Source organism: Scyliorhinus canicula, chromosome 14, assembly GCF_902713615.1.
Source record: "Scyliorhinus canicula chromosome 14, sScyCan1.1, whole genome shotgun sequence".
In the NCBI taxonomy this organism is placed as follows: Eukaryota; Metazoa; Chordata; class Chondrichthyes; order Carcharhiniformes; family Scyliorhinidae; genus Scyliorhinus; species Scyliorhinus canicula.
In genome coordinates, this window is record NC_052159.1 from 14039831 (window position 1) to 15193263 (window position 1153433).

Consider the following 1153433-nt stretch of genomic DNA (forward strand, 5'->3'; position numbering starts at 1 on the left):
TTCGCCCCAACAGCACAAAGTTGTGTAGGCTACGTGGATTGGCCACGCTAAATTGCCCCTTAATTGGAAAAAATGAATTGGGTACTCTAAATTTATAGAGAAAAAAACATTACAAGGGTTCCATGAATAGCCACTAGAGGGAGCTGTGGATACTACTATATAAAGCAGCGATGCTGGACCTTAGGGGAGGACTGTATGCAGGAGTTAGGTAGTGAAGGTCAGAAGAGCAGATAGTGTGAGTGAGGTTAGATTATAGTTTATACCAGTTAGTGAGATTAGCAGGAGACAAGTGTAGTTAGATGTTATTGATCAATTCTGTATTCTAAAAGGACTAAGTGTCGAAACCCAGTTAGTAGTGTAAATAGAATCATAGCTTTGTTTAAGTAAAAGCTATATTGTGGTCTTTGTGGAACACTACGCCTGCCATCCTAAATAAGCAACACAAAGACCACCACAGGTGGATTGCGATCTGGATGGTGCTGATCTACCCTGTGGGAATTGCACCTCATTTCCCGCCAACTTCAAAACCTTTTTGGGAGAATTCCACCCCATCATTCCTCAAAGTCTATTGGGATGGTTTTCTAAATTCTTTTACAGTTGTCTGATAGCTGCATTCACATCTGTAATCCTTCCATCAGCAGCAATAGAATAAATGATTGACTCTGGCTGGCATGAATGCTTTATATCTTTGTTTTTCCCTCCCTGTCAGACCTGGTACATCTTCATTCAATAATTTCTCAGTGCCTTTTCTTCCCTCTCTCTCTCTAGAAATTTTGCTGTTTGCACCTTGTGATCATTCTGGCATTTTGGAGACCAAATTTCTCCGCACTTAGAACCTCTCTAGACTCTCTGTTATGGTTACCAGACGGTATTTCTTGCAAAGAATTGACCATGTGTGTCTCCCTGACCTTTTATCAGCTGCCTCATCAAACTTGTCTCTCTTAATTTGCGTAAATGTTTCTTTGATCCTTCTTCTGAGAACGAGATTCATTTGTGCATGTGATGCCTGGTTATATTTAGCAGAAACATTCGAACGCACCTCGCACAGGGTCAACTCTGAACATCTGCAGCCAATTGGCCTGGAGTGAGCTCCCACAAAGGAATGAATGATCAGATGCTCGCTGTTCTGAAGGCTAGGCAGTTTGCAGCAAACAACCGCGCAACCTCAAACAAACCATTGTTTGCAGCAAACTACCCAGCCTTCAGAACAGCGACCACGACACTGCCCGGCTATGGCAATCTCTGCAAGACGTGCCAGATCATCGATGCGGGTACCACCATTACATGTGAGAACACCACCCACCAGGTACGCGGTACATACTCGTGCGACTCGCCCAACGTTGTCCACCTCACACGCTGCAGGAAAGGATGTCCCAAAGCGTGGTACATTGGCGAGACCATGCAGACGCTGCGACAACGGATGAGCGGGCATCGCACGACAATCGCCAGGCAGGACTGTTCCCTTCCAGTCGGGGGACACTTCAGCAGTCAAGGGCATTCAGCCTCTGGTCTCCGGGTAAGCGTTCTCCAAGGCGGCCTTCAGGATGCACGACAACGCAGAACCGCCGAGCAGAAACTTATAGCCAAGTTCCGCAAACATGAGTACGGCCTCAACCGGGACCTTGGATTCATGTTGCATTACATTCATCCCCCACCATCTGGCCTGGGCTTGCGAAATCCTACCAACTGTCCTGGCTTGAGACAATTCACATCTCTTTAACCTGGGGTTACCCCTATCTCTGGATCTGTAAAGAATTAATTACCTGCAAATGCTTGCATTCAAAGCATTGTCTTGCATCTTTGACTTTGTCCGTATATGTGTTTCTGGAACATACCTCTTCATTTACCTGAGGAAGGAGCAGTGCTCCGAAAGTAGTGTTTGAAACTAACCTGTTGGACTTTAACCTGGTGTTGTAAGACTTCTTACTGTGCACACCCCAGTCCAACGCCGGCATCTCCACATTATGATCAACAAGGCCAGCTGATTTCTGCTTCCACCCCATTGTAGTCAATGAGGAGCCCCAAAAAGATGAGTCAAAAGTAAATTATTTCCTACTCACAGTTAGGGAATACAGCAACTAAGCAATGCTCCAAGTTCCAATCGCAAACATCCTGAGATGCTGGCTACCTCCTGGGCTGACTTTAATCGAGGGGAATTAACAAGCCGCACTGTTGGGCCTCCACGCCTCGGCTGGAGAGCTCATATTCCACAAGTTGACCTGATCGATCTCCCCGTGGTTCTCGTGGGGGTTATAACATCCCTCGCCCCAAAGCCCATAAGTCATACCATCGTGGGGAGTGGAGTGAAGGCTGTCTTCTCCGCCTTGCCCGCAGTCCCGCCTTTGATTGATGTGGGGCTGGGGCGTGTTGGGAAATGTCGCTTTCACATTTCTCACCTGGGGAGCATTATCGGGGACAATTCCCTGGCGAGGCTATCATTAGAAAACGTGGATATCTGAATCTCCATGCCGGAACCTGATTCTTCCACCTTATGCCTCTCAGTGTCAGGGCCCCAAGGAGTCATGATCTCAGGCCTCCTTGTGCCAGGCAGGCAGGCTGGACAATGGTTCCTCTGGTGGGGTTGGTCATGATGCTGGCTCCGAGCTCCGGAGGTTGTCCAAAAGCTTCTGCATTGTCCGTTCTGATATTTACATATCTGAGATACCGGTCCAGTCTATTACACCGCCATCCCTGGAATCCACTGGGCACCGTCTCTGAGGTTGCCAGCAGATACCGTGTCCTCTGGTCGGAAACTTCTGTCTTGCGACCTTCTGCTTTGGTAGTGCCTATGAAGTATTTGTCTCCATTCCACTGTCTCTCCAATATCGGGGAAAGTAAGGTTAGAACGTGGGTTCTGAGCCTCCAGACCATCAACTGTTCCATTGGTATCACTGCAGTCATAAAGCGTGGCATGGGTACCTGAACAAAAAATGCGGCAGGCTTGTCTCCATGGAGCCTGTGGCCTGTTTCCTCGTGCCCTTCCAAAGAGTCATGGATGTCACCTATGACTCTCTGGAAAATAACGCAAGCTGTTGACACCTCAAATGGCAACCTTGCATATTCATAGAGGCCTATGTGAGTATTAATAGCCAAGGGTTTCCTGGGATCCGCATCTAGCTCCAATTGGAGGTATGCATGACTCATGCCGTGTTTAGAAAAAGAGTGTCCTCCAACCAACTTTGCGTAGAGGTCCTCAATTCGCAACATTGGGTATCTGTCCAAACAAGGGGCCTTATTCACAGTTAGCTTGTAATCCCCACACAGACAGACGGGTTTATCTGGTTTCAGTACTGGGACTACAGATGCTGCCCAATCTGCAAATTGTACCAGCGGGATGTTTCCCACATTTTCCCAGCGGTTGAGCTCATCCTTTGTCAGCAATGTGTAGGGAACTGAGTGGGCCCTGGATAAATTTGGTTGACCCTCAGGGTCCACGTGAAGCTTGGCCACAGCACCTTTCATCTTGCCCAGCCCTTCCTGGAAAATTACCAGGCACTTCCCCAGGACTTTGTATAATCCCCAGTGCCCACCCTGAAAATCCACTGCCAGTCCAAAGGGAGCCTCTACTGCCAATCACGGCCCATCAGACTCGGACCGGAACACCATGCAATTAAATCCGCACGCAAGGCGGTCCCGTAGCATCTCCAGTAGGGATGGCCAGCGCTCTGCCTGTTTGCGTTAGCATACCAGAAACTCAGTAACAGACTCTCCCGGGGTCCTCTCGGCCAGACTGAGTTGGTATCATTGGACAATGACCGACGGCTTGGTTACAAGCGCCACCAATTCATCAAACGTCTTGGAGTCTGGGGCCACTGGGCAGGTTAGGCTCTTTCTGACACTGAAAGCAGGGGTCCCACAGCCGGTCAAAAGAATCATCTTCTGGTGGTCCTCCCTGGTAAAGACGTTCACCCTGAAAAAATATTGTAAGCGCTCCGCATACTCACCCCAGTTTTCCACACATCCCCAGGAACTGTCCGTGAACTGACCGAGTAGTGCCAGTGGGATGCCTAAGGGGGGGGAAGGGGGGAGAGTGCCGGTGGATAGTTCCAGGGTTAACTAGTTTGCCCGCTGTGCATTGGGGTGACTTTTAAAAATGGCGCCCCGATCCTTGTGCTTCTAAGTTGCTGGTGGGGCGGGCGAATCAGAGCCCGCTCCTCCAGCGATACATCGTGGGACCTGATTCTTGACGTTTGTTTTCCAAGTGCTACACTATAGAACATAGAACATTACAGCGCAGTGCAGGCCCTTCGGCCCTCGATGTTGCGCCGACCTGTGAAACCCCTCTAAAGCCCATCTCCACTATTCCCTTATCGATAGAACATTGGGAAATGTCACCATTGCCAGTGGTGGGTTCGGCGCCCCTTTTCCTGCCTGCCATCGGCCTTGGCCATTTTCCAGGAAAATCTTACCCAGTGTGTTTCAAAGTTATCTCATTGGCTATAGAGTTGAGCTTGTGGCGCAATGGTAGCGCGTCTAACTCCCGTTCAGATCATGTCAGGCTCACGGAGTTTTGGGGCTGGTTCAGCACACTGGGCTAAATCGCTGGCTTTGAAAGCAGACCAAGGCAGGCCAGCAGAACGGTTCAATTCCCATGCCAGCCTCCCCAAACAGGCTCTGGAATGTGGCGACTAGGGGCTTTTCACAGTAACTTCATTGAAGCCTACTCATGACAATAAGCGATTTTCATTTTCATTCATTCATAAAGTACAATGGGTCATCCTCAGCTTGTGACAGGCATGAAACAGGAAGCAAGTCATTATTTCCATAGTGATACATTATCTATCGGAGGGTGGGGGTGGGAGGGTTGGAGTTCTAATCATAGCATCCCTTTACCCAAACATTGCAATAAATATGAAAATGGATGGACATGATAATTTTGTTGATGACTGTAAAGATGTTTGGACTATAGAATCATAGAATTTACAGTGCAGAAGGAGGCTATTCGGCCCATTAAGTCTGCACCAGCTCTTGGAAGGAGCACCCTACTTAAGCTCACGCCTCCACCTTATCTCTGTAACCCAACCTAACCTTTTTGGACACTAAGGGGCAATTTATCATGGCCAATCCACCTAACCTGCACATCTTTGGACTGTGGGAGGAAACCGGAGCACCCGGAGGAAACCCACGCAAGACACGGGGAGAACGTGCAGACTCCGCACAGACAGTCACCCGAGGCAGGGACTGAACCCAAGAGCCTGGGACTGTGAGGCAGCAGTGCTAACCTCTGTGCCGCCGTGCCGCCCGACCATAGAGATTTTGGCGCGAGAGGAAGCCATTCAGCCCATCCAATCCATAGCAGGTAGGAACAAAATTCTAAGCGTATTTTACATTCAGAAAGCGACTGCTAAGGTTTAGCATCTTGTGCTCCCCTGTAGTTCAAACAGAATTATTCACTCACCCAAGAATGATGCCCATAATTCACCAATGCCTTCAGCTCCGTGAGCTATTAAGCATTCACACAGTTGAAAGAACACCCACAGTTCATTGTCAATGGGGTCATACGTTATACTTAAAGCAAATAATGGGCTATTAATTAACTAATCGAATCACTATTACTCCCACTTGAATTTCACAGATGAAGTACTGACAACGATTGATGTAAATAAAGAATTGTTAATTAATCTAGCCTTTCCTTTGAACTTTTTTCTTGATACATAATGTAGTCTTTTGTGACCTATTTAAGCAAAGCTGCAGTTGCTCTTGTCAGCAACTAAAGTTGAAAAGTCATTATCCAGTTCCTGTTTGTAAGAGTTGGCCATTTAAACAGTACAATAGCAGTAATAATTGATCGCTTTAGGCCCCAGGCCTGATTCGCAGTATTTTTCTTTGCAGTGTGAATCCCTCACGTCACTTCTTTGCAAAGCAGACTAACCCACTGCTTCATCCAGCAATCTCAACATTACCATATGAAAGGAAGGAGCCGCAGAAACTTTAGTCGGCATTACTAATTCACCAGTTAAAGCTTTCGGGCACTTGACAGTTCCTGGCCTGTTGCTGTCCTCTTTTTTTTATACTGCCAAGGAAATGCGGGCCTTCTATTCCTAGATTTATAAATAATGCATTACAGCTTTAAAGTTTCCATTCATCAGTCTGTGGCAGGAAAGGGGATTGGAGACTCCAGCTCCGAGACAGTCGGGCCTTGTGCTAAAAATCACAGAGGAAGAAGTTGTAACTCGCTTGCGTTCGGTGTTCAAGGCACCTTTTTCGCGACAGAATGCGAACTGCCACTGCCAACGCTGGGCCCACAATTCACATCCTGAATCGGTGTTACATTAAAATGCAGCTAGCTTTATTCTGATCGGAGCACCCTGTTTGAAAAGCCAAACAAAATACTTTTACAATGGCAGCCACCATACTGGGAGAACTTGAACACTTCAGCTGTTCGTTCCCATAACTTTCCTCAGAAGCGGAAGCCGACATGTAAAAGTGTGATAAAACCATTCAAACTGCATTACCAGCCTTCTGGTAAGTACACATTCTGCAGCAAACTTCCTCGAGGGGCAGGAATTTTGCATAATTTCTCAAGAGTGTCAGTCTCTGACTGACTGAAATAAATTTTTCAGATCAACGGCGGGATTTTCTGTCTCGTCAGCCCCGTTTTCCGGCGTGCCCCCACCGACAGAGGGATCTTGCGTTCTGGCAGCCGGCCAAAGGGGCTTCCCAGTGTGGTCCTCCCACGCTGTCAGGAAGCCCATGGGGGTGTGGATCAATTTGATAAAGTTTGCTGCGCAAGAAACATGCCGTGGTGTCAGGCGGGAATGTGAAGTTTTGGCCACAATCAGATTGGTAATGATCTTATCGTAAGGTGGTGTGGACCCGAGGGGCCGAATGGCCGACTCTAGCTCCTAATTCTTATGTTATCGGCCGGATTCTCCAGCTGGTAGGATTCTCTGTTCCCACCAGTGATGCCGCCTGCCCACGGGTTTCCCAGCGGCGTGGGGTATCTTCAATGGGAAATGGCATTGACAAGCGGCAAGAGTAGAGAATCACACCTCTAGCAAGCGGCGCGCTGCCGAGAAAAACATGGCGGGGGACGATGGAGAATCTTAACCCTAATATCTCTTGGGTTCCGTCTGAACACCAGGAAGTATAGAATGACAGAAGGACATTTGGCCACCAAATTCAACTCCTTTCATGGAGTAAGTGCTTAAGGGAGAAGACCAAAGACAAATAAATCCTTCAAAAAAGAATATAGACTCGTACAGTTGCCCACATCTCAAAGCTAATTACTTTCTGAGCAGTTTCATTGTTATCATCAAGTTAGGAGGGGTGGCCACAGACAGTAAATGAGGTGAAACGTTGGGCAAATCTTCTTTTGGTTGAGGAGGAATTGTTGATGAGAATAATTCCTCCGATCATCATGCTGGATCCTCTATATCCACACGATAAGGCAGATAAAGACTTGCTTTAACAAGTTACACCAAACACAGCACCTGCAACAGTGCAGTACTCTTTCAGCACTGCTTAACTGTCCTTAAGTGATGGAGTGAGCCTTATGCGCACAATCGTTGCATTCAGAGGCATGGGGCCTGCATGGGGACTCAAACTGGCAAACGAGCCTAACCTGCATTGAGATAGCACCTTCCAACACCTCAACATATCCCAACATGGATTACAGCCATTGAGGTACTTTGGGAGTGTAGTCCCCGTTGCAATTAAGGGAAACGCTGCATCCAATTTGTGCACAGTAAGATCCCACGAATAGCAATGACCATGTAATCCTCTATATAGATAGATTGGAGAGTTGGGCAGAGAAATGGCAGATGGAGTTCAATCCAAGCAAATGCGAGGTGATGCACTTTGGAAGATCTAATTCAAGAGCGGACTATATGGTCAATGGAAGAGTCCTGGGGAAAATTGATGTACAGAGAGATCTGGGAGTTCAGGTCCATTGTACCCTGAAGGTGGCAACGCAGGTTGATAGAGTGGTCAAGAAGGCATACAGCATGCTTGCCTTCATCGGACGGGTATTGAGTACAAGAGTCGGCAGGTCATGTTGCAGTTGTATAGGACTTTGGTTAGACCACATTTGGAATACTGCGTGCAGTTCTGGTCGCCACATTACCAGAAGGATGTGGATGCCTTGTAGAGGGTGCAGAGGAGGTTCACCAGGATGTTGCCTGGTATGGAGGGTGCTAGCTATGAAGAAAGGTTGAGTAGATTAGGATTGTTTTCGTTGGAAAGACAGAGGTTGAGGGGGGACCTGATTGAGGTCTACAAAATTATGAGAGGTATGGACAGAGTGGATAGCAACAAGCTTTTTCCAAGAGTGGGGGTGTCAGTTACAAGGGGTCACGATTTCAAGGTGAGAGGGGGAAAGTTTAAGGGAGATATGCGTGGAAAGTTTTTTATGCAGAGGGTGGTGGGTGCCTGGAACGCTTTGCCAGCGGAGGTGGTAGAGGCGGGCACGATAGCATCATTTAAGATGCATCTAGACGGGTATATGAACGGGCGGGAACAGAGGGAAGTAGATTCTTGGACAATAGGAGAAAGAAAAATAGGTAACTGCCCATCAAGGGCAGTTAGGGATGGGCAATAAATGCTGGCCATGCCAGCGACGCCCACGTCGTATGAATAAATAAAAAAAACGCATTGGTAATGCTGGCTGCTTCCTCAGACATCTCCAGTAAATTAGTCAAACAAGATTTCCCTTTCACAGAACCATGTTGATTCTGTCTGATTGCATTTAGTTTTTCTAAGTGCCCCGTGATTATCTCCTTAATAATACATTTCAGCAATTTCACTATGACAGATGTTAAACTAACTGACCTGTAGTTTCTTGTTTTCTATCTCCCGCCTTTTGTGAACAGAGGAATCACGTTTGGTGTTTTCCAATCTGATGGAAAATAGTCCTGGACCTTGGAATGTGCCAGTCTGCAACACTCGGTCGAGGACAATTCTTTGCACTGGAAGATCAGCAAGTTTCGGGCAGACCTAAGAGCGTCTTTCACCGAGTTGATGACCTTCCAGCAGCAGTTGATATTTGTTTCGGTGTGTGTCCCTGGAAACAGTCCGTAGAGCACAGAGTCCTGTGTTACAGAGCTGCTCGGGATGAACCTTGACAAATACCACTGCATCTCTCTCCAGACCTTATTTGCAAAGGCACATTCTTCAAGGAGGTGGGTGACCGTCTCATTTCCCCCACAGCCACTCCGAGGGCAGCCAGTCACCTGAGCTAACCGTACGCATGGATATCAGCCTAAACTCTCAGCTCAAGCCTCTGAAGGAGAACTTAAACTCATTACCTACTATTACAGGATAAGAATGTGAAAATTATGCCGAGGAGGACACCTGTATACTGAAACTATTGAGCTGGGTCAATTCATGAGACTTGATTTAAAATCACTATGAAGTCTCAGCATGTTAAGATTTCAAAATAAGTTTGACTTCAAAAGCTTATTTGCATACCTACTGTACAGCACAGAACTCATTGGATATTTTGTATTAGGGAAGGAATGCTTCCTAATTTGTAACCATTTCTGTTTGTTTTAATAGTGACGATAACTTACCTACACGTCAGCATTCGGCACAATATTATACAGGTTGTGCACAAACCCCTCTTTGACACAAAGAACCTGAAGGAGCAGTGTTTTAAGCTTGGCTTTCCAAGCAGCCACAATGTCAGTGCCTATGTGAGCGAGTGGTGGGAGACCTCTACCTTCCCGAGTATGTGACTCTGTCTCCAGGCTGATTTTCCAAGGTTAAATTGGCCAGGTTTCCGATTTGATCCCTGACAACAACAGGAGGCCAACTTCAGGAGAATGGGAGAAGTCACATTCAAAAACAGCCAGGAAAAATCAATTGAGAAAGAAGTTAAAGGTTATGATTCTTGATATATATAACACACATATATTACACTCAACCAACTTATTACAACAAGGCTGGTCAACAAATCTGGGGCTGGATTCTCCGATTCTTAGGCTATGTCCTCATGCGGGTGTGGGGATGGTGGCGTTTTATGGCCAAGGATATGGCGCAAAGCAGCCTCCGTTTGGCTGGGGGCTAGCATGCCGGCAGCATAGAGCACCCGGCTCTAGCTGCCGATACAGCCCGGAGAATTGCCGGGTCCATGGCCGCGCATGGCGGCAGCCTACTGCGCTGTGCAACATGTGGCACCGGCCTCGCCCAACCTCGGCCTGCAAAATAGTGCCACTTCTTTGGATGGCACGCCAGACATGGACCACCCCCCCAAGAGTCCTCCCCAGCCCTTGACAAAGTCCCCATGCCCGCGGATCAGCCCTCCCCCGACGGTGGCGATGCTGGACTGAGTCCGCAGCCACCACGCCGTGTTCCCAACGGACGATAGCACACGCGACCGTCGCCGTTGGGAAATCGGACGGTCGGGGGTGGAGCATCGGGGGTGTGGGCCGCAGGCAACGAGTACACCGCTTTGGAGGGAATGGAGCATCGCGAAAGCAGCGCTGCTCCCCAATTCCGTCGGCAATGGGAATTCTCCGGCCGATCACCGAACGCGATTTCGGCGTTGGTGTCTAAATATTGCCACCAGGCAAATAAGCTGATACGTATTTGACTCTTGGGATGGCCGGACTGTCATCTGAGGAGATCACATGAGAATTATATTCATTGGAGTTTAGAAGAGTGAGAGGGGATCCCATAGAATCTTATCAAATTCTAACAGGATTAGACAGGGTAAATTCAGAAAGAATGTTCCCGATGGTGGGGGAGTCCAGAACTAGGGGTCATCGTTTGAGGATAAGGGGTACACCTTTTAGGACTGCGGTGAGGAGAAAATTCTTCACCCAGAGAGTGGTGAATCTGTGGAATTCACTACCACAGAAAGTAGTTGAGGCCAAAACATTGAGTAATTTCATGATGGATTTAAATATAGCTCTTGGGGGTTAAAGGAATCAAGGGGTATGGGGGGGAAGCAGATCAGGGTGATGATCGGCCATGATCATAACAAATGGCAAAGTGGGCTTGAAGGGCCGAATGGCCTCCCCTGCTTCTATTTTTGGGGGCAGCGCGGTAGCATAGTGGTTAGCACAATTGCGTCACAGCTCCAGGGTCCCAGGTTCGATTCCCGGCTTGGGTCACTGTCCGTGCGGAGACTGCACATTCTCCCCGTGTGTGCGTGGGTTACCTCCGGGTGCTCCGGTTTCCTCCCACAGTCTAAAGATGTGCAGGTTAGGTGGATTGGCCATGCTAAATTGCCCTTAGCGTCTAAAATTGTCCTTCGTGTTGGGCGGGGTTGCTTGGTTATGGGGATAGGGTGGGGTTGTGGGCTTGGGAAGGGTGCTCTTTCCAAGAGCCAGTACAGACTCGACGGGCCGAATGGCCTCCTTCTGCACTGTAAATTCCATGAAACCTTTATGTATGTATATTTAGATAATTGATGTGATTTCAATTAAACGCATCCAAATAAATTGCCTATCACCAGATGTTCCACCAAATCTTAAGAGCTCCTAGAACCCTGGGGCCTGTTTGCCCCTTTCCGTTTAGAAATAATGGAACAATTATACAAAGAGAATTTGCTTTGGACAGTCGTTGCTGTATCATTTATATCTCAGAGCCATGCAGAGATGACAGTCATTTCCATGTGTGCTGGAACTCAGTGCTTTATACAGTGCTTCACAATGCCAACTCCATGCTTCAGCTCTTTCTACAGTTTTGTTTACTTTTCTCTGAGTCCACACCCAGGCTTAACCAATCAAGCACAGTGAGCATGATAATTAACAGTCTTGCAGAAATCAAACGCAGAACGCAGAACAATTAAATCATTGAACACAGCAACCATCATTCCAATGAAACAAATAATCTTTTTGCAGAAAAACAACCAACGCAGAAGCATCACACTTCACCGTCCGGCGCTTCCAGGTGTGGAATCTATGGGTTTTGACAAAGGGTAAATCTGCTCATATTCTCTGCTTTTTATTCCTTCCAAGAATAGCCTAGAATTCAGAATCAGACATTAATCCTCAGGTCTAATGGGACACACATTTACTGGCAAAAGGGGATTAATTAAACATCGACTCGTTCTACACTGGTGCACAGTGGCTGGCAGTCTATACCATGTATTGACTTCTTTAATATCATTTCCCAGACCTGCGATCTTGCCAGTTTAGAAGGACAAGTGCAGTATGAGGATGGGAACACCGCACTCTGCAAATTCTCAGCCTTCCTGACTTGGAAATATGTTGTCGATCTTTCACTGCTGCTTCAGAATACAGGAAGAGCAGCAAAAACCTGGCAGATGGTATATAATGGAGGAAAATGTGAAGTTACACACTTTTGTCGGAAGAATAAAAGAGCTGGACACTATTTAAATGGAAAATGACTTCAGAAAAGTGCAGCACAGCGAGATTTGAGGGTCCCTCGGCATAAATCACAAGAAGCTACTGCGCAAATTCAGCAGGTAAAGGGATTGTTGGTCATTATTTCAAAAGAAATTAATTTGAAAGGGATAGCACAGTGGTCAGCACTTCTGCCTCACAGCTCCAGGGACCCGGGTTCAATTAAGGCCTCAGGTAACTGTGTGGAGTTTGCACTTCCTCCCCTAGTTTGCATGGGTTTCCTCCGAGTGCTTCGGTTTCCTCCCATAGTCTAAAGATGTGCAGGTTAGGTGGACAGGCCATGCTAAATTGCCCCTTAGTGTCCAAAAGGTGAGGTGTGATTACTGAGTTATGGGGATAGGGTGAAGGCGTGGGTCAAAGTAGGGTTCCAAGGGCCTTATGCACTGTAAATTCAACGATTCCATGAAATGAAGTACAATAATAGGAAAGTCTTGCTAACGCTACACAAGGCTCTGGTTAGACCAGGCCTGGAATACTGTAAACAGTATCGAAGGTGAGATACACTGGCATTGGAGGCAGTCCAGAGAAGGTTCACTTGCTTAATCCCGGGTATGGAGGGATTTTCTTATGATGACAGGTTGAGTCGATTGCGCCTGTACTCATTAGAGTTTAGAAGAATGAGAGGTGACTTTGGGCTTGACAGTGTAAATGCTGAGAGACTGTGCGCTCCTGTGGGAGAGCCAAGGACCAGTGTGTGTTATCACAGAGTAAGGGGTCACCTATTTCTTACAATTCCAGTTGATGTTATAGAAATATTCCAGAATGAAACCCTCGCTCAAAAGTTTATTGGCGGGATTCTCCGTTAGCCGACGCCAAAATCGGGAAAGGCGATTGGGCGGAGAATTGGTCCAGATGCCGAAACCGTGAAGGGGGCAATTTGACGCCAAATCGCAATGCTCCAGCACCTCAGGGGGGCAGCACAGTGGCACAGTGGGTTAGCCCTGCTGTCTCACGGCGCCGAGGCCCCAGGTTCGATCCCGGCTCTGTGTTACTGCCTGTGCGTAGTCTGCACACTCTCCCCACGTTTGAGTGGGTTTCGCCCCCACAACCCAAAGATATACAGGGAGGGTGGATTGGCCACGCTAAATTGCTCCTTAATTGGAAAAACTGAACTGGGTACTCTAAATTTGAAAAAAAATGCTCCAGCACCTCGACAGCGGCATCAATACGTCCCGGAATGCACGTATAGTGGACACTGTTTGTATATCATTAATGGCCGAGTTCCCGAAGGCGTGGTTCACTTGGGGTTTTAATAATCGCAGCTGCTGAGGGAGACGGAGGGCATACGGAATGTGTCCAACATTGCCATAGTTTGCTGACAGTTGTGCCGCTGATGGGGGGGGGGGATACTGCCAGGAACGGGAGGGGGTGGGGGGGGATACTGCCAGGGCCGGGAGGGGGTGGAGGGGGGGGTGTAGTGGGGGTTGGCCAGGTGGTGGGCTGTTGTGTTGGGGTGGATGGGCACAGAACACCATCGCCACAGCTGGCAAGGCAGCCATGCAGCTGCTCACGCTACTGACTGCCCACCGTTAACTTAATGCCAAGAGCCGTATCGGTGTTCCCCCCATGGAACCCCCCCTGGGTGCCCTCTGGCTCCAGCCGACCTATCAACTGAATGGGCGCGCTCCAGCGCAACCAGTACCATCTTTTTTTTAAATCTTTTTTTAAAAAAATTTAAAATTTAGATTACCCAATTATTTTTTCTATTAAGGGGCAATTTAGCGTGGCCAATCCACCTACTCTGCACATTTTTGGGTTGTGGGGGCGAAACCCACGCAGACACGGGGAGAATGTGCAAACTCCACACAGACAGTGACCCAGAGCCGGGATCGAACCTGGGACCTCAGCGCCGTGAGGCGGTTGTGCTAACCACTAGGCCACCGTGCTGCCCTCAACCAGTACCATCTTGTGAGCTGGAATAAGTGTGTGTTGGGAATGAAATGTGTATATACGGCTGCAGCTTGTCAGCCTCCCGAGTGTCAATCACAAAACCGATGAGTCTCGCACCATTTTCCATTGAAATCGATTGTGTTCCACACAGCACCGGTGCTGTTATGTTACTGGAAAGAATGCTAGAAGTTGTCCAGTAGTTGAAGGAAGGTTTATTGTGCTACACTTCTTAAATGATTGCGTAGCTCTTACTTACAGAACTGCACTTGTAAAGGTTACACTTCTCTATGCTCTGCAACTAGGCCTGACCACACTAGCAGTCCTGAGCTCACTTCCGTCCCTGTTCTCCTCACCGTCTGTTCAGCCAAAGTGAGGGGGAGGGCCTTCGGTGTCACTCTTATACGACCCCGTGCTGCCCCCTGGTGGTATTTCCATTTCCCATCAGCCCCTTCTGTACACACTCAAGTGAGGATCACTACATCCCCCTTTTCACTTTTTTTTCATAGTTGCAGAGCCGTAACTAAACACAAATTTAAACACAGTTAGTTTTATATACAAAGACAGAGCAGAGCAGTGATGGTGTCATTCCATGTTCACAAGTTCAGACGGCTGGGTGCACGTCTGATCCGGGTAGACCTCCTGAGTGGGCATGGAGATCCAGAGTCTTTTACGTCCATGTGGGCACCCACTGCTGGAGTTCCAGGATGTTGCATGACAGCTTGGCAGATCTAATGTTGGAAATGCAGGTTGACGAGGAATAACCTTTAACAGGTCTCGGCGATTGCGTCGAAACAGTGTTCCATCGTCAGACTTCACAACGTAAGATCGTGGCGATATTTGGCGGAGAACCGTCGCCATGTTAGACCAACCCCCAGCCGGGTGTCGCAACCTCACCGTGTCGTTGATTGCTAACGGATGCAGTATTTTTGCCTACTGGTCATAGTGCTGCTTTTGTACCTGACGTTGGTGACGCATCTTGTCCAGGACTGGCGAGTGATCGGGATTGGCGAAGTGCAATGCCGGTAGCGTTGTCCGCACATCTCGATTGAAGAGCATTTGAGCCGGTGATAGCCCAGACCTCAAAGGCGACGAACGGTATGACAAGAGGGCCAAGTGTATGTTGGACTTTGAGTCAGCAGCCTTGCTGATTAGTTGTTTAATAATGTGGACACCTTTCTCTACCCTGCCATTCGATTGAGGAAAGTGTGGACTCGCCGTCACATGCTTGAAATTGTACTGCTTGGCGAATTCCAACCACTCCCAGCTGGCAAAGCAAGGACCATTGTCAGACATGACCGTCTGTGGGATGCCATGCCTGGAGAAGGCTTCTTTGCAGGCCTTGATGACTGACACCATTGTGAGATCCGGGAGTTTCAGTACTTCCTGAAAGTTGGAGTAGTAATCGATGAGCAGAACATAGTTTCGGCCCATGGAGTGAAACAAGTCTATGCCAACTTTGTCCCACGGTGACGTCACCATCTAATGCTGCTGCAGTGGCTCCTTGCATTGTGCCAGTCGATGTCTTTGACACGTGTCACATGTGTGCACCATGTTCGTTATGTCCTCATTTATCCCAGGCCAATAAACGGATCGTCGTGCTCTCCTTTTGCACTTTTTGGCACCAAGGTGCCCCTCGTGAATCCTGCGGAGCATGTCCGCCCGGAGCTCCAGTGGGATGACGATTCTGTCATTCCGCAGTATGATGCCATCCACCATGGACAGTTCAGTTTGGACGTTTTGGAACTGTGGGCACCGCTCTCTTGGCCAGCCATGCTGAAGGTTGTGCATGGCTTGAAGGAGGGTGGCATCTTCCCGTGTTGCCTGACGAATTTGCTGCAGCCTCTCATCCGTTGCTGGGAGTGTCTCCCTGCACCACTGTGCATAAGCTTCCACATCATTGATGGAAGCCGGTGGCGGATTGTCAGCGTCAATGGCTCGGGATAAGGTGTCAGCTATTATTAGGTCCTTACCAGGGGTGTAGACCAGCGTGAAGTCGTACCTCCGCAACTTCATCATCATGTGTTGTAGGCGCGGCGTAATATCATTGAGATCTTTGTTGATTATGTTTACCAGTGGCCTATGATCAGTTTCCACGAGAAATGTGGGGAGACCGTACACATAGTGGTGGAATTTGGTCATGCCTGTGATCAACCCCAGGCACTCCTTTTCTATCTGTGCGTACCTGCACTCTGTGGCGGTCATCGCTCGCGAAGCGCAAGCCAGTCCAACTGGTCATTCTGTTGCAGTAGCACCGCACCAATTCCATGTTGACTGGCATCGGTGGAGATCTTTGTAGGTTTTGCCGTGTCAAAAAATGCCAGCGTTGGAGCTGCCATCAATTGGTGTCTCAGATCATCCCATTCATCTTGGTGATGTTGGGTCCAGGCAAACTCCGTGTCCTTCCTTATCACTTGCCTTAACGCCATTGTCCCTGCTGCTAGGTTCAGTATGAACTTGCCTAGGAAGCTGATGAATCCCAGGAACCTGAGCACCGCTTTCTTGTCATGTGGCCGCTGCATGCTCTGAATCGCTGCGATCTTCTCAGCGTCCGGCTTCACCCCGTGCTCTGATATTGTGTCACCCAGGAAGGTCAGAGAGGACCGTGCGAAGGTGCACTTGGCCTGGTTGAGCTTCAGCCCAAAGTGGTGGATTCTTTGGAAGACTTGTTTTAACCTCACAATGTGGTCTTCCTCTGTCATTGACCATATTATGATGTCATCCACATAGACACGGACGCCTTCAACGCCTTCTGTCATCTGCTCCATTATTCGGTGAAATATTTCGGATGCAGATATAATCCAGAAGGGCATCCGATTATAACAGTACCGTCCAAACGGCGTGTTGAAGGTACACAGCAGTCAGCTGGAATCATCGAGCTGCATTTGCCAGAAGCCCTGTGAGGCATCAACTTTGGTAAATATGCGAGCTTGTGCCATTTCGCTCGTTATCTCCTCTCGCTTGGGGATAGGGTACTGTTCCCTGCAAATGTTCTTGTTCAAATCCTTGGGATCTAAACAGATTCTGAGTTCACCAGACGGCTTCTTGACACACACCAACGAGCTGACCCAGTCAGTCGGCTGTGTGACTTATGATATAATGCCTTGAGATTGGAGGCGTTGGAGTTCAGCTTTTAGCTTGTCCCGCAACGGAGCTGGTACCCTCCTTGGTGCATGAATGACCGGTATTGCATCATCTTTGAGCAGGATTTTGTATTTGTAGGGTAACGTACCCATGCCAGAGAAAACGTCGTTATACTCACTGAGAAGCAGCTGTATGTCGTCGGCCAGTTGTGATGAGTCAGCCGCGTGCATGAAGATCCTTTGAATTAGCCGCAAATCCTTGCAGGCTTGAGCACCTCGCAGTGAAGTTCTTTTGTCGTCCACAATCTCAAATCGTAGTCCTGTTGTGACTGTCTTGTTGACTACTTGTAGGTGGCAGGATCCCCTCGAGGTGATCTGGTTCCCATTGTAATCTGTTAACTTGCATGCAGCAGGTAGTATCTTGTGTGTCTCTGGGATGGATGCGAGATCTTTGCTTGTCATCAAGTTTGCGGATGCTCCCGTGTCCAGCTTGAACGTGATGGTGGAGTTGTTGACTTGCACCGTGGCACTCCATTCACTTGTGGATTCGATGGCATGCACGTATCGAGGCTGTGTGGTCAGCTCATGTGGTTCCACTCTGGCGTTTATGATTCCAACGCCATACGTGTTCTCCCAGGAGTGGAACTCTTCGTGGTCGGAGAAATGTTCTTCGGGTGTCGGAGTGTCCATTGCATCTACTGTGCGTACTTTAAAGTGTCCATGCCTTTGCATTGTAGAGTAGTATTTGGCTGTGGACTGACACTGGGAGGCAAAATGGTTCATTTTGGAGCATTTTAGACACCTTTTCCCCTGTGCAGGACATTGCCCTTTTTAATGGGCGGTGCCACAGCGGTGACACATCATGACGTCCGTGACATCACGCGTTTGTAGCGTTTGCGCATGCGCAGCCCGATTTTCATGCTGGGGCCGGTATTGTGGGTAATGCGCATGCACGTACCGGATCCTTCCGGGGTCGCATCCATCCGGATTGCGCGCATGCGCAGACGTGCCGTTATGGGCGCCAGCCACCGGAAGAGAAGGCCTGTGAGGAGAGGCCACCATTCTTACGTCTGCCTCGTGGTGGGTTTTCTCCATGTTTTGTTTTTCAAGAAGCTCCAGGTACTGCTGATTTTTCTGCTCCTGTTGTAAGCATTTTGCTATTGTGGTTTTTAGTGTTAAGTCATTTTGCAGCATTAATGATTCCCTTAGTTTTTCGTCGGAAAGACCATAGATTAATTGATCCCTGATGATTGAGTCTGTTACATCAGCATAGTTGCAGCCTTGTGCTAGCAAGCGGAGATCTGTGACAAAATTGGAGATAGTCTCCCCGTTTTTTGGGAATCGGTTATGCAGGTTGAATCGTTCCATGATTTCATTTGATTGAGATTTACAGTGGCCATCAAATTTTGCCACTATCACTTGATATTTAGTTTTATCTTCAGTATCACCATACGTAAAAGAGTTATAAATGTCTATCGCCTGCTGGCCTGCCGATCAGAGTAATAGTCCAATTTTTCTATCATCGGTGGCGGCATTTAAGTCCATAGCTGCCATGTATATCTGAAGCTGCTGTTTAAACATTTTCCAGTTACTATTTAAATTACCGGTAGTTTTAAGCATCCCTGGAAGTAGCGTGCGATCCATCGCTTCAGTAGGTTGTCTGGAATCAATATGCTGCAAAGTCTTCCACAGTCGGACAGCTGGCCTGTTGCTTTTGCTGGTTGTGTTGGTTCTTTCTGGTCTCTAACCTGATCTATCTAGTGGTGTTCAAATAAGCCACTCCTGTACCATGTTACGTTACTGGAAAGAATGCTAGAAGTCGTCCAGTAGTTGAAGGAAGGTTTATTGTGCAACACAACCTAAATGATTGTGTGAGCTCTTACTTACAGAACTGCACTTGTAAAGGTAATACTTCTCTATGCTCTGCAACTAGGCCTGACCACACTTGCAGCCCTGAGCTCACTCCGTCCCTGTTCTCCTCACCGTCTCTTCAGCCAAAGTGAGGGGGAGGGCCTTCGGCGTCACTCTTATACGACCCCGTGCTGCCCCCTGGTGGTATTTCCATTTCCCATCAGCCCCTTCTGTACACACTCAAGTGAGGATCACTACAGGTGCTAGCCCCTCAATGGTAGTGGAATCGATCCAGGTGTGATGCCGGTTTTTCTGTTGTAAAAGTCCATGATTCTGCGTTGACATCAACACTTCGGTCGGGATTCTCCGATTGCCAAATGTGAAATCACATTCGGTGATTGGCCGGAGAATCCGTTGATGCCAAAATCGGGGGCGGTGCTGTTTTTCAGATGCTCCGCCCCATCCAAAATGGTGTAATCGGTGAGTATGACGTCATCTGAAGGCCCTCCCCCAATGCTCCACCCCTGATTGGCCAACTTCCCGACGGCGTGGGGCTGGTGTGCTCACAATGATCGGAGACCTCGCCTGGCGGCTGCGGACTGTGTCCAACGCTGGCACATTCGGAGGTGGGGGGGGGGAGAGAGCTGTTCAGCTGTTCAGCTGGTCAGGGGAGCTTCAGGGGGTGGTCCGAGGGTGGCAAGGGGGTTACAGGGGGGTACTATCTGGCAGGATGGGTTCTCGCTCCTTTGGCGCCATGTTGTACGGCGCGGCCACCACAAGTCGCTACCATGCGCAATTCTCCATCCATATCTTCAGGGAAAGCCGGGGGGGCTTTACTTGGCTATGCTGCTAGCCCCCCACCGGGCGGAGCATCGGTGCAGGGGCGGTGCCAACATTTTGGTCGTAAGACGAGACACATGCTCCGGACATAGCCTCAAATTCAGAGAATCCAGCCCTTGGTCTCACAAATGGTGAATCCTGCCCTGAAACTTTTATGTTTTTTTCACAGGACCACAAATTAGTTTTAACATGACAAAAACATTCATTAAACATGTTATACAATACTCCTTTACTTCCCCCTTATCTTAAAAAATACACACAGATTTTAAGATTAACACAGATTACAAAGTACATCTTAAACTATAATGGTCCCATTAACACAAAATCCCTATTAAGTACACAGATTGGCTGTGGTCAAATACACACACTCTGCTCTGAACCCAAGTTTGTGTCTATGGTTTTCTCCCCAGACTTCCCCAGAGATTCTTATACAATGAGCCACTTTGTCTCACTGAACTCTGGCTTCCACCTGAGTAATTTTGAATTCCGCTTTCAAAAAGTTATTCTTTCAAATCTTGTTAAAAATTATGCTTTCCCTTAGTGGTTTGCATCCCGAAATTGAGACCAGGTTTTGCAACTGACACTTTTAAACAAAGCTTCCACTCCATGTTTAACAACAAATGCAGTCCAGGATTTGATGCCGCCTCATTTTAGGTTTCCTTCACCTTAACCGCCTTTTACACAGATTCTGAGATCCAGCCACCAATTTCCACAGTTATTTTAACTCACGTTCCACATGCTGTAGTAAAATTTTACAAACCTGAAGATCACTTCAAACATCTTTCTGTCATCTCAGCCTTACTCTGAGCTCTGTCTTCTTTATTCAACAGTATTATGTTCTGGTAACTTTAGCCTCGGACGTCTTGGAAACTTCTCTTTACTTCTCTAGTTTCCTTAACTGGTTGCTCTTCAGATCTCTGCACTTGTTTTCTTAACCATTACTCCATGGTATGGCTTTTCTTCTTGCAAAGCTGAGGGATATATTCCCTCCCTAGCCTTCTGAGTCAACTGCTTCTATCAGAGCTGAGAGAGCTGCCTTCTCTCTCACTACCTATCTCCAACTGCAATCAAATTAGCTGAACTAAAACGTAAAAGCTTTGCCACCTTAGAAGGCCCCAGCAACGCCCACATGCTTATAGCCTTTTATTTATTCTTCGCGCATAGCCTTTTCTGAGCACAATAGAAACATAGTTGGAAGTTAACCAACCCCCACGATACAAACACCTTTGTCCAGCATGAATGTAACTATTCGTTTTTATCCTTTCCTGCACAAAAATATTAAATTAAACCTACTGAAAAATATACCTTATTTCCAATGTTCGGCAGTATAAATACCTTGAAACTGCCTTCATTTTCTGAACATGTTCAAGGCAGAGATGAGGAGGAATTCCTTCTCTCAGAGAGTAGTGAATCCCTGTAGAGGATGGGTCATTAAGTATGTTCAAGGCTGAGATGGACTAATTTTTAATCAGCAAAGCAATCAAAGGTTATGGGGATAAGGTGGGAGTTGAGAATTATTATATCAAAGTGGAGTTGAGGATCATCATATCAAATCCCTCATGAGCTCATTGATTGGCGGAGCAGACCCAATGGGCCAAATGGCCTACTTCTTCTCCCGTGTCTCATGGTCTTAATGCCTTTGGATCACACCGTTGACTGGGGTTCAAGAAGTAGACAGCTCAACACCACCTTCTCAAAGATAACTAGACATGGACAAAAAAATAGCTGGCCTTGCATATCTCACTTGCGATTTAATTCACCTATCCCAAAAGGGAATAATCTTTTAGGTGTGTACCAGAATATGAAATTCAAGATGGTGACACTTTCCGCTAAACAGTGTCTATGAGCAGTTTACCTTTGGCGGCAGAGGCACAGTGGTTAGCATTGCTGCTTCACAACGCCAGGGTTCGATTCCCGGCTTAGGTCACTGTCTGTGCGGAGTATGCACGTTCTCCCCGTGTCTGCGTGGGTTTCCTCCGGGCGTTCCGGTTTCCTCCGACAAGTCCCGAAAGGCGTGCTTTTGAGGTGTACTGGGCAATCTGAATTCTCCCTCAGTGTACCCGAACAGACGCCAGAGTGTGGCGCCTAGAGAATTCTCACAGTAGCTTCTTGCACTGTTAATATAAGCCTGCTCGTGACACTAATAAAGATTATTTTTTTAATAACAGTCACAGGGCATCAACACACTCTGCTCCAGTTTAATCTTCCCAGGGAGCTGTGATTTATTTGTTTTAGTTTGACTGGCACTAATTGTGGGGTCTATCTATTGTGATTGTGTTTTTCAATGCAATTCTGCAGCTTAACCTTCCTCAACTATGAAACTGGATCCCATGATACGTCATAGGTGTTGGCACATAGGGAATGTATGGCCTGATGGAGACGTCGTAAAGGGAGAAAGGATATGAAGGGTTGCCAATGGGTATAATTAAGCTGTGTATGGAAGCTGTCACTGTCCACTCATTATTCTTGTTCTTGCTGTACTGTTTCAAAGGAAACACTCTATTTTGTTCTCACCAAGGTGAAAGATGCCAGTGAGGTGCAACATGTTATTCTCCAATATATTTTTGTCCAGTGTTTGCTCTCCTATGCGGAGAATTGCATTCGTGTGACGCCGGGTCTATACGCAGACTTACAGCGCTTCCCTGTGGGAAAGTATTGCCTGTAGCTGCTGCCCGTGTTGCCTGCATGGAGTCTTCATAATAATATCTGCCTTCCACCCTCCACAAATCCCATTCACCCATCAGCCCTGTGCCCGCCGATCTACCTTGGCTCTCCACCTTGCAATGTTTGGCTTGAAAATTCCCATTAACATTTCCAAATCCCTCTGTGGATTTAGCTCTCTTTTATCTCCAAAACCTCCTCCATCCCAGGAAACACCCCACCCTCGAGGTCTCGACACTCCTCCGATCTGGCTTCCGGGGAATTGCGCATTTTCACTGCTCCACCATATTGGCAGCTGTGCCTTCAGTTCCCTGGTTCCCGTGCTCTGGAATTCCCTCCCTAAACCTAACCACCTTTCTCCCTGTCTCTCCTCCTGTGAGCCATCCCTTCCTCTTTGATTAAACCTTTGGTCATCAGTCCTAACTATCTCCTTGTGTCTTTTTTATACAATTACGGGATGTGGGTGTCGCTGGTTAGGCCAGCCCTTGTGGCTCTTTTTGAACCGCTGCAGTCTTTGAGTTGTAGGCACATCCACTTTGCTATTAGGGAGGGAGTTCTAGGATGTTGCCCCAGTGACAGTGAAAGGAGTGGCGATATATTTCCAAGTCAGTGTGGTGAGTGACTTGGAGGGGAACCTCCAGGTGGAGGGGTTCCCAGGTATCTGCTGCTCTCGTCCTTCTAGATGGTCTTGGGGTTGGAAGGTCCTGTCTCAGGAACCTTGGTGAGTTCCTGCAGTGCATCGTGTAGATGGTACACACGGCTGCCACCATTCATCGGCGGTGGAGAGTCATGAGGTGCGTTCCGCCATTCCTAGCCATTGCAGCAGGGGCTGGTTTAGCACACTGGGCTAAATCGCTGGCTTTGAGAGCAGACCAAGGCAGGCCAGCAGCATGGTTCATTTCCCGTACCAGCCTCCCCGAACTGGCGCCGGAATGTGGCGACTGGGGGCTTTTCACAGTAACTTCATTTGAAGCCTACTTGTGACAATAAGCGATTTTCATGTTCATTTTTCATTTCATTGACCTGCCCTGGTAGCCACAGTATTAATGTGACTAATCCAGTTCAGTTTCTGATGACTGGTAAACCCCCAGGATGTTGATGTTGTGTGGCTTAATGTCAAACTTTACCAGGCAACACTCGCGTAAAGCACTTTGTTAAAGGCGCTATCTAAACATATTGTTGTCCCAAATAAACATTACACCCGGATAGAAAAAATATATTGGCATAAAGCTATTCAGGTATGATTCATGTAAATACTTTCCCTTTATCTAACTGTGAAGTGGAATCTGCACTAGTCAGCTTGACGTCTTAAATTAGCAGCTCAAGCTACTCCTGATGCAAGCAGGTTTTACGAAATGTTGATTTGTTATTATTTGAGAATTAGATTGCTGTGACAGTTTTAATACTGGCTCCTGTAACCTGGCATTAGTTATAATAATAGCTACACTGCTGGTGGACTGAATTCATGTCGGCTCACAAGCTGTTTGCAAATTTCTTCTTAACGGCGGCCTGTTTGATTGGCAGGTATATGTGCAGTGTTCTATTACTGCAATATACCCAAATGATTATGTCAGTGGAGTTAAACGCCAGGAGTTTATGATTTGAAGTAAGTATCTAATCTACTGCACCACTGAGCCAAGTAACTGGCGACTTACAAATACATTTACAAGATCCCACTTACGAATTACAAATGAGAGGGAGCAAATTCTCCACTTATTTGTGAATGTTAAAGGGGCTCGGTCTAGCTTTCATCTGTGGTTCAATTGGCAGCACTTTCATCTCTGAGTCAATAGGTTGTGGATTCAAATTGCACTCCAGGGACAATATCTAAGCAGACTGAGGAATGAGGTGTTAAACTGAGGCCTTGTCTGCCCACTCAGCTCAATCTAAAAGATCCCGTGGCGCTGACTCAGAGACAAGCAGGAATGTTTTCCCTGGTCAATATTCATTGTGTCATAACCGTTGTGCTTGGTCAGTTTGTTGCATATTTTAGAGATCTCAGAACATTGCAGAGATGAGTTTTAGTGGCGCAGCAACTTTATTTAAAATGCAATACTTTAAAATGACCAACCCGTCCTTCTACTTTTCTCTGAGTCAACACCCAGGCTTAACAAATCACACAGAGTGAGCATAAGTCAGCTACCAGACTCACGCGTTTTTTAATTCCTTCATGGGGTGTGGGTGCCGCTGGCTGAACCAGCATTCATTGCCCATCCACAATTGCCTTTCAGACGGTTTGGAGTCACGTAGAGGCCAGACCAGGTATGGTCATTGGTGAACCAGATGGGCTTGTATGACAATCGACAATGGTTTCGTGGTCATCATCACTAGACTTGTAACTCCAGATTTTTATTGAATTCACATTGCACCATCTGCAAAGGCAGGATTTGAGCCCAGGTCCCCAGATAATACATTAAGTCTCTGTATTACTAGTCCAGTGACTATACCACTACGCCATTGCCTCCCCATATTCAAACATAGAACAAGTGAACCATTGGGCGTTACAATAACTAAAACAGATTATCTAGTCTTTACCACATTGCTGTTCCTGAGATTGGGCGGTGTGTAAACTGGCTGCTATGTTTCCTTTGTGGAAGACTTCTAGGCACAGCAAATTAATCTTGTCCCGTTATACTTCATTCATAAATGAGATGTGGGCATGACTGTCCAGGCCAACATTTGTTGCCCTTTCTTTGAGAAAGTGGCAGTGAGCCGTATTCTTGAACTGCTGCAGTCCAGGCCTCTGTGAGGAAGGTTGTTCCAGAATGTTGGCCCAGCGACCTGGGAGAAAGGCGCAGGTTCCAAATCAGCATCGTGTTGGACTTGGGGGTGAATGTGCAGCCGGTGGCATTGCCTTGCGCCTGCTGCCCTTGTCCTTCTAGTTGTTAGAAGCCATGGGGTTGAAAGGCACTGTCAAAGGGAGCTTGGCGAGTTGCTGACATGAATCTTAAACTGCTGCATCCTGAGTGGTGAAAGTATTAGACTAAGTCTGTTCAGTCGAAGCTACAGTGTCAATGTCTATCCCTGGAGAGTTATATTTCTTGAACCCGTTTTGTTTTTCCAGGACTTCGATGTCATTTATAGTGAAGTAATTGATTTTACTTGAGAGATTTTCCCTTGTGATTACTTGGAGGAAGAGTTACATTCAGAATATTTATTGTTTTGCGCTCTCCTGGTGACAAAGTTTATTTTTTCCATTTTTTAATACAAGCCAGGATAGTCCCTATTTTACCAAAACAAAATTAACTTAAAATCGATCAATATAACAAATTGAAACTGGGATAAAGAGAAAAAATAGAAATTTATGGGGGGAGAATATTTAGCCTGTTGTGTATTGGACAGAGCAAAACTAACATACGCTTTCCCTAACTTCAGATCACTCATATACAAAGAATAAAGAACAATACAGCACAGGAACAGGCCCTTCGGCCCTCCAAGCCTGTACCGGTTGATACCAACCTTTGTCAGAACCCTCAGCATTTCCTTCTGCCTTATCCTTCTATACCCATTCTATCCATGTGTTTGTCAAGATGCCGTTTGAACGGCATTAATGTATCTGCTTCCACAACCTCCCCTGGCAATGCGTTCCAGGCACTCACCACCCTCTGTGTAAAAGCTCTGCCTGGCACATCTCCTCTAAACTTTGCCCCATGGACCTTTAACCTTTGCCCCCCTGGTGACTGACCCTGGGAAAGAGTGCCTGCCCATCCACTCGATCCATGCCCCTCATAATCTCGTAGACCTCTATCAGGTCACCCCTCAACCTCTGTCTTTCTAACGAAAACAGCCCGAGTCTATTCAGCCTCTCCATATAGCTAATACCCTCCAGACCAGGCAACATCCTGGTAAACCTCCTCTGCACTCTCTCCAAAGTCTCCACATCCTTCTGGTACTGTGGCAACCAGAATTGTGCATAATATTCCACGTGGTGCCTTACCAAGGTTTTATACAACTGTAGCATAACTTGCCAGTTTTTAATCCTTGATGTCACGTCCAATGGAGGGGAGCATTCCATACACTTTCTTGGGACTACCTTGTCCACTTGTGTTGCCACCTTCAAAGATTTGTGGACCTGCACACCCAGATCTCTCTGACTTCCTATATTCCTAAGAGTTTTACCATTTACGGTATATTTCCCCTCTACGTTAGACCTACCAAAATGCATTTCCTCATATTTGTCCGGATTAAACTCCATTTGCCATTTCTCTGCCCAAGTCTCCAACCTATCTATGTCCTGCTGTATCTTCTGACAATCCTCAACAGTATCTGCCACTCCACCAACCTTGGTGTCATCCGCGAACTTACTAATCAGACCGGCTACATTTTCCTCTAAATCGTTTATGTGCACCACAAACTACAGAGGCCCAAGCACCGATCCCTGTGGGACACCACTAGTCACAACCTTCCATTCAGAAAAACACCCTCTACTTCCACCCTTTGCCTTCTGACCTAGCCAGTTCTGTATCCATGCAATGGATATATCATGCAATGTTCCACAGGGCCCTTTGAGCCTCTTCTGCTACTCAGTTACATTGTGGCTGATCTGCATCATAATTGCTTTGGTACCATAACTTTGCTGAGTAAAAATGTCACAGAGTCATTGAGGTCTACAGCACAGTAGAGGTCCTTCGGCCCATCATAGAATCATAGAATTGTACAGCACAGATGTAGGCCATTCTGCCCATTGTGTCTGTACCGGCTCCTAAAAGAGCTACCTAGCTAGTCCCATTGGAAATCGAAGGAACAATGAAAGATGGCACTTCCAGCTGTACTGAAGAATTTAGTCAAGTTCATCAGAATACTTTTAATTCAGCAAAAACAGACTAGAAAAAAGCAGATACAAAGATTTGTCGAGGGACAGGTAGTATTAAGGAAGCAGGGGAGCTGCAGAAGGGGACTTGGACAGGCTAGGAGAGTGGGCAAAGAAGTAGCAGGTGGAATACAATGTGGAAAAGTGTTAGGTTATGCACTTTGGAAGGAGGGATGGAGGCATAGACTATTTTCTAAATGGGAAAATGCTTAGGAAAGCACAAAGGGACTTGTGAGTCCTTGTTCAAGATTCTCTTAAGGTTAACGTGCAGGTTCAGTCGGCAGTTCGGAAGGTAAATGCAATGTTAGCATTCATGTCGAGAGGGCTAGAATACAATCAGTTGACACAGAGTTCTGGAGCTTTACAGCATAGAAAGAAGCCTTTTGTCTGTGCTGGCCTTCAAACACCCTCTATCTATATTAAGGCCATTTTCCAGCACTTGGCCTTGTGTGCGATGGCATTTCAAGTGCTCATCCAAATATTTCTCAAATGTTGTGAGGGTTCCCACCTCTACCACCCTTTCAGACAGTGAGTTCCAGATTCCCACCCTCTGGGTGAAATAGTTGTTCCTGAATTTCTTCTAAATCTCCTGCTATTACCTTAAATCTATGCCCCCTGGTTATTGACCCCTCTAAAGGGGAAATGTTTCTTCCTATTTACCCTATCAATGTCCCTCATAATTTTGTGCACCTCAACCAGGTTCCCCCTCAGCCTGCTCTGCTCCAAGGAAAACAACCCCAGCCTAACCAGCCTCTTGTCATAGCTGAAACTCTCCAGTCCAGGCAACATCCTGGTGAATCTCTTCTGCACCCTTTCTAGTGCAATCACATCTTTCCTATAGTGTGGTGACCAGATCTACACACAGTACTCTAGCTGTGGCCTAACCAGTTTTTTTATACAGCTTCATCATAACTTCCCTGCTCTTATATGCAATGGGGGGGGGGGGGGCTGGATTCTCCGCAACCCCATGCCGAAATCGCATTTGGAGAATCCACATTTACGACAGTATCGGGACTGGTGCGGCTCCTGGTGCAGCTGGAGGCCCCCCCCCAGCGATGCTCCTGTCCTGACCGGCTGAATTCCCGACGGTGTGGGTCTAACCACGTCTGGCCAGTTGGGACTCTCGCGCGGTATCTGCAGCCGACCTGGTGGGGGGGGGGGGGGGGGGAAATCAAGCACCGGTGGGGAGAGGGAGGTACTTATGGGCGACCAGGGCGACGATCGGGTGTGTGAAATGTAGCGGCGCGAGGCCAATCGTTGGGATCTTCTTTCTTCGCCCAGGTAAGCCGGCTGAGTCCGCCATAGCGTTCGGCATGGCCGCCGCCGTGCGCATGCGTGGACTCGCAACCGGAAGTGCGCGGGCCCTTATCTGCATCTGACGCTGCGAGAAGCACTCCGGGGCCCTGCCAGCCCTCTGCAGGTAGGTGAATAACTGCTAATATTTCTCAGGAATCCCCAGAGTAAAACCCCAGTGTTTGGAAACTGGCGTGTGGACATAGCCCCATTTTTGGAGAATCCAGTCCATGGAATTTGAATTCAATAAAAATCTGGAATTAAAAGTCTAATGATGACCATGAAACCATTGTAGATTGTTGGAAAAACACATCTGGTTCATAAATGTCCTTTCGGAAGGAAATCTGCTGTTCTTACCTGGTCTGGTAACTCCAGCCCCACCGCAATGTGGTTGACTCTTAAATGCCATCAGGGACGGGCAACAAATCCTGGCCCAGCCAGAGACACCCACATCCCATCAGCGAAGTTTAAAAAGTGGAACGGTAAACAACATTTTGTCTTAGTTGAAGTTTTGTGAAGGGTTTTGTGAAGGGTAGGTCGTGCCTCACAAACCTCATTGAGTTCTTCGAGAAGGTGACCAAACAGGTGGATGAGGGTAAAGCAGTTGATGTGGTGTATATGGATTTCAGTAAAGCGTTTGATAAAGTTCCCAATGGTAGGCTATTGCAGAAAATACAGAGGCATGGGATTCAGGGTGATTTAGCAGTTTGGATCAGAAATTGGCTAGCTGATAGAAGACAAAGAGTGGCGGTTGATGGGAAATGGTCTGACTGGTGTCCAGTTACTAGTGGTGTGCCACAAGGATCTGTTTTGGGGCCGTTGCTGTTTGTCATTTTTATAAATGACCTGGAGGAAGGCGTAGAAGGATGGGTGAGTAAATTTGCAGATGACACTAAAGTCGGTGGAGTTGTGGACAGTGCAGAAGGATGTTACAAGTTACAGAGGGACATAGATAAGCTGCAGAGCTGGGCTGACAGGTGGCAAATGGAGTTTAATGCAGAAAAGTGTGAGGTGATTCATTTTGGAAGGAATAACAGGAAGGCAGAGTACTGGGTTCATGGTAAGATTCTTGGTAGTGTGGACGAGCAGAGAGATCTCGGTGTCCATGTCCATAGATCCCTGAAAGTTGCCACCCAGGTTGAGAGAGTTGTTAAGAAGGCGTACGGTGTGTTAGCTTTTATTGGTAGAGGAATTGAGTTTCGGAGCCATGAGGTCATGTTGCAGTTGTACAAAACTCTGGTGCGGCCGCATTTGGAGTATTGTGTGCAGTTCTGGTCGCCACATTATAGGAAGGATGTGGAAGCATTGGAAAGGGTACAGAGGAGATTTACAAGAATGTTGCCTGGTATGGAGGGAAGATCATATGAGGAAAGGCTGAAGGACTTGAGGCTGTTTTCGTTAGAGAGAAAAAGGTTAAGAGGGGACTTAATTGAGGCATACAAGATGATCAGAGGATTAGATAGGGTGGACATCGAGAGCCTTTTTCCTCGGATGGTGATGTCCAGCACGAGGGGACATAGCAGGGGCAGCAGGGTAGCAGGGGCAGCAGGGTAGCATGGTGGTTAGCATAAATGCTTCACAGCTCCAGGGTCCCAGGTTCAATTCCCGGCTGGGTCACTGTCTGTGTGGAGTCTGCACGTCCTCCCCCTGTGTGCGTGGGTTTCCTCCGGGTGCTCCGGTTTCCTCCCACAGTCCAAAGATGTGCGGGTTAGGTGGATTGGCCATGCTAAATTGCCCGTAGTGTCCTAATAAAAGTAAGGTTAAGGGGGGGTTGTTGGGTTACGGGTATAGGGTAGATACGTGGGTTTGAGTAGGGTGATCATGGCTCGGCACAACATTGAGGGCCGAAGGGCCTGTTCTGTGCTGTACTGTTCTATGTTCTATGTTCTATAGCTTTAAATTGAGGGGAGATAGATATAGGACAGATGTCAGAGGTAGGTTCTTTACTCAGAGAGTAGTAAGGGCGTGGAATGCCCTACTTGCAACAGTAGTGGACTCGCCAACACTAAACGCATTCAAATGGTCATTGGATAGGCATATGGACGATAAGGTAATAGTGTAGAGGGACTTTAGAAGGGTTTCACAGGATGGTGCAACATTGTGGGCCGAAGGGCCTGTACTGCGCTGTAATGTTCTATGTTCTATGTTCTATGTTCTATTCCAGTTGGTTTGAACTTGACTACCTGCCAAACATGATGAGTAAAACAGTAATGTTAAAGCTTCAGGTACAATTCGCCACACACAGCATCCCTCAGTGACTCATTTCAGACAAGGCCGCCCATTGCGCACCTGGTCCACAATTCTTACTGATAAAACTCTGTTGCAGCCTAAACTTGAAACCAAGTGAATGATGCCCTCCTGCAATGCAGATTGAAAAGCAAAACCCACTATGATTGAAATGCCCTCTAAATATGTTCAGACGGTCAGGATTCAGACCGCATGTGACGATGACCTGTTGGCGGTGGTAACCAAACGGTTAGGCGGCAGCCTTAGACATGCCATTATGTACGTAATCACCATCACCATCTACAAGCAGCAGAACCAGCGGCAACAGGTAACACTGCACTTCAGTCATCCGGCCTATGGCACCAGCCTCGTGGCATGAGCAGACATGCAAACTCATAGAGAGGCCAGTGTAGTGCATCCTGCACCTAAGGAGCACACCGGTGGAATGCACGGTTGTAACAGTGCGGACACTGGCCACAGAAAGTCTACAAAAGCACTAACTGGTGTAATCACATGCTCAAGGAAGCTGAGTAAGCTGAACACAAAGTCCAAAAAGATGTGTTTGTTCGGTGAATTGGACATTCTGAATTCTCCCCCTGTGTACCCAACAGGCGCCGGAATGTGGCGACTATGGGGTTTTCACAGTAACTTCATTGCAGTGTTAATGTTTAGCACACTGGGCTAAATCGCTGGCTTTTAAAGCAGACCAAGGCAGGCCAGCAACACAGTTCCATTCCCGTACCAGCCTCCCCGAACAGGCACTGGAATGTGGCGACTGGGGGCTTTTCACAGTAACTTCATTTGAAGCCTACTTGTGACAATAAGCGATTTTCATTTCACAGTAACTTCATTGAAGCCTACTTGTGACAATACGCGATTTTCATTTTGTGACAATGATAAAGATTCTTATTATTAACATTTAACCTCAAACTGACTTTTGAATTTCAGTATTTCTTTCCAACAGACAATGGGAGAAGAAGAAGACGACGCGATGGGCTATGCACCAGTTGCTACATTTTTTAAAATATAAATTTCGAGCACCCAATTCATTTTTTCCAATTAAGGGGCAATTTAGCGTGGCCATTCACCTACCCTGCACGTCTTTGGGTTGTGGGGGCGAAACCCACGCAAACACAGGGAGAATGTGCAAACTCCAAATGGACAGTGACCCAAAGCCAGAATCGAACCTGGGACCTCGACGCGGTGAGGCACCAATGCTAACCACTGCGCCACCGAGCCGCCCTCAGTTGCTACATCTTAATCCAAGCCTCAATATGCATGTAAATAGTTATTCATTGTCAGATTTTTTAAAATTGCATGTTACACAATGGTCTGTCGTTAGCTTCCTAATGCGCACACTGTTACATCTCATCCCACCGGTGTCCCAAGTAAATGGGGAAGATGTAGACCGAGTGGTCACGTGAGAACGTGGCGACGCGGTGTGGTGGTATGATTTGCATAGCTGTCTGCCATTGGTGCAGAACACCGGCTTACCATTGGCCCTGGTCGGTCATGTGCCTCTCGACCGATTGGTTGAGACCAGTCATGTGACGGCTCTCCGATTAATCGAGAGGCTGAGTTAACCACGCCTCCATACCGAGGTACAAATAGTCAGAACGCCCGGCGGTCGTCCATTTACTGTAGTCGACCGCAGGGCTAACTTCTAGCTTATTAAAGCCTAACTTTTGTACAGCAACTTGTCTCGCGTTCGATTGATGGTTCATCATGCGGCTACGAAAGAGATAACATGGTGGGAGCACGGGGGTTATCCCCGGGAGTGCGGGCAGGGCGCAAGTCTTGTACGTGGCTGTTGAGTTCAGGAGTAAACTAGCTTTATTGGAAGTCCTTGTTGTCGGTGATTTAGGCAACCCACAACATTCTGCACTTCCCTCTTCACATATTTATCCAATTTGCTTCTGCAAGTTACTATCCAATCTGCTTTCAGGCAGGCCATTCCAGATCACAACATACCGTGTTTAAAAAAAAATTTGCCTCACCTCCCTCTTGTTCTCAGTAACCTTTAAATTGTCTATTAACCTTTAAAATGGACGATTAAACCAATCTTTCCAAAAGAGAGACACAGGGGGAAATGAAAGACTGTTGAACAAAAGAACAGGTCATCTCTCCAAAATGGCACAATTAGTTGTTATTCCTTGAGCAATGGTGTTTTACAGTCTTTGGTAATTAAAATGATTCATTTGTGTTGCCATGGTTGCAAGGATTAAAAAACTGACAACTGTAAATGCCAGGGCATCAAGAGTCGCACCAGTAACAGTCTGCTTTTATATAAATTCCTTTAATGTAGGTGAACAATCAAGGTGTCTCAAAGCAGGAGAGTAACTCTGCACTGATCCAAATAAAAGGCGCTATATGAATGTAAGCTTTTATTGTTGTCGGGAAGTTTTCTGCTTCTTAGAATCATAAAATTTCTACAGTGCAGAAAGAGGCCATTCAGCCCATCGAGACTGCACCGATCCTAGGAAAGAGTACCCCACTTGCACATCTTTGGACTGTGGGAGGAAACCGGAGCACCCAGAGGAAACCCACGGAGACACGTGGAGAGCGTGCAAACTCCGCATAGACAGTCACCCGAGGCTAGAATCAAGCCCGGGTCCCTGGCACTGTGAGGCAGCAGTGCTAACCAGAGTGCTGCTGTGCCACCCCAAGACTTGCGTAGTCTTGATCTACTGATACATAAATATATCTGTCAGCTAGTCATGGCTGCGGATTTCTGACCCCAGCATGGCGGGACCCCGCCGCAGGAGATTCCGCAGCCCAACCAAAAGTCCATTGACCTTTGGTGGGACTGGAGGCTCCCGGCGGTGGGAGGGGCCAGAAAATCCCATCCTCTATGTTTAATTTCTCACACGAGATGCAGAACAACAGCACGGCGCGGCTTCTTCATCAACACCTTCTGAACCCCCAACCTCAAGAACAAATTTCAAAAAAAGAAGGAAATTCCTCAGGTTTGGGTGGGGGGGGGGGGTCAGGGGGGGTTCATAAATGTCAGCTTTGCCCATGATGCTCACGTCCCAAGAATGAATGCTAAAAGTCTGGGATTCACCACAGCGTGCTCAGAAAGACAAGAATTATTGGGTTACGGGGATAGGGTGGAGTGAGGGCTCAAGTGGTTCGGTGCAGACTCAATGGGCCGAATGGCCTCCTTCTGCACTGTATGTTCTATGTTCACTCTTCAAAGTGTGTTACATGGCAATGATACATTTTTCCTTTGATAGATGTTGACAAAGAACAATAGAGCACAGGAACAGGCCCTTCGGCCCTCCAAGCCTGTACTGGTCATGATACCACCCTTGGCCAGAACCCTCAGCACTTCCTCATTCCGCAAGAACAAAGAACGTGTCTGGGATAACTGCAGGATAAAATTGATATTGAGATGTAATTCTAAAATTTGGGATGGACGTTAGTTTAATTAAATAGAAGTTGAAAATGCTTGATTGACACAGCAGGTCGGCCGGCATCCAGAATCACGGAATAGTTAGAGCTCAGAAGGAGGCCATGTGGCCTGTCACGTCCTCCCCTGCGAGAGCAACTCTGCCAGTGCCGTTTTCCCAGTAGCCCCTCAAAAGTGTTTCTATCCCGATTAATCTGTGATTGCATTTTGAGAGCCATGATTCAATCTGCCTCCCGCAGTTCTCAAGCACAACACATTCCAGATCCTAACTACTCGCTGATTCTTATGTCATTCAGGGGCTGGTTTAGCTCACTGGGCTAAATCGCTGGCTTTTAAAGCAGACCAGCAGCACGGTTCGATTCCCGTACCAACCTCCCCGGACAGGCGCCGGAATGTGGCGACTAGGGGCTTTTCGCAGTAACTTCATTGAAGCCTACTCGTGACAATAAGCAGTTTTATTTTCATTTCATTCACCCTTCGTGGATGGCCTGTTGCTCTCGACCCTTCTGCCCAGCTATTGGCTTTACAAGTGTAGCCCCTTAGTCAGAAATGGATAGACAAAGGAAATTTTGATCTGAAGCGTCCAGCTATTTATAACGGAACAAGATATTTTCATCGCAGTTCATGAGCTGTGTTGAAATTAATTCAGAAGCAAAATACTTACAAATGCTTGTAAAATGCCCGAGGGACTGGCACTGAGTGCGAATGCTTTCTTTTCTCTACAGTGCCTTGCGGCCCTGACGGCAATCCACAATTTATTAGCCATAAGATTGCAAAAGAAACAAGTAATCAGGCACACGTGATCGGTTGCGCACAGATTTGCCACTCACTTCTTTCACCGGGTCAGCAGTCTGGTGTCAGGTGGGTGGATTTGCTCATCGAGCATTAGCCGAAATGCCAAATATTGACTCACTGGTCAGGGGTCGCCCTGCTCTGTCTGGGTTTCAGCTGACTGGGAGTTAAAAATGCATCTGACTGAAATACATCTGACTGCAAAATCCAAACATATATTTGCTTTGGCTATTTCTGACAGTTGTGGTATTTGTTCTCTCCGTTGCGGAGACTGGAGATCTTTGCAGAGGAATGAACGGAATTTTGGGACGCCAGGAATTCCCTCCCAAACAGCACAGTGGATGGACCTGCACCATGTGGCCTGCAGTGTGCAAGAAAGGGGCTCACCACCTCCTTCTCAAGGGTGATGAGGGACGGGTGGTAAATGTTAACCTAGCCACGATCCCCACAACCACGAAAAACGAACAAAAAGGGATAGGAATTCGGAAGCACCCAGTCCTGACTTTTTGGGTGCAAAACTCAGGGTCAGATGGACCAATTTTGTGATCCTGCAGCCCACTCCCACCCCTGATAGTGTCGAGCTGCGATTTCCCTCTTGTGATTATGTTAATTAAGGACCAACTATCTTGTACCCTCCATAATGTTCGTATCGTCGGGAACTCGGTCCGGAATTTTTAAAGTTCTCATCCTTAAGCACAAATCTGAAAAGTGATCCTGCTCTTTCTGCAGCACCAGCAACCCCAGTCGAAGAAGTAATGTCGTAATGAGTGCCTTGAAGGTGGTGAGAGAGAAAGTTGTGTTAAGGTGGAGATGTTCAGGCTGAATTCCAAAGCTAGGGGTGGGCGGGGGATGGATTGCTTGGTGTGGAGGGAGCCTTCAAACTGGGTGTCCATGCCGTGGTCAGCATCGTGGCGCTCACCCCACCTGCCCACATGCGCAATTCTACCAGGCCACAGGGGGCCATTGGAAGGCTTGTCCATCCATGGGCAGATTGAGGTCCTGAAGTGGCCGATTAATGACTCCCTGGTGCCACTGGGAATTAGCATTCTGCAGGAGAGGCAGATTGACAGCTTTCATTGCTCAGGCTGGTGGCCAGGCATGGGGGGGGGGGGGGGGGGGGGGGATACCTCATCTATGGGCCATGGGTGCCCACTGGAGGTGCTCCCAAGTTCTTCACTGCAGTTTTGCCTTCCTTTCTGCCCAATCTAGCTCAGCCGTCATCCGGGCCTGAAGCCTGGTGCTGGTCATCCCCCCCCCCCCCACTCCCCCCATAACTAAGCATCCAGCTACATCAAGAATTGCCTGTTGGGGACTGGCTAGAGATGGTGTAGGGGCTGCTGGCTCGTCCCTGACCTTTATACCAAAAGGGCAGTAACGCTGCCCCTCATGTAAAATCCAGTCTGTTGTGTTTGATCTCGTCATGCTGAGGAAAAGATTAGAATTTGGTTCCTGAACTTTCATTTTGTAGTCACGCATTGTCACATTTATATCGGGGATTGCCAATTTTTTTGTGAGGTAGTTCCTGCCTATGTAGTAATCCATTTTTACATTTAAAATCAATATCTAATCCTGCAGTGACATTATCCGCACACAACCAATGAACCAATGGTAAAATTGATTTTTTTTTTTACTACATTACAGCGACAGCATTATTATCACCTTTATGAGTTTCAAGAAAGTCTTGGGTTTATTGCTTAACTGTCCTGAACAACATCGTATTAATTTGAGTGCATTGCACAAAAACAGGCAGTATGCTCCACACATGCCTCCTTTCACCTTTTTCATCTCAACCTGTCAGTATTAACCATCCATTCCCCTTTGCCTAATGTACTTAAACAGACATCTGTTAACACAGGCCCCACATAACACCCCAAATCATCCTTGATCAAGCTAATCCCCCGGGCAATGTTATGGTGGTGGACCAAAGTAATTGCGTTATTGTATTTCCCTACCTGACTCAGTGTCAATTTTTGCTTTATTATCATAGAATTTACAGTGCAGAAGGAGGCCATTCGGCCCATCGAGTCTGCACCAGCTCTTGGAAAGAGCACCTTACCCAAGGTTAACACCTCCGCCCTATCCCCATAACCCAGTACCCCCACCTAACACCAAGGGCAATTTTGGACACTAAGGGCAATTTATCATGGCCAATGCACCTAACCTGCACATCTTTGTACTGTGGGAGGAAACCGGAGCTCCCGGAGGAAACCCACGCACACACGGGGAGGATGTGCAGACTCCACACAGACAGTGACCCAAGCTGGAATCGAACCTGGGACCCTGGAGTTGTGAAGCAATTGCGCTATCCACAATGCTACCGTGCTGCCCCTAAGCTCCAATGAATGAACTTAAGATGGTTTCTATCATCAAAGGTGCCATCCGGGACAAAACAGCCCGCTCGAATGGCAACCCATCTACAAATATTCATTCCCTCCACCACTGACGCACACTGGCAGCAGTGTGTACCATCTACAAGATGCACTGCAGCAACTCACCAAGGCTCCTTCAGCAGCACGTCCAAACCAGCAGCCTTTACCACTGAGATGGACAAGGACAGTAGACACCTGGGAACGCCACCGCCTGCCATCCCCTCCCAAGTCACACACCACCCTGACTTGGAACTAGAAAGCTGTTCCTTCACTGCCATTGAGTCAAAATCCTGGAATGCCCTCCCAAACAGCACTGTGGATGTACCTACACCACATGGACTGTAATGGTTCAAATAGGCGACCCACCACCAGCTTCTCAGTGGAAATTAGGGATAGGTAGCCAATTCTGGGGGTCTTGTGGTGCAGTGGGTAGCATCCCTGCCTCTGAGCCAGGAGTTCGAGTCCCACCCCAGGACTTGGTGGTCAAGGAAGATGTGTTCATAATGCAGCCAAACAGGTTGAGTATATCTACCTGTAAATCCTTCCAACATTCCAATGGCTGGCGATAAGAGTGGGAGAGACTCCTGGTCAGCCGCGATTGATGCAGAGTGGTGCCTCTCAAGCTGGAAGCCTCTGGCGACAGACTAGCGACCTGTTCCGGGAATTACGAGCTATGGAAACAGATAAATGTCTGCCTTAGTGCACCACTAGGTGCGGGAAGAGAATTGAAATTGGAATAAATGCTGGCCTCGCCAGTGATGCCCATATCGCATGAAAGAATAAAATATATAAACACTTTTGTTTTGTAATCGAGCAGACAGCAGGAGGCAGCTGAGCTCGGGGGGATTCAGCAGGCCAGTGCTCAGAAACCCTTGATTCAGTCAGAGTTTGGGTGGTCGATGAATGCTAGAACAGAACATCAGTGCCAATAGCAGCCAAAGAGGATTGATTTGGCTTGTTAAATTTAAGCTGCGGGAAAGGATGGTTGATTCAGCTCTGGGTGCTGCAAGTGCACCTTGGATCAGCAGAGGAACCCGAAAATAAAGCTGGGTATCATTACACACTTAGCACTCAGCCTCCGTTTCTGGCTGAGGGACAAATGTTGGCCAGGGCTGTTTGACGCTGAACCACCAAAGCCTGCTGGTGATCTAATCTCCCATCTAAAAGATGGCACCATGCCACTCCCTCAGTACTGCACCCAACATCAATGAAAACATATGTTTGGGCATAAGGATATAAGAGCATGGAATTCAGTGTGATTACAAGTTATTGTTGCAAACACCAGGGACACATTGGGCGACATTCTCCCATATGGGGAGAAATCGTAAGGCTGGCGTCAAATCTGGGCGGGTTTGACGCCAGCCCCCCCCTTCCCGACCGGGAACCGATTCTGGTCCCCGGTCGGGGCTAGCAGCCCGACGCCGTAAGCTCTGGCATCGCGGGCTTAACGAATTTCGTTAAGCCCGCTTGCCCGAGTTAGCGCCGGCTGACGCGTCATATGACATCAGCCGCGCATGCGCGGATTGGAAGACTCCAACCCGCGCATGTGAGGATGCCGTCATCGCGTATTTGCGCGAAACCCGCGCATGTGCGGGCCGGGATGCCCCTCAGCCGCCCCGCGAATGGATACTGCGGGGCGGCGGAAGGACAAATAGAGCGCGGGCATCGGGCCCGCTGCCCGCGATCGGTGCCCACCGATCGCGGGCCCATGGCACCCTTGGCACAGCCGTGGTACTGCCGTGCCAATCGATGCCATGGTTATAAAATGCGAGTGTTTACGGCCGTTTTTACGAACGGCCAGACCAGGTGTGTTTGCCGTTCGTAAAAACAGCCGTAAAGGGCTGGGAACTCGGCCCATCGGCCAGCTGAGAATCGCTGCCAGCCGTAAAAAAACGGCGGCAGCGATTCGTGTCGTAAGTTGGGCGTGGTGGGGGGGGGGGGAGAATAGCGGGAGGGCGTCGGAACAGCGTGGCCGTAAAATTTTACGAGCCACGCTATTCTCCGCACCGTCGGGAGTGCGGAGAATCTCGCCTATTAGATTTAACAAATAGAATGGTACCGTACAATCCATAGTGAAATGATTAGATACGTGTAAAAAGGAAATGGCAGATGTTTAAATAAATGATCGCATTGATTGGGGGAGCAGTCCCGATGCGTCGCGTGGCCCACTTCTGCTCCTGCACCTTATGGTTTGATGGTCTTAAAAGGCAACCAAGATTTAAGGAGCTTTCTCCTTAACACTTAAGGTTATTCAAAATTCAAGGTCTTCTTGTAACAATTTACTGATAGATCTTTTTTGTTCTGAATCTGCAGGTTGAGGCTTTGTTCTCCACTGAATGGTGACGTGATGGAGCTCTTTAAGATTATGAAAGGGTTTGACAGGGAAGGAAACAACTAATGACATATTTAAATCGCTTGTTTAAGGGAAGGAAACATAGAACATAGAACATAGAACAGTACAGCACAGAACAGGCCCTTCGGCCCTCAATGTTGTGATCACCCGACTCAAACCCACGTATCCACCCTATACCCGTAACCCAACAGCCCCCACTTAACCTTATTTTTTAGGACACTACGGGCAATTTAGCATGGCCAATCCACCTAACCCGCACATCTTTGGACTGTGGGAGGAAACCGGAGCACCCGGAGGAAACCCACGCACACAGGGGGAGGACGTGCAGACTCCACACAGACAGTGACCCAGCCGGGAATCGAACCTGGGACCCTGGAGCTGTGAAGCATTGATGCTAACCACCATGCTACCCTGCTGCCCCTTCTGCTGGATGCTCGCCTTCCGTCGAACTCCTCGGGTCACTGATGCAGGTGCACCTTCAACTTACGCTGACCGCCCTGCACGTATGCAAATCTCCCCGGAACAGCCAATCAGAAGCTCTGCTCTGCTGCCCTCTGCTGGATCCCAATGCACATTACAGGAGCAATATAAAATAAAATATGACACCAAGCCACATAAGGTACTTGGTCAAATGGCGAAAAAGGATTGGTCACAGCGTTAGTTTTTAAAAAGAGTCTTAAAGGATGAAGCTAAGACAGATGGGGGAGGGGTGTCGGGAGGGAATTTCAAAGCTTGGGATCTAAGCAATTGGAGGAAAGGCCACCAATGATGGAGCAAGTATAATTGGGAATGCACAAACATTAGATGAGTGAAGGTATCTCAGAGGGTTGAGGGGCCAGAGATTACAGAGCCATGGAGGGGAAAAGCCACGGAGGGATTTGAAAACAAGACATTGCTTGAGCGGGAGCCAAAGTAGGTGAGCGAGCACAGGGGTGATAGGGGATAGGTTTAGAGCACAGCAGGAGGGGCTTGGATGACCTCAAGTTTGCAGAACGTAGAGCACAAGAGAGCAGCCAGGAGTGCATTGGGAAAGTCAAGTGTAGAGGTATCGAAGACACCAATGAGGGTTTTAGTAGCAAATGAGCTGAGGCCGGATATGGGAACTGGTATTCTTCATGATGGCATGAATGAGGTCAGAAGTTCATCTCGGGATCAAATAAGACATCGAGGTTGTAAGCAGACTTTAAAATTTTTAATTTTTTTTTAACATTTAGAGTACCCAATTATTTTTTTCTTTCTAATTAAAGGGCAATTTAGCATTGCCAATCCACCTAACCAGCGTATCTTTGGGTTGTGGGGGTGAAACACACGCAGACACGGGGAGAATGTGCAAACTCAATATGGACAGTGACTCAGGGCTGGGATCAGCGCCGTAGTCCCAGTGCTAACCACTGTGCCACAAGCCGCCCTGACTTATAATCTTAAGGTTGTGGCCAGGGAGGGGGATGGAGTTAGTGGCGAGGGAGCACAAATAAAAACAGAAAACACTGGAAATACTCAGCACGCCAGGCAGCATCTATGGAGAGAAACAGAGTTAATGGGCAATTTCATTGCAGTGTTAAGGTAAGCCTACTTGTGACACTAATAGGGATTATTATTAGAATCTTGTTGAGGCACTGGAGATCTCGCTTGTCAGCTGGAGAGCTGGCGAGAGACCCACTCTGTCCCATCTGGGGAAGGCCTGCCGAACCACACACCAATCAGGCAGTGGTGGCCAGTAGCAGGCCATTCCCTGGAATCAAGGCAGAAGTCACACCCAATGAGAGCTGTCGGTCAATCAGAGGCCAGCAGCTCTTGTACTCAGCAGGAGCAAGGAGGAGGCTGTGGCTACTGCCCCCAAGAGTGTACTTCTGCAGTCCCTGGATTGTAGAGGATCCAGCTCAAAGGTAAATGATGTGGCGGAGGAGGGGTTGGTGGAAAATGGCGGAGGAGTGGGCAGGAGCAGTGGGGAGGGAGTAGGGGGCTAATCTTGGGTAGGGGGGTTCACAGGGATAGTGAACAGGAGGGTCAGAAGCAATTCGCCTGAAGCTGGATTAATATCAGTAGGGGTGCAATTAGATCATAAGGTGACCGTTAAATGGTCACTTAAGAGCCTCAATTGGCAGCATGGAGGGAAGATGGTTCTTGGGCTTTCCCACCAAGAACAGTGGAGGCGGGAAGGCGGGAGGACTTGGACATGCCAACATTCTGCCCAATGAACTGTCTTTCCCCTCTCAAAGTTCAACGTCACCAGGAGCAGAAGATTCCGCCCAACCCTTCATCGGAACTATTGTTTCCGGCATTTTCTTTTTGTCTGGAGTTCCAGAATTTTCAGGATTTAGCTTTTAGTATTTGAAATGAAAAAAATGAAAATCGCCTAGTGTCACGAGTAGGCTTCAATGAAGTTACTGTGAAAAGCCCCTAGTCGCCACATTCCGGCGCCTGTTCGGGGAGGCTGGTACGAGAATCGAACCGTGCTGCTGGCCTGTTTGGTCTGATTTAAAGGCCAGCGATTTAGCCCAATGAGCTAAACCAGCCCCTATTTGTGCTCGGGAATGGAGTTTGGAGTGAAAGCAATGGCTTCAAACTTCCCAATATTGGATTGGAGATGTGGGCGAGATCCGAACTAATGCCCAAGATTGCAAAATGTTCATTAATATGTTAAATGCAATGGGGAACCCAGGAGAAAGCTTATTAGACTGGCGAGTGTGAGAAAGCAGAACAGGTCCCCACCAGGACTTGTTGAAGCAAATTCCAATATTGCATTAAGTGGAAGCGGGATAGGTATGTGAGGGAAAAGGAAATAAAAGGATATGCGAAGGGAGTTAGACGAAGGTGGGCTGTATTTTATATGCCCTCGCCGGACATATTTTCGGTGTGGAGTGGGGCACATCATAAAAGGTGGGTGCCAATCCCACCACTTTCTCATCCACTCCCAAGCTCACCCCCATAGCACGGTGAGTGGGTGGGCGCCAAAATCGACAGCTCTCCTGCCATATTTATATCTGGTCAACTGGGCTTGTTAATGAGCCTATTGACCCCGATAATACACTGCTCACACCATAATATTTGGGTGTGGACATTTGGGCGGGAGTGACCAGGCTGTTTTCTGGGTATTAGGGAACTTCAGGGGATGCCCTTTGTGCATTGGGGTCAGCCTCGCAAGATCGAGCCTCCCCCTTTCTTCCCATCCTCCTGTTCGCCAATGCCCACTACCCCCGCACCCACCGCCACCCCTCCCTGAACAGGCTGAACCATCTCTACTAAATACCTTGGGCTCAACTTCCTCTGGGATCCATTGGGCCTTCTTCTTGGACCTCCCTGCAGTTCTGGCAGTGGCCATTCTTGTGCTCTTGGCACTGCGGCGGCTGCTGGAGCTGGCGGCCAATTGGACCGGCTGGCAGCTCGCGACCGCGGGAACATCCTCCCCAGTGGGGGCCGGAGGTCCCACTGGCAGGCAACCTAGCCCAGCTGCAGCATTTTATGACTGTAGGGCGGGCTGCCACGCGGCAAGTCAGCTCTCTCCAGACTTTGAATCCGCCATGGAACACAGTGCGGCCTCTGGGAGCTTCACGATGGCTCCCTACTAGCCCCCTGCAGGGCTGTGAATATGTGGCCTTTTGATGCCAGTTTTTCTGGCACGAAAGGCCACAGTTTTCACGACGGCGTGGGGACATAGTCCCTGAAACAGAGAATCCGGCCCTGTGTGGCTGTAAAAGCCCTACTTAAGGTATTGTCAAAGGGAGGTAATCATAAATTCTAACCATTTACTTGTTTACATGTAAATGGCTAATGGAATAGTATTTATGTTTGGACAGGTCCCTGAGGTGCAAATAATTTATGAGGGGTTGTGTTTAGCCCCAGGTAAGTAGGTTGAGAGACATCTTAGTCGAGATGCCTTCTGCCTGATATCCAGATGATGCAATTAATAGGAGGAGCCAGGTCTGTCTGTAGTTTTGGCAATTTGGTAGTTTTGAATGGAACAGAAGTGCCTTGTGTCTGCTCTTGAAAGGGTTTCTCCAAATGATCTCTGCACACATACAGCAAGTAAGTCTGATTTGTTAAGTGGTATTTGAAATATATTGGATTGCTTGATTGGAATTTATATAGTGAAGCTGCAGGGCATAAGTTAAAGTGTTTACTTTAATTTGAGAACTGTTTTAACTGGTAATTGTAAAGCAATTTTTTTGTCATGTGAGAGTACCTTTAAGAAATGGATGTTTAAGCAATGTACCTTTAAGAAATGGAGCAGCCCATATTACTGAAGTGATGTCAGAGGGTGGGGGTAGCTGAGTTGAGCTCACTTCTGTTTTTAGTTTCAGTTTTGAGAGAGCAGCTGAAAAGTGCTGGGCTGGTTTTCTGAGAGCTGCATGAAGACAAAGAGCTTGGGTGAGTCTGTGTTTGCAGTGAGCTGGATTCTGCTGTGATCTCTGCCATGAAAGACTATCTCTGAATCATTTGGGTGATTTAAACTCATAATAGTAATGTCTTTAACCTGATGGGTTTCTGTCTAAAGGTGTTAAGTCTTTTGGAGGTTTGAAGGAACTTTTTGAGGGATTATTTAGTGTTGTATTATTTTCGGGGTTATCTTTGAAGTAAGGGGTGGTAAATGATCCAATGTTTATTTTAAAAGGTTAAGTTGAATTCATGGAATAAACATTGTTTTGTGTTTAAAAACTCACATAATACCACACCTGGAGACTAAGCCGAGTGCTTCAAAAGCAACAATCCATTAAAGGCAGAGGTTGGTTGAACTCCATGATACATCTGGAGCACTCTGTGTATATTTAGTCTCCTTACCTAAAGATGAAAAAATAGAGACATAGAAAATAGGTGCAGGAGTAGGCCATTTGGCCCTCCAAGCCTGCACCACCATTCAACACGAACACGGCTAATTATGCAAATTCAGTATCTCATTCCCACTTTCTCTCCATACCCCTTGATCTCTTTGGCCACAAGCGCCACGTCCAGCTCCCTCTTGAATACATGCAACAAATTGGCCCAACAGCTTTCTGTGGTAGAGAATTCCACAAATTCACAACTCTCTGAGAGAAGAAGTTCTTCCCCATCTCAGTCCTGAATGGTTTACCCCTTATTCTTAAGCTGTGACCCCTAGTTCTGGACATTCCCAACATCGGGAACATTCTCCCTGCACATAGACTGTCCAATCCCATCAGGATTTTAGATGTTTCTATGAGATCGCCTTTCATTCTTCTAAACTCCAGTGAGTACAAGACCAGTAGATCCAGTCTTTCATTATATATCTGTCCTGCCATCCCGGGAATTAGTCTAGTGCACCTTCGCTGGACACCCTCAATAGCAAGAATGTCCTTCCTCAAACTAGGAGACCAAAACTGCACACAATACTCAAGGTATGGCCTCACCATGGCCCTGTATAACTGCAGCAAGACATCCCTACTTGGTGACGATTTTGGCATCGGAACCTATTCTTCCTCCAATCGTGTTTCCCAATTTCAGCATCAGTCAACGGAGAATCCCGCTCCAGGTCTCATGCCTGTTTGTGTCTGCTTGGATCCACTGCGTCACCTTCATGGGGATCATGAATTGGATTCAGTTTGAATTTGAATTGGTTTTGCAGTGAGCAAGGAGATGGATTAGGGCAGTGCGTCTCAAAGTGTGGTACGCGTACCGGTGCCGGTACGCGAGCCATCGTCTGTCGGTACGTGAAGTGTTTCCAGAAAAGAAAGAGACAGTAATCCTGGATTGGCTTGTTTCGCTCACTGGTCTCTGGCACATTGAAAAAAAAACTGCCGGTCCGCCACATCAGATAGTTTGAGAAGCACTGGGTTAGGGGATTGTCCAGTAGACTATGCACATTTCCTCTGTAATCTGAGATAATAAATCACATACTCCTAGAAATTCTGCACTCAGTTCAGCCAAGGTTTCTTTCCTGTTTTATTTTCTTTCCTTTGATAAATTTAGAGACCCAATTATTATTATTTTTTTTCCAATTATGGGGCAAATTACTGTGGCCAATCCACCCTAACCCTAACCCTGGACATCTTTGGGTTCTGGAGGTGAAACCTACATAGACATGGGGAGAATGTGCAAACTCCACACGAACAGTGACCCAGGCTGGGATTTGAATCCGGGTTCTCTGCGGCGTAGTCCCAGTGCTAACCACTGTGCCACGTGCCTCCCTCCTTCTGTCCTGTTTCGTTGTCTGAAGCCTGGGAGCTTCTTGGCCTGTACAACTCCAGCACCATCACAGACGATGCACTTTGCCACTAAGTCACCGAGAAGCTACTTACAGTGAATTGTAAATGAATTGGCTCCATTCTCTTGAGGTAAATGCGACTTGATGACTGCAGCTAATTGCAATCATCCGAAAGTGGTTTCACACTGAGATGTTAAAGCGTTCAATTCCACCATGAGCCACAGAGTGAAAAGAAATCTTGCAGTTTTAATCAGTTAAGCCACCTCGGTTAATCTTATTGGTGTCCAGTTTAATATTCGCCATGCGAACCCCCGGTCTGTACACACCCACGAGCCATCACTCCCAGTCATCCAGCCCTGCATTACACTTCACCTCCACTTACGAATGATGAGCTGCTGATAAACACTGTTTACTTTTAAAAGATGTGGGGGATTGATTCTGGATAGAAAGTGTCTTTTAAAAGACAATGAAGCTTTAAAACTTCCCAGTGGTGTTAGACGTACAGAGTTGGCATAAATAAGTGGGGAGAAATAATACAAACGAGGAATGATTTCTAAGACATAGAAACGTTTTTGCCCAACTCAGCTAAACAACTCTCAGTGACCCTGTGGGTAAAACTCAAAAAGTATACTTGTGTCCACTCTGGAATTAACAATATATTTTTCCTTCTCCCCTGGAGATTTATCTTGTTTCTATCAATACGGCTCTCGCTAAAGTGAAAGGCCAGCCTAATTGGACATTTATCGCTGACAACTAAAGATGCCGTCCTATTATCTGTTAATAGAACACAAAGCTCTAATTTGTGGCTGAAGATTTCATTCGATTTCTATGTGTTAGCAGCATCCCAAACCATGTTGGGTTGCCAATTGCCATTTTGTTTTCTTATCGCACAGAAGGAGGACGTGTGGCTCATTGTGTTAATTGTGCCGAAGCCTTGCAAGAGCTACCGAATTAGTCGCTCATCTCCCTCCCCCACAATCCTCCCCGCTGACCTGCTCCATCCACAGAGTCCAGCAATGTTTTACCCTACAGGCCTGCATCCAGTTTCCATTTGAACATTACCATTGGATCCGCTGCCGTCTGATTCTTTCAGGCACCGCACTCCAGATCGTAACAACTTTTCCTCATACACACTCGGACACTTTTCCCCAGACCTTAAATCTGTGTCCTCGGGTTCACTGACCCACCAGCTAGCAGAAGCAGTTTGATCATATTTTCTCTATCAAATGTTCTCATAATTTTACAAGACCATAAGGCGTCAAAGCAGCAGTAGGCCATTCTGCCCATCGGTTTACTCCGCCATTCAATGAGATCATGACTGATCTGACATCATAATCCTCAACTTCACTTTCCCGCCTTAACTCATTCCTTTACTAATTAAAAATCCGTCTATCTCGGCCTTGAACATACTTAACGACCCAGCCTCTCCAACTCTCTGTGGGAAAGAATTCCACAGATTCACCACCCTCTGAGAGAAGAAATTCCTCTCATCTCTGTCTCAAATGGGCGACCCCTTACTCTGAAATTATGCCCCCTGGTCCTAGAATCTCAGACAAAGGGAAACAACCTCTCAGCATCTGCCCTGTCAACCGTGCCCCACTCCCCGCCCCACCCCTGAGAATCCTATATATATCAACAAAGTTGCTTCTCATTCTTCTAAACTCCAATGAGTGCAGGCCCAATCTCCTTAACCTCTCTTTAGAACAAAATACCCCCAGGATCAACCTAGTGAACCTTCTGTGAACTGCCTCCAATGCCAGCATATCCTTGTTTAGGTGAGGGTAACAAAACTGTTCACAACATTCCAGGTGTGGTTTAACTAGTGCCTTGTATTGAGTAACTAGTATTGAGGAAGCAAGCGGGCTGCAGAAGGATTTGGACAAGCTAGGAGAGTGGGCAGTGAAGTGGCAAATGAAATACAATGTGGAAAAGTGTGAAGTTATGCACTTTGGAAGGAGGAATTTAAGCATAGACTATTTTCTAAATGGGGAAATGCTGAGGAAATCAGAAGCACAAGGGACTTGGGAGTCCTTCTTCACGATTCTCTTCAGGTTAACGTGCAGGTTCAGTCGACAGTTAAGAAGGCAAATGCAATGTTAGCATTCATGTCAAAAGGGCTCGAATACAAGACAAGGGATGTACTTCTGAGGTTGTATAAGGCTCTGGTCAGACCCCATTTGGAGTATTGTGAGCAGTTTTGGGTCCCATATCTAACGACGGATGTCCTGGCCTTGGAAAGGGTCCAGAGGAGGTTCACAAGAATGATCCCTGGAATTAAGAACTTGTCGTATGAGGAACGGTTGAGGACTCTGGGTCTGCACTCGTTGGAGTTTAGAAGGATGAGAGGGGGGATCTTATTGAAACTTACAGGATACTGCGTGGCCTGGATAGAGTGGACGTGGAGAGGATGTTTCCACTTGTAGGAAAAACTAGAACCAGAGGACACCATCTCAGTCTAAAGGGACAATCCTTTAAAACAGAGATGAGGAGGAATTTCTTCAGCCAGAGGGTGGTGAATTTGTGGAACTCTTGCCGCAGAAGGTTGTAGAGGCCAAATCACTGAGTGTTTTAAGACAGAGATAGATAGTTTCTTGATTAATAAGGGGATCAGGGGTTATGGGGAGAAAGCAGGAGAATGGGGGTGAGAAAATATCAGCCATGATTGAATGGCGGAGCAGACTCGATGGGCCGAGTTGTCCAATTCTGCTCCTATGTCTTATGGTCTTGTATAGTTTTAGCAAGACTTCCCTGCTTTTATACTCCATTATCTTCGAAATAAAGGCCAGCATGCCATTTGCCTTCCCAATTACCTGCTGAAGTTATATGGGATATTTTTGTTGTTTTATGCAGGAAGACCCCCAAGTCCCTCTGTGCTGCAGTTTTCTGCAGTCTTTCTCCATTTTTAACAATATTCAGCTCTTTTATTCTTCCTACCAAAGTGCATAACTATACATTTTCCTACATTATGTCCCATCTGCCATGATTTTGCCTGAGTCACCTGGCCTGTGTATATCCCTCTGCAGCCACTTTGTGTTTCCTACACTTGTCTTCCTGTTTATTTTGTGTCATCCACAAACTTGACAATAGTACATTCACATCCCTTGTCTAAGTCATTCATGTATATATTGTAAATAATTGTGGCCCCAGCACTGACCCCAGTAACACTCCACTGGTTGGAGATTGGCATCCTGAAAATGCCCTCTTCTCCCAACTCTCTGTCTTCTATCAGTTAGTCAATCCTCTATCCATCCATGGGCAGCACGGTAGCACAATGGTTAGCACTGTTGCTTCACAGCGCCAGGGCCCCAGGTTCGATTCCCCTCTGGATCACTGTCTGTGTGGAGTCTGCACGTTCTCCCTGTGTCTGCGTGGGTTTCCTCCGGGTGCTCCGGTTTCCTCCCACAGTCCAAAGATGTGCAGGGTAGGTGGATTGGCCATGATAAATTGCCCTTAGTGTCCAAAAAGGTTAGGAGGGTTATTGGGTTATGGGGATAGGGTGGATGTGAGGGCTGGTGGGTCGGTGCAGGCTCGATGGGCCCAATGGTCTCCTTTTACACTGTATTTTCTATGTATACTACCCCCAACACCATTGGCTTTTATCTTATTCAGTAGCCGTTTGTGTGGTACCTTATCAACACTTTTTCGAAATCCAAGTAAATTACATCTACTCGTTCCCGTTTATCTGTCCTGCTCATTTCCACCTCAAAGAATTCTAATATATTTGTCAGACATGATTCCCCTTCATGAAGCCACACTGACTCTATAGCTATTATATCCTTTATAATGGACTCCACCATTTGCCCAGTGACAGATTGTAAACTAACTGGCCTTTAGTTACCTGTTTTTTATCTTCATCCCTTTTTGAATAAGGGTGTTATATTGACAGTTTTCCAATGCTTTGGGGCTTTTCCAGAATGTAATGATTCTTGGAAGATTTCTACCAAGGCACTCACTATCTCTGTAGCTACTTGCTTTAATATCCTGTGAAGCAACCCATCTGGTCCAGGGAACTAATCAGCCTTTAGCCCCCATTGTCTCCCTGGTACTTTTCCTCTCGTGATAGTTGTTGTTTTATTTGTACTGACGCCCCCCCCCCCCCCCCCCCCACACACACACACACACACCTTCTGCCCCTTGATTGTTTAGTATTTTTGGAATGTTGTTATCACCATGAATTTATTATCATCCATCGTGAAGACAAATGCAAAGTATTGTATACTCTTCTGCCATTCCCTGGTTCCACATTATAATTTCCCCAGTCTCAGGGCAGCATGGTGGCATGGTGGGTAGCACTGCTGCCTATGGCTGCCTATTAGCACTACTGCCTATGGCTGGGCCCTTCACCTCTCCCACAATGCAATTCTCCCCCCCACGCAGGATTTTCTGTGTCAGCCCCCCGCCACCAAGGTATGAGGGTGATCTGACCCCCTCCCAACAATCCCCCACCAGAGACCCTCCAATTACAGAGACCCTCATACCCCTGAATATTTAGTTCCCAGTTTTGATCTCCTTGTAACCATGATTCTGTAATGGCTATAAGATTATACCCATTAACCTCAGTTTGTGCCGTTAATTCATTTATTTTGTGCCGAATGAGCCATTAATTTTGCCTTGTTCCGATTTCCCCCCTTTTTGACCCTATTTTTTGTGCACTCTAATGTTTGTGCACTCTGTCCCTTCCTGTCACACTCTGGGTATCATTGCCTAAATAGCTTCTTTGTAAAGCTGTCATATCCTTTTGCTTTGTAAGCCTATGTATTCCCTCTCCAGAACCATTCCGCCTCCCACCCCCTATTTAGTTTAATGCCCACTGTACGTCCCTCGTTATGCAGTTTGCAAGAACACTGGGCCCAGCAGGATTCGGATGGAGGCCGTCCCAACAGTACTTTTCCCGGTACTGATGCCAGTGCCTCACAAACTGAAACCCACTTCCCTCACACCGCCTATCTATCTCTCTTTAATTTTATGTTGCCTATGCCAATTTGCACATGGCACAGGTAATAATCCAGAGATTATAACCGAGAGGGTTCTGTTATTTAACTTAGTGCCTAGTTCCTCAAACTCTTTCCTCGTTCTACCTATGTCATTGGTACCTACATGGACCATGACAGCGGGATCCTTCTCCTCCCACTGCAGGTTCCTCTCCAGCCTGGAGCAGATGTCCCGAACCCTGGTACCAGGCAGGCAACTCAGCCATCAACACTCAGGCTCTTTGAACTGTGTCAAAAACCTCCAATAAACATCTCATCTGTTAATTTAACCTACATTTAGAATTTATCTGGAATTTGCAAGCATAGAAGATTATGGAGCTGAGACATGTGGGTAGTGTTGCCTTTTTTAGCTGCTATAAACATGGCAATCAATGAGGCTGCCCTTCTTTCTTTAGATCTCGATATTATATTGCTCAGAGTCACCAGGTATCAAATGACACCACCACAAGGTTCAACCGGGTATCGATCAAAGAGCAGTTAGTTAGCTCAAGATCAATGGTACTTTATTTACACACGTGATTATTCATGTAACATAAACACTACTAGTTAAACTACACCTATCAACTATGACAACCTGTACTTAACTTCAGTAATCTTCGATACTGTCTGGATTCTTTGCTCATAAATATACATTCAGGCTCTGAGCCTGCCTGAACCTTATATTGTCCATTTTGCCCGTTAGGTTTTGCGAACGTCCATGTTTCTTGTCGTAAGTGGCCATCCCAGATGGCTACAGTAGAAACTCTTGGGCCTCTGTGACCTGGGTGCAGTGGATGATCACTAAACAGGTCGGCCCAAGGCTCAATCATTACTGGGCCTAAAGCCTCATTTTGATAAGCCCAGCAAGTTGCCGATCGAGAATCGCCTATTAAGAAATGAAGATTAATTTGGACTGTTACAGGGCTGGTAGCCACACTTGGCCGGGTCCTGGGAAGATAGAGACATTCAGGAGCGTGATCCCGCTATCTATGTCATCACTTACCTGCCAACGATGGCCTCTGGTGGTCAGTTGAGAGACTGCAGGTTAGGCCCATTGTACAACTGGAAAATTAGGCTCTGTCTAATTCTTGACAAATTTGGGTTGTCTTACATAGACCTTAAACTCCTTATTAGCCTATCTGGGGAGAGTATTGCTGAGTTTAGGCTAATATCAGGCTTACCTCACGAGGGCCCAAACCAATATGGCATTAGAAGTGGTTGCCATGCTGTTTGGACATGGGACCTCGGCACCTTTAATTGGAGTTCCATGCCCCATATTTCTGCCTGTAAAACAGACACAACAAAACTCAATGTTACTGCTATAGAACCTGTGCTCATCCGATAGTCGGTGAGTCAGAACCTTGCTGTGTTTTGGATTATCTCACCTCAAGCGATAGCAGAAGCAGGTTCAGTATTAAAGTGCAAAACAGAATTGGGTAAGTACCCAAAGAGTAAAATGTTACAGGGCTCTGGGGAAAGAGCAGAGGAACAGGATTAATGAGATCATGCTGCCCCAAGCTCGATGGGCCACATAGCCTCCTTCTGTACTGTTTCATCCCATAATTACTGGCAGTACAGCACCAAGGATACCCTGCCATCCTCAAAGAAACGGGGCTGGATTTTCCGATCACCGACGCCAAAATCATGTTGACAGATCAGCTGGAGAATCCCCGTTTACGTCGTACTCGGGGATGTCACCTGAGGTCCTCCCCCGATGCTCTGCCCCTGATGGGCCGAATCCCCGACGGCATCGCTCACATGTGCTCAGACTGTTCGGGTACCTCACATGACGGCTGCGGACTGAGTCTAACACCACAACAGTTGGGAGGAGTCGTTCCGCTGGCGGAGGGGGGGGGGGGGGTCACTGGTGGATGGGGGTGGCAAGGCTGGTTGCAGGGGGGCATTTTTTGGCAATCCGGGTCCGCTCGCGGCCAGCACCATGTTGCACGGCGCGGTCGCCACAGTGAGCATGCGCCGCCACAGACCCGACCATTCTTCGGCTGTATCCGCAAGTAAAGCTGGGTTTAGCCGCAGGATTAGAGAATCCAGCCCACTATCGAAAAGCAAGGGTACCTTTTAATTCAATGATTCAATGTACCTTTCTTTGAATGAGTTTGAGTGCTTTACAGCTGGTGGTAGGATTAACACAATCAACTGCAACAACATTCAGCCAGAAACCTTCAGGAAATTGTATGATAGCACTTGCCTGAAAAAGTGTACCTTCTTTTCAAAAGGTAACACAATGTACCTGTTGTGTGAATCAGGTCCACAACAAGCAAGGATGAGATGTGGATTTTATTTTGTTCGCAACCAATGCCTCCATTAGTTAGTCCAGATTTACAAGGTCTCCTTTTAAAATGAAAAAATGTGAACTGATGACTGTAAAGACAAGAAAGAAGCTAACATTTCTGACCATGCTGTCTTACCATTATTTCTGCTTTCCGGCATTTGTAATGTGTTCCAGTCTTTTCAATGTGTCCTATAGAAACGTAACTTCTTTGGTAACAATCAAAACTGTGTTGTTGCAATGTTCAGATGAAAAGTGACACGATGATTCAATATTTGCTGAGATTTAGGCTCTGATTCTCACTGCTAAAAGCTCACTCTTCAGTTTGATGCATCATCCACTTATTAGAAGAAAGACTCAATGAAGTCACTTCAGTGTGCAAGGATTCTCCTGTTCAAACCCGGTTTGGTTCCTGTTTTCCCCTTTCTTTTATCGTTTCTGCTATCACAGTTTTTATCCATGGATGACTAATGGACCTGTGTCTTTAATGCAGGCTTTGCCTTTAATCCAGGCAGCAGAGTACAGCGATGACCCAGTTTGACTGACTTGGCTGGCGGCCAGTGAACGGGCTCAAAATGCTGGGCTTTGCTGATAGGCCGTGCTGATTGGTTCTGATTTCTCTGGAATGTGTCCGTCACCTCACTAAAGCTGGGTTGTTTTCGTTTCGCTTTTGGTTCAGAAGCTGAAAGAAGCATCTCTGAACCTTCTCTCTCAATGTTCTGCTGAATTCCCCCTACAAAATCCAGTGCAACAACTCTGTTTTTCCCCCCAGTAAGGCTTGATGTGATTTTAATGAAACTACAAAGGTTTCCGATTAAAATTCGGCTGGAAGCTGGGTTATGTCCGAGACAAAGAGCCTTATGAGAGAAGTAGTCTCAATTGTGGACCTTTGAGTTTAAGGCCCAGTTTAATGAAGGCTAAAGTGTATCTCCAGAAGAACTCCTCCTGCCTGTGAGTACTGAATGAATTTTTCTGCAAGACGACCGTCACAAACTATACACTGGTGGTTTCGCCCCTCAGCTGGGAGGACAGCTTACTGCAAAGCATTCAAATTCGAAAGCAAGGACGCAACCATTTTTACCGAAACTTCGGAGAGTTGACGAGGGAGAACTGGTGGATGTGGTTTATTTAGACTTTCAGAAGGCTTTTGACAAGGTCTTACATAGCAGATAAATATGTAAAGTTAAAGCACATGGGAATATGGGTAGAGTCTTGAGATGAATAGAAAACTGGTGAGCAGATAGGAATAAAAAGTTTGGAATAAATGTGTCTTTTTCTGATTGGCAGGCAGTGACTTGTGGGGTACCGCAGGGATCTATGCCATGACTCGAACTGTCCCATTTATATATTAATGACTTGGATGAGGGAACTAAATGTATTATCTCCAAATTTGCAGATGAATCAAAGTTGGGTGGGAGGGTGAGCTGTGAGGAGGATGCAGAGATGCTTCAATAGGATTTGGACAGGCTGAGTTAGTGGGCACGTGCATGGCAGATGCAGTATAATGTGGATAAATGTGAGGTTATCCTCTTTGGTAGCAAAATTAGGAAGGCAGATTATTAGTTGAATGGGTGTAAATTAAAAATGAAATGAAAATCACTTATTGTCACAAGTAGGCTTAAAATGAAGTTACTGTGACAAGCCCCTCGTCGCCACATTCCGGCGCCTGTTCGGGGAGGTTGGTATGGGAATTGAACCTGCGCTGCTGGCCTTGTTCTGCTTTACAGCTGTTTAGCCCACTGTGCTAAACCATCCCCATTTGTAGCCATCTCGCCATGTTCGCACATGACCACTCAGTCTACATCTTCGTCATTTACTTGGGACACCGGTGGGATGAGATGTAACATTGCGCGCATTAGGAAGCTATGTAAAGACTATTGTGTAACAGACAATCAAACAAACTGACAGTGATACTCAGCGAGACCTTGGTATCCTCGTGCATCAGTCACTGAAAAGCGTGCAGGTACAGCAGGCAATAAAGAAGGCAAATGGTATGTTGGCCATCATAGTGAGAGGGTCTGTGTATAGGAATAGAGATCTTCCACTGCAATTGTATAGGGCATTGATGAAGCCACATCTGGAATATTGTGTGCAGTTTTGGTGACCTGAGCTAAGGAATAATGTTCTTGCTATGGAGGGAGTGCAGCGAAGGTTTATCAGACTGATTCCTGGGATAGCAGGACTGCCATATGAGGAGAGACAAAGTCGGTTAGGATTATATTCATTGGCGTTTAGAAGAGTGAGAGGGGATCTCATAGAAACTCACAAAATCCTAACAGGATTAGACAGGGTGGATTCAGAAAGACTGTTCCCGATGGTGGGGGAGTCCAGAACTAGGGGCCATAGTTTGAGGATAAGGGGTGAACCTTTTAGGACTGAGGTCAGGAGAACATTCTGCACCCAGAGTGGTTAATCTGTGGAATTCATGACCACAGAAAGTAGTGGAGGCCAAAACGTTGTGTGATTTCAAGAAGGAATTCGATATAGCTTTTGGGGATAAAGGGATCAAGTGATATGGGGGAAAGGCTGAATTAGGGTATTGTACTTGGTGATCAGCCATGATCAGAATGAATGGCGGAGCAGGCTTGAAGGGCCGAATAGCCTCCTTTAGCTTCTATTTTCTATGTTTATAACCCTTATTATTTATACCCCATTCCATCCCTCTGTGTTTGTTTGTCTGGTGTGTGTGTGTGTGTGTCGAGGACGAGGCAGTAAAAGGCGGGGTAGTGGTAGGTTAGCTTGCCATCATACCATTGGAATTATGGCATATTTCACCTTTACTCTGTCATAAATAAACAGTAATTGTATTTCAACTTACAAAACCGGGGACTATAAATTACTGGGCAGCCAAAGGACAAAGAATTGGAGAATTCTGTGTGAATTATTGGTTAATTCACTTGTGTTTAGACTCCAGGACCCATAGGGCTGGAATCGGCTGCTCACTAGCCCAGAGTGTCGTACCAATTGACTAACTAAAGCTTTTTTAATCATTCTGCTTGACATTCATGCCTGATTGAGAAAGAGATAGAGTGAGTAAGAGTACCAGCTGGAATTTCCTGGCCATTCTTGCCAGCGGTATCGTCCAGTCCCACCGCTGGGGAACCCCTGCCACGTGTTTCCCAGGGGCAATGGGGCATGGGGAGGGGAGGGGGGGGGGGGTGCTGTGGTGTGTGCATAGAACGGGAAACCTGTTGGCAGTGGTGGCATCAGAAGATCCTGCCGCCCGCCAATGGTAGGCTGTCTCCACAAAACGCACCACGGGAGGCGTGGAAAATCCCGCCCAGTAAGCGCAAAGAACTACAGAATGGAAGGCACAATGCATGGGACCTCGTAGAACCAGTTGAGTTTCTTCGGGCGGTGTGGCAGCACAGTGGTTAGCACAGTTGCTTCACAGCTCCAGAGTCCCAGGTTCCATTCCCGGCAGGGCTCACTCTCTGTGCTGAATCTGCACGTTCTCCCCGTGTCTGCGTGAGTTTCCTCCCACGGTCCCAAGATGTGCAAGTTAGGTGGATTGGCCATGATAAATTGCCCTTCGTGTCCAAAAAGTATTGGGTGGGGTTACTGGGATAGGGTGGATGCATGGGCTTAAATAGGGTGCTCTTTCCAGGGGCCAGTGCAGACTCGATGGGCCAAATGGCTTCCTTCTGCATTGTAAATTCTATGATTGTATACTTAAAAGGGAGAATTTGTATTTGTACAGTGTCTTTCACAACTTCTGTACATCCAAAGTCATTTACTGACAATTTGAAGCGTAGCCACTGTTTCATGCAGGAATTGTGGCATCCAATAGTTGCACAGCAAGCTCCCTCAAACAGCAATGCAATAATGACCAGGTAATCAGTTTTAATGATTTTGTCAGAGAGATAAATATTGTCCAGGACATTATAACCCGCAGCGGGTCTTACCGAAGAGTGATCATTAACGACCCTGTGGATCTTGCAGAATACAAGCTCCCCTGATAAGGGAACGCGGGACAGTACTGAGCTTTGTATAAATAGAGTCGGCCGGTCAGGCACCGACTAGAGAAGACCCAGTGGAAAACTACTGTAGCTGTAAATAAGTGTCATTGTAAAATAAAGTAAGTTTTTGTTTTCACCTACTTGGCGTGAACTCTTTGTTGCCCCTTTCAATAGAGAGAGTACGCTCTGCTCTTTTTAAAAATGTGGCCCCTTCTTTTACGTTCACCTCAGAGTAAGTACCCCACACTGGTAAAACACCTCATCCAGAAAGCAGCTCTTCCAACCATGCAACATATTCTCAGCGCTGCTGTGCGGTGTCAGCCTATATTCTGCACTCAAGCCTTGGGAATGTACCTTGAACCCACAGCCTGCTGCCTCAGAGGTGAGTGGGCAATGGGCTGAGGCAGGATAGATTGTTAACTTGCGCCAAGTGTAAAGCTTGCAATGCCAACCAGTAACCTCCCATTGCCACCAGCTTTAGGTCGAGAGGTTAAGTCGAGGTCTGGTGCTTGAAAAGGATCCCATGTCGCCATTGATCAGGGATTTCTGCCCTACACCCGTTCCTCCAATCAACACGATCAAACTCTGAGTAATTGACCATTCACCTCACTGCTGCCTGTGCACAAGTTGAGAATCACAACTTGCTGTAAAGGAGCAGAGCCAGATAAACTGGGATTGTTCTTCTTGAAGCAGGGGTTGCGAACAGGACAGTAATAGAGGTGTTCAAAATGGTGGACAGTTGGGAAGGTAGATTGGGAGAACATAGAATTCAAATCACTGACAAATCAACCAAAGGTGAAATGGCGATAAATTATTTTTCACACAGCGAGTTGTGACAGTCAACCTGCCTGAAAGAATGGCGGAAGATTCAATCGCAAACAGAATTGGATAAATACATGAAAAGAAAGTTGTAGGGGCTGACTGAATAACTCTTTCAAAGAACCATCACAAGTGTGATGGGCTGAATGGCCCTCCTTCTGTACTGTTTCATTTTATGATTGTAACACTTCACTTTCTAAGCATTGACTGTGAAGCACATCAGAATGTCGTAATCTGTGAAACTCACTGCTGCAGGAGGCTGTGGAGGCCAATTCACTGAGCGTCTTTAAGACAGAGATTGATAGGTTCTTGATTAATAAAGGGATCAGGGTTTTATGAGGAGAAGGCTGGAGAATGGGGATGAGAAAAATATCAGCCATGATTAAATGGCGGAGCAGACTCGACGGACCGAATGGCCTAATTCTACTCCTATGTCTCATGGTCTTATGGTCATAAGTGAAACATGAATGTAAGTGCATTCTTTATTGTTCCCTTTCTTCGTTAAAATAAATCTAAAATGATTTCACCCAGAGTGGAATGGACAAGCAGATCTTTGCACAGAGTTCTGACTGCCTCAAAGAAAAATGTCCGTGATCGTTTAGATATTAAGGAATCTCCTTCGCAATGCGAAATTACAGTCTTTTTAAAAACTTATTTCCAGAATAAAATGTCACTGAAAACGTTAAGACAATCACCACACTGACTTGGAAATATATCAGCCGTTCCTTCTCTGTCACTGGGTCAAAATCCAGGAGCTTTCTCCTGAACAACAATGTGGGTGTATCTACAACACAGGGACGGCAGTGGTTCAAGAAGGTGGCTCACCACCACCACCTTCTGAAGGGAAATTAGGGATGGGCAATAAATTCTGGCCTAAGGGCAGCACGGTGGTGCAGTGGGTTAGCACTGCGGCCTCACGGTGCCGAGGTCCCAGGTTCAATCCCGGCTCTGGGTCACTGTCTGTGTGGAGTTTACACATTCTCCTCATGTTTGCGTTGGTTTTGCCCCCACAACCCAAAAATGTGCAAGCTGGGTGGATTGGCCATGCTAAATTGCCCCTTAATTGGAAAAAATGAATTGGGTACTCTAAATTTTTCTTTTTTAAATAAAATAAATAAATAAATGCTGGCCTAGCCAGCGACACCCAAATCCTGGAAATGAATCAGACAAATCATTGCGAGCTTTCACATATCAAAGTAAAAGTCTTCCCAGGATGGTTCATTTCGAAAAGCCTGCCACTGGGGCACATTGCCCAGCAGGTTACAATCGTCAATATGCAGAGCTTGGCTGATCTGAGTTTTTACATCAAGACCAGTTTTACATGTCAAGGATCAGTTACCCGAGGGGAAAAGTCCAAGATTCCTCCTCACTGCTTCGGATGCTTTATGACATCTCACAAGATCCAATTTCCCACTCTCAATCCTCTATTTTAATGGCATGCTTACAGCCATGTAAAAGGGGTGGAGGAGGAGGAGGTGGCGTAAATAACCTACCGGGACGGTAAGTAACCCAAGAAGCCCCCATTTCACTGCAATTAGCCATAGTCTGTGAGTGACAGCAGGCATCTCTCTCTGTTTGAGAGAGAGAGAGAGACAAGTAGTTCCAGCTTGAGGTGCATCACCCCATACCCAACATGGCTGATCAGAAATCCCTTCCTGCCTACCATGGGTATGTTGGAAGGATGAGCACTTACTTATTTGTTGATTTAGGATAGATTACAGATTTATTAATTTACAAATTGCTTCATTGATTTATTTTGGACCAAGAATTGAATTGATGCAGCATAACTTTTAAATTCAGCACTTGGACAGAAAATGGAATATCCATAAAGCCAAAGTCGTAGGCCGGGATTCTCCCTTTTGGGGACTACGTGCTCACGCCCGCTGGAAAACGGGCGAGAAACACTCTTGACTTTTTCCTCGCAAGACCAGGCTGGTTCTTCGTTTTCCAGGGGGCTAGCAGGGACCTGGCGTGCGTCCCGCAGCTCTGGCTGCCCGCGGGGCCCTGCTGTCCAGACCGCTTGGCCGCGCATGCGCACGGCGGCAGCAAGCGGGTCCGTGCATGCGCGCGGCGGCCCACTTCGGCCCGGGCGCCGCCGACATGGCAGACCCACACAGCGGGCCTGCGTGGAGGAAGGTAGGTCCCCTCAGGTCGCGATGGCCCGCCACTCGGTGGCCCCCAATCGCGGGCCTGGCCACCACTCAGGCCCCCCCGGGAATAGATTCCCCCTGCCCCCCCCCCCCACCAGGACCGCCACCGCGATCGCGGGCCCAAGCACCCGCCAGATGGTCCCAGATGTAAACCACGCCGGCAGGGGTTCGGCTGGTTGCCTGCAGAGAGTCGCCGCGAGGGCCTATTTCAGCGGCCACCTGTAGCCACCTGGGGTGGCCACTGCCCAACACAAAATGGAAGATTGCAAAGAATGCAGGGAAAATGGACATGTTGGAAAGCAAGCAGCTTGCAAGGCAATTGTGCGTTGGGACAACTGCAGAAACCGGTTTTGACTGCTGCAGAGACCAGACAGCACTGTGAAAGAAAAACAGGTTAACATACTAATGAGGCAATACCGGGCGAGTCCCAGATACAATGGACACAAGTTAGGCACAAATCGATACATTCTATGGAAGGCCAGACCCTGTGGCGCCAGAGAAGCCCAAAACAATCGGTCCCAAGAACCGCCCCAGCAACCAAGGAACTGCCCTAGGATTGGGGGGTTCAAACATATCGATTGGGAAGAGACCCAATCGATTCCAAGCAGGTAAGGGAGTCCGCCCAAAGGGGCGCAGATCCGCTGGGACCTATAAAAGAAAGGTCCCACACATGGTTCAGTCTCCTGTCTCCGGGCTCCTGTCTTCTACTACAGCCGTCGAGCAGCAGCCACCAACAAGTAAGTGCCTAACGACGACGACCGCAACCAGACATAGGCACTCCTGACACCCTTGGCAATTGATAGCAATCTGAAGTCTGCAGACCAGAGCAGAGCAAGAGGCCTTGTTCCCTGACCTCGCAGTTCCTTCGAGATAAGTATTAGTTGTTTAGCGGTAGGAGTAAGTTTAATCATTTAGCGTGTGCATGGGTAGTTATTATAATTGTATTATAATAAACTCTAGTTGTTTGGACTTACTAATTGGTGTATGGTTTTATTGCTTTGAACTTCACCTTGAAGCTTGTGGCGGTGTCTTAACGGCACCTGGCGACTCCAGAGCTTAGAACGAGAAACAGAGCTAAGTGAGTGTTAAGCACACTCACCCAGAACGACCAACACACCGAGCGGCGCTGCGGCGACTGCGCGGGTGCGATTGGCGTCGATTCTCCGGTCACCAGAGAATCGGTGGCCCGGCGTCGCAGGAATTTTCCGCCCCTCCGGAGATTCTCCGACCCTGCACGGGCTCGGAGAATCCCGGCCATCGTTTCAGATAGAGATATGAGAATTGCTGGCCAAAGCTAATGGGCGCGATTCTCTGCTCCAACGGCAGAGTGTCGGCGCCGGTGTCAAAACGGGAGTTTTTCACTCCGTGATCGGTGCCCAATCCGGGACACCATTCTGTGGCGTACAAGGGGTTAGCAGGGGCGCGACGGAAAGCGTGGGGGCCAGCCTCAGAGCAGCGCCATGCAATCAACGCGGCTCCGCAGCGCACATAAGGCGACGCGAGCGCGCAGGCCGCCGATGGAGCAACATTGCGCCATGCCGAGCAGCGCCCCGATTCACCGACCACAACCTGGACACGCGCCTGGACGCCCTCAAGGAGACACCCTGGACCTGGCCAGAGGGTCCACCCAACGTGGCCTGCCGTCTGTGGAGGGAAGTGGGCGCGGCCGTCAGTGCCATCGCGGTGACACCCAGGACTGGCGAGCAGTGTCGCAAAAAGCTCAACGACCTACTGAGGGCAGCCAGTGTGAGTACCCAGCAATGTACCCATGGCACCAAACCCCTACCCCACAGGGGGATGGTACAACCACAGCCGTGACCTGTATGGCTGCAGCCACCCATGCAAGCCGTGTTGGCTGTGTGCCCTATGCACGCATGCCAACATCGATCCAACCGCATTCATGGGACCGCCTGACAATGCTGTCAAACCTCCCCCCCGCCTCCCCCAGGAGAAGAACGCCCATAACCAACAAGAGCGTGCCCGAAACGGAGGGGGTGAACCTGACTTGCGGCCCCTCACCAGAGATCGGGGCCGCACCACCAAGTGAGATTCCCCCCTGCCTGGCCCCTGTCCCCTCAGCACTCTCCCCTCAGCACTCTCCCCTCAGCACTGTCCCCTCAGCCGTTCCTCCTCAGCACTCTCCCCTCAGCCCTTTCCCCTCAGCACTCTCCCCTCAGCACTGTCCATTCACTCCATACCGCGACCCATACCCCCCTCCACCTGCCTAACAATGATGGTGTATTGTGTGTTGCAGGGCCACGCGGTGACAGACCCGGAGCACCTGGCAGACTCCGCCCCCGGCCAGCGCCTGGGTGGCCAGCCCACAGGGACTCTAGCAGCGATGGGGAAGGCAGCTCCAACAACAGCCTTCCGGCCCAGTCCAGTGATGACACAATGACACAGGACACTAGCACACAGGGCACAGACAGACATGAAAGAACACAACATGACACCACCACGGAGGGGACGGACATACAGGATATGGCACCCCAGGGGACCCCCGACCGCCGGTCCGATGAAGACACTGAGGTTGCGTCACAGCTGTCCCCTGCACCCTCCGCCACCGCAGATACTCTCACCTCGGTTGGCCATGTTAGTGATGAGGCTTCTGGGACACTAACTGGTGCGCACCACACAGCCGCTCCGGTACAGCAGGTGGAGGTAGGAGCAGCCGAGGGGCCGGACGGTCGGAGGGCAGCCCAGCCCCGGCAAACATCTGCCGCCCAGACGGGTCCCGGGTTCATGGAGTTCCGCAGCCCACCCATAGACCCGATGCAGTCGGGGACCCAGGGGCGTGAGAAGGTGTCGGCCGGTTTCCAGCAGCTGCAGACGCAAGTGCAGGAGTGCATCCGCGTCCTGGAGCAGGAAATGGTGCCGGTTATGAGTGTCACACAGGCCAACAACGCATGGGTGGCGTCCTCAGTGGAGACAATGGTGGCAACGGTATCGGGCATGGAACTGAGTTTGCAAGGCCTGGGGCTATCTGTGCATGCGGCCTCTGCAGCCCAGGACATGGCTGCCGTCTCACAGGCAGCCATGAGCCAGGGCCAGCTGAACATCGCAGAGGTGCTCAACAGCCTGGCCCAGTCCCAGCAGGCCATTGCTGAGAGCATCAGCGAAGTGAGGACACACTTCACAAAAGGCAGAACTCGTAGCAGGACACAGACACACAGGCAGGCAGCATTTGAGGTAGCCGTAAGTTAAGATCTGAAGAGAGAACAAATTCAAAATAAAGCATCTTCATAAAGCAAATTCATCAAGTTTGGACTCATAAATGTTTTTATTAAGAGTGGACTCATAAATATAAATTGGCTTTGTAAAATATGCAATAGCACCATCACTTGTATAGATACACATATCATAAGTAACTGTTTTGTACAATTTTCTTTAACGATGTACAGAAAATATGTAAAGAAAAAAGGGGGATGTGGTGATTGTAGATCTGAGTAGATGCAATACAACTGAGCAAGCACTAGAGGGAGCACTGGAGAGCTATAAATACACAGGGACAGGAAGTGAGGACACACTTCACGGAAGGCAGAACTCGTAGCAGGACACAGACACACAGGCAGGCAGCATTTGAGGTAGCCGTAAGTTAAGCTCTGAAGAGAGAACGAATTCACAATAAAGCATCTTCTCCACCTTTGAGACTACGAGCTTTATTAAGACACGAGGAACAACACATCCACCTCCAGTTCTGCTGTACCGTCTGGGGGAACACCGAGACAAAGTCATATGGCTCGTAAGGCCAGAAAGGTAGACACTGATGGGTAAGTTTGCACGGGTGCAGGGCACAGAATAGTTAAATGGGCTAGGGCACATGTGCAGGACGTCTGTTATTAAACACATTCCACACCTATGTGAGCTGCCTCTGTACTCTGTCCGATGCGTACGGGGGTGGGGCGGGGGACTGTGTGCCAGTGTGTGTGAGGGGTGTTGGGATAGAAGTTGAGCTCCGGTGCGTGTGACGTGCGGCCCCATGCGCCCCCCCTCCCCCCCGCCTCCGCCCACCCCCGGGGCCGCTCCACGCCGTCACCACCTGCTCCTGCAGCATCAGCCAGCACGACTGGTTGACGCTGTTTAATACTGTGTTAGACTGGCGCCGGCATGGCATCCGGCCATGAGCGGGCGCCCCATTTGGCACGCATTGGAGAAGGGCGTCCTGGCGTCAGAGCTGGGTTGCGCGATTCATGTGATGAACCTCCTGGGGGGAGGTTGGGGAATCCCGCTCAATATTGTTCTCAAGAAACTTTCATAAGGCCTTCAGAATGAATGGGTCATTGTTCCACAATACGTTTAATAATAAAAATGTATCAAAAGCAAGGTTAGTGCAAGCACCTGATCTGTGTCGAAATGTCATACATGACAGATCCACATAGACATTTAATTAATTTGATGGACATTGGTGAATTTTATGTAACATTGGTGAATATATCAGAATGCTTCAGCTGAGAATGAGAACCAATGAAACTACGTAAGGGGCTAAACCCAGATAAGCATTCCCTGAAGAATGTGATCAGTATGACTGATTAGAGAGAAGAATTTTAGCCATTCGAGATCCTTGAAGCATTTGTGAAAATTACTTTTCAAAAGGCCTTTTGTTGAAATGACTTTTAATTTGTAAATCTGGAGTCAGTACTATTTAGAAGTTTTTTGCATTCATTCTTCAGTCTCAAGGACATTTCAATGTAGTCGCAGAAAGTTTGTCGATTTAATTTTGTGCAGAAGTACCAAACGAATTCTTAAGGAAATAAAGAGTGCTTTATACACCTATTCAACCGGACTGAGACCTTCGGCGGGATTCTCTGACCCTCCGCCGGGTCGGAGAATCGCCGGGGTCGGCGTGTATCCCGCACCCGCCGGCTGCCGAATTCTCCGGCGCTGGGGTTTGGTGGGGCCGGAATCGCGCCATGCCGGTCGGGGCCGTTGGCAGCCCGTTTACGGCCGGTCTCGCCATCGTAAATTACAACAGGTACGTACCGGCGGGATCTGGCTCTGCGGGCGGCCTCCAGGTTCCATGGAGGTGTGCGGGGGGGTTCTGTCCCCAGGGGGTGCCCCCACAGTGGCCTGGCCCGTGATTGGGGCCCACCGATCCGCGAGTGGGCCTGTGCCATGGGGGCACTCTATTCCTCCATGTCGGCCGCTGTAACAGCCCCGTCGGCCGACGTGGAGATGAACCTCCCTGCGCATACGTTGGGAAGACGCCAGCACATGTTGGCACTCCCGCGTATGCGCCAACTTGTGCCGGCCGGCGGAGACCCTTCAGCGCCTGTTGGCATGGCGCCAAGCCCCTTCCACGCCGGCTGGCATGGTGCAAGCCACTCCGGGTCTGACCTAGCCCATGAAGGCTTTGGGGCGGCCCGACGCTGGACTGGTTCACGCACTCCTTCGCGCCGGAGTTGCTCACCCTGTCGGTTTTCACAGAATCCCGCCCCTTATTCATAAGCGAGAGATAAGAGGAATTTTACAATGTAGTTTGTTGATTATTCTTTTTGTCTACTATGTACATACTGTATATGTTCCCTTGGCCGCAGAAAAATACTTTGACTGCACTTCGGTACATGTGACAATAAAATTAATCAATCAAGCAATCAGCAGCTTCATTATAATAATAATCTTTATTGTCACAAGTAGGCTTACATTACAACTGCAATGAAGTTACTATGAAAAGCCTCTGGTCGCCACATTCTGGCGCCTGTTCGGGTGCACTGAGGGAGAATTCAGAATGTCCAAATTAGTTAACGTCTTTCAGGGCTTGTGGGAGGAAACCGGAGCACACAGACAAAACCTATGCAGACACAGGGAGAATGTGCAGACTCCGCACAGATAAAGACCCAAGCGGGGAATCAAACCTCGGACCCTGGCGCTGTGAAGCCATATTGGTGACAACTGTGCTAGCGTACTGTCCTGTATCAACTTGCTTGGCTGCCTCATTCTATTTGACTGTGAAAATGTGTGCATACTTTTGCTGTTGTGGCCAGTCTTCTGGAGGTGAATGCAATTGGTCACTCTCTACCATCGTCCATACGGTGTGACAACACAGCGCCAATACCATGTGGCAAGGCATCGCATGTAACTACCAGTTTAGCTCACTCAGCTAAATCGCTGGCTTTTAAAGCAGCCCAGCAGCACGGTTCGATTCCTGTACCAGCCTCCCCGAACAGGCGCTGGAATGTGGCGACTAGGGGCTTTTCACAGTAACTTCATTGAAGCCTACTCGTGACAATAAAGTGATTTTCATTTCATTTTTATTGTAGTGCAGGCCGGATGAAGTCAATTGCCTTTTTGCCAAAGCAAACGCCTCTTCCTGTAGTGCTCTCCACGCCCATTCCTGGTTTTTCTTTAGCAGGATGTGCAGGGGCGGTGGCAAGGCTGAGAGTTCAGGAATTAATTTTCCACAATAATTCACGAGCTCCAGAAATCACTCCATAGAATCACTCACACCTTTTCTTCTACCGGATGTAGTCTATCCCACTCCACAGGGTACCCTAAGAAAATGACCACCCTGGCATGGAAGACGCTCTTCTCTCTTTTGAGGTGGATGCCTGTCTCTGAAAAACAGAGGGCCACCTTGTCCAAGTTGCTCAGGTGCTCTCGCTCTGTCGTACCCGGAGACCAATATACGTCATCCAAATAAACCACCACACGTGGCAGCCACCTCAGAATGTTTTCCATGACGTGTTGAAAATTGGTGCAAGCCGACGACACTCTGAACGGCAATCTAATAAACTCATAAAGGCCCCGTGGATATTTATTGCCAAGCATCGTCTGGACTCAGGGTATAATTTCAGTTGGAGATATGCATGGCTCATACCAAGTTTTGTAAACGACTGACCTCCAGTCAATTTCACATACAGATCTTTGATTCACGGCATCGGTTACCTATCCAATCGGGAGGCCCTATTCACTGTGAATTTATCATCGCCGCAAATTCGAACAGTTTTGTCCAGTTTAAAGACGGGAACTGCAGATGCTACCCAATCAGTGAATCTTACCAGCCGAATGATCCCGAGGCCTTCTAGTCAGCTGAGCTCTGCCTCAACCTTCGCCAGCAGTGCATCGGGGACCAGGCATGTCCGAAAGTATTTAGGCTGTGCTTCAGGATCTACTTGTATTTTAGCCATGGCTCCCTTGATTTTTCCTAAACAGGTACTAACTTTTTTGTTATAAAACCAGACACTTCCTCTGGAAATAGCCTCAAAATCGGAGAATCCAGCCCTATATATTTCAAGATTCAGCCAGGACCGTCCTGTTCAGCTCCCATCTGGGCCCGCTTTTATATCAGAATCCTTAACTCCGCTGATGGTACCCTGCCCCTCAGTGGGGACACTCGTATTCTACAAGGCTCATGGGGAGGCTAATTGATCCATCCTGGTAGGTCTTGTGCGGGCTAAAACACATCCTATTTCTAACTTTAACAAAGAGTCACCCAGATTCGAAACGTTAGCTCTCTTCTCTCTCTACAGGTGCTGTCAGACCTGCTGAGATTGTCCAGCATTTTCTGTTTTTCCTTCAGCTGTTCCCCCAGCTGAAAAAGGCACAAGACAAGAACGTGTTGGTTTTGTTTGCAAATGGAAGTGTCCTATGTTTAGCTGTCGCTTCTGGCTTGGCAAATAATCCACACTGAGCGCCTGACTGATAATCTCCAACTCGGGGCTCGGTTATCTTGGATGGCTGATTTGCGATGTGCAGCGATGTTAACAAGCACAGGTTAAATCCCCGTACCGGTTGAGGTTATCCATGAAGGCCCCGGCCTTCTCAACCTTTTTCCTCACCTGAGGTGTGGTGACGCTGAGGTTAAATCACCACCAGTCAGCTCTCTCTCAAATGTGGGGAAGCAGCCTCTGGTCCTCGGCGATTATTGGCGACTTTCATTTTATTCAATCCCAAACTTGTGGTCAGTGTAGTCCTTAGCACAATTGGGATAGTTCAGTGCTCTCCAATCTCAGATTCACATCTAATGTTGAAATGTTTTAAAGATCTCTGGGAGTTATGGGGCAGGGCTTTGAAACTCCAAAGTGTATGATGAAGTTCACCTGACCTATAACCTTGATGTTGAATTTGGCTTGCATGAGCACAAAAGCCTTCGCTTCAGGTGTGATTCATTACACTTGCTAGACACTTTAATCATAGCAAGGTTTTTTCTAAGAACGTAGTTAACATATATACATATATATGTCTATTTTTGTGAGGGCCACGAGGAATCCAGCACAAGTCTTCAGGATACAAAGAAATAACATTTATTTACAATAACATATATATACAACAGCAGCAACTTCCCTTGCAGCTAACTCCTCTCTCTCTCTGCTGGTTCCAAACTGGCCAGCTTTATTTATGCAGGGAGTCTGCTAATGATTTATCCGCTCCCCCCTCATTGGGGAAGCTCATACTCCCACAGGATTGTGGCATTGTCATTAGTCCCCAGCCAATGGTAAGCAGGCAGGTTATAACATCTATATATAAGCATATATAGATATATATATAAACACAGCAAGAATGTTTTTATCAATTACAAACATAAAGACAGCACAACAGCTATAGTAATCTACGTATATAACACTTAATGAATTCCCACTTTAACTGTTTCAATTTAATAACAAAATCCAATAAACCAAGGGCGTTTCCCAGCACACTGTATTCTCACTTGACTGGGACGGGTCCTTTCCCTGAGATTCTGATCCAGTTTCAACCAGCAGTTTCAAACTCCTTCAGTAAAACACCTCTAACTTTAAAATTACCACGGCAGTTTGCCACACCCAATGTGTTTTTCACTGGAACAGCTTTTAAAATGAAAACAGGGAAAAAATGCTTCTTCCTTCTGCAGTCCACAGCAACGAAACGAAAACTCAAACCAAAGGAAAACCCTCTCACCTGACAGCCACAGCCCAGCTCCACCCACAAAATGACATCACTGAAGCCGTGCTACAAGTCACATGATAAGAGACCAAACCTTCCTTAAAGGGGCACTCACATGACCAGGGGAAGAAATGGGATGGCCCTCAATGGGGTGGCCCTCAATGGGAAACCCCATTGGCCGGCAGCGGGAACGGAAAATCCGCACCGGAAATGGGTATGGCGGGACGGAGAATCCCGCCCGTCATATTTCCACAGTAATGATCACAATTGGAAACATTAGGAGTTTTAATTTTTTTTAAATCAACAAAAGAAATAGCTTCAAACTAAAGCTTTGTGCAATTCTAGGGCTTTTTACGATCCGCAGCAAGTCATAAAATGAAACCATAATGAAGTCATAAATGAAACCAAAAGACGAAACCTAATTCAATTTGCTGAGTTTGCCCTCGCAACCCCACGGGGGAGGCAGCAGGACCAGGGGGGGGGGGGGGGGTAAGCCGCCGCTGCCCCTCTTTTTAACACCTCCCATCCCCCCCCCACCTTTGCCCATTTTCCACCAAGTGTTTGCTGCAGGTGGGGCACAGTTGAAATTGGAACATCAATGCCTGGGAAAATGTCTGATGGATGGCCACTTAAAGAGAGGGCTTGTGGAAGTGTATGAGCGAAAGTCTTCAGGAGAAGGAGATAAATGGAGGGGTACGGTGGTGGGGGGTTGGGGGGCTGCAGAAATAGTTGATGACAACCGCAGGCTACAGCAGCACGTGGAACCAATGCTTTATACTGTAGCTCGTGCATAATCAGCGAATTATTTTGCAATCATAGACTCTTCCCAGGCAGTGCAATACTGGGGTTCTTCTGCACAGGGCTATCAATTGTAACTGATGACAAACCACTTGAAAGTCTGATCCTGCACTGATTACATCGAGCAGCCAGGAAACCTGTGAAATCACTGATAACAAGGGAGCAAAAATGAGCTCAATCATATGAAAATTGCTTTATTGGAATGAACACATCGCAGCCCCATAAAGCGGTGCGCAACACAAGTAACGCATTGTGGGATGCAACTTGCAGTTTAAATTTTCTTCATGTGTCAGCTTGGAAAAGCACGGCTAGTCAACTGTGGCAGTGGTGAGAATGAGCGTGTCCTCACTGACCACTCTGCATCAGCTGCGCCTGGTCGGCACCTAATTAATCCTAATCTAGTTTCTCACTCGCCAGCCTGCATTATGTCAACGAGGTCAACATTGTGCAGGGACTGAGCCTGTCTGCTCGGTAAAGGCCAGTGTCGCACAAATTACTCACTGAGCCTACACGAAGCGATCAAACTGAATATTGTGTCGACTTGACTCGACAGTGGGTCCATAACCCCACTCCAGAATCGGGATGCGCTCCAATGAGGTGCTGAGGGAATGCTGCACCCACAGAGTTGCCATAAACTAGATGGACTATTAAATCCAAAGCTCTCTCCAGTTGCTCAGGTGTACGCAAGTGACCCCAAAGTGCTGTTTGAGAAAGAGCTGTGAAGGTCTCTCAGTGGCCTGACCAGCATGTGTCCTTCAACACAAAAATAATGGTTTTGCTGCTATTTATGTGGCCTCCCCCTGAGGCAATTAATTTCCACGCTTTTCTGTGAAGTAACAATTCGAAAATGTTTTCTCCCAAATTGTCGGAGTGTTAGGCTCTGACTGAAAACCGGCGTGTATCACTCCAGATGCACTGCCGGCTTTTTAGACCTGATTTTCTGGCACTTGGTGGGGCTGGGCCTGACAGAGCCGACCTTAGATTGGAACACCATCTTTACAGGGCGCCCCGACCAGCGTTATGAAGAAACTTCCCTCACGCGGGCATGGAGGACCAATTCCCCCGCCACAATCATTAGGTCAACACCACAGAAGTATCGAGGGCTTTCTCTCTCCCTCCCTCCCCACCGCACAAGTATTGGGTCACTCCCCCCCTTACAGGCATCCTCCCCCCCCCCCCCCCCCCACCAGCACACATAAGGGGATGCCCCCTCCCTTCAATGGGGCTCCCAAAAGGGTCCACACCTGGCACTGCCCACGGCACAAGTTGGCACTGCCTGTCTGGGAGCAGTGCCAGTGCACTGCCTGGGCATATACCTCCCCCCCCCCCCCCCCCCCCCCCCCGGGGGGGCCATACTTACCTTGGCTTCCTCAATGGGTTCTCCTCAACTGATTCCCATTCCTGTTGTGTACCTCGCCAAGGTGATACCATGTCAGCGAGGTATGAATATTTAGTGAGAGGGAGGGGGATAATATGGCTGGGAAGCTTTTAATAATATGTTAATGTGTTAAAATGTATTGAGATTTGGTTGTTATGTCACCGGCAAGGGGCGGGGCCAATTGGGAAACGAGATCTTACCGGCGAGAATCTTGCATCTTGAGCCTCGTGGGATTTTGCACCCTGTGTTCCCGTTTACACTCGCGGCGAATTCAGGTTCGAATCCCCCCCCCCGCCCCCACAGTGTGCATTCTGTGGCCAATTTCCTCTGGTTGCATTGTGACAGCTCAAACTGCCAAGGAAGACATCCTCTTGTTGTCGTGTGCTGCTGGTAACATTAAACTAGTGTCAAGGTTTCTTGTAGTTGTGTTGATTTATAGTTTCACTAGCAATAGTCAACACAGGGAATATTGTAACTTGTTTTGGGTGAGATCCATAGAATCTTTGGGGGGAATTTTCTGGTCCCTCCTTACGCAGCTGGGATTTTCCCAGTCCCGTCCAAGTTTTGGCTGCCTCTCCAAATTTTTCTTTCCCGCCACGCTGGTTCCCACTGTGGGAGGCACCGTAAAACCTCAACCTTTGTTTTTTCGTCACAATATTGTGCATCCAGGCCTCATCCAGAAGCTAAATACAGGGCCCAAGCTGAATTTGGGTAGACTTTAAAGGTTCCGTCTTGATGAGAGGCGAGACTGAGGGCTTATTTTTCTGCTCATTTAGAAACACGCCAGAGCTGCTGTTCATTCAACTGCCTTTGCATCAAACCCTGGAATACCATCCCGAACAGCACTGAGGGTGTATCTACATCAAACAGAGTTGCCGTGGTTCAAGGAGGCGACTCACCACCACCTTCTCTCAGGCAATTAGAGATGCACAGTAACACAAGAATTGGGAGTGGAAGTAGGCCATTCAGTCCTTCGGGCCTTGGCCATTTTTTAGATGACAATGGCTGATCTGATTGTGACCTCAATGACACCCCCATGTCCTTTGACCCCCCTCGTCGATCAAAAATCTGTCCAACTCAGCCTTGAGTACATGAAAATTACCCATAGCCTCTACTGCTCTCTGGGGTAGAGAACTCCACAGACTAAAAACCCTCTGAGAGAAAGTAATTCTTCTCAAATCAGTCTTAAGTGGGAGACCCCTGACATTTAAACCGCCGCCATTCCGACAAGAGGGGAAACATCCTCCCATCCTGTCAAGTACCTTTATGTTTCACTCAGATCACCTCTCATCCTCCTAAAATGCAATGGGTATAGACCCAACCTAATTTTCCTCTTAAGATGACTCTTTCATCCCAGGAGTCAGTCGGCTACACCTTCTCTGAACTGCTTCTAATCTAATTATGTCCTTTGTAAGTAAGGAGACCGGATGCGGCCTAACTAATGCCCTGTTTATCTGCAGCAATATTTCAGTATTTTTATACATGGTTTCCCTTGCAATAAATGGCACCATTCCGGCCTGACTGGTCATGCCCACGGGCAGGATTCTCCGTCCGTCCACACCGGTAGGATTCTCTGTCCGACCATGATGACAGGATTTTACGTCCATCCACGCCAGCGGGATTCTCCGTCAGTCCAGAGCAGCGGGATTCTCCGGTCCCGCTACAGTGATTGGGAGATTTGGCTGGGCGCCAAATTCTCCGACCTCGCTGGCAGCGGTGTGGCGGGGCGCACTGGGATTGGTGAATCCCGACCCACATCCCAAGACTGAATGTGAAAAATAAATACATTTTCCCTTCCTTCTTTATGCTCGAAGGTGGCCTCAGTAGAAAGTGAGCAGCAGAGATTTCCCCTTCAGCTTAGCCGCGCGGTTTCGAGCCCACTCTGGTTCCGTCCAACTCAGGGGCCTAAGTGAGTGGCTGGTCTCTTGCATTCCTGCAGCAGCTGTGTCCCGAGCAGCGTTTTGTATACTTGACTGCCTTTCATGCTTCACAAAAGACTCTGCCGCAGGGCAAATGAAGTCACCGGCAAGAGGATTTGTTGTGTTGGGAGAATCTTGAGCGACTGCGTGTCTTCAATGAGATGGAGGTAGTTCTCAAAGTGCTGAGCACACTCTCTGCTTCAAAAGAAAGCAAGGCAACTGGGAATACAAAGATTGAGAAATCGCAGATAGCTTATCATTGCTCTCGACGCCAGTCACACAGTATTAGAGGGGAGAAAAATCATCTCTGCTTTATTAGACTTGCAACTCCCGTATATATAAATTGAAATAGGGATCAGGGACTTTGGTTATGAGCATAGATTGGAGAAGCTGGGACTTTGAGAATAGAATCCTGCGCGGTGATTTGAGAGACGTTTTCAAAGTCATAAGGGGTTTCGGAGAGAATTGATAGGGAGAAGCAGCTCTGATTGGGGGAAGGGCTAAGAGCGGGGGTTAAGGTGACTGACAAAGGAGACATGAGGACAAGTGTTTCTGAGCAGGGCTTGGATATGCACTGCCTAAGAGTGGGGTGGAAGCTGTTCCCTTTGCGCCTTCCAAAACGGTATTTATCTGCAGAGAAACAGATTAGCAGGACGAGAGGGGGGGAAGGGCGAGGGAGTAGGACTGACCGTGCTGCTCTTCCAGCGAGCTAACATGGACAAAATGGACAGAATGGTCTCTTTCTGCGCTGTAACTCATCGATGATTCTACGTACAAATTGTGACTAGTTCACTTGAGATTCAAAGAAGGTGCTGTGGGAGGGTTGGGGTTGGATGGTGGCAGTGGTAGTGGGTGGGAGGGCGGGGGGGTGGGGGGGTGAGGTGCGGGGTCGGTGTTGGGGGTGTGGTGGAGGCCGGTAACATTATCGAGAGCCGTGGTGGATCCAATCCCTAATCATGTCCTCCATTGATCTGCCATTTTGCCAGCTGCAGTAGGAGGCCACGCATCTGACTGCAATAAAGACACAGTTGTACCCAATCTGAGTTTTTGTGCAATTGATCGTACATCACTCAGTGTCTCATTGAACTGTACAACAATCCGAAGAGTATTGACAGGATGTTTCCCTTGGCTGTGAATCCAGACCAATGAGGAGAGTGGCGGAGGGGAGGGGGGGGGGGGGGGGGGGGGGGGGGGGGGGGGGGGGGGATGGCGCAGTCTTAGAATAAGTTGTAAACCACTTTGGACTGTGGTGCGTGTATATTTCTTCGGTTAGGGAGTTGTGAAGCCTTGTTGCTCTCCATCCCAGAGGGTTGTGGATATTCCATCCTCTGAGTACATACAAGGCTGGGAGAGATAGATTGTTGAGCTCTTAGTGAATCCAGGGATATGGTGAGCGGGCGGGAAAGTGGAGATACAGACATAGGCATAGAATTTATAGTGCAGGAGGAGGCCATTTGGTCCATCGAGTCTGCACCAGCCCTTGGAACGAGTACCCTACCTAAGCCCATACCTCCACACTATCCCCATAACCCAGAAACCCCACCTATCCTTTTTGGACACTAAGGGCAATTTAGCATGGCCAATCCACCGAACCTGCACATCTTTGGACAGCGGGAGGAAACCGGAGCACCCGGAGGAAACCCCCGCAAACACGGGGAGAGCATGCAAACTCCGCACAGACAGTGACCCAAGCCGGGAATCGAACCTGTGACCCTGGAGCTATGAAGCAACTGTACTAACCACTGTGCTACCGTGCTGCCCTGGCACGGTAGCACAGGTGAGAGAGATGTCCAGCCACAATTGTACTGGATGATGCGGCAGGTTCAAGGGCCCACCCTTACTTCTTATGTTCTTAATCGGGAGCAACCATTTGGACGTACGGCTCGCATGTAATATGTACATATAAACAACATATAAATTCTTCATTCTTCATTAAAACAGCATTGTCCTCAGCCGAGCCATCGCCTTTTCTGAAAGGGATGATATTTAATCAGAACAAGTATACAGTTTGAAGGATCATTCTGACATTTGATGCTGCCTTTGAAGATCATTTCAGAGATGGACCGGAGTTCACGGGGAGTTGGTATGCTCACGCTCCCCTTGGAGGGAAACTCAGTTCAGTCCACAGGCCGACTTTCAAAATGGCTGCCAAACAGCAATAACAGCCTGGGGCACGGGCTAAACCCGGTCCCGAGTCAGATTTCCTCCCCTCAGTGGACAGACAAACCTGATTGGCCGGCAGCTCTGGCAGCCCCAGCAGCATCAGAGCTCAGGTGTGGGCACTACCAGGACTGCAAGGAGGCACCAGGATGAAGGAGGTCATGATGATGGGAGACTGGTGAATCCTGGACTTTTAAGGTGGGAGATACCGAAGGGCTGAGGGAGGGTGGGGGGGAAAGGGTGGGAGCCAGGATTTTGAGGACAGGCAGGAAGGTAGGGGGTGATGTTTTTGTTCCGAGGAGGGGCCACCTAGGGCGCTCCCTAATTGATGAGACACGAGACCACCCCTACCTCCCCAGCCAGACTTCCTTCTCTCTTTTACTTTAAAAAAAATATTATTTAGAGTGCCCAATTCATTTTTTCCAATTAAGGGGGCAATTTAGTGTGGCCAATCCACCTACCCTGCACATCTTTGGGTTGTGGGGAGAAACCCACGCAAACACGGGGAGAATGTGCAAACTCCACACGGACAGTGACCCAGAGCCAGGATTGAACCTGGGACCTCGGCGCCGTGAGGCAGCAGGGCTAACCCACTGCACGACCGTGCTACCCTCTCTCTTCAAAGAGGATGTTTCCAAACTGCCTTGGCACTCAGGCCCACCTGCCACTGCCCAATGTGTCATGCAAGTGGGGGCGGATTGAAGTATTTAAGTGCCACTTAATCGGACAGTTAAGAGCTCCAATAGGCAGAAGGATGGACTGCCCAATGGGTGTGTTGTCCACCTCTCCCCTATATTAAGCTGAACAGGTGGTAGTGGTGGTGGGGGTAGGGCGGGGAACGTGGTTGGGAAGGAGGAGGGCTGGACAACCAAGATATGTTACGCCCCCACTACCAAAAACATGCCTTGTCGGGTGCTGTAAAATTGGCCCTTGACGTTTCGAAGGTTGACTTCTGATTAATGTCAGGATCGGGCCTGCCTCCTAAGTATCACAAGAGCACCCCATGACAAATTGTTATGACTTATTTTGTTATTTTTATTGACAGACCAGAAGAAGGCCATTCAGCCCATCGTGTCTGCACCGGCTCCTGAAAGAGTTACCCAGCCAGTCCCATTCCCCAACCCTGTCTTTGAAGCCCTCGAAATTCATCACTTTCAAATGTATATCCAGCTCTTCTGAACCCTCCTCCACCACTGTCCAAGGCAGCGCATTCCAAACCCCAACAACTCTCTGAGTAAAGAAGTTTCTCCTCATCTCACTCCTCGCCCTCCGCCTGGCCATCTTGAAATTGTGACTCCGAGTCACTGACATGCCAACTAGAATTTCCTTCTCTCCCCTGTCAATACGGTTCAGAATTTTGAACACCTCAATAAGATGGCCTCTGAATCTTCTCTGATCCAAAGAGAACCAATTTCCTTGGGCTGGATTCTCCGCCAGCGGGATGCTCCATTTTGCTGGCAGACTGGGGGTTTCCCGACGGCGTGGGGCTGCCCCACAATGGGAAACCCCCCATTGACCAGCCGGCGTAACGGAGCATCCCGCCGGGGGGGGAGGTGAAACAGAAATGTGGCGTGGTGGGACGGGGAATCCAGCCCCTTTGATCTAAAATTCCTCATTCCTGGTATCATTCTAATAAACCTCGCAATAATAGGGTGAAATGCAAATGATTTTGTGAGATGTGTATTTATGTGATTAATGGATTTGCACCGTCGACTGCTTGACGTGTTAATAGATAAACAGCATGATGATTGCCTGAAATTTCACGAAAAGAAATTAAGTGTTTGTCTGATTATTTCTGAAAAATAATCCCACTCAAAAAAATTGCGCAAATCAACGCCTCGCAATCTGCCCCTTCAATGAGTCAAGCTGATTTCCCACCTACACAGCAGCGAAATGCTGCAGTTGCCGGAAATCTGAGGTTGGAACAGAAAAGGCTGGAAATTCTCAGAGGGTCTGGCAGCTGGAATTTGCGCAGAGAGATAATTAGATCCAATGAACAGGATTTGAGCTGCCGGAGGGGGTGGAGAGGCAGACCCCGTGGTGCGGGAGGGTAGTTCAAAAGCCAGAAAGTGGGATTGGACGGGGAATCCGACATGATTCCGGCCACTTGCTGGCAGGTTTGCACTGAGCACAAAACCTCCAGGTCAGTAGTTTCAATATTTACCTCCCCCCCCCCCCCCCCCCCCCCCCCGATTAACTGATTAACTGATGGTTTGACCTAGCATTCTGGCCGGGATTCTCCGCTTCCCGACAGTGATTTCATAACCGGCGATCGGCCGGAGAATCCCTTTTCCCGACCGAATTGGGATCGGCGCCCGTTTTCGGATGCTTCACGCCCAGCCCCCCTCCAAAACGGCGTCATCGAGGAATAAGCCGTGTCATGATATGCAGACACACACATAATGATATACAGACAAGCAGCTCATGGACACAGAGAACAGGACGTGACCAATAAGCAGGCAGGACACTCAGGGGTGGGATCTGGCTATAAAAGACACGAGGAACTCACACTCCACCTCTTTCCACTGATGAACATCTAGAGAGTCAGTCAAGGGTGTTGTTACAATCTCACACCCCCACCTCGTGGCTAAGAGCTAGTCTGGTTCAGTCAGACAGAGTAACCACACTTAAGTTAGCAGAGAGTCGAACTCACAGAGAACTGTGCTAACCGTTCTATTAGTTCAATAAACCCGATTTAACTAACTTCAAGGTCTGGAGTATCTTTCTGGTCTAAACTGCATCCAGTTGCAGCCAGTGTTAAACGAGTGTACCTAACACGACACACCGCACACCATTGGGATGGCTTCAGGACGTTACCTGAAGGTCCTCCCCCGATACTGCGCCCCCCATGGGCCGAGTTCCATGCGCACGGGACACGTGCGGCCTCAACGGTCGGGAACCCGGCGAGGTGGCTGCAGACTATGTCCAGCACCATCACAGTCATGGATAGCCGTGCTTCTGGCCGGGGGGAGGGGGGGGGAGGCTTTGGCAAGGGCTGGAGGGAATGGTGGGGCGTGGCCCGGGGTTGGCGAGGGGATGTCTAGGGGGTCACTATCTGGCAGGTAGTGGACCCGGCAATTCTCCGGCCGTTTATATCGGGAAAACTGTGGGTTTTACGTGGCACTGCTGCTAGCCCCAAACCGGTCGGAGGATCGATGCAGGGGCCTTGCTGACCTTTCCCACATAAAACGCCACGGATCCTCCGGACAAAGCCCTAAAATTCGGAAAATCTTCAGTCTTTAATGGTGAACGCATGGCTTTCCAGCGCTGTCTGGAGCTTGTCAAAAGATTCAACCAACTCAGAACACGGTGGGGGATCACTAATAAGAGAAATCTGACTGGAAGGACTTTAAACAGCAACGTTGAATAGCTGCAGCCCCGTCTGAGAGAGAGGATGCTGCTCACCGCGCTCTTTCTCAGAGATGAATCTCTTCTCTCTCTGTTTCTAAGTTTATTTGATTCACGCTGTGGAGGCATAACAATCCATGGTTAATTAGGCCTATTGTCATGCTGCATATTCAAGCATGCCGCATCGGCTGCTGCAGTGGTTGCTAACCTGCTTGCCTTCCTCTCAGTCACCTATCATTATTTGCTATCACTCTGTGTCTTGCGCTCCAAGAAGGTCAAGAATGTTTGCTGTCAAAATTGGACCTCGAGGACATGAGGCCCCTCATTAGGCGGGCAACATCCCACAAGTGTAGGTCAAGGCCCAAGGAGAAGATGGAACTGACGTCAGCGAGCTGGGCAATGTGTTAATTATCTCCAGCTAGGTAAAGCTGATATAGAAGAACCTTAACCCTCACACACTCAGAGTACACTAAAGTGCCCAGACCTGAAGAGTGCCAAGTCTACCTCAGGTTTTCCTGGAAGCAGCATTTTGCGATGCTGCTATGTAATAACAATATGAGTGATATCCTTCACGAACAGGTTGCTGGTCCCAAACAAAACGATGTTCTGCCAACACACAAGAGATTAATGTGGCCCATGAATTTCTGTCCCATTGTGATGTCAGCTATGGAAGCCATGCTTTCCAATGCCTGGTGGATCATATCAAGCTGCACATCCCTTCAGCTGTTTGCAACAGGCAGAATATTGACTGTATTCAAATAGTCCATGCTTAAAAACCCCAGAACATGGCCTGTCCGAAAGGTACAAGTCGGGAGTGTGATGGAATACTCTACACTTGCTCCAGCAATACTCAAGAAGCTCGACCGCATCCAGGACAAAACAGCCCCGCTTCCACAAACATTCGCTCTGTCCATCACTGGACTGCAACGGTTCAAGAAGGCAGCTTCCCACCATCTTCCCAAGAGTGATTATGGATGGGCAACTGGGCGGCACGTGGGCACACTGCCTCACAGCACCAGGAACCCGGGTTCAACTCTTACCTTGGGTGACTGTGTGTAATTTTCACGTTCACCCAGTGCCTGCGTGGGTTTCTTCCCACAGTCCAAAGATGGGTTAGGTGGATTCGCCAGCATAAATTGCCCCTTAGTGTCCAGGGCCGGGATTCTCCCCTACCTGGCGGGGTGTGGGGTCGCAGCGTGTTGGAGTGGCGTGAACCACTCCGGCGTCTGGCCAACCCAAAGGTGCGGCAGTCTCCGTACCTTTAGGGGCCAAGCCCTCACCTTGAGGGGTTAGGCCCGCGCCGGAGTTTTTCCCGCTCCGCCGACTGGCATGAACGGCCATTGGCGCCACGCCAGCTGGGGCCGAAAGGATTTCGCCGGCCGGCGTACACCCACACATGCGCCGGAGCATCAGCGGCTGCTGACGTCATACCGGCGCATGCGCAGGGGAGGGGGTCTCTTCCGCATCCGCCATGGGAAGGCAGAAGAAAAGGAGTGCACCCACGGCACAGGTCCGCCCGCCGATCGGTGGGCCCCGGTCGCGGGCCAGGCCACCGCGGGGCCCCTCCCGGGGTCAGATCGCCCCACGCCCCACCCCCCCTCCCCCCCCCTCCCCCCCAGGACTCCGGCGCCCACGCGCGCCGCTAATCCCGCCGGTAAGAGAAGTGGTTTAATCCACGCCGGAGGGAAAGACTTGTCAGCAGCAGGACTTCGGCCCATCGCGGGACGGAGAATCGCCGCAGGGGGCTCGCCGACCTGCGCTGCGTGATTGCTGCCCCCGCCAAATCTCGGAGGTGGAGAATTTGGGACACGCGGGGGCGAGATTGACACCGGCCCCGGGTGATTCTCCGACCCGGCGGGCGGTCGGAGAATCCCACCCTAGAGCTGTGCAGGTTAGGTTACGGGGTTATAGGGGATAGGGCTGTGTGGGCAGGAGAGTGGGCTGCGGGGGGGCCTCGTTTGTGGAGTCGGTGCAGACCCAATGGGATAAATGACCTCCTTCTGCAATTTAGGGATTCTATAATTCTGTGAATGAATGCTGGCCTAGCCAGTGCATCCATTGAATGAGTAAAGTGAAATAGTGATCCCAATGGCTCATTATATACAACAAATGTTGCCTTAAGGTTGAAAAATAGTATGGCTTCAAGCAGCCTTATCTTTAACTCAAATTGCCTTAAAGAGTTTACTGTGACTATAGGGCGCGATTCTCCGCTGCCCACGACGGGTCGGAGAATAGCGGGAGAGCCTTCCCGACAATTTTCACGGCCTCCTGCTATTCTTCCCCCCCCCCCTCCAGCCGCCCCCCGACATGAATCGCTGCTCGCCATTTTTTACGACGAACAGCGATTCTCCGCAGGCCGATGGGCCGAATACCGCGGAGTTTACGGCCGTTTTCACGGCCGCGATCACACCTGCTTTCAGCGTTCGTGAAAACGGCCGCAAAGTGCCCGTCCCGGACAACCATGGCACCGATTGGCACGGCCGCACCACGGGCGTGCCAAGGGTGGCATGGGCCTGCGATCGGTGGGCACCGATCGTGGGCAGCGGGTCCGATACCCGCGCACTATTTGTTGTTCCGCCGCCCCGCAGGATCAGTCCGCGGGGCGGCTGAGGGGCATGACGGCCCGCGCATGCGCGGGTTTGACGCGTCTGCATGATGACGTCATCCACGCATGCATGGGTTGGAGCCGTCCACTCCGCGCATGCGCGGCTGACGTCATCGTGCACATCAGCCGTCGTGACTCTTGGCGGGCCGAGTTAGCTACGTTCGCTAACTCCGCGTCGCCGTGATTCCCCAGGCCCCGATACTAGCCCCGCCCGGGAGGGGGGGGGGGGGGGGGGGGGGGGGGGGGAGGGGAGAATCGGGTCCCGGGACGGAGCTCCGAGGCTGGCGTGAAACACGGCCAGTTTCACGCCAGCCTTCATGGCACGCCGGATTTCCGGAGAATCGCGCATATTTCTATCAGCCTGCGGCATTGGACTCCATGGCCGGAATTCTCCATTGGCTGATACTGGGATCGCGAAACGTGTTTGGGCGAAGAATTGGTTACGACAGCCAGACACCGGATTCACGCTGAATCGCAATTCTCCTTTGCCTCGATAGCTGGGTCAATGCATTTCACTTTGCACGTACAGTAAACGTAACTGGCAGACCACTAGTGGGTTTGGGCCGGTATTCTCCGGGGTCTCCGCGATTCTCCGCCTCCACTGGGGCGAGGTCTGCTTGTGCTTTTGAAAATCGTGAAGCAGGCGCCTTAACTGATGAGGGAAAGAGAGGAGGTAGGACACGGAGAGGCGCGACCGTGGGCTGCCAGTGTGGATACTGGCTGGTGGCTGGGCAGGCTGGTGCGGTGGGGTGGGGGGTAGATTCTGCCAGGATCGGGGGGGGGGGTGGGTTGTGATGGGGGGGGGGGAGGCATGGGGCCGGAGAGTGCCCCCATGGAACCGGTGAGTCCAGACACAGACCGCCATTGCCATGGCCTGCAAGGCAGCCATCTTGCTGCACACTACACTGACCACCCACATTGGACCCTGGTTCTGCAGAGTGACACCGAACATATGGGTGCCCACATTCCACCACCCCTGCACCCCCAGTCTCCACCCTCCACCCCACCACCCACACACCCCACCCTCCATCATGCCACCCCACCCCAACTGACCGCCACCCACCGGCGGGGCATCACGCGGCCCACCCAAAGGTAACGCCCACAGTGTTCGCTCCAGATGGGTGCTGGACAGGATCCCTGGAGCATACCACTGGCAAGGGCAACAGTACCCCTGACAGCAGGGATGGGCACCAGACGCCCCCACAGTGCTGGGCACCGACACTGCCAGGGGAGTGAGGATGGGGGAGGAGGGCACATGCAGGAGACAGGGTATGTGGTGCAGGCCAGGACCACCATGGAGCCCGTTGGACCTGGTGGGGAACGATGGTATGCACCGTGCCAACATGTTGGCCTTTGGCCCCCTGCAGATAATGGATTTTGGAATTCAACCAGCAATGGTTGCCTTCCTCCCAGTTGCTGCAGCCCTGTTGGGTGCATTGAGACCATATGAGCTGGAGCTGCTCGAGGAGGAGGAGGAAACTGCAGCAGCGGCACCTGCTCCAGGGAAACAGGAGGCAGCCAGTGAGGATGGAGAGCCAGCCGTACAACAGGCTGCGGAGGAGGAGGTGCAAAGGAGGAGTTGCATGAAGCCTTGAGTATAGCGGCAGCACCTGTCATTCGAGGACCTGCCGGACCGGGCATATCATCGAAGACTCTAGCTGAACAGGGAGACATATCTGCCAGATCATGGCGCACCTGGCACTGTGGGGGAATGGGGGCCGGTGGCTCACCGAAGCGGAGAGCACTGGCTGAACTGTGGTGTCCCGGGCCAAGCCCACCCCCACTCCACCCCGGGCCCCCCCTCCAGCCAGCCCAGGCCAGCTCGCCCCTCACACCCATCTGACAGAGCTCCAAGGAAGATTGTAACATTGTGTACAGGTGTTTAATGTGGAAAGCTAGGTACAGACCCGTGCCCGAGCTCATATCGCTAAACCTCACCCACACCCATGCCAGCTTCGCTGATGTCTAATTTTCTGGAATTACGGGCCCTAACGCTACATCGAGGTGGATCCCCAGAAGGTACATCAGGAGCGAAGGCAGCCTGCTGTGCTTCCCACCCTACAACCTGAGTTCCCTTTGGCGGCCATCTTCTGGAATGACCGGGTCTGGATGGGCCTGGCTGCTGCTCATGTGTCCCAGGTGACGTGGTACCACCCTGTCCTGCCCGTTGGCCACCAGATGTGCCAGGGACAGGACAGGGGGAGTCTGAGGTTCTGTGGTGTTCCGACACCTCTCCTGCAGAAGCCATCAGCACGGGCATCACCTACTCCTCCCTCGGGGTTCCCAATGGCCCCCAGGCTCCTTTATGGGACGGGGTATATGCGGAGCTTACCCCTGAGGCTCTCCTACCACATGGCACTTCCACTCGTGGAGGTACACTCTGGTCTTAACCAGGGTCTACATGCTCGTGGCCATGGAGCACAGGGAGTGGATTACCTCCGTCTGGGACTGCGCCACATCACACTGCGACTGTGCCACCAGCTTCTGCATCTGTACCAGTGGTGCATCAGCCAATGACGGTGCCATCGCCCTCTGGAACTGGCCCACCTCCCTCTGTGTCTGCGCCACGTTGGCCAGCCGCCGATGTTCCCAGCCATGGCCTGCTGTGACTAAGCCATACGCAGGAACGCTGCAGCAATGTACAGGTGGCTCTGGTCCATGGCTGCCTGTGATAGGGCAGCCCTGCCGTGGGCCTCAGCCAATGCCTGTTCAGTGTGCCCCAGGCCTTGGACATGCTGATCCCTGGCTAAAACCGTCACCCCCAATGCTTCCACCGCGGCTGCCGCCTGTGCGGTGTTGGCCTCGGTGGCGCGCATGGTCGGCATCACCTCCTGCTCCTGCATGCAGTTGGACTCCTCCAACTATGCTTGCCGACAACCCGTCATGTAGTCCCTGGTTCTGTGACTGCATCGCCACAATCGATGGGACCGTTCGTTCCAGAAGCCCAACACCCATCGAGACGGCAGCTAGTTCCTCGAGCGGCCTAATCTCCGACCGTCCGCCCCTCGGGGGGTTCCTATCTCCACCTTCCTGAACTCGTGCATGTGTGTGGAGTTCGCGCACCAGAGAGGGTCCCAGGAGCTTCTTCACTGAAGTGCCCAGCTGTGGTGAGTGTCTCTGGGATGATAGAGGGTGTTGGAGACAGCTGTGATGGGAAATCTGTGTCATTCCCGGATCCAAGGTCCAGGGTGTCCTGGGATTGGGGTTGAGGGCTCCTGTCGGTGTCAGTATCGTTCTCGTTGCTGGTCGGCACTTGGGTTATAGCTGCGGCTGGAATCGCAGGCGGTGGACACCAGAGGCCCCCCCCCCATCATCAGCAGGTCCTACAAAATACAAGAATGACGCAATGTTGCATCGCAGGCTAGGGTGGGGGACTGGTGGGGGGTGGGGGTAGTCCGGGATGATGAGGGGGGGTTACAGGGGGACAGTTTTTGGTCGGCTGGGTCCGTGTGCGGCCGGCGCCAAGTTGTACGGCCGCCACAGGCTGTCGCTGTGCGTATGCGCGACCATAGACCCGGCCATTCTGCATCCGTCACGGCAGGTAAAGCCTGACCGTGGCGTGACAGTCAGCCCCCCCACCCGGCGGAGCATTGGTGTGGGGACGCCGCCGACCTTTTGGCCGTAAGGCCAGACACATCCTCCAGACATAGCCGCAGCATCGGAGAATCCCACTCTTAGTATCAGAACGGGGAATTCCACCACATATAAGGAGCAGAGTGGCACAGCGGAAGCACGCTGGGCCCATAACCCAGAGGTAGATGGATCGAAGCCATCCTCTGCTATTTATGGGGCTGTTTAGCACAGGGCTAAATCGCTGCCTTTAAAAGCAGACCAAGGCAGGCCAGCAGCACGGTTCGATTCCCGTAACAGCCTCCCCGAACAGGTGCCGGAATGTGATGACTAGGGGCTTTTCACAGTAACTTCATTGGAAGCCTACTTGTGACAATAAGCGATTTTCATTTCATATTATCATTGATTAGCTTTGGAAAATACCGGCAAATTCCTTTTTCCTACAGGGTTGTCCTGTTCGGTGCCCATTAACACAGATGAGGGGCAGAATTCCCCGACCCCCCTGCCAGGCCGGAGAATCGCCAGGGAGCGGCGTGAATCCCGCTCCTGCCAAATTCTCCGGCGCCGGGTTTTTGGCGGGGTCGGGGGCCGTGTCCGTCGGGGGCCGTTGGCAGTGGCCCCCCTGGCGATTCTCCGGCCCACAATGGGCCGAGCGTCTGCCTGCCGGCGTAAATAAGACCAGGTCCTTACCGGCGGGACCTGGCTCTGCTGGGCGGCCTCCAGAGTTCCCAGGGGGTTGCGGGGAGATCTGGCCCTGGGGGGTGCGCCTCGGTGGCCTGGCCTGCGATCGGGGCCGACCGATCCGCAGGTAGGCCTGTGCCGTGGGGGCATGCTTTACTTCCACACCGGCTGCTGTGGACCTCCGCCATGGCCGGTGTGTCGACGAATCCCCCTGTGCATGCCAGTACACGCTGGCGCTCCCGCGCATGCACCAAGTCACGCCGCCGGCGGAGGCCCTTCGGCACCAACCCCGCCAGCGCCGGCCTAGCCCCTGAAGGCGCGGAAGATTCCGCACCTTCTGGGCGGCCTGACGCCGGAGTGGTTCATGCCACTCCTCGGCGCCGGGACCGCCCGCCCCGTCTGGTAGGGGGGAATCCCGCCCGAGAAATTTGAAAGCCAGAACTGAACCTCAGAGTGCTTTTTGAAATATTTTTCCACACGTGGTAAAAACTAATTGAAAAAAAATCAAGCTCCTCCCCGTTTCAGTCACGTCCACCAGCTCAAACTCCCATGTGCTGCTCCCCTCGGGAACACCTCCCTAATTTCCTCAGCTGAAGCCACTGTGACTGTCCTGAAATTCTCAGACACCCGACAGATAAATTCAGAAGGAAACAAAGGGAGCATTAAGTTAATTACAGCTCTTTGGAACTGCTCTGCTGTTTGTAATGAGTAATAAGGTGTTGCTTTCTTCTAACTTGATGCTAATGGGAAGCTAGAATAATGTGAAGATAAAGCCTTCAGTAACAAAATAAGACAAGTCCAAACATGCATTGTCATAGCCATATAGTTTAACAGCACAGAAAGGGGCCATTTGGCCCATCGTGTATGTGACAGCCGCCAAGCACCTACCAGTTTAATCCCATTTTCAAGCACTTGATCCCTAGCCTTGTATGTCATGGCCTTACATATATTAGAAGAATAAATGGTAATGTACTGAAGAAAAGGTGTTGAGCCGGTTATTGGGAGCCTCCCCAAGGTGGTGGGGGAAGGCTCAGAAAAGCAGGGTGGGGATCTGAGTGGGGGGAGGGGGGGAGATTGGGGTTGCCAGGCAAAATGGCGTCCCGATCTGCGAGAAGCCTTTCACACAAAATCCCTCTAGTGCAACCTCAGCAGAGAGAATCTCCCCAGGGCCAAAAGAAGCGGCAAAGTGCCCTTGGACAGTGGGATGTTTTTCCCTTTAATAAAGATAATCTTTATTAGTGTCACAAGTAGGCTTACATTAACACTGCAATGCGGTTACTGTGATAAACTCCTGAGTTGTCACACTCCAGGGGGAGGTGGGGGGGGGGGGGGTCTGGAGAATCCAGACCTATGTCTTGAACTATTAACATTACATTTCTGTAATGCCCTTTTTACCAATACAGATTCCACCCAAATCCTGGTATTCTCCCCCTTTCCCAAGTCTTAGTCCTGGGGGATTCAGTCTTCCTCAGTATTCTCACCCCCACTCAGTATTCTCAGCTCTTGGGGAAATAAGGGCTTTATTCTGCACCTGGTAGCACATCAACATCTGCAACAATTTAGTCGCATTGCTGGGAAGAAAAGTGGAGGCAGTGGCTTAACTGGACATCGCAGACAAAAAAGACAATGGATTGGTCTAGGAGGAAAGACTGATGGGCATTGAATTTTGGACTCTCTAGGCGAGAAGAGAAGACATCAGGGCTCTCTGAGGTACTTGTTGCTCTCTCAAATCAATCAGGAAAAGCTCTTCAGAAAATAAATGCTCTTCAACTCCAGGGAAAACTGTCACAGCTGTATCCGGTTCTGTAGCATTGAAAGCTGAAACACAGTGAAGATCCGAGATTTCAATGAACTTAGACAATGAAGCTAAAAAACAACATAATTCCTGTAGGAACTGTCAAAAAAAAAACGTAATGTCCCGGTGATATTTCAGGAACATTGATCATTTTCTGTAGGCAGTGGTAAGAGGGCCACATTTTTCTCAGTCTGAAGTTGCTCCACTGTGGGAAATGGGAAGAAATGCTGAGGATATGGAGGGAAGACAGCATCAACTACAGCAATGCAATGAATTACCTGTAGACAATCCACTTGGGGACAAAGTTAAGACCATAAGGAACAGGAGTAGGCCATTTGAGCCATCATGCCTGCTCCACCATTTAAAAGGATCATGGCTGATCTGACATTCCTCATGTCCACTTTCCCGTCCTTTCCCCAAAATCCTTGATTCCCTTACTCATCAAGAATCTATTAATCTCAGCCTTACATATACACAAGGACTTTTCCGCCACAGCTCTCTGTGGCAAAGAGTTCCAAAGACCCACAACCCTCTGAGAGAAGAAATTCTTCTTCATTGATACCTGATATTGGCACCCCTGGTCCCAGACTCTCGCATGAGGGGAAACATCCTCTCAGCATTTACCCAGACAAACCCCTTAAGGATCCCATATGTTTCAATGCGATCACCTCTCATTCTTCTAACTTGCAATTAATAGAGTCCCAAACAGCTTAACCTTTGTTAAAAAGACAACCCTGGAGATCATCCGAGTGAATCTTCTCTGAACCGTGAAATAATTGGCAGCATTCTCCGTTTGGGAGAATAACTAAAGCCCCCCCCCCCCCCCCCCCCCCCCCCCCTCCCCCCCGGCCCCTACCCCACAGGGACCTCCTAATTAAAGAGACCCCCCCCCACAAAAGCTACCTGGAAGCTAGAGAGCAGTCCAGGCCCGGGCAGTGAAAAACATTATAGTTGTAACACTCACGCTGAGGCACCATGTGTCGATTCCTGGAATGAGAACAGCCGTGAACTGTGTTTAAACCCCTCAGATCCTGTAGCTGCAAGCCATTCATCCATTTCTCATCGTGGGCTGCGATTGACAGCATCCACAAAATAGCTGTGAGCTTTGCTTCATTCATCTTCTTCACTCCAAGTGCTGTAACCACAATACTTACAAACATCAACCACATCAAAGAGAGATAATTGCATTCCAATCATGCTCATTCATGCTGGAATAATTTTGAAGTACTGAGCTGGAAACTGACAGCACTCGGAAAGAACAGCTTACAATTACACCTTAACACTGCCACACAATTTCCCATTAAATGAGAAGAAAAGGAATATACAGTTCTCAATATATCTTAAAATTAGCAGGGTATAGAGTAATATGGTACAGAACAGTTTCTGGCTCTGGAAGAACCCCTTCAGACTCTGGCTGAATACCTTCAAATAGCTGCTTCCACTGGGTTGTTTCAGCTACTTCCTTGTCTTCAGAAAAGACTGCTCTGCCTTTAAAATATTATTCCCCTTGTTCGTGAACTCCCCTACTTGGAAAGAATTGTGGACTCTGAGCCAGGCAGATCAGAACACAGCTCCACTCTCTCTCTCAAAGCTTTTCCAAACTCGTGGCCTTTCCACCTTTCTGAGCTCCACCCAAAAATGGCATCTTCTTCCAAGCTGAAAACACATCGGGTGCGATTTAATCAAAAGAATCAAGATTCTGCTCTGGGCGGCATTAGCGAGGTCAATTCCGGCACTCGCAGCATCGGAAGCGATCCGCTATCTATTGGCACGTTGTTGCTATATCGGCACCCCACCTTCCCTGCGGTGAGTAATGCCCACCCTCTTGAGGCCATACTTAGCACCATTTCCTGCACTGAGAAGGTCCGATGGACAGCCACTAGAGACACAGTGAAAGAAACAACGGAGACTTTATATAGTGCAGCTGGAAAGGTGAATCATCCTCACGGACCTCAACCTCCAACAGGTCACTCAGGGCTGCAAGTCTTCTTCCTCATCACTTTATTCTACAAAGAGCCAATTCAGGTCCAACAGGTCTTCATGGCGGTGGCCATTGTCTGCCACAGTGCCTTGAGGAACTGCCACCCCTGATTTCCCCCAATGTAGGTAGTCACGTGGGACAGTGACTCCATTTTGAAGTGTCCTCCTCGAGGGGAAGCCCCTTCCCTGGGCTACCTGCGGCCCCAGCCAAGGCTGTTATGATAATGTGAGTGTAATTTATGACCCCCCCAGGAGTGCTGCCTCTCCTCATCACACTCGGTCTGCTGCCAGGTTGAACAGGCTTGAAGGGCTGAATGGCCCACTCTTGTTCCTATTGTCTGATGGTCTCTCGTTGGAAGTTTTCCAATGTCTCTAGTAACCCAGTTGGAAACTGGAATTCCAAATGATGCGGGAGGCCCCGTTACTACATATTGACCAACCTCCACTTGTGGGTAGGTAGCCTTTCACCCCAACCCGACCTTTTCATAAATGGCTTGGTGGTGACGGATCCGAGTGTTCCTGGGCCCGCCTGCCATCAGTCGAGTGGCCATTCGTCTTTGAAAGTCTAGCCCCTGGAGTCATTCAAAACATGGTGAGCTACTACCATAGAGTGGATTTTATAGGCTTGTGTGGAAGAGGTGGTGGATTAGAAAGAGGGCCTCCCTCATCGATGTATTTTTATTGCGCAATTGAAGAACTTCAGCACAGCTCAGAGCTATGTTAAGCTGTACTCAGCTTTGTGATCTTCATAATAAAAAAAATCACACTACCTTGCCTCTATATACTCTGAGTTTCATCATCACACATTGTTGGAAATCCATTGCATTTGGATTCAAGGTATTTGAACAACTATACCTCGTATGAAAGCAATTGCAGACAATGATAAAGAGGCAGAACAATAGGTGTTAGTGTAAAATAGGTGATTTGGGATCAGCCACCTGCTACATATCTCTTCAAATTTTCATTTAAATTGACTTGAATGGAAAGCGAAATGCAAGCGACGTCATAAGTGTTCACTCAGCCGATAGCTCCCATTTAAAACATTGCCCAAGGTCAAAATTACCCCGAAAGTGCTTAGTGCTGACCACGAGCAAGTTCCTCCAGAACTTACCCTTAAAATCGGCGAGATAGGCATAAAATTGGAAACTTTGATCAACCTAAAACAACTGGCTAAAGTAATGAAGACGTTGAATATATGATTGAAAAATGGACTTGTATTTACCCAATGCTATTTGTGATCGCAGGCCATTTAGATTAGGTTTAGATTTATTGTCACGTGTACTGAGGTACAGTGAAAAGTATTGTTCTGCGTACAGTCCAGACAGATTGCTCCATACATGAAAAACAGAGGACATAAGATAAATACACAATGTGAATACATGGACAGAGACAGCGGGTGAAGCATACGGAGTATACGGCTAACAACTGTAAAGAAAACGCATGGAGAGTTTGGTTCAGTCCATAAGAGGGTCATTCAGGGATCTTGTAACAGCAGGGAAGAAGCTGTTTTTGAATCTGTTAATGCTTGTTCCCAGACCTTTGTATCTTCTGCCCGATGGAAGAGGTTGGAAGAGGGGTTTTTGACTATGCTGCCCGATTTCCCAAGGCAGCAGGAGTTATAAACAGAGTCAATGGATGGGTGGCAGGTTTATGTGATGGACTGGGTGGTCTTCCCAACTCTCTGTAGTTTCTTACAGTCTTGGGCCAAGAAGTTGCCATGCTGTGATGCAGCCAGATAGGATGCTTTCTATGGTGCACCTGTAAAAGTTGGTAAGAGTCAATGTTGACATGCCGCATTTCCTTAGTTTCCTGAGGAAGTATAGGCTCTGTTGTGCTTTCTTGGTTGTAGCGATGACATGGGTGGACTGGCACAGATTGGTGGTGATGTGCACATCTAGAAATTTGAAGCTACCCACCATCTCCACCTCGGCCCCATTGATGCAGACAGGGACGTGTACAATACTTCGCTTCCTGAAGTCGATGACAAGCTCCTTAGTTTAACTGACATTGAGGGGGAGATTATAGTCGTTACACCACTCCACCAGATTCGCTATCTCCCTCCTGTATTCTGACTCATCGTTGTTTGAGGTCCGACCCACTACGGTCGTGTCATCAGCAAACTTGTAGATGGAGTTGGACATCACAAAGTGCTTTTCAGTCAATTAAGTACTTTTGAAGTGTTGCCACTGTTGTGGTACAAGGAAAATGGCAGGCAGCTTGTACATTGTTAGTTCCCAAACATAGAAATGTGGTAACGGGGCTATCAGTATAAGAACATAATGACAGCCTTGTTGCAATCTGAAGTAAAAAACTCACCACTATTCTTAGAATTCTCCCTGTACCAAAAAGGGTCAATAAGACATTCTAAATGGTGAGCTGGGATTCTCACTACCTGGCTCCTATGCAGACTTAGGCTGGGTGCTATTCGGGTCCATCTATATTTTCACGGTATCCCCCGGTGTAAGCCATATCTTCATAGAAGGATTTTATCTACGTACTGTTGCCAATTTAATGGAATACTATCCCACCTCTGTCACCAATAATGTTGCTCTTTAGAGTCGCCAATATGATACTGAGGTTCTTTTTATGATATGATAATATGTCCCAACAGAATACTGTGGGTGTTTCTATTTCTCTCACTGACCAACAAGGCTTTCCTGTATATTGGTGAAATGACCACACAACCAGTTAGTCAGTTCAAGTTCAAAGATGGTTTATTTACACACAAGAGTTACTTAGACATGCAAGCACAATATACTACAAGTTAAGCTACACCTATCAACTACAATAACCTATACTTAGCTTCAGGTAACCGGCACTGTGCAAGTGGATAAGGCCTTTATCTTGATCTCACGTGGCTGGTTTGAAGAAGTGGCTCTGTCTCTGCTGGGCTCATCCGTCAGGTAGCAATCGTTGGTCTTGAACTTGTCTGTCTGGGCGTTATGTTGCAGTTGGGCTGGCACAGGCTGGATTCAAAGAAGGCTGGCACAGGCCGGGTCCAAAATAGACTATACACATGGCTGTGTCCCCTTTTATCCCTCTGGGATTTTGCGCTCTTTGGCCGGTCCTTAATCTTGGACCCAAGAGATCGACAGGGCTCTGATCACTGCCTTCGATTTTGGCCAATAAGGGGGCGGGTGCCTTGGTGGCTGGGCGGGTCCTTAGTGGTAATTGACCTTGGCAGTTGGGCTCTCTGAGTAAAGGGAGTGGCGCCGATCAGTCTGTGTCTGTACCTGTTTCTTGAGTGCAGTCCTATTGTTCTGGGGAAATGGGCCATTAGAATGCAAACGAGTGGGGTTTCGATCATAAGAACATAAGAACTAGGAACAGGAGTAGGCCATCTGGCCCCTCGAGCCTGCTCTGCCATTCAATTAGATCATGGCTGATCTTTTGTGGACTCAGCTCCACTTTCTGGCCCGAACACCATAACCCTTAATCCCTTTATTCTTCAAAAAACTATCTATCTTTACCTTAAAAACATGTAATGAAGAAGCCTCAACTGCTTCACTGGGCAAGGAATTCCATAGATTCACAACCCTTTGGGTGAAGAAGTTCCTCCTAAACTCAGTCCTAAATCTACTTCCCCTTATTTTGAGGCTATGTCCCCTAGTTCTGCTGTCACCCGCCAGTGGAGACAACCTGCCCGCATCTATCCTATCTATTCCCTTCATAATTTTAAATGTTTCTATAAGATCCCCCCTCATCCTTCTAAATTCCAACGAGTACAGTCCCAGTCTACTCAACCTCTCCTCATAATCCAACCCCTTCAGCTCTGGGATTAACCTAGTGAATCTCCTCTGCACACCCTCCAGCGCCAGTACGTCCTTTCTCAAGTAAGGAGACCAAAACTGAACACAATACTCCAGGTGTGGCCGCACTAACACCTTATACAATTGCAACATAACCTCAGGTCCAGCTACCTGCGTTTCAAAGACACAGAAGCTCTGTATCTGTCTAAGTCCTGGGTTTGTCATAATTCCCATGGTCCTTTGCAGGTGGCCATCTCAGATGGCCTTATCTTGTCAGAACTCTGTCTCCAATTTGGGGCTAATGTGTGTTCCTGTTGTCACGTTGGCGCCAGCTTCCCATATTCACCTGGTGTCAGCAGAATTTCACACCTAAACATTTGTCACCCAATTCAACTGAAGATCCCAGCAATTCTTTTTTAGCTGCTTACTAAAATAATTAGCTTCAAAGGAGGTGCAAAATATTGTTTTTTTCCGTATAACTAAAAGTTCAATGTGCTGTGACTTAAAAGACATGTGTCAGTTTTACAGATTGAATAATCACAAGCTGTTTTCTTAACGCCTGTTTGATAAAGGCTATCTGCATTTCAAAACCTTCTTTTGCAGCTGTTGTTAATCCTTCATGGGATTTTTCCTCCATTTTCTCATATACTTTATCCAGGTATTGCCAGACTTCCATGTTTCAAATGACATATTTTCCCATTTTTTTTCTTTTACAAATCCCAGCAGTGGCCACCACTCCCGGTGGCACTGCTGGAACAGGAGGCCTGCCAGCTCTCAAATTGGCTCAGCCACTCTCTGAGGCAGGGCCGTCCTCTTGCAGGGGGACGGACATCTCGTCCCTCGTCACTTAAAGGGCTACAGGCTGTTTAATGGCTGCGGGGCGAGCTGGCTAAGTGGAAGAGCTCTCGCCCCTTATCTTTATCTGAGGCGGCATAACCCCCGCACTGACCGCCAGCATAAGTATCAGTCGCATGCTTTCAATGTAGGTATTACAGGATCAATGAAGACCTTTGCCATCATTTTCAAAGATCAGCATGCTTCGCCAGCAATGCTGTGGCCTTGGCGCATGACGTGAATTAGGAAAGAAAACGGAATATATACTACCAAAAATGGACTGTTGCAAGGGGAAAGAAGAGTAGGGTTGATGCTGATTTGGCCTATTCAAATCACAACCAAACCAAAAAATATTCAGATATATTTAACTGCTAACTTGATTAAGAAGGGGATCAGGCGTCATAGGGAGAAGGCAGGAGAATGGGGATGAGAAACATATCAGCCATGATCGAATGGCGGAGAATATTTGATGGGCCAAATGGCCTAATTCTGCTCCTATGCCTTATGCTCGAACTTCAGTCTTTAGAGGAGTGTTGACTACATCACTATCAGCTTGCGGTTATATAATGCCTTTGACAAACTGTCAAATGTGCTTAAAAGTACCCGAAAGGAATGTGGCAAACATTTTCAATTGTTGTCACAGTATGTTGTAAATCACACCAATAATCATCATTCATGATTCATTGTAATCATCGTATAGAGGTACAACTGAACTGCAAAGACTGAACAGGCTGGGGCGCTTTACGAGAAAGAATGAGATATGACCTGATAATAGTCTTTAAAATAATGAAAAGCTCACAAATGTACTGAAGACGTTCCTACTTGTGAGGAGAGGCCAAAACGAGGAGTCATAAATATAAGTTAATCAGTCAGAAATCTACGATTGTATTCAGAGAGTGATTAGAATGTGGAACTCAGGTATCGCAGGTAGCTGAGGCAAAGACATAGATGCATTTCAGGAGGACAAGATCAATAAGTACACGAGGGAGAAACTAATAGAAGGTTTTGCTGCGTCTGGATCTTGCCAATCTTGGATTAACTGTCTTTCAAGCATCTCTAGAGGAATTATTCCTTAAATTTGGCCCTTGATCATTACAAAATTGCTGCAATGAGGTCCAACGTTGCCTCAACACATCACCCCATCCCCTCTCCCCTACGTCCTTGCAGATTTATTCAATCCACCAGTGGGTTGGAAGTTTGGAGTTCTGATTTCTTATTCAAAGGAAGACTACTCCTGCCATTGGACCAATCACTTTAGATGATTCCTGATGAAAGTACTTGGATCGGGTAGGAGAGTGGACAAGGAAGTGCCAGATGGAATACAATGTGAAAAAGTGCACTTTGGAAGGTGGAATGAAGGCACAGACTATTTTCTAAATGGGGAAATGCTTAAGAAATCAGAAGCACAGAGGGACTTGAGAGTCCTTGTTCAGGATTCTCTTAAGGTTAACGTGCAGGTTCAGTCAGTAGTTAGAGAGGCAAATTCAATGTTAGCATTCATGTCTTGAGGGCTAGAATAGATTGATTGATTGATTGATATTTATTGTCACATGTACCGAAGTACAGCGAAAAGTATTTTTCTGCGGCCAAGGGAACGCACACAGTACGTACATAGTAGGCAAAAGAATAATCAATTACATTAACAATGGTACATCAACAAATAGTGATTGGTTACAGTGTGAAACAAGGGCCAAACAAGAACAGCATAGGGTGTTGTGAATAGTGTTCTTACAGGGAACATATCAGTCCAAGGGAGAGTCGATGAGGAGTCTTGTAGCTGTAGGGAAGAAGCAGTTCCTAAGTCTGGATGTGCGAGTCTCCAGACTTCTGTATCTTCTGCCTGGTGGAAGGGTCTGGAAGAAGGCAATGCCTGGGTTGGAGGGGTCTCTGATAATGCTGTCTGCCTTCCTGAGGCAGCGGGAGGTGTAGACAGAATCAATGGGAGGGTAGCAAGCTTGTGTGATGCTTTGGGCTGAGTTCACCACACTTTGCAGTTTCGGCGATCTTGGACCGAGCAGTTGCAGCTGGATAGGATGCTCTCTATGGCACATCTGTAGAAGTTTGTGAGCATCCATGCAGTCATGCCAAATTTCTTTAGCTTCCGTAGGAAGTAGAGACGTTGTTGGGCTTTCTTGACTGTTGCATTAACGTGAGTGGATCAGGACAGGCTGTTGGTGATGCTGACCCCCAGGAACTTAAAGTTATCGACCATGTCTACTTCGGAGCCATTGCTGTAGATGGGGGTGTGTGTCATGCTACGCTTCCTGAAGTCGATGAACAGTTCCTTGGTCTTTCCAATATTTAGAGAGAGGTTGTTTTCAGGACGCCATGCAACCAAGTGATCTGTCTCCCTTCTGTAGTCTGATTCGTCGTTGTTTGAGATATGACCCACCACAGTCGGATCATCTGCAAACTAATAGATTGAATTGGAGTTGAATCTTGCCACGCAGTCATGTGTGTAGGGAGTGCAGTAGAGGACGGAGCACACGTCTTTACAGGACCCCAGTGTTGAGGACTACTGTGGAGGACGTGTTGTCACCTGTCCTGACAGATTGCCGTCTGTTGATGAGAATACAAGACCAGGGATGTACTTCTGAGGCTCTGGTCAGGCCCCATTTGGAGCATTGTGAGCAGTTTTGGACCCCGTTTCTAAGGAAGGATCTGCTGGCCTTGGAAAGGGTCCAGAGGAGGTTCACAAGAGTGATCCGTAGAATGAAGAGTTTGTCGTATGAGGAACGGTTGAGCACTCTAGGTCTGTACTAGTTGGAGAGTAGAAGAATGAGGGGGAATCTTATTGAAACTTATAGGATACTGTGAGGCCTGGATAGAGTGGATGTGGACAGGATGTTTCCATTTGTAGGAAAAACTAGCAGCAGAGGACACAATCTCAGACTAAAGGGACGATCCTTGAAAATAGAGATGAGGAGGAATTTCTTCAGCCAGAGGGTGGTGAATCTGTGGAACTCTTTGCCGCAGAAGGCTGTGCAGGCCAATTCACTGAGTGTCTTTAAGACACAGATAGACAGGTTCTTGATTAATAAGGGGATCAGGGGTTATGGGGAGAATGCAGGAGAATGGGGATGAGAAAAATATCAGCCATGATTGAATGGCGGAGCAGACTCGATGGGCCAAATCTACTCCTATGTCTTGTGGTTTTATGGATGTGGTACATTAATTTTCCCACCTCCTCCACCCCGGCACTGCCTGAAATAAGAGTTTGCTGCATTCTCTGTGTTTATCTTCAGGTGATGTGCCAGCTAATTGCGGTTACTTAACTCTCTGAGTATATTATTAATCAGCTCATCGCCACCAATTCCTGTGTCGGCCACTCAAGGTTAAACAGATGATCCATGAACTTGAGAGCAAACTGCAATGTGTTGAGGAATTACAAAGGTAAAGTAGATTAATCAATACTGCTGTACTTTCAACCTCACGCACGCAGAACACAACAGATGCTACCAGAAAACTTAATATTGAACCAGAGTAATTCAATTTGGCCTTGCAACCCTTACTGTCGAGAAAAACAATATGCTTCAGATCACAGTCAAAATATATTAACTTTCAATTGTCAGATCAGTTTGACACTGTGCAATATCATCAAAAGTTTCCAGAGGAGTATCTAATTCTGGGACTTCAAATAATACAGTTTAGACCATTGAAAGAGCATTGGTTTTAGTTTACATTGAAACAGTGATGGACATGTGGGTGCATTGAGATACCAAGTAGGCGAATACAGGTAGAGGGAAGATGGGATTTGTTTTCTCACTATGTGCTGGTAATAGCGTAAACGTCACATTACGTGCAGCACGGTAGCATTGTGGTTCGCACAATTGCTTCACTGCTCCAGGGTCCCAGGTTCGATTCCCAGCTTGGGTCACTGTCTGTGAAGAGTCTGCACATTCTCCCTGCACGTGCATGGGTTTCCTCCGGGTGCTCCGGTTTCCTCCCACAGTCCAAAGATGTGCACGTTAGGTGGATTGGCCATGATAAATTGCCCTCAGTGTCCAAAATTGCCCTTAGTGTTGGGTGGGGTTACTGGGTTATGGGGATAGGGTGGAGGTGTTGACCTTGGGTAGGGTGCTATTTCCAAGAGCCGGTGCAGACTCGATGGGCCGAATGGCCTCCTTCTGCACTGCAAATTCTATGTCACAGGAAGTTTTGCTTTGGTTGCTTTGGTTGCCATGCTCACTGCACCCTCTCTTAGAATTGTACAGCACAAAAGGAGGCCATTCAGCCCCATTAAGTCAGTGCCGACTAAACAAAAAGCCAAACAGCTCAACCCCACATTCCAGATCTTTGTTCATAGACTTTTAGGTTCCAATACATCAGGCACATAGCCAAGTACTTTACAATATGTAATGAAGGTTTCAAGCTCTACGTCCTGGACCCTCACTACCCTTGGGATTACAAAACTTTCTTCTCAACTCCCCTCTCATCCTTCTGCCAATTGTTTTCAATCTCTGTCCCTGATTATTGACCTCCTCGCTGGAGGAAATGGGTCTTTGTTATCCACTCCATCCAGGCCCCTCAGAATTCTATGCAGATACATTATATCTCCCCTTATCTGTGTCAAAGAAAACAATTCCAGTCTGTCCAATCTTTTGTCATAGTCAATATGATTCAGTCCTGGCAGCATCCTTGTAAATCTCCTCTGTACTCTCTCTCATGCAATCTCATCCTTCCGTAATGTGGTGACAAGAACTGTATGCAGTGCTCTGGATGTAAACTTATTTACTGTTTCATGTGATCGTAGTATAGTGTGCTGGCTCTTACACTCTATACATCAGCTAATAATGAAAGATAGTGGGTGGGATTCTCCATCCCGCTGCATCCGTTTTCCAGGATGGCGCGCCCCCTGCGGCTGCAGGATCCTCCATCCCGGCAGCCAGCCAATTGTGGTTTCCCGTTGTGGGCACCCCTACGCCATCAGGAAAACCACGGGTGTGAGTGCGCTGCCAGCGAAGCGGAGAATCCCGCCGACGCAGAATCCGACCCATCCTGTTTACCTCCTCAAACCATTTGATTTATTTGTCCTGCTACCTTCAGGGACCTGTGAACATGGATGCCAAGGTCCCTCTGTTCCTCTACACTTACGATGCCACTATCCATAACATCTAACAGAAACTTGCTCTATGGTGAAAAGCTGGGGGACAGGAGCAAGGGATGAGTTCCATCCTCAGAAAGACAATTCAGATTAAGTCTATCATTGATTTTCAATCCTTCCTCAAGATTCTGAAAGGTATTGAAAGTTAATCCTGTCGCAATGAGGTGCACGTTCCTGCTATGATTGAGTTCAGCTGTTACTAATTGGGGAAAGGTTAGGGCATTATTCTGAAGTATGTATAAGAATCGGTTTCCACCTCTGTGGGGGGGCGGGGAGTGGGGTGGGGGGGGGCGGGGAGTGGGGGGGGGGAGGTAAAAGGAGTCTGTTCCTGTGCTCTTGGGTTTCGTGAATAAACACATGTTATGGAATGACTTTCTCCAGATTCCTCCTTTTCTCAGTGAATTGGCAGTGAGTTATAACAAATGGGTCATTTACCTCTTCACCGCCCTGGGTCTAGTTTCCAGTATCCACTGTTTCATGTGTGGGGGTTGCTGAGGTGTTTATTTCTTGAAACAGATCTTGAGGGTGTTGACTCCAGGAAATCTAGTTCCTCACAGGTCCAACACACCGCAGGTACTTTGTGTCGCCCTGGACTGTCTTCCACTCATGTGCTGTGTTCACCAATTGCGACAATTGATCTCACTGTGTAGAATTTAATGGTCGTGGTGGTGGACCCATCCTCTGGCTGGAGAGCCGGTGCCAACTCTGCCATGCCCATTTTGGGCTCCTACCCAATTTAATGCCAGGTGGTGACTGGGCCTGGCATTAAAAGGAGAATTTCATGCTGCCATGAGCTGCTGGCTATCAGAGCCCAACAGTTTTCCTGTACCGGCAATCCTCTGAAGAAAAGAATCAGTGGGGCCTGTCAAGGAGGGGAAAGGGAGGTAGGTTGTCAATTTAAAGGCAGGTGGAAGTTTGCACACATGGATTAACCCAATTGGGAGGGAGTTCCCTCCCCCCCCCCCCCTCCCCCCCACCATCAACACCACTACCAGCCCCGCCCCCTGGGCCTCAGGCACACTGGTCAATGTGGTCCCTGTCTGTCACTGCAGGTTAAACACCTGAGGAGATGGAATGAACTCCTTGAAACCTTAACGTGGTTAAGAGCCTCAACTGGCATTCAAGTAGAAATGGTGTCCAAGGCACTTGCTAACCTTGGACATGGTCAATCAGGGCATATTGGGAAGGTGGCAGTTTCCCTCTTGATTGTACACTGCTCCCCACCCTCCACCCCCACCACCCCTCCGCCCGACCCCCCACACCCCCTTGCTCTGGACCATCCAGCCCACCTCTGTGGGAGCATTAGATTCCACAAGCCAGCTTTGAATTAGGAAGAGGCAAATAAGCACAGGGTTTCTGCTCCGGTTAAACTAAAGTGTCCACTGCTTGCAGATTGGAATTGGCTTGTTGGCAGCTCCTGTTGTCAAATGGTTTGCCCGTGCATGCCAGGACCTGTTCAATGGGCGTTTGGGGGCCAGGGATCAAAGACATTCAGTGTAAATACTAATGGACAAAGACATTCGGTGTGAGCTGCGGTCTAGTTAGTAGCATTCTCTCCTCTGAATCAGAGCATCATGCCTTCCAGCCCCAGAGACTTGAGCTCAAAACATACGCTGGTACTCATCCGAGGAGTGCTACACTGTCTGAGGTGCCACCTTTCAGATGAGACATGAAACTTGTGTCTGCCTCTCGGGTGTACGTGAAAGATGGCATGGCACTGTGTTGAAGCAGAGCAGGAGAGCTCTCCTTGTGCCCCTGGCCAATATATTTCACTTACTGTTGCCCCATATGTCAACCAGCAGCATGAAAGCACATTATCTGGTCATTATCGCATTGCTGTCGGTCGGAGCTTGCTGAGTGAAAATTGGCTGCTGCGTTCCGGAGATTGCAACCGCAACTGCAGTTTGGCAACACTTTATTGGCTGTAGCGCACACATCCCGAGATAGAGAAAATGAAAATATCAATGGAAATCTCCCTTTTCTTTCAACGGAACTGCGCCTCGGTAAGAAATGAATTCTGTCAGAAGAAGAAGCTGTAAATACGATCAAGAGGAACAAAGTATGCTTATTGTATCCTGGGGGAAAACACAGAGTTGTAACTGATCTGAATACTATAATTATTCACACTGATAGAATTTATTCACCTTGTGTTCAGCAAATATGCATCCTGTTTCAAATTGCAAATAATTGTCGGTATTTTGTGTTTCTTCCCATTCCTTTCAAAAAGGTACCTTTCCTCTGCGGGGAAGGGGTTTTGGAGAGAAAATGAATATTCCGGCTGAGCGGTGCTAACTCCTTTAAGTGTCAATCTCTTCCATATCCAATTCCTCCGTAAAGGTATTTTTATTTTAACACTTGTTTATATTTTAGCTGAAGTGACAAAGTGCCTGCTGACTGAGATGATCGATGGCACGGCGTCACTGAATCTCTACCTTTCTCATGAGACTTCGCCTCCCCTTCGAAACACACTCTCTCCCTCTCTCTATGATCCCTCTTCAAACATTTCTGCTCCCCCCCTCCCCCCGCCCCCCCTCCCACAAATTAAATCTCCTCTTACAGTGCTGGCTCATTCACATTCACATGCTATCTTAAAACTATGCACAACTGACGGAACTCCAGGTCTTTCAACCGTGCACTATAATGAGAAAGAAAGTGTGAAGGAGACTTCCACAAACGGTGCCAGGAGGGAGAGAATCCAATTATGTGGAGAGCCACATTTTTGCCACTGTGATGAATGTAAAAATTTCTGATTTATTATATTATAAGTGTTTGCCGAAGTAAGGGTTAAAAGATTGGGTTAGAGTGTGTTTAACTGCTGCAGTCATGTTTTTAAAAGAATCTGGGTTTGAAAGACAACAAAGCTTCCAGGAACCTGAGGTGCAATTATCATAGAATTTACAGTGCAGAAGGAGGCCATTCAGCCCATCGAGTCTGCACCAGCTCTTGAAAAGAGCACCCGACCCAAGGTCAACACCTCCACTCTATCCCCATAACCCAGTAACCCCACCCAACACTAAGGGCAACTTTGGACACGAAGGGCAATTTAGCATGACCAATCCACCTAACCTGCACATCTTTGGACTGTGGGAGGAAACCTACAGGAGCACCCGGAGGAAACCCACACACGCACGGGGAGGATGTGCAGACTCCGCACAGACAGTGACCCAAGCCGGAATTGAACCTGGGACCCTAGAGCTGTGAAGCAATTGTGATATCCACAATTCTACCGTGCTGCCCCAATTAAACATTGTGACAGGCATGGGCTAATGCTATTTAGTTTTGATAAAGGAGATTTTCTATTTTCTATTCCTGGGGACTTAATCAGTGTTCAGCTTGGCACGATGATGTCACTGCTGGGTGGACCTAAGACATCAGGTTTTTTTTTGAGAAAGCCTGTTTTAGTTTCAGCTCTGCATAGTGAAACAGTTCTTCTCTCACTGTAAGTTAGCTCGAAGTGATTAGCTGTATTTAACTGTATTTAAAGCAGCACAGTCTGAGGACAAGGGGGAACTGAAACAAGTCAGTTGAAACTGCTTTTGAAGACATACAGCCAGAGTTTGCGCCTGGGTATGACGAGGAGTCAGATCTTTTCTGTAAAAGAGTGTCTCTTTCTCAAAGAGTAACTCTACAAAGCAAGTATACTTCTGTGCCATTAGTATTTAGGTGGATTGAGGGCTGAGATGGTCTATTTTCTTGTTGTTTAAGTGTGAGTAAAGATAGCAATTAAGGGTATTGCATTCACTGTGTTGACTAGTATTGTTTAAGGGGAAATTGTGAGTTAAGTTTAACACCATGTTAGTATATAGTTTTAAAAAATTTACCATACCCCTATTTCTTTGTGTAATCACTCCTGGAACGAGGTGTCCTTTCCTCACAGTCTTTCAAAACAAAAATAAAATATTGAGGTTTTATTCCAGTATCCTAGCCATTGTTGGGGTCTGGTCTGGGATTGTTGTACTACCAGGGTGGGCAGCTCAACTCCGGAAATTTCCCTATGTGCCAGACCCACATCAGTAGAAAGGACCCCAAATACCACAATCCTTTCTCCAGAGGAGGTGAGAGGAGGTGCCGGATGGAGTCGAGACTGTGGATTCTGGAGGGTGAGCGTAGGCGGTGGCTGAGTGCTGACGTGGGCAGCCTCTCTGGGCCTTTTTCCTAATTGTATTCTAATCCTTACTCCTAGACAGCGGGTGAAGTATACGGTATATAGTGCTACAACCGTAGAGAAGATGCGTCGGAAGATCAGTTCAGTCCATAGATCAGTTCAGTCCATAAGAGGGTCATTCAGGAGTCTGGTAACATCAGGGAAGAAGCTGTTTTTGAATCTATTGTGCGTGTTCTCAAACTTTTGTGTCTTCTGCCCGATGGAAGAGGTTGGAAGAGAGAATACCCTGGGTGGGAGGGATCTTTGATTATGTTGTACGCTTTCCCAAGTGGGAGGTGTAGACAGAGTCAATGGACTGGGCGGTGTTCATGACTCTTCGCAGTTTCTTACGGTCTTGGGGCGAGCAGTTGCCATACCAGGCTGTGGATTCAGCCAGATAGGATGCTTTCTATGTTACATCTATAGAAATTGGTAAGAGTCAATGTGGACATGCCTAATTTCCTTAGTTTCCTGAGGAAGTATAGGTACTTGTTGTGCTTTCTCCAGTAGAGCTGGAGAAAACTTTCCCTTGGTTGAAAGATTGAGAACAAGAGAGCACAGATATAAGGTGATTGGCAAGAGAAGAAAAAGCGACATACAAAGAACAAAGAACAATACAGCACAGGAACAGGCACTTCAGCCCTCCAAGCCTGCGCCAATCACGTGTCCTCTCTGGACCAACCACCTGTATCCTTCTGTACCCCGCCTGTTCATGTGCTTATCCAGGTAAGTCTTAAAGGTCGCAACGTATCTGCCTCAAATACCTCACTTGGCAGAGCATTCCAGGCCACCACCACCTGTGTAAAAAACTTCCCCCACACATCTCCACTGAACCTATCCACCCTCACCTTGAACTTGTGCCCCCTTAGAATTTTCCAATCAGTCCTGTGAAAAAAACCCCAACTGGTAACATCGGCGGAACTGGTAACATCGGCGGAACCAACGGGGGCAGCAGGGTAGCATGGTGGTTAGCATAAATGCTTCACAGCTCCAGGGTCCCAGGTTTGATTCCCGGCTGGGTCACTGTCTGTGTGGAGTCTGCACGTCCTCCCCCTGTGTGCGTGGGTTTCCTCCGGGTGCTCCGGTTTCCTCCCACAGTCCAAAGATGTGCGGGTTAGGTGGATTGGCCATGCTAAATTGCCCGTAGTGTCCTAATAAAAAAAATAAGGTTGGGGGGGTGGGGTGGGGGGGGGGGGGGGGGGTGTTGGGTTATGGGTATAGGGTGGATACGTGGGTTTGAGTAGGGTGATCATGGCTCGGCACATCATTGAGGGCCGAAGGGCCTGTTCTGTGCTGTACTGTTCTATGTTCTAACTGTTCACCCTATCTATACCCCTAATAATTTTAGAAACTTCTATCAGGTCGCCCCTCAGCCTCCATCTTTCTAGGGAGAACAATCCCAGTTTATTCCCTCTCTCCTCATGGCAAATACTCTCCATACCAGGCAACATTCTGGTAAACCTTTTCTGTGCACTCTCCTAAGCCTCCATGTCCTTCTGGTAGTGTGGTGACCAGAATTGGACACAGTGGGCGGGATTCTGCGGGAATCGGCTGGGCGGGCAACTCCGGTGCGAAGGAGTGGCGTGGTCAGGCCGCCCCGAAGGTGCGGAATTCTCGGCACCATCAGGGGCGTGGTTTGCGCCGCGCCGGCCGGCCGGAGCGGAAAGGGCTTGGCACCACACCAACTGGCGCCGAAGAGCCTCCGCCGGCTGGCGGAGTTGGCACATACGCGGGAGCGCCAGCGTCGGCCATCGCGGAGGTCCACAGCAGCCGACGCGGAGGAATAGAGTGCCCCCACGGCACAGGCCCGCCCGCGGATCGGTGGGCCCCAATCGTGGGCCAGGCCACCGTGGGGGCACCTCCCTGGTCCAGATCCCCCCGAGCCCCCCCAAGGACCCCGGAGGCTGCCCACGGAGCCAGGTCCCGCCGGTAAGTACCTGGTGTATTTTACGTCGGCGGAACCAGCCTAAAACGGGTGGCAACTTGGCCCATCGCGGGCCAGAGAATCGCCGGGGGGGGCGCTGCCAACGGCCCCCGACCGGCGCGGCACGATTCCCGCTCCCGCCAAATCCCCGGCGGCGGAGAATTTGGTAGCCGGTGGGGGCGGCGTGAACCCCGCCTCCGGAAATTCTTCGACCCAGCGGGGGGGGGCCAGAGAATCCCGCCCAGTATTCCAAATGTAGCCTAACCAACTTTCTGTATAACTGTAACATAATTTTCGAGCTTTTATGCTCTATGCCCCGTCCTATGAAGGCAAGCATCCCATATGTTTTCTTTACCACCATTTCCACTTGTGCTGCCACTTTTAAGGATCTGTGGACCTGCACGCCCGGATCTCTCTGCGTCTCTATGCTTCTGATGGTTCTGCCATTTATTTTATAGCTGCCACCTGAATTGGATTTACCAAAATTCATCACCTCGCATTTTACCGGGTTAAATTCCATCTGCCATTTCTCTGCCCAATTCTGCAGCTTATGTATATCCTGTTGTATTCTCTGACAATCTTCATCACTATCCATAACTCCGCAATCTTAGTATCATCCGCAAACTTGCTAATCAGTCCTCTACATTTTCTTCCAAGTCATTTATATATATTACAAAGAGCAGAGGCTCCAGTACTGATCCCTGCGGAACACCACTAGTTACAGACCTCCATTTCGAAAAAAACTCGATTCCACTGCTACGCTCTGTCTTCTATGGCCAAGCCACTTCTGGATCCATCCAGCTAGTTTACCCCTTAACCCCACATTATTTAATCTTTTGCATCAGCCTGCCATGAGGGACCTTATCAAATGCTTTACTGAAGTCCATTTGGACAACATCCACAGCCCTTCCCTCGTCAATCATTTTTGTTACCTCCTCAAAAAACTCAATCAAATTAGTGAGACATGACCTTCCTTGTACAAAACCATGTTGTCTGTTGCTAATAAGACCATTCACTTCCAAATGTGCATAGATCCTGGGCTGGATTCTCCATTTGGGAGACTATGTGCTGACACCGGCATGGGAACAGTGGCAGTTTATGCCCATAAAACAACGCAAAGCCTCCATCGATCCTCCTTCTGGTGGGGGGCCCAGCAGGCTCTAGTTGCGGATACAGCCAGAGAATTGCTGGGTCCGTGAGCGCCAATGGCCTGTGGTTCCATCAGCCTGCAACAGCCGTGCCATACAACATGGTGCCAGCCGCATGCGGACCCGGCCTGCGAAAATAGTGCCCCTCTTTGGCCAGTCTCACCAGTCCCGGACCACCCACCCACCAGTGCCCCCAGCCCCCACCAAAGCCCCCCCATTCCTGCGGATCGGCTCCCCCCCCCTCGACCGTGGCGGCGCCGGACTTAGTCCGCAGCTGCCATGCGGGTTCCCGAACAAAAAATAGCACACGCGCCCCAAGCCGTCGGCAACTTGGCCCACCATGGGAAGAGCATCGGGGGAGGGGGGGGGGGCACATGTAACGTCCTGAGGCCGTCCCAACGGAGTGCGCCGTACTCTCAAAGTACGCCATTTTGGAGGGAGCAGAGCATCGCAAAAGCGGCTCTCCCCTCAATTTCGGCTGGGATATTCCAGCCAATCGGCGAAAGCGATTTCCGCGTCGGAGACGGGAGAATCCCGTCCCCCTACCTCTGAGAATCTTTTCCACTATCGCTGACATCAAGCTCACTGATCTATAATTACCTGGGTTATCCTTGCAACGTTTCTTAAATAGCGGTACAACATTGGCTGTCCTCCAATCCTCTGGAATCTTCCCTGTGGCCAACGAGGACACAAAGATTTCTGTTAGAGGCCCAGCGATTTCATCTCTTGTCTCCCTCAGTTACCTGGGATAGATGCCATCTGGCCCTGGTGATTTGTCTACCTTAATGCTGTTTAGCATTCCTAACACTTCCTCCCTCGTAATAACAACCTGTTCTAAAGTGTTTACATATCCGCCTGAGACACCACCAATCAACGTGTCCCTGTCGTTTGTGAATACCGATGCAAAATACTCATTAAAGATCTCACCTACTCCCTCTGGTTCTACGCATAATTTCCCTCCTTTGTCCTTGAATAGATCAACTCTTTCTCTAGCTACCCTCTTGTTCCTAATACACGTCTAAAATGCCTTGGGATTCTCCTTAATCCTGTCTGCCCAGGACATTTTGTGACCCCTTTTTGCCCTCCTAACTCCCTGCTTGAGCTCTTTCCTAATTTCCTTGTATTCTTCAAGTGCTTCAACTGTTTTTAGTTGCCTGTACCTCATGCGTGCAGCCTTTTTTTTGACCAAACTCGTAATTTCCCTGCTCATCCATGGTTCCCGAGTTCTGCCTTTCCTGTCCTTCCTTTTTACCGGCACATGCCTGTCTTGCACTCCCATCAACTGCTCCTTAAAAGACTCCCACATGCTAAATGTGTATTTACCCTCAAACAGCCTCTCCCAAACTGCCTCCAAATCCTGCCTAATCTGGTTGTAGTTAGCCTTCCCCCAATTTAGCACCTTAACCCAGGACAACACTCGTCCTTTACCATGTGTCCGAAAGCTTACGGAATTGTGGTCACTGTTCGCTACATATTCTCCCACTGCAACTTTGAGACCTGGCCGGGCTCGATCCCTAGTACTAGGTCCAGTATAGCCCCCTCTCTAGTCGGACTATCCACCTATTGTTCCAAAAAACCTTCTTGGACACACTTAACGAATTCCTCACCATCCAGACCCCGAGCCCTAAGGGATTTCCAGTCAATATGAGGAAAATTAAAGTCTCCCATTGCACCAACCCTATTATTTCTACATCTATCCAGAATCTGCTTACATATCTGTTCTTCGACTTCCCGTGAACTGTTGGGAGGCCCGTAGTACACCCCATCATAGTGACTGCCCCCCTCTTGTTTCTGAGTTCTACCCACAGTGTCTCGATACTTGATACTTCCATGGTGTCCTCCCTCTGTACAGCTGTAAAATATTCTCTGACCAGTATTGCAAAGCCCCCACCTATTTTACCTTCCTCCCTGTCTCGCCTAAAACACCTGTATCCTGGAATATTTAGCTGCCAATCCTGTCCCTTATTAACCAAGTCTCAGTTACAGCAACCACATCCAAGTTCCAGGCATGAATCAAGGCTTTAAGATCATCTGTCTTACCTGTTATACTCTGTGCATTGAAGCAGATACACTCCAGACCTCCAAGCCGACTGAGTTCGACCTCCCCCAGCCTGCCCTTCCTCTGAGCCAGCCTGGCCCTGGTACCATACTCATCCCCAGTCTATACAATTGCTGGCTCACTGTTCTGAAAACCACCCCCCTGCCACATAAGTTTAAATCCACCCGAACCATACTAGCAAAGCTCCCAGGCAGGGCATTGGTGCCACTCCAGTTCGGGTGTAACCCGTCCTTCTTGTACAGGCCCCACCTTCCCTAGAAGACATCCCAGTGATCCAAAAAACTGAAGCCCTCCCTCTTGCACCAGTTTTTTAGCCACGTGTTCAACTGCACTATATCCCTGTTGCTCGCCTCGCTAACCTGTGCCACGGAGAGTTACTACCTTCGTTGTCCTGCTTTTTAATCTTCTACTTGACGCCCTAAATTGCCAATGGAGAACCTTGCTACTCTTTCTACCTATGTCATTCATGCCAATGTGGACAGTGACCTGTGTCCGATTTCCCTCTCGATTTAGGATGCTTTGTACCCGCTCAGAGCCATCCAGGACCCAGGCACCAGGGAGGCAAACTACCATCCTGGAGTCGTTCGCAGCCACAGAAGTGCCTATCTGTGCCCCTGACTATTGAATCACCTACCACTATTGCTTTTCTATGCTTTGTCTGTGCAGCAGGGGTAGCCGTGGTGCCTTCACTCTGGTCACTGCTGCGCTGTCCCCTGATGGACCTTCCCCCTCATCAGTATCCAAAATGCCATACTTGTCAGGCAGGGGGACAGCCATAGGGACCCCTGCACTCCCTGCCTACCCGTCTGGCGGTCACCCATCTATCTTCCTGTACCTTGGGTGTGACCACATCTATGTAGCTATTACCTATAACAATTTCAGCTAATTGTGTGCTCCTCAGTGCTTCCAGCTGCTGCTCGAACTGATCCATGCATTTGTTGAGCTTTACAACTGAATGCACTTTCCACAAATGTAGTCCTCATGGGCATTTGAAGTGTCCGTGATGCCCCACATCCTGCAGGAGTAGCACACGGCCCTGCCAATTGACATCTCTCTCTCTATTTTGATTGTTAGATTTTTAAAAACTGAATACTAGTTAGGCTCTTAATAAAAATTTACTACTGCTGCTTTCACGAATAGGATCCCAAATATTTAGTGTGTCTTCTGGTTACGAGAGATAACAGATATGAGGAAAGATCTTTCCTCACCCAGCGAGCGGTTCGGATCTGAAATGAACTCCTGAGAGAGTGTAGTGGAGGGAAAGCCAATTGTGGCTTTCAAAAGAAAATTGGAAAATTATTTGAGGCTAGGACGATGCGCGAAAGGTGGGATAATTGGAACGCTTCCAAAGAGCGCGATGGACCTTTGGGACTCCTTTGTGTTGTAACCATTTCATGATTCATCTTTTTGTTATCATAACAAGTCAAAATCTACCCACTGAGTTTTTAATGAAACACTAACAGCAGCCAATGAAGGAAGATGATTTCTATAAAATTCATTTTTACTCTCACTTACATTGCAGAATTGCAAATGGATGCGAAAATACAGCAATCACCAGCTGGGAAGGTCATTTTCATTAGCTTTTCACCGGATCATGAGCACATGAATGTAGAAATAACTTGAATTGAACATGTTGTTCCCAATATAATCAGTTAACACCTTTGGACAAGCTCATATCCAATGAAACAGAATGAATTCAATGAGATGCACAAGAGTCAGTGGAGGAGATGGTGGTGTGGGGAGGGAGAGGGTGGTTTTGGAAGCATCGTCCACCTCAGGAAAAATGACTCATCCAATCATAATGGATAACTAGTATTTTGCCCTTACTTCCTGCCCCCTCACTCCCATTGCAGCAGTTTCCCTGAATTTCTCGGTTAAGGGGTGGGATTCTCCCACAACTGGCCGGATGGCCTGACGCCAAGAAAGGTACGAACCACTCTGGCATTGGGCCGACTGGAAGGTGCGGAATCCTCTGCATTTCCGGGGGCTAGGCCAGTGACGGAGGGGTTGGCGCCACGCCAACCGGCTCCGAAGGGCCGGCACAATGTGGTGCATGCGCAGAACCGTCGGCGTGATTTCCGCGCATGTGCAGACCGGCTGGCGTGTTACTGCACATGTGCAGGGGGGTTCTTCTACGTATCGGCCATGGAGGAGCCCTACAGAGGCTGGCATGGAAGGAAAGAGTGCCCCCATGGCACAGGCCCGCCTGCAGATTGGTGGGCCCCGATCACAGGCCAGGACCCCCCCCCCTCCCGGGGCTGGATCCCCCCCCCCCCCCCCCCCGAGGACTCACCTAGCCAGCCTACAAGCCAGGTCCTGCCGTGATGGACCATGTCCATTTCACGCCGGCGGGACTGGCCGAGAAACTACGGCCACTCGGCCCATTGGGCCCGGAGAATTGCCGGGGGGGGGGGGTCGCTGCCAACGGCCCCCGACCACCGTGGCGTAAACCTCACCCCCGCCCGAAAACAGGCGGCGGAGAATACGGCAGCTGGCGTCGGAGCGGTGGGGCGGGATTCGCGACGCCCCCCGGGGATTCTCCGACCCGATGGTGGGTCGGAGATTCCCACCCAAGGTGTTTTAGTTCTGATACTGATGAGAATCAATTGACCTGTTGTAAAATACTAAATCTGAACACTGAAAGATTGATTATGATCGTCACAGAAAATTAAGAAGTTCCATCTTTATTGAATTACTGCAAAACCAGGAGACTTTGACAGATGCTTATTCTGGTCGGAGGAAAGGTGCGGAGCAGAAAAGAAAAGGCAACATGGGGTCACTATAAATGGGTAAGGTGCAACTGCTGGCCTACCTGGTCGCAAGCGATGAAAGAAGCTTCATATAGGAAACATAGACCAGTAAAGAAATTCCAAGCACAAGGTAAAATCAACACAACTGACCCAATAAATGCGATGGAGGCTTTGCAGGTGGAAGGTAGGAGGAATCTTAATCCAAATAGTTGTCAATGTCTGCAGGCTTCTTAAAAATATCTACAGAAATTTGTTAGCACTGATGTCCCAAAAATAAGTGAGTCAGAACGCACCATGTGATGGTCAAGAATGTGTGGAATTCAGGAATGGAAAATATTGTCCTTGACCTTCATCGGATCATCGTGTGAAGAGGAAGCAGCAGGAACTCCACTCTCACCATAGTTATGGTTGGAAAAGAGAAATACTTAAAGAAAATGGTAAAAATAAATCCCTTTCATATCCAAATGATTTTTCTCGATGGCTACACAGAGCAGCGTTCTGGAGATTGTACGATGAATGTCGGAAATTGTTTGATATTATATTTTATATTTGTGGCCGTAATGTTATTAAAAAACCTGGGTTCAAATACATACAGGCATTGTGTTTGCTGAAGCTGTAATTAGGGTACCATGAAGGATCCTGTGGACGCGATCTATCTTTGATTTCCAGATGAAGGAGAAGATGCCTCGGGTGACTGCTGCGGCACAGGATCAGGATATGGGGCACTCCTGCGCCATGTACAGTAACATCAAGATCTCCTCACACCTGATGATCAGCTTCTTACCTGCAATAGAGAGGGAGCGTCACTCCGACATGTCTGGTTTCTGCTGCTCCTTGGCAATATGTTCTCCCAGTTTTTGCCGTATATTTGGCATCAAATCCCCAGCATCTTCTGGTAATCTGACCTGACGTTGAAGGGAACAAGGTATTGTTCAGCCTATTATTCAAAGAACATGGCCTCGCTCTTGCGACGGTTTACCTTGGCCCCCAAGGCCTGTTTGAACTCATTGCAGAAATTCATTAGCCTGTGCTCTGTCAGCCGATCCGAGCAGAAGACGGTGACATCGTCCATGCACATCTGAGTGCCTCTGTTGCCTGGGATGGTCACTACTCTGACCTGAAAATACTTACTTTTTGAAAAAATGTAAAGTGCCCAATTATTTTTTCCAATTAAGGGGCTATTTAGCATGGCCAATCCACCTGCCCTGCACATCTTTGGTTTGTGGGGGTGAGACACAAACAGACATGGGGAGAATGTGCAATCCCCACACGGAAAGTGACCCGGGGCCGTGATCAAACCTGGATCCTCGTCGCTGTGAGGCAACAGTGCCAAAATACTTCCTAATGGCCACATCCAAGGGTTCCCCACATCACATGAACATCACATGAACAGGACAGGGGTGGGAGGACAGCTTACCTGACTCTTGATTTGATTGGACAGCTTTCCAATTCCCACCCATTCATTAAAACTGTGCCATTGATATTTGTGTCGAGCACTTGGATCCAATTACTGATTCCATCCCCAGAACCCCATTTTGGAAAGATGATCCATCAGTCCATCATGTAGGTGTGCGATATTCTATTCAAAGCCTTCCCCTGGCTGATGAGGCAGGTGTCCACGCCTCCCGTCCCGCACATCGGCAAGAGTATCTCCTAGTACCATGGCAATGTCAGAGATCTTCCTGCCGGTACTGCTCAGGTTTGGTCAGGATGGGTTAATGACTCCAGAGCAGACTTGACCCGACTGGCGATGACCATTTTATAATCCATGTTGGACCGTGAAATGGATTGCCAATTTCCGTGCCCTTCGTGCAGGTCGGTCTACCAGCACCTGATACCAACCAATAGATTGAGATTTGTGAGCGATGACCTGACGGTCAAAGCAATGGCTTTTCATCTCAAAGTCGTGGGAAGAAGTCAATCTCACCGGGTGCACGCCATTTGAACGCAATTATTAATACGAATTAATGTTCTAATTTCTGATTGGCGGGAAATGTCGTTTGGAGAGGACATTAATTGTCGTGAGGTGCCCTTTAAACGAGCATGCATGGCAGGATTTCCCGTCCTTGTTCGTCAGGAAACTTGTTCCGACTTTAAGGTCCCGAACACACAATTGTAAAAGTCCAAACCACCATTGTGTTATGGGCCAGGGTTTAGAAAACTCCAAAATACATCATGGAGTTCACCTGATGTACAACTGTGTATTTATTTTGGTTATGATGAGCACAAGGGCCTACTTTTCAGGTGTTATTCAACAGAGGCCTTAAGCACTTTTAATCAAAAATAAAGTTTAATCTACGAGTTCAGTTAACATTTTTATAAACACACACAGTAAGCATTTTTATCAACTACAAACATAAAGACCCCACACAGCTACAGTACTCTATGGATAACACTTAATAAATGTCCCCCTTAACTGTTCCAATTTAATAACAAGATCCCATAAGCCAGAGAAACATTTTCAAAGGTGTGGCCCAGCACACAGCACTCAGCACAAGATGCTCTTGTGTACTTTCCAAAATGGCAGGTTGGAATTTCTTCCAGGAAACAATTATTTATTTTCAAGTTATCAAACAGTCTGGAAACAGCATTTAAACTGAAGGTAGAGAGACACTCCAAGACACTTGTCTGAAAACGAAAGCAAACACTCAGAGCCACCAAAACAAGCCCGTACCAAAACAAAAGTAAAACCCACAGCCCAGCTCCACCCACACAATGACATCACTGAAGCCATGTGATAAGACAAAACATTTCTTAAAGGGACACTTCCATGACAATTGGAAACTTATCTTTGGCCTCATGCCAGATTAAGACATCCCCCCCCCCCCTTCCATAACCCCCCTGACCTTACCTGCCATTCTTCCTGCGACTGATCTGCTTGGGAGACTCCACCCTCAGTTCCTCATTGCGCAAGGGGTTAGGAGAAATTTTACTGAATGCAGTTTTTGACTTCTCAAAGGAATCTAAATTGTTCTTTGCCTCGCATCTGGATGTCAAATGATGGATGACTTTCATAAACAAGTACCCTTGGGGATTGTCAGCACTGCTACCATTTAATGGATGGAGGTGGCAAGTCCAGATAGAAGGTCAAAGGGCAATGGCACATTTATGTCCAATCAGTGCCAATATAACAATTTTGGCAGGCAGTGATAACCCAAATCAGATTACCCTGAGTTATTTGATATTTAATGCATTAAAGGAACAAGGAATGGATGATATTTTGTTTGTGGTAACAGACCCTGATACATCATTTCTTGATAATGTAATGTTCTTCTAAGCCCCATCATCAGCAACTAAGAATGATGTTCGGTTAACAGTCCAGTTATTTTAATTGTGTGCAGCATTTTTACATGGGAGTGATGGGCTAGGCATGGCCATAATCAACAGCAACTGCATTGATGCAGCTTTGTCAGGCCGAACGCAGGCACACATCCCACCATGGTAGGTGGTAAATCGTTCTGTAGCAGGCATGGGTGGGCTGAAAACTAAGGGCAATTTATCATGTCCAATCCACCTAACTTGCACATCTTTGGACTGTGGGAGGAAACCGGAGCACCCGGAGGAAACCCACACACACACGGGGAGGATGTGGCCTGCCTAGAGCAACGTCCTGGTGTTCCATGCTCGAATCCCACCATGGAGATGGTGAAATTTCAATTTTAATTCGAAAATAAACCTCTCCGAATCTGTCTGCCTCTCCACCTTTCAGAGGCTGCTTAAATATTTCCCTGGTAGACCGAGCTTACAGCCATCTGTCCTAATATCTCCTTTGGCTCAGCGTAAATCTTTGTCGGGTTATACTCTACTGAAGCACGGTAGCATTGTGGATAGCACAATCGCTTCACAGCTCCAGGGTCCCAGGTTCGATTCCCGCTTGGGTCACTGTCTGTGCGGAGTCTGCACATCCTCCCCGTGTCTGCGTGGGTTTCCTCCGGGTGCTCCAGTTTCCTCCCACAGTCCAAAGATGTGCAGGTTAGGTGGATTGGACATGATAAATTGCCCTTAGTGTCCAAAATTGCCCTTAGTGTTGGGTGGGGTTATGGGGATAGGGTGAAGGTGTTAACCTTGAGTAGGGTGCTCTTTCCAGGAGCCGGTGCAGACTCGATGGGCCGAATGGCCTCCTTCTGCTCTGTAAATTCTATGAAATCTATGAAGCACCCCGATGAGGAGCTTTCACATTTTTGAAGGCAGCGTGCAAATGCAAGCTGTTGTTGTTCATCAAAGGAGAAGCTGAAAAAGCATTTGCAGACTCCTGTTGCAGATGTAAGAACATTTTATCTCCCCTCCCCCCCCGAGTCCCTGGTGCTGTGAGGCAGCAGTGCTAACCACTGTGCCACCATGTCATTTATGGCCAGCTGCTCACGTTTCTCACATTGCATTCCAACTTGATTGCCAATTAAAGATTATAAACTGGCATGCAAATAGATGAAATGAGTGTAAACTGCAGTTGGTAAAAGGAGCGCTGAGACTAAACCATTGGATCCATGGTATAAAACAGTTAACAACATAATCAGATAGCTCCAGGAATCCTTGCGAGGTTCAATAAGCTGTCACCATGCATCAGTATATCTACTGTTTATCTTGTGGAAGCGTGAATGGGACCTCTTTTGTGCAGGGGAGAGAGGGAAAATATTTGGTTCAGTTTAATCTGACTGAAGCATAATGTATAAAGCAAGAAAAGTTACAATAGAGTCCTTGAGATTATAGAGTTACAGAGAGTGTCATGCTCAATTCGCTGAGGTGATGTATGGAGTAAGAATTGCTGCAGTCTGTTTTTAAATTTTAAATTGTATTTCCTTTGCTGCTCACAGTCAACATTGTCCAGATTTCCTTTCTGATGAAGAGTTTGAATCACTTCAGCCGCACCTCTCCCTCTGGGTCAGCAGATCATGGGTCAAAGGCACGCTGCTAAGGACATGACAACCCCATGTCGTACTGAGGGAGTGCTACACAGTCAGCGAAACAGTCTTTCAAATGGGAGGTGGTTAACTGCTTCTCAATTGAGTGCAAAAGGTCCCAGGGTACTATGTGGAAGGTGAGTAGGGCAGCACAGCGGTAGGGCAGCACGGTAGCACAGTGGTTAGCACAGTTGCTTCACAGCTTCAGGGTCCCAGGTTCGATTCCCGGATTGGGTCACTGTCTGTCTGGAGTCTGCATGTTCTCCCCGTGCCTGGGTGGGTTTCCTCCTGGTGCTCCGGCTTCCTCCCACAGTCCAAAGATGTGCAGGTTCAGGCGATCGGCTATGCTAAATTACCGTCAGTGTCCACAAAAGGTTCGGTGGCGTTGCTGGGTTATGGGGATAGAGTGGATGCGTGGGCTTAGATAGGGTGCTCTTTCCAAGGGCCGGTGCAAACTCGATGGGCCAAATGGCCTCCTTCTGCACTGTAAATTCTATGATTTATGATAATGGACCTCCCCCGAACCCACAGTTCACTATTTATCCTTCAGCCAACAGTTGGTGATCTGGTTATTATCTCTTTGCTGCTTGTGATGAAAATTGGTTGCTACGCTTCTTACATTACGCCTGTAACTGCACATTAAAAAAATTCAATTTGTTTCAAAGTACTTGGAGGTGCCCTGGGGTCATGGAAATCTCTCTCTAAATGCACTCCTGAGTCAATTTGGAGACATTTACTTTATTCATTTACAGCATGTGGGCATTCCTAATTGCCCATCCCTAATTGCCCTTGAACTGAGGCCATTGAAGAGTCAACCACATTACTGTCACATGTCCACAGTCACATGTAGGCCATACAGGGTAAGGACGGCAGGTTTCCTTCCCTAAAGGTCATTAGCGAACCAGATGATGTCTTTACATCAATCAACATGTTAGGGACCCTGGTTTGAATCCTACCATGGCAGATGGTCAAATTTTAATTCAATAAACATCTGGAATTAAAAGGCCAATGATGACTACGAAACCATCATTAGACTTTTCGTGGTCATCGTTTGACTGTGAATTCCAGGTGTTTATTGAATTCAAATTTCACCAGCTGCCATGTAAGGAGTCAGGTCCCTAACATGTTGCCCTGGGTTAGTAATTCAGTGAAAACACAGGACTGGCCTCGCACACTGGGCTAAATCGCTGGCTTTTAAAGCAGACCAAGGCAGGCCAGCAGCACGGTTCAATTCCCATACCAGCCTCCCCGAACAGGAGCCGGAAAGTGGCGACCAGGGGCTTTTCACAGTAACTTCATTGAAGCCTACTTAGGACAATAAGCGATTTTCATTTCATTTAATTTCACTACACCACCACTTCCCCTCGACCAGTGAAAGGCGTTTTGGAGAAAGAGGAAAAAGAACAGGAGGAAAAGATTTCTTAAATTTACAGGCATACCTTCTAGTTTCAGAATAAATAAAATTTGATTCCTGACGTTTCCCTGAATAGGCCAGAAAATGAATGTACAGGTCGCGTATCCTTTAGCCCAAACCCTCGTTGCTGATCGTATTTCAGATTTAAGGTCATTTCTGTTTTCGGATGGCGCATATAAAATTGCATTATACTAGCTTAAGCCTAGGCTATCTATAGCCGAAAGTATAAAATGGTTTGGAAAGTAAGATATATCGCTGAATAATAAATACAGGCTACCAGTAATGAGTTTTTTTTAGAAATGTTCACCATCCACGAGATGCCCTGCAGGAACTCACCGAGGTTCCTTAGGCAGCACCTTCCAAATCACTACCATCTAGAAGCACAAGAACAGCAGATACCTAGGAACCCACCACCTGGAGGTTCCCCTCCAAGTCACTCACCACCCTGACTTGGCCGTTCGTTCCTTCATTGCCGCTGGGTCAAAATCCCGGAACTCCCTCCCTAACAGCACTGTGGGTGTACCTACACCACATGGACTGCAGTGGTTGAAGAAGGCAGCTCACCACCACCTTCTGAAGGGCAACAAGGGATGGGCAATAAATACTGGCCCAGCCAGTGAAGCCCCCATCCTGTAAATTAATTTTTTTTTAAAACATCGCGAGGTGAACAGAGCAGACAAGTGTTTAGAGTTTCCCAACTGAATGTCAATTAGGGACAAAAGAAGTGCTGTTCTTGGATGAGTTCAGTTTTCAGATTTCTGGATAAAGGATACTCGAACTGCAACTATTTAATAATTTTTCCATTTTTTTTACTGGTGTCCAGAACAGGGATTCCGAACCAATTTGCCATGAAGGCTCCGCAAGGTGTTCCGCAAAATAGAATTCAAAATAATTAAACATTAACGTGAACAAACCAAGCTTGGTTTTCAGCTCCGTGGTCGACATCCCCCAAGTGGCCGATGACCCTCGGGCCTCCCGAGCATGGGGCAGCTGGGAATGGGCCGCACATGTACAGTTCGGATTATTTACACTGGTCAAGCGCTTGCGCATGGGCCCATTCCTGGCCGGCGTATGCACGGTTCGGATTACCAACATAAAACATTCCGAACTGCGCATATGCAGCCCTTTCCTGGCTGACGCATACACAGGAGATCCCAGTTTCTTTGGAAATTGGAGATGCCGACCACATAAATTAAGACAAAGGTCCCTTGCGCCTGCACAAGAAGCATAAATACAAAAGCCTGGTTGAAGCGAGAGAGACGGGGAGAGATTGAAAAAAAAGACAGAAATGTGGCCAGTGTGAAGGAAAACAAAACAAAGTTCCCAGTAAGGGAAGAAGAGGTAAGAAGCAGGAAACCAGAGGGCGGCACGTTGGCGCAGTGGTTGGCACTGCGGACTCATGGCGCCAAGGACCCAGGTTCGATCCCGGACACTGACCACTGTCCATGTGGAGTTTGCACATTCTCCCCCTCCCTTTGTGGTTCTCACCCGCACAACCCAAAAATGTGCAGGGTAGGTGGATTGGCCACGCCAAATTACCCCTTAATTGGAAAAAAAAGAAACAGGAAATGATAAAGTTAAGAAGAAACAGGCTCCATTATTTTTTTTTTGGAAATGTTTTTTATTGAGTTTTCATATTTTATATCCAACAAATTACAAATTATTAGAAAAAAAAACACGCAAAAATTAACATGTATATTTACAGGTAAGCATCTTCATAATAACAACTGTGGCCGCCCCCTTTAACCGGCATACATATTTTACATTCCCCAATATGGCCGAGGCACATGTTTATAGGCATTTATTTACAATTTGGTTTTGGGCCTTAGCTTGCCATCAGACTGTCGCTTGTGGCTTTGTCCTTCCTTTTTTTTTGGAATCATTTTTATTCAAGTTTTCAACAACAAATTTTATCACAACAGAGAAAAACAGTAACCCGTCCCCTCCAATACAAAAACAATAAATTAACAAGAAAAATAGATAAGCGTAAAACCATGAGAACAAACCCCCATAACGAACCCGTGGCCCTCCCCCCCGCGGCTACCTTCCTCCGATTTCCGTCCATTTTCCCCTGATTCTTGGCCACTCGACTATTCTTCCTCTTGTTCGTTGGCCACAAACAGGTCCCAGAACAATTACATGAAAGGCTCCCACGTTCTGTGGATGCCGTCGTCTGACCCTCGGATGCCGAATTTGATTTTCTCCATTTGGAGAGATTCCGAGAGGTCGGACAGCCAGTCTGCAGCTCTGGGTGGTGCTGCTGACCGCCAGCCAAACAGGATTCTACGGCGGGCGATCAGGGAGGCACAGGCAAGGGCGTCCGCCCTCCTCCCCAGGAATAGATCTGGCTGGTCTGAAACCCCAAAGACCGCCACTATCGGGCATGGCTCCACCCTCACCCCCACCACTTTGGACATAGCCTCGAAGAAGGCTGTCCAGTACTCCACAAGTCTGGGGCAAGACCAGAACATGTGGGCGTGGTTGGCCAGGCCTCTTTGGCACCGTTCACATCTGTCCTCCACCTCCGGGAAGAACCTACTCATACGGTTTCTTGTTAAGTGGGCTCTATGTACCACTTTTAGTTGCGTCAGGCTGAGCCTTGCGCACGTGGAGGTGGAGTTGACCCTGTGCAGTGCTTCGCTCCAGAGTCCCCAGCCTATCTCAATCCCCAGGTCATCTTCCCATTTCATTCTTGTTGCGTCCAGTACGGTGTCGTCCCTTTCTACCAGTCGGTCATACATGTCGCTACAGTTCCCTTTCTCTAGGATACTTGCGTCCAGTAGGTCTTCCAGTAGTGTCTGTCATGGCGGTTGTGGGTACGTCCTTGTCTCCTTTCGTAAGAAGTTTTTGAGCTGCAGGTACCGTAGCTCGTTCCCCCTGGCTAGCCGAAATTTCTCTGTCAGTTCATCCAGTGTTGCGATCCTGCCGTCCGTGTATAGGTCCCTGACTGTCAGTGTCCCTCCGTCCTGCCTCCACCTTTTGAAGTTGGCGTCAGTCAGTGCTGGTGTGAACCTATGGTTGTTGCAGAAGGGAGCCTTGTCCGACATTTTGGTCAGGCCAAATTGCTGCCGCAGTTGGTTCCAGGATTGGAGGGTGGCTGTCACCACTGGGCTGCTGGAGAGTTTTTTGAGTAGGGATGGGAGTGCTGCCGTGGCGAGGGCCCGGAGGGAGGTCCCCATGCAGGGGGCCTCCTCCGCACGCACCCACTCGGCTTCTGGCTCCTGGATCCATCCCCTTACTCGCTCGGCTGTTGCCGCCCAGTGGTAGAATTGTAGGTTCGAGAGGGCTAACCCCCCCCCCTGGATTTTGTTTTTTGTAGGACCTTCTTTGGGATCCTAGCATTTTTACTGGGCAGTACGTTCATTTTGCTCGTCTGGACTCTCCCTGCGAGGGAGAGTGGGAGTGTGTTGAAACAGGCTCCATTATTGTATTTGAAGTGGAATGATAAGGCTTTCATTGTAAACTTCTTAAACAAACACAAATTGTATTAAATAGTGATGTGCCATGGTTTTAGGTGGTTTCAGGGAGGGCAGTTCAGTTGTAGAAAATGGGAGGTTGCCTCAACATGTTTTATAATACAAAGATGCGCCATGTGGTAAAAAAGGTTGGGAACCACTGCTCTAGAATCCCTCCCGCATGACGGTCCTGCACGCCGGGGGCCATTACGTGGCTCTCCAGTCTTGGCAACCTGACTCCCTTTGCCCGACCGACCAAGTTGGGCCGAGTGGCCTTATTCTCCGCACGCAACCACCCGTCGCTCAAAAATGTATTTCTGATTCATTTCCCGAGTTAATCACCATCATTTAATGGGTGATCATTACTGGGAGATGTGTTTACTTGCCCTATGTCAGCCAACCAAACAGCATCACTTAGTAAAAAAAGGTTGTCAGGGAAAGGACGGCAATCGGTGCCAGATATAATTAAAGCCATCAACATGAAAAATCATTACATTTTTTTGTATTTCAGATGTGTTATTAATCTATAGAACAGCCTTCTTGGAGTTTTCATAATGATTTAAATCACTTGAGTGGGCACAAATGATTATGTTATTTAGTACAGAAGTGGTTAACTCATTCAGCTCTTTATGGTACAAAGTTGGTTCTTCTCCTTAAAAATAATCAACTGAAAAATATTACCTGTATTTTTTCTGACTCCTTTAAGCAATTTATTAATCCTACTCTCTACTCATCATTAACGTTTCTTATTACAGTGTATGGGTTGTTATAAACAGTTTTTACTTCAGGCTTCCTTCAAAAACATGATGTGTGTTGCTCGCGGATCAAAATTTATGGTCAACAATAAGTGGCCATTTTGACTCAGAAGAAGATATGGAATCCCTACAGTGCAGAAGAAGACCATTCAGTCCATCGAGTCTACACCTAACCTCTGAACGAGCACCCTGCCTCGGCTCCCTCCCCTGCCTTATCCCCGCAACCCCACCTACACACCTTTAGACTGTGGGAGGAACCGGAGCACCTGAGGGAAACCCATATTGACACGGGGAGAATGTGCAAATTCCACACAGGCAGTCACCTAAGGCCGAAATTGAACCCGGGTCCTTGGTGTGAGGCAGCAGTGCTAACCACTGTGCCACAGTGCCGCCCAGAAGTTGGTTTGAAAGCTTCTTAAAACTCAGATCCTGACTGGTATTTTCTTCCCTCACTCTCCACAAAAGACAGTCTGATGTTTGATGAAAAAAGAGGCATCTTGCTTCGGGTTATATAGCAGCTTCTATGACATTAGATCCCCAAGCTCCTACTTGCCAATAAAGTACTTTTGAAGTTGTGATGTGTTTAAGCAATACACTGCTGCTCGCAGAGCATCATGTATCTGTTGAGATGTCAGCAGATTGGTTGCGCGCACGTTAGTTCTCCATCTTTGCATTGTATGAGCAACATCGCCCGAATTAACCCTGCATCGTGTTTGGAAGAAAGGCACATGTGTGACACCTCCACACCGGGCATATTGAGGATATAACAAAAGAGAAAACTGGAAAATGGAGAATGACAAAACTGGCGATGAGGATTGAGGCAAGACACTGGTGAGACACTAAAACTGTTGATGATGAAAGTGAAAACGGCAATGAGGGCAATTCTCGGGACCGAACTCCAGCGTCGATCGAAAGAAAAGCCGCCGATGCAGAAAGGTTTGAAAAACAACGCAGCACAATCGTGAGTGAGGAAGCCAAAAGTTTCAAAAAACTTGCTTGCCATTGAAAGTGGGTAGGCGCTATGCTGCAGGGGCCATGCACATGGCGAAGTGAACGGATTGCCGGAAAGGGAATTCAAATGTCTTTCCCATTCTGTGTAAGCTACTACTCGAATTAGACAAACCACAGCCCAGGCAAAAGGAACTTTTTACTTGCATTGTGCATTACGAGACCTCTTGTTTGATACATAAAAAAGAGAATTGGAAGGGGGGAAGGTTGCTGGAAGTATAGACCCTGGGAACCGATATCTGAAATGGTGGACAAAAGTGGCACCATGGATGCATTTCCCAGGGTCCCAGGTTCGATACCCGGCTTGGGTCACTGTCTGTGCGGAGTCTGCACATTCTCCCCGTGTCTGCGTGGGTTTCCTCCGGGTGCTCCGGTTTCCTCCCACAAGTCCCGAAAGACGTGCTTTTTAGGTAATTTGGACATTCTGAATTCTCCCTTCGTGTACCCGAACAGGCGGCGGCTTGTGGTGACTAGTGACATTTCACAGTAACTTCATTACAGTGTTAATGTAAGCCTCCTTGTGACAATAAAGATTATTATTATTATATTTGATGAAGACGGTGAGACTTAGAACTCGTATGAAGAGAGATTTCAACTTTTTCTCACAGCTCGTCAAACACCGGAAGGCCTAATGGTTGCGAGAGTTCGGTAGGGCATAAAACCTTTATGTATCTCCAGAACTTCGTCTATCCAGCAAAGCCGGAGATAAGACCGACAATGAATTGATGAGGATTCTAGAAGGGCATTTCTCACCAAGCCACTTATAATTGCAGAAATGTTTCAGTTTCCCTGTCACAATTAGGAAGAAGGTGAAAGCATCTTACAATTTGCGACGACCTGAAGAAGGTTCTCAAAATAGTGCGAGTTTGGTGTAACCATAGATGACACGCTTCGTGATAGGCTGGTTGGTTCGGTTGTGTCATACATTATGCCTTCAGTAAAGGAACGGCCAATAGAATTTGCTTCAAACACTGTTACTAGCACAGAAATGAATTACGCTCAGCTAGAAAAAGACGATTTGCGTATTATATTTGGAGTAGGAAGGGTTCACCACTGGCTTTAGGGATAGCACTTTACACTCTTGACAGATCACCGACCCTTGATGACAAACTCCAGGCCATATAAAGGCATTCCTTCTTTAGCAGTTAGTTGGTTACAGAGATGGCCGAATTTGAAATTATTGGCACACACTTACGATATTTAATATCGTAATTCAGAGTAAAATGCAAATGCTGATGTTTTGTCAAGATTGGTGTCACAACTCAAGCAAGAACCTGAAGAAAATTTTGTCGACACTCCTAAATTTCTTACTTGTGGATAATGTACCTGTGATAGGGCGGCGGAGCGGACCCAGGTAGGGTACACATTCAGAGAGTCCGTGCAGATTTTATGGGTTAAATGGCCTCCTTCTGCACTGTAGGAATTATATTTTTTCTAGTCCATTGTCCCAGGAAACTGCAGATAGGGGGAGAATGTACAGACACCACGCAGTCACCCAAGGTCTGATTTGAACATGGGTCCTTGGTGTTGTGAGGCAGCAGTGCTAACCAGTGTGTCGCTAGGTTAAATTAGTTTCTGCCTTGTTCACTTCAATTATCTTATTAATTTATAATTATCTCAATTAAATGCTGTGTTCCGATGTTTCAGTAAGACATTTGCAGAAGCTTGTAAAGTTTAATGTAAAACATTTATTAACAAAAATAATTTTATAAATGCAAAACTTTGAAACCAGTTAACATTTAACTTAACATTTAACTTTATCAGCTGAACAATGACATAAAACTGCCTCAATATTGACAAATTTCTTACAATAAAATTTGTTTTCTCACTTAAATACAACGGTCCCAGGGCAGCACGGTGGCCTAGTGGTTAGCACAGCTGCCTCACGGTGCTGAAGTCTCAGGTTCGATCCCGGCTCTGGGTCACTGTCCGTGTGGAGTTTGCACATTCTCCCCGTGTCTGCGTGGGTTTCGCCCCCACAACCCAAAAATGTGCAGAGTAGGTGGATTGGCCACGCTAAATTGCCCCTTAATTGGAAAAAATAATTGGGTAATCTAAATTTATTTTTAAAAAATACAACGGTCCCATCTATTTGTAAAGGGGAGGGAAGGAAGAGGCGGTGGGAAAGGGGAGGATTTTGACAATTGTTAATTACAGGCTCAACAGCTGAAAGCAGCAGCTGCTGAAGTATAGTTTCCTGGCACACATCTGCTCTGAGATCATTTTGGCAGTAATCTCTTCAGGATGGGTGATTGATTTGCTGTATTACCTATCAGACAGATAGTTCACATTAGCTTACAGGAGGCTTGCATATATCAACTGAGACATTAAACTTTGTTAAAGCATTTGAAGTAATCACTGAGGCTTCTGAGGATGAACATTATATCAGGGAGACGTGTAAACGACTCAACTTAAAATACATTGCAAAATCAAAATGTGTTTTCATTCTGAATCAGCTGGGAGGATAGGGGTGCTAACATTAGTGTCCTTGAAGGAGTCAACAGCACCAGCATCAAGGTCATGATCATCCAAAACCAACTCTACTGGGCCACCTATATGCTTAGGACGTCAGAGTCCCGACTGCCAAAACAAACCTTCTTCACCCAGCTCAAGGAAGGATCCCGAACAAGAGAAGGACAAAGGAAGCTCTTCAAAGACACCTTGTCAGCTTACCTCAAGAAATGGAGCATAGATGTCAATGCCTGGGAGACCTTTGCTCAGGGGAGACCTACTTGGAGGAACCTCTTGATTGAAGAGCCACAATTCCGAGACAACACCCGACGGCAAGAGGAGGCCCGGGAAAGTAGCCTGAGAAAGGAATACCAGTGACTTAGCTTCCTGCCAAGTGAGTGATTGAATATTCAGCTCTTGGATCAGGCTCATCAGCCAGGCAAGGACCCTCAGAACCCATGACCAGTAACACGGAATAGCTTAGGTGGACAATCATACCCGTTCGCGAGTGATCACCGCTTTTTATCCATTATAGTTCCTTTAATGGAATTAACATCCTCGTGACAAACAAAACTTTTAAAATATCATTCTTTCACCTTTTGTGATTTCAAACTCATTTCAGACAGTAAGGTGTCATTTTAATGGATTAACAGCCTTGTGACAAACCAAAGTTCAAAAAAAATCTTCCTTTCATCTTATTTGCATTTTAAACATATTTAGAAATGCTAAGCACTAATAATGTAAAACTTTAACCTACCAATAAAATGCCTCCCGATGTCTCCTGTCTCTATTGGACTGAAAAATGTCCGTGCAAACACAAAGGTATAAAAACTCATCAAATATCCGTGAAACTGGCCCAAGTTAGCTCTGCAGCTGGACTTTTCCTTCAGCAGCGCAGGGCTTCAAGCTGTCAACAAAAATTGGCTTTTAGCACCCATGCCTGAACGCCTACACCTTCGGGTCATCATGTGCACCACACCAGTGACTTAAAATCGTGAATCCTCTCGGACATGGTGTGGAGGCATGAATGTGTAGGGCAGTCTATTTGTGGAGACTGGGAATAATATGAAAAGATGGTTCAAGGATGCAATGACTGAAGTAATAACAGGAAAATAGAGAATGACAAAGAAGCCTGAAGGGTCAGCACTGTGATATGAGTCGTTGCCATGATTTTGAAGCTTACGACACATTTAGAGTCACTGATATAACTCTACGTGACAGAGTAATGGATGTAGACACCTGTTAATTTATTAACCGGCACACAATAGCTTTGTCTCACAGAACACTTGTCTTATTTCGACATGATGCCCTGCGACTGTTTCAATTGACAATGCTGGTCAGCTTAATAAAATCCTGAGGTTTGGATTAATCTACATCCTTCTTTATATGAAATACGACCTCATGGCATCCATGCGACGCTTAAAATAATATAACATTATGAATATTTTAGGATTCAAACCGCATTGAGCCTACTTGTCTTAATTGAAGTCCCGATCGTATTTGAGGTGCCAACATCATTTTTACACCCAGCTGAAATCTCTATGGTGCAAATGACAATTAAATTACGGTAACAGCAATTAAAATGAGTGTTTACGCTCTGTAACTTATTAAAATAATCATCAGTCAAGCTTCGAGTTGCTGGAAGAACATTCCCTTCTCCAGTTGCTGTCTGTACGATCGATCGTTGCTCTCTTTTCTTTCCTCCTCTCCAGAAGGCACTGAATCTCGCTGGAACCCTGGAGGCTGAGTCACTGACTGGGTGTCTCTGCTTTGAAGAGGAGTCACGTTGGACTCGAAGCCTTTTCTCCCTCTTCACAAGATGCTGCCGAGACCTGCTGAGTATTTCCAGCACTTTCTACTTTTGTTATAGATTTCCAACGTCCTCAGTATTGTCTCGATGTTAATTTAGCAAGCAATTCATTATCACTTCATTGCCGGGCAGGCCTAACTTGAAGACATTTTTCTCTTCTCTCCGATGTGATTTTTGCATGTCCCTTTCACATTGTTTCTCATCATTGTTTTGCTTTTCCCTCCTGGTGCTGATGGGGTGTTTACCAAAACTCACTTTCACAGTCGCATCTCCTTCCCTCGGTAACTTCATTTATATTTAGGGCGGGATTCTTTAAAAATGGGGCTCGCGACTCCGGCATCAACGGCCCCGAAAGTGAGGAATTCTCACCTTTCTAGGGGGCGAGGTTGGCGCCGCAGTCGTTCCCGCAGCTCCAGCCGGCGGGAACGGCCTGCGCGAGTCTGTGCATGCGCGGAATGGCCGGCGTGATCTCGCGCATGTGCGGAACAGCTGGCGTATTTCTACGCATGCGCGGAGGTTCCCTTCTCCGCGCTGGCCCCGGGCAATATGGCAGAACCATACTGGGCCTGCCGCGGAGTAAAGTAGACCCCCACGGAACCAGCCCGCCTGCCAATCGGTAGGCCCCGATTGCAGGCCAGGGCACCATGGGGGCCTACTTTACTCAGGCACTGGGTCGGTGAATCCCAGCCTTGGTCTTTAGATTTGGGCGTCACTGGCTGGGCCAGCATTTGCTGTTTATCCCTAATTGCCCCTGAACTGAATGGCTTGCTGGGCCACTTCAAAGGGGGGCAATTAAGACTCAACACGCATCATTGTGTGGGTCTGGAGCCACATGTAGGCCAGACCGGGTAAAGTTTGCAGATTTTCTTCCCGAAAGGACATCAGTGAACCAGATGGGTTGTTATGATAACCGCCAATGATTTCATGGTCATCATTAGACGTTTAATTCCACACTTATACTGAATTCAAATTTCACCAGCTGCCATGGAGCTGAATAAAACATTAGTGGGAGTTGCCTACGTTAGTGGGAGTTTGCCTACAGACCACCAAAGAGTAGTTGTGAGGTTGAGGATGGCAATCAAACAGGAAATTAGGGATCCCCTCCCCCTCAACCTCAAAACCTGGCAGTGGGGGGGGGGCCTGAAATTCAGGCCCCTTTTCCTCTCTGCACAGATGCTGTGAGACATTGGCAGCAGAGCTGTGTGTGCTGTGTTCTGCTCACAGGCCAAAGTGAAAACAAGACTAGATCACAGGACACACCTCCCTTCTATAATGGGAACATCCCTTAAAGGCATTTTTCAATCTCCCTCTGTCTTTTAATGTCACATACCCCCTTCCAATGCAGTAGAGTTATTGACAACACATAGTCATGTTTAGGTCACCATTAAACAAGCATCTTGAGCTGATGAGTCTGTAAATCATGAATTTAATCTGCTGGCATGTCCAGATTATATAATGGTAACCCTTGCATGGAGATTTCATGAACTGCCCACAGTGATCTGGGATTGTCCATCTGCCATGCCGCTCCTGGTTGCATTTGGGGATCTAATCCTCGATGCAATCAAACTGAACCAGTGTTGGGGATGAATCTGAGTTTTGTGTGTAATGACTTCACAGGATCTTGCTTCTGAACAAATACTTTCTAACTCAGCTGGCTGCTTCATACCATCTGCGGGATCCTGGGTGAGACCTTGTTGTAACAACTGTAATCTTGTCAATTCTGTACCCGCATTTTAAGTGGTCATGTTGGTCAATTCTTTAGCAGTTGTAAAAGTTGATCTATGGTATCTGAGAGAATAGAATTGGTAAGAACAAATAAATTGATATGGACTAGTCTGCCTAATATGAGGTCTGCTGGTGATGGAATAGTTACATTAAAAGCTATCAATTTAAAGTGTAACATTGCAATGTACAAATCTTGCTTGCTGATGGATCACATTAGTTGACGGACTTGCAAGAGTAATGTTGCAGTTCACTTGAAACTTCCAATTTGAGGAAACATTCTGGATAATTTGATGCTAGATCATGAACTGAGATGATGGGAGTACTTTGTGAGGTTGATCTGCCTTGTGATATCTGACTGATTCCATGGATTATCACGAGTGCGAGGTTATAGCATACTGATAGGCCTACATTTGCTGGGCCTTTGGTTTCCGTGATGTTGAACATTTGAGGCAGCCATGAGGATTGATTATACTTGCGCCCCAGGACTACGGATCCTGCGCATTGTGACAATTCCTCTGAAATTTTCATGGCGTCGGGCCTGGATTTTTAAAAGTTGTGGTTCAGAACACGTCAAACGTGTAACATACCACAGTCTGCATGAGAGAACCGTTGGAAGTTCAAACAATCCTCCTCATTCGCCCCTCCCCCATACCAAAGAATGGTCCTCCTCCACCCAACCTCCCAATGCCAATATGTCCCCTATGCATAGGTTTTCATCAAACAACCTCCATGGCCCCTCATGCCGCCCATGCCAAGCTGTGGCATCTCAATGCCCATATATTGTATTTAACTAATGAACCCTATTATGACTGTGGGATGTTTAAAAAAACTTTCCTACTTCAAAAAACTCCTTTTACTAGAAGCCAACAGAAATGTCTATCATGAGGACTCTGTGGAGTATGGGACCATCCAACATAGAATCAGGAGGAAGCCATTTGGCCCTTCAAGCCTGCTCCACCATTCATTATGATCATGGCTGATAATCCAATTTAGGGACCTGTTCCTGTTTTGCCTTCATATCCTTTGATTCCTTTAACCCCAGGAGCAATACCTAACTCCTTCCTGCATCTATCCTGTCTAGCCCTGTCAGAAATTTCTAGTAGAATCACTAGCAGAAAATGCAAGCACTTGAAACCTCTTCATCTTGTGTACATAAACATTGTGAAATTAACAGCTTAGATTAGAGGGCTACAGCTTTCAATTAAGCAATATTTTCCCTGATACATATGTGTAGTTGTTACTATAATGGATATATGTTCTCTCCATCAAAAATTATATAATGAGCTTGGCTAGCAGTCCATAAAGCCAAATGCTTGTTGAAACACCTGAGCCCCAGGGAAACACTGCTTGATTGACAGGTCTGGATCTCTGCTCTATGCTGTCAATTTCACAATGTTTACTTACACAAGATAGAAAGATTTCAAGTGCTCTCAGCTTCAGCTATTGATACCTGGCTGATTGACACATGTACTGGCCTGTAATTATTAAGGATAGTTTTATTAGTAAAAAGTTATCAATGGATAACAGTTTTTCAAAACTTTTCTGACAGATCCCAATGTTACTATCAGGTTCATTTGTTCTACAGCATACATAATGGGTAAATGGGCATGGAAGTGCCACAGCTTGGAATGAGGGGAGCATGAGGTGCCATACGGGCTGTTTGGTAAACACACCTCAGCATTGGCCATAGGGTTGTTTGAGGGCACCCCTCAGTACTATGTTTTATTCTTTCATGGGATATGGGCATCACTGACACTTATTGCCCATCCCTAACCCTAATCCTAACCCTAATTGTCCTTGAGAAGGTTGTAGTAAGTGAGCTTCTTGAACCGCTGAAGTCCATGTTGTATATGTTCGCCCACAGTGCTGGTATGAGCGCGTGGGGACATGAGAGCCCATTGAAGGTGGATGGAGGAATTGTATGATTGGGGCATGAGGAGTGTGTGGGGTGCGGGATGAGGGTTAGAGGACCCTTCTGTTTCTATCATACCTGGGATGAAGTCCCACAGTACTGAGGTGTGCCCTTTCAACAGCCCATACTTGGCAACCTCGTGGCTGCCTCCAAATCTTTTCCCGGGTTGGCTTACCAGACCACAGCCTACCCCACCCAACAATGAAAATCAGTAACTTTGTTCACGGTGGCTGGGCCGAGCCGGGAATTTTCCCAACCACTGCTTCCAGCCTCGAGGGGGCAAATTCAGCCCGTAGAATCCGGTGTGTCATCTCTGCATATCTCCAGGGCATAAAACACTGCTGTCTCATTCTCAATTCACACAGCAACATCTAATTCAATATTGTGTTCAGATGGCAGACGTTCAGAATTAAAATGCACAAAATAAATTTATTTATTTTGTTGAACAAACCTGTACACTTCATGCCGCTGGGCTGTAGCCAGCTGTGAGGAAACTTGATTAAAACTAAGTTTGTGCAGCCAACTGACTCAAATCCTTCCAGTTCAGGAACTATCCATGGTTGTCTGCTCTACACGTGTGTACACGAGCAATCTTATGTATTTGATCTCCTTCCTCTTGCCACAGAAGTATAATAATAATCTTTATTCGTGTCACAAGTAGGCTTACATTAACACTGCAATGAAGTTACTGCGTGAAAAGCCCGCAGTTGCCACATTCCGGCGCCTGTTCGGTACACAGAGGGAGAATTCAGAACGTCCAATTCATCTAAGAAGCACGTCTCGCAGGGACGTGTGGGAGGAAACCGGAGCGCCCGGAGGAAACCCACGCAGGACACGGGAGAATGTGCAGACTCCACACAGACAGTGACCCAGCCGGGAATTGAACACGGGTCCCTGGCGCTGTGAAGCAACAGTGCTAACAACTGTGCTACTGTGCCGCCATTTTTAAAAACTGTGATTGTGCTGTTGTACACGAGCATTCTTTGTCTTCATTTGTTTTGCTGTTGGGGATTGGCTGCCTGGTTATACTAAAGATTTATTTTACAGTTGAAGTAGGGGCAGTTCTAGTCTTTATATCATAGAAAGGATATCGAGGGACTACAGAGCAGCACAAAAACAGTTTTGCAAAGACAAGACAGATTATAAAAGTAAGGGAAGACTGAAGAAGCTGGGGTTCTCCCCTCTCACACAGGCAGAGCTGAGGGTTGACCTGACCCATGGGCAGGATGTGGGTGTAGCTGGCTGGGCCAGCATTTATTGGCCATCCCTAATTGCCCTTGAGGAGATAGTGGTGAGCTGCCTTCTTGAACAGCTGCAGTACATGTGGCATAAGCACAGTGCTGTTAGGTAGGTTACAGGATTTTGATCCAAAGACAGTGAAAGAATGATAATAAAGTTTCAAGTCATGATCGAGAGTTGCTTGGAGAGGAAGTTGCAAGTGGTAGTGGGATTTGCTGCCCTTGTCCTTCATGAGGGCAGAGGGTATGAGTTTGGAAGGTGATTTTGAAGGAGCCTTAGCATGTTCCTGCAGTGCATCTTCTTCATCGTACACACTATGCATCCATCTTGAGTTGCTAGATCCATTCACAACCTATCCCATTTAGCACAATGACAGTGCCACACAATATGATGGAGGATATCCTCAATGTGAAGATCGGACTTCATCCACAAGGACTATCCTGTGGTCACTATCCTGCTGATATTGCTGAGGACAGATGCTGACTACTCCCTGGATTTCTCATCTCAGCCCTAAATGGTTTAGCCTTATCCTTAGACTCTGACCCCTAGTTCTGGAAATCCCCACCATTGGGAACATCCTTCCTGCATCTACCCTGTAAATTCTATAACTCTATAACAACCCTAACCTGGCCAATCACTCCTCATATGACATTTTGTTCCCTCATCTAAATCATCAATATATGTTGTGAATAGCTGGGGTCCTAGCACTGACCTCTGCGGTACCCCAATAGTCACTGCCTGCCACTCGGAAAATGACGTACTACTCTTTGTTTTCTGTCGGCCAACCAATTTTCTATCCATCACAATACACTACCCCCAAACACAAACTCTTTAATTTTTTTATGCTAATCACTTATGTGGGACTGTATTGAAAACCTTCTGAAAGTCCAAGTAACCATATCCACTGGCTCCCCCTAAGCAACTCTGCTGATTACACCCTCGAAGAATTCCAGTCGATTTTTCAAGCATTATATCCCCATCATAAATCCGTGCTGAATCCATCCAATCTTGCCACTGTTTTCCAAGATATTAGGGGTGGAATTCTCCGCAAGGCCCGACGCCGTCGTGAAACCCGGAGAGGTTCACGACGGCGTCGGAAGCCTCTCCCGGCCCCCTATTCTCCCCTCCCCGGGGGGATAGGAGGGCCGTACCGGGAAACTCGGCCGCCGGGCCTTGTCCCTGGCTTCAAGGCCCGGCGCGCCAAGAATGACGCCGCCGCGGCGCCTAATGATGTTAGCCGCGCATGCGCAGGTTGGACAGCTCAAACCCGCGCATGCGCGGTTGCCGTCTTTCCCCTCAGCTGCCCCGCATGATGTGGCGGCTTGATCTTGCGGGGCGGCAGAGAGGAAAGAGTGCGTCGCCTTGAGACGCCGGCCTGACAATGGGTGGGCACCGATCGCGGGCCCGTCCCCTCCCGAGCATGGTCGTGGTGCTCGATCCCAGATCCGCCCCCCACAGGCCCCACACTTACCTGGTGCGCCATGTTCACGACGGCAGCGACCAGGTGTGGTTGCCGCCGTCGTGAACAGGTCGGGAACGGCAGGCCGCTCGAATCGCGGGCCACCGTGATAAACCTTGGTGTTTCTCAGCTCCACTCACAGAGATTCCACATTGTTGGGGCTTGTACCCTTGCTCACTATTGTGTTAATTTACTCTTTAACCTGCAACCTAAACCCACCGTATTTTTCCTTTTTGTCTGTCCTTTCGAAATACTGAATACACCTGGATGTTCAGTTCCTATCCCTGGTCACCCTGCAGCCATGTCTCCGTCATTCCAAATATACCAGTTTTCTATCCATGTCAATTCAATACCCCCAAGCCCATGCTCTTTAATTTTACATGCTAATCACTTATGTGGGACTGTATTGAAAACCTTCTGAAAGTCCAAATAAACCAGCCTCACTTGACCCGGATTCCCAACACCAGTCAAATTCGAGTTATTTAAATGCCCAAGGTCTCTGGTTGAATCCAATAAATTACACTCACCAGGTTTGTAACTTTAAAACACGAGTAACTTTTTATTATGAACAGTAAGTTTACGTAAACAGTCAAAAAATGCAGCTGGCTATCTGCTACCAATTTCCCAACCCCTTCCCCCTCTTTCTAACTCGCTACACTCTTTATAGACACACACACAGGCAAACCACATAGAGGAGAAAGGGTGATGGAAATGGAAATAAAGTATTGATTCAATAAAAGGCTAGGGATCTTTGATTCACTGGGATGACTTCCAGTCAATGTCTTTCTGAAGTTCAGACTTCCGGTTTGGTACTTCCTTTCTTCCAGGCTTGGTATAATCCTCTCAGCAAAGATTGCCTACCTTCCCTGCAGATTCAGCAACATTTCAGGTTCACAACAAAGAAGATACCAGATACTCACTGCTTTCAAAACAAACAAAAAAGCGATCGTGGGCAGCGGGTCCGAAACCCGCGCACTCTTTGTTCCTCCGCCGCCCCGCAGTATCAGTCTGCGGGGCGGCTGAGGGGCATGACGGCCCGCGCATGCGCGGGTTTGAGGCATATGCGTGATGACGTCATCTGCGCATGCGCGGGTTGGAGCCGTCCAATCCGCGCATGCACGGCTGACGTCATCGTGCGCATCAGCCACCGTGACCCTTGGCGCGCGGGCTTAGCGACGGTCGCTAAGCCTGCGATGCCGTGCTTCGCGGGGCCGCGCTGCTAGCCCTGCCTGGGGGGGAGAATCGGGTCCCGGGAGGAGGCGCGGAGGCTTCCGTGAAACACGGCCAGTTTCACGGCAGCCTTAACGACTCTCCGTATTTGCGGAGAATCGCACCCTGGAGCTTCCACCTCCAGACAGCTGGCATCAGAGAGTGAAAACCATTCCCTTTACTTCTGATGTCTAATCATTTAGAATCATAGAATCTCTACAATGTAGAAGGAGGCCATTCAGCCCATCTGAAGGGGAGGGGGTCCAGCAGTGAGGCCACTTAAAACTGAATAGCTAGGCTGCCACGACAGTAGGTTTACATAAGTTAGTTTATTAAGGATTGAGATTAATTGTAGGAAGTGTACTGAGTAATCATGATTAACCATTAAACATGAATTTTTAGGACATAGCAGTAATAAGTAATCGAACTCTGGCTACAAGCAGTGGCCACAATGCATGATGAGATTTAGGCTAGCTAACCTGCCCATGTTTTTGAGACACAGAAAATGTGTGACCAGCAAATTACTAGTAAACACAAGTTTTTATCAGTGGCTTCCAATATCCTTTGGAAGCGAGATGTCCTGGCTTTCTGAAAGAATCCATGGAGTAAAGAGGATGCCAGTTCTGCCATCCTGGTACTCATGGACAATGGGTGAGCAGGATGCTGCGATGGGGAAAAAATAACTTAGGATGCTAAGATTGACGTCAAGCCTTTTTGTAAACATAGCTAACAGGATGAGACTCAATCACGGGCTGATCGCAATTTTATTGGATAAGGTTTAAACATGACAGCTTCAGGGACTGGATTGAGTCCAACTGGGATGGGCTATTGATTTTTGGAAATTGTTTAATTGATGTATTTTTATCAGTTTTTAGTAGATAGATCTTGGCATTATCCAGATCTCATCTCCGTCAAGCTTGGATTAATAAATAAGCTATTTTATTCAGATTGCTAATGTGTCTGTTGCTTTCTGTGCTGAGTTGAGCCACAGGGAAGAATTCCATGTGGAAGCTGACTCAATACACAGGTCTTGAAACCGCTCCTACACTATCTAGTCTGCACCAACCCTCTAAACGAACACCCTACCTCGGTGCACTCCCCCAGCCTATCCCCGTAACCCCACCTAACCTGCATATCTCTGGACACTAAGAGGCATTTTAGCATGGCCAATCCACCTAACCCGCACATCTTTGTACTGTGGGAGGAAACCAGAGCACCCGGAGGAAACCCACGCAGACACGGGGGAATGTGCAAACTCCACACAGTCACTCAAGGTCGGAATCGAACCGGGATCACTGGCGCTGTGAGGCAGCAGTGCTAACCATTGTGCCACCGTGCTACATTTGGAAGGTTCTCTCAAAAACATCACCCAGCAGGAACTAATCACTCACTGTGTGGTCGCGGTTTGCGGATTAGGTTACGGGCATGGCCGGCGTCATGTTGTACAATGCGACCGGTGCATGTCGTCAGCCATGCACATGCACAGGCCGGGACCCGTCAATTCTGTAGCTGTTTTCCCCTCGATCCATGAGACTTTCACTCGGTGCCAGTGCTAGCCCCTCACTGTACCGGAATCAATGAGGGGTCGGTGCCGAATTTACTGGCATCATCACTTAGTCTCCAGAACGGAGAATCCAGCCCACAGTCTTTCAAAAAGTGAATGTTCACATTTTTCACTGGCAGGAAACCTAATTTGGCGAAGGGGGGTGGGGGGGCGGATGGGAGAATTTAACTCGGTGAGGTGGCCTTCAAATGAGCAAACAGGGCATGTTGATGGTTATAATAGAGCTGACTGACGTTGTTTGCCATCTCGCCTTTAACCTGCTTTGAAAGTCCATTCCTTCATCGGGAAATTAATGTTTTGCCTCACAGGACATTAAGTGTCCCCGCCCACTGCTGATGGGGCTCACAGATTCCACCCTGTGATGCTGACACGTCCATGAGACCATCCAATACATAATCAATGGGGGGAAAGCGGCAAATGGTGTGTCGTTGGATCAACCTTACTTCTTACAGGGGAGCTGGTTTCGCTCAGTTGGCTAGACAGCTGGTTGATGATGCAGAGCAAGGTCAGCAGTGTGGGTTTGATTCTGTAGCGGCCAAGGTTACTGTGAAGGCCCACCTTCTCACCCCTGACCCTCAAGGTTAAATCACCAGCAGTCAGCTCTGCCTCCCCCCCCTCCCACCCCAAATGTGGAAAGCAGCTTATGGTCACCTTAACGGCGACTTAACTTACTTTTACTTCTTGAATTTACGTCACAGAGGTTTGCATCGACACGGCATCCCACTCTTTAATAAAACGCAAAGATAGTTCATTGATCAATGGATTTAAGAGTCTTTCTAATCGAGATGCAAATATTGTTTTTAGTGTTTTGACAGTCAAATACAAGAGGGAAATCATTTAATGGCAGTGTCTCACCACTGAATTTATAATCACTATAAATATAACATGGATCCCTTCGTAACCAACCCCTGACAACTATTCTTTTAAGAGCAACGTCAGCAGCCGAGTAAACTTTTAGATGAATGCTGTAAAAATCCACAAACAAGCAAAGTTGCTTTTCTCTTGGCCACAGATATTTTGTCGATTCATTTTGTATTTTAAGAACCCAACGCTATCATCCAGGGGTAATGATGATAATTTAATTAAAATTTAATGAAAGACAAAACGTTCAAAGATGCAGCTCCAATGGATTCGATCTTGAAGGGCAGAGTTTGGAGTAAAATGACAATAATTCTGAACTAATCTTTTTTTGAGCTGCACTGGACAGTCTGATAAGCAACTTATTAGCCTTTGGCTCATTGCTTTCCTTAGAATTCCATCACATGTTTTGGGAAAATGCCAATTCTGCTATCAGACTGCTTGCTGGTTTGCATTAATATTTTTCCTGTTTTTATGCCGACACTTACTTTTTTTTGCCACACTAGATCCCTGTTCCCGAGAAATAAGCAACGGAATTCTCCAGCACCCCACACCCCCGGCTGTGGTGGGATTTCTCACAGCGGAGGTGACTCGCTATCGACCCACTCGCCTGCGGGATCCTCCTATCCCACTCTGGGCTGGCAGTAACAACCATCTGCCCCATGGGATGGGGGATGAGGCAACCTGCTCTGGTGCTCCTCATTGTTTGATAACGTCTGACTCCTGCCCGCAGCAGCACTTTCCACCATAGATATCGTTGTAGCGGGTCTCCGTGTTGATCTGTGGCCTCCAGATAGGCTTCCTCAGCCAAGACTGCAGTGGATAATCCATGTCGCCCAGGAGTCAATCCCCCAGCCGGTGGTACAACTCGAAGAGGCCTAGAATCGTCGAGTGTGCCAAGATGAAGGCGTCGTGCATACCTCCCGAGTATTGGCCGCCGACATGCATGATGCGCATCTGATGATCACACTCCAGCTGCAAGTTCATCGAATGGAACACACATTTCGGATTGTGTAGTACAGCCTGTCATCGGCAGGTGCTCCTAGGGTGACGTACATCCCATCGATCACCTCCTGGACCTGGGGCATCCCGGCGATGGTGGTAAACCCCATTGCCCAGGCACCTTGGTGGGCTCGATCTACATTGAAATGGATGTATTGTGCCGACTGGACATGTTGGGTTTCCATGGCAGCGCAGATGCGCCTGTGCACCGAGCTCGGAGATCCTGGACAGGTCCCAACTCGGCGCCTGGAAGGACTCTTTAGCGTAGAATCTCAGGGCGACCTTCACCTTGACGGCCAATGGGAGCGTGCGATCTCCCCCATTCATGGCATATATGTTGCACTGTCCCCCTGCTCAGCCGGAATCTTCGACGGCATGGCCAGTCCAGCAGGTCCTCGAATGACAGATGCTGCCGGTACACACAAGCCCTCATGCAGCACCTCCTTTGCACCTCCTCCTCCTCCTCCGCCTGTTGGCCGGCCGGCTCTCCATCCTGGGCGGTTACCTCCTGTTCCTCTGGGGCAAGCTCTGCTGCCGCATGAGCCGCTGCTGCAGCTTCCTCCTCCTCCCAGAACAGCTCCAGCTCATACAGACACAGACATTACCCAGGGCTGCAGCGACTAGGAGGAAGGTTACTATTGCTGGCTGAATTCCAATATCCATTGTCTGCAGGGGGTAAAAGGCCCACATGTTAGCATGGTGTGTACCCCCATGCCCAACCAGGTCCGCCGGGCTACACAATGGCCCGGTTGATACTGTGGAGTCTACCCCCCGCATGTCCCCCTCCCATCCTCCTCTCCGCAGCCCTGGTCCTGTTGGTACCGTGGGGGCCTCTGGCCCTGGCGTCCATCCCTGCTGCCAGGGGTACCGTTGGCTGCTGCTGCCCTTGCGAGTGGTACGTTCTGTGGCCCTCATCTGCTCCCCCCCCTGTCAGGGCTACTGTGGGCATTGCCCTAGTTCGGCTGCGTGATGCCCCACTTGTGGGTGGCAGCCAGTCGGGAGATTGTGTGGTATGACAGTGTGCGGTGCAGGGTTGGTGAGGTGGAGGGTGGGGATTGGGTTGTGGGGTGGTGCAGTGGGAACATCCATTGGGCTGGTGGCACTCTACGGCACCAGGGGCCAAGGTGGGTGGTCAGTGAGGGTGCAGAAATAAGGCTGCTTTGCAGGCCGTGGCAATGGCTGTCCGTGCCTGGACACCACTCCAGCCCCGTGGGGATCACTCTGGTGATTTATTTAACTGAGAAGAACTTTATATGCAGAACAGAACAACTCCAACATACCAATCCCCTCGACTCCCAAGCTTACTCTGACCATACCCCAACAGCTTGGTCAGGTCTGCACCTAGGCATCCAATAGGCTAAGGTTCGCGTGTTGTGTCCCCATAGGCTCCGGGCAGATCACGTGACCCATGATGGATCACCCCTTAAAGGGTCACACTACAACAATCAGGGAAGGAAAAATTGGCTGGGGTCCATTTGTATTGAAATAGAAGAAAAGGGATTAATTATACTAAGATAGGGATATCATAGTGCACAGAAGATAAATAAAAGAATTACGTAAGCAGCTGTGCGAAATAAGTAAAGAACATCACCAAGATGACCCTTCCGCCTCCATAACAACACCCGACTCGCTCCCTGCCTCAATTCATTTGTAACAGAAACCTTTATCCATGTCTTTGTTGCCTCCCATCTTTGCCCCTACATAAACCTGCGCCCATCCAAAAGTCAGCTGTCTATTTCTTGACATGTATCAAATCTCATTCGCTCATCACCCCTGTGTTAGCTGACCAGCATGGGCTCCCAATCCACCATGGCTTCACTTTTAAAATTCTCACCCTTGTTTGCCAACACCATTATGGCCTCACACCTCCCTATCCGTGTTAGCTCATCGAGCCTTACAAAGCACCAAGGTATCTGCACTTCACCAACCCAGGCCTGTTGAGCCTCCCCGATTTGAATCCCTTTCTATTGATAACCTTCTTTTATTGTCACAAGTAGGCTTATTAACATTGCAATGAAGTTACTGTGACAACCTCCTAGTGGCCACATTCCGGCGCCTATTCGGATACACAGAGGGAGAATGACTCTGCCTTAGCTTGCCTTGGCTCTAAGCACTGGAATTATCTCTCTCTACCTCTCTGCCCATTTAACATTGTCCTTAAAAATATCCTTTTGGCCCAGCTGTGAGTTCTCCATCCTAATATCTCTATCTATGGCTCATTACTAAAGTTCTGCATAAAAACCAAGATACAAGTAGTCAAAAAAATTAACTTTTGTTACTTATAATACTTTGGGCTTCATTAAAGGAATTTGATTCATTCAGGTTGTCGTTGTTGTTGTTGATGTAGATCTTGTTGTTGATGTAGATCATGTTGACGATGATGATCATGCGAGATTTTATTGACAATTTAACTGGGCAGAAGAGATGCCAAAATGAGCAGCGGGGATGGAAATTTTACAGCACTAGCTCCCTTCTTGTCCAGTATGTTGCAAATTCAACAAAAGAGGACTGCTGCATCTAGTCATAAGTAGTGAACCAGACCAGATATGAGAGGTAATCATTGGGGAACATCGAGGCAATACTGATCACAACCTGATAGGAATGCACGTAAAAATTAGGTCGGGCTTCGGAAAGAGAAAGACCAAAGTAATCGATTGGAAAAACAAAAAATTTATTTTAAGCGGATAAGGATAGAACTGGGGAAAATAAATTGAAAATATTTCCTGACAAGTGAAGAAATAGAACAGCAGTGAGAAAGATATTAAACAGGGGGCTCCCAGAGGAACATATGTATTTTCCTGAATTATAACAATAACTACAGAAGTACTTCATTGGGTGTGAAGAACTTTGAGATATCCTCAGATCCTAAAAGATGCTATCGACATTTAAGGATTTTTTCTTTGTTTTATTATATAGCAAGTCATCTCATCCAATTTGCACAACGCAGGATTGATAGATCTGCAAAACTCTGCTGAAGAGGAACACTGGAGGTATTAAATAAGCGGGGGGGGGGGGGGGGGGGTGAAGATCAAAGAAGAATCAGATTGAACTCAAAATGTTAACTGTTACTTTCTCCACAGATGCTGCAAGCCATGACAAGTCTTTCCAGCACTTCCTGCTTTAATTACAGATCCCCAGAGGCTGCGGTATTTTGTTTTATTGTAGGATGAGGATCAGGGCAGAATTCTCCGACCCCCAGGGGGTCAGCGGGGGCGGGAATCATGCCACGCCGGTCGGCAAACCCCCTGCGGCGATTCTCCGGCCCGCGTTGGGTCGAAGTCCCGCCACTGACAGGTCTTTCCTGCCGGTGTGGTTTAAACCACCTCTGGTACCGGCGGGATTGGCGGCGCGGGCGGGCTCCGGGGTCCTGGTGGGGGGGGGGGGGGGGGGCGTGGGGCGATCTGACTCCGGGGAGTGCCCCCACGGTGGCCTGGCCCACGATCGGGGCCCACCAATCAGCGGGTGGGCCTGTGCCGTGAGGGCACTCTTTTTCTTCTGCCGCCGCCACGGCCTCCACCATGGCGGAGGCGGAAGAGGCCCCCTCCACCGCGCATGTGCTGGGGTGACGTCAGCGGCCGCTGACGCTCCGGCGCCTTTCGGCCAGCCGTGGCGCTGGTCAGCGGGGTGCCAAAGGCCGTTCGCATCGGTCGGCGGGACGCCAACCACTCCGGCGTGGGTCTAGCCCCTAAAGGCGCGGAGAATTGGGGAGGCCCAATGCCGGAGTGGTTCTTGCCACTCCGGTACGCCGGGACCCCCCCCCCCCCCCCCCGCCCCGCCAGGTAGGGGAGAATCCCGGCCCAGATTTAACTAACTTCAAGGTCTGCAGTAACTTTTGGTTAAAGCTTCATCCAGTTGCAGCCTGTGTTATCCCAGAGTACATAACACAACATGTATCTGTGGCTGCTGCATATTCTGCAGAACATTTCAGTATCGGCTGCATTGGAATTGTCTGCTGCATGACGAATGATAATCGATTCTCAGCTGTATTTTTCTGGTTGGAACTCTTGAATATTGCTCGTAGCACCCCTACACCTGACTCAGAAAGATGCAGGTTCAAATCCTGCCCCAGCTACCCGAGCAAAAAAAAAACTGAGCACTGAGGCAGCGCTACATTGTTGGCGCCCATGTGACACGAAGTATGCGACTTCCCCATTCTTCCTGCCAGAATTCACTGTAATGCATTTATCGATGCTGAAATACATTTACACTGTAAAGGAAAAGCAAAATACTGCAGATGCTGGAAATAATAACCGTAGACCAGAAAGAGCACAGAGGGCACCATTCGACCCATCTTGTCCATGCCGACCCAAAGATACCTCAGTGCCCTTTCCAATCCCATCCTCCTGCACGTGGCCCATAAACCTGTAGCTTAGAGTCCAAAGATCCACAGTCCAAAGATGTGCAGGTTAGGTGGATTGGCCATGATAAATTGTCCTTAGTGTCCAAAATTGCCGTTAGTGTTGGGCAGGGTTACTGGGTTGTGGGGATAGGGTGGAGGTGTTGACCTTGGGTAGGGTGCTCTTTCCAAGAGCCGGTGCAAACTCGATGGGCCGAATGGCCTCCTTCTGCACTGTAAATTCTATGATAAACTATGATTAATCTAGGACAAAGGTTCGGCACAACATCGTGGACCGAAGGGCCTGTTCTGTGCTGTATTTTTCTATGTTCTATGTTAGAGCACTTAAGGTGCAGATCCAGGCACGTTTCAAAAGAGTTTAGGGCCTCCACCACCAACTTGGGCAGCGACTTCCAGACACCCACCAACCTCTGCGTAAAAACGTTTCTCCTCATGGCCCCTCTAATCCTTCTGCCTTTGAGCTTGAATCTATGAACCCTGGTTTTTGAACTCTCTGCCAAGGGAAACAGCTTCCTCCTGTCTGCTCTATCTCTACCCCTCACGATTCTGTACACCTCAATCATGTCTCCCCTCAGCCTGCTCTGTTCCAAGGAAAACAACCCCAAACTCTCCAATCACTCCTCGTAGCTACAATTCTCCAGCCCTGGCAGCATTCTGGTAAATCCTCTCTGCACTTTGTCCAGTGCAATTACATGAGAAGAAGGGTGATATGGAATGGGCAGCACGGTAGCATTGTGGATAGCACAATCGCTTCACAGCGCCAGGATCCCAGGTTCAATTCTGGCTTGGGTCACTGTCTGTGCGGAGTCTGCACATCCTCCCCGTGTGTGCGTGGGTTTCCTCCGGGTGCTCCGGTTTCCTCCAACAGTCCAAAGATGTGCAGGTTAGGTGGGTTGGCTATGATAAATTGCCCCTAGTGTCCAAAATTGCTCTTAGTGTTGGGTGGGGTTACTGGGTTATGGGGATAGGGTGGAGGTGTTAACCTTGGATAGGGTGCTCTTTCCAGGAGCCGGTGCAGGCTCGATGGGCCGAATGGCCTCCTTCTGCACTGTAAATTCTATGAAACGTCACCTCTGCTTCTCTCTCCACAGATGCTGCCAGACCTGCTGAGATTATCCAGCATTTTCTGTTTTTATTTTACATTTACCAACTACTTGGTAAATGCGGTTGACTATTCAATACATTTATTCATGCTTTCGAGGCCAGGATTTTACTGCCTTTCCTGCAGGACAGGGTATTTTCTTTTAGTATTCGTTCAGAGGACGTTGGCATCGCCAGCTGGGCCAGCATTTGTTGCCCATCCCTAATTGCCCTTGCACTGAGCGGCCTGCTGGCCCAATTCAGAGGACATTTAAGTGTCAACCATATTGCTGTAGGTCTGGAGTCACATGGAGGCCAGACCAGGTAAGGGTGGCAGATTTCCTTCCCTAAAGGACGTTAGTGAATCAGATGGGGTTTTAGAACAATCAACAATCGACAAGTCATCACTAGAACTTCTTAATTCCAGATTTATATTGAATCCAAATTTCACCATCTGCTATAGTGGGATTCGAATCCGTGTCCCCAGAGCCTTACCCTGGATTACCAGTCCAGTGACAATGCCACTAGGCTACGGCCTCCAGCATATTACAGCATTACTGCCCCGTCGAAGTAAACGGCAATTTAAATGACTAGCTGCACCAACTGGGGTGGGGGAGGCCCACCATGGCGGATCGGTAAAACCTTGTCCCTTGTGGGGTTTTTTTCATGGCCCTCCCTCTGTATTAACTAGTTGGCACGGAACAATTTGGTGTCGGCTGCAAGTTTTGAAATTTCATTTCCGATTTTCGATTCCTGAGTCCGAATTATTTATTAGCTTGAATACCAGTTGCCCCCAGCACCAAACCTCATGGAACATCGCTTGCCATCTTTTGCCAACTTGAGCAATTATCTTTCACCCCTTGTTCTGTCTTCTGATTCTTTGCCATCCACCCAGCTGCTTGCTTCCTGTCTCTGAATTCCCTGACCTTCATCAAGAGTCTGCATGCAATACCTTATGGTAGGCCTTCTGAAAATCAAAATATGTTACTATGTCTATTACATTACCCTCAGCTAGTGTTCCCAAAGCAGCTTCAAAGATTCCAGTCAGATTGGCCAAGCAGGACGTTACATTTTAAAGTCGGTTTATTGCATTTTCAGTTTCTAGAAGTATTTTCAATCACTATAAAGCCTATTACATCATGTCAGCATTCAGCTGCTAGTATTGCCAATGTTAATATCTGCTCCAGCTGCCTCTGGGACAATAGCACACTGTGTGCTAAATTAATACAGCTTTTTATGTTGTCTGCAACTATGTCAGTCAGATCTTTAGTTACCAATCCTTCTCCCTCAAACATCTTTTCTGCAAGATCATCAGATTTCTCAAATTCTGCATTGAAAAGTTTGACCAATATTTTTTGGGGAATTATATATGGCAACTTTGCTTACAAATGCTAAGATGATCTGGTGACTTTCACGCACCAATGGTCACATAATATGGTGCTGAATGAAAATTGATTGGTCATTCAACAGTGCAAGGGAGGCCAAATCTGTTCGAGAGTCATAGAGTCAGAGAGGTTTACAGCATGAGGAGCAGGCCCTTCTGCCCAACTTGTCCATGCCGTCCAGTTTTTACCACTAGGCTGTAAATTAGGGTTTCATTGTGAATTCTGTGTCTAGCTATTGCCTCCTTCCATTCTTTCCAGCCATACGCTTTCATCATTTCCAAACTGCTCGAAAGATATGCAGTTGCTCCTTGGTCAGCAAAATGTGTACTGAGTTTGCTTCTGTTCTTCTATGCCGCTCATCAATAATGTTTCATTCATTGTGAGGCCGGCCTCTCAGGAACTCAGATAACACCCAGTCTTGACGGCAGGGATAGCTTTAACATGTGCACTGCAGCCAAGATGGGAGGGTTTCAAATTTAGCACTCATTGCACTTCACTGACATCACCCAACCTCCTGGTTAATATACATCCCTAATTCCAATGTCTGTCCGGAGCGACAAATGAACAGAATTAATGCCGAATGCATTGCAGAGAGCTGTCGTTCCTCTTTGCAAAGTTTGGTGCGATTGGTTTTGCCAAAGCATCAACTGCTTGGACAGCAGCAAGCTTAGGAAACTTCAATAATTTTTTTCTAAAGACTGGACAGAATAGATTTTCCCTAACTTAACCATGTTGTCACTGCGGTGTTGGTACTTAGAGCCTGTTGTGGGATAATAAAGTGATGAGGTCTATTAAAGAGTAGAGTATGAGGCTGTTATGGGAGCGGCGTTTTCAGAACCCCAAAATGTATCATGGAGTTCAACCAACCTCTCCCTTTAATGTATTGTTGCTTTTGAAGCACACGGCTTGGTCTCCAGGTGTGGTATTACAATTATGGACACAGGGGTTTTTAAACACAAAACAATGTTTATTCCATGAATTCAACTTAGCCTTTTTAAATAAACATCGGACCCCTTAACACCCCTTACTTCAAAGATAACCCCGAAAATAATACAACACTAAATAATCCCTCAAAATGTTCCTTCAAACCTCCAAAAGACTTAACACCTTTAAACAGAAACACATCAGGTTAAAGACATTACTATTATGAGTTTAAATCACCCAAATGATTCAGAGATAGTCTTTCATGGCAGAGATCACAGCAGATTCCAGCTCAATGCAAACACAGACACACCCAAGCTCTTTTTCTTCATGCAGCTCTCAGCAAACCAGCCAGGCACTTTTCAGCTGCTCTCTCAAACTGAAACTAAAAAAAAAGAAGTGAGCTCATCTCAGCTACCCCCACCCTCTGACATCACTTCAGTAATATGAGCTGCACCATTTCTTAAAGGTGCATTTCTTAAACATTCATTTCTTAAAGGTTCTCTCACATGACAAGGCCACAAACACTAATATTGTCATGAGAATGTTGCTTTAAGAAATGGTTTGCTGCTCATGTTACTGCAGTGATGTCAGAATGTGAGTGTAGCTGAGCTCTGGTTTTGCTTTTTCGTTTCACTTTGAGAAAGCTTGGGTGTGTCTGTCTTTTTGGTTTCATTTTTCAGTGTGTTGCAGCTGAAGTCAGACAAAGCAGCTGCACTGTTGATCTCTGCCATGAAGGACTATCTCTTAATCATTTGGTGAATTCAGAATTATAAATGTTTTCAGTATTGAATGTAAACCCTGATGTGCTTCGGTTTAGAGGTTTGTTAAGTCTTTTGGGTGTAAAAGGACAGTATACAGATTACTTAGTGTTGTATTCTTTGGAGGGTGTATTTGATTTACTGGTTGCGAAGATGTTCACTGTTTGTTTTAGAAAGGTTAACTTCAGTTCATGGAATAAACATTGTTTTGTTTTTAAAAATACTGGTCCATATCTGCTGTACCATACCTGATAAGTGAGCGGTGTGCTCCCCATACCACAATCTATTAAAAGTTATGGGTCAGGTGAACTCCATGATACACTTTGGGATTCTCTAAAACCTCACCCATAACAATATGGCAGATCATTTCAGCAGCTGCAGGCTGGGGCATTTGTTTGGAGGTGGGAAGCTAAATGTTTTATTAAATGCATTATTTCATTGGTGGCACGGTGGTGCAGCGGTTAGCACTGCTGCCTCACGGCGCTAAGGATCCGGGTTCGATCCTGGCCCCAAGTCACTGTCCGTGTGGAGTTTGCACCTTCTCCCCATGTCTGCATGGGTCTCACCCCCACCACCCAAAGATGTGCAGGGTAGTGTTTTTGGAACACGCTAAATTTCCCCTTAATTGGAAAAAAGTACTGGGTGCTCTAAATTAAAGCAAAATTCATTATTTTATGTCATAATACAGATGATAATTTTATCTACAAAATTATGAGGGGCACAGACAGAGTGGATAGTCAGAGGCTTTTCCCCAGGGTAGAGGGGTCAATTACTAGGGGGCATAGGTTTAAGGTACGAGGGGGAAGGTTTAGAGGAGATGTACGAGGCAAGTTTTTTACACAGAGGGTAGTGGGTGCCTGGAACTCGCTGCCAGAGGAGGTGGTGAAAGCAGGGACAATAGTGACGTTTAAGGGGTATCTTGACAAATACATGAATAGGATGGGAATAGAGGGATACGGACCCAGGAAATGTGGAAGATTTTAATTTTGACGGACAGCATGGTCAGCACGGGCTTGGAGGGCCGAAGGGCCTGTTCCTGTGCTGTACTTTTCTTTGTTCTTTGTTCTTTTGTTCTATGAGATTAAGTTGCTAGTTTGTGGAAAAGATAATGGCCAAGGCTTTTCAGGCCCATTCGTTGCTGACGCTAATCCCATAATTAACTCCCGCAAAGCCCAAAAACAGGATTTGCACCGACGAGAACTCCAAATGCGATGTTCCCAGACCCTCCCCACTGGCATAATCAGGTTCAAGCCCAGCGAAGGCATTACCACACCTTTAAATCAATCAAAATAAATTTAATATGCTTAATCGACTTAACATCAATGCTTCCGGGGTTGTCAGATGCTCCTCCCACAGGTGTGAGGTCACAGCAGTGGGAATACAGTCATGTATTGCGTATCAAAAACGGAAACCCGTCATGGTGACCATACCGGGAGCTCGGAGAGTATAGTCCCCGGGTGGTGAGGGACATGACCGAGCTTTGCCTGGTTGGCAGTGCCAGGGGCAGGACTGAGGCCATCATGGAACTCCATTAGGGGGGTGGTGGGCCACGATGTGAGGAAGCCGACTATGTTGGAGCGGTGACACTGAAGCCCCGATGCTAGCAATGGTTGGGGGGCCTTTACTTTCACTTTGAGATCAAGGCGCACTTTAAAAACAGCACCCTCAGCTCCCGAGGCCCCGTCCCACCAGACAGACATTCTAAAAACACCAACCTTCCTTTTTTTTGACAAAGCATCAGATGATCTGGAATGACAAACTGGTTCTGTTTCTAGGAAGAAACACATTCAGTCAGAACCAGATATTTTAGCCATTTTGGGGAAAATTCTGCCCAGTGAATTTTCCCGTGCAGGGTAACCTCATGGGGGGGGGGGGGCTTCAAAATAGCCTCAATATTCTGTCAGGTCCCACATCAGAAACATTTCAGACATTGCTACGTTGAGCATCAACAGCGAAGTTTGCACTTAAATCGCAATGTTAGCCAAGTAAAATGTCCCATCATGTTTTACAGGAGCATTATCAAAAAATATTTGAGACTGAGTCTCATAAGGAGACATTTGGGCAAAGAAGCAGGCTTTAAGGAATGTCTTAAAGTCCGGAAAATGGGTGGAGAATTCACAAGGTTTCTGTAGAGGATTCCAGAGCTTAAGGCAGAGGTCAGCTGAGGCCACGATGTCTCATGATGGAGCGATGAAAATCATGGATGCACAGAGATCGAGGAGGGCTATTGGACTTGAGGAGGTTACAGAAGTCGGAAGGGGGCAGGCCACAGGAGATTTAAAAAGAAGGATGGAAAATTTAAAATTGGTGCATTGTTGAATCCGGAACCTACATAGATCAGTGATGATTGTAATGCTATGTAAGCTGGACTTGGTATCAGATAGAATACACAAGAGCCCATGGTGTTGACGTTGATATCAGAACGTGGATAGATTGGCTAACTGACAAAAAACAGAGTCAGGAAAAATGGATTATTTTCAAGTTGGCCAACTGTAACGAGTGTAGAGCGACAGGATCAGTACTGGAGCCTCAACAATTGACGGTCTATATTGACTTGGATGAAGGGACATTCTGCATTGCCGCCAAATTTGCTGACTGTGCCAAGAAAAATAGGAAATTGCAAGGAGAATATAGAGTCTGAAAAGGGATATAGATAGAATTAACGAGCGGGCAGAAATTGAGAGATGGAATGCAATATGGGATAATGCGATATTGTTCTCTTCATGGCAGGAAGACAGGAAAAACAATGTTATTTAAAGTGAGAAGAGCCTGCAGAATGCTGTGGTACAGAGGGACCTGGGTGTCCTTGTACTAGAATCATAAAAGGTCAGCATGCAGGTAAAGCAGTGATGAACCATCAATTGAATGTGAGACGAGTTGCTGTACAAAAGTAGGCTTTAATAAGCTAGATGTTAGCCCTGCGGTTGACTACAGTAAATGGCCGACCGCTGGGCATGCTGGGTATTTATACTCGACCTGGAGGCGGGGTTAACTCAGCCTCTCGACCAATCGGGGAGCCGTCACATGACTGGTCTCAACCAATCGGTCGAGAGGCACATGACCGACCAGGGCCAATGGTAAGCCGGTGTTCTGCACCAATGGCAGGCAGCTATGTTAATCATACCACCACAAGCAGGTAATTAGGAAGGCAAACAAAATGTTGGCCTTTATTGCAAGGTATGTGGAAGATAAAATAGAGAAGCCTTGCTGCAACTGTACAGGACATTGGTGAGGCAACACCTAGAGGGCCGCATATTGTTTTGGTCACCTTATTTATATTGGAAGCAGTCCATGAAGGTTCACAAGGCTAATTCCTGGAATGAGGGATTGGTCTGACGAGGAAAGGTTAAGTAGGATGAGCCTTTACGCATAGGATTCTGAGGGGGCGTGACAAGGTAGCCGCTGTCAGGAGAAGGCAGGAGAATGGGGATGAGAAACATCTCAACCATGATGGAATGATGGAAAAGACTCGATAGACCGAATGGCCTAACTCTGCTCCTACGTCTTATGGTCTTAATTACCCCTCATGCGGGAATCTAGGACTAGATGGCACATTTTAAAAATAAGCGTCCTTCCATTTAAGACAGAAATGAGGAAGAATTTCTTTGCTCAGAAGGTTGTTCCTGTTTGGAATTATCTTCCTCAGAGACCAGTGGATGCTGGTTCATTTAATGTATTCAAGGCTGAATTAGATAGATTTTTGATTGACAAGGGAGTCAGGTGTTATGGGGCTAGGCAAGAAAGGTCACAATTGGATCCGCGAGAATGGTGGAGCAGGCTCGATGGGCTGAATGGCGTGCACATTCTCGTGTTTCTTAACATCTGCTCTTATAGGAGCAGCAGAGTTTGGGATGAGCTCACGTTTTTCACAAAGTCTTCAAAAAACATCGGAAGTACGCGCCTGCAATAATAAACGAATAATAATCTACTGTGCAACCACAGTAGAATATAGAACCATTTACAGTGTTCAGGTCATTTCTTAGCCAGCTTTCTATCAGAGCAATCCAAAACCAACCCCACTGTCTGCTCTTCTCTCACAGCCCAGCATGTTCCTCTGCTTCATTTTCCCCTGAAAAAGCGCAATGTTCTATTCCATGTGTTTAAACATTCCAACACATTGTCGGAATTTCCCCTTTTTGGTGCAGGATGTCGCAGCAGGTGGGAAGAGCGGAGTTGGAGCCAACATCCCCAATGGTGCCTTTCTCCACCTTGTCTTTAGAAACTTAGCTAACAAGATCCAAGGGAGCGGTGCCCGGGGGGCAATGCCAGGCCAGGCGGAGGTTCTACGGCGATGCCCACGTACTGCTGTGGTCTGTCCTTCTTCCCCTGAATGATGCGCTCACCTCAGCTCCTCTGGTGTGTGTAACTGGTGGAGGGGTGGGGGTGACAATCACTTTGCACTTTCAAATCGGCATGAAGCACAATTTGTGATTTTCCTCTCCCGTTGTTGATCCATCCCTGTAAGAAAGGTGGGGGGGGGGGGGGGGGGGAATCCAGGCCATTGTCTATAAATAACGTTATTCTCACCGTTCTCTTGCTCTTATAATTGGAACAAAGAACAGTACAGCACAGGATCAGGCCCTTCGGCCCTCCAAGCCTGCGCCGATCCTGATGCCTGTCCAAAATAAAACCCTCTGCGCTTCCGGGGTCCGTACCCTCTATTCCTATCCTATTTATGTATTTGTCAAAATGCCTCTTAAATGTTGCTCCCGTACCTGCTTCCACCACCTCCCTTGGCAGCGAATTCCAGGCACTTTGAGTAAATTATGAGTTTCAATTATGAAGCGATACATCACTGACTCCCTAAACTGAGGAAACAATCTTTTCCTCTTTACTCAATGCACATCTTTTCTTAATTTGCAAAAGCTTCCATAAATCTCACCTTAGCCCTCACTGCTCCAGTGTTCCACTGTATCAGATACTATCATGCATTTCATCATTCTTTGAACACGTCTGGCCATCTGTATTTTGGAATCTTATTATTCCATTGACCCAAATTCGGCAGGAGCCACCAGTTCAATTCCATGGATCCAGGAAGTCTTCTGGTATTGGGAATGGTTTAAAGTTAGAGTTAGATGAAGAAGAGTGTGAGGAAGTTCATATGGAACAGCCCAGTTGAATGACTAGATTCTGTGCTGCAAATTTGATGTTACATTTCTCAGATCCAGCTCGGTTTGATTTATACAATCTCTTCTCTTGAAGGTCATTAGGAGGGCATTTTCAGTTGTTACTCGCGGGTTCTACATCAGCAAATGTTCTGTGAGTCTGAAACTCAGGGTAAAACCAGGCAGTAATCTAGGGAAATTAACCTTTGCAAGAAGTCGGCCAAATTCCCGATAGAGTGCAAGGGTAGAAAGTAGATGCAGCAAGCCCGTAACTATCCATTCCTGGCTGAAGTGCCTGCGTCTCACCATGGTCCCGGCTCCGAGCCGGTTTCTATGCAGTTGTATCAATGGGGTGATGTGGGGGTTGGTGGTGGTACCAGCAATTGGTGGCTAATTTAGGTCAATTAAATTGGGGGCCCATTGGAGGCATTCATCTGAAGGCCTCTGGAAATATCCAGTATGTAGGTGGGCAGAGGGTGAAGCTCAGACAATGAGTTGAGGCAGCTGGTTGGAGGCAGGCCAAGGAACTGAATGAATTTAATCCCCATCTCCCCATTTGCAATTCTACGGAATCTAAAGAAATTTGGCATAAATATGTGCCATTTGTAACCACATGGAATGATTGTGGCTAATATTGTAGATGCATCTAAGAGGGTGTTAGGTAAGTTCAATGTGGGAAAAAGGGATAGGATATTGTGATAGGCTAAAATTAAGAAGGATAGTGATGTTATGTAGAGCATAAACACTTACCTGGACATGTTGGGCTATAAATTTCAATCTGAATCTGTGCCATTGAACAAGCCCTGTTGTTTACTTGCTGCTGAATGGTGCTGATTTACAAATACTAAGAGGGGAGTGAAGGGGTGGAGGAGATTTTGAAACCAATAGGCCCTCTCCCTAATGGAATCAGTTTAATAAATCGATCCTCTGGAGGAGACAAGGGATTCGTCTCGCACAGCTGTACTGAGCTTGCCATAAGTTAATTTGTCAAAGTGATGAATTGTAATGTTTATAATGCTCTTATTTTTCCTGTCTCTGCTCAGATTATAGCGTGACAATCAGATGTAAGACTGAAACAACCAGTTTTCTGTTCCCCTGACACCCGGAGAGCAGGTTTGCCACCTGCCTCAATTTCCCTCTGCATCAACCAGGCTTTCAAATGCGCTGCTGTACAAGTTTGAGGAATCGGCAGGGCGACTTGATTTTTTTTTGTTCGGATAACAGAAACGCAGGCCGGAATTCTCCGGCCGTTCACTGGCGACGGGATTCTCTGGCGCCGCTGGCAGCGCGCCCCCGCCCGGCGGCGTGGGGGGCTTCAATGGGAATTCTCATCGACAGCGGCAGGTACAGAGAATCTCCCACCTCCAGGAGCCACGCTGCTGGGAGATCGGTCCATCCCACCGACAGAAGGAGGGTCCATTATAGCTGTCTTGGCTCTTTGCAAAAACATTGTGCTTATTCCCAAATTCCTGCCTTGAGTTGGTAGCCCCGTAGTCCCTCAACGTCAAGTACCTCTGCAACTCTCTTTTAAAATTATCGATAGAATCAGCTTCCATCGTCTTTTCAGGCACAGCTCTCTGGATCATGGCAGCAAAAAAGAATTGTCCGCACCTCCCCTTTGGATCTTTTGTTAATGTTCCAAAATCTTTGAGCTCTTGATCCACCAGACAAAGGGAATATTTTTATTTCTTCCATCAACTTTATCAGAAACTTCTCATCATCTTAAAACCGTACAGCATGTCACCTATTAACGTTAGCTCTCCACATCCCTGGTAACACCCTGATAAAACTCCACTGATGAAGGGATCGAAGGCACGGCAGCTCATGACACAAAGAGAGGTAGGAAAGTCTGTTGTGAAGAAAACATAAGGGGCATAATTCAGCAGCCTTGTCACACCTGACTTGGCGTCAGGATGAGGCGGTTGAATCTCGCGCGAGGCCTCTCGCGACACTGGTAATGCTCGAAACGTCTCGCTAGATCCTGTTGAATCAATGGAATCTCGCGAGTCGTCCCAATCTGGGTCTCACCCTCACTTTAAATGAGCCATCTGGCATACTTAAATATGCATTCGGTGGGTTCACCCACTGCCGGGGACTCAACGGCCGCGCCTGGGTGACCTCGCCAACGTGGACCAGGAAAATGGAACCTAGAGACTCTCCAAGGCCATTGGAGGCCCCCAGGTCATCAGGGACAGGGCAGGGTGGCACCCTGGCACTCCCTCTGATACCCGGGCACCTTGACACTGCCTGGCCAGCAGGTGCACTGGCAGTGCTAGACTGCCCAAGTGCCAGGTTGGCACTGCCAGGGATTAGGCCCGGGGTGGACTTACCAGGTAGAGGGTGTCGCCATCTCAGATGGCCACCTGCAAAGGGCCATGGGAATTATGGCCAACCGGGGACTCAGACAGACTCAGAGCTTGTGTGTGTATTTGTAACCCAGATTGCTAGACGCGATCGAAACTACCGCTCGTTTGCATTCTAATGACCCATTTCCTCAGCACAAAAGATCTGTACCCAGGTAACCGATACAGATACAGACTAATCGGCACCACTCCCTTAACTCAGGGAACCCAAACAGCCAAGGTGAATGACCACTAAGGACACGCCCAGCTACCAAGGCACCTGCCCCTTTATTGGCCAAAATCGAAGGCAGTGATCGAAGCCTATCGAATTAGTGGGTCCAAGTTAAGGACCGCCCCAAAGAGTGCGAGATCCCAGAAGAGTTACAGCCATGTGCTCGGTCTCTCTTGGACCCAGTCTATGCCAACCCAAGTGCAGCATAACGACCAGACAAACAAGTTCAAGACCAACGATCGCTACCGAACGGATGAGCCCGGCAGGACATAGAACATAGAACAGTACAGCACAGAACAGGCCCTTCGGCCCTCAATGTTGTGCCGAGCCATGATCACCCTACTCAAACCCACGTATCCACCCTATACCCATAACCCAACAACCCCCCCCCCCTTAACTTTACTTTTATTAGGACACTACGGGCAATTTTAGCATGGCCAATCCACCTAACCCGCACATCTTTGGACTGTGGGAGGAAACCGGAGCACCCGGAGGAAACCCACGCACACAGGGGGAGGACGTGCAGACTCCACACAGACAGTGACCCAGCCGGGAATCGAACCTGGGACCCTGGAGCTGTGAAGCATTTATGCTAACCACCATGCTACCCTGCTGCCCCAGAGCGACTTCTTCCACCCAGCCACGCAAGATCCGGACAAAGGCCTTGTCCATCTGCTTAGAGCAGGTTGCCCTGAAGTTAAGTATAGGTTACTGTAGTTGTTAGGTGTAGTTTAACTTGTAGTGTTTTGTGTTGCATGTCGAAGTAATCCTTGTGTGTAAATAAACCATCTTTGAACGTGAACTGACTAACTGGTTGTATGGTCCTTTGACCGATATATGGGAAAGCCTTGTGGTGGTATCATTTGATACCTGGCGACTCTAAAGAGCATCATTATTAATTGGCAGCATTGGGCTGTGAGGGGGTTGTTCCAGGGGGCCTCCCCAAGGTGGGGTTGGTGAGGGGGGGGGGTTCAAAAATGGGGGGAGGGTGGGGTGTGAAGTTCGGGTCTACTGGACAAAATGGTGCCCCGATCTGCGAGGAACCTTTCCTGAAACCTCTCTAAGTAAGGCCTTGGCCGAGGGAATGTCAAAGAGGGCAAACAATTGGCAAATGTTGTTGAATAGCGCAGTGTTTTCCCGCCGCTGCAGGATACGGATAGGTTGAATCCGACAAGTCAAGCATAATATGCGAGAACATGAAGCTGTTCACTTTGACAGGAAGAACAAACGAGCAGAGTATTACTTAAATGGAGAACGGCCACAGAATTTCGAGGTGCAGAGGGATGTAGGTGTTCTAGTTGTCACAACGCCCTGGGCGAGTGCGCAGCCAATTCCAGCCCCACTTGACCAGGAATCACAACACTGGTAAAATTAGATTTTATTTAAAATACCCAGGGTCGTTGGCTGAGCCCAATAAACTGCTGTCCCCAGGTTTATAACTTTAACACAAGAAACCTGTTCTTATGCACAGTATTATAAGTAAACTGACAGGAAATATAACTATAAGACCACAAGACCATAAGACATAAGAGCAGAAATAGGCCACTCCACCCATCGAGTCTGATCCGCCAATCAATAATGGCTGATATTTTTCTCATCCTCATTCTCCTGCCTTCTCCCCATAACCCGATATCCCCTTATTGATCAAAAACCGATCTATCTCTGTTTTAAAGACACTCAGTGAATTGGCCTCCACAGCCTTCTGTGACAAAGAGTTCCACAGATTCACCACCCTCTGGCTGAAGAAATTCCTCCCCATCTCTGTTTTAAAGGATCACCCCTTTAGTCTGAGATTGTGTCCTCTGCTTCTAGTTTTTCCGACAAGTGGAAACATTCTCTCCACGTTCACTCTATCCAGGCCTCGCAGTATCTTGTACGTTTCAATAAGATCCCCCCTCATGCTTCTAAACTCCAATGAGTACAGACCCAGAGTCCTCAACCGTTCCTCACATGACAAACTCTTCACCCCAAGATCAGTCTTGTGAACCTCCTCTGTCCCTTTCCAAGGCCAGCACATCCTTCCTTCGATACGGGGCCCAAAACTGCTCACAATACTCCAAATGGGGTCTGACCTGAGCCTCATACAGCCTCAGAAGTACATCCTTGCTCTTGTATTCTAGCCCTCTTGACATGAATGCTAACATTGCATTTGTCTTCCTAACTGCCGACTGAACCTGCATGTTAACCTTAAGAGAATCGTGAACAAGTACTCCCTAGTCCCTTTGTGCTTCTGATTTCCGAAGCAGCTTACCATTTAGAAAATTGTCTTTGCCTCCATTTATCTTTCCAAAGTGCATAACCTTCACACTTTTCCACATTGTATTCCATCAGTCACTTTGCCTACTCTCCTCGCCTGTCCAAGTCCTTCTGCAGCCCACTGCTTCCTCAATACTACCTGCCCCTCGACAGATCTTTGTACCATCTGCAAACGTAGCAACAGTGCCTTCAGTTCCTTCCTCCAGATCATTAATGTACATTGTGAAGAGTGGTGGTCCCAGCACCAACTCCTGAGGTACAACACTAGTCACCGGCTGCCATCCTGAAAAAGACCCCTTTATCCCCACTCTCTACCTTCTGCCAGTCAGCCAATCCTCTATCCATGTCAGGATCTTATCCTTAACACCATGGGTTCTCAACTTATTTAACAGTCTTCTATGTGGCACCTTGTCAAAGGCCTTCTGGAAATCTAAATAAATCAGGTCCACTGGTTCTCCTTTGTCTAACTTCCTTGTTACTAGCTCAAAGAACTATACAGATTTGTCAGACATGACCTTCCCTTGATGAAGCCGTGCTGACTCAGTCCTATTTTATCATGCACTTCCAAGTACTCCGCGATCTCATCTTTAAATATTTTTTCATATAAATTTAGAGTACTCAATTCATTTTTTCCAATTAAGGGGCAATTTAGCGTGGCCAATCCACCCACCTTGCACATTTTGGGTTGTGGGGGCGAAACCCACGCAAACTCCACACGGACAGTGACCCAGAGCCGGGATCAAACCTGGGACCTCAGCGGCGTGAGGCCGCAGTGCTAACCACTGCGCCACCGTGCTGCCCTGATCTCATCTTTAATAATGGACTCTAAAATCTTACCAATGACCAAAGTCAGGCTAACTGGCCTATCATTTCTCGAATTCTGCCTCCCTCCCTTCTTAACCAGTGTTGTTACATTAGCCACTTTCCAGTCCTCTGGGACCCTTCCTGCCTCCAATGATTCCTGAAATGTCATCACCAATGCCTCCGCAATCTCCTTAGCTGTCTCTTTTAGAACCCTGGGGTGTAGTCAATCTGATCCAGGTGATTTATCCACCTTCAGACCTTTCAGTTTCCCCAAAACCTTCTCCTTAATAATGGTGACTGCACTCACCTCTGCCCCCTGGTTCTCCTGGAGCTCTGACATCCTACTGGTGTCTTCCACCATGAAGACTGATGCAAAGTAACTATTCAGTTCGTCTACCATTTCTTTGTTTCCTATTATTACTTCTCCAGCCACATTTTCCAGTGATCCCATGTCTATTTTTGCCTCTCTCTCACCTTTTATATATTGAAAAAACCTCTTCCTATCTTCCTTTATATTACTAGCTAGCTTGCACTCATACTTCATCTTCTACCCCCTTATTGCATTTTTAGTTGTCCTCTGCTCGCTTTTAAAGGCTTCCCAATCCTCTGGCCTCCCACTAATCCTCGCCATTTTGTATGCTTTTTCTTTAGCTTTTATGCTGTCATTGACATCCCTCGTCAGTCATAGATGCCTTGTCCTGCCCTTAACACGTTTCCTCCTCCTTGGGATGAATTTCTTTTGTGCCTCCCGATTAACCCCCATTGCTGTTCCACTGTCTTCCCTGCTAGGCTCCTTCTCCAATCAACTATGACCAGCTCCTCCCTCATGTCTTTGTAGTTACCCTTATTTAATTGTAATACTGTTACATCTGATTGCAGCTTCTCCCTCTCAAACTGCAGGGTAAATTCTATCATATTGTGGTCACTGATCCCTCGGGATTTCTTCACCTTAAGTTCCCTAATCAAGTCTGCCTCATTACACATCACCAAATCCAGAATTGCCTGTTCCCTCGTAGGCTCTGTCACAAGCTGCTCCAAAAAACCATCTCTCAGACATTCCACAAATTCCTTTTCTTGGGATCCACTACCAACCTGATTTTCCCAATCCACCTGCATATTGAAATTCCCCATGATTATTGTAATATTGCCTTTTTTACATGCCTTTTCTATCTCCTGATTTATTTTCTGCTCCTCTTCCTGACTACTGCTAGGGGGCCTGTACATAACTCCCATCAGGGTCTTTTTATCTTTGCAATTCCTCAACTCTACCCACAGAGATCCTATAGGTGGATTGGCCATGCTAAATTGCCCGTAGTGTCCTAATAAAAGTAAGGTTTGGGGGGGGGGGGGGTTGTTGGGTTACGGGTATAGGGTGGATACGTGGGTTTGAGTAGGGTGATCATGGCTCGGCACAACATTGAGGGCCGAAGGGCCTGTTCTGTGCTGTACTGTTCTATGTTCTATGTTCTATGTTCTATATCGCTCCTTGCTATCAATTTAATTTCATTCCTTACGACAATGCAACCCTACCCCCTTTGCCCATCTGCCTGTCCTTTTGATCCCCTTGCAGCCACGTCTCTGTGTACCGGCCAATTTCAATGTGCGCAACAAGCTCATTTACCTTGTTCCGTATACTGCGCGCATTTAGGTACAACACCCTCAATCCTGCATTGACCACCTCCCTTTTCACATTTGTCACCTTTTTTGCTCTGCCTGAGGGTGATGTTGTTCTTTTATTTTGGTTCTCTATTTCCCCTTCAGTTATTACATCTTCTAAGCTCAAATTCTGGTTCCCAACCCCCTGCCTTTCTAGTTTATATCCGCCTGAGTGACTGCAGCAAACCTCCCAGCCAGGGTATCGGTGCCCCTCCAGTTTAGATGCCACCCGTCCTTTTTGAACAGGTCCCACCTGCCCCGGAAGAGATCCCAATGGTACGAAAATCTGAAACCTTCCCTCCGACACCATCAGTTTAGCCACGTTTTAGCTGTGCTATACTCCTATTTCTAGCCTCACTGGCATGTGGCACAGGGAGTAATCCTGAGATTACAACCCTAGAGGTCCTGCTCTTTAGCTTACTGCCTAAGTCCCTGAACTCCTTCTGCAGGACCTCATCACTCTTCCTGCCTATGTTGTTAGTAACTCTGTGTACCACAACCTCTGTCTGTTTACCCTCCCCCTTCAGGATGTCCTGTGTTTGTTCAGAGATATCCTTGATCCTGGCATCAGGGAGGAAACACACCATCCTGGAGTCTCTTTCATGTCCTCAGAAGTGCCCACCTGTGCCCCTTACTATAGAGTCCTCTACAAGCCAGTTGTGGTGCCATTGTTCTGGCTGCTGTTGTTTTTCCCTGATAGGCTATCCCTCCCAACAGCATCCAAAACGGTATACCTGTTCGAGAGGGGGACAACCACAGGGGATTCCTGCGCTGACTGCCTGCCCTTTCTAGCGGTCACCTTCTGTCTGCCTGCACCTTGGGTGTGACCACGTCACTTTTACTCCTATCTATGATGCTTTCCACCACCTGCATGCTCCTAAGTGCGTCCAACTAGGGCTCCAACTGAACCACGTGGTCTGTGAGGAGCTGCCATTGGTTACACTTAGAACATAGAACAGTACAGCACAGAACAGGCCCTTGATGTTGTGCCGAACAATGATCACCCCACTTAAACCCACGTAACCCGTATACCCGTAACCCCGTAACCCAACAATCCCCCCATTAACCTTACACTACGGGCAATTTAGCATGGCCAATCCACCCAACCCGCACATCTTTGGACTGTGGGAGGAAACCGGAGCACCCGGAGGAAACCCACGCGCACACGGGGAGGACGTGCAGACTCCACACAGACAGTGACCCAGCCGGGAATCGAACCTGGGACCCTGGAGCTGTGAAGCATTGATGCTAACCACCATGCTACCGTGAGACTTGCTGCAGAAGTAGTCGACCGGAACACTGGAAGCATCACAGATCTGCCACATCTCACAGTTGGAGTACTGCACCCTGTTGAGTGACATTTAAGCACTAGATAGTTAATTTAAAATAATACTTGAGTTATTGTTAGATTGAGTTACAATTAACGATATGACCATGACACTAGATTTTTACTGTAAAATTAAATGCTAAATACTATTCTCTGCCTTCAGGTTTAGTTACTCGTCTACTTAGTTGATTGATAAGTTTTAATTAGATTTTGATTCCATGTTTTTTTTTTCAAATTTAACAGATCTCTCCCAGCAGATTAACAGTTGCAAGCCTGACAAAGGAAAACAAAATGATAGGGAAAAAGCACCTTCTTCCACTCTGCACCGAATTAGCTCACTGCTCCAAAATACCAAATTTCAACCACACTCGCGCTGTCTTCTCACTCAGGATGTCTCGACTTCACCATGCGCAAAGCTTACGGGGTGCACTTTGTTCTGTGTTTATATAGAACTCAGGTAAACAAGATGACTCACGCTATTGACAGAAGAAGAATGCAATTCAATACAATTCACACTGACTATCTAATACTCCTTTCTCAACCCCCCTCCCCACACACACACTTTCTAATTACCCCCAGTCTCTATAGACACACACTCAAAAGGCAAACAACACAGAAAGGAAAGGGCCTTTGGCACCACGCCAGACGGGGCCGAAGGGACTCCGCCGGCTGGCGGAAGTCCACGCATGCGCGGGAGCGTCAGCAGCTGCTGACATCATCCCCGCGCATGCGCAGGGGAGGTCACCTCTGCGTCAGCCATCGCGGAGGCTGATGGCCGACGCGGAAGGAAAAGAGTGCCCACACGGCACAGGCCTGCCCGTGGATTGGTGGGCCCCGATCGCAGGCCAGGCCACCGTAGGGGCACCCCCCGGGGCCAGATCGCCCCGCGCTCCCCCAGGACCCCGGAGCCCGCCCGCGCCGCCTGGTCCCGCTGGTAAATACCTTATTTAATTCACGCCGCCGGGACAGGCATAACAGCAGCGGGACTTCGGCCCATCACGGGCCGGAGAATCGCCGGGGGGGGGGCCTGCCGACAGGCACGGCGCGATTCCCGCATCCGCCGAATATCCGGTGCCGGAGAATTCTGCGGCCAGCGGGGGCGGGATTCACGCCGGCCCCCCGGCAATTCTCCGACTCGGCGGGGGGTTGGAGAATCCAGCCCCACATCTTGAATACTGTATTAGCTTTGATCTCCTCTTTTAAGGAAGGCTATAAATGTGTTGGAGGCTGTTCCGAGGAGGTTTAGTAGATCGATTCCCGGAATGCACGGGCTGTCTAATGAAGAAAGGTTGGACAGGCTCGGTTTGTTTCCACTGGAGTTTAGAAGAGTGAGGGGTGACTTGATTGAAGTGTAGAAGATCCTAACTGGTCTTGACAAGATGGATCTGGAAAGGATGTTCCCGCTTGTGGTTCAGTCCAGACTAGGGGGCAGGTTTACTGCTATGAGTCGTCCTTTTAGGACATAGATGAGGAGAATTCTTTTCCCTCAGAGAGTTGAGTGACTTTGGAACTCTCTGCCTCAGATGGCGCTGGAGGCAGGGTCAATGAGTATGTTTCAGGCGGAGGTAGATAGATTCTTGTTATGCAAGGAAATCCAAGGTTTTCGGGGGTAAATGGGAATGTGGAATTCCAAACTCAAGCACATTAGCCACAATCCTATTGAATGGTGGAGCAGGCTGGTGGGGCCAAATGGCTGTTTCTCATTCGTATGTTCAGATCTTTCCTGAAATGTAGGGCCTAGAATTGTCCAAAATGCTCCAGCTGCGACCTAATTCCGATTTATAAATAGGTACACCGATTTATAAGTTTCAATCAGGAACTCTCTGATATTTATTCTGCTTCGCAATTTAAAATCAAAGCAACCCACATGCTTTTTGTAACCACTTGTCTGGCTACTTTTACAGATTGATGCAGATAGATACCACAGTCTTTCTCCTTATTTACACTTTTCAAAATCGTACCAGTTAGTCTATTCACTCCCACATTAGTTTCCACAAAGAGCACCAGTTCAAACTTCTCCATATTAAACTGTATCTATCATGATTCTTCCCATTTCCGTCTCCTGTTTATGAATTCTGATCTCTATGACTATCTTCACCACTGCTAACTTGCAACATTTTGTATGGTTTTCAAACTTTATAATGCTGTTCTCTCCACTCACCCCCGAGTTAATAAAGCAATTGAAAATATCAACGCACCCAGGACTGCCCTGCGTGAGGGGGGGTGGGGTGTGGTTGGGGCACCCGACTGTCTGAAGAACAGGAATTCACTGCCATATTTTGTTTCCTGTAACTGAGCCAATTTCAGCCGATGAAATGAAATGAAATGAAAATCGCTTATTGTCACGAGTAGGCTTCAATTAAGTTACTGTGAAAATCCCCTAGTCGCCACATTCCGGCACCTGTCCAGGGAGGCTGGTACGGGAATCGAACCGTGCTGCTGGCCTCCTTGGTCTGCTTTAAAAGCCAGCAATTTAGCCCAGTGAGCTAAACCAGCCCCGATGGTGCACACCCACCAGGGGTTTTCCAATGGCGAGGGGTATATTCAGCGGGGAGCCCCAGCGGCAACGGTGGGACAAGAAGATCTCACCTCTGGCCAATGTTGGCCCAGCTCCGCCGTCATGAAGCACGTAAAACATCCCCGTCCAATGAAGGAGGTAAAGTTAAGGGAAAAGAAAATCATGATTTCCAGGTCTGATTGCCGTCCTCTGATTTTTGCGCAATTGCATTGGGCATTCAATCAGTCCAAGCAGCCAGCTTCACTGTGGCATGATGGTTCGCAACCAAATACTTCGGCCAGGAGGGCTGTGGATCTGAACTCTCATTTCAGGTCAGCTCAGCAAAGGCGAGCACCAAAGGCAACTTCTGTCTGATTTAATTTTGGCTGTGAGTAATCTCACCGTGCATAATTCTGAAGGATTTCTATTTATTACAACACAGGAGGATTTGGAAACTAAAAGAATCCTTCAGCGTTAAGTACAAATGACACCGCACGATTGCTTTATCCACGTATGATAATCGATAAACACAAATTAGAGGTTTTAGATACACCTCATGTTGTTGATAAAGTTAATCTGTGTTCAACACCTGGAATGTGTTTACGTGATGGGTGGTGTTATGTAACAGCAGCTAGTGGGACAACTGTGCGATGACACCAGGTGTAAAGAAATCATTATACTGTTAGTGCTACTGTTCATCCATACGGAATATGGGATAATGTGCAACATGGAGATAAGCAATGCAAGGGGTCACTGAGAGACCCAGACAATTGTAAGGATCCATGAATAAGAAGCAACAATGGGCTGACAGTATTAACAGAGTCTCAGTAACATAAAGAGATAGGGATAGGATTAGGCCATTGAGTCATAGAATCCCGACAGTGCAGAAGGAGGCCATTCAGCCCATTGAGTCTGCACTGGCCCTTCGAAAAAGTACCGTGTCTAAGCTCGATTCCCCACCCTATCCCCGTAATCCCACCAATCCTTCAGGCACAAAGGGGCGACTTAGCATGGCCAGTCCGCTTCACCTGCACAACGTTGGACTGTAGGAGGAAAGGGGAGCACCCAGAGGAAACCCACGCAGAACGGGGAGAACGTGCAAACTCCACTCAGACAGTCACCCGAGGCTGGAATCGAACTCGGTTCCCTGCCGCTGCGTGGCAGCAGTGCTAACCAGTGTGCTGCCGTGCAAGTGGGGAGGTCACCAAAGTGAATGGATGCAGCCTCTCTGTGGTAGCCTGGGGGTGAGGGAGGGAGGTGGGTGCGGACAGGGGGGGGCACGATTTACAGGTGTGGAGGGGCCAGAGCCAGAGAATCCATGACCCAAAGAGAATGGTCATGAATAGGCCCCACAGTCCCAATGATCTAATTGAAGGTGTTCCCCTCTGTCACTCAGCATTCCGATTCCTTCTTTTTAATCACACTTACCCGAAGGTGCCTGGAGACCTCCTGCCTGTCTCAGCAGTCCCCACCTCCCCTGGTAATGCCACCTGGGCTGCAGAGCCACTGGGCCTCTGATTAGGCCCATCGGGAGCCCCCGTGCTGTCCTCAATTGGAACAACTGGGCCACAAGCAGTCAATTTTTAGGCCACCTGTGTTAGTCACTGAGCCGGTCCCATTGCCAGCGAGTGTGGCTCGGGATCCACATTCTTCCCTGATGCCAGCGTCCTGCGGTGAAATTCAACCCCTAATCTCAACAGCTTTTTGGGAGAGAGGATTCCATACTTCCACGAGTTATTGCTTTTGGGCAAACTTCCTGACATCGACCCTGAATGATCTGTCCCTAGTGTTTTAATGTGAACATTACATCAAAGGAACAGGCCCTTTGGCCCTCCAAGCCTGTCCCAATCACGCGGGCTATCTCGACCAACTGTCTGTATCGTTATATACCCCGTCTGTTCATGTGTCTATCCAGATAAGTCGCTAACGTATCTGCCTCAACCACCTCACTTGGCAGTGCATTCCAGGCCACCACCACCCTCTGTGTAAAAATACTTCCCCCGCACATCTCCACTGAACCTTTCCCCCCTCACCTTGAAATTGTGCCCACTTGTAATTGTCATGTCCGCCCTGGGAAAAAGCCTCCAATTGTTCACCCAATCTATACCCCTAATAATTTTATAAACTTCGATCAGATCGCCCCCTTACCCTCCATATCTCCAGGGAGAGCAATCATAGGGCGCGATTCTCCACAACCACGATGGGTGGGAGAATAGCGGAGGTCTGCTCCCGCACCTCCCGCTATTCTCCCACACCCCCCAAAATGGCGTGTCCGGTTTTGCGACACACCGCTCAGAGAAACGCGGGTCGCCGTGATTCTCCGGCCCGGATGGGCCGAGCGGCCTGCCGTTCCCGACCTGTTCACGACGGCGGTAACCACACCTGGTCGCTGCCGTCGTGAACATGGCGCGTCAGGTAAGTGTGGGGCCTGTGGGGGGCGGATCGGGGATCGAGCACCACGACCGTGCTCGGGAGGGGACGGGCCCGCGATCGGTGCCTACCGACCGTCGGGCCGGTGTCTCAAGGGGACGCACTCTTTCCCCTCCGCTGCCCTGCAAGATCAAGCAGCCACGTCTTGCGGGGCAGCTGAGGGAAAAGACAGCAACCGGGCATGCGTGGGTTGGGCAGCTCAAACCCGCGCATGCGCGGCGGACGTCATTAGGTGCCGCGGCGGCGTCATCCTTGGCGCGCGGGCCTTGAAGCCAGGGACAAGGCCCGGCGGCCGAGTTTCCCGGTATGGCCCTCCTATCCCCCCAGGGAGGGGAGAATAGGGGGCCGGGAGAGGCTTCTGACGCCGTTGTGAACCTCTCCGGGTTTCACGACGGCGTCGGGCCTTGCGGAGAATTCCGCCCCCAGTTTATTCAATTTCTCCTCGTGGCTAATATCCTCCATTCCAGGCAACATCCTGGGAAACCTTGGGCGGGATTCTCCGTTGCCCGTCGTAACGCGGGTTTCCGGCGAGAAAAATCGGTGTTAATGACTCCGGCATCGGGGCCTTCTTTAAGGCCGCTATTCTCCGTTCCCGGAGGGGCCAGCAGCTGACTGACGCGATACGCGTCAGTTTCACCAGCTGCGGAAGTGGTGAGACCCGGCGTTTTTTGGAGGATAAGGAGGAGAGAGACAGACGGGGGGGGTGTGTGTTCCGGCATTTGGGGGGGGGGTGTGTGTGTGTTCCGGCATTTGGGGGGGGGGTGTGTGTGTTCCGGCATTTGGGGGGGGGGGGGGGTGTGTGTTCCGGCATTTGGGGGGGGGGGGGGGTTGTGTGTTCCGGCATTTGGGGGGGGGGGGGGGGTTGTGTGTTCCGGCATTTGGGGGGGGGGGGGTGTGTGTTCCGGCATTTGGGGGGGGGGGGGGGGGGTGTGTTCCGGCATTTGGGGGGGGGGGGTGTGTTCCGGCATTTGGGGGGGGGGGTTTGGGGGCAGCGGCGGGCAGAGAGGGGGGGCGACGGATGCCCGGGGCCAACGCAACCGTCGCCCCCCCCTCTGTCCGCCGCTGCCCCCTACCCCAACCCCCCTCCTCACCACCCCTACCTCAACCCCCCCCCTCACCACCCCTACCTCAACCCCCCCTCACCACCCCTACTCCCTCCCTCCCCACCACCCCTACCTCCCTCCCCACCACCCCTACCTCCCTCCCCACCACCCCTACCTCCCTCCCCACCACACCTACCCCCCTCCAACGTCGGGTCTCCCCCCCCCTCAACGCCGGGTCCCCCCCCCCTCCCCCCAACGCCGGGTCTCCCCCCCCTCCCCCCAACGCCGGGTCTCCCCCCCCCCCTCCCCCCAATGCCGGGTCTCCCCCCCAACGCCGGGTCCCCCCCCCCCTCCCCCCAACGCCGTGTCCCCCCCCCTCAACGCCGGGTCCCTCCCCCCTCAACGCCGGTACCCACACCCCGTCCCCCTCCCTCTGAAGGCCGGTACCCACACCCCACCCTCTCTCCTTCTCCCCCCCCCTCTCTCCTCCTCCCCCCCTCTCTCCTCCTCCCCCCCTCTCTCCTCCCCCCCTCTCTCCTCCCCCCCTCTCTCCTCCCCCCCCTCTCTCCTCCCCCCCTCTCTCCTCCCCCCCTCTCTCCTCCTCCCCCCCTCTCTCCTCCTCCCCCCCTCTCTCCTCCTCCCCCCTCTCTCCTCCTCCCCCCCCTCTCCTCCTCCCCCCCCTCTCTCCTCCTCCCCCCCCCCTCTCCTCCTCCCCCCCTCTCTCCTCCTCCCCCCTCCCTCTCTCCTCCTCCCCCCCTCCCTCTCTCCTCCTCCCCCCCTCCCTCTCTCCTCCTCCCCCCCTCCCTCACTCCTCCTCCCCCCCCTTCCTTCCTCTGTTAGTGGGGCGGGGGGGTGCGGCGTTAGTGGGGGTGTGGGGGTGCGGCGTTGGAGGGGGGTAGGGGTGGTGAAGGGGGTAGGGGTGGTGAAGGGAGAGGGTTGGGGTAGGGGCAGCTGCGTGCAGAGGGGGGGCGACGGTGCGTTGGCCCCGGGCATCCGTCGCCCCCCTCCTCTGCACGCCGCTGCCCCTACCCCAACCCCCTCCCCTCACCACCCCTACCCCCTTCACCACCCCTACCCCACTCCAACGCCGCACCCACCCCCCCCACTAACGCCGCACCCCCCCCCCACCCACTAACGGAGGAAGGAAGGGGGGGAGGAGGAAGGAAGGGGGGGAGGAGGAAGGAAGGGGGGAAGGAGGAAGGAAGGGGGGGAGGAGGAAGGAAGGGGGGGAGGAGGAGAGAGGGGGGGGTGTGGGTACCGGCCTTCAGAGGGAGGGGGACGGGGTGTGGGTTGCGGCGTTGAGGGTGGGGGGTTGCGGCGTTGAGGGGGGGGGACCCGGCGTTGAGGGGGGGGGACCCGGCGTTGAGGGGGGGGGGACCCGGCGTTGAGGGGGGGGGGCCCGGCGTTGAGGGGGGGGGGTTGCGGCGTTGCGAGAGATGGGGGGCGGCGTTGGAGGGGGGTAGGGGTGGTGGGGAGGGGGGTAGGGGCGTTGGAGGGAGGTAGGGGTGGTGAGGGGGGGGTGGTTAGGGTAGGGGGCAGCGGCGTACAGGGGGGGGGGGCGACGGTGCGTTGGCCCCGGGCATCCGTCGCCCCCCCCTCTGCCCGCCGCTGCCCCCAAACCCCCCCGATGCCGCAACCCACCCCCCCCGATGGCCGCAACCCCCCCCGATGGCCGCAACCCCCCGATGGCCGCAACCCCCCCGATGGCCGCAACCCACCCCCCCGATGGCCGCAAACCCACCCCCCCGATGGCCGCAACCCCCCCGATGGCCGCAACCCACTCCCCCGATGGCCGCAACCCACTCCCCCGATGGCCGCAACCCACTCCCCCGATGGCCGCAACCCCCCCCCGATGGCCGCAACCCCCCCCGATGGCCGCAACCCCCCCCCCGATGGCCGCAACCCACTCCCCCGATGGCCGCAACCCCCCAGATGGCCGCAAACCACTCCCCCGATGGCCGCAACCCACTCCCCCGATGGCCGCAACCCACCCCCCCCGATGGCCGCAACCCACCCCCCCCCCCATGCCGCAACCCCCCCCCCCCCCCCCCCCCCCCCATGCCGCAACCCACCCCCGACAACTGTGATTTTCGCCGACGTGACCCGTGGCCACGTCGGCGGGACTTCGGCCCATCCGGGCCAGAGATTTAAGGTCAGTGCAAATAAAATGAAATCCCGCCGGCGCCAGCTGTTTTCACAGGCTGCCGGCGGGATTTGCACAGCGCCGGTTTTTTACCGGCGGGAGAATTCGAAAACCTGCGGGAGCGGAAATAACGCCGCTTCCCGCCAATTCTCCGACCCTGCGTGGGGTCGGAGAATCCCGCCCCTTTTCTCCACTCTCTCCAAATCCTCCACACCCTTCTGGTTGTGTGGTGACCAGAATTGGACACAGTGGGCGGAATTCTCCGCAAGGTCCGACGCCGTCGTGAAACCTGGAGAGGTTCACGACGGTGTCGGAAGCCTCTCCCGGCCCCCTATTCTCCCCTACCCGGGCGGATAGGCGGGCCGTACCGAGAAACTCGGCGGCCGGGCCTTGTCCCTTGCTTCAAGGCCCAGTGCGCCAAGAATGACGCCGCGGCGGTGCCTAATGATGTCAGCCGCACGTGCGCGGGTTGGGCAGCTCAAACCCGCGCTTGCGCGGTTGCCGTCTTTCCCCTCAGCCACCCCGCAAGACGTGACGGCTTGATCTTGTGAAAAACGGCGGCCCGCGTTTCTCCCAGCGGCGTGTCGGAAAACCTCCCGCTATTCTCCCACCCATCGTGGTTGCGGAGAATCGCGGCCAGTATTCCAAATATGGCCGAACCAACATTCTATATAATTGTAATTGTATAATTTTCGAGTTTTTATACCCGCTATCCCTTCCTATGAAGGCAAGCATGCCATATGCTTTCTTTACCACCATTTCCACCTGTGCTGCCACTTTTAAGGATCTGTGGACCTGCACACCCAGATCTCTCTGCGTCTCTATGCTTCTGATAGTTCTGCCATTTATTTTATAACTCCCACCTGAATTGGATCGACCAAAATGCATCACCTCGCATTTGGCCGGGTTAAATTCCATCTGCCACTTCTCTGCCCAATTTTGCAACCTATCTATATCCTGTTGTATTCTCTGACAATCTTCATCACTATCGGCAACTCCTGCAATCTTAGTATCATCTGCAAACTTGCTAATCAAACCCACTATGTTTTCTTCCAAGTTATTTATATATATTACAAAGAGCAGAGGTGCCAGTACTGACCCCTGCGGAACACAATAAGTTACAGACCTCCATTCGGAAAAACACCCTTCCACTGCTACCCTCTGTCTTCTATGGCCAAGCCAGTTCTAGATCCATCCAGCTAGTTCACCCCTGACCCCATGTGATCTAATCTTTTGCACCAGCCTGCCATGAGGGAATTTGTCAAATGCTCCTCCTCAAAATATTCAATCAAATTAGTGTGACATGACCTTCCTCATACAAAACAATGCTGTCTGTCGCTAATAAGACCATTCACTTCCAAATGTGCATAGATCCTATCTCTGAGAATCTTTTCCAACAATTTCACTATCACTGACGTCAAGCTCACTGGCCTATAATTACCCGGATTATCCTTGCAACCCTTCTTAAATAATAGGACAACATTGGCTGTCCTCCAATCCTCTGGGATATCATCTGTGGCCAATGAGGACACAAAGATTTCTGTCAGAGGCCCAGCGATTTCACCTCTTGCCTCCCTCAGTAATCAGGGATGGATGCCATCTGGCCCTGGGGATTGGTCTACCTTAATGCTTTTTAACACACCTAACACTTCCTCCCTCACAATAACGACCTGTTCTAAAGTGTTTACACATCCACTTGACAAACCACCAATCAACGTGACCCTTTCTTTTGCGAATGCCGATGCAAAATGCTCATTTAGGATCTCACCTACTTTCTTTGGTTCTACGCATAATTTCCCTCCTTTGTCCTTGAGTGGACCAACTCTTTCTCTAATATATGTGTAAAATGCCTTGGGATTCTCCTTAATCTTGTCTGCCAAGGACATTTCGTGACCCCTTTTTGCCCTCCTAACTCCCTGCTTGAGCTCTTTTCTACTTTCCTTGTATTCCTCAAGTGCTTTATCTGTTTTTAGTTGTCTGTACCTCACATAGGCATCTTTTCTCTTTTTGGCAAGTTATGCCCACTTGTTCTGGGCTCTCTCACCAGAGGAAGTAGTTTCATGTGATTTGCCTGATCAACTCCTTTGATTATCTCGAGCACAAACCATTTTCTGAAGCCCTTGCAGCCTTTTCTCTTGCTAAATTGGCTTGGCAGTTTTCAGTTCACGTCAGTACCAACCTCTGTAAGGGATGGGTTAATTCTGTCCACTGTGATGATACTTGGCAGCCTTCCAGGGCCAGGATGTTAACTGGCACATAAATCACCAGGTGTTCAAACTCAGACATTCTCATGCCAAGCTATTCTTGTTTGATACATTATTCATCCAACTATTTACAACATCTTGCTGACTTTCTAGACTTGTTTATTCCACAGTACAACTGAGAGGTGCTCCTGCTTGTTCACTGAACTTCACCTCAGACCTGAGTCACGACAGGGGCCAGGAGTTGAATCTTGAAGCCGCCGATGACACTGGGGCCCCCGACGAGCTGATGGGTGAGAGATTCTTGTGTTGTATTCTTATCATAGTATATTATACTCTTCTCTCATATTATTCTTATCAATAAAGTAGAGAAGACAGACTTCTGTCATTGTTCTCTCAATTACATTATGTACGAATCACAAAAAAAACCTTGGGGTAATCCAAGACATATTTGACGTAGTCTGCAGGATTCGGTAGTAATGTTTAAGAGAAAGGGACAGGCACCTAAGGAGCCTGAACCTAAGACCTACCGTGTTCCAGGATGGGATGTGGCGGACTGGGGTTCTGGCTCAATGGCTAATTTGTTGACGCAGGTCGGTGCCCGACGAGAGGGAAGTACCTTGAAGGTAGTATCAATAAAGTAGAGTAGACAGACTTCAGTCATTGTTCTCTTAATTACATTGTGTCCGAATCACAAAAAACCCTTGGAGTAATCCAAGACAAACTCGAGCATAGAAAATTGGAGCAAGAGGAGTCTATTCAGCCCTTCGAGCCTCCTCCATCAATCATTATAATCATGGCTGACCATCCAACTCAATAGCCTAATCCTGCCTTCCACATCCTTTGATCCCCTTCAACCCAAGAGCTATATCTAACTCCTTCTTGAAAACATGACATGTTTTGGCCTCCATTCTATATTACAGTAATAAAGTGACTTTGAGTGAGGAATGGCCATATTAATATAATATTAATGCCAAGGTTTTGAATACTAAAGCCACAATTTTAAGTACATATTAAGAAATGCCCATACTATAATAACTTTTTACTTGCCATTTTCTTCCATCCATGAAGTTTTAATTCAATTTTGCTGTCATGTAGAATTCTGCAATACATAAAGCTGACATAAATGATCCATTTCATCGAATCATAGAATCCTGACAGTGCAGAAGTAGGCCATTCGGTCCATTGAGCCTGCACTGACCCTTTGAACGGCCACACTATATCGGCCCAAATCCCCATCCTATTCCTGAAACCCCACCCTAAGTGACATGTTATCATGGCCAATCCACCTAACCTGTACTTCTTTGGACTGTGGGAGGAAACCGGAGCACCCGGTGGAAATCCACGCAGGCACGGGGAGGATGTACAAAATCTACACAGTCACCTGACGTCGGAATCGATCCCGGGTTCCTGGCGCCGTGAGGCAGCAGTGCTAACCACTGTGCCATCGTGCCACCCCTTAAACAGTATAAAATCCATCCCATTTTTTTTCCCTCTCCTTAACTCTGGAGAAGAGTCATGCGTACTTGAACCCTCTATTCCTCTCTCCACAGATGCTGCCAGACCTGATGAGTTTATCCAGCATTTTCTCTTTTTCTTTATTGTAAATGTAACAAAATCTTGCTACAGCTATACGGGGCATTGTTGAGACAACAAAAGTGCTGTGTACAGTTTGTATCCCCTGACTCAAGGATGGATATACTTGCATTAAAAGCCATTCAGGGAAGGTTCGTCCAGCTGGGATCATACAGAATCATATAATTTACAGTGCAGAAGGAGGCTATTTGGCCCATCAAGTCTGCGCCGGCCCTTGGAGAGAGCACTCTATTTAATCCCATGCCTCCACCCTATCCCCATAACCCAGTAACCCCACCTAACCTTTTGGACACAAAGGGGCAATTTAGCATGGTTAATCCACCTAACCCTGCACATCTTTGAACTGTGGGAGGAAACCGGAGCACCCGGAGGAAACACACGCAGACATGGGGAGAAAGTTCAAACTCCACACAGACAGTCACCCAAGGCCGGAGTAGAACCCAGGTCCCTCACGGCCGCCCACGTGATCCCGGAGATCAAATGGTTGTTTTATGAAGAATGATTGAGCAAGTTGAACATATACCCACAAGAGTTTAAAAGAATGAAAGGTGATCCAATTAAAACATATAAGATGCTTAAGGGGCTTAACAGGGTAGATGCTGAGAGGAGGTTTCCCATTGTGGGCATCTAGAACTAGCGGAGATAATTTAGAAGTAAGAGATCGCCTATTTAAGACAGAAATAAGGAAGAGTTCCATCTTTCAGAGGGTCATTCCATTCGTCTTTGGAATTCTCTCCCCCAGGAGCAGTGGGGACTGGGTCATCGAATATGTTGAAAGATGAGCCGCACAAATTGTCGGTCTACAGATGAGTCAAGTATTAAGAAGCAGGCAGGAAAATAGAGTTAAAGAAATAATCAGATCAGCCATGATCTTTTCGACTGGTGGATGCAGGCCCGAGGGCCGAATGGCCCCGACTCCTGCTCATACTTCTTGCTCTGTTATGGAGGGTTGGCAGCTCAGCAGTCCCAGCAGCATTAGGAGCATTGGCCACGTCCTGTAGGGTACCGTACCTAGCTGAGAGGATGCAGCGATGGACAACTGCCCTGGCAATGAGGTGAGTGCGGTCTGGAGTTGCCGGCTCCATCTCAGGCAGACTCCGGTGAGATGTGGGGAGGTGTAGGGGCTATGCAAGGGCAGGGGGAGTGCTGTCGGGAGACAGCCATTGCTGCCATGGATGTCCTTCCTTGTACCAGAGAGTGCCCGATTAAGTGCGCTCCACCACGCGAGCCTGCAGTGAATTTATTGGTGTTCTCCATCCAGAGTTGATGACCCATTCACGACTGGTAAATTTTCAGATATGGCAAAAAAAGGCCCTTAATTGGTTGCCCAAGCGACTTCTGTGTGGGAGGCCAATCCTCCAGTTTCCGCACCAGTTCTAAAATGCCACGGCAGCAGAAAGGTGACAGGAAAGGTGGTAGCAGCCTGCATTGCCTGATATAACATCAAAATGTCTCAGATCAAGAAGGCAACATGCCAACAGCTCGCAGCTGACAACCAAAGACAAACCTAGGAGATAAAGAACATGTAGTTGTAAGAGAAAGCCCGAGAGGTCCAACAGGATGTTGACCATCATGATATTCGAAGCATTTTGAAGCCACCACGACCATCTATAGACCAAGGTGCAAATTGGAAAAAAAAAGGTCTTGTTTACTCACAGGATGGTGTTTCTCTTCTTAAGGATGACAATACCACCTGTCAACATGTGTTCTGGATGTGTTGCGGCAGTTCTGGAACAGCTTGGCTCGGGGATTAAAGAGTGAAGTGTCAAATAAACTTGACTGTCCTTCGAGAAGTCAGCTCCATATTCGGGCAAAATCTCTGCAAAAATCAATGTTCGTGGACTGGACACTGGAACCTGCCTTTCCCGCCTGTTTACTCAACTCTCAAAATGGTCAACATTCCAGGTGTTATAGGAGCGGCATTTTCAGAACCTCAAAATGTATCGTGGAGCTCAACCCTTTAAATAGGTTTAAATAACCCCTTAAAGTAGATCACCCTTAAAATAGCCAACGATAAGAGGGCTGGTAACTATCTAAATGTCTACCCTCTCACAATCCTTTCATAAAGGGTTGCTTTTGAAGCACACGGCTTGGTCTCCAGGTGTGGTATTACAATTATGGACACGTGGGTTTTTAAACACAAAACGATGTTTATTCCACGAATTCAACTTAACCTTCTTCAATAATCATCGGATCTCTTAACACCCCTTACTTCAAAGATAACCCCGAAAATAATACAACACTAAATAATCACTCAAAATGTTCTTTCAAACCTCCAAAAGACTTAACACCTTTAAACAGAAACCCATCAAGTTAAAGACATTACTATTCTGAGTTTAAATCACCCAAATGATTCAGAGATAGTCTTTCCTGGCAGAGATCACAGCAGATCCAGCTCACTGCAACACAGACACACCCAAGCTCTTTTCCTCAAGACTGAAACCAAAACTCCCAAAAAGCAGAAGTGAGCTCAGCTCAACTCCCCCCACCCTCTGACATCACTTCAGTAATATGAGCGGCTCTATTTCTTGAAGGTACATTGTTTAGACATCCATTTCTTAAAGGTACTCTCACATGACACAGGGCAGGGTGAAGAAAATGCTTCAAAGACACTCTGGAACTCCCTTTGAAGAGCGGCAGCAATAGCATTGATGACTGGGAGGAACTTGCTGCCAATCATTCAAAATGGTGACAACCTGCCCATCTAGCTGCGTCATGCATTGCATCACAATGTCTGAACGTTGAGGCAGACCAGTGGCAGAGAAGGCAAGAAAAAGAAGAAAACCCTGCACTCTGGATACTACTGCCTTGTGGGACGTCCTGCCCTATTTGCTCAATGGTCTAACTCTGTCTATTAAACCACACGAAGGTCCAAGAGAAACACGCAAACTTGAGTAGATCACCCTTAAAATAGCCAACGATAAGAGGGCTGGTAACTATCTAAATGTCTACCCTCTCACAATCCTTTCATAATTTTAAGTATTATTTTAATCTGATTTAATCAATCAGTTCTAGTTCCAGAACTAGCTCTCGACTCTTCAACTATGGAAACAGCCTCTCAAATCTACCCAGTCCAGTCCTTCATCAGAATTCCCTATGTTTCACTGAGTTTGTCTCTTATTCTTTTAAATTGCTGAGACTCCAGGCCCATTCTGCTCAATGACCTCTCATAAGACAACTCTATCACCTCAGGAATCTCAGAAGGTAGACAGTTCTGGGCACCATGCTATAGGAAGAATATGAACGCATTGGAGCGCGCAGAAGAGGTTCACAAGAATGGTTCCAGGGATGAGAAATTTCAGTTCTCAAGGTAGATTGGTGAAGTTCTCCTTGGGGAGAGGAAGGCTCCGAGGAGATTTGAGAGATTTGTTAGAGATACTCAAAATCATGAGGTGGCTGGACTGAGTAGGTGGGAAGAAAATGTTCCCGCTTGTAAAAAAGATCAATAACGGGAGGGGACACAGATCTAAAGTAATTGACAGAAGAAGCAAGTATGTTTAATGTAACGATGCTGTTTCAGAGATTCCATTAGTGAAAACAAAAAGGATTTATTAATAAGAGTTGTTCACAACCTACAGCAGCCGCCTGGTTGCACCTAGGTCCCTGCATGTCTTTTGCCGAAGAGACAACTCCATCCTCTGAGATAATTACCGAGTCCCGATTGGTCTCCAGGGTCAGGTGACCCTTACTCTGCTGCGTTACCCTTAAAGGGACAATGATCACAAATCACCACCATGTGGAAAACAAAACGTGTTGTCGCAAAGCGAGTGCTTCGGACCTGGAATGCACTGCCTAGAAGAGCGGTGGAGGCAAATTCCATTGAGGCATTCGAGAGGGAATTAGATAAGTACTTGAATCGAAACAATGTGCAGGGATTGGGGGGTGGGTGGGGAGGGAGGCTCAAGAATGGCACCAAGTTGTTTGGAGAGCTAGTGTGGACATAATAGGTCAAATGCCTCTTTCTGCACTGTGAAAATTCTGTAATTCTGTGAATCGATCGACACATTTCCATTCACAATTTAATTTCAACGGAGGTAAAGATTGATGCCTCCTGTGGCAAACAGGCATTATTACCCGGTGTCAAATTGAAAAGCTCCGACGAGATCACGCGTGCGTTAAATGCACGCATTTTTCCCATAAACACCAAAATAATTAATTACAAACATTTCATTGCATTCAAAAAGTTTAAGTAGCCGTCCTTGATTCCCTTTAATATTAGCGTTTCGTGTTTCAAGTTTTATAAACAGGCAGATCGAGATTAATTCCTTGCAATCAATCGTTGATTGATGTCCAATAACCTTCCAGCAGCCTTGCCACACTTATTCTTTCGATGTGTTGATCGACAAGACAAATTACATGATCATCATTATAGCCCCCTTAAGCAAGAAACAGGCTCTCAGCAGAATATAATGGCCCGCAACCTGCTGAAGCAACAACTGGGCATAAATGATAATGTGTAAATCAACCAGCAATTTCAGTGGGACTCAGGGATATTCTGTGAGTTGCAAATCTTCGGAACATGCTGGTCGATTTATGCTTCTCTGACGTTTACTCTGCACAACAAACAACTACTCTTAGCCTCCATGTCATTTTTACGAATGTACGTAGAAACATAGAATAGGAACAGGCATAGGCCATTCGGCCCTTCGAACCTGGTCCGCCATTCAACAAGATCATGGCGAATCCTCTGTCTCAACATCATACTCGGGCTCACTCCCCAGACCCTTTGACACCTTTAGAGTCTGATGTGCCATCAATTGCACGAGAGACGAGTTGCTTTACAAAAGTTAGGCTTTAATAAACTAGAACTTAGCCCTGCGGTTGTCTACAATAAAATGGACGACCGCCGGGCGTTTGACTATTTATACCTCGGCAAGGAGGCGTGGTTAACTCAGCCTCTCGACCAATCGGTCGAGAGGCACATGACCGACCAGGGCCAATGGTAAGCCGGTGTTCTGCCCCAATGGCAGACAGGTATGCAAATCATATCACCACAGAGTCTAGAAATCTATTTCCCTATTAAATAATTTCAATGATTTGGCCTCCACAGCCTTCTGTGGTAGAAAATTCCGTCGGTTCATCAGCCTCTGAGTGAAGAAATTTCTCATCATCCCAGTCCTTAGTGTCCAGAAAGGTTAGGAGGGGTTCCTGGGATAAGTTGGTAGAGTGGGCTTAAGCGGGGTATTCTCACAGCACAGTGGCGCAGTGGATTAGCCCTGCTGCCTCTGGCTCCTAGGTCCCAGGTTCGATCCCGGCTCTGGGTCACTGTGTGGAGTTTGCACATTCTCCCCGTGTTTGCATGGGTTTCGCCCCCCACAACCCAAAGATGTGCAGGTTAGGTGGATTGGCCACACTAAATTGCCCCTTAATTGAAAAAAAAAATAATTTGGTACTCTTAAAAAAAATTTTTTAAAGTGGGGTCTTTCCAAGGGTCGGTGCAGACTCGTTGGACCAAATGGCCTCCTTCTGCACTGCAAATTCTATGTTCTGGTTCCATTCTGTCAGGTGATGAATATTTTTTTTTTAAATTTAGAGTATCCAATTCATCTTTTTCCAATTAAGGGGCAATTTAGTGTGGCCAATCCATTGGGTTGTGGGGGCGAAACCCACACAAACACAGGGAGAATGTGCAAACTCCACACGGACAGTGACCCAGAGCCAGGATCGAACCTGGGACCCCGGCGCCATGAGGCAGCAATGCTAACCACTGTTCCCACTGTGCTGTCTCCAGATGATGAATAATTGTTGGAGATTTTGAAGGTGTTTAAATTTTTCTTTCTCTTGCTCTCCCTCTCTCGCTCACTTGTATTTTGTTATCTCTCTATTTTGCCTTCTGTCCCCATCTGACCCCATTTACTTCTCACACATTCCTTTGCAAATTCTGAAATCACACTGGTTGGGAAGATAAACGGTCGGTCCTGTAGTTCACTTACATTCCAGATATCCTGTTGCCCTGCTCTGCTGTCAGCTCGTGTTTCCAACAAATTACGAGGCAATGTTTCTTCAAGCTGGAGTCTGTGAGAAAAATGTCTAACAATGTCCGGAAGCGATGTAACACTTCAGCAAATGGCCACCCCGTTCAGTCATCATTGAACCTGTGGCTGCTGAGATGTATGTTAAATATTCTATAAAGTCACAGTCCCAGGTTCGAATCACGGCTCTGGGTCACTCTCTGTGTGGAGTTTGCCCATTCTTCCCGTGTTTGCGTGGGTTTTGCCCCCACAACCCAAAGATGTGCAGGCTAGGTGGATTGGCCATGTTAAATTGCCCCTTAATTGGAAAAAATTAATTGGATACTGTAAAAAAAAAATTTTAATATTCCATACAGCCAAGAGCGGGGGCAAAACAAACTCTAAAACGTGACGTCTGGAAAGGAAAATGTCACTACTTTGGCCATCTGATCAGAGCTGAAAAGCTGTGGGGACCTCTTCTCGAGGTCAAAGTGGAGGGCAGCAGAAAGAGGGGTCGACCTACTGGAGGCCGGATGGGCAGCACGGTAGCACAGTGGTTAGCACTGTTGCTTCACAGCGCCAGGGTGCAAGGTTCGATTCCTGTTCGGGTCACTGTCTGTGCAGAGTCTGCACGTTCTCCCCATATCTGCGCGGGTTTCCTCCGGGTGCTCCGGTTTCCTCTTGCAAGTCCTGAAAGACATGCTTGTTAGGTCATTTGGACATTCTGAATTCTCCCTCTGTGTACCCGAACAGATGCTGGAATGTGGCAACTCAGAGATTTTCACAGGAACTTAATTGCAGTGCTAATGCAAGCCTACTTGTGACAATAATAAAGATTATTATTATTATGTCAGACAGGTTTTGCAGACTGAGCCACAGTGGATGTGTGCGGATGGATCAACTCAGACGCACGTGACTTCCCAAGACAGCAGAGGTCTTCACTGAATGTCATAACATATAGTCTTTTCTTTTTCTTTTTCTTGTTTTTTTTTAAATCTAGAGGTGATGTCAGGGAAGGCAGTACAATGCTCCTCCTGCAGAATGTTTGAGGTGAGGGACGCCGTCAGCGTCCCTGCTGATTTCATCTGTGGGAAGTGCACCCAACTCCAGCTCCTCAAAAACCGTGTTAGGGACCTGGAGCTTGAGCTGGATGAACTTCGGATCATTCGGGAGGCAGAGGGGGTCATAGATAGGAGCTTCAGGGAAGTAGTTACACCAAAGACTGGAGATAGATGGGTAACTGTAAGAGGGACTGGGAAGAAGCAGTCAGTGCAGGGACCCCCTGCGGTCGTTCCCCTGAGTAACAAGTATACCGTTTTGGATACTTGTGGGGGGGGGGACTTACCAGGGGTAAGCCATGGGGTACGGGCCTCTGGCACGGTGTCTGTCCCTGTTGCTCAGAAGGGAAGGGGGGAAAGGAGTAGAACATTAGTAATTGGGGACTCAATAGTCAGGGGCACAGATAGGAGATTTTGTGGGAGCGAGAGAGACTCACGTTTGGTATGTTGCCTCCCAGGTGCAAGGGTACGTGATGTCTCGGATCGTGTTTTCCGGGTCCTTAAGGGGGAGGGGGAGCAGCCCCAAGTCGTAGTCCACATTGGCACTAACGACATAGGTAGGAAAGGGGACAAGGATGTCAGGCAGGCCTTTAGGGAGCTAGGATGGAAGCTCAGAGCGAGAACAAACAGAGTTGTTATCTCTGGGTTGTTGCCCGTGCCACGTGATAGTGAGATGAGGAATAGGGAGAGAGAGCAATTAAACACGTGGCTACAGGGATGGTGCAGGCGGGAGGGATTCAGATTTCTGGATAACTGGGGCTCTTTCTGGGGAAGGTGGGACCTCTATAGACAGGATGGTCTACACCTGAACCTGAGGGGCACCAATATCCTGGGGGGGAGATTTGTTAGTGCTCTTTGGGGGGGTTTAAACTAATTCAGCAGGGGCATGGGAACCTGGATTGTAGTTTTAGGGTACGGGAGATTGAGAGTGTAGAGGTCAGGAGCACAGATTTGACTTCGCAGGAGGGTGCCAGTGTTCAGGTAGGTGGTTTGAAGTGTGTCTACTTCAATGCCAGGAGTATACGAAATAAGGTAGGGGAACTGGCAGCATGGGTTGGTACCTGGGACTTCGATGTTGTGGCCATTTCAGAGACATGGATAGAGCAGGGACAGGAATGGTTGTTGCAGGTTCCGGGGTTTAGGTGTTTTAGTAAGCTCAGAGAAGGGGGCAAAAGAGGGGGAGGTGTGGCGCTGCTAGTCAAGGACAGTATTACGGTGGTGGAAAGGATGCTAGATGGGGACTCTTCTTCTGAGGTAGTATGGGCTGAGGTTAGAAACAGGAAAGGAGAGGTCACCCTGTTGGGAGTTTTCTATAGGCCACCTAATAGTTCTAGGGATGTAGAGGAAAGGATGGCGAAGATGATTCTGGAAAAGAGCGAAAGTAACAGGGTAGTTGTTATGGGAGACTTTAACTTTCCAAATATTGACTGGAAAAGATATAGTTCGAGTACATTAGATGGGTCATTCTTTGTACAATGTGTGCAGGAGGGTTTCCTGACACAATATGTTGACAGGCCAACAAGAGGCGAGGCCACATTGGATTTGGTTTTGGGTAATGAACCAGGCCAGGTGTTAGATCTGGAGGTAGGTGAGCACTTTGGAAACAGTGACCACAATTCGGTGACCTTTACATTAGTGATGGAAAGGGATAAGTATACCCCGCAGGGCAAGAGTTATAGCTGGGGGAAGGGCAATTATGATGCCATTAGACATGACTTAGGATGTGTTGGCTGGAGAAGTAGGCTGCAAGGGTTGGGCACACTGGATATGTGGAGCTTGTTCAAGGAACAGCTATTGCATGTTCTTGATAAGTACGTACCAGTCAGGCAGGGAGGAAGGGGTCGAGCGAGGGAACCGTGGTTTACCAAAGAAGTGGAATCTCTTGTTAAGAGGAAGAAGGAGGCCTATGTGAAGGTGAGGCGTGAAGTTTCAGTTGGGGCGCTTGATAGTTACAAGGAAGCGAGGAAGGATCTAAAGAGAGAGCTGAGACGAGCAAGGAGGGGACATGAGAAGTCTTTGGCAGGTAGGATCAAGGAAAACCCAAAAGCTTTCTATAGGTATGTCAGGAATAAAAGAATGACTAGGGTAAGAGTAGGGCCAGTCAAGGACAGTGGTGGGAAGTTGTGTGTGGAGGCTGAGGAGATAAGCGAGATACTAAATGAATACTTTTCGTCAGTATTCACTCAAGAAAAAGATAATATTGTGGAGGAGAATGCTGAGACCCAGGCTATTAGAATAGATGGCATTGAGGTGCGTAGGGAAGAAGTGTTGGCAATTCTGGACAAGGTGAAAATAGATAAGTCCCCGGGGCCAGATGGGATTTATCCTAGGATTCTCTGGGAAGCCAGGGAAGAGATTGCTGAGCCTTTGGCTTTGATTTTTAGGTCATCATTGGCTACAGGAATAGTGCCAGAGGACTGGAGGATAGCAAATGTGGTCCCTTTGTTCAAGAAGGGGAGTAGAGATAACCCCGGTAACTATAGGCCGGTGAGCCTAACGTCTATGGTGGGTAAAGTCTTGGAGAGGATTATAAAAGATACAATTTATAATCATCTAGATAGGAATAATATGATTAGGGACAGTCAGCATGGTTTTGTGAAGGGTAGGTCATGCCTCACAAACCTTATCGAGTTCTTTGAGAAGGTGACTGAACAGGTAGACGAGGGTAGAGCAGTTGATGTGGTGTATATGGATTTCAGTAAAGCGTTTGATAAGGTTCCCCACGGTCGTCTATTGCAGAAAATACGGAGGCTGGGGATTGAGGGTGATTTAGAGATGTGGATCAGAAATTGGCTAGTTGAAAGAAGACAGAGAGTGGTAGTTGATGGGAAATGTTCAGAATGGAGTTCAGTTACGAGTGGCGTACCACAAGGATCTGTTCTGGGGCCGTTGCTGTTTGTCATTTTTATAAATGACCTAGAGGAGGGCGCAGAAGGATGGGTGAGTAAATTTGCAGACGACACTAAAGTCGGTGGAGTTGTAGACAGTGCGGAAGGATGTTGCAGGTTACAGAGGGACATAGATAAGCTGCAGAGCTGGGCTGAGAGGTGGCAAATGGAGTTTAATGTGGAGAAGTGTGAGGTGATTCACTTTGGAAAGAATAACAGAAATGCGGAATATTTGGCTAATGGTAAAATTCTTGGTAGTGTGGATGAGCAGAGGGATCTCGGTGTCCATGTACATAGATCCCTGAAAGTTGCCACCCAGGTTGATAGGGTTGTGAAGAAGGCCTATGGTGTGTTGGCCTTTATTGGTAGAGGGATTGAGTTCCGGAGCCATGAGGTCATGTTGCAGTTGTACAAAACTCTAGTACGGCCGCATTTGGAGTATTGCGTACAGTTCTGGTCGCCTCATTATAGGAAGGACGTGGAAGCTTTGGAACGGGTGCAGAGGAGATTTACCAGGATGTTGCCTGGTATGGAGGGAAAATCTTATGAGGAAAGGCTGATGGACTTGAGGTTGTTTTCGTTAGAGAGAAGAAGGTTAAGAGGTGACTTAATAGAGGCATACAAAATGATCAGAGGGTTAGACAGGGTGGACAGCGAGAGCCTTCTCCCGCGGATGGAGGTGGCTAGCACGAGGGGACATAGCCTTAAATTGAGGGGTAATAGATATAGGACAGAGGTCAGAGGTGGGTTTTTTACGCAAAGAGTGGTGAGGCCGTGGAATGCCCTACCTGCAACAGTAGTGAACTCGCCAACATTGAGGGCATTTAAAAATTTATTGGATAAGCATATGGATGATAAGGGCATAGTGTAGGTTAGATGGCCTTTAGATTTTTTCCATGTCGGTGCAACATCGAGGGCCGAAGGGCCTGTACTGCGCTGTATCGTTCTATGTTCTATGTTCTATGTTCTATAGTCACTAACCTGTAACAACAGGTGGTTCGGAATGGTAAGCCGAATGTACGTGCAGATTTACGATATTTACTGTATTAAACATGTACATATTACATTATTTGAATTTGGTAAAATGGGGTGAAGGATGAAGTCTTGTCTCAGGGTTCGAGTGGGGGCTCACATGGCCGCAGCTAAATTTTTATGGCTTCAGTTGTCTTCTGAACCTGTGGATATCGTAGAATCAATCACAGAATCCAACAGTGCAGAAGAGGGCCATTTGGCGGAATGAGTCTGCATTGACATTCTGAGAGAGCACCCTACCTGAGAGAGCAGAGAGGTCTGAGTGTGTATCTGTGCGATAGAGAGAGGTATGAGTGTGTATGTGTGTTTGTGTGTGATAGAGTGAGGTATGAGTGTGTATGTGTGTGTATGTGTGTGATAGAGAGAGGTATGAGTGTGTATGTGTGATAGAGAGAGGTATGAGTGTGTATGTGTGTGTATATGTGTGTGATAGAGAGAGGTATGAGTGTGTATGTGTGTATATGTGTGTGATAGAGAGAGGTATGAGTGTGTATGTGTGTGTATATGTGTGTGATAGAGAGAGGTATGAGTGTGTATGTGTGTGTATATGTGTGTGATAGAGAGAGGTATGAGTGTGTATGTGTGTGTATGTGTGTGATAGAGAGAGGTATGAGTGTGTATGTGTGTGTTTGTGTGTGATCGAGAGAGGTATGAGTGTGTATGTGTGTGTTTGTGTGTGATAGAGAGAGGTATTTGTGTGTTTGTGTGTGATAGCGTTGTATGAGTGATGAGTGTGTATTGTGTACTTGTGTCTGAGAGACAGAGGTGGGAGTGTGAGTCTGTGTGCGACAGAGAGAGAGGTAGAAGTGCGTGTGTGTGAGAGAGGGAGAAGCGAGAGTGTGTGATGTATGTGTCCGCATGTGTCACATATGAGAATGCAGCACTCCAGCAGCAGTCCGAATATGAATTTGTCAGCAAAGGAAGCATCATCACTCCTCCCATTAAAATAACAAAAAGAAGATAACACTTAAATATTGGTTGAATAAGATAACTTTTTAATTATAACCAATGTATACACATAAGAAATTTAAAAATACTTGTACAAATTTGTTTTTGTATGTTAGAGTTTCTGTTGCACAAAAACAATCATTTTTGTCTCTTCAACATAATAAGAATGTTTCGCCGGGGTTCAATTGGAAAAGTTTGGGTAATCCTGTCCTAAACCAGAGTGTATTTATCCTGTCTATATATTCTCCTACACTTACTTATTTTTTCTGTTTGGGTCCATTGACAGATGCCGCAGTAATTTCTTTCTTCTTGGCTTCTTAGTCACTGGCTTAGAAAGGAGTTTTGTACATATTGCTGGAACTGGTATGTCTACTTACATGCCAGAAACTCAATTTCTTTGCCCTATTTGCCTATCCATTCTAATCAATTTATTTTTGGGTAGTTAAAATTCCCTTTTTATTCGATGTTTGCCACTCATTTTCATCTTCTGTTTGCGCAGTTCCTCCTCCATCTGCTTTCCATGAAGAGGTGATTTATAGAGCGCTCCACGAGTGCCATTGATTCTTTTTTAACCCTTCCCTCTGTCCAAATGGATTCTATCTCTAGGTTACTGCTAGTTGCGTTCGCAGTCTGCACTGTCAGATGCATGACGGATCAACTGCCTGTTCCTTTGGGAAGTGGTGTCAAACAGGGTTGTTTTCTGCTGCTGACAGTCTTTGGCACATTCTCCTCCTTGCTGCTATTATATGGCTCCAGATGACCAGAGGCTGCTTTCCCCTTTGAGGGGGAGAGCTGACTGGTGGTATTTAACCTGAGGATCACCACACCGCAGGTTAGATTGAGAAGATGGACCTTCGTGAATAACCTCAGCTGGGACGGTAATTACCTGCACTGCCGCCCTTGCTCTGCATCACAAAATAAATGTCCAGCTAACGGAGCTAAAGTGGCCTTCAGTTATGGAGTCATAAGGCGGGACTCTCCTCCGCCCGACGCCGAAATCGAGAACAACGATCGGACGGAGAATGGCGCCCGACGCCAAAATCGAGGCTAACGCCAGTTTGGCTTCGGTTTATGATGCTCCAACACCCCCACCCCCCCAAATCAGCGTCATCGGGACACGCGCCAGGCGTAGTTGCAACCCCGTCGGAGAGCCAGCAGCTGACCACCCGTGGCGTGTGGTCCCAGCAATCGGGAGCATGGAATGCCAGCTGTGGATAGTGTCCAGCACCCCCACACTCGGCTGAGAATCATGCCGCTGGCTTCTGCCAGGGCTCGGGTGAGTGGTGGGAGGTGCCCAGGAGACGGGCCGTGGGGTCAGGCTGGGAAGGTGCGCAATCCAGCATGGTGCGTGTGTCCATGGGGTCCAGGCGTGCGCGTCTGCGGCTTGTCAGCCCTGCGCTTGTGTGGCCCGGGACCCGGCGATCCTCCAACCGTTTTCCCGCATTCTGCGGGTGTTCCACACGACGCCGGCACTAGCCCCTCACCGGTACCGGAATCTGTGAGGGTTTCGCGTTGATTTTCCCGTCGTGAAATACCACTGATCCTCCGTTGGCACCGGCACTCAGCTTCAAAACGGAGAATCCAGTCCATAGAGTTTTACATGATAGCACAGTGGTTAACACTATTGCTTCACAGCGCCAGGGACCCGGGTTCGATTCCCGGCTTGGGTCACTGTCTGTGCAGAGTCTGCACATTCTCCCTGTGTCTGTGTAGGTTTCCTACGGACACTCCGGTTTCCTCCCACAAGCCCCGAAAGACGTGCTGGTTAGGTGAATTGGACATTCTAAATTCTCCCTCCGTGTACCCGAACAGGCGCTAGAATGTGGCGACTTGGGGATTTTCACAGTAACTTCATTGCGGTGTTAATGTAAGCCTTCTTGTGTCACTGACAAAGATTATTACAGCACAGGAAGAGGCCCTTCAGCCCATCATATCTGCACCAGCCATCAAGCACCTATCTATTCTAATCCCATTTTCCAGATTTGGTCCGTTGCCTTGTATGATTTGGTGCTTCACATGCTCATCTATATACTCCTTAAATGTTATGAAGGTTCCTGCCTCTCCCACTCTTTTAGGCAGTGAGTTTTAGATTCCCACCACCCTCTGGATGAAAAGGTTTTTCCTCAATTACCCTCTAAATCTCCTGCCACTTACCTTGTCAACAACAGAAGGTGCCTGCTGACATACCAGACCTGATGGAAAACTGTTCCGTCTTATTTGCCTGAGACCCATCACTGAAGTGCACCAGAGAGATACTCTCTGCTGATGTTGCTGCAAATACCTTCCATGGCAAATGGACGGGTAGTCTCCCGCCTGTGAAGAAACTGGTTTGATCATTGGCATCAGGAAGACAAAAGTCGATGGTTCAGGATGTTGCTATACCAATCTCAGTCAGAATTGATTATGTGACGCTGGAGGCTGTTAAAAGCTTCACATAGCTGGGCTCCACAATCACCACCAATCTGTCACTTGATGTTGAAATCAACATGTGCATTGCAAAAACTGAAGCTCCTACATCTGAGCTGTATGAGAGTGTGGAACAAAATCAATCTAAATGAGAATACAAAATTGTGAGATCTGGGCAACATATGCTGGGCAGGGGGAAAGACAGAACGATTTAGGGAATTCTAAGGTGAGTAGGTCACTCCTTGACTCCCCAAAATCTGTCCACAAGTCATGGGTATGATAAAATACTCTTCATTTGCCTGGATGAGTGTGGCTCCAACAACACTCAAGAAGCTCAACACCATCAAGGGAAAAGTAGCCTACTTGATCGGTACATAGATATGTACATACATACATAGAATTTACAGTGCAGAAGGAAGCCATTCAGCTCTTGGAAAGAGCACCCTACTTAAGCACATGCCTCCACTCTAACCCCAGCAGACCGTTTTTTGGGCACGAAGGGCAATTTGTCATGGCCAATCCACCTAACCTGCACGTCGTTAGACTGTGGGAGGAAATCGGCGCACCCAGAGGAAACCCACGCAGACACGGCGAGAACGTGCAAACTCCACACAGACAGTCACCCGAGGCTGGAATTGAACCCGAGTCCCTGGTGCTGTGAAGAAACTGTGCTAACCACTGTGCTACCATGCTGCCCATCCACCAGTTTAAACATTCCTTCCCTCCAACACTGACGCACAGTGACAGCACTGTAGGATGCACTGCAGCAACTCACTAAGGCACCTTCGGCAGTACCTTCCCAACCCACAACCTCTACCACCTAGAAAGACAAGGACAGTGGGTGCATGGGAACGAGACCACCTGCAAATTCCCCTCCAAGCCGCACAACACCCTGACCATAAGACCAGAAATTAGCACAGTGTAGGCTTCAGTGGGGCGCTCTTTACAACGGCTTGTGCAGTGTCAATGGGCTGAATGGCCTTCTTCTGCACTGTAAATTCCACGATTCTCTGTTTAAATAATATTTAGCACTTTTATTCTTCCTCCCAAAGCGCATAACTTCATATTTTCGACATTGCAATCCATCTGCCAAGTTTTTGCCCACTCACCGAACCCGTCTATATCCCTCTGTGGAATCTTTGTGTCAACATTACCATTTGCCTTCCCAGCTATCTTGCGTCATCCATAAACTTGTCAATAGTGAATTCACTTCCCCCATCCAAGTTGGTTAGATATATTGCAAATAATTGCGGCCCCCACTGCCACTCCACTAGTTACAGGTTGCCATCCCAAAAATGCCCCTCTTATCCCAAATTTGAGGAACAGAGGAACATAGAACATACAGTGCAGAAGGAGGCCATTCGGCCCATCGAATCTGCACCGACCCACTTAAGCCCTCACTTCCACCCAATCCCCGTAACCCAATAACCCCTCCTAATCTTTTTTTGGACACTGAGGGCAATTTATCATGGCCAATCCACCTCACCTGCACGTCTTTGGACTGTGGGAGGAAACCGGAGCACCCAGAGGAAATCCACGCGGACACGGGGAGAACGTGCAGATTCCGCACAGACAGTGACCCAGCGGGGAATCGAACATGGGACCCTGGCGCCGTGAAGCAACAGTGCTATCCACTTGTGCGCCCATACTGCCCACTGTAGCACAAGTCTTGTCTTCTATCAATTAGCCAATCATGTTAATATAGTACCCCCAACATCATTGGCTCTTATTAAGTAACCTTTTGGGAGACACCTTATCCAATACTTTTTGGAAATCAAAGTATATTACATCTACTGGTTTCCCTTCATCTGACTTGGAACTATGGGCGGATTCTCTGATCATGAGGCTAAGTGTTGACGCCATCGTAAATGCCGTCGCGTTTTACCAGGGCGTCAACAGGCCCCCAGGAGCAGCGTTCCTGACCCCTACAGAGGGCCATTACGGCACTGGAGCAACTAACACAGCTCCAGCTGACGATACCAGCGCAAAACGGGCGCCGCGGGTCTATGTATGCGTGCTGCGACAGGCGCAAACTCGCGCATGTGCGCTACGACCGGCACAAACTCGAGCATGCAGGCTACTTGTCTTCTCCGCGCCGTCCCCGATACAACATGGCATAGAGCTACAGGGGCCCGGTGCAGAGTAAAAGAGGCCCCCACCAGAAGACGCCGGCCCGCTGATCGGTAGGCCCCGATCGCGGGACAGGCCACGGTGGACTCCCCCCCACCCTGGGTCGGATCCTCCCTCCCTCCACCAGGCCGCACCACACAGGATGTACGCCGAGATCCTGCCGGGTAGGACCACATGTGAACGGCGGCGGTGGGACTCGGCCTATCTTGGCGGCCACTCGGCCCATCCTGCGCACAGCCCCCGACCGGGCCGGCGCCAATGGCGCCGATTCTTCCTTCTGCGGAGAGTCGGCAGACCAGCGTCGGGGCGGCGTCGCGTGAATCGCACTCCCCCGCCGATTCTCCGACCTGGCCCGGGGTCAGAGAATCCCGCCCGATATCTCCATTCCTTCACTATAGTGGGATCAAAATCCTGGAACTCCCTCCTTCACGGTACTAAGGATGCACCTTACACCACAGGTACTGCAGTGGTTCTACAAGGCAGTTGAGCACCACCCTCTCAAGGGCAAGTAGGGATGGGAAACAAATGTTGACTTATCAGCAACGCTCACATCCCAGAAAATAATAACAAAAAAAGAAATCATTGCGGCGGGGGGTGCGGCATGTTGTAAAAGGGGGTGGTGGGACGGAGAATCCCGCCCAATATTTTTAATTTTTCCGATATGTCCGGAACATATTTCCTATTTAATAGTCCACAATGAGCTTTCAACCAAATATCTAGCCCCTCAGCATTAGCAAACTCAGCCCCACCTCATTCAAGTGCAACCCGTTAGGCCTGTATAGGTCCCACCTCCCTCAGAGTTGGTCCCAATAGCCCAGGAATCTAACCCCCCGCACCATGTTTCCAGCCGCGCATTCATTTGTTTTATCTTTCTACTTCTGTGCTCACCTGCACATGGTGATTGGATTTTGTTTTTTTAATTTAATCTTTCATGGGGTGTGAGCATTACTGGCTAAGTTAGCATTTATTGCGCATTCCGAATTGCCCTTGGAGTAGGTGGAGATCAGCCACGCTCGAGAACCACTGCGTACATGTGGTGCAGTTACACTCACACTGAGAGAGTTCCGGGATTTGGACCCCACAACAGTGAAGGGACCACCATATAGTTCCCAATCGGGATTGTGTGCGGCTTGGAATAAGGATTTGTAACAAACAGTACATAAGAGAGTGTCAGGTTACTCAAAGGGCAAATTCCATTTTCTGGAGTGGAACAGAGGAAGCCGGACATGAAGGGAGACAGCGAAGAGCAGATCCCAAACTGACAAGGAGGAAAAGGTCCTAAAACAATGAAACGGAACAGAAGAGTGTTCTAGGAACATTGTGAAGTCAAGGAACAAGGAAAGGGATCAAAATCCAGCCTTCTTTGGTGAAGCTAAGAGGATGAGCAGAGAGAGACTCCGGAAAAAAAAGGCAAAGTTTCAGAAAGCAGACCGAAAACAAAGTGTGCTTGCAAGAACCAGAGTTCCAGGGTGACCAGAAGGTCGGTGACTTCTTACTGTCAAGCTGTTAGCATAGCTAGGTATCTGAAAGATTGTGTTGCGGGTGAAGTCTGAATGCACGTGGTAATCCAGGAGAGAGGAACAGCGGAAGGAGAGGTTGAAACCCTGGAGAGGAATCCTTGGTGAAGATAACAGCGAGAGAGCGTAGTTTAGAAGATGGTTCCAAGGGTTGTTTTGTGGCAGCGGAGATCTGAAATCCTCTGACAAAGCTCCCTTGAGACTAGTTGGCTCACAGTTCACAATCATATGGGGGAAATTGATGAGAAATCTGAAGAAGTTGTTTTGGGTGGAATCTGTCAAGTTGGTTTCAGAGTGTGGTGAGTCTGACCACATTTCCCCCACTGGTTTGCGTGGACTGTGTTCTTGCTGATAAAATTAAAGCATAGGATAGATTGTCCTGCTTTTTTTTATCCTCACAGGTCTGTACATATCTTTCTTGCTTAATAAATGTTTTATTCTTTTGTTAAAGGTTCACCCGCTGTCTCCTGTGACTCTTCAGCTGCCGCCTTTTCACGTAATACGGACAAAAAATATAAGTTAAGATTTATCAAGCTAGGTTCCACCCTGTGATCTGACTGGGCCAGTAGTAGCATCAGCTGAGATTAAAACACTTAACATCCTTAACACTGGCACCAGGGAGGCAACAAACTACCTTGGATTCACGCCTGTGGCCACAGCAACACCTGATTGTTCTCCTCACTGTTGAATATCCTGTCAGTATTGCCCCTCTCGTCTTCTCCCCCTGTCCCCTCATCACCTCAAAGCTCTCACAGCTCACAGATATACTGTAATGATGCCAGCTGCAGCTCAAGGCCAAAAACTCAGAGCTCAAGCTGCTGTAAAAATTATTGTAGAAGACGTGTCCCAGTGTTCCCACATAGCACAGGCTGTGCAGTTTAGAGCCTGAAGCAGCCCTGCCATTACTCTATCTACCAGATCGTAAACCTTGGTCCGATTAATAAACCTGACCTTGATGAATATTTCCCATGCCAATAAAACTTATTATTATTAATATAAAATGTAAATGTCCCCACAATCCCAGAGGACTATTGGCTGTTCTCCCCCTTGAGAGCTGACTGGTGGAGGTTTTAGCCTGAGGGTCACCACACCTCAGGTGAGGGGCAAGGTTGAGAAGGTGGGGCCTTCATGAATCATAGAATCCCTACAGCGCAGATAGAGGCCAGTCGGCCCATCACGTATGCACCAACCCTTCAAAAGAGCACTCACCTAGGCCCACTTTTCCACCCTGTTCCCGTACCATTGCGCGTTGATCATGGCCAATCCGCCTAACTTGCTGATTTTTGGACTTTTGGAAGAAACCCGAGCACCTGGAGGAAACCCACGCAGACATGGGGAGAGCATGCAAACTACACACAGACAGTCATCCTAGGCTGAAACTTGGTCCCTGGTATTGTGAACCACTGTTCCACCGTGCCACTGTTAACAATGTTCCACATCATGGCCGGGATTCTCCCCTACCCGGCAGAGCCACTCAGATTGAGTGGTTGACGCTCCGCCGGCCGGTGGGAACGGCCTTTGGCACCACGCCAGCCGGGGCCGAAGGGACTTCGCCGGCCGGCAGAGGTGCGCGCATGCGCCGGAGCATCAGCGGCTGATGACGTCAACCCGCGCATGCGCAGGGGAGGGGGTCACTTCCGCCTCCGCCACGGTGAAGACCATGGTGAACGTGGAAGGAAAAGAGTGCCCCCATGGCACAGGCCCGCCCGCTGATCGGTGGGCCCTGATCGCGGGCCAGGCCACCCTGGGGCCAGATTGCCCCGTGCTACCCTCAGGACCCCGGAGCCCGCCCGCGCCGCCTGCTCCCGCTGGTAAGGTAGGTGGTTTGATTCACGCCGGCAGGAGAAGCATGACAGTGACGGGGCTTCGGCCCATCGCGGGCTGGAGAATCGCCGGGGGGGCCCGCTGACCGGCACGGATTGATTCCCGCCCCCGCCGAATCTCTGGTGGCGGAGAATTCGGGACACGGTGGGGGCGGGATTGACGCCGGCCCCCGTCAATTCTCCGACCTGGCAGGAGTTCGGAGAATCCCACCCCATAAATCAGCCAACTGAGCTAGCAGACTGTCCCCCCCCCACTATTATTAATAAACCTTTACTAAAACTAAACCTTACTAATACTAAAAGCCCTTACTAAAACTAGAAACCTAAGTCGGGATTATCCCGAATCGGCGCAATGACCCGACGCCGGCCTATAAAACGGCGTGAACCACTCTGCCGTCGGGCCAACCAGAAGTTGGGCTCTAAACTGCACATCCTGTGCTATGTGGGAACACTAGGAAACTTCTTGTATTAAACCATTTTTACAGCAGCTTGAGCTATGAGTTTCTGGGCTCGAGCTGCAGCTGGCATCATTGCAGTGCATCTGTGAGGTTCGAGAGCTTTGTGGGGGGTGGGGAGAAAGGATTCAGGTGTGGCTTTCCAATGAAAGTTAGACTTTGGGGATCTCCTCAGTTATGCACTGACCCTCTTGACCAACCTCGAAGTCCAGCATGCCGTAACCATGCTTAGGCAAACTACACCAAAGCCCACCCGGAGTATTTCTCACTGAGGGGTCGGTGTATAACAGGGCGGGGATCAGGCATACAGCCCATTAATTAAATTGAAATCACCAATTTGCAACCTCCACCAGTGCAGGGCAGGTATGTGCTGAGTCAACCAACAGGGTGTCAGAGCATAGCGACAGCACCAAACATGTTTTTTTGATGCTCCACTCTCCGCCATGGTCTCTTTAACATAGCCATCAACCATAGCCATGGGTGTTTAAGAAATGTACCTTTAAGAAATGGGTGTTTATCAGTGATGTCAGAGTGTGGGTGGAGCTAGGCTGTCTGTCAGATTTTTACTTTCATTTTAGGCTGTTTGCTGCAGGGTGTGTTTTAGACAGAGCAGGTGTACTGCTGTTCTCTCTGCCATGAAAAGACTATCTCTTGATCATTTGGTGAATTCAGAATTCTAAATGTTTTCAGCAGTGACTTTAACCTGCTGTGCTTCTGTTAAGGTTTTGTTTTTAAGTCGGATGTTAAAAGGAAAGCTTAAAGGATTACTTAGTGTTGTAGTCTTTGGGGGTTGTATTTGAATTCATGGTTGCTAAGATGTGTGTTTTAAAAAGGTTAACTTGAGTTCATAGAATAAACATTGTTTTGCTTTAAAAAATACTTTTCCATTTCTGCTGTACCACACCTGTAGAGTGAGCCGTGTGCTCCTATACCACAATCTATTAAAAGTTGTGGGTCAGGTGAACTCCATGATACACTGTGGGGTTCTCTAAGCCCTGGCCCATAACATTACCTTTCTTATCTTTCACTGTGAAAGTAGCGAATGAAATTTTCCCCTCCGGTCGCACATGTGGTTGCTGGACCTTGCTTCCTGTAACTATTCCTGGATTTGATCTGGAGGTCTTGCAGTTTTGTCAGCATTTACCACCTTGCTGTGAACAAGCTCCTTCAAGTGGTAGAGGGAGAGTCACAATGACAGCGATGGTTAGATAAAGCTACGAGCAGAAAATGAACTGACAGACTGGGAGAAATAAATTGCAATTTACTGCACACTATAACAGTATCTGGGAGTTACTAAAACAATAAATCTTTAGTGAGGTCAATCATCCAGTTCACCTGAGTAAGCACAATTCTGTTCTGCTGAATGCACTGCCCTAGTGTATTTACCAGAGAAAGAAATAGCAATAATAACCACTATCAGTGGCATTTCAGAAGTTGATCTTCACATTTGTGGTGTATTACACATTAATTCAGGAACATTTTTCTTAAATATGACACCATGGTATTTATCTTATTCTCCGTATTATGTCTGCCATCTCTGTCTGCCAAACTATGCAAGGATGAATTCAGAAGATACAGAACCAATACAAGCCCAAAGATACCAACCCAATACATTTAGGGCAGCACGGTAGCACAAGTCGATAGCACTGTGGCTTCACAGCGCCAGGGTCCTAGGTTCGATTCCCCGCTGGGTCACTGTGCGGAGTCTGCACGCTCTCCCCGTGACTGCGTGGGTTTCCTCCATGTGCTCCGGTTTCCTCCCGCAGTCCAAAGACGTGCAGGTTAGGTGGGTTGGCCAAGCTAAATTGCCCTTAGTGTCCAAAAAAAGTTATGAGGGATTATTGGGTGGCAGGGATACGGTGGAAGTGAGGGCTTAAGTGGGTCGGTGCAGACTCGATGGGCTGAATGGCCTCCTTCTGCACTGTATGTTCTATAATAATAATAATAATAAAGGGCAGCACGGTAGCACAAGCGGCTAGCACTGTGGCTTCACAGCGCCTGGGTCTCAGGTTCGATTCTCCGCTGGGTCACTATCTGTGCGGAGTCTGCAAGTTCTCCCCGTGTGTGCGTGGGTTTCCTCCGGGTGCTCCGGTTTCCTCCCACAGTCCAAAGACATGCAGGTCAGGTGGATTGGCCATGATAAATTGCCCTTAGTGGCCAAAAAGGTTAGGAGTTACTGGAAGTGAGGGCTTAAGTGGGTCGGTGCAGACTCAATGGGCTGAATGGCCTCCTTCTGCACTGTATGTTCTAATAAACTTTATTTGTGTCACTAGTAGGCTTACATTACATTGCAATGAAGTTACTGTGAAAATCCCCCAGTTCCCACACTCCCACACCTGTTCGGGTACACTGAGGGAGAATTCAGAATATCCAATTCACCTAACAAGCATGGGCTAGGGTCTGCATTATTGGGACGATGTCCCCACACAGGCATCATAACTGTAGAGTTTTATGCCTGAAAACCCTGGATCAAAGGGACATGGATTCGTAGCCCTGCAGGGGGCTAGCAGGGACCCGGAGTAGATCTCGCAGCTTTTGCTGCAGATACAGGCCTCCGCACATCCGGGTCAGAGGCCGCGCATGCGCACAGCGGTGGCCTCCAGGGGCCGCCCATGCTCCATGGCGGACTAGGACCGTGGAGCTAGACCCACAAAAGAGACCCCCCGATTGGCTGTGCGCCCGACGCTCGACCCCCGCACAAACATTCCCCGGCCGCCTATAAGGCCCCCCCCCCCCCCGCCAACCCGGCCTCCAATCCTCCCCCCTGACCAGGGCAGGCTGCGGACTCCCGTCCGCAGCCGCTACCCGAGTATCCCGACCAGTTGGACCACACTAGTTCCACGCCGTCGGGACTTTGGCCAGTCAGGGGCGAAGATGTCAGAGTGGGCTTCTGGCAATGGCCCCAGGCGGCCCGCAGAATCGGTGAACCGGCGAAGGTCCCGATTTCTCGCGGGAACATGGATTCTCCGCCTCTTCGCCAGCCGCGTTTCGGCGTGAGGTTGCGGAGAATCCAGCCCCATGTCTTTCGGGACTTGTGGGAGGAAACCGGAGCACCGGAGGAAACCCACGCAGAACTCGGAGGAGGAAAAATCAGCCATCCTTTAAATGGAAGAAGCAACCAGTATCTTTTCAATAACAGATTTGAAACAGTAATCGGTCTGACAATTAACTCTTCTTTTTATTGTCCCCAAATATTCATCTGAAGAGTAGATTCATAAGTGCGACCCTGAATCTCAATACTGACGCAATAAGAACACTATGGTAATTGTGAGTGTGACAATTCTCCAAAGCTGTTGAGAATTCTTCCTCTTGAAGTTAATTGAAGGTCAGAATGGATTTTGCTAGTGTTCTAACAAGAAACTTTCATCGGCTAATCCTTGCTGAGGTTGACTTGGTTGGATGTTTTTACTCTGTTTAAATGATCAAATATACAGGGTGCAATTTAACTATTGCGTTGCGCCTGGCGAGGATCTGTGTGCGCCGGTTAAATAGCTGGAAAGGCCAAAATTGAGTTTGGCGCCAGGCTCGAATCTGTTTGCTTTCTAACCAGCCCACTCCCGATGGTGAGTTCCGAATCACACCCTAAATATGTTCAGCATATCATTGACCCCAATTTGCATCAATTTCCATCTCATTAGCAAGATTGAAGTCGATTTTAACGGCCTCCTGGGAATTAATCTGCTCCGCAGTGAGAAATCACACGGGCGTCGTTTAGTACTCCTTTTTAAAAACGTGAAACTGGCACAATGGCTGTTGAGGGGAACTGAAGAGGTGAGTAACTGATGGATCTGTGTGTCTATTCGGAACCCTGGATATGCATTATCCCTTCTTTGTCCCAAATAACAGAGATTCCAGATTGTACTTTTTGGCAAAGTTACTTGAAACTTTATGTCAGCTTTTTAGTATCTTATCGGTAAACTCAATTTCAGTACAAAATTTTAGAAAGTTCCAACTGGCCCTGCAGCCAGCTCGTCAGATCGATTGTCTTTAGCAAATACCGTAGTTGAATTCAAAATGCAACATTCTATTTCTTGGTAATTTCTTCAAATCAAGATGCACAGGACAAAAACGGCTGAGTGATTTAAAACAAAAGAAAATGGCAATTTTGCAAAGCAAGCAGAATAGGTTTCAGAAAATAGGACAGAGTGATTCCGGAAAAGAAGTGCTTTCTCATCCTGACAACTGACTTTTTAAAGTTTCACCCTCTTTACAGCTGTGGTTGGCTTTAGCTAATTTATAATTAACTCAATTCGACCAAACTGTCTGTCTGTCAATTTAAGAGATAAATGATTTGGGGTAATTTTCCATAACATTGAGCGAAACACATTTTTCACCAGGACTTATCACCATGGACTGACAGGTCATTACCATGGAAACGGAACTGGGACCTCAGCCCAGTTCTTTAACACAAAGGGTCTTTCTGCTATTTGACCTTGCACTCTCTAGCAGTTTACACAACTTTCAAAATATGAACATTTTAAGTCTTATCTGATCAATTCCCAGCTAGTCAGCTTTTCTTACTCTTACTCTCATGGTTAATAGAACAGTACAGCACAGAGCAGGCCCTTCGGCCCCTGATGTTGTGCCGAGCCTTGTCTGAAACCAAGATCAAGCTATCCTACTCCGTCATTCTGGTGTGCTCCATGTGCCTATCCAATAACCGCTTGAAAGTTCCTAAAGTGTCCGACTCCACTATCACAGCAGGCAGTTCATTCCACACCCTAACCACTCTCTGAGTAAAGAACCTACTTCGGACATCCCTCCTATATCTCCCATACTGAACCTTATAGTTATGCCCCCTTGTAACAGCTACATCCACCCGAGGAAATAGTTTCCGAACAGCCACTTTATCTATCCCCCTATTCATCTTATAAACCTCTATTAAGTTACCTCTCATCCTCCTCCGCTCCAAAGAAAAAAGCCCTAGCTCCCTCAACCGTTCCTCATGAGACCTATCCTCCAAACCAGGCAGCATCCTGGTAAATCTCCTTTGCACCCTTTACAATGCTTCCACATCCTTCCTGTAATGAGGTGACCAGAACTGCACACACTACTCCAAATGTGGTCTCACCAGGGTCATGTATAGTTGCAACATAACCTCATGGTATGAGGTTTCAAAAGTCAAAAGACTTGTCAAAAGATGTATGAAAGTCCAAATATACCACATCTACTGCCCCTCAACAACTCTACTAGTTACACAATTACTGCCAATAATTTCTTATTTAAACCTCCTATCTACCTCATCTATAGCTAACTAGAAAATCTGATTTCTATCAGTAACCATTTCCATTTTCGGGCATGGGCTTTTTTTTGGGTTCCTGAAGCGTTCCAGGTCAGGGTCTCCACTGGACCCGTGGAGCTGGGCTGGGTGGGGTGGGGCACGTAGTTGAGGGGCATTTAATCTGTGAGGCCTTCAACCATCTTTAAATGTTATGGATACCCATAACGGGGGCAACCACAGTTGCTGCCTGTCTGCCCTACCAAACATATCTAGGTCAGAGCCCTGTGCTTGGTTATATGCTGAAGGTAATTTTAACTCCCTTTGACTGTGGGCAGCCTCCAGCTTCACAGTTGAAGGCTATTGCAAATCAGGAATTGGCCTTCACAGAATCATAGAACTTACAGTGTAGTTGCCAATCGTGTTCGCATTGACCCTTGGAAAGAGCACCCCACTTAAGCCCCCGTCTCCACCCTATCCGTGTAACACATTAACCCCACCTAACCTTTTGGGCACTACAGGGCAATTTAGCATGGCCAATCCACCTAACCTCCTGGGCTATGGGAGGAAACCCACGCAGAGATGGGGAGAAAGTGCAAACTCCAAACAGACAGTCATTCGAGGCCGGAATTGAACCTGGGTCCCTGGAGCTGTGAGGCAGCAGTGCTAACCACCGTGCCGCCCATACGTTGTGAGAGCACTTTACAGCTCTTGAATGGGGTGCTGCAGGGAGAGATGGCTGATTGCTCCTGCTGGTAGCTGCAAATGCCTGAAGGCCATGTATTTGTTTGCTGCCACCTCATTTGTATTTGTGGCCTGGAGTAAGAAAAAGGAGGATATCAGATGACCAGGCTGCAGGATTCTCTGCCATCGCCGGGATGCCCCAGTCCCAGGGGGTAAGAGATGGCACGCAGGTCACCTTCAGCGCACCGGAGCATCAGGGAATGCCCTTCATTTACAGGAAGGGATTCCACTCCATGAATGTTCAACCTGTGTGCGACCACCACCTCTGGATCATCCACATGTGTGCACCATTCCCAGGGAGTGTGCATGACAGCTACATCCTGGGACACTCGGAGATCCCGGCACCTTCGAGGACCACCTCAGGATGACGGGTTTGCTCTTGGCAGATAAGGGGTAGCCACTGATATCCTGGCTGGTGACGGCAGCAGGGAGGCCACAGACTGAGGCGGAGACCCGATATAATGAGGCCCATGTTGCCACCGTGCTGTCATTGAACAGTGCATCGGACTGTTGAAAATGCAGTTCCGATGCCTGGACCACTCTAGTGATCCACTGCAGTACACCCATATGAGGGTCTCCTGCTTTGTGGTGGTCTGCTGTGCCCTCCACAACCTGGCACAGGAGCGGGACGACATGATGGAGGAGGCGGAGGATGGAAATGCGGCCTCATCTGAGGAGAAGGAGGAGCCGGACCAGGAGGAGTCGGTGGGTGGAGAACAGACGGCATAGAGGAGCAGAGAGGCCCTCATCCTCACCCATTTCTCATAGGACGAGATTTTGTCCATCAGCTCCCAGGTGGTATGGGTGACCTGGCTGCTGGTCCTCTGACCACCTCGGGGGAACAGGACGTCCCTTCTCATATCAACAGTATCGAAAAATCTGGCCAAGTCGGAATCCCCAAAGCTAAGACCAGTGCTGCGTGCTGCCATGATTGTGTGTTGACTGGGATTCAGTGGTGAGGGAACGTTTAATAGTGGCTCCCTTGTCTTAGCACCGAGCAGCTGAAACGCGAGTCTGGCAAAGCAGACAGCACCAGCTCGGGTCACTATTCCTATTTCCCCATTTTCCTGGAGTTCCATTTTAAAGTATACAAGACCAGTTCATTTTTTTTTAACTTGAGAACCCAATTCTTTCTTTGCAAGACCCCTCAGCATCTGCACCTGCCCCTTTCCTGATACTGGGTCTCTCGATCAGGTTGCGTGACTTTGAACAAGGGCCTTCCTTCCCCCTGGGAGCTCCCAGGTGACCTTGGGGTTTGCGTGCCATGCTCCCTACACAATGAGTCTCCTACATACTGCTGGGTTAATACAAGTGGCGGTGGGATGAGGCTCTTAAATGGGCTTCAGTTGGCGGTGGGGCAGAAAGGTCACTCACAGGCTTTCCAGCCATGGATATCATCGGGTTGGAGATGGTAAAGTGACCACCGCCCACCCACCACACAACTTGCCATCAGGGAGGGCATTAAATGTTGCTCGATGATAACCTCAGTCCTGACTAATATTCTGGTCAATATACTGCTACATTTTCCAAGGTGTCTTCCTTCAATAACCTCTGCTCTCTGCAAGAGCCCTTCCTTAACTATAAATTTTCACCATTACCATCACTGTGTTCAAAGAACACGTTTTGACGGTGTGCCAGCCAAAGGACTCGCATGACTCTGGCAAAATTCAGCTCCAAGTCCATCTACAAGTTTGCTGATGACACGACCGTAGTGGGTCGGATCTAGAACAATGATGAGTCAGAGTACAGGAGGGGGATAGAGAACCTAGAGGTGTGGTGCAATGACAACAATCTCTCCCTCAATGTCAGCAAAACTAAGGAGCTGGACTGCAGGAAGCGAAGCGTCGTACATATCCTTGTCTGCATCAATGCTTCAGATTCCCAGATGAAAAACGGCATCAATAATCTGGCCTGGCCCACCCACGTTGACTCGACAAACAAAAAAGCACAACAGTGCCTACACATCTTCAGAAAATTAAGGAAATTTGGCATGTCCATATTGACAATTTCTATAGATGCCCAACAGAAAGCACCCTATCTGGCTGAATCTGTATGGCAAATGCTCGGCCCCAGACCGTTAGAAACGACAGAGGGTTGTGAACACAGTCCAGTCCATCACCCTAACCCACCTCCCATCCATTATCTCTGTCTGCACCTCCCGCTGCCTTGGGAAAGCGGGCAGCCTAATCAAAGACCCCTCCCACCTGGGTAATTCTCTCTTCCAACCTCTTCCATTGGGCAAGAGATACAAAAGTGTGAGAACACGCACTAACAGATTCAAAAACAACTTCTTTCCCGCTGTTGCCAGACTCCTGACTAACCTCTGATGGACTGAACTGATCTCTCCACACATCTTCTCTACAGTTGTAGCACTATATTCCGTATGTTTCATCCAATGTCTGTGTCTATGTACTTACATTGTGCATTTATATGTCCTGTGTTTTTCATGTATGGAGCGATCTGCCTGGACAGCACACGGTGCCTCAGTACATGTGACAATAATTCTTAATCTAAAGTAGTTTGGAATGTTCTAGAAACTAGTAAAGGGCCACTATAAATTTAATTACAAAGAGATTAAAATAGATTTTAAGAGCAAATTAGCCAGAGATATAAAAGCAGACCACCGTGCCATCGTGCTGCCCTATCATTGTGTTTGTGACAATTTGCAAAGTATTTGAAATTGTAACCTGGAATTCATATTTGTTTTTCCAGCTCTGTTTCCAAGTAACAAATTTATTTGGAAAAAAAAGGGAAACATTTTTAATTCTAAGAAAGCTAGCACTTAGTAAGGATGAAAGTCAGTCGCAACTTTATATGACATCGCAGTGGTTCAGTGATTGAGTTAATGGGCATGTGGTTGCTGGTCAACGTGCGTAAAAGATAGATGGTGTTTTTTTTATTGAGCAGACAATGACAAAGAGTCAAAAATTGCCCATTTGAGTGCACAGCCATAAGGAATTCAGGAGATGGCGGCATCGTTCAGCGGCCCAGCCTAATGGTGATCATGAGAACGATAGTCAATTGTTGTAAAAACCCACCTGATTCATTGGACATTGACACAGAATCCCTTCAGGGCAGAAGGAAGCCATTCGGCCAATCAACTCTGCACTGACCCTCTGAAAGAGCACGCCACCTAGGCCCACTCCCCTGCCCTATTCCTGGAACTCCACCTAAACTGCTCAACTTTGGACATTAAGGGTTAATTTTGGTATGGCCAATCCACCTAACCTGCATATCTTTGCACAAGTGTCCTTTCAGCAAGAAAATCTTCCATCCTGACCGATATGTGACTCCTGGGGCATTTCATTGTAGTTGACTCTAAATTGCCCTCTTAATGGGCCTAGGAAGTCCCCCAGTTCAAAGGCAAATAGGGACGGACAACAAAGGCTGGCTTTGCCATGTCCTGAGAAAGAATAAAGAAAATAAAAACAGGAACGTCACAGAGACGGAGCTTGATTTAGTTCAGCTGCCCTTAAACTTCTCTACTTTGAGTTTCAGAATTTCATTCACAAATGGATGAACTTTTCCTTCCAGTTTGGCTCTGCTTGTACGCTTTGGAGGGTGTGCCGAGGGGATTTACTAGAATGGGACCAGCTAGGGATGAGGGGCTTCAGTGATGTGGAGAGTGTAGAGAAGCTGGGATTGCTCCCCACAGAGCTGAGACCTTTGTGAGCAGAATCACGAGAGGTGACGATGGCTGGAAAATGTTTCTGATAGCAGGTGAGTCAGAAACGAAAAGGATACGCATGTAAGATGAGTGACAAAAAAGCGATCAGGAGGTATTTTTATTCAGGGAGTTGTTGTAATCTGGAGTACACGGCCTAAAAGGGAGATGGAAACAGAATTAACAGTAACTTGCAAAAAGGGTACTGCCAACCTATCTGAAGAGGGAAGATTTGCAAGGCTATTGAGAAAGTACGGGAAGAGTGGTTTTTAAAAGGACCAGCAGAAGCATGATGGGCCGAATGGCCTCCTTTTGCGCTGCCTCAGATCTTGATCTCAAATGTTTTCATTATTGAGCCAGTAAAAGCTATTGCCGAACCAAAGCTTGGAGAGTCACAGAAAATTTTAATCCATCCTCCCTCGAACCTGTAATTATCTCCCATTGCCCATTGATAATAGATCACTTTAGACGCAGGGTTCAAAGGTGGAGTCATCCAGACTGCAAGGGGGCACAGGGTCCACTAACTGGATGGCTAAACCTGAGGGAATATCTAATTTGATAGGCCACGGAAATGTGGCCATGCCAATGAATCAAGAGCATGAAACATTATGTGGAGAAAGCATTGCATCAATTCAGAGGTGCAATTGGACCACTACATACAACAACATTTCTGGACTCTTCACAGAGGCATTATCAAACATGATTATAACAAATACTTGGAAAGGACTCCTTGCCTGGAAAGCAATTTGGAACATCATGAAGTAATGAAAGAAAGAAAAACTTGCCTTTCACAACCTCGGGATGTCGTCACTGTTGTAACATAGGGAACATGCAGCAGCCAATGTGCACACAGAGAGGCCCTACAAACAGCTATGTGGTAATGACCAGTTAGCTGTTTTCTCGTAGTAGCTTAGTGGTATTGTCACTGAGCAAGTAATCGAGACTCGGTAATCAACGTAAAGGTCTCCACGGTCACAGTAGACCATCGGCTGCTCCCCTGTTTGAGAGCTGACTGGTGGTGATTTGACCTGAGGGTCAGCACACCTCAGGCGAGGGTGAGAAGGTGGGGTACCCTCAGTCAGTCTGGGAATTGAACCCCCGCTGTTGCAATAATGTTGTGGGGACTTGCTTCAAATCCCACTAAGGCAGATGGTGAAATTTGAATCCAATAAAACTCTGGAATCAAAAGTGTATACTGATGACAACAAAACCATTGTTGATTGTCAAAAAACACATCTAGTTTACTCATTCCCTTTAGGGAAGGAAATCTGCCATCCTCACCTGGTCTGACCCACACGTGACTCCAGGCCCACAGCAATGTGGTTGACTCTGAACTGCCCTCTGAAATGGCCCAGCCAGCCACCCAATCCAGTCAGTGACACCCACATCCCATCAATTCATTTTTTTAAGAAGTGAATTTGACTGTGGATAAATATTGGCCAGCCAGCCAGGGCTAACGCACCTGCTTTTCATCAGAATAGTGCCATTTTTGCCTTCACCTGACAGAGCAGATGTCAGAGGGGGCACCTCTGACAGTGCAGAACTCCCTCGGTACTGCACTGGGAATGTCAACTTAGATTTCTGGAATGTGGACCCACAGCCTTCTAACTCAGAGCTGAGAGTGCTACTGACTTTGTATTCTGATACCCCAAGGTATCTTGTCCAAGTACATTTGTTTTAATATGTGAGCCTGGACTGGGAGTTCTCACGGACAATGAATGTAGGTTGTGCAGAAAGTGTATATTCTTGGGGTCTTTCTTGCTCACCACTAAACTTTTGTTGACTAGCAATTAAGGCCCAGATAAAAATGACATGGGCCAGGTTTTCAGGAGCCCCCCGCAATGTGTTTTCCCTTGGCCGAGACAACTCACATTGGCCGCCAGCGTGATCTTCCAGTCCTGCCGATGTCTGTGGCATTTGCCACCGGGGAACCTTCAGTAGGAGCAGAAGAACGCGCCAGCGGGAAGAGTTGGAACATCCCGCCCACAATCTTTGGCAAATGGATGGGAAAAGCCCGGTGGAAATTCACTTCGGACGTGACCACAGAGGGAATTGCAGACTCTACCCCGGCCATTTTTCTCACATGGAGTTGAATTTCAAGAGCCCAGTAGAGGCCTCAAAAGCAGCCCCAGAAATAGGAGCCATGGCCACCTGGGAGAAAGCCCAATCACGCCATGGTCAGCCAATTGATTACCCTGGGGGGGGGGGGGGGGGGTGGGGCTTGTCCAGTGCTTAATGGGGGCAAGATGCTGGTAACATTTCTAAAGGCCGGTTGGGCCTGTATTCTGTCCAGTCTTTCATGCACCAAACTGCAGAGAGGGCAGTTCATCCAGAGTGAACCCATCCAACCTGAAGGCTGACAACTTCTCATCATAGGAGACCCAGAGCCTGGCCAGTGTTGATTCCAGTTTAACATTTGCAACTAATCCTAGGCCTATTTCCAAATTAGTCATCCATACAGTGAACGGAGGTGACATGAGGACTGAGCCCTGAGGGGCCGTGCTAGCCATTTCCAAACACTCTGAAAACTAGCCTTAAACTAGAGTCAGCCGACTCCTTATTAACCTATTATTAATCCAGTTGCCTTTCCATGGCCTAACTTCATAACCCACAACCTTCTCTATTGATCTCCCAAATGATACCTTGCCTGTTGGGCTCTCCTAAAGTCCATGTGCACTGCATCCACCACATTACCACCACCGATCACGTTTTTTGCCTCATCTCAGCTTTCACCTCATGCTGCAAGCATATGGCCCTTCCCCTACCCTGCACACCTCCAATGGGGAAAGGAAATCACATGTAATGTTAAATGAGCTGCCGATTGGCTATTGGCCTATTTTAAGCTGCTGGCATGTACCAATCCCACCTCCTCAGTGTCACCAATAAGCTTAGCCTGTCTCCTTGAAAACTATCATTAAACCCATTCATGCTGGTTTACGAACAGCATGGTTGTTGAGAACACCACTGAGACCAGCTGTCCAATTAAAACTATTACTATTAATAACAGCGTTCTGCTTTTATTGACCTAATTAATAATCCAATTTACAACTTCATGCTTTATCCTCTGAGCTGTCACATTCTTCAACGTAATTTTAGACCTTCAAAGATTTTGTTGCACCATCTGAAGATATGGATATAAACAAATGGAATACATTTCCCCGTCCTACGCTATTTATCCAGGAGAAATAATATTGATGTACCTCAACAAAACAGGCAAGCTTGAGGTCGGTGCCTGCTGTACTAAAGCTTATCGGTGTGCCTGCTCTCCTTACCATGCGCTGACTTTAATCTTTTACAATAAAAGGGCAATGGACACTCTTGACAATTAACTTGGCGAAATGTCAGATGAAGGTGGTTTTGCATTAGCTCATTAACATCAATAGGAACAACCTACATTCATATGTTCTTTCAACCTCGTAAAGTAATACGAGCTGTTGCACAAGAGATCTCGCTGACAAAATTTGCTACAATTAGGAGAGGTGACCAAATGCATTGGTCAAAGAGAGAAGTGTTAAGGAGCATTTAAAGGCAGAGAGGTTCGGGGTGGAATTCCAGAGCTTCGATCCCAGCCAGCTGAAGGCATGATCATCAATGATGGAGCGATTAAAAATCAGGGGTGGACAAGTAACTTTGAGGCTCTTTTGTGAACTAAATACAATAATTATTAAATCTTCACAAATTCTCCAGTCCTCCCCACCGATAGGCTTTGCGTTTTTTCTTCACCCTCACAATATATTCTACAAACATATCTTTTGGTAACATACTCTCTGAACCGATGGACTGATTATCACGGGGTTCCTGCATCAGGTACGGAGCACGGTCGGGAGATTCCCTGCAGAAATCAATCCCTACTTTATCAGTAACAGTACTGTTTAGAAAGACTTGCATCTGTATACACAGGGTGTCTCAAAGTGCTTTATGTTGAATTGTGATATTATGGTATAAAAGCACCAATTCCTCATAAGAGATTGTACAAGCATGCGTGGGTTCATTTATTGACACTAGGCATATGAGAACATATACACAAGAGGTTAAAACTTGAAGGCACCAGCAGCAGTAGCGTCTGACTGACGTGTGCTCTGTTGAAAACAAAAGTAAAACTAAAATTGCATTACATCCTTTTCCTTAGGTGAATGTCATGCTGCTATCTCTTAAAGGGATATTGCAACATCCCCCTTTCTTTTTTAATATACTTTTAACCTTCCCAGAGAAATATAACTCCTTGCAACACATGTTCAAGTTTCGTTACCACTACATGGGATTATGGAACTGATAAAGCAATGAATCTCTAAAGCGTAAAAGTAATCAGCTGGTACACACAGTTCTTGAAATAGTTACCCTGTCTGGAGGTTTCTCCAATTGCTCATCGTGGTATCTGGGATTGTCATTCTTGGATGTTGTTCCTGGTTGCATTTCCACCCCCGCCGACCGCAGAATTCTCCGGCACCGGATATTCGGCAGGGGCGGGAATCGCGCCGCACCAGACGGCGGGCCCCCGCCCCCGGCGATTCTCCGGCCCGCGATGGGCCGAAGTCCCGCTGCTGTAATGCCTCTCCCACTGCCGTGAATCAAACCACCTCCCTTACCGGCGGGACTGGCGTCGCGGGTAGGCTCCGGGGTCCTTGGGGGGGGGGGTGGCGCAGGGCGATCTGGCCCCGGGGGGTGCCCCCACGGTGGCCTGGCCCGCGATCAGGACCCACCGATCCGTGGGCGGGCCTGTGCCATGGGGGCACTCTTTTTCTTCCACGTCGGCCATAGACTTCGCGATGGCCAATGCGGAAGTGACCCCCTCCCCTGCGCATGCACGGGGATGACGCCAGCAGCCGCTGACGTTCCGGTGCATGCGCGGACTTCCGCTGGCCGGCGAAGTCCCTTCGGCCCCGGCTGGCATGGCGTCAAAGGCCTTCAACGCCAGCTGGCAGTACGGGAACCAAAAATGGCATATAGGATAAGGCTCCATGTGGTGAGCACACTTCTCTCGGATGCAGTTCAGTTCTCTGTAGATTAAAGCCTTTTGATTATCGACCTCGCTCTCACGTCGTAATTGAGGGTGCCTCACACAGCCTTAAGTTTTGTCCTTCTTTTATTTTTGTAATTTCCAGACTCAACTGCTGGTTTACTCTTCCACCTATCAGGTGGCATTTTCCTCCCTCTCCACAGTGTCTTCTGCCGCAGCGGAGGGCGGCTCGACAATGGTCGGTGGCGGGATCTTCTTGTCCCGCCATTGTCAAGGGGATATTCCCGTTGAACACACCCCTCACCATGGGGAAACAGTTGGCACCGTAAGACCCAGCCAATGTGAACGGCCAGAAAATTCCACCTACTCTCCCTGTCCCTTCCTGTCATGGTTTGTTTATCATTTCCCACATCAATACCTTTCTCTCTTCCCTAGTTTCTACATTTTGGTATTCCATTTCATCCCCCATATGTTCCCTTGACCCCACTATTTAATTTAAAACCCTTTCTACTTCCTTAGTTATGCTATTCACAAGAACACTTGTCCCAACATGGTTCAGGTGTGACCATCCCAACAATGCAGTTCCTACTTTCCTCGGTTCTGGTGCTAGTGCCTTATGACCCAGAACCCACTTCTCCCACACCAGTCTTTCAGCCAGGCATTATCGCTCTAAATTCATTGTCCTATGAAAATTTGCACATGATTCAGGTAAAAATCCAAAGATTAGCACGTTTGAGATTCTGCTTCTTAATTTGGTACCTAGTTTGTCATACCTACTACGCAGAACCTCTTTCCTTGTCGTGCCTATGTTTGATACCTATGGAGACCACAGCAGCTGGATCCTCCTGCTCCCACTACCAGTCCCTCTCCAACTCTGAGCAGATGCCCTGAAACCTGCCAGGCAACATAGCCTTCTGGGCTCTCCCTCTTAGCGACAGTGAATAGTGCCAATCCCCTTGCCTGTACTGTCTGTTGCTGGGCTGGTTTAGCTCAGTTGGCTAGACAGCTGGTTAGTGATGCAGAGCAAGACCAGCAGCGCGGGTTCAATACCCGCACTGGCTGAGGTTATTCATAAAGGCCCCGCCTTCTCAACCTTGAAGTGTGGTGATCCTCAGGTTAAACCACCACCAGTCAGCTCTCCCCCTCAAAGGGGAAAACAACCTATGGTTAACTGGGACTATAGATACTTTACCACTATATACCTCTCTGTTCCTGCTGCTTGAATTGCTTCCTGTACCATGGCCAACCAACTCATCCACCTTGTAGACCTTGCTTTAATCCACACCAGTTGTGTGCACCTCAAAACCACTGTCTGTTCTGTCCCTTTATCTGCCTCCCTCATGGTCACATCCTCCTGAACCTCACCACTGACCAAAACATGTGACCCTATTCTAAGAGGCGTTCCTACCACCCGGTTCTGATATTCGGACATTGGTCCACCTCACAACCGATCACATTTTAACACAAGTATAAAGAGATAGCACACATTAAAAAGAAACAAAGTTACTGAAAGCGGGTGGAGAAGGTAGTCAAGAAGGCATACGGCATGTATAAAAATTGGTAAGTCATCCTGCAGCTGTCTAGAACCTTAGTTAGGCCACACTTGGAGTATAGTGGTCAATTCTGGTCGCCATACTATCAGAAGGATGTGGAGGCTTTGGAGAGGGTACAGAAGAGGTTTACCAGGATGTTGCCTAGTCTGGAGGGCATTAGCTACGAGGAGAGGTTGAATAAACTCGGTTTGTTCTCACTGGAACTGCAGACGTTGAGGGGCGACCTGATGGAAGTCTACAAAATTATGAGGGGCATGGACGGAGTGGATAGTCAGAATCATTTTCCCAAGGTGGAAGAGCCAATTACGAGGGGACATAGATTTAAGTTGAAAGGGGCAAAGTTTAGAGGAGATGTGCAAGGTAAGTTTTTTACACAGAGGATGCTTGGAACTCGCTGCTGGAGGAGGTGATGGAAGGAGGTACAATAGTGACGTTTAAGGGCATCGTGACAAATACACGAGAAGGATAGGAATAGAGGGATATGGACCATGGAAGTGTTGAAGGTTTTAGGTTAGAGGGACGGCATAGTCGGCGCAGGCTTGAAGGGCTGAAGGGCCTGTTCCTGTGCTGTACCTTTCTTTGTTCCTTGCCCTTTATTCTTTGAAGGCCTTACAGCATGACAGGAATACCCAAACAATCAAAATGCCTTACAATGTGAACATGCCCCAATTTAGACTTAGCAATTCTATACCTGCATTTTGATTATGCACATTGGTCTCCTATTCTTGCAGCTTTAAAAGTTGCTCTCCAGCTTCTGAGAGAGTAGAATGGATAAGATCAAGAATTTTGGTACATGCTATGATGACACCCTGAGCTAGAATGCGGTCAACTCCAGCCCCACTTGACCCAACAGAGGTAAAATCAGATTTTTGATTTATACCTGCGGCTCTGGTTGAGTTAATTTCACTCCAGTCACCAGGTTTGTAAATTTAAACAAAAGTAACCTTTTATTCTTGACAGTGATTATATTTAAATAGGCAAAGAATACAACTGGCTATCGACTGTCTGATTCTCAAGCCCCTCCCTCCTTTTTAACTACCCCCACTCTCTGCACACACAGGCAAACAACACAGGGGAAACTGGTGGTTGAGAGGTAAAGTAATATTAATAAAATAAATGGATAAAGGATCTTTGATTCAGATGGATATCTTCCAGTTAGTTTCTTTCTCAAGGTTAGGCTTCAGTTGAGTACTGTTTTTTTCTTCAGCTTGTAATGATGTTCACTGCAGACTCTCAGAGACAGCAGGCAACCGGCAGCAGAGAGAGGGAGAAACCACAGCTCCTGTTCCTTCGTGGGTCGAGAGGCCTCTGGCAGGTTCTCTGGGAAAAAAAAGCACCTGACAGAAAGTAATTGCTGACTGTTGTCAGGCAGAATACCGTCCCTGGCCAACTCACCGGTTGCCAATTAGCCAATGGAACTGATTTCCTCCAAAATCAGTTCCTGAGATCAACTCGGTGCCCACAAGTCTGGTTCTTCCTCTACAAAATTCAAAACCTAGGAACACATTTGTCCTGGCAAGTGCTTTTCTGCTTAAACGCCCATTCCGATTATGGGCCACGGACCAAAAATAATAAAATAAATGTGAACACAGGAAATAACCGGGAAGGACTCTGATAATACTTGTTTGCCAAAACATGAGCTCTGCGGGTGATGGAATAGTTGCACTTTGAGGTGTCGCTTTCAGATGTAACAGTTGCAATTTTGCTTAAGCTTTCTACAGATTTTGCTTAAACTTTCTACATTTGAGAAATAGCTATTTCACCCTGAAATCACTCATTTAGCTAGGCTGTTAGAAGAAGTAGTGAGATCGATATTCCACTTCTCACACATATCCTGAAATAGCTTGTCAATAAATTGACGAACAATATGCGCAATGATATCTCCAGGCACGACAAATAAACTGAAAATAGCACTTAATGTGTGTGCTATAGTTGTGCTTGATGTATTGTGCAATTGTCAAATAATGGAGTACTTCGTAAAGTTGGCGGTAATGATTATGAAGTCAGTGCTATGGAACTGAATGAGTTTGGATGTGATTTTGGTCCAAGGACGAATAAGAATGTTACATGGAATCAATGGCTCTTTGTGCTGGCTTGGCATATACTCTTGACAAGCCTTGTGCTTCTTGTTATTCTTCATACCCAGCCAATAGACTGTCTCTCTGTGAGTCTCCTAACCCAATCTATTCCCATGTATAAGTGATGAAGTTGTTAAAGAATACTGAGTCACAAATATTCAGATATGAAGACCTGCCTGCCTTTAAAAATGACCCACCTGGGGGTGAGTAACTCATTCCAAAATGCCTAAAATGATCCCATTTGTTTGTGGGTATGCTGCACTGAATCGGGCCATCCTTCAATGATGATTTCTCACAGCGTCCATACTGTAGAATCTTTTCCTGCTTCTTCCTTAGCTGCAGGCATGTGCGTTGTGCAAACTATACCAGATTAATTGATGGGCTTGCATGCTGCTGCCAATTTTGTTGAGGAATTATGGATATTTTGAAATAGGTTGCAAACTGAGGTGGCAGCAGTTTCTGAGGTTGATCTGCCTTGTGAAATCTAACCCCATGGATTATCATCAGTGCGAGGTCACAGCAATGCTGGGAGACCTGCAAAAAAGCTGGGCCTTCAGTTTCCACAATGTAGAACATCTGTGACACCCAGGATTGATGATATTTACACTCCAGGACTACGGAACCTGCGCATGGAATTAGTCAATAATAATAATAACCTTTATTGTCACAAGTAGGCTTATGTTGCAATGAGGTTACTGTGAAAATCCCCTAGTCTCCACGTTCCGGCGCTTGTTCGGGTACACGGAGGGTACACGGAATGTCCAAATTGCCTAACAGCACGTATTTTGGGACTTTGGGAGCACCCGGAGGAAACCAACGCAGACACGGGAAGAATATGCAGTTACCACACAAACAGTGACCCAAGCCGGGAATCGAACCTGGGACCCTGGTGCTGTGAAGCCACAATGCTAACCACTATGCTACCGTGCTGCCCATGCCATTGTACGCTGAAAGTTGTGCAGGAGTACGTTTCGCCATGGTGTTCCGTAGAATTCACAGGAGTAATATATTGGCACTTGCCCCTGTGTCAATCTTGGCCAATAACAAATAAATACCAACCTTCTTAAGGCAGATCAAGAGAATCTTGAAGGCAAACACTTTGGACGGCGAGATGGCATCTGTGTTTTCCACCATATTGAGGGAGTGGAACATGTGTTCACCCCTCTTTGTCTTGTCGTGCACATGATCATCATGTTCTTGTTTGTCAATCACCTCATGTTTATGTTTCTGACGGAATTTTGAATGGTTATTCTTATTGCTTGTTGTGGATGGTCGTTTAGGATCAGTGCACGGATCTTTGTAGTTGCATTAACGTTTTCTCTGGTGCACTCGCCATTGCCAGTCACCCTATCCACCACATCGCTTGCAAGGCTTGGAAGGTTGCATATTTCCGTTTAGAATGCAGAAGATCACGCCTTCCACATGTGTAGCTAGATTTTGGTGTTAGAATGAATACATCATCAATTGGAGTTGTACTTATCACCTATAAGATTCGTTAATCTGTAAGGATCACTTCATACTTACATCTATCCTTGAATAACTCTTCAATGCTATACATTTTGGGCTTGTCTGGCAGGTCTTTCTGGTATTCTCCTACGTAAGTCGTTGTGATCACCAACTCAGCAATTCTATCTGCAAGCGCTTTGTTTGAAATATCACAGTATGTACCCTTTTCTCTGCATCTGCTGGCCACATTATTGATGGATTCTTCAGGCAGTCGTCAAAATGAAATGGACTCTAGTCGAAGAGGGCAAAATTTTAACCTAATTTTGAACTGGTCGACCAATGTAGTCCTTACTTTTTGGGGATCCATTCGCCCTTCTGCTCTTCATCCTGATGTGATTACCCTTCATTCCCAATTGCTCAATATGCTTTTACGGCTTGTTGTCTGGGTCAGGCACACTGAATCAAGAAACCAACATAGCTCTATACGCTGCTTAAACATTCTGAATTCAGAAAGTAGATCAGCTGCATCCCAATTGGGAACGTTGTGGTGATTTTGACAATCTCCCTTTGACCTGCCTTCTCTGCTAGTGAGGAAGTGAACAAACGCAGGGGGTGGACCGCAGGACCCTGAGGGTACTGTGTTCACAGACAGAGAACAAAGGGATGGAGGGGAGCTTTGCCTCGTGGTGAGCATGGTGAAAAGGATGCTGGGGTTACAATGCAAAGTGACCAATTAGGATATAGGGCCAGGTCAGGAGGTGTATAGAATGACCAATGGGAAGCTTATATGTGAATCTTACTGTGATTTTGAAGATATCAGCAGAAGTTTCTTTGTATACTCTCTCTTTACTCCTGGCTGCTACAGAAGACAGTGTGTGTGTCCTGTAGCTCCATGGATTGATGCAGCCTTGCAAGTTAATTATTATTAAATGATATGATACCTGCAAATCCATCTCTCATTTTATTGAGCCAGACTACCAGGTGAAGAATTTAGATATCAACACTAGTAACTAAAATGAATGTTGCTGTGGCCACTTTTGTGCACTTTCCCGAAGCACCGGCCATTATAATTGCAGCCGACTCTGACCTGAATTTTATGACTTATTTTTATTTGTTTGGCTCTCCCTTACTGGCTGTTGACCCAGTCCACATGCCGGCCACTTACTTTCCCGACTGACCTGACCAGGTAGGTCTTCACAAGGTACAGCCCCACTCAGTGAACTGACAGGTAATCTCACCACATGTTGTACCTGTTCGTAATCCAGCAGCGGGTGGTGCTCCACACCACATCATGTTTTTATAACGATATAGGGCGGCACAGTGGCGCAGTGGTTAGCACTGCTGCCTCACGGCACCAAAGGCCTGGGTTCAATCCCAGCCGTAGACCACTGTCCGTATGGAGTTTGCACATTCTCCCACTGTCTGCGTGGGTGTCACCCCCACAGCCCAAAGATGTGCAAGACCAGATAATCTGTATTTGTGATGTTGATTGAGGAATAAATCTTAGCCCAGACACTAGGGAGAACTAGTCTGACCTTCTTCACAATAGTGTCATAGGATATTTTACATTCAGCAGAGAGGGCAGATCGGGGGAATGAAAACACTTGAATTGGAGCACGTTTACTCCATCCAACCTACTCCAGCACTTACAACAATCAGGACTATTCCACCACCTACTACAATCAGGCCTAACCCAGCATTTACTACAATCAGGCCTACTCCACCACTTACTACACACAGGCCTACTCCATCATTTACTACACACAGGCCTACTCCACCACTTACTACAATCAGGCTTCGCCCACCACTTACTACAATCCGGCTTACACCACTTACTACACACAGGCCTACTCCATCATTTACTACACACAGGCCTACTCCACCACTTACTACAATCAGGTCTCCTCTACCATTTACTACAATCCAGCTTACACCACCACTTACTACAATCCGGCTTCCCCCACCACTTACTACAATCCGGCTTCCCCCACCACTTACTACAATCCGGCCTACACCACTTACTACAATCAGGCTTCCCCCACCACTTACTACAATCCGGCTTCCCCCACCACTTACTACAATCAGGCTTCCCCCACCAGTTACTACAATCCGGCCTACACCACTTACTACAATCCGGCCTACACCACTTACTACAATCAGGCTTCCCCCACCACTTACTACAATCCGGCTTCCCCCACCACTTACTACAATCAGGCTTCCCCCACCACTTACTGCAATCCGGCTTCCCCCACAACTTACTACAAACTGGCCTCATCCACCACTTACTACAATCCGGCTTCCCCCACCACTTACTGCAATCCGGCTTACACCACTTACTACACACAGGCCTACTCCATCATTTACTACACACAGGCCTACTCCACCACTTACTACAATCAGGCTTTCCCCACCACTTACTACAATCCGGCTTACACCACTTACTACACACAGGCCTACTCCATCATTTACTACACACAGGCCTACTCCACCACTTACTACAATCAGGACTATTCCACCACCTACTACAATCAGGCCTAACCCAGCATTTACTACAATCAGGCCTACTCCATCACTTGCTACACACAGGCCTACTCCATCATTTACTACACACAGGCCTACTCCACCACTTACTACAATCAGGCTTCCCCACCACTTACTACAATCCGGCTTACACCACTTACTACAATCAGGTCTACTCCACCACTTACTACAATCAGGCTTCCCCACCACTTACTACAATCCGGCTTACACCACTTACTACACACAGGCCTACTCCACCACTTACTACAATCCGGCTTACACCATTTACTACACACAGGCCTACTCCACCACTTACTACAATCAGGCTTCCCCCACCACTTACTACAATCAGGTCTACTCCACCACTTACTATGATCAGGCCTACTCCACCACTTACTACAATCCGGCTTACACCACTTACTACAATCAGGCCTAATCCACCACTTGCTACAATCAGGCTTGATCTTGGGCTTCAACTCCACTTTCCTGCACACCCTAACTGTGCTCTTTAATTCACCGAGAGATTACAGATCAGTCTATTTCGGCATCAAATGTATTCAGCGATAGAACCTACACAGTCTTCTGAGGTAGAGAATTCCAAAGATTCAGAGCCCTTTGCGTTAAGAAATTTCTCCTCCTCTCAATTCCCCCCTCCGTTAAACAAATCATCCAAAGGTCCTGCATTGTCCTGCCAGTCTTGACGCGTGTGCTCAAGTCCTGGAGTGGTTCTTAAGGCCACAAACGTCTGTTGCAGCAGAGAGGATGCTACCCAATGAGCACCATCTATGCCCGATGATTTGTTCAATCCTTTTATCGGTGCTTTTAGATTTCCAACAATTTATTTAGATTTCTGACATTGAGCATCGCAAGGAAAGAAAAGATGAGCCAATAATAGGTTCCTAACTCATCAGATCTAAAAGAGTAATCAAGATTCGATACATTGTGCTGCCATTTAAATGAATGGTGTGTCCAATGTAAATTATCCCCCGTTGATCTAAATCTGTTTTAAATTACAAAATCAATTGTTTGCGTCGCGATTAAAAAAAACACAAGATAAGCTCCTTCATAGGTTCTATGATCTCTAAGCAATTTTTTTCTCATTAAGAGTTATGAAAAATCCTCTCACCGCCTTGGCCTACGATCTGATTCACTGCGGCTCAGATATTAAATCTGACATCCAGTGAGGTGCGACTTTAAGATGGAAGGGGGGGGGTCTGACGCTGGCTTTTTATCAAATAACCTGCCCTCTGCAGAAAGAACTGAGCCGAAATTCTCCGGCCATTGGGATTCTTTTTTGCCACTGACAGCGCATCCCTGCCCGCAGATTTCCCAGTGAAATCGAATTGACAAGCAGCGGGAAGATAGAATCCCACTGCCAGCGAATGACGCGCCACCAGGAAATACACGGACGGCAGAATCCATTTATGTAGCTCCTTTCATTTTTATTTTTTTAATAAACTTAGAGTACCCAATTATTTTTTTCCAATTAAGGGGCAATTTAGCATGGCCAATTCACCTCACCTACACATCTTTGGGTTGTGGGGGCAAAACGCACGCAGACACGGGGAGAATGTGCAAACTCCACACGGACAGTGACCCAGGGCCGGGATTCGAACCCCGGTCCTCAGCGCCGTAGGCAGCAATGCTAACCACTGTGCCACCGTGCTGCCCATGTAGCTCCTTTCATGACCTCAGGACCCTCCTAACAGCCAATGAAGCCTTTGAAGTGTAATCACTATTGTAATATAGAATCTGGAAAGAATGTGGATCTGTAAAGACTTAATTATCTACAAATGCTCGCATTCAAAGCATTGTCTTGCATCTTTGACTTTGTCTATATATATGTTTCTGGAACCTACCTCTTCATTCACCTGAGGAAGGAGCAGTGCTCCGAAAGCCAATGATTTGAAACAAACTTGTTGGACTTTAACTTGGTGTTGTAAGACTTCTTACTGTAATATAGAAGGCACAGTTGTCAATTTTCACACAGCATGCCCCTCACAAAACACTGTGATAATGACAAGTTATCTTGTTTAAGTGTTAGCTGAGCGATAATTACCAGCCAGGAACACCAGGGAGAACTCCCCCGCTCCTCTGCAAAATATACTTCGATGCTCACTTGAGAGGATAAGCAGGCCTCAATTTAAAAACACATCCAAAAGCTGGCACTTTGTGCACTCAAGCAGCCCCTCATTACAGCACTGTGAGTGTCAGCCTCACCTTTTATTTTGCCCAGGTGTCTGGAGCAGCAAATGCACCACATTTCTGACTTAGGGTTGAGAGTGTAACCAACTGAGCCACGGACAAGTCTTGAAATAAAAGCGAGCGGGAGATCTTGGGAGCGTTATCCCCTCTGTTCAATTTCCAAACTATAACCATGACAGGTGGCAGCCCAAGACTGGACTGTTTCATAGAACATAGAACAGTACAGCACAGAACAGGCCCTTTGGCCCTCGGTGTTGTGCCGAGCTTTGCCCGAAACCAAGATCAAGCTATCCCACTCCCTGTTATTCCGGTGTGCTCCATGTGCCTATCCAATAATCGCTTGAAAGTTCCTAAAGTGTCCGACTCCACTATCACAGCAGGCAGTCCATTCCACATCCTAACCACTCTCTGAGTAAAGAACCTACCTCGGACATCCCTCCTATATCTCCCACCCCGAACCTTATAGTTATGCCCCCTTGTAACAGCTACATCCACCTGCAAACAACCTTTAACCTGATGCTCTTCTTGTCAGTAGCCCCACTTCAATCAATAGCAGAGGTCTGATCAGTGAACAAGGGGTGCTCAGTAGTAATATCTTTGTAAAAGCAAAATATCTCCCATTTTGCATAGTGCCTGAGGACGACGTCCCAAACACTTTACAACCAACGATGTGCTTTTTAACATGTAAACTCAGCGATGGAATAGGTACCACAGTCATCAATTGGTGCACAGCAAGGTGTCAAAAATAGTAAATTGTTAATAACCAGATATCCGAGTACAATGTTGTTGGTAGAGCGATAAGAATTGGCCAGGACACGGGGGAGAACATTCTAGCTCCTCATCAATGTGGTTTCATAAAATCCTTTGCCCTTACCTGTGAAGGCAACTGTGGCCTCAGTTTAATGTCTCATTCGACAGACGGTGCAGCACTCCCTCAGAACCCCAGTTCCTGTCCATACCTTGGGTACGTTGGACATGATTAGACACTGAGCCTCAACAACCTCAGGCTCCAGCTCTAACATTCCACTGAAAGAACAAACGCGGTCAAGTGCTTGTCCTCTTATCAAAGAAATAAGCACTTATTATGCAGAGCTCTGTACCAGTGCTAGATGGCTGTAGATTCTGAATAAACATGTTCCACTTCAAATCAGAAACACTGTGTGTGCGACTGTCAATTGTAGATTCAAAAGTAATAATGCTTGAATTTTCAATGCACAATGCTCCATTGAAATGTCTCTACGTGCTTCACACAGCGAAGGCTCACTGTCACCTTCTCAAGGGCAACTAATGATGAGCAATAAATGGCAGCCTTGCCAGCAACACCTAGACCCCTAGAGTGAATATCTCTCTGCGCTGTAATGAGATATCATTAAGCTCGTCCATGAATCAGAACTTGGAAAGAATGAAGGGTTTAGTAGTCGGAATTTACTTTCGTTCAGCAGTTCATTTGGAACGAAGATCGTAAGATTGTTAGAAATAGGAGCAGGAGTAGGCCTTTTGGCCCATCAAACCTGCTCAGGTAGTCAATAAGACAATGACGGTTCTGACTGTGTCCTTGAGTCCATTTTCCTGCCTGTCCCCCAGCTAATCCCTGACTCCCTTGTCATTCAAGAACCTGACTAACTCAACCTTGTCCCATCCAGAAGACAAGAAGGAATATATATATATATATATCCACGTCAGCCTGGCCACATTATAGAAGTATTATTTTAGGGCATGGTGGTGCAGTGGGTTAGCCCTGCTGCCTCACGGCGCCAAGGTCCCAGGTTCAATCCCGGCTCTGGGTTACTGTTTGTGTGGAGTTTGCACATTCTCCCTGTGTTTGCGTGGGTTTCGCCCCCACAGCCCAAAGGTGTGCAGGCTAGGTGGATTGGCCACGCTAAATTGCCCCTTAATTGAAAAAAAAAATGAATTGGGTGCTCGAAACTTATAAAGAAAAAAAAATAGAAGCATTATTTTGTTTTTAAAATGGACAAAGGCTTTCTCCCTGCCATGCCTGGCCAGCCAAGAATTGCACCAGAGGAATTTCTAGCCTTCAAAGACAACAGGGATCTTGATATCTTTCAAGCCCCATCTGACTGCTGAAAATTGAATTCCAAAGAAGTGCACCAACACCCTTTACAATTCCAGGGCAGAGCTCGGGCCAATGGGGATGTTGGGCGAGATTGCCTGCGGTGCGTTTCTCAATGGCGGGACATGGCCGGCGTTGGCTGGCAGAGAGATCTTCTGGCCCCATCACTGCAGTGCGATTTCCCATTGAATCCACCCCATGCTGCCGGGAAACCTGCCGCGCCGTCAGCTAGACCGGGAGATCCCACCAGCGTGAACAGACATAAGGTCTCGCCTGTTATGTCTACAAGGACAAAAGGAAGCCTGACTGCTCCATTAAAACTCTCAAGATTCCAGAACTGGAAAATACATCCCTTATTCAAAACCCAGGAGGATGAGTGGGAGTTATACCACATTACCTCCCCCAAGCTGCTTGGAACTGTATTATTGCCGTGTGGAATTGAGCCCTGACAGTCTGCCATCTTACAACCCAACAGGCAGCGGCAGAAAGAGCTCTGTCCAGGTAAGCTGTCTGACCCTCATCTACGCTGCGTCCTGTTGGAGCATCGGAACTCCTGCATTGTTGCCTTCAAGACTAATTCATCTCTGTGTGCATGTTCCATTGCGGACGTTCATGTGTCTGGAAAGACGAATCACTAGGCAAGAGCTTCAGTCAGTGAACCTCTGAAGGAAGATGCCATTGGACCTTTGATTCTGAGCTCTGGATCCACGGGAAACCACTGCTCTTATTTTTATCGTGGTTTTGTCCTGAACCTCTTTCTTTCCCTTACCCCTCTTTTATCGTGCTTGTGCAAAACGGGCGAACGTTGCAAAACCCCTTGCCCAGGTTTTGTGCATTTGTGAGTTAAACCAACCCTATTATTTTATCTTGACTGCAGTTTGCTATAAAAGGGGGAAACCAAAAATCAAACTACACCTTTGCGTTTACTGATGGGTAGCGAGAGGAGAAATCATGGCTGTTTAAATTAATCTCCCTTCTGCCCGTAACAAATATATCCACTGACGCATCCTCCACTGGCCTTTCGGGAACCAATGGCCTTCTGAAAGAAGAAATTCCTCCTCCTGCCCTGTTAAATGGGAAACCCTTATTATTTGTGGTGGCTCAAGGCAATACAATGGAGATGCCCAATATAACTGATCAAGGGTTTACTGGTAACAAGTAAAGGTGAAGTATACATACGCACAGAGTCACTAAACAGGTCTTCACTCTGGCTCTAGCATCCATTCTGCCCGAGACCCTATTCCCAGGGCCCCACGCTTTTTCCCATTGGTCGGGGTCATGGCCTTCCGGGCATTAGGTCCAGTGCGATAATGTGGACCACGAGGGCTCGCCCCTTAAAGGGGCCACCCGACTACATGCCCCCCCTATCCCACCAAGCCCCTCAGTAACATTTACAGAACAGATTACATGCTGTTGCTATTTACAACAAAAAGGTTGGGAAACACAAGGGGGGAGAGTCCATAACAGTTCATCAAAAGGTCGATCTGTCAGGGGATTTTCTGGGTCTAACAGACCGCCTTAGTCCCCCCACCAACTCCTCCAACTCTGAGGTAGCAATCTTGTCATCCGTCAAAGATTGTCTCTGAGATTCGACCACCGTGGCAGGAGCATTCCCTTCTCCAGCTCCCTCCTGGGTCGTTAACTGGGCCTCTTCACAACTCCTAGACTCACTCTGGTCTGGCCCCATTGCTGCTGCCTGCTGGCTCCAACTGTTCCGAGATTGGTGTTGTGGTCCCTCAGCTTCTTGCACCATCAATGTGCTCCCGCACTGTCTGCCGTTCAAATCCACCACGTGCGAGACTGGGCCCGACTTTGATACAATTTTGCCAGGTAGCCAAAGTGCTCCCCAGGCAAAGTTCCTGACGAGGGCCTGGTCGCCCACTTGAAATGACCTGACACCGTAGTGCGATATGTACTCTTTCCTCTGGGAGGCCTTCCATGCCTCCATCCTCCCCGCCAAATTTGGGAAAACTTAGTCCAATCAGATTTTGAGGCGACAGCCCATGAGTAACTCTGTGGCTGTGACGCCCATTGTGGCATGAGGGGAGGGGTTGTGTTACAAAGAAGGTTGGGCACCTAACCTCCAGTGGTTTGCTGGACTGCTTCTTCATGGCTGTCTTGAGCGTCTGCGCAGCTCTCTCCACTAACCTGTTTGAAGCAGTGTAATAGAGGGCTGTTCTCGTATGGCGAATGCCACTTGCTTGGACGAAGTGCTAGAACACTTCTCCAGTGAATGGAGTGTCTTTGTCAGATGCTATTACTTCAGGGAGGCCATGGGGAGGCAAACACCACCACAGGGCCTCTATTGTGGCCGCCATGGTTGTCGTCTCCATCTCTTGGACCCAACTATTTTGAGTGGCTGTCAACCAAGACAGGGAACCTTCTGCCCAAGAAAGGGCCTGGAAAGTCCACATGTACCTTTGTCCACGGATGACTAGCCCATTCCCATGGGTGGAGGTTCGCTGTGGGTGGCAACATCTGCTGTCTCTGGCAGGGGCTGCACTGGAGCACCGTGCGTTCAATATTCTTATTATTTCAGGCTACCAAATACAGCTCCTAACAAACATTTACATTTTTGTTTGGCCCAGATGGGCACTGTGCAATTCCTGCAACAATGGCTCTCTTACTGTGGGTGGTATCACCACTCGGGAACCCCAGAGTATGGGTAATTCCTCACAACTGAGGTCACCTTTGCTGGTCAGATTTGTCATAGTGCCACACAATTAAGATCATGCGCTTCACTTTGGATAGGCTGGGCCGTGTTGTGTCCTGTTCTTTATATGACCTGACTCTACTACTGTAGCAAAGTGTCAAGAAGGTTTAGTGCCAGGATGAGTTTTTGAGGCGTCGGTGGTGTGACAGGTCTAAATTTGTGTGCCTGGGCTCCGCTGAATGATGTAATCATAGGCCACAAGCAACAAGGACCACCGTTGTACCCTGGCGGAAGCGATTGGAGGTGTCGGTTTGTCTTCACGGAGGAGCCCCAACAGAGGCTTGTGCTCCGTCGTCCATAGACATCCTGGTGAAATTTCTTGATGCCATAGATTACGGCACTGCCTTCTTTTTCAATTTGTGTGTATTTCCGCTCAGAAAGAGTTCTGGAGATGAGGATAATTGGCCTCTTTGAACCACCTTCCATTTTATGGGACAGGACTGCTCCAACTCCATTTGGCGATGCATCGGAAGTTTAGATAATTGGCTTAGCCAGGTCAAAGCGAACCAATAGACCCGATGACTGTAAGGCCCCCTTGACATGCTGGATAGCCTGCTCCTGCGGTTCCTTCCAGTGATAATGCTGGTGTTTTCTTCAGAGTAAGTGTAGTGGCGCCAACTGTGGTGATATGCATCACTGTAGATGCACAAGGGGTTAATGTAAGTACATGTAGACTAGCTAGACACTAGAGGGAGCACCAGAGATGTGACACACAGACACTCAACCAATAGGTCAGTTAGATAGGACACGACCAATGGGCATTCACGATACACACAGAGGTGACACCACCACAGGGGGGCATTACACCAAACCATATATAATGGACACAGCACACATGATCTTCCTCTTTCCAGTGGAGACAGTCAGTGAGTTCAGACACAGGGTTAATTCAATATCACACCCACCACGTGGATTGTAGCAGACTGGTTTGTCAGTCTGAGTAGCTATAGAAAGATCAACAGTAGTGGCGAACCTGAGTAGGAGAATTGTAAATAGTTTAATAAACGTGTTGAAGTTATCTCCACGCCTGAACCTTCCTTTGTCAGAGTGAACATCAAGGAAGCCGCTTATGCTACGCCAAGAGCATAACAAGACAACAACGTCTTTACAAGGTTGGAGATAAAATGGCCATATTAGTTTACCATCCTCAGGAAAATATTTAATTCTGCCACATTCCTAGGTGCCAGGACTTCTTTTATGGCTCTCACCTTGTCTTCGTGAGGGTGCAGGCCTTTAGAGTCTACTTTGAACCCTCGGTAAATGTGACCTCTCTCACTTGAAAAGTGCACTTCTCCACACTTCAGTCAGTTTGCCACATCTCTGAATCTTCTCAGCACCTCTTCTAGGCTTTCTTGGTGCCCTTCATGTGATGTTCCTGTTACGAGAACATCATCCAGTTAGACCGTTGGGATGTCCTGGAACAGAATCTCCATTGAGCGTTGCAATATTGCACAGGCCGAGATGGTGTCAACCTCCATCTTTAGTGGTCTTCTATTTACTGCGGGGACTATCTCAATTGGGGCCGATTGACTCACTTTCACCTGGTTCTGAATCTGAATTCCTCTCTACTTTGTTCACTGGAGTCATTACTTTTTGTTTATTATTTGTTGTATTCTGCCTGGCAGACCAATATGCCCGCACAGTGATCCTGCAAATCCACCTAACCTGCATATATTTGGACACTAAGGGGCAATATGACTTGGCCAATCCTAACCTGCACACCATGGAACTGTGGGAGGACATCGGGGCACCTAGAGAAATTCCACGCAGACTAAGGGAGAACGTGCAAACTCCACACAGACAGTCACTCAAGGCCTGAATTGAACCTCGGTCCCTGACTCTATGAGGCAGCAGTGATAACCACTGTGCCACCAGTTCTTTGGTGACTAATTGTTTTCTTCCCCACAAGGGAAACATATCCGAGATTTTCTCAGCAGGGTGAATTCCCGCTATTGGAACCATATGTGGTTCCAAGGATTCACAGGCGGGCAGTGGGTTGCAAACAATAGCTTCCCTGGTGGTGACTTCTTAATTGGCCACCAACATGTGCCCAGTGACTCACAATGTGGTCATCCCACCTCGATGTCAGCCTCTTAGGTTATGCGCTGAGTCAGTATCTGAGTTGTCAGACGAAGTAACAGGTCTTCTTCGTCAGTCACCGGCTTATCTTTCATCACGAGGCTGCGCTGGCTGATCAGCTGGCAGTATCTCGCAATCTTGAAGCCTAAATGAAGAAGGGGAGGATTGTGCTGAAGCCCAGATAAACGCAGAGGTCCCTGATGACACCATCTGCCCAATTGCGAGATGAGGGCGACGTGGCATTCGAGACGAGGCAGAAGGCAGGAAGATAACCTCATCCTGAACGCCCTTGACAACATCAGCTGCAGTTGCTGCAATAACTACCCTGCCAATAATTCACAGGACTGACTTCACCATTTGGGTGTAGGAGACATCAATGCCCTGGCTGATTCTCTGCTGCTCCCTGTGTTTATGTCCAGGGGTGAGGAAAGGGTGCCGGCAAGTGCGTTGTGGAATGTTTGCATGATCAAAGTTGAACTGCTGAAAGTATACGAGGTGGAGCCTGGATATGTTGGGTGTGAGTTTTGACTACTATACATTGCTGATGGGTGAGCATTGTAGACATGCAGCATGTTAGCTTGGTACTACATTGGGTAGGAGGTGTCATTTGAAGACTTGTTCACTTACCTCGTCCACTCCTGTGAGGTCATTAATTTTATAGCGCTACTGCAACCGGATCCTCGGGGCCAGCGCCTTGAATTGACCCCAAAGGCTATTTTCTCGTAGGCTTCACAGAGGCCTCCTGCCTCCCAGCAGAAACATTGTGGATGGGAGTATTCCCCCCCCCCCACGCTGTGTTTTCCCGTAACAGAGGCGGATCGCCATTGGCCGCCGGCAAGATCATAGATCATAGAATTTACAGTGCAGAAGGAGGCCATTCGGCCCATCGAGTCTGCAGAGAGCACCCTACCCAAGGTCAACACCTCCACCCTATCCCCATAACCCAGTAACCCCACCCAACACTAAGGGCAATTTTGGACACTAAGGGCAATTTATCATGGCCAATCCACCTAACTTGCACATCTTTGGACTGTGGGAGGAAACCGGAGCACCCGGAGGAAACCCACGCACACACGGGGAGGATGTGCAGACTCCTCACAGACAGTGACCCAAGCCGGAATCGAACCTGGGACCCTGGAGCTGTGAAGCGATTGTGCTATCTACAATGCTACCGTGCTGCCTCTTCCGGTTCCAGTTCCACCAGAGTTTATGCCTTTTTACGTTGCTCACCCATCCTGCCCCCGGGGAACCCGTCGCTGGGGTCGCCCTTGGTGAGACTGCAGGATTCCACTGACGGAAGGACCGGAAAATCCTCCCCGACATCTCTCATCCCATCCACCACCAGGACTAAGACCTTCAACACCCCGGAGCCCGCCGATTAACATGCTGCTTCATTGGTTTTCATTATTCTTTATGAGAAGCACTTTTTCATATACTCTAGACGCCTGCAGCAGCCATCATGGCACCTGCCCTTTACGAGGTGCAAAACTGGCTTTCAGAAGTTTTGACTCATGTTCGCTATGCATACATCTGGGCCCCCTGCTGAGCACGCTGCCAGTCAGCAGCATGTTCAGTACTGGACCACATGGCACAGTCGTGATGATAAGCAAGCTGCACCAAGTTTGTGTCCTGCCTACGCTGCCTCAATTGGGCGCAGGGTGTTTGAGAGCCCCGCGTTTGCAAACCAGCTGCATCGAATTTTTAGTTCTTTTGTTTCATGCTCCTCAGCCAATGTCCTGACCAGATCGATGATTTTCTCTCAATTGCTGGAGCTTTAACTTCAGCTATCGACCTCTAATGAAAGACTTCATCGACTGCTTCAGATAGCATACCTTTAAATTAGAACCTCGCCAATATTTTAAGGACTCCTGTGCTGTAAATGGCCAAAGAAACAAATTGCTTTTGATAGAAGGAAGGTCAGAGTTCAGAGGAAGTGAAGCCAAAGGCACCAGACAATAATTTATTATCAACACATTTATGACACATAAATGAAAATGTAATCAATCTTTATTCTCTGGTGAGTCTGGTCAATCAATGATTTTTAATTTTGTATAAGTCGCTGGTGAAGAGTGTCCGTTTTACCAGTTATTAGTGTGCTTTGCGACATTGCTCGCAATCACATCTGCGGCTTGTAATAAGAAGCAATCAAGAGCAAGGATCCCCTGTGTGCGTCGAGCAAGCGTGTGAACCGCCAGAGCAGAGTGCACAGGCCTCAGAGTGTGGGAGTGTGATACGTATGCAGACACCATAGCCTGGCTAATTGAGGGTCAGCCATCTACTTCACTCACCCGTCTGCAGCAAAATGATAAGTAAATTAGTGCAGATGGGTTTTTATTTTGCCATCACATCGTGTTCATTCGGAGCTGACACCTTTGATCAGGCCCAAGTAGGAAAACACACGTTCTCAATCAGAAATTATTTTCGAGGTTAAATATTAAATCATGTCTTGGTGAATGATATACTGTGTCCGTGCACATAAATCAGGGTCCTGCAAAGGTGCTCTGCATTGTAAATAAAGAGGCAAGCACAGTCTATTTGTTATTTCTTCATAGTGTGGTGAATTGAACCATTAGGTGCGCATTTATGACTTTGTGCTGTGGTGAATTCGTGCTCAAAGTCTCGATAATCTCAGATCACAGGGGGAGGCCATTTGCACCATCATGTCTGTATGAGCTCTTTGATAGTGCTATCTGATTAGTCCTTGTGGTAGTATGACTAGAGGTACTATGGTACCTGGGAGTGTGAGCGACTATTGGTGGAGAAGGCTCGCTGCTCATTGGCCCAAGTGTTGCTTTCTCATTGGTCAAGACGAAGGTAGCTCCACCCAATGAGGCGGGGTATAAGAACCCGTGTTTCCCAGCAGCCATCGTTCTTTCTGTACTTAAGCTGCTGGGGAAACATCTTGTAGATTAAAGCCTTCAATTCTAACTATTCCTTTCTTTCAGTGGTTATTGATCGCGCATCATTGTTCCCCAACTCTTCTCCTAAAACCCTGAAAATCATCCTTTACAACTATGTATCCAACATTGGGAGGCAGTGGTGATGTGGTATTGTGACTGGACTAGTAATCCAGCGACCTAGGATAATGCTCGAAGGAACTGGGCTCGAATCCCACCACTGCAATGGTGGAATTTGAATTCAATAAAATGAATTTGAATTCTAATGATGACCATGAAATCATTGTTGATTGTCATGAAAACCCATCTGGTTCTTTAATGCCCTTTATAATCTGCTGTCTTTATCTGGTCTGGCCTACTTGTGAATCCAGATCCACAGCATGTTCTTGTCTCTCAAACGCTCTCTCAAATGGATGGGTAATAAATGCAAGCGCAGCCAGCAATGCCCACATCTTAAAAATTAATTTAATAAAACACTTTTGAAAGTTAGTATCATACCTCTGGGGCTGGATTCTCCCCTACCCAGCGGGGCGGGGGGGTCCCGGCGAGATGGAGTGGCGTGAACCACTCCAGCGTCGGGCCGCCCCAAAGGTGCGTATTTCTCCGCACCTTTAGGGGCCAAGCCCTCACCTTGAGGGGCTAGGCCCACGCCAGAGTGGGTCCTGTCCCGCCAGCGGGCGTGGAAGGCCTTTGGCGCCACGCCAGCCGGGGCCGAAGGGACTTCTCCGGTCGGCGGAAGTCCGCGCATGCACCGGAGCGTCAGCAGCTGCTGACGTCATCCCCGCGCATGCGCAGGGGAGGGGGTCACTTATGCGTCGACCATCGCGAAGGCTATGGCCGACATGGAAGGAAATGAGTGCCCTCACGGCACAGGCCCGCCCGTGGATCGGTGGGCCCCGATTGTGGGCCAGGCCACCATGGGGGCACCCCCTGGGGCCAGATTGCCCCGCACCCCCCTCCCCCCCAGGATCCCGGAGCCCACTAGTGCCGCCATCCGGCAGGTAAGGGAGGTGGTTTGATTCACGCCGGTGGGAGAGGCATTACAGCAGCGGGTCTTCGGCCCATCACGGGCCGGAGAATCGCTGGGGGGGGGACCTGCTGACCGGCGTGGCCCGATTCCCGCCCCGCCCCCGACCCGGCGGGGGCGGAGAATCCAGTCCCTGTTCTTGAACAAGGTGGGTTTTCTGTGTTTTAACAGAATAGTTTTATTTTAATTCCACTGTGTGTGTCTCCGCACCCCCAACCACCACCCAGAAATTAATTAGATATCAAGAAAGAGGCTTGAGTCCAGGAGGAGGGAGGCAGTTATGTTAATGGCAGCATAGTTGCGGGGGCGGGGGGGGGGGGGGGGGTTGTGGCACAGTAGCGCAATAGTGAGCACTGCTGCCTCACAGCTCCAGGGCCCCAGGTTCGATTCCCCGCTGGGTCACTGTCTGTGCGGAGTCTGCACGTTCTCCCCGCGTCTGCGTGGGTTTCCTCCGGGTGCTCCGGTTTCCCCCCACAGTCCAAAAATGTGCAGGTTAGGTGGATTGGCCACGCTAGATTGCCCCTTAGTTAGGTGGTAATCTGGGTATCGGATGGGGGAGTGGGCCTAGGTAGACTGCTCTTTCAGATCTGTGCAGACTTGATGGATCAAATAGCCTTCTTCTGCACTGGAGGGGATTCTATGATTCAATGATAGTTTGATTTGGGTTCCCGATCTAAACCTCAGGGATGGGGCTGCCAATCCTGAAGGGAAAGTTGCCGATATGGATGAGTAAGCAGAAATGCTTGATGGAGCTGTCATAATATATACCAGTATATCATGGTGCAGACACACACTGATGGACACACACAGGGACCAATCAACATGTACAAACACCGCAGCCAATCACCAGTTAGAATACACACACTATAAAGGCAGAGGGCACCACGGTTCCCGCTCATTCTGGGTGCTGCCTCTGAGTGTAACAAGAACTCATCCAGCCCAGCACAGACCACGTGCTGAGAGAATCAACTGGTTCGGACAAGGCTTAGGCCTAGTTCAAGTTAGCATTATTTAGACCCACAGTCATCGTGTGTTAGTTAGAAGTAGTTAATAAAATTGAGTTGAACCTTCATCTGTGTTGGAAGTGTCTATTCATCTCTCAGGCCTGCACTAGCCAACACATCAGGAGCCAGGGCCTGGAGAGCACTCGTTTTCCTCTCGGCTCACAAGCAGTGCTGAAAAAACATTTAGAGCTGTCCTTGTCTCATTTTCGCTGATTTCTCAGGGCCATAAAGACTTGACCAAACAGCTTAACTCCTGGAATAGAGTGATGACATCTGAGGAATGCAGCTCCATTTAACTGTCCAACCTTCCTTCTTGGTCTTCCCCTTGTCCCACCTCTGTTGAACCTGCAAGTGGGCGGGTTGAAAATCTTGACAGTTTACATTCCACTCCACCCAAGTCCACCCATTTACAACACAACACAGTAGGCTATTCAATCCATCTGGCACGTGTTAATTCTTTGAAGGGGCTGCCCGATTTAGTCACAAACATTGTTTGAATGAAGGAACCAGTTAGAACGGGCAAAATGCTGGTGAAAGAGAGAGAAACAGAGTTAACGTTTCGAATCCAATATGTCCTGAAGAAGTCATGCCGACTCAGAATGTTAAATCTGTATTTCTCTCTTCACAGATGCTGCCACACCTGCTGAGTTTTTCCAATATTTTCTGTTTCTATTTCTCTGTAATCGTGCAAATTAATCCCCTTTGAGGAATGTATTTATTTTTCAAAAGCCGATTGGACATGAATTTTCAAATTATTTCAGCCAATGCATGGAGGACCACAACAACTCACTGCATGAACTGAATTTCTGCTCATCTATCCTCTGTTCCATTTGCCAATTATCTACAGGGCAGCACAGCAGCACAGTGGATAGCACTATTGCTTAAACAGCAACAGGGTCCCAAGTTCGATTCCCAGCTTGGGTCGCTGTCTGTGCAGAGTCTGCACATTCTCCCCATGCCTGCATTGGTTTCCTCCGGGTGCTCCGCTTTCCTCCCACAAGTCCCGAAAGACGTGCTTGTTAGGTGAATTGGACATTCTGAATTCTCCCTCTGTGTACCCGAACAGGCGGCGGAATGTGGCGAATAGGGGATTTTCACAGTCACTTGATGGCAGTGTTAATGTCAGCCTACTTGTGACAATAAAGATTATTATTATTATTAAATCTGTGTCCTCTGATATTTGATCCCTCTGCCAGTACAACTGTTTCTCCTTATTTACTCTATAAAAATGCTTTGCAATTTTGAACACCTCTTGCACATTTCCCACAAAAGGAAAAAGCAGGGATCGATGGAACTAATTGGATGACTCCTTCAGAGAGCTAGCAGAAGCATGATGGGACAAATGGCCCCCTTCTGTGCTGCGCAATTCTATGAGAAATGATAGACCAAGGGTTTTGAGGGAGTACGATGAACAGACGCCTAAAGTAAGCAAAAAATACAATGCGCAACCTGTTTACGAAAATATAATTGTCACATTGCTTCGATATTGAGAAGGAGATGGGCGGGAGCCAAGCAGCTGAAGCGGGATTAGTGGTGACCTTAGGAGAGACACTTTGCAGAAGGAAGGATGTTTGCTACGTGTATTCCTCACTATTTTAAGGAAGTTGTCATCGTGTCGGAAATTTGATTTCATGCCTTCCACTTTATCACTTCCTTCTTCAGTCTATTAAAAAGCAACAAAAAAAGACAAGGAGACGCTGATAGCCCCCTCCAAGCTGTTTAATTACAAAAGGAATGAGAGCTTTCGAGAATGTCACACTGTGATAACATTGTTTGGCGCAAGGAACCACTTAGAACAGACAAAATGCTGGTGAATTATTCAGTGCCTTATTCATCTCCCCAAGGACATCAAAATCCCTTCAGTCAGGTGCTGCATCACAATGCCGCCTGCTGATGTCTAAAATTGAACAGAACCAGCAAAATGTATGATTGGATAAGTGATGTGAAATCCAGAGTACGGGAACCATTTTCTTCAAGACAAGGAACTGTGAGGTTTTCTGTTTTGATTGTGGAACACAGAGGTTTGGGGCATATTCCTTGTGTGTGAGGCATTTCTGAAAGCATGTTCAGGGAACGTGCCTGGAGTTGACTTCACTAAGTGCCAGGCAAAGGAGTAGAGCTCACCATGAGCTCTTAGGAATCTCTGCAAGACCATTTCATTGTGGTCCTCTTGCATCTGTCGGAGCCACATACAAGTCTGGATCAGCAGGTAAAGGGACAACGTTCCAACTCAAACCTTCTGGAGAATCCTAAACTCAGGTCGACCAGGGCTTTAAGGCAACAGCAACAATAACCCACATTTATATAGCATCTTTAACAGAGCAAAACATACTGGGGCTGGTTTAGCACACTGGGCTAAATCACTGGCTTTTTAAAGCAGACCAAGCAGGCCAGCAGCACGGTTCAATTCCCGTACCAGCCTCCCCAAACAGGCGCCAGAATGTGGCGACTAGGGGCTTTTCACAGTAACTTCATTTGAAGCCTACTCGTGACAATAAGCGATTTTCATCATATTGGGGCTGGTTTAGCATACTGGGCTAAACCGCTGGCTTTTAAAGCAGACCAAGGTAGGCCAGCAGCACGGTTCAATTCCCGTACCAGCCTCCCTGAACAGGTGCCGGAATGTGGTGACTAGGGGCTTTTCACAGTAACTTCATTTGAAGCCTACTTGTGACAATAAGCGATTTTCATTTCATTCAAAGTCACTTCACGGGGGTGATTATCAAACAGGATATTGAAGGGAGGACAGAGAGGGTGAAAGGTTTAAAGAGTAAAATGGTCGAACTCAGAGCTTTGGCAACCGGACACACGGGCACCAGTGCTGAAGCGAAGGTAATCGGGGTGAGCGTGAGGCCGGAATTAGAGGAGTGCAGATATTTTGGAGGGCTGTCAGGCTGAGGGAGAGTGCGGAGATCAGGATGGAGGAGGTGACCTTCAAACTGGGAGAAGAATTTTGAAATGGACCGAGAACAAATATAGGTCAGCAAACACAGGGGTCAGGGGTGAATGGGATTTGGTGTGAGTTGGGATGCGGGACAGAAAATGTTTGGGTGAGCTCAAGCGTGAGGACAGTGCAAGATGGCCGTCCGGTCAGAATGCATCAGGATAGATGTTTTTGGAGGGAACAAAACACATGGATGAGTGATTCAGCAGAGGATGAGGTGAGGCAGAGATGGGAATGACGGTGTCAGGGATATGGAATCTAGCGCAATAGGGCTAGCATAATCAAGAAATTTGAGTTGAATGCCTTTCTGTGTTAATGTTCATTCAATAATAATAATAATAAACTTGATTGTCACAAGCAGGCTTACACTGCAATGAAGTTACGGCGAAAAGCCCCTAGTCACCACATTCCAGTACCTGTTCGGGTACAGAGAGGGAGAATTCAGAATATCCAAATTACCTAACAGCACATCTTTCGGGACGAGTGGGAGGAAACCGGAGCACCCGGAGGAAACCAACGCAGACACGGGGAGAACGAGCAGACTCCGCACAGACAGTGACCCAAGCCGGGAATCGAACCTGGGACCCTGGTGCTGTCAAGCCACAGTGCTAACCACTATGCTAATGTGCTTTCCCAGCAGCAGTGACAAATTCGAATGCTCAGTGAATGAACCACTTCTGGAGAGAGAATGAGGATTTCAAGCTCTCTAACAATCCCACGACTTTCACTTACTATATGGCGGTCAACAAATACACCCACAAAAATCAACACTGTTTGCAGTGGCAAGCCATGTTTGGGCTCTACGTTTGGGAGGACGTTTTCTCAGCAGGCTGTTGGTCCTTGGAATTCTCTTACACAGAGAGCAATGGAGGTTGGGTCATTGAATGTTTTCAAGGCTGTTGGACAGATCTTTCCCCAACAAGGAAGTCAAAGGGTCTGGGCTGCAAGTGGAGTTAGGTCCATAATTAGCTCAACCGTCTTAGATCTTATTGAATGGCAGAGCAGGCTCGATGGGCTGAATGGCCAACGCCTGCCCTACTTTTGGAATGATTCTTACATTGTTATGACCATCCAATTGCAGAGGATATATTCTTCAACCACTTTATTTTGAGGTTGGGGAAGTCTTGAACTGCAGGGGGAATTTCAAACTGAGGGGGAAACCACTGAGGATCAAGATGAGGAGAATTGTTTTTACTCCGAGGGTTATGGATCTTTGGGATTCTCTACTGCACAGAGCTGTAGCGAGTATGTTTAAAGTAGAGATTGATAGATTGAGAAATGTCAATTATGTAAATGGGCATGGGGATAGTGCGGGAAAAAGGCATTGAGGTAAATGATCAGCCATGATCGTATTGATTGGTGGAACAGGCTTGATGGGCTGAATGGCCTACTGCTTCCCCCACATTCCAATGAATTAGAATAGGGTGAAAATGACATCAAACGGATGGACTCAAATCTGCCCTGTAATACCGCTGGAACCTCAATTCCTCAACCCCCCTGCTTATAATGTAATCAATTAACTCACCACCTAATACCCTGAAGCTTGTCTACCACCTGCAAGGCACAAGCCAGGAGTGTGATGGACTGCTCTCCAATTGTCGGGTGGAGTGTGGCTCCAACAACACTCAAAAAGCTTAACACCATGTTAAAGTGATCTGCTTGATTGATGCACCACACATCTATTCTCTCCATCATGAATGCACCGTGGCTGTGGTGTATACTATCAACGGGATGCTCTGCAGTCACCCACCAAGGCTTTTTGATAGCACCGCCCAATCCTCTCGATCCAAGAAGGGAATGGGCAGCAGTTGTTTGGGAACACTGCGAAGTTCCCCTTCAAGTCATAGATTATCCAAACTCGGAAATAGATCATTCTGTCGCTGTGCCAAATTCCTGTGCTATGGGTGCACCTTCATCACATGAACTATAGCAGTTCAAAAAGAAGGCCCAACATCTTGTCAGGGGATCATTAGGGAGGGGCATTAAAATCCACTGATGCTCACAGTCCAAAATAATAATAATAATCACTTATTGTCGCAAGTAGGCTTCAAGGAAGTTACTGTGAAAAACCCCTAGTCGCCACATTCCGGCTCCTGTTCGGGGAGGCCGGTGCGGGAATTGAACCCGTGCTGCTGCCTTGCTCTGCATTACAAGCCAGCTGTTTAGCCCACTGTGCTAAACCAGCCCCTAGGTGAATGTTTTCTGAAAGTAACCAAAACATTGCAATGAACTATATCGGGGCATGGTTTGTCAGCTTTAAATGTGTCCTGAACTGTTCTCTCCCATGATCATTGGAGAAGCCAAACTCATTTTTCGTCACCTTTGCCGCCTTCAAGGGTCAAAAAAGGCAAATGTTTTGAAGGAACCTTGTGATAATTGTGAGTGCTGTTGGCAGTGATGTAGGAGGTTATTCGTGCCAAGAGGTACTCTGAACAAACTGGTTCACATGTGAAACATTAGCCTGAAATCTGACAATCCAGTTAGCCCAATTAAGATAAAAGAAAAATACCGCAGAGGCTGGAAATCTGAAATAAAAACGCAATCCCCCCTTCCCACACCACAGGACCGTCTGTCACTTGTTCTTACGTTTTGCTTTCGTAGAGCACTGACCCTTGTCCTGTTATTAGCACATTCTGCTATCTTAACTTTATGCCACTATCAGCTCCTTCTTTAGTCTTTAACACTATCATTAACACTCTCCTTGTCTTGTGTTCCATGACATCTTTGTCAAGTCTCTCCTGAGCTCACACCTAACCCTGACCTTCTATTTTGCTCCATCTGCTCCACCCCTCCTCAACAATATGCAACCCATCACATTCATCCCTCTCTTTAGCTCTGAAGAAGAGTCATGTGGGCTCGAAATGTTAACTCTGTTTCTCCCTCCACAGATGTTGCCAGACACGCAAAATTTTTTCCAGAATTTTCTCTTTTTACTTTAGTCCAATTCAGACAAATAGGCTAATGCATTTATTCAAGCAGTTTACAGAGGACTTGCACATTAACACGTCAGTGTGATTGTTTTTTAATGCTGCACCGCCAATGAACTTTTGGGTTTCATTCCATCTGGGAGCACCTTGCTCAATATATTTGATAGGAATTATTTTCAGTGCTATTTTAATACAACCCTTGTGCAATTTTAAGATTAAAACTGCATGAAACAAGGTGCAAGTGACAGCCGGTGCTCAGGGACTTGTGCGTGTGATACCATGGGGTAGATTTTTAAAACTTGCTGCCCAGATGCTTCCTGCACAGGCTGCTCACTACATGACTTCCAAATTCTCTTAATGTTTGAAATTATGGGAAGGAAATGGAGTGATTTCTATACATGCTTTTTTATACCATTTTATAATAATCTTTATCGTCACAAGTAAGCTTACATTAACATTGCAATGAAGTTACTGTGAAAATCCCCGAGTCACCACACTCCGGCGCCTGTTCGGGTACACGGAGGGAGAATTCAGAATGTCCAAATTACCTAACAGTGTGTCTTTCGGGACTTGTGGGAGGAAACCGGAGCACCCGGAGGAAACCCACGCAGACACCGGGAGAACACGCAGACTCCGCGCAGACAGTAACCCAAGCCGAGAATCGAACCTGGGACCCTGGCGTTATGAAGCAACAGTGCTACCCACTGTGCTACCATGCCGCCCATATCTACACACCAATGGATTCAAATGGAACCCCGCATGTGTGAGGGGCAGCACAGTGGCGCAGTGGTTAGCATTGCAGTCTCACGCCGCCGAGGTCCCAGGTTCGATCCTGACTCTGGGTCACTGTCCGTGTGGAGTTTGCACATTCTCCCTCTGTTTGCGTGGGTTTCGCCCCCACAGCCCAAAGATGTGCAGGGCAGGTGGATTGGACATGCTGAATTGCCCCTTAATTGGAAAACATCAATCGGGTAGTCTAAATTTATAAAAGAAAAATGTGTGCATGTGTGAAATTCAGCCAATGCCACCCATGTGGACACTTTGCACGCTTGTAAAATGCGTTTCTGGGCAGGAATTACTCATTTTCCAGAAAAGTTAGCCAGCCTGTAACTCAGGCATCCTACCGAGACTACACCCTGAAAATCTCTCCCATGGATTTTTATGTTTATGTGCTCAGCAGTCTAGGTGCTAAACTGTAAAAATCTCTCCCCAATCCTTTCTGGCCCTCCCCCCCTCGTTCCCACCATTGCCTCTTACCATCTACTGCCTTGATCACCTATTGTTCATGTTACATTTTGCTCGAGAATGCTCCTTTGCTGCAAAGGAGGATAATCTACGGTTCAAATACAAATTGCGCTCAACAGAGAGACAGTGAGTTCCTTCAGAAGATCATGTCACAGACGTCCAGCTTTCGAAACGTCTCTTTGGATAGAAGCTAAGTAACAGAAGTTTTTTTGCGCACAGTAAACTAGCCACAGTATGCAATTAAAAGCCTAATCCATGTTTTCAATTGCAATTCTGATTCTTAATAAGCGCCGGCAGATGACATAATTGAAAAAGATAGGATGTGAAAATGAAATCCCATTGAACATCTTGCCTGTAAATGTTTCCATCTCTCTTTCCTTAACCAGGGTGCTTGAAGCAATATGTCAAATTGGAGTTCTATTTCTTAGCATATAACTGAAGACTGGATGTGTGAAAATATGCTGAGATTTTTTTTCATCTATTAAATCTAGGGGTTACTTTCTTGAGGAACGAAGGTTATTCATGGTTTCAATCACAGCTGGGGACTGTGCGATAATTACATTAATTTGCTTGGTCTCCAATTCCAGCTCATTACTTTGAGATTTATAACTCCTTTTCAGCTAATTACAAAACTATTGGATAAGGTCTTTGGAAATATGTAATTCTTGGCCAAATGTATTTTGGAGGACATTATATTTGGTCTCTGTGGCTGTTTTAAATGCAAGTAGCAACACAGAATGACATTTTTGTAAAGTAAGCCCAGATCAGAATTAACATTTTGAACTGCCAAACAACAATAAAAACGACTTGCATTCATTTACAACACCTCGGGCCGGATTCCCCCCCCCCCCCCCCCCCCCCCACTTCTCTGGAACTCAATCCCGTGACCCCTTCCCACGGTGACACACCTTGTGCTGGGTGCTCGCCTTGATCCAAGGTCACTAGTGGGTGTAGTACTGGTAGCAGCCACCATCTCCCTAATAGCGCTGCTGAGTACAGAAGAGTCGCAACCTCTGATTGACCAACAGCTCTCAGTAGGCGGGTCTTCCACCCTCATGACCCTTGATCCCAGGGAAAGGTCCACTGCTGGCCTATTAAGTACCTGAATGGTGTGAAGTCTGGTGGGCCTTCCGAAAATGGGCAATGTGGGGGTCTTGGCAGCTCTCCAGCTAATGACCAATGACTCCACAAGATTCTGCGCATCAGATAAGATGACCAAATGTCTGGTCAAAGAGGTAAGTCATAAGTATGTTTTAACAGGGGGAAACAGAGGTGTTGGGTGCATATTCCAGAGATTACAGCTGAGGCAACTGAAAAAACAATGATAAAGTCATTTATGTGTTCAATAGTTTAGAATTAGAGGAGCACAGATATTTGGAACATTTTGTGGCTGGAGGAGATGACAAATATAGCGATGGGTGAATGGTGGTATTTGAAAACAAGGTGTGAATTTTAAAATCAAGAGGCTACTTGACTGGGCACCAGTGTAGATCAGTGAGCACAGGCGCGATAAGGAATTGGAACTTGTTGCGAGTTAAGGCATGGACAGCAGAGTTTTGGAGGACCTTGGGCTGGATTCTCTGATTCTGCGGCTATGTCCGGAAGATGCATCTGGTCTTATAACCAAAATGTCGGTGCCGCCCCCGCACAGATGCTCCGTCCGGTGGTGGTTAGCAGCCACGCCATGGAAAGGCCCTGGTTTTACCTGCCAATACAGATGCAGAATGGCTGGGCCCTTGGCCGCACATGTGCAGGGCAGTGGCCTGCGGCAGCCGCGCCATACAAAATGGCCGCACACGGACCCGGCCTGGCAAAAACTGCCTCCCTGTAAACCCTTCGCCAACCCCGGACCATCCCTCACCAGTCCCCCCAGCCCCCGCTGAAGCCCTCCCTGCCAGCGGAACAGCTCCCCCACTGACATGGCGTCGCTGGACGCAGTCCGCAGCCGCCACGCCAGGTTTACGAACGTTGAAAGGGCATGTGACTGACGCCGGTGGGAAGTCGGACCATTGGGGGCGGAGCATCGGGGGAGGGCCTCAGGTGACGTCCTGCATGCGGCGTACTCCTCGTTTCAGCAGGGTGGGATGTGGGTGACCAGCCTGAAGGGCATTCAAATTGTCAAGCATTGAAGCAAAAAAGGCAGGAAGGAGTTTCAACAGCAGGTGAGCTGAGGCCGGTGTGAAATTAGATGATGCTATGAAGGTGAGAATTGTTTATATAGTCATTCACGGTATGTGGGTGCCACTGGCTAGGCCAGCATTTATTGCCCATCTCTAATTACCCTTGAAATAAGTGGCTTGTTAGGCCATTTAAGAGTCAACCACATTGTTGTGGGTCTGGAGTCATATGTAGGTCAAGCAAGGTACATTGCTGTGGGTCTGAGAGTGGTATATTTCCTTTCTTAAAAGACATTAGATAGGTTTTTACATCAGCAGTGGTTTCATCGTCATCATTAGACTTTTAATTCCAGATTTTTATTGAATTCACATTTCACCATGGTGGTATTTGAACCCAGGTCACCAGAGCATTACCCTGGGCGTCTGCATTACAGGTCCAGTGACAATGCTACTTCATTACTGTCACCAATACATCCCAACGCACTTTACAACAAATGAACGTTTTGCAGAACTGTGACTATTGTAATATAAGAAACAAGGGGTGGGATTCTCCGCCCATTTATGGCAGCGGAATTTTCCGTCTGAGCGCCCAATTCTCCGTCCTTGCTGGCAACAGTAGCTGGGCAGACTCGCAATGGAGAATCCCGGCCAAGGTAGCCAATTTGCAAATGGCACGCTCTCCTGAAACTGCAATGAGATAATGACCAGGTAATTGGTAGCAGCAATATTCACTGAGGGATTAATACTGGCCCAGGGGAACGGAGGGAACCCGTACAGGTAACCAAATGCTGGTCAGTGTGGTAGGTTTTAAGGAGCATTATAAAGGAGGAGAAGAGGTCAGGGAGTGTTATACCGGAAGGTATAGCCATCAATGGTGGAGCAAAGGAAATGACGGATGCACGAGAGGTTAGAATTGGATAAATACAGAGATCACAGACGTTTTAGGGCTGGGGGAGCTGCAGAAATGGGGAGAAGGTCAGATCATGGATGGAATTTGAAGCCACAAATGATCATTTTAAATTTGAATTGTTGCTGGACTGGGAGACAAGGGAAAACGAGACTGAAGACATGGGAGAGACTGAATGCACACTGGGTGACTCCTTACGGAATGCCTTTGCTCAGCCCGGAATCATGACCCCAACCTTCCTGGGGCCACTTCAACTCAGTACCTTCCTCTCATGCCCACATGTCCGTCCTTGACCTGTTGCAATGTTCCAGTGGGGTCCAATGCAAATTGGAGGAGCAGCATCTCATCTTCTGATTAGGCAGGTTACAACCCTCAAGGCTCAACATTGAGTTGAACAACTTTAGCCTGTGACTTTCCTCTTCCACCTTGACCCTTTTTTTGGTGTATCCAGAACATTTTTATCCCCAATGCAAAAACCCTAACCTCGGAATGTTTCATCCCCTTCACTCTAATGATAGGGTGAATGTACTATTTCTGTGCTGCATCATTCTATCAATCTCATAAATCGAATATAATATTTATGGCCTCTCATTCAAGAGACTCAAACTAAATATTTTGGCCCTGTGATACTTTGAAACACTTTATAAAAATTGATTTGCTGGCAAGACTGTGTTTACTGTCCATTGCCATTGCCTCAGATGCTGATGATCATTATTCTGCTTGGCATAATTGCCAGGCCAATTTCAAGGGCAGTTAAGGGCCAACCATGTTTGTTGTAGGACTGGAGTCACAAATGGACCAGACCGGGGTAAGGATACCAGGCCTCTTTAACGAAAGGCAGCATCTATCAACTTATGTCATATTGCATTATATAGCCTTGTGACCTCACACAAGAGGACTATTAATGTTAACGCAGCCCCAGGAAGACCATAGTCAGTCAGGAAGAACCAAGACCTTTGCACTATCAGTCTTAATAACGCCAGTAAACTAATTTGGAGTTGGCTGCTGGCTATTGTGGCCCACACTGCGTGGGTGAAAATCATTACAAATAAGGAAATATAGACCTTCAGCACCAGTTAAATGTATTCTACATGTTCTCTCTGTAATTTTTCCTGATCAAATCCAGGAGATAAATATTCCGATTTGTATCAGGTATGTTTATTTTAAAAACAAATTTTGAAATTTAGAATACCCAATTAATTTTATCCAACTAAGGGGCAATTTAGCGCGGCTAATCCACCTGCCCTGCACATCTTTGGGTTGTGGGGGCAAAACCCACGCAGACACGGGGAGAATGTGCAAACTCCACACGGACAGTGACCCAGAGCTGGGATTGAACCTGGGACCTGGGCGCCGTGAGGCAACAGGGCTAACCCACTGCGCCACCGTGCTGCCCCGGATCAGTTATGTTTTGAGTTGAATGAGCTCAAGCACTATTAATTCTTTAATACTCACCATTTGTACACCCCAACTGCAATGATTCTTTGTCATTGCAATTTCGTCTCTACCCGAGCGACAATGTTAATCTGCCTAATCAAACCCGTTAGCACAGTGGTTAGCACTGTTGCTTCACAGCGCTGGAGTCCCGGGTTCGATTCCCAGTTTGGGTCACTGTCTGTGCGGAGTCTGCACGTTCTCTCCGTGTTTGGATAGGTTTCCTGTGGGTGCTCCGGTTTCCTCCCAGAAGTCCCGAAAGAGGGGCTTGTTAGTTGAATGGGACATTCTGAATTCTCCCTCAGTGTACCTGAACAGGCGCCGGAGTGAGGCGACTAGGGGTTTTTTCACAGTATTAATGTAAACCTACTTGTGACGATAATAAAGATTATATATAGTTACCTATAGGCCCGGGTGGAGCACAGAAGAACAAATAAACAAATAGGCTTATAACTTCAACCACAGGCACAGAACATGTGAGTTACCAGATCTGAAGCCCAGGGAGGAGCTATGGGTGCGAGGTCAACATAGGGAAGGCACAATAGTCGAAAGAATGCCACAACCGAGATCATGCAGAATTGATACAGACCATTGTGCCATACCATGGGGCAGCACGGTAGCATTATGGTTAGCACAATTGCTTTACAGTTCCAGGGTCCCAGGTTCGATTCCCGGCTTGGGTCATTGTCTGTGCGGAGTCTGCACATTCTCCCCGTGTGTGCGTGGGTTTCCTCCGGGTGCTCCGGTTTCCTCCCACAGTTCAAAGATGTGCAGGTTAGGTGGATTGGCCATGCTAAATTGCCCTTAGTGTCCAAAATTGCCCTTAGTGTTGGGTGGGGTTACTGGGTTATGGGGATAGGGTGGAGGTGTGGGCTTGGGTAGGGTGCTCTTTCCAAAAACCGGTGCAGACTCGATGGGCCGAATGGCCTCCTTCTGCACTGTAAATTCTATGAAATTCTATGAAATGGAAACAACGGTGCCTCAATATCCTTGGAAGGAAAGCCAGGAGAAACGTGGGTTTAATATTCAGATGCTGAAGAGAAAGAAGAAGACGAAGCTCCACAGCCACCGAGAAGATGAACCTTCAAACTGTTGGAAGGGAGAATACAGAATATCTCTGACTCAGAAACAGGTCAAGATACCATCATGGAGATTGGTCAAGGTGCCTCTGAAACTTAACCTGTGAAGTCTAAGACTTTGACTGGAGATGTAGGAGGATGTAAGTACTATAGGGATAACGACTTGGCGTTTAAGTTGTTCTGTCAGAGGTGGAAGTTTGTGCTTCTAATCTCCTCCCCATCAATAATTCAGATGGTGAGAAAGTGTTTTGTAGTGGTAAGGTTCAGTAGCACAGAAAAACTAGATTAAGGCTATCATAAACAAACTATGGCAGCACGGTAGCACAAGTGGATAGCACTGTGGATTCACAGTTCCAGGGTCCCAGGTTCGATTCCCCGCTGGGTCACTGTCTGTTCGGAGTCTGCACGTTCTCCCCGTGTCTGCGTGGGTTCCTCCGGGTGCTCCGGTTTCCTCCCACAGTCCAAAGACGTGCAGGTTAGGTGGATTGGCCATGCTAAATTGCCCTTAGTGTCCAAAAAGGTTGGGAGGGGTTAGGGCGGAGGTGGGGGCTTGAGTGGGTCGGTGCAGACCCAATGGGTCAATCTCGGTTGAACTCCATCTGCCACTTCTCAGCCCAGCTCTGCATCCTGTCAATGTCCTGTTGTAGCCTGCAACAGACCTCAACACTACCTACAACTCCACCAACCTTTGTTTCATCGACAAACTTACTAACCTCCCCTTCCACTTACTCATCCAAGTCATTTATAAAAACCACAAAGAGCAGAGGTCCCAGAACATATCCCTAGGGGACACCACTGGTCACCGTCCTCCAGGCGGAATACTTTCCATCCACTACCACTCGCTGTCTTCTTTCAACTAGCCAATTATGTATCCCATGCCCCCTAACTTTCTGAATGAGCCTACCATGGGGAACCTTAATGATAGCAGAGTTCCTTCCCAACATCACATTTGCGAACCAGATGGATTTTTTTAATGACAATCGTCAATGGTGACATGCTCATCTTTAAATTCCTGATTTTTGGGAATGCCTATTCTCTTATTGAAGACAAGTAAATCATCAAAGACTGTGAGGAATTTACATTGTCCAAAGCATTGGCATGGTAGTATAGCCTGGCTACCCTTCCAGACATTATTTTTGAATCTGGAGACATTCGTCATCATGCTGTTATGTTTGCCTTATTTCCTACAATGTTTTTTGCAGGAGATGTAAATGTTGAGTAATTAAGGTTGTATATGCTTCAATCGCCTCAATGAAGTGTGGATCCTCTTCTTTGGGTCTTTCTGACGGCATCCACGACAATGTGTTTGATACTTCTCTTGAACATACTCTGGTATAGAGTCAAATCTCATTCATTGTAATCTGAACCATTGGATTCTGGGCAGCATCTTTGCAGTTTCTAACCACTGCACCACCGTGCCGCCCCTTACGCTGAACTCTTAACCCAAGCTCAAATTAATTCTGCAGTACATAATCATGTGCTCTCCCCTTTACAATAAAGAGTGAATAAAGTGAATGAAGTGCGATTCCTCTTGAAGGAATATGTGCTCTTCCAATATATGTAGTTCACTAACCTTGGAAATTAATTGAGCTACAGCAAAAAGAAGTAGAAGTGTGAAGCTATCACAAGGTTTGACAGTAATTAATGTTAATGTGCAATTAAGGGTGCGTCTATTTCCATGCATGCTCTGTGATGGATGAGGATTAGCAACTGCCTTATTCTGTATTGTCTCCTATGTGTTTTCTGTATATCTATATCCATCTATTCATGTATCTATCAATGTATCGATTTATGTATCTATCTAACTCTATCTCGATCTCCGCCTTTCTATCACGTTCTATCTCTCTATCTCTACCGATCTCTCTATCTCCATCTATATGCACAAAAGATTCTCAAGGACATCAGGTCATGCTGCTTTTTTTAGAGACAGCACTTGTCGATGTATCTTCTAAAACTACGCCCTGACCAAATGGACTGTATCCATCACATGGCAAACAGTGCGGCAAAAGTAAGAAGGCACTGATGGCCCAAACACAGGGGAAGAAGCAAAATTATCACCCGCCAGCTTCTAAGTATTAAAATAACTTTACATCAAACATTCAACTTCAACGTATAAATAGTCTGGTTTCTTAAGTTGAAAATAAGTTATTTTGTTCCTGAAAATACTACTTAACTCTTATTTGGATAAAAATGTTTGTACTGTTGGCTTTCATTTTTGTTCAGTTATTGCACCATAAATCACGCCTGGAGCGTATACTGTGCGCACGTCCAGCCTCAGTGCTTTAAGAAGAAGCGGCACTGTAGAAAATGCAAAACTGATTCACAAGGATGGTAGCAGAACTGAGAGGTTGTAATTATCAGGAAAGACTTTCCAGGGAGAAGTTCCCATTCTTGGAGATGTTAGCCTTTATTTCCAGGTGGTTGGAATACAAGAGAGGACACTTTTACAAAATTTTGTGCAGCAAATATACACTATGGTGGCACAATGCTTAGCACTGCTGCCTCACAGCGCCAGGGACCCGGGTCTGATTCCGACCTTGGGTCACTGTCTGTGTAAAGTTTGCACATTCTCGCCGTGGCTGCGTCGGTTTCCTCCCACAGTCCAAAGAAATGCAGGCTTAGGTGGATTGGCCATGATAAATTGCCCCTTAGTGTCCAAAAGGTTGGGTGGGGATACGGGGATAGGTGGGGTTACGGGACCTAGGTAGGGCGCTCTTTTAGAGGGTCGGTGCAGACTCGATGGGCCGAGTGCTCTCCTTCTGCACTGTAGGCATTCTATGATTCTATGAAATGTAAATCTCCAAAGCCAAGCACTAACCTTCTCATGTACTGAGTTTGAGGTGGTTAGTCATCAAATACCCCCTGTATATGGGACACTCCTTGGTAATATGCTTGGTGATGTAGTGGGTATGAGCTGTCATCTGAAGATGCATTCACTGACCTTGGTCACCCATGTGAGATCATTGAACTTTGTTCCGGCACTTCGGACAGGTCCTCCAGGCCTGCCTCCAGGAAGTGACCTCCCTAGCCACCTGTTCCCCATTCCTTCTCAGTATGTGCCTTGAGTTCCTCCAACAGGAGCATAGAATCTCCTTTCTCCCTTCATTGCTAAGACCTCCAGCCCACATTCATAAACCTGTGAGTCCTCTCTCTGACCAGTACCAAGGATAACACAGTAAGGCCTTTCTTATTTTTCATTCAGTCGCGGGATGTGGACATCGCTGGCTAGGCAAGCGTTGGTTGCCCATCCCTGATTGCCCTTGAAATGGTGATGGTGAACTGTCCTCTCGATCAGCTGCAGTCCTGAATCCATTGAAGCAACAAGTGCAGCGTGAGTGCAGCTCCCCTTTGAGAGGGTGGCTTTAAGAGGTGAAGTCTATAGTTTTGAATTATGCTCACCTTGTCACACCGGGTTGTGATACTGAGTGTGAAGCCAGTCAGCAACATGTTTTGTGCTGGAGTCCGATCTAAATGTGAGGCTTTATTAACCATTAACTTATAGTCCCTGCAAAGGCGGACCGACTTGTCAGGCTTGAGGACAGGGACTACTGGTGCAGCCCACTCTGCGAACTGCACTGATTGTATTATCTGGTGGCACTCCAACCGCTCAAGTTCAGTCTCTACTTCGGTAAGTAAAGCGTATGGAATTGGGCGTGCCCTGAAATATTTGGTTCCGGATTGTGGTCCACATAAACACATACATTTTTGCCCTATGTCCCTTTATTCGACTAAGACCTTCTTGGAATACCTTGAGGTATTTGCCAATTACCGCGTACAGTCCGCTGGTTCCCAGTCTCTGCTCAAGGGTCCTTGTACAACTATGAGTGGGAGTCGGGCTGTCTACTGCCCATAGGTAACCGGGGGAATAGTGGTCCCAATAATCTTCAAAGATTCCCCTGTATACATGGCTAACCTGGCTTTGGTGTCTCCCAGGCCCAAGGGTAAGATGGCTATCCAGAGATGCTGGAAGGTCTGTTCCCCAACAATGGAGATGGCAGCTGCCAGATCCACCTCCATTTTTCAGGAATGGCCATTGACCACGACTTTATCGGGGTTATCTTTATCCGGGTTACCTTAGGGATAATGATGCAGTTTAGTTGCATCGCTTCGTCCTTGATGCTGATAGACTTGCAAGGTCTGGCTTGGGGTGACTTTTGCTTCTGGCTTGAGTGGCGCACATACAGCTGACTCTAGCAGCCTTGCCTGGGCCATGTCTTTTGGCCACACTTCCAGCACCCTTGCAGCTGACATTTGTAGTCCTCCGGCAGGGGAGGGCGCTTCCCTGGTATCTCTCATGTTATCCGGCTGGCGTTTGAGATGCCAGAATGTCCTGACTGAATGTTGGGTTTGAGGTGGGTGAAGCACGTGGGAGCCTTCACTGGGAATGCTGGCCTTTCTCTATGAGGGTCCTTGCCCCCCACTCCAACCTGAGAATGCTACTGTCATCTTCCCTTGGAATTTTTGTACCCCTTTCTTGAGAATCTCCATGGATAGTGCAAATTCAATAGCTCTTTTGAGGTCTAGGTGAGTTATGCCTATGTTTTTCGATAGCAACATTATTGATCCCACACACCAGCCGATTGCATAGCATCTTGGTTCGGGACGGGCCAAACTCGCCGTATTCAGTTTGCTTCCTTAATCCAGCCAGTAATTCTATCACGGGCTCCCCAGGGGTCCACCAAGCCAAGTTGCATCAGTAATGCTGGAGGGTTACCTTTGGTCCCCTTCTACGCCATTGGCACGGAAGAAATAACGCACGTGTTCGGCAGAGGGGCTGGTTTAGCACACTGGACTAAATCGCTGACTTTTAAAGCAAACCAAGGCAGGCCAGCAGCACGGTTCAATTCCCGTACCTCCCTGAACAGGCGCCAGAATGTGGTGATTAGGGGCTTTTCACAGTAACTTCATTGAAGCCTACTCGTGACAATAAGCGATTTTCATTTCATTCATTTTTTCATATTGGGGCCTCCACGTCATGTCATAAGGCTCGGGTTTTTTGGGGTGTTTTATTTTTACTTTGTTTGTTGCCGGAGTTGCCGTCGGGGAGTTTAGAAAAAGCTGCTCTGAATCCGTGCTTAATCCTCGTCGTCAATGTAATAATTCCCACAGGCACGGAATGGAAGGTCAACCTGGTTTATTTTGAACAGAAAATAAAGCCGCTGCCACGGCAATGAAAACAAACGTCCCAGGTCAGGACTATGGGGAACTGCTGTCCTCGGACTGGTGGTACATTCAAAGGTCCCACTTACATGCTCTAGCTGAACGGTCCTGTGCCCGCTCACCACAGGAACTCATATTCTACGAGGCCCAAGGAGAGAACAACCATAGTCCTCATGAGGGTTATCATCCCCTCCCACACACGCCAATCTTAAAGTTTCAGAGGCCTTTTTCTTTCTTCTAACAGACCTCAGGATCAGGAGAGAAATATTTTGAGTTTACAGCTGTGTGATCTCGAATATTTAAAAAAATTTTCGAGTACCCAATTATTGTTTCCAATTAAGGGCCAATTTAGTGTGGCCCATCCACCTATCCTGCACATCTTTGGGTTGTGGGGGTGAAAACCACGCAAACACGGAGAGAACGTGCAACTCAACGCGGACAGAGACCCAGGGCCGGGATTCAAACCCGGGTCCTCAGCATCGGAGGCAGCAATGGTAACCACTGTGCCACCATGCTGCCCTTGCTGTCTCTAATCTAAGTCAATTTATCAGCCCAGGTTGCTGAACCCAGAGCGCCAAAGCCATATTGAAATGAGGCCTGTAAGCGTTTCCAACTAATGCGGCAGCAATCTGAATATTGGTGTCGATCAGATCTCTCTGCTGTTAGTTTGATCATCACCATTTTAGGCTCATAAAGCGGAAACAACAAGGGTTTGGCGTGATCCGTGCACATCTAATTTCTGTTTTAATGCCTCTTACATATGCCGATGGTTTTGGCAGCCTTTATCCCAGCAAAACGCACTTTATAACTAGCTGCCTATCAATCAAGATGTGTCGTATCTTCCCCTAAAGTGGGTTTTAAGCAACCAATTCATTGTGTCTCAAATCCCTCCCTCTGTAGCCATGAATCAATGTACCAACTGCGGCATGCAGAAAGTTGTGCTCACTTCGTCAACTCATGGCTTTGAGGGTCCAGGCAATAATTTTAATAATAGTGCAGTAACTTTAGGGAGTTAGAATGTTATTAAACTCATCGGTCAGTGAGATTTTTTTAATGTACAAACATGTCACTGAACTGCATTAAATAGCTGTATTCCACATTGGATGTCAACTGGGTGAACTATGATTGGAATTGTAATTAAACACCATAAATATTATTTGTCGTCTTGCATCAGCTTTATTTTATCTGCGCGCGCATCTGTAATCTTCCCTGATGCTTAAACATTCATGTCTCTACTTTGAAGTGTTGCAATTCTGCTTTCCTGATGGTCTGGAAGGTAAAGTTAGCAGGGGGTGTGGAACTGAGATTGCAGAACCCAAAATTGTCACGTTCTGTCAGTGACCTGTGCCCATTTGACATCAGAACATCAGGCTCGAGGGTTGGAATTTGTCTCAATATCCAAGCTGCAGAGAACGAGAGAATCAGGCAGGGTCCTGATCCTAATCAAAATGTATCAATTGCTACTGAAAAGTGTGTGCATGGGCAGATGGTTAGCAAAGCTCCCAATACACCAGCCAGAAGCGTGATGATTACAGCATCCCCTTCTTGGACAAGGATCAGCCCTCCGAGTGTCCAACTTGGCCTGTCTCATTTCCATCCATGGTGGAAGACTGTTGTCCAATATGTTGGTGCAATTCTCCCAAAAGATTTGCGGCATAATTCCTGCAGGATGGGTTGGCTCGATCCAGATCACATTCCACCCACCCTCAGAATTTCTTTTTGGAGGGGGACGAGTTTTGCACCGACACTGAGAGGGGTGGGGCCTCGCAATGTTGGCAAGCCAGGCTTCACAGAGATTGGGGTGCCCTTTGAAAAGGGCGCCATGAACTCGAAGTGACGGTAAAGCCCCCCTCACACTACCATGGCCTGCAATGGGGCTTCAGTGCACATCCCCTACCACAGTCCTTGCTGGCATCATCCTCTCCCCCCCCCCCCCCCCCCCCCCCACCATCCCCGCAAGGATTGCTGGCATTGGGGCATAAGGGTCCTCCGAATGGGACATCCTTCAGGTCCAACCCCCATTTGCCAACACACGGTCCTCTCTACAGGTGTGGTACAGGAGAAAAGGAAAAGTATTTTTTAAAGCAAATCAATGTTTAATCTATGAACTCAAGTTAACCATTTTAAAACATACAGTAAAGATCTTAGCAACCATCAATTCAAATACAACCCCTACAGAATAACTTCCCAAACAACATCCAGAAGACAAAAGAAACACCTTTGAACAGAAGCACATTAGGTTTACATTCACTACTGAGAACATTTATAATTCTGAATTCACCAAATGATCAAGAGATAGTCTTTTCATGGCAGAGAGAACAGCAGTACACCTGCTCTGTCTGGCTTCAGATTCAACACTGAAAACAAAACTAAAACACATCCTGCAGCAAACAGCCTAAAACGAAAGTAAAAAGCTGACAGACAGCCCAGCTCCACCCACACTCTGACTTCACTGATAAACACCCATTTCTTAAAGGTACATTTCCTAAACTTTCATTTCTTAAAGGTACTCACACATGAAACCTTCCCCCCAAGAAAAAAAACCCCATCAACTTCACGATGGTTTCATTTTTCACCTTATCACTATCCTTTAAGAAATGTACACAGTAAATATACTTTTTTGTTTCAAAAAACACAACACACGCAAACAGGTAGAATAATATAGTCCATTTTTGTTTTATTCTTCTTCCTCCAACTGGAATCCTTCTCGATTGACAGTGTCTTTGAACAAGAAGGTCTTTGCATGATCCATCCATTTCTCAGAGTTCCTTGTAATTCTCCAACACAGGAGCATTGGTTATCAAAGCTTTCAGGCAGTCAAATGCCTGTTGAAAGTCCGCTGTCCACTGAAATGTTTGATGTTCCTTCAGCAAGTCTATCAGTGGAGCAACCACGCTCCAAAAATTGTTCACAAATGTTTGATCAAATCCACTCATGCCAAGAAATCGCATTATTTCCCTTTGTCTTGAGGGTATCGGAAACTCCTCAAGGAAAGTGACTTGGGCTTTTCCAAATTCACTTTTGGCTCGGTTTATCACCAAACCCGCCTCCTGAAGTCGATCGAATAACTCCATCAGAAGTTTCAAATGTTAGTCCATGTCTAGCTGAAAATTACCAGATCGTCGATGTATACCGCACAATTCGGTAATCCTGAAACAACTTTGTTAGTTAACCATTGAAATGTGGCTGGAGTGTTTTTTATGCCAAATGGCATACCTGTGAATTGGTATATACCATCTGGAGTCACAAAAGCTGAAATCTCCTTCGCCCTTTCGAATAAAGGTACCTGCCAGTAACATTTAAGGAGCTCCAGTTTGGAAATAAAAGCTGATTGTCCCACTTTCTCAATGTAATCCTCCAAACGTGGGAAAGGGTAAGAGTTTGTTCTTCTAACTGCATTAACCTTTCTATAGTCCACAAACAACCATTGGGTACCGTCTGGTTTAGGGTCAGCTCCATTGGCTACAACACACTTTAATTATGCCATTTTTAAGCATATTCTCAATCTCTTTGTTAAATTGTGCCAATTTTAAAGAGTTAAGTCTGTATGGATGTTGTTTGATTGGAACAGCATTTCCCACATCTACATCATGTAAAGCCATTCTAGCACTTCCCAATTCATCTCTACAAACTCGCACATGTGATATCAATAACTCTTTCAGGTCAGTTTGTTTTTCCTCTGGAAGGTAACTCAACAATTTATCCCAATTTTTAAGAACGTCCTCGTTTTCCAATTTAATTTGAGGTATATCAAATTCACAGTCATCTGGATTTGGTTTGTCACTTTGAGTTAGAATCATTAAAACCTCCCCCTTTTTCTCTCCTTCCCTTTCAAAGTACCTTTTAAGTATATTCACATGACACACTCGGTGAGTCTTCCTCCGATCTGGTGTTTGTACCACATAATTCACCTCACTTAATCTGCTTAAAATCTGATAAGGTCCACAAAACCTTGCTTTTAAAGGTTCACCTACCACTGGGAACAACACTAAAACTTTATCTCCACTGGCAAAACTATGAACTTTGGATTTCTTGTCCACTATCCGTTTCATCACATTTTGTGCAACTTTTAAATGTTGTCAAGCCAATACACCTGCTCTATTTAATCGCTCCCTAAAATTTGACATGTAATCCAATCATGTAAGTTCTGATTTCTCACTCACCAATTTTTCCTTAATCAATATAAGTGGTCCTCTTACCTCACAACCAAAAATTAGTTCAAAAGAACTGAATTCTGTTGACTCATTAGGTGCATCCCTAATTGCAAACAGTACGAATGGAATTCCTTTATCCCAATCCTCTGGATAATTTTTACAATAAGCCCTCAACATTGTCTTTAATGTCTGATGCCACCTTTCTAACGCTCCCTGCGACTCTGGATGGAATGCAGTTGATTTAAATTGTTTTATTCCTAAGCTATCCATAACTTCTTTGAATTACCTTGAGGTAAAGTTTGATCCTTGATCCGATTATATTTCTGTGGGTAGTGCATATCTAGTAAAGAATTTAAGTAACTCCTCCACAATCTTGTTAGCTGTAATATTATGTACTGGAATGGCCTCTGGAAACCTAGTAGACACAGCTATTATAGTCAAAAGATATTGATTCACACTTTTAGTTTTAGGAAGTGGTCCTACGCAATCAATTCGGACCCTTGTAAAAGGTTCCTCAACTGCTGGAATGGGTATAAAGGACACTGGTTTTATCACTGCTTGAGGTTTCCCTATCACTTGACATGTGTGACATGATTGACAAAATTTAACTACATCTTTATGTAGTCCAGGCCAATAAAAATGTTTTTGTCTTTTAGCTTGAGTTTTCCTTATTCCCAAATGACCTCCCACTGGTACCTCATGTGCAACTCGCAACACCTCCTTTCTATACCCTACCGGCAGTATTACTTGATGAACTTCTGCCCACTTTTCATCCACCTGCATATGTAAGGTCTCCATTTTCTCATCAAGACATTACTTTTATGGTAATAACACTCTGGCATACACTCAGATTCCTCTTCCGTGTATGCTTTCTGATTCCTCTGTTTTATTTCTATATCTTTCTGTTGTAACTCCGCCAATTTTACTGAACTAAAAATATCCGCCTCATCTTCTTTTCGAACCATCTGATCAAAAATCGTTTCTGATAATTGCACTTCACCTTTATCTTCACTCTTTGATTTCTCCTCTTGTCTTACCCTATGACTTTGTGACCTTGCTGTGACACAATCCAGAAAAATCCTAGGATATTCGTCCTTCAACACTTCAGTTGTCTGATTTTCTACTGGCTTATCAACCACAGTGGGCATCACTCCCACCTGCCATCCAGCTATATAATTACCCAAGATAAACTGTATTCCTGGACAAGATCGTTTTTCTATTACTCCTACTACACTTCACCACTCTTCACTGGACTTTCCAACCTTACCTTATATAATGGAACACTACTCCTCTCACCCTGAATTCCACATATTACCACCTTTTCTGGCAACATTCTTCCGAAACTACATAATTCCTCATCTCTTACCACTAAAGATTGACTAGCCCCCACATCTCTTAAAATTGTGACTTCTTTACCTGCTCCTCCTGATACACATGAGTAAATGTTACCCACACAAATAAATTCTTTAAAGAGATCTGGCATCTTCTTATCAATCACCTCTTGATCAGGCTGTACAATCTCTTGCACCTCCTTCGCTTCACTTGGGCTTTCATTTACCACTTTAACAAACCCCACTGTCTTATCCTGTTTTACCACATCAGCCTTCCCCGTGCTTTTCTTCAACCAACAACACTGTGACTTTGCATGGCCTAGTTTATTACAGTGAAAACATTTGAAACTTTTCATTTCTTTTCCACCCTCCTGGATTTCTTTTTTATTCTGAGGTACACTCTCTTTATTGTCTCTCATCAGATCACCTTTACCTTTCCCACTTGAGTTTTTCTCACGTCCCCAGTTTCTATCCCTCACAGGCTGAAACTGACGTCAGAAACCAAGCTTTGATTTCTGAACTAATTCATAATCATCTGCCATTTCTGCTGCAAACCTCGCAGTTTTAACCCTCTGTTCTTCCACATGAGTTCTCACTACATCAGGAGTTGAATTTTTAAACTTCTCCAAAAGTATAATTTCTCTGAGAGCTTCATATGTTTGGTCTATTTTCAAAGCCCTTATCAACCTATAAAAATTACTCTGTTTGATCCTTTCAAACTCCATGTATGTTGACCAAATTATTTCCTTAAATTTCTAAACCGTTGTCTGTAGGCTTCAGGCATGAGTTCATATGCATCTAAGATGGATTTTTTCACCTCCTCATACGTCCCAGATACCTCCTCCGGTAGTAATGCAAACACTTCACTAGCCCTACCTACCAGCTTTGTTTGAATCAGTAATACCCACATGTCCTTTGGCCATTTCATTTGTTTAGCTACCTTCTCAAATGAAATGAAAAAGGCTTCCACCCCCTTTTCGTCAAACTCTTGGCAATGCTTGGACATATTTAAATAGATCCCCACCAAGCCTTCGACTATGACGCGCTTTCTCACTATCCTCATCACTATCCTCCAACTGTACATTTCCCTTTACGTCTGCCAATTTTCATTGACTTATGTTTCATAGCCATTTTCTGAAGTTCAAACTCTCTCTCTTTTTCCCTTTCCTCGCTATCTCTTTCCTTTTCCTCTCTATCTCATTCTTTGTTTCTTCCCTCTCTCGCCTTTTCATTTTTCCTGATATGTATCTCCCATTCTCTTTCTTTCTCTCTCATTGTATATTCAAACTGCTTTAATTCTTTTTTCATGTTCAAGTTGCTTAATCTGCAACTGGATCTTTGCCATTTCTAAAGACTGAGACTGTATCTCAGGCAACTTTAAATGCTTAGAAACCGCCATAATTACCTAATCTTTTCGCATTTTGTCAGGTAATGTTAACTGCAATGTTTTTGCCAAATCTAACAGCCTGCTTTTAGTCTCTGTCCGTAAGGCACTGCGTGTGAAGGCGGCATGTGGCACTGTGGTTAACATTGCTGTCTACAATGCTGAGGACCTGGGTTTGAATCCCAGCCCTGGGTCACTGTCCATGTGGAGTTTTCACATCTCCCCGTGTCTGCGTGGGTTTTACCCCCACAATCCAAAGACGTGCATGGTAGGTGGATTGGCCACGCTAAATTGCCCCTTAAATGGAAAAAAAATAAAATAATTGGGTACTCTAAATTTATTTTAAAAAAGGTACTGCGTGTGACCGTCTCCACCCCCAAAAATTTCAGAGCCTCTGAAAGAACCATTGTCCACGCCACACTCCCTACTTAAACTAAAATACCACACCTGAAAAGCACCCACAATATGCTCACCCCTCACTGTCTTTAAGTTCACAAAGCCAATCCAATAGATAGACTTTTATCCCCCTCGAGCCCCCAATTTGTTATGGGCCAGGGTTTAGAGAATCCCAAAGTGTATCAAGGAGTTCACCTGACCCACAACTTTTAATAGATTGTGGTATGGGAGCACACGGTCCACTCTACAGGTGTGGTAAAGCAGAAAAGGAAAAGTATTTTTTAAAGAAAAACAATGTTTATTCGATGAACTCAAGTTAACCTTTTTAAAACATACAGTGAACATCTTAGCAACCATCAATTCAAATACAACCCTCAAAGAATACAACACTAAGTAATCCTTAATAACTTCCCAAACAACATCCAGAAGACAAAAGAAACACCTTTGAACAGAAGCACATTAGGTTTACATTCACTACAGAGAACATTTATAATTCTGAATTCACCAAATGATCAAGAGATAGTCTTTTCATGGCAGAGAGATCAACAGTGCACCTGCTCTGTCTGGCTTCAGCTCCAACACTGAAAACAAAACTAAAACACACCCTGCAGCAAACAGCCTAAAACGAAAGTAAGAAGCTGACAGACAGCCCAGCTCCACCCACACTCTGACATCACCGATAAACACCCATTTCTTAAACATTCATTTCTTAAAGGTACTCTCACATGACACTTAGAAGATTCCTTCTTTGTCGGAATTGTTGAAAAGTTCAATGCTACTAATCTTCAAATAGTACAATCTAGTAACATGGAATCTGAATGGAATACACCTGTTCAAGTAAATAGTTCTGAAATAATCTTCAAGTTGGACACAGAAGCTTCTGCGAACTTGATAAACACGGATGACATTTTGCAACTTAGTCAAAGTCCTAAAATACAGAAAGCAGATTGCCAATTGCATGATTAGAATGGCAACACAATTACCTCATTGGGATCTTGCTGTCTTTTAGTGACAAATCACGACACTGTGATATCCTTACTGCTCGAGATTGTTTAATCCAATCGATCTTCCCTACTTGATGCACAAGCCTGTCAGGATCTTTACCTAGTTCAAAGAATCTATGGCACCAGTACACCTCTTCCACCTGTACAGGAAGATATTCAGGGCATTCTTGATCAACTTCCTCACATTTTTGAAGGTATGGGTACTCTTCCATTTCAATACAAGATACAGTTGTCACCAAATGCCAAACCCGTGGTACACCCTCCTAGAAGAGCTCCTGCTCCGCTATGTGAAAGATTAAAGCAAGAACTAGCATGCATGCAGAAGCTTGGAATCATCTCCAAGATAAAGCACCGACTGATTGGGTCAATTCGATGGTGTGCACATGAAACCATCTGGAGAATTGAGAAACTGTATAAATCCAAAAGATCTAAACAATATTATAAAGCATATTATCCAATACTCAAGCATGAAGAGATCGCCAGCGAATTGGCAAATGCAAAAATTTTCTCTAAACTGGACGCCTCCAGAGGATTTTGGCAAATGCAGCTAAATGACACAAACAAGAAATTGTGTACGTTCAACACACTGTTTGGTCAATACTGTTTCAACAGAATGCCATTTGGCATTATTTCCACCTCGGAAATATTTCATCGTGCAGGCTGGTTTAGCACAGGGCTGAATCGCTGACTTTGAAAGCAGGCCAAGGCAGGCCAGCAGCACGGTTCAATTCCCGTACCAGCCTCCCCGAACAGGCACCGGAAAGTGGCGACTAGGGGCTTTTCACAGTAACTTAATTTGAAGCCTACTTGTGATTTTCATTTCATTTCATTTCAACAAGTGATTGAAGGCATCGATGGAATACGAGTTTAGGTGAATGACATTAATGTTTGGTCATCTACACATGAAGAGCGTAATGGAAGGCTATTGCAAGTCTTACAGAGGATACACAAATTTGTCTTAAGTCTAAACAGAGCCAAATACACCTTGGTATCTCAACTATAAAATTCCTGGGTGATCAAATCTCAGAACATGGTGTGCAACCTGACGACGACAAGATTGCTGCCATGCAGAAGATGACAGTCCCAGAGGACAAGAAAGCAGTGTCGAGATTCCTAGGCATTGTAAATTTCCTTGGAAAGTTCATTCCAAGCCTCTCTTCAAGAACTACAGCTTTGTGTCATCTCATCAAGAAATCCACATTGTTTTCATGGACTGATGAGCACCACACAGAATGAATGGATCTAATGTCAACATTGACTACCACACCTGTTCTTTCTTTCTTTGATGTGGAGATGCTGGCGTTGGACTGGGGTGAGCACAGTAAGAAGTCTTACAACACCAGGTTAAAGTCCAACAGGTTTGTTTGGAATCACTAGCTTTCAGAGCACTGCTCCTTCCTCAGGTGAAGCACCTCATCTAGTTATTCCCATGACACTAAGGCCCCGATACTACAAAAATACATGAAGGTCATCTAGGCATAGAGAAATGCAAACAAAGAGCGAGATAGGCAGTATATTGGCCAGGGGTCAACAAGGACATAACAAACCTGATGCTTGAATGTGAAATCTGTCAACGCAACCAATCAACTCAAAGTAAAGAAACACTCCTACCTCATGATCTTGAGAAGACTCCATGGTCAAAGGTTGGAATCAATTTATTTCACTTTCATGGTTGTGATTATATTCTAGTCATTGATTATTTCTCAAACTATCCCGAAGGAACCAAATTGTCTGACTCAACTGCAAATCTGTGATCAAGGCAACAAAAGAAATTTTTGCTCGACATGGGGTACCTTGCAAAGCCGTGACAGACAATCGAGCTTGTTTTGATAGCTATGAGTGGACAGAATTTGCAAAAGCATACAATTTTGCTCACATAACTTCAGGTCCTCTCTATCCGCAATCCAATGGCAAGGTTGGAAAAGGAGTTCACATCGTGAAATTACTTTTCAAAAAAATCTGTTGATTCTGATTATGACATGTGCCTAGCTTTATTAAATTAAATAGCTACTCCTCCAGCAACTGGTTTATCCCCTGCTCAACTATTGCTGAACAGAAAAATGCGTACAACTTTTGCATGCATATGACTTCCTGATCCAGATCTTCAGCAAGTCATCAAGAAAATGCAACATCGACAAAACATTCAGGAAAAATACTACAATCAACATCCGACACCACTGGAACCACTAAATCCAGGTGATCAAGTGAAGATTCATATTCCCACTGGAGGATGGTCCTGCTAAGGTAATACGTCAAGCACCGCATCGTTCATACATCATCTAGATGAATGACGGTTTGATTGTTAGAAGAAATCGCAGAGCACTTCTGAAAGTTCAGTCTTCCAGTACATTATTTCCTGATCTTCAACTCAATGAAAGTTTATTTCGTCCTACAATAACATCTTCCAGGATACCAGATGACCTCCAGAATACGTTCTGGTCTTCTCCCACTCCACTGACTGGATTGAGGAGATGATCCAGAATAAGGGCCGGGATTCTCCCCTACCCGGCGGGGCGGGGAATTCTTCGCACCTTTAGGGGCTAGGCCCGCGCTGGAGTGGTTGGCGTCCTACCGACCGACTCGAACGGCCTATGGCGCCCCGCCAGCCAGCGCAAACGGCTGGCCGAAAGGCCTTTGCCGGCCGGCGTGAGTCCGCGCATGCGCCGGAGCATCAGCGGCCGCTGACGTCACCCCGGCGCATGCGCGGTGGAGGGGGTCTCTTCCGCCTCCGCCATGGTGGAGGCCGTGGCGGCGGCGGAAGAAAAAGAGTGCCCACACGGCACAGGCCCGCCCGCCGATCGGTGGGCCCCGATCACGGGCCAGGCCACCGTGGGGCACCCCCCGGGTCAGATCGCCCCGTGCCCCCCCCAGGACCCCAGGGCCCGCTCACGCCGCCTGCTCCCGCTGGCACCAAAGGTGGTTTAAACCACGTTGGCGGGAGAGGCCTGACAGCGGTGGGACTTCGGCCCATCATGGGCCGGAGAATCGTGGCGGGGGGCCCGCCGACTGGCGCAGGGGCCCGCTGACCGGCGCGGCGTAATTCCCGTCCCACCGATTCCCAGGTGGTGGAGAATTCCGGCCACGGCGGGGCGTGATTTATGCCGGCCCCGGGTGATTCTCCGACCCTGCGGGGGGTCGGAGAATTCCGCCTAAGAGATCAACCAGACAGATTTAATTTGTGAAGAAACCAAAATGAACTGTTTGAATTAGTTTTTCTTACTCACTTGTTCAATTAGTATATATATATCAATGTATTCAGTACTAATGTTATACAATTTTTTCTTCAGTCATGCAAAAATGGAATGTCTAAAAAAAGGGGGATGTAATGATATGTGTAGTGCAAGTGTAGTAAAGGGGTTAACATCAGAAACTATGTGTAAATCAAACACTAGATCAGTGTTCTTCAAACTTTTTTTCTCTGGACCCATTTTTACCAACCGGCCAACATTAGGGACCCAACCCGGCCGACATTGCCGACACACACCGGCTGACCATCGCGACCCACGCCGGCCGACTTGCGCGACCCACACCGGCCGACCTTCGCGACACACACCGGCCGACCTTCGCGACCCACGCAGGCCGACTTGCGCGACCCACACCGGCCGACCACCATTTTCTCTTACCTTGTTTGCTGCTGACAAAAATGGAGGAAATGGTTTTGGGCCCCTTTGGCCCTCGTACACGCTCCTCCAATGGAACCTGTTGGATGAAGGTGAAGCCTTCCGGTGTTGGAAAGTATGGAGTCTCCATCTGTCCAAAGTTCTGAATTTTTTTCTGTAAAATTTTATCAAATAAACCCCCCACTGAACTTGTAAAAAAAAATTAAATAAAATGAGTAAAATAAATGAAAAAAATGAATAAAATCCCCCCGAACTTGTAAAAAAAAATGAATAAAATAAATGAAAAAAAAAATGAATAAAGTAAATGAATAAAAACTACTTCAGAACTTGTAAAACAGAAAGCTGCAACCATTTTTAAAAATAGTGGCCGCATTGCGCATGTGTGCCCGATGATCGGCGCACATGCGCAATGCAACCAAATTTTTTTACATTTTCGCGGAATGCGCATGCCGCAGATCATCGTGCGCACTGTGGCCGAATTATTTTTTACATGCTCGCGGCCGCTTGCAGCCGGCGTTATGAAAAGCCGGCTGCTGCGCGGGGATTTGCGCGATCGGGAACGCCGCGGGCAACAGCTCCGCGACCCTCCCGACATCCGCCCGCGGATCTCGCCCCCGACTTTGAAGAACACTGCACTAGATGGCATTCCTAAATTATTGTAGATTAGACAGCACCTCTAGGAATTCTGGGAGAACATGATGAGAAGCTGATGAGAGCAGAGCGAGAATTCATTGTAGAGATATTAATCACTTATTGTCACAAGTAGGCTTCAATGAAGTTATTGTGAAAAGCCCCTAGTCGCCACATTCCAGCGCCTGTTCAGGGAGGCTGATATGGGACTTGAACCCACACTGCTGGCTCTGTTCTGCTTTACAAGCCAGCGATTTAGCCCACTGTGCTAAACCGAGCCCGAGATATAGCACGAGGGCAAGTTATAGTGTAGTTAGATAGAATATTGAATACTATACCACAGATTCAGTATTATTAGTTTAGTATTTGTTACTCAATAAAATGTGTGAACCTAATCGAGTAAATTTGTTTTGATTTTTGTCTTCTTTGTCAACACTACAGATCTGGCTATCTTGGAGGAAAAGGCCAGGAATATAACAATTATTATCCTGGAAGGACTCACCAATTATTCAATAAACCTTAGACCCGAGCCCCTTAGCCCCCTATAGAGCAATGGGACGAAGGAATGAGGCCCCAACCCGATCACGTCAATCGTATTCTGAGACTTCATCAGCGCAAATCCCGTTTTTGGCTTCGCGCGAGTTTTCTGCTGTTACAGGATTTGCTTCCATGGCTAACAGACCTGCAGAATCGCACCCAAGGTGTTTGAAAAGGGATATGGACAGGCTAAGTGAGTGGGCAAAATTTGGCAGAAGGATTATAATTTGGGAAAAGGTGAACTTGTCCAGTTTGACACGAAGAATAGAAAATCAATAAATTATTTAAATGGAGAGAGATTGCTGAACTTTGAGGTACAGAGGGATCTGGGTGTCCTGGTACATGAATCACAAAAAGATAGTCATCAGATCCAGCAAGTGATTATGAAGGCAGATCGAATTATTGTTTATTGCAAGGGTAATGGAATATTGGAGGGAGGTGCAATGTGGAGTTAAGGCCAGAACCAGTTGAGCCATATTCTTATTAAAGTTAGGTGGATTGGCCATGATAAATTGGCCTTAGTGTCCAAAATTGCCCTTAGTGTTGGGTGGGGTTACTGGGTTATGGGTGGAGGTGTTGTCCTTGGGTAGGGTGCTCTTTCCAAGAGCCGGTGCAAACTCGATGGGCTGAATGGCCTCCTTCTGCACTGTAAATTCTATGATAATCTATGATAAATGGTGGAGCATGCTCGAGGAACTAAATGGCCTACTCCTGCTCCATAATCCTTTTCCCTTTTCCTATTTATTCATGGGATGTGAGTGTTGCTGGCTGGGCAAACATTTCCATGGAATAGCTACAGTGCAGAAGGAGGCCATTTGTCCCATCTAGTCTGCACTGATCCTCTGACGGAGCATCCTACCTAGACCCACACCCTCGCCCTGTTTTGTGATTACCACCGAACATGCATGTCTTTGGACACAAAGGGGCAATTTTGCATGGCCAACCCACCTAACCTGCACATCTTGAGAGAGTGGGAGAAAACCGGAGCACCTGGACGAAACCCACACAGACATTGGAAGAACGTGCAAAATCCACAGTCATCCAGGCCGGAATTGAACCTGGATCCCAGGACTTGTGAGGCAGCAGTGGGATTGCAAGACTACGCCATAATTTAGGCGTCATGCTCACCATCACTAAAACAAGCTTTGTATTCTGGATTAACTGTGCGACCGCGCCACCCTGATTAAATTGAATTAATCCAGAATACAAAGCTTGTCTTAGTGATGGTAAGCATGACGCCTAAATTATGGCGTAGTCTTGCAATCCACAGACCTATAGTATTGCTCTGGGAACCAAGGTTCGAATCCCACCACAGCAGATGGTGAAATTTGAATTTAATTAAAACCTGGCACTAACCTGGAGTTAACAAGGGAATTGAAGATTAATTTCTTGGACACTGCTGCGAGCAACTCAGGTTCAATTCCTGGAGAAAGATTATAGGGACATTCAAAATAAATATTTTATCTTTATTTCCTTTGAATATTTCTGTTTACTAGTCATATACATATTGGCGACGAGGAGAGCAGCAGCTTAACTAAATGGAGGTATTAAAGGCAGGGGCGGTCATGTGCTGAAACATAGTACATCCAACCAGAGTTACACATCATTTTTATCTTTCTCATTCGCTGTTCACATATTTGTTCAAGTCATTGGCTAGGAATCTTGTTTGTGTTAATGTTTGTGCAGGCTTAATTGCAATGCTAACTTATTCTTTTGTGCAATAATATCCCCAGCGATAATGATTACCACCAGGACGGCCGAAAGCTAATTAAACTCATTACTGAAAGACAGAATGACTATCAGAGCTCCAGGTTGTGAGTTGGAATGTTAAATGCTGCATGTACGCACTCCAACCCAGCCACAAAAAAGGCTAGGCTCAGCACAGAAGCTACACCAATTCATTTAGAAGGCATTGGTTCGATGTCACCTAGAGCATTGCGGCCTGTTATGGACACCACACTTCAAGAAAGAGCTCATTGCTTGGGGGGGGGGGGGGGGGGGGTGGAGAGGATTTACCAGAACATTATCAGGCATCAGGAGCTTCGGTTAAGTGGAGATACCTGACAATCCGTTTTTTTTTGTTCTCCTTAGAGCAGAGTTTAAGGAGACTTTTAATAAATAAAAATAAATAATCTTGATTGTCACAAGTAGGCTGACATTAACAATGCAATGAAGTTACTTTTCGGTACCTGATCGGGTGCACGGAGGGAGAATTCAGAATTCTCTAGACGTGTTCGAAATGATTAAGGCTTTGGATGGAGTAAATAATGCAGTGGAGTGATCCTCGAATGTTTTCATCTGAGGTTCACCCACCAGTCCTATCCCATTGCTTTCGCTTGTCACCATCAGAAAACCCATCAGAATTATTGGGGAAGTTGAAGCTGCTTTTGATGGGATCCCAGTGAAGTGATGTTTGATTCCAAGCTAGTCAGCCGCATCTTGAGCTCTACGTTCCACTTGTTTATAATAATAACCTTTATTAGTGTCACAAGTAGGCTTACATTAACACTGCAATGAAGTTAGGGCAGCGCGGTGGCACATTGGTTACGGCGCTGAGGACCCGGGTTCGAATCCCGACCTAGGGTCACTGTCTGTGAGGAGTTTGCACATTCTCCCCATGTCTGCGTGGGCTTTGCCCCCACAACCCAAAGATGTGCAGTTTAGGTGGATTGGCCACGTTAAATTGCCCCTTAATTGGTAAAAATAATTGGGTGCTCTAAATTTATTGAAAAAAAACAAAAAAAAAAAACACTGCAATGAAGTTACTGTGAAAATCCCCTCATGGCCACACTCCGGCGCCTGTTCGGGTAAACTGAGGGAAAATTCAGAATATCCAAACTACCTAACAAGTACGTATTTCGGGACTTGTGGCAGGAAACCAGAGCGCCCGTAGGTAACCCACGCAGACACGGGGAGAATGTGCAGACTCCGCAAAGACAGTGACCCAAGCCAGGAATCAAACCTGGGACCCATGGCGTTGTGAATTAATAGTGCTAACCACTGTGCCGCTGGTTCCTCTTTGGCTGAGATCTTCCAGTCTCCGGATTGTTGGCGACCCATGATGTGCTTCAGGGCCCCACAGAAGTCCTGATGCGCTGATCCCGTGGGAATTGCCGGGAATGTTTTAACGTCCAATGGGCCAATTCCATTGCTCCTCAGGACCCTCCGAAAAAAATTCCAATTTTGAATTCGAGTCAGAGACTTCAAACAGTCCTGACTTACAGACCCGAATCATTAGCCAGGAAATATTAGACAGGAGGAATCCTAATCTAACCCCTGGGTAATTATACAAATAAATACTCCCAATCACTCACTCTGACCCCCCTCCCTGAAGTCACCGCTCAACCCTCTGACAAATGCCCCATCGCCATCGTTCACCCATCTAGTAACGCACTCATCTGCTGACACACCCATTCACTAACACACTCATTCACTAACACACTGAGAAGCTGGGCGACATTTAAACACTGAGGAAAATACGGCAACAATGTTGTAAAAAGGGTCCATGGCTTCTACCCAGATTCCCCTCGCTGCTCTTTGAGAGGATCCATGCTCCAAGGGTGTGCACTTCCGCATCGTGAATCAAAGGTCTGTGGGCGGGATTCTCCGTCCCGCCGCACCCCTTTTCCGGTGTGGCATGCCCCCGTCGGCAGCAGGATTCTCCGCCCCGGCAGCTGGACAATGGTATTTCCCTTTGTGGACACTCCCACCCCGTCAGGGAATCCGCTGGTGTGAGTGCGCTGCCGGCGAACGGAGGATCCCGCCGACGGAGAATCCAGCCCGGAATCTTTTAAATGTCTGCAGGGAAGTGGGCATCCTTTGATTGGATGAGCTTTGGATTCAGGGGTTCCGAGGTGACTTTGAGCATTTGTTTTCATTATTCTTTCTGGAATTTGGCTAGACCAGCATTTATTGCCCATCCCTAATTGCCCTTGAGAAGGTGGCTGTGTGCTGACTTTTTGAACCACTGCAGTCCATGTGGTGTAGCTACACCCATAGTATAGTTAGGGGAGGGAGTGCCAGGATTTCGGCCAAGTGTTATGGGCCAGGCTTTAGAAAACTCCAAAGTATATCTTTTTAAAAATAAATTTAGAGTACCCAATTAATTTTTTCCAATTTAAGGGGCAATTTAGCCTGTTCAATCCACCTACACGGCACATCTTTGGGTTGTGGGCGTGAAACTCACGCAAACACGGGGAGAATGTGCAAACACCACACGGACAGTGACCCAGAACCGGGATCGAACCTCGGACCTCGGTGCCGTGAAGCTGCAGGGCTAACCCACTGCACCACCGTGCTACCAAAGTATATCATGAAGATCACCTGGCCTGCAACTGTTTATTTATTTTGGTTACGATGAGCACAGGACCTGACTTTCAGGCGTTATTCAACAGAGGCCTTAAGCATTTTTAATCAAAAACAAACTTTATATAACAATTTAGTTAACATTTTTATAAACACACACAGTAAGCATTTTTATCAACTACAAACATAAATACCCCACACAGCTACAGTACTCTAGATATAACTCTTAATAAATTTCCCCCTTAACTGTTCCAATTTAATAACAAGGTCCCATAAGCCAGAGAAACATTTTCAAAAGTTTGGCCCAGCACACAGCACTCAAGACCTGGTTTGGATGCTCTTGTGTCCTTTCCAAAACTGCAGGTTTGAATTTCTTCCAGAAAACAATTATTTATTTTCAAGTTATCAAGCAGTCTGGAAATGGTTTTAAAATGCAGATAGAGGAAAGAAACCTCCTTTTAAACTGTGCAGAACAAAACCAGTTCAAACTCAAAATGAAAGTAAAACTCAGAGCCACAGCCTGGCTCCACCCACACAATGACATCACTGAAGCAATGTGATAAGAAAAAAACATTTTTTGAAGGGAGACAAGTGACAATGAAAGAATGGCAAAATATTTCCAAGTCAGGGTGATGTGCAGCTTGGAGGGGTGCTTCCAGCTGCTGGTGTTCCAATGCACCTTCTGCCCTTCTAAGTTGGAGAGCCATTCAAGGGTTTGGAAGGTGCATTGAAAGGTCACTTTGTGAGTTGCTGGAGTGGATCTTGAAGGCACTGCAAGTGGAGAGCATTTCATCACACTCCTCACTTGTGCTTTGTAGGTGTTGAACAGCCTCAGGGGAGCCAGGACGTGCGTTACTCACCATAGGATTCCCAGCCTCTGACCTGTGCTTGTAACCAATATTCATATGGCTGTTCAGTTCAGTTTCTGGTCAAAGCTATCCCCAGGATGTTGATAGCAGGAAATTCTGTGAAGGCAATGCCATTGAATGTTAAGGAGAGATAATTGGATTCTCCCTAGTTGGAGATGGTCAGTGCCTAGCACTTGTATGGCACAAATGTTACTTGTCACCTATCAGACCAAGACTGGATATTGTCCAGATCTTGCTATATATGGACCTGGACTGCCTCGGTATCTGAGGAGTCACAATTCATGCAAATCACAGGTGGCACAATGGAAGCTGTCCTTGTCTCTGTTTACAGATCTATTAGTTTCTAGCGGGTAATGGGAGGGGTGGAGGGGAAATGGGATAAGGGGGGCAGAGGAAAGGGAAAGGTTGAATGGAAATAAGAGAAAAAAATCTCAAATTAGCAAGATGGTATTTTGCTTATTTGGTTATTAATTGATTGTTTGTATGTTGTTCTGCATAACCTTATTTGAATAAAAATATTTTAAAGAAAATTTAGCATGGCCAATCCATCTATCCTGCACATTTTTGGACTGTGGGAAGAAACCAGAGCACCCGGTGGAAACCCACGCAGACACAGGGAGGAAATGCAAACTCCATACAGGAGTCTGGTTGGAGTTGCACCGGGTTTTGGTGAGGCAACATCTGGCAGTATTGCGTGCAGTTTTAGTCTTCTCATTGAAGAAACAGTTTACTTGTACTGGGGGTGGTACAGCGAAGATTCACTTAGTTGGTCCCTGGGATGAGGGGGGGTTGTCCAGTGAGGACAGCCTGAGGAAATTGGGTCGACTTTCTCTGGAGTTTAGAAGATTGAGAGGCGTTCTCAATGAAACCTACAATATTCTGAAGGGGATTAATGAGTTGGATCATGAGAGATTGTTCCCACTGGTTGGGGAATCTAAAACTCAGGGTCACAGTCTCAGGATAAAGGGGCCGATCATTAGGACTGAGGTGAGGAGAAATTACTTTACTCAAAGGGTTGTGAATATTTAGAATTCTCAACCCCAGAGAGTTGTGAATGCTCCATCGTTGAATAGATTTAAGGTCAAGACAAATGTTTGGCCTCAGAGAATCGTGAGATAGGGTAGGAAAATCGAGTTGAAGCCTATGATCAGCCATGATCATATTCCAGATGCAAAATGTCGACCCACTCCTCCTCCTACTCCTCATGCTCTCGTGTCGCTGGAAGTTTCTACCTCACATGCATTATGAGTTTTCCACACCGGGGCAGCAGTGGTTCAAGAAGACGACCCACCTCCATCTTCTAAAGAGCTTCTTTGAGATGTGCAACAAATGCCGACCTTGCCGCCAACGCCCAAATATCGTGAACGAATTAATAAAATAGTGGTGAATGTCAGGCGCACCTGGGCCGGAAAGTTGAAAGTTTGAAAGGAAACAGGCGAGTGAAGTTCCGAATAACAATCAGCATTGTGGTAAATCAAGGAGAAAACTTGGGGATGTGAAGTGTGAATTTAACAGCTTGTTCAATGTAGTAAAGGATCGTGAATATGACAATGTATAACAGATTTTCGTGCTTTATGGAAAAATAAAGTGCTGGTAAATGGACGAGTGAGTATCTCAGTCCTTTCACTGCAGTCTGCGATTTTATCCTTCATTTTCTTTTTGCCAACTGATGGAAACAATGAATTGCTGTTAAGCTTAACACTCCGTATCAGCAAAACGAGAGAATGCTCCGATGCGTATTCAGGAGACACTTTCTCATACATTACGTGCCAGTCGCTCAGCACCCGTGGGCTGTGTATGAAATTTTCGGCGCACAAGGAGTGATATTTCTCAGTTTGATGTCTTTCTGCTTCATTTGGCTCCCCATGGTTTCGATCAGATTAAAGCTTTCGGAGACTGATTGCAGTAATTACTGCACCCTGCTGCTGGAATCCATTATGCAAACAAATGAATGGCAAATGAACAAAGGGATGAGGCAGTCTAGACCGCTAAGCATGAATATTTCACTGCCCCACGCTGCTCCAAATGGGACAATAAAAGATCTCCCACCCCTCCGACATGAGGCACAGCCCCTATAAAGTGTGGGATGAGGTAGCAGGGTAGCTGACAGGTTGGATTGCCCGATGCTGAATTAAAATCTGAATAGATGCCGGCACCGTAGCACAGTGGTTAGCACTGTTGCTTCACAGCACCAGGGTCTCCGGTTCGATTCCCACTTGGGTCACTATCTGTGCAGGAGTCTGCATGTTCTCCCCGTGTCTATATGGGTTTCCGATTTCCCCCCACAAGTCCCGAAAGACGTGCTTGTTCGGTGAATTGGACATTCTGAATTGTCCCTCTGTGTACCCGTACAGGCGTCGGAAAGTGGTGACGAGGGGATTTTCACAGTAACTTCATTGCAGTGTTAATGTGAGCCTACTTGCGACAATAATAAAGATCATTATTCGATGCCGGAATTTTGGGGTGAGGCAAAGAGATGAAGGGTTTTGGAGCATAATGGGTTTCCATTTTTCCTGTGTACCTTTTTGTTTCCACCCAAAAGGCTGGTTTGTGGAATAACCTCATTTTTCTTGATGTTATTACCTTCCCATCAGCATTTTGTGCTATTTTAACACACCCTTTCGCCCCCGCAAACTAAGTGGATTAACCACAGCAGTGAAATAGCAGGGGAACAGAATTTGTCGAGAGCTTGTGGCCTAATCAAGAACTCACTTGGAGAAAAGTTGCAGGGCTGTGGGATCATTTCGAAAATGCAGTGGCCAGAAGTGTACACAATGCTCCAGATGGGGTCAAACTAGAGTTCAAATAGGTTCAGCATAATTTCCTGACTTTTGTGATCTTCGCCTCTATTTATAAAGCCCATGATCTCACACCCATTATGAACTGCTTTGTTAACCTGGTGTGTGACCTACTCAAATCTCCACATAGGTACATCCTGGTCAAAGTTTCTGCGGTCTCATGTGCATTGTCTTTCCTCAATCTTCCTACCAGAATTACACGTTTCTGTGTTAAATTTTGACTGCCATTTCACCAGCCCTTCTACATCCTCCTCAAATCTATTGCTCTCTTTCTTTTTCTATTTTAGTACAAAATAATGTTCTTGATTTACATTGGAGCTAACTTGGAATGCAAACTACCGACCAGATGTATCATTGCCTCATCTAGGCCTCCTTAGTGATAAACCAATTCATTTGGGGATGAGCGGATGCTATAATTACAAACTTTTGCTTCATTAAATCGCAATCACGGTTACGTTGTGTTTTATCACTGAGTTTTCACATGGAACAACACTGCTTTGGTGATGTGGTGAATACATGAAGCTTCGAGGAGCCCCAGAGTTGCAAAGGGTCTTGATAATATCTGAATTGCATGCATCGTCCTAACATCAATTTGCATTTCACATTTCCTCTCCGCCATCTTATGGGCTCTTGAACCCTCCAAAGGAACCAGCCTTCAATGTGTTTACTGATGCTGAAGGAAGTGATTTGTTTCATTACCACAAGAGGCCCGGAGGTGAGGAACATATTGCGTGTTCTTCACTTCGCAGAGAGCTTCAACAATAAATCTCACACGTAAGCAGTTACTGTGGCCACAGTTGTATCACTGTGCCAAAAGATTGCCATCAGTTGAAAATTGGAAATGGTGCAGCAGATGTGCATCTGTAAAAAGATCGACTAAAGTCATAGATCAGAGTCATTTTTCATAGACTCAGAGATTCACAGAATCCCTACAGCAGGTTCCGAACACAAAAAATACAGTGGACAAGCACAAAAAATAAGAAAGGCTAGAGGATTGTTTTCATTTGTTCAAGGACACTTAAGTTGGTAGAAGATAATCCTGGTCCACTCACGTCGACGCTATCACCAAGAAAGCACAACAGCGCCTATACTTCCTCAGGAAATTAAGGAAATTCAGCATGTCCACATTAACCCTCACCAACTTTTACAGATGCACTATAGAGAGCATCCTATCGGGCTGCATCACAGCCTGGTATGGCAACTGCTCGGCCCAGGACCGCAAGGAACTTCAGAGAGTCGTGAATACTGCCCAGTCCATCACACGAACCTGCCTCCCATCCATTGATTCCATCTACACCTCCCACTGCCAGGCGAAAGCGGGCAGCATAATCAAGGATCCCTCCCACCCGGCTTACTCACTTTTCCAACTTCTTCCATCGGGCAGGAGATTCAGAAGTCTGAGAACACGCACGAACAGACTCAAAAACAGCTTCTTCCCCACTGTCACCAGACTCCTAAATGACCCTCTTATGGACTGACCTCATTAACGCTACACCCATGTATGCTTATCCGATGCCAATGCTTATGTAGTTACATTGTATATATTGTGTTGCCCTATTATGTATTCTCATGTATTTTCTTGAATTCTGTTTAATTCCCTTTTCTTCCCATGTACTGAATGATCTGTTGAGCTGCTTGCAGAAAAATACTTTTCACTGTACCTCGGTACACGTGACAATAAACAAATCCAATCCAATCCAATCCAATCCAATGTTACGGCTACCGGAGCTCTCATTAAATATATTCTGGAGCATGGCATTCAGTTGCAGACACTGTACCTCAGGAAGATTTTATTAAGGATTGGATGAAATCAGTATCAACCAAGGCCTGAGAAGGTTAACCATAGAATACCTACAGTGCAGAAGGAAGCCATTCAGCCCATTGAATCTGCACAGACCCTCTGAAAGAGCACCTAGACTCACTCCCCCACCCTACCCCCTTAACCTCACCTAACCTGTAGATTCCTGGACACTAAAGGATAATTTAGCATGGCCAACCCACCTAACCCGAGCATCTTAGCACTGAGGGAGGAAATCCGAACACCCGGAGGAAACCCACGCCTAAACGGGGAGAAAGTGCAAACCCGGGTACCTGGCGCTGTGAGGCAGCAGTGCTAACCACTGTGCAACCCATATGAACACACTGTCATGTTCAATTGTTGAGTGTCAGTTGACTGCTCACTGTGTGCATGATTACGTCTGGGTGTGGTCCCTTAGGAAAAGAGAGAGACTAAACTGAGGCTGCGTGACTGCGGGAGCAGACAGTTTAAAGCATTGTAAATAGAGCACAGAGAAACTGGCGTATCACCTCATCTGCATGTCCCTGAGGCATAAACAGACAGAGGTATACAAGGTTTTTATTCCTTTGAGTATGGAAGATTAAGTGATGATCAAAATGAAGTGCTCCAGATATTTAAATGTATTAAATGGAGAGACATGGTGGTCTTGTGATGCAGTGCGTAATGTTCCTGTTTCTGAATCAGGAGCTCTGGTTTCAAGTCCCACCCAGGACTTGAAGGCCAAAGGAGGTGCGTTCATAACAGAGCCAAACTGTCAAGCTGCAAATCCTTCCAATGGCTGGCGATAAGAGCAGCAGACTCCTCTCGGCCATGTTTGATGTGGAGTGACGCCCTTTCAAGCTAAAAGCTTAAGGCGGCACGGTAGGACAATGGTTAGCACTGTGGTTTTGCAGCGTCAGGGTCCCACGTTCAATTCCTGGCTTCGGTCATCATTTGTGCGGAGTCTGCATGTTCTCCCCATGTCTGCGTGGGTTTCCTCCGGGTGCTCCGGATTCCTCCCACAAGTCCCGAAAGACGTGCTTGTTAGGTGAATTGGACATTCTGAATTCTCCCTCAGGGTACTTGAACAGGCGCCGGAATGTGGTGACCTGGGGATTTTCACAGTAACTTCATTGCAGTGTCAATGTAAGCCTACTTGTGACAATAATAAAGGTTATTATTATTATTAAAATCCGCTGGTGACAGACTAGCAGCCTATCCTGGGAATTGCCGCCATGGACACGGATGAAAGCCTATCTTCGTGCAATGCCAGGAGTGGGAATAGAATTGTAATAAAGCAGATGTAATAAAACTATCTCCTCTAGTGTGGGCGTCCAGACAAAGGGGGAAGAATTTAAAATTAGACCATTTATTTTCTTTAATTTTTCCTTGTTTTATCAAAAACCTCCATTTTGTCAACAACAAACTATTTGCACAATTCAGATGTCAGTAACAATCTTTCATAAAACCTGTTCCTACTGAGCAGTTTGCAGTTGTTAACCGTCGATCTCCCTGTCATTGGAAGATGTGTTGGTTTCGGTCCCTTTCTGCTTGCTTTCTCAATGTTCCCAGAATATTTGATCATCTTTCAGCCTTCGATCCTGAGGCGGAATAAGAAAGGAAATTGCATTTGACCAGCACCTTTCCTGACCTCAGAAGGTCCCCAATTGTCTTACATCCACTGAAGTACAGAATGAAATATAGTCACCGTTGTAACAGGAGGGGTAGACTGGGCCTTGCTTTCACATCTCATCCAACAGGCATGAAAGATCAGCAAGTGCGTTCGCTTAGATTACACGTTCATGTTCTCAGAATGAGACTTAAACCTACAACCTTCTGAACAAGAGGGAAGACTGTTAGCACTTGTCCGAGACACCAAGGGCGAAATTCTCCCCCCCCCACGACGGGTGGGAGAATAGCGGGAGGGCCTTCCCGACTTTTTTGACGCCCTCCCGCTATTCTCCCACCCCCCCGCCGAAATCCCGACACGAATCGCTGCCGCCGTTTTTTTACGGCCGGCAGCGATTCACAGCTGTTAGAAGGGCCGAAGTCCCAGCCCTTTACGACCTTTTTACGAACGGCAAACACACCTGGTCCTGCCATTCGTAAAAACGTCGTGACCACCTGGAAAAAAATAACCATGGCACCGATTGGCACGGCAGTACCACGGCCGTGCCAAGGGTGCCATGGGCCCGCGATCGGTGCCCACCGATCGCGGGCAGCGGGCCCGATGCCCGCGCACTATTTGTCCTTCCGCCGCCCCGCAGTATCAATACGCGGGGCGGCTGAGGGGCAACCCGGACCGCGCATGCGCGGGTTTCGCGCAAAAACGCGATGACGTCACCCGCGCATGCGCGGGTGGAGTCTTCCCACCTGCGCATGCGCGGCTGACGTCATATGACGCGTCAGCCGGCGCTAAGTCCGACAAGCGGGCTTAACGATTTTCGTTAAGCCCGACTTGTCGGGGCCTCCGACGTCGGGCTGCTAGCCCCGACGGGGGACCAGAATCGGTCCCCCGTCGGGAAGGGGCGCGATGCCGTAAAATCCGCCCGGGTTTTACGGCAGTTTGACGATTTCTCCCGTTTTGGGAGAATTTCGCCCCAAGTATGTATTTGAAAGTTCCAGGGCTAGATTCTCCTTCCCGCCGTGCCAGATTTCTGCTTCAGCCCGCCGGCGGGATGCTCCGTTTCGCCGGCTGGGCAATGGGGTCTCCCATTGTGGGGTAGCCCCACGCCGCCGGGAAACCCCTAGGCTGCCGGCAAAATGGAGCATCCCGACAGCGGAGAATCCGAATCCAACCCCAGTCTGTCGCTCCTCTTTGCAGATGATGATTGTCCAACTCGGAATTTCTGTCATTTTTTCTATTTATTTCAGGTGGGAGTCAAGAGCCAGGTATATCACCTCGAGGAGGTGGTGGATGGACTAAATGAATTGGATAAGCTGTGTGAAGCTTCCTCTCTATCAATCAGATTGGTAGCACTCTTGTCTTTAATTCAGAATGTCATGGGTTCAAGCACCCTCCAGAAATAGTGGTTTCCGGTTGACACTCCAGTGCCATAATGAGGGAGTGCTGCATTGTCGGAGGTGCGGCCTTCTTAAATGTTCATTAGTGTAGAGGGACTCTAGAGGGGTTTCACAGGACGGCGCAACATCGAGGGCCGAAGGGCCTGTACTGCGCTGTAATGTTCTAATGCTCTAACGTTAAATAAAGGCCTTGTCTGCTTTTCGATGGATGTGAAAGATCCAAATACACTCTGAGAGAAGAGCAAAAGTGTTCGCCTCATTGTCCCGGCCAATATTAATCCCTTAATCAACAGCACTGAAAGAAAACTAATCATTAGCACATTGCTATTTGTGAATGTTTGCTGTGCTAAATCGGCTGTTACTTTTTTTGACGCCGCAACAGCAGTTTGCAAGAAAACATTACAAAAGTAGGTGAATTGCTGTAAATTGCGTTAGCACATCCTGGGCACAATTTAACCACTGCGAATGAGATTGAAATTAATGCAAATGAGGGTTAATGATATGCTCGCTATTGGGAGCGGGAACGGTAAATTGCAAACTGATTCGCGCCTGGAACAACTCTCCATTTTGGCCTTTCTCACTATTTAGCCAGTGCGCCCAGATCTGCACCAGGCGCAATATGGTGGTTACCTCACACCCATTGGCTTTTTCATATTTTTTTCACGTAGAGAGAAGTGAAAAATCTAGAACACTCAACCATTTCTCAGCACAGCTACTGGAGGCCCGGATATCATCTTTAAAAAAATTTAGGAAGGGCGCATGATTAAACTTACAGTAACTCTGAACAATGTCCCGTCTCTTAAATAACTTAACCTGTTGAGTTAAGCGACTCATGACTAATCAGCTTCATCTCCCTCCAGGCTAAACTCAAGCTTGTAATAACCAACTAACTTTATCCTCTCAACCTTATATTGGAATAAAAACGTCACATCTTTATCGATCAGAAGATCCCCATTGTAAAGTAGTGGGAATGGTAGAGCTGCAGAGGCAAAGAGGTTGCCAGTCAGGGTAGATGGTGGCATAGCGATACTGTCACTGGACTAGTAAACCAGAGACTCAGAGCAATGCTCTGGGGAGCCGGGTTCAAATCGCACAACTGCGGATGGTGAAATTTGAATTCAATGAACAATCTGGAATTGAAAGCCTCATGGTGAACCATTGTTAATTGTTGTAAAAATTCATCTGGTTCACTAATGTTCTTTTGGGAAGAAAATCTGCCTTCCTCACCTGGTTTGGGCTACAGACCCACAGCTGCAATCTGATTGGCGTTTAACTGCCCCCTCAAGGGCCATGGTGATGGGCAATAAATGCCCCACCCAGTGAACTCCGCCCACATCCCATGAACAAATTTTTAAAAAGCCATTTTAGGGCTCTACTCAAGAAGTGAATGGGGAATATAGTTCTAATAAGTATTGCTGAATTATTGGAAATTTTTAAATTAGTGCTTTGTTTCATTATCGCAATTTTAAAAAATCTCATCACCATTGATAAGGTGTTAGGGTCTCAGTTATCACAAGGATTTTGGGTAGGAATGGAATTATGGTCAGAGGTCAATCAGAGGTCAGTGCATGTCAGGCACAGTGGCCAGTGTTCCTGGCTCTGAGCCAGCAGATCCAGGCTCGTGACGGACTCCAAAAAAGCGAAGGCCGAGGATCGTGTGTTCATAATGTGGCCAAACTGGTTGAGTAACAACCTGCAAATCCTTCCAATGGCAGGCAGTAAATGTGGGAGAGATTCCTGGTCAGCTGTGTGATGGGAGGAAGGTTGGAATCTCCACCATTACCGTGCACAGCTCCAGGTTACGACGTATGTGCAAAAGTGCATGTTGCCACAGCAACCTGCGTGGTCTGTAACATACCACCACCACCACCACAGATTACGATCCAACTGATTGGTGGGCATTAACGATGAGGGACTGCTGCTCGCTCTATGTCATGCAATATTTTTAATTGCATTAAAATTATTTGCTGATGCTTATCAAGTTGTTTTCCGAAGAAATGACAAAGTTGATTGAAAAGTACAACAGCAGCAGGTAAGCGAAATGCTAATATTTCAAAGTAGCAGCAAATTGTGACTATTTTGGGGGCAAATATAATTGACCGGTAAATGGAGTTATGACCCACTATGACAGGACCATTTTAGTCAGGATTAACAATTTAATGAACAATTGAGTTCAGAATGTGCAATCCACAAAAACATTTGCTCGATCCAGGAAGCCAAAATGAATGGCTATGAGTACTTGTCCTCACATTATGCTGACAATGTCACAGTTACTGTCCCTTCTTCATTGTTCAGAGCAGGTGACCTCTGGGACCTTCTTTCTGTGCATTATTGAAATCCTGCTGCTGATGGTAGTTCCCCCATGGTGGCAGGTCAGGAATTCCAGGATATTTGCCCAGCAGTGATAAAAGAACGATAATACTTTCCCAAGCCAGGATATGGAGGAGAATTTGGAGGGCATGACATTCCCACATTGTTACACCTGGCCATCTTGGTGGGAGAGGTGACAGGGAGGGAGGGATGGATTGTCAAAGTCACAAACCAACCAAACATGCAGAATCAGTCGATCAGGCACAGGGATAATTTTAAAATGACAGTCCTGGTGGACGTCTCTCGATCCCTACGCCTTCAGGACATGCTCTGATTTCCAAAAGGAGTATTGAATCGAGAAAACAGGGAACCAGCTCACTTAAACCCCTTCGAATGGGCCAGGAATGGTAAGACTGCAATTTTCAAATGCAAATTCGGTAAACCCGAACAGTCTTGTGCATCTTGGTGCATAGCTATTGTTTTTTTTTATTCGCTCATAGGATGTGGGTGTTGCAGGCTGTGGCAGCATTTATTGTCCATCCCTAATTGCCCTTGAGGGGCAGTTAAGAGTCAACCACATTGCTGTGCGTCTGGAGTCACATATAGGTCAGACCAGGTAAGGATGGCAGATTTCCTTCCCTAAAGGACATTAGTGAACCAGATGGGTTTTTACAACAATTGACAATGGTTTCACGGCCATAATTAGACTTTTAATTCCAGGTTTTTATTGAATTCAAAGTTCACCTTAATGGAGTGACGGGATTTGAACCTGGGACCCCAGAGTACTCTGGGTATCTGGATTATTTGACCAGTGACAATCCCACTATGCCACCATCTCCCCAATGTCACGTCACCTCAGATTTGGTCGTGTGGACACTTTTCTGCTTTTATGCTGCCGTCCCTTCGACGATCTACCTGCATGCTTCGGCAAAGCAGTGGCAGGCCGCATCATGGCTGCCATCTGCCTTTGGCACTCGCTCTCGGCAGACAGCTCCCATCTGCTGGAGATACTCAGCACCACTAATTACACACCGAGCTTGCCTCCTACCCAATTAGGACATTTTCATTTCAGTATAGCGCCGTGTGAGCAAGGCAGCTGCGGCGCAAGGATTTGGATTTGGGTTTAGTGTCACGTGTACTGAGGTACAGTGAAAAGTATTGTTCTACGTACAGTGCAGACAGGTCGCTCCATACACGTAAAACAGAGGACATCCGATAAATACACAATGTAAATACAGAGACACAGACATCGGGTGAAGCATACAGAGCGTAGTATTACTCAGGAGAGAAGATGCGTGGAGAGATCAGTTCGGTCCGTCAGAGAGTCATTCAGGAACAGCGGGCAGAGGCGTGTAAATTATCTGGCATCAGATTCCGGGCCTCGATTTGAGAATCTGGCCCATTAGAGCGATTGGTCAATCTGAAACAGACTCCTTAGGGACATGGTGGTTCATATTGATTCAGTTAGAGGCAAATTAGAAATTTGTTTTTCAGAAAATAATATTTTAGGATAATTTAAGACATGACGTGGGGTCATTGTGTCATTGCTTGAGAGGAATAGGTGACTTTGAACCAACGGTTCCTGAAGCCCTCGACCACAAAAGATTTTCCTTGCCTCGTTCTGAGTCTGTTGTAGACTCAGGTTTTGATCACTATGATGAGCCAACAAGTCAATTAACGTTGTGCCACGTGACTATCAGAATTTCCTCTCTGGGAGAGGCTGGAACTCGGAGATACTATTCAAAAATAAAGGTTGTCCCATTATAGAGGGAGGGGAGGATTTTTTCTTCCTCAATCTGGGGGTCCTTTGATTTTGGATCTCTCTTCCCCAAAGAACAGAGGTGGCTGGGTCGCTGAATATATTTAAGGCTGAATTAGATAAATTCTTGACCGGCAAAAAAGTCAAGGATTATGAAATGAAATGAAAATCGCTTATTGTCACGAGTAGGCTTCAAATGAAGTTACTGCGAAAAGCCCCTAGTCACCACACTCCGGCGCCTGTTCGGGGAGGCTGGTACGGGAATCGAACCGTGCTGCTGGCCTGCCTTGGTCCGCTTTCAAAGCCAGCGATTTAGCCCAGTGCTAAACCAGCCCCTACCAGGGTTATGGGGGTAGACAGGAAATTAGGGGTCACAAAGAGACCATCCGTGGCTTTATCAAATAGCAGAGCACGCTCGAGGGGCTGAGTGGCCTACTCCTGCTCCCAATTTATATGCTCATACATGTATGTAGAATTACTATGTCCTTCAAAGCGTTATCTGATGTTTTAACAAAATTGCACACTGTCTCTAAGTTGCCAGGAATGGTCTTTCTCCAGCATTGAGGCAGAGTAGAGAGTGCTCCTCGGGTACTTGATGTGAGAGTGCTTAACATTGACACAAATTTCAAAGAAGAAAGACAGATGGCAGGATTTTCCCGACCTTTCCATCCACCACGACAGGCTCCCGGGTGGCCATGCGGGCAAGCTATAAAAAATGCCATAGAGCTTTGCGGGCTCAGAATATCCCACCGGTGGTCAATGGTGAACCTTGGCAGATCGAAAAATCCCCGCAACATCTTCAACAGTGTGGGCGAGATCTTCCAGCTCTCACGCCGGTGGGAAGGTCAACCCCATCGCATGTTTCCTGGTGACGTGGGGTGGAGACAATGGGAACTCCCATTGATAGCGGTGGGACCAGAAGATCCCACTGCTGGCCAATGGCAGGCCAGCTCCCGCCATCAAGAAACACCCTGTGGGAAGGCCAGAGAATCCCACCGTGGAGCTCCCCTTCAGTCCCGCAGTGGAATATCAGCCTGGATTTCCTTCACAACAGCTCAGAGTGGGTTGTAGGGGGCATAGATTTAAAGTAAGAGGAAGGAGGTTTAGAGGAGATGTGAGGGGAAACTTTTTCACCCAGAGGGTGGTGGGAATCTGGAACTCACTGCCTGAAAGAATGGTGAAGGCAGAGACCCTCATATCATTGAAGAAGTATTTAGATGTGCATCTGCAACCCCAGGTCATTCAAAGCTAGGCGGCAAGTGCTGGAAAATGGGATTAGAATAGTCAGGTGGTTGTTTTTGGCCAATGCAGATGTGATGGGCTGAAGGGCCTTTTCTGCGATGTCGGCCTCTATGACCCTATGACCTCCACATTGCAATTCCTCATTTAGTTGTCTGCAAAATTCACCAAAATTTACACATCCAAACAGAACACAAAAGCTTAGAAAGTACCATCAGGGACCTGAGCAGATAAGCATTCAGGCAATCTGAAAGTCCGATTAATTTGAATTTAAGCATTTTCTTTCACAATCTTATTCATACTGACGGTGCTGGAAATCTTAAATCTAAACAGAAAATGCAGGAAATACTCAGCAGGTTAGGCAGCTTCTGTGGAGAGAGAAACAGAGTTAACTTTACGCGTCAAATGACTTCTTTGGAACTGGAATTTTGTTAAACGCCTTATCAAAAGCTAGGAAGGAAATGGAAAGTAATGAAGGTGAACAAAGTGACAGAGACAGAGAGACATCCCGTCGGACAGAGGAGCGGGATTTCGCCAAAGTAGGCATTCATGGAAGAGAAGTGACAGTGAATTAAACGAAAAGAAAGGCTAAATATTGTGGCTGCTGGAAATCTGAGATGAAAAGAAAATATTGAAAATACTCTGCAGGTCTAGCAGCACCTGTGGAAAGAGACTTAACAATAATCCGCCTACTCACTGTTGTAATATGCCTGAAGATAGTATTACATGTACTCAGCAGTGTGACCTCCCACCAGCAGGTGGTATCAGACATTAGTCAGGGGACATCTGGTTACCAGCAGGAGGTTGTAAGGCATACACGACGACAGTCGCACAGCTCCAGGAGAGTCTAATGTAACTCTGTGAAAGCTGGTTGGTATAAGATTCTGATCATGAATGAAATGAAATGAAAATGAAAATCGCTTATTGTCACGAGTAGGCTTCAAATGAAGTTACTGTGAAAAGCCCCTAGTCGCCACGTTCTGGCGCCTGTTCTGGGAGGCTGGTATGGGAACTACGTGTACCTGACCACGTATACATTAATAAAACATCGTTCTGGCTAAGTCACCAGCAGCTCTGTAGAATCATTGCAAGACAAGATCACAAAACACAACACCCACTTTCTCACCTATCCATTTACCCAGCTACCAATTCAGCCACTCACCCATTCACCAACGTTCATGAAAAGACCGAACCCTTAAACTTACCAGAATATGGTAGCTGTAAAAAAGGGGACGCGCGCTCTTGTCACTCGAGTCTGCTCTGATGAAGCTCCTCAGCAGAGCCAGTGCTGCACATTTCTTTTGACATCCGGGATCAGAAGAAATGCGCAGCGTTGCCACTGCCTGAAAGATGCAGGCCTTCAGTTCTGCATTGGAGATGCTACCAGGTTTGTCCCACATCAAGGATAGACATTGCCGGCCTCTGCAAGCTAGCGCTCGTGGTTCAGGAGTTGAACACTCAAGAACTCTAGTCGATTCGAAGCCATAAGACTTGCTGTTCGGCTGTTAGGAGAAAAAATATACTCAAAGGATTACTTCCTGTAAAGGAGCAGTAAACAGGTACTAAAAAACAAAATTAAATTGTAGAGCAGTTATTGATGAACAATATTAAGTTCTGTGGAAATAATTCTCCAGGCAATTTATTTTACTGTTCCTATTTCTTCCTGATTGTTTATATCGACCCTGTCTCACGGGACAAAAAATCTTTTGCGAAGTCGCAATATCGTACTGTATAGGAAGGTAAAAACCTAATTAGACATCATTTGCGCGATCAAGGATCACAAGCGGCAGAACATTTACATATCACAATCGAAAAAGGACATTAGGAATGCTCTTTTAGTGCTTGGCATGCCAGAGTTGCACTTCCCTATATTAACTGTTGAAGGTCTGTGGAGCATCATTGTAGGATGCCAGATGTGCCAGATGCATCAGACCACCCAAGGACACAGCAATAAAGATGCTTGCAGTCTTCAGGTACCAGCTGAAGGCTGGTTTAGCTCAGAAGACTAGACAGCTGATTTGTGATGCCGAACAAGGCCAGCAGCGCGGGTTCCTGTATCAGCTTACCTGAACAGGTGCTGAAATGTGGCAACTAGGGGCTTTTCACAGTAACTTCCTATTTGTGACAATGAAAGGTTATTATCATGGTGACCTTGCCTGCTGAGTTGAGCAGAAGGAACATTTTTGGCCACTTGATAGAAAACATTGCGCACTGTGGGGAAAAAGAGAGAGAAGTTCTATTTTTGTTTCCAGATAAATGTGCTCCTTGCAAAGTGTGCAACCTAATACTGCTCCAAATGTTATTGGCTTTCAGTACCCCGGGTTTCGCCGACTGGAGGGCCTGCTGTGAGTGAGTGTCACCTGTCAGGTGAGTTCCTGATTACACTTACAACTTGAAATCCGGGAGCTTCCTCCCTAACTGCACTGTGGATGTACCCACACAACCTGGACTGTAGTGGCACGAGAGGGTGGCTAATTACAACCTTGCAAGGGCAATTATGGCGGACAATAAACGCTGGTCTTCTCTGCACATCCCATATCCCATCTATGAATAAAGAAATTGCGTATTAGGTCCACATATGAACTATGGCCACTTAGAGTGTGTGCCCCAGGAATGGTCTTGCTAATACGATAGAAATTCTCCACCAACCTCTCTTGGTGTCAGGCATGCAGCATTGCCTATCAGAAAACTGAGCGTGCCCAGATCAGGTTATTCCACACTCAATTGCAGGTTGAATTCCCCTTGTCCAGTAGGAAAGCTAGTGGGAAGGAAGGTTGTAGGCAGAAAAATTACTTCCTTTTCTCTGCAGCCCTGTTACATTCATCTCAAGAGCCCACTACAGTCCAGTCCATGGGCATCATGGCGGAGCAGACTCGATGGGCCGAGTGGCCTAATTCTGCTCCTATGTCTGATGGTCTTATGACAGACCACCTCACGACAGGAACTTTGTTGATCTGCATAAGGATATTGAAGGTGAGGAAGGTCCCACTCCATCATATTTTTAAATCACGCTCAAGCTCCTTTTAATATCAGGAATTGTACTTCCAGGGAATAAGTAGGGGAACAATTTTTGTACCAGATTGCATAGGATACACAGCAAACAACCAAGTCATTCAGCCCAACATGTCAGCATTGATGCTCAATTTGAGACGCCTCCCATCTGTTTCGATTTAAATCTACCCACATAACCGTCTATTCCTTTCCCCCTCATTTGCTTGTCTATTTTTTTCCACGATGCTCCTTTGTATTCACTTTGATCGCTCCTGTGCCACATTCTCACCACACTTTAGGTAAAGCTGTTTTTTCGGAATTACCTCTCGAGTTTTTTGATGACTTATAATAACAATAATCGCTTATTGTCACAAGTAGGCTTCAATGAAGTTACTGTGAAAAGCCCCAAGTCGCCACATTCCAGCGCCTGTTTGGGGAGGCCGGTACGGGAATTGAACCCGCGCTGCCGGCCTTGTTCTGCATTACAAGCTAGCTGTTTGCCCACTGTGCTAAACCTATCCGATGTTGATGCTCTTTCCCACAAGAGGAAACAGATCTCTGTTTCCATCCCATCCAAATCCTTCGGGATTTTGAAGACCTCTATTGCGTCACCTTTTGTCTTCCTTTTTTCACACCATATTGATCGAGCCTGTCAATCTCTTTCTGACATGTCTACCCACACATTTCTGTTGTCATCCCTGTAAATCTTCTCTGCACCCACTACAGTGCCTTTGCATCCTTTTGTATTTGTCTGGTGACTGGACTGCGCCTACACTACTCTGAGTGTGGCCTTCACAGCTTTCCCTACTTTTCAACTTTAAAAATGAGACTTTATACAGCTTTGTTTTAATAATTTTAAAAAATAATCTTTATTGCCACAAGTAGGCTTACATTAACACTGCCATGACATTACTGTGAAAAGCCCCCAGTCGCCACACTCCGGCGCCTGTTCGGGTACACAGAGGGAGAATTCAGAATGTCTAATTCACCGAACAAGCACGTCTTTCGGGACTTGTGGGAGGAAACCGGAGCACCCGGTGGAAACCGATGCAGACACGGGAAGAACGTGCAGACACCGCACAGACAGTGACCCAAGCCGGGAATCGAACTTGGGACCCTGCCGCTGTGAAGCTTACATGAACACTGCAGTGAAGTTACTGTGAAAAGCCCCTTATCGCCACACTCCCGTGCCTGATCGGGTACACGGAGGGAGAATTCAGAATGCCCAAATTACCTAACAGCACGTCATTCGGGACTTGTGGGAGGAAACCGGAGCACCAGGAGGAAACCCATGCAGACACGGGGAGAGTGTGCAGACTCCTCACAGACAGGGACTCAAACCGGGACTCTGACGCTGTGAAGTAACAGTGCTAACCACTGTGCTGCCATGCGTTCTGGAGGGAACAGCACTAATTATTGCATCTCTATCTGTAAAGGCAAACAAAGGACAGTGGAGACAAGCACTGGCAAGACACATAAGAACTCTGACATTGAACAGTATGTATGAGCCAGTATAAAAACCTTTCATTCACTGCCAGATGTATGTGATGGACAGGGAAGTTTACCCAGAAGTTAAAACCCATGTAAGGCAATCCAAGGACTAAAATGTCTCTATTTAATCGTGGCAATAGATCCAAAATCTTTTCTATCATAGAACATAGAGTGCAGAAGGAGGCCATTCGGCCCATCGAGTCTGTACCAACCCACTTAAGTCCTCACTTCCACCCTATACCCCTAACCCAATAAACCCTCCTAACCTTTTGGGGCACTAAGAGCAATTTATCATGGCCAATCCACCTAACCTGCACGTCTTTGGACTGTGGGAAGAAACCGGATCACTCGGAGGAATCCTATGCAGACACGGGGAGAACGTGCAGACCAGACTCCGCACACATAGTGACCCAGCGGGTAATCGAACCCGGGACAGTGCCGCTGTGAAGCCACAGCGCGAACCACTGTGCTACAGTGCTGCCCAAGCCAGTATCATTTTCATCCTCATCCATATCAGCCGGCATCATTTTCATCCTCATCCAAATGTTGCCAATTGCAGGAAAACTTTCCATTCCGGGGAATATTGCATGGCGGGCAGGAAAGCTGGCATGCTTCCCGCTGGGTAAAGAGCTCGGCGAATCTCATGGCGAGATCAGCAGTGATTTGTCCTCCCTGCCAATATGCCATGGGGTCGAAGGTCATATTTACCTGGCACGCCCCGGACTCACATTCACTCACTGCGGGTCAAGGGCTGCACGACACAGCAATGGATCTGAGTAGAACCAAACCCTGATTACCACAGTTCAGCGAGGCCTCACTGGGATTTCTCCTCCATGCTGTCCAGGGACGGCTGGAGGTCCCCTTTCCTCGAGATGGGAACAGGAGATCCACCTACCTGACCGTGCCTGCCTGGAAGGAGATCGCCTGGGGTGAGGGAGGGGGGGCGGATGCTGTTTGATGTCGTGGTTCCGGCATGTGAGTGCATCGCAGCCCTGGCCGGCGTGGAGACCCCGGTTCCAGCACTTTAATAGTCTTCTGTATAAAGGACATTGTGGCTGGAGTGTGCAGCATTGTATCTCTCCTCAGATACACTCTGGACTGGAATCATTATCTATGTCTTTAAGGGTACCCCTGATCACAGAGGAGCCAACCATGAGCCTTCAAGGTCTGGCAGACCTGTGAGTGACTCAAGATGTAAGATCACATCGGGCACCTCGGATGATCTGCTTTCTGTGATTATGGATTAGCTGGATCTGAGAGAGTGAAATCCTTTTCTCTGCCTGGACCGTACGCAGAAAATTATTTTCACTGTACCTCGGTACACATGACAATAAATGTACATCTAAATCTGCTCTAAATAAATGACTCTCAGAGTGAGCTCTCAAGGTGACATGCATGCAGTCGATCATGCCTTTCACTGACGGAAAGCCTGAGATCACTGCAAAGTCCACCGCTCTGGCAGCGTGGCTTATTTCATCCGTGCAGAATGGCACATAAGGGCCGGGATTCTCCCCTACCCGGCGGGGCTGGGGTCCCCGCGTAGCGGAGTGGCGCCAACCACTCCGGCGTCGGGCCTCCCCAAAGGTGCGGAATTCTCCGCACCTTTAGGGGCTAGGCCATGCCGGAGTGGTTGGCGCCACGCCGACTGGCGCCAAAACCAGCGCCAACGGCCTTTGACGCCCGCCGCCCGGCGTCGGAGCTGGCCAAAAGGCCTTCGCCGGTTTGCGCATGCGCTGGTGCGTCAGCGGCCGCTGACATCACCACCGGCACATGCGCGGTAGCAGGGTCTCTTCTGCCTCCGCCATGGTGGTAAAATCTGCTTCACAGCGCCAGGGACCCGAGTTCGATTCCCGGATTGGGTCACTGTCTGTGCGGAGTCAGCACGTTCTCCCTGTTTCTGCGTGGGTTTCCTCCGGGTGCTTCGGTTTCCTCCCACAAGTCCCGAAAGACGTGCTTGTTAGGTGAATTGGACATTCCGAATTCTCCCTCAATGTACTCGAACAGGCGCCGGGATGTGGCGACTGGGGGATTTTCACAGTAACTTTATTGCGGTGTTAATGTAAGCCTACTTGTGACACTAATAAAGATTATTATTATTATATTGGAGGAAAGCCGCCTCATAATACAAGATGATATAGATAGGCAGAACAGTGGCAAATGGAATTTAACCCTGAAGAGTGAGAGGTACTGCATTTTGGAAGGACTAACAAGGCAAGGGAATACAAAATGAACGGTAGGTTGTGCAGATGACCAGAGAGACATGGGTGCATGTCCAAAGATCCCTGAAGGCAGCAGGATACGTAGGTAAGGTCTTCAAGAAGGCATATGGGATAACTGCCTTTATTAGTTGAGCACAGTAAGAAGTCTTACAACACCAGGTTAAAGTCCAACAGGTTTGTTTCAAACACGAGCTTTCGGAGCACGGCTCCTTCTTCACCTGAAGAAGGAGCCGTGCTCCGAAAGCTCATGTTTGAAACAAACCTGTTGGACTTTAACCTGGTGTTGTAAGACTTCTTACTGTGCTCACCCCAGTCCAACGCCGGCATCTCCACATCATTTATTAGTTGAGGCATAGAATATAAGAGAGGGATGCTGTATAAAAATGCTCGATGTGCCACAGATGGAGTACTGCTTGCAATTCTGGTCGTTACACTACAAGAAGGATGTGATTGCACTAGAAAAGGAGCAAAGGAGATTCACCAGGATGTTGCCCGGGCTGAAACATTTCAACGAGAGGGAGAGGCTGGTTACGCTAGGATTGTTTTTCTTAAGAGCAGAGAAGGCTGAGGGAGGACATCACCGAGGTGTACAACATTGAGACATATTGGGCAAATAGTAATAGGGCATAGATTTCAGGCAATGAGCAGAAGATTTAGAGGGAATGTGAGGGAAAACCTTTTCACCCAGAGGGTGGTGGGAATCTGGAACTCACTGTCTGAAAGGGTGGTAGAGGCAGGAAACTTCATGACATTTAAGAAGCCATTAGATTCTATTTTTTCTTTTTTTTCTCTAACCTTTATTGTCACAAGTAGGCTTACATTAACACTGCAATGAAGTTACTGTGAAAAGCTCCTGGTCGCCACTTTCCGTCGCCTGTTCAGGCACACCGAGGGAGAATTCAGAATGTCCAATTCACCTAACAAGCACATATTTCGGGACCTGTGGAAGGAAACCGAAGCATCCGGGGGGAACCCACGCGGTCACGGAGAGAACGTGCAGACTCCGCACCGAAGCGGGAATCGAACCCGGGATGCTGGTGCTGTGAAGCAACAGTGCTAACCAGATGAGCACATGAGATGCCATCACATACAAGGCGACAGACCAAGTGCTGAACAATGGTTAGCACGGCTGCCTCACGGCGCCGAGGTCCCAGGTACGATCTCAGCTCTGGGTCACTGTCCGTGTGGAGTTTACACATTCTCCCTGATTTTATGTGGGTTTCACCCCCACAACCCAAAGATGTGCAGGGTAGGTGGCTTGGCCACGCTAAATTGCCCCTTAATTGGAAAAAATGAATTGGGTACTCAAAATTTACTTTTACAAAAGAATAAATTGCTGTTTGATGGCTAACAGAGACACGATGGACCGAGTGTCCTCTCAGCTGTGCTATAAACTCTGACTACTGACCAGTGTTATGGGCCAGGGTTAAAAAAACTCCAAAGTATATCATGGAGTTCACCTGACCTACAACTGTTTATTTATTTAGGTTATGGTGAGCACAAGGGCTTGCCTTTCAGGTGTTATTCAATAGAAGCCTTCAGCACTTTTGATCAAAAACAAAGTTTATTCTACGTGTTTAGTTTACATTTTTATAAACACACATAGTAAGCCATTTTATCAAACATAAATACCCCACACAGCTACAGTACTCTATATATAACCCTTTATAACATCCCCTTTTAGCTGTTCCAATTTAGTAACAAGATCCTGTAAACGAGAAACCCCTTTTCAAAGGTGTGGTCCAGCACACACTCAAGACCTGGTATACACTCTTGTTTCCTGTTCAAAACATCAGGTTTGAATTCCTTCCAGGAAGCAGTTATTTATTTACAAGTTATCGCGTAATTTGGAAACAGCTTATAAAATGCAGAGATAGAGAGAGACAGGACAAGACTGCTCTGTCTGAATCCAGCAGCCAAATGTGAAAATGAAAGCTAAAAACACAGAGCCACACTTCAGCCCCAAAACAAAATGAAAGTAAAACCCAGAGCCACAGCCCAGCTCCACCCACACAATGACATCACTGTGATAAGGCAAAACAGTGTCTGTGGCACTTTCACTCACCTCCAAGTATGAGCTGCCCCTTCTTTCAACCTTTAGTCGCATCAAACATCACTCCTCGTCAATCCGAGATTCCATGGTCAGTCTTAGGTTGCTAGTTCTCCAGTGGCCTTTTATAACAATCTTGGTTAATGGTCCTTGCACTTATGCCCTGACTCTAAGCGTGGTACCTTGAATGCACTGATCAATGCACTGGGAAGATGGAGGCTTGTTGAGTCCATGGAGCACTCTGTGCAGCAGATGTGGACACTGATGCTATGAGCGTGCATCTGTTCAGATCTGCCTCTGTCAGGATCAATGAGAGCACAGACGGGATTCTGTCTGTGCAGAGTCTGCACGTTCTCCCCATGTCTGCGTGGGTTTCCTCCGGGTGCTCTGGTTTCCTCCCACAGTCCAAAGATGTGCAGGTTAGGTATATTGACCGCACAAAAATGCCCCAAGGTGTCAAAAGGTGAGGTGGGGTTACTGGGTTATGGGGATAGGATGGAGATGTGGGGCTCATTCAAGGTGTAGGGTGCTCATTCAAGGGCTGGTGTAGACTCGATGGGGAGAATGGCCTCCTACTGGATTGTAAATTCTATCATTCTAGGGTGCTCTTTCAGAGGTTCGATGCAGATTTGATGGGCCAAATAGCCTCTTTCTGTTCTATAGGGATTCTAGGACGTCAAATTCTGTGTGCATCGCCCACCACGATTGCCACCACTGGTAGGAGTGGAATTCTCCCCCATTAACCCCTTGTTATGGACAATGATATTTCAGCTTTGACGCTCGGCTGACCTGAGTCATCTATTAGTGCTCCCCCGGTGAATTTAATTGGCATCAAACATGCAACAGCCAGGCACTGAAAGTGCTTGACCCCCAAAATGGTGTCAACTAAAATAGATAGCCAATCTTTGAATCATCTGGTGGTTAAGGCTCCCTTAAGAGAGGCAGCCATGACAAGGATCAGCTCTTGAGAGTCAGAACGTGACATGCTTGGATGGGACCTTAATGTAGTTCTCATCAGTGCTGAGGTGATGCTGCTGATAAACATTTTGTGCAACGTCGTAACAGGAAAGGCAACACGACAAGGCAATGAGGTTTTGCTGGAAAACAGACACTTTGTAATGGGAACACCCATATATTTCAAAATAGTTTTCAAAATATATTTCCAAGTCTTGGTTGTTTAACCTCCAGTGTTAGGAATGCAGAATTACCATAATCACTGTCTCATATATGTACCAAACTCATAAATATTATTCAAATATATGCAAATGGTTGTTGAAAATATGCCTTTATTATGCTCAGTTTCACAATGGAAACAGCTGGTGAACTTTCTTTCTGTTTATTCAACATAGCCTTTATAAAAAAACAAATTGGTGGCATTCCCTCAATAAGGAGAAAGTTTCCTTTGTGTATTGTGTATCTGAAGCCAAATTGCTCTTTAAAAACATCTGTTTCTTCAGCCAAAGGTGCTGAGCGTCTGATTCTATGTTTCCTTCTGCCCCGGTCTCCATCGTCATAGATACCAATGTGTAGCCAACACCACATGATGGGAAGCAATGGACGGCACAGTGGTTAGCACTGTGCTGCCTACGGCGCTGAGGACCCAGGTTCGATCCCGGCCCTGGGTCACTGTTTGTGTGGAGTTTGCCCATTCTCCCTGTGTCTACGTGCGTCTCACCCCCACTACACAAAAAGATGTGCAGGGTAGGTGGATTGGCCACTCTAAATTGCCCCTTAATTGGAAAAAAAATAATTGGGTACTCGAAATTTAAAGAAAGATAGAAACCACTGGACCAACGTCGGAAACTATGGAACTATCCAAACTTCAGTGGAGAAGACTAGAATAGAATCCCTACAGTGCACAAGGAGGCCATTTCAACCAATGAGTCTGCACCGACCTTCTGAAATAACTACTTCCCCCACCACACCACTGCACCTCAGTAACCCCACCTAACCTGCATATCTTTGGACACTAAGAGGCAATTTAGCATGGCTAATCCACCTAACCCGCACATCTTTGGATACAAAGAGGCAATTTAGCATGGCTAATCCACCTAACCTGCACATCTTTGGGCTGTGGGAGGAAACCCACGCACACAATGGGAGAACATGCAAACTCTACAGAATCAGTCGCCCGAGGCAAGAATCGAACCCCGGTCCCCGGAGCTGTGAGGCCACAGTGCTAAACACTTTGCTACCATGTCGCAACATACCATTCGTCAAGCTGTCCCAACACAAATGGAACTGTTATCCACTCAGCCATATAGAAGCAATAATGTCCTTTCTAACAGTATTAAATTGGGACCCAATCAACCTTGCCAGATGGATATAATATAGATTGTGCTGGTTTTTCAAAGAAGAGCAGTGGGGTTTCACCTCCAGTGTCCTGGGGATCCACCTAGAGGTAGCGTTAGTGCCCTTAAGGCCAGAAAGGTAGACACCAGTTAAGTTGGCATGGGTGAAGCACACAATATAGCGAAAGGGGCAGGAGCGCAAATCTGTACACATATGCTCACTGTTGCACGATAAACACCTGCTCACAATATTAAATCTGCCTTGGATTAGATTAGATTAGAACAGTACAGCACAGAACAGGCCCTTCGGCCCTCGATGTTGTGCCGAGCAATGATCACCCTACTCAAACCCACGTATCCACCCTATACCCGTAACCCAACAACCCCCCCCTTAACCTTACTTTTTAGGACACTACGGGCAATTTAGCATGGCCAATCCACCTAACCCGCACATCTTTGGACTGTGGGAGGAAACCGGAGCACCCGGAGGAAACCCACGCACACACGGAGAGGACGTGCAGACTCCACACAGACAGTGACCCAGCCGGTAATCGAACCTGGGACCCTGGAGCTGTGAAGCATTTATGCTAACCACCATGCTACCGTGCTGCCTTGGTGTGAGGGGAGGCCTGGGCTGGATTGGCTGCAGAGGAGTTTGGAGGGCGGTGGGGAGATGGATGGATGGTAGGGGTGGGCTTGGGTTAGGGACTAGTTCAGCCAGTGCTCACCGCTCCGTGGTCCCACCCCATCCTTCTCAACCCCCACTCCTCCACTCCCTCTGTCCCCAACTCCACCTCCGTTTGGCACAGGGAGGGCACGCATGGGAGGGGGTGGTCTGCTGGGGGGCTGTAGGGGAGGGACGGGATGCCCATGTCGCTGGTCAGGTGCCCTAGTTGGTGAACCTGGAAGCGATTAGAGCATCCCGTGTGCGTTGTCCCTGGCGCATACATTGTGCAGTCTCTTGTGCCTCCCGGGCCCCATGTCCTGCCCATTCTCGCCCTGTTCCGCATTCTCATCGTCGGACAAGGCACGGCGTTCATCCTCCTCCTCCAGCACGTTGCCCCTCTGCTGCGCGATATTGTGGGGGATACAGCAGGAGACCACAATGTGGGAGCTCCTAGCGGTATACTGGAGGGTCCCTCCAGAGCGATCAAAGATACCTAACCTGCATTTTCATGACGCCGAAAAACCGCTCAATCACGTGCCTGGTTGCAGCATGGACATCGTTGTACATAGACAAAGTCAAAGATGCAGAATGATACTTTGAATGCGAGCATTGGCAGGCAATTACCGGCAAATGCTCACATTCAAAGTATCGTCTTGCATCTTTGACTTTGTCTGTATATGTTTCTGGAACCTACCTCTTCATTCACCTGAGGAAGGAGCAGTGCTCCGAAAGCTAGTGATTAGAATCAAACCTGTTGGCCTTTAACCTGGTGTTGTAAGACTTCTTACTTTGCTCACCCCAGTCCAACGCCGGCATCTCCACATCATAACTTGGAGATGAGAGTGATGCCAATTGAGTCACAGCTGAGATATTTAGTAGAACTTCCAAATCTCTGTGATACCTGTAAGGCAGTTCCTGTGTTCTTTGAATGGTTCATATAGTTTACAAATTGTTTGCTAATACACATTTCTATTGGCTTAATGCTTTCTTTAAATTTCTGACTGGAAAAATGCAATCGGTCGTGTTCTCAATCCTGTGTTTGGGGGTCAGTTTAGGTCAGTTGGCTGAACAGGTAGCTCATGATTCAGAGCAACACCAGCTAGTGCGGTTTAAATTCCAGTTCCGGCTGAGGTTAGTGATGAAGGCAACACCTTCTGAAACCCTGTCCCTCATCTGAGATGCGGTGACCCTCAGGTTAAATCACCACCAGTCCGCTTTCTCGCACAGAGGGGAGAGCAGCTTATGGTCATCTGGCACTATGGTGACTTTTATTATCATTTCGGATCCTGTGTGTGGAGTTCATAGTGTGGACAGCACGGGAGCACAGTGTGTAGCACTGTTGCTTCACAGCTCCAGGGTCCCGGTTCTATTCCCGGCTTGGGTCACTGTCTGTGTGGGCTCTGCACGTTCTCCCTGTGTCTGTGTGGGTTTCCTCCAGGTGCTTCGGTTTCCTCCCACATGTCCCGAAAGACATGGGGCTGGATTTTCCGCAGCCCCGTGCCAAAATCGCGTTTGGTGCGGCGGCGGAGAATCCAATTTCACGCCGAAATCGGGCCCAGCGCCGGTTCGCCGATTCTCTGGGACCCAAGAATTGGCGTGATCACAGAGTATGCCGCGCGGCTGGGGGGGCCCATTGCCAGAGGCCAGCCCAGCGATCCTCCACTCCCGACCCTCCGAGTTCCCGACGGCGTGGAACTAATCTGGTAATGCCAGTCAGGATGCTGGTGTGGCGGCTGCGGGCTCAGTCCGCGGACGCCCTGGTGGGGGGCATGGGGACCGGACACCGGAGGGAGGGGGGGGGCATTATAGGTGGCCGGGGGAGAGATCCGCGCAGTCAGATGCTCGGGCGCGCGGCCGATCGGGGAGGTCTAATTTTTATGTCTGGCTCCGCAGTCCGAGTCCACCATGGAGCTCGGTGTGGCCGCTGGAGGCTGCTGCCGTGCTCATGTGCGGACTCAAAACTGGAAGTGCAGGGGCCCATAATACGAGCTAAAGCTGCAAGTTTTACTCTGGGTCCCTGCTAGCCCCCTGCAGGGCATTGAATTAGCTGATCTTTTTTGCAGGAATCTCCATAGTAAAGCTCCACCGTTTTTACGCTGGCGTGTGGACATGGTCCCATTTTGGGAGAATCCAGCCCATGCTGATAGGTAATTTGGACATTCTGATTTCGCCCTCTGTGTACCCAAACAGGTGCCGGAATGTGGCCGGCCGGGGCTTTCCACAGTAACTTCATTGCAGTGTTAATGTAAGCCTACTTGTGACAATACAGATTATTACTAACGAACATCAGGGCCAGGGGAGACGAATTCTGATCGAAGACGTCACTGATGGTGCTCATGCACTGGACTTTTCAAAAACAATAACAGCTTTAACTGAACATGTCAGGACATGTCACTAAAGGGGTGGCCCTGACAATTATATCAACATCACTCAGCCTACAAGAACCCTTGAGGACAATGGGCTTCCTTGGAAATGTGTAACTCATAGAATCATATAATAGAAACCCTGCAGTGCAGAAGGAGGTTATATAGCCATCTAAAATGGCCACCTGCAAAGGACCATGGGAATTGTGGTCAACTTGGGCACAGACAAGTACACAGCCTCTGTGTATTGTGCAAAGAAGCTAGACTGGACAGAAACTTACATCTATTAAAGGTCAATCACCATTTCCCTCGGAGATTAGAACTCGAGTCAAGAAACGGCAACAGTAACAGACTAACCGGCGCCACTTCCCCTACGTGCCTGTGACAATGATAACTAAGACCCATCCAGCCATTGAGGTATCCGCCCCCTAATTGGCCAGGATCAATGAGGGTGATCGAAACCCTATCGATCCATTGCATCTGGAGCTAGGACCGCCCCAAAGGGCGCAAAAACCCAGGGGGATAAGAAGAACTGCAAACCGAAAGGACGGCCTCATTTGGACCGGCCTGTGTGCGACCAATTGCAGCATATCAACCAGCCAAGATCAAGGACCCGCGATCACTACCTGAAGGACGAGTCCAGCTGAGATCAACCTGGAGACCTCCAACCCACCCACGTGGACACAGATAAAGGCCTTATCTTCCGCACAGAGCCGGTCACCCCGACGTTAAGTAAAGGCCATCTTAGTTGTTAGGTTTAGTTTAGTGCGTAGCCTCGTGTATCATTACATTTAAAACAAGTGTGTTTGTTAATAAACTGTCTTTTGAACGAATATACTGGTTGAGTGGTCATTCGGTCAATATAAGAAACAGTTTGTGGTTCACATAGAAATAAAGAAGTCAACACCTATTCGGCCCATCGAGTCTGTATTGACCCTCTGAAAGAACTCCCGACCTAGGCCCACTCACCCACCCTATTCCCATAACCCTACCTAGCTATGGGGCAATTTAGCATGGACAATTCGCCAAAGCTGCACATCCTTGGACTGTGGTAGGAAATCAGAGCACCCGGAGGAAACCCACACAGACACGGAAAGAAAGTGCAAACTCCACACAGCCACACGAGGCCGGAATTGAATCCAGGTCCCTGGCACTGTGAGGAAACAGTGCTAACCACTGTGCCACCATGCTGTCTTTCATCTGTCTGTCTTTTATTACAAATAAAATTAGCCTTTGCTGATATGTACCTTGCGCATCCCCTCCTGACACTCACCTCCCCCACTCTCCTCACCTTCACACCCCGAGCCCCCAACCCACCCTTGGGTAAATTTTCTGACATTAGGGCCGAGATTCTCTAAAAGCGAGGCTAAGTGTTGACGACGCCGGCGTAAACACCAGAGTGTTTCACGCCAGCGTCAATGGGTCTCTTGGCCCAGCGGGAGTGCAGCGCGCTGCTCCAGCTGTCGTATGCAGCCCTGCACTGCTCGCATGCATGCGCGCGGCGGCCGCTTCCACTCTGGCGCCACGCAACATGGTAGAGCCACACAGCGGGCCGGCGTGGAAGAAGATAAGCCCCCCCCCCCCAGATCATGCGCTCCCGCCGATCGGTGGCCTCCGATCACGGGCCTGGCCATCGTGGAGGCCCCACACCAGGACGGCCAACGCAGCCGCAATGCCGAGCCGGGTGGAACCATACGTGAACCACGCCGGTGGGAACTCGGCCGGTCAACCGTGGAGAATCACCGCGGGGGCTTCTTTCAACGGCCCCCGACCGGCGCTGTGTCAACCGCACGCGCACGACTGGCACCAATTCTCCAGTCGCCGGAGAATCGCATTCCAACGTTGGACCCGATCACGGGTCTGAGGACCCATTCTCCGTCCCTGCACCGCGCGTCATTTCAACGTGGAGGCTCGGGGAATCCTGGCCTAGATTTTCCACATGACCAAGCTGATGCTTGTTTCTAATGTTTGTTTTGTCGACAACGGAAGGATGATATAGGTGCGACACGGAACTCAAACTGTATCTGTTACACAGCTTCAATCTAAATTGACCGCAGACCGTTTTCTCCAGGCTACCTCCCAAGAAGCAGAGCCAGGAGGTCCGCTGAGAGTCATCATTCATTTCGAGGAGAACTTCAGTAAACAAGAGTTGCAGTTGCCTTGGAAACTTGCCTGCTGAAGTGATGCTTGCCAATACAATCATGCAAAGTCTCTTCGAATTAGAAATGGTGTAGCAAGGGAGGACATGTTCCAACAATCTGGCACGTTATGTTATTTGCGGTATTTAAGGAGCTGGAATTTTGTCCAGGAGTATTAGAGTTTGCACACACTCGTTTACGGAAAATAGGCTGCTCATTGATAGCCTTGACATCGCTCCAAGTCTTGTGGGTGTCCTCAGCGACCACCAGGGTGGTCAGGTAGCTGACACGGTTTTGCTTGTCCTTGCCTTGGCAAATGTTCAACGAGAACATATTCGTGGAATAAAAAAAATCAAATTGCATTTACATAGCCTCTTTCACATCCATCGGCCAGCCTAAAGCAAATCACTACATTAATGGAATTAATCCAGCAGTATAACCAACTTGCACACAGCAGGTTCAACAAACGCAGAATGTGATGAGAGAGCAGTTAGCCTGTTTTTAAATATGTTAGTTGGAGGAGAATGTTAAGCAAGACAAGGAGGAACTCTTTGTTCCCTGTGATCACTGACACAGGCCATTTTGGGATCCCAGCACTGTAGGACATTTTACATACATCGAAGAAGGTAGACAACTGGGTCCTCAGATGAACATCTCATCCAAAAGAGGGCACTTCTGAGAGTGCGACACTCTCTCGATACTACGCTGGAGCATCGGTCTAGATCCTTGTGCTCAGGTCTTACGAGGTGGATGTACCTCACAAATCTTTGACTCAGAAACAAGACTAAAACTAACTGAGCTTTTGGCTGACACAGAGGCCGAAATTGTCCGTCCCTTCCCACCGGCGGGATCTGCCAGTCCCGCCAATGGTGACCCCCGTGGGATGGGTGTGGGGCACACAATACCCCGTGGGGTGGGTGTGGGGCACACAATACCCCATAGACATCGGCAGGAGTCTCAGCTGGGAAATATTTCTATTTTTTATTATTGTCACAAGTAGGCTTACATTAACACTGCAATGAAGTTACTGTGAAAATCCCCTAGTCGCCACATCCGGCACCTGTTCGGAGACACAGAGGGAGAATTCGGAATGTCCAATTCACCTAACAGCACGTCTTTCAGGACTCGCGGGAGGAAACCGGAGCGCCTGGAGGAAACCCATGCAGACACGGGGAAAACATGCCGACTCCGCACTGACAGTTGACCCAAGGCGGGAATCGAACCTGGCTCCCTGCTGCAGTGAAGAAATAGTGCTATCCACTGTGCTAAATAGACCATGGGGTTGGGGGTGGGGGGGGGGTGCGGTAGCGAACAACACTTCCATCAACCCAATATTTCCGTAATATTGCGCTGAATAGTCAGCCTGGGTTACCCACTCGAATCCTCAAAGTGAATTTATATACACATTGGCACCAAAAGCATGAGAAAACAGTTTTAATTGAGTGTAAATGCCTCATGTGTCATTGTGTATTTACTTCAGTTGACTGTGTTTTTGTCTGCAGTTTAGCAGTGCATTTTGAGCATTGTTCAATCTGGAACAAGATAATCCTATCACAACAACGAAAACTGTTTGCTCCTATTGAGTTAGTTTGAAATGGTGTTGTGTGTTGTGCCTGGCAGGCTGCCTCCATTAACAGCACAATAATGACTCTCCCTCACTCAGGAAGCAGGAAGCCGTGATTAAACTGCCCCCAGTCGCTCTCCAACTCACCGGCCAAGTCTGGAATTCCACGGCGTGCTGAGGTGACTGGAGGGCATCAATTTCAATTTGCTGATGACTCAAAGATCGGTCGGAAGGCAAGTTGCCAAGAGGACAGAAGGAGGTCACAAAGGCACATAGATAGGTTAAGTGAGTGGGAAAGGATCTAGCAAATTGAGTAACATGAGACAAAAATGTGAAATTGTCCAATTTGACAAAATAAAGAATACAAAATAGTCGTATTATCCAGATGGGGAGAGATTGCAGAGCTCTGCGGTGCAGAGGGATCTGGGGTGCCCTGTGCATGAATCACAAAGGTCGGTGGGCAGGTGCAGGAATTAATTAGGATTGCTCACAGGATGTTGTTGTTTATCGCAAGAAAGTTGAATACACGAGTAGGGAGATTATGATTCATTCATCCAGGTTATTGGTGAGATCATTTCTGGGGTATTGTGCACCAATTTGTTCTCCTTATTAAAGGAAGGGTGTTAGAAGCTGTTAAGAGAAGGTTTACTGGACTAATACCTGGAATAGGTGAGTTGCCTTTCGAGGAAAGGTGGAAAAGTGAGGGCTTGTATCCACTCGAGTTTAGAAGAATAATGGGTGACTTGATTGAAAACATACAAGGCCCCGGTGGGGGGGGGGGGGGGGGGGGGGGGGGTCTTGGCTGGTTCCATGTGGAGAAGATGTTTCCTCTTGTGGGAGAATCTAGAACTAGAGGTCACTATTTAAAAATAAGGGGTCAACTACTTCAGTCAGAGATGAGGACAATTATTTTCCCTCAGAGGGTTGTGAGTCTTGGAACTCTCTTCCTCAAAGGGCAGTGGAGGCAGAGTCTTTGAATATTTTTAAGGTAGAGAGACTCTTGACAAGCAAAGGGGTGAAAGGTTATCAGGGGTAGGTGGCACTGGTAAGTTGAGGGTACAATCAGATCGTCCATGATCTTAACGAATGGTGGAACAGGCTTGAGGCACTGAATGGTCTATTCCTGCTCCTAGTTTGCGTGTATCAATATATGGAGGTATAACCTAGAGTGTTGTTTTGGTGGGGCAGAGGGAAAGGTGTGCACATGTTGGCCTCAGTGCATTTTAACTCTCGAGTCTCAGTTAATATGGCTGTTCGGCTTCCCAGCCATTCCAGATGGAAGGGGGCACAGAACGGCCGTGTCATTGGACAGTCACCTGCTGCCTTCCTCATATCTCCTCCTTCATCTCTTGCTCAAGACCTTAAATGTGTGTACCCTTCGTCCTTGTCTACTTTATCCTAATCTGTGACTACTCCAAACAGAATTAAGCGCTGTCAATTTCTAGTTGACCACTTCAAAATCACTCAAGCGTGAACGGAGGTGTTTGGAAAGCACGTAATTCTGTTTGAAGTGGTCCAGAAGCTGTCAAACCAAGCTTGATGTTTATAAACATTGGGTTCCAGCACTTTAAGAGTTATTCAACCATGAATGGCGACGAATGGAACAGTGCTGAGAGCTGTGTGTGCATAGAAGTTGTCAATCAGAGCCTAGTAAAATCAATATCAAAGAGAACTGAATGAAAGGCTCGCAGATCAAAGTTCTGAGGGTGTTTAAACCCAGCTGACTGGTTTCTCTTTCCAGGAATTGACAGGTGCTGCTTCCTGTGTCTGAGTCAGCAGGTGTATTGCCCAGGTGTGTGTTAAAGTAGTTTTGTTTTTCACTGCCTCAATCTGGACTGCTCTATAACTTCCAGATAGTGGTCTCTTTTCTGGGGGGCTTCCTGACAGTGGTCGCGTTTCTGGGGGGGGGGGGGGGGGGAAGGAGGGGGGGGGGGGGGGTCTGGGGGTCTGTGGAGTGGAAGATGGTTATATTTGGCTGTGGGGCTTTTTCATTACAATTCCCTGAAGCCAGGGTCAGGTCTGGTCAGGTTCTGAGCTTGACTGTTCGTTTGCAAGGTCTCGTCACCTGAATTCTAAATTGAAAAATCACAAAGAGAACCAAGAAATCACAGCAGTTAGACGGTTGCTGGGCATGAAACAGCATCAGACAGATTGATGTTGAGATATCTTAAAGATGCGACTCTTAAATATCAAAGGTATACCGGCTGGAGTCCATGTCGAGAAATATGACTCTTTTGTTTTCCCTCTAAACATTTTCCTTGAGGCAGCCTTGAGGCAGCCTGGTGTCTGTGTTTGATCCTGTCTAATGACTGTCAGTGAGAGTCCAGTGAAGTGATGGAGCACCTTGCACAAAGTGAAAACAAAAGTGTTGAGGGAAAACAGGAGATCTGAATTTGTCTCCTACGGCTCTGTAAGTTTGAAAGCTGCCAAATGTCCAAGGGAAGGGTGCCATGACTGATGTGTTTGTGGCACAAGTGCTAAGTGCAGATCACTCTGGGCAAATTTCTGCTTGCCGGCACACCCCTCCTGGATAGTTGAGCCCGACTGTTTGGTTTGGTTTGGTACGGATAACATTTTTCAGTCTTGGCTCAGCAATAAAACTCTTGTTCTGAGTTCAAGCCCCACTCTTGGATTTGAGCAAATGGCTTGTGTGGACTCTTTGGTGCCGGACTGGGGGAGACGCTTGAATGTGACATTAAACCCATGACCCCTCTATTCTCGGAGTTAGGCGCGATAGGTTCTTCCCTTTAGTTAGGGGTCCCTGGACGTTCCTTTAGTTAGTAGGTCTACTTTACAAAGATGTGCAGGTTAGGTGGATTGGCCATGGCCAATGCACAAATTTATGCAGATAGGGTGAGAACGTAGGATTGGGTGGAGTGCTCTTTCGGAGGGTTGATGCAGACACAATGGGCCTAACTGCACCCTTCTACACTGGAAGAATTCTATGTGTTCAGTTTTCTGCCTATAAGCCCTTTTCCATGTCGGCTGGTCCCCAGTACCACAGCAGCATGTTCCAGTCGGGCCTACAGGATTTCAGATGAGTGTAGCTTGTTTTGAAGTCCTGTGTTAATGGGATTGCTTCATTATCTGTCAGCCAGCAATGTTCTTTGAGGAGGATGTCTCTCCTGCGGACATGAGGAGGTCCAATGTGTGCTAGCACAGGAAGCCACTTGAATTGTGATAGTCTCAGCATCTCGGAAATAATCATCATGAGTTCCTCGAACTGGATATCAACCATGTTTGTGTGCTGGTTCCTGAACATGGCTGTACAGCAGTAATGTATTGTTGGGTAGGTCAGGGTAGTGCCCCAAGTGGTATGCACCAGTTCCCATATGGGATTAACCTTCACCTTTACCTTGACTCTAGCTTTCTGCCAGTAGGTCAATATATGACCAAGAGTGATGCCAAGATATTTTGCCAGTGGATTGTGAGTAAGTGGTCAACCACTAAACTGGACGTGAAGTTTTTCCATGACCTTCAGTGTTTGATCAAAGACTACATCTTCTGAAGTAGGCCTACAGGAAACATGTCAGGTGTGGGTAGCTGGTGTGGGTAGCTGATTTGATCTCCAAGGTGCCATTGATTTCTGATCATTGAGGTGATTGGTTGTCGGATTATCACACGGCAAATGATTTTAGAACCATAGAATCCCTACAGTGCAGAAGGAGACCTTTCGGCCCATTGAGTCTGCACAGACACTCTGAAAGACCACCCAAACGAGGCCCACTACCCCGTCTCATACACATAACCCCACCTATCCTGGCCAATTCGCCTAACCTGTACATCTTTGGACCGTGGGAGGAAATCAGAGCACGCAGAGGAAACCCACGCAGACACGGGGAGAAAGTACAAACTCCACACAGTCAGTCACCCAAGGCCAGAATTGAACCCGGGTCGCTGCTACTGTGAGGCAGCACTGCTAACCACTGTGCCACCATGCTGCCCATTTTGGAGAGCTTCAGCAACATGCCTGTGTGTCATATGCTGTCGTAGCAAAAGGATACATCAACCTATTGTGGGGGTTGGGGGCTCGTGGGGGTTGAGGGGGGGGGGGGGGGACTAGCTTCTATTAGTTGCAACTCAGTCTGTTTGGCCAAAGGCATTTCAAGGCCTTAATTCTTATTGAGAGTAGAGCGATGGAGTGTTAGCTGCCTGGAATGTCGAGTGGTTTCCCTGGCATTAAAAAGGTTTATATCTTGGATTTGTGCCAGATGTTTGGAATGGTGCCTGTGCTCTGGATGTCGGTAAATAGCTTTGCTAGCCACTTGCTTTCCTGTGATCTGATGTTCTTCAGGAATTCTGGGTAAATCCCACTGACCTCTGCTGCTTTCCCCGACTGGGTTGCCGTCAGGGTGCCACTCATTCCCTCTTGCACGTAAGTGTATAAGAGGTCTGTCTGCTCTGGAGCAGTCTTGAGGGTTGTTGGAACCAACAATTCTACGGACACGTGCTTGTAGGATTAGAATAGCGGTTTTAATATACTTACAACAGAGTCAGCCTGTTAGCCGTTGAACTTTCGGTGAACTGGCCGGCTGACCCTGTGGCACTGATCTTTATACAGCAGCTCTCGGGGGAGGAGTCCTGGGCGGAGCCAAGGGAGAAGCCCAGTATGACTGAATGATCTGTTGAGCTGCTTGCAGAAAAATACTTTTCACTGTACCTCGGTACACGTGACAATAAACAAATCCAATCCAATCCAATCCAGTACAACGCTCGAGTATTCCCAGAGCTACTCCCCCTCATGGTCAGGTAGTGCAACGGCACTTACAATATAGAAACATATATATACAGATTATAACACCGTGTGAATCACATTCACCACATTCACCCCCTGTGAAAAAAATCAAGTCCAGCCGGGGTGGTGGCTCACAGAGTTAGTCTGTCCGGTGGACGAATTGTTCTTTTCGATCTGTGGAGCACCGGGGTTGCAGCCTCTTGATGTGGCTGGGTGGGTGTTGAGAGCTGGGGTACGATGGCAGACTCCGGGGCAGGTCTCGTCCTAACTTTATACACCTCTGGCTCAACCGGAGACTGGGGGCGCTGGGGGCGGGCTGGTTCTGGCGCGTGGAACCGGTGGGGTGAGCTTGCGGAATCGGGGCACGAGGGGGCGGCAGCATAGGGAACGGGGTAAGGGGTTCCTCCATGGGGGCAGGGGGACTGGATCCAGCGGGTGCCAGGTCCTGAAGGGATACTGTGACCTGGCGACCGTCCGGGAACTCCATGAATGCGTTGGAATGGAGGAGGCGCACCTTTTCAACAAGGGGGTCAGTTTTGTGCCCCCTGACGTGCTTCCTCAGGAAGACCGGGCCTGGTGTCCTCAGCCATGCCGGAAGTGAAACCCCCGTGGTAGTGCCCCTAGAAAAAAATGAAGAGTCGCTCGTGAGGTGTTTGATGTGTAGCAGTACAGAGGAGGGATCTGATTGCATGGAGCGCGTCTGGGAGGACTTCTTGCCATTGGGAGACTTGGAGTTTTCTAGACCGAAGGGTCAGTAGGACGGTCTTCCAGACCGTCGCGTTCTCCCTCTCCACCTGCCCGTTCCCCCTGGGGTTGTAGCTGGTAGTCCTGCTCGAGGCGATGCCCTTGTCGAGCAGGTACTGACGCAGCTCGTCGCTCATAAAGGACGAACCCCGGTCGCTGTGCACGTAGCTGGGAAAACCGAACAGGGTGAAGACACTATGCAGGGCCCTAGTGACTGTGCGGGAGGTCATATCAGGGCATGGAATGGCAAAAGGGAATCGGGAGAACTCGTCGATGATGTTGAGGAAATAAATGTTCTTGTGAGTGGAGGGGGGTGGCCCTTTGAAATCGATCGCAAGTCGTTCAAAGGGCCGAGAAGCCTTGACCAGGTGGGCCCCTGTCTGGTCTATAGAGTGCGATTTGCACTCCGCACATATCGGGCAGTCCCTGGTGACCGCTTTTACCTCCTCGTTGCAGAAAGGCAGGTTTCGAGCTCTGATGTAGTGAGCGAGCCGGGTGACCTCTGGATGGCAGAGGTCATCGTGGATGGCTTTCAGATGGCTGATCTGTGCGCTGGCGCACGTCCCGCGGGATAGGGCATCCGAGGGCTCGTTGAGCTTCCCCGGTCGATATTTAATATCGTAGCTATAGGTGGAGAGTTCGATCCTCCACCGAAGGATTTTATCATTTTTTATTTTGCCCCTTTGCGAGTTGTCAAACATAAAGGCGACCGATCTTTGGTCGGTGATGAGGGTGAACCTCCTACCTGCAAGGTAGTGCCTCCAGTGACGAACAGCCTCCACGATGGCTTGTGCTTCCTTCTCGACTGAGGAGTGTCGGAGTTCTGAAGCGGATAGGGTACGGGAGAAAAATGCAACGGGTCTCCCTGCCTGATTTAATGTGGCTGCTAGAGCTACCTCTGAGGCGTCGCTCTCAACCTGAAAGGGAGTGGATTCATCCACCGCCCGCATGGCTGCTTTGGCGATGTCCTCCTTGATGCAGCTGAAGGCTTGGCGCGCCTCGGCAGACAGGGGAAATCGTGTGGCCTTAAAGAGTGGGCGGGCTTTGTCCGCATATTGGGGGACCCACTGGGCATAGTATGAAAAGAACCCCAGGCACCGTTTGAGGGCCTTGGGGCAATGAGGGAGAGGGAGTTCTAAGAGGGGGCATATACGGTCCGGGTCTGAGCCCAGGACTCCGTTCTCCACGACGTAGCCGAGGATGGCCAGTCTGTTTGTGCGGAAAACGCATTTCTCCTTGTTATAAGTGAGATTTAATTTCTGTGCCGATTGGAGAAAATGGTGGAGGTTGGCGTCGTGGTCCTGCTGGTCATAGCCGCAGATGGTAACATTGTCCAGATACGGAAACGTGGCCCGCAGCCCGTACTGGTCTACCATTCGGTCCATTGCTTGTTGGAACACCGAAACCCCATTAGTGACGCCGAAGGGAACCCGCAGGAAATGGAAGAGGCGGCCATCGGCCTCGAATGCCGTGTAGTGGCGGTCCTCCGGGCAGATTGGGAGCTGGTGGTATGCAGACTTCAGATTCACTGTGGAAAATAGCCGATATTGGGCGATCTGATTAACCATGTCTGCAATTCTGGGGAGGAGATATGCGTCTAGGAGCGTAAAGCGATTTATGGTCTGGCTATAGTCGACGATCATGCAAAATTTTTCTCCGGTCTTGACGACCACCACCTGAGCTCTCCAGGAACTATTACTGGCCTCTATGATCTCCTCACTGAGCAGCTATCGGACCTCCGATCGGATAAAGACCCTATCCTGTAGGCTGTATCGCCTGCTGCGAGTAGCTACTGGTTTGCAATCTGGAGTGAGATTGGCGAAGAGAGGAGGGGGGAGATGCGCAGCGTGGCTAGGCTGCAGATAGTGAGTGGGGGCAGGGTCCCGCCGAAGCTGAGGGTGAGGCTCTTGAGGTTGCACTGGAAATCCAGGCCTAATAAGAGTGGCACGCAGAGGTCAGGCAGGACATAAAGTTTAAATTTTGAATAACTAGCGCCCCGAATTGTGAGCGTAGCGATGGTGCGTCCTTGGATTTGGACTGAGTGGGAGCCCGAAGTGAGGGCGATAGTTTGGCTCACAGGAAAAATAGGAAGCGAACAGCGTCTTACCAGCTCTGGGTGTATGAAGCTCTCGGTGCTCCCGGAGTCAAAGAGGCATGGCATGCTGTACCCGTTGATCTGGACCTCCGCCATCGAACTTCGTAGGTGCTTGGGGCGGGATTGATCTAGGGTGACCGCGCTGAGTTGCGGGCCGCGTGGTGAGTGCCCGGGGAAGTCGTAGTCTTCAGATGAGCTATCTGAGCATGCCGATGCAGATGGGGTCCGTGGATCACACGTGGTGAGCGGCGAGGAAGATGGCAGCCCCCATGAGTCGCACGTGGCCGGACGCATGGTGGGGGTTTGCCAAGATTGTGGCCCCCATGGATCGCACATGGCAGGAGGGGGCGGATTCGGGGCGTAGGCTGCAGCATTTTAGACCCCACGGGCCCACTGGTGTTGGGAGCGATTTGTTCTCTCTGCTGGGGAGTTAAAAACTGGGGCCCTTTTCGCGAGGCACACTCTGGCATAGTGGCCTTTCTTCCCGCAGCTGCTGCAGGTCGCGGATCGGGCTGGGCAGTGCTGCCGCGGGTGCTGGCTTTGGCCACAGAAATGGCAGGCTGGGGCAGCTGAGTAGCTGGCTGGAGCAGCTGAGTAGCTGGCTGGGGCAGCAGAGTAACTGGCTTTGGCAGCGTGGTAGCTGGGGGGCCGTGCGGCACAGGGCTGGGGGGAATGTGGTCGGGGGCCCACGTTGTGGTCGCGGCATCCACGGGAAACGAGGTGAGGCTGCGGAAGGAGACTTCCATAGTGGTAGCAGCCTCCACAGTAGTATCTAAGTCCTGGGCCCCCTTTTCTAGCAGTCTTTGGCGCACATAGTTAGATCTAAGGCCCGCTATGAAAACGTCCCGCACAGCAAGCTCCCTATGTTCAGCCGCGGTAACGGCTTGATAATTACAGTCATTGGAAAGATTGTTCAGTTCCCGTACAAATTCGGCTAGCGTTTCTGTAGGCCGCTGATGGCGAGTCGTAAATACGTGGCGTGCATAAATCCCGTTAATGGGCCTAACGTACCTTTTGTCCAATATCGCCAGCGCTGCGGTGTAAGAATTGGCCGGATTTAGCTGTGTGGCGATTCTGTGGCTTACCCTCGCGTGCAACAGGCTGAGTTTTGTTCCTCCTTTGTTCTGGCCGTGCTGGCTTCTGCCAGGTAGGCTTTAAAACATCTCAGTGGGAAAAAATTTCCTTAGCCTCTGCATCCTGTGGGTCGAGTTCTAGGCGTCCGTGTTTCAGGGCTGCTTCCATGATTTACTTCGACTGTTTCGTAAGTATATTAAATTGTTGGAACCAACAATTCTACGGACACGTGCTTGTAGGATTAGAATAGCGGTTTTGATATACTTACAGCAGAGCCAGCCTGTTAGCCGTAGAACTTTCGGTGAACTGGCCGGCTGACCCTGTGGCACTGATCTTTATACAGCAGCTCCCGGGGGAGGAGTCCTGGGCGGAGCCAAGGGAGATGCCCAGTACAACTCTCGAGTATTCTCAGAGCTACTCCCCCTGGTGGTCAGGTAGTGCAACTGCACTTACAATATAGACACATATATATACAGATTATAATACCGTGTGAATCACATTCACCACAAGGGACAGCAGCAGGGCTGGTTCTATCAAACCTCTCACCTTCCCAGCTGGTCGGTACCGTTGGGTTTATTGGGAGATGCGGAGCAATGGCACACACGTTGATTCTGAGCCACTGGGGTGGTTTCTACACCAGAGGGACTTCCAGTTGGAACAGGAGTGTCCATGCCTTTGGCCTGAGTGTGTGACGTCAGTCTTGTCCACTGTTTCCTGCCGTGTTATGAGACACCCTTCATCAAAGAACAGCAGACACTTAGAACTGGACAATTGGGAGTAAGCATGGAAAGTCAGATATCATCCAAAGGTTAGTTGATTTATGGCCTACTTTACAAGCGGGGCTCCATTGGAATGATAAGTGAGTGCATTTAAATGACCAACACGTTTTGGGACCGGAAAGGCCACCAAGGATTTGTCTTAAGATGGGATGGAAATCAATCAGAAAGGACGGGCATGTTGGGAGTTATTATCTAAGTTATTGTTCAGGAGGCTTGAAGCTTGTAGAGAAAACGCATTAGCAAGGAGACAAAAGCAGTGTTTTCAGATTCTGTGCTGCAAAAGTCATCGGGTTACTAATAACAAGTATGACACTTCCATTGAAATGCATTAATGTCAACCAAAAGTAATTTTTTTTTACCTCGAATGAAAACTATTCGAAAAAAATGGTTTTTAATTTGCACTGGAAATATCATTGAAACAGAATTACAGCTAAGCTTGTACATTGTGTTCAGATCATTCCTACAAATACCAGGCCACTTGATGAAATGCATTTTAATGTGGTAAGATGAATGTTATATTAAAATGCTGTCATGATACAACTGCGGTTCGTTATATTTAATTCCACTGAGTGAGGTACTCAGAGGATGTGGTACAAAAATAGCTATTTGGTGAGGAATATTCTGCAGTACTCCGTATCCACTTCTGGTCACTCAACAGGGAGGGGGTCAGTTAACTCAGTTGGCTGGATGTCTGGTTCGCGATGCCAACAGAGCGGGTTCAATTCTTGTAATGGCTGAGGTTATTCATGAAGGCCCTGCCTCGTCCCTCGTCTGAAGTGTGGTGGCCCTCAGTTTAAGTCACCACCAGCCAGCCCTCAGAGGGAAGAGCATCCTCTGAGGTTGTGGCTAGCAACTTGGTGACTAAAGGAAAGGCTGGCACTGTCACAGTCTCAGGACATGGCAAAGTAATTTACACCCCATGAAACAAATTTCTGTGCAACAAGGAAAACCTGGGAACCAACTGTCACCAGACTCCTAAATGACCCTCTCATTGACTGACCTAATTAACACTACACCCTGCATGCTTCATCCAATGCCGGTGCTTATGTAGTTACATTGTGTATCTTGTGTTGCCCTATTATGTATTTTCTTTTATTCCCTTTTCTTCCCATGTATTTAATGATCTGTTGAGCTGCTTGGAGAAAAATACTTTTCACTGTACCTCGGTACACGTGACAATAAACAAATCCAATCCAATCCAATTTTCCAACTTCCACACCGCAACATCCCCCAGGCGACAATGTGTTCAGAGCCGGACGATCTGTGTTTTTCTTTCAATGCCGGCTGAGAAATAAAGAATGGGTCAGGCACTGCTGAGAGATCCCCTGTTCTTCTTCGAAACAGTGCAATTGGTTCTTATACATCCCTGTGACAGGGCGGGGATCTTAGCCAAAACACAGCATCTGTGTTTATCAGGAAAGCTAATGGAATGTAATATTTTATTGCAAGGAGAACTGATTACAAAAGTCGGGAGGTTATGCTTCAGTTGTTCAGAGCATTGGTCAGAACACATCTGAAGTATTGTGTGCAATATTTAACCCAGACAGCGGTCAGCCTGTGGAATTCGCTACCACAGGATGCAGTTGAGACCAAAACATTGTATGTTTTCAAGAAGGGGTGAGATAGAGCTCTTGGGGCGAAAGGGATAAAAGATATGGGGGGGGGGGGGGAGTGGGAACAGGTCACTGAGTTGGATGATCAGCCATGATCATAATAAATGATCATAATAAATGGCAGCAGTGGTTCGAAGGGCCGAATGGCCTACTCCTGCTCCTATTTTCTATGTTTACATTTAAGGAAAGGTGTAAATGCAGTAGAAGCTGTTCAGAGAAGATCTGCTAAACTAATACCAGGAGTGGTGGGTTGTCTTGTGAAGGAAGTTTGTAGAGGTTAGGTTTGTATTTGCTGGAGTTTGGAAGAGTAAGGGGTTTGACTTGATCAAAACCTTTACGATCCTGAGGGGTGTTGACAGGGTGGATGTGGAGAGGATGGTTCCTCTTGTGGGAAATACTAGAAGGTCACTGTTTAAAAATCATGGATCGCACTTTTAGGACAGAGATGAGGAGAATCTTTTTCTCTTAGCGGGTCATGTGTTCTCTCTTCCTCAATAGGCAGAGGAAGTAGAGTCATTGAATATTTTTTAAGGTAGAGCGAGATCGATTCTTTATTAACAAGGGGATGAAAGGTTATTGGGGGTCGGCAGGAGTGTGGGGTTGAGGTTCCAATCAGATCAACCATGATCCTATTGAATGGCGGAGCAGGCACGAGGGGCTGGCTTCTGTTCCTAATTCGCATGTTCACACGTTCATATATGATAGTGCAGCACTCCCTCAATAACACATCGGAGCGTCAGCCTGGGCTATGTGCTCAAATCTCTGGGATGGGACTGGATCCCACAACCTTCCAATTAAGGGACACGAGGGATACATGCGGAATCACAGCTGAAAAAAGGCATATCTTGGCAAGTTGGAAGGTTGAACATTTGGGGGAGGACAGGGTAGGTAATCGTGCTGCTCATGGGTGGTTTGTCCACTGAGTCGCCTGTACCTGGAATCTGCACGCATGCAATTGTCCACATTTAACATTGGAGGCCGCTTGCCCATGAGTTGCACTTTCCAAAGATTGAGCCTCCTCATCACCAGCACCGAGTGGGAAAATGGCCCGTCATGCCCGACATGATTTATTAATCATCCAAAACCAACTCCGCCGGGTTGGCCATGTGCTGAGGATGTTGGCGTCCCGGCTGCCGAAACAAATCTTCTTCACCCAGCTCAAGGAAGTCTTCCAAACAAGAGGCAGACAAAGGAAGCTCTTCAAGGGCACCAGAAAGGCTCACCTCAAGAAATGCAACATAGACGTCAATAGGAGGCCCTTGCTCAGGAGAGACCTACTTGGAGGAACCTCCTAATTGAGGGGCTGGTTTAGCTCACTGGGCTAAATCGCTGGCTTTAAAAGCAGACCAAGCAGGCCAGCAGCACGGTTCGATTCCCGTACCAGCCTCCCCGGACATGCGCCGGAATGTGGTGACCAGGGGCTTTTCACAGTAACTTAATTGAAGCCTACTCGTGACAATTCATTTTTCATTTTTTCATTTCGAAGGGACACAATTCTTTGAGGACAGCCGACGGCAAGAGGAAGCCTGGAAAAGGAGCCTGAGAAAGAGATACAAACGAATATGGTAGTCACCACTAGCAGTATTATATGTATTACGGTAAGACACATATACTAGAGGTACATGGGTAAATCCCTGCCTGCTGGCTCCACCCAGTAGGCAGCGTATAAATGTGTGTGCCTGCCGGTGCTGAGGCATTCTGGTAGCAGTACAGGAGACACAACACCTTTGTTCAATAAAGCCTCAATTATTCCACTAATCTCGTCTTTGTGGTAATTGACAGTGCATCAGGGATCTCGTGTCCAAGGACCGATTCCACCTCCCGGAAATACCTGCCAAGTATGCGGTTGAAGATGCTCCTAGGACCCACAGAACCTGTGACCAGTAACACGGAGTTTCTCAGGTGTACAATCATACTCGTTAGCGAGTCATGGCTGAATAATAAGCAGAATTTATTAATCCAGCAACTTTAAAATAAAACACATCCAGAAAGAAAAATTGCCCAGGATTGATGCAATATCAATTGTACTAAAGACTCGGATTGGTACAACAGAGGCTTTATTACAGTCAGATGCGTGGCCTCCTATAGCAGCTGGCAGAATGGCCGATCAGGAGGAGTCATGTATATTTATATGGCTCCTTGTGGGCAGAGCTAGCCAGCAGGGGCTACCGGCGAACCTGTAGTATAGGTACTACCGTGCATCCCCTAATATTGGTGCACAGTTTTTTTTTTTTTGTTTTTTTATTTAAATTTAGATTACCCAATTATTTTTTCCAATTAAGCGGCAATTTAGCGTCGCCAATCCACCTACTCTGCACATTTTTGGGTTGTGGGGGCAAAACCCACGCAGACACGGGGAGAATGTGCAAACTCCACACGGACAGTGACCCAGAGCCGGGATCGAACCTGGGACCTCAGCGCCGTGAAGCGGTTGTGCTAACCACTAGGCCAACGTGTTGCCCTGGTGCACACAGTTAACACAGTGGATCACCACAAGGATTTGTCGGTTTGAGCAGTTTGCTCAGCGTTAAGCTGGTGGTGGGGGAAGTGCGGCCTGAAGATGTGTAATGCGAAACTCCAGAGGCGACAAAAACGAGAAAGTCCACATTGTGAAGAATTAGAAAAAGATACTCTAATCTTTCTGCTGATGGTGGGATCCCTGCCTATCGTGTTCCGTGTCTCAAAGTTGTGCACAGAAATGACACACACCAGATACTACGTGTGAAGAGAACTGTATTTAATGCTTTTTTAAAAATGTCTGCTATCGCAAGCTACCTTTCAGCTTCTTCTTCTCTGTGACTACACTCACAAGCTTGTTTAATAGCACACAGCACAGAAAATAGTCGACATGCACAATCAAATCCGAACAACTGAACACAACAACGCCGATAAGGAAGAATATTTGGGGGCAGATTATTTTTCCACACAGGATACGTACGGATAAACATCTGAATGAGGGGCAGGAGGAGGGTCACTCACTCCGTGGGCTGCTCTACCATTCCATGGTTGTAACTTCAACCCCACATTCCTGCTCACCCCCAATAACCTTTCACCCCCCTTGTTAATCGAGAATCTGCCTGAAAAATATTCAAGGACTCTGCTTCCACTGCCTTTTGAGGAAGATAGTTCCAGAGACTCGGCCCTCTGAGAGAAAATATTTCTTCTCAGCTCTGTCTGAAATGAGCGACCCCTCATTTTTCAACAGTTCAAGGATTAAATGAATGCCAAGATCAGGTCATTACTCCTGTCAGAATATTTAGTAACTTGCTAAAACATACCAATATGATTCTTGGGTAATTGGGAGCATGCAAATACCATGGGCGGGATTTTTCGCGAATCGGCGGGATGGACATCTCCGGCGTGAAGGAGTGGCGTGAACCACTCCGGCGTCAGGCTGCCCCGAAGGTACGGAATCCTCCACACCTTCAGGGGCTAGGCCAGCGCCGGAGTGTTTGCGCCGCGCCGGCCGGCGGGGAAGGGGCTTGGCGCCACACCAACCGGCGCCGAATAGCCTCCGCCGGCCAGCGCGAGTTGGCGCATGCATGGGAGCGGCATCATGTGCTGGCATCATCCCAGTGAATGCGCATGGGGGGGTTCATCTCCGCGCTGGCTATCACGGACCATTACAGCGGCTGGCGCGGAGGATTAGACCCACGGCACAGGCCCGCCGGCAGATCGGTGGGCTCCGATTGCGGGCCAGGCCACCAAGCCAGGTCTTTGTGGTCTTTCCACAAAAAAACCAAAGACCTTTCTTGGATTGCTACTTTGCCTTGGTGGAGAGCCTTGAACGGTTCCATTGATACTGAGAGCAATGCTGTTGGTGGTTCTAATCTCCTGGAAGGGTCACCCATGACGGTAAGGTCAGAGGGGAGGCACAATCCAAAACAAGTCCTCAATGGCGGATCATGCAGAAGTTAGTCGTTTCGCATCAATGGCTGCGATGGCGGATGAAGGCCACTGGAACTGGACCTAGGTTCTGTCAAGGGCCGTGTATTTGTTGGTGTACAATGGCATGCCCACATCAAAAATGTCCCGCACCAGGCATCTATCTAGAGGAGGCCCAGAATAGGAGCCTGAGAAAGGAATACCAGCAATCTAAAGTCCAAGGACCAATCCCACCTCCCGAAAAGACTTGTCAGGCTCATCAGCCGTGCAAGGACCCATGACCAATAACACAGGTTTCTTAGGTGCACAATCATAGTCATCAGTGAGTGATCACCGAAGAAAAACAGATTCAAAGTCTAACAAAGATCAGGATTTTTAGAATGATGAAGCCTCCCTTCCCGCCATCCAAGGAGTCGGCAGTGAACACATCCCCGCCAATACTGCCTGCCCCACAGCCATTTAGCCCTCCAATAAGCGTTAATTGGCTGGAGATGGGAATTGCATCCCTCACTCAGGAAGAAGTGCCACCCCAGAGATGTGCCAGCAAATCTGATTGGTTGGTAGCTGTCCAGTCTCTGCAGAGCCAATTGTTGTAGTGGACAGGCCTGGGACTGCAAGAAATCCCCAGTCCATCTCCTGGGAGTCCAGGGCTAGATATACTTTTGGCAGGGTGGGGTGGGGAGGTGAGGCCCAAGGAGTTGGTCAGAGAGGGGTGGGCAGGCAGGAGGACTTGAGGAGGAGGGGGGGGGGGGCAGTCCTTCAGTCTTTTTAGATGTTAAATGGAGGCTGCTAATGGAGGCAACCCACACCTGAGACATAACTTTGCAGGCTTCCCCTTCCCCTGAATTCAGGTTAAGAACATAGGCACTCGGAGCAGGAGTAGGCCATCTGGCCCCTCGAGCCTGCTCCGCCATTTAATGAGATCATGGCTGATCTTTTGTGGACTCAGCTCCACTTGCCCGCCAGAACACCAAAACCCAGGGCAGCACGGTGGCCTAGTGGTTAGCACAACCGCCTCACGGCGTTGAGGTCCCAGGTTCGATCCCGGCTCTGGGTCACTGTCCGTGTGGAGTTTACACATTCTCCCCGTGTCTGCGTGGGTTTCGCCCCCACAACCCAAAAATGTGCAGAGTAGGTGGATTGGCCACGCTAAATTGCCCCTTAATTGGAAAAAATAATTGGATAATCTAAAATTTAAAAAAAAAAGAACACCAAAACCCTTTATTCTTCAAAAAACTATCTATCTTTATCTTGAAAACATTTAATGAAGGAGCCTCAACTGCTTCACTGGCAAGGAATTCTATAGATTCACAACCCATTGGGTGAAGAAGTTCCTCCTAAGCTCAGTCCTAAATCTACTTCCCCTTATTTTGAGGCTATGCCCCCGAGTTCTGCTTTCATCCGTCAGTGGAAACGACCTGCCCGCATCTATCCTGTCCATCTAAGGTTGGACCTTGAATGTTAATAACCGGCCAACAAAGAGTCTTAATTGGGGCACAGGTGGGTAGGCCAGGCTTAGCCTTGCCTGTCCCAGTCCAACATTGCACAGGGGTTGGAGTGAACCTGGACTTGGCTGGAAGGCCACCCGAGAAATGTTACCATCAGTCACGGCCTACATACCACCTGCGAGGAAACATACAATTCCACCTAAGGGGCGCGATTCTCCGCACTCACGACGGGTCGGAGAATAGCGGGCGGTGCAAATGTTCACGGCGACGCTGGTCCAACGCCCTCCCGCTATTCTCCGAACCCCGCACAAACTCCAAGTCGCCATTCGCGTCAAACGCCTCGAACGCGCCCCCGACATGACCAGAATCGCTAGTTTTTGGCCCCCCGCTATTCTCCGGCCCGGATGGACCGAAGTCCCGACGTCATCACGCACTGTTTACACGGCGTCAAACACACCTGCTTTTCAAGTTCGTCAACCAGCCATGCTGGCTGACGAGAGCTTCGAGGAGGTGAGCGCACCGCTCAGCGCACCGCTCAGCGCACTGCTGGAGTCTAGCCACAACGGGGAAGGCATCCCTGAGAACGGGAGGGGGGTCAAGAGCGGGGGGGGTAGTGGGGGAGACGGAGGGGGGGAGTGGGGGAGACGGAGGGGGGGAGTGGGGGAGACGGAGGGGGGAGTGGGGGAGACGGAGGGGGGAGTGGGGGAGATGGAGGGGGGAGTGGGGGAGACGGAGGGGGGAGTGGGGGAGATGGAGGGGGGAGTGGGGGAGATGGAGAGGGGAGTGGGGGAGACGGAGGGGGGAGATGGAAGGGGAGAGTGGGAGTGGGGGGGGGTGTTAGGGAGAGAGTGAGCGAGTGACCCGTCCAACCCCGGTTACAAAATGTCTGCCACCATGCCATGGCGTGCCGGTCGTGAGGGCACGGCCGCTGGTTCCCCTGTGACTTACGGCCACAGGCCACTGACGCACCGGTGAGGAGGACATAGTTTACTGCCCGTTGGATGCAGAAAGTGACCAGGGGTTAGGCTGCCCGCGTGTCAGCAGCGCGACCAGGCCACCAGGACACACAGGTATCCCGTGGCAGGCGGCTGCCGAGGTGTCGACTAACCTCCGTCTAACATGTCCCGTTTCTCTGCCCCCACCACCACTAGGTTAGCACAATGTCTGTGAACAGAACGGCTACGTTCTGCGCAGTGCTTGGGGCCGCTGCACTGCATTTGGTGATGCAGCAGCATCCACAGTCACAACCCGCAGTGGATGCAGGGCCAGCTGCAGCAGCAGAGGGAAGGGCCGAGGAGTTGCCAGTCGTCGAGCAACATGGTGAGGAGGAGGAGGAAGAGGAAGAGGAGAGAGTGAGGGGACAGCCACGGTGCCAGAGGCGACGACCAAGGCCGAGGGTGTACCGTGTCCGGGTCTCTTTCCTAACAATGACGGACATCACCTGCAGGAGGAGACTCCGGCTGAGTAGGCGGACGGTGATACATATCTGTCACCTCGTGGCGCACCTCGCCCCACATGGAACGGGGGGAGGACACGCGATCCCAGTTGCCATCAAGGTGACGGTCGCTCTTAACTTCTATGCGACCGGCTCCTTCCAGTCTCCGAGCGGGGACCTCTCCGGGATCTCCCAGTCATCGGTGCACAGGTCCATCTGGGATGTGACCGACGCCCTCTATGCCATCACGGACCTCTACATCACCTTTCCCGAGGACCGAGCAACTCAAGACTCACGAGCTCGTGGATTTGCCAGAGTGGCCGGGATACCGATGGTGCAGGGGGCAATCGATTGTGTTCACGTCCCCATGCGCCCGCCTGCAGGGGACAGGGACGTGTTCACAAACAGGAGGGGGACATAGTCCATGAATATCCAGGTGGTATGCGACCCCCACATGAGGATCATGAACGTCTGTGCAAGGTTCCCAGGGAGTGTGCATGACTCCTACATACTGGCGCAGTCGTTCATCCCTGCGATGTTTGAGGGACGTCCCCCCCGGCTGAGGGGCTGGTTGCTAGGCAACAGGGGTTATCCGCTGAGGTCTTGGTTGATAACACCTATACGGAGGCCTCAGACCAATGCGGAAACCCGATACAATGAGGCCCATGCAGCAACCAGGGGTGTGGTGGAGCGCTGCCTTGGCCTCCTGAAGATGAGATTCAGGTGCCTGGACCGCTCCGGAGGGGCCCTGCAGTACCAGGCCGAAAGGGTCGCTCGCATTGTTGTGGTCTGCTGTGTGCTGCACAACATCGCGATGCAGAGGGGAGGTGACCTGCTGCAGGAGGCGGAGGGAGAAGCCAGTGGCAGTGGTGCCAGCACAGAGGAGGAGGAGGAGGAGGAGAGGGAGGAGGAGGAGGAGGAGGAGTGGGAGGAGGCGCAGAGTGGCGGGCGCAGCACGCAGACACGACCCAGGTGCTGGTGATGCCCAGGAGGCGGCACGACGGACCCGGTGAGGACGGCGGGCACGCGACGCCTTGGTGGCAGCACGGTTCACGCGTCGCATGTGACATCCCCGCTGAACACCAAACCATCACCTGCATCGCTAGTCGTGCAGAGGGTCAACACACAACTGCCACCACGACAACCCCCCCCCACACCCTCTCAGTGTACACTGCACCACTTCGACATCACCCTTACCACTGGGTCCAGACGGTATGGTGCAACATCGATGGCTGTGTCAGCGGCTGTGATCAGTGCCATGTGGAATGATGACAGCCCGCTCTGCGAAGAGCTGTGAGCTCAGAATCGTTAGAGAGAGTCTGACCCATGGCAATAGCTGAACCATCCACCTTGGTGGCCGCTGAGTTCGTCACGGACACTCCATCACGTGCCCACGTGGGCTAGCTGTGGGAGGGGGTGGGGGGGGGAAGGGACTGCACACCCGGCACCGAAGTATCACCGCTCGTCAACCCCAGCGACACTCGGTCACCATCACGATTCCTGTGGCTGTGGAACAATCATACGGATTTACAAGTAAGATGGAACAGTGCGTTTAATGTGAACAATAATTTACAGGTGCCCTAGCCCCCACAACTAAACTGTGCCCTTCACCCGTGCCAACTTACTCTGTGTCTCACTTTGTTGCCTTACGGGCCCTACCACTACGTCTACGTGAGTCCCCAGATGACACACCAGGAGTGGAGGAGGACTGCTGCGAATCGCCCCCTTCGACTCGTTTCTCCTTGGCCAAGCGTTTCCTGGGGTGACCCGGCCTTGATGGGTCAGGCTGCTCTGAGGGCGTCTCGGGTGATGTTGTGCCTCATCACAACATCTAATGATGTTGTGCCTCATTAGGGGCCTCACGGTAGCATGGTGGTTAGCATCAATGCTTCACAGCTCCAGGGTCCCAGGTTCGATTCCCGGCTGGTCACTGTCTGTGTGTCTGTGTGGAGTCTGCACGTCCTCCCCGTGTATGCGTGGGTTTCCTCCGGGTGCTCCGGTTTCCTCCCACAGTCCAAAGATGTGCGGGTTAGGTGGATTGGCCATGCTAAATTGCCCGTAGTGTAAGGTTAATGGGGGGATTGTTGGGTTACGGGTATACGGGTTACGTGAGTTTAAGTAGGGTGATCATTGCTCGGCACAACATCGAGGGCCGAAGGGCCTGTTCTGTGCTGTACTGTTCTATGTTCTACCCTGCTCTGCCTGCTGCCCACCCGATGCACCAGGGATGGGACGGGGGGGGCAGAGAATTCCGGGACGTCCCGTGATGGACTTAATGGGACGGGCCCCGAAACCTCCTCCTCCCTCGGGGAGCCCGGTGGCCCTCGGGCCTCACTTTGGGACAGAGGTGCGAGCGGGGAGGTGCCCCGTCGCACCACCGACACCTGGCGCTGCCAGTCCTGGAGGCCTGCAACGGTATCCACCAGGATCCGAATCTTTGCAGACACGGAGTCCAGGGAGTTAGACATTCCCGCCAGGGACTGTGCGACCTCAACCTGTGTGTGCACGATGCCATCCAGCACATGTGTCAGGCAGTTGATGCTCTCGGCGACTGACTGCTGCGACTGGGCCATCGACTGCTGTGACTGGGCCATGACCTGCTGAGACTCGGCCAAGGCCCGCAGGGCGCCGGCAATGTCGTTTTGGCTCTGGCACATTGCTGCCTGTGAGAGGGCAACCCTGTCCAGGGCTGAGGATGACGCGTGCACATTAACCCCAACGCCTTGCATAACCTGACCCATTGCCTCCACCGCGGATGCCATCCGTGCGGTGTCGGACTGGGTCGCTGCCATGAGCGGCACCACTCCCTGCTCATGGACGCGGTTCGACTCCTCTAACAGCGTCTGCAGATGCTGGAAGACAGCCCTCATCCCGTCATTGTTTCCCTGGGTTTCTTGATGCATCGGCTGTGCGGGTGGGTTGAGAAACTCCAGGAATTCAGAAAACGTCTGGGAGCCAGCTGCATGCTGGGCCTGGCCTGGCCTCCGCCAGTCCAGGCCCTCGTCTGCTCCGACCTCCACCTGCTGTACCTGCTCAGCTGTGATGTGCGAACCAGACTGTGACCCAGGAGCCTCATCACTAAATAGGCCAGCCGGGGTGAGTGTCATAGAACATAGAACAGTACAGCACAGAACAGGCCCTTCGGCCCTCGATGTTGTGCCGAGCAATGATCACCCTACTTAAACCCACGTAACCCGTATACCCAACAATCCCCCCATTAACCTTACACTACGGGCAATTTAGCATGGCCAATCCACCTAACCTGCATATTAAAGTGGAACAAATAGTATCATTCCAATATGCAGCTTCTTGAGGCAACCAATGCATTGGGATCTATCCCATTTGCCTTGGAGACCTCAGCCGAGCGCCGTTCAGTACTGATCTCCACAAACGGGGGTCTCCCAGGGGATTGGAGGCCCCCAGAGCCATGCCCTCTGGGCAGGGTGCTACCCTGCCACTGCTGGTTCCACCCTTGGCACTCTGGAAGTGCCAGTCTGGCACCCTGGAAGTGTCACCCAGGTGCCAGCCTGGCACTGCCAAGGTCCCAACTGGCATTTGTTGCGCGGTGGTGATCAGAGAGTGGGTGCTCTGCACAGGTGTGGGGGTTGCAGGGGGCCCGGAGACCCCTTTACAGTGAGTTGGGGCTTGAGAGGGGTTTGGGAGGGGTCATAGAAACAGAGAAAATAGGAGCAGGAGGAGGCCATTCAGCCCTCCGCGCCTGCTCCGCCATTTATCACGATCATGGCTGATCATCCAACTCAATAGCCTAATCCTGCATTCTCTGGGATGGTGGATGGTGTGGGAGATAGCAGTGCCGCAAGCTCGAGGTCGTCTTGGGTTGACGCCTCCTCTGTGTCATCGTCCAGGTGAGAGGCCGCAGGGCGTTGGCGGGCCCTTTCTGTTTCCTGCTGTGTCGAGCCCTCTGGGCGTCCTGCTCCACAGATTCTGTTAGGGCGGATGGGACTCCCCGCTGATCGAGCACCGAATGTTGTGCAGCCCTGGGTGAGGTGGGGCCAGATGCCTGTCTCCACCTGGAGGCAGACGGCCCTGGTCGTTCGGCATCACGTCCTAGGGAAGAGAATGAGACGGGTTATTTAGATTCGCTCGGCCGGGCGCTGGACGGTCCCAGTGGGCAGGGTGTGTGAAGGGACAGAGGATGGGGAGGTGTCCAAGTGGGCAGGGTGTGTGAAGGGACAGAGGATGGGGGAGGTGTCCCAGTGGGCAGGGTGTGTGAAGGGACAGAGGATGGGGGAGGTGTCCAAGTGGGCAGTGTGTGTGAAGGGACAGAGGAATGGGGAGGTGTCCCAGTGGGCAGGGTGTGTGAAGGGACAGAGGATATGGGGGGGGGGGGGGTGTTTGTCATGCAGGGGTGTCTCACTTGTTGCAGCTCTGTCAACCTCGCATTGTGCGATCTCCCGGGTGCCAGACCCCCCAACAAGGTCCAGGGCCCTCTGCTCAAAAGTGGTGAGGGGCCGCAGGATGGACGAACCCCCTCCCGTCTTGTTCCGCTCACGGGTGTTGTGAGCGGTCTTGTCCTGTTGGGGGAGGGGGCATAGGTAGATCATTACAATACGGCAGGTATCAGCAGTCCGTTCAGATACTGGCACAGTTTGGGGGTCAAGTTGTAATAAGACCATTGCATCTCTCCACGGGGGCCAGAGCGCTGGGTCTGTGACAACTTTGTGAACCACCCTCAACTAACTCTGCCCCAATCCCCCTCCACCCCCCGTGCCAGGGGGGGAGGTGGGTGATTAGGTTAAGGGGGGAGGGATGGTTGTGACCGGGGGCACCCTCTTGTCACTTACCCTGGCAGCCCTGGTGAGGTCGTGCATCTTTTTTCTGCATTGCTCTGCTGAGCGAGGGGTCTGCCCCACAGCACTAACGGCAGCAGCCACCTCACGCCAGGCCTGGCGCACAGCGCTGGCAGGTTGGCGATGCCCTCTACGAGGGCAGATGATGCCCCTCCTCTGCTCGACGGCATCAAGCAGCGTCTCGACATCGGCCTCAACAAACTGAGGGTCAACTCTCCTGAGCTCCGACATCATGGCCGACAGATTCTGTGCTTGCCCGCGCCTTTTTACGGCGTCGGGCGGCGTCACGTGGGCGTGGTCGTATCATCGTCGCGTTCCGTCATCATCGCGCACGTGATTGACACGGCCGCGTTCCTAGCCCATTTCCCAGACGTGAATATGTCGGGAAATGGACCCTTCCCGACCGTCGTAAAATGCGCCCGTTTTAACGGCCAACTTCGCGATTTTTCGCGGGAGAATCGTGCCCAAGGTTTTTAAAGCACAGAATTAGACAATTCAGGCCAACAGGTCCATGAGCAGAATTTTTTTGCGTTTTCTGGCCATTTCCTGACAATCTCAATTTTCAGGCCGGCACGAGGGGTGCGGGAGGAAAGCTGCAAAGTACCAGCTTCCCGTACCAGCCTCCCCGGACAGGCGCCGGAATGTGGCGACTAGGGGCTTTTCACAGTAACTTCATTGAAGCCTACTCGTGACAATAAGCGATTTTCATTTTTTTTTATTTCAAAGTAGCCCTGTTCAAGCCTCAGGTGAATGGAAATGTGTGCTCGCTGCCACCCCCATAAAAGGACTGGCCCCTCCTCCTCCCAGCCACTCAACCCCCCCCCCCCCCTTCTACTCACCCTCCTGTGCCAGACCTTCCCGCTCCTCCCTGAGACCATCAGAATTTACCTCGTCCTGAAATCCTGGGACTTCTGCTTAGGAATCCTGCAGTCCCTTTTCTTACCACTGCTGTTGCTGGCGCTGCAGGGACCCGAGAGCGTCCGGCCAATCACACTGGCCAGCAGCTCTCTGAGGGGATTGAGGATTGGAAGCCCCGCCTCCAGCCAATGAACGCCTGACTGTTAAATAGGAGCAGGGCAAGGTGTATCGGCAGGGTGGTGTTCACTGCCGACCCCTCGGATAGTGGGAAGCAAAACCCCACCTTCAAATTTATCTTCAAAATTGCTATCCCATGTCGGTGTTTAGGCTCCACTCACAATATTCCTATCCCTCATCATTTGACCCACCCAACATATCCCTTTAATACTTTTTACTCAAGTGCTTATCCAGCTTTGGCAAATATATGTGTTTTTGAAGGTGTAACTAGATTGGATAAAGGGGAACCAGTGGATGTCATATACCTAGATTTCCAAAAGGCATTTGATATGGTGTCACACAAAAGGTTAATAGGCAAGATAAGGAGGACCCATAGAGTTAGGGATAATATTTTAGCATGGATAGAGAATGGTTAATGGACAGGAAGCAAAGATTGGGAATAAACAGGGCATTTTCAGGTTGGAAACCTGTAACTGGTGGAGTGCCGCAAGGGTTAATCCTGGAACCTCAGCTGTTTACAATCGATAGTAATGACTTAGATGAAGAGGGTGGAAATTTACCATATTTTTGCAGAGCGCGGCAGCTCGCGGCAGAAGCGACAATGAAGCCACCTGCACCAATGGTGACTTCCTCCGTCATATTTTCAAGCACATAGTGCAAAAATGGGTAGGTACCATGACTTAACATTGGCCAGTGGCGGGAGTGGGGGGTCTCTGATTGAGCCTGCCCTCTAGCAACATCATTTTTTAAAGATCGAGATGCCATTTTTAAAGGACGACCCGATGTGCAAACGTTAAAATATTTCTTGCTTTTATTGTTCATGAGACCCGGGAGTTTCAGTCGACCCAGCTCTGACTCACCTCAACAGCGACCCACTCAAAACCTGCCTGAAATTAAAATCGGGTGCAAGGACCACCGGGAAGCCTTCATTGATCTTCCCGTGGTCTCCGTGGAGTATGTGTTCCCCAGGTAGAGGGCGGAGGCCTACCAGCTGAGGCTCGTCATGAGCAAAGGATGAAGGCAGGCCACAATCAGGGCCTGGTGAGATAAGTCCTCCCAGCTAAGATTGCACTGGGGTGAGATGCTGCGTTATGCAGAGAATTGTAAATAAATCTATCTTACGTTTACTGTCAGCTCCCTCTGCGACAATACATCGGGGAATCGGTTCCTCAAAGTTGGAAGAAATGCCAGAAACCCAGCATGAGTCTGGAATAATTCCTCATGCAGAATTTATGAGGATTGGGTATGAATTGTTGTGTATACAGAGAGTATCATCCAGTTCCAGGGCGATCTTTGCAATCTCTGATATATATATATATACACACACACGTGCAAGGAGTGAAAAATAGATTTTCCTCAAATGGCTTTCAGGTTTGATGATTGGATCTATTTTCCGAAGCTCCTTATCTGACAAGATTTACAGCAATGTCAGCTCTTCCTGTTACAGAAATCCAAGCTTCAGATTTAGTGAACTGATAGCTCAGCCGGCTGGAATATTATGAAGTACAAGTTTGGCAATTATGGGGCCCTCTCTGCTAAGACGAAGATTCAAAATTCCAGTGCTCACTCTCACAGTTTCTCAAAATCGTGTCTCATGCAAAACGAATATCTCCAGATCGATGTTGAAGGTTACAAGATAGTCTTTAACATTCTGTCGAGCCGCTTTTCATTTTTACTGAAGGGCAACGGCTATCTCATCTCGTCGCTGTTCCCTGTGGCTGCGAGACAATATGCGACCTTCAGCTCTGAAAATCAAGGGCCTAAACAAAAGGACTATACGTCCCGAGATGGAGTCTTTGCATCATAAAAGTGGAAGAAACAATCAATTGGCCGGTCACTGGAGCAAATTATCAGTGCAGAATCAGCACTCCTAAGTAGAAACCCGAAAGGCGTCCATAAATACTGCCTGTAGGTCTTTACAATGTGAGCTATCTAAGGAGGTGCCTGCTCCACAATCTAACAGATTGTACAGTCGCATCATTATTATGGCTTGGCGGATAACTAGCTCTTTCACTGATCTTTGTAGTTTTATCAGTGAGGGCCATTATCTCAGTGTACCAATACACTATAGGAAAAATGCACATAAGTTAAAAGGATTTAATGCTGTCTCAGTACCTTTTTTTGTGCCAATACCCTTAATTCATCAGAATAAATTGCTTCCATCTTCCATCTGTCCACCAGTAGCAGTTCAGTCCTTCACGCGAGTGCTACACGCCACTTTGCAATGGAAATAAACTAAACAGTACAATTTGCAAGGAGCATTGGGGACAGAGAGGCTTACAGACTCACACTCGAAAGTCTTTCAAGGTGGCAGGAGAAGTTGATGAAGCTGTTAAACATTATGGGAATCTTAGCTTTGCTATAGGCATAGCTTACACGCTAAACCTTTATTGGTCTCGGGAAGTATCAGCTGATGTTCTATTTTGGGCGTCACACTTGAGGAAGGTTCTCAAGCTTTGAAGAGGATGACATGTGAGAATGGTACCAGGGATGAGGGACTTTGAGTATATAGAGAGATCCCGAAAGGCTGAAATTGTCCTTCTTGGAGCAGGGAAGGCGATGGGGAGAATTAATATAGATGTTGAAAATTACAAACTTCTTTTAAATAGAGTATTAAGACAAACATATTTCCAATGCTGTGTTACCTTACATGTTTGAGATAATGGACGAAAGAATCAGAGGTGAGGATTTATCATACACAGTGAGTTATGTTATGGTCTGGAATGCACTGTGTGAAAAGGGCCAGCAGCATATTTAATGGAAAAGTTTCAAAAGGGAATCAGATAAATACTTGAAAAGAATAAAATGGCAATGCTGCGGGGGGAAGCGCGGGAGGTGGGAGATCTCAGACCAATTCAATCATGTGAGGCTTTTGGCACATAAAACATCCTGAGGCACCAGTATTAAAATTGCATCAACAAACAATGGCTTCCTTTGTATTTTTCTTTGCCAGTACAAATGTGTTGGCTTAAAATGAACAAAATGAGCATTGCACTTTTCAAAACACTACACATTATCGATAACTCTTTCACACAGCCAGCACAGGCACGATGGGCCAAGTGGCCTCATTCTTTGTTTGAGCATTTTATGATTCAATTGCATTTCAAAAAATAGGCATTTTTAGTTGTTTCTCACAGCGTGCGAGGGCACAGTGTGAAAGATTTCTCACTCCCATTGAAATCATATTGATTTCAATAAGCATAATATTCTACAGTATTTTGGCCTAGCCCTTAAATCTGAATCAATTTACAAGGCCTCATTCTTTTAGTTCTCATTCTCAAGTTCTTCCAATTTAGATTATGGTGTATTTTCATTCCGTCTACTTCATTCCAACTTACTTGCTCAACCAGCTCTGCTGCTAAAATGCTTCCATGGTGGAAAAATAATACATTTTATTTGGCCCTGCTTGTTCATTCAGACCATTAAATTTGTTCCTATTGTTTAACTGTTTTGCAATATAGTAGTCACTGACATATATTGGCTCCCAGTCCAGCAATTTTGAATCCGCATCCTTGCTTTCAAATTTCTCCTTGGCGCTGTCCCTCCCTACCTCTGTAATCTTCTCCAGTCACATAACCTCCGATGGGTCTGCACTCCTGTAAAGATGAACTTTCACAGACTTCATTAGAAACACGAAAGGACGGCACGGCGGCACAGTGGTTAGCACTGCTACCTCACAGCTCCGGGTGCTCTTCCGACCTCTGGCGACTGTCTGTGTGGAGTTTGCCCGTTCTCCCAATGTAGGCTTCCACCCACAGTACAAAGATGTGCAGGTTAGGTGGATTGGCTAAATTGCCCCTTAGAGTCCCAAAGGTTAGGTGGGGTTACGAGGATAGGACGGGGCAGTGGGCCTAAGTTAGGGTGCTCTTTTTGGAGGGTTGGTACAGACTCAATGGACCAAATGGCCTTCCATTGTGCTGTAGGCATTCTATGATATGATTCTATAAAAATGATTTATTAATAAGATGGCTGGACAGCAGTACAGTAGCCACATTACTGTACCTAGTCCCACACTTGTCTCCTTGCAAAGTGGGGACCCCATCCCCTGGGGTGATTGCCCATTCTGCACCCCAATTGGTTCCCTAAGCCAGGTGACCCTTAATCAGCCATTCGGTCCATTGAGTCTTCTCCGCCATTCAATGAGATCATGATTGATCTGATATGATAATCCTCGATTCCACTTTCCTGCCTTATCTCCATAATCCTTGATTCCACTTTCCTGCCTTATCTCCATAATCCGTGATTCCTTTACTGATCACCCCTCTAATTCTGGCCTCCTGTGTATCCCCAGTTTAAATCACGGCACCCTTGACGGGCGCACCTTCAGATGCCTCCAATCAAAGCTCTGGAAATGCCTCTGTACATCTCTTTGCCTCTCTAACGCACTTTCCTCTGTTAAGACAGTCCATAAAACCAACCTCTGTGATCAAACCTTTGGTCAGTTGCCACCTCCTTATATGGCTCAGCGTAAAACTTTATTACGCTTCTGCCAAGCACCTTGAGGCTTTTTTGTATCACCTGAAAGGTACCATAGAAATCAAAGTTGTTTTTTTGTTGTAGGAATCAGCGAGCTCAAAGCAGGTGGCTCATTCTGGACAAAGGTGAAGAAAATGTGGTCAATTAAACTCAGAGCCGGACATGAGTCAGACGCTCACTGCTCTCGAATGCAGTGATCTCCAGAAAGAGGGCGAAATTCTCCGACCCCCAGCAGGGTCGGAGAATCGCCTAGGGCCGCCGAAAATCCCGCCCCCGCCGTGGCAGAGATTCTCCGCCACCCGGGAAGTAGCGGCGGCGGGAATCTCGCCACTCCGATCGGAGAGGCCCCTGCGGTGATTCTCCGGCCCGGATGGGCCGATGTCCCGCCGCTGGGAGGCCTCTCCCACCGCCGAGGTTTGAACCACCTCTGTAAAGGCGGGATCAGCGGCGCAAGCGGGCCCCGGGGTCCTGGGGGGTCGGGGGGCGATCGAACCCCGGGGGGTGCCCCCACGGTGGCCTGCCCCCGATCGGGGGCCCCCGCTCAGACTCCGGGCCAGTGCCCTGGGTGCATTATTTCTCCTCCACGGCCGCCACGGCCTCCGCCATGGCGGAAGCGGAAGAGAAACCCACATCGCGCATGCGCCGGTGGTGACGTCAGCGGCAGCTGGTCGCTGACGTCACTGCCGCCGCATGCGCCGACCGGCGAAAGCCTTTCGACCAGCCCCGCTGCCGAGCTACCAAGCTACCCAAGGAAGTCTGTGACAAACGACAGAGGGCTGAATCAAAGTGTTTTACAGAGGAGAGGGAGGTGGAAGGATTGGTGGAGGGACTTTCAGAGTTTCGGGCCTAGACAGCTGAAGGCACGGCTGCCAATGGCGGGGCAAAGAGAAACAAGAATTATGCATGACATTAGATTGAAGGAGGGCAAAGTAGCTCCGAGGCTTGTCGGGCTGGAGGACATTACGGACACAGAGTATTATAACGGAGGAGATACCGAGATTGGGAAAGGCAAAGGTATGATTTGAAATCAAGAATGAGAATTTAAAAATCAAGGCCTTGCTTAACTGGGACGCAGTGTAGGTTCTGGGCTGGTTTAGCTCACTGGGCTAAATCACTGGCTTTGAAAGCACACCAAGGCAGGCCAGCAGCACGGTTCAATTCCCGTACCAGCCTTCCCGAACAGGCGCTGGAATGTGGTGACTAGGGGCTTTTCACAGTAACTTCATTTGAAGCCTACTCGTGACAATGAGCGATTTTCTATTTTCTAGGTCAGTGAATGCAGTTGAACAAGACTTGGGGCAGGTTCATCACAGGCTTCCACTGGTAGGTTTGCAGTCGGTCGCGTGGTATAGGGTGATGATGGGGGGCAATGTAGAATTATCCAGGTGGCTTTTCTGCGATCTCCCACCTGCCTCCGACTTGTTCTCCACCGGCCTTTCTATTAATTGCCCCAATGGCCCTACATACACCCTCCAGAAATCCTGGGATCTCCCCTCCTGTCCCCCCCTCTGGGACCTCCACATTTACCTTCACGCTGACTGCGGAAGTTGAATCTTGGAACTGCTTGTAGTTTCAGCAATGGCCACTGCTCCCAGTGCTGCAACTGGGTCAACAGGGGGCGCGGCGCGATCCAACGGCCAAGCTGCGCTGGAAAAGCAGCACGACGTGCGGCACAGATGGGCAGGATCACTTTTCAGCAAATCTGCACATTAGAGAGAGACAGCTAGTCTGACTCTAATGAGCAGATTCCAGAAGTACCTGAGGCTTTGGGATTCAACCCCTTCGCCTCAGAGACCTCGGGTCAGCGCTGATCAGCACTGATCCCCACGAACGGGGACCAGACGGAACGGCTCACATGGCGGTCTACCAGGGGATTGATGACTCTCAGCTGCATGCCCTTGGGGAAGGGTGGTACCCTGGCACTACAGTTGCCACCTGGGTATCCTGGCAGTGCCAGCCTGGCACCCTGGAAGTTTGAGTAGGGTGATCATTGCTCGGCACAACATCGAGGGCCGAAGGGCCTGTTCTGTGCTGTACTGTTCTAAATTCTAAATGGGTGTTGGGAGGGTGCCGGGGGAGGGAGTGGGCAGGTACCAGGGATCCTCTCATATTGCATTCAGGCTGGGGGAGAGGTCGGGGATTCTTCTGCGGGCCTCAGAGATCGGGACGCCATTTAAAACTGGTGTCCCGATCGCTCGCGACAATGGGGAGTTCCGGTGATGGAGCGTTGAATAGTCAAGTCTTTCTCAGCACTGTCAGCGTGAAGGGCAGCACGGTGGCGCAGTGGGTTAGCCCTGCTGCCTCACGGCGCTGAGGTCCCAGGGTCGATCCCGGCTCTGGGTCACTGTCCGTGTGGATTTGCACATTCTCCCCGTGTTCGTGTGGGTTTCGTCCCCACAACCCAAAGATGTGCAGGGTAGGTGGATTGGCCACGCTAAATTGCCCCTTAATTGGAAAAAATTAATTGGGTATCTAAATTTTTAAAAAAGCACTGTGAGCGCCAGGAAACATGTAGCTAAACGTGCTCGCTCGGGGACTTTGTTCCTTTTGGAGTCTGCAGTAGGTGGCCACTCGAGTGAAGAGCGTGAATTGGCTCCAAAGCAGTCGGCATTAATGCGTTACAATGCCAATATGTTCCCCGTCAATGCTTTTGGGGGCACGTCGGGAAACCCCATCGGCCATTAATAAGCCCTTGGCGAATTGAAAATTAGTGGCCATAGAGTTTTGGATGAGCTTAAGTCTGCAGAGAGGGAAAGGAGGGAGGCAGAACAGGAAAAGTATTTAGGGTAACACATTTAATAATGAGACGGTAGCTCAATTAGATATCCCTCAGCTTTAAAACAGCTTCATAGAGCAATACCTGAGGAGCTACTTTGCAGGAAACAGGCCTCAGATGAATGTTTCTGTGGAGAGCAATACTGGAGCCCTCTGTGGAATTAGAATAATTTTGCTGCATATAGATTCTTTAGAAGGAATGCAGAATGAACCAGCAGTGTGCTACGACATACATAGTTGGTCACAGTAGAGAAATTCTGGTGCAATGCTATTATCAGAGATTAGGCCCCTGAACTTTAGCTATTGGAAACTAATTTAAAACCGGTGTAATATATTCATCTGAAATAGCTCTCTAGGCAATTTAGGATGAAAAATCCAAATACCATACCTCATTATCGCGTCCCTACTATGTACCGAATGCTCTATTTTTACACTGACATATTTTGAAAGAAATCATGCTGTCTTAACTTCTCCCTTGAAAAGTCACATCGCAATCCTATCCTTGATTTCAAATCTTTCCGTGGCGTCACTCCCCCCCCCCCCCCCCCCCCCGGATAACTCTGTAACCACCTCTAGTCCCACAACCCTCCGAGATCTCTGAACTCCTCCAATTCTGACCTCTTCAGAATTCCTGATTGAATCGCTCCATCACTGGCAGCCATGCCTACAGCTACCGGCATGTGCTTCCCGAAATCTCTCTGCCACTCTCCCTCACTTTCTGCCTTTGAGATGTGGTGTAAAATGTACCTCTTTAGCCAAGCTTTTAGTTGTCCCACCTCATGCCCCCTTGTGCGTCCCAGAGCTAAACCTTGCTTGATAACCCAGCTGTGAAGTGCCTTGAGATGTTTTATTATGCTGAAGGCTCTTTATAAATGTAAGTTACAGGGCAGCACGGTGGCACAGTGGGTTAGCCCTGCAGCCTCATGCACCGAAGTCCCAGATTCGATCCCGGCCCTGGGTCACTGTCCATGTGGAGTTTGCACATTCTGCCTGTGTTTGCGCGGGTTTCGCCCCCACAACCCAAAGATGTGCAGGATAGGTGGATTGGCCATGCTAAATTGTCCCTTAATTGGTAAAAATGAATTGGGTACTCTAAATTTAAAAAATAAATGTAAGTTACTGTTATTGATACTCACAGATTTATTCAGCACACAATAATGAAACACACACATAACAACACTTGTAATATGAAAGGAAATAGATGAAATGGCGAATACAACTGATTAATTTCCAGCTGTATAGTATGACAGTTATGTTGCCGGACTGTACATGGTGCATGCTATGGGAGATGGTTTAGCTCAGTTGACTGGACAGCTGGTTTATGATATGGAGCACGCCAATAGTTATGGGTTCAGTTCCTGTGACTGGCTGAGGTTATTCATTAAAGCTCAACTTTGGCCCTTGCTTGAGCAGTGGTCACCTTCAGGTTAAATCGCCACCAGTCAACTCTACCCCTTGAAGGGAGTAGCAGCATATGGTCATCTATCATTGTGGTGACTTTACTTTTGTTGTATGCTATATTAAGTCAAATTGGCCACTGTTGAATTTGGCAGCTTGATTTTTGTGGGAACAAGGGATTGGAAAAAAGTAATGTTCGGTTTACCAGCACAAAAAAGCACGTAAGCAGATGTGTATTATTAATGATGTGGAGATGCCGGCGTTGGACTGGGGTGAGCACAGTAAGAAGTCAACACCAGGTTAAGTGTGACAGATTTGTTTCAAATCACTAGCTTTCGGAGCACTGCTCCTTCCTCGGATTCACCTGAGGAAGCTAGTGATTTGAAATAAACATGTTGGGGGGCGATTCTCAGAACCCCGCGCCGGGCCGGAGAATCACCACAACCATGCCACGACTTTCCGAGGTGCAGCGAATCGCTGCCATTTGCGCCAGCGCGTTTGGCGCAGCGCCGATTCTCCGGCCTGGATGGGCCGAGCGGCCACTCAGATATGACAGAGTCCCGCCGGCGCCAGCTGCCGGTGGGAACTGTGTGCGAACGGACGGGGGGGGCGGCCTGTGGCGGGGGGGTGCTCCTTCACCGGGGGGGGGGGGGGCCTCCGATGGGGTTTGGCCCGCAATCGGGCCCACCTGCGCGGCTGGCCCCTGAACACCGACGCCATGTTGAGTCGGGGCCGGCTCACTAAAGAAGTCCCCCGCGCATGCGCAGGTTGGCGCGGCCCAACTGCGCATGCGTGGGTTGGCGCGTGCCCATTTGGCACCGGGAAAGGAGGCTGGAGCGGCGTGAACCACTCCAGTGCCGTGCTGGGGGACAGAATAGGTCGTACCCGGGCCCGGTTCACGCCGTCGTGAAACGCAACAGCGTTCACGACGGCGCAAACATTTGGGCTCCATTTGGGAGAATCGCCCCCAATGGACTTTAACCTGGTGCTGTCAGATTCTTACTGTGTATTATTAAGGCAGAATACAGGCAATAAAATGACAAAACCCTGTAATTATAAAGGTTTGACTTTTACTGCAGATGTTCCAATGGTACAAATAGCTCTAATATTTAGAACAAAGAGAACAAAGAAAATTACAGCACAGGAACAGGCCCTTCAGCCCTCCCTGCCTGCGCCGATCCAGATCCTTTATCTAAACCTGTCTCCTATTTTCCAAGGTCTACTTCCCTCTGTTCCCCGCCCATTCATATACCCGTCTAGATGCCTCTTAAATGATGCTATCATGCCCGCCTCTACCACCTCCGCTGGTAAAGTGTTCCAGGCACCCACCACCCTCTGCATAAAAAACTTTCCACGCACATCTCCCTTAAACTTTCCCCCTCTCACTTTGAAATCGTGACCCCTTGTAACTGACACCCCCACTCTTGGAAAAAGCTTGTTGCTATCCACCCTGTCCATACCTCTCATAATTTTGTAGACCTCAATCAGGTCCCCCCTCAACCTCCGTCTTTCCAATGAAAACAATCCTAATCTACTCAACCTTTCTTCATAGCTAGCCACCTCCCTACCAGGCAACATCCTGGTGAACCTACTCTGCACCCTCTCCAAAGCATCCACATCCTTCTGGTGATGTGGCGACCAGAACTGCACGCAGTATTCCAAATGTGGCCTAAGCAAAGTCCTGTACAACTGTAACATGACCTGCCGACTTTTGTACTCAATACCCCGTCCGATGAAGGCAAGCATGCTGTATGCCTTCTTGCCCACTCAATCAACCTGCGTTGCCACCTTCAGGGTACAATGGACCTGAACTCCCAGATCTCTCTGTACATCAATTTTCCCCAGGACCTTTCCATTGACCATATAGTCTGCTCTTGAATTTGATCTTCCAAAATGCATCACCTCGCATTTGCCTGGATTGAACTCCATCTGCCATTTCTCTGCCCAACTCTCCAATCTATCTATATTTTGTTGTATTCTCTGACAGTCCTCCTCGCTATCTGCAACTCCACCAATCTTTGTATCATCTGCAAACTTGCTAATCAGACCACCTATACCTTCCTCCAGGTCCTTTATGTAGCTCACAAACAACAGCGGTCCTAGCACAGATCCCTGTGGAACACCACTAGTCACCCTTCTCCATTTTGAGACACTCCCTTCCACCACTACTCTCTGTCTCCTGTTACCCAGTCAGTTCTTTATCCATCAAGCTATTACACCCTGAACCCCATACAACTTCACTTTTTCCATCAACCTGCCATGGGAAACCTTATCAAACGCCTTACTAAAGTCCATGTATATGACATCTACAGCCCTTCCCTCATTAATTAACTTTGTCACTTCCTCAAAGAATTCTATTAGGTTTGTAAGGCATGACCTTCCCTGCACAAAACCATGCTGCCTATCACTGATAAGTCTATTTTCTTCCAAATGTGAATAGATCCTATCCCTCAGTATCTTCTCCAACAGTTTGCCTACCACTGACATCAAGCTCACAGGTCTATAATTCCCTGGATTATCCCTGCTACCCTTCTTAAACAAAGGGACAACGTTAGCAATTCTCCAGTCCTCCGGGACCTCACCCATGCTCAAGGATGCTGTAAAGATATCTGTTAAGGCCCCAGCTATTTCGACCCTCACTTCCCTCAGTAACCTGGGATAGATCCCATCATGTCCTGGGGACTTGTCCACCTTAATGTCTTTTAGAATATCCAAAATTTCCCCCTTCCGTCTGACAACTTGACCTAGAGTATTTAAACATCCATCCCTAGCCTCAACATCCGTCTTGTCCCTCTCCTTTGTGAATACCGATGCAAAGTACTCATTAAGAATCTCACCCATTTCCTGAGTCCACGCATAAATTCCCTCTTTTGTCTTTGAGTGGGCCAATCCTTTCTCTAGTTACCCTCTTGCTCCTTACATACGAATAAAAGGCTTTGGGATTTTCCTTAACCCTGTTAGCCAAAGATATTTCATGACCCCTTTTAGCCCTCTTTATTGCGCGTTTGAGATTCGTCCTACTTTCCCGATATTCCTCCAAAGCTTCATCAGTTTTGAGTTGCCTCGATCTTATGAATGCTTCCTTTTTCATCTTAGCTAGTCTCACAATTTCACCCGTCATCCATGGTTCCCTAATCTTGCCATTTCTATCTCATTTTCACAGGGACATGTCTGTCGTGCACTCTAATCAACCTTTCCTTAAAAGACTCCGACATTTCAAATGTGGATTTACCCTTAAACAGCTGCTCCCAATCCACATTCCCTAGCTCCTGTCGAATTTTGTTATACTCTGCCTTTCCCCAATTTAGCACTCTTCCTTTCGGACCACTCTTGTCCTTGTCCATGAGTATTCTAAAACTTACGGAATTGTGATCGCTATTCCCAAAGTAATCGTCGACTGAAACATCAACCACCTGGCCGGGATCATTCCCCAACACCAGGTCCAGTATGGCCCCCTCCCGTGTTGGACTATTTACATACTGCTCTAAAAAAACGCTCCTGGATGCTCCTTACAAACTCTGCTCCATCTACACCTCCAACACTTCATGAATCCCATTCAATGTGGGGAAGTTAAAATCTCCCATCACAACCACCCTATTGATCTGACATTTTTCTATAATCTGTCTGCATATTTGTACCTCTACTTCATGCTCACTTTTGGGAGGCCTGTAGTAAAGTCCCGACAATGTTACTGCATCCTTCCTATTTCTTAGCTCCACCCATATTGCCTCAGTGCTCGAATCCTCCATCGTGCCCTCCTTAATCACAGCTGTGATATCATCTCTGATGAGTAATGCAACTCCTCCCCCCCTTCTACCTCCCTCTCTATCCCTCCTGAAGCATCTATAACCTGGGATATTCAGTTGCCAGTCCTGCCCTTCCCTCAACCAAGTCTCAGTAATACCAATAACATCATATTCCCAGGTACTAATCCAAGCCCTAAGTTCATCTGCTTTACCTGCTACACTTCTCGCATTAAAACAAATACACCTCAGACCACCTGTCCCTTTGCGTTCATCAACTCTTCCCTGTCTACTCTTCCCCCTAGTCATATTGAGTTTATTATCTCGTACCTTACTGGCGTTAGTTGCTGCTTCTTTACTGACCTCTAACTTCCTAATCTGGTTCCCATCCTCCTGCCACATTAGTTTAAAACCTCTCCAACCGTGTTAGCAAAAGCACCCCATAGAACATTGGTTCCAGTCCTGCCCAGGTGTAGACCATCAGGTTTGTAATGGTCCCGCCGCCCCCAGAACCGGTTCCAATGTCCCAAAAATCTGAGCCCCTCCCTCCTGCACCATTTCTCAAGCCACGTATTCATTCTGACTATTCTTGAGTTTCTACTCTGACTGTCCCGTGGCACTGGTAGCAATCCTGAGATTACTACCTGTGAGGTCCTACTTTTTAACTTATCTCCTAACTCCCTAAATTCTGATTGTAGGACCTCATCCCTTTTTTTACCGATATCTTTGGTGCCTATATGCACCACGACAACTGGCTGTTCACCCTCCCCCTTGAGTATGTTCTGCCGCCGATCGGAGACATCCCTGACCCGAGCACCCGGGAGGCAACATACCATTTGGGAGTCTGGTTTTTGACCACAGAAACGCCTGTCTACTCCCCTTACAATTGAATCCCCTATGACTATAGCCCTGCCTGTCTTTTTCCCGCCCTTCTGTGCAGCAGAGCCAGCCACAGTGCCATGAGCCTGGCTACTACTGCCTTCCGCTGGCGAGTCATCTCCCCCAACAGTATCCAAAATGGTATGCCTGTTTTGGAGGGAGATGACCGCAGGGGACACCTGCACTGCCTTCCTGCTCTTTCTCTGCCTTTTGGTCACCCATTCCCTATCTCCCTCAGCAATCCTAACCTGCGGTGTAACCAACTCACTGAACGTGCTATCCACGACCTCCTCAGCATCGTGGATGCACCAAAGTGAGTCCATCCGCAGCTCCAGAGCCGTCATGCGGTCTAACAGGAGCTGCAGCTGGACACACTTCCCGCACATGAAGGAGTCAGGGGCATCGGCCGCGTCCCTGAACTCCCACATTGAGCACGAGGAGCATAACACGGGTCGGGGATCTCCTGCCATTTTTAGCCTTTACCTTGACTGACTACAAACTATACTATCAAATAATTAAAAAGACTACTTATCAATCACAATACTTACCAACACTGGAAGAGTTAAATTTCTCCCAGCTGCTGCTAAGTGGAGCACTTTCCTTACCAGGCAATCAGGTCACTGCTTTGCTGTGATGTCACCCTTCCAGTTAAGTTTTTAAAGTTTTAAAGAGGTAAACGTGCCTTCCCAACAACCCCTCACCACTGCACCCGCCGAGAATCTGAAGTCCGCTGCTCCTTATCAACAGCCTTTTTTTTTTGGTTAGAGGAGGAGGGCGGTTGCGAGACACTACACGCTCCCACTCAGCTCCTCCCACGCACTGAAACTGCAAGGGAAGTTTTTTAAAAATAGGTAACATTACCGCTCCCGTTCAGCTCCTCCCACGCACTGAAACTGCAAACAGCCGCCTGGTTACTACTCTCGCTGAAAAAAGAAGCCACACTCCGCGCTCCTGAAATAATACACAAATAGGATGAAGATCGTTGAGGGAATCTTGAAACTGCTTCTGATCTTGTAGGTATCATTTGGATCGGGGGGTCAGGGTAAAGGATTGGACGGCTAAGAGGGAGTGGAGAAGAGGAGTAAATAGGTTTTTTTCGGCTTGACAAGCTGTAACTCGTGGAGTGCCACAGGGATCAACGTTGGGGCCTTGTCTATTTACAGACTACATCAATGATTTGGATGAAGGGACTGAATCGAAGGTAGATGAATTATACCGGCACGGTAGCACATTGGTTAGCACTGTTGCTTCACAGCGCCAGGGACCGGGTTCATATTCCCGGCTTGGGTCACTGTGTGAGAAGTCTGCACGTTCTCTCCAAAGGATGGAAGGAGAACATTCAACTCATGGTGCCCATGTTGGTGCTCTGCAAGCATAAGGGGCTGGTTTAGCACACTGGGCTAAATCACTGGCTTTTAAAGCAGACCAAGGCAGGCCAGCAGCACGGTTCAATTCCCATACCAGCCTCCCCGAACAGGCGCCGGAATGTGGCGACTAGGGGATTTTCACAGTAACTTCATTGAAGCCTACTCGTGACAATAAGTGATTTTCATTTTTCATTTTCATTTCTTCTCTCCCTGTGGTGCAGATGTTCTCTTTTTGATTAATTATCTCATTTCCTTTTGAAAGCCACAATTGACCCTGCCTCCACCACACACTCAGGCAGTGCATTCCAAATCCTAACAACTTGCTGCTTAAAATTGTTTTTCTTCAACTCATAATTGGTGATTTTGTCAATCACTTTAGACTGGCATCATCTTCTTCATGATCTTTTCACCAGCGAGAACAGTTTTTCCTTCCTTACTCTGTCCAAATACCTCATTATGTTGCACACCTCTGTCAAACGACTTCTCTGAAGATTATCTAACTTCTCCACGTAACTTCTTTGTCCCTGGAAACATTCCTGCGAATCCTTCAAGCACCTTGGGCTGGATTCTTCGCACCCGACACTGAAATCGCATCTGGCGCCGGGGCGGAGAATCCAGTTCCACGCATGGAATCGGGACTGGCGCCGGTTCCTCGATTCTCCTGCCCCCGAAAACTGGCAAACTCGGGAAGTACGCCGCGTATCCCCCACCTGCGACCATTGCTTGAGGCCCGTCCCGCTATTCACCGCCCCCGACCGGCCGAAATCCCGATGGTGTATTTCTAACATGGTCCCAGCCATTCGGGAAACTCGCGAGGCGGCTGTAGACTCAGTCCACGGCTGCCATGGTCGGGGACGGGCCGATCGGAGGGCATTGGGGGCCCTCAAATGGGATTGTGCCTTTATTGTGCAGATGGTGGGGGCACGCGGCCGATCGGTGGCACTATTTCCGCGGCACGGTCTGAGTCTGCCATGGAGCATGCCGTGTCCGCTGGAGGCCGTCACTGTGCGCATGCGCGGTCTCTGACCCGGAAGTGCGGAGAGCCATATCTTCAGCTGGAGCTGCGATCTCCATGACAACTACCTGCTAGCCCCCTGCAGGGCTGTGAATATGTGGCCTTTTGGCGCCAGTTTTCACGACAGCGTGGTGACAGAGACCCTGAAACGGAGAATCCAGCCCAGGCTTATCTATTGCCTTCACGTTCTTCCTAATGTATGATATTTGTGCATTTTATGCCTTTGATTTGCCTCAAAGAAATGCCAAGATGACTCTTGTTTGCAGAAACTTTATACAGTTTCTGTGGTGAATTAGTAATAATCTTTATGAGTATCACAAGTAGGCTTACATTAACACTGCAATGAAGTTACTGTGAAAATCCCCTCGTCGCCACACTCTGGTGCCTGTTCGGGTACACTGAGGGAGAATTCAGAATGTCCAATTCACCTAACAAACACGTCTGTCGGGACTTGTGGGAGAAAACTGGAGCACCCGGAGAAAACCCACGGGGAGAATGTGCAGATTCCGCTCAGACAGTGACCCAAGCCAGGAATCAAACCCAGGTCCCTGACCCTGCGAAGCAACTGTGCTCTCATGTCTGTTTACTTTACTTTGAGTCAACAACCAAGCTTAACCAATTAAGCACAGTAAGCATAGATCTGTTACCAGAATCACATAAGCAAACACAGAATAATTGAAAACAACGGTGTCCAGAATTGGACATGATACTGCGGTGGAGGTAGAACCTGAGTTTTATAAAGACTCATTATAACTTCCTTTAGGCCTTGAATCATCAAGCCCATTGGAATCCTAGCAGGTAATTTGGGATTGTGCGTTTTATTGAACTCTAAAGCCAACCCCGCTGAATCATAGATTCCTAACCCTCTGAATCATAGAACTTACAGTGCAGAAGGAGGCCATTCGGCCCGTTGAGCCTGCACAGACTCTTGGAAAGAGTACCCTACTCTACACTGCTACCCCATCCACGTAACCCATTAAACCCACCTAACCTTGTTATGGACACTAAGAGCAATTTATAATGGCCAATCCGCCTGGCCTGCACATCTTTGGATTGTGGGAGGAAACTGGAGCACCTGGAGGACACCCACGTAGACACAGGGAGAACGTGCAGACTCCGCGCAGACAGTGACCCAAGCAGGGAATCGAACTTGAGACCCTGGAGCTGTGATACAACAGTGCTTGCCACTGTGCTACCATGCTGCCCAAAGAAGTTCAAAGAGTAAATGCCTTTGAACGGCCTTTGGCGCCACGCCAGCCGGGGCCGAAGGGACTTCTCCGGCCGGCGGAAGACCGCGCATGCGCTGGAGCGTCAGCGGCTGCTGACGTCATCCCCGCGCTTGCGCAGTGGAGGGGGTCACTTCCGCGTCCGCCATCGTGAAGGCTATGGTGAATGCGGAAGGAAAAGAGTGCCCCCACGGCACAGGCCCGCCCGCCGATCGGTGGGCCCCGATAGCGGGGCCAGATCGTCCCGCGCCCCCCGCCCCCCCAGGACCCCGGAGCCCGCTCGCGCCGCTGGTCCCGCCGGTAAGGTAGGTGGTTTGATTCCCGCCGGCGGGACCTGCATGACAGCAGCGGGTCTTTGGCCGGAGAATCACCGGGGGGGCCACCGACAGGCGCGGCGTGATTCCCGCCCCCGCTGAAACTCTGGTGCCGGAGACTTCGGGAGACGGCGGGGGCGGGATTAATGCCTGCCCCCGGCGATTCTCCGACCCGGCGGGGCGTCGGAGAATCCCACCCCAGGTTCGGTTATACTCACAAGATAACTCATCCATCTTATGTCAAAGGCCTTGTAGGCAAACAGACCCTCCAACCTTGCATGGTAATACAGAAAGCTTTCCCTCAAGACCACTATTTTCCAAATCTCACTGGTCCAGACTGAGTTTTTCCCTGTACCCGTGAATTCCTCCTACACTTGTGGAAAGGGCTTATTCAAACAGTCGCACAGATTGAGGGTTTTCATCTTCATTGAAACCCTTTGATTGTGGCACATCCTCTCACTGCTGACAGCACGGTGGCACAGTGGTTGTCTTTGTTCTGCGCATGCGCGGAACCACGCCAGCCGGCGCAGGCCCTAGGGTTGCTGGCGCCCCGGGCAAGCTGAACTTCAGCGCCCTTCGGGGGAGGGGGGGGGCCGATGGGGGGGGGGGCAAGAGGGGGGGGGGGAGGGGGGGGGGTGCGGGGGGGGGTGCCAAGGGGGGGCGGGGCCGAGGCGGGGGGGGTGTCCGAGGCGGGGGGCGGGGGCCGGGCGGACGGAGGGGGGGCGGCGGAGGGGAGGACGGAGGGGGGGGGGCGGAGGGGGGGGCGGCGGGAGGGGGGGCGGAGGGGGCCGCCCTGGGGGGGGGGGGGCGGCCACCGCGCATGCGCTGGTTGGCACCGGCCCAACTGCGCATGCGCAGGACCCGAGTCTCTGGCGCCCCCTAGCAAATGGCGCCCCGGGCGACTGCCCGAGTTGCCGGTACCTTGGGCCGGCCCTGACGCCAGCGGTTCTGCCCATGCGCTAGCTCGCGCCGGCCCTTCGGTAGCGGTTGGCGCGGCACCAACACCTCCAGCGCCAGCCTAGCCCCCGGAAGTGCGAAGGATTCCGCAATTTATGGTTGGCCCGACGCCGGAGTGGTTCGTGCCGCATTTTACGCCGGCGTCAAGGTGAGGGGGTGTAGTGGGGGGGAATGGGGTGAGGGGAAGGGGAATGGGGTGAGTGAGTGGAGTGGGGTGGAATGGGGTGAGGGGGTGTAGTGCGGGAATGGGGTGAGGGGGTGGGGAATGGGGTGAGGGGGTGGAGTGAGGTGGAATGGGGTGAGGGGGTGCAGTGGGGGAATGGGGTGAGGGGGGTGGGGAATGGGGTGAGGGGGTGCAGTGGGGGAATGGGGTGAGGGGGTGGGGAATGGGGTGAGGGGGTGGAGTGGGGAATGGGGTGAGGGGGTGGAGTGGGGGGGGAATGGGGTGAGGGGGTGTAGTGGGGGAATGGGGTGAGGGGGTGGGGAATGGGGTGAGGGGGTGTAGTGGGGGAATGGGGTGAAGGAGTGGGGAATGGGGTGAAGGGGTGGAGTGGGGGGAATGGGGTGAGGGGGTGTAGTGGGGGAATGGGGTGAGGGGGGGTGGGGAATGGGGTGAGGGGGTGTAGTGGGGGAATGGGGTGAGGGGAGTTGGGAATGGGGTGAAGGGGTGGAGTGGGGGGAATGGGGTGAGGGGGTGTAGTGGGGGAATGGGGTGAGGGAGTGGGGAATGGGGTGAAGGGGTGGAGTGGGGGGAATGGGGGTGAGGGAGTGGGGAATGGGGTGAAGGGGTGGAGTGGGGGGAATGGGGTGAGGGGGTGTAGTGGGGGAATGGGGTGAGGGGGTGGGGAATGGGGTGAGGGGGTGGGGAATGAGGTGAGGGGTGTAGTGGGGGAATGGGGTGAGGGGGTGTAGTGGGTGAATGGGGTGAGGGGGTGGTGAATGGGGTGAAGGGGTGGAGTGGAGGGAATGGGTGAGGGGGGTGTAGTGGGGGAATGGGGTGAGGGAGTGGGGAATGGGGTGAAGGGGTGGAGTGGGGGGAATGGGGTGAGGGGGTCAGGGATAGTGGGGGAATGGGGTGAGGGGGTCAGGGATAGTGAGGGAATGGGGTGAGGGGGTGGGGAATGGGGTGCGGGGGTGTAGTGTGGGGGAATGGGGTGAGGGGGTGTAGTTGGTGAATGGGTGATGGGGTGGGGAATGGGGTGAAGGGGTGGAAGTGGGGGGGGGAATGGGGTGAGGGGGTGTAGTGAGGGAATGGGGTGAGGGAGTGGGGAATGGGGTGAAGGGGTGGAGTGGGGGGAATGGGGGAGGGGTGTAGTGGGTGAATGGGGTGAGGGGGTGGGGAATGGGGTGAAGGGTGGAGTGGGGGAATGGGGTGAGGGGGTGTAGTGAGGGAATGGGGGTGAGGGAGTGGGGAATGGGGTGAAGGGGTGGAGTGGGGGGAATGGGGTGAGGGGATGTAGTGGGGGAATGGGGTTGAGGGGTGTAGTGAGGGAATGGGGTGAGGGAGTGGGGAATGGGGTGAAGGGGTGGAGTGGGGGGAATGGGGTGAGGGGGTGTAGTGGGGGAATGGGGTGAGGGGGTGGGGAATGGGGTGAGGGGGTGTAGTGGGGGAATGGGGTGAGGGGGTGGGGAATGGGTGAGGGGGTGGGGAATGGGGTGAGGGAGTGGGGAATGGGGTGAGGGAGTGGGGAATGGGGGTGAGGGGTGGGGAATGGGGTGAGGGGGTGGGGAATGGGTGAGGGGGTGGAGTGGGGAATGGGGTGAGGGGGTGGGGAATGGGGTTAGGGGGTGGGGAATGGGGTGAGGGTGTGTAGTGGGGGAATGGGGTGAGGGGTGTAGTGGGGAATGGGGTGAGGGGGTGGGGAATGGGGTTAGGGGTGTAGTGGGGAATGGGGTGAGGGGTGGGGAATGGGGTGAGGGGGTGGGGAATGGGGTGAGGGGGTGGAGTGGGGAATGGGGTGAGGGGGTGGGGAATGGGGTGAGGGGGTGGGGAATGGGGTGAGGGTGTGGAGTGGGGGGGTGTGGAATTGGGGTGAGTGGCTGGAGCCATGCAGGGAAGTCTCATTTGCTGTCGCTCCTCCAATCTGGCAAAGGGCAACCTCCCGGTCCCCGGCTCCGCCACCGAGGTTCAGTGCCCTCTGCTCGTGGACTGTGAGGGGGTGCAGTACAGGTGAACCCCCTCCAGTTCTCGCATGCTCCCTGTGGCTGTGGGCGGTCTTCTCCTGGAAGGGGAGGGGGGGGGGGGGGGCAAAGCATCAGAGTTAGGCGGTCCATAGCATCCCGAGCCGATGTTGATAGATGATGGCATGGGAGCACTGGGCACCCACCCACAGTGGCTCTCAGGGGTGTGTGCAGCCCATGTGGGTCAGGTGGGGGCTTTTATCCCCCTCCTGGTGGGGGGGAGGGTTACTGTCACATGTGTGGGTGGTGCCAGGGGCACGTCTCGGTGTACTCACCCTGGCTGCCCTCTTCATGCCGTGCATCTTCTTATGGCACTGTTCACCCGTCTGTGTGGTTTGCCCCACCGCGCTTATGGCATTGCCCACCTCATGCCAATTCCGGCGGACTGTGTTGGCAGGGTACCAGTCTAGGGCACAGGGTCGCCCACATCTCCTTGACCGTGTCCAGCAGCGTGTCGGGGTGGGACGGCGGGGGGCGGCCATCTCGCCGGTCTTGGGGCTGTGCGCCGCTCGCGCACCTTTTATGCGACGCAGCGCTGCGTCATCGTGGCATCGTGTGAATGACGCCGGTCTGGCACCCCCGTGCTTCTCGTCGCGCCCGTGCTGGCCCCTTTTGCGGGCCAGAATTAGTCCTCAGAGGGGTGAGATACCCTCAATTACGACACAGGAGAGAAGATTGGTAATTCAAGGGCTTTAATCATCAGAGAACTGAAGAGCAGCCGAGAAGTGTGCTCACCACATGCTGCCGAGTGAGCCTCATCTTATATACCGTTTCCTGGGGGCGGAGCCAGAGGCGGAGAACCCCAGGGTTCCAAGCCCGGTCTTAAAGGGCCAATGTATTAAAGGTAAGGTACAGATACAGCAGCTACTGATACCATTCATCACAAGGGGCCTGTTCATGCCGTCGTTAAACGCGATGGAGTTTACGACGGCGTGGACACTCTGTCGCGGGATTAGAGAATCCCGCCCAGCATGTTTTACCCTCAACTGCTTTCTGTGGGCGAGAATTCAACGGGCTCACCACTTGCTGGGTGAAGACATTTCATCTCACCTTGGGTACTTTGGCTCTTTCCGTGTCCTCTGGTCACCAACCCCTTTGCCAGTGGGACCCGTTTCTCCCTAAAACCCTTCGCAAGAGTGTTGAGTGTGTCAGACGGCCCCCCATCGTCTGCACTTATTTTTGCCGTCTCCCGCAATGCCTCGCAGTGTTAAATGTGGAGGGATGTTTGTGCTGGAGAACAGTACTGACAGCTTGAGATGGTAAGTTCTAACATCGTCCAGCAGTAACATTCTGTGCCATCAGCGCTGATAAACTGTACAATAAAATAGGTGGCTCGTAAGTACAAGTAGATATAAGTACAAGTGCGTAAATGAAGGAACTGCGCAAACAAAAAACAGGAATTAGAACATTTTCAGTGAGATTGCAAGAATGATGGGTTGGTGAACAGACTTAAAGTCATTAGCAAAAGAGTCAACAATGTTCAAGGGGGAAAGTTTTATTAAATGCAGTGAGCTGTTATGATCTGATTTGAGTTGATTTGATTTATTATCACATGTACCGAAGTACAGTGTAAAGTATTTTTCTGCGGCCAAAGGAATGTACACACTATGTACATAGTAGACAAAAAAGAATAATCAACAGAGAACATTGACAAATGGTACATCGACAAACAGTGATTGGTTATAGTGCGGAACAAGGGGCCAAACAAAGCAAATACATGAGCAAGAGCATCATAGGGCATCATGAATAGTGTTCTTACAGGGAACAGTTCAGTCCGAGGGGGAGTCGTTGAGGAGTCTAGTAGCTGTGGGGAAGAAGCTGTTCCTATATCTGGATGTGCAAGTCTTCAGACTTCTGTACCTACTGCCTGATGGAAGGGTCTGGAAGAAGGCAAGGCTGGGTGGGAGGGGTGTCTGATAAAGCTGTCTGCCTTCCTGAGGCAGCGGGAGGTGTAGACAGAATCAATGTGAGGGTCGCAAGCTTGTGTGGATCGACACACTGCCTGAAAGCAGATTCAATCCTAACTTCCAGAATTCGAGAGTTCGACATATACTTGAACATACAAACCTACGACTGAGGAGCAGGAGTAGGCCACCCTGCAGCCTGCTCCGCCATTCAACAACATCTTGTCTGATCTGATTGTAACCTCAACACAACATTCCTGCCCTACCCCCGATAACCTTTCATCCCCTTGTTAATCAAGAATCTATCCACCTCTGCCTTAAAAATAATAAAGAGTTTGCTACCACCACCTTTTGAGGAAGAGAGTAATTCCAAGGATTCATGACTCTGGCAGAAAATAATTCTCCCCATCTGTGCGAAATGGATGATCCCCTTATTTTTAAACAGTGACCCTCTAGTTCTAGATTCTCCTACAAGAGGAAACTTCCTCTCCACATCCACTCTGTCAATGCCCCTCAGGATCTTATATACTTCAATCAAGTCGCCCCTTACACTTCTAAACTCTAGCGGATACAATTCCAGCCTGTCCAACCTTTCCTCATTAGAAAACCCATCCAATTCAGGTATTAGTTTAATAAACTTTCTCTGAACTGCTTCCAATGAATTGGCATCCTTCCTTAAATATGGAGACCGATACTGTACACAGTACTCCAGTTGTGATCTCATAAATGCCCTGCATAACTGAAGTATAACTTTCCTATTTTTGTATTTAATTCCCCTCACAATAAATGATAACCTTTTATTATTTGCTCTTTCTTAATTGCTTGCTGTATCTGTAAACTAGCCTTATGTGAGTCATACACTAGTTTCCCTGGATCACTCTGAATCTCAGAACTCTGCAATCAGGGGCTGGTTTAGCACACTGGGCTAAAACGCTGGCTTTTAAAGCAGAATAAGGCAGGCCAGCAGCACGGTTCAATTCCCGTACCAGGCGCCGGAATGTGGCGATTAGGGGCTTTTCACAGTAACTTCATTGAAGCCTACTCGTGGCAATAAGCGATTTTCATTTAATCTCTCAGCATTTAGACAACACACCTTTTAAAAAACATTTCCTGCCAACACGGAGAATTTCCCACTTTCCGACGTAATGTTCCATTTGCCAGGCCTTTTCCCATTCATCTTATATCCCTTCGTAGCCTCCCTGTGCCCTCTTCACATAGAATCCCTACATTACAGAAGGAAGCCATTTGGCCCATCAAGTCTGCACTGACCTTCTGGAAGAGCACTCCACCCAGGTCCACCTCGCTGCCCAACCCACTCTATCCCCGTAACATAACCTGCACATCCCTGGACACTCGGGGGACAATTTAGCGTGACCAATCCACCTAATGTGCACATCTTTGGACATCTCACCATCCTACCTACTTTTGTGTCTTTGAATTTGATGGAGAAAGTTGCAGAGCTGCAGAGAAGGAACAGGGAATTAGTCCTGATTGGTTATCTCTGTCAAAAGGGCCAGCAGTGACACAATAGGCCGAGAGGCCTCCTCCTCTGGTGTGAGGTCCCTTAACGAGCCTGCTGATTCGCTGGCCTCTGATGGGCAGCATATTCAGTAAACGTAGAGCGCCGATTGTAAACAGGGTGCGTAGGAAAATCCAGAGACTCCATCTTCCAACAGAAACCCGTTACAGAAGAACACAAGCTTTTATAAGCCCTTTAATTAGTTGTTTCAAGAGCGGATCTCACTCGTGTGAGTTGATTAAGCTATTGAGGGGTAATCATTTCTTCTTTACAGTCTTCAGATCCTTGAGTCTATATTTAGGAGAACAATATTTATAACACAGTGCAAGCTTCAAGGCGCTTTGTGATCTGTTTTTTGAGCTTCTGAGGGAGGGGTTCGCAAGGATGTGAGCACCTACTAAATATTAATCAGATCATTTGCAATATTCAAAAGCTAACTGATTAAAAACATGTAAATGACACCTCGAGGCATTTAAACAAGGGTGCAACCTGCATCTTAGTGAAGCATCAAATATTAATTATAAATACACCTATCTTGAGAGTTAGTGTTTATTGACAAGGAGTCCAGCTATGTTTTGTAAAATTAATTACCAGTAAAGGTTTGAGCGGATAATTTGCTTAAATTTCAGTCATTTTGCAAAGAGGAATTACTGGCTATTGTAGGGTGAAATTGTGCAGATCCATAAATACAGTTTTTTTTATGGATTATGCTTGAAGTCATCCTTAAATGCCTGAATATCAACAGGGTGGTATACCACCCCCTAGAGGACTGATTCATTTTTGGCTGTTTCACACAGTTTGGGAGCAAAATTTAGGGATATTTGCAAAAGGAGGAGGCCTTAAAGCCCATCGGGCCTGCTCTGCCAGGTCATATTTGATCTGCATTTTATTTTGATTTTCCTACCCTTGCTTCATATTCTTTGATATTCACACCCAAAACAAATCTATCAAGATCATTGGCCCCAGAATCACCAGCCTTTTGGAACAGAGGTCCAGATTTTGTGTGAAAAAAATGATTCTTGACTTCACTTCCGAATGACCCCCTCCCTCTTGATTCCCCCACCAGAGAAGTGTGCTCCTTCTGACACTACCCATCAAATCCTTCCAGCGTTTACGCCGAGGTCCCAGGTTCGATCCCGGCTCTGGGTCGCTGTCCGTGTGGAGTTTGCAGATTCGCCCCGTGTTTGCATGGGTTTCGCCCCCACAACCCAAAGATGTGCAGGGTAGGTGGATTGCCCCTTAATTGAAAAAAAATGAATTGGGTACCCTAAATTTATTTTTAAAAATCCTTCCAGCATTTTAACCAGCAGCATCATGCAAATCGCCCCTCAATCTCCCGAACCCAAAGGATTACGAGGCAAGTTTATTCAACCTGCCCTCATAATTGAATCCTTTATGCCTCAGTTGCATTCTTAAGTGATTTAGATAGGATTGGATATTTCCTGAGGGGGCGGGGGGGAGGGGGGGCAAAGCAACAGTAATGTTTTTTGTTTCCAGTGTTTGACAGTGCAGCAGGTCTCACAGTGTTGTGCCATAGACAGGATGCTGCCTCATTCCATGTGGCCAGTGTTAACATCAGGAATCGTCCAGTCAGGTCGATAGCATCACCAACATGATCACATGAACAGGATTGGCCATTCAGCCCATCTAGTCTGCTCCGCCACTCGATATGATCCCAGCTGATCGGGCATTTTGATGCCTTTTATTCCCACACTATCCCTATAACCCTTTCCGTTATTGTTTATCAGAACTCTATCAATCTCCATCTTGAACGTACTCAGTGATTGAGCTTCCACAGCCCTCTCGGGTAGAGAATTCTAATGATGCACAACCCTCTGAATCATAGAGTTTACAGAGCTGAAGGAGGCCATTCGGCCCATCGAGGCTGCACTGGCTCCTGGAAAGAGCACCCTACACAAGCCTACACTTCCACCCTATCCCCGTAACCCAGTAATCCCCACCTAACCTTTTTGGACACTAAGGGCAATTTAACATGGCCAATCCACCTAACCGGCACACCTTTGGACTGTGGGAGGAAACCGGAGCACCCGGAGGAAACCCACCCTGACATGGGGGGAGCGTGCTGACTGCACACAGACAGCCACCCAAGCCGGGAATCGAATCTGAGACCCTGGAGCTGTGAAGCAACAGTGCTAACCACTGTGCTACTGTGCCGTTCTGCATAAAGACATTTTTCCTCGCCTTGGTCTTAATTTGCAACCCGTTATTGTGAAATTGTGCCCCCTGGTTCTACACTCCCCAAACAAAGGGAACATTTTACCTGCATCCACTGTATCTATTCCTGATTGAAGCTTTTCATGTCCGCTTTTATGTTTTTTTACTAGATTGCATTCATATTCTGTTCTCCCTTTATCATTTTCTTGTCCTTCCTTTGCTGCATTCTAAAAACGTCCCAATCACCAGGTTTATAACTATTTCTTGAAATTTCATAACCCTTTCCTTTTTATCTCACACTTCCTTTGTCCGCTGCGGCTGACTGGCATTTATGGGAGGTTCTGCACCATGGCGGACCGTCCAGGTGCTGGACGCGATGTAATATTTATTTGAAGACTATCCACTGCCTACCATACTGTCATAACATACACCAGTATATCATGGTACAGACACACACACTGATGGACACACAGTAGTACCAATCAACACACACAACACCGCAGCCAATCACCAGTTAGAGCACACTCACTATAAAGACAGAGGGCATCAGTTTTCCCGCTCATTCGGGATGCAGCCTCTCAGAAGGACAGAGCTCACAGCTTGTAGCACAGATCTTCACCATGTGCTGAGTGCATAGACTGGTTAGGATAGGCATAGGTCTTTAGTTTAATCTAACATAGTGTCGACCCACAGTGAAAGTATGTTCAACAGTTTCTAGCTTAATAAAATAGTGTTGTACTATTCAAGTGTTGGTAGCCTGTATGTGTTACTGCTAAGGTAAACACAGTCTCCACAGATGCAGAGTACCCAACACATCACACACAATAACTGGATAAAAGCAAATTACTGCAGATGCTGGAATCTGAATCCAAAAAGAAAACGTTGGAAAATCTCAGCAGGTCTGGAAGCATCTGTAGGGAGAGAAGAGAGCTAACGTTTCGAGTCCAGATGACCCTTTGTCAAAGCTAAAGACAGAGAATGTGGGAAACATTTATACTGTGAAGTGAGAATGAAAGATGAGTCATAGCCACAAAAACCAAGGCAAACGGGGTGCTAATAGTGCAAGGAACGGGAAGGTCTGGGTCCTGAATGCGCACAGACCGAAGATGCTCAGCAAAGCGATCACCCAGTCTGCGTTTGGTCTCTCCGATATCGGGAGTGCTACACTGTTACAGGCATTGTCAAACTCGGGGGCACGACCCGCGGGTGGGTCGCAGGCGGGTGACGGGAGGGTCGCGGAGCCATCCGTCACGGCGCTCCCGATCAGGCAAATCTGCGTGTAAACAGCCGCAGCAGCCGGCTGTTAGAAATGGCGGCTGGAAGCGGCCTTCAAAATGGCCGCAAACATGTAAAAAAATTAGGGCCGCTCTGCGCATGCGTGCCCGATTATCGGCGCGCATGCGCAGTGCAGCCGCTTTTTTTTTAAACGGTCGCAGCTTTTTGTTTTACAAGTTGGGGGGGGGGGGTTATTCATTTTATTCATTTATTTTATTCATTTGATTTTAATTTTTTTCATTTATTTGATTCTTTTTTTTTACAAGTTCGGTGGGCGGGCTGTATTTGACTAAATTTTACCGGAAAAAATGCAGAACTTTGGACAGATGGAGACTCCATACTTTCAGACACTGGAAGGCTTCACCTTCATCCAACAGGTTCCACTGGAGGAGTGTGTACGAGGGCCCAAGGGTCCCAAAACCATTTCCTCCATTTTTGTCAGCAGCAAACATGGTAAGAGAAAATGGTGGGTCACGCAGGTCGGCCGGTGTGGGTCGCGAAGGTCGGCCGGTACGGGTCGCCAAGGTCGGACGGGTTGGATTCCGAAGGTTGGCCGGTTGGTAAAAATGGGACACCGGAAAAAAGGTTTGAAGAACACTGCACTATTAGCATCCTGTTTCCCTGGGTTTCTGTGGCTATGACACATCTTTCATTCTCACTCCACAGTATAAATATTTCCCACTTTCTCTGTCTTTAGCTTTGACAAGGGTCATCTGGACTCGAAACGTTAGCGCTTTTCTCTCCCTGCAGATTCTGCCAGACCTGCTGAGATTTTCTAGCATTTTCATTTTGAATCCACTGTCTACCGTTTAATGCATGTTCCCAATCCACCTTAGCCTTCCTACTTTCCTTTATTCAACTTTGACACCCTGCCTTCAGATGGAACCCCCTCGCTTTCGAACACAGTGACAGAATGAGGATCTGTCTACTCTGCCACAGTGAGATTGTTCAACTCTGAACTCAGTGGCGCGCCCTTCCACTCCGCCAGGGTGGCACTGCAATTCCTGACGCCAGCTGGCCCAGTAACCTCCCTGGATTGGCCAGCTAACCACCAAATTGGAGAAAGTTTTAACCTTGCAGCTCCATGCCCACCAAGTACTGGGTCAGAGTTTCCCCATGTTCCTTTCACCTCATGACGCCCCAACGCTGTTCACAGCATTTTTGCTCTGTTGTCATGTGGGAGACATGAAAGCCAGTTTGTGCCTGGCAAGGTCCTACAAACTGTGATTGGCTAAGATAATATTTTATTGACATCGATTGAGGTTCAAACATTGTGGAGAACTCTGCGGCATTTCTTTAAAATGTTGGGTCTTTTGCATTTACTCGAGGGGATGGGCCAGAGCTTGGCTTCTGATTTCATCGGAGTGACAGCACTCCTGACAGAGCAGTTCTCCCTGAAGACAGCTTAGGTTTTCTGTTGAAGTCTCGTTGGCGGGTCATAAGCTCTTAGGCTCCCAGTCAAGCAACACTTTAATGTTAACATGCTCCCACTGGATTTCAAATCCCTGCCTCCTTATCTCTGTAATCTTAAATGAGTATGACGGGGGGGACGGGGGGGACGGGGGGGGGGGGACACGCACCGGAGCAATAGGTCAGAAGGTGAAAAAATTGAGGGAGAACTAGGGAATAGGGCCAGTATGGCTCTGAGGAAGAGCAGACAGGGAGATGTTGCTGAAAACAGCGGGACTGGTGGCCTGAAGTGCACATGTTTCAATGCAAGAAGTATAACAGGTAAGGCAGATGAACTTTAGAGCTTGGACTAGTACGGCTTAGTACTTGGAACTATGATGTTGTTGCCATTACAGAGACCTGGTTGAGGGAAGATTGGCAGCTAAATGTTCCAGGATTCAGATGTTTCAGGTGGGATAGAGGGGAAGGTAAAAAGGGTGGAGGAATTGCACTACTGGTTAGGGAGAGCATCACAGCTGTACTGCGGGAGGACACCTCAGAGGGCAGCGAGGCTATATGGGTAGAGATCAGGAATAAGAAGGGTGCAATCAAAATGTTTGGGGTTTACTACAGGCCACCCAACAGCCAGCGGGAGATAGAGGAACAGATAGGTAGACAGATTTTGGAAAGGAGTAAAAGCAACAGGGTTGTTGTAATGGAAGACTTTAACCTCCCCAATATTGACTGGTACTCACTTAGTGCGAGGGGCTTGAATGGGGCAGAGTTTGTAAGGAGCACCCAGGAGGGTTTCTTAAAACAATATGTAGGTAGTCCAACGAGGGAAGGGGCTATACTGGACCTGATATTAGGGAATGAGCCTGGCCAGATGGTAGAAGTTTCAGTAGGGAGCATTTCGGGAACAGTGACCACAATTCAGTAAGTTTTAAAGTGCTGGTGGACAAGGATAAGAGTGAACCTAGGGTGAATGTGCTCAATTGGGGGACGGCTAATGACAACAATATGAGGCGGGAACTGAAGAACATAGATTGGGGGAGGATGTTTGAGGGTAAATCAACGTCAGACATGTGGGATGCTTTCAAATGTCAGTTGAAAGGAATTCAGGACCGGCATGTTCCTGTGCGGAAGAAGGATAAATATGGAAAATTTCAGGAACCTTGGATAACGAAAAATATTGTAGGTCTCATCAAAAAGAAAAAGGGAGCATTTGTCAGGGCTAGAAGCCTGTGTGGAATATAAGGAAAGTAGGAAGGTACTTTAGCAAGGAGTCAGGAGGGCTAAAATTAGAATTAGAACAGTACAGCACAGAACAGGCCCTTCGGCCCTCGATGTTGTGCCGAGCAATGATCACCCTACTCTAGCCCACGTATCCACCCTGTACCAGTAACCCAACAACCCCCATTAACCTTATTTTTTTTTTAGGACACTAAGGGCAATTTAGCATGGCCAATCCACCTAACCTGCACATCTTTGGACTGTGGGAGGAAACCGGAGCACCCGGAGGAAACCCACGCACACACGGGGAGGACGTGCAGACGTGCAGACTCCGCACAGACAGTGACCCAGCCGGGAATCAAAGCTGGGACCCTGGAGCTGTGAAGCATTGATGCTAACCACCATGCCATCATTGGCAAATAGGGTTAATCCCTAGGCTTTTTACAAGTACATAAAAAGCAAGAGGGTAGCCAGTGAAAGAGATGGCCCACTGAAAGACAGGTGAGGGAATCTATGTGTGGAGCCAGAGGAAATGGGTGAGGTACTAAATGAATACTTTGCATCAGTATTCACCAAAGAGAAGGGATTGGTGGATGTTGAGTCTGGAGAAGGGTGTGTAGATAGCCTGGATCACATTGAGATCCAAAAAGACGAGGTGTTGGGCGTCTTGAAAAATATTAAGGTGGATAAGTCCCCAGCACCTGATGGGATCTATCCCAGAATACTGAAGGAGGCAAGAGAGGAAATTGCTGAGGCCTTGACAGAAATCTTTGGATCCTCACTGTCTTCAGGTGATGGCCCGGAGGACTGCGAGAGGCAGCACGGTTTTGTGAAGGGGAGGTCGTGTCTCACTAACTTGATAGAATTTTTCGATGAGGTCACAAAGGTGGTTGATGCAGGTAGGGCAGTGGATGTTGTCTATATGGACTATATGGACTTCAGTAAGGCCTTTGACAAGGTCCCTCGTGGCAGACTGGTACAAAAGGTGAAGTCACACGGGATCAGAGGTGAGCTGGCAAGATGGATTCAGAACTGGCTAGGTTACAGGAGGCAGAGAATAGCAATGGAAGGGTTCTTTTCTGATTGGACAGCTGTGACTAGTGGTGTTACGCAAGGATCAGTGTTGTTCATAGTATATATAAATGATTTGGAGGAAAATATAACTGGTCTGATTAATAAGTTCGCAGACGACACAAAGGTTGGTGGAATTGCGGATAGCGATGAGGACTGTCAGAGGGTACAGCAGGATTTAGATCGTTTGGAGACTTGGGCGGAGAGATAGCAGATGGAGTTTAATTCGGACAAATGTGATGTTAATGCACTTTGGAAGTTCCAAAACAGGTATGCGAATATACAGTGAATGGTAAAACCCTCAAGAGTATTGACAGTCAAAGAGATCTAGGTATACAGGTTCAGAGGTCACTGAAAGGGGCAACACAGGTGGAGAAGGTAGTCAAGAAGGCAAATGCCATGCTTGCCTTCATTGGCTGGGGCATTGAGTATAAAAATTGGCAAGTCATTTTTCAGCTGTATAGATCTTTATTTAGACCATACTTGGAATTTAGTGTTCAATTCAGGTTGCCACACTACCAGAAGGATGTGGAGGCTTTAGAGAGGGTGCAGAAGAGATTTACCAGGATGTTGCCTGGTATGGAGGGCATTAGCTATGTGGAGAGGTTGAATAAACTCGGTTTGTTCTCACTGGAACGACGGAGGGTGAGGGGCGACCTGATAGAGGTCTACAAAATTATGAGGGGCATAGACAGAGTGGATAGTCAGAGGCTTTTTCTCAGGGTGGAGGGGTCAATTGCTCGGGGGCATAGGTTTAAGGTGCGAGGGGCAAGGTTTAGAGGAGATGTATGAGGCAAGTTTTTACACAGAGGGCTGTGGATGCCTGGAACTCGCTACCGGAGGGGGTGGTGGAAGCAGGGACGACAGTGATGTTTAAGAGGCATCTTGACAAATCCATGAATAGGATGGAAATGGAGGATTTTAGTTTGGACGGGCAGCATGCTCGGCACAGGCTTGGAGAGCCGAAGGGCCTGTTCCTGTGCTGTAGTTTTCTTTGTTCGTTGTTCCTCCACAATCCTCTAGGTGACTGCATTTCATCTCATTCTGGCCCCTTGAGCATCCTGGATTTGAATTGCTCCACCATCGGTGGCCGGGCCTTTATCTGCCTTCAGGTCTAAGCTCTGGAATTCCCTTCCTGGACCGTTCTGACTCTCTACCTCTATTTCTTTAAACCTATCTCTTTGGCCAGACCTCTGACCACCTGTCCCAATATTGCCTTATGCCATTTAGTGCCTAATTTTGCTTTACTCAGTTCCCATGAATGCACCTTGGGGCATTTTAATATGCTGAAGGCACCCTAGAAATTTGTCACTGGTGTCTGACCAAGAGATGAGAATGATTTCAATGAAGGTACAGCAGGCAGGGAAAATATGGGTAGCACTGTTGCTTCACAGCACCAGGGTCCCAGGTTCGATTGCCAGCTTGGGTCACCGTCTGTGCGGAGTCTGCACGTTCTCACCGTGTCTGCATGGGTTTCCTCCAGGTGCTCCGGTTTCCTCCCACAAGTCCCGAAAGACGTGCTTGCTCGGTGAATTGGACATTCGGAATTCTCCCTCCGTGTACCCGAACAGGCGCCAGAATGTGGCGACTAGGGGATTTCCCCAGTAACCTCATTGCAGTGTTAATGCAAGCCTACTCGTGACACTAATATAGATTATTATTATCAACATATTGCAGGCTGCGGGTATAACATTTCATTTTGAGTGGCTGACTCACTTCTTCGGTAAGATGCTGAACAAAATTGGACAGACCCTTCTGCAAGATGCACAGAGCACACATCGCTAATATGCTTCTCCTTCCTTTGATCTCTGCCTTCCCATCCGTTTGGCTATCATTGAAAATACATCTTGAGTAAATGTGAAAATGTTGGTTCATTAATTTTATGCGATTACATTTTCTAGCTGCGGAGAGTCGACAGTGATAAAAAGAAAACATCTTTAACAAGACATAAGGCTCAGGGATTTCCATGAGTGTGTAAATAATTTACAGTGTAATTTTGAGAGGAACTAAATTACTGCTGCCTTACTCATTCAGAATAATTGATGAGTGCTTGAAATTTGCCATTCACCGGTGGGGAAAGAAAGCAGACTGACTTTTTGTTCATGCATATGGATTAAAGTTCTCACTCGCTATACACTCCATCATGACCGAAAATTGGGAAGTTTGACAATTGCTACCAGTGAATCTTTCAAAATAAATTAACTCTGTTTCACTGTGAGTCTTTTTCCATTAAGAAGAGCTGAGACCCAGAGACCAACAACAGCTCGTTTCTGTATCAGCACGTTTAATGTAAGAAACTTCTCCACAGGAAGATACACAATTTGACACTGAACTACAGAAAGAGATATTAGTGTACATGACCGAAAGCTCGTTCAAAGAGATAGGTTTTAAAGAGCGTCTTAAATGAGGAAACAGAGGTCGGGAGATGGAGAACATTAGGAAGGCAATTCCTGGGCCTTAAAGCCCCGGAGGCTGAAGACACAGCCATCGATGGCGGAGCGAGTAAAAATCGGGAAAGTTCAGATGCACAGATCTGGAGGAGTACAGACACCTTGGGTGGTTGTGGAACCAGGGAATGTTGAGCCATGGAGGGGTTTGTAACCAAGAATGGGAACATTTCCTGTTAGACCTTGTAAGGTTGGAGGCTCTACTTGACTGGGAGCCAATCTAGAATCTAGAATTTAGGCCGAAAGGGAAAATGCTGGAAAATCTCGGCAAGTCTGGCAGCATCTGTAGGGAGAGAAAAGAGCTAACGCTTCGTGTCCGATGACTCTTTGTCAAAGAATTTAGGCCAGTGAGCGTAGGGGTGATTCAGGCACAGATTGAGCCAAAGGTGAATTGAGCACAAACATTTTTTACATAAGTGGTTAGGGTTTCATAGAATTTACAGTGCAGAAGGAGGCCATTCGGCCTATCAAGTCTGCACCGGCTCTTGGAAAGAGCACCCTACCCAAGGTCAACACCTCCACCCTATCCCCATAACCAAGTAACCCCACCGAACACTAAGGGCAATTTTAGACACTAAGGGCAATTTATCATGGCCAATCCACCTAACCTGCACATCTTTGGATTGTGGGAGGAAACCGGAGCACCCGGAGGAAACCCACGCACACACGGGGAGGATATGCACAGCACAGACAGTGACCCAAACCGGAATCGAACCTGGGACCCTGGAGCTGTGAAGCGATTGTGCTATCCACAATGCTACCGTGCTGGTTTGGAATGCTCTGCCTGATAGAGTGTGATGGAAACAAGTTCATTGGCAGCCTATGGAAATGAATTAGAGAAATACGACTTACAGGGATATGGGAAAGTCCCGGGGACTGGGACTAACTGGATTCCTCTTTGAAAGAGCCAGCCTGGTGACTCTGCAATGGGCAAAATGGTCTCCTTCTTTGTTCTGCTATTCTCTGATTCTCCATAGCCAAAATTTCCAACCCCTCTTCACGGCAGGAGACATGGCAGATAGGTGCGGTGAGTATGGGAACCTGCGGGAGGAATAGAAATTGGTTTCATGCCATCTTGAATTACAGTGGGAAAATCCAGCGGAGGCTATTACACCTCCAGCTTGCAATGTGACATTGGCTAATTTCCGCTGTCTGTTGTGCCTTCCTTCATATCATTCTCACCTCTGGGTCAGACTAAAACATGATGTGGAGATGCCGGCGTTGGACTGGGGTGAGCACAGTAAGAAGTCTTACAACACCCGAGGAAGGAGCTGCGCTCCGAAAGCTTGTGTTTGAATCAAACCTGTAAGACTAAAACAGGGGGCGGGATTCTCCAATAATGGGGCTATGTCCCCACGCCCGCGGAAAAACACGTGCAAATCACTCTGGACTTGCCTGGAGATCAATGGCCCCTGATTAATAGCCTGTCCATCCTGGAGGCCCCCCCGGTGAATGATCCCCCACCTCCCCCCCCCCCCCCCCAACCAGGGCGGCCTTTTTTAATGACCCCCGACCAGCGCTGCATCGACCGCACACACGTGATTGCCGGTGATTCTCCAGGGACCAGAGAATCACGGGAGCAGCGTCAGATCCAATCTCGGGTCTGACGCCCATTCTCCGCCCCCGCCGAGTGCGATTTCGGAGCGGAGGCTCAGAGAATCCCGTGCAACATATTTATATGGTGCCTTTAGTGGAACAAAAGGTCCTAAGGAGCTTTCACAGGAGCTGCACAAATAGGATACAAAGTAAGGCCCGAATGTAAACATCGCCCTTGCTCGATTTACTATTACATCAGCGGGAAAACACACTGGCCCAGAACATGCCAGGACCAGCGTGACGTGCAACAAAAGTTTGGGTTTACCTGTAGGGCCTTGCCCATTACGGAAGAGCAGCAAAGGGGGGCCAGGGACGAGAGGAAGCTTGAAGTGTGAGTGGGCGAGGAAGGTGTACGGGGGGGGGGGGAGGATGATGTTGGTGGACTGGGGTGGCAAAGGTGTTCGAGTGTGTGGTTGAATTTGGGGAGGAGGCAAGTGTGTTGACAGTGGGGTGGGTGGGGGCGAAGGTGTAAGGGGGGAGCAAGGTGTATGGAGGGGGGTAAGGTGCAACAGGGGAGTTTGGAATGTCCAGGTGCAAGGGAGAGGCATGTGGAGTCAGCCTCCTAGGGAGTGAACTCAGGGTAGGGGAGGTAGGACGGAATGGAGACAGAGGGAACCGGCAGGATCGGAATGTGAATGTGCGCGAGTACTGGGAGAGGGGATGGGGCCGGTGGGGAGCTGGAGACAATCATGGACCCTGGGCATGGGAAGGAGGAGGTTGGAGAGGTCACTGTGACGGGGATGGTGTTTACTGATAGATAGTGAATATACACATTCACCTGGACATTCCTGAAGGAGAAGAGTTTGGACTGCATGGGTATATTGTGGGGGGGGGGGGGGGGGGGGGGGTTGCGTGCGGGGCTGCAAGGCGCGGGGGTTCCACAGTGATGAGCAAAGGGACATGGGTGACTGGGGGAGGGGAAATTATGGGGGAGCTCCTGAATAAGGTGACCACAGCCATTTTTCTGAAATCGGAAGTGAGCGGAGCCTCATTATGGACAGGCACCAGAGCTGTGTGGGAGTGAATCAGTGGGTGGATGAAGATGCTGATCACCTCAGGTGGATTTCTGAAGGAGAACTCCAGCAGGCAGCTAGAAAATGCCCGGGACACTGAGATAAGTGTGACGGACGAAAGTTCCGCCAATGTGGGCGAGTGCCTGCACCAGGCTCCAAAAGACACTGACACACACACACAGACACACATCTCCCTTCGGACTCGCTCCTGCCTGGCTTTGGGCAGCTGAACTACCCATGGGGGCAATGCAGGGGGAGGACTCAGGAAGCCTGCAATTGAAGCTGAAAGATAACATAACACATTATTCAGTGAAAGTGGATATGTTTCCAGATTACAAAGTGACAAAGTATGTTCAGCCATTCAACCACTTGTGAAAAAAATTCCTTGAATTCTCTCGGCCTATCATTTCCTCAAGGTGCTGCCCCGACATCCGCAGCAGGGGCGGCGTTACTCTGTACAGTAGTTGCCTCAGATGACCTCGGTGTGTGTCCTATGGAGAGCTGAGGTCTGGAGGGCTCCGACTTGCTTTGACTGTTTCGTGGGCCAACTGTTCCCTCTGGAGTGACAGAGGACAAAATGAGGTGGTCGCAGGGAAAGGGGACTTGGAGGGAGGGGACAGGCTCTGAGATTCCTGAGTGGATGATGGAGGCGTGTCCAGCTGCTGTTCCTCCTAGACTCCTTGAGGGGAAGGGATGCCGAGGTACCCATTTGCTCTTGTGTTGGCAATCATGATGGTCTGTGCACAATTTGCTGGATAAGGGGTCCATGGTATCTGCCGTCCTTCCCATGGAGATCTCCATGTGTGCACATATGGGCACCACTTCATCAGAGAGCAAGCCTCCGGCTCACATGCCAGTCTGGTGAGGGCTCCCAACAGCTCTGAGTGATGTTCCCCCGCCATCTGCTGACTCTCCACGATGAGCCGGAAGGCCAAACCCAGAGACCCGTCAGCTGACTCCAAACTGGCAGATGCCTCTTCCCCAGCAGTCCTCCATGTGCCAGGGGGCTCGGCTGAACCTGCCTCCCTCTGCTGCGGGCAGGTGTCCGTGAGGTGACACCCAGACTGTGAACCTGGGCCTGTTTTACCTCTGAATCCCACCCATGTGCATGGCTCTGCACTGGGCAGGCTGCGCGTGAGCGCTGTGATGGGTCTCCCAGGCTGCTTATTTCCAGCTCTTGAATGGGGCGGGGGGGGGGGGGGGGGGGGGGGGGCTGCTCTTGGCTGGAGGTGAGGGACAATCTAATTTTTCTTTCATGAACGATTATGCCTTGTCACCATCTCCCCATCTCCCCATGACACTTTGGCAGGGTGTAGAATTTTAAATCCTAAAAACTATTGATTTAGGGTCGCATGTGTTGGATAAAGGAAAAGAAAATCCATCACCTGCCTGCCTCTGATTCAGAAAGGGAGACAGAATACATCAATCGAGTGCTGCCGTTAATTACTTCCTCTGGATTTCTCAGCATCAAAACTGCACCCTCGCAACCTAGCTCCCTCACTGCCTCAGAGTGAGAAACACAGCCCTGGTCCCTTGAATTTTTAAAAATCTTGCTCAATGCTTATTATCACCTTTCACCTGGTTGGTCATGTCCTTGTCTATTGCTATCAAGTATCACATTACTCTCTCTCATCTCCCTCATGACACCAGCTGATCTATAATAGCTTCCTTCTCACCCTTCAGTCCGCAGGGAAACCATTCCCCGCCAGGTACGCCAACTGCTGACAGCGAATGAAGCACTCCAATTGCCACAGGACCTCAGGAGAACTCCATGCATTGGTCGGAAACATCTATCCCGACCGGAAAGCAGTCCGCACCCTGCAAACCGATGTCAGCCCCGCCACAGAAAAGACAAGGAATAGGAGCAGGAATTGACTATGTGGCCGTGCCTGCTCTGCCCTTCAATACATTTATGGCTGACCTTGGGCTTCAGCTTCACTTCCCTGACTGTACCCTTGATTCCCTGAGAGACCAGAAATCTGCCTCTTCCAGTCTTAAATGCGTTCAATAATGGAGCATCCACAACCCACTGGGGTCAACAATTCCAAAGATTAGCGAAACTTTGAGTGAAGCGACTTCTCTCGATGGCGCACACCTCGCAGTTGACTACAATCATCACCAACTGCAATCTGGTTACTGACCCAGTGGGTGGCACCCCAGGTTTCAAGCTTCCATGGATAATCTGGTCAATGCTCAACTACTTGAGGATGGACCCCAACAGGTGTGGCCACTTGTGAGGCAAGTGGGATGTGGCTGTCCAAGTCAGACCATTGCCCAAGTACTGAACCACTGCCCTGAGGGGTCCATTTCAACCATTCACAGTGAGCAGCTGAACCTGGATTATTAACCTCAATACTGAAATTTAACTGCTTCTTCAGCCCTAAAAATAATAATACACTTAAAACACTCTCTGGGTGGCATGGTGGCACAGTGGTCAGCACTGCTGCCTCAGGGACCAGGGTTCGATCCTGGCCTGCGGTCTGTCTGTCTGGAGTTTGCACGTTCTCCCCGTGTTTGTGTGGATTTCCACTGGGTCCTCTGGTTTCCTCCTTCAGTCCAAAGAGCTGCAGGTTAGGCCGACTTACATCGCTAATTTGCCCCTTTGTTCGTCTGTGTGTGAGTGCGAGTGTGGCAATATTTGATGTGGTGTAATGCCCCATAAACTCTAAGCCCTTGGAGTCAGACTAGCGACCCCAAAGGGAAGGAAATCTGCCATCCTTACCTGGTCTGGCCTACATGTGACTTGGCATTTGGCTAGTATCATGTCCGAGAATAGGTGTGATGCGTACTCTTGTCAGCTTCGATCTTGAATGTCTGTCTTGCGGGGACAGTTAAGTGGATTCAATATGTATCTTAATTGGTTTTTCGAGCAAGCAAGGAGGTGGATTAAGGGCTTGCCCTGTCCACTCTGCGCATTGGTTTTGTAACTGAGAAAGGAATATAATGTTTTTCAAATGTGACCTCGGCCCCACAGCAATGTGGGTGAACCTTAACAGACCACAGTTCAAGGGCAGTCTGGTATAGGCAATAAACGCTGGGTTTACCAGCAACACCCTCATCCTGTGAAAGAGTGAAGAAAAAAATAATCTGTGTTCAGATTGAATGCGTACCCAATGTGAGTCTCACCTTTGTTTCCTCTTACATTTCACTGACTGTAAGGGTCTCTTAATGAAATAATTCTGAGTCTGTTCCAATCCAATTTCCAATGAAAGTGATTCCACAGCACAGAAATGGGCATAATTTGGTGATAATTGTTTTGGGATGCCCTAAAGATGTTACAAATGTAAGTGTGTTCTTTGCTATAATTTGGCAGTAAGTGGTATTAAATTTGCAGTAACTCACAATGAAGCAGTGTGAGTGGCCAGTGGGAAAAATGTAAATTGCAGAATACTGAACAAGAGCTTCGCTTGTTAGGTTAGGAACATAAGGAAACATCATTGAGGAGAGGAAGCTCTCTAATTAATCTCGCACAACCCTAAAAATCTAATTAGACGGGAAGATGAGAGTCCGCATTATTATAATGTGTTTCTATGATGGTAGTAAACGTAGATACAAACACATAAGAGCTTTTTCATAATACATTAACAAGCACACAACCCTGCCACAACGGGCTGTTCTAGGATGACGTTAGTCTGCTAGATGGAATACGTGCTGCAGGAAAATGTAAAGTTATGCACCTTGGTAAGGAAAATAAAGGAACTGGATATTGTTTGAATGTAGAAAATCTGCAGAAAGCCAAGGCACAGAGGGACCTGGGGGTCCTCCTGCATAAATCACAAAAAGCTAACATGCAAGTTCAGCAGGTAGTTGGGAAGGCAAATGGAATGTTGGCCTTTATTTCAAAGGGAATGGAGTATAAAAGCAGGCCGGTCTTGCTAAAATTATACAAAGCACAGGTTAGACCACATCAGGAATGCTGTGAACAGTTTTGGTCCCTAAATCAAAGGAAAGGTATACTGCCATTGGTGCCAATCCAGAGATGATTTTAGGTTGATCCCGGGTATGGAGGGATTTTTTTAATGAGGAGAGGTTGAGTAGGCTGGGCCTGTACTCATTGGAGTTTAGAGAGAGGAGAATTTATTGAGACAAATAGGATTCTCAGGGAGCTTGACAGGGTAAGTGTTGAGAGGATGCTTCCACGTATGGGAGAGGTTAGGAGCAGGGGATGTCATCTCAGAGGAAGGGGTAGCCCATTTAAGACAGAAATGAGGAGGAATTTCTTCTCTCAATGAGTAGTGAATCTATGGAATTCTTTACCGCAGAGAGCTGTAGAGGCTTGGTCGTTAACCATAGAATTTACAGTGCAGAAGGAGGCCATTCGGCCCATCAAGTCTGCACCGGATCTTGGAAAGAGCACCCTACCCAAGGTCAACAATACCACCCTATCCCCATAACCCAGTAACCCCACTAAACACTAAGGGAAATTTTGGACACTAAGGGCAATTTATCATGGCCAATCCACCTAACCTGCACATCTTTGGACTGTGGGAGGAAACCGGAGCACCCAAAGGAAACCCACGCACACACGGGGAGGATGTGCAGACTCCGCGCAAACAGTGACCCAAGCCGGAATCGAGCCTGGGACCCTGGAGCTGTGAAGCAATTGTGCTATCAACAATGCTACCGTGCTGCCCACTGTCATGTTATGTTATGTCATGTTATGCACTGTTATGTTAGAGACTGAGAAAGATAGGTTTTTAATCAATAAGGGAATCAAGGATTATGGGATAAGGCAGGAGGGTGGAGTTGAGAATTATATCAGATCAGTCACGATCTCATTGAATGGCAGAGCAGAGTCGATGGGCTGAATGGCCTACTCCTGCTCCTATGCCTTATGGTCTTACAATAAGGTACAGGGTACTTCATATTTGTGCACTATCAGCAAGTGAAAATGAGCTCCACAAACTACAAATATACATGTGAACAATGATGGGCTGGAAATGACCCGCTGACCCATCCAAATGCGACCACAGATAATCAACGCCTTTTGTTTCACAATATACACACTCCCCGCTCCACAACAAACCATGTGACCTACTGAGGGGATACTGAAAAAAAAAGAATAAAAACGCAGGCAAATTTGGAAGGCCAACTCTGTGAAATCACTGCTTCGCCCACCTGGGGGATTGAAACAAGCCCAAGAGGTGACAGTGGGCCTGATCGTCCTGAGGAACCCATGTCTTTAGGCAGTACATCACCGATGACCTGCAGGACTACCTCTGTCAAGTGCCACCCAGACCTGATTATGTCTGGATGCTAAGGAAATCAAAGGTCATGGGGGTAAAGTGGGAAATTGGAGTTATGGTGGAAGGTCAGTTCTGATTTTAGTGAATGGCTGGATGGGCTCGAAGGATCCTCAGGTTAAATCACCACCAGTCTGCTCTCCCCCTCAAAGGGGAATGCAGCCCATGGTCATCTGGGACTATGGCAACTTTACCTTACCCATTACTCCCCATGTCCCAATTACTAAAAGGTTTCTCCACCATACTAATCTGGGGTGATGGTGGCATAGCGGTAACGTCACTGGACTAGCAATCCAAAGGCCAAGATCAATGCTCTGGAAACAAGAGGTCAAATCCCACCATGGCAACTGGTGGAATTGAAAAATAGTCTCAGCAATGATGACCATGATTGTTGCAAAAACTCATCTCGTTCACTGATGCGTTTTAGGCAAGGAGAAGGAAATTTGTCATTGCTGACATTCGTTGCTCATCTCTAATTGCCTTCGAACTGAATGGGTTGCTAGGCAGCAGACAGTTAAGAGTCAACATTGCTGTTAGCCTTGAGTCACATGTAGGCTAGACCAAGTAAGAATGTCAGGTTTCCTGAACCGGATGTTTTCTTTTGAGCAACAATCAATGATAGCCTCATGGTCATCATTACCGTGACTAGTTTTCCATTCTATTTTTGTTAATTGAATTTAAATTCTATCAGCCGCCGTGTTGGGATGTGATTCCTCAGCCTCAAACGAGTTCCAATGGTTCCCGTCCGCTACCTCACCTTCATGAACATTGAACACATCAACAGCTATCTTGATATGAAGGTTGACCAGGGAGGTTAAGCAGTTGGAAATTTACCAGAGCCATTGTTGGGAATTCCTTGGAGGTCCAATTGAAGGATCAACTCACAGTTGCGTGGGAAATCCAGAGGAGTTTAAGAAATGGGCTTTCTGCAGAGAGCAGAAACTGTCCGACCTTTGAGGGTGCTGCGGAGGGCGTCTCACTGGACAAAACCAAAGGAAGAGCACAACTGTTGGGACAAGTTAGCAATTCAGGAAAATTGTCCAACAAGAAGAAGGAAGAAATGGTGAGTCTGATGCAACCACAACAGAAGGAATGTGGCAATGGTCCAAAACCTTACGCAGCACGAGAAGGGAGAGACCGTTATCAATGTTGTTGGCGGAAACGTTGGATTCACCTGGACAGAGACTCCAAGATGGATAAACTGAACGGATTGCCAAACAGAAAGAGAGATTAGAGGATGGGTGTGATCCTTCTCGGCAAGAGAAAGTTACGCCAGAAGAAAGTCACGGTAATCGAGGAATAATACGGACGTGTTCAGTAACAGAGTATTAATCTAATCTTTTATTAGTGTCACAAGTAGGCTTACATTAACACTGCAATGAAGTTACTGTGACAAGCCCCTAGTTGCCACACTCCGGCGCCTGTTCGGGTACATAGAGGGTGAAATCAGAATGTCCAATTCACCCAACAGCACGTCTTTCGGCACTTCTGGGAGGAAACAGGAACACCCGGAGGAAACCCACGCAGACACGGGGAGAGTGTGCATACTCTGCACAGACAGTGACCCAACCCGGGAATCGAACCTGGGACTCTGGAACTGTGAAGGAACAGTGCTAACCACTGTGCTACTGTGCCGCCCAGCTGGTTGGCAACCTCAGTGGATTGGGAATTTATTGCAAAGAGCTGGAATGAGCTCAGCTCAAACTGTACCTACTATTGACAGGGTGAGAAACTCCTAGGGGTGGAGGAGGAAACACATGTAGGGTATAAAGAACCTCTCGTGCCCCTAAATGGCGTATCAAGCCCCACATGCCCAAGCAGAAGAATTGGGTATTCTTAATTTATTAAAAAACATTAATTCAAGAAATAATATGGCAACATGATCGATGGGGAAGAGCTGAGTAGAAATGCTAGAACCAGAAGGGACTTTATCACACGACCTAAGTACTAGAAACAGAGTACCATGACCATCGCCTTCACAAGTAACAGACCGAGTTCGTGAATGAGCTGTCAAAACCTAAGACTGTGTTGTATTGTGATGAGGTACCTGCGTGCATTGTATAGCAAGGTACTTGACAGAGAACAGGACCAACAGAGGATTGGAGAGTGACACTGCACACAAAGTAAAGTATGTAGTCTTTGGTCAGCACAGAGTCTCGGAGAGAACTCGGAAGCCAGCAAGCCTGCATGGAAGAGTCACATGCAGGACCATATTTGGAACTGTGCATAGTTTAAGCCTGCTAGCAGAAGTGGTATATATTAAAGAGAAAATAATGCTGGAAAATCTCAGCAGGTCTGGTAGGGAGAGAAAAGAGCGACCATTTCGAGTCCACTGACTCTTTGACAAAGAGTCATCGGACTCGAAACGTTAGCTCTTTTCTCTCCCTACAGATGCTGCCAGACTTGCTGAGATTTTCCAGCCTTCTCTCTTTTGTTTCAGATTCCAGCATCCGCAGTAATTTGTTTTTACGTTATATATTAAATGCAAGCTTCAAGTTCTCATCAGTGAACACTTGCTACATCGATTTAAAAACATTTAACTTGCATGCGGAATGTTTGTGTAGAATTTGGGTTGAGAAGATTAATTTTGGAAATTGTATAAAAATGTTAAAAGGGGAGGAGGGATTTAGTAGATTAAAATTGGCAGGAGTGGCAGGGTGGCAGAGTGGTTTGCTCTGCTGCCTCACGGTGCCGGGGACACGGGTTCAATTCCAGCCTTGGGTGATTGGCTGTGTGGAGTTTGTACGCTCTCCCTGTGTCTGCATGGGTTTCCTCCAGGTCCCCCGGTTTCCTCCCACAGTCGAAACATGTGTGGGTTAGGTGGATTGGCCATGCATTGACGCCTTAGTGGCCCGGGATTTACAAGTTAGGTTGTGGGGTTTCAGGGATGACGGGGGAGTTGACTTTGGCCGAGTGTTCATTTGAAGGGTCGGTGCAGACTCGATGGGCTGAATGGCCATCTTCTGCAATATCGGGATTCTATGATAGGTGCCTGACTCTTTGAGAAGCACCGCAAAGGAGGGTCACCCATCTCCGTGGACCAATGGGGACCGAGAGTGGGTGGTAACCCCAGAGGGTGGAGTTATCTCCCGAGCAGAATACATCAGGGAGCCGCGTAGCAAGAATGTAAAGATCCGTGCTGCTCGAGGCCAGCAAGGCTCGTGGCCTCTGTGTCATTGTTTGCTGTTTTCAGTAAATTCTGTTTGTTCACATAAAGTGCCTCCACCTCATCGCTGTCAAGCTAATACAGCTGCCGACTGAACCAAGGTAAAATTACAGAGAGCACTGATCAATCGGAAAAAAAAGAACCCCATCCACTTAACCGTTCCTCCTGAAATTTCCCATTTGTTGACTTATTATGGCAGAGAAAATTGCCATTAGAATTCCCACTTTCTTCTGTAGCATGTGATGTGGGGGAGGAGAGGCAGTAATACAGTTCTCACTGTCACCTCATATTTCATTGTGTTTAGCTGCCTCCAAGTTTGTGTCTGTTATTATGTCATTGCCACCTTGAAATTTTTCTCTGTTAATGTCACCGCACTCAAGAGTCAGGGCCCTAAATGTCACCTCCCATTTCTTTTGCTTGAAGTCTTGCATAAAAGGCACAACACACAGTAATATCTTTCCGCATGTCTCACTCACACACCCAGTGCCTTGCAGCTCCTTGATAACCTCTGTCTTTTTAACCCCCCTCACCATCACCTCAGTCTGAAAAGTTTGGACTGATGATGGTTGTGGTGGTCCTTCCATTCTGGAGCGGCCGGCACAACGTGTTTGGGAATAACAATCACCCAGTTATGCCATGTTGATAGATCCCCTCAGCTCAGCTTTATTGCTTCACCATGTTCCACCGGATTGCACGTCAGTCTCAGGCTGAACTGGCCCTGTCTCCCTTGTGCTACACACCCCTTGCACACTCGGGTAAGTTTTACCAAGGCTCGTGGGGTAAGTGTAGCCCTTTCTGCACTTCCCTTTTATTCTTCCCGGCATCTTGCAGTATTAGCGACTTGAGATTCAGAGCATTGGATGTCTCTGTTCCGTCCGAACAGTCAATACTTCTTTGCTGTTGAAAATCAGAGATGAAGGCCTAAGCCCTGTAGTATATGACAACACCAAAAAGATAGAAGAGGTAAATTCAGAAGCTGTGGCAAGTGACACTAAGCCTGAGGTTTAGACGCATTACTGAATATGTTAGTGCTGACTCAGTTGATAGCACGTGTGCCCCTGAGTCAAAACATTAAAGGGTTACGTGTTATTCAGAAACTGAAGGATGTCATCTAGACATAGACATAGAACGATACAGCGCAGTACAGGCCCTTCGGCCCTCGATGTTGCACCGACATGGAAAAAATCTAAAGGCCATCTAATCTACACTATGCCCTTATCATCCATATGCTTATCCAATACATTTTTTAATGCCCTCAATGTTGGCGTGTTCACTACTGTTGCAGGTAGGGCATTCCACGGCCTCACCACTCTTTGCGTAAAAAACCCACCTCTGACCTCTGTCCTATATCTATTACCCCTCAATTTAAGGCTATGTCCCCTCGTGCTAGCCACCTCCATCCGCGGGAGAAGGCTCTCGCTGTCCACCCTATCTAACCCTCTGATCATTTTGTATGCCTCTATTAAGTCACCTCTTAACCTTCTTCTCTCTAACGAAAACAACCTCAAGTCCATCAGCCTTTCCTCATAAGATTTTCCCTCCATTCCAGGCAACATCCTGGTAAATCTCCTCTGCACCCGTTCCAAAGCTTCCACGTCCTTCCTATAATGAGGCGACCAGAACTGTACGCAATACTCCAAATGCGGCCGTACTAGAGTTTTGTACAACTGCAACATGACCTCATGGCTCCGGAACTCAATCCCTCTACCAATAAAGGCCAACACACCATAGGCCTTCTTTACAACCCTATCAACCTGGGTGGCAACTTTCAGGGATCTATGTACATGGACACCGAGATCCCTCTGCTCATCCACACTACCAAGAATTTTACCATTATCCAAATATTCCGCATTTCTGTTACTCTTTCCAAAGTGAATCACCTCACACTTCTCCACATTAAACTCCATTTGCCACCTCTCAGCCCAGCTCTGCAGCTTATCTATGTCCCTCTGTAACCTGCAACATCCTTCCGCACTGTCTACAACTCCACCGACTTTAGTGTCGTCTGCAAATTTACTCACCCATCCTTCTGTGCCCTCCTCTAGGTCATTTATAAAAATGACAAACAGCAACGGCCCCAGAACAGATCCTTGTGGTACGCCACTCGTAACTGAACTCCATTCTGAACATTTCCCATCAACTACCACTCTCTGTCTTCTTTCAACTAGCCAATTTCTGATCCACATCTCTAAATAACCTTCAATCCCCAGCCACCGTATTTTCTGCAATAGCCGACCGTGGGGAACCTTATCAAACGCTTTACTGAAATCCATATACACCACATCAACTGCTCTACCCTCGTCTACCTGTTCAGTCACCTTCTCAAAGAACTCGATAAGGTTTGTGAGGCATGACCTACCCTTCACAAAACCATGCTGACTGTCCCTAATCATATTATTCCTATCTAGATGATTATAAATCGTATCTTTTATAATCCTCTCCAAGACTTTACCCACCATCTAGGCTGACACTTCAGTGCCACCTTTTGGGCAAGGCATTAAATCAAGGCCATGCCTACCAGCCTGCCTGGTAAACATTAGTCAAATTTGTAACTTTTTAAATATGAACTTTACACAGTGTGGATTTTTTTGAAACTAAATTTTCTTTTAAAATGAACAAAATGTGCTGCAAAGGGTGGCTGCCACGGGTCATCTGACCTGGTCTGCAAATTCAAAATGACTGGCTCATAAGGGCAGCAGGGTATTGCAGTGGTTAGCTCTGTTTCTTCACAGCGCCAGGTCCCAGCTTCGATTCCTGGCTAGGGTCACTGTCTGTGCGGAGTCTGCACATTCTCCCCGTGTCTGCATGGGTTTCCTCCGGGTGCTCTGGTTTCCTCCTACAGGCCCTGAAAGACATGCTTGTTCGGTGAATTGGACATTCTTAATTCTCCCTCAGTGTACCCGAACAGAGTGTGGTGACTAGGGGATTTTCATAGTAACTTCATTGTAGTGTTAATGTAAGCCTACTTGTGACAATAATAATAAAGAAGAAGAAAGATTTTTTTGAGGATATTCCAGAGTAAGAGATGTCTACTGCTGAGACCATACCAAAGAGATTTCGTGGTTTGAATGGGTTTTTTGTTTTTTGGAAACAGAGTCGTTAGGTATCTCAGTCGCCATCCTGCTCCCCCCCCCCCCCCCCCCCCCCCCCCCCCCCCCCCCCCCCCCCCCCCCCGCCCCCCTGCCCAACCCTCCCCACCCCCAGGGTGAATGTCACCAAAAGATAATACAGGTTGCGGCTATTCAGCTAAGACCAACACTATATTTGGAAAATGGAACTGAGAGGAGCCACATGACAGGGCAACGGTGTTGGTTCTCCCCTTAACCTTCAAATGTTGTTTACAGAAAGACACAACAGCAGATTGGACATTGACAGCATATTCCTTAAGAACTGGAGGCTGTAACATCATAAGGACTCCAAACTTGTTCCTTCGCAAGTCCACCATTACAGAAACCTGACCTCCTGACAGGTTATAACTAATGAACATTATTACCTGCAGAAATTCCATCTCTTCGAAAGAATCTGGCAACAACTTTGGTACATGACTTTGGCTATCGAATTCACTTAAACTCCACTTCAGGAGTAAAGAATATCCTACAGCAGACCTGCAACATATGTTTTCCAGAACAAGACATTACATGAATTATCAATGATTGATTTTATTCATATAAAAGTGCAGTATTCTCTTTAACTGTACTTTCTTTGAGTGTGTTTTTGTGAATGGCGTCCAACTGGGCCCCCTGAAAGTGCCTACTGGTCACCTTGGCACTGCCAGGTTAGCATTGCCAGGGCGCCCGGGTGCCATGGGAAGTGCTATGGTACTACCATGCCCTGTTCCCAGCTCCCCAGGGGGCTATAATGCCTAAGAACAGGATGACTCGTGATTGGCCCCACACCTGGCACAAAACCCAATTTGGGGCTCTCCCGGGATTCACCAATCACACCCGGCTCTGTGATGGGTGCAACACAGTAGATGGATTGGTCCCAGCGCTTCAACGGGATTGATTCACTCACTGTTTACTGACGTCTGTGTTTGTTGTTAAGATATCTGTGGAATCTGCCTTGGTCGCATTTGTCATTTATCGTGAAGTGTGATGTGTTCGCCAACAATTTACCTGTTAATTCGCAAGTACCTCATATTGAGCCTGAATGTTAGAGTATGAGGTAGATATTGCAAATTGTTTAATCTTTCTGACCTTGTATTGTCACGTTTAATTTTCTTTGTTGAAAAGCTTTCTTTATTCTCTTAGCAGGTGTTCTAAGTCTCAAACTTTGTCCACTTTGAACAAAATGTATTTGATTTTAAAAATGGACATGGTGGGATTTAAAATGGCTGCCAGCAGTGACCTGACTTTACAACTGCAATGTTGTCAAGCCTCCGGAAGGGAGAGACAGAGAAAGGCATGTTGAAACAACCAAGGCGTACTGTTAGAAAGCAACAAGGCGGCTAAAAGTGCCATCGTTGCAGAAGTTGAAGCAAGGAACCTTCTCTCCTCCCTGTAAATGTGATTCCACCTACCGAGCTCACCTGTTGAAACAACTCTGGCAATTCAACAGTGCAAGTCATCACAGCTACAAAGTCAATTTTACAAACTCAAAATCATCAGTTCAGAAAACATGTCGGGGTCGGAATTTTCATGGCGAGAATATTTTCACATAGAGATTCCCGCAAATGCTGCCGATGAGAAAGCTTGTCACCCTTTTTGAGGAAAAAAAAATTCACGAGTTTTACGCCGTGACACTGGTGGCCTGCTTGTGACTCGCTCACCCCGCTCCAACTTCATCCCTGCAATCAGTGGAGGTGTGCCATTTAGACCCCTCCCCAGCACTCAGCAGCACTTGTTCCAAGTCTAATTGGGAGGGGTCGGGAAGGGGGACAGCTTCCAAAACGACTGCACCGCGTTTTACAGAGGAAGTCTCAGCAAATCTCTCGATGGGATCGATCAGAGGCCTCGACCCACATTCGGACAGACGTCCATCCAGCAGAGCGACCAACCCCACCTGGGAAGCTGTGGCAATGATTGTGAGTGCGAGCTCCCTCCAAAATAGGACATGGCTACAGTGTCATAGGAAGATGAATGACCTTCTTTGTGCAGCCGGGGTAAGTCTTCCTCCTCATGTGTCCCCGCAACGCCCCTTAACACAGCCCTCACACCTCCACAGTGATCTCACTCTCGCCCACCTTGCAATTAACCAACCATAAAAAGCTTGGGCTAATGCAATTTTATTTTGATTAAGGTGATTCCCTGGGGAGTTACTGAGTTTCCAGCATGGTGAGATGATGTCATTGCCGGTGGATTTGCGGCATCAGGCATTTTGAGAAAACAGTTTCAGTCTGAGTTGAAAGAAGCTGTGTGCACAAGTGAGGCAGCTCAACTCTCACTTTGGTTAGATAAGAGAGGTTAACTGTACTTAAAGAATTGCAGGCTTGCCTGAGGACAAAGGGAGAGTTGAAACAAGCCAGTCAAAACAGCTTTTGAAGACATACAGCCAAAGTTTCTGCATGGGTCTGACAGGAGTCAGATCTTTTCTGCAAAGCAGTGTCAAGAGATCTCTCTTTCTCAAAGAATAACTTTGTAAAGCAAGTATTCCTCTGTGCCATTGGTATTTTAGGTGGATTGAGAGCTTTTCTTGTTATTTAAGTGGGAATAAAGTTAGCAATTAAGGGTATTGTATTGCATTCAATGTATTAAGTGATATTGTTTAAGGATTAACTGTCAGCTATTTTCCAGTGTGATGTTAAAGATATTTTAATATTGTGTTAGTAATAAAATTTGTTTTAATATACCATATCCCTATTTCATGTGCAATCACTCCTGGGAGGAAATTTCCAGGAATGTCCCAGGGATCTAGCACTCGGAGGGATGTCAGAGTCCAGGGCTCAGAGAAGCCCCGGTCAAATGATGCGCCCCTGGTGCCAGTCGCCCCAAAGTGGCTGGAGCTACAAAAGCAGAGTCAGGAATATCAGGAAGGGATAACAGCATTCATCCTTGGACTGCAAGGCCAACTGGAGGAGCCCCATCACCTTTGGCCCGAGGAGATTGTGCCGTCACTCTGATGCAACGAAGCCAACACCGCAATGGTGACGACCTTGGTGCAGGACATGCACTCCATGGCGGGGCATGTCCGCTTCATGGTTCAGCTCATGGGCTCCATGGTGTCGAGCTTCAACTGCAAGGTGCAGGCACAAGTGGGAATCCATGAGTGTCAGCGGCAGATTATGACAGGACTTCTGAATCTCACTCCAGCTGCCCCTTTATTCCACGGAGAAGCCCAGCAGACCCCAGGCACCTTAATGTAAGAGGAACAGCAGGCACGCAGCCTGGGGCATTTCCACCCAGGAGACCCTGGCGGCGTCCAGCCCATCTGACAATCACCTCCCTCTGAGCGACAATTGTCCAGCCCCGCACACAGAGGAGGGGCTGCAACAGCCGTGCTGTCCGAAAGCAGACTGGGACCCTCAAAGTCCCAGCCCTCCAGGGGACCCCCACCAATGTCATCTTGGGCAACAGGGCATGGAAGTCAGCAGGCCATCCCTCGTCCTCAGTTGTGGACCCTGGGGAGACACTGAGACGTAGTGGGAGCGCGAGGAAGACAAAGAAAACAAAGTCAGATAGTGTGCACAGGTTACCCTAGGCACAAGTGAGAAAAAGGGAAATAACAAACATGCCTTGAGAGTCAAGTTTATTGCCCATAAAATGCCTCCCCCTCTCTGTCATTGCGGCATGCTCTGCCAACCGTCGGGCAATGTCAGTCCATCCTCCTACTGCACTGTGGGGATGGCAGCGCAATGCTTCTCCCGCCTCCCACACTGACGACACTGCCTCCTGCTGGGTTCCTGACACCCCCTCCAGGCCTCCCACTGCCCCCCCAAAAAACCTCCCAGCTAGGGAAGGCTCGCACCAACACCCCCCTCCTCCCAGAGAAATAGTCAGGCCTGGCATGACTGCCAGCATTCCGTATTAATGAGGATGCCATGGGCTGATTGCCTGAGAGAACCTGTCCACCTTGTCTGTAGGTGGAGAAACTCGGCGGGACCCCCGACCTTTGAGGAGACAGTGGCAGCTGAGTCAGCCTCTGAGTGTCCCCAGGCTACTCCATTACGCTCAGCTCTCTCTAAGGCAAGAGTCAGACATTTTCAGGTGATAAGACAAGAGTTGATCTGTCCTCATTGCAAGTCATCATCATTCCCCTGTCTCGTCTGGTAGTATCGCTTTCACATCCTGCCCATGAAAGGAGCAAAGATCTCCTGCTGGCTCGACACAAGTGAAAAGCAGTCAGGCAGCCTGGAGGGAGAAGTCTTGCCACCATAGTCCCTGTGATCCCCACAAAGAGAGGCAATGAGGACATCTCAAACCCTGTGCACCATTCAGGCCCTGGCCATCGCCAAAGGTCCTTCCTCCACCTCTTCCGCCAATTGCCCCTAGCTATCCTCCTCCACCTCCACTTAATTTGAGGAGATGTGGCGTTCCCCCATGTTCTCATCATCCAGCTGCTCACCCTGATGCTGTGCCAGGTTGTGCTGAACGCAGAAGACCACTATAGTGTGGACCACCATCTGGGGGCTGTGCTGGCGGGCTCTCCCTGACTGGTCCAGGCTCCAGAGCTGCATCTTAAGCAGGCCTATTGCCTGTTTGACCAGCGCATGCTTAGATGCATGAGCCTCCTTATAGCGTGTCTCAGCTGGTGTTAGTCATCTCCACACTGACATCATCAGCCACCTCCTGGGTGGACACCCTTTGCCTCCGAGCAACCATCTCTGCAATCTCTGCTCTCCCTCAATAACAGTGCAGTGGGATCTGCGAGTGTCCCAAGATGCAACTGTCAATGACGGTCCTTGCGAACTGACCACACACATGGCATGGTCGCACACGATCTGGATGTTGAGGGATTGGAATCTCTTGTTCTTCACAAATGGTGTTCCAAGCCACCTTGGGGAGTGGAGAGCTAATTGGGTGCAGTCTATGACACCCTGCACCTGGGCCAGATCAGTGATGTGGGCAAAGCTCATGGCATCCTGTCCCGCCTGGCTCAATCAGTGTTGATGTGCAGTTGGGCTCATACCTAGGTAGTGGACTCTTTCAAAGGGTCAGTGCAGGCTCGATGGGCTGCATGGCCTCCTTCTGCACAGTAGGGATTCTCTGATTCACGTGTGCATTTCTTTGAACCCCTGAGTGTGTGGAAAAATTGAATAACCAGCAGCAAGTGTCACGGACGCTTTAAAAGGTGTTTTCGCAAACCCAGAAATGTGTGTGTGTTTGTGTGAAAGGAGTGAGCAATTCACGTGGAAAATAACCCAGCATGAAAATCTTTAATACTTAACGAGAAACGGTCAGTTTATTTCGCACAGCTCTGGATGTTACCTGAGGAAAGGTAAACGGTGGGATTTTCCGGACACTCCTGAGCACGGGATCTTCCCATCCCACCAAAGTTGACTCATTGCGGAAGATCCCCTGGTGGTGGGGTTGGCGGGTGAGCCACACAGAATTCCATAGACTTTGGCGGGTGCGGTAGATGGCACCAGCAGCCAAGGCCTTGGCTCCCTCCCTACATCGCGGTGGGTGAACTTTCACCACACAAGCTTCAGAGTGGCTCACCGCCCCCTTCACAAGGGCAATTAAGGACATGCAATAAATGTTGGCCCAGCCAGATAAACCCTCATCTCATGAACGATAAAAGATCTTTCCCAAGAGTCTTGTATAAATTACACATAATCATGTAAACCAACACAGCTCTTCCTCCTGTGGCCCATTACTTGTGCATAATCAGCAATATTAACTTTCAATTCATAGCATCCCTCGCTCGCAGAACAGGAGGAGGTCATTCAGCTGATTGCGTCGGCTCTTTGAAAGAGCGATTCAAACCGTCCCATTCCTGCTGCTCTTTCCCCATAGCCCCGCAGAATTTTCCTTTACAAATTCATCCAATCCACTTTGAAAGTCACCGTTGAATTTTCTTTAAATGAAAATCGCTTATTGTCACGAGTAGGCTTCAATGAAGTACTGTGAAAAGCCCCTCGTCGCCACATTCCGGCGCCTGTCCGGGGAGGCTGGTACGGGAGGCTTGCAGAACCTTTCAGGGCAGTGCAGGCAGTCCACATCACAATAACTTGCTGCGTCAGGAAAATCTCCTCATCTCGTCCAGCAGGTCCCTTCACTAATTGACTCAAATAGAACATAGAACATAGAACATAGAAGATTACAGCACAGAACAGGCCCTTCGGCCCTCGATGTTGTGCCGAGCAATGATCACCCTACTCAAACCCACGTATCCACCCTATACCCGTAACCCAACAACCCCCCCCCTTAACCTTACTTTGTTTTTAGGACACTACGGGCAATTTAGCATGGCCAATCCACCTAACCCGCACATCTTTGGACTGTGGGAGGAAACCGGAGCACCCGGAGGAAACCCACGCACACACGGGGAGGACGTGCAGACTCCGCACAGACAGCGACACAGCCGGGAATCGAACCTGGGACCCTGGAGCTGTGAAGCATTTATGCTAACCACCATGCTACCGTGCTGCCCCTGTTCTCTGCCTTCCTGTTTTGGATCCTCCTGCCGTTGGAAACGATTTCTCCCTATGTGTCAACCACCTTCATAATTTTGAACATTCCCACAAAATCTCTGCTGCGAGAAGAACAATCCCAACTTCTCTCGTCTCTCATTGTCTCTTCTGTGTAACCACTCCATAGCCGCTTGACAGGATGGCAGCAGTATCGCAAGGTCCTAACATCAAGACAAAGGTACTTTCCATTGCAAATTGGATCTTTAGATTTATTGCGGCGGGTTTTGCGGTAATTTGCTAATATTTTACTCAATGAGTGGGAACCTGCTACCGGGGCTTTGGAGGGGGGGGGGGGGGGGGGGGGGGGAAGCACGGGTGGGCGGGGAAGAGGAGGGTCACCATCGGCGGGTCTGGGACATCACACACCAGCAGACAGGGCTGGAAAATCCACCCACTATCTCTGCAGAAAACAAAGACAACAGCAGCTGAAAAGCACTGTCAGCTATGCCTACTTGAAGTAATCAAAAGATCCTGAACTTTGCAAGATATCCATTTTCCATCTGAAGTGTCGCAGTCATATCAAGGTCAATGCATTATTTATGAACGTTGAAACTTTAATCATTTTTCTTTTGCGCAGTATTTACCCAGTTGTTGCTTTTCCACTTCTTGTCATTTCCCCCTGAGACATCACTAATAAACTCACATAAAAATGTCACATTGTATTGATCAAAAAGGGGTAAGATTTTACCGTGCCAGATAGGCCCTCTTTGTCTGCTAACGTTTCGTCTGAAACTCTGGCCTAAACTGCCGACTGGGAATTTCTGTCATTATTATCAAAATGAAGTAAAAGTGCCTGAAATGAGAGATGCGCTGGTATGGGCACGCTTTCCAGTAAGAGACAGTTGATCGGTCATGGGCAGAAAATCTGACAGCACATTCTGCTTGACAGCTCTGGGCATTCAGCTGACTCAGCAACAACAACTTGCATTTAAACAGCACCCTTAACGTAGTAAAACGTCACAAATTTGGATTGAGCAAGACACACAAATTTTAGGAGCCCAGAGGTCCTAGAGGGCGGTAGAACCCTCCGCACGTTGGCATAGTGGTTCGCCTATGGTGAATTTACATGTTCTCCCCGTGTCTGCGTGGGTTTCCTCCGGGTGCCCCGGTTTCCTCGCACAGTCCAAAGATGTACAGGTCAGGTGGACTGGCCGTGCTAAATTTCCCTTAGTATGTAGGTTAGGTGGGATTACAGGGATAGGGTGGGGGATTGGGCCCAGGTTGGGTATTCGTACAGAGGGCTGGTGCAGACTCAATGGGCTGAATGGCCTCCTTCTGCACAGTAAGGTTTCCATGGAGAACTGGAAGAAGAGTCAAAGGTTGGTATTTGACCTCAGGTGCTTTGAGGGGTATGCTTGATGTTCCACAGCCTTCAATTAAGCCACTCTTTAGGAAAATAGTTTTCTTCTGAATTCCCGACTGTATTTATTATTATTGGGTGGAATTCAGGCACACAGAATCCCGACAGTGAAAAAGGAGGCCATTCGGCCCATCAGGTCTGCACTGACCCCTAATCCCATAACCCCACTTAAACTTTTCGACACTAAGGGGCAATTTAGCAAAGCCAATCCACCTAAGCTGCACATCTTTGGACTTTGGAAGGAAACCGGAGCACCCGGAGGAAAGCCACGCAGACACAGGGAGAAAGTACAGACTCCGCACAGTCACCCAAGGTTGGAATTGAACTCGGGATCCCGGTGCTGTGAGGCAGCAGTGCTAACCACTGTGCCGCCCAACCAAAGAATTTCAAAGTTTGATTTTGGGCGCGTTTGCGGGCTGTTTCCCGCTGGCTTTTTGGGTGAGATCCATACCACTATTCAACCACACATTTTTGGGGCTTTAGGGACTTTCAATCGTTCAATCTCACACTTACAAATGTTTACAGAAGGTGGCACGGTGGCACAGTGGTTAGCACTGCCGCCTCATGGCGCTGAAGACCCGGGTTCGATCCCGGCCCCGGGTCACTGTCCGTGTGGAATTTGCACATTCTCCCCGTGTCTGCGTGGGTCTCACCCTCACAACCCAAAGATGTGCAGGGCACATGGAGTGGCCACGTTGAATTGCCCTTAATTGGGAAAAAAATTATTGGGCACTTTAAATTGGAGGGAAAATGTTTACATCACTGAGGTCCACAGAGCTCGGGCCGTCACTGTGAAAGGGCGCCCCAATCTTTAAGTGGGCTTCACGGTCCCTCACATCCCCACCCATGGACAATGTCACCCTCTGCACACATGGGCATTACCCACAACCCCCAAGTGAAATCACTCTGCTATGGGGTCACTGAGGGCCACCCCTCTTCAGGCCTCACCCGCCCCTCTTTTGGAACCCCCCTTTTCAGGGCCCCCACCCTTAACCCCACCCCAATCTTTTATGTGGCCGCTTCATAACCACCCTTTACCCCCCACACTTCATACGCGCCCCTAATCTCCCCTTTCATGGGAATGGCCCCCTTCCGGACCAGATCCGTGGCACTGCCACCCTGGGGCTCTGGCACTGCCATCTGGTCACCTGGCAGCTCCCCTGCCAGCCTTGGAATGCCACCCAGACACCTTGACAGTGCGAAGGTGCCAGCCTGACAGTGCCAAGGTGTCCAGGTGGCAGAGGGAGAGCAGGGGGCAAGCCTATCCTGTCTCTGATCACCCGGGGGTTTCCAACGGCGCGGGAAAGCCTCAACGTGCTGTTATGTCTGGCCCACGGTTGTGTGGACCAGCACAAAATTGTGCTTGGTTGAGGCCTTGCTGGGGAGGCCGTTAGTTCCCGGGCACCAGGAGAATCTGGTGCGAGCATGTTTGAATGTGCCTAATGGCTCCTTTAAATATTCAGACCTGGAACTCGCCCAGTGCCAGCGAGATCCAGATCATGACGCCTCACGATGTTCTGTTTATTCTCGCAGGATGTCTCAAATGCCACGAATCGCACGAGAGGCCTCTCGCAAGATTCAATGGTCTCTTCACATCACCAAGTTGGGCATGACGAGTATAGTAAGCTGTTCCCACTATCTTACATCATTGACCTCTAGTTATTCTCTTTCCCACAAGAAGAAACATTCTCTTTGCATCCGTTCTACCAAAAACCTTTCCTAATTTGGAATACCTCGATTCTGTCAACCCTTAGCCTCTCTTTTTCAAGTGAACAGAGGCCCAGGAGTTGAGTCCTGATCGTGTAAACCCATACATTTCTGGTCAATCTACCTTGAAACCTCTCCAGTGCCTTTTTACGACATGTGACCTTGCACTCTACTCTCTAAGTATTGTTAGAATTTGCTCAAAAAGCACTCACAATCTTTGAAGCATTGTGAATATTATTTAACAAGTGCTTTGGAAGGTTTACTTCTACAGTGCCATCCTTGATACCCATGCAGTTCTCCCAAGCGACCAACCCAACTTTGGGAGACTACCAGCCCAAATCCTGTTTCTGCCATTTCATCCAGATCTCTCAGCATCTTCCGCCAAAGTAATGTCAGTCAATCAAGAGAACACCCATGGAGGTTCAATCCCTTCATTCTTCTTCCCACACCCTCCTGCTACTGCTAGTACTGAATTCCTGCCTACCATCTCAGCAGTAATAATGCGACCAACAATTTCAGTGGTCTGCCTGATGAGAGATGTATATTTTTATAATGTTATGATTATGTTTTCTGTGGCAGTTGAAGTAAGCTGTGTGTATGGGGGGTGGTGGTGCGGTGGAGGGAAGGGGAAGGTTACTAGAGACAAGTTGTCTGTGAGGACCAAGAGATGAAAGGTTAAAGGTTTGCAATCAGAGGTTATGGTGGATTTGAGTTACAAGTAAATAGGTTGGGTCTGAAATTTGCATTGTGAGATGAGTGGGGAAATTGTTTTATCAGCTGTTCAATTTCAAAAGGGCAATCAGAGGTGACAAGAAACGCTTTCATCTTATAGGGTTCCATGAGTAAGCAGGGGGAAGTTGTTTAAAATTCTATTGACCAGAATGTAGAGGCAAAATAGAAAACATTAAATGTTATTTTCCCATTTGGAGAAATTAAGCTCAAAGAGGTGTTCAAGGACAATGGAACCTGTGGTGAAAGGGGATGAAGATATTTCAGGAAAGAAATGGTTAGCTGAGCTGTAGGTTACGGTGGGGGGAAGCCCCGAAGAACAGTTCCTTCGTGTGGAAGGCTGAGGGGCTGTGAAAGTTTCGCATTGAAGGCAGCCCCTCAGCGTCCAGCCAGAAGAGTCTCTGTTTTGGGAAACAGGGCTGTTTCTGAGACTTCTTGTGGAAGGCGCATCAGAGTGAACTGTCTGGGAAGTCGCAAAATGTACCTTTATTAAAATGTCAACAATTCCTTGACCCAGGTGCGATCTACTGGATTTTTATGTTTAAGGATCTACAAAGGAAAAAAGGTAGCAAAATTGTGTAATTGTATAGGGGAAGAACCTGAGAATGTAAGAGTTAAGTGAAGGAGTATGCCATATGGCTCCTCGAGCCTGTTCCGTCATTCAGTTAGATCAGGAGTTCTCAACCTTATTTAACCCATGGACCCCTTTTCCCCTTAATCTTTTTTTGTGGACCCCCATAGCCATTCCACAGAAAAAAAAGCTTCTTATATGCGTGGTAAACTAATCCTAAAATCCATCTACCTTACCGTGAGGGTTGGAAACGGATTAGCGGTATTTTCGTACGTTGCCAAACTTATTCTAATATGAAAAGTAATGAAAAAAACTTTTTACTGACTAAATTGAATTAAATTACTCTAAAAATAACCAATTCATACCAAATATACACAATTTCTAGTGATTACTGTGTTAAAGAGAGAGAGAGAGAGAAAGGTGAATATTCATCATGAAAACAAACATTTTTTTTCTTCTACTTGATTCTCAGTAATAACAATTGTTCTGAAGTAGAATTGCTCTATGGACCACTAAAATATCACCGTGGACCCCCAATTCGGTATTTTTTTTGTGTGGACCCCCAGTAATGTTACATGGACCCCCAGGGTCCATGTGGACCCCGGTTGAGAACCACTGAGTTAGATCGTAGTTGATTTGAGGGTGACCTTCAGTTCAGTTTTCTGTCTGCTCCCATAACCCCTGACTGCCCTGCAGATTGAAAGTGAATATATTCAATGGCCCAGGCCGCTCCACAAAAATGGCTACTCATGGCTGTCTCAGAGGAGATACACTTTATTTTTAAACTGTCCCCCCTCCCCATTCTAGATTCCCCCACAAGAAGAAGCATCCTCTCAGTGTTTACTCTGTCAAGCCCCGTCAGAAGCATTTACCCTGTTGTACCCCCTCTTAGATATTTCTCACAAATCACCTTTTATTCCCCTGAGATCCAATGAGCACAGACCCCAACCTGCTCAACCTTTCCTCAGAAGACAATACGTTCATTCTAGGAAGCAGCCGAGTAAACAGGGGCAATGGAAGGTGGGGGGCCGTGGGCCAAACTCTCCAGGAATGCGTCCGACCTGAGTTGGCAACTCTAACCACAAGTGACAATCGGACAAGTCATTCGGGCCCAAATGCAGGTAAAATCCTAGTGGCGTTGTTTGCCGTGCAGAGGTGCCACCTTACACTTCGCCAAAGCCCCCTCCCCTACTTCCCCCCCGCCCACCCACCACCCCCGTCCTCTTACACGAGAGAAAACATGAGCATGGCAGCCAAACCTCAAAGAGGTAACTAAGCTACACGTTGCTGATTGAAAACATGCCCACTGAAAATGCCATTTGATACTTGTTCACCCTGGGGATCGATGCTTGTATTTCAAGGATGGGCCCATGGAGATTTGACTCGCAGGTGCCTCTGAAACCCAGCGCGTGGTGCTAAGATTTCTAATGGTGAATTATTAAGCCGGCAATGAAGGGGACGCTTTGCAGCCACAAAAGCTTTGTGTGAAGTGAGGACTATGTGCGACCCCTTGGCCTTTCTTTCACACCCGTACCAAGAAACATTAAAGCAGGAAATCAATTTTAAAAATCTATTGGCTACAAAAACATGAGTTCTACATAATAAGAACAGAGCAATACTTGTGTACCTTTTAACTGGTATTGATTGGCCATAGAAAGCAGAAGCTAATGCAACAGGCCTCCATGAGTGAAACAGAACCAGTCATCTCGACAAATTATTTCTCACACTTGTCAGTGTGTTTCCTGCAATGCTGGACATGTTTCCTTATTGTTGATAGTAATTTTACATCTTATTTTTATATTATTTTCTGTTTTCTGCTGGGATGCTATGCACCAAAATACTCTGCCATTTGTACAGTCTGATGTCGAGAAAAGAAAAGACTTGGTTGCATACATCAGTAAGATTCCACAATCAGCAGTGTGATCATGGCCCGATAATCTGTTTCTGTGACATTTGTGAGGAATAAATACATCGCGGGACATCAGGGAGATCTTCCCTGTTCGCCTTCCGTTAATGTCATGGCATCTGTTACGTCCCCACCTGCGAGGGCAGACAGTTTAATGCCGACCCAAAAGGCAGCATACCGACAGTGCAGCCCTCCTTCAGTACTGCATTGGAGGGTCAGCTGACCTGATATCTTTGGGTCGGACTTGAGATCATGGTTCAGGGCTGATAGTGCTCCCAACTGAACCACAGGCCCTGTGAGAACAGAGATAATATGCTCTAAAATTGTTATATTTCGCTATATTACTCAAATAGATTATCCACATGCTTCACTCAAACACAAAACCAGTTTAAAGGGTAAAACCTCAGGCTCTGCGATTCATGAGATATTTTATACTTAAGTGACGAGACAAAGGGACGGCACTTTGACACAGTGGTTAGCACTGCTGACTTGCAGCACCCTGGGACCCGGGTTCAATTCCGTCCTTGGGTGACAGTGTGGAGTTTGCACTTTCTCCCCATGTCTGCTTGGGTTTCTCTGGGTGCTCTGGCTTCCTCCCACAGGAATTTAGCAGAATAGTTAACCAGGAAAGGAAATAAGGGTTAAAACAACTTCCAATCCCTGGGTAACTATACTACAGATCCCACTCCTCCTCCTCGACTCCCTCGCAGTGGACTCCCCGACTCCCCAGACCCCCGCCCAGATGACAGCTCCCAACCCTGACCACCCGAACCACTCACCCACTTAATAATAATAATCTGGCGGGAATCTGGAGCTGCTGTGCTGCACATTTCTCACCAGGCCCGGGACTGAAGATCGGACAAGAAATGTACAGCTCCTGACTTGGGTGAGTGAACAAGAACGTGGTGGCAATCCAATTGTGACTACTGTGGTGATATGCATCGCTGTAAATACACAAGGGGTTAATGTAGATACACTAGGACCTGGTAAACACTAGAGGGAGCACCAGAGACATCATGACACACAGACATTCAGCCAATAGGTCAGTAAGATAGGACACAACCAATGGGCAGTCAAGACACACCCAGAGGTGACACTACCACAAGGGGACTACCCATATAAAAGGACAGGGCACACATGCTCTTTCTCTTTTCCATAGGCAACACTCAGAGAGACGGGGCAGATCAGGAAGCATCACACCCACCGCATGGCTTAGAGCAGACTGGTTAGTTGGACTGAGTTACTATAGCAAGATCAGCAGGAGAGTTGAACTCAAGTAGGTGAATTGTCAACTGTTCAATAAATGTGTTAAACCTATCTCCAAGTCTGAACCTTCCTTTGTCAGAAGTATACATCAAGGAAGCAGCTTATGCTACATGAAGAAGCATAAGACAACAACTGCCACTCCCCACTGTTACATTATTTAAAAACAGTGGCCTCAAACGTCAGGACAACAGTCACAATGTTGTCAGATTCCATCGCCTTCATTGTGTCCATTACACTCAGCCAATTATTAATGTCTTGAGGCGTGCACCAATTTGTCTGACCCTGGAATCAGTGACAATGAGCAACACAGGAGGAGACTGCAGCTACATCTCTTGCACTCGAAAGCTGTGGTCAACTATTGTGAAGGATGGACTTCCTGGAAGAGAATTCCAGAGCTTGTAGCCTGAAGACATAAGCACTTATGGTAGAGAAATTAAATTGAAATGATGTGCAATGGAGATGACTGGAGGGGACGGGAGGGGGTGAGGCTGGTGGGGGGGGGGGGGGGTGCAGGGGTGCAGAGATCTTGTAAGCTTGTAGATCTGGAGGAGGTTATTGAGGCAGGGAAAGGTGGGACCATGGAGGGAGCCAGCATAGGTCAGCGAACACAGGGGTGGCAAGTTGTCATGTGATTTTAGTGTCTTTTAAATGTGGGGGGGGGGGGGGGGGGGAGGATTAAGAGGAAATTACTGTGGGTGGGCGCTTATTTGTGAATCAATCAGCAGCAGAGATAAAAACATTTTCATATAGTTTGAGCTCACTGATATTGTTATTTGGCTGGCTGTATAAAGAATGACTCTAACTATAAATTGATTTGTCAAGAGATTAAGTAATCTTCATAACGGTTTATTAAACTTGTTTCTGTCACTTCACTGCTGACATCTCTCATCCTATTAATCAGTATTTATGTGAGATGACCTCATATATATATACCACGGCAATCCAACTGACAAATAATAAAAGTCAGGCATGTAAAGAACTCATGACACATTTCAACCTAACTTAGAAACCAATATGATGGCAATTAGTGCAGATTATGTCGCATTACATCTGACAGGGTGACCCTGAGAAGAGCATGTGGAATGCATGCAGGGTATGAATGGCAGAACAATGACTTAAGAGCAATGCGAGACTTTATATCTCCATTTAACTGAACCAGTCTTATTCAGCAGGCGCAGCGAGTCATTGATGTGGGAAGAAAAATTAGAAATGGTTTCGCTGTTCTGTCACCTGTGGCTTCGAGGTAGCTGTGAGTTCGATTATCCACCTCTGGGCTGGCACATTGATGGAACCATCAATTCACCAGACACGTGCTTTCAGATATGAACAGTGGTTTTAATCTACTTACTACAGAGCCAGCCTGTTACCCGTTGATGAACTCTCGGTGAACTGCAGGCTGACTCTGGACAAGGGTATTTATACAGCAGCACAAGGGGGAGGAGTCATGGGCGGAGCCAAGGGTGGAGCCCTGTACAAACTCCAGAGCATTCCCAGAGCTACTCCCCCTAGTGGTCGGATAATGCTACTGCGCTTACAAAGATACAGTGTACATTCACCACACACATCACTAGCCATGGAAATGCTGGAGATTGACAAGTCTTTCTGGTGAGAAGTTAAGTTGTAGCCGTGTCTGTCCGCCCCCAGATGGATGTTAAAAGATCCCGTGACAGCAGTTTAAAGGGGAGCCTCCTGGTCGATGTTCATTCCTCCTATCAACACCACGTTCTTTTCCAACGTTTGGTTATGAGAGGTGGGCTTCGCTGGAAAGACCATGATTTATTGCCCATCACTAATTGCCCTTGAGTGGATGGTTACTGTTGAGTGAACTGTTCCAGTCTTGTGCTGTAGGAACATTCAAGTGGTGTTGATTGGGGCATTTTTTTTTTTTAATTTAGATTACCCAATTATTTTTTCCATTTAAGGGGCAATTTAGCGTGGCCAATCCACCTACTCTGCACATCTTTGGGTTGTGGGGGCGAAACCCACGCAGACACGGGGAGAATGTGCAAACTCCACACAGACAGTGACCCAGAGCCGGGATCGAACCTGGGACCTCAGCGCCGTGAGGCGGTTGTGCTAACCACTAGGCCACCGTGCTGCCCTGATTGGGGCATTTTGACGATCCAAGTTGACTCGAGGGAATCAAGGCCAAGTTCACTGCACAATATTAAATGAAGTGAGGGGGGTGGGTAGGAGACACAGAGGTGTTCATTCTGCATCACTCAAGCACTCGCAACTGGGATCTGTATAATAATAATAATAATAATAATACTTCTTAGTGTCACAAGAAGGCTTACATTAACACTGCAATGAAATTACTGTGAAAATCCTCAAGTCGCCACATTCAGGCGCCTGTTCGGGTACACAGAGGGAGAATTCAGAATGTCCAATTCACCTAACAAGCACGTCTTTCAGGACTTGTGGGAGGAAACCGGAGCACCCAGAGGAAACCCACGCAGACACGGAGAGAAAGTGCAGATTTCGCACAGACAGTGACCCAAGCTGGCAATCGAACCTGGGACCCAGGCGCTGTGAAGCAACAGTGCTAACCACTGTGCTACCGTGCCGCCAATATTTGCACTGCCTGTTGTGCCTTCATTGAAATAATTCTCACCTCTTGGTCAGACGACAACGACAAATTTCTAGGGTGCTTTAGCGTAATAAAATGATAAACAGATAGTGCCTCAGAAACCTCTTTGTTAAAGTGTCCAACCGTGTTGAGTGTCTCTGGGATGGCGGAAGGTGTTGGAGACAGCTGTGATGCATTATCGGGTTGGCGTTAGAGGGTGTGCTTCGCTGCCTGGTGCCATTTCACCGCTTGACATGGGCTGGGGTTTGTGGCCAAGTGCAGGGGAACGCCAGAAGTGCCCGCCTCATCGCCAGTGATCCTCGAAGACACAAGACATAATGTATGGTTGATGGCGGGTTGGCGTGGTGGAGTGGTGCTGTGGGGGAGGTGGGGTAATGGGGTTGGGGTAGTGTGGGGGTGGTGGGCGGTGGTATGGTGTGGAGGTGCTGGGCTAGTGGGATGGGGTTGTTGGGGTGGTGTGTTGGTGGCAGGGTGGTGTGGGGTGGTATGGGGCTTGTGCCACACATACCAAAGGGACACCACAACTCAACGGGAACTCAGCTGGTTCTCCGATGCTGACCTCCGCCTCAGTGGCTGCCCCCTCCCTCTCTGGGCCCACCATGTGTCCAGTGCCTGCTGCTCCGTAATGGTGAGTGGTCAAGTCCAGCAGGCCCCCTCCAGTCTTCTCTGTGGCTGTGCGCCGCCTTCTCCTGGGGGGAGGGGGGGGGGGGGGGGGGGGGGAGTGAGACAGAAAATGCACAATGTCAAGCAATCGGACGTGGGCAGCACAGCGGGTGGGCAGCTGGTAACCTTTGTGAACATGGCACCCGGCCATGCCAGGCGGTATGGGTGCTGGCATGTGTGTAGGGTGGGCTGTGAGCAGAATGCCAGTGTGTGGGGTTCGGTCGCCCTCTGGGTGGAGGGGGGGGGGGGGGTGTTTACAGGTGTGTTGGACTCGGTTGGTGCTGGCTACTCACCCTGGTCGTCCCGAGGAGGCCCTGCAGCTTTTCCCGACACTGCTGGACGGTCCTGACGTTGGGGCCCACGGCATCATGGTCTCTGCCACCCGAGCCCAGGCCCAGTGTGCAGAGGCTGGAGGCCGCCTCCTTCCCACCCTGGGGTACAGGATGCCCTGCCTCTCCTCCACGCCGTCCAGCAGGGCCTCGAGCTCTGCATCTGCAAACTGGAGTGCCCCTCTCCCTGCTGCCACCTTGTTGGCTGGGATGAGTGTGTGATGAAGGGAATTCTGACGGTTTGCATCTCGAAGCTGGTGATATTAAAACTGTCTGCGGCAACTCAGCTGCAGAAAAAGCTTAGCCAAGTAAATATTATTTCAAAGATCGTGAAAGACAAGCGTACAGAGATACAGTATGTTCTTATGTTTAATGTAAAGGGAGAATTGATTCTTCTCCACGGCAGCGCAATGACAGCGTGCCAGCAACTCAGCAACGCTGCGCGCATCTTTTATGCATCTCTGACATTTCACAATGAATGTACTTGTCAATGAGGAATCCTCAACACAAGCAAAAAAGTAATAAAGCCAGAGTTCTCCATCAAAAAGTGGACAGAATTGTTGGTTGCCTTTGCCTTTTTCATTGTGAAAGGTGGTTTTATTTGACCTGAGAAGCATCTCCAAATTTTTCTGTCTGCTCTTTCAGCCTGCTTGTCAACTCACTTAAAGTAAATGGGTTAATAGCTGTGCTGAAATAATGCAAATGAATATTGCAAGGGAGCCTGTCGTAAAATTTGTGCAGCACAGAAGGAGGCCATTCGGTCTATCGTGTCCGTACGACCCCTTTGAAGAGCACCGTATTGTTGTGTTCTCTGTTTTGCCTTACCTGGATGGCTCGCATGCATTGTGTTGAATAAACAATATAATGCTTTGTTAACAAACAAAACTCTAAATTTATTACACTACTAACTAAGATTCAATCACATTCCTAAAGTAGAATGTTTCGCTATAAAGCTATGCTATCTCTTACTAGCAGACTTTCTCAAGTACAACCGCTCTCTTTCTTGAGTTAGGACATCACTGAGGCCCTCACCCAATGCTCCGCCCCTTGATGGGACGACTTCCCGATAGCGTGGGGCGCGTGTCCGCTCAGTTCTCAATGACCTCACGTGGCTGCTGCAGACTGTGTCCAATGCCGCCACAGTCGAGGGGGGGGGGGAGGGTGGAACTGTTCCGCTGGCCGGGGGAGGCTTCGGTAGGGGCTGGGGGGATTGGTGGGGGGTGGTACGGGGTTGGCGAGAGGGGTTACAAGGGGGTACTATCTGACAGGCCGGGTCCGCGGGCGGCCGGCGCCATGTTGTACGGCGTGGCAGGCACAGGCCGCCGCCGTGCGCATGCACAGCCACAGACCCGGCCATTCTCCGTCCGTATCTGCAGGTAAAGCTGGGGGCTTTATGTGGCGCGGTTGCTAGCCCCCCACCGGGCGGAACATCAGTGCGGGTCGCCGCCGACATTGTAAGACCAGATGCTTCCTCCGGACATAGCCGCTAAATCGGAGAATCCAGCCCGAAGACTTAAGTGTGGACGCCAACGCTGAATCTGTGGACTTTTACAACAGAAAAATAGGCACCACACCTGGACCGATACTACTGGACCGATACTGCACACTCTCCACATACAATTATCACAGCCAAAAAGATGGCACTGGTTGTGCTGGAGCGTGCCCATATAGTTGGTGGGCCGGCCGGGACCAGAGGACATCAATACGAACCGTGGCACTAGGTTCAAAATGGGCAGTCAGTGGTGTGCGCAGCTGCATGGCTTCCTTGCCGACTGCGGCAATGGTGTTCCATGCCCATCCACTCCGACCCCACAGCCCATCTCCTGGCCACCCCACACTACTCCCCCCAGCTCTGGAAGGAGCCCTCTGGCCAGCAGCACTGCTGTTAGCAAACTATGGCGATGTTGGATGCTTTCTGTACCCCCCTCTCTCCCTCAGCAGCCGCACCAAATGAACCACACCGTTGGGAACTTGGCCCATCGGAAGTGGAGAATAGCAGAGGCCCTGGAAAATACTGAGTGAGGCCCGCTAATTATATGTAAACGGTGTCTACTGTATGTGTGTTCCAGAACACGTTGATACCACTGGCGAGGTGCTGGAGCATTGCGATTTGACGTCTAATCAGCGCCTGCCGTGATTTGAAATGAAAATCGCTTATTGTCACGAGTAGGCTTCAATGAAGTTACTGTGAAAAGCCCCTAGTCGCCATATTCCGGCGCCTGTCCGGGGAGGCTGGTACGGGAATCGAACCGTGCTGCTGGCCTGCTTGGTCTGCTTTAAAAGCCAGTGATTTAGCCGAGTGAGCTAAACCAGCCCCAAAGTGATTTTAGTGTCAGAAATGATTCTCCGACCAATTGCCTTTCCCGATTTCGCCGTCGGCTATGGAGAGTCCCGCCCTATGTTCTCCAGCCGAAGCTGAATGGAACAGATCAAGAAGGGATTCCTTTGGAATTCCCAATTCTTAGCCATGCAAATTTTTGCATTGCGAGAATTGTGAGGGATTCCCTCGTGAATCCCTCATTTTGAGCAGCCAATCCCCCCCCCCCCTGCAAAAGCACAATTCAGGCCCCTTTCGGGATTTTATGGGTCACTCACTCCCTCCCAGAAACCCACTAAGTAAAGAGACCCCCACAAAAACCCTCCAAATTAAGAGACCCTCCCAGAGACTCCCTCTATAAAGAGACCCCTCACAGAGACCCTCTAAATAAGAAGACCGCCCCACAGAGACCCCCGAGGTAGGGAGACTCCCACAGGGACCCTCTACATAAAGAGACACCCACAGCATTAGATATATGGATAGAAAATGAACTCAAGAACATGATGAAGGCAATAAATTAAATTGGTGACAAATCAGGTACAGAAAGTGAAATAAAGAGAGTGAAATCTCTCATGCAAGATCTCATTCTAGAAACTTATGGTAGCAACATCAGTGGCTGAGCGTTTAATTTATTCACCCTATTGTCCTGCATTCACCGTTTTAGAGGATTGAACCAATTAAAATGAAATGACTTTAAAATAGCAGACACAGAATGCCATATGGATGTATTGCCCTAATATAGTCAACAGTCATTAAAAGGCTACTATGTTCTTGGGATGATTTACAGCCTTGTGAATCCTGCTCTTAAAACCTAATTGGCAGTAAAGGAGAAACAGCTGAGGGCACTGAATACAGCTAAGGCCAAAGACCGCTGACAACCACACAACTGGCGTATTGAAGGCCTTATGCTCCAGAATTAGCTGTGCCTCGAAAACAAGCTGTTCCAGCACAGTTACAAAACTGGCGTTTACCTTATGAAGTGGAAAGAAAGCTCAGATATGCCCTGACCAAATCAAGACGAATCCAATCCGGCCAATTCCCACTCCATCAGCCTGCGCTCAATCATCAGCAAAGGGATGTAAAGTGTCATCGACAGTGTGCGCAAACTGCAATTACGCAGCAAAAATAACCTGCCCACTGATATGCAGTTTGGATCTGCTGCATCCACTCGGCTCCAGATCTCACTCTGGGTTTGGTCCAAATTGGACAAGTGCACAGATTTCCAGAGGTGAGGTGGGAGTGACTGCTTTTGATATCAGGGTAACATTTCACCGAGGGGAGTCATCAAAGAGCCCTAGCAAAATTGAAGTCACAGGGAATCAGCAGGTGGGGGGGGGGGGGGGTGGTGGGGGTGGTGAGGGGGGGGGGGGTGGTGGGGGTGGTGAGGGGGGGGTGGTGGGGGTGGTGAGGGGGGTGGGTGGGGTGGTGGGGGTGGTGAGGGGGGGGTGGGGGGGTGGGGGTGGTGAGGGGGGGTGGTGGGGGTGGGGGTGGTGAGGGGGGGGGTGGTGGGGGTGGTGGGGGGGGTGGGGGGGGTGGTGAGGGTGGGGGGGGTGGTGAGGGTGGGGGGGGGTGGGGGGGGGGGGGGGTGGGGGGGGGGTGGGGGGGGTGGGGGGGGTGGGAGGGTGGGGGGGGTGGGGGGGTGGGGTGGTGAGGGTGGGGGGGGGGGGGGGTGGGGGGTGGGGTGGGGGGGTGGTGGGGGGGGTGAGGGGGGGATGTTCACTGGTCGGAGATATGCTGAGTGCAAAGGAAGATATTTGTGGTTGTTGGAGGTCAATCACCTCAGCCACAGTGCATCACTGCATGAATTCCCTCAGGGTCGTGTTCTTGACCCAACTATCTTCAGCTGCTTCATCGACGATCTTATCTCCATCACAAGGTCAGAAGTGGAGATGTGCACTGATTATTGCACACTTGCAACATCTCAGAAAATGAAGCAAAATCTGGATAATATTCAGGCTTGGGTTGAAAAGTTGTGTGTAATATTCATACCATGCAAATGCTACTTCCAAGAAAGAGAGATTGCAACCCTTGACATTCAACTGCATTGGCCTCATTGAATTCCCACCATCAGCATCATCAGGCTCATCATTAATAGAAACTTAACTGGACAAGCCACATAAATCCTGACGTGTCTTCAAGATTGTCTGCCCTGAGTTCAAAAGTTCAAACGGTCTGACAAATTTTCCATCCTGCCCGCAATGATTGCTGCAGTCGGCAGGGCCAAAAAATCTATCCCTTTAGATCAAGAACTATTATAATGTCTCCAAAGCAAATTTATTCCTCCTGAAGTTGATGAGCTGTTGGCGGGATGCATCTATGCTGGAGAGGCATAAATATCCTGGCCGCGAGGTTCACTCGTGTCACACGGGAGGGTTTAAACTAGTATGGCGGGGGGTGGGCACCGGAGCAATAGGTCAGAAGGTGAAAGCATTGAGGGAGAACTAGGGAATAGGGCCAGTATGGCTCTGAGGCAGAGCAGACAGGGAGATATTGCTGAACACAGCGGGTCTGGTGGCCTGAAGTGCATATGTTTTAATGCAAGAAGCATTACGGGTAAGGCAGATGAACTTAGAGCTTGGATTAGTACTTGGAACTATGATATTGTTGCCATTACAGAGACCTAGTTGAGGGAAGGACAGGATTGGCAGCTAAACGTTCCAGGATTTCAATGTTTCAAGGGATAGAGGGGAATGTAAAAGCGGTGGCGGAGTTGCGCTACTGGTTCGGGAGAATATCACAGCTGTGCTACGGGAGGACTTCTCAGAGGGTAGTGAGGATCAATGGGGAGAGATCAGGAATAAGAAGGATGCAGTCACAATATTGGGGGTTTGCTACAGGCCTCCCAACAGCCAGCGGGAGATAGAGGAGCAGATAGGTAGACAGATTTTGGAAAAGAGTAAAAACAACAGGGTTGTTGTGATGGGAGACTTCAACTTCCCCAATATTGACTGGGACTCGCTTAGTGCTCGGGGCTTAGACGGGGCAGAGTTTGTAAGGAACATCCAGGAGGGCTTCTTAAAACAATATGTAGACAGTCAAACTAGGGAAGGGGCTGTACTGGACCTGGTATTGGGGAATGAGCCTGGCCAGGTGGTAGAAGTTTCAGTCGGGGAGCATTTCGGGAACAGTAACCACAATTCAATAAGTTTTAAAGTGCTGGTGGACAAGGATAAGAGTGGTCCTCGGGTGCGTGTGCTAAATTGGGGGAAGGCTAATTAAAACAATATTAGGCAGGAAATGAAGAACTTAGGGCGAAATTCTCCGCCCCCCACGACGGGTGGGAGAATAGCGGGAGGGCCTTCCCGACATTTTTGCCGCCCTCCCGCTATTCCCCCCCCCCCCCCCCCCCGCCGAAGTCCCGACCCGAATCGCTGCCGCCGTTTTTTTTACGGCCGGCAGCGATTCTCAGCTGTTAGATGGGCCGAAGTCCCAGCCCTTTACGCCGTTTTTACGAACGGCAAACACACCGGGCGCGATTCTCCCAAAACGGGAGAAATCGTAAAGCTGCCGTAAAACCCGGGCGGGTTTTACGGCAGCGCGCCCCTTCCCGACCGGGGACCGATTCAGGTCCCCGGTCGGGGCTAGCAGCCCGACGCCGTAGGCTCCGGCAAGACGGGCTTAACGAAAATCGTTAAGCCCGCTTGCCGGAGTTAGCGCCGGCTGACGCGTCATATGACGTCAGCCGCGCATGCGCAGTTTGGAAGACTCCAACCCGCGCATGCGCGGGTGACGTCATCGCGTTTTTGCGCGAAACCCGCGCATGCGCGGGCCGGGTTGCCCCTCAGCCGCCCCGCGAATGGATACTGCGGGGCGGCGGAAGGACAAGTAGTGCGGCGGGCATCGGGCCCGCTGCCCGCGATCGGTGCCCACCGATCGCAGGCCCATGGAACCCTTGGCACGGCCGTGGTACGGCCGTGCCAATCGGTGCCATGGTTATTAATAGCGAGTTAGTCACGCCGTTTTTACGAACGGCAAGACCAGGTGGGCGAAATTCTCCGCCCCCCACGACGGGTGGGAGAATAGCGGGAGGGCCTTCCCAACATTTTTGCCGCCCTCCCGCTATTCTCCCCCCCCCTCCCGCCGAAGTCCCGACCCGAATCGCTGCCGCCGTTTTTTTACGGCCGGCAGCGATTCTCAGCTGTTAGATGGGCCGAAGTCCCAGCCCTTTATGCCGTTTTTACGAACGGCAAACACACCTGGTCTTGCCGTTCGTAAAAACGGCGTGACTAACTCGCTATTAATAACCATGGCACCGATTGGCACGGCAGTACCACGGCCGTGCCAAGGGTGCCATGGGCCCGCGATCGGTGCCCACCGATCGCGGGCAGCGGGCCCGATGCCCGCGCACTACTTGTCCTTCCGCCGCCCCGCAGTATCCATTCGCGGGGCGGCTGAGAGGCAACCCGGCCCGCGCATGCGCGGGTTTCGCGCAAAAACACGATGACGTCACCCGCGCATGCGCGGGTTGGAGTCTTCCAAACTGCGCATGCGCGGCTGACGTCATATGACGCGTCAGCCGGCGCTAACTCCGGCAAGCGGGCTTAACGATTTTCGTTAAGCCCATTTTGCCGGAGCCTACGGCGTCGGGCTGCTAGCCCCGACCGGGGACCTGAATCGGTCCCCGGTCGGGAAGGGGCGCGCTGCCGTAAAACCCGCCCGGGTTTTACGGCAGCTTTATGATTTCTCCCGTTTTGGGAGAATCGCGCCCTTAGAATGGGGGCAAATGTTTGAGGGTAAATCAACATCTGAAATGTGGGAGGCTTTCAAATGTCAGTTGAAAGGAATTCAGGACTGGCATGTTCCTGTGAGGGAGAAGGATAAATACAGCAAATTTCAGGAACCTTGGATAACGAGAGATACTATAGGCTGCGTCAAAAAGAAAAAAGAGGCATATGTCAGAGCTCGAAGGCTGGGAACAGGCCAAGCCTGTGTGGAATATAAGGAAAGTAGGAAGGAACTTAAGCAAGGAGTCAGGAGGGCTAGAAGGGGTCACGAAAAGTCATTGGCAAATAGGGTTAAGGAAAATCCCAAGGCTTTTTACATGTACATAAAAAGCAAGAAGGTAGCCAGGGAAAGGGTTGGCCCACTGAAGGATAGGCAAGGGAATCTATGTGTGGAGCCAGTGGAAATGGGCGAGGTACTAAATGAATACTTTGCATCAATAGTCACCAAAGAGAAGGAATTGGTGGACGTTGAGTCTGGAGAAGGGTGTTTAGATAGCCTGGGTCTCACTGGGGTCCAAAAAGACGAGGTGTTGGGCGTCTTGAAAAATATTATGGGAGATAGGTCCCCAGGGCCGGATGGGATCTACCCCAGAATACTGAAGGAGCTTAGAGAGGAATTTGCTGAGGCCTTGACAAAAATCTTTGGATCCTCACTGTCTTCAGGTGATGTCCCGGAGGACTGGAGAATGGCCAATGTTGTTCCTTTGTTTAAGATGGGTAGCAAGGATTAACCAGGGAACTACAGGCTGGTGAGCCTAACATCAGTGGTAGGGAAATTACAGGAGAGAATTCTTCGAGACAGGATCTACTCCCATTTGGAAGCAAATGGACGTATTAGTGAGAGGCAGCATGGTTTTGTGAAGGGGAGGTCGTGTCTCACTAACTTGATTTTTTCGAAGAAGTCACAAAGATGATTGATGCAGGGAGGACAGTGGATGTTGTCTATATGGACTTCCGTAAGGCCTTTGACAAGGTCCCTCATGGTAGACTGGTACAAAAGGTGAAGTCACACGGGATCAGGGGTGAGCTGGCAAGGTGGATACAGAACTGGCTAGGTCATAGAAGGCAGAGAGTAGCAATGGAAGGGTGCTTTTCTAATTGGAGCACAGGGATCAGTGCTGGGACCTTTGCTGTTCATTGTATATATAAATGATTTGGAGGAAAATGTAATTGGTCTGATTAATAAGTTTGCAGACGACATAAAGGTTGGTGGAATTGCGGATAGCAATGAGGACTGTCAGAGGATACAGCAGGATTTAGATTGTTTGGAGACGTGGGCTGAGAGTTGGCAGATGGAGTTTAATCCGGACAAATGTGAGGTAATACATTTTGGAAGGTCTAATGCAGGTAGGGAATATACAGTGAATGGTAGAACCCTCAAAATTATTGAAATTCAGAGAGATCTAGGTGTACAGGTCCACAGGTCACTGAAAGGGGCAACACAGGTGGAGAAGGTAGTCAAGAAGGCATATGGCACCCTTGCCTTCATTGGTCAGGTCATTGGGTATCAGAATTGGCAAGTCATGTTGCAGCTGTGTAGAACCTTAGTTAGGCCACGCTTGGAGTATAGTGTTCAATTCTGGATGCCACAGTAGCAGAAGGATGTGGAGGCTTTAGAGAGGGTGCAGAAGAGATTTACCAGGACGTTGCCTGGTATGGAGGGCATTAGCTATCAGGAGCGGTTGAATAAACTCGGTTTGTTCTCACTGGAACAACGGAGGTTGAGGGGCGACCTGATAGAGGTCTACAAAATTATGAGGGGCATAGACAGAGTGGATAGTCAGAGGCTTTTACCCAGGGTAGAGTGGTCAATTACTAGGGGGCATAGGTTTAAGGTGTGAGTTGCAAGGTTTAGAGTAGATGTACGAGGCAAGTTTTTAACCAGAGGGCTGTGGATGCCTGGAAGTCTCTGCTGGAGGAGGTGGTGGAAGCAGGGATGATAGTGACGTTTAAGGTGCATCTTGACAAATACATGAATAGGATGGGAATAGAGGGACACGGATCCAGGAAGTGTAGAAGATTGTAGTTTAGTCGGGCAGCATGGTCAGCACGGGTATGGAGGGCCGAAGGGCCTGTTCCTGGGCTGTACTTTTCTTTGTTCTTTGTTCTTTTGAAAGCCTTAGATTACAGAATGATATAGATGGGCTGGTCAGATGGGCAGGACAGTGGCAAATGGGGTTTAACCTTGAAAGGTATGAGGAAATGCATTTTGGGAGGACTAAAGAATCATGGGAATTCCCCATGGACATTCCCCTGAAAGACCCTGCTTCGGATACTGTTGGGCGAATGGCCTATCACGGGAAAGCAGCAGCAGCCATATTTGTTACATCACATTTGACTCTGCTGCAATGGAGAGGAGTAAAAAGTGTGCGAATTGTCATGTGAGAGTACCTTTAAGAAATGGGTGTTTATTACTGCAGTGATATCAGAGAGTGGGTGGAGCTGGGCTGTCTGTCAGCTTTTTACTTTCACTTTAGGCTTTTTGCTGCAGGATGGGTTTGATTTCATTTTAATTTTGGAGAAGCTGCAATCACAGCAGGATGTGTGTGAATCGCTGCAAGTTTATGAGTGTTCATTTGGTGATTTCAACGTGACAACTGTTCTCAGTAGTGAAGTTAAGCCTGATGTCTTTTTGTTAAAAGGTGTTTTTACGTCTTATGGATGTTAAAAGGAAAGTAAGAATTACTTAGTGTTGTATTCTTTGGGGGTGTATTTGAATTGATGGTTGCTAAGATGTTCACTGTATGTTTTAAAAAGGTTAACTTGAGTTCATAGATTAAACATTGTTTTTCTTTCAAAAATACTTTTCCATCCCTACTGTACCACACCAGTAGAGTGGGCTCTGTGCTCCCCATACCCCAATCTAGTAAATGTTGTTGGTCAGGTGAACTCCGTGATACACTTTGGGGTTCTCTAAACCCTGGCCCATAACAAATTGGGGCTCAAGGGGGATAAAAGTCTATCTATTGGATTGGACTGGTGAACTTAAAGACAGTGAGGGGTGAGCATATTGTGGTTGCTTTTTGGGTGTGGTATTCCAGTTTAAGTGGGGAGTGAAGTATTTCGGGGTGGAGACGGTCACAGGCAGTACCTAACGGACAGAGATTAAAAGCAGACTGTTAGATTTGGCAAAAATATTGCAGTTAACATTACCTGACAAAATGTGAAAAGATTAAGTAATTATGGCGGTGGCTAAACATTTAAAGTTGCCTGAGATACAGTTTGACTCATTGGAAACGGCAAAAATTCAGTTACAAATTTAACAAATGGAACGTGAGAAAGAATTAAAGCAGCTTAAATACGAAAGAGAGGAAAAAGAAAGAGAGAGAGAGGAAAAAGAAAATGAGAGAGAAAAAAAGGTGAAAAGAAAGAATAGCCCTAGCAGAACAAAAAGAAAGAGAAAGGGAGATACAGATCAGGGAAATGATAAAGAGAGAGAGAGTTTTAACTTCTGAAAATGGCCATGAAACATGACAGTCAGCTAAAATTGGCAGACGAATTTGGTCAAACATACATGGAGTTTGAAAGGATCAAACAAAGTAATTTTGAGAGGTGGATAAGGGCTTTGGAAATAGACCAAACATATGAAGCTCTCTGAGAAATTATACTTTTTGAGGAGTTTAAAAATTCAATTCCTGATCTAGTGAGAACTCATGTGGAATAGCAGAGTGTTAAAACTGCAAGATTATCAGCAGAAATGGCAGATAATTATGAATTAGTTCATAAATCAAAGCTTGGTTTCCGACATGAGTTTCAGCCTGTGAGGGATAGAAACTGGGGACATGAGAAATACTCAAGTGGTAAAGGTAAAGGTTATCTGATGGGAGATAACAAGGAGAGTGCACCTCAGATTTAAAAAGAAAACCAGGAGGGTGGAAAAGAAATAAAACGTTTCAAATGTTTCTCTGGAATAAACTAGGCCATGTAAAGTCACAGTGTTGATGGGTGAAGAAAAGCACTGGGAAGGCTGATGTGCTAAAACAGGATGAGACAGTGGGGTTTGTTAAAGTGGTAAAGAACAGCCCAAGTGAAGTGAAGGAGGTGCAAAAGATTGTACAGCCTGATCAAGAGATGATTGATAAGAAAATGCCAGATCTCTTTGAAGAATTAACTTGTGTGGGTAAAGTTTACTCATATGTATCAGGAAGAGCAGATAAAGAAGTCACAATTTTAAGAGATACAGGATCTAGTCAATCTTTAATGGTAAGAGATGAGGAGTTATGTAGTTTGGGAAGAATATTGCCAGAAAAGGTGGTGATATGTGGAATTCAGGGTGAGAGTAGCAGTGTTCCATTATATAAGGTAAGGTTGGAAAGTCCAGTGAAGAGTGGTGAAGTCGTAGTAGGAGTAATAGAGAAACTATCTTGTCCAGGAATACAGTTTATCTTGGGTAATGATATAGCTGGGTCACAGGTGGGAGTGATGCCTACAGTGGTTGATAAGCCAGTGGAAAATCAGACAACTGAAGTGTTGAAGGACGAATATCATGGGATTTTTCCGTATTGTGTAGTAACAAGGTCGCAAAGTCTCAGGTTAAGACAAGAGGAGAAATCAAAGAGTGAAGATGAAGTTGAAGTGCAATTATCAGAAACGATTTTTGATCAGATGGTTGAAAAAGAGGGTGGAGGGTGAGGTGGTTATTTTAGTTCAGGAAAATTGGCAGAGTTACAACAGAAAGACATGGAAAGAAAACTGATGTATCAGAAAGCATATATGGAAGAGGAATCTGAGTGTATACCAGAGTATTATTACCGTAAAAGTGACGTCTTGATGACAAAATGGAGACCTTTACATATGCAGGTGGATGAAAAGTGGGCAGAAGTTCATCAAGTACAATTGCCGGTAGGGTATAGAAAGGAGGTGTTGCGAGTTCATAGAATTTACAGTACAGAAGGAGGCCATTCGGCCCATCGAGTCTGCACCAGCTCCTGGAAAGAGCACCCTACCCAAGGTTAACATCTCCACCCTATCCCCATAACCCAGTAACCCCACCCAACACTAAGGGCAATTTTGGACACTAAGGGCAATTTATCATGGCCAATCCACCTAACCTGCACATCTTTGGACTGTGGGAGGAAACCGGAGCACCTGGAGGAAACCCACGCACACACGGGGAGGATGTGCACAAGAGATACCAGTGGGAGGTCATTTGGGAATAAGGAAAACTCAAGCTAAAATCCAGAAATATTTTTATTGAAAAAAAAATGAAAATGAAAATCGCTTATTGTCACGAGTAGGCTTCAATGAAGTTACTGTGAAAAGCCCCTAGTCGCCACATTCCTGCACCTGTCCGGGGAGGCTGGTACGGGGCCTGAACTACATAAAGATGTAGTTAAATTTTGTCAATCATGTCACACAAGGGCAGCACGGTGGCCTAGTGGTTAGCACAACTGCCTCACGGTGCTGAGGTCCCAGGTTCGATCCCGGCTCTGGGTCACTGATGTGTGGAGTTTGCACATTCTCCCCGTGTCTGCGTGGGTTTCGCCCCCACAACCCAAAAATGTGCAGAGTAGGTGGATTGGCCACGCTAAATTTCCCCTTAATTGGAAAAAATAATTGGGTAATCTAAATCTTTTTAAAAAATCATGTCACACATGATAGGGAAACCACAAGCAGTGATAAAACCAGCGCCCTTAATACCCATTCCAGCATTTGAGGAACCTTTTACAAGGGTCCTAATTGATTCCGTGGGACCGCTTCCTGAAACAAAAAGTAAGAATCAATATTTTTTGACTATAATGGATGTGTCTACTCGGTTTCCAGAAGCCATTCATAATAATTTGATTAGATATAGTCAACACGGTTTTGTGAAGGGTAGGTCGTGCCTCACAAACCTTATTGAGTTATTTGAGAAGGTGACCAAACAGGTGGATGAGGGTAAAGCAGTTGATGTGGTGTATATGGATTTCAGTAAAGCGTTTGATAAGGTTCCCCACGGTAGGCTATTGCAGAAAATGCGGAGGCATGGGATTGAGGGTGATTTAGCAGTTTGGATCAGAAATTGGCTAGCTGGAAGAAGACAAAGGGTGGTGGTTGATGGGAAATGTTCAGACTGGAGTCCAGTTGCTAGTGGTGTATCACAAGGATCTGTTTTGGGGCCACAAATACCTGGAGGAAGGCGTAGAAGGATGGGTGAGTAAATTTTCAGATGACACTAAAGTCGGTGGAGTTGTGGACAACGCGGAAGGATGTTAAAAGTTACAGAGGGACATAGATAAGCTGCAGCGCTGGGCTGAGAGGTGGCAAATGGAGTTTAACGCAGAAAAGTGTGAGGTGATTCATTTTGGAAGGAATAACAGGAAGACAGAGTACTGGGCTAATGGTAAGATTCTTGGTAGTGTGGATGAGCAGAGAGATCTCGGTGTCCATGTACATAGATCCCTGAAAGTTGCCACCCAGGTTGAGAGAGTTGTTAAGAAGGCGTACAGTGTGTTAGCTTTTATTGGTAGAGGGATTGAGTTTCGGAGCCATGAGGTCATGTTGCAGCTGTACAAAAATCTGATGTGGCCGCATTTGGAGTATTGCGTGAAATTCTGGTCGCCGCATTATAGGAAGGATGTGGAAGCATTGGAAAGGGTGAAGAAGAGATTTACCAGAATGTTGCCTGGTATGGAGGGAAGATCTTATGAGGGAAGGCTGAGAGACTTGAGGCTGTTTTCGTTAGAGGGAAGAAGGTTAAGAGGTGACTTAATTGAGGCATACAAGATGACCAGAGGATTAGATAGGGTGGACAGTGAGAGCCATTTTCCTCAGATGGTGATGTCTAGCACGAGGGGACATAGCTTTAAATTGAGGGGAGATAGATATAGGACTGATGTCAGAGGTAGGTTCTTTACTCAGAGAGTAGTAAGGGCGGGGGATGCTCTGCCTGCAACAGTAGTGGACTCGTCAACACTATGGGCATTCAAATGGTCATTGGATAGACATATGGAAGATAAGGGAATAGTGTCGATGGACATTAGAGTGGTTTCACAGGTCGGAGCAACATTGAGGGCCGAAGGGCCTCTACTGCGCTGTAATGTTCTATGTTCTATGTTCTATATTCCAGTACGTAATATTACAGCTAAAAGGATTGTGGAGGAGTTACTTAACTTCTTTACTAGATATGGACTACCCACAGAAATACGATCGGATCAACGATCAAATTTTACCTTAAGGTTATTCAAAGAAGTTATGAATGGCTTAGGAATAAAACAATTTAAATCAACTGCATACTATCCAGAATCGCAGGGAACATTAGAAAGTGGCATCAGACATTAAAGACAATGTTGCGGGCTTATTGTCATGATTATCCAGAGGATTGGGATAAAGGAATTCCATTCGTACTGTTTGCAATTAGGGATGCACCTAATGAGTCAACCAAATTCAGTCCTTTTGAACTAATTTTTGGTCATGAGATAAGAGGACCACTTAAATTGATGAAGGAAATATTGGTGAGTGACAAATCGGAAATTACATTATTGGATTACGTGTCAAATTTTAGGGAATGATTAAATAGAGCAGGTGAATTGGCTAGACAACATTTAAAAGTTGCACAAAATGTGATGAAACGGGTAGCGGACAAGAAATCCAAAGTTTATAGTTTTGCCTGTGGAGATAGATGGCGGGATTCTCCGACTCCCCGCCGAGTCAGAGAATCGCCCGGTGCCGGCGTCAATCCCGCCCCCGCCATGTCCCGAATTCTCCGACACACGAGGTTCGGCGGGGCGAGAATCACGCTGCGCCGGTCAGCGGGCCCCCCGCGGCGATTCTCTGGCCCGTGATGGGCCGAAGTCCCGCTGCTGACAAGCCTCTCCCGCCGATGTGGATTAAACCACCTTCCTTACCGGCGGGTTTGGAGGCGCGGGCGGATGCCGGGGGGGGGGGGGGGGCGTGGGGCGATCTGACCTCGGGGGGTGCCCCGACGGTGCCCTGGCCCGCGATCGGGGCCCACCGATCGCCCGGTGGGCCTGTGCCATGGGGGCACTCTTTTTCTTCTGCCTTCGCCATGGTCTTCACAATGGCTGAGGTGGAAGAGATCCCCTTCCCTCCGCATGCGCTGGCATGACATCAGCAGCCGCTGTCGCTCCGGCGCATGCGCGGACTTACGCCAGCCGACAAAGTCCTTTCGGTCCCGGCTGGCATGGCGCCAAAGGCCGTTCAAGCCAGCCGGCGGAGCGGGAACCACTCCGGCGCGGGCCTAGCCCCTCAATGTGAGGGCTTGGCCCTTAAAGGTGCAGAGACTTCCGCACCTTTGGGGCGGCCCGATGCCAGAGTGGTTCACACCACTCCAACATGCCAGGACCTCCCGCTCCGCCGGGTAGGGGAGAATCCCGGCCAGAGTTTCAGTGTTGTGAAACTTTAAAAGCAATGTTTTGTGGACCTTATCAGATTGAAAGGAAATTAAGTGAGGTGAATTATGTGCTAAAAACACCAGATAGAAGGAAGAGGGCAGCAGAGCAGAGCTACTGATCAGCTGTTCTGGGGAAATTTGCATACGTGCAGTGCGGTCAGCCTAAGTTGAAGGTGGTTTGTGGAGGGGCTGTTGTCAAGTGACAGTTAAACCCAAAACATTTTGTGAGTGTTTCCCACCCTACCTCCTCCTCTAACCAACCCCCCCACCCCACGGTGGTTGGGAAGCGGGAGCAGGGGCGTGTCGTGAAGGTGAGTGAGTGCCTTTAAATTTGCTTACCTTTCAGCGGGAGCAGGGTTTGAGGGAATATCAGGTAAGCTCTTCCTTTCTTTTTCTTTTTCTTGTTTTTTTTTTAATCTAGAGGGGATGTCAGGGAAGGCAGTACAATGCTCCTCCTGCAGAATGTTTGAGGTGAGGGACGCCGTTAGTGTCCCTGCTGATTTCATCTGTGGGAAGTGCACCCAACTCCAGCTCCTCAAAAACCATGTTAGGGACCTGGAGCTTGAGCTGGATGAACTTCGGATCATTCGGGAGGCAGAGGGGGTCATAGATAGGAGCTTCAGGGAAGTAGTTACACCAAAGACTGGAGATAGATGGGTAACTGTAAGAGGGACTGGGAAGAAGCAGTCAGTGCAGGGACCCCCTGCGGTCATTCCCCTGAGTAACAAGTATACCGTTTTGGATACTTGTGGGGGGGACGACTTACCAGGGGTAAGCCATGGGGTACGGGCCTCTGGCACGGAGTCTGTCCCTGTTGCTCAGAAGGGAAGGGGGGAAAGGAGTAGAACATTAGTAATTGGGGACTCAATAGTCAGGGGCACAGATAGGAGATTTTGTGGGAGCGAGAGAGACTCACGTTTGGTATGTTGCCTCCCAGGTGCAAGGGTACGTGATGTCTCGGATCGTGTTTTTCGGGTCCTTAAGGGGGAGGGGGAGCAGCCCCAAGTCGTAGTCCACATTGGCACTAACGACATAGGTAGGAAAGGGGACAAGGATGTCAGGCAGGCCTTTAGGGAGCTAGGATGGAAGCTCAGAGCGAGAACAAACAGAGTTGTTATCTCTGGGTTGTTGCCCGTGCCACGTGATAGTGAGATGAGGAATAGGGAGAGAGAGCAATTAAACACGTGGCTACAGGGATGGTGCAGGCGGGAGGGATTCAGATTTCTGGATAACTGGGGCTCTTTCTGGGGAAGGTGGGACCTCTATAGACAGGATGGTCTACAGCTGAACCTGAGGGGCACCAATATCCTGGGGGGGAGATTTGTTAGTGCTCTTTGGGGGGGTTTAAACTAATTCAGCAGGGGCATGGGAACCTGGATTGTAGTTTTGGGGTACAGGAGATTGAGAGTATAGAGGTCAGGAGCACAGATTTGACTTCGCAGGAGAGTGCCAGTGTTCAGGTAGGTGGTTTGAAGTGTGTCTACTTCAATGCCAGGAGTATATGAAATAAGGTAGGGGAACTGGCAGCATGGGTTGGTACCTGGGACTTCGATGTTGTGGCCATTTCAGAGACATGGATAGAGCAGGGACAGGAATGGTTGTTGCAGGTTCCGGGGTTTAGGTGTTTTAGTAAGCTCAGAGAAGGGGGCAAAAGAGGGGGAGGTGTGGCGCTGCTAGTCAAGGACAGTATTACGGTGGCGGAAAGGATGCTAGATGGGGACTCTTCTTCCGAGGTAGTATGGGCTGAGGTTAGAAACAGGAAAGGAGAGGTCACCCTGTTGGGAGTTTTCTATAGGCCACCTAATAGTTCTAGGGATGTAGAGGAAAGGATGGCGAAGATGATTCTGGAAAAGAGCGAAAGTAACAGGGTAGTTGTTATGGGAGACTTTAACTTTCCAAATATTGACTGGAAAAGATATAGTTCGAGTACATTAGATGGGTCGTTCTTTGTACAATGTGTGCAGGAGGGTTTCCTGACACAATATGTTGACAGGCCAACAAGAGGCGAGGCCACATTGGATTTGATTTTGGGTAATGAACCAGGCCAGGTGTTAGATCTGGAGGTAGGTGAGCACTTTGGAAACAGTGACCACAATTCGGTGACCTTTACGTTAGTGATGGAAAGGGATAAGTATACCCCGCAGGGCAAGAGTTATAGCTGGGGGAAGGGCAATTATGATGCCATTAGACATGACTTAGGATGTGTAGGTTGGAGAAGTAGGCTGCAAGGGTTGGGCACACTGGATATGTGGAGCTTGTTCAAGGAACAGCTATTGCATGTTCTTGATAAGTACGTACCAGTCAGGCAGGGAGGAAGGGGTCGAGCGAGGGAACCGTGGTTTACCAAAGAAGTGGAATCTCTTGTTAAGAGGAAGAAGGAGGCCTATGTGAAGATGAGGCGTGAAGTTTCAGTTGGGGCGCTTGATAGTTACAAGGAAGCGAGGAAGGATCTAAAGAGAGAGCTGAGACGAGCAAGGAGGGGACATGAGAAGTCTTTGGCAGGTAGGATCAAGGAAAACCCAAAAGCTTTCTATAGGTATGTCAGGAATAAAAGAATGACTAGGGTAAGAGTAGTGGGAGTCAAGGACAGTGGTGGGAAGTTGTGTGTGGAGGCTGAGGAGATAAGCGAGATACTAAATGAATACTTTTCATCAGTATTCACTCAAGAAAAAGATAATATTGTGGAGGAGAATGCTGAGACCCAGGCTATTAGAATAGATGGCATTGAGGTGCGTAGGGAAGAAGTGTTGGCAATTCTGGACAAGGTGAAAATAGATAAGTCCCCGGGGCCGGATGAGATTTATCCTAGGATTCTCTGGGAAGCCAGGGAAGAGATTGCTGAGCCTTTGGCTTTGATTTTTAGGTCATCATTGGCTACAGGAATAGTGCCAGAGGACTGGAGGATAGCAAATGTGGTCCCTTTGTTCAAGAAGGGGAGTAGAGATAACCCCGGTAACTATAGGCCAGTGAGCCTAACGTCTGTGGTGGGTAAAGTCTTGGAGAAGATTATAAAAGATACGATTTATAATCATCTAGATAGGAATAATATGATTAGGGATAGTCAGCATGGTTTTGTGAAGGGTAGGTCATGCCTCACAAACCTTATCGAGTTCTTTGAGAAGGTGACTGAACAGGTAGACGAGGGTAGAGCAGTTGATGTGGTGTATATGGATTTCAGTAAAGCGTTTGATAAGGTTCCCCACGGTCGGCTATTGCAGAAAATACGGAGGCTGGGGATTGAGGGTGATTTAGAGATGTGGATCAGAAATTGGCTAGTTGAAAGAAGCCAGAGAGTGGTAGTTGATGGGAAATGTTCAGAATGGAGTTCAGTTACGAGTGACGTACCACAAGGATCTGTTCTGGGGCCGTTGCTGTTTGTCATTTTTATAAATGACCTAGAGGAGGGCGCAGAAGGATGGGTGAGTAAATTTGCAGACGACACTAAAGTCAGTGGAGTTGTAGAGAGTGCGGAAGGATGTTGCAGGTTACAGAGGGACATAGATAAGCTGCAGAGCTGGGCTGAGAGGTGGCAAATGGAGTTTAATGTAGAGAAGTGTGAGGTGATTCACTTTGGAAAGAATAACAGGAATGCGGAATATTTGGCTAATGGTAAAATTCTTGGTAGTGTGGATGAGCAGAGGGATCTCGTTGTCCATGTACATAGATCCCTGAAAGTTGCCACCCAGGTTGATAGGGTTGTGAAGAAGGCCTATGGTGTGTTGGCCTTTATTGGTAGAGGGATTGAGTTCCGGAGCCATGAGGTCATGTTGCAGTTGTACAAAACTCTAGTACGGCCGCATTTGGAGTATTGCGTACAGTTCTGGTCGCCTCATTATAGGAAGGACGTGGAAGCTTTGGAACGGGTGCAGAGGAGATTTACCAGGATGTTGCCTGGTATGGAGGGAAAATCTTATGAGGAAAGGCTGATGGACTTGAGGTTGTTTTCGTTAGAGAGAGGAAGGTTAAGAGGTGACTTAATAGAGGCATACAAAATGATCAGAGGGTTAGATAGGGTGGACAGCGAGAGCCTTCTCCCGCGGATGGAGGTGGCTAGCATGAGGGGACATAGCCTTAAATTGAGGGGTAATAGATATAGGACAGAGGTCAGAGGTGGGTTTTTTACGCAAAGAGTGGTGAGGCCGTGGAATGCCTTACCTGCAACAGTAGTGAACTCGCCAACATTGAGGGCATTTAAAAGTTTATTGGATAAGCATATGGATGATAAGGGCATAGTGTAGGTTAGATGGCCTTTAGTTTTTTTTTCCATGTCGGTGCAACATCGAGGGCCGAAGGGCCTGTACTGCGCTGTATCGTTCTATGTTCTATGTTCTATGTATCATGTGAATCTGCTTAAAAGGTACTTTGAAAGGGAAGGAGAGGAAAAGGAGGCGGTTTTAATGATTCTAACTCAAAGTGACGAACCAAATCCAGATGACTGTGAATTTGACATACCTCAAATTAAATTGGAAAATGAGGATTTTCTTTAAAATTGGGATAAATTGTTGAGTTATCTTCCCGAGAATAAAACGAACTGGCCTGAAAGAGTTATTGATATCACGTGGGCAAGTTTGTAGAGATAAATTGGGAAGTACTAAAATGGCTATACATGATGTAGATGTGGGAAATGCTGTTCCAATCAATCAACATCCATACAGACTTAACCATTTAAAATTGGCACAGGTTAACAGAGAGATTGAGAGTATGCTTAAAAATGGCATAATTGAAGTGGGTTGCAGCCAATGGAGCTCACCCATAGTGATGGTACCTAAACCAGAGGGTACCCAACGGTTGTGTGTGGGCTATAGAAAGGTTAAAGAATCAACTCTTATCATATCCCAGGTTTGGAGAATTACATTGAGAAAGTGGAACAATCAGCTTTTATTTCCAAACTGGATTTACTTAAATGTTACTGGCAGGTACCTTTATCCAAAAGGGCAAAGGAGATTTCAGCTTTTGTGAGTCCAGATGGTATATACCAATTCAAAGTTATGCCATTTGGCATGAAAAACGGCCCAGACACATTTCAACGGTTAACTAACAAAGGCGTTTCAGGATTACCCAATTGTGCGGTATATATTGACGATCTGGTAATTTTCAGCCAAACATGGAAAGAACATTTGAAACATCTGATGGAGTTATTCGATCGGCTTCAGGAGGCGGGTTTGGTGATAATCCAAGCCAAAAGTGAATTTGGAAAAGCCCAAGTCACTTTCCTTGGCCATACAATCGGACAGCGTCGAATGGTCACACGGGATGTTTAACCAACAGTTATTGAGGAGTTCCGATACCCTCAAGACGAAGGGAAATATTGCGATTTCTTGGCATGAGTGGATTTGATCGAACATTTGTGAAAACTTTTTGTGGCGTGGTTGCTCCACTAATAGACTTGCTGAAGAAAAGTTGAAAATTTCAGTGGACAGTGGACTTTCAACAGGCATTTGACTGCCTGAAAGCTGTAATAACCAATGCTCCTGCATTGGAGAATTACAAGGGACTCTGTGATCAGATTGAACTAAAGTATCTGACTTTAAAGAGAAATGCCGAGGCATAGAGAAATGGATGGATCGTGCAAAGACCTTCTTGTTCAAAGAGACTGTCAATCAAGAAGGATTCCAGTTGAAGGAAGAAGAAATAAAATGGACTATATTATTATACCTGTTTGCGTGTGTTGTTTTTTTTAAATGAAAAAGTATATTTACTGTGTGCATTTCTTTTTTTTTTAAGTTAGATTACCCAATTATTTTTTCCAATTAAGGGGCAATTTAGTGTGCCCAATCCACCTACTCTGCACATTTTTGGGTTGTGGGGGCGAAACCCACGCAGACATGGGGAGAATGTGGAAACTCCACACGGACAGTGACCCAGAGCCGGGATCGAACCTGGGACCTCAGCGCCGTGAGGCGGTTGTGCTAACCATTAGGCCACCGTGCTGCCCTCTGTGTGCATTTCTTAAAGGATAGTGAAAAATTAACTCATCTTGAAGTTGATGTATTTTTGGGGGGGGGAGGTGTCATGTGAGAGTACCTTTAAGAAATGGGTGTTTATAAATGGGTGTGTATCTAAATACCTGTAGTGAGAGTACCTTTAAGAAATCGATGTTTAGTACTGCAGTGATTTCAGAGCTGGGCTGCAGTGATGTGGAGTTGGGCTGCCTGTCAGCTTTTTGCTTTCGCTTTAGGCTTTATGCTGCAGGGTGGGTTTGGTTTCATTTTAGTTTTGGAGAAGCTGCAATCACAGCAGGATGTGTATGGATCTCTGCAAGCTTATGAGTGTTCATTTGCTGATTTCAACATGGTAACTGTTCTCAGTAGTGAATTTAAGCCTGGTGTCTTTCTGTTAAAGGGTGTTTTTAACGTCTTACAGATGTTAAAAGGAAAGTAAGAATTACTTAGTATTGTATTCTTTGGGGGTTGTATTTGAATTGATGGTTGCTAAGATGTTCACTGTAAGTTTTAAAAAGTTAACTTGAGTTCATAGAGTAAACATCGTTTTGCTTTAAAAAATACTTTTCCATTTCTGCTGTACCACACCTGTAGAATGGGCCGTATGCTCCCCATACCACAATCTATTAAACGTTGTGGGTCAGGTGAACTCCATGATACACTTTGGGGTTCTCTAAACCCTGGCCCATAACAGAATGCAATAGTTGTAGGGGATTCAATTGTGATAATAGTTAGGCGTTTTTGTGGCCACAGTGAGACTCCAGGACAGTATGTTTTCTCCCTGGTGCGAGGGTCCCAGAGAAGTTACAGGACATTCTGGAGGGGGTGGGTGAACAGCCAGTGGCCGTGTTAAAACAAAATTAAATCCACTCTAGTCCCCGAGGACCATTGGCTGCTCTCCCCTTTTGAGAGAGAGCTGACTGGTGGTGAGGGTCGCCACACCTCAGGCGAGGGGCAAGGTTGAGAAGGCAGGGCCTTTATGGATAAACTCAGCTGGTCCGGGAAAAGAACGCGCGCTGTTGGCATCACAAACCAGCCGTCGAGCCAAACGAGCTCACCAACCCCCATACTGAGAACAAAGTGACAGCCTTTGTAAAAAATCTAGTTAGAATGACAGCTGCTCCTCTGAGTTAATTGATCCCTGTAGAGATATATAAATAAACAAACTTAATCCTCCCTTTGAGACTGCATGGACCTGTCAATCAAAAAAGCATGTAAAAAGCAATGGTCCATGAAATTGAATGTAAACAATGCAGGTCAAGGTTTTTAGGCTTCTAGGCACACAAACAGGCTAGAAAAAGTTGACTATAAAAACACTTCAATATGTTTCCGGCACATTAAAGGGATACTTTTACCTTCATCTAATTGTTCTTTGAACGTGGCATGCTGACAGTTTAGAAGTTTTATGGCTGCAATCAGGAAGACTTTCATTTTTATTGTCAGTCATCTTTAATTTTGAGCTACCAACGGTCAACTTGAACGATTTACTGGCTGCAGATAGGAAGATCGGACAAATGACCCGCGTCCCAGGAAAGACCCCTCACCTGAACCCCACAGCCAAGCACAAGCCCTCCTGATCCCCACCTCCCATGAGGGATCTCCTTCAGCACCCTGGAGGCAATTGTAGAGAGGGTACTAACCCGCTTGCCACCCCTCGGGAGTGCCAGCCGCCAGGTTGGCACTATCAAGGGGGGCGGAGGGAGGCCTGAAGGGCGGAATTGGGGGGGGGGGGGAGGGAGCTGAAGGGGAGGACTGGGGTGTGAGGAGGGGAATGGATGGAGCTGAAGACTGGACTGGAGAGGACAGTTGGGAAGAACTTGTGGAGGGCCTGTGGCAGTGATGAGGGTTGGAAGGGGGTAATGCAGCAGCATCTGGAGATTGAGGCGTCCTTTTTAAAGGGTTCCCTGATCTCTGAGGAGCAGGACTTGTCAGAAATATCAGGTTCTACCCCTCTTTAGTCCAGCGGGAACTCCGATGTGCCATTGAATGACGCATCAGATTTCCCCCTGGCATCAGCTTGAATCAGTCCAGTTTTCCTGCTGGCGGGAACACTTTGTCTTCAATCAGGAGAAGCCCGCCCTGTATGTTTTCACAAAGGAGTTAGACATACCTCTTGGGGATAAAGGGATCAATTAAGCGGCTATTGGATAGGTACATGGATTAAGGTAGAATAATGGAGTGTAGATTAATTTCTTCTTAAGGGCAGCACGGTAGCATTGTGGATAGCACAATTGCTTCACAGCTCCAGGGTCCCAGGTTCGATTTCGACTTGGATCACTGTCTGTGTGGAGTCTGCACATCCTCCCCATGTATGCGTGGGTTTCCTCCGGGTACTCCGGTTTCTTCCCACAGTCCAAAGATGTGCAGGTTGGGTGGATTGGCCATGATAAATTGCCCTTAGTGTCCAAAATTCTATGATTAACCTAGAACAAAAGTTCGGCACAACATCGTGGGCCGAAGGGCCTGTTCTGTGCTGTATTTCTCTATCTACCAAAGGATATGGGGGGGGAAAGGCGGAGCAGGCTCGAAGGGCCAAATGGCCTCGACCTGCTCCTATTTACTATGTTTTTATGTTACAATGAAATGAAATGAAAATCGCTTATTGTCACGAGTAGGCTTCAAATTAAGTTACTGTGAAAAGTCCCTAGTCGCCACATTCCGGCACCTGTTCGGGGAGGCTGTTACGGGAATCGAACCGTGCTGCTGGCCTGCTTGGTCTGCTTTCAAAACCAGCGATTTAGCGATGTTTCCTGGGCTGGGGCATTTCAGCTGTGAAGAACGGCTAGTTTGGTTGGTGTTCTCGAGCAGAGAGGCTGAGGGGAGACCTGATTGAGGGGTACAAAATTATGAGGGACATACATGGTGCAGGTATGAGGAACCTTTTCCCCTTAATAATGGGGTCAATAACTTGGGGCATAGATTTAAGATAAGAAGCAGGAGATTGAGAGGGGATGTGAAGAAAAACCTTGGGTGGTGGGAATCTGGTGGGAATCAGGGGCTGGCTTAGCTCACTCGGCTAAATCGCTGGCTTTTAAAGCAGACCAAGCAGGCCAGCAGCATGGTTCGATTCCCGTACCAGCCTCCCTGGACAGGCGCCGGAATGTGGCGACTAGGGGCTTTTCACAGTAACTTCATTGAAGCCTACTCGTGACAAAAAGCGATTTTCATTTCATTTCATCTGGAACTCACTGCCTGAAAGGATGGTAGAGGTGAGAACCTTACCAACATTTAAGAAACACTTAGTTGAGCACTTCAAATGCCATAGCAGACAAGGCTACGGACCAAGTGCTGGAAAATGGGATTAGAATAGATAGGTACTTGATGGCTGGTGTGGACATAATGGGGTGAAGGGCCTCTTTCTGTGCTGCAAAATTCTATGACTCCAATAATGACAATGAAGCCATCATCATAAAATCCTATCTGGTCCATTATAAGAATGGAAATCTGCTATCGTTAACTGGTCTAGCCTACATGTGACTCCAGACGCACAGCAATGTGTTTGACTCTGAAATAGCCGAGGAAGACACCAGCCCGGCTAGCTCAGTCGGTAGAGCATAGGACCCTTAATCCTAGGGTCCTGGGTTCAAGCCCCACGTTGGACATTCCATATTGTTAGGGCAGCATGGTAGCACAAGTGGATAGCACTGTAGCACCCAGGGTCCCAAATTTGTTTCCCCACTGGGTCACTGTCTGTGTGGAGTCTGCACGTTCCCCTCGTGTCTGCGTGGGTTTCCTCCGGGTGCTCTGGTTTCCTCCCACAGTCCAAAGACGTGCAGGCTAGATGGGTTGGCCATGATAGATTGCCCTTAATGACCAAAAGGTTAGGAGGGGTCATTGGGTTACGGGGATAAGGTGGAAATGAGGTCTTAAGTGGGTCAGTGCAGACTCGATGGGCCGAATGGCCTCCTTCTGCACTCTATGTTCTAGTAAGCCATTTAGTTCAAGGGGAATTATAGATGGACCATAAATGCTGACCCAGCCAGTGCTGCCCATATCCAACGAATAGAAAAGTAACGTTGTTATTGTGTGATGTGAATGCAAGTTAGACCTTTGTTTATTTAACTTCTAACAATTACAATGTTCGACTGTTTACAGCTTTAAAGGCATGATAGGCAATTAAGTCTTTTCCTCAGTTTGTCACTAGATTGTCACGATCATCAGTTGACATCAGCGATTACAGGGTTATAAAGGACTATAAAAATTCCTTTTCGAAGAGTTTACTATGGTCAAATGAAGGGTTGTCTGGATAAGGAGACTTGTTTCTAATAAATACAGAGAATGCTGGAAACACTCAGCATCTGTGGAGAGAGAAACATTTCACCTGGACCCTGACGAAAGATCACTGACCTGAAACATGGGACAGGATTTTGCCTTTTGGATCAGGACACTGGACATTGGAGTCGAAAGTGGCCCCGACCCTGCATTCCGTGGAAAACTATCACCCAGCAGTGATAGTCTCTGAATTGGCCAATTAGTGGTTAGAGGGCGGGCTTGATGCCCAATTAAAAACGTCAGGGTGGGCTCTCGAACCGGAGAGCCAATAGGTCACCCTCGAGCTTAGGGGTTTCTTCCTGCTGCTTCAGATAAGGGAGAGAGGGGGCACCAGGGCATCTCCATCTTGCAATGTTCAATCAGCAGCTTTGAAAACCTATAAATTGAAAGAAAGATGGCCACAGAAGCTGGAACACCATCAGAGAGGGGGGGACCAGGATTTGGGAAGTGTCTCAAAGCTTGCCTAACGGGCTGGTCCTCAGTCCTGTTGAATTTCCTAGTCTGCTTCTGAGAATAACACTTAATGTACTGTCTCAGTGGAGTTTGCACGTTCTCCCCGTGTCTGCAGGGGGTTTCCTCCGGGTGCTCAGGTTTCATCCCACAGTCAAAAATGTGCAGGTTAGTTCGATTGGCCACACTAAATTGGCCCTTAGTGCCCAAAACGGTAGGTGGCGATAGAGCCTAGATATTGTACTCTTTTGGCAGGTCAGTGCAGACTCGATGGGCCGAATGCCCTCCTTCTGCGCTGCAGGGAGTCTATGATTCAAGGCAGGGCCTTTTTGATTAAACACAGCCAGTCTGGGAATTGAACCCACACCGTTGGCATCACTCCACATCACGAACCAGCTGTCAAGCCAACTGAGCTAAAGGAGGGACCAAGAAGAGCGCAGGCCGAAGAAATGTTCCGAGATCTACAAAAGTCTGTTGATTGACCCAGGGAATATAATGTGCACTATCTGTGACATGTGGTTGACAGGCTGTGAAATACAATGTAGACAATGCTGCTACCTTGATGTGATCACTGAGTACTTTTAATTATGTTACTTCAAGATAATGCGAGCAGTGTGAGTGAAAGGTATCAGGTAATAGAGATTGCAAAGTCCCACGCTAATGTTAATGAAGTGAGTTGCATGGGGAAACTGCTTTACAGAAACATATTGGCAGAGGTGGGAGGAGATTAAACGAGACTGGGCTATTCCTGACAGGATGAACTCGAGAGAGTCGTATGCTCAGTTAACCATTTAATTAATGAATTCATTGACAGAAGGAGATGGTCCAGCGTGCAGATTGAAATGTGCACAATGATGAATCGAGTGACCAGTTTAACCAGTTATTCACCTTCACTTGCCAATCACCTGAATCTTCGTTTGCCTCACGTTTCCTGCGTTAACTCTGAAAGTGCCTTCTGCGTGTGAGAAATTCGGGATGGGGGATTTCCTCTGCTGGCTGTCTGTCAGCGACATGACAAAGGAACCGAGGGAAGGAGACAAGGAGATTTTCTTTTCAGCTGGTGCAGTGATTTGTGGTGATCTGTAAGGACACATGTGATAAGGGTGGCGGCGGTGGCCTAGTGGTATTGTCACTGGACTAACGAACCAGAAACCCAAGGTAATTCTCTGGGGACCCGGCTTCAAATCCCACCGCTGCAGATGGTGAAATTTGAGTTCACTAAAATAAATCAGGAATTAGAAGTCTAATGATGACCATGAAACCACTGTTGATTGTCCTAAAAACCAATGTGGTTCACTAATGTCCTTTCGGGAAGGAAATCTGCCATCCTTACCTGGTCTGGCCTACCTGTGACCCACAGCAATGTGGTTGACTCTTAACTGCCCCCTCAAGCGCAATTAGGATGGGCAGTATGTGCTGCCACAGTCAACGATGCCCACATCACCCATGAACAAATGTTTGAAAAAAGAGTTGGCAGGCTACTAAAATGGCAGATTTCACAAATTCATCTTGTGAAGGTAAACGGCAATGACATGAATAATGACATATTGAGAGAAAGTTACATGTGCTGAATAATTTATTGATTTAAGTGTGGCATTGAGAGCCAAGTAAAAAGCGAAATAGGAAACCTGGTAAATATTCTGCACCCAACTGGTTGTGAAACTAACAAAGTGAGAAGGTGAAATAGAGAAAATAGAATCAATGGATCCGGTGGGAAGGCAATCTTAGGTCTTAGTGTATCAAAACAGGATAGGCATGTTGGCCTAAAAGTCCTTTTAAATTCCGAAACGCTCCTGTTTTTCTTTTGTTCACCTTCGTTCCCTCTCTTTTTGTTTATCTGTGGAGGCATTGACTCAATCTGAGTTATGGTTCTTTAGCCAGAAACAGCTCTTGAGAAACTCATCTAAATGATTGTCTTTCGGCTGCATCACCTTGACATGAGTACTATCGAGTTAGTTAACTGTAGGGACATAAGAAAAACATGCATTTGTCTCATACCTTTCGCAAATTTTCACAGCAGGGAAGCAAGGTGGCAGTTCTGCCTCACAGTGCCAGGGACCGGGGTTCAATTCCGGCCTTGGGTGACTCTCTGTGTGGAGTTTGCACGTTCTCCCCTGTGTCCGCTTGGGTTTCCTCTGGGTGCTCCGGTTTCCTTGCACAGTCCAAAGCTGCGCAGGTTAGGTGAACTGGCCACGCTAAATTGACCCTTAGTGTCCAGGGGTGTGCAGGTTAGGCTACAGGGAAAGGACGGTGTCATAATATACATCCATGTATATAATGGAGTGAAGACGGGCAGTGATTGATACACAGGATGACCAGTAAGCACACAGAACACAGCAGCCAATCACCAGACAGGACACGACCACTATAAAGCCAGAGGGCACCAGTTTTCCCGCACTCTCGGGATCCAGCCTCTGAGACAGTCAGAGCTCGTGACATAGCCAGTGCAAACACCATGTGGTAGTCAGATAGTCTGGTCAGGCAGGCATCAGGTCTCCAGTCAAGTCAGCATAGTGTCAACCCACAGTTAAGCATGTAATATAGTTTAGATGTTAAATAAAATCGTGTTGCATCTCATCAAGTGTTGGAAGTCTGTCTCTCGCTACACTGCATCAAACGCAGTCCCCATAGACCCAGCCTGCCCAACACATCATAGTACCAGTGAGTGATACTGCAATTTGACGGACCTACCTTGAGTGAATCAGCGTTGACCAGCAAACAGCCATCCGGTGACATTGAAAACGTCCGCCCTCCTCCGCAGCTTTGCATCGCCGGCAACCTCGGTTCAAATTGGAAGATCTTCAAACAAAAGTTCAAACTCTATCTCAAAGCCACCGACCCCGAGGCCGCATCGGATGCCAGGAAGATCACACTATTCCTCTCCACAGCCGGGGACCACGCCATCCACATCTACAACTCCCTTACATTCACTGAAGGCAAAGACAAGACAAAATTTAAAACAGTCCTGCTGAAGTTCGACAGCCACTGCGACATTGAGGTGAATGAGAGCTTTGAACGGTACATCTTCCAGCAGAGGCTTCAGGGTAAGGATGAACCTTTTCAGTCCTTTTTCACCCAGCTCCGCATCCTCGCGCAGTCATGTAACTCTGACTCAACAACTGATTCCATGATCCGGGATCAGATCATTTTCGGGATCCACTCAGATTCCCTTCGCCAGCAGCTCCTGAAAGTTAAGCAGCTCACCCTCACCATCGCCATCGAAAAGTGCGTTCTCCACGAGCATGCTAACAACCGGTACTCCCACATCAGGGCGGCAGAAGCGGCAAAGCTAACCCCCCACGAGGCGGAACGGGTGCAAATCGCACAAATGCAGGGCCTGATGAGAGTGGCCATTTTGCGCGCTTTTCCCGGGCTCCAGCGCATGTGCGCCACGACCGAGGGGATGGCGAGACCGACGACCAGCCTGCGCAAGTGCGTACGTCATTCGACCACACTGCGCATGCGCGTTGGCGCACGGAACGCGCTGGCGTTGGCGTCATGACGTGTCCGAATTGTGGCTCCGCCCATTTAAAGCGGCAATGTCCGGCAAAATCACGACTGTGTCTACCGTGTGGCAAGCTTGGCCACTACGCAGCCCTTTGCAGATCTGCTCCACTGCCCAGCAGCCAGCGATCCCAGCCACGGCGCAGGAGCATCCGTTCAATACAGCAGGCCGTGCCAGACTCCGACCCCGACAGCCCAACAGATCCTGACGCCGAGTGCCTCAAATCCCCATTCCGGGTGGGCATCATTACTAAGCATGTGCTGCCTTTCTCAAAGATGGTGAAACACCTCCCAATCCTAAGCCTGGATTCTGACGATGAGTGGTATGCTGTCCTCACAGTTAACAAGGCTCACATCCGTTTCAAGCTGGACACCGGCGCATCAACGAACCTCATTTCGAAATCCGATCTCGACACCATCCATGTCAGACCAAGCATTCTTCCACCGGCCTGTCAGCCGAGAGCAGTGATTGGCAACCTAGGCCAGCGTGAGTGGCCCTTCTTCAGCTCAGCGGGCCGCAAAAATGAAGTCAGACTTGTTCACTGACCATGACCCCAAGAATAAGAATGCACGCTGAATATTTCATAATGGGTTATAGAAGATGCTTAATCATTTACATATTAATAGAACTGTCATCAACTTCCAATGGTAAAAACAAGATAAATATTTACAGTTTGGAAACAGCAGGACTTCCACAGCCAATGCTGTGAGCAATCAGCACGCACCTCACTTCACATGCCCTTGTTTACATGCATATCACTTCAGTCAAACCGGTCAGAACAAAACTACAAAGGTACCATCTGCGGAATCTGGCGACCCTATGCATGGGCAACGGTCAACAAAAAGTCTCATGGGCCGCACTCAGAACCAAGATGTACCGCATGAAGCCCGTGGGCAATAGGATGCCCACCACTGGCCTAGATTGTGTTGTGACGATGCCCATAGATGTTGTGAGGTGTTGGTTCCAGTTTGGTAGGTATGACGAAGCCTTCAGAGACATACACAGCTTAGCTGTAAATCTTCAAACTATTAACAAACATACTATGAAGGGTACAAGCTCGGATCCGTCTCCATGCTTGCTACTGCACACGTCTCTGTCCAACACTTTGCTGACCCCGGGTGCAGGTCTCTTACATCACTATGTGGCCAGCATCAGATCAGTCCCCATAATTAACCCTATATATGCAAGACACTTAAAGCACAACAGAGACCTTTAAATTAAGAATAAAGAAATTTGAACACCCAGTGATCTACAGAAAGGAAAAAGCCACATGATGAATTTCAGGATGCAAGAATCAAGTGAAGCAAACACTCCAAACTGAATGCTGATTTTGATAATTGCTTATACCTTAAACCGAAAAGCTCAATAACACACAATCGCATATACTTTTAACTAAAATCCTCTTTAAACCTCCCCTCTTCCACTGCAGATGTTAACCCCTTCTCCCCTACCCCCTACCCCCCAGTCTTATCAGGTTACTTGTCAGGTTATTGAATGTTCTCCACTTCCTTGGGATAAACTCCAAACATCTCCATTGCTGCCTTATAGTGTTAATGACTTTTCAGCTCAACCTCAACTTCACTCGCAATTCCTGTTCAGTGAATTCAACTCAAAATGAGTTTCCAATGGTTCTATTTTCCTGGTCCACAGCTGCTTTACACTATATGAGTCACTGCAGATGTCTTCCTCCAGCTCCAAGCTAGGCAAAACTTCCAGCCGCATTTCCCCTCACAATCCTTTTTCCCAAGCAAAGCCCTCTGCTGCATTCCACGTGGTTAATGATAAACTTATTATTTTCTCTGCTTAAGGTGCAGGGATAAGTAATACATGTCCCTTTTTTCCTCATGACGCACAGTCTGGTCCAAAGCTTAACTTTCTTTTATTAATTCAAGGGATGTGGGCTTCAGTGTTTAGGCCAGCATTTATTGCACATCCCTAGTTTCCCTTGAGAAAGTGGTGATGAGTTGCCTTCTTGAACTGCTGGAGTGCATGTGGTGTAGGTACATCTACAGGGCTGTTAGGGAGGGAGTTTCAGGATTTTGACCTGGTGACAGTGAGAAAAATGTACAAAAACACCCCATTCAGAAGGACAGCTCCATGGCAGTGTGGCATAGCTAGGATGTTCCAAACAGAAATGTAGACCAGAATTATCCTTTTGGGAGACCAAGGGCTGGATTCTCCATTCCTCCAGCTAAGTGCTGAGGCCAATGGAGGATCTGGGGAGTTCCACAATGGAAAAATCGGTGCCACATCCGCACCAATTGTGACGGGCTAGCACCGGCGCCGCATGAAACACCCACAGAACATGTGGAAAACGGTGGGAGAATCACCGGGACCATGTCGGACACACACAGGGCTGACAACATGCATGACTGTCGGCGAAGTATGGTGGTGCTAGACACTGTCCGAATGTCTTCTCTCTCTCTCTGCAGCCAGCATGCCAGGCCCGCGACTGTTGAGACCACATGTGGCCCGTGCCGTCAGGAACTCGGCCCAACGGAGGCGGAACATCGCGGATGGGCCAGATAATGAGATGCGAACACGGCCGCATCTGCACGCAGCGCGCGTCGCAATGACGCTGATTTTTGATTCGGCTCCAAACCGGCGCCTGCCCCAATTTCGGCGCCGGGAGCTATTCTCTGCCCAATCGGCGTTCCCAATTTTGGCATCGGGCAACAGATAATCCAGCCCAAAGCGTTCCACCGGGACTGAATAGTGTATGATTCACACTGCGTTGGGGACGCTAATCGGTGAGTGAGTCAGGACATGCAAATGAGCCATTACTCTGCCTGTGGGAATTGAGAGAAATTCCCGGCCCAGTGGACATTGTAACTCCTGGGAATTAGCCCCAAAGAGCCTGACAGCTGGAGCTGGTTTTGAGAACTCCATTGACCACATGAAGGGGGCTCACAGAAGACCTGCCCTCTGAGTTCTGAATTCCAAGGTGAACCCACAGCTCCATGCCAAAAAGGAGAGGAGGGATAACCTTTTCCTGAGGGTGGGCCGCAACCTCAAACCTGCCCTCCTGAATAGCATCTGGGAGGTGATGGTCGAGACAGTCAGCGTGGCCTGCCCCACCAGGACGCAACAGCTGGTGATCCTGGGGAGGTGGGAGGCACTGGTGTGGCCTCTACCCTGAGAGGGTCAGATAACCAGGGAGGATTCCAAAGGCCACGGTGCAGATGTATTCAGGTTGGGGTGAGCTCTGCTGATCCCCTGCTTCCTCTGTAGTGGGGCAGCGCTTCTGAGGAGTGCCAGCACCTGGCTGGCCCTTGATTGAGCTTGGCAATGCCCAGCCCTGTGATTAAACAGCTGCGGTAAGAGGGTGACCAGGGGGTGACCTGGTTGGGCTCCCAGATGACCCGAGGCTCCATGAGCATTCAAAGAACACATGCAACACTCAGCGGTGTGAGCAGACAGGAGTATTCAAGTACCACCAAAGGGGTACTTTTAAAACACATGATACAGTAATGGTGGTATGAGAAAAGGCCACCCCGATCGTGAGGGGGACACACTGAGTCCAAGGACTTGGCACCAGTCGTTCCCCGCTATTTTCTCAGGCCCTGGGCAGCCAACCCCAGAAGGCCCGACAATTTTGGACACTTTTTCTAAAGTTCTTTTGGCCTCCCCCTCTCCCTCCACAGCCATGGAGCCCAGGCCCCGCTTGTCAATACTTGCATTACTTTGTACCTGCGAGACTACTGCCTACGAGGGCTGGAGCATCGCCGGGGGAGGTGGGGTGGAGCACAAAATGTCCAACCCGCTAATGATATTAAGTTTGATGCAAATGACGATTTTCAAGGTTCTGCCGGCACGGGGTGCAAACCTTGATATTGCCACCAGCGAGGGACCGGAGACATGGGGCTGGGTTCTCCGTTTGGGAGATTAAGTCTCAAGACCGGTGTGAAAACAGTGATTCGCCGATTTGCTGAGAGCTAGCAGGGAGGCAGCTTCGAGCTTCCAGTTCTCGCTGCCGACACGGCCCTGAGTATTTCCGCGTCCGTGGCCACACATCGCATGCGGGCCTCAGGCCTGAGGCCGTGGATACAGCGGAGTACGCCGCCTTTCAGGGGGCGGAGCATCGCGAAAGTGGCACCGCCCCCAATTTTGGCATCATCGGGGATTCTCCGCCGCCTCACCGAACGCGATTTTGGCGTTGGAGAGCGGAGAATCCAGCCCACGGTTTCGGATTCGGTGCCGGGCACAGAATCATTTTTTTTCATTTGGCATAGCATGGTGCGGAGTCGAATGTCCATTGTGCTGCATAAAATCGTCAAACTCCTCTCGTGTGAAAGGAGTCCCATTGTCCGTTACCAGCATCTCCGGAGGTCTGAGGGTACAAACAAATACCCTGAGCTTCTGAATAGTGGCCCTGGATGAGTGGAAGGCATCCTGAATAATCCAGCCACTTGGGATGGGCATCCTCAATTAGTAAAAACATGGAGCCCATGAATGTTCCCTCAGAATCAGCGCGGAGGCGAATCCTAGGATGACCCGGCCATTCCCACATGTGGTGAGGTGCTGATGAGGGTAGATTCTGCATTGCCCAGCACACTGGGCAATTTTGTATCATTTGCTCAATGCCAGCATCACTACCCAGCCAGCACAAATACCTCCGGGCCAATGTTTTCATTTTGGAAGCTCCCGGATGGTCAGCGTGCAAATCCCCTGGAGCAGGGCTTCCTGTCCCTGAGGGGGAATGACCACCCCGACACTCCACAATATCACTCCATCCTGCAAGCTCGGCTCGGAGAACTTCTGAGCAAAGGGTCGCAAAGACGGTGGAGAGGCCTCCTTTTTACCACCGTCGAGCAACATAAGGTGAAGCTACGCCAACACCAGGTCTCTCCGTGCCCATGCACATACTCAACCAGTAAGGTGCACATAAAGTTCAAGGCCAACATCACCTGATCCGCCACAGGTGGGGATGGGGCGCTCGTGGGCAACGGCAACCGGCTGAGGGGGTCCACAGCGGTACCTGAACGGTGTTGAAAAGTGTACTCGTAAGCGGCAAGCAGGACTGCCGACCGCTGGATCCTGGGTGACGCAATAGACGTGATAATCTTGTCCTCCTGGAATAGGCTGAGCAACGGCTTGTGTTCCGTTATGGTAATGAAATGCCAACCATACACGGATTGATGGAATTTCTTAATTCCAAAGGTAACTGCCCGACCTTCCTTCTCAATTTGCGCATCCTGCCGCTCGGCGTCTGCCAAGGTCCTTGAGTCAAACCCAATGGGGGCAACGCAATTCCGGGGGCATTCCGTGATGTCACTCCACCCATTGGCCAGCACCGCCCCGGTGCCATAAGGGGAAGCATCGCTCGTTAAAATTAGCTGCGAGTCGGGACATAATGTGTTAGAATTGTTAGGAAGATAGGTGCCTCCTTACGGCCTGAATTCCTTGTCCTGAGATATGCCGCAGCACCATTTCTGGTCTTTCAGTAATAACACATGCAACGGGGCCAATCGGGAGGCCAGGTTTGCAATAAACATATCATACTAATTAACAAGGCCTAAAACAGACCCGAGTTCTGTGTTGTTCTGCAGGGTGGGGCCCCTCCTTTGTAGCCCGGACTTTATCCTCGACTGGGTGCAGCCTATTACTGACCATGTAGTATCCAAGGTAGGTCACTGCCTTGGCACAGAAAAAATATTTACTCTGGCGCCCACATGGGCAAACCGGCGGAGTACCTCCTTGAGATTTGCCATGTGCTCCTGTCCCATGGAACCATTGATAAGAGTTCTAGGGGCTTTTCACAGTAACTTAATTTGAAGTCTACTCGTGACAATAAGCGATTTTCATTTCATAAGAGCGTCATCTAAGTAGACTGCCACATCGGCAAGCCCTGTCAGGTGTTTCCCATCACTCTCTGAAATATTGTGTGCGCCGACGGAAATAGAGACGTGTGTATTCAAATAATCCTCAGTGTGTATTTATCATGGCAAATTTTCCAGATTCCGGGTTAAGCTCCACCCGGAGGCACACATGGCGTACAGCTCTCGGCCAGTCGCGCATATTAGATCTTCGACCCAGGGCATCGGGTAGTGGTCCAATTGTGAAGCCCCATTTACAGTAAGCTTGAAGTCCCCACACAGCTGGACAGTTTTATCAGGTTTCATCACGGGCACCACAGGTGCAGCCCATTCCGCAAACTGTATGGGCTGGATGTCTCCTAGATCTTGTAGCCATTGCAGTTCTGTGTCCACCTTAGGAGGGAGTGCATACGGAACCGGCCTTGCCGGGAAGTACCGGGGCTGAGCAGTAGGATCAACATAGATGCAGACTCCAACATCCTTAATCCTGCCCAGATCTTCCTGAAAAACCTCTGGATATTTATTCAACACGTCATAAAGATTGCTGGAGCCCATTTGGAAGATTTGCTGCCAATCGAATCACAGGACTCTCAACCAGTTTGTTCCCAGTAAATTTGGACCCTGACCTTGTACAATCACTAAGGGCAGGTGGACTGCCACTGGTAGGTCCCCACAATTTTCAATGGTTCCCCCGTTTAGTTGGCCAATCGAGCCTTGGTAACCTGCAAGGTAAGCAGTGTGATCCCCGTCCGCAGTCGACAAAATGTATAGAGGTCCATAGTGGAGACGGCCGCCCCCATATCCACCTCCATTGGTACTGGGTATCCATTAAAAATAATCCGAATCGATGCGACCCTTGGAGTCGAAACACAGTTCAACTGCATGAAGCAGTCATTGTCATTGTTCTGGGTGTCCATGTGCAAAGTGTTCTTGGGCGACCACTGCTGCTGACGCAAGCGGGGTGCCCTGCGCCACACTGGGCGGCTCTGACCCTCACAAAACCTTTGATAATGGTGGCATGGCAGCCAGCAAACTGAACTCTACCATGAACCTGCCACGAGGGCTGCTCCAAGGGAGGAATTCTGGAAGGACCCACAGCGCCCCGTGACCGATATGGAGTCCAGACAGAAGGGCATCTCAAGATATGTACATCATAATCAATGGAGCTTTGTAGTTCCTGTACACACTTCTTCACATGCTCGTGAGCGACAGAAAGTTCAATATCACGCTTCAAATCCAGTGTAGTTTCCACTAACAGCTCTGTTGCGAATTATTGATACCACACACAAGTCTGTCCCGCAACATTGCTGAGAGGAATGGCCCAAGCTCAATTTTTAAAAGATTTTTAAAATTCATTTACGGGATGTCGACATTGCTGGTTAGGCCAGCATTGATTGCCCATTCCTAGTTTTCCTTCAGAAGGTGGCGGTGTGCTGCCTTCTTGAACCGCTGCAGTCCTTGAGGTGTAGGTACACCCACTGTGCTGTCAGGGAGGGGGTTCCAGGATGTTGCCCCAGCGACAGTGAAGGAACGGTGATATATTTCCAAGTCAGGGTGGTGAGTGACTTGGAGGGGAACTTCCAGGTGGTGGAGTTCCTAGATTTCTGCTGCTCATGTCCTTCTAGATGGTAGTGGTCGTGGGTTTGGAAGGTGCTGTCTAAGGAACCTTGGGGAGCTGCTGCAGTGCATCTTATAGATGGTACATACGGCTGCCACTGTTCGTCGGTGGTGGAGGGTTTGAATGTTTGTGCAAGGGGGAGTGCTCAAGCAGGCTCAGCAAGCGCCACAAATCAGTTAAAAAGTCTTTAACCAACTCACCAGGGGAGCGTACCGCTGTGTTAAACCGGTACCTTTGCATAATCGCAGACGGTTAGTGGTTGTAGTGGTCGAAAACCATTGCCACGAGCTCATTGAACGACGTGGAATCCAGTGCAGCCGAGTAGGTCAAACGTTTGATGATCCCACATGCCTGGGCTCACTGGCAGTCAGGAGTAGATCTTTTTGTCGGCCTTCCCCCAATATACCATTTGCTTGGAAGAAGTTCCGCATGCGCGCTGCATAGATCCTCCAATCCTCCAGACCCACATCTAATTGACCAACAATTTATTTTAAACGATATGATGTACCTTACTCAATACGAACTTCCGACGGATAGGAGAATCGACGGGCGAGTTTGGAGCTTCCGTAAATCCTTGTCACCAATATAATAACTCATAAGGAAGCTGTCATTAACGAAGGTGAATTTATGTACATACGTACAATTACATGCTCAGCACAGCATCTCACTCCCAATGCAGATCTCACTGGGAGGATAGGTCTGACAAGGCCCTGAGTTGGGCCTGTTTTTTATCCCCTGCCTTAACGAGCCCCAGGTGGCTGGCCTGCGCCCCCTCCCTGGGGAGCCCGTACTCCACGAGTCCCACGGGGAGATCATTGGTTATCTCCCCATGGTCCTCATGGGGGCTGCAACATTAAGAATGGGAATACTGATTGTGTTTGAACCTCCTTAGGCCTGAAGGCCGTGATAGCACTCGTTATGTTAAAGTCAGCAAAGGGTGGGAAGCAAATATGGGCCCTGTGTGTTTGCGTTACCGCACAAGCCTATCCCATTTTCACCAAAGCCAATGCCTCCTCCAGGCCCAAATCACAGCTTGCCGAGCGTTAGGTAAACATGGCACGTGTTGCGAAAGAGGTACCAGTCACAAGATAATGGAAAAGAACTCAAATGGACAATTTAATACGGAGTGCATTCAAGCTGGTGTTGATAAAGATACTAAAAATTCAGTACACTGTAGCAAAAATGTCTTCAAACAATTCATCATTGCCGACAAACAGAGGCGTCTAGTATGTTGCATGTCTTTGTCTCTCCCCCTTATCTCCTGTTTGCGATTGAAGTCGCTCTCCTGGAGTATTTCTTACTGACAAATGTCCACCCTCATTTGCACCACTGCCTCGTTGTAATAAGGTTTAAAGGATTATACATCAGTGGGCTTCCGAGGTTCAAATGATCAGTCGGAGAATGACACACTTGCTGATGACAGGTGATAGGGGCGAATCGCAATAAGAGGCAAAGAAAAGCAAGTTTATTTTCAAGGACAAATTTGCTCAACAAATGGTGAGTGATTCAGCCTGAATGCGTGAAGCAGGGCCGCCTATCTGCATGCAATGCTTAAGAAAGCAATATGAAGAAGTAGATTGAATTTTATTAACTATATATAAACATGGCAATACGCAAAATGAGAAAGGATTGCAATAATTTATTTTTGTGTTAATGACCCTATTGTCCTTGCCTGGTAGTAAACAACATTTGTTGAAATTGGAACTGAAATTGAGAAATAACAGCCTGGGTGAATGAATTCCTTGATGTCGAACAGTCTACAATCACTGTAACAATTTCTCCGTTGTTAATGAATATATACAAAATGAATGGAGTGTAAGCCATTAACAGGGTCCAGGGCAGGAAAGGGATATTGGATTTTGTTTATTATCCCATCCCTGGTCCTCCAATTTTCTTCTTTCCTTCAAGATGTTGGATTTTGTCTGAAGTACCTTGAGAATCCTCTAGTTTCTTGCCCGGGAAGCCATTTGCCATTCCCACATGGAATTACTTTGACCTTGCAGGAGGGAAAATAGGCTATTCAATCCAACTGGGCCATGCTCCATTCAGCCTCCTTCTGCCCTGTGTCATTCCACCCTAACAACCTATCCGAGAGAGGGAGGCTGAAAAAAAGAATGTATGTTTGTGTGGAGCCATCATAGCCGAGGATTTTCTCATTCCAACTAATTCTGGGAACGTGAACCCTGCTGACATGGCGGGAATTTGCTCCCCACCACGCTGTGACTCAGGGGATCGTGAATAGTCAGCCGCCTCTCTGTAGGTCTGGAGTCACATGGAGGCGAGGCGAGGTCCCTCGCTGGAGGGCACGAGTGAACCAGTTAGGTTACTATGGGCGGCACGGTGGCACAGCGGTCAGCACTGCTGCCTCACAGCAGCAAGGACCTGGGTTCCAGTCTTGGGTGAGTGTCTGTGTTGCGTTTGCACGTTCTCCCTGTGACTGCATGAATTTCCTCCAGTTTCCTCCCACAATCCAGAGATGTGTAGGTCAGGTGGATTGACCAGGCTAAACTGCCCCTTAGTTTCCCAAGGTGTGCAGGTTAGGTGGGGTTACGGCGATAGTGGGAATCTAGATAGGGTCCTCTCTCAGAGGGTCAGTGCAGGCTCGATGGGCCGAATAGCCTCTTTCTGCACTGTCGGAATTCTATCATTCTATTATGACAGTCCAACACCTTCACAGTCACATTTTACTGACCACCAGATTTTTATTGCATCATTCCATCACACCTGGCTAAATTTCCCCTTGGTGTTGAGGGATGTGCAGGTTAGGTGGGCTTGCAGGGTGACAGTGATAGGCCGGGTTGAGTGGGCCTTCATAGGATACTCTGTCAGAGGGTTGGTGCAGACCCGATGGGCTGAATGGTTTCCTTTTGCACTATAGAAACTCTATTCTCCAGTACATCATACTTAAGGCACAATAACAGGATATTCTGCACTTGTATTCCTCACAAGCAGACTAGCTAAAATTCAAATTCTCAAAATCCCATGGTGGGCCTTCAGTTCATGTCGCCAGATTGTTAGCTGGGATTTACGGATTAACCCCTTCAGCTACATAATGACTACACTACCGTGTCATATTATCATTGACATGATAACTGGAAATCCCCACCCAATTGTCTTGGAAAAATTCAAAGGCCTTCACTTTGAATGAATGAATTTGAAGTGTCGTCACTACTGTAGTAGGAAAAATCGAGGATCTGAGGTACACATGGGACAGCAGGGAAGGGAATGCCTGGAAAGGGTCAAGCTGACAATCTCTAAAACCCAAAATGTGGACAAACACAAATTTGCATACTAAACGCAGGCATATCTCAGGTAGCACATTTCATAGCCTACAAATTGAAAATGCCCAGCCCGGCTCCTGCATGTCTGAAGGAGGCATTGTGGACCCACCCATATACATGTATCAGGCAAACAGAACACTCACCACCTCAATACGGGCTGATTGTCTGAAGGACGTTGCTTTGTATTGCAAAGCACATGGACAAGATGTGTCCACTGAACGATTAAAAGTAGAGTATGTCAGACAATGTATCCACGTCATCTAATCGGGGAAGTGACTGTAACCTAATCAAACTGCCGGTATCGATAATCAATTGTATTGTAGGATTTTGAATCACCTTGCATTCTTTTGAATTCGTCTGGACTATCCAAAACTATATAAGATGTGTAAGACAGCTTTATGTGCCAGATCGAGCTGTAGTTAAGACGGCTGAGTTTTAGCTCTCCCGCATGCACGTGGCAAACAAAGCTATTTCGTTAAAGTTTCATAAGGTCTGAAGAACTCGACTCATTTAATTCCGCTAACAGTACTTTTGTGTGAAGTAAATGCTTGCAGCTGTTCAATGCACAGCAGGATCCCACAAACAACAATTTAAGCTGTTCTTGGTGGATCAAGAGAGGGATGGTGCACAGGACCCCAGAAGCACCCTTTGATAGTGCCGTGAGATCTTTCCTGCCCCATCAGCACAGTCCAATTCCTCACCCAAATAATGGCATCTTCAATCCAATACAGGGATGTCGGACCACATGACATGATCATGTCCTGGAGCGGGGGTGGGGGTGGGGGAGGGTCTAGTGATCTTCATGGGTATATACAGAAGGGGCTGATGGGTAATGGAAAGACCCACTGGGGGGGCATCACTGGCGAGTATAAGAGGGGAAGCATGCAGCCCTCTGGCCTATTGGGTCGATGAGACTGTGGGAGAACAGGCAGAGATTTAGCTCAGGGCTGCCAGTGTGGTCAGGCCTAGTTGTAGAGCATAGAAAAGTTGTAACCTTTCTACTATTACAGTTCTCAAAGTAAGAACTCACGCAGTTATTTAAGTTGTGTCGCTCAATAAACCTTCTGTAAAACTTCTGGACGACTTTGAGCCTTCTTCCAAAGCCTCTACTGTAACTGAGTTGAGTAGCACAGATTATCTGCCTTACAGGTAACAAAGCAGAGGGGACTTGAAACCTTAATGTTCTGGCTTGAAGGCAATATTTCTACCAACTCAGACAGTCTGACAGTGACCAAGTTGAGATATTGAGTGTGTGATGACCTTTGACAATGAAGCAGTACAGTAAGGGGAATTTCTGATTTCTCTGAAATGCCCGTGGAATCTGTAATTGTTTTAAGGAAAGTTTGCAAAGGACTTTAAAGAGTTTGCTTCAATTGTAAAGGATCAATTGTACCTTTCTTGAATAATAAGAGCATCTGTGCCTTGACAGACCATGACGTGGCAGGAATCCCAACAGAAGAGAAGTTAAGTTGCGGATAGTTCTTAGCCAATTGCAAAAGAGAGTTGCAGACACAAAGGAGAGCCACAGTCAGAGGAGCTGGAAGGTTAAGGCTCAGGTGCAGACACAAAGAAAAACCAGACGGAGGCATAAAGAGGAACACGCCAAATTCTCATGAGGAGAAGAAGCAAACCACTCTCCAGAAGTCATAGAAGTAACAGAATCCCTACAGCGCAGAAGGAGGCTATTCAGCCCATCGAGTCTGCACCGACCCTCTGAAAGAGTACCCTACCCAGGCACATTCAATTGAGGCTTTCAAAAGAGAATTGAACAATTGAGGGCCCAGCACAGATCCCTACGGTACCCCACTAGTCACTGCCTGCCAATCAGAAAAAGACCCAATTATTCCAACTTTTTGCTTCCTGTCTGCTAACCAGCTTTATATCCGTTAAAAAACGTTACTCACAATCCCATGTGCTTTAACTTTACATAGTAATCTGCTATGTGATACCTTGTCGAAAGCCTTCTGAAAGTCTAAATAAACCATATCCACTGGTTCTCCCTGGTCAACTCTACCAGATACATCTTCAAAGAATTCCATTAGATTTGTCAAGCATGATTGTCCTTTCGTAAATCCATGCTGACTTTGTCTGATTACATCACTGCTTTCCAAATGCTGTGCTATGTAATCATTGATAATGGACTCCAGCAACTTCCCTACTTCCGAAGTTAGGCTCACTGGTCTATAGCTCCCTGTTTTCTCTCTACTCCCTTTATGAATAGCTGAGTTACATTCGCTACCCTCCAATCTGTGGGAACCATTCCAGAGTCCAAAGAACTTTTGAAAATGACCACCAATGGATCTACTTTTTCTCAGGCCACTTCCTTAAGGACTGTGAGATGAAGATTATCAGGCCCTGGTGATCTATCCACCTTCAATCCCAATGATTTCCCCAATACCATTTCTTTACTAATACTGATTTCCTTCAGATCCTCACTAAAACTTGTGTTTCTCAGAACTTCCAGTAGATTGTTCATGTCTTCCTTTGTAAATGCAGAAGCAAAGTACGAATTACTTTTGTTGAGGAAAAATTATTTTATACAGCAAGTGGTTAAGATCAGGAATGGACTGCCTGCGAGTGTGGCGGAGACACATTCAATTGAGGCTTTCAAAAGAGAATTGAATCATTATGTGAAAAGGAAAACAGACAAAGGAAGTGGAGAAAAGCCAGGGGATTGGAACCAGCTGAATTGCTCGACGAGAGGTCCTGCACAGGCACGATGAACAGAGCGGCCCCCTTCTGTGCTGTCACCAATCTCGGATTCTAGGGTATCCTACATTACATCACAGAGACTACACTTCAAAAGCGTTGTGAGCTTACGAAAGGAGCCAGATAAATACATACTCTTTTGTTCCTTTAGTCAGTTATACTATCCCCACATGCTGTGCATTTCTTGGAGAAATATCTCTGCTGGAATATCACCATTTGAAATTCATTTTTTGACTTTGTCCGCTTTTCCAAAGACTTTGGGAAGAACCTTGGTGCATCATCCTGCGTTAAAAGTGTTCTATAATTTTCAATTGCTGTTGCATTACTGGGGATTTCAATTTCAGCTGTAGGTATTTACCTCAGATTGTGTTAAATCTGAGTTCAAAACAATGTTCCCAATGAGCAACTATCCTTACTACTGACAGAATAAAAAATAAAGTAGGATCCCGCCAAACAGAAACATTTGCTCGCAATCCGAACTAGCTGCAGATTCATTATCAGCTGCTTTGAGTGTCGTATCAGAAATGGGCCCTTTCTTATTGTCTGGGTCAACGTTCCTGAATGCATTCCATTCCTCTGAGGCAGCATGGTAGCACAATGGTTTGCACTGTTGCTTCACAGCTGCTGGGTCCCAGGTTCGATTCCCGGCTTAGGTCACTGTCTGTGCAGAGTCAGCACGTTCTCCCCGTGTCTGTGTGGGTTTCCTCCGGGTGCTCCGGTTTCCTCCAACAGTGCAAGGATGTGTAGGTTAGGTGGATTGGCCATGCCAACTTGCCCTTAGTATCCAAAAGGTTTAGGTGGGGTTACTGGGTTACAGGGATAGGATGGAGGTGTGGGCTGAGGTAGGGTGCTCTTTCCAAGGGCCAGTTCGGACACGATGCGCCGAATGGCCTCCTTCTGCACTGTAAATTCTATGATCTCAAGAATTCCATTCGAAATGCGTCTTTTGATTCTTTCATTGGATGTGGACATCACTGACAAGGAGCGCGATTCAGCAGAGAAATTTCAATGTGTAATTTTGGGCGGGTTTGACAGGGCGTTTTGCTTCGGATACATTGGAGAGATTGTGGCCTGTATTCACCCGCACCTCGCCCCCGTGTGAATCTCGCCATGCCTGGCACCCTCGCGGTCTGACTCACCCAGCTCGCACCTCAGCTTCTCGTTACCAACGGGGGCAGCTGCCTTTAAATGCACCCTCACCACTCATTCCCAGTCAAGGAATGGGAACAGGAGCACAGAGACCTTCCCCTCACTTTGCGGATGCTGAGCTGGTCAGGCTTATCGGCGCCCTTGAAACGGGGCATTCTGTTCCCCTGAGGGGGTTGGAGAACCAGCAACGGGTTCACCAATGCCACCTGGGAGGCAACGGCAGCTGCACTGAGTGCGGACAACACGACCAGGAGGACCGCCATCCAATGTCGGAAGACCAATGACCTCCAACGAGCTGCAGGGGTAAGTTTCCATATCTCTCCTGGCATCAGTCCTTCAATTTCCCAAACCGCCCCCTTCTCCCCCCCCCCCCACCCCCCATTCCACTGGTTGACACCTTTCACCCCCCAACATTTGTCATGTGAGAGTACCTTTAAGAAATAGGTGTTTAAGAAATGTGCCTTTAGGAAATGGGTGTTTATCAATGATGTCAGAGTGTGGGTGGAGCTGGGCTGTCTATCAGCTTTTCTACTTTCATTTTAGGCTGTTTGCTGCAGGGTGTGTTTTAGTTGTTTTCAGTGTTGGAGCTGAAGCCAGACCAAGCAGGTGTACTGCTGTTCTCTCTGCCATCAAAAGACTCTCTTGATCATTTGGTGAATTCAGAATTATAAGTGTTTTCAGTAGTGAATGTAAACATGATGTGCTTCTGTTAAAAGGTGTGTCTTTTGTATTCTGGATGTTGTTTGGGAAGTTATTAAGGATTACTTAGTGTTGTATTCTTTGGGAGTTGTATTTGAATTGATGGTTGCTAAGATGTTCACTGTATGTTTTAAAAAGGTTAACTTGAGTTCATAGAATAAACATTGTTTTGCTTTAAAAAATACTTTTCCATTTCTGCTGTACCACACCTGTAGAGTGGGCCGTGTGCTCCCCATACCACAATCTATTAAAAGTTGTGGGTCAGGTGAACTCCATGATACACTTTGGGGTTCTCTAAACCCTGGCCCATAACACATCCGATCTTCAAGCTTGTTCCTCAGAACCCCACCAACAGAGCCCCTTCATGCCTAGGTGCGGTGCCCACATATGCCACCTGCTATAGATCCCTCTGACCCATCAAGTGTGTGACTCACAGTGTCCTCTCTTTGTCCCTGCAAGAGAAGATAGCCCATAATAAAATGGAAAGAGTGAAGATCAGGGTGAGGACTCGGTGAGGAATGCACGCTGGAGATCGCAGGGTTTCCTGAGGAGAGAGCAGGAGCTGACAGGGAGGTCGACCTGCGCCAGCGAGCTGAGGATCTGCTGTCCTTTCACCCACATGATCAGCCCCCAGTTAGTTGCTGATGCCCCATAAGATTATCCTTCCATCTCAGTGACCACGTGTCCATTGTCTTACAGTATCACCATCTGATGAGGCCAGGCCATCCGGAGTTGATCCCCTACCATTGCCACCCCCACCCCCACCCTACCCCACCTCCCACCCCCACCACCACCATCACCGCCACCCAGGGGAACACCTCAGAGGAGAGCTCCAAGGAGAACACTGGTGATGCATCACAGTTATCACCCCACCTTCTACCAAAGCAGAGACACACACCTCGGTGGGTGACATTAGTGGACAGGCTTCGCAGGCACCACACAGTTAAGACCATAAGACATAGGAGCAGAATTCGGCCATTTGGTCCAGCAAGTCTGCTCCGCCATTCAATCATGGCTGATATTTTTCTCATCCCCATTCTCCTGCCTTCCCCCATAACGCCCGATCCCCTTATTAATCAAGAACCTATCTATCGCTATCTTAAAGACACTCAGTGAATTGGCCTCCACAGCCTTCTGCAGCAAAGAGTTCCACAGATTCACCACCCTCTGGCTGAAGGAATTCCTCCTCATCTCTGTTTTAAGTACATCAGGTGGAGGTAGGAACATCCAATGGAGGGAGCAGTGAGAGGTCTACTGGACCCCAGGACTCAGCAGGGTCCCCGCTAGATATTGAGCCTCTGGACAAGGTTCCTGACACTGGCGCATCTCAAGGGCAGCGGGCAGAACAAGGTGGCATGACAACGCCTGTGACACCGGTAAGTCGGCCGGGGCCCTCCATGTTCCAGACTCTCCAGCCACACTTAGACGTAATGGCAGAGCACGGATGGTCAAGAAGTGTGAGGAGCACTGAGTGGGTAATGGTGAGGGCACTATCTGCAGTCGGGGGAATGGAAATCTGTCACGGTAGAATGTTTACCGTTTAAACATTTCACACCTGACACACGTGAAGCCTCTGTCATGTTAATCTTTACAGCGGGTCAAGATCAAAAGCTCCCGATGTAGACCCCATTCAGGGGATAGGTGTGAGCGTGCTGTCAGCAGAAAGACAGGAATCAGACTTTAGGAAAACTGAGGTGCGGCAGAAATTTCTTCACAGTGAATGGTCATCGCTCTGCTGCCTTGCATAGGGACCTGCTGACAGTGCCACCAGGGCCATACTCTGGGGTGATGTTCGGTAGACACTTGGACGGGGAACAGGGTGGGCAGGGAGCGGGCGGTGCGCTAGATCCCGCGAGAGGCCTTTTCCCGGATTTCGCATGGTCTGTACGCCGCCCCAAGATCTAACGATCTGGATCCTGCCCACAATGAGGGCAGATTTGCATTGTTAAGTGAGGTTCACTTAACTATGCCGAAGTCAGATCGAACCCCAGAATCTATTGGCCTCACCGAGGACAGCCCAGCCTGGTGCCGTTTAGCACTGGTCCCCACAAAGGGGGATCAGAGGACTCTACACGGTCGGCCTCTGGGCAGGGTGACATCCTTAGACCGCTGATGCCAATCGGGCACCATGGCACTACCAGCCTGGCAGTGCCACCTCGGCACCCTAATACTGCCAGGCTGCCCAGGGGACTCTGTTGGGCCGGCAGGGACATTGCCAGGGTGCCAGGCTGGCAGTACCAAGGTGCCCAGGTGGCATTTTGCCTGCACCAGAGATCAGGCCTGAGGGTGCACTGCATTATGAGGTGGGGGGGGGGCGATTTTGAGGACCCCTCAACAGGTGAGTTGGGGTGTTGGTGGAGACGCGTTGGGGGGGGGGGGGGGGGGGGGGGGGGTCGAAAGATCGGGGCGCCTGATCTCTTCCTGCACTGATGAGCGGCGCTCCTCAGTAAAAGAAATGCAACAGAGCGCAGCCTCCGAGTGGTCTTCCCTGCTGAGGCCATTCAATAATCCCGCTCAGAACAGGACTTGGTTATTTTTTCATTAAATCGCGCCCTCTAAATAGGGAGATAAAGTTCAAAAGAAAGGATGTTATGTTAAACCTCCAGTTGGGTCTCAACTGGGGTAGTGGGTTCAGTTCTGGGCATCACTCTTTAGGAAGGACGTGAATACATTAGAAAGGGTGCAGAAAAGATATATAAGAACGGGCGCAGGGATGAGGAATTTCTGCTCCGTAAATGGATTGCAGAAGCTGAAGCTGTTCTTGGAGGAGAGAATTCTGAGGAGATTTGATAAAGATCATTAAAATGGTGAAGGGTTTGGACAGACTGGATAGAGAGAAACTATTCCGGAGGCAGACACGGGGAGAAAGTGCAAACTCCACACAGGCAGTCACCCTAGGTCGGAATTGAACCCGACTCCCTGCCGCTGCGAGGCAGCAGTGCTGCCCACTGTGCCACCGGGCCCCTGCAGCTTGGTGGAGGCGGAGTCAATCGTGGCCTTCGAAAGAGGATTAGACAAGTGCTGAAAATAAAGAAAATGGAAGGTCTACGGGGAAAAGACGGGGAGTGGAACTAGGTAAGTTGCTCTTCCAGAGGGCCAGCATGCATGGGTTGAATGGCCTCCTTCCATCTGTGGCTATTCGACCATTTTACTATTCAGTGAAAAGGCTATGCATTAAAGGGTGATTAAGAGGCTGGTTTAGCACAGTGGGCTAAGACAGCTGGCTTGTCATGCAGAACAAGACCTGGGCCGGGATTCTCCCCTACCCGGCGGGGCGGGGGGTCCCGGCGGGATAGAGTGGCGTGAACCACTCCGGCATCGGGCAGCCCCGAAGGTGTGGATGCCTCCGCACCTTTAGGGGCCAAGCCCTCACATTGAGGGGCCAGGCCCGCACCGGAGTGGTTGGCGCTCTGCCAGCTGGCATGGACGGCCTTTGGCGCCACGCCAGCCGGGGCCGAAAGGACTTTGCCAGCCGGCGTACGTCCGCGCATGCGCCGGAGCGTCAGCGGCTGCTGACGTCATCCCCGCGCATGCGCAGGGGAGGGGGTCACTTCCGCCTCCGCCATGGTGAAGACCATGGCGAAGGTGGAAGGAAAAGAGTGCCCCCACGGTACAGGCCCGCCTGCTGATCGGTGGGCCCCGATCGTGGGCCAGGACACTGTGGGGGCACGCCCCGGGGTCAGATTTCCCCGCGCCCCCTCCAGGACCCCGGAGCCCACCCGCGTCGCCAATCCCGCCGGTCAGGTAGGTGTTTTGATTTCCGCCGGCGGGAGAGGCTTGACAGCGGCGGGACTTCGGCCCATCGCGGGCTGGAGAATCGCAGGGGGCATTCCGCCAGCCAGCGTGGACCGATTCCCGTCCCCGCCGAATCTCTGGTGGCGCCGGAATGTGGCGACTAGGGGCTTTTCACAGTAACTTCATTGAAGCCTATTTGTGACAATAAGCTTTTATTAAGCGATTATTAAAGGAAATACATTCATTAACTGAACTTGCTGTGATGAACAAAAACCTGCAATTATATAATGCCCTTAACATGTCCTTAGGATTCCATTATCCAATAAAATTTGACACAGAGGAACGTAAAGATATATGAGAGCAGATGGCCAAAAGCTTTGTCAAAGAGGAAGGTTTTACAGGGTGTTTTAAGGGAGGAAAAGAGGTAGAGAGGCTCTGGGTTCGAATCCCACAGAAAAGTTCCTCGACATCTGTCAAAGATGAAGCGATAAAAATCGGGGATGGACAGAGGCAGGAGCACAGAGATCTCAGCGGATTGTAGGGCTGGAGGAGATTGCAGATTGCAGACATAGGGAGGGTTGAGACCATGGAGGGATTAGCAAACAAAAGGGGGGGGGGGGGGGTGTTTAAAAATTTGTGTTGTTGAGCAAAACAGTGGCACTGAAGCAAGTCCGTGAGGCGTATAAACAAGCCAGTTGCTATTTGGCACCGAAGAACCTAATTTTGATTACTGCGCCAGGGAGCTGAGGGCAAAGAGAAATAGTGCAATGCATAAACAATGAAGCATATTGATTTGTTAATTCCTGTTTTGCTTAAATCATGTGTCAAAACTGTTGAATGTTTTGTCTAATTTCTATTTTCTGTTAAAGCTCTTTGTAAATTTTAGGCATTATTTTCTCTCTGAATTCCAATGCCATTTGCCCAGTTTTCTTTTCAACATTTAAGCAATTGTCTCGCGACTATTTCCCCGGCCAAATCACCTGAAGTGCAGTTTTTTTGAATTCTGAACTTCCGTATCATTCAAAGAGTAAATTTACAATAATATTTCCAGAACAAAGGCAAGCATGCACTATGATGCTGGCACCGATATTGGGTCGTGTGGCCTATTTTGCTGTGTTTTACATAACGTCAGCACCTACCTTCACTAATAATAATAATAATATTTATTAGTGGCACAAGTCGGCTTACATTAACACTGCAGTGAATTTACTGTGAAAACCCCCTAGTCGCCACATTCCGGCGCCTGTTCAGGTACACAGAGGGAGAATTCAGGATGTCCAATTCGCATAACAAGCACATCTTTCAGGACTTGTGGGAGGAAACCGGAGCATCCGGAGGAAACCGACGCAGACAGAGGGAGAACGTGCAGACTCCGCACAGACAGTGACCCAAGCCAGGAATCGAATGTGGGACCCTGGCACTGTGACGCAACCGTGCTAACCACTGTGTTACCGTGCTGCTGGGTTGGAGTATAAAAGTCGGGAAGTCTTGCTGCAACTGTACAAGGCGCCGGTGAGACAACATATGGAGAACTGTGGGCAGTTTTGGTCCCCTTATTTAAGGAAGGATATTATTTCCTTGGAGGCAGTTCAGGGAATGTTCACTAGTGGTGGGATTGTCTTCTGAGCAAAGGTTAAGCAGGTTGGGACTCAACTCATTGGAATTTAGAAGAATTAGAGGTGATCTCATTGAAACATACAGGATCCTTAAAGGGTTTTCTAAGGTAAATGCTAAGAGGATGTCTCCCCTCATGGGAGAGTCTAGGACCAGAGGGCATAGTCTGAGAATAAAAGAGGTGCTAATTTAAGATTGAGATGAAGAGGAATTGCTTCTCTCAGAGAGTTGTGAGTCTTTGGAACTTCTTGCCACAGAGAGCTGTGGGGCCTGAGTCCTTGTTTATATTTAAGGCTGAGATCAATAGATTCTTGATTAGCAAGGGAAATTAGCGTTATGGAGAAAGGACAGGAAAGTGGACATGAGGAATGTTGATTCTGTCATAACCCTATTGAATGGAGGAGCAGGATTGAGGGGCTGAATGGCCTACTCCAGTTCCTATTTCTTATGGTCTTGTGATTCTGTTCTCTCTTGTGAGATCTCATGGCAAGGAAGACACTGTAAGAGGTGTTCCAGTAAAGTTAGCATTTTCCTTATTTCAGCAAACTTTCTAAATATTCTGTGTTAGCACGAGACCAAGAATATGAGATGGTAACAGGGAGTGGAAGAACAAGTATTTAAAAGTCTTTGCCATTACTGAAACCTTTGAGCAGATTGCAAGTCTCAACTAAGCAGAAGCGTGGCTGAATTGACATCAAAGATTTTTGCAGCACTTTGGGCCTCATGACAAAGCCGAGCAGTGCGCAAGTCAGTACACTGTTCTACACGATTGGTGCCTGTGCAGATGATATCCCAGTCAGGCAAAGGATTGATGAAGAAAAACCTTTGTATGATGCAGTAGTAAAAGCACTTGATGTCCACTTCAATCTGCAAAATAATATAATTGTCAAGCGGGCTAAGTTGAACAAGCATACTCATCGAAAAGGGAATATAAGGGGAAGATGCCTCAGAAAGGCAAACAGCATTGTCAGAGACCCCTCACACTCAGGCTTTGTCTTCTTCCAGAAATTTGGCATGTCTGCATCGACTCTCACAAACTTCTACAGATGTGCGATAGAAAGCATCCTATCCAGCTGCATCACAGCTTGGTATGGCAACTGCTCGGTCCAAGATCGCAAGAAGCTGCAGAGTGTGGTGAACTCGGCCCAACTTATCACATAAGCTTGCTATCCTCCCATTGATTCTGTCTACACCTCCTGCTGCCTCAGAAAGGCAGACAGCATTGTCAGAGACCCCTCCCACCCAGGCAGAAGTTTGAAGACCCGCACATCTAGACATAGGAACAGCTTCTTCCCCACAGCTGCCAGACTCCTCAATGACTATTCCTTGGACTAATCTGTTCTCTGTAAGAACACCATTCACAGCGCCCTATACTGCTCTTGTTCCGCACTGTAACCAATCACTATTTGTTGATGCACCACTATCAAAGTACTCTGTCGATTATTCTTTTGTCTACTATGTACGTACTGTGTACGATCCCTTGGCCACAGAAAAATACTTTTCACTGTAATTCGGTACATGTGACAATAAATATCAATCAATCAATCAGATATGACACATTTATAAATTATCTGTATAGACTTGCAGAGAACTGCAAATATAGCAGCTTCAAAAATATAGCAGCTTCAAAGATGAACTAATCAAAGACAAATTGTTGTTGGAATCTTCGATGAAGCATTTCCTGACCACTTGCAGTCAGAGAATTATATTAACTTTAAGAAAGGCAATTCGCCGGAGTGGACAACCTGATGCCAGCAAGAAAAGTCGATTGGTGATTCAGGGTGACCTGAAGAACGGTACCCCAAAAATAACTGTCTTGGTGGAGTTGGTTAAATTTAAAGGCAAAGATCTATGTTGTCATGAAAACGAAGGGGAGGCAGGAGAAGCATCCACCCCAGTTAACCGCAATCGGTGTGTCGGGAAGTGTGACAACTGTCGTGCTGAAGAGGCCGTGTGCCATATCTACAGAAAGAAGGGTCACCTCCTAGTTACACGCCGCAGCAAGAAGCCTGTACAGAATCGCCAAAATAAAAGCCTTCAATAGGTGGCAAGATGGACGCCGCTGTGACACAGTGGTTTGCACTGCTGCCTAACAGCTTCAGGGTCCCAGGTTCAATTCCAGCCTCAGGTGACTGTCTGTGTGGAGTCTACATGTTCTCCATGTGTGTGCGTGGGTTTCCTCTGGGTGCTCCGGTTTCCTCCCACAGTCCAAAGATGTGCAGCTTGGGTGGATTGACCATGCTAAATTGCCCTATAGTATCCAAATGGTTAGGTAGGGTTACTGGGATAGGGTGGAGGCGTAAGTCACCTGGATGATGTCCTGATCCATGGATCCATTCAGTCAGACCATAACATTGGAGTGCGAGCTGTGCTACAATACCTGCAGGAAGCAGGACCTACAAACAACAATAAACATGAATTCTCACACCATCAAGTTCCTTGGGCGTATTGTGACCTGATGAAGCAGGTGCTCAGCTTAGAGACTATTGCATCATCCATACATGCCACACAAACCCATTCTCAGACAGTACTATGAGCAGGAAGGATGCTTCAGCATAGTTGATGATAGACTCATTCATGATGAGTGATTGGTTATTCCAAGAGCTCTGAGACTTGACACACTGCAACAATTGCACCAAAGGTGCCAAAAACATCACAAACTTTCAAGCCAGAACAAATCGTTGGAAAAAATTATGTCAAACTGTATTTTTTTATTCATGGGAAGTGGTTTGTTGCCCTTCCCTCATTGCTCTTGAATTGAGTGGCTTGCTCAGCCACTTTAGAGGGCATTTTAAGGGTCAACCACATTGCTGAGGGTCTGGAGTTACATGTAGGCCAGGTCAGGTAAGGACGGCAGATTTCCTTCCCGAAAGGACATTGGTGAACTAGCTGGGTATTTACAATAATTGGCAATGGTTTCATTCGACTTTTAATCCCAAATTCTTATTGAATTCAAAATTCGCCATCTGCCATGGTGGGATTCAAACCTAGCATCCCAAAGCATTACCGTGAATCTCTGATTTACTAGTCCAATTAAAATATCACTACGTCACACCTTTACTTGTGTTACTCAGTGTCAGGAGACAGAAGAACCATTGATGTTACCTTCCTTTCCATCACGATCATGAGAACATCTTGGGATGGCCATCATGGACAAAGGGGTAAGCTGTTCTTGATCATGGTGCACTACTACTGAAGATGGGTAGATGTTAGGCAACCATAGGGTCACACTTTTTTTTAAAAATGTTAACATACCCAATTCATTTTTCCAATTAAGGGACAATTTAGCGTGGCCAATCCACCTACCCTGCACATCTTTGGGTTGTGGGGGCAAAGCCCATGCAAACACGGGAAGAATGTGCAAACTCTACACGTACAGTGACCCAGAGCCGGGATCGAACCTGGGACCTCGGCGCCGTGAGGCAGCAGTGCTAACTCACTGTGCCGCCGTGCTGACCCCTGGGGTCACACTTCTAAAGCAGTGATCACAAAATTTAAGGAGATTTTTGCAGCACATGGAATCTCAGACAATGGATGGATGTTTGCCGATGAGTTCTTTAATGAAAAATGAAATGAAAATCGCTTATTGTCACGAGTAGGCTTCAATGAAGTTACTGCGAAAAGCCCCTAGTCGCCACATTCCGGCGCCTGTCCCGGGAGGCTGGTACGGGAATCGAACCGCGCTGTTGGCCTGCTTGGTCTGCTTTAAAAGCCAGCGATTTAGCTCAGTGAGCTAAACCAGCCCCAAGTGTTTGAGGCATCATGTCCATATCACCAATTCACCAAGATACCCTCAAGCCAAGAGGACAGATGAAAGGGGGGTCGGCTTGGTGAAAATATTTCTGAAGCAGAGCAATGCCAACAACTTGCACTGATGAGCCATCGTTCAACTCCACTTCATAATGGTTCAGTGTCACGAAAACGCCAAAAATTGAGAACTCAACTTCCTACCCTCCCACGCACACTCATGCCATGAGTGCCATGCCATGCCATGTTAGTAGTAGGGGGCAACACGGTAGCATTGCGGATAGCACAATTGCTTCACAGCTCTAGGGTCCCAGGTTCGATTCCAGCTTGGGTCACTGTCTGTACGGAGTCTGCACATCTTCCGCACATCATCCAAAGATGTGCAGCTTAGGTGGATTGGCCGTGCTAAATTGCCCCTTAGTGTCAAAACGGTTAGGCGGGGCTACGGAGATAGGGCTTACATAGGGTACTGTTTCCAAGGGCCAGTGCAGACTCAATGGGCTGAATGGCCTCCTTCTGCACAGTAGGGATTCTATTCTATGCCACAATAAGATTGTGTTAGATTTTGTTTTTTTTGTCGCGTGTACTGAGGTACAGTGAAAACTATTGCTCTGCGTACCATACGGGCATGTCTTCCGTGCATGTGAAAAAGAGCGATTCCAGTGACATTTTCCTGAACTAGGAAGACTCTGTAAGTATTCATAACAAGACCAAGCATGTTAGAGGATCCAGTGAAAATTAAACCTGCTGACTTATTGACCCCAATCATTCTTGTTCTGCGTGGATGACACGTTTCCACCGACTGACACAATGGGCGGAGTTTTGCAGTAATGTCATGGCAGGAGTGGGGCCGTTAGATGCGGAAAGGCGTTAAAAACTCCAATGAGTAGGGCGGCATGTGGTGCAGTGGATAGCACTGGGACTGCGGCACTGAGGACCCGGGTTCGAATCCTGGCCCTGGGTCTCTGTCAGTGTGGAGTTTGCACGTTCTCCCCGTGTCCGCGTGGGTTTCACCCCCACAACCCAAAGACGTGCAGGTTAGGTGGATTGGCCACGCTAAATTGCCCCTTAATTGAAAAAAAAAATTATTGGGTACTCTAAAATTAAAAAAAACACTCCATTGAGTTCGGCGGGAATGGAAAATTCCACCGGCTTTTGAGGGGGGGGGGGGGGGGGGTAAAATCCTACCCTTGCTGCCCATGGGAATTGCAGCCAATTCTGAATCGGAGGCGAGTAAATGGGCCGAAATAATTAAGAATTAATGAGATGACTTGGAAACTACATCATATGAACAAATGGTTTATTTTAGTGGCATTGGCAATTGTATGTGTTTATTTGTTTTACTCAATATCTTTGCAAATATAAAATTACCTCATTGGTTTCAAAGACGTGTGGCCGTTGTAAAAGTCAACCACTGATGTATGTACCCAAATGTCACAATTATATATTTTTTAAACCCTCAAAAAAATGTGACAGTAGGAAGAGAAGATGCATAAGGTGAGAGAAGGATAATACTGAGAAGGCTGGAAGACTGCTTTGATCTAAACAGAATTTAGTCTCTACCTAATGGCCCAATAATTCTCTCAATATTATGCATACTGCAGTAATATTGCAACCCATAACTTATCTGTTTACTTATTAGTTATGTTATGTGCACAGAATATAGAAACTGAGCTCTTTTGAATCAATGGTCCACTTGATTGTGCAGTAAAACATGTTGCCTAAACCAGCCTGAAATCAGACATGTGTTCAGTTTACAACAGGTAAGCACACAGATTAACATTAAAACGTACCCTGAAGTACTTAAATATAGTGAGACGGGAGTGCATTAAAAGCTTTTTTACACCGCCAGAGATCACGACAAATTTCTTCGACTTCACACGCTACATTGGCCTGGTGTCATCAATCTCCTCACACAGTTTTTACGGTGATTTTTACTGCAGAAAAGATTTCTTGCAGTGGTAAGCGCATCAGCATATTGAGTGCATGTGGCTGTTCTCTATTTCTGTCTGTGTCCTGTTTTTTTGATATTGATGCAGGTCGAACTTGGTCCTCACTTTGCAAAGCTGTTTTGCATGACTGATCACTCACTTTTGGGTTCTGGCTGTGAACGGAACCAAGATTCCCAAGGAAAGGGCAAACAGTTGTGAATAAAATCCAAAGGTTTTAAGTGTTGGGGGGGGGGGGGGGGGGGGGGGGGGGGAGGGCAAGGAGTAATACTGGATTACTGAGTCGCTGTCAGCCCATCTCACACTAGCTAGCAAAGACCATTTTCAACCCTCTTCCCTCATGGAATCTGAATGGTGGAATGAAACTAGAAAATGTCTGCATCAGGATTTTACATATCGCTCCCCACCCTTCCCTCCCCAAAGTCCCTGATGTGTTGGGTAAGCTGGGTCTGCGAGGACTGCGTTTGCTGCAGCAGTGAGAGAGACAGGCTTCCAACACTTAAAGAAATGCAACTCTATTTTATTGAACTCTTAACTGTCATACATACTTTAACTGTGGGTTGACACTATGCTGAGTTGACTGGAGACCTGAGGCTAACCTGCCCAGACTATCTTACTACCACATGGTGTATGTTCTAGTTGTTGCTCATGGGCTCTGACTGTCTCAGAGGCTGGATCCCAAGAGAACGGGAAAACTAGTGCCCTCTGGCTTTATAGTGGTCGTGTCCTGTCTGGTGATTGGCTGCTGTGTTCTGTGTGTTCATTGGTCATCCTGTGTGTCAATCAATGCCTGTCTGTGCACCATCATATACTTGTGTGTATATTATGACACTCCCCACAGCATCATGTCAACGGAGAGCCTGCCCCCTGCTCTGGTGGAGTTCCCCACATTCTGTCAATGGAATTGGGATAGGGACAGAAACACCCTCTGCACCTTTAGCTGTTGATCAGAGCTATCAACCACAATATTACAGGCTATTATTTAGCTCCAGGATTTCCAATCAAGATGTCGACATGACTAATGTCAATATGAAAACGTGACCGAAAATCCTGTTCAAAGGAAGTAGGCTTAGCAAGTGTGCTGTCATGCAAGACTATAAATGAAAGATGTGTCCACAGGAACATCGGAATTAGGAGCGGGACGTAATTCAGCCCTTTGAGCCTGCTCTGCCATTCAATCAGATCGTGGCTGATCGCTTCCTGATCTCAAATGCACCTCCTTACCTATTTCCCATATCCCGTTAACCCCTTCTTTATCAGAAATATAACTATCTCCTTCTTGAAACCATTTAATGACTCAGATTCCACCGCATTATGTGGAAAGCAAGTTCCACACATTCGCCACCCTCTGCGAGAAGTAGTTCCTCCTCGTCCCAGTTCGAAATCTACCCTCTCTCAACCTGTATCTGTGACCTGGAGATTTAGTTATTTTTTTCCACTGGGGAAATATAAGTTTAAAAAAAAAACTGATTCAGCCACAGAAATATTAAACAGGATAGAGTTGAGAAAAGAAAGTCCCCAATCATAGTAATCTTCTGGTAGAGGCCTATAAATTCAGCGTGTGATGTAGTGTCTGCAGTAATGGACCTTCGACTCGTGTGGAGATGAATCACTGCTTAATTTCTTCCCCAGCTCAGGGTACAGACAGTTAAAAATCAATCTGTGTGCTCACTGTTCAACCTGAAAATGACAGCCATTTCCCAGATTTACATTTTATCCCCAGCTAGAATAATGGCAATAAATCACTGGGTTGTCGGCTGTTTGGGATAATTGTGTTGCGGGTTGTCGCTGAGGGTTTGTCGAGAGTAACGTGCAGCTGGTTACAGAGGTGCAGCGGGGAGGATGTCAGTGAAATATGATTTTGAGTTTCACGCTGGGGTGAGCAGTTACAAGATGCAAATCACAAGACGCCAGCAGCCAGTTTTTCACAAGGCAAGTGTGTGGGGGGGGGGGGGGGGGGGGGGGGTTCAGAACAGCAAAATAATGCACTTCAGCAAGATGCAGTGGAAATTGGATCTTGTAAAGATTAATAAAATCACGCTTCAAAAATCAATCGGTCAGTCGATCGGCAACTGCATCCTTTTATTCACTTCTGCTCTGTGAGCACCGCTAGCTCGGCCAGCATCAGTTGTCCATCCTAATCGCCCATGAGAAGGCGCTGGTGAGCTTCCATCTTGAGTCGCTATAGTCACTTTGGTGTAGGTACACCCACAGTGCTGTTAGGGAGGGAGTGGCAGGATTTTGACCCAGCGACCGTGAAGGAACGGCCATGTATTTCCAAGCCAGGGTGGTGAGTGATCCGGAGGCGAACCCTCAGGTGGTGGTGGTGTTCCCATGTGTTTGCTGCCCTTGTCCTTCCACGTGGTGGAGGTCGTGAGTTTGGAAGGTGCCGTCTAAGGAACCTTAGTGACTTGCTGCAGTGCATCTTGCGGATGGTGCATCCTGCTGCCCCTGTGTGCCCTGGTGGAGGAGGGAGTGAATGTTCAATGTGGTGGATGGGGTGCCTATCAAGTAGGCTGCTTTGTCCTGGGTGGTATTGAGCTTCTTGAGTGTCTTTGGAGCTGCACTCATCCAGGCAAGTGGAGAGTATGCCATCTCACTCCTGCCCTTTGCCTTGTAGCTGACGGACAGTCTTTGGGAAGTCAGTGAATGAGTTACTTACCTCTGAATTCCTGGTTTCCGATCTGTACTTGTAGCCATGACTGGTCCAGTTCAGTTTTTGATCCCTCAAGTCATTAACAGCAGGGTATTCCAGTCCACGTTTCAAGTTTGACATTGTTGATCAGGTGTTGCAGCTTCTAGTTTCTGCACTTTCCAGGCTTTCCTCGTGATTTGCCTTGTGGTTGCACAAACATCTTTCAACGTAAGCTCTGCCTTTTTATGAATAATATCCATGAACAATGATCACCTTGTCAGACATTGTACAGTGGAACCTTCCACTAATTAAGCTGACAACTTTACAGAGCGATTATTTTGTACTTAGTAAGATATTCTTGTACTATTATAACATAATTCACTGTTCCCTACTTAATAATGATGACACCAGCTCAAAAATATTTTATTGGTTGTTAAGCATTTTGGGGAATGCTGGTTAAGAAAGGCCCTATTTCAATCCAAGGTTTTGTTTTCATTTCTTTTTGCTTCTAATTGTCTGGAACTATAAATTATATGATTGAGATAACAGTTGGCGCTCTGTGCACATTTCTGGTCACCACACCTCTGGTGAAACGTGACTCCATCAGAGTGGTACGGAGAACATTTACAAAGACTTTGCCTGAACTGGAGAATTTCAGCTCCGACGTGAGATTGAAATAGACTGTGGTTGTTTTCTTTGCAACGCAGATTGAGGGCGAAACGTACAGAGCGGTGAGAGTGGAAGCCTTGTGGCTCTGTGGTAGAGTCCCACCTCAGGACCTGATGGCCATGGAAGATGTGTTCATAAAGTGACAGAACAGGTTAATTATCAGTCCCTAAATCCTCCCAATATGGTAGATGATGAGAGTGGGAGAGTTCCCTGGTCACCCATACTGCAGAAGGCAATGGCAAAGCACTGTAGTAGTTTGTCAAGGATGATCATAGACAGAGGTACGTGGTTAGCAGTGCCTTCGTTAACCCACCTGGGACATGGTTCTTCCCAAGGAGGAGGAAAATGATGAGAGGTCTGAATAGGATGGATATTCCCTTTGAGTTGAGGTGTCCATAAGCAAGGGACATGGGTTTTAGGGTAAGGTAGGTTAATTTTATAGGGCATTCAAGGGGAAATTCCTCCTCAACATCTTAAATTGGAAACCCCTTATTTTTTTATCCATTTTCCCTCATTATAGACTTTCCCCTTGAGGGTAAACATCCTCTCAGCACCTACCATGTCAAGTTCCTTCAGAATCATGTCCCTTTCAGAAATATATTTCTAATATCACCTTTCATCCTTCTACACTCCCGGTGAGCAGAGATCCAGCCCACTCAATATTTCTCCCTAAAGCAAAGAACACAGAACAGAGATTAAAGATAATTGACAGTAGAGCCAGAAGCAACACAAGGAAAATATTGTCCACTCAACAGGTCGTTACGACCTGGAATGCGCTGCCTGAAAGGGTGGCTGAAGCTGACTCAGTCGTAACCATCAACAATAAGTTGGACAACTCCTGGAAAAGGAAATACATGGAAGGCCCAGGGGATGGGTGGGGGGAAGGAGGAGGTGGGAAGTAATGTGAACTGACAAGTTGTACCAAAGGGCTGGCAAGGTCACGATGGGCTGCATGGCCTCTGCGTTCTTTGAACATTGGAGGTGGAGTCAGGTCAAATATTCTTTCGGTAACATCGTGAGCTGTTTAAATGTGCTTGGTTATACTTAACTGTGCAGGTTTAGCTACTGATCGAGTTGAAAGCTGGTCTAACAGAGCGACACCGCACTGTGAATAGAACTGGCTGGGATCTGGGATGCGATTCTCCGACCCCCACGCCGGGTGGGAGAATCGCGGGAGTGGCGGGCGATTCACGCCACGCCGCCCTGGCACCCGCACGAGATTCTCCCACCCCCACCAAAATGGCGTGTCGCGTTTTACGACAGGCCGCTCGGGGAATCGCCGCTCACCGTCTCTAATGGTTGAGCGGTGATTCTCCAGCCCGGATGGGCCGAGCGGCCTGCCTTATCCGACCGGTTCACGTCGGCGCCAACCATACCTGGTTGCTGCCGGCGTGAACCGCGCGCAACCGCTGCGTGTGGGGCCTGTGGGGGGGGGGGGGAGAGGATCGAGCACCAGGGGGATGCTCAGGAGGGGTCTGGCCCGCGATCGGTGCCCACCGATCGTCGGGCCGGCATCTGTGAAAAATGCACTCTTTTCCCTCCGCCGCCCCGCAAGATCAATCCTCCATGTCTTGTGGGGCGGCGGAGGGGAGGGTGGCAACCGCGCATGCGCGGGTTGGCGCCGGCCAACCTGCGCATGCGCGGGTGCCGTCATTTAGGCGCCGCCGGCTGCGTCATTTACGCGGCGCCGCTTTGATGCGGGGGTCAAGGCCCGGCGCGCATAATTGACGCGGAGCCGCTCCCAGTCCCCTGGGGGTGGGAGAATAGGGGGCGAGGAGCGGCCTCCGACGCCGGAGTGAAACACTCCGGTTTTCACTCCGGCGTCGGCACTTTGTCTCCCTTTGGGAGAATCGCGCCCCTGGTCTTCGAGTGAGCTCTGCAGATTAAAAACCCCCATTTGCAAACTTGGAAAGCCAAAGAATCTGGAAGGAGGCCTGAATTGTGACCCTTGAAGCAAATCATGAGGCAATGCTGGGCATAACAAACAGGTTTCGGAGATCATAAGACAAAGAGTGGCAAATAGAAGGCTATTTACTTCATCCGGAGCATGCATCATCATTTTACAGCACAGAGGGAGGCCATTCTTCCCGTGATCCCTGTGACAGCTCTTGGAAAGAATGATCCAGTTAGTCCCACCCTCCTTTGCCTCCAGCCCTGAGAATGTGTACGTTCCAAATATCGCTTTTGAGAGCTATTCTTGAATCTGCTTCCTCCACTCTTTCAGAACGAGCGTTCCAGATCACAACAACTTGTTGTTAAATAGTGCAGCTGTAAGATCGGAAGCCACATGTCTACCAAGCAAGAAGATTTAATTGCACCATCAGTTCTTCACATTCTGAACAGGCTGTAGGAGTTACTGAGAAAATTTTGTGTTTGAATCTCCACATAAATATGCCCTGTCAAGCCCACAAGTACAAGCATTGGACAGAATCTGTGATTAGCCATATCGGGGGGGGGGGGGGGGGGGGGGGGGGCTGCGGAAAGTGGTTCTAATTATTCGGTTGGGGGAGGGCCAGATCAGAAAGGTCACCATCAGGAGCGCCTCTTGGAAAAGGGAACGCAAATCATTATTGTTAGCCCTTTCAATTAGCAGTGGGAAACTTGGTGCTCAGACTTCCTGGTGACAAATTCAGAACACGTTAACTTGTATAAATACACCCACCCTTCAAAAGACCTCCCTACCTAGGCCCACTCCCCAGCCCTAACCCTGTAACCCCACCTAACCGCAGGACACTTTGGGGCAATTTAGCACAGGCAATCCACTTAACCGGCACATCTTTGTTCTGTGGGCGGAAACCGATGCACCCGGGGGAACTCACAAAGACACAGGTAGAGCTTGCAAATGCCACACAGTCACCCGAGGTAGGAATTGAACCCGGGTCCCTAGCGCTGTGAGGCAGCAGTGCTGACCAATGCGCAACCGTGCCGCCCCTTGTTGGAGTTGGTCATGCCCTGGCATAAATATGAATTGCCACTTGTCAGCCCGAGCCTGAGTGATGTCCAGATCTTGCTGGACGCGGACATGGACTGAACTTGGCATCAAGGTAGCATTTGGCAGTGTGTGGTATCAGGGATCCCTCAGAAAATTTAAGTCAATGGAATTGGGTGGGTGGGGGGGGGGGGGGGTGGGGGGGGGGGGGGGGGGGGGGGGTCGGAGAATGATCCACTGGTTGGAATTATGCCGAGTAAGCATAAAAGGAAGGCTATAGGGGTGGTTGGAGGCCAATCATCTCCTCTCCAGGATATTGCTGCAGGAGTTCCTCGGGGTAGCCTCCCAGGCCCGTCTTCAGCTACTTCCTCAATGACCTTCCATCCATCAAAAGGTCAGAAGTGGGGATGTTCACTGATTATCGCATTGTGTTTGGCGAAGGCTTTAATAAGGTCGTGTAGCTGACTGGCCTCGGCAGATGCCATCTGAACCATCAGTGAGGCAGGTTACTGGTGGCTATGTGCTGCCTAATGGCGCGATTAATGACAATCTCCCATTACCTTGCTGATGTTTGAGAGTAGACGTTGGACAATAATTGACCAGGTAGGATATGTTTGCTTTTCATGGACAATTTGACACCTGCCATTGATTATTTTTCACTTCCTTATCCCTCGATATGTAATGGAGTAATGGTCTTGATCAAATACAGTTGTTCTCAAACCGCTCTTTACTTTTAAACTCAGCAGAATTTCCATGTATCCGCGGGATCGGCTGTGGTCCTATTGATAGAATTCCTGACCCACAAGATTCGAGATCCAAGTCAAAAAAAAGGCTGACATTTCAATGCAGTACCGATGGAGTTCTGCACCTGTCTTGGGATGAGGTTTCAATCGAAGGCCGCCACCCCCCTCCCCCCACCCCTCTCCGCCCCCTTCCCCCCCCCCCTCCCCCAACCCCCCCTCTTCCCCCACCCAAAACCCCCTCTCCCCCCCCACCCCTCTCCCCCAACCTATCCCCCCACCCTTCCTCCCTCCCCCCAAATCACCACCCTCCACCCCCCCCCCCCTTCCCCCCCCCACCCCTCCCCCCCCACCCCACCCCTCCCCCCCCCACACCACACCCCCCCCCCAACCACCACCCCCCCCCCTCCCCACCACACCCCCCCCCTCCCCCCCCCACACCCCCCCACACACACCCACCCCTCCCCCCCACCCCCCCCCCCCCCCCCCACCCCCCCTCGGTAATGAACAGGTACGTACAGCCACCGGAGGGAGTGAGCATGCCAGGAAGTACCCAGGCACCGCCCCTCACAGTGCCCACTGGCACAAGGGGGCAGTGCCAGAGAGCAGTTGCCAGCGTGCAAGTGCCAAAGGGAAGCGGCGGGAGAAAATGCGGAGGGGGTTTCCTTTAGGAAGGGTGTTCCCTATGTCGGTGGTAGGAGGGGAGTCACCCCCACGAGTGGTGCATGGGAAGGTGGGAAGGTCTCCTCGTCCTTGCTTTTATCTTTATATCTGTCAGATCGGGACGCTGTTTTTAAAGGAAGCTCCAATCTCTGGGCGATGGGGCTTTCCATGGGGCTAACTTCACCAAAGTTAGAAAACCACCACGAGAGAAGCTGCCAGTGGAGCTGGCGGGCTGCTCCCTGCTTTTCCCGCCCAAAACAACACCGTTAAAAATGGCGGAACGTTCCGGCCTTCTCCCTATGGCAACGCCGAAATCAATGGCCATTTGCTTTGCTTGCTGCCCGCGTTGCCTTGGTTGTCGCCGGCCAATGGCAGCCCTCGTCCACCGCTGTAAAACCATTGTGACGGGAGGGCGTGGGGGTGGGGGGAGTCCCGTCCTTTAAAAATTCAAGTCTTTTTTTTCTTTCAAACTGAAGGGAATTCTATTGTACCATGACACTGACTAGGATCATTTGACTTCACATTTGAAAAAACACTTCCGAGAACAAATGTATTTGATTGAGCCCAATCCATCCACTCAATATATTAAAATCAAGAGACGGGGAAGTGAATCTGCTCGTACCAAATGAATGAGCTGAGAAGAGAAAAAATCAACTCTGACTTGCTGCGCGTTAGTGCGATAAGAGGTAATTAAACCTCAAGGGGCTCTGCAGCAGATTTGTCCTTAACCCTCTTCTTGCACTTGAAAAGTCTGCCTGTGGCAAAATCAATACTTCTTTTCAGCCACTAACATGCCCTGGACAGTTAGTGGTGTGTCAAATCCTGATATGTTGCTGCGCTTCACCATTGTTGGTCCCGATTCTGCTGTGGCAGATTATTTCACGTCCAAGATCCCGGAGTCTTGGCAGATAGTTCTGGAAGGTAAATAGATTTCAAAGCCAATGGGAAGTGCCAATGTTCCCAGGTATCGAGTGGAACTATTGAATGCAACTCTCGCATCTCTTTGTCTCCGGGAGGTAATCACGAGGTAATCAGGCGCTTTCCTGGCCAATTTTAGATCTCCCACCCCATTAAGGCCCCAGCAGGATGGAACTCCCACGCCTGAGAACCGCTGGCCAATCAGAGGATGGCAGCACTGCCACCAGGAGCAGTGGCCACAGCCAGTATTACACTCAAGCCTGCAGCAGGAATTGCCGATGGATCCCTAGATAGACCCAACTGGGAGCAGAATGGGGGTTGTGGGGAGGGTGTTCTCGGTGATGGAGCAGCGAGGTGGGGCCAGGCGCAAGGGCAGGGGCCGGCTTTCAGCAGCCCACCCCTTCCTGACGCTGAGGCCCTCGATTGAGCACACGACGCCTGAGCCTCCCTGGATGGCGAGCCTCCTTCCCGTTGGTTGAATATTAGTGGCAACAGGATGGGGCTCTGATGTGGTCACTTAAGGGCCTCAATTAGTCTCCAGGCGATAAGGCCACCCTCCGTTTCTGGCCTGAGCTTGATTCGAGGCAAGCAGGAAGGTAGCAGTAGGGTCTTCAGCTAATCAAACCACACCCCTCCCACCTCCAGATTTGCCTTGGGTGGAGCATTAAACTCCACCCGTGGAGTGAAATCTAAAATCTCACTGTGCAGTTTAACATTTAGACTGATATATTTAAGTTCACACGAGGCACCAGATGGTGTGATATAGGGCAGCACGGTAGCACAGTGGTTAGCGCTGTTGCTTCACAGCTCCAGGACCCCAGGTTCGACGTTGAGGACTCCCAGAGCAACTCCCTTTACTGTATACCATTGTCCCTCTCCCTCTGCTAGGGTTGTCCTGCTGGTGGGACAGGACTGTCATAATATACACCAGTATATCATGGTGCAGCCACACACTGATGGACATACACTAGGACTAATCAACATGCATAAACACCGCAGCCAATCACCAGTTAGAACACACACACTATAAAGACAGAGGGCATCACTTTTCCCATTCTTTCTGGATGCTGCCTCTCAGAAGCACAAGAGCTCATCAAGTATAGTACAGACTCTCACCACGTGCTGAGAGATTCCACTGGTTCGGACAGGCACAGGTCTCTAGTTAAACTAGCATCGTGTAAACCCACAGTTATCGTATGTCTATTATTTTATAAGTAGTTAATAAAATAGTGTTGAACCTTCTTCAATGTTGGTGGCCTGTGTCTGCTTCACAAGTCCACAGTGCCCAACACTTCAAGGACATCGTCAGGGAAGGTGATGGTGGTGTCTGGGACATTCTGTAAGGTATGACAACGCCAGGCTGTTGCTTGACTAGTCTGTGAGGTAGCTCTCCCAGATTTGACACAAGCCCTAGATGTTAGCAAAAAGGACTTTGCAGGACGACAGGATTGGGAGTACCGTTGTCACGCCCGGTGCCTAGGTCACTGCCAGATGGTCCATTCCGTTTCATTTCTATATGCCTTTTCTGTAAGGGGTTCATAAAACGAGTGGCTCGCTGGACCATTTCAGAGGGCAGTTAAGAGTCCACCACATTCTGTGCGCCTGGGACCACATGTAGGTAAGGCTGGGATGGATGACAGATTTCCTTCCCTAAAGGGCATTGATGAATAAAATATGTTGTGACAACAATCTGGCAGATTCATCTTCACCGTTACTGAGACTAGCTCTTTTATTCCAATTTATTGAGTAGTTGAATTTAAACACCAAAAGTGGTTGGGGTGGGAATTGAAGTCATCTCCAGAACATCAGTCTGGGCCACTGGAAGACTTGATACTTGGGTGAGGCAGTGGACAGAAGCTGGCTCCACTGAGTCACACCTCTGTATTCATGAGCAGAGAGGAAGAGGTTGATGTAGTCATCTCTGGTCTATAGAAGGTTAAACCCATCATTTTGATCAGTATTAGTGCGGCACTTCAATTTTGCTTTCAATTTATTAATTTTTTCCGAAAGAAAACAAGACAAAACTGATTGCGGGAAGGTGGAGAGGAAATAACAGATGGTCTCATTTGTGTGAAATGAGACGGGGAAGACTGATCAAGCACAAACTCAGCAAGACATCCAAATATCGCGGGCGAGAGATTCTTGATGTTAATTAACCATTGGTCCAAATAATTTTAAAAAGCCAAGTACACAATATGATACAGGCCCAGAATTATCCTCAAGGGATATCTGGGAATTGTATGCATATCATCTTTGATGATGGTCTTCAGCAGTGGGAATTCCAAATGATCAAGGAGTGAATATTAAACAGTCCACTGTTCCTGACACCACAGGATTACCCAAATTCAGTTTGTGGTTTGAAGTCCCTGGTCTCAGAACTACGGACAACTCGTTCCTATTTGCTTTTCTCCAGCCTTTATTTTGTGGGAATCAATGGTGGGTAAAATCAATCAACAGGAGCTAGTGTCACCACCTGGGGTGGCCAGGTCCCGATTCCAAAATGGACACTCGCAAAGAGTGCAGGGAAAAATGGACAGCACTAGAGAAAACAAGCAGGTGCAAGGCTTCCTGTGTATTAGGACCTGCAGAACCCAGACAGAACTGAAACAAATAGCCATTAGCATATTAATGAGCTATCTCCGGGGACAAAAAGGAAACATTGAAACAATCGGTGCTGGGACAGACTTCCCGGCGCCAGTGGAAGCTAAAACAAAGGCAGGCAAACGGTTACATAGGGCCCGCCCAACAATCAGGGAACAACTCCGGTATTGGAGAAAATCAATACGAACGATTGGGACATGGTCCCATTAATGGGGACCAAGTCCGGGGTCCACCCAGAATGGCGCAAAACCCCTTGGGGTATAAAGCAGAGTCCCCAAGGTCAGTTTGCTCTCTTCTCTTACTCTGACTCCTCTCAATCTTCAACTTGGCATTTGGCTCTCAGCGACGAGAGGCCGCCAAGCATCAACCAAGTAAGTCTAAGGTCAACGCACGCTACAAGATAGGCGCTCCTAGCTACTATCCTATCCCAGTTCGAAGCCAGCAGTATCAGAACCGGACAACAGCCATTGTTCCTCTGACTGAGTGGGCCACTCGAAGCTAAGTATAGGCTTTTAGTAGCAGTTGTAGTTTAGCGAGTAGAGTTTATGCATGAGTAATAATTGACTGTGTGTGTAAATAAACGTGTATTGATTTCAAACTTACTAACTGGTGTATCGAGTCATTGATCAGTATTCAGCTTTGAACCCTGTGGTGGTATCAGAAAGATACCTGGTGACTCTTGAGCAAAGGTAATTAAAACAGAGCAAATTAAGGGAAAGCATAACGAGCAACACTGACCTTGTTATAGCCAGAGTCCAAAGATGGAAGAAAGAGCTGAGCTTCAGAGGTGAGGCCAGAGTGGCTGACCTTGACATCAGGGCAACATTTGATCGCTTATGACATCAAACAGCCCTAGCAAAACTGGAGTCAATGGGAATCAGGGGGAAAACTCACCGCTTGTTGGAGTTATATCTGGTACAAAGGAAGAGGTTGTGGGTGTTGGCAGATCAATCACCTCAGTCCTGAGATACGCTTCAGAAGATCCGCAAATGGGTGTCCCTCGGATCAACCACCTTCAGCTGCTTCATCAATGACCTTCCTTCCATTGTGAGGTCAGAATTGGGGATGTTCACTGATGATTGCACAATGTTCAGCACCATTCCTGACTTCTCAGATACTGCAGTAGTCCATATTCAAATGCAGCAAGACCTGGACAATATTGAGGGTTGGGCTGACAAGTGGCAAGTTACATTCATAGAATTTACAGTGCAGAAGGAGGCCATTCGGCCCATGGAGTCTGACCGACCCTTGGAAAGAGCACCCTACGCCTCCACTGTATCCCTGGAGCTGTGAAGCAACTGTGCTAACTACTGTGCTACCGTGCTGCCCCTACCATGCTGCCACACAAATGGCAAGCAATGGCCATCTCCAACAAGAGAAAATCCAAGTGTTTCCCTGACATTCAATGGCATTCCCAACATTAATTCCCTACGATCAAATTCTGGCGGTTATCATTGACTGAATTGGACCAGCCATATAAATACTTTCACTACCAGAGCACGGCAGAGGCTTGGAGTTCAGGTTGGTACCCTGGTGGCAGCAAGCGTACTAGGGTACCATTCTGCCCAGAGCACAACCACCCGGGGCCTCCTCTGGCCAGGGAGGCCCCCTTCCCACCAGGTTCCATTACACTTGGTCAACATTTGTGTGGACCAGTACTAAATAGTGCCATGGCGAGCTCTCCCAGGTGAGGGGTTTCGTTCCCAGAGCAACCGACCTCCTACTCCCCAAATCCTCTCCATCTACAAGACATAAATCAGAAATGTGATAGAATGCTCCCCATTTGCCTGGATGAGTGCAACACTCTAGAATGCAACACCATCCATGACACAGCAGCCTTCTTGATCGGCACCCCATCCATCACCTTCAACATCCTCTCCCTCCACTACTGAAACATTGCAGCAGTGTGCATCATCTACATGATGCACTGCAGCAACTCACCAAGTCTCCTTTGACACCACCTTGCACCCCCACTACCTAAAAGGACAAGGGTAGAAAATGTATGGGAACCCCACCAGTTAAAGGCTCCCCTCCAAGTGGCACACCACCCTGACCTGGAAATATATCAGCCGTTCCTTCACTGTCTGGAAAATTCTGGAACTCCCTAACAGCACCGTTGGTGGACCTGCACCTCAGGGATTGCAGCGGTTCAAGTCGGCAACTCACCACCACCTTTTCAGGAGCAATTAGGATTGGGCAAAATGAGCTGACCTTCCTAGCGATACCTGCATCCCATGAATGAATTTTTAAAATCAGCGTTTTCCCTGGGTGGGGTCGGATTCAAATTATGGAACAGAGGCCAGCGGCACAATTTAATGGGGAAAAAAGAGTCTCGTTTTGAGCGCATTTAGCAGGGTGTTACTTGGCACCTGCAGCACAGAGAATGACCACGTTTCAAAGGTGGACTCTGTTTTCTTGCCTTGACAAGGAACGCTCTGCCGATGTCGCACTCACCTCCATTTCCTGCTCAGCCCATCAGTGAAGGAAGAGATCGAGGCGCCATTTTCAAATGCCACCCCTATCTCTCGGCCCCACCGTGGCCACAGTACCCTTATGAGATCCTCGAGCCCCACCTCGTAAGGACAGGGCACCCAACAGAACCAGCCCCTGGCATGGGCAACCTGGCACCAGGCACCTTGGCAGTGCCCCAACCAGCCGGGCAGTGCGACTTCCATAGTGTCCGGGTAGCAGTGCCGAGGTGCCCTGGTGGCAGCAAGCGTACCAGGGTATCATCCTGCCCAGAGTGCGACCACCCGGGGGCCTCCAATGGCCAGAGGGACCCCGTTCCCACCAGGTTCCATTACACCTGATCAATATTTGTGTACTAAATGGCGCCATGGCGCGCTCTCCCAGGTGAGGGCTTCGTTACCAGGTCGCAGGACCATCTGGCGCCAAACTATTTAAGAGCATAACTGCTGACTTAAATATGTAATCCTGGATCTCACCCAGCGAGGGCGCGATAGAGATCTATGAGGTCTAAAGAGAAAGCACAATGTCTTGCGAGATTAAATGGCCCTGTCGCAACAGCAAATCAGGTGTGAGGATCGTGCGCCCTCTTGGATGTGACCAGCTCACCCTCCACCCTCACTTCAGCTCACCCAAAGCCATGCCAGCTGCTTTCTAACCCACATCAAATTTCTCTCCTCCATCATCTCAGCCCTCGGACCTCCAATGTAAATAGTCAGCCTTGTACCCAAATCCCTTTATGGTCAATTCTCACTTCCTCTGTAGTCTGCTCTGTCCTTCAATCTTCTCTGAACTTGTGCCTCGTCAACTCTGATCATTTACATATCTCGCACACAATCTGCCCCCCACCATTCATATCCATACCTTAAGGCATCGTATTTGACATTGGCGACACAGTGGTCAGCACTGCTGCCTCACAGTGCCAGGGAACCAGGTTCAATTCCGACCTTGGGTCACTCTCTGTGTGGAGTTTGTATGTTCTTCCCGTGTCAGCGTGGGTTTCCGCCGGGTGCTCCAGTTTCCTCCCGCAGTCCAGAGATGTGCGGGTTTGGTGGATTGGCTGTGATAAATTGCCCCTTAGTTTCTGTTTAGTGTATTGAGAAATTTGCCTGTGTTAAATGCGCTATAGAAATACACGTTCCGAATATATTGGAACTAGGATTGAAAGCTGAGGATCATTGGATCAGTTTCAAATAAAATAATTAAAGAATGTGGGAACAGGAGAGCGGAAAGACAAATAGGCACAGCTTTGATGGGCCAAATGGCCTGCTCACCGGCTTGCAGATTTCTACTTCATAATGAGCTATACTGTTGTCCTGGAACCGTACTCCAAAGCACTTCACTCGGTGAATGAGTGAACATTGGAAAAGGGGATAAATTAATTCCCTTCAAATTATCCTTTCGACCAACTTTGTTCTGAAAGCAAATATCTAAAATTGGTTTATGGAGCTTCAGTATCTTTTATATTCTGCATAGGTGAAATTGGTAATGCCAAGTGAGTCATCTGCTGATGAAACCTGACAAGTGTATAAGGAAGATGCTTTGTGATGATTTTGTCCTTAAGCATTCAGACATTATTGCTCTGACAACAAAATACCGATGATCAGACAGCGACATTTAATCATAATTTAGAGCTGCCAACGAGGCTTTCGTTTATCCTCCGCAGAAGAAAAGGTTGCGTTAAAGGCTAATATCCCACTGCTCATAATCTGTTGTTGTCTGCATTCTGTTACTAACCCATGTGACACTTCAGAATCATTGGAAATTACTAGGTGCAAGCAGTGGAGGGCATTAAGACAAGATGGGTAGTAATTTTACAACACCTGGATCGGAAGGAGAGAGAGAGCCTTATTCAAGGAGTGTGTCTATTTTCCCGTCCTCTCCACGAGACGCTCTTCTTTCTGCGTTCCAGCTTTATAAAATTTGTTCATGGGATGTGGGTGTCGCCGGCAAGATCAGCATTTGTTACCCCTTCCTAATTAGCACTGAATAGAACGGCTTGCTCAGCCATTTCAAAGGGGCAGATAAGAGTCAGCTACATTGCTGTGGGGCTGGAGTCACATGTAAGCCAGACCAGGGAAGGATGGCAGATTCCCCCCCCCCCCCCACCCGCAAAGGACATTAGTGAACCAGATGGGTTTTTTCCGACAATCGATACCAATTCCAGGTTACCTTTCTTAATTGAATTTAAATTCCAGCCAGTTTAACTGGGATGCTCTTGACTCGGCCGTGAGACACGCCATGGGGTTGGGGGTGGGGGAGGGAGGCATGAGAAATCCCACCCATTACCGCTGCACTGTGATCTCTGCTGCAGATTAGGGGGACACAGTGGCGCAGTGGTTAGCATTGTCGCTGAGGACCCGGGTTCGCTCCCAGCCCCAGGCAACTGGCCGTCTGGAGTTTGCGCATTCTCCCTGTGCCTGCGTAGGTCTCACCCCTGTTGTGCTCTGTGGTTCCCCCGATCATGAAGGCACGCACAGAACATATATTGGTTCATCCAGAATGATGATTTATTTTCAACCGCGTGGACAGATCGAGGCCGGGATTCTCCCCTACCCAGCAGGGCGGGGGGTCCCGGCGTATCGGAGTGGCGTGAACCACTCCGGCGTCGGGCCGCCCCAAAGGTGCGGAATTCTCGCAGAATCTCGGGGGGGGGGGGGGGGGGGGCGGTGAATTCGGGACACGGTGGGGACGGGATTGACCCCGGCCCCAGGCGATTCTCCGACCCCCGAGGGGTCGGAGAATTCTGCCCCTATACACAAACAAAGTTACTCAAATTCCTAGGGAGCTACTCTAAGTGCCACTATCCTGCTGAACATCCTACTACCAACTGGCGAGTCACTCCAGTCACGTGATGCATGTCTGGCGCCACCCGCTGGCAGGAGGTCATACCTACGATTACATACACCAATAAGAAGCTGTATACATTTATACAACTATATACATTTATGTGTGAATGCATATTACATGAGCCCTCACAACCTAAAGATGTGCAGGGGAGGTGGATCGGTCATGCTAAATTGGAAAAACAAAATCTCTGCTGTAGACCCATATGTTGCAAAATGCAGATACATTGCAGCTGGCAGAATTGAAATTCATCACATAAATCTGGAATATAAAGTGAGTCTCAGTAACAGTGACCATTAAACTATCATTGATTGTTGTAGAAACCCATCAGGTCCACAAATGTCCTTTAGGGCAGGAAATCTGTCGACCGTACCCGGTCTGGCCTACGTGTGACTCCAGACCCACAGCTGTGTGGGTGGCTCTTTACTGCTCTCTGAAATGGCCGAGCAAGTCGCTCAGTTCAAGGGCTGTTAGAGATGTTGTCAGCAATTCCCGCAACCCATAAAAGAAGAGAAAAAAAATGAAAGGAACTCAGTTAGTTTGACTGGGCGCCAGTGTCACGTCAAATCACTTGACATTCAATGTTGCCAGTGTGCAGCAGAAGCCTCCTCAATATTACAATAATGACTGCACTTCAAAAATACGTAACTGGTTTGGAAAGTGCGTAGGCACACCGTGAGGTTGTGAAAGGTGCTATATTAATGCAGGCCTACTTTTTGATCCATCAGCAACACAATGATTGACAAGTGAGCTGTCTTGATCATGCTGCTTGACTTAGATTACTTACACTTATATTGAATTTTAAAAAAGCAGAACCAGACCATTTAGCCAAGCTGCTCTGCACCAATGTTTACGCTCCACTCACGCCTTTTCCCATTCACCTTCATCTCAATCTACCAAAAAATTCAGAGATCCAATTCTTCCTCCACCACCCCCTTAAACGCATCCATGCTACTCACCTCAATGTTGGCCAGGATACTGTAAAAACATGGTGATGTGGGATCGTTATAAATACTGCAGTCACCAGAACGGACAAACAGGATCTTGGCTTTCCGCATCCCAACCAGAGGATATTAGAGTAGATTCCCAATCTTTCGTCTACAGAGTTCTCTCCACATTTGAATGCCCCCCCCCCCCCCCCCCCCCCCTCTCAACACACACAAATCTTGGGTTCAGGCCAATCATAGAATTTACAGTGCAGAAGGAGACCATTCGGCCCATCGGGACCGCACCAGCCCTTGGAAAGAGCACCCTACTTAAGCCCACGCCTCCACCCTATACCTGTAACCCAGTAACCCCACCCAACCTTTTGGACACCAAGGGGCAATTTAGCCTGGCCAATCCACCTACCCTGCACAGGGTTTGGACTGTGAGAGGAACCCACACAGACATGGGGAGAACGTGCAGACTCCACACAGGCAGTGACCCAAGGCCGGAATTGAACCTGGGACCCTGGAGCTGTGAGTTGGCACCCTGCTGCCCTAAACCACATGGCTTAAATGATAATGGTATTTTGTGGTTTGAGTGAGTGACTTACATTCCAACAATACTGGCAAGTCTCCTTGAATTTTTACAGCCACCAGTTAGGACCTCTCTCCGAACAAATCTATGTATATAATGGAGTGCAGACAGGCAGTGATTGACACACAGGATGACCAGTGAACACACCAGAACACAGCAGCCAATCACCAGACAGGACACGACCACTATAAAGCCAGAGGCCACCAGTTTACCCGCTCTCTCGTGACCCAGCCTCTGAGACAGTCAGAGCTCGTGAGCTAGCCAGTTCAAACACCATTTGGTAGCTAGTAAGTGGTCAGGCGAGCATCAGGTCTCCAGTCAAATCAACATAGTGTCAACCCACAGTTGAACATGTATAATAGTTTAGATGTTAAATAAAATCGTGTTGCATCTCACCAAGTGTTGGAAGTCTGTCTCTCGCTACACTGCATCAAGTGCAGTCCACATCGACCCAGCCTTACCAACACATCAATCTCCACCAAAAAAAGCTTCTTTTCTCTCTGTAAACCCCCAACTTTATAATCCACTGAAAACGTTGCACTCCTTCAACTCCGGCAGTTTGCCCATGTCTGATTTTGTTCAACTGCCTGTTTTGGCCCAAGCTCCGAAGTGACCTCCTGAAACCTCTGCACCTCTCCACCTCTCTCCTCCTTTATGATTGTTCCTTGAAATTCACCTTTTTGACTAATATTTTGAACGCTTGTCCAAATTCCTTCGCAAATCTCCTTACAAGAAGAGAATCTAACAATCTCCCTTTAACATTCACTGGCATTACCATTGCTGAATGCCCCACTATCAACATCCCAGGTGTTAACAAAGAACAAAGAAAAATTGCAGCACAGGAACAGGCCCTTCGGCCCTCCAAGCCTGCGCCGATCCAGATCCTCTGTCTAAAACTGTTGCCTATTTTGTGAGGATCTGTATCCCTCTGCTCCCTGCCCATTCATGTATCTGTCTAGATACTTCTTAAATGACGCTATTGTGCCCACCTCTACCACCTCCGCCGGCAATGCGTTCCAGGCACCCACCACCCTCTGCGTAAAGAACTTTCCACGTACATCTCCCTTAAACTTTTCCCCTCTCACCTTGAACTCGTGACCCCTAGTAATTGAGTCACCCACTCGGGGAAAAAGCTTCTTGCTATCCACCCTGTCTATACCTCTCATGATTTTGCAGATCTCAATGAGGTCCCCCCTCAACCTCCGTCTTTCTAATTAAAATAATCCTAATCTACTCAACCTCTCTTCATAGCTAGCGCCCTCCATACCAGGCAACATCCTGGTGAACCTCCCCTGCACCTACTCAAAAGCATCCACATCCGTTTGGATGACATTGACCCAAAACTGAACTGGATGAGCCAGAAAAATACTATGGCTGCCAGAGCTGGTGAGAGGCTGGGGATCCTGTGGCGAGTAACTCACCTCCTGACTCCCCAAAGCCTGTCCACCATCCACAAGGCACAAGTCAGGACTGTGATGGAATACCCTCCACTTGCCTGAATGAGTGCAAATCCAACAAATCTTAAGAAGCTCAACACCATCCAGGACAAAGCAGCTCACTTGATTGACACCCCATCGACCACTTTAAACATTCACTCCCTCCATCACTGACACACTGTGGCAGCCGCGTGTGCCATCTGCAAGATGCACTGCAGAAACGCACCAGACGTACAACCTCTACCATTAAAATGAAAAGGACAGCAGAGACATGCGAACACCACCACCTGCAAGTTTCAATAACTGCCCCACCCTCTACCCACACACATCAAGACAGACAAACACAGAGGGGTGGAAAGGGTTAAAAATAATAAAGGGTAAGGTCAAAAGGTAAGAGTCCTCGCTTCAGTTGATGAGTTATTTAGTGCACTGGATAATAATAATCTTTATTAGTGTCATAAGTAGGCTTACATTAACACTGCAATGACATTACTGTGAAAATCCCCTTGTGGCCGCACTCCTGCGCCTGTTCAGGTACATTGAGGGAGAATTCAGAATGTTCAATTCACCTAACAAGCATGTCTTTCAGGACTAGTGGGGGGAAACAGGAGCACCTGGAGGAAACCCACGTAGACACGGGGAGAACGTGCAGACTCTACACAGTGATCCAAGCCGAGAATTGAACCGTGGTCCCTGAAGCCATGAAGCAACAGTGCTAATCACTGTGCTACCGTGCGGCCCACAATATGAGTGAGGATTAAAGTCTCTGGTTTACAGTCTGTAATGATCTTCCTTGCAGTTAGCAATATCTGACTCACAGCTTTTCCAGGAGAGACCCTTAGCTTCACATCAGCCTGTTCTGCAGAGAGACTTATCAGATTCTGGTCACTACTTGCATCAGCTTTTTCTGTAGAGCCAGTTGTTTCCCACGGTGACCTTTTGGCGAGAATTAGTTGGTTACTTCTGGAGAAAACAGAATGGGGGAAAAGAAAGGCTTTCTCCCACACCTGCCAATGCGAAACTGAAAGCTCTTTCAGTCTCTGAACCATTGCAATTGGGACAGATCCAATCACCACCTGTTACCAGGCAGAGTACCACCTTTTCGACCAATTCATTAGCCATCAGTCAAACCGAGCCGTCGCTGATCTCTCCTGCCTCTGTAACCCTCTGCTTGCATTAAAGGCGCAGACCACAGCTTCCGTCTTCTTGTACAAAAATGTGAGGCTGCCTTAAAGTCCATAAATCATCCCTGGATCAAAAATGTAACGGCAAAAATAAAAGAAAGGGGCAAACAAGGGGATAGACAGGGAATAAACAGGAAGGAACAGGAGGGACCCTTACAATTGCCTGAAAAATACTTTAGGACATCCTCCGGTCACGGAAGGTGCGATATAAATATAAATCTTTTTTTTTCTAAAATTGCAATTTAAATGTAAATACATTTACACTGATAACTCGATATTTATTATTATTTATAAATTAATGTTAATATATACATTTTGGAAGTTGCTATAATCAAAGAAAAATCTGAAAACTTGGATGAAGTTATCTCCACATTATTTTAGGTCATTTATTCACAGACTTAGCATCTCCAGTAAATTATCCCAGAGTAATTTTGAAACAAGCGTGTTAAGTGCTCATACAATTTTGACATCCCAGAGTGTAGCATAAATTGTGTCTTTTAGCAGCCTAGTGAGCCATGAATAATCATCCCTTTATAATGACTAAACCACGGCTGTTTCCATTTTAATAATGACATTTAATCAGCACTTTTTTTAACTACAAAAGGTCTCACAAATAAAATGAGTGCGTCTTCAATTAAGCCAAACTGTAATTACCAGCATGGTGTTCTGCGGGGTGGGAGGGGGGGGGGGGGAGAGAGAGAGAGAGAGAGAGAGAGAGAGAGAGGTGGGGGGGAGGGGGTGGCAGGGACAAACGGTTACCTGCATTCAACCTATCCGTCCAATGCCTGTAATTAGCAATTCCATTTCAAGTGCTCCAAAGACCACGCAGATATAGTTTTGTTGATTGTAATTTCCGAGAACGTTATCGCTCTACCCCACTGCATCCCTCCCACTTCATCAAGACACTGCTTATTATTGCAATCATCTACCAAAGGCCCCACACGAAACCAACTTTCACAGAAATCTCAGCACGGTGGCTCAAGACTGTGAGCAAAGCTGGTGTGATTGAGGGTCTTGTTGACTGCAGTCAGAGACGGGGTTGGGTGGGGGGGTGGGGTTGGGTGGGGGGGTGGGGGTGGTGCCTCCCCACTTGTCATGCTAGAAGCCCCTGACTTTTTTATTTGTGATGACAGATTCTATATCACCTGGCAATGTTTAAGACATGGCAGGAGATCCCAGACCCGTGTCATGCTCCTCGTGTGCGATGTGGGAGCACAGGGACACGTCCACTGTCCCTGGCTCCTTCACGTGCAAGAAGTGTGTTCAGTTGCAACTCTTGTTAGACCGCTTGACGGCTCTGGAGCTGCGGATGGACACACTTTGGAGCATCAGCGATGTTGAGGAGGTCGTGGATAGCACGTTTAGCGAGTTGGTCACACCGCAGGTGAAGGTTACTGAGGGAGATAGAAAATGGGTGACCAAAAGAAAGAGCAAGAGTAGGAAGGCAGTGCAGGTGTCCCCTGCGGTCATCTCCCTGCAAAACAGATATACCGCTTTGGATACTGTTGAGGGAGATGGCACACCAGGGGAAGGCAGCAGCAGCCAGGTTCATGGCACCGTGGCTGGCTCTGCTGCACAGCAGGGCAGGAAGAAAAATGGCAGGGCTATAGTGATAGGGGACTCGATCGTAAGGGAATAGACAGGCGGTTCTGTGGACGCAATCGAGACTCCAGGATGGTATGTTGCCTCCCTGGTGCAAGGGTCAAGGATGTCTCGGAGCGGCTGCAGGACATTCTGGGGGGGGAGGGTGAACAGCCAGCTGTCGTGGTGCACATAGGCACCAACGATATAGGTAAAAAACGGGATGAGGTCCTACAAGCGGAATTCAGGGAGTTAGGAGTTAAACTAAAAAGTAGGACCTCAAATGTAGTAATCTCAGGATTGCTACCAGTGCCACGAGCTAGTCAGAGTAGGAATGTCAGGATAGATAGGATGAATGCGTGGCTCGAGAGATGGTGCAAGAGGGATGGATTCAAATTCCTGGGGCATTGGGACCGGTTTTGGGGGAGGTGGGACCGGTACAAACCGGACTGTCTGCACCTGGGCAGGACTGGAACCGATGTCCTGGGGGGGGGTGTTTTCTAGAGCTGTTGGGGAGGGTTTAAACTAATGTGGCAGGGAGATGGGAACCGATGCAGGAAGTTGGAAGGTAGTAAAACAGGGACAGAAGCAAAAGGAAGTAAGGGGAAAAGTGCAAGGCAGAGAAGACATAGTCAAAAATCTAAAAGGGCGACAGTACAAGGTACAGTGACTGAGGGGAGCTCAGTGAATAGGCCCAGTAATAACAAAAGGAATAAAACTGGAGATGTTAAGATTCAAAACAGAGGTAAAAAAACCAACATAAGTGTACTTTACCTGAATGCTCGTAGTATTCGGAATAAAGTAAATGAGTTGATGGCACAAATCATCGTAAATGACTATGATTTAGTGGCCATTACTGAAACATGGTTAAAGGATGGTCACGACTGGGAGTTAAATATTCGAGGGTATCAAACTATTCGGAAGGACAGAGTGAATGGTAAGGGAGGTGGTGTTGCTCTGTTATTTAAGGATGACATCCGGGCAATAGTAAGGGATGACATCGGTGCTATGGAGGATAAGGTTGAATCCATTTGGGTGGAAATCAGGAATGGTAAGGCGAAAAAGTCACTGATAGGAGTAGTCTATCGGCCGCCAAATAGTAACAATATGGTGGGGCAGGCAATAAACAAAGAAATAACTGATGCATGTAGAAATGGTACAGCAGTTATCATGGGGGATTTTAATCTACATGTCGATTGGTTTAACCAGGTTGGTCAAGGCAACCTTGAGGAGGAGTTTATAGAATGTATCCGCGATAGTTTCCTAGAACAGTATGTAATGGAACCTATGAGGGAACAAGCAGTCCTAGACCTTGTCCTGTGTAATGAGACAGGATTGATTCATGATCTCATAGTTAGGGATCCTCTCGGAAGGAGCGATCACAATATGGTGGAATTTAAAATACAGATGGAGGGTGAGAAAGTAAAATCAAATACTAGTGTTTTGTGTTTAAACAAAGGAGATTACAAGGGGATGAGAGAAGAACTAGCTAAGGTAGTCTGGAAGCTAAGACTTTATGGTGGAACAGTTGAGGAACAGTGGAGAACCTTCCAAGCGATTGTTCACAGTGCTCAGCAAAGGTTTATACCAACAAAAGGAAGGACGGAAGAAAGAGGGAAAATCGACCGTGGATATCTAAGGAAATAAGGGAGAGTATCAAATTGAAGGAAAAAGCATATAAAGTGGCAAAGATTGCTGGGAGATTAGAGGACTGGGAAATCTTTAGGGGGCAACAGAAAGCTACTAAAAAAGCTATAAAGAAGAGTAAGATAGAGTATGAGAGTAAACTTGCTCAGAATATAAAAACAGACAGTAAAGGTTTTTACAAATATATAAGACAAAAAAAGTGGCTCAGGTAAATATTGGTCCTTTAGAGGATGAGAAGGGAGTTTTAATAATGGGAAATGAGGAAATGGCTGAGGAACTGAACATGTTTTTTGGGTCGGTCTTCACAGTGGAAGACACAAATAACATGCCAGCGACTGATAGAAATGAGGCTATGACAGGTGAGGACCTTGAGAGGATTGTTATCACTAAGGAAGGAGTGATGGGCAAGCTAATGGGGCTAAAGGTAGACAAGTCTCCTGGCCCTGATGGAATGCATCCCAGAGTGCTAAAAGAGATGGCTAGGGAAATTGCAGATGCACTAGTGATAATTTACCAAAATTCAATAGGCTCTGGGGTGGTCCCGGTGGATTGGAAATTAGCAAACGTGACGCCACTGTTTAAAAAAGGAGGTAGGGCAGCACGGTGGCCTAGTGGTTAGCACAACCGCCTCACGGCGCTGAGGTCCCAGGTTCGATCCCGGCTCTGGGTCACTGTCCGTGTGGAGTTTGCACATTCTCCCCGTGTCTGCGTGGGTTTCGCCCCCACAACCCAAAAATGTGCAGAGTAGGTGGATTGGCCACTCTAAATTGCCCCTTAATAGAAAAAATAATTGGGTAATCTAAATTTATAAAAAAAAAAGGAGGTAGGCAGAAAGCAGGAAATTATAGGCCAGTGAGCTTAACTTCGGTAGTAGGGAAGATGCTGGAATCTATCATCAAGAAAGAAATTGCGAGGCATCTGGATAGAAATTGTCCCATTGGGCAGACGCAGCATGGGTTCGTAAAGGGCAGGTCATGCCTAACTAATTTAGTGGAATTTTTTGAGGACATTACCAGTGCAGTAGATAACGGGGAGCCGATGGATGTGGTATATTTGGATTTCCAGAAAGCCTTTGACAAGGTGCCACACAAAAGGTTACTGCATAAGATAAAGATGCATGGCATTAAGGGTAAAGTAGTAGCATGGATAGAGGATTGGTTAATTAATAGAAAGCAAAGAGTTGGGATAAATGGGTGTTTCTCTGGTTGGCAATCAGTAGCTAGTGGTGTCCCTCAGGGATCCGTGTTGGGCCCACAATTGTTCACAATTTACACAGATGATTTGGAGTTGGGGACCAAGGGCAATGTGTCCAAGTTTGCAGATGACACTAAGATGAGTGGTAAAGTGAAAAGTGCAGAGGATACTGGAAGTCTGCAGAGGGATTTGGATAGGTTAAGTGAATGGGCGAGGGTCTGGCAGATGGAATACAATGTTGACAAATATGAGGTTATCCATTTTGGTAGGAATAACAGCAAACGGGATTATTATTTAAACGATAAAATATTAAAGCATGCCGCTGTTCAGAGAGACTTGGGTGTGCTAGTGCATGAGTCACAGAAGGTTGGTTTACAAGTGCAACAGGTGATTAAGAAGGCAAATGGAATGTTGTGCTTCATTGCTAGAGGGATGGAGTTTAAGACTAGGGAGGTTATGTTGCAATTGTATAAGGTGTTAGTGCGGCCACACCTGGAGTATTGTGTTCAGTTTTGGTCTCCTTACTTGAGAAAGGACGTACTGGCGCTGGAGGGTGTGCAGAGGAGATTCACTAGGTTAATCCCAGAGCTGAAGGGGTTGGATTATGAGGAGAGGTTGAGTAGATTGGGACTGTATTCGTTGGAATTTAGAAGGATGAGGGGGGATCTTATAGAAACATTTAAAATTATGAAGGGAATAGATAGGATAGATGCGGGCAGGTTGTTTCCACTGGCGGGTGACAGCAGAACTAGGGGACATAGCCTCAAAATAAGGGGAAGTAGATTTAGGACTGAGTTTAGGAGGAACTTCTTCACCCAAAGGTTTGTGAATCTATGGAATTCCTTGCCCTGTGAAGCAGTTGAGGCTCCTTCATTACATGTTTTTAAGGTAAAGATAGATAGTTTTTTGAAGACTAAAGGGATTAAGGGTTATGGTATTCAGGCCGGAAAATGAGCTGAGTCCACAAAAGATCAGCCATGATCTCATTGAATGGCAGACCAGGCTCGAGGGGCCAGATGGCCTACTCCTGCTCCTAGTTCTTATGTTCTTATGTTCAGTTTTCCTGGCCGCTCGGACGCGGGCTTGAAGGTGAGACGGGAAGGAAATTCTGAAATGAGGGAGTCAGGCCTGTAGCCTGAGGCGTTTCTACCTCCAGGTGACCTTAGATGGGTCATGACTTGTGATGGCTACCCAGCCAGCAGCAACGAACAAATCAGGTAATTAAGTGCCTGATCAGGGCAGATTGCGGACACCGACAGCAATCGGTGGATCCCCAGCTATGGCCCAAATCTTCCAGCTGCCTTGCTGCTTGTAGGCCGGGAAGCCTGCAAAGCCTCCTGCTTTCAAACGGCCATGCGGAGATAGTTGGGCCAGAGCCCCGGCCACCGGCCACTTTGCGGAGTGGCTTCCATCAGCAGCAGTGTACATCTCTGGTCCGTCCAAAAGCACAGCTTCCTCTGATTAGGCCCTGCAGCCTTAGGAAACCGCCTGCCACCCTCAATTGGATGGCACTGCCAGAGGCAGCCTCTTAATTGGCTGCTTCCGGGAAGGTCCCACAGGTGGGCACCCTGACAGCAAGTACAGGGTCGGCACCCAGAAACGGTCCTGCCCCACGATCATTTTAAAGGTCGACAAGGTCCATCTGTTACCATCCATCTTCATAGTTACCCCACACATTATTGTTTACTCCAAACTGGGTTAATGCAATTTAGAAAATTGCAAGAATGTTTTTCTAAACAGATTCATACCTTTGTGTGGAATAGTGCAGTTTCCTTGTCCTGAATGAACGGCATTCATCCAAATTTGATAAGTGGACGTGCGTTGGCTGGGATGCTGGTGGTTTTGTTTTTAGTTGATTGGTTTTGGTGCATCGTGTGCAATTCAGTGTATTGCTGTTTGCTCTGTATTCTGCTTTGTTTTTTTGTATTATGGAATTGTTATTAAACTAAAATATACCCACGTCGATTCCCGTGGGTAATTATGTCGTGTCGCAGGCGAGTGTTACTGTCTGGCATCAGATTGTGGGGAGGCCTGGACACTTTGCCTGAACACCCCAGAGGCAGCAGCCAGCAAGGAACACCCTGGTGCTGGCCTGCGCGGTGGCATGGCTGCCTGCAGTCTGGGGTTTGCTCTGCCCGAGGGGCAACCTTCACCCCATCACTAAATGATCGGTTTAAGTCTTGCTCCCCCTCGTTAGCTGGGACCTGCTGGGAGCGGTCCGGGCGAATCAGCTGGTGGGACAGTAATTTACAACGTGACGCCTGTGAGGCACCATTACCGGCCCGAATTGGCGTGAAGTACCAGTGCCGGTCTTGCCGGATCGGCCGTCAGGAAGCACACGGCAATTCCCGCTCACTACCATGCTTAGAAACCTTTCCGGTGGATCACGCACAGAGGGCGCGATTCTCCGCAAATGCGGTGAGTCGTGAAGGCTGCCGTGAAACCAGCCGTGTTTCCCGGCAGCCTCCGCGCCCCCTCCCGGGACCCGATTCTGCTCCCCGGTCGGGGCGAGCAGCGGGGCCCCGTGAACCTTGGCATCGCAGGCTTAGCGAAATTCACTAAGCCCGCGCGCCAAAGTTAACGGCTGCTGACGCGCACGATGACATCAGCCGCGCATGCGTGGATTGGACGGCTCCAACCCGCGCATGCGCGGATGACGTCATCATGCATATGCTTGAAACCCGCGCATGCGTGGGCCGGTATGCCCCTCAGCCGCCCCGCGGACTGATCCAGCGGGGCGGCGGAGGAACAAAGAGTGCGCGGGGTTCGTACCCGCTGCCTGCGATCGGTGCCCACCGATCGCGGGCCCATGGCACCCAAGGCCGTGCCAATCGGTGCCATGGTTACCCAGATCGGCACTTTGCGGCCGTTTTCACGATGAGAGCAGGTTCTAGGGGAGAATCGTGTTGGGGGGGTGGGCGTGGGGGGGGGGGGGGGAGAATAGCGGGAGGTCGGGAAAAATGTCGGGAAGGCCCTCCCGCTATTCTCCAACCGGTCATGGGGGGCAGAGAATCGCGCCCAGAATATTTTCTGCAGCGAGCAAGTAAACCCACCGGCCAGTCCGATGCCTCAGAGATCGGCGTGCCATTTTTAAAGGGTGTCGCGATACCAAAGTGATATTGAGGGTCCCCCACCCACCCATGGACAATGCTATCCCCGCACTCTTGCAGACATGGGCAAAACCGCTCAGCCCTCCCGAGGGGCAACCTCCACCCCATCACTAAATGTTATTGTGAGTACCCCCCCATCCAGGCGTGAGGATGACCCTGCCCCACATCCATCCATTCATCCTTCTGGGCATCAGGGCATCCCAAACCGTACCCAGTGACCATACCCTGCAATGATGTCGCTGAGGGCCCCACTTTCAGGACCCCCCCCTTCACCACCCAAACCTTCATGCTGCCCCTTCATACCCCCTCTCCAGGCCCCCACAATTCTTATACCCTTCACCCCCCCTTTTCATGGGCATTGCCACCCTCAGGGGCATTGGTTTAGCACACTGGGCTAAATCGCTGGCTTTTAAAGCAGACCAAGGCAGGCCAGCAGCACGGTTCAATTCCCGTACCAGTCTCCCTGAACAGGCGCCGGAATGTGGCGACTCGGGGCTTTTCACAGTAACTTCATTGAAGCCTACTCGTGACAATAAGCGATTTTCACTTCATTTCATTTCATTTCATTTCACACCACACCCTTTAGCACTGCTAACCTAGCACCCTGGACTGCCAAGCTGGTACCCAGGAACTTCCCCGGCACCCTCACAGTAGCAAACTAGCACACAGGCAGTGCCTGGACACCAGCCTGGATGTCCTGCACTGTCCCCGACCATTTGGGTACTCTGATGGTCTCTGAGCCCTCTGGCGTGGCCAACACGCCTGGTCTCCACAGGTGGTGTGATCCAGATAACCATATTCTAGGAGTCGTGAGCGGGTGACTCACGATCGGCTCTGCGCGAAGTCAGTTTAGGGTGTCCTCCATGGTGCACCTGGCACAACGGAACTGGCGCCGGACACAATGCAGTGGGAAAATCGTCCCCCAAATGTCATTTCGTCCGAGAATATCAGTGCAAATCATGCCGTCTGTTCCGCTTTGATTCCTGTTAGATCTTGTGCAGTTAGTCACTTTTGTTTGGAGGGGATGTGATTAACACCAGCACGGAGAGGGGCGGGGCCTGAACACGTCGACAAGCCTGTCTTCACAGAGATCGGTTGCCTTTTTAAAGGGTGCCCCGATCTCAAAGTGACAGTTGAGGCTCCCCTCCCCCCACACATCGCAGGCACTGGGGTTTCAGTGCTTACCCAACATCCTCGCCGGCACCAACCCCCTCTTGCCCGCTCCATCCCGCCCTCAACGATTCCTGATATTGCGGCCCTCCTAATGGGTTTCCTTTCAGAACTCCTTTTCCCTCATTTCTCATCAGCATCAGGCTTTCCCCACCCAATTGCAGGTGCCAGTAACCAGGAACGGCACCATTTTGTGTGCTTTGCAGCTCTTGTCCTCCTTTTTCAGCACTTCACTTGACCAACGCTATTTGCCTTGCTCATTTAAAATTTATGTCAAATTCTGCAAGCAATCTGCATTGAATAGCATCATTGTTCACACCACAGACCAACCTATCCCATAACATGTCTTTTAGGGTGGCTCCAAAATCAAATTTCTACGATAATTGCATCAGTGTGGCAATGATTTGCCTGAGGCTCTGGCCCTCAAATTAAATGTGTATCTCTTGGAGCATGACTGATGGCTGATGTTGCAATTGAACCTTCAATAAATCCACCAGCTCATTAAATGATTTGGAGTTTGGCATGCTTGGGGCTGTGTGACTGCGAATAAAGTTATATGTTTGAGTTCCACAAACATGTCGGAGAATTGCTTCGCGTTTTGCCTCCACCCCTATTTTGTTTGCTTAGAAATAATACCCAAGGTGCTTGGCGTATTGTGTCCAATCCTCCGTGGAGGAGTCACATTAGTCTATTTTTCCAAAGAGAGGAATTCAAGTGAGTATTTTATGTCTGGCTTTGATTAAAACAGGATACACACAGGTGTTAGACCAGAGACAGTGTTAGGATAACGTATCCCTCATCGCCAAATATAAGGGTGTATTTTCACAGACTTCATTCATGAACACAAAAGATATTTATTGATAAGAATTGTACTGCAACCTCATGGCTGTCACTTGCTCCGAAAATGCCTCTTTCTCACCGTGAGGTGATTCCACATTCTGAGTCTAGCTTGGTCACTCAGGCCATGTGTCTCTGCTATGTTGCCCTGAAAGGGACAATTACCACCGTGAGGTTGTTCCCCTTTGAACAAAACAGATTGAGGGGGACATCTGATAATAAAAATGAGGGTGGGATTTTCCGGCCCTTTGCACTGGCCGGATTTTCCGGTCCAGCCGAAAGCGACGCCCTCCCCCCGCGGTGGGTTCGCCGGCAGCACGGCCGGCGAGCAACGCAAATGACCATTGACTTCGACGGTACCAGAAGTCCCTCCGCTGGGGATCGGCGTGCAGGTAAATCCCAGCCGGAGAGTGCTGGAGATGCTGAGCAAGTCATTCAGCATCTCTGGAGAGATAAGTAGAGTTTCTTATCGTTGCCTAACACCCCAAGCCCCCCCACCCTACCTTCCTCTAATCCTGATTTAGTATTTTCCCCAAGACAGGAAATTGCGGGTAATTCTAACTCCCACCTTTCATCTGCGGACCCTCGAAAAACCAGCCCAAAGAGTGAAATGCGCCTCTGTATATTTACTCACCATTTCACACAATTTGTCTCTCAATTTGTAACTTACTATTCTACTCAAGGCAGACTTTCTGTTCATATAAACACAGAGGAAGGCAGAAATGGTAACCCCATCTCATGTCTCCTTGTGTGAGTACGAAGGTCTAAACAGAGGAGAAAAAAATTACATTTAAATTTAAAATAAAGTGGGAGGCATTTAAATAACGAGGGTCACAATTAAGGTTGCAATGACTTGATTTTAGTGGTTCTACTGTGCGTGGATACATTCCCAGTGCAGTGACTTTGGGAGATGAGACCAGCTCTTATCAGTCCGTGCTAATGTCCTAGGTAACTCACCCCAATCCTTACACGAGCTGGGAATACCGATCAGAAAGCTGTGGTGACCCGAACAGTTTAAAGCAACTGGGAAATCTGCCAAGCCTTATTCTTTCAGACTAAATCTTTCAAGATTGGTCGTGAAAAATATTTTGAGTTTTGTTTTTGCCAAAGAACTGGGACATTCACACAGGAGATTAGATCAAACTTATGTTGAAAGCCAGTTTTTTTTTTCAATTTTGCACTGACATTTGCAGCAGTCAGGAATGGTGATGTTTCACTTCCAATGGTGGAGGCGGCAATGTCAATGGGCTAATGATGCAGAGACCCAGGATGATTTTCTGGGGAGGCAGGGTTCAAACCCCACCATGGCAGCTGATGGAATTGAAATCCAATTAATTAATCTAGAATTGTAAAGCCAGTGGCAGTACCGGTCCCATGAAACTATCATCGACAGTCGTATAAATCCAGTTGGTGTTGCAAACAACTTTCAGGGTAGGAAATCCACCATTTTTATTCGGTCCGGCCTACACAAAGCTTCAGACTCACTGCAAGCGGTTGACTCTTAACGGCCCTCTAAAATGGGTTCACTGTCATAATCCCCACGTGGCCCATAGGGAAACTATTATCGATCTGTCAGTGGGGGTCATGTAGTACGAGAATTGAACATAAAAGCTGGCCTGAGCAGGGCCCAGGCAGTTGGTTGTCCCAACGGGGACTGTGATTGTGGGTAGTTACTTCCGTGGGTAGATCATTGTGAATGGTTAAAATAAATGTTTCCTTCCTACCGCTGGCTTGCTGAGTCATAAAACTCACTTCGCTCAATTAGGGATGGGCAACAAATAATGGCCTTGCCCATGAAAGATAAAAGCATGTCCATCATGTGTTTGTTGAAGGAAAGTTGTTTGATGTCTGGTACATGCTTGCTCTATCGTGCAACTGGAACAGGTTAAAATGCCAGGCTATTACAATTGGATTGATATAGCGTTGATAGACAACCTTTCGCAAACTCGTGATGCCCTGAAGTGTTTTTGCAGCCAGTTAAGTAATTTTGAAATCGCTGTTGTAATGTGGTAAAGGCCGCAGCCAATTTGTGCAGAGCAAGCTCGCAGCAACAGCAATCTGACAATGATCACTGTTTCAATGCTGCCCATTGAGGAACAAAATTTGGCCAGGGCTCCAGGAAAAACTCCCCAGCTTTATTTTCCAGGCCATTCCACGGGTTATTTCTATGTCCGCTTGAGAGAACAAACAGGGTCTCAGTTTAAAGTCCGACCTGAATGATAGAACATAGAACATTACAGTGCAGTACAGGCCCTTCGGCCCTCGATGTTGCGCCGACCTGTGAAACCCCTCTAAAGCCCATCTACACTATTCCCTTATCGTCCATATGACTATCCAATGACTATTTGAATCCGTTTAGTGTTGGCGAGTCCACTACTGTTGCAGGCAGGGCATTCCACGCCCGTACTACTCTCTGAGTAAAGAACCTACCTCTGACATCTGTCCTATATCTATTTCCCCTCAATTTAAAGCTATGTTTCCTCGTGCTAGACATCACCATCCGAGGAAAAAGGCTCTCAATGTCCACCCTATCTAATCCTCTGATCATCTTGTATGCCTCAATTAAGTCACCTCTTAACCTTCTTCCCTCTAACGAAAACAGCCTCAAGTCCCTCAGCCTTTCCTCGTAAGATCTTCCCTCCATATCAGGCAACATCCTGGTAAATCTCCTCTGCACCTCAGATAGTGCAGCACTCCCTCAGTAGCGTACTGAGGAGTCAAGCTAGGTTTTTACACTCAAGTCTCCAAAGAGGGCCTCCTGACTCAGTCGCAGGCTTTCCATCGAGTAAGCTACAGCTGACGCTGAGCAGCAAGATCTTTTCTGCAACTTAAATTGTGTTGATTGAAATGGATTTTGTTGTTTTATTACCCAAATGATTCATGAATTAAAACTCACTGCGCAAATGTGCCTGAACGGAATGAGAAAATCTAAATTAATTAGCTATCTCAAGTGAAAAAGTTAAGTGGAATGTCGGTTTCTTTGAGAACGGGGTTGTTCGAGGGTTCTCTGCTCAGTCCCAGAGCATATACACCAAACAGCAGAACGCTAAAGGATACACTTTAAAAAACAACTTGGATTTAAATTTTAATAAAGGCGAAGGGAGTCAGACACGTAACATAAAGAAGATGTTTATTTATAATATGTACCATTTACAAAGAGGCCCGGTCAGAATTCACCGGGTCCTCTCTCTCTCTGTCGGTCACTTCCTATCTCGACGACCCCATATGCACACGGTAATAGCCCCGTAGTTAATGAGGGAGCTCATACTCCTCGGGTCACATGGTGTGTGGCGCTAACAATTGTACACAAAAACTCGAGTGCAGTACAAGAGAGGCTTTATTACAGTGAGATGCTATTCCTCCGGCGGCAGCTGTAGAATGGCACCTCAGTGAAACTTACGAATAATTATACAGCTCCCTGTGGGCGGAGCTAGCCGGTCGGGGCTTACCGGAGAAACCTGTAATACAGGTACAGCCATACATCCCCCTACTGCAAGCACACATATATACAGTGGTTAGATCACCACATTCACCCCCTGTAAAAAATGAGTCCGGCGGGGGTGACGTGGAACTATAATACATAAAGTGATCTATTTACAAAAGGGCAAAACAAAAGAAAACCAAGAGTCCATCAGGCAATCTGGTCACAGGTCGAGTCGGATCGGCAGTCGAACGTTCCCATGCGAGCGACGTAGCTGTGGTGGCGACGTCTGCACAGGCGACGTTGGTGACGACGGTGCAGATGCTGGTGGTGTTGGTGCTGGCCAGTGGAGGGATGACTCCGGGAGCGGGCCGAAATCTTCCATGTCATCCAGCGCGGGCAGGTGAACGAGGGATAGACCTGGTGGGGACGAATACGGGGACGCTGGGGAAAAGGAGGGTGGCGCGGGAGGGGGGGGGGAAGGGGTGTGGGCATGGGATCGGTACCCGTGGGAGCCAGGTCCCGGAGCGAGACTGTGTCCTGGTGGCCGTCGGGGAACTCCACGTAGGCATACTGGGGGTTCGCGTGGAGTAGGCGTGTCCACCAGGGGTTCCGCCTTGTGGTGCCTGACATGCCTACGAAGAAGGACTGGACCTGGAGCCGTGAGCCAAGATGGGAGCGACACCCCGGATGTAGACTTCCTAGGGAAGGCAAAAACACGTTCATGGGGTGTGTGGTTAGTTGCGGTGCACAGCAGTGACCGAATGGAATGGAGCGCGTCAGGGAGGACCTGCTGCCAGCGAGCGGCTGGGAGGTTCCTGGACCGTGGGGCCAACTGGATGGCCCTCCATACCGTCCCATTCTCCCTTTCTACATGCCCGTTACCCCTGGGGTTGTAGCTAGTCGTTCTGCTGGAGGCGATACCCCTGCTGAGAAGGAACTGACGCAGCTCATCGCTCATGAATGAGGATCCCCTGTCACTGTGGATATAGTCGGGGAAACCGAACAGAGCGAATATGGAATCAAGGGGCTTGATGTCGGTGGCAGACGTCATATCCGGGCATGGGATGGCGAAGGGAACCTAGAGAATTCATCGACCACACTAAGAATGTAGGTGTTGCGGTCGGTGGAGGGGAGGGGTCCTTTGAAATCCACGCTGAGGCGTTCAAAGGGGCGCGACGCTTTCACCAGGCACGCGCGATCTGGCCGGTAGAAGTGTGGCTTGCACTCCGCACAGACCTGGCAGTCTCTGGTGAGTGTCCGTACTTTCGCAACGGAGTAGAGCAGATGGTGGGCTTTGATTAGGTGGTACAACCGAGTGACACCCGGATGGCAAAGGCTCTCATGCAAGGCGCAGAGCTGGTTCACTTGTGCGCTGGCACATGTACCTCGGGAGAGGGCGTCTGGGGGTTCGTTGAGCTTGCCGGGGCGATACAAGATCTCGTTATTGTAGGTGGTGAGCTTGATTCTCCACCGCAAGATTTTATCATTTTTGATCTTGCCCCGCTGCGTGTTGTTAAACATGAAGGCTACCGACCGTTGGTCAGTGAGGAGAGTGAATCTCCTGCCGGCCAGGTAATGCCTCCAGTGCCGCACAGCTTCAACGATTGCCTGGGCCTCCTTTTCAACAGAGGAGTGTTGGATTTCGGAGGCATGGTCGTGTGGGAGAAGAATGCCACGGGCCTGCCTGCCTGGTTTAGAGTGGCGGCAAGGGCGACATCTGAAGAATTGCTCTCTACTTGGAAGGGCAGTGACTCGTCTACTGCGTGCATCCCGGACTAGGCTATGTCTGAGCGGATACGATCGAAGGCTTGTCGTGCCTTGGCCGTGAGGGGAAATTGTGCGGACTGGATCAGTGGGCGGGCCTTGTCCGCATATTGTGGGACCCACTGGGCGTAGTAAGAAAAGAACCCCAGGCATCGTCTGAGAGCCTTGGGGCAGTGGGGGAGGGGAAGCTCCAGGAGGGGGTCGCATGCAGTCGGGATCGGGCCCCAGTTGTCCGTTTTGGACTACGTAGCTGAGGATGGCCAAGTGGTCTGTGCTAAAAATGCACTTCTCCTTGTTATAGGTTGAGGAGAGATGCAGTGTGGAGAAATTTGGCAAGGTTGGCGTCATGGTCCTGCTGATCATGGCCGCAGATGGTGACATCGTCTAAGTACGGAAACGTGGCCCGCAGTCCGTACCGGCCAACCATTCGGTTCATTTCTCGTTGAAATACCGAGACCTCGTTAGTGATGCCGAAGGGAACCCTAAGAAATTTATACAGGCGACCGTCCGCCTCTAAGGCAGTGTAGGGACTGTCCGATTTACGAATGGGGAGCTGGTGGTAAGCAGATTTCAGGTCAATTGTTGAGAAGGCCCGGTACTGTGCGATCTGATTGACCATATCAGATATGCGAGGGAGGGGGTACATGTCGAGCTGCGTGTACCGATTGATGGTCTGGCTGTAGTCCACGACCATCCTGTGCTTCTCCCCAGTTTTAACCACCACCACTTGGGCTCTCCAGGGACTGTTGCTGGCCTCGATCATACCCTCCCGAAGCAGCCGCTGGACTTCGGACCTGATGAAGGCCTTGTCCTGGGTGCTGTACCGTCTGCTCCTGGTGGCGACGGGCTTGCGATCTGCGGTCAGATTGGCAAAGGGGGATGGAGGTTCAACCTTGAGAGTCGCGAGGCCGCAAACGGTGAGGGAAGGTAGGGGTCCGCCGAATTTGAGGGTGAGGCTCTGGAGGTTGCATTGAAAATCCAGGCCCAGTAAGAGTGACACGCAGAGGTTGGGGAGAACGTACAGGCGGAAACGGTCAATTCCATGCCCTGTACAGTGAGTTTAACCAGGCAGAAGCCCTGGACCGGGACAGTGGGAACCGGAGGCTAGGGAGATCTGCTGGTTGGCGGGATGGACCGCAAGGGAGTAGCGCCTTACCGTGTCCGGGTGAATGAAGCTCTCGGTGCTCCCGGAGTCGTTGAGGTAGGAAGTCACGTGGCCGTTGACGAGCACCATCGTGCAAGAGGGCGCCAGGTTACGAGGACGGGACTGGTCGAGCGTCACGGAGGCGAGTGGCGGGCGATCGGCCGCCGAGTCTGACGAGTAGCGGCAGCGACCCGGGTCCTGTGGTCCCGTCCCGAGGGAGGACAAAATGGCGGCATCTGGAGTACCTGTGAGGAAGGAGATGGCGGTGGACAAGATGGCGGCGGGCAAGATGGCGGCGCCCATGGAACGCACATTGAGGCGGAGGTTGAAGATGGCGGCGCACACGGTGTGCACATGGCGGGGGCGACAAAAGATGGCAGCGCCCACTGATCGCACGTAGGGTTGGGGGCAGCGGACGGCAGGGCCCATTGTGCGATCGGCTGAGGCGAGGGGGGGGTTTCGGGCGCGATAGCGGCAACCGTTCGGGACTGGCACACCGCTGCAAAGTGGCCTTTCTTGCCACAAGCTTTGCAGGTCGCGGTGCGGGCCGGGCAGCACTGGCGATTGTGTTTCTGCTGACCACAGAAGTAGCAGCGGGGACCCCCAGGGTGCGCGGTGCGGTGAGCAGCGCAGGCATAGTTTGTGGGGGCGGCTTTCGGGGGGGCCGGTTGCGGGGTCCATGAGGGCTAGGACGGGTGGGCCGAGTGGCTAGCGGTGGTGGATCGCGCATTACGGGAGGCGGCCGTCATTGATAGCGCCAGAGTCTTTGTAGCCGTGAGATCGAGAGCGGCCCCTTCCAGCAGTCGTTGCCGGATGTGGTCCGATGCAATACCCGTAACAAATGCATCCCGCATGAGTAAATCGGAATGTTCTGTGGCCGTGAGGGCCTGGCATTCGCAGTCTCGTACTAGAGGTATAAGGGCCCTCCCAAAGTCCTCAATCGACTCACCCGGTTGTTGGACGCGAGTAGAGAGTAGATGTCTTGCAAACAGGGTGTTCGCCGACTGTGCGTAATTCTCTTTGAGCAGTTCCATGGCCCGGGCGTAGATAGGCGCGTCTCGAATTAGCGGAAGCACGCTGGAGCTGAGTCTTGAGTAAAGAAGCTGTCGTTTCTGAGCCTCCGAAGGTGGAGGGTCCGCTGAAGAGATGTAGGCCTCGAAAACTGCAAGCCAGTGAATGAAGTCTTTCCTGGCGTGGGGCGACTGCGGATCCAGCTACAGGCGGTCAGGTTTAATCCTGATGTCCATGGCGTAAGGAAAATCTCACTGTAATAAATTGTGATGCTAACAATTGTACACAAAGACTCGAGTGCAGTACAAGAGAGGCTTTATTACAGTGAGATGCTATTTCTCCGATGGCAGCTGTAGAATGGCACCTCAGTGAAACTTACGAATATTTATACTGCTCCCTGTGGGCGGAGCTAGCCGGCAGGGGCTTACCGGAGAAACCTGTAATACAGGTACGGCCATACATCCCCCTGCTGCAAGCAGACATATATACAGTGGTTAGATCACCACATGGGGAAAACAATCAAGCCATCCCTGTGTGCTTCCTGCCGGCTATTACACCCCTCTCCTACCCCCAAAGGGAACGATGAGGGTGATGAAGACGAGGCGTGGACGAAAAACAAGTTAAAAACACTGACGACGAGGAAGACTTGGAAGAAACCGACAGAGCCCAACCAGGTGGCGGGTGACGCAGACGATTTGGTCTTGGTACATCATGGGCTGGCGGTGGGATGGGATCAGCCGGAATATAGCAAGCCAGAGAACAACGCTTGCGGTTGGACCGCGTAGGCCGAGAACCCTCCGAAGGTGGGCGACTGACGACGTCCGAGTAGGCTGAATGGCCTCCTTCTGCATCGTAGGGATTCTATCAATCCTATCAATTGATGTGCCCAGACAATGTCCAAATGAGAATTGGTACGCCATCAGTTGTAGAGCCCACTTCTGAATATGGGCGGATGCAACCGGCGGCAGTGCATTATCCTTGGGAAAGAGGACAAGTGGTGCTAATGATCCGATATTATGAAAAAAATGATGGCCATCAACGTACTGGCGGAAGTGTTTAACTCTGAAGACAACAGCCAGACCTTCTTTTGCTATATGGGCATAATTGCGTTCTGCAGCCGTCAACGTCCCAGAGGCAAAAGCTATTGGATGGTCCTGGCTGCCATCCATGCGGTGGAGAAGGTTGGCGCCAATCCACACATCGTCAAGATAGACAGCAACATGTGGGAGACCTTGCAATGTAGCTTCTGCTCTTGTTGAAACAACGCCGCAGGCCGACGAGATGCCGAACGGATGTGGGATATACTCATGTAAGCCCTCGTGGGTGGTGACTGTAATGTATTTTCACGAGGCCTCGTGCAGTTTGAAATGCAAATAAGCATTGTTTAGATCCAATTTTGTGAATGTGGATCCACCTACCAACGTGCCGTATAAATCTTCGATACGAGGGAGAGAGTAGTGATTCAAAGACGAAGCCGTATTTCCGGTTAATTTGTAATTGCCACCGAGGTGGACAATCTGGTCTGGTTTCATCACCGGGATCACCGGCGCCGCCCAGTCAGCAAAAACAACCAGTCGAATGATCCCGAGGCTTTCTAACCTCTGGAGCTCAGCTTCAATCTTGCCCACAATTGCATCGGGCTGGTCAAGCAAAAAATGATCCCGAGGCTGGGTCTGTAGATCTAATTGAATTTTCGCTCCAGCCCGTTTTATTTTCTCAAGGCCGGGCACGAAACCGTCAGGGAATTTCCGCAGCACTGCTTACAAATCGCCTGTTTCTACCTTGAGGACACGTTGCCAGTCGAGCTGCACATGGTGCAGCCAATCCTGACCCAGCAGGTTGGGACAGTCAGCACGATAAGGGGAAGACACAATGACTGATATCCATAAACCACCGGGGTAAGCATGGAGCTCATAAATGACAAAATGGAGGCACCATAGAGATGGCAGCTCCTGTATCTAATTCCATCTGAATTAAGTAGCCATTAGCTCGCACCAAGATGTGGCCGGGGGCTACTCGTGGGACAGCCACACAGTTCAGCTGCATCTCGGACTTGTCTCCCACTTCTTCAGGTTCGTCCAAATGAAGGATCACGCACGAGGCCACGTCTACCTCATCCTCTTCCTCTGTTGGTGGCTTTGTGACTCCAACCTCCACACTGCTGACAGGGAGCAGAGTCAGCCCCTCTCAATCACGAGAGGGCGTGCACTGCTGCCTAGGTCCCCGGGACTTCGGGCCTGCTGCATCACGACGATCCGTTCTAGCCGCAGAAAGGCGTCGAAATAGGCGGCGTCAAACGACATTAACCTCCATATCTTGGAACTCCTGTAACGCCCGAGCGGCAGCCTCCTATGAAAGAAAAAAATGAAAACCTGCTGAAACATTAGGGAAGCTTCACCTCAAAGTCTTTTTTGTATGGTGAGATTGCTAATGCCGCAAACCAAGCGGTTACGAAGCATGTCTGTCCACAAAGCCCCATATTCTATATACTCCACAATACTTCACATCCGGGAAAAGTACTCGACAACTGACTTCCCTTCAGACATTTCCGCTGCATTAACTCTGTGCTGTTGCACAATGGTGGACAGTGTCGCGTGGAAATGATTTCCCACCAGCGCAATGAGCTGATCGAATGCTACCGTATCCGGTGTTGCCGGAAACATGAGGCCCCTAATTACACCGAATGTGTGCACACCACAGGACATTAACAATGTCACAGTTTGGCGCTCATTTTCGGTTATCCAATCGACCAAACAGTGGCATAGTGAAGATTCAGCGCTGCACCTCAGCCCCATGTGATGCAAAGTCACGGAGTCGCACATCGACAGTTCCAGTTTATCTTCATCGCCTGTTTAATAAAACCAAAGAGAGTCAGGCAGTGACATAAAGAAGACGTTTATTTATAATATGTACTATATAAAAAGGGGTACGGTTAGACTTCACCGACTCCTCTCTCTCTGCTGGTCGGTTCCTATCTGGCCGAGCCAAATTTAGTTACCGGAGGAGCTCATACTTCTTGAGTCGCACAGGGAAAACAATCAAGCCAGTCATGTGTGCTCCATGCAGGTTATTACATAAATACTGCCTCTAACGCAGTGAAAGGAAGACACAGGAACATTATCAGTCAGGCACTGGCACTGAGGCATCGAAGAAAATATCAGAAGAGTTAGGCAAAACCTTGGTCAAAGATTTCAAAGGATGTCTCGAAGTGGTAGGCGAAGAGAAGGAGAGAATTAGCCAGGGGAAGTTTTCATTCGCAGTGCAGAAAGAAACAGTGAGACATATTCTGCAGCCAATTTTGCCCGACACAAATGCATGATGGGTCAAATGACCTCATCTGTGCTTCATGATTGCATGACATTTTTTCATTCTTGGGATGTGAGCTTTACTGGCTGGGCTAACATTTATCCCCCCATCTCAAATTGCCTACGAGAAGGTGGTGGAGAGTTGCCTTCTCAAACCGCTGCAGTCCATGTGGTGTGGGTACACCCACAGTGCCATTAGGGCGGGAGTTCCAGGATTTGGCTGAGCGATGATAAGAGAAGGAGGCTATGTTTCCAAATCAGGATGTGGCTCAACAGGGAGCTTGCAGGTAGTGGATTTCTCATGAATCTGCTGCCCTTGTTTTTCCAGGTGGTAGAGGTTGGGGGTTTGAAAGAGGCTGGGGAAGGAACCTTGGTGAGTTGCTGCAGTGCATCTTGTAGATGGTACACACGGCTGCCACTGAGCCACAGTAGTGGAGGGCGTATATGTTGACGGTGGATGAGGTGCTCATTAAGTAGGCTGCTTTGTCCTGGATGGAGTCGAGCGTCTTGGGTGTTGTTCAACTTGCACTTACCCAGGCAAGAGTATTCTCTCAGAGTGCATGAAACTCTTTGCTAAAACAGAAGTCAGATGAATATCACAAGAGAAGTGTTAAGTACTTAGGCATGAATGTTTTCTATGTGAAATTGTTTGTTTGGTTTATTGTCACCTTTACCGAGGTGCAATGAAAAGTATTTTTCTGCGAACAGCTCAACAGATCATTAAGTACATGAAAAGGAAAGGAAATAAAAGAAAGTACATAATAGGGCAACACAAGGGATACAATGGGCGAAATTCTCCGACCCCCACGACGGGTGGGAGAATAGCGGGAGGGCCTTCCCGACATTTTTCCCGCCCTCCCGCTATTCTCCCACCCCCCCGCCGAAGTCCCGACCCGAATCGCTGCCGCCGTTTTTTTTACGGCCGGCAGCGATTCTCAGCTGTTGGATGGGCCGAAGTCCCAGCCCTTTCCGCCGTTTTCACGAACGGCAAACACACCTGGTCTTGCCGTTCGTAAAAACGGCGTCACCAACTCGCTTTTTACAACCATGGCACCGATTGGCATGGCAGTACCACGGCCGTGCCAAGGGTGCCATGGACCCGCGATCGGTGGGCACCGATCGCGGGCAGCGGGCCCGATGCCCGCGCACTACTTGTCCTTCCGCCGCCCCGCAGTATCCATTCGCGGGGCGGCTGAGGGGCAACCCGGCCCGCGCATGCGCGGGTTTCGCGCAAAAACGCGATGACGTCACCCGCGCATGCGCGGGTTGGAGTCTTCCAAACTGCGCATGCGCGGCTGACGTCATATGACGCGTCAGCCGGCGCTAACTCCGGTAAGCGGGCTTAACGATTTTCGTTAAGCCCGTCTTGCCGGAGCCTACGACGTCGGGCTGCTAGCCCCGACCGGGGACCAGATTCGGTCCCCCGTCGGGAAGGGGCGCGCTGCCGTAAAACCCGCCCGGGTTTTACGGCAGCTTTACGATTTCTCCCGTTTTGGGAGAATCTCGCCCAATGTAACTATATAACACTGGCATCGAATGAAGCATACAGGGGTGTAGTGTTAATGAGGTCAGTCCATAAGAGGGTCATTTAGGTGTCTGGTAACAGCAGGAAAGAACCTGTTTTTGCGTCTGTTCATGCATGTTCTCAGACTGGTTTATAGAAACCAGGAGATAACACCATCACATGGGCTAAAATGGTGAACATCCCAGCATTCCTTTGCAGAAGAACATCAGAATGAGGAGCAGGAGTAGGCCATCTGGCCCTTCGAGCCTGCTCCGCCATTTAATGAGATCATGGCTGATCTTTTGTGGACTCTACAAGTGATTAATAACGCAGGAGGCAGGTGTTCAAGAAGAAGAGGAATAATTACCAAGGCCATGTTGCTGAGAGAAAGTAGAAGATCTTTAGTAGGAGGTTACAGCACAGAGTTGTCGAAAGAGATACAGCAGGGTAGATATATTTTCGACAGCAAGATCAGAGGAAACTAATTTTTAAGAGACGGAACATAAATGACCATGTTTTGACAGATTGCAACAGAGAGCAAATGTGTTTTCTGTTTCCTATATTGCTTCTTGCTCTTGAGAGTTTTCTGTTTTTCCACCACTCAAAGATCTGTCTACTATTATCATATCACAGTGGTCTGTCATTGCATTATCTCTATTTCAAGTTTTCCCTGAGACTTGGTTCAAAGAAAGGAACGATTAGAACTTAATACTCCTGAAGGGACGGGTGGTGGCCTCTATTGCCCTCAGCCCAGCCACACTAGATCCAGGAAGGATAGGCAAGAAGAAAAAGGAGGGGATGTTGGCATTGTAATTAAACACCCGAGCATAATTTTGGAAAAGGATGGTTTTATGAGGGGTCAATGATAGAGGAGGTAATTTTAACCCTCAAAAGGGCTGATTGGGGGGGGGGGGGGGGGGGGGGGCGCGTTCAAATCTAAACAAAATCTGTTCTCCCAACCAAGCTTCACCTGCCCAGGTCCCAGCCTTAGCCCATTTCTAGCAGGCAGGTTTGAACTTTCAAAATGACCATGAGGAAATCGTGCAGATTTTCACATCGACCACTGCACGACGAGCATCAGCAAACCCATCAGCTTCAACATGGGTGAGGGTTTGATGGCTTGAAGATGTGTGAGTGCTTTCATACCGACCTTCTGGACCCAGGTATGGGCCTGCAGAGCCTCAGCAATTGGACAACCCACTTGTGTCAATCCGTCCCCATCCCTGTGTCCTTCACTCCCGCCACAAGGCCGCCCCAGTACCCCCACCATCAGGACTTCCATTCCATCCCTCATGTGAGGCCGGTTCCTGTTTTCTTCTTCTGTATTGTAATCTACATATTTTTCGACTTGAAAAAAAGAGGAGTTCAAATGAAGAAGGTGGCTGCAATTTCCTACCTAATGGATTAAGGGATTGAAAGGGGAATCCCATTGATGCTTCTCAAATTCTTAGAATGGTTGGCTGGGTCAGTGCTGAGGTGCCGGGCTGAAGTTTATCCAAAGTTAGGAAGTCCCATTGCTGGAATGGAAAATGGGTCCCGAGACCATGTAAGTGGACAGCGGAACCCCGGGCGGGGTTTCACTGGCGACGACTAATTATAAAGTGTAACGAATAGAGGAAATGTTTACATAGTTTGTATTATATTTGCAGCAATGTTGTTAAAAGCCTGGACTAAGGTAAAAAAATATCTGTTGAAGTAATATTTTTTAAAATCTCGGTTCAACATGCAGGCAGACTCTGTGTCTGCAAAAGGTGCAACCAAGATGTCGTAAAGGTGAGATCATCATTCATTCCAACTATGTAATTGTTTACCTATGTAGTGCTAATGGAATTTTACTTGGAGAAAGGTTCACTGGGGTTTAGATAATTGCAGGTCTCTGTCAGCTTTATAAGATGATCATGAGCCAGTTAGTGGGATAGAGGAGATGTAATTAATTGGAGGAACCAGGTGCCACCCAATGAAAAAAGTTAGAAGTTAAAGTGTTTCCTTTTATTGTTAAGAATTGTTTATTTGTTAATTGTAAGTTCTTTTCTCTGATGTCAGTGTAATTTAATCCTGTGTTAATAATAAAGTTTGTTTTAATATATCAGATCCCTATTGGTCAGTGGAATCAATCCTGAGACGAAGTGTCCTTTTCTCACAGTTTTACAAATTTGAAAAGAAGTGTTTTTGGTTCTTGTCCAGTACCCTAACAAGTGATGGAGTCTGGGATCTTAACAGAAGCCCCATCTTGGACCGTTATCCAATTAAGGATGATAGCCCGCCTCTGAGAGCCAATCCGAGGGCCAGCATCCTCGGCAGACTTGGCAGTGCCAATGATAGAGGTGGCTACAGCTGAGATTGCAGGGAGAAGAAGATGGCATCTCGATGCTGGGCCAGGCAGATCTCCCTTCGCGATCAGAAGGCTGAACGCTTCAGCGGCAGCAACAGAACAGAAAGTGCAGCCATTGCTGCTGAGGGTGGCAGGTTGCCCCCTGTGGGCTGTGGAGTAGCCACAAAGGAATGTGACTCTCACCCCCCAGCAACCCCCCTCCCCCCACAGCTAGGAAGCTTCCTTGATATACATGATGGTCTCCCAATGTGGCCGGAGGGGGGGGGGGGGGGGGGGGGGCTGTCCACTGGGGGAAGGTCGTGGCTCGTTATTGGCCAGTTGACTTAAATTGTTGACTGTCGGCCTCCAGTTGATAGGCAGGGTGTTCCCATTGACATTAAAATGTGGCTGAGGGAAGATATTGTGCCATCCTTCTGATACCCTCCACTGCCATTTTCCAAGGCCTCTATCTCGACCATCTCGAGAGGGCTGGTTGATCCAATCCATTATTTCCTTGGAATCTAGAATTAGGAAGGTGTTACAACCCCCACGGAGGTCACGGGTTGTGGACTATCGGGTTCCTCGTGACCTCTGCCCTCGGTGATGGGGCAGGGCTACCCCTTAACGAGGGGAGCCTGTGGAGTGTAAAAACCCCGGCCTAACTGAAGGTTGGGGCGGGAGAACCCTTCCTGGAGTGGAGTGGTCTAGTTTACGTATGTCAATAAGCCCAGTTTCTGAATCGTACCTATCATTTCCTTCTGGCCACTCTGTGCGTATTCAACAGAGGGTGGCCACAGATTCACCATTATAGATCAGTCATTTAGGGCTGAGATGAGGAAAACTTTCTTCGCTCAGAGGGTTGTGAATCTTTGTAATTCTTTACCCCAGAGGGCCCAGACTGCTCAGACATTAAATATCTTCATGACTGAGATCAATGGAGTTTTGAAAAGCATGGTAATGAATGGATTTGGCAATAGGAAGGTTCTGCTGAAGTAAAGGACCAGCCAGGATATTTATTGAATGGAGCAGGTTTAAGGGAATGACTCCTGTTCCTGCTCCAGTTTTTTCATTTTCCCTCAGTATGGAGAAAGGCCTGTTTGGCGTCTCCATTCTATCCCAGTATTCACTTTCCACATGGTCCACCTATTCGTGATCAGAGGTTGAAAGGGGTTTTGGTGGTGTTGTGGTATAATTAGAAACATAGGAACGGACGGCTTTCATAAGAACCCAGTTGCCTCTTTCTGCACTTTAGGGATTCGTTGATTCTAAACTCCAATGGATCCCGACCCAACCTTTCTTCATAACATAAGCCCTTCATCACAGGGACAAGTTGAATAAGCCTTCTCTGAACTGCTTTGAATGAAATTATATCCTTTATTTCAAACAAGGAGACCAAAGTGCACACAATAATCTAGATGTGGTCTGACCAAGTCCCTGTTCAGCTGCAGTAAAACTTCCCTATTTTTATATTCCTTTGCAGTAAACATCAGCATTCCGTTTGCTGCAGGGAATCACAGTTGCTGTGGCAACATGCACTCTGACATGCATATTTAACTCTGGAGCCATGAGTATTGATGGTGGAGGCTCCAACATTCTTTCCATCGCATGGATGACGAGGGATGGCCTTCCCGCCCTGGCTGCCTGCCTTTGGTGTCCCATTTTGCAGGTCAATGCTTATGGGCAGCACGGTAGCATGGTGGTTAGCACAATTGCTTCACAGCTCCAGGGTCCCAGGTTCGATTCCCGGCTTGGATCACTGACTGTGTTGAGTCTGCACGTTCTCCTCCGTGTGTGTGTGGGGGTTTCCTCCGGGTGCTCCGGTTTCCTCCCACAGTCCAAAGATGTGCAGGTTAGGTGGATTGGCCATGCTAAATTGCCCTTAGTGTCCAAAAATTTCCCTTAGTGTTGGGTGGGGTGACTGGGTTGTGGGGATGGGGTGGGGGTATGGGCTTGGGTAGAGTTCTCTTTCAAAGAGCCGGTGCAGATTCGATGGGCTGAATGGCCTCCTTCTGCACTTTAAATTCTATGATTCTATGATTGTCTGATCATGTGATGAATTTCTGTCACCATCAGATCTTGGAGTAGGACTTGAACCCGGAGCTCCTGGCTCACAGGCAGGGCCATTTCCCCCATTGCGCTGCAAGAACCCCAAAAGGAGGTCTCAGAGTTCAGAAACCCGAGGTTCTGGGTGAAGATGAGAGCTGGTGTACATCTTGATTTTGAGAAAGGTGGAAAGAAAGAAATGACTTGCGCTTAAATCGCGCCGTTCATAACCTTAGGACATTTCAAAGCACGTTACAGCCAACGGAGCACTTTGAGAATTGAAGTCACTGTTTCCGTGCAAGAAACGCCTCAGGCAATAGGTACACATAAGAGCACATAATGCACAGCGAGATACCGACCAATTTTGTTTCTGGTGAGCAATAAATGTTGGCCAAGGCATCAGCGAGGACATCCTCGGACTTCTCTGAAATAGTGCCGAGATTTATTTTACCTCATCCTTACTGGGCTTACGGGGCCTTGATTTTACACTTCATCTAAAAGCCGACATCTCCAGCAGTGCAGCACTGCTTTGGCACTGCACTGGTTGGGTCAGCCTAGATCCCTGTGCTCGAGTCCCTGACTTGAAGGAAGAAAGTTGTGGAGGATTTGGGTGTGAGAGCAAAATTCAAAGGATGTATGCCACTGTGGTGTAGCTTGAAATATGGAAAGACAAGAGTGATTGTGGGTATCAGGGAAGGAGAGAGGGTGAAAGCAAAAGGTGGCACATGACAAGCTGTTTCCATGGCTGGATGAAAAATAACGAGAAGGCCATTATGTACTTAATTAGATTGGTGCTGTTCTGTTCCATATGCAGTTCCGCTGTAATTAAAATCCTTTGCATTGGCAGAAGCAAGTGCAGTCAATGAGAAAACCAACAAATTAAACTCATTTGCTCTTTTGTTATTGTTCTTCGGCCCCCTGTCCACATCACCTTGAAGCATTGTTGGCTGCAGGTGTTTTTTCATAGAGAAACCAGCTGCTTTGTTATATTGTTCAGATGAGACATTCATCAGCCCTCTCATGTCATATAAAACAATTCCATGGCACTATTATGAGGAAGAGCAGGGGGGAGGGAGGTTCTCCCTGATCAGTATTTACTCCCCAAGAGTTTTCCATGGTGGAGAGGTATTACGGGAGGAGCTGGAGGTGCCATTGGGCCTGGAGGAGATGCAGGCACCGTTGAAGCACATTCAGGCAGGGAAGGCACCAGGGCCAGATGGGTTCCCTGTGGGAATTTTATAAGAGATTTTTGGATCAGTTGCTGGGCCTGTTTAGAGACTCTTCGACATGGGGTGCCCTCCCAGAGAAACTGGGGCAGGCAACCATTTTGCTTCTCCTGAAGAAGGATAAGGATCCGACAGTGTGTGGGTCATAGATCTTCCTGTCCAATGCAAATGCCAAGTTACTGACCAAGGTATTGGCATTGAGGTTGGAACCTTGCCTTCCGGAGGTAGTAGGGGAAAATCCGTCGGCGTTTGTGAAGGGTAGACATTGTTGGCGAATGTGTGTTGGTGACTGAATGTAGTGCTTACACCTACGGCCTGGCTGGTATTGGAAATAAGTGTATCATTGTACGCGGAGAAGGCGTTTGACTGAGTGAGTGGTGTTTTTGCAGTGTTGGAGAAGTTTAAGTTTGGTACTGGATTTATGTCATGGGTGCGGTTGCTGTAAGCGGCTCCGTTTGCTAGTGTTAGCACCAATACCATGAGCTCTGGGTCCTTTTGGCTGCATTGGGGTACGAGGCAGGGTTGTCTGATGTCTCCCATTTTTGTGTTGGCAGTTAAGCCATTAGCCATTGTTTTGAGGGCCTTAAATGCGTAGAGTGGGATCATTAGAGGTGGGTGGAACATAGAGGGTGCGATTTTCTGGAAAGAATTCTAAGTCTGGCAGCGAACGGAATCTGCCGTGAGCTCCCCTGCGCTCGGTCCACTTAACGATGCCCCACAGGCTTCTCGCCACTAATGAAGGCTTGCCAGCCGATTCGTCGGGACCGGGCTCGGCACCCCCCTGCTGTGAAGATATGCGACAGGCGTCTTGTGCTCAACGCGCGGTAAAACCTCGAAGTCTGGGATGGAAGGCACCGCAACAGCTTCGGATTACAGGTAACGTAGACGAAAATTTTAGGCTGTTTAAGCAACAGTTTAAACTCTACTTCGCAATCTTGGCCTGCAGGTACAGCCCAATGACAGTTGTATCGCGTTCCTGCTCACTGTAGCAGGTCTCCAAGCAATTGAGATCTTTTGGAAGGGGGCGGGGTTGTGAAGGAAGGGTTACGGGGATGGGGGGGTGGTGTTGAAGGAGGAGGGGTTGAAGGGAGGGTTGAGGGGTTTCCCCAGTACAGGTTTACCCGGAGCTGATGGAAACATTACGGAGTACCAGGGACATTCAGAGGGATATGAGCGACACTCCAGCAGGTCCGTAATCGATTCGAGGAGTCCCAGAGACTACGGATGCAGGATTTGTCACCAGCAATGCATGGCACCAAGATCAAATCTGCTAGGGTGGCGACTGCAGTGGTGACGCTGGTGCACGTCGTTGGCACCATGAGTGAAGGTGTCCTAGGCGTTGTGCAGTCAGTGATGGCCATGGCTGAGGGCCTCGGCAGAATGTCCAACTCACATGGGGGATGTGACCAAGTAACAGGCTGATCTTGATGAGGTTCTGCAGGACATGTCCCGCTCTCAGATGGGAATGGGCGAGGCGCTGCTTGTCCCAGTCACGGGTGAGCATTGCTGAGGAACTTCAGAACATGGCCCAGTCACTGAGGAGCATCGCCGATGGTGTCAACACCTTGGTGCAGACACCGAGGAGCCGCCAGGCTGGCAGAGATAATACAGAGGCAGCCAGGGCTCGGACTAGCTGCCCCTCCATCCCGAGGTGAACCCCAGGGCCCCATGGGCACTGAGCGGAAGGAGAGCACGCTGGGTGCCAACTCGGACCTGTCGCATGGAGTGGGGATGGTGGCCACAAGCTCCCCCAAGTTCCACCCCTCTGATGATGTCACGTCTCAAAGTCAGCACATGGGACAGGGCGGCACGGCTAAGCATGTGCTGCCGATATGTGAACCAGGACCCTCCAGCCCCAGAGCCCCCAGATGACGCTCGCCAGGGGCATCAAAGACCACAGGATGTGGTAAGCATTTGGCTGCTTCCGTCTCAGATGTGCAACCAAGGGGCACACCTAGGCGTGGCGGTAGAGCTAGGAAAGCCAAGCATATTGAGGATCACTGAAGGCACCGCGGGAGGGGATGAGAAGGTGATGGGGGTATGTAGGGGGTTGGGGGGGGGTGGTTTAGGGGATGGTGCGGAGATGGGAGTAGCACCATTGGGAGAGAGGGGCACTGTTGGACACCTGTAACACATTAAAAACCCTGACCAAAAGCAGTATGACGCCTCTGTCACTTTCTTCTGCAATACTGCCCGACATCTGAAGTCTTTGCCCATCTCCCCAGGCATCCCCCCTTCCCTACTCACTCACCCACCCTCCGGCCATGGACATGTCGCCGGAGCTGTGTCCCATGTGTGTGGTGTTGCCTCCCGCAGTGTGCAGGCATCAAGATTTGATTGGGATGCTAGGCAAAGACTCCCATAGGCCACATAACCCACCCACCCATGAGTATCCACTTGGGTTGTGTGAAGTGCTCACTTGACCAGAATTGCCAAATCCCGATTATCAACAGCCTTCAGCCGCACGGCCATAGTCCTCCGCAGTCAGTGGGGCTAATGGGTAGTTGGTCGGGGCAGACGGACAGGGGCTAGGGTTGCTCCCAGAATGGGGGAGTTGGCATGGTGGTGCCTTGTGAGGTTGCCCCCCCCCAGCGCCTCCCCCCCCCCCCCCTCCCCCCACCCTTCCCACCAGGAGGAAACCCACGCGGACACGGGGAGAACGTGCAGACTCCAGACAGACAGTTACCCATGCCAGAAATGGAACCAGGGTCCCTGGCACTGTGAAGTGCTAACCACTGTGCCTCCTTGCCACCCCGATTGCGATCCTGATTCTGCCTCCGGGAGCGAGCCGGTTGCATCGCAAACTGTTCGGCGCCTGGCGCGGTTCTCGTTTTCGGCCTCTTCCGCTACTCACCAGCCTCGTTTAACTCAAGTGTGAGGGCAACGAGACCGGAGAATCACACCCAGAATGCCGTTACATGCTGATGATTTGCTGCTAACGTCAAGGACCTGGGGTCATCGATTGGCAATATTATGGGCATTTTGCAGAGCTTCAGTGCTCTCTCCGGTTTTAAGTTGAACATAGTGAGGGTGACTATTTTATGGGTGGTGCATCAGAGAGGGGAGCCGGACTGGCGTTCCAGTTGGCGGGGAACCGGGACGGCTTTGGAGGTTGAATTATACGAACCCGGTGGGTTGTGTCAGATATGACAGCCGACATGCACAATCAAGCTCACCACACCGCAAAAGACAACTACCCCGGAAGCGTAACTAATGAGGTGGGGACCGGGACATATGGCTTGCTTGTTTGGCGTCAGCCTCCATAGCGTAGAATACTCCCTGGACATGGGACTTAGTCCCAGATGGGAGAATTCCATAGTCTCTCTTTTGTCATGCCGCCAATGAGGTGAAAACATCCAGACAAGTCAGCGGGGCTGAATGGCCTACTCCAGTTCTTGCATACAAATGCTGGATCATAGAGCAGCAAACAGTTCTCAAATTAAGCGCGCCTTTAGCTGTACCTCCCCTCCTCATTGCCATTGTGGGTGGTGTCATGAGAATGTTGCTTTAAGAAATGTTTGGCTGCTCATATTACTGCACTGATGTCAGAGAGTGGGTGGAGCTGGGCTGTCTGTCAGCTTTTCACTTTCATTTTAGGCTGTTTTGCAGGGTGTGTTTTACTTTCGTTTTCAGTGTTGGAACTGAAGCCAGACAGAGCAGGTGGACTGTTGATCTCTCTGCCATGGAAAGACCACCTCTTGATCATTTGGTGAATTCAGAATTATAAATGTTCTCAGTAGTGAATGTCAAACTAATGTGCTTCTGTTAAAAGGTGTTTCTTTTGTCTTCTGGATGTTGTTTGGGAAGTTATTAATGATTACTTAGTGTTATTCTTTCGGGCTTGTATTTGAATTGATGATTGCTAAGATGTTCACTGTATGTTTTAAAAAGGTTAACTTGAGTTCATAGAATAAACATTGTTTTGCTTCAAAAAAAACTTTTACATTTCTGCTGTACCACACCTGTAGAGTGGGTCGTGTGCTCCCCATACCACTATCTATTAAAAGTTGTGGGTCAGGTGAACTCCATGATACACTTTGGGGTTCTCTAAACTCTGGGGACAGAAACGTTACTCAATTTAGTCATGGGTAACATTGACCGCGTCTGATGGAATTTGAATGGATTCACTGAGTCTGTGAGTTAGACCTTTGATGGGTCAATCCTTTTCATAGAATCATAGAATCCCTACAGAGGGAGGCCATTCAGCATGTCGGGTCTGCGCTGATCCCCTGAAATAGCACCCTACCTAGGCCCACTCCCCAATACTATCCCTGCAATATGGAGTTCCTACAAGTGGAGAATGTATGAACAAAGATTAAGAGCAACACATAGCACATCTTGGGCAGGATTCTCCGATTTTGATGTTATAGAACATAGAACATTACAGCGCAGTACGGGCCCTTCGGCCCACGATGTTGCGCCGACCTGTGAAACCATCTGAAGCCTATCTGACCTACACTATTCCATTTTCATCCATATGTCTATCCAGTGACCACTTAAATGCCCTTAAAGTTGGCGAGTCTACTACTGTTGCAGGCAGGGCGTTCCACACCCCTACTACTCTCTGAGTAAAGAAACTGCCTCTGACATCTGTCCTATATCTATCACCTCTCAATTTAAAGCTATGTCCCCTCGTGTTGGTCATCACCATCCGAGGAAAAAGACTCTCACTGTCCACCCTATCTAACCCTCTGACTATCTTATATGTCTCTATTAAGTCACCTCTCAGCCTTCTCCTCTCTAACGAAAACAACCTCAATTCCCTGAGCCTTTCTTCGTAAGACCTTCCCTCCATACCAGGCAACATCCTAGTAAATCTCCTCTGAACCCTTTCCAAAGCTTCCACATCCTTCCTATAATGTGGTGACCAGAACTGCACGCAGTACTCCAGGTGCGGCCACACCAGAGTTATGTACAGCTGCAGCATGACCTTGTGGTTCCGAAACTCAATCCCCCTGCTGATAAAGGCTAGCACACCATATGCCTTCTTAACAGCCCTATTAACCTGGGTGGCAACTTTCAGGGATTTATGTACCTGGACGCCGAGATCTCTCTGTTCATTTACACTACCAAGAATCTTGCCATTAGCCCAGTACTCTGCATTCCTGTTACCATTCCTGTTATGTCCAGACGAAGTGTCTAGTTCTACAAATAAAAAAATCAGCGAGTCCCCTGCACCGCCCCTCCGACGAGCGAGGGGCTAGCAGCCATGCTACGTAAAACAAATAGCGATTACGAAATGAAAGGCCGGAGAATTGCCGGGTATGTGGCCGCGCATGCCCATGGCGACAACATACAGCAGTCGCGCCGTAAAACATGGCGCCGACCACGCGCAGACCCAATCGGCCAGATAGTGCCCCTGGACACCCCCTGACTACCACCGGAGCAACCCCCACCAGTCCCCCCAGCCCTCGCCGAAGCCCCCCCCCCAGCCAGCGGGACTGCCCCCCCCCCTCCCCCGACTGTGGCGGCGCTGGGCACAGTTCCGCAGCAGCCACGCCGGGTTTACAAAAACTGAGAGCGGAAGTGAACCGCGCCATCGTGACCTCGGCTCATCGGGGGCGGAGCATCGGGGAGGGCCTTCAGGTAACATCCTGAGGCCGTCCCAACGGTGCACGGCGTACTCCCCGATGATGCCATTTTGGAAGGGGCGGAGCATACGAAAACAGACCCCGCCCCCGATTCAGTGGTTAAAAGGGATTCTCCGTCCGATCGCCGATGACAAAATCGGGTCAGCAAGCGGAGAATCCCGCCCCTTTTTTTTCTATAATGGACTGAAAAGGATTGCTTGGCCCTTCAAGGATCTATCTCCAAGACACTGTGCATCCATTCAGCTTCCACCAGAGTAGGAATTTCATTCTGACTTCTCCCTTGTTCAGAGCAAACAAGAGCGTTTGTGCGACTAGCCAAGTATACATATATTCGGTGCATGTATATTCTTTCCAACACAGTCTGCATAAATATCCTCAAATCATCTTAAGCGTATCAAGTCAGAATCAGTTAAAGACCTGGGCACTGTAGGCTTCCTTCTCTTCCATTCAATAGGAAAATAAATAGCCTTAATCTAATGTTCTGCCTCCCAGACTCATCAAGAGCTCATGCTCCTGCACCTTCATGTAACAAACCTAAATGGTGGAACTCTGCAAGGTGCCACCACAATAAAGCATTTACAGTAACTTCATTTTAATGAGGTGTAGCATATTGGTGCCTAGGACAGCTAGTTCTCACATTAACTGTATGCCTTATAAATTCCACTATCATTAAAGCTGTGTCCAAGTTCGGCCGACAGTCAAACAGCTGAAGTACCAAGTAGGTAACCAGTGGGCTCCTGAGGATGTCACAGCTGGTTCAAAAGCAAGCTGGACAGACATCAGTGAGTATAGAGACCTGACAGTGGCATCACTATGAATAGAGACTGACACTGGATCCAAAGGAAAGAAAGACTGACACTGGCACCAGTGTGAGGAGAGACTGGCACTGGGAGTACTGTGAAGAGAGGGTCACACTGGCATCAGTGTGAGGAGAGACTGACACGGGGAGTACTGTGAAGAGAGACTGACACTGGCACCAGTGTGAGGAGAGACTGGCACTGGGAGTACTGTGAAGAGAGACTGACACTGGCACCAGTGTGAGGAGAGACTGGCACTGGGAGTACTGTGAAGAGAGGGTCACACTGGCAACACTGAAGACAGACTACCACTGGTATCAAAGGAAAGAAAGACTAAGTAATTTTACAAGCTATTACAGTACTTTTATCTTGAGTAATTGTGCCAACTATTACAGTACCTTCAGCTTGAGTAATTGTGACAGCTATTACAGTACCTTCAGCTTGAATAATTTTACAAGCTATTACAGTACTTTTATCTTGAGTAATTGTGCCAACTATTACAGTACCTTCACCTTGAGTAATTGCGCCAGCTATTACAGTATCTTCAGCTTGAGTAATTTCACTAGCTATTACAGTACCTTCACCTTGAGTAATTGCGCCAGCTATTACAGTACCTTCAGCTTGAGTAATTTACTAGCTAATACAGTACCTTCATCTTGAGAATTTTATCAGCTATTTCAGTACCTTCAACTTGTGTAATTCGACTATCTATTACAATACCTTCAGCTTGAGTAATTCTACTGGCTATTACAGTACCTTCATCTTGAGTAATTATGCCAGCTATTACAATACCTTCAGCTTGAGTAATTTCACTAGCTATTGTAGTACCTTCAGCTTGAGTAATTTCACTAGCTATTGTAGTACCTTCAGCTTGAGTAATTTTATTCGCTATTACAGTACCTTCAGCTTGAGTAATTTTATTAGCTATTACAGTACCTTCTTGAGTAATTTTATGAGCTATTAGAGTTCCTTCAGGTTAAGTAATTGAGTAATCTGGACATCTTTGTGGGTCTGGCTCAAGTGGTAGGTGATGTAGTTGGTTTACCAAGCATACAGAGCATCCGTCGCCTCCTTGGTGCACCCATGGACTGACCACTGTGAGATACCACACAGGGCCCCACTCGAGCCCTGGAATGACCCAGTGGCATAAAATTAAGGGTTGCCGTGACCTTCACGGCCACTGGGAGAGGGTAACTTCCTCCACGGGGCGCCATGTTGGTGAGAAGACTGTGCCGCATGGTCTCCCTTCTCTGGCACAGTCTTCTGCTGCACACGGTGTTGGTCAGCTCATTGTAGGGCCATCTGGTCCTGTCCACCCTTGCTCATCATTGGTCACCCCTTCTGGCCCCCTCCTCAGCCTGATGGGCGGCCAGGTCTTGAGCTTGTGTGGAAGCCCCCTACAGATGTGGTGCAGGCTCTGGCCTACATTGGCCTCGATGCCTTCTTTGACGTCTGCCCAGCTCAGCTGCAGATATTCAGTACAAAGGCAACCTCAGCTGGTCTTACTCTTATATTCATCTTCGTTTCTGTACAAATTTGGGGAAGGAGCGAGACTGACAATCAGTTTAATTTTCCACCCTGGGGTGCTAAAATTCCTCAATCCACCCCCACCTTTACCATGACAATCCTGCCTTCTCTCAGAGTGCCATCCTGTGAGCCAGTAATGCTGGTAACCCTTGCTCTGCACACTCACTGCTATCCACATCAGGACCCCAGATCTATGCCAGCAACATTAGGGATGTCGTGCTCAGCTGTCGACCGCTCATCCAGATAGTTACCCTTTGTCTGCGAGAGGATTCTCAGTGGTGAGGGCCTGCCCTTTACTGTTTGATTGTTGTCAGCTGCGTCTATGGTGCAGACGCTCCTAGAGTATAGATACATTGTTCAGACATCAAAGGTTTCAGGACATCCAGTCCTCAATTCATCCTCTCCGACAGGCCACCTGATCCTTCGAGGAGGCACTTGAGAGTCCAAGGATCGGCAAATGCCTTTGAGCTGCAACCAGGTAAATGGAGAAGGCTACTCACCTGGTCGCTCTCCCTCAGTGTCCAATGCGCCAGGTTCCTGCTTTTGTCGAGGAATACTAAATTATTTCTCGCTAGGGCAATGGGTGACTCCCTGGAGGCCACTGCATTCGACTTCAATCTCGCTAATGAGATTAAAATAAATGCAAATGGGATTTGAGCAGGTTCTCGCCCTTCCTTGAAAGAATTACCGTCCACATTAAAGTTCTTGTGTCAGGAAGCCATATCTGGACAGATCCTGTAACTTCATTGGAGAGTTAAGTTTATCAAGATGCAAATTATGTTCCATTGTCTCCTCAATGGTCTCCTTTTGAAATGGTCCAAGTCAGCCCGAAGTGTGAGCCGGGTGTGTTAATTTTTTCAAAAGTAAAAAAAACAATGAAGTTTTGATATATGTGCCAAAAGTCTGTCCTCACTGAAGGCTGAAAGTGAATGGGGTTTCGGTTGGAACGTCAAATTCTCAGTTATTTTCCTGCAGCAGGGTGGCAACAGATGAGATCGGACAATCTCGCCCATAGAGTTTGGGATTTATTTTCATGTCTGACTGGCAGAACAAGATTTTCTGATGAGATTGAAGTGTGGGAGTCACGTGAGCTAGCAGGTCCTACCAGTGCTCTAGCAGTGTGATCCTCTCTGGGCAACACTTCATGGAATGCAAGTCCTTATCTGAGTCTTTAGTTACCCTCCTCCCCACCCCGCCTCCAAGCCTCTCCACCCAAAAGGAAACACGCAGGAGAGAAAATGTTCACAAACTCTCCAAGTGCTTCATTGGCCTGGATGTCTGTAGATATATGAAATCTAATTACACATCAGGACACAGGACACAATATCCATGGCTAACACAACATTGATGAATGAATCGAACATGCTTTCTGTGAGCTTCAACAAGCAGCCTCAGAGGAACATCCTCAAATGCCTTGTGTTCCTTTTAATGATTAGAAAACCTGACATATCACTGCAGAGAGACTAGATTGTATGAATTATAAGTTACGAGCTGTCGACTGCAACATTCATAGAGCGTTCCAAACCATACAATTAGAATAAGTGATTCTTTTTTTTTTTGACGGGTGGAGGGAGTGTGCATCTCTGGTACCTTTTTAATGCTTTTAATGGACGCACTTTTATGATGTTCACTGTAGAAGTAATATTCATAAGAATTACAATTGCAAATAAGAGTGAACTTCGCAAATTTTGAAAGTCCCAACCATTCTTAGCTATATTGCTGTTGCATTAGAAGCATTAGTCTAGATGGACAAGTTGACAACCCTTTTTTGTTTCTGCTTCTTAATAAATTCCTCAATGCGAGAGGAATCAGAGTTTTGTCTGGGAAGGAGTATTTTATTTGACCTTGTCCTTTCACTGACAATAGCTTCCACTGACTGTTTCTTCCTGACGGTACAGGAGCAGATTACAGATCTAATTTTCTTGTACGATTTTCTTTAGCAGTTGGAATGAGTCAGTAACATTGGGTGTTTCCGATGGATGGTATAAAAGAAGAACAGTGATAAATAATACAGATCGCCCGTTGTCATGACATGCATCGTGATCAAAGCGATTCATGCCTGCACAGCAGAACCTCCACAAACTGTCACATTTTGATGACTGCTGAGAAAAGTCTGAAGCCTGGAGAAGAGCCCTACAGATTTGAAATGTTAATTCTGTTTCTCCATCCACAGATGCTGCCAGACCTCCTGAGCTTTCAAAGCAATTTCTGTTTTATCTTTGAAAGTCTTGCAACCACTGAGAATGTGACCCAATCAGGCTTGGCCGCAGGCACAATGGGCGACACCTTCCGGATCTTCCTGCCGGCAGGATCTGCGGGCCCTGCTAACGGTGCACCCCCGCCAAGGGTCTCCTGCACCGTGCGGTAGATTCAAAGGGAAATCCCATTGGCAGCGGTGGGACCAGAAGATCCCGCTGCCGGTCAAAATCGGGCAGCCTCCCGTTGCCGAGAAACAGGCTGCGACTCGGCCAGAACATTTTACCCAATGTAGAGTGGGACGTTTTAAAGAAGCCGGAGGCTGTGTTCATTTTCCCCAATCATTCGTTTTCATCTCAATCGTGAAGCATTTATTCCAATATTGGAGACCATGACCTATAATTAGGCAAAGCAACAAGATTGTGGCTGAGATGCATCCTGGACGGCAGCTGAGGAATTTGGTATCGTCATAAAGTGAGGATTAGAACAAAATTGGAACAATTTTCAAATCATTATTCATCAAAGAGAACCGGCACTTAGAAAAATCAAATTTTTCATTCCAGAGACGGGAAGGTCGGTGCGATTCTCATTGGACAGTCAGTCAATGGGCGGAATTCTCCGCTCCCCACGCCGGGTGGGAGAATCGCGGGAAGGCCGGGCGACTCACGCCACGCCGCCCTGGCACTGCCTGCGATTGTCCTACCCCCGGCTCGCAGAATCGCCACTCGCCGTTTTTCACGGCGACTGCCGATTCTCCGGCCCAAATGGGCCGGGCGGCCTGACGTTCCCGACTGGTTCACGACGGCGGCAACCACACCTGGTTGCTGCCATCGTGAACATGGCGCCAAATGCTCGTTTGGGGCTTGTGGGGGGTGGAGAGGGGAGTGAGCACCACGGCTGTGCTCGGGAGGGGACTCGCCCGCGATCGGTGCCCACCGATCGTCGGGCCGGCGTCTCCAAGAGACGCACTCTTTCCCCTCCGCCACCCCGCAAAATCAAGCCGCCTTGTTTTGCGGGGCAGCGGTGGGGAAGATGTCAACTGCGCATGCGCGGGTTGGAGCCGGCAGCCGTCGTGACGTCAGTCGCGCATGCGCGGGTTGGAGCCGGCCAACCTGCGCATGTGCGGCTGACATCACTTAGGCGCCGCCGTCGTGTCATTCTCGGCGCGCCGCCTTGACGCAAGTCTCAAGGCCCGGCGGCTGAGATTTACGGAGCACCGCTCCTATCACCCTGGGGGGCGGGGTGAGTAGGGTGCGAGGAGCGGCCTCCGAGGCCATCGTGAAACTCGGCCAAGTTCACGACGGCCTTCCCGATGCCGCGCGGGAGTGGAGAATTCCGCCCAATATTTTCCATCTCATTAATTTTGCATCACCAAGGAGTTTGTTGAATCTCATGGCAGGCAGCGATTCATCTGCCCCATCGTTACTTTGTGGGGTCGAACGTACTGACATCGTATTTAAACGGCACTCAATGCCAGGGGTGTTATTAAGTTGTGCTTCACCACATCACCCAAATAGAGAAAAGCCTCAGCATTACGGTTCAGAGAAATCTCCCTGGGGATGTTTGTTTTGTTGGTTCCTGAGATGTGGACGTCGCTGGCTAGGCCAGCATCTGTTGCCTATCCCTGAGGGCATTTAACAGTGAACCACATTGATGTAGATCTGGAGTCACGTAGGTCAGACCAGGTAAAGTCAGCAGATTTCCTTCCCTCGTGAGCCAGATGGATTTTACGATAATCGTTTCATCATCATTAAGTCCAGAATTTTATTTATTTCAAATGTAACCACCTGCTGTGGTGGGATTCGAACCCAGGCCCTCAGAGAATTATGCTGCATCTCTGAATTATTTGCTCAGCGACAATACCACGACTCCACTGCCTCCCTTAGGCTTTCCAGGAAAGGGAAAGATTCCTATTTCCAAGGGATGGGAACTAGAGGTCCTCTCACCCGTCCACACTAACCTTGGAGGAGGGCAGTACTGGAAAAGAATGACTGATTGGTCGTACTCCGCCAGGGTAAATGAAACTTCTACTCACTCCAAACTTGCATTCCCGTAAAGGCATGAGACAGACTATGGGTTATAGTCCATAAAGATGTCACACACAACCAGCAAATGAGACATCAGCACTGAATGACTGCTAACCACAATCTCATGTAAGATCCTGCGTAAATGGGGTCTTGATCCCTTACTAGGGAGCACTCAGCACACACAACAGGCATGCATGCTTCTGAATCTCTTTCATCCACTGAGCTCACAATGAATCCCTTGATATTTATGCAGGGCCATTTCCCCCATAACAGATGAGTGAGCGTGGTGGTGGGAGAGGGTGCCCCTGAACTTCTCCTCACACAAGGAGCAGGTGGCAGAGCTCTCTCATGGCAACGTAAGTTGTTTCTGTGCGGAAGGCAAAATCAGCCTGCCCCAAAAAGCCAGTGGGTCTCCATCCAGCATATACATCGACAAATTGACCAATGTGAGTGACTTATAATGTTTGCGCCTGCCTAATCAATCACTAATTATCTCTTCACTCTATTCCAGCCAACGGCAAGAAAAGGAGGAGGAAGGCCAATAGCAATGGCTCAGCCCCAGAGCCGCACCTAGATCAGCTCAGACGAGGCGGAAGAGAAGGCAACTTTTGAAGAGCTATCAATGTGTTCACCTGCACCCTCTACCAACCCAGAATGCTGGTGGGTCCTGGTTTTAGAGTCGGCTTGGGGACAAATCTGTTGCTCACCTCACTGACACAGGACACATCCTCTCCATATCGTCTGTAATCCAAGACACGAAACCTCACTGTTAACCACCCAGCCAATCTTTGTGTCATTGTAAGGATCCTCCTGATGGAACCCTGCCTTCCCTGTGTATTCCATTTATTTTCTGTTATTTTGGCTTTATGTATTTTTTTGTACCTGGACAGAAATTCACCTATGCCTTTAAGATGGACTTCCCCTTAAATTTTAAATAAAGGAATCCAGCCGGATGTGCTGACATCGGTGATAATTCATCTTGATGGACTTGGCTGTTGATCAATGAGCTGTTTTCTTTGCCGGTCATCTATGCTGATTGGTAGTGATTACTCTGCAATGTTCATTTTGTCTGTGAGACTGTTTCCAGGTTAGGTTCAGTTTGAACTCAGAGCTGAAGGAAGCTCTTTTGGATTTTCTCTCTCACTAAAAAGGATAGAATCCTCTCAAACACCTCGGCTGGGGCTCACTCCAGGTAAACGGAGCAGCCAGCTTTTCCTTTATATCAAGCTTCTGCGTGTTTATTTTGATCGAGAAGCCGGTGGGTAAAATCCCTGATTTCCCTCTTACCTGATGGACTCTGTCCAAAGGTTAAAATTAAAGGCCTTTCTCTCTCTACATTCAGATTGAACTGAAAGCAAGTTCAGTCCAGCAGCAGCTGCAGGCAGGGCCAGTTGGTTGAAGAACCCTTTTTAAAATCTCGTGTGGGGAACTGTGCTTTTCCTCAGTAAAGCTGAGGGACATTCTGATGAAATTGGAAACAAATAAGAAGTACACAGGCTGGAGGCGGATCTTATGAATGAAGGCCCAGGTTTATAAAAGTGAAAGTGACTCCACAGAGGGAATCCCACAATGTGAGGTTTTGGACTGATCTTCCAGCCTGAAGATCCTGGTTGGCCATCCATCCGATGGTTCGCAATAGCTTCACGTCTTGGAAAGACAGCTAGCTAAAGAAACAAATTCAATATCTTAAACAAGGCCACTCATCTTCCATCTTACACTAACCTTCTTATATTTTCCCTTCTCTTTCCTTCTGCATGTGTATGTCTCGTGTGTTTAGGTAGAGAGTGGCATGGTAAAAGGGGGAAGTAGTAGATTAGCGGGCCACTATTCTAGTATAATTATTGCATGTCTTAGATCATAGAATTTACAGTACAGAAGGAGGCCATTTGGCCCATCAAGTCTACACCAACCCTTGAAAGAGCATCCTACTTAAGGCCACACCTCCACCCTCTCCCCCTAACCCAGTAACCCCACCTAACCTTTGGACACTCCGGGCAATTTAGCATGGCCAATTCACCTAACCTGCACATCTTTGGACTGTAGGAGGAAACCGGAGTACCCGGAGGAAACCCACGCATACACGGGGAGAACATGCAGACTCCACACGGACAGTGACGGTTATCTCTATTATTGTTATAAATAAACAGTTGTTGTGTTTCACTTATAAATCTAATGCCTGTAAGTGATTGAAGCAGTCAAAGGCTATAGATCTCAGAAACATTACACAAAATATTTGTTAATTCACTTGTGTTGGGACTCTGGGGCTGGAATTGATCACGCGCTAGCCCAGAGTGGCATGACATTGTCCGCAAACGTACTGATCCTCCCTCCCATTTAGTCATCTATGTTGTTTCTCAAAATGACAAATAAAAGGAGACTTGACACAGATTCCAATGATACACCACTGGATGCTGGCTTCCATTCACGAAAGCAGCTATCTGTCATCACCCTTTGTCTCCTACAACTAAGCCAATTTTAAATCCACTTTATCAAATTACCCTGTATCTCATGTGCATTCGCCCTCTTTATAAGTCTCCCATGTGGGACCTTGTCAAAGACTTTGCTGAAATCACTCATCCCCAGTGTTCTGTATTCACCGGGCTGCTGTATATCTTATGGATCTTAGAGCAATGCGGAGCAGGGAGGTGATGGTATTGTGGAATTGTGACTTACACGTAATACAAAGACCCAGGGTGATGCTCGGCAGACCCAGTTCCCAATCCCACCATAGCGGATTCTGGAATTAAAATTAAATAAAGATCTGGAATTAATAATAACAATGAAGCCATTGTCAATTGTCATAAAAAGCCATCTGGTTCACTCATGCCCTTTTGAGAAGGAAATCTACCATGCTTACCAGGTCTAAACGTGACTCCTGATCGTCAGCAATGTGATTGACTCTTAAATGGTCACTCAGTTGTATCAAATGGCTAGAAACTGTAGTGGGACAGACTACACAGTGTAGACCTCAGCACTAGGAACATGAATGGAAAACTCAGCCTCAGCGACACTGAACATTCCTACGTACTAACATCTGGTGACATGTGGGAAAATTGAGAGAGCTGTCGCACAGACAAGGCAAGTGACAGCCTGATATAGTCATGCTCATGGCAATGCCCTGGAAACTATCACCACCATCTCTGGCTATGTCCAGTGGCAGGACAGACCCAGCAGCAGTGGCAGCACAGTTCTATATAATCAGGTAGGAGTGGCTCTGGGACTCCTGAACCCCATGACATCTCATGGCATCAGGTCAAACATGGGCAAAGAAACCTCCTGCCGATTATCATGTACCGACCCTCCTCAGCTAATGAATCAGTATTCCTCCATATTGAGCAGCACGTGGGGGCCGTACTGGTGCAGAATGTACTCTGGGTGGGGATCTTCAATGTCCATTCTGTAGTACCCACTACAGACCAAGTTGGCCAGGTCCCAAAGGACATAGTCACTCGACTGGGACTGAGGCAGGTTGTGAGGAAACCAACAAGAGGGAAAAACATACTTGACCTCATTAATTCTTCTCAACCTGTGCTGCTGCATCCCTTCATGTCCTGGGAGAGGACATCCTCCATCATGTTGTGTGGCATTGCCACTGTGCTATATGGGATAGGTTTCAAACAGATCTAGGAACTCACAACTTGGCATCCATGAGGCACCATGACCATCAACAGCAGCAAAACTGTACTCAACAACATTCTGCAACCTCATAGCCTGACATATGCCCCACTGTACCATTACCACCAAACTATGAATCAACTCTGCATCCATGAAGAATGAAGGAGTGCATGCCAAGAGAAGCACCCAGCATACCTAAAAATGACCTTTCAACCTGGTGACGCCACAACACAGGACTACTTACACAGGACAAACAGCAGAATGAATGAGAGACAGACAGGGCTAAGTGATCCCACAGCCAACGGATCAGATCTAATCTCTGCAGTCCTGCCACATCCAGTTGTGAATGGGAGTGAACAGTTAAACAACTCACTGGAGCAGGAAGTCCCATAAATATATCCATCCTCAATGATGGAGGTGTGCAGCACATCAAAACATTTGGTCGAGTGTGGTATCAAGGAACCCGAGCCAATGGGATCACTTGGAAAACATCCTGCTGGTTGGAGTCATACCTAGCACAAAGAAAGATCGCTGTAATTACTGGAGGTCAAGCATGTCAGTTCCAGGACATCACTGCAGGAGTTCCTCAGGGTAGTGTCCTAGGCCCAACCATCTTCAGCTGCTTCATCAGTCACTTTCCTTTCCATCATAAGATCAAATATGTGGATGTTCACTGGTGACTGCACAATGTTTAGCATCATTTGTAACTCCTCCGATATTGAAGCAGTCCATGTCCAAATGCAGCAATACCCGGACAATATTCAGGCTTGGGCTGGCTGGTTGCAAGGAATATTTGTATTGGCGGGTCTGTTAGCTCTTGGCTATCTGAGGTGTGGTGACCTTGGTTAAACCACCACGAGCCAGCTCTCTCTCCAAGGGGAAAGCAGCCTCTGGCCCTCTGGGACTATGGCGACTTTCACACCTACCAGGCAATGACCATCTCCAACAAGAGAGAATCTAACCAACAGGGCCTTGACATTCATTTTATCATGTGTTTACATCAAGATTCCTTTTTTTCCAACTGAATTTATATTCTCAAGCTGTCAGCACACCTTCTCTGAATTACTAGTCAGCAATACCGAGCGGAACACAGTCTCAGAACTTTGGTGAGGTCAGATGAGATCACCTTGTGCACTCACTTCTTTTGATAGTCGGACAAGCCAACTCTGGACAGGCAAAGTCTGACAGGTGCTCGACATGAAGTTGTCCTTTGTTGGTGGTGTGGGATGATCTCTGCTGATGCTGGGTTTTCAGGGTTGGCACCTGATTTGGAGCCATAGGTAGGCATGATGGCAAATTCCTTCCACAGCTAGTGTCGTCATTTGCATCGAAGGTCAGCTTGAGTGTCTCACTTGATGTGGTTAATAATGAGGGATTTCATGTTTCTTTTGCCAGCATCAGTGAGTCGCGAATGGTGCTGAACATTTTGCAAACATTCCCACCTCTGACCTTATGATGGAAGGCAGGTCATTGATGAAGCAGCTGAAGATGGTTGGGCATAGGACAGTACCCTGAGGACCTCCTGTAGTGATGTCCTGGAACTGAGATGATTGACCTTAAACCACCAAAACCATCTTCCGTTGTGCCAGATATGACTCTAACCAACGGAGAGTTTTCCCCCTGATTCCCATTGACTCCAGTTGAGCGAGGGCTCCTTGATGCCATACTTGGTCAAATGCTACCTTGATGTCAAGGGCCATCACTCTCACCTCACCTCTGGCATTCAGCTCTTTTGTCCAAATTTGAACCAAGGAGTGGTGGTGGATGGAAAGTATTCCGCCTTGAGGTCGGTGACAAGTGGTGTCCCACAAGGATCTGTCTGGGACCTCTGCTCTTTGTGGTTTTTTATCAATGACTTGGATGAGGAAGTGGAAGGGTGGGTTAATACGTTTGCCGATGACACAAAGGCTGGGGGTGTTGTAGATAGTGTTGAGAGTTGTTGCAGGTTGCAACAGGACATTGATAGGATGCAGAGCTGGGCTGAGAAGTGGCAGATGGAGTTCAACCTTGATAAATGTGAAGTGATTCATTTTGGAAGGTTGAATTTGAATGCTGAATACAGGGTTAACTGCTGGTTTCTTGGAAGTGTGGAGGAACAGAGGGATCTTGGGGTCCACGTACATAGATCCCTCAAAGTTGCCACCCAGGTTGATAGGGTTGTTAAGAAGGCATATGGTGTGTTGGCTTTCATTAACAGGGGGGATTGAGTTTAAAAGCCGCGAGGTTTTGCTGCAGCTTTATAAAACGCCAGTTAGACCACACTTGGAATATTGTGTCCAGTTCTGATTGCCCCATTATAGGAAGGATTTGGATGCTTTGGAGAGGGTACAGAGGAGATTTGTCAGGATGCTGCCTGGATTGGAGGGCATGTCTTATGAAGAAAGGTTGAGGGAGCTAGGGCTTTTCTCACTAGAGTGAAGAAGGCAGAGAGGTGACTTGATAGAGGTGTACAAGGTGATGAGAGGCATGGATAGAGTGGATAGCCAGAGACTTTCCCCCAGGGTGGAAATGGCTGTCACGGGGAACACAATTTTAAGGTGATTTGAGGAAGATATAGGGGAGATGTCAGAGGTATGTTCTTTACACAGAGAGTGGTGGGTGTGTGGAATGCACTGTCAGCAGAAGAGTCAGAGTCATTAGGGACATTTAAGCAACTCTTAGACATGCACATGGCCAGCAGTAATTTGAAGGTGTATAGGTTAGGTTGATCTTAGATTAGGATGAATGGTCAGCACAACAAATTGGGCTGAAGGGCCTGTACGGTGCTGTACTGTTCTATGTTCTATGTAAGGCCAGGAGGTCAGGAGCTGAGTGACCCTGGCGGAAACCATACTGAGCGTCCATGAGCAGGTTATTGCTGTGCAAATGGCATTTTGATAGCACTGTTGATGAATCCTTCCATCACTTTGCTGATGATGGAGAGTAGACTGAAAGGGCGGTAATTGGCTGGGTTGGATTTGTCCTGTTTCTTGTGTACATGACGCACCTGGGCAATTTTCCACATTGCTGGGTAGATGCCAGTGTTGCAGCTGTACTGGAACAGCTTAGCTAGGGGTGCAGCAAGTTCTGGAGCACAAGTCTTCAGTACTATTGCCGGGATATTGTCAGGACCCATAGCCATTGCAGGACCTCATGGACCATGTCACTAACGATATAGAATTACATCAAGTTTACAACACAGGAGTGGGCCAATTGATCAGGACCGCCGTTTATATTCAACGGAAGACTCCCCTTTCACGGGTGCACACAAAACATTATTTCACGCCGTCTCTGAAATCATTTGTATAGATGCCAAGGGCTACATTACAGATTCTAATCACTAATGTGATTATGAATTTAATTATTTACATAGCTCCTCTCAGTCATAATAAGTTAGTTTGCTCCAAATTGATATAACTTCCTGGAACAACCGCCATGCATCAATCAATAATGAGATTGTAAAAACAAATGGCCTGCAGGGATGTGCAGAACCCATGTGGTGATTTCAAATATAACACACAATAGGAAGCACATCAACTACTCAGTAATCGGGTCCCTTAAATACATTGTATATCTCAAAATAACAATCCTTGTCAACCTCGTTCTCATTAAATGGTGATAATGAAGAAAGCAGTGGGATAAAAACAATTTAACATGAGCACCTATTTCAGGCGGTCACTCCAGAATAGCACTGAGGGAGTGCTGCACTGTTAGAGGTGCCATTTTTTGCATGGTAACTTAAATGTTTAGCCATATATATATGTGGTGGATAAAAAGATCAGTGGCGGGATTCTCCGTTTGAGGGGTGTCGGAAGTGGGACTGAATCCGGGGTGTTCAACCGTCCCGATGGGACCGCCAGTTCCAGTCATTCAGTACATGCTAAAGGGCCAGCACTCTCCCCATGTTAAAACAGTACAATTCCAACGGACACTGGCGTCAGACTCATAGGGGTCGGAATTGGCACGAGAGAGCTTGACAAGCTGGAGCTGTACGTAAACACTCCGCTCTCCTCACACTCTCATTCCAGCCAAGAAGATGGCACCACGGAGAGCTTCGCGGACAAAACGCTCGAGATGATGCTGGACGCTGTGGAGGAAAAGCGGGACACCCTGTCCCCTGGGGTAGGAAGGAGACTGCCAGCCGCCGATGTCAACCGGGCCTGGGCGGAGGTGGCACAGGCCGTGATATAATAATAATCTTTATTGTCACAAGTCGGCTTACATTAACACTGCAATGAAGTTACTGTGAAAAGCCCCCAGTGCCACGCTCTGGCACCTGTTTGGGTACATGGAGGGACAGTTCAGAATGCGGCCAGAAATGCTGCAAGAAGCTGCTCAACCCCCTCAGAGTGGCCAGGGTGAGTCACAACCTCCATGCCCCTGGCATCACCCCCTAACCCCCTCCGCACGGCATCAGCCCACCACCACCCCATACGGCCCCCATCAGGTGGACGGGTAGGCAGTGCTGGGTGAGGATAGGAACCCTACTGAGGCCAGCCAAGGTGAACCACCACCTCTGTGCTCTTAGCACCACCAACACCCGCACCCAGCATGCGCCCCTCTCACCCTCCTAGTGGTCAATCAAATTCCACAAGGTGCCCCACAATGTACCTTACGGCAACATCTGTACTGCCTGCCATGGCTGGGTGCCCTGCACCCACCTCTGCAGCCCGTGTCCAAGTGTGCATCATCTGTGTCCCCAGATAATGCACACTTGGTGGGTGTGAGAAGACTGGAGGGATCCTCCAGATATGCGGACCCTGCCCGTCACAGAGCAGAGGGTGATGGACCTGGTCAGGGAGTTGGGAGAACGGGCAGTCAGCCAGGCGGAGGTTGGCACGGGGCAAGGAAGTGGATCCCCAATGAATTATCATTTCCGTATGGCACGTGGGTCATCCCTAACCCCCACATTACACCTACACTCAATCTCACCATGTGTCCTGCCTTCTGTTTTGCAGGATCACCACAGGATGAGGCCGGGCCATCATGGCTCCCTTGCCAACAGCCGCAAACCCACAACACCCCAGAGCACCATTCCAGGGACTGCAGAGACTTCTTACCACTGCTGTCACCTCCACCCTCCACCATTCCAGAGATTCACCTCAGCTTAGTGAAGAGGTTCCTGGAGCACTATCAGATGCGCATATTACACATGCCGCGGTACATCAGGTGGAGGTTGGAACACCTGAGGGTGCAGACAGTCGGAGGGTGCCTTACCCCGAAGACTAGCTGCCGTCCAGATGGGTCTCATGCTTCTCGAAATGATGGATGGTCCCATCCGTTCTGGAGATGCAGACACAGAGGAGGAACTACGGGAGGGGGTGTCAGCAACCTTCCAGCACCTGCAGGTGCAGTTGGGGCAGTTCAACCGCCTGAAGGAATGGAAGGCAGTGCCGCCAATGCGTGCCGCCCAGGCCAACACCGTGGGAGGTCCAAGGCCTGGGCACTCTGTGCGGGCAATGGCTGAGGCACAGGACAGGGCAGCCATGTCACAGGCAATCACGCAGGAGCGGGGTCCCTGTGCTCCATCGCCGCAAGCATTGAGACCCTGGTCGCGATGAGAACGGGCCTCCAAAACTGGCAGCGCCAGGTGACGGTGGTGCCTCCGGAGCTTATTCCAGCTGCACCCCCATTCCAAATAGTATCCCAGGGACCAATGGGCACCACAAGGGAGGAGGGGTTAATGGGACCCGTGCTGGTGACCCCACAGGGGTCTGAATCGCCTCTGAATCCCCCTGACCCCCACCTCTCCCTGATGCATCAGATGGGCAGCGGGCAGAGAAGGGTGGCTCTACACCACCTGAGACACCTGCTGATCCAGACGGTCGCTCCAGTGGATGGCCGCCAAAGGGGAGCCAGATCACAGGCTGGGTACGCAGCAGGTCACCTCCACTTCTGATGTACTACCTGGGTATCCACCTAGAAGGAGCATGAGATCACATAAGATTAGAAAGTTAGACTCCAGTTAAGTTGGTTTGGGTGCAGCTCACAGGTTAGAGTTGCGGGGTTGGAGGGGTGCGGCTGTGGGTGGGGGGGGGGTGCGGGGGTGGGGGTGGCGCTGGAGGCCGGTGGTGTGGAGTGTAGGTGCTGGAGGAAGGCACAAGGCAAGGCCCCCAGGACATGGACCATGGACCAGACTCATTGCCAATTCATAATAATAATCTCTATTGTCACAAATAGGCTTACAATAACACTGCAATAACGTTATTGTGCAACACGCTGTAATGGCGCTGGTGGGAGGCTCGGAAAGGGATGGAGATGCTGGGTAGGGGCGATTGGGTGCAGGAATGTGGGGCGGGGAGGAGTGGGTGGTTATCGGGGATGGGGGGGGGGAGGTGGCTATGGGGAGGCGGCACAGAGAAGCTGGGCCACCCAAGGACAGGACCCCTGGTCAGCGAACCTGGAGGTTATAAGCTTCTACCATGCGTGGCTGCCTTGGTGCATACGTTGTGCGTCTTCCTGTGCCTGCCCAGGCGCCATTCCCATCCATTTCGGCCACCCTCCACTTCCTGCTCATTGGATGAGGCCTGGCGTTACTCTTCCTCCTCCACCACCAGCATGACCCCAGCGCAATATTGTGCAATACACAGCAGGCCAACACAATGTGGGACACCCTCCTGGGGCGAGATGGAGAGCCCCACCAGAGCCCTCTAGGCATCCAAACACCATCCTTGAGGTTGCTGGAGCCCGTTGCTGCTCCTGGTTGCTGTATGGTCATCGTTGTAATGGTTCTCCGCGTCAGTCTGGGGCCTCCAGCAGGCGTCATTAGCCACGACCACAACGGATAGCCCCTGTCACCCAAGAGACAACCCCTCACCCGAGGTAGTGAGTTGAAGGTGTCGAGCACTGCCGAGTGCACCAGGACAAATAAGTTGTGCACGCTGCCTGTCTTGGGCGCAGACGTGCATGCAGTGCTCACACACCACCTACACATTCATGGATTGCAAGCCTTTCCTATTGAGGAAGAGCACCCCCTCATGTGTCGGTGCCCGTAGCGGGATATGTGTCCCATCCATCACCCCCTGGACCTGGGGCATGCCAGCGATGGAGGCAAATCCTGCTGCCCGGTCATCCTGTTGGGCTTGGTCCAGCTCGAAGTTTATACAAACTGATGCCTGGGCGTACAGGGCATCTGTAACTTCATGGATGCACTTGTGGGCTGTAGGTTGTGAAATGCCACAGAACCCTGGAATGAGCCCAAAGTATAAAGGTTCAAGGCTGCAGTGACCTTGGTGGCCACTGGGAGCAGATATCCTCCTTCTCCACGCGGTACCAAGTCTGCGAGGACGTGGCACAGTTGCCGCACCATCTCCTTGTTGAGGCAGAGCCTCCTGTGGAACATACTGTCCAACATTTCCTCAAACCACCAACACCGCCTGCACACCTTAAGCCCTTACTGGCCTCCCCCTGTTGGTCCCTCCCTGGCCTGATGGACGGCCGGCTACTCAGGGTGTGTGGCAGCCTCCTGCCTCGAGCCTGCGTCGACACTGCTGCCATTGCCTTCTCCGGCGTCTGGCAGCCTGGGCTGCCACCAGCATCGTGAGGGAAGCTGCTGCAGGGTCTACAATACCATCCAGAATGTGATAGCTGAATGGAATTGGAGAAGGTGAGAGACCGACAATCAGTTATGGCTTCCACCCTGGGTCCCTCGAGTCCCCCAAGCCTCCTCCACCATTATGTTCCCCGCCTTCTCGCAGGGTGCCATCCAATGAGCCGGTAGTCCTGGGAAACCCGCCCTACACACACACACACACCCCTGACCACAGCAGGGTTCTGCTCCTCAAACCCTGGACCCCAGACTCCTACCAGGAACTTCGACCGGGCTCAGTTTTTGGCTCTCTCACGATCTAACCAGCTCTCACTGATCTGCGGCGAGTGACAGCGACAACACTTTAATAAAATCCCAAGGGCCTTGGGATGATCTGAAGACATGAAACATTGCACAAAGACGATTTGTATTCGAGGGCACTGCCAATCAGTTTGACCCTATCCGTGCCACATGTGATGATGAGGCGTCGAAAGTAGTTTTCACTCAAAACTATTGTTACTGCAATGAAATCGTACAATTGCACATTGCTAGGTGTTCAAAGATGGTCAGTACGTGCCTATTGACCATTTCCAGAGCTTAAACAGTCTCATATTTGAAGTTAAAACAAATGGCCATTATGCATTCTAGGCACTGTACTCAAAGCAGGAATGATTAGGTTATTGAAAAGCTACCTGCCTCTTTCCTCTTCATGTCACTATGAACAATGCATGTGCATGACAGGGTTACATTTTAATTGCTGATGTGGGCTTGACTGCACTATATGTAGCTCTGCACTGACAGGGCCCAAGTACTGAATCAGAAAATATTGTTGCATTATACATGCTTACATCAGCAAGGAACGCAGTCCACAGGAGATCTCGAGTGTCAGCGTGAGGAAGCTGCACTGAGGAGGCAGTGTGACAACAGCTATACGTTATTCCACCTTGTCAAGATAAAGGGTGTTAGTGTTGAGAACACTCCATTTGGATGCACAGTGCTCAGCATCGATCATTCCCAACACAGCATCAACCCAGCTGGACGTGAGGAAAGCCTCTTCATAGACGGCTCCAACTACATCCCAACAACAACAACTTGCATTTAAGTAGCGCCGTTCGTGCAGCAAAATGTCCCAAAGCCCGCTGTCGAACTAAATTTGACACCGAGCCACAGGAGGAGATGTTAGAGATGGGAAGATGATCCAAGGCTTGGTCAAAGGCGCGGGCGCGATTCTCCGCTTCCCACGCCGCGTGGGAGAATCACAGGAGGGCCCCCCGACTAATTTCACGACCCCCTGGCGCCCCCCGCGATTCTCCCATCCCCCACTCGGAAGAATCGCCGCTCGCCGTTTTTCACGGCGACCGCCGATTCTCCGACCCGGATGGGCCGAGCGGCCTGCCGTTCGTGAGATCGCCGTGAGATGCCCGTTTTGGGGCTTGTAGGGGGCCTGGTGGGGAATGAGCACCACGACTGTGCTCGGGAGGGGACAGGCCCACGATCGGTGCCCACCGATCATCAGGCCGGCGTCTCAATAGGCCGCACTATTTCCCCTCCGGCGTCCCGCAAGATCAAGCCGCCACGTCTTGCGGGGCGGCTGAGGGGAAGACGGCCACCGCACATGCGCGGGTTCGAGCTGTCAGCCGTCATGACGTCAGCCGCGCATGTGCGGGTTGGAGCCAGCCAACCTGCGCATGCGCGGCTGACGTCACATAGGCGCCGCCGTCGCGTCACTCTCGGCGCGCCACCCGGCGGCCGAGAGTTACGGAGCGCCGCTCCTAGCCCCGCCGGGAGGGGAGAATAGAGGGCGAGGAGCGGCCTCCGAGGCCGTCGTGAAACTCGGCCGAGTTCACGACGGCCCACCCGATTTTTCCCGGGAGCGGAGAATTGCGCCCGTAGGTTTTAAGGATGATCCTTGAGGAGGAGGAGGATGAGTGATGCAGAAAAATAGGGAGAAAATTCCAGATCTTAGGGGGTTTGGGCAAATAAAGGCATGGTCAATTGGAGTGGTAGCTATTGTACATTTAGTATCTCGGACCTCTGAGGAATAGTGTTCATATGTGTAACAACTTTTGATCACAATGTTTTAAAATGTCTGCTCAGAAAGGCCCTGACAGGTGGTGAAGGAGGGGGGATGGTGGTGGGGTAGGGGGGTGTCGGTTTGAAGGGAGGGGAAGGGTAGCGGGTCTTCCCATGGAGATCATCCTTGCTGCCGTTGGGACTTTCGTGCGGCACAGGGGAATAAATAGAATGGCCACCCCTAGCCTATATCGAGGCCACAAGGAGTTCTTCGCACTGATGTTTAACTCACCAACCAGAGTGCTAGTGTCAATGAGAGGGGGGTCTTAATAGGTGTAAGAGACCAACCTCAGTCCTTTCCTACCCCCCCCCCAGTATTAATCAAGGGATGTTGGGAAGGCGATGGGCTCTCTACCCCCACTGTCCTGCCCCATTATATGGACCTTCACCCCACTTAACCACCCACTCCCAGTGTGGAGGGGGGCAGGGGTGAATTAAATTCCACCCTAGTTGCCCCAAGACCGCAATGAGTTTTTAAAAATTCTTTCATGGTACGTGAGTGTCATTGGTAAGGCCAAAATTAGCTGCTAACCCCGGATTTGCCCGTGAGAAGGTGAGCCGCTTTTGAACCAATTTAGTCCATGTGCTGCACGTACACCCACAGTGCTGTTAGGAAGAGGGTTCCAGGGTTTCCACCTCAAAACAATGACGGAACAACGATATACTGTTCCTAGTTAAGATGATGCTTGGAGGGGATCTTGCAGGTGGTGGTGTTCCCTTGCACTTGCTGTCCTTGTCTTTCCGGGTGGTAGAATTTATGGGGTTTTAAGAGGTTGCTGAAGGTGCCTTGGTGAGATTCTTCAATGCATCTTGCAGATGGTGCACATGGCTGCCACATTGAATCGATGGTAGAGGGAGTGAATGTTTGTGGTGGAGGTTAGGGGCTGAACAAGTGGGCTGCTTTAATTGTTTTGGGTAGTGTTGGGTTTCTTGAGTTTTGGAGCTGCACTCATCCAAGCAAGTGGGGAGTATTCCATCATTCTCAGGACACGTGCCTCGTAGATGGTGGGCAAACTTTGGAGAGTCAGGAGGTGAGTTACTCACTGCAAAATTCCCTACCTCTAACCTTCCCTTGCAGCCACAGTATTTATATGACCAGTCCAGCTCAGTTTCTGGTGAATGGTAACCCCAAGAATGTTGATGGTCAAGGTGACACTTTCAATGGCAATTTCTTGCTGCAATTGAACTTCCTGGAGCTTGGTTAAACCATTTGGGTAGCTCACAGCCAAATAGGAGTTACTTTTGTCCCATTTGATGCTGAAATTTCAAAAATTATTCAGCATTTGTTGGCACAGAAATTGGAATGACATCTGTTACTACAAGTTCTACGGGTCATGAGTTTAAATATGATCACACAAAACAGTTCCCCCTTTCCTAACCTCAGGACAGCAGGCTAAGCTGCACTCTTGCAGGGCAATCATCGACCCACTTGTAGTTTCTACACTTGAGACATTACTCTTGTGCCTTTTGCCAATCATCCCTTGTATCATTTAATCACTCCTGCCTCTACCCCACATAACAAGCGCATTGTTCTTTCACTGACCCCCCTCTTCGTCATCTGCCTCTTGTTATGGGCCAGGGTTTAGAAATTATGAAGTTCACCTGACCTATAACTTGTTGTTGAATTTGGCTAGGCTGAGCACAAGAGCCTTCACTTGAGGTGTGATTCAACATTCTTCCTCAACACTTTAGTCAAAATAAACGTAATTCTAAGAACTTAGTTAACATTTATATAAACACACAGCAAGGATTTTTATCAATTATAAACATAAAGACACCCCACAGCTACAGTAATCTATGTATAACACTTAATGAATTTCCCCTTAACTGTTCCAATTCAAAAACAAAATCCCATAAACCAAAAAACCCTTTTCAAGGGGGTGGCCCAGCACTCTACATTCTCAGTTGAATAAGACTGGCTTTTCCTGAGATTTTGACGCTGTCTCACCAGCAGGTTTAAATACTTCCGGAAAACAAACTACATCTTAAAAGCCACCACCAAGGTGATTTTTACTGGAGCAGATACTTAAAATGAAACTAGAGAGAGACAGGCCAAAACACATCGTTCTCCTGTCTGAGTCCACAGCAGTCAAATGTTAAAACAAAAACAAAAACAGCTCACAGCGCCACAGCCCAGCTCCACCCACACAATGACATCACTGAAGCCATGTGATAAGACAAAAACCTTTCTTAAAGGGACACCCACATGCCATTCTGCACTGTTAAAACAATGTTTATCTCTAACATCTCCCAGATCATTAGTCTTTCACCTGATACGTTAACCCTATGTTGTTCACTTTGGGAAAATGTGGCAGGACGTCTCAGGGAATAATGGGATCTGGAGTGTAGGATTTGCTTCCTTTTCCATTCTTCTCCGTCATCGCTCTGCCTCATCACTAATGTTTTGTGACTGAAAGCATAATGCAGCTTGATGGACAAGTAGCCACCTTCCCCGTCGAGTCATGCCAATTATGTTACCATCAAGAAGAGCTTCAGGTTTTCTTTATCCTTCCCAGAACGTTGCCCATTTGCAAATTGAGAGAATAAGGACTTGGTGGGGCAATGCTTTTTAGCAGTGTCTTGTCTATCATAGTGGATTTTGCAGGGACTTTGCCTGAATGCTTGTGGAGCTGCCTTCAGGAAGGATGCCAGCATTTGTTTGAATGTCCTTCTATTGAACCCAGAGGATGCGGCGGAAGCATTGCTGATTTAATTTCTCCTGCACTCTTGTGTCACTGGTACATAATCCGTGTCTCGCTGCAGTTGGGGAGTGTTGTGATGGCACCGGCTCCTTATATTAGAACTTGTGTTCATGTGAGGAGATCTTTGTTGCCAAACACTCACTGTTGTAGATTGTAGAAGGATGATCCAGCCAAGCTAATGCATGTTTAGCCTGCAATGTAAATTCTATGCATGCTTGACAATGGTGGTATTTGAGAAAGGCCAAGATAAGGGCAGCACGGTAGCATTGTGGATAGCACAAATGCTTCACAGCTCCAGGGTCCCAGGTTCGATTCTGGCTTGGGTCGCTGTCTGTGCGGAGTCCGCACATCCTCCCCGTGTCAACGTGGGTTTCCTCCGGGTGCTCCGGTTTCCTCCCACAGTCCAAAGATGTGCAGGTTAGGTGGATTGGCCATGATTATTTGCCCTTCGTGTCCAAAATTGCCCTTAGTGTTGGGTGGGGTTACTGAGTTGTGGGAATAGGGTGGAGGTGTTGACCTTGGGTAGGGTGCTCTTTCCAAGAACCAGTGCAGACATGATGGGCCGAATGGCCTCCTTCTGCACTGTAAATTCTATGATAAGGGAAGTGCTCAAAATATTCCAGAGTCTCTCCTTTAACATATGTGGGAGATGTAATATTTGACCGGCCAGATGTATGTTGACAAATGAGTTTTGTTTCTGTAACAAAGACAGACCAAGTTTCTTGAATGCAGAATAGAAAACATTGAGAGTGGCTTGAAATTCTGGTGCAGAGTGGGAAGGACACGGCAGTCATCAGCAAACTGTCAATCATGTATGTTTTTGGTGGCCAGTTTAGGTTTGGCACGGAGGCGACTGAGGTTAAAGAGTTTCCCATCTCAATGGGATTTAATACTGATATCAGAGGACAATTGATCTGTGATGAGGTGAATATCCATTATCAGGTAGATTTTACATTGTAATTGGGCTCAACCTTGCTTGACCCCAGTTCGTTCAGATCAACACCCAAGACAGTTGCAGTCACGTCATCATGAAACAATTGCAGGATTGTGATGAAGTTTCTTGGACACCAAGACCTTTGGAAAACAAGGCACAGAGCCTCATGGTTTACTGAGTCAAATGCCGAGACGAGATGGATGAATGCAATGAAGAGTTCTTGATGTTGTTCTCCACATTCTTGGATTCGCCTGACAATAAAGACCATGTTGGAGGTTCCTCTGAAACCACACTGGGAGGATTTCCTCAACAACAAGGAGTCGGCAATTTAGGGAAATGTATGTCAGGATTTTCCTGCTGTGGGTGAGAGGGAAATACCTTGATTGTTTCCACTACTATTGTCGTGTTTCGGAAATTATGGGAGAGTTCTTTTTCCTCCCGAATCCATAAGATGAGTGCATGGAGTGAGCAAAATTTTGAAGAACTCGGCTGGGATTCAATTGGGGGAGCAGGCTTTGTTCCATTTCATCTGCTCGATTGCCTGTTGCAGTTCTCCAATCAACGGTGATTCACTCACAGGGATTCTCCCACAGGGTTCTGGCGGTCAGTGTCTGGAGGCAAATTGTTCTTTCCCAGACTAGGTTTTCATTGCAGAGCTTTTACCTGCCCTGATTGGTTCGCCTTTGAGTGCCCTGATTGGCCATTTGGACAGAGCACTGTGATTGGCTAATCAGGGGTACCAGGAAAGGACTCACCTTGAGGGTGCTTTTTGTGCAGGTGCGCGTTGCCAACTGAGTGTGCTGATCATCCAATCGGAGCATCCTGACGGAACGGCCAATCAGGGCACTGAAAGACAAACCAATCAGGGCAGCATAAAGCTCTCCAACGCCAAACTAGTCCGGGGATAATAAATGTGCAGCCCGGAGGCCACATTATTTATAATTACACAGAATGTAGGCTGCAGCCACAGACTATTCGGCTCAATGTTTATGTGCTCCATAAGCTCCTCCGACCGCATCTTAATTTCATCCTGTCAACATATCCTTCTATTCCTTTCAACTTCATGTGTTTATCCAGCTTCCTTTTAAATGTTTCAATGTTATTCTCCTCACCTGCTGCATGTGCTGATGAATTTTATATTCTAACCACTCTCTGTGTAATGAGATTTCTCCAGAATTCCCAATTGTATTTATCAGTGTCCATCTAGTACTTGAAGCTCCCTGCAAGTGGAAATATATTCTCAATGTCCATCTTGTCCAATCATTCAACCACTTTAAATTCCCACCCTCGGCCTTCTGTTTTCATAGAATCATAGAATCCCTACAGTGCAGAACAGGGCCATTCGGCCCATCGAGTCAGCACCGATGCTCCGAAAGAACCCCCCCGCCTGGTCCACCACCCCCCCCCCCCCCCCCCCCCCCCCACCCACCCCTCCCAATCACCGTAACCTAACCTGCACATCCCTGGTTTCTTAGGGGCAATTTATCACGGCCAATCTACCTAACCCACACACATTTGGACTGTGGGAGGAAACCGGAGCACCTGGAGGAAACCCACGCAGACACGGTGAGAACGTGCAAACTTCACACAGGCAGGCACCCAAGCCTGGAATCGAACCTGGGTCCATGACGCTGTGAGGCAGTAGTGATAACGACTGTATACCACGCCTTTCTAGAGAAACAGTCCAAAACCAACTCTATCTTCCTTGATGGGTATATCCTCTCAGTTCTAGCATCATCCACAGTAATTTGCTTTTGTTCAGGGGCTGTAAGATTGCTGAAACTGATTATGGCACTGACGGACGGATTGGTAACTGCCGTCTTTAATAGCATGCTTCCGAAATGTACTTGTGAATACACGTGAATGGAATAAGAAATATTCATTATCTGAAATTTTTTAAGGAAGAACTTGCATTTTTAAGTGTTTTTCACAACCTTCACATCGCTAAAGAACTTTTCAGCCAATGAAATGCCTTCTGAGGGCGGTCACTGGTGTAACACAGTGCCCATTTATGCCCAGCAAACTGCCACATCCAGCAAGGTGATACTGATCATCCATACCAGAGGCGGACAGTAGTGACAGTCAGGGTGTACATATCAGACAGCACCTTCGACATGTGGTCTAGATAATTAGAGTTAGTTTACTTAGAGTAGTAGAGAGTCAACCCACAGCCAGCTGTGTGCATTGTTACAGAAGTTCAATAAATCGTATTGAACCAACACCTACGTTTGGTGTCTACTTTATAGTTTATCTGCGTCGTGTTGCAGTCCGTGTTACCCCAGGGTCAATAACACGACAGGCGCGGCGTGAGTTTTGCTGTTGTGGAAGTCCACAAATCCTGCCCCGGCATCAACAGGTAGCCTCAGGAATGGAGAATCCTTCCCCATATGGCAGAGCAGAGGGTTTTCACATTGGAACACAGAAAGCTGTTTTCATACCGTTTACAAACCAAATCCTTACGAACAGCTTGCTTTTCCCAAGCCAATTCCCAAACGTCACCACAGTGCTCTTTTGTAAATATGTGTTTCATCCTCTGCTGCGTTAGCCGCAGAACTGTGTTATGACTGGCTGGATTACAACATGACCATAATATCAAGGGACAGTGTTGGTAAATTTACCCAGAAACGTGATTACTTAGCCAGAGGTATTTCGCACCTGAGACAGCTGCACTCTTCTAAATCAAAACTTACTTCATCTCAAACAATCTTTTCAAACTAGGAGGCAGTGAAAGAGTTGTGTTTCACAATCGGCCGTGTCTGAAAATTGCCTGGAACAAGATGAGATGACAAATAGCGGCTGAAAATATCTCAGCCATTCGCATTTTGAGGAGAACTTGCAAGCTATCCCTGTTATGTTTATTACTGCACTGAAAATGTTTCTTTTGTTTAAAGTGGGCACCAGGGTTTATTTTATTTTCCTTTCTCCCTCTTTTTGTTTTGCAGTTTTGTTTCCACCTGAACTTTACTTTCGATGCGGGCAGGTTGTTTCCACTGGCGGGTGAAAGCAGAACTAGTGGACATAGTCTCAAAATAAGGGGAAGTAGATTTCGGACTGAGTTTAGGAGGAACTTCTTCACCCAAAGGGTTGTGAATCTATGGAATTCCTTGCCCAGTGAAGCAGTTGAGGCTCCTTCATTAAATGTTTTTAAGATAAAGATAGATAGTTTTTTGAAGAATAAAGGGATTAAGGGTTATGGTGTTCAGGCCGGAAAGTGGAGCTGAGTCCACAAAAGATCAGCCATGATCTAATTGAATGGCGGAGCAGGCTCGAGGGGCCAGATGGCCTACTCCTGCTCCTAGTTCTTATGTTCTTATGATTTCACAGTCGTTCTCTTCTCTTTGTTCTTCTGGGCATAATACAAATACCGCCAGGCTTTTGATCCATTTTTGTGTGTCTCACAGTTGCTGTCTATCCAGTTTTGGGAAAGGTAATAAAAATAGAAACTGCTGGATAAACATAAACAGGTCTGGCAGCATCTTGGAGTGCGAAAATGCAGAGTTCCCAGAGTGCGGTGGATGCTGGGACAGTGAGTAAATCTAAGGAGGAGTTTGACTGATTTTTCATTATTAATGGGTTGAAGGGCTACAAAGAACAGGCAGGACGGTGGAGTTCAGGCCACAATGAGATCAGCCATGAACGGTGGAGCAGGCTCGGGAGGCTAAATTGCCTAATCCTCCTCCTAGTTCTTATGATCTAAGAAAGAACTATTCTGTCTAATTCCACCTTCCAGCTCTTGGTCTGTAGCCTTGTAGGTAACAACACCCCAAGCACAAATCTGGTGTTCTTTATTAAGAAGGGAATTTCTTGGTTAATAAGGGGATCAGGTGTTAAGGCGAGAAGGCAGTTGCATCACAGCTCCAGGGTCCCAGGTTCGATTCCCGGCTGGGTCACTGTCTGTACGGAGTCTGCACATTCTCCCCGTGCCTGCGTGGGTTTCCTCCGGGTGCTCCGGTTTCCTCCCACAGTCCAAAGATGTGCAGGTTAGGTGGATTGGCCATGATAAGTTGCCCTTAGTGTCCAAAAAGGTTAAGTGGTGTTACTGGGTTACAGGGATAGGGTGGAGGCATGGGCTTGAGTAGGGTGCTCTTTCCAAGGGCCAGTGCAGACTCGATGGGCCGAATGGCCTTCTGCACTGTAAATTCTATGAATGGGGGATAAGGGACATGTCAGCCATGATTGAATGGTGGAGCAGACTCGGTGGGCTGAATGGTATAATTCTGCTCCTATATCTTGTGGTCTGATGGTCTAACACAGTTAATGGGGAAGATTTTCGTCAGAATGAACAATGACACGGGCAGAAAATCCGTAGAGATTGGTTTTCCACACGCCTCACGGGTGATGTCACTAGCTTCAAGCCCACACAGGGTGAGAGCCTCATTTCAATGGATTTCAATAAATTTAAATATCATTAGCCACCCCGTCACATGATGCCCCTCGCTGAATATTCAAATCTCACCGACGATATCGAAATATATTAGGCGAACAAAGGTCAGTGGTCAGTACCTTACTTTTGCTACTATTATCAATCTTCAGTCCTCAATGAACCAGAGATAGTGAGAGGTGATGCCATGGAAGAAATTGAAAATGAGGAAGAGAATTATAAAATTGAAGGGTGAAAAAGTGCTCAAGACATGAAATGTATTTCCAAGATATAGCAAGTGGATGTGAAAAGCTTGCAATAATTTCGGGAACAATTAGGTGATTCAATGGACGAAGATTGGAAGTGTTTCTGACTGGATGGGCCTTTAAGCATTAACTTAGCTTGTGACCTAAACTTCCATCGGATTTCAGTCTTTCTCTTCATCCTTTTTCCTCGGAGGAGCTGTTGCACGCATCTGTAGTTCAGTTAATCGTGTAGTTATGTTAATTAATTAATCAAGGAAGGCTTTAGGGGTGTTCTCAACTCATCCCTAAAGAGGTCAAACACAGCCTGGATTCATGGGAGACTCCGGCTTGTGACTGACCAGAATGGAGAAGCTTAATTCGGGAATGCACCCAGCACAGCGAGAGACGTCATTGGGAATGTGCAGATGCGAAGACGAGGTGTTGGAGGGACCTCTAAAGAACCCACCTACCCAAACCTTCAAGCACCAACTGCTCCAAATGTTGCAGATCACGCACAGGACCGATCATCGAACCAGAGTGCAAACAAGTCATCCTCGATCTCGAGGAACAGCCGAAGAAGAGTAATCCAGAGAAAATGAGTTCAAATCTCAGCATGACAGTTTGAAAATATGAATTTATTAAAAATAAGAACCTGGAATTGAAAATCTGCTTTCAATAGAAATTGACCTTGGAAGCTGTTAGATTGTCATGCAAACCCAACTGCTTCACTGAAGTCTATTAGGTCTATCTATGTGTGACTTCAATTTCACATTTATGTTGTTAACCCTTAACTGGCGGCATGGTAGCACAGCGGTTAGCACTGTTGCTTCACAGCGCCAGGGTCCCAGGTTCGATTCCCAGCTTGGGTCACTGTCTGTGCGGTGTCTGCACATTCTCCCCATGTCTGCAAGGGTTTCCTCCGGGTGCTCCGGTTTCCACCCACAGTCCAAAGATGTGCTGGTTTGATGGATTGGCCATGATAAAATTGCCTCTTAATGTCCAAAAAGGTTAGGTCGGGTTACTGGGTTACGGGGATAGGGTGGAGGTGTCGACTTAAATAGGGTGCTCTTTCCAAGGGCCAGTGCAGACTCGATGGGCCAAATTGCCTCCCTCTGCACTGTAAATTCTTTGATTCTATGAACCGCTTTCTGGAGTGGACTATCATGCCATTCATATAATCATAGAATTGCACAGAACAGAGTGAAGTCCATGTCAACTCTCTGCAAAATCGATCAACACTTCTTCATCTCCCGCCTTTGCCTCATGGCCTTGGAAATATTTTCTCTTCAAATAATTATCCAATTGTCTTTTGAAGGCCACAGCTGAATCTGATGCACCAGATTCTCAGTCCGATTCACATCAGAACCGCTCATGGTGGAGATAAGATTTTCTTCACTCGCCTCGGGTTCTTTTCAGCATGCCTTAAATCAGTGCCCTCTGGTTCTCCAGCTCTCCATCCATGGGCACTGTATCTGCTTTGCCCGACCCCTCATGTGTTTGAACTCCTCTATCAAATCCCGGCTCAACATTATATTGAAACATAGAAAACAGGAGCAGGAGCAACTGCTTCTTGAAAAAATGTTTTAGCCTCAACTGCTTTCTGTGGTCGTGAATTCCACAGACTCACCATCCACTGGGTGAAGAAATTTCTCCTCATCTCTGTCGTACCTACGGGATGTTCTAAGGAGTGGGAAGGTGCTTCAACTAATCCCCTTGTTAACTAAGCATGGGGGCGGCACGGTAGCACAGTGTCCTCAGTGTACCCGAACAGGCGCTGGAATGTGGCGACTAGGGGATTTTCACAGTAACTTCATTGCAGTGTTAATGTAAGCCTACTTGTGACAATATAGATTATTTAAAAAAAGATTGTCACTTACCCAAGATGCTAAGATCTGAGTCAGCCAATCGAAAGGTTTGTGGCCCAAAGACCTACCCTTCAGCATATCATTTGAGAACATTACAATCTTTATTAAATATTACAAAAACTAGTAGTACGATTTAACAGAGAACATCAAAAATATTAAATATTAACATTCGCATTAAAGTATAAAATTAGGCCATCGCTAATAAGGAATTGGCCTTGTTAGTTGTGAGAGCACTTTACAGCTCTCAAGTGGATTCTCGTGGGTACACATGTTGTGTCTCAGATGATGGTTATTGCATCGCATTTCAATCAAACGTTGAAGCCTGAACAGTTTGCCCTGACCTCGAGAAGCATCAGCGCCAAAGAGGCAGCAGCCAACAATCAAACATTCAAGAGCTGGGCTTCAGAGCTGTGGATATCCTCGCAACCAAAGGGTGAGTGTGTGGATCAGGGGAGGGCACCTGAGCACGGTCTCCCTAATGTCCCCGGCAGGGGTCTGGGGTCCCGGGGCTCCTGATGTGCCGGGGTGAGTGCGCAGAGCAAGGTTTTCCAGCACAACCGGCTTGCTGGATGGCACCCTGAGAGAAGGAGGGACATGGACGGGGAGGCTTGGGGGATATGGCTAAACAGGGACCCAACTCCATATACCTGCCTTGGGCCCATATCCCTTAATACCCTTGAAGAACAAAAATCTATCTCAGATTTAACTGCTGTTTGCGGGAGCGAGTTCCAAACCTCTACTAAACTTTGAGTGAAGTTTTCTTCCTAATATCGCTCCTGACGGTCAAGCCCTAATTTTTAGATGATGCTTCCTAGTTTTAGAATCTCCAATCAGTGGAAATAGTTTATTTTTTTCTATCCTGTCTTTCCCTGCTAATATTCAGAATACTTTGATCCGATCACCATTAACCTTCTTAATTCTAGAGAAAACAGGTCTGATGAGTCATCTCTCCTTGTAACTTCACCCCTGTAGTCCAGGTATCAATTTTGTAAACCTATATTTCACTCCATCAAAGGTCAAAATATCCTTCCTAAGATGTAGTGCCTAGAACTGCTCACAGTACTCTAAGTGGGGTCTAGTCCAAGGTTTTGTATAGCTGCAGCATAACCCCTGTGTCTTTATATTCCAATCATCTAGATATAATTGCTAGCATTCTATTAGCCTTTTTGATTATTTTCGGCACTTGTTTGTGGCATTTTAAAGATTTATTCACTGGAACGCACGTTGGCATAGTGGTTAACATTGCCGTTTCACAGCTCCAGGGACCCAGGTTCAATTCCGGCCCTAGGTGCCCACCAAGGTGCCTAGGCTGCATCAGGTCTAGGGAGCAATTGATGGCACACGTGTTGCCTTGTGCGCGAAGGGGCCCTTAACTAAGAGGAAAGATTCCACTCCCTGAATGTTCAACTCATGTGCGACCATGCACACAATCATACATGTGTGTGCACGCTTCCCAGGGAGCCTGTATGGCAGCTACATCCTGGAGATGCCCGGCATCGTAGAGGACCACTCCAGGATGATGGGTTGGCTCTTGGGGGATGTTACCCGCTGAGGTCCTGGCTGGTGACGCCAATGCAGCGGTTGGAGACCGAGGCAAAGACCCGATTATAACGTTGCCAATGTTGCCACCTGTGCTGTCACTGAGCGGTGCACGGAATGCAGTTCCGTGCCTGGACCTCTCTGGTCCACCAGAGGGTCTCCACAACCTGGCACAGCAGCGTGGCGACATGCTGGAAGAGGAGGAGGAGGAAGGACATCCGGTCTCACCTGAGGAGGAGGAGGCGGGCCAGGATGAGAAGGAGGGCGGGCCCGGGAAGATTGGATGTGGGGATAGCGCAAGACGACGGGAAGTCTGGCTAGGTCGGCATTGCCAAAGCGAGTAGCAGGTCTGTGCACCGCCATGTTGGTTTAGCACAGTGGGCTAAACAGCTGTCTTGCAATGCAGAACAAGGCCAGCAGCACGGGTTCAATTCCCGTACCGGCCTCCCCGAACATGGGCTGGAATGTGGCGACGAGGGACTTTTCACAGTCACTTCATTGAAGCCTACTTGCGACAATAAGTGATTATTATTATTATGCTTGTGTGTTGACTGGGAGTGAGTGGTGAGGGAGCGTTTAAAAGCAGCTCCCTCTTATTAGTGGTGAGCTGCCGAGGCGCGTGTCTGGCAAACCAGATGACGAGACAACCAATAATGGCGAGAAGCTTGAGGGGGTTCATTTCCGGTACAAAGTGTCATTAAATATGGGCTGCGATCCCGCCACCACGGCCGTCGGGGAAACACCCCGGCAAATGCAACCCAAATGAGAACTAGAAATGTATCAGTTAAATCGCGCCCCTTGTGTCATCGGACTAGCATCGACAGGATAGGCCGAATGGCCTCTTTCTGTGCTTTAACCTTTCTATGGTTCTCTGGTTCTATCTGCGGATGAATGAGTTACAAATCTTAAATGCCCACGATTCTCTCCAGCGGGCCACGGTTCTGACCTCTGTTGTATCTTAAAGGCTTCACATATGGTTGTGTCCTGATCATTGCAATTGAGCACAAAAATGATGGATCAAACATCGCACAAACAGCATAATAAAAATCAATAGCCAAGATTACATTTGCTATTAGATGTGCATGATTAGAATCCTCCCTTCCTATCGATTGTTTGGTCATTTGCAGTTCAGAAGCTCAGACCTTTAATAGAACCTTCTTTTCTATTAGTCACTATCATTATATATGATCCCTTTCTTTGCCAGTAATCTCTCAGTGATCATCCGGGATAAAGTGTTCAACGAGGTTGTCATGTCGCCCCTAGATCAACAAGCTTTCTTTCTTTGGCTGTTCGCTCTTCAGACAAAAAATAATCACCTCCTGCTTTCTGTACCTGGTGGATGCCACAACCACCCCCCCCCCCCCCCCCCCTCCCCACCCTCTATCTCTCCCCTCTTCTCTGGAGCAGCACGGTAGCACAGTGGTTAGCACTGTTGCTTCACCACACCAGGGTCCCAGGTTCCCAGCTTGGGTCACTGACTGTGCGGAGTCTGCACATTCTCGCCGTGACTGTGTGGGTTTCCTCCGGGTGTTCCGGTTTTTTTCCCACAAGTCACGAAAGACGTGCTGTTAGGTGAATTGGAAATTCTGAATTCTCCCTCCGTGTACCCGAACAGGCGCCACAGTAACTTCATTGCAGTGTTAATGTGAGCCTACTTTTAACAATAATAAAGATTACTATTATTATTATTATTACCATTTAGGATTGCATTTATATGTGCCTTTTACTTCTGAAGTATTTTTTGAAGTGTAGGTAATGGCGCAAAATAGAAAACATGACAGCCAAATTTTAATAAAGAAACTCCCACAAATAGCAAGGTGATAATGAGCAAATAATCTGTATTTTTTTGTGATGTTGATTTTTTTTTTCTTCTCTTTATTCTTTCGTGGGTGTCACTGATTGAAACGGACATTTCTTGCCCATCCACAAATGCGTGTTAGGCCATTTCAGCATATTTCTGTGGTTAGTATTATAAAGTCAGGAGTTACATACAGGTCAGACTGGGTAAGAACTCTAGATTAATTTCCCTAAAGGACATTAAAAAAAAAGTTTTATTCATTTATGGGATGTGGGTGTCGCTGGGTAGGTCAGCATTTATTCCCCATCCCAAGTTGCCCTTCAGAAGGTGGTGGGGAGTTGCCTTCTTGAACGGCTTCAGTCCATGAGGTGTAGGTACAGCCACTGTGCTGTTGTGGGGGGGGGGGGGGGTTATTCTTGTTTTATTCCTTTGTTTCATAGCATTGACAAAGTGTTCCAACACCGAGGCAAACCTTCTACCTAGCCCGACTCTGAAGCTGGCAGCCTCCACTCTCTCTGGGCATTGACCATATCTCCCATATTCGCCGATCCCCACATCCCCTCAATAAATCAGAATGAAAATCTGAACACCTGGGGAACTTTCTCTTGGGTCAGGTTTGCGAAGCTGGGCACTATCGCGGACTTGCATTCCCCACTCGAGAGCGAAGATTCAGGATTGAACTTCACAAGCCTGAAGATGCGAAGAATGATTCAGAGATTTTTAAAATCCAGTTCGAACGTCAGGGATGTAGACAATCAATTAAAGCTTAGAAAAGTATCCTGCCTAGACTGTGATGTGCGGCAAAGATAACTGAGCTTTTAATCCAAAGGTTCAGATTAATAATTTACCAAGTTAAAGTAATATTAGCAGCCTTCCATTTCAAACAATTTGAAAATGTTTTTGGCTTTTATGTGAACTAGCAACGAACAGGCTCTATCACAGGGAGATCACATCAGGGCCGCATTCGTGATGTGAGTAACTTAAACATGAAAAGCATGAAATGATGTGACAACGCTGATAGAGTTGATTTTATTTGTCAGCATGAATAGGAAGAAAGCAAAGTATTAACATCAAAGTTAGCTTTGATCTGCGCCGCACTGAGGTCTGGATGTGCACCTGCCTTTCACAGCTTGATGCAAGCGAAGGCAACTAATGTTTTGAGCCATCGTCTGGCGCACAGAGTGCATGTTTGACAAACCAACCACCCAAGTAGTCATCTTCAGAGGCAGAGCACTCAGCTAGTCCCTGGTAGGCCTCCTGGTATGGTAGGCCTAAATGCACCCTGGTCCAGCCTGCATGGTGAGGCTTCACCTCATCTGAAGCTATAAGCTGTTCTGTTGTCTCTTTCTGACCAGGTTTTGGGCATTTTAAAGCAGACTCAAGGTTTTGTTATCTGTTAACCATCGAAGGCACTCAAACATATTAGTGGCTTTAAACCAACAAATCAAGACATATATTGGAAATGAAATTAAAGCTATGGCTTGAGATTTTTAAAAAACCCTGCATTCACATAGCGGGTGGTATTCTCCGGTCCTCCAGTCCCGTTTTCCTGAAGGTACTTGGAAATGTTGCTGCTGTGTTCATTCTCGGGATATGGGCTAAGGTCAGAATTTATCATCCATCGCTCGATGCCTCTGAGATCAGTGTGGAGATCATTCTCAAGGACAAACTAGGGACAGGCAAATGAAGCTGGTTCGACAACTGATTAACGCAACACATTTGCCTTTTTCCTGCGTTTTCAGAAATAGTTTAATAATGCCTTGTTTTGTATTCTTTGCTTGTTTCATTGCAGTGGCTTCTCTATTGTTCACTGCAATCGAGGGACTGCGACTCTCTCAGCCCAAGGTAGCAAGTGCACGATAGAGATAGTTCCTCTTCAAAATGGTAACCTATGCAGTTTTACAGTGTCCTGCCATTATGTTCAGTGACTTAAACCAAGACAGAATCCTCTTGAAACGGAAACAGAAAGAAACGAAACATTCTAAGAGCAATTCCATTTGTTTGAAAGGCAATAAGATGATTCTCATCGCTTAGATGACCTACTGCAGAAAGCTGATATCATTCATCGCCAATCTTTCCGCTCCCAACACTCCCCTCAGTGTTGCTAAAGAACACAGACTGGGCAGAATGACAAATACGAAGCGAGCCTTGGCTCGGGAGAGAGCTCTTTATTTGTGATATAATGAAACATCATCAGAAGGATGATGAGGCTCTGTGACATTTTTCTTTTCCCTGAAAAGCTGTCAAGGTCAGACTGCAACTTTCCATAATTCCCTCGTGGCTGTCCAAGATGATGTATCTCAATCGGGCTTGTCTCCACAGCCTTTAACAGGAGCAGCTGAATCTCATCAACCCGAGCCATTCTTTCCAGATGATGATGGGGGTGATCAATGGCTTGAGCGCCTCGTTTACTTATGGAGGGGTTTAAACACAATGATGTTTATTGCAAGAATGCAGGAGGTAGGGGAGAGTTTGCAGTTACCTCTCACATTGAGGCATTCATGGGAGATAACTAGTGACCTGATCCAAGCAATTCACTTCAGACAACTTTAACAACAGCAATGAAATCTTAGCAGAGAGTACTGAACCATATAGCAGCCCCACCCCCCAACAATACCAGCCCCTCTCCACCTCCACCCTCAAGTTCCTCCCATCCCCCCCCCCCCCCCCCCCTCCGTCCCCCCCACACACACACACACACCCCACAGAGTGGAACAATGGTACAGAAGAGAAATAGATGAATATTCCGGAATATACGTGACATTCAAAAGCCAAGAATTATTTTATATTCAATTTTGGGCGGCACAGTAGCACAGTGGTTGGCACTGTTGCTTCACAGCTCCAGGGAACCAGGTTCGATTCCCGGCTTGGGTCACTGTCTGTGTGGAGTCTGCACGTTCTCCCCTTGTCTGCGTGGGTTTCCTCCGGGTGCTCCGGTTTCCTCCCACAAGTCCCGAAAGACGTGCTGTTAGGTAATTTGGACATTCTGAATTCTCCCTTGGTGGACCCGAACAGGCGCCGGAATGTGGCGACTAGGGGCTTTTCACAGTAACATCATTGCAGTGTTAATGTAAACCTACTTGCGACAATAATAGAGATTCTTAAGAAAAACTTTAAAAAGCAGCCAATATTCAGCTGGTCTGGCAGCATCTGTGGAGGAAGAAACAGAGTTAATGCTTCAGGTCGATGACCTATTGTCAGAACTCTTGAAAAGGATTCTGATGCAAGGTCACACTGAAATGTGAACCCTGCTTCTCTCTCTCTCCAGGGGCCTGCTGAATATTTCCAGCATTTTCTGTTTAGGCCTTGGATTTCCAGCATCCGCGGCGCTTCGCTTACTTTTTTAACCAAGCTTTTCTTTTCACTGAAATTCTAGGTGAAAGGTCAAAGTGTCAGTACATGCCTCACATGGTCAAAAAGAGCATGAGGTATTTTAAAAATTAATTTAGGGGATTTGGGCCTCGCTTGCTCGTCCCGAGGCAATCAATTTAAACTGGGATTTTCTACATCTATACATAATAGATAGAAGCGAAAATTGAGAGCAGCAAAATATGATGCCTTGAGATGTTTGAGTGAGAGTAGGAACACAGGGGGCAGAGTGAAGTGTTAGAATGATGTCCTCTCAGATTAGGAGATATATGTAAAACCTTTCAAAGCATATCTCTACATAGTGTTGACACTATAGAGTGGAACCTATCATAATACCTTCTGATATAATAACAGCAAGGACACATGGAGAATAAAGACTTTTACTTGTTATTTTAATAATTCTAAATCATGCATTGGAGATGAGCTGACTCTTTCTGATCATACACCACAGGAAAGTGCAGAAGGCACTGAATTGCTTTCTGATGAATTCCAATTTAACCATTTGTCAGCTCAGCTCACCAGCACTGAAGGACATGCTTAACAGGTAACGTCCACTCCATCTTATGCATGGATATGCAGCATGACACCTGATTTAACTTTTCATCAAATACAAAACTGACACTGTTACTTGTATTTAATTGGTGGATTCAAGACTGAGCTCAGTAGGTTTCTGTTAAGCAGGGCAATGAAAGAATATGGAGCAAAGGTGGGTAATTGCAGTTGACATATGGATCAGCCATCATTTAATTGAAGCAGACACCAAGGGATGGAATGACCTACATGCGCCCCAATGCTCTGAGATTAATATTTTTTTTTCCTCTACGCATTTGATTTCCTGCAGCAGCTTTCTGATAGCTCTTACATCTTCGAGCCAAAGATCTTGGGCGCAATTCTCCGCACCCCACGCCGGGTGGGAGAATCGCGGGCGAATCACGCCACGCCGCCCGGGCACCCCCCGCGATTCTCCCACCCCCCCCCGTTTTTCAACAAGGCCACTCGGAGAATCGCTGCTCGCCGTTTCTCACAGCGACTTGCGATTCTCTGGCCCGGATGGGCCGAGCAGCCTGCTGAACCTGACCGGTTAACGCTGGCGCCAACCACACCTGGTCGCTGCCGGCGTGAACTGCGCGCGACCTCTGTGTGTGGGGCCTGTGGGGGGCAGAGGGAGGATCGAGCACCACGGGCGTGCTCAGGAGATGTCTGGCCCGCGATCGGTGCCCGCCGATCGTCGGGCCAGCGTCTCTAAAAGACGCACTCTTTTTCCGCCACTGCCCCGCAAGATCAAGCCGCCATGTCTTGCGGGGCAGCGGAGGGGAAGACGGCAACCGCGCATGCGCGGCTGACGTCACTTAGGCGCCGCCGGCCGCGTCATTCCCGGCGCCCTGCGTTAAGGCCCGGCGCCCGAGATTCACGCGCCGCCACTCCTAGCCCCCCCCCCTCCCCCCCAGGGGGGGGAGAATAGGGGGTGAGGAGCAGCCTCCGACGCCGGAGTGAAACACTCCGGGTTTCACTCTGGCATCGGCTGTTTGTCTTCTGATGGGAGAATTCCGCCCCTTGGCTATGTTCGGCAACAACGTGGGCATCACGATCACTGGTGTTGATCTTTCCATTCCAATCAAGAATTCCAAAGCATTAACTTTAAATCATTTTAGTTTATTTGATTAAACCCTTCAGTTACCACAGTGGGCCCTCTCTTGCATTCTATTGAAGGCAATTAAATGATAGAATTTAAAGGTAAGGCAGAAAACTTCTTAAAGGAACGTGACGATCCAAATCTCAGTGTAAATTTGTGCCAACAGTTATGTTGTTTGAGAATGTATCCGAGTCAATCCTCATTTGATGAGATCCTGTACAAGAGATTACTAGTCAAAACTGAGGTGAGTGAAATTTGAGACAGCCTTGTGACTTTGGTCGAGATTGATTATGAGGTACACCTTCTATGCGAAGGAGTAAGTTTTGGAGACTGGACAACAGTGTGAAATGGGTGCTGTTAAATCAACAGTACAACAGTGTAAAACGGGTGCTATGCAATCAGTAATTCAGTGTAAATCCTTCCTGTTTTTCACTTAAACGTTAGCTTGTGAATGTCAGCGTGTCTAAGTAATCAAAGAGTGCATCACCGCCATTACATTGAACAATCCTTTGGACCCTGTCTGTTTCCGAGGAACTTAAGCTTTCAAAGATAATTTTGAATTGTCAGTTTTGAAGTTTATCGAGGACGAGCTTGAAGAAGAATAAGAAACTCTCTTGGGCGTCTTGGCCCCTATATCCCCACCTGAGTTAATTACTGGAACTTTTACCTCGTTCAACTGGGCCGCAAATTATCTGTTGTATTTGTCCAGGAAACAACAGTGACGATACTTCAAAAGTAATTCATGGATGCAGAGCTGAGGACATTAAAGATGCTAAATAAACCTAAGTTCTTTCATTTATGATCGCATAACCATGAGCGAGAGCTTCAAAGGTCCCTGGTCAAGGCATAAATTCAAATGAGGCCAACCGTGGATGTGGATTTTGTGCTGGATGTGTTAATCTGCAGCATTAATCCTTGTTCCTTTGCAGATAATGATATTTTAGTTAAACATGATCAGCCAGTCATTGTTTGTTTCAATTTCTGACAGCAATGGTCGCATTTCATGAGCAAATAAAAATAAGTATTGATTGCTTGATCATGTTTAAGTAAAACATCATTATCTGCAAAGGAACAAGGATTGATAGCACAGAAGTTTATCAACCAAGAATAAATAACTGATATATATATATATATTTTTTAAAATTGTTGAGCTAATTTGAATCAGTAGACTCAGAGGTGACTGTCCCAAGGTTGAAAGGTTCATTTATTTATCAAAAGAACGCACAGCATCAGCAACCCACCAGAGGAGATGTTATGTGTTTGCCAGATTCCCCACACAGCTGGTGTGCTGGAAAGCATCCATTGTCACTTAGACCGATGGTGTTTCATCAACCATTGAGGTTTAGATTCCCTGAGCGTGCCAAGTTCCTGAGCTCAACAGATGACAGTTCCAGCTGGAGCCCAGTGTATCCAAGTCCGTGTGACCGGCGGCAGCGCAAAGCTGGCATTATCAAAGCAGCGTTCATGCATTGAAGCCACAATGCATGACTGTACCGCTGATTTGCAAACGTGACCCATATGGGCGGCCAGATAGTGACACCTATTTACGAACGTAGGGACAGGGGTAGCTTCTGCAACCTGTTCTGCCACTCAGTTACATCATGCCTAATCTGGAACTTAACTTCCTTGTTTCCATGCCCTAACAAAATTCCATCATTCCATGCTCGGGGAAAATAATAATAAAGGTTGAGGCTTCGATATCATTACATAGTGAGGTTTATAATAAAATAATAGAAACAGATTTCTTTGTAAAAATCAGCACCGATGATTTTCTAACAGCAGTTGACCTTCGTAAAACTTGACACGTCTTTGGAATGTCCAGCTGCATGGACTGCGCTAGCTGACCTCATTAGCGATGACAAAGACTTGGAGTCAGATAGCAAGGACAGTTGTCTTACTACCATAGAATCAGGCGAATGCAGAAGGAGGCCATTTGGCCCATCAAGTCTGCACCACCCTCTGAAATAGCACCCTACCTGGGCCCACCCTCACCCCTCCCCCCCATCCCCGTAACCCCACCTAACCTCCACATCTTTGGACAGCGGAAGGAGACGGGAGAACCTGGAGGAAACCCACGCAGACACGTGCAACCTCCACCCAGTCACCCAAAGCCGGAAGAATCATGGTCCCTGGCGCTGTGAGGCAGCAGTGCTAACTCCTATGCCACTGTGCCACCCTGAGCTGGAGGGAGGGGGGGGGGGGGGAGTATGTAGTCAGACCAAGATAAGGTAGAAGCCTCTGCAAAAGGGTGTAGGCGTATGTGTGTAGAGAATAGAAGACATACCTGTTTTGGTAAAATTTAAGTGGAATGCCAGATCGAAATTTAAACAATGTCTGTTGACAAACAAAACATGGCATAAGAATTTGCAGTTTTACTGTGAATACTATCAGCTATTGGGTTGAACCAACTCTCCATGCATATGCTTGAAAACTTGCTCTGAGTTTCCTGTGATTAGCTTGTAAGAAGTCAGTGATAACAGATTGACTAGCTATAACATCCCAATTTTGAAATTTTCAATTGACCGAACCTCAACCTCTTTTTGGAACAGGGCGTTCGAGAGGTTTCTACTACCCTTTGTATGAATAGGTTCATTTTGATTTCACTCTCAGAAGGCCAAGCTCCAAGTTTAAAGGCCACCCTCGATGTTTTGAACTTTTCCCACCAGGCGCAAGAGTTTCTTTCCGTCTACCTTACCAAATCCTTCAATCACCTTAAATACTTCAAGTAAATCGTCGCTACTCAAGTGGATGCAAGGCTAGTCTATGCAATCTGCCCTCATAATTGAAAGTTTTAAACCTAGCAAAGAACATCAAAGTAAACATGATGCACCTTTGGATAGTCGAGAAGCAAGTTTACAAATCCTTAAAAAGAAAGCAAAATACTGCAGATGCTGATGTGGTGAACGTATTGTATTAACCATTCACCATGTGTTACTCTGTGTCACGATGTTGCCCATGTGGGCTCCACTTATGGACCATTGTACGATACTACACAGGATGTATCATGTTGGTGCCCTAAGGGGAGGTATAAGAGCAGCAGCTCTGTAGGCGGCTCTCTCTCTAGCAGATCAGTCGCAGGCAGGCTCTGTTCTAGTCGATTAAAGCCACAGTTTACATCCACTCTCTGACTCGCGTGATTTGATGGTCGCATCAGCTGGAAAACGGAAGAAAACATAGAAAATGCAGGATACACTCATCAGGTCTGGCAGCATCTGCGAAGAGAAACAGAGTTCACATTTTGAGTCCATGTGATCCTTCTAGAGAACTGAAGAGGGATAGAAATATGATAAATTATATACTTGAAACGGGGGGCAAAACGGAAAGTCAGGGATAGGTCAAAGCTAAGGAGAGATTGATAAAAATGTCATGAACATGAGACAAATGTTACCATGAGACACTGAAAAGTGTTAATATCAGTCAGGGTAGGATAGCAAAATGTGCTATTAGGAGAACAAAGATTAGTGCTCAATGGGACAAAACTGAACAACAAAGGACAGTGGTCATGTGGGGGAAGGGTGGGGTTTGAGCTGGGAAAAGCCAGGAGAATCGAATTACAGAACACGAAAGGGAGGGGGGGCCAATTGAAATTTCCCTGGTGGCACAATGGTGTAGTCATTAGTGCTGCTGCCTCATGGCGCTGAGGGCACTGGTTCGATCCTGGCCCCGGGTCACTGCACATTCCCCCGTGTCTGCGTGGGTCACATCCCTACAACCAAATGATTAACAGAATAGGTGTGATAGGTGTGATGATATGCATAAGCAGTTATGTATAGATCGAGAGACAAGGGCCGGGATTCTCCCCTACCCAGCGGGACGGGGGGTCCCAGCGTGTTGGAGTGGTGTGTCCACTCCGGCGTCGGGCCGCCCTAAAGGTGCGAAGTCTCCGCACGATTAGGGGCCAAGCTCTCACGTTGAGGGGCTAGGCCTGCGGCGGAATTGTTCCCGCTCCGCCGGCTGGCGCGAATGGCCTTTGGCGCCACGCCAGCCGGGGCCGAAAGGACTTCGCCGGCCGGTGTAACTCCGCGCATGCACTGGAGCGTCAGCGGCTGCTGACGTCATCCCAGCGCATGCGCAGGGGAGGGGGTCTCTTCCGCCTCCGACATGGTAAAGATCGGTGGGCCCCGCCTGTCGATCGGTGGGCCCCGATTGCGGGCCAGGTCACCGTGGGGGCACCCCCCGGAACCAGATCGCCCCCCCCCCCCCCCCCAGGATCCCGCCGCCCGCCTGCTCCCGTAAGGTAGGTGGTTTAATCCACGCCGTCGGGAGAGGGTTGACAGCGGCAGGACTTCGACCCATCGCAGGCCGGAGAATCGCCGCGAGGGGCCCGCCGACTGGCGTGGCGCGATTCTCGCCCCCGCCGAATCTCTGGTGGTGGAGAATTCGGGAAACGGCGGGGGCGGGATTGACGCAGGCCCGGGGCGATTTTCTGAACCGGCGGGGGGTCGGAGACTCCCGCCCAGGACCTCTGACCAGCAGGTGGAGTAGAGAACAATCACGTGATACTGCTACCTCAGGGAGTCGCTAGAGAGTCTCTTTAGTGGATAGCCACAGTTTGGCGAAGCTCATAGTTAATATATTATAGTTAGTAGTTTTTGACAATATTCTTATAGTTATCTTGACCACGCAATTGTTAAATAATAAAACTTTAACTAGTCAAGAACTAGATGTTCTGTAGTCCATTTATTCCAACCGGCCAAGCACCAGAATGTAGGTGGATTGGCCACGCCAAATTGCCCCTTAAAAAATAATTTAAATTTCCCTGATTTACCCACTCTACCCATCCGTGAACAGAAACGTGTTTTTTTTTTAAATTTTAATTTCCCCCTTTATAAATGGTGGTGTGTATTCTCCCAAACCTTGAATTTGGAAATGTTCCAATTGTCTATTAATAACTTGCACAGCAAACCTGAGGCAAGATGAAAATAAAAGGGTTGGTTTATTTTACACGCAGACACATACACATGCAAGGGGTTTCCCAACGTCGACCCCTTTAACACTCACACAATAAATGGGGGTTAAGGAAAAAGGAAGAAGGTTTTGCGGCACAACTACAATAAAATGCAAATTAGGCTTTACATGTGTCCGGAGTCCAGAATCAGAAGTTAACTGGAATGTTCCTTTTGAAGGTAACTTGACTAATTGTTGAACGCTCCATCTTTCCTGAGAGCGACTTTTACGGCAGGAGAAGGCGCATCGAGTGAGTAAGTTTGGAGGCATAAGTTCCAAGGTTCCAGCAGTTGGCAGTTTTGATGAGGGTCAGAGTTGTTTCTGTTGTCACTGGCTTAATGGTACACAGCGCAGACTTTTGGTCTGGAGTTTTGTTCTCCTTTTAACAGATTCTGCTGTCCTACCTTTGCCACTATTAACGCTCATCATTCCCTAATGGCACCATTAACAGCCCCTTTACCTGATGCCCAGGGCATCTTTGTCAATCTCTTCTTAACTCCGAACTATCATTGACTTTCCATTCTGCCCCATCTCATAGATCATAGAATTTACAGTGCAGAAGGAGGCCATTCGGCCCATCGAGTCTGCACCGGCTCTCGGAAAGAGGACCTACCTCCACCCTACCCCAATAACCCAGTAACCCCACCCAACACAAGGGCAATTTTGGACACTAAGGGCAATTTATCATGGCCAATCCACCTAACCTGCACATCTTTGGACTGTGGGAGGAAACCGGAGCACCAGGAGGAAACCCACGCACACACGGGGAGGATGTGCAGACTCCACACAGACAGCGACCCAAGCCGGAATCGAACCCTGGACCCTGGAGCTGTGAAGCCATTGTGCTAGCCACAATGCTACCGTGCTGCCCTCTTTTCTATCCCTCTTCAGCTCTGTAGATGGGTCATATGGACTCAAACCGTTGAGCATGATCCAATGGCTTCATTGCGCCTGACTCTGACCTCTCGCGAGATTTGCAACGCTCAGAATGCCTCACGAGATCTAACGAGCTCTCGCGAGAAATCGCGATCTGGATCTCACCCTCACTGGGCTCACTGGATTCTCCCGAGGCCCAGGAACTGAAGATCTCACCTGGGTGACCTCGCCATGGCATCATTTAGTACTGCAAATGTGGACCAAGTGTAATGGCACCTCTGGGTGGGTCTCCTATTAGAGGCCCCCAGGTGGATAGGCTCTGGGCAAGGTGGTATCCTGGCACTCCCCCTTGGCACTGCCACCTGGGTACTTGCCAATGCACAAAATTAGGTAAGTGTGGCCTCGGTGGAACATTCCTGACTGAGGCCAATTAAAACGGTAGGGTCCCGTTAGATGGCGGGTCCTGCTCGGCACAGAGAGCATCTGAGAACCTGAGAAGGTAAGTGATTTGTATTTATTTTTATTATTATTACCGTTTCAAATTGTGTGGGGGGACTGAAGTGACATCATAGTAAAGCTGTGACCTGAATGGCTGATTGGGAATCTACACTAAATTTAAAAATTAAGCATTGTTAAACTAATTAAACATAATTTCTTAATTACTTAATTATAATTTAGAGGGGTATCTGAGCCAAAGATCGGAGAGTACTGTATTTAGCTTTCACATTTATAGTAGAAATCTAGTGCTAGGAAACATAGTTAACAGTAACTTTTTTTTTAATTTTTAAAATTTAATTTACTAATTAATTGACGCAATGTCAATTAGAGGGGTGCAGTGCTCTGACTGTGAGATCTGGCAGGTCCGGGAGGCTTCCAGCATCCCGGATGGCTTCATCTGCAGAAAGTGCACCAAACTAGAGCTCCTCACAGACCGCACCGTTCGGTTGGAGCAGCAGTTGGATGCACTTAGGAGCATGCAGGTGGTGGAAAGCGTCATAGATAGCAGTTACATAAATGTGGTCACTCCCAAGGTGCAGGCAGAGAGATGGGTGACCACCAGAAGGGGCAGGCAGAAAGTGCAGGAATCCCCTGTGGTTGTCCCCCTCGCGAACAGCTATACCGTTTTGGATACTGTCGGGGGGATAGCCTATCAGGGGAAAACAGCAGCAGCCAGAGCAGTGGTACCACAGCTGGCTCTGATGTTCAGCAGGGAGGGTCAAAGCGCAGAGGAGCAATAGTCATAGGGGACTCTATAGTCAGGGGCACAGATAGGTGCTTCTGTGGACGTGAAAGAGACTCCAGGATGGTATGTTGCCTCGCTGGTGCCAGGGTCCAGGACGTCTCCGAACGGGTAGCGGGCATCCTGAAGGAGGAGGGCGAACAGGCAGAGGTTGTGGTACGTATTGGTACTAATGACATAGGCAGGAAGTGGCATGACGTCCTGCAGCAGTAGTTCAGGGAGCTCAGCAGAAAGTTAAAAGACAGGACCTCTGGGGTTGTAATTTCGGGGTTACTCCCTGTGCCACGTGCCAGTGAGGCTAGAAATAGGAAGATAGAGCAGCTAAACACGTGGCTAAACAGCTGGTGTAGGAGGGAGGGTTTCCGTTATCTGGACCACTGGGAGCTCTTCCGGGGCAGATGTGACCTGTATAAGAAGGACGGGTTGCATCTAAACTGGAGGGGCATAAATATCCTGGCCGCGAGGTTTGCTAGTGTCACACGGGAGGGTTTAAACTAGTATGGCAGGGGGGTGGGTACCGGAGCAATAGGTCAGAAGGTGAAAGCATTGAGGGAGGACTAGAGAATAGGGCCAGTATGGTTCTGAGGAAGAGAAGACAGGGTGATGTTGCTAAAAACAGCAGGTCAGGAGGTCTGAAGTGTATGGGCGAGATTCTCCGCAAATGCGGAGAGTCGTAAAGGCTGCCGTGAAACTAGCCGTTTTTCACAGCAGCCTTCACGCCCGTTCCCAGGATCCGATTCTCCCCCCCCCCAAATCAGGGCTAGGAGCGGGACCCCGGGAATCACGGCGTCGCGGCCTTAACGACGGTGATGACGCGCGGCTGGCGTCTGTATGACGTCAGCCACGCATGCGCAGGTTGGAGCCGGCTCCAACCCTCGCATGCGCGGGAGACGTCATCACGCCATTGACGGAACCCATGCATGAGCGGTTCCGCATTTCTCCACCGCCGCCCGACAAGATGTGGCGGCTTGATCTTGTCGGGGGCCGGAGGGGAAATAGTGCGACCCTTTTGGACGCAGGCACGACGATCGGTGGGCACCGATCGCGGGCCTGTCCCCTCCCGAGCACAACGGTGGTGCCCCCGCCCCAAATGGGCCTCTGGATGTCCCAAACGGGCATCCAGCGCCCTTTTCTACGACGGCAGCAAGCGGGTGTGTTTGCTGCCATGAAAAAACGGGCGTAAAGGCCCGGCCGCTCGGCCCATTGGCCGCGGAGAATCGCCGCTCGCCGTAAAAAATGGTGAGCGGCGATTTGTGACGTGGGTCGGGCGAGGGGGGGGGGGGAGAATAGCCGGAGGGCGCAAAAAATGACGGGAGGCCCTCCCGCTATTCTCCCAACTGCCGTGGGCAGCAGAGAATCACGCCCCACATGTTTTAATGCAAGAAGTATTACGGGTAAGGCAGATGAACTTAGAGCTTGGACTAGTACTTGGAACTATGATGTTGTTGCCTTTACAGAGACCTGGTTGAGGGAAGGACAGGATTGGCAGCTAAACGTTCCAGGATTTAGATGTTTCAGGCAGGATAGAGAGGGGTGTAAAAGGGGTGGCGGAGTTGCGCTACTGGTTCGGGAGAATATCACCGCTGTACTACGGGAGGACACCTCAGAGGGCAAAGAGGCTATTTGGGTAGAGATCAGGAATAAGAAGGGTGCAGTCACAATGTTGGGGGTTTACTATAGGCCTCCCAACAGCCAGCGGGAGATAGAGGAGCAGATAGGTAGACAGATTTTGGAAACGAGTAAAAACAACAGGTTTGTTGTGATGGGAGACTTCAACTTCCCCAATATTGACTGGGCCTCACTTCGTGCTAGGTGCTTAGACGGGGCAGAGTTTGTAAGGAGTATGCTGCAGGGCTTCTTAAAACAATATGTAGACAGTCCAACGAGGGAAGGGGCTGTACTGGACCTGGTATTGGAGAATGAACCCGGCCAGGTGGTAAAAGTTTCAGTCGGGGAGCATTTCGGGAACAGTGACAACAATTCAGTAAGTTTTAAAGTGCTGGTGGACAAGGATAAGAGTGGGCCCTAGGGTGAATGTGCTAAATTGGGGGAAGGCTAATTATGACAATATTAGGCGGGAACTGAAGAACCGAGATTGGGGGCGGATGTTTGAGGGTAATTCAGCCTCTGGGGCTGTTTAGCACAGAGCTAAATCGCTGGCTTTGAAAGCAGATCAAGGCAGGCCAGCAGCACGGTTCGATTCCCGTATCAGACTCCCCGACCAGGCGCCGGAATGTGCGACTAGGGGCTTTTTACGGTAACTTCATTTGAAGCCTACTTGTGACAATAAGCGATTCTCATTTTTCATTTCATTCATCTGACATGTGGGAGGCTTTCAAATGTCAGTTGAAAGGAATTCAGGACCGGCATGTTCCTGTGCGGAAGAAGGATAAATACGGCAAATTTCGGGAACCTTGGATAACGAGAGATATTGTAGGCCTCGTCAAAAAGAAAGAGGAGGCATTTGTCAGGGCTAGAAGGCTGGGAACAGACGGAGCCTGTGTGGAATATAAGGAAAGTAGGAAGGAACTTAAGCAAGGCGTCAGGAGGGCTAGAAGGGGTCACGAAAAGTTATTGGCAAATAGGGTTAAGGAAAATCCCAAGGCTTTTTACACGTACATAAAGGATAGCCAGGGAAAGGGTTGGCCCACTGAAGGACAGGGGAGGGAATCTGTGTGTGGAGCCAGAGGAAATGGGTGAGGTACTAAATGAATACTTTCCATCAGTATTCACCAAAGAGAGGGAATTGGTGAATGTTGTGGCTGGAGAAGGGTGTGTAGATAGCCTGGGTCACATTGAGATCCAAAAGGACGAGGCTTTGGGCGTCTTGAAAAATATTAAGGTAAATAAGTCCCCAGGGCCGGATGTGATCTACCGCAGAATACTGAAGGAGGCTCGAGAGGAAATTGCTGAGGCCTTGACAGAAATCTTTGGATCCTCACTGTCTTCATGTGATGTCCCGGAGGACTTGAGAATAGTCAATGTTGTTCCTTTGTTTAAGAAGGGTAGCAAGGATAATCCTGGGAACTACAGGCCAGTGAGCCTTACGTCAGTGGCAGGGAAATTACTGGAGAGAATTCTTCGAGACAGGATCTACTCCCATTTGGAAGCAAATGGACATATTAGTGAGAGGCAGCATGGTTTTGTGAAGGGAAGGTCGTGTCTCACTTACTTGATGGAGTTTTTTGACGAGGTCACAAAGATGATTGATGCAGGTAGGGCAGCGGATGTTGTCTATATAGACTTCAGTAAGGCCTTTGACCAGGTCCCTCATGGTAGACTGGTACAAAAGGTGAAGTCACACGGGATCAGGGATGAGCTGACAAGGTGGATACAGAGCTGGCTAGGTTATAGAAGGCAGAGAGTAGCAATGGAATGACACTTTTCTAATTGGAGGGCTGTGGCTAGTGGTGTTCCGCAGGGATTAGTGGTGGGTCCTTTGCTGTTCGTAGTCTATATAAATGATTTGGAGGAAAATGTAATTGGTTTGATTAGTAAGTTTGCAGATGACACAAAAGTTGGTGGAATTGCGGATAGCGATGAGGACTGTCAGAGGATACAGCAGGATTTAGATCGTTTGGAGACTTGGGCGGAGAGATGGCAGATGGAGTTTAATCCGGACAAATGTGAGGTAATGCATTTTGGAAGGTCTAATGCAGGTATGCGAATATACAGTGAATGGCAGAACCCTCAAGAGTATTGACAGTCAGAGAGATCTAGGTGTACAGGTCCACAGGTCACTGAAAGGGGCAACACAGGTGGAGAAGGTAGTCAAGAAGGCATACGGCATGCTTCCCTTCATTGGCCAGTCATGTTGCAGCTGTATAGAACCTTAGTTAGGCCACACTTGGAGTATAGTGTTCAATTCTGGTCGTCACACTAACAGAAGGACGTGGAGGCTTCAGAGAGGGTGCTGAAGAGATTTACCAGGATGTTGCCTGGTATGAAGTGCATTCGCTATGAGAAGCAGTTGAATAAACTCGGTTTGTTCTCACTGGAACAACGGAGGTTGAGTGGCGAACTGATAAAGGTCTACAAAATTATGAGGGGCATAGACAGCGTAGATACTCAGAGGCTTTTCCCCAGGGTAGAGGGGTCAATTACTAGGGAGCATAGGTTTAAGGTGTGAGGGGCAAGGTTTGGAGGAGCTGTACGAGGCAAGTATTTTTACACAGAGGGTAGTGGGTGCCTGGAACTCGCTGCCGGAGGAGGTGGTGGAAGCAGGGATGATAGTGACGTTTAAGGGGCATCTTGACAAATACATGAATAGGATGGGAATAGAGGGATACGGACCCAGAAAGTGTAGAATATTTTAGTTTAGATGGACAGCATGTTCGGAGCAGGCTGAAGGACCTGTTCCTGTGTTGTACTTTTCTTTATTCTTTTTTCTACCTGTTCTCTGTTCCGTGCATGGTAAACCGTGTCTGTTAACTCTGGTTTAGCTGGTTTAGCACAGGGCTAAATCGCTGGATTTGAAAGCAGACCAAGGCAGGCCAGCAGCGCTGGTTCAATTCCCGTACCAGCCTCCCCGAACAGGCGCCGGAATGTGGCGACTGGGGGCTTTTCACAGTAACTTCATTTGAAGCCTACTTGTGACGATAAGCGATTTTAATTTCATTTCATTTGAGAGGCTGGTTTAGCACACTGGGCTAAATCGCTGGCTTTTAAAGCAGACCCAGGCAGGCCAGCAGCACGGTTCAATTCCAGTACCAGCCTCCCCGAACAGGCGCCGGAATGTGGCGACTAGGGGCTTTTCACAGTCACTTCATTGAAGCCTACTCGTGACAACAAGCCATTTTAATTTCATTTCATTTTCGGTATCTCTGTCCACAGATGCTGCCAGAGCTGCTGAGTTCACCCAGCATTTTTTGTTTTTAGTTCACAGACCCTTTGTTGTGCATTCCATTTGACATGATAATCACGAGGGACACAATTGTCTCTGTCACAGAGGAACCTCTCCCTGCACTTACAATGAAGGCGGACAAGCTTTGAGATTCTAATTCAAGCACCATTTTCTCCATTAAGCAGATTAATCAGCTGCTGAAAGCCTGATCCTTATGCATATAGCTTGCTTGTACTGTTGCTAATAATGATGACCTATAATATTAGAATCTCTGCTCATTATCCACCGTATGAGCTGCATAGCAAGCAGGAGTTGGTGCCGTAGTGGCATTGTCACTGGACGAGTTAGACAAAGATCCACGGTAAAGAAGTGGGGACCTGGATTCAAATTCCACCATGGCAACTGGTAAAATTTGTGTTCAATAAAATTTGGATTTGATTGCTGTAAAAATCTATCTGGTTAAGTTAAGGAATAAAGCCTTTAAGATCTGATATCCTTATCTGGACTCTGGGCTTCTCGGCAAGTGGCTCCAGACCAAATATGGTTGACTTTGAAAGGAAATTAAGGCTGGGTATTAATTGCTGGCCAGTCAGTGATGCCAATATCCAATAAATAAGTAATTATTTCTGGAGTTTTCATGCCTCCATAGCTCTCTCCTGAGTCTTGCATCAGGAGAATCAAATGGGCCATAAATCATCTCCTTCCCCACCATCATTACTGCCTCATGCTCAGGAGCTACGAGCCACCTTGATATTTTTGTTCTGTCTGGAACTAGAGGGCATAGGTGAGAGGGGAGAGATACAAAAGAGACCAGAGTGGAAGTTACTTCACACAGAAGGTGGTGAGAATCTGGAAGGAGCTACCAGAGGCAGTGATAGAGGTGGGTACACAATTAGAAAGTTACATGGGCAGTGTGGGTGTAGAGAGATGTTACGGCAAATGCGGGCAAGTGGGATTAGCTGAGTGGTAGAAACTTTTCCATGCTGTAAACATCTATGACTCTGTGACTCTATTAAGTCAGTCATTTTCCAATGCTACCCGGGTGTAACTGCTAACCACGACCAAGGGCCTCACTCACAGTTCACACAGAGTTACTTGGCAGTGATTGTTTCTGATCTCTGCAAACAGGATAATTAGTCACAAGCTGTCAGAAGCATCAGGAATTAGAACCCTCTTACACAAAACTCCTCCTTCAGGCTCCTCCGATGAAGAATCATGTAATGAGGTTGAATTTTCTCCACTGAGCTTTGCGGCAATGCTCGTTTCCCAGAGGCCTAATATAGGGAAAAGGCAACAACAACTTGCATATTTATATGGCACCCCTAATTGTAAAAAAATTCACACAGTTCTCCTGAGCATTATCAATCAAAATTTCATAGATTCCCTACAGTGCGCAGAAGGAGGCCATTCGGTCCAGTGACCCTCCGAAAGAGGTTCTGCCCATGTCCACTCCCCTGTCCACCCCACCCTATCCCCATAACCCCACCTAACCTGCACATCCCTGGACACTGAAGGACAATTTAGCACGGCCAATCCACCTAACCCCTCACATCTTTAGACTGCGGGAGGAAACCGGAGCACGCGGAAGAAACCCACACAGACACGGGGAGAACGTACAAACCCGACGCAGACAGTGTCCCAAGGCCGGAATTGAACCGAGAATTGAACCGGAGAAAATTCAACCTCATTACATGATTCTTCATCGGAGGAGCCTGAAGGAGGAGTTTTGTGTAAGAGGGTTCTAATTCCTGATGCTTCTGATAGCTTGTGACTAATTATCCTGTTTGCAGAGATCAGAAATAATCACTGCCAAGTAACTCTGTGTGAACTGTGAGTGAGGCCCTGGCGTTGTGAGGCAGCAGTGTGAGCCACTGTGCCACTAAGCCACGTGAATAGGTGTTAGGCAAGCGACCAAGATCCTGGCCAAAGAGGTAGGTTTTAATGAACATTTCATAGGAAGAGAGACAGAGAGCTAGAGAGGTAGAGAGATTTAGAGATGGAATTTCAGAGCTTTGCATCCAACCAGTTGAAGGCACACTAACTAAGGTGAGGGGGTGAAGGGGGTGTATGGTCAGAGGGGATTTAAATCAACCATGCATAATGTGATGATATCATGGTTGTGGTGTAATTCACCGACTGACCACTAGGGGTCCCATTAGTATATAAGTGAATGTTAGGGTCAGATGACCTCAGACTAACTGGAGAGCTGGAAGAGAGAGGTTGCTTGTGCATGATCATACTGTTATTCATCTGTTATTTTGTATATAGTTTTGTATATAGTTGACCCACAGTTAATGTTAATAATTTGGTTATAGCTTTGACTGCAAGGGTTTTTGTAATGTAAATCAGGCCATCCGACATGAACATTACACATAGGGACCAGAACTAGAAGAGGGAAGAGACCTACAGCACCGGAGGAGGTTAAAGCGACACAAATGGGTGAGGCCTTGGAGAGATGGATTTGGAAACAAGGGCGGGGAATTTGTGGAGACCTTTGTGAAATAATATCGCAACAAAACTTGTATTAAAATTGCACAAAATCTACCATTTTATTCTGCTGAGCAACAATGGCATTTATCAGAAAACGTCAAGGAGATCTTTAGAGACAGGTCCAGATAAAGCTAGTACGTACCTACAAAACATAGAAAATATGATGCCTTTTCTCTTCATTGTGATGTTGTACAAAATAAGTAATGGCATGATGGGAAAACTGGTCAATTACTTGGTACAATGTAAGAAAAGCTGACTTTCGCATGACTTAAAGCCTGAATAAGATTGGAGAAGGTCAAGCCGTTCCAAAATGCCTGAGCTCCGCAAATTCTGATAAGACTAATTCGTCATAACCCAAGGCAGTCTAAATAAGACCAGGTAAGGTCAGGAAGGAACAAGTCTCCTCCGACTTTTTAATATTCCATCAAAGGACAAGATAATGGTATGAGTGATGAGACAAAGAGTCCTGGAAGGTCAGCAAGGTGACGCCTGTTTTATGATATTGCTTATGTTTGTACTTCTGATTGAATTCCTGACCAAGCTGTAGTCACGTAATCCTGATTCTGATAATATATAAGTACTGAGCTAATTTTCTGTGAAAGCGCGAACTTGAGTAGGAATCAGCAGTGGTAGTAACTGCTCTCCGACCTCAACTTTCAGCCAAAACTGCATGCAGTCTGTTCGAAAATAAAGTCTTGTTATTTTTCCATAACATGCGTTGTTGAATCTTTCTACCACAGTCCAGAAGCGGGAAAAATATTGACTACTACACATGGGGAGCATTTGCATTACAATACCATGTTCATGTTTCTAATGGCTCTGCCCATGTACACTTATTTATTGCCATTTAGATGTTAAAGAAACATTTAGAAATTACTTACAAATACATGCCATTTTATTCAAGAGTGTTGCTTAGTTCATTCTTGCCCACGCTTTGTGTATCTCGTTTAATCAATCCTTTAAATAAGAAATACGCGAAACAACATTTTAATTAATGTTCCCTAATGTTTAATCAATCTGGCTACAAAATTTAACAGAAATATTGGACAAAGGGCAGCAGTTTTATTATTTTAAGAATAGCTTGTACCTGAGGGAACTTGATATTTTGGAAAATGTCAACATTTAATTATGTCATCCATTATTTTATCATATCTTTGGAACAAGGACTAAAATTGTTGAGAATATTTTAACACCATGTAACCAACAGGATCTGATTGCATCAAGTTCATCTGCGAACATATGAATTATGAGTTAGAAGTAGGCCACTCGGCCCCTCGAGCCTGTTCCGTCATTCAATAAGGACATGGCTGATCTGATTGTAACCTCAACCCCACACTCCTGCCTATCCCTGATAGCCTTTCATTCCCTTGTTAATCATGAATCTATCTAGCTCTACCTTTAAAATATTGAAAGATCCTGCTTCCACTGCCTTTTGAGGAAGAGAGTTCCAGAAATTCATAACCTCTGAGAGAAAGAAATTCTCCTCATCTCGATCTTAAAAAAAGACACCTTATTTTTAAACAATAGCCCCTGATTCGGTGGTTCCCAACCTTTTATCTGTCACGGCACAATATTGTACGCTAAAATGTTTAAGGCACTTCATTTGGGGCGGCATGGTGGCACAGTGGTTAGCACTGTTGCCTCACAGCACCAGGGACCCGAGTTCAATTCCGATTTTGGGTGACTGTGGAATTTGTATGTTCTCCCCGTGTCTGTGTGAGTTTCCTCCGGGTGCTCCTGTTTCCTCCCACAGTCCAAATATGTGCAGGTTAGGTGGATTTGGCATGATCAATTGCTCTTTAGTGTCCAGGGATGTGTAGGTTAGGTTAAGCAGTTGTTGGGATAGGGTGGAGTGCTCTTTCACAGGGTCAGTGCAGACTTGATGAGCCGAATGGATCTCTTTTGCATTGTAGGGATTCTATGATTCTATGACCAGAGAGACGTGGTGGATGTGGTATATTTGGACTTTCGACAAGGTCTCACATAGAAGATTACTAAATATAAATGCATGGCATTGTGGATAGTGTTTTGAGATGCTTAGAGACCTAGTTATCAGACAAGAAGCAAAATGTTGGATAAATGTTTTTTTTCTGAATGGCAGGCAGTGACTAGTGGGGTACCTCAGGGATCTGTACTAGGACCCCAACGGTTCACATTATATATTAATGATCTGGACGAGGGAACAAAATGTATTATCTCCAAATTTGCAGATGATACAAAGTTGGGTGGAAGGGTGAATTGTGAGGAGGATGTAGAGATGCTTCAGCAGGATTTAGACAAGCTGAGTGAGTGGGCACATGCATTGCAGATGCAGTATAATGTGGATAAATGTGAGGTTATCACTTTGGTTCCAAAAATAGGAAGGCAGATTATTATTTGAATGGGTGTAAATTGAAAGTGGTGGATACTCGACGAGACCTTGGTGTCCTCGTGCATCAGTCGCTGAAAGTAAGCGTACAGGTACAGCAGGCAGTAGAATAGGCAAATGGAATGTTGGCCTTCATAGCGAGAGTATTTGTGTATAGGAATAGAGATGTTTACTACAATTGTGCAGGGCATTGGTGAGGCGTATTGTGTGAAGTCTGGTGTCCTTCTCCGAGGAAGGATGTCCTTGCTATGGAGGGAGTGCAGCAAAGGTTTACCAGGTTGATTCCTGGAATGGTGGTTTTGTCATATGAGGAGACATTAAATTGGTTAGGATTATATTTATTGAAATTCAGAAGAGTGAGAGAGGATCTCATAGAAACTTATAAAATTCTAACAGGACTAGACAGGATGGATTTAGAAAGAATGTTCCCGATAGTGGGGGAGTCCAAAATTAGGCTTGTAGTAGCGAAAACATTGTGTAATTTCAAGAAGGGATTTGATGTAGTCTTGGGGCTAAAGGGATCAAGGGATACGGGGGGAAAGGCAGGACGAGGATATTGAACTTGATGATCAGCCATGATCATGATGAATGGCTCAAAGGGCCGAATGGCCTCCTCCTGCTTCTATTTTCTATGTATGTTTCTATGTAAAAGTTCATCTGAGGTACGAGCATTTCAAACAGATTTATATAAGAGGCAGATCCGGCGGAGCTTGGTGGGTTGTAAGGTCAGGACGCATAGAATTAGAGAAGGTTGAAACAATGGTGAGATTTGAAAACCAAGGATGGGGAATATAAAATTAAGGCATTTACTTGGATTTACAGAGTTTACAACATGTTGCAACAATTTGGTCAACTTGACCCTGCTGATCTTCATGTGCTTCACTGAGTCCCCATTAAAGCTATTTATTCTGATTCGATGAGCATGTATATTTTGTAGCTTCCCCTTAAATGCTTTAGTGATTAAAAAATCAAGCACAACGTTATCTGTTTGAATTGCTCAAACCTCAGATGAACTGTTGCGAATATTCAGTTCAAAATTCACATGTTTTGGAGTACACCTTTTAGGAATTGAAGTCCTTTAGAAAAGGGGGGCATCTGATTGAGAAACTGATAAGAAACTCTGAGGTGAATCAGAGCCTGGATTTATTACACTTTAAAGGTAACTTGTGTTTATCTTACAAGGTCAGTGCCAAGATGTGAAGCTTGAAAAATGAACCATCTCAGGATTTGTAAGGGAGCCAGAGGTTCTACATGCACTTCAATAAAAGATTTAAATTGTGCACGTAGCTTCCAGATCAAAAGAAGGTAAAACCAAAATTTAAACAGGAAAGTTCCTGAACAAGGCCTGCAATTCTGAAGCAAGCACAATTACATACATAAAAGATGCATATGGGTTACAGAATCAAAGATTTATGTTGAAGGTAAAGCAATCTGGTTGAATCATTCAAAAGCATGCCACATTGCCATGACGATAGTGGTTCAGGGTGAACCCTTGTTAGAAGGTCCTTTTGTTTAATGTATACGCGTGTGTTTGCTGACAGAAGCAGGATTTTGCAGTTTAGATTGTGTGAGTGAAGGGCAGGTGGATGATTTGCTCTAACCTGCAGCTTAGTGGAAGAAATTTACAGTGATCCTCACAGAACCTTGTGGCATTAAGCAGTTAGCAGAATTAGCTCGGAAATATATTAACGCATAAATGAAAAAGGACTAAACAGAAATTAGGTGAGGGTAGTTTGTTTGTTGCAGCATAAAATTAGCAATGCCAAGATTTCAAATTCCAACATGATAATATTCATAATTAAGTTGAAGAAATCTGGTGATTTTTAAGGATGTTTTGGATCTGAGTCAATGAATTCCTGTGGGAAGATAACCTAATCTGGTCTGCCTGCAGATCTAGATTCAGGCCAGTAGGGTTGGACAATATTTACTGCCTTGCCATGATTACCCATATCCTCAAGCCAAAATAACAGTTCAGTGGATGTGACTTCCATTCAATGAGTTGAACCTATAGCCAAATTTATTTAAAGTCAGTAAGTAATTCAGCAGTTTGATTTTCTTTAACAATACTTTTATTGACCTAGCTGTCAAGCTACCATCTAGGCAGAAACACAGTAAGAATGGGTGGCATGGTAGCACAGTGGTTAGCACAGTTGCCTCACAGCTCCAGGGTCCCAGGTTCAATTCCCAGCTTGGGTCACTGTCTGTGGGGAGTCTGCATGTTCTCCCCGTGTCTGAGTGGGTTTCCTTCGGGTGCTCAGGTTTCCTCTCACAGTGCAAGGATGTGCAGGTTGTGTGGATTGGCCACGCTAAATTGTCCTTAGTGTCCAAAAGAGTTAGGTGGGGTTACTGGGTTAAGGGGATAGGATGGAGGTGTGGGCTTAGATAGGGTGCTCTATCCAAGGGCCGTTGCAGACTCGATGGGCTGAATGGCCTCCTTCTGCACCATAAAGTCTACGTCTATGTCCATGTTAATGTCTGTATAATGGGATGTTTGAGTATTAAGATTGTGTCATACAAGACATGGAGAAAAGGAAACAAGAAAAAGCCATGGTTTCCTCCTCTTGCTCCATGTGGGAAGCCAGGGAAATGTCCAGTGCTTGGGACCAGCATGTATGCAGGAAGTGTCTCCAGCTAAAGCTCTTGAAAGCCTGATTTTCAGAGCTGGAGCGGCGGCTAGGGACACTGTGGTACATCCACGAGGCTAGCACAACACAGGCTCAGACAATATAGGCAGACAGGGAATTGGTGACCACCAGGCAGAATAAGTGAGCTAGGCAGATAGTGTAGGAATCACCTGTGGCTATTCCCTGCAAAACAGATATGCCGTTTTGGATAATGTTAAGGGGAATGAAATCTCAGGGGAAAGGATCAACAGTCAAATTTGCACCATGGTTGGTTCTGCTGCAGAGGGGAGGAATAAAAAGTATAAGAATGCAGTAGTTATAGCGGATTAAAATGTAAGGTGAATAGATAGGCATTTCTGTGGCTGAAAACGAGACTACAGGATGGTATGTTTCCTCCCTGGTGCGATGGTCAAGGAGGGTGAACAGCAAATGGTCATGGTCCATATTGGTACAAAAAACATGGGTAAAAAAGGAATGAGGTCCTAAAAGCAGAATATAGGGAGTGAGGAAGAAAGTTGAGAAGTCGGACCTCAAGGTAGTGATCTCAAGATTATTACCAGTGCCGAATGCTAGTCGAAACATAAATAGCAGGATTTATCAGATGAATATGTGGCTGAGGGGGAGGGTTTCAGATTCCTGGGGCATTGGGACCTGTTTTGGTGGAGGTGGGACCAGCATAAACTGGACGGGTTGCACCTGGGCAGGACTGGGACTGATGTTCGAGGGGGAATATTTGCCAGAGAGGCTGTGGAGTATTTCAATTAAAAAGGCTTGGGAATGGGAGCCTATGCGAGGAGTCAAAGGAGGGGGAATCAAGGCAAAAGCAAATGGCAGAAAGGGGAATAAGAGAAGTGATAAATTGAAATTAAGGCCAGATTCAATCAGGGCAACGGTGACAAATATTGGGAGTGGGGCAAGTAATGTGAAAAAGACAAGCCCAAAGTCACGGAGCACTCACAACAAAGTGGATGAACTAATCGTGCAAATAGATGTAAATGGGTATGATATAATCAGGATTATGGAGACATGGCTGCAGGGTGACCAGGGTTGGCAATTGAACATTCAGGGGTATTCAGTATTTAGGAAGAACAGGCAAAAAGGAAATAGTGGTGGGGTTGCATTGATGGTTAGAGAGGAAATTAACACAATAGTGAGGAAGGATATTTGCTCCAACAATGTGGAATCTGTATAGGTCGAGCTGAGAAACACCAAGGGGCAAAAAACATTAGTGGGCATCTGTTGAAGAAAAAAATATTTTAATCAGCTGCTTTATTATATTTCATAAAAATAATGTACCATAGAAAGCATTCTATCGGGCTGCATCACAGCCTGGTATGGCAACTGCTCGGCCCAGGACCGCAAGGAACTTCAGAGAGTCGTGAATACCGTCCAGTCCATCACACAAACCTGCCTCCCATCCATGGACTCCATCTACACCTCCTGCGTCCTGGGGAAAGTGGGCAGCATAATCAAGGATCCCTCCCACCCGGCTTACTCACTTTTCCAACTTCTTCCATTGGGCAGGAGATACAGAAGTCTGAGAACACGCACAAACAGACTCAAAAACAGCTTCTTCCCCCACTGTCACCAGACTCCTAAATGACCCTCTTATTGACTGACCTCATTAACACTACACTCTGTATGCTTCATCCGATGCCAATGCTTATGTAGTTACATTGTATATCTTGTGATGCCCTATTATGTGTTTTCTTGTATTTTCTTGAATTTTGTTTAATTCCCTTTTCTTCCCATGTACTAAATGGTCTGTTGAGCTGTTGAGCTGCTCGCAGAAAAATACTTTTCACTATACCTCGGTACAAGTGACAATAAACAAATCCAATCCAATCCAATCAGGCTATATATCCATCATGGTTTGCCAAGTGCCTATTTCCATGAAATATAATCAAGCAGCTGATTAAAATAATACAGGGTATTTAAGGCAGCTAATCCGCCAACTAAAGTCCCTTCTACAGCATCATATCTAGCACCCCAAACTGTAGTGGTGCTGTTGGGAATGACATGAAACAGGAAATTCAAGAAGCATGCGTGAAAGGTGATTTTAATCTGCATATAGGTTGGGCAAATTAAATTAGCCACAATACCGTAGAGGAGGAATTCCTGGAGTGTATACGGGATAGTTTTCTGGACCAGTACTTTAGGAACCAATCAGAGAACTGACCATCCTAGACTGGGTACAGTGTAATGAGAACGGAATCATTGACAATCTAGTTGTGCGAGACCCCTTGGGGATGAGTGACCATAATATGGTAAAGGTTTTCACAAATATGCAGAGTGAAGTAGTTGATTCTGAGACGAGAATCCGTGAATCTTAATAAGGGAAACTATGAGGATGTCAGATGCCAGTTAGCTGTGATCGAATGGGAATCATTACTTAAAGGGATGACAGTGGCTAGACAATGGCAAACATTCAAGTTGCACATGGGGGAGCTGCAGCAATTGTTTATTGCGGAGGAACTGAAGAGATCAATATTAGTGGAGAAATGGTGTTGGGAAAATTGGTGGCATTGAAGGCTGATAAATCCTCAATCTACATCCCAGAGAACTTGAGGAAGCGGCTCTAGAAATAGTGGATGCATTGGTGGTCATCTTCCAATATTCTATAGACTCAGGAACTGTTCCTACAGATTGGAGGGTAGCTAATGTAACCCTGCAATTTTAAAAGGGAGGTAGATAAAAACAGGGTTAGACCAGTAAGCCTGATGTCAGTAGTGGGGAAAATCCATGATCAAAGATTTTATAGCAGAGCACTTAGCAATTACCTGCAATTTTAAAAGGGAGGTAGATAAAAACAGGGTTAGACCAGTAAGCCTGATGTCAGTAGTGGGGAAAATCCATGATCAAAGATTTTATAGCAGAGCACTTAGAAAACAATGGCAGGATTGGAAAGAGTCAGCATGGATTTATGAAGGGGAAATCCCGCTAGACAAATCTACTAGAATTCTTTGAGGATGTAACTAGTAGAGTTGATGAGAGGGAGCCAGTGGATGTGATTTATTTGGACTTTCAGACGGATTTCCAAAAGTCCCACATAAGAGATTAGCATGTAAAATTAAAGCACATGGGATTCAGGGTAATGTATTGCGATGAATGGAAAACTGGTTGGCAGACAGGAAACAAAGAGTAGGAATTAACGGGTCTTTTTCCAGTAACCAGTGGGATACAGCAGGGATCAGTGCGAGGACCCCAGTTATTCACAACACATATGAATGATTTAGATGAGCGAATTAAATGTAATATTTCCAAATTTGCAGATGACACAAAGCTGGGTGGCAGGGTGAACTGTGAGGATGTAGAGATCCTCAATTGTGAGGATGTAGAGATCCTTAAGTATGATTTGGACAAGTTGAGTGATTGGCAAATGATTGGCAGATTGCAGTATAATTTGGATAAATGCGAGGTTATCCAATTTGATAGCAAAAATGGGAAGGCAGACTGTTATCTGAATGGCCATAAATTAGGAGATGGGAATGTGTAATGATACCTGGGTGTTCTTATACACCAGTCACTGAAGGTAAGCATACAGGTGCAGCAGGCGGTAAAGAAGGCATAGAACATACAGTGCAGAAGGAGGCCATTCGGCCCATCGGGTCAGCACCGACCCACTTAAGCCCTCACTTCCACCCTATCCCCGTAACCCAGTAATCCCTCCTGACCTTTTTTGGTCACTAAGGGCAATTTATCATGGCCAATCCACCTAACCCGCACGTCTTTGGACTGTGGGAGGAAACTGGAGCACCCGGAGGAAACCCACGCATACACGGGGAGAACATGCAGACTCCGCACAGACAGTGACCCAGCAGGGAATCGAACCTGGGACCCTGGTGCTGTGATCCACAGTGCTAATCACTTGTGCTACCGTGCTGCCCACGGCAAATGGTATGTTTGCCTTCATAGCGAGAGGATCCGAGTACAGGAACAGGGATATCTTGATACAATTATACAGGGTCTTGGTGAGCCCACACATGGAGAGTGTGAATCACATCGGAGAATCGGCAGAGAGGCGGGAAATTCTCGCCACGCCGCTCTGACGCTGGGACACGATTCTCTGGCGACTGGAGAATCGGCACCAATCGCGCGTGCGGGGTCATCGCGGTCGACCGGCCGAATTACTGTCGTGACCCACCGGCGACAGCCAGAGGGTGGTCAATCTGTGACACAGCAGAAGGCTGTGAAGGCCAAATCATTGAGTGTCTTTATGACAGAGATAGATAGGTTCTTGATTAATAAGGGGATCAGGGGTTATGGGGAGAAGGCAGGAGAATGGGAATGAGAAAATATCAGCCATGATTGAATGGCTGACCAGACTCGATGGGCCGAGTGGCCTAATTCTGCTCCTATGTCTTATGGTCTTATGGCATGGTTCTAACCTGGTACCACCCAGTGGGAGCTCAGACCCGTGGCTGCGGTGGCCGTCCTGGTTGGGGGGGGGGGGGGGGGGGGGGAATCAGACTCTGGTGGGGTCCTCCACAGCATCCAGGCCGCGATCGGGGGCAACCGATCGGCGGGCGCCTGCGATCTGGAGGGGATCTATGTCCTTCCGCGTGGGCCAGCTGTAGGGCTCCATCATGTTCCCCGGCACCGGCAAGGAGACAGCCACCACGCGCATGCGCCGTTGGAGTCGGCCACTACACGCAGTGCAGGACCGCGTATCGGAGCCAGAGCAGCGTGCAGCACTCCAGCGCTGTGCTGGGCCTCCCTGAGAGCTGCTGAATCGCTGGGCTAGGAGGCCCTTTGACACCGACGTGCACCACTCCGGTGTTTACGCCGGCGTCAACACTTGTCCGGGATTTCAGAGAATCCCGGCCATTATGTGCAGTTTTGGTCTCCTTATGTGAGGTAAGACGTTCTTGCTATCGAGGGAGTGCAGAGAAGGTTTACCAGACTGACCCCTGGGATGGCGGGACTGACGTATGAGGAGAGATTGATTTGCTGCAGTTCAGAAAAATGAGGGGGGAAATCTCATAGAAACCTATAAAATTCTAACAAGACGAGACAGGGTAAATGCGAAGAAGGATGTTCCCGATGGTGAAGGTGTCTGGAACTAGGGGTCGTGGTCTGAGGGTACCGGGGCAGACCATTTATGATAGAGAAGAGAAGAAATTTCTTCAACCAGAGAGTGGTCAGTCAGTGGGTGGAATTCTCCTTTTCAGTAACTAAATGTTGACTCCGGGTCTGAATCGGTGGACTTCTACGACAACTAAATTGGGACTGGTCCCGGAGTAATTCATTAATGGGCTCGCACCGGCACCACGTGGAACCCGATCGATTCCAGTGAAAAACCATGTCCGATTTGACGTGGCCGGGATTGCCACTGGAGAGGCTGACAAGCTGCACCATAAATCAGCACTCCACTCCCCCACAGGCACTCATCCCAGCCAACAATGTGACAGCGCGAAGAGCAGCAACCCGGAGCAGAAGACCCTGCTGGACACTGTGGGTGAGAGGTAGGCCACCCTGATCCTCGCCTGCCACCTGCCACCATAAAAGAAGGGCAGGTTTCCCTTCCCAAAAGGACGCAATGAACCAGATGGGTTTTTACAACAATCGACAATGGTCATCACTAGGTTTTCATTTAATTCACATTTCTGCAGTGGTGGGATTTGAACCTGGGACCCCAGAGACTCTGGGTCTCTCGATTACTATCCAGTGACGATACCACTGAACCACCACCTCCCTGCCTTGCAGGATCAGCTGGTGATGAGGCAGGCCTTTCTGGTGCCTCCTGCCCCCATACCCAACCCTAAGCAGATGCCAGCAACGAGGTTGCAACGGGTAGTGAAGGGAATCCCTAAAACGCCAGCCAAAGACACCCCCGGAGCACCAGTCGGCACAACACTGACTTTCCATCACAGCTGTCTCCAACACCCTCATCCCAGAGACACTCGTCCCAGTTGGGCACTTTAGTGAAGAGGCTCCTGGGGCACCATCTGGTGCGCACCACACACGTGCAGCGGGACATCAAGTGGCGGCAGGAGGACCGAGGGGGCGGGTGGTTGGAGGGCAGGCCCACCCCAGGGAGTAGCTGCTGTCCAGGCGGGTCCCAGGCCTCTGGAAAGGGTGGTTTCATCGATAATGGAGATGCAGACACAGAGACAGGGGGCTGGATTCTCCCTACCTACGGGGCGGGGGGTCCCGGCGGGATGGATGGAGTGGCGTGAACCACTCCGGCGTCGGGCCGCCCCAAAGGTGCGGAATCCTCCGCACCTTTGGGGGCCAAGCCCTCACCTTTAGGGGCTGGGCCCGCGCCGGCGGCGGGAAAGGCCTTTGACGCCATGGCGGGAACTGCAGCAGGCCGCCTCCTCACCTGATATATCGCCTGGGGATCTTCCTAGGCATATTGTTTGGGTCCTTAAGGACAGAAAGGTAGACATCAGGGCCGGAATGCTCCTCTACCCGGCGGGGCGGGGGGTCCCGCACCTTTGGGGGCTACGCCCGTGCCGGACTGATTGGCACCACGCCGACTGCCGCCAAATCCGGCACCAACAGCCTTTGATGCCCGCCGGCCGGCGTCGGGGCTGACCGACAGGCAGCTGACGTACCGGCGCATGCGCGGTAGGGGGGTTCTCTTCCGCCTCCGCCATGGTGGAGGCCGTGGCGGCAGCGGAAGAAAATGAGTGCCCCCACGGCACTTGCCTGCCCGCCGATCGGTGGGCCCCAATCGCGGGCCTGGCCACCGTGGGGGCACCCTCCGGGGTCCGATTGCCCCGCGCCCCCCCCCCCCCCAGGGCTCCGGGGGCCCGCTCGCACCACCAATCCCGCCGTCACCAGAGGTGGTTGAAACCACGGCGGCGGGATTGGCCCCTCAGCGGCGGGACTTTGGCCCATCGAGGGCCGGAGAATCGCCGCGGGGAGCCCGCCGATTGGCGCGCGTGATTCCCACCCCTGCCAATTCCCGGTTGGCGGAGAATTCCAGCCACGGTGGGGGCTGGATTTTTGCCGGCCCCGGGAAATTCTCCGACGCTCCGCAGGGTCGGAGAATTTCGCCCCAGTTAAGTTGGCATGGGTGCAGCACATAAGACACAAATAGTTAGAGATGGTAACCTGTTATGTTCAAAATAAGCACCTGTGCCCACAAGTTCCAAACAGCCTCGGTGCTTTTTCAGAAGAGTTTGAGCGATGGGCTGGGCTGAGCTGGCTGCAGAGGTAGCGCCGGGAAGCAGGGGGGTGGGGGGGGGGGGGGTGGGGGGGGGTGGTGGTCTTGTGTGTGTGTGTGTGTGCAGGGAGGGGGAGATGGGCAGGTGATGGTGGGCACGGGCTGAGACCCCAGGTTGGAGGTGACACATCACCCTGGTACCCCACCCCTCCCCCTCCCTCTCAGCCTTCCCTCCGCTGCCCCTTCCTACCTGCGCCATCCCAAGTGTTCAGTGGCACCGTGTGATGGAATGGCCAGCTCGCAGGCAGGGATCACACAGGCGGATGGTGGAAAGCGATACCCTGGGCAGGAGTCAGACATCGTCAAAAGTTGCAGACTACCAGAGCTCATCGCAGAGCGGGTTGTCATCATCCTCCATTCCATGGATCAGACCCACTGTTACTGCTGACCCAGGCAGATAGGAATCACAGAGGAGGTTGTGGGGGTGGGGGTGCAGGGAGGATGATCATGAGAGAGGGTGGTTGGCCGGTGGGTGGTGGGGGAGGGGGGGGTGGGGGATTGGCTGTTAACGCCATTGGCCAGGTATCCTAGTCAGTGAACCTGGAGGCAATTAGATTGTCTCCTACGCTCCAGCACTGGCACACGCGTTGTCCATCCTCCTATGCCTGCCCGGGCACCATGCCCTGACCATCCTGGCCATTCTCTGCATCCTCATCAACAGACAAGGCCTGCCATTAATCCCCCTCCTCCAGCACATCACCCCACGTGTGCCCAGTATGTTTTCAAGAAGCAGTTCGATGTAGCTCTTGGGGTGAAGGGGATCAAAGGATATGGGCGGAAGGCGGGAACAGGCTATTGAGTTGGATGATCAGCCATGATCACAATGAATGGAGGAGCAGACTCGAAGGGCCGAATGACCTCCGCCTGCTCCTATTTTCTATGTTTCTCTGAGCCCACCGTCCTGTGAGGAGGTCCATTGCTACATTTGTTATTTGGAATCAGTACTAAAGGGGTGAAGCATTGCTTCTTGAAGGTAAATTAGCCAAAAATAGCTAGCTACCACAAAGTAATCAGAGAATTTCCGAGTCACAGCAATCTCCAGTCCAGGATCAATGTTGATTATCATAATTGGTTTGAGCTATTCCAAGATATCCAACAAAATAGAACAAATTTGTATATATCTCTTTCAATTGCTCATACCTCAGATGATTTGTACTTTATATATTTTATAATTCATACGCTTTGGAATATAACTTTTAGTTGTAGGAATTAAGGGCACGATACGGCCGACTTTTGTGAAGGCCCGGCACGGCCCAGTTCCCGACGTATTCACATCTGGGAAATGGGCTAGGGACGGGGCCGCGTCAATCACGTGCGCGATGACGCCAGAACGCGGCGACGACACGAACACGCCCACGTGACGCCGCCCGACGCCGTAAAAAGGCGCGGGCGAGCACAGAAACTGTAGGCCAGGATGTCGGAGCTCAGGAGAGCAGCCCCGCGATTCGTGGAGGCTGACGTGGAAACGCTGCTCGAATCAATCGAGCAGAGGAGAGGCATCATCTGCCCGCGTAGAGGGCATCGCCACCCTGCCAGCGCGGTGCGCCAGGCCTGGTGTGAGGTGGCTGCTGCCGTTAGTGCTGTGGGGCAGACCCCTCGCTCTGCAGAGCAATGTCGGAAAAAGATGCACAACCTCACCAGGGCTGCCAGGGTAAGTGCCAAGAGGGTGCCCCCGGGTCACAACCATCCCTCCACCCTTTACTTAATCACCCCCCCCCCCGGCACAGGGGGTGGAGGAGGATTGGGGCAGAGTGAGTTGGGGGTGGTTCACAAAGTTGTCACAGACCCAGCGCTCTGGCCCCCGTGGAGAGATGCAATGGTCTTATTACAACTTGACCCCCAAACTGTGCCAGTATCTGAACGGCCTGCTGATACCTGCCGTATTGTAATGATCTACCTATGCCCCCTCCCCCAACAGGACAAGACCGCTCACAACACCCGTGAGCGGAACAAGACTGGAGGGGGTTCGCCCATCCTGCGGCCCCTCACCACGTTTGAGCAGAGGGCACTGGACCTTGTTGGGGGATCTGCCACTCGGGAGATCGCGCAATGCGAGGTTGACAGAGCTGCAACAAGTGAGAAAACCCTGCATGACAAACACCCCCCCCCCCTCCCACATCCTCTGTCCCTTCACGCACCCTGCCCACTTGGACACCTCCCCCATCCTCTGTCCCTTCACACACCCTGCCCACTTGGACACCTCCCCCATCCTCTGTCCCTTCACACACCCTGCCCACTTGGACACCTCGCCCATCCTCTGTCCCTTCACACTCTGCCAACTTGGACACCTCCCCCATTCTCTGTCCCTTCACACACACCCTGCCCACTGGAACACCTCCCCCATCCTCTGTCCCTTCACACACCCTGCCCACTTGGACACCTCCCCCATCCTCTGTCCCTTCACACACCCTGCCCACTTGGACACCTCCCTCATCCTCTGTCCCTTCACACACCCTGCCCACTGGAACACCTCCCCCATCCTCTGTCCCTTCACACACCCTGCCCGCTGGAACACCACCCCCATCCTCTGTCCCTTCACACACCCTGCCCACTGGGACACCTCCCCCATCCTCTGTCCCTTCACACACCCTGCCCGCTGGAACACCACCCCCATCCTCTGTCCCTTCACACGCTGCCCACTGGGACCGTCCAGCGGCCTGCCGAGCAAATCTAAATAACCCGTTTCATTCTCTTCCCTAGGACGTGATGCCGAACGACCAGGGCCGTCTGCCTCCAGGCGGACACAGGCATCTGCCCCCATCTCACCCAGGGCCGCACGACATAGGGTGCCCGATCAGCGGGGAGTCCCATCCGCCCCAACCGAATCTGTGGAGCAGGACGCCCAGAGGGCGGCGAGAGAGCAAGAGAGAGAAATGGCCCGCGAACGCCCTGCGGCCTCTCAGCGGGCCGATGACATAGAGGAGGTATCCACCCAAGGCGACCTCGAGCTTGCGGCACAGCTATCTCCCACACCATCCACCATCCCAGAGACACTCACCCCGGCGGGCCTATTTAGTGATGAGGTTCCTGGGTCACAGTCTGGGTCGCACATCACAGCTGAGCAGGTACAGCAGGTGGAGGTCGGAGCAGCCGAGGACCCGGACTGGCGGAGGGCAGGCCAGGCCCAGCATCCAGCTGGCTCCCAGATGTTTTCCGAGTTCCTGGAGTTTCTCAACCCACCCGCACAGCCGATGCATCAAGAAACCCAGGGACACAATGACTGGATGAGGGCTGTCTTCCAGACTCTGCAGACGCTGTTAGAGGAGTCAAACCGCATCTACGAGCAGGGAGTGGTGCCGCTCATGGCAGCAACCCAGGCCGACACCGCACGGGTGGCATCCGCGGTGGAGTCAATGGGTCAGGTTATGCAAGGCGTTGGGCTTAATGTGCACGCGTCATCCTCGGCCCTGGACAGGGTTGCCCTCTCACAGGCAACAATGCGCCAGAGCCAACACGACATTGCCAGCGCGCTGCGGGCCTTGGCCGAGTCTCAGCAGGTCATGGCCCAGTCGCAGCACGCCATGGCACAGTCACAGCAGTCGATGGCACAGTCCCAGCAGTCAGTCGCGGAGAGCATCAACCGCCTGACACATGTGCTGGATGGCGTCGTGCACACACAGGTTGAGATCGCACAGTCCCTGGCGGGAATGTCTAACTCCCTGGACTCCGTCTCTGCTAACCTTCGGATCCTGGTGGATACCGTTGCAGGCCTCCAGGACTGGCAGCGCCAGGTGTCGGTGGCGCGACGGGGCACCTCCCCGCTTGCACCTCTGTCCCAAAGTGAGGCCCGGGGGCCACCGGGCTCCCCGAGGGAGGAGGAGGTTTCGGGGCCCGTCCCATTAACTCCATCACGGGACGTCCCGGAATTCTCGGCCTCCCCTCATCCCATCCCTGGTGCATCGGGTGGGCAGCAGGCAGAGCAGGATGGCACAACATCACCCGAGACGCCCGCAGAGCAGCCTGGCCCATCAAGGCCGGGTCGCCCCAGGAAACGCTTGCCGAAGGAGAAACAAGTCGAAGGGGGCGATTCGCAACAGTCCTCCTCCACTCCTGCTGTATCATCTGGGGAATCACTTAGACGTAGTGGTAGGGCCCGTAAGGCAACTAAGATAGACACTGAGTAAGTTGGCACGGGTGAAGGGCACAGTTTAGTTGTAGGGGCTAGGGCACCTGTAAATAATTGTTAACATTAAACGCACTGTTCCACCTTACTTGTAAAACCGCGTGATTGTTCCACAGTCACAGAAATCGTGATGGTGACCGAGTGTCGCTGGGGTTGACGAGCGGTGAAACTTCGGTGCCGGGTGTGCAGTCCCTGCCCCTCCCCCCACCCCCTCCCACAGCTAGCCCACGCGGGCACGTGATGGAGTGTCTGTGACGAACTCAGCGGCCACCAAGGTGGATGGTTCAGCTATTGCCATGGGTCAGACTCTCTCTAACGATTCTGAGCTCACAGCTCTTCGCAGAGCGGGCTGTCATCATTCCACATGGCACTGATCATACCCGCTGACACAGCCATCAATGTTGTGATGTTGTGCCATACCGTCTGGACCCAGTGATAAGGGTGATGTCGAAGTGGAGCAGTGTGCACTGAGAGGGTGGGGGGGAGGGGGGTGGGGGGGTTGTGGTGGTGGAAGTTGTGTGTTGACCCTCTGCACGACAATCGATGCAGGTGGTGGTTTGGTGTTCAGCGGGGACGTCGCATGCGACGCGTGAACCGTGCTGCCACCAAGGCGTCACGTGCCCGCCGTCCTCGCCGGGTCCGTCGTGCCGCCTCCTGGACATCACCAGCACCTGGGTCGTGTCTGCGTGCTGCGCCCGCCACTCCGCCAGCCTTCTCCTCCTCCTCCTCCTCCTCCTCCTCCTCCTCCTCCTCCCTCTCCTCCTCCTCCTCCTCCTCCTCCTCCTTTGTGCTGGCAGCACTGCCACTGGCTTCTCCCTCCGCCTCCTGCAGCAGGTCATCTCCCCTCTGCATTGCGATGTTGTGCAGCGCACAGCAGACCACAACAATGCGAGCGACCCTGTCGGCCTGGTACTGCAGGGCCCCTCCGGAGCGGTCCAGGCACCTGAATCTCATCTTCAGGAGGCCAAGGCAGCGCTCCACCACACCCCTGGTTGTTGCATGGGCCTCGTTGTATCGTGTTTCTGCATTGGTCTGAGGCCTCCGTATAGGCGTCATCAGCCAAGACCTCAGCAGATAACCCCTGTCGCCTCGCAACCAGCCCCTCAGCCGGGAGGGGACGTCCCTCAAACATCGCAGGGATGTATGACTGCGCCAGTATGTAGGAGTCATGCACACTCCCTGGGAACCTTGCACAGACGTTCATGATCCTCATGTGGGGGTGGCATACCACATGGATATTCATGGAGTAAGTCCCCCTCCTGTTTGTGAACACCTCCCTGTCCCCTGCAGGCGGGCGCATGGGGACATGAACACAATCGATTGCCCCCTGCACCATCGGTATCTCGGCCACGCTGGCAAATCCACAAGCTTATGAGTCTTGACTTGCTTGGTCCTCGGGAAAGGTGATGTAGCGATCGGCGATGGCATAGAGGGCGTCGGTCACATCCCGGATGCACCTGTGGACCGATGACTGGGAGATCCCGGAGAGGTCCCCGCTCGGAGGCTGGAAGGAGCCGGTCGCATAGAAGTTAAGAGCGACCGTCACCTTGATGGCAACCGGGATCGCGTGTCCTCCCCCCATTCCACGTGGGGCGAGGTGCGCCACAAGGTGACAGATATGTATCACGGTCCGCCTACGCAGCCGGAGTCTCCTCCTGCAGGTGATGTCCGTCATTGTTAGGAAAGAGACCCGGACACGGTACACCCTCGGCCTTGGTCATCGCCTCTGGCGCCGTGGCTGCACCCTCACTCTCTCCTCTTCCTCCTCCTCCTCCTCCTCCTCCCCGCCATGCTGCTCGATGACTGGCAACTCCTCGGCCCTTCCCTCTGCTGCTGCAGCTGTCCCTGCATCCACTGCGGGTTGTGGCTGTGGCATCTCCAAATGCAGTGCAGCGGTGCCAACCACTGCGCAGAACATAGCCGTTCTGTTCGCAGACATTGTGCTAACCTACAGAAGGGTGGTGGGGGGCAGAGAAACGGGACATGTTAGACGGAGGTTAGTCGACACCTCGGCAGCCGCCTGCCACGGGATACCTGTGTGTCCCGGTGGCCTGGTCGCGCTGCTGACACGCGGGCAGCCTAACCCCTGGTCACTTTCTGCATCCAACGGGCAGTTAACTACGTCCTCTTCACCGGTGCGTCAGTGGCCTGTGGCCGTAAGCCGCAGGGGAACCAGCGGCCGTGTCCTTGTGACCGGCACGCCATGGCATGGTGGCAGACATTGTGTAACCGGGGTTGGACGAGTCACTCGCTCACTCTCTCCCTACCCCCCGCCACTCCCACTCGCCCCCTCCGTCTCCCCCACTCCCCCCTCAGTCTCCCACACTCCTCCCACTCAGTCTCCCCCACTCCCCCTCCATCTCCCCCACTCCCCCCTCCATCTCCCCCACACCCCCTCCATCTCCCACACTCCCCCCTCAGTCTCCCCCACTCCCCCCTCCGTCTCCCCCACTCCCCCCTCCGTCTCCCCCACTCCCCCCTCCGTCTCCCCCACTCCCCCCTCAGTCTCCCACACTCGCCCCCCGTCTCCCACACTCTCCCCCTCCGTCTCCCCCTCTCCCGCCTCAGTCTCCCCCACTCCCCCCTCCATCTCCCCCACTCCCCCCCTCAGTCTCCCCCACTCCCCCCCTCAGTCTCCCACACTCCCCCCTCCGTCTCCCACACTCCCCCCCTCAGTCTCCCCCATTCCCCCTCTGTCTCCCCCACTCCCCCCTCTGTCTCCCCCACTCCCCCCTCTGTCTCCTCCACTCCCCCCTCCGTCTCCCCCACTCCCCCCCTCAGTCTCCCACACTCCCCCCTCAGTCTCCCACACTCCCCCCCTCAGTCTCCCCCATTCCCCCCCTCAGTCTCCCACACTCCTCCCTTCCATCTCCCACACTTCCCCCCTCCGTCTCCCCCACTCCCCCCTCCGTCTCCCCCACTCCCCCCCTCCGTCTCCCCCACTCCCCCCCTCCGTCTCCCCCACCCCCCCCCTCTGTCTCCCCCACTCCCCCCTCCGTCTCCCGCACTCCCCCCCCCCCGCTCTGGACCCCCTCCCGTTCGCGGGGATGCCTTCCCCGTTGTGGCCAGACTCCAGCAGTGCGCTGAGCAGTGCGCTGAGCAGACCGCTGAGCGGTGCGCTCACCTACTCGAAGCTCTCATCAGTCAGCCAGCACGACTGGTTGACGAACTTGAAAAGCAGGTGTGTTGGCCGGCGTGAAAACATGACGTGAGGATGTCGGGATTTCGGCCCATCCGGGCCGGAGAATAGCGGGGGGCCAATAAGTCGGGCTTCTGGTCGTGTCGGGGGGTCTTTCAAGGCCTTTGCCGGGAATGCCGACGTGTAGTTTGTGCGGGGTTCGGAGAATAGCGGGAGGGCGTCGGACCGGCGTCGCCGTGAAAATAGGCGCGGCCGGCTAGTCTCCGAACCGGCGTGAGTGCGGAGAATCGCGCCCTAAATGTTTTAACTATACAAAATGGCGACACCTGATTGAGAGACTGATAAGAAATTCTGAGGTAAATCAGAGCCTGGGTTTAGTACGCTTCAAAGCTAACTTGTGTTTATCTTGCAAGGTCATTGCATTAGATTTGAAAGGTTTCCATATATTCATTAGTAAACCTTTAGGAAAAGTTGAAAGGTTTTCACATTGTGTTCGGCTCTATTTCTTTTCTGGTAATGTGCTTTCAATGGGCAACGACTATAGAATCTAATGGAGTGAAATACTTTGCACGCAAGCCTTTTGAAATGGGAAAATCATTTTATTAATCGAAACCAGAGGTTGTAGAGTAAAATGCATTATTTCTCTCAAGAGTATTATTTACAATAGTTAGCCTTCAGCGAACAGCACATAAATAGATCATCTGGCCATTATCACGTTGCTGCTTGTGGGAAGCTTGTTTTATTCGTAAATTAATTGTCGTGTTGAAAAATTACCACAGTGAATGCAGGTCAATTCGAACACACAAACAGACATAGAAACAAATTAGGGGCAGGAATCCGCCACTCAGCCTTTCCAGCCTGCACAGCCGTTCGATAAGTTAACGGCACATTTGACTGCTGCCTCCTGCCTACCCTCAATAACCTTTCACCCCTTGTTTACCAAGGATCTGTCGAACTCTGCCTTGAAAATATTCAAAGGCACTGGGAGGAATCTGATCTTGGGCTAGATTCTCCCAAAATGGGACCGTGTCCCTACGCCGGCGTGAAAACGCTGGCGTTTCACTCCGGAGTTTCCTATTAAAAAATTCCCAGCCTTCCGTGGAGGCTTTCGGGATTCTCGTTATGCCACCAGTGAGGGGCTTGGAAAATCGGAAAATACACCCTTGCTGGCGAGAATTGCATTTTCTGATTCAACCTATTTTCCACCCCCCTCGTCGCTCTCACTATCGGCTAGCACAAGCTCAAAATCCCACCCACTGCTTCCACAGCCTTCTGAGGAAGGCAGTTCTGAAGACTCACAAACTCACAACACTCTGAGAGAAAACATTGACGCTCATTCTAGCTTCTCCCACTGGAGGAAACATCCTCTCTACAGCCACCTGTCAGGACCTCTCATCATCTTATATATTTCAATCAAGTTGCCTCTCACGCTTCTAAACTCCAGCGGATACAAACACAGCCTGTCCAACCTTTCCTCATAAATCAACCCACCCATTCCAGGTCAACCTTCTCTGAACTGCCCCCGATGCATTTACATTTTTCCTGAAATACTGAGAGCAAGACTGTACATGACACTCTAGATGTGGTCTCAAGAGTGTCCTGTGCAATTGAAGAATTACCTCCCTACTTTTATATTCAGTTCTCCTCGCAATAAATGATAACATTGTGTTATCTTTCCTGATTACTTGCTGGACCTGCATGTTAACCTTCTGTGATTCATGTTCTAGGACACCCGGATCCATCTGCATCTCAGAACTCTGCAATTTCTCACCATTTAGTTAATGTGCTTCTTTTTCATTCTTCCGTCCAAAATGAATATTTTCTCATTTCCTCACATTATACCCAATTGTCCAGATCTTGGTCGACTCATTTAACCTATCTTTCTTCCCTTGTTAACCTGCTTACACCCTCTTCACAGCTTACTTTGTTACTTATCTTTGCATCATAAGACTATCAAATATTGGAGCAGAATTTGGCCATTCAGCCCATTGAGTCTGTTCCGCCATTCAATCATGATTGATATATTTCTCAACCCCATTCTCCTGCCTTCTCCCCATAACCCCTGATCTTCTTATTAATCAAGAACCTATCTATCTCTGTCATAAAGACACTCAGTGATTTGGCCTTCACAGCCTTCTGCGGCAAAGAGTTTCACAGATTCACCAGCCTCTGGCTGAAGAAATTCCTCCTCACCTCAGTTTTAAAGGATCGTCCGTTCAGTCTGAGGCTGTGCCCTCGGGTTCTAGTTTCTTCTGCTGGTGGAAACATCCTCTCCACGTTCACTCTATCTAAGCCTCTCAGAATTCTGCAAATTTCAATGAGATTCCCCCGTCATCCTTCTAAACTCCATCGTGTGCAGACCCCGAGTTCTCAACCGCTCCTCATATGACAAGAAACTAGCCCAAAAAACATTCCATGAACTCCTCATGTAAGCTGTCTTTGCCCATCTGATTTTCTCAGTCTATATGTAAATTTGAATTTCCCATGATAATCAACGTTTCTTTCTGACAAGCTCCCATTACCTCTTCCGTCAATCTCTCTCTTACCATATAGCTAGAATTAAGGGGCCTGTATACCACTCCCACAAGTGCCTTCTCGTCTTTATCCTTTCTTATCTCAACCCACACCACTTCTACATCGTGTTTTCCTGAACTTAGGTCATGCCTTCCTAATGTACTTAAACCATCAGTAATTAGCAGAGCCACCCCACCACCTTTTCCTAGCAGCTTCCTGTCCTTCCTAAAAGTCACATACCCTTGAATATTCAGGTCCCCACCTATGTCACCCTGCAAACATGCCTCTGTAATGCTTATCAGATCATTACTATTTGCGGAGTTTATCTGTTTTGTGTTTAATACTGTGTACATTCAGATCCAGAGCGGTAGCTTTACCTTTTTGTTATTTTTGTAACCTTCAGCTTTGACTGCCTTTTTACTGTTTGTACTCTCACATAAATAACTTTCTTGCATTGTCTTTACTCTTGGGTTTCCACATCCTCCCAAATTTGACCCCTCGCTCCTACCAATTAGTTTAAAACCTTCTGTACGTCTCTCGTTTTGCGGCTCGCCTGAACACCGGTCCCAGGATGGTTAAAGTGAGGGTGGCATGTGGCGCAGTGGTTAGCACTGGGACTGCGGCACTGGGGACGCAGGTTTGAATCCCAGCCCTGGGTCACTGTCCGTGTTGTAGCCATCTGGGATGGCCACTTCCAGAACACAAAATGGACGCTCACGGAGAATGTGGACAATGCTAGACAGCAAGCAGGCACAGTGCCTGAATGTATATTTGGGAAGCATTTAGCAGATGGAATCGAAACTTTGGGTTGATTAACGTGTTGATGGCCCATCTCCGAGGAACAAAGAACTAACACTCAGGTAGTTGATACTGTCGCAGACATCCTGGCGCCAGTACCCCAACCGACAGACACAAACAAAGCAAGGCCAACGGCCACCTAAGACACGCCCAGCCATCGGGGCACCCATCCGTTTATTGGTTAAGATCGATAACAATAATTGAGAAGCTGCTCAATTAATTGGGGCCAGGTTTAAGGCCCGCCTAAAACCGAGCGAAGCCCCTCCAAGTATAAGAAGGAACCCCCACGAGAGATTCGCTCTCTTGGATTTGGCTTTCAAAGCGGAGAGACCCGTCCACCAGAAGCAGTAAGTTCAAGGTCAACGCTCGCTACCAGACGGACAACCTTAGCTGTTCTCCTGTTACCTCTTCGACCCCAACAGCCTCAGATCCGAACAACGGCCATTGTTCCTCTGAATAAGTGGGCACTCGAAGTTAAGTATAGGCATGAGCATCAGAGATAGTTTAGTCTGTAGTACTGTTGTGCATGAGTAGATCTTACTGTGTGTGTAAATAAATAGTATTGACTTTGAACTAACAACTGGTGTATTGGCTCTTTGATCGGTATTCGGTTTGAACCTTGTATTTACCCCCGTGCCAATTTGCATGCGGCTCAGGTAATAATCCAGAGAGTATTACCTGCTTTTCAATTTAGTGCCCAGCTCCTCATACTGACTATGCAGAATCTCTTTCCTAGTTCTACCTATGTCACTGGTATCCATGTGGACCATGGCAATTGGATCTGTCTCCTCCCACTGCAGGGGTTGTGACTGCCTCCTGGAACAAAGCATCCAGGTAATGCTCCCCCTCCTGGCATGTCGCAGTGTCTGCAGTTCAGCCTCCAGCTCAATGACTCTGAGTTGTAACTCCTGAAGTCGCAAGCATTTACTAGTAATGTGTTTGGCCTGGGTCACACTGACATCCAGGAGCTCCCACATGTTGTACCATGACACATCACCTGTCCTGCCACTCTTAATGTATTTTAATTAATTTTGTTTATTATATTATTTACTTATTTGATTTGATTTTGATTTGATTTGATTTATTGTCACATGTACCAAAGTGAAAAATATTTTCTGCGACCAAGGGAACGTATACAGAACGTAGATAGTGGACAAAAAAAGAATAATCAACAGAGTACTTTGACAAATGGTACATTGACAAACAGTGATTGGTTACAGTGAGGAACAAGGGCCAAACAAAGCAAATACATTTATTTATTTTCCTTTTCTATACTTTTGATTAACCTTACCACCAGTTTGTATTCTTTTTAAACCTTACCAAATACTCACCAAAGAATTAGCTTCTTCCACTGCAGTCGATCAAGAAACAATTTGTGAGGATAGAAAAAGTTAGAAAAGGCAAAAGCAAAGGAAAACCTGCTTCACCCCCACTACAACTCCATAATCACCTAATTCCCAGCACTCTGTTCAAAGCCGCACTCTGTGCGATGTCGCACTGAAGTGGCTGCTTAGACATCCCGCTGGGGTGAAGCAGTCAGCTGACCCAAGATACAGAAAAGCCGTTTTCCTTAATCAGCCAACTTGTCTTGTAGTGCGGTCTTGAAAACTTTGCTTGAAGCTGGGAAGCTTAGAAATTGACGCATAAAATTTCCGTTAAATGCTAAATACAAACAAAAATTACGAGCGGGATTTTCCGCCCCCTTTTTCAGCGGGCAGGAATGGCAGCAGCGGTGGAGAATCACACAGGAGTCCACAAATGGCTTCTAAGCTGTCAAGATTTCCAGTTCTGATTGTCCCCCGACCCCGCCAACGACGCAATGGCATTCTCCAATGGAAGGTCGGCAACCCCATTGCCATACATTTTTGTATCATTAGAGGGCTTCCCCACACTATTATCCCCCCACGTTAGGATAGCCCCCTGCTGACATGATGTCACATTGGCAGGGTGTTCCCTGTATCTGTGGTGGGGGAGGGGGGGATCCTTTTTTTTGATTTCGATTTTTTGAACGGTGCCCCAACCTCTGGAATTCTGAGGTTCCTGACGGGGTGGGCTTGACATCGGGGGAGCCACCTGCTTGATTTTCCTTAGCCTAAGTGTCAAAAGATATGGCGGTAAAAGTGTCAGTGGAGTCGGTGGGTTACACACCGCGTTTCCCATCTCAGTTGTCCCTTCGTTAAAAAATAATAAAATTCCACTATATTTTCACAAAATATTTAATTGACTATTTAATTGACAAGTGTCTTGAGATGTCCTGAGGCCAGAAAAGACGGACGGTAACACGGTGGTTAGCACTGTTGCTTCACAGCTCCAGGGTCCCAGGTTCGATTCCCGCCTTGGGTCACTCTGTATGGAGTCTGCACGTTCTCCCCGTGTCTGCTTGGGTTTCCACCATCTGCTCCGGTTTCCTCCCTCAAGTCCCGAAAGACATGCAGGTTAGGTGGATTGACTATGCTAAATTGTCCTTAGTGTCCAAAAATGTTAGGTGGGGTTACTGGGTTACGGGGATAGGGTGGAGGCATGGGCTTAAATGGGGTGCTGTATCCAAGGGCCGGTGCAGGCTGAATGGGCCAAATGGCCTCCTTCTGCACTGTAAATTCTATGATCTATGAATAAGTAAAAGCTCTTGCTTCTTATTCAAAACAAAACAAAAATAAAACCTGTTGTATGTACACTGGAGAAATAGAACATAGATAGATAGCAGGTCGGCCCAGCAGGCATGTTTGTACCCATCAGAAGATTTATTTGAATTCACGTCCGAGTCATCACAAACATAATCCATAACACAATGTACTTTCGCCGTAGTTCCCGCTCTATATGCAGCATCAATACCCGGCTACATGAGCCTTCAGCATTGGAAGGGCTGGTGTTAAAATGGGAAATGTGGGCTGAATGTTAATGGCTTTTGTCTGCCTCTCAGGATGAGTGTTTGTCCAACTACATTGGCTGCTCATTTATCCGAGCTATCACTACCTATTCATCTCACTCGGCTCTGAAGGTGAATCTGTGCATCTCCTTCATCAGAAGTGACAGCCAAACCAAGATCTACTCTGGTGAAAAAAAGAAAGCCCTCATGATTCAGGCTTTAAGACAACAGTACAAGGGGAATTAGATTAGATCCTCCAACTGACTAATGATACAATGTTTTCTCAATCAATTCATACTTTTCGTTTTTTTATCCGAATAAATCTTCATCCCCCCCCAACCCCCCTTTCTCCTGAGGTCTTGATTCCTTGCTAGGGTATGGCCCCATGGGCATTAGTTATCCTTCAGTGTCTCATTGGAGTGGCTATTATACTTGTTTGAGCCTCGCCAATATGTAACATTGCGCTATTCAATCATGGAGTGTGCACCGCAATCAGATGATCAACTGTCCTTTACCAGCAAAACAGATCTAGGAAGGACAGAAAACTAGAGTGCAAGCTCAATGCTGGTAGGTTTGCGTCTTGTAAAGCGATGCTTTACACGATGGTGGTCGACTTGTGTATGAAGCATCACCTGTTGGAGGCTCAGGAACCACACTCTATTGTGTATTGTGTGATGTATTGTGTGATGAGAAGGTGCACAATTGACTGGCCTCTGTTTACCCTGGGTCAGATTAACTTTTTATATGTATTCACCTTATCCAATGCCCTTCCAAACAGTCAGACTCCAGAGGTCATAGCCACCAGTGACTGTTTCACAGTGGTCAGAGTCAATGTCCACCAGCTTCATAATCAAGTTGCAGGTGCCTTTGTAGTGAAGCTTTGTCCTCAGGGCAGCACGGTAGCATGGTGGTTACCACAGTCACTTCACAGCTCCAGGGTCCCAGGCTCGATTCCCGGCTTGGGTCACTGTCTGTGTGGAGTCTGCATGTTCTCCCCGTGTGTGCGTGGGTTTCCTCCGGGTGCTACGGTTTCCCCCCACAGTCCAAAGATGTGCAGGTTAGGTGGATTGGCCATGCTAAAATTGCCCTCAGTGTCCAAAAAGGTTGAGTGGGGTTACTAGGTTACGGGGATAGGGTGGAGGCGTGGGCTTGAGTAGGGTGCTCTTTCCAAGGGCCGGTGCAGACTCGATGGGCTGAATGGCCTCCTTCTGCACTGTAAATTCTATGATTCTATGAAACCATGGCCCAATGCCAGTTCATCGTACAGAAGGTCTTTGTTACATGTTTATCATCCATCCAATGAACATGAACAAACCAGCTCAGCCCAGGTTCAGGAATGCCCTGTAGTTAAGGAAATCTGTCATCCTTACCTGGTCTGGCCCACATCGTACTCCAGATCCACAGCAATGTGGTTGACCCTTAAATGCCCTCAGGGATAGGCAATAAATGCCGGCCACAGCGATACCCATGTCCTGTGAACAAATTACAAAAAGGACTTGGTGGCTTACCCATGAGTGCATGTTGATGGAATTAACACACTCCAGGCGCTCTGAGCTGTTGACCATATCCGGCCAAGACATGCCGAAGATGTCTGAGACTGGGAAGGTGGAACCCGTTCAGTCTTCTTTCCTGCCTCACATGTTTTATCCAGATTTCAGATCTATAGAGGAGCCCACCGAAGATACAAGGTTGATACACTTAAAGTTTGGTGTTCTCAGTCAGTTAGGACATAGAACATACAGTGCAGAAGGAGGACATTCGGCCCATCGAATCTGCACCGACCCACTTTAGCCCTCACTTCCACCCTATCCCCATAACCCAATAACCCCTCCTAACCTTTTTTGGACACTAAGGGCAATTTAGCCTGGCCAATCCACCTAACCTGCACGTCTTTGGACTGTGGGAATAATCCGGAGCACTCGGAGCAAATACACGCAGACACGGAGAGAACATGCAGACTCCACACAGATGGTGACCCAGCAGGGAATCGAACCTGGACCCTGGCGCTGTGAAGCCACAGTGCTATCCACTTGTGCTACCGTGTTGCCCAAATGGTTGCTGTTATTCAACACCATCTCATTCAGCTTGGACATAACATCCATGATGCGTGTTTTGATTTCAGCATCCAGTGACAGATTGTTGGTAATTGTGGAGTCTAGACAGGTGAACTAGCAACATACTGCTGTGTCACAGGGTTAAGGCTGTTAGATAATAATAATATTCTTAATAATAATAATCTTTATTGTCACAAGTAAGCTTATTAACACTGCAATGAAGTTACTGTCAAAAGCCCACTCGTCGCCACATTCTGGCACGTGTTTGGGTATACAGAGGGAGAATTCAGAATGTCCAAATTACCTAACAGCACATCTTCCGGGACTTGTAGGAAACTGGAGCACCTGGAGGAAACCCACGCAGACACGGGGAGAAGTGCAGACTCGAAACAGACAGTGACCCAAGCTGGGAATCGAACATGGGATCCCGGAGCTGTGAAGTAACAGTGCTAACCACTGTGCTACCGTGCCATCCCAGATGGTGACATGGCAACATCCTGGACCATGATATTTGTCTTCTTAGAATCCCTACTGTGCAGAAGGAGGCCATTCAGCCCAACGATTCTGCACCGACCCTCCGAAAGAGCACCTTATCTAGGTTAACTCCCCTATCCTATCCCCATAACCCCACACAACCTGGGCTTCTTTGGACATTAAGGGGCAATTTATCCTGCCCAATCCACCTAACCTGCATATCTTTTGACTGTGGGAGGAAACCGGACACACGCAGACACGGGAAGAAGGTACAAACTCCACACAGACAGTAACCCAAGGCTGGAATTGAACCCCGGTCCCTGGCGCTGTGCCACCGTTCCGCCCTTCTTGGTACTAATGGTGAAACCAAATTCTTATCAGGCATGATACTCTGCCAATTTGCCACTGAAGGTGTTCCTCAGTATGGTAAGTTAGTACGGCATTATCATAATGTAGCAATTCTCTGATGGGGACTTGGCACATCTTTGTCTTGGAAATCAAACGGGAAAGGCTGAACAGGGTTCCTTCAGTTCTGGCATGTAAGGAAATACCCTCTCGATCCTATGGCCTACTACCTGAGCTAAAGTTCTTGCTTCTACACTGGCCATCAATGTCGCACAACAACTTGGATATTGTTGCACCAAATGCGGTCCACTTTTAGTAAATCATTAAGTTCTAGTACATACTCATGATATCAGTGGCTTCACTTTGCTGCTAACTGGAGATTGTCTCAGTGCTTGATCCGCTGATGAGCTCTCCGTGCACAACTTCAGGGTGTCTGGTTAGGTCACAGCAATGACAGTGGCAATGGTATTCCGGTGGACTCTTTCTTTCTATCTTTCTTGCTTTGGCTCTGTACCATCTGAAGTAAAGCCTGCTTTTAATCCATTTAATTGGTTTTCAATTATATCACTGGGCGGAATTCTCCGACCCCCCGCAGGGTCGGAGAATCGCCCGGGTCCGGCGTCAATCCCGCCCCCGCCATGGCCCGAATTCTCCGCCACCCGGGAATCGACGGGGGTGGGAATCGTGCCGCGCTGGTCGGCGGGCCCCCCGCGGCGCTTCTCCGGCCCGCGATGGGCTGAAGTCCCGCCGCTGATAGGCCAATCCCGCTGGCGGGAATCAAAACACCTCTGGTGCTGGCGGGATTGGCGGCGCGGGCGGGCTCCAGTGTCATGGGGGGCGATCTGACACCAGGGAGTGCCCCCACGGTGGTCTCGCCCGCGATCAGGGCCCACCGGGCGGGCCTGTGCCATGGGAGCACTCTTTTTCTTTCACTCCGCCATGGCCTTCACCATGGTGGGGACGGAAAAGAACTCCTTCCGCTGCGCATGCGCCGGTATGACATCAGCAGCCGCTGATATAATTGAAAACCAATTAAATGGATTAAAAGCAGGCTTTACTTCAGCCGCTGACGCACCGGCGCATACGCAGACTTCCGCCGCCCGGCAAAGACCTTTCGGCCCCAGCTGGCGGGGTGCCAAAGGCCATTCGCGCCGGTCGGCGGAGCCGCAACCACTCCAGCGCGGACCTAGCCCCTCAATGTGAGGGCCTGGCCCCTAAAGGTGCGGAGAATTCTGCACCTTTGGGGAGGCCCGCGCCGGAGTGGTTGACGCCACTCCAACACGCCGGGGCCCCCCCGCCCCGCCGGGTAGGGGAGAATCCTGGCCACTGTTCTTTTGCATGCCATTTCCAGATGTTTCCTGTTTAGGTCCCCTTTGAAGTCCACTCCTGATGTGCCATCACCAGCTGTTATCTCTAACACCACTATAAACATTCACAGCTGGGAGGAGGCATGTTTACAATCCCTTAACTGTCTCTTCGCTGGTGTCAGCACTCATTCATTCTGCAGAATGGGCTAATTCTGACAAGGCTTTGTCTTGGCCCCCACACACACACACACACACTCATCCCAACCAACGTAATGGTAGCACAGAGACTGGCACCCCAGTATGCGGATGCGGAATTGGAGACCTTGCTGTGGAGGAGAGGAGGGGTACCCTGCACCCCGGGGTGGGAAGGAGGCTGCCAACTGCCGGCGTACACTGAACCTGGGCACAGGTGGCAGACAGGTGAGCACCGTGGGCTCCACCACCGGGACCAGACAGCAGTGCAGCAAAAAGCTGCACAACCCCCTCAGAGTGGCCAGGGGAGTAGGAAGCACTGTGCCCCTGGCACCAACCCCCGTCCCAACACCTGTAACCTTGCCCCCCTCCCACTGTCTGGAGGGCGACCAGACCCTGCCCACCAGCGGTGCGCAAGCGCTCCACCTTGCCCCACTTGCCAGCACTCATATCGGCTACCACGGCTGGGTGCCTTGGCCACAAACACCACCAGCTACCCACCCCCTGTGCTGCATGCGGCAGACTGTGTAACACTGTGTGCTTTCTGTCTTCACCCCCGCCTCCTCACCACTTCACCAGGAAAAGGTGGCCCACAACCGCCTGGAGAGGGAAAAGACCGTCCCTCACCACACCAGAGCAGCGGGCACTGGACCTGAATGGTGGGCCTTGAAAAAGGGCAGTCACCGAGGCAGAGCTTGGCATCGAGGAGCAAGTGAGATCCTGCAGGATTTGGACAGGCTGAGTGAGTGGCATAGGCATGGCAGATGTAGTTATAATGTGGATAAATGTGAGGTTATCTGCTTCGGTCACAAAAATGTTAAGGCAGATTATTGTTGAATGGGTGTAAATTGAGAGATGTGGGTACTCGGTGAGACCTTGGTGTCCTCTTGCTGGTAGGTACAGCAGGCAGTAAAGAAGACAAATTGTATGTTGGCCTTCATAGTAAGAGGGCAATTGTATAGGGAATTGGTGAGGTCACACCTGGAGTATTGTGGGTAGTTTTGCTGTCCTTATCTGAGGAAGGATGTCCTTGCTATGGGGGGAGTGCAGGGAATGTTTACCAGGCTGATTCCAAGGATGAGGAGAGACTAAGGGCGAGATTCTCCGCAAATGCGGAGAATCATAAAGGCTGCCATGGGACAGGCCATGACCCACGGCAGCCTTCACGCCCACTTCCGGTGCCGATTCTCCCCCCCGGGCGGGGCTAGGAGCGCGGCCCTGTGCGTTACGGTGGGGCGGCCTTGACGACCGTCGTCAAGGCCGTACGTCAAGTGTCATGCAAGTCGTGGCGTCTTGATCTTACGGGGCGGCGGAGGGAAAAGAGTGCGCCTGTTACGGACGCACGGCCCATGATCAGTGCTCACTGATCGCGGGCCTATGCCCCCCTTGGCACGGCCGTGGAACTGCCATGCCAATCGGGCCCCCAGATGCCCCAAACGGGCATCTTGCGCCCGTTTCACGACGGCAGCGAGCAGGTGTGTCTGCTGCCGTGTTGAAACGGGCGTGAAGGCCCGGCCGCTCGGCCCATCGGCCTCGGAGAATCGCCGCTCACCGTAAAAAACGGCGAGCGGCAATTCGTGGCGTAGGTCGGGTGTGGGGGGTGAGGGAGAATAGCGGGAGGGCATGAAAAATGTCGGGAGGCCCTCCCGCTATTCTCCCACCTGGCGTGGGGGGCAGAGAATCGCGCCCTAAATTTGTTAGGATTAGATTCACTGGAGTATAAAAGAGTGAGAGGGGATCTCATAGCAATTTACAAAAATCCAAAGGGATGTGACAAGGTAGATTAAGAAAGAATGTTCCGGATGGTGGAGAATCCAGAGCTAGGGGTCATAGTTGAGAATAAGGGGTAAATCTTTTAACACTGTGGTGAGTCGAACATTCTTCACCCAGAGAGTGGTGAATCTGTGGAATTCACTCCCACAGAAAGTAGTTAAGGTCAAAATGTTGTGTGATTTCAAGAAGGGATTCGATGTAGCTCTTGGGGCTAAAGGGATCAAGGGATATGGGGGGAAGGCAGGATCAGGCTATTGAACTTGATGATGAGCCATGGCATAATGAATGGTGGAGCTGGCTTGAAGGGCCGAATGGCCTCCTGCTTCTATGTTCTATGTTTCTATGTCCACACCGGATGCCTCCTGTTCCTCTGGGGCAGGCTCCCCCGCTGGAGGGTCCTCCTCAGCAGCCTCCTGCTCATACAGCCTCAGTACATAAGACCATAAGACCATAAGACATAGGAGTGGAAGTAAGGCCATTCGGCCCATCGAGTCCACTCCACCATTCAATCATGGTTGATTTCAACTCCATTTACCCGCTCTCTCCCCATAGCCCTTAATTCCTCGAGAAATCAAGAATTTATCAATTTCTGTCTTAAAGACACTCAATGTCCCGGCCTCCACCGCCCTCTGTGGCAATGAATTCCACAGACCTACCACTCTCTGGCTGAAGAAATTTCTCCTCATCTCTGTTCTAAAGTGACTCCCTTTTATTCTAAGGCTGTGCCCCCGCGTCCTAGTCTCCCCTGCTAGTGGAAACAACTTCCCTACGTCCATCCTATCCAAGCCATTCATTATCTTGTACGTTTCTATTAGATCTCCCCTCAACCTCCTAAACTCCAATGAATATAATCCCACGATCCTCAGACGTTCATCGTATGTTAGGCCTACCATTCCTGGGATCATCCGTGTGAATCTCCGCTGGACCCGCTCCAGTGCCAGTATGTCCTTCCTGAGGTATGGGGCCCAAAATTGCTCACAGTATTCTAAATGGGGCCTAACTAGTGCTTTATAAAGCCTCAGAAGTACATCCCTGCTTTTATATTCCAAGCCTCTTGAGATAAATGACAACATTACATTTGCTTTCTTAATTACGGACTCAACCTGCAAGTTTACCTTTAGAGAATCCTGGACTAGGACTCCCAATTCCCTTTGCACTTTAGCATTATGAATTTTGTCACCGTTTAGAAAATAGTCCATGCCTCTATTCTTTTTTCCAAAGTGCAAGACCTCGCACTTGCCCACGTTGAATTTCATCAGCCACTTCTTGGACCATTCTCCTAAACTGTCTAAATCTTTCTGCAGCCTCCCCACCTCCTCAATACTACCTGCCCCTCCACCTATCTTTGTATCATCGGCAAACTTGGCCAGAATGCCCCCAGTCCCGTCATCTAGATCGTTAATATATAAAGAGAACAGCTGTGGCCCCAACACTGAACCCTGCGGGACACCACTTGTCACCGGTTGCCATTCCGAAAAAGAACCTTTTATCCCAACTCTCTGCCTTCTGTCTGACAGCCAATCGTCAATCCATGTTAGTACCTTGCCTCGAATACCATGGGCCCTTATTTTACTCAGCAGTCTCCCGTGAGGCACCTTGTCAAAGGCCTTTTGGAAGTCAAGATAGATAACATCCATTGGCTCTCCTTGGTCTAACCTATTTGTTATCTCTTCAAAGAACTCTAACAGGTTTGTCAGGCACGACCTCGCCTTACTAAATCCATGCTGACTTGTCCTAATCCGACCCTGCACTTCCAAGAATTTAGAAATCTCATCCTTAACGATGGATTCTAGAATTTTGCCAACAACCGAGGTTAGGCTAATTGGCCTATAATTTTCCCCCAGGGCTGCGGTGGCCAGAATGAAGGTCACCATTCCTGGTTGGATTCCGATAGCCATTGTCTGCAGGGGTGAAAGTCAGACATGGTGGGCAGGGGTAGTGGAGTGGAGGGTGGATTGCCTGGGTGATGGGATGGGGGGCACCAATATGGCCGATGTCGCCCTGTGCAACCACAGACCATGGTGGGTGGGGTGCGCAGCAAGCAGGCTGCTGACCGTGACAATGGCGGTCTGTGTCTGGATGCCCCGTCCCATGGGGTGTCTCCCCGGCCCCACAGCCCATCCCCTGGTCATCCCCCATCACACCCCACTGCCTCTCCGCAGGCCTGGCTGAGACACCCCGCTGCAGCCAGCCCTGTCAGCGGCAGCCCTTGGTCATGCCTCTGCATGCCCTCCCTCCTCTCTAACCTTCATCAGCCACGGCGCCTGTTTCCCAATTTTTAAAACCATGAGTGAAACTCACCGCCAGTAATTCCCCCTGGTGGAGGAGGAGCATCGCCGATGCTCCAGAGAATGCCGTGTCAGTCCCACTAATGATATTGGGTTTACAGTGCATGCGGAGTAGCACGCATTTACGCCACTGTTGAGGCGCTGGAACATTGCATTCTGTCGGACCCTTGGCACCGGCCACAATTTTGGCCTCATGACCAATTCTCCGCCCAATCGCCTTTCCTAATTCCGGCATCGACCAACACAGAATCCCGCCCATGGCATACCTTCCTTTATTAGCCAAGTCAAGAGTTTAAGAGCACAGAGGTTATGCTGGATCTGTCTCAAACATTGGTTAGGCCACAGCTAGAGTACTGCGTGCAGTTCTGGGGCGGAATTCTCCGACCCCCCCCCCCCCCCGCAGGGTCGGGGAATTGCCCGTGGCCGGCATAAATCCTGCCCCAACCGTGGCCGGAATTCAACACCACCCGGGAATTGGCGGGAGCGGGAATCGCGCCCCGCCGATCAGCTTGCCCACAGCGGTGATTTTCCGGCCCATGATGGGCCGAAGTCCCGCCGCTGTCAGGCCTCTCCTGCCGACGTGGTTTAAACCACCTCTGTGCCAGCGGAATTGGCGGCGCGAGTGGGACCGATGCCGGAGTGGTTGGCGCCACTCCGCTAGGCCGGGACCCCCCACCCTGCCGGGTAGGGGAGAATTTTGCCCCTGGAATCCACAAGGAGGGATATGACAGCACTGGAAACGGTGCAGAGGAGATTTACCAGGATGCAGTCTGGGCTGGAGGGTTTTAGCTATGAAGACAGATTGGATAGACTGAGGTTGTTTACCTTGGAGTAGAGGAGACTGAGGGGGGACATGATTAAGATGTATAAAATTATGATGGGCATTGATAGAGTAGACAGGAAGAAACCTTTCCGCTTGGTGGAGGGGTCAATGACCAGGGGGCATAGATTTAAGGTTAGGGGCAGGAGGTTTAGATGTAATGTGAGGAAAAATGGTTTCACCCAGATGGTGGTGGGAGTCTAGAATTCACTGCCTGAAAGGCTGGTGAAGGCAGAGACCCTCAACATTTAAGAAGTATGTAGATGTCCACTTGCGATGTCAAGACAGACAAGGCTTAGGTGGTTGCTTTTGACTGGAGCAGACATGATAGACCAATGGGCCTTTTCTGTAAACCATGACCACCATGACAGAGACTCTACACACAGCACTACACCAAACAGGTCTACATTTATTAATATAAACAAAATAAAGAAATAGTTCCCTGGTTAAAAAATGATTGTACATTAAAAAGAAAATAATACATTTGTTTATAATAGGTGGCCTGAAGTCATATGACAGTATCAAAGAGAGGAGTGTAATGAAGGGTATCGGTGTCAGAACACAACCATGTTTGCCCCCCCATTGTGGATCTCAAAGAGCTCCGATGTTGCCCCGACATTGCTGATTTGCCCATCATGCTCCTCTGGAAAGGGGAGATCACATTGAGCAGGTTGAGGGGGCAGCCCATTTTCTTCAGCAGCTTCAACAGACCACCTCTGCTCACATGGTCAAATATTTTGGTGAGGTCGATGAAGGCAATGATCGCCTTTATTCGCAACATTTCTCTCGCAGCTGCCAAACTGAGAAGATCATGACTATTGTCGATCTTCCATTTCAGAAGCCGCACTGGGATTGAGGAAAGATGTGCTCAGCCAAGATCTGCAGTCTGCCAAAGGCAACATAATACCTTTCCCACAATGCTCAGCAGGGGCATGGCTCAGTAGTTGTTGCAGTCTCTGCAAGGTCACAATATTTGCATCACAGACATCCTGGGGCACTACCCCCTCCCTGCAGCAAATATAGAAACGTTTGTGCAGATGCTGTGGGAGTTCCGGTTTCCCTTCCCTGATGAGATCACCCTGTAGAGCATCATGACCTGCAACTTTGTCCATGGCAAGTAAGTCAGTAGTTTTGCAAAGCCCCTCCATTATGGGTTCTATTTCCAGGCTTTCTGGGGTGCTCAGGGCTTCCCCGGTGACAGTACACCTCAAGGTCATGTTCCGTCCATCTGACAAAGAGTCAGATTGGACTCAAGTGGTTGACTCTGTTTCTATCTGCACAAATACTGTTAGACCTGCAGAGTTTTTTGAGTATTTGCTGCCTTTATTTCAGTGTTCCATCCATCTCGACAGCTGGTGATGAATTCCCCTGACTTTGTATTCAATGGACCTGCTTCATTTGTTGACAGACTTTTTTGATCCCTACATACATCCCCTATTGTCAGAGGATTGGAACCTTAGTTCCAATAATCGGTTGCATCACAATGATGTTGACCTCAAACCAATTTTCCACTCTTGCTTCCCATTGGGGTATTGTGTCTTGAAGTATGTTCCATTTCACTTCTGCATTTCTGTGGGAATGCTGGAGAGCGCCTGTTCAATTAAGTTGTGGAACAGTTTTAGTTTCGGCAGGTACCATGGTTGGTGCAGGCTTGGAGGGCTGAAGGGCCTGTTCCTGTGCTGTATTGTTCTTTTTTGGTTTTTATCTGTTTAAGCAGTATGGCCGACACTTATATGAGGATAGCATGTCTGCTTTGAATGAGAAAACTTCAAGCATTGTATCCTCGCTCAACTGTACACCAGGGAGTGATCTATATCATAATCAATACTGCAGTCATTGTGTGTGTTGAAAATATTGCTCAGAGAGCTATGTCTGTCGATTATCAGTTCCAGCATGCCCTGATCTTGGATGTCTCCAGGTCACCTTCTAACATGGTTTGTTCTGAAAGTAGATATTAGTCACTCAAAATTTGTAGTAGGAGCAATGCTCAAATCCTCGCTCTCCGTTCTCAATTATCTTTTCCAGGTCATGACGTCGGAAGTTAACTGGCCCTGTTTGAGTTGAGAGGTGGATGGAAAGAATGTGCTCTGAATTAATTCTGTGGGGGGGGGGGGGGGGGGGGGGGGGGGGTCATCAAGGGTCGTGCGTTCTTGCAGTGAAGTCTACACCTTGCTCATATGCTTCCTCCAAACCTTTCCTTTGCCAGATGAATGTATAATGTTCTTCTTTCAGTGATCCACCCTTGGCAAGCCTGGTGTCTTATGGGAAAGTTACGTCAATGTTCAGCCTATCAGGTTCTATGTCAATAATAGATGACGAGTGTGCCTCGTGGAGCGGCTGCAAGTCATCGGTCAGTCCCGTGCCCAAGGTCCTGATGTTCCACATTGCCAATCAATGAGTTGTTTGTTTGCCTGTTGCAATGAATTCTGTCCACTTGAGCAGAGACTCTAAGCTCCATTGAATCAAATAGATCATGGGAGGTCAGCACCTGGTTAGTCAGACATTGCCCAACTTGAGGTGGCTGACCAGTGGGACATGCTCGCCCCTCTCACTTGCGGAGACAGCCTGTGGCGCCCTTTCTCATGGGCTCATCACTCGTAACTGCTGTGCTCTGTTAATGCTCTGCAGCAGAACTGCCATGTCCTCTCTCTAAGACGCAAGCCTGAGAAAAGGTGATAGAGACCTGAGGTTGCCCCATTTGTCACGGTCCCCGGCTTGATTTCCCCAACTGAGACCGAAGGAACGCAAAGTACTCTGGGTGGAATAGTCACATTTTTTGACTCAATGACAAGTCAGACCGGAAAAGCAGTGTGTCACCCATTGGCTCACGCTGGCTGTACCCACCAGATTTCTTGACACTTAGTCAAAGTAAATCCTGGAGGCGCATCCCATGATGTCACACCACGGCTTTCAAGATATTGGGGTACCTTTTAAAACGGACATGGGAAGCCAACCGCCACCCCCTCCGCCCCCGCCCACCGCCCCCATGGACATGGGAAATCCCTGCGCCACGGAAACAGGAACCCCCCCCGCCCAAAGGGCCTCTACAACAGAGGCCCCCGTTCCTACCAACATTTCCCAATGGCACTGCCCCGGGTACTGCCCCCAGCACTGACCATTCACCTGGATGCAGTTTGTCAAAAGTTGTTGTAAACCCAGCCAACGTGAAGTGACGCTGGCATGGAAAAGGGTGGACAATAAAGCAGGGAAACCCACGGCAATCGGAACAGGAAGCTCCGTCGGCTTAAAAGCCATTTGGGGATTCCCGTTGGATTCTCCACCTCCCACAAGTTTTCTTCCAGCTGAAAACAGGGGCTGAGATTTTCAGGCTACGTCTTGCACTGGCTTGGTTGCAGGAAAAATGAAGGGTTTGATTCACCGATTTGGAGGCAAAGTGCCGACGCAGGTGTGGGAACTGTGGCGTGTTACGATGCCAAAATCGGCACCGAACCCACCCACACCGATCATGTGACCGGTGAGGGGCTAGCAGCCGCGCTGAGTGAAACTACCGGCTCCCATGACAAAAATAGCTGGAGAATGGCCTAGTCCATGGCCACACATGCACACGGCGACGAACTGCAGCGGTGGCGCCATAAAACATGGGGCTGGCCATGCGCAGACCCAAACTGCCAAATACATCCCCCCTCGCCATCCCCGGCCACCCCCACCAGTCCCCCCAGCCCTCACGGAAGCCCCCCCCCCCCCCCCCCCCCCAGCCCCAGCCTGGCACAGTCCGCAGCCTCCATGCCCGGTTCCCGACCTCTGAGATCACAAGTGGGAACTTGACCCATCGGTGGCGGTGAATTGCGGAGGACCCGGAGAATAGAGGGTCAGGCCCGTTAGTGATATGCCAACGGTGCTTAAATGCCGCGTGGCGAGCGACGCATTTACACCATTTTTTGGGGTGCCAGAGGTATCCCGATTTGGCGTCAAACCGGCGTCTACCGCGATTTCGCCGTCGGAGGCTATTCTCCGTTCAATCGTATTTTGCCATTTCGGTGTCGGCCGCCGGTGAATCCCGCTCGGCATATTTAAACATCAGTTTAACCTTTGGGCTCCACTCACTTTTTTTTGTTGGGATTTGCTCATGTAGCCTTCCACTCTTTTGAGGTAACTGCAAAGTGGAGCTTTTTTCCCATAGCTGGAAGTTTGGTTCATGAATGTCAGAGCTTGTCCACTTTTCCACAGTGAGCCTATACACAGACTGTCTGGCGGGGGGGGGGGGGGGGTACCCAAGTGCAAATTTCCTCTGGGTTCTTCTGAAACGGTACCTTGGGGTCAGTGGCATAGATGGCACGGTAGCATAGTGGTTAGCATTGCTGCCTCACAGCACCAGGGACACGGATTTGATTCTGGCCTTGGGTGACTGTCTGTGTGGTGTTTGCACGTTCTCCCCGTGTCTGTGCGGATTTCCTCCGGGTGCTCCGGTATCCTCCCACAGTCCAAAGATGAACAGGTTAAGTGGATTGGCCATGATAAAATTTCCCCTTAGTGCCGAGGGTTGTGCAGGTTAGGTGGGGCTGTGGTGTTACGGGGTTAGGATGGGGGAGTGGTGTAGGGTTCTCTTCCAGAGGGTCAGTGCCGACTCGATGGTCCAAATGGCCTCCTTCTGCACAGCAGTGAGTCTATGGTTTAATGGCACAGCTGTGGACTTGCCATTGGAGATGCTTATGTATTGACAGGGAGATTCTTACACATTTGGGTCTTTTTTTTGCATTGCAGCTCAGCTAAAATTGTGAAGCAAATGAGCAAAAGTGGAAAATATGCTAACTTTCTTCACGCACATATGAGACATCACATTGACCTGGTGTCCCCAGAACTTTAACCTAGAACTCTGGATTGCTAGCCCAATGGCATAACCATTACTCCAACATCTCTCCCACAGGCAGCTTGCTTCATTCATGATTCACACTGATGCCCTGAATTCAGCTCTAACTTTTTTAAAAATTAACCCCCTTTCTGTTCCCATGCCAAACCAGCAATCATGATTTTTATTCCAAATCCTCTTCTGAACTTTTCCTCCAAATTGGAACGTGCTCACAATCCGTTTGTCTGCAGATTTATGCCACAAAAAGATGCCAAATTAAATCTTAAACGTCATTGTGCCTTGCAATTTTCACAGTTTGACCAGCCATTCCTTGTTCTCTGTCTTCCGAGAGCTTCTCACAGCCTTTCCTTCAATTCTTTCATCATTTTGAACATAGAAATGTAGAAAATAGGGTCAGGAGGAGGCCATTCGTCCCTTCGAGCCTGCTTCGCCATTCATTATGATCAGGTCTGATCATCCAACTCAATAGCCTAATCCCGCTTTCCCCCCATATCCTTTGATCCCCTTCACCCTGAGTGCTATATCTAACTGCTGCTTGAAAAATTGTGTTGGCCTCAACTACTTGCTGTGGTAACGAATTCTGCAGGCTTACCACTCTATGGGTGAAGAAAGTTCTCCTCATGTCTGTCCCAAATGGTCTAACCTGTATCCTCAGACTGTGACTCCGGCTTCTGGACACACACACAATCGCAAACAACCTTCCTGCATCTACCCTATCCAATCCTGTTAGAATTTTATAGGTTTCTATGAGATCCCCCATCATTCTTCTGAACTCCAGCAAATACAATCCTAACCAATTAAACCTCCCCTCGTACATCAGACCCGCAATCCCAGGAATCAGTCTGGTAAACCTTCACTGCGCTCCTTCTAGAGCAAGAACATCCTTCCACAGATAAGGAGCCCAAAACTGAACACAATATTCCAGATGTGGCCGTGGTGACATGCATCACTGTAGATACACAAGGGGTTAATGTAAGTACATGTAGACAAGCTAAACTCTAGAGGGAGCACCAGAGACATGACACACAGACACTCAACCAATAGATCAGTAAGATAGGACACAACCAATGGGCATTCACGATACACACAGAGGTGACACTACCACAGGAGGGCATTACACCAACCCATATATAAAGAACACAGCACACATGATCTTCCTCTTTCCAGTGGAGATACTCAGTGAGTACAGACACAGGGTTGATTCAATATCACACCCACCACATGGATTGTAGCAGACTGGTTCGTCAGTCTGAGTAGCTATAAAAGGATTAGCAGTACAGGCGAATCCGAGTAGGAGAATTGTAAATAGTTTAATAAACGTGTTGCAGTTATCTCCATGTCTGAACCTTCCTTTGTCAGTGTGAACATCAAGGAAGCCGCTTATGCTACACCAAGAGCATAACAAGACAGTGGCCTCAGCAAGGTCCTGTATAATTGCCGCAAGACTTCCCTGCTCATGTACTCGAATCATCTCGCTCTGAAGGCCAGCATACCATTTGCCTTATTTATCACCTGCTGTACCTGCATGTTTACCTTCAGCGACTGGTGTATGAAGACATCCAGGTCTCGCTGCACATTCCCCTCTCCTAATTAATGGCCATTCATGTAATAGTTTGCCTTCTCGTTTTTGCTACCTGATGGAACCATCAATTCACCAGACACGTGTTTCCGATGTGAATCTAGGCTTTAATCGACTTACTTCGGAGCCAGCCTGTTACCTGTCGAACTCGTAGTGAACTCAGGCTGACTCTGGACAAGGGTATTTATACAGCTGCACTAGGGGGAGGAGTCGTGGGCGGAACCAAGAGTGGAGCCAAGTACAAGTTCCTGAGTGCTCCCAGCGCTACTCCCCCTAGTGGTAGGATGGCGCTACTGTGCTTACAACGACAGTGTGAATTAACATATATACATTCACCACACTATCAAAGTGGATAACTTCGCATTTATCAAAATTATACTGCATCTGCCATTCATTTTCCACAGTCACTCAACTTGTCCAAATCACACTCACTGATCCCTGCATCCTCCTCACAGCTCACCCTCCCACCCAAGTTGGTATCATCAGCAAATTTGGAGATATACATTTTGTTCCCTCATCTGAATCATTAATATATTTTGTGAATAGCCGGGGTCCTAGCACCGATCCCACGGTACCACACTAGTCACTGGCTGCCAAATCGAAAAAGACACGTTAAATGCTACTCGTTCATTCATGTCTGCCAACCAGTTTTCTATCAATCTCAATATACTACCCCTGGTCCCATCTCAATCAAATAGGGAATTTTGTCCAAAAAAAGAACTGCAGAGACTGGAAATCTGAAATAAAAACAGAAAGTGCTGGAAATGCTCAGCCCAGTTATGGTAGTTTATGTGGAGAGAGAGAAACAGAGTTAACTGTTTCAGGTCTGTGACCTTTCGCCAGAGCTGGAGAATGTTTGCCAAGTAATAGGTTTGGAGTATGAGGTGAGTGGGCTGGTGTGTGGAGAAAGAAACAAAAGTCTGCGACAGGGTGGAAGAAATGGAGAGATTAAAAGAGGCCAGCATTGTCCAGCCCTGCTGTGGCTGGATCTGACACACGTGATGTGGCTGCTCAGCATAGGTTCATTGACTTTGGGTGGGACCGGATGATCCTGATGGTGGCCGGGGCCACAAAATCTTGCCCGGCCACAAAGTTTTAACCTTAGTCTCACATGATGGCCGAAAGGAATGGTGATGTGGCAGGAAAAAGGAGTGTTGTCAACGTTTTCGGACGAGTACAGGTCCAATAATTCGAGCCTCTCTTCATAGCAGTTCAGGGGGAACCTCCCTTCCTAGACAGTGATGAGGACTTTTGCTACCACTTGGAGTACTTGAGGTGAATGACAGAGATGCCTTTAAGGGAACGTGAAAACACACAAATTAAGAGCTGGATTAGGGCACTCGGCCCCTCCAGCCTGCTCCGCCATTAAATAAGATCATGGTTGATCTGACTGTAACCTCAACCTCACGATAACCTTTCACGCTCTTGTTAGCCAAGAATCTCTTTACCTTAAAAATATTCAAAGACTCTGGGCGAAATTCTCCCAACGGGAGACATGGGACCGATTCTCCGCTGCCCACGACGGGTCGGAGAATAGCGGGAGGGCCTTCCCGACATTTTTCCCGACCTCCCGCTATTCTCCCCCCCCCCCCCCCCACGGCCGCCCCACAACACGAATCGCTGCTCGCCGTTTTTTTTACAGCAAACAGCGATTGTTCCCTAGCCGATGGGCCGAGTTCCCAGGCCTTTACGGCCGTTTTCACGAACGCAAACACACCTGCTCTCACCGTTCGTGAAAACGGCCGCAAAGTGTCATTCACGCCAACCATGGCACCGATTGCCAAGGGTGGCATGGGCCCATGATCGGTGGGCACCAATCGCGGGCAGCGGGTCCAAAACCCGCGCACTCTTTGTTCCTCCGCCGCCCCGCAGGATCAGTCCGCGGGGCGGCTGAGGGGCATGACGGCCCGCGCATGCGTGGGTTTGACGCATATGCGTGATGACATCATCTGCGCATGCGCGGGTTGGAGCCGTCCAATCTGCGCATGCGCGGCTGACGTCATCGTGCGCGTCAGCCGCCGTGACCATTGGCGCGCGGGCATAGCGACGGTTGCTAAGCCTGCGATGCCGTGCTTCGCGGGGCCGACCGGGGGGAGAATCAGGTCCCAGGAGGGGGCTTGGAGGCTGCTGTGAAACACGGCCAGTTTCACGGCAGCCTTTACGACTCTCCGCATTTGCGGAGAATCGCGCCCATTGTGCCGACGGCGGAGTGAAAACCAGAGTGTTTCACTCCGGCGTCGGAGGCCGCTCCTCGCCCCCTATTCTCCCAACCCCAGGGGGCTAGGAGCGGCGCCGCGTCAATTTCGCGCACCGGGCCTTGGCGCTGCATCAAAGCGGTGCCGCGTAAATGACGCGGCCGGCGGCGCTTAAATGACGTCACCCGCGCATGCGCAGGTTGGCCGGCGCCAACCCGCGCATGCGCGGTTGCCATCCTCCCCGCAAGACATGTCGGAGTGATCTTGCGGGGCGGCGGAGGAAAAAGAGTGCGTCTTTTAGAGACGCTGGTCCGCCGATTGGTGGGCACCGATCGCGGGCCAGACCCCCACTGAGTACCCCCTGGTGCTCGATCCTCCCTCATCCCCCCACAGGCCGCACACGCAGCGTTCGCGCACTGTTTACGCCGGCAGCGACCAGGTGTGGTTGGCGCCGGTGTGAACCGGTTGGATTCGGCAGGCCGCTCGGCCCATCCGGGCCGGAGAATCACCGCTCGACTGTTAGAAACGGCGAGCGGCGATTCTCCGAGTGGCCTGTCGTAAAACCCGGCACGTCGTTTTGGGGGGGGGTGGGAGAATCGCATGTGGGTGCCAGGGCGGTGTGGTGGGAATCGCCCGGCACTCCCTCGATTCTCTCACCCGGCGTGGGGGTCGGAGAATCGCTCCCTCTGCTTCCACTGCCCTTTGAGATAGAGCGTTCCAAAGACTTGCGGCCCTCTGAGAGGAAAATGCTCCTCATCTCTGTCCTATATGAGTGACTGGTTATTTTTAAACCGTGGTCCCTCGTACTAGATTCTCCTACAAAGGTAACATTCTCTCCACGTTGACTCTGTCAAGACTCCTCAAGATCTTATATGTTTCAATCAAGCTGCCTCTTACTCGTCTAAACTCAAGCGACTATTAGCCTGTCCAACCTTTCCTCGTAAGACAACTGCCCAATCCAGTTATTTGCTTAGAAGGTTTACTTCTAACGAATTTACATCCTTCCTTAAATAAGGAGATCAATACTGTACGCAGTATTCCAGATGTGGTCTCACCAATGCCCTGGATAACTAAAGCATTAACTACCCACTTTTGTATTCAATTCCCCTCACAATAAATGATAAAAGCTGGATAAACCTGCCATTTGGTGTTCAGTTTGGGTTCTGCTAGGGTCACTCAGCTCCTGACCTCATTCCAACCTTTGTTCATAGATGGACAAAAGAGCTGAACTCCAGAGGTGAGGTGAGAGTGACTGCCTTTGACATCAAGGCAGTATTTGATTGAGTTTGGCATCAAGGAGCAGTGGCAAAATAATCATGAGGAATGGGGGAGAAACCGTTCACTGGTTGGAGTCATACCTGGCAAAAGGAAGATGGTTGTGGTGACCGGAGGTCAATCATCTTATTTCCCAGAGATCACAGTGGAAGTTCCTCAGCGTAGTATGCAAGAAGTATATTCAGATAGGATTCAATAAAAATAGGTTGGGAAAAGGCTCCTGTGCCATATAAGCACTACCATAGACTAGATTGGTAGAATGGCCTGTTTCTGTGCTTTAATTTCGATGTAATCATATCCAGAACCAATTCTTCTGTCCTTACAGACCCGTTTATCTTCTCATACGTTTCATGACCCACACTACACGTGTTCCAGCACACCAAATGTAAAGTATGATTATCTTGAAACACTTTTTAGGTTGGATATTGGGTCCTCCAGCTGAGCAGGAAGTTAAAGATTTGAGAAAGTCTTGTCGGCAGTTACAAGGCGCACCAGTCTCCAATGATAGAATAGAAGGACGGGCAGAATACAGGTGATAGTATGAGGTAAGGCGAATGGCGGGTGAAGAGTGACGTTTGTGAAGGTTACCCGAATAGGGTGGATCAAAGCAGCAAACAGTGCAGCAAGGACATAGAGCAATAAATTGTGTAATTAGTTGGAGAGTAAATCTGTTTCAAAGTTAAACATCCTGGTGATGAAGGCAGAGCTGCGGAGGGCTGGAGGGTGGGGGTGGGGGGGGTTACTTTTGGTACATGAGGGGGGCAACATTCATGACATGGATAAATATTTCTGCATTTATACATGTATGGTATTATCATAACTGTAAGAACTACAAGGGTTAATGAAGTGTCCAGAGTAGCCTCTAGAGGGAGCTACAGTTACAAGTATATGAGGCTGTGATGCAGGAGTGAGCGAGAGAGAGTGGAAAGTACAAATAGTGTAAGTGAGAGCAGATCATAGTTTATATCAGTATTAAGATTAGCTGTAGAAGAGTGTTGTTTAAATGTTATTAATCAACTATGTATTCTTTAGGAGTATGTGTCAAATCCAAATTAGCAGTGTTAATAAATTTATAGCTTTGTTTAAGTTCAAGGTATTTTGTGGTCTTTGTGAACACTACGCCAACCATCCTGAATTTAGCAATGCCAAGAACTCCACAACATATATTTGCATTAATGCAAGTCTGTGCATTGATGCATCAATACTGATGTAACCTTATGGTGGCACATTATGCAGGACAAGATGAATTAATTCTAGTGAAGCTAAATTTCTAGAGCTAAATTCTTGAGTTAAATCTCAACCACTAATTTTTATTTCCATTCATTTACATTTCAATTTTTAAAAATGCTTTTACAAACACGTAAGATCTGGTCCACACGGACCCATAATTACACCTTCTGATTATATGTTGATGCTGGCAGTAAATTTAACCGATGTGTCTACCATTATCACAACAGGGCAACAGCCTATTGACATCCTCTTAATTTTTTAACTGCATAATGAGCCAGACCCGACTTCCTGCAGTAAATAATCATTGGTCAAGTCCAGTTTATGAGGCACATCCACTTTAATGGCTTAATTAATAGAGAAAGCTTTGGAAATTCTCAGCCGCTTTTGCAGTATCTGTGGAGAGAGAAGCCAAGGGCGGTAGTTAATGGAAGTGACGAGGGTCTCAAACGCAGGCTGGGTAGCCGAGACAGCCTCCAGCATTTCCTGTTTTATTTCAATTTCCAGCATCTGCAGTATTTTGTTTTTTTAATTACTTAATTGACACCCACAATAAATGTCGAAGCACTTGACGCTTATGCATCAGAGAATCTGGATGATTTAACAGGCTGGACTAAAGAATACATTTGGCATGAATCCCAAATGGCATTGTAATTATTTAGAATGCTGAGAATGGTGAATAGGCTGTTCCGGGATTGAATTCTGGCTCGATCATGTCTGAAATTGCAAATTAAAAAAGGGGTGGGCCCAATAAAGTTTTAACATGTTCCAATGATATTCTGCCCCTCACCCCATGAATCAAGCAAGAGGGAAAACATCCTTGGTACATGCATGGCACTTAAGTAATGGATCCCGTATGAGCTCCTCTGTTAAGAGAAGGGAGTTTCATGGAGCTGGCGTGAATCCAATGAGTCCAACATTAATTTTGATTTGAAATGTTGTTCCCATCCTCTCTTCTTGTCTGAGCTGTACCTCAGCGGTGGCACTCTTGTCTTCGTTAGAAGGTCATGGGTTCCGGCCTCACTCCTCGGACTTCTCTCGGCCGATGTGCCCAATGTCAAAGGTGCCGTCGTTCAGATGAGATGCCTCTGTCTGAAGCTTTAGATTGACATAAAGGATCCTCTGGCGTCAATCGGCCAAGAAACAGGGCAATTGTTCCCAGTAATCTGGCCAATATTTATCCCTCAAGCAACCTAACCCAATGCAAATTTTTTTCTTACTGTATGCATGATTTTGCAATGCATCACGGGCATGATGGGACTTAAAGCTGGAGTCAAACACATAAAACAGCCTTTCTGTTGAAGGCTATGAAGCCTATCGGGGGGCTGCTTTAGCTCAGTTGGCTAGACAGCTGGTTCGTGATGCAGAGTGAGGCCAACAGCGTGGGTTCAATTCTTGTAATGGCTGAGAGATAGAGATAGAGAAATACAGCACAGAACAGGCCCTTCAGCCCACGATGTTGCCCCGAACTTTTGTCCTAGGTTAATCATAGAATTTTGGACAATTTTTCATGGCCAATCCACCCAACCTGCACATCTCTGGACTGTGGGAGGAAACCGGAGTACCCGGAGGAAACCCACGCAGTCACGGGGAGGATGTGCAGACTCCACACAGACAGCGACCCAAGTCGAAATCGAACTTGGGACCCTGGAGCTGTGAAGCAATTGTGCTATCCACAATGCTACCGTGCTGTTATTCATGAAGGCCCTCCTGCCTCCTCAACCTTGCCCCTCGTCTGAGGTGTGGTGATCCTCAGGTTAAACCACCACCAGTCAGCTCCGCCCCACGAAGGGGTAAGCAGCCTACGGTCATCTGGGGCGATGGCGACTTCACGTTGAGCATATCCGCTGGCTATTTACCTTGAATTTGGAAGCTGAGAAGTAAAACACAGGAGTGCAAAATGAACAAGCCTCAAGCAGGATTGAAATAGACCGCTACCTAAAGCAATCCGTGCTGTGTCAATTAAAAACTTGAACAAAGGAGCTAGCAGACTACTTAGCAATCCTCTCAGTCTCCTTTGTGAGGCCGCCGTCAAATAAGAAGCGGTATGGGGAATGACTCCTGACATCTTGGAGAAACTTCATTGCAGTCGCCATAGAATGCTGCATTGCTGCAATTATCATCTTTCCAATGAGATGGTCAGACAAGGCCTGCCTGTCTGTCTAAGTAGGCTAACTGGCCAGTCACAGCTTTGTTGTTTTTGTGTGGAAATTGGTGTTTTGCTACAGAAAAACAGAGTTTGTTTGTTGGTTGTGAAGTACTTTGGGATGGCCTGAGGAAGAATGAAGAGGGTGTGAAGAGATTGGCAAGGGTGCACAGAGGATTGGCAAGAATGGGGTGAGGAACTTTGGTTACAATGATAGACCGAAGAACCTGAAGAAGATAGAGCAAAGAAGCTTCAAGAAGAGAAGACAGACACGATGCTTGACAGAGATGTTCAAAATCATGGAAAGCCTGCACAGAGGTTGTTCCCATTGGCAGAAGGGCCGAGACCAGAGGACACCAATTCTAGGCGGCTCACAAAAGAACCAATGGCAACATGAGGAAAAACAAAATTACGTTGGGAGTAGTTAGGGACCGGTATGCACTGCCTGGGAGTGTGGTGGAGGCATATTCAGCCGAGGATTTCAAAAAGAGAATTGGATCCTGTGGTGATATGATTTGCATACCTGTCTGCCATTGGGGCAGAACACCGGCTTACCATCGCGCCCCGGCGGCCGACCTGCGCTCCTCTCCGGGCCCTCCCAGTCCCTGCCTAACCGCCGCGCAAGTCTCCCCCCCCCCCCCCCGCCCCCGGGCCCCGGCGCCCGACCTGCGCTCCTCTCCGGACCCTCCCGGTCCCTGCCTAACCGCCGCGCGAGTCTCCCCCCCCTCCCGCCCCCGGGCCCCGGCGCCCGACCTGCGCGCCTCTCCGGGCCCTCCTGGTCCCTGCCTGACCGCCGTGCCAGTCTCCCCCCCCCCCCCCCCCCCCCCGCCCCCGGGCCCCCGTGCCTGGCCGGCTCGTTTCCCTCCCTCCTCCGGGGCCACTCCTCCCAAGCCGCCGCCCCCGGGCCCCGGCACCCGACCTGCACGCCTCTCCGGGCCCTCCCGGTCCCTTCCTACCCGCCGCGCAAATCTTCTCCCCCCGCCCCCGGGCCCCCGCGCCTGGCCTGCGCGCCTCACCGCCCCCGCTCGCAGCCACTCCACTCGGCTCGCCGGCACCGCTAGCCCCGCCCCGGCGACCACGAGGGCCCCACGGGCGCCGCCATCTTGGGACGCCAACTCCATGTGCGGGTCCTGGGCGCCGCCATCTTGGGGCGCCGACTCCACGTGCGGGTCCTGGGCGCCGCCATCTTGGGGCGCCGACTCCACCTGCGGGTCCTGGGCGCTGCCATCTTGGGGCCCCGACTCCACGTGCGGGTCCTGGGCGCTGCCATCTTGGGATCCCGACTCCACGTGCGGATCCTGGCCACCGCCTTCCGGGACTGGCACACAAGGTTCTTCCAGCATCGACTCGGACAGCGACGACGGATACGGATTTTCTCCACGGCTCGCGGCCATTCAGCTCGACCAGTCACATCCACGCACGCTCGCCAAAACGACAACGCTGATCCACTTCAACGGCACGAGACGGGCTGCCTGCTGGACTCCGGGAGCACGGAAAGCTTCGTTCACCCTGACACGGTAAGATGCTGCGCGCTCCCTGTCCATCCGGTAAAACACAAAATCGGGTTAGCCTCAGGTTCGCACTCCGTCCACATCACCGGGTGCTGCATCGCGGACCTCACGGTCCAGGGGAAGGTTTTTAAAAATTATAAATTCCTTGTCCTCCCTGACCTTTGCGCACCGGCACTCCGAGGACTGGACTTCCAGTGCAACCTGCAGAGCTTGACCTTCCAATTCGGCGGCCCTATACCCCCCTTCACTGTCTGCAGCCTCGCGTCCCTCAAAGTGGACCCCCCCTCCTTGTTTGCTAATCTTACCCCCGATTGCAAACCCGTCGCCACACGGAGCAGACGGTACAGCGCCCAGGACCGGACCTTCATCAGGTCCGAGGTCCAGAGGCTGCTGACGGAAGGGGTCATCGAGGCCAGCAACAGTCCCTGGCGAGCCCAAGTGCTGGTGGTCCGGACTGGGGAGAAAAACCGGATGGTCATCGACTACAGCCAGACCATCAACCGGTTTATGCAACTGGACGCGTATCCTCTCCCCCGTATTTCCACCATGGTAAACGAGATCGCGAAATACAAGGTCTTCTCCACTGTGAACCTTAAGTCCGCTTACCACCAGCTCCCCATCCGCGCGAGTGACCGACTGTACACCGCGTTCGAGGCTGATGGGCGCCTCTACCACTTCCTTAGGGTTCCATTTGGTGTCACAAATGGGGTCTCGGTCTTCCAACGGGAGATGGACCGAATGGTCGACAAGTACGGATTACAGGCTACCTTCCCATACTTGATAATGTCACCATCTGCGGCCACGATCAGCAGGACCCTGCCTGTGGTTCTTCGCATACTACGCCCAATGGGTTCCCAACTACGCTGACAAGGCCCGTCCCCTCATTCAAACCACGACCTTCCCGCCGTCGACAGAGGCCTGCCAGGCTTTTAGCCGCATCAAAGCGGACATCGTAAAGGCCACGATGCACGCCATCGACGAGCCTCTCCCCTTCCAGGTCGAGAGCGACGCATCAGCAGTTGCTCTGGCGGCCACCCTGAACCAAGCGGGCAGACCCGTGGCCTTCTTCTCCAGAAATTTCCAGGCTTCCGAACTCCGCCACCCCTCTGTGGAAAAGGAAGCCCAGGCCATAGTCGAAGCGTTGCGACATTGGAGGCACTATTTGGCCGGCAGGAGGTTTACCCTCCTCACAGACCAACGGTCAGTAGCCTTCATGTTTGATAATGCACAAAGGGGCAAGATCAAGAATGACAAGATCTTACGGTGGTGGATTGAGTTGTCCACGTACAACTATGAGATCTTGTATCGTCCTGGGAAGCTCAATGAGCCTCCTGATGCCCTGTCCCGCGGTACATGCGCCAGCGTGCAGATAGACCGCCTCCGCTCCCTCCACGCGGACCTCTGCCATCCAGGGGTGACCCGCCTCTACCATTTCATTAAGGCCCTCAACCTGCCTGTCTCCATCGCGGAAGTCAGGTCAGTAACCCGTGACTGCCACATCTGCGCAGAGTGCAAACCGCACTTCTACCGCCCCGAGCGCGCACACTTGATCAAAGCATCCCGCCCCTTCGAACATCTCAGCATTGACTTCAAGGGGCCCCTTCCCTCTAACAACCGCAACATTTACTTCCTGGTGGTAATTGACAAATTCTCCCGCTTCCCCTTCGGCATTCCCTGCCCCGACATGACCACATCGACCGTCATTAAGGCCCTCCTCTCCGTCTTCTCCCTGTTCGGCTACCCCACGTACATTCACAGCGATCGGGGGTCCTCCTTTATGAGCGACGAGCTGCGTCAATTCCTGCTCAACAGGGGCATTGCCTCTAGCAGGACGACCAGCTATAACCCCCGGGGTAACGGACAGGTCGAGTGGAAGAATGGTACCATCTGGAAGACCATACTACTGGCCCTCCGGTCCAGAGATCTCCCTATTTCCCGATGGCAAGAGGTGATCCCCGATGCCCTACATTCTATCCGCTCACTCCTCTGTGCCGCAACAAATCAGACACCTCATGAACGTCTTCTTGTTTTCCCCAGGAAGTCATCCTCCGGATCCCCTCTCCCGACGTGGCTGGCCGCCCCCGGACCCATCTTGCTCTGGAAGCATGTGCGGGGGCAGAAGTCCGACCCGTTAGTGGAACAAGTCCAGTTACTCCACGCTAACCCGCAGTATGCGTATGTGGAGTACCCCGACGGTCGGCAGGACACGGTCTCCCTCCGGGACCTGGCACCCGCCGGCGTGCGGCCTTCCCCCCCTCCACCACAGACCCCCCCCCCTGTTTTTTCCCCCCCAGCGCCCCACTCAGGTTCCCTCTTCCCCATCCATGGCATCGCCACAGCCAGCTCGGGTGACGGAGACTGTTCAAGGACCATCGTTCCCGGACTCCAGGACGTCAGCGGAACCACCACCATTGGCCGACCTGACGTCAACTCCTCCACTGCGGCGGTCTGACAGGACGTCACGGGCCACAAAAAGACTGATCGAATCGTTCTAAAGTTCGACAGCTCCATGGACTTTTGTGCACATACCGCTTCTTGTCTGGGCCAGTGGGAAGCCCCCAAATTCGATAAAAGAAAGGAGAGAAAATTTTTATCCTCCCGGCTGCTACTCATATCACCAGTTCTCTCCCCCCCCCCCCCCCCCCCCCCCCCCCCCCCACCCCGGCTCTCGTTCATACCCCCCCCCCCGGCTTCCTTCTCCGCAAGGGGTGAATGTGGTGATATGATTTGCATACCTGTCTGCCATTGGGGCAGAACACCGGCTTACCATTGGCCCTGGTCGGTCATGTGCCTCTCGACCGATTGGTTGAGAGGCTGAGTTAACCACGCCTCCATTGCCGAGGTATAAATAGTCAAACGCCCGGCGGTCGTCCATTTTATTGTAGATGTCCGCAGGGCTGTGTTCTAGTTTACTAAAGTCTGACTTTTGTAAAGCAACTCATCTCTCGTACAATTGATGGCACATCAGATCATCGGCAGTAATGTGTTGGTCATGCCGACTGCGGCCATTGACAACAGCGGGACCAGACGATCCTGCCACTGGCCAATCAATGGCGGACTGCCGCCACCGCTGCAGGGGAGGCAGTGGGGGCGGAAGGGGGGGGGTGGTAAAATCCTAACCGTTATCTGAGGAGAACAAAATGCAGGCCTGTGGGAGAAAGACAAGGAGATTGGACTAACTGAGCTTCTCTGGCAGAGAACTAGTACAGGCTCCCAATGTGATCTCCTCTATATCGGAGAGACCAAACGCAAACTGGGTGATCGCTTTGCTGAGCATCTTCGGTCTGTGCGCATTCAGGATCCTGACCTTCCTGTTGCTTGCCATTTTAACAAAAGACCCTGCTCCCATGCCCACATGTCTGTTCTTGGCCTGCTGTAATGTTCCAGTGAAGCGCAACGCAAACTGGAGGAACAACATTTCATCTTCCGGTTAGGCACGCTACAGCCTTCCGGCCTGAACATCGAATTCAACAACTTCAGATGATCAGCCCCACCTCGACCCATTTGTTTTCTTTTCATTTTAACTGTCTTTTACCATTTCTTTCTTTCCTGCACCTTTCTCCTCTTTGCTTCCCCCTTCCCCTCCCCCACATCTACAGTTCATCCTCTGATGTTAGTTTCCCTGCTGTTTGACCTTTCACATCTTTTGTCCTCTCTGGGAACTGCCATTCGCACTCTTTCCACTTGGTTTCTGTGGCCATTAGTACCAAGTTTCCTTGGGTTTCTGTGGCTATGACTCATCTTTCATTCTCACTCCACAGCATAAATATTTCCCACTTTCTCTGACTGTTAGCTTTGACAAAGAGTCATCGGACTCGAAACGTTAGTTCTTTTCTCTCCCTACAGATGCTGCCAGACCTGCTGAGATTTTCCAGCATTTTCCCTTTCGTTTCAGATTCCAGCATCCGCAGTAATTTGCTTTTAACTAGTACCGACAGGATGGGCCAAACAGCCTCTGTCTGCACTGCAACTATTCTAAGATTCTGTGTGAAAGGTGCCATAAAAATGCAAAATCGTTCTTTACCTTCAAGACTTTCCCTGAACTGATAGCAATTCAGCTCTTCTTATGGGGGGTGATTTTTCTTTGGGAGGGGTAGAGATTATGGCACTTGTCTGCCACCCTATCAGAACAAAAAGTCCCAACTCTCGTTTCACTCGAGGCCTGTTTAAATTTGTATTCATTTCTCGTAGCCACTTAATCACACACTGAGTTAAATAGCTTGCTTACATCTACATTATCTATGCCTCCCACATTTTAAATCATGGATCAGGCCCTCCTCTATTGATCCTCCCATATCCACTAAAAAGCAAGTTCAATTCTATAAATCTCTCAGCATAGCTCAGCTCCCAACATGCCCCGTCATCACTTTTCTTTCTTATAGATAGAACAGTACAGCACAGAACAGTACAGCACAGAACAGGCCCTTCGGCCCTCGATGTTGTGCCGAGCAATGATCACCCTACTCAAACCCACATATCCACCCTATACCCGTAACCCAACAACCCTCCCCCCCCTAACCTTACTTTTTAGGACACTACGGGCAATTTAGCATGGCCAATCCACCTAACCCGCACATCTTTGGACTGTGGGAGGAAACCGGAGCACCCGGAGGAAACCCACGCACACACGGGGAGGACGTGCAGACTCCGCACAGACAGTGAACCAGCCGGGAATCGAACCTGGGACCCTGGAGCTGTGAAGCATTTATACTAACCACCATGCTACCATGCTGCCCTGAAAGTCCATCCTTTGCAACATCCTTGCAGGTACGATGCCCCAGAATGGCAGGCAATGATCTCAATCTACAAGGTTAAAATGCCCTGTTTCGACTTTTTCTCGAATGCATGTGTTTGACTGGCCCGGCTCACAGCCAGCTACACGCAGACTGAATGATTTACGCATGAAGTCGATAATCACATCAGACCCTTCCTCTCTCTGCAGCATAGCCAGTGGGCAGTCTTTTTTATATATCCATATTTCATGCCTCCCATCAAAATGCCCATTGCCTCACACCTGTGTACATCAAAATATACCAGACTCGCTGTTCAGGAGACGGAATGTTTAGTTCTTCAGGCCTTCTACGAATTCAAAATTAATTTACCAGTCGTAACAAGTGAGTGATGGACCTGTTTGTAAGGATGTTGAGAACTGCTGTAATCCAATTTAATAGCAGTAAAATACGCGTCCATCCGAATTTTACATTCAGTGACTTGGCACCACTTTGGTGTGGTAGATTTTCTGAAAATATAAATCCAAAGTTGGAATATGACAAGCCTCAGTCAAGGAGGTGGCCGATCTCCGCTTAACTCATTAAACCGGTAATTGGTCAAGCTCGCTTGTCTAATTTGCAGGCTTAATAAGTTCAATCTTGGTAATTGGGCTTGACATTGACTGATCTCTCTTTAGATGTGGTGGGGTCATCCATCCACATCCACATCTTTTCCTGAAACCTGTCCCTTCGGCCACTGAGCTATTTATGGCATGCTGATGTACGTGGGCAGCTGCTGCCCACAAGGGCTTTTTGGCATGGGAGAGAAGGTGGCATCACTGGTTTTGTAACCCCGAGTCCGAGGCAAATCTCTGGGGACGTGGGTTCAACTACCACCATTGCAACTGGTGGAATTTAAATTCGATTACATTAAAAGCTAGTCTCTTGTCTCAGTAATTACTGATCATCATCAGTCATGATGGCCTGACAACTATCACCGATCGTCGGTAAAAACTCATCTGGCTCATTCTCTTTCGTAGGGTGGTCAGCACCGCCCCCTCACAGTGCCAGGGATCTGGGTTCAATTCCAACCTCAGGTGACTGTGTGGAGTTTGCATGTTCTCCCCGTGTCTGCGTGGGCCTCCTCTGTCTGTTCCGGTTTCCTTCCACAGTCCAAGAATGTGCAGGTTAGGTGGATTGACCATGATCAATTGCCCCTTAGTGTGGAAAGGTTAGGTGGGGGTTACAGGGTCATGGGGATAGGGCGGGAAGTGGGACTAGGAGGGGAGTCAGTGCAGACTCAATGGGCCAGGTGGTCTTCTTCTGCACTATGGGGATTCTGTGAAAGGAAATTTGCTGTCCTCACTTGATCTTCTCTACATGTGACTCCAGACCCACAGCAATGTGTCTGACTGCTCTCAGAAATGGGCCTAGCAAGCCACTCAGTTCAAGGGCAATTAGGGATGGGCAACAAATTCTGGCCTTGCCAGCGACTCTCACATGAAAGGATATATTTTGAAAACACTTCACCCAAATGGGACAGGTTTAAACGCTGCCTGCTAACTATTTATCCTGAGCTATGGATGCGGATTTGAAGGTTTGAGTGCAAAATGAACGAGCCTCAAGCAACCTTGCAAATTTTGCCCTGCCATAGCCAGAGTGGGAGATGTATGAAAAATAGACCTGTGCCTTTTATAGAACTTGCACCAAACAATGAGCTCACGATTTAACAATACAATGAATAAATACAGATGGAAACCTTTATTGGGACATGGTGTGGGAATTCTCCGTTGCCCAATGCCAAAATCGGGAACGTCAGGCGGAGAGTGGCTCCTGACGCCAAAATCGGGGCAGGTGTCGGTTTGACAGCGGGTTACGATGGTCCGCCCCCTCCAAATCGGCATCAAGGCACCAGCGCTGCGCACAATCGCGACTCCGTTAGGATGTGATTGGCTGGCCCACCCGGGATGCTCCACCTCCGATGGGCCGAGTTCCTGATGGCGCGGGCCACGTGTAGTCTTAGCGGTCGGGATCCGGCTGCGTGGAGAGTGAGAGAGCGCATGCGGACAGTGTCCAGCGCCACCACAGTCGGCCGGGATCCGTGCCACTGGCCGGTGTGGGGGGGGTTCTTCCAGGGCTGGGGGCAGGATGGGGGTGGCCAGGAGATAGGCTGTGAGGTCGGGGTGGGCGGTAGTGGTCCAGCATGGCCGCCGCCATCATGTCTGGCGCGATCGGTGCCTGTGTGGGGTGTGTGGACATGCGCCCGGCTGCAGCTCATCAGCCCTGCACATGTGCAGCACAGGACTCGGTGATTCTCCAAGCGTTTTCCGCGCATTCCGCGGGTGTTTCACGCGGCACTGATGCTAGCCCCTCACTGGTAGTGGAATCAGTTAGAGTTTTGTGCTGATTTTCCCATCGTGAAACACCACGGATCCTCCATTAGTGTCGGCACTTAGAAACGGAGAATCCAGTCCATGATATTTCCTGAGCTGATTCGTTCGTGGAAATATCCTGTCAAGAATGTTGGTCGGGATCCTCCCTTCTGGGGACTAAGTCCCCATGTCGGCGGGAAAACAGGCGCCAAATCCCCGGTGTCAACGGCTCCCCAAGGTGAGTCATTCTCACCTTTCTAGGGATCTAGGTTGACACCGGTGGCTCCAGCCGGCGCCGAAGGGACGACGCGTGATTTGGTGTGATTCCGCGCATGCGCTGACCGGCTGGCGTAGTCTCACGCATGCGCGAGGTGTTCTCCTCTCTGCTCCAGACCCAGGCAATATGGCGCAGCCCTACAGGGACCCGGCGCGGAAGGAAGAAGTGACACCACGGAACAGTCCTGCCCACAGATTGGTGGGCCCCGATCGCGGACCAGGCCACTGTGGGGGCCGCCTCCGGGGTTGGATCACCCCACGCCCCACCCTGAGGACCACCCACGCATACTCGCCTGCCAGGTCCCGCCAGTACGCGAGTTGAGTGATTCACACTGGCGGGACTGGCCAGAAATGGACAGCCGTTCGGCCAATCGGGGCACGGGGCTTCGCCGGGGGTGCTGCTTTCACCGGCCCCCGACTGGCGTGCCGCCGATTCCTACTCCCGCCCGAAAAACGGCGCCGGAAAATATGCCAGCCGGCAGCGGGGCCGGATTCGCACCTCCCCCCAGGGATTCTCTGACCCGGCAGGGCATTGGAGAATCCCGCCCATTATGTTGGATATATATTCTGCTCTTTTCCCCTTTTGATCTTTAGGGTGCAAAAGACACTTTGCAAAGGTTTTGTCAGGTGCTTGTTGATGTGAACCCCTGATAGTGCTGGAAAGTCTCTAAGAAGATTGGACTCATTGGGATAAATCCCCTTCCCAGATTCCTTCTCACTCTCCTGCTGCAAAGAAGATGGAAAGTTGCGTTCGGTTTAATTTTTTAACACAGAGGGTGATTAATTATGAAACGGGCTATGAATGGAAACAACGATATTGATTGTACCGAAATATACAAGACAAAGGACCTCTGAGTATCTCAAATCACATTTCAACCAATGAGGTAAGTTTGAAATGCTGTGTTGGGAGGTAGGGAGCAAGGCCGCCAATCTGCACACAGAAGGCTCCAATAAGCAGCAATGTGATAAGGACCCAGGTTCTGCCAAAGTTGGTTGATAAATGTCAGCAGGGATACAGGGAGCACTCCCATTCTCTATTTCAAATAACACCACTATGTCTATCCAAGATGTTATCGGGATTCGGTTAAGCATCTCATCAGCAGGACAACACCTCTGACAGTACAGCTCTCTCTCAATTAGGTGAAGGAGCTGAGATGCTTAAGGTTTTAGAGTGGCTCTTGAACCCACAACCATCAGATTTGGAGAAGAGCTCTACAAGGAACCAAGGTTGAAACCTTTGACGCAGTTCAGGTAAAGTTATGGCGAAGGGGCAGGAGCAGTCTATCACATTGATTACCAGCACACAGGTATAGTTAATGTGATTGGCAATTCCCTCACGGCTGATGAAAGACCCAGTGATCGTGTAAGAGAAGAAGGGCCTCCCTGCGGCATGTTTCCTGGCTGTGAGAGGTGGCCCGCCCTTGGCTGGGAGCAGGATGTTCTTTTCAGAGACTTTTTCCCAGGGTAGAGGGGTCAATTACTAGGGGGAATAGGTTTAAGGTGCGAGGGACGAGGTTTAGAGGAGATGTACGAGGCAAGTTTTTTACCCAGAGGGTAGTGGGTGCCTGGAACTCACTGCTGGAGGAGGTGGTGGAAGCAGGGATGATAGTGACGTTTAAGGGGCATCTTGACAAATACATGAATAGGATGGGAATAGAGGGATATGGACCCAGGAAGGGTAGAAGATTTTAGTTTAGATGGGCAGCATGGTCGGCACAGGCTTGGAGGGCTAAAGGACCTGTACCTGTGCTGTACTTTTCTTTGTTCTTTGATCTTCTAGTCCCTGTGCTGTCAATGTGATGTCCCATTGAATCCACTCCACACCGCCAGGAGACCCATGGCGGGACCCACTAACGTGAACTGCGAGAAGATTTTGCCCATCATTTCTCTCCAATATTACTGAAACTCACTTCCAAGAGTCTTATTGTGGGGCAACTTGACATCGGGAGCAGTTGTTCCAATGTCAATGTCACATTCTGTGAGCGAATTGGAATAACCTGTGCTATTTGCTTCACTGTTTTGAACCAAAGTGATGTCCTGAACATCATGGACTTCCATCCTGAATGTTCCTTTAGTTTCCTGATATCATGTAAGTCTGTGTAAGGGAGACTAAAGAAAGAAAAAGCTTTCGTTGTCACATCCCAAGACACTGGATTATTTTTAAGTGTAGTCACCCAATTGGTACATCAGCAGCAGCAGCAGCTTATATGGGACGTCAACATTGTGCCACGAGGCTTTGAGCAGATTAGTACCTCTGACAGTGCAGCACTTCCCCTGCACTGCTTTAAAGCATCTGCCGCGACTTCACAGCTCCTCCCACCAGGGAAATTTCCCAGCCGAACTCACTGGAATTTTGAACAGCTCCCGCTGAAAGGTGGGCTGCAACATTCCTGGATCATGTGTTCAAGTCTGAGAGCGGGGTTTGAAGCCACAACCAGATTGAGAGGCGAGAAGCTACGAATGAACCAAACCTGATCGATTTAACATGAAAGTTGGACCTTAGTTATGATCTTTTGTGGTCCTTCGCACACACCCTCTGTTTGCTTATACCAAAATTCACTGCAATGTTTGCACAGGGATCAGCAAACTGTTAACGTAACACTTCATTTTCAATTTTTAAATTCCCATTACAGCTGATAATCATTTTAACCTGCGGTAACTCTGCTGGCATCGCTTCCATCAAACAACAACAGGAACTGCTGAAAGGTTCGTGCTGGTGCAACCGAATTAGTCACCTGTCACTCTACGAGAAGATAAAATGCAATGGGAAGCTGCCCACGCGTTAAAGCTTCCAGTGTCAGTATAATTCATTAAGTGATCATTACAATCCAGTTAATGGAGGGGTCAATATGGCCAGGTCAGTCATTCTTGATGCAAGCTGTGAGATCGCCGGCAACCATTGTTAGTTGCACAAATGACTTGTGTGCACGTTCTACTGCTGGATGCTATCATTTTACCCCAAGGCCTTTTTAATATTTAACTAGAGCACCAGCATTCGTCCCCTCGACTTGTATCAGCAAAAACAGAATGAGAACATAAGGATTAAGAGGATGCACAGAACAAGTGACCCGTCGAGCCTGCTCCGCCATCCAATATGATCATGGCTGATCTTGAACTGCATCTACAATTTCCCTCCTGCTCTCTGGCCGGGATTCGCCAACCCGGCGCCCAGTCGGGGAATCCCCAGGGGAGGAGGGAGAATCGTCGTCCCGATGCCCCGACGCCGGCCTCGCTATTCTCCAGCGCAGTTTTTCGGGTGCCGGCGGGATCGCCGCATCGCCTGTCGGGGGCCGTTGACAGCGGCCCTCCCGGTGATTCTCCGGACCCCGATGGGCCGAGTGGCCGACGAGTTTGGCCCAGTCTCCCGCCGGCGTGGATTACTCACCTCACACACGGACCTGGAAGATAAACGTGTGGGTGCCGCCCTGGGGTGGGGGGGGGGGATCCGACCCCGGGGGAGGCCCCCACGGTGGCCTGGCCTCCAGTCGGGGCCCACCAATCGGGGGGGAGGGCTGGTTTCATGGGGTCCTACTTTACTGCGCACCGGGCAGTACCACGGCCGTGCCAAGGGTGCCATGGGCCCGCGATCGGTGGGCACCGAATGCGGGCAGCGGGTACTTAACCCGCGCACTCTTCCTCCCTCCGCCGCCCCGCTGGATCCATTCGCGGGGCAGCTGAGGGGCATACCGTGATGACGTCGCCGCGCATACGCGGGTTGGAGTCGTCCAATCCGCGCATGCGCGGCTGACGTCATCTGACGCGTCAGCCGTCGCTAACTCTGGCTAGCGGGCTTAACGAAAATCGTTAAGCCCGCGATGCCGGAGTTCACGGCCGCGCGATGCTAGCCCCGACCGGGGAGCTGAATCAGTTCCCGGTCAGGGGGGGGCGGAGGCTGGCGTCAAACGCGCCCGTTTTTGACGCCAGCTTCCCGAGTTTTCGTAACTCGGGAGAATCGCACCCCAAAACTCTCAGCCTTAATTACATTCAGGAATGGCGCATCCTTAGCCTCTGGCAAAGAGAATTCTACAGATTCACAACCCTTTGAGGAAGAAATTTCAACTCATCTGAGTCCCAAATGATCGGCTCCCTTATCCTGAGACTGTGACCCCTGCTCTAGACTGCACACTAGCCTTGGCGAATGACAGGATCTACCCCAGCAAGTCCCTTCATAATCTTCAATGTTTCAGTTAGATCACTCATCATTCGTCTAAACTCCAGAGAATACAGATCCAATTTACTCGGCGTCTCATCGTAGGATCACTCTTTCCTCCCAAGGACCAGTTTTGTGGACCTGCGCTGTACACCTGTTGACCTGTGTACTGTTTCCAGCGTAAGTATATCCGTCTTTAAATATAGAGACCAAAATCGGACAGAGTAGCCAGGATTTTATGATCTCCGGTGGCGGGTTTCCACGTAGCGGAACTCGGGAGAATCGCACCCCAAAACTCTCAGCCTTAATTACATTCAGGAATGGAGCATCCTTAGCCTCTGGCAAAGAGCCAAAACTGCACTGACTTCAATCTCACCGGCCAGTGGGGCTGGAACCAGCCGGTATTTTGGGGGAGCGTCACCAATGCCCGATACAATTATTGCAAGACTTCCTTATTCTTGCACTTCAACCTCCTTACAATATAGACCGATGTGCATTTGCCTTGCAAATTTATTACTGTATCTACGTGCTACCTTTTTGTGGTCGTTTTACGAGTAGACCAAAGTCTCTCTGAATGTTTACATTTGCGCCTTTTAGAAACTACCACCATCAAAGTGAATAACCTGACTCTTCCCCACAGGATACTCCATCAGCCGTCGTGTTGCCCACTCCCTCAACCTGTCCACATCTCTTTGAAGCCTCTTTATGCCCTCCTCATAGCTTACATTCCCACCTAGCTTTGTATCTTCAGAAAACGTGAATACATTACTCTCTGTCTCCTTCTCTAAATCATTGATATAGTTTGCATATAGCTGACCATTAATATAGTTTGCATATAGCAGACCATTGATATAGTTTGCATATAGCTGACCATTGATATAGTTTGCATATAGCTGACCATTGATATAGTTTGCATCCAGCTGACCATTGATATAGTTTGCATCTAGCTGACCATTGATATAGTTTGCATATAGCAGACCATTGATATAGTTTGCATCTAGCTGACCATTGATATAGTTTGCATCTACCTGACCATTGATATAGTTTGCATATAGCTGACCATTGATATAGTTTGCATCCAGCTGACCATTGATATAGTTTGCATCTAGCTGACCATTGATATAGTTTGCATATAGCTGACCATTGATATAGTTTGCATCCAGCTGACCATTGATATAGTTTGCATCTAGCTGACCATTGATATAGTTTGCACCTAGCTGACCATTGATATAGTTTGCATCGAGCTGACCATTGATATAGTTTGCATATAGCTGACCGTTGATATAGTTTGCATCTACCTGACCATTGATATAGTTTGCATATAGCTGACCATTGATTTAGTTTGCATCTAGCTGACCATTAATATAGTTTGCATATAGCTGACCATTGATATAGTTTGCATATAGCTGACCATTGATATAGTTTGCATATAGCTGACCATTGATATAGTTTGCATCTAGCTGACCATTGATATAGTTTGCATATAGCTGCCCATTGATATAGTTTGCATATAGCTGACCATTGATATAGTTTGCATCTAGCTGACCATTAATATAGTTTGCATATAGCTGCCCATTGATATAGTTTGCATATAGCTGACCATTGATATAGTTTGCATCTAGCTGACCATTAATATAGTTTGCATATAGCTGACCATTGATATAGTTTGCATATAGCTGACCATTGATATAGTTTGCATATAGCTGACCATTGATATAGTTTTCATATAGCTGCCCATTGATATAGTTTGCATCCAGCTGACCATTGATATAGTTTGCATCTAGCTGACCATTGATATAGTTTGCATCCAGCTGACCATTGATATAGTTTGCATATAGCTGCCCATTGATATAGTTTGCATATAGCTGACCATTGATATAGCTTGCATCTAGCTGACCATTGATATAGTTTGCATATAGCTGACCATTGATATAGTTTGCATCTAGCTGACCATTGATATAGTTTGCATATAGCTGACCATTGATATAGTTTGCATATAGCTGACCATTGATATAGTTTGCATATAGCTGACCATTGATATAGTTTGCATCTAGCTGACCATTGATATAGTTTGCATCTACCTGACCATTGATATAGTTTGCATATAGCTGACCATTGATATAGTTTGCATCTAACTGACCATTGATATAGTTTGCATCTAACTGACCATTGATATAGTTTGCATATAGCTGACCATTGATATAGTTTGCATCTAGCTGACCATTGATATAGTTTGCATCTACCTGACCATTGATATAGTTTGCATCTACCTGACCATTGATATAGTTTGCATATAGCTGACCATTGATATAGTTTGCATCTAGCTGACCATTGATATAGTTTGCATCTAGCTGACCATTGATATAGTTTGCATCTAGCTGACCATTGATATAGTTTGCATCTACCTGACCATTGATATAGTTTGCATCTAGCTGACCATTGATATAGTTTGCATCTACCTGACCATTGATATAGTTTGCATCTACCTGACCATTGATATAGTTTGCATATAGCTGACCATTGATATAGTTTGCATATAGCTGACCATTAATATAGTTTGCATCTAGCTGACCATTGATATAGTTTGCATATAGCTGACCATTGATATAGTTTGCATATAGCTGACCATTAATATAGTTTGCATCTAGCTGACCATTGATATAGTTTGCATTTAGCTGACCATTGATATAGTTTGCATCTAGCTGACCATTGATATAGTTTGCATATAGCTGACCATTGATATAGTTTGCATATAGCTGACCATTGATATAGTTTGCATATAGCTGACCGTTGATATAGTTTGCATCTAGCTGACCATTGATATAGTTTGCATATAGCAGACCATTGATATAGTTTGCATATAGCTGACCATTGATATAGTTTGCATATAGCTGACCATTGATATAGTTTGCATATAGCTGACCATTGATATAGTTTGCATCTAGCTGACCATTGATATAGTTTGCATATAGCTGACCATTGATATAGTTTGCATCTAGCTGACCATTGATATAGTTTGCATCTAGCTGACCATTGATATAGTTTGCATCTAGCTGACCATTGATATAGTTTGCATCTAGCTGACCATTGATATAGTTTGCATCTACCTGACCATTGATATAGTTTGCATCTAGCTGACCATTGATATAGTTTGCATCTAGCTGACCATTGATATAGTTTGCATCTAGCTGACCATTGATATAATTTGCATGTAACAACAACCCTTGGGGCATTCCACTAGTCACAGCCTGCCAACTTGAAAACGCTCCATCTTTCCATGCTCACTGCTTCCTGTCTATTGCTCTATCACTACACTCTGTATGCTTCACTTGATGTCTATGTCTATATATTTACTTTGTGTATTTATCGTATGACCTATGTTTTTCATGTATGGAAAAATATGTCTGGACTGTGTGCAGAACAATACATTTCACTGCACCTCGGTACACATGACAATAAATCCAAACCAAATCTATCCTCTATCCATCTGGCCTGGGCTTGCAAAATCCTACTAACTATCCTGGCATGAGACAATTCTCACCTCTTTAACTTGTCCTTATCCCTCTCCCCGGTCGCACCGTCTGGACCTGTAAAGACTGAACTACTTGCAAAGACTCCCACTCAAAGCATCATCTTGCATCGTTGGCTTTGTCCATATATGCTGTGTTTTTGTGACGTACCTCTTCACTCACCTGATGAAGGAGCTCCGCTCCGAAAGCTCGTGATTCCAAATAAACCTGTTGGGCTTTACCCTGGTGTTGCAAGATTTCTTACTGTGATGATCTCAATGGCAGAGCAGGCTTGAAGGACTGAATGGTCTACAATAAAAAATGGTCTCCCAATAAAATAAATCTTGCCTCAGTACGTAGCGCATGCCATTTAATCAGAAATCTTTGGGTGCAAGTCACACCCCAGAATCCTGAACATAGAATGTACGCTAACAGTCCAAGTGTAATGCTGGAAATGAGGGCAATTAGAGATGGGCAATAAATGCTGGCCGAGCCAGCTTACACTCCTAATCGGTATTCTTGCGCAGCCTTCTTGAAACGCTGCAGTCCGTGTGTTTTAGGAAAACCCACAGTGCTGTTAGGAAGGGACACTCAGGATTTTGACCCAGGCACAGTAAAGGAACAGCGATACATTTTCAAGTCAGGATGGTGTGTGACGTGGAGGGGAACATTCCGCTGCTGCCCTTGTTGTTCAGAGGTCACGGGTTTGGACGATACTGTGAGGAGCCTTGACAGGTTGCTATGGAGCATTTTGTTGATGACATTACAGGTCGAGAATCAGGTTGGCCATCTGTCCTTCATGTTACTTGGTACGGAGGCCAAAGTATTAAAACAGAGAGAAAACAAAAGACCTTTGCAACAGACAGTGCCAACAGAAACAAAACAGAAGCAAAAGTCTTTTTTTTCCTCCCAAAAACAGCCAGGCCTACCAAAGACTCCAAGCATGACGAAAGAATGGGAAGCCACCCAAACAGCTATTTGACAGCGGTATGCCTTTGGTATTGATGTAGTCTCGCAAATGCAATAGGACACTCTGTGAGGCATTGTGGCAATGCAAAGAAAAACCTTAATTGTCTTTGACCTATTGCATTTCGAATTCCATTCTTGCAGCGAACCATGGCACGATGCCATGGGTCACGGAGCATCTGACCTCACTCTTCAGAATGGATCAATACTTTGGTTTCAAAACACTTTATTGTAAGGACACAATTGTTAATTTCATTGGCAGCCGGATCAATTTCCTACGCGCGAAACATTACCAAGTGTTTGTCAATGTTATGTGAGATAAAGGATAGTGGGACATCATTCACCTTGAGATGCGAGAAGACCCCCTTCACAATATGAAAAATGAAAATTGCTTATTGTCACGAGTAGGCTTCAATGAAGTTACTGTGAAAAGCCCCAATAATGATCAGCTGAGACCTGCAGGAGTGTACATGAACCCTTCATTGATAGATTCACAGGATTATGAATAATTTGGCGTATGAGGAATAAAATGATGGACGTTTCTGCTCGCCAAGCTCTTTGTGTGGATCTTTGTCCCCTGGGTCCGTACGGTGGGGAAATTGTTTTGGAGGCAGCTCATGCTTATTGCGTTCATTAATAATCACTGACTGTACGCAGGAAATTTTCTCTCTCCCCTTCTAGCCGCTGATGCAGTCCGTTAGCCGGATGCATGCAGTCAGAAAGGTTAACCTTTAATTAGCATTGAAAGGTCACTTATTTAGAACGAGTTTAACGCTGCAGTGTTTGCAAGATGTGGCGGAAGCGATGGACGTTTTGGACAAATTCTGTCTACAACAGGAATTTGCTTGCGTATTGCGTTGCATTATATTAATAACATTCAGTTATTTTCAAATCACAATTTCCCCTTCATATTAAGTGAGATTCCCAGATTGTTAGGCTGGGCACTTTGTGTGTTTGACTCAAGCTATCACCTATAAATGCCCCGTACAAAACTGAATCAAAGAATCATACAAACCGCAGCACCTAAGGCGTTTATTCATCCAGGTAGGCACCAGTTTCAATTCGGAGCTACCTACTGTAATCCCAAATCCTGGATTTGTCCCGGCGCCCTTTGATATTTATCTTCTTGGCAACCCAATTATCTTGGAATTCCACGTTTAACTCAACTTCAGTCAAACACTCCGGCCAGTAAGCGAGATTATTGTGGGTTCAAGTTCCACTCCCGAAATTTGAACGTAAAGGGCAGGATTCTCCGTTCGGAAGACCAAGTGCTCCCGCCGGGTAGACTCGCTCCGGGTCTCCACTGGCGCTATGAGCGGGCCGTTATGCGATTACCTCTCCTTTGCTATGCAAATTTATGCATGGCGGGGAGATTACTGTATTCGTTGGATTCCCAGTATCGGGCTGCCATTTTGAGTGCCCCTCCCTCCTTGCTCACAAGTAGCAGCACCTATGTGCTTCCTGCTGTGAAAAATAAATGAAAGCACTTAGCTGTTTTTGATGTGGTGAGGGGCTGTCAATCATAGCAAGAGTGTTTATAAACATTGTGGTTAGCATCTAAGCAAAGTAATGGAGATGTATTCAAGTGTAACGGGAAAGATCAATGAACAACCCACCAGGCAGCTGTCACTGGATTAATAAAACTGTCAATCAACTGCTCACGCAATGTATTGTGTGATGGAAGATCTGCATTTCAAAGGCTGTCAAGGGATTTCAACCCCTTAGAAGTGTACTGGCTTTTCTAGGAAGCCTCTGACACTTGTAACAGCTGCTGCTTTGAACACTTCTATCTGAGGGAGCAGATGTTAGGAAAGGATAAGTGAAAATGCAGTGATTTTCAACCTACAGCCCGGACTGCTCTTCAGCTTTCAGGCAGGGGACTCTGATGGGGGGTCCCTGTGGGGGATCTGGTGGGAAGACCTCTGATGGAGGTCTGATGGGAGGGTCTGAATGAGGCAGCATTTGTGTTGTGGGGGGAGGGGGTCCTCCGATAGACTTTTGGGGGACACCTAGGTTACACACTTACCCCTTTGACCCACCATGGAGTCCCCCATGCCAGGTCCAGGCTTGGAAACACCTGCACCAATACACACCCATGTGAATCCCGGCTGAGTGGCCTGAAACATCATGTGGATGTGGCGAATCGGGCTTGCAGCCTGTTAATTGGATGCAAATGTGTTCAAATGGTGAGGCATTTAGCTTACTGTTGCTGCCGGGATCGGGAACTCCGTGCCCAACGATGGAGAATTCACCTCAACCTCTCCATTGGCACACCAGTGCAGTATCGCATGGTCAGAGATGCCGACCTTCAGGGCTGCATGGTGGCGTAGTGGGTTAGCCCTGCAGCCTCATGGCGGTGAAGTCCCAGGTTCGATCCCGACTCTGGGTCACTGTCCATGTGGAGTTTGTACATTCTCCCCGTGTTTGTGTGGGTTTCGCCCCCACACCCCAAAGATGTGCAGGGTAGGTGGATTGGCCACAGTAAATTGCCCCTTAATTGGAAAAAATGAATTGGGTATTTTAAAATTATAAAAAAAGAGGTGCCGTTCTTCAGGGGAGGTTTTAAATCAAGGTCACTTTACCCTTTCAGGTGACCTTGATAATGCCGTGGCACTATATTAAAGAAGATCAAGGGAGTTATCCCCAATGTCCTGAATATTTATCCCAAACTAACGTCACTAAAACAGGTTATCTGGTTACTAACTCATTGTTACTTCTGGGAGATTGCTGTTTGCAAATTGACAGCTGTACTTCCTGCATCGTTAAGGTGACGGCACTTCAAAATTGGTTTATTAGCTTCAAAGCGCATTAGCAAGTCCTGAAGTCATGAGAGGTAGTTTATTATACGCATCGCTCTTCCATGACCTCACAACATCGAAAAACTCTTCTCATCAATTAAATATTTTTGAAGTCTTATTAGCATCAGCACTGGCAAAATGGCTTCCTTCATTGCTGGAGGACTCCTATGATTCTCTGTTGCAATGATGGGAGTATGCGATGTGGGAATGCAGGGGATGTGAGGTCTAAAACCCGAATCTGTGAAACCAATCAGGTTTTGTCTTGTTCTCAAGGGTGTGTGGACACAGTGGTCACAGAGGGAGATGGAATCGGTAATGGAGCAAAGCTCAAATCAGCTTTAGCCTTCTTAAAAATGAGCTGATGGTAGCTGTGATCCATGCATCAGGCAGATCGTTTGACAACTGGCTCAATAAAGGTAGTCGAGATGTAGAGCTGTCTGCTATCAACATACATCAATCGACATAATGCTAAATAAGGGCGAAGCAGGGAATATATCACATTTGGACTTTCAGTAAGGAAGCGTTTGATGAGGTGCCACACACGAGGCCATCCCACAAAATTAGTTCTCATGGGTTAGCATTGGTTAAGTATGAGCTGATGGTCAGAAAATAAAGAATGGGAATAGGCAGGCTACATTCAAGTTGACAGACTGTGCCTGGAAGGATACAACAGGGATCCCTGCTTGGGCCTCAGCTGTTTACCATCTGTATCAATGATTTCGATGAGGGGATTGTCTGTATTGTATCCAAGTTTGCTAATGATGCAAGCAGGAGGGAAAGCATTGTAAAGAGGACACAAAGAGGCTGGAAAGGGATCTGGACAGGTTAAGTGAGTGGGCAAAAACATGACAGTGGAATTCAACATGACGCAGTATGAAGTTATCTGTTTTGATAGGGAAATAAGGCCTTGGTGGGATCACATCTACATACGTGTAGTTCTGATCTCCTGATCAACTGAAGGATATATTTGCTTTGGAGGGAGTGGAGTGACAGATTTATGGGCAAAGGGATTTGGCCGATCAGAGAGAATGAGTAAGGTACGCCTAGGTTTCCTATGCCATTGAACCATACACAGTCCCTTGCTGGCAGGTTTGAAGGTGGTAGGGCATTTAAAACCCACCCACCACCTGTTGGCAATATTACCAGGCAGTGAAGGGAAGCGATGGGGGTGTTGGTGCAGGTGGGGTGGGGACAGAGGGGGCATCAGAGGCTTTCTGGCCCTTGAGCCGATTGAGGCCTCGTAAGTGGCCAAGTAACGACCATTTTAAGAATCTCATTCCACCCATGCCAGCATATCAGCAGTAGGGGGAGGCATATACCAAACAGGAAACATGGCAGGTTTAGCTGATGTCGGTACGATGGAATGAAGCACCATTGCGGGTCCGATTGGTTCATCTGAGGCGTTACCTTCAAGGTTACCACACCGCCCCTACCCACCCCTTAACCCTCCCTCTCCGCCTCTTCAACCCAGACCCTCAGCTTCCTCACTGACCTCAGACCTACCTGGGCTCCTCGGAGTGATTGGTCAGCCTGCAGACCTAGCTGAGGACAGCTCTCCTGGGTGACACTGCTGGAACTACAGAGCTGCTGGCCATCTGATTGGCTGCCAGCTCTCTGAGGCAGGACTTCCTCCCAAGATAGACATGGGCGTGTTGCCTTAAAGCAAACAACGTGGTTCCCAGTCTTAAATTCATGTGGTACCCATTGGATTTGTTGTTGGGGTCTCTCTCCAACTTTTTAGCTGAGGACCAGGGACCATAACGGCCCTGTAAGTTACAACCCCAAAAATACTTACGGGACTTGATAGGGCAGATGTGGGAAGGTTGCTTCCTCCACCTGCAGAGCGTAGAACACTGGCTCAAGTCTCAGAATAAGGGGCTGTTCAGTTAGGACTGAGATGAGGAGAAATTTATTTACTCAAATAATTGTGAACCTTTGGAATTTTCTATCGCAATAGGCTGCAATACTCAGTCATGGAGCATTTGTGGACCAAAATCAATAGATTTTTTTGATACTTAGGGAACAAAGAAATTTGGGTGAAGTGCCTGACGTTTGACTTGAGATAATAGATTATACATGGTTTTCTTTACTGGGGCAGACCCGAAGGGTCAAATGGTCTATTCTAGCTCCCATTTCTTAACTTCTTGCGAAGCTGAAATCCTAAATGCACAATTCTAATTTCACAATCCTAATTTGGGCAGCACGGTAGCACAAGTGGCTAGCACTGTGGCTTCACATCGCCAGGGTCCCAGGTTCGATTCCCCACTGGGTCACTGTCTGTGCGGAGTCTGCACGTTCTCCCCGTGTGTGCGTGGGTTTCCTCCGGGTGCTCCAGTTTCCTCCCACAGTCCAAAGACGTGCAGGTTCGGTGGATTAGCCATGCTAAAATGCCCTTAGTGTCCAAAAAGGTTAGGAGAGGTTATTGGGTTACGGGGATAGGGTGGAAGCGAAGGTGTAAGTGGGTGGGTACAGACTCAATGGGCTGAATGGCCTCCTTCTACTCTGTATGTTCTAGGTCCCCTTGTTACCAAGTAATTCACAACTTATCCTCACAAAATCTTTTTCTCAGTCTCAACACTTCCTTGGACTTTTACCATAATCATATTTGCTCCAACGATTACATTTCTCGTCTTATGAAGTCTCACGTTTGGAGAGAGTGGGGGAGGATCTTCTACCTCCTGGCCTCACAACAAAGTCGTGGGACTTATTTATGCCGTGAATGCCCCCACCTCTCTCTCTCCTGCTTCCCACACATGAAACCCCTGAGAACTGGGTGTCACTCGTTGGAGTCATACCTGGCACAAAGGAAGATGATTGTAGTTGTTGGAGGTCAATCATCTCAGTTCCAGGGTATCACTGCAGGAGTTCCTCAGGGTAGATCCCAAGGCCCAGCCATCTTCAGCTGCTTCACTAATGACCTTCCCTCCGACATAAAGTCAGAAGTGGGAATAGAACGTAGAACATAGAACAGTACAGCACAGAACAGGCCCTTCGGCCCTTGATGTTGTGCCGACCAATGATCACCCTACTCAAACCCACGTATCCACCCTATACCAGTAACCCAACAACGCTCCCCCTTAACCTTACTTTTTAGGACACTACGGGCAATTTAGCATGGCCAATCCACCTAACCCGCACATCTTTGGACTGTGGGAGGAAACCGGAGCACCCGGAGGAAACCCACGCACACACGGGGAGGACGTGCAGACTCCGCACAGATAGTGACCCAGCTGGGAATCAAACCTGGGACCCTGGAGCTGTGAAGCATTTATGCTAACCACTATGCTACCGCGCTGATGATTTCATAATTATAACCTTTGCGACTATTCAGATACTGAAACAGTACATGCCCATATTGAATCCCACGAAAGAACATTTTTTAAAAAGCCAATCTCGCAAAACTTGAAGTAAATGGAAATGGGAATTCAGGAACGATAATGAGTGTTTGAATCGACGTATTGCCAACTTTCAGTTTTCACCCAAAATCAAAGTTATTCCAGTGAGTGTAAATTTGAGGGTTCATTTGACTGATTCATTTGTTCAAGATTGTTCTAAAATGATTAACTATCCCAGGGAGTGACAAGCTTTCATCCCGAGAGAAAATGCTCAGCTAGTTAGGCAACATCTATGAGGAGAGAAATCGAGTTAACAGGCTAAAGTTTACCGAGTGGGGGCTCCAACATCCGGCTGAAAAGCAAGTCGCGAGGCCTCACTTCATGGCAACTTGTCAATTGATCACAAACCCGCTCTAATAATTGGCTCCTTCTGGGCCCACTGCCCAATGAACGACGGCAGGTGGGCTATCCAATCACAAGGCCGGCAGCTTTGAAGGGTCAGCAGTCTCCATTGCTGAGGAAACCTGTGGTGAATGAGATTCACACGGTATTATAGTTACCAATGTCACTCTGTTCTAAGTATATATATGTATCAATATTGTAAGTGCAGTTGCACTACCTGACCACCAGAGGGAGTAGCTCTGGGAGTACTCGAGAGTTTGTACTGGGCTCCTCCCTTTGCTCCGCCCAGAACTCATCCCCCTGGAGCTACTGTATAAAGATCCGTGCCACAGAGTCAGCCAGCCAGTTCACCGAAAGTTCAACGGCTAACAGGCTGGCTCTGTTGTAAGTATATTAAAACCGCTATTCTAATCCTACAAGCACGTGTCCATAGAATTGATGGTTGCATCAAAACCCACAGGACCTGGGCAAGGAAGGAAGAAAAACAACTTTTAAAGATTCAGGGAAGGACAGTGGTGGGAAGTTGTGTGTGGAGGCTGAGGAGATAAGCGAGATACTAAATGAATACTTTTCGTCAGTATTCACTCAGGAAAAAGATAATATTGTGGAGGAGAATGCTGAGACCCAGGCTATTGGAATAGATGGCATTGAGGTGCGTAGGGAAGAAGTGTTGGCAATTCTGGACAAGGTGAAAATAGATAAGTCCCCGGGGCCTGATGGGATTTATCCTAGGATTCTCTGGGAAGCCAGGGAAGAGATTGCTGAGCCTTTGGCTTTGATTTTTAGGTCATCATTGGCTACAGGAATAGTGCCAGAGGACTGGAGGATAGCAAATGTGGTCCCTTTGTTCAAGAAGGGGAGTAGAGATAACCCCGGTAACTATAGGCCGGTGAGCCTAACGTCTGTGGTGGGTAAAGTCTTGGAGAGAATTATAAAAGATACGATTTATAATCATCTAGATAGGAATAATATGATTAGGGATAGTTAGCATGGTTTTGTGAAGGGTAGGTCATGCCTCACAAACCTTATTGAGTTCTTTGAGAAGGTGACTGAACAGGTGGACGAGGGTAGAGCAGTTGATGTGCTGTATATGGATTTCAGTAAAGCGTTTGATAAGGTTCCCCACGGTCGACTATTGCAGAAAATACGGAGGCTGGGGATTGAGGGTGATTTCGAGATGTGGATCAGAAATTTGCTAGTTGAAAGAAGACAGAGAGTGGTGGTTGATGGGAGATGTTCAGAATGGAGTTCAGTTACGAGTGGCGTACCACAAGGATCTGTTCTGGGGCCGTTGCTGTTTGTCATTTTTATAAATGACCTAGAGGAGGGCGCAGAAGGATGGGTGAGTAAATTTGCAGACGGCACTAAAGTCGGTGGAGTTGTAGACAGTGCGGAAGGATGTTGCAGGTTACAGAGGGACATAAATAAGCTGCAGAGCTGGGCTGAGAGGTGGCAAATGGAGTTTAATGTGGAGAAGTGTGAGGTGATTCACTTTGGAAAGAATAACAGGAATGAGGAATATTTGGCTAATGGTAAAATTCTTGGTAGTGTGGATGAGCAGAGGGATCTCGGTGTCCATGTGCATAGATCCCTGAAAGTTGCCACCCAGGTTGATAGGGTTGTGAAGAAGGCCTATGGTGTGATGGCCTTTATTGGTAGAGGGATTGAGTTCCGGAGCCATGAGGTCATGTTGCAGTTGTACAAAACTCTAGTACGGCCGCATTTGGAGTATTGCGTACAGTTCTGGTCGCCTCATTATAGGAAGGACGTGGAAGCTTTGGAACGGGTGCAGAGGAGATTTACCAGGATGTTGCCTGGTATGGAGGGAAAATCTTATGAGGAAAGGCTGATGGACTTGAGGTTGTTTTCATTAGAGAGAAGAAGGTTAAGAGGTGACTTAATAGAGGCATACAAAATGATCAGAGGGTTAGATAGGGTGGACAGCGAGAGCCTTCTCCCGCGGATGGAGGTGGCTAGCACGAGGGGACATAGCCTTAAATTGAGGGGTAATAGATATAGGACAGAGGTCAGAGGTGGGTTTTTTTTACACAAAGAGTGGTGAGGCTGTGGAATGCCCTACCTGCAACAGTAGTGAACTCGCCAACATTGAGGGCATTTAAAAGTTTATTGGATAAGCATATGGATGATAAGGGCATAGTGTAGGTTAGATGGCCTTTAGTTTTTTCCATGTCGGTGCAACATCGAGGGCCGAAGGGCCTGTACTGCGCTGTATCGTTCTATGAAGAGGGCAAATCCCTCTGGGAAGGTCATTCTGGCTGCAGCTGCTTAATTCCCTATTAGCGACCCCGTCTTCAGTCTGTCGGACGTTCCCCCAATCCCGGCCTGCCACCAGGAGGCCATCTCCATTTAGCTGGCCCCTCCCTACATGGCAGAAGGTTCCTGCCTTCAGCTGAAGCAATTTAAATGGGTCGTACGCAGGGCCATAACGATGTAAATTGGCTGTCCACCTTCTTGTGGCATACAACTGCCCTTTTCCTTTCTGGCCATTGGTAAAATGCCTTGACGGCGGTACGGCGGCCAATCCTGTCCCAACTCCCCATGGTTTTACTGTCCCTCTCTCAGCTCCCACTCTGCCGCCTGGGAGTCCAATTCGGCCCAATGTTGGAGTTGCTGAGTACAAGACCTGATTGCCTGGTAGCTCTCGAGTGCGAGACCTCTGCCCCCAATGGTCTTGATTCCAGGGGAAGGTCCGCTGCTGCTCTTGCCATTGACTGACTGGCTTGTGCCTCCGTGGGCCTCCTGGCAAAGAGGCAGCATGGGTTTCTCGCTGGATCTCCAGCTGGCAGGCGAGCTGCCCGACGTATCAACAATATTCCATCTGCTAACTTCGTTCCTCGGGCCACGGATGCCACCTGACCCACTGAGTGTTTCCAACCTTTGCTATTCTTATTTCTGATTTCAAGCATCGACAGTCACTGTGCTTTTGCATCAAGCTTTTCTTTCCTGATGAGTGTGACGGGATCTGGGTATGGATCGCGGCATATCGGTTTTTTTCCCTTTACTCAAGTGCTTAGGTATTATATCGCCATCAATTAAGAAGATAGAACGAGCAAATGATTCTCCTCCACTAGGCCACTGCAAACGCATCCTCTATCGACAGGTGGGACAAGCACGACAGCATTTCCAGATCGTCGACATCGCAGATTTCACCGAGGCAGAGTCAGCCAGCTGCCTCCCTTCAACCGAGGAGCATGTGGCAAACTGCAGGTGCCAACACGCACGCTACCATCCCAGCGCAGTCAGTTAGCGAGCCACCCTGCCGATACCTGACGTCCTGCTGTGGCTTTAATTGCTCTCACTTTTATTCGGGGCTCGCAAGCAGAAAGCTTCCATCTGTTTAACTACACCACCCTGCTGTGACAGCAGCAGACCTGCGATGATATAAATGGGATTTGAACAGAACATAAATGTGAACACACCGTTCGCATTACCCGCAGGCTAATTCACAATGGATTTTAAAAGACTTGAGAATATCTTAAGTGACCTTAAAAATAAAAACAAACAGGAATCTGAGGCCACCAGTGATTGCTACATGCGTAAATGGTTTTAGTGGACTGCTCTTTCAAAGAGCCAGCATGCGACTGACGGTCCAAATGGCCTCTTTCCATGCAGATTTTAAGAAATATGTTATGCCACTAAAGCATGCACACCAGAAGGTTTTGAATTGATCCCCCATTCCTTGTTCCCGGATGACAGATTCCAGGTCTGAGAGTTGTTGGAGCATCTTGATTCTTTTTCTCATTGTTGGACTGTGAGCCTCACTGACTAGGCCGGCATCTATTGTCCATTCCTATGTTTCCCTTGAGAAAGCTATGGTGAGCCACCTTCTTCAACTGCCATTGCCCATGTACTGCCAAGAGGCTCACACTGCTATTGGGATAGAATTTGATTGAAATATATATTGATTGTGCCCCCTCTGAACTTACCCACAAGAGGAAACGTTTTTACCAAGTCCACCTTGTCAATACCATTGAGGACTTCAATCTGCTCCTGCATCTCATAAGGTCATGGCTGATCGGTTTGTGTTTCAGGTTCTACATTCCCCCCCCCCGCCCCCGCCCCCATAACCTTTGATTCCCTTGAGAAGCAGACTGAGGTCCGTCTTGGAAAGATGGGTTTGGGAAGGATGCTTCCTCTCATTAGTGAGTCCATGTTATGTTTTAAAATTAGGGTTCGCCCCTTTCGGACAAAGATGCAGAGAATTTTTTTTTTTCTCCCAGAGGATTGCCTGACTTTGGAACTCAGTGCCTCAGACAGTGAAGGGGGCAGAGTCCTTGAATATTTTTAAGCCAGAGAAGGATAGATTCTTGCTCGTCAAGGGAACCAAGGGTTACCGGGGGTGGATGGGAATGCAGAACTTGAAACACCAACATTGCTATTGAATGGAGGAGCAGGCTCGATGGACCAAATGGCCTACTTCTGATCCTAGTCCGTACGTTCCAGGATTTTGACCTCGTTGCAGCGCAGGCCCAGTGATGTAGTTCCGAATCAGGATGGTGAGGGGAAGGGAACTTGGAGGTGGTGATGTTCTTACGCTATTTCCCCTATTCTTCTGGTAGAAGGTGCGTGTTTGGAAGGTGCTGTCAAAAGGGCGATGAAGGGTCGCTGAATTCTGTAGTCACACTGGACATGCTGCGGTGGTAGTGGAGGGAGTCAATGTTTAAGGTGATGGATTTCCCATTGTCACTACCAGACTGACCATGGGTAAAGATGCACAGCCAACATTACTGATTTCTCAAGGACCATAGCGCAGGGCACCATGAAGAGGAGAAAAGGCAACCGAGGATGAGCTGAATCAAACAGTCACTCGGTGTATGGCAATGTGAGGAGGGGTAAAAAAAAATCACTCCCTTATCCAACCACTCCGAATCTGACCATAACAGGGTTGCTTTTGTGCATTTAGCAAGGCCAAAGATATTTACTCACAATCTGTGCTTTATCGTTCGCACGCCGATTGCAAAGAAAGCAGGCTTTCTTGGGCTTTCAACGGAAAGGGATTAGTTTTTTTATGGAGGAAAAGGAACATGCCCAGGTAAAGATAGAAACATATTTTTAATGATAAACCCACTTCTGACCTTCACAACACACACGCAATAACAGACACACTCACATACAAGCATGCAGAATTGCAAGCTGTCCAGTAGGTCGTTCCTTTCTCAGCCAAATCAAAGTTCAATACAAAAAGAAAAAATAGAAAGTTTCTTGTTTTTTTGTCCGTTTCAGGGCCAACTTAGCGTGGCCAATCCACCTACCCTGTACATCGTTTGGGTTGTGGGAGTGAGACCCTCGCAGACACGGGGGATGCGATTCTCCCATGCCGCGCCGTATGCGGACCGTGCCGGTCCGACGCCATTCCGCAATTCTCCCAGACAGCGAGAACGGCGTCATCGAGGTCAGCGCCGTGCCTGCCGGAGAATCGCCCGAGGTACCAAGTACGGCGATTGTCCAGACCCCCCGCTATTCAGCGGCCCGGATGGGCCGAAGTCCCGACGGCGTGAACCCAGGTCACGCCGTCGCCGTTCACACCTGGGGCAAAATTCTCCGACCCCCAGCAGGGTCGGAGAATCGCCTGGGGCCACCGAAAATCCCGCCGCCGCCGTGGCAGAGATTCTCTGCCACCCGGGAAGTGGCGGTGGCAGGATCCCGCCACTGCGATTGGAGAGGCCCCTGCGGTGATTCTCCAGCCCGGATGGGCCGAAGTCCCGCCGCTGGGAGGCCTCTCCTGCCGCCGAGGTTTAAACCACCTCTGGAACGGCGGGCTCAGCGGCGCGAGCAGGCCCCGGGATCCTGGGGGGGTGGGGGGCGATCGAACCCCGGGGGGTGCCCCCACGGTGGCCTGGCCTGCGTTCGGGGCCCCCCGCTCAGACTCCGGGCCAGTGCCCTGGGTGCACTATTTTCTTCCACGACCCCCACGGCCTCCACCATGGCGGAAGCGGAAGAGAACCCCACATCGGCCAGCTGCCGCTGACGTCACTGCCGGCGCATGCGCTGACCGGCGAAAGCCTTTCGGCCAGCCCCGCTGCCGGGGGCGCTGGTTTTTTGCGCCAGTCTTCTGGTGCAAACCGCTCCGGCGCGGGGCTGGCCCCCAAAGGTGGGGAGAATTCCCCACCTTTGGGGAGGCCCGACCCCTGAGTGGTTGGCGCTACTCCCCTACGCCGGCACCCTCCGTCACGCCGGGTAGGGGAGAATCCCGAAATTCGTCAGCCAGGAGGAAGGAGGTGAGTGGCCGGCCTGATTACCGGCAGCAGGAGGTGGCGTCCACGGCCGGTGCTGGGTGTGGGGTGGGAGGGGCCCTTGGAGTAGGATGCCACGGTGGCCGGGGGGGGAGGGGGTTTTGGAGGAGGATGCCGCAATGTCTGGGGTGGGGTGGAGGTAGGAGGTGGGGGTGGAGGTAGGAGTAGGGGGTGGAGGTAGGAGGAGGGGGTGGAGGTTGGAGGAGGGGATGGAGGTAGAAGGAGGTGGTGGAGGTAGGAGCAGGTGTGGAGGTAGGAGGAGGGGGTGGAGGTAGGAGGAGGGGATGGAGGTAGGAGGAGGGGGTAGAGGTAGGAGGAGGGGATGGAGGAAATTATGCCGTCGTGCTGTTGGGGGGGTGGGGGTGTGAGGTCGGGCACAGTTACCCGCGGGAGCGACATGCCAGCCGGCCTTCCATGGCAGGACGGTGGCGAAGACACGCTTCCAAGTGCAGGTCACGCTGATGGGCAGAGGCAAGTGGCGCCTCAATGAGGAGGGACGGGGTTAAGTGCGCGGTGGACGGAGACTGTGGGCAGGGCGAAGGTTGCATGTGTGTCTGCAGCGGTACAAGGCGGCCGGGGCACCCATGTATCCCAAGGGCCCTGGCTGTCGAGGTGTCAAAGTGCCATCGTTGAACATGTTGTTGTTGTCTCTCCCTCCCAAACCCCCCCCCCTCCATTCATGGAGGTCGTTATGTTCGCGCACCATCCAGCAATGGTCGAGGGGATAAGATTCTGTAATTCCCCAACCATTAACTCCTGAATATCCATTATCCATCTTGATGAGATAGGGAGATCCTCTTTCCAGTAAAAGCAAATTACTGCGGATGCTGAAATCTGAAAAACGAAAGAGAAAATGCTGGAAAACCTCAGCAAGTCTGGCAGCATCTGTAGGGAGAGAAAAGAGCTAACGTTTTGAGTCCGATGACTCTTTGTCAAAGCTAACAGACAGTGAAAGTGGGAAATATTTATACTGTGGCGTGAGAATGAAAGATGAGTCATAGCCACAGAAACCCAGGGAAACTGGGTGCTAATGGCCACAGAAACCAAGGGGAAAGAGTGCTAATGGCAGTCCCCAGAGAGGACAAAAGATGTGAAAGGTCAAACAGCAGGGAAACTAACATCAGAGGGTGTGGGGGGAGGGGAAGGGCGAAGTAGGAAAGCTGCATGAAAGGTGGATAAGATTGAGGGGGGGGGGGTTAAATATATATTAAGAAAGAAAGAAATGGTAAAAGACAGTTAAAATGAAATGGCATGAAAACAAATGGGTGGCGGTGGGGTAGAGCTGATCATCTGAAGTTGTTGAATTCAATGTTGAGACTGGAAGGCTGCAGCGTGCCTGACCCAGGCAGCCTGACACTGCCAGCCTGGAACCCTGGATGTGCCCCTGTCACCCTGGAAGTGCACAGTGGGGCACTGAAGAGGTGCCCCACTGGCGGTGCCAAGGCACCCAGGTGCCAGGTGAAATGCCAGGGTGCCACCCTCCCCTGTCCCTGACCACCTGAGGGGCTATACTGGCCTACGGGACCCTCTCAGGTGCCGTTAGACCCCGATCCATCTTCGTGGAGATGAGGACCAAACGGCATCCTGGCGAGGTCTCCCAGGCCCAGCTGTTCAGTCCCATGAACCAGGTGAATCCGGCGTCGGGTATTTAAATAACCGTAATGGCTCATTAAAATATGCGGATTTGGATCTCGCCCAGCGAGGGCACGATGCAGATCGTGCCGGGCAGTGTCTTATCTTAGAATCCCTACAGTGCAGAAGGAGGCCATTCAGCCCATCGTGTCGGCACCGACTCTTCGAATGAGCACTCTACCCATGCTCACTCCCCCCATCCCTGTAACCTCATAACCTGATCTGCACATCCCTAGACACTGAGATTATCATGGCCAATCCACCTAACCTGCGCATCTTTGGATGATGGGAGGAAACCGGAGCACCCAGAAGAAAATCCACGCAGACACAGGGAAAACGTACAAACTCCACACAGGCAGTGATGCAAGGCCGGAATTGAACCCGGGGCCCTGGTGCTGTGAGGCAGCTGTGCTAACCACTGTGTCACTGTGCCACCCTTGTGAGTTGGATGTCCCGTGCAGAGATGGGAGGTCTCACACGCTTCATCTGTTGCACCCGGATCCACGTCGGGTGCAACATAATCGCTGAATCGCACCCATTTCCATTGCCTGACACGTATGGCATGAATGTTACTTGCCATTCATCAGCGTAAGTCTTGGTGTTCACCAAGTCTCAGTGTGTGTGGTTTTGGCTTCAGCTTCCTTGGTTGTAGAGCTTCATAATTTTAGTTACCACCTCAAGACTCAGCGTGAGTGGCTAAAGACAGGGTTAAACTTAGCTATGGTGCACTTTGTTCATGTCACTGACCTAAATTCCATTCCTGGGCTGCAACTCCATGCCTAACTCATATAAGTGTTTGCTTGATCCAGGCAGTTTCCTTTCTCGCTATCAGTCTGACAGAAGATTGGAATCTTCCACCTTCAAAGATTGTCTGCTTCTGCTCCGATATTTGTCCACCTCTGCTCAACCTTTAGTCAATGTCTTCATCCTTTCGAGGTTTAGCTTCTCGAATTATTTCCTTACTAATTCCCTCACAGCTTTCAAAAGCCCCATTGCAAATCTTTTTCCTAAGTTCTGAGCATGGGTAGGCCATGCCAACCATTCAAGCTCGTTCACTATTTACTAAAACCATGGCTAATCTCCAACCTTGACTCAACTCGACTTTCCTGCCGATCCCATATCCCATGTTGGCATATTGTCCAGCCTTGAATCTACTCAATGGCTCAACATCCACATCCGTCTGAGGTAGAGAATTCCAAAGATTCAAAACCTTCTAAATGAAACAATATCTCCTCATCTCGGTCCCAGCTGACTCCTTGCCTGAGGGTATGCCACTTAATTCTAGAGTCTCAGAAGGTAACAGCTTCTGAGGGTGGGATTTTTCAGACCAGCCGATTGGCGGGATCTTCCGGTTCTCCCGAAGTCAAACCCGCCATGGGTTCCTCAGTGGCAGTGGCATGGTGGTATTGTCACTGGACAAGTAATCCAGGGACCCAGAGTGATGCTCTGGGGTCCCAGGTTCGAATCCTGCCACGGCAGATGGTGAAATATGAATTCAATAACAATCTGGAATTAAAAGTTTATTGACGACCATGAAACCATTGTCGATTGTCGTGAAAACCTATCTGGTTCACTAATAACCCTTGAGGGAAGGACACCTGCCATCCTTACCTGCTCTGGCCTACATGTGACTCCAGACCCACATCAATGTGGTTGATTCTTAACTGCCCCTCAAGGGCAATTAGGATGGGTAATAAATGCTGGCATAGCCTGCGATGCCCACATCCCATGAATGAATTTTGAAAAAGGATGGGCAAGCCATGCAAAACGCATGAAAGAGCGGAAGGGCGTGCCAGCGGTCAATGATGAACCATCTCTGCCACGGGAAAACCCGTCGTGGGGGACTGGAAAATTACACCCTCAGTCTTCTCACTGACTATGCCTTTACTTCCATTTGTTCATGGGACGTGAGCATCATTGGCTAGGCCAGTATTTATTGCCCATCCCTAATTGCCCCTGAGGAGTTTTCCAACAATGTAAGACTGTTCTCATGAGCTTATTATTCATTAATAAATCCGCAGTATTCTTACCCAATCCCTGATGAATGATTCAAAAACAGAAATTACCGGATACCCTCAGCAGGTCTGACAGCATCTGTGGAAAGAGGAGGGAGCTAACGTTTCGAGTCTGGATGACTCTTTGTTAAAGCTGGAGAGAACTGGAGATAGGATGAGATTATTACTGTTATGGGTGGTGGTGGTAGGGGGCGTGGAGCAGGGGGGCTGGATAGAAGGCCAGCGAAAGGTGGAGACTGACAAATGCTGTGGACAAAATTGATAAATCTCATCCTGTTTCCAGGTCTCTTCAGCTTTGACAAAGAGTCATCCAGACTCAAAACATTAGCCCCCTTTTCCCTCCACAGATGCTGTCAGACCTGCTGAGATAGTCTAGCATTTTGTGTTTTTGTTTCAGATTCCAGAATCCACAATAATTTGCTTTAACCTTATGAATCATTGGTGATTTGTGCTATTACCACAATAACCTCAAGGACTTATATCACTACAGTATTAGAACACAAGAAAAACCATGGGTGCAAACAGCCACGCCATGAACACAGAGCATTCACATTGACTCAGCGATCAAGGATCATATCATAGAATTTACAGTGCAGAAGGAAGCCATTCGGCCCATTGAATCTGCCCGGCCCTTGGAAAGAGCACCCCACTTAAGCCCCCACCTCCACCCATGCCCCGTAACCCAGTAACCGCACCTAACCTTTTTTGGACACTAAGGACAATGACCAATCCACCTATCCTTGGACTGTGGAGGAAACCGGAGCACCCGGAGGAAACCCACGCAGACACGGGGAGAACGTGCAGACTCCACACAGACAGTAACCCAAGCTGGGAATCGAACCGGAGACCCTGGACCTGTGAAGCCACTGTGCTAACCACTGTGCTACTGTGAAACGTCCTTCTCCTTGGTTCAATAATGAATAGCTGCTGTACAATATCAGCTCACTCCTTGGAGCACTTGAGGAATGCTAACAGTATTGGCACTGCTCCAACAAGAGCCAGAATTTCACAATGTCAACGACTGTTTGAATTACTGATGTAATTCGAGTAACAAAAACCCTGCTCACCCCCTTCACTTAGATGCTTCTGATAAACGCAGTGACAAAAATGGAGAGAATTAAAAGTTGACAGTCCAGTAGCTGGCGCACCTTTGTCTCATGCTAATGGCCATTTAAAGTGGCCTAGTTGGTGCAATGATATAACCACCAATTGCTCACAAAGGACTGGGTAAACTCGTTGTGGCTTCATTCACTTAGACTAAGCACATGAGAACAGTTGTGCACAGGTATACAGCTTGAATAGAAGCAGAGCTGTGTGTGTATGATCTGCTCAGAGGCAAAAGTGAAACTGAGACTGAAATGCATGACACACTCCCTGCTCATAATGATGCCATGTTGCTGTCCTGTAATGGCACATTGCAACAATTGAAAGTCCCCTAGGACTGAGTCAGATGATTATGGGTTCAAGTCTCACTCCAGGAATTAAGCGCAAAGATCAAGGGCGCGATTCTCCGCTCCCCATGCCGGGTGGGAGAATCGCGGGAGGGCCACTCTGGCACCCCCCGCGATTCTTCCACCCCCCCCCCAAAATGGCGTGTCGTGTTTTGCGACACGCCGCTCGGAGAATCGCCACTCGCCGTTTTTTCCCGGCGACCGGCGATTCTCCGGCCTGGATGGGCCGAGTGGCCTGATGACCCCAACGGGTTCACGCTGGCGGCAACCACACATGGTCGCTGCCGGCGTGAACAGCGTGCGACAGGTAAGTGTGGAGCCTGTGGGGGGGGCGGAGAAAGGATCGAGCACCACGGGCGTGCTCGTGAGGGGACTGGCCCGTGATCGGTGCCCACCCATCGTCGGGCCGGCATCTTTAAGAGACGCACTCTTTCCCCTCCGCCGCCTCGCAAGATCAAGCCGCCACGTCTTGCAGAGCAGCGGAGGGGAAGACGGCTACTGCGCATGCACGGGTTGGAGCCGGCCAACCTGTGCATGCGCGGCTGACGTCACTTAGGCGCCGCCGGCTGCGTCATTCTTGGCGCGCCGCTTTGACGCAAACGTCAAGGCCCAGCGGCCGAGTTTCTCGCAACGCCGCTCCTAGCCCCCCGGCGGGGTGGAGAATAGGGGGCGAGGAGCGGTCTCCGACGCCGGAGTGAAACACTCCGGGTTTCACTCCGGTGTCGGCCGTTGCAGAGAATTTCGCCCCAAGACTGTACAGTGCGGAGAGATGCAGTGTTGGGGATTCCGACTTTCAGATGAGATGTCGAACGGAGGACCCTTGAAGATTGCTGCATAAGATCTCACGGGGCTATTTCAAAGAAGAACAAGGAAGTTATCCCAGCGCCCTGGATATTATTGTGACTAAAATAGATTATCCGACACTTATTACATTATTGTCTGTGGGAGATTGCTGTGAGCAAATTGTTTGCTGCCCTTCCTACATTGCAACAGACTTTCTGAAGTACTTCATTGACTGTGAAGTGCTTTGGGATGCCTTGAGACCATGCAAAGCGCTATATAAATGCAACTCTTTCTTAGCAGTTCCCATCCAATGGTAACTTACACAGTGAATTATTATGCATGGGCAATGAGAGACTTGTATTTGGAATACTAAAGATAGCAGTAGGCAGTTTCTATCACTGATTCGATGCAGTGATATCACTTTCTGCTCGTGCACTAAAAGCATTAATTGAGCCAATTATTGCAGAGAGAGACTCAATTAACTTTAGTCATGCTGAAAATTCTGGAGAGTTATGTAGTATGCTTCAATGCAGTTATAAATCACTCTCAGACAAATCCTTTATCTTGGCTCACAGCTTAAAGACCATCTGATTGAAGCAATTCAAAAGAATATATTTTTCAGCTTGTGGAAGATAAAGTGAGTACGAGCATGTCACCTTTCAAGCATTTGTGCGAAGATCCCGATATGATTTACGATGCAGATGTTGCTAATAGTATGTGTTCAATGAACAGAGGAGATAAGAGAATTTCACCGCAAAGGTGATGCCATGCGATCCACTGCCACAGCCATTAGTCCCACTCCCCTGCTTTTTGCCCTTACCCCTGCAAATTTTTCCATTTTTACTCAATCTGCTTTCAACACCCCTTCAGTCCAAAGATATGCAGGTGAGATGGGGTGCTCTTTCATAGGATCGGTACAATCTCGATGGGCCAAATGGCCTCCGTCTGCACTATCGGGAGTCTACGATTCAATGCATCCCACATCAGAACATCTCACTTTGCAGAAACATTCTGGCAGAGCCTAGTAACAATATAGTGTTTCTCCCTTCATGGCGGAAGACACTAAAAGCATCCCAAGAATAACAGAAAATCGGGAGCAAAAGGAAGGGAGGAAGTTAAAGCAATCACTATCGCAAGAGAAAAAGGAGTAGGAAAACAAATTGGATTAAAGGTTGCCTAAGTCTGGAGTATTGTGTTCAGTTTTGGCCTCCTTACCTGAGAAAGGACGTACTGGCGCTGGAGGGCGTACAGAGGAGATTCACTAGGTTAATCCCAGAGTTGAGGGGGTTGGATTACAAGGAGAGGTTGAGTAAACTTGGACTGTACTCATTGGAATTTAGAAGGATGCGGAGGGGATCTTATAAAAACATATAAAATTATGAAGGGAATAGATAGGATAGATGCAGGTAGGTTGTTTCCACTGGTGGGTGAAAGCAGAACTAGGGGGCATAGCCTCAAAATAAGGGGAAGTAGATTTAGCACTGAGTTTAGGAGGAACTTCTTCACCCAAAGGGTTGTGAATCTATGGAATTCCCTGTCCAGTGAAGCAGTTGAGGCTCCTTCATTAAATGTTTTTAAGATAAAGATAGATAGTTTTTTGAAGATTAAAGGGATTAAGGGTTATCGTGTTCGGGCCAGAAAGTGGAGCTGAGTCCACAAAAGATCAGCCATGATCTCATTGACTGGCGGAGGAGGCTTGAGGGGCCAGATAGCCTGCTCCTAGTTCTTGTGTTCCTATGTTCTTATGTTTAAGTCCTCCAGGTCTGATGGCGTGCAACCTCCTGTCTTAAAAGAAGGAGCTGCAGAATTGGTGGATGCATTGGCTCTGAATTCCCTAGATTCTGGGGAGGTTGAAGCAGATTGCAAAACCGCAGGTATGTCGCACCTCTTCAAGAAAGGAAGGGATAGAAAGCACAAAATTATAAGCCCAACATCTTTCATTGGGAAACCACTGGATTCCAATATTGGGGAAGTAGGAGCAGGACATTTCAAAAATCACCGCACAGTCAAGCAGAGTCAATATCGCATTATTAAAGCCAACTTTATTCTCTTTCAGGGTATAACAAGCAGGGTGAATTAAGGGGAGCCAGGAGATGTAGGGTATTTACATCCCCACAATATATTTGATGAGGTGCCACATGAAAGCTTACTGCTGCAAAAGATAAGAGCTTATGGTGCTGGCAGTAATATATTAACACCCACGGAGGGCTAACTATCAAAAATAGGATGGCTCAGTGGTTAGCACTGTTGCCTCACAGCACCAAGGACCAGGGTTCAGTTCTGGCCTTGGGGGTCTGCCTATGTGGAATTTGCACATTCTCCCTGTGTGTGTGGGTTTCCTCCGGGTGCTCTGGTTTCTTCCCACAGTCCAAAGATGTGCAGGCGGATGGACTGGCCAAGCTGAATTACCTCCTAATTTCCTAGGTTGAGTAGGTTAACTGTGATTGCGGGGCTGGGGTGTGGGTGTGGGCCGAGGAATGTGCTATTTCTGAGGGTCAGTGCAAACTCCTGGTGCAAAATGGCCTCCTTCTGCACTTTAGGAATTCTATGGAATTCTATTTGAGAGCCAGGATAAATGGGTAATTTTCAGCTTGGCAAATTATGATTAGTGCGGTGCCACAGGGATTAATGTTGGGGTCCCACTTATTTACGATCTATACTAATCTCTCGGATGTAGGGACAGAACGTATTGTAGCTAAGTTTGCTGACAGTACAAAGAAGGTAGGAAAGTAAGTTGTGAGGAGGAAGAGTCTGCAAAGGGATATAAATAGGTTAAGTGAGTAGGCAAAAATTTGGCAGATGAAGTATAACTCCCAGGGCAACTGACTCCTGACTGTACCATTGTACTGTCTCCTCTGCTGGTAATGGGACGGTAATTGGGACATGTCAGATACGATTTTGTCAGTGTGACTATGTCAGGACTTTGCTTGCCTCGTCTGTGAGCCAACACTCCCACTTTTGGCAAACAGTATGTTGGTAAGAAGGACTTTCCAGGGTCCACAGGACTGGGTTTTCTATTGGCGTTTCCGATATCTAGTTCAATGCAAGGGAATGTGACCAGTTTCATTCCTTTCCATTCACTTGGTGGTGGTTTGATACAACTGAACGACTTGTTCGGCATCTAAGAGCCAATCACACATGGGATTTTGTGACAATGGACAATGTTTTCATGGTCATTAGACTATTAATTGCAGAATTTTAAAAAAGGGAAATTCTACCTGTGGCCCTAAAGCATTACCGAGGGTCTCTGGAAAACTGGCCAATGACCATGCCACTATGCCATTGCTTCCCTCCTTGGGGAACATCCGTGTTAACGGTGCAGGAGCTGGAAGATAAATCATTGTCGGTGATTCTTTGACTGTGATGTGATGGATTAGAATTAAGCCATATGAGGGCAGCCAGATGGATGGTGGTGGACAGGGGCTGGCCTGGTCAATCATGTTAAAGGCTGCTGGCAGGTTAGGGTGACAAAGTTTCCCTTTGTCACAGTCGCATAGGATGCCATTGGTGACACTGATAGGCACCTTTGTTCAATGCGTGCTTGTAGACAATAAAGATGATTTGGATCACAATCAATTTAGGTAAAGATCAGGGCATTACCCTCCAAAATACTGAACAATATTTTGATCTGGACTTAATACTGTAAAACCAAGCAGTTATGGGTTTGGCAAAACCACCTGTATAAATATGTAGAGAATGGTATAAAACAAGGTCCCTTTTATCACCAGATTCATGATGCAGAAATCTGACCATAAATTCTGGACAGGACAAAGGAGCTCGGGGTTTGAAACCAAGCCGAGCATGAAAATGAATGTCTTCTGGCATTTTGGAGGAGTTCTCATGTAGGGACACAGGAGCTCAGGTCGACCCTTCGGCCCCTCCAGTCTGCACCATCATTTAACCAGATCATGAATGATCTTTCACTCCAACCCTATCTTTCTGCAACATCCCCATGTCCCTTGATGTCAGCAGTACCTAGAAATCTATTGACTTCTGCTTCAAACGGGCTCAATGACTGAGCCTCTACAGTTTTAGAGAATTCAAAGATTAGACCACCCTCTGACTGAAGAAATTCCTCCTCCTCTCAGCCCAATAGAGCCTATCTCTTAGTCTGAGATCGTGTCCCCCTGGTCCTCTAATGTTCTTTGATTGGGCTGGTGTTGAATCTTGATATTGTAGTGTGAACAAAGAACATTGGGCGCGATTCTCCGCACTCACGACGGGGCGGAGAATAGCGGGCGGCGCAAATTTTTACGGCGACGCTGGTCCGACGCCCTCCCGCTATTCTCCAAACCCCGCAAAATCTCCGAGTCGCCATTCCCGACAAACGCCTCTATTACGCCCCCGACACGACCAGAATCGCTACTAATTGCCCCCCCCCCGCTATTCACCGGCCCAGATGGGCTGAAGTCCCGACGTCATCGCGCACTGTTTACACGGCGTGAAACACACCTGCTTTTTAAGTTCGTCAACCAGTCGTGCTGGCTGACGACAGCTTCCAGGAGGTTAGCGCACCGCTCAGCGCACAGCTCAGCGCACCGCTCAGCGCACCGCCCGCTCGAGTCTGGCCACAACGGGGAAGGCATCCCTGAGAACAGGAGGGGGGGTCCAGAGCGGGGGTAGTGGGGGAGACGGAGGGGGGGGAGTGGGGGAGACGGAGGGGGGAGTGGGGGAGACGGAGGGGGGAGTGGGGGAGACGGAGGGGGGAGTGGGGGAGACGGAGGGGGGGAGTGGGGGAGACGGAGAGGGCAGTGGGGGAGACGGAGGGGGGAGTGGGGGAGACAGAGAGGGCAGTGGGGGAGATGGAGGGGGGAGTGGGGGAGACAGAGAGGGCAGTGGGGGAGACGGAGGGGGGGGAGTGGGGGAGACGGACGGGGGAGTGGGGGAGACGGAGGGGGAGATGGAGGGGGAGTGGGGGAGATGGAGAGAGGGCAGTGGGGGAGACGGAGAGGGCAGTGGGGGAGAGGGAGGGTGGGAGTGGGGGAGACGGATGGGGAGACGGAGGGGGGGAGTGGGGGAGACGGAGAGAAGGCAGTGGGGGAGACGGAGGGGGGAGTGGGGGAGACGGAGAAGGCAGTGGGGGAGACGGAGGGGGGGAGTGGGGGAGACGGAGGGGGGAGTGGGGAAGATGGAGGGGGAGGTGGGGGAGATGGAGGGGGGGAGTGGGAGTGGGAGGGGGTTAGGTAGCGAGTGAGCCGTCCAACCCCGTAACAAAATGTCTGCCACCATGCCATGGTGTGCCGGTCACAAGGACAAGGCCGCTGGTTCCCCTGTGGCTTCCGGACACAGGCCACTGGCGCACCCGTGAGGAGGACATAGTTTACTGGCCGTTGGATGCAGAAAGTGACCAGCGGTTAGGCTGCCCGCGTGTCAGCAGCGCGACCAGGACACCGGGACACACAGGTCTCCCGTGGCAGGCGGCTGCCGAGGTGTCGACTAACCTCCGTCTAACATGTCCCGTTTCTCTGCCCCCCACCACCCTTCTGTAGGTTAGCACAATGTCTGCGAACAGAACGGCTATGTTCTGCGCAGTGGTTGGGGCCGCTCTACTGCATTTGCAGATGCAGCAGCCACAACCCGCAGTGGATGCAGGGCCAGCTGCAGCAGCAGAGGGAAGGGCCGAGGAGTTGCCAGCCGTCGAGCAGCATGGGGGGGGGGGGGGGGGGGGGGGGGGGAGGAGGAGGAGGAGGAAGAGGAGAGAGTGAGGGTGCAGCCACGGCGCCAGAGGCGACGACCAAGGCCGAGGGTGTACCGTGTCCGGGTCTCTTTCCTAACAATGACGGACATCAACTGTAGGAGGAGACTCCGGCTGCGTAGGCGGACCGTGATACATATCTGTCACCTCGTGGCGCACCTCGCCCCACGTGGAATGGGGGGAGGACACACGATCCCGGTTACCATCAAGGTGACGGTCGCTCTTAACTTCTATGTGACCGGCTCCTTCCAGTCTCCGAGCGGGGACCTCTCCGGGATCTCCCAGTCATCAGTGCACAGGTGCATCCGGGATGTGACCGACGCCCTCTATGCCATTGCGGACCTCTACATCACCTTTCCCGAGGACCGAGCAAGTCAAGACTCACGAGCCCGTGGATTTTCCAGCGTGGCCGGGATACCGAGGGTGCAGGGGGCAAGCGATTGTGTTCATGTCCCCATGCGCCCGCCTGCAGGGGACAGGGAGGTGTTCACAAACAGAAGGGGGACATACTCCATGAATATCCAGGTGGTATGCGACCCCCACATGAGAATCATGAATGTCTGTGCAAGGTTCCCAGGGAGTATGCATGACTCCTACATACTGGCGCAGTCGTTCATCCCTGCGATGTTTGAGGGACGTCCCATCCGGCTGAGGGGCTGGTTGCTAGGCGACAGGGGTTATCCGCTGAGGTCTTGGCTGATGACGCCTATACGGAGGCCTCAGACCAATGCGGAAACACGATACAACGAGGCCCATGCAGCAACCAGGGGTGTGGTGGAGCGCTGCCTTGGCCTCCTGAAGATGAGATTCAGGTGCCTGGACCGCTCCGGAAGGGCTCTGCAGTACCAGGCCGACAGGGTCGCTCGCATTGTTGTGGTCTGCTGTGCGCTGCACAACATCGCGATGCAGAGGGGAGATGACCTGCTGCAGGAGGCGGAGGGAGAAGCCAGTGGCAGTGGTGCCAGCACAGAGGAGGAGGAGGAGGAGGAGGAGAGGGAGGAGGAGGAGGAGGAGGAGAGGGAGGAGGAGGAGGAGGAGGAGGAGGAGGAGGAGGAGGCTGGCGGAGTGGCAGGCGCATCACGCAGACACGACCCAGATGCTGGTGATGTCCAGGAGGCGGCACGACGGACCCGGCGAGGACGGCGGGCATGCGACGCCTTGGTGGCAGCACGGTTCTCGCGTTGCATGTGACGTCCCCGCTGAACACCAAACCACCACCTGCATCGCTAGTCATGCAGAGGGTCAACACACAACTGCCACCACCACAGCACCCCCCCCCCCCCCCCCCCCCCCCCCCCAAACCCCTCTCAGTGTACACTGCTCCACTTAGACATCACCCTTACCACTGGGTCCAGACGGTATGGTACAACATCGATGGCTGTGTCAGTGGGTGTGATCAGTGCCATGTGGAATGATGACAGCCCGCTCTGCGAAGAGCTGTGAGCTCAGAATCGTTAGAGAGAGTCTGACCCATGGCAATAGCTGAACCATCCACCTTGGTGCCCGCTGAGATCGTCACGGACACTCCATCACGTGCCCGCGTGGGCTAGCTGTGGGAGGGGGTGGGGGGAGGGGCAGGAACTGCACACCCGGCACCGAAGTTTCACCGCTCGTCAACCCCAGCGACACTCGGTCACCATCACGATTCCTGTGGCTGTGGAACAATCACACGGTATTACAAGTAAGGTGGAACAGTGCGTTTAATGTTAACAATTATTTACTGGTGCCCGAGCCCCTACAACTAAACTGTGCCCTTCACCCGTGCCAACTTACTCAGTGTCTATCTTTGTTGCCTTACGGGCCCTACCACTACGTCTACGTGAGTCCCCAGATGATACACCAGGAGTGGAGGAGGACTGCTGCGAATCGCCCCCCTCGACTCGTTTCTCCTTGGCCAAGCGTTTCCTGGGGCGACCCGGCCTTGATGGGCCAGGCTGCTCTGCGGGCGTCTCGGGTGACACTGTGCCACCCTGGTCTGCCTGCTGCCCACCTGATGCACCCGGCCTCGTTGTATCGTGTTTCCGCATTGGTCTGAGGCCTCCGTATAGGCGTCATCAGCCAAGACCTCAGCGGATAACCTGATGCACCAGGGATGGGACGGGGGGAGGCCGAGAATTCCGGGACGTCCCGTGATGGAGTTAATGGGACAGGCCCCGAAACCTCCTCCTCCCTCGGGAGCCCGGTGGCCCCCGGGCCTCACTTTGGGACAGAGGTGCGAGCGGGGAGGTGCCCCATCGTGCCGCCGACACCTGGCGATGCCAGTCCTGGAGGCCTGCAACGGTATCGACCAGGATCCGAAGGTTTGCAGACACGGAGTCCAGGGAGTTAGACATTCCCACCAGGGACTGTGCGACCTCAACCTGTGTGTGCACGACGCCATCCAGCACATGTGTCAGGCAGTTGATGCTCACGGCGACTGACTGCTGCGACTGGGCCATGACCTGGTGAGACTGGGACAAGGCCTGCAGGGCGCCGGCAATGTCGTTTTGCCTCTGGCATATTGCTGCCTGTGAGAGGGCAACCCTATCCACGGCCGAGGATGACGCGTGCACATTAACCCCAACGCCTTGCATAACCTGACCCATTGCCTCGACCGCGGATGCCATCCATGCGGTGTCGGACTGGGTCACTGCCAAGAGCGGCACCACTCCCTGCTCATGGACGCGGTTCGACTCCTCTAACGTCTGGAGTCTGGAAGACAGCCCTCATCCCGTCATTGTTTCCCTGGGTTTCTTGAGGCATCGGCTGTGCGGGTGGGTTGAGAAACTCCAGCGACTCCGAAAACGTCTGGGAGCCAGCTGCATGCTGGGCCTGGTCTGGCCTCCGCGATTCCGGGCCCTCGGTTGCTCCGACCTCCACCTGCTGTACCTGCTCAGCTGTGATGTGCGAACCAGACTGTGACACAGGAGCCTCATCACTAAATAGCCCAACCGGGGTGAGTGTCTCTGGGATGGTGGATGGTGTGGGAGATAGCAGTGCCGCAAGCCCGATGTTGTCGCAATTTAGCGCCTCCTCTATGTTGTGGGGCCGCTCAGAGTCCGGAGGGTTATCGCTGGCCATTTCCGTGGCTTGTGGTCTCGCCACCCTCTGGGCGTCCTGATCCACAGATTGGGTTGGGGAGGATGGGACTCCCCGCTGATCGGGCACCCTCTGTCGTGCGGCCCCGGGTGAGGTGGGGGCAGATGCCTGTCTCCGCCTGGAGGCAGACGGCCCTGGTCGTTCGGCATCACGTCCTAGGGAAGAGAATGAGACGGGTTATTTAGATTTGCTCGGCAGGCCGCTGGACAGTCCCAGTGGGCAGCGTGTGAAGGGACAGAGGATGGGGGACGTATCCCAGTGGGCAGGGTGTGTGAAGGGACAGAGGATGGGGGAGGTATCCCAGTGGGCAGGGTGTGTGATGGGACAGAGGATGGGGGGGGTATCCCAGTGGGCAGGGTGTGTGAAGGGACAGAGGATGGGGGAGGGGTGGGTGTTTGTCAAGGAGGGTTGTCTCACTTGTTGCAGCTCCGCCAACCTCGCATTGTGCGATCTCCCGGGTGCCAGACCCCCCAACAAGGTCCAGTGCCCTCTGCTCAAAAGGTGGTGAGGGGGTGCAGGTTGGGCGAACCCCCTCCAGTCTGGTGCCGCTCACGGTTGTTGTGAGCGGACTTGTCCTGTTGGGGGAGGGGGCATAGGTAGATCATTACAATACGGCAGGTATCAGCAGTCCGTTCAGATACTGGCACAGTTTGGGGGTCAAGTTGTAATAAGACCATTGCATCTCTCCACGGGGGCCAGAGCGCTGGGTCTGTGACAACTTTGTGAACCACCCTCAACTAACTCTGCCCCAATCCCCCTCCACCCCCCGTGCCAGCGGAAGAGGTGGGTGATTACGTTAAGGGGGAGGGATGTTTGTGACCAGGGGGCACCTACTTGGCACTTACCCTGGTAGCCCTGGTGAGGTCGTGAAGCTTTTTTCGGCACTGCTCTGCTGAGCGAGGGGTCTGCCCCACAGCACTGACGGCAGCACCCACCTCACGCCAGGCCTGGCGCACCGCGCTGGCAGGTTGGCGATGCCCTCTCCGCGGGCAGATGATGCCCCTCCTCTGCTTGGCAGCATCGAGCAGCATATCCACATCTGCCTCAACAAAACGAGGTGCAGCTCTCCTGGGCTCCGACATCATGGCCGACAGATTCTGTGCTCGCCCGCGCCTTTTTACGGCATCAGGCGGCGTCACGTGGGCGTGATCGTATCGTCGCCGCGTTCCGTCGTCATCACGCACGTGATTGACGCGGCCGCGTTCCTAGCCCATTTCCCGGACGTGAATACGTCGGGAAATGGACCCTTCCCGACCGTCGTAAAACGCGCCCGTTTTTGACGCCAACTTCGCGATTTTTTGCGGGTGCAGAGAATCACGCCCATTAGACTTTGTTTCATAAACAAAGGTATTTATTGCTAACACTACACTAATGAATTACTAAAATGTCTGAGATTAATACAATTGGAAATAATGGTCTAACACTAACTTACACTAAGATACTATAGAGCTACCCTAATACGCGATTGCTTTCAACTCCTTACTAACACATTCTTCTGGAACACATGGTGTGTCCGGGTCACGTGCCTGCATCCTCGCACCACCTGCTGGTCGGATGCTAAAACTACAACTGTAAAACGTATAATTTATAATATACATACAGATGATGCTGATCTACTCATGTTATATGCAGATGATAGTCTACCTATCATCACAGGTTCAAGACCCCCCAAACCAGTTGGAACAGCCTTCCTGCATGACCCTGTCAAGCCCTGCAAGAATTGTGTACACTTCACTGAGAGAACCTCTCATTCTTTTAAACTTTAGAGAATACGGACTCAGTCTCCTCAATCTCGCCTCATAAAACAATCCCTGCATCCCAGGGATTAATCTGGTGAACCTTTGATCACTCCCGCCATGATCAATCCCTTAAGTAGGCAAACCAAAACTACATACAATATTCTCACCAAGAATCGATGCAAATGAAGCAAGCCTTCCCTACTCCTGCAGGTAAATCATCTTGTACTAAAGGCTGACACATCATTTGCCTTCCTAATTGCTTGATGCACCTGTATGTTACCTTTCAGAGACTTCAGAACAACTTGGCCGGGATTCTCCCCTACCCGGCGGGGCGGGGGGTCCCGGCGGGACGGAGTGGCGTGAACCACTCCGGTGTCGGGCCTCCCCAAATGTGCGGAATTCTCTGCACCTTTAGGGGCTAGGCCCGTGCCGGAGTGGTTCCCGCTCCGCCGGCCGGTGTGAACGGCCTTTGGCGCCCCCGAAAGGCTTTCGCCGCCCGGCAGAAGTCCGCGCATGCGCCGGAGCGTCAGCGGCTGCTGACGTCATACCGGCGCATGCGCAGGGGAGGGGGTCTCTTCCGCCACAGGCCCGCCTGCCAGTCGGTGGGCCCCGATCGCGGGCCAGGCCACGGTGAGGACAGCCCCCGGGGTCAGATCGCCCCGCGCTCCCCCCCCCAGGACACCGGAACCCGCTCGCGCCACAAATCCTGCCAGTACCAGAGGTGGTTTAAACCACGCTGGCGGGAAAGGTCTGACAGCGGCGGGACTTTGGCCCATCACGGGCCGGAGAATCGCCGTGGGGGGCCCGCTGACCAGCGCAGCGAGATTCCCGCCCCCGCCGAATCTCGGGGGTCGGAGAATTCCGCCCAAGAACACTCAGGTCTCTTTGGACACCAACACTTTGCAACCTCTCACCATTTAAGAAATACTTTGGGCGTATTTTCCGATAGGATGTCAGAGTGTTAGGTTCTGACTGAAACCTGACATGTAGCTCTCGGGCTGCACAGCCGAGCTCTTGGACCAGATTTCGAGCTACACTGAAAAAATAAATCAGTGGTTATGGTTTATGTCATCACAGTGCTGGGTGGGACCTGATAGATCCGGCCGGGCCGGCTCCGCAGAAATCATTAAAAGGCGTCCTTGTTCAGGACAGAAAGAACCGCTCCCCCCATGAACAGACCCCTCCATCCCTGCCCCCACAAGCATGGGGGCTTTCCCCCCACCCACCACAAGCTTCAGCATCATTCCGCCTCCCTCCCTCCTGCTCTGTCACGAACTGCACTGCACTGCCCCCCCCCTCTGCCCTACCCCCCACCCCACCACAAGCATCTGGATCGGAGCCTTCCTTCCCTCTGATAAAATAGAGCAGGAACCCTTTCCCCTATGGGGATCCCCAGAGTGTCCGTTCCTCGTACTGCTCCTGGCACAGGTTGGCATAGGTTGGAATTGCCAGCGAGTCTTTGCGCCCACGTCACCATTCGCACCGATGGGCGGGCGCCTGTCCACTGTGTCCCAGCTCCCATCCATCCTGCCAATGGACAGGCTGGCTGGCACAACCTGTGCTTCGCACAGAGGACCCTACAGCTATTGTCCCTACTGGTGCCCACTCCCCTTGCCCAACTGCATCCATGGGCCCTGGCTGCCACATGCCACTAAGCATAGTACCAATCAGTGGCACAATCAAAGAGGGCACACACGGTAGACCCTACAGGAGGGTGTAGAACAGGAACCGCAGAGCATATTACTGGCATGGGCAGTGCCATCCACTGGTACTTCTAAGAGCAGGGTCGGGTGGTGGGGTTCAAGGATCCCCAGCACCAGAACAATCGGGAATGGGGCTAGGGTTGGGAGGGGGGAGGGGGACATAAAGGGGCAGGGTCTGCAGTGCAGGTCAGGGCCACTGTGTAGCCTGTTGGTCTGTCAAAGTGCTAATGCCGGGTCTAATGGGGATGGTGCACGTCCCGATGTGGGTATGACTGCCAGAGCCATTGAGGACAAGCTGTTGGGTCACAGGCGCGCCAGATGGAACTAGTGCAATTCCAACATGGGGGCGTGAATGGCACTCGAGAGCCTGACAAACTGCAGCTGCACGCAAGCACTCCACTCCCCACACACTGTCAATCCAGCCAAGTAGATGGTACCATGGAAAGCGGCTCCAAGCTTCACGGATACAGAGCTGGAGATATTGCTCGATGCGGTGGAGGAGAGGTGCGACATCCTGTCACCCAATGTGGAAAAGAGGCTGCCACCCATCGATGTCAGCTGAGCCTGGGCGGTGATGGCAGAGCCGATGAACGCCATGGGCTCCATCGCGAGGACCGGACAACAGTGCCGTATGAAACTGCATGAGCAACTCAGGGCGGCCTGTGTGAGTCATCAGCTCCGTGCCCCTCGCACCACCCCTATCCCACACTCCACTCCACCCCCCCACGCCCTGCCGCCCCATGAGCCCCCCTTCACGCCTGCCAGGATGAGGCATCATCTCTCTGCCATTGGCATTACCCCCACCCCACACTCCTGTAACACACAATCTCTCCTAGAGGGCAATTGAACCCGACCCTGCACAACATTCCACTGCACACTCAGTCTAAGAGCTGTGGACCTCCTGTGCTGCCCACGTCCCATTGTCGCACACTGTGCAGTATCTGTTCCCCCCAGGAGAAGGTGGCCCACAACCGCCAGGAGTGGGAGCTGTGGCCCCTCACTGTCGCGGACCAGAGGGTGACTGACCTGGCCGGTGGGGTGGGAGAGCAGGCAGTCGCAGAGGTGGAAGTCGGCAGGGGACAACCAAGTCAGCCCCCAATGCGATGCGATGTCCCTATGGCATCCTTTCCCCCCCCCCCCCCCCCCCCCCTCCCCCCCCCCATGCCTACCCGTGATCTCACCATGCATCCAGTCTTGTGTCTGGCAGAACAAAGAACAAAGAAAATTACAGCACAGGAACAGGCCCTTCGGCCCTCCCAGCCTGCGCCGATCCCGATCCTTTATATAAACCTGTCACCTATTTTCCAAGGATCTACTTCCCTCTGTTCCCCGCCCGTTCATATATCTGTCTCGATGCATCTTAAATGATGCTATCATGCCCGCATCGACCACCTCCGCTGGCAAAGCGTTCCAGGCACCCACCACCCTCTGAGTAAAAAACTTTCCACGCACATCCCCCTTAAACCTTCCCCCTCTCACCTTGAAATTGTGACCCCTTGTAATTGACACCCCCACTCTTGGAAAAAGCTTGTTGCTATCCACCCTGTCCATACCTCTCTTAATTTTGTAGACCTCAATCAGGTCCCCCCTCAACCTCCGTCTTTCCAACGAAAACAATCCTAATCTACTCAACTTTTCTTCATAGCTAGCACCCTCCATACCAGGCAACATCCTGGTGAACCTCCTCCGCACCCTCTCTAAAGCATCCACATCCTTCTAGCAAATGTTGTCCCTTTGTTCAAGAAGGGGAGTAGAGATAACCCCGGTAACTATAGGCCGGTGAGCCTAACGTCTGTGGTGGGTAAGGTCTTGGAGAGGATTATAAAAGATACGATTTATAATCATCTAGATAGGAATAATATAATTAGGGATAGTCAGCATGGTTTTGTGAAGGGTAGGTCATGCCTCACAAACCTTATCGAGTTCTTTGAGAAGGTGACTGAACAGGTAGACGAGGGTAGAGCAGTTGATGTGGTGTATATGGATTTCAGTAAAGCGTTTGATAAGGTTCCCCACGGTCGGCTATTGCAGAAAATACGGAGGCTGGGGATTGAGGGTGATTTAGAGATGTGGATCAGAAATTGGCTAGTTGAAAGAAGACAGAGAGTGGTAGTTGATGGGAAATGTTCAGAATGGAGTTCAGTTACGAGTGGCGTACCACAAGGATCTGTTCTGGGGCCGTTGCTGTTTGTCATTTTTATAAATGACCTAGAGGAGGGCGCAGAAGGATGGGTGAGTAAATTTGCAGACGACACTAAAGTCGGTGGAGTTGTAGACAGTGCGGAAGGATGTTGCAGGTTACAGAGTGACATAGATAAGCTGCAGAGCTGGGCTGAGAGGTGGCAAATGGAGTTTAATGTAGAGAAGTGTGAGGTGATTCACTTTGGAAAGAATAACAGGAATGCGGAATATTTGGCTAATGGTAAAATTCTTGGTAGTGTGGATGAGCAGAGGGATCTCGGTGTCCATGTACATAGATCCCTGAAAGTTGCCACCCAGGTTGATAGGGTTGTGAAGAAGGCCTATGGTGTGTTGGCCTTTATTGGTAGAGGGATTGAGTTCCGGAGCCATGAGGTCATGTTGCAGTTGTACAAAACTCTAGTACGGCCCCATTTGGAGTATTGCGTACAGTTCTGGTCGCCTCATTATAGGAAGGACGTGGAAGCCTTGGAACGGGTGCAGAGGAGATTTACCAGGATGTTGCCTGGTATGGAGGGAAAATCTTATGAGGAAAGGCTGATGGACTTGAGGTTGTTTTCGTTAGAGTGAAGAAGGTTAAGAGGTGACTTAATAGAGGCATACAAAATGATCAGAGGGTTAGATAGGGTGGACAGCGAGAGCCTTCTCCCGCGGATGGAGGTGGCTAGCACGAGGGGACATAGCCTTAAATTGAGAGGTAATAGATATAGGACAGAGGTCAGAGGTGGGTCTTTTACGCAAAGAGTGGTGAGGCCGTGGAATGCCCTACCTGCAACAGTAGTGAACTCGCCAACATTGAGGGCATTTAAAAGTTTATTGGATAAGCATATGGATGATAAGGGCATGGTGTAGGTTAGATGGCCTTTAGTTTTTTTCCATGTCGGTGCAACATCGAGGCCCGAAGGGCCTGTACTGCGCTGTATCGTTCTATGTTCTATGTATTCCAAATGTGGCTTAACCAAAGTCATATACAACTGTAACATGACCGACTCTTGTACTCAATACCCCGTCCGACGAAGGCAAGCATGCTGTATGCCTTCTTGACCACTCTATCGACCTGCGTTGCCACCTTCAGGGTACAATGGACCTGAACTCCCAGATCTCTCTGTACATTAATTTTCCCCAGGACTCTTCCATTGACCATATAGTCTGCTCTTGAATTAGATCTTCCAAAATGCATCACCTCGCATTTGCCTGGATTGAACTCCATCTGCCATTTCTCTGCCCAACTCTCCAATCTATCTATACTTTGCTGTATTCTCTGACAGTCCTCCTCGCTATCTGCAACTCCACCAATCTTAGTATCATCTGTAAACTTGCTAATCAGACCACCTATACCTTCCTCCAGATCATTTATGTATATCACAAACAACAGTGGTCCGAGCACGGCTCCCTGTGGAACACCACGAGTCACCTTTCTCCATTTTGAGACACTCCCTTCCACCACTACTCTCTGTCTCCTGTTGCCCAGCTAGTTCTTTATCCATCTAGCTAGTACACCTGGGTGTTTCCTGGGTGGCAGGGTCAACTTCCAACAGGGCAGGACCATCCGGGGTCCCTTGCCCACAGCCACAACCCCACAACACCCTGGAGCACCAGTCCGGGGATGACCTCACGTTACAGCTGTCTCCAACTCCCTCCACCATCCCAGAGGCACTTACCTCGGTTGGTCACTTTAATGAAGAGGCTCATGGGACACTATCTGATGCGCACCACACACAGGCTGTGGTGCATCAGGTGGAGGTAGAAACCCTCGAATGGGTGGACGGTCGGAGGGCAGCCCGGCCCCAGGGACTAGCTGTGGTCTAGACAGGTCTTAGGCATCAGGAAAGGGCGGTCCCATCAATGTTGGGGATGAAGGTGCAGAGCTTAGAGCTACAGAAGGGGGGGGGGGGGGTGTCAGCAAACCATCCAGTGCCTGCAGCTGCACTTGGACTTGTCCAACCACCTACAGGAGCGGGAGGGGTTTCTGACAATGTGTGCTACCCTAAACGACACATACGGGGTACCATCCGCAATGGATGCCTTGGGAGCAAGGGTCACGGCAATGTATCAGGATATTCAAGACCTTGGGAACTCTATGCTGGTGGGGGCTGAGGTGCAGGACAGGGCTGTCATTACACAGGCAGTCATGTACCAGGGCCACATGGAAATAGCTGTGGCACTCCAGAGCGTATCCCAATCACTTTGGGCCGTGGCTGCGGGCATCGAGAGCATTGGCCGGGTGCTGGGTGACCGAAACCAGTCACATAGGGGCCAGGCACCATCCTAGAGGTACGTGGCACAGTCCCTGTGCTCCATGTCCATGAGCATTGAGATCTTTGTTTGAAAGTCGGCCTCCAGGGCAGGCAGCACCAGGTGGCGGCAGAGTCTAGCAAGTTCCCCCCTGGCTGCCCCCTGTCTCAGGGAGTAGCCCTGGGGGCCATTGGGCGCCCCAAAGGAGGGGTAAGTGTTGGGGCCCATGCAGGTGACTCCCACAGGGGAGCTGCTGGAAAACGTAGAGCCCCTTAATCCCCCCCCCCCCCCCACCTGTCCCTGGCACATCCAATGGGCAGCAGGTAGAACAGAGTGGCTCCACACCTGATGCATTGTCTGGGGTCCCACCAAGATGGGGCATTAGGTCACGTAAGATTAGAAAGGTTTTCACCAGTTAAGTTGGCACGTGTGCAGTACATAGGATAGCGTTGGGGGGGGGAGGGGGGGGGGGGGGGGTAGGGCCCAGTTATTGCACATAATACTCACAAATGTTCAGCGATGTTCAAATTGCCTGGGTCCTCTATCCGAAAGGTAAAATGAAATGAAATGAAAATCGCTTATTGTCACAAGTAGGCTTCAAATGAAGTTACTGTGAAAAGCCCCTAGTCGTCACATTCCAATGCCTGTTCAGGGAGGCTGGTACGGGAATTGAACCGTGCTGCCTTGGTCTGCTTTAAAAGCCAGCGATTTAGCCCAGTGTGCTAAACCAGCCCTGTGTGTGTCAATTGGGCTGGGCTGGGTGCAGAGGGTGTGATGGGCGAGGGGGGGGGGGAGAGGATGTGGGAGGCCAGTGATGTGGAGTGTGGGTGCTGGAGGACCTCACGGGCCAGGCCAGAGGACAGTAGGGGTACCCTATGAGGTTGCCCTCGGAACGGCAGGGCATTGGGCCAAAGACGTGGGGGCACCATTTAGTCGGACCTACCCAGCGACAGCGCCAACATCGCTCACTACCCCCAGGATCACGATCTCCCTCCCCACCCGAGGCCTGATCCGCACACCCACCTCGCCTGAATGTCTGTTGGTCCATGTGATGGAATGGCTAGCAGGCATGCAGGGATCACCCAGGTGGACAGTGTAACGTGACACTGGGGCAGGGATCACAACCATGCGGAGCACCAGAGCTCACAGCACTGCAGGCTGTCATCATCCTCCACCCAATGGACTGCCAACCCAGGACCAACATCCTGTGGTGAAGCTGGTTGGAAGCTCGGAGGGGTGTGGAGGTGCTGGGATTGGGAGATCGAGTGCCGGGAGGGGGCACATGGGCAGGGGTGGGTGGCCATCGGGAATCCAGGATGTGGGGTGTGATGGATCGGCTGGGCTGCCGGTGGCCAGGCTGCCTAGTTGGCAAACCTGGAGGTGGTTAGGTTGTCCCGTGCATGGTTCCCCAGGCGTATGCGTCATGCAGCCTCCTGTGCCTACCCGGACCCCATACCCCGCTTGCCCAGGCCCTCCTCCGCATCATTATTATTGGACGAGGCCTAGCATTCATCCTCCTCCTCCAGCATGTCGCCCCTTGCTGCGCGATGTTGTGGAGGACATAGCAGGCCACCAGGATGTGGGAGTCCCTCCTAGCAATACCAGAGCATTCCAGGCACCTGAACCGTGTCTTCAGGATGCCGATGCACCACTCGATGACACCTCTGGCTTTGTTGTACCAGGTCGCCAGACAGACATCATCAGCCGGAACTACAACGGATAGCCCCTGTCATCCAGGAGCCAACCCACATCACCCGAGGGAGCGTCTTAAATGTATTGGGAGCCGGCAGATGCACCAAGCCGAATGCGCCATGCCCGCTGCCCAGGTATCGGGCACAGGCATGTACAATGTGCAGCCGGTGGTCACACAACTGCACATTGATGGGGTCAAAGTCCTTCCTGTTAATGATAGGCACCCCCTCATGCACTGGTGCTCATAGGGGAACATGTGTATTGATCACGCCTCAGACCTGGGGCATGCCTGCGATGGCAACGAACCCCGTTGCCCAGACAACATGGTGGGCTCATTCCACATTGATGTTTATATATTGTGCCGCCTGGGTATATAGGGCATCCGTGATGGCTCGGATGCACCTGTGCACCGAGGTCTGTGAGATTCTGGGCTGGACCCCATTCGGTGCCTTGGAGGACCCCACGGCATAGAGGTTCAGGGCAACCGTCATTGTGATGGCCACCATAGCCCCGCGGTTCCGGACTCGCCATAATCCAGTAGAGATATTGCTCGGTTTGCCTGCTCAGCCACAGTCAGCGGCAACATGCTCAGTCCAGCAGGTCTGCCGATATACACGAGGCCTGATCAGGCGCACCCTTCCCACCTCCTCCTTGGCCAGTCGGACAGTTGGTTCTCCAGCCTCACTGGCTGGCCCCTGCCCCACTGGGGCAAGCTCCTGTTCTGCAGAGTGCTCCCCTAGCACCACCTGTTCGTGCAGCCTCAGTGCAAGGGATGCCACCTGCCCCTGCCGGCAGGGGTACTGGAGGCTGGCGCTACCCATGCCAGAGATACACTCTGAGGCCCCTGTCCTGCACACTCCTGTGGGTCCACTGTGGATGTTCTCCGAGGGTGGGACGTGAGATACTCTGACAGCAGGGTGGCACCTGTCTGTGAGGTACTGTTTGCCACCGACCGGCGCATTGCTTGATGGCATGCATGTGAGCAGGGCACACGACTGGGGTGGGTGAGGGTGATAGGCACCTTTTGGGACCGTAGCCGAGGTTTACCGTGCGCCCTGTGTGCGATGAAGGACTGTACCTACCTGTCCGGGGGCTGTATGGATTGGGGTAGGGGCGCAGTAGGCACATGGGGCTTGGTGCTGACCAGTGGTCCTGCAGGGTTGGCTAGCTGATGGTGCCATTGGTGGGGTATCTGCCTTCAGAGGAGCAGAGTGCCAGGGTGAGTGTCAAAGGCCACAGTACATGCGCCGGTGTTCGGATCTGATCTTCCCCTCTCCTGCCTCCCCTGCAGTGGGGCAGCATCTCAGGTCAGAGCACCGAGGAGTGGCAGCACCTGGTGGGCCACTGGCTGCTCTGGACAACGCCTTTCCCGGGCCGTATCGGCAGCTGGAGCCGGGTGCTCTACACTGCCTTCCTGCTAACCCCCAGCCAAACGGAGGATCGGTGGCCATTTTGCGCCGGATTTTCAGTCGTAAAAGGCGATAGTTCCTACGCCGGCGTCAGGAGATAGCCTGCGAATTGGAGAATCCAGCACCCTCTCTCTCTCCCTCAACAGTCATGGCGCCCAATCCTCATTTTCAAAGTGAACCGCGGCGGCGTCAATTCCGCCTGGTGGAGGCGAAGCATCGGATTCAGACCCGTTAATGATATGTTATCGAGTGCTCCTGTACGTTTTGCATGCCGCGCTGGCACAGGGAATGGAACGCGTCGTGCCGCCATCGAGCCATGGAGCATGGCACTCTGTTGGGTGCCCAGCAACAACCTCGATTTTCGACTGACGCCCGACTCTCCGCCCAATCACGATTCGCGATTCCAGCGTTCCTGTCAAGGAAAGTGCAAGGAAGAACAGTGTGAAATAAAGTCTTTGAGTAATTAAAGGTTGTCCCCACTTCCCGCATTTGCGGTCATGTGGAACATAGGAACGGCAGGAAAACATTCAGCCACTCGAGTCTGTCCCAGTGGGTTTCCCTTCCTTACTGGGAGACAGTGTGACTGTCCGAATGGACTTTACCCCCTTCATCCCCACCCCCATATTCAACCTCGATGCAAGGCCGGTCACAATACGGACAACATAAATATGAGGAAAATGTTTAATGACTTTTTATTCTCTCGTGATCCCATAAGCTGCCGCAGATCCCTGATGAGACTAGGGCTCTGACATTGCCTTTGTTAATGGAAGCAGCCAAAGTTCACAGAGAGATGATTAAAAATAAATATAAAAGGAAGAGAAAAAGGACTGATCGGGAGGCATGATAGATAGCACAAAAGCTTTGCTGATCCTTAATGTCACATTTTCAGAGATTTGTTGTTAAAACTTTTCATCATTTTATCAGGCGTTTCATAACTCCCTGAATCAATTCAGAGGCAGCAAGACAGGTTGTGTGAAGATAACACTGGAATACAAATCAAAAAAAAAAATTCCAGGCATCGCTACTTGGTATTCAGTGACATTCAGGCCTTGTTGCTAATCTCCCAGTCGTATTCAGATTAAAATGTGAGGTACAATATTTTACTCTGTGCTGCAGGAGGCTTTCAGATTCTTTTAACTGAACCAGTATTTATTCTTTTCAAAAACAGAACAATTTATCTTTAACACGAGCAAAGATCCATGATGTTTCTTGTGGTAACTTCAAAGGCATGCTCTCTAAGACATTTGGGATGAGAAGAAAGAAACGTGACGGGGAAGCATTATAAAATGGACGTGTGACTCAGGAAGCGCGTCCTAAGTGACAATATCTTCTCAGCAAATTAAAGAGAGACTCAATTGGCATCAAGAAGCTGAAATCACAGAATGGCTACCCAGCTCTTTCCCCAGAGTCATGCACATATTTATTTTTCTTCTGTTGCTCAGCCTTTTTAAAGCCACAATTGAATCTCCCTCCGTCACATTCCGGATCCTAACCACTTGCCGAATAAAGTTGCTCATCCACTCATCGTTGGTCCTCATCCAATATCACCATATCTGCCGCTCGGCTCTTCCACCACTGGGGACCATAAGACCATAAGACATAGGAGCAGAATTAGGCCACTCGGCCCATCGAGTCTGCTCAACCATTCAATCATGGCTGATATTTTCTCATCCCCATTGTCCTGCCTTCTCCCCATAGCCCCTCATCCCCTTATTAATCAAGAACCTATCTAACTCTGTCTTAAAGACACTCAATGATTTGGCCTCCACAGCCTTCTGCAGTAAAGAGTTCCATAGATTCACCACCCTCTGGCTGAAGACATTCCTCCTCATCTCAGTCTTAAAGGATCATCCCTTTAGTCTGAGATGGTGTCCTCTGGTTCTAATTTTTCCTACAAGTGGAAACATCCTCTCCACGTCCACTCTATCCAGGCCTCACAGTATCCTGTAAGTTTCAATAAGATCCCACCTCATCCTTTTAAATTCCAACGCGTACAGACCCAGGGCGCAATTCTCCGCTCCCACGCCAGGTGGGAGAATCGCGGGAGGGTCGCTCTGGCACCCCCCGCGATTCTCCCACCCCCCGCTCGGAGAATCACGGGCCGCCATTTTTCATGGTGGCCCGTGATTCTCCGACCCGGATGGGCCGAGCCTGCCGTTCCCGACCGGTTCACGCCGGCAGCAACCACACCTGGTCGCTGCCGGCGTGAACATGGCGCCGACAGCTGTTTTGTGGCTTGTGGGGGGCGGAGAGGGGAATGAGCACCACGACTGTGCTTGGGAGGGGACTGGCCCGCGATCGGTGCCCACCGATCGTCGGGCCGGCGTCTCAAAGGGACGCACTCTTTCTCCTCCGCCACCCCGCAAGATCAAGCCGCCACGTCTTGCGGGGCAGCGGAGGGGAAGACGGCAACCGCGCATGCGCGGGTTTGAGACGTCATCCGTCGTGACATCAGCCGCGCATGCGCGGGTTGGAGCCAGCCAACCTGCGCATGCGCAGCTGACGTCATTAGGCGTGGCGGCCGCATCATTCTCGGCTCACCGGGCCTGGATGCCAGTGACAAGGGCAGGCGGCCGAGATTTACGGCACGGCCCTCCTAGCCCCCCCCGGGGGGGGGGGGGGGGGGAGGAGAATAGGGGGCCAGGAGCGGCCTCTGACGCCGTCGTGAACCTCTCCGGGTTTCACGACGGTGTCGGGCCTTGTGGAGAATTCCGCCCCCCGTGGCTGGCATCCCACTAGTGTCTTCCACCGTGAAGACTGATGCAAAGTAACTATTCAGTTTGTCTGCCATTTCTTTGTTTCCTATTATTACTTCTGTAGCCACATTTTCCAGTGGTCCAATGTCTATTTTTGCTGCTCTCTTACCTTTTATATATTGAAAAAACCACTTCCTATCTTCCTTTATATTAGTCGCTAGCTTGCACTCATACTTCGTCTTCTCCCCTCCTTATTGCTTTTTTAGAAGTCAGAAATCAGGGAATGAGTTTCAGGAAGTTAAAGGAACAAAGAACAGAAATCTGTAAGAGGGTTCTGTTCAGTGAAGTCAGTAGCAGAGAGAGAGGTTCTCAGTAAGAGACAGGACTGCAAGGTGCAGAGGTCAGCTAGCAAGAGTGAGACATATGAGATGGTCCTAAGGTTTGTGACACCTTAATAAAGCATGTGAAATGGTGGTGTTCTGTTGGCATGGCTGGACACCTGAGATATTGTGTGGAAGCTTGAAGGTGTGTGTTGGTCCAGGGCAGAGGAATACTTGAAGGAGAGGTTGAAATCCTGGATGTGGACCCTCGGTGAAGGCATCCAAGAGAATGCATTGCATGAAGATGATTCTGAGCATGTTCTTTGGGAGTGGAGCTTAGAGATCCTCATATGAAGTCAGAGTTCCAGTGAGACCAAGTGGCTTAGTGTGACAAACATCTGGCAGAATTTGAGGAGAAACCCATAGACATTGGGCAGGATTCTCTCAGCCCGGGGCCGGGCCGGAGAATCCCCGCGACCGGCGCGAATCGTGCAATGCTGCCCCGACGCCGTGGTCGCGTGTCGCTTTACGCAGCCAGCCCGTCGATTCTTGGGCCGGGATGGGCCGAGCGGCCGCCGTGGAAGCGCAGAGTCCCGCCGGCGCCGTCCACACCTGCTCTCAGCCGGCAGGAACTCAGCGTTGAAGGTTCAGGTGGTGGCCTGTGGGGGGGAGGGGGTTTCCGACCCTGGGGAGGGCCTCCAATGTGGCCTGGCCCGCGAGCGGGGCCCACCGATCGGCGGGCCGGCCTCTCTATCTCCCGGCCTCTTTTCTTCAGCCCCTGTACTTCTGTGCCATGTTGCGTCGGTGCTGGCACGGACAAGGGAGACACTGCACATGCGTGGAAATTGCACTGGTGGGACTGCGCATGCGCGGGTTCGCGCCGGACCCACTGCGCAAACACGCCTCCCCCGGTGCCCATTCCCGGCCAGATCAGCCGCTGGAGCGGCGTGATCCGCTCCATAGCCTTGCTGGCCCCCTGTAGGGGCCAGATTTGCTGATCCTGGGGCCGTGTTGACGCTGTCGAGAAATGCGACGGCATTTCTGACGGCGTTAACACTTAGCCTCAGGATCACAGAATCCCGCTCATTGTTTTGGGTGGCACAGATCATTTTGCTTCAGAGTCTGGTGTGACTCGCCACATTTTTCCCATTGCGATACATGGACTGTGGATTTACTGAGCACATTATAGTACAAGATGAAAGTAACTTGTGCTATCCTTACAAGTATGTAGCTATCTGTAAAGGTACAGCTGGGATGAAGGAGTGTTGTATTATAGTACATCTTTTCTTGTTTAATAATTGTTTTATTCTTTTGTTAAAAGTTCATTGGAAGTCCTTTGACTCTAAATATTTACATCTCTAAACAAAATAAAGGTTCGGAGCGCACAAATCGGGTTCCACTTTGGGACCTGACTGTTCATTCATAACATCAGCTGGGATCATAATAACTGATGATTTGTACAATATTTAGCACCATTCATGACTCCTCAGTCCATGTCCAAGACCCGGACAATGTTCAAGCTTGGGATGATAAGTGGCAAGTAACATTGACAAAACACAGGTGCCAAGCAATGACCATCTCCAACAAGTGAAAATCCAAACATCACTCCTTGACATTCAATGGGATTACCAACATTGAATCTCCCAGGATCAACATCATGGGAGGTTACCATTGACTATAAACTGAAGTAGAATGTTCATATAAATACTTTGGCTACAAGAGTGGGTTAGAGGCTGGGAAATCTGTGGTGAGTATCTTGCCTCCTTAGTTAGGAGTGTGATGGAACACTTCCCACTTTCCTGGACGAGTGTAGCTCAACACTATCCAGGACAAAGCTTGATTAGCACCCCATTCACCATAATAAATATTCACTCGCTCCATCATCAATGCACAGTGATAACAGTGTGTAACGTCTCCAAGATGTACTGCAGAAACTCACCAAGGCTCCTTCAGTAACATTTTCCAAACCCATGGCCTCTACCACCCAGGTAGACAGAGGCAGCAGATATATGAGGAGACCACTACCTGGAGGATCCCCTCCAAGCCACTCACCATCCTGACTTGGAAATATATCGCCGCTCCTTCACTGTCACTGGGTCAAAATTCTGGCACTCCCTCCCTCACAGCACTGTGGATGCATCTACACCACATAGCCTGTAGCAGTACAAGAATGCAACCCACCACCACCTTCTGAAGGGCAATTAGCGGTTGGCAATCAATGTGGGTCAAGCCAGCGAGATCCACATCCCTTTAATGATTTGCAATCCCGCGACTGTAGCACCTCACTTTCAATGAGGTCCTCAAATTTTGTGTTGCCAACCATCCCACCCCTCCCCCCAAACCCCTATCCACCCAAACCCCCTCCAGGACATTTCCATTTTTCTCTTCCACCAAAATCCCCTTCAGGCTGATTTCTATTTTCTCCACAACAAAACTCTACCGGGTCAAAGTTAACAACAATATTGTTTGTGGCTGCCTTAAGTTTCTGGGTTTTAGTCAAAAATACCCACCTTTGTGTTTGTTGCAGCTAATCTAAAATCCACAGGCGGGTCATATGGAGTAATGTGGAGTACAGCTTTTACTTTCCAATATCCATTTAATTGATGGTGTGAGTCAGGGATCATAAAGTAGAAGTGGCTACTGAAATATTCATGTTTGCCGTTCAGTACAAAGGCAGACTATATTACATTCTATCCAGCAAGACAGACTGTGCTCTAAATCAACAGTAGCTTTATTTTAATAAAATACATAAATGAACAGTGTGCAGTTTTCACATTGAGTTCAATCAATCTATTTCTCTCCTGCTTGAAATCATAAAGATGCAATTTCAATTCTTTTGGATATTGTGTGAGGGCGGAATTCCCCGTTTTTCAGGCACGGTGGTGGAGGACTCCAGTGGCATCTATCCTGCCAACAGTTGCTGTGATTGGAACCTCATTAGTTATGTCCAGGCAAATTCCCCTCTAGCTCTCCAGGCAGGTTGGCAGCTGATTCACCCACCCGCCTTCAACTGATGGGTTCGAAGGACCTGGCATCATATTTAAACGCCAGTTTTACACTCATATCCGCTCTCTCCGCCCTCAGTTCCTTTCACTAGGCTTCCAAAGCCAACCAGTCTGGATTTCTAAAACAGACAAGTGAAGTGATTCACTTTGGTCGGAGATGCCAGGACAACAATATAAGGGTTCAGGAGCAGAGGGGCTTGTGGTTACACGTGCACAAATCACAGCAAATTGAGAAAGCAGATAGATTCCTGGGAATTCTAAAAGAGACATACTTGGGAATTCCCCGGCCTTTCGCTGGCAGCAGGATTAGTTGGTCCCACCGGCAGTGCACCCCCCATCCCCATCCTCCCCCATCCCCCCCCCCCCCCCCCCCGCCCCCTGTTTCCCAGCGGCATGGATTAGCTTCAGTGGGAATTTCCATTGACAGTGGCAGGAGCAAAGAATTCCGAACGTCACTCCACCGGGAACAAGGAGCTGGGAGGCCGGAGAATCCCACCCGTGAAGTACTAATTCTAGGTGGTTATGTCAAGCATCTTTCAAAGACTGGCTCAGTGGGGAGGCAGTGGCTTTGTGGTATTGTCACTGGACTAGTAATCCAGAGACCCTTTCCTAGATATAGTGAGATACGTTTCCAAACATTTCCAAAAAGTTTTCAGTTGGAAGATAATGTTGGTGAGCCAGGTAAGGATGTCCGTTGGGGTGGATGGGTGGGGGAGAGCAGGGGGCGGTGGGGGGATTGGGATAAGTCTATCAAGGTGTTAATCACAGTTACAATAATTTTTTTTAATGAATTTAGAATACCCAATTCGTTTTTTCCAATTAAGGGGCAATTTAGCGTGGCCAAGTCACCTAGGCTGCACATCCTTTGGGTTGTGGGGGCGAAACCCACGCAAACACGGGGAGAATGTAGAATCTACACACGGACAGTGACCCAGAGCCGGGATCGAACCTGGGGCCTCGGCGCCATGAGGCAGCAGGGCTAACCCACTGTGCCACTGCGCTGTCCCCACAGTTACATTCTTAACAGGAATGTCAGAGACTTTGGTGTGCGACATAAAGGTGCTACACTCCCATTTTAGCGAAGCCCCTGGCTGTGTGACTAGAATGCCTGCCGTCTGAATTGTCAAGACCTTCTTCTGCGTTGAATGAGTCTACAGAGTAATCAGAAAGCCTTTCCTGCTCTTAATTCTTGCGTTAGGTCACTGGTCCTCAAGCCCTGATATGAGAACCACTGTGCTGGATGACCTTAGAAACTGTTACTCTAAATATTTACATCTCTGAACAAAGTAAAGGTTTGGATCGCTCAAGCCGGGTTTGGGATCTGACTGTTCAGTTATAACATCAGCTGGGATCAGAACAGCTGATGATTTGCACAATATTTAGCGCCATTCGTGATTCCTCAGTCCATGTCCAAGACCCGGACAATGTTCATGCTTGGGCTGATAAGTAACATTGACAAAACACAGGTGCCAAGCAATGGCCATCTCCAACAAGAGAAAATCTCCAACAAGAGAAAATCCAACCATCACTCCTTGACTGAACTTCAATGGTCATATAAATACTGTGGCTGCAAGAGTGGTTCAGAGACTAGAAAGAGTTAGAAACTACCAATTCAAAGCTGACGTCACCCCACACCCTACATGTTGCACTCCTCTTTACTCTCCTCGTCTAATCCATTCTCCCCAACTTCCCCAATGGCCCAATGGAAGGAGTTAAAACTGGCCCTAAAGTTTCAAAACCCAAATGCCATTTTGAAATTTTATATAATTTTTAGGAGATGCTGAACATCCAACTGGGCAAGGAATAACCATTCTTCTCAGTGCCAAATGGAATTGAGGCTTTGGCCTGAGTCATATCAGCAACAGTTGCCATGGGACCCAATTCCAGCTGTGTGGACGGATTTGCAGCAAAGGTCTGGCCTGGCTGGCACGCAGCTCAATACGACAGGATTTCAGGTACCGAGGTCAGTTCACTCTGCCCATTTACTGACAATGAAATGCTCACTGAGGACAACATCTCCGTTACTTCACGAACAACAAAACGACAACTTGTGTTATTTTTGTTTGAACTTGTGGAGGATGCAAGATGGGAGCCCAGGGAGGAAAATCATCAAAATACTTGTCTGTAGGTAACAAAGCCTGGGGTGAAAGTTGAGATGACCTGAGGCCGGAACGAAGATGTGCAATGCCAGAGAAGTGGGTAAATCCAGCAAAAGTAATAATCTCACGGTTTGAGAAACCAAAGTCAGTTGAAAACATCTGGGCAATACAGAAAAGCTGTCAAAAGTGACCATGAAAATCCTGTTCGGCTGGCGGTCAGCAGCATCACCTAAAGCTGCAGACTGGCTGTCCGACTTCTCGGAATCTCTCCAAATGGAGGAAATTAAATTTGCCATCCAAGGGTCAGATGGAAGGCGTCCACAGAACGTGGGAGCCATTCATCTGATTGTTCCGGGACTTGTTTGTGGCCAATAAACAAGCAGAAGAATAGCCAGATAGCCAGGAACCAGGGTAAGGCAGCTAAAGCATGAGGGGTGGAGACAGACCGGGAGGGGGGGGGGGGGGGGGGGGGGCAACTCAGTCGAAGAGGAAGGAAAGGCGAACTACAGGGTGGAGGGGAGATGGGGAGGGAAGGAAAGGCGAACCACAGGGGAGGTGGGGAGGAGGGAAGAGACAGGGAATAATAGAGGAGAGCCAGGGAGGGGGGAGGGCAGGGAATCATTAACCAACTTGACATCCACAGGAACAGAGAAAAAGGAGGATACAGGCGGAAGACGGGAGGGCTGGCTGAAGCGGCAGCGTGCACGAGAAGACAACAGCGGCGAAATCCGGCCGGGAGAAGCGAGGGGCAACACCGGCACCAGACCTGCTCGAGGATTGCCCTCCGGAAGTGCCTCACCGGCACAAATGGATGCCTACATGTACATAACGGCAAAATATACTCTGTTCAAAAATCCAATAAAAAACATTTATATAAAAAAAGTGACCATGAAACTTTGGAATTATTGTAAAACTCTACTTGTTGCCTTGTGACCTTCAGGAAGGGAAATCTGCCTCCCTTATTGTAATACCTCCACGAAGCAGATGTCCCTTCACCAGAATTCCTTTTATTTACAAAACCAACAGCCAAACAACCAGGTGCATTCAGATTGCTGTCTACTCTGGAAGCACAGAGGATCTGACACTCCCTGTTACGTACAGAGGAAGGAGTTCCCTGATTGGTCCACTAATCAGGGAACTAGTATTCTAATTGGCCAATCTCAAAGGCCTTGCCTAAGTCACTTATCTAGTCTGGCCAGCCTCTAACACTGTCTCTACTGATTGCCCTTTAGAAGGTGGTGATGAGCTGCATCTTGAACCGGTGCAGTCCCTGAGATGTATGTATACCCACAGTGCTATTAGGGAAGGTCAAAGAACAAAGAAAAGTACAGCACATGAACAGGACCTTCGGCCCTCCAAGCCTGCGCCGACCATGCTGCCCGTCTAAACTAAAATCTTCTACACTTCCGGGATCTGTATCCCTCTATTCCCATCCTATTCATGTATTGTGGTAAACCACTGTTACTGTAATGTATATATTGTGGTAAACCACTGTTACTGTATTGTATATATTGTGGTAAACCACTGTTACTGTATTGTATATATTGTTTGTTGTCTCTGCTGGCTCCGCCTGTGGCTCCTCCCCTCAGGCTCTGTATAATGGTGGCCGACCTCTGGCCCTGCCCCAGTTCGGGATCAATTGCCAGCAGGTTCTTGTTTAGCTCATTAAAGCCACAGTTTTGTTTCACAACTCGTCTTTGTATAATTGATGGCACATCATGTATTTGTCAAGATGCCCCTTAAACGTCACTCTCGTCCCTGCTTCCACCACCTCCTCCGGCAGCGAGTTCCAGGCACCCACTACCCTCTGTGTAAAAAACTTGCCTCGTACATCTCCTCAAAACTCCTCGCACCTTAAACCTGTGCCCCCTAGTCCAGGATTTTGACCAAGCAACAGTGAAGGAACAGCGATATATTCCCAAATCGGGATGGTGAGTGGATTGGAGTGTAACTTGCAGCTGGCGCTGTTCCCATGCATCTGCTACCCTTGTCCTTCTAGATGGTAGAGGTCATGGGTTTGGAAGGTGCTGTTGAATGAACCTTGAAGAGTTTGTGCTTTGTATATTGTTGATGGCACACAATGTTGCCATTGTATATTGGTGATGGAAGAAGTGGATGTTGAAGGTGGTAGATGGGGTGCCAATCATGTGGGCTGCTATGTCCTGGATGGTGTCAACCTTCTTGAGTGTTGTTAGACATGCACTCATCCAGGCAAGTGGAGAGTACTCCATCACACCCCTGACTTGTGCCTTGTAGATGGTGTTAGGCTGTGTGAATCAAAAAGTGACGTACGCTCCACAGAGATCCAAGCCTCACTTGCTAGTCATTGGTACCTCCAGGATGTTAATAGTGGGGGATTCAGCAAGAGTAATGCCATTGAATGTCATGGGGAGATGGTTGGATTTCCTCATGTTGGACATTGTCATTGCCAGACGCTTGTGTGGCGTGAATGTCGCTTGCCACTTAGCAGTCCAAGCCTGGATCTTGTCCAGGTCTTGCTTCATATGGGCATGGACTGTTTCAGTATTCGAGGAGTCATGACTGTTCCTGATCATCGTGCGGACATCAGATAACATCCCCACTGCTGACAATGTGATAGAAGGTAACTCTTTGATGAGGCACCTGAAGATGGTTGGGCCTAGAATATCACCCTGCAGTGATGTCCTGGAACTGAGATGATTTACCTCCATTACTACCTTCCTTTGTGCCAGGTATGAGTCCAACCAAAGGAGGATTTTCCCCCTGACTCCCACGGAGGATTCTACATCATTCGGAATGGAAATGGCTCACCACAGTTGGCTTTCACCTTCACATTCAGCCAGTTAAGCCAGGAACTAACCAGTCGGAAAATAGAGGGACAGAGGTCCGAGCTGCTGAGATGTTTTAAATGAGAATTTATTTTTTTCAAGCCTCTTCATTGATGGAGAATTTGATGGAGTATTCTGTCTTGGTTTCACAGAGGAAACATGAGTGGCGAGCTGGTTTTGTAACATACCCAGTGAACTTCTGTATTAGACAAGCACCTTTGCATCAAATCCAGGTCCTTAGATGAGAGCCATGCTGCACCATTGCACCCTGAGAGCAGAGACTGCAGTGTGACAAAATGCTACAGTGCTAATCCCATGAAATATCTTCAGCCTCGACATGGAGTGGGTTTATTCGGGAACAACATCCTCTTGAGGTGCTCAACGTGGTTAAATAAATCAAAATAAAAGATAGAAGAAGGTTCTCCGGGGTAGGGGCAGGGTGAAAGGGTTGCGATGCGGTGATGTCACTGGGCTAGTAATCCAGAGGCCCAGGCTAATGCTCCGGGGTCACAGGTTCAATTCCCACCACGGCAGCTGGTGGAATTTAAATTCAAGCCTGGGACTGAAAGCTTGTCTCAGTGACAGTGAAATGCTCTCATCATTTGCTGTAAAATTGACTCTTGTCCTTTAAGGAAGGAAATCTGCCATCCTTCCTCTATCTGCTCTGCACACGGCAGTGTGATTGACTCTTATTTGCTCTCAAGGCCAAATGAGGATAGGCAACAAAACCCGCGATACCCGCATCCCAGGAATTAATTCCCAAAACGCATGCACAACAGTCGTCTTCATTTATTTCCCACGTTTCATTTCACAGCTCCTTTTCATTCTTCAGTCACTTTTCCTCCGGAAGATTCCCTCAAGTAAAGAAGATTAAGGAGCACTCCAATTGAAAACGATCTGAAAGTTTGATAGAGTAGACGATGGTGTGACTTTATACAAATGTACAGCCTGTTAAGAGTTAATGCAGTGTTCAGCCTAGGCACTAGAGGGAGCTAAGGGACAGTACTATAAATAGCACTTGCTCTTGGGCTCGGGGAGAAGACTAAATCGGGAGCTCACAATGATAAGATTCATAGTGTATTGCAGAGTTAGTTAAGATATAATTGTTATAGTTAATAGATAGAGATAGTGTTAGTGAGTGTAGTTTAATTCTCACATGTATGTTTGCTATTCAGAATAAGTGTCAAACTCAAATTTTGTAGTGTTAATAAAATTAGTTTAGTTCTTCACAAGAGCTTTGTTTATCTTTGTGATTACTATGCCTTCCATCTTCTAAACCCCTCCCAAAGATCACCACAGGAGGGAAAATATTTCCTTTGGTGTGGGAGTCCAGAACAATGACAGAATTCGAGCTCTGCCACACAGCTATCTCGTCAGGAAGCACTTCTTCACACAAGTGGTGGGACAAGTCATGAATTTTACCATTCAGGAAAGCTGCTGAGGCTAGGTCTGCTGAAACTTTCTGAGACACATATCAATAGGTTTATGCGAGACCAAGATAGGAAGAAGCCAAATAGTACGGAATTAAGGCGTATAAATGAACTCAAGATACAGATCAGCCATGATCTAATTGAATGGTAGAACAGACTTGAGGAGTTGTTACAATGCTCCTAATGCTGAAGAGAAAACCTTTGAAGTTAATGAGAATTATGGGGTTGTTTCAATTTACACTCATTGAAGAAACTGTATAATTTCACACCTAACAGCATTAAATTTAGCACTGAAGTGTTTCTTAGATTTGCTATTAATACATAAGCCTGAAAGTGACAATGATATGCAAATTATCCCAATGAATTATGGTAAATTATGATAATATTGCAAATTTAACCTCACAAAGAGCTGACTGCAGCTGATAAAATTAAGACAAGTTTCATTAAGTTTTGATATTCCACAAGCCCAGAATTTGAATTATACCTACATTTAAATGCGGCAGATAGGAGAAGGGTCCAATTCTCCCTTTTTGTTTTGTTTATTCGTTGTCCATTTATTGCCCATCCCTGATGGCATTTAAGAGTCAACAACGTTGCTGTGGGTCTGGAGTCACCTGTAGGCCTGACCAGGTAAGGATGGCAGATTTCCTTCTCTAAAGGACAGTAGTGAACCAGATAGGTATTTGCAACAATCGATTCGTGGTCATCATTAAACTTTTAATTCCAAGAGTGGGATTCTCCTTCCCGGCACCCGGCCAATGGGGTTTCCCATTGTGGAGACCCCCACGCCAAAAGATGTCCCTCAGGGATCCGTGTTGGGCCCACAATTGTTCACAATTTACATAGATGATTTGGAGTTGGGGACCAAGGGCAATGTGTCCAAGTTTGCAGATGACACTAAGATGAATTGTAAAGTGAAAAGTGCAGAGGATAATGAAAGTCTGCAGAGGGATTTGGATAGGTTAAGTGAATGGGCTAGGGTCTGGCAGATGGAATACAATGTTGACAAATGTGAGGTTATCCATTTTGGTAGGAATAACAGCAAACAGGATTATTATTTAAACAATAAAATATTAAAGCATGCTGCTGTGCAGAGAGACCTGGGTGTGCTAGTGCATGAGTCACAGAAAGTTGGTTTACAGGTGCAACAGGTGATTAAGAAGGCAAGTGGAATTTTGTCCTTCATTGCTAGAGGGACGGAGTTTAAGACTAGGGAGGTTATGCTGCAATTGTATAAAGTGTTAGTGAGGCCACACCTGGAGTATTGTGTCCAGTTTTGGTCTCCTTACTTGAGAAAGGACATACTGGCACTGGAGGGTGTGCAGAGGAGATTCACTAGGTAATCCCAGAGCTGAAGGGGTTGGATTATGAGGAGAGGTTGAGTAGACTGGGACTGTACTCATTGGAATTTAGAAGGATGAGGGGGGATCTTATAGAAACATATAAAATTATGAAGGGAATAGATAGGATAGATGTGGGCAGGTTGTTTCCACTGGATGGTGAAAGCAGAACTAGGGGGCAAAACCTCAAAATAAGGGGAAGTAGATTTAGGACTGAGTTTAGGAGGAACTTCTTCACCCAAAGGGTTGTGAATCTATGGAATTCCTTGCCCAGTGAAGCAGCTGAGGCTCCTTCATTAAATGTTTTTAAGGTAAAGATAGATAGTTTCTTGAAGAATAAAGGGATTAAGGGTTATGGTGTTCAGGCCGGAAAGTAGAGCTGAGTCCACAAAAGATCAGCCATGATCTCATTGAATGGCGGAGCAGGCTCGAGGGGCCAGATGGCTTACTCCTGCTCCTAGTTCTTATGTTCTTATGTTCTTATGGTGACATTCAAACCCATATCCCCAGAGCATTAGCCTGGATCTCTGTATTACTCGACCAGCGAAGCGACAATACCACTACTCCACTGTGCTGTAATGTCCAGTCAACGTCTTGTTTGTACAATCTTGAGATAATTTCTGTGTTGATGAAACTATTGTTACTCAGTACAGGCACTCGCATGTCAGGTTTTGGTCAACTGCTCAATGGATCTTCCTCCATCATCTCAAACTTGCTGTCGGTGATGTTAAACTACACCGTCTTTGATGGAAAAGATCAAAGTATGGAATATCCAATCTGGAAAAGGTTAAAAGTTGACAATCGTCTTACCATTATTTAGTAACAGATGAACAATATTTACTGCTTCTCTTGAAATTACCATGATTGATTTTTAGAAAATCTTTCATGAGATGCATGCATCGCTGGCTGGGACAACATTTATTGCCCATACCTAATTGCCTTGAGAGGTTGGGATGAGCTGCCTTCTTGAACCGTTGCATCCCATATGTTGTTGGCACACCCACATTACTCTTTGTACTGAGCAATTCACCCGTTTAAAGTCGAGGTTAACTCGACTTGAAGGTAGTCGTGGCTAAGTGTTTGTGCACACATAAATAAATGTTTTGATTCAAAAGTAGTTCTTTATTGGGAGGTTATTTCATTTATGTGTAGATTTTTCATTCTTGATAGTTAAAGTAACACGGGAACTACACGGTAGCCCAGTCACTGGGCAGGATTTTCCATGCTCCCAGTCCCACCGCTGTCAATGGATTTTCCTGTTGTTCGCACTTTCCACTGTCGGAAAGCCAGCGGCAGGGGGGTCAGCGGGATCAAGAAATCCCGCTGGCAGGAATGGCAGGATATCCATTTCACGGTAATATCCTGGGAAGTGCAAATTCTCATTGGCCCTGCATGAGGAACCTTTTGAAAATTGCGATCTTGATTGCAAATTTCGGATGGTGCTGACTGTTACATCAAGTTACCATGAAAACGTGATAAGAATTAAAACTACTTCAAGCTTCTGCGGTACAATTGTGCAGACCCACACTGACCACTCTGTCCCTCCGCCATGAGTCTTCCTTCACACCCTTGATCTTTCAGGGGACTCCCCCCACCCCCCACCCTCCCAGTTTCTTCCCCACACTTGCCAACAAGACTCTTCGTTTTACGATTATTGCGAGATTTTTTTCACCCATGTCGCTGTTTGCACTCATAGCTGATGATGGCGCACGATTGTCTCCCGATACTCTCGTCAAGATATCATTTTATGATTTTCCCCACCCCTAGCCGGTGGTGCCTTGATTTCCCTGCCGGAAAGATGAAAGGAGCCTGATTTCAACAAATTTTATTGAATTATAATATAATTAAAGGGCTTCCCCACCACATGTTACCCCCGCAATAAGAATTTCCCCTTGTCATGTTGGCAGGGTTTGCAGCTACTTTTGCAAAACGAGACGCAGTTGAGGGGAACCTGCCAGGGGTGCAAAGGTAAGTCTGTCCCTCAGGGGGAGAGAGGCAACCAACGCTCTGTACACAGAATTACATGTTCCACCCAGTAAGTTTAGTACCTACTAAACACGAGAAACAATAATAAAGATGCAAAGACACACATTAAGTAAATTTAAGTCTAATAAAAAGTTGAAAGAATATAAAACTAAGTCCTTTGCTTGTCTTTGAAGCATAGATTGTTGAATGTTGTGGCCGTTTGAAGTCAGTTGGTTTTCCTGTAACATCCTGGAGTTGATTTAGTTTAGGATCTTACAGGAAAACTTCAGAGCGGAGAGAGGAACATAGATACATAGAAGATAGGAGCAGGAGGAGGCCTTTTGGCCCTTCGAGCCTGCTCCGCCATTCATCACGATCATAACTGATCATCCAACTCAATAGCCTAATCCTGCTTTCTCCCCATAATCTTTGATCCCATTCTCCCCAAGTGCAATATCCAGCCGCCTCTTGAGTATATTCAAAGTTTTAGCATCAACTACTTCCTGTCGTAATGAATTTCACAGACTCACCACTCTTTGTGTGAAGAAGTGTCTCCTTATCTCTGTCCGAAATGGTTTACCCTGAATCCTCAGGCTGTGACCCCTGGTTCTGGACACACCCATCATTGGTAACCTCTTCCCTGCATCTACCCAGTCTAGTCCTGTTAGAATTTTATTAGTCTCTATGAGACCCCGTCATTCTTCTGAACTCCAGCGAGAACAATCCCAGCCTAGTAAATCTCTCCTCATATGACAGTCCCGCCATCCCTGGAATCAGTCTGGTAAACCTTCACTGCACTCCTTCGAGAGCAAGAACATCCTTCCTCAGAGAAGGAGACCAAAACTGCACACAATACTCCAAGTGTGGCCTCACCAAGGCACTGTACAATTGCAGCAACACATCCCTGCTTCTATACTCGAAACCTCTTGCAATGAAGGCCAACATTTGGGGTAGCACGGTAGCATGGTGGTTAGCATAAATGCTTCACAGCTCCAGGGTCCCAGGTTTGATTCCCGGCTGGGTTACTGTCTGTGCGGAGTCTGCACGTCCTCCCCGTGTGTGCGTGGGTTTCCTCCGGGTGCTCCGGTTTCCTCCCACAATCCAAAGATGTGCGGGTTAGGTGGATTGGCCATGCTAAATTGCCCGTAGTGTCCTAAAAATTAAGGTTAAAGGAGGGGTTGTTGGGTTACGGGTATAGGGTGGATACGTGGGTTTGAGTAGGGTGATCATTGCTCGGCACAACATCGAGGGCCGAAGGGCCTGTTCTGTGCTGTACGGTTCTATGTATTCCATGTATTCTATACCATTAGCCTTCTTTACCGCCTGCTGCACCTACATGCTTACCTTCAGCAAACATATTTCTTCTTGCTCTCTTCAAACATTGTTTCCAGAAAACTGTGACATTTATTTCTTCTGATCATTCCTAATTCTTCTTGACAGTACCAGTCTTTAAAACTCCTGCCCAAATATTCCTGGAAAGGAAATTGATTCGCATATCTTGCAGTCATTGCTACAGACCTAGTAATCCATTTTTTGTTGTTTTCATCTCTGGTACCTTTGAAACCTTTCAAAATAGAAATCAATAGAGGATTGGGTGATTTTGTTATCCTCATGAGATTTTGAATGGCTGATGAATATCTGGCTGGTTATTCAGTTCTCATTGTCTCAATAGAATTTAAGTCCAGTACTTTGCATTTTAATACCTTCCTTTCCGTTTTTGTGGTTATGTAGTTTGTGGTATTGGTGAGGCCACACTTGGAGTAACATCTGCAGGTTTGGTGTCCTTATCTGAGGAAGAATGTGCTTGCTGTGGAGGGAGTGCAGCAAAGGTTTACCAGGCGGATTCCTGGGATGGTGGGACTGTCATATGAGGAGAGACTAAATCGGTTAGGATTATATTCATTGGAGTTTAGAAGAGTGAGAAGGGGTCACATAGAGAGAAACTTTTACAATTCTAAAAGAATTAGACAATGTAAACTCGACGTTCACGATAGTGGGGTAGTCCAGAACTAAAAACAGTTTGAGGATAAGGATTGAAGTGAGGAGAGGTTTCTTCACCCAGAGAGTGGTTAATCTGTGGAATTCACTACCACAGAAAGTAGTTGAGGCCAAAACATTGTGGAATTTCAAGAAGGAATGAGATATAGGTCTTGGGGCTAAAGGAATCAAGGGACATGGGGGGGGGGGGGGGGGGGAGAGGCGGGATCAGGGTATTGAACTTGATGGTCAGCCATGACCAGAATGAATGATAGAGCAGACTCGAAGGGCTAAATGGCCTCCTCCTGCTTCTATGTTCTATGTATCTTTCAAAGAGTCTTTGCTTGAAGTAGACCTTGGTGTGCACCCCTACTAAACACCCCAGTGGGAAATTCATGCAATGGTCTGCGATGCAATTCATAAAAAACTTTCCAGAGAAGTGGTCAACTCAGACATCAGGCAACTTGTGGCAGTCATTTTTGATTGGTGTCCTTTGTTGTATTTTTAGCAACAGTTATTCTTGGTCAATATGCCTGTGGTTAGCTGGCAAAGTTAGTTGTCAGTAAATCCCATTCAGTCACCATTTCCCATCATTATGATGCCGATCCAGTACCTCACCAATTTTACATCCCTTTCATGTCATAATTACGTCCTATTTTACCATGACCTGGATAGCATCTTCTTCCTTTGAAAAGACAGAGGCAGAGTAATTGCTTAATACCTCAGCAATGCCCCTTACCTCCATGTGAAAATCTCCTTTTTACTCCCTAATCACTCTCTTCTCACTACCTTTCTGCTGTCTGGATAGCTCATCGATCCCCCATTATATCAGTTGTCATCTTTATCTCTCTTTACCTCTATTTTTCTGAAACTTTTATATTTCGCTTGATTCTCCATTGTATTATCCACCTGACATCTGTCACAAACTTTTCCTGCCTCATTTTAATCTCTACCGCTTTCGTCATCCAGGGAGCTCTGGATTTTTTTCCACTTTGCCATTTGTGGGAACATAGCTTGCCAGGAATTCTCCGGCCATTCCGCCAGCGGGATCTGCTGGCATTGCCAATGGTAAATTCCTGCCACAGGTTTCCTTGCAGAAGGGGATGCATCCAATGGGTAACGCCGTTGAAACTGTTGGGACCAGGAGATCCTGCCAACTCTGAAAGGCTGCGGGGCAGCTGGGTAAAATCCTGGCCCTTGACTGTGCTTGAGCTATTTCTTCTTTGAAGGTACCCATTGTTGAGTTGCGGTTTTGCCGACTGATCTTTGATGTCAATTTATCTGGTCCAAACCTTACCCCATTGAACTTGGCTTTCTCCAAGGTAATTATTCTTATTCTGGATTGCTCCATGTACATTTCCAAAGCCATTTTAAACCTGATAACACAATGATCACTGTCCCCTAAATTTTCCCGACTGACACTTGATCCATTTGGCTCACCTCATGCCCAAGATCCAGGTTCAGCAACGCCTCCTTTTTTGTTGGATTTGTAACATACTGCTCCAGAAAATTCTCTTGAATGTACTCGAAGAACACATGCCTCTCCCTTCTCCCCGTCTATATTGAGATAATTTAATTCCCCCACTGGAATCACTCTGTAATTCTTGCATTTCTCTCTTAATTTACTTGCAAGTTTATTCCTCTATGGGCAGCACGGTAGCATAAGTGGCTAGCGCTGTGGCTTCACATCACCAGGGTCCCAGGTTCGATTCCCCGCTGGGTCACTGTCTGTGCGGAGTCTGCACGTTCTCCCCGTGTCTGCGTGGGTTTGCTCCGGGCGCTCCGGTTTCCTCCCACAGTCCAAAGACGTACAGATTAGGTGGATTGGCCATGCTAAATTGTCCTGAGTGTCCAAAAAAGTGAGGAGGGGTTATTGGTTTACGGGGATAGGGTGGAAGTGAGGGCTTAAGTGGGTTGGTGCAGACTTGATGGGCCGAATGGCCTCCTTCTGCATTGTATGTTCTATATCGTTCCGACTAATTTAGTGGCCTATAGACAGCACAGAGCAATGTAATTCCACATTTTGTGTTCCTGAGCTCAAGCCAATTATTTTCTGTCCTTGACCTTTTTTCCTGCACTGCAATGTTTTGCCTAATCAATCCTGCCTCCCCTCCTCCTTTCCTTCCTTTCCTGTACTTCCTGAACACTTGTGTTCAGGTATATTTAATACCCAATCCTGCTGTTCTTTGAGCCAAGTCTCTGTTGTCATCACAACTTCATGTTTCCATGAGAGTATCTGCATCTACAACTCACCAACCTTATTCTTCATACTTCTCACATTCATATACACATTGTTCCGCTCGCTGGATGAGAACCAGATCTGCATATTTAAATGAGCCCAGGAGTCAACAGCCCAGTTGGGTCGCTGGGGGGGGGGAGGGGGGGGGCCTTCCCCATTGGAGAGGAAGTGATGGGGGGGCCTTCCAGGGGCCTCTGGAAGCTTGGGGGTGTGAAGGGGGAACAGGTCAATTAAGGGAGAGGGGCCTGAAATGGGGGAAGTGGGGAGATCGGGGCTGCCTTTTAAAATGACACCCCGATCAGCGAGGAGCCATTCCTGGAGGAGCTGAGTTCTCCAACAGGAAATTGACGAAAGTGTGGCCTTGGTGGGAAGGAACTCCCCGAGGCTCATAACATCGGCAAAGTGCCGGGCTATAGCGGGGTGAATCTCGGGTTGTAGCCGCTGGGAAAAACCCCGCCAATCACGCCCAAAGTAACACAGCCACTCACTAAATAATATTTGGGCAAGATACACATTGATGCATCAATTATTTACATTTGGGCAACATTGTGTAAAAGCAGCAAAATAAAGATTCTATGGACAGAGACTTTAAAAAAAAAACATTAATCTGTATCAGGCGCTGGTTTAGCACAAGGCTAAAGAGCTGGCTTTTAAAACAGACCAAGGCAGGCCAGAAGTGTGGGTTCAATTCCCGTACCAGCCTCCCCGAACAGGCACCGGACTGTGGCAACGAGGGGCTTTTCACAGTAACTTTGTTTGTAACCTACTTGTGACAGTAATTAATTTAATTTTCATTTCACCATTAATCAAGTCTTAATTAAGTCTTTCTATTATGCATTGGCAGTACAGTGGGGGAAACCTCCTCTCCTGGAGTGACAATACTCATTTAACATTTATTGCATGGCACCAAAAAACTGAGCATTTAGTTACAGTCTGGCAGATGAGCAGAGTTGACCTGTCTGTGCATTGGCATTTAGCCAGTTAGCCAGGTGTTGCGACAACCTGGGCAAGTGTGCAGTCAGTTCCAATCCCACTTGACCCGGAAACACAACACAACTGAATTAACCAATAATTCTTAGATAAACACCCTTGGCTGCCTAATAATTACAGTCACCAAGTTTGTAAATTTAAATACAATTGCTGTTTTGTTATGGGCTAGGGTTTGGAGAACCCCAGTGTATCATGGAGTTCACCTGACCCACAACTTTTAATAGATTGTGGTATGGGGAGCACACGGCTCACTCTACAGGTGTGGGACAGCAGAAATTGAAAAGTATTTTTTAAAGCAAAACAAGATGTTTATTCTATGAACTCAAGTTGACCTTTTTAAAACAGAATACAACACTAAGTAATCTGTAAGCCGTCCTTTTAACATCCAGAAGACTTTTTAAAAAACCTTTAAACAGAAGAACATCAGGTTAAAGTCACTACTGCGAGCAGTTATTAGTTTTAAATCACCAAAGGATTGATTTACATTCTTTTGATTACAGAGAGATACTCTAATACACCTTCTGGCTGTGACAGCAGCTATCTAGCTCTGAAAACGAAACTAAAACACACCCTGCAGCAAACAGCCTAAAACAAAAGTAAAAAGCTGACAGACAGCACAGTTCCACCCACTCTCTGACATCACTGCAGTAGTAAACACCCATTTCTTAAAGGCACTCTCACAACAGATATTTATACACACACCCATTTATAAACACACATTTCTTAAAGTTACTCTCACATGACGGTTTATTTATAACAAAAACTATAATGAAATTTGCAGCAAATACAACTGGTTAACTATTATATAATTTGTAACTCCCCACTTTAATTTGTCCCCCACCTTCTACACACACACACGACAGAAAAACACAGAGGGGAGGAGAGGGGTGAAAATCAGAAGTAAGGCAATAAGAGTCTTTATTTCAGATGGTTGGCTTTAAGCAGACCTTCTTTCAAAGTAAGATCCAGGTCTCTGTTTCCAGCCTGTAATGGTTTCACTGTAGATTCATTCAGGTCTCGGAAGTTTCAGAAATACAGCAGCTCACAGCATTTCTGGAGAAACATGAGGAAGAGAGCAGGAGAGTGACCGAGAGAAGGTCCTTTCTCCTAAGTGTCCAAGATTCAAGCTGAGCTCCCTGGGTCGCTGAAAATCATTCCACTTGAGTGGAACTAATCACCACCTGTTACCAGGCAGAATATGGCCTTTTAGCCAATTCATTGGCCTCTAGCCAATGCATCGAATCGAGTCCTATCCCATCTATCGGGTGCCCAGAAGTCTGGATCTTGCTGCCCAAAGTTAGCAGCACCATATACTATGTTGTAACTCCTTAAATTCCTCCTTCTCTCTGTTGCTTGACTTAAAGATACATATCCATTAAGCATCCATGGATCAAAAATGATAACCGCAAAAATAAAGAAAGTGGAAATAAGAGAATCAACAGGAAAGGCTCTTAAATACCCCCCTCCCTCAAAGGAATGGAACGTCAGGGTACGGACAAATCATGTGGTTTGCAAAACATAGATCAATAACGCATCCATTCATCTATCCCCATTATATAAGTTCCCTTTCAAGTCTCTTGGAAACGAGTCAGCCCTCAAACGCGTGATAAAGCATCTACAATCACATTATTCTTTCCGAGAATGTGTACAATTTTAATATTGTACTGTTATGACAATACATTCTGATGGAATAATCTTACATTTTGTGTATTAAACATTTCTAAAAATACATGTGGGTTATAGTCTGTTCAAACTAAGCCTTGTTTACTGTCATAGTGGACATAAACTTCAAAGTTATGAAGAGCTGGTATCACTGCCCTGCCCCCTGTCATCTCTGGCCATGTTACTGGTCTAGATAAGCCCAGGGCGGCCAGCACTGGTTCACCCACGAACACGGCCTTTAATCTTCCAAACTCTACTAGGGTGTTCTGTGGACCACAGCGTTTTTGGTTGTTTCCACAATATATCCAACATGCACTATATTCCAGTCTCTAACTGAATCAGTCTCCATGGTTTTATAGCTTTATTGGTTGAGAGTTTCTTATGTCGACATCCTGATTAGTTAATGGAGTGCACCCTGTTGTTTCCCAACAACTTTATTTATATTCCTTCCATATCTTTATTAGATCTTCTTTCTGGTCTTCTGCTGATAAGTTTGCATCTTTGGTTTTTGAACTCCATCTAATATTTTCAAACAGTGCCTTGGTTCACTCTCTTCTTCAAAGTTAAAGGCAACTTGTTTCCCTTTGTCGTGTTTCTGGCTACCCACATTGGAGGGGACCCCTGAATTAGTTTATTCTGCATTTCTGTCTCTTTCTGTCTCTCGGGCAATGCAGTCAGTCTTTCCTGATTGTCCAATGTATGTTTATCCAAATTTTGAGAATCTTCTGCAGCCAAACTACAAGCAGTATTGTCAATGCTGAGGGAAATATCTAGTTAATTTTTAATCAATAACCACTTTTCAATCCCGCCATATTTACATTCTCTCTTTTCCTTCACATGGATACTTTCTGCAACATGAAAAACTGAGGCTTCAATCATCGCAAAGTCTGTTGGATTTATATGCACCATTCTTTGTTTTACAACTTTTACCTGTTCATCGGAGTCTTCATAATCACTGCTTTTATCTCCAATTAGTAATGCGGACTTATACAATTTGTGCTTTCCAGATTTCAACAACAAAAAAATAAAACAGCACAGGAACAGACCCTTCAGCCCTCCAAACCTTTACCGGTCATGATACTATCTTTGGCCAAAACCCTCAGCACTTCCTAGTGCCGTAGGGGCAGCAGGGTAGCATGGTGGTTAGCATAAATGCTTCACAGCTCCAGGGTCCCAGGTTCGATTCCCGGCTGGGTCACTGTTTATGTGGAGTCTGCACGTCCTCCCCCTGTGTGCATGGGTTTCCTCCGGGTGCTCCGGTTTCCTCCCACAGTCCAAAGATGTGCGGGTTAGGTGGATTGGCCATGCTAAATTGCCCGTAGTGTCCTAATAAAAGTAAGGTTAAGGGGGGGGTTGTTGGGTTACGGGTATAGGGTAGATACGTGGGTTTGAGTAGGGTGATCATGGCTCGGCACAACATTGAGGGCCGAAGGGCCTGTTCTGTGCTGTACTGTTCTATGTATCCCTCTATCCCCATCCCCATCGACATGCCTTTTGAACGCCATTAATGTATCTGCTTCCACAACCTCCCCTGGCAACGCGTTCCAGCCACTCACCACCCTCAGTGTTAAAATACCTGCATCACACATCTCCTCTAAACTTCGCCCCATGGACCTTAAACCTATGCCTTCTGGTGACTGACCCCTCCACCCTGGGAAAGAGCGCCTGCCCATCCATTTTGTCCATGCCCCTCATAATGTTGTAGACCTCTATCAGGTCACCCCTCAACCTCATTGATTTAATGAAAACAGTTTGAGTCTATTCAGCCTCTCCGCATAACTAACACCCTTCAGATCAGGCAACATCCTGATAAACCTCCTCTACATCCTCTCCAAAGCCTTCATATCCTTCTGATAGTGTGGCGACCAGAATTGTGGGCAATCTTCCAACCACGAACTCACCAAGGTTCCATGCAACTGTAGCATGACTTGCCAGTTTTTATATTAGATGCCCCATCAAATGAAGGCAAGCGTTCCGTATGCTTTCTTGACTATCTTGTCCACTTGAGTTGCCACTTTCAAAGATCTGTGGACTTGCACGCCTAGATCTCTCTGATTTGTTATATTCTGGGGGCTGTTATATTCTGAAGGCTATTATTGGGGCTGGTTTAGCACAGGACTAAATCGCTGGCTTTGAAAGCAGACCAAGGCAGGCCAGCAGCACGGTTCAATTTCTGTACCAGCCTCCCTGAACAGGTAGCAGAATGTGGCGACTAGGGGCTTTTCACAGTAACTCCATTTGCAGCCTACTTGTGACAATAAGCGATTTTCATTTTCATTTCCTAAGATTTTTCCACTTACTGTGTAATTCCCCTCTGTGTTAGACCTACCAAAATGCATTACCTCACATTTGTCATGATTAAACTCCATTTGGCATTTCATTGTCCAAGTCTCCAACCTACCTATGACCTGCTGTTTCCTCTGACAATCCTCAACACTATCTGCCACTCCACCAAACTTTGTGTCATCCGCGAACTTACTCATCAGACCAGATACATTTTCCTCCAAATCGTTTAAGTCTACTACAAACAACAGAGGCCCCAGCACAGATCCCCGTGGAACACCACTGGTCACAACCTTCAGAAAAACACCCTTCTACAGCCACTCTTTGCCTTCTGTGACTGAGCCAGTTCTGCATTCAAACATTCTTCTTTACTTTAAGAAGCAGAGTATAACACTTCGCTGGTTCCTTGAACTTTCATTTTTTTGTTGACAGATGTGGTTATGGAATCACTGCGGCTCTTCATCTACTTTTCTCTTCATTTTAAAAAGAAATGGGTTACTGGTTAATTCATCTACTTTGCTATTTGCTTCCTTTACTTTGAAGAGGCACCGTAGGCTTTTAAAAGGATGTGGCTTAATCAGCCGTTTGCTTGGCATCATTCTATAGTCATTACTGTCCTCATCCTGAATAGCTAATGCCACGCTACACAACAGGCAGGTCTGGAAAACATTTGCACCTGCAGTAACTGGCAATGGGTTTACTACAAGAGGCTGTAACGAAGTACTTTTGGAAAAATCACATTCAGTTTCTTTTTCTGTTTGCTGTCTTCTTTCCAAGCTTTGGAAGAATTATTTGCCATTTGTTCAAGGTCAGGTCAATTCGATAGCAGTTGTTTATCATTTCTTCATAATCAGAAACCAAATCAGGGGCGGAATTCTCCGACCCCCCGGGTTGGCGGGCCCCTTGCGGCTATTCTCCGGCCCGTGATAGGCTGAAGTCCCGCCGCTGACAGGCCTTTCCCGCCGGCGTGGTTTAAACCACCTCTGGTACCGGCAGGATTGGCGGCGCGGGCGGGCTCCAGGGTCCTGGGTTAGGGGGGGGGGTGGTGGCACAGGCCGATCTGACCACAGGGGGTGCCCCCACGGTAGCCTGGCCTGCGATCGGGGCGCACCAATCGGTGGGCGGGCCTGCGCCGTGGGGGCACTCTTTTTCTTCCGCCTTCGCCATGGTCTTCACATGGCGGGGGCGGAAGAGACCCCCTTCCCTGCGCATGCGCCGGTATGACGTCAGCAGCCGCTGATGCTCCGGCGCATGCGCGGACTTCCGCCGGCCGGCGAAGGCCTTTCAGCCCCGGCTGGCCATCGGCCGGCGGAGCGGCTGCCATTCCGGCGCGGGCTTAGCCCCTCAATGTGAGGGCTTGACCCCTAAAGGTGCGGAGAATTCCGCACCTTTGGGGAGGCCCGACGCCGGAGTGGTTCACGCCACTCCGTCCCGCTGGGACCCCCCTGCCCCGCCGGCCCTTATCTGAATCTTCATTGCTGTCATTACTATTAGATTTAGACCCCTCTTTTTCCGGACCACCTTCAGTCTTGGAGTTCTCAGAGTCTGGCTCTCTACTAGATTTTGACTGACAAATTTCTGTGAGGAATCATTCTCGTAGAGATAATTTCAGCAGAATCAGATTCACCACCATTGTCATTTGATATGTGACTAATGTCTTTCAACATTTCTTTCTTTGAGTCATTTAATGCCCAATGAGGCATTCCTTTTCTCTGCTGCTTGACTTAAAGATACATATCCATTAAGCATCCATGGATCAAAAATGATAACAGCAAAATAAAGAAAGGGGAAATAAGGGAAGCAAGAGGAAGGACCCTTACACGGGCGACTAACCGGTAGGAAGAGAGAGGCAGAATGTAGCTCCTTCGATGATTTACATGACACTTTCATTTTTTTGAAGCTCTTTTTGAGATTTCATTGATAATTCTGCCTGGACTTCACAGAAGAAATCTACAAGGACAGCTGGCTTTGTGACCTGCCTGGTGAGCTGCCAAATTAGACATGCTATTTTCTCAGAGGAGGTAAGCCCTATGGCGTGAGAATTAGATGCCCTACATCCAATAAAGTGCAATAAATCCCCACCAGGGGAAACATGTTTGGCTGAATTTGGTTTCTTTAGTGCATTAATCGAACTGAGAGGACATCATGGGGCGGCATGGTTGCACTGTGGTTAGCACTGTTGCTTCACAGCACCAGGGACCCGGGTTTGATTCCCATTGTTGGTAAATGGCTGTGTGGAGTCTGAGCACTCTCTCCGTGTCTGCGTGGGTTTCCTCCAAGTGCCCCGGTTTCCTCCCACAAGTCCCGTAGATGTATTTGTTAGGTGAATTGGACATTCTGAATTCTCCCTCGGTGTACCTGAACAGGCACTGGAATGTGGCAACTAGGGGCTTTTCACAGTTACTTCATTGCAGTGTTAATGTAAGCCTACTCCTGACACTAATAAAGTTTATCAATCTATTTTGCTGTAGAAGCTATATTTGTCCAAATTGCCAATTGCCCATCAGAATACTAAGCATTGGCAAAAGGATCCCATGCCAGAGTACCGCAACTATGTATGTTATCAAGGGCCTTCTTATTTTGGCCATCTCCACCTCGAGTGGGTTTCCACTCAGGGCTGATTTGGTCGCGCTCTTGTCTCTGGGGCACAACATTCGGGTTCCACCTCGCGCTCCAGCAGTCCCACATTGCTGCAATGGAGCATTAAAACCAAGGCTGACCCTCCAATGCAGCACTGCAGAAATGCTGTGCTGTCAGGGGCACTGCTTCTGTGGACAAGGTGTTCAATGGAGGTCTGCCTGTCAGGTGGATGCAAAAGATCCCATTGCACAGTTTCAAAGAAGAGCAGGGGAGCAATCCTGGGTTTTCAGTTCAATAATTAGCCTTCAAACTTTGTCAGAAAAACCGAGCTAAGATTTAATGGTCGTGCTAGCCATGGGCACAAATCCTATAATGGCTGCTAAATCTTGCGAGAGGCGGCGAGAGGGATTTGCACCGGTGAGACTTTAGTTCACAATCTTCCCCACAGTCACACAATCAGGTTAACGACCAGGATGAGAATAACAGCGGTCTTGAAGCTGCTACATCCGCCCTCAACGTATCTGCCCAAACAGCCGGCGCGATGAAAACCAGTCATGAGGACCACATCAGTGGTGTACAGGTAGGTACATTGCCCGGGCGCTGAGGGACATGCCCCCTGCCCCATGGCACCCTGTCACCGACCCTGGATGTGCTAAGCTGCCGGGCCCCGTAGGGAACTCCATTGGGAAGGGTTGCCCTTAAGTGTGGTGGGAGGGGGAAGATGCCCAGTGCTTGTGGGGTGAGGGGACAACCTCGATGTTTATGGTGGGGGGTGGGAGGCTGCCCCCAAGGCTTTTGTGGGAGATCCTTCCAGAGGGGTGGGGGGGGGTGGGGTTTCTTTCAAATGCCAACTGGGATGCCCTTTAAAAATGGCTCCACAAACTCGGTGGAGTTACTTGTTCTATTAAGCCCTTCCCCGCCCCGCGAGAGTGATGGCATAAACCGTGGCCCCCAGTTTCTCTGCTCTCTGCACACTAGAAAACTTGGAATGAAATGATAACTCTGCCTCTGGAGACATACACGCCAGTTTTCACTCAGAGCCTGACACTCTGACAGATGTTGGGACGTTTCTATCCAGAGTGTCTGATTATTATCACATTGTTGCTTGTGGGAGCTTGCTCTGCATGAATTGTTCACTTTCTCCATTAGAGCAGTAGGTACAAATCAAAAGTACTTCACTGGCACGTTCAGTGGTCGTGCAAAGGATTACATAAATACAAGTCTCCCTTGTATCTTTGCTACAAAACCGTCTGAGGACAATTGGAAACATCAGTTGCACCCATTTATATTAATAGTAGCACTGACCCCCACACAATGATAGGATTGACATTAACTTTGCTGCCTTCAGACCTGCCATAGAACAAAGAAATAAGAACAAACAATTCAGCCCCTCAAGACTCTTATGCCATTGAATTAGATAACACCTGTCATAGATTTCACAGTGCAGAAGGAGGTCATTCGGCCCATTGAGTCTGCACCGGCCCTTGGAAAGAGCACCCTACTCAAGCCCACGTCTCCACCCTATTCCCGTAACCTAGTAACCCACTTAACCTTTTTGGTCGCTAAGGACAATTTAGCATGGCCAATCCACCTAACCCGCACATCTTTGGACTGTGGGAGGAAACCGAAGCACCTGGAGGAAACCCACGCAGACACGGGAAGAATGTGCAGACTCCGCACAGACAGTGACCCAGCAGGGAATCGAACCTGAGACCCTGGAACTATGAAGAAACTGTGCTAACCACAGAGTTAACTTGTATCTTAATTCTTGTCCAACTGCTTGGTTCCGTAACAACCTCTCTCTATGGAAGAATTTTCTTATGAGGAGAAGTTGAGTAGGTTGGGTATGTCCTCATTGGAGTTCAGAAGAATGAGAGGTGAACTTATTGAGACATAGAGGGCTGGATTCTCCGCCGTTGGGATGCTCCGTTTTGCCGGCAGCCCGGGAGTTTCCCAACGGCGTTTGGGAAATTCCATTGACCCAGCCGGCGAAATGGAGCATCCCGCCGCGTGCTGACCCAGAAATCTGGCGCGCGGGATGGAGAATCCAGCCCAGAAGATTCTCGGGTGGGTATGTCATGGTAGATGCTGGCAGATTGTTTCCCCTTGTGGGAGACTCGAGGGCCCGAGTGCATAATCTCAGTGGAAGGGGTCACCCATTTCAGACAGAGATGGGGAGGAATTTCTACTCTCAGAGGGCAGTGAATCTGTGGAATTCTTTCCCGCAGAGAGCTGCAGAGGCTGGGTCATTAATTATGTCCAAGATTGAGAGAGACAGATTTTTATTCTGTAAGTGAATCGAGGGTTATGGGGAAAAGGCGGGAAAGTGGAGTTGAGGATTATATCAGATCAGCCATGATCTATTGAATGGCGGAGCAAACCCGATGGACCTACCTCTGCTCCCGTGTCTTACGGCCTTATGACCTTGCCTAAATGAAGCCTATCAATCTTCTCAGCTTTGTCATTTTCCTTTGACCTCCAACCTCAACAGCTCTTTGGTATCAGAAGTTTCAAACCTCCGTCACATTTCTTGTGAAGAAATGCTTTCTCACATCTCACAAGCAAAGACTAGTGGAGTGCCGCAGGGGTCAGTGCCAGGGATTCAACTATTTACAATCTGTATGAATGGCTTGGAAGAAGGGGACGAATGCACGGTAGTTAAATTTGCCAATGGCACCAAGATAGGTAGAAATGTAAGTTGCCAAGAGGAGGTGGAGAGTCTGCAAAGGGATATAGACAGGTTGAGTGTGTGGCAAAAATATGGAAGGTGGATAATAAGATGAGAAAAAGTGAACTTAAAAGAAAATGCTGGAAAATCTCAGCAGGTCTGACAGCATTTGTAGGGAGAGAAAAGAGCTAACGTTTCGAGTCCAGATGACCCTTTGTCAAAAGCGTCCACAATACTTTGCTTTTATCCAGTTTGAAAAAGTGAACTTGTTCACTTTGGCATTAAGAATAGAACATAGAACATAGAACATAGAACAGAACAGGCCCTTCGGCCCTCAATGTTGTGCCGAGCCATGATCACCCTACTCAAACCCACGTATCCACCCTATACCCGTAACCCAACAACCCCCCCTTAACCTTACTTTTATTAGCACACTATGGGCAATTTAGCATGGCCAATCCACCTAACCCGCACATCTTTGGACTGTGGGAGGAAACCGGAGCACCCGGAGGAAACCCACGCACACAGGGGGAGGACGTGCAGACTCCACACAGACAGTGACCCAGCCGGGAATCGAACCTGGGACCCTGGAGCTGTGAAGCATTTATGCTAACCACCATGCTACCCTGCTGCCCCTAACTTTTCACGAATAGCGAAGCAGCAAATTATTTAAATGTAGAGAGTTTGCAGAACTCTTGAGGTACAGACTGGCTTAGCACACTGGGCTAAATCCCTGGCTTTTAAGGCAGGCCAGCAGCACGGTTCAATTCCTATACCAGCCTCCCCGAACAGGCGTCGGAATGTGGCGACTAGGGGCTTTTCACAGTAACTTCATTTGAACCCTACTTGTGACAATAAGTGATTTTCATTTTCATTTCATTTCATACAGAGGGATCTGGATGTCCTGGCACATGGTTCACACAATGTTAGTGTGCAGGCACAGCAAGTAATGAGGAAGACACATGCAATCTTGGTGGTTATTGCGCGGGAATGGAATACAAAAGCACAAAAGCTTTACTACAGCTGTACAGGGCCATGGTGAGATCACATCTGGTCATGACAGTCACTTAAATTAGATCAAGCATATCAAGCACAATCAACCATTGTGTGATCTAATGATTCCAGCTATTTCTTGGCTATCATTGTCCTGGCGTCAGTCCATCATGACTGTATCTGTTTGAATTATAGCAGTTCAGCTAAAGGTTTGTTTTGAGAGTTCAGTTAAGAGCTCTGTTCATTCCTGGGATATAAGGGCGGCGGCACGGTGGCACAGTGGTTAGCACTGCTACCTCACAGCGCCAGGGACCCAAGTTCAATACTGCCCTTGGGTGACTGTGTGGCGTCTGCACGTTCTCTCCATGTCTGCACCTCCGGGTGCCCCAGTTTCCTCCCACAGTCCAAAGGGGTGCAGGCTGTGTGGAATTCTATGTAACTTGGCCCATTGACGATTACCAAATCTTTTGGCTGTGCACCCGATTGTTTCGGCTACCTTTCAGTTAAATGTGTTCTTGCTGAAGTGCGAGCTACACTGTTGATACAATAGGGGAAATGGGACCTATGCTTTCAAAGAGCTGGAATAGGCATAATAGACCAAATGGCCAACTTGTAATAGTCTCTGGGTTCAAATTTTCAAGAGGCAACAAAAGCAAACATGGCAAGCGAAATCGTTTAACATTAGCAATCATTACCAACAGCAGCTTGAAATTCTCAGCAGGAACTGGAAGCAACTCCCTCATTTATCAGCAATGCTCTTCATGCATTTTATCAAACATGTGACTAATTTACTGAGTGGGAAATCAGACAATGGTGACTTACTCTCCAGTGAAGCACCAGCATTTGTTTGTTTTGTCTGCTTCAATTGAGGCTTAAGTCTTGCTTAACCTCAGTATTTTACAGTGTGATATATTGCTCCCAATAAGCACTGAGCTGTTCCCTAAGGTTTCGCACATACACAGTGCTTGGAACCAAATCAATTCTGCATAATCAATGAAAAGTTAAATATGGCCTGAAAACTGCTGACAAGAACTCATAATAAGCTTCAGGGTAACACAAATTGTTTGTTTAACCCTTTATTCAACCTTGAATGACCATTACTAAAGAGCAAAGGGTTAACATCAGAAGCATATATTATACTTATGTAATAACAATGTCAGAGGACGTGATTGAGAAATAAGAGCAGCCTGAAAGGAGAAGCTCCAAGCTGATGGCGATGTCTAAATGTCAGGACAAAGGTCAGAGGCTGGGAATTCTGTGGTGAGTAACTCACCTCCTGACTCACCAAAGCCTGTCCACCACCTACAAAGCACAAATCAGGGCGGGGGGTCGGAGAATCGCCCGGGGCGGGAGTAAATCCCGCCCCCGCCGTGGTCGGAATTCTCCGCCACCCGCCGAAGTCCCGCCGCTGGGAGGCCTCTCCCGCCGCCGTGGTTTGAACCACCTCTGGTGGAGGCGGGATCGGCGGCGCGAGCGGGCCCCCGGGTTCCTGGGGGGGGGGCGCAGGGCGATCGGACCCCGGGGGTGCCCCCCACGGTGCCCAGGCCCGCGATCGGGGCCCACCGATCGGCGGGCGGGCCAGTGCTGTGGGGCACTCTTTTTCTTCCGCCGCCGCCACGGCCTCCACCATGGCGGAGGTGGAAGAGAATCCCCCAGCGCGCATGCACCGGTGGTGACGTCAGCGGCAGCTGAAGCACCGGCGCATGCGTGAACCGGCGAAGGGCTTTCAGCCAGCCCCGGCGGGGGGCGTCAAAGGCCGCTGGAGCCGGTTTGGGTGCCAGTCAGTATGGTGCCAACTGCTCCGGCGTGGGCCTAGCCCCTCAATGTGAGGGCTTGGCCCCTAAAGGTGTGGAGAATTCAGCACCTTCGGGGAGGCCCGACGCCGGAGTTGTTGGCGCCACTCCGCTACACCGGGATCCCCTGCCCTGCCGGGTAGGGGAGAAGTTCGCCCCAGGAGTGTGATGGAAATCTCTCCACTTGCCTGGATGAGTGCATCTCCAACAACACTCAAGAAGCTTGACACCATCCAGGACAACACAACCCCGCTTGATTGGCACCCCATCTACAACCATTCGCTCCCTCCACCCCCGATTCACAGCGGCAGCAGTGTGTACCATCTACAAGATGCACTGCAGAAACTCACTAAGGCTCCCTAGAGAGCATCTTCCAAACCCACGACCACGACAATCTAGAAGGACAAGAGCAGCAGACGTATAGGAAGAATACCACATGGATGTTCCCCTCCAAACCACTCACCATCCTGATTTGGAAATATATCGCTGTTCCTTCAGTGCCGTTGAGTAAAAGTCCTAGAGCTCCCCAACTCACAGCACTGTGGTTGTACCTGCACCACATGGACTGCAGCATTCAATAAGACAGCTCACCACTACCTTCCCAAGGGCAATAAATGCATGGCCTCGCCAGCGAAGCTCACATCCCCTGAAATAATATTTTTTTTAAATGTGGAAATATTTGCTGTAGATAAAGAGTAATGGTTTTAAGAAACTAAACTTGGGCAGCAATAGATAATCCCCCCGAACGCCCATCTAGACAACAAATACGAAATGAACCACTGTGGCAGCAAATCAAAGACCCAGCAGGCCCCTTTCAAAGAAGATACAGGGCTGGCAAGAAAAGGGATCCTCGAAGAAAAAGCAAAAGATAAAAAACTGAGTCCCATGAAAATGTTGGTACATCGCGGAACAGCAGGTGTAGTAGATTTTAGTTTAGACGGGCAGCATGGTCGGCACGGGCTTGGAGGGCCGAAGGGCCTGTTCCTGTGCTGTACTTTTCTTTGTTCTTTTGTTCTTTGTTCTTAAGGCAATGGATACACTCTCTTTACCCAAGTCCAAACACCTCAATTTCACAACCTTCACAGTTAATTTTTCCTGAACTTTCCACACATCTGACAGATTTTTGTCCAGGCCAGATGGTGGGGGGTGAATGTAATGCGTCATGAATCCCAGGTCCCGGTTGAGGCCGCACTCATGTGTGCGGAATTTGGCTATAGGTTTCTGCTCGGCGATTTTGCGTTGTCGTGCGTCTTCGGATAAGCGTTCTCCAAGGCGGCCTTCAGGACGCGCGGCAACGCAGAATCACCGAGCAGAAACTGACAGCCAACTTCCGTACACATGAGTACGGCCTCAACAGAGACCTTGGATTCACGTTGCATTACATTCACCCTCCCCCACCTTTATCTATCCTGCTTGTTTCCACCTCAAAGAACTTGAATAAATTTGTCAGGCATGATTTTCCCTTCATGAAGCCATGCTGAATCTACTTGATTATATTGGGCCTTTCTAAATGCTCTGCTAATCCAGCGTGGGCTTGCAAAATCCTACCAACTGTCCTGGCTTGAGACAATTCACACCTCTTTTATCTATGAGTACTCCTCTCTCTGGATCTATAAAGACTTAATTACCTGCAAATGCTTGCATTCAAAGTATCCTCTTGCATCTTTGACTTTGTCTATATGTTTCTGGACCCTCTTCATTCACCTGAGGAAGGAGCAGTCCTCCGAAAGCCAGTGATTTGAAACAAACCTGTTGGACTTTAACCTGGTGTTGTAAGACGTCTTACTTTCAAAGAAAGGACAGCATTCCATTTGCCTTCCCAATTACCTGCTGAACTTGCAAGCTGGCTTCTTGTGATCTATGCAGAAGGATCCCAAATCCCTCTGTGCTCCAGCTTTCTGCAGTCTTTCCCCATTTAAATACTATTTAGCTTATTTTATTCTTCCTACCATAGTGCATAACTTCACATTTTCCTCAATTATATTCTATTCGTCACGTTTTTGCCCACTCACCACACTTGTCTATATCCATCTGTAGACATAGATGGCACAGTAGTACAGTGGTTAGCACTCTTGCTTCACAGCACCAGGGCAAAATTTCCCTTAGTGTCCAAAAAGGTTAGTTGGCATTACTGGGTTACAGGAATAGAGTGGAGGTGTGGGCTTAAGTAGGGTGCTGTTTCCAAGGGCCGGTGCAGACTCGATGGGCCAAATGGCCTCCTTCTGCACTGTAAATTCTATTATTTTATGACTCTTGGTGTCATCCTCACCATTTGCCTTCTCTCTTATTTTTGTGTAATGCGACAACGTGGCAATAGTGCATTCACTTCTCTCATCTGAGTCACTAATGTATATATTGTAAATAATTGTGGCCCCAAAACTGATCCCAGTGGTAGTTCACTAGTTATAGGTTGCCATCCTGAAAATGCCCCTTTATCTCAACTCTCTGTCTTCTATCTGTTGGACAAACATTTAGCCATGTTAATATACTGCCCCCAACACCATGGGCTCTTATTAATAACCTTTTGTGTGGTACCTTATCGAACACGTTTTGCAAATCCAAGGATGTCACATCTACTGGTTCCCCTTTACCTAGCCTGCTTGTTTTCACCTCAAAGAACTTGAATAAATTTGTCAGGCATGATTTCCCCTTCATAAAGCCATGTTGAATCTACTTGATTATATTGTGCATTTCTAAATGCTCTGCTAATCCAACGTTTATGATGGACTCTATAATAGACTCAATGGACAGTAGTCAGCACTGTTGCTTCACAGCGCCAGGGTCCCAGGTTCGATTCCCGGCTTGGGTCACTGTCTGTGCGGAGTTTCTTCCGGGTGCTCCAGTTTCTTTCGATAATTCTCGAAAGATGTGCTGCTAGGTAATTTGGGCATTCTGAATTCTCCCTCTTTGTACCCAAACAGGCACCAGAATGTGGTGACTAGGGGATTTTCACAGTGACTTCATTGCAAGTTTAATGTAAACCTACTTGTGACAATAAAGATGATTTTTATAACATTTTCCCAATGACAGAAATTAAGCTAACTGGCCTATAGTCACTTGCATTTTGTCACCCTCCTTTTTTTTAAATCAAGGTGTTGGGGCAGCACGGTAGCATTGTGGATAGCACAATCGCTTCACAGCTCCAGAGTCCCAGGTTCGATTCCGGCTTGGGTCACTGTCTGTGCGGAGTCTGCACATCCTCCCTGTGTGTGCGTGGGTTTCCTCCGGGTTCTCCGGTTTCCTCCCACAGTCCAAAGATGTGCAGGTTAGGTGGATTGGCCATGATAAATTGCCCTTAGTGTCCAAAATTGCCCTTAGTGTTGGGTGGGGTTACTGGGTTATGGGGATAGGGTGGAGGTGTTAACCTTGGGTAGGGTGCCCTTTCCAAGAGCCGGTGCAGACTTGATGGGCCGAATGGCCTCCTTCTGCACTGTAAATTCTATGAAATACTTTGGCAGTTTTCTAATCCTCTGGGACTATTCTAGAATTTAGGGATTCTTTATGCATTGGATCTATCACTGACAACGTGATAGGAAGGCAGGATGTTGATGAGCCTTTAACTGCTCATGAAGAAGTTGCAAGCTTTCAAATATTATTTCAGTGCCTGTTGAAAGGTAATAATGGAGATGGCTGTGCTGAATAAATTCAAGCAAAGATTGGACAAAGGCATAGATTCGTTCATCAATAATTTCTATGGGTTGGCATAGAGCTGCGATTATGGAATCTCAAATGATAAGGTGCCTCACAACAGAATTGTAGTGCCATCATGGATGGCATGGGGAAGGAACGGTCCCATGGGGGTTGAGTGAGATCATTCAGTTTGCAGGACATAAAGGTGAAAGCATCAAACTTCGAATATGGAGGAGAGTGCACCAGCCGCCATGTTGAAATGTCTTCGGTGTTGCGGGAACAAATGTGCAATGGAGAAGAATGTCCAGTTGTTATGGGCCAGGGCTTGGAAACTACAAAGTGGATTATGAAGTTCACCTGACCTATAATTTGGCTAGGATGAGCACAAGAGCCTTCACTTCAGGTGTGATTCATCAGACTGCCTAGGTGCTTTAATCAAAACAAAGTTTATTATAAGAATGTCGTTAACATATATAAAACACAGCAAGAACTTGTGATCAATTACAAACATAAAGAAAACACAACAGCTGCAGTAATCTATGTGTATAACTCTTCATGAATCCCCGTTAGTAACTGTTCCAATTCAATTACAAAATCTAATCAACCAAAACCCCTTTCAAGGGCGTAGCCCAGCATGCTGCAATCTCACTTGAATGGGACTGGGCCTTTCCCTGAGATTCTGATCCATTTCCAACCAGCAGATTCAAAACTCCTTCCGGAAAGCAACTCTATCTTTAAAGTTACCAAGGCAGTTTGCCACACCCAGAGAAAAACAGAGAAAAACTGCTTCTTTCTTCTGCAGTCCAAAACCAACAAACCGAAACTGAAACCCAAATGGTAAACCCCCTCTCAGCCACAGCCCAGCTCCACCCACAAATGATGTCGCTGAAGCCGTGCTACAAATCTTGTGAGAAGGTAAAACCTTTCTTAAAGGGACACTCACAGGACACAGTGGAGTGCTAGGGTGGGGTTGGAGGTGTGGCCGCGCAGCACGTCAGAACTGCCACAGAAATAGGCCATTTCAAAACTGGCGCTCAAAACCGCTGACCTATAGAAAGAGGGAGAACATTTAATTACAGAGTCACACAAAAGAAATGGAAGAACCACAAGCAAAGGAACTAACCTTGCTCTGGGACGTAAAAGATACTGAAAACCATGCATTGGATTAATAAACGCAAAGTGGTTAGACGCCCCACAGAGTTTAAAACTACACACCGCAGCAGTGGCTTCTGTTTTTTTCCCCAGGAGAAGTCAAATGACTCATTCAGATTGCATTTCAACCCTAATCAATTAGATTACAAGGTCCCGGGGGAACCATTTTAAAAGCGAAAGGCCGACTCATGGCAAAGCTGAAACACAACGACCGAGAAATCCTTGAACCTCTTACGTCATTCAAAATCAGGAGTGCGCTCTGTCAATCAGAAAGGCATGCCTAACATTGAGATTAATCTAAAGTGGTGAGAATTTCATTTCAGAATGAGTTTCTGAAATTGTTTACAGGGGCCAAGACAGCAGAAGTAACCGCGATAATGGCACAGTACCTGAAACCGGAAGAAGCTAAAGCTAATCCAGACAGCAATGCAGTTGAGTTAGCTGGAATTCAGTGGCAGAGGCCTTCAGACAGAGAAAGGGATGGAGAGAATTGAACTCGAAAAAGAAAGGGAAAAAGTAAAAACCTGCATTTGAAAAAGAGAGAGAAATACCAAAAGAGTGAGAAAAACGCCAGGGAGAAAAGTAAATAAGGGGAAAAAGAGAAAAGGAAAGATATGCGGGGTGGAATCTTACCAGAATTTGGCACAGTGTCAGGCTCAGAATGAAAACCGGCATGTAGTTCTCCAGTTGCACAGCCTAGATGTCTTTCTCGACCTTGAGCCTCTGGAAAAAATATTGGGGTGGGGTTGACACCATCACTTTGAGAGTGGGGACCGATAGAGCTGGCACGCAGATTCACAATGCTTAGAGCGCCATCTTTAAATGGTGCCCCGATCAGAAATGATAGGGCAGCAGGGTAGCATGGTGGTTAGCATAAATGCTTCACAGCTCCAGGGTCCCAGGTTCAATTCCCGGCTGGGTCACTGTCTGTGTGGAGTCTGCACGTCCTCCCCCTGTGTGCGTGGGTTTCCTCCGGGTGCTCCGGTTTCCTTCCACAGTCCAAAGATGTGCGGGTTAGGTGGATTGGCCATGCTAAATTGCCCGTAGTGTCCTAATAAAAGTAATGTTAAGGGGGGGGGGGTTGTTGGGTTACGGGTATAGGGTGGATACGTGGGTTGAGTAGGGTGATCATGGCTCGGCACAGCATTGAGGGCCGAAGGGCCTGTTCTGTGCTGTACTGTTCTATGTTCTATGTTCTATGATACTGGATGGTCTCCAGACCCCACCACAAAGGTATTGGGGGCTCCACCTCACCAGCAATCATCAGGGGTTCCTCCCCCCAGACAATTACCAGGAAGCTCCCCCCCTCCCACCATGGAAGAATCATCAGTGCTCCCCCACCCGGCCTCAGAGTCCGCTTTCCCCCGCCACACATTAATAGGACCCTCACATGAGGACCCGGCTCTGGCACTGCCCCCTGGCACAGGTTGGCACTGTTTGGGTGGCCCTATCAGGGTGCAGTGCCAGCGCACTACCCGGGGCATGTTGCACTCCCCCCCCCCCCCCCCCCCGGTAATAATATTGAAATTTATTAAAATACATTTAAATGAGATTCCCACTCTTTGTGGATTTGGTCCTCTTGACGACGCCGGCGAGGGACAGGGAAAATCAGGAAACGCGACTATCTCTGGACTTTGTGCCCGTTTTGCCGTTCTTTGTGATGCCGATCACCGGCTGAAAATCGGCCGCAGAGAGTTTCAGAGAGAGAGAGATCAGACAGTCTGAAATGAATAAAGAAAAGCTTAGGTCAGATGGTTTAAGTGAAGCTCTGCCAGTCAATAAAAATGAGAACCAAAGTTCACACATGAAGGATGAGTTTGCTGATGAGGAGCAACAACTGGAGTGTTGGCCGCAGCAAGTAAAACATTTGGCCGAGGACTTGAAACATCTAAATGAGAAACTTGCAGAAGCAAATTCAACAAAAGGTGGCTGTGCAATCAAAACGGGATGAACTTCAAGTTGCAGGGGTCCCCTATTCAGTATCACAAAAATCACCTTGAGCAGATGAAGGAATTGCAGATGAATGAGAATAGTTGGTTGAATGCAGAATCAAAAACCAGACTGAAGAACTATTGGAACTTTGCTGTGAAAAGAGCAATGACGTACTCGAACTTGGGTGTAATCTGGGTGAAAAAAAGGATGAGATGCGTAGCATGGAAGAACAGAGAAACAACCACGCTCAGAACTTTAAGTCACAGGCACAGAGCACGTGCGTTACTAGTGCTGAAGGCCAGGGAGAGAGTATGGGGCTCGGAGCAACAGGAGGAAGAGACACAATCATTGAAAAACACCCTACACCAAGATCGTACAGGATTGAGACAGACCAGGGTATCAGAAGGAGAAATCGCAAAGCCTTAATATCCTTGTAAGAAGTCTTACAACACCAGGTTAAAGTCCACCAGGTCCTGTTGGACTTTAACCTGGTGTTGTAAGACTTCTTACTGTGCGCACCCCAGTCAAACGCCGGCATCTTCACATCATTAATATCCTTGGAAAGAGCAAAGCTTACTATTCAGATCCTTGACGAAGAAGACGAAAAAGTTACTACAAGCTCTACAGCCAGCCAGGTAAAAATCACTCACGTGGCCAAGAACGGAGAGTGTGGAATAGCCTCGATCTCAAAATTAGATCAGAACGAGGTCAGGAAGATTGCTCAAGGCACCTCAGAAACTAACCCTCGGAAGCCTGTGACTTTAGGGGGGGGTTGGAATTGGGAGGATGAATATATCATGGGGATAAAGACTTTGGGGAAAATATGGAGTAAAGGATTAACATCAGATGTAATAAGGAGATCAGATCACATGATTGAGAAGTAAGAGAGTTCTGGAAGGATGATAAACCCTCCAAGCTCATGTATAAATACTAGCTGTAGGTAAACAGTAATGGTTTTAAGAAACTATTAACTCGGGCAGCATACTTTGGGAGAATCGAAAATCCTCCAAACCTCCACTTAGACCTTAACCATACAATGGAACAAGTGCCATCAGCTGCTTCTCCACTGTCCAGATGTCAGCTGACTGGTAGCATTCTCGCCTTTGAGGCAGACACCCATAGGTTCGGGACCCACTCCCGAGCCTTCAGTGTAAAATCTAGGCTGACATTCCGAATGTTCTTCAGAGGGAGTGTTGCACTACCATAGCAAGTAGCTTCCAGAGACACAAATTGTCCTATCAGGTGGATGTAAAATATCCCACTTTACGATTTTGAACAAGAGTAGAGGGTGTGCCCTGTTGTCCTTTCAAATGTCAATCCTTCAATCAAAATAACTGAAATCAAACATATTATTAAATTAATGTTTGAGGAATCTTGGTGTCCACAGGTTGGCTGCTGCACTTGCCACATGACAACAGAGGCAAACACTTCAAAACTACTGAATCAGCTGGAGTGCATTCTGAGGCATTCCAGACTCATTAAAGGTGCTGAGTAAATGCAAGATTTCCCTCCGTCTGAATTCAATTTCGAACATAGCTACTCAATATTAAATCTGAAAAAGAATTATCCGTTTTTAAAAATTAATTCATGGGATATGACCACATCTATTCCCCAATCTGTAGCTCTCTGGTAAATCAAAAAAGGAGCAAGGTTCAGGGAGCTAGGAAAGTCTATAGATCCACCATTGAGGCGGCACGGTGGCACAGTGGTTAGCATTGCTGCCTCGCAGCTCCAGGGTCCCAGGTTCAATTCTGGCTTTGGGTCACTGTCTGTGTGGATTTTGCATTTTCTCCCCGTGTCTGCGTGGGTTTCCTCCGGGTGCTCCGGTTTCCTCCCACAGCCCGAAGATATGCAGGTTCAGTGGATTGGCCATGCTAAATTGCCCCTTAGTGTCCAAAGGTTAGGTGGTGTTGCTGGATTACGGGGATGGGGTGGAGGCATAGGGTGCTCTTTCCAAGGGCCAGTGCAGACTCAATGGGCTGAATGGCCTCCTTCTGCACTGTAAATCTATGATCTCCATGGTGATGCCTTGGCTAATCAGAGTGGACTTGCTAATCAGTCAACACTCTTTATTTCTTTAGTATAAATTGTTGTGATTGTTTGAAAATTGCCAATCTTGTATAGGTCCTGAGGAAAGATGCAAAGTTTCGGCAACCTGTCTCTCTTTTCAGCAATATCGCTTGTTTCATTTCTCTTCCTGTACTTGGTTTGCCTAAAATTCACCCCGCTCACCTATTCCATTTGTTTCTTTGATTTATTCTCAACCCTTAACTTCCCTGGGTTAAGGGGACAAACTGTTGGCCCCATCATTCGACTGTTCCGTGACCCTCAATGTCACTTTGCACCTTGAGCAACTTCAAACACAAGAAGAATTTCAGGCTGAGGATTCAGGCAGCAGGTTTTACTAATGGGGTTTGTTCCATCGAAGCTCTGGCCAAAAATAGAATATGCCAACTTGAAAGAAGCAGCAGATGATATTGAATTCTAAAATCAAATTCGCAATTCATTGCAAGCGACGGGAAGAAAAAAAGCGAAACAAACATGTTTATCTAAAATATAAAGTCAGTCATCTGGAACCATGTATTAATGACTTGTGTCTCTGAACCATGTCAGGCAATGTCAATCTTAACAGATCCTTTGAGCACGTCATGCTTGGGAATATCAGTCGCAGCTTGAACAAGCATTAACCCCAAATCTACCACAGATGGGTTCATTCATCATGGCCAGGATATCTGATGAAATGAAATGAAAATTGCTTATTGTCACGAGTAGGCTTCAATGAAGTTACTGTGAAAAGCCCCTAGTCGCCACATTCCGGCGCCTGTCCGGGGAGGCTGGTACGGGAATTGAACCGTTCTGCTGGCCTGCCTTGGTCTGCTTTAAAAGCCAGCGATTTAGCTCAGTGAGCTAAACCAGCCCCTCAGATGCATGCTTAGAAAAGGAGGTGAAGCTCCTCCACAGGCGAGGAGTGAAAGCTCAAAGGCCACGGAGCCTACGCCATTCTTCCAAATCTTCTTGTATTTACCTCAATAGTAGCAACTGTGGACAAGTTTCTTGTTTGAGTTTAGTGTTCTGTCTTTTTTAACCTCCATTATTTTAAACTCTTGAGATAGCATGTTTTACATTTCACTTCCCATACCTTTGAAGTCATCAGCCCTTGCCTTAAGTCACCATTCAGTGCAGCAACGGGAAAGCATATAGTAGAGCCTATCTGATAACTGACTTTTAGCGACAAGACCCATGATTTTCTGAATCTCACCCTCGCTTTTCAATATGATAGACACATCTGACCTCGCTTTAAATTTAGAATCGGCAAGTGCATAGAATGCTGTTGAAACAGGTCATTCAGCCTATCAGGGTTACGCCAGTGTTTGTTCTCCAGCAAGACTCGCTCCACCCACCTTCATCCAACCATATCACCATAACCTTCCATCCATTTCTCCCTCAACTCTTTATCTTACTAATCTTTAAACTTATCTATACAATTCATCTTATTCACTCCTTTCAAGGGCAGCTCGGTAGCATAGTGGTTAGCACTACGGCTTCACAGCGCCAGGGTCTCAGGTTTGATTCCCGGCTTGGGTCACTGTCTGTGCGGATTCTGCACGTTCTCCCCGTGTCTGGGAGGGTTTCCTTCCACAAGTCCCAAAAGACATGCTGTTAGGTAATTTGGACATTCTGAATTCTCCCTCTGTGTACCGGAATGTGGCAACTAGGGGATTTTCACAGTAACTTCATTGCGGTTTTAATGCAAGCCTACTTGTGACAATAAAAATTATTATTATTATAACGAGTTCCACCATCCTCTGGGTGAAGAAGTATCTCCTGAATTCACTCTTGGACTTATTAATGCCTGTCTTATATTCATGGTGTCCAGTTTTGGTCACACCCCCTCTCCACCCCACAAGTGGAATTGAAGCCAGTTGTAATAGACATCATGGTATCGCAGAGGTAAGCCATGTTGCTTCACAGCGGCAAGGTCTCAGGTTCAATTCCAGGCTTGGGTCACTGTCTGTGCAGAATCTGCATGTTTTCCCCGTGTCTGCGTGGGTTTCCTCCGGTGCTCCAGTTTCCTCCCACAAGTCCCGAAAGATGTGCCATTAGGTGAATTGGACATTCTGAATTCTCCCTCAGTGTACCCAAACAGGCGCCGGAATGTGGTGATTAGGGGCTTTCACAATAACTTCATTGCAGTGTTCATGGAAGCCTACTCCTTACAATAAAGATTATTCAAAAAATGTATATGCCTTTAAGGCAAAGCAGCACAACATCACTTGAATCATTCGATCCAGCTTCAGTTTCACTTCAGTCTAGAGCAGAACTCAGACACACAGCTCTGGAGACCTCAAGCTTTCTGTCTATGTGTTTTCATTCACATGCTCCTGTTCTTAATAAATGAACCCACAGCCTGTTTGCACAATCCTTGATGAGCGATTAGGGCCTTTATATCAATATAGCTACCCTAACAAACTCTTTCATAACTTCAAAATGTTTAATCTCTCAGTTCACTCCCTTAGTCTTCTCTTACAAAAGATCTAGAAAAAGTGACATTTAATAGTTATATTTTTTAAAGTAAATTATCTCCTCACTATCTCCAGTGGAGAAATGAAGTTGTAGATCACAACAATAAGAACTAATCTTGGGCGGGATTCTCCGTTGCCCATCGTAACGCGGGTTTCCGGCGAGAAAAATAGGTGTTAATGACTCCGGCGTCGGGGCCTTCTTTAAGGCCTCTATTCTCCGTTCCCGGAGGGGCTAGCAGCTGACTGACGCGATACGCGTCAGTTTCACCAGCTGCGGAAGTGGTGAGACCCGGCGTTTTTTGGAGGATAAGGAGGAGAGAGACAGACCCAGCATTTGGGTGGGGGGGTGGTTCCGGCATTTGGGGGGGGGGGTGGGGGTTCCGGCATTTGGGGGGGGGGTGGGGGTTCCGGCATTTGGGGGGGGGTGGGGGTTCCGGCATTTTGGGGGTGGTTCCGGCATTTGGGGGGGGGGGGGGGGGTTCCGGCATTTGGGGGGGGTGGGGGTTCCGGCATTTTGGGGGGGGGGGGTGGGGGTTCCGGCATTTTGGGGGGGGGTGGGGGTTCCGGCATTTTGGGGGGGGGTGGGGGTTCCGGCATTTTGGGGGGGGGGGTGGGGGTTCCGGCATTTTGGGGGAGGGGTGTGGGTTCCGGCATTTGGGGGGGGGGGTGTGGGTTCCGGCATTTGGGGGGGGGGTGTGGGTTCCGGCATTTGGGGGGGGGGTGTGGGTTCCGGCATTTGGGGGGGGGGGGGTGTGGGTTCCGGCATTTGGGGGGGGGGGTGTTCCGGCATTTGGGGGGGGGGTGTGTTCCGGCATTTGGGGGGGGGGGGGTGTGTTCCGGCATTGGTGGGGGGGGTGTGTTCCGGCATTGGGGGGGGGGTGTGTTCCGGCATTTGGGGGGGGGGGGTTTGGGGGCAGCGGCGGGCAGAGAGGGGGGCGACGGATGCCCGGGGCCAACGCACCGTCGCCCCCCCCTGTACGCCGCTGCCCCCTACCCCAACCCCCCCCTCACCACCCCTACCTCAACCCCCCCTCACCACCCCTACCTCCCTCCCCACCACCCCTACCTCCCTCCCCACCACACCTACCCCCCTCCAACGCCGGGTCTCCCCCCCCCCCCTCAACGCCGGGTCCCCCCCCCTCCCCCCCCCCCTCAACGCCGGGTCCCCCCCCCCCTCCCCCCCCTCAACGCCGGTACCCACACCCCGTCCCCCTCCCTCTGAAGGCCGGTACCCACAACCCCCCCCTCTCTCCTCCTCCCCCCCTCTCTCCTCCTCCCCCCCCTCTCTCCTCCTCCCCCCCTCCCTCTCTCCTCCTCCCCCCCTCCCTCTCTCCTCCTCCCCCCCCTCCCTCTCTCCTCCTCCCCCCCCTCCCTCTCTCCTCCTCCCCCCCCATCCCTCTCTCCTCCTCCCCCCCCCTTCCTTCCTCTGTTAGTGGGGGGGGGGGGTGTGCGGCGTTGGAGGGGGGTAGGGGTGGTGAAGGGGGTAGGGGTGGTGAAGGGAGGGGGTTGGGGTAGGGGCAGCTGCGTGCAGAGGGGGGCGACGGTGCGTTGGCCCCGGGCATCCGTCGCCCCCCTTCTCTGCACGCCGCTGCCCCTACCCCAACCCCCTCCCCTCACCACCCCTACCCCCTTCACCACCCCTACCCCACTCCAACGCCGCACCCCCCCCCCCCCACTAACGGAGGAAGGAAGGGGGGGAGGAGGAAGGAAGGGGGGGAGGAGGGGGGAGGAGGAAGGAAGGGGGGGAGGAGGAAGGAAGGGGGGGGAGGAGGAGAGAGGGGGTGTGTGGGTACCGGCCTTCAGAGGGAGGGGGACGGGGTGTGGGTTGCGGCGTTGAGGGTGGGGGGTTGCGGCGTTGAGGGGGGGGGACCCGGCGTTGAGGGGGGGACCCGGCGTTGAGGGGGGGCGGGGACCCGGCGTTGAGGGGGGGGGGGGTTGCGGCGTTGCGAGAGATGGGGGGCGGCGTTGGAGGGGGTTAGGGGTGGTGGGGAGGGGGGTAGGGGTGGTGAGGGGGGGGGTGGTTAGGGTAGGGGGCAGCGGCGTACAGAGGGGGGGGGCGACGGTGCGTTGGCCCCGGGCATCCGTCGCCCCCCCCTCTCTGCCCGCCGCTGCCCCCAAACCCCCCCGATGGCCGCAACCCACCCCCCCGATGGCCGCAACCCACCCCCCCCGATGGCCGCAACCCACCCCCCCCGATGGCCGCAACCCACCCCCCCCGATGGCCGCAACCCACCCCCCCCCGATGGCCGCAACCCACCCCCGACACTGAACGGCGTCAACCATCATCAATGATTGACGCCGTTTTAAATCAACTGTGATTTTCGCCGACGTGACCCGTGGCCACGTCGGCGGGACTTCGGCCCATCCGGGCCGGAGATTTAAGGTCAGGCAAATAAAATGAAATCCCGCCGGCGCCAGCTGTTTTCACAGGCTGCCGGCGGGATTTGCACAACGCCGGTTTTTTACCAGCGGGAGAATTCGAAAACCTGCGGGAGCGGAAATAACGCCGCTTCCCGCCAATTCTCCGACCCTGCGTGGGGTCGGAGAATCCCGCCCATAATCTTTTTATTAAAAGATTTAATATCTCTGTCCAGACAATTTAGTTTCACTGGTTGGTTCGAGTTTTTGCCTCGAAGTGAATTTTCCGAATGCTTAAGCAGGACTGCCTTTTACATTTACATGGAAAGGATAACTTCCTAAAGGTTGAAATTTCCACTCTCTCAAACTCGAACACAACTTGAGCCAATTACATGAAGCAATTTAAGTTAGGTATTCTCCCAATCTCAAGCCAGGAATGGCATAACATGCAAAATTGCTTGGAGATCTTTGTGCATCTTCCTGGATTCATACAGCTCCCATGTTCCTTGTGACTGTGCTTAAATGGACAGCTACTGTATCAAGCAGCACAATAGCACAGTGGTTAGCACAGTTACTTCACAGCTCCAGGGTCCTGGGTTCAATTCCCGGCTTGGGTCACTGTCTTTGCGGAGTCTGAACGCTCTACCTGTGTCTGTGTGGGTTTTCGCCAGGTGCTCTGGTTTCCTCCCATAGTCCAAAGTTGTGCAGGTTAGGTGGATTGACCACGTTAAATTGCCAAAAAGGTTAAAGTGGGGTTATTGGGTTACGCCGATAGGGTGGAGGCGTGGGCTTGAGTAGGATGCTCTTTCCAAGGGCCGGTGCAGATTCGATGGGCAGAATGGCCTCCTTCTGCACTGTAAATTTTATGATTCTATGATCAATGCAGGACAAAATAATATTTCAGTTCAATCTCAGATCTTCTTGTTGTAAATGTGTGTCTCGGAAGGTGACTTTGAATATCAGGAACGTCAGGGACGAGAAGAAAACATTTAGTGTAGTTATATAGCTCCATTATTTCAGAACCCAAAGGCTCTCTGCCAAATATTAATACATCCCTAAAACATTCATTTCTACCAGTTTAGCACATTACTAGAAATATTCATTGCCATTTGTACAAAGAAAGTTTTGATAATATTTCACCTAAGTTTTTAACTATAGACTATTCTGATGTTGAGATAATCACCAGACTTCTCTGTGATTCTCCTTTCCCCCTAGCAGCACATCCCGACCCATGGGGTTCCCAGAAGCGTGAGATGACTTCAATAGGAAATCCCATTGACAAGCGGTGGGAATATAGAATTCCGCTGGCAGTTGAACAACGTGCCACCGAGAAACATACACTGGGCGACCAGAAAATCCAGGCTAATATATTTATGTATTATATAGAAAAGATATAATATGTCGAGATTTTATATAGATGCACACTGAAGAGGTTGTACTATTATAAGGATGCATTATGGTGAAAGTCGAAGCAAATGGCGAAGTTGCTTCTTCACGCTGTCTGAGGGATCTTTCCTACTCTATTTGGCAGAACATGGTTGGCAAAGATTAGGCTGAACTGGGAAACAGTCTATTAATCAGTGGCTTCAAAAAGCAATGTGCGACAACTGCTGAAGAAATGTGAGAAGATTCATTAGGTTCGATGCCCGGAGTTGAAATACATCTAAAAATCAAGCTAGATAGCACAGCCTTAAAACTAGAACCGTACCATACGCTATTAGGCCTGTTGAACCTGTTGCTACAAGTGATTGGGCAACACCAATTATTCCTGTATTAAAACAGGATGGCTCAGTGATAATTTCTGGATATTTTAAAACTACTGTCAACCCAGTTCTGTGTGTAGATCATTATCCACTGATGCTGATTGAAGTCTAGTTTGCTGGACTTTCTGGAGCACAGAAATTCAGTAAAATTGATCTCTTACAGGCATATCCGCAGATGAATATGGCTGCTCAATCACAGCCACTATACACTGCTGTGATGCACAAAGGTCTATTTTGTTACAGAAAACTTCCTTTTTGAATAACGTCTGCGCCTGCTCTTTTTCAAAGGTCCATGGATCAAATTCTAAGTGGGTTGAATGGGGTGCATTTTTATTTCGATGACATACTCATCACTGGTTTGGGTGAACTGGAACACTTGGAGAATTTGGAAGCTACCCTGTAGTGGTTACAGAGCCACAACCTGAGAGTTAAGAAGGAATAGTGTAACTTGGTCATATCATTGACAAAGATGGTTTGCACAAAGAACCAGAGAAAGTCTCAGCAATCTTAGAAGCACCACATCTTCAAAATGTGGCGTGATTAAGGTCATTTTTAAGATTGAGCAATTATTATGGCAAGTTTGACACAATTGAAGCTTTTGCACATGTTGGTGTGTATCAAACACTAATTGCTAGGAGGGAGAAATTCTCTAAAAAGTGAGTGTTCAACCAGGGAGAGAGTGCGGGCGAGGAGTCACACTACCATCAAGAAATGGGTTCCAGCTATGATCCGAGCAAAGATTTATCCAATATCGCACTGTACAGATGGATGATGAAATTTGCTGCACAAAGTGGGTTTGCCGAATCTGCTTTACAAGTCCTACCTTCAGAAGATCTGTAGATCTTTACATTTGAATAGAGCCCAGAGACACTGATGAGTTCAGATACTGTTTCTGAGGACTTCTCAATGCCTACAGCGTCAGATACTGAAATAACTACTCAAGAAGTACCACCGACGGAAAGGAATGATGACACATCTGAGGATGCAAGTAGCTGAGTTCAAGAAGGCTAAATTCTGCCAAAGGAAAGAATAGGCATCCACCAGAGACTGTCTTATTGAATTGTATATTTTTATAGAAGTATCATCTCAGGGGATCTGTTGTATAAATGTTATTGTTGCTGTTGGACTAATGAAGTAAAGAGAGAGGAATGTGATGTATATGGGAACACATTCTTGCTGTGTCTGTATCACATGATGTGTAGTGACATTAGCAGAGTGTTTGCGTCGGCTTTGTGCCGATAACCAGCTTGTTTGGATGAGCAACATCCTTAATAAACCTATTGCCATGTTTGACAAGAATCGAGGGCACCTCCGTACCTTTTCTCTTTGCGGCAACAAAGAAATATAACAGAAACCGACGAAAGTCTGCCTCGGGCAGCACCTTGAAAGAAATGAAATAAAAATGAAAATGAAAATGTGCGGGAAGAGAATTGGAATGGAATATAATGGACTGGACGACAGAAAATGCAGCCCATTAGGTTTTTAACAAGCTTTGTCGCTTCTTAAATTGACATTTTTTAAGGTGGACGGGCTTCTAATTTTGGCACCTGCTGACGTTTCGTAGCATCGGGTACTCACGGTATGATGTGGGGTTCTGACCTAACGTCGTCATACAATATGTCCCGTAGATTCAAGGATGGGGTGGCACTCAATTGTCCTCCTTAACATCCAGCCCATTAACCTTGTTCCCCTCGGTAAGAAGTCTTACAACACCAGGTTAAAGTCCAACAGGTGTGTTTCAAACACGAGCTTTCAGAGCGCTGCTCCTTCCTCAGGTGAGGAAGGAGCAGTGCTCCGAAAGCTCGTGTTTGAAACAAACCTGTTGGACTTTAACCTGGTGTTGTAAGACTTCTTACCGTGCTCACCCCAGTCCAACGCCGGCATCTCCACATCATCACTTGTTCCCCTCCTCACAGGTGCTTCCTGACTTGCTGAGGGTATCTGCAGCTTTGTGGTAATCTGCCTTGATATCCTTAGGTTTTACTTTCTTCCTCACATGGAGCAAAGATCTGGGTTTAATCTTGCTGAAGATTTCAAGAATATTTTATGGAGCAAGAGGATTCTGTGTGCTGTAGAGAATGAATTTCTCCAATCCATCCAAACTTTCAATCTCCTTTGCTCTTTAGATAGCTTTGTTCGACTTTTCCACGCCCTTGCTAGTGTACTGCAGTTCAGCGGCGTCCGATCCTGGTGGAATCATTGGTGGATCAGTGCTGTGACTTTGGAGGAAGATCGGCAGGCACAAGAAGAGACGGAAAAATGGTGGACTTGGCAATTTTAGATGACTGTATCTTCCATATATACAGGCATTTTATACAGGGAGTAGTTGGAGAGTGCGGTGTTTGACTGGTCAGAGGAATAGTCGAGTCGGGTTCAGCAGTTAGTCAGGTGGCCCTGCGGTAATAAAGTGATGGTAGTGGTGGTGGTGGTGGAGGGGTGAGGGTGGTCTAGTAGTCTGGTGGGGGGGGTTAGTTGGCTGGTTGGGAGGGCAGTCAGGTCAGGTTTGAGGCAGAGTCGCGTGGTTGGGTCAGTGGTTTAGTGACTGGGGGTGGTTGGTGTTTAGTTCAGTTACACTGGGTAATCACTGCGTTCGAGTGAGTACTTACCAGTGTTACACATCCAGGGTAAGTATGGAAGTACGTCCCGTGAATCTGGGCCAAGGCTCTGACACTGAGCTTGAGGTTGAAGACATTAGCGGAGTGCACCCGCACAGTCGAAATCAATTCACCGGAAGTTTAAACTTTTCAGGAAATTGCTTTATTTTTCTGTGAGTTAGGGCCTCGGAATGATACGGGTAGACATTTCCCAATGTATTTCCCATCTTTGACGATCTGAAGATGGGACAATTTGAGCCATTATTCGGTCAATATTACATTGTTACTTGGCACTTTCCTGTACACACATTCAGCTTTATTACAGCAATTACCTAACTTCAAAAGTAGGTCACGGGCTGTAAAGAGTCATCCCTAGGTTCTGAAATGTGATGGATAGACAAAAGTCATTTAATTAAAAAATCTTTCAAGTAGTACCTCAATGTCGCATGCCAATCAGAATTGATATTCTGAGTTTGATGTGACGAGTGTATTCATCACCTCAGTGGATATATATTCAACTGAAATAAAATACCTGAGAATTTTGCCAGCTAGAGCATAGAATATGCAGTGCAGAAGGAGGCCATTCGGCCCATCGAGACTGCATCAACCAACTTAAGCCCTCACTTCCACCCTACCCCGTAACCCAATAACCCCTTAGAATCTTTTTGGTCACTAAGGGCAATTTATCATGGCCAATCCACCTAATCTGCACGTCTTTTGACTGTGGAAGGAAACCAGACTACCCGGAGGAAACCGATGCAGACACGGGAGAAAGTGCAGACTCCGCACAGACAGTGACCCAGTGGGGAATCGAACCTGGGACCCTGGCGCTGTGAAGCCACAGTGCTAGCCACTTGTGCTACCATGCTGCCCTGATTTTAACTATTTTAATAGTTTGATTATATTGGTGCAAAGTTGACAATGCCATCACTATTTTTAGATCCATTCCCAGGCCTCAAACAGCTTTATGCTTGTTTTATAGTCACATACATGAAATGGGATGAAAATTGAGTGCAGCATGAAAACAGTTTTGCCTCTGTGTTACCAAAGTGCCTTCCTCTGGATTAGAAACTAAACTGGGGTCCCTCAAGGTCAACACTGAAGATTGCAAGGAAAGCTAAGAGTGAGGTGGCGGGGTGGGGATGGAGGAGGGGGGCTGAATGGTGTTAGAAGGGGCAATAGGGTAGTTGTGCTGCCCTGTGTTTCAGCTAATACTGCACCCTTAACTACAGCCAAAGAGAAAAGCAGATTAACATTCTTAAATTTGTGGGATCTTGTTGGTCACAACATTGCCAAAATGGAGATTATGTCCGCTTACTCAGCAGCAACCCCTGCCCTTTCTTCTTTTTCTCAATGTTGCCCAATGGTGTGAATTTTATTTGATGCTTGTTGGCTGAACTGTACAATTGGGACATATCTGATTTATCTCAATGGGGTCGCTGAGGTATATCTTAAACTTGTCTGCAGCCGACCTGAGCACTGTGGCAGCTAAGGTGATTTCAAATGGACTGTTTAATTTACTGTTCATGAACAAAGCATATTGTATTAACTTAAACCTACACCCGTGGTCTATATGGGAAGTGAACTTGTCAAGCACTCGACCCCTTTCCAGAGACCTTACTCTTTATTTCGCCCCAGCCCATTGAGCAGCATCTACACAAACTACAATTTAAAAACTCCTGATCAATGACAGGAAAACTGAAAATCCATCATCTGTGATTCTGTACCTTACTTAATCTTCTTCAGTGGCACAGATAACAGATGGTGCGAGATGAAATATCAATAATAAAGGTGACACCACCCATTAAATGAGCACAGGAATAGAGATGCTGTGATATGAGCATAATTGCATGTTTTATGCTAGAATCAAGGACATCGAGATCTGATTAAAACATAAGGAGATCTAATCTATTTTAGTCTCCCGATTGTATAATGGAATGATCTGAAATGTTTGATGTGATTTAGAAGCAAGATTGAATTTATTGATTTGCACATGTTATAATTTATTCATTAATTATTAATTTTCTTTCTCCCTCCTCGTCTCTTATTATATGGAAATAAATTCTGGTGTAACTTTCTCATATTGCAACTCATTCTTTCTCAGGTCTGAAAAATTGTACAAACCCTTACCGCTTGAGGTCCCTTTTCCTTGTGATCTGCCAGGCATTGTGCAGTAACAGTTTCGATGGAAAACAAGTAATTTCAACATATTCTTCTTCTTAGACAGCCCCTTGGGATCGAGGGTGACAATCTCCCACTCCAGTTCAATGGGCAATGAGATGGTTGATAAGTCCAATGCATGAATTGCATACTCTGCCACTTGCTGGGATAGGAGGTGCTTAACGGGTTGGGTGAAGATTTTTTGAGCTGCCTCGGAGGCACCCGACTCAACATAGAACATAGAACAGTACAGCACAGAACAGGCCCTTCGGCCCTCGATGTTGTGCCGAGCAATGATCACCCTACTCAAACCCATGTACCCACCAACCCCCCACTCCCCTTACTTTTTAGGACACTACGGGCAATTTAGCATGGCCAATCCACCTAACCCGCGCATCTTTGGACTGTGGGAGGAAACCGGAGCACCCGGAGGAAACCCACGCACACAGGGGGAAGACGTGCAGACTCCGCACAGACAGTGACCCAGCCGGGAACCGAACTGGGGACCCTGGAGCTGTGAAGCATTTGTGCTAACCACCATGCTACCGTGCTGCCCCTAGTTTGGTACCATCTGTCAGCTGCCCCTAGTTTGGTACCATCTGTCAGCATTAGATTTGACCTCATCTGAAGTATGTAAAACACCCTGACATCAGAATGTGTATCAACATGATTGCCCAGTGGCGTGGCAAACAAACTTCCCCCAAAACCTGCGTCGCAGGCTGGGCCAGCATTTACTGCCCATCCCTAATTTAAGGGGGCAGTAAAGAGTCAACCATGTTGCTATGTGTCTGGAGTCACATGGGCAGCATGGCAGCACAGTGGTTAGCAATGTTGCTTCACAGCTCCAGGGTCCCAGGTTCGATTCTCTGCTTGGTTCACTGTCTGTGCAGAGTCTGCACATTCTCCCCGTGTTTGCGTGGGTTTCCTCTGGGTGCTCCGGTTTCCTCCCACACGTCCCGAAAGACATCCTGTTAGGTGAATTGGACATTCTGAATTCTCTCTGTGTCCCTGAACTGGGGTGCAGGGGATTTTCAGAATAATTTCATTGCAGTGCTAATGTAACTTGTGACATTAGTAAAGATTATTATTATTACACATAGGTCACGGTGGCGCAGTGGGTTAGCCCTGCAGCCTCACGGCGCCGAGGTCCCAGGTTCGATCCCGGCTCTGGGTCACTATCTGTGTGGAGTTTGCACATTCTCCCCGTGTTTGCGTGGATTTCGCCCCCACAACCCAAAGATGTGCAGGCTAGGTGAATTGGCCACGCTAAATTGCCCTTTAATTGGAAAAAAAGAATTGGGTAATCTAAATTTAAAAAAAAAAAATTATTACACATAGGTTAGACCATGTAAGGACGACAGATTTCCTTGCCTGAAGGGCATTTGTGAACCAGATGGGTTTTTATGACAATGGACAACATTAGATTTTTTAATTTTAGATTTTGATTGAATTCAAATGTTACTATCTGCAGTGACAGATTTTGAACCTGGGTCCCCAGAGCATTACCCTAGGTCTCTGACTCATTAGTCGAGTGATAATACCACTATGCCATCGCCTTCCCATATATGAAGCACTTTGAGACATCTGAAGACATGGAAAAGTTCCATGGAAATACAAATTCTTTTTTGATTCAAAGGTTGGCAATTCTGAGCTGGGATGAGGAGAAATTCCTTCATTGAGAGGGTTGCAAATCTTTAGAATTCTCTAAGCCAGAGTGCTATGGAAGTTCAAGTATTTATCAGCTATGATCATAGATCATAGAATTTACAGTGCAGAAGGAGGCCATTCAGCCCATCGAGTCTGCACCGGCTCTTGGAATGTTAGTATGTTAGTACCCCCTACCCAAGGTCAACACCTCCACCCTATCCCCATAACTCAGTAACCCCACCCAACACTAAGGGCAATTTTGGACACTAAGGGCAATTTTTATCATGGCCAATCCACCTAACCCGCACATCTTTGGACTGTGGGAGGAAACCAGAGCACCCGGAGGAAACCCACGCACACACGGGGAGGATGTGCAGACTCCGCAGACAGTGACCCAAGCCGGAATCGAACCTGGGACCCTGGAGCTGTGAAGCGATTGTGCTATCCACAATGCTACCATGCTGATATGGAGTGGAATGGCGACCATGAAAACCATCATCAATTGTTGCAAAAACCCACTTGCTTCACTACTGTCCTTCAGGGAAGGAAATCTGCCATTCTGACTATATGTGACTCACACCCACAGTAATGTGGTTGATGGCCATCAAGATAGTCAGCTCAAGGAGAATTAGGGATGGGCAACAAATGCTGATCTCACCGGTGAGGTCTGCATACTATTAAAGAGTAAGGAACAGTGTGGCAGGTTCAAAGGCAAGTATGGCTACTCCTCCTCTTTCTCATGTTCTTATATAACCTTGGTTGGATCTCTTTATTGCATTCTGACATTTTACATGCCACTGGAAATCATTGACTGAAAGCACACCTAGGGCGGGATTCTCCCCTACCCGGCGTGACGGAGGGTGCCGGCGTAGGGGAGTGGCGCCAACCACTCAGGGGTCGCGCCTCCTCCAAAGGTGGGGAATTCTCCCCACCTTTGGGGGCCAGCCCCGCGCCGGAGCAGTTTGCACCGGTAGACTGGCGCAAACACCCGGCGCAGTCGGTAGCGGGGCTGGCCGAAAGGCTTTCGGCGGTCGGCGCATGCGCCGGCAGTGACGTCAGCGGCAGCTGACCGCTGACCTCACTGCCGGCGCATGCGCGATGCGGGGTTCTCCTCCGCGTCCGCCATGGCGGAGGCCGTGGCGGCGCGGAAGGAGAAAGAGTGCCCCCACGGCACTGCCCCGCGGAGTGAGCGGGGGGCCCTGATCGCGGGCCAGGCTTCCGTGGGGGCACCCCCCTGGGTCCGATCGCCCCCCGCCCCCCCCAGGACCCCGGGGGCCCGCTCGCGCCGCTGAGTCCGCCGTTTCTGAGGTGGTGTACACCTCGGCGGCGGGAGAAGGCCTCCCAGCGGCGGGACTTCGGCCCATCCGGGCCGGAGATTTAAAGGTGAGTTTTAAAAAAATGAAATCCCGCCGGCGCCAGCTGTTTTCACAGGCTGCCGGCGGGATTTGCACAACGCCGGTTTTTTACCGGCGGGAGAATTAGGAGACCTGCGGGAGCGGAAATCACGCCGCTTCCCGCCAATTCTCCGACCCTGCGTGGGGTCGGAGAATCCCGCCCCTTGTTTCGTGCAAGAGGGTTTGAATATGCACCAGTACCAACTGACAAACGGCAAGATGTGTCTTGCACACAACTAGTCTCAAATCAATAACTCTCTTTAACAAAATGATAAACTATAGCACAGGTGTGTCTCCTGAGAGCTTCTCTTTCTGCCACTGGTTTCTATCAGATCAACAAGGATGCCATTCAGACACAAAAAAACCCAGAAAAGACAATTAGTGTATTGAAGCTTGGACAGAGATTGGATTCAATTAGCCTTCTACCAGTCTTCAGAGAATAGAAACTCTGTCAAGGGAGAGAAACAAATACCATCTGTATTTTATCTGTGAGTTCCTGTTTGATTGATGCAACTCTTTTTTTTATGCCTGCAATGGTCTGTTTGGCAGGTTGTTTAATTTAGATTTTAATTAAGTATGTTAGTACATGCCCAGTACCAGGATGTCATTTTATGAACTTTCAGATACTTTTGAAAATTAGACACATGGACCAGGATTCTCCCCTACCCGGCGGGGCGGGGTCCCCGGCGGGATGGAGTGGCGTGAACCACTCTGGCGTCAAGCCGCCTCAAAGGTGCGGATTTCTCCGCGCCTTTAGGGGCCAAGCCCTAACCTTGAGGGGCTAGGCCCACGCCGGAGTGGTTGGTGCCCCGCCTGCCGGCGGGAACGGCCTTTGGCGCCACGCCAGCCAGGGCCGAAGGGACTTCGCCGGCCGGAGGAAGTCCGCGCATGCGCCGGAGAGACAGCAGCTGCTGACGGTATCCCCGCGCATGCACAGGGGAGGGGGTCACTTCCGCGTCCGCCATCGTGAAGGCTATGGCGAGCGCGGAAGGAAAAGAGTGCCCCCACGGCACAGGCCCGCCCGCCGATTGGTGGTCCCCGATCACCGTGCCGCCTGGTCCCGCCAGTAAGGTAGGTGGTTTGATTCCCGCCGGCTCGACGCATGACTCTCTCCCTTGACAGAGTTTCTATTCTCTGAAGACTGGTAGAAGGCTAATTGAATCCAATCTCTGTCCAAGCTTCAATACACTAATTGTCTTTTCTGGTTTTTTTTGTGTCTGAATGGCATCCTTGTTGATCTGATAGAAACCAGTGGCAGAAAGAGAAGCACACCCGTGTTATTGTTTATCATTTTGTTAAAGAGAGTTATTGATTTGAGACTAGTTGTGTGCAAGACACATCTTGCCGTTTGTCAGTTGGTATTGGTGCATATTCAAACCCTCTTGCATGAAACAAGGTGTGCTTTCAGTCAATGATTTCCAGGGGCATGTAAAATGTCAGAATGCGGGACTGCGGCCCATCGCGGGTCAGAGAATCGCCGGGGGGGACCGCCGACAGGCGCGGCGCGATTCCCGCCCCCGCCGAATCTCTGGTGCCGGAGACTTCGGGAGACGGCGGGGGCGGGATTCACGCCTGCCCCCGGCTATTCTCCGACTCGGCGGGGGGTCGGAGAATCCCGCCCATAGACACTATTAAGATGGCTACCAAAAATAATGTGACTTTTAGCATTTAGGCTACAGGCAGCATCAAGTCTGCTGCTAAAAACCTAATTAAATATGAACATCATTGAGAGCGCGTCCGTGGATTTCACATGTCACTTTGTTTAAGGATGGGCCAATAAAAGATTATGGAGTTTCCAGGTTGCCTATCTTCATGGTTCATACTGGGCAAAAGGGAACATTAAAACTTAATTTGAGGTAGAGACAAGTGTATGGCCACACAGTGAATGGCCTCCTATTGTATCATGGTGGCCTCCTCCATTGAAACAGGATTAGGTGGAACTCAAAGGTATTAACCCACGACACAGGATATGGAATCAACATAAACACCTCTTGAATCTGTGATAAGCACAGATGATGGTAGAAATTAAAGAAAAAGGTTTATTTCGATACAATTACAATACTCTTCTACTCCTTTAAGGGTCTCTTTCCCTGACTGCAGGGTCAGGGTTTTTAAAGGGGAAACCCTGCCCCCTTCAAGGGGACGTCCTGTCTGCCTTAACGGGGAAGGTCATATTCCGGGGAGGTCATGGGAAATTGTATAGTCCTGATCCAGGGACATCCATTGGGGTTTTCATACTCCTCTCCGCCTACGTCTGGACCAACGTTCACATCCATGGGTAAGTGCACTGAGCCTTCAGACTGTTTCACCTGCGGATGGTGTTCAGGCACAGACTTTGCAATGTTAAGAGACGTAAATCGGACCAGGGAGTGGCATTTACGTGACGAGCATCTGGGCGGTGCAGCATTGCTCGTGCGGTCACGATAACCAGCACGGGCACCTCCAGCAGTGGCAGAATATCCATCTCGGTTTCCGAGTTGGAGCTAGGCGGCTCTTCGTCCGGCATCTCGGTGTTGTTAAAACTTACCGCTGAATCCTCGACAACCAGAGGAGCCGGGGGCATTGACGCTAACAGGGTCGGCCAGGGCAGCGGTGAAAACGGCAGAGCCGAGACATCTGAATCAACAGCTGGTATGGCAGGAGTATCCGGCATGCAGCTTTGGGGATGGTCCACATGGTAATTCGACCCGTGGCCCTGTGTCCGTGTTTGGTAAGAAACTGGAGCTGTTTTCGGCAGCACGACACCAGGGATCCAAACAGCCCCATCGCCAAAGTTCTGGACCTGCACAGTGTCTCCTGGTGCTAAGTCGCGCAGTGTCCTGCAGCGACCACAATCTGCCTCGGTTCGGTCCTGAACTCGGTGGACTTTTCCGCGGTAACCCATCAACATCTCGGCTGGCGTGATGCCCGTCATGGCATGCGGGGTTTTCTGGTAGCAGAATAAGAATCTTGCAAAGTGGGTCTCCCAGGGTCCTGATTGTTTTTTTCATGCCAAGCTTAAAAGTTTTCCCTGCCCCCTTGGCCAACTCATTAGAAGCTGGGTGGCATGGGGCGGTCCTCACGTAATGGATCCCATTGGTGGACATGAATGCCGCAAATTCCGCTCTCGTAAATGCCGTACCATTGTCCGATACCATCAACTTCGGTATGCCGTGCGTGCTGAAAATGTGGTGGAGTTTCTCGATAGTGGTCTGGGCCATGGTCACCTGTACCTTGAGGATCTCCATCCTTGGAGTGGGCATCGACGAGGACGAGGGACATCGCCCCTTTAAATGGGCCCAGCAAAGTCTATATGGAGGCGAGACCATGGACAGCACCAATAAAGTGCAAGAAGAACAACACAAGCAAATGCAAATTATTGGATGAAGCTCAGACCACTCAAAAGATAGTGAAACCGAGATACTGCAAGGGTGTGAGCTCTTGTCAATGCAGGGTTATCAACAACGCTTTTGGACAGAGCCAAAATTTGAAGGTCAGGAAATTAAATTGGAAGTGGACACGGGGCAGCAGTATCACTCATACCTGAGACAATTAATCATCAGAAGCGGCCTTTAAAATCATCAAATGTGATCCTAAGACGTGTACACAAGAGATCATACCATTCAAAGTATGCATTAACGTGAAAGTAAAAGCAAATGGGAAGATGGTGAAGTTGCCTCTTCAAGTTGTCCATGGAAACATTCCTGTTCTGTATGGCAGAGCATGGTTGGCTCAGATTAAGCCTAACAAGGAAGCAGTCCATCCATTAGTGGATTCAAAGAGCATCTTGCCATGACTGGAGTTGAAGTAGACTTAAAAATAAAGCCAGCCAGCACACTCAAATGTTACAAACCTAGAACAGTACTATACACCATTAGGCCTAAAGTGGAAGGGGAACTAGAAAGATTAATGAGGGCAGGAGTCATTGAACCATTTGCTACAAGTAATTGGGCGACACCAATCATTCCTGTATTAAAATTGGATGGTTCGGTGAGAATTTTGGGGATTTAAAAACTACTGTTAACCTAGTTTTGCGCATAGATTATCCACTGTCACAGGTGAAGACTTGTTTGCTGGACCTCTGCTGGTCAGACATTCAGTAAAATTGATCTTTCACAGGCTGCTGAATCATAGCCACTACTCACCACCCTGACACAAAAACATCTGTTTTGTTACAGAAGACTTCCTTTTGGGATAATAACTGCGCCTGCTCTTTTTCAAAGATCCATGGATCAAATTCTAAGTGGGTTGAATGGGGTGCAATGTTATTTAGATGACATACTCATCAGCGGTTCAGGTGAACAGGAACACCTGGAGAATTTGGAAGTGACCCTGCAGCGGTTACAGAGACACAACCTGAGAGTTAAGAAGGAAAAGTGTGACTTTTTCATACAATCGACAAAAACGGGTTTACACAATGAACCAAAATAAATGTCAGCAATCTTCGAAGCACCACATCCTCAAAATGATATTCAATAATGGCTGTTTTTAGCCTTGATCAATTATTGGGGTAAATCTGTGCCAAAGGCAGCAATATGATTGAAGCCTTTTGACACTTTGCTATGATGTCAAACAGGCATGGCACTGGTCAGAAGAATGTGAGAATGCAAACAATGAAATGAAAGAAGTTTTACTGAAGTCGAAACTGTTGGTTCAATGTAATCCAAAACTGAAGTTGCAATTAGCTTGCGATGCCTCACCCTATAGGTTGGTGCAGTTGGCTCGCACATTTTGTCTTCTGGAGAGGAATATAGTATTTGCTTCACACACTCCTACGAGCGCAAAGATGAATTATGCTCAGTTAGAAATAGAAGCTTTGGGCATCATTTTCAGTGCATGAATGTTCCACTATTGACTTTATGGACATAATTTTACTCCTTGACGGATCTTCGATCCCTGACTGCAATCTTTGGGCCATGTAAAGGTATACCTTCTTTGGCAGCTATCAGGTTGCAGGGATGGTCATTGATATTGTCGGCACGCACTTACGATATCCAGGATCGCACGTCAGAGCGGTTGATGGTTTATCACGATCGTCGTGATGAATCATGCATGACCCTGAAGAAAATTCCATCAATATTTCAGATTTCCCGCTCGTGGATAGTGTACCTGTGACTTCATCTCTAGTCCAAATATATCTCCCAAGAATTATACAGTGATGGGCCTGGCCAGAAAAGGAACGCTGTCAGCGTTCATAGGAAAATCCAGACCTCAAACCTTCCATCACACAAAGGCTTGAGTTGATAGTGCAGAACGGAGTTCTCCAGAATAGTTGATCAAACCTATAAACAACCTTAATTGTCCATCATTTTGAGGACATGGTACTTTTAATATTGCTGACATTTTCAGTTTATCTGTTGCTGAAAGTCCCATGAGCATCGTTAGATTTGAGTATTCCAACCCGATTCTGAGTGGTCTCCAACATTCTGTCCTCCATCAACTTGAGGTTATTCAAAGTTCTGTTGCCCACCCTTTAAATTGTACTCAGTCTTGTTCACCTATTAAATCCGCGCCCTGTAAATATAGACTGAAATGATTGAAATGCAAATGCATGTGGTCAATTATTGGCTGCATACCGTGACAACAGTTTAATAATCTTTGCTAGTATCACAAGTAAGCTTACATTAACACTGCAATGAAGTTACTGTGAAAAGCCCCTAGTCGCCACACTCTGGTGCCTGTTTGGGTACACTGAGGGAGAATTCAGAATGTCCAATTCACCTAACAGCACGTCTTTCGGGACTTGTGGGAGGAAACCGGAGCACCCAGAAGAAACCCACGCAGACACGGGGAGAACGTTAGGCTGTGAGACGTGCATAAGGCATGATTCATTCATTCAAATTGGCCACATTTGAATTTTCTAACTTGATCTTTGTGGGAACAGGAGGGTGAAGTGAGTTGAACATCAGTAATGGTAATTCATCTGTGCAAGCAAGCACTTAACAGAAAATCAGTCTGGAACGTTCTGTGTCCTGTCCCCTGATTCCTAAGACAGGATACAGACAATAACAACCGAAAGCCTAGGATTATAAGAAGTCAGACGTAGGAATCTGTTGTTATTGTCAACGTTCCAATGGTATAAGTACTCATGGTTGTCAAAATACTGGCTGGTTGAGTGCCATTAAGGGAATTTTGAAACTTCTTCAGATCCCATGGTCATTGTTGTGGTCAAGGAAGACGCTTGGCTGATTTTATCAAACATATGGGCGGGATTCTCCAGTCGCCCACTCCGAAAACGTGTTCGGCGATCGGCCAGAGAATATCCATTTCCGACAAAATCGGGGGCGGCGCTGCTTTCGCAATGGTCCGCCCCCTCTAGGAGTACGCCGCACGCCATATCGACGGCCTTAGGAAGTTGCCTGAGGCCCATACCCCGAAGCTCCACCCCCGACCGGCCGACTTCCCAACAGCATCGGTCGCATGTGCTATCACCGTTCCCACGCCAGGGTCAGGACATAGCCTCAAAATCGGAGAATCCAGCCCATGGAATGCAAGTTTTTTTAACAGTCTGAAGGGTCGATTTGGGCAGGAATTATCGAGCAACCCACCACATCTTTCATGACAGCGGGTGGGAGCCTGCCATTGGCACGTGCCAGGATCTTCTGGTCGTGGTTTCCCGTTGAATGCACCCCTCACCACTGGGAAACCCACAGCAGTGGTGCGCCATCATGGGGACTAGAAGATCCTGCCGGTGTGAATGGTAAGAGAATCTCGCTGAGTCTCAGTCCATCCACCACACTTTGCCCTTAACTTATCATGCCAACCCACCCAGTAGCTACCATGGGCAGATCTCAGGGCCCATGATGAGATTAAATAAATTTCTATAAAACAAATTTCTAAGTGTCTACTACAGACTTTACAATATTGAAAAGAAAACACTCATTCATAAAAACCAGTTACTACATTTACATTCTTCAACTACAAAACATTCTATAACAACCACTATTTCATTCAAGTGCACAATGCAACAAGCATTGCAATACACAGTTTCACATCAAAGAGTCTATAACCACTTCTTGCAGTCAATCAAGCTACGAACTGGCCAGTACCCTACTCAGATAATGAATTACTGTGAAAACAGTTATACAGCATTTATCCAGTAATGGAAACCCGAAGGTTTATGTGAGCAGGCAGAGTGAAATAGCAAGCAATCTTGTTTAGGTTACACTCCCAACATGTCTTTCAAAAATTTAAAGGGCTGGACTCTTAATTGCCATGAAAGCTTGACATCCCGCCTTGACAGGTCCCTTTGTCAGGTGATTCTGACAGTTTTGACAGTTGGCTGGTCAGACAGGTCTATTGATAGTTCTAATAAGGTTCACAGAAATTAGTTTATCCACTTTTTACGCACATTTACGCCACCTGTCCACACTTCCAAAGCGCATCTTACCTACCCCAAAGGGCACTTGGGCAGGTATTCTCCAGTCGTTGGGATTCTCTTTCCCACTGGCATCATACCCGCTCCCAGTTTCCCACTGGTGTGAGGTGGCTTCAATGGGAAGTCCCATTGACAAGCGACAGGAAGAGAGAATTCCACCGCCAGCAAATGGCGTGCCACCGAGAAACGCACAGCTGGGGAACTGGAGAATCCCACCCCTGATCCCCAGTAAGGGACACCTTACCTCCATCAAAGATGTCTGCGGACCAGATCGAAAGGGATACCCTGGCTACCCAAACAACTCCACCAAGTTCAGACCTGTTCTAATCTGCAGATGTTGGATCTCACAATCCTGGCTTACAGAAATGCTACTTTAATGCAAGCAACTGATGTATCAAATGACCAGCTGCCTCCGTAAATCATGCATGCAAGAAATGAGCTCCATTCCTATTCCTGCCCCAGGAAAACGGAAAGCGCTGTGTTTAGGGTCAGATGTGTTTTGATTTTCGGACATGTCCACAAGTGTTGCCATGGCAGTGAGCCTCTCTGTCATGGAGAAAATCTGGGCCATTCGTTAAAGACAAGCCAGCTCTCCTGTAGATGAGAAAGATTCAGCTTCTAAAATAAGGAAACAACTGAATTAAAAAGGTTCGTTTGCAAGTTTTGCTTTTCAATGATCGGCTCTGCTGGGGGAGTTATTCATCAGTTCACCAGCTGTCGGTGGGCTATTCATAACTTTGGGATTTTGAAACATTGTGCAATAAAGTGGCACGGTGGCACAGTGGTTAGCACTGTTGCCTCACAGTGCCAGGGACCCCAGTTCAATTCCGACCTTGGGTGACTGTGTGGAGTTTGCACGTTCTCCCCGAGTATGTGCGCGTTTCCTCCGGATGCTCCTGTTTCCTCCCACAGTCCACTGATGTGCGGGTTAGGTGGATCGGTCACGCTAAAATGCGCCTTAGTGTCCAAAGGTTAAGAGGAGTCACCGGGATAGGGCGGGCCTAGGTATGGTGCTCCTCGATGGGATGGTGCAGGCTCAATGGGATGAATGGCCTCCTTCTGCACTGTAGGAATTCTATGAAAGTTGCTGTTTGTGGGAGTCTGCTGTGTGCGAATTGGTTGCCCTGCTTTCTACATTACAACAATGACTAGATTTCCAAAGTCCTTCACTAGCTGGAAAGGACTTCCTTTGGTGGTGAAAGATGCTACGCAAATGCAGGTTTGTTAATTTCCCTCCTGGCATGAGCTATGATTGCTGATTAACCGAGAGCATTCGAAACAAGCTCAAGTCAGTGGAACAACATATTTGTACTTAAAAAGTACGTGGGTCTCGGGGGTTGTTGGGTAATCCAGCCACGTGGCTTCATGGAAGCTTTCTTGACCGTGTTCAGGACTGAATGAGTGAGAAGTTTTCCGGATTTGTTTACATAAATTGGTCTTACATTTTTCAGTCTCTTCAAGGCGATTCTGTGCCCATGTGGGGTGGTAGCGGGGTGGGGGTGGGTGGGCTGTTTGTGGAGAAGTTGTGGGTCATAGTATGTGGACTAAGCACAATGGACCATCTGCTGTTCTATCCTCTTACATTCCTAACTATTATTTACAGTGTCCTGGACAATCTGCAGTGACATAAGGTTTTGACAGTCGTAATGAAACATCACTTGCCCACCCGCTTCCATTGTCTCCAGCTAATCGCTTCAACAGTGTGTTGAAAAAAGTACATTACGAGCTCATGCCTTTCCTATTCCTATAATAACAGGAATCATTTTATATAGACAGTCATGATAGGCTAGAGGCCAGTACGGCTGGAGGACTTTAAAGGGGATATTCTTTCAAGTGGAAAACACTTTATTAATGCTCACAGCGCAGCCAAGGGGAAATTCTACCAACTGGTCCGTTCCCTCTTTGTCATTAGTCTCCATAAATGCAGCACAAAGGGAAAGTGACCTGCTATGTTTAATGAGTCAATCGGCTAATGGTTCCCTAGCTGAACAGGAAGCCTTAGAGATTATGGATGGCTTCACGGGGAATTTTCATTTGGTGGCAAAGCTCATTAAAGCATGGTGATTTGCTTTCCAAATCCTTACATACAAATGGCAGGGAAAATCAAAATTAATTATTGCGTTCAATTTGTGAGAACCAAGATTAAGGATAATGAAAGCCTGGAGTGTTTTAGCAAGGAGCTTTTCTAAGCATAGCTAAACTGCTGTTGCTTCTGATACACGCCAGTTTGTTGGAACATTTCATAGAATTTACAGTGCAGGAGGAGGCCATTCGGCCTATCGGGTCTGCACCGGCTCTTGGAAAGAGCACCCTACCAAAGCCCACACCTCCACCCTATCCCCATAACCCAGTAACCCCACCCAACACAAAGGGCAATTTTGGACTTTAAGGGCCATTTAGCATGGCCAATCTACCTAACCTGCACATCTTTTGACTGGGAGGAAACCGGAGCACTCGGAAGAAACCCACGCACACACGGGGAGAATGTGCAGACTCCACACAGACAGTGGCCCAAGCCGGGAATCGAACCTGGGACCCGGGAGCTGTGAAGCAATTGTGCTATCCACTGTGCTACCCGTGCTGCCCAATTGAATAATTGAACCAGCACCATTGAAGGCGTTCGCAACCAAACTAACAATCTGCATTTGTTAGGAGGCTCTAGAACTCGGGACGGTCATCACCTCAGGATAGCGGGTCAGCCATGTGGGGCTGAGACGCGGAGAAAGTTCTTCACTGGGTAGACAGTGAGTTTGTGGGTGGCACAGTGGTTAGCACTGCTGCCTCACAGCGGCAGGCACCCGAGTTCGATTTTGACCTTGGGTCACGGCCTGTGCGGAGTCTGCGCGTTCTCCCCGTGTCTGCGTGGGTTTCCTCCGGGTGCTCCGGTTTCCTCCCACAGTCCAAAGATGTACAGGTTAGGTGGATTGGCCACCCTTAATTGCCCCTTAGTGTCCAAAGATGTGAAGGTGGGGTTACGGGGTTACTGGGGTAGGGCAGGTGAGTGGGCCTTGGTAAGCTGCTCGTTCGGTGGGTCTGTGCAGACTCGATGAGCCGAATGGCCTCCTTCTATAGATTCTACTCCAGGATGTTGTCACTGCTCAGCCGATTAGAAACTGCGATTGGTAGAACTTTGTACGTTAAGGGAATGAAGGGTTATGGGGATAGGATGGATAAGTGGAGTTGAGTTAGAAGATCAGTCATGACATTACGGAAAATGCATTTGACGCAGTGTTGCACAACGGGCATGCCAGAAATGTTGTGACTCATGAAATAAAAGGGACAGTTGCAAAATGGAAACAAAACTGACCAAGGGACAGGAAACAGAGAGTAGTGGTGAATGGATGTTTGTCAGGCTGGAGGGAGGTTTGTAGTGCAGTTCGCCAGGGGTTAGCTTTGGGACCCTTGCTTTTCCCGACATATATTGATAAACTAGGTCTTGTACAGGGAACAATTACAACATTTGCAGGCAATACAAAAGGTGGAAGATTTGTGAACTGTGAGTGCAAAACGCAGTAACTTCACAGTAACTTTTCACAGTAACTTCATTTGAAGCCTACTTGTGACAATAAGCGATTTTCATCTTTCATCTTCACCTTTTCAAAATTTCAGAAGGACATAAGCAAGTTGGTGGAATGGGCAGATCGGTGGCAAATGATGCTCAAGGTGGAGAAATGTGAGGTCATACATTTTGATAGAAGGCACATGGAGGGACAATATAAAATGCAGGCTACAACTTGAAAGCAGGAACAGGAGCGGAGGGACCTGGGCGTTCTTAAGATGTATGACGTGTCCTGGCTTGAGACAATTCACACCTCGATTACCTGTGGTCATCATTCACTCCACTCACACAGTCTGTTCCTGTAAAGATTTGCTTACCTGTAAAGATTCATATTCCAACCATTCTTCACATTCCAATCTGTAATTATGTTGCAATTGTCTCTCTATGCTGTGATTGCGAACCTGCCTCCACTTAACCTGAGGAAGGAGCAGTGCTCCGAAAGCTAGTGATTTCAAACAAACCTGTTGGACTTTAACCTGGTGTTGAGAGACTTCTTACTGTTTCTTAATCGGGGCATAAAGTGCATGAGGAAGGAGGTTATGTTGAGCTTGTGTGAGACACTAGTTAGAGCTCAGCTGAAATATTGTGTACAGTTCTGGATACCGCATTTTAGGAAGAATTTCAGCAACGCATTGGAGAGAGCGCAAAAGGAGTTTGCAAGATTGGTTCCCGGAATGAAAAACTTAATTTATGAAGAGAGATTGTAGAATCTGGGAGTGTTCACCTTGGAGAGAAGAGTGACGGAGCAGATGAGGAGAAATTGTTCCCTTTGGCGGGAGGATGGCGAACCAGAGAGCACAGATAAATTGTAAAAGAAGCAAAAGCAATACAAGAAAAAAAACATTTTCACCCAGCGAGTGGTTAGCGCTTGGAATGCGTTGCCTGAGATTGTGGCAGAGGCAGGTTCAATCAAGGCATTCAAGACGGATTTAGGTGATTGATTGAAAGTAAACAAGCTGCAAGGTTACAGGGAGAAGGCAGACGAATGGCACGAGGTGAACTGCTCAGAGAGCTAGTGCTGACACAATGGGCTGAATGGCCTCTTTCTGTATTGCAACAAATCTGTGACTTTGTGAATGACAGAGAAAGTTCATGAGGCCATGTGGCTTAGTCTTGCTGCTATTCCTCATGTTCTTAGATAGCACCTTTGGCAGAGTAAAATTTGCCAAGGTGCTTCACCTCATCGATTAGAGTTTGACGCCAATCAACATAAGGAGATATTAGGACAGTCGAAGAAAGCTCGCTCAAGGAGGGAGTTTTTAATGAGCATCTTAAAGGAGAAGAGCAGAGCAGAGAGGATTAAGGAGGGAATACCCCTGTTTTGGGCCTACGCTGAAGGCACGGTCGCAAAGGGACACAGAAAGGTTGAGTCAGTGGGCAGAAATTCGACTGATCGAATACAATGAACTTAGAATCATAGAATCCTACAGCACAGAAACAGGCCCTTCGGCCCACCATGTTGATGCTAACCATCAAGTACCAATCTATACTAATCCCATTTACCAGCATTTGGTCCATAGCCTCCTATGCCTTGCCGATTTAAATGCTTGTCGAGATGCTTCTTAAATGTAGCGAGAGTACCTACCTCCACCACCCTCTCAGGTAGTACGTTCCATATTTCCTCCACCCTCTGGGTTACAAATGTTTCCTCAGGTCCCCTCCAAACCACTTACTCCTCACCTTAAACCTATGCCCTCTGGTCTTAGGCAGCTCTGCCATGGGTAACAGGTTCTTTCGATTTACCCTATCTGTGCCTCTCATGATTTTGTATACCTCTATAAGAACTCCCCCCCCCCCCCCCCCCCCCCCAGCCTCCTCTGCTCGAGGGGAAAAAACACCCAGCCTCTCCAGTCTCCCCTCACAGCTGAAACTTTCCATCCCAGGCACCATCCCGGTGAATCCCCTCTTAGCCACTCTTGGCAGGAAAAATAGAAATGATTAAAATGGATACCGAGGGAGCTGGGTGTCCTGTTGCATTTTTCTTTCCTTCATTCTTCCATGGGATAAAGGAGGTGCTGGTAACATTCGTTGACCTTCCCCAATTGCCCTTGAATAGGTTGCTAGCCTGTTTCAGAGGCCAACTCAGGTTCAATCATATCGCTGCAGGTCTGGAGTCACATGTAGGCCAGACTGGGAAGGATGGACATGAGAAAACCGTTTTGACAATGGCAATAACTCCGTCACTTCTGAGACCACCATTTCTGAGACCACCATTTCTGAGACCATCATTATATCACAGGTTTATGAACTGTATTCAAATTCCACCAACCACCATGGCGGGATTTGAACCTACGTCCCCACAGCATTACCTGGATTTCTAGCTTACTGTTCCATTGACGTGACCACTGCACCACCATCTCCCCAGCACAAAAAAAGCTGAATAAAAAGTTAGTTTGAGGGTCCAGCAAGTGAGCAGGATGGTATAATAATCCATTAGACACAAAGGTTTTTTTGGATTTAGTTTTTTTTTAATACATTTATTGTGCCCAATTCATTTTTCCAATTAAAGGGCAATTTAGCATGGCCAATCCACCTACACTGCACATCTTTTGGGTTTTGGGGCAAAACCCACGCAAACACGGGGAGAATGTGCAAACTCCACACAAACAGCGACCCAGAGCCAGGATCGAACCTGGTACCTCGGCGCCATGAGGCCGCAATGCTAACCACAGCGCCACCGTGCTGCCCCTCAGGAGACACAAAGATAAGGGTTAAACCAGATTTGTTTTAACTCAAAGGTAAAGCCATACCCGCAGCATAGAACAGCAGTGTTCCAGCACACGACTGACAGGAACTCCCAGTCTTGGTCTGGGATGGTATTGAAGGGCTCGATACTGGATGAGATTCTCAACCTATTACCATGGGAACACGTACACCACGAGCCCCGCGAGGAAATCATTGAGTGGTCCCTCGTGGCCCTCCTGAGGGTCATCACAAAAGACAAATGGAAAGTTGCTATTGACTGACGGGGAAATAAATTTAAAAGTAGGAAATAAAATTGAAATACTGAAGATGCTGAAAATCTTAAATAAAAACAGAAAATGCTTGGAAAATTCTGGAAAAAGTAGGGAGAATTTGCCACAGCTGGTGAGACCCCATCTGCGGTATTGTGTACTGTTTTGTTCTCCTCATTTAAGAAAGGATATAATTGTATAACAAGATGTTCAGAGAAGATTCCCTTTGCTGATTCCTCAGTCGAAGGGGCTTTCTTATGAGGAAAGCTGGGACATGTTGGGTCTGTATCCATTGGCGTTTAGAAGAATAAGACAAGATCTTATTTAAACATATAAGATCCTTTGGGGATTTGACAGGGTAGATGTTGAGAGACATGGACGCCCATGGACCACAGTTTAAAAATAAGGGGTCTTCCATTTAAGATGGAGATGAGAAGATTATTTTTTCCCAGAGGATCGTTAGTATGTGGAATTCCCTTCCCCAGGAAGCAACAATGCAGGGTAATTTAATAGTTTTAAGTTTGAGTTCGATAGGTCCGTCACTGGCAAAAATGTGAAAATGTACAGGGATAGACAAGAAGGTTGAGGCACAATCAGAGATCAGCCATGATCTTTATCATATGTCTGAGCAGGCTCGAGGGGTTGAATGGCCTACGCCTGCCTCAAATTCATATGGTCGTAATGAAAAAGAGATGAAAATGGAATGTGCAAAGGACAGAATTCGACAAGTTCAAAGAGCTCAGAACCTTGCAAGGTTGGAGGACATTAGCGTTAGGGAGGACGGAGACCATGGAAGGATTAGAAATCAATTAGAACCTTTATTTAAATTAAATGATTGGCAGACCTCCATAGGACAGGCACGAAGTGACAATACCCTGGCCTCTTGATATATTGGGCGCAATTCTCCCCCCCCCAAACCGGGTGAGAGAATCGGTGGGGCGCCGGGCGAGTCCCGCCACGCCGCCCCGACACCCGCACGCGATTCTCCCACCCCCCCCCCAAACCAGCGTGACGAGATTTACGGCTGGCCGCTCGGAGAATCGCCGCTCGCCGTTTGTAACGGGTGAGCGGCGATTCTCCAGCCCGGATGGGCCGAGCGGCCTAACCAATACGACGTGTTTCCGCCGGCGCCGTCCACACCTGGTCGCTGCCAGCGGGAACAGCGCGGGAATGCTGGGGGGGGGGGGGGGCCTGTGGGGGGGAGGGGGGATCCAGCACCGGGGGGGGGGGCTCAAAATGGGTCTGGCCCGCGATCGGTGCCCACCGATCGGCGGGCCGGCCTCTCTGAAAGAGGACCTCCTTTCCTCCGCCGCCCCGCAAAATCACTCCGACATCCGCGGGTGACGTAATTTACGCGGCGCCGCTTTTACGTGGCGCCAGGTCCCGGCGCGCGTGAATGACGTGGCGCTGTCCTGGCCCCCTGGGGGTGGGAGAATAGGGGGCGAGGAGCGGCCTCCGACGTCGGAGTGAAACACTCCGGTTTTCACTCCAGCGTCGGGACTTAGTCTCCCGATGGGAGAATCCTGCCCCTTGTCTGGATCAAGGTTATGATAGTTTGTATTGCAGGGGACTGGTCTGCATCCAACACTTTGATGTACTAGGGCGGCATGTTATGACTGTGGTAGCATTAAGACCAGGTGCAGGCCATTCAGCCACTGGAGTCTGCTAAGCCATATTGAGGTACACACTCCATTATTCACTCCTCTCCAAAATCACCTCAAACCATCAGCTTCCTTCTCCCAAACTGGTGACTTCCCTGTGATTGGATGACCCATGACCTTGAGGTTGGTAGCAGTCTCTCCCCACCGAACCAAATCTACCCAACGCACGCATGAATGCCTCCTTGCCTTTCTCCCTTCTTGGTACTCCTCAGTTCTGGCCTTCTTTTTTTTAAATTTAGAGTGCCCAATTCATTTTTTTCCAATTAAGGGTCAATTTAGCGTGTCCAATCCCCTTAACCTGCATATCTTTGGGTTGTGGGGGCAAAACCAACGCAGACACGGGGCGAATGTGCAAAGTCCACACAGTCAGTGACCCAGAGCCGGGATTGAACCTGGGACCTCGGCGCCGTGAGGCAGCAATGCTAACCGCTGCGCCACGGTGTTGCCCTGTCTCACACCTTTGCCAACAAATGGCCAGCCTCTCAATTGGCCTGGCTGCCACGCAGGAAACATAACATCGTAAACAATAGGAGCAGGAGAACGGCCATTCAGTCCATCATGCCTGGTCTAACCCTCCATCTGATTGAGCGGAATATAATCTCAACTCCACTTTCTGCCCCCCATTCACCCTGTTGCCCCCCACCTAACCCTTGACTAAGACCAAAATATCACTTATTTTCCGAATTGTTAACCTGCACGTCAACTTCCAGTGATAAGAGATAAGAGTTCAAGTTGAGGAACAGCCATCAGAACTCAGACTTGAATAGTTAATTTAGGAGATGTATGCTTTGTTGGCGAGTCCATCATTTATTTCCCCTCCCCAATTTCCTTTGGGAAGGTGGTGGTGAGCTCCACCATCTTCAGACAGAAGGGCAACAGCACTGTCACTGAGCTAAGCCGACATGTAAAAATCGCTGGACTGTGATGTAATCTGGGCTAACACAGGCTGCAACTCAATGCAGCTTTGACCAAAGGATACTCCAGACTTTGAAGTAAGTTCAATGTGATTTATTGAACCATTAGCACCGTTCTCTATGAGTTTGGCTCTCCTGCTGATCTTGCTACAGTAATTCAGTCTAACTAACCAGTCTGCTCTAAGCCACGTGGTGGGTGTGATGCTTCTGATCTGCCCCTGTCCTACTCTCTAAGTGGCGCCTGTGGAAAGAGACAGAGCATGTGTGCCTTGTCCTTTCATATGGGTTGTGTAATGCCCCCTTGTGGTAATGCCACCTCTGGGTGTCTTGACTGCTCATTGGTTGTGTCCTATTCTAAGTGTTCATTAGCTGTATGTCTGCATGTCATGACATCTCCGGTGCTCCCTCTAGTGTTTACTTAGTTGTAGTGTATTTACATTAACCCCTTGTGTATATACAGTGATGCATATCACCACAGACACTTGGCTTGACCTCTCTGCCACTAGTTAAATATCAACAGTGGCAGGTTAAGACCCTTAAGTGGAGATTAATTGGCCACTTGAGGGACTTACCTGGCCCACAGACAGGCAGGCCTCCCAGCACCTCTCGCACCATTGCTAAAATTGTGGTAGGGACCGGGATAGGTGGGTAGGCAGTAGGCACAATGCCCATGGTACATTACTGTCCCTCCCCCACCTGCAAACCCGTTGCTGGGAGCTCGCAAAAGCCAGCCACTTCTATTCGAGAAAAACATAAGAAATTGCCTCAGCGCACAGTATTAATGAAGGCTTTCAATATTTCTGACTGGCCTCTTATCAGCTCCTGGATCTGATTGAGCAAGAACAGATATCTGAATGTAGGGGCACAGGAGCATTGTTTTGCCAATATTACAAACAAGCTGATATGAGAGGTTATTGCGTTTGAAATGAGTGTCATGGAGGACTCTGAAGGTACATCTGTTAAGATCTCTGGGGTTTAATATGACATCGCCCTTTATATAATGAAGCTCTACCTTACATCTCAGAGACAGAATTTACTTAGATCGTCCAAGCAAGTAATCTGTTGATGCTGACAGACTATAAATCAAATTTGTTATAAAATTAAAGATTTCTGCAATTTAGTATTGCTTTTAATTTAATTTTAATTACTCTTCCATTGGTGACTGTGCATTCAGCTCCCTTGGCCCTATGTCTGTCTGCTTCTTTACCTCTCTCTAACTCATTTAAGATGCTCCTTAGAAACTCCCTCATTGATCATGCTTTCAGCCACCTGTAGCTTGTTGTCGAATTTTGTTAGATAATGTTCCTGTGAATTGCCTTGAGGTCTATTGCTATGTTAAAGATGCTGTACTAGTGTAACAAAACAGAAAACGTTGGACAATCGCAGCAGGTCTCACAAAACCTGGGGAGAGAGAAGGGAGCGAATGTTTCTCGTCTAGATGACTCTTTGTTATTGCGCAAAACTGTACTAATGTACGTTGTTGTAATTCAATAAAGACCGACAACTCACCACCCTGGTCACTTTTGAATGTACACGGCTGACACACTTCCATTTTGGTCTTTAGTGCGGCTGTGAAACATTCTTTCCCTTATTTGTTTCGGAGTGGGTGTTTTGCACCATCTGCAACTTTAAGAAATATCTCCCAATGCTGGAAGGAAACAAGGTCATTTTCGCATTCAAACCTGTAGTTAATTGATTTTGTGTGGCGTCATAGTGTTGCATTTTAAAAATGATATAAATTCACTAATGACCGATAAGGGTTTGGGTAAACATCGGTTTACTTATTGAAACCAGGCGCGTGACAATATGCATGGATAAGAAACTTGAAGACACCAGCAGTCGAGCTGTGTTTCATGAGAATGGATCATCGAATTACATGCCGACATATTGAACTTTTAAATAAGTTGCGATTTTAAAAAAATGGCCGTACAAACTAAAGATGGCTGAGAATGTTATTCAGTGATTTTCTGAAACGTTTCTGTGTGCATCATACCTAGCCCTGAGAGAGAGAGACAATGGAATGTCCCATCTGTTTCAGACAGAGACATTTCAAAGGAAGAAGCAGTACAGACTGAAGTGTCATCTCCTGTGGAGATAGTGGGAGCTGATTATCTCAGCGGGAATTATGTCCTGTAAGTAATATCGCATATTTGTTGGTGGGTTTTCTCCTTCCAGGAATACACAGTAAACTAAGATGAAAAGTCATTGGACTGGTTCTGAAGTGTCAGAGTGTGTGACACAGAAATAAGGAACGACGGTAGAGTCACCCATGCTCTGGCAGGTATAAAAGTCTCTCTCGCTCTCTCTGATCTCTGGAAGCAAGTCAAGTCAGCAAAGTCACAAGGAAGCACAACTCCTCTCACCTCAACTGCAGAACCCTGGAATCATGAATCAAAGACTGATTTGTCTTTTTTGTTTTTTAAACTTGTATTTTTGACTCCCTTCTCATTTCTAATCTGTGCGTTTGTATGTTGTATTCATTTATTTCACATTTTTAGTAACTAATAAACTCACTCTTTCTTTAACTCAAGAATGCCTTCTTAAGTTGGTTCCTTTTAAAACATAAATATGTGTATGGGGAAAAGGTATCTTCAAGGGTATGGATCCTTTTTTAATTAACCTTGTTGCGACAAACTGAGAGAGTTGAATGAAGAAAGGGAGCCAGTTGACCCCTTCTCACCTGGGGGCATAACAATTTGGGGGCATTCCGTCTGGGAATTTAACAAATGGGGCCCGTGCCGAGATAGTTCCCACAGAGGGTAACAAATTTGGGGATCTTACCGGGGAACTGATCATAGCATGTACGCTCCGCTCAAGAGCAAAAGTGAAACCAAAACTGGATCACATGGCACACTTCCCCTCCAGTGTTGTCATGCTGCAATCCCTTAAAGGCATATTGCAACACAAAAACATGTTTAATCGCATTGTTCAGGCAATTTTCAGATGTTCCTCAGGCACATCTGAATTTTAATTAAATGGGCTGGCATTTGATGGGGTAAAGTGAACAATTCAAGAAGCCTAAGGTTGTGGAGCCTTTAAACCTTTAAATATGGAGTCAGTGGATGGGAGGCAGGTTTGTGTGATGGATGGGCGGTGTTCATGACTCTCTGAAGTTTCTAGCGGTCTTGGGTCGAGCAGTTGCCATGCCAGGCTGTGATGCAGCCAGATAGGATGCTTTTTATGGTGCATCTGTAAACATTGGTAATAGTCAATGTGGACTTGCTGAATTTTCTTGGTTTCCTAAGTATAGGCGGTGTTGTGCTTTCTTGGTGACAGTGTCGACATGGGTGGACCAGGACAGATTTTTGGTGATGTGCAAACCTAGGAATTTGAAACTGTTAAACATCTCCACCATATTCCTCTATACTCATCTTTCCCATAGAACTGTCCAAATTATTTTGAAAAGATAATTGTACCCACCTCTACTACTGCCTCTGGCCACTCTTTCCAGATACTCACCACCCTCTTGTGTGAAAAGATTGCCCTCTGGACCCATTTGTATGTTTCCTCCTCACCTTAAACCTCCAGTTTTAGACGCCCCTACCTTTGGGAAAAGATGTTAACTATCTACCTTATCTATGGCGCTCACTATTTATCCAGTTTATCCAGCCTCTCCTTATAACTCAAACCATCAAGTCCCGGTAGCATCCCGGTAAATCTTTTCTGCACTTTGTAAAAAAACATTTAGAGAGTCAATTATTTTTCTTTCCCAATTTAGGGACAACTTAGCATGGCCAATCCACCTAACCAGCACATCTTTGGGTTATGGGGGTGAGAGCAGTGGATGTTGTCTATATGGATTTCAGTAAGGCCTTTGACAAGGTCCCTCAAGGCAGACTGCAATGGAAGGGTGCTTTTCTGATTGGAGGGCTGTGACTAGTGGTGTTCCACTGGGATCAGAGCTGAGACCTATGAGACCTATATATAAATTATTTGGAGGAAAATGTAACTGGTCTGATTAGTAAGTTTGCAGACGACACAAAGGTTGGTGGAAGTGCGGATAGCGATGAGGACTGTCAGAGGATACAGCAGGATTTAGATCATTTGGAGACTTGAGCGGAGAGATGGCTGATGGAGTTTAACCTGGACAACTGTGAGGTAATGCATTTTGGAAGGTCTAATGCAGGTAGGGAATATACAGTGAATGGTAGAACCCTCAAGAGTATTGAAAGTCAGAGAGATCTTGGTGTACAGGTCCACAGGTCACTGAAAGGGGCAACACAGGTGGAGAGTTAGCACGCTTGCCTTCATTGGCCGGGGCATTGAGTATAAGAATTGGCAAGTCATGTTGCAGCTGTATAGAACCTTAGTTAGGCCACACTCGGAGTATAGTGTTCAATTCTGGTTGCCACACTACCAGAAGGATGTGGAGGCTTTAGAGAGGGTGCAGAAGAGATTTACCAGGATGTTGCCTGGTATGAAGTGCATTAGCTATGAGGAGCGGTTGAATAAACTCGGTTTGTTCTCACTGGAACGACGGAGGTTGAGGGGCGACCTGATAGAGGTTACAGGCTTGGAGGGCCGAAGGGCCTGTTCCTGTGCTGTACTTTTCTTTGTTCTTTGTTCCAACCCACGCCGACATGGGCAGGATGTGCAAACTCCATACGGACAGTGACCCAGGGCCGGGATTCTGAACGCGGGTCCTCAGCGCCGCAGTCCCAGTGCGAAGCACTGCGCCACATGCCGCCCTTTCTGCGCACTTTCTAGTTTAATAATTTAATTTTAACACTAGGATGACCAAAACTGTACACATCATTCCGAGCATCAGCGAGGGATCTTGTACAACTTCTTGTACAACTTCAGCAAGACATCACAACTCCTGTATTCAATGTTCTGACGAATGAAACCAAGCTTGCCGAATACCTTCTTCATCACCTTGTCCACCTGTGATTACGCTTTCAAGGAGCTATGAACCTGTACTCCTGGATCTCTTTGTTCTATTACTCTCCCCAACACCCAACTGAGTAGGTCCTGCCCCTAAGGAGAGGCCATATAGTGTGTTAAGCTGTAATGGTAACTATATAATAAGAATAAGAAAGCAAGCTTGGACTTCTTTGACTCCAAGATTGCTGTGTTCAGTAATCACTTCCCAAGGACAAAACAGTGCCACGTGTACCCCCTTTATATATATTGGTGCAGTCTATTAAACAATAAGTGCAATCTATTAAACAATTAAAACCTCAATTCCAATTGAAGTACTAGAGAACATCACTAAGATGTGAAGGGTCACGTTTTGGCTTTAGATGTGTCATAGAATCATAGAATCTGCAGTGCAGAAGGAGGCCATTCAGGCTGTTGAGTCTGCTACACAAAAGAAAAAGATTGTCTGTACTACGGATATTCCTGTGGGTCCCAACCACCCGCAAAGCTTCTCCCAGATAGAGATATCTGAGGATGTGTCAAGCTTTCTGACTTCTTATTGAATGTGTGCTGACAGATCTTTAACTTCTTTTCAATTATCTGGATTAAAAGTGCAACACTTTGCACCAATCAGGGTGAAGGTGCCACCTTTTACAGCTAGCACATAGTCCAGTGCCATTCGATTTTGTAATGCCACGATTCAAATTGCTCGCAGTTCATCAGAGATTTTATCCAGGGCATTGGCGGTATAATCAGCTACATCTTGTATGATGGTTGTTATTTTATTTTATTCTTTGGCAAGTCCTGTCTCCCTATATAAAGGAATAATTTTAGCAGGGATGGCATCTCGTAAAGTGAGGGCACTTTTATTTCTTTGAGTGAGAAGTCCTGATAGAGAAGGGAGATGAGGGAAATTACTTAGTAAAAATTGATAAATTGCTTAAAACATTGCTATACTGATTAAAAATTGATACATAATTCAGTAATAAATGATTAATAATAATAATTTCATGTATACAAATAAAATGATTATACAGTAAAATAACTGAAGTTGAGTATATGATTTAGTAATAATTGGTTAAATTATTATCAAAATTGATTATGTGAAATGAAAATGAAAATCGCTTATTGTCACGAGTAGGCGTCAATGAAGTTACTGTGAAAAGCCCCTAGTCGCCACATTCCGGCGCCTGTCCGGGGAGGCTGGTACGGGAATCGAACCGTGCTGCTGGCCTGCTTGGTCTGCTTTAAAAGCCAGCGATTTAGCTGAGTGAGCTAAACCAGCTTCAGTAATAAAATTATTAATAATAATTCATTAATAAATGAATAATAATAGTTCAACAATACTGAAGGAAATGATGGATAGCTGGCACTGCATATCCTAAATAGTAAGATCCTGACCAACATTTTGGAAGCCAGCGGTACGCTTTGTCGGGGACATGCTTAGCAAATCAGAAGCACAAAGGGACTTGGGAGTCCTTGTTAAAGTTAATGTGCAGGTTCAGTCAGCAGTTAGAAAGACTGATTATTCTGTAGGCTTGTTAAAACTGAGCAATGAATTGTTAACTGTCTCTCAAATTTTCTTTTAAAACAGAACAAAAACTGGTTAATATCTGTACAGAGGCAAAAAGGGGAGGATAAATTGGAATGACGCCATTTGCATCTCTCTCAACATTTTTTTTACCCAAATGGACTGGATTGCTGCCAAACTCATCCTTATCAACTGTCTTGGAACAGTGTGTTCTCAACATGGATTTGCTTTTCAAGCCTCTGTCTCCTAGAGGTTTTAATTTTTCTTTTTAAAAAAAAAATCAGGGCTGGGATTCTCCCCAACCGGTGGGGCGGGCTGTACCGGCGCCAAAGAGTGGCGTGAACCACTCCGGCGTCGGGCCACCCAGAAGGTGCAGAATCCTCCGTACTTCTGGGGGCTAGGCCGGCGCTGGAGTGGTTGGCGCTGCGCCAACCAAGGGCCTCCGCCAGCCAGCGCAAGTTGGCGCATGCGCGGGAGTGGCAGCATGTTCTGGTGCATGCGCAGAACCGCTGGCGTGATCCCTGCACATGCACAGGGGGTTTCTTCTCCGCACTGGCCATCGCAGAGCTTTACACAGGCTGGCACGGAGGAAAAGAGTGCCCCCAGGGCCCCGATCATGGGCCAGGCCACCATGGGGGCACCCCCCAGGGCCGGATCCCCCATGCCCCCCCCCCCCAAGGACTCCGCAGGCCGCCCTCAGAGCCAGGTCCTGCCGGTATGGACCGTGTCCATTTCACGCCGGCGGGACCGGCCAAAAATGGGTGGCCGCTCGGCTCATTGGGGCCTGGAGAATCGCCGGGGGGGCAGCTGCCAATGGCCCCGACCAGCACAACGTGATCCCTCGCCAAAAAACCGGCGCCGGAGAATTCGGTAGCCGACGTCAGAGTGGCGGGGCGGGATTCACGCCGCCCCCTGCTGATTCTCCGACCCGACGGGGGTCAGAGAATCCTGCCCAGAATTCAAAGCAGCTTCCACGTTATCTGAAGTTTTAATTTCCAAGCTAATTTTAGACATTTATTTTAAAATATTAAACACGATAACTTGTTGAAAATATGACTGAATCAACCTTGCACTGAATGAACTTGGTTTTCTGTAGATGGATTCGCCGGCTCTGTTAATCTGTCAAAAAGCACAGCTAACGAGATTTGTTAATTTTTTACAATAATTAATAAAGCATCATTCAACAACTGACAGTTTCCATTTCACAAGTTAACAGTTCTTGGCAATTTTTGGTGATACGTGACTTGGGGCATATCTCTGTAGCCAGGGGAGTGGGTCTTGATCATAGGAGTCCATTTTGTAATCATGAAATCTGATAGTGCACAAATTCGCAAAATGGCCATCTTCAACACAATAAAGTAATTTCATATCTTTCTGGAATTTTTATTGGAGTGAGTACAGGGGTCGGATTCGTTGTTACCAGAGGAGGAGTAATTTCTGCTATGACTGATGTGCTAATTTTAGCAGTTACTGTTTCGGACTGGGACTGAGGTCTGTTACGGTTGACACCCACTAACTGCCAGTCGGGTAGGATCAAGTTTAAAGCTGTGGACAGTTCTGGTCTTAAACCTGCGATAAAATGGGTTTTAAATGATCCTAAAGCACTCATATCACAGTTGGCTGGAGTTACATTCCAGAAAACTCCTTCCAAACATTTCATCATAGTTTGTGAGATCTTTAAAATGGTTTGGAACCCAGGCTGTTGTTTTAATCACTTCAACTCCAAGCTATTTGGTGCTTAATGGGTTAAGTTGTATGACACTTTGTTTGCCACTAGGCTCGTTTTCAACTGAACAGGCTTCTCTTGTCTAACAATCTCGGAGTCTGTTAAAGCTGCCATGAGAGGCTTTTGAATTGGGGCCAGCAGCATGTCTTAGAACATAAGAACATAATAACATATGAACATAAGAACTGGGAGCAGGAGTCGGCCATCTAGCCCCTCGAGCCTGCTCCGCCATTCAATGAGATCATGGCTGATCTTTTGTGGACCCAGCTCCACTTTCCGACCTGAACACCATAACCCTTAATCCTTCAAAAAACAATCGATGTTTATCTCAAAATCATTTAATAAAGGAGCCTCAACTGCTTCACTGGGCAAGGAATTCCAAAGATTCACAACCCTTTGGGTGAAGAAGTTCCTCCTAAACTCAGTCCTAAATCTACTTCCCCTTATTTTGAGGTTATGCCCCCTTGATCTGCTTTCACCCACCAGTGGAAATAACCTACCCGCATCTATCCTATCTATTCCCTTCATAATTTTATATGTTTCTATAAGATCTCTCCGCATCCTTCTAAATTCCAATGAGTACAGTCCCAGTCTACTCAACCTCTCCTCATAATCCAACCCCTTCAGCTCTGGGATTAACCTGGTGAATCTCCTCTGCACACCCTCCAGCGTCAGTACATCCTTTCTCAGGTAAGGAGGCCAAAACTGGACACAATACTCCAGGTGTGGCCTCACTAAAACCTTACATAATTGCAACATAACCTCCCTAGTCTTGAACTCCATCCCTCTAGCAATGAAGGACAAACCTCCATTTGAAATGAAATGAAATTTGCTTATTGTCACAAGTAGGCTTCAAATGAAGTAACTGTGAAAAGCCCCTAGTCACCACATTCCAGCGCCTGTTCGGGGAGGCTGGTACAGGAATTGAACTGTGTTGCTGGCCTGCCTTGGTCTGCTTTCAAAGCCAGCGATTTAAACCTGTGCTAAACCAGCCCCTACCTTCTTAATCACTGTTGCACCTGTAAACCAACTTTTTGCAACTCATGCACTAGCACACCCAGGTCTCCCTGCAGAATGTTTTAATATTTTATCATTTAAATAATAATCCCTTTTGCTGTTATTCCTACCAAAATGGATAACCTCACATTTGTCAACATTTGTCTTGATCGGTCTCAGAGTGAGATGACGGTTTGTTCTTGGGGAAAAAGGGTCCTTGAACCCGGAACGGACAGATAGTCCATTTGGCCAGACTCCCCTTGAGGAGTTCCAATCAGAGTATTCATTGTTTTAATATCAGTAGCAGCTTGCAATAATGCAGGATCTGGTTTAGATACCTCTGGTACATCTTGGGCCTTAGTTAAAATCATTTCAACTCTCGCCGGGGAGGCTTTGCTTTGGAAAGGTGAGCTGAAGTTTTAAAAATAGATTTAAAGGCTTCTGAGCCGTTAATTTGTCTGTGAGCACTTTGTTATGACTTTTCATGTTGTTCATTTCACTATCCAATGTACTTTTTTCCTCATGTAACTGGCAATTTTGACTTTTAAGACTATCATTTTCTGATATTAACTGTTGAAGTTTGGATTCTGAGTCAGTATTTCTCTTTTGGAGTTCATCAACTTGTAATAGTAATTGCTGAGTTCTGCATTTCGAGTCTGCCAATAGTGTTTCAGTTTGATCAGATTTTTCGAGCTTAGATTTTGCAGCTCGTAATTGGTCATTGACTGCTACGGCTTTTTCTTTGGCAGATTTAAGTTCGCAATTGTGCTTTGTGATTGTGATTGTTTCTTGCTGCTTATGGAGCTGTGCCATTACTGCAAAAGACCATTTCATACATTTCTTTTTGGTCAATCGTGTAGTTTTTCCCCAAACCCTCTTGATGTCGTCAACAGATCACTGTCCTTTAGGGATGCCATATTCTGATTCAATTTTCATACCTACTTTAGACATTCCAAAATGTCTATAAATTGAAGAGCTAAGGTCTCCCAATATATCGTCAACAGAGACATCTGGTACAGCCCGACCTCCCTTTGAAGTTGTGGGAAGTTGTTTTCTATCCTTTGAATGAACCAGGTCTATTTTAGGACTGTCGTCCGCCATAAATCCTGCCTTAAAACCGAATTTTTTGTTCGTAAACAAGTTTGTGCAATTTGATGATTACACGATCACAACTATTCAGTTGTATTTTATTTAGTTATACGGCCTGCACCCGATTGAACAGCTCTTTCTTAAAATGTCCTTTCTGGAGGGGTCGAAGCACGAGCCATTGCGGCTTTAAGACATTTAATAGGTGAAAAAAGATTTTCTTACTACAGTTTAGCCGTTCTTCGGATAGATATCTTTGGGTCTTCCGTCCTTCTGGTCTTTCTTCGGTCTTCCGATTTCCTCCAATTCAGCGCTCCTCACCTTTTGCCGTACTACGCCAATTGCTGAAATCTACTGTGCGGTTTAAGTGTAGTCACGTATACACTTTAACTCAGTAGAGATTTAAGCTACATGTCTCGGGTGAGAAATGAAATCTTTTATTGTGTCTATTGATTATAATTGAGAGTTTGAAATCTTCTTGTGGTTACAAATCAAATATTCTCAGTAAAGCCCCTGCCAGCAGAAGACTTTAAGATGTATAATTAATTTAGTGGCTTACAAACAAATTGAACTTTCAAAATACAGAAATGGTTTCTTGCTCAAAGCAAACAGCTTGCGCAGACTTAAGATTTAGAATAGAAATATGAAAATACAAAATAAGGATCGCGAGTAGTTAGGTAAATGATATAGAGTGATCCTGAAATGAAAATGGCTGCATCGACCTCTATCTTTAAGGAAAATTTTATCAGTCTGACTCCATCAGTTCCTACCCTTGTAATGTGCTGATTGGCTACGATGAGTCTCAAATGAATTTGATTGGATGGTTAGTTGTCAATCATCAATGTGCAACAGAGATGTGAATATGTTTGGGTGTTTGCTGTGTGTTGGAATGTGGCCTACACAATTTACCAGATCTGGTTTCTGCTGACGGCTAACCTATTCACATTTTGAACAATGGTATATTCATGTTAACTTATTGTGCACATTTTGACCTTCATTGAATTGTTTCATTTGCTTCTAGTTAGCTGCAGATGTTTCAAATCCATGCTTTTATTATTGCAAGCTATACACTTTTGTAATCTGAGGTTGTGTTTGCAGTCTTATGATGGAATTTATTTTAAAAATGAATTTTGACATGGGCTTTAGTATTTACATCAAAATGGCAAAATCAATAATCCTTTCACCTATCAGAAATAGCTGATTTCCTTCACCACCTAGGGGTTCGAACTGGTTTTAATGCCTTCCCTGTGTAACTATTCTGCTGAGCGAGTCCGAATCAGCCAAAGTCTCCAACTTCAGATCAGGGATTTGGAGGTTTACAGAGGCACGGGAGCTGCCCAACAGAAGAATACACTTCCGAGGCAATTCCAATGGATCCTTGGGACTTACAAGGGTCTCCCTGCACATAATCAGGGGTACCTCCAGGGATCAACCCTCTGCAGAATGGAAGACCTGGCGCTTTATTTGATGCAGAATGAGATGAGATTATTCCTGAATACCTCCAGCTGTCAATGAGCAAACATGGCTGTCTCTGTTATTGCCAAAATATCATTTGACATCTTTGTGTCAGGAGAAATCCCATGCTGTGCATTAACCTAATTTAGACTTGGCAATTAGTCATTTTATATAACTTATTGTCATTTGTCTGTACAAACGATGTGGCAGTTCTCAAACACTATCTAAAAATTTGAATAGGCCATGGTCATCATTTCTTTTTACCACTGATAATAACTTAAGGGCTGAATATTTGTCTACCAAACTTAATCAGTTTTGAGGTACTGAGGGGTGGCACAGCGGTTAGCACTGCTGCCTCACAGTGCCAGGGTTCTATTCCAATTTGGGTGACCTATAGGAACCGCATTCCCCCCCTTCCCCTCCCCCTCCCCAGCATGTGGGTTTCCTGCAGGTTCTCTGGCTTCTTCCCACAGTCCAAAGATGTGCAGGTTAGGTGGATTGGAATAGCGAAAGTGCCCAAATATTAGGTGGGGTTACCAGGGTAGGGTGGTATTGTGGGCCTAGGTAGGGTCCTCTTTCGGGGGGTTGGCTCAATGAGCCAAATGGCCTCCTTCTGCACTGTAGGGATTCTATGATATGAATGCCATTGAGCTTCATTATATTCTAATGCTCCTCACAAATACATTGCAACCCAACCCCAAATCTCTTCAGTTATCCAGAATAATGGCCAATTGCTCGATTGGATTGGATTGGATTGGATTTGTTTATTGTCACGTACAGTGAAAAGTATTTTTCTGCAAGCAGCTCAACAGATCATTTAGTACATGGGAAGAAAAGGGAATTAAACAAAATTCAAGAAAATACAAGAAAATACATAATAGGGCAACACAAGATATAGAATGTAACTACATAAGCATTGGCATCAGATGAAGCATACAGCGTGTAGTGTTAATGAGATGGGAGGCAGGTTTGTGTGATGGTCTGGGCGGTATTCACGACTCTCTGAAGTTCCTTGCGGTCCTGGGCCGAGCAGTTGCCATACCAGGCTGTGATGCAGCCCGATAGGATGATTTCTATAGTGCATCTGTAAAAGTTGGTAAGGGTTAATGTGGACATGCCGAATTTCCTTAGTTTCCTGAGGAAGTATAGGCGTTGTTGTGCTTTCTTGGTGATAGCGTCGACGTGAGTGGACAAGGATGTCACCCCTAGGAATTTGAAACTGCTAAATATTCCCACCTCGGCCCCGTTGATGCTAACAGGGGTGTGTACAGTACTTTGCTTCCTGAAGTCGATGACCAGCTCTTTAGTTTTGCTGGCATTGAGGGAGAGATTGTTGTCGTTACACCACTCCAGTAGGTTCTCTATCTCCCTCCTGTATTCGGACTCATCGTTATTCGAGATCCGACCCACTATGGTCGTATCATCAGCAAACTTGTAGGCGGAGTTGGAACCAAGTTTTGCCACGCAGTCGTGTGTGTACAGGGAGTAGAGTAGGGGGCTAAGTACGCAGCCTTGTGGGGCACCGGTATTGAGGACTATTGTGGAGGAGGTGTAGTGTTCATTCTTACTGATTGTGGTCTGTTGGTCAGAATATCGAGGATCCAGTTGCAGAGTGGAGAGCCAAGTCCTAGGTTTTGGAGTTTGATATGAGCTTGGCTGGGATTATGGTGTTGAAGGTGGAGCTGTCGTCAATAAATAGGAGTCTGATGTAGGAGTCCTTGTTTTTGAGATGCTCTAGGGATGAGTATAGGGCCAGGGAAATGGCGTCTGATGTGGACCGGTTGCGACGGTATGCGAATTGAAGTGGGTCAAGGCGTTCCGGGAGTATGGAGGTGATGCGCTTCATGATCAGCCTCTCGAAGCACTTCATTACAACTGACTTCAGGGCCACCGGGCGGTAGTCATTGAGGCACGTTGACTGGTTCTTCTTTGGTACCGGTATGTTGGTGGTCTTCTTGAAGCAGGTGGGGACCTCGGAGTGGAGTAGGGATAGGTTAAAGATGTCTGTGAATACCTCTGCCAGCTGGTCTGTGCTTGCTCTGAGTGCACGACCAGGGATCCCGTCCGGGCCCATTGCCTTCCGTGGGTTCACTTTCAGGAAGGCCGATCTGACTTCGGAAGCTGTGATGGCGGGTATGGGTGAATTATGGGCTGCTGGGGCACTCGACAGCGGATTGTTCGTTACCTGCTCGAACCGAGCATAGAATGCATTAAGTTCATCGGGGAGGGGTGCGCTGCTGCCAGAGATACTGCTCGGCTTCACTTTGTAGCCCGTTATGTTGTTATGTCGTTATGTTGTGAGAGGGAAGCTTTCCTTCTCCATTACCCTCACCAGTAAAGATCTGTCTCTTTTATTAATCCAACCAACACTTCAGTCCTTTAGGTATCTGTGCAGAGCTATTAATACAAATATGGTGTATAGGATGGTCAAAGGGTAATGATATTTAGCTGCAAATGTTTCCAAAGTTTTTCTGTGAAGGCTTTGATTGACATCTTGTTCTAGCTTTTGCAACTCAGTGCAGGCCAAAAAAAGGGCAGCAGTACTATTAACCTAATAATGTGTTTTATTAGTATACAGTAACCAAGGCAACATCTGAGTGAGACAACAAATGTATTTCACAGATTCACAGATTGCACTGTGTGCTGTTGGCTGATACATGGTTGATCGACAGGCTGATTGCAGTGTAATAGTGAGTGATGTGACACTTTAGGGGCTCATATGGACAATGAGCAAACCCGGACCTGTATGCTTGAAGGCCTCCAGGGGAGTGGGGGCCGGTTCCTCATTCAAAGACACTCAGTGCTGGCTGGGGAGACCCTGCATCGGGAAGGGCAGGACCACTGACAGCCATCCCCCTGCCTGTGTTGCCAACCCCTTCCTTTCCTCACCCTCCACTGCCACCTGCACATCATGACCCCACTCCTGCCATTATTCACCATTGTCTGGACCCCTCCTCCATCCAAGGCCTTGCTTGGGTGTAGTACCGGCAGCAGCCACCACCACCCCTGTGGCGCTGCTGAGTGGCAGAAGAGCTTCTGATTGGATGGTAGCTCTTGACAGTGGCGGGGTTTCTGCCCCTAATGCCCTTGATCCTGGGAAAAGGCCAGTGGCTGGCCTGATAACTGACTGAGTGGTTGACTCTCCAGCAGATCAGAGAGACCCACGTTGCTTCCAAAAGATTCCTCTCCAAGTTCCTAACTTGTAATAGAATATAGCATAAAAACAGAATAGCCTTCAGGGCTCAATTGCAAGGACCAACAATTTATCTCTGTGATTATTTTTCACTTTATTCATTGAGAGGAGAATGGGTATTGTGGTCTTTGTGACATGAGGATATACATACTAAATTGGGTTCAGCCTAATTATCCCACTTCACTTTATTGCCCTGTCGTCATATTCCTTCATTCCGCTATTGCCCAAGACCCTAGTCATCTCAGACTTGAATGCTCTGATCCACTGAGCTTGCACAGCTCTCTATGGTGATGAGTTCCAAAGATTCACAACTTTCTGAGTAAAGGAATTTCTCCCCATCTCTGCCCCAAATGGCTAACCCATTATCCTAAAACAGTGCCTCTTAGTTCTACACAGGGGCCTTGGTGAGAATCACACATGAAATCTTACGTGTAGTTTTGGTCTTCCTACCAAAGAAAGTACTTACTTGTCAGAGACGGAATACAGCGAAGGGTCACCAGACTGGCACGTAGGATGGAAGGATTGTCCAATGAGGAGAGATTGGACCGACCAAGCCTCGATTCATTGGAGTTCAAATGGTTGCGAGGGCAAGTCATTGAAACATATAAAATTCTGACAGTGTTAGACAGAGTGGATGCAGAGATGATGTTCCCCCTGGCTGGAGAGGGGGGGGGGAGGGGGGGGGAGGGGGGGGGGGTGCAGAGGCTCAATAATGAGCGGTCAAAGACTCAGGATATGGGCTAGGCCATTTAAGATTGAGATGAAGAGAAAATTCTTCACTCAAAGGGTGATGAGCCTGTGGAAGTCTCTACCACGTAAGGCTGTTGAAGCCAAGTTAGAACATATTTAAGATGGAAGTAGAGATATTCCTGGATACTAAAGGAATCAAAAGATATGAGGAGAGAGCAAGAGTATTAAGGTAGCATATCAGCCAGATTATACTCAATAGAGCAGTAGGCTTGAATGGCCTACTCCTATTCCAATTTCCCATATTGCTATGTTTCTGGACTCTCCATCCAAGTGGAATTTGCTTAGACATCGAACCTGACAAGCCCTGTAAGACATTTTTTAGATTTTCTTTTCAGTATAAAAATTAGTTTTGCAATTAAACAGATTCCTTTATTGTTTTTTAATTTATTTTCGCTTGAAACTTGTCCCTGATGCTGAGAAACACTTCTTTCAAGTTGTGGTGAACTTGCACATGCATATGTCCTTGTCAATGTTCACCCTGTACTTTTTCAGTCATGTCTTTGCTGAAATTCCAGCTTCACATATGTAGTTGGACAAAACAGGAATGACACCATCAGTGTTCCAGGAGATGCAGTGCTGTATTCATCAGAGAATTCACACCAAGGCGTCTCCAAAGACATTTCACTTGAGCTTGGTTCTGAGGGAACTGTCTGATGAGACATCATGGAGCTCTGTCGATGGTTTTGATGGGATGAGCTTTGAAAGTTCGGCTCCAATTTTATCACTGAAGGAATCTGGAGCACACTGGCGTGCAACAGCTTGAGCCATCGTGGGTTCTGGAAAGGTGGAATATTCCTCAATATTGTTGAAGAAAGTGACATGCTATTGAAGCTTTTTGTCTTGCACTCATCAGGACAAACACAAGAACACCAAATTTCAAAGGGAGCACCAATTTATATTGCATGAGAAATGGGTGTTGATTGGTTGGCAAGTTGACTCTGATTGGTCAAGGCGTTACCATGGAGAATGCACACAGGGAACTATTGTTCCCCCATACTTTACTTTAATTCAAAGTAGATGCAACGCCTGTGCATGTCCTTTTTTACTGCTACTTCTCCCCGTCTCTGCGTGAGTTTTCTCTGGACGCTCTGGTTTCCTCCCACAAGTCCCGAAAGATGTGTTGTTAGGTGAATTGGATATTCTGAATTCTCCCTCTGTGTATCCGATCAGGTGCCGGAATGTGGCGACCAGGGAATTTTCGCAGTAACTTCATTGCAGTGTTAATGTAAACCTATTTGTGACAATAATAAATATTATTATTATTATTATTATGTAATTATATGTAGCTTCTAGCAAGGCTAAGTAGGCCACATAGTGAACCTAGCTGATATTTTAAAATTGGTTAATAGTGCAGTCCTTAACTCACTCGGGATTCTTCAGAAAGTGCTATCCAATTGCAGAATCACTTATAATGTTGTACATTATGTTCCGAGTTATGCAAGCATGAGCTGGTTGAGTACAGTCAGCAGTTGCCTGTTGCGATCACCCAAAGAGATGTGCTCTTTGACATAGAATTAGAATCAGAGAATTTCTACAGTGCAGAAAGAGGCCATTCGGCCCATCGAGCCTGCACCCTCTGAAAAAGCGCTCTATCAAGGTCCATCCCGGGCGCTATCTCAGTAACCCCACCTAACCAACAGATCTTTGGAGACCAAGGGGAAATTTAGAATGGCCAATCCACTTAATCTGCATATCTTTGGACTGCGGGAGGAAACCGGAGCACCGGGAGGAAACCCATGCAGACACGGGGAAAATGTGCAAACTTGGGCAACACGGTAGCACACATGACTAGCACTGTGGCTTCACCATGCCAGGGTCCCAGGTTCGATTCCCTGCTGGGTCACTGTCTGTACGGAGTTTGCACGTTCTCCCCGTGTCTGCGTGGGTTTCCTCCGGGTGCTCCGGTTTCCTCCCACAGTCCAAAGATGTGCAGGTTAGGTGGATTGGACATGCTAAATTGCCCTTAGTATCCAAAAAGGTGAGGAGGGGTTATTGGGTTATGGGGATAGGGTGGAAGTGAGGGTTTAAGTGGGTCGGTGCAGACTCGATGGGCCGAATGGCCTCCTTCTGCACTGTATGTTATATGTCTATGTTAACTATGTTATGTCAACACAGTCACCTGAGGCCAGAATTGAGCCCGGGTCTCTGGCGCTGTGAGGCAGCGGTGCCACGTCACATGATCCACCAGTTGCTAGGACATGCAATCTGTGTACCTGACATTGCAAAGGCATTGGAAATTCATACACTGCATTGCTTGATTGTGTGATAGGCAGAATGTCCTTTTGGCTTGGTCGCAACATCCTGTTAGTGGAAAGTAATTGAAAGCCCACCTAGCTGAGCGAGTGCTTATTGCTGGATACCCAATGACTTTCTCCAATTTCAATTGCAATGCAAATGTCTAGTGACATTCTCACACCTTAAAGCCACCCCATATGTATTTGCAGGTCTAACAAAGGGACTGGAATAGTCATCCTGAGCAAGCACAGTTATAATGACAAAATTCCCACTGATTTTAATGACGGGTCTAAATTCAGATCCATTGGATCTGCCACCAAGCATGACTGCACAGCCTTGCTCAAAAGCAAGTTGCAAAAACATTTGTTAGGCTTGTGTAAGGTAAGCTGCCTGGTGGTGTAGATGTTGGCATTTGTCCTCATTGCTCACTGTACGTATGAGCTGCCCAAGGCACTGAAAAACAATATCACTGAGCTCCTATTTTACCTAAGATGGTTCTGCACAATATGAATTGACCAAAAGGTGGAGTGAGTTGCTTCAATCAGTTCTGAGTAAATTTTCCACCGACCTGGTGAAGGATTCCTTCACCTTTGTGAAACATGTACATGACCTGCATCTAGATAGCCACCCACTCTTCTCCCCGGACCTGGACTGCATGCTTACTCCTGCCCAGGAGAGCAGAAGATGGCAAATCAGATTACTTGTCCCTCATTTAGCCCAACAACAGTTGACATTCACTCTAATTTCATTCCAACTCGCCCGACCAAAGATCTTACGTGAACCGTATGCCCAAATGAACCCAAGGCATCCAAGGTCGATTTCAGTTCATGAAACTGATGAGAGTTTCCATTTGAAACGAGGATTTAAAGAATCTGTGTGAGCAGTGCTCCATTTCTACCTCATTCCCAAACACCTCTCCAGTTTTCCCTTTACTTTGCCCTCAGGATACATGGATTTGATGCACTGCAATCCCACCTGGAATAATCTAATTGCCGTTTGAGGGAGCTTGTGGTGTGAAAATTGGCTGCTGCATTTCCCACATTCTAATAGAGCCAACACTTTTTAGTTACTTTCATTCATTCATGGGCTGTGGGTGCCAGTGGCAAGGTCAACATTTGTGCCTATCCCTAATTGCCCTTGGAATGTGTGGCTTGCTGGCTAGGTCATTCCACAGGGCAAGTTAAGAGTCTGGGGCCTCATTCATTGGTATTTCATTAATTCCGGCTTTCCTTCATGAGTGAAAATCTGTCACTGATCCTGGGTCCAGCTTTATAATTCCATATTAATTAACTGAATTCAAATTCCACCAGCTGCCGTGGTAGGATTTGAACCCATGTTCCCCGAGCATTAGCCTGGATCGCTGGCTTAGCTGTCATTATTAGACATTGCCATGGCACTCCACTGTGAACGTCAGAAGTACTTAATTGGTAGGGCTGTTTGAGATGTCCTTTGATGACAGCACGGTAGCATAGTGGTTAGCACAATTGCTTCCAGGGTCCCAGGTTCGATTCCCGGCTGGGTCACTGTCTGTGCGGAGTCTGCACGTTCTCCCCGTGTGTGCGTGGGTTTCCTCCGGGTGCTCCAGTTTCCTCCCACAGTCCAAAGATGTGCAGGTTCGGCGGATTGGCCATGATAAATTGCCCTTAGTGTCCAAAATAGCCCTTAGTGTTGGTTGAGTGGGGTTACTGGGTTATGGGGATAGGGTGGTGTGGGCTTGGGTCGGGTGCTCTTTCCAAGAGCCGGTGCAGACTCGATGGGCTGAATGGCCTCCTTCTGCACTGTAAAGTTCTATGAAAAGGTGCAAAAGGCAGGTGATGGAAGCAGAGTCTTTGAATATTTTTATGGTGGAGGCATATAAATTCTTGATAAGCAAGGACGTGAAAGGTTATCGGGGGTAGGTGGGAATGTGGAGTTGAGATTACATTCAGATCAACCATGATTTTATTAAATGGTGGAGGTGGAGCAGGTTCGAGGGGCTGAGTGTTTTTTTTGTGTGACTGATGTGGTGAATGTAAGAACTTAGTATTATATATATCTGCTGCACAAATGTTTTTTAAAAGCCTTGTTTAAATGACAGACAGACTTTGTGGCTGCAAAAGATGCAATTAAAATGTTGTGAAAGTGAGATCATTTTTTCAAGCCATTTTTATGTTTACAAGGAGGCATAGTGGGATTTTCTTCTGACATATGGGGATTCCCTGGGGCATAGCTAATTAGAGGCATTGTGCTTAGACTTAAGTAAATAGGTCATGGAATTTGAGTGGAATAAAGAGGATGCAATTAATAGGAGGAGCCAAGTCTGCAGCAGGCAGAGATTATTTTATTTTCTGGAATCTTTGAGCTAAACAGTAGCTTTTGCTGGACAGACAGGGGTGTGCAGGTTGTTTACTAGAAGGATCTCTCTCTCTCTCTCTCTCTCTCCAAGCAGTCGTTCAAGAACTCTATCCAGGGAACAGAAAGTAATCTTGTGTTTGCTAACTTTATTTAGAAGTGTTTTTTGACCTGTGATGGGTTTGCTTGTGTGGAAGTAAAGAAGACATCAGTTAGAAGTTGATGTGTTTCCTTTTATTGGTAATTGTAAGTTATAGTTCTGTGATGTTAAGGTAGTTTGATATCGTATTAATAATAAAGTTTGTCTTAATATACCATATCCCTATTTTTGTGTGGAACCTGTCCTGGAGTGAGGCCTCCTTTTCTTGCAGTTTTACAAATTAAAAAAAAGTGATTAGGGTTTCTGCCAAGTATGCTGGCAAATGTTGGAGTCATGTCCGAGATCGTAATACTATAATAATAATCTTTATTAGTGTCACAAGTAGGCTTACATTAACACGACAATGAAGTTACTGTGAAAATCCCCTAGTTGCCACACTCCGGTGCCTGTTCAGGTACTCAGAGGGTTCAGGTCTTTCGGAACTTGTGGGAGGAAACCGGAGCACCCAGAGGAAACCCACGCAAACATGGGGAGAACCTGCAGACTCTGCTCCCAAGTCGGGAATGGAACCCGGGTCTCTGGCACTGTGAAACAACAGTGCTAACCACTGTGCTACTGTGCCACCCAAAATTATAAGCTCCATGGATTTGACTCCACCAGTGAAAATGTTGATGAATGTCCTTGTTTAAGTGGACCCAAATTTAAACTTCTCATGAACCCAAAGAAAACCTTGGTTCCTTGGTTGAGAACCCCTGGGGTATTCAAATCACAACTTTAACCAGAAAATATCAACCCGGTTCAAATAAAACCCAGGTGCCGGGAATCTGAAAGGTGGAAAATAATGGAGTTGCAAATCCATCAACTGTGAAGGGAAAAATAGTTCAAATGCTAGGCTTTTCATCAGCCCTGATGAATGGTTAATCACAAAATGTTAATTTGGGAGGTGTAATTAGTCACCAGGGGTGGGGCCATCTGATAACGAATCGTCGCTCATTCTCCACCACACCCAACTTTCCTTTCCAATTCAGCTGTCTCTTGTCCGACTTCCACAACCATAAGATCATCTGAAACTCTGCTGCTCATGTTCTAGCTCACATTGCGGGAGTCAGTAGTGTTATGGGTCAAGGTTTAGAGAACTCCAAAGTATATCATGGAGATGACCTGACCCACAACTTTTACTAGATTGTGGTATGGGGAGCACACGGCCCACTCTACAGGTGTGGTGCAGCAGAAATCTAAAAGTATTTTTTAAAGTAAAACAAATTTTATTCTATGAACTCAGTTAACCTGATTAAAACATACAGTGAACATCTTAGCAACCATCAATTCAAATACAACCCCCATCCTTAAACTTTCCTTTCAACATCCATAAGACAAAAACATTTTTTACAGAAGCACATCAGGTTTAAATTCTCTACTGAGAGCAGTTATCACTTTGAATTCACTCAAATGATCTAGAGATAGTCTTTAGATGGCAGAGAGATCAAAATTACACCTTCTTTGGCTGGCTGCAGCTCCAAAACTAAAACAAAATTAAATGAGCCCGGCCAGGTGGTAGAAATTTCAGCAGGGGAGCACTTCGGGAACAGTGACCACAATTCAGTAAGTTATAAAGTGCTGCTGGACAAGGATAAGAGTGGTCCTAGAGTAAATGTGCTAAATTGGGAGAAGGCTAATTATAACAATATTAGGCGGGAACTGAACAACCTAGATTGGGGGCAGATGTTTGGTCAATGGGGTTCCCGTTGTGGGACAGCCCCATGCCGTTGGGAAACCTCTGGGCTGCCGGCAAAACGGAGCATCATGCTGGCAGAGAATGCAGCCCCTTGATAATCTTAAAATTCAAACCAGCGAGATAATTAGGAAATACCTTTTCCATACAGCAGTAGAAATCCAGAATTGTCTCCCTCAAAATCAAGACAGAGGTCGATAGATTTTTGCTGGGAGCATCAAGCAAAATGGAGCTAAGGCGATGTAAATAGAGTTGAGGGGAAGATCATATTGAATGGTAGAAAAGTTTGAGGGGCTGGGTATTTACACCATCTTCCTGCGTTGTATTTTTTTCTTACATGGTTTTACAGATTTCATTTACTGGGTGAGCAATCTGATAGACTCAGCATGGCCTGTCTATAGACAGGGAATGTCCAGGACCAGGGAGCATCATCTCAAAGTCAGCCGTCGCCCACTTAAGACACTGATGAGCAGGCATTCCTTATCTGAGGGTGGTGAATCTGTGGAATTCTTTTCCACAGATGTTTGTAGAGGCTGGATCATTAAGCATGTTCAAGGCCGAGATGGACAGATTTTTAATTGGTTAGGGAATCGAGGGTTACGGGGATAAGGGGGGAAAGTGGAGTGAGGATTATCATATCAGGGGCGAATTTGTCCGACCCCCCGCAGGGTCGGAGAATTGCCCGGGGCCGCCAAAATTCCTGCCCCCTCCATGGCAGAAATTCTCCGCCACCCGGGAATTGGCGAGGGCGGGAATCGGCCGCGCCGAGCGGCGAGCCCACTGCAGCGACTCTCCGGCTAGCGATGGGCCGAAGTCCCGCCGCTGGGAGGCCTCTCCCGCCGCCGTGGTTTGAACCACCTCTGGTGGCGGCGGGATCGGCGGTGCGAGCCGGCCCCCGGGGTCTTGGGGGGGGCGCGGGGTGATCGGACCCTGGGGGGTACCCCCACGGTGGCCAGGCCCGCGATCGGGGCCCACCGATCGGCGGGCAGGCCGGTGCTGTGGGGGCACTCTTTTTCTTCCGCCGCCGCCACGGCCTCCACCATGGCGGAGGCGGAAGAGAATCCCCCAGTGCGCAAGCGCCAGTGGTGATGTCAGCGGTAGCTGACGCACCGGCGCATGCGCGAACCGGCAAAGGCCTTTCGGCCAGCTCCGACACCGGCCGGCGGGCGTCAAAGGCCGTTTTGCCGGTTTTGGCGCCAGTCGGTGTGGTTCCAAGGTGCGGAGAATTCCGCACCTTTGGGGAGGCCCGACGCCGGAGTGGTTGGCGCCAGTCCGCTATGCCGGGACCCCCCGCCCCGCCGGGTAGGAAAGAATCCCGCCCCAGATCAGTCATTGAATGGCGGAGCAGACCCGATGGGCTGAATGGCCTACTTCTGCTCCTACATCTTGCCGTATTTTGGATGTTGACTGCTGCATTGAAATGGAATTCTCTGCTCTTATTTCATTCTGAACTCAGTACTGCCTAGTTGGCACCATTGAGATGACTTTCAGACCTAGGATCTGTCTCAAAAGTGATGTAAAGAGCTTTACTCCAAAGTCATAAGCCATCGCCTCTGCGGCCCTCTATTCCAGACTTTGGCAGTGGTGTGACCCAGAAGGATTTATGCCTCATTGCCTGACGAAATGCTGAAGTCATTCCAACAGTTGGTTGAGGAATCCAGCATTTGCTGCAAGTGCCTTTTTCAATTTGTAATTTTGCATCTCAGAGAAATCTGATGCAGCGGTTTAATAAACATTTATCCTCTTCAAAATTACTTCAGTCATAAAAATTAAATTAACAGACAAGGTCACAGCAAGTATATTTATATAATTTTTATCGACAGAGCCGGAAATTAATTCACTAAAGGCAATTTGCACGCACAATCCCATTGCAATCATCGAAAAAGCAAGAAAAACAAAATAGTATTCACTAAATAGCTCATCAAACGATTTTGTTGTAATTATAGCGAAAGCTGCCACCAGGAGAGACAAAAGCAATCTGGTGATCTGCAATATCTGGACCAAAAATCCTAATTCTGTAGGCAAAGCACATGTATCATTTTTCTATTAACAGTGAAAGTGAGTTCAGCTCATTGATTGACGTATGAAATTTGTGACCCTTTTGTTGCCGGCACATGGGGAGGTGGTGACGGAAGGGTAATGTCACTCGGTCAGTAAACCAGAGGCCGAGGCTAGTTCTCTGTGGGTGACAGAGGGTCAAATGCTACCACAGCCACCAGCTGGCTGAATTATAAATTCAACAAAGAAACCTGGAATCCAGCCTCTCAGTCAAGGTGCACATTCAAAATATCATCAATTGGCGCTGGCAATGGCCCCCCCCCTCCCGATGGACCCAGGGCAGTTTCGGTGAGCCCAGTGATAGTGCCCGCGCTGAAGATTTGGAGGCAATTGTGGCAGCGTTTTAGGTTGGGAGTGGGGTCGTGGGGATGCCGATCAGGAGAAATCATGGGTTTGAGCCGGGGTGGATGGATGCGAGGTTCCGGGGATGGGAAGAGAAGGGGATTAGGGAGATGAAGAATCTGTTTCTGGGAAGGGCGGTTTGCAAGCTTGGTGGAGCTGAATGAGAAGTTTGGGTTGCTGCGGGGTGGGGCAGGGGTGGGGGGGGGGGGGTGGGGCAGAGGGGTGGGGAGGGGAGGAGGATAAGGTATCTATGGAGGGGGTTAAGGCAGAGTGGGAGGAAGAGCTGGGGACGGTGCTGGAGGACGGATTGTGTGGTGCTACTGGGGGTGAATGCCTTGGCCTTGTGTACGAGGCTGGGCCTGATACAGTTGAAGGTGGTGTACAGGGCACACTTGACAAAGTCAAGGATGAGCTGGCTGTTCGAGGAGGTGGAGGATGTCTGTGAGCGATGTGGGAGGGGCCCTGCAATCCATATACATAAGTTTTGGTCCTGCCTGAAGCTGGAAAGGTTTTAGAGGGTGGTTTTCAGCACCATTTCGGGGTTTCTGCATGTGAATATGGAGCCCGGTCCCCTGGAAGCCATATTCAGGGTGTTGGACCGGCTGGAGTTACAGACGGGTACGGGGGTGTAGAGTTCGGAGAGTTGGTTACCATTGACTGCTGAGGGAGGAGGGCGGGGGAAGGGAGGCAGGGGGAGAGATGGAGGGGTTTAATGTGTTGGGTGGGTTTTGTTACTGTTGTCAATTGTAAAAAATTTGGAATAGAAATATTTCCAAAAAAATATATCATTAACTTTGGTTAAACATCCATCAGGTTCATTGATTAAACCTAACCTAGACTGGCCTCCTGTGATTTCAGACCCATACAGCAGCCCTTTCAATTGCTCTCAACGGCTCCAGAAAAGGAATGGGCCGCAGGAGTTCAAGACAGCAGCTTTCCACTTTGCAAGGATAGCTGGAGATGGGTGACATGAAAGATAAACAAAGGTCCAGGAATCTTCCAGCATGAAGGAGGCCACTCAGCCCTTCCTTCCTGTGCCATCGCTTTGAAAGAGCTATCCAGTTAGCCCCAGTACCCTGCTCTGTCCCCAAGCTACTGTGGACCCAGTAGCACAGTGGTTAGCACTGTTGCCTCACAGCTCCAGGGTCCCAGGTTCGATTCGCAGCTTGGGTCACTATTTGTGCTGAGGCTGCATGTTCTCCCCATGTCTCTGTGTGTTTCCTCTGGGTGCTCCGGTTTCCTCCCACAAGTGGCGAAGGACATGGGGCGGGATTCTCCCCTACCCGGTGGGGCGGGGGTCCCGCCGCCGAGGAGTGGCGTGAACCACTCCGGCGTCGGGCTACCCCCAAGGTGCGGAATCCTCCGCACCGTCAGCGGTTAGGCCGGCGCCGGAGTGGTTTGCGCCGTGCCGGCCAGTGGGAAAGGGGCTTGGCGCCAGTGTACCACCGGACTGCCCTGAGGAGAGATTACTCAAAGCTCTTTGGAATTCTCTATTCCAGAGGGTTACTGATGCTCCATCGTTCAATACATTTAAGGCTGGGACAGACCGATTTTTAGTCTCTGGGGCCACCCCTGTGCCCTTCTTTTCTTTAGTATTGTGACTTTAAAGAATGGACACAGATAGGTTTTCTGGTAAGTTTAAATCAAAAGAAAGCATGAAAATGTATTTAGCGTGTACTGGGGCCTCAGCCAGCAGGCGGCGATGCCGGGGGAGAGCGCCGGGCAGGGGAATTGGCAAACCCCTTAGGGTCCCTCCCTGCAGGCACCTTTGACAAGCTGAAGGGTGGGGGAAGAGGCCTTGGGGCCAGAGAAACAGGCCAGTGAGTGGGAGTGCGGCAGGAGCCCAGGGCAACTAGAAGCCATTAAGGATGGCCAAAGTACCAGGAAGGGGAACTTGGGCCTAGTCACACTGACTGGCACCACTACTAAGACTGAGGGGTGTCATGGAGACAGGGCGGGACAGGACAGCCAGCAGCTGGCAACAGGGCAAAGCTGAACATGCCTGGTGATGCTGCACTGAGGAACAGAGGCCCTCAAAAGGACGGTGTATATACTTTGCGAACAGTTGTTTCTTCAAGTTGCACTTGCCTTCAACAGTTGGTGGAATAAAGGGGACTTGTTTTTTTTTTTGATCCTCGTGCCGTCTGTGTGTTTAAATCCCACATGACACACACAACCCACCAACATTAAACACAATGGAATGCCGCTCCCTAAAACACTCTCTATGCTGATACGGGCAGGGAATTGCTGGGCCTGCAGCTGCCGCGCTGTGCAACATGGCGCCGACCGTGCGCAGACCCAGCTTGCCAAATAGTGACTCCCGGCGCTGAGGTCCCAGGTTCGATCCCGGCTCTGGGTCACTGTCCGTGTGGAGTTTGCACATTCTCCCCGTGTCTGCGTGGGTTTCGCCCCCACAACCCAAAAATGTGCAGAGTAGGTGGATTGGCCACGCTAAATTGCCCCTTAATTGGAAAAAATAATTGGGTAATCTAAATTTAACAAAAAAAAAAAAAAAAAAAAAAATAGTGACTCCCTTGGCCAGGCTCGCGACCCCCGGACCACCCCCCATCAGTGCCCCCAGCCCCTGGCAAGATCTCCCCTGCCTGCAGATCGGCTCTCCCGTGACTGGTGGCGCTGGGCTCAGTCCGCAGCTGCCACGCCGAGTTCCCAACAAGAAATAGCATGAGAGACCCACGACGTCGGGAACACGGCCAGTCTGGGGCAGAGCATCAGGGGGAGGGCCTCAGGTAACGTCCTGAGGCTGTCAATGCGGCGTCAATACTCCTAGAGTACGCCGCTTTGGAGGGGGCGCAGCATCGCCAAAGCAAAATCCATATTTGAGTTTACTTTCGGAGCAGCCGTGATCTTATTAAATAGCATAGCCGGCTTGAGGGGGCTGAATGGCCTACTCTCGCTCTCTGCTCACATGTTCGTACGTTTGCATGCCTTGACCGTCACACGATTGACTCTGACAATGCTCCTCATGTTGTGTTATGCTTCTTCACGTAGCTGTGATGAAAGTTATCAGTAGCTGCTATAACGGTACCTTACCGTTAATGCATTGGCCCTTTAAGACCGGGCTTGGAACCCTGGGGGTCTCCGCCTCTGGCTCCTCCCCCAGGAAACGGTATATAAGATGAGGCTCACTCAGGCAGCATGTGATGAGCACACTTCTCGGCTGCTGTACAGTTCTCAGATGATTAAAGCTTTTGAATCATCAATCTTCTCTCCTGTGTCGTGATTGAGGGTATCTCAGTAGCATAAGCTGCTTCCTTGATGTATGCTCTGACAAAGGAAGGTTCAGACCTGGAGGTAGATTTAACACATTTATTGAACAGTTAACAATTCTCCTGCTTGAGTTCGACTCTCCTCCTGATCTTAGTATAGTAACTCGATCTAACTAACCAGTCTGCACTAATCCATGCGGTGGGTGTGATGCTTCCCTGATCTGCCCCTGTCTCTATGAGTGTCGTCTGTGGAAACGAGGAAGAGCCTGTCCTTTTATATGGGTAACCCCCTTGTGGTTGTGTCATCTCTGGGTGTGTCTTGACTGCCTATTGGTCGTGTCCTATCTGCCTGACCTATTGGTTGACTGTGTGTGTGCCATGATGCCTCTGGTGCTCCCTCTAGTGTTTATTTAGTTCTAGTGTATTTACATTAACCCCTTGTGTATTTACAGTGATGCATATCACCACACCTCATAATTTTGAACATATCCATTAAATGTTGCCTTAATCCTTTCTGCTCAGAGGAGAAGAATTCCTGGCAACAGTCCAGTGAACCGCGTTTGTGGACGGCACGGCGGCACAGTGGTTAGCACTGCTGCCGCATGGTGCCAAGGACCCGGGTTCGATCCCAGCCCCATGTCACTGTTCTTGTGGAGTTTGCGCATTCTTCCCGTATCTGCGTGGGTCTCACCCCCACAACCCAAAGATGTTCAGGGTAGATGTATTAGTCACCCGAAATTGCCCCTTAATTGGAAAAAAAGAATTGGGTACTCTAAATTTATTTTTAAAAAGTCAATCGCAGTTGTCCCCTGGCCAATCTCCCCTCCTCCACTCTTTCCCGATCGCCCCACAAAGAAGGTACGTGTTTGCACTTACGTAGGGCTGCAGAAGTCTGACATCTTCTTCAGGGAATGACTGGGCAATCCTCTGATACAAATAAACCTGATAGGCATGGATTTCAAAAAGATTGGAACTGAATCCAGGGATTGAGTACAGCCCATATCGTCTGTTTGAAGATGGATCTATCTGTCACATGCAGGGATTTATGGACCATTTATTAAGGGATTCCAGGAGTTAAAGGAACACGGCAATCATATGCATTATACATAAGGATGTAGGAATAGGAAAAGTCACCTACAGAGGCCATCAAACAGGCAGAAATGCTCATGGTTGACAGCATTAACGATAACAAGCAGCTCAACTAAGCAGTTTCATTACTGACCATTGGCCCATGGAGAATAGATGTATCGGATCCAGCGTGCTGAAACTTTTCTGCTTACTCAGCATTCCATTCCTCATGGTTAAGGAAGATTTTTTAAAAAGGGATCCAAACAATAGGGCAAGTGCGATATCGCTTTGACACTTTCAGATTACTCTACCAACCAATAGCGGGCAACCAGACATAGATGATTCTATTGAAGGGCAGGGCAGGTTCGTTACGCCAAATGGTTCATTTGTACTCTTCATAGAAGAAAATCTTAATAACATTGCTACACTGCAGGAGGAGGCTATTTAGTCCAATGAGTCTGCACCAACTCTCTGAAAGAGCATCCTAACCAGGCCCTATCCCTGAAACCCGTAATTTCACTTAACCCGCCCATAGAATTTACAGGGCAGAAGGAGGCCATTCGGCCCATCGAGTCTGCACCGGCTCTTGGAAAGCGCACCCTACATAAATCCACAACTCCATCCTATCCCCGTAACCCAGTAATCCCAGCGAACCTTTTTTTTTTGATTCCAATGGGCAATTTAGCTTGGTCAACCCACCTAGTTTACACATCTTTGGATTGTGGGAGGAAACTCACGCAGACGCAGGGAGAACATGCAAACTCCACACAGACAGTCACCTGAGGATGGAATTGAACCTGGCGCTGTGGGACAGCGACACTAACCACTGTGCTACCGTACTGCATTATTTATAATGCTGTCATGTTACATCAGGGCTAGCAGCCAAAGATCCTGGGAAAGTTGCTGGTGTTAGCGGGAGAGAATCTCTAAGAAATCACTCAACGCTCAGGGCTGGTCGTCACATCAACCGGTTTATTTCGCCGGTGGGGAGATGGCATCTGTTAAAAAACCAGACTGCCTCTCCACCGAACAAAGTAAAACATCCATTCTTATACATATTTCTAAACAGCTACACAGCCCATTTTTGCTGGACTTTGTCCAATAATGTTGATTATAGATTACATACATTAATTATATAGCCACTTAATTCTGACATTACGTAAAGTGGGTCGGTACCTCACCAGCCCCTGACTTCATGAAGACGTCACTCATACTAACTATTAAAGTTATCCCTCCTGCCTGCATCTGGAGACTTTGGACTGGCGAGGATGAACAATGGCCCTTGTCCTGTGGACGCTGTTTATTACTTTGTGAATGCCTCCCTAGAATTTCCCATGTCTGTTTCCCATTCAATGCCTTAATATCAATCATCCTTGTCTCCCTGACTATCTCTGCTGTCTGTAATTAAATGTTGTTATTTATACCAGTTGCAACCTAACCCAGCTAATGGTTGTTCAGGAATGTGGCTAATTCAGCTTAAAGCCATTTTGTGTCTTTAGTATTGCGAACTCCGCTAACAGCCATTTTGTGTAACTTCTTTTTAATTGTATGTCTGTTCTTTCTGATATTAGTCATTCTTAGGTTATAAAATGACATGCATTGTTTATACATTATATATCTAGTCCTACGAATCTCCTCTTATTTTTTTTTTTAAAAATTTTTTTTAAAATTTAGATTACCCAATTATTTTTTCCAATTAAGGGGCAATTTAGCGTGGCCAATCCACCTACTCTGCACATTTTTGGGTTGTGGGGGCGAAACCCACGCAGACACGGGGAGAATGTGCAAACTCCACACGGACAGTGACCCAGAGCCGGGATCGAACCTGGGACCTCAGCGCCGTGAGGCGGTTGTGCTAACCACTAGGCCACCGTGCTGCCCCGAATCTCCTCTTATATGGACATCTACGCCAGGATACCTTTATCTAAAATCTTGGGTGGGATTCTCCGAGCCGCCATGCCGGAATCACGCTCGGCGCGGGACCGGCGGAGAATCGCCTCCAATCATGTGCGCACGATCGATGCAGTGCCGGTCGGGGGCCATTGAAAGAGGCCCCCCCGCGGCGATTCTCAGCCAGCAGATGGCCAAAGTCCCACCGCCATGCTTCACTCATGGTTCCCCCCGGCGGACACAGTCCGCGGCCATCCCTGGTGGGGGGGCGGGGGGGGGGGGGTCTGTCACCAGGGGGGGTCTCCAGGACGGCCAGGCTCACGATCAGGGGCCACCGATTGGCAGGCACGTGCGACCCAGCCCAATAGTGGCTGGTTTAGCACAGTGGGCTAAACAGCTGGCTTGTAATGCAGAACAAGATAGCAGCACGGGTTCAACTCCCATCCCGACCTCCCCGAACAGGCGCTGAAATGTGGCGACTAGGGGCTTTTCACAGTGGCTTCATTGAAGCCTACTCGTGACAATAAGTGATTATTATTATTATCTGGGGGGGCCTATATTGTTGGGGCTGGCTTGCTGTGGAGGTCCGCTATGTTGCACGGGGCGGCCGCCAGAGGCAGTCACCGCGCACATGCGCAGACCCGTGGTCGGGAGTTCAGGGCCCCCCATAGCCGGAGCTGCGTGGACTACTCCGGGACCCTTTTAGCCCCTTTCAAAACGGAGAATCACTCTGGACTTTCTCCAGGAAACTTTCGCCCCATTTTCAGAGAATTCCGCCGCTTCTTTCGAAATCTGACTTCCACACTGAAATGTGCAAAGCCAGTGTTTAATCTTATAAAATGAGAAAATAAATGCAGTTGCAAGTGATTCAGCTGTGAGGGTGATGGTGATAAATGTCAGGAGGACATAGAGAGACTGGTAGAATGGGTGGTTAAGCGGACAATGAAATTTAATGCGGAGGAGTGTAAAGCGATTCAGAAGAGTGAGGAGCGAAATAATGGGTGTAATTCTAAGGAAGGTGTAGAAATAGAGAGACCTGGGGGTATATGTGCATGAATCACTGAGGGCTGAGAAAGTGATTATTAATGGTGTCTGGAATCCTGGGCTTTATAAATTGGGACATTGTGTACAAATTTAAGTTCTGGTGAATCAGGTTCTGCTTCAACTACCGAACTATGTCCTGTTCTGGACACGGGGGTGGGGGGTGGGGGGGGGGGGCAGATTGCAAAATGTTCGGAAGAGAAAACAATTTGGAGGGCTGTAGGGAAAACACAAGGCAGTGGGGATGGAACGTGGTGAGTTGTCCTTGCAGGGAACTGACATGTTGGCCAATTGGCCTGCTTCTGTGTTGAACCCATTCTACGATTCTATGATCAGTCAGACATCAAGTCCTAGCCCCGTTTAATTTGATGCTACTTTAATCCTGTTGTCTTTGGTGATGGTGGCGTCGATTCCTGCACAGAGCAAAGCAAGACGTAACACACTGACGCTTCAATGTTTGGGAGATTTGCGAAGATGATGGCTGGGTTATATAAACATGATAGGCATTGAGGGAGAGGAAGTTGGCAGGGATATGTGACATGTTTCTGTGTTAATATGACCCTGTTTACCCTCTTGCGGAAGGTCAACAATACATCCTTCATAACTCTTGTACTAGTCACTGCACAAATAGTTCACCATGAATAGAACTTTGAGAAATTTGAATTGCATGATCGGTACAAATTTATTTTCACATCTGCCACTTTATTTATTTTTCTTTATTGGGATGAGCGCATCATTTGTGATGCCAGCATTTGTCTATCTGTCGCTACGTGTAGGCGGACCCAGGTAAGGATGGAAGATTTCCTTCCCTGAAGGTACAGTAATGAACCATATGTGTTTTTTTTACAACAATCGATCATTTCATAGGGTGGAATTCTTCCATCTGGGGACAAGGACCCACAACAGGACCTGTCAATTTCCAGCTCAGTGCTTCAAAATCACTCAAGCGTGAATCGGTGTGATTGGAATGCACTTAACTCCCTTTGATGTGATTTATGTTTGTAAACAGTGTGGTTAGAGCACTTAGAGCTACTCATCCATGAAGAAGAAGAAGAAGAATCGCTTATTGTCACAAGTCAGCTTCAATGAAGTTACTGTGTAAAGCCAGAAGATGAAAGAAGCAAGACTTACAGTTGTTTTGCGGAAGCTGTCAATCACAGCCCACTACCAGAAATGACAGAACGGTTTGCAGCTGAAGGATCTGAAGGGTTTAATCACTGACCACAGTTGTTCTCTTTTCAGGACAGGACACGTGGTGGTTCCAGTTGCGTGTTATGACTGTAATGTCTTTTCACTGCCCTTATAGGGACTGCTCTCTAGCTTCCAGGCAGGGGCTCTTTTCTAGGATGGGGGAGTCCCTTTAATTCGGGGGCCTCTGTGACGAGCCCTCCTATTTGGGTTGTCTCTGTGGGGAGGGGCTCTATTTAGGGAATCCTTGTGGGGGTCTATCCACTTAGGGGGCCCTCTGGGGGTCTCCCTATTTTGTGGATCCCTGTGGGGGTCACTCTATTAAGGGGGATACTCTGGGGGACTCTCTACTTAGGGGATCCTCTAGGTGTATCCATATTTGGGGAGCCTTGTGGGGGTCTCCCTATTTAGGGGGTCCTGCAGGTGTCTCCATATCTAGGCGATCCCTGTGGGGATCTTCTAATTAGGGGGGTCCTGTGGCTGCCTCCCTTTTTAGGAATGCCCTACGGTGTGGGGTCTTCCTATTTAGGGGACCCCTGTGGGGGGTTCTCCCTATTTGCAATGTCCTTGTGGGGGATGGGGGAGGAGGTCTCCCTATTTATGAGGTCCCTGTGGGGGGGGGGGGGGGGGGTTCCTTTTGTAAGTGGGCCCCTGTGGGGAGTTCCTTTTTTTGGGGGTGTCTGGAGATTATCTTCAATTTTAGGGGGCCCCAGGGAGTGGGGGGTGGTCTGGTAGGGGAGGGGTAGGCAGGCAGTGCATTGTAGAGGGAGCGTAGCCCTCAGATGGACTTTGGGCGCAAATCCGTAAAAGAGTTATCCCTTGCCCACTGCGAGGACCGTGGGCCGGGATTCTCCGCTTGCCGACGCCGATTTTGTTAATTGGCGATCAGGCGGAGAATCCCTTCATATGACTGAATAGGGGGCGGCACCTGTTTTTGAATGCTCCGCCCCCTCCAAGACGGGGTCATCGTACACCGCATGCCATTGGGACGGCCCCAGGACGTTACCTGAAGGCCCTCTCCCACTCCGTCCCCCCCCCACCCACCAATGGGCCGAGTTCACGACGGTGCGGTTCACTTGTGCTCTCAGTTTTTCGTGAACTGTGCGAGGTGGCTGCGGACTGTGTCCAGCGCTGCCACAGTCAGGGGCGGGGTGGGCGGAGCTGTGGCGCTGGAGGGCGGAGAGCTTCGGTGAGGGCTGGAGGCGGGGACGGAGGGAGGGTGGTCCAGGGGTGGCGGGGGAATCACTGGAGGGCACTATCTGGCAGGTGATGCCCGCACGCGGTTGGAGCCTGTTGTAATGGGCGACCGCTGCAGGTCGTCGCCATACAGATGCGTGGCCATGACCCAGCCCATCTTACAGCTATTCTACCCGACGCCATTGCTAGCCCCTCACTGGTCCCGGGATCAGTGAGGGTTTGGCGCCGATTTTGGCATCGCAAAACGCCACAGCTCCCACGCCAGCGTCGGCACATCGTCGCAAAATCGGAGAATCCTGCCCATCATGTCAGTTTCCCGTTTGGTGATTGCCAGACCAGAGGAGTGGAGGATCACAAGGGGCCAGAGAATCTGGTGCCAGGCCCACATTAGCATTCTGCCGCTGGCACACTGGTTTCAACCCCAATCATTCTGCCAGTGGGGTGACGCAACAGAGCGCATGGCGCCGAACCCGATTTTTCCCGGACTCCCGATTCTCCGTTGAATTGGGGACCCCACTGCTGCCGGCGAGAAATGGAGAATCCAGCCCACGGATTCACATTCAATAACAAAAGGCAATAAAAACTTGGGCTGTTGTTCAAAGATAATTTCCAATGAATATAAAACCTCTCAACAAAGCTGCTTAATGGATAAAGCCAGAGGAATCCTATGAATTTTTATGTGTCCTGTGCCTTCATTTATATTTCATATTTTATCTATATTTAGCAAGCCTTTCTTTGTTCTGATCAAAGTGAGGAACATTCACAGTTGTCAATAAAACATCTCCACGTTCCAACAGGCAAGGGAAAGTCAGATATTCACTTTTGCACACCGGGGTGAGTTCTCCATTTGGGAGACTGTTCTCCTCCCGGCATTTATCGGTAGCCCGATAGCGAAGTCCCGCGGCTGACCGGCCATCCCCTCCACCCCCCCGTGCACCACAAATTAGCCTCAATGCCCCCCCCCCCCTCACCAGCACACAGCAGCCCCCCACATCCAATTGGTGATTGCCTGGGTCCCCCCCCCCTTTACCCCAATGTATGGGGGTGACCCTACCCAACCCCACCCACCCCAACCAGGGACCCGTGTAATAGGAGACCTCACCCAGGGACCCATCGAAAAGGGAGAGCCCCAGACAGACCCTTCTAAAAGGGCACCACCCAAGGAACCCCCTGACCAAAGGGACGCTCCACAACGTCCCCTGTAATAGGGTGCCTGCCCACAGGGACCCTTGTAATAGGGAGACCCCCCCCCCTCCCCCACCCGGGAGCCCTGTCATAGCAGTACCCCTCCAGGGACCCACTGACCAAAGGGTCGCCTGTAATAGGGGTCCCACACAGGGACCACTGCAATAGGAAGACCCCCCCCCCCCACAGGGACCCCTGTAATAGAGAGAGCCCTCCACAAGGTTCCCTGTAATAGGGTGACCCCCACAGGGAAACCTGCAAGAGGGAGACTGCCCACAGGGACCCCTGTAATATGGAGACCCCCCCACAGGGACTCCTGTAATAGGGAGAGCCCCCACAAGGTTCCCTGTAATAGGGTTACTGCCCACAGAGACCCCTGTAATAGTGAAAACCCCCGTAGGGAGCCCTGTAATAGGGAGACCCCCCACAAGGTTCCCTGTAATAGGGAGACCCCCCACAGGGAAACCTGTAATAGGGAGACTGTCCACAGGGAAACCTGTAATAGGGAGACTGTCCACAGAGACCCCTATAATATGGAGACCCCCCACAGGGACCCCTGCAATAGGGAGACCCTCCCAGAGGACCCCCCCCCCCCCACCTGCAGGGACCCCTGTCATAGCAGGACCCCTCCAAGGACCCACTGACCAAAGGGTCCCCTGTAGTAGGGGAACCCACACAGGAACCCCCTGCCTATCGAGAACACCCCCCCCCCCCAGAAAAGAGACCCCTGTCTAGAAGCTAGAGAGAAGTCCCGTTAGGGTCTGTGAGAATAATTACAGCTGTAACATTTACCTTGAAGCTCCACGTGTTCATTCCAGGAACGAGAGCAGCTGCGCCTGTATCTGGTTCCCACAGATCCATTAGTTGCAAGTCATTCATAGCTTTCTAATAGAGGTCTGTGATTGGCAGCTTCAACAAACCATCTACAGCTTTGATACATTCATCTCCCTTCATGGTTCAGTGGCCTGAGTGGTGAAACGCCAATATTGTGGGGGGAACTCTCCGAAGGGTTTACCACCTTGGTCCACCACAAGGTCTACCACTTTGGTAAGTGTCAGAAGTGATCCGCAACCACATGATACCCGGCGCAGGGGACCGGAGAATCACGGAGGCCCGGAGACTCTGGTGCCAGGCCCAATAACTGGATGCAAATGAGTCATTAAGACCCATTTGCATTGATGTACATCCTCCCGCTGGCACGCGGTCGTGGATGTCGATCCTGGCGATAGCGGGGGTTTGTGGCATTGAATTGGCGCTGCTCACGATTTTCCCCCGATGCCCGATTCTCCATCCCACACTTTGGTCATCACATGACGGAGAATCCAGCCCTTTTGTGGGTCAGCTTGTGGTTGAAGAGCACATGGCTGGATTGGCACATGCGCCTGTGGGACTGGCGCCTGGGGGGCTGTAGAATAACATGTAAACATTAAGGGCAGGATTCTTCGTATGGGAGATTATGGGTGGGATTCTCCGTTAGCTGATGCTGAACTCAGGAAAGGAATCTGGGTGGAGAATCGGTTCAGACTTGGCGCCGATTTGACTGCAAATTGCAATGCTCCAGCACCTCAACAGCGGCATCAATTCATTCTTGAAACGCACATACAGAGGACACCGTTTGCATATCATTAGCGGGCCTGACCCGGTATTCTCTGGGGCCCCTGTGATTCTCCGCCTCCGATGGGCCGAGTTCCCGATGGCGTGATTCACTTCTGCTTTTGAAAATCGTGAAACTGGCGTGGCGGCTGCTGAGGGAGAGAGAGGGCGTATGGAAAGTGTCCAACGTCGCCATAGTTTGCTGACAGTTGTGCCACTGGCATGGAGGCTTCTGCCAGGGCTGGGGGGCATAGTGGAGGGTGGCCAGGATGTGGTCTGTGGGGTCGGGGTGGAGGGGTACGGAATACCATTGCCACAGCCGGCAAGGCAGCCATGCAGTTGCGCACACCGTTTACAGCACATTTTGAACTTAGTGCCACGGATTGTATAGGTTATGTTATTCTCTAAGTCTGAATAAAGATTGTAGACTTCCAATTAACACAAATACTTTATTCAGTGGGATCGTCTGTTTCCAGAGATTAACTAGATATAATACAGTCAACCAGTGAAGCTAAGGTAAACTGCCTATACTGAGCTGTCCCTGTGTGCTGCTGCTCACTAGTCTTGTGCTTCTGAAAGAGGCGGATCCTCCCTTGGGCTCGACCCTTTATACCCGTCTCTGATGCTGCCCTCTAGTGATGCTGTGGCTGTTACATCTGTCTGTAGTCCCTGGTGTATGTGCAGATGTATGTGCAGATGTACAGATCACTACATAGGTGTCCACCTCAGGCTATCCCCTGGGTGCCCTCTCGTCCCAGACGACCCATCAACAGTGTGGGCGCACTCCAACACAACCAGTGACCTCTTTTGTGTGGGGAGTGTAATTGCGGCTGCAGCTTTTCAGCCTCCCAAGTGTCGATCATGGACCCGGCGAATCCCGCACCGTTTTTCATTGGAAACAATTGTGTTCCACGCGGCACCGGTGCTGGGCCCTCAATGGTAGCGGAATGGGTCCAGGTGCGGCGCTGCTTTTTCTGTCGTAAAAGTCCATGGATTCTGGATTGGCGTCAACACTTAGTGTTGGATTCTCCGGTCGCTTATGCCGAAATCCGTTCGACGATCGGCCGGAGAATCCATTTCATTCTTCGCTCCCTCACTTTTATTTATGTTGAACTTCATTTGCCAATTATTTGCCCTTTCTGCAAATTTATCACAGCCCTTCTTCAGTTTGTTACCGTCCTCCTTAACATTGACAATCCTGCCAATTTGGTGCTCTTGCACTGTAGCCACTGGTGTAAAGTAGGAAATGCAGCAGTCAGTTTATGAAGAGCACAACCCCACAGAAACAGTGATGTGACAATGGTCAGAATCTCCGTGTGGGTAAATATTTGACGGAGACACTGGCGAGAACGTCCCAGCTCCGCTTTGAAATAACGCCACGGGATTGTATCAGGTACACTTGAGCGGGCAGATAGGGTTAGTGTCTCATCTGAAGGGTGGCACCTCTGACACTGCGGTGCTCCCTCTGCACTGCACAGGGACATCTCTCCAGATTTTGGCCCTTAAGGCTCGGGGGTACTTTTAATAGAGCAGCAGACTGAGAGGCAGATCGGAAATTCAAAATTGGCTTAGAGTACAGAATGGAAATCATCATGTGAGATAGTGCGCGAGATTGGACGGCAGTGCGTTGAGCGAGGCTCGAGTCGCCAAAACTCTGATTAAATGTATTCCTGAAGGTTTAATGCCGCCATGCTCCAGCCAACAGTGGGCCGAAACATCTGCCCTTGTGACGTGTTGCCTTCCTCTGCCAATTGGAATGCAAAAAGACTCACTACCTAATTGGATGATGCTTGATTGTCAGTCAACCTTCTATTTCCCCATCTGAAATAATTTTATAACCGGTGAAGAAAAGAAATGACAAAAATAGATGTATATTTTTGAACATCCTGTTGTACTCGGCAGTCGACTGGAGATTGAGCTTCACTTGCTGGAGATCCCAGGCCATTCCTGGAGGGTTGGTAACTTTATCTGCCAGAAGAAGGCCCCTCTGTTTGGTTGAGACACAGCTGAGTAATGATCACAGTGGCGAGACAGCGCAGCCAGCTAGGGAGAGGGTGTTGACTGAAACCTGCTGACGCAGGTGGGGGGGACTGAAGGGAAACATTTTGTGCTTTGAAAGTCAGTGCAGTTTTAGAACGAGTGCCTACGTTTATTGCCTGTGAACTCTGCTCTGCTGGCAAATTGCTTTCCCTGCTGAGGAAGAGATGAGGGTATTGAACCTCGCTGCATGGCCTATTTTTTGTACCGTGTGAGGAGAAAAGAAAACCTTTTCACCAAAAGCAAAATGGGGGAAACGGTCAAAAGAACAAAAGGAAGGAAAAGACTGAACCGGGCCGTCAAATGCATAAGGAAGAGGCAGAAGAAAAAAATCCTCAAACTACAGGTCAAATGAGAGAAACAGGTAGAAAATGGCACAGGTGAGGGGGGGGGGGGGGGTACAGGTGGGTTGTGGCGGGGGGGGGGGGGCAAGAAAGGTCTTAAATTGTCGAACGCACCATTCAGAGCCAGGTGTCAAACAACAAGATGGCACACCCAATTTTGAGAGCTCTGCCTGTGAGAAGACTGACATGTCAGAAAACCGCAAATGCCCCCCCCACACCTCACACCCCGCCTTCACTCCTCCTCCCCCCTCTCCCCTCACACCGCCCCTTGCTTTCCATTCATTATAGTTGAAGAAGGAAAGCTTCTGGGTGGAGCGCCTGAACATGCTCAGTGCGCTGCCTGATTAGCAAAGCCTTCCTGCCACAGTGCAAGCTCAGAACATCGCACCCCCCCTCCCAGAAACCCCTCGTGCTTTATGCTGAAACAGGGCAGGGAGGCCAAAACCCCTTTGACAGCCCTTTCTAAAGCTGTGACCACCCTCCATCACCTAGAGGGACAAGTTAGAAGACACATGAACACCACCACATGCAGGTTCCTCTCCAAACCATACGCCACCCTTCATTGCCCTTGTAAATTGGTTCCTGGATTGAGGGTGGTTTCCGATGATGAGAGTTTGAGTAAATTGGGCTTCATGGTAGCACAGTGGTTAGCATTGTGGCTTCACAGCTCCAGGGTCCCAGGTTCATTCAAGGCTTGGGTCACTCTCTGTGTGGAGTCTGCACATCCTCCCTGTGTGTGCGTGGGTTTCCTCCGGGTGCTCCGGTTTCCTTCCATGGTCCAAAGATGTGCAGGTTTGGTGGATTGGCCGTGATAAATTGCCCTTAGTGTCCAAAATTGCCCTTAATGTTTGGTGGGGATACTGGGTTATGGGGACAGGGTGGAGGTGTTAACCTTGGGTAGGGTGCTCTTTCCAGGAGCCGGTGCAAACTCGATGTCTGTGTGGAGTCTGCACGTTCTCCCAATGCCCAGAAGACCATAAGACATAGGAATATTATTAGGCCATGCGGCCCATTGGGTCTGCTCCGCCATTCAATCATGGCTGACATTTTTCTCATCCTCATTCTCCTGCCTTCTCGCCATAACCCCTGATCCCCTTATTAATCAATAACCTGTCTATCCAAAGTGTCTGCATGGGTTTCCTCCGGGTGCTCCGGTTTCCTCCCACAAGTCCCGAAAGACGTGCTTGTTAGGTGAATTGGACATTCTGAATTCTCCCTCTGTGAACCCGAACAGGCGCCGGAATGTGGTGACTATGGTGGTATGACTAGGAAGTTTACGGTACCTCAGAGTAGTGCTGCCATTGGTGCAGAGGACTCGCTGCCCATTGGCTCAGGCAGGTCATGTGTCTCTCTGCCAATTGGCTGAGGTCAGTCATGTGACTGCTCGCCGATTGGCCGAGAGGCCAGTAGCCCCTCCTACGAGGCGGGGTATAAGAACCCGTAGCAGCCGGCAGTCGGCCTTTCTCTGTAAGTCAACTGCCGGGCACACAACTAGTTCATTAAAGCCTGATATCTGGAACTTCTTCACGACTCGAGTCCAATTGATGGTGCATCAGTGACGAGGGGATTTTCACAGTAATTTCATTGCAGTATTAATGCAAGCCTACTTGTGACACTAATAAAGATTATTATTATTATGATTATTATTATATTCTCTGAGCTTTTGATGAATGAGAGACAGTCTCATTGCGACACTTTCCTAAAGGACATTAGTGAAGCAGTTGGGTTTTTACGACAATCGACAAATGTTTCATGGTCATCTTTAGTCTCTTAAATCCAGAATTTATTTTTAATCGAATTCAAATTTCACCATCTGCCATGGCAGGATTTGAACGTGGTCGCAAGACCAATACCCTGGGTTTCTGGATTACTAGTTCAATGACAATACCGCTGCACCACTGCCTCCCCAATATAGGAATCTGGAGGAGCTTGATGGGGTGGACATGGAGATATTGCTTCCACTGGTCAAGAAATCTCAAACAAAGGGGTACAGTGTCAGGGTAAGGGGCCAATCATTTAGGACTGAGGTGAGGAAGAATTAAAGGGTTGTGTATCTTTAGAATAGACAGATTTTTAGTGTCTCAGGGAATCACGGGATACGAGGAGCAGGTGGGAAAGTGGAGTTAAAGGTCAAGATCACCATGATCATATTGAACAGGAGGAGGACTATCTCTATTTCTATTTCTTGTGCACTTGTATCGCTAGATCAAATTCCCAGAGCTCCCTAACGGCACTGTGGATGTAGCTACACCACATGGGGATGGCTTCTCTGCCGCCCTCCACTGGGCTCGGCAATGCATGGAGAATCAAACAATCGAGATCAGCACAGGGCGACAGCAGGGCGCAGATCCAAACACGATTCTCTCTCCCCCCCCCACCCCCGCTGACGGCAGGCCCCATCCCCATCCCCGCTAGCGACAGGTTCAAGGTTCACGGCGGAAGGATGTAAATGAATGCAAGTGGGTCTTTTGCATCCGCTTAGCGGACCCAGCTCCCAATTCTCCAGTTCTCTGGGCCGGGAATCACGTTGTGGGGATTACTACAGGCCTCTATAAACGTGAGCCTGACGTGCTGGACCTCACTGTGAGTCATGAGGAAAACCCTGAAGGGAGTTGCCCCCAAGGTCTATCTGAGGCCAACCCTATCCCACCAATGCACACCCTGCCTCCTTCCTCTACCAGCCCCTCACCCCGCCCCTCCCACCAAGCCCCAGGGACCCTCGCGATTGGGAGAGCCTCCCCAACCAACCCTGTAAATAGGGAAAGCCCACAAGAGCCCCCTTAATAGGAAGGTGCCCCCCAGGACCACCTAGAACAGAAGACCCTCCTCAACCAACCACCTAAATAGGGAAACCACCCACAGAGCCCCTTAATAGGATGACCACCCACCAGAGACCACCTAGAACAGGAGACCCCCCCTAAGAGGTCCCTGGGGGTGTGGGTCTTCCTAGTAAGGGGATGCCTGGAGGATGAGGGGTCAGGTCACCCCTGTACTTGGGGGAAGAGGGGGGCATCGATCCTGTCAAACCCCCTGAGAATCCTATCTGTCTCATTCAGGTAGCCTCTTATCCAGTGAGTATAGGCTCAACCTACTCAACCTCTCCTCATTAGAAACTCCCTCCATATCCATACCCGGGATCGGCCTAGTGAACCTTCTCTGGACCGCCTCCAATGCCAGTACATCTTTCCTTAGATAAGGTGGGGGGAGTTATTTTGGGGGGGGGGGGGGGGGGGGGGGGTGTGCAAAGCTGTTCGCAGTATTACAACAAATGCTGGCCTGGTCAGAGATTCTCCCATTCCAGGAATGGATTCAAAAAAGGTGGAAAGGTCAGAGTGGGAACGGTAAGAGGTGTGGGGACGCTGGGGGTGGGGGTGGGGGCGTAGGGAGTGGAGAGATAGATGAAGGAATGAGATCAGGATGACACGATGAGGCAGGTGGGGTCAGTATTTGCAGTCGGTCAAGTCAAGGACACTTGCCTGATAGAGACAGGAGGAAAATAGAGAATTAAACCCTCAGAAGGAGACATATTTCTCTGTCAGAAAAAAAATAAATGCTTAAAAGAGTGTCCCTATTGGTATGGTTGCAATGCCGGGAAGCCAGCAGTCACCTAATTGGCTCATTTGTTTTTTCTGTCAAGTACACAGTTAGAGGTTCCAAGAATGTGAAAAATGTATACGCTGTGATAAATGAATAGCCACTGGTGCCTGAAGGGTAACACGCCACATTTTGTCCCCAACCTCATCCAGTTTTCGGCTGGATAAAAGTTTTCGGTGGCTGAGAATCTCATTCTCCGAGTTTCTGATGATCTGTCCAATTGGCTGTTTGCTGTCACGCCAATCTGACGGACCCCATTAATCACCAACAGGCAACTCGAATATGCCACTCGTTTGACAGTAATTACCGTGATTCCCAAAATAATGCCGTAAAACCACCGTCTCCCTTTGTAAGATTGTGCACTAAAGCTATAGCGAGTGATTTATTTGAATTGTAAAAAGAAGATAATTAAATATACAACATGGAGCACATCAGACAACAGTCCAAGCAATAAAGATTACAAATATTCCCATTTACACAAACCACTTGTCATATCCATCACTTTAAACGTAATGGGCTAACATTAGGATTAATATTGTCGAGTTTACTGCTTTTAAAATCTGCTTATAGCACTGATTACATGCGCAGGTGTAAATAGCAAAGTATCAGGGGACAACTGAAGCTTTGATCTATATTCTTACTACAATTCAAATGTGCCTTGTTCATACTGATAATCAGGAGATATGTAACAGCGTTCCCCAGTCACTGATAGACTCTTTCTGCACTACACACCAGAGGCTGGATTGTGTGCTTCTCCCGCCAGCAGGTTTGAAGGCCGGGTGGATGCATATAGTCTAGTGTGCAGCCTTCCCCCTGCCTACACACCCACTCCAACCTTTCTGAGATTTAATGTCGGGTAAGGGTGGAGAGATGTTTCAAGGCCTTGGGCCGATTGAAGTCCTTAAGTGACCAATAAGTGGGAGGCGGTGGCATAGTGGTATTGTCGCTGGACTACTAATGCAGAGACTCAGGGTGATGATCTGGGGACCCGGGTTCTAATCCCACCACCGCAGGAGATTGAAATTAAAACCAATAAAATATCTGGAATTAAAAATCGAACCATGAAACCAATGTCATTGTCGTAAAAACCCATCTGGTTCACTAATGTCCTTCAGGGAAGGAAATCTGTCGTCCTTACTGTGGTTATATGCATCACTGTAAATACACAAGGGGTTAATGTAAATACACTACGACTAAGTAAACATTAGAGGGAGCACCAGAGACGTCATGATATGCAGACATACAGCTAATGAACACACAGAATAGGACACAACCAATGGGCAGTCAAGACACCCAAAGGTGACACTACCACAAGGGGGTATTACACAACCCATATACCATATATAAGGACAGGGCACACATGCTCTGTCTCTTTCCACAGACAACATGTAGAGAGTAGGACAGGGGCAGATCAGAAGCATCAAACCCACCACATGGCTTAGACAGGCTGGTTAGTTAGACTGAGTTACTATAGCAAGATTAGCAGGAGAGTCGAAATCATAGAGAACTGTGCCAATGGTTCAATAAATCACATTGAACTTACTTCAGAGTATGGAGTATCTTTTGGTCAATGCTGCATCGAGTTGCAGCCTGTGTTAGCCCAGAGTACATAACACAACGCTTACCTGGTCTGGCCTATATGTGACTCCAGACCCACAGCAATGTGGTTGATTCTTAACTTCCCCCACAAGGGAAATTAGGGATGGGCAATTAATGCTGGAACAGTGTCCCATGAACAAATGAAAATAGACTTCAGCGCTTCATCGCGCTGCCACCAGTATTCAAACTGTGGCAGGGAGAGGCCCATGACAAACGGGAAGCCTGGCAGCTTTTCCTGAACAGACTGGCGTCGGGGAATTGGGGATGGGGGCTGGGGTGGTGGGAACCTTCTTTGCATGCCCCCTGGACCTATTGAATGTATCTCCACCCCCCTGAGGTTATCCCCCTTTCACCCTTCCCAACATCTTAAATATGGTGCCCTCTAACCCCGCTCCACCCAAAAGCCCACACCCCCCCACTTGCCTGGACCCCCAACCCCAGAATTATCACACAATGAGTATAGGCCAATTTGTTCAAACTTCACTCATAGCTCAGGACGCAATGAAGGCTCGGCAGACGATTCACCGGAATAAGGTCGAGCCGCTCTTGCACAACTAACCAGAGCCATGGCAACAAGATGACAGGCCCTAAGGTTTGGAGACACGGACTTGGGGAGGCTCCTAGATGCGGTCAAGGTAAGGAGGGATGGCCTGTTCCCCCGAGGGTCCTGGAGGATGAGCCTCAGGGCTGCCAGTGCCGCCTGCGATGAAGTGGCAGTGGCTGTAAGTTCGGGCCAAGTGACTAGGATGACTGGCGTCCAATGGCGCAAGATGGTCAACGACCTACACCGGGCCGCACGGGTGAGTTGACACCACCTCCCCCCTTGGAACCTCACCACCTCCCCAATGGAACCAGCCCCTCCCCCCTCCCCCAACCCACCTTTCACACCACCTCCCTTCACCCCAACCTTCCCATCACCCCAACCCTCCCTTCACACATTCGCCGCTGGGAGGTGTCCAAGAGATTATGGGCGCAGGAGCTGTCACCGGCAATGTGTGGCACCGAGGTGGAGAGCCTCGGGCACGATGTCGGCAGCATGAGCTAAAGTGTCCAAGGCGTGGCTCAGCCGGTGTCGGCCATGCTCAGGGCCTCAGCAGATTGTTCAACTCAATGGGGGATGTGACCCAGTACCAGACGGACCTTGATCAGGTGCTGGGAATGGCCGAGGCACTGCAGAGCTTGTCCCAGTGACAGGTAGGCATTGCCCAGTTACTGCAGAACGTGGCCCAATCACTGAGGTGCATCGCCGAGGGCATCAACACCATGGCGCACACATGGAGAGTTGCCAGGGCTGGCAGAGCCAGACGATGTAGTGACATCAGGGGCTCGAACCAGCTGGTGAACCCCAGGGCTCAATGAGGACCAACCAGTGGAGGAGGGGGCGCTGAGTTGCAACCTGTACCCATCCTATGGACTGGCAATGGTGGCCACCAATTCCTTCGAGCTCTTCCTCTCTACTGAGGCCGCATCTCACAGACAGCACCCAGAACAGGGCGGCACGGCTCTGCATCCACCGCTGATACATGCGCCGGAGCTCTCCGGCTTCAGAGGCCCAGAGGACGCCCGCCAGGGGCATCGAAGGCCATGGGACGATGTAAGCAGCTGGCTGCCTCCACCTCCAATGTGCATCCTGAAGAAACACCTAGACGTAGCGGTAGAGCAAGGAAGGCAAAGCACATTGAAGGTCACTGAGGGCACTGCGGGGGGCCAGGATGGGTGGGGCATAAGGGATGGAGTGTCCGATGCGGGAAGGGCGCTTTGTGGGAGGTTTGGGGGAGGAGGGAGGGGGTGGATCTAGTGGGGTGTCACCATTGAGATAATGGGGCACTGGTGTACACTTGGACGAAGAACATTAGGATACCTTCCCCACAACCAGTGTGATGCCTCTGGCTCTTTGTTCCGCAATGCAGGCCAACCATCAATCACATGCCCCATTCCCCACACTCCTCTCCCACACTCTGTCCACACACACCCGGCCTCGGACATGTGCCCACGGCTGGGGCCCAATTCCTGGGTGATCAAAAGTCGGCTGCTGCGTCTGTCGTGTTGCCACCCACAGTGTTCAAGCACAGTGCCCATGCATCAAGGTGTGATGGTGATCCTAGGCAATGAGCCCCACATGATATATGGCCCACCTACCCATGGGGAACCACTTGGGATGTGTGAAGTGCTGACTTAACCATGAGTCCCAATTTCCTATTAGCAATAGCCTTTAGCCGCACGACCAGTGGCCTCCGCGGTCAGTGAGAGTTGTGGGTGTTTAGTTGGGCAGGCAGGGACTGGGTTGCCCACAGTATGGGAACATACGGTCCAGGGGTTGGCACAGCAGAGCTGCGCACATCTGCCACCCCTCCCCCCCCCCCCCCCCCCCCCACCCACTGCCCCGCAGGGCCCACATCCCAGTCCTGATATCTCCAGCCCCCAAGGCCGTCCACACCCAACTGGCGCTGCACCCAAGTTGCCCCCGCCCCCGAGCAGAGGTGCCCGTAGGACCTTTGCCTGTGAGCGAAGCAGGCTGCTCACCTCCTCGGCTGCCTGTAGCTGTCCCTGTGCCGGATTCACGTTTTTCAAAAGGAGTACTAATCGGCACCAGCGTGACCACTTGCTGGGGAGGCTGCTGAACGACAGCAGGCCATTGGATATGGGGTGGTGCCTGTTAATGATATGGAAATCGGGTTTAAATGGTGATAATTGGTTTCTGGCCATACTACACTACGGCCAGATCCCGATATCACCCACGGGAGTGGGCCGGTTGCATCACACACGGTTTGGCGCCTGGTGCATTTCTCGTTTTCCTCCTCTCCCGCTATGCACCGGCCTCGTTTCGCTCGAGCGAGAGCGCAAGGAGGCCAGAGAATCATGGCAATTGGCTCAGAACATCTAAATGTAGAATCAGTCTGGGTTGAGCTAAGAACGAACCAGGGGTAGAAAACATTAGTGAGAGTTGTTTTCGGCCTCTAAACAGTGGTGTAGTGGAGGGGGCTCGTATTAAACGTGACATTTTAGATGTATGCAACAGTAAATATGGGTGCCTTTAATCTATGAGACTGGGGAAACCAAATTAGCCACAGCACTGTGGAAGATAAATTCCTCGTGTGTATATGGGATGGTTTTATCAACTTGCATGTTGAGGAACCAACAGGCTAGCCTAGAGTTGGTATTGTGCAATGAGAAGGGGTTAATTAATATTCTTGTTGTGTGGGATCCTTTAGGAAACAGTGACCATAGCATGATAGAATTATTCAGGGCCGAATGGCCTATTCGTGCTCCTATTTTCAATGTTGCTGTGTTCTTCTTGGTGTACTGGTCTTTATCTAACCGCCCACCAACATCATGAAAGGCGAAAGAGAATATCGGGTCATCATCTCATTGCTGATGTGGGGTCTTGCTGTGCACAATGGGGCCGCCGTGTTTCCTGCTTTATAACAGGGGCTGCCAGGAGAAACTATGAGATATCCTAAAATTCTGAAATGTTCCATTGAAGGCAAATGTTCATTTATTAGGGATTTAGCATCAGGAACTTCTTTAGAAAGGAGTGGAGAGAATTGTACTCATGCAATCACTGGGAGTGTTTAATGTGAAACATTATATCTCGGGATATTTCAATCTCTGGCACTTTAATGAGTACATGATGATGAGCTATTAAAAATGGGAATCTTGAAAAATCCCTGATTGAGCTGGACTCAGATGTCTGTTCAGGCAGAGGGTAGATATTGGGCGGGGTTCTTCGGAAACCAGTAGGGCGGGCAACTCCGGCGGGACAGAGTGGCGTGAACGACTCTGGCGTCGGGCTGCCCCAAAGGTGCGGAATCCTCCACACCTTCAGGGGCTAGGCCAGCACCGGAGTGGTTTGCGCCACACTGGCTGGCGCTGAAGGGGCTTGGCGCCATGCCAACCGGTGCCGAAGGGCCTCCGCCGGCCGGCGCGAGTTGACGCATGCGCGGGAGCGTCAGCGTATGCTGGCGTCATCCCAGTATATGCGCGGGGGGGGGGGTTCATCTCCGCACTGGCCATCGTGGACCGGCACACCAGCCGGCACAGAGGAATAGAGTCCCCCCCACGGCACAGGCTCGCCTGCGGATCGGTGGGCTCCGATCGCGGGCCAGGCCACCATGGGGGCACCCCCCAGGGCCAAATCCCCCCGCGCCCATCCAAAGACCCTGGAAGCCGACCGTGGAACCAGGTCCCGCCGGTAAGTACCTGTCGCAACATACGCCGGCGGGACCGGCCGAAAACGGGCAGCCACTCGGCCCATCGCGGGCCAGAGAATCACCGGGGGGGGCCGCTGCTAGCGTCTGCCGACCGGCGCGGCGCGATTCCCGCCCCCGCCAAATCCCTGGTGCCGGAGAATTCGGCAGCCGGCGGGGGCGGAGTCACGCCACCCTGCGGCGATTCTCCGACCCGGCGGGGGTCAGAGAATCCCGCCCCTTGACTTTGTGCGATAATGTAAAACAAGGGATAACAAGATGGCAGCCCTCCTCACAGCTCTCATGGTATTTTTATTAACTTCAGTAAAGATTAAAATCCAGGGAGGGAAAAGTAGCCTGCTGACTCACTATCATCCATTTAACATCACAGTGCCAAGTCAAGATCGATCCCATGTTCCCACCGAATCATTTGAGGCTTTGTGGAGACCCCATTCATGCTAAGGTGATGATTTGACTTCAAACATTGCTGGTGACCAGGAAGAATGCACTTGCCCAAGATCTGTCGGCTATTTCCAAGCACTTGTGAGGCCCCAGTAACAGTGTTTGTATTTTCTAAATGATTTGACCTGTGGAGGCCTTGTGGCACAGTGGTAACTTCTCTACCGCTGGACCAGAAGCTATGGGTTCGAGTGCAACATCAGGGCGTGTTGGCCACAGAAAGAGTGTTCAACGGGCTGATAATCAGCTCAGAAATACTCCAGCCCCCCCCCCCCCCCCCCCCCCCCACTATTCCCCAAAGGGTAAAAATGCAGTGTTGGTGCGAAGATACCCTTAAAAAAAAATGAGCGGCCATTGGATATTGACTGTGCAACATCAAAATTGGGTGGCATGGTAGCACAGTGGTTAGCACTGTTACTTCATGATGCCAGGATCCCAGGTTCAATTCCCGGCTTGGGTCACTGCCTGTGTGGAGTCAGCACGTTCGCGTGGGTTTCCTCCGCTGCCCCGGTTTCCCACAAGCCCCGAAAGACGTGCTGTTAGAACATTTTGAATTTCCCCTCCCACTCAAACAGGCGCCAGAATGTGATGACTAGGGGATTTTCACAGTAACTTCATTGCAGTGTTCATGCAGGCCTACTTGCGACAATAGAGATTATTATTATTTTGAAATTGCCATATGGGCAAAAAATATGAAGCCTTGTTGATTTAGGTTTGTAAGTGACTTCAAGAGGATGGAGAATCATGGGATAGCTACATGACATGTGAGAGTACCCTTTAAGAAATGGGTGTTTAAGAAATGTACCTTTAAGAAATGGAGCTGCTCATGTTACTGGAGTGAGCTCCACTTCTGCTTTTTTAGTTTCAGTTTGAAGAGCTTGGGTGTGTCTGTGAGCTGCACTGCTGTTGATCTCTGCCACGCAAAGACTATCTATGGATCATTTGGCGAACTCAGAATTGTAAAAAGGTCTCAGTATTAAATGTAATCCTAATGTGTTCCTGTTTGAAGGTTTGTTAAGTCTTTTGGATGATAAAAGGACAGCATACAGGTTATTTAGTGTGGTATTCTTTGGGGGGTGTATTTGATTTACTGGTTGCTTGGATATTCACTGTTCATTTTAAAAAGGTTAACTTGGGTTCATAGAATAAACATTGTTTTGTTTTAAAAAAAACACTGGTCCATTTTCTGCTGTACCATACCTGTAGAGTGAGCTGTGTGCTCCCCATACCACAATCTATTAAAGGTTGTGGGTCAGGTGAACTCCATAATACACTTTGGGGTTCTCTAAATCCTGACCCATAACATACAGCACAGAAGGAGGCCATTCTACCCATTGGGTCTGCGCCGGCTCCCTTATGAGCAACTCATAGAATCATAGAATTTACATTGCTGAAGGAGGCCATTCGGCCCATAGAATCTGCACCAGCCCTTGGAAAGAGCACCCCACTTAAACTCAGCTAGTTTGACCATAACTCTTTCCCCAGAGCCCTGCTTGTGTAAATGCATTTTCAATTGAGTCATGGATATGCCCATTTGACGAGTTGTCATGATATGACAAAAGGAGGGAATGTGATGTTGTACGAAATAAGTAATGGCATGATGGGAAAACTGGTCAACTATTTGGTACAATGTAAGAAAAGCTGACTTCGCGTGACTTACAGCCTGAATAAGCTTGGAGAAGGTCAAGCCGTTCCGAAATGCCTGACCTCCGCAACTTCTGATGAGACTAACTCGTCATAACCCAAGACAGTCTAAATAAGACGAGATAAGGTCAGGAAGGAACAAGTCCCCTCTGACCTTTTAATGTTCCATCAAAGGACAAGATAATGGTATGAGTGCTGAGACAAAGAGTCTTGGAAGGTCAGCAAGGTGACGCCTGTTTTATGATATTGCTTATGTTTGTACTTCTGATTGAATTCCTGACCAAGCTGTAGTCACGTAATCCTGATTCTGATAATGTATAAATACTGAGCTGATTCTCTGTGAAAGCGCGGACTTAGGAAGGAATCAGCAGTAATACTAACTGCTCTCTGACCTGAAGTTTCAGCCATTACTGCATGCAGTCTGTTCGTAAATAAAGTCTTGTTATTTTTCCATAACGAGCGTTGTTGAATCTTTCCACCACAGTCCAAAAGCGGGAAAAATATTGACTTCTACAGGGTGTCTGTGTGCTCCGGTTCCCTCCCACAGTCCACAGTGTGGGTGAGGTGGATTGGCTGTGATAAAATTGCCCCTCAATGTCTAGGGATGTGCAGATTAGGTGGGGTTGCGATGGTGTGGGCCTAGGTGGGGTACTCTTTCAGAGGGTTGGTGCAAACTCAATGGGCCCAATTGCCTCCTTCTGCACTGCGGGGATTCTGCGATCTATTACATTGGTGTGCTCTGGCTCTTGACCCTTAAGCCAATGGGAAAGCATCCCACTATCTGTTCTGACTCCTCACGTTGTTGGATACCAAGATCAAATCTCCTCCCAACATTTTCTTCTGGAGAAATGTCCAACCCTTCCACATAACCGAAGTACCTCATCCCTGGAACCATTCTGGTAAGTCTTTGATGCACGATGTCCAACATAGATATATTAGTAAACAGATGGAAGATTCAATTTGGGAGATATCGCACATTATACAATTTTGGAGGAGGTATTAAAGCAGGAAATATGCTTTCAAGGGATGGAGGAGCAGAGCGATTTAAGGGTTCAGATACGAATCTGTTTAAAAACTGGAATGCGGGGAATAAAAGCAAAGAGATAATGATAAATCTCTACAATTGTTGTTCGTCCGTAGTTCGAATTCTGCATCCATTTTCAGGTCTGTTGCTTTGAGAAGGGAGTCAAGGTCATCGAATCATTGCAGGAAATATTCATTTGAGATAATACCAGAGAGATGAGAGGCTTTTAGTTATGAGACAGACGAGAGAAACATTGACATTTTCTCATTGGGAGTTTAAGAGGATAGAGCCGTTCGAAATTATGAGGGATTTTCATGTGGTAAGTGGAGGGAATATCTATGTTCACAGTTGGTGACTGCAGAAATAAATTTCAGACCATCACCAAAAATAAATGAAGGAAGCAGTAAGGAGAAATTGATTTACACAGAGTATCATTTGGATCCTGTATTTTGGATCCCTGAGCAGAAACATTAATGGGAAGCAGAGTCCATGAGGCAAGTGGGTGAATTTTAATTTAAAGGCTTATGGGGAGAAAAGGGCAGCGCCAATATGTTGCCATGGAGGCCACTTTCTGTCAAATTCGGCGCCAACAATTTGCATTTGTACAGTACCTCGAAAATAATCAAAATTCCTCGAGTCACGTTTCGTGGGTGCTATCCAAGCAATATGCGATGGCAAGCCGTATAAGGAGATGTTAGAACAGGGCATCAAAGGTGTAGTCAAGAAGAGGGAGCCCCTTAAATAAGGAGAGAGATGCAGAAGGCTGAGGGCCTTGGCAACTCAAGGCACGGCCATTGATGATGGAGTGGCGAAAATCAAGGATATTACATAGAATTTACAGTGCAGAAGGAGGCCATTCGGCCCATCGATTCTGCACCGGCTCTTGGAAAGAGCATCCTACCCAAGGTCAACACCTCCACCCTATCCCCATAACCCAGTAACCCCACCCAACACTAAGGGCAATTTTGGACACTAAGAGCAATTTAGCATGGCCAATCCACCTAACCTGCACATCTTTGAACTGTGGGAGGAAACCGGAGTACCCGGAGGAAACCCACGCACACACGGGGAGGATGTGCAGACTCCACACAGACAGTGACCCAAGCCGGAATCGAACCTGGGACCCTGGAGCTGTGAAGCGATTGTGCTATCCACAATGCTACCGTGCTGCCAGAATTAGAGGGGATTTTGGAGGGTAATAAGGCCAGAGCAGGTTACAGAGCTAGGCAGGGGTGATTTGAATGTAAGGATGGAGGTTTTATGATTGAGGCATTGCTCGGCTAAGGAGCCAATCAATGTAGGTTAAGGAGAGCAGGGTGTTAGGTGAACAAGGCTTGATGCAGGTCAGCACATGGACAAAGATATTGTTTTGAAAAATATTTCATTGGAGGCATTTTCAAATATGTACATAACAAAGAAGAAACACAAAGAACAACCACGGCAACAGCAAACAGCCACAGCACCTGTAAACACCCCCCAAATATCTCCCCCAACTCTACCCGCCGCCAACCCGGCACCCGCCCTGCTTTTTTTAAATTTTCAACCCAGACCCCCAGCACAAACAGAAAATGGACCCACCCCCACACCACCCTGCTGATGACTCAGTATTCCTTAACGAAGTCTATGAACAGCTTCCACCTCGAGTTGAAGCCCTGCTCCGCACCTCTGATGGAGATGGGCTAAGATTATACTCTGCCAAGTGACCGCCCCAATTGAAACGACACAGGGCAGTTTTCTCCGGTCTCCCAGCCGTGTTCCCCGGCAGTGGGAGGCACCACGTTCGCTGACAGCGGGACTCTCTGTTCCCACCACTGTCAATGGGAATTCCCATTGAAATCACCTAAGTCCGCTGGGAAACCCGGCGGCAGGACCCCCTGCTTGCGAGTGGTTGGAGAATTGCGGCCACAGTGATGGCTTTTAAGCATGGGAGCAGCATTAATGGCATCACTCTCACCCACTAATTTCTTGTTCCTGACATAATTTTAGAAAACAGTATGTGCACTGGACCTCCCGCTGTCCTCGATGGCAGGTGCAGCATCTCTAAAGCTTGAAACCATCCAGAGAAGAAGGTTCCAAGTCTGGTTTTCTTTGGCCACAATAAGCTAGGTGATCTCACTCTTGGCAGCAACAATGGTCATTGTGGTGATGTGCATCACTGTAAATACACAAGGGGTTAATGCAAATACATGTAGACTAGCTAGACCCTAGAGGGAGCACCAGAGACATCACACACACGCACTCAACCAATAGATCAGTTAGATAGGACACGACCAATGGGCATTCACGATACACACAGAGGTGACACGACCACAGGAGGGCATTACACCAACTCGTATATAAAGGACACCACACACATGATCTGCCTCTTTCCAGTGGAGACAGTCAGTGAGTAGAGACACAGGGTTGATTTGATATCACTCCCACCACGTGGATTGTAGCAGTCTGGTTAGTCAGTCTGAGTAGCTATAGTAGGATTAACAGTAGTGTCGAGCCCAAGTTATAGAAGTGTATATAGTTTAATAAACGTGTTGAAGTTATCTCCACGTCTGATCCTTCCTTTGTCAAGTGCACCACAAGGACGCCGCTTATGCTATACCTAGAGCATAACAAGACAGTCATAGTGCCCCGGGACTGGAGAAGAATGATTATTCCAAAGCCCTTTATCCACTGAACGAAGCACCAAAGCATCTTTCGTGACTTCACCATGTTCCATTGCATTTTACAGGCAAAAGAAATGTTCTTAAAGTGTAGCCACAGTTGTAATGTAGGGATTACGGCAGCCATTTTACACGAAGAATGAATTGATGATGATGGATTCCCCTGTCCCTTTGGTGGATGAACGTTCAGAAAAAAGACCAATTGTTCGCCATTTACATTGTTCTTGCCTCATAAGCGGTGTTCAACTGAATCTGGCCTTGTGGATCCAATTGCAAATATCACATATGAAGTGACCTTTGGAGGGGTGAGTGAAGGCATCAGCTTTGCAGTGAGTTGGATTAACCTGGAGGCACCTGACTGTTCTCCTCAAGTGTTGAGATTGCTTGACGACAGACACATCTCCGTTTTAATCTGTCCAGGGTGCTTTTCTTCTCATGTGGTGGGGTCCAACTTACAGGCTCTGAATGTGCACAATGTTTTTGTATCTGAGTTTGGATGCCCTGTGCCTGTGCCAGGTTCCCATTCTCGGCCTGCTGTAGAATTGCCCCTTTGGAATGTGTGGACCACATGCCTAGCCCAACACAGCTGAGCTTTGCTGAGTATGCTGCCGATAAGAGGTATAGTGGACATTGCAAGAACGTCCATGATGGGGGTTTTGTCCTGACACTTGATGTGGCTGAAAAATCTTAAGCAGCGAAGGCGTTTAGAAATTTTTTTACAAATTTAGAGTACCCAATTCATTTTTTTCAATTAAGGGGCACTGTAGCATGGCCAATCCACCTACCCTGCATGTCTTTGGGTTGGGGGGGGGGGGGCAAAACCCGCGCAAACACGGGCAGAATGTGCAAACTCCACAATGGCAGTGACCCAGAACCTGGATCGAACCTGGGACCTCGGCGGCGTGAGGTAGCAGCGCGAACCACTGCGCCACCGTGCTGCCCCGCGAAGGTATTCCGATAATTAGATAGTCAGCAGTTAGCGGGATTGGTTGACGGATAAATATTTGGCCATTGTGCCTGAAACAACATAAGGGGATCTTTTATGCCCACTCGAGAGGACAGACGGCGGATTCTCCGTCGGCGGGACCCTCCCCTTCGCCAGCGGAGCGCAGAAGCCCACGGATGTGCCGATGGCGTGGGAGTTCCCACCATATGAAACCCCATTGGCCGGCTGGCGGCATGGAGGTTTCCGCTGCCAGAGTCTTGATTCAAAGTCTGAATTAAAAAACGGCAGTTCCAACAGGGCAGCACTTCCTCAATGCTGCACTTAAATACCAGTTTGCTGTGCTCAAGCACAAGGACTGGAACCTGAACCCACAGGCCTCTGACTCAGAGGTGGCAGCACATCTACAGATATAGTCGTGTAACCGGAGAATTGTATCGCAAGGAATATGGGAATCATGTCGGCTTTGATTTGTTTTGTTCTTTGCTCTGACAATCCAATACAATCCCATTAATTTGATATCTTCCATGGCCCACAATTTTCTAACCCTGTAAATATTGAATCTGTTTTCAATGCAATGGCTTTTGACACCTTGTGAAAAAGAATTCCATGTTTTTTTTTAGAACAGTACAGCACAGAACAGGCCCTTCGGCCCTCGATGTTGTGCCGAGCAATGATCACCCTACTCAAGCCCACGTATCCACCCTATACCCATAACCCAACAACCCCCATTAACCTTATCTTTTAGGACACTATGGGCAATTTAGCATGGCCAATCCACCTAACCCGCACATCTTTGGACTGTGGGAGGAAACCGGAGCACCCGGAGGAAACCCACGCACACACGGGGAGGACGTGCAGACTCCACACAGACAGTGACCCAGCCGGGAATCGAACCTGGGACCCTGGAGCTGTGAAGCATTGATGCTAACCACCATGCTACCGTGCTGCCCCTTTTATTGAACAAGCTTTTCTGCGAACATTTTCTTGCTCATTTGGTGACAACTTTAAAGAGATGGTCCTTTCTCACTAATTCCCCAGCTCCTTATCCAATCCATCAAAGCACATTAAATCTCTCGGACATCTCTGTACCATCGGCAATAACCCGACTATCTTAGCTGTAGCCTTATAACATTGTCACTCCCCTCATCTTTGGTGAAGGATAGTCTACTATGAAGTCTTCCACAGTTGTTTAGCCACCCTTTTAGGCTAAGATATTAAGAATTACCTCACTGTATGCTGTATGCTGTACAGGTTTGTGATGCGAGGGAGTGTAGGGTGTGTGTCTGGCTTCTGGCATGTGGGCATCTCAGTAAGTCTGCACTTCAGGAACTAAAGAGGTGAGAAAATTGGAAGGAGAAAACATACAAAAATATCGGACGGGATTCTCCGTCCCCCCCAAGCGGGTCGGAGAATCGCCGGATGGCGGCGTAACTCCCGCCCGGCCGCCCCGCGATATTCTCCGGCCCCCAGAAATCCCGTCGATGTGAACGGCGCCGCGCGCCTTGGAGAATGTCGAGGACCGGCGCGACGCAACGGGCCCCGGGGCCGCCCCAATTCTCCGGGCCGGATGGGCTGAAGTCCCGCTGACGTGACCATGGGTCACGCCGGCATAAATCAAACCACCTATTTCATGGCGTTAACCAGTCATGCTGGTTGACGCCAGCCAGCGCGGAGGTAGGGATCGGCGTGGGGCGGCTGCCGGAGTAGTGACGGTACGGCCGCAGGTGGTGGTGGGGGGGGGGGGGGGGGGGTCGCAGGAGCCATATGGGGGGATATGGGGGAAGGGGGATATGGGAGAAGGTGGGATATGGGAGATGAGGATGCGGCAGGAAGGGGATATGGGGGGAATGGGATATGGGGAAGGAGGGATATGGGGGAGGGGGTATATGGGGGAAGGGAGGATATGGGGGAAGGGAGGATATGGGGAAGGGGGGACATGGGAAGGGGAATATGGGGGAAGGGGGATATGAAAAGGGGGATATGGGAGAAGGGGGGATATGGGGAGATATGGGGGAAGGGGAATATGGGGGGATATGGGTGAAGGGGATATGAGGAAGGGGATATGGGGGAAGGGGATATGGGGGTGATGGGGAAGGGGGATAAGGGGGAAGGAGGGATATGAGGGTAGGGGATATGGGGAAGGAGGGGTATGGGGGATATGGGGGAAGGGGGGATATGGCGAGGCGGGATATGGAGGTACGGGGATATGGGGTATATGGGGGAAGGGGGATATGGGGGAAGGGGGAAGGGGGTTATGGGAAGGGGATATGGGGGAAATGAGATATGGGAGAAGGATGGATATGGGGAAGTGGGGATGGAGAAGGGGGAAAAGGTCGCAGGCTGTGGGGGGGGTCACACTTGGTGCTGCGCAGCGGGCGGCCATTTTGCCGGGTCTCCGGGAGGGGGGGGGGTGTCTTTTGGCAGTGACAGTGCGTGCGTCCGTGATGGGTGTCGCCATCACGAATGGCGTCACGTCGCCACTAGCCCATTCCCGGCCGGAGAATTCGTGACGTTTCTGGCGGCCCAACGCCGGAATGATTCGCGCATTTTTGGCGCCGGGTTCGGGCCATCATGTACTGGAAGGATCAGAAGTATTTTTCTACAGAGCTCTTGACTACACCAAAGGCAACGCAACAATCACCAGGTTGATTGGAATCGATCCAAAGATTGTAAAACATCCAATATGTTGACCTTCTGAGAGAATGTCAGTGAAAAGCAACAGCCTCCAATCGCCATGACCCTTAGGACTGCATTATCCAGCATTAGTGGGGATTGAACGAACAATAGCAGATTGCAGAATGCTGCAGAGAACAAGCATGACTGGCAGGAGAAAAATATACATCAGGTTATGTGATACCAAATTGGGTAAGAAGAAAAATTAAACGAATCTGGCTCATGAATTATTGCCGCTACCTAGAAAATTGCTCCTGGCTGCTCTTCCTCACAAGGAAGTTTAACCCATGGGTATCTGAGCTGCATCCTCTGAGAAAATCTCCTTCGGCTACTTAACTGATCTCACGCAGGGATGGACGAACTCGGACAGGCATCTGCCCCTTGGGTTAGAATGAGGATATTTAGCCTTGATTCCTCACCTTACCACACATGTAAGCAAACATCAGGAGCCTGCAAAATGTGTGTTCAGCTGTAAAGCTCCAATAAACTGCTGGCATTGTTGAAGCATAAAGTCTCAGATTGTTCGCAAAGTGAGGAGGTAACTTGATGGGGAACGTTCCACACCGGATTGTGAACCTTCCAATTAGCTCTCCATTTAAATAACTCAGCAGAAATCAGTGATTTTAGTCTGGGTGTGAATCTTCGCTGTTTGCTTCTTTCTTTTTTCTCTCAACTCAGGCAATGGGCCATTTTGAATGCCTCTGAGAATTTACCTTGCCCTGATTGCATGCTTCCATAGCCTCATCCCTCTGTGTCCTACCCTCCGGGATACTGGCCTCTTGAACATCCCCCCACTTTCTGCAGCCCACCATTAGCAGCTGTGCCTTCAACTGCCTTGTTGCTAAGCCCTGGAATTCACTCCCTAAACCTTTCCAGTTCTCTAAACCTCTCGGGTTCTTTTAGGCATTCCATAAAACCTACCTCCCTGATTGAGCTTTTGGTCACCTTTCCTAATAGTTCCTTGTATGGTGTGGTGTCCATGTTTGCCTGACTAGGCACAGTGGCACACTGGTTAGCACTGCTAGTGGTTAGCACCAGGGACATGGGTACCAGACTCCTAAACCACCCTCTTGTGAACTGACCTGATTAATACTACACCCCTGTATGCTTCACCCGATGCCGGTATCTATGTATTTACATTATGTACCTTGTGTTGCCCTATTATGTATTTTCTTTTTCTTTTCATATACTAAATGATCTGATGGAGCTGCTCACAGAAAAATACTTTTCACTGTACCTCGGTAAACGTGACAATAAACAAAATCCAATCCAATCCAGTTTGCATGTTCTCCCCGTGTCTGCGTGGGTTTCCTCTGGGTGTCCCAGGTTCCTCTCACAACCCAAAGATGTGCAGGTTAGAGTTAGGTGGGGTTACAGGGATATGGCAGGAGAATGGACCGAGGTAGGGTGTTCTTGGTAGGGTCAGTGCAGACTTGATGGGCTGAATGGCCTCCTTCTGTACTGTAAGGATTTTATGGACACGCTTCTGTGAAACACCTTGAGGATATTTCACTGCATTTAATATTGCTGCATGAAAGTGCTCTTTCCAAGGGCCGGTGCAGAACAATGGGCCGAATGGCCACCTTCCGTACTGTAAATTCTATGATGATTCTATGACTCTGTGAATCTAGGTTGCTGTTGATGCAGTTAAAATCTATTTTCAAAGACTTACTTGAAGAAATCTCTGGAAAATTCAACTTAGATGGATAGGTCCTGTCTCCCACATGGGAGAAACTATCTCAGAGCAAACAACATCAAGGTGGTCACGCAAATGATAAAAGGACACCCTAAAAGAAAGACTTCCAAGCTTCTGCATTTCAAATCACCTCTCCATAATTTCAGGGCATAAACCCAGAGTAAAATAGATATGAGGCAGGATTATTCTCTCGGGGGTAGTGAATCTGTGGAATTCTTTACTGCAGCATGCTGCAGCGCCTGTAGCTGGGTCTAAAATGTATGTTCAAGGCTGAGGTAGGGAAATTTTTAATCAGTAACGGAATCGAGGGTTGACACTATGCTGACTTGACTGGAGACCTGAGGCTAACCTGACCAGACTATCTGACTACCACATGGTGTTTGTGCTAGTTGCTGCTCACGAGCTCTGACTGTCTCAGAGGCTGTATCCCGAGAGAGCGGGAAAACTGGTGCCCTCTGGCTTTATAGTGGTCGTGTCCTGTCTGGTGATTGGCTGCTGTGTTCTGTATGCTCACTGGTCATCCTGTGTGTCAATCACTGCCTGTCTGCACTCCACCATATACATGGATGTATATTATGACAGCCCGTTGGAAGTTGAAGTTCCCCACCTCCAAAGTCAACATAAAAGTAAGTTTGGGGTTTCATAGCTACTGGAATTGGAACTGTTGATCACCCTGGCAAAGCTCCAGACATCCCACACCACTGAAAGCAAGCTGTGCTTGGATTGTGGTACTGGCGAGGAGACAACCAACATTGCAGTGAATCAGGCAGGCATTCATGTATTGCGTTAGCTCCATTCAATCTGCTGTCCTTGCTCCCTTTGAGAATAGGAGGCTCCAGGCACACTAATCCTCTGCCAGGGGGAGATATGTGCAATTCCACTTGTAGGGCAAGGAGAGACAGAACAACACTGAGGCGCTGGCAGCCCTCCAGTAGCTCCTCCTCCTCTCTAATCCAAATGAGCAGACGGCCGAATCCCGTTGGGAAACTCAGTGATGACAGCCATAATGCTGGTGGAAAGTTGCTTCAGTGCAAGGGGAAACTGTGATTGGAAGATAATTCAGTTAACTGTTCAACTGAACTTCTGAAACTTCCTCATTTTGTTTTAAATTTTCTTGAATATTGCACCTTTTGTAAGACACTGGATCAGCCTCAAAGAGCGGCACGGTAGCACAGTGGTTAGCACTGTTGCTTCAGAGTCCCAGGGTCCTCGGTTTGATTCCCGGCTTTGATCACTGCCTGTGTGGAGTTTGCACGTTCTTCCCGAGTCTGCGTGGGTTTCCTCCGGGTGCTCCGGTTTCCTCCCACAAGTCCCGAAAGACATGCTGGTTAGGTGAATTGGACATTCCAAATTCTCCCTCAGTATACCGAGCAGGCGCCGGAATGTGGCGACTGGGGGCTTTTCACAGTAACTTCATTGCAGTGTTAATGTAAGCCCACTCCTATAAAAGGTTAATGTAAGCCTACTTGTGACAATAATAAAGATTATTATTAACTGGAGTATTGCCTCCAATTGCAGGCACTGCACTTTTACAGAAGGATGTGATGGTATTTGAGAGGGTGCAGACAGGATTCACAAGAATAGTTCAAATTAAGGCTGAGAGACTTAGGCTATGTGCTTGGGTTTGGGAGACAGGGGTTGTTCTCCTTAGAGAAGGGAAGATTTGATACAGATGTTCAAAATCATGCAGAATCCGGTGAATGTAGATATTGGGAGAAACTGTTTCCAATTCGGAGAGTGTCAAGAATCAGGGGCCACTGATCCACCAGCGTCACGAGGGAAAACATTTTTTCATAGCAAGAGCTTAGGATCTGGAATGCATTGTCTGAGGGCATGGTGGAGGCAGATTCAATCATGAAGGTAATTGAGTAATTATATAAAGAAAGAACATTTGTAGGCCTGTGGGGAAAGGGAAGGGAAGGAGAATTCGGTAAATTGTTTTTTCAGAGAGCTGGCAAAGGTGCTCCTCCTATGCTATAACCAGTCTATGATTCTTCCTGATCAATACTTAGCAACCTTGCCTATTGCTTGAGCTGCATTGAGATGGTGCTGGTGGATATCCTTCTTAAACCCTGCAGTCCATGTGCAGATTTTGGTGCCATTTGAGGACTTTGGGCCAGAGGCGAGATATATATATATGTCCACATCAGGATGGTGTCTGAATTATAGTCAAATGTTAGAGGAGAAAGTGTTCCCATAGCATGTCTGCTCTTCTACATATTGGTGATAAAGATAATGAAGCTGCTGAAGAACACAAAGTGAGTTTTACAATAAACACCGCAGACAGGATTGGAGTTTGATGGTGATGGTAATCAAGCAGATAGTCTTTGGTATAGATGGGTATCAAACGTTTTGAGTGTTGTTGTGAGGAATGTTCAGTAATACTCCCAAATTGAGCTCTCTGTCAATAGGGAAAAGGCTTAGAAGGATCAGGGTGAGAGTCAGTCGTCATACTGGGTTGTTGCAAGAACCCATCTGATTTACTGATGTCCTTTAAGGAAGGAAATGTGCTCCCTTTACCCTGCGTCTGGATGAGACCTAAGGCCCGCAGCCTCCCTCTGAAATGGCTGCGCACGCCACTCAGTCAGATCCCTGAAGGTGGCACAACTCCACCTTCTCAAAAGTGATCAGGGATGAGAAATAAATGACAGTGATAGCCCCACCTTGAGGCAGCTTACAGCAAATGGTGTCATTGAGGTGTAGCTCCTGACGTACTATAAGAAACGAACCAGCCAATTTGCCAACAGCAAGGTCTCACAAAGAGTGACCAGATCATTTGGTTTTCGCGGTGTTGGTTGAGAGAGGCAGTGGCGTAGTGGCATTGTCACTGGACTAGACATCCAGAGACCCAGGGTAATCTGGGTTCGAATCCCACCAAGGCAGATGGCGAAACTTAAGTTCAATAAAAACCTGGAATTAAAAGTCAAATGATGAGGGGCAGTACGGTGGCGCTGTGGGTTAGCACTGCGGACTCACAGTACCGAGGCCCCAGGTTTGATCCAGGCTCTGGGTCACTGTCCGTGTGGAGTTTGCACATTCTCCCCGTGTTTGCGTGGGTTTCACCCCCACAACCCAAAAATGTGCAAGGTGGGTGGACTGGCCATGCTAAATTGCCCCTTAATTGGAAAAAATGAATTAGGTACTCTAAATTTATTTTTTAAAAGTCTCATGATAGCCATGAAGCGATTGTTGATTGCCGTAAAATTAAAAAACCCTTCCGGTTCACCAAATCCCTTTAGGGAAGGAAATCTGCCGTCTTAACCTGGTCCTAACCTACATGTAACTACAGATCCACAACAATGTGGTTGACTCTAAACTGCCCCTCTGAAAGGCCAAGCAAGACACTCACTTCACGGGCAATCAGGGAAGGGCAATAAATGCTGGCTTTACCAAAAGCATCCTCATCCCATGTGTCATGTTCTTGTACAGAGACAATTACTGAGTCAGAGTACTGAATAACATCTAATTCAAGTCTAGTTAATTTTATTATATAAACTGTATAATAAACTGTAGGAAAATAATGCTATTATACTGGAACTAATGCAAACATGACTGACCACAATGATTTCTCCTCCAGCTTACAGTGTCACATGCTATTACTTGCCGCACCAACTGGTTGGAGGCTATACATATTTACGCATATGTTTATGCATATCACTACCATAAATTGTTTTTATTAAATCAGTACTAATCAGGGCACGGAAGAGGTGCTGCCTTCCTCTGCTTACTAATAGTAATCTTTATTAGTGTCACAAGTCGGCTTACATTAACACATTTGGGGCAGCAGGGCAGCATTGTGGATAGCACAATTGCTGCACAACTCCAGGGTCCCAGGTTCGATTCCAGCTTGGGTTACTGTCTGTGCGGAGTCTGCACATCCTCCCCGTGTGTGCGTGGGTTTCCTCCGGGTGCTCCGGTTTCCTCCCATAGTCCAAAGATGTGTGGGTTAGGTGGATTGGCCATGATAAATTGCCCTTAGTGTCCAAAATTGCCCTTAGTGTTGGGTGGGGTTACTGGGTTATGGGGATAGGGTGGAGGTGTTGACCTCGGGTAGGGTGCTCGAACCAGGGTCCCTGGCACTGTGAGGCAATAGTGCTAACCACTGTGCTACCGTGAAACAGGCAACGATATAAGGAGGTGGTAGTAGCAGGGAAAATTCCTCTCGCACAACAGCCACGTAAAGGGCCGATGGATTCCCTTGGCTTATCAAAGGGTTAAGTCCTTTTGAATTTTCAGTGAAGATTACATTCCACCTCCTAGTTTGCTCAAGTCTTCAGCTGGCAATTTTCTAAGCAATCTTCCACTTTCTAAATACTACAGTAATCTTTACAGCTAACAGTGACAATAATGACCCCATCACTACAGTCATCTTCTTTTAACGAGTTCACCCTCGCTGCACTGTGCTCTCCATTGTTTCTCAGATTCAAAATGAGAAACTTGCCCGTGATACAATTTTCTCCACCTTCCCCTCTATTACTCTGGCCCTCTTGTTTTAGTGCCTTAATTATAAATCTAGAAATTGCTGTTAGTGTGCTTTTCGGGGTTAACCAGGGGTCGCTCATGTTTTCCAAAAGAGCTCCCGCCTGTCTGTTAAAGTCTTGTTGTTTTGATTTTATGGGCAAACTTCTGCCTGCACAATGGGCTGTCCAGTGGAGCGGGGGGAGTGTTCGGCCTGCCGAGCTTGATTGAAGCGGATTAAGCAGGCATTTAAACCTTGCCGTTTGTGCAGGGGACTTTAGCAGACTACAGGTGAGCATTGCACTGCTGCTGGTAAATGGAAGCCATCATAAACATTGAGCTGCTGAATTTGACAGATGAATGGACTGGAGGCATTCATCCATAAACTCTTGGGAAGAGGGGGGGGGGGGGTGGGGGGGGGGGGGGGGGGGGGGGTGGCGGTCATGTAAGGCGCTGTCCTGACAAAGAGTGGCCCAACAAGACTGCTTCAAGGGAAAACAAAAATAGAAATCTGCCGGAAGAAAATAGGGTCTGCATTTATGTGGCACTTTTCTTGAGATGAAGATGCCCCACAGCACTTTATAGCCAATAAGGTGCGATCGTGGTTGTAATATAGGTAACGGAACTGCCCATTGTGTGCAGCAAACTCCCACGGGCAGCAAAGTGATAATCACCTGATAATCTCTTTCTGCACTGCTCCTTGAGTGATAAATATTGAAAATGACATTAGGGAGCGCTCTCCTTCAAAGCAGCGACATGGGAGTTTAATATTCATGAGACAGGGAGGACTCTTTATCTTCCGAATCACAGAGCTCGGGATGTGTCAGCCAGGACAACGTTCTGACTGCTGTCAACTGTGCCAGAGTGGCTCTTTGACCTTTTGACTTTGTAATCCTGGGGATTTCACTCCTGAATTCAGAATTCCTGACCTGTTGCGGAACTGGGAAATACCACTTACCACCCACTTCAAAGTCTGCTCCAAATAAACGCATTAGCCATGGGTGCAGCCAGAGAGATGTCCAATCGTTCAACCTGATGCCTTGAGGTCATGAGATCACATTGGAATGGATGATGTTCAACCCATGAGATAAGATTATTCTCAGAGTGGAGGTGTGAGTGACTGCGTTTAAGATGAAAATATCATTTGATCGAGTGGCACGGTGACAGAGTGGTTAGCACTGTTGTCTCACAGGAGCCAGGGACCGGGGTTCAATTCCAACCTCAGGTGACTGTGTGGAGTCTGCACGTTCTCCCTGTGTCTGCGTGGGTTTCCTCCGGGTGCTCCGGTTTCCTCCCATAGTCCAAAGATGCTCAGTTTAGGTGGATTGGCCATGATAAATTTCCTCTCAAAGTCGAAAGATGCGCAGGTTAGTTGGGGTTATGGGGTTTCTGGAATAGGGTAGGGGAGTGGGCCTAGGTCGGTTGCTTTTCAGAGGGTCGGTGCAGACTCGATGGGCCGAATGGCCTCCTTCTGCACTGAAGGAATTCTATGGTCCTCTGGAATGTGGCATCAAGAAGTCTGAATACATATGGGGCACGATACGCCGCTCCCACGCCGGGTGGGAGAATCGCGGGAGGGCCGCTCTGGCACCCCCACGATTCTCCCACCCTCCCCCAATACGGCGTGTCACATTTTACGACACGCAGCTCGGAGAATCGCGTGCCGCCGTGCAATTCTCCGAGCCGGATGGGCCGAGCGGCCTGCCGTTCCCGACCGGATCATGCCGGCGGCAACCACACCTGGTCGCTGCCGGCGTGGACATGGCGCCAACAGCTGTTTTGTGGGTTGTGGGGGGCGGAGAGGGGAATGAGCACCACGGCCGTGCTCGGGAGGGGACTAGTCCGCGATCGGTGCCCACCGATCGTCGGGCCGGCGTCTCAAAGGGACGCACTCTTTCCCCTCCGCCGCCCCGCAGGATCAAGCCGCCACGTCTTGCGGGGCGGCGGAGGGGAAGACGGCAACCGCGCATGCGCAGGTTTGAGCCGTCATCTGTCATGACTTCAGCCGCGCATGCGCGGGTTGGAGCCGGCCAACCTGTGCATGCGCGGCTGACATCATTAGGCGCGCCGGCCGCGTCATTCTCGGCGCGCCGGGCCTTTACGCCAGCGTCAAGGCCCGGCGGCCGAGATTTATGGCACGGCCTTCCTAGCCCCCTGGGGGGGGGGAGGGGGGGGAGAGAATAGGGGTCGAGGAGCGGCCTCCGATGCCGCCGTGAACCTCTCCGGGTTTCACGACGGCGTCGGGCCTTGCGGAGAATTCCACCCATGAAGACAATGGGAATTGGGGGAAAGTTTCCCATTGGATGGAGTCACACCTAGAACAAAGGAGGTCGGTTGGGTTTGTCGGAGGCCAATCATCTCAGTCACAGGACATCACTGCAGGTGTTCCTCAAGGATTGGATTGGATTTGTTTATTGTCACGTGTACCGAGGTACAATGAAAAGTATTTTTCTGCAAGCAGCTCAACAGATCATTCAGTACATGGGAAGAAAAGGGAATTGAACAGAATTCAAGAAAATACATGAGAATACATAATAGGGCAACACAAGATATACAATGTAACTACATAAGCAGTGGCATCGGATGAAGCATACAGGGGTGTAGTGTTAATGAGGTCAGTCAATAAGAGGGTCATTTAGGAGTCTGGTGACAGTGGGGAAGAAGCTGTTTTTGAGTCTGTTCGTGCGTGTTCTCAGACTTCTGTATTTCCTGCCCGATGGAAGAAGTTGGAAAAGTGAGTAAGCCGGGTGGGAGGGATCCTTGATTATGCTGCCCGCTTTCCCCATACAGCAGGAGGTGTAGATGGAGTCCATGGACGGAGGCAGGTTCGTGTGATGGACTGGGCGGTATTCACGACTCTCTGAAGTTCCTTGCGGTCCTGGGCCGAGCAGTTGCCATACCAGGCTGTGATGCAGCCCGATAGGATGCTTTCCACGGTGCATCTGTAAATGTTGGTAAGGGTTAATGTGGACATGCCGAATTTCCTTAAGTTTCCTGAGGAAGTATAGGCGCTGTTGTGCTTTCTTGGTGATAGCATCGACGTGAGTGGACAAGGACAGATTTTTGGTGATGTGCACCCCGAGGAATTTGAAACTGCTAACCATCTCCACCTCGGCCCCGTTGATGCTGACGGGGTGTGTACAGTACTTTGCTTCCTGAAGTCAATGACCAGCTCTTTAGTTTTTCTGGCATTGAGGGAGAGATTGTTGTCGTTACACCACTCCACCAGGTTCTCTATCTCCCTCCTGTATTCTGACTCGTCGTTATTCAAGATCCGGCCCACTATGGTCGTATCGTCAGCAAACCTGTAGATGGAGTTGGAACCAAGTTTTGCCACGCAGTCATGTGTGTACAGGGAGTAGAGTAGGGGGCTAAGTACGCAGCCTTGTGGGGCACCGGTATTGAGGACTATTGTGGAGGAGGTGTTGGTGTTCATTCTTACTGATTGTGGTCTGTTGGTCAGAAAATCGAGGATCCAGTTGCAGAGTGGAGAGCCAAGTCCTAGGTTTTGGAGCTTTGATATGAGCTTGGCTGGGATTATGGTGTTGAAGGCGGAGCTGTAGTCAATAAATAGGAGTCTGATGTAGGAGTCCTTATTTTTGAGATGCTCTAGGGATGCGTGTAGGGCCAGGGAAATGGCATCTGATGTGGACGGGTTGCGACGGTATGCGAATTGAAGTGGGTCAAGGCGTTCCGGAAGTATGGAGGTGATGCGCTTCATGGTAAGGTAAGGTGCTAAGCCTATCTACCTTCAACTGTTTCATCAATGATGTTCCCTCCATTATTACGTCAGATGTAGAGATGTTTTCTGATGACTTTTCAATCCTATTCATAACTCCTTAGATACTGAGGCAGACCATGCCCAGATTCAGTAAGACGGGGACAGCATTGGGCTACTTAGTGGCAAATAGCATTCGCACCACATGAGTACCAGGCAAAGGCCACGTCCAACCAGAGAGAATCTAATAATTTCTCTTTGACATTCAATATTATTACCAAAGATGATTCAATAAGCGCATTTAATTCAGCGGCTTTTCCCCGGCGGCTTTTCAAAAATGACGGTTATGATTCCGGGCACCTCATTGGCGGGCCGCATAAAAACGCGCGTAGTGGGGTGGATAAGTGGGGCTGTCTCATTGGTCGGTTTAATTGGGTGTGCGACCAATAGGAGTCCAGGTTACAAACAATAAGCCTTATTATTGTTTGTAACCTGGACTCCTATTGGTCGCACACCCAACTAAACCGAACAATAAGGCAGCCCCACTCATCCACCCCACTACGCGCGTTTTTATCATTGACTCGGCCAGGCTGTGCTTCTGTCAGTGTTAAGGATCAGCACAAGCAACTTGACACCTGATTTCAACAAACTGGTAAATGACTGCAGTCAGATGCATCATTCTCATTGACATTGTTCTGTTACTTACTGAGTTACTTTATTTTTCAAATAAATGTGCTTTTTTTTCTTTAAAGACCTTTTATTTTGGCTATTTAAAATATTAATTATTTTACTTAATATACTATGCGGCCCTTTAAAATTGTGAATTTCTGAATGTGGCCCTTGCACGGAAAAGTTTGCCCACCCCTGTCTTAGACATTCCACAAATCCCTTTTCTTGGGATCCACTACCAACCTGATTTTCCCAGTCCACCTGCGTATTGAAGTCCACCATGAGTAATGTAATATTGCCTTTCTTATATGCCTTTTCTATCTCCTGATTTATTTTCTGCCCCACATCCGGAGTATTGCCAGAGGGCCTGTACATAACTCCCATCAGGGTTTTTTTCCCTTTGTGATTCCACAACTCTTCCCACACCGATTCTATGCCTTCTGACCCTATATCGCCTCTTCTATCGATTTAATTTAATTTCTTACTAACAATGCAATCCACCCTCTCTGCGCATCTGCCTGTCTTTTGATTGGACACATCTCCTTGGATATTTAGATCCCAGCCCTGTCAGCCCTGATCCTCTTTCAAGCACGTCTCTATGATGCCCACAGCATTGTACCTTCCAATTTCAAGCTTATTTACCTTGTTTTGTATACTACGTGCATTTAGGTACAACATCCTCAGCCTTGCGTTGACCGCCCCCTTCTCATACTTGTCTCCTTATCTGCTGTGCCTGAAGTTAGATTTGTGCCGCTTCATATACTCTCCATTTTATTACTTGTTCTGGAAACTTTACTAACCTCTCCTCAGCTCTCCGCCCCACCACCCCCTTAATTTGTTTAAAGTCCTCATCATTAACCTGCACTTCCACCTTCTCCTTTATCTTTGATTTTCTAATTTTCCCTGCAACTGAACCATCACCCCCATTATTTAGTTTAAAGCCCTATCTATAGCCCACGTATTCGCCAGGACTCCGGTCCCAGCTTGATTCAGGTGAAGAACACCCCATTGGAACAGCTCCCTCCTTCCCCAGCTCTGGTGCCAATGTCCCATGAATTCAAACCCATTTCTCCCACACAAGCCTGTGAGCCACGTATTTACCTCTTTAATCTTACTGACCCCTGTGCCAATTAGCTTGTGGCTCAAGTAGTAATCGGGAGAGTATTACCTTTTTAGTCCTGCTTTTTAGTTTAGCCCCTAGCTACTCACATTCCTTCAGCAGACCATCTATTCTTGTTCTACCTATGTCATCGGCATCTCCATGGACCATGACAACTGGATCTTTCCACTCCCACTCCAAGGGGGCGCGACTCTCCCGAGTTACGAAAAATCGGGAAGCTGGCATCAAAAACGGGCGCATTTGACGCCAGCCTCCGCGCCCCCCCCGACCGAGAACCGATTCTGCTCCCCGGTCGGGGCTAGCATCGCGCGGCCGTGAACTCCGGCATCGCGGGATTAACGATTTTCGTTAAGCCCGCTAGCCAGAGTTAGCGACGGCTGACGCGTCAGATGACGTCAGCCGCGCATGCGCGGATTGGACGACTCCAACCCGCGTATGCGCGGATGACGTCATCACGCATATGCGTGAAACCCGCGCATGCGCGGGCCGGTATGCCCCTCAGCCGTCCCGCGAATGGATCCAGCAGGGCGGCGGAGGGAGAAAGAGTGCGTGGGTTAAGTACCCGTGGTATGGCCGTGCCAATCGGTGCCATGGTTCCCCAGATCGGGACTTTACGGCCGTTTTTACGAACGGTCAGACCAGGTGTGTTTTACGTTCATAAAAACGGCCGTAAAGGCCTTGGAAATCGGCCCATCGGCCAGGGGTGAATCGCTGCTCGCCGTAAAAAAACGGCGAGCAGCGATTCGTGTCGGGAGGCGGGCGTGGGGGGGGGGGGGAGAATAGCGGGAGGGCGTCGGACCAGCGTGTCCGTAAAAATGTACGCCACCCGCTATTCTCCGATTTTTCGTAAGTCCGGAGAATTGCGCCCCAAGTTTCTCTGAAGCCCAGATGAGATGTCTCGAACCTGAGCACCAGGCAGGCAACACATCCTTCAGGAGTCTCGATCCTGGTCACAGAGAATGGTGTCTATGGCTGTTATTATACTATCTCTGAATATGACTACATTTATTTTTCCTATACCCACTAGGATGGCTCCCTGTACCACAGAGCTGTGGTCAGTTTTTTCATCCTCCCGACAGGCCCTGCTCTCGGGAGTAAGAATCTCGATCCCAATGGACAAGGAGAAGGGTTGAGGCTCCTGAAACCCTACCTCCTGGATCCCCCTACCTACCTCACTCATAGTCACACCCTCCTGTCCCGGACCACTGACTAAATTCAAGGTAGTTAGTCTACTGTGACTGCTTCTTGAAACAAGTGTCCTGGTAACTGGGGGATCTCACAGAGACTTCTCAAATTCTAACAGGACTAGACAGGGTAGATGCAGGAAGATGTTCCCAATGGTGGGTGTACCTGGAACTAGGGGTCACAGCCTGAGGATTCAGGGTAAACCATTTCGTTCAGAGACGAGGAGACATTTCTTCACCCAAAGAGTGGTGAGCCTGTGGAATTCATTACCACAGGAAGTAGTTGATGCTAAAATATTGAATATATTCAAGAGGCAGCTAGATATAGCACTTGGGGAGAATGGCATCAAAGGCTATGAAGACAAAGTAGGAATAGGCTACTGAGTTGGATGATCAGTCATGATCGTGATAAATGGCGGAGCAGGGTCGAAGGGCCAAAAGTCCTTCTTTTGCTCCTATCTTCTATGCGTCTATGTATCCCTGTCCCTGATGTGTCGCAGTGTCTGAAGCGCAGACTCCAGCACATCAACTCTGAGCCGAAGTTCCTCAAGCAACCAACATTTACATTTTATGTGTTCACGAAGATCCACGATGGGGTCCACCAGCTCCCACTTAATGCAGGAGCAACACATCGCCTGGCCCTGTATTTTATTTAATTAGTTTTTGATGAGTTTTTTCTTTAATTTCCAGCTGGCTTGTCGACATTCTAATCCACACAATATTTCTCTTTTTACCTTTAATCTGAAGAAATTTGGAATTGGCAATGCAAGTTAGCAGTTACTTACCAGCCAATGAACTTATCGTTTTCCGATGTCTCTTCTGGATTGTTTTTCAAACTCAGCCCGCTGCCCAGAGATCTCCCTGACTGCTCCCACTCTTTTTAAATCTCTGTTCTGACTCTGAGATCCCGCTCTTTCGAAATCTCGGCACAGATTCTCAGATGGGGCTGGTTTAGCACAGGGCTAAATAGCTGGCTTTTAAAGCAGACCAAAGCAGGCCAATTCCCGTACCTGCCTCCCCGAACAGGCGCCGGATGTGGTGACCAGGGGCTTTTCACAGTAACTTCATTTGAAGCCTACTTGAAGCCTAAGCGATTTTCATTTCAGTTCATTTTCATTTTCACTTCATTTCATTTCATTTCCTGCTCTTTTTAAGTCTCTGCTTTGACTCTCAGATCCCGACCTGGATTCTCCGAGCCTCCTCGCCCGCTCGATGCGGGGGCAGAGAATGGGGCGTCAGACCCGCGATCAGATCCGTGCCTTCCCGTGATTCACCACAGATTGGAGAATTGGCGCCAGTCGCGTGAGCACGGTCGACGGCATTGAAAGAGGCCCCCGCAGCGATTCTCCACCTGCAACTGGCAGAGTTCCCGCCGGCGTAGTTCTAACATGGTTCCACCTGGCGGGCACTTGGACTGACGGCTGCCGCGGCCGCCTAGGTGGGGGGGGGGGGGCGGGGGAATCCTTCAACAGGATGGTCCTCCAGGACAGCCATAGTTCTGATCGGGGGCCACCGATCGGCGGGCGCGCGCGATCTGGGGGGGGGCCTATATTGTTGGGGCCGGCTTGCTGTGTGAGTCCGCCATGTTGCACGGACCTGCAGCCGGAAATGCAGGGCCCCACATCGGCAGCCAGAGCTATATGGACTACTCCGGGGCCCTGCTGGCCCCCTTCAGGTAAGTGAATCGCTGGGCCAAATGGCCCATTGATGCCGGTGTGAAACACTCTGGTGTTTACGCCAGCGTCAACACTTAGCCGCCATTTCAGAGAATCCCGCCCCCCGCTCTTTTTAAAAATCTGCACAGATTCTCAGCAACTGCTCTTTTTAAATCTCCGCTCTGACTCTCAGCTTCCACATTTTTAAAATTTCACGTGATAAAAGTAGTGAAGACTTAATAATAATAATCACTTATTGTCACAAGTCGGCTTCAATGAGGTTACTGTGATAAACCCGTCTTCACCACATTCTGGTGCCTGTTCGGGGAGGCCAGTACAGGAATTGAACCTACGCTGCTGGCATTGTTCTGCATTACAAGCCAGCTGTTTGGCTCACTGTGCTAAACCACCCCCTAACCTTACCGACCTTACCCACTACTTACCAATCAGCGTAGACCTGCGATCGGGTCCGATGCAGGGACGCAATTCTCCTGTCACCAGTCGCGCACGCACGGTCGACGCGGTGCCAGTTGGGGGCCATTGAAAGAGGCCCCCGCGGGATTCTCCATGGTTGACCGGGCGATTTCCCGCCAGCGTGGTTCACGTATGGTTCCACCCGTGGGATCTCGGCATCGGAACTGCTGTGGCCGTCCTCGTGGGGGGGCGGAGGAACAGTCTCCAGGGAGGGGCCTCCATGTCGGCCAGGACCGCGATCGGGGGTCACCAATCGGTGGGCGCGGGCGATCTGTGAGGGGGCCTACCTTCTTCAAAGCTGGCCCGCTGTGTGGCTCCGCCATGTTCTCGGTGCTGGTACGGAAACGGCCACCGCCTGCACTCCTGCGGGCCTGCGCAGACCCACGGCAAGCATTGCAGGGCCGCGTACGATAGCTAGAGCAGCGCGGTGCACTCCGGCGCCGTGCTGGCCCCCTGTGGGCTGCAGAATCGCTGGGCCAAGAGGCTGTTGACGCCGGCGTGAAACACTCCGTTGTTTACGCAGCCGTCAACAATTTGTCGCGTTTTTAGAGAATCCTGGGCCAGCACCTTTTCAATTTCTATATTTGGAAAAAAAAAGATTGAAATCCGAAAACAGCCATACTGAGTTTGGCACTCACATTCTCTGGATTACTAGCAGAGTAATACGGTGACTACACTGCAGTACCTATATATAATGGATGCATGCCACGAGAGAGGAAATCAGCTTCCTTCCATCCGTTGCAAATTTTTGGCTAAAGTCAAGAAAATTGAAGAGGCTGAAAGGAGGAAGTGGTTAACACAGATTCTTTTTCTTGCTGTTAGAGGATTGACAAGTTTGCTGACGATAATCCTTTCAGGAAGAACTGTATACTGTTGGTCTCTCAACACCAGCCGCCCTATCAGCTCTTAAGCTGGTGCCAAAACATTTAAGCTCAGTAGCAAGGTTTACACAGAAATGAAACAGTGAGGAATTTGAAGCAGCCCCGAAGGTCATGACGGACAGATAGGATTAGATTTGAACAATCGGGCTGTCATCATGACCAGCCAAATTCTAACGGAATAGTTTGACATGTTTGAGAGTTGAATGGCTTATTCCTGATCCTCAGTTCCTATGTCGGTGGGGAGTTGGCCAGGCTCCTTTACCGTGTATTTTTAAAAACCCATTCTTGGGTTTGGCTGGCGAGGTGAATATTTGTTTCCCATGCCTAATTGCCCTTTGGGGAAGGTGGTGGTGAGCTGCCTTCTTTAACCGTTACAACCTATTACCATCCCAGACCAGACCCCAACAGTGGCTAGGATACTGGACCAAAACTCCAATATTTTAGTTTAATTTTGAAAGACTGTGCAGAAAGAATACTTTGCACGGAAAAATAGGGATTTGGTACTTTAAAACAAACTTTATCATGAACATAACATTAAACTCTTTAACCTCACATCTGAAAATAGCTTACAATTACCCCTCAAGCAGTACTATTGAATACAGTAAATGCAATACCCTTAATCACTATCTCTATTCCCAATTAAACAACAAGAAGGAAAAAACATGGAGTTCTCAATCCATCCGACATCCCAGTGGCACAGAGCAATAGTTGTTTTCCGGAACAGATTTGGCTCCTGTTCAGACACCAGCAGACTCTGGCTGGATACCTTCAAGAAGCTGTTTTCAACGCGTTTGTTTCAGCTTCTTCCTTGTCCTCAGTGACATCTACACTGCTTTAAATACTATTAATCTTTTTTACTGCTGTGAGAGCAAAAGATTTTACTTGTGGTCTAAAGGGCAGCCGGATCTAAACTCAACCCCAAAAGCTTTCTCAAAATGTCTGAATGCTGAAAACAAATGAACTCGCCAGGTTGAAAACACATGATTCCACCCGCCATCCCCAGTCAAACATTAGCCCAGGTTTTTACAATAGTCAGATTCGCCTCTGTCAATGCCCTTTAACACCTTATGTACCTCAATTAGATCTCATTATTCTAAACTCCAGTGAGTGTAGGCCTAAACTGCTCAGTCTCTCTTCAATAGACAAGCTCTTCATCCCTGGAATCAATGGAGTGAACTTCCTCTGAGCCACCTCTAATGCATTCACACCCTTCCACAAGAAAGGGGGACCAAAACTGTGTGCAGTACTCCAGATGCAGACTCACCAACACCCTCTACAGTTGCGGGCTCAATTCCCATACCAGCTGAGGTTACCATGAAGGCCCGTGCTTCTCAATCTTGTCCCTCGCCTGAGGTGTGGTGACCCTCAGGTCAAACAACCACCAGTCAGCTCTCTCCCTTAAAGGAGAGAGCAACTTATGGTCCTCTGAGGCTATGATGACTTTCATACAGTTTCAAACAGTTCCCTATTTTTATACTCTATTCCATTAACAATGAATGCCAAAATTCCATTTGCCTTCTTTATTAGCTGCTGCGCCTGCATACTAACCTTCTGTGGTTCATGCACAAGGAGACCCAGATCCCAATTCAGGTGCAACACTCAGACAGATAACCTGGTCTTTCTCGGAAACTCTTCAGAACAAAGATAGATCCTCTTTAAACAAACTGTGGTTAGAAAGAACACCTGCTCAAAAGTGGAGTTAATGGACTCGGAGAGTTATATAAACAAATAATGGTTATTCTCACTTTGAAACCTATCAATCAAGAGGCTTGAAAAATGCAATGGACTGTGAAACTGAATCCAAACAGTGCAGTTCAAAGCTTTTAGGCTTCTAAGCATTCCCAGAAACTTGAAAAGATGAACGGACAATAAAATTAAAATAAGCTGTGAAATAAGCACTTCAAAGGTTTACACCACATTAAAAGGAAGACTTTTACGTTCTTCTGACAGATCATCGATATTAACATGTTGGGAGATTCCAACATATCAGAGGGAAGACTTTGAACTGAAACTTGACAAGCTTAAAGACAGTCCAATGATTTTTAAGGCTACAGATCCTCGCTTGTCAGGACTTGCACTAATTCACACCAATGTGACTCCGGGCTGGTAGGGCTGGTGCATCACAGAAGGCAGGTGAATCATGCTTCCTGACCAATGATATTGAACAGAGGTCTAATTAAGTGTTTGCATATTCTCTCCTGTTCTGGGGGGGGACCTCGTCCATGCCGATGGAGTGGGCTGGGATATCTGCAAAGGGTTTGACGCCCAGTGGAAATTCCGTTTTCGGCCTCACACCCAATTGTAACATACATAGAAACATGCACAGAAAACAGAAGCAGGAGGAGGCCATTCGGCCCTTCGAGCCTGCTCCGCCATTCATTATAATCATGGCTGATCATCAAGTTCAATATTCTGATCCCACCTTCTCCCCCCCCCATATCCCTTGATCCCTTCAGCCCCAAGGGCTATATCTAATTGCTTCTTGAATCACATATCGTTTTGACCTCAATTACTTCCTGTGGTAGTGAATTCCACAGATTCACCACTCTCTGGGTGAAGAAATTTCTCCTCACCTCAGTCCTCAAAGGTTTCCCCCTTATCCTCAAACTATGACCCCTAGTACTGGCCTCCCCCACCATCGGGAACATTCTTTCCGAATCCACCCTGTCTAATCCTGTTAGAATTTTATAAGTTTCTTTGAGATCACCTCTCACTCTTCTAAACTCCTGCACCAACCTTTGAGCCACGCATTTACCTTTTTAATCTTATTGACCCCATGCCAATTAGTTTGTGGCTCAGGTAGCAATTAGGTATTATTATCTTTGTGGTTTTGCTTTTTAATTTAGCACTAGATGATCTTACACCCTGTGCAGAAATCCTTCCCTCATTGTATCTATATCGTTGGTACATACATGGACCACAGCAACTGGATCTTTCCCCTCCAATGCAGCTCAGATGAAATATCCTTAACCGTGGAACCAGGTAGCCACCACAGTCTCCAGGACTCTCAATCCTGGCGATGGAAAACAGTGTTTATTTCTCTTACAATACTGTCTCGACTATCACTCAATTTCTCTATTCTACCTCCCAGTTAAATAGCTCCCTGTCCCATGGCGCTATGGTCACTTTGCTCATCCTCCCATCAGTCCCCACTCTCATCTACACCAGAAGCAGGAATCTCAAACCTCTTGGACCCCTTTACCTCCCACACTCACAGTCACACCCTCCTGCTCCTGACCATTGACCAAGTTCCAGGTAGTTAATCTAAGGAGTGTGACAGCATCCTGAAACACAGGCCGGGATTCTCTGACCCGCGCCGGGTCTGTGAATACCCGGGGGGATGCGGGAATCGCATCCCGCCGCCCCAACGCTCGTTTCCCCATTCTCTGGCGCCAATTCTCTGGCGCTCGCAGGATCCCCGCTGCAACGGTCGGGGGCCGTTGACAGCGCCCCCTCCCCCCGGTGAATGTCTGGGCCCCGATGCAACGAGTGGCCGACGAGTTTGGCCAAGTCCCGCCGGTGTGGGTTACTCAGGTCCCACACGGCGAGACCTGGAAGGTGAGTGTGCGGGGGCCATCCTGGAGGGGGGGGGGGGCGGCGGGGGGATCCGACCCGGGGGGGGGGGGTCCCCACAGTGGCCTGGCCCGCGATCGTGGCCTACCAATTAGCGAGCGGGCTGGTTCCGTGGGGGCCTATTGTACCCCACGCTGGGCCCCTGTAGGTCTCCGCGGATGCGCGGAAATACGGCAGCTGTTCCGCGCATGCGCGATCTCGCGCGGTCGCTCAGCACCGGCTGGAGCTGTGGGGACCACTCCGGCGCCAACCTAGCCCCCTTAGGAAGGGGAACATTCCTCATTATCGAGGACCGTTGACACCGGAGTGGTTGGCGCCGCTTTTCACGCCGGCGTGGGGGTCATAGCCCCATTATTGGAGAATCCCGCCCACAGCATCCTGGGAACTCTCCTCCTCCCTGATGTGTTGCAATGTCTGAAGCTCAGACTCCAGCCCATTAACTCTGAGCTGAAGTTCATCGAGCAATCAACATTTGCTGCAGATGCGTTTACGAGGAACCACAGTGGGATCCATCTACAAGACATCACCTGGCCCTGCACCCCTAATTGATTTAACTAGATTTTCAATTTGTTTTTAATTTTCTACTGATCTTTAGTTTTCATTCTAATATTTATTTTCCTACCTCGCCTTCAATCTCAAAGCAAGTCAGAAAAGGTAGAAGAGAGAAATACGGGGCTGGGTTCCCCATTTGGGAGATGCCGAAAGATGGGATTCTCCGATCAGCGATGCTGAAATCGTAGTTGCCGATTGGCTGGACAATCCCCGTTTATGCTGGAATCTGGCGCGACGCCATTTTTGCGATGCTCTGCCCCCTCAAAAATGGTGTACTCGGGGAGTACGCCGCAAGCTGTATCGACGGCCTCAGGACATCCCCTGAGGCTCTTCCCTGATTCTCTGCCCCCAATGGGCCAAGTTCCCGACACCGTGGGGCGCGTGTCCTCACAACGTTCGGGGTCCTCGTATGGCGGCTCGGACTGTGTCCAGCGCCACAGTCGGGGGTGAACCATACCGCTGGCAGGAGGGGCTCGGCAGGGCTGGGGTGACTGGTGGGTTGTGGTCCGGAGATGGCGAGTGGGGCTATAGGGAGGCAGATTTTGGCAGGTGGGTCCGCGCACGGCCGCCACCATGTTGCACGGCGCGGCTGCTGCGGGTAAGTGGCTTTACACTGCGTGGCTACGAGCCCCCCACCGGCTAAGACCAGACGGACCCTGTGGACAAAGCCGCAGAATCGGAGAATCCAGCCCAAAGCTTGCCGCCAGGACTGAATAGTGTGTGAGACCATGAGTCCGAGGTGGACCCACATCCCCATGCTAGTGAGGTGCGGAGGAACACCCTCCTCCCAAGGGTGGGCCACAGGCTCCAGCCTGCCCTCCGGAACACCATGTGGCAGGTGGTGGCAGAGGCAGTCAGCGCTACCAGCCTCACCAGGAGGGGGCAGTGGTGATCTGGAGCACTGGGGGTCACTGGTGAGGCCTTTGCCCCGAGAGAGGCAGAGAACCAGGGAGGGCTCCAAAGGCCATGGTGCAGGCGGCCTCTGGTTGGGCTGAGCTCTGCTGATCCCCTGCTTCCTCTGTAGTGGGGCAGCACTTCTGAGGAGTGCCAACATCTGGTGGGCCCCTGGTTGTGCTTGGCCATTCCAATCCCCTTGATGAAACAGCTGAGCTGTGGTGGGATCCAAAGAAGCGGCCTGGGTGGGCTCCCAGTTGGCCGGAGGCTTTCTGAGGATTGAAAGGACACGTTGAGAGCAGTGAGAGCCACCAGGAGCCTGTAAGAAGCACTAAAGGGGTGTGATTAAAAAACAGACTGCAGCAATGGTGGTCTGAGCCAGGCCACCCCAATTCCGAGGGGTAATTCCGAGTCCACGGACTTGGCAGAAGATTGTCGCCCGCTACTGGGCCCAGAAAGCTCGATAACCTTCAAGGGCTGTACAGAGTTTTTTACCTTCCTGCTCCCCCTCCTCAGCCACGGCCCCCAGGCCCAGCTTGTCAATACTTGCACTAATTTGTGACGGCGAGGTCTCCACCTAAGAGGGGCGGAGCATTGCGGAAGGGGGGAGCACACCGTGTTCAAGTCGCTAATGAGATTGAAATCCATGCAAATGGGATGCATCCACCGGTGCGAGATACAAACTTTGATTTCCCCTCCAGAGACCAGAGCATGGGGTCAGAATCGGGGTCAGACATACCTTGACTTTTACCTGTGATCCTCCGCCCGACCACAATTTGCACCATCGCGAAATGGAGAATTCAGCCCAGTTACCTACCAATCATTTACCTGTAATATCAGACGAACGTGTTCACTCTATGTTTCGGAGTGCTGAAGTTTATCTTCCTGCTCTCCCGCCTTGGACTTCTCCACTGATCTCTGGACATCGTAATGAAGATAAGACAGCAATACCTCCCTCCCTCACTTTCCTGAACTCCCACACTCTCTCCTCAACTCCCACACCCTCCTTAACTCCCACACTCTCTCCTCAATTCCCACACACCTTAACTCCCACACTCTCCTCAACTCCCACACCCTCCTCAACTCCCACACTCTCTCCTCAACTCCCACACTCTCTCCTCAACTTCCACACTCTCTCCTTAACTCCAACACTCTCTCCTCAACTCCCACACCCTCCTCAACTTCCACACTCTCTCCTTAACTCCCACACCCTCGTCAACTTCCACACTCTCTCCTCAACTCCCACACCCTCCTCAACTTCCACACTCTCTCCTCAATTCCCACACTCTCTCCTTAACTCCCACACTCTCTCCTCAACTGCCACACTCTCACCTCAACTTCCACACTCTCTCCTTAACTCCCACACTCTCTCCTCAACTCCCACACTCTCCTCAACATCCACACCCTCCTCAACTTCCACACTCTCTCCGCAGCTCCCACACCCTCCTCAACTCCCACACCCTCCTCAACTCCCACACTCTCTCCTCAACTCCCACACTCTCCTCAACTCCCACACTCTCCTCAACTCCCACACTCTCCTCAACACCCATACCCTCCTCAACACCCACACTCCCTCCTCAACTCCCACTCTCTCCCCAACTCCCACACTCTCTCCTCAACTCCCACACTCTCTCCTCAACTTCCACACTCTCTCCTTAACTCCCACACTCTCTCCTCAACTCCCACACTCTCCTCAACATCCACACCCTCCTCAACTTCCACACTCTCTCCGCAGCTCCCACACCCTCCTCAACTCCCACACCCTCCTCAACTCCCACACTCTCTCCTCAACTACCACACTCTCTCCTCAACTTCCACACTCTCTCCTTAACTCCCACACACTCCTCAACTCCCACACTCTCCTCAACATCCACACCCTCCTCAACTTCCACACTCTCTCCGCAGCTCCCACACCCTCCTCAACTCCCACACTCTCTCCTCAACTACCACACTCTCTCCTCAACTCCCACACTCTCTCCTCAACTCCCACACTCTCTCCTCAACTCCCACACTCTCTCCTCAACTACCACACTCTCCTCAACTCCCACGCTCTCTCCTCAACTCCCACACTCTCTCCTCAACTCCCACACTCTCTCCTCAACTCCCACACTCTCTCCTCAACTCCCACACTCTCTCCTCAACTCCCACACTCTCTCCTCAACTCCCACACTCTCCTCAACTCCCACACTCTCCTCAACTCCCACACTCTCCTCAACACCCATACCCTCCTCAACACCCACACTCCCTCCTCAACTCCCACTCTCTCCCCAACTCCCACACTCTCTCCTCAACTCCCACGCTCTCTCCTCAACTCCCACACTCTCTCCTCAACTCCCACACTCTCTCCTCAACTCCCACACTCTCTCCTCAACTCCCACACTCTCTCCTCAACTCCCACACTCTCCTCAACTCCCACACTCTCCTCAACTCCCACACTCTCCTCAACACCCATACCCTCCTCAACACCCACACTCCCTCCTCAACTCCCACTCTCTCCCCAACTCCCACACTCTCTCCTCAACTCCCACGCTCTCTCCTCAACTCCCACACTCTCTCCTCAACTCCCACACTCTCTCCTGAACTCCCACTCTCTCCTCAACTCCCACACTCCCTCCTCAACTCCCACTCTCTCCTCAACTCCCACACTCTCTCCTCAACTCTCACACTTCTCTCAACCCCCAAGTATAGATTTCATAGAATCCCTACAGTGCAGAATGAGGCCATTCGGCCCATAAAGTCTGTCCTGACCCTCCAAAAGAACACCCTACCTAGGCCCATGCCCCTGCCCTATTCCCGTAATCCCATCTAATCTTTGGACTCTAAGGGGCAATGTAACATGGCCAATCCACCAAACCTGCATATCTTTGGACTGTGGGAGGAAGCCGGAGCACACAGAGGAAACCCACACAGATACGGGGAGAAAGTGCAAACTATACGCAGTCACCTAAGGCCGGCATTGAACCCGGACCCCTGGCACTGTGAGGCAGCAGTGCTAACCATTGTGTCAACGTACGGATTCGATTGATTAAACTGACAGTCGCAATTAACTCTCCTGGCTTGTCTCATCAGGACAACTTATTTTTTACTTTCCTTAGGCCTGAAAATTACTTGAATGTCTACCTTTCAATGACCAGCAATTAGTGCTAGATTTTCAGAAGGCAAGAGACTAAGATTTTTCTCTAAAATGCCCACACTCGCCTCAACCCCCAAGCACTCTGTGCAGCTAGCTTCTGAAGTATTGAACCTATCATCGTACATGAGCTGATCTGGTATTGGACATGAGCAAATGGGAGGCCTATTTCCCACCATTTCGACAAGGTGTAAAATGGGTTTTGATTTGCTAATGTCCATTTCACTCTACTGGCCAAGACCCACTTTAACCCCAACATCACCATCCCCTGCTCACTTAATGAGCTCAATCAGATTTACCTCACAGAATAGCAATATATGCAATAACATTCCATTGCAGTTAAAATTAGGGCTACCAGAACTGATGGCTTACGAGACGAATGACTGACAACTATGAGGAAAGCTCGGTGTGTGTGTGCAATATGATTGATTAGGCAATCACACACACGCTAAATGTCAATTTGATTATGTCGAAGAAAGAGATTATTTAAAGTGTATTGGGATTTTATGAAGAATCAAAATGTGTTAAAATAATAGATTGGGATGTCTAAAATGTTGGCCCCAGTAGAGAACAGTTCTTCATGGTTAATCGCTGGATAACTATCTTGTACACGGGAACTTTTACAGCAAAGATTTATTATGCAACATTGTTATGACAATTAAGTAGTCAAGTTGTGTCAAGAGATTGAATTCACCGTCAATGATTTTATCAAATGAACACTTAATGCACTTATACTGAATTCCTCCCATCACTCATTGATGGGTATCTTAACCCACTGTGCAACCATTTCTGTTAAAACAGAGGGGGAAGAAATTTGAATTGTGTGTGTTTTTAAAAAATTGTATGATATCACGGCAGACAATACGAGTGTGATGGAGGTTATTTCAGTCGAGGTAGGTAAGGGGAAATTGGATTATGGTCTAAAAAGGAAGATTACCATAACATTTAAGAAGTATATGTACATTTGTGATGCCAAGGCATATAAGGCTATGGGCCAAGTTCTAGAAAATGTGATTAGAATACTTTGGCGGTTGTTTTTGACCAGCACAGATGCGATGGGCCAAAGGGCCTTTTCTGTGCTGTAGACCTCCATGACTCTATAATATACAGGCCTACAGGGAGAAGGCCGGGAAGTGACACGAGAACAGGAGCACACATGATGGGATGAATGGCCTCCTTCTGCCTCATAACCATTCTGCGAATAAAGCCTCTTTGGTGTTGCCCAGGTCAGTTGATAGATGTAAAGAAGTTAGAGAAAGTGCCATGCAAAATTGTGGTCGCCATATTTTAAAGTGATATTGGGGGGCACTGGAGATGATTGATGTAGTTGATGTTTGTAAACATTGGTGTCTCAGCACTTAGAGTCACTCATCCTTGAAGGGACATAACTCAATCAAGGCTGCAGCTGTTTTGTGGAAGCTGTCAATCGCAGCCCACTACTTAAAATGAATGAATGGCTTGCAGCTGATGGATCTGAGGTGTTTAAACACATGTCCCAGTTGTTCTTTCCAGGAATGGACACGTGGAGATTCTAGGTAAGTGTTAGAGCTGTTTCTCACTGCCCTTGTCTGGACTGTTCTCTAGCTTCTAGATTTCAGAAAAGGGTCTCTTTTCTGGGGGAGAATCTATGGGTGGGGTTCCTTTAGTCAAGGGGTCCCCCATGGAGGTCTCCCGATTAAGGGGGTTTCTTGTGGGGTTCTCTCATTCTGGCTGTCTCTGGGGGAGATTTTGGTTAAGGACTGGTGGGCAGGTAGTGCATTGTGGGGGTGGAGGGTGGCCTTCGGAGGGACTATGGCCACCACCACGTCAGGCTCAAGTTTGGTGGACCGGTACAGGGGACCGGAGAATCAGAGAGGGCTGGAGATTAGGGTGCCTGGCCCGCTAAAAGGATACAAATGGGTCATTAATTTGCATTAATTTACATCCCCCTGCTGGTGCGTGCACTGGTGTGAAACCTGATCCCGCTATCAGCGGGGGGCTGGAGCATCGCGATCGGATTGTCGCCCACCAATGCTGTTCACGATTTTTCCATTTTCCCCTGCATCGGGAACCCCACTACCAGCAACGGGTGGCGGAGAATCCAGGCCTCTATTTGACTTCATTAGCCATCCATAGCGAGCTTAATCACACGTGTAAATAGAGCTACAAAATGTTTTTCTTAGAAATATGTCGAGAAGATAATTTAAATCATTGTACCTGCCGCACCCCTGGGACACTAGAAATAAGTAGGTCTGATATTTTTTATTTAGTTTTGAATGACTGGCTGGCCGATCTCTGCAGGAAACATACTGAGGAGCACTCAGATAATTTGCTCATTTGGATATGAAATGAAAATCGCTTATTGTCACAAGTAGGCTTCAAACAAAGTTGCTGTGAAAAGCCCCTAGTCGCCACATTCCAGTGCCTGTTCGGGGAGGCTGGTACGGGAATTGAACCGTGCTGCTGGCCTGCCTTGGTCTGCTTTAAAAGCCAGCGATTTAGTCCTGTGCGGATATCATATGCTGACTTCAGTTCATCCTAACAATGGGACGGAGTGCAATTGGCTTTCTGCACTTCCGCATAAGTGTAGCAAACTCCCATTGGCTGGAGGCAATGGTTCCAGATTTTTTGGTTCTGCCCACATGGGTTTCCCCGCAGCAGAAGCGGCTGGGCAGGCAGGATTTTCCAGTCCTGACCAAGTCTCTGTTGTTTTGTCTGGCTCACCCACCCTACCGCCGGGGGACCCGCCGAGGGGGCAGGGCCACCATCAGCGGGAGCCGAAGGTCCCACTGGCGGGAAGGGCTGGAAAATCCCGCTGAAAGTTATTTTGCGCACAGCAAGCTCCCACAAACAGCAGGGTGATAATGGACAGACCAATGACAGCACGATAACATAGTGGTTAACACAGTTTCTTCACAGCTCCAGGCTCCCAGGTTCAATTCCCGGCTTGGGTCACTGTCCATGCGGAGTCTGCACGTTCTCCCCGTGTCTGCGTGGGTTTCCTCCGGGTGCTCCAGTTTCCTCCCACAGTCTAAAGATGTGCGGATTGGGTGGATTGGGCATGCTAAATTTCCCTTAGTGTCCAAAAAAAAGGTTAGGTGGGGTTACGGGGAAAGGGTGGAGGTGTGGGGATAGGGTGGAGGTATGGGCTTAGGTAGGGTGCTCTTTCCAAGGTCCGGTGCAGACTTGATGGGCCAAATGGCCTCCTTCTGCACTGTAAATTCTATGATAATCTATAATAATCTAGTTTTCATTGATTGCTGGATGTATCTCAGGCAGGATACTGGGGGTAGCTCCTTTACATTTATTCAAAATAGTGCGGGAATAATTTACATCCTCTGGCAGAGAACATGGGTCCCGATTTTAATGTCCCATCCCAAAAGCAACACCTCTGACAGTGCAGCACTTCCTCAGTGCTGTGCTAGAATATCAGCTTTTGACTTTCATATGAACGTCTAAATGTCGACCACTAGGCCCCTCGAACCTGCTCCACCATTCAATAAGGCTGATCTGATTGTAACCTCAACCTCAGATTCCTGCCTACCCCCGATAACCTTTCATCCCCCAGCTAATCAAGAATCTATCTAGCTCTGCCTTAGAAATACTCAAAGGCTCTACTCCCACTGCCTTTTGAGGAAGCAAGTTCCTCACGACCCTCTGGGAGAAAAGAATTTCCCTCACCCCTGTCCTAACTGGGCGACCTCCTATTTTTAAACAGTGTTGCTGCTTCTAGATTCTCTGACAAGAGGTAACTTGTTCTGACACATCCACACTGTCAAGATTCCTCAGGATCTTGTATGTTTCAATCAAGTCACCCATTACTCTTCTGAGCTCCAACGGATGCAAACCTGATCCATCTAGTCATTCGTCATAAGACAATCCACTTGTCAATTCAGTCAACCTCTCGGAACTGCTGCCAATGCATTTACACCCTTCATTAAATAAGGAGACCAGTGCTCCAGATGTGATGATGGACCATGTGTCCAGAAACTCCCCTGGATGTATTTTTAACTGCTTACCAAACATTTAAAACCGCAGAAGTACAATTACGTCACTAAATTTTGATTGTTCACGCTCATTGATTTTTGTAACACCCAGCAATAGGTTGCACTATGGCCAGATTCTGCTCATCGAAACATTAACATAGAAACATAGAAAATAGTAGCAGGAGTAGGCCATTCGGCCCTTCGAGCCTGCTCTGTCATTCATTTTGATCATCTAATGCAGCAACATTCAATGTTTTCCAAAACATACAATGGGCGGGATTCTCTGGCAGTTCACTGGTGGTGGGATACTCCCGTCCCGCCAGGAGTGCAGCCCCGCCTGTGCGTTTCCCAACGGCGTGGGGCGGCTTCAATGGGAAATCCTATTGACAAGTGGCGGGAGTAGAGAATCTCGCCCGCAGCAAATTGTGCGGCCAAATTCTCCATCCTCGCTAGCAGCGTTGGGGGTGGACTCGCAACGGAATCCAGCCCAATGTTTTGCCTCAACTACTTTCTGCGGCAGTGAATTCCACAGGCTCATCACTCTTTTGGTGAAAAAATTTCTCATCTCAATCCTAAATGATCCATCCCCTTATCCTCAGACTGGGACCTCCTGGCAAGGGAGAGTGAGCAAGGCTCACCGTTTATACCTGACCGGTGACCCTGTCCTTATACCACACCAGCTATCCTGACAGCCACCTACACCTGTGTGACTCTCTCTTGTCGGTGGTGAAAACTACCACCCTGTAAGTGCCTCGTTAGGGCTGCTTCACAAGAGAGAGAGAAAAGGGGGAATCCCTGTTTATCCCTAACCAGCTGGTTCCTCCTGGGTGAGCGTTTCGAGGTGCCCAGACCCCCTCAAAGATTCTCGACTGTGGACGTATGTCCTGGCACTTGAGTGTGACTTGGCCAGGGCGAGCGATAAGAGAGCAGGCGAGACCACAACCAAGGTGAATTAAAATTAAGTAATTTGTTCAAGAAAAAGTCCAGTTTATGAAATCCACAACCCAAATTGAAATCTACACACACACTTGCAATTATGTTTATGAGAACTAGCACTAACAGCGCAATGAAAATCTTTACTTCAAACTGTTTTCGCAATGTTTTGCAGGAGGTTATATATACCGTCCCTTACTACCCCTCTTCAACAAGCCTAGCCTAATTGGGGGTTTCTGTAAGCTAACAAAATATACTCACCACTTCCTAGCCGAATGGGTTTGTTTAAAAACACACAAAATCTTCAGGCTCCCCTCTGGCTTCTTGGGTCCTAGTTTGTTACGTCTGTCTCTGCACCTGGTTCGTGGAGACTTGCTTCTCCTGTCGAAAATGAAATGAAATGAAAATCGATAATTATCACAAGTAGACTTTCATAGAATTTACAGTGCCGAAGGAGGCCATTCGGCCCATCGAGTCTGCACCGGCTCTTGGAAAGAGCACCCTACCCAAGGTCAACACATCCACCCTATCCCCATAAACCAGTAACCCCACCCAACACTAAGGACAATTTCGGACATTAAGGGCAATTTATCATGGCCAATCCACCTAACCTGCACATCTTTGGACAGTGGGAGGAAACCGGAGCACCCGGAGGAAACCCACGCACACACGGGGAGGATGTGCAGACTCCGCACAGACAGTGACCCAAGCCGGAATCGAACCTGGGACACTGGAGCTGTGAAGCGATTGTGCTATCCACAATGCTACCGTGTTGCCCTTAACTTCAAATGAAGTTACTGTGAAAAGCCCCTAGTCGCCACAATCCGGCGCCTGTTTGGGGAGGCTGTTACGGGAATCGAACCGTGCTGCTGGCCTGCCTTGGTCTGCTTTAAAAGCCAGCGATTTAGCCCATAGTTCTACCTTGTGGTGGTCGCTTCGTATGTTCTTAAGAGTTTCTTTTTCTTGGTTTTCAAATCTCCTCCAGCCCAAACCTCTGTGCAAAACTTCTTAATCGGAAATTCTGAGTAACAAACCCAAGATCGCTTCCTCACTTGTCTGTGTCCTGTATCGATTTCAAAGATAAAAGGCACGCTAATCACTCTCAGGAAGAAGTTATCCTGATCAGTTTCTTCACAATAGCTGATGTCTCTGGAGCTTGCCTGATTGCTGGCAAATGGCTCCTCGGGGATACTGGGACAGTTTGAATTAGTTTGCCTTTAGTGGAATAGGTTTCTGTCTGGTTTGGGCAGAAACTCATTTCCAGAGTCGTTGTCTTCCTCAGCTCACTCCGGAAGCCATCCGCATTCCTGGCATCATTTTTCAGTTGGCCCTGCCCTGGCCCATTGTCCCCTTTGTTCTTCTCTGGGATGATTTTTGTGATGTTTATTTCTCTGTCTGGCTGCTTCCAGCCATTTTGTTTAAAGGCCTTTTGCAGGAAAGCTTTCTTATTTTAAAATGTCTGTAAGTCTTGCCATTTCTGTGGCAATGTTGCCCTAACTGGCACGGTTGGAGAGTTGCCATAACTTACAGCAGGGTTTTTCAAACTTCTTTGCCTGGCACCCATTTTTACCGACCGGTCATTCTTGGCGACCCATGCCGGCTGACATTCATGACCCATGCTGCCCGACCCACCATTTTAAATTACCTTTAATGTGACAGGTGAGCCAACTTGATCCTCATGATCTCACTTGCTTTGATGTTCAGTGTTACATGTCAGCTGATGATTTAAGTTCTCACTGCATCCGTTGAAAAAAAATCAAGATGAATGTCCTCGAACTCGCCATGTTTAGTCATCAAATGTCTTTGATGTTTTGAGGATTTTAAACTTCCATTTGCCAGTGCTTCCCTGCATATAACACACATGAACTTTGAATCCTGATTTGCAGTGACACAATTGATAGAGGCATACCTGAAGAAATCATCTGTATGCTGCTTTTTTCCTGTTTTCAGCTTCTTCTTCATGGGTTATTCACCAGAGGCCCAGGAGCTCACACCAGCACTGCTGGCAGCTGCAAAATGGAGAAATTCTTCATGCGCCCAGAGCACATGATGTCAGTGTAAGCGGTTCGTGACCTGCTCTCTGTCGCCGCTCCAGGTAGGAAAACTCCAGCGATTTAAAAAAGAATCTGCTGCTGGGTCAGCGCGCTGACGTCAGGAGGAGACATTCTGCCCCGCTGGACTCTGAGCCTGCACACTGCTGAGGGGGCACGCATGCACGGAACGGCTGGCATTCTGAAAGCCGATCACGGCTGGCATTTTAAAAATGCGCCATTGGACACTACTTCCACGACGCATGGACCCGCGATTGGGAACACTGCAACACATGGCCTGCTGTGATTCTCCCAACACCAACCCACGTCTCACTACGTGTTGCAACCCTGGGTTTGAAACTGACTGCTCTAGCGAATATAATCCTAACTGACTCAATCTCTACTCATACATCAGTCCTCCCATCCCAGGAATCAGTCTGGTAAAATTTCTCTGCACCCACTCTATAGCAATCCCTACCTTAGATAAGGAGACCAAAACTGTACACAATGTTCCAGGTGTGATCTCACCAAGGCCCTGTATAATTGCAGCAAGACATCCCTGCTCTTGTATTCGAATCCTCTCACTATGAAGGCCAACCTACCATTTGCCTTCTTTACTGCCTTCTGCACCTTCAGCGACTGGTGTAAGAGGAGACCAAGGTCTCATTGCACATTCCCCTCTCCTAATTTATGGCCATTCAGAAAAAGTCTACCTTCCCGTCTTTGCTACCAAAGTGGACAACGTTACATTTATCCACATTATACTGCATCTGCCATTCATTTGTCCACTCACTCAACTTGTTCAAATTACACTGAAGCATCTCTGCATCCTCCTCACAGCTCACCCTCCCAAAGAGCTTTGTGTCATCTGCACATTTGGAGATATTTCATTTAGTTCCCGCATCTAAATCATTAATATATATTGTGTATAACTGGGGTCCCAGCACTGATCCCTGCGGTACCCCACTAGTCTCTGCCTGCCATTCGGAAAAGACCCGTTAATTCCTACTCTTTGTTTCCTGTCTGCCAACCAGTTTTCTATCCATCTCAGTACATTACCCCTAATTCCATGTGCTCTAATTTCACATGCCAAAATAAACCATATCCACTGGCTCCCCCTCATCAACTCTACTAGTTATGTCCTTGAAGAATTCCAGTAGATTTGACAAGTATCATTTCCCTGTCATAAATCCATGCTGACTCTGTCTGATCCATTGTTTTCCAAGTGCTCTACAAATAAATCTTTTATAATTAATCGAGCATTTTCCCCACTATTGGGGTCAGGCTGACTGGTCTATAAATCCCTGTTTCCTCACCACCATCCCTTTTTAAATAGGGGGGGGGGGTTACCTTAGCTACCCTCCAATCTGTAGGAACTGTTCCTGAGTCTATAGAATCTTGGAAGATGACCACCAATACATCCTCTATGTCTAGGGCCACTTCCTTAAGTAGTCTGGGATGTAGATTATCAGGCCCTGGGGGTTTATTGGCCTTCAAACCTATCAATGTCCCCAACATCATTTCTCTACTAATACTAATTTCCTTCAGTTCCTCCATCTTACCAAGTCCTGTGTTCCTCAACATTCCTGGTATGCTAGTTGTGTCCTCTTTGTGAAGACAGAACCGAAGTATGTATTTAGTTGGTCATCTATCTCTTTGTTCCCCATTTTATATTCCCCTCTTTCTGACTGTAAGGCATCTACATTTATCTTCACCAATTCTTTTCTCTTCACACATCTGTGGAAGCTTATACAGTCAGTTTCTGTGTTTCCTGCAAGTTTACTCTCGTACTCTATTTTCCCCTTCTTAATCATTCCCTTAGTCCTCCGTTGCTGAATTCTAAACTGTTCCCAATCCTCAGGTATGCTGTTTTTTTCAACCAATTTGTATGCTTCTTCCTTGGATCTAAGACTATCTCTAATTTCCCTTATAAGTCATGATTTGGCCACCTTTCCGGCTTTATTTTTGCACCAGACAGGAATCTACAATTGTTGCAGTTCACCCATGCACTCATTGAATGTTTGCCATTGACTATCCACCATCAACCCTTTAAGTAACGTTCCCCAATCCATCATAGCCATCTCATGCCTCATACCATCATAGTTTCCTTTATTTAGATTCAGGATCTAAGTCTCAGAATCAATACATTACTCTACATAATTATTAGATCTGCACCATGCAACTAACAATGCCGAAATTTTGACTGGACTTTTCGGGTGCAAAGTAATTATATTTGGTATCTATTGATCGATTATAAAAAATTATTGTTACAGAATTTATAATGTTCTCAGTTCAGCCCTTGCCTGCAAAAGGCTTTTTCGATAATCAGATTATCTTTCGTAAATCAGATACATTGAATTCAAAATACAGTAACAGTTTCTATGCACAGAATAGCACAAGACTGCACAGTTTAAAAGATAGAAAATAGACTTAGTAGATATTAGATAGTAGATACCTTCTAGGCAAAGGTAAAGAATCATTCATGAACAAAATTATAGTCTGAAACCCTGGCTTTTTAAGGACTTTGTTCTCAATCTAAATCAATCTATTCCTTGCCCCTGTAACGCGTTGATTGGTTTGAGTCAATTTTTAATGCTTTTGATTTGATCCTTGGGTTGTCAATCTATTATAAGCAACAATATTTCATCAAATTTAAAGTTAACATTAATGTTGTTTCTATAAATTCTTCAGTAGGGCTTTATCGTCTATTGGTATGTCTTATCGTATACTGGTATGCGTTTTATCCTGGATAATGGTCAAATCCTTCTTTTGGACAAAGGATTCTTCGTTAGAAATGTTGCATTTGCTTAGCTCATTGCAAGCTGTTTGTTTCAAACAGACTATAATTTCGCACAAGCAAACAAATATTCATTTTACAGAGTCATGATGGAATCTATTTTGAATGGTTTCTAATTGAGTTTTTAAATCAATTATTAATTCAACTTATTAATTAACCCTCTTTTACCGATAAGAAATAGTTAGTTTCTTTCAACCCTGATGAAGAATTCTATCATATTATGATCGTTCATCCTGAAGGGGCCTGAGACAACTAGATTGTCAATTATTCCTTTCCCATTACACAGTGCCAAGTCTAGATAGGCCTGTTCTCTAGTTGGTTTCTACTTTACAGGTGTGGTGCAACAGAGAGCTAAAGTACTTTTAAATTAAAACAATGTTTATTCATGAAACCAGTTAATACTTTATAAACCCACAGTAAACATCTAAACAACTATCAACACCAATCCTCCCCACAAATGAGGGGCTGGTTAGCACAGGGCTAAACCGCTGGCTTTGAAAGCAGACCAAGGCAGGACAGAAACACGGTTCAATTCCCGTACCAGCCTCCCCGAACAGGCGCTGGAATGTGGCAATTAGGGGCTTTTCACAGTAACTTCATTTGAAGCCTACTTGTGACAATAAGCAATTTTCATCATTTTTTTTTCAAATACAATATTCTGTAAGTAAACCTTAATCTTTCCTTATTAACATCCATAAGACAAAAGACCCTTTTTAACAGAGATCAGGTTTAAATTCACTACTGAGAGCAGTTATCACTTTTAAACGAGCAAGTGATTTGAAGACATTGCTTTCATGCAGAAAAAAATCAGAATCACACCTTTCCTTGCTGGAAGCAGCTTCCAATCTGCAAAACTAAACTAAACACACCCTGTAGCTTCAAGTCCAAAGCGAAAGTAAAAGCAGACAAACAGCCTAGCTCCACCCACTCTCTGACATCACTGCAGCTGTCTAATAAACACTCATTTCTTAAAGGTACTCTCACATGACAATATCTTATCCGTTTACATCCATTTGCGTGACTAATTCATTCACTTTATTGCGTATGCTCCACACATTAAGGCACAAAACTTTAAGGCTTGTCCTTTGAGCATTCCTTGACCCATTCCCATTGATCTTCACTGTGGCCCTGTTTGGATCTGGCCCTTGATTTCTCTGCCTAATCCTCTTTCCGTACCAACCCCTCCTCTGACTCTTTGCTTAGTTCCCAGACCCCCCCCCCCCCCCTTCCATTTTAGTTTAAAGCCTCCCCAACCACTCTAGAAAATACTCCCCCTCGGACATCAGTCTCGGTCCTGCCCAGGTGTAACCCTTCCAACCTGAACTGATCCCACTTCCTCCAGACCCGGCCCAGCATTCATTGCTCATCCCAGGTTGCCCTGCGATTCTGGCGGTGGGCTCACATCTGGGTTTGATGAAAATAAATGGCTTGTGAGGGCACTTCCCATCCAAGTTAGGAGACAAACTGGCTGGATTCACATTGAAGTCCAGTTAGGTAAGAACGGCATGTTCCCTTTCCAAAAGTTATTGAACCAAGTGCGATACTATGACAGTTCGGCAATTCCGTTGTCAGTTTTCCTGACAGCAGCTTTTCAGTTAATGTTGAACTCAAATTCTCAAACTGCCAAAGTGGAATTCGGCAAATGCTCCACCAAATTATGGCCTGCATCTCTGGGTCACTGATCCAGTCATAGAACTATTACATGCTCGGATGTCCATGGCGCCTTTGTAGAAAGATGGTACAGTTCTCAGGAGTTTAATAATGAAAGTCAACGTTGTCAAAAGAAATAGGACAGATAATCAATTATTCAGACAGAGTTCCTGACCCTGAACAACACTAAAATTAAATGAGATATTCACATCGGTGAGGTGGATAAATATAGTCAGGGTAAATTAGGATGATTGCCGCATTCAGTCACCCAGATAAACAAGATGCTAACGTTTACGAGCTTCTGCGCAAAGTGTTAGCTCATGAAAGCTTCATAACATACCTCTGGTAAGTTACTTTAAATAATTAAAGGCATTCAAGTAAGAGCCACAGGCAACTTCTTTTCAGGCTGGACAAATTAATGTGAAAAATCGAGGTCTAATTGATCATTTTAATGGCTTATCCTACTGAAAAAGCTCTGCATACTGCTAATAGCTGTGCCAGTGATCATATTTATTTCTGTAGTCAAGGCCCGGTTATTGACAAATTTCCACTGCCTCCTTTATTGTCTTGGCAATTGTCGGGCTGAGAAATGAACTTATAATTATCAACGAACCCGACTTGCAAGTAGGTTTCAGACCAATGTTAAATGATGAACCATGTCAGCCTTCTCTTCTTCCTACAATGCACAGACCTTTAAAACGCATGCCTGATCGCTCAGTGACTATTTGATTCGCTGCCACCTCTATCCCACTTGCTGTCAACTGTGACTCAGCTGGTTGCACGGCTCTGCACTGAACTATAAAGTTGTGGGTTCAAATCCGTGCTCTAGGACCTGTGCACCAAAATCTAACTTGGCCATCCAGGGGTGCACTGTGGGTGAGATGTTGTCTGTTGGATGAGATGTTAAACTGAGACCCTGGGCTGGACTCTCCGATTTTCAGACTATGTCCTGAAGCTGGGGTGGGAACGGTGGCGTTTTACGACCGAAAATTCAGTACAAAATGGCCACCGATCCTCTGTTTGTTGGGAGCTAGTAGCGGGCAACATAGAGCACCCGGCTCTAGCTGCCGATACGGCTGGAGAATTGGCGGGTCCGCGGCCACGCATGAGCACGGCGGCGGCCTGCAGTGGCCGTGCAACACGGCGCCGGCCGCGCGTGGAACTGGCCTGCAAAATAGTGCACCCCTGTGGCCGACCCGCGACCCCCCGGACCACCCAACAGTGCCCGCAACCCCTGACAAAGTGCCCACTGCCCGAGGATCGGCTCTCTCCTGACTGTGGCGGCGCTGGACTGAGTCCTCAGCCACCACGCCGAGTTCCCAATGAAAGATAGCACACGCGACTGACGCCGTTGGGAACTCAGCCAGTCGGGGGGGCGGAGCATCGAGGGGAGGGCCTCAAGCAACCTCCTGAGGCCGTCGATACTGCGTGCAGCGTTTTCCTAGAGTACACCGCTTTGGAGGGGGCGGAGCATCGTGAAAGCGGCAACACCCCGATTCCGTCGGAAACTTTGATTCTCCGGCCGATCAGCAAATGCGGTTTCGCCGTCGGCGACCGGAGAATCCCGCCCCTCGTCTCCTCTCATAGACAGATGCAAAAGGTCCTACAGAATCACAGAAATCAATACGGCTCAGCTCGAGGCCATTTGGCCCATCATATCTGCATTGGTTCTCCAGACGAGTGTCATGGCATAGTGTCATTCTCCTTTTTTCCCGTACCCCTGCTCAAGGCCCCATGGCACTATTGTGAAGAAGAGCAGAGGAGTTCTCCCCAGTGTCCTGACAAATGTTCGTTCCTCCGTCATCATCAAATAAACAAATCATCTGGAATTACTGTTTGTGGGAGCTTACTGTGCATAAAATTGCCTGCAGCATTTCCGAGGTTGCATTTCAAAGGTACTTCATTGGCTGTAAAGTATTTTTGAATTCACGCAAATTCCCAGAAATGTTCGGGAAGCACTGGTCTAGTAAGAAGAAGGAATGGAAGGAAATTTGTATAAATAAAAATAAATTAATGGGACTGAAAGCTAATAAACCCCCAGGGCCTGAAAACCTATATCCCAGGGCACTGAAGGAGGTGCCATGGAAATAATGGACACGCTCGTGGGCATCTTCCAAAATTCTGTAGGTTCTGGAATGACCCCAGCAGATTGAAAGGGGCCTTGGGGTAAAGGCGACACGGCGTTCCGAACCATCCGCAATTTTGTGGGGTAAAACGGCCCCATGCCATAAGGGAATGCATCACATGTCAGCACGATTGGTTTTCCGGATCAAAGGGCATCAAGAGGTTTGACGACTGTAATGCTCGCTTCACAACTCTGAACGCTTCCTCTTGGGGCTCCCTTCATTTCCACTGTGGTCGTTGTGGGAGGCATCCCCGTATCACAGGGGTCCCTTGGGGGGGGGGGGTCCTCCTGTTACAGGGGTCCCTGGGGGGGTCCTTCTATTACAGGGGTCCCTGGGGGGTCCTCCTATTACTGGGGTCCCTGGGGGGAGGTCCTTCTAATACAAGGGTCCTGGGAGGGATCCTCCTATTAAAGAGTTCCCTGAGGGCAGCCCCTATTACACGGATCCCCGGGGAGTCCACCTGTTACAGGGGTCCCTGGGGGTGTCCCCCTTTTACAGGGGCTCTGGGGGGTTTCTCCCTATTCCAGGGATCCCCTATTACAGGAGCCCCTGGGGGTATCCCCTATTGAAGTGGTCTCTGGGGGGAGGGTCCCCATATTACAGGGGTCCCTGGGGATAACCCCCTATTACAGGGGTCCCTGGGGATAACCCCCTATTACAGAGGTCCTGGGGATCCCATTTACAGGGGTCCCTGGGGTTAACCCCCTTTACAGGGGTCCTGGGGAGTTCCCTTATCACAGGGGACCCTGGGGGGTCCCCTATTACAGGGGTCCCTGGGGGGTCCCCTATTACAGGGGTCCCTGGGGGTAAACCCCTATTACAGAGGGCCTGGGGGGTCCCCTATTACAGGGGTCTCTGGGGGTAAACCCCTATTACAGAGGTCCTGGGGAGCTCCCCTATTACAGGGGACCCTGGGGGGGGGGGCCTTATTACAGGGGTCCCTGGGGGTAACCCCCTATTACAGAGGGCCTGGGGGGTCCCCTATTACAGGGGTCTCTGGGGGTAAACCCCTATTACAGAGGTCCTGGGGAGCTCCCCTATTACAAGGGACCCTGGGGGGGGGGGCCTTATTACAGGGGTCCCTGGGGGTAACCCCCTATTACAGAGGTCCTGGCGGGTCCCCTATTACAGAGGTCCTGGGTGAGTTCCACTATTACAGGGGATGTTGGGGGTGGGCGAGTCGAGTCACACCCATACTTGGGGGTTGGGAGGGCACCCAGTCAATCTGAGGGTGGGGAACTGACGTGTGGTGAGGGGGGGAGGGGTGGTTGGGCTTATTTGATGTGGGAGGGCGAGGGGACGATGCCGATCGTGGATCGTGGACCGGGCCGCCTGCTGAAGGTGGCAACCTGTTAGCGGGATTTCCTGGGAATCCCTCATATTCCACGCCATGCAGAAATTTGCATAGTGTGGAACACTGAATTGCAACCCACATTATGCCTGCAAGGGGGGGTCGTAAATCTGGCGCAATTCAGCTCCGGCAGGGGAACATATCATCTCCCAAACTGACAATTTACCCCCCCCCCCCCCCCAGTCTTTGCACTTCAGCTCCCTGGTCCACACTGCTCAGGTCCTGCTCCCACGGCTCTGCGCAAGCTCCCCATTGGCCAGGTTTCACATGCTCCCGCGTGATTGACCCTGAGCTGGGATGTGGTTCATGGAGCCAACCCCCTTAAAGGGGTCGCGCTGCCACACTTGTATTTCAAAACTAGGTGGAATTGTGAAGGGTGAGGAGGAAGTAAAGAGGTTTTAGGTGATTTAGACAAGGAACAAAAAGAACAAAGAAAAGTACAGCACAGGAACAGGCCCTTCGGCCCTCCAAGCCTGTGCCGACCATGCTTCTCGTCTAAACTAAAATCTTCGACACTTCCTGGGTCCGTATCCCTCCATTCCCATCCTATTCATGTATTTGTCAAGATGCCCCTGAAATGTCACTATCGTCCCTGCTTCCACCACCTCCTCCAGCAGCGAGTTCCAGGCACCCACTATCCTCTGTGTAAAAAACTTGCCTCGTACATCTCCTCTAAACAAGTTGAGTGAGTGGGCAAATACATAGCAGATACAGTAAAGTATGGATAAGTCTGAAGTTATCCACTTCAGTTGGAAAAACAGAATAGCAGAGTATTATTTAAATGGTGATAGATTGGGAAATGTTGATCGACAGAGGGACCTGGGTGTCCTTGTACCCCAGTCACTGAAAGCAAACATGCAGATGTAGCAAGCAGTTAGGAATGCCAATGGTATGTTGGCCTTCATTGCGAGAGGATTTGAGTACAGGAGCAGGGATGTCTTACTGCAGCTGTACAGGATCTTGGTGAGATCACACCTGCATGAATTTTTGTCTCCTTACCTAAGGAATGATATAGTTGCTATAGAGGGAGTGCAGTAGAGGTTCAATAGACTGATTCCTGGGATGGCAGGATTACCATATGAGGAGAGATTGGGTTGACGAGGAGAGGTTGACGACTCTGGGCCTGTACTCGATGGAGTTTAGAAGGTTGAGGAAGGGGGGGGGATCTCATTGACACTTACAGAATACTGAGAGGCTGAGACAGAGTGAATGTGAAGAGGATGTTTCCACTAGTAGGAGAAACTGGGATCCGAGGGCACAGCCTTAGACTGAAGGGACGATCCTTTAAAACAGAGATTTTTTTTGTTAAATTTAGCGTAAATTTAACGTAGAATGAGAAAATATCAGCCATGTTTGACTGGTGGAGCAGACTCGATGGGCCAAATGGCCTAACTGCTCCAATGTCTTATGGTCTTGTGGTATTCATTAGAGATCAAAAGAATGAAAGGGAACCTCACTGAAACATGTCGCATGAAATGAGAAGAAATGTTTTCACTCAGAGGCTGATGAACATGTGGAATTCTCTACCACAGAAGGCTGTGGAAGCCACATTACTGAATGTATTTAAGAAGGAAATCAATATATTCCTGGACACCAAAGGCTTCAAGAGGAATAGGAAGAGTGCAGGTGTATGGCCTTGGGATAGAGGGTCAGCCACGGTCATATTGAATGGCGGAGCAGGCTTGATGGGCCGAATGATCTACTCCTGCTCTCGTTTTCTATTTTTCAATGGAATGTCATGAACGGCGCTGTACAAATGCAATTTTGCCTTTTATTCTAACTTCTGCTCCATCGGTTGTATTTTGCACAATGGCTCTGGTTACTTCCCAGCAGTTATTCATTTCTGGCAGATCTGGTGCAGAAAAGGAGAAAGCTGCCGTCATAAACATTCCCTCCCTCCACCATCAGTGCATCTTGCCTGCCGTGTGCTCTGTCCACATGGCATATTGCAGCAGCTCGCCTCGGCTTTCCGACTCCCAATCTCGTTACCTCCACCAACTTGAAGGACAATTAAGTTCAGCACAATTTGCAAGTTCCCCTCCAAGTCACACACAGTCCTGACTTGGAAATATATTGCTGCCCCTTCACTGTCGCTGGGCCTAAGTCCTGGAATTCCCCCACCCCCAACCATCTCTGTGGGTGTACCTACACCACACGGGCTGGGATTCTCCAATCCCGCGGCCAAGTTCTGACGCAGGTGTGAAAAGCGGCGCCAACCACTCCGGCGTCAATGGTCCCTGAAAATCAGGAATGCTCCCCTTCCTCGGGGTCTACAGGGGCGCCGGAGTGGTCCCCGCAGTTCCAGCCGACGTGGAACGGCCGCCGTGATTCCGCACATGGGTGAGGGTTCCCGTCTCTGCGTCGGTCCCCGAGCAATATGGCGGAGCCCTACAGGGGCCCGGCGCACAAGAACATAGGCCCCCATGGAACCAGCCCGTCCACCGATCATTAGGTCCCGATCGCAGGCAAAGCCACCGTGGAGGCCTCCCCCGAGGTTGGCTCCCTCACCCCCCCCGACAGCCCCTGCAGACACACCTTCCAGGTCTCGGCGTGTGGCACCTGAGTAACGCACGCTGGTGGGAACCGGCCAAACCCGGCGGGCACTAGGCCCGTTAAGGCCCGGAGAATCATCGGGGCGGCCCCCAACCGGCGCAGCAGCGACCCCGTGGGCAACCGAAAATCGGCTCCGGAGAATCGGTGACCAGCCGTCGGGGCAGCGCAGCGCGATTCTTCGCGCCCTCGGGAGATTCTCCCGCCCGCTGCCGGGTCGGAAGAATCCTGGCCATGGACTACAGCGGTTCAGGATTCAAGATGGCAGCTCACAACCACCTTTGCCAGGGCGATTAGGGATGGACTGCAGCCTTATCCCTGATTCATATTTACCCAGAATGATATTCTTTTAAACCTGGATGTGTGATAGCATGAGTCATCCCCCATAACCCCTTTCACAGTAGAACACCGACCTCTCTCAGTGTGCCTGTGACTAATGCGGGAACAATAGAGGGAGCCAGAATCTTGCTGGCAAAGAAAGACTTGTGTTTATAATAAAGCTTTTTGTGACGACTGAAAATGCCCAAAATGCTTTGCATCCTGCCAACGAAGTGCATTTGAAATAGAGCCATTGCTGTAATGTAGGAAACGAGGTTGCCAACTTGTGCACAGCAAGATCCCAAGAGTAACAACCAAATGATCTGTTTTTATTGATGTTAGACTGAAGGGCAAATGTTGGCCGAGGATATGGAGAGAACTCTTCTTTCATATGGCGGGGTATTTTATGTCGATCAGAGGGGGCAGACAGAGTCCTTGGCTTAGCATCTCGTCTGAAAGACAGAGAGCATCCCCTCAACCCCACATGGGCAGGGACAGTCCAGACCTTGCATTCAACTCACTGCAGTGGGGCCTTGAGCCACAGCTTTCTGACCCCGGATAAAGCTTGCTGCCTGCTAGCCACTGAGCTTCAGCCATCTTCAGTCCAGCAAAGCAAACAGAAGCTACCGATGGTGGTACTGGCTGAACGAGTTGCTGGCCAAATCCGTAGGAACTGACTGTTCAGTAACTGCCTCGGAAGAACGCTGAAATGCTCTCAGATGGTACAACATCGCCTCCTACAGGCAGGCAGAAGGATTTGCTTGATTTAATCAGAATGATTTAAAACCGGTTTTTTTCCCATATCCATGGGGATACATATATATCTATGTGACTACATGTGCTAACTTATAACCCAAAATAATCGATGTACTTTCTCATGAATATTTCAATTTCTATCATCTCTCATTGCCGTCGCAAAATCCGAACAAGCCTGCCATGAATTTACTTTTTTCTGAATTTGGATTTATCTATTATCTCGAAGCAAAAGGAATCAATTACGAGAGTGTGTCTGAACGATACTTTCACCCGAGTTTAAATTGCAGCATGGACACAGTCAAATGGTATTAATTAAATCAGTTAGGACAGATTTAACCCAGTTTCTAATGGGCGGGGGCACAGAAATAGACCCATTAGAAACAAGAAAGGTATTAGAAACACAAAAGATATCCTATCCATTGACTCTATCTATAATTCCCGCTGCTTCAGAAAGGCAGCCAGCATAACTAAGGACCCCACACACCGCAGGCATACTCTCTTCCAGCTTCTTTCATCAGGAAAAAGATACAAAAGTTTGAAGTCACGCACCAACCGACTCAGGAACAGCTTCTTCCCCGCTGCCACCAGACTTTTGAATGGACCTACCTCGGGTTAAGATGATCTTTTCTCTGCATCCTAGTTATGTCAGTAACATTACATTCTGTAGTCTCTCCTTCCTTCCCTATGTACGGTATGCGTTGTCTGCATAGCACGCAAGAAACACTTTTCACTAATACATGTAATAATAATAAATAAAATAAAATATTTATCAATAAGAAAAACTGAACAGCCCCATGGCTCCCCTCCCGCAGTCCACACTCAGCTGTCCCAGTCCCTACATGTCTACATGACTTGTGCCTAAGAGGGGATTCCACCCTTGGGGGTGATTCCCCACTTTCAATTGTTCCCTCAAGCCAGGGACAATCACCACACCACACCCCTTCCCTTTTAACTCTTTTTTCCAATTTTCAATAACTAAAGTATTCAGTTCTGAATTCGAGCTAAGCATTATACACATAGGACGCGATCTATCCTAATGGGAATAGAGAGCCATAGCGTGCGATTAGCCGGGGGTTTCCCAGTGCTTGAAGTGCTGAGAAACACCACGCTATCGAACAGCCATTCGGGTTGATCAAGCAGCCATTCGGCCCCACTTAGTTCCGTTTTCTGCACTGAGGAGTTCTGCTTGCCGGACCTCCTCAGTGCAGGAAAGATAGGGACGCCATTTTTAATAGACACCCCCCCCCCCCCCCCCCCCCCCGAAGTGATGCCCAAAATCCCCCACAAGCCCCAACTCACAGATATAGGGGTCCTCTGCCCCACCAGCACCTGAACAGGGCACCCCCGGGCCTGATCCCTACCATGCAAAAAATGCCAGCTTGGCACCTTGGCAGTGCCAGCCTGTTAGCCTGACAGTGCCCTTGTCATCTGGCAGTGCCACCTTGGCAGTGCCATACTGGCACAGAGCGGGTTTAGCTCAGTAAGCTAGTCAGCTGGTTTGTGACGCAGAACAAAGCCAGCAGCGCGGGTTTAGCTCAGTAAGCTAGTCAGCTGGTTTGTGACGCAGAACAAAGCCAGCAGCGCGGGTTCAATTCCTGTACCAGCTAAGAATTTGAATTCTCCCTCTGTGTACCCGAACAGGCGCCGGAATGTAGCGACTAGGGGCTTTTCACAGTAACTTCATTGCACTGTTAATGTAAGCCTACTTGCAACAGTAGAAGTTATTTATTTATTATTTTAGGTGGCACTGCTAAGCTGCCCAGGTGGTACCAGCAGTACCAGGATGCCACCCTGCCCAAAGTGCAATTATCTGGGGGCCACCGATCCCCTGGTAGACCCCCATGAGTGCCGTTTGGACCAGCGCTCGCCTGATATCTCCAAGATGAGGCAGTTGGATCCCAGGCCGTGGTTATATCTGGGAAATGCATAATGTGCAGATTTGCCAGACAGTGATCCCGACCGCAATGAGTGGCATTCACATCGCGATGACCCGCGAGATCGTGTTAGATCACGCGAGGCATGGCGAGCCGGGTTGATCCCGCAAGAGTGATCTCCCAGCATCTACCGGCCATGACTGAAGGAATGGTCATGGTACTCTGTTTCTCGTACTTAATTCACGTGATAAAGTTTCTTCTCTTACTAGCTTTTCAATTCAGCATCTTTTTAATCATCCATTTTAACTTATTGGTTTGTGTGTTTTTTTCATTCGAGAATCATGGGGGTCGACAGCACAGAAAAGGTCCTTTCGTGTTTGCGTCAATTAAAAACAACCGCCTGATAATTCAAATCCCATTTTCCAGCACTTGGCCCATAGCCTTGGATGTTTTGTTTGTTAGGATGCAAGTTCATATATAAATACTTCGTAAATGTTATGAGGGTCTCTGCCTCCACCACCCTTTGAGGCAGCGAGTTCCAGACTCCCCCAGCCTCTGGGTGAAAAGGTTTTTCCTCACATCCCCTCTAAAGCTTCTGCCTCTGACCTTAAATCATTGATCCCTCCACCATGAGGAACAGTTTCCTTCTGTCGACTTTATCTCTATCCTTCATAATTTTACACATCTCAACCATGTTCTCCCTCAGCCTCCTCTGCTCCAAGGAAAACAATCCCAGTCTATCCAATCTCTCTTCATAATCCTCTTCAGAAGGATGGGTGAGTAAATTTGCAGACGACACTAAAGTCGGTGGAGTTGTAGACAGTGCGGAAGGATGTTGCAGGTTACAGAGGGACATAGATAAGCTGCAGAGCTGGGCTGAGAGGTGGCAAATGGAGTTTAATGTGGAGAAGTGTGAGGTGATTCACTTTGGAAAGAATAACAGAAATGCGGAATATTTGGCTAATGGTAAAATTCTTGGTAGTGTGGATGAGCAGAGGGATCTCGGTGTCCATGTACATAGATCCCTGAAAGTTGCCACCCAGGTTGATAGGGTTGTGAAGAAGGCCTATGGTGTGTTGGCCTTTATTGGTAGAGGGATTGAGTTCCGGAGCCATGAGGTCATGTTGCAGTTGTACAAAACTCTAGTACGGCCGCATTTGGAGTATTGCGTACAGTTCTGGTCGCCTCATTATAGGAAGGACGTGGAAGCTTTGGAACGGGTGCAGAGGAGATTTACCAGGATGTTGCCTGGTATGGAGGGAAAATCTTATGAGGAAAGGCTGATGGACTTGACGTTGTTTTCGTTAGAGAGAAGAAGGTTAAGAGGTGACTTAATAGAGGCATACAAAATGATCAGAGGGTTAGATAGGGTGGACAGCGAGAGCCTTCTCCCGCGGATGGAGGTGGCTAGCACGAGGGGACATAGCCTTAAATTGAGGGGTAATAGATATAGGACAGAGGTCAGAGGTGGGTTTTTTACGCAAAGAGTGGTGAGGCCGTGGAATGCCCTACCTGCAACAGTAGTGAACATGCCAACATTGAGGGCATTTAAAAATTTATTGGATAAGCATATGGATGATAAGGGCATAGTGTAGGTTAGATGGCCTTTAGATTTTTTCCATGTCGGTGCAACATCGAGGGCCGAAGGGCCTGTACTGCGCTGTATCGTTCTATGTTCTATGTTCTAATTAAAACTCTCCAGCCCAGACAACATCCTGGTAAATCTCCTCTGCACCCTTTCCAGTGCTATCACATCCCTCCTGCAATGTGGATTCCAGAACTGCACACAATACTCTAGCTGTGGCCTAAGCAATGTTTTGTACAGTTCCAGTATAAACTCTATGCCTCAGCTAATGAAGGCAAGTAGACCATATAATAATAATAATCACTTATTGTCACAAGTAGGCTTGAATGAAGTTACTGTGAAAAGCCCCTAGTCGCCACATTCCGGCGCCTGTTCGGGGAGGCTGGTACGGGAATTCAACCCACGCTGCTGGCATTGCTATACATTACAAGTCAGCTGTTTAGCCCACTGTGCTAAACCAGCTCCTCTGATACACTTTACCACCTGCCCGTCTACCTTACGGGACCAGTATAAAGGCAGCACGGTAGCATGGTGGTTAGCATAAATGCTTCACAGCTCCAGGGTCCCAGGTTCGATTCCCGGCTGGGTCACTGTCTGTGGGAGTCTGCACGTCCTCCCCGTGTGTGCGTGGGTTTCCTCCAGGTGCACCGGTTTCCTCCCACAGTCCAAAGATGTGCGGGTTAGGTGGATTGGCCATGCTAAATTGCCCGTAGTGTCCTAAAAAGTAAGGTTAAGGGGGGGGTTGTTGGGTTACGGGTATAGGGTGGATACGTGGGTTTGAGTAGGGTGATCATGGCTTGGCACAACATCGAGGGCCGAAGGGCCTGTTCTGTGCTGTACTGTTCTATGTTCTATATACATGCACACCAAGGTCCTTTTGATTCTTGGTGCTTCCCAGGGTCCAGCTGGTTATCATGTATTCCCTTGCATTGTTTGTCCTGCCCAAGTGCATTACCTCAGACTTAGCCAGATTGAATTCCATTAGCCACTGATCAGCCCATCTGACCAGTCCATCTATATCCTCCTGTAATCTAAGACTATCCTCCTCAATATTTACCACGCCACCAATTGTCGTATCATCCGCGAATATTACTGATCAACCCTCCTACATTCACACCTAAATCATGCAGATAAACCACAATCAACAACCAACACTGATCCCTGCGGGACCCCAATGGACATAAGCTTCCAGTCAGACCATCACCCTCTGCTTCCTGCCACTCGGACAATCCTGGATCTAATTTTCCAAATTTCCATGGATCCCATGAGCTCTTAACTTCACTATCAATCTCCCGTCTGCAACCTTATTCAAAGCCTTGCTGAAGTCCAAGTAGACGCCGTCAAATGTATTACCATCATCTATACACCTGGTCACCTCTTTGTAAAATTCAATCAAATTGGTCAGACATGACCTCCCCTTAACAAAACCATGCTGACTGTTCTTGATGAATCCCTGCATCTCCAAAGGCAGATTCATTCTGTCTCTCAGAATTGCTTCCAATAGATTCCCCACCACTGAGATTAGAGGGACTGGCCTGTAGTTTCCTGGTTTATCCCTTCCTCCCTTTGTGAATAATGGTCCCACATTGACCATCCTCCGGTCCTCTGGCAATCTCTTGTGACCTGAGAGGAATTGAAAATGATTGCCAGCACCCCTGCTATTTCCTCCCTTTCCTCATTTGACAGCATGTGATCCATTTCATCTGACCTTAGATATTTGTCTACTTTTAAGCCTACCAGACCACGGAGAGCCTCCTTTCTAAGTTAATTTCCTTAATTTTATTACAGCCCTTCTCACTGGAACGACGAAGGTTGAGGGGCGACCTGATAGAGGTCTACAAAATTATGAGGGGCATAGACAGAGTGGATAATCAGAGGCTTTTCCCGAGGGTAGAGGGGTCAATTACTAGGGGGCATAGGTTTAAGGTGCGAGGGGCAAGGTTTAGAGTAGATGTACGAGGCAAGTTTTTTACACAGAGTGTAGTGGGTGCCTGGAACTCGCTGCCGGAGGAGGTGGTGGAAGCAGGGATGATAGTGACAATTAAGGGGCATCTTGACAAATACATGAAGAGGATGGGAATAGAGGGATACGGACACAGGAAGTGTAGAGGATTGTTGTTTAGTCGGGCAGCATGGTCAGCACGGGCTTGGAGGGCCGAAAGACCTGTTCCTGTGCTGAGCTTTTCTTTGTTCTTTGTTCTCCCTCATCTCTATACCCACACAGTACCTCCCACAAAATGAACATTGACAAAAAGTATTCATATAGAACCCTACCTAGACTCCGGCTCCACACACAAATTGCCACTATGATCCTGAATTGGTCCTACACATTTCCGTGTAATCCTTTTACTCTTAATGTACTTGTAAAACAACTTGGGATTTTCCTTTATTTTACCTGCCAGAATCCTTTCGTCTCCCCTTTTTGCTCTCCTAATTTCCTTTTTAAGTTCTCTCTTGCACATTCTATACTCCTCTAGGGCTTCTGCTGTTTTGAGCCCTCAAAACCCCCCATAAGCTTCCCTTTTTCTCTTTAACCAATGCTGTACATCCCTCAATAACCGAGGTTCACTGGATTTGTTGGTCCCACCATTTTTTTTGACTGTTATATGTTGACTCTGTACGCTCCCTATTTCTTTCTTCAATGCGTCCCACTGTTCTGTCACAGATTTACCTCAAAGCTTCTGCTTCCAGCCTTATTAAAATTGGCCTTCCCCCAGTTTAGAACTTTGATTTTTGGTCCATCCTTGTCCTTGTCCATAGCAATCTTGAATCTAATGGAGTTATGACTGCTGTCCGCGAAATGCTCCCCCATTGATACTTCAACTACTTTCCTGGCGTTGTTGCCTAAAATTAAGTCCCAGGACAACCCTTTCTTGTACGATCTCCTATGCACTGGCTCAAAAGGTTCCCCATGGGCGTATTTTAAGAATTCTGCTCCCTCTAAACCTTTCACACTATGACTGCCCCAGTTAATGTTGGGGATGTTGAAATCCCCCACTATCACTACCTTATTGCTTTTAACATTTCTCTGAAATTTGCCCACATACTTGTTCTTGTATTTCTCTCGGACTGTTAGGGGGCCTAAAGAACACTCCCAGCAGTGTGATTGTCCCTGTTTTATTTGAAGAGCTTCCTTTGAAGAGCCTCCTAAAATGTCACCCCTCTTTACTGCTATCATTAATTCCTTGATCAAAATTGTGACATCCCCTCCTCTTTTACCTCCTTCCCTATCTCGCGTGAAGCTCCTATGTTCTGGAATATTCAGTTACCAATCCTTCCCTTCTCTCACCCAATGCCTCAGTGACAGCAATGACATCATACACCCATGTTTTAATTTATGCCCTAAACTCATCTTCCTTGTTCGTCAGGCTCCTTGCATTAAAGTAAATACCATCCAGTCTTTCACTGCTCCCTTGTGACTTAACTGGGTATAACTTCAATACCTTCCTGAATCACTTGCTGTCTCTTCTAGTCCCACCATCGCCAAAAATGGTTCCAAAGTCCCAGAAATCTAAAGCCCTCCCCCCTGCACTATCTCTCCAACCATGCACTCATTAGACTAACCTCCTATTTCTATACTCACTAGCACATGGTACCAGAGGCAATTTAGAGATCATTACCTTCTGTGTCCTGTGTTTCGATCTACATCCTAGCTCCCTAAATTCTGCTTGCAGGACCTTGTACATCTTTCTGCCTATATCGTTGATACTGTCATGGGAATGTCACTTTAAGAAATGTCTGTCTGCTCAAGTGGCTGCAGTGATGTCAGAGTGTGGGTGGAGCTGAGCTCTGGCTCTGCTTTTTAGTTTTGCTTTGAGGAAAAGAACATAAGAACATAAGAACTAGGAGCAGGAGTAGGCCATCTGGCCCCTCGAGCCTGCTCCGCCATTCAATGAGATCATGGCTGATCTTTTGTGGACTCAGCTCCACTTTCCGGCCCGAACACCATAACCCTTAATCCCTTTATTCTTCAAAAAACTATCTATCTTTACCTTAAAAACATGTAATGAAGGAGCCTCAACTGCTTCACTGGGCAAGGAATTCCATAGATTCACAACCCTTTGGGTGAAGAAGTTCCTCCTAAACTCAGTCCTAAATATACTTCCCCTTATTTTGAGGCTATGTCCCCTAGCCTGGGTGTATCTGTGTATTTTAGTTTTGTTTTAGTGTTGGAGCTGCAGCCAGCCAAAGAAGGTGTAATTTTGATCTCTCTGCCATCTAAAGACTATCTCTAGATCATTTGGTGAATTCAGAGCGATAACTGCTCTCAGTAGAGAATTTAAACCTGATGTGCTTCTGAAAAAAGGGTTTTCTAGTCTTATGGAAGTTAAAAGGAAAGTTTGATGATTACTTAGAGTGTTGTATTCTTTGGGGGTTGTATTTGAATTGCTGGTCACTAAGATGCTCACTGAATGTTTTAAAAAGGTTAACTGAGTTCATAGAATAAACATTGTTTTGCTTTAAAAATACAGTTAGATGTCTGCTGCACCACACCTGTAGAGTGGGCCGTGTGCCCCCCATACCACAATCTAGTAAAAGTCATGGGTCAGGTGATCTCCATGATATACTTTGGAGTTCTCTAAACCCTGGCCCGTAACAGTACCAATGTGCACCATGCTATCTGTCTGTTTGCCCTCCCCCTTCAGAATGCCCTGCAGCCATTCAGTGACACCCCTGACCCTGCCACCAGGGAGGCAACATACCATCCTGGAGCCTCTTTTGCAGCTTCAGCTTTGCCTGTCTGTTCCCTTTACAATTGGATCCCATACCACTATAGCCCTGCTGCTCTTCCTCCTCCCTGCTTGTGCAGTTGGTTGCCAATGCTTTCCCCTGCAGTCATTTCCCCCAAAAATATCCAGAACACAATATCTGTTGGGAAGGGGGACAGCCACAGAGGACACCTGCACCACCTACCTTCCCCTACTCTGCCTGGTGATCACCCATTTGCTTTTGCGACACTGTAGCACAGTGGGTAGCACTGTTGCTTCACAGCACCAGGGACTCAGGTTCGATTCCCGGCTTGGGTCGCTGTGTGTGCGGAGTCTGCACGTTCTCCCCGTGCCTGCGTGGGTTTCCGCCGGGTGCTCCGGTTTCCTTCCGCAAGTCCCGAAAGATATGCATGTTAGGTAAATTGGACATTCTGAATTCTCCCTCTGTCTACCCGAATAGGTGGCGGAATGTGACGACTCGGGGATTGTCACAGTAACCTCATTGCAGTGGTAATGTAAGCCTACGTGTGACACTAATAAAAAAAATTAAAGGTTTCCGCCTGTTTAATCTTCACCTGCGGTGTGACCACTTCTCTAAATGTGCTGCTCGTGATTTTCTCAGCATTGCAGATTCTCCACAGTGAATCCACCCTCAACCTCCAACTTCGAAATGCGGTTAGTCAGTAGCTGTAGTTGGACATACTTCCTGCACATGGGGTCACCAGGGACAACTGAAGCTTCAATGATTTGCCACATAGTACAGGAGGAACATATCAAGTGGAAGCTCTCCTGCCATGACTCCCTTAAGCCTCTTAGTGACTTCCATTTTTAACAAACAAATTATGCTTCTATAAGAATTCTATTAACTTACCTCCCTTATGCTAACTTTACTTCCCTTGCCAAGAGAAAACACTGGAAATTCTCAGCAGGTCTGGCAGCATCTGTCAGGAGAGGAAAGAGCTGACGTTTCGAGTCCAGATGACCCTTTGCGCTTTGACAAAGGGTCATCTTGACTCAAAACGTTCGCTCTTTTCTCTCCCTACAGATGCTGCCAAATCTGCTGAGATTTTCCAGCATATTATCTTTGGTTTCAGATTCCAGCATCCACAGTAATTTGCTGTACTTCCCTTACCCTACTTGGTTTACTAATATTACTTTATTATATGACCCGACTTTTACTTAATAATAATCTTTATTATTGTCACAAGTAGGCTTACATTAACACTGCAATGAAATACTATGACAATCCCCGAGTCACCACGTTTCGGCACCTGTTCAGGTACACTGAGGAAGAATTCGGAATGTCCAGTTCACCTAAGAAGCACATCTTCCATGACTTGTGGGAGGCAACCAGAGAACCCAGAGGAAACCCACGCAGACACGGGTAGAACGTGCAGACTCCGCACAGAAAGTGACCCAAGCCAGCAATCGAACTTGGTACCCTGACGCTGTGAGGCAACAGTGCTAACCACTGTGATACCGTGCCGCCATAATTGTGTTGTTTCTCAGTTAGTCACATCTTCCAAAAAAAACGCTTTTAAAATGACGACTGCCTTACTGCGCCGCTGATTGTGCGACCAATCCAGCAATGTTGTTCTGGCACATAGGGCGGAATTCACCCATCGGGAGACAAAGAGCCGACGCCGGAGTGAAACCCGGAGTGTTTCACTCCGGCGACGGAGGCCGCTCCTCGCCTCCTATTCTTCCCCCCCCCCCCCCCAAGGGGGCTAGGGGCGGCGGCGCGTGAATCTCGGGCGCCGGGCCTTGACGGTTGCATCAAAGCGGCGCGCGGGAATGACGCGGCCGACGGCGCCTAAGTGACGTCAGCCGCGCATGCGCAGGTTGGCCGGCGTCAACCCGAGAATGCATGGTTGCCGTCTTCCCCTCTGCTGCCCCGTAAGACATGGCAGCTTGATCTTGCGGGCGGCGGAGGAAAAATAGTGCGTCTTTTAGAGACGCCGGCCCGACGATCAGTGGGCACCGATCACGGGCCAGACATCTCCTGAGCACGCCCGTGGTGCTCGATCCTCCCTCCGCCCCCCACAGGCCCCACACACAGAGGTCGCGCGCTGTTCACTCCAGCAGCGACCAGGTATGGTTGGCGCCGGCGTGAACCGGTCCGGTTCGGCAGGCCGCTCGGCCCATACGGGCCGGAGAATCGCCGGTCGCCGTGAGAAACGGCGAGCGGCGATTCTCCGAGGGGGGGAGAATCGCGGGGGGTGCCAGGGTGGTTGGCGTGATTCGCCCGGCCCTCCCGCGATTCTCCCACCCGGCGTGGGGTGTGGAGAATCACGCCCATAGTCTCAGTTTCTGTCTGTGTCTGAACTGCTGATTCTGCCGTTAATCTCTCATTGTCAGAAAGTGGCTTCCTTACTTCAAGCTCTTGTTCTCCTGATTCAATCCTTCACTGGACTTGTTCTTATTTTCTAGTTGTACTTCATGGTGTTCATCTTATTCTGCGCCATCTCATTAATTTCCCCTTCTTCTTTACCTCATTTTGTCAATTTTTGCAAATTTCCTTTTCAAGCTTGCTGTCAGTCATTTTGTTTTAATGACTTCTCCAGAGCTTTAATTCTTTTTGCTGATTCCTCTTTATGTTCAATCGTTTCTAGTTTGTTTTGAAGTCTTTAATTTCTGCGTTTCTTTCAAGGGGAATCCATCATGTTCTTATGGGATTTACACATTTCACAAATAGAACCTTCACTTCAACATGTTCTAACTTCAGCTGAAGCCTTTTGGCTTCACTGTTGCCCAGGCCTGTCTCCAATAACTTGTTTCCCTTTCCCTGCTCTACAGGGAGTCTGTCAGTGCCCTCCTTCTAGGGTCTTCATTGCCGCCTCTGGGGACTTCTGTTTACTTATGAACCTTTTTTGAGAGTTGCCCTTTATCATAGAATCCCTCCAGTGCAGAAGGAGGCCAATTAGTCCATCGTGTCTGCACTGGCCCTCTGAAAGACCATCCTACCTATGTTGACTTTGTTGCTTTCTCCCTGTAACCCCACCTGACCTTTAGACACCAAAGATCAATTTATCATGGTCAATCCACTCAACCTACACATCTTTGGACTGTGGATGGAAACCGGAGCACCCGGAGGAAACCCACACAGACACTGGCCAAATGTGCAAATTCCACACAGAACAGTCACCCAAGGTTGGAATTGAACCTGGGTCCCTTGCGCTGTGAGGCAGCAGTGATAACCCCTTGTGCCACCTCTGGGGTCTTCTCCAATTTTCCTGTCTATAGGCAATAGTTCCTTCTTCTGGTTGTTGTAGCTGCCTGTTTTCAGTGTTTTTCCTGCAATTTTGAAGGTTTGGCGTGAACCAGCCTGCTCTTTTTTGAACGTTTTAAAACTTTTAAAACTTCACTTTTACTGATGGAATGCTCATTCAGTGATCTCTGCAGGTTTTGTTTGCTTCTTCTGGCTGTTTGGAAAGTCCATTTTTTGTCTTCTTTTTGATGTCCCGATGTTTTTGTCAATTTCGCTAGCACTTGAGGTACAAGGGGTCGTTGTTTTTATAACTTTTCAACTTACTTTTTAAACAGGCTAAGGATTTCTCTACTTTTTAAGGATCTTGAGTCTGTCAGCTTCAGCCTTTTCATTTCCTCCAGTGAGCTGGAGCGCTCACTGCATCACCTTCGGGCATTTTCTTCCTGTTCACCCAAAGCCTGCCTTCTGTGTTCCCCTCCCTTATTTAAAAGAATCTGTGCAGCAACCCTTTGTTTTCCTTTAACCCATCTTCAAATCTCCTTCAAATCAAAGTTGCAGCCATTGCCTGTGAGGGGTTTTTCTCTTATTTATTTCTGTGCAGTTCTAAACATTTGATTCTGCCGGCCACTCCAGGTTTGTTCTGCATCTGTCCCTCAGGAACCAGCACTATCTCAACATATTTGTTATAAACTGCCTGCTTACCACTGGCTGGAGACTAATGGCAATCTGACTGAAGGAGAAGCATGTTTGACTAACTTGCTTGAGTTTTTTGAAGAGTGAGCTTTGATGATGACATTGTTGTTGATGCGATGTACATGGACTTCCAAAAGGCAATTGTTACAGTGCCACACAACAAGACTTGTGGGCAAAGTTCAATGAATAAGAGGGACAGTAGCAACATAGATACAAAATTAACTGAGTGACAGGAAACAAAGAGCAGTGATAATGGATGCTTTTCATACTTGACGAAGGGTTGAGGTGGAGTTACCCAGGGGTCAGTGTTGGGACTCTTGCTTTTCCTGATACGTATTGATGACCTCGGCCTTGGGGTGCAGAGCACAGTTTCAAAACTTGTGGCTGTCAAAATAAACTTTGTGAACTATGAAGGGCGTCGTGTACAACTTATAAGGACAAAGGCAAGTTGGTGGAATGGACGTAAAGGTTTTAGGTGCTGTTTCGAATGAAGAAATGTGAAGTGGTTTATTTTGGTAATAAGAACATGGAGAGACAATATAAAATAAAGGGGACAATTCTAAACGGGGTAAAGGAGCAGAGGGGTTTGGGTGTATATGTGCTTCAGGCATTGAGGGTGGCAGGATAGGTTCAGAGAGTGGTTAATAAAGTATTGAAAGCCCTGAGATCCTTGGTGACAGCCTCTTTGCCGTTTGCCCCAGGGAAGTACTTGGAGAGCCCGGTGGTGTAATCGACGGTCAAGGTATGGAACCAACTGAGGAGGCACTTTAAATTGGAGGGGATGTCAGTGTTGACACCATTGTGTGGGAACCACAGGTTTAAGCCTGAGGATATAGAGGGTGGAGGGAGGTGGGCCTGGAGAAGGTGAGGGACATGTACCCGGAAGGGCAATTCGCGAGTTTAGGTGAACTACGGGAAAGGTTTGAGCTGCCAAGAGGGAGTGAGTTTGGGTACACGCAGGTACGGGACTTTGTAAGAAAAGGGTAGAGTGTGTTTCCCATGTTTCCTGGGTATACTCTGCTGGAGCAATTGATACGCCCAGACAAGCCTGGGAAAGGCAAGACTTGGGACATATATGGGTTGCTTGGGGAGCTAAGGGGTGCAAGTGACAAGGATTAAATGTACGTGGGAAGAGGAGCTGATGGAGGAAATAGATTGAGGTCTGTGGTGTGAAGCTATGCGTAGGGTAAACGTCACTTCTTCTTGTGCGCGGATAAGCCTGATCCAGGTGAAGACTGTGCACAGGGTACACATGACTCATGCATGACTGAGCGCGTTCTTTCGGGGGGTGATCGATGTGTGTGAAAAATGTGGGCGAGGGCCAGTGAACCATGTGCACACGTTCTGGGAGCGTGAGAAGCTGGCAAGGTGCTGAGAAACGGTGTTTGGGACATTATCCAAAATTATAGGTGTTGAGTTCAGGTCAGACCTAATGGTGGCGATTTTTGAGGTGCCAGAGTTGATGTAAGGGAAAAAGGCCGATGCCATTGCTTTTGCTTCTCTTAATGCCCAGCAGAGGATTTAGTCAAATTGGAAGGCAGACACGTCACCAGGAGTGGCAGCCTGAGGGGGGACCTGTATGGTTTTCTACATTTGGAAAAGAAATTTGAGTTGAGGGGGTAGGAGGAGGGATTCGAGACACGGTGGGGATTGTTCATGACAATGTCGGGAAGGGGGAAGAGTAAGGGGAAAACGGGATAAAATTGTACAAACTGCATGTTGTTGATTGTTTTTCTGTATTCATTATTGATCTTGTTTATGCATGTTTGGAATAAAATAATGTTTTTTAAAAATCAAGTATTGATAGCCTCACGGTAGCATGGTGGTTAGCATCAATGCTTCACAGCTCCAGGGTCCCAGGTTCGATTCCCGGCTGGGTCACTGTCTGTGTGGAGTCTGCACGTCCTCCCTGTGTGTGCGTGGGTTTCCTCCGGGTGCTCCGGTTTCCTCCCACAGTCCAAAGATGTGCGGGTTAGGTGGATTGGCCATGCTAAATTGCCCGTAGTGTAAGGTTAATGGGGGGATTGTTGGGTTACGGGTATACAGGTTACGTGGGTTTAAGTAGGGTGATCATTGCTCGGCACAACATCGAGGGCCGAAGGGCCTGTTCTGTGCTGTACTGTTCTATAGTTCTATAGATACCGAGTACAAGGGCAAGGAGGTTATTTGGAACTTGTATAAGGCACTGGTTAGGCCTCAGCGGGAGTGTTGCATCCAGTTCTGGGCCCCACACTTTCGGGAGAATGTGGAGGCATTGGGGAGAGTGTAGAAAGGATTCATGAGAATGGTTCCAGGGATGAGAAATTCCAATTGTGAAGATAGATTTGAGAAGTTAGGACTGTCTTTGTTGGATAAGTGAGGGCTGTGAGGAGATGTAATGGAGGTCTTCATAACCATGGCATTTCTGAGCAGATTAGAGAAGGAGAAACTATTCCCATTCGTGGAAGGATTGGGAACGAGAAAGGGCGCAGATTGAAAGTGATTGGCAAAGGATACAAAAGTGATATGAGAAAAACCTTTTTAGGCAATGGATGCATAATATCAAGAATGCCCTGCCTGAGTGTATAGTCGAGGCAGGTTCAATGGGAGCATCGAAAAGCGGATTAGACTGTTAGCTGAAATGGGAGAATGGGGAGAAGGTCAGAAAATGACACAAAGTGTATTTCTCATTTGACAGCCTATCCAATCTGTGATGGGAGGAATGCACAGTTGCTTTTGCCCCACTACAGATCACACCATTATTTTAAAAGTCTAATTCACTCACCTAAGTGGCCAATTATTTACCTTCACTACTCATAAGGCCCAGAATAAAAGAGATTTTAACCAGGCTTCTTTCAATATTTCTTATTAATAAAAATAATTTTAAAAACAAGGTATAACGATCTATTCCTTCTTAAATAAAGAACAAAACAAAGAAAAGTACAGCACAGGAACAGGCCCTTCGGCACTCCAAGCCCGTGCGGACCATGCTTCCCGTCTAAACTAAAATCTTCTACACTTCCGGGGTCCGTATCCCTCTATTCCCATCCTAAATACCTCAGCATACACGCACACACAAACAAAGGATAAACATATAGGGTCTCTGTAGCGATGGGCTTTGGAGGATAGGCTTTATAACATAAAGGATAAAGTTCACAAGGTCTCGGTGCAGTTGATCTGGATCTCCCAGGTGTGAAGATATTGTAGATGTCTGGAGGTTCTCACTGGCGGAGATCCAACATAGGAAAGACTATAGAGCTGGAGCAATTCTTCTTCTCTCAGCTTTTCAAGGCTCCAATGCAAACATGTTACACTCAGATGAGGATTTCCTGGCAGCTGGTTGATAACCACACACGGAATTTTAGGCAAGGTAGCGAGAGAGCGAGTTAGAGCAGCCTTCCTTCTCAGCATATTCCCAAAACCATACCGATTTGAAAAGCAACATATTCAAAACTTCAAATGTGACTGGATCATTTGATTTCTGGTAAGTCACAGCCTTTACTAGTTCTTTCCCAGCAATGAAAGTGATTGGAGCTCAACACACCAAGTACCATGCTGGTCAAGCCAGTATGAAAATGCCCAGATAATGCAATGTTTTTCCATGTTTTCAAAGAAATGAGAAATGAAAAATGAAATGAAAATCACTTATTGTCACGAGTAGGCTTCAATGAAGTTACTGTGAAAAGCCCCTAGTTGCCACATTCCGGCACCTGTTCGGGGAGGCTGGTATGGGAATCGAACCGTGCTGCTAGCCTGCTTTAAAAGCCAGCGATTTAGCCCAGTGAGCTAAACCAGCCCCTAAAACTGAACTGCACCCGACCTGGGGCATCCAGTTTTGAAAGATTGTCTCATGTTCACTTCCCTGAGGAACTGAGAGCTCAAATCGACTATGGTAAATCTTACAATAATGACGTGTGTGTGATAAAGCCGCGCATCAAAGGTGACTAATTTAGACACAAAACTGTGGGGATTCAGGGAACAAAGTGTGGTCATGGACAAGAAATTGACTGACGTGTTGAAAATAATGGGCACTGGTTGCAGGGGTAATGACAGAGCGGTAGGGTTTATTGGATGTATTGGGTGAAATATCCTAAAGTTTCCCATGCTTCCTGGGTGTACTCTGCTGGAGCAATTGATACTCCCGGACTAGCCTGGAAAGGGCTAAAGTTTAGGATTAGGACCACCACTGTTTCTTACCAATGGATGGAAAGCCATGAAAAGCAATGTCATGATTGGTGGGCTATGTTCCATACCATGGAAGAATGCATTCATAAAATTTAATCTGCTGTGTATGTCGGCTTACATGACGGCGGATATAAGTAAGATTGAAGGGATTCAAAGGCATCCTGCATGAATCAGTATGGAAAATGCACCAGTCTCACATTCCTAATTTAAGGTTTAGAATGGGAATCACTCCAGCAAAAGAGGGACAAAAATAGACTGGCCGTGTTCTATAATGTATGGGATGGGCTGGTGGGAATTGACAGGAACAAGTACCTGGTGATTACGTTTGACAACGACAAAACATGAGATTGCCATCCACACGAATTACAAAGACCATTTGTTACCTAGAGAATGTATCAACAAATCTTTAATCCCAGGCGCAATCCCGATGTTGAACAAGCTGCCAAAGGAAATATTCACATCTCCAACACTTGAAATCTTCAAGGTCCATCTCTAGACGATTTCTATTCATAGGTTTTCACTATCAGGTCCAGCATTTCAGCAGGTCTGGCCCAGCAGGTTTTGTTAGTGCTACCCATATAAATGTTGGTGGAATGCAGATACTAGTCTGCGATATCAACACAACTAAAGCAAAAGCGAAACAGCCTCTGTGTTTTACCATAGACTCGTTGTTACTATTGGAAATGTCACTTGGTTGACACGTACTTGACTTATCTCCTTAATATCTCATCAACCTCTTCGGGTGATTTGAAGATCTGAAAGAGGACAAGAAATAAGTGAAAGTCTTTCCTTCTAAGTCTATTTATTTGTAACCAGTCATGATTTGTTGGAATTTTTAACATCCGTTGATGCCTGTCGTGTGCCAGATGGGCACAAGGCACAAGTCTTCTGTCGATGGTTAGAACAAGCAAACTGTTACTCTCCGCATTATCATTTCATTGATGGGAGAACACCATTCTGCCCTGCATAGCTGAGAGTGGACATTGTCAACAGTGACAAAGACCTTGATAGTAACGGAAAGCGGGAATGAGTGGAAGAGGTTAACTGGGAGGCCAGGAAACCCAGAGGTCTCAGAGCCTGTGAAGCGCATAGGCCAGAACAGGAGGTTGGACATTTAAGTAAGGAGTCAAAGATTGGGAATGGGGCAGAGGCATAGATTGGGGGATGGAGGTGGGGGAAGGAGGGGCAATTGGGGTCAGTGAGTTTGTTCGGATGAGGAGCCGTTTCAGAGGCAGAGTGGAATTCCAATGGTGGAAAGGAAGAGGAAGCAGGGAATCTTGATGGGCCAGAGCGTGGGGGCAGGGGATGCAATTTGGCTCCTTTTGGCACACAATCGGTGCAAAAAAGACATTCACCATATCCATTTTGCCAATTGTACCTCCCTTCAGTTGTTAGGTTACCTGAAGTCCAGAAACCCGGCTGGTTGGAGTTACATCTGAAACAGATCTAAAAATCTTCGACACGCCACCTCATTAGAGTATGTGAGTGACCAGCCTACCACCAAAAATCAGCTTCGTTATTTGCTCCTCAACCCAACTCTGTTAAAACTGGAAGAGGGGGTGTTGGAGGTGAATTGGGGTTGGGGTTTTTCATTTTAATTATTTTCAATTGCCCCCCTTCCCTCCCCCCACCATCTGTGTCCCTGCCTCCACCTTTGTTTGTGGGTTAAAATCCTCCTTCTGCACAATTAGACTTCACTGACAAAAAGTGGATTTTGTTCGTGCTGGCTGCTGAAACCATCAATCAGGTATCTTGCGAGATCATTTTGGTCAGGACAGGCTCACAAAGAGACAAGATATGTCTCCTTCTATTAGCCTGTAGGATGCAATTTCTCAGTCCTAGTCACTGGTGGCTCCTCATTTACTTTGTGTCAAGGCCTAATGTACTGGATATAATGTTTGTATTTTCCCATCTGCTTCTCTCAAGGTCAGAGCATTTTTTTTTAGAAGTGCGTGGTTGAAGACAATAAAAGTTGGGAGGCTGCCATAAAGCAGCCAGCTTGCTTACATTCCTTGACATTGTTGTCACTGCGCATTTTATTCATGGTTCAGTCTCCTCTCGTTGACTAACTGCATTGTCTAAATCTTGAATTCACTCAGAGGAGACGTGTAAGGAACAAACACTCCTTACAAGAATAGATCAGAGCTGTTACAGCTCTGGATGTTTGAATTACAATTGAGCACTGCGTTGAGGTGATTAGCACCTCGGTTATTATATCATTACCACGCAGTCATATTCAGACAAGAAATCACCATTTGTATTTCTATACTTCCTTCTGCTCTCCCCCGCTGTCTTTTGAAACAATTTTTGACTGTTCGTCTTCAGACCTGAGTTGGAACTATTTTAACCAAAAACACGGTCAGGTCCCGAAGACATGAAAGAGATGATAAACAGTTCAAAGTGTCCCGCACATTTGCTGAACCAAAAGATGGCCACAACAGGTCACATGATGCACAGGTTGGCTACAGTTTCTGGGCATTTCCAACGGCAGCTCGAAGATTAAAGGTTAACCCTCATCCTCGTGGATTTTTGTTCCTCTCATTGTGAGGACACATTAAAATCAACTAAACCCAGGATCATTAGATGACCTGTCTCCTCAGCCTGGTCCAAGGATAGAGGGTGAGCCATAGAAACCCATTATACCTGTGGGAACTGTAAAAGCCACCATCTACCTCCAAAGGTGAACAATGGATTTTGACCAGAGGCACAGAAATCACTTGCTGGCCTGCAACTGATTTATTAATGGGTGACATCACATGGCCTAAGCTTCTAGCCTTTTCAAAGTTTAGATAATATATTTTCAGACTTATTGGCTGAAACTGCATGAACTATAGCTACTCCATGAAGGAACACTCACTGGACTTTAACTTTCTGAGCCGTAGCAATTATGTGAACTGATATCTGTGGTGTTTTTCCCTTTATGTTATTTATAGTTGTAAAAATTCTTCCCTATCTTCTTATTGTATATGTCGTTGCAACTATTCCCCAGGTTTGAATGTGTGAATAAACTAAACTGATTTAACCCGAATGAGTGTTTGCTGTGAGTCACTTTAAAAATTGACTTTGCAACCAGAGTGTTTGAGGAAACAGGCCACAGCCTATTTCAAAGATGAAAACACCTCTGCTTACAGATAGATAGTGGAAAGACAATTCCGTTTTACCTCCCTCCCGAGTTTAGAACATAGGTGGAGGTGGTGGTGTAGTTGTATTGCTCCTGGACTAGTAATCCAGAGACCCACGGTAATGATCGAGGGACCTGGGTTCAAAATCAACCATGATAGGTGGTGGAATTTAAAACATAATAAAAAAATATCTGGAATTATGTGTCTAATGATGACCATGGAACCATTGTTGAGTGTCATAAAAACCCAGCTTGGTCACTAATGTCCTTCAGGGAAGGAAATCCGCATCCTTACCTGGTCTGGCCTACATGTGTCTCCAAACCCACAGTAATGTGGTGGCATGGGCAGCACGGTGGCACAGTGGTTAGCACTGATGTCTCACAGCGCCAGAGACCCAGGTTCAATTCCGACCTCGGGTGTCTATGTGGAGTTTGTACACTCTTTTTTTTAAATTTAGAGTACCCAATTATTTGTTTTTCCAATTATGGGGCAATTTAGCGTGGCCAATCCACCTAACCTGCACATCTTTGGGTTGTGGGGTGAAACCTACGCAGACACGGGGAGAATGTGAAAACTCCACACGGACAGTGACCCAGGGCCGGGATTCAAACCCGGGTCCTCAGCGCCATAATCCCAGTGCTAACCACTGTGCCACGTGCCACCCCGAGTTTTCACATTCTTCCCGTGTCTGCATGGGTTTCCTCCGGGTGCTTCTGTTTTCTCCAACAGCCCAAAGACGTTCAGGTTAGGTGGATTGGTTATGCTACATTGCCCCATGGTGGGATAACAGGGATAGGGTGGGGGATTGGGCCTAGGGTGCTCTTTCAGAGGGAAATGCTGACTCGATGGGCCAAATGGTGTCCTTCTGCACTGTAAGGCTTATATGATTCTGTGATTCTATGATTCCATGAATGTGGTTGACTCTTAAATGCTCTCTAAAATGAACCTAGCAAACCATTCAATTGTATTCAACCACTACAAAAACACAAGAAAGGAATGTAATTGGACGCACCATCCAGCATCGACCCAGGCACCGGAAATGACAATGACAAACCCAGCCCTGTCGACCCTGCAAAGTCCTCCTTACTAACATCTGGAGGCTTGTGCCAAAGTTGGGAGGTCTGTCTCACAGACTAGACAAGCAACAGCCTGACATAGCCATACTCACAGAATCATACCTTACAGACAATGTCCCAGGAACCACTATCACCATTCCTGGGTATGTCCTGTCTCACTGGCAGAACAGAGCTGGCAGAGGTGGCAGCACAGTGGTATACAGTTGGGAAGAAGTTGCCCTGGGAGTCCTCAGCATTGACTCTGGACCCCTTGAAGTCTCATAGCTTCAGGCTAAACATGGGCAAGGACACCGCCTGCTGATCACCACGCACCGGCCACCATCAGCTAATGAATCAGTACTCCTCCATGTTGAACACAACTTGGAGGAAGCACTGAGGGTGGCAAGGGCACAAAATTTGCTCTGGGTGGGGGACTTCAATGTCCACCGCCAAGAGTGGCTCGGTAGTACCACTACAGATTGAACTAGCCGAGCCCTAAAGGATGTAGCTGCTGGACTGGGACTGCAGCAGGTGGTGAGCGACCCAACAAGAGGGAAAAACATACTTGACCTCCTCCTCACCAACCTACCTTCCACAGATACATCTGTCCATGACAGCATTGGTAGAAGTGACCACCGTGCAGTCCTTGTGGAGACAAAGTCCCGTCTTCACATTGAGGATACCCTCCATCATGTTGTGTGGCACTACCACCGTGCTAAATGGGATAGACTTAGAACAGGCGCCGGAGTGTGGCGACTAGGGAATTTTCACAGTAACTTCATTGCAGTGTTAATGTAAGCCTGCTTGTGACAATAAAGATTATTATTAGCAGAAGAGTGGGGGTAGAAATCCGGAATGTTTTTGTGTCGACTTTCCGAAGATTCGGCCAAGGCAGGCGAGTGAAGTTGAGCTTATGCGAGAATCTGGAATTGGAGGAAGACGGAGATCTCATAGGATTGCAGGACTGGAAGTGGTTACCATGACGGTGAGATTGTGGGGAAATGGCAAAATAAAACAATGGTGGACTGGGGACCAATGTCGATCAATGAGTTCAGGGGGTGAGTGAGGTGTACTTGATGTGAGTCAGGGTACATGCAATATTGTTTTCAAACCAAACAGCTGATCTGAAACCCATGGCAGGTGATAGGTGAATGGCCAACCTGAAGCACACTCCATTGGTTTTCAATGTTGGTGGTGGACACCTGAGGGAGAAACGTGAAGACGTCATGAGGATAAGTGGGTCTCATGAATGTTTTGAAAAGGTGGCAGAACAAAAGAAAGCCATTTGTCCCATCATATCCGTGCCAGCTCTTTGATTGGGCAATTTGATTGGTGCCATTCTCCCACCTTTTCACTGTAACCCTGCACATTCAATCTTTTAAGATAACAACCCAATTCTTTCCAGCTTGAGCCTGCCTCTACCACATTCCGGGGCAGTGCATTCCAGGTCCTCGACACTTGCTGTGTGAAGTGGGGCGCGATCTTCCCAAAATGGAACAAATTCCCCTTGCGAGTGTGTTTTTCCCGGTAAGGGGCCTGAACATGTGGCTGTTTTTTACAATAGGGAGTTCCGCTCCCCATTGAATCAAGAGATCGGGACGTCATTTTTAAATGAATAGATCCTGGGAGCGGGATCTCTCAGCTTTCAACGGCCATGCTACGCCGTGGCCCGCTACTTTTCCAGCGCAGCGTGGCCGTAGGATTGCATCCATAGTTTCTCCTCATATCTCCATTGCCTCTTGTGCCAATTGCCTTCAATTTGTGCCCTTTCATTCTCCATCCTTCCAGCATAGAGCCCTGGAAAGGTCCCAGTGCAGAAAGAGGCCATTCAGCCCATCATGTCTGCACGTGCGAAAAAGAGAAAGATGAAGCTTGCAGTTTAGTTTAATCCCATTTTCCGGCACGTGGTCTGTAACAAGTTGCAGCACTTAAGAGGCAGATCCAGGTTCCTTTAAAAAGAGTTGAGCGTTTCCGCCTCAACCACAAACTCAGGCAACGAATCCCAGGTGCACACCACCCTCTGGGTGAAATGGATTTTCCTCCTAACCCCTTTAATGCTGGTGGGCGGGTTGGTTAGCTCAGTTGGCTGGTTGGCTGGTTCTTGATGCAGATCAAGAGTGGGGCTTCAGTTCCCGTACTGGCTGAATTTATCTCTGAAGGGCCCTACCTTCTCAACCTTGTCGGAGTGACCCTCAGGCTAAATCGCCACCAGTCAGCTCTCTCGCAAAAGGAGAGAGCATCCTATGGTCCTCCGGGACTATGGTGACTTTCATACCCCCTGGTAATTGATCCCCTCAACTCGGGGAAGAAGGCTTTCCTGTCGACGCCCCTCATGATTTTGTACGCCTCAAACAGGTAATTCCTTAGCTTCTTTTGTTCCCCGGAAAACAGCCTTAGGCTGTCCAATCTTTAGGGCAGCTCGGTAGCACGAGTGGCTAGCACTGTGGCTTCACAGCGCCAGGGTCCCGATTTGATTCCCCGTTGGGTCACTGTCTGTGCGGAGTCTGCACTTTCTCCCCGTGTCTGTGTGGGTTTCCTCCGGGTGCTCCGGTTTCCTCCCACAGTCCAAAGAGGTGCAGGTTAGGTGGATTGGCTGTAATAAATTGCCCTTAGTGACCAAAAAGGGTAGGAGGGGTTATTGGGTGGAAGTGAGGGCTTAAATGGGTCGGTGCAGACTCAAGGGGCCGAATGGCCTCCTTCTGCACATGTATGTCTATGCTCTTTCCGCATAGCTGCAATTCTCAAGCCCTGCAGCCTTCTTTGGCATCAGTGAGAAAAGAATTTCCATACCCACTCTGTCCAGACTACGCATGATTTTGAATACCTTCTATCAAATCTCCTCTCAGCCTTCTCTTCACCAAGGTAGAAACCCAACTTCTCCATTCAATCAATGGAACTGAATTTAATCTATTCTGGAAAAAATCTTGTCATATTATGAACTGCAAATACAGCATCCTGTGAAATCCATATTCCTTCAGAAGGTGTTGAGATCCTTTTATTTTACTCTGCAACGTACCATGTATGTGTAATGAAGTGGAGTTTTTAGTAGCTGACATTGTTTTTCAGGAGCAGGTGTTAGAACAAAGGAACAGGAATAGGCCATTTAGCCCCATGAGACTTTTCCTCCATTTAATGAGATCCTGTCTAATGAGATCCTGTCTAATCTGTGAACTCACTGCACACACCTACCTTTGGGCCATATTCCTGAATATCTCTGGTTAACAAAAAACATCAATCACAGTTTCAGAATGCATAATGGAGGGAGGATTGCTTGCTGTTTGTCGAAGAGGGCTGCCTAGTCTCACTCTGTCATAACCCGCACGAGACCTACGGGCTTGGAGCAATCAGTCTCCCCGTGAGTCTCGCCGAATTCGAGCACCCCGGCTAAGGGGGCGGGGAGCCTGAGGACATTCATGATTGAGATTCTACAAAATCAGCCAGGTATGGAACCGAGAGTTTAGACCCGGCTGGGAACTGATGTATATTGTAAATGTAATTGCTTTGCAATAAACCACATTTCTTTCGACCAACTCGGTTTGGACTCCTTTGTGGGTGGCCTAATAAACTGGCGATGAGGCTAAAACTGGATTAATGTCGATGCTGCTATGCCATGGAATGAACAGACACATCCTTTCCACTGCTTGAGTAAAGGTTGGCGAATTTTCTTTTCCTCTAGCAAATATGCCTTTGTTCAGAAGGTTGGACAAGTTTGACATAAGAGTAGAGGATTGGACACATGTACGCAGAATGCATACGTTACTTTTTCCGGGTGAACACTATCACAGAGGACGATTGACAGACAATGATATTGTTGACCACTTATGGAGCTTATATTTAAGGAGCAATAAAAGCCCTTACATATCCTGCAGCTCTGGACACTAAAACATTCGAACATTTGGTGACTCTAGTGGCGCAACACTTCAACCCTAGTGCAGCGATACCATTTCAATAGGGCAGAGAGGACCCCAGGATAGTCCGTGACCGAGTTTCTGTTGAGGCTGTGAAAATTACCAGATGTTGTGCGCATGGAACTTCCCTTTCAGAAATGCTGCCCGACTGTTTAGTCTGGGCACAAATAACATGGCTAATCAAAGGAGGTTGCTGACCAAACTGTCCCTAGGTCGTGCAAATTTAGCTTTCCCACAAAAGCGCCGAGAGAGGAGTGCAAGAGCTCCAGGGAATGGAGGTATAAAAACCCTAGGATCGCCCCCCCCTCCCGGCAAACGCCCGCCCCCCCCTCTCCAAGACTGAAACCCTGCCCTGGAGCGAGTACTACAGGAGACAGGTCCGCTGTTCAAGGTCTGAAACGTCCTGCTGCAATACCTCCCTGAAGTCCACAGAGGGCAGCACTCAGCAGCCACAGGGAATGCAACAAGTCAGCCAACAACCCCGGCACCCCGCTCGATGAGTTTAGTGTAGAAGATGGCATCCTATTGTGAGGCACGAGCATTGTCATCCCGGGTAAGGGTCAAGACCAGATCCTGAGGGACCTGTGCAATGGGCACCCAGGAGTGTCCAAAATGAAAATGCTCACCCGCAGCTACATTTGATGGCTGGGCCTGGACACAGAGATAAAGAGGGTAACCCAGCACTGCGGTGTTTGTCAAGACCAACAGAAGCTGCCGCCAGCCACGCGCCCTCACCCATGGGAATGGCCGGGCGTCGTTGACGGAGTTACACGTTGACTTCTCCGACCATTTCAAGGCTTGTGTTCTTATTCCTGATTGATGCCCACTCTAAGTGGTTGGAAGTCCATACAATGTCAACAACCACCTCAAAGGCAACCATTGAGAAACGGCGCCTGTCTTTCAGCATGCAGGGTACACAGTGGTGTTAGTTACCAACAATGAAAGCTTTTCACATGTGAGGAATTCTCGGGATTCCTAGAGACAAATGGGGTACGGCACATCCGTACGGCCGCGTATCACCCAGTTTCCAATGGGGATGGGCTGTACAGACATTCAAACAAGGACTGAAAAATCAGACTTCAGGGTCGATGGACACGTGACTGGTCAGATTCTTGTTCTGCTATCGGATCACTCCGCATGCCTCGTGTGGGGTAACACCAGCTGAATTACTAATGGGCCAGAGGCTTCAAACCCATCTTAGTCTGGCTCTCCCTGATATTGGTGAGCAGGTATGCCTCAGCCAGGAGCAGCGTTTAGACGAAAACCGCCCAGACTGGTTCAGAACGCCATTGTAAATGTCTGCGGCTGCTGCACTGCTTGCTCCCCGAAGGAGACTTCTGTTGCCTGGGTCTGCATTTCAGAATCCGTACCTGCAACCTCTCTCATTTCGGCTTCTTGACCTGCTTGGGGTAATGCTCTAGCCTCTACTGGCATCGGATTTGGTTCGACAGTAAATTTCCTCTCCCGAGGAATATTTGTTAAACTGGTCTCCTGGACCTTATGTTGTCAAGGTGCTTTTTTTTATGATGCAACCTTGTGCCTGAACTTGTCTGGCAGATGATTCTCCCTGAGATCCACTGGACGCCATCTGCAAATTTACGAACACAGCAGCGGGCAGGGAGCCCAAGGACATTCATGATTGAGATCTGTATAAAGTTGGCCAGGTGTGGAACCGACAGAGCAATCCCGACTGGGATCTGATGTATATTGTAAATATAATTGCTTTGCAACAAACCAAGTTCTGAAATGAAAACAAGAAGTGCTGGGAAAACTCAGCAGGTGTGGCAGCAGCTGTGGAGAGAGAAGCAAAGTTAACATTTCGGGTCATGCGGACTCGAAACGTTTGCCGGGATTTCCCAGCCCCTCCCCCGCCTTGCAGAGGAGACAGCTCACCATTGGCCGGCATCCATAGAGTTTTGCGCATCACACCCGTCCCGCTGCCAGGGTGGGGGGGAGTCGCCTTCGATGAGACTGGAAGATTCCACAGGTGGGAAGGGCTGGAAAATCTCACCTGTTAACTCTATTTCTCGTTTAGCACAGGGCTAAATCGCTGGCTTTGAAAGCAGCCCAAGGCAGGTCAGTAGCACGGTTCAATTCTCGTACCAGCCTCCCTGAAAAGGCGCCGGAATGTGGCGACTAGGGACTTTTCACAGTAACTTCATTTGAAACCTACTTGTGACAATAAGCGATTTTCATTTCATTTAATTTCATTTCTCTCTCCACGTGTGCTGCCCGACGCGTTGTGTTTTCCCAGCATTTACTCTTTTTATAACTGAGACAGTACTTCTCCATCAACCCCCATTTGTTCCCCTTTGACCCAATCATCACTTAAACCTTCCAAATCGCTGGGAATTTGACAGTATTGCATTGTTTGAAGGGAGCGCGATACAGCACACACCCCTTTGTCCCAGTTGGTAGCCATAACAGGGACCGCTGGAGGCCGCTCCATTATAGAAGAATAGTTGTTTTTTTAGTAGGCAGAGGTAGGGGGAGTCAGAGTCAGCAAGGTGTAGGCCACCAGGCCCGCAATAACCCCATGGTTCCACTGCTGACCTCATTTGAAATTGGCAAAGTTAATGCAGCTCAGTTGGTCGCACTCACAACCCTGCCTTAATCAGAGGCTGTGCGTTCGAGGGACAGGAGCACAAAATCTAGGCTGATACGGCAGTGCAGTACTGAGACGTCAGCCTCTCCAGCGGCACAAACAATCTCGTGCCAAATTTTCGAAGAAGAGTTTCCTATGGCTTCCTGACCAACATCAATCCTTCAACCAACATCGTTAAAAGCTAGTTATTGGGTCATTGTTACCGGCTCTGGGAGCTTGCTGTGTGAGAATTGGCAATTGGACCTCCAATATCACAATGGGATGTCCTGTGGTCATGAAGGACACTAACACAACAGCAAATCTTTCTTTTTTTTCAAAGAATGTGAGACAGAACATTGCTCTCCTTCTTACATGCTTGGAAAAGGTGCCTTCATAATACTTGAAGCCCGCAGAAGTTTCAGCACAGAGGGTAGGCCCAAGGCTGTGTGGCGAGATTTAAGTCCACAACCTTCATAGGTTGAGAGTGTTGAGCCACATCTGACACGGTAAATTAATGATTCTTTCAATGGATGTCTGTGCACCGTCAAAATCAATGCTGATTAGGAATCTAATCTCTCATTGCACTGACACAGCTATTTAAGACATCTAAAGGAAACTTGTCACGATTCTCTCACCCTTTGGAGCATTTCACAGACTCAGGTTAACTCCTACAAAGCGCATCAACAAACAAAATCACAGCACATTTGCTCATCATTTCTTTGAAGGAGCGAATAATTACCGGTTTTGCTATGCAATTACTTTCTCATAACTTTTTCTCTCCTTTTTCCAAAAAATAAAACCAAAAGGAACGGCTTGAAAGAGAATACGCATTTGAAAATCGAACATCGGCCTATGCTGTTTGCATAGCGCATGTAAACATTTCCGCGATTCACTCATACTCTGGGAACTGTTCTTGTGTGACTGTATCATCATTTCTTGGGTTGTTGGTCTTGTTGGCAAAGCTAGCATTCATCCCCAGCTGTCCCTCAGAAGGTGGGACAGGGGCAAACATGATGGGAGAAAAGTTAGCTTCCAGCCTGGTGTGCGATGAAGGTGGGACCATGCGCTCCTGCCCACCGTGGCCTATCCCATTCCCTCCAGTGCACAGCGTGAAACCATCGTGCATCCAGTAAATGGGATGCAGGTGAAGATCCGGCCGGGAATTATACTCCCTTGCCCAATCATCCCCGTTGCCAGTAGGGGTTCACACTGGTCCAGAACACAGCTGGACCAACGTGGCATGCAAATGGTAGACTTGTCTACATAAGGGACAGGGCAGCCTCTGGGAATCGGAAGCGAAGGTGGAGGCCTCTAACGACTGGACCATGGAACACCACATGCAGAAGTAGTTGGGAAGAGCATCTACAATATGGATTTTTCTAATTCAGGATTCTCCAGGGGGTCCACCTTCTATTGTCAATGGCGGGTCAGTTGCTGTCCAGCTTTCTTTTGAAAAGTTAAGACCACAGATGATCCTCTAGCCCGCCCTGTGGTGCAAAGTGTCAGGAAATCCCCAACTACATAATTAATTAGGTCAGTGGCACAAGATACGGTGTAACTTTACAGCAGCGGCCACGGCGGGAAATGCTCTTCGTTCTAGCCTCCATCACAGGATTTAGTCCCAGAATGGGAAATTCCACCCTAGCTTCTGTGGAATTAGTCGTTTTCCGCCGTGAAGGGCGCCAGGACTGTGCAGTATTGCGCAAACCCAGCCTCGTTAACTATGAAGTTCGGGGTTTCCCAAAATTTAACACGCCAGAGTGGGCTGGATGCCGCATGTCCCACCATCATATCAAGGTGCCATGCATAAAAACCCAGACCCAGTAACCCATGCAACTTTGAGGGACGAGGTATTTTTACATAAATGCAAATTACTGCGGATGCTGGAATCTGAAACGAAAGAGAAAACGCTGGAAAATCTCAGCAAGTCTGGCAGCATCTGTAGGGAGAGAAAAGAGCTAACGCTTCGAGTCCGATGACTCTTTGTCAAAGCTAACAGACAGAGAGAGTGGGAAATATTTATACTGTGGAGTGAGAATGAAAGAAGAGTCATAGCCACAGAAACCCAGGGAAACCGGGTGCGAATGGCCACAGAAACCTAGGGGAAAGAGTGTTAATGGCAGACCCCAGAGAGGACAAAAGATGTGAAAGGTCAAACAGCAGGGAAACTAACATCAGAGGGTGTGGGGGGAGGGGAAGGGGGAAGCAATGAGGAGAAAGAGGAGAAAGGTGCATGAAAGGTGGATAAGATTGGTGGGGGGGGGGGAGTTAAATGCATATTAACAAAGTAAGAAATGGTAAAAGACAGTTAAAATGAAATGAAAACAAATGGGTCGAGGTGGGGCTGATCATCTGTAGTTGTTAAATTCGATGTTCAGGCCAGAAGGCTATAGCGTGCCTAACCGGAAGATGAGATGTTGTGCCTCCAGAGATATTTTTAAAATTCATTTATGGGATGTGTGCATCGCTGGTTAAGCCAGCATTTATTACCCATCCCTAGTTGCCCTTCAAAAGGTGGTGGGTAGCTGCCTTCTTGAACCATTGCAGTCCTTCAGGTGTAGGTACACCCACTATGCTATTAGGGAGAGAGTTCCAGGATATTGCCCTAGCGACAGTGAAGGAATGGCAATATATTTCCAAGGCAGGGTGGCAAGTGACTTGAAGGTGAACCTCCAGGTGGTGGGGTTCCCAGGTATCTGCTGCTCTTGTCCTTTGAGATGGTAGTGACCCTGGAGTTGGAAGGTGTTGTCTCAGGAACCTTGGTGAGTTACTGCAGTGCATCTTGTAGGTGGTACACACGGCTGCCACTGTTCATGGACTGTGGATGTTGATTGTGGGGGATTCAGCGATGATAATGCCATTGAATGTCAAGGACAGGTGGTTAGATCCTCTCTTGTAGGAGATGGTCATTGTCTGCCACTTGTGTGGTACGAATGTAAAGATGGCCCAAAGGGGGCAAGGAACTCCAGCACTTTAACTTCGACGATCTCATCCCATCACCGATACCCTCAGTATATCCTCCAGGAATCCACCATAGACTCTTCCCTCTAAATGCCTTTCTCCTTGGCATCCCTCTCCCCCCCCCCCCCCTATACCCTTCCCACCCTCCCAGGTCATCCATTGAACAGCCCCCAGCTGAACGTATCTTTATTCTGCTCTATCCCAACCTTCCCCAGCCTCCTTTAGGCCTGCATACCCGCTTGGCCTATTCTTTCCTCTCCTCCCTGCCTATTACGCCACCCCCATGTCCCCAACCCTTTCCCAGCACAGGGCATCATCACCCACCGGTATCACCTGAGGCCGTCAACCTTTAGCTTAATCCGTAGGAGAAGTTGCAGCTCCGAGGACAACCACGTCCTGGATGCTGCTGCAGGGAAAAGATCCCCGTGGTTGATACCCTACCCACCCAGTGCGGCACGAGTTGTTTCAGGGTCCAATCTCTGGAGGCCTCTATCTCCTCCTTATATCCACGAACTGGCCCAGGTCTTCTTAAAGCAAGTGCTAACATTCGCAAGTCACGTTGGCCCAGACCTCTTCAGAAGCAGTGTGATTTCCCGCTGGCGTCACGGATGAGTGGGTAGGGGCGAGAGGGGATCAATCTTGCAACCGCATTCCATTAATGGGACGCAAATCGGTTTCATGCCAGCCTCTGGGAGTTGCAATCTGTCTGTGGCCGGTGGGAGTGGATGATTCCACCATCATTTACACCGGCAGGAAATCAATTCTTGAGTTTCTGCCATATTGTCCCCCCCATCCCAACTGCCATTAAACCTGCTACGGTGTGTGTATGTGGGAGGAGGGGGGTGGGGGGGTGCAGGGGTGGGGGGTGGGGGGGGAGGGGGGAGTGCAGGGAAATTCTGTCTCTGGGAACATGAGTTGAAATCTTACCTTGGAATTTAAATTCAATGAACAGAATAATGTGACTCCAGATCCACAGCAATACGGTTGACTCTTCAATTCCCTCTGAAATAGCCTGACAAGCCGTTCAGTTCTTTCAAACCTCTACAAAGTCAATAAAAAGGGAAGAAAGCAGATGGACCACCCAACATTCACCTCGGCACTGGAAACAACAACGGCAAACCCAGCCCTGTCGACTCTGCAATGTCCCCCTTACTAACATCTGGGAGCTTATGCCAAAATTGGGAGAGCTGTCTCATGGACTGGTCAAGCAACAGCCTGACATAGTCATACTCACAGAATCGTACCTTACAGACAATGTCCTAGACACCACTATCGCCATTCCTGGATACGTCCTGTCTCACCGGCAGGACCGATCCAACAGAGGTGGTGGCTCAGTGATATACATTCACTAGGGAATTGCCCCGGGAGCCCCTCAACATCAACTATGATGTCTGGTTGAGTATGGACAAGAAAGCTTCCTGCCGATTACCATGCCCCCATCTGCAATCAGTACTTCTCCATGTTGAACACCATTCGGAGGAAGCACTGAGGGTGGTATGGGCACAGAGTGAACTCTGGCTGAGGGACTTCAATGTCCATCACCAGGTGCGGCTTGGTGGCACCACCACTGACTGAGATGGCCGGATGCTAAGGTGAATTGCCTTCTTGAACCGCTGCTGCCCTGGAGGTCCTTGCCGTCCTTGCGATGAACTGTAGCGGTTCAAGAAAGCAGCATTCCACCACCCTCTTAAAGGCAGTGAGGGGATGGGCAATAAACGCTGGCATTGGCGGCGATGCCCACAACAAGTGCAAAACTGATCACTGGCTCTTTTTGCCATTTGCCATATAATGTGCAGGAGATGGGTACAGACTGGGATGATTAGGAGCATAAAGCTCAATTACAAGAGTGAATGATGATGCTGAACAAGGGCATATATCTGGAATAAAATCTAAAACTGCAGCCTTTATCAGTCATTTAACTCATCGGCAATTCCACTTCTTGTGTCGTCTCTATTGCTCAGAAATTGCTGAAGGCATAGTGAACAGATGGACATTTATTGCATTTATAAATCCTCTGTCTGTGGCTTTTGCAGAGATGTTAACCCATCTTTTCTTAATGGGCGAAAACCATGTCACACAGAAGCATTAAGTGTTCTACTGTCGATAAGCATTGATGCAATAATATCGGCAACAGTAATTGCCACACTTATGCCACCGTTAGCCAGGATATTTTAACGGCAATTGGCACTTTTGTCTTTGCACGATGCACGGGGAACGTTTGACCGATATCTTAATGATTATACCACACAAAGCACCCAGGGAAAATCTTCCCCAGCACCTAGCTTCTAACTACATACGAGAACAGAGGCAAAACTGAAAGAAAGGGCTTTAAGTAAACCAGGACTTAACTCACTATCCAAACAGTGGGATTCAAAATTGGAATTGATCTTATCAATAATAAATTGCATGCTAGTGGCTGGAAATGAAATTGCCAGCGGAGAAACGTTCAGTTGAAATGTGTTTGGCTTTTTACCCAAGCTAATATGAAACAAAAATGTCTCTGCGCATGGTAAAGATCTTGACAGTGCTTGTGGTAATCGGCAGAGTTAATGCAATTTCACTCATGTAATTTACTGTTTGATAAAGTGTTCCTGAATGAGAAAGAAAGATTAATTTAAACAAACTCAGGGCTGCAGTCAAAGGTCATTATCTCCGTTGAGACTCTGGTTCTCCACATGAGCAAGCAATGGCTCCTGCTTCAAAGCTCGGTAATGTGTGGAAGCCTCTTGAGCTTTCTGCATGAGAAACAACTTTATCCAACATAATGACAAATGTACATTACCATGGTTCTGAATGGTCACCCAGACGGCAAGCTACTGAGCAATCTGCACGGGTAAATGCTCTGTTTGCCCAGTGTGAAGGGTAGGGGTAGCTCAGCCAAAGTCAAGGCTTCAGGCTACCCAAAAGCCAACAGGGGTATTGCTTCCCTCTGAATGACCACTCAAGACTATCTTAGACTTCAGGTCATTGGTTGTGATATCTGCTGTCAAAAGAAAAGAAGTGCCAGTCCAGTTGACGCTTGTTAGGCCACAAGTGGAGTACTGTGTGCAGTTCTGGTCTCCACTCTAAATGAAGAATGTCATTGCACGAGAGAGGGTGCAGAGGAGATTCACCAAGCTGGTAACTGGGCTGGAGCGTTTCAGCTATGAAGAGAGGTTGGTTCGGCTGGGATCGTTTTCCTTCGGGCAGAGAAGGCTGAGGGGCCATCCCGATTGAGCTGGACAAAGTTATGAGGGACATAGCGAGGGGAGAGAGGAAATAACTTTTCCCCATAGTAGAGGGGTCTGTAAGCAGGAGGCACAGATTTAATGTAAGGGGCAGGAGATTTGGCGGGACTTGAGGGGAACCTTTTTCACCCAGAGGATGGTGGGAATCTAGAACTCACTGCCTGAAAGGGTGGGAGAGGGGGGGACCCTCACAACATTTAAGAAGCATTTTGATGAGCACTTGCAATGACATAGTACACAAGGCTATGGGCCAAATGCTGGAAAATGGGATTGGAAAATGTAGGTGCTTGATGGCCGGTGCAATGGGCCGAAGGGCCTCTTTTCATGCTGGAAAATTCAATGACTATTTAATCTTTCATGCCCCATTAGTGAGCCAAGCTGGGTGGTCATTAATGCACTAACGTTTTACAGACCTGCCCGACGTGGATGATGGATCAGCAAGTGAAAACCTGATGTTCTAATATTACGGACGGGATTTACTGGCTGTTCACGCCGATGGAAAATTCTGGTCCCACGCCGGCACATGGAGTTCCCTTCGACGAGGGGTGCAGTCAACGGGAAATCCCACTGACAATGGCGGGACCGTCACGCTGGCGAGCTGCCTCCACCGATGAGAAACACGCGGTGTGGTGGTCCGTTAATCCCACTCTACGGGCGAAATTCTCCGCACCCGCGGAAAGTCGGCAACGGTCGTACAAATCGGGACCGTTTTACGACGGTCGCGAAGGCTTCATTTCCCGACCGATTCACTTCCTGGAAATGGGCTAGCAGCGCGGCCGCGTCAATTACGTGCGTGATGACGACGGAACGCGACGACGACACAAACCCGCCCATGTGACGCCGCCCGACGCCGTAAAAAGGCGCGGGCGACCACAGAATCTGTTGGGCAGGATGTCGGAGCCTAGGCGAGCTGCACCTCGCTTTATTGATGCAGACGTCGAGGCGCTGCTCGATGCCGTGGAGCAGAGGAGGGGCATCATCCGCCCGCGGAGAGGGCATCGCCAACCTGCCAGCACGGTACGCCAGGCCTGGCGTGACGTGGCTGCTGCCGTCAGTGCTGTGGGGCAGACCCCTCGCTCAGCAGAGCAGTGCCGAAAGAAGCTACATGACCTCACCAGGTCTGCCAGGGTAAGTGCCATGAGGGTGCCCCCTAGTCACAACCATCCCTCCCCCTTAACTGCCCGGGGGGGGGGGGGAGAGGGATTGGGGCAGAGTTATTTGAGGGTGGTTCACAAAGTTGTCACAGACCCAGCGCTCTGGCCCCGAGGAGAGATGCAATCATCTGATGACAACTTGCCCCCCCCCCCAAACTGTGCCAGTATCAGAACGGACTTCTGAGACCTACCGTTTTGTAATGATCTCCCTATGTTTCCTCCCCCAACAGGCCAAGGCCGGTCATAACCACCGTGAGCGGCACAAGACTGGAGGGGGTTCGCCCAACATGCACCCCCTCAGCACCTTTGAACAGAGGGCACTGGACCTTGTTGGGGGGTCTGCCACCCGCGATATCGCGCAATGCGAGGTTGGCGGAACTGCAGCAAGTGAGACAACCCTCCCTGACAAACACCCTCCCCCCCCCCCATCCTCTGTCCCTTCACACACCCTGCCCACTGGGACACCTCCCCATCCTCTGTCCCTTCACACACCCTGCCCACTGGGACCGTCCAGCGGCCTGCCGAGCAAATCGAAATAACCCGTCTCATTCTCTTCCCTAGGACGTGATGCCGAACGACCAGGGCCGTCTGGCTGCAGACGGAGACACGAATCTGCCGCCACCTCACCCGGGGCCTCACAACAGAGGGTGCCCGATCAGCGGGCAGCCCTATCTGCCCCAACCCAATCTGCGGACCAGGACGCACAGAGGGTTCGAGGTCCACCACCACCACCAGAAATGGCCAGGGACAACCCTCCTGTCGCTGAGCGGCCCCACACCCTGGACGAGGACCTAACCATTGAGAGCGTCGGGCTTGCGGCACTGCTTTCTCCCACCACTTCCATCATCCCAGAGATACACACCCCGGCGGGCCTATTTAGTGATGAGTCTCCTGGGGCACAGTCTGGTTGGCACATCACAGATGAGCAGGTACAGCAGGTGGAGGTCGGAGCAACAGAGGGCCCGGACTCGCGGAGGCCAGACCAGGCCCAGGATGCAGCTGGCTCCCAGACGTTTTCGGAGTTCCTGGAGTTTCTCAACCCACCCGCACAGCCGATGCCTCAGGAAACCCAGGGAAACAATGACGGGATGAGGGCTTCCTTCCAGACTCTGCAGACGCTGTTAGAGGAGTCGATCCGCGTCCAAGAGCAGGGAGTGGTGCCGCTCATGGCAGAGACCCAGTCCGACACCGCACGGGTGGCATCCGCGGTGGAGGCAATGGGTCAGGTTATGCAAGACGTTGGGATTAATGTGCACGCGTCATCCTCGGCCCTGGACAGGGTTGCCCTCTCACAGGCAGCAATGTGCCAGAGCCAAACCGACATTGCCGGCGCCCTGCGGGCCATGGCCGAGTCTCAGCAGGTCATTGGCCAGTCGCAGCAGTCAGTCGCCGAGAGCATCAACCGCCTGACACATGTGCTGGATGGCGTCGTGCACAATCAGGTTGAGATCGCACAGTCCCTGGCGGGAATGTCTAACTCCCTGGACTCCGTCTCTGCAAACCTTCGGATCCTGGTGGATACCGTTGCAGGCCTCCAGGACTGGCAGCGCCAGGTGTCGGTGGTGCGACGGGGAACCTCCCCGCTCGCACCTCTGTCCCAAAGTGAGGCCCGGGGGCCACCGGGCTCCCCGAGGGAGGAGGAGGTTTCGGGGCCCGTCCCATTAACTCCATCACGGGACGTCCCGGAATTCTCGGCCTCCCCCCGTCCCATCTCTGGTGCATCGGGTGGGCAGCAGGCAGAGCAGGGTGGCACAATGTCACCCGAGACGCCCGCAGAGCAGCCTGGCCCATCAAGGCCAGGTCGCCCCAGGAAACGCTTGGCCAAGGAGAAACGAGTCGAGGGGGGCGATTCGCAGCAATCCTCCTCCACTCCTGCTGTATCATCTGGGGATTCACTTAGACGTAGTGGTAGGGCCCGTAAGGCAACTAAGATAGACACTGAGTAAGTTGGCACGGGTGAAGGGCACAGTTTAGTTGTAGGGGTAGGGCACCTGTAAATAATTGTTAATATTAAACACACTGTTCCACCTTACTTGTAATACCGTGTGATTGTTCCACAGCCACAGGAATCGTGATGGTGACCGAGTGTCGCTGGGGGTGGCGGGTGGTGAAACCTCGGTGCCGGGTGTGCAGTCCCTGCCCCTACCCCCCTCCCACAGCTAGCCCACGCGGGCACGTGATGGAGTGTCAGTGACGAACTCAGCGGCCACCAAGGTGGATGGTTCAGCTATTGCCATGGGTCAGACTCTCTCTAACGATTCTGAGCTCACAGCTCTTCGCAGAGCGGGCTGTCATCATTCCACATGGCACTGATCACACCCGCTGACACAGCCATCAATGTTGTGCCATTCCGTCTGGACCCAGTGATAAGCGTCATGTCGAAGTGGAGCAGTGTACACTGAGGGGGGGGGGGGTTGGTGGTGGCAGTTGTGTGGTGACCCTCTGCATGACTAGCGATGCAGGTGGTGGTTTGGTGTTCATCGGGGACGTCACATGCGATGCGTGAACCGTGCTGCCACCATGGCATCGCGTGCCCGCCGTCCTTGCCGGGTCCGTCGTGCCGCCTCCTGGACATCACCAGCACCTGGGTCGTGTCTGCGTGCTGCGCCCGCCACTCCGCCAGCGTCCTCCTCCTCCTCCTCCTCCTCCTCCTCCTCCTCCTCCTCCTCCTCCTCCTCTGTGCTGGCACCACTGCCACTAGCTTCTCCCTCCGCCTCCTGCAACAGGTCATCTCCCCTCTGCATCGCGATGTTGTGCAGCGCACAGCAGACCACTACAATGCGAGCGACCCTGTCGGCCTGGTACTGCAGGGCCCCTCCGGAGCGGTCCAGGCACCTGAATCTCATCTTCAGGAGGCCAAGGCAGCGCTCCACCACACCCCTGGTTGCTGCATGGGCCTCGTTGTATCGTGTTTCCGCATTGGTCTGAGGCCTCCGTATCGGCGTCATCAGCCAAGACCTCAGCGGATAACCCCTGTCACCTAGCAACCAGCCCCTCAGCCGGGGGGGACGTCCCTCAAACATCACAGGGATGAACGACTGCGCTAGTATGTAGGAGTCATGCACACTCCCTGGGAACCTTGCACAGACGTTCATGAACCTCATGTGGGGGTCGCATACCACCTGGACATTAATGGAGTATGTCCCCCTCCTGTTTGTGAACACGTCCCTGTCCACAGCAGGCGGGCGCATGGGGACGTGAACACAGTCGATTGACCCCTGAACCCTCGGTATCCCGGCCACACTGGCAAATCCACGGGCTCGTGAGTCTTGACTTGCTCGGTCCTCGGGAAAGGTGATGTAGCGATCGGCGATGGCATAGAGGGCGTCGGTCACATCCCGGATGCACCTGTGCACCGATGACTGGGAGATCCCAGAGACGTCCCCGCTCGGAGACTGGAAGGAGCCGGTAGCATAGAAGTTCAGAGCGACCGTCACCTTGATGGCTACCGGGATCGCGTGTCCTCCCCCCGTTCCACGTGGGGCGAGGTGCGACAGGAGTTCGCAGATATGTATCACCGTCTGCCTACTCAGCCGGAGTCTTCTCCTGCAGGTGATGTCCGGCATTGTTAGGAAAGAGACCCGGACACGGTACACCCTCGGCTTTGGTCGTCGCCTCTGACGCCGTGGCTGCACCCTCACTCTCTCCTCTTCCTCTTCCTCCTCCTCCTCCTCCTCCCCCCCCCCCCCATGCTGCTCGACGACTGGCAACTCCTCGGCCCTTCCCTCTGCTGCTGCAGCTGGCCCTGCAGCCACTGCGGGTTGTGGGTGTGGATGCTGCTGCATCTCCAAATCCAGTAGAGCGGCCCCAACCACTGCGCAGAACATAGCCGTTCTGTTCCCATGCATCGTGCTAACCTACAGAAGGGTGGTGGGGGGCGGAGAAACGGGACATGTTAGACGGACGTTAGTCGACACCTCGGCAGCCGCCAGCCATGGGATACCAGTGTGTCCCGGTGGCCTGGTCGCGCTGCTGACACGCGGTCAGCCTAACCCCTGGTCACTTTCTGCATCCAACGGCCAGTAAACTATGTCCTCCTCACGGGTGCGTCAGTGGCCTGTGGCCGGAAGCCACAGGGGAACCAGCGGCCGTGTCCTCGTCACCTGCACACCATGGCATGGTGGCAGACATTTTGTTACGGGGTTGGACGGCTCACTCTCTACCTAAACCCCCCCCCCCTCCGTCGCCCCCCACTGCCTCCCCCGTCTCCCCCACTGCCCCCTCCGTCTCCCCCACTGCCTCCTCCGTCTCCCCCACTGCCCCCTCCATCTCCCCCACTGCATCCTCCGTCTCCCCCACTGCCCCCTCCGTCTCCCCCACTGCCCCCTCCGTCTCCCCCACTGCCCCCTCCGTCTCCCCCACTGCCCCCTCCGTCTCCCCCACTGCCCCCTCCGTCTCCCCCACTGCCCCCTCCGTCTCCCCCACTGCCCCCTCCGTCTCCCCCACTGCCCCCTCCGTCCCCCCCACCGCCCCCGTTCTGGACCCCCTCCCGTTCCCAGGAATGCCTTCCCCGTTGTGGCCAGACTCGAGCGGTGCGCTGAGCGGTGCGCTGAGCGGTGCGCAGAGTGGTGCCCTGACCTCCTCCAAGCAGTCGTCAGCCAGGCCGACTGGTTGACGAATTTAAAAAGCAGGTGTGTTTCACGACGTCCAAACAGGGCGCCATGACGTCGGGACTTCGGCCCATCCGGGCCGGTGAATAGCGGGGGGGCTCACAGTGGCGATTCTGGTCGTGTCAGGGGCGGGAAGGAGGCGTTTGTCGGGAAACGCGACTCCGACAATTTGCGGGGTTCGGAGAATAGCGGGAGGGCGTCGGAACAGCGTCGCCGTAAAAATTTCCGACGCCCGCTATTCTCCGACCCGTCGTGAGTCCGGAGAATCTCGCCCTACATCTCTCAAAAATATCCATGAGATTTTTTTGTTGTATAGTGACTGTTGTGTCAGCTAACATGCAGCTATTTTAACATATGAAGAACATCAATAACCAAAAACAGCAATAAGGCGAACAATCAGTTATTATGTTCGCAGTGGCGTTGGTTCAGGAAGGAATATTGACCCATGCAATGCATTCTTCATCAAAGAGTTACATGGGTGTTTTAACATTTGAACCATTGAAGCTAGGGCCACAATTTGATGTCTCATTTGAAGGATTGTATTGATAGCAATGGGTCACTGCTTTGGAATTTGACTGGCGATGCAGCTCAGACCATTGGGTCTCACCGTGTGGCTCACAGAATAATGGTGGTTGACGAGGTAATATGGGTTGCGCATTACTGCTAATTAGAAACATAGAAAATAGGAACAGGAGTAGGCCATCCGGCCCATCGAGTCTGCTCTGCCATTCAATGTGATCATGACTGATCCTCTATATTAATGCCGTGCTCCCACTCTTGCCCCTTGATGCTGTGAGTGTCTAGAAATCTATTTATTTCTTAAATACACTCAGTGATTTTGCTTCCTCAGCCTTATGTGTTAGAGAATTCCATTGGTTCACCACGCTGAGTGAAGAAATTTCCCCTCATTACAATCCAAATTGGCCGACCCCATATCCTGAGACTATGACCCCTTGTTCTCGAACCCTGAGCACGAGCAAAATTCATACCTGTAACCAGTATTTTCAACAGTGTCAGAACTTTACACATTTCATTGAGGTCCCCTCTCCCTCATCTAAATTCCAATCTCTCCTCATCCGGCAATCCTATCATCCCAGAAATCAGTCTGTTGAATCTTCGCTTCACTCCCTCTATGGCAAGTATATCCTTTCCTCGGTAAGGAGACCAAACCGACATACAATACTCCAGGTGTGGTCTCACCAAGGCCTTGTACAGCTGCAGTAAGACATCTTTGGTCATGTACTCACATCCTCTTGTAACGAAAGCCAACATACCATTTGCCTTCCTAACTGCTTGCTATACCTGTATGTTTGCTTTCAGTGACTGGTGTACAAGGACACCCAGGTCCTTCTGTACGTCAACATTTCCCAACCTATCACCATTTAAATAATACTCTGCCATTCTGTTTTTCCCACTGAATTGGATAACTTCACACTTATCCATGTTTTTGTGCATCTGCCAAGTATTTGCCCACTCATTTAACTTGCCAAATTGCCTTGAAGCCTACTAACACCCTACTCACAATTCCACTGAGTTTTGCATTGGCAGCAAACTTAGAAACGTTACATTTGGTTCCCTCATCCAAATGGTTGATATATATTGTGAAGTCCCAAGCACTGATCCCTCGAGAACCCACTCGTCACCATCTTCCACTCCAAAGAAGTTCCATTATTCCTAATCTTTGTTTCCTATCTGCTAACCAGTTCTCAATTCAGGCCAGTATATTATCCCCAATTCTATGTGCTTTAATTTTGCACACAAACCTCCTCTGTGGTTCTTTATCAAAAACTTTTGTAAAATCCAAATACATCCACATCCACAGGTTCACCTTTATCGATTCTGTTAAAAATGCCGTCAAAAAACTCCTGTAGCTTTGTCAAATGCGATTTCCTTTTCATAAATACGTGTTGACTTTTTCTAACCCCATTTATATTTTCTAAGATGCCTGTCTGCCATCACGTCCTCTACAATAGATTTTAGCATTTTTCCTACTGCTGAAATTAGACCAACCGGTCTGTAATTCCCTGCTTTCTCCCTCCTTTTTTAAATAGTGGGGTTATATCTGCCATCTGCCAAGACTGTTCCAGCATCAACGGTGTTTGGAAGATGCCAGCCAACTGCTTACATGGCCAACTCTTTCAGTGCCCTGGGATGTAGATTATCAGGTCCTGGGGATTTTTCAGCTTTCAGTGCATTAATTTTTTTCCAGCTCTATTTGTTTTATGAACACTAATTCCCTCCAATCCTTCCTTCTCACTAGATCCTTGCTTCCCTAGAATTTCTGGGAAGTTATTTATGTCTTTTTTTGTGAAGGCAGAACTAAAGTAGTTGTTTGATTGCTCCGTCATTGCCTTGTTCCAGTATCAGTTCTTCCATTTTGGACTGTAAGGGACCTACATTTGTCTTCAGTAACCGTTTACTTTTTACATACTCATAGAAGCTTTTACAGTCCATTTTTATGTTCCTTGCACTAAAATACACTCATCTATTTTTCCCCTCTTAATCAATCTCTTAGTCTTCCTTGGTCAGGTTTTTAGAGGTCAACAGAAGTATTTATAATTGGATTCGGATTTGGATTTTGTTTATTGTCACGTGTACCGAGGTACAGTAAAAGGTATAGGGGGCGATTCGCCGATATGGTGGCTAAGTGTTCGCGCCGTCGTGAAAACCGTTGCGTTTCACGATGGCGTGAACAGGGCCCGGGCATGACCCATTCTGGCCCCTTCAGGGGACCAGCATGGCACCGTGCCAACCTGCGCATGCGCAGTTGGGCCAGCTCAATCCTGCACGTGCACAGTTGGGCCGCGCCATCCTGCGCATGCGCGGGGAACTTCCTATGCATGCCGGCCCCGACCCAACATGGGGTCGGTGTTCAGGGGCCAGCCGCGGCGGAATGTAGGCCCGGGGGGGCGAGAGGCCGGCCCGCCGATCGGTGGGCCCCCGATCGCAGGCCAGACCCCTTCGGAGGTCTCCCCTGGTGATGGACCCCCCCCCCAAGCGTTCCCGCCGACAGCGACCAGGGGTGAACGGCGCCAGCGGGACTCTGTTGTGTCGGAGGTGCCCCGCTGGTCCCATCCGGGCCAGAGAATCGGCGGCCCCACCGATTCCAGCGGCCCGCGGCCAGTGCCACGCCAAACGTGCCGGCGCAAATGGCTCCGATATTCCGCACCCCGGGGAATTGCGTGCCAGCGTCGGGGCATCGTGGCATGGTTGCTCTGATTCTCCGGCCCGGTACGGGGCTCGAAGAATCACCCCCATTGTTCAGCGAGCAGCACAACAGATCATTAAATACTTGCAAAGAAAATAAAAGAAATACATAATAGGGCAACACTAGGTACACAATGTAACTACATAACACTGGCATCAGGTGAACCATACAGGGGTATAGTGTTAATCAGGTCAGTCCATAAGAGGGTTGTTTAGGAGTCTGGTAACAGTGGGGAAGAAGCTGTTTCTGAATCTGTTCGTGCGTGTTCTGAGACTTTTGTTTCTCCTGCCCGATGGAAGAAGTTGGAAGAATGAGTAAGCCGGGTGGGAGGGGTCTTTGATTATGCTGCTCGCTTTCCCCAGGCAGTGGGAGGTGTAGATGGAGTCAATGGATGGGAGGCAGGTTCGTGTGATGGCTGTGTTCACGACTCTGAAGTTTCTTGCGGCCCTGGGCCAAGCAGTTTCCATACCAGGCTGCGATGCAGCCCGATAGGATGCTTTCTATGGTGCATCTGTAAAAGTTGGTATGAGTTAATGTGGACATGCCAAGTTTCCTTAGTTTCCTGAGGAAGAATAGGCGCTGTTGTGTTTTCTTGGTGATAGCGTCGACGTGGGTGGACCAAGACAGATTTTTGGAGATGTGCACCCCTAGGAATTTGAAACTGCTAACCATCCCCACCTCGGCCCTGTTGATGCTGACAGGGGTGTGTACAGTACTTTGCTTCCTGAAGTCAATGACCAGCTCTTTCGTTTTGCTGACATTGAGGGAGAGATTGTTGTCACTTTCCATTATTCCAATTAATTCCAGTGAGTTTCTTTTGCAGTGGCAAGTGAAAACAGGTGGATTAGGACTGGTAAGTGGTCAACAGACCAAAATTTAGACAACCATTAACTTGGACAATGCTCTCAAGTCCTGCAAAGGGATTTGAACCCATGAACTGTGACTCAGAGGCTGAAGGACACTGCTGACTCTTGCCACATGTCTGAAGTTGCTTTGAAGACTGTGCTCACATAACTTTAATGTGTCGAAGGAAGAAAGCCATTTGCCCGCCCACATATCTGGATTTCTCCATTTTCTCCATGGAAAATGTAGCTGAATCCATGAAGCCTGTCCCACACTAATGAGGACTTGAACATTATAGCCATATGCACTGCAGAATCCCCAGGCCTTCCCACTGCTCCTTGCCCTCACTCTGGCCATCCCCACAACCAGTTAATCACTTGAGAAAAGTCAACAAAGCATATAAACCCAGGACGGAACAAATATGCCAGAAACTTCCTCTTCAACCCAATCAAATTCCATCCAGAAGATCATGTTGGCCATGCCTTATCTGTATGATATGATTTCTGTCCTGTGCAGCATCTCTGCGAAGGCACTGCAGAGTACCAGCCTCCCCGAACAGGCGCCGGAATGTGGTGACTAGGGCCTTTTCACAGTAACTTCATTTGAAATCTACTTGTGACAATAAGCGAGTTTCATTTTTTTCACTACACCAGCCAACAACTCATTCCATGGTGAAAAATAAAATGTGAATCGACCCAGAAGTGGCACATTGCACATCCGAGATTGGAAAGAGAAAGTTTGCTGTAAAGCACTTTAGGACCCTGAGTTTATGAGGGCTGCTATGTCAATGCAAGCCATTCTTTTTTGGGGGGACTTTGTACGAAGTTTGGTCTGACTACAGAGTCTCAGCCAAACCACCAACCTGATATTTTCTTTTAGAACATGGAACAATACAGCACAGTACAAGCCCTTCGGCCCACGATGTTGTGTGAACTAGTCTGAAACTAAGATCAAATCAACCTACTCCCAATCATTCTAGTGCGCACCATGTGCCTATCCAATAACCGCTTGAAAGTTCCTAAAGTGCCTGACTCCACTACCATAGCTGGGAGTGCGTTCCACTCCCCAACCATTCTCTGAGTAAAGAACCTACCTCTGACATCCCTCCTATTTCTTCCACCATGAACCTTATAGTTATGCCCCCTTGTAACAGCTACATCCACCTGAGGAAATAGTCGCTGAACGTCCACTCTATCTATCCCTCTCATCATCTTATTCACCTCAATTAAGTCACCTCTCATCTTCCTTCGCTCCAATGAGGAAAGCACTAGCTCCCTCAACCTTTCCTCATAAGACCTACCCTCCAATCCAGGCAGCATCCTGGTAAATCTCCTTTGCACCCTTCCCAATGCTTCCACATCCTTCCGATAATGAGGTTCGGAAACCGCTGCTATGTCAACCCTTGCCTCTAAAATGTGTGGTTTCAGGATTATGCCCCACTCTGAGGCTTGAGTGTGGAAGTTAAGGCTGGTATTCCAGTGCAGTACTAAGGGACTGCTGCACTGCTGGAGGTTCCACCTTTCGGATGAGGTGTTTAACTGAGTCCCCATCTGCTTGTTCAGGTCGATGTAAAAGATCCAATGGCAACATTTCAATAAAGGGCGGAGGAATTACACCTGGTGCCCTGGTTGATATATATCCCTGGTCAACATCACAAATTATCTGGTAATTAATGCTTTGTTGTTTGTATGAGTTCACGCAACACAAATTAACTGCCATGTTTCCTCTTCTAATAATGTGCCCGGTGATATCTCAATGGTGCAGCCTTGAGACTTGCACATTGAAAAATGAACCATTTACTGCCAGTCTTTCACAGATCCAAGGTATGGTCATACATACTGCTGGGCCATGCAAGTCGGCTGCTTGCTTACAGAGTTCTGTTAGCAGATTGTTCTCTCGCCAGAGTTTCTTACCATGTGACACTATACATCATACTGTGAGCGGTGCTATTCTTAAGACCCATGTTAAACCTTGTTCGGCCAAGCATCTTAACAATACAGGGACTGCAATGGTTCAAGAAGACAGCTCACAACCACCTTCTGAAGGGCAACTAGGGATGGGTAATAAATGTTGACCTGACCTACGACGCCCATTTTGAAATGTGCAGTGGCCATGAAAAGTCCGATATAATTGCAAGTCTTTCTTTTTTTATCTGGGTTTTTAATCACCACAGGTCTCCAATCCAATCAGCCATCAGGAATGTAAAACCCAATAAACACCAACAAGCATTTTTTAAATAGGCGGCATGGTGGCATCGTGGTTAGCACTGCTGCCTCAGAGCACCAGGGACCTGGGATCAATTCCAGCCTTGAGCGACTGTGTGTGGAGTTTGCACGTTCTCCCCGTGTCTGTGTGGGTTTCCTCCGGGTGCTCCCGTTTCCTCCCACAGTCCAGGGATGTGCAGGTTTAGGTGGGGTTACGGGGATGGGGGAATGGGCCTAGGTAGGGTGCTCCATCAGAGGGTCGGAGCAAACTCAATGGGCTGACTGGCCTGCTCCCCCACTGTGGGAATTCTATGGCTGAACTCCTGAATTTTCTGTGAAGTCAGTATGTATAAAATTGTGTGCGTATAATTTTTTTTAAAATGAAGACTGTTAGATCACCCATGTTTCTCACTTGAATCTATGCATTTTTGTTCTCATTTTGAGCAGGTGCCTCGTCAGAGCAGCTTAATTAAAACCTTGCTGGAGGAAAGTTAAATCTTGCATTTAGTTTAACTCAGTCCATTATCGGCTGCTTTATTGTGAAATAACAGCATATCATCACAACAAATTAACTGGGGGAAAATGGACATAACATGACACCTGTAAGCTTGACGAAATGAAATAGATTTTGCGAGAAAAATAGCAGAAACATGCAGCCAATCTCTGATCGGACTGCCCCACTCTCTGGAAGGAGAATGGATGTATATTGTACATTTTTTTAAAAAATCATTCCCAAGATGGGAGTCGATTTGGAACTCGGATTGTTCACCATGTATTTTACACCGGCAATTCTGACTGCTGCTGACTGAAAAGCTTTTCTTAAAGCTCATTCTGGCCAAGAACCGTCCAGCTCACCCCTCCTAGGTCTTCTGAGTCCACAGACTTTGAGAATTGAAGCCAGGCTTCCATGGGATTCAGTGGTGTCTTCTGCTGCAGCCGAGAGCTTTATCTCTGCCTCCCACCTCCAATACTGCTTTGGAACTTTCCTCTGGCGATGAACTTTTGTGCCTTCGTTTCCCGTGCTTTTCATCAGGGCAGCACGGTCAGGGCCGGCCCAAGGCACCGGCAACTCGGGCAGTCGCCCGGGGCGCCATGTGCTAGGGGGCGCCAGACTCGGGTCCCGCGCATGCGCAGTTGGGCCGGTGCTAAATGCGCATGCGCGGTGGCCGCCCTCCCCCAGGGCGGCCCCCTCCGCTCCCCCCCTCGGGCCCGCCCCCAGCGCCTCGGGCCCGCCCCCCTCGCCTCGGGCCCGCCTCCGGCTCGCCTCGGGCCCGCCCACCCCGCCTCGGGCCCGCCCACCCCCGCCTCGGGCCCGCCCACCCCGCCTCGGGCCCGCCCACTCCGCCTCGGCCCCCCCCCCGCCTCGGGCTCGCCCCCCCCCCGCCTCGGGCTCGCCCCCCCCGCCTCGGCTCGCCCCCCCAGCCTCGGGCTCGGCCCCCCCCGCCTCGGGCTCGGCCCCCCCCCCGCCTCGGGCTCGGCCCCCCCCCACCACGGGCTCGGCCCCCATCGGCCCCGCCCCCCCTCACCCCCCCCCTTGGCCCCGCCCCCCCCTCCTCGCCCCCCCTCGGCCCCCCGGCCCCGCCCCCCCTCCTCGCCCCCCCCCTCCTCGCCCCCCCCGCCCCCCCCCCCCCCCCCCCCCCCCGCCCCCGGCCCCCCCCCCCCCCCCCCCCCCGAAGGGCGCCGAAGTTCAGCTTGCCCGGGGCGCCAGCAACCCTAGGGCCGGCGCTGAGCACGGTAATATAGTGGTTAGCACAGTTGCTTCACAACTCCAGGGTCCCAGGTTCGATCCCCGGCTTGGGTCACTGTCTGTGCGGAGTCTGCCTTCTCCCTGTGTATGTGTGTGTGGGTTTCCTCCAGGTGCTCCGGTTTCCTCCCACAAGTCATGAACGATGTGCTTGTTAGACGAATTGGCTATGCTAAATTGCCCTTAGTGTCCAAAAAGATTAGTTGGGGTTACGGGGATAGGGTGGAGGTATGGGCTTAGGTAGGGTGCTCTTTCCAAGGGATGGTGCAGACTCGATGGGCCGAATGACCTCCTTCTGCACTGTAAATTCTATGATCAGAATGCTGCTATTGCAATTTTACAGGTTTTGAATTTCTTCTCCAGCTTCTGTGAGGTTCTGTGTTGTTCCGATAGCTACTGCCATCTTGCAAGATGTTGTGTGCCATTCAGTGGATCTCATGAAGAGTTTCTGAGTCTTGTATAATTTAACAGAAAATCATTATGCGCCAGGAGAAGCGGTGGTGTAGTGGTACTGTCGCTGGACTTGTCATCTAGAGCCCCAGAATCATGTTCCACAGCAATGTGGTTGACCCTTGATTGCTCTCAGTGATGGGTAATAAATGCTGCTCTGGTCAGTAACACCCATATCCCAAGAATGAATAAAAACACAGCATTGCACATGCAGAGCATAGGCTATGCTAGGAGTTGGCTCCATGCTTACCTCTACCCACATCTCTGTCCAGTACAAGATGACTGTAATTCTGGTCAAGATTACTTTAGATTCTGGTCATGTTTTCCTTTACATCACACTGTAGGGCCATGCCGTGGGGAGAAGGGTTGGCAGAAGTGGTGTAACTATTTTTGGCAAACATGATTGCTTTGCAAATTTTCTGGATAAAGAGGTGCAGTATAACATAGAACATACAGTGCAGAAGGATGCCATTCGGCCCATCGTGTCAGCAACAACCCACTTTTAGCCCTCACTTCCACCCTATCCCCGTAACCCAATAACCCCTCCTAACCTTTTTTGGACATGAAGGGCAATTTAGCATGGCCAATCCACCTAACCTGCACGTCTTTGGACTGTGGGAGGAATCAGGAGCACCCGGAGGAAACCCACGCAGGCAAGGGGAGAACGTGCAGACTCCGCACCCACATGACCTAGCGGGGAATCGAACCTGGGACCCTGGAGCTGTGAAGTCACAGTGCTAACCACTGCGCGGCCATGTTGTATAACTTATGGTCCCAATTTTAACCTAACTTGTGAGGCACCTGCTTCACGCCTCAACAGATTATTACGTTCCAGTGCCAACCTGAACCTGCTTCACCCCAGATGGGGTAAAGTGGGCAGCTGAGATATTTACACAGAAAGAGTCATTGAGCTCCACTGATCCATGCCAGCACCACACGAAAGCTGACCCACATATCAAAGCTGCCAAGAGCTGTAAATGGCTTGAGAGGGAACAGTGAAAAAGGGAACGAATTTGTTGGACTTAGAAGTCTCTTAGAAAAAAGCTTATCCTCTTATGCCCTCTGCATTGCACCACGTTTTACAGGTTGAATCCATTTGTTGTGGACCACATCCCATTACTTGGAAGGACAATGAAACAACTATTTCTTTTGTAATGCAGTTTATGTGACAACGGGGCAGAGTAAGATTGAGTTATTTTATTTGCACGGCATTTTCGGAATAATCACAGTAAAAAGATATATAGATGGATTTCTTGCTGAAACTAGCCACAAGCAATAAATATTTCAGCAAAATTCGTTTCAACTCTGGCAATGTCCTGCCAAGAAGATGTTCATGAAAGAATATTCCGGGCTGGTGAAACGATCGATGTCTATTTTATGAGCCTCTTCTGAAAAGTTGGTCTTTTCTTGTGCGTGTGTTATTTTACACGAAAGAGTGAGCACAGTTGCCTTTTTCTTTTATTTTTAACTGCTTGCCAGAAAAGACAAGAAGGGATGAATCGATAGAAGAAATAATAAACAGCCCGCCTGCCGATCAGCTGTTTCAGAGTAACATAGATGCCATTGGGACTGTGAAAATAACCGAATACAATCAGAGTGGGCAGTTCGATGAAGAAGGCAAAGTTTCTTGGGTGGGATTTTCTGGCCCTGTCCGTCGCCAGTGTCATCCGGTCCCGCTGAAAGTCAGTGGTATTGGCTGGCCCACCGCACCCCACATGATGGGTCTCACCAGGGCAGGGCTGGAATACCATAACCCGTATTTCCAACACCCATGGCTGCCCTGGAGACTGCCCTGGAGAAGGACCGCATAAGGATTAGGTATGATTTAACCTGAGGATCACCACACCTCAGGCGAGCGGGAAGGTTGAGAAGATGGAGCCTTCATGAATAACCTCAGTCGGTACGGGAATTGAACCCGCGCTGCTGGCCTTACTCTGCATCATGAACCAGAGCCAGGATTCTCCCCTACCCAGCAGGGCGGGGCGTCCCGGCGGAAGTCTCCGCACCTTTAGGGGCCAAGCCCTCACATTGAGGGGCTAGGCCCGCACCGGAGTGGTTCCCACTCCGCCGGTTGGCGTGAACGGCCTTTGGCGCCACGCCAGCCGGGGCCAAAAGGACTTCGCTGGCTGGCGTAAGTCCGTGCATGCACCAGAGTGTCAGCGGCTGCTGATGTCATACCTGCGCATGCGCAGGGGAGGGGGTCTCTTCCGCCTCCGCCATGGTGAAGACCATGGTGAAGGCAGAAGAAAAAGAGTGCCCCAAGGCACAGGCCCGCCCGCCAATCGGTGGGCCCGATTGCGGACCAGGCCACCGTGGGGACACCCCCCGGGGTCAGATCACCCCGCACCCCCCCCCCCCCCCCCCCCAGGACTGCCGGCTCCCGCCGGTAAGGTAGGTGGTTTAATCCACGCCGGCGGGAGAGGCTTGTCAGCGGCGGGACTTCGGCCTATCGCGGGCCGGAGAATCGCCGCGGGGGCCCGCCGACCGCCGCGGGAGGCCCGCCGACTGGCGGGGCCCGATTCCCAGCCCCGCCGAATCTCAGGAGGCGGAGAATTCGGGACACAGCGGGGGCGGGATTGACGCCGGCCCCGGGCGATTTTCCTACCCGGCGGGGGATCGGAGAATCCCGCCCCAGCTGTCTAGCCAAGAATAGTTGTTGGCAAACTCAGGATTGTTCAACCAGTGATGTTGGCTAGTTGACGACGGGTATTCCATCAGTTGTTCATGATAGGCAGATTACAGAATTGCTCTTATTCAATTATGGGAAGTGGGCATCGCTAGCTAGGCTAGTATTTATTGTCCACCGCTAATTGGAAAGGTGGGTGTGAGCTTCTCAAATGCACTTTCCTGCTTTCTGCCTCCCATTTTTGAATTACATTCGAGTTACATTTACTATTTTCCAATCTGACGTCACCTTCCCTGAATCCAGAGAATTTTGGAAAATTAAAACCAACGCATCAACATCTCACTAACCACTTCTTCTAAGAACCTAGGATGATGTCCATCAGGACTCGAGGACTTGTCAGCCTGCAGCTTCATCAGTTTGCTAAATTCTACTTCCCTGATGATTGTAATTTTCCTGGGTTCTTCCCTCCATTCCTATTCCTGATTTACAGCTATTTCTAGCTTGTTGCTTCTGATCTCTATAGTGAAGACTGTTGCAAAATTTCTGTTCATCTTCCATCTCCTTATTTTCCATCCATCACTTTCTAAAGGACCAATGATCGCTTTGTTAACTCTTCTTTTATTTAAGTATCTATCGAAATTCATACTATCCACCTTTATGTTTAGCTAGATATATCTCATGCTCTATTTTTTCCCTCCTTGTTAACCTTTTTGTCATTCTTTGCTATTCTTTATATTCTGTCCAATTTCCTGACCTGCCATCTGCAATTGAACAATTATATTATTTTTCTTTAAGTTTGATGCTGTCTTTAATTTTTTTAGTTAACTATGGCTGGTGGAATTTTTCTTTGTTGGAATATATTTATTCTGTGTATTATGAAATATCCCTTTACATGTCTAACTGCATCTCTATTAATCTATCCCTTAACCTTTTTCCCCATTGTTCAAACTCAGCCAATAAACTATCTCACGTGTGAGTCTTCTTATCTGATCTAAGCCCTTGTGTGAATGATGAAATCATTGAAGAATATCAGGCCACAAAAATTCCAATATGGTGACCTGCCTGACTTTAAAAATGACTTCCCTGGAAGTACCTAACTTTCTTTCATAAGACCAAAATGGTCTCAAATGTTTGTGGGTATGCTGACTTAAATCTTCCTTGATGATGGTTTCCCCAGTTATGTATTGTACAATCTTTTTCTGTTCCTTCTAGTAGCTCCTGGTGTTTGCATGTTGCAAAATGTACTAGACCAATTGACGGACTTGCATTCTCCTGCAAATGTAACATTGCAGCTCCCTTTGAAACCGCCAATTTTGTCGATAGATTCTGGATATTATGATGTTCGGCCTTGAACTGAGGTGATCTGAAGTTGTTCTGCCCAGTGAGGTCTGACTGATTCCATGGAATGTTACGAGCCTGAGGTTGCTGAAAATGCAGGTAGACCTGTAACTGCTGGGCATTTCATTTACACGATGACACATCTGTGACATTCAGCAGATTGATTGTCCTTGCTCTCTAGAATTATGGGTCTTGCACATGGACCTAGTGCACCACTGTCCACTGAAAGGTTCACAATAGATGTTTCGCCATGGCCTTCCATGTCTGTGAATACGTATCTTTGAGCATTCACAGAGTAGGTGTGTGGGCACTTGCCCCTGTGTCAATTCTGGCCAATGATGAATAGTTACCAACTTTCTCAGGAAAGATCATTCAAATCTTGCCAAGCACTTCAGACAGTGTGACGGCATCTGTGTTTTCCATAAGATTGATGTGCACGTCGTCATTTTCTGGTTTGTCAATCACCTACTTCTGCGACTGCCAGGATACGAGATGGCCAACCTTATTGCTTGAAGGTCACCATTGTGTGCGTTCTGTTCAGATCAGTTCTATGACTAGCTTGTCTGGTTCAGACACACTTGAATCAAGTAGCTATAACTCTGTACTTTGTTGAACATTTTGAATTTGTATAGTAGGTCTGCTGCATCCCAATTCAAACTGGGGAATTATGTGGACATCCTGATGATATTCCTTTGATCACTTTTCTTAAAGGCACATTGCAGCAACTCTCACCTCGCATATTGAGCTTTTGTCCAAGTTTGGACCAAGGCTTGAGTGAAGTCAGGAGCCGAGTGAACGTGCGGAGCCCAAACTGTGAGCAGGTTATTGCTGTCTGAGTGCTGCGTAAATAGCACTGTCGATGACACTTTCCATCACTTTGCTGGTGAGCGAGATTAGACTGATAGGGCAGTAAGAACCAGGTTGGAGTTGCCCTGCTTTTTGAGTACAGGATGTGGAGATGCCAGCGTTGGACTTGGGTGGGCACAGTAAGAAGTCTCAGAACACCAGGTTAAAGTCCAACAGGTTTGTTTTCAATCACTGGCTTTCATAGAATCATAGAATTTACAGTGCAGAAGGAGGCCATTCAGCCTATCGAGTCTGCACCAGCCCTTGGAAAGAGCATCCTACTTCAGCCCACACCTCCACCCTATACCCATAACCCAATAACCTCACCTAACCTTTTTGGACACTCAGGGCAATTTATCATGGCCAATCCACCTAACCTGCACATCTTTGGACTGTGGGAGGAAACTGGAGTATCCGGTGGAAACGCACGCAGACACGGTGAGAAGCTGCAGACTCCGTACAAACAGTTACCCAAGCCGCGAATAGAACCTGGGACCCTGGAGCTGTGAAGCAACAGTGCTAACCACTTTCGAAGCATACTCACCTGAGGAAGGAGCAGTGCTCCGAGAGCTAGTGATACAAAACAAACCTGTTGGAATTTAACCTGGTGTTGTAAGACTTATTTCTGTGTATATAGCATATCTAAGCAACTTTAACAATTGCTGTGTAGATGCCAGTGGTGTAGCTATACTGAAACAGCTTGGCTAGGGGTGTAGGTATTTGTGAAGCACAAGTGATCAGTGCTATTACAGAGGTCACCTTGTACAAAAGGTACATGCCATTAGCAGAGTTAAAGTGATGTCCTGGGCTAATTGGATCACCTAGTGTGATCATAGAGCAAACTCCCCAATTTTCCTTCATGAATTATTTTATTCTCGCTCTGCAGATTGCCAAGTTTTGGACGGTGCGTGTGTATAAAATAGAAGCGTCATGGATTGGATTCTCCACTGTCGATTTCTCCGTTGCACCGGTAGTCTGCAGATTTTCCGAAGGCGTGGGGCTGCCCACGATGGAAAACCCCAGTGGTCGGATTGCGAGACGGAGAATCCTGGGGGTGCCCCCTGGGTGTGATTCCCTGTTCCCCGATGCCGATTTTGTAATCGCCGACCGGGCGGAGAATCCTTTTATACGATAGAATTAGGGGCGGGGCCTGTTTTCACATGTTCCGCCCCCTCCAAATTGGCATCATCGAGGAATGCGCTGAACGCCGTTGAGACGGCCTCACGACATCACCTGAAGGCCCTCCCCCAATGCTCCGCCCCAATAGGCCGAGTTCCCGATAACACAGTTGACTTAGCGGTTGGGAACTCGGTGTAACAGCTATGGACAGTGTCCAGCGCCGCCACAGTCGGGAGGGAGTCATGCTGCTAGCCGGGGAGGGCTTCGATGAGGTCTGGAGGGACTGGTGGGGGGTAGCCAGAGGTGGCATGGGATTGTCTAGGGAGACACTATCTGGCAGGTTGGATCCGTGCACTGCCAGCACCATGTTGTACAACGCAACTGCTGCAGGTCGTTGTCGCCCACAATTCTCCGGCCGTTTTTGTCGTGAATCGGTCGGATTTTGTCGGAGGATTGGTGCTGGGGCGCCGCCGATTTTCTTTACGCAAAATGGCACGGATCATCCGGACATAGCCTGGGAATCGGAAAATCCAGCCCCATATCTTTGTGAGGCAGACTGATGAATTCATGAATCCTTCCCTGTCTTCCATTTTCAAAAGAAGAGACTTGCATTTATATAGCAACCGCCACGACATACATAAGAAACTTTGCAGCCAATTAACTGCTTTTGCAGTTTAGGAAGCACAGGAACCAATTTTTGCTCTTTAAGACGCTACAATCCACAATGTGATAAATACTGCATTACCTGCTTCCATGATATTCACTGAAGGAGGCTTACTGCCCGGGGTATGAGGACACTCCGTTGTTCCTCTTCAAATAGTACGATAGGACCCTTTACATTGGTTCAAGAGAACAGCCGAAGCCTCAGTCAAACATTTCATCTTTAAGCACTCAACACTATTTTAAGTGCCTCACTGAAACATTAGTCTGGATTTTTTGTTCCAGCGAGTGAAGTGGGACTTGAACCTAGAAACCTCTGACGCAGAGTGCTACCCTCCACCTCCAACCCTGACACAGCTGAACTGACAGCAGAGAAACAGGAGTCGACTATTCAAACCCTTGAACCGAGCCCTCCACCGAACCTACAACCTTGTTGACCCAGAGGCAGGAATACATGGAACATAAGACCATAAGACCATAAGACATAGGAATGGAAGTAAGGCCATTCGGCCCATCGAGTCCACTCCGCCATTCAATCATGGCTGATGGGCATTTCAACTCCACCTACCAGCATTCTCCCCGTAGCCCTTAATTCCTCGCAACATCAAGAATTTATCTATCTCTGCCTTGAAGCCATTTAGCGTCCCGGCCTCCACTGCACTCCACGGCAATGAATTCCACAGGCCCACCACTCTCTGGCTGAAGAAATGTCTCCGCATTTCTGTTCTGAATTTACCCCCTCTAATTCTAAGGCTGTGCCCACGGGTCCTCGTCTCCTCGCCTAACGGAAACAGTTTCTTTGCGTCCACCCTTTCTAAGCCATGTATTATCTTGTAAGTTTCTATTAGATCTCCCCTTAACCTTCTAAACTCCAATGAATACAATCCCAGGATCCTCAGCCGTTCATCATATGTTAGACCCGCCATTCCAGGGATCATCCGTGTGAATCTCCGCTGGACACGCTCCAGTGCCAGTATGTCCTTCCTGAGATGTGGGGCCCAAAACTGGACACAGTACTCCAAATGGGGCCTAACCAGAGCCTTATAAAGGCTCAGTAGCACATCGCTGCTTTTATATTCCAACCCTCTTGAGATAAATGATAACATTGCATTCGCTTTCTTAATCACAGATTCAACCTGCATGTTTACCTTTAGGGAATCCTCGACTAGCACTCCCAGATCCCTTTGTACTTTGGCATTATGAATTTTCTCACCGTTTAGAAAGTAGTCTATGCTTGGATTCTTTTTTCCAAAGTGCAAGACCTCACATTTTCTCACGTTGAATTGCATCAGCCATTTCCTGCACCACTCTCCCAAACTGTCTAGATCCTTCTGCAGCCTCCCCACTTCCTCAGCACTACCTGCCTGACCACCTAACTTCGTATCATCGGCAAACTTCGCTAGAATGCCCCCAGTCCCTTCATCCAGATCATTAATATATATGATGAACAGCTGCGGCCCCAACACTGAACCCTGTGGGACACCGCTGGTCACCGGCTGCCATTCCGAAAAAGAACCTTTTATCCCAACTCTCTGCCTTCTGTCAGACAGCCAATCCTCAACCCATGCCAGTAGCTCACCTCGAACACCATGGGCCCTCACCTTACTCAGCAGCCTCCTGTGTGGCACCTTATCAAAGGCCTTTTGGAAATCCAGATAGATCACATCCACTGGGTTTCCCTGGTCTAACCTACTTGTCACCTCCTCAAAGAATTCTAACAGGTTCGTCAGGCACGACCTCCCCTTACTAAATCCATGTTGACTTGTTCTAATCCGACCCTGCTCTTCCAAGAATTTAGAAATCTCATCCTTAACGATCGATTCTAGAATTTTACCAACAACCGAGGTTAGGCTAATTGCCCTATAATTTTCCATCTTTTGTCTTGATCCTTTCTTGAACAAGGGGGTTACAACAGCGATCTTCCAATCGTTCGGGACTTTCCCTGACTCCTGTCTTCCACTGTGAAGACAGACGCAAAGTACTTATTAAGTTCTCCAGCCATTTCCTCGTCTCCCATCACTAGCCTTCCGGAATCAGTTTGAATTGGCCCAATATAGAACATACAGTGCAGAAGGAGGCCATTCGGCCCATCAAGTCTGCACCGACCCACTTAAGCCCTCACTTCCACCCTATCCCCGTAACCCAATAACCTCTCATAACCTTTTTTGGTCACTCAGGCCAATTTATCATAGCCAATCCATCTGGCATGCACGTCTTTGAACTGCGGGTGGAAACCGGAGCACCAAGAGGAAACCCACACAGACACGGGGAGAATGTGCAGACTCCACACAGTGACCCAGCAGGGAATCGAACCTGGGACCCTGGCGCTGTGAAGCCACAGTGCTAACCACTTGTGCTACCGTGCTGCCCAACTTGCGGAATCCACCTCAAGCTGAGATCAGTTGATGGAGCCCAGAACACTCCGGCTGTTCTGAAGCAGGAATGCTGAGAGTTCTGGGGTGGGATTCTGCCATAATCGGCGGGGCAGGCAACTTCGGTGGGACGGATTGGCGTGAACCACTCCTGCATCGGGCGCCCCAAAGGTGCGGAATCCTCCGCCCCTTCAGGGGCGAGGCCCACCCCGGAGTGGCCAGTGGAAAAGGGGCTTGGCACCATGCCAACGGGCGCCTAAGGGCCTCCGCCGGCGGGCGCGAGTTGGCGCATGCACGGGAGCGCCAACGTGTGCTGGCATCATCTGCGCGCATGCGCAGAGGGCTTCGTTTCCGCACCGTCAATGGCAGACTTCTACAGCCGCCGGTGCGGAACAATAGAGTGCCCCCAGGGCACAGGCCCGCCCGCGGATCGGTGGGACCCGATCGCGGGCCAGACCACCGTGGGGGCATCTCCCAGGGCCAGATCCCCCCCCGTGCCCTCCCAAGAACCCCGGAGGCCGCCCGCGCCACCAGGTCCCACCGATAAGGACCTACTCTAATTTACGTCGGCGGGATTGGCAAAAGACGGGCGGGACTTTGGCCCATCGTGGGCCGGAGAAGTCGGGCAGCCCCGGGGCCAATTGAGTTGCACCGGACCCCACCATTCTCCGAGGCGGGCGATGCGACTCACGCCGGGCTGATTGTTGGGGGGCCGGAAAATTTGGAGGACGGTGGGGATGGAATTCACGCCGACCCCCGCCGATTCTCTGACCCGGCCGGGGGGGGTCAGAGAATCCCACCCCTGGAGTCTAAATCCATAATCCATCATTCAATAAAAAATTCTTGGCTTGTATCGTTCAGCTCTCCATTGGGCTTACAAGACCACATGGGTAGCAAGGCCTTTGTCTGAACTTTCAACATGATTCCAAAGCTTCATCGATCACTGCTGATTAATACTGAGGACCACAAAATATTAACTAGGGAAGAAAGTGCTTGAATATTGATTGGATTGTCCCAAAACTGAGCCTTCAATTATTAAAATAACAACCTGAATTACAGCATGTTATTAAGTATCTTACAAGCGGTATTTCTAAAGTGTCATTGTTAGACCCCCAGAACTTAAATAAGATTCCAAACTTAATGCTGTGGGCGAATGTTAAGCGAGGTCAAATCTTGAACCATTTTTTTCACTGCTCATTTTGAACTCATCTGTCAGCAGAATAATGGGATCCACAAAGTTAAAGCAATGTTTGGTGTAGTGAGTCACTTACTGATGACTGTGCTGACTGAAACCATCTGAGCAGGAGAACCAAAGTTCCTCAAATGTGAGCTTGCCTCAAGCACGCAGTCATTGTAAACTGGATTAGAACATAGAACATACAGTGCAGAAGGAGGCCATTCGGCCCATCGTGTCTGCACCGACCCACTTAAGCCCTCACTTCCACCCTATCCCTGCAACCCAATAACTCCTCCTAACCTTTTTGGACACTCAGGGCAATTTACCATGGCCATTCCAGCTAACCTGCGCGTCTTTGGAATGTGGGAGGAAACCGGAGCACCCGGAGGAAACCCACACAGACACGGGGAGAACGTGCAGACTCCGCACAGACAGTGATTCGGCGGGGAATCGAACCTGGGACCCTGTGAAGCCACAGTGCTATCCACTTGTGCTACCGTGCTGCCCACGGATTGTCGGAAAGAGAGGTGTGGATTTTTTCAGGAACATCGGGATAGGAGCAGGTCCTTGAAGCTGGTTTTCCAATCAATTCGATCATGGCCGATGTACAACTTATCTCCATCTACCCAGCTTGGTTCCATATTCTTTATGTTCACAAAATCCTGTCAATCGCAATTTTGAAATTTTTAGTTAAACTAATCTGAACAGTGGCACAGTGGTTGGCACTGCCGCCTCACGGCACCGAGGACCCGGGTTTGATCCCGGCCCCGGGTCACTGTCCTTGTGGAGTTTGCACATTCTCCCCGTGTCTGTGAGGGTCTCACCCCCTCAACCCAGAGATATGCAAGGTGGGTGGATTGGCCATGATAAATTGCCCCTCAATTGGAAAGAATAATCAGGTAAACTAAATTTAATTTTAAAAAATTAATCTCAATAGCTTTTGGTTGGGGGGTGGGGGTGTGCAGGGTAGTTTTGGGGGTCAGTGGATTACCATTAACCGTTGTGTAAAGGCATGCTTCCCGAATGACTCGGCTCTAATTTTACCATTGCGCCACCCGAGACGATGGCCGGACATTTTGGGCCGGTCCCACCCACCGGCGGGATCTTCCGGCACCGCCGATGGCGAATTCCGTGCCCCGTCGGGCATACAATGGGATACCCCATTGACAGTGATGATGGACCAGAAAGTCCTGCCGCTGGCCTATGGCGGGCCCCCTTCGTTGCTAGGAAACATGCCATGAGGGGAGGGGACGGATGGTTGGAAAATCCCCCCCTCCCCACCGGCTTCTCTCTGTGTACCCTGTCAACCCCTCTAATCACCTTGAACAGCTCAGTTGGACAACCTTTCGATTTTCCATATCCAAGCCTAGTCTGTTCCGAGCTCACGGTTGAAGCCTCTTGGCGTCCTTTATGCACACTCATTAAACCCCACCTGGACCAAGCAAGGAAAGGAAGGCCTGACAGGAAAGATCACACCACAGTGACCAAAACTGGCAGATTCGCCTCCCAGCGGAAGGAATGGAAGCAAAATACAGCCAAATTTGTTGGGGGCAGTGCCATCGTGCTCACCAGATTTCTTCACCCTAATCAGCCCATGTTTGTCACACAGGCAGGAAAGAGGAAAGTCCATCAGAAAACAGCTCCTTCCTGCCCGTAACCACTCCTGTGATTTTAACACAATTGTCTTGTACCTGGCATGGGATACAGTTCCCTCCTCACATCAACTGCAATGAACAGTTATCCATACTCTGTAAGAACCTGCCCACCTCATTCGGTATTTTGCAGCAAATCGTATGGGATACTTTACCTGCATTTATCGCACTTTTATAACAGTTATACTTTTCTCCAATTTGCTACGGACATTTTGATACAACTTGCTCAGCTTACTGTCGTTTTTACACCTCATAAAATGGAACATATTAAAGTTGCTACTTACACATGCTGGTAGAAATACACTTGATGCGACCTCAGTTTGAATGGTATTCTTCCATGAACTATGATTCAGGTGCACATTAAATAGGTCATGGCGCTATTCAACAGTGGTTAGCACCGTTGCTTCACAGCTCCAGAGACCTGGGTTCGATTCTCGGCTTGGGTCACTGTCTTTGCGGAGTCTGCATATTTCTCCCCGTGTCTGCGTGTGTTTCCTCCGGGCGCTCCGGTTTACTCCCACAAGTCCCGAAAGATGTGGGGCGGGATTTTCCGCTCCCGGGAAAAATCGGGAGGGCCGTCGTGCACTCGGCCAAGTTTAACGACGGCCTCGGAGGCTGCTCCTCGCCCCCTATTCTCCCCTCCCGGCGGGGCTAGGAGCGGCGCTCCGTAAATCTCGGCCGCGGGGGCGTCGCACCGAGAACGACGTGGTCGGCGCGCCTAATGACGTCAGCCGAACGTGTGCAGGTTGGCCAGCTCCAACCCGCGCATGCACGGCTGACGTCATGACGCTGACGGCACGAACCCGCGCATGCGCGGTGGCCGTCTTTCCCCTCAGCCGCCCCGCAAGACGTGGCGGCTTGATCTTGCGGGGCGGCGGAGGGGAAATAGTGCGTCCGATTTGGACGCTGCCCGACGATCGGTGGGCACCGATCGCGGGCCTGTCCCCTCCCGAGCACAGTCGTGGTGCTCTTTCCTTTCTAGGCTACCTACAAGCCTCAAACGGCTTCTCACTCCCGTTTCACGACGGCAGCGACCAGGTGTGTTTGCCACCGTCATGAAACGGCCACGAATGGCAGACCGCTCGGCCCATCCGGGCCGGAGAATCGCCATTCGCCGTGAAAAAACGGCGAGCAGCGATTCTTCCGAGCCGGGGGGGGGGGGGGGGGGGGGGGGGGGGGGGGGGGGGGAATCGAGGGGGGGGCGTGAATTTTGTTGTCAGGGGGCCCTCCCGCAATTCTCCAACGCCGCGTGGGCAGCGGAGAATTGTACCCGTGCTTGTTAGGTGAAGTGGACATTCTGAATTCTCCCTCAGTGTACCCGAACAGGTGCCGGAGTGTGGCGACTAGGGGCTTTTCACAGTAACTTCATTGCAGTGTTAATGTAAGCTGACTTGTGATACTAATAAAGATAATTCTTAGATTATTATTAACAAATCATTGCTGTTTGTGGCATCTTTCTCTGCTAACAATCATTGCCCAATTTGTCTACATAGCAGCGATTACACTAAAGCAATCCACAGCATGTGAAATACTTTAAACTTACTTCTGGAATATGAAGAAATATGCTGGAAATGCCAACCGATCTTTCGCTCATAACACTGGCACAGGGTTGGTTGCCATGCATTTACTACATGACCTCTTTCAAGGTTAATTGGCACACCATGAGATTCTTTGACCAGAGGCCTGTTCCATAAATCCACAACTGTACGGAGGGATGGGGAGATGGAAAATCTTCTCATGTTCGGTCTCGCCTGGCACTTGATAATTTTGGACAGTTATCCTGCGGTTCTGCGATCGCAGTCCAATTTAAAGTAGGGCAGAAGATGCTGGAAACACCCAGCAGGTCTGGCAGCGACTGTGGAGAGAGAAACAGAGTTAATGTTTCAGGTCAGCGACCTTCCAGCTGAACTGGAAAATGTCAGCGATGTAACAGGTTTAAGGCAAGTACAGGAACTGGGAAGGGGGAGGGGGAGACAGGAGGGACAAGCTGAAGAGAATGCCTGTAATCAGGTGGAATGCAGTAGTGATTAAATAACTAAAGGAGTGATGGCGAAAGGCAAAAGGACTCACCATTAAGTTCAACAATTTCAAATCATGAAGATTAGCCTTTTCTGTTCAGGCAGCAAGTGCCAGTAATGATTCTGTTATGCACTCAGCTCCTCGGGGGTATTTTTGCTTTTTGTTTCATTCTCATCCACTCTTAGCCTTGCTAAGTGCTAGATTTGACAATCCTCTACTGGGGGGTTTGAAAGGGGTGGGGGAGGATGTAAAATCCAGGGTATGACCTTCCCACCGTTTGCCTGCCTATCCCTGACTTGCCTTCAATTTTACGGGATACAAAGAACAAAGAAACGTACAGCACAGGAACTGGCCCTTCGGCCCTCCAAGCCTGCGTCGGCCATGCTGCCTGTCTAAACTAAAACCTTCTACACCTCCGGTTCCCATCCTATTCATGTATTTGTCAAGATGCTGCTTAAACGTCACTATCGTCCCGGTTCAACCGTCTCCTGGGGCAGCAAGTTCCAGGCACCCACTACCCTCTGTGTCAAAAACTTCCCTCGCACTGATCCTCTAAACTTTGCCCCTCGCACCTTCAACCTATGACCCCTAGTAATTGAAATGCAGTGGAGGCTTGGCGCACTCCACCCACCGGTTGGGCCTATTTAGGCCACTTAAGAACCTCATTCCACCCTGCCGCTATTTACCCATGGTAGAGGAAGGCCCATGCCATGCAGGATGCCCAGTCATTTTGGTTGTGTGGACTAATGTTGGGAAAGAGGTGGAACTTCCTTCGCAATCTTCCAGTGCTGGTCGGAGGTGCCCACGGCCACCACCCCCGCCACCCCCAACCCCCGCATCACTGCACCCATCCACCCCCACCAAGAACATACCTCCCCCTTTGCGCCCCCCCTTCCACCCCTCCCCCACCATCCTCTCAAACATGGACCCATGTCCCCATCTCCCGCGGCAAGGCTACAGAATGGTGACCCCCGACAGCCCCCCCCCCCCCTCCGCACCTCCTCTCCCCTTCCTCCGCTTACCTTGCTGCCTGCCTCCATTTGGGATCCCAGCAGTGGGCACTGCTCCCACCAAGCACTGGGAGTCAGGGCTGTGGGGGTTCTCAATGCCCGCTGGTGAGGAGGGGGTGTTCCCATGTCCGTGGGAGGTCTCAATGTCCACGTGGGGGGGGGGGGAGGTGCGGAGAGGAGGCTCCCTGTGTCCGTGGGGGGTTCGGTGTCCATTGTGCGGAGGGTGCCTTTTATTTTAATCGGAGATGAGGTGCCCTTTAAAAAATCTTGCGATTTCTGCCGTTGGTTTTCTTCGGCCCCGCCCCTCCAGCTGACTGTGAATCTCCCTCCTCTTTCAAATTGTGCTGTTAAACACAGTGAGAAAAACCGTCTATGCAGCCTGCCAGCTCCACACTGGTTGTCCCCCCGAGCCAATATCTGTGCATTTTTAGCAGAATTTCAACCACTGTGTGCAGTTCTGGTTTCCATATTTAAGGAAGGTTAAACTTGCTTTGCAATACAGCAGAGGTTCATAAGCCTGGCCCCTGGAACAACAGGGTTGTCCAATAATGTGAGCCTGAGGTCTATATTCTCTGGAGTTTCAAAGAACAAGAGGTGATCTCATTGAAACATTCATGACTATGAAGGGCCTTGACCGGGTCGATGGTGAGGGGTTTCTTGCTCTGGCTGGGGAATCCAGAACAGGGGGAGATTGTGAATCTAGAACAATTCTATGATTCTAATTACGTTGAAGCTATTTCAATACTGGTTGCCACACTACCAGAAGGATGTGGAGGCTTTAGACAGGGTGCAGAAGAGATTTACCAGGATGTTGCCTGGTAGGGAGGGCATCAGCTATGAGGAGACGTTGAATAAACTCTGTTTCTTCTCACTGGAATGACGGAGATGGAGGTTGAGGGGCGACCTGATTGAGGTCTACAAAATTAAGAGGGGCATAGGCAGGGTGGATAGTCAGAGAATTTTCCCCCAAGGTAGAGGGGTCAATTACTAGGGGGGCATAGGTTTAAGTTGCGAGGGGCAAGGTTTAGAGGAGATGTACGAGGCAAGTTTTTTTACACAGAGGGTAGCGGGTGCCTGGAACTCGCTGCCGGAGGAGGTGGTGGAAGCAGGGACGATAGTGACGTTTAAGGGGCATCTTGACAAATGAATAGGATGGGAATAGAGGGATACGGACCCCGGAAGTGTAGAACATTTTAGTTTAGACGGGCAGCATGGTTGGCACAGGCTTGGAGGGCTGAAGAGCCTGTTCCTGTGCTGTACCTTTCTTTGTTCTTTGTTTTTTTACTAGTGCATTACAAATAATGCTCTGTGGAACTTCAATCCTAATGTCTTCTTGAATAGGAGGCGGATTGTATCTCCTGAGTGCAGCACATGGAGGAAAACCAAGAAGGAAGTATGTCGGCCCCATTAAATTGAGGCCCAATCTCCTGGACCGTGAGTAACCCAGGAGATAATCATCGGCACATACAAAATAAAAATCTGTATTTGATTTTTCATTTCCTTTGAACACTTGCATTTATTAGGCATGAAAATACTAGAGATGGGACTAAAAAGCTGTTTGACTGGGCTGAATGACTGGAGTTGGCAACACTGAGATCAATTCTTGGGCCAAGTTGGATAGGGTGCAGAGAGGATTGGTTAGAATGGTACCAGTAGCAGCCGTGTGTACCATCTACAACATGTACAGCAGGAACTTGCTGAGGTTCCTTCGGCAATACCTTCCAAACCCACGACCACTACCATCTAGAAGGACAACAGCAGCAGATACCTGGGAACCGTACCACCTGGAGGCTCCCTTTCAAGTCACTCACCCCCACCCAACCCCCCCACCCAGCCCCCGACTTGGAATTATATTGACTGTTCCTTCACTGTCGCTGGGTCAAAATCCTGGAACTCCTTTCCTGACAGCACTCTGGGTGTACATACACCTCGGGGGCCACAGGATTTCAGGAAGGCAACTCACTACCATCTTCTGAAGGGCAACTAGGGATGGGCAATAAATGCTGGCCTAAGCAGTGATGTCCACGTCACATACATGAATTTTCGAAAAGCGATCAGAGAATTCTAGAGAGGCTGGGATTTTTCTCCTTTGTGCAAGAAGGTTATGAGGACAAGTAATAGAGACGTTTAAAATTATGAAGCAGTTTTGATAGAATAGATGTGGAGATTTGAAAACAATTGGCAAAAGGAATGGGTTGTGGGTATTCAGCAGGGAGGTGGAGAGAAATGATTTATGAAGCAATTTGTTATGATCTGCAATGCGCTGCCTGAAATGTTGGCGGGAGCAGGTTCAATGGTAGCTTTAAAAAGGGGATTGAACATACACTTCAAAAGTTGGAAAATAATTCCATGGGTCATGGAATCATCGAATAATGCAGCATGGATGGAAAGAGGCCACTCGGTCCATCAGCTCTACACCAACATCTTAGAAGAGCAATGACCATGCCCTTTGATTGTTTCGCAGCCACTTATTGCACAAAAAGATGTCCCCCACATCTCTGATTCTTGTGGCAATCAGCTTAAATCTGTGACCTCCAAGTTAACAACCCTTCAGCCAAAGGAGACACTTTTCTTTTCTCTCGCTCTATCTTATATCCTTCATGCTTGTAAACGCCTCATCAAATCTCTTCGTTTTCTCTGTGCGAAACAAAGCAATGCCAACTTTAACCGTCAATCCACGTAACCATGTTGCTGTATTCCTGGAACGATTCTCGTAAACCTCTTTCCGTACCGTCCTCACAGCCTTCACGTGCTCCCTGAAATATGTGTCGCTCAGAATCATGAATAATGTCAATGCTTAGAAGTAAGCAAAGGGCTGGGTTTTCACAGAGTCGACAGGACTCCAAGGACATTTAAAATGGAGTCAGTGAAGTCCCACAGCACCCACCACCGCAACCAACCTCACCCCCAATTTCCTACTCAAGGAAATCAACTATTTCTGATAGGTAAAAGGCTATTTTAATGTAAACATTAAAGGCCAGTCTTGAATACCCATTTTAAAATAGGAATTTCATATTCATAACCTAAGGTCATGACAAAACTCATAACTTAAACAGAGGTACAAAGCCGGACACATCCACAAACTAATTGAAGATAAAAACGACATTTTTACTGACAATATCAATGGACTATTGTTCTAATGAACAGATTTCAAAGTAAGTTTCATATTAAGAAATGAGCTGTACCAGTAATCAAGATCAAGGTCGAAATAAGCACCATTGCAATATGAAACTACCATTGTTTCGAAAATGGATAAAGTGAAGTCAGCAGAAAACCAGGAAAAACCAGACTTGATTACAGTACAAAATCACATTCCATAACACACAGAAATATTCAAACATGAAACATTTAAAACTTATGTTGCACATTGAGGATTGACAGTTATCATCGAATCAAATGTATTTGAAACTTACCTAAACCAATTAGGATGACATAGAGGTATAGACAGATGGCTTCAGACTGATAACATTCTCCTTAAACATGAGGGTCCGCACAGCCATTATCTATCCAGGATCACTCTATGTTTTGATCTAACTACTTGCTATCCTTATTTTTATATTTTCACTTTTCCACTCTAACTTTTCAAGTTTGTGCAAGCTGTTTTGCCATAAGCAAGAAACCATTTCTGTCTTATTTTGAAAGTTCAATTGTTTTACAAATTACTTCCCTTTAAAGTCTTTTGCTAGCAAGACTTTATTGAGAATAGATTTAGGTTTCTCTCAATTGTATTCAGTAGAGGCAATAAAAGATTCTTATTTGCGTCTGAGAAGTGTGACTCAAATTTCTACTGAGTTCTATAGTGTTGTGAGACTCCACTTGAGCCACATAGTAGATCTCTACACCTCCTGATCCAATTTTGCTGGTGGGGGCTTTTTTGGTGGCATGACCGACACAGGACAGAAACCCAAACTCAGCAGCTCAATTTGAAACTAGTGATAATTTCAAACTGAACTTATTTTGACAATGGGAGACCATGTGCAGGATTCTCCGTCAGCCGGATCCTCCGCTTCGCCGGCACCACACCCACGCCAGTAGGTTTCCCGATGGTGTGGGATGGCCACAATGGGAAACTCCATTCTCCAGCTGCCGGAAAGAAGGATCCCGCTTCCGGTGGGGACGCGCAGTGCCGGAAAAGGGGCTGGCGGTATGGAAAATCCCGCCCCATGAATTTGTGCAATGTATGCAAATACCTCAGAAAGGTTATAAGGTCTGTTTAATGCCATAATCTGAAGACATTTAAATCCCCCATTCTTTAAACATGACGAACTATGCTGAATCTGGCAGTGAGAATTTTAAAAGATCCCCAGCTGGACTACTTTGATTGATAAGCTATCTCATGCAGGTTGGAATAAAACGTCTGTCGGATAATTTCAATAGAGTTAGATAGATAGATAGATAGATAGATAGATAGATAGATAGATAGATAGATAGATAGATAGATAGATAGATAGATAGATAGATAGATAGATAGATAGATAGATAGATAGATAGAGAAATACAGCACAGAACAGGCCCTTCGGCCCACAATGTTGTGCCGAACTTTTGTCCTAGGTTAATCATAGAATTTTGGACACTAAGGGCAATTTATCATGGCCAATCCACCCAACCTGCACATCTTTGCACTGTGGGAGGAAACCAGAGAACCCGGAGGAAACCCACGCACACACGGGGAGGATGTGCAGACTCCGCACAGACAGTGACCCAAGTCGAAATATTTATTGACATTCCCCAAGGGCTATTTCCATGTCATTATGAATGCTTGGCTAATTTTCAAAAGCTACAATTATCTCAGAAGGGGGCTCTGTGTTCACGGAAGATTTATTTTGACCTCTACATGTCTCCTAAATTCTGCTCATGGTGTGTACTGGATGAGTGGTTCTGGAGGTGGCATGGGGAGGTTATGAAGGGGCATGGGGATGGATGGTGGGTATGAGTTGCCATGGAGGTGGCATGGGGAGCATGCAACTGAGGGCTATAAGGCCTAACAGCTTCTGAAAAACTGTGAAGACCCAGAGAAGCAAAGTGGGCCTTCTAAGCAGCCCACCTTGGCACATATCTGCCCCTATGGCTGCTTAGGATATGCTTCCAGGATGAATGAGCTTGGCTCAATCCTGCTCCTGCCTCCCTAAAGCAAAAACTGGGTCTGAAGAGACCCTTTAAACTGAAGAAAGGAGAATTCACAACTTGAGCTATCCACCTCAGCAGTGAAAATCCTCAGTGTGACAAGAAATAAACTCACCGATGGCGCTCACCATGTCAGGAGGTAAGTCTATGTATGCTGGTAAGTCTTTTACAACCTCTCACCGCTCAGCGACATCACAGAGGCCATCAAAGGGCGATCTTTATCTGTTAGCGACACAGTGAGCTGAAAAAAAATCAGTAGTAATTGAATGCCTTACAGCTAATGGAGGAGTTACTGGACGGCTACTGAAAAGGCTATTTCCTGGACTGAGCGGTTCTCTTTATAGCTCTTGATGACAGTTATGTCAGCTTCACAGCTCTCTTCAGTAAATATGCTGTACTCCTGCTCGGTGCAATAGGATTTGATTGGATAAAGGCAGAGAGAGACTGGGCAAGATATCAGGATCATTGACTCAATTTTCTGGGTTCCAGAGCTCCAAAATGTCACATTCGTGGGGGAAAAGCGCATTGGACATCATATTATTGAGAACATTATAAGGCGAGCAGTAGATGTCTGCCAGAAATATGCAGAGCCAGCAGAACGTGATATCAATTTGATGCCAGTGCTGCCATAGTGGAGTTCACTGCTCACAGCAAATGCCTTCTCTTAACTTCACATACTCAGGAACAGGAACGGACCCCACCAGTGTTATTTAAAGAGTTCATCAGCTATTTGCAGGTTATAGTTGCTGGTTATTTTTTTCAGACTGTTGCTTCAATTGCTCGATGCCTTATATAGTTGTTTCAAGTTTAAAAATTCTGCAGGGGAGTTGTGTGTCTCATACTGAAGGACTTTAGCTAATATCAATGGTCCTTCACCAGCCAGTAGCTCCCCGATATGGGCGTACGTTTTGGCTTTTACCTTGGAATGAAGCATGGTTTGGAGAAGCTACACAAAGCAGAACAAGCTGCTGGAAGAGGGAGGTGAAGGAGGGGGAGAAGGGTTCTTAGCAGGAGGCCCTATCTGCCTCGCCTGTTCAAGAAGCAATTCTCTAACTTGAACCTCAGCAGGGAGCAATGTGTAATGTGAGGTGATGCATTTTGGTAGATCAAATCAGGGCAGGACCTACTCAGTTAATGGTCGGGAGTTGGGGCGAGTTATAGAACAAAGTGATCTAGGGGTACAGGTTCATAGCTCCTTGAAGGTGGAGTCGCAGGTGGACAGGGTGGTGAAGAAGGCATTAAGCATACTAGGTTTTATTGGTTAGAATATTGAATACAGGAGTTGGGATGTCTTGTTGAAGTTGTACAAGACAATGGTAAGACCACACATAGAATATTGTGTTCAGTTCTGGTCACCCTGTTATAGGAAGGATATTGTTAAACTAGAAAGAGTACAGAAGAGATTTACGCGGACGCTACCAGGACTTCATTGCCTGAGCTATAAGGAGAGGCTGGATAGGATGGGATTTTATTTCCCTGGAATGTAGGAGGTTTAGGGGTGAACATATAGAGGTCTATAAAAAAATTAGGAGCCTTGGATAAGGTAGATAGTCAACATATTTTCCCAAGGGTAGAGGAGTCTAGAACTGGAGGGCATAGGTTTAAGATGAGAGGGGAGAGATACAAAAGAGACCAGAGGGGACATTTCTTCACACAGAGGGTGGTGAGTATTTGGAGTGAGCTGCCAGAGGCAGTGGTAGAGGTGGGTACGATTTTGTCTTTTAAAAAGCATTTAGATAGATACATGAGGCAGGCTCGGGATAGAGGGATATGGGCCAAATGCGGGCAACTGAGGCTAGCTTAGTGATAGAAACTGGGCGTCATGAACAAGCTGGGCCGAAGGGCCTGTTTCCATGCTGTAAACATCTATGACTCCATGCTCTATAGCCTGCTCAATGTTTTCACATGAGATATTCCCTTGATCCCAGGCCTAGTTAACCTTCTCTGGACTGCTACTGAAGCAAGTACTTTCTTGCAGGTCAATGTCTGGCATCCTAACCACAGACGAGGTGCCTTCATTCTGTGACCAGCTGCATTTCAATCACCATCAAAAATTAAAGAATGACCACTCAGTGATAAGGGCTGTTCTCTGATGAAACGGTTGATGAGAAATACGTAACCCACACAGATATGCACAGCATTTATATAGTGAAACCCAAACTGCATCTGAAATATGACAGGGCAGGTCTCAGAAATGATGACTGCCAGCTGATTGTAAAAACCCATTTGGGTCACTAATATCCTTCAGGGCCAGAAATGAGTCGCCGATGTGTTGTTTCAGCCCCACCGCAATACAGTTGGGCCTTTGTAAAAGGAAATTGCTGCGGATTCTGGAACCTGAAACAGAAAATGCTGGTCAATCTCAGCAGGTCTGGCAGCTTCTCTGGAGAGAGAACGGTGCTAATGTTTCGAGTCTGGACGACTCTTTTTCAAAGCCCGCTTGCTCCCCTGGCTGATGAATCCTCTGTTAATATTGCCCTTCATTTCCTCTTCCTCTCCCCCTGTACTGTCAAGCCGCTTGTGGTGATGGAGGCTAGTCTCTGACAACACTCCACTGAGATTTCAGCTTCCAAAACGGAATACCGATTTGTGAGCGGGACCCCAGGGGACTCCCGCACTACCTGCCTGTTCTTCGTGGACTGCCTGGTGGTCACCCGAAGGAGGGGTTCAGCGATGATACCTCTTAAAACTGAATCATTAGCTTTCCACTACAGTAGTTTTACATAAATTATTTCATCAAGGATTGAGATGAATTATAGGACTCAGTAATCGTTATTAACCATTAAACATGTATTTTTAGAACATAGCAGTAATAAGTAATCAAATGGGATTTAGAATAGCTAACTTGACCAAAAGGACATTACTTCTGACATCTTGTCTTTGTGAAACAATTCAGGGTGCTGGTTCTGTTGTTCTGTTTCTCACAAACAGTCAGTGCAAGCAGCTGTCAGGATGAGGATCAATCATGCGCTGCTTGCGATTCTATTGGGTGAAGTTTAAACACTGCTTGCAATTCTATTGGATAAGTTTAAAAGTAGCAGCTTCAGGGATGGGATCGCCTCCAACTGGGGTGGGCTATTGATTTTCGAACGTTGTATAAGTACTATGTTCGGGTCTTTGTTCGGCAAAACAGGTCTTGGCCGATATCCAGTCTGTTCTCCGTGTACACGTAACAAGCTTAATTAAATAAGCCACATTGTCCAGGTTGTGGTGTTTCGCTTCCCTCTGTACTGAGCTGAGCCACAGGGAATAACCACACGTGGAAGCTGACTCAATACACAGGTCTTGAAACCACTCCTACATCATCACCCATTTCCTTTTTTCCTCTTGCCACTTGAGCTGCGGTGTGACCACCTCTCTAAACATGCTATCCACGTAACGCTCAGCCTCGCGGATGTGCCACAGGGCCTCCAGCTGCTGCGACAATGTATACTGTCAGAATAATGAAGGGTTAACGATTTACTGTCACCACCATCCAACCACTAGATGGCAATCAAGCGCATACACGTGGATCACATGATACTCTTGATTCAGGGAGAAGGTTGTTCGGCGAGATAGAGATTAGTCATGTTATCAGGGGCTCTGCAATTAGAATTATAGTTTCAGTAAATCTGTTATCATTTATATCTTAGCAAGCAATTCAAATCTATTTACATGTAGCGTAAATAAATTAGCTTTGTTCACTTCGAAGCCATCCTCATTCAGGAAGCAAAGAACATCGCAGCCGCTATCCAAGCTCCAAAACCTGGAACTCCAGTTCCTGCCGCTGGGAGCACTTCCCACACATGTGATCAACTAGGATATTGGCAGGGTCCAAGACTCCCCTTATGTGACAGGCCGTTGTCAGATGTACTTTTCCCAACAAATTATACATTTATTTTAGCTTCAGCTATTTAGACACCGTCCCTAATTCTAATTGCTCACCAACCAATCAGCTTACCACTTTCCTGTGGATTTCCTTTCAAACTCAGCGTGCTGTGTGAACAGTGGCCGTGGGTCTGATGCTCTGTGCTGCCCGAAGATAGTTGAAGGCCCCGAACCCCGTGCTCGCTTTAATCCTCTGTCCCAAAGTGTGTCCCTCGCAGGTCCGATGCTGTCCACTGCCTCAAGAATGCGGCTCACCGCCACTGTTTGAAAGGCAATTAGGGATGGGCAACATCACATTACTTGAGCAGGTGAAGTAAAGGAGAACCCGACAACCAATTCCTAAACCCTCCATTCCGACAAACTCTTGTGCATCTTATCTCCATTCTCTCCACCATTATTGCTTTGTGTCTTCTGCCATCTTGGCCCCGTGCTCTGGAATTTCCTTCAAATACCCGTTCAACGATAAACATACACCTGCTTCATTGGGAGCCTTCTCTAAACTAATCGTTTTTCACCCTTTACAATATCTGTTTGATAACTATCAGTCTCCCGTAGGTCCCAGTGTTCAATGATAATATTAATCAGGATACTGCGAGTCAGTGTTGTCGTCGGACAGGTTCAACATGGGGGTATCAGTTGATGCGGAAGATCAGGGTTTCCCAGCCCCGCCCACAACGCCACGTTTTGCGGCAGCGGAAAGGACCCGCCATTGGCCGGCAGCGGGATCTTCCAGTCCCACTGCTGTCAATGGGGTCTCTCGCTGCTAGCATGCGGCGGCGGGGGTGTGCGTCGATGGGTCTGGAAGATCCCGCTTGCAGGAACGGCTGGAAAATCCCACCCGTGATCTTGTTGAATGACAGAGCACGCTCGAAGGGCTGAACGGCCTGTTCACGCTTCTATTTCTTATGAATGAAACCTCTCAGTGAGCGCTTTTGCAAACATATTGGAAAGCCAGCACTACAGGAGAAAAGGGGATTTTTTTTTAAGCATCCTAACTTCCAGACTATAAAAGTTACAAAGATGGGAATTCTGTCAAATCTGCGACAAGACTAGAGTGCCAAAACAGGAAAACCCCCAAGCAAGTTCTCAACAGAACGCCGGTGCCTGACAGTAAAGGAATCCGAGTCATTAAATTTAATCCCTCCTTTCAGATGCTGACAAAAGTGCTAGATTTTCCAGCATCCCTTTAAACTGGAGATGTATTAAAGTTCGGAGTTAATCCCACTGAACTGGTTACCTGACAGTGCTACTGAGACAACCCACAGGACAGAGGCTCCCTCCACAAACTCTGGCAAAGGCAAACAGCTGGGACAGAAGATCAAAGGAAGCTGAGAGGCCTCAGTCCTCTTCAAGAGAGCCCCTGGCAGCCTTCCAGGGCAAGACAATTAAATCAGTCAGTAAAATAAATTCCTTTCATCTAAAGATCTGCATCCTGAGGCGAGCTGTGAAGTTAATAATCCTTCAGCCCCTCAGGCAGTCGCAATCTTTCCACGTGGGATCCCCAGCTGTACAAGAGAACCCAAATTTCACCACCAACTTTTAATCGGATGAAATACCATGAGTTGGTCGCCAGCTCTTCGCTGATATGAGACACATAAGGAGATAAGAGGGAAGATGACCAAATACTTGGTCAAGCAGGTTTTAAAGAGCATCTGTTTAAAAATTTGTTCATGGGATGTGGGCGTCGCTGGCTGATCCAGCATTTATTGCCCATTCCTGAGGGGGAATTTAAGAGTCAACCACATTGCTGTGGGTCTGGAGTCACATGTAGGCCAGACCAGGTAAGGACGGCAGATTTCCTTCTCCAAAGTACATTATTGAACCAGATGGGTTTTAACCACTGTGCCGAATAGGATTTCGGCATCAGCGACCGGAGAATCATGCCCACTTTCTTTCAAAATCAAACCAAAATAAGAGACTGCATCTTTAATTGGTCATGTCTGATTTGATCACTCCTACATTGGCAGCTGTGTCTTTCCTGTTCTAGGTGGGCCACAGCTCTGAAAATCCCTTCCACTTCTCTGCTTCTCTACCTCCCTCTCCTCCTTTAAGGCAATCCTTGAAACCAACTTTGCAGACTAATCTCCTACCCTAATATTTTCCTGCGCAGCTTAGTGTCACACATTTCCTGATTACACTCTTGCGAAGCACCTTGGGATATTTTGCGGTGCTAAAGGTGCTGTGGTGTATGCATCACTGTAAATACACAAGGGGTTCATGTAAATACACGTAGACTAGATAGACATGAGAGGGAGCACCAGAGACGTGACACACAGACATTCAGCCAATAGGTCAGTAAGATAGGACATGACCAATGGGCAGTCACGATACACACAGAGGTGACACTACCACAGGAGGGCATTACACCAACCCATATAAAAGGACACAGGACTTCCTCTTTCCAGTGGAGACTCTCAGTGAGTACACAGGGTTAATTTGAAACACATCACACCCACCACGTGGATTAGGGGCTGGTTTAGCTCACTGGGCTAAATCACTGGCATTTAAAGCAGACCAAGCAGGCCAGCAGCACGGTTCAATTCCCGTACCAGCCTCCCCGGACAGGCGCCGGAATGTGGCGACTAGGGAGCTTTTCACAGTAATTTCATTGAAGCCTACTCGTGACAATAAGCGATTTTCATTTCATTTTCATTTCATTGTAGCAGACTTGTTCGTCAGTCTGAGTAGCTATAGCAGGATTAACAGGAGAGTCGAATCCAAGTAGGAGAATTGTTAACAGCTTAATAAACATGTTAAAGCTATCTCCAAGTCTGAACCTTCCTTTGTCAGAGTGCACATCAAGGAAGCAGCTTATGCTACGTCGAGAGCATAACAAAACAGGTGCTAGATAAATGCAAGTCGTCGTCGTTGTTAGAGTGATTGAGTAGGTGGAAACCGAGCTGTTTACTTTTTGTTCTCTTCAACAGCGTTTTGGCTGCTCTTATGAAGGAAAAACAAAAATTGAGAGAATGACAATTCTGGTCTTGAATGGGCGACATCAGCAATGAATTTTAGCGGCTCGTAAAATGTATTGCAGTTTTTCCAGCTGCTGCTTTCAGTTCATTCCTGTGCAAAGGGAGCTGCCGGCTCCCGAGGGTTGAGCTACGGAGCAGAGTTGGCAAGCAGCATCTGCTCACGTGTGAATTATTGATGGGCAAACTGTGTCGTCTAGCAACACCTGCAAGTAATAATTCTACAACATTCCCCTTGCTTTGAGACAGAGCATTGTCAGTACTAAGCGTTTTCTGACTTATTTCCACCGCATGCTCCACCTTAACCTTTGTCCTATCCCCAGTGAGGGAGCAGAGGTTGAAAGCTGTTGTCATGCCTGCACATAGGAACATAGGAACAGGAATAGTACATTTAACCCCTCGAGCCCGACCCACCATTCTAAGGGCGGCACAGCAGCTTAGTGGATAGCACTGTTGCTTCATAGCACCAGGGTCGCAGGTTCGATTCCCGGCTTGGGTCACTGTCTGTGCGGAGTCTGCACGTTCTCCCCGTGTCTGTGTGGGTTTGCTCCGGGTGCTCCGGTTTCCTCCCACAAGTCCCAAAAGACGTGCTTGTGAGGTGAATTGGACATTCTGAATTCTCCCTCCGTGTACCCGAACAGGCGCCGGAATGTGGCAACCAGGAGATTTTCACAGTAACTTCATTGCAGATTTAATGTAAGCCTACTTGTGACAATAAAGGTTATTATTATTATTATATATATTAGATGTGGCTGAACCATTCTTAAAACCATTAGCTCCATCTCCCTTGACACCTCAACCCAATGAAAATCGAGTGGGCTCATTCTTAAATTTTCAATTTTCAACAAAGGAGAGAGAGTTGCAGATTTCTACTTGCCATTTTTTGTGAAAAAGTAATTCCTAAATGGCTTGCTTCTAATTTTAAAATTATGTCCCTTTGCGCTTGATATTTCCACCAGAGAAAATCGTTTAATTTTGTCCTACATCAATTCCATTTAAATGTTAAACCCCTTGATCAAATAATTCAAATGGGTCATTGCACAATCTTATGCATTCCTCATCAGGAGCATTCGAAGTGCCTGCTGCTCAATTTCAGTAACATGCCAGTGACACTTGCTTATGGCTGGAGGTATTGGCCCAGAAGAGTGAATCGCAATAGAAATAGAACAGTACAGCACAGAACAGGCCCTTCGACCCTCGATGTTGTGCCGAGCAATGATCACCCTACTCAAACTCACGTATCCACCCTATACCCGTAACCCAACAACCCCCCCTAACCTTACTTTTTTTTAGGACACTACGGGCAATTTAGCATGGTCAATCCACCTAACCCAGACTGTGGGAGGAAACCGGAGCACCCGGAGGAAACCCACGCACACACGGGGAGGACGTGCAGACTCCGCACAGACAGTGACCCAGCCGGGAATCGAACCTGGGACCCTGGAGCTGTGAAGCATTTATGCTAACCACCATGCTACCGTGCTGCCCTTTACCGTGCAGCAATGGCTGGAGAATTCCAGCCTTGATCTCTGGGAGGATCGTACCCCTGAGGTATTCCAGAAGCTAGGCTCGGGGATCTCCCCAAGGGCTGCATGGGAGGTTTCAACTTGCTTTGGGCAATTAGCGTGCACCTGGGATCCTCCAAATTTAAATCCGTCACTTCGGCCCAATAGTCACCAGGATTGTTATAGGGGTCAAAACCTGGGTAACTATGGTCTTGAGCCCCATCCCCCCACCCTCTCCCGAACCCCCACTGCACCCTTCCCTCGACTACCCCCAAACCCTGACTTCCTGACCCCTACCTCCTCAATCACCCAATTCATTCTGGAAAAAAGAGGCGGGGTTTTCCGAGCCTCCGCGCAGAAATTGTATTCGATTCAGGAAAGTCCAGAGTGATTCGCGCCCGTTTTCTCCTGGGTGTGGGGGCATAGCCCCATTATCAGAGAATTCCGCCCAAGAACTTCCATTCACTTAGAGCCTTTCATGACCTCAGGATATCCCAAAGTATTTGAAGGTGGGTGAGGTATTTTTGAGGTGCGTCACTCTTCCAATATAGCAAGTAAGTTCACGCACAACTAGTGCTCAGAAAGATCCAATGTGATAATGGGGTCAATTTTATATTGTATGATGTGAGTTGAGGGATAAATATTGACCAGAAGCACATAGGGACATCTCTCCTGCTCTTCTTCAAAGTAGTACTGATAAATCTTTTACATGCACCTCAGCTTAAAGTATCACCAAAAGACTGCACCTCCAACGGTGTAGCGCTCCGTCAGTCCTGCACTCGATGTGTCAGCCAAGATTATTGAGGCTCAAGTTTCTACCATAGAACTTGAACTTTCTGACTCCGAAACACATGTGGAACCGACTGAGCCACAGATGTACGATGAAATGAGTGGGCAAAATTCTCCGTTTGGGAGACAGTGCTCTCCTGCCGGAGTTGAATTTCAGCTGATTTGTTGGGAGTGCAAATCAGGAAGCCACCTCTAACCCTTAGTCATGCAGATTTTCTTTTTCCAATTTAGAGCACCCAATTATTTCTTTGTTTCCAATTAAAGGGCAATTTAGCATGGCCAATCTACCTTAGCACCTCTTTGGGTTGTGGGGGTGAAACCCACGCAGACACGGGGGGAGTGTGCAAACTCCACACGGTCAGCAACCCAGAGCCGGGATTCGAACCCTGGTCCTCAGCGCCATATGCAGCAGTGCTAACCACTGTGCCACATGCCGCCCCTTAGTCACGCATATTTATGCATGGTGAGGAGTGCAAGGGATTCCCAAGAGAATCCCGTTAACGGGCCACAATTTTGAGCAGGCAGCCCAATAGCTAGGTCCCATGGTTGGCCAGCCATTCTCCCTTTCCCCCTCCCGCATTGCAATTCAGCCGCCCCCCCCCCCCCCCCTCCCCACCACCCCCACACCACCCATAGTGAAATTCAGACCCACACTCTAGGTTTTCTGAGTCCCCCACCTCCCTACCCCATCCCTGTACGGGGGTGACCCTTCCCCCTCCAGAAACCCTCTAAAAAAGAGACCACCCCACACCCAGAGTCCCCCCCTAAATAAGGAGACTCCCTCCCACAGACCCCCAGAAAAATTAGCCCTATCAGGAAGCCCCCCAGAAGCGAGACCCTTGTCTGGAAAAGCTCCAGAAGAGAGGCTCCTCTCAGGAATGATGTGGAGATGCCGGCGTTGGACTGGGGTGAGCACAGTAAGAAGTCTTACAACACCAGGTTAAAGTCCAACAGGTTTGTTTCAAACACGAGCTTTCGGAGCACGGCTCCTTCTTCAGGTGAGGAAGGAGCCGTGCTCCGAAAGCTCGTGTTTGAAACAAACCTGTTGGACTTTAACCTGGTGTTGTAAGACTTCTTACTGTCCTCTCAGGAAGCTAGTGAACAGTCCAGACAGAGGCAGTGAAAAAATGTATTGTTTAAATACTCACCTGGGCAAAACACCTGTTGGCTCAGACACAGGAATAAGCACCTGTCAATTCCAAGAAAGAGAAAGCCAGCCAGCTGTCTTTAACCCCCTCAGAACTTTGGTCTGCAAGCCTTTCATTTATTTCTCTTTGATATTGATTTTACTGGGCTGTGATTGACAGCTAGTCCACAGCCAAGCATTGTTCCATTCTTCTTTCTTCAAGGTTGAGTAACTCTAAAGTGCTTTAACAGTAATGTTTATAAACATCAAGCTTTGATTGACAGCTTCTGGACCACTTCAAACAGCATTAAGTGCTTTCCAATCAACTCCCTTCACGGTTGAGTGATTTTGAAGTGTCAGGACTTACCAACACTGGATTGCTCTCTAACTTCCAAACAGGGGTCTCTCTTCTGGGGGGGGGGGGGGGGGGCGGGCAGATCTTACCTAACAGGGGTCTCTTTTCTGTTGGCTTCCCTGACAGGATCATACATCTGGGCGAACTTCCTGACAGGTTTCTCTCTGTCAGGGGGCTTCCTGACTGGGATCCCTTGTCTGAGGGGAGTCCTGACAGGGGTCTCTCTTCTGGGTGGTTACCCGACAAGGATAACTTTTTTGGGGTTTGATGGGGTGGTCTCCTTATTTAGCGGGTCTCTGTGAGGGGTCATTTTATTTAGGGCGTCTGTGTGGGGGAGGGGAGGTCTCTTTATGCAGCGGGTCTCTTTGGGGTTTCATTATTTAGGGGGTCTCTGAGAGGGTCCTTATTTAGCAGGTCCCTGGGGTGGTCTGTTTATTTCAAGGGTCTCTGTGGGGATATCTTTATTTATCAAGTCTCTGCGGGTTGGGTCTGTTTATTTACGGGGTCTCTGGTGGAGGGGCGGTGGAGGGGGGATCTGGTGGGGGTAGAGTGGGCCAGTCTTACATTGTTGAGGGGGTAGTTGGCCCTCAGATGGACTTTCGGGGCAACTCCCTTAAAGAGATGACCCCCTTGGTCCACTGCCAGGTCCACCGCATCAGGGCCACGTTTGATAGGGTTTAGCACAGTGGGCTAAACAGCTGGCTTGTAATGCAGAACAAAGCCAGCAGTGTGGGTTCAATTCCTGTACCGGCCTCCCCGAACAGGCGAGAGAATGTGGCGACTAAGGACTTTTCACAGTAACTTCATTGAAGCTTAACTGTGACAATAAGCGATTATTATTATTATTATGTTAGCACCAGTAGTAACTCTCGCCCATGTGATTCCCGGCCCAGAGCACCAGAGAATCACACGGGCCCAGAGAATATGATGCCCGCACCACTGGCACGGGGCGTGACCACGATCCCACCGCCAGTGGGAGGCCAAACATCGGAAACTGGCGCAGGTGACATTTTCCTTCACGGGCTGGATTCTCCGCCTTATCAGGAACTCCACGATCAGCAGTGCGACGCAGAGAATTTTTCCCGATTAAAACACAATAAATGGAGATATACTCTGCACTGAGGTCGTGTTGTATCTGACTAGGGAGTGCAGATGCTGAGAATGGGAAGTGTTCTCTTCCTCAGCATTTGTTCACCTCGAATGTGTGTACAAATTGGAAAGTAATATAATCTGATTGGCTGGAAATTAGATCATTGTCATTTTCTTATCTTTCTGCTTGCAAAATAGTGAAGTTGTGGGAAAATTTAAAGGCTGATTAAGTCTGGTGAGTTTAGAATCAATGCTCCTCCGCTGAATATAACACTCTTTATGGCCACTGAAAGGTTGGCTAGACATTTACCGAAGATAGGTGTTATGGTCTTCTCAGCGAATGGGACCAACCACAAGACATGAGCCTCCCTCTGAATACCAACTAACAATTCAGAGGTGGATCTCTGGTCTCCAGGTGTGCAGACCACCTGGAGTGTCATCCAAACCTGACATCTTCAGGCTCCTGGGTGGGAATGCTATCAGCAAAACAAAGACTTGCTCTGGCTCTTTGATAATGCAATCATTTCTATTAAAAAGTACACATGCACACACACCGTAACATACCAAATCAAGGCAATGAACTACTAGGGTCCAACCAAGCAGAACTTTACTATTTTACATCAAATTTTGCTGAAAAGTATATTGGAGTTATGGGAAGAGGTTTTATGGGAGTTCTCCAGGTTTTCAATTTCTGTGTCCAAGTTCTTGGCATTATGGGAAGAGTTCCAAGCTATGATATTTGATTTGATTGTCAGATGATGACAGGAATTTTGCCAAAAAGGCACTCTTCAAGGACTTGGACTTGATGCAAACTGTTGGTCTGCCTGGAGTCCTGCTTTGATGTTTGCAGACTGGAGATTAAACAGCAGACTGAGTTAGGAGTCTATAAATGTAACATTAAAATGTTCCAAAGACCCGAAACCTAGGTGGTGATGTTGTCCATTAATGAGTCAGTTTCAGGCTAGCAAGCAGTTTCCAAGCCTTTGGTCAAAATTCATTGTTCACCTTAAGAGATCAATAGTTGATTTTATCAGCTCTGCAGGTATAACAAGTTTTGATGGCTCTTCCTTTGCTTTTGGACCTGGCTGGGGAGACAGATCACCTCCTGGTCCCTGGCTTTATTGATTGTAATGTGTCCTCACAATGAGATGCGTAAGATTCCACAAGGATTAGGGTTGTGCTTTTGCCCTGTAACCTCTGTTGGAACTTTCCAAAAATTACAGCCAATTGTGAATCATGTGGCGTGTAGCAACCATCTTTTGGTTGAACAAGGTCACTTTTTAAATGAACAAAACGGCATAGTTTCTGCAACTAGGTTACGATCTCTTTCATGTCTTGGGAACATGACACTGGCTTTACATCTCAGATTTATTTATTGAATTCAAATTCCACCAGCTGCCATCATCAATTTAGAGAGTTGGAAAGGTCTTTGTTTCCCAGTCAGCCAGAGGCCATTGAGAATCCTGTCTCAGATGAAAAGCTATCTGAATCCCATAAAGGGAAGTTCGCACCAGGGATCGCTGGCTTGCAAAGTAAATATAACCTGTAAATGTGGATAAAGTGGCAAACATTGATTTTTTTTTCTTCATGTGAGGAATAATGCAGAATTTCAATAAGTACAACAGGTAAAACATCCCAATATACTGGTTAACAATTGACTTAATCTCTCAAAAGTATTTTTTGGTCACCTTCTGGAAGACAGGAGAAAGCAACCTGCTGGCATTTACACAATAGCAGCATCTACTACACATGGGAGGACCCATTGTTATAATGCTTGGGTCACTTTATTCTTCAAGTTGATTTTAAAATCCTCATCCTTGTTTTCAAATCATTGCCAGGCTTCAACCATCCCTATCTCAGTAATCTCATCCAGCCTCAAAATCCTCTGAGGGATCTGTGTCCCTACAGTTCCGGCCACATGCACATCCCCTATTCCCTTCCCTACATCATTGGTGGCCTTGCATTCAAATGTTTGGGTCTTAGGTTCTGACATTCCCTCCAGGAACCTCTCCACCTCCTATCCTTCTCTCTGCTCCTTAGGGAAGATGCTTGTTCAAATCTCCATCTGACCAAGATTTTAGCCGCGTGTCCTAATAGCTTCTTCTCTGACTTGCTGTCAAACTTTGTTTGCCGATCACTCCCGCGGAACACTTAGAGAGGTTTTACCACAGCGAAGGCACTATGTAAATGCAGGCAGTTGTTGTAGGCATTGGGCATTAAAGATGCGTTCCAGACCATAGGGAACAACAATTTGGCTTATGGGAGTGACTGCAATGCAGAACCCAGGACACTACCTACAGGGATGACCTGGAACTTCTAACTGTTCCATTTGTCAAGAACCTGGACATAGAAATCGGGAATCCTGAACCAATCTCATAAAGTATATTGCAATAACTCCAGTGTAGTTTTCAGTGGATTATGTTGTAAAATAGTGAAGCTTTGCTTGGTTCATTGTCTTGATATAGTACTTTACGGTGTGTGTGTGTGGTAGTTTCTTAATAGAAATTTCTCTCTAAAACCTCTTTTACACCCTGTGGTGAATCACAGTAGCGTAATTCACACTGTATTACACATGTTGTACTATGTCTCTAAGCTCGGCACACGAGCAGTTGCGCTGCTCTGCCACTAGGGGGAGATGCACTGGGAGTGTACGGAAGTTTGTACTGGGCTCCACCCTTGGCTCCACCCACGGCTCCTCCCCCCCTAACCGGATGTATAAAGGTTGCTGTTGTGAGCCTGCCTGCAGTTCATCTGGAGTTCATCATGTCACAGGCAAGCTCTGTTGTAAGACGATTAAAACCACTGTTCACTTCTAACCACGTGTCGCGTGAATTGATGGTCTCATCACACCCCCCTTTGAGACTTAAATTTGTTCACCTTCCTAATTAAGCTTGAGCACCCTCAGTCTCGAGAATGGCACCAAATTAAGCAAAGTTCCTCTTTATTTATCATTGCCAAGTACAATCATGTTTGGTCAGTTGCCTGAAAAATGAAGCAGACTGAGCTGTAATTCCGGCAGTCGAACACTCATGGGCTGGGCTTCATAAATAACAAGTAGTTCCCTTGGATGAGAATCTAGAAGGTTAGCCAGCTCTCATGGAACCGCAAGCTGGCATGGATTGATGCCCTCAGGAGACCCAACAATAGCTTCACTGCGACCATAATATTTTCATTAGAGCGGAGGTATTATTTCAACACCGGATTGCAATCCATCACTCGAGAATCTAAAAACCATAAAAGCAAATTATGGTGAGCTGTGAGGAATTGCAGTGATCTGCTCCTCACTCTTCTAAACATCCTGGTTAAGTAAAACAGACAGGATTGCACAATCCGCAACTTGCATAAAGGTTTGTAGTCCAACCCTCCATGGGGATCTGTTCCGGGCATCGTGAGGCACTCTTATATTGTACATCTCTGCTGGCTCATAAAGAATGTCGCTGGACTCGACTTCTTGCGGGGGGGGGGGGAGGGGGGGGGAGCTGCCATCATGTGTTATTGTAGTTGCCGTAATGCACTCCCAGTGCTGTTGGCTGTCAGGCTTCAGAACCATTTAATGCTTATGGTCCTTGCCGGTAACATTTTGAGACACTGGGTGAAATTCTCCGATGTCCATCGCAATTCCCGGGACCGGCGGCCGATAACGGTGCTCATGACTCTGGCGTCGGGGCCCCGCAAATCATCGCGTATTCTCCGGGCCCGAATGGGCCAGCAGCGGCGTTACGCAATTCACGTCGGTTTTACCCGCTGCAGAAGTGGCGCGTCGGTTGACGTCGGGCAACTTCATCAACGCCGCCCGGAGAGACATCACATAAAGAGCGCCCCCCCCCCCCCCCCCCCCCGCCCCCCCAGCAACCCACCGGCACTCGCAGTTTGTCAGTTCTCTCTCTCTTTGTCAGATCTATCTCTCTTCCCAACCCCCCCCCCCCCCCCCGAACCCACCGGCACTCGCAGTTTGTCACTTCTCTCTCTCTTTGTCAGTTATCTCTCTCTTTGTCAGTTCTATCTCTCTTCCCAAACTGCCCCCCCCCCCCCCCCGAATCCACCGGCACTCGCAGTTTGTCACTTCTCTCTCTCTTTGTCAGTTATCTCTCTCTTTGTCAGTTCTATCTCTCTTCCCAAACTGCCCCCCCCCCCCCCCCCCCCCCCGAACCCACCGGCACTCGCAGTTTGTCACTTCTCTCTTTCTTTGTCAGTTCTATCTTGTGGTGATCACAAGTTAACCAGATGCAACACAACTGAGCGACCACTAGAGGGAGCACGGGAGAGCCATATAAATAGATCAGGACAGGAAGTGAGGACACACTTCACAGCAGGCGGGCTGGTAAGCAGGACACACAGCAAGCAAAGCTGGTAGTTAGCACTGGAAGGTAGTTCTAGGTCGAGCTCTGGAAACTGAACAAACTCACAATAAAGCATCTTCTCCACATTTGAGACTGCGAGCTTTATTAAGACACGAGGAACAACACATGGTACCAGCAGTGATTTCAGGACGCTTACGACAGGACAACTCAGCTGCAGATACAGAAAGCACAAAATGGCATGGAAATCTCCTACTGGACATTTGACTGGGGAAGACATTGCTAATTCGAGGATGTGGCATGGATACCCACCTCAGCTGGACACGACTGGTAATGTAAGAAATGTCTGGAAAAGTTTTAAACAAATGTTCGATTTTTATCTCATAGCTAATGATGTAGCAGAAGCCTCAGACAAAATTAAAATAGCAATTCTCATCGAAGGGCCTGTCAATAGGAAAGTGTATAATGGATTTAAACACTCAAAAGGTGAAGACAGGAACAGCTTACAAACGTTACTAAACAAATTTGAAGAGTACTGTGAGAAATTTGAACAGCAAGGCATGCTCACAGTCCAAACTGCACAGAGACTGAGTGATGCAAAACTTAAAAAATCACAAAAAGATCAGGAAATCGCGAATGCACAGTACAGATCAAAAAGAAGAAATAACATGAATTTTTCACAAAGCCAAAACGCTGAAATCCAGTCCAGATCGGAAAGAAAAGGTAACTTACAACTTTTAGAAAGAAAAAAACGCTGAATCCGCGATAAAATGGCGTCGGAGCACATTTTGCAGTCTCTGGTAAGCAAAGAACTACAAATCGCGTCTGCGCATGCGCCGGAACCGGAAGTCGCGCATGCGCCGGAACCGGAAGTCGCGCATGCGCAGTTTACAAAAGATCGCGGCGCCGATCGTTATGCGCATGCGCAAGCCGCGCATGCGCAGTCAAAAAAAGTCTTCGTCGCGGACCGTCATGCGCATGCGCAAGCCGCGCATGCGCAATGGACACCGAACCGCACAAGGAAAGAAAGCCGATTTGCGCATGTGCAAGTCGTTCCTACGCGTGACGTCATGACGTCTGAGAATCCTGACCACGCCCACTTAAAAGGGAAATGCCCGAAAATTGAAAACAAGACACTTAAAGTGGTAAAACCAAATTTTCTTGCCTCAGAACACAGAAAAACGCCTGAACTTAAACCAACAGTGAAAAACAACTTGCACAAAACCTTGGAAAAAGCTGCCTTCACCACACACAGTGAAGCGAACAAAAAGAATTCCGAAACAACAAAAGATGATTTGTTTTTCGACGATTACCTCTCAGACCTGACTGGGTCAGTCGGATATGCTTATCACAGCATCAGCGACACGGTCGCAAAGTACAACACGAACCAACTCGTGGTAGATGAATCCAACCAAAATGCTTTGGTTTTCGAAGAATACTACTCAGACACAGCTGAGTCAGTCGGATATGCTTATCACAGCATCAGCGACACGGTCGCAAAGTTCAACACGAATCAACTCGTGGTAGAAGAATCCAACCAGGATGATTTGGTTTTCGGAGAATACTACTCAGACACAGCTGAGTCAGTCGGATATGCTTATCACAGCATCAGCGACACGGTCGCAAAGTTCAACACGAATCAACTCGTGGTAGAAGAAGCCAACGAAGATGAAATGGGTTTCAAAGAATACTACTCAGACATGGAGGAGTTATTTGGACATGCTGATCACAGCATCAGCGACACCGTTGCAAAGCTCAACACGACTCTACTCATGGTGGATGAATCCAACACCATGGTGCCATGGCAGCTCGTCGATACATTGGATGACAGCAATACCCAAGACGAAGACGACGCCACACAGAGAGCACAGGAAGACTCCACGGAGCGAGCGATGACAGGCTCCACAGTGCGAGTGATGAAAGACGCCAACAGGGATGCAAGCAAACACTCCCGGGCGGACACCAAGCATGAACAAGACCATGAAGGTAAACCCGCTGTACCTGAGCAACCGCAAGCAGACTATGAAAGTCTACCAAGCTCACAGGAACAAGAAGAAAGAGCGGACTATGAAAGTCCAACACGCTCACAGGAACAAGAAGAAAAAGCAGACTATGAAAGTCCAACACGCTCACAGGAACAAGAAGAAAGAGCAGACTATGAAAGTCCAACACGCTCACAGGAACAAGAAGAAAGAGCGGACTATGAAAGTCCAACACGCTCACAGGAACAAGAAGAAGACAATGCACCTCTGCCCACTGCATGCGAAGACAGTGACAAGGTGATCACACTCAACGTACAGGATCACAGTGAGACTGACAGTTCTCAGCTTGTCTGTACCGAAGCACAGAGCGAAAACAGTGACAAGGTGCTCGCACTCGACGTACAGGATCACAGTGAGACTGACAGTTCTCAGCTTGTCTGTACCGAAGCACAGAGCGAAAACAGTGACAAGGTGCTCGCACTCGACGTCCAGGATCACAGTGAGACTGACAGTTCTCAGCTTGTCTGTATAGAAGCACAGACTCGGGCCACCCAACAGTCCAGAGAGACGATGCGAAAGAAAACATGCAGATTTTGACTCCAGAAGAGGAGCACCTGGAGCCCAGAGAGACAACGCCGAAAGAAACCATGCAGATTCTGACTCCAGAAGAGGAGCACCTGGAGTCCAGAGACATCAAACAAAAAGAAACCATGCAGATTTTGACTCCAGAAGAGGAGCACCTGGAGTCCAGTGAGATAACATCAACAGAAATCATGAAGATTTTAACTCCAGAAGCGGAGCACCAAGAGTCTAGAGAAACCACGTCAACTGAAATCATGCAGATTTGGACTCCAGAAGAGGAGCGCCGAGAGTCCACAGACACCGCGTCAAATGTAATCAAGAAGACTTTGACTCCGGAAGACGAGCACCAAGAAAGCAAAGATGCGGAATCCAATTCTCCACAACTGATTGATGTCACCGGCACCGATGCAACATCAGATCATTCGCACCACTCGCGAGACGGAATGCTCAATGACTCAAATTACCCACTCGGGACACTCATAGAGTATAACAAGAAAAACAAAAGTCAAAAGAAACACAGCAAGAACAAAAACAACATGAAGCGCGACAAGACAAACAACAATAGCAAGAAGCACAGCAGAAACGAGAACGACAACAGCAAGAATAAAAGCAACATGAAGCGCAACAAGACAAACAACAACGTCAGGCACAAAGATAGCGACAACGACAGAGACAGAAACAACAAGAATGGCAACAAACACAACAAAGTCAGGAGCAAAGATAGCGACAACAACAAAGACGGAAACGACAAAAACAGCGACAAGTACGGCAACGGAAACAACAAAAACAGGAACGACAGAAACAACAGCAATGAAACAACGACTTGTACACAATGGCACTACTTGGCACATGATGGACGATGCCACAGCACACTGCAAAACGATAACAAGACTACAAACATGTCATGGGATGACAACGAATCGCACAAACTCACGTCTGCTCCAGAACAAGCAAGCACACCAGCATCCAAGGCGGATGAGACAATAAATCAACACCACAAGCACAGAAAAAAGTCCATGCCAGTCAACATCAGTGATGTGACCATGCAAACACCTCGGGATGACGCATTGGGTACTTAAGATAACAAGGAACACCAACAACATTCACAGCGGACTTGCAATATCAATATCACCACGGCATAAACAACAAAAAGAAAAAAAAAAAAGCTCTGAACAAATTCATCAAGTTTGGACTCATAAATGTGTTTATTAAGTTTGGACATATAAATACATTGGCTTTGTTAACTAAGCCAATAGCATCATCACTTGTATAGATACGCATATCATAAGTTACTGTTTTGTATAATTTTCCTTAATGATGTACAGAAACTATGTAATGAGAAAGAGGGGGATGTGGTGATCGTAGATTGACCAGATACAAAAACAACAGAGCAAACACGAGCGGGAGAGCTATAAATACACTGGGACAGGATGTACAATTTTCTTTAACGATGTTCAGAAAATATGTTAAGAGAAAAAGGGGGATGTGGTGATCACAAGTTAACCAGATGCAACACAACTGAGCGACCACTAGAGGGAGCACGGGAGAGCCATATAAATAGATCAGGACAGGAAGTGAGGACACACTTCACAGCAGGCGGGCTGGTAAGCAGGACACACAGCAAGCAAAGCTGGTAGTTAGCACTGGAAGGTAGTTCTAGGTCGAGCTCTGGAAACTGAACGAACTCACAATAAAGCATCTTCTCCACATTTGAGACTGCGAGCTTTATTAAGACACGAGGAACAACACATATTCTCTCTTCCCAACCCCCCCCCCCCCCCCCCGAACCCACTGGCACTCGCAGTTTGTCACTTCTCTCTTTCTTTGTCAGTTCTCTCTCTCTTTGTCAGTTCTATCTCCCTGCGTGTGGTCGGAGAATTTCACCCACTATCAGAGGTGGACGCATTTTGTTTCTCTGCAATGCGACTAACACCTATCAATGAAAGTAATGGGGAGGATTTGAGGAGAAGTGGGACTGATCACGCACTTCAATAGAACATAGAGCAGTACAGCACAGTACAGGCCCTTCAGCCCATGATTCTGCACCGACCATTTATCCTAATTTAAGATCAACCTAACCTACAACCCTTCAATTTACTGCTGACCATGTGCTGGTCCAAGAGTCGCTTAAATGTCCCTAATGACTCACTTTTGGGGTCCTTTCATTGCCACCAACAACAACCTGTATTTATATCATTCCACCTTCAACATAATAAAATATCCCAAGGTGTTTATCAGGGATATTATGGCTGTGATTTAATGACCGCGTTGCACCCCGTACGGATCGGAGCACACGGTTAAATAGTGGGAAAGACCAAAATCAAATTTCGCGCTGGGCATGAACCAGTTTGCTATCTAACCGACTCACTCCCATTGGCGAGTTCCGGATCATGCCCAAATATGGCTCGCATATCATTAACCCTAATTTGTGTTAATTTCCAGCTCATGAGCAAGATTGAATCTTAGAAGAGAATCCCTGGAGTACAGAAGGAGGCTATTCGGCCCATCGAGTCTGCATCCACCCTTCGATGTGAGCACTCTACCCATATCCACTCTCCCACACACCCTGCCCTCGTCCCATAATCCCATAACCTAACCTGCACATCCCTGGACACAAAATGGCCAATCCACCTAACCTGCGCATCTTTAGACTGTGGGAGGAAACCGGGGCCCCCGGAGGAAACCCACGCAGACACGGGGAGAACGTGCAAACTCCACATAGAAAGTCACCCATGGCCGGAATTGAACCAGGGTTCCTGGTACTGTGAGGCAGCAGTGCTAACCATTGAAGTCCAATGCAATGGCATCGTTGGAATTCATCGACTCCCTAGTGAGAAATCATGTGGGTGTTGTCTAATGTTCCTTTTTAAAAATGTGAAGCTGGCGCAATGGCTGCTGAGAGAAAGTGAGGAGGTGAGTAGCTATTTTCATTCCGTCATGCAGCTCAAGGGCACTGGAGGTTTGGGCTTGGTCAGGGGAGGGGCTGCTGAAGCATTCTAGTCTGGGGTCACCCCTGGGCCGGGGGTAGTGAGGAGGTTTTAATTTGTGAGGCCTTCAAGTCATCTTTAAATATTGTACATTTCAACAACAGGGACAACTACAGCTGCTGTCTGTCTGTCCTACCAAACACTTCAGGACAGGGCTCTGCTCTTGGTTCTATGCTGAAGGTCACTTTAAATCCCTTTGACTGTGAGCAGCCTCTAGCTTCACAGCTGAAGGCAATTGCTAATGAGGAATTGGCCTTGTTTGTTATGAGAACAATTTACCGCTGCAGGTTGTGTTTGCTGCTTGCTCCTGCTGGTAGCTGCAAATGCCTGGAGGCATGTTCAACTGCCCGCCGGTGAAATATGTGGATGTCAGGATTTGGTTCCAGTGAGATTGGGTCGTGTGGGAGGGGCTGCAGAGCTGTGGGGCGGAATTCTCCGCTCCCCACACAGCGTGGGAGTAACCCACGGGAGGGCCCCCCGACATTTTTCACGCCCCCCCAGGCGCCCCCCGCGATTCTCCCCCCCCCCCCCCCCCCCCGGCTCGGAAGAATCGGCAATCGCCGTTTTTCACGGCAAACGGCGATTCTCTGACCCCGATGGGCCGAGCGGCCGGCCATTCCCGACCGTTTCACAACGGCGGCAAACACACCTGGTCGCTGCCGTCATGAAACGGGCGCCAGATGCCCGTTTGGGGCTTCTAGGGGGCTGTTTGGGGCAAGAGCACCACGACTGTGCTCGGGAGGGGACAGGCCTGTGATCGGTGCCCACCGATCGTCGGGCCGGCGTCCAAATTCGGACGCACTATTTCCCCTCCGCCACCCCGCAAGATCAAGCCGCCATGTCTGTCTTGCGGGGCGGCTGAAGGGAAAGACGGCCACCGCGCATGCGTGGGTTCGTATCGTCAGCGTCATGATGTCAGCCGCGCATGCATGGGTTGGAGACGGCCAACCTGCGCATGCGCGGCTGACGTCATTAGGCGTGCCGGCCGCTTCATTCTTGCCGCTCCTAGCCCCGCAGGGAGGGGAGAATAGGGGGCGAGGAGCGGCCTCCGAGGCCGTCGTGAAACACGGCCGAGTTCACAACGGCCCTCCCGATTTTTCCCGGGAGCGGAGAATTCCGCCCATGGTTCCTGGATGAAGAATGTCACTGATAAATGGAACAAGTCACACATTTTGACAGATCGTTTCTGTGCCAGAATTCTTGACATGATGACACATTCTCTGGCTCATACCCCATTTCTGTTGAGGAACCTAGAAGGGGTGACACCGAGTGTTTGTTTTCGTTTGTGAAAATGAGCTGATATAGCTTTATATTGGTACCAATACAGATCGTGACTTTTCCTTACTGTTTAATGGTTAGTGTGATATGTGGAATGTTACGTGGTTTATTTTCAAATCTTTGTTACTGCTGAGCGTTTAATAAACAAAATATTCTCAAGTGCATTCTCGTGGGTACTGTCTCAGACCATGGTTATTGCATCGCATTTTAATGAAACTTTGAAGCCTGAACTCTCCGCCTGACCTCTGGAAGCATCAGCACCATAGAGGCAACAACCAAACACTCAAGAGCTGGGCTTCAGCACTGGAGATATCCCCGCAACCAAACGGTGAGTGTGTGGATCAGGGGAGGGCGCCTGAGCATGGGCTCCCTGATCTTCCCTGGACCACAAAGTGGCCAATCCACCTAACCTGCACATCTTTGGACTGTGGGAAAAAACTGGTGCACCCGGAGGAAACCCACGCAGACACGGGGAGAACGTGCAGACACCACACAGAAAGTCACCCATGGCCGGAATTGAACCAGGGTTCCTGGTGCTGTGAGGCAGGCAGAGGCAGGGGTCGGGGCACCTGCTGTGGCAGGGGGTGCGTGGGTGTGCAGAGTGACATTTTCCAGCACAACTAGTTTGGTGGATGGCACTCTGAGAGAGGGCGGGACACGGAAGGTTGGGGGAGGCTTGGGGGATATGAGGATCCCGGGGTGGAAGCCCAAACTGATTGTCATTCTCTCTTATTCTCCAATTCCTTACTGCTGTAGAAAATACGGCTAACTATGGTTATTTCAGTCCAGCAGAGGCTGCCCTCCCCATGCTGATGGCAACCCAGGCAGCCAGAGAAGGTGGCAGCAGCGTAGACGCAGGCTGGAGGTGGAACCCCATGTGTAGGGGACCGCAGCACACTCTGAAGACCCAGCTGCCCAGCTGGCCAAGGAGGAACACAGGGGGGACACCAGCGATGGCCCAAAGTGTACAGGCATTTTTGGTTTTTCGAGGAGATGATAGACAACATGGGCAGCAGGAGACTCCATCTCAACAAAGAGACAGTGCGGCACCTCTGCCATGTCCTCGCGAACTTTGCACCCTGTGGGGGAGGAGGGCACCCATTCACGGTGGCCGTGGAGGTCACTGCAGTCATGAACATCTACACCACCGGTTAATTCCAGGGCTCGAGCGAGGGCTTATGCGGCATCTCACAAGCTACTGCACACGAGCGCATCCGTGAGGTCACGATTGCCCTGTACATTTGGGCATCAGACGATATCACTTTTGAGCTGGACTAGGTCCACCAAAATGCCTGGGCTGCAAGTTTGTCCACCATCGCCAGGATGCCCCACATCCAGGGGGCAATAGATGGCACGTACATTGCGTTGCGTGCATCAGGGCATCAGGGAGCGTCCTTCATTAAAAGGAAGGGTTTGCACCCTCTGAATGTTCAACTCATGTTCGACCCCACCTCGGGTTCATACGTGTGTGCACGTTTCCCATGGAGTTAAAACGACAGCTACATCCTGGGACACTTGGAGATCCCTGCAGCGGGGGAGACCACTCCCGATGACCCAACCCCATCAGATGGAGATCCTGCGAGACAATGGATATGTGCTCAGCGAGAGGGAAGGATCATTTTGTCTGACATTAACAACTCATTTAAGACATGTCATCTGGGTGAAGGGGCAGTAGATCCTCAGCTCTGTGGCGCAGGCCAACGTCACTGTTGATGACCGCTTTCCCCTCGGACATCCCCCCGATTACCAGGCCCGTTCCTCATAGGAGGTGAGGACTCGGATCTCGAGTATGCCGCCCCCTTTCTTGGTCCTATCGTGCTTATTATGGGCTATCTTCTCCTGTGGGGACAACGAGAGGGCATTGTGAGCTGCACACTTGATGTGTCAAGGGGGAGTCTTTAGCAGGTGGCATGTGTGAGCACCATATTTGGACATGGTTTGTGCTAATGGGTGTCAGTGAATTCTGAGGAAAAACCACTGAGATTGGATGTGGGGAAGGAGCGAGGTGTCAGCCAGTGATTTGGTGTCGGGTCATCAGTGAGGGGTTGGCGGGTGGAGGTGGGAATGTGAGGGGTGGCAGATGGAACTGAGGCCTGGAGAGCTGTGGTAACAAAAATGGCAGCCCGGTGGCGGTCGTTGGTTTTCTTCCGGCATTGGACGGCGGTCCCCCTGGTCATGCTGCCCACATTGACAGCCACTACCTCTGGCTCCCAGGTGGTATTGGTGACCCTGCTGCTGTTCCTCCAACCCCCCTTGGTGGAATGGGATGTCCCGCCTCACATTGACAGGTCGGCAAGCCCAAAGCGAGCAGCAGGCCTGTACACCATACTTGTGTGTTAAATGGGAGTGAGTGATGAGGGAGCGTTTAAAAGCAGCTCCCCGATCTTAGGGGCGAGAAGCTGAGGCGTGAGTCAGTCGGCAAGATAGCCAGTAATGGCGAGAAGCTCGCCGGGGCTCGTTTCCGGCTCTAAATACGGTTAAATACGGACCGCGATCTCGCCAACGTGGCCTTCGAGAAACAGCCAGCCAATCGCACCCAGAATGACACTTGGAACCGTTTCCATTTAATCGGATCCTATAAAGCTAAATGTAACACTGAGCCACAGAAGGAGATATTAGAACATACAACAATACAGCACAGAACAGGCCCTTCAGCCCACGATGTTGTACCGAACTTTTGTCCTCGATTAATCATAGATTATCATAGAATTTTGGACACTAAGGGCAATTTATCATGGCCAATCCACCAACCTGCACATCTTTGGACTGTGGGAGGAAACCGGAGCACCCGGAGGAAACCCACGCACACACGGGGAGGATGTGCAGACTCCACACAGACAGTGACCCAAGCCGGAATCGAACCTGGGACCCTGGAGCTGTGAAGCAATTGTGCTATCTACAATGCTACCGTGCTGCCCTTAAGAACAAATTAAACTACACTCCATTATCCAATAGCCGCTTGAACGTCCCTAATGTTTCCGACTCAATTATTTCAACTGGCAATGCATTCCATGCCCCCACTACTCTCTGGGTAAAGAACCTACCTCTGATATCCCCCCTATATCTTCCAGCATTCACCTTAAATTTATGTCCCCTTGTAATGGTTTGTTCCACAAGGGGAAAAAGTCGCTGAGTGTCTACTCTATCTATTCCCCTTATCATCTTACAAACCTCTATCAAGTCGCCCCTCATCCTTCTCCGTTCTAATGAGAAAAGGCCTAGCACCCTCAACCTTTCCTTGTAAGACGTACTCTCCATTCCAGGAAACATTCTGGTAAATCTCCTTTGCACCTTTTCCAAAGCTTCCACATCCTTCCTAAAATGAGATGACCAGAACTGCACACAGTATTTCCAAATGTGGCCTTACCTAGGTTTTGTACAGCTGCATCATCACCTCACGGCTCCTAAATTCAATCCCTCTGCTAATGAACGCTAGCACACCATAGGCCTTCTTCACAGCTCTATCCACTTGAGTGGCAACTTTCAAAGATCTATGAACATAGACCCCAAGATCTCTCTGCTCCTCTACATTGCCAAGAACCCTACCATTAACCCTGTATTCCGCATTCATATTTGTCCTTCCAAAATGGACAACTTCAGACTTGTCAGGGTTAAACTCCATCTGCCACTTCTCAGCCCAGCTCTGCATCATATCTATGTCTCTTTGCAGCCGACAACAGCCCTCCTCACTATCCACAACTCCACCAATCTTCGTATCATCCGCAAATTTACTGACCCAGCCTTCAACTCCCTCATCCAAGTCATTAATGAAAATCACAAACAGCAGAGGACCCAGAACTGATCCCTGCGGGAACACCACTGGTAACTGGGCTCCAGGCTGAATATTTGCCATACACCACCACTCTTTGACTTGTATTGGTTAGCCAGTTTGTTATCCAACTGGCCAAATTTCCCACTATCCCATGCCTCCTTATTTCTGCATAAGCCTACCATGGGGAACCTTATCAAATGCCTTACTAAAATCCATGTACACTACATCCACTGCTTTACCTTCATCCACATGCTTGGTTACCTCCTCAAAGAATTCAATAAAACTTGTGAGGCAAGACCTACCCCTCACAAATCCGTGCTGACTATCCCTAATCAAGCAGTGTCTTTCCAGATGCCCAGAAATCCTATCCGTCAGTACCCTTTCCATTACTTTGCCTACCACTAAAGTAAGACTAACTGGCCTGTAATTCCCAGGGTTATCCCTATTCCCTTTTTTGAACAGGGGCACGACATTCGCCACTCTCCAATCCTCTGGTACCACCCCTGTTGTCAGTGAGGACGAAAAGATCATTGCCAACAGCTCTGCAATTTCATTTCTTGCTTCCCATAGAATCCTTGGATATATCCCGTCAGGCCCGGGGGACTTGTCTATCCTCAAGTTTTTCAAAACGCCCAACACATCTTCCTTCCTAACAAGTATCTCCTCGAGCGTACCAGTCTGTTTCACACTGTCCACTCCAACAATATGGCCCCTCTCATTTGTAAATACTGAAGAAAAGTAGTCGTTCAAGACCTCTCCTATCTCTTCAGGCTCAATACACAATCTCCCGCTACTGTCCTTGATCGGACCTACCCCCGCTCTAGTCATTCTCATATTTCTCACATATGTGTAAAAGGCCTTGGGGTTTTCCTTGATCCTACCCGCCAAAGATTTTTCATGCCCTCTCTTAGCTCTCCTAATCCCTTTCTTCTGTTCCCTCCTGGCTATCTTGTATCCCTCCAGCGCCCTGTCTGAACCTTGTTCCCTTAGCCTTACATAAGCCTCCTTCCTCTTAACAAGACATTCAACCTCTCTTGTCAACCATGGTTCCCTCACTTGACCATCTCTTCCCTGCCTGACAGGGACATACATATCAAAGACACGTAGTACCTGTTCCTTGAACAAGTTCCACCTTTCACTTGTGTCCTTCCCTGACAGCCTATGTTCCCAACTTATGCAATTCAATTCTTGTCTGACAGCATTGTATTTACCCTTCCCCCAATTGTAAACCTTGCCCTGTTGGATTGGATTGAAAAAAGCTTGATCAAGCAGGTTTGCTTTAGAAGAGTCTCTTCAAGGAGCAAGTGAGGTAGAGAGGTGAAGAGATATAACAAGGTTATTCCAGAGCCTAGGACCTAGGCAGCTGAAGATGGGGCATCCAATGGTGAAGCAATCACAACCAGGGATTCACAAGATGCGGAGTTAGAGGGTTCTTGGAGGGTTGGAGGGACGGAGAAGAGTATAACGAGTGGGAGGGCCAAGGCCGTGGAGGGATTGGAAACAAGGATGTAAATGTTAAAATCAAGACATTGCTTGAGAGGTCAGCGATCACAGGGGTGAGAACAAAGAGAACAACAAAGAACAAAGAAAAGTAGAGCACAGGAACAGGTCCTTCAGTCCTCCAAGCCTGTGCCGACCATGTTGCCCGTCTAAACTAAAATCTTCTACACAGTGATAGGTGGATGGGACTTCTTACAAGTTGAAGCATGGAGTCAGGGATTTGTAAGACCTCCAGTTTATGGAGGGTAGAACATAGTGGGCTGGAAAGGAGTGGGTTGAAATAGTCAATTCTGGCACGAAGGAGCATGGGCTGAGTGAGTATTCACTCCCCTCTCCCCACTTCCCTCCGCTTCACAACCAGATACAGAACTTTGCGATTCCGCATTCCCGAACTCTTCCCGGAAACCCCTCCACCTCAAAAATCCTTCCCAGAATCCACCTCCTCAGTCGCATCACCTAGTCCGTCTCTTCATTCACCCCCACAGCCCGGTTTGCCCCCTTCTCGTGTGAGGTACCTTGCGGCATTTTCCAATGTTTGAAGCTGTAACAATGAGGGACACTGCTATTGAAGTTGTTTCTTTAGTAGAGGACAGGGGGGCCAGGAGATAACATAATCAACCACTGGCACATCCATTCCTTATTTAACGCAGCGCTACATTTAATCCACCAATCCACACACTGGACTCTAGTTATTAAATTCTAAACAGCTGCGGTGGTTCTTAAAAAAAATATGAAAATAAGTGCGAGCGTAACTCTCCACATATTGAGTGGGACTCATTTTCATTCACTGAAGTTGTGCGCAAATTATAAACAGACATCTGGCAACACCTGTGGTCAATGAGGTGTTTTTGTAATTAGCAGCCCACCATTTGCTTTAATTATGCGTGTTTAACAGATTCCCACTGTTTGAAATGCTTGAAAGATGTCATTCTGCGAGGTTATTTTTGATTTATGATGGCATCTAACAGTGTTATGTCCGAATAAGCACCCAAATTAGTCTGCTGATAACTAACCACTTTTATTTCTGGACCCTCAAGAGTATGTTGCCAAAGATTAATACAAACATACGAATCAGGAGTAGGATTAGGCCACTCAGCCCTGATCCTTACTGATCTGATTGTAACTTCAACTCCACTTTCCTGCCTGCCCCCCACCCCCGTTACATTTCACCCTCTTGTTAATCAAGAATCTATCTAGCTCTGCCTTAAAATATTCAAAGACTTACTTCCGCCGTCTTTTGAGGAAGCCGGTTCCAGAATCTGACGACCCTCGGAGTTTCGATAAAATGTCCTCATCTCCATGTCTGTGTGGAGTTTGCACTTTCTCCCCGTGTCTGCGTGGGTTTCTTCCGGGTGCTCCGGTTTCCTCCCACACACCAAAGATATGCAGGTTGGGTGGACTGACCTCAGGTAGATCCACAAATTGCCCCTTAGTGTCCAAAATGTTAGCTGGGGATACGGGGATGGGGTGGAGGCGTGAGCTTAAGTAGGGTGCTCTTTCCAAGGGCCAGTGCAGACTCGATGGGCCAAATGTCTTCCTTCTGCATTGTAAATTCTATGATCCACCTTGAATGAGCGACCCTTTATTTTCAACCAGCGACCCCTAGTTCTGGATTCTCCTACAAGACCTGTTTGCACCCACCCTGTCAATGCTCCTCAGGATTTGAAAGGTTTTGCTCAAATAAAAGTCTGCTTCTTCCCATTAGGGGGCCATCTAGCGTTCAGTTGACAATGTACAAGTGCCGCGCTTATTAAACAGTTCTGGTGGATTTGAAACTCATGCAGATGAGGTTAGATGAAGAGGGATGTGTGGAGGTTCACGTGGAGCATGAATATAGGCATGGGGCAGTTTGACCAAAGGTTCTGTGCTCTACATTCTAAGTAGATCTATGAATTAATTTGTTTTGACCTTTGCTGCTCCCGTTAAATAAAGATATGTGGCGAGGGTGGGGGGAGCTGTGAATTACAGTGAGCCATTCCAAAATCCAGAATCCGGGAGGAATGTAAAATCCCGCCACCATTAAAGAAATGTCAATAAATTTGATCCATCTTCTAGGTTACAGACCCAGGCTATCTGGGCACATGCCTCACACCTTCCAATTGAAATGAAATGAAAATTGCTTATTGTCACAAGTAGGCTTCAATGAAGTTACTGTGAAAAGCCCCTAGTCGCCACATTCCGGCGCGTTTGTGGAGGCTAGTACGGGAATTGAACCGTGCTCTGGGATTAACCTAGTGAATCTCCTCTGCACACCCACCAGTGCCAGTATGTCCTTTCTCAAGTAAGGAGACCAAAACTGAACACAATACTCCAGGTGTGGCCTCACTAACACCTCATACAATTGCAACATTACCTCCCTAGTCTTAAACTCCATCCCTCCAGCAATGAAGGACAAAATTCCATTTGCCTTCTTAATCATCTATTGCACCTGTAAACCAACTTTCTATGACTCATGCACTAGCACACCCAGGTCTCTCTGCACAGCGGCATGCTTTAATATTTTATCGTTTAAATAATAATCCCGTTTGCTGTTATTCCTTAATTGAACCGTGCTGCTGGCCTGCCTTGATCTGCTTTAAAAGCCAGCGATTTAGCCCAGTGTGCTGCTGACCAGCCTCACAGCTTCTTGAGTGCTGTTCAATTTCTGGTTAATGGTAATCACCCAGGATGTTGATAGTGGGGAATACAATGATTGCAAGACTATTGAATGTGAAGGGGCAATGGTTAGAACCTCTTTTATTGCGGATGATGTTACGACACCCTGGGCTGGTCAATTCCAGTCCCACTGGACCCAGAGTCACAACACAAGTGAATTAACCAATAAGTCTTGGAAAAATACCCGACGTCTTTGGCTCTACGCCGCCCAATGATTACAGTCACCAGGTTTGTAACTGAAAACGTAATTACTTTTTATTAATAACAAGAAGTGCAATGAAATATGAAGCAAATTCAACTGGTTAACTATTACCTAATTAATAATTCCCTGCATTAATGTTCCCCCCCCTCTCGCTATGCATACATAAACAAGACAGACAAACACAGAGGGGAAGAAAGGGGTAAAAACCATAAGTAAAAGAGAAAAAAAGTCTTTGTTTCAAATGGTTGTTTCCTCTTCAAATTCTACTTTCAGTCCGAAGCTTCAGTGTAGATTCATTCAGGCCTCTGCAGTTCCAGGAATACAGCACACACAGCCTTTCTGGGGAGAGAGAGAGAGAGAGAGAGAGAGAGAGAGAGAGAGCCCTGGTCTTTGTATGTGGTCTGTGTGGTGAATGTAACGTAGTAATTCACACTGTATTTACCTATACTATTTTAAGCGCAGTAGCGTTATCTGACCACTAGGGGGAGTAGCTCTGGGAATGCTCAGGAGTTTGTACAGGGCTCCACCCTTGGCTCCGCCCATGACTCCTCCCCCTTGACTGCTGTATAAATAACCGTGTCCAGGGCCAGCCTGCAGTTCATCGAGAGTTCAATGGGTAACAGGCTGGCTCTGTAGTAAGTAGATTAAAACCACTGTTCATATCTTAAAACACGTGTCTTGTGAATTGATGGTTCCATCAATTTAATCTACTTAAGAACAGTCAGGATCAATCATGGAATCAGCCCTCGAGCCTGGACACATGGAACTCGACCCACAGGATGCAGAGGCAAAAGAAATCTTCTCCCACTACCTGGCAGAAGCGAGCACAGCCGAAACAACAGAGGAACAGAGGTTAAGTCTACTGCACACGAGGGTGAGCCACAGAATCTCTACGCATCTAAACTCGGCCAGTTCATATACTGCAGCGCTAGCGATACTCGATAAGATGTATGTAAGGCCCATTAACGAAGTTTACGCACACCATGTGTTCACGACTCGCCGCCAACGGCCTACAGAATCCCTCGCCAAATTTTTAAGAGAGCTCAATAACCTATCTAATTACTGAAACTATCAAACGGTTAGCGCAGCTGAACATAGAGAACTTGCTGTAAGCGATGTTTTTGTAGCGGGCCTCAGGTCTAATTATGTGCGCCAACGACTGCTGGAAAACTGGGCCCAAGAGTTAGAAACAACTGCGGAAATTGCTACCACGATGGAGGTCTCCTTCCGCAGCCTCACCTCGTTCCCCGCGGACCCCGCGACCCAATCATGGCCCCCCGACCAGCGACTCCCCCAGGCCTGTGCCACGCGGCCGCCCAGCCACCAGGCTGCTCCAGCCTGCCATTTCTGCGGCCAGAATCAGCACCCACGGCAGCACTGCCCGGCCCGCAACGCGACCTGCAGCAGCTGCGGGCGGAAAGGCCACTACACGAGAGTGTGCCTCGCAAAAAGGGCCCCAGCTTCCAACTCCCCAGCGGCACAAAGTAAACGCTCCCCACACCCGCAGGACTGCGGGGCCCGAAACGCTGCGGCCTATGCCCTGACCCCGCCACATGCGATCCATGGGGGCCGCCATCTTGGCAAACCTCCACCCCGCGGCCGGCCACGTACGACTCATGGGGGCCGCCATCTTGGACGACATCTTCCTCGCCGCCTGCCACGTGCGATCCACGGGCCCGACCTGGATCTCCACGCTCGGACAACTCATCGGAAGAGTACGACCTCCCCGGGCGGCCCACAACTCGGCGCAGTCACCCTGAATCAATCACGCCCGAAGCATCTGCGAAATTTGATGGCAGAGGTCCAAATCAGCGGGTACAACACGCCATGCCTTTTTGACTCCGGGAGCATTGAGAGCTTCATACACCCAGACCTGGTAAGACGCTGTTCGTTCCCCGTTTTCCCCGTGCGGCAAACTATCTCGCTCGCTTCAGGCTCCCATTCTGTACAGATCCAGGGGCGCACCGCCGCGACACTCACAATCCGAGGCGCTAGCTACTCAAAATTTCAACTCTACGTTTTGCCTGACCTCTGCGTACCACTATTATTAGGCCTAGATTTTCAATGTAACATTAAGAGCCTCACCCTTAGTTTCGGCGGGCCCCTGCCCCCACTCACTATCTGCAGCCTCGCTACGCTGCGAATCTCCCCCCCTCCTCTCTTCGCCAATCTCACAAAGGACTGTAAACCTATAGCCACTCGTAGCAGGCGGTATAGCCTGCAGGATAGGGTATTTATCAGATCGGAGGTCCGAAGGCTTCTCAGTGAGGGGATTATAGAGGCCAGCAATAGTCCCTGGAGAGCTCAGGTGGTGGTCGTTAAGACCGGGGAAAAATTCCGCATGGTTGTCGACTATAGTCAGACCATAAATAGATTTACGCTCCTCGACGCGTATCCCCTCCCCAGGATTGCAGACATGGTAAACCAGATCGTCCAGTATCGGCTCTTATGCGGACCGTATGCGCCCCCTCTTAGAACTCCCCTTCCCCCATTGCCCCAAGGCCCTCAAATGGTGCTTGGGCTTCTTCTCCTACTACGCCCAGTGGGTCCCTCAATATGCGGACAAAGCACGCCCACTCTTTAAGGCCACACGATTTCCCCTGTCAGCTGAGGCACGCCAGGTCTTCAACTGCATCAAGGAGGACATTGCCAAAGCGGCCATGCGGGCGGTGGATGAATCCATTCCATTCCAGGTTGAGAGCGATGCCTCAGAGGTAGCTCTAGCAGCCACACTAAATCAGGCAGGGAGACCAGTCGCATTTTTCTCCCGTACCCTCGCCGCCTCAGAACTCCGACACTCCTCAGTCGAGAAAGAAGCACAAGCCATTGTGGAGGCTATTCATAACTGGAGGCACTACTTCGCAGGTAAGAGGTTCACCCTCATCACCGCCCAAAGATCGGTCGCCTTTATGTTTGATAACTCGCAAAGGGGCAAAATAAAAAATGATAAAATTCTTCGGTGGAGGATCGAACTCTCAACCTACAGCTATGATATTAAGTATCGACCTGGGAAGCTCAACGAGCCTCCGGATGCCCTATCCCACGGGACATGCGCCAGCGCGCAAATTGACAGACTGAAAGTCATCCACAACGACCTCTGCCACCCGGGGGTCACCCGGCTCGCCCACTACATCAGAGCCCGAAACCTGCCTTCCTCCAACGAGGAGGTAAAAGCGGTCACCAGGGACTGCCCGATCTGTGCGGAGTGCAAACCGCACTTCTATAGACCAGACAGGGCCCATCTGGTCAAGGCTTCTAGGCCCTTTGAATGCCTTGTGATTGATTTCAAAGGGCCACACCCCTCAACTAACAAGAACGTTTACTTTCTAAACTTCGTTGATGAGTTCTCCCGTTTCCCATTTGCTGTCCCGTGCCCCGACATGACCTCCCACACAGTCATTAGGGCCCTGCATAGCATCTTCACCCTGTTTGGTTTCCCCAGCTACATGCACAGGGACCAGGGTTCGTCCTTCATGAGCGACGAGCTGCGTCAGTACCTGCTCAACAAGGGCATTGCCTCGAGCAGGACTACCAGCTACAACCCTAGGGGGAACGGGCAGGTGGAGAGGGAGAACGCGACGGTCTGGAAGACCCTCCTACTGACCCTCCGGTCTAGAAAGCTCCAAGTCTCCCAGTAGCAGGAAGTCCTCCCAGGCGCGCTCCACGCTATTAGGTCCCTCTTATGCACAGCGACCAATCAGACCCCTCACGAGAGGCTCTTCATTTTTTCCAGGGGCACTACCACGGGGGTCTCACTTCCGGCATGGCTGAGGACACCGGGCCCTGTACTCGTGTGGAAACACGCCAGGGCACACAAAACCGACCCCCTTGTTGAGAAGGTGCGCCTGCTCCACTCCAACCCCCAGTACGCCTTCGTCGAGTTCCCTGACAGCCGCCAGGACACAGTACCCCTCCGGGTTCTGGTACCCGCCGGATCCAGCGCCCCCTCTACCCCCACAGAAGGACCCCTCACCCTACACCCCATGCTGCCGCCCCCTCGCGCTCCCGAGCCCACGAGCTCGCTCCACTAGTTCCGTGCACCCGCGCCGGCCAGCCGCCAGCGCCCCCAGTCCCCGGTCGAACCAGAAGAGTATGAAGCTCGGACACAACCCTCCCTGGAGCCGCCATTGTACCCCAGCACACAACACCCATCCAGCCACCGTAAGTGGCTGCAACCCCGGTGCTCCGCAGAACACAGCGGACAGTTCAACCACCGGACACACTTACCTTGTAGACCACCACCCCTGACGGACTTGATTTTTTTGCAGGGGGTGAATGTGGTGAATGTAACGTAGTAAGTCACACTGTATTTACCTATACTATTGTAAGCGCAGTAGCGTTATCCAACCACTAGGGGGAGTAGCTCTGGGAATGCTCAGGAGTTTGTACAGGGTTCCACCCTTGGTTCCGCCAACGACTCCTCCCCCTTGACTGCTATATAAATAACCGTGTCCAGAGCCAGCCTGCAGTTCATCGAGAGTTCAACGGGTAACAGGCTGGCTCTGTAGTAAGTAGATTAAAACCACTGTTCAGATCTTAAAACACGTATCTCGTGAATTGATGGTTCCATCAGTCTGTAATCATTTTCCTGTCGATTCATTCATTCAGGTTCTCTGCAGTTCCATGAATACAGCACAGAGCCTTTATGGAGGAAACACAGAAGAGAGAGAGTGTGCTTCCTGGAGTAAAGCTGAGCTCCTTGGGACTCCCGTCCCAGTGGAGAATGATTCCACTGAGACGGGATCCCAATCACCACCACCGACCTGGCAGAATACCTAATTGGCCTTTTGGGCCAATTAATTGGCCACTAGCCAATCAAACCGAGTCCCACCCCATCTCGCTCTCTGTTGCTGAAAAGTCTGAAGCTCCTGTTCAAAGTAGCAGAGCCGAGCAGAGTGCTCTCTCCTCTAATTTCTGAATTCCTCATTCTCTCTGTTGCTTGACTTAAAGATACACGTGCATTAATCACCCATGGATCAAAAATGACAACGGCAAAATAAAATAAAGGGAAATAAGGGAATAAACAGGAATGATCCTTACAAACGTCATTACCTGGATTTTGTCCAGGTCTTGCTTCACTTGGATTTGTACTATATTAATTTTTGTTTAGTTACTAATGCTGATGTTTTAAAGTTTATTCAGCGATTCTGAGTTGCTGTGGCAACGTGCATGTTGTAGCCTGGAGCAAGGTATAAGGTGGTAGAGACGACAATATTCTATCCATCAATTGGTTGACCTGACATTTCTCCAGCTCTTAACAACTGCCGTCGGCCTGTGCTGGAATGATTTTCAGGTTGATACTCAATCTGCTTGGCTGTGTTATGAACACACCTTTCTTGGCCATCAATTCCTGGAGTGGGTCTTGAACCTAGAGCTTCTGGCTCAGAGACAGTGGACAGTGATACTACCCACTACCACAAGGCCTCATCTATTTAGTGCATGTAGTTTCATAAACATCCAAAGGAGCTTTTTAAATAGATAAGTGAATGAATATCCAATCATGACAGGACAAATGCTTGGTCAAATAGTTGTATTTTGAAAGGGGTGAAGGGACTATAGGGAGGAATTCCCAGAGGAATGGTCCGTTCGATTTGAAAGAAGGAACTGAAGAAACTATTGCTAAGTTTGCAGATGATACAAATATCTGGGGCGAAATTCTCCCCTACCCTGCGGGGCGGGGAGGCCCGGCGTAGAGGAGTGGCGCCAACCACTCCGGCGTCGGGCCTCCCCAAAGGTGCGGAATTCTCCGCACCTTTAGGGGCTAGGCCTGCGCCGGAGTGGCTCCCGCTCCGCCGACTGGTGCCAAAGGCCTTTGGCGCTATGCCGATCGGCATCGGGGCTGGCCGAAAGGCCTTCGCCGGTCGGCGTGAGTCCGCGCATGCGCAAGAGCGTCAGCGGCCGCTGATGTCACCACCGGCGCATGCACGGTGGAGGGGGTCTCTTCCGCCTCTGCCATGGTGGAGGCCATGGCGACGGCTGAAGAAAAAGAGTGCCCACACGGCACTGGCCCGCCTGCCGATCGGTGGGCCCTGGGGGCACCGCCCGGGGTCCGATCGCCCCCCCCCCCCGGACTCCGGGGGCCCGCTCACGCCGCCAGTCCCACCGGCACAGAGGTGGTTTAAACCACGTCGGCGGGAGAGGCCTGACAGCGGCGGGACTTCGGCCCATCGCGGGCTGGAGAATCAACGCGGGGGGCACGCTGATCAGCGGGGCGCGATTCCCGCTCCCGCCGATTCCCGGGTGGCGGAGAATTATGGCCACGGCGGGGGTGGGATTTATGCCGGCCCCAGGCGATTCCCCGACCCTGCGGAAAAGATGGGAGAAAAGACAGGAGAATGAGGATGAGAGAAGTATCAGCCATGATTGAATGGCGGAGCAGACTCGATGGGCCGAGTGGCCCAATTCTGCTCCTATGTCTTATGGTCTTATAACATGGTTGACTTTTGAGGGCTTGACAGAACAAATATAAACGTTACAAACCTTCTCATGTATCAGAAGAAAGAGGTTTGTGCAAAAGTGAACAACTATCAAGACTCATTGTGTGTAAGGGTTCTGAAGTTTCGTAGGAATTCTACACACTGTTTCTTGGTTCACACCTTTCTTGGTTCACAATTATAGCACATTGATTTGGGAAGAAGAATCTATCCGGCACCATCTAACAGCCAGACAAAGCCTATTTCAGGACCTGCTTCTTTTCATTTTGGCAACATTGCTTTCTTGCTTTCATTTTTGAAGTCTGCAGCCATTCTCCCACAGAAATCATTGTTTCATGGGTGGAGTTTGGAGCTAAAACTGGGAAAATCAGGAAGAGTCCATCAGAACAGAAGGGGAATATAGCACCATGCAAAAGACCTTGCCAGGAGTTGAGGGATGATGGTGGCATGATAATGACCTGAACTGAGCAGTATAAGTGAGCTCAGGTCATTTGAAGATGTCCCGGAGACACTGTGCTCTTTGAACCGAGGACCTTTGAAGATGCAAGCGTACAATGATATTGTGGGTGAGGTCTTCCACTGAGACTGGGAGGCTTTGGGGGTATTGGGGAGTTTGACTATAAGACCATAAGACACAGGAGCAGAATTAGGCCACTCGGCCCATTGAGTCTGCTCCGCCATTCAATCAAGGCTGATATTTTTCTCAACTCCATTCTCCTGCCTTCTCCCCTTCACCCCTGATCCCTATAAGGGGCTGTTTTAGCACGGTGGGCTAAACAGCTGGCTTGTAATGCAGAACAAGGCCAGCAGCGCGGGTTCAATTCCCGTACCGGCCTCCCCGAACAGGGATGTGGCGACTGGGGGCTTTTCACGGTAACTTCATTGAAACCTACTTGTGAAAATAAGTGATTATTATTATTATTATCCCCTTATTAATCAAGTACCTATCTATCTCTGTCTTAAAGACACTCAGTGATTTGGCCTCCACAGCCATCTGCGGCAAAGAGTTCCACAGATTCACCACCCTCTGGCTGAAGAAATTCCTCCTCATCTCTGTTTTAAGGGATCGTCGCTTTAGTCTGAGACTGTGCCCTCGAGTTCTAGTTTCTTCTACTGGTGGAAACATCCTCTCCACATTCAATCTATCTAAGCCTTTCAGTACTCTGTAACCACCCCTCATTTGTCTAAATTGCTCTACCGTTCCTCATACAACAAGTCCTTCATTCCAGGATCATTCTTGTGAATCTTCTCCGGACCCCCTCTAAGGCCAACACATTCTGTTTGGATCCAGAGAACGGGAAAGCTCAAGGCTGTCCGAGCAGCAGGTCGATGACAAAGTGATTAGCAGTGTCAAACCTTCTCAGCTTCAGTGAGCTTCCATATTTATTTTATTGCATGGCATGGAATATTCCCTCGAGCCCAGCCTTTCACAAACATTCCCTTTCACCAACTGCTTATCAGTCTCTCAGACAATTTGCCAGAAAGGTAGTTCATCACTTGCCCACGTGGTTTGCTATTGTTTCACAGATCGACCCACAGGTCGCAGATGTTTCCGGTGAGAAATGTGAGCAGGAACAAAGCATTCCATCATCAGGATCGAGCTCCACCCCTACCCAGGTCAGACATCATGAAACCAGCTCAAGAGTAAAGCTCTCTGCACACTCCCACAGCAATGACTCCAGTCCGAGTAGGAATGTCCTGCATTTATATCGCACCTTTTATGAAGACAAGTCATCTCAAAGTGCTTTACAGACAATAGAGTACTTTTGAAATTTAGCGGAAATGGAACAGAGTCCTGTGTTTAGCTTGTTTAGCCAGGTTTTCGCCAGCACTGACAGGGCCAAGTGCAACCCCACTATTAAAAGGGGCCCTGCCTCATTTCTAATCCTTGGTGAGGAACGTCCCGCCGAAGCCACATTTAGTCCCATTTCCTGCACTACCGCATTCCCCCGCAGGAAGTGATCAAGACGCCATTTTTAAATGGGGCACCCATTCTCTCGACCCCTCCCTTCACCATGGCCTCTGGATCCTCCCAACTCACCAATTGGGGGTAATCGAGCCTCCCGCACCCCACCTCATGAGGACAGGGCATCCTTGGGCCTAATCCCTGGCATAATGTCACCTGGGTACCTCAGGGTGCCACCAGGGATGCTAGAGCCTACCCATCCAGGGGCCCTTGATCACCTGGTTGACCACCCCACCCTGCAAGTGCAGGACGCTGGGTCCACGTTTGTGGTAACCAGTGCGAAACGGCACCTTCTCAGAGTTTCCGAGGCGAGGCTGTTAGATCCCAGGCCTTGGGGAACTCTGGCACGAGCATATCCAAGCGAGCCTGACTCCACACTTGAAAATGTAAATCTGGATCCCACCGTCAATGGACGAGTTCCAGGTCGCGACGCCTCGCATGACCTCACTAGATCTCGCAAGGCATGACGAGGCAGGTGAGTCTTGCAAGAGGCCTCTCGAGTCGGGCAAGATGAGGGCCGTAGATCGTGCCCGTAGTCATTGCTGCAATCCAGGCATGGCAATCTCACACAAACACAAATGCGATCATGGCCAGATAATTTACTTTTGCGCTGTAAAATGGTTTCATAGGGTGCTCTGCGGGCACCTGAGAAGACAGAAGGAACTTCAGTTTAATAACTCATTCAAAAGGCAACACCTCCAGCATCGCATCACCCCCTCAGTGTTACACTGGAGTGCCAGCCTAGAGTGGAACTTGAACCCACAAATATAGGACTGGGAAGGCAAGAGTGTTACCAATTGAGCTCCAGTTGAATACTCAAAGAGCATTCTCCAGTACGATTCTTACTTCTATTGCTCTTTGCAGATTGACCAGACGGCACAGTGTCCAGTTGTTGTTCAGTAGATTTACGAAGAGATGAAATCCGACAAACAGTTCTTTGCGCTGATGGGATTGCTTGATGTGCAGTAGACCTCATAAAATGTTCCCAGATTCTTGCTGGTTTCAGTTGATTATAGCTGTTATTCTCTCGTTGTTTCCTCTTGCTAACATAGTTACATCTTTTTATTTATTCACAGAATATGAGTAATGTTTACAAGGCCACATTTATTGCCTTTCCATAATTGCCCTGAACAGATGCTTTGTTCTTGAAACATTACCTTATATAGTTTTTAGGACCAAAGAAGAACTTTATAGCGCACATGGAGACCTTTTGGCCCATTATGCTAATTTCAAGAGACATTCAAAACGAATTTCATTGCCTGCATTCTTCCCACAACCTTGGTTTCAAATGTTATCATTTTCTCCCCCTTTAAAGTGGCAGAGATTACAGTTCTTACAAGGGTCGAGTTAAACTGGATGTCCAATCGAAACCCCAAAAAGCGTGAACGCCACTTCCATGGGCAACAGGATATTTTGAGGAAGATCCTATGGGTTTGCTTGCTCAAAGGATTCCAGTGCTGGTATCTTATTAGTGAGGGGTCGTCCTGGTTTTGATCACTGTGTTTAGTGAGGCAATAAGACAGGATTGTCCTTAGCCCCTGCCCCATTCAGATTTTCTTGCTGAGGGGATCAACGTGTGTGTGTGTGTACAAGTTGGACATTGCGGCTCTCCAGTTAAGGCTATTTGTCACCTATTAAATTCCTGGCAGATTTGATGCAAAGGATTGAATTTCAACTTGCTTTCCAGGGTGTGAATCTGATATGGATCAGGCGGCCATTATAGAAACTGTCTAATTCTCATTTCTCATTATGTTGTTACTTGGCACATGTCTCGTTGAAACTTTACCCCAGTATTAGCTATTCTAAGTGGTTTTTGTGTATGTCTGAAGTGGGAAATACATTGAAATTACCAGTAACTATATTTTGAGGCTGTGTAGGTGGTAATTGTGAGTAGGGACAGGGGCTGGATTAGCTCACCAGGCTAAATCGCTGGCTTTTAAAGCAGACCAAGCAGGCCAGCAGCACAGTTTGATTCCCGTACCAGCCTCCCCGGACAGGCGCCAGAATGTGGCGACTAGGGGCTTTTCACAGTAACTTAATTGAAGCCTACTCGTGACAATAAGCGATTTTCATTTCATTTTCATTTCATATATATTGCACCTTCATATTTTCATGATCTCTAAGCACTTTGTAATCAGAGGATTACTTTTGAAATGTAATCGCTGTTATGTAGGACAATATCAAAGAACTTGCATTTATATAATCCCTTCTCTTTCATGATAAACTCTGTATTTTTTTTAATTTTAGAGTATCTAATTCATTTTTTCCAATTAAGGGGCAATTTCGCGTGGCCAATCCACCTACCCTGCACATCTTTGGATTGAGGGGGCGAAACCCACGCAAACACGGAGAGAATGTGCAAACTCCACACGGGCAGTGACCCAGAGCCGGGATCGAACCTGAGACCTCGGCGCCATGAGGCAGCAATGCTAACCACTGCGGCACCGTGCAGCCCCATTAACTCTGTATTAAACATCTCCTGGTGTGAGCCCTCATTCGGATGCGGTAATCCCGGCTGCACTCGCTGCAGAGGAAGACAATGAGTGGAGAACATGAAGGATTTGCCGGTCTCTGAGCCCTCTCTCATCCAACTGAGCTTTTTGTTTCTCTTCACCTCCTCTAATGCTCTTCCAAAACAGTCAGCCTCCACATATCAAGGCCATCGGTGACGGTCTCCTAGTTGGCTGTGCCAATATCTGCATACACATATCTTGCTTGCAGGAGTCCACGCAGCAGAAGTATGGACACCCAGCACGTTGTGACCCAGTAGCTAGATCACCAGCTGGAAAGCTTTTGGGCGCACAGCCACCATCCATCCGGTAAACATGGCCAAGCCAGCACAGGTATCATCGCTAAGCAAAAGGGAAACAGTGGCATGGTGGTATTATCACTGGACTAGTAATCCAGAGACCCCAGGGTAAATGACCTGTGGACCTGGGTTCGAATCCTGCCAAGGCAGGTGGTGGAGTTTAAACTCAGTAAAACATCTGGAATTGAAAGTCTAATGATGACCATGAAACCATTGTCGATTGTCGTAAAAACCCACCTAGTCCTTCAGGGAAGGAAATCTGCCGCCTTTACCAGGTCTGGCCTACAGGTGACTCCAGAACCACAGCAAAGCGGTTGACTCTTAAATGCCCTCAGGGATGGGCAATAAATGCCAGCCCAGCCAGCGACACCCACACCCCATGAAGTTTCTCTTGTAACCTCGGGAACATGGCAGCCAACTTACACACAGCCAGCATCGAGAAACAGCTGTGAGGTATAAATTGCCAGATCGTCTGGTTTAGCGATGTTAATTTATTGAGGGACAAGTGTTGGCCAGTACGCTGGGAGAAAAATGCCATGGGATCTTTTACAAACACCTTAGAGGACAGGCGTTTAGTGTCTCACCTCTGACGGTGCTGCAATCCCTCACAAGAAGGGAGGAAGGGGAAAAAACAACGTTGAAAATTAACAAGATTGAAAGGAAAAGAAAGTAACTGTTGAGCCAAGTCTGCTATTTGACACCAGAGGTTTCCATCTTCCAGCACATAATAGGTTACAACATGCTACAAATTACCCCGATTTTTTCCTAAAACACCCATTCTTCCCTGCAGAATGCTGCTGTCTCATCCCATTAACTTCTTCATTAGTTCCAAAAGCCCATCAGCGGCGACAAACCAAAGGAGCAATTAAACTTCCAAATGTTTCCAACTAAAAACTTGCGCATAATATTTGTATGTCATTCGCAGCCATCTGTCTGTTGCCTTCACTTGATTTCTGTCTAAATCAAAACCAATTCGCATTTATTTGTTTTGAAGCAAAATGGTTGAAATAAATGAAGCAATCAGCGAGCGAAGGGCTTCCCGAAGCTCTTTGATGATAACCTCTGCACCACGATAATGTACGAAAAATTAGACAAACATTTGAAGAAGAAAAGTGTTGACGATTGTGTAGGAAGAGCAGAGAAAGGGGATTAGAATAGCTAGCTCGGATGTAGAAGCTAGCACCAGGTACAGTGGGCAAATTGTCTGCTTCTGCACTGACTTTTAATTCTACAATCATGTTTTCTTTTTAATTATGGACTTAGACCCAGGAGCATAATCAAAGCCAATGCTCCCACTCAATACTGAGAGAGGGACGCACTTTGAGAGCTGTTGTCTGATTGATTGAGGTTGTATTGGGATTCAGGTGGACTAAAATAAGACATAGCATGACTGAAGGTGGACAGTAAATTCTCCAGAGAATCTGGGATTACGTTGCATTTTCAAGAAACAGATCTTCTGGTCCACATGAGCCTCCTCCTACTTTACTTCAACTTGCACCATTTACATATGTTCTGTCCCTTTCTCCCACGTATTTATTTAGCTTCCCTTTAAACGCACCTGTATGATTGCTGAAAAGAGAGACATGTTGCTGAAGCTTTTGTCTTATACTCATCAGGAGGACAAACGCAAGAATACCAAATTTCAAACCATCACAATTTGATATTACAGGAGTAAAGGGTTTTAATTGACTGGCACGGCTGCTTGACTCGGACCAATAGAGAAAGCCATTCTCTGCAAACAAAAGGAATGTGTCCAAACCTGTCACCAGGAGAATGGAGACCCGATTGCTTTCTCCATGGCAGAGCCACAGCCAATCAAAGTCAACTTGATAATCAACCCCTTTCACCAATAGTGATAGTTTGAAATTTGGCATTCTTGTGTTTGTCCTGAGGAGTGCAAGACAAAAAGCTTCGGCAGCACGCCTCTTTTTTCAGCAACATTCAGGTTCTGTACTATAAATCACCTCTGTTAGTTGCCGCAACTAATTTTTGTGGGCGCAGTTTCCACATTCTGAACATATCCTGAGAAAGGTTCCTGCTGGAACCGACTGAATGTTCTTCCCGCAGCCTACAATAGCAGCACGGTAGCACGATGGTTAGCACTGTTGCTTCGCAGCGCCAGTGTCCCAGGTTCGATTCCCAGCTTGAGTCACTGTGCGGAGTCTGCACGTTCTCCCCATGTCTGCGTGGGTTTCCTCCGGGTGCTCCGGTTTCCTCCCACAGTCCAAAGACCTGCAGGTTGGGTGGATTGGACATGCTAAATTGCCCCTTAGTGCTCAAAAAGGTGAGGAGAGGTTATTGGGTTATGGGAGGAAGTGAGGGCTTAATCTGGGTTGGTGCAGACTCGATGGGCCGAATGGCTTCCTTCTGCACTGCATGTTCTATGTTCTATGTAAATCAGATTAATTCACATTTGTTTTTGTACAAACATTTGATGTGCAAAAATTGACTGCAGCATTTACCCATATAATTAACTATGAATAACAATTATGAACTGGCTTTGAAGCACTTTAGGACACCGAGAGATCATGGTAAGATACCATGTAAATGAAAGTTTGTTACTTCCAGTTGATTTTGGTGTTATAAAGGAAAGAACCCCTTGTCAACAGTTCAGGGTATCTCCAATGTTAAAAGAAAGAGTAGAAAGGGAGGTGAGATCGGTCATACAAAAATGGTTAGCAACCTCAAGCTTTTTCTGACCCAAGTCTTTAGATTGCAGCAGGGGGGAAGGATTGAGGGAATGGAGCAGTTCCAGTTTTTTGAGATCCTTGAATGAGTTGAAGCAGAAGTCATGTGACGAATATTAACACAGATGGAAAGTGAGAAGTTAGAATATGTAGGAAGAAGGTATCAAAGTCCAGATAAGCAATGGCCAAGAGTTAGATGCATGAGATATTATGAAATAGTTGCACAGCAGGCAGTTGAATAGTGAGAGGAGATCCATCTATCAGACAATAAGCTCAGTCTGTACATTTCTGCAATTACACCGTATAATATTCAGCTTTGTAAATGCGCAAGAAGCCCTTTCGTGGAGGCGCCTGGACTATTTCTGGGTGAACTTTGCCAAAATTGGTGGGGTGGCCAATAATGAGGATTACAGGAGGATTTGGACAAGCTGGTCAGATGGGCAAAATTAAATCCGGATAAGTGTGAGGTGATGCACCTGGGCATAACAAACAAGAAAATACATGATAAACAGCAGGACCCTGGGAAGCACCGAGGATCAGAGGGATCTTGGTGTGCATGTGCACCGGTCCCTTGAGGTAGCAGAGCAGGTGGATACAGTGGTTGAGAAAGCATTTGGTACGCTTGCCTTTATTAGCCGAGGCATAGAGTTTAAAAGCAGGGAGGTTATGTTAGAATTGTATAAAACGTTGGTTAGGCCACAGCTAGAGTATTTTGTGCAGTTCTGGAATCCACATTATAGGAGGAATGTGACAGCACTGGAAAGGGTGCAGAGGAGATTTACCAGCATGTTGCCTGGGCTGGAGAGTTTCAGCTATGAAGAGAGATTGGATAGACTGATATTGTTTTCCTTGGAGCAGAGACAACATTGAGATATAAAATTATGAGGGGCATAGATACAGTCGGCAGGAAGAAGCTTTTCCCCTTGGTGGAGGGATCAATGGCCAGGGGGCATAGATTTAGGGTAAGGGTCAGGAGGTTTAGAGGGGATGTGAAGGAAAACCTTTTCACCCAGAGGGACGTGGGAGTCTGGAACTCACTGCCTGAGAGTGCGGTGGAGGCAGAGACCCTCATAACATTTAAGAATTATTTAGATATGAACTTGCAATTCCAAAGCATGCAAGGCTATGGGTCATGTGCTGGAAAATGGGATTAGAATACTGAGGTGGTTGTTTTTGACCAGCGCAGACCTCTGTGCTGTAGACCTCTATAACTCGAAGACTCATCTTTTAAGGGTGTGGTATTTGAAAGTGCAGAACGTCCTGAAGCTACTGTCTCTTACCAGTGTACGCTCCTTGACCAGGTCTAAAATTGGCATACCCTGAATTCAACACTGTGACATAGCGCATTGCCTTTCAGTTGAGACATTAATCTGAAGACTTTGGCTTCCCTCGCACATTGGGATAAAAGATCCCCTGGTACTATTTTGGAGAAGTGCATTCAGTGTCGTTCTCCCTGTCTCCTGGTCAGTATTTATCTTCAACTAACAATATTGAATAAACAGATTATCTGGTCATAAACACATTGCTGCTTGTGGAAGCCTGCTGTGAACCATTTGGCTTCCCATATTACAACAAGTGGACTCCACTTAAAAAATACTTAATTGGCTGCAAAATGCTTTAGGATATCATGACGTCAAGAAGGGCACTCCATAAATGCAAATCCTTCTTCAGTAGATCTTCTCACCCTGATTCAGGGTTTTGTGTTACCTTCCTTCACTGTCGCTGGGTCAAAATCCTGGAAATCCCTTCCTACACCTCAGGGAGTGCAACGGTTCAAGATGGCATATTGCCATGGGGGTGGCATACGATGCTCCGACACCGGAGAATTGGCGGGAGTGGGAAAGGCTCCGCGCGGTCGGCGGCCGCTCGCAGCGGCCCCTCCGGCAATTCTCCGGCCCGCGATGGGCCGAAATCACGCCCGTTCTATGCCAGTCCCGCCGGCGTAAATTGGACTAGGTCCCTTACCAGCGGGATCTGGCGGCGCGGGAGGGCTCCGGGGTCCTGGGGGGAGCGATCTGGCTCCGGGGGTGCCCCCATGGTGGCCTGGCCCGCAATCGGGGCCCACCGATCCGCGGGCAGGCCTGTGCCGTGGGGGCACTCTTTTCCTATGCGCCGGCCATGTGGGCCTCCGTGATGGCTGGCCCATAGGTGACCCCCACCCTGCGCATGCGTAGGGATGACATCAGCAGCCACTGACACTCCCGCGCATGTGCGGACCCGCGCCGACCAGCGGAGTCCCTTCGGCACCGGCTAGCGCAGGGCCAAAGGCCTTCCACACCAGCAGGCGGGGCGTCAACCACTCCGGAGCGGGCCTAGCCCCTAAAGGTGCGGAGGATTCTGCACCTTTGGGGCGGCCCGATGCCAGAGTGGTTCACGCCACTCCATCCCGCTGGGACCCGCCCCCCCACCGCCCCGCCGGGTATGGGAGAATCTGGATTGAGTTTGGACCGTGTTAATGCTGAACAAAGTTAAACAACCCATAATTGGTAGTAAGTGTGGTCTCCATGGTGAAAAGCCACCACCTTGTGTAGCAAAGGTGCAGTCATCAATACGGTTGAATTTATTCACAGGTAATTATGTGCACGTTAAGAAGGAGTGGCGCTGTAACTCTGTAAAAGCCCATACTGACTTGGTATCTCCATGGCTAGTGCATTCAGCCATATATACTCTGTAGTATCAGCCCATATGGAATACTCAACATCCCATATGCACGTTCTCCCCCGTGTCTGCGTGGGTTTCACCCCCACAACCCAAAGATGTGCAGGTTAGGAGGATTGGCCACGCTAAATTGCCCCACAATTGAAAAGAAATAACTGGGTACTCTAAATTTTTAAAAACCTCAATGTACCTTGAATAAATAAAAATATGTTGCACGGTGAGTGACTCTGGGACTTGATTAGCACAGGACTGAGCCAATCAGCAAATGGCTTTTGACAAATACATTACCAAAGACTGTGTATTGTTAGTCCATAGATGGGCGTTTTTTGGATTTGTACAGAAGTGTCTCTCTCCTTCCTTTGTTGATATGGTGACTCTAAAGTAGCGCAGCTTTCATTTTTACACGTTCATCCTTTGATAATCCATTCTTTGAGTTTCAGTAGCAGTCGCTCTTTTAGTATAAACAAGCCTGGGGACTTGTACTTCAAAATCTTCTATCGAGAAATTCCCAAATTGATGCCAAAATCCAGAGAGTCACAGAAGATGGAGCTGTCTCAGCTTAATGAGATGGAACTTCATAGACTGAAGGAAATGGGGCGTGTACCTGGACATCAAATAAAAAAGGTTGGCTGCAGCGTATTATGTTCAAAAAAAATGTGAACGTAAAGTGTAAACATTTTTATGATTTCTGTGTACAAAACTAATTACCTCTCATTGCCACTAAGCAAGTGGATTGGAAAGATGCAGAGTTCTATGAGCCAGTTATCCATTAATAATATTCTGAGACAAATGTTTAGTCTCTTGAATAAATGACATGCTGTTCCGTATTTTAGTAAATTAGCACTTGTCACCTCTTTAGCTTTGGATTGAATTCAGTGTTGGGTTCTGGAGTTACATCTCTCCCCTTCTAACAGCTGCATGGACAGACTTTAACTGGGTTGGGTTTGGTCTATGTTAATACTGCATGTCACTCAACAAAACTAAACTACGCATAATTGGCAGTGAGTGGGGTCGCCAGGGTCACCATCTTGCGTAGCAAAGGCATAGTCATCAATACGGTTGAATCCCCACAATCTGGATTGCAGGTCATTTATCTGCAGATTAAGAAGGAGTTTCAACTGTATGCCTGTCGGAGCCCTTATTGACTTGATATCTTGGTATCTTCATGGGCGTTCAGCCGCATATGCTCTATAACATCAGCCCATTAAGAATAATTCATCCAATAAGACAGGGCTGTTGATATTTTTGGCAGCAAACCAGTATTTCAGAGAGGTCTTCCGTCACCTTTCATCTCTGTGTCCATTACTTTCGGCAGGAGTCATCCCCACCCCCTTCCTGCTCAAATGACCCTGTCACCTGTCTGTGATGTTCTCCCACCGTCTGGGCCCCTCTCTCTGTCACCTTATACTCCCTTGATCTTTTCGTTGAGAAATTCCAGCTGAACATCTGCTCTCTCAATTTCTCTGCTCCCCTCGCTCATTCTAACCTCTCTCCCTCTGAACTTGCATTGGGTTGGTCAATGATTGTGTTTGGCAAAGTACTGGAGTGGTTGCCTTCTGAAGTTTGGCTGACCAGGGATCTCTCCCCGCTCTTCCCGCCTGCCATCGGGCGGCGAATGAGAAGAATTTACAGACTGATAATTAACCTGCTTTGGCCACATTATGAGCACACCTCCCGTGGCCGTCAAGCCCTGGAGTGTCACTTGAACCCAGAACTTCTGGCCGAGAGGTCTCAATCACAGACAGTCACCCTGCACCACCAACTTTCCACTACAGGGCAAAATTAGCAAGTGACTCCCATTGTCTGTCAAACCATGAAACTTTCTGTTCATACCAAATCGCATGTATCAGTGCGTTCCACCCTGACACAATCAAATCAAATCATTAATGCCAAGCTGGCTGAAAACTAGCAGAATTACTCTACCGTGTTGAAAGCAGAGGGCATGATTCCCCGTCCCGCCACACCAGAAATCCACCCCTTGGGATTCTCCATCTCCCCAGCCGGCCAATGAGGTTTCCCACTGTGGGGCAGCCCCACGCCGTCGAGAAATCCCCGGCCTGCCAGCACAACGGAGAACACCGACAGCGGAGAATCCGGCCCAGAATTTCTTGGAAAGGTCAATGGTGGAAATATGCAAAGTTAACTCAGCAGCATCTGAGATTATTAACAGACTCCCTGCAGGTTGCACTGAAAGGGGGAGGGAAGTGTAAGCTGTGAAAGCAATGACTTCTGCGCTTAATTAAAGATTGCAGATAGCTTGAAGCGCAGCTCATTAGCTTATTAATTGGAAGCGTAAAATTGAATATTAAGAGGTGGATTAATGTTTATTAAGTGTGAATAAATAAGCTCCATATGCATTCGGATTTTTAAATCAGAATAGGTGTCTGTAAATTAGAGAGGCTCAAGGGGATGACAGAGCCTGATGTCGGCCTACATTACACTGTATGAGGAGCAAGCTTTTCATCCCCTCAAGCATGTTCCACTATTCGATTAGTTCATGCCTGCTCTTCATCTTAAATCTACTTTAGCTGCCTGGGGGTTGCGTACACCTTTGCCTAACAAAAATCTATCCTTCTCAGTTTTACAATTTCCAATCAACCTAGCCTTAGCAGCTTTTTGAGGGAAGGAGAGTTTTGCATACCGCCACCCTTTGTGTGAGGAAGTGCTTCCTGACGTCAGCCCTGAACAGCCTTGCTCAAATTTAAGATTAGGCCTCCTTGCTCCATCACCGTTTGAAATAATTTCCCTCTATCTACCCGATCAGTCCATTTAATCATCTCAAAACACCTCGTTTAGAGCATCCCTTAGTCTTCTACACCCAAGGGAATATAAGACATAATGTCACATAAATATCACACATAAATCACGGCATGATTGATTGTCTAAAGTCAGCGAAGGCCAGGTTGTTCCAGAAGCAGTGAGGGTTCTGTTGTTGGGACCGAAAGGGGAGCGTGATCCCATTTCAACAGGTGACAGGACCCCAGGCTACATTTTAATGCTGACAGTCAATTAAATGGCTGCCTCTCGACCTGCTGTCCTGTTAATGATGATGGTCTGGTCCTGAGGGCGAGACTGAAAAGAAATGTGAGAATGTGAGAGAGAGAGACAGAGAGAATGAAAGAGAGAGAGAAGGCAAGAGAGAGTATATGGTAGCATGGCTTCTTTAAGGGCTGCTCCATTGCGGGCCACATGATCCACCCAGAGCCGATCGGGGTGGAGCGTGCGAAGGTTAGCCTATCAGGTGTTTGGGAATGGACTTGGCTGTTGGGGTTTGGTCAGAGTTAGCTTGCAAGTCGAGGGAACAAGACCCGTGTGGTAGTTGTATTGTTCTGTATATAAAGCTCTTCTTCGTTAAATAAATCACCATTGCGACTTAACACTGCCTCGTCGCTTGCCTCGCACTGCAACGGAGAGAAAAAAATAATGTCTTAGTTGTTGGCTGATTCAATGTTTTACTGTAACACATTCTTGGGAGGTGCTGTGTGATACATATCATTCATTTTTTTCATTCCTTTTGCTTCATTGTGAGAATGATTACATGCTGGAAAAGGTGAGGTATGTCAATCGTGGATTGTGGAACACTTTCCACACTGGGCTCCAAATGTCAGCAACAAGCACTCAGACTGAATGTAGTTAAATTTGCCGCCACTCAACAACAGCGACCTCCATTTGTACTGTGTCTTTACTTCAGAAATTACCCCACAGTTTTTCGCACAGGGACACATGTGCCATTTGGACCTCTCCATAGTCAACAATGAACACCAATCTCACCTACGGACCTGACCCGGGAAAGGAAGCTGTCTTCCTGTAAAATAGGGCATTGGTTAAATCTTGGTGTCTACTTAGTAATGCATCTTACATTGTGGACAGGGAAGCAGTTAGTCTACCTTTCAGCGCGTTTGATGCCCTCTCAATCAAAAGACTGGATTTTCTCATAAGCTTCAGGACCCTGATGTCAAGGCCGAATGGTTGTGCTTGTGGAGGTCACGCCTGATGATGCATTCTTCCCAGAGGTGGCCTCCTAATTGTTTGCCTCCATGCTTGCTGCCTAGACAAGCACCTGCATGCCGTTGGCATAATCAGAGTCAGCTCTGGGTCCTTGGAGGCTCTCTTGGCTGAGCCAGGGCCTTAGTGTTGTGGTGTCAGGGGACATTCCACCATTGGTAATGCCAGGGGGTGGGGCCTGAAAGGGGGGAATTAAGGAGGGGCCTGGAGAGGATGACTGAAGGGGATGTGTAAAGTGGGGGGTGCTGAGGGGGTTGGAGGGGGTCCGGGCGGGAGAGCTGGGTCACCTCATGTGTGCGTGGTATGGGGGGGGGGAGGGTGGCAGGGCAACCCATTTTTCTCGTGGTGGAGGGGTGAGGTATCCTTCCTTGATGGAGGTCATCCTCGTGTCAGCAGGGGGGGTTCAACATTTTGTTTGGGGGCGGAGGGGGGCCTGTCTTTGGACGCTGGGATCAGGGTGCCCATTCAAAATGGCGGCCAAACACCAGTAAGTGCCGGGAAACATTTTTAAGCTATGAGAATATCACTTTTTGGCGACACCCCTTGCACCAACAGGACGCAGTCCTGATTCTCTGCTGGAGGGAACACTTAAACTCTGGAATGGAGAATTGCACCCTCTGTCATAATGTAGGAAACAAGACAGGCAATTTGCCCATATCAAGCCACGACGCACAGCAATGTGATGAAGGTCAATTTGTTATTGTAATGTTGATTGAGAAATAAATATTGTTCAAAACAACCGCTTCCTTCGTAGCACAAAATTTAAATATTGCTGAAAAAAGAAACATGTTGCTGAAACTGTTCATCTTGCACTCATCAGTGCCACAGGCAACCAGCCGAGGCTTGCAAAACCCAAAACATAACTGTTAGGTATGTGTCTGTGATGGGGCAGAACGTGCTGAGCAGTCCTGAGTGCATTAATAGCTACACTAAGAACTAATTGTAGATAATTGGTCGAGCTTATAATGGGGCTTACTAGAAGTGACCTACAGTCACACACAGGAACTGTAAACAAAAGAAATATGTTCACGCCTTACACATTTTGTTCATTTCCTGGGATCTTGGGGAGCTGTTCTCTGTTACTTTTTCCATGGAAATGCAACAGATAATCAGAGTGAAATTGTCCTTATGAGTACAAAATGAAAAACTTTTACAACAGGTCTATCTTTTCAGCAATATTCAAACAATACTCCCAATTGGACCATGGCTGACACCGCCAGGTACAATAAATACTGGCCAGTTGTTTGGTGGGATTTCCAGAGGACTCTACAGTGCAGAAGGAGGTCAATCGGCTCCTCAAGTCTGCACCAGCCCTCGGAAAGCGCACTCTACTCAGGTACATTTCGCAGCCCACCCGCCCCTATTCCCATAACCTACCCTGCATATCCCTGGGCAATTTATCATGGCCAATCCACCTAACCTGCATATCTTTGGACTGTGGGAGGAAGCTGAAGCACCCGGAGGAAGCCCACGTAGACTCAGGGAGCACGTGCAAACTCCATACAGACAGTGACCCAAGGCCAGAATCAAACCCGGGTCCCTGGTGCTGTGAGGCAGCAGTGCTAACCACTGTGCCGCCGTGCTGTCCTTCCCAGAGCAGTGCAAGAACAGAATCCGCAAATTCAACTTTATTTTTAAAATGATTGAATGCGTTTCATTTTAAATGTGTCTGTGCTTAAATTGTAACGCATCACCATTTCTTTCATCAATCTGGACCTGCTGTAATTTTAACTGTAATCTGACCTCTGCACTGCATTAATTGCTCACCTTTGAAACATGCAAATAATTACCTTGCACGGTGCCGACAAGATTTTGGTTTCAAAGTCTATACAAAGCCAACATCATAAATTGGAACTGCTCTGCGATCTCACAGTCGTAAGCATTTCTTTCAAATTCCACAATCCATCATTTAATGGATGATTAATTTATTTACATCAAACAGGTTGCCACCTCATGTAAGAGCAGAGATGGGAATTTGACATGAGTACCTTCAGCCACTGTATGACAACGAGGCAGATTTTATTTTTGGGGGGGGTTTGAAAGCTTGCCCAGTTCCGAATAATCATTTCAAAGGCTATCACCGACAGAATAGATGCAAAGATTAATTCTCCTGAGATGCCTTGCGTGTGTGAGAAAGTAACATTCTCCCAATGGTGGTAAAGGCTCCAGTCACACCAGCGACAGGGTAGGCCCAGAGTCGACCAAACTACGACCCCAGGGGCCGGATGAACCATTTCCGGCTGGTTTGCTTCATCATGAAATAAGCCTAAAAAAAATTAAGAGGGCAGCACGGTGGCGCAGTGGGTTAGCCCTGCTGCCTCACAGCGCCGAGGTCCCAGGTTCGATCCCGGCTCTGGGTCACTGTCCGTGTTGAGTTTGCAAATTCTTCTCGTGTTTGTGTGGGTTTCGCCCCCACTACCCAAAAATGTGCAGGCTAGGTAGAATTGGCCATGCTAAATTGCCCCTTAATTGGAACAAATTAATTGGGTACTCTAAATTGACAAAAAAATAAGAAAACTAAGAGTTGTGTTTTTTTTTATTGTGGGGGAAAAGAGGTTAATTATTATGCTGTACTTTATGGTTCCGAATGGTTATTAACATGATAAATATCATGTTACTCTGAATTAATCTGTTCGAGTGGCTTTGCTACACCATAATTATTAATAATTCCTTTAGTCTGAGAGCAGCTTTTGTGGTTGTGCCCATTATGGTTTCTAATACAGCTGGGATAATAAATTATTCTGAACATACGTGTGGAAGTTTTCTTATCATGGGACAAAACAGCTGAGAAACAGTTGTCTTCACTCCCCACATCTGAAGTCAAAGCTTACTTTAAAGATGACTTCACTGACAAAATTATAGTCCAAAAGGAAGTCAAAAGATGTAATAATTCAGGTTTCGATCTACTTTAATTTTGAATCTTTCTCCAGCTGCACTTGACTTCATTACTTCTTCCTTAGTTCTCTTCCTGAAGTTTGGAACCACATCGCCACAATCTCCACCATAGATAGGGCAAGGAGGCACATCCCGAATGCACTCCAGCCGAGACAAAGATTGGATCCTGTGTTGTTAACACCAATCTGATCTACACCCACCAGCCAGCTAACCATCACCATTGAGCCCGAGTTGCATTGGCAGCATGTTGCAATCCAGACCTATGAAACAGGGGAGGCACCGTGACATAGTGGTTAGCAAGGGGCCTGGGTTCAATTCCGGCCTCGGGTGACTGTCTGTGTGGAGCCTGCATGTTCTCCCCATGTCTGTGTGAGTTTCCTCAGGGTCCTCCAGTTTCCTCCCACAGTCCAAAGATATTCCAATAGCCACTGCAGACCCGATGGACCCTCTGCACTGTAAATGCTGTGATTCTAATTCTCTGATTGTAGTGATGGCAGATGATCCAATTTTATTTCCATCACATAGCTGACCAGGAATCTCTTCCATATTTACTCTCTACCATTGGTTGGAGGACAGGATCAGTGGGTTGATGTTCAACCTGTTTAAGCACGTTGTGTGAACACCTTCCTTGGCCATCAGGTTCCGGAGTGGGACTTGAACCCAGGGTGTCTGGCTCAGAGGCAGGGATGCTGCCCACTGCGCCATAAGGCCTCCGTAAATTCAATGCATGAATTGCACTTACTTTGGGCAAAGGTTATGCATCATACTGGAGGCACTTGCAAATTTTCCAAGTTTTGAAATGCTAAACTTTTATACCATGGCTCTCTACTGTTTTATTTCAGACAATTTTTCAATAAACGCTCTTGAGCTAAAACCTCTGGGATTAAAAAATGTCTCTTCTTGCGGCCTCTACTGTCCAAGCATACTGTCTAAGAACAGAAAGTACATGGGAAAACCATCACCAAATTCTTGTACAAGCCACATGGCATCCTGTCTTGCACATATATTGACATTTAATTATCTTTACTGGAACGTTATCTTGGAATTTCCTCATCAAGTAAAGACTTATATTTCTAAAACACCTTTTCACATTCTCAGGATGTTCCAATCTTTTTATTTGTTGATTAAGTACTTTTGAAATCAGGTCTGTGACAGAATGTGTTGTTTTAAATCATATGTTTTTGAAACACCGTCTAATTAAAAAGAGAAACCGCAAGGGGAAATTGAGAAAGGAAAATGACCCTCCCAGTTTCTAAAGTAACTGAGATTGGAAGCCAAAATTTCTAGGAGGAGTCAACCTGGTTGAAATCATATAAAAGGTTCCAGGGAGCTGTCAGAGTTCAGCTGAAGTTGATGCTTCCAGTGGTGCAGTACATGCAGGCTGAAGAAGGCAGAGATGGGATTTCTGACCCCGTCCCACACAGTTTCCCAGTGATGGATGCGGTGAGCAAGCCAAAAGTTCATTGATTTTGTCAGGACCAGAAAGTCCGGACGGCAGGCAGGGCTGGGAAATTCCAGTCTTAATTGCTACAACAGTTTCTGTTACTTGAAGATAACATTGATAGATCAAAGTTCAGCAATCTCTGCCGACATTTAGATGAAGGTTGCGTGGAACTCAGATTGATTGCATGCTGCTGTCGGCTGGCGATTGGGCTAAATCCTATAATAAAAAGAGCTGAACTTCTTTGTGAAGAAGACAGGGTTTTGAAGGGATTTGTGACAGTGGTTAATCAAGTCCATTCATAAGATCTAACTTAGTATATCAGCCATATAATGTGTAATTAATAGTTCATAACTGACCACAATTTTGCTGTCAAATCATCTTTAATTTCTATAGATTCTGGGTCACCTAAGATAGTATTCAGTGTTTGCTTTGATTCACTCTTGTGTATTAAAATGGTTTTGTTTTAAATCTTGTAGCTTCATTTTTCAGTAAATAATTATTATTTCAGATTGATTTCTTTTTTTGAATATGGGTTACTGGTCTCATCAAGCATTATCTGAGACAATAAAAAGTCACTGTTGTGGTTTCGGAAACACGGTAGCCAATTTCAACACAGCAAGCTCCCACAAACAGTGCAGGGATGAGTACCTGATATTGCGATGGTGATTGTGGGGTAAATATCAGCCAGAACATTTGGGGAACCCCAGGGGAATCTTCTGGTCCTGCCACTGTCAATGAGGCTTCTCCTCGTATGCAGCAACCCCCCCCCCCCCCCCCCCCCCCCCACCAGGAAACCCACAGCGAAGGTTTGCCGTCGGCGGACCCCGAAGATCCCGCCAGCAGGAACGGCTGACACTTTCCGGCCAAGGAATAACTCCCACACTCTTCTTTAAGATAGAATAGCTACAGGGCTCTGGACAGAGTAGGTAAGGAGAAACTGTCCCATTGGTGGAAGAGTTGAGAGTCAACAATTTAAGGACAACAGTTTAAACTGATTGGCAACCTAAGCAAGGGGCGACATGAAGACAATGATTTATGCAGTGAGTGTATAGGATCTGGGATGTCCAATTCGAGACAGATTAAATTGTACCTTTCAACTGTACTGAACGCAATGAGAAAGAAATGTGAGAAAGACCTGGGGCTCGAAATAGGGTGGGAACTCTAAGGGGTTGGTTTAGCTCACTGGGCTAAATCGCTGGCTTTTAAAGCAGACCAAGCAGGCCAGCAGCACGGTTCGATTCCCGCACCAGCCTCCCCGGACAGGCGCCGGAATGTGGCGATTCGGGGCTTTTCATAGTAACTTCATTGAAGCCTACTCGTGACAATAAGCGATTTCCATTTCTATTTCCAACTCTGGAGTCAAGCACAGCATAGGGTCTACTCCACCTCCATGTGCGCAAGACTCAACCTAACGCATCTAAAGGTGGTACATAGAGCCCACTTAACAAGAACCCGAATGAGTAGGTTCTACCTGAAGGTGGAGGCCAGATGTGAACGGTGCCAAGGAGTCTCGACCAACCACGCCCACATTTTCGGGTCTTGCCCCAGGCATGCTGGATATCGGGCAGCCTTCTTTGAGGCAATGTCCAAGGTGTTGGGGGTGAGGGTGGTGCCGTGCCCGAAAGTGGTGGTTTTCGGGGTATCAGACCAGCCAGATCTCTTCCTGGGGAGGAGGGCGGACGCCCTTGCCTTTGCCTCCCTGATCGCCCGCCGTAGAATCCTGCTCGGCTGGCGCTCAGCAGCACCACCCAAAGCCGCAGAATGGCTGTCCGACCTCTCAGAATCTCTCCAAATGGAGAAAATCAAATTTGCCATCTGAGGGTTGGATGATGGCTTCCTCAGAACATGGGAGCTATTCACCCACCTGTTCTGGGACCTGTTTGTGGCCAACGAACAGGCTGCTGAATAACCAAGTAGCCAAGAGCCAGGGGAAAGTAGCCAAAGCATGAGAAAAGAGAAGGAAGAAGGGAAGGAAGGAGGGAAAGACCTGGGGGGTGTGGGGGGGGGGGGGGGGGGTGGAAACAGTGCAAGAGGGTGTAGCCAAACACAATGGAAAATAAAAGTGAGCTGCAAGAAGGGAGAGGGGGTGGGGGGGGGGGGGGGGAAGAAGGAAAGACAGGGGGCAAAGAGCAACAGAGGGGAACCAGAGAAGGGGGCGGGAAAGACGAGGAAACACAAACTGGGAGGAGACCACAGGAAATGACAACAACCATGACGAACGCAGCGACAAAGAGCAAGAAGGTACAGGAGGAAGAAACGGCGAACGGGCGAAGCGGAGACAAGCGTACAACAACAACACCGAAAACTGACCGGGAGAAGCAAGCAACATCGGGGAGGCCACCCAGGGGCCACCCCAGGCCCCGCCCTCCCTACCCAGATCTATTTTGTATTACTGGTGCTGTATGTACTCTCCCTGTTAAAAAAAACAGTAGAGAAGAAAGGGTGGGGGGGGGGGGGGGGGGGGTTTAACCCCTCACAAGACATTTGTACATGTTTAATATAATTGTCTCACCAGTACCTCAATGTATATACACTTGTATGTATATACAATGTATATACAGACGGAGGGGCTGGTTTAGCTCACTTGGCTGGCTTTTAAAGCAGACCAAGCCGGCCAGCAGCACGGTTCGATTCCCGTACCAGCCTCCCCGGACAGGCGCCGGAATGTGGCGACTAGGGGTTTTTCACAGTAACTTCATTGAAGCCTACTCGTGACAATAAGCAATTTTCATTTTCATTTCACTTCCTCAGTCTTTACCTCTCACGCCCTGGTTTTTTACTGTTTATTTATGTGATCTGGCTAATTATATAGCATCGTTGTTTTTACCGTGTTTGTATTACCTTTTCCCACCCTCTTCTTGTGTAGACTTGTAAATCTACCATGTTCGAAAAACCCAATAAGAAACATTTATATATTTTTTAAAATACACGTTTCAAAATAAGATCAGGAAAATACCCAAAGAGAAACATTTGCACGGTGACAGGGGTATGGTGAGGCGAGGAAGGAGCAGAATTTTTCAACAAAAGTTTTGAGAAATTGACAATTGCCTGAATAACCTCCTTCTGGGCTATAACCCACACTGCCACACTTGGAATACTGTGTACAGCTCTGGTCACCCTATTACAGAAAGGATATTATTAAACTAGAAAGAGCGAAGAAAAGATTTACTAGGATGCTACCGGGACTTGATGGTTTGATTTATAAGCAGAGGCTGGATAGACTGGGACTTTTTCCCCTGGAGCTTAAGAGGCTTAGGGGTGAGCTTATAGAGGGCAATAAAATACTGAGGAGCATAGATAAGGTAGATAGTCAGGGGTAGGGGAGTCTAAAGGTAGGGGAGCCTAAAACTAGAGGGCATAGGTTTGAGGTGAGAGGGGAGAGATACAAAAAGGTCCAGAGGGACAATTCTTTCACATAGAAGGTGGTGAGTGTCTGGAATAAGCTGCCACAAGTAGTGGAGGTGGTACAATTTTGTCTTTTAAAAAGCATTTAGACAGTTATATGGGTAAGATGGGTATAGAGGGACATGGGCCAAATGCAGGAAATTGGGACTAGCTTAGTGGTAAAAGCTGGGTGGCATGGACTAGTTGGGCCGAAGGGCCTGTTTCCATGCTGTAAACCTCTATGACTCTATAACCATTCTATGATTTTATGATTCTAGCACCCTGCAGATTCTATGATTTCCACCCGAGGGACAGCAGATTAGGCCTTGCTTCCACATCTCATCTGAAAGACGGCGGGCAGCATTTTCCGGCCCTTCACGCCAGTTGGATGTTCCGGTTCAGCCGTCACCTGAGGCAGGTTCCCTGATGGCGGTTGGGCGAGTCACACAACGCTCCGTAGACATCGTCGGGACCGGAAGTTCCTCCTGGCCGCCTCCGCTGCTGGAAAACACTCCGTGAGAGGGGCCGGAAAAACATGCCCGGAACTTCTGGCAATTGTGGTGAACTACCAGGACCGAACGTTTAGGCCCGATTAAAATTGGCCGTTTTAAATCAAAGAATTGGCCACTTAAAAACAACCCACGGTGGTCCAGCACAGCCTCATGGGAATTCGGACTGGCCACGTTTGAATACACTTAGAGGCCAGACAGACCCAAGAAATTGAGTTTCTCGAACATGGTCAGACAGTCATGTCAATCAGAGTAGTGAAGACAGGAAGGAAGGATGGAAGGGAGGAAGTGAGGAAGGGAGGGAGGGAGGGAGGAAGTCAGGAAGGAAAATTAAATGAATGAAATGAAAATCGCTTATTGTCACGAGTAGGCTTCAATGAAGTTACTGTGAAAAACCCCTAGTCGCTACATTCCGGCGCCTGTTCGGGGAGGCTGTTACGGGAGGATGGGAGGGAGGGAGTAGGTCCATCAAACTCTAACATCACGCACTGGTACCATGATGTGTTGGGTATGCTGGGTCTGTGAGGACTGCGTTTACCATGGCAGTGAGAGAGACAGGCTTCCAACACTTGGAGAAATGCAACACTATTTTATTGAACTACCAACTGTTAAACATACTTGAACTGTGGGTTGACACTATGCTGAGTTAACTGGAGACCTGAGGCTAACCTGACCAGACTATCTTACTGCCACATGGTGGATGTTCGTGTTGTTGCTCACAGGCTCTGGCTGTCTCAGAGGCTGCATCCCAAGAGAGAGGGAAAACTAGTGCCCTCTGGCTTTATAGTGGCAGTGTCCTGTCTGGTGATTGGCTGCTGTGTTCTGTGTGTTAATTGTGTCAATGAGTGTCTGTCTGTGCACCATCATATACTTGTGTGTATATTATGACAGGAGGGAGGAAGGACGGAAGAGAGGGAGGGAGGGATTGAGAAAGTCAGGAAGGAGGGAAGTAAGGAAGGGAAGGAGGGAAGTAAGGAAGAGAGGGAGGGAGGAAGGATGGGAGGGAGGGAGGGAGGAAGTCAGGAAGGATGGGAAGGAGGGAGGGAGGAAGGACGGAAGAGAGGGAGGGAGCGAGTCAGGAAGGAAGGAAGTAAGGATGGGAGGGAGGGAGGAAGGAAGGATGGGAGGGAGGGAGGGAGGAACGAATGGAGGGAGGGAGGGAGACACCCTGGGTAAACCTTTGAGTAATTAAACTGGTCGAAAGTCCCTGAGGTTTTACAGGAACAACACTGTTACATTTTCTTTGTGCTGAGTGTCAGCCTTGATTTTTGTGTTTGTTTCTCGGGGAATGCAAGCAGCATAAGGATTTTGGCAGTTCAAAGCATATCATCATCTCCTTATTCAGGGAGTGACAATAAATGCGGCTTTGCCACCATCACTCAAGAAGAAGTAAAATGCTGATGCAAGTGCTGGGCAGTTGCTTTGTGACTCAATCGCTCTTTCTGATGCAAATACATTCATTGCTTTGTGGGCGAGTTGTAATTCTCGGCAGCCTTTAAATCAAATTATTATTTCAGTATTACATTCCAGCTTGTCAAACACAGCACTTCGTATTAACGGATCAAAACTAACGTTGATTAATAAAGGGTTGAACTTTGAATTCCAGCATTCCTGATGGGAGGAGAATGTAGTTACACTCGAAACGTCTGACACGGAGTCGAACTGTCACGAGTACAGAAAGAAAGACATGTTAATAAGGTTTCTCATCTTGCACTCATCGAGACAAATGCAAGAATGCCAAATGTCAGATGATTGCGCCTACTCTGAGCAGACCCCTCAGGAAGTTACAAATTGCTTTCCAGCCATAGAAAGTGAGTGGACAATAAGGAGGTAGTAACTAAAGCCTGTAAGGAACTAGATCAGGGGTGGGCAAACTATGGCCCACGGGCCGCATGCGGCCCGCCAAAGGTCTTTATGCGGCCCACCAAGATCAAGTCATAAAAAAAAAAAAAAAATTTTTTTAATTTGTTTTTAAATTTTTTATATTTTTTTAATAAGGTTAATGGGGGGGGGAGCTGTTGGGTTACTGGTTTAGGGCGGATACGTTGACTTGAGTAGGGTGATCATTGCTCGGCACAACATCGAGGGCCGAAGGGCCTGTTCTGTGTTGTACTGTTCTATGTTCTATATGAGGCGCCCAGAATCATAACCGGGTGAAGCGCCATTTTTGAAAAGTAGAGAAAAAGAGGGCTAAAGGCAGGATGCCGCCGGGGGAAGCGCTGAGGTATATGCCGCACGCTAATTGGTTACAACCGGGACTATTAATTAATATACTATGCGGCCCTTTAAAATTGTGAATTTCTGAATGTGGCCCTTGCACGGAAAAGTTTGCCCACCCCTGAACTAGATCATGAAGTCAGCATGACTAAGGGGAAAAGTAGGCAGGGAGCAGATGATGAACGCAAAGGGACGGTGGTCTGAGGTGCATTTGTTTTCATGCAAGAAGTGTCGTAGGTAAGGCAGATTAACTTAGGGCTTGGTTTAGTACCTGGGAGTATGCTGTTATTGCTATGACTAAGACTTGGTTGAGGGAAGGGCATGATTGGCAACTAAATATCGCAGGATATGGATGCTTCAGGTGGGATATAGAGGGAGATAAAAGGGGTGGAGGAGTTGCATTACTGGTCAGAGAGGATATCACAGCTGTGCTGAAGGAGGGCACTATGGAGGACTCGAGCAGTGAGGCAATATGGGCAGAGCTCAGAAATGGGAAGGGTGTGGTAACAATGTTGGGGCTGTACTACAGACCTCCCAACAGCGAGCATGAGATAGAGGTACAAATATGTGAACAGATTATGGAAAGATGTAGGAGCAACAGGGTGGTGGTGACAGAAGATTTTAATTTTCCCAACATTGATTGGGATACACTTAGTGTCAGAGGTCTAGATGCAGCAGAATTTGTAAGCAGCATCCAGGAGAGATTTCTACAGCAGTATGTAAATAGTCCAACTCGGGAAGGGGCCATACAGGACCTGGTGTTGGGGAATGGGCCCGGCCAGGTGGTTGAAGTTTCAGTTGGGGATTATTTTGGGAATAGTGATCACAATTCCATAAGTTTTAGAATACTCATGGACAAAGATGAGAGTGGTCCAAAAGGAAGGGTGTTAAATTGGGGGAAGGCCAACTATACCAAAATTCAGCAGGAGCTGGGGAATGTGGATTGGGAGCAGCTGTTTGAAGGTAGCAGCATGGTAGCATTGTGGATACCACAACTGCTTCACAGCTCCAGGGTCCCTGGTTCGATTCTGGCTTGGGTCACTGTCTGTGCGGAGTCTGCACATCCTCCTCGTGTGTGCGAGAGTTTCCTCTGGGTACTCCGGTTTCCTCCCACAGTCCAAAGATGTGCAGGTTAGGTGGATTGGCCATGATAAATTGCACTAAGTGTCCAAAATTGCCCTTGGTGTTGGGTGGGGTTACTGGGTTATGGGGATAGGGTGGAGGTGTTGACCTTGGGTAGGGTGCTCTTTCCAAGAGCCAGTGCAGACTCGATGGGCCGAATGGTCTCTTTCTGCACTGTAAATTCTATGAAAAAGAATTCTATGAAAGAGGTAAGTGATTGGCAGCTTGAGGTCTCACATATAAGGCGGAACTTTAGCGACATTTGACGGAGTGTCAATCTCTGACTGAAAACCGGCGTGTATCTCGCCAGAAACAGAGCTCAGATTTCCGACCAGATTATCTGGCACTTAGCGCACAGAGAATAATGACAATAATCTTTATTAGTGTCAAATTGTAGGCTTACATTAACACGGCAGTGAAGTTACAGTGGAAAGCCCCTAGTCACCACATTCCGGCACCTGTTCGGGTACACAGAGGGAGAATTCAGAATGTCCAATTCACCTAAAATGCACATCCTTTTACTGTGGGAGGAAACCAGAGCACCCGGAGGAAACCCACACAGGCACGGGGAGAACATGCAGACACCGCACAGACAGTGACCCAAGCCGGGAATCAAAATAGGAACCCTGGCACTGTGAAGCAACAGTGCTAACCACTGTGCTACCATGCCACCCATGTGGATGGTTCTATCACTCTGGGACCTGATAGAGCTGGCAAGGCCAGCTCCAGAGAGATACGAGTGCCATATTTAAAGGACGTCCCGAGCTGCGCCAAAAATATACTTCTCCCCATTCTCCACTGTTACGAGCTCCTGGACTAGTGCGCGGTCAATTCCAACCCCGCTAGGCCCGCAGTCACAAGACAAGAAAAATCTTAGCTTCCAGAGCCATCCTGCTATATTGCTCCAAACCTGATGTCTCTTTTTAATTTATACTGGAACCCAAACGTCACGGTATACCGTTCCAAAGATCCTGCCCCGAGCCCCCAAATTATTGCAACACCCTGGAATAGGGTGCAGTCAATTTCAGTCCCCCTTGACCCAGAGTCACAACTTAATTGTATTAACCAATAATTCTTGGAAAAATACCTGACGTATTTGACCCTTGGCTGTCTGTCAGTCAGAGGTTTGTAAATTTAAACACATACTGTTTATTTTTTTACAAGAACTATAATGAAATATGCGGCAAATATAATTGGTTAACTATTATCTAAATCCTAATTCCCCACTTTAACTTGCCCCCCACCCTCTACACACAAGACAAACAAAATGAAAGGAAGAGAGGAGTGAATAATAATCATAGAATCCTAGAATTTACAGTGCAGAAGGAGGCCATTCGGCCCATCACGTCTGCATGGACCTTGAAAAGAGCAGCCCATCTAAGTCCACACCTCCACCCTATCCCCGTAATCGCCCCTAACCTTTTTATTTGGACATTTAGGGCAATTTAGCTGAGCCAATCCACCAAACCTGCACATCTTTGGACTGTGGGAGGAAACCAGAGCACCTGGAGGAAACCCACGCAGACACGGGGCGAGCATGCAGACTCCGCACAGACAGTCACCCAAGTCAGGAATCGAACCTGGGACCCTGGCACTGTGAAAAAACTGTGCTAACCACTGTGCTACCATGCTGCCCGAATCAGTAAAAGGAAAAATGAGTCTTTGTTTCAGATGGTTATCTTTGGTACACAGTCCTTCAAACCAGGCTTTCAGGTCTAGGTCTCTGTTTGCAGCCTGTATTGGTTTTCACTGTTGATTCATTCAGATCTCTGCAGTTTCAGAAATACAACAACTCACAGTCTTTTTGGATGGAGAGGGAGGAGAGAGATAAATAGAGAGAAAGAGAGAGAGAAGAACAGGTCCTTCCCCTGAGTGTCCAGGATTCAAATGCTGCTTTCCTTCGGTCTCTGGAAATAATCCCATGCAGGCAGGATCTAATCACCACATGTTACCGGGCAGAATACGGCCTTTTGGCCAATTCATTGGCCACCAGCCAACCAATCAAACCGAGTCCCATCCCATCTCTCAGGTGCCACAAAGTCTGGATCTTGCTGTCCAAAGCTAGCAGCACCATATACTATGCTACAACTTCTTAAATTCCTCCTTCTCTCTGCTACTTGAATTAAAGGTACATGTTCATTAAGCATCCGTGGATCAAAAATGACAATGGAAAAATAAAGAAAGGGGAAATAAGGGAATCAACAGGTAGGACCCTTACAATAATCGAAATTGAACAATTAAACACGACACAATCCTCCTCCCATGTCCCTTTATCTGGTCCGATGTGCATAACCTCGAGACTCCAGGGGCGAAATTCACCGACCCCCAGCAGGGTGCCCTGGGGGCACTCTTTCTCCTCCGCCGCCGCACCGGCGGAAGAGGAAGAGAAACCCACAGCGTGCATGCGCCGGTGGTGACGCCAGCGGCAGCTGGCCGGTGGTGACATCAGCGGCAACTGGTAGCTGACGTCATCGCCGGCGCATGCACGAACCGGTGAAAGCCTTTCGGCCAGCCCCGCTGCCGGGCGGCGGGCCTGGGACGGGATTCTCCCCTACCCGGCGGGATGGGAATGGAATGGAAGGAGTGGAATTCTCCGCACCTTTGGGGACTAGGCCCACGCCGGAGCGCTTGGCACCACGCCGACTGGCGCAAAAACCAGTGCCAGCGGCCTTTCAGGCCCGCCGCCTGGCAGCGGGGCTGGCCGAAAGGCTTTCGCCGGTTCGCGCATGCGCCGGCGATGACGTCACCACCGGCACATGTGCGCTGTGGGTTTTTCTTCCGCTTCCGCCATGGCGGAGGCCGTGGCGGCGGCGGAGGAGAAAGAGTGGCCCCAGGGCACTGGCCCCCGATCGCGGGCCTGGCCACCATGGGGACACACCCCGGGGTCCGATCGCCCCGCGCCCCCCCCCCAGGACCCCGGGGGCCCGGTCGCGCCGCTGATCCCGCTGCCACCAGAGGTGGTTCAAACCTCGGCGGCGGGAGAGGCCTCCCAGCAGCGGGACTTCGGCCCATCGCGGGCCGGAGAATCGCCGCGGGGGCTCACCGATCGGAGTGGCGAGATTCCCGCCCCTGCCAATTCCCGGGTGGCGGAGAATCTCTGCCACGGCGGGGGCAGGATTTCCGGCGGCCCCAGGCGATTCTCCGACCCTGCTGGGGGTCGGAGAATTTCGCCCCTGAAAGGCCGCTGGCGCCGGTTTTTGCGCTAGTCGGCGTGGTGCCAACCGCTCAGGCGCGGGCCTAGCCCCCAAAGGTGCGGAGAATTCTGCCGGGTAGGGGAGAATCCCGCCCCAGAATCTTCATACTTCGATCCAAACATAGATAAAAGAGTTGAATTCAACAGGTAAGATGTGATGTTTCTATCAAGGCAACATTTAGCTGTGTTTGGCAAGAAGCATGTGGAAAATTCTCCACAGGTTAGTGTCATACCTAGCACAAAGGTTGTTGTTCAACGCTGGCTTCGCCAGAAATGTTCACATCTGCGAACAAATAAAATTCCCTCATATGTTTATCTAAATTCCCCTTAAATGCATCCATGAAAATCACTTCAATTATTTCTCATAGCAGCAAGATTCACATTCAAACCATTCTTTAGGTAAATATATTTCTCATTAATTCCTTTTTGGATTTATTAGTGAGCATTGTGAAGTCTTCGTTTTGAAGTTCCCCAAAGTTGGAAATGATTTCTGCACATTTGCCCCATCAAACATCATTTTCTTCCAAAAACCCCTGCCACGATTCGAATGCTCTCACACACGCACAGTGCCTAGAGACTCGACTGAGTGAAGTCATTCATATAATAGTGGATGTATAGGGCAGCACAGTTCCCAGCCAAAATAGAGATGATTGCTTAATTTCCCCATCAATCAAAACATTTCTTCATGGGATATGGGATGGTAATTCCTGAGGTGTAGGTACAGCCCCCCGTGCTGTTAGGGAGGGGGTTGCAGGACTTTGACCCATGACAGTAAAGGAGCAGCAATACATTTCCAAGTCAGAATGATGACTACCTTGGAGTGGAGCGTCCAGATAGTGGTGTTCCCATGTATCTGCTGGCCTTGTCCTTCTAGATGGTAGTGGTCGTGGGTTTGGAAGATGTTGTCTGAGGAGCCTTGGTAAGCTCCTGCAGTGCACCCTGTAGATGGTACACACGGCTGCTACTATGCGTCAGTGGTGGAGGGAGTGAATGTTTGTGGATGGGTGCCAATCAAGTGGGCTGCTTTGTCCTCTGTGGTTTCAGGATTCTTGAGTGTTGCTGGAGCTGCACTCATCCAGGCAAGTGGGGAGTATTGCATCACACTCCTGACTTGTGCACTCTAGATGGTAGCAGACTTTGGGGAGTCAGGAGGTGAGTTACTCGCCGCAGGTTTCCTAGCCTCTGACCTGCCCTGGTAGCCACAGTATTTAAATGGCTAGTCCAGTTGAGTTCCTTTCAATGTTAATGCCCAGGCTGTTGATAGTGTAAGGATTCTACTGCTAATCCCTGTCTGTCCCTTGTTTTTCCCTCTTAATTACTGATCTTTTGGCTATTTCAATTTCTGTACCTGGACAATTATATGGACCCATGCCTTTAAGGTGGACTTCTCCTTTAATTTAAAAGAAAGGGAATCTACAGCATCATGTATTGTTTGGTCTGACATCAGTGATGACTCATCTTGATGAACTTGGCCATCGAGAAATGAGTTGTTTTAGATTTTGTGGTCTGTGCTGATTGGTGCTGACTATTCTGGAATGTTCCTTCTTTTGGGAGATTATGGTTCCAGAGTTTTAGTTTCATTTTAGGGCAGCAGGGTAGCATGGTGGTTAGCATAAATGCTTCACAGCTCCAGGGTCCCAGGTTCGATTCCCGGCTGGGTCACTGTCTGTGTGGAGTCTGCACGTCCTCCCACTGTGTGCGTGGGTTTCCTCCGGGTGCTCCGGTTTCCTCCCACAGTCCAAAGATGTGCGGGTTAGGTGGATTGGCCATGCTAAATTGCCCGTAGTGTCCTAATAAAAGTAAGGTTAAGGGGGGGTTGTTGGGTTACGGGTATAGGGTGGATACGTGGGTTTGAGTAGGGTGATCATGGCTCGGCACAACATGAAGGGCCTGTTCTGTGCTGTACTGTTCTATGTTCTATTTTGAACTCAGAGCTGAAGGAGGGTCTTTGGAATTTCTCTCTCTGTGAAAGGGTAAATCTCTCCAAACACCCAGATAGAGACTCTGTTTTCTCCTCAGGGAAGCTGGAGAACCACAGTCCTGATCTCTCTCTCTCACCTTTGAACCCTGTCTAAAGATCCAAAGTAAAGACCTTTTGTGTGACGGCTCAGGTTAATAAAAATGAAAGTGGCTCCCCAGAGGAAAGCCTACAGCCTGGGAGTTCTGACTGAATGCAGCTGCCAGAATATCCTCATTGTCAATCCAATGAGTGATTTCAAACACTCTGCATCTGGGGAGGCTAGCCGGCTGCAACAAATTCAATATCAGCAACAAGGAAACTCATCTCTTCCCATTTGAATCCCTATCATTTTACCCTTTTACCCTCCTCTGTGTGTATCAGTTTTATGTTTGGCCAAAGAGATGGGATGGTAAAAAGGGGAGGGAGTAGTAGATTAGCTGGTCGCTATTTTGTTACTGCAATTACATGTTTCAACTTTGTTCCTGTTATAAAGTAACAGTTACAATGTTCAACTTTCAAACCTGGTGGCTATAACTTATAAGTTAAGGGGACAAAGATTTCTTAAATTCTATAAAAACTATTGGTCAATTCACTTGCGTTGGGACTCCGGGGTCTGTGGGGCTGGAGTTGACCTGCTCTTGCCCAGATTGTGATAATAGTAGTGGGAGGTTCAGCAATAGTAATGCCATTGAATGTAAAGAGGTGATGGTTCGGTTCTCTCTTATTGGAGATGGTCTTTGCCTGGCATTTGTGTGGCACAAATATTACTTGGCACTTTTCAGCCCAAGCCTGGATATTGCTGAGGTCTTGTTGCATTTGGACATGCACTGCTTTGGTATCTAAGGAGTCATGAATCGTGCTGAACATTGTGAAGCCTCAATGAACATCCCCAATCTGATTTTATGATGGAAGGAAGATCACTGATGAAGCAGCTGAAGATGGTTGGGTCTTGGACACTACCTTGAGGAACTCCTGAAGTAATATCCTAGAACGGAGTTGTTTGATCTCCAACAACCACAATATCTTCCTTTGTGCTAGGTATGACTCCAACCAGCGGAGAGATTTCTCATAATTCCTATTGACCAGTTTAGCTCCGGCTCCTTGATGCAACACTAGGACAAATGCTGCCTTAATGTCAAGGCCAGAGACTTACCCCTCACCTCTGGAATTCTTTTGTCCATGTTTGGGTACTCTAAATTTTTTTAAAAATAATTGAGGTTTCTCATCCCTGGGACCATTTTTGTAAATCTCTTCTACTCTCTCTCCAATGCATTCACATTTGTCCGATAGTGGGGCGCCCAGAACTGTGCACAATAGTCCAGCTGAGGTCTGGTAGAAATTCAGCATCACCTCCTCGCTCTTGTACCCTATGCCCCTAATAATAAAGTCCAGAATACTATCTGCTTTTTTAACTCCTCTCTCCACTTATCCTGCCACCTTCAATGATCTATACACACATATACCCAAGTCCCTCTGCTCCCGCATCCCTTTAAGAATTATATGCCTTATTTTACGTTGTCTCTCTATGTTCTTCCAACCAAAATGCATTACCTCACACCGCTCCGTATTGAACTTCATTTGCTACCTACCTGCCCACTCCACCAACTTGGAAACAAAATTATAGAATCGCCACAGTGCAGGATGAGGCCATTCGGTCCATCGTGTCTGCACCGGCCCTCTGAAAGAGCACGCCAACCCAGGCCCATTCCCCCTGCAATCCCGCCTAGGGACAATTTAGCATATCTCATCCAACTAACCTGCACATCTTTGGACTGTGGGAGCACCTGGAGGAAACCCACGCAAACACGGGAAGAATCTGCAAACTCCACACAGACAGTCGCCCGAGGTCGGATTCGAACTCGGACCCTAGGCGTTGTGAGGCAGCTGTGCTAACCACTCTGCTGCCGTGCCGCCCATAATTGCCTGTGTCCTTTTGAAAATCTACACTGCCCCCTTCACAGCTTACAATACGTCCAAGTTTTGCATCATCCGCAACATTTGGAATTGTCTCCTGCACAACAAGGTCTATATCATTAATATATATCGAGAAAAGCGAGGGTCACGTTTTCCATTTTGCATTTCGCTGGGGAAATAATTCAGTTTTTATCAGGAGATGATGCTGCTCTGTTCTGTGCGCCATCTCCTCGCCTGGTTAGAATTTCAAAATCCTTCACAGGTGACGTTTGTTGTTAATATTCACAGGTTGACATATGTAAAGGAGAAGGGCAGCAGAATATTTTGAATATTCTGTCACGAGCTGAAGAAGAGGCTGGGTTGCCCGCCTCTGGGAATATCAGCACGCAAGGACACTGTCCACAGATCCTCAGCTTGAGTCTTAACTCTGCCACATTCAAAACAAATAAGTGCATGGGTAATGATCCAGAAAAATAATTTCTTGTGTTAAAAAACAACCGAAGCCTCCTTATTATCCTTTCTTTTATTAGCATTGAATCAAATGAGGTGGTTACCTTCAGGGCAATTTGATTACATGAGAAATCGAGCATGAAGAATGTTCAAGGCTGACAGCATTTTTGTTAATCTGAGAAGCCATTTGTATCATAACGAATTACATGTCAGCAGCCAGGGCTCTCTCATCATGTTTTGCCACGGTGCTGGGCTCTGTGCATCAATAGCAGCGTTGGTGCCTGCCGTAAAGAGGGGGGTATGCTGTCACCTTTGATTCGGGCAACGGGCCCGAAATTTCTGGAGCAGGACATCTCACGGCATGTTAGACATCGTCTCTCCCCCCCCCAGCTTGCAATATCGTTGCGTTGCAAGGTCCTGGAAACGGAAACTGTTGGGGAAATGGCACCAGGGCCTGAGAAAATAACCAAACAAAAGGCCTATCCCCTTAAAATTAGCCATGATGTGGAGATCCCGGCGTTGGACTGGGGTGAGCACGGTAAGCAGTCTTACAACACCAGGCTAAAGTCCAACAGGTTGGTTTCAAACACGAACTTTCGGAGTACTGCTCCGAAAGCTCGTGTTTGAAACCAACCTGTTGGACTTTAACCTGGTGTTGTAAGACTTCTTACTGTGCCCTTAAAATTAGGTTTAAGGGCTGCAAAAGAACCCGAGGAATGGTGGGTAAATAAATAGTGTTAGATTTGAACCAGGGGCAGAAACAGAATTAAAAACCTGGAAGGGAGAATTGAATTGTGGCAGTAAAGAAGCACAAAGGAAAAAACAAAAAAAAATTATAGCTCAACGCTTTTTTTTAAATATAAATTTAGAGTACCCAATTCATTTTTGCCAACTAAGGGGCAATTTAGCATGGCCAATCCACCTAGCCTGCACATCTTTGGGCTGTGGGGGCGAAACCCATGCATACACGGGGAGAATGTGCAAACTCCGCACGGACGGTGATCAGAACCGGGATTGGACCTGGGACCTCGGTGCTGTGAGGCAGCAGTGCTAACCACTGCGCCACCGTGCTGCACTAAAGCTCATCTTTTTTTTTTTTTAATTTTTTTTTTTATAAATTTAGATTAGCCAATTATTTTTTCTAATTAAGGGGCAATTTAGTGTGGCCAATCCATCTACTTTGCACATTTTTGGGTTGTGGGGGCGAAACCCACGCAGACACGGGGAGAATGTGCAAACTCCACACGGACAGTGACCCAGAGCCGGGATCGAACCTGGGACCTCAGCGCCGTGAGGCGGTTGTGCTAACCACTAGGCCACCGTGCTGCCCCTTAAAGCTCATCTTTTTAAAAAAATCTCTTACAACAATTTACTACTTGAAGGACTGACATGCCTCAGTTTCAGCTGCTCTCTTTCTGGGGAGCAAAGATTGAGTGGCATTTCAGAAACATCATTGAAAAGTTCCTCACACCATTAACTACCAGCCCTAACTTTCTGTGAGGGGTGCATCGGTCAATTAATGAGCAAATGCAGAAATCTGGAGGTTGAGGGTGAGCTGCCAATTTCACAAGGCACCATGTTCAACAACTTATGGTGGTTCATAATTCATAGAGTATGTCTCCCTCACCACAAGCTACTGGAAGATTTACATAACGATTACAAACATTGTTAAACTCACCATTATTTTGTCAGTGAATTTTAACCTGTTTGATCCATTTCCAGGTGTCGAATAAGACGGATATAGCAGGAGCAGAGAAACAAGCAAAAGGTGTGCACATGATGGACGGTGAGTGTACCCAAACTATTCAGTAATGGACTCGAAAACGGGGAAACGAAAGGCAAAGCAAGCAGAAGGGAATGTGCAACTGGAAATGTGATTCCTGTCAAAATGGCTTTCTGATTTACCACGGGTGGTTGCATGTGGGCAGGTGGCTAAAGTCAAGGTGACAGGCAATTATGAATCGCTTGCCCTGTCAAGTCAAAGTACTGAAGACTGACGGCGCTAACGACATGTAACAAGGCCTACCATTTCTGAAGAAAAGGTAAATCTACTGGGACGAGTGACTGTTCAAATGCTTCTGTTTTTTCATGACTTCTAAGTAGTTTACATTTCTCAAAGACACAGCAGTGACAACATAACACAAGATCAGTGTGCTAGCGCCAGTTGTTTGCAGCACAAACAGGTGTCGAGAATGGTCAGGATAAGACCCCTGCAGTACATCTATTGCAGTCAATGCTTTGCTCCTGGGGTCTGATTTTAATCCATTCAAAGACCACCTACTGGCGCACATTTGAAATTGGGTGGGACAGTCACTTATATAATTAATCATAGAATCTCTATAGTACAGAAGGAGGCCATTTGGCCCATCGAGTCAACACCAACCCTCCCAAAGAGCACCCTACCTAGGCCCACTCCCTTGTCCTATCCCTGTGACCCCATAACCCCACCTAACCTTTGGATACTAAGGGACAATTTATCATGGTCAATCATCCCAGCCTGCGCATCTTGTGGGAGGAAATCGGAGCACCCGGAGGAAACACACACAGACACGGGCAGAATGGGTAACCTGGGCAGCACGGTAGCACAAGTGGATAGCACTGAGGCTTCACAGCGCCATGGTCTCAGGTTTGATTCCCCGCTGGGTCACTGTGTGGAGTCTGCATGTTCTCCCCGTGTCTGCGTGGGTTTCCTTCGGGTGCTCCGGTTTCCTCCAACAGTCCAAAGATGTGCAGGTTAGGTGCATTGGCCATGATAAATTGCCCTAAGTGACCAAAATAAAGGTTAGGATGGGTTATTGGGTTACAGGGATAGGGTGGAAGTGGGTCGGTGCAGACTCGATGGGTCGAATGGCCTCCTTCTGCACTGTATGTTCTATGTTTACACAGACAGTCATTCAAAGTTGGAATTGAACCCAGAAGTGCAGCACGGAGGCGCAGTGGTTAGCACTGCTGCCCCACGGTGCTGAGGACCCAGGTTCTGTCCTGGCCCCAGGTCACTGTCCGTGTGGAGTTTGCACATTCTTCCTGTGTCTGCGTGGGTCTCACCCCCACAACCCAAAGAGTTGTTTTTTTAAATGAGGTTCTCGGGTTTCTTGGGCATGAAACATGTTACATCAATGGCGGAAGGCCGGGACGATCACATCACAAAATCTCATTGACGCAAAACCTCGTTTTTTGGCTGTGGCGGGACTTTACCCCCGCGGAAAACGTGGTTGCAAAATACCGACTAACACCTCTGACCATGCAGCCCTCCTTCAGCACTGAACTGTTAGCCCAGATTCTGCAATTAAATGAGGGTTTTAACTCAGTAAAACACTTCACAGCATCATTATCAAACAAATTCTGATAATTAAGGGTTCCAAAGGTGATATTAGTACAGCTGGCTAAAGACTTGGTCAAAGAATAGGGGCGGGATTTTCCGTTTGGAAGACCGTTCTCCCGCCGGAGGTGACTAACAACCGATTTACACTCCCTCTGGGAGTGCAAACTGGTCAGCAATTCCGGAATTCTTGCCATGCGAATATATGCATGGCATGGAATATGAGGGATTCCTGAGGGAATCCCGTTATCATGTTGCCATGTTGAGCAGACGATGTCTCGTGGCCAGACATTCCTCTCCCCTGCACCGCAGATCTGCCCCAAGCGCCTCCCCCATACCACAAATCCCCCCCCCAACCCCCTCCCCCCACCACACCGCACTGCAGCACCCCACCCCTGGATTTCCTGGGTGCCCCCAACTCTACCCCCCCCCCCCCCCTCTCCCCCCCTCCCCCCGGACCCTGTAATAGGAAGATACCTGACAGGGGCCGCTGTATTAGGGAGACCTCCCACAGAGACCCCTGTGATATAGAACATAGAACAGTACAGCACAGAACAGGCCCTTCGGCCCTCGATGTTGTGCCGAGCAATGATCACCCCACTCAAACCCACGTATCCACCCTGTACCCGTAACCCAACAACCCCCCCTTAACCTTACATTTTAGGACACTACGGGCAATTTAGCATGGCCAATCCACCTAACCCGCACATCTTTGGATTGTGGGAGGAAACCGGAGAACCCGGAGGAAATCCACGCACACACGGGGAGGACGTGCAGACTCCGCACAGACAGTGACCCAGCCGGGAATCGAACCTGGGACCCTGGAGCTGTGAAGCATTTATGCTAACCACCATGCTACCATGCTGCCCTGGAGTGTCTCTTCCTATATTTCTAGTTTCCCTTCCATGCTCATTTCATGTTGCCCTTTTCCTTTCTAGCCTGTGGCTGCGCACTTACCACGGGAAATCCTTCCCTTCACAGCATGGTGCTTACAGTCTCAAATCGTTTCCTGTGGACTCCAGTCACAATTTCAGCTCACGGCAGCCATCAGATCCGGGATATTCATACACTGGTGTCTACATTAAGTTACTGTGAAAATCACCTCGTCGCCACATTCCGGCGCCTGTTCGGGACACGGAGGGAGAATTCAGAATAACCAAATTACCTAACAACACCTCTTTCGGGACTTGTGGATGGAAACCGGAGCACCTGGAGGAAGCCCACGCAGACACGGGGAGAACGTGCAGACTCCGCACAGACAGTGACCCAAGCCGGGAATTGAACCCGGGACGCTGGAGCTGTGAAGCAACATTGCTAACTACTCTACTACTCTGCCACCATCAAAATAATGCCATGACCTTTAACCCAGTCAGGCAGCTAGGCCATCAACTTAATGTCTCATCCGAAAGGGGACACCTTGACAGTACAGGGCTCCCTCAGCCCTGCGCGGGAGTGTCAGCCTTGTGGATTTGAATGTAAAGAAGTGACAAGGGCTTTAAAGACGAAAATATTCAACTTCATAAACTGAGGTTTGCAAAGCAATGACTCCGTCTTCTGAGTTGCTTGTGAGATTTGATGGTCAGGGTTCTGAATCGAAAAATTGCTCCTGCAAACCTGCCTGTGCACAATGTTGCAGTTCCCGGTCAGTGGCAGTGAAATACCTCCCACTCAGTAACACAAATCAGAATTGGCAAAGTGGGGAGGTTGCCGAGAGGTGGGTGGATGCTGAGGTTAGGATGCTGTATTCCTGGGCGCGTTGTGGCCCAGTACACCTTGGCACAGAGATTGAAATCCCATAGCGGGAGCTTGAGTACAAATCTGGCTTGACACTCCAGTGCAGCACTGAGGCAGTTTTCCGTGTTTGGGAATGCCGTCTATCGGGTGAAAGGTCAAGCCGAGGACCCACCTGCTCATTCAAGTGGACAGAAAAAATCCAAGCCCTCTTCATTGGCTGGCTGGATTGCATTTTGCAATGTCGCAGGGTTATGAAAAGTGCAAAATAAATGCTGGTGTTGGCCGTTGTCTTTATTTTCTCTAAAAATTGAGATCAAAAAGGTCAAAGAGCAGATATTTGAAGTGCACATTTTGACCACTTGCACTTAATATTTGCAAGTATTCTAAAACCAGCGGGAGAACACAGTTTGTTTATGTGAGAAGTCGCTTGTGTACTGTACATTTACAGTTTGAATTAAAGGTTATATTCGGCGTGTCTTAGGTACTCTCCTCTCCATTTTGTGACTTGGCCAAGAAAGTCAGCTGACCCCAACTATTTTTCAAGGGCAGAATTGTTCTCTGTTGTGATACCGGACAAAAAAAACACCATTTTCATCGTCAACGGCAGCCATGGGATGAAATGTTTTATCGGCTGCTTGTTAAATATCTCATGGGCAATGTTCCCTACCCAACCAATAATAATGATTAACAGGTCTTTCATCTCATTACTGTCTGTACTACAGTGCTGGTGGGGCACAATCACAGATTAATTTCCCTCAACGGAGTTCATTGTGTGAAATGATTTGAGATGGTTTGACAATACCATGAGATGGTAATATAAGGGCAATTATTCTTTCTTTTCCATCGCTTCAAAGTCTCCTCTCTGCTGAAGAGAATAACCTAAAACACTTGATCTTTGCTCATGATTTGAATCCCTGACACCTCGGATTGGCACCTGACACGAGTTGGATTTTGCTTTGAATGACAATGGAGCTGCAGCTCCGTGGAAGTTCTCCCAGTCATTCACTGCGACTTTGGGGGGGACAGGAGCACAAGAAACAGGAGCGGGTGGAGATCACATGGCCTGTCGAACATACTCTGTCTGCCATTCATTACGATCACGGCTGATCTGGGTTTTCTGGTATATTATTATTATTATTCAACTCCATTTTCCTGCTTTCTCACCATGTGCCATAATTCCCAAAGAGACCAAAACTCTGCCTATCGCGGCCTTAAATGTGTTCGACCCTCTGGGGTTGAGAATTCCAAAGATTCACAGCCCTTTGATTGATGTACTTTTTCCTCGTCTCAGACCTAAAAGATCAGCCCCCTTATCCTGACATTGTTCCTTTGTGTTTTAGGTTCCCTGAAGAATGGATGCAATCCCCAAGTCCCTGCCCTATCAAGCTGCTTCAAAATTCTATACATTCTGATGAGATCGCCTCTCATTCGTCTAAACTCCAGAGAATATGGGCGGCAGTGTGTAGCACTGCTGCCTCACCGCGCCAGGGACCCGGGTTCAATTCCGGCCTTGGGTGCCTGTGTGGAGTTTGCGCCTTCTCCCCATGTCTGTGTGGGGTTTCCTCCGGGAACTCCGATTTCCTTCCATAGTCCAAAAGATGTGCAGGTTTGGTGGATTGACCATGTGCAATTGTCCCTTAGTGCCCAAAGATGGGTAGGTTAAGTTAAGGGGTTATTGGGATAGGGCAGGGGAGTGGGCTTGGGTGGTGTACTCTTCTTGAGGGGCAGTGCAGACTCAATGGGCTGAATGGCCTCCTTTCGCACTGTAGGGATTCTATGATTGAATGATTCTCTCACGTAAACTCAATTTACTCAGCCTCTCATCATAGGACATACCAGGGATCACATCTAGTGAACCTTCGCTGTACCGCCACCAATGCAAGTGTATCCTTTCTTAAATGTGTCGACCCAAAACAGGACACAGTATTCCAGATGCAGTCTCATCAATGCCCTGCAGCAAGATTTGTTTATTCCTGTACTCCAATCCTTTTGTAATAAAGGCCTGTGTGACATTTGCTTTCCTAATTTCTTACACCCTAGTGCTAGCTTTCTAAGTTCCTTGTACAAGCACTCCCAACTCTTCTTGAACATCAACGTTTAGGTCACAAGGAGTAGGTGCAGAAGTAGGCCATTCGGCCCACCGAGATCATGACCGATCTGAAATGATAATTCTCAACTCCACTTTCCCACCTTGTCTCTTATCCCTCGATTCCCTAACTGATTAAAAATCTGTCTATCTCAGCCTTGAACATACTTGGATTTGTTTATTGCCATGTGTATCGAGGTACAGTGAAAAGTATTTTTCGGCATGCAGGGCAAACAGATCATTAAGTACATGAAAAGAAAAGAAAAGAAAATACATAATAGGGCAACGCAAGGTACACAATGTAAATACATAGACACCGGCATACAGGAGTGTAAATAGGTCAGTCCATAAGTGGGTCATTTAGGACTCTGGTAACAACGGAGAAGAAGGTGTTTGTGCGTGTTCTCAGACCTTTGTATCTCCTGCCCGTTGGAAGAAGTTGGAAGAGTGAGTAAGCCGGGTGGGAGGGGTCTTTGATTATGCTGCCCGCTTTCCCCAGGCAGTGGGCAGTGTAGATATCCTATCAATGGATGGGAGGCGGGTTTGTGTGATGGACCTAACAACCCAGCCTCCATAGCTCTCTGTGGGAAAGAATTCCACAGATTCACCACCCTCTGAGAGAAGAAATTCCTCCTCATCTCTGTTTTAAATGGGTGGCCCCTTCCTCTGAGATTCTGCCCTCCGGTCCTAAACTCTCCCACACGAGGAAACATCCTCTCAGCATCTACACTGTCAAGCTCCCTGAAATGAAAATGAAATGAAAATCGCTTATTGTCACGAGTAGGCTTCAATTAAGTTACTGTGAAAAGCCCCTAGTCGCCACATTCCGGCGCCTGTTCGGGGAGGCTGGTACAGGAATTCAACCGTGCTGCTGGCCTGCCTTGGTCTGCTTTAAAAGCCAGCGATTTAGCCCAGTGTGCTAAACCAGCCCCTTTCTTCTAAACACTTAGAGGTTTCACACCTTTTAAAAAATGTTCTGAAGATCTGTAGAAACTCCAAGGATAACAAAATGCAACACCAACACCCTTATTATTAACACACTCTGTCACTCCCTTTGAATAGAAATATACAGAGATAGTCTGGGAGAGGTATGTAAGCTAAGAAAGGTAGCTAGACAAGTGTAACACATTCAAATATGAAGGGATACAGGATAGAGAAAGGGAATCAAATAGAACCTGTGTAGCCAATCAAGGGTTGAATCAACAGTTGAATAGATAACAAACTGATCCTTAATATTATGTTAAATTTCAAAACCACATGTAAATCATATTGCTAAAGGATAGGTTTAAGCCTGCTGTCATGACATTTTTTTCCTGGTCTTTTTTAGAATAGCAATGTTAGAAAGCCTACAGGTTTTGAAGAATAATTGCATATTTAGGGCAGCAAATCTAAATCTATGAAGTAATATTTTACAACCTACAGCCTTTAATCTGCAGTCTGCCTGCATCTGATATATTTTATCCTTGGGTCGAATTCAAGAATATGCATAGCAGCAGACATTCTCGCATTCTGGCCAGCAGAGAAATAGACAATGGTGTCTGTTCTACAATATACATGGACACTGATTATTGATACTGCTAACTTAACATTCTGCCTGAGTGTATAACGGGAAACAAGAAGAGACATATGTTCGAACACCTGATTATGTGACAGGCAAGAGGGGGCGGGGGGGGGGGGGGGGGGTTAATTTAAACAGCTCTGATTCCTCATCTCACTATCCATCCATAAATAGAAAGGTGTTTTTGATTTGGGATTTCCCCCTTTATAATTGGTGATGTATCTGAAAATGTGGAGTGTTTCAGTCCCCCTGTGTATAACCCGCACAGCAAACTCGAGATAAGATAAGAGGGTAGGTTTATTTTATACACAATCAATAAAGGGGTTTCACAAAGGGGTTCAGGGCCAGATCATGACAATACAAAGTTATGTTTTTTATGAATCCAGAATCCAGAATCAAAAGTCCAAAGGAGGGTGGCTTTGGAGGGCAGGTAGGCTATCTTTCCTGAAGTGAGCACTTCCACGAGGGGAGAAGGCATGTAGAGTTGAATTAGTCTTGAAAGCACCAGTTCCAGATGTCCCAATGTAGATGAAAATCAGGCGATGTATCCGAGCGCCTTCTACTGCTACCTTTTCGATGATAAGATGGTTGACAGCAACAATCAGCTTACCTGGATTCTTGTTCTCTTCAGAGATCAAAATAGTGACTAAACATAAGATCCAACAGTTTGTTAATTAAAGGAACTCAGATAACTCACATCATGTGACAGTGTACTTTCGGGTTGACTAACAGTGCCCCTGGCTTCAACCCATTGTGTTTGGGAGCAGGTAATGGTCGGGCTATAAACCTCACATAGGATATTATGAATCACAAACTGCTTTGTCCTTCGAGACACTGCATTCTTCTTTAGAAATGCAAAGAAATGTAACAAGTGAACAGGAGCAGGAGCAGTTCATTTAGCCATTTAGCCTACTCCATCATTTAATAAGATGGCTGATTTGATAGTAACATCAAATCTGTATCCCGTCTATTCCCGATAACCTATCACTCCCTTGCATACCAAGATGTTTGTACAGCTAAAGGAAGGGGCATTAGCACCTAGTTTAAAAATAATAATAATAATGATAATCACTTATTGTCACAAGTAGGCTTCAATGAGTTACTGTGAAAAGCCCCTGGATAACGAGAATCTGCTTGTTTGTCTGAAGGTTAGAAATTTTGCTGGCTATGGCTATTCAAGGTAGCCTTGTCCATAGTTAAAAATAAAAGTAATAATTTAAGAGTAGCCCAGTGAACATAGATAAGCATTTATATTTTCCTTCCGTTCTCAACTGGAGAATGCCTTCTCCCCTGAGAAGGGACAGCACCACGTTGCAGTGCTTAGCACTGCTGCCTCACAGCCCCAAGGACCCGGGTTCGATTCCAACCTTGGCCGACTGTCTGAATGGAGTTTCCACATTCTCTTCGTGTCGGCGTGGGTTTCCTCCGGGTGCTCCGGTTTCCTCCCACAGTCCAAAAACGTGCAGGTTAGGTGGATTGACCATGCTAAATTGCCCCTTCAGGTTAGGTGGGGTTATGGGGTTACAGGGATAGAGCAGGGGATGGGCCTACATAGGATGCCCTTTTGGAGGGTCGGTGCAGACTCAATGGACCATACTGGCCTCCTATCAAAACTGCAACAAGGCCAAGAAAGAGGAAAAAAACTGGATGGACAAATCACCATCGACCCTGGCACCAGAAATGACAATGGCAAACCCAGCCCTGTCAACCCTGCAAAGCCCTTTCTTACTAACATCTGGGGTTTGTGCCAAAGTTGGGAGGGCTGTCTCACAGACTAGTCAAGCAACAGCCTGACATAGTTATACTCACAGAATCATACCTTACAGACAATTTCCCAGACAGCACGATCACCATGCCTAGGTATGTCCTGGCTGCGTGGGTTTCCTCCAGGTGCTCAGGTTTCCTTCCATAGTTGAAAGATAGTTTAGGTGGCTTGCCATGCTAAATTGCTCGTCAGTGTCCAAAGATGTGCAGGTTAGGCGGGTTGAGGAGATAGGGCAGGGGAATGGGCCTAGCAAGGGTGCTCCTTCAAAGGGTTGGTATAGCTTTAATGGGCCGAAAGGCTTCCTTCCACACTGTAGGGATTCTCTGGACCTTGTTTCAGGCCCTGTTCGGCTGCGGGAGGCAGTGGCATAGTGGTATTGTCTCTGTACTAGTAATCCAGAGATCCGGGTAATGTTCTGGGGACCTGGGTTTGAATCCAATAGGGCAGATGGTGGAATTTGAAATCAATAAGAATCTGGAATTTTATAAAGTTGATTGTTGTAACAACCTATCAGGTCCACGAATGCCCTTTAGGGGAAGGAAATCTGTCGCCCTTACCTGGTCTGGCCTACATGTGACTCCAGAACCACGGCAATATGGTTGATTCTCAAGGATGGGCAACATATGTTGGCCCAGCCAGCGATGGCCAAATCCTATGAGTGAATAATTTAAAAAACAATCACCCTGCTTATCTTTCCAATGCTCATGCGAATTGTTTGGAAAGGGTCTTTGGAGTTTCCGGACCGATGCATGAGGTCATAGCTGTCTGCTGTCTGACCTCTGAACTCCCTGGCAGCGAGGATTCCCTGCACCTCTCGATGTGGTTGTGGGTCAGCCAGTTTTGAATTGTTCCAAAAGTACAGTGATGCATATCACCACAAAGCCCTGATTTCTCCTCTCACTACCGACTGGAAACAGAAAGGTTTCTTTGATTTTTGATCTTCCCCTTTATAAGTGGCAGCATATCTCCCCCCAGCCCTAATTTTGGAGTGTTCCAATCCTCACACACACACAGCAAACTCAAGATAAGATCAAATAAGAGGGTTGGTTTACATCCCACACACACAAAATGCCTAAAGGAGTTTTGCAATGTCGGTGCCCTCTGCACTCATACAATAAAAGTGGGACAAGAGAAAGAAAATGGTACTGGGCCAGACCACAATAAAACTACGACCTCTGGTCTTACGTGAGCCCAGAATCCAGAATCAATAGTGTAGTGGAGTGTTACTTCGGAAGGTAGTTTGGGTGACTATCGCAGGGTTATCCGTCTTTCTAGAAGTGAGGACCTCTCCACGGGGAGAAGGCATGTAGAGTTGAAATAGTCTTGAAGAAACCAGTTCCAATGTTCCATTTGTTCACAAGGTAGATGAGGGCCAGGCAATTGTACCTGGACAAAGCTCCTTCTCTTCAATGATAATATGGTAGACAGTGACAGGCAGCTTGCCTGGAGTCCTGATCTCTTTGGAGGGCAAAGCAGTGACAGAAGATAAAAATCCAACCTTTTGTTACTTAAAGGAACTCAGACACGATCAAGTCTTGATCATGTAACGGTGTGGTTTTGAGTCGATTAACGAGGCCTCTGGTTGAAACCCATTGTGTTTTGGAGCAGGTAATGGTTGGGCCATTCATTCCACAGTGGTTATTAAAAGTTACAAGTAGCTGCCTTTGTCCTTGGAGACAGTATTACAGGTGGCCAGAATTCTTTATCAGAAATGCATAGAGGTTTGTGCAACACCGGGATGGTGCATTAGCATCTGGTTTAAAGATAGTGAGACTTGAGGGGCGGGATACTCCGACCCCCCACCGGGTCGGAGAATCGCTGGGAGGCAGCGTGAATCCCACCCCCGCCGGCCTCCGAATTCTCTGGCATCGGAGATTCAGCTGGGGCGGGAATCGCGCCGCGCCGGTAGGCGGCCGTCGCAGCGCCCCCCCCCCAATCGATTCTCCGCCCCACGATGGGCCAAAGTCCCGTTGGTTCTATGCTAGTCCCACCAGCGCAGATTGGAATAGGTCCCTTACTAGTGGGACCTGGTGGCGCGGGCGGGCTCCAGGGTCCTGGGGGGGGATGGGGAGCGATCTGGCCCCCGGGAGGTACCCCCACGGGCAGGCCCACGATCGGGGCCCACCAATCCGCAGGCGGACCTGTGTCATGGGGGCAGTTTTTTCCTGCACGTGATGTCAGCCCCCCACGCCAGGTGGAAGAATAGCGGGAGGGCCTCCCGACATTTTTCACGCCCTCCCTCTATTCTCCCCCCCCCCTCCATGCCTGACCCACGCCACGAATCGCCGCTCGCCGTAAAAAACGGCGAGCGACGATTCTCCGAGGCCGATGGGCCGAGCGGCCGGGCCTTCACGCCCGTTTCAACACGGCAGCAAACACACCTGCTCACTGCCGTCGTAAAACGGGCGCCAGATGCCCATTTGGGGCATCTGGGGGCCCGATTGGCACGGCAGTACCACAGCCGTGCCAAGGGGGGCATAGGCCCACGATCGGTGGGCACCGATCACGCGCCTATGCCTCCCTTGGCACGGCCGTAACGGATGCACTCTTTTCCCTCCGCCGCCCCGCAAGATCAAGCCGCCACACCTTGCGGGGCGGCTGAGGGAAAAGACGCCAAATTTAAAGATCAGTGACCAGTGGCTTCCATATGGCTGCATCTCCCGAAAAAAACAAAAAAAAGGAAAAAAAAAATTAGGGTTAGGGTTAGGGTTAGGGTTAGGGTTAGTCATAGCACAAATCAACTCCAGCCTCCCGGATTGCCTTGATCCACTACAGTTGGCCTATTGCTGCAACAGGTCCACAGCAGACGCCATCTCCATGGCTTTCATGAACTCCATGAACTTTCTAACTCACCGGCCACAATCAGTAAAGATAGGCAACAACATCTCCTCCACGATCATCCTCAACACCGGTGCCCCACAAGGTTGTGTCCTCAGCCCCCTACTATTATACTCCTTATACATCTATGACTGTGGCCAAATTCCCCTCCAACTCGAATTTTCAAATTTGCTGATGACACCACCGTATTGGGTCGGATTTCAAACAATGACGAGACAGATTACAGGAATGAGATGGAGAATCTGGTGAACTGGTGTGATGACAATAATCTCTCCCTCAATGTCAACAAAACGAAGGAGAGTGTCATCGACTTCAGGAAGCGTAGTGGAGAACATGCCCGTCTATATCAATGGGAACGAAGTAGAAAGGGTCGAAAGCTTCATGTTTTTAGGTGTACAGATCACCAACAGTCTGTCCTGGTCCCCCCATGCCGACACTATAGTTAAGAAAGCCCACCAACGACTCTACTTTCTCAGAAGACGAAGGAAATTTGGCATGTCAGCTACAACCCTCACCAATTCCTACAGATGCACCATAGAAAGCATTCTTTCTGGTTGTACCACAGCTTAGTATGGATCCTGCTCTGCCCAAGACCGCAGGAAACTACAAAAAGTCGTGAATGTAGCCCAGTCCATCACGCAAACCAGCCTCCCATCCATTGATTCTATCTATAATTCCCGCTGACTCAGAAAGGCAGCCAGCATAATTAAGGACCCCACGCACCCCGGACATACACTCTTCCACCTTCTTCCGTCAGGAAAAAGATACCAAAGTTTGAGGTCAGGTACCAACTGACTCAAGAACAGCTTCTTCCCTACTGCCATCAGACTTTTGAATGGACCTACCTCGTATTAAGTTGATCTTGTCTCTACATCTTGCTCTCACTGTAACATTATATTCTGCAGTCTCTCCTTCCTTCCCTATGTACGGTATGCATTGTTTGTACAGCATGCAAGAAACAATACTTTTCACTGTACACTAATACATGTGACAATAACAAATCAAATCAAATCATGTGGCTCAGTGTCCAATTTTTCCTTGTATGTTATAAACTTCCTGTGATGTACCTGACGATGCTTCAATATGTTGATGGTGCGATATAAATTGTTGCTGTTGTTGTTGTCAATGTCAACTTCTGTTTCAAACACACTTTTAATTTCCAAACAATTGTCCTGATTTGGAGAGCACAGCTGGTTGTTAACCAGCATGAATAAGGCAGAATAATGTAGCGTGAAGGGTTTGGATAAATACCAAGTAGATAATTTACTAAGGAAAGAGACAATAAAAAAAACGGATGTTAATGTCGAGCCTGTCGCTTCATTGGGATATTTAAAAATACTTCACATCCAATTAATGATTCTGTTGAAGTTTCGTGGAAAAGCAAAGGATAGTCCCACAAGCAGCAATTTCACACATTCAGGCTAAATCCTGGCCAGGAGCTGAGAATCTTCTAAATCTTTAAGGACTATTTTATTATTTCTCCCATCCATCACCAAGCTTTCTATTCATACACCTTTTTTTTCCTTGGGGTTTCTCTCTATCTGGAGTGAATCAGACTGGAAAGGCAAGGAAGTGTTGCCACAATCGTACAGATCCTACATATCCCATCTGGAGCACGGCATTCCGTTTTGGCCGCACACTTCAGGAAGGCTGTCATTAGCTTGGCAGGGAATGCAGCAAAGCTTCCCCAGAACGACAAAGGGCAGCACACCGTGGTTAGCACAGTTGCTTCACAGCTCCAGGGTCCCAGGTTCGATTCCCGGCGTGGGTGACTGTGCGGAGTCTGCACGTCCTCCCTGTGTCTGCGTGGGTTTCCTGCGGGTCCTCCGGTTTCCTTCCACAGTCCAAAGGTGTGCGGGTTAGGTGGACTGCCATGATAAATTGGCCGTCGTGTCCAAAAACAATGTTAGCTGGCGTTACTGGTTTACATGGATAGGGTGGGGGTGTGGGCTTAAGTAGGTTGCTCTTTTCAAGAGCCGGTGCAGACTCACTGGGCTGAATGGCCTCCTTCTGCACTGTAAATTCTATGATTCTATGATTCTATGAAAAGGGAGCTGAAAAGTTTAAATTGAGAGGGCAAGTTGCATCAACTTGGGTTGTATTTCCTTGAGCGATCTAATTGAGGTGACTGAAAAAGATGGTTTGCAAAGAGAGCTGCACACAAACTCTTTCCTCTGGTGGGGGATGTGGAGCCATGGGACATAACCTGTAAATCCGATCAAGGACATTCAAACAGGAAACACCTACACACACACACGTGAGCAGAAATTGATAATAAAGCATCTCCCCCACTACCAGACACTCCCCAAGGGACCTCCAAACCCAGAAGGTAATTGCTGGCAATTTGCAGCTCAGACAACTGGGTTATTTTTTAATGGAACACCGGGAAAGGACTGGGGAATAGGAATGTTGGTGCAGGCTGCTTTTTCCTATTTGGGTCTCTGGATCTTAAGAACCGAGTGGCTTTGCAAGAATGTTTTATGTCATAACGACAGCTTTAATGATAAATCCAAAATACCACGGAGGAGATTTATTGATATTCACAGCGTGAATATAGCAATGAGGTGACAGATGCGTGATAATGGAGGCAGAGTATTTAATTGGCTGTGAAGGGGTAGCTTACTATAAATTCCTGAACAACGTACACACCGATAACAGCGCCGCGTGCTAAAACTCACCGTTACCTTCCCAGCAAATTGTCAGGACAGCCAGAGAACAGAACTTTCTAAAAGAGATGGATTGTCATTTCGAGCCTTCATTATTTTCAGTCGGCAGAAAATGTGGTCAGAATAACTCCTTTGAAGGGGATTGTCGATCCATCCAGTTTCTTTTGATATCACTGATGCCAACTGAGACGTTCCTCCACTATCCTCACTGGTGCACACCAAACAACATCAATAGAAATCAATGGGTGCCATTGACATCTAATTACAGTGTACTCTCAGATCGCTGACACTTATTGACCCATGGTCAATAAGCATCTTGTCATCATCACTGACTCAACAAAGTAGAAAAATTGACCGAAATTGAAGGATTGAGCACAGTTACAGGGCTGTGTTAAAGAAACTAGATCAGATGAATCACAAGAAATGACCAATTGGTGCCATCAATAGGGGCTAATTAATAGTCATGAAAGGTACAATAAAGCTTCATTAACACATGGGTAAACCCCACGAGCTGCCAGATCCCAGCATCAATTTGGCGCCCCGGATTAGTTGGCCTCTCCACGGCACGCCGTTCGCTGGCGATGGGATTCTCTGATCCCACCATTTGTCAATTTTAATTTCCCATTGAATCCACTCCCCGCCGCCGGGAAGCCCGTAAACGGGAGTGCACTGCCGGTGGGAACAACGAACTCCATCGGCCGGAGAATTCCAGTCCGGTTCTGTGAGCCTCGGAGTCGCTCAGCTGATGTTCAAATGAGCTTGAGGAGAGTTTCGCCTCGAACCTTCGAGGCCTGGGAAACATTGCTTCAAAAGTTGGAGCCGTAAAATAACAGATTATCTCGGAGTGGCTGCAGGACATTCTGGGGGAGTGGGGGGTGGGGGGAGGGTGAACTGTCGTGGTGCACATAGGCACCAACGATATAGGTAAAAAACGGGATGAGGTCCTACAAGTTGAATTCATGGAGTTAGGAGTTAAACTAAAAAGTAGGACCTCAAAAGGTAGTAATCTCAGGATTGCAACCAGTGCCACGAGCTAGTCAGAGTAGGACTGTCAGGATAGATAGGATGAATGTGTGGCTCGAGAGATGGTGCAAGAAGGAGGGATTCAAATTCCTGGGGCATTGGAACCGGTTCTGGGGAAGATGGGACCAGTACAAACCAGACGGTCTGCACCTGGGCAGGACTGGAACCTATTTCCTAGGGCGGGTGTTTGCTAGAGCTGTTGGGGAGGGTTTAAACTAATGTGGCAGGGGGTTGGGAACTGATGCAGGAAGTCGGAAGGTAGTAAAACAGGGACAGAAAAAAAGGCAGTAAGGGGGAAAGTGTAAGGCAGAGAAGCCATGGTCAAAAATCAAAAAGGGCGACAGTACAAGGTACAGTGACTGAGGGGATCTCAGTGAATAGGCCCAGTAATACTAAAAGGAATAAAACGGGAAGTAAAAACATAAATGGTAAGCGATGTGTCAGGTTGTTATATGAAGATATGGGTTCAATGACAAGGAAAATTATGAGAAAAGTTAACTTTAAGAGGTTACTGATCGAGGTGTTAAGATTCAAAACAAAGGTATAAAAGCCAACACTTTATTGATATCAAGTACTTTAACTGAATGCTCGTAGTATTCGGAATAAGGTAAATGAGTTGATGCCGCATATCATCGTGAATGACTATGATTTAGTGGCCATTACTGAAACATGGTTAAAGGATGGTCACGACTGGGAGTTAAATATCCGAGGATATCAAACTATTCGGAAGGACAGAGTGGATGGTAAGGGAGATGGTGTAGCTCTGTTATTTAAGGACGACATCCGGGCAATAGTGAGGGATGACATTGGTGCTATGGAGGATAAGGTTGAATCCATTTTGGGTGGAAATCAGGAATAGTAAGGTGAAAAATTCATTGATAGGAGTAGTCTATAGGCCACCAAATAGTAACATTATAGTGGGGCAAGCAATAAACAAAGAAATAACTGATGCATGTAGAAATGGTACAGCAGTTATCATGGGGGATTTTAATCTACATGTTGATTGGTCAAGGCAGCCTTGAGGAGGAGTTTATAGAATGTATCCACGATAGTTTCATAGAACAGTATGTAATGGAACCTGTGAGGGAACAAGCGGTCCTAGATCTGGTCCTGGATCTGGTCCTGTGTAATGAGACAGGATTGAGAGACGATCTCATAGTTAGGGATCCTCTCAGAAGGAGCGGATAACAATATGATGGAATTTAAAATACAGGTGGAGGGTGAGAAGGTAAAATTGAACACTAGTGCTTTGTGCTTAAACATAGGAGATTACAATGGGATGAGAGAAGAACTAGCTAAGGTAGACTGGGAGCAAAGACTTTATGGTGGAACAGTTGAGGAACAGTGGAGAACCTTCCAAGCGATTTTTCACAGTGCTCAGCAAAGGTTTATACCAACAAAAAGGAAGGATGGTAGAAAGAGGGAAAATCGACCATGGATAAGGAAATAAGGGAGAGTATTAAATTGAAGGAAAAAGCATACAAAGTGGCAAAGTTTAGTGGGAGACTAGAGGACTGGGAAATCTTTAGGGGGCAACAGAAAGCTACTAAAAAGGCTATAAAGAAGAGTAAGATAGACTATGAGAGTAAACTTGCTCAGAATATAAAAACAGATAGTAAAAGTTTCTACAAATATATAAAACAATAAAGAGTGGCTCAGGTAAATATTGGTCCTTTAGAGGATGAGAAGGGAGATTTAATAATGGGAGATGAGGAAATGGCTGAGCAACTGAACAGGTTTTTTGGGTCAGTCTTCACAGTGGAAGACACAAATAACATGCCAGTGACTGATAGAAATGAGGCTATGACAGGTGAGGACCTTGAGATGATTGTTATCACGAAGGAGGTAGTGATGGGCAAGCTAATGGGGTTAAAGGTAGACAAGTCTCCTGGTCCTGATGGAATGCATCCCAGAGTGCTAGGGAAATTGCAAATGCATTAGTAATAATATACCAAAATTCACTAGACTCCGGGGTGGTCCCCGTGGATGGGAAATTAGCAAACGTGACACCACTGTTTAAAAAAGGAGGTAGGCAGAAAGCGGGTAAATATAGGTCAGTGAACTTAACTTTGGTAGTAGGGAAGATGCTGGAATCTGTCATCAAGGAAGAAATAGCGAGGCATCTGGATGGAAATTGTCCCAATCGGCTGATGCAGCATGGGTTCATAAAGGCCAGGTCGTGCCTAACTAATTTAGTGGAACTTTTTGAGGACATTACTAGTGCGGTAGATAACGGGGAACCAATGGATGTGGTATATCTGGATTTCCAGAAAGCCTTTGACAAGGTGCCACACAAAAGGTTGCTGCATCAGATAAAGATGCATGGCATTTAGGGTAAAGTAGTAGCATGGATAGAGGATTGGTTAATTAATAGAAAGCAAAGAGTGGGGATTAATGGGTGTTTCTCTGGTTGGCAATCAGTAGCCAGTGGTGTCCCTCAGGGATCAGTGTTGGGCCCACAATTGTTCACAATTTACATAGATGATTGGGAGTTGGCGACCAAGGGCAACGAGTCCAAGTTTGCAGATGAGTGGTAAAGCAAAAAGTGCAGAGGATACTGGAAGTCTGCAGAGGGATTTGATGGGTTAAGTGAATGGGCTAGGGTCTGGCAGATGGAATACAATGTTGAAAAATGTGAGGTTATCCATTTTGGTAGGAATAACAGCAAAAGGGATTATTATTTAAATGGCAAAATATTAAATCATGTTTCTGTACAGAGAGACCTGGGTGTGCGAGTACACGATTCGCAAAAAGTTGGTTTACATGTGCAACAGGTTATTAAGAAGGCAAATGGAATGTAGTCCTTCATTGCTAGAGGGATGGAGTTTAAGACTAAGGAGGTTATGCTGCAATTGTATAAGGTGTTGGTGAGGCCACACCTGGAGTATTGCGTTCAGTTTTGGTCTCCTTACCTGAGAAAGGATGTACTGGTACTGGAGGGTGTGCAGAGCAGATTCATGAGGTTAATCCCAGAGCTGAAGGGGTCGGATTACGAGGAGAGGTTGAGTAGACTGGGACTGTATTTGTTGGAATATAGAAGGATGCGGGGGATCTTATAGAAACGTATAAAATTATGAAGGGAATAGATAGGATAGATGCGGGCAGATTGTTTCCATTGGCGGGTGAAAGCAGAACTAGGGGACATAGCCTCAAAATAAGGGGAAGTAGATTTAGGACGGAGTTTAGGAGGAACTTCTTCACTCAAAGGGTTGTGAATCTATGGAATTCCTTGCCCAGTGAAGCAGTTGAGGCTCCTTCATTAAATGTTTTTAAGATAAAGATAGATAGATTTTTGAAGAATAAAGGGATTAAGGGTTATGGTGTTCGGGCTGGAAAGTGGAGCTGAGTCCACAAAAGATCAGCCATGATCTCATTGAATAGCGGAGCAGGCTCGAGGGGCCAGATGGCCAACTCCTGCTCCTAGTTCTTATGTTCTTATCTCTCTCTGCTGAGGACCACCCAAGCCCTCAAGCCTACTAACTCTTCAAAGGGATGTGAACTGCTGAAGGGAAGAGAGGCCACTGAAGAGAAATAGTTGAGATGAGTTGGTCTTGCTGGAAGGTTTGCCTTTGGAAACTTCAGCCAGTTGTGGCCCTGTCTAATCCAATCATTATTGTTAGCTCCTTATATGTAATGGCACATTTAAAACAAAAATTTCAGTAGTCTATTTTTATAAGTGTTGGCTGAACTCTGGCCCTCTGTAGCCTTTCAAATATGAATTTCTGCTGTTTCTATAATTGAGAAGAATAGTGAGAAAAGGTGGGCGCTGTAATTTTTGCAATGGGTTGGAGAAAGCATTGTTGAGAACAGAGTTTCGGCTGTGACTAATTGAAGCATAACATCGGTATATTATGAGTTTTTATTTCAGTGCTTTTCGAACACAAAAGAAATCCTAGTCGAGATTTAATGGGCTTGATAAATTATAGGATCTGACGACATTTATCTGTCAAAAATTGAATCGGAATTATTCTTCTTAAAGGGCGAGTGGTGAAAACTAGAGCAATTCCCATTTCATGCCCAACAATCAGAAATCTGTTCATGGCAACTAACTTTTATCTTACTGCCCTGTTGAAAACTCTGAAGCTGGATTCTGCCCCATTCTCCCAGCACGTCGTCCTTATCTGTGATGGTCTACATTGCCCCCTCTCCTCCCGCCCCCATTCTCACTCCCTAAAATTAAAAATTCCTGTCCTGATCTTAAAATCCATCCTTGGCCACCTTTCTCCCTTCCACTGTAACCTCCTCGAGACATATTAAGTATCCATTAAAGAATGGGGTGAAATTCCCTTCAAATAAATAGTCAGGTCAAAAATCTGCGATCTTTAAATCTGAAAATCAAACACATCCAAAACCTGAACCTTTTTTGAACCCCGAATCAACTTCAGCACGGGCAAGTCTCTGACCCTGGCTGACGGCCATCTTGCTGCGCACCCTATGACCCCCTGGTTCTACACAGTGACACCGGCCGTATGGGTACCCCCCCCCACCCCCACACAATGCGTCCTCCCCGCCTAACCGTCCACCGCCGACCGGGGGACCACACAGGGCCACACACGCACGGCAGTTCCCAGTGCGGGCAATGCCAGCCAATGGTACCGCTGGCAGCAGGGACGGACGCCAGGCCCAGGAGCACCTATGGGGCCGGGGTGCGGGGATGGGGAGCATGTGTGGGCAGGGCCCACAATGCCAACTTGGGCCACTATGTAGCCCATGGAACCTGGATGGGCACGGGAGTGTGCACCATGTTAACATGTTGGCCTTTCACGCCCTGCAGAGAATGGCATTCAGGCATCAACCCGCAATGCTGGTCATCATGGCGACGGCCGCAGCTCTAAAGATGCCCTGCGGCAGCGTGAGAGAGGAAGGCGGCAGCTGCAGCAGAGGAACGGGCTGCAGAGGGGCAGGTGGCAGCCATTCAGGCTGGAGGGCTGGCCGCCCAACAGGCCAAGGGCGCACCAGATGACGCCCCGCGTGTGCCTCAACCGCATGTCATTCGAGGACCTTCCGGACCGGGCATGCAGGTGGTGACTGCGGACTGTGCGACACATCTAACAGATGATGGCACACCTGGCACCAAGGGGATATGGGGAAGGACACCCGCTCCCGGTGACCGCCAAGACGATGGCCGCGCTCAACTTCTCTGCGACGGGGTTGTTCCAGTCGGCAAGCGGGGACCTCACAGACATTGGCACACCGGGATTTCACAGACATTGGCACACAGTTGCATCCATGCCATCACGGAGGCCCTCTATGCCCAGGCAGATCAGTACATCCAGTACCGTGTGGGCTATGCCCACCAGGATGCCCAGGCAGCAGGGTTCGCTGCCATCGCCGGGATGCCCGGGTCCAGGGGGTGATCGATGGCATGCATGTCGCCTTGTAGCCACCTGCGGATAATAGGTCGCTCTACACAAACAGGAAGAGCTACCACTCCATGAACGTCCAGCTGGAGTGTGACCAACAGATGTGCATCATGCACGTCTGCGCCCGATACCCGGGGCAGCGTGCACGACGCAATCACACTGGCACATTCGGTGACCCCCGACATGTTTGAGGGGCATTCCCCGCCGGCTGCTGGGGTGGCTGCTGAGCGGCAGGGACTCCGCCACCTGCGCCAGAAGGTACTGGATGCTCATCGACAACCCCTCATGCTGAACCTGGCTCTGCCACTGCATCTCCACAATCGATGGGCTGTCTGTTCCAGAAGCTTGAAACCCGTTTTGACAGCAGCTAGTCCCTGGGGTCGGTCTGCCCTGCGACTGTCCGCCCCCTCGGGTATTCCTACCTCCGTCTGATATACCGGATCAGCTGTGTGGTGAGCACCAGATAGTGTCCCATTAGCCTCTTCACTAAAGTGCCCAACCGAGGTGAGTGTCTCTGTGATGGTATAGGGTGTTGGAGACAGCTGTGATGGGAAATCAGTGCCATCCTCCAACTCGAGCTCTGGGGGTCTCCTGAGTCTCGTGCGGAGGGCTGGTGTCTGAGCTGCTCTCTCATCATTGCTCGGCTCACGTGGGGGGGTGGGCTCTGTCTGTGGCAGGGGATGCCTGATGGACCCGCCCCAAAACCAGCTCGGCATCAGTAAAGCTCGGGCCTGCTGTCCTCGCTGCCATCTTGTTGGCTGAGATGGTGCGTGCGTGGGGAGTGCTGTGTGTATATGCAGGTACAGCTTGTCAGCCTCCTGAGCGCCAATCACGGAACTGGCTAATCTGGTAGCGTTTCTCATTGGAATCGATTGTGTTACATGTGACACCAGAACCCACCCCTTAACAGTTGCTGAATCAGGCCAGGTGCCCCGTCAGTTTTGCTGCCATGAAAGTCCACAAATTCTGGGTTGGCGTTAACACTGTAGTCTCAGAAGCAGAGAATCTGGCCAATGCAGAGTTCGTGGAGTTTCATGACAGCAAAACTGGTGCCGAACCTGGATCGATGCAACATCTGTTGAGGAGCTAGTACCGGTGCCGCGTGGAACACAATTGATTCCGATGAAAAACGGTGCGGGATTCACTCGGTCAGTGATTGATGCTCGGGAGGCTGACAAGCTGCAGCTGTACAGGCACACTTCACGCCCCACTCACACTCATCCCAACCAACAAGCGCACCCATCCTGCTGATGGGTCGGCTGGGTCCAGAGGGCACTTAGGGGTGGCCTGCAGGGACACCCATACAGCCTGTGGCACTAAGTTCACAGTAGATTGTCAGCAGCGTGCGCTGCTGCATGGCTGCCTTTCCGGTTGCGGCAATGGTGATCCACGTCCGTCCACCCCGACCCCACAGCCCACCGCCTGGCCACCCCCTGCTACTCCCCCCAGCCCTGGCAGAAGTGCCTCGGCCAGCAGCACAACTGTCAGCGAACTATGGCGATGTTGGACACTTTCCGTACCCCCTCCCTCTCCCTCAGCAGCCATGGTACCGGTGTCACGCTTGTTAAAAGCACAAGTGAACTGTGCAGTCGGGAACCAGTCCCATCGGAGGCGGAGAATCGTGGAGGCCCCAGAGAATACCGGGTCAGGCCTGCTAATGATGTCCAAACAATGCCCAATTTACATGCATTCTGGACCGCTTTGACACCTCTGTCGAGTTGATGGAGAGCAGCCATTTGGAGTCAAATCGGCACCCACCATGATTTTGGCTTTGGAACTTATTCTCTCCCAATCGTGTTTCACGATTTCGGGGTCAGCCAATGGAGAATCCCGGCCATGATCGCGGCTGACTCTTAGCTGATCTCTTATCCATAACTATTTTCCAGGTACGCATGAGGATAGTTGTTTTCACTCTATGTAGAATACAATCATAGAATACCTACAGTGCTAAAGGAGGTCATTCGGCCCATCGAATCTGCACTGACCCTTTGAAAGAGCACCGTACCCAAGCCCATCCCCTACCCTATCCCTGTAATTCTGCAACCCCAATTAACTCGACACACTAAGGGGCAATTCTACCCATTTACCTGACCTGCTCATCTTTGAACTGTGGGAGGAAACCGGAGCCCCCAGGGGAAACTGACGCAGGCATTGGGGAGAACATGCACACTCCACATCGTCACCCAAGGCCGGAATCGAACCAGGGTCCCTGACGTATCTGGACTCGTTACCCTTTTGGGTTTCCTCCTTAAGCCTTACTCACTCATCATCGTCTAAAGTGATGTTCGGCCTGAGTTTAAGCTGAGTTAAGTTGAGACTTTAGCCTTTCTCCCATTCGTAGTTTTACTGACGAAAATCCAAGACTTAATGGCATTCACCTGCAATTAAGTGAGGCCAAATCTAGATTATTCTTCATTTTTAGAGGCAGCTCGATAGTTTATGCTTCTTTCCTTTTTTTAGTTGGCCTGTGGATAGAATGGTGAGCTGGTCACATGGTGAAATTCGTATTCTTTAGTGAAATGCCTTAAGTGTTCATTTATGAATTGTGGGCCGTTTTCCAAGACTACTTCATCTGGAATACCATGGGTGCGATTCAACCAAAATATTTCTAATTTCCCGCTGTTTTTTTTGGGTGAGATCCAGACCTGGACTCACCCGCTCTAAGGCCGCGATTTAACTAAATGGGAACAAAGTCCCATAGCGAGCGCACATAGCCGCGTGTTTCCCAGTACCCTCAGCGCCAGGAAACACACTATCAAATATCACTCAGGTTAGATAGGGTGCTGGAACTCCTCAGTGTAGCGAGAGATCGGGATGCCATTTTTAAATGGCGTCCCAATCTCTTGAGCACCCGACGTGACCCCCTGAACCGGCAGATTTTCTACAAAAGGGATTCACATCACAAAATCTCACGAGATCACATTAGATCTCAGGAAGTGTTGAGAGGCAAGCAGATCGTGGGAGCGGGGTCTCCCGGCTTCTATCAGCCACGTTGCGCCATGGTGTGCTGTTTCTTGGGCGCAGCGTGGCCGTTCAATCGCGCCCTTAGTCATTTTTTGGGGCCTTGGAGAGTTTCTCCCTGGTTCAACCCAAATGTTTTCTGCAGTGGGGAGCTGAACTCACCGGCGAGACTGGCTCCTCAGCGATCATGCCGCCATATTGAAAGCCCAATCTTGACGTGAGCTTGAACATCCCACACACCCCGCTCCCACCCATGGGAAATGCCACCTCTTGCAGACATGGGCATTGACCCTTCCCCGCAGCCCAAGTGAAGACACCACACTATGGGGTCGTTGGGGTCGCTGAGGGTGGGGTTGCTGGGGTTGCTGAGGGTGCTCATCCCTCCTCTTTTCAGGCATGCGCACACTCCCGTTTCGGCCTCCTATTTCAGGACCTCCCATCAACTTTTTTGAGGCCCCTTCATACCTCCTTTCACCCCCATGGTCCTGGCCCTTAGCAGTGCCAGGGTGCCCAGTTCCCACTGCCAGGGAGCCCTGGTGCCAGGGTACTAACCTGCCTTGTCTCCCATCACCTGGGATGAGCTCTAATGACTGGACCACGCTTGTGGAAACCAGCTGGTTGAGGCCTTGCCGGTGACTTGCGGGAGTTGGGAGCATTGGGATATTTAAATGAGCCTAATATGTAGTAAACAGGCAAGGTGGTGATGGTTCTTATGTTACTGGGACAATGGAAATGTCAACTGAATTAAGACAAATGGTCTTAAAAGTTATGCGGCCTGTAAGAACATAATCAATTGGAGATGGAGTAGGTCAATCAACCCCTCAGGTCTGCTGTGCCGGTCAATTTGATCATGACAGAGCTTTTCCCTCAACTTCACTTTGCTGCCTGACACCCCATATTCCCAATTATCTTCGTGTCCATACATTTATCAGTCTCAGTTTTGAATAGACGCTACAAAGGAACATCCACAGCCCTCTGGCACAGTGCATCTTTAAGATCCACAACCTTATGAGTGAAGAAATCTCCAATCTCAGTCCTACATGTCCGGCCCCCTGATCCTGGCCTACTCCTGCTCTAATTTTCTACATGTCTATGTTCATAGGATAGCCCCCTTCCACTCAATCTCTCCTCAGAGAATAATTTAATTATCTTAGGACCATTCCAGAATTCTCATTACTCCTCCGTCACAAATTTCACTTACCAGCAGTATTGAACAGTAACGTTTATTCTACATAATAATAGAATAGAATATATCCCAACTAGGAGCGGCACGGTGGCACAGTGGTTAGCACTGCTGCCTATGGCACTGAGGACCCGGGTTCGATCCGGACCCTGGATCACTGTCCGTGTGGAGTTTGCACATTCTCCTCGTGTCTGCGTGGGTTTCAAACCACAACCCAAAGATGTGTAGGTAGATGAATTGGCACTGCTAATTTGTCCCTTAACTGGAAAAAAATAATTGGCTACTCTAAAAAAAAATGTTTTAAATCCCCACAGTGCAGAAGGAGGCAATTCGGCCCATCGAGTCAGCACTGACCTTTCGAAAGAGCACCCTATCCATATCCATTCATCCATCCACTCCGTCCTATACCCACAACCCCATAATCTCACCTGCACATCTTTTGACCTAGGGGACAGTTTAGCATGCCCAATCCACCTAACCTGCACATCTTTGGACTGTGGGAGAAAACCGGAGCACCCGGATACGGGGAGAATGTGCAAACTCAACACCGACAGTCACTGATGGCCGGAATTGAACCTGGGGCCAAGGTGCTGTGAGGAAGCAGTGCTTGTGGTGATATGCATCACTGTAAATAAACAAGGGGATAATGTAAATACATGTAGACTAGCTAGACACTAGAGGGAGCACCAGAGACATAACACTCAGACACTCAACCAATAGATCAGTTAGATAGGACACGACCAATGGGCACTCACGATACACACAGAGGTGACACCACCACAGGAGGGCATTACACCAACCCATATATAAAGGACATGATCTTCCTCTTTCCAGTGGAGACACTTAGTGAGTAGAGACACAGGGTTGATTCAATACCACACCCACCACGTGGATTGTAGAAGACTGGTTAGTCAGTCTGAGTAGCAATAGAAGGATTAACAATAGTGGCGAACCCGAGTAAGAGAATTGTAAATAATTTAATGAACGTGTTGAAGTTATCTCCACGTCTGAAGTGCACATTGACTCCACTTTGTCAAGTGCACATCAAGGAAGCCGCTTATGCTACGCTAAGGGCATAACAAGACAGGATCAGTGCTAACCACTGTGCCGCTGTGCCACCGTGCAACGTTTATTGTGCCGCCAATATTGCAGATCGGAAACTGGTCCTGCCTTTCTCATATTTTGCATGGCAGAGAATAAGAGGAGACACATAATCTATTATTCTGGACTCGAAATTATCATGAGGTTAAAGCGGAAAAAAGTCCCAGTGTTCGAACCCATGAACCACTTACTCAGTCCCCCTTAAGAAGCTTGCACATTGACATAATCATCTGCAGCTTTAGACAAGCTGGTAACCTCCACAGAGACCGGGGGAGCAGATGCACTGCCGGCATCTGGGATTTGATCGATGTATTCCCATACCTAGGATCTGCATTGCAAAGCTGCAGCAGGCGGACAGGTTGTTTGATGTTACACGACTCAAATTATCTGATGAACATCGGCAGCAGAGACTTGATATAACATTTGGAGCTGTAATCTATAATTCAAGCATAATGTACCAAATTCGTTGCTCAGAAATACTGAAAGGGCTTTTATCGTCACCCCCATTATGTTTTATTTCGATTCCGCCAGTAAATTTAAAACCTTTTGTGCATAAACGATCTTTGTAGAATTTGCAGATTTAGTTTTATTGTGAGTTTTGTAATTAAACTCCAGTTACACAGGAACTGCTCTGCTAAGAAATTATAGACTCACCATTTCCTAACATTAAATTATATGAGCTGTACATATACATTCTCCCAGTCATCCAGTGAGTGACTATGAAATTTTGAGCTTCAATAAATATTTCCTGGTCTCCTAATTGTTCAGTGCATAAAGGTATTGACCTGTGTAACATGCACCAAGAGGTTTGATCTCAGGCCTATAACGTTAGTTGATCTCCACCAACATACCTGGAGTAGGCAAGGAACAGACCAGCTAAATATACTGGTCCAATTCAGAAAACTCTGCTGGAAGGTGTGAATATTTTTGTGTGTGTGTGTGTCTATGTCTCTGTGTGTCCACATCATAGAAATCATAGGATCCCTACAGTGCAGAAGGAGGTCATTTGGCCCATCGATCTGCCCTGACCTCTGAAAAAGCACACTCCCCAGACCCCCACCCTATCCCCTGCAGCCCCGTAACCCCATCCCTGGACGCGAAGGGGCAATTTAGCTTGGCCGATGCACCGTACCTGCATATTTTTTAACTGCGAGGGGAAACCGGAGCACTCGGAGGAAACCCACGGAAACTGAGGGAGAATGTGCAAACTCCACACAGTCAGCCAAGGCCGGAATTGAATCCGGTCCCTGGTGCTGTGAGGCAGCAGTGCTAACCATTGCATCACCGGGCCGTCCATATGTGTGTATCTTTGTCGGTGTCTGTCTCGGTTTGTCTGTGTCTCTGTGTTTATGTATCTGTGTGTGTCTGCATGTACGTGTCTGCATGTACATGTCTGCATGTGTGTCTCTGTGCATGTCTGTGTGAGCACATATGGGGGTCTATGTGAGTGTGTATGTGCACATGTCCATGCCTATGGATGCTGGATTCGGATGGGATCAGACATGACTTCGATGCCCTCCCCCACCATATAGGGGCTGGCTTAGCACAGGGCTAAATCGCTGGCTTTGAAAGCAGACCAAGGCAGGCCAGCCTCCCCAAACAGGCATCGGAATGTGGCGACTAGGGGCTTTTCACAGTAACTTCATTTGAAGCCTACTTGTGACAATAAGCAATTTTCATTTCACCACCGTGGGTTATTGAAGCACTCACCATTTAAATTCACACCAGGTGCTCCCCCTTCTGGATTGATTGATTTTTAGTGACCTGGCAACACATTTTCCCCATTGCAACGTTTAGAATCATACAACAGTGAACGAGACCGCTCGGCCCATCATGTCTGTGCAGGCTCTGTGATAGAACTATCCAATTAGCCTCACTGTCCCATTCTTGTCCCATAGCCCTACAAATGTTCTCGTCTTTAAGTATTCCCTTTTGAAAGTTACTACTGAATCTGCTTCCACCACCCTTGAAGGCATTGAATTGCAGATCAGAACAACTCGCTGTGTTTAAAAAATAATTTGCCTCATCTCCTTCAGGTTCTTTTGCCGATTTCTTTTACATCTGTGTCCTCTGCTGACTCAGCCTTCGACCTATGGGAACAGATTCCCCTGATTTACATTCATCGGAGCCTTCATGATATTGAAGGCGGCTGTTAAATCTCACTTTAACTTTCACTGCTCGGAGGGGAAGCATCCCGACTTCCCTTGGCTTGTCATTTAACTGACGTCGAAGTGATCCATAATTTTAAAGATGTTCAGCATGGACGTCTCCCATAAACTGCAAACCAGATTAATGCAGATATGTCCTCACTTCACCCAAGTTAAACTTTCCCACTTAACTTGCAACTCAATATTCCGAGTGAATTAATCAAGAGGAATATAGCTGCACCACGCAGCAGTTTTAATGATGAATTTGAACAGATGAAAGCACCCTTGAATTAAAAATGAACGATGTCTAGCAGAATACATTGTTCCGAGTTTGATCTTTTATTGTCTTGCCCAGATCTCCCCGAGGAGCCTCTTACACCTCCACAAGCCAGTGTGCAGCGTGTCATGTTGTAGCATCAGAACCGATGCATCAAACGCAAGGATATCCTCCTGAGTGCTGTAAAATTAATTAGATATAGGAGCAAGCTTCCGATTCAATGCTGGCTGAGGTATGCTGATACTTAAACTGCTAAGCCAGAAACGGAGGAGTCTGCGCGTGGGTGTGAGCGTTTGAATGTGCAAATGTGTGTGGTTTTATGTGCTCCTCAGGATAACATATCAGCGCGGACATTGGTCCGATAGGCTGGAGGAAAACGGCGAGTATGCATAAATGAGCCTTTTCCTGATTAGTTAAATGCGGTTCCTCCTTCAGAAATCCATGCTGGCTCTTCCCAATCGATCCACTTTTTCCCATGTGACTACTAATTCTATACTGAATAATTGTTTCTCGAAGCTTCCCCACCACTGAAGTTAAACTGACTGGCCTGTAATTGCTGGGCGAATCCTTACTGTTATATGCCTTGCCTTTTCCTCCAAGATAGCCAGATATGTCGTGTTTACCAAAAATATAAAAATAAGAAGTTTGAATCAAAACAAATTTATTTGACACTACTAAACTAAAGGAAGTTTGCACACTCTACTGAGTTACAGATACTAAACTAATGATACTGAACCTGTAGTACAGCAATCAATATTCAATCTCACTATTAAACTACACTATCACTAGACCTTGTGCTATATTTCTACATTTAATTCTCACTCTGCTCTCATCATGATCTCTTCAGCTTCTCCCAGAATTCCTAGAAATGCTGACTTATATACGGTGAATTAGTAATGCCATCTAGTGTTTGATTTACACAGTTTCAGATGTTAACCCTTTACTGCACTGGTACTATACATACCATTACACTTACAACGTTTATTATACAAGGGCCTTGGATTAACTCTATCGGGGCCAGGCTTCACACAAAACCCGTTTATTTGTTCAGTGAAAGGAATCACAGTCGCGGTGTACAACATTTGCATCCCAGCCTGGGGACCATCAGAAACACCCGATCTGGGTCTGAGCTATAGGTTTTAAACTCCCGCTGAATGATTCCTATTGGATGAGCCTCCACCCGTTCAATAGGGGAATTTGCATTTTATGAACCCCATGGGGAGACCTATCCATGATCCCCTGTGATCTTCATGATCAGCATAACAGGCTTGGGCATGATCAACAGCCATGCTGCGCCTGAAAAGCAACTTGCCAGAACGAAGCAGGGCCGTTGAAAGCCAAGAGGTCCCGCTACTGGGATCTACCCACCTCGCAACGCCTCGCTAGATTCAGCACGATCTCATGTCACGTTGGAATGTGAATCCCACCCACAATGGGCAGGATCACTTTTTAGCAGATCTGAATATTAGAGCGAGGCAGTAAGCCTCACTCTAATGTGCAGATTCCCCAGCTACTTGAGGCTTTGGGATCCATTCCCTTTGCCTCAGAGACCTCGGGTGACTCTAGTCAGCACTGGTCTCCACAAACAGGGACCAGACAGAACTACATGCATGGGAGTGTCCCAGGGGATCAGAGGCCCCCAGCTGCATGCCTTTTGGGCAGTGGTACCGTTGGGTGCCAGCCTAGAACTGCCAAGGTGCTGCTGTCAGGGACAATGCCAGGTTGACACTGCCAAGGTGCTAAGATGGCATTTTCTCCGGTCGCGCGATCAGGCCGGTGTTGCCTGTCGTGGGTGTTGGGGGATGCGGGGGGGCTGGGGACCCGCCTATACTGAGTTTGGGCTGGAGGGAAGGCAGGGATTATTGTTAAATGGCATCTCCGGCAAGCGGAGCTCCCCACTGTACAAAATGGGGCTATGTGTGGCCTCGGCCACGCCTTCACCATTCAGGCCCCTTATCCAACATGAGTCGTGTTGAATAGCCACGTGTTTCTCAGCACTACGAGTGCCAGGAAACATGGCGCTAAGTCCCCTAGCGCTCGCTCGGGGATTCTCCATTTGGGGAGAATCGCGCCCATTATCTTTGCAATTCTCTAGTCCTCTGGCCCTTCTCCTGTGTCTAGGTAGATTCTGGTCAGTGCCTCTATAATTTGCACTCTCACTTCCTTCAAGGTCCTAGGATGCATCTAATCAGGTCCCGGAGCCTTGTTAACATTAAGTACCAACAGGTGATCTAACACTTCCTCTTTAAGACAACACAGGAATACCAAATTTCAAAGGGAGCAACAATTTATGCTGCATGAGAAGAAGGCACTGATTGGTTGGCAATTGGATTCCGATAGGCCGAGGTGTTGCCACGCTGAATGACCCAGGGAACAGTTGTCCCCCATGCTTTTATAGAACAGTACAGCACAGAACAGGCCCTTCGGCCCTCGATGTTGTGCCGAGCAATGATCACCCTACTCAAACCCACGTATCCACCCTATACCCGTAACCCAACAACCCCCCGACCCCCCCCCCCCCCCCACCTTACTTTTTAGGACACTACGGGCAATTTAGCATGGCCAATCCACCTAACCCGCACATCTTTGGACTGTGGGAGGAAACCGGAGCACCCGGAGGAAACCCACGCACACACGGGGAGGACGTGCAGACTCCGCACAGACAGTGACCCAGCCGGGAATCGAACCTGGGACCCTGGAGCTGTGAAGCATTTATGCTAACCACCATGCTACCGTGCTGCCCGAATTTGCTTTATTTGATTGAGAAAGGCAGAGTGCCTGGACATAATGGGTGCGATTCAGCAACTGCATTGCACCCGGCACGGGTCTGGGCACAATGGGTGAATCGCCCACAAGACCCATACCGGGCTCTATACTGGGAGCAAAACCTTGCGCGAATTACCCAAATCGCTCGCTCCGGCGAGGTCTGAATCTTGCCTTCACAGTCATTTGGAAGGCTGCCCCAGCCTTTAATCCCCCCCCCCCACCCCCCCCTCCCCCCCCCCCCAAGGAGGCATTGTCAAGGTGCCCAGGTGCCGGAGCGAGAGCCAGGGTGTCACCCCGCCCTGTCCCCGACCCCCAGGGAGACCCCCCCCTAGACGACTTAACGTCTGGACCACATCTGTGTGGACTAGTACTGGACGGTGTCCTGGCGCAGTCTCCCAGGCGCAGCCGTTGTGTCTGGGACGTCAGGAGAATCCGGCGAATGTACAAGCCATCCGACTCATTCAAGTATGCGGATCTGGGTCATGCGCAGTGGGGTGAGATCCAGGTCACGAAGCCTCGCGAGATTCCGTTCAATCTCATGAGACGTTTCGAGCTTCTCAAATCTCACGCGAGGACGCTCACAAAATTCACCGGCCTCGCCCAACGCCAAGTCGGGTGTGAGGAGGCAGCTGAATCATGCCCAAAATCTTAAAATGTGATTCAGAGGGTCAATACAGCACCTCAGCCCCTGAAGTATCCACCAGGCATGGTAAGGCCTCAATGGTGCCAGGGGCCGCTGCTTGCTGCCTCTCCAAGGACACCGGCCACGGAAGAGGGGCAGTCAGTCGGATCAGACGACCTCCTTGATCACCCACTGCCTGGATTGTTGAAGACCGACCAGGCCTGGCCGAGGAGCAGGTTCACGAGGAGTTCCTCCTCCCTCCGTGCCCCTTTCCATTGTGCCCATTGATACTCTTTGAGTAAACGAATTAAAATAAATTAACAGATTGAGGGACAAGTTAAAAGGGCAGCCCCTTGAGGGGACATTGCTTCAAAATAAAGGAAATCTCAAAGGAAACTTATAACATCAAATCAAAATGTGATGAAAGGGATCAATGAAACACCCCAGCTCCTGAGGTGCCCACTGGGCATGGAAGGTTTTGATCGCTCCAGCAGATGCTGGGTGCTCCCATTCCAAGGATAACCGGCCATGAATGTGGCTGCGGATGAGGGGCAGACAGTCGGACTGGATGAACCCTTCGACTGCCCACTGTCTGGATTAGTGGCCAACTTGGCCAACCCATGGAGCAGGTTCACGAGGAGGACCCCGCTGCCCACCTGCACTGTATCCATTTATATCCTTTTGAGTAAAAACAACAGTTAAAGAGGAAAGATTAACAAATGATCAAATTAACAAATTAATGGGGCTGCCTCTTAAAGGGGAACGGCAACAAAAAAGACAAAACACAATGAGAACTTACAAAGAGTCAGTAAAATCACTCAGCCCCCGAGGTGCTCACCGATTATGAAGACCTCCAGTGTGCCAATGGACACTGCGTGCTCCCTCTCCACATATGCCTGGCTGCAAATATAGCCACGGAAGAGAAGACAGTCAGGGCTGACAAACCTTCAACCGTCTGCCGCCTGGACCTGGACCAGGAGCAGGTTTATGAGGAGGTCCTTCTTCCTCCCCATCCACCTCTGTTGTGTCCATTTATACTATCTTGGATAATTTTGGTTAAACCAACTGAACCAATTTAACTCAACTAAGGGGCAAGTCAAAAGAGCAGCCTCCTAAAGAGACATGTGAGGGAATGCAGAACTCATTCTACAGAGGGATCTGGGTGTCCTGGTACATGAAAGCTTTAGTGCGCAGGTACAGTAAATGATCCGGAAGGTAAATGGAATGTTGGTGTTTACTGCAAGGGGAATGGAACATAAGAATAGGGAAGTTTACTGCAGGTGAACAGGGCCTTAGTGAGACCACAATTTTTTTTCTTTTTCGTTCAAGGGATGTAGGTGTTACTGGCTGAACTAGCATTTATTGCCCATCCCTGAGAGGATGTAAGAGTCAACCAAATTTATGTAGGTCTGGAGTCACTTGTAGGCCCAGACCAGATAAGGACGACAGATTTCCATCCCTAAAGGAAATGAGTGAACCTGATGGGTTTTTAAGACAACTGACAATGGTTTGATGGTCATCATTAGACTTCTAATTCCAGTTTTGTTTTAAAACTTGAATTCAAATTCCACCATCTGCTGTGCTAAGATTCAAACCCAGGTCCCCTGAGCATTACCCAGGGTCTCTCGATCAGTGTCTTTCAAACATTCTTCCTCAGGACCCACTGTGCCAACCAGGACCCATGCCAGCTAACCTTTTCGACACACCATTTTCACTTACCTTTGATCAAAATAATAGGGATTAATCTGGGAATGAGAGTAGATTATCTTCGCTGCTGAGGTTGTGATCTTTGTAGTTGCTGACCTTCTTGGGGCGGGAAGTGTTGAAACCACCAGCTGGTTTGGAACTTCTGGCTGGAACCTTTAGTTATAACTCCCAGGCTGCAAGACTTCCTCTGGGGAGTCACCTTCACTTTTACTGACCTGGGCCTTCACACAGAAGATTCTTGTCAGGTCTGTACAATTCTAACTTGTGTCTACCAGATGGACGATCAATTTCACTGAGTTAAATCTAAAGTTCTCAACATGAGGGTTTTACATGGGGTTTCAAACAGCCCCTCTGCCTGCAGGTGGCACTGGATTGAATCCTGCTGTAGAATAAACTGACTGCAGAGAGAAAGGTCTTTATCCGAACTTTCAGAAATAATCCAACATGTGAGAGAGAATTCTGAGCTCTGGCTTGACAGTTGCCTAATCAGAATTGAAATGACTACTTGCCAACAGCTCACAGGTTGTGCAGAAAGAGGAAGGTATTTAGTCACAAGTCATCAGATGAGAGAGAAATTCTGATTTAGCTTCCCAGCCACTTGATCAGGAGTGGAACTTCCACAGTCTGGCTGGAAGCATTTAAATTACCAGCCAGAGAATGGTTCGAGACATTGTTGTAAATCGCTAGCCTTTAGCTGATAGGGAGAGTGTCTAAACCTGCTCCTTGCTGCTCTCGAGGTCAAAGCAATACTGAATTCAAGATGGAGTCTACTCCCCTTCTTCCAGAATGTTCTGGAACCCCTTACCAGTCAGAATTTAGAACTGACTACGTCTCGGAATTCCAGACGAGTTGATTGGCTGCTAGCCAAGTCCATTAAAATGACATCACCGGACCATGCCAAATAACCCGCTGGAACGAGGGACGTCCTGGGGCAGTCCAAATGGTACATTTGACTGGGGGTGTTTCAGCCCATAAATCAAAGTCTGCAGAATTGTGGAATCCAAAATAACAGAACATAAAGGGGATTACACAGGGACGCAAGGTTTACACAGGAGGACCCTTAGACCATGCAAGGTTTTGGTCTCCTTATTTGGAAAGGGACGTAATTGCATTAGAAACAGTTCAGAGAAGGTTCACACATCTCATTCCCAGGATGAAGTACTTACTTTATGAAAAAAGATATATTGGAGTTTAGAAGAAAGAGAAGTAATTTTATTGAAACATTCAAGACTCTGAGTGTGCATGAATTTAGTGAGTACTACTTTGATGTTAGGGATAGCATTTAATGTGTTTCTGAACTGGAAAGTGTTAAATCCTCAGGCAATAGCATCCACTAGCCTGTCTGAGAATCTAGGCCAAACATTCAAAGGGTTCAAGAACAACACAATTTATATTTACGTAGCATCTTTGACGCAATAAAAGAAATCAAGGAAGGTTATAAAACAAACTATGATATCGAGCCACAGAAGGAGATATAGGTCAAAAGATGAAAGCAAATTACTGCGGATGCTGGAATCTGGAACGAAAGAGAAATTGCTGGAAAATCTCAGCAGGTCTGGCAGCATCTGTAGGGAGAGAAAAGAGCTAACGTTTCGAGTCCGATGGCTCTTTGTCATTTGACCAAAGGCTTGATCAAAGAGGCTGAGTTCAAGGATGTCCTCCAAGGAAGGTAAAGAGACGAAGAAGTGTAAGGAGGAAGTTCCAAATCCCAGGGCCTGAATAGCCAAAGTCCTGGCCTCCAGTGTTGGAACAATTAAAATCAGGGATATTCAGAAGCCAGATTTCGATGAGTGCAGATATCCGAGCGGGTTATGTGGCTGGGGGAGATTACAGAGATGGTGAGGGGTTAGTCATGCTGGTCAATGTCCTGCAGATTAACTATGCAGCCAGGTGAGGCGGAGTTCAGCGCTGGCCCCTTTCAATAGAACCGCCGATCCTGAATACCAAAATCCTATGTCAGGTTATTAAAAAAAGATGATAAATGTATCTAAAATATTGAACCTGTCTGAGTATTAATTTAGTTGAAATTATTAACTTGTCCAAAAGATTATTAACCTGTCAGAAACTATTAACCCATCTGAGATGACTGGCCAGGCTGAAATTGTTCAACTGTCTGAAATTGTTTACCTATCTGAGATTATTAATCTTTATGAGATTATGATTTTGCCAGGGAAACCTACAGTTAACTTCTCTAAAATTTCACTGAGTGTCTTCTGAAGATAATGTATATTAAACAACCGCCAAGGATGGTTTGGACAGAACAAGAGCTCCTCCTAAAGGAGAGATTTATTTATTTTATCCTCCGTCTGATTGAAAAAATATTCTTCCCCAGTTTGTATCTCAAATTACAGCAGGTATAGTTTGAGGATAAGGAAAAAGGCATTACAAATCATAAAGCTTTCATTGACGAATCCAGGTGAAGACTTAATAGTGAGTCTTTGTAAGTAGACTGTATTAAGACAGGATAATGTCTGCTTTATTCCTGCGTCCGGACATTTTTCTCAGTTTGTTGTGCATATCATTGCAATGAATGTCAATACTCGGAAATACACTTCTTTATTTCAAGGATACAGGGCGTGATTTAATGGACGCTTTGCGCTGAAGCGAGAGCACGACAGTCCGTTAGATTACAGGAGAGGCCGAAAACGTGAACTGCACCAGGCGCCAATTGATTTTGCGATCGAACCGGCCTGTTCCCGTTGGCGAAATCCAATATTCACCACTTAAGGCTAATCTTCATACAATCAATGGGAGCGACTCTCTATCTAACAGCCTCTTTTACCACACTGGGCTAAATCGCTGGCTTTTAAAGCAGACCAAGGCAGGCCAGCAGCATGGGTTCAATTCCTGTACCAGCCTCCCTGAACAGGCGCCGGAATGTGGCAACTAGGGGCTTTTCACAGTAACTTCATTTGAAGCCTACTTCTGACAATAAGCGATTTTCATTTCATTTCATTTTCAACCGCCTCCCCAAGAAGTAGTCACGCAGTCGCTGAATAGTGCACATTTTAAAAATCTTGAAGTTGGTGGAGGGACTGTTGCGGGGAGCCGAGGAGGTGAGTAGCCACCTTCGCTCCAGGGCAATGAGCCCGGGGGGCACCGGTGTTGCTGCCCCGGTGCTCGGGGTGGAGGGGTGTGCGAGCTGCTCTTGGTCAGGGTGTACCAACATCGGTGGTGGGGGGGGGGGGGGGGTGGGAGGTGTGCTCACACATGGCCTGGGGGGATGATGGGGGGGAGATGGGTGTCTCAGCACCCGCAGCTCTGCCATACCACCTCCTGGATTGTTTGTTCCCATTCCGGAGTCAACGCCAGCTCCTACTTATCTGCCCCACCGACCACCCATAACTCCCACTGACCACGGAGGCCTCTGGCCGCATGGCTGAAGGCTTTGTTAATTGGGAATTGGCAATCATAGTTCAGTGAGCGCTTCACAGCTGCCAAGTGGATATCTGTGGGTAAGCATGTTGTTGAGCAAGTGGGACTTATTGCCACAGTCATACCCTGAGGCCTGGACACTGTGCGGCACCCCGCGCCCATCTGGGCCCTCTCCCATCTGTTGTGTGCCATCCTCTCCTGCGGGGACCCAGAGGAGACATCGTGAGCTGCACACTTCGTTCATCACAACGGTGGGAGGGGGGAGGAGATGGTGAGTATGGGGGGGGGGGAGGCGGGGTGGGACATATTGGGGGAGGGGGCGATGAGAAGTACGGGGACACACGGTCATTCCTCAAGCCTCACCTGCGTAAAAATCTCCGGTGGAATCCGACCAAAAAATGGCAAAGTTTCAGGTCCAATGAGAAAAACTGCGAATCCCGCCGAACATTTCTCACGGAATTCTGAGCCTCTTTAAAAAGGTTATTTTCTCCACGCGAATCATGTGGAGAAACCCTAAGCGTTTCCGGCTGAATTGCTCGCCCCGGGGAAACTTAATCACTGCAAACACTGGGGAGCTCTATATAAGTACCTCCCCAGCACTTGTTCCAGATCCACCCGAGAGGTGGCAGCGATGGAGCCTGCTCCAGGATCCCCGGAAGGAGTCCTCAATAGGCTGCTGGATGGAATCCAGGAGAAGCCGGACCTCCTGTATCCAAATTCCAGAAGGCATCCCCCCAGCAAGGTGGCAACCCCGGCCTGGGAGGCTGTGGCCTTAGTCAGTGCCAGTAGACTGCAGAAGAGTACGTGGCAGCAGTACCGTAAAAAGACGAATCACCTTCTTTGCGCGGCCAGGTTAAGCTGCCACATACAGTCTCGCACTGCACCCCCTCACCCACCCCTCACATCTTCAAGGTGATACCCCACCCAGCCAACTTGTGAGTTGTCCACCTGTCACGAGACCCTCTTTCCCCTTCGCTCAACCGCCATGATCCCCCCCCCCCCCCCCCCCCCCGCAGTCTCAACTCTGCTCCTCACATCCCTGCTCCAACTCCAGTCACGGCTGAAGATCCACAGCAGGAGTAGGCAAGAACATCCCAGGAAGCTGGACTCCGCTAAGCCCCAGACCGATGATCTGTGCCTTGGCCGGTCATCCCAGAGCTGCTGGAACGGCAAAGACAGAGTCGCAAACATCAGGAACAGAGGCACTATCCCTCCTTGGAGTGCAAGGCCGACTGGAGGAGGCCCAGCGCCTTTGTCCGAGGAGACTGTGCAGGCACTCTAACACAACAAGGCCAATGCTGCAATGGTGGCATCCGCAGTGGAGACCTTGGCGCAGGGCATGCACTCATGGTGGGGATGTCCGCTCCATGCTTCAGTTCATGACCTCAATGGCTGAGGGCATCAGCTCCATGGTGCAGGGCTTCAACTGCATGGTGCAGGGACTGGTGGGAATCTACGAGAGTCAGTGCCGGGGGACAGCGCGGCTCCTGGATCTCACTCCAGCTGCCCCTCTACCCCACGGAGGAGGTCAGGGGCTCCCAGGCACCTGAAAGGAAGAGAATCTGCAGGAGGACAGCCCACCTGACACCACCCTGTGGAATCCATGATATGCTGTTTCTGAGCAAGGGTCATGAGTTAGTATGAAATTCATGTATCCTGGAGAAGTGAGGGACATAAGTTAGAATGGAATCCATAATAAACTCATTCTTAGTGAATGACGCAAGTCTGTGGAGACACAATGATGGAAGTAGCCGTAACAAGAGTGTGCTTATCTGTAAACTACACTAACCTCCAAGTCAGGAAGGGAGTTAAGTATACAAAGAAGGACAGAAGGAGCTATTGTTTCTTTTGGTCCAATTGCCCTGATCTATTGCTTTCTATTGGTTAGAATTACTACCCTTTCATTGGTCTAAAATGTAGTGAGTTCTGTAGGTGCATGCACACAAGGGGTTAATGGGTAAATAGCGGCACCTCATGATCACTAGAGGGCTGGACCAACAGGGGCATAAAAGCAGCCACACGGGGTCTCTCTCTCTCTCTCTCTTGTGGGTGCACTGTGAACAGGGTAACATCAGAATCACATAGATAGTTAGTGGAGTTACGTTTAGTTATTATTGTTAAATCTTGTTAACCAATTCCTAGTTCCCATGTTAAGGTAAAGAACTCATGCATTAAAAGTTATAGTTACTCAATAAATCTTTGTTGTTACTGGACGAGTTTGAGTCTTCCTCAAACAGATTCAGAGGACCTCACCATCAACCAAGGATTGAGTAACACGTGTTATCGACCACGCCGGTAACACAACATAAAATGCAAGTTTAACTGTGATATTATTGGCTTATGCGACAATCAATTAAAGGCTTAAAATGTATCTGTTAATTCTATTGGTTAAATCAAGCTATAAATGTTTCTGCTTACTGAGATAATTCAGAGTAAGACCAGTGCATCCCACTGGCTTTGCTCTCTATGTGTAAATGTCAATAAAACTTCAATCAAAGAGCTCCTGTGTCAGCCTTGCAATACTTCGACACCCCCTCCCTGTGAGCGACCCAGCTCCAGTCCAGCACACCGTGGAAGGTAGCACTGTAACACTGAAAGTAGGCTCAACCCTCAAGGTCTAGGCCCCTCAGAGGATGTTTATACGGTCATCTCAGGCAATGGGGTGTGGAAGGCAACAGGTCACCTCAATATTAGCTGTGGATCCTGGGGATACACTGAGACATAGCAGGAGGGTGAGGAAGAGTAAGAATCAGTCGGCGTCGAGTGAGCACGGGTACACATCGGCACTACTTAAGATAGGTCACCACTGTAATATACCACTTGTAAATAAACATCACTTTGATCAGCAGCACAGTGGATAGCACTGTTGCTTCACAGCTCCAGGGTCCCAGGTTCGATTCCCGCTTGGGAATTCACTGGTGTCTGCACGTTCTCCCTATGTCTGCGTGGGTTTCCTCCGGGTGCTCCGGTTTCCTCCCACAAGTCCTGATGGACGTGCTGTTGGGTAATTTGGACATTCTGAATTCTCCCTCTGTGTACCCGAACAGGCACCAGAATGCGGCGACTAGGGGATTTTCACAGTAACTTCATTGCAGTGCTAATGTAAGCCTTCTTGTGACAATAAAGATTATTATTATTCTCCACGCTGTCATTTCATGGCACCATGTTCTGTAAAAACTCCCTCGCGTACTTGGGGTTCCATCCCTGTGCAGTGTCTCTCCCACCTCCCACACTGATGACTCAATGAAGATGTGCTTCTGCTGACAGTAACCCACACTACCCCCCAAACACTCGCCGCCCCCCCCTTCAAAGCTCAAGCATCAAAATTCTGCCAGACTTCTCCAGTGATGAGGATGCCATGGGTTGACAAAGTGTTGAGAGGCCGACCCACCCCAGTTGTTAGTTGAAGGAATACAACACAATCCCGCAAAGGAGGTTGTAACAGGTGAGAGTTCATCCATGATAAACTCGTTCATTGGCAGGACGTGTTCAGCTCTCTGTCAGGCAGGAGTCAGACACATCGCTGAGGGTGAGTGGAACATCACTCGGTCCTCAAAGCAAATCATCATCATTCTCCTGCAGAGTCCGGTCAATGGCATTAGTGTCCTGCCCATGGAATTGGGCACTATCACAGAAACCTACCATTGCCACCGCTGCAATGATGAGATTACACTCCAGGCAGTGGGAGAGCTCCTCACTCCATAGTCCTGATCACCCCCATGTGGTAGTCACCACTGTTGGATTATATGGTATATATGTGTTTTATGGTAAGGCCCCTGTATTACAGGTACGGGAGTAGATCCCTGCCTGCTGGCTCCGCCCAGTAGGCGGAGTATAAATGTGTGTGCTCACCGAGCTGCAGCCATTTCGGCAGAAGCTGTAGGAGGCAACACATCTCTGTGTAATAAAGCCTCGATTATATTCTACTCTCATCTCGTCTTAATTGATAGCGCATCACCCCAAACCAAGAGGCTGTGAGGCCACCCCTAGCTCATCGGTCCATGAGACCCCCCCTGCCATGGACCAAAGTCATACCTCCTCTTCCTCCGCAGGTATCCCCTCGCCGTCCTCCCTGACCTCCTCCTCATCCGAGGAGTTGTGGCGCTCCCCATCTCCTCATGGTCTTCCTGCAGTGCCAAGTTGTGGAGAGCGCAGCAGACCACGGAAATGTGGGGTGCCCTCTGGGAGCTGTATTGGAGGGCTCCCCGAGACCGGTCCAGGAACTGGAACCACAGTTTGAGCAGTCCAATCGCCTGCTCAACCGGTGCACACGTTGCTCCATGATAGTCATTGGAGCGAGTCTCCGCAGGTGTTTGTGGCCTCCCCACTGTGTCATCAGCCACCTCCTGAGTGGGTACCCCATGTCCTCGAGGAGCAACCCCTCCAGCCGCTGCTCTCCGTCAAACACTTCGGCGATCGGAGAATGCCCCAAGATATAACATTCATGGACGGTCTCAGCGAAATGGGCACACACCTGCATGGTGCGCATCATGTGGTCACAAATGAGTTGGATGTTGAGGGAGTGGAATCCCTTGTGGTTCATGAATAGCGCCACATGATGCCATGGAGCCTTGTGGGTGTTGCCTATCATACCCTGCATCTGGGGCAGGCCTGCTAAACGGGCGAAGTCCATGGTGACCTGGCTTGCCTGGTCCCAGTCCAAGTTGATATGCATGTGGGCCGTTGCATAAAGGGTATCTGTTGCCCCCCCTAATGTATTTGTGAGTGGCTGTCTTGGAAATGCAACACAGGTCATTGGTGCTGCCTTGAAATGAGCTGCTCACACTAAAGTTCAGGGCGGCCGTTACTTTACGAGCCATGGACAGTGGTCGTCCTCCAATTCCATGTGATGCCAGTTCTTGCAGGACATGGTAAAGGAGGTTCACCATCCCCCGGGACAGGTGCAGTGTTCCCCGGCACTGAGGCTCAACATATGTAGGTGAGATGTCTGATGTCAGAATATCCTTTGCTGGTAGTGTTTCCAACGGGGATCCACCCTCTGTGGTGCTGCTTCTGGAACAGCTACAGGCTCAGAACCACCCCGCCCCCCTTCTTCTGCAGGGTGCAGGTCCTGGCCCCATGCAGCAGAATGGCTCTGTCTCTGCTGCTGCTCCATCGCTTTGAGTAGAAACACCAAGTCGATAGGCTCCATGATTCTCCAGAGTCATGCACTGAAAAGATAAGACGACCAAAGTGAGCAGTGAGGATTCCTGATAGAGCCCTGTTTCTCAATCCTTCACTTCTCTGGAAACTCCACTCATGTGCTCCCCCAAGTGAGTGCCTCTCCACTAGGCCTCACGCCCTACCATCTCACACTGGCAAATCACCACACGTCTGCTTCTCAACTCCACCAGGGTTAGGCACCGGGACCCTGGTGTGTCTCAGTAGCACATCTCCCCTGACATTTCCCCCACCACCCCAAACCTTGCATTGGGTGACAGGAAAGTTGAGTGGATGCAAGGGACTGCCATCTGTATCCTCAGAGGGCACCTTAAAGACGCCCCAGAATGACCCAGAATGGGGTGAGCGATGCTAGACTTAACCATGAAGCCTTGCATTGGTGTACACAACAGTGTGATCTGTGTGAGATTAATTCTTGGTACTTGGGACTCCAGTCAGTTGCTCTGTTGGTTACCTCTTCAGATTTCACTGGCACAAATGACTAATCAATGAAGAGTGAGGAAGTATATCAGGAAAGTGACTGCCTCTTGAGGCGCAGCTGATTCAAGTGAAGCTTGAAATCAAATTAGCATGACAAGCACATATCTAGAGGGCACCCTCATTCTCCCAGTGCACAGCCCAACACACTAATCCCTGACAGTCAAACTTCCCAGGCAAAATGGAATTGAAAATCCATACAGCTTAATCCCTTTGTCCTCACTGTGTTGCCCGAATGTGGAATTCTACTCACACGGCAGTGGTGCTTACCCAATTAAGAGTGTCTTCATTCCTCATGAGACAGGGATGCAATGCACCTCTGAGTCCCCACTCTGCCCTTGCTGGCTGGTGTCTCATTGAACCCCAGCCAAGAACTTCACAGTCGCCCCCAGTGCTGATCCCTTGTATTCATCTCCTCCCAACCACTGTCCAACTCCCACTAAGGACGGGGACTCCCTCAGCGGTGATCTGAGTACAAGCCCTGCAAGGAGGACACAAGAAGTGATGCAGGCCTCCCTTAAAGCAACAAGTGCTCCAAAATGAAGGGAAGGTAAATTTGCGAGTGACTCTTCCCCCTGAGATTGAGAGACTGGAACCCAGCCCTGGCTCCAACTTAAACTTATCTGTGTTCACCACACTCTCTCTGGTGCACCCTGAGCAGTGAAGACCCTGGAGAATCATGGCTATCTCAGCACTCGCCTTCGATATCCCCCTCGGAGGTGAGGCCACCAGGTTCAGAAAAAAAAATTACAGCACAGGAACAGGCCCGTCGGCCCACCCAGCCTGCGCCGATCCAGATCCTTTACCTAAACCTGTCACCTATTTTCCAAGGATCTACTTCCCTCTGTTCCCCGCCCGTTCATATATCTGTCTCGATGCATCTTAAAGGAGGCTATCGTGCATTTTGTTTCTCGCTCTTTGCGGAAATGAAAGGAGTACCTTGCTCCCTCCTCACCTAACTCCCTCAGTCACCAAACTCTCACTGTAGCACTCAAATGCACCAAGTTAGGACTCCAGTGCAGACAAAGTCATCACTGTAGCTGGATCCTTTTTATACTGTGAATCTAGCCTCTGAAAACTGGCCTAATCCAATTAACTAATTACAAGCTCCAGCTGCAAGTACCTACAAGTAGAACCTTGTTTAAAGCTGATTCAAAATTCACCATCTTCTAAACCAAACAGCAACTTTTAAGTTAATTAACTAAATAAAAGAAATACTAGACTTGAGATAAAAATGACCCTTATACTCCCTCAGTCACCAAACTCTCACTGCAGCACTCAAATGCACCAAGTTCAGCACTCCAGTGCAAACAGACATGAATAGTGGGGGATTCAGTGATGGTAATGCCCTTGAATGTCAAGAGGTGTGTAGCCATGCTGGCCACGCAAAATGGACACTGAGCCAAACTAAAATGGAAGACTGCTGGGAAACAGACAGTTTAGCCAGAACAGCAGTCTGCAAAGAGCAGTTTGCATTCTGCAGCAGCAGAAACCAGTTTGGGCTCAGGTGAAAAGACCTTAGCTAGGTGCAAATGGCAAAACGCTTTGCATGCTAATGAGGCCATCAGACTTGAACACCCACACAATAGATACATTTGGTTCTGAATGGACACATTCTAATCAAGACCCAGACATCGAGGCACCAGAAACCTCCAAACAAAAGGACATAAGAAACGCCCCCTCCATCACGGAGACCCCCTCGCATTGGGGAATTAATCCAGTATCGATAAGAAATTGATCCAATAGGTAGAGCCCGCCCGAGAAGAGGGAAGGACAATGGAACCCCTATAAAAGATAGGGACCTCGTGTTGTCCGGTCTGTTAAACCCGTGCTCCGGCTCTGACTGACATCTCGCATCCTGACTCCAGCCGTTGAGCACCAGCCGCCGAAACCGTAAGTTCAACGCTCGCTACGCGATCCAAGCCCACTAGACTCCCAAGTACCAGAACGCTTGCTGAAGGCTGCAGTGCCAGACCAGGACGAAGGCCTCGTTCTCTGACCTTGCCTGTTCCTGTTAGATAAGTATTCTGTTTGCTTAAGTTTAGTTATAGCTTGGTCTCTTAGTGTGTGCATGAGTATTTATTATAACTGTATAATAAATATTGATCGTTTGAACTTTACTAATCGGTGTATCGTCTTTATTACTTTGAACTTGACCTTGGAATACTTGTGACGTTGCCTATACGGCAACTGGCGACTCCAGAGCTAAATAATTACATAGAACAGAGCCTAGCAGTGTTAAGCACACGTCGAACTCGGAGGCATGTTAATACACTCCAATAAACGCGTTTTACGCCCATAGTAAAACGTGCAACAGGTGATGGCTAGATTCTCTCTTGCTGGAGATGGTCATTGCCTGGCACTTGTGTGGTGCAAATGTCATCGAACAAAACATAGAACATAGAACAGTACAGCACAGTACAGGCCCTTCAGCCCACGATGTTGTGCCGACCATTTATCCTAATCTAAGATCAACCTAACCTACACCCCTTCAATTTACTGCTGTCCATGTGCCTGTCTAAGAGTCGCTTAAATGTCCCGAATGACTCTGACTCCACCACCTCTGCTGGCAGTGCATTCCACACACCCACCACTCTCTGTGTAAAGAACCGACCTCTGACATCTCCCCTATACCTTCCTCCAATCACCTTAAAATTATGTCCCCTCATGACAGCCATTTCCACCCTGGGGAAAAGTCTCTGGCTATCCACTCTATCCATGCCTCTCATCACCTTGTACACCTTTATCAAGTCACCTCTCTTCCTTCTTTGCTCCAGTGAGAAAAGCCCGAGCTCCCTCAGCCTTTCTTCATAAGACATGCCCTCCAGTCCAGGCAGCATCCTGGTAAATCTCCTCTGTACCCTCTCCAAAGCATCCACATCCTTCCTATAATGAGGCGACCAGAACTGGACACAATATTCCAAGTGTGGTCTAACTAGAGTTTTATAAAGCTGCAGCAAAACCTCGCCGCTCTGAAACTCAATCCCCCTGTTAATGAAAGCCAACACACCATGTGCCTTCTTAACAACCTTGTCAACCTGGGTGGCAACTTTGAGGGATCAATGTACGCGGACGCCAAGATCCCTCTGTTCCTCCACACGTCCAAGAATCCTGCCTTTAATCCTGTATTCAGCATTCAAATTCGACCTTCCAAAATGAATCACTTCACATTTATGAGTTACTTGTCCCTTTTTAATCACAAGCCTGGATATTGTCCAGGTCTTGCATTTAGACACGGACTGAGTGTCCGTATCTGAGGAGTTGTGAATAGTGCTGAGGTTTGTGCAATCATCACAGAACATCCTCACCTCTGACCTTATGATGGAAGGAAGGTCATTGATGAAGCAGCTGAAGATGGTTGGGTTGAGGACACCTTCAGCTGTTGCATCAATGGCCTTCCCGGACAATATCCAGGCTTGGGCTGACGTGTGGCAAATAACATTCAGTCGTAACTTTCAAAAAGTAATTGGACAAATATTTAAAAAGGAAATACTTGCAGTGTTTCGAGGAAATAACAAATTGGACGATTCTTTCAAAGAGCTGGTGCAGGCATTATGGGTTCGTCAGACAAGATTGAGGATCAGTCTCACATTGATATCTGAAATTAATTCTTGATAATGTGTAGCTTCTGGTCTCAATGACAGAGAATTGAAATTATTATATTAAAAAGGACAAATGAAGTGCAACCAATAATAAAATGCTTCTGCTAATTAAATTCAATAATGGGAGGAATTTTCTGCACCTCAGTAAACGTGGAAGATTTTGAGCATTGCAATTATTAATGATTAGCTCCTGACCCACTGCGGATTACTCAGCTAATTAAAGCATCAGCGGAAGAAAAGGGTAACTTGCACCCTCTTGTGGTGATCTTCAGTACATGGAGTTGAAAGCTTCCTCCCTGTCCCCCCGCACCCCCCCCCCCCCCCCCACCCCCTGTGAGAGGGTTGCTGCTGCTCACAGAGCACCAGGGGAAATATCCACACCCAGGAACCCCACAGAGCAGATCTGCAAATTTGCGACCGCTGAATGATGAAGAAAAATGCAGAACCTGCAATTGTAAAAAGAAGCAAAAAGGAGAGGGTTTTGTGGAAATATATAAGATACTTTACAAAGTGGGAATCAGAGTTTCAGGTTAAAACAAGACGAGCAGAAGGAAGAACATGCATTCATACAGCACCTTTGATGTCCTCAGGGTGTATGGATGTGTTTTACAGCAAGTGCGATCAGTTTTGAAATGGGCTCGTTGTTGTAATGTAGGAAATGCACTCACCAATTCCCAAAATGCTGTCACAAAAAAACTATGGGATATAGTATGGGATGACGTATAAACCGCTTTAGTGCTGTTGGTTGAGGGATAATGGTTGGGTTTGGGAATATTGGGCAGCTCCAGCCGGCGCGGATTGGCCCGCACGAGTTTGCGCATGCGCGGAACGGCAGCCGTATTTCCGCACGGGTTCCCTTCTCCGCCCCAGCCCCCAGGCAATACGGCAGAGTCCTACATGGGCCCGGCATGAATTAAAGTAGGTCCCCACGGAACCAGCCCGCCCGCCGATCGGTAGGCCCCGATCGCGGGCCAGGCCCCCGTGCCCCCACCCCCCGGGGTCAGATCCCCCCCCCCCCCCCACCTCCAGGACGGCCCCTGCAGATTCACCCTCCAGGTCCCACCATGTGGGACCTGAGTAACCCACGCTGCCCACATCAGCCATCGGGGTCCGGAGAATCGCTGGGGAATCCAGCGGGCGCCCGGAGAATTGCCGCCGGAGAATGGGGAAGCCGGCGGTGGGGTGCGGTACTCGCCTCCCCTTCTCTGACCCGGCGCTGGGGCGGAGGATCCTGGCCATTGACTATGGGTTTTCGGATTTTCTATGCTCTTCGCTGGTAACATAACGACAAAAGGGTGGGAACATTGTTTCAATAAATTTGAACAAACCTGAAGGGCTTCCCCACCATATTATCTTTCCTCACTGAATATTCAGTGAATAATTGGGGGGAGGGGGGGTGGGGGGAGCGCCCCAATGGCTGTGTGGTGCGGGGGGTGGGGGGGGTGGTGGCTTGATGATTATGTGGGGCGGGTCGCTCTGATGTTTCTAGTGAGGGGGGTGTCAGCTAATGATTGTGCGGGGCTAGGAGTTGCCCTGGGGGATTCCCCTTATCTGTGTTGGGGAAGTTGCCCTAGTGTGTGGGTGCGGGAGGGATTCCCCTTAACCGTAGGTGGGTTGTTATCCAGTGAAATGAAAAATGAAATGAAAATAGCTTTATTGTCACGAGTAGGTTTCAATGAAGTTACTGTGAAAAGCCCCTAGTCAGTGGCGGACCGGCCAGGGTGTCAGCTTGCCCGATGGCAAGTGGGCCCCTGATGAAGTGGGCCCCCTATGTCAAATAAAAATGCAATAAAGAAACAAACACAGACAACTGTTTTAGTAATAAAAAGGAATAAGAAAAAAAAGAGAACAGGACACAAATAAGCAGTGCATCAAAAGGAACGAAGCAGGGAAGGTAGTGGAAAGATGTGGATAAGGGGGGCCCTGGTCGGGCATAATTAAGGAAATTCCATGTTTTCAGCAAGAGTGTGTGAATTTAAAGATAAAGTTACAATTCATGATTTGAGATGGTCGGCAACTTCAAAGGATATCAAGCAGTAGTCTTGGTTCAGCCGGTACATCGGTCCGGGGCCTGGAGAGCCAAGAAGGGGCCCGTGAATCTCTGAAGGGCCCTTAAAAATTATAATTAATTAGATAAATAAATCCCCAACTTCTTTCCTGAGATTTGTATTCTAACTTAATAAAATATAATTGTTTTTAAAAAGAGCAATACCAAATAAAAATGCAATAAAGAAACAAACAAATAATCACTCAGTGTATGAAGGAACGAGCAGTGTTAAACGGATGTGAAAAGGAGTGGAGGGGGGGGGGTAGGGGGGGGGGCTGGTTCACCTGGGTCGGACATAGTTGGAAATCCACGTTTTCAGCAAGAGTGTGTGAATTTAAAGATAAAGTTACAGTTCGTGATTTGAGATGGTCGGCAACTTGAAAGGATATCAAGCAGTACATAGGGTCGTGAGGTCACCGACCATCTCACTGACCAGGTTGCGCCAAGTAATGATGGTCCAGGACATTTTGATCTATTGATTGAAACATTACAGCATCTTAAAATTGACCCCCAAAAATATTTATCTGATACCACAGATGGCGCTGCAAGCTACCATGGTCAGTATAATGGTTTACAAAGTAAAAGCCAGATTTAGCCCAGTGAGCTAAACCAGCCTGTGGGGGAGGGGTGTTTCCCCGTTTCTGTGCGCAGGGAGATTTTCTTGTGGCACCATGATCTCGGTGCAGCCAGCATTGTAGGCTTTGAGGCCCAACCCCACCAGGGTGCACAGTGGTACTGAGGTTAGCACTCAGCGCCAGGGTCACGGGTTCGATTCCCTGCTTGGTTCACTGTCTGTGCGGGGTCTGCATGTTCTCCCTGTGTCTGAGTGGGTTTCCTCCAGTTTCTCCGGTTTCCTCCCACAAGTCCTGAAAGACATGCTGTGAGGCAATTTTGACATTCTGAATTCTCCTGCAGTGCACCAAAACAGGCGCCGGAATGTGGTGACTCAGGGATTTTCGCAGTGACTTGATTGCAGTGTTAATGTAAGCCTACTTGTGACATGAATAAAGATTAAATTAAATGGTGTCAGACGCCAGAAGATTTTTTGTACTCTAATTGCCGGAATATCCGGTGAGAGGTTAGTCATGAAGGCCCTCCTGCCTTCTCAACCTTGCCCCTTGCCTGAGGTGTGGTAATCCTCAGGTTAAACCACCACCAGTCAGCTCTCCCTCTCAAAGGGGAAAGCAGCCTGCGGACATCGAGTAATTTTTGGAAGATTCTGCTCAATCCACTGTCTGTTGAGGAAGAATGTTGCAAAGGCTCACAACCGTCTGAGGTCAGCTAGTAAGATGAACAACAAAGGTTCCAGCACTGATCACTGTGGAATGCTACTAGTCACAGCCTTCCATTCAGAAAAAAACACCCATCTACCGCTACCCTCTGTCTTCTATGACCGAGACGCTTCTGTGTCCATCTTGCTAGTTCACCTCTGATGCCATGTGACATCACCTTTTGTACCAGTCTACCATGAGGGACCTTGTCAAAGGCTTTACTGAAGTCCAGGTAGACAACATCCGCCGCCCTCCCCTCATCAATCATCTTCGCCATTCCTCAAAAAACTCGATCAGATTAGTGAGACACGACCTCCCCTTCACATAACCATGCTGCCTAGTTTGTTAATCAGTCCATGTGTTTCCAAATGTGAACAAATCCTGTCCCTAAGAATCCTATCCAATAATTTCCCTACCCCTAATGTAAGGATATACATGGCAACACCTCTCATCCGGAGGAGGTGAGTAGAGTTAAAGGAGGAGATGTTTGATGTGAGGACAAATTTTGCCAGGCGGGAAAGGAGTGACGTGGGAATGGGGACTGGTTAGGTCCCTGTTCATGAAAGTAGTGGAGAAGAGAAATGGAGAGAGAACAAATGTCTCACATGGATCTGTTTGCACAAATATCTTCACTCACAGGATGTGGACATCTCTTGATAGGCCAGTACCCTCATTGCCCTTGAGAAGGAGGTGGGTGAGCTGTCTTCTTGAACCGCTGCAGTCCATGGGGTGTAAGTGCATCCACAGTGCTGTTAGTGAGGAAGTTCCAGGATTTTGACCCAGCGACAGTGAAGGGAAGGCAATATATTTCCATGTCAAGATGGTGAGTGCCTTGGAGGGAAACTTGCAGGTGGTGGTGCTCCCATGTATCTGCTTTCTTCTCGGTGGTAGAGGGCACGGGTTGATTGGTGCTGTCAAAGAGGCCTTGGCAGGTTTCCGCGGCGCGTCTTGTAAATAGTGCACACATCAAGGGGTTAGATATTCCGGCTGTTAAATAAAAACAGATGGAAAATGGGTATCCATTGATTAAAGGGAGTATCACAGTGAGAAGGTGCCTGAACCTTGAGATGTTACAGACCTTCAGATGGCAGTTCAAGCATTTCCTATCATTTTCCAGATCTTTCCATTGAGTCAATTAGCAACCAGCAACTGGTACTTCATCCCTCATCATCAACCTCCACTCCTACTTTAGCCCCACTATCACTGAATTTCTTCTCTTTCCCCACATCCAGATTCAAATTATTCCCCTGATGAAAGATCATCGACCTGAAATGATGCGCTTAGGCGAGAGTGCGATGAGGCCGTTAAATCGCGGGAGAGGCCAAAATCGAGAACTGCACAAGTTGGCGAAACCAGGATCCCGCTGTAGCATGGCGAGAAGCCAATAATCATCACTTAAGCCCCACCTCCGTACAATTAATGGGAGAAAACCCCTATCTAACATCCCCCCATGATCCAACGGCCTCCTCAACAAGTTGACATGCAGGCGCCGATTAGTACTCCTTTTTTAAAACGTGAGGATGGCGTAAGGGCTGCTGCGGGGACCTGAGGAGGCGAGTAGATGGGTGTCTCAGCGCCCATGGGTCCACCATGCCAACCATGCCAACCCCTGGACCGTGAGGTCCATTTCCGGGGGCAACCCCAGTCCTTGCCCGCCTGACCCACTGACCACCCATAACTCCCACTGACTGTGGAGGCCTCCGACCAAGCTGCTGAAGCCTATTGCTAATTGGGAATTGGCAATCGTAGTTAAGTGAGAACGTCACACATCCCAAGTGGATTCCCGTGGGCGGGCGTACCATTTAGTACGTGGGAGTTATTGCCTAGCATCCCAATCAGACCGTGAGGCCTGGACACTGTGCCTGAACACGACAGCAGGCAACACCTGGGTTGCAGTGGACAACATCTGAACACCCAGGGCTGGGCACCAGCACCGGGGATATTTCGGCAACTAGAGGGTGGGTGTGTGCATCACCGGGGAGGGGGGGGTCCGGGACCAGTGCCGGGTTCAGGTAACATTACGTGCAGGTGACTAGGGTACAGGGTCTGGGGTCCAGTGATCAGGGACTTCCGGGGATGCATGGGCATGGCGTGTCAGATAGAAGGGGTGGCGAGGAGCAATGGGATGACTAGAGGGTTCCAGGGTGGAAAACACCACCGGTTGTCAATCTCACACCCTCTCCAATTTCTTACAGATATTGCAAGAGATGGACGGTATCTTTGACCCCGCGGAACTTGCCCGAGTGATGTTGCTGGCAGGCCAGATGCCAGAGAAGGCGGCGACAGCAATGTCGATAAAGTCCTGAGGCAGCGGCCCATGTGCAGGACTCCACCTCACACCCTGAGGACCCGGCTGCCCATTAGGCCAAGGAAGGGACCCAGAGGAGGAGGCCCGCTGCGGCCCTAGGTTTACAGGCGTGGCTGGTCTTTTGAGCGGATGACGGGCAGCGTGTGCACCTGCACTTGCCTCAACAAGGAGACGGTGCAGCACATGTGCCATGTCCTTGGCGACTTGACATCACGTGGAGGAGGAGGATGTCTGCTCTGGGTGACCATCAAGGTCACTGCAGCACTGAACATTTACGCCTCAGGACCATTCCAGGGCTCAAGCGGGGACTTGTGCTGCATCTCACAAGCTCCAGCCCACAAGTGCATCCGTGAAGTCATGGATGCCCCGTTTGCCCGGATAGAAAGCTATATAAATTTTGACATGGACCAGACCCAACAGAATGCGAGCAGGATTCTCCACCATCGGCGGGATGCTCCAGGCACAGGGGCTGATAGATGGCACCGGGCCATCTGGGAATTCACTACATCAACAGGAAGGGGTTCCACTCCCTGAACATCGAGCTTGTGTGCAACCACCACATGAAGATCATGCACATGTGTGCACGCTTCCCAGGGAGTGTGCACGACAGCTACATGCTGGGCCAGTCAGACATCCCCGGCCTGTTCTTGGACCACCCCAGGATGGTGGTTGTCTCTTGGGGATAAGGGATACCCGCTGAGGTCCTGGATAATGTACCACCAGTACGAGTGCCAGTGACCGATGCAGAGACCCAATACAACGAGGCCCATTCAGCCAGCCGGGCTGTCATTTAGCGGTGCATCGGACTCCTCAAAATGCGGTTCCGCTGCTTTGACCACTCCGGAGGTGCACTCCAGTCCACCATCCGGAGGGTCGCCCGCTTTGTGTGGGTCTGCTGTGTCCTCCACAACCTGGCACAGCAGCGGGGTGACGTTCCGGATGTGGAGGTGGAGGAACTTATGGCTACCGAGGAGGAGGAGGTTGAGGAGGCACCAAATGAGGATGAGACCGAGGAGACACCAGAGAGCCAGCCAGGGGATGAAGGACAGGCGGCAGCGGCGAGGGGTGGGGATGGGGAGTAATGGGGGGGGGGGGGGGGGGGGGGGGGAGGTTTGGGGAGGGGGAGAGTATGTGATGGGGGGGGGGTTTGGGTGTCTGATGCAAACTCACCCGAGCGGCCCGGTGGAGGTAGTTGACCTTCCTGGGGCACTGGGTACCGGTCCTCCTGGTAAGGCTCCCCGAGCTGACGGCCACTGCCACTTCCTCCCAAGCGGCAGTGGTTGCCCTATGGCTGACCCTCCGTCTCCCTCGGGGAGAACAGGCCGGCATCGTCGAATCGTGGGACTGGTCATCTGGATAACATGGCTGCGAGCTGAGTGGGGTTGGCTGTGCAGGAGCGGTCTAAGTGCTGCTCTCCCTTGTCAGCGAGGGGCTGGCGCGTGCGGTCCCGGAAAATCAGCCAGCAGGACCATCATTTACGGCGTGAAGCCCAGGGGGCCTCGTTAAGTGGAGCAATTAACGTTTTATACCGGTGACGGCCTCACCAGTCCGAGTGTCGGGAAGCCCGCGGCAGTTCCCGTTCACTGCCACACGTTTCGGTTAAATCGTGCCCGTTAACAATGTTTTCTCTCTCTCCGCAGATGATGCTGAATGTTTGCGGAATTTTCTGCTTTTATTTAAGATTTCCAGCAGCACCAGTAATTTGCCTTACGTGACATCATGTGAGAATGAATATTAAAGGTGCCGATAGTTACCACGCGCTTGGCACAATCGGACTGAATCAAGAAATTCCTCTTTATCACGAATATGAACGGAAGTAGAGGAACAATTCCGGCAGTGCATTTTTAACTCACACACAAAGCAAAGTGAACAGGTAAACTGACAGTCATCCTCTTTAAACGTAATTGCGTATGCGTCCATCAGAGGGAGCCAGTCACCGGGAGGGAGGCTGACATCCGGAAGGTGGGAGTTGTCGCTTTGAATGTGCTGCAACACAGTCGTAAGTGTCATTTACAGCACAGAAGGGGGCCATATGGTGTCTCGGTTCCCTTCTGACTTCCCAGCGAGCAATCCAGTCAGTCCCATTCCCTCGCTCTGCCCTCCTTACCCTGGTTTTTATGTCAATGTGACCATATTATCTGAAGCGAATCTGGGGGGGGGGGGGGGGGCGGTGGCACAGAGTGAGAGCCAAGCAAAATAGCCAGGCCAGGAAGCGAACCTGGCACAGTGCAGTGAAGCAAAGCTGTTAAGCAGCCTACATAGCCTACACAGATATATGAATGGGCGGGGAACAGAGGGAAGTAGATCCTTGGAAAATAGGCGACAGGTTTAGATAAAGGATCTGGATCGGTGCAGGCTGCAGGCTGGGAAGGCCGCAGGGCCTGTTCCTGTGCTGTAATTTTCTTTGTTCGTTGTACATGTTTTTTTAATATATAAATGTAGGGTCCCCAATTCTTGTTTTTTCCAATTAAGGGGCAATTTCGTGAGGCCAATCCACGCAGACACAGGGAGAATGTGCAAACTCCACACGGACAGTGACCCAGAGCCGGGGCCGAACCCGGGTCCTCGGCGCCGTGAGACAGCAGGGCTAACCACTGCACCACCCTGCTGCCCAGCAGCGTACATGTTAACAGTTGCTTGTACACAGTACAAATGCCAGAAAAAGTGTGCTCATAATTCCCACGGATGTCATGCCATTGAAGCACAATGAGGCAGCATTTGTAAATAACAGTGGCATTGTTCAGAATGGTCAGCGTTTCAGTCCCATTGTCTACATACAGCCTGGGGTGCGTTGTTTCAACCTAATGTGACAGCACTGGAAATGGGACAGCTTTAGTGTCCCATCGTGCTCTTCCATAGGTGAGCCGTCCTGACTCAAAGTGGAAATTACTAACTGTACATGAAAGATGATATGGATGCTTCCTTTCTGGTTAATATGGATGTTTTGTTTATGGTTAGATAAGATCATTAAAAAATCCTATTGAAACCTGACATCAAATCAGCACCATTTTCACTTTACACCAAGTCTCAAACTTAGCATGGGTTCTACACTTTACACCAGGTAGCGCCGTAGCTATGGCAACTACAATAGTGTTGTGTCCACTGTGCTGTGGCTAGTAGTAATAATCACCAAAGTATTCCAGCTATTTCTCTCTAATACAATTTTTGTCAGGACAATTAGCAGGGAGGCAGATGAGGGAAGTGGGGAGCTGGGTTTGAGAGTGATATGCCATTAATAAACACACAACGAGTGATGAACGTAACTGAATGGCGAATGGGAATCTTGAGCACTCGTCAACAATGTTGAGGAAGTACATGTTACGGTCAGTGAAGGGGAGGAGCCCTTTGAAATCGATGCTGAGGCGCTCAAAGGGGCGAGAGGACTTTACCAGGTGTGCTCTGTCTCGCCAATAGAAGTGTGGTTTGCACTCCGCACAGACCTGGCAGTCCCTGGTCACGGTCCTGACCTCCTCAATGGAGTAAGTCAGGTTGCGAGCCTTGATGAAGTGAAAAAAACGGGTGACCCCCAGGTGATAGAGGTCATTGTGTAGGGCACGGAGTCGGTCTACTTGTGCACTGGCACATGTACTGCGGGATAGGGCATCTGGGGGCTCATTGAGCTTCCCAGGTCGATACAAGATATCGTAGTTGTAGGTGCAGAGCTCGATCCTCCACCTCAGGATCTTGTCATTCTTGATCTTGCCCCGCTGTGTGTTATTGACCATGAAGGCAACCGACCGTTGGCCAGTGAGGAGAGTGAATCGCCTGCCGGCCAGGTAACGCCTCCAATGCCGCACAGCTTCTACGATGGCTTGGGCCTCCTTTTCGACGGAGGAGTGTCGAATTTCGGAGGAATGTGGAGTACGGGAGAAGAAAGCCACGGGCCTGCCCGCCTGGTTGAGGATAGCGGCCAGAGCAAAGTCTGACTCATCGCTTTCCACCTGGAATGGGATGGATTCGTCCACAGCGTGCATCGCGGCTTTGGCAATATCTGCATTGATGCGATTGAAGACCAGTCGGGCCTCAGCCGTCAGGGGAAAAATGGTGGATTTGATAAGTGGACGGGCCTTGTCCGCATAATTGGGGACTCACTGGGCATACTACGAGAAAACCCCAGGCACCTCTTCAGGGCCTTGGGGCAGTGGGGAAGGAGGAGTTCCAGGAGGGGGCGCATGTGGTCGGGGTCGGGCCCTAGGACTCCATGTTCCACGACGTAGCCGAGGATGGCCAGGCGGATTATGCTGAAAACGCATTTTTCTTTATTATAGGTGAGGTTCAGGAGTTTAGCGGTGTGGAGGAAGTGCCGGAGGTTTTCGTCATGGTCCTGCTAGTCATGGCCGCAGACGGTGACATTATCTATGTACGGGAATGTGGCCTGCAGCCCGTACTGGTCAACCATTCGGTCGATTTCTCTTTGGAAGACCAAGATCCCATTGGTGACGCTGAAGGGGACCCTGAGGAAGTGGTAACTGTGGCCATCTGCCTTGAAGGCAGTGTATTGGCGGTCCTCCGGGCGGATAGAGAGCTGATGGTACATGGACTTCAAGTCAACTGTGGAGAAGACTCGATACTGCGCAATCTGGTTGACTATGTCAGATATGCGGGGAGGGGGTACGCATTGAGCTGCGTGTACCAGTTGATGGTCTGACTGTAATCGATGACCATCCAGTGCTTCTCCACCACTTCCCTGCAGCCCACCATTTGGGCTCTCCAGGGGCTGGTACTAGTCTCAATGATCCCTCTCGCAGGAGTTGCTGGACCTCCGACCTTATAAAGGCTCTCTCCCGGGCACTGTATCGTCTGCTCCTAGTAGCGATGGGCTTACAGTCCGGGGTGAGATTTGCGAAGAGCGAGGGTGGGGCAACCTTAAGGGTCGCGAGGCTACAGACGGTGAGGGGGGGGCAGGGGTCCACCGAGCTTTGAAGTTGGCACTGGAAGTCGAGTCCCAGCAATAGGACAGCGCAGAGATGGGGAAGGACGTGGAGTTTGAAGTTAGCGTACTCTATGCCTTGTACCTTACTGTACTCTACAGTAAGGGTCATGACAAAGTATCCCTGGATTTCTACTGCATGGGCTCCGGAAGCCAGGTAGATTTTCTGGGTCGCGGGTAAGATTGGGAGGGAGCAGCGCCTTACCATATCTTTGTGTATGAAGCTGTCTGTGCTCCCGAAGTCAAAAAGACAGGCCATCTCGTGCCCGTTGATCCGGACGGTCATCGTAGACTTCGTGAGGTGGTGTGCGGGACTGGTCGAGCGTGATGGAGGCGAGCTTCAGAAGGCGGTTGGTAGGCTGGTCGGAGGTAGTGGCGGCCAGTGTACGGTCGGGTGAGCCGGGCTCCCGGGAGGCTGCGAAGTGGTCCCAAGATGGCGGCCCCTATGAGTTGCGCATGGCGGGAGGCATCAGCGATGGCGTCCAAGATGCCGGCCCCCATGGGTCACGCATGGCAGTTGGAGGATGCGTTAAAGATGGCGGCCCCATGGGTCGCACATGGCGGGTGGCGCGGCAGCTGTAGGTGGCCCCGACAGGCAGCAGGCATCGCTGTTGGGACTAGAAGTTGTAGGGGAGATCAGGCCCGGCAGGCTTCCGCAAAGTTGCCCTTCCTCCCACACCCGTTGCAAGTTACGTTCCGTGCAGGGCAGCATTGTCTGGGGTAATTCCCCTGGGTGCAAAAGTAGCACCTCGGTCCTCTGGTGTTGGCGGGCTGTGGCGTGGCACAGGCTTGCGTGCGCCCGGGTCGGATGATGGCTGTGCCCATGAGGTCCACAAGGGTGCCACGCGGTCTGAAGTGTTCTGGGAGACCACTTCCAGCGAGTTTGAGAGTTGCACTGTCTCTGGGAGGCCGAGTGTTCCCCCTTCTAGTAATCGCTGGCGGATATAGTTTGATTTCATGCCTGCGGCATAAGCGTCCCTGATCAGCAGCTCCGCGTGCTGGGTAGCCGATATCGCCCGGCAATCACAGTTCCGGCAGAGTACCCATAAAGCACGCAGGGGTTCTGCAAGTGATTCCCCAGGGCGTTGCCATCAATTGGCAAGGAGGTGCCTAGCATACACCTCGTTAACGGACTTCACATATTGTCCCTTCAGCAGCATTATTGCTCCGCAAACGAGGGGGCGTCCCTGATGAGAAGAAAGGCTCACCCGGGCGTGGAGGATCTGCTTCTTCTGGAGGTCCGTGAAGTCTTCGGTGAAGGATCCGAGGTACGCTTTGAAGCAGCTTAGCCAGTGCTCAAATATTTCCGTGGCGTCGGCTGCCTGTGGGTCCAGCTCCAGGCGATTATGCTTGAGTGATGAGTTCATCTTAGAAGTTTAGTGCATTAATTTGATATGCCATCAATAAACACACGACGAGTGATGAACGTAACTGAGGCTTTAATACACTAAACAGCAAGCCTCCTGGCCTCTGGTCCCGAACTGGGTCGGAGGCAGAGACTAGCCACCTTTATACATGAGCCCGAGGGGAGGTGCCACAGGTGGAGCCAGCCGGGACAAGCCTAGGCATGTACCAACACAATACAATGCAATACAGTGGTTTACTGCAGAGAGGCAGAAGGGGTGTTAAAAGGGGGTGTGGAATGAAGCCCTTAAGTGGCCATTAATTTGCAGTTTATGGACCTCAATAGCCCTAGGGCGGGCCCACTGATGTACCATCAATAACGACAGAGGATGAGTTGAGAGTGGAACTGTGGCTTTAATTAGCTTAAAGATACCTGCTGGCAGCCGGCCCCAGACTGAAAGCAGGGCCGGAGGTTGGCCACCTTTATACCTGAGCCCGAGGGGAGGAGCCACAGGCGGAGCCAGCAGGGGCAAGCCCAGGCACGTTACATACAGCAGGTATAATACAATACAGTGGTTTACTGCACCCTCATCCCCGCCCAATCCCTCCACTGCCCCCGTAAAATGGAAGGCAGGTTGGGGGCGGACAGGCAGGTGGCAGATAGGGCACGTGCTGCATTTTACAAACCCCCCCCCCCCCCCCCCCAGCCCCCACACCACCTTCAATCTGAAAAATTCAGCCTTTAAAGAAATGATCAGTTTAAATATTTGGTTTGTCAAAGAGTGAGTCGGGGGGCACGATTTAGTGGCCTCATCCTGTCTGACTTGGTATCGGGACGAGGCATTGAATCTTGCGAGAGGCCTCTCGCGTCCCGCGACGTTCGAAATGCTTCACAAGATTTAATGAACTCTCGTGAGACTTCGCAGTCTGGATCTCGCCCTCACTGGACGTGGTCCATTTAAATGTGTGTTCACGGGATTCTGCCAGGATCTAACAGCTGCGTCTGGGAGATCTCGCCACAGCATCATTTGGTTTCCACAAACGTTGACCAGTTGTAATGCACCCGGCGGGGTCTCCCAGGCCATTAGAGACCCTGGGTGATCAGGTACAGGGCAGGGTGGCACCCTGGCACTCCGTCTGGTACCTGGGCACCTTGACACTGCCAGCCTGGCACTCTGGCAATGCCAACTAGGTGTCAGGATGGCATTGCCAGGTGGCCAAGGTCACTTGCAAGGTGCCAGGCTGGCAGGAGCACTGCCAGGTTGTCCAAGTACCACATTGGCACTGCCAGGGATCGGGCTTTGGAGGACCTTACCAGGTGGGGGGGGGTGAGGGGGCGTTCCCGGGGCCCAACCTGAGATTGGGGGAGGGATGGAAGACGGAAGTGGGGTGGCCTGAAAGATGGGGGAGAGGAAGACCGGGCTGCCAGACAAAATGGTGCTCCAATCTGCGAGGAGCCTTTCCTGCGGGGTTTGCCAGCAAGAAATGACTCAAGTGCAGCCTGGGTAGAGAGAATCTCCCGCGGCCAAAAATGACCAACAAAGTGCCGTTGAATAACATGTTGTTTCTCCTTGCTGTAGCCGTGGAGGAGCACCCCGCTAAACTCGCCCAACCACTGACGTATAAAAATGTTTTTGTGGAATTGTGCCCAGAGTTTTATCTTCTTCATACCCTAAGGGGGTTAATGTTCTAAAAGGACATGGTGACGGGGAGAAGAACCGCGCATTTTCCTTCTTTCCGTGACCGCACCTCTCCAGGTGAACAACTCTAACTGGACACATTCCGGAAAGGTTCATCACCTGACCTGTAGTGTACGCACACCCACAGTAAGGGAGGAGACCCAGAACTTGCACCCGCACGTTTCCAAGTGAGACGTGACGCTGTGTGGCTTGAAGGGGTTCTTGAAGTTGGTGATGTTCCCACGTGACTGTAGGCATTACCCTCACCAAGTCTGGAGTCGCAGAGGTCGAAGGTTAGGGAGGCATTGCCTAATTAGCCTTGGTGAGTTCCCGCAGTGTAGTGCAAGGAGGTTACAATGATTGCTGTTCACCGCATTGTGCTGATACACTAACAGGATCAAAGCTTTGTGTAAAGTCGTCTCCAGAGACATTGTGGAACTGTATCAGATTAATAACAAGCAATCTGGTGAAATATGAGCAAAGGAAGTGTTGATTGGTAAAGATTTGTTGCTAAGAAGCTCCAAGAGTGAACAGATTAAAGACTGTGAAATGGACACTGTTAAATGACTTCAGCAACACCAGCTCAATTTCACTTATTCTTTCTTGCGATGTGGGCGGCGCTGACTAGGCTAGCATTTCTATTGGACATCCCTAATTGCCATTGAGAAGGGAGTGGTGAGCTACCTTCCTGAACCCTGGCGGTCCATGCATGTGGTGTAGGTACATCCGCAGTGCTGGGGTTCCACAATTTTGACCCAGCGACAGTGAAGCAAAGGTGATATCGTTCCAAGTCAGGGTGGTGAGTGACTGGAAAGAGGAACTTGTGATTGCTGGAATTTCCTGTGTGTCTGCCCTTGTCCATCTTGGTGGTAAGGTAATGATTTGAAAGATGCCGTGGAAGGAACCTTGGTGAGTTCCTGCAGTGCATCTTGTACACTGTACACAATGCTGCTGTTCGTCGGTGTTGGAGTCGGTGGATCCTGGCAACCGTGGGCAGGTTAATTGCTGATTAAGTGCAGCTTGATCGCACTGTTGATGAATCCTTCCATTACTTTACTGATGATTCAGAGTAGACTGATAGGGTGGTAATTGGCTGGGTTGGAGTTGTCCTGCTTCTTGTGTGCAGGACACACCTGAGCAACTTTCCACATTGCAGGGTAGATGCCAGTGTTGTAGCTGTACTGGAACAGCTCGGCTAGGGGCACGGCAAGTTCTGGAGCACCATTCTTCAGTACTATTGCCAAAATATTAACCTGGGCCCAGAGCCTTTGCAGTATCAAGTGCCTTCAGCCATTTCTTGATATCACATGGAGTGAATCGAATTGGCTGAAGACCGATATCTGTGATTGCAGACAAGGCCAAGATGAATCATCCATATGGCACTTCTGTCTGATGCTTGTTGCGAATGCTTCAGCCTTGTCGTTTGCACTGATATGCTAGGCTCCCCCGTCATTGAGAATGGATATTTGTGGCGCCTCCTCCTCAGTTGTTGGAAGCTCTTTGGACTGTGGCTGATAATTTTTTTTGGTCTGTCTGATCTGGATGTTGAAAAGTGACGTCTTTGTTCAGATTACCTCCGGCAATCACCTAGCTTTACCTCCAGCTTCCTCTGTGCTCCATCTCATTTGAGTGCCCTGTTCAACGCTCTGCTGCCCTGCCAGTATCAGCTGCTCTGCCAGTGCTGTGCCAAATTCACCATTGCGTGAGGCTAGGCCAGGAATGTTGGTAGGCTATTCTACCCCACCCCCCCCCGGACAATTCTGCCCCTCTGACAGCTCTACCCCCCCCCCCCCCCCCGGACAATTCTGCCCCCCTGACAGCTCTACCCCCCCCCCCCCCCCGGACAATTCTGCCCCTCTGACAGCTCTACCCCCCTCCCCCCGGACAGCTCTACCCCCCCCCCCCCCCGGACAATTCTGCCCCTCTGACAGCTCTACCCCCCCCCCCCCCCCCCCCACCCCCCCCCCCCCCCCCGGACAGCTCTGCCACTCTCTGACAGCACTTTAGCTCTCCCCCTCCCTATCAAGTTCGCATCTCTGACAACCCTCCCCTCCCCCTCTCTGACAGCTCTACCCCTCCCCCTCTCTGACAGTCCTCCCCTCCCCCTCTCTGACAGTCCTCCTCTCTGACAGCTCTACCCCTCCCCCTCTGACAGCCCATCCCTCCCCTTCCCCCCTTTAACAGCCCTCCCCTCCTCCCCTTCTCTGACAGCCCTCCCCTCCTCCTCCCCTTCTCTGACAGCCCTCCCCTCCCCATCCTCTGACAGCCCTCCCCTCCCCCTCCTCTCTGACAGCCCATCCCTCCTCCCCTTCCCCCCTTTAACAGCCCTCCCCTCCCGCTCCTCTCTGACAGCCCTCCCCTCCTTCCCTTCTCTGACAGCCCTCCCCTCCCCCTCCTCTCTGACAACCCTCTCCTCCCCCTCCCTGACAACCCTCCCCTCTCCCTCTCTGACAGCTCTATCCCTCCCCCTCTCTAACAGCCCTCTCCTCCCCCTCTCTGACAGTCCTCCTCTCTGACAGCTCTACCCCTCCCCCTCTGACAGCCCATCCCTCCCCTTCCCCCCTTTAACAGCCCTCCCCTCCTCCCCTTCTCTGACAGCCCTCCCCTCCTCCTCCCCTTCTCTGACAGCCCTCCCCTCCCCATCCTCTGACAGCCCTCCCCTCCCCCTCCTCTCTGACAGCCCATCCCTCCTCCCCTTCCCCCCTTTAACAGCCCTCCCCTCCCGCTCCTCTCTGACAGCCCTCCCCTCCTTCCCTTCTCTGACAGCCCTCCCCTCCCCCTCCTCTCTGACAACCCTCCCCTCCCCCTCCTCTCTGACAACCCTCTCCTCCCCCTCCCTGACAACCCTCCCCTCTCCCTCTCTGACAGCTCTATCCCTCCCCCTCTCTAACAGCCCTCTCCTCCCCCTCTCTGACAGTCCTCCTCTCTGACAGCTCTACCCCTCCCCCTCTGACAGCCCATCCCTCCCCTTCCCCCCTTTAACAGCCCTCCCCTCCTCCCCTTCTCTGACAGCCCTCCCCTCCTCCTCCCCTTCTCTGACAGCCCTCCCCTCCCCATCCTCTGACAGCCCTCCCCTTCCCCTCCTCTCTGACAGCCCATCCCTCCTCCCCTTCCCCCCTTTAACAGCCCTCCCCTCCCGCTCCTCTCTGACAGCCCTCCCCTCCTTCCCTTCTCTGACAGCCCTCCCCTCCCCCTCCTCTCTGACAACCCTCTCCTCCCCCTCCCTGACAACCCTCCCCTCTCCCTCTCTGACAGCTCTATCCCTCCCCCTCTCTAACAGCCCTCTCCTCCCCCTCCCCCTCTCTAACAGCACTCCCCTCCCCCTCCCCTCTCTGACAGCGCTCCCTTGCCCCTCCCCCTCCCCCTCTCTGACAGTCCTCCAATCTGACAGCTCTACCCCTCCCCCTCTGACAGCCCATCCCTCCCCTTCACCCCTTTAACAGCCCTCCCCTCCTCCTCCCCCTCTCTGACAGCCCTCTCCTCCCCCTCCCCCTCTCTGACAGCCCTCTCCTCCCCCTCCCCCTCTCTGACAGCCCTCCCCTCCCCCTCTCTGACAGCCCTCTCCTTCCCCTCCCCCTCTCTGACAGCCCTCTCCTCCCCCTCCCCCTCTCTGACAGCCCTCCCCTCCCCCTCTCTGACAGCCCTCTCCTCCCCCTCCCCCTCTCTGACAGCCCTCTCCTCCCCTCCCCCTCTTTGACAGCCCTCTCCTCCCCTACCCCTCCCCCACCCTCTCCCCCTCCCCCTCTCTGACAGCCCTCTCCTCCCCTACCCCTCCCCCACCCTCTCCCCCACCCTCTCCCCCTCCCCCTCTCTGACAGCCCTCCCCTACCCCTCCCCCTCTCTGACAGCCCTCTCCTCCCCTCCCCCTCTTTGACAGCCCTCTCCTCCCCTCCCCCTCCCCTCCCCCTCCCCCCCTCCCCCTCCCCCTCCCCCTCCCCTCCCCCTCTCTGGCAGCCCTTTCTTCCCCCTCCCCCTCTCTGACAGCCCTCCCCATCCCCTCTCCCTCTCTGACAGCCCTCCCCATCCCCTCTGCCTCTCTGCCGGCTCTACCCTCCCCCACTCTGCGCTTCTCCACCCCTCCCTCATTCTGACGGTTCCCTCCCTCCAACAGCTCTCACCCCCACTCCCCTCCTCTGACAGCTCTCACTAACCTCTCCGAGCAGCTCCTCCCAATCCGCCACTCTGACGGCGAGCCTTCTGTCTGACCCCCGCTCTCAGTCTCGGGTCGCAGCAATTTTTAAGCATCAAGAAGATGTTACAGTGGGGAGAGCTTTGGGAAGCAGTCACCTAGATAGCCAAGGGCAGCGGGATTATGGGAACACCATCACCTCCATGTCACATGCCATCCCATGTGATGCATATATCACCCATTCCTGGGTCAAAATCCTGGAACCCCCACACGACTTGCTCGTGCTGTGAGAATATCATTACCACATGGTTCAAGAAGGTGGCCCCACCACCTTCTCAAGGACAACTGGTGATGCGTGGGAAAGGCTGATGTTGGCAGTGACACAGGAGTCCTGGGTTATTAATTTTTCCCTTTCTATGCCAAGGATTAAAGGGCCAAATATAGCACTGCAGCCGATTGGCTATCAACTCACTACAGAACAGGAACAGAACCTGGTGCCAATCTGCTCTCCGTGGCTCAGTTACACACTGACATTGCCAACAAATGCACTGATAGAGCTCCAGTGATACTTTGCCAAAGTAATTATAACTTAAAGGAACACTCTGAAATAAAACATGCTTCTCAACTTCTGTGCAACACCGATGCCAGCAGTTTATCAATCTGGTTCCCGTCAGCCCTTTTCTACAAGGAGTAACAGCGGCATGACAACATTTAGGGGAAGCCAGATCAATGGATGAGGGGATGGATGAACAGAAGGATTGTTGGTGGAGTTAGACGAAGAGTGGGTGGGTGTGGTGAATGTGATTCACACCGGATTATAACCTGTATATACATGTGTCTATATTGTTAGTGCAGTTGCACTACCTGACCTCCAGGGGGAGTAGCTCTGGGAATGCTCGAGAGTTGTACGGGACTTCTCCCTTGGCTCCGCCCAGGACTCCTCCCCTGGGAGCTGCTGTATAAAGATCAGTGCCACAGGGTCAGCCGGCCAGTTCACCGAAAGTTCAAAGGCTAACAGGCTGGCTCTGTTGTAAGTATATTAAAACCGCTATTCTAATCCTACAAGCACGTGTCCGTAGAATTGTTGGTTCCAACAATTTAATATACTTAGGAAACAGTCGAAGACATCATGGAAGCAGCCCTCAAGCCCGGATGCCTAGAACTTGACCCACAGGATGCAGAGGCTAAGGAAATTTCTTCTCACTGGCTGAGATGTTTTAAAGCCTACCTGGCACAAGCCAGCACCGTCGAAACAACGGAGGAACAAAAACTCAGCCTACTGCACGCGAGGGTAAGCCACAGAATTTCCACACAGCTGAATCCGGCCGGTTCTTACACCGCAGCGCTGGAAATATTGGACAAAATGTACGTTAGGCCCATTAACGAGGTTTATGCACGCCACGTGTTTACGACTCGGCGTCAGCGGCCTACAGAAACGCTTGCTGAGTTTGTAAGGGAATTGAACAATCTTTCCAATGACTGTAATTATCAAGCCGTTACCGCGGCTGAACATAGGGAGCTTGCTGTGCGGGACGTTTTCGTAGTGGGCCATAGGTCTAACTATGTGCGCCAAAGACTGCTAGAAAAGGGGGCCCAGGACTCAGACACTACTGTGGAGGCTGCTACCACTATGGAAGTTTCCTTCTGCAGCCTCACGTCGTTTCCCACGGACCCCGCGACCACATCGTGGACCCCCGACCAACAGTCCCCCCAGGCCTGTGCCGCACGGCCCCCCAGCTACCGCACTGCCAAAGCCAGTTACTCCGCGGCCTCAGCCACTCACTCTGCTGCCCCAGCCAGCTACTCAGCTGCTCCAGCCAGCTACTCAGCTGCCCCAGCCTGCCATTTCTGTGGCCAAAGCCAGCACCCGCGGCAGCACTGCCCAGCCCGATCCGCGACCTGCAGCAGCTGCGGGAAGAAAGGCCACTATGCCAGAGTGTGCCTCGCGAAAAGGGCCCCAGTTTTTAATTCCCTGCAGAAAGAACAAATCGCTCCCAACACCAGCGGGCCCGCGGGGCCCGAAACGCTGCAGCCTACGCCCCGACTCCGCCCCCTCCCACCACGTGCGATCCATGAGCCCCGCCAGGGGCTGGTTTAGCTCACTCGGCTAAATCACTGGCTTTTAAAGCAGACCAAGCAGGCCAGCAGCACGGTTCGATTCCCGTACCAGCCTCCCGGACAGGCGCCGGAATGTGGCGACTAGGGGCTTTTCACAGTAACTTCATTGAAGCCTACTCGTGACAATAAGCGATTTTCATTTTCATTTCATTTCATCTTGGCAAACCCCCACCATGCGGCCGGCCACGTGCGACTCATGGGGGCCGCCATCTTCCTCGCCGCTCACCACATGCGATCCATGGGCCCCATCTGCATCGGCATGCTCAGAAAGCTCATTTGAAGAATACCACTTCTCCGGGCACCCACCACGCGGCCCGCAACTCAACACGGTCACCCTGGATCAATCCCGCCCCAAGCACCTACGAAGTTCGATGGCGGAGGTCCAGATCAACGGGTACAGCACGCCATGCCTCTTTGACTCCGGGTGCACCGAGAGCTTTATACATCCAGAACTGGTAAGACGCTGTTCGCTTTCTATTTTTCCGGTGAGCCAAACTATCGCCCTCGCTTCGGGCTCCCACTCAGTCCAAATCCAAGGACGCACCGTCGCTACGCTCACAATTCGAGGCGCTAGTTATTCTAAATTTAAACTTTATGTCCTGCCTGACCTCTGCGAGCCACTCTTATTAGGCCTGGATTTCCAGTGCAACCTCAAGAGCCTCACCCTCAGCTTCGGCGGGACCCTGCCCCCACTCACTATCTGCAGCCTAGCCACGCTGTGCATCTCCCCCCCCCCCCCCCCCCCCCCCCCGCCTCCTCTCTTCGCCAATCTCACTCCAGATTGCAAGCCAGTAGCTACTCGCAGCAGGCGATACAGCCTACAGGATAGGGTCTTTATCCGATCGGAGGTCCGACGGCTGCTCAGTGAGGGGATCATAGAGCCCAGTAATAGTTCCTGGAGAGCTCAGGTGGTGGTCGTCAAGACCGGGGAAAAATTTTGCATGGTCGTCGAGTACAGCCAGACCATAAATCGTTTTACGCTCCTAGACGCGTATCCCCTCTCCAGAATTGCAGACATGGTTAATCAGATTGCCCAATATCGGCTATTTTCCACGGTGGATCTGAAGTCTGCATACCACCAGCTCCCAATCCACCCGGAGGACCGCCACTACACGGCGTTCGAGGCCGATGGCCGCCTCTTCCACTTCCTCCGGGTTTCCTTCGGCGTCACCAACGGGGTTTCGGTGTTCCAACGAGCAATGGACCGAATGGTAGACCAGTACGGGCTGCGGGCCACGTTTCCGTATCTGGACAATGTTACCATCTGCGGCTATGACCAGCAGGACCACGACGCCAACCTCCACCGTTTTCTCCAAACGGCACAGAAATTAAATCTCACTTATAACAAGGAGAAATGCGTTTTCCGCACAAACAGACTGGCCATCCTCGGCTACGTCGTGGAGAACGGAGTCCTGGGCCCAGACCCGGACCCGGGAGTCTTAGAACTCCCCCTCCCTCATTGCCCCAAGGCCATCAAACGGTGCTTGGGGTTCTTTTCATACTACACCCAGTGGGTCCCTCACTATGCGGACAAAGCCCGCCCACTCTTTAAGGCCACACGATTTCCCCTGTCAGCTGAGGAACGCCAGGCCTTCAGCTGCATCAAGGAGGACATCGCCAAAGCAGCCATGCGGGCGGTGGATGAATCCACTCCTTTTCAGGTTGAGAGCGACGCCTCAGAGGTAGCTCTAGCAGCCACTTTAAATCAGGCAGGGAGGCCCATTGCATTTTTCTCCCGTACCCTATCCGCTTCAGAACTCCGACACTCCTCTGTCGAGAAGGAAGCGCAAGCCATCGTGGAGGCTGTTCGTCACTGGAGGCACTACCTCGCAGGTAGGAGGTTCACCCTCATCACCAACCAACGATCAGTTGCCTTTATGTTTGACAACTCGCAAAAGGGCAAAATAAAAAATGATAAAATCCTTTGGTGGAGGATCGAACACTCCACCTATAGTTATGATATTAAATATCGACCGGGGAAGCTCAACGAGCCCTCGGATGCCCTATCCCGCAGGACATGCGCCAGCACGCAGATCAGCCGTCTGAAAGCCATCCACGTGGACCTCTGCCATCCAGGGGTCACCCGGCTCGCCCACTACATCAGAGCCCAAAACCTGCCTTTCTCCAACGAGGAGGTAAAAGCGGTCACCAGGGACTGCCCAATCTGTGCGGAGTGCAAACCGCACTTCTATAGACCAGACAGGGCCCACCTGGTCGAGGCTTCTAGGCCCTTTGAATGCCTCGCGATTGATTTCAAAGGGCCACTCCCCTCCACTAACAAAAACATCTATTTCCTCAACATCATAGACGAGTTCTCCCGATTCCCTTTTGTCATCCCATGCCCTGACATGACCTCCCACACAGTCATTAGGGCCCTGCATAGTGTCTTCACCCTGTTCGGTTTCCCCAGCTACATGCACAGCGACCGGGTTTCGTCCTTTATGAGCGACGAGCTGCGTCAGTACCTGCTCGACAAGGGCATCGCCTCGAGCAGGACTACCAGTTACAACCCCAGGGGGAACGGACAGGTGGAGAGGGAGAACGCAACGGTCTGGAAGACCGTTCTGCTGACCCTTCGGTCTAGAAAACTCCAAGTCTCCCAATGGCAAGAAGTCCTCCCAGACGCGTTCCACGCAATTAGATCCCTCCTCTGTACAGCTACAAATCAAACCCCTCACGAGTGACTCTTCGTTTTTTCTAGGGGCACTACCACGGGAGTCTCACTTCCGGCGTGGCTGAGGACACCAGGCCCGGTCCTCCTGAGGAAGCACACAGCGGGCACAAAACTGACCCCCTTGTTGAAAAGGTGCGCCTCCTCCATTCCAACCCACAGTACGCATTCGTGGAGTTCCCGGACGGTCGCCAGGACACAGTATCCCTTCGGGACCTGGCATCCGCTGGATCCAGCCACCCCCCTACCCCCACTGAGGAACCCCTTACCCCGTTCCCTATGCTGCCGCCCCCTCACGCCCCCAATTCCGCAAGCTCACCCCACCGGTTCCACGCGCCAGAACCAGCCCGCCCCCAGCGCCCCCAGTCTCTGGTCGAGCCAGAGGTGTATAAAGTTCGGACGAGACCCGCCCCGGAGTCTGCCATCGTACCCCAGCTCTCAACACCCACCCAGCCACCGCAAGAGGCTGCAATCCCGGTGCTCCGCAGATCGAAAAGAACAATTTGTCCGCCGGACAGACTAACTCTGTGAGCCACCACCCCGGCTGGACTTGATTTTTTTCACAGGGCGTGAATGTGGTGAATGTGATTCACACCGGATTATAACCTGTATATACATGTGTCTATATTGTAAGTGCAGTTGCACTACCTGACCTCCAGAGGGAGTAGCTCTGGGAATCCTCGAGAATTGTACGGGACTTCTCCCTTGGCTCCGCCCAGGACTCCTCCCCCGGGAGCTGCTGTATAAAGGCCAGTGCCACAGGGTCAGCCGGCCAGTTCACCGAAAGTTCAACGGCTAATAGGCTGGCTCTGTTGTAAGTATATTAAAACCGATATTCTAATCCTACAAGCACGTGTCCGTAGAATTGTTGGTTCCAACAGTGGGAAGAGACTCATTGGACCATAAACACTGGCCGAGAGCAATGGATCCAAATGGCCTTTACCTGTGCTGTAAATACAATAGAAAAACTCAGTAAGGGAGTGGAGGAGGTGCTTAACATGAGCTTCTCACTTAAAAACAAAGTGGAATCTCACACGGGCCAAGAATTCAAGACCAGTACATTCAATTTGTGATAAGAACAGAAAATGCTGTTAAAACCCCACAGGCCTGGCAGCCTCTGTAGAGAAAGAAACATAATTCATTGACTCTTTCTCATTCAATTTGTGCCCTTTCCATTTCCACTGCAGCATATGTTGCTACCCTCTATGACATCTCCTCTTTGTGATCGCTGCTGTGTTTCTTCTTGCATCAGTTCAGGGGAGGGCAGCTGGTCACACTCTCTATCCGCTGGCAGCCCTGTGTCATCTTTCCGCAGGAGGCCCAACTCAATTCTGCGGTAATCAGACACTTCTCTGGACAGTATGGAAACTCCACCAACAAAGGTTTGCTGGAGCACTGGCCACTACCAATATTGCACTACCCATTCATACACAGGGAACTTTCCTCTTAACTAAAACGAATATGATCAAGTCATACCCTTTTTTTTTTATTTAGAGTACCCAATAATTTTTTTTCCAATTAAGGGGCAATTTAGCATGGCCAATCCACCTAACCTGCATATCTTTGGGTTGTGGGGGTGAAACCCACACAGACACAGGGAGAATGTGCAAACTCCACATGGACAGTGACCCAGAGCCGGGATTCGAACCCGGGTCCTCAGCGCCGTAGTCACAGTGCTAACCACAAGTCATACGCCTTTTTGAATTATTTCAAAGCACGGGGAGCTTAACGTTCCCTGTTGCTTGCTCCATGGCAACCCCCCCACCAATCAGAGCTGGCTTCACAATGAATCAGCACCCTTTTTCTCCTGTCGTACAAATTGTAATCGTCTGAAATTTGGCATTCTTGTGTTTGTCCGGATCAGTGCAAGATGAAAAACTTCAATGACATGTCTCTATCTTTGGAATATATACTACCAAGCGACTGCTTATGTATATTGGGTGTGATTTTCTGATCACGCCCACACCGAGACCAGAAATTCCCGCACAAAGTAAATGGACCTTTAAATTATCCATCAAATTTTCCGTCCCGCTTGCGACAATTCCCATGATAGGTGGAAGCTGAGTATATTCATACATAAATATACATAAAAGGTGCGATTTATTGGCCATGTTCCAGGACAAGATGCAGCCGGTTCAATCCCACGAGAGGCCTCTTCTGGGATTCCCAACGGTCATTGTGCCTCACGAGATCTCATTAGATCTCGTGAGATGTCACGCTCTGGATCCCGCCCACAATGGGTGAGTTAAGTACTTAACTCTGCCGACACCAGATCTAACGATCTCCCAGCCTCGCCAAGGAGACCCCAGCCAGGTACCGTTTCGCACAGATCCCATTAATGGGGACCAGGTGGAACAGGAGGCCCCCAGGTGGTTGGTCTCTGGGAAGGGTGGTAACCTGGCACTGCTGATGCCAGCCTAATACCCTGGCAGTGCCACCTGGGCACCCTGGCACTGCAACCCAGCTGCCAGAGTGGCACTGCCAGGGTGCCCAGTTGACACTGTCAGGGTGTCAGGTTGGCAGTGCCAGTGTGCACAAGGTGGCATTTTGCCCATGCCACGGAACAGGCCTGGGGTGCCCTGCCTGAATGGGATGGGGTGCCAGGGGCTCGAGGACCACCACCCCCAAATAGGTGAGTTGGGGCATTGGGGCATTAAATATGGTGCTGCGATCTCTTCCTGCACTGTTGAGGTGTTCCCCATTGAGGCCCAAAATAAACAGAGTGCCGTTAGATAACGGCCCTTTTAATCCCGCCCAAAACAAACTCTTTTTTGTTTGATCGTGCCAAATATCTATTGTATTTCTCCACACCAATCTCTTTAACAGACAGAGCAGGAGGAGTAGCACCCTGTTACGTTTAGGATGTTAATATGATTTACCAACAGTCAGGTACCCTCAGCACTCCCTGCCATAGGACATTGGAAGACCCTCAGAGCGATCACTATCCAGTTAACATCCTTGAGAAAAAATGTTCGTGTCCATTCACTTGCTGGAAGTAATATCATTGAACAGTGGGAGGACGAGCCTAAACAGATGCTAGGAAAATAAGCTGCACAAAAGGGAGTTTTCTGGGTGGTGCTCAAAAGCACCTCACCTGCAGCTGGCATGAGGAAATGTTTCTCAATCACATGTCAGTCAGAGTTTACAAGAGATTACCATCAAGTCAAGCAGTCATCGTGGAATGACTCAGTCCAGGCGATTTCGATATCATTCCTGATTGTTCATTTCTGCTGACGGAAACGCGAATGAAGAACAATGCACTTCTGCCTCCTTCAGGGCATTCTAAACCTTTACTCCAATCTAAAGGTTTATAAAGCCGGATGTGTGGGTTTTCCTGCCCCCTCCCCCGCCCACCCCCAACGGCATATTACCCAGCAGCTGAGGCAGCCCACCATTGGTCGGTTGCGGGGCAGCCCGGTCTCACCGACCTCTATGAGGTTTTGTGAGCCCCACACTCTCCGCCACTGGGGAACATGCCGTGTGGAGTGGGGGTGGGTGGCCATTGGCAGGACTGGAAGTTCCAGCTGGCGGGAAGGGCCGGAAATTTTGGCCAGCGTGTTGGGCTTCCTCGTAATGGTGATACGGGGAACCCGCAGCAATGAACAAGACGATTATCTGGTCGTGATCATATTGTTGCTCATGTGAGTGGCATGTATGGGCGGCATGGTAGCACAGTTGTTAGCACTGTTGCTTTACAGCTGCAGCGTCCCGGGTTTGATTCCCGGCTTGGGTCACCGTCTGTGCGGAGTCTGCACGTTCTCCCCGTGTCTGCGTGGGTTTCCGCCGGGCTCCTCCCACAAGTCCCGAAAGACGTGTTTGTTAGGTGAATTGGACATTCTGAATTCTCCCTCTGTGTACCTGAACAGGTGCCGGAGTGTGGAGACTAGGGGCTTTTCACGGTAACTTCATTGCAGTGTTAATGTAAGCCTACTTGTGATAATAATAAAAGATTATTAATTAATTAAGCTTGCTCTGCATGTAATAGGCTGCAATGTTTCCTACTTTATTTCAATGCCAGGAGTATACGAAATAAGGTAGGGGAACTGGCAGCATGGGTTGGTACCTGGGACTTCGATGTTGTGGCCATTTCAGAGACATGGATAGAGCAGGGACAGGAATGGTTGTTGCAGGTTCCGGGGTTTAGGTGCTTTAGTAAAGTCAGAGAAGGGGGCAAAAGAGGGGGAGGTGTGGCGCTGCTAGTCAAGGACAGTATTACGGTGGCAGAAAGGGTGCAAGATGGGGACTCTTCTTCCGAGGTAGTATGGGCTGAGGTTAGAAACAGGAAAGGAGAGGTCACCCTGCTGGGAGTTTTCTATATGCCACCTAATAGTTCTAGAGATGTAGAGGAAAGGATGGCGAAGATGATTCTGGAAAAGAGCGAAAGTAACAGGGTAGTTGTTATGGGAGACTTTAACTTTCCTAATATTGACTGGAAAAGATATAGTTCGAGTACATTGGATGGGTCGTTCTTTGTACAATGTGTGCAGGAGGGTTTTCTGACACAATATGTTGACAGGCCAACAAGAGGTGAGGCCACTTTGGATTTGGTTTTGGGTAATGAACCAGGCCAGGTGTTAGATCTGGAGGTAAGTGAACACTTTGGAGACAGTGACCACAATTCGGTGACCTTTACATTAGTGATGGAAAGGGATAAGTATACCCCGCAGGGCAAGAGTTATAGCTGGGGGAAGGGCAATTATGATGCCATTAGACATGACTTAGGATGTGTAGGTTGGAGAAGTAGGCTGCAAGGGTTGGGCACACTGGATATGTGGAGCTTGTTCAAGGGACAGCTATTGCGTGTTCTTGATCAGTATGTACCAGTCAGAAGGGGAGGAAAGGGTAGAGCGAGGGAACCGTGGTTTACCAAAGAAGTGGAATCTCTTGTTAAGAGGAAAAAGGAGGCCTATGTGAAGATGAGGCGTGAAGTTTCAGTTGGGGCGCTTGATAGTTACAGGGAAGCGAGGAAGGATCTAAAGAGAGAGCTAAGACGAGCAAGGAGGGGACATGAGAAATCTTTGGCAGGTAGGATCAAGGAAAACCCAAAAGCTTTCTATAGGTATGTCAGGAATAAAAGAATGACTAGGGTAAGAGTAGGGCCAGTCAAGGACAGTGGTGGGAAGTTGTGTGTGGAGGCTGAGGAGATAAGCGAGATACTAAATGAATACTTTTTGTCAGTATTCACTCAGGAAAAAGATAATATTGTGGAGGAGAATGCTGAGACCCAGGCTATTAGAATAGATGGCATTGAGGTGAGTAGGGAAGAAGTGTTGGCAATTCTGGACAAGGTGAAAATAGATAAGTCCCCGGGGCCTGATGGGATTTATCCTAGGATTCTCTGGGAAGCCAGGGAAGAGATTGCTGAGCCTTTGGCTTTGATTTTTAGGTCATCATTGGCTACAGGAATAGTGCCAGAGGACTGGAGGATAGCAAATGTGGTCCCTTTGTTCAAGAAGGGGAGTAGAGATAACCCCGGTAACTATAGGCCGGTGAGCCTAACATCTGTGGTGGGTAAAGTCTTGGAGAGGATTATAAAAGATACGATTTATAATCATCTAGATAGGAATAATATGATTAGGGATAGTCAGCATGGTTTTGTGAAGGGTAGGTCATGCCTCACAAACCTTATCGAGTTCTTTGAGAAGGTGACTGAACAGGTGGACGAGGGTAAAGCAGTTGATGTGGTGTATATGGATTTCAGTAAAGCGTTTGATAAGGTTCCCCACGGTCGGCTATTGCAGAAAATACGGAGGCTGGGGATTGAGGGTGATTTAGAGATGTGGATCAGAAATTGGCTAGTTGAAAGAAGACAGAGAGTGGTGGTTGATGGGAAATGTTCAGAATGGAGTTCAGTTACGAGTGGCGTACCACAAGGATCTGTTCTGGGGCCGTTGCTGTTTGTCATTTTTATAAATGACCTAGAGGAGGGAGCAGAAGGATGGGTAAGTAAATTTGCAGACGACACTAAAGTCGGTGGAGTTGTAGACAGTGCGGAAGGATGTTGCAGGTTACAGAGGGACATAGATAAGCTGCAGAGCTGGGCTGAGAGGTGGCAAATGGAGTTTAATGTGGAGAAGTGTGAGGTGATTCACTTTGGAAAGAATAACAGGAATGCGGAATATTTGGCTAATGGTAAAATTCTTGGTAGTGTGGATGAGCAGAGGGATCTCGGTGTCCATGTACATAGATCCCTGAAAGTTGCCACCCAGGTTGATAGGGTTGTGAAGAAGGCCTATGGTGTAATGGCCTTTATTGGTAGAGGGATTGAGTTCCGGAGCCATGAGGTCATGTTGCAGTTGTACAAAACTCTAGTACGGCCGCATTTGGAGTATTGCGTACAGTTCTGGTCGCCCCATTATAGGAAGGACGTAGAAGCTTTGGAACGGGTGCAGAGGAGATTTACCAGGATGTTGCCTGGTATGGAGGGAAAATCTTATGAGGAAAGGCTGATGGACTTGAGGTTGTTTTCGTTAGAGAGAAGAAGGTTAAGAGGTGACCTAATAGAGGCATACAAAATGATCAGAGGGTTAGATAGGGTGGACAGCGAGAGCCTTCTCCCGCGGATGGAGGTGGCTATCACGAGGGGACATAGCCTTAAATTGAAGGGTAATAGATATAGGACAGAGGTCAGAGGTGGGTTTTTTACGCAAAGAGTGGTGAGGCCGTGGAATGCCCTACCTGCAACAGTAGTGAACTCGCCAACATTGAGGGCATTTAAAAGTTTATTGGATAAGCATATGGATGATAAGGGCATAGTGTAGGTTAGATGGCCTTTAGTTTTTTTCCATGTCGGTGCAACATTGAGGGCCGAAGGGCCTGTACTGCGCTGTATTGTTCTATGTTCTATGTTTACAACAGTGACTACCCACCAGACGTAGTACATTACCCCAAAAGTGCTGCAGGACACCCTGAGGTCAAGCAAGGCACTATATAAATGCAAGTTCAGCGTCGTTGATCAAAAAAATCTTCTTTTAGGATCACAGGCTGCAGGAGATTTCTGGAAAATCTAAGTGGGGGAAGGAATAGCTCAAATCTGCTGAGAAATTCTCAGAGCCTTATTAAAAAAAAAAGTGCTGTCAAGTTTGAAGCTGACGCAAGTTAAATCCGTTTGTAACACAATGCCCGGAATCATTGTGCAGGAACATGGTTAATGTTACAGATTGATTCTCAGCCAAAGTAACAACTGAGGAAATTCGACCGCTCGACCAAGCAACCTAGTACTTGGCCTTTCTCAGCCTTCGGGCAGGCCGACTCTAGCCTGGGGCCTGTTCCACATTCCATTGACTGTTTCCAGCTTCTAATCTAACAGGGGTACTATGTGCAAAAGACAACAATAAAAACAGATGTGGAAAAGATCGATAAACAGTTTTACACAAAGGGGTCTCTATTTTCAAAGGAAAGTGTCCGTCCGGAATGTGAAAGAATGACACTTGCACATCGTCTGTCTGTCATCAAAAAGTAATTCTATCGCCAAGTCAATTCTCTGACATTTTTCTGCCCTGCTGGCACTAACTCATGCTGGGCTACGATTCCATCTCGTCGCCCTTGGCCAGCATTGAAACCATTCTCTGCCAGCAACACCCTACAAACAGCAATAAAGTTGAACACCCAGCTTCTCTGTGGGGATAGGCCTTGGCTTTGTCTGACTGAGAGAAAATGGTAGTCGGGAATTGACTTCGATCATAAGAACATAAGAACTAGGAGCAGGAGCAGGCCATCAGGCCCCTCGAGCCTGCTCCACCATTCAATGAGATCATGGCTGATCTTTTGTGGACTCAGCTCCACTTTCCGGCCCAAACACCATAACTCTTAATTCCTTTATTCTTCAAAAAACGATCTACCTTTATCTTAAAAACATTTAATGAAGGAGCCTCAACTGCTTCACTGGGCAAGGAATTCCATAGATTCACAACCCTTTGGGTGAAAACGTTCCTCCTAAACTCAGTTCTAAATCTACTTCCCCTTATTTTGAGGCTATGCCCCCTAGTTCTGCTTTCACCTACCAGTGGAAAAAACCTGCCCGCATCTATCCTATCTATTCCCGTCATAATTTTATATGTTTCTATAAGATCCCCCCTCATCCTCTAAATTCCAATGAGTACAGTCCCAGTCTACTCAACCTCTCCTCGTAATCCAACCCCTTCAGCTCTGGGATTAACCTAGTGAATCTCCTCTGCACACCCTCCAGTGCCAGTACGTCCTTTCTCAAGTAAGGAGACCAAAACTGAACACAATACTCCAGGTGTGGCTTCACTAACACCGTATACAATTGTAGCATAACCTCCCTAGTCTTAAACTCCATCCCTCTAGCAATGAAGGACAAAATTCCATTTGCCTTCTTAGTCACCTGTTGCACCTGTAAACCAACTTTCTGTGACTCATGCTCTAGCACACCCAGGTCTCTCTGCACAGCAGCATGCTTTAATATTTTATCGTTTAAATAATAATCCCGTTTGCTGTTATTCCTACCAAAATGGATAACCTCACATTTGTCAACATTGTATTCCATCTGCCAGACCCTAGCCCATTCACTTAACCTACCCAAATCCCTCTGCAGACTTCCAGTATCCTCTGCACTTTTCGCGTTACCACTCATCTTAGTGTCATCTGCAAACTTGGACACATTGCCCTTGGTCCCCAACTCCAAATCATCTATGTAAATTGTGAACAATTGTGGGCCCAACACTGATCCCTGAGGGACACCACTTGCTACTGATTGCCAACCAGAGAAACACCCATTAATCCCCACTCTTTGCTTTCTATTAATTAACCAATCCTCTATCCATGCTACTACTTTACTGATGCCATGCATCTTTATCTTATGCAGCAACCTTTTGTGTGGCACCTTGTCAAAGGCTTTCTGGAAATCCAGATATACCACATCCATTGGCCCCCCGTTATCTACCGCACTGGTAATGTCCTCAAAAAAATCCACTAAATTAGTTAGGCACGACCTGCCCTTTATGAACCCATGCTGCGTCTGCCCAATGGGACAATTTCTATCCAGATGCCTTGCTATTTCTTCCTTGATGATAGATTCCAGCATCTTCCCTACTACTGGAGTTAAGCTCACTGGCCTATAATTTCCCGCTCTCTGCCTACCTCCTTTTTTAAACAGTGGTGTCACGTTCGCTATTTTCGAATCTACCGGGACCACCCCAGAGTCTAGTGAATTTTGGTAAATTATCACTAGTGCATCTGCAATTTCCCTAGCCATCTCTTTTAGCACTCTGGGGTGCATTCCATCTGGGCCAGGAGACTTGTCTACCTTTAGCCCCATTAGCTTGCCCATCACTACCTCTTTAGTGATAACAATCCTCTCAAGGTCCTCACCTGTCATAGCCTCATTTCTATCAGTCGCTGGCATGTTATTTGTGTCTTCCACTGTGAAGACCGACCCAAAAAACCTGTTCAGTTCCTCAGCCATTTCCTCATCTCCCATTATTAAAACTCCCTTCTCATCCTCGAAAGGACCAATATTTACCTTAGCCACTCTTTTTTGTTTTATATATTTGTAAAAACTTTTACTGTCTGTTTTTATATTCAGGAGAGGTGTTCGCCAGATTCAAATTTGCTGCCACACATTTTACTTCTTCACACAAGATCAAAATGACCAGGGAATGCAACTGTGCTAGAAGTATCATGGAGCAGCACAAGGCAATGGGATTAGTGTTATATTACTCAAAGAAAATTTGCGATAGAGACACAAAGGCTAGATCACCCCTTTGTCTATTGTAATGGTTAAAGTCTCACCTCCAAAAACATCAGCTCAATCAAAACGTTGTTGCTCCTGCTGGTTTAGCTCAGTGGGCTAAGACAGCTGGTTTGCATTGCAGAACAATGCCAGCAGCACGGTTCAATTCCTGTACCAGCCTCCCCGAACAGGTGCCGGAATGTGGCGACAAGGGGCTTTTCACAGTAACTTCATACATGACAATAAAAGATTTTTATATATTATTATTAACTGACATCAATTTCTATTCCCATTTCACTATTGTTACACTGGGTCTGGTTTAGCACAGGGGTAAATCGCTGGCTTTGAAAGCAGCACAAGGCAGGCCAGCAGCACAGTCCAATTCCCGTACCAGCCTCCCCGAACAGGCGCAGGAATGTGACGACTAGGGGCTTTTCACAGTAACTTCGTTTTGAAGCCTACTTGCAACAATAAGTGATTTTCATTTCATTACCACTAATAGAACCGCAGAATCAGAGAGTTCCCCCAGTGGAGAAAGAGGCCATTCGGCCTGTGATGTCTGCAGCAACCCTCTGACAGAGCCTCCTACCTTGGCCCACTCCCCCACCCTATCTCCATAACCCCAGAACCGCACATAACCGACACATGTGGGCGGCACTGTTGCTTCACAGCGCCATGGTCCCAGGTTCGATGCCCGGCTTGGGTCACTGTGCATAATCTGCACGCTCTCCCCGTGTGTTTCCTCCGGGCGCTCCGGTTTCCTCCCACAAGTTCTGAAAGATGTGCTTGTTAGGTGAATCGGACATTCTGAATTCTACCTCTGTGTACCCGGACCAGCGGCGGAATGTGGTGACTAGGGGCTTCTCAGAGTAACATCATTGCAGTGTTAATGTCAGCCTACTTGTGACAATAAAGATTATTGTATTATTATTATCTTTGGACACTAAGAGAAAATTTAACAAATCCTAACCTGCACTTCTTTGGTCTGTGGGAGGAAACCGGAGGACCCGGAAGAAACCCACGTAGACAAAAGGAGAAAGTGCAAACTCCACGCAGGCAGTCACCCGAGGCTGGAATTGAAACCAGGGGCGCGATTCTCTGCCCCCCACGACGGGTCAGAGAATAGCGGGAGGGCCTTCCCAACATTTTTCCCGCCCTCCCGCTATTCTCCCCCCCCCCCCCCCCCCCCCCCCCCCCCCCGCCCAACTCCCGACACGAATCGCTGCCGCCGTTTTTTTACGGCCGGCAGCGATTCTCAGCTGATAGATGGGCCGAAGTCCCAGCCCTTTACGCTGTTTTTACGAACGGCAAACAGACCTGGTCTGGCCGTTCGTAAAAACGGCCGTAAAAACTCGCATTTTATAACCATGGCACCGATTGGCACGGCAGTACCACGGCCGTGCCAAGGGTGCCATGGGCCCGCTGCCCGCGCACTATTTCTCCTTCCGCCGCCCCGCAGTATCCATTCGCGGGGCGGCTGAGGGGCATCCCGGCCCGCACATGCGCGGGTTTCACGCAAATACGCGATGACGTCATCCGCGCATGCGCGGGTTGGAGTCTTCCAATCCGCGCATGCGCGGCTGACGTCATATGACGCGTCAGGCGGCGCTAACTCGGGCAAGCGGGCTTAACGAAATTCGTTAAGCCCGTGATGCCGGAGCTTACGGCGTCGGGCTGCTAGCCCCGACCGGGGACCAGAATCGGTTCCCGGTCGGGAAGGGGGGCGCTTACGAAGCCTTACGATTTCTCCCGTTTTGGGAGAATCGCGCCCAGGTTCCTGGCGCTGTGAGGCAGCAGTGCTATAATACATTGGTCCCCCATCTGGACCACTCCCCCTTCTCCTCGATTTCCCCAACCTGAGGAAGTAGTCTCTCCTATTTGTTCCCCTTAATATCACAAAATCCAAAGTGCTGCTGGTGACAGGCGCTCCTCAGGTACGGATTTGCTGAATTCAGTTCGCTGGGAGGATCATTGCCTTCCCCGGTGATAGGCCAGCTACGGACGGGCGTCACGACGAGAAAGCTGATCCATTGCCACAGCTGAGGGCCGATGGCAGGGGGATTGGCAGGAGAAAATATCCACCAAAAACACCCCACTCTCTCATCAGAGAGTCCACTGCTTGTCCGTCCGCTTTTGATCTCCAGACTGACCAACGCCTCCGTACAGCCACCCAACATCAGTGCGGTTACCAGGACCATCCAGCTGTGGTGCAGCTGAAGCAATGATTCGCTGACTCGCATTGGTCAGCTGTGCCTGCTGACTAAACCTGAATGTGGGCTCGACGAACACCATCTCACCCCAGGCAAGGCAATTGCTTGGCAATGTGATCGTACAGACACTAAATAAATAAACAATATCATCAAGACTTGAATCAAACCACCTCTTAACCTTTTAAATTCCAGGGAAGAGTCTAGTTTACCTCTTCTCGTAAAGTAAACCTTGGATTCCAGGTACCATTCTGCCGAACCCTGCCCTTCAAGGTTAATATATATATTCTTCCTAAGGTGTGGTGTCCTGAACTGCTAACAGCATGATTTCCAGATATAAAGGCGAGCATCCTATTAGCCATTTTAATGCTGTTGACTTGAGCGTAACAGTCATGGCTGACATTCCAGTGTGGTACACACAGAGTGCCACACTGCCAGAGCTGCCATCTTTCAGATGGGATGTTAAATTGAGGCCTGTCTTCTTTTTCTAGTCAATGTAAAGGATTCTAGGACAAGGGAGTTATCCCCAGTGTGTTGGCCAATATTTATCCGTTAATGAGCATCTCAGAAACAGATTATCGGGCCAATATCACATGTTCTCTTTGTGGGAGCTTGCTGTGCACAAATTAGCTGCCAGATATTCAACGTTATAATGATAATAGTTAGACTACACTTCTAAAGCATGTGATTGGCTGCAAAGCAATTTGGGCCGTTTGATGGCCATTAAAGATGTTATAAAATGCAAGGGGTGGAATTTTATAGCCCTCCCATTGGCGTGATCTTCCGTTCCCGCCAAAGACAGTGGAGTGTTGGACGACGCGCCACATTTCACAGTCCTGCCCCTGCTGTGCTCGGGACGGATAGATGCAGAAATGCAGAGGTCTTGGAGGCGTCTGGAGCTGAGTGAGGAAAGAGGGGGTGGCACCAGGGAGGGATATGAATACAAGGAATAGAATTTTCTATTCTGGACAGGGAATCGCTGTGGGTCAGTGAGCACTGATGCACAAACAGGATGTGGTGTGAGCCAGGCCCAGCAGGAGGCACTACAGTCTCAACCATCTCAATGTCCAAAGATGTGCGGGTTAGGTGGATTGGCCATGCTAAATTGCCCGTAGTGTCCTTAAAAGTAAGGTTAAGGGGGGGTTGTTGGGTTACGGGTATAGGGTGGATACGTGGGTTTGAGTAGGGTGATCATTGCTCGGCACAACATCGAGGGCCGAAGGGCCTGTTCTGTGCTGTACTGTTCTAGTCTAGTCTAGTCCAGTATTTCCCAATAGGTAGGGGATGTCGATCCAGCGTGGAACCACGACTGTGGGCGCGATTATCCCAGCCCCGCGCCGGGCCGGAGAATCGCCGCAACCACGCCGCCCACCCTGAAGCCGGTGCGCAATCTCCGAGATACAGAGAATCGGCGCCATTTGCGGCGGCGCGTTTGGCACAGTGCCGGTCACGGGCCAATATCCGCAGCCAGGCCGCCGATTCTCTGGCCCGGATGGGCCGAGCGGCCACGCGGAAACGGCAGAGTCCCGCCGGCGCCGTTCACCCCTGCTCGCAGCCACCGGGAACTCTGCGCCTTGGGTTGGGGGGCGGCCTGTGGGGCGGGGAAAAGCGCTCCTTCACCGGGGGGGGGGGCCTCCGATGGGGTCTGGCCCACGATCGGGGCCCAGAGATCGGCGGGCCGGCCACCTCACCACTCCTTCTTACACGGCTGGCCCTTGAACCCCCACGCCATGTTTCGTCAGGGCCGGCACGCTGAAGAAGTCTCCTGCGTATGTGCGGGTTGGCGCGGCACTCATTTGGCACCGGGAAGGGAGGCTGGAGTGGCGTGAACTGCTCCAGCACCGTGCTGGCCCCCTGTGGGGGCCAGAATCGGTAGTCCCAGCACCCGTTTCGTGCCATCGTGAGAATCGCCCCTTTATTCTAATTATTCTCAGTGCCAGCAGAGCTCAGGTGGCAGGCAATCTGCTGGAGTTCATCACCCGGTTCCTATCAAGTGCTGGGAAAGTGCACGTAACAAAGATAAAGCACGAGGCTCCTTGCACTCTGTTACCCTGTCAGTGCGCAGTTAACTCAGTGCAGATAGGGAACGTGATCACAGGCTCACCGGAAATGATGACGAGAAATAAGAGAAGGATCGGCCATTTGGCACCTGGAACCTCCAGGAAGATCGCAACTGAGCAGATTGTGGCCTTTAAGCCACTTTCGTGCCTGCCCCATAACCCTTGGCTCCCTTTTCAATAAAAACCTGGCCTAATTCAGCCTTGAAACTATTCAACGACCCGGCCTCCACCACTCTCTGTGAAGAGAATTCCAAAGAATATTTCTTTTTTTAATAAATTTAGAGTACCCAATTCATTTTTCCCAATTAAGGGGAAATTTTGCATGGCCAATCCACCTAGCCCGCACATCTTTGCACAAACTCCACACGGACAGTGACCCAGGGCCGGGATCGAATCTGGGACCTCGGCGCCATGAGGCAGCAATGCTATCCACTGCGCCAGCGTGCTGCCCAAAGATTAATATATGTTAATGGCATTCAAAAGGCATCTTGACAAATACATGGATAGTATGGAGGAAGGTCTGAGGGTTTTGGCCAAAGTTAGTATCATGACCAGTACAGGCTTAGAGGGCTGAAGGGCCTGTTCTTGTGCTGTATTGTTCTTTGTTCTTTGTTAACAAGCCTGTCTGGCTCGTCTACCCCATTGCCGGAGAACCCATTGCGGTCGGTCACCTTTGGCGGGCCCGGAACATTCTGCCGCCTGGAAGGGCTTGAAAATTCTGCCCTTTATCTTTAAACTGTTCCCGTGAAGTCTAAATTCCCCCGTGTGGGGCGAAAAATAATCCTATTGAGAGACGACCAAGAGTTCGGTCAGGTTTAAAAAGAGAATCCTCAAGGACTAAAGATGTGTTTTACTTTGAATCAGCAGTTTGTGGACGAACAAAAATGAGGCAAAAGAAATTGTTCGAAAGGTATCATTTCAAGGGTGGAGAAGTGCAATTCATGCTATGAGCAGCAATTACTAGAAGAGATTGAAGTTGGCAAGACTACTTTGACAATCTCCAGGAGTTCTTGAAATAACAAGGTTGGACTGTAATCACCCCTGGGAAGGTGTGCATGTCTCTGATGCTCTCAGGTATTGCAGCTGAGCTGTTGCTATGGAATGTTGCCTAGCTGCAAATAGGAGTCCTGTTGCATTTCCTCTGAGCTGTTCGACACGTCCCTGGACTGCTCTCGTACATGATGTCGCAATGCAAGACCCAGTGATGTCAACCGGGTTTGTGACACCTTGCCAACTACCTCTGCCTGCTTGGGCTGAGTGACACGCAAATATCCTTCCTGACTTGGGAATCCACAGGCCTTCTTCCCACACCCTCAAAGTACTCCAAACAATTCATGCTTGCATTTGTATAGTGCCTTTCACAACCGCAGGTCATTCCGAAGCACTTTATGGCCAATGAAGTAGGTTTGAAGTGTAGTAAAGTGTAGAAAGTACTCAAAAGGCAGCCAAATGCGCAAAGCAAAGTCCCACAAACAGTGCTATGACAATCACCAGATAATTTGCTTTTAAGATATTGAGGGATAATTGGTCCATACACGAGGGAACACTCCTCTCCTCTACCTCGAAATAGTGCAATGGTATTAATACTATGGTTCCATTTTGATCTAGCTATTCATAGTCAGAGAATCACTTGCAAAAGCTCAGAATCCCTACCATGCAGAAGGAGGCTATTTGGTCCATCAAGTCTGCACCGATCCTCTGAAAGAGCAGTCCTAGCTTATCTGCCGCTGAAGCCCTCAACCATGTCTTTGTTACCTCTAGACATGGCTATTCCAATGGACTCCTGGCTGGGATCCCACATTCTACCCTCCGTAGAACAAAGGTTATCCAAATATCTGCTGCCCATGCTCTTAAGCAGGTCTCATTCCCCTATCAACCCCGTGCTCACTGACCTAACATTTTATCCTGGTCGAGCGATGTCGTGGCTTTCAAATTCTCATCCTGTGTTCAAATCCCTCCCAATCTTTGCAATCTCCTCCGGCCCCACAACCCTCCAGAATATCTGAGCTCCTCTAGTTCTGGCCTCTTGTGCATTCGCAAGTCTAGTTGCTCCATCATTGATGACTGTGCCCGGACACCAAGCTCGAGAATTCTCTCCCTGCATCTCTTTGCCTCGATTTCCTCCTTCCAAACACACTGTAAAACCTATCACTTTGACTAAACTTTGGTCCATCCTGCCCTGACATCTCCTTATGAAATGAAAATCGCTTATTGTCACGAGTAGGCTTCAATGAAGTTACTGTGAAAAGCCCCTAGTCACCACATTCCCCAGTGCCTGTCCGGGGAGGCTGGTATGGGAATCGAACCATGCTGCTGGCCTGCTTTAAAAGCCAGCGATTTAGCTGAGTGAGCTACCATTCCCCTGCCCTTATTGTGGCTCTGTTCATGCTTTGCTCCATAATCTTCACGTGAAGCACCTTGGGATATTTTGTTCCATTAAACGCGCAATATAAATATAATTTGTTGTTGCTTATAGGACCTCTCACATCCATCAGAGAGGGTATATGAAGCCTTGGTTTAACTTCTCATTATAAAGACGGCACCTCTGATGCAGCACTCCCTCAGTACAGGCACTGATTACCTGCTCAAGCAGCAGGAGTGGCACTTGGAGCTGACACCTCGGGTGCTGAAGGGGGTGTTCAAACTGGTTGATGGAGAAAATGAATCATGTGATGTGGGCATCACTGGCTGGGCCCAGCATTCATTGCCCATCCCAATGAGTCAACCTCAATGCTGTGGAGCTGGTGTCACATGTAGGCCAGACCAGGTAAGGATGGCAGATTTCCTTCCCTAATGGGGCATTAGTGAACAAGATGTGTTTTTTTTTAAACAAAAATCAACTATGGTTTCCAGACATTTTTATTGAATTCAAATTCAACAAACTGCCCTAGTGGGATTCAAACCCATGTCCCCTGGATTACTAGCCCAGTGACAATACCATAAGCCACTGCCTGCCCTGTTGTTTGAGAGTTGTAATTTTCATCCTCAGCCTCTGACATGTGAGTGGCTACAGAGTGGCCATCATCTTTGCTGATTGTGGTGAATGTGATTCACACTATTTATAGTTGCCAATATCACTCCATGTATATATGTTCGTTATCTACCCGTTGTAAGATCAATGCTGTATATAGTTGCCAATATAACTCCGTGTATATATGTTCACTATCCACCATTGTAAGTGCAGTTGCAATATCCGACCACCAGGGGGAGTCGCTCTGGGAGTACGCGAGAGTTTGTACTGGGCTCCTTCCTTGGCTCCGCCCAGGACTCCTCCCCCTGGGACCGATGTATAAAGATCAGTGCCTTAGAGCCAGCCTGCAGTCATCTGGAGTTCAACGACGAATAGGCTGGCTCTGTTGTAAGTGTATTAAAGCCTCTGTTCAGATCCAACTACACGTGTTCGCTGAATTGATGGTTCCATCACTGATGACATTAAATAAAATAATGTGAACTTGCATAACACCTTTCACAGCCCCAAGTCGTCCATCAGCACTTCACAACTAAGAAAATACCCTGGAAGAGTCTCACTGTTAGAGTGCGGGCAAGCACCGTGAGGTGTCACAAACAAGAATGGGGTGTGTAATGATATGTAGAATATGATTTGTGTGTCATTTAACAACCGAACAGTAAGTAAAGATAGGTGGCATATGCATAGACTGAGATTCTAGCATCCGACCACTAGGTGGCATGACGATAGGAGAACATTACTGGAACACACGAGGTGTGCAGCAGACGTAGAATAGCAGGCATAGAATCCAGTCGCACATCAAGTAGCTCCTTAGTCAACAGTAATTAATACTAGTTAATCAGAATTATTTGTATTTGGCAGCACTGTGGCGCCGAGGTCCCGGGTTCAATCCCGGCTCTGGGTCACTGTCCGTGTGGAGTTTGCACATTCTCCCCGTGTTTCCGTGGGTTTTGCCCCCACACCCCAAAGATGTGCAGGGTAGGTGGATTGGCCACGTTAAATTGCCCCTTAATTGGAAAAAAATGAATTCGGCACTCTAAATTTCTTTAAAAAGAAAGAATTATTTGTATTTAGCCATAGTATCCAACTGTACTTATTGTTCACATCGTAGAAACCTTCATGGTGTTTAGTTAGTTAATAAATAGTTTTGTTCTTTAACAAAGTTCTCTGATTGATTCAACCACAAATACATCACCATCCGTGAACATAAGAGAACATTATAGGATGATGGACTAGTTAATCTATTTCTTGGCTGGGTTAGTTGAGAGATAGATTTTGGCCAAGGCACCAGACGAGCTACCTTGCTCTTCAGTCCGTGTCTCCCATCACATCACCCTAAGAAGGCAGACAGGGCCTTGGGTTAATGTAAAAGCGAAATGCAGTGGATGCTGGAAATCTGAAACAAAAACAGAAAATGCTGGGAAAGCTCAGCTGATCTGGCAACACAGTGGAGAGGGAATCAGAGTTAACGTTTTGAGTCCATCTGACTATGAAGGAGAGACTTATATAGACTGGGAAACCTTGGCTTAATGTTTCATAAGATTTCATAAGATTTCATGCGGCACAGAAACAGGTCATTCGGCCCTGTCATTTTGGGTCAACATCCAGGAACTTCGTCCCTAACTGTACTGTGGGTGTACCTGTTGTGCTATGTATTCTGGGATAACACAGGCTGCAACTGCCAGACCTTGATACTCCAGACCTTGAAGTTAGTTGAATATGATGTACTGAACCAGTAGCACAGTTGGAACAGTTCTCTGTGAGTTCGACTCTCTGCTAACCTAAGTGTGGTTACTCTGTCTGACTGAACCAGACTAGCTCTTAGCCACGTGCTGGAGGTGTGATACTATACATGTACCCTGACTCACTCTGTAGATGTTTATCAGTGGAAAGAGGTGGAATGTGAGCACCTCGTGCCTTTTATAGTGAGATACCACCCCTGAGTGTCCTGCCTTCTCGTTGGTCATGTCATGTGCTCTGTGTTCATTAGCTGCCTTTCTGTGCCTGTCTGTATATCATTATGAAATGAAAATGAAATGAAAATCGCTTATTGTCACGAGTAGGCTTCAATGAAGTTACTGTGAAAAGCCCCTAGTCGCCACATTCCGGCGCCTGTCCGGGGAGGCTGGTACGGGAATCGAACCGTGCTGCTGGCCTGCTTGGTCTGCTTTAAAAGCCAGCGGTTTAGCCTGGTGAGCTAAACCAGCCTATCTGCATTATCTGCATATCATGACAGTACCTACACCACATGGACTACCACGGTTCAAGAAGGCAGTTCGCCTCCACCTTCTTCAGGGTAACTAGGGATAGGCAACAAATACTGGCCTGACCAGCGAAGCTCACATCCCATAAATTATCTTTTTAAAAATCGAATGCCTGTGTTTATACTTCACTCGAGCCTCCTCGCATCTTTCCTCATCTAAAGTCTACCCTCGTAACCCTCTATTCCCTTTATCCTTCACTCGGGTGGCGGCTATGGCCCTGTGCTCGGACCCTGGGATGGAGCAGGAGTTGGTACCCCACTGAACCATCCTGACAAGGTGTGGCAGAGAGAAATGACCAATTGAGTCACTCACTGAAGTAAGTGGCTTGTAATTCTGACATTTTACAATGTTCCAGTGGGCCGAGGGAACCTTCCCCCAGCAACCAAATCCCTGCACCCCTCCCCTCATCACCCCGCAAGTCACACTTATGTCGAAGTGTGAACAAAATGACAGAATGTAATGCTGTTTGTCTGTGGCAGATTGCCCTGTGCTTTGGGACTGGAACAATTGAGTGAGGTTTCCCGTAACCTGCTTCAGGTTCCAAAACAATCCAGCACATAGTAACCATTTTATAAGCCATTGCACTGATTGTTTACCTGGAGTCCAATGTTTTTACAAGAAGCACAGTCACCATGTTGAGAAAATAGGTGGGGCTCCATGTTCCGCGATGGGATTCATGCTGATCTCTGCATTTTCCATGCAGAAACAATTGGAGCACTGGTGTGCAATTATATATAATGATTCAGTTGTTTTGTCTGCTTCCTCACAAGGCTTTTTCAGTTGGTGCACGGGGAGGGGTGTGTTATTTCTGTCACTTCTTTTGAAACTCATCTTAATCGGTGCCTGCCGTAGTTCACTGGGGAGCATTCTGACTACAAAGGTTGTGGCTTCCCATCCCATCCTGGAGATTTGAGCACAAAATCTAGCCTGATGCTTCCTCCCCCCCAGTGCAGTACTGAGGGAGTTCTGCCCCATTGTAGAATCATAGAAGAATTATAGAATCCCTACAGTGTAGAAGGAGGCCATTCGGCCCATCGAGTCTACACCGGCCCTCTGAAAGAGCACCCTGACTAGGCCCACTTCCCCACCCTATCCGTGTAACCCCATTGGACACTGAGGGGCAATGGTCAATCCACTTAACCTGCACATCTTTGGACTTGTGGGAGAAAAGCGGAGCACCCGGAGGAAACCCACGCAGACACGGGGAGAACGTGCAAACTCCACACAGTCACCCAAGGCCAGAGTTGAGAAGCTGCTAGAAGCTGCGAGGGGCTGGTTTAGCACAGTAGGCTAAGCGGCGCGCGTTCAATTCCTGTACCGGCCTCCCCGAACAGGCGTCGGAATGTGGCGACTAGGGGCTTTTCACAGTAACTTCTTGAGGCAATAAGCTACTATTATTAGAGGCTGGAGCTGGAGCGTGAGTGGAGGAATTTTGTGACTGCAGAGATATTTTAAACCTCTTGTAAATAAACCCGTTCCACAGTTCCCAACTGGTGTTATCTCTGCATTACTCTGAGGCAAACAATATGCAACAAGCTGGCAAATTTGCAACAAATACAACATTAACCATGCATTAAATGATCTTCATTGTCTATAAAGTACTTTAGAACATGAGGGGCAGGGGTTTCACCACTCAATGCGATTATAATTGATCTGTTACCTTAACTCCATTTTCCCAAACAGTCCCCCTATATATCTCAGGATGGTCTGGGGTCTTGAAATGTGCTCTAACGCAAGTTATTTCTTTAATATATACACTGCTCCGATGCATCACAATCATACTTCCTATGTTCTAAACCAGTAGGTTTTACCCAACAACAGGGCAATTTATGATCATAGTTATAATACCGGGGAAGGTGTGTGTACGGACCAATAAATTAAGACAAAGAGGCATACAGCATGCTTGCCTTCATAGGACGGGGTGAGTACAAGAGTTGGCAGGTCATGTTACAGTTGTATAGGACTTTGGTTCGGCAACATTTGGAATACTGCGTGCAGTTCTGGTTGCCACATTACCAGAAGGATGTGGATGCTTTGGAGAGGGTGCAGAGGAGGTTCACCAGGATGTTGCCTGGTATGGAGGATGGTAGCTATGAAGAAAGGTTGAGTAGATAAGGATTGTTTTCGTTGGAAAGACGGAGGTTGAGGGGGGACCTGATTGAGGTCTACAAAATTATGAGAGGCATGGACAGGGTGGATAGCAACAAGCTTTTTCCAAGAGTGGGGGTGTCAATTACAAGGGGGGTCACGATTTCAAGGTGAGAGGGGGAAAGTTTAAGGGAGATGTGCGTGGAAAGTTTTTTACGCAGAGGGTGGTGGGTGCCTGGAACGCTTTGCCAGCGGAGGTGGTAGAGGCGGGCACGATAGCATCATTTAAGAGGCATCTAGACAGATATATGAACGGGCGGGGAACAGAGGGAAGTAGATCCTTGGAAAATAGGCGACAGGATTAGATAAAGGATCTGGATCGGCGCAGGCTGGGAGGGCCGAAGGGCCTGTTCCTGTGCTGTAATTTTCTTTTGTTTTTTTTTTGTCAAATCTGAAGTAGCTTTAACCCAGCCCATTCTCAACTGACTTTCTAATAGTGCATGGCGACAGAGGTTGGCACAGAATGGCACACAGAGATTCGGGGTCGTGAGCTGGTGTTCAACCCAGAGGCAAGTTCAGGCTGTTTGCAAGTGAACAATAATTGTTGTTTACGCCAAGTCGAAAGACAACAAGGCACTCAATGTAAGAGTCAAAGAGGGAGTGTTACTGAAATAGCAAAGATCCTTGGCCCAATGTGCTAATTAAGTGCCGGGAAAAGTCAATACATTGTTTGCTGCTCACTCAGGGAGCCGACACTTTCCATGTTAAATCCACACTCGGGCACAACATGTAAAAACTGTTACAGCTGCACTCCGAAGGGGGCGGGCAGGCTGGCCTGTTTTTTTAATGAGTGGGATGAAGCTCTCTCCATCAGCTGGTTCGAGGAGCCTGCCAAGTTTGCTACAGCAATCCAGCCTACGCACAATCAAGGAGGCAAATCAACCGAGTGCGACTTTACATCCACATGAGAAGTTGACAGATCCACACCAAACTACCTTCCCCTACGGAAAGACTTGCCTTCATACAGGAGCTTTCACTGGATGGCCCAAAGTGCTTTGCAGCCAATGAAGTACTTTTTAAAGCCTGGTCTCTGTTGCTCTGTAGGCAACGCAGCTGCCAGTTTGAACTCAGCAAGCTCCCCCAAATAACAGTGTGATAACGGCCAGGTGATCTGATAGAGAGCACAGGGTTCAATTCCTCTTCTGGCTGCAGTAGCCTTCGAACATAAGAACATAACGACTAGGGACAGGATCAGGCAATTCAGCCCCTCGAACTCGCTCCGCCATTCAATACGATCATAGAATTTACAGTGCAGAAGGAGGCCATTCAGCCCATCGAGTCTGCACAGGCTCTTGGAAAGAGCACCCTACCCAAGGTCAATACCTACACCCTATCCCCATAGCCCAGTAACCCCACCCAACACTAAGAGAAATTTTGGACACTAAGGGCAATTTATCATGGCCAATCCACCTAACCTGCACACCTTTGGACTGTGGGAGGAAACCGGAGCATCCGGAGGAAACCCACACACACACGGGGAGGATGTGCAGACTCCACACAGACAGTGACCCAAGCCGGAATCATGGTTTGTTTTTTGGGGGTTTTTTAAAATTTTTGAGTACCCAATCATTAATTTTTTCCAATTAAGGGACAATTTAGCATGGCCAATCCACCTAACCTGCACATCTTTGAGTTGTGGGAGTGAAACCGATGCAGACATGGGAATAATGTGCAAACTCCACACGGACAATGACCCAGGGCCGGGATTCGAACCTAGGTCCTCAGCGCCGCAGTCCCAGTGCTATCCACTGCACCACATGCCGCCCTAATACGATTATGGTCGATCTCCTCTCGGGCCGCAACTCCACTTCCCTGCCCATTTTCCATATCCCTTCAACCCATTTCTAATTAACAATCTGTCTATCTCCTCCTTAAGCTTACTCAATGTCCCGGCATCCATCGCACTCTGGGGCAGTGAATTCCACAGATTCACGACCTTTTGAGAGGTAATTTCTCCTCATCTCTGTTTTAAATCTGCTACCCCTTGTCCCAAAACTATGACCTATCGTTCCAGATTGCCCCACAAGAGGAAGCATCGGCTCTATGTCTGCTCTACGTCTTGGGGCCTGCCTTCACACCCTGCCATATATACAGTTCCGGTATAGATTTTGATGGCCATTGAATATCAGGTGCTGCCTGAAGGAAAAAAGACACAGTGGGCGGGATTCCCTGCATACCACCGCACCCCCAGCCGCGTGTTTCTAGGTGGCGCACCGTTCGCTGGTGGCAGGATGCTCTCTTCCCGACGCTCACCAACGGGATTTTGCCATTGAAGCCACCCCACGCTGCCGGGAAAGTCACGGGCTGCGGTGCACTGCCGGCGGGAATAATGAATAACAACGGCCGGAGAATTCAGGAATATTGTTTACAAATATAACAGAGAGAGAGCGAGATCTAAGGTACAAGTGCCAGCCAGTGGGTCATGGTGGACGTTAGCGCATCTTAATTCTCTCTGCTGTTTGTGCTCATCTGGGGGAGGCGAGTGAATAATGGGACTCAAGGGACCAGTATGACATTAGATCATCAGTGGAACATGTTAGAAAACAGGATTCGGAAAGAAAACATCCTGTTTGTAACGTATTCCCTATTGTAACTGGTTGGGTTAAGAATAGTGCGGCATTTGTCCATGGTAACAGGGGGCAGCACGGTAGCAAGGGGGCAGCATGGTAGCATGGTGGTTAGCATAAATGCTTCACAGCTCCAGGGTCCCAGGTTCGGTTCCTGGCTGGGTCACTGTCTGTGCGGAGTCTGCACGTCCTCCCTGTGTGTGCGTGGGTTTCCTCCGGGTGCTCCGGTTTCCTCCCACTGTCCAAAGATGTGCGGGTTAGGTGGATTGGCCATGCTAAATTGCCCGTAGTGTCCTAAAAAGTAAGGTTAAGGGGGGGGGGGGGGGGGTTGTTGGGTTACGGGTATAGGGTGGATACGTGGGTTTGAGTAGGGTGATCATTGCTCGGCACAACATCGAGGGCCGAAGGGCCTGTTCTGTGCTGTGCTGTTCTATGTTCTGTGTTCTATGTAACGTGGCGATCGCTATTTAAATCACACTATTAGTTGACCCCATTTTAAAAATCAGATACATTAAATAAAATGTAGGAATCTTGTTAAGGAACCACAGAAATAAAATGCCCATAATTTGACATTATTCAAAAACAATACTCAAAGAACAATTGTTGTCGGATTTGAAAATTCGGACAAGTCACTTGACCTACACCCGTGCCCGGAACCACCATATTAAATTCAAAATATTAATCCTCACTCTTCAATATTTCAGCAATCTCGTCAACCCTCTCACTGGGTCTACCACCACATCCACCAGATCTCCCTCCACCTTTCATTAAATCTCCCTCCACCTTCCACAAATATCCTTTCCCCACTGATTGTGACTTGTAGCACGTTGGGCTGTGGCTGCTTTAGACTGGAGAAGGAGAAAGCAGGGTTTCCCTGTTTTCATTTTAAAAGCTGTTCCATTAAAAAGCCCATTGGTTGTGGCTAACTGCTTTGGTAAGTTTAAAGATATTGGACGTGATTCTCCCAAATCCCCGCGATGGCCCGACGCAGGCGTAAAAAACGGCGCGAAACACTCCGGCATCAGGCCAACTGGAAGTTGTGGAATCCGCCACACTCCCGGGGGCTAGGCCTGCGGCGGAGGGGTTGCTGGCGCTCAAGGGTCGGCGCAAGTTCGTGCATATGCAGAACCGCCGGCATGGTTCCGCGCCTGCGCAGACCGGCCGGCATATTCTAGCGCATGCGCAGGGGGGTGTCTTCTCCGCGCCGGCCATGGCGGAGCCCTACTGCGGCCGGCGCGGAAGGAAGAAGTGACCCCATGGCACAGGCCCACCCGCAGATCAGTGGGCCCCGATCTAGGGGCCCCACCGGGGCAGGATCCTCCCGAGGAACGCACCAGCTGGCCTACCAGCCAAGTCCCGCCATGTGGGACCATGTCCAATTCACGCTGGTGGGACTGGCCAGAAACCAACAGCCACTCAGCCCATCAGGGCTCGGAGAATTGCCAGGTGGGGGCCGTTGGCGTGGTGTGATCCCCGCCCCTGCCCAAAAACCGGCACCGGAGAATACGGCAGCCGGCGGCGGGGCGGGATTCATGCCGCTCCCCGGGGATTCTCCAACCCGGCGGGGGATCGGAGAATCCCGCCCATAGTTGATTTCCGGAAGGAATTTGTATCTGCTGGCTGAACCTGGATCAGAATTTCAGGAAAAGGAACAGTCCCATTCAAGTGAGAATACAGTGTGCTGGGCCATGCCCTTGAAAAGGGGTTTTGGTCTATTGGATTCTGTTATTGAATTGGAACAGCTAAGGGGGAATTAATTAAGTGTTATATACATAGATTACTGTAGCTGTGTGGTATCTTTATGTTTGTAATTGCTAAAAATTCTTGCTGTTTTTACATATATATATATGTTAACTACATTCTTAGAATAAACCTTGTTTTGATTAAAGTGTTAGGAAGTCTGAATCACACCTGCAGTGAAGGCTCTTGTCCTCATCATAGCCAAATTCAACATAAAGGTTATAGGTCAGGTGAACTTCATAATACACTTTGGAGTTTCTAAGCCCTGGCCCATAACACTACATAAATCCAATTATTTTCATATTTTTCTACGTATTGTTGTACATTTCAGAAAAGCTGGTGACAGGCTGCTGAGAATAGTCGATCTGCCTCACTACGGTCCGGGTGGGTGATGTGAGACCACACCCAGAGAGGAAAGGAAGAAATCTGTCGCCTGACAAAAACCAAAATAGCAGATAAGAAAATGTGCTCCCTTTTTCTGCTTTTCATCAACCGCTAGGATTTAGGAATGTGATGATCTGAATATTTCCCCCAAAAGGTTTGGTGGGTAAATGCCCCACACAGTCTGGCAATTGAGAGTTGGACCGATCAACCTTCGCCCTTGTGCTGAGCTGGCTGACTGAGTAGCGATTGTCACATCTGTAAGAACTTTATTCCTGAGGCACGTGCATCGCTGGCAAGGCCCATTCCTGATTGCCCTGTGGAAGGGGATGGTGAGCCACCTTCTTGAGCCACCCACAGTCGGCTGGGGTAGAACACAAGGAATGTGAACAGGACTCGGCTGTTTAATAAGATTAGATAAAGGGAAAGTCCCCGAAGTCCCAGAGGACCATCGGCTGCTTTCCCCTTTGAGGGGGAGAGCTGACTGGTGGTGATTTAACCCGAGGATCACCACATCTCAGGCAAGGAGTAAGGTTGAGAAAGCGGGGCCGAGGGCAGCACGGTGGCGCAGTGGGTTAGCCCTGTTGCCTCACGGCGCCGAGGTCCCAGGTTCGATCCCGGCTCTGGGTCACTGTCCGTGTGGAGTTTACACGTTCTAACCGCGTCTGCGTGGGTTTCCTCCGGGTGCTCCGGTTTCCTCCCACAGTCCAAAGATGTGCAGGCTAGGTGGATTGGCCACGCTAAATTGCCCCTTAATTGGAAAAAATGAATTAGGTATGCTAAACTTAACAAAAAAACATGTTTTTAAAGAGAAAGCTTCATGAATAACCTTTTGTAAGATTACAGCTGATGATCTGGTTATGTCCCCATTTCCCCGTCCTCTTTGTAGGCACGACTCACTGGCTTGCTGGGTTATTTCAGAGAATCATCAAGAATCATATTTATTGTCAGCGCAGTTAATGACAGCAGATTTCCTCGTCTGCAGAACATCAGCAAACCAGATGGGTTTTGGCATCAAGACGATAGTTTCATGATCGTTATGACTGATACTCGCTTCTTATTCATTCCTAGCATTTTTTTAAATCATTGTTTCAATTCCAGCAGCTGCCGTACTGATTTGAGATGGCATCTCCAGATAGGGGTTGCTAAACAAATAATATCACAACTATGCCAGCACCCCGGAGGCTGTTTCACCATCAGCAGAGCTAGGGAAGGAATTTAGCAAGGATTTCAACTCTGAGCCACCATTTATATCAAATTAACTGAGCTGGGAAGTAGTTAAGTAACGGATTAAGTTACATAAGGCTTGCGGTGATGCCCACCATGCAGAATAGCCTACAAGTATAGAAACTGGATATAGTTAGGTTTGGGTCATGTTGTAAGGGTTCAATAGGTCTCATGCAGAGGGTTCAGTTTGTAAGGTTGAACAGTGCTATTTATTGGTAATACATAAATCTGTAAACATTATGACGAATCAGGAGGTCCATGTCAGTGAATAAACGCGAGTCTAATGTCGTCGTCGAAAATGGCCGCTACGGCAATGTACACACAATAAGTGCCCGTCATCACAACCAAAATGCCAGTCCCTGTCCTGGCCAGTTTTTACAAAGCCCACTAATGAGCCCAGCTGGACGAGCCTCTGCCGACTAGATCGATTATGATTATTACAAATATGTACAATGTACAGCCCAGACTAAGAGCTATCTCCATGCTGGCTTCAACACAAGTCTCTCCATACAACTCTGTCTTCCATCTCTTATCAGGTGACTGTTCACATCACATTGTGACTGGTGCTGTTCTCCAGTCCCACATTAACCCTTGCAATGCTGAGAACCCTTATACCATAGGTCAGGAGTTTGTTTTGCAAATCTCCCCACTTTAACCAGGGGCTGGTTTAGCTCACTGGACTAAATCGCTGGCTTTTAAAGCAGACCAAGCAGGCCAGCAGCACGGTTCGATTCCCGTACCAGCCTCCCCGGACAGGCGCCGGAATGTGGCGACTAGGGGCTTTTCACAGTAACTTCATTGAAGCCTACTCGTGACAATAAGCGATTTTCATTTTCATTTCACTGAAGTGAGTGGATCTCTCGAAAATGTCAACCCTGCTTCTCTCTGTTCATTGAGACTGTTGGTTGTTGTCAAGCATTTTCTGTTTGTCTATCAGTGGGTGAGAAAGCCAGATTGACGTAAAATGGGCATTGGGCAGTATCCTGCTAAATAGTCATTTGGACATGAAAGAAGTACATTTTCTTACCCGAGCGCCCCCGCCGGGTTCCCTCCGCCTGGTTCCTGTGTTTAAAAACTTGTAAACCTTGCCCTCTTGATGTCACATCAGCGTGGGGGGAAATCCTAATGTGAGGGGAACATACAACATTATCATTTATTTATATGAGGTTCCTGACCTTTCTGGACAGGAACCTTGGTATGTCACTTGGTATGTCATCGGGAAAGGAGATCTTGCTGCGAGATTCTCGTTTTCCGACCGTTGTGATATTTTGCGCCCACGTCGCCGCTTGTGCTAATGGCGAATGCAGGCACAAAATCACAGCGCATGTTTTGAGTCCATGTGACTATTCTGCAGAGCTGAGAGAGGTAGTAATGCGATGGGTTTTATCCTGTGGAAGAGAGGGGACGGAGCAGGTGGAGAAAAATACCTGGTCAGGGATAGATGGGAGCTCAGGAGAGATTTGGCCAAGATGTCATGGTCACAAAGATAGCGTTAAAGATAAGCCAGGTACTAATAGTGGCATAAGGTCAGATAGCAGAATGTGTTAATAGCAGAATGAGGGTCAGTGATCTCTGAAAGTATAGCTTGAGAACGAATTACAGACTGGCCCTGTGGGGGGGGATGGAGGAGGATGGGGGTGTGGAATGGGAAAAGAAAAAGATCAAAGTGGAGGTGAGAGTTCATGGTCTGAAGGTGTTGATCTCAGTATTAAATCCAAAAGGCAGTAAAGTACCTAATAGGAAGAAGAGATGCTGTTCCTCCAGTTTGCATTGGGCCTCACTGGGACATTGGAGCAGGCCAAAGGACAGAAATGTGCGCACGTGAACAAGGTGGTGAATTAAAATGGTAAGTTTTTTTTAATTTAATAACCTTTAGTGTCACAAGTAGGCTTACATTAACACTGTAATGAAGTTACTGTGAAAAGCCACTAGTCACCACTTTCCGGCGTCTGTTCGGTTACACAGAGGGAGAATTCAGAATGTCCAATTCACCTGACAGCTCGTCTTTCGGGATTTGTGAGGAAACCCACGCAGACACGGGGAGAACGTGCCGACTCCGCACAGACAGTGACCCAAGCCGGGAATCGAACCAGGGATCCTGGTGCTATGAAGCAACAGTTCTAACCACTGTGTTACCATGCCAGTCATGCTAGGGAATTCGGTAAAGGTTCCACAAAGTGGTCACCCATTCTGTATTTAGTCTTCTCAGTATAGCGGAGACAGCACTGTAGCAGCGACAGTAGTAGAGTCATAGAGGTTTACAGCATTAAAACAGGCCCTTCAGGCCAATCTGTCCATGCCGCCCAGTTTCTACCACTAAGCTAGCCCCAATTGCCCACATTTGGCCCATAATTCTCTGTACCCAGCTTTCCCATATAGCTTTTTAAAAGACAGAATTGTACCCATCTATACGACTGCCTCGGGCAGCTCGTTCCAGATACTCACCACCCTCTGTGCGAAACAATTGCCCTTCTGGACCCTTTTGCATCCCTCCCGCCCCCTCCCCCCTCAGCTTAAACCTATGCCCTCTAGTTGGGAAAAGATGTTGACTATCTATCTTATCTATTGCGGATAGTGCTGTGGACTGTCAGAGGATACAGCAGGATTTAGATTGTTTGGAGACTTGGACGGCAAGATGGCAGATGGAGTTTAATCCGGACAAATGTGAGGTAATGCATTTTGGAAGTTCTAATACAGGTACGGAATATACAGAGAATGGTAGAACCCTCAAGAGTATTGACAGGAGACTTGACTTCCGGGCGGCGAGCGAGGAGGTCGCAGGGAGAGGGGCTCCCGCAAGCGGTAGACAAGAAGAACAACCCCCCCCCCCCCCGACAGGCCGGACGGCGGAGGAGGAGCGCCGGCAGAGGAGCCGGAGCGGGAGCGGAGGAGCGGGAGGAGCGGGAGCCGGGGAGCCGAGGAGCCGGAGCGGAGGAGCTGAGGAGCCGGAGCGGAGGAGCCGAGGAGCCGGAGCGGGAGCGGAGGAGCCGGAGCGGAGGAGCGGGAGCGGAGGAGCCGGAGCGGAGGAGCCGGAGCGGAGGAGCCGAGGAGCCGGAGCGGGAGCGGAGGAGCCGGAGCGGAGGAGCCGGAGCGGCAGCGGAGCGGCGACAGGGGGGCCCAACAGCAGCAGGTCCATCCCCTCTCCCTCCCCCCCCCCCACGCGGGCCAGGAGCGGTGCGGCGGCGGCCCCTCTTCTCCCCCCCCCCCACGCGGGCCAGGAGCGGTGCGGCGGCGGCGGCGGCCCCTCTTCTCTCCCCCCCCCCCCCCCCCCACGCGGGCCAGGAGCGGTGCGGCGGCGGCGGCCCCTCTTCTCCCCCCCCCCCCCCCCCCCGCGGGCCAGGAGCGGTGCGGCGGCGGCGGCCCCTCTTCTCTCCCCCCCCCCCAACGCGGGCCAGGAGCGGTGCGGCGGCGGCGGCCCCTCTTCTCTTCCCCCCCCCCCCCCAGCCAGCAGCGGGGACCCCCCCCCAGCCAGCAGCGGGGACACCCCCCAACCGGCAGCGACCACCGGCCCACTCGCCCCTCCCCCCCCCCCCAACTGCTGTGACCACCACGTGGCAAAGACAAATAGACTCTCTCTCCTGGTTGAGTGGGGAAAGAAGACAAAAGAAAAAAGAGACTTGTATTTCTGTTCTTCCCAAAAGAAAACTGGTAAAGAGAAAAGGGGTAGGGGAAATAAATTTTTTTTAAAAAAATATATATATATATATATATATATACATATATAGATATATAATAATAAATAAAATAAAAATAGGGTGCGGAAAAGGGGGAAAAAGAAGAACAAGGAGAGAAGAAAAGATGAAGGGGAAGGGGGAGAAAAAAGTGCCAGAAGGGAGCCAAGAGAAAGGGGGCACCGGAAGTAGACTGGGCAAAGGGAAAGCCAGCTCGGGCGAACGAGTCAACACGCGAAGCGGCGGGAAGGATGCTTCGCCGCATCCAGAAGAGCTGGACGGGCGGGCAACCTCTCCCCTGGGGTTAGAGGGGGGCGTGAATTGGAAGGAAGCCTTTGCCGAGGTGGTGAGGGAGCAGCTGCAGGCAATCAAGGCAGAGTTAAAAGCAGACGCAGAGGCCGCAGCACAGGCAGCAGTGACCAGGGCCATGTCAGGGGTGCAGCAGGTTCTGACCAGATTGGAGAAGAAAGTGGATGCCCAAGGGAAGATACTGGAAGCCCAAGGGAAGATACTGGAAGCCCAGGGGGCAACCATTAAAGAGCTGGAGAAGGCAGCGACTGACGCGAGCGACCGGGTCATATCCCTGGAGAGGGGAATGGTGAAACTGAGTGCAACACAGGGGAGCCTGAAGGGCAGGGTAGACGACCAGGAGATCAGCTCGAGAAGGCAAAATATTAAGATAGTGGGCCTGCCAGAGGGGATAGAGGGTAGAAATCCCACAACATTCGTGGCTGCGATGCTGGGCTCCTTAGTGGGGCGGGAAACTTTTCCCACCCCACCGGAAATGGACAGAGCTCATCGGTCACTGCGCCCGAAGCCCAAGGAAGGGGAAAAACCGAGAGCAGTTATAGCCAGACTGCACCGGTACCGGGGATAGGGAGACAATCCTGCGCTGGGCCAAGGAGAATAGAGCCTGCAATTGGGACGGGCACGCCATCCGAATCTACGAGGATTTTGGAGCGGACATAGCTAAGAGACGGGCGGAGTTCAACAGAGCGAAAGCAGCTCTCTATAAGAACAAAGTACGTTTTGGTATGCTGTACCCAGCAAAACTCTGGGTCACATACCAACACAAGGAATATTTCTTTACAGCCCCTGCCGAGGCGAATAGATTCGTCGAGGAGCACGGGCTGGAAAAACGCCATGGGAAGTAGGGACGAGGGGCCCATGGCAAGGAGACACGTCATGCCGACGGGGGGGTGGGGAGGGGCGAGGCAAAGCCAGCCCCCTCCCCCCTGGCAGGAACACCCAGAACGGAAAACAACCCAATGCCCTAGGGCCCGCTCCAGGTGGGAGGCCAGGCCCCGGCACGAGGGAACGGGAGTACTGGAGAGGGGAGAGGGGAAGCGGGACAGCAACCTCCGAGAGGGGAGCCACCGTGCTAGCAGGAAAGCTAGCGAAGGGGGCGCGCAACAGAGCAGGGCCGCAGCGCACCCCCAACAGGGGGGAAGGCGCCAGGCAGGGGAGGGGGGGGATCACCCATCAAAGGTGGGAGAGCAAATGGGGACAGGAATGGGGGAGAGAGGGGCAATGGAGGGGTACACAGGGGTATCCCCGAAAGGGATAGAGCGGGGGGGGGGGGGGCACTCGGGGGGCGAGAGACCAGGGAGGGGAAACGCAGGGACGAAGGGACAAAAGAGGCCAGTAAGGGAATAGGGCCACAAAGTGCCACAGACAAGGGCTCGAAACAGGGAACTGCTGCAAGCACCCACCCAGTACGGTCTGTGGGTGAAGGGGCCCCCCGGAGTGCAGGGGACTACCCGCGTGGCGGACACAAAGTGGACGGCCATGGCGGGTGTCCCCGGGACAAGGGGGAACCCCGGAGCGCAGGGACCCGACCGCATGGGGAGAGCAGTGATAGTGGACATCCTGGACGGCCCCCTAACAAAGGGAAACCCCAGAGGGCAGGGGCGCGTCCACCGGACAAATATGGTTAACCCCACAGGAGCAAGGGCGCAGAAGCCCCCCACCAGAATAGTCACCTGGAACGTAAGGGGACTTAACGGCCCAGTGAAGAGATCTAGAGTCCTCACCCACCTTAGAAACATGAGGGCCGACATAGTCTTCCTCCAAGAGACGCACTTGAGGGAGCAGGACCAACTGCGGGTAAGAAAGGGCTGGGTGGGACAAACCTATCATTCCTGTTATGGGGCAAGGGCCAGGGGGGTGCCGATCCTGATTGGCAAGAGGACAATGTTTAGGGCGACAAAGACGGTTACGGACCCAGGGGGACGGTATGTCATGGTCAGCGGGGCCCTGGATGGGGCGCCGGTAGTTCTAGTTAACGTGTACGTGCCCAACTGGGACGACACGAGCTTCATCCAAAAGACCATGGCAGAAATCCCGGACATAGCGACGCACCGACTAATCATGGGGGGGGACTTCAACTGTGTACAGGACCCAACGACGGACAGATCAAACCCCAGAACGGGGAAAACCTCAAACATGGCAAGGGAACTCAGCCACTATATGGAGCAGATGGGAGCAGTAGACCCCTGGAGATTCGCCCACCCGGGGGAGAAAGAATTCTCTTTCTTCTCCCCAGTACACAACGTGTACACCAGAATTGACTTCTTTGTGGTGGGGAAAACGGTGCTTCCAGAGATAGACAAGGTGGAATACTCCGCAATTGTGATATCAGACCACGCTCCACACTACATGGATGTGCGGCTAGAGACGGGAAGGGCCCAGCGCCCCAAATGGAGGTTGGACGGTGCCTTACTAGCTGACAAGGCCTTCAGCGAAAGGATAGCGCAGGCCATAGCGGAGTACACTGAGATCAACCAAAACGGGGAGGTCTCACCCTCCACGTTCTGGGAAGCGCTTAAGGCCGTACTAAGAGGGGAAATCATAGCCTACAAAGCGCAAAGAGATAGGGAGGAAAGGGTGGCTAGGCAGAAGCTGGTCGACTCCATACTGGAGGTAGACCATAAATACTCCGAGGCCCCGACTGTAGAACTCCTGGCGGAGAGAAAAGAATTACAAAGGAACTTTGACCTGCTCTCCACCAGGAAAGCAGTACACCAACTCCACCAGGCACGCGGGGCCCTATACGAACACGGAGACAAAGCCAGCCGCCTGTTGGCCCACCAGCTGAGAAAGCAGGCAGCCAGCAGAGAAATTGCGCAAATCAGAGATACCAGAGGCACGTTGGAAACAGAACCAGAGAGGATTAACAAAACCTTCAAGGCCTTCTACCAAGAGCTGTACACCTCAGAGCCCCCAACGGGGAAGGCTGGGATGAACCGGTCTCTTGACGGACTGAACATACCAGTTGTGGGAGAGGGCAGAAAACGGGATCTGGAAGCACCACTAGCACTGGGAGAGATCATGGAGAGCATTAGCTCCATGCAGGCGGGGAAGGCGCCGGGACCGGACGGATTCCCGGCGGACTTCTACAAAAAATTTGCGACAGCGCTGGCCCCGCACCTGCGGGAGATGTTCACAGACTCGCTAGCTAGGGGCACGTTGCCACCCACGTTAGCACAGGCCTCAATCTCGCTGATACCTAAGAAAGACAAAGACCCAACGGAATGTGGGTCATACAGACCCATATCTCTGCTGAATGCAGACGCCAAAATACTGGCCAAAATCCTAGCCAAAAGGCTAGAAGACTGTGTACCTGAGGTGGTCACAGAGGACCAGACGGGCTTTGTCAAAGGTAGACAGCTGACCGCGAACATCAGGCGCCTGCTGAACGTGATAATGACCCCCTCCGGGGAGAGAACACAAGAGGTGATCGTCTCCCTGGACGCAGAAAAGGCCTTCGACAGAGTCGAGTGGAAATACCTCATAGAGGTACTGGAGCGGTTCGGGCTTGGAACAGGGTTCACCGCTTGGGTAAAGCTCCTGTACAACGCTCCCATGGCGAGTGTACAGACCAACAATACCAACTCCCAATACTTCCAGCTGCACAGGGGCACCAGACAAGGATGCCCACTGTCCCCGCTGCTGTTCGCACTAGCAATTGAACCGCTAGCAATCGCGCTCAGGGCAGCAAAAAATTGGAGGGGGATCCGAAGGGGAGGTAGAGAGCACAGAGTCTCACTCTATGCGGATGATCTGCTCCTCTATATCTCGGACCCACAAAGCAGCATGGACGGAATCATCGCGCTCCTGAAAGAGTTTGGAGCCTTCTCGGGCTACAAACTCAACATGAGCAAAAGTGAGATCTTCCCATTACACCCGCAAGGGGGGGGGGGGGGGGGGGGGGCAGCACTAAAGGGGCTGCCGTTCAAACAAGCCCGACATAAATTCCGCTACCTGGGGATCCAAATAGCCCATGACTGGAAAGGGATCCACAAATGGAACCTCACCAGCCTGACGGAGGAAGTTAAAAAGGACCTGCAAAGATGGAACACACTCCCGCTCTCCCTCGCGGGGAGAGTTCAGACGATCAAAATGAACGTACTGCCCAGGTTCCTCTTCCTGTTTAGATCCATTCCGATCTACATCCCCAAGGCCTTTTTCAAAGCGCTGGACAAGCTCATCATGGCGTTCGTATGGGGGGGTAAAAATGCTAGGATCCCAAAGAAGGTCTTACAAAAAACAAAAACCAGGGGAGGGTTAGCCCTCCCGAATCTACAATTCTACCACTGGGCAGCAACAGCCGAGCGAGTAAGGGGATGGATCCAGGAGCCAGAAGCTGAGTGGGTGCGTGCGGAGGAGGCCTCCTGCATGGGAACCTCCCTCCGGGCCCTCGCCACGGCAGCACTCCCATCCCCACCCAAAAAACACTCCAGCAGCCCAGTGGTGACAGCCACCCTCCAATCCTGGAACCAACTGCGGCAGCAACTTGGCCTGACCAAAATGTCGAACAGGGCTCCCATCTGCAACAACCATAGGTTCAAACCAGCACTGACCGACGCCACCTTCAAAAGGTGGAGGCAGGACGGGGGGACACTGACAGTCAGGGACCTATACACGGACGACAGGATCGCAACACTGGACGAACTGACAGAGAAATTTCAGCTAGCTGGGGGGAACGAGCTACGGTACCTGCAGCTCAAAAACTTCCTACGAAAGGAGACAAGGACGTACCCACAACCGCCACGACAGACACTACTGGAAGACCTACTGGACGCAAGTATCCTAGAGAAAGGGAACTGTAGTGACATGTATGACCGACTGGTAGATAGGGACGACACCGTACTGGACGCAACAAGGAGGAAATGGGAGGACGACCTGGGGATGGAGATCGGGTGGGGACTCTGGAGCGAAGCACTGCATAGGGTCAACTCCACCTCCACGTGCGCAAGGCTCAGCCTGACGCAACTAAAAGTGGTACATAGAGCCCACTTAACAAGAACCCGTATGAGTAGGTTCTTCCCGGAGGTGGAAGACAGATGTGAACGGTGCCAAAGAGGCCCGGCCAACCACGCCCACATGTTCTGGTCTTGCCCCAGACTCGTGGAGTACTGGACAGCCTTCTTCGAGGTAATGTCCAAAGTGGTGGGAGTGAGAGTGGAGCCATGCCCGATAGTGGCGGTCTTCGGGGTTTCAGAACAGCCAGATCTATTCCTGGGGAGGAGGGCGGATGCCCTTGCCTTTGCCTCCCTGATCGCCCGCCGTAGAATCCTGTTTGGCTGGCGGTCAGCAGCACCGCCCAGAGCTGCGGACTGGCTGTCCGACCTCTCGGAATCTCTCCAAATGGAGAAAATCAAATTTGCCATCCGAGGGTCGGACGACGGCTTCCACAGAACGTGGGAGCCATTCATGCAACTGTTCCGGGACCTATTTGTGGCCAATGTACAAGAGGAAGAATAGTCGGGGGAAGGTAGCGGGAGGGGGGGGGGGGGGCTACAGGTTCGTTACGGGGGTTCGATGGCTAGCTAAGGCCCAAAACCAAGCTAAATAAACATGTTGAGGGGGGGGGGGGGGGGGGGGGGGGGCGCAGTTACTACTACGAAGATGCTTACCTGTAAATATGTATGTTAATTTTTGCGTGTTTGTTTTTGTTTGTTTTTTTTTTTTGTTTCTCTCTCCTAACAATTTGTAATTTGTTCAATATAAAATACGAAAACTGAATAAAAACATTTATAAAAAAAAAAAAGAGTATTGACAGTCAGAGAGATCGAGGTGTACAGGTCCACAGGTCACTGAAAGGGGCAACACAGGTGGAGAAGGTAGTCAAGAAGGCATGCGGCATGCTTGCCTTCATTGGCCAGGGCATTGAGTATAAAAATTGGCAAGTCATGTTGCAGCTGTATAGAACCTTAGTTAGGCCACACTTGGAGTATAGTGTTCAATTCTGGTCGCCACACTACCAGAAGGATGTGGAGGCTTTAGAGAGGATGCAGAAGAGATTTACCAGGATGTTGCCTGGTATGGAGGGCATTAGCTATGAGGAGCGGTTGAATAAACTCGGTTTGTTCTCACTGGAACGAAGGAGGTTGAGGGGCGACCTGATAGAGGTCTACAAAATTATGAGGGGCATGGGCAGAGTGGATAGTCAGAGACTTTTTCCCAGGGTAGAGGGGTCAATTACTTGGGGGCATAAGTTTAAGGTGCGAGGGGCAAGGTTTAGAGGTGATGTATGAGGTAAGTTTTTTACACAGAGGGTAGTGGGTGCCTGGAACACGCTGCCGGAGGAGGTGGTGGAAGCAGGAACGATAGTGACATTTAAGGGCATCTTGACAAATACATGAATAGGATGGGAATAGAGGGATACGGACCCCGGAAGTGTAGAAGATTTTAGCTTAGCCGGGCAGCATGGTCGGCGCAGGCTTGGAGGGCCGAAGGGCCTGTTCCTGTGTTGTACTTTTCTTTGTTCTTTGTTCTTGTTCTATACCCCTTATTATTTTATAGACCTCTATAAATAGATCAAATTGAAAGAGGCACAAGTGAATCGCTGTTTCACCTGGAAGGAGTGTTCAGTACCTTGGACGGTGAGGAGGAAGGAAATAAAGGGGAAGGTTTTACACCCCCTGTAATTGCATGGGATGGTGCTGTGGGAAGGGATTGAGGTGTTGGGGGCGTTAGAGGAGTGATCAGAGATGTCATGGAAGGAAATCTCCTTCCAGAAAGTTGACAGGAGGGGTGAGGGGGAGATGCGTTTTGGTGATGGCATCATGCTGGAGTTGATGGAAATGGCAGATAAGTATCCTTTGATTTCAGAGGCTGAAAGGGTGAAAAGTGAGGACACCATGGCCCTGGGAGGGAGGGAGGGGAATGGATGAGGCCAGAAGTGCGGGAGGTGGGTCGAACATGGTTGAGTGAGAGTGAAGCCTCGCCCCTGGAGAACGAAAGGCATGTCAGAGGTGTCATTTTCTAAGTTGGGACTGAGTCAGAAAAAAACTGGGAGAATGGGATGGAGTCCTTACAGGAAGTGGGATGTGAGGAAGTGTTGTTGAGGTAGCTGTAGGAGTTGGTGGGCTTGTAATATAATATTGGGAGACAGTCTATCACCAGAAATGGAGATAGAGAAGTTAAGGGAGGAAAGGGAAGTGTTGGAGATAGACCATTTAAAGGAGAGAGGGTGGAAATTGGAAGCAAAATTGATTTTAAAAATTTCCAGATCCAGATGAGAGCATGAAGTGACACGGATATATTCATCGATGTAACAGAAAAAAGAGTTGTGGGAGCCAGGCTGAGTAGGATTGAAACAAGGAATGTTCCACACACATCATAAAAGACAGGCATAACCAAGGCCCATGCGGGTACCTATAGCTACATCTTTTGAGGAAGTTAGATAAGTTAAAAGAAAAATTGTTCATGAGAGAACAAGGCAGAGGAGAGGAACATAGGAACATGAGTAGGCCATTCAGCTCATTGAGCCTGTTCCACTATTCAATACGATCAGGGCTAGTCGGACACTTAAATAATAATAAAAAATAAATCGCTTATTGTCACGAGTAAGCTTCAATGAAGTTACTGTGAAAAGCCCCTAGTCGCCACATTCCGGCGCCTGTCCAGGGAGGCTGGTACGGGAATCGAACCGTGCTGCTGGCCTGCCTTGGTCTGCTTTAAAAGTCAGCGATTTAGCCCAGTGTGCTAAACAAGCCCCTTCAATGCCTTTTACACCGACTATCCACATAACGCTGTATGCTATTGTTCATCAGAAATCTATCAATCTCTGCTGTAAACATACTCAGTGACTGAGCACCCATAGCCCTCTGAAGTAGAGAATTCTAAAGATTCACAACCCTCTGTGGAAAGAAATTTCTCCTCAACTCTGTTCAAAATGGCAACCTCCATAATTTGAAATTTTGCCCCCTGGTTCTAGACATGCCATCCAAAGGATTGGATTTATTTATTGGCACGTGTACCGAGGTACAGTGAAAAGTATTTTTCTGTGTGCAGCTCAAACAGATCATTTCATAGAATTATCATAGAATTGATCATAGAATTTACAGTGCAGAAGGAGGCCATTCGGCCCATTGAGTCTGCACCGGCTCTTGGAAAGAGCACCCTACCCAAGGTCAACACCTCCACCCTATCCCCATAACCCAGTAACCCCACCCAACACTCTGGGCAATTTTGGACACTAAGGGCAATTTAGCATGGCCAATCCACCTAACCTGCACATCTTTGGACTGTGGGAGGAAACCGGAGCACCCGGAGGAAACCCACGCACACACGGGGAAGATGTGCAGACTCCGCACAGACAGTGACCCAAGCCGGAATCAAACCTGGGACCCTGGCGCTGTGAAGCCATTGTGCTATCCACAATGCTACTGTGCTGCCCCCATTTGCATTTAATACATGCAACGAAAAGAAAATACATAATAGGGCAACACAAGGTAAACAATGTAAATACATAGACACGGGCATCGCGTGAAGCATATAAGAGTGTAGTATTAATCAGGTCAGCCCATAAGAGGGTTGTTTAGGAGTCAGGTAATAGCAGGAAATCTGCTGCCCTTGCCTCGTTTGACCCATCTGTGACTCCAAGTCTAGAGCAGTAGTGGTGTTGTCACTTGATTAGCAAACCAGAGACCCAGAGTCATGCTCTGGGGTCCCAGGTTCGAATCCTGCCACTGCAGATGGTGAAATTTGAATTCAATAAAATGAATTAAAAGTCTAATGACGACCATGAAACCATTGTCGATTGTTATAAAAACCCATCTGGTTCACTAATGTCCTTTAGGGATGGAAATTTGCTGTTCTTACCTGGTCTGGCCTACATGTGACTCCAGACCCACAGCAACGTGGGTCTTAATTGCCCCCTCAAGGGCAATTAGGGATGGGCAATAAATGCTGGCACAGTCTGCGATGCCCACATCCCATGAATGAATAAAAACAAAGTCACATCCCGTGAATGTAGTAAAACAGAAATGTGGAGTGCGCTGCCTGTTTGAGCTGGCCAGGGGGCCAGACTGGATAGCTTTTTCAAAGAGCTGGCACAGGAATAATGGACCAAGTGGCCTCATTCTGTTCTGCAAGGTTCTATGAAGAATGGTACCTCCTAAGCGAGGAGGAAAGTTGAAATGTTTAACTAGAACCCGATGACGTAAACAGTCAAATAAAAAATGATCACAGAGAAAGCACTGTTTTCAAGTTGATGTGGGCACTGTGAGCTTGTTGCGAAGCATGTCCCACCCAGTCTGTTTGGGGATAAACCATGGAATGCTTCACATTTCGAACTATGAATCCTCATTTCAAAATAAAAGTTCTTGGTCCAAGGTTTCTCCTGTCAGAAACCTTCACTCCTGGGGAAAGAGCACATTACGTGTTGATGTTTCTTGACCTCAAGGAAATAAAGAAAAGGAAGATTGGAATTTGTGCCGCATCTTTCACAACCCTGTGATTGTGTGGCACGTCATAACATTCAAGGCTATGGGCTAAGTGCTGGCAAATAGGATTACGTAGGCAGGTCAGGCATTTTTCATGCATTGGTGCAGATTCGATGGGCCGAAAGGTCTCTTTTGTCCTACATTATTCTGTGATTCTGGCACCATCCAGGATGTCCCAAAGTGCTTTATAGCCAGTGAATTGCAGTTGTAAAGAAGGCAAAGTGGCACCTAATTTTCACACAGCAAGATCCCAAAGTCAGCAATGTGATAATGGCCTTATTTTATTGATGCTGGCTGAGGGATGAATGTTGGCCAGGACACCGGGGGAAATTCACTTCCTCTTTGAAACATGTTTTACGGCCAACTGAGAATGCAGACAGGGATTGCATTTAACATTTCATCCGTAAGGTGGCGCCTCCGACCGAGCAGCACTCCCTCAGCACTGCACAGCGAGCCGGAAGCCTAGATTAGATGCTCAAGTCTCTGGAGCGGGTTTGAGACCGATAAATTTCTAACTCTGAGGGGATAGTGCTACCTACCGAGTCACAGTTGAGGGAGGTTAACCTACATACGGTTAATTATCGTCCATTGGGGTAAATTAGGGATCTGATGGTCAAAAGGTGCAATCGGTGTATACTTCCCACTATTTGAGAAGAATAATCTTCTCTCCCTAGCCATGTGAAACAGACCATCTCTTTCAAGAGTAAATTAAATGATGCTAGTCTATCATTTTAGCAAATGAAAAATAGCTAAATTTACGATTCGGTAATTGTTCAGTTGTGGCAATCTTACCTCTTGAGTCATACAGTTCCATTTTCAAGACCCACTCTGCTGATAAAGTGTAAAAATCTATGCTGCCATTGCAATGCAGTACTGAGGGAGTGCTACACTATTAGCAGTACTGCCAGTTGGATGAGGTGGGGTTTCTCTTTGGTTCATTTACGGGAAGTGGGCATCGCTGGCTGGGCCAGCATTAATGTCCTGTCCCTAATTGCCCTAAAGAAGGTGGGGGGGGGGGGGGGGTGAGCTGTATTCTTGAGCTTCTTGCAGTCCCTGTGGGGACCGCCATTGCCAGCTGCTTTCTTGGGTAGATGTTTAAAAAAAACTCCCCTGGCACTGCTGCAGAGAAGAGCAGGGGTGTGCCGCCCTAGCTAATACTTGCGCCTCAATCGACATCGCAAAGACAGATTATCTGGTCATTGCTGTTTGCGGGATCTTGCTGCGTTTGTCTTGGCTGCTGCATATCCAAAATTACAATAGCGACGACATTTCAAAAGTGCGTCATAGGTTGCAAAACGCTTTGAAATGTCCTGTGGTTGTGTAAACCACGATATAAAAGCAGGGAGTTTTTAAAACAATTTCGGACACGAATCTGACCTAGATGCTGAACGATGTTAAAATAAAAATTAACTTCTCCGGAGGCCATACTTGAGAGAACAAAGATTGAACCTTCCAGTGGGGCTCTCATTAATTTGGGACAGAATACAGAAGCCCTTATACCAACTCCCCCAACCTTGAGGAAAACAAAAATGCAGTAAGAAATAATGGAAACTGCTTGAATTTATATACTTGCACCTTAACCTATGTTCAGGAGGTTTCAAGATCATAGCATCATAGAATCATAGAATTTACAGTGCAGAAGGAGGCCATTTGGCCCATCGGGTCTTCACCGGCTCTTGGAAAGAGCACCCTACCTAAGGTCCACACCTCCACCCTATCCCCATAACCCAGTAACCCTACCCAACACTGAGGGCAATTTTGGACACTAAGGGCAATTTAGCACGGCCAATCCACCTAACCTGCACATCTTTGGACTATGGGAGGAAACCGGAGCACCCGGAGGAAACCCACGCACACACGGGGAGAACATGCAGACTCCGCACAGACAGCAACCCAAGCCGGGAATCGAACCACAATGCTACCGTGCTTTAGAAATTGGTTCATTTCCTGGCTGTCTCTTTTTTTTAAACAGCCAGAATGGCCTGCTTCTGCTTAATGACCTCTTGCCCTCTCACCTCCCCCACCAGATTGCTCCTAATCCCCTTTTGCACCATCATTTCTTTTTTTTAAATTTAGAGTACCCAATTCATTTTTTTTTTCCAATTAAGGGCAACTTAGCATGGCCAATCCACCTAGCCTGCACATCTTTGGGTTGTGGGGGCGAAACCCACACAGACACGGGGAGAATGTGCAAACTCCACACGGACAGTAACCCAGAGCCGGGATCGAACCTGGTACCTCGGCGCCGTGAGGCTGCAGTGCTAACCCACTGTGCCACCGTGCTGCCCTACGATCACAACCAGTCGATTACAAAGAAAGACTTGCACGTATGTAGCGCTTTCACCATCACTGTATGTTGCAAAGTGCTTTACAATCAATGAAGCACTTTTAAAGTGTAATTGTTGTTTCATTGGAGGAAACACAGTCACTTTGCACACAGTAAGCTGCCACAGACAGCAATGTGACAATGACCAGTGAACCTGTTTCGCTTTTGAAATGCAGTCACTACTGGTGTGTGGGCGAACATGGCAGACATTTAAGGCCCAGCAAGATCCCACAAACTGCAGCTGATCCCCTTTGATTATTGACAAGATATTTTTTAACTCTATCCAAGCAGCTAGACCGGCTCTCAGTTTAACGTCCCTGTCAGAAAGCGAGCATTGCCAACAATACAGAACTCCCACGAGGTTAGTTACTCAAATCAGTGCTCGGGCTTGAGCTGAACGCTTCCTGACTTTGAGGTAAGACTACAATTTTTATGGCTTATGAAATATATAGGCCATGGTTATACTCCCCAATGTCACCAAAACTGCAACATTTTGAATATCAGCTGATTATCGGCGACATTGAAACATTCGTTTTCAGCACCTGTTACAATCCGTGCTCAGGCCGTTGGCATTGCCTCCTTCCTTTGCACTGTGGTGTTCGGGCCAGGAGGAATTGAATTCAAAACAGCCCCTGATATTCCCTCTCGTCACCCATTCGTAAATAGAAAGGTGTTTTTGATTTTTTGATCTCCCCTGTATAAGCGGCACAATATTTCCCACCCCCTCAGCTTGGTGTGATCCAATGACCCCACACCAAACTCGAGATAGGGTGGGCTCAGAGGATGTGTTGACCTGCACACACTCACAACGCCAGGAGGGTGTGTTGTTATGTAGACTCCAGTGCATTCATACATTAAAAGAGGGACAGAGAAAAGAATGAGATACAGGGCAAAGACCACAGGTAAGATAAGCATTATTGTTTCACACGAGTCCAGAATCAAAGTCCAGTGGTGGCTATTGCTTCAGCAGGTTGAAGACTGATGCTGGATAATTCACTTTTCCGGTAGAGATTATTTCTGCAATGGGATACGCATGTAGAAATGAATTTGTCTTGTTGGCAATGGTAGAAAATTTATGAAGTTCCAGCAGAAACAGTGCAGGTGCACAGCCAGATATTCAAACATGGACAAGCACTCCAAGAACTCTCCATTCCTCTGAGCTTCCTCGTGTCCTGCCATTCATTCAGTACTCCCTTGTCTTGTTACTCATTCCAAAGTGCATCACTTCACACTTTTCAGGGTAAAATTCTACCCGCCACTGATCTGCCCATCTGACCAACCCTTCGATATCTTCCTTCCAACCTAAGACCTTCAGAAATGTCAAACATCCGATTGTCAGAAGCAGCAGGTTCTCTCTCTCTTACGATTCTCCTGATGTTAGTATTCTTTATAACAATTTTTGTTCCCCCTTTAGGAGACATTGGGGTCAATTTTCTCCCAGTAACTCAAGCTTTAAAATGAATGGCCTTTGTTTTCATAGGAAGTGCCCATTTCCATTTTGATATGACCTACGCATGGATGACAAGTTAACAAACAACCACATTGATGTTTCCCAGATGCCAAACAATTTCTGCTACATCACTCAAGACATAATTCCGCATGTGTGAGCCTAAACTATGAGGCTCTTGGCCAATCGTGTCCTCCCCCGACACCTGCGCTCATTTATTTTTTTTCCAGCAGGGAGGCTCTGGGTGGTGATTATGACTGGGAACCCTTCCAGAGTTGAGAAGCATCAGAGCCAGTTGTCAAACACAAACAATGGCTGAGATCAGCCGATTTGGCACAGGGCAGGAGACAAGTCTCAAACCCCCTTCCACCCTGTGTGGCTCAGTGCAGATAAGGGAGTATTTACCAACAGAGCCACCTTGGCCAATACAACCTTTGACTGAATCACTGTTCAGATGCACACCATGCTCATCACGATAATGTCAAAGAAACATTATAAATCAGGATTGGATTGGACAACTCAGTCTCAATGTTAACTATAACTGCTCTGCAATACATAGAATAGAATTTACAGTGCAGAAGGAGGCCATTTGGCCCATCGAGTCTTCACCGGCTCCTGGAAAGAGCAAGCTACCCAAGGTCAACACCTCCACCCTATCCCCATAACCCAGTAACCCTACCCAACACTAAGGGCAATTTTGTACACTAAGGGCAATTTATCATGGCCAATCCACATAAACTGCACATGTTTGGACCGTGGGAGGAAACCGGAGCACCCGGAGGAAACCCACGCACACACGGGGAGGATGTGCAGTCTCCGCACAGACAGTGACCCAAGCCAGGGATCGAACCTGGGGCCCTGGAGCTGTGAAGCAATTGTGCTATCCACAATGCTACCGTGCTGCCCATAATACGGCTCTCCTCAGACTATCTTTTGGATATGACGTTAATCTGAGATCTTCCCTCTCAGGCATGTAAAATATTACACGGCACTCTTTTAAAAGAACAGAGGAATTAACCCGGGTGGCCTGACCAATATTTATCCGCCAATCAACAACACAAAGGTAAATTATCTGGTCATTATCTCATTTTGGGGAACTTGCTGTGCATGGATTGGTTGCCACATTTTTTGGATTACAACAGAGTGGCTAAACGTCAAACATATTTTAAAGACTAAAATGCTGAGGCCATGGTTGTATGAATTCAAGTCTTTCTTTTGCGTGCGCGCTGAGATTTCCTCCTGTTTACAGCCCGGCTTTTGCGGCAGATTCTGTGTGAACAGCAGCGAAAATGGAGCAGAGGGACTGAGTGCCAATTCCTCGCCCGTCATGAACCCGGTGCCAACCGTCCCACAGCCATGATTGGCAAAGGTGGTCGTCAACAGAATTTCATCCCCTAATGCCTGTGGGCCCTCTTGTTGGTTGCTGGGCAGCAGCCACTAGGCGGAACAACGGTTGACGATCTACTTAAACCTCACTACTCCGACTTGGTTTTCTTTTTCTGCACCTTAATAGGTTCAGCGTTTGTTTTGCAGCTATTTATTTTCAATTAGGCTTCGTCTTGATCGGTTGGTCATAGGAGACGATGGCGTGAGCTTCAGACATTCCTTCAGCTCTGTTAGGGTGAGCGAGGATGAGAATGGACTTTGCAGGAATTCCTGGCTCATTAGTCACCAGAGGAAGGGGTCTCCCTCGCAAGCTGATCATAGAATTTACATTGCAAAAGGAGGCCAGTTGACCCATTGAGGCTCCACCGGCCCTTGGAAAGAGAACCCTACTTAAACCCACGTCTCCACCCTATCCCGGTAACCAAGTAACCCCACCTAATCGTTTGAACACTAAGGGGCAGTTTAGCATGGCCAATCCACCTAACCAGCACATCTTTGGACCGTAGGAGGAAGCCGGAGCACCCGGAGAAACCCACGCAGACACGGGAAGAAAGAGCAAACTCCACTTAGACAGTCACCCAAGGCCCGAATTAAACACCGGTCCCTGGAGTTGTGAGGCAGCAGTGCTAACCACTGTAGCCATTGTGCCGCCTGAAGGGGGTGTCCAGCAATGAGACCTCTTAAAACTGAATAGCTAGGATGCAACGAGAGTAGCTCTACATAAGTTAGTTTATTAAGGATTGAGATTAATCATAGAAAGTATACCCAGTAATCATTATTAACCATTAAACCTGTATTTGGATTGGATTTGTTTATTGTCACGTGTACCGAGGTACAGTGAAAAGTATTTTTCTGCGAGCAGCTCAACAGATCATTAAGTACATGGGAAGAAAAGGGACTAAAAGAAAATACATAATAGGGCAACACAAGGTACACAATGTAACTTTGTTAGCACCGGAATCAGATGAAGCATACAGGGTGTAGTCTTAATGAGGTCAGTCCATAAGAGGGTCGTTGAGGAGTCTGGTAACAGCGGGGAAGAAGCTGCTTTTGAGTCTGTTCATGCGTGTTCTCAGACTTCTGTATCTCCTGCCCGATGGAAGAAGTTAGAAGAGTGAGTAAGCCGGGTGGGAGGGGTCTTTGATTATGCTGCCCCCTTTCCCCAGGAAGCGGGAGGTGTAGATGGAGTCAATGGATGGGAGGCAGGTTTGTGTGATGGACTGGGCGGTGTTCATATTTTAGGACATAGCAGTGATAATCATGTAAACTCTGGCGACAAGCAGTGGCTACAATGCATGATGGGATTTAGGCTAGCTAACTTGCCCATGTTTTTGAGACACACGAGATGTGTGGTCAGCAGATTACATAGTGGATGTAAACATTTTATCAGTGGCCCCCAACATCCTCTGAAACAATCCATGGATGAAAGAGGAAGCGAGTTTTGATATCCTGCCCTAGATGGACAATGGGTGGGCAGGATCTGACTGCGATATCAGGATGGAAATGTTCAGGAAAAACAATGTTAGAATGGACACAGAACCTTGGTAAACAACGGGTGACAGGATGGGGTTAAATCATGGGCGGGTCACAATTTTACTGGATAGCTTGAACATGACAGGTTCAAGGATTGGATCAAGTCCAACTGGGTGGGCTATTGATTTTTGGAAATCATTTAATTGATGTGTTTTTATCAGTGTTTAGTAGATCGATCTTGGCATTGTCCAGGTCCATCTCTCATCCACCCAAAATCAAGCTTGGGTTAATAAAGCCATCTTAACCAGGTTGTGTGTCTGCTCTGTTTATTAAGCCAAGCCATAACAATGAGGGAGGAACCCCACGTAGAGGCTGATTCAATACTCAGGCCACGGAAGCGGTCCGACACCACCCATTAGCTAGGTTTTGGCATCTGCTTGCCCCCTTGACCGACAGACCCCTTTTACCTAAGCCCCACCAGAAGTGTGCCAGCATCATGGGAGTCACCATGATCTTCAATGAGAGTGGGACGTACTACTCTGGTGCTGCATTAGCAGACGTATGCAACTTACCATTTATTGAGCAGGGGACAGGTGTGTTGTTCGACTGAGCTGAACCCCTTCCAAAGAGTGAGGGTAATGAACTTTCATGGGCAGGTGCAACTTGCAACCATATTGCCATTTGTGCCCCAATTCTGCAACAGCGCCAGCTTTGTGACAAGAAAGCATTTCCCCTCGTTTGGCGTCCAGCTCGTGTGCAATCTGAACCTCACCATGTGTGCCAACTTACATGTGCCATCTTACATAGTGGCCTCTGCTGTTGTTTAAACTCCACTCAAACCTCCTGCCACCATCTAACTCTATCAACTGCCCTTCTATTCCTTTCTCCCTCGAACACTTGCGGGGAGGTGGTGGTGAAATGGCATTGTCACTGGACCAGAAACCCAGAACAATGCACTGGGGACGCGAATTCAAATCCCGCCGTGGTGAATGGTGAAATTTTAATTTCAAGTCAATGAAAAAAACCTGGAATTGACACTCTAATGATGACCATGAGACCATTGTCAATCGTTAAAAAAAAAACATCTAGTTCACTAGTTCACTAGTGTCCTGGAAGGAAGCAAACCTGCCCTCCTTACCTGGTCTGGCCGACAAGTGACTCCAGACTCTTAACTGCTCTCTGAAATGGCCTCACAAGCCTCTCAGTTCAAGCGTAATTAGGGATGGGTAATAAATGCTGCCCCAGCCAGTGGCACCCACATCCCGTGAATTTAAAAAAAAACTCGCCGAGCTCCCCCTGTCTCTGTGCTATTTTCCTCCACTACTCTGGGTAACTATGGGTGCTCATTAGCTGTATGTGCATGACATCCGTGTATTGGAGACATGCTGCACTCTGTCTTCCATGTATTTGTGTTGTGTTGGCTTGGCTGGGCTGCAGACTCACGCTCAGAACTGCTTCCAGCAATTCACATAACTTTTAACATGTTTTAGTAAATGAAACAATTCTTCTCAAATATATGGCTTTGACTGCTCCCCAAAGAAGTATTACTGCATTCCATATTGTAGCAATCTTCACATTCCAACCATTCCCTGGGTAAAGAAGCTTCCTTTTGTAATTCAATGTCACGTACACCTTCCAGACAGCTTTTGGGATCTTCCTTTTACGCCAGTTCCATTGGTTACAGAAAGGCACGTGTCTTGGTGGCTGATCAGAGATCAGTGTTACCTGCAGCCTCAGCTCATGATTTGGCTGACTTCCCTTTCTATTTATTCTTAGACAAGCGAGACTCACGGGTGCCACCCACACCTCGATCAAGCTGATCCCAGAGATTCTGAAGGCGTGCTCAGCTGCTTTGACAGATCTGGAGAGCATCGCGGGTCATTCCAATCATATCCTGCCAGTCATCAAAATACTTAAATAGAAACAAATAAATGTGCCTTCCCGCTGCTTCCTGCCACCTCGCAGAGCCTTGGTGCTCCCTCCGTGCTAACCGTCTGCTGCTCCACAGTTCTCCCTCAGTGGTAAACTGTTCCCAAATGGCTGGCTGGTACTTATCAGCTCCCGCCTTGGGAAAGGTAAATAGTATTTTGTTCTCTTTGGTTGTTAGGATTTTCCTTGTTAGGCTGAGAATGTAGGAACGAGGACAAAACTATGTAAGCTATGAGCAGAAAACTATGAGCACAGCCCCTGTGTCTGCATGGGTTTCCTCCGGGTGCTCCGGTTTCCTCCCACAGTCCAAAGACGTGCAGGTTAGGTGGATTGGCCATGCTAAATTGCCCTTAGTGTCCAAAAAGGTTGGTGGGGTTACTGGGTTATGGGGATAGGGTGGGGGTGTGGGCTTAAAGTAGGGTGCTCTTTCCAAGGGCTGGTACAGACTCGATGGGCCGAATAGCCTCCTTCTGCACTGTAAATTCTATGATTCTATGCAGTGATGATTCTTTTGATCTCTCAGAGAAAGGAAAAAGAAAAATTTGCATTATATTGCACCTTAGACAAATACAGGATGTCGTTAAATGTTTTCCTGGCAAAGAGGTACTCTTGGAATGTTGCAATGTAGGAAATGTGACAGCCAATTATTGCATGGCAAGCTCCCACTCATAGCAAAGCAATAATGGCCAGAGGATTGGATGAAGAAGGAACATTGGCCACACCACCATGGGAGTACTCATCTGCTCGTCCACTCAATAGTGGCATGGGGTATCTTACGTCCACCTGAGGGGCCAGACAGGGCCCCCGTTTAACGCCACATTGGAAGAAAGACATGTCTGATAGTGCAGCATTCCTTCTCAGTACCTCATTGGGAGCTTCAGCCGAGTAACATGTGTATCTGTGGAGAAGGGAATTGGCTCATAACCTTCTGACCCAGTGGTGAGATTGTTTCAAACAGAGCTGTGATTGACGTCGAAGTAACACAAGGGCTGGGAGTTTTCTCTGAACTGCTCATGTTCTGCCACTATAATTGCATCAACAGGTTCAGTGGGAGTCTCGTTTTCATGGTTTATCACCACATTTCTGGGGAAATTCCCAGCTTCAAGATTACTTCGGCTAAGCTGATGAGGTTATAGAACGTATTTCAGTATTGCCTTTCATGAGATGGGAATGACTGTGGCTAGGCCAGCATTTATTGCTCACCCCTGCCCTTCGTCCTGGAGAAGATGGTGGCGAGCCGCCTTCTTGAGCCTTCTGCAGTCCACATGGTGTAGGTACACCCACAGTGCTGTTTGGAAGAGAGTTCAAGGATTTTTACCCAGTGACAGTAACGAATGGCGATGTAGTTCCAAGTCAGGAAAGATGTGGCTTGGAGGGGAACTTACTGGTGTTGACGGCATCTGCTGCCCTTGTCCCGCAAGGTGGTAGAGACATCGAGTTTGGAAAGTTCTGCCGAGGGAGTCTTGATGTTGCTGTCGTGCAACTTGTAGATGGTACAGACTGCTGCCACAGTGGGTCAGTGGTGGAGTGAACATCTAAGGTGGTGAATGGGTGTCAATGAAGCGGGCTGCTTTGTCTTGGATTGTGTTGAGTTTTTGAGTGTTGCCATTTGGTGCTGCGCTCATTCAGGCATTTGATCATATCTCTGACTTGTACTTTTGTAGAAGGCAAACAGGCTTTGGAGAGTCAGGTGGTGAATTACTTGGCACAGGATTCCCAGCCTCTGACCTACCCCTATTTGGCTGGTCCAGTTATATTGCTGGTATAGAGTAACTCCGAGTGTTGGATTGAGAGGACTTGCTGGAGATAGAACTGGCTCCCGGGTCTTCCTTATTCCACTAGGTCCAGTTTCAGGACTTCATCTTCTTGGTGCCAAAACGTTCTTTGATGGACTTCAGCTAAAACCTCGCCTCAACTGAAGAACCATTGATGTTTGGACATCGAGGTCCAGGAGAATCATCAACTTCCAACATTGTAGTGATCCAAATTGTCTCAGACTTGTCAGGACTGCCGAGTGTTATGGGCCAGGGTTTAGAGAACCCCAAAGTGTATCATGGAGTTCACCTGACCCACAACTTTTAATACATTGTGGTATGGGGAGCACACGGCCCACTCTACAGGTTTGGTGCAAACAGAGCTTTACAGTACTTTTAAATTAAAACAATGTTTATTCTATGAACTCAAGTTCACCTTTTTAAAACATACAGTGAACATCTTAGCAACCATCAATTCAAATACAACCCCCAAAGAATACAACACTAAGTAACCCTTAATAACTTCCCAAACAACATCCAGAAGACAAAAGAAACACCTTTTAACAGAAGCGCATCAGGTAAAAGTCACTACTGAGAACATTTATAATTCTGAATTCACCAAATGATCAAGAGATAGTCTTTTGATGGCAGAGAGAACAGCAGTGCACCTGCTCTGTCTGGCTTCAGCTCCAACACTGAAAACAAAACTAAAACACACCCTGCAGCAAACAGCCTAAAACGAAAGTAAAAAGCTGGCAGACAGCCCAGCTCCACCCACATCACTACAGTAGTAAACACCCATTTCTTAAAGTTACTCTCACATGACATGAGGAATATTAAAAAGTGGAATTAGCAACACACTAGAACAATACTAGTTCTCCTTTCCTCCTGGAGCCAAGCTCACAAGAGAGGAAATAAACAGTACAGGGTGTTCACTGGAAATATTCAAATTAAATTGATGTTGGAAGATGGATTGTGTCTGAGTGCGTTGATTCCAGTGCACTCCTACTGCTAAACAGGAAAATCTAGGCAAAGGCACCTGCTGAGACTGCCTAATGCCTGGCTGAGGTAACAGGGGAGTGAAAGGCATACTCTGAGAATTGTTTATAAATGGTAACTCCCCAGAGCCGCTAACGAGAGACGAGGTGAATATTTTCAGCAAGTACAGACTTTGTGTCAAATGAAGACACTTGTAATCTGAAGGGAAGAGTTCCTTCCAGTCAATCTGAAGAATGACAGCAGAACCCTTTTCTAATGATGTACCTTCAGCGAAGTTACTATGAAGGAGTGGGGTCACCTCAAAACACATTTCGTGAAAATATTTGGGAGCACCTCAAAACACATTTCCGGAAAATATTTTTCCTGCATTCTCCTGAGATGTTTTCAGTCAGTACAGTCGGTTGATTCAGTCCATGTGACAGCCCGTGGATCACATGGAGTCACTGTCGGCAAACACCACATCCAATTACACACAACACAATCCCAGAAACAGTAATTGAGCCGTAAAAGATTATTTTATGCATTCTCATGATGTTGTTGGTTGAAAGAGGAAAATTGACCAGGCTAACGATTTCTGAATCACCGAGATTTTCCTGATATCTCCAGGCATCGAGATTAAAGGTGTCAGCCATGGCTCAGTGATCAATACTCTTACTTTCTGAGTCAGCAGATCGTGGGTTCAAGCCCCACTCCAGAGACTGGAGCACAAATATCAGAAGCTATTCATCAAGAGCAGTGCTGAGGGAGAACTACACTGTCAGAGCTCCTGGCTTTGTGAGATCTTAAAATGAGACCCTGTTTGATCTTACAAGTGGACGTAGTTTGAAGAGGAGAGGGATAGTTTTCCCTGATGTCCCGTGTAGTGATCTCTGAATGTGCATGTACATAAGGGGTTAATGTGTAATCAGTAGCACCAGATGATCACCAGAGGGCCGGATCAACGGGGTATAAAGGCAACCACATTGGGTCTCTTTCTCTCTCTTTTGGATGGACTGTGACAGGAGTATCAGATTAGCTCAGATGGTTAGTGGAGTTACGTATAGTTACTGTATTTAGATCTAGTTAACCTTATCACTAGTATCAATATTAAAGTAAAGAACTCACACAATTATTGTTATAGTTACTCAATAAACCTTTTGTTGCTACTGGATGAGTTAAAGTCTTCTTCATCGAGATTCAGAAGATCTCATCAGTAACCAAGGTTTGAGTAGCACATATTACACTCCGTAGTATATCAAGACATACAGAGAAGCGTAATAAAAGATGGTATCAGGAATGGTGGTTTTAGAAGAACTAGTTAGATTAGGTTAGACAAAAAGAGAAGAAAATTCAAACCGGATATTCGACTGTGGAAGACTTCACAGCAGATGGATCCTCGACGACTAAACAATTCGATGGACCACGTTCAAGTATCAATGCAGCTAAAAACTGACGGGAACTTAAGTAATAACTGGAAAATGTTTATACAAAAGTTCCAAGCATATATGGCAGTTAATGATTTAACACGGGGCGGAATTCTCCAACCCCCCAGCGGGTCAGAGAAGCCGCGCCGCGCCGCCCGAATCGCGCCGTGCCGCCCCGACGCCAGGACACAATTCTCCGCAGTGCAGAGAATCGGTGCCATCGGCTCCATTGGCGCCGGCGAGGGTATGCGCTGACTCTCCGACACTGGCCAGTGCGCCGATTCTCCGGCCCATATGGGCCGAGCGGCCGTCAACAAAAAGCCAAGTCCCGGCGGCGCCATTCTAACATCCTCTGAGCCGGTGGGACCTCGGCGTTGAAGGGTCCGGGGGTGGCTTGTGGGGGGACAGGGGGGGTCCGACCCCGGAGGGGCCTCCGTAGTGGCCTGGCCCACAATCGGGGCCCACCAATCGGCGGGCCGGCCACTCTGCCCCCGGCCTCCTTTCCTCCGCACCGGCTCCTGTAGCCCTGCGCCATTTGGCATTGGGGCCGGCGCGGGGAAAAAGGCCACTGCGCATGCGCAGCGCTGGGCATGCCCAGAACATATGGGCATGGTTTGCTGGGCTCCCTGAGCACCTAATACACCTGTCCTCGCTCTCAAAGAAGCGGCCCATCCTTGTCCCGATCATGTGAGCCCTATGCAGTACCTTAAACCGTATGAGGCTAAGCCTCGCACACGAAGAGGAGGAGTTCACCCTTTCTAGGGCATCCGCCCATGCCCCCTCCTCAATCTCCTCACCTAGGTCCTCCTCCCATTTACCCTTCAGCTCCTCCACCGAGGCCTCGTCTACCTCCTGCATCACTTGGTACGTTGCCGAGATCCTCCCCTCTCCAACCCACCCCCCACCGAGAGCACCCTGTCCTGGACCCCACACGGCAGCAACAGAGGTAACTCCGCCACCTGCCGCCTGATAAACGCCCTTACCTGCCCCGGGGGGAAATGGCAGCCACCTTGAGCGCGAGAGTTCCGGCCAGTGCGCACATGCGCACTTCTCAAAAAGAAGAAAAAATGGCAAAATACACTGACGCGTTGCAAAAAGAGCACATAGTAAAGAACAGTCAATTAGCCTATGCTTTACGTCACAAGCTTGATGACGCCAGAAGACCTGGACCACGCCCACTTAAAGGGGAAATGCCCGGAAATTGAAAAAAAGAGTTTTAAAGCTACAGGACCCAATTTTTTTACTTCATAAGACAGAACAATGCCTGAACTTCGACCAGCAGTTGAAAATAACCTCCGCAGCACTCTGGCACAAGTAGTTTGCACCAGCAAAAGTGAAGAGCACAGTGACAAATCCGAAACCAAAGAAGATGATTTGTTTCAATACAGGGGGGAATAAAAGATCCCAGACGATATTTAGCCCGAAATAAATATCATTAAAACAAATCGTCTGGGTATTATTTTTGCATTCTATTCTTTTGGGAGCTTGATGTGTTCAAAATGGCTGCTGAGTTTCCTACATTTTAGCAGTGACTGCATGGCAAAAGTGGTTCATTAGCTATAAAGCACATTGGGACGTCCTGTGGGCTGAATGTTGCCATGTTTTGACAAAGTGTCATCTTTGGCAGGAAAAGAGGAGGGTAGCCACCCCCCCCCCCCCCCATTCCTCCCCCCCTCCATCTCCCCCCCCCCCCATTCCTCCCCCCCCATCTCCCCCCCCCCCCCCCCCCAATCTCCCCCCCCCCCCCCAACCCCCTTTGGCTGCGCTGCCTGGCTTTTCACACCATCGTTTTAAACACTTTGCCCAAGAAAAAGTGAAGGAGAGGACCCCATGACATCATGCTAGCTCTGAATGAGCCCATCCCGCCAGCAGCTTTGGTTTTTAAAAGATCGGAGAAGCACCCTTTTGAATCAAAAATGCTAACTCTTTCCCTTTCCATGGAACTCCCCCTTCCCCCCATTCCCCACCAGGGAACACCCCTCCCCCCAGTACACCACAGAACCCCCCCTGCCTCCACAATGGAACATGCCCACACATCCCCCACATCCCCCACACAACCCTCCAGCATCTTCTCCATGGAATTCTCCTCACACCTCCCCCACAAATACAACCCACATGGCAAACCCCCCCCCCACCGCCCCACCGCCCCCGCCAGCTCTTCACCCAGCGATGTCCACAGTCTGGGACAAACCGTCCAACCCAACTATCTGCCTCTCCATCGCAACTACACCTACATCCGGTGTCTCTATTGAGGGGTCAAGCGATGTCTACCGGCCCCGTCGAGCCATTACATTCCCAGTGGGCACCGTGGGGACTGGGGTGCCTTATTGACTCTCGGAATCACATTTTGGTTTAATGTTTTAAGTTTAAATTGTGATTTGCTTTTCGTTTCAGGCAACATCCTTTTAACGTGCCCCTCAGTTTACTTAATTTAGTTTAATAGGTTGTCTTATTCACCCAAAATAAGAATACCCTTTGGAGAAGGAGATCTGCCATCCCAACTGGTCTGTCCTACAATGGACACCAAAATCATAGCAATGTGGTTGACTCTCAACTGTCCTCTGAAATGTCTGAGCAAACTGCTCAGTTGAAGAGTAATTATGTGTGGGCAACAATTGCTGGCCTCTGTCATAATATACATCTATGTATATGATGGAGCGCAGACAGGCAGTGATTGACACACAGGATGACCAGTGAACACACAGAACAGAGCAGCCAATCACCAGACAGGACACGACCACTATAAAGCCAGAGGGCACCAGTTTTCCCGCTCTCTCGGGATACAGCCTCTGAGACAGTCAGAGCTCGTGAGCTAGCCAGTGCAAACACCATGGGGTAGCTAGTAAGTCTGGTCAGGCTAGCATCAGGTCTCCATTCAGGTCAGCATAGTGTCAACCCACAGTTGCACATGTATAATAGTTTAGATGTTAAATAAAATCGTGTTGCATCTCATCAAGTGTTGGAAGTCTGTCTCTCGCTACACTGCTTCAAGTGCAGTCTACATCGACCCAGCCTACCCAACACATCAGCCTCCCCTGCGATGCCCACTTCCAATGAAAGTATAACAAAAGAAAATTCTACCCCTACGTGATCAAACCCAGCGGGTGGGACCTTCAACCCGAAACCAACTACCTCAAAAGCAAAACACAGCACATTCTGAGCAATGTTGACCCAAGGGTCAGGGCTGATTCCAGATGTGATGTGAAAAATGTGCGATTTGGTGCCAAATGTTCGTGATAGATTAAAAGAAAATAGAACTAAGACAATTTTTAAGAAGTGTCAAATTATGAGCTGGGGTGGTGGATTTAGGGTCGAAGGAAACATGTGTTGACCCTGAGGAAAACATCAAGAGCAAACGCAATATTAGCAAATGACTAAAGTTTTCCTTAACTTAGGTAATTGTCCGGTTATGCATCTTTTAAAAATATGCAACTCGAAACCGCAGAACACATTCCTGTTTTTTTAACCCAGGTGTCAGAAAGTCCACGATTTCAGCAAGAAGTAAGGCGTGGGAAGCGGGGGATCGAATTTATTTACGCAGCTGAACATTACTCGGTATAAAGCAATCGCCAGAGCTCTCGTGGGACGTTGCGTGATTTATTCTGGAACCTCTTGTGAAGAATATGTGTTTTAGTATTTTAGTAACTCAAATCAGTCCCCCCCTCCTTCCCCCCATCAAGACTCCCAGCAGCAGATGGTCAATTCCCACCGACAGCAACATAGATTCCAAAAATTCCTTCGACTAAAAGGATTATTCCGCATTGTGACCGCATCGGGGAAAGAACACTTGCCTCTCCACATCACAGAGTAGGCAACATGCCAAAGTTTCCAGTGATTGCTTGATTTGCTCTGCTGAGGTTAATTCTACCACACCCCAGGCAGCCTCACGTACAATTGCACAATCTTACAGCACAGGCCTGTCATGCCTGTACCAGTACTTTGAAAGGGTTTTCCAATTTAGTTTCCAACTGTTTCCACGGAACGCTGAAAATCAGTCTTCTTCAACCATATGACCTTTTAGGAGTTCCTAAAGAATCCTAAAGAGCCCGCCATCATTTCATTCCAGATCCTTCGTCCCTTGGGGCCAATGGGTTCGGCGGGATTATTGGGTTACGGGAATAGGGTGGGGATATGGGTCTAGCTAGGGTACTCTTTCAAAGGGTGGGTGCAGTCACGATGGGCCGAATGGCCTCCTTCTGCACTGTCGTGATTTGCTGATTCCATCTTAAGAACCTTCTGTATGAAGAAATGTCTTCTCATTCCACCTCGAGATTATTTTCCTCCTAATTATTTCAAATCTATGACCACTTACCACAGGAAATAATGTCAATCAAACCCCTCGCAATTTGGAATATTTTCATTTTGTTCCTCCTTAACCTTCAACTGCTTCAAGAAGAACATTCCGAACGTCTTGAATCCCTCCATGTAATTAAAAAAAGTCTTGAATCTATCGCTAATGTTTTATAACATTCCATCTGTCTGCATTTCAACTCTTTTTTTCCAATGTATTGTTTCTTGCGATGTGGGCGTCGCTGGCTAGACCATCCCTAATTGCCCTTCAGGTGAGCGACCTCCTTGAACGGCTGCAGTTCACGTGGTGTAGTTAGACCCTCAATGATGCTAGGATATGGGAACTCCAGACTTTTGACTTAGCGAAGGCACCATTTGTGCCACCTAACATCCTGTCATATTTTTGTGACATTTGTTTTTCCCCTTATAATTTCATCTGACATTGTTCATAGTGGAAACTGCCTGTCTGAATATCCAATCTGGTCACTAAATTTGATGTGTTGGGTATGCTGGGTCTGCGTTTACCATAGCAATGAGAGAGACAGGCTTCCAACACGTGAAGAATTGCAACTCTATTTTATTGAACTCTTAACTATTAAACATACTTTAACTGTGGGTTGACACTATGCTGAGTTGACTGGAGACCTGAGGCTAACCTGACCAGACTATCTTACTACCACATGATGGATGTTCCAGTTGTTGCTCACAGGCTCTGATTGTCTCAGAGGCTGCATCCCGAGAGAGCGGGAAAACTAGTGCCCTCTGGCTTTATGTGGCCGTGTCCTGTCTGGTGATTGGCTGCTGTGTTCTGTCTGGTCATTGGTCATCCTGTGTGTCAATCAATCTCTCTCTGTGCACCATCATATACTTGTGTGTATATTATGACAAAATTCTCTCAAAATGCTCTCTAAAATGTTTTATTATAATACTTTCACTGAGCAACTAAACCTTCAATGCTCAAAACAAATGTGTTGATCAGGGAAACGCAATTTTAAAATCATAGAATCCCTCGAGTGCAGGAGGAGGTCATTTAGTCCATTAAGTCAGCACCGACCCTCTGAAAGAGGGTCCAATCCAGGCTCACGCCCCACACTATCCCCGTAACCCGATCAAACCTTTTGGACACTAAGGGACAATTTAGCACAGCCAATCCAGCTAACCTGCACACCTTTGGACTGTGGGAGGAAACCGGAGCACCCGGAGGAAACCCACACACACACGGGGAGGATGTGCAGACTCCACACAGCCAGTGACCCAAGGCCGGAATTGAACCTGGGACCCTGGAGCTGTGAGGCAGCAGTGCGAACCACTGTGCCACCCTGCAGCGTGACTGATTTTATGAACAATCTATTATAAATGTGATGTCGAAGGGCAGCACGGTGGCCTAGTGGTTAGCACAACCGCCTCACGGCGCTGAGGTCCCAGGTTCGATCCCGGCTCTGGGTCACTGTCCGTGTGAAGTTTGCACGTTCTCCCCGTGTCTGCGTGGGTTTCGCCCCCACAACCCAAAAATGTGCAGGTTAGGTGGATTGACCATGCTAAATTGCCCCTTAATTGGAAAAAATAATTGGGTAATCTAAATTTTTTTAAAAATAAATAAATAAATGTGATGTCGTAATCAATACTGGAAATATTAAAATAAAAGCAAACTCTAAAAAAGGGATTGAATGATATCTGCACATCCCTATCCAATTATCCCTTGGCCTCTCTCCATTTGCCCACGCCCTGTGTACAATTCTATTTTAGAAAGCTCATTCTTTATTTAGGCAATTCAGGTGAGATTTTAACCCTACCGCCTGTTCCCTACCATCCATGTCTGTGTCTCCTGTCAATTTGCCCTCAAGGGTTTTGGGGAAAATCGAGTTTGCCCACCATAGGCACGCAAAAGTCTCATTGCAAAATCCACAGTGTTTGAAAGCAAGGCTGGTTGATGTCACAAGCAATTTGAACACTTAAGTGGTTAATTAAAGTATCAGTTGTGGTTCATTTAATAGCACTCTCACCTCTGCTATAATAGTAGATCAGATCGCAAAGTGTTTCATGCGATTCAGTTAGAGACAAGTACATTTATGATTAAGTAGACAGAGTTTGAGATTCAAGGGGCTGGATTCTCCGACCCCCCCGCCGGGTCGGAGAATCGCCGGGGGCCGGCGTGAATCCCGCCCCCGCCGGCCACCGAATTCTCCGGCACCGGATATTGGGCGGGGGCGGGAATCGAGCCGCGTCGGTCGGCGGGCCCCTCCCGGCGATTCTCCGGCCCGCGATGGGCCGAAGTCCCGTTGCTGCAATGTCTCTACTGCCGGCATGAATCAAACCACCTCCCTTACCGGTGGGACTAGCGGCGCGGGCGGGCTCCGGAGTCCTGGGGGGAGCGCGGGGCGATCTGGCCCCGGGGAGTGCCCCCACGGTGGCCTGGCCTGCGATTGGGGCCCACCGATCCGCCGGTGGGCCTGTGTCTTGGGGGTACTCTTTTCCTTCCACATCGGCCATAGGCTTCGCGATGGCTGACATGGAAGTGACCCCCTCCCCTGTGCATGCGCGAGGATGATGTCAGCGGCCACTGACGCTCCAGCGCATACGCGGACTTCTGCCGGCTGGCGAAGTCTCTTCGGCCCCGGTTGGCATGGCGCCAAAAGCCTTCCACGCTTGGCCCCTAAAGGTGCGGAGAAATCCGCACCTTTGTGGCGGCCCGACGTCGGAGTGGTTCACGCCACTCCATCTCGCCGGGATCCCCGCCCCACCGGGTTGGGGAGAATCCAGCCCAAGATACTTGCGAACAGAATAAAGCCGAAAGGTCCCACGGGTTTTGAACAGACAGAATAAACTTCACAATGTCAGAAAGATAAAATAATTTACAATTAACATTGAGGGTTAATATGATGTACAGTGGGCAGCGCAGTAGCACCGTGGTTAGCACCATGGCTTCACAGCTCCAGGATCCCAGGTTCGATTCCTGGCTTGGGTCACTGTCTGTGCGGAGTCTGCACTTTCTCCCCGTGTGTGCGTGGGTTTCCTCCGGGTGCTCCGGTCTCCTCCCACAGTCCAAAGATGTGCAGGTTGGGTGGACTGGCCATGCTAAATTGCCCTTAGTGTCCAAAAAGGTTAGGTGAGGTTACTGGGTGACGGGGTGGGGGTGTGGGCTGAGGTAGGGCGCTCTTTCCATGGGCCAGGGCAAACCCGATGGTCTGAATGGCCTCCTTCTGCACTGTGAATTCTATGATTCTATCATTCTACATGAAACTTAGCAGGCAAACTGTGGTTAAACACACCACACTTCATAATAAAGGACACATAGGACCAAACCAAGGCAAAGTATTTTACAACAACCGACCCAAACATCAGCAAATAAAGTGGGTGCGATTCAACAACTGAAAAAGAATTGTCCAATTTTGGAAGCGTTTAGTAGAGTGGGGTGTTTGCCAGTGGCGGCAGCAGCAAGAAACACCCCACTCTTCAATGGCACTTTGCCGTTCCCCTTGGCCTCGGAGTTTCTACCCGCCGAGGCTGCACTTGAGTAACTTCCTGCGGGCAAGCCCAGCAAGAAAGGCTCCTCGCAGATCAGGGCTCCATTTTGCCTGGCTGCCCAGATTTCTCCCTCCCCCGCATTCAGTTCCTCCCCCGTTTCTGACCCTGCAAACCCAGGGAGATTGGCGGGTGTGGTGATATGCATCACTGTGTATACACAAGGGGTTGATGTAAGTACACTACAAATAAGTAACCACTAGAGGGAGCACCAGAGATGTCATGACATGCAGGCACACAACCAATGGGTCATTAGAACAGGACACAACCAATGGGTAATCAGGACACCCTGAGGTGGCATTGCCACAAGGGGGCACTACACAACACATATAAAAAGGACAAGGCACACAGGCTCTGCCTCTTCCACCGGCAGAAACCTAGAGAGCAACACAGGGTTGATTAACAGCAACATCACACCCTAGCACGTAGTCGAGAGCAAGCTTGTATATTTAGCAGAGTAGACTGAGTTACTAGAGTCAGGTTAGCAGAGAGTCGAACTCATTTAGGAGCATTGTTAATCGCTCAATAAATACGTTGAACTTACCTCAGAGTCTGGAGCATCCTTCAGCCAAGCCTACATCAAGTAGTAGCTTATGTTACTCGAAGTAACATAACACAACAGCGGGAACACCCCCTCAACCACCCTCCTCCCGGTAAAGCCCCCCCGGGCCTAATCCCTGGCAATGTCAACCTGGCACCCGGGCACACTGGCACTGCCAGGCACAGCATGCCAGATTGACAGCGCCAAGGTGCCCGAGTGCCAGAGGAAGTGCCAAGGTGCCACCGTCCCTCATCCCCGATCACCCGGGGTCTCTAATGGCCTGGGAGACCCACCCATCCCAGGTGTCATTACAATTGGTCCGCTTTTGTGGAAACCAGTACTAAATTGCAACCTTGCGAGGTCTCTCAGGCACGGCTGTTAGGTCCCAGGCACGGCTGTTAGGTCCCGGGAGCTCAGACAATCCCACAAATGCATATTTAAATGCCAGTGAGGGCGAGATCCAAATCACGACATCTCGTGAGATCTCAATAAATCTAGTGAGGCGTTTAGAGCATTGCAAATATCACGAGAGGCTTCGTCCTTTAATGTATGCTGTGCATATATTGACTGTCATGTTTCCTACAATACAACACTGACCACAATTCAAAATTGCTCCATTATCTATAAAGTGCTGGAGGGCATCATGACGTTGTTAAAGGTGATGCACAAAAGCGAATATTGCTTTTGTTAACAACTGAATATTCATTAAGTGAAGTAAGTCATCCAGTATTCAAGATTATGAATAAGAATAAATGCCTAACAAGACCTAATAAGACCTTCTCTGCTCTTTATTGTCAGGAAATAAAAGAACAACCATTGTTTAGGATACACTACCATTAACACACTCTCATCAAGCGATTTTGTGTTTGCATCGTCACAGAAAGCAGGTCAGCAGTCAGACGAGCATCTGACTCTGTCCTCCACTGGTAACGTTTTCATGGAGTTATGAGGGAATGTCAGCCAAACAGAGCCGCCTTTTCAGCTTACTGAAGGGGGGGGGGGGCGGGTTCAGCGATGATACCTCTTAAAACTAAATAGTAAGCATGCCACTAGAGTAGTAATACGTAAGTTACTTTATTAAAGATTGAGATGAATTATAGGAAGAGTACTGAGTTATCATTCTTACCCATTAAACATGTATTTTTAGGTAGCAGTAATAAGAAATCAATAGTGAAACAATCCAGGATGCTATTTCTGTTGTTCTGTTTCTCACAAACAAACAAAGAACAAAGAACAAAGAAAATTACAGCACAGGAACAGGCCATTCGGCCTTCCCAGCCTGCGCCGATCCAGATCCTTTATCTAGACCTGTCTCCTATTTTCCAAGCTCTACTTCCCTCTGTTCCCGCCCGTTCATATACCTGTCTAGATGCCTCTTAAATGATGCTATCGTGCTCGCCTCTACCACCTCCGCTGGTAAAGCGTTCCAGGCACCCACCACCCTCTGCGTAAAAAACTTTCCACGCACATCTCCCTTAAACTTTCCCCCTCTCACCTTGAAATCGTGACCCCTTGTAACTGACACCCCCACTCTTGGGAAAAGCTTGTTGCTATCCGCCCTGTCCATACCTCTCATAATTTTGTAGACCTCACTCAGGTCCCCCCTCAACCTCCGTCTTTTCAACGAAAACAATCCTAATCTATTCAACCTTTCTTCATAGCTAGCACCCTCCATACCAGGCAACATCCTGGTGAACCTCCTCTGCACCCTCTCCAAAGCATCCACATCCTTCTGGTAATGTGGCGACCAGAACTGCACGCAGTATTCCAAATGTGGCCGAACCAAAGTCCTATACAACTGTAACATGACCTGCCGACTCTTGTACTCAATACCCCGTCCGATGAAGGCAAGCATACTGTATGCCTTCTTGACCACTCTATCAACCTGCGTTGCAACCTTCAGGGTACAATGGACCTGAACTCCCAGATCTCTCTGTACATCAATTTTCCCCAAGACCCTTCCATTGACCATACAGTCCGCTCTTGAATTTGATCTTCCAAAATGCATCACCTCACATTTGCCTGGATTGAACTCCATCTGCCATTTCTCTGCCCAACTCTCCAATCTATCTATATTTTGTTGTATTCTCTGACAGTCCTCCTCGCTATCTGCAACTCCACCAATCTTAGTATCATCTGCAAACTTGCTAATCAGACCACCTGTACCTTCCTCCAGGTCATTTATGTAGATCACAAACAGCAGTGGTCCGAGCACGGATCCCTGTGGAACACCACTGGTCACAGTTCTCCATTTTGAGACACTCCCTTCCACCACTACTCTCTGTCTCCTGTTGCCCAGCCAGCTCTTTATCCATCCAGCTAGTACACCCTGAACCCCATACGACTTCACTTTTTCCATCAACCTGCCATGGGAAACCTTATCAAACGCCTTACTAAAGTCCATGTATATGACATCTACAGCCCTTCCCTCATCAATTAACTTTGTCACTTCCTCAAAGAATTCTATTAGGTTTGTAAGACACGACCTTCCCTGCACAAAACCATGCTGCCTATCACTGATAAGTCTATTTTCTTCCAGATGTGAATAGATCCTATCCCTCAGTATCTTCTCCAACAGTTTGCCTACTACTGACATCAAGCTCACAGGTCTATAATTCCCTGGATTATCCCTGCTACCCTTCTTAAACAGCACAGGATGTTGAGATTGTACATAGCTGTCAGGATAAGGATCCTGGTATCAATCACGGGTTGCTTGCGATTCTCTTGGGTGAAGTTTAAACATTGATTGCAATTCTATTGGGTGAAGTTTAAACATTGCTTGCAACTCTATTGGGTGAGTTTAAACATAGCAGCTTCAGGGATTGGATCACATCCAACTGGGGAGGGCTATTGATTTTTGAATGTTGTATATCTGCTGAGTTTGTGTCTTTGTTCTGTAGAAGGACCTTGGCAGCTATCCAGGTCTTATCTCCCATGTGCAGGAACGCAAGCTTGTAGATCATTAAACCGTCTTCAGATTGTTGATGTTTCTGCTGCTCTTTGCACTGAGTTGAGCCACAGGAGAAAAGCCCACATGGAAGACGACTCAATACACAGGCCTTGAAACCGCTCCTACACTTACATTTGAAGGGTTTCTGAGGTGAGCCTCAGTTTCGCTTACTAGAGCATAGTACACCATCAAGCGTTGCTGTTGTCATTCGGGTATCCTCCATGTATGGTCCGAGTCCTTCGCAGTGGGAAGATTGATTCTGCTGAGGACTTTGTTATATAGTTACGCTATCTGATGTTTATGATGTGTTGAAGGCGGTACTGATGGAAGTGCTCCAGCATTTGCCTTTGCTTTCCCAAACAGTCAAACTTAACCCATCAGACTATGATTTACAAACCCATGTCATTATAATGATACAATACCTTCAGCTCATTTACTGTATAAGATACAAGGCACCACTCGCTCATAAAGGATTGGTTAAACACCTTCGGGGTTAATTTTTTAAGACTCGACACAAGAGAACAGTTATACGTAGGGGTAAAGCTTGAAAACATTAGGGGGGCGATTCTCCAATATTGGGCCCAAGAGTGCGTGCCGTCGTGAACGCCGTCGCACTTCACGACGGCGTGAACCGGGCCCGGGTACGTATGTTTCTGGCCCCCACAGGCGCTGGTGTGGTTCACGCCGCTCCAGCCTCCTTACGTGGCGCCAAATGGACGCTGTGCCAACACACGCATGCGTAGTTGGGCTGCACCAACCTGCGCATGCGCGGGGGACTTCTTTTGCGTGCCGCCCCCGACCAACATAGGGTCGGTGTTCAGGGGCCTGCCGCGCCAGGAAGTAGGCCCGGGGGAGGTGGAGGGGCTAGGCCGGCCCACTGATTGGTCGGCCACATTCACAGGCCAGACACCATCAGAGGCACCCATCGGTGAAGGAGCCCCCCTCCCCCTCCCACAAGCCGCCCCCCCCCCCCCCGAGCGTTCCTGCCGGCAGCAACCAGGGGTGAACGGCGCCGGCGGGACTCTGTCAAATCGGAACGGCCGTTCGGCACATCCGTGCCGGAGAATTGGCGGCCCCGCCGAATCCAGCGGCCCATGGCCGGCGCGGCACCAAACGCGCCGGCGCAAATGGCGGCAATTCTTCGCACCTCGGAAAATCGCACGCCGGCGTCGGGGCGTCGTGGTGCGGTTGCGGTGATTCTCTGGCCCGGCAGGGGGCTCGGAGAATCGCCCCCTCGAGCTGTGTGTAAGTGTTCTGCTCAAAGCAAAAGTGAAACTATGAACGGATCACATGACGTACTTCCCTCCCAATATAGTCATGCTGATATCACTTAAAGGCACATTGCAAAACTTCAAGCTGTCCCCCACAATACAGTCAGACAAAAATGAACGGCCTGCCAACATTTTTAAATAAATAATTAACGGTCAATTGAGCCTGTTGCCAAGCATATTGACCGTAATATGTTATTGCCCATGCCATATGTGGGCAGGCAGGTGGGAGTGTGCAGTTCATTTTTTTTTTCAATTGTCAAAAAGCAGGAACGAAGCATAGCACAGCATTCAATGATGATGCAGACATTTTAACCCATTATATGAAACTGTGCAAAGAAAGTTCATACATACTTATAAACTAATGTCATAGAACATAGAAAAATACAGCACAGAACAGGCCCTTCAGCCCACGATGTTGTGCTTCTGTCCTAGATTAAGAACAAATTAATCTACACCCCATCATTCTACCATAATCCATGTACCTATCCAATAGCCGCTTGAAGGTCCCTAATGTTTCCGACTCAACTACTTCCACAGGCAGCGCATTCCATGCCCCCACTACTCTCTGGGTAATGAACCTACCTCTGACATTCCCCCTATATCTTCCACAATTCACCTTAAATTTATGTCCCCTTGTAATGGTTTGTTCCACCCAGGGAAAAAGCCTCTGACTGTCTACTCTATCTATTCCCCTGATCATCTTATAAACCTCTATCAAGCCGCCCCTCATCCTTCTCCGTTCTAATGAGAAAAAACAGAGTACCCTCAACCTTTCCTTGTAAGACATTCTCCATTCCAGGCAACATCCTGGTAAATCTCCTTTGCACCTTTTCCAAAGCTTCCACATTTTTCCTACAATGAGGCGACCAGAACAGCACACAGTACTCCAAATGTGGCCTTACCAAGGTTTTGCACAGCTGCATCATCACCTCACGGCTCTTAAATTCAATCCCTCTGCTAATGAACGCTAGCACGTCATAGGCCTTCTTCACAGCTCTTTCCACTTGAGTGGCAACTTTCAAACATCTATGGACATAGACCTCAAGATCGCTCTGCTCCTCCACATTGCCAAGAACCCGACCGTTAACCATGTATTTCGCATTCATATTTGTCCTTCCAAAATGGACCGCCTCACACTTTTCAGGGTTAAACTCCATCCGCCACCTCTCAGCCCAGCTCTGCATCTTATCTATGTCTCCTTGTAGCCGACAATAGCCCTCCTCACTATCCACAACTCCACCAATCTTCGTGTCATCTGCAAATTTACTGACTTACCCTTCAACTCCCTCATCCAAGTCATTAATGAAAATCACAAACAGCAGAGGGCCCAGAAATGAGCCCTGCAGTACGCCACTGGTAACTGGGCTCCAGGCTGAATATTTATCATCTCTGTATTGCTCTGGGATGAATCACATACATAAATATACAATATAATGTAGTCTAATGTAGTCCAAACCATATGGTGCCAACCACACATGCTCCTTTATCACTGACTTCAGTGCGACAAATAGCAGGAAGGAACCCATAACATCAATGCAGACATCACTTGGAAATTCATAGACAAGTAGCTCCAGTCTGATGGCAGTCTGAACACAGAATTGTGTTTTTAACAGTTAATCATAGGCAATTTAAAAGCTATTTCCCACCAGCCGAGGTAACGTTTAATGACGGGAGATAAATATGAGTGCATATGTATGCATGTCACTAGTTCATTGAGTTATGGACGTCGGAAGCTATTGTTCATCGGAGAATATTCCTTTACAATCATCACAAGGTCATCTATGTCAGTCATGCATTGATTTTCTGATGAGTCGGTGACATTTTTAAAAATCAGAGCTCGTGTATTATATTTCATCCATTTGGTCGGAGGTGGAAATGTCACATCAACCTTTGAGCTCTGAATCAGCCCATTTATTGCACAAATCGTAGAAAAATATGGATATTTTTGTAGTACCCTATCTGGTCTCTGATATGTCTCAGAGCACTTCACATCATGAAGTGTTTCTTTTTGGAGTGAGTGACAATCGTTACGTAAGACAGGCATGCTTGGGAAATAAAGGATTGATAGCCTGGAAACTAATGTGGGCAATATTATCATTTGAAACTCGTTTTATTTTATTTTACAATGCTGCTGTGAATTCCTTCGGGTATTTTTTGTTACAGTAAAGGCGTTCTACGAATGCAGGTTGCTATTATTGTTGTTGTGGTGTTTGGGGTGCTACTTAACCCACTTCTTATGAGGAAAAACATTTTTACACCCCATTAAAACATGAGAATGGCATGCTGCATGCCCATGTCCAATATTGGTGTGTCAGTATCAAATGTAACTTCTTTTTCTTTCAGCAAGACCTGTCAGTTCAGTCCACTTCTGCAAATGACTCTCGTACTTAAAAGGAGAAGGGCTAAATAAGGTCTCCAAATGGGAAATGCAGCAATTGGTCCAGATAAGGCAGTTTGGGCAATAAGAGCAGAGACGTAGTGGACACCAGTATCATTCTCATTTCCCGCGGACAGGCCCATTGTATGCAGAAGCAAGAACTGTAAGTGACACATCAGTATTTTAGTAAGGACCGGGGGAATCTGCACAGAGTAAAATAAAGAAATTTGATTTATTTCCAATACGGTATATGTACTTCCCGGTAGATCCATTCAGGTCTCTTTCTGCTCAGAGCCTGACTGGCTGACCTTAGATACAATGCTAAATGGAGCTCGTACACCACGAGGAAGGAAATCCCGTAAAAGCCTCGAGCGAGATATTGCAAAGTACGATCAGCAATTCCTCTCGCTGTTGCCGGTTGCTCATGTGTTACTGCAGCGTCTACAACAAAAAGGAGTCGAACTTTCTGAGAGTTGTAATTACATCTAAGCAACTACCCACTCTGTGGGTAGACAGCTGCAAGGTTTATTGCTTGGGCAAGTGTATTTTTTATTCGTTCATGGGATGTGGGTGCCGCTGGCTAGGCCAACATTTATTGCCCATCCCTGAGGGCATTTTAGAGCAAACCACATTGCTGTGGATCTGGAGTCACATGTAGGCCAGACCAGGTAAGGACGGCAGATTTCCTTTCCTAAAGGACATGAGTGAACCAGATGAGTTTTTACCACAATCAACAATGGTTTCATGGTCATCATTAGACTTCAAATTCCAGAGTTTTTTTATTGAATGCAAATTTCACCAAATGCCCTGGTGGGATTAGAATCTCAGTCCCCAGAACGTGGTTCTGGGTCTCTGGATTACTATCCAGCCATAATACCACTGCACCACTGCCTCCCCTTGTGTTATCCATTTGGAATAGATTTTAAAATTAAAGTGATAGTGCGTGTCTACCACTGGTCATATCATCTTGAAAGGGCAGCATCATCATCAGACCTATTGAGCATATTAGTACCAATTTTAGGGGGAGGCGGTGGTGTGGTGGGCAATGCTCTGTGGACCTGGGTTCAAATCCCACCACGGCAGATGGTGAAATTCAAATTCAATAAAAATCTGGATTCAGAGTCTAATGATGACCATGAAACGATTGTCGTAAAAACCCATCTGGTTCACTAATACCCTTTAGGGAAGGAAATCTGCCATCCTTACCTGGTCTGGCCTACATGTGACTCCAGCCTACGGCAATGTTGGTGATTCTGAAATCGTCACTCAATTTAAGGGCAATTAGGGATGGGCAATAAAGGCTGGCCCAGCCAACAATGCCCACATCCCCCGAATGAATAAAAAATGGATGATAAAGATTTAAGGTTGATGCCAGCATGCCTTGGACCCAAGAATCATGGGCAGGATTCTTCCCTACCCGGCGGGGCGGGCGGTGCCGAGGAGTGGTGTGAACCACTCCGGCATCGGGCCGCCCCGAAGGTGCGGAGGAGGGGCTAGGCCGGTGCCAGAGTGGTTTGCGCCCCGCCAGCCGGCGCTGAAGGGGCTTGACACCACACCAACCAGCACTGAAGGGCCTCTGCCGGCCGGTGCGAGTTGGCGTATGCGCGGGAGTGCCAGCGTGTGCTGGCGTCACCACAGCGCATGTGCGGGGTGGGTTTCATCTCCGCGTCAGCCATCGCAGAGGACCACAGCAGCCGACGCGGAGGAATAGAGAGCCCCCACTGCACAGTCCCGCCTACAAATCAGTGGGCCCGATCGCGGGCCAGGCCACCGTGGGGGACCTCCCGGGGCCAGATCTCCCCGCGCCCCCCTGAGGACCCCTGGCACCGCCTGCGCAGCCTGGACCCGCCGGTAAGTACCTACTCTAATTTACGCCGGCGGGACCGGCAAAAAACGGGCAACCACTCGGCCCATCACGGGCCAGAAAATCGCCAGAGGGCCGCTGCCAGCGGCCGCCAACTGGCGCAGTGCAATTCCCGCCCCTCCAAATCCCATGCGCTGGAGAATTCGGCAGCCAGCGGGGCCGGGATTCACGCCCCCAGTGGTGGGTTGGAGAATCTGCCCCATAATTCCTTACCTCACATTGTCTTCACCCCAATTGCGTTCTTATTTCCAAGTTATAGTCATTATTTTACAGGGTTACAAAAGTAGGAATGTGGGACTAAGTACAATTGTTTTTTCAAAGAGCCGCGCCGACACAATGGGCCAAAGAGACTCTTTTTGTGATTCAGGTGTTGATGATTCTCCCTGTACTCAATACAGTTTAAAACACCCATCTGATCAGGTTTGTGTTGTTCTTTGTGTTGCTTGTTTCAGAATGGTTAGCGTAGTGTTCACAAAGACCACAGTATAGCTTTTAATTAAACAAAGCTATGATTTTTTTAACGCTACTAAAACTGGGATTCGACACTTAGTCCTTAAGAATATCAATAACATTTCACTACACTGATCTACTGCTAATCTCACTAACTGGTATAAACGATAATCTAACCTTACACTATCTGCTCTTAAGACCTTCACTAGCTATCTCCTGCATACACTCCTCCCCTAAAGTCTAGCATCACTGCCTTATATAGTTGTATTTGCAGCTCCTCGAGTGGCTACTCTCGACACTACATTAACCCTTGTAGTGTGATAGTTATGATAATACCACAAGGTTGGCATCACCCTTATCCACCTTCTCATTCAAAGGGGCACCATGGTCAATGATGCAACATTGTATTGAAGTGCTGGGTCAATACTACATGAATGTTCTTATGTGCGATACAGCCCTCCTCCTCAACCATCTAGGCCCCCACTTAAATCACAGTGGTACCAGTTGAGGCAATTAAAACAGGACAGTGTAACGCAGGGGCAGCGCGGTGGCACAATGGTTAGCACTGGGACAATGGCGCTGAGGACCTGGGTTCGAATCTTGGCCCTGGGTCACTGTCTGTGTGGAGTTTGAACATTCTCCTTGTCTGCATGGGTTTTACCCCACAACCCAAAGATGTGCTGGTTAGGTGGATTGGCCATGCTAAATTGCCCCTTAATTGGAAAAATAATTGGATACTCTAAATTTATTTTTAAAAAGGCAGTGTAACGCTTTGCAACAATTTTGAGCCTGTGCTGTTGGTGGCGTTCCCAGTTGTTCACAGCTGGTGCAAATAGCTACAGAGGTCAAAGAGCTCACCCTTGGTTTGACAAATCATTAACGGGCTTGATTTCAAGTTGGATTCGGTTGGACAGGCTGACATATTCAAATCAGGCATCATTTAGCATTGCGGTAAAATAAATTCTGCAGATTTTCTGCACTAAAAATACCTCAAAATCTTCACCTGCTGCTGTACCTACTGACAAGCCAGTCATGAACCACACCTTGCGTCAAGAAAGGGAAAAACAGGTTTTTTCCCAGTTACCCAAGGGGAATGAGGCCAGCTCCGTGAAATTAAAATAATCATTCTATAACCCAAACCAAAGGCCGTTTTGCAACGCTCTGTTTGGGTGCCTTCCAAACTTCATTTGAATATTTTTAGGATTAACACAGAGAACACAGAGAAAATTGGGCAGCACGGCAGCATTGTGGATAGCACAACCGCTTCACAGCTCCAGGGTCCCAGGTTCGATCCCGGCTTGGGTCACTGTCTGTGCGGAGTCTGCACATCCTCCCCGTGTGTGCGTTGGTTTCCTCCGGGTGCTCCGGTTTCCTCTCACAGTCCAAAGATGTGCAGGTTAGGTGGATTGGCCCTGGATAAATTTCCCTTAGTGTCCAAAATTGCCCTTAGTGTTGGGTGGGGTTACTGGGTTGTGGGGATAGGGTGGCGGTGTTGATTTTGGGTAGGATGCTCTTTCCAAGAGCCGGTGCAGACTCGATGGGCCGAATGGCCTCCTTCTGCACTGTAAATTCTATGAGACAGGTTCTCTTCTCATATTAGAACTTAATTTGGAATTCAAATGCCGTCGAGCAAAGCTCTCAATGCGTATTTCCCTTTATTTTCTTGTCAAAAGGATTTGCCAAAAGCTTAGTACTGCTGACCCTGTGTCATTATAAACAGGTACGAAACCTGGACCAGTGCCACTATGGAAGCAATAGAACGACACCTGAAAGCAAACTATAGCCCTGCTACATGACCTGGTAGTTCCTGCCAAAGTTCTCTCTTTGTTTACTGAGAACGAACACGTTGTTTTTTTTCAACTCCCTTGAGTTTGCTTCTTCTTAAGCTCGTGCTGTGCTGATAAATCAAAAAGAAAGTGTTACCGGCCAAACAATACTGAATGGACTCCAACCAATTCCAAAAAGGGCTGCCTATTCTTGGCATCGTTCAGGGCCCCCGGGAGGTTGAAGTCAGTTTATTGAAGCTGAGCAGTTAAAAAAAAAACACAGCTGGAACTGTCTGCTGCGACGTGCTGCTGTCCAGAAACTCCAACCTCTGCACTCTCCCCTCGCTCCCTTCCTCCACCAAATCCCTCCACTTCCCCCGTTGCCTCCCGCAACCCAACTCTGTTGATATCGATATTTATTGCACGACTTGAAGGAAGGCTTCACCCACTGTTATCTCAGAAGTTTCCTCTCGCCTGACAATTATCAAGGCAAAGTTTATTTTCGTTGATGGGAGAAACTAGGACCAGAGGAGCAGGAGCAGGCCATTCAGCCCTTTGATTGTTCTGCCATTCAATTTAATTATGGCTGACCTGTCACTTTAACTCCATCTATCCTCTGTTTTGTTGTCTGGTCGGGGTAATCCTGGGTTTGGGGATTGTCTAGTCTCCCAAAGGTATGTTGCTCTGTCGTATTTGTAGCTCAGATCTATTTATTTACAACAAGTGTTTAGAAGTTTGGACCTCCACACGAGGAAAGGACTTTGACTGTCTTCAAGGTCTTTCTTACTACTCAGTCATATGACCTATAATATAATATATAATAATCTTTATTCTCACAAGTAGGCTTACAATAACTCTGCAATGAAGTTACCGTGAAAAGGCCCGGGTCGTCACATTCCGGCGGCTGTTCGGGTACACGGAGGGAGAATTCAGAATGTCCAAATTACCTAACAAGCACGTCTTTCGGAACTTGTGGGAGGAAACCGGAGCACCCGGAGGAAACCCACGCAGACACGGGGAGAACGTGCAGATTCCGCACATTCAGTGACCCAGCGGGGAATCGAACCTGGGACACAGGGGCTGGTTCAGCACAGGGCTAAATAGCTGGCTTTTAAAACAGACCAAGGCAGGCCAGCAGCACGGTTCAATTCCCGTACCAGCCTTCCCGAACAGGTGCCGGACGATGTGGCGACTAGGGGCTTTTCACAGTAACTTCATTTGAAGCCTACTTGTGACAATAAGCGATTTTCATTTCATTTAATATTTTTTGAAGCGACAGTGCTAACCACTGTGCTACTGTGCCATCCCATCATCATTATTACATGAGCATTATGTATCTTTCTGATGTTAACACTTTACTCCACACCTCTCCCCAAGCCTTTATCCCCATCATATTCGCATCCTCCTACATCTCTCCACAAAGTCACAGACTTCACAGGGTTGGTATCTGAGGCTCAACCTTGTTCTGATCTCCTCTTGGGATCAAAGATATTCTGCACTATCCCTTGTGCCGGTGTGAGTGTTCTCCTGGGTGGCTGTAGAGCTTATACCACGTCTTTCTTCTTCTTCACCGGGATCTGCTGATCAGGGGCAGCAGAGTAGCATGAGTGTTAGCACTGCTGCCTCACAGCACCAGAATCATACAATCGTAGAATCTCTACAGTGCAGAAGAAGGCCACCCGGCCATTGAGCCTTCACTGACCCTACTAAAGAGCATCCTTGGCCTATCCCCATGACCCCACCTAACCTTTGGACACTGAGGGGTAATTTAGAATGGCCAATCCTCCCAACCTGCACATATTTGGACTGTTAATCCATTTCTGTCAGTGACCAAGAGGCGTAATAGGCTGGCCCCCACTTGCTGTCTTTCTGCACTTGATATACAGTAAGAAGTCTTACAACACCAGGTTAAAGTCCAACAGGTTTGTTTCAAACACGAGCTTTCGGAGCACGGCTCCTTCTTCAGGTGAACATCATGTTCTCCACATCATGGCTGCACTTGATATAGTACTGCCACCAGACATTAAGACAATGTATCCACTGCTCCTTTGGTCAGTAAGTCTGGGTTGTAATGTGCCAAGGTTTCAGAAGAGAGTAAAAGTTGTTTAATCCTTTCAAAAGAGTTTTGCTGGTCCCAGCACCACTGCCGACTCTGTCTCAAAAGCTGTCTCAAGGACACACTGACCTCTGCCTAATTCAGCAGGATCTGGCCCACTCAGTTCACCAATCCGAGAGATCTTGAAACTTCATTTAAGTTCCCGGGTTGTGTAAAATTCTCTGAGAGCATTTGTTTTTTTTCTTTCAGGTCAACTCTGAGTCTAGCCTGGGCGGCACAGTGGGTTAGCCCTGCTGTCTCACGGCGCCGAGGTCCCAGGTTCGATCCCGGCTCTGGGTCACTGCCATGCGGAGTTTGCACATTCTCCCCGTGTTTGCGTGCAGGGGAGGTGGATTGGCCAAGCTAGACTGCCCCTTGATTGGAAAAAAAGAATTGGGTACTCTAAATTTATTTTTTTCAAATCCTCTGAATCTAGTCTCTTGTACAAGTGACACAGAAACCCTGATTTCATGGGCAAATTTTCCAACCCCCCCCACGGCGTGTTCTGCGTTGGCAGAGACAGCCCACCATTGGTCAGCGGTGGAATCTTCAGGTCCCACTGCTGTCATTGGAGGTTTCCCATTGTTCGCACCCGCCGTCGCCGGGGAACCCATGTCAGAAGGATCACCATCAGTGGCATCGTAGCATTCAACCAGTGGGAACTGCTGGAAAATCCCGCCCCGCATTTTCCGTTCATTATTAGGCCCGCAGCCTGTAAGGCTCTCAGTACTGCTCTGGCCCTGCGATCAACCTCCTCTCTCTGGGTCCATGCGGGAATATATCGCCCATAAGACATTTTGCTGCTTCCATGCCTCCTGAAGCATTGGACATGGTTCTCTGGAAAGTTTCTCAAGCAGGTAAAATCCAAAGGGCAACCTAGTGAAACAATAATGATCAAAGGGCTTTCTAAATGTTGGTCCGCAATCTGATTCTTTGCCCAAAGTCAACTGCCAAAATCCATGTTCACATCCAATTTGGTGAACAAAGGCTCTTGACTAGTTTGGCAAGAATTTGCCCATTGACACCTTTCGGTGGATCTCACATTCCGCTCATTTGAAATGAAATGTAAAATGAAAATCGCTTATTGTCACAAGTAGGCTTCAATGAAGTTACTGTGAAAAGCCCCTAGTCGCCACATTTCGGCACCTGTTCGGGGAGGCTGGTATGGGAATTGAACCGTGCTGCTGACCTGCCTTGATCTGCTTTCAAAGCCAGCGATTTAGCCCTGTGCTAAACTAGCCCCATTTGTTTGGTTGAGCTAAAACCGCGCATTTTCTTATCGAGCTTTTTGGCTTTTGGACTGTCAGCAAACCCGAACAACATTTTGTTGGCATGGTGCCTGGTGAGATAACCGCTTGCAGCTACATCTTTTCTATTTCAACCTTGACATTGTCCATTTCTGGTGAGGGGTTTTCCTTGAGCAAATAAGTAGATTGGTTTGGCTTCAGCTCATAGGGTGATGTGGCATTTGGTCGTTGATTCTGCCAGGCCTGTAAACCATTTTGAGACGATCTTTTGGAATGTGCAACTGTGCATTCCATCATAAGTTCAGAAGTGGGGATGGTTGCTGATGAATACACAAAGGTCAGAACCATTCGCAAGTCTCCAGGTACTGAAACAGTCCATGTCCAAATGCAGCAAGACCTGGATAATATCCAGGCTTGGGTTGACAAGCGGCAAGTAACATTTGCACCACACGCGTGCCAGGCAAAAAAATTTCCTAACAACAGCAATAAAACGAATTTACAAAATATAATGTGATGCGTCCTGTCCAGCAACGGTTAGAAATCTGCCTAGAGACATCAGTAGCCAATATCAAAAAGGCTAGATGAGATGCATCTCTCCCAGTAACTAGATTAGAAGTCATTTTACACAGAAGGCAAAATCAAAGTGGAACAAAGATATAATTGGCCAGACCCGAGAAGCAAAGGAGGCCAGTGAATACCTGGCAGGTTCAGAAGCCGACAAGCCAATTACCCAGCTAGGCCAAATTTTACATTTAACAGCCTCGAAGTCTTAGAGCCCAGGCAGTGCAGAAAACCTTTGTAAAGACAGTTTAGACATCATTGCTGGACCAGGACAAAACATTTTCCAGACTTGTTTATCATCCCTGCAGGGTGTGCTAACTATAATCTGGTCTTAACATTTTAGATTTATTTACTTCGGATGTTGTTTCGGGAAACTCAAAAGTGTTAAGGAGTTCAGGGATCGTTGCTACATTTTGGAACAAGGGGTACGTACTTCATAAACTTTGTGTGTGTTTAGTAATTCGTACACCATAATTATCTGAGAATAGAGCAGTGCTGTTTGTGTGTGTTCGTCTTTTCTTTACTTTAACAATCTTTAATAATTGTTACATAATGACTGGGTTATTTATTCTCACTGGGGTTTCACTTGTTTCCTCCCACCAAACAAATTAAAACTATACACCGGCACGAACCAGTGTTGCACGTTTCCATACCCTCGCAGGTAACATTAACGTGCTTCATGACAGAAGATTTGGGGCTTAAAAAGCCTTAAAAGGCTTAATTCTTTGGGTGGAGGGAATTATTGACTTTTGAACATAACAAGAGTGAGGAACAAGTGGAACGAAGTAGGAACGTGCTTTATTAACGTAAGGAGGCTTCAGTGAATAGCTCTCGATCAAGCTCAGACTTGTCTGGAAGCAGCAATTTTTAAAAGTGTGCCTAAAACCTAACTGATGGAATTTGGCAGATACATTGGAAATCGCCTTATCTGCAGGTACTGAGAAGGCTGAGATAGTTGAAAGCCTACCCTACCAACACATTTGAATATATGAGAGGGGTTAACCGGACTCCTAAATTTCAATAAATGAGGATTCTGAATTTGCAAAGCTTCAATTATAAAGAGGCAAGGCAATTGAAAAGTCGGAGATGCAGGAAAGAGAGAGGGAAAGAAAGAGACAAAAAAAGAAGAGGGAGAGAGCATTGTGGTAGCATGACTAGAGGTACTATGGTACCTGGGAATGTGAGCTGCTATTGGTGGAGAAGGCTCGCTGCTCATTGGCCCAAGTGTTGCTTTCTCATTGGTCAAGACGACGAAGGTAGCTCCTCCCAATGAGGCGGAGTATAAGAACCCGTGTTTTCCCAGCAGCCATCGTTCTTTCTGTACTCAAGCTGCTGGGGAAACATCTTGTAGATTAAAGCCTTCAATTCGGACTACTCCTTCGTTTCTGTGGTTATTGATCGCGCATCAAGCGTTTCAATAGCAACGAGAGGAGAGGGAGTTTAAAAGGGAAATGGAGCAAGCCACACGGGAAGAACGAGAAAGAGAGAAAGAGGGAGACTTCCAACTTCGCACACAGCAACTGAAAGGTTAGAGCAGACAGCAGAGGAAGGTGGTTCTAGATGGGAAACTAGTGGGGAAATGTTCAACTGTGTACAAGTCCTCCCAAAATTTGAAGATGTCGAAACATTTTTTGTGGTTATGAGAAAATAGCTATACAGATGAGATGACCCCAAGATATTTGGACCCTATTCTTACAGACTAAACCTGTAGGTAGGGCGAGTGAAGTCTATACGTCTTTGTTAGAAGAAAGGCCTGGGGTCTCTGAGACAGTGAAGATTGGGAGTCTTTGAGTTAATACCAAAGGCATGTAGACAAAAATTTCGAGCAGTAAGAAAACAGTCTGAACAGACCTACCTTGAATTTTCAACGGATAAACAAAGTCATTTTGATAGGTGGGTGCGAGCGTCGAAAATAGAAGAAACCTATGATGCCCTTTGAGAAATAATTCTGTTGGAGGAACTTAAAGATGTGTTGCCAACCATGATTAGAACTCATGTTGAGGAACGGAAAGTTAGAACAGCCAGACACGCCACGGAGCTTGCGCATGACTATGAGCCGGTTCCTAAACCAAAGCCTTTCTTTAGACCCAATTTTAAATCAGAGAAATCTAGAAATTGGGAAGGGGTGAGGGAGGATAGATCACCCACAGAGGAGGTGGTCAGAAACTCCAAGGAGGTTTCACCTCAAAGTGAAACACGGTCTGTTGGAGGGGTGAGAGATATGAAAAAGGGCAAATGTTTCCACTGTGATAAACTGGGCCACGTTAAATTACTATGTTGGTGTTCAAATGGCTGTCCGATTGAGGTTGCATCAACATTCAAGAAACTTGACACCATCCAGGACAAAGGGGCCACTTGATTGGTGCCCCATCCACAAACATTCACTTCCTCCACCACCAACACACAGGGATAGCAGTGTACACCATTTACAAAATGAACGGTGGGAACTCCCCAAGGCTCCTTGGACAGCTCCTTCCAAACACACGACCACTACCATCTAGAAAGAAAAGGACATTCCAAATAAATTCAGTAAGGTACCGCACAAAAGTTCAATACAATAAGATTACAAGTGTAATGCCACAGGGATCAGTACTGTGGCCACAATTATTTGCAATATATGTTAATGACATAGATGAGGGAAGTGAATGTACTATTGCTAAATTTGTGAATGACAGAAAATTAAGTGGAAAAGCAAGTGGTGAGGATTATGCAAATAGTCTACAGAGAGATATAAACAGGTTTGGCGAGTGGGCAAAAACTTTGCAGATGGAATATAATGTCGGAAGATGAGAAGATATGCACTTTGGTAGTGATGTACCATCAATTGGACACGAGTCGAGATGAAGATCCAAACATTAGGCTTTAATCGACTAGTTGTGTGTCCGGCAGTCGACTTACAGAGAAAGGCCGACTGCCGGGTCCTAGGGGTTCTTATACCCCGCCTCGTATCCGGGACTACCTGCCTCCCGACCAATCGGTGAGCAGTCACATGACTAGTCTCAACCAACCAGATGAGAGGCACATGACCGGCCTGAGCCAATGGGCAGCGAGTGTTCTGCACCAATGGCAGATAGGTACCGTAAACCTCCTAGTCATATCACCACAGGTAGAAAGAATAAAGGAGGTGAATATTAGTTAAATGGAGAAAGACTGCAGAAAGTTGCAGCAGAGGGGGATTTGGGGGTCCTCCTGGGAAATCACCAAAATCTTGCCAGCAACATAGGGAAAGTAAATGGAAGGTTTCCTTTATTTCAAAGGAAGTGGAGTATAAAAATATGGAAGTCTTGTTAGAAGGCACGAGTTAGACCACACCTGGAATACTGTGAACAGTCTTGGTCCCTAAATCAAAGGAAAGACTGGCATTGGAGGCAGAGGAGGTTCACTGGGTTGATCGCTGGTATGGAGGGATTTGACAAGGTAGATGCTGGGAGCTTGTTTCCCCTTGTGGGAGTGTCTCGGACCAGTGGTCATAAGGGGTCACCCATTTAAGACAGAGATGAGGAGGAATTTCTTCTGTCAGTGCGTAGCTATGAAGACCCAGCAGGATCTTGTAGGTGAATACACGTGAGTTTATTGTAGTCATAGAAAATGGTTGCTTCGGAGGCGTGCACGTAAGTCCCCGTCGAAACTAACAGTATGCTAGTCCCTGTCCGGGTTGGCGTTTACATAGTCTGGTATCAGGCCCCAGCTGGGCAAGCCTCCGCCCACTAGCAGGGAATGAATCTCGTATCCTACGGGCTTAATTCACAATAATGTTGTACCCAGCGCGGATTTGGGTGCAGCGGGCGAATAGCGTGAGAGGATTTTGCGATTCACCCAGCCCTCTCCCGATGACACCCAAAAATGCTGAGAATATCATTACCCTTCATTTACATGCATTTCAATCTCATATAAATGAGATTGAAGTTGAATGCAGCAGCCTCCTAGGAATGAACCGACACCCAGCCGGAGGTCACGCAGGCGGTGTTTAGTACTCCTTTTCAAAAATGTGAAGCTGACGCAATGGCTACTAAAGAGAATGGAGGAGGTGAGTAGCCCTTTCCATTTTCAGGCATGCAGGTCACTGGCACCGGGGCTGCTGCCCCACTGCTTGAGGGGGTTCGGGCTTGGCCGGGGTTGAAAGCATTCAAGGTCGGGGGTGACCCCTGAGCAAGGGGGGAGGGGCTATGTATCTGTGAGGCCTTCAAGAAATCTTTAAATATTTTGAAAGGGCAAGCAGTGCATTGTTGTTGGGGGGGGGGGGGGGGGAGCTTGGATGGTCTCTACCAGCATGGCCCTGGTGTGGTCAACCTCATGGTGGGCCAAGGGGGCAATGGTTGGAGCATCGCGTTCAGATCGGCGCCCTGTGCCGACCTCAATTTTCCCCCGATGCCTGATTTTCCGTCCCATCGGGTAACGCATTCCGGGCGTCCCAGGAGGAAGAATTCCACCCAGGATGTGAGCTACCCACCATATAATATCCAGCCTCTCACTTACTTTTGTAGCCACTGCAGCCAAGGGTGGAATCTTCCTGTTTACACAGGCGATCTGGAGGCTGGTCTGGGAGCATAATGACATAATAGCATGTTGGGTCACCCTGCCAATGATTTCCCACATCCGAGTGATCTTGACGGAGGCTAACATCAAGCTGGCACCAGTTACCCACCCGGCAGCCAATTAGGAAAATTGATGAAGGTTCTGGGATCTTTCTGACATTGGACAGGCTCCCCACTGAGTCCAAAACCCAGCAGATGTCAGGGAGGCAGCCTCCTGGTGGCAGGCAAGGAGACCATTGATGCTTCCTATGTCACCCCCTTCAAGGAGCTATGGTGTTCAGGAAACCACAGTTGCAGCCACAATCCACTCTGTGTGAGGGCTCCCCTTCTGCTCGCTGACCTGCATTATCATAGAATCATAGAATCATAGAATTTACAGTGCAGACGGAGGCCATTCGCTCATCGAGTCTGCACCGGCCCTAGGAAAGAGCACCCTACCTAAGCCCATGCCTCCACCCTACTGTAACCCAGTAACCCCAACTAATCTTTTTGGACATGAAGGGGAATTTATCGTGGCCAATCCACGTAACCTGCACATCTTTGGACTGTGGGAGGAAACCGGAGCACCCGGGGGAAACCCACGCACACACGGGGAGAACGTACAGACTCCACACAGACAGTGACACAAGCCGGGAATCGAGCCTGAGACCCTGGAGCTGTGAAGCAACTGTGCTAACCACTGTGCCACCGTACTGCTCTTAAGTGCCCTCAGCAGTACCCACATCTCCCCATTGGGTGATAGTAATGCCATGGCATGTCAGGGGTTGATGGTTAGACTTTCTTGTTGGAGATGGTCATTCCCTCGCATTTGTGTTGCCTAATTGTCACTTGTCACTTACAGGCCCAAGGCTGAATATTGTCCAGATCTTGCCGTTCCACCATTACAATGCACAGGTCAGGAGTGTGATGGAATACTCTCCACTTACTTGGATGAATTCAGCTCCAACAATTCTCCACAGGTTTACCATCCAGGCCAAAGCAATCCACTTGATAGATATCCCACCCATCACCTTAAACATCACCAGTGCCTCAGGGTTGCAGTGTGCACCATCCACAAAATGCACTATTGCATCTCACCAAGTCTTATGCAACCACATCTTACAAATCTTTCACCTCTGCCATCCAGAAAGACAAGGAGAGCAGGGATGGAAACACCACCACCTGCAAGTTGCCCTCCAAGTTACACACAATCCTGACTTACGAATGTATCACCAAACCCTCATTGACACTGGATCAAACTCCTGGAATTCTATCCGTAAAAGCATGGCACTGTGAAGTGGCATCAGTGGGGGATCATATTGTAGTTTCATTGAGGTGGCTTGTGTTCAATACAGCTGGTAAATGTCCTATGGGCTTGGAATAATAAAAAATTGTGAAGTTCTGAAGTACTTTTACATTCCTAACAAGCTGCTGAAAACAAACAAAAAGGGTGCATGCCCCACCACAGAGATTTGCAGAAATTAAGATTTGGCTTGGAAATAACTTGCGGGGAGTGGGTGAATGTGTCACTAAGGCAACACAGTGGTTAGCACTGTTGCATCACAGTGCCAGGAGCATGAGTTCAATTCCTGGCTTGGATCACTGTCTGTGCCGAGTCTGCACATTCTCCCTGTGCCTGCGTCGGTTTCCTCCGGGTGCTCCGGTTTCCTCCCACAAGTCCCGAAAGACGTGCTGTTAGGTGAATTGGACATTCTGAATTCTCCCTCTGTGTACCCGAACAGGCGCCGGAGTGTGGCGATAACTTCACAATAACCTCATTGCAGTGTTAATGTAAGCCTACCAGTGACAATAATAAAGATTATTATTACTGAGCGAAGGGTTTCAGAATATTTTTTGTCATATCGTCTGGAAACATAAGGCTGAAAGCTAATAACAAAGACAAATGTGTTGCATCTTGCACCCTAATGTATGTCACCCATGCACTTGCATCGTCGGGAGTGTTTTGATCAGGCACCACCCAGAACCTGCCCATTTATTCCCAGACAATAACTAATTCCCTCCACCTGTCCAGTGTTCCTTTCCCTTTAGATTTCTTGTAAACACAATTTCTCTTTTCATTTTTTGCATAATTATAGGCTGTTTAATTGCTTCAGGCTCCACGTGTCAATGGCAAATGAGCTGTGGCTGCATATGTGTCACTGGTAGCTAGGCAACTGACTGGGAAGTGAATGCAGGGAACATGATGAGTAACCTGGCAAAGCGTTCAAGAGACAGACCTACTGTACTCAAAATTGATGTTTTTCTCCCCCATAGAATTACATAGAATCCACAGCTTAGAAACAAGCTCACCACCCAGTACAAAGCAACCCACTTGATCGACATCCCATCCGCCACCTTAAACATCCGCTCCCTCCATCACCAGCACCTCAAGGTTGGAGTGTGCACCAACAGAGATGCGCCATTGCAACTCACAAAGGCTTATTCAACCACATTTAGGTCTAAACTAGAACATAGAACATAGAACAGTACAGCACAGAACAGGCCCTTCGGCCCTCGATGTTGTGCCGAGCAATGATCACCCTACTTAAACCCACGTAACCCGTATACCCCTAACCCAACAATCCCCCCATTAACCTTACACTACGGGCAATTTAGCATGGCCAATCCACCTGACCCGCACATCTTTGGACTGTGGGAGGAAACCGGAGCACCCGGAGGAAACCCACGCACACACGGGGAGGACGTGCAGACTCCACACAGACAGTGACCCAGCCGGGAATTGAACCTGGGACCCTGGAGCTGTGAAACATTGATGCTAACCACCATGCTACCGTGAGGCCCCACTAAACTAGTGGTGTAAGTTAGTGACCATCTCATCCTATTGCCATAGTTCTTATTCCTTTTGCCCTCCTGTACTTACCTAACTTCCTTTTAAATGCATCCGTGATCTTCACTTCAACTATTCTGTGTGGTAGCAAGGTGCACTTTCGAACCTCTCTCTGGGTAAAGAGCGCTCTTCCTGAAATCTTCTTTGGATTTATGAGTGACCATTTTGTTTTGATGACCCCCCCCCCCCCCCCAACCTTCTCGTTTCTTTTTCCCCAGAATTTCTTATTCCACCTTATCCCAGACATGTCCACATATGTATATTCGTGTGTCCAGGCAGGAGCGAAAAGTAATTTTGAACAAAAGAAACCCTCATCTTTAGGGTCATCCCAATGTCATTTGAGAAGCTTTTTGTGTTATCTACATTGCAGTACTTCAAAAGTACCTCATTGTTTGGAAAGCACCAAGGAAAATTATGAGGTCCTGAAAGCCACTGGAGAACAGGAATTCTTTCTGCATATCAGACAGCTCTTTTCATTGACATCTCAATGAAGTCATTGGTTTGATAAATTTTATCACTGACTTTAAATAATATGACTGAGTAATTTCCGACAATAGCTATTATCTGTTATACTCTGCTCAGCTGAAGGAAAAATTTGTTTCCCCTCAAATGCCTCTGTGTCATTCATCTCAACTACTCCATGCTGTAGTGAGTTCCGCATTCTCAGTAATCCTAGTGAGGAAGTTCCTCCTGAATTCCTTTATGAACTTATTTGTGACAATGGTACATCTGTGAGCCCTAAATCTAGGCTATTCCACAAGGGAAACATCTCCTTTACATGCACTGTCTCTTTTGAAGATCTCTATTAGGTTATCCCTCAATCTTCCCTTTTCATAGAGCAGCACGGCAACGCAGTGGTTAGCACTGCTGCTTCATGGCGTCGAGGTCCCAGGTTCAATCCCGGCTCTGGGTCACTGTCCGTGTGGAGTTTGCACATTCTCCCCGTGTTTGTGTGGGTTTCTCCCCACAACCCAAAGATGTGCAGGGTTGGTGGATTGGCCAGGCTAAATTGCCCCTTAATTGGAAATAATTAATTGGGTACTCTAAATTTTTTTTAAAATTTAAATCTTCCCTTTTCATTTTTTCCTGGTAACTATAACCAGACAGGGAAACTGGCAACACAAGTGGACAAGGTAGTCAAGAAAGCATATGGAATGCTTACCTTAATTGGACAGGGCATTGCGTATAAATATTGGCAAGTCATGCTACAGTTGTATAGAACCGTGGTAAGGCCGCACTTGAAATATTGCGCACAATTCGAGTCGCCACACAATGAAAAGGATGTGGAGGCTTTGGAGAGGGTGCAGAGAATGTTTACCAGGATGTTGCCTGGTCTGGATGATGTTAGCTATGTGGAGAGGCTGAATAGACTCGAACTGTTTTCATTAGAATGACGGAGGTTGAGGGGTAACCTGATAGAGGTCGACAAGATTATGAGAGGCATTGATAGAGTGGGTGGGCAGCCACACTTTCCCAGGATGGAGGGGCCAGGCACCAGGGGGCATAGGTTTAAGGTCCGTGGGGCAACGTTTAGAGGAGATGTGCGAGGCAGGTTTTTTACACAGAGGATGGTGAGTGCCTGGAACGCGTTGCCAGGGGAGGCTGTGGAAGCAGATACATTAACGGCGTTCAAAAGGCATCTCAACAAACACATGGATAGAATGGGTATAGAGGGATACGGCACTAGGAAGTGTTAGGGTTTTAGCCAAGGCTGGTATCATGACTGGTACAGGCTTGGAGGGCCGAAGGGTCTGTTCCTGTGCTGTATTGTTCTTTGTTCTGCTACAATGGCCAGAATTCTACGGCTCTGTCACGGTAGGGAGCAGGTACACCCCTTAACCTCCACCGTTCTAATGAAAACAGTCTGAGTCTATTCAGTTACTCCACATCGCGAACACCCTTCAGACCAGGCAACATTCTGGTAAACCTCCTCTGCACCTTCGCCAAAGCCTCCACATCCTTCTGGTAGTGAGCCGTTCAAATGTCCATTGGCTTTGGTGAGACAGTAAAATCCCGTTGGCGTTAAGATTCCACCCCTTACTTTGTTTTGTACATCGTTCCCAGTGCCTCTATGTCGTGTTTTGCAACATGGAAATCAGGACTGTGCACAATACTGAAGTATTATCTCAACAAGATTCTATACAATTTTCACCCAACCTTTAAGTTTTTCAAAGCAGTTCCCCTGTCATTGAAGCCAAATGCATGAATGGAATTTTTTATGGCCTTGTTAAGTTGTGTTCCTACTTTTGATCATTTGTGAACTTGTACCCGCTACATTCCTTTGCTTTCCCCTCTACCCCCAGAAAGACTCTTAATTCCAAGAACATTTGTCTTCCAAACTTGAGCTCCCGAAATGCACTATTGACTAAACACCATGGTCGAAATTTTGCTGCCACTTACAGCGGCGGGATCTACCAGCCCCGCCGATCTGATGAGAGGTTTCAATGGCTCATTGACACCGCAGCGGGGAAACCCGCCACAGGGAAGGGGGGGGTGCTGAATAATCCTGTCCTCACCGGTTTTTGTTGTTCACTCCTGGAGTGTGAGCACCGCTGGCTAGGCCGGTATTTGCTAGTGCCCTGTGCTTATCTATATGGAAAGTCATTGTCTGGGAAGAAAGCACTGGAGTGGATTGGAAGAGACTAGTGTTGATTGTGTTTGTTTAGAACAATGAAGAAGCCACAAACAGACAGTGTATTCACTGATTAGCCCACTCAGTTTTAAAAGATGCCTCCATGGGATGTGGGTGTCGCTGGTTGGGCCAGCATTTATTGCCCATCCCTAATTGCCCTTGAACTGAGTGACTTTCTCAGCCATTGCAGAGGGCAGTTAAGAGTCACACAGATCTGGAGTCACATGCAGGCTAGATCAGGTAAGGATGGTAGATTCCCTTCCCTGAAGGCAACCAGATGGGTTTTTTACAAAGATGAATACTGGATTCATAGTGGTCAACATTCGACTTTCAATTCCATATTTTTATTGAATTCAAATTCCATCACCTTTCAAGGTTTAGTTTTAGGAGACAGAGGGTGATGGTCCAAAGGTTGCTTTTTGTAACTGGAAGCCTATGCCCAGTGGTGTACTGCAGGGATCGGTGCTGGGTCCCTCACTGTTTGTTGTGCACATTAACAATCCATTCGGGGTGACTGATCCTCCAGTTTCCTATCTCTCCCTCTGAAGAAGTAGCTGACCTGCGCACATCACCTCCCTTCCACAATGCTACAGACATTAGTTACGCATATAGAACATAGAACAGTACAGCACAGAACAGGCCCTTCGGCCCTCGATGTTGTGCCGAGCCATGATCACCCTACTCAAACCCACCTATCACCCTACGCCCGTAACCCAACAACCCCCCACCCCTTAACGTTACTTTTTAGGACACTACGGGCAATTTATCACGGCCAATCCACCTAACCCGCACATCTTTGGACTGTGGGAGGAAACCGGAGCACCCGGAGGAAACCCACGCACACACGGGGAGGACGTGCAGACTCCGCACAGACAGTGACCCAGCCGGGAATCGAACCTGGGACCCTGGAGCTGTGAAGCATTTATGCTAACCACCATGCTACCCGTGTGTGGTTCCATACGGTGCAACTAGCTGGAGGTCGTCTTCCTTAAAGCCTATCACTTTTTAAGGTGCCTGGCTACAGCTTCAAACTTTAAGCGCAAGTGTGTAGTTTGCTGGTGTTTCTTGAACAAACGCCTCATTGGTGGCAGCACAGTAAACACAAAGTGAAAGTAAAGAGTTTCTCCTGGGGCTTTGACATCTGGCTGCATGTTCCTTGCACACTCTGATTTCTCAGTGCATGAGCAACCAATTCTGTTTGAATTACCTGCCGCAGGAAATAGTAACTGCATAAAAATGCGATAATCAAGCAGACTTGTTCATACTGGAGCACATTGTGCAACACATTTGCCTCTGTGAAGTCCAAGTACAAAAACACATGGGTTTCCAAACTGAGACCATCTATAAATGGAGTAAAACTAAGCCAGCTATTACATAATTAGCTCATGGTATTTGCATGCCCAGATTATGATATTTGCAGCCTATTCCATTTTCAGCAAGGCTATTTCTGTAATAGTGAGGTCATTAATGACAGTGGAAGAAATCTCCTCAGTATGTGGGGAAACATCCATCATATAAATGCTGTTATATGGTTACTGTTATATAATGATTACAACAGCAGGTCAGAGGCTGAGAATTCTGCGGCAAGTCACTCACCTCCTGACTAACGCTTCCCCACCTACAAAGGCACAAGCCAGGTATGTAGATCGTAGAATCATAGAGTCCCTACAGTGCAGAAGAAGGCCATTCGGTCCATTGGGTCTACACCAGGCCTTGGAAAGAGCACCCGACTTAAGCCCATGCCTCCACCCTATCCCGGTAACCCAGTAACCCCACCTAACCTTTTGGAGCAATTTATCATAGCCAATCCACCTAGCCTGCACATGTTTGGACTGTGGGAGAAAAACAGAGCATCCGGAGGAAACCCATGCAGACACGGGGAGAATGTGTAGACTCCACACACAGTGACCCGAGGCTGGAATTGGACCCAGGTCCCTGGAGCTGTGAGACCAACCACTGTGCCACCATGCCGCTGTGATGGAATACTCTTCACTTTCCTGGATCCACTTACACTTGCAGCTCCAACAACGCTCAAGAAGCTGGACACTATCCAGGACAAAACAGTTTGCTAGATTGGCACACCGCCCACCACCTTAAACATGTAATCCCACCACCACTAACTGGGAGCAGTATGTACCCTCTACATGACACAGCACAGCAATTTGTCAAGGCTTCTTTGACAGAACCTTCCAAACTCGTAATCTATACTACATAGAAGAAGAAAGGCAGCAGATGCATGGGAACAACACCAAATACAGGTTCCCTTCCAAGCCACTCAGCACCCTAAATTGGAACTATATCATTGTTCCTTCACTGTCACTGGGTCAAAATCCTGAAAGTCCCTCCCTATCAACTCTGTGGGTGAGCCTATACACCACATGAACTGTAGAGATTCAAAAAGGTGGCTCGCCATCACCTTCTCAAGGGAAATTAAGGATAGGCAATGAATCGGGCAACATGGTGGCACAGTGGTTAGCACTGCTGCTTCAGAGTGTCTGGGACGCGGGTTAAATTCCGATCTTGGGTGCCTGTTTGTGTGGAGTTTGCACTTCCTTCCCCTGTCTGAGTGGGTTTTCTCCAGGGGTTTCCCCCCACAGTCCAAAAGATGCGCCGGTTAGGTGGATTCACTTGTTTTCCATTTCTTGCAGATGGTAGACAGGCTTTGGGGAATCAGGAGGTGAGTTAGTTGCCAGCTTCTGACTTGCTCTGGTAGCCACAGCATTTATATGGCTGGTCTAGTTCAATTTGGGCCATTGGTAACCTCCAGGATGTTGATTGAGGTTTCAGTGATGGTAAGGCCATTGAATGTCAAGGGCAGATGGATAGATTGTCTTTTGTTGGAGATGGTCATTGCTTGGTATTTGTGTTAACAAATGACGAGTGTTACTTGTCAGCCCCAACCTGACTGTACATCAGGTCTTGCTGCATGTGGCCAAGGATTGCTTCAGCATCTGAGGAGTAGTGAATGGTGCTGAACATTGTGCAATCATCAGTGATCATCCTCACTTTTGACCTTATGACGGAAGTCATTGAGTGTCTAAAATAAATTATTCTGCTGGAAAATGCATTTTAATCATTTTGTTTAAGAAGCTTTAACTTTAAAATGCTGCAATGCAATAATGATGTTCCTAGAAACAAGAGAATTGAGCACAGAATTATAGGTTTAAAGTGAACAAACCACAGTGAATTTAAAGGCTTAAAAGCATCTTTCTTTGCAGAGTAGTGAAGCAAATAGCCAGGAAATGCGATTATAGCAATGACAATTCACTCATTAGAAAGGAACATGATATTGCTTTGGATAAGTATGGCATTCAGCGTGATAACACTTCCCAGGATACAATGAATGAGAAATTGGATTTGACATCTTTGCAGCAGTTTTTAGTGCTCAAAATAGCTGTTGCAGATTAAAGTTTAGATCCTGGTCTCTTGCTTTAAAAAAAAATTTAGAGTACCCAATTATTTTTTTCCAATTAAGGGGCAATTTAGTGTCTTTAGTCCACTGACCCTGCACATCTTTGGGTTGTGGGGGTGAGACCCACACAGGCACAGGGAGAATGTGCAAACTCCACACGGACAGTGACCCAGGTCGGGATCGAACCCGGGTCATCGGCAACATAGGCAGCAGTGCTAACCACTGGGTCACCATGCCGCCCAGGATCCTGGTCTCTCGTATGCTATCTACCAAGAGTACAAGCTACTCAAATTGAAAATGACATGCATAAATTAAGGTTCCTTGAGTGTGTGAATCATATGAACATAAGAAATAGGAGCAGGTAAAGGCCATTGGGAGATTCTACCAGCCAGATCCGCCATTCAATACAACCCTGATTGATTTTTGACCTCAACAACATCTTCCTGTCTTATTCCCACAACCCTTAATTTCCTGAGAACCCACCAATCTTTGTCTTAAATGTACTCAATGATGAAGCATCCTCTGGGGTAAAGAATTCCAAAGATTCACAACCATTTGAGCAAAGAAATGTCTGCTCCTCTCAGTCCTAATGGCTGACTCCTTATTGTGAGACTGTGACACCTGTTTCTAGATTCCCCAGTCAAGGGAAACACTCTCCCTTTGTCAGACCCTTTAAATATGTTGCTCAATCTCGTAGAATGTCGGACAAACCCCCTCATCCCAGTCCAGTAAACCTTGGCTGCAATCCACCCAGACTAGATATCAGTCCTTCGTTAAGGAGACCAAAGTCGCACACCAGATTACAGGTGAGTTCTCGCCAAAGCCTTTCCATTTATATTAAGACATCTTGACCATTATATTCCAATCCCTTCTTAATTGCCTGCTGCTCTTGCATGTTACCTTCCTGCGATTTGTGTATACCGACACGCATGTCCCTTGAATATTAACAGTTTTCTAATTTTTCCTACAACCTTGCACTTCATGCGCTGTATTCCATCTATCTGCTCCCTGCCCAATCACTGAACCAATCCTCGGCTGGGGTCATCTGGTTGTCCTCACCGGCGGGATCATCTGATGGCAAACCCCCGCCACAAGTTTCCTTGATGTTGAGTTGCCGGTGTTGGACTGGGGTGAGCACATTAAGAAGTCTTACAACACCAGGTTAAAGTTTGTTTCAAATCACTAGCTTTCAGAGCACAGCTCCTTCCTCAGGTGAATGAAGCGGTGGGTTCCAATACCACATATATAGACAAAGTCAATGGTGCAAGACGATACTTTGAATGCAAGTCTTTGCAGGTAATTAAGTCTTTACAGGTCCAGACGGAGCAACTGGAGAGAGGGATAATCACAGGTTATAGAGGTGTGAATTGTCTTAAGCCAGGACAGTTGGTAGAATTTTGAAAGCCCAGGCCAGATAGTGGGGTTGAATGTAATGCAACATGAATCCAAGGTCCCAGTTGAGGCCATACTCATGTGTGCAGAACTTGGCTATAAGTTTCTGCTCGGCGATTCTGTGTTGCCGCGCGTCCTGAAGGCTGCCTTAGAGAATGCTTACCCCAAGATCACAGGATGAATGCCCTTGACTGCTGAAGTGTTCCCTAACTGGAAGGGAACATTGCTGGCTGGCGATTGTCGCAGTGTCCCAGTGTCTTCATGGTGTCGCCAATGTACCACGCTTCGGGCAGTTTATGGTTTGGCGGGGGGGAGGGGGGTGCATAGAAGGGAAATTGCGGGCCGCTTCCACTGTCACGAAGCAAACTGCTGGGCGCGAGGAAAATTCCACCTTTTATCTCTTTTACAGCCCCTTTGCGTCTTCTTCATGGTTTTCATTCTTAGACTCCGCTCTTCAGTGATTCTGTAAGGATGCTGCGGACAAGTGAATCTTTTTCACAGTATTGCCACCACCCCTCTCCATCTTCCATCTATCTCCCTGCTGCACTCAGGGGAGTGCAGTTGGGGACCGCGGTTCATTCTTCTACACCCATGTTTTGCTGGCTTCTCAAATTTCTCACATTGTAGTTCATAGAATCATAGAATTTACAGTGCAGAGATAGGCCATTCGGCCCATTGGGTCTGCACCGGCCTTTGGAAAGGAGCACCCTACTTAACCCCACACCTCCACCCTTTCCCCGCTGGGGAGAATTCAATTCAACACAGAAGAAAAGAGTGGGGGGGTCGTGAAGACAGTGCAGTGGCTGAATAATATTCTGGAATCTTGCATGATCACCTTTTGAACCAGGGATTATTGACGCAGTCCTTTCCTATGGGGTTTAAATAAGGGCAGCAGAGTACATGATTAGAAATATTGTGCCTATATTTTTTTTTAACTTATTCTCTGGATGCTGGTGTCACTGATGTAACTGGTTTGTATTATACGTCATTAGTTTGACCATTGAAGATAGCAGCAACAGAATGGCTTGTTAGGTCACTTCAGGCAGCTTTTAAAAGTGAGCCACATTTCGAATTGGCTTGGTTCTGACAGAAATTATAGATTTTTCAAACCACGGTGGGATTTGAACTCATGTCATTATGAGGCCAAGCTTCTAGTCTAGTTACATAGCATGTTCTTTACCCACAACAGAATTTTATGTCATCGTGTGTTCTTAAATCGTATGATTACCATTACAATGTATTTTGAACCTTTATATAAGCATACTATCTAAACTTGTGTCTTGGACTTAGAACATAGAACATAGAACAGTACAGCACAGAACAGGCCCTTCGGCCCTCAATGTTGTGCCGAGCCATGATCACCCTACTCAAACCCACGTATCCACCCTATACCCGTAACCCAACAACCCCCCCTTAACCTTACTTTTATTAGGGCACTACGGGCAATTTAGCATGGCCAATCCACCTAACCCGCACATCTTTGGACTGTGGGAGGAAACCGGAGCACCCGGAGGAAACCCACACAAACAGGGGGAGGACGTGCAGACTCCACACAGACAGTGACCCAGCCGGGAATCGAACCTGGGACCCTGGAGCTGTGAAGCATTTATGCTAACCACCATGCTACCCTGCTGCCACTTGCGTGTCTATATCTAGCCCCGTTTTCTGTTTGTACAACTGGAAGAAATAAAACTGAGAAATGAAAAGAATTTGTTCAGGTATTCGAAGCTGAATATGGTTAGTCCCAGACCTCGATGTCCCAATTTTGAAAATGCGTATCAGTTCACAGTATATACAAGCTGAACTTCAAGGCCTCCCATTTTGGCTCATTGGCATTCAACAGAAATCGCACAAAGAGCTGTATTTGGCAATCCTCCCATGAACTCAGTGCCTCCCCGACTGACTTCTACTCGCTACGGCCTGGATGTTACTCAGAATGTTTGACACATCCATATCGTATTACTCCCTTTGCTAGTTCGACAGAAATGGCACAAGCCCATTTTTAAAATAAGCAGGTGACACCCCCGTACCAGCCTCCCCGGACAGGCGCCGGAATGTGGCGACTAGGGGCTTTTCACAGTAACTTCATTGAAGCCTACTCGTGACAATAAGCGATTTTCATTTTCATTCATTTCCATTTAAATAACAGAGAGATGAATTTGATATCAACATGTTACATTTTGGTGTTGCGTGCACACGTTTCGGCATGTTTTAAAACAGGATCCATTTTATGCTCAAGTTCTCAAATGTGACCATGCTGAACCTTTGCTGAGTGCTGATGTTAACTGTTCAGAAGGAAATATATAGACCAGCACGAGTAAAGGTTTAATGGAAACGTTTTAAATTAACATTTGATTATCAAATTTGCAGTGACTTTGGGGTAAAGGTCACCTTGGATATCAGCTGTTCATGTAACAATGGCTTATTTCCTTGCCTATTTCCCAATGTAACTGTCATTTACAGACAGGAGACACAGTTAAAATTGTTAAAAGTCCTAAGATGTAAATCGGACGACCAATAGCCATTTTAAGTTGGAATGTTTTGGAGCTTCTGCAGAACCTCTTCCCTAAACCTCCCTATTTTCTCTAACCTCCTTTACGACAATCCTTAAACTGACTTGTTGACCATTATAAGTAATTACTGGGAGGAGCTAAGGCATCAGGCATTTGGCAGAAGAACAGTATTGGTTGAGCTTTGGACGGAGATGTGAGCAGAAGTCAAGCATCTCAGTTCAGTTAAAATACAGTAGTCCCCCTTTATAACGCGGGTGTTGGGGTCCAAGACCCCAACCCGCATTGTATCCGAGCCGCGGATATCCATGATGGGGGTTTTAAATTTATTTTAAAATCTATGCTAGCGCTTCCCATTGTGAGTCTACGGGGGGGGGGCGGGGGGAGAGGTCAGACCCCCGTAGACTCACAATGGGAAGCGCTAGCATAGATTTTTAAATAAATTTAAAACCCCCATCGTGGATCCAATTAAAATTTCAGCGGCCGGCTCACTTTGATCCGGAGAGGGAAGCTGCTCTCTCACTGAAACAATCAGCCGGCCGCTGAAATTGACACTGCCGGCTGCTCTCTCCCTCCAATCCAACTTTTAAGTTTTAATGTTTCTGATTGGAGGGAGAGAGCAGCCGGCAGTGTCAATTTCTTTTTTTTTCCTCCGGCTTGCCCCCTCCCCCCCCACTTCCTCCAACTAGACCCCTCTCCCCCCACACCCTCCGACTCGCCCCCTCTCCCCCCCAACACCCTCCGGCTCGCCCCCTCTCCCCCCACACCCTCCGGCTCACCCCCTCTCCCCCCACATCCTCCAACTAGACCCCTCTCCCCCCCACACCCTCCGGTTCACCCCCTCTCCCCCACATCCTCCAACTAGACCCCTCTCCCCCCACACCCTCCGGCTCGTCCCCTCTCCCCCCCCCAACACCCTCCGGCTCGCCCCCTCTCCCCCCACACCCTCCGGTTCGCCCCCTCTCCCCCCACACCCTCCGGCTCGCTCCCTCTCCCCCTCTCCCCCACACCCTCCTGCTCTCCCCCACAGCGTCCAGCTCGCCCCCTCTCCCCCCACACCTTCCGGCTCGCTCCTTCTCCCCCTCTCCCCCACACCCTCCTGCTCTCCCCCACAGCGTCCAGCTCGCCCCCTGTCCCCCCACACCCTCCGGCTCGCCCCCTCCCCACACCCTCCGGCTCGCCCCCTCCCCCCCCCTCCTCCCCCGTCCCCCAACACCCGCAGGGCCCCCCGCTCTCCCCCAACACCCGCAGGTCCACCCTCTCTACCCCACACCCCCAGGGGGGTCTCCCCCACACCCACAGGGGGGTCTCCCCCACACCCACCCACACCCGCTCCCCCCCAACACCCGCCCCCCCACCTCTCCCCCCCCCCAACACCCGCAGGGCCCCCCCTCTCTCCCGCAACACCCGCAGGGCCCCCCTCTCTCCCGCAACACCCGCAGGGCCCCCCTCTCTCCCCCACACCACCAGGGGGGTCTCCCCCACACCCCCAGGGGGGTCTCCCCCACACTCGCCCTCCCTCCTCTCCCCCCCAACACCCGCCCCCTCCTTTCCCACCCCCAACACCCGCCCCCCTCCTCTCCCCCCCAACACCCGCCCCCCCTCCTCTCCCCCCCCAACACCCGCAGGGCCCCCCCTCTCCTCCCCCAACACCCGCAGGGCCCTCCTCTCTCCCCCAACACCCGCAGGTCCACCCTCTCTCCCCCCACACCCCCAGGGGGGTCTCCCCCACACCCGCCCCCCTCCTCTCCCCCCCCAACACCCGCCCCCCTCCTCTCCCCCCCCAACACCCGCCCCCCTCCTCTCCCCCCCCAACACCCGCAGGGCCCCCCTCTCCCCCCCCAAAACCCGCAGGGCCCCCCTCTCCACCCCCAACACCCGCAGGGCCCCCCTCTCCTCCCCCAACACCCGCAGGTCCACCCTCTCTCCCCCACACCCCCAGGGGGGTCTCCCCCACACCCGCCCCCCGCTCCTCTCCCCCCCAACACCCGCCCCCCTCTTCTCCCCCCCAACACCCGCCCCCTCTTCTCCCCCCCAACACCCGCCCCCCCTCTTCTCCCCCACAACCCGCCCCCCCTCCTCTCCCCCCCAACACCCGCCCCCCCTCTTCTCCCCCCCAACACCCGCCCCCCTCTTCTCCCCCCCAACACCCGCCCCCCCTCTTCTCCCCCCCAACACCCGCCCCCCCTCTTCTCCCCCCAACACCCGCCCCCTTCTTCTCCCCCCCCCAACACCCGCCCCCCCTCTTCTCCCCCCCCAACACCCGCCCCCCCTCTTCTCCCCCCCCAACACCCGCCCCCCCTCTTCTCCCCCCCAACACCCGCCCCCCCCTCCCCAACACCCGCCCCCCCTCTTCTCCCCCCCAACACCCGCCCCCCCTCTTCTCCCCCCCAACACCCCCCCCTCTTCCCCCCCCCAACACCCGCCCCCCCTCTTCTCCCCCACACCCGCCCTTCCTCCTCTCCCCCCCAACACCCGCCCCCCCTCTTCTCCCCCCCAACACCCGCCCCCCTCTTCTCCCCCCCAACACCCGCCCCCCCTCTTCTCCCCCCCAACACCCGCCCCCCTCTTCTCCCCCCCAACACCCGCCCCCTTCTTCTCCCCCCCAACACCCGCCCCCCCTCTTCTCCCCCCCAACACCCGCCCCCCCTCTTCTCCCCCCCAACACCCGCCCCCCCTCCCCCAACACCCGCCCCCCCCTCTTCTCCCCCCAACACCCGCCCCCCCTCTTCTCCCCCCCAACACCCGCCCCCCCTCCCCCAACACCCGCCCCCCCCTCTTCTCCCCCAACACCCGCCCCCCCCTCTTCTCCCCCCCAACACCCGCCCCCCCTCCCCAATACCCGCCCCCCTCTTCTCCCCCCCCAACACCCGCCCCCCCCTCTTCTCCCCCCAACACCCGCCCCCACTCCCCAACACCCGCCCCCCCTCTTCTCCCCCACACCCCGCCCCCTCTTCTCCCCCCCAACACCCGCCCCCCCCCCCCCCTCGGCAGTGTCAATTTCAGCGGCCGGCTGATTGTTTCAGTGAGAGCAGCTTCCCTCTCCGGATCAAAGTGAGCCGGCCGCTGAAATTGACACTGCCCGCTGCTCTCTCCCTCCAATCCAACTTTTAAGTTTTAATGTTTCTGATTGGAGGGAGAGAGCAGCCGGCAGTGTCAATTTCAGCGGCCGGCTCACTTTGATCCAGAGAGGGAAGCTGCTCTCACTGAAATAATCAGCCGGCTGCTGAAATTGACACAACTGACAGTTGGGGTCCATAAGCCCCCCCGCGGTATATCGCGAACCGCGGTATTGCGGAGCGCGGTATAACGGGGGACTACTGTATATGTCTGTAGATAGATTAGCAGTTTCTTTTCAACAATAGTGCGGTTATAAAGTGAGCTAAAACTAGCTGAAACAACTTCTGAAGGAATACAGCCAGAGTTTCTGCATGATTCTGACAGGATTCAGATCTTTTCTTCAACTCAGGGGCAAAACATCTCTAGAAAGCAGGCATTTCTGAGGGCTAACTGTATTTAACAGTACATTGAGAGCTGTGCTAATAATAATCTTTATTGTCACAAGTAGTCTTACTTTAACACTGCAATTAAGTTACTGTGAAAAGCCCCGAGTCGCCACATTCTGGAGCCTATTCAGTACACAGAGGGAGAATTCTGAATGTCCATATTACCTAATAGCATGTCTTTCGGGGCTAATGGGAGGAAACCGGAGCACCCGGTGGAAACCCACGCAGACACGGGGAGAACATGCAGACTCCGCACAGACAGTGACCCAAGCCGGATTCGAGCCTGGGACCCTGGCACTGTGAAGCCATAGTGCTAACCATTGTGCTACTATGCTGCCCATGAAAGATGATTCTGTTATTAAGGGTACTCACTGTATTGATTAGCATTGCTTTAGGCAGTGTTCCTCAAACTTTTTTTTAAGGGACCCATTTTTACCAACCCGGCCAAACTTCGCCACCCACGCTGGCCGAACTGCGCGACCCACCATTTTCTCTTACCTTGTTTGCTGCTGACAAAAATGGAGGAAATGGTTTTAGTTCCTTTTGGCCCTCACACATGAATGAAATGAAAATCGCTTATTGTCACAAGTAGGCTTCAAATGAAGTTACTGTGAAAAGTCCCTAGTCACCACATTCTGGCTCCGTATGGGAATTGAACTGTGCTGCTGGCCTGCTTTAAAAGCCAGTGAGCTAAACCAGCCCCTACGTAGATAGATAGAATTTACAGTGCAGAAGGAGGCCATTCGGCCCATCAAGTCTGCACCGGCTCTTGGAAAGAGCACCCTACCCAAGGTCAACACCTCCACCCTATCCCCATAACCCAGTAACCCCACCCAACACTAAGGGCAATTTTGGGCACTAAGGGCATCATGGCCAATCCACTTAACCTGCACATCTTTGGACTGTGGGGGGAAACTGGAGCACCCGGAGGAAACCCACGCACACACGGGGAGGATCTGCAGACTCTGCACAGACAGTGACCCAATCCGGGAATGGAATCTGGGACCCTGGAGCTGTGAAGCACTTATCCTATCCACAATGCTACCGTGCTCCTCCAATGGAACCTGTTGGATGAAGGTGAAGCCTTCCGGTGTTGGAAAGTATGGAGTCTCCATCTGTCCAAAGTTCTGCGTTTTTTTCCTGTAAAATTTAATCAAACCCCCCCACCCCCCCCCCGAACTTGTAAAAAGAAATAAAAAATAAAATGAATAAAATAAATGAAAAACTAAAAATTAAATGAATAAAATAAATGAATAAAACCCCCCGAACTTGTAAAAAAAATAAAATGAATAAAACAAATGAATAAAACGCCCCCGAAATTGTAAAAAAAAAATGAATAAAAGAAATGAATAAAATGAATAAAATAGCGGCCGCACTGCGCATGTGTGCTCGATGATCCTGCGATGCGATCGAGTTTTTTTGACATGTTCGCGGCCATTTTGAAAGCCGCTTGCAGCTGGCGTTATTAAAAGCCAGCTGCTGCGCGGGGATTTGCGCGATCGAGAGCGCTGCGAAGGACGGCTCCGCGACCCTCCCGACACGCGCCCGCCACCCACCCACGGGTTGCGCCCTCGAGTTTGAAGAACACTGGCTTAAGGGGTAATTGTACCATACTTTCTGGTGCGATGTTAAAGATATTTTAATACTGCGTCAGTAATAACGTTTGTTTTAATATACCATATCTCTATTTCTTCATGAAATCACACCTGGAGCGAGGTATCCTTTCCTCACAGTCTTATATAACTAAAATAAAATATTGGTGTTTCACTCCAGTATCCTAGCCAGTGTTGGGGTCTTGTCCAAGATTGTAATAACAGTGCAAGGGGTTTACTTACAAGATGCTGCTCAAACGGTATTTAATGGTGAACTCCACAAAAGCCCACAGAAGGTGCCGATGACATCACTGCGTAAAACGTGACAATACACCAGCCAATGGCATTACCCTGATTACATGTCACTCCTCCCGCTTTAAAGTCCTCAGCAAGTAGGATTTAGGTGAACCCCAAAGCTTGTTATTCATATGTTAAAAGCAAGAGGCTTGGACCACTTAAGTACAGTGAGATGAATCTATGTGTCGAGCCAGAGGAAATGGCCAAGGTATTAAATGAGTAATTTGCATCAGTGTTCACCAAAGAAAAGGACTTTGTGGAAGATGATTCTTGGGTACGGTGTTTGGACAGTGTGGATCATGGTCAGGAGGAGGTATTAGGTCTTTGTAAAGATATTAAGGTAGATAGGTTCCTAGGGCAGATGGGATTTGCCCCAGAATACTGAGGGAAGCAAGGGAGAAAATTGCTGGGGCCTTGACTAACATCTCTGTACCCTCATTGGCTACAGGTAAGATCTCAGAGGACTGGAGAGTAGCAAATGTTGCACCACTGTTTAAGAAGGGTTGCAGGGATAATCCAGGAAACTATAGGCCGGTGAGCCTCACATCGGTAGTAGGTTAATTATTGGAGAGAATTCTCAGGGACAGGGGGCGGGATTCTCCCGCAACTGGCAGGATGGCCCGACGCCGGCACAAAGAGCAGCGCGAACCACTCCGGCATCGGGCCGCCCAGAAGTTACGGAACCCTCTGTACTACAGGTACGGGTGTAGATTCCTTCCTGCTGGCTCCGCCCAGTAGGCGGAGTATAAATGTGTGTGCTCACCGAGCTGCAGCCATTTCGGCAGCAGCTGCAGGAGGCAACACATGGGCAGCACGGTAGCATTGTGGATAGCACAATTGCTTCACAGCTCCAGGGTCCCAGGTTCGATTCCCGGCTGGGTCACTGTCTGTGCGGAGTCTGCACATCCTCCCCTTGTGTGCGTGGGTTTCCTCTGGGTGCTCCGGTTTCCTCCCACAGTCCAAAGATGTGCGGGTTAGGTGGATTGGCCACGATAAATTGCCCTTCGTGTCCAAAATTGCCCTTAGTGTTGGGTGGAGTTACTGGGTTATGGGGATAGGGTGGAGGTGTTGACCTTGGGTAGGGTGCTCTTTCCAAGAGCCGGTGCAAACTCGATGGGCCGAATGGCCTCCTTCTGCATTGTAAATTCTACGATAATCTCTGCTTAATAAAGCCTCGATTACTCTCTACTCTTGTCTCGTAATTGATAGTGTATTGTTACTCCCATTGCATGCAGACAATAATTGGTCAACGTGTCAGCACCAAATTGGACTGGATTGGATTGGATTTGTTTCATTGTCATATATACCAAGGTACAGTGAAAAGTATTGTTCTGCATACAGTCCAGACAGATCCTTCATAGAATCATAGAACCACAGAATCATAGAATTTACAGTCCAGAAGTTGGCCATTCAGCCCATCGAGTCTGCACCGGCCCTTGGAAAGAACACCCTAATTAAGGCCACACCTCCACCCTATACCCAGTAACCCCACCTAACATGTTTGGACACTAAGGGCAATTTAGCTTGGCTAATCCACCTAACCTGCACATCTTTGGACCTTCCATACATGAAAACAAAACACAGGACATGCACAAATACACAACGTAAATACATAGGCAGAGACAACTGGTGAGCATACGGAGTGGAGTACCACTCAGTAGAGAAGATGTGTGAAGAGATCAGTTCAATCCACAGGAGGGTCATTCAGGAGTCTGGTAACAGCAGGGAAGAAGCTATTGTTAGGTTCAAATAATCAACATGAAACTATGCCACTCCTATGGATGCAATGATAGTAGTGGAGGTACATTTCTCAACACAGCGCAGGATTTGCATAGCCTCACCTTCTCCTCCATTTGGGCATCCAAATTAGTTCATCATCAGATTGTGCAGTATATGAAATTGCTCAAATTTTGTCTAATACAATTGCTGGAGTCCATTTTTCACCAGAGGTGTAATTTCTCGCAAGAACAAGTACCCCACAGTCAAAGACTCTGCTTTTAGAATGTTGTTCCCTTCTAGCCACTGATGTTGTTGCCTGACTATCCCTGATGTTAAAGGTGGGGGGGGGGATCAAATGGTCGAAGTGTGCGAATAGTTTCCTTTTGGACATCAGTATAGCCGGTGAGCTTTGTGTTGTAGAATGCACAGTATTTCTGAATTAGAAAGCTATTGACACGTTAAGGTAGAGAGCCTTTATCCCACAAAACCTTCACTGCATGCTTGTGTAATTGAAATGAAATGAAAAAACTGAAAATTGCTTATTGTCACGAGTAGGCTTCAAATGAAGTTACTGTGAAAAGCCCCTAGTCGCCACATTCCGGCGCCTGTCCGGGGAGTCTGTTACGGGAATCGAACTGTGCTGCTGGCCTGCCTCGGTCTACTTTCAAAGCCAGCGATTTAGCCCAGTGAGCTAAACAGAAATGTTCAGCTAAGCCGTTGGTCGCTGGATGGTGGGGTGGCAGATTTGATATGGTGGATGCCACGTCCCTTCAGGTAGTCCTTGAATTTGGCTGATGTGAACTAAGTACCATTATCGCTTACGCATTGATCAGGTCGCCTGAATCTTACAAATACCTTGTCAAATCTTTCTGTGGTCTGTTCCGTGGTCGTCGATTTTACGACAGCAAACCCCGTCCACTTCGAATGCACGTCAACCGCGATCAAAAACACATGTATTTAGACTGGTCCTGCATAATCAGCATGTATCCTATGCCATTCCTGTGCATGCATGTTGTAGCAGAGGTGCATTTCTCAACACAGCGCAGGATTGGCATATCCCCACCTTCTCCTCTATTTGGGCATCCAACCTAGGCGACCAGAAGTAGCATCATGCCAACCCCTTCATTCTAACTACAATGGGGTGACCATCGTGCAGCTGTTCCAGGATTCTACTTTGTGGATATGGTGGAATGCTTCCTCCAATACTCCACAACGTTACTCAACACAAAATGCCGGCCTGGTAAGATAGGGTTTAACGTCTGGATTCTTTCTATGCTCTTGTGTTAGAGTGCCTTTTCATGTCCAATTTCCCCTTCACTAGATCTGTTCAGGTAAATTTTCGTACCTGAGAAGATGCTATCAGAACATTTTCCACATGAATATAGAACATAGAACATACAGTGTAGAAGGAGGCCATTCAACCCATCGAGTCTGCACCGACCCACTTAAGCCCTCACTTCCACCCTATCCCCGTAACCCAATAACCCCTCCTAACCTTTTTTGGTCACTAAGGGCAATTTATCATGGCCAATCCACCTAACCTGCTCGTCTTTGGACTGTGGGAGGAAACCAGAGCACCCGGAGGAAACCCACGCAGACACGGGGAGAACGTGCAAACTCTGCACAGACAGTGACCCAGCAGGGAATCCAAACTGGGACCCTGGCGCTGTGAAGCCACAGTGCTATCCACTTGTGCTGTTGTGCTGCCCAAATGTTTTTGAAATGTTCATCAGATTTATGCTTATTTTTTTGATCTTCCAGCGGCAGTCTAGACAAAGTGGTTGTGTTCTTGTGCTGTTCAGACCTATGATATTCAATGACGTAATTATGTGCCAACAGGATTAACGCTCAACGTTGTAATCAACTAGCAGCAAATGAAGGGATCCCCTTTTGCACCCCAAAAATTGTTGTTAAGGGACGATGGTCAGTCAACAGAATATATTGACAGGCAAATAAATAATAGTGGAATGTTTGAATACAAAACATATTGCTGAGACCTTCTTTCTCAAGTTGAGCATAGTTGGACTCAGCTATAGTCAATGTCCTAGAAGCAAATGCTTGTTTGCTCTTCGCCTGAAAGCATTATATGTGACACAACTACTCCCACCCAATAGAATGATGCATTGCAAGCAAGTTGCAGCTTCAGTTTTGGGTTATAATAGACCAATAACTCCAAACCTGTAATCAAATTGCCATCCAGGTAGCATTGCACACCCAATAGCCCATTCAAGATTGGATCCATGGATCACTGGAAGGGAACTGGTGCTGACATTATCCTAAACGGAAGCCTCTGATACCAAAACAGACCTTTGTGTGTTACTGTGGTCAATAACGGTTGAGACTCAATCGCTATGTTCATTTGCAGATAGGCCTGGGTGGGATCAATTTTGCTAACTTTTTGATCGTCAGAGAGGCTAGCAAAAAGATCTTCGATAATCGGTAAATGTTAGTGATCAGCACCTAATACACGATTGATAGTTGCTCTACCGTGGGCAGCAGGGTAGCACAAGTGGATAGCACTGTGGCTTCACAGCGCCAGGGTCCCAGGTTCGATTCCCCACTGGGTCATGTCTGTGCGGAGTCTGCACGTTCTCCCAGTGTCTGCGTGGGTTTCCTCCGGGTGCTCCGGTTTCCTCCCACAGTCCAAAGACGTGCAGGTTAGGTGGATTGGCCATGATAAACTGCCCTTAGTGTCCAAAAGATTAGGAGGGGTCACTGGGTTTCGGGGATAGGGTGGAAGTGAGGGCTTAAGTGAGTCGGTGCAGACTTGATGTGGCGAATGGCCTCCTTCTGCACTGTGTGTTCTATGTTCTGAAATCTCTAAAATATTCGTACTAAACCATCCTCCGTTGAGACGGGGATGATTGGGGTTGACCAATCGCTGATGGTGACAGGCTCAATGATGCCTGCAGTAACTTCTCGCTGCCTTTATCTTGAGTTTGACTTCAAACCCAGTCATGGATCCAAGTGACTCCTCAAAAACTTTTACATACTTTCTCGGAAGTGTTTGAAGATCATTCGTACAATCAACAAGTTGGTTAATGACTATCCCTGTTGAGCTGAACCTTCCTTAACTAAGATCTCCCAAAAAATGCTGGAAAGTTTCTTTGAACAATGTGAAGAGGCAACTCCATTTTCTGCTCGTTAACTTCCACGGTCACCTTGATGAAGCACTTCAGTGGCACGCCCTCCTCGTATATATCCTCAAAAGCATATCAGATGGTTGTACTGGCAGATACTTTAATTTCTGACGGTATATTAATTCAGGTACTGCAGCCCCTGTATCCACTTTCATCTTAATAGAGTTCTCATTTAAATTTGGATAGACTCAATCATTGCAGGTCTTCTTCTACCGCGCGAACGCCGAGCTTACATTCCTTAAGCTGCCTTGACATTTTGGCACTCGGTGACTCTTCAGTTGGATCAGCTAACTGGTAAACTCGCTCGATAGACTTTGCAGTATTTTTCTTGGTACACTTATTTTGTGCTGATGAAGGTTTGGGTGACCAGCATGCCCTGGAAATGTGACTGACTTTACCACAATTTCTGCATTTGCAAAAAATTTACATCATAACATTCAAGTTACGGGTCAAGCGCTAGTAAATAGGATTAGATAGGTAGGTCAGGTGTTTTTCACATGTCGATGGGCTTAAGGGCCTGTTCTGCATTGTCTGATTCTGTGATTCTGTCCACCTTTCTCCAACAATCTCCAGCCATATGTCCCATTTGGTTGCAGCGATGATATGGCAAGCTATTGGTGGACCTGCTTCTCACAACTCCATCTTATTGGCTCTAGCTCGAACTCCAATCACCAAAGCTTCTCTTGCAGAAAATTCCATAGACTTTGCCATTTCAGTAGCAGATCTTAGGGTTAATGCACCTTCAGTCAACAATTTCCTTTGAATGGCTTCAATTCTGAGACGACAAGCTAATCGTTCGGGAAGTGCGTAACAGTGATGCAACAAATTGTGAAATGTTTTCCCCGTCCTCCTGTGCACGATGGTGAAACCGGAATCTTTCAGCTATTAATAGTGGGGAGAGAGTCATTAACTCATCATGTGACTTGTCTCCAAGTTTAGCTGGATGTATTAAATTCTGTAGTAATTGTCATAATATACACATCAGTATATCATGGTGCAGACACACACTGATTGACACACAGCAAGACCAATCAACAAACACAACAGCGCAGCCAATCATCAATTAGAGCACACTCACTATAAAGACAGAGGGCATCAGTTTTCCCGCTCATTCGGGATGCAGCCTCTTAGAAGGACAGAGATCACAGCTTGTAGCACAGATCTTTACCATGTGCTGAGAGCATAGACTGGTTAGGATAGGCATAGGTCTTCAGTTTAATCTAACATAGTGGCCACCCACAGTGAAAGTACGTTCAACAGTTTCTAGCTTAATAAAATAGTGTTGTACTATTTCAAGTGTTGGTAGCCTGTATGTGTTACTGCTGAAGTAAACGTAGTCTCCACAGATCCAGCATACCCAACACATCAGTAATATGACTGTTTTCTTCCCAACTGATCTGAGAAAGTTCGCAGTGTGCAGGTCTGCTGGTGTCTGATTGGCCTTGAGAAATAACTGGAACCTTTCCTCATAAGAGTTAAATGTCTCCTCCACCTCATCAAACGCGTCCATGGTGCCTTTTCTTCCCGCCATTTTTAGATTGAAGCTCCCCAATCTGTGCTATTCAGCCTTCAGCCTGTCTTCCCTGCTGATATTTGCTCTCCATTAAAAGCAGACAAACTCACAGCACACAAGCAGCCCAACTGATTCTGCGTCCTGCTATCGATTCCCAGGATGGTAGGTTGCAGAGTCAGCAGTCCAGTAGGTTCAAGTTCCCGCCGTCCATTTCAGCTCGTGCGTACTCTCCGCAGCTCTACCCACTGCGGTGGTAAGTGTATTGAAAACTTCAATCCTCTGTTTGTATTAAACCCCAGTAATTCGCCCTTGTAAGGTAGCTTTTTTGCCTTTTTGAAGACCTTTTTACAAAAAATAAAGAATACAGCACAGGAACAGGCCCTTCGGTCCTCCAAGCCTGTGCCAATCAAGAGTCCTATCTAGACCAACCGCCTGTATCCTTCTAGACCCCGTCTCTTCATGTGCCTATCCAGATAAGTCTTGAAGGCCACTAACATATCTGCTTCAACCACCTCACTTGGCAGTGCATTCCAGGCCACCACCACCCTCTGTGTAAAAAAGCTTCCCCCGTACATCTCCACTGAACCTTTCCCCCCCTTACCTTGAACTTGTGCCCCTTTGTAATTTTGAATTCTGCCCTGGGAAAAAGCCTCCAACTGTTCACCCTATCTATACCCCTCATAATTTTATAAACTTCTATCAGGTCGCCCTTCAGCCTCCGTCTCTCTAGGGAGAACAATCCCAGTTTATTCAACCTCTCCTCATAGCTAATACCCTCCATACCAGGCAACATCTGGTAAACCTTTTCTCTACTCTCTCCAAAGCCTCCACGTCCTTCTGGTAGTACGGTGACCAGAATTGGACACAGTATTCTAAATGTGGCCTAACCAATAGGACACAGTATTCTAAATGTGGCCTAACCAATGTTCTATATAACTGTAACATAATGTTCGAGCTTTTATGCTCTATACCCACTCCTATGAAGGCAAGCATGCCATATGCTTTCTTTACCACCATTTCCACTTGTGCTGCCACTTTAAAGGATCTGTGGACCTGCACGCCCGGATCTCTCTGTGTCTCTATGATCCTGATGGTTCTGCCATTTATTTTATTGCTCCCACCTGAATTGAATCTACCAAAATGCATCACCTCGCATTTGTCCGGGTTAAATTGCATCTGCCATTTTTCTGCCCAATTCTGCAGCCTATCTATAAACTGCTGTATTCTCTGACAATCTTCATCACTATCCGCAACTCCTGCCATCTTAGTATCATCCATGAACTTGCTAATCAGACCCGCTACATTTTCTTCCAAGTCATTTCTATATATTACAAAGAGCAGAGGCTCCAGTACTGATCCCTGCGGAACACCTCTAGACACGGACCTCCATTCGGAAAAATACCCTTCCACTGCTACCCTCTGTCTTCGATGGCCAAGCCAGTTCTGATTCCATCCAGCTAGTTCACTCCTGACCACAAGTGATTTAATCTTTTGCACCAGCCTGCAATGAGGGACCTTAACAAATGCTTTACTAAGTCCATGTATTCCTGTCATAATATCCACTCATGTATATCATGAGATGCAGGCAGGCAGCGATTGACACACAGGATAAACAATGAACATACACGACACAGAACAACCAATCACCAGACAGGACACCACCACTATAAAGCCCACAGGGCATTAAGGCTCTCTCTCTCTCACAGGACACGGCTAGGAAGATAGTCACAGTGCACAGACCAATGAACATCATCACCATGTGATAGAGAGCTAGTCTGGTCAAGCCAGTAGGAGGTTATCAGTTAGGTTAATAGAGTGTCAACCCACAGCAGATTATGTACAGCAATCAACAGCTTCAATAAAACGGTGTTGGACCATTTCCTGTGTCGGAAACCTGCATCCAGTTGCAGTCGATGTTAGACCAGCACAGATAACACATCACTTCCCTCATCAATCATTTTTGTCAGCTCCTCCAAAAACTCAATTAAATTAGTGAGACATGACCTCCCTCATACAAAACCATGCTGTCTTTCGCTAATAAGACCATTCACTTCCAAATGTGCATCGATCCTGGGCTGGATTCTCCGCATCCTGATGCCGAAATCGCGTTTGGCGACAGGGCGGAGAATCCCTTTCCCCGTTCAGAATCGGTACCGGCGCCAGTTCCGCGATTCTCCGCCCCCCGAAAAGCGGTGTACTCGGGGAATACGCCGCGTCGAGTATCCACCATCTCAGGCCATTGCCTGAGGCCCTCCCCGATATTCCCCGGCCCCGACCAGCCGAATACCCGACGGCGTATTTCTAATGTAGTCCTGCCATTCAGGAAACGCGTGGTCCGCCCCTGCCACAGTTGGGGACGGGCTGATTGGAGGGCAGGGGGGGCCTCATTCAGGACTGGGGGCTATGTATGCGGGCGGTCCGTGGCGGGCGAGCGGCCAATCGGGGGCGCTATTTCGGGGGTCCAGGCCCACCATGGAGCACGGCACAACCGCTGGAGGCCGCCGCCATGCGCATGCACGGCCTCTCACCCGGAAGTGTGAGGGCCGTATCGGCAGCTGGTGCCACGAGCTCCATGACAGCTGTCTGCGAGCCCCCTGCAAGGCTGTGAATCTGTGGCCTTTTGATGCCAGTTTTCCTGGCGTAAAAGACCACAGTTTTCATGACGGCGTTGGGACATAGTTCCAAAAACGGAGAATCAAATCTATTCTCTGAGAATCTTTTCCGACAATTTCACTATCACTGACGTCAAGCTCACCGGCCTATAATTACACGGATTATCCTTGCAACCCTTCATAAATAGCGGTACCACATTGGCTATCCTCCAATCCTCTGGGATCTCACCTGTGGCCAACGAGGACACAAAGATTTCTGTTAGAGGCCCAGCGATTTAACCTCTTGCCTCCCTCAGTAATCTGGGATAGATGCCATCTGGCCCTGGTGATTTGTCTATTTTAATGCTTTTTAACATACCTAACACTTCTTCCCTCGTTATAATGACCTGTTCTAAAGTGTTTAACATCCGCTTGAGACACCACCAATTAATGTGTCCCTCTCCGTTGTGAATACCAATGCAAAATACTCATTAACGACCTCACTTACTTCCTTTGGTTCTATACCTACTATCCCTCCTTTGCCCTTGAGTGGACCAACTCTTTCTCTAGCTACCCTCTTGTTCCTAATATACGTATAAAATGCCTTGAGATTCTCCGTAATCCTGTCTGCCAAGGACATTTTGTGACCCCTTTTTACCCTCCTTACTCCCTGCTTGAGCTCTTTTCTACCTTCCTTGTATTCCTCAAGTGCTGCATCTGTTTTTAGTTGCCTGTACCTCACGTGTGCATCTTTTTTTCTTTTTGACAAGATTCGTAATTTCCCTGGTCATCCATGGTTTCTGAATCCTGCCTTTCCTGTTTTACTTGCACTAACAGATGTAGCGATTGACCGGATGATTCACCGACGCCCTGCTACAAACTTTAAAATGTCCAAATATTTACATGAGAGTTTTTGTTTTCTTGCGACAACGATGATTTTGCCTTGGAAGTCGACGATATTTCTCCCGACCGCAGTCCTGATGGTGTCTGGGCCTGGATCCCCATCAATGATTCCTTTTTCTGGCTCACAAAATCATCGCTGAAAGTTGTTTTTCTCCCATTTTTTTTACAGCCCAGTTTCAAGCAATGGTGAGCTCCACAAAAACCTGCGAAACACTCCGAAGACATTATTGCGGAAAACGTGACATTGCACCAGCCAATGGTATTGCTCTGACACTAACAGAGGGCAAGAGGTATTCTTAGAGCCATTGAATCCCTACAGTGCAGGAGGTGGTAATTCGGCCCATCGAGCCTACACCGACCCTCTGAAAGAGCACCCTACCTAGGCCCACACCCCCGCTCTATCCCTAACCCCACTTAACCTGCACAGTTTTAGACACTCTGGGGCAATTTAGCATGGCCAATCCATTAACCTTCATATCTTTGGACGGTGGGAGCAAATCAGAGCACCCGGAGGAAACCACACACAGACATGGGGAGAACGTGCAAACTCCACACAGACAGTCACCCAAGGTCGGAATTGAATCCAGGTGTCTGGTGCTATTTGGCTTTAACCAACAAAGAGGTCAATTATTCAGTTGACCATTTCTATGCATTTTTTTGTTTTCTTTTCTTTTTACTGGTACTTAATTATGATTATGATTCTGTTATATTTGATTGAAAAGAGTTTTTTTATGATTTATTACATGTTATGAAACCCTGGGATGGTGTGTGGTCCATTCCAGTCCCACCTGCCCTGGAGTTACAACACAAGTGAATTAACCAGTAAATCCTATAAAAATAGCCAAAGTCTTTGGCCCTTGGCTGCCCAATAATTACAGTCACCAGGTTTGTAAATGTAAACACGATTACTGTTTATTTGCAACAAGAATGTCATGAAATGTGCAGCAAATACCACTGGTTAACTATTACCTAATTCTTAAGTCCTCACTTTAACTTGCCTTCACCCTCTGCATACACACACAGAAAAACACACAGAGGGTGAAAAGGGATAAAAATCATAAGGGAAATGAAGCAAGAGTGTTTGTTTCAGATGATGGTTTCAGCACACTTTTCTTCACAGCAAGCTTGCAGATTAAAGTCTTTGGTTTGTTGCCAGTAATAGTCTTCACTGTAGTTCATAAATGCATTTCTCACAGCTTTTTCTCAAGAGGCACCTTTTTTCTGTTCAAACTTTGCTTTAAGTTCAAGGTTTCCATTCAATCTCCTGTGGTTGCAGGTAAATCGTACTCTTAGGCCTTCTGGAGAGAGATAGCACCCACCGCAGGCTTCCTGGTCTTTGTATGCACAGCCGGTAATTGTTCTGTAAATTGATTCATTTAGGCTCTCTGCCAGTTCCGAAATGCAGCATTTCTGGGGGAAAAGTGAGAGGTTCTTATCCTTCCGCTTCCAGGAGTCAAACTGAATCCTTGGAATCCTGAAAAGCCTTTCAGTGGGATAAGATCCAATCATCACCTGTTACCGGGCAGAGCACAGCCTTTTGGGTGAATTAATTGGCCACCAGCCAAATCAATCAAACTGTGTCCCAACCTCTCTCACACTTTGGTGCCGGCCGTTCTGTAACTCCAATTTAAACCGCTCAACCTTTTGGATTCTCCTGTTTGAACTAAAGATACAAGCTGCTTGCCTTAAAGGCCCTTGTCTTTTAATCATCCATGGATGATCAAAAATATAATGGCAAAAATCAAAGAAAGGACAAATTAGGGAATAAACAGGAAGCAGCCTTACATACCTTTCTAAATTTGACACATCTCTGGGTCAAATCTGATACGCAATTAAGAACTGAAAGACAAGAAAAGCAGGAACACATTCACCTTGCCCGGTGCTGGACCTTCATCCAATGTTGTCAAGGTCCACTCCCCCTGTGCCAACCGGGCCCTCAGAAGGCGTTTGGAAAGCACTGTTATGCCCCACATACAAGTGTGTTGTTTGACTATTCCCACCACACCATGCTGCCCCCTTTCCACAAACCTTTATCCCCAACCCTGCACTAAAGGTTCTCTGGAATTAGGAATGTGAGGTGTGTCCACTTCTGGAAAGCGTACATGTGCCACATCAGGCATGTTTGCTGTGCCTATTTTCTAACTGGCATGATTTGGAGACACTTGAGCACAGTGGCTGCCTTCTCTACGGAGACCAGGTGCACTGCCACTTAAGGACAAAATGTTTTCAAACTATCCATTGGAAAGTCCACAGGACGGGCCTGAGAAGATTCTCCCGGGGGTCTGGATGGGGGCGAGGGACACGTCTCTGCCACTTGTCAACTCCTGATGATATGAATAACTCAGCCCAAGGGAACAATTGCTGTTATTGTTATGTGCAGAGAGATCAGAAAAATGTCAATGAAGATTCCCTCCTGTCAGCATTGCTAGTGCAAACACAAATGCATTCAAGAAATGTTTCTTCTTAGGTTTCCAACATTGTGGGACTCCTTATTCAATTCACTTCTTATCTAATTAGCCAGATTTGTAACCCAATCAGAGTGACCAAGTCATTACCTCGCTGCTGCTACTTTATTTAACCTTGATAGTCTTCTGCACTCTCATGTTGGTCTACATTTGTTTTCTTGCACAAGTTAAAGATATAGGGGTGAACATGTGGAGGCGACAGGGGTCTAGGCTGCCATCTCAGGAGCCACAGCTTGGGTGGGGTTCTCCGATCCTGGCGCTAAGTGTTGACGCCATCGTAAACGCCGGAGCGTTTTGCAACGGTGTCATCTGGCCCCTAGGATCAGCGATCCTGTGCCACACGGCACTGGAGTGCTTCACGCAGCTCCAGCTGCCGATACGGGCACCAGCACGGCCGGCCTGAGTTTGCGTATGCGCGCCACGGCCAGCACGAGTTTGCACATGTTCGTGGTTTGCCATCTCCGCGCCGGCATGGCGGAGCCCTACAGGGGCTCGGCACGGAGGAACATAGGCCCTCACCGGAATAGCCCACCCACCGATCGGTAGGCCATGATTGCAGGCCAGGCCACTGTGGAGGCCGCCCTGGGGTTGGATACCCCCCACCAGGCCGCCCCCAGCAGCCAGAACACCGGGGTCCCAACGGGTAGGACCACATGAGAGCGACGCCGGCGGGACTCGGCCAAACTCAGCAGGCACTCGGCCCATCGTGTGGGGAGAATCTCTGATCCGGCACGGGATCAGAGCATCCCGCCCCTTGTCTCTTTTCGGGGGAATGGGACAGTTCAGCGCCGACGTTTCAGCGCCGACGTTTCAGCGCCAAATATTTCAGCGCCAGGACGTTTCAGCGCCGACGTTTCAGCGCCGCCGTTTCAGTGCCAGGACGTTTCAGCGCCAAATATTTCAGCGCCAAATATTTCAGCGCCAGGACGTTTCAGCGCTTATTCATTCAGAAATCATTCTTGAGTATGGTCACAGGTATGACACAGGTATACCAGCTTTTACACTTAGTTATTTGGTCGTTTCATCGTTCTAACTGTCTTTACATTTTGTTGGAGTTTTATTATGATTACTGTTTAGATAATGTTAGAGTTTTGTTAACAAGTTTTTATACTTACTTAGTTATTTGGTAAATTTCTTTTGGTAAATTTGGTAAGTTCCATATCTTTAAACCCATGGCTGAATCAGTGAAAAGCAAGCGAGGCAGAGAGAAGTTCTGTCATGAAGGTTTTATGTATCGTTTCAACAAAGAAAGCAAGAAACAAAAGCAAGTTAAGTTTTGGCGATGCCATGAGGATGGTAGGTACAAGGCCCGCATTCACACGTTAGAAAGAGAGGTGATCAAAAAGATCAACGAACATACTCATCCCCCATCTGCAGTTGCTATCAAAGTGGAAAATGTCATAACTGATGCGAGAGACCGGGCTGAAAAGACTTGTGAGCCTCCAAGTACGATTATCAACAAGTGCATTGAAAAAATGTCCATGGCAGGTATGGCACAGTTACCAAACAGGCAGGCAATGCGAAAAATTATTCATTGAAAACGAGACGAAGTTAATCAGGTCCCCGATAATCCAAGATCGATTCAAGAGCTTCAGTTACCTCATGAATACATGATGTATAAACCCACCCCAGAAACCGAGGAAAATTTCTGTTTAAAGGATAGTGGTACGAACAACGAACGGATTATTATATTTGGGAGAGAGAGTTGGTTAGAACACATGGCAACTTCCACGACTTGGTATGCTGACGGAACATTTGCGGTAGCACCACACCTATTTTATCAAGTTTATATCAACATGGTTAGGAAAAATAACGGAGTTCACCCTGTATTGTACGCGCTTTTACAAAACAAACAGTATGCGACCTACATGATGTTGTTTGCGACGGTAAAAGAGATGATTACAAAATCAGGACCTGCCATTATCAATTGTGATTTTGAACGCGCTGCTTTTACCGCCATGAAAGACTCCTTCCCCAATATAGAAGTAAGAGGCTGCCTTTTTCATCTGTCTCAAAATATACTTAGGCAGATAAGTGGTTTTGGTCTCATGCGTTTATATAAGAGCAATCCCGATTTTGCATTACATTTGAAAATGATAACTGCCCTATGTTTTGTGCCAGTTGACGACCTTGTGGATTCTTTAGCAGGTAATTTACCGGAGGAGTTAATTCCGGTTTTAAACTATTTCGAAGACAATTATATCGGCCGTCCTAATCGCCGAGGAGCAGGCAGACAAAGTCCTTTATTTCCTACCGAGATGTGGAATGTGTATCAAAGAACATTAGATGGGGATGACAGAACAAATAACTATGCTGAGGCGGCCAACAGGAGATTGAAAAGTGAACTGTTAATGTCACACCCAACTATCTGGAAGTTCATTGATGTCCTTAAGCATGTTCAAAAAGGGAAGAGACGAGCACTTCGAGAAACTTTTAGCTGGCAATGAACCTCAATTAAAATTACTTAAATATAGAAAAGCTGATGAGAGGATATTGAAAATTGTTTCCGAATATGGCAACAGGAATGAAATTGACTACCTTCGTTCAATAGGGCACAATTTAACAAACTAAACGTTTTTTCCAATGAATATCCAATGAATGTCCAATGAGCTTTCTTTTTAATGATTGATTTTATGAACTTACAGATTTCTAAATTGTTTTTGTTTTTGGATCTTTATAAGTGGATCTTTTAGAATAAAAACATTTTGTTAACGCTTGAGTTTTGTTTCATTTTATGAACTTACAGATTTGTAAATTGCTTAGTGCCAAAAAAAATTCTGTCATAACTATATGACAACATTGGAGAATTTTTTTTTTCTGGCGCTGAAACGGCGGCGCTGAAACGGCGGCGCTGAAACGTACCGCATCCCTCTTTTCGGATAGGCTCAGCACTCTCGTTCCACTCAAGCACTTGGTAGGCGAATGTCAGGCCTCCCTTTGAGACCAAGGACCCTGATGTGGAGGGCTGGCTCGCCAAGAGTTGTCAGCCAATCAGGGGCTCTAGTGAATGACAGGAGGGCTGGTGGCGCCTGGCGGTATGATACGCACCAGAGGTCTAGGGCTAGTAGCGTTGCTGAGAGGAGAGTGATGGCGGGAGGCAAATCGCAGGATGGGAGGTCATAGGGGCAGGGGCTCAGTAGTAAGGACAGTGGGGAGACTCAGCAGAAATTACCCCCCCACCACCCACCCACTTCAGTCAGGTATTAAATGTCAATTTGAACAAGATACCCTCCTGCCCTGAGAGCCTGTCGGCAATCCTGACAGGGTTTGCTTAATTATGCCTCCCGCATGACGAGAATCCCACCTGCCACCAAGTTGCTACCAGCAACAGCGGAATGAATCTTTTAAGTGTACATTAATTGCCTATTTAAGGGTTTCAATTGGCAGCAGGATAGGAGGCTGTCCATAGGCCTTCCGGACATGGGCTTACTCAGCGTGGAGGGGCCCACCCATCACCTTCTTGCCGTATTCAATGCCCCCATCGTCAAACTCGGCATGGAGGAGGGCATCCGATCCCACCCATGAAGTTAAGGAACAGAAAGTGATATTTGGCCACATTTGACCTCAGTCTCTTCGTCTTTGTCTTTCCAGTTAGCTTCCTGTAACTTTTTTAAATGTAGAAGTAAACTTCCATGTTTATTGTGGTGAGACTTTTTATGGATTAAGAACAGTTCTTCGAAAAACATCTAGTGATCCGTGCACTGTAACTAACAAAACTGCTATCTATATTGGGAAATGCTATTCTGAACTCTGGTGATTACTGCTCTATACTTTGGTTTCAGGCTCTACAACACTTCTAAAACTGTCCATTACTTTATCCTCCAACCACATTCGCTATTTATACACTGTGCCCCCATGTTTGATGCCTCAGTATTTTGGGCTGCTGAGGCTATATTCAGTCTTCTCAAGTATACTACGCAGATGTTTATTTGCATCAGGTTTTATTCATGGTGCAGAAAGAATGTTGTGTTCTTCCTGCTGAAGATCACTGAAATTTGAAATTACTGCAGCCTGCATTCTGCCAACTTGCTGAAAGGATTAATTTCATTGCCATGTCAAAAGCAGAAGCTGTACGGACGTCCATTGCAAGAATGTGCACTGGACTTATTTCTAGAAGGATAGAATTGAAAAGTAAACAAGTTATGCTAAACCTGTTATCCAACCTTGGTCAGACCAAACCTGGAGTGCTGTGTACAATTCTAAGCACCATAGGGGACCCTTCTATGCCCGCGTTTGCCAATTGCGAGGACGTCGGCTCGGGTGCAATATCTCAGGAGAGTCAGGAAACAAGATTCTTACCAGCCCTCGGGGGAGTCCAATTTGGGGGAGAGTGGGGGTGTTCCCAATTTGGCGGGAGGGGGTGGGTTCCCAATTTGGCGGGGGGGGGGGGGGGCACAGAGAGAGAGAGCAGCAAGCTCTTTGAAGAGGTCGACTTGACAGTGACAGGAGGAGCGGACATTGAGGGGGAGAATTTGTATTGAGTGGGGGAAGTGGGTATTGAGGGACGTACCTTGCAGTGATTGGGGATGCAAGGGGAGTGGATGGTGGTTGTGGGTGGGGAGAACCTTCAATAATTATGACATTTGGGGGGGGGGGCAGGTGGGGTGGGGGGAGAGCCCTTGATAATTGTTCCGTTGCAGGGAAGAGTCCCTGATATCTTTATGGTGGGATGGGGGGTCTCAGGGGGAGTTTAACGTCAGTTTTGATTGGAGCATTGTTTAAAGATGGCACCCCGATCTCTGTGGAGCTCGCTTTGTTGACTCTATCAAGCCCCGCCCTGCAAGACTGCCGGCATAAACCACACCCCAATTTTATTATTTTATCAGAGTGGTTCAAGATCTGGTCTGAATACACGGCAGTGCATTTGGAGAGGTATACGCCAGTTTTCAGTCAGAGCCTGACACTGCAAAATTATGGGAAAGTTCCACCCCATATTATAAAAGATTTATTGAGGCACTGGAGAGGGTGTAAGAAAAATGACAAGAATGACACCAGAAATGCAGGAGCATACATATCAGGAGAGGATGATCAGGCTGGGTTTCTTCATAATAATCTTTATTATTGTCACAAATAGGCTTACATTAACACTTCAATGACGTTACTGTGAAAATCCCCTAGTTCCCACATCCTGGTGCCTGTTTGGGTCCACTGAGGGAGAATTCAGAATGTCCAATTCACCTAACAAGCACACCTTTCGGAACTTGTGGGAGGAACCGGAGCACCCGGAGGAAACCCACGCAGACACGGGGAGAACGTGCAGACACCTCACAGGCAGTGACCCAAGCGGGAATTGAACCCAGGACCCCTGGCGCTGTGAAGCAACAGTGCTAACAATTGTGCTACCGAGCCACTTGAAAAGCGAAGTCTAGGGGTGACCTAACAAAGGCCTTTGAAACTATGAAAGGTTTTGATGGAGTAGACACAGATAAAATGTTTCCACTTGAGGGGATGAGCAAATCAAGAGTCATCAAGGAGTGGTTGAAGTATGGAACTCGCTGCCGCAGGGACGGATTAGTGGTACAGGTGCATTTAAGGGGAGACTAGACAAGCATGTGAGGGAGAACAGTATAGAGGGTTATGCAATAGAGTTAGCTGAGAAAAAACAGGAGGAAGCTTGAGTGAAGCAGAAACACCAGTCTGATTGTCTGGGTCAAATGGCCATTTCATGTGCTGCATATCTTATGTGAGGTGCATCAAGGGCCAAGGGACAACATGAACCACATTAGGCCAGATACATGAGAATACTGCAAGTTCCCCTCCAAGTGCTTCAGGGCAGCAGGGTAGCATGGTGGTTAGCATAAATGCTTCACAGCTCCAGGGTCCCAGGTTCGATTCCCGGCTGGGTCACTGTCTGTGTGGAGTCTGCACATCCTCCCCCTGTGTGCGTGGGTTTCCTCCGGGTGCTCCGGTTTCCTCCCACAGTCCAAAGATGTGCGGGTTAGGTGGATTGGCCATGCTAAATTGCCCGTAGTGTCCTAAAAAAAGTAAGGTTAAGGGGGGGGTTGTTGGGTTACGGTAATAGGGTGGATACGTGGGTTTGAGTAGGGTGATCATGGCTCGGCACAACATTGAGGGCCGAAGGGCCTGTTCTGTGCTGTACTGTTCTATGTTCTATGTTCTAAGTCACGCACCATCCTGAAGTCTAATGCCTACAGTATAAGGGAATTGGGCATAGCAAGGGTCTGTCTGGAGCAGTGTCACCCACAGTATGATGTCGAGCAACGGACAGCAGACAGGAGACAGAGCTCAATGGAGATAGTCAAGTATAAGTCAACATGAAGTTAGCTCCTTGCTTTGGCCATTCTTTGTACATAGAGAGCTTGGCTAAATAAACAATACTGTTCAACCTTACATGCTTCTGAACCACTCCATGAGACCAACTGAACAAACCCTTACACCATCACCATTCCTTCACTGTCACTGGGTCAAAATCCTGGAACTCCCTCCCTAAGAGCACTGTGGGTGGACCTACGAAGCGTGGGCTGCAGCGGTTCAAGAGGTGGCTCAACGTCGCCTTCTCAAGGGAAATTAAGGATGGGCAATAATGCTGATCCAGACAGTGATGCCTGCATCCCATAAACAAATACATTTAAAAAAATGCTTACTTTACTTGCAATAATCTTTATAACTCGGTTTTGCTTTAACCAAATAAATATCTTTCACAAATACACAGAATGAATGCGAGATGTATCACTGATACTGACAGAGAGAGCCCACAGAATTCAGCTTGAGGAGTTGTGTTCATGAACTGTATGTTTTTTAAGCTTAGTCCCACCATAGATATTATGCCTGCGAATACCTGACTTCATAAATAGCTTAACAATGATGGTTACCTGGAGCCGAAGTCCCAGGTTCGACCCCGGCCTGAGTCACTGTCCGTGTGGAGTTTGCACATTCTCCCCGTGTTTGGGTGGGTTTCACCCCCACAACCCAAAGATGTGCAGGGTTGGTGGATTGGCCATGCTTAAATTGCCCCTTAATTGGAGAAATAAATGAATTGGGGACTTTAAATTAAAAAGAAAGTGATGGTTACCTGGAAGGAATATAAATGCAAATCAGATGTGAGACAAAAACAAATCCCAGTTAATGGCTCCTAGTGAAGGGCTAAGGTTAAATATATAAATCGATGCTCTACATCATCAGTGAATGTAAGGTCACATGCCAACAGGGCATTCTGAGGGATGGCTCTATGTGAAGCCTCGTGCGAAGACTTGTCTTGTATACAGTTAGAAGAAAGTTTCAGAAAAGGTAAAGTTGATTAAAAGTCTTGCCTCCAGCAACCTCTGGTCCTGACCAAGGACAACCTAAACTAAGACCCACAGCAATGATGACAACAGATCTCCCCATGCAATGTCCTCTGTACTTTCAGTATTTTGTCATTTCTACATTATGTTTTATTGACATATATTGGTTAATAAGAACATTTTGTTCCATACAGACCAGGAAAGGTTCAGCTCCAATTTTCAGATCCCGCTCTATTCACTGATCAGAGCTAGTGGCAATTGTGCTCTTGGATTATGGGAAACAAACCATCGCCAGTGTTCAGCCAAGGGTCATTATTGTTGGAAGGTCTAGTGGGTCAAGTTTCAAAGATGAAGCGCAGTGTGGCGGATGGATCAATGGTTCACGCCGCTCCAGCCTCTGTACGCGGTGTCAAATGGGCGCCGCGCATGCGCAGTTGGGACAGCTCAATCCTGCGCATGCGCAGTCGGGCCGCGTCATCCTGCACATGCGCGGGGAACTTCTTACGCGTGCCGGCCCCGACGCAACATGGCGTGGGTGTCCAGGGGCCGGCCGCGGCGGAATGTAGGCCGGGGGGGGGGGGGGACGCCAGCCCGCCAATCGGTGGGCCCCGATCGCAGGTCAGACCTCTTCGGAGGCCCCCCCGGTGAAGGAGCCCACCTCCCTCCCCCCCCACACAGGCCGCCCCCCCCCCGAGCGTTCCCACAGAGTTCCCGCCGGCAGTGACCAGGGGTGGACGACGCCGGCGAATCGCCGCTCGCCGTTTGCGCGATTCTCTGAGTGGCCCACCGCGATTCTGGCGGCGCTGGTTTCGGGGGGGGGGGGTGGGAGAATCGCGTGTGATGGTCGGGGCGGCGTGGCGCAATTCGCGCGGCCCCCCGGTGATTCTCCCACCTGTCGGGGGGAGTGGGTGGGGGGGGGGGGGGGTGAGAATACCGCCCTATGTTTTGCTATGTTTTTTTCTCAGGACATTGCTTTGTCACAACACTCTCCAAACTCTTCATTTCACTGTTCCACTTGATCCTCCTCCCATCACAATGTGATATTGCACCATTCCTCGCTTTCTCATTTGAAGCACACATTCACCAGCTGTTGTTGCCAGCAATAACCTGCTTACGGACACTCAGGGTCACTCTGCCAGGGTCACTCAGCTCCTGACCTCATTACAACCTTGGTTCAAACATGGACAAATGAGCTGAATGCCAGAGGTGAGGTGAGAGCGACTGCCCTTGACATCAAGGCAGTATTTGACCGAGTATGGTATCAAGGAGCCCTAGCTAAACTGGAGTCAATTGAAATCAGGGGGGAAACTCTCCGCTGGTTGTAGTCATATCAGGCACAAAGGAGGATGGTTGTGGTGGTTAGAGGTCAATCATCTCAGCTCCAGGACATCACTGCAGGAGCTCCAGGGTAGTGTCCGAGGCCGGAGTCCTCAAGTCCAGAGTGTAATGGAGTACTCTCCACTTGCCTGGATGAGTGCAGCTCCAACAAAACTCAAGAAGCTCAACACAATCCAGGACAAAGCAGCCCACTTGATTTCTCCTCCATCCACAAACATTCACTCCCTCCACCACCAACGAACAGTAGCAGCCGTGTGTACTGTGGTGGACTACAATCCAGTAATTCACACTGTGTTATATTGTATGTGTTGTGTTCTTGTAAGCTCGGTATACGAGCAGCTGCGCGGCTCTGCCCATAGGGGGAGATGAGGAGTTTGTACTGGGCTCCACCCTTGGCTCCGTCCATGGTTTCGCCCATGGCTCCTCCCACTAACCGGAAGTATAAAGCTTTGCAATCGTGAGCCTGCCTGCCAGTTCATCTCGTTGCAGGCAGGCTCTGTTGTAAGACTATTAAAACCACTGTTCACTTCCAACCACGTGCCTTCTGAATTGATGGTCACATCAATTTAATAGTCTTAGGAAACTTGAAGAAAATGACTATGGAATCAGCCCTCAAACCTGATCGACTAGAACTCGACCCGCAGGCTGCAGAGGCAAAATAAAATTTTCAACACTGGCTCCGATGTTTCAAGGCCTACCTGGCTGAATCAAGCACATCAGAAACTACAGAGGAGCAGAAACTCAGTCTACCGCACGCAAGGGTGAGCCACCATATATCTACTCAACGTAACAGTACTACCGCGTATACGAGGGCCCTAGCCATGCTAGATCGAATGTACGTGAGGCCCATCAACGAGGTCTACGCGCGCCACATTTTTACAACCTGCCGCCAGCGCCCTGCGGAGTTGTTGGATGAATTCCTGCGGGAATTAAAGACTTTAGCTCGGGACTGTAATTACCAAGCTGTATCAGCCGAACAGCATATGGAGCTCGCCGTCAGAGATGTGTATGTGGCAGGGCTCAGGTCAAACTATGTGCGCCAGCGGTTGCTTGAAAAAGGGGCCCAGAATTTGGAGGACACTGTAGAATTGGCGACTACCATGGAGGTCTTGTTCCGCAGCCTCACCTTGTTCCCCGCGGACCAAGCGACCTGATCCTGGGCCCCCGACCAGCGACTGCACCAGGCCTGCGCCGCGCGGCCACCCACCCACTACGCAGCCCCAGTGTGCCATTTTTGCGGACAGCCCCAGCACCCATGGTAGTACTGCCCGACCCGCAACGCGACCTGCAGCAGCTGCGGCTGCAAGGGACACTATGCCCGGGTCTGCCTAGCAAAGAAATCCCCCTTTCCAAAATCTCCCGCAGCCCAGAGCACTCGCTTCCAAAACTCGCAGGCCTCGAAATGCTGCGGCCTGTACTCCGACTCCGCCACCACCCGACACGTGCGATTCATGGGGGCCGCCATCTTAGCAACCCCCCACCACGCGGCCAGCCACGTGCGACTCATGGGAGCCGCCATCTTGGGTGCCATCTTCCTCGCTGCCCGCCACGTGCGATCCACGGGGGTGGCCATCTTGGGATCCATCCTCTTCAAACTCTGAAACTCACCTCGACGACTACGAACTCAGAGGGCAGTCATCACGGGGCCACTCCAACACAGCTGATCGAGCCGCCGATTACCCGCAACTCAGCGGGTCACGTTGGACCAGTCGCGTCCAAAGCACCTCCGCAACTCAATGATGACCGTTAAAATCAACGGGTACAGGACACTGAGCCTCTTTGACTACGAGAGCACCGAGAGCTTCGTACACCCAGATCTGGTAAGACGCTGTTCGCTCCCTATTTTCCCTGCACGGCAAACTATCTCCCTTGCTTCGGGCTCACACTCCGTTCACCTCCAAAGGCGCATCGCCGCGACCCTAACGATCCAAGGCACTAGCTACGCTAACTTCCAGCTATACGTGCTCCCCAAACTCTGCGCCCCACTCTTACTGGGACTCGACTTGCAGTGCAACCTCAAAAGCCTCACACTCCGCTTCGGCGGGCCCGTGCCCCCACTCAATATCTGCAGCCTCGCTACGCTAAAAATCGACCCCCCTCCACTCTTTGCCAATCTCACGGCAAACCCGTAGCCACTCGCAGCAGGCGATATAGCCTGCAGGACAGGGTGTTTATCAGAACCGAGGTCCATAGGCTTCTACGTCAGGGGATCATGGAGGCCAGTAATAGCCCCTGGAGAGCTCAGGTGGTAGTCATCAAGACCGGGGAAAAATTCCGAATGGTAGTGGACTATAGCCAAACCATTAATCGGTTCACGCTCCTCGATGCGTACCCACTCCCCAGGATTGCAGACATGGTGAATCAGGTCGGCCATTATAAAGTCTTCTCCACGGTGGATCGGAAGTCTGCATATCACCAGCTCCCAATCCGCCCGGAGGACCGCCACTACACGGCGTTCGAGGCCAACGGCCGCCTCTTCCACTTCCTCCGGGTCCCCTTTGGCGTCACAAATGAAATGAAATGAAAATCGCTTATTGTCGCGAGTAGGCTTCAATGAAGTTACTGTGAAAAGCCCCTAGTCGCCACATTCCGGCCCCTGTCCGGGGAGGCTGGTACGGGAAATGGGGTTTCGGTGTTCCAATGAGCAATGGACCGAATGGTGGACCAGTACGGGCTGCGGGCCACATTTCCGTACTTGGATAACGTCACCATCTGCGGCCATGAGCAGCAGGACCACGACGCTAACCTCCATCAATTTCTCCAGACTGCCCAGAAACTCAACCTCACGTATAACACGGAGAAATGCATTTTCCGCACGACCAGGCTAGCCATCCTCGGCTATGTCATGGAAAAC

The 1153433-nt window shown here is 48.6% G+C and overlaps 1 non-coding gene across 1 annotated transcript; it reads left to right on the forward strand.

The window, feature by feature from the left end:
• Positions 1-408587: 408587 nt before the first annotated feature.
• On the forward strand, positions 408588-408660 carry trnak-cuu. Its single transcript has one exon. It is a non-coding gene; the product is annotated as a tRNA-Lys (tRNA).
• Positions 408661-1153433: the final 744773 nt, after the last annotated feature.